The 1,153,433-nt window shown below is 39.2% G+C and overlaps 7 protein-coding genes and 5 pseudogenes across 20 annotated transcripts; 6 read left to right on the top strand and 6 right to left on the bottom strand.

The window, feature by feature from the left end:
* The first annotated feature begins 16,459 nt into the window (after positions 1-16,459).
* On the top strand, positions 16,460-17,090 carry LOC130862965 (39S ribosomal protein L30, mitochondrial-like; annotated as a pseudogene).
* A 6,478-nt stretch (positions 17,091-23,568) lies between these two features.
* On the top strand, positions 23,569-24,424 carry LOC130882742 (SAP domain-containing ribonucleoprotein-like; annotated as a pseudogene).
* A 42,381-nt stretch (positions 24,425-66,805) lies between these two features.
* On the top strand, positions 66,806-119,248 carry LOC130862884 (ATP-dependent RNA helicase DDX50-like; annotated as a pseudogene).
* A 98,684-nt stretch (positions 119,249-217,932) lies between these two features.
* On the top strand, positions 217,933-393,891 carry Ptprz1 (protein tyrosine phosphatase receptor type Z1). Of its 5 annotated transcripts, XM_057765069.1 has the most exons (31): positions 217,933-218,330; positions 267,869-267,934; positions 299,706-299,885; positions 302,491-302,642; positions 307,181-307,276; positions 307,745-307,811; positions 316,943-317,100; positions 317,234-317,384; positions 329,187-329,371; positions 330,365-330,491; positions 338,059-338,105; positions 342,225-342,663; positions 342,760-345,765; positions 350,150-350,294; positions 359,662-359,753; positions 364,084-364,169; positions 366,639-366,659; positions 366,857-366,953; positions 369,936-370,018; positions 371,679-371,813; positions 372,988-373,122; positions 373,567-373,730; positions 375,186-375,321; positions 377,159-377,305; positions 383,208-383,301; positions 384,614-384,687; positions 385,895-386,023; positions 387,188-387,334; positions 389,422-389,564; positions 390,260-390,395; positions 392,943-393,891. In XM_057765069.1, exons 1-31 carry the CDS (start codon positions 218,273-218,275, stop codon positions 393,081-393,083), a joined length of 6,837 nt encoding a protein of 2,278 aa, XP_057621052.1. In that variant the 5' UTR covers positions 217,933-218,272; the 3' UTR covers positions 393,084-393,891. The 5 variants fall into 5 exon arrangements, with proteins under 5 accessions (XP_057621052.1, XP_057621060.1, XP_057621035.1 ...); XM_057765077.1 differs by having other exon boundaries at positions 342,225-343,221; XM_057765052.1 differs by having other exon boundaries at positions 342,225-345,765.
* A 6,024-nt stretch (positions 393,892-399,915) lies between these two features.
* Positions 399,916-461,912, bottom strand: Aass (aminoadipate-semialdehyde synthase). 2 transcript variants are annotated; one of them, XM_057788229.1, is made up of 24 exons: positions 461,829-461,912; positions 453,641-453,865; positions 449,853-450,029; positions 445,296-445,380; positions 443,126-443,193; positions 442,878-443,024; positions 441,170-441,248; positions 440,933-441,060; positions 436,387-436,535; positions 433,803-433,925; positions 433,333-433,444; positions 424,406-424,465; positions 422,520-422,587; positions 420,439-420,560; positions 420,137-420,263; positions 418,957-419,067; positions 418,757-418,865; positions 417,626-417,766; positions 410,027-410,194; positions 407,579-407,674; positions 405,962-406,077; positions 405,255-405,343; positions 404,597-404,773; positions 399,916-402,192 (listed from the first exon to the last, which is right to left on the bottom strand). In XM_057788229.1, the coding sequence occupies exons 2-24, from the start codon at positions 453,848-453,850 to the stop codon at positions 402,074-402,076; spliced, it is 2,781 nt and encodes a 926-aa protein (XP_057644212.1). In that variant the 5' UTR covers positions 453,851-453,865; positions 461,829-461,912; the 3' UTR covers positions 399,916-402,073. The 2 variants fall into 2 exon arrangements, with proteins under 2 accessions (XP_057644212.1, XP_057644213.1); XM_057788230.1 differs by lacking the exons at positions 440,933-441,060; positions 441,170-441,248.
* Positions 437,404-438,109, top strand: LOC130877592 (40S ribosomal protein S8-like; annotated as a pseudogene).
* Positions 461,913-582,313: 120,401 nt separating the features above from the next.
* Positions 582,314-584,743, bottom strand: Fezf1 (FEZ family zinc finger 1). 2 transcript variants are annotated; one of them, XM_057789681.1, is made up of 5 exons: positions 584,318-584,743; positions 583,946-584,167; positions 583,489-583,623; positions 583,077-583,209; positions 582,314-582,672 (listed from the first exon to the last, which is right to left on the bottom strand). In XM_057789681.1, exons 1-5 carry the CDS (start codon positions 584,741-584,743, stop codon positions 582,314-582,316), a joined length of 1,275 nt encoding a protein of 424 aa, XP_057645664.1. The 2 variants fall into 2 exon arrangements, with proteins under 2 accessions (XP_057645664.1, XP_057645655.1); XM_057789672.1 differs by having other exon boundaries at positions 583,946-584,743.
* A 16,517-nt stretch (positions 584,744-601,260) lies between these two features.
* Positions 601,261-1,130,496, bottom strand: Cadps2 (calcium dependent secretion activator 2). Of its 8 annotated transcripts, XM_057791365.1 has the most exons (30): positions 1,129,801-1,130,496; positions 983,668-983,781; positions 916,326-916,658; positions 894,687-894,767; positions 887,384-887,620; positions 883,277-883,398; positions 845,394-845,505; positions 826,354-826,493; positions 787,695-787,761; positions 767,322-767,430; positions 764,702-764,902; positions 752,746-752,882; positions 750,377-750,564; positions 731,863-731,964; positions 726,023-726,086; positions 723,107-723,230; positions 721,219-721,239; positions 697,121-697,224; positions 679,426-679,582; positions 665,849-665,990; positions 665,611-665,730; positions 661,300-661,455; positions 659,724-659,871; positions 658,904-658,918; positions 651,958-652,032; positions 638,809-638,892; positions 638,672-638,704; positions 625,385-625,492; positions 607,660-607,764; positions 601,261-602,194 (listed from the first exon to the last, which is right to left on the bottom strand). In XM_057791365.1, the coding sequence occupies exons 1-30, from the start codon at positions 1,130,146-1,130,148 to the stop codon at positions 602,021-602,023; spliced, it is 3,921 nt and encodes a 1,306-aa protein (XP_057647348.1). In that variant the 5' UTR covers positions 1,130,149-1,130,496; the 3' UTR covers positions 601,261-602,020. The 8 variants fall into 8 exon arrangements, with proteins under 8 accessions (XP_057647348.1, XP_057647378.1, XP_057647369.1 ...); XM_057791395.1 differs by lacking the exon at positions 665,611-665,730; XM_057791386.1 differs by lacking the exon at positions 721,219-721,239.
* LOC130889524 (U6 spliceosomal RNA) lies at positions 614,345-614,443 on the top strand (annotated as a pseudogene).
* Positions 780,322-781,705, bottom strand: LOC130888494 (ubiquitin-conjugating enzyme E2 D3-like). Its single transcript, XM_057791459.1, has one exon. It carries the CDS (start codon positions 781,575-781,577, stop codon positions 781,134-781,136), a length of 444 nt encoding a protein of 147 aa, XP_057647442.1. The 5' UTR covers positions 781,578-781,705; the 3' UTR covers positions 780,322-781,133.
* Positions 943,613-944,758, bottom strand: Rnf133 (ring finger protein 133). The gene has a single exon (XM_057791445.1). It carries the CDS (start codon positions 944,756-944,758, stop codon positions 943,613-943,615), a length of 1,146 nt encoding a protein of 381 aa, XP_057647428.1.
* Positions 948,664-949,608, bottom strand: Rnf148 (ring finger protein 148). The gene has a single exon (XM_057791475.1). It carries the CDS (start codon positions 949,573-949,575, stop codon positions 948,664-948,666), a length of 912 nt encoding a protein of 303 aa, XP_057647458.1. The 5' UTR covers positions 949,576-949,608.
* Positions 1,130,497-1,153,433: the final 22,937 nt, after the last annotated feature.

The raw sequence follows: 1,153,433 nt of genomic DNA, 5'->3' as shown, positions 1-1,153,433 counted from the left end.
ACTAGAAACTAAAAATATTGAAAACAATTCACCATTTACGAAATTATTAAAGTTCTTTTCATCTTGAGTTAAGAATTTAAAAATGGATATTGATTTTATTAAATGCTATTTCTGTACTTGAGTTTTTAAAGGATACTCCCTCAATCTGTTACAAAGATAAATGACATATTAAACCAACCCTGCTTATCTTCAATAAAGTCACGTTGATCAAGATGGTTCTTTTTGTAAGGGACTGAATTCAGATTGCATGTTTTGTTTCAGGTTTCTTGATTACTTTGAAAATTATGACACCTCATAGTGCCCTTACTGCTGTAAAACCTGTGTAGTCTGATAAACTGAAGATATAGTTATTCTTTTCCTAAGCCTTTGAAGTTTTGTATATTTCCTTATTATGTCTCTAGAAAGTGCATCCTGAGGAATGACTTATCTTCATTGTCAGCTTGACTGGAACACAGTGGTGTGTGTGACTGTGCAGTGTCTCTAGAGCAGTTTGACTAAGGTGGAAGACCCTACACCAGGGCTGGAGTCCTGGACTGAATAGAAAGATATGACAAGAGGAAGTCACCTGAAGAGCAGCATTCATCTTTCTCTGCATTCTGCCTGCACTCTCTGTAACATCCACCTCACAGTCCTGTCACCATCCCTTCCTTGTCAAAATGGGCAAGGAATACCCTCAATGAGCTAAAATGAACCCATTGTCAGCATTTGGTCACAGCAGTGAGAAAAGTAGTTCATACATGATGAACTGTGAGTGTAAATTACCCTTTCATGGGATGCCACTGTAACTAGATTATTTTAAAACACTGATTCATTCATTACTTTTTATGGCTATAGGTTTTGTATTTTTTATTTTAATTTATTTTGGTGGATGTGGAGGTTTGATTTATAATGGTCCCCATAGGCTCATGAATTTGAATAGTTGGTCCCCAGTTGGTGGAATTATTTGGGGAGGATTAGGAGTTGTGGTCTTGTTGGAGGAGGTGTGTTACTGGGTGTGTAGATATGTGTGGAGGAGCATGGATTGAGGTTTCAAAAGTCTGTGCCATTTTTACTGCTCTCTTTTTCTCTTCTTTGTGGATCAAGATATAATCCCTCGGCTACTATTCCAACACCATGCCTGCCTGCCTGCTGCCTACCTGCAACAATGGTCATAAACTTTGCTCACCCTCTGAAACTGTAAGCAAGCCCCAGATTAAATGATGCTGTTTATAAATTGCATTGGCCATGTTATTTTGTCACAGCAACTGAAAATTAACACAGTGTGCTACACTTTTTAGTAATCTGTTCTTTTTAAGTTTAAAAATCATTTTGATACTAATTTCAGGTTTGTCTCAATGCCTTTTCAAAGACTGTTAAGAATAAAATCTGGGTATAGTGCCACATACCTTTAATTCTAGCACTTGAGAGGCAGATTCATGCAGATCTCTGCACATTTGAAGCCTGTCTCATCTATATAGTAAGCTCCAGAGCAGACAGAGCTTATAGTGAGACCTTGTCATAAAAAAGGAAAACAAAGCAAAAGGATTAATAGGAAAATAAACGTTTCCAGTAAAGCATCACTTGTTTTGTATCACATATGACTGTCTACCTAATTTCTCTGTAAGTATTAATAGGTAATACCTTTAAAGAAATTCAAGTTGATAGAGTTTCATTTCTCTGACCTCAAAAGCTAATACTAGCACCAAGGCATAAGAAGCCCTCTTATGAGTTGTTGGTAGAGGTTTTTTAAGAGACTACCAAAACATTGTAGGCTATTGCTGCTGTCTATGATTGCTTCCCAGAGGTGGATGGCAAGTGCCTGTTCCTGAAAACACCATGCACTTCAGACACAGGGCTCTCTGCATTCCAAACTGAAAGCCTCCTCCCTGAGCTTTTATGGTACCAGAAAGCAACATGCATGCTTCTAAAGGAGGGAAGCAATCAACAGTCCCACCCAGGTAGGACTATGTCCTATCTATGGACCACAAACAACCAGCACAGCATGATAACCCTACAGGTGTAGTAGTGCCACACATACCTTGGTGGCAGCCAACAGTTCTTTAGTTGGACTCACTCAACAAGAGGTAGATCACACCTGGTACTGGAAACATGTCCAAATACTAAGGATGTGTGACGTCATGGTCTTGGAAGAGAACCTGCAATTGCCACTTTACCAGCCCAATCTCTAATTATGCTCTAAATAGTTAGCTTACACCTACAAAAAGTAGAAACTTCATACCCCTCAAAGAAAAGTCTCTGCATCTGATAGAGACCATTGCAGAAAGCCACAACCAATCAAAATACAGGACTGTGGAGTATAGTCTTTCCCAGAAAAACACACAGCAATTGTTTACCAAATGGTCAGCCTGAAAATAAACATACAAATAATATTATATTGACTGAGCAGGTTGTATTTGTGACCTTAGGAGTGTGTGTGTATATGTGTGTGCATGTGTGTGCACGCGCATGCAAGTATGTATGTATGTATGTATGTGTATAACAACAACTAAAGTAAAGGGGTCTATGAATTTGAAAGACAGCAAGCAGGGGACGGAGGTACATGGGAGTGTTTGGATGGAGGAAAGGGAAGGGACAAATAATGTAACCATACTCTAATCTCAAAAAATAAAATGTCATTTAATTAGAAGATAATTTCTAAATAGGTCATTCCCTCTGTTGTTTCAAATGTGTGTACTATTTCAGGTTAGCTGGAGTTCACTTATTTGGCCTCACATTAGAGTGGTATTATTAAATTGATGTAAATGAACAAAAAAAGGAAATCAAATCTTAATTATTTGCACTTGAGAAAATAATCTATTCCTAATAATAAGGAAATATTTATTTAGTTGATGTGGGAGTCCCCTCTGTGTGCTGTGATTACCATTAATGAATAAAAAAAACTGCCTTGGCTTGTTAGTAGGGCAGAACTTAGGTAGGAGTGGAAAACTGAATGGAATTCTGGGTGAAAGAAGGCAAAGTCAGGGAAAAGCCATGGAGCTGCCAGAGATAGACAGGCTGAAACTTTGCTGGTAAGCCATGACCACATGGTGATGCACAGATTAATTGAGATGGGTTAAATTAAGATCTAAGAGTTAGCAAATTGGAAGATAAAGCTAATGGGTCAAGCAGTGATTTAATTAATGCAGTTTCTGTGTGGTTATTTTGAACTAAGTGGCCATCTTCTATATTTAGTAGACAATTTTATCAGTGAATATTAAGTGGTGCAGCGACTTGGGAGATGGTTTGCTGATAAAGTGTTTTTGCTCTGTAATAACAGGTGGGACTGAGTTTGAATCCCCAGAACCCTGTTAAAAGTCAGACATGGCAGAGCATGCATGCAACTCCAGTATAGAGACAGATTCTGAGAGCTCATTGGCCACCCAATCTGTCTCAGTGAACTTCTAGTTCAGTGAGGGACCCTGTTTCAAGACAATAAGGCAAGCCAGGTGGTGGTGGTACATGCCTTTAATCCCAGCACTCGGGAGGCAGAGGTAGGTAGATCTCTGTGAGTTTGAGGCCAGCCTGGTCTACAAGAGGTAGTTCTAGGATAAGCTCTAAAACTACAGAGAAACCCTGCATCCTCCTGAATATTAACCTTCATCAGGCGATGAAAGGAGACAGAGGCAGAGACCCACATTGGAGCACCGGACTGAAATCTCAAGGTCCAAATCAGGAGCAGAAGGAGAGAGAACAGGAACAAGGAACTCAGGACCGCGAGGGGTGCACCCACACACTGAGACAATGGGGATGTTCTATCTGGAACTCACCAAGGCCAGCTGGCCTGGGTCTGAAAAAGCATGGTATAAAATCGGACTCGCTGAACATAGCAGACAATGAGGACTACTGAGAACTCAAGAACAATGGCAATGGGTTTTTGATCCTACTGCACGTACTGGCTTTGTGGGAGCCTAGGCAGTTTGGATGCTCACCTTACTAGACCTGGATGGAGGTGGGTGGTCCTTGGACTTCCCACAGGGCAGGGAACCCTGATTGCTCTTAGGGCTAAGGAGGGAGGGGGGCTTGATCGGGGGAGGGGGAGGGAAATGGGAGGTGGTGGCGGGGAGGAGGCAGAAATCTATAATAAATAAATAAATAAATAAATTAGTTAATTAATTTAAAAAAACAAAAAACAAAAAAAAAAAGGCCAAAGAAGGGGGAAAGGATCTATCTGATTTCCTCTGACCTGCACTTGGGCACACTGTCCAGTGCACCTTCACACTGTCTTGAAAGCTCTGAACATACCAGATAAAACAAAACAACAAAAATGAACAGAAACAAGATGATATAGCTATCCTATTATCTAAAAAATAGACTTCCAACTGAAATCAATCAAAACAGCCAAAGAAGGACATTTCATATTAGTCACAGGAAAAATCCATCAAGAGGAAATCTTAATACTGAACATCTATGCCCCAAATACAAGGGCATCTATATGTTGACAGAAATTTCTGTCCTGCCCAGTCCCTCAGCTGTTCAGTCCCAAAGAAATACAAGAAGCCCACATCAATTGTAAACCAGATGGCCTTGCAGCTCAGGCTTTCTTATTAACACTAATTCTTACACCTTAAATTAGCCCATAATTCTTGCCTGTATTAGCCACGTGGCTTGCTACCTTTTATCAGTGAGGCATTCTCATCTTACTTTCATTTGGTCTGTGTGATGACTGCAGACTGATCCTTTCCTCTTCCCAGAATTCTCCTGTTCTGGTTGCCCCACCTATACTTCCTGCCTTGCTACTGGCCAATCAGCATTTTATTAAACCTGTACAAGTGACAAACCTTAACAGGATACAGGAACATTATCCCACAGCACCTACATCTGTAAAAGAAACACCACTAAAGCTTAAATCACACATTAAGCCCCACACAGTAATAATGGGAGACTTCAACACCCTACTCTCACCACTGAACAGTTCTGCCAGATAGAAACTTAACAAAGATATAAGGGAAATAACAGATGTCATGACTCAAATGGACTTAACAGATCTATAGAACATTCCATGTCAATATAAAAGAATATACCTTCTTCTCAGCACCTCTTGGAACCTTCTCAAAAACTGACCACTTACTTGGTAACAAAACAAACTTCAACAAACACAAAAAAATTAGAATAACCCCACGTATCTTTAGGATCACCATGGCTTAAAAGTAAAAGTCAACAGCAACACTAATTTCAAAATGCCCACAAACACATGAAAATTAAACAGTTCTCACCTGAATCATAAATGGGTCAAGGAAAAAATTAAGGACTTCCTAAAATTTAATGAAAATTACCACACAACATACCCAAGTTTATGGAACACAATAAAAACAGTGTTAAAGGAAAGTTCATAGCACTAAATGTCTACATAAAGAAGCTGGAAAAATTCCACAGTAGTGAGTTAACAGATTGCCTGACAATTCTAGAACAAACAGAAGCAAACTCACCCAGGATGACTTGATGGCAGGAATTTAAAAAAACTGAGCGCTGAAATAAAAAAAAAAGTAGAAAAAAGGAAAACAATACAAAGAATCAATGAGACAAAGAGTTGGTTCTTTGAGAAAAATCAACAAAATAGTCAAACTTTTATCCAAACTAACCAAAACTGAAAAGCTTCTGTAATGCAAAGGACATGGTCAACAAAACAAAACAATAGCCTATAGGATGAGAAAAGATTTTCAACAACCCTACATTTGATAGAGGTCTTATCTCCAAAATATACAAAGAACTTAAGAAATTGGTTGTCCTAAGAACAAATACTTCAATTTTAATAAATGGGATAAGACATAACCAGAGAACTCTCAACAGATAAATCCAAAATGGCTGAAAGACACTTAAGGAAATGCTGCTCATCATCCTCAGTCATCAGAGAAATGCAAATCAAAACAACACTGAGATTCCATCTTACATCTGTAAGAATGGCCACAATCAAAAACACTGGTGACAATTTATGCTGAACAGGATGTGGGGGTAAAGGGAACACTCCTCCATTGCTGGTAGGAGTGCAAACTGGTACAGTCATTTTGGATTTCAGTATGGCAATTTTTCAGAAAATTAGGAAACAACCTACCTCAAGACCCAGAAATACCACTTTTCGGTCTATACCCAAAGAATGATCAATCATACGACAAGGACATGTGCTCAACTATGTTCATAGCAACATTGTTTGTCACAGCCAGAACCTGGAAACAACCTAAATGCCCTTGACCAAAGAATGGATAAGGAAAATGTGGTACATTTACACAATGGAGTACTACACAGCAGAAAAAATAATGACATCTTGAAATTTGCTGGCAAATGGATGGATCTAGAAAACATCATATTAAGTGAGGTAACCCAGGCCCAGAAAGACAAATATCATATGTACTCACTCATAACTGGCTTTTAGACATAAAACAAACACAATTCATGATCCCAGAGGACCATGTCCTAGACAACAATGAGGACCCTAAAAACGACATACATGGATCTAATGTACATGGGAAGTAGAAAAAGACAAGATTTCTTGAGTAAATTGAGAGCATAGAGACCATGGGAAAGGGTAGAAGGGAGGGGGGAGGAAAAGGGACGAGAGAGAAGAAAAATATATAGCTCAAGAAAAACAATAAAAAGAACAACATACATAAGAATATACAGAATTATATAGTATGCATTATTCATATGTAACTGGGAGAACTCTCACATATCATACCATATTCTCACAGCTAAAGAAAAGAGCTAAAGAAATGGGGCTGTACATGCAGACTCCAGTCAGCGTCCACACACACTCACAGCCTTTGGAGTTCCTCCCCGTTAGAAATGGTTCACAGCAGGTTCACCACCTAACACACTGGGAATCATGACGGCTTCTTGTTTGTTTTGTTTTGCTGCATCTTTAATTGAAAATTTGAAGGCAGTGTTTCCAATATGTAATCTCTCATCTCACAGAAGGATCCCATTGATCAGGTCGAGCCTGTTGGTTACCATCTATGCTTTGAGAACTATTTATTTCAGTGTATCATTTCACAACAAAATTAATCTTTTATAAAGAACATTTGCACTACTAGAAAAATCCACCCAATTCACAGTCTAAACAAACAGTAGTGATAAAGTGTAACATAAAGTAGTGTATGCAGAACTTCATGTGCGCATTACGCTTCAAGTCACATATTCCGGATCATGCACAGCAGCTCCTCTTTTAGCTTTGCTTCTTGAGGGTTCTGTTCTTTCTATTACAATACTAACTCATGAAAGAGTTCCGTTTTAGCAATGAGTTACTTCCTTGAAAGTTATCCTGTTAATTCTAATGGACCCCCCAGACTTGACTAAAGTGCGATTTTAAGTATTGTAGTATTTTATTTATGTTCTCTATTGGTAATATGTAATCTTATTTTGCTAGTTACAGTTCTCCAGATAAGTATTAGGACACACACACACACACACGATTGTGGGCATTATTTATTTTTATACAGTCCTGAGGACTGAACACAGAGTCCTACACCTGCTAGGCAGACAATGTACCATTGATCTATATCCCAGCCCTAGTGACATTTTTTATTGTGAGGAATAGACTTTTGTGAATATGGAAGCCGAAAAGCCCTGAATCTTGCAGTTGACTAAGTAAACTCCCAGGAGAACGCAAAAACTCATGGAGCATAATTCTAGCAGAGGCATTCTATGCAGATGGTATATATATATATATATATATATATATATATATATATATATATATATATATATATTGAATTTCCATAAGACCTTCCATAAGAATATGATTTATTCCAAGATGGAAGTGTTCTGAGTAATCAAACTGCTATCAAGCACTGACCAATCAGGCTGAAGAGTGGTACCATACTGGAACTCAGTATTTTTCTCAGCTGCTAAGAGATTTGTCCCTCATCAGTGACTCTAGACAGGACAGCTGGGATGAATAGAAGTCCATGTTGCTGTGTCTATCGATAAACTTCATTCTTACCTTCATAGTCACTTTGCTGATGAGTCCTTATACAATGACAGTAAAGAATATGGAAAGAATCTGGCTGCTATTTACAGAATAAGTCATCCAGCTACTTACTGTTAAAAATTGTCCTCTGAAAAGTCATTCACTGGTGAATATTCACATGGGAAAATGAATATATTTGTGGGGTTAATTCCCCATTCAGAGAGGTCTAACCTTACTTATCTTCTCCAAAATTTTCCCATCAATTTTTCAATCATGTTCTTTCCATATTACTAAACATCAGCCTAATCACTGATCACTGTCCATAAATAATTTGTATATGATCATATTCTTAACTATTCCTAATTTAAAGCAAAATGAACAACTAAGTACCCTAGTTGGTGTTCTGTTCACTGGGTGGATTTTCCTTCTTCATCATTGTATGAGGTATTGCAACACAAGTGTGTGTAGGTATAAGTGGGGCCCATCTTTCCTCCCTCTGTCAGCTGATAAAAAGGAGTTTCCCAAGTAGCCATAGAAATAAGGTAGAAAGAAGAGGACCTTGTAGCAGGAATGAAATCATGCATAGTAGAGCCATTTATTTGTGTACCTGTGCCTCTACAGCTTGGTTAAACCCATTAACATGGCTCTTCTTTGATGATGGAGTGCGGCTCCATGAGTGTATTGCATGGGGATAGAGCATTCATGGTCACAAGAAGCTCAGGTCTCATAGAAGGTTAGCACATCATTAAGAATTTAGACTCTACTAAAGCAGCGTATCAAGCCAATTTGCATTTCACAAAAGGATAACTGTAATTTTCAGAAGGTGTCAGGGTTTTGAAGAAAAATCTTAAGGATTTTCAAGGTTACTTAGTGATAGGGACTTGGCAAAGGGTCTGAAGAGCACTCACTTTGAACACCACTGAATCTGTCACATCATGTGATCAGAGTGGTAAAGCAGTTTTCTTTTCTTTTGGGGGGTCGGGTTTGAGATAGGGTTTCTCTGTAGCTTTGGGGCTTGTCCTGTAACTAAGTCTTGTAGACCAGGCTGGCCTCGAACTTACAGAGATCTGCCTGCCTCAGCCTTCCCGAGTGCTGAGATTGTAGGCATGCACCACCACCTCCCAGCACGTAAAGTAGTTTTCTAGCCTGTTGTAGAGCCTTCTTCAGACATTGATCCCACTCTATAATGGCATCTTCTTTAGGTCACTTGGAAATGACCTCAAGTAATATCAAGTAAGGACTATGTTTCTTCCAAAACCAAAGAATCCCACTGTTCACTGTTCCTCTTACAGTTGTAGAAGGGACCAGATGAAACACATCATGCTTCACTACAGAGGGTACATCTTGACAGGGAAGCTTTCCACTGTCTCACAATCACATAATTTACCTGCAAGTCTTAAGTAGTTGATATTTATTGCTCACTAGGTCGGTCTAATCATGCTAATATCATCAATATAGTATCCTACAGAAAGGAAAGATGATCAAGGCCTTATGAACTAATGGGCTCCAGGGTTGATACACTTGAGGTGTCAGCAGGCAGGTGGATAGATGGATTTTCCAGCTGTAACAAGCCTTCATGTGAAATTCCTTTTCAAGTTTATGTTGTAAAAACAATTTGATAGATAACCAGAATCGAAAGATTTGTTAATTAGGTGAAAAATAAAACATGCCTGGTTGCATAGGATCTTTGGTTAAAGTTGACACTTGGTGAACTTTACAGTTATATTCTCCAAAATGCATCTATCTTCTGAACATGTTAATTAGACTATTTGAATGTGGATACAATGAGAATCATCACTTTGCAGCGTTCGTTTCCTTGATGGTAACACTAGTCACTTCCATCCCACTCCATGACTGCAGTCTTGATTTTGGTTTACTTATTAAATCTAGGTAAAGCTTCTGCTTAGCCCTTCCTGCAATAATATCCCTTATTTTACAAGTTATGGAATGAATGCGAGTGTTATTCCAGTTTCTGAATATGCTGATTCTAGCTATGTCTTCCTAAACTGGGGAAACACTACAGAACGTGTTTGGAAACCTACTGAATTTATTATAGATACATTTAAACTACGATTCTGTTGATTGCATGAACTTTATAAGTTGTTGCTAAGAGTAGTGGACTGGCTGTAGCCCCACAGTCATATTTTGGGGTCTATTGATATGAGTATGAGTTTAGAGCTAGACTTCAGAAATCTCATTAGTTCCCATTTGCTAATAAAATTGTCCTGGTAAAAAGTCATAGATCCCTTTGGGGGAAATTTGAGGGGGATTCAAAGTAATTCTTTTTGAAGTCTACAAGACACATTTTAAAGGGTTTCCATTCTTCCTTTCATTGAGAGTGTGTTAGGTCTATAAATTGACTAAAGATTGAAAATTTATTGAGGGTCCCTGACTTTCTGCTTTTATTATTCAGGTTAGACTTGCATGTATTCCACTTAGAGATTTTTCTGTACATACAGATCAGCTGAGAACTGAGTAGGCTTCTTGTCTGTTTCACATTTAGAATCACCATGAATAACCAGCAGCTGATGGAGTACACATGCTAGGGGCAGGATGTTTGGTTGCAGCCTTGAGTCTCTTCTCCATCATAATAACTATGCTTTGGAGGTTCAGTATAACCACTTTGCCCCTCTCATATCAGGGTATGATGAGTGAAGATGCCACACAGAAAGGTCTACCTTACTGAAAATAATTACAGAGCTTTTCAAGGAAGCCAAGGCTCCATTCACACTCACAGAGTTATTACTCATATAATAATGTCTCTGGACCCACGCGTGCAAGTGAAAATGCTCAAAGGGCAAATCCACTCTAAAATTTTTATCTCCCAGCCTCCAAATCTTCCTCTAAACAGAACAAAGGTATTTTCAGTTCACTATGGAACCACCTTTGGCCTATGTTTCAGCCAAGAATCCAATCAAAGTGTTAGAGCTCTTTATACTTCCCCAACATTACAACACGAAATGTAGCATCTCTGCTTAGTGGGCCCAAATTTAGAACAATGAGCTTGGACTGACCTAACTTTACATCTTTTCCACTATATATATATATATATATATATATATATATATATATATATATATATAGTATCTATTCTTACACAGGTGTCTCAGACTTATCTCTACATGCATTTAAAATGCAAATAGTTATTTTATAGTTTTGTATACTTATTTGTGGGCCACATATTGTACCTAATCTTCAGTAACTTGTCAGGACATGTGTCTAGTTGTAAGACTCGAAGCAAAGAGAAGTGATGAGTTAATCTCAAGAATCAGTATTATCTGAGATTCCTGGTTCAAAAGAGTAGAGTGACTATTAAGGCTTCCTTGTTCAATGGAAGTTAATCCTGAGGACAGGAAAGAGAGCATTATGTTATAGGGTAAGCTCTTTGAAAGTCAAACTAGTTTATCAGGATTTAGCTCAGTGTCCTCAGTTTCATCAGGATCGTTCCAATAACTCTGTCCAATTTTGAAGAATTCTATTATTTCTGAATCAATGCTCTCATGTTAAAAGCAGGCAGAGAGACTGGGAGTTGAACTTCTAATTCAGTCAGTTCACAGTGAGATTCTCCATTTGATTTTCAACAATAAAACTTTATTTCAAGGCACATATATATATATATATATATATATATATATATATATATATTAGGAGGGGCTGCTTGTTGGGGTTTCTGTCCTGCCCAGTTCCCACAGCCAGCAAGTCCCAAAGAAAATCACACAGAGGTCTTCATAGTTTATAAACTGAATGGCCCATTAGCTCAGGCTTTGTATTAGCTCTTATAACATAATTAACCCATTGTCCTTATCTATGTTAGCCACATGGCTCAGTACCTTTTTCAGCAGGACAGGTCACATCCTGCTTCTTCCATGATCTGGGCAGGACTGCCAAGGGAGCTTCCTGCTTCCCAGAATTCTCTTATTCGCCTTGCCCCGCCTCTACTTCCTGTATGGTTGTCTGACCTATACATCCTGCCTGACTAATGGCCAATCAGTATTTATTTAAAACATAATCGACAGAATATAGAATTGTCCTACACCACATACAGATGCTTTCAGGCCTATCACAGTCTTTGAGATGGGCACCAGAATCCAGTAGTTCATCCTTTCCTTTCTTTATTTTGTCCATTAACAATAGAACCAACTAGCCAATTTCAATATAATTGTTAATTTGTCAGCAAGTTTAATATTATCATAGTCTCTCAGATCCTTGCTTCTTATGAATTATATACAAAAGTGTGTCTTAACCAGTGTAAGGTTAACCTCAATGAGCTCTTCCTGTTACACAAGCTATAGCACATAAGAAGCAAGAATCTGAGAGCCTATGGTAATATATTAATCATTTCAGCCATTTTAAGAAACAAATAGTCTAAGTACTTATGTAGGTTATAAAACACAAAAAGGTTAGGAAAATTTCCCATATTCACATATGTAGGGAAACAGTACTGAATTGAATTGAGACAGCCTGTGTATAGTCTATGCCAAGTATAAGTGCCTCTAATTCAAAGATATCTCCTACAGAAAAAATTATTTTTTGTGACCAGTTTTATGTGAAAAGCTATTTTTAAATGCATTATATTAGATTAACTTTTTTCTAGTCTTTGGCAGTAACTCATTATTAGAAAGCAGCATTCATTTGACAAAGGAAATTACAATGGTATATGTTCAGTAGTTGGATATCTGCAGGAGTCCAAGCCCAGGAAAGAATTATTCACTATGTCCTTTAAACATGATAAGAAAACTAATCTAAAATTTAGGCTTTGATTCTGAAGGTCATCAGAGCAGAGTGAAGGGCAGGAGAATGAGGAAGATTGCAGGGGGTTGGGCATTAATGTCAATTAAATGGCATTTAGCTCTAAGAAGTAAATTAACACTGTATTTTTAGGTTCTTGGCTTTGTGTACCAATTAATGAGACTGTATCTTTCTAATAACCCATGCAAAGCAGTTCATCTATTTTGATAAACAAGTTGAAATCACTGTAGAAATTCCACTAAAGCCCCGAGAGAGCTAATATTTAGAGAATAGAGTATAAAATCTTCTAAACAATCTAAGCAACAACAAAAATCTCAAGAAATCATCAAGGTGACTGTCTTGGAACACTGTCTTTTTGGTTGCTTTTCTTGGAACTACATGACCTCTAGGAATGAAGAAAACTTTATCTTCATTTATCTTCCACTATGACCATTTTCTAAAGTATACTAAAGAGAGCATTTAGATTATCTGTCAAGTTAGGTGGCAAAATGACAAAGTTAGGTTAACTGCAATGTGTTCCACTTATTACAAGAAGTATGTAAAACCTCTGAAAAAGTCTAGTGAAAATGCTATTCTATTAATGGCAGTTATATATAAATCAAAATGCAGAACTACTATATCAAGTGGCTTTTCTTCTTGTTCACCTGAAATCTTTCCTTCTTTACTTCGGTACTATCAGCCCCACTGAACAAATCATCCTGTCCTTTCTCATCCCTCACTACAGATCGTATTGTATGCCATATGCACGGAGGCCATCCTGTTCTGAGTCATCATTACCATCCACCTTCCCTGTTGCAAAGGAATTTTCCCTTAACTTTTTTTGCCACCGGCTTTGAAAACCTAAGGCAATTTTTGCATTACTTATTTACTTCAAACTTCTGAAGATTTTGCATTATATATTTACATTATACCATGAGTTAACCACAGGCTGTAGACCTTGACACCCGCAGCATAACACCTGCCTCACAAACTTCTGCTTGTATAGACGTCCCCTCCTGTCTTAGGGATACTGTAGCTGTGAAGAAACACCATGACTGAAAACAACACAGGAAACAAAGGGTTTATTTTGATTATAAATCCACATAAAAGATCATAATCAAAAGAAGTCAGGGCAGGAACTCAAGTCCGGAATCTGGAGGCAGAAACTGATGCAGAGGCCAGGGAGGAGTATTCTTACTTGCTCATTCCTCATGTCTTGGACTTGCTTGGGCTGCTTTCTTTGTGATCCCAGGACCATAATTTCAGCCATGATCCTATCTACAGTAGATTGGGCCCTCCCACATCCATCAACGATTTAGAAAATGCCTATAGCCCAGTTTTATGAAGGCAGCTTTTCAATTGAGGTTCCTTAGTTCAGATGACTCTAGCTTATGACAAGTCAACATGAAAACTCATCATGACACCTCCCGATTTGTTATCTGGTCACGGAGTCATTCTGTTCCTGAAGCACCTAGTCCATTTCTTCCTTACGATCTTGGCCCCTTCTATTTCCTTTACCTAAAAAGTTCTTGCTCTGGCTTTTCACAAAAATCATCAACAAGACTTCAACGGCACGTTGGTGTCCCTTAGCTGATTTCTGCCTTCAAGCTCACCTGGTCATCCTTTCTGTATGCATGTACACGTGGATTTCTCTGTTTTTCTTTCTTTTTTAAAAAAATATTTATTTATTTATTATGTATACAATATTCTGTCTATGTGTATGCCTGCAGGCCAGAAGAAGGCACCAGACCCCGTTACAGATGGTTGTAAGCCACCATGTGGTTGCTGGGAATTGAACTCAGGACCTTTGGAAGAGCAGGCAATGCTCTTAACTTCTGAGCCATCTCTCCAGCCCCTAAATATTTTTCTTTTTTTTTATTTTTCGAGACAGGGTTTCTCCGTAGCCTTTTTGGTTCCTGTCCTGGAACTAGCTCTTGTAGACCAGGCTGGCCTTGAACTCACAGAGATCAGCCTGCCTCTGCCTCCCGAGTGCTGGGATTAAAGGCGTGCGCCACCACCACCCTGTTTTTTTTTTTGTTCAAGCAGATACTAACCACTGGATTTGGTGCCCATCCTTTCTAGTGATAATGTTTACTTACCACTGAAATAGCTACCTACAAATAAATCACATTCCTGGGGACTCAGAATTAAGACTTCAACATATGAACTTTAGAAAGATATAAGTATTTGGAAGAAATAAGAGTTATTCTTGAAGAAAAGTGTGAGGCCCATGCTTCAAGGAAGTGAGTTTAGTTTTATGAAGTCACTATACATACTATTGGAATATTTCTTAAGATATGAATAAGTTTTATAAATTTATCTCATAGTTTTAAACATTCCAAAAATAGCTTTATATTCCATGGCAATTTTCAGGGTAAGAAAACTTAATTTCTACTGTTCTCTTTAAACTTTTCACTAGATACTATAATGAATTCAGTTCCACTCTACTGATAAGTCAGTAATTAAGAAATAATAAAGAAATTAATGACCACAAAAATAGTCTTTCATATTTGTAGACTATGGTTACAATTGTTGATGTAAATCCACAATGAACTGTCACTCAGAAAAAGCAACAGCAAAAGCAACAACCGAAAGACTTGATTATAATAGAGAAAGGAAGAAAAAAATGGATGACAGGGCTGTTCTGATGATGTGGAACCAGATGCTGAATACTGATATTAAGGAAAAGCAAGGAGGTTAGAAGACAGAGAGGCTTCTATCAGAAAAGGGAGCAGAAAGCGAAGTCAGGAAGAAAGCAGGTGTGAGGTGACACAACACACAAAATGGTTGGACTTTTGCCTGCTAAGATCACTTCCTTGAATATACTTGTTTCTAGGGATTTCTTAACTTAGTCCAGCATAATAAAGTAACACTATTCTATAATAAACTGAATCCAAGAATCATTGTGAAGGCTTTTCTGTAACACATAACTAAGGAAGAAAGGAAAATACATCTTCATTTCAGTATGTGACTGAAATAGGAACATTTGCTTTCATATATTTTAAAATAGTGGTATTTTATTTGTATTTTAATAAGTAAATCTTCCCTGAAGATCAGAGAGTAAAACAGCCCTATTGGTCAGCCTTACAGACCAGGCAGTGGTAATATACACCTTTAATCCCAGTAGCCACACCAGTTGCCATAGAAACCAGGTGGTGCATGCCTTTAATTCCAGCCTTAGAAAGGATTATAAAATGGGAGGAGACAGCTCACAGTGACAGGCTCATTCTGAGATTTCTGGAGACAAATTTGCTGTTTCAGACTGAGGTTGAGGTAAGAACCAGTGGCTGACTGTTAGCTTTTCAGGTCTTAAGGATAACCCCCAATTTCTCTCTCTGAGGTTTTATTAGTAGTGCTTCATTTATCATTAATGTGGAATAATTACATGCACATAAAACCTGAGACAGTTTAGGAAGGACTCTAGACATAAAAGAGCATAGTTAAGTATAGCTTCTTGGTAACAACATTTTCTTGGGTGGTCTCTGTTTGCTAGAGGCAAGTGTGTCTCATTTAACAAAGGCTTCCTGACTCAGTGTTAGCAGCAAACAGCTCACAGCTCTTTTACAAGGTCCTGCCACCAAACACTTAAATGGTGTTTATGAGCAGCCACCGACATGCTTCTTGGTGGTGGTATGGATTGAGTTGTGGTATAAAACCTGTCTCCTGTTAGTACCTCCACCATGAAGCTAGACTCTCAGAAAGCCAAGGAGTGGGGCAGAGCAGTCACCAAATTTGCAGCTTTAATCCTAACCATATTACTTGGCAAATAAAAGACTCATGTGGTGAGAAAAAAAAAAGAGATATACAGTAAAGACAGATTCAGACAAAAGAAACTTCTAAACAGTTTACAGCATGTTTAAAAATATACGGAAGTGTTCCGCTTCTTTCGGCTGCACCGAGAGGTCGCGGCCTCTGCAAGGAAGAATTACGACACTTACGGCTGGTGTTTTGCGTTCAGTATTTCAGAGGCCTCCAGGAAGACTGCAGACTGTGAAGAAAGGTGTGGAATCTCTCATTGGTACAGATTGGATTCGTCACAAATTTACCAGATCAAGGATTCCAGATAAAGTGTTTCAGCCTAAACCTGAAGATCATGAAAAAAAGGATGGGGACCCCCAGCACCCTCATAAACTACACATTGTTACAAGAATAAAAAGTACAAAAGACCTCCATATTGGAAAAAGGATACAATCAAGATGCTTGGACTGCAGAAGGCACACACCCCTCAAATTCACAAGAACATCCCTTCAGTGAACGCAAAGTTGAAAGTAGTTAAACACTTGATACTTATCCAGCCCCTGAAGCTGCCACAAGGACTTCCCACAGAAGAGACCATGTCTGGTACGTGCCTCAAGAGCACTGGGAAATTGGTGGTACAGTGGCATCTGAAGCCTGTGGAGCAGGAAGCAAAGTCTTGATGTCACACGGGTGCAGATTACAAACCGCAGTTAGGAGGAAATGTTTCTCATTAAAGTGTATTTCAGTCTAGTCATTTCCACTGGGAAAAAAATATACAGAGGCTTGCGAGAGAAAAGAAAACAGATAGAGAAAGTCCTTACAAGTCAAAAAGAGAGTAGTTGGCTGTGGTGACACACACCTTTAATGCCAGAACTTGGGAAGCAGAGGCAGACAGACCTCTGTGTGTTCAAGGGCAGCCTTGTCTACAGAGCTAGTTCTAGGACAGCCAAAGATACACAGAGAAAACCTGTCTCAAAAAAATAAATAAATAAAAATAAAATAACAGAGTAAAACTAAACAAAATAAAGTCACATAAAGATCGAAAAAATACAGAGAATCAAGATACTGTAAGTTATTATGCTGTCGTTAAATTGTTTGACTGCTGAGGAAGGAGCAACAGCTGCTAAAAGACATTTAATTATAAATGCTGCTGAATTAATCCAACATTTATATTTTGAAAATGCTTTGACTTCAAAATTTAAGTCAAAAGGTATATTACTTTGGGGAACAGGTTTTGCTTTTGTTTCCACAGGAAATGAGAGGCTGTGGATTCATTCTGGGTTAAGAAAAATAAGATTTGATCAAGGAAGATCTCCTGAAAAATCTCGATAGTTGGCTCAGATGATCAACTATTTTAGAGCACCTCTGTTGCAGTTTCCTCTGAGTTCTACATCCAGCTTTAAGACTGTTTGTTAAGATGATCCAGTTTGGATGTTCAACTTCCTAGATCTGGATGGAGGGGGGAGGACCTTGGACTTTCCACAGGGCAGGGAACCATGACTGCTCCTGGGACTGGAGAGGGAGGAGAAGAGGAGTGGGGGGGAGGGGGAGAGGGGTGGGAGGAGGGGGAGGGAAATGGGAGGCGGGGAGGAGGCAGAAAATTTTTTTTTCAATAAAAATAAATAAATAAATAAATAAAAGATGATCCAGTCTCATAGAATACTCTGGTCAGGACGTGACAATAATCTTAAATTTTCTTCAGGTCCTCATAAGATTATCAGTGCCCCCAATCAGCAGGAAGTAGCCTAGAAAACTATGCTCACATTTCCCCTAAGAAATGGATTATGGATGTTTGTTTTTATTTACTGTGTTGGTTAGAAGTTGTTATGGATAATGATCAGGAAATAAGCTAAACAAAGGAAATTAGATTCAAGGTTCTTGTTTTGAAAAGGAAAAAGGGGGGATATAGATATGATCTTGTTTTGTAAAAAAGGGGGATAGATATGATAGGATAAAAGGATAAATTATTGAATCTACTCTGAAGAGAAAAAAGGGAGGATATAGATATGATAAGACAAAACAATAGATTATTGAATCTACGTTTAAAAAGTAACTATGAGATTTAAATTGAATTGAACTTTTGTATATTGTATACAAATTTTGTATATTGATACAAATATGAGATTAATTTTGTTAAAACATACTGTACATACATTTCTAATCTTTCTCAAGGTATTGTACCTATACAGCTCATTTAACAGTGTAATGCAAATTTTAGTCCTTGAAACTTATTATTACCAACTGTTTAGGATAATATGGAAATATAGGTTAGTAGTTAACCACCTAGTATAATTGAACTTGTAGTCATATTAGGCATGTTTTCAAGGACAAACAAAGATCTATTTGAGATAGGTGATCCTCAAACATTTCAGAGATCTACAGAATATGGCATTTAAGATGTTTTAATGCACTGATGACAACTTATGCTGGAGAGGTTGTGGAGAAAAGAAAACACTTCTGTATTGCTTGGTGGGAATGCAAGCTGGTACAACCCCTTTGGATGTTAGTATAGCAATTTCTCAGAAAATTAGGAAACAACCTTCATCAAGACCCAGCAATACTACTCTTGGGTATATATCCTAAAGGATGCTCAATTGTGCCAGAAGGACATGTGCTCAAATATGTTCATAGCAGCTTTGTTTGTCATAGCCAGAACTTGGAAACAACCTAAATGCCCCTCAACTGAAGAATGGATAAGGAAAATATGGCACATTTGTACAATGGAGTACTACACAGCGGAAAAAATGATATCTTGAATTTTGCAGGAAAGTAGATGGAGTTGAAAACATTATTTTGAGTGAGGTAGCCCAGACACAGAAAGACAATTATCACATGTACTCACTCATAGGTGGTTTTCAAACATAAAGTAAAGAAAACCAATCTACAAACCACAATCCCAGAGAACTTAGACAACAATGAGGACACTAAGAGTGACTTACTTAGATCTAATCTACATGGGAAGTAGAAAGTAGAGAAAGATAAGATCCCCTGATCAAATTGGGAGCATGGGGACCTTGGGGGAAGGTTGAAGGGGGAAGGGAGAGACAGGGAGGGGAGCAGAGAAAAATGTAGAGCTCAATAAAAAAATCAACATAAAAATTTAAATTACAAAACTCAGAGGTGAATGAATGGATGGAGAAAGAAAAAAATCACACCCAGTATGGTAAAGCTCCAAGACAAATATGATATGTTTTCTTTTTTATGTGAATGTTACATTTTAAGTCTTCCATAAGGATACCACTGAAGTTGTGTGTAGAATAAAGGACATATTTGTGGGCAGGGACTCCTAAGGTAGAGAAAATAGAATGTAGTGTTGTGGAAATACAGGGAGGGAAACTAATAAATTGAATAATCAAAAGAAAAAATCAATATAACCAGTTTTCATGTAACTCATATCCACAACTCAACCTCACATGTACAGTTAAGCATTCTAACACTATGTAACCCAAAAGACATATGAAGTTAATACTTATGTGGTAAACAATAATGGTATGCAATTAAATTACTGTTTTTATCAGAGCAAAAACCTTTATAAACAAAAGATGTTTTAATAACCTAGGTTCTTCTATTTTATGACAATGAGACATATCTGCTCCTGGCAACACCTATCTACTTCAGAGAAGATAATGGTCATTGAAGAAACCTCATACGGAATTTACTTTCTTTGTGGCAAAAGTAAGCCACCGGGCAAGAAAATGCCCTTGCCTTGACTGCTGACTGTAAATAGAGACTGCTCTTTTATTCTCAGCCACCAAGACTCAAATAATCACACAGAAACTATATTAATTAAAACACTGTTTTGGCCAATAGCTTAAGCATATTTTTAGCTAGCTCTTACATCTTAAATGAGCCCATTTCTATTATTTTATATCATGAGGTTTGTGGTGTTACATCTTGCTTCTTGGGCAGCTACGTGGTGTTTGCCTCCTTCGGCTGCTACTTGGAATCTCTGATTTCTCTCTCTCTCTCTCTCTCTCTCTCTCTCTCTCTCTCTCTCTCTCTCTCCCTCTTTCTCTCTCTCTCATCTCTATCTTTTCCAGTCTGGCTATATTCTGCCCTTCTATGGGTCAAAGCAGCTTTATTCATTAACAAATAAGAGCAACACATATACAGAAGGATATTCTATATGAGCTAACAGTATGCTGTCCTAATTGGACAAGCAGAACTCAGAGCAAGTGACTTCTTAACATTGTCAAGACAAGAAGGGACACCCCTTCAAAATATCCTGCTTCACAGAAAAGTCTGTTGGATATGTTAGGCCTGTAGGTTGAATATGGCTGCCTCAACATTGCAGAAGAACTTTGGGTTACTGTCCAGACATTCAGCTGTTTCTGTCATTACTCACATTTTTGGAAGTTGCTTGTTTGCATTTCCTGCTTACTCAGTTAATATTATTTCTTTCTTGAGTCTCTTTGGGAGTTGACGATTAGATATAGTTATAGTTTACCAGATGCAGAAAGCAAGCTATGATAGAAAGTAAATTAGATAGAAGATTTTGAACTCAACAAGATATGATAAATATGGAATGTTTTCTCTGAATTTATCAGATGCAAATGAACTAGACAATGCTGATGCATTTATTGCCTTTATATATTATATAAAGTCTTTGTACTTTGTATATAGTTTTTCTTATATTAATTATATCCTTTTTATTTTAGACAAAAGGGGAAAATGTAGTCACATTTTATTTGTATTTCAATAAATAAATCTTGCCTGAAGATCAGAGAGTAAAACAGCCCCTTTGGTCAGCCTTACAGACCAGGCAGTGGTAATACACACCTTTAATCCTAATAGCCACATTAGTTGCCATAGAAACCAGGTGGTGCATGTCTTTAATTCCAGTGGTGCATGCCTTTAATTCCAGTTCTAAAAAGGAATATAAAACAGGAGGAGACAGCTCACAGTGATAGTCTCATTTTGATATTCCTGGAGGCAGTATCACCATTTCAGACTGAGGTCAAGGTAAGACCCAGTAGCTGGCTGCTTTGCTTTTCGGGTCTTCAGGTTGAACCCCAATTTCTCTCTCTCTGAGTTTTGATTAGTCATGTTTCAATAGAGATACTCTATTTAACAGTAATTTTTCAGAATAGGCTAACATTTCTCACATTCCTAAACTCTCAATGGTTCAAATGAGAAATGTTTGTCTGTTACCACACCTCTCATCAAAAGTGGAACAGCAGAGAGCTGGGCAGTTATTTGGGAATATCAGTGCTCTGGCCATGGAATGTCATCCTCTCTGAGTATTCTCCCTTCAGTTCAACTCACAAGAAAAGAGGACGAGTCAGTGGTTAGGGTGTATACTCATCTTCCACAGGGTTCCAGTTCAGTTCACAGCAGCCACATCAGGTGACTCACAACCACCTCTGACTCCAGCTTCAGGAGATCCATACTGTCTTCTGGCCTCCACAGGCACCTGCGCTCACATGTATGTTACCACACGCAAGCATACATGTGCACATGGGGAAGCACACACAAAGAATTAAAAATAAAATAAACCAACAAAACCAAATATAATGAAAAATCTGAAATGAGCACATTCGTCATCGCTTAAACATATGCTTTGATAAGTTTTTTATTAGACATTAATACAAAATATTCTTGGAGTGATAATGTAGGCTTCTAGTTATTTCAAGGTCGTCTTCTTCAAGTCACCTAATTAGTGAAGTTGTTAGCCTGAGATTAATCGAGAGAGTGGAAATCTAAGATGTGCTAATGTAAGGAACACATCTATTCGCACTAATAAGTACTTCATACTTATTATTTTTTTCCTTCTCACGCTTCTTATAATTAAATAATTTGTGTTCTTCTGATTTGGAAAATAACTTTATTAATGTCACTGAGTTGGTGTCAGCCTGAGTCAGTGACAAGATAGAAGGAATCTGAATCCTGCTTTAGGAAATGGAAAGATTAGAAATACTATCTTTGCCCTAGAGCCTGTTATTTCTTGAAGGTCAATGGGAATGTGTGGTCCATGAAAGAAAGCATCTTGCAGGATGGTTGCTGATGGAAATGTTTACGTGCAAAGGATATGCTGCCTCATGTACCCCTGGGATACAAGCCACATTCCCCGTTGACCAGAGCCAATTACCAGTAGAAAAATAATGTAATGGAAGTCTTAACCACTTTTCTAGGGACGTGTCATGCCATTCTGAGGCATTACTGGAGAAATTACAGTTCCATAATGAGCCTCATAATTCATGTCAGTCCCAAGCCTTTTCATTCATTTATAAATGTTTTAGAGCGCCATGATTCATAATGCCATGAGCTGGTTTCCTTTCAGAGCTGTCATGCTCCCATTAATATGAACCATTCCTGCACCTTGCCAAGAGACAAACCCTGCAGTAATAGATCATAAAGGTCAGTGCTCCCCTGGAATTGTTACAGTCAAATTTTTATAAGTGCAGTGTGAATATGAAAGAAAAGGCTTTTGTAAAGAAAAAATATTGAATGCTGAAAAGATAAAAAATAAACACAAAGGAGTATTGCTATATTAAAATGTCACCTTAAACTCATTATCAATTATTAATATAATATATATTTTATTTATATTTGAGAACTGTTATTTTTTAAAATATATTTTGAAATTTAGATGTGTGTATATATGTCACATATAAATGGGAGGCCTGAAGAGGGCATCAGGTCCCCCAAAGCTCAAGGTAGACGCAGCTTGAGAGCTGTCTGATTTAGGCACTAGGAACTAAGCAATGTCTTCTGGAAGAACAGTAACTCCTCTTAACTTTTAAACTAGCTCTCCAGACCTTGTTTGTTTTAATATATGACACAATCTTAAGATAAAATTGGCCATCTAAACAACGAAACCTTAGAGCAAGAAAAGAAGTTTTTTGGGCATTGTTTTTATTCTTATGTTTTATCGCTGTCTTAATAAATGATAATGTTTACAATGCATTTCCCTCTTATAAACTTCCTCCTAGCAAATCACATTTCTAGCCAATTAAAAGGTTAACTTATTAAACATTATTCTATTAAGCAAAACAATTAAAATAGTTCTTAAAAGCATCTGAAGTTTCATAACAGATGGTGTGTTGTTAAGGTATGGGCATCCTTCCATTCAAGATGCCTTATCTCCATGGCTGCTGTCTTCTCTGGCAGTACTCATTACAAAGTCCATTCGCTTTTACACCAAGGAAGAGTGATTATTTTTCTGAATCACATTATGGCATAAGAATGATGCTCTGGGTCTGGTGGAGTTAAGGCACAGCAAAATGGTGACCGAGATGATGGAGCTGCACAAGCTGAAGCTTGCTGAACTAAAGCAAGAATGTCTTGCTCGTGGTTTAGAGACCAAGGGAATAAAACAAGATCTTATCAATCGGCTGCAGGCGTATCTTGAAGAACATGCTGAAGAGGAGGCAAATGAAAAAGATGTACTGGGAGATGAGACTGAGGAAGAATAACCAAAGCCCATAGAACTGCCTGTTAAAGAAGAAGAACCTCCGGAAAAAACTGTTGATGTGGCCTCAGAAAAAAAGGTGGTAAAAATTACATCTGGAATATCTCAGACTGAAAGAATGCAGAAGAGGGCTGAACGATTCAATGTACCTGTAAGCTTGGAGAGTAAGAAGGCTGCGCGGGCAGCTAGGTTTGGAATTTCTTCTGTTCCAACAAAAGGTCTGTCATCTGACACCAAACCTATGGTTAACCTGGATAAACTAAAGGAAAGAGCACAGAGATTTGGTTTGAATGTCTCTTCCATCCCTAGAAAGTCTGAGGATGATGAGAAGCTGAAAAGAAGGAAGGAGAGATTTGGGATTATGACAAGTTCAGCTGGAACTGGAACCACAGAGGATACAGAGGCCAAGAAAAGGAAAAGAGCAGAGCGTTTTGGGATTGCATAATGAAAATTTCATGCTTTCTGACCCATAGTGGTTTCCATTTCTCAAACTCTTGTTGGTTTTTATACACACACCCTACACACAGTCATGTGCCTCACAGTGAGGAAGTGTGTGCCTTAGATAGGTACATCCTTAAATTCCAGCAGCAGTTTGATTTAACTGCTACTCTGCATTAAGGTTGTTATATTTTTGTTTTTAATTATTTTGCTTATTAATAAAAAGAGAAAGAAAAAAAGAATGATGCTCTGTAGAAATGATTGTGATTCTATTCTATTCAGCAAAATCCATGGTACCCACTTACTGTTTGAAAGACTCATAAAACGCTCTATCTTGTTAGAATTGCTAAGACATTTTAGATTCAAGCAGAAAGTTAGCAAGGGCCATAGATGTCCTGCCACACAATGCTGGTCATTGGGCTCTTCTGCCAGCCCTAACTCCTTTCACTTGATGACGGGAGATCTTGACTTATGGCATTACCACTATCTTTTGTTTCAACAGAAAACCTGATTTCTCTTGTTAATTCTAATTGATCACCTTTCTCCAAAGGTTGGCCTCAAATCTGAAAGTTCTTCTCCCAAGATTTTTTACATGACAAGCCACCTAGTATTTGACCCTGGCTCAAAAACTTAAGCGTTCTGCTGATAGACAAACATCTGTCTTGCAATACCAGCACGTGAACATTCAGTCACAAAAATGAGATTATGGTTGGATACATGATAGAACATGATGAAGCTGGAGCAGAATGTCTAATTTCACCTCAAAAAAATCATAATAGGAAAGGAGTAGAATAAAGAAGAAAAAAAAAAGCATAGATTGAAGAAAAAGAGAAGGCAAGCTGAATTTTTTTAATTTCCCTAGCTATTTTTTAATCAATTATTTTTTTCCTCTAAAATAAGGACACATAGTTAGAAAAATTTAAAATATCAGGAGTTAAATGAATAAGCAATTTAGGGGGCTGAAACTAGTAAAGATAGTGCAACCCCCACTGCGATTAGCTTTATTCTCTTTGCTTCACTCTTCTTATCTGTTCATATTTTAAATTAAGCAATAACGCTTTCGGCTCTCTCTAAATGCGTTGTCACAGTTCATTCAACCTAATGTATCCCAGTAGTTATCTCCTGGGTGACAGCTATGGGTACATGTTGGAGGGCTTATGACAAGCCAGGAGATTTTTAGAAACATTTTCTCCGATTAAATAATCAGCTGTCTGAATCATCTGCACCATCTATGTATTCTCCCCGTTTCTGTTTTACAAATGACACATCCGATGTACAAAGAAGTTAAAGAATTTGCTCAGGTTCATGCTCTTATTGCAGCATCCTAGCATTTGAAAGCAGGCAATCTCTTGGTAAAGTCTATACCCACCATTTTAGCTAAGTTCACATCATATATGAACCTGTAATAGAAGGCCTCAGCATTTAGGACATATAATGTCTGCTTATAAATATGCAAAGCACAGCTGCTTGGTCTGCAAAACTTTGGCAATTCCTGCAAATGGAGCAAATTTACATTTCACATTTCAGGGTTATTTTCATTCATTTTACTCTCCCAACCAGATCCTTTTCTTGTTTTAGCAGGAAATGATAAATCTGCCATACTACTTAGCACTGGTTTTCAAAGGATGTTCTGTAGAACATCTGTCTCTAAGCAAAGTCTCACGTTCTATCCCACACTGAGCCTCTGGCCATCAAATGCAGTCAAAAAGCCTGAGTTTTCTTGTATGTTCATGGTGTATCTGAAGGGTCTAGAGTTTGACTTAAGTGTGGAGAACTTTCTCACCATATATCAACTTGTTGCTTTTGCTTGTGTCAATTTAGTAACATAAGATATGTTTAATTTCCATCCCCTCGTCCTATATATGTCTAAAAACTACAACCTCCTTTAAGGCTTCCAAACACTTATCCAGTCTTTACTTTCTCCTCTTTAGGTTACACACAAAGAGGAAAACTTACTTGTGTCCAATCCAAGATTATTCAATTCCTAGTAAGTGAAAATGTTTCCCTTACACACTCAGCATACACATTATTTAGAATTATCTCCTTTGAGCACTTTCTAAAACATGCTTTATATACCTTGAATTTGCTAAGTACCGACTAAATATTTTATTTGCTGTTTTTCAGATTTGTCATAAATCTACATTTTCCCTAGTGATTTTTTTAAAAACCAAACTAAAAAATTCAAGTACTTAAAACAGTGATAAGTAGAATATTTTATGGTCAAATTTATTTCCTCCCGTTGTGCGTTATACTACTAATGGCGAGTCATTCTCATTTAGCAAGAACTAAGTTAACTCTAAAGTTGGAGTAGTGATAGCTTAAATTCCTCAAACCATGGCTTCCAGTACAAGATTCACTTGGTATATTCATGAAATGGTAAAAGTTGTGGTCCCAAACAGTTACTGTGAAGTCCACTAAACTTTCTGTTAAAACCACTAAACCAGGGTTGGTGAGATGACCCAGTGGGTAAAGGCACTTTCATTGCAAGCTTGGTGGCTAAGTTTGATCCTGGAACCCACATAAAGGTAGAAAGAGAAAACCAGCCCCACAAAGTTGTCTTCTGCCTCCACATATATGCTGTGGCATGCATGTCCAACACACACACACACACACGTGATGTGTACACACACAAACACAAATTTGAAAAGTGGTTCTACAAAGATAAATAACTGGGGACAGCTGTAAGAGATGTATGTTTTTATATTATTTGAGAGCTGTCAAAAATATGACAGGAACAGCTAGAACAAGTATTCAAAATTAACCCAATTAACTTCTTAAAGGACAACAGATCAAAATCTGAGACACATCTAGGTTAAACCACAGTCCAAGGCACTGGCCATAATTATCACCAACGCTCAGAATAGAACGCAATACAAGAATATATTTTACAAATCACGAAACTTGTTCAGTCTTTAGGATTCTGTTTATTATTTAACTTTTTTGAGAAAAGGCTCTACTATGTAGCCATCATTGCCCTAAAACTGGCTATGTAAACCAGACTGGCCTGGAACTAGAGATCTGCCTGTTTCTCCCTCCTGAGTGCTGGGATTGAAGGTTCATGACATCATATCTGACCTATGATTATTATTAAACATTAAAAGAATGCATGGTTAAATACAGACTTGTACTAGATGTATATTTCAATATGGAACTGATTTCTCCAATCTAAGTGAATAATTTAGTTTAGATGTACAGTTTTGTAACTTAATCAATATATTTTTATTCTAAAGGAGGTAAACAAAAATATTTCCTAGGAAATTTTTTTACCTGTTCTTCAGAATCTCCTTTAAGTTTCAGCTACCTGCCTTCTTATGACCTCAGGTTTATAAAGGTGCAAGTGAGACATAGTTATTGAAGAGCTTCTTTTTTGTTGAAGGCCATGCGAATTGTTTTTTAGCCCCTAGCTTCCTGAAAGTTCTCAAGCTCACTCCTAGTTATGCTTCTTGATTCAAGAATTTCTAAGTTTCTGTCTCTCTGGGTCTTCTCCCACCAACCTTGGAACACCACAAATCACAATCCCACCTCACACCACACACAAGGCAAATTTTGTTATAGTTCCAATTGAAGCAATACCTGCTTAACCATCTGGCCTTTCTAGCCTTGTGGCTCTTTACCTTACTCTACCCTTTCTTCTTTGGGATGGAATTGGAGTGAACTTTTTCCTGGTACAGGTATTCAAGACCTAGTCATAGACCAATTAGCATGAGGAGCTAATCTCATCAATGGCCATGTACAGATTTTATAATCAAAATGCACCCTGAGGTCATGTCTTTTTAAAAAAGTCAATTTCATTAGATTTGGTTATAATTACAAGTAATCTCTACTTTCATTACTCTAACATTAATCAATGCAGTTTCAGTTTTTAAGTTACTGGTGTTTTTCTATCTCCTGCAATTCTGTCTTCTCTTTCTCCCTCCTTTGTTCTCTCTCTTCCCTTCCCTCTCATATATCACTACCAAAATTTCTAAACATTGGTGAACAAAATAGAATATTCATTTAAAATAATTAGTCACAAAGCAAAAATCATTCTGCATAAATCTTTCAAAATAACTCACAGGAAATACAATTTCTCTCACTTTATTTACTGGCTTATATGTGATAATAAGATTTCATAAAAATAAAAGTTACCCTGCTTTGATCTCGGTGCTTTGTGCAAATATCTATGGTGATTTGAATGAGAAATGATCCTGATAGGCTCGTGGATTTGACATTTGGGATACAACTGGTGGCACCTTTTGGATAGAATATGGAACTGTTAGGACATGGAACCTTGGAGGAGGATGTCATTGGGGGTGGGCATTTAAGGCCTTGCTCCATTACGGGTCACTGATTCCTACATATGGATGGAAATGTGGTGAGCCAGCTTCCTCCTTTGGCCACTTACTGCCATGTCTCTCCCTCTCCTTCTGCTATGGACTTTTCCTTTGGAACCCTGAATCAAATTCTTCCTTCTATAAGTTGTTTTTCATCTTGGTATTTTAATACAATAACACTAAAGTAACTGCTGTTGGTGGGCTGGAGCTGCAGCAGTGAGGACTGAACCACAGAGGTCAGCAAACTCACATGGGAGTTCATTAGGAAAGGGCAGGGGGAAGGGGGAGGAAGTGTGATCCAATGAGAGGGGAGTGAAAAGGGGATGAAAGTGAGTTTTACTGGAGGAAGGGAATGGAAGGGATTAGGAAAAAGAAGGGAGAGAGAAGAGAAGAGAGATAAGGGGTATGGGAGGAGAGAAGAAAGAGAGGAGGAGAAGAGAAGAGAAAGGAATGGAGGGGAGGGGAGAGGAGAGGAGAGGAGAGGAGGGGAGGGGAGGGGAGGGGAGGGGAGGGAAGGGAAGGGAAGGGAAGGGAAGGGAAGGGAAGGGAAGGGAAGGGAAGGGAAGGGAAGAGAAGAGACCAGGAGTCTGCGGAGCTTACTTAAAAGGGAAAGCTTGCACATGCAGTCACGCAATGCATGATGTAGCCACATGCAACATGTGACTTAAAGTTGCAGGGCCCTGGGCTGGCTAGGAGCCTGAACGCTGGTAGGCTGCTGAGATCGGCGGCAGAAAGAATAATGCTGGGATCTTAACAGTAACTAAAATAGAAATTAATAGCAGACAGTGTATTTGCTGCTCAGAAGAACCTGACCATGCTGTATTTTGAAGGAGCATGGGAGTATTTGCACTAGAAAACAAAAGAGTCAAACGCAGAGTCTAATAGACCATTGTAGTAGAGGCCTCGACACAAGTTCTGATGAAGGTAATGTGTACAGTGAAGGTCTGAATCATGAGGTTTCAGAAGGAAGCATAGATTGTATTCATAACTAGGTTGAGGCCATTTGTTTAATTTGTCAAGGAATCTGTTTTCTGCTCATATCCTGAGAATTTACTTGAGACTAATTTAAAAGGTCATGGACTAATTTCCCCGGTAGAGGAAATCCCATGATAATATAACTGGGTCTGTTATGGAATGGTTATTACTGATAATTCTGATGTTGGGCTAGAGTGAAATAGAGCAAGTAGGGCAGAAATATATTTAAAATGTATGGTTTGGAGAAAAAATGGCACAAAGAAGCATAATCTGGCTCTAAGGCATGTGCTGGAGAATAGACTATGCTGAAAGTATATGATTTGTTTTGATTTACAGGGGACTCACAGTTAAGAGGCTGCCTTGAGTCTCAAAAGAGACTGGACTTTGAACAGTTATGAAATGTAATAATTTGACTAAAGAGAAATGGTCTCTTATCTATATCCCAAAGTAGGGAATCCTAGAATCTCAATCATTATATGAACAGCGGCTTGACCACCAAAAGCCTAGAATCATGTGCAATTATCTCCCCCTGCCACACTCACCAAGACTTAGCTTTTCATGGCTATGGCTGAGCTCCACTTTAGCTGCTACTTCAATCCTAACTCTTAAGTATGGGCTGAATGTAACATAAGCTAAGTAACTGTAGAAATTTTAGAAAGAACATGTTAAAGGATCTTTCAGGTTTATTCATTTTTGTAGAAAAGATATTTTTTTTGAAACTGTATAATCCTCACAAGGAATTTAGATCTCTACTCTTTGGTCTTACATTCTTAAATTATTGCACCATGGTTTAGCAAAAAAAAAAAAAAAAAAAAAAAAAAAAAAAAAAAAAAAAAAAAAAAAACCCTGAGAGGTTTTGTTTGTTTTTATGTTGTTTTTAAACAGTGTCTCAGTATGTAGCTCTGGTTTTCTTGGAACTCACTATGTATACCAGACTGACCTCGAACTCATAGAGATTCACCTGCCTCTGCCTCTCAAGTGCTGGGATTAAAGGCATCCACCACTCTGCCTGGCTACAAATTGGGTTCTAATGTGGATTTGCTCCCTTAATATCTTCTTTATCACAGCTGGGAGATCTGTTTCTAACTCCTTAACATTTTCTGGTCATTAGCCTTTCCCAATAAACTTCCCTGATGTGTAAAGTCTCCAATGATTTCAAAGTAGTTGCCTGTGGATACCACACACAATGGTCACAGGGAAAATACATAGAATCTGAGTTATTTTGAAAAGACCCTAATTAAGTTTTTCCCATTCACAGAACCAGATCTTTCATCAGCGGTAACACAATGAAATTAGAGCAGGGTCCTTGTAACTTGCCATGGGTGTAATCAACTGATACTAACGCTTCTTTGAGAAACACTTGAATAAACAGTGAGCCAGTATTTTTATGTGAGAATTTCTCTTCATGAGAATTGTTATCCAATTCAGTATTATGTGGTGAACTATGTTAGTACCCACGGTTTTGCATTCAATTCCAATTTCTTTCTTTTTTTAAATTAAAATTATGGTTTCCTAGCTTCTGGAAATATGCCCTATATACTTATTAAACACCTTGTGACAAACACTCTATTTATCGAACGCTATAAAGGAAGTGCTGTTCTACATAGAAATGCAGTAGTGGAAATAGCACTGGTATTGCTTTTGGAGCCAACATAATAGCTTTTCATCTCTTCCATTTAATATTTGTAACAATTTGGTGAAGCTAAGAAAGTGACTTGTCAACAAAAAAACACAGCTGGTCAATGGAACTGATTTTACATTAGGGTCACTTCTTCCCCCAAAGTAAATAGATTTTCTGCTACACTATGATGCCTATTTAATTTTTTTCCTAATGTACAAACCCAAAATAATTTCTGAGTCATGAAAAGGATCCCTGTGACAATGTACAGCTTTACTCTAAATAATGAGAGCATTTTGCAAAGGCAGATGGAGGATGGGTACATAGTTCAGTGGATGCAGAAGGTGAAACACACAGGTATTCATAAAGAGGAACACAATCAGGAAGGAACACATTGTGGGCACAGAGGAAACAAATTCGTGTGGCACAGAGTAAAGTTGAAGGAACAGTAAGAATAGAGGGTGAGTGTGCTAGAGAAAGCCAGTCTTGAGAATTCAGAAGTCTTGTAGAGAAGGTAGACTTAGTAACAAGGTGAGAGCAATCCAATATGAACTCAGAGGTGTCATCGCCAGAAGAAGGCACTTTAAGGCAGGAGGCACTTGCAGTGGACTTTGTAGTATCTTAAATCAAAGGCCACCATCATTCAGTCTGTTGCTGCCAAGTCAAGAAGAGGAGGTTTGAATGATGTGGCCATAGAGTGAAGAGCAAGTGGGCCAGGGATGGAAACCTGTCCTGGACACTGATGTGGGTGAGAGCAAAGCATCCATGAGTAGCCCCTAGGCTTTAGCCAATCAGAACAAGGAATATGAGATTTAAATTTTCAAAAATAAATATTGGCTGAACTGTCAGATTTCAACTTGGCAGAGTCAAATTAATACTTTTTTTTTTTTTTTAAAATTCATTGACACAGAGTATCACTGTGTAGCTTAGACTGGCCTCAAATTTTAGTCCTTCCACATCTGCCTCCCATGTGCTAGGACGATAGATTTTGCCAAAATGCTTGTCTCTTTAATTAGTTAAATTTTGATTGGTTGGTTTTCTTGGAGATAGGGTGTCAGATAGCCTAGGTTTGCCTCAAATTCACTATGTAGCTGAAAATGATCTGACTTCTCATTCTTCTGCCTCTACCTTCCGAGTGCTATGATTATAGGTATGCATCACCAATCACAGAGTTTAGGCCCTTTAAATTTTTTCACATTGTAATCTAATAATTATTTGTATATATGGGGTTCAGTTAAATGCCTTGTGCTTATTGTAAATTTACTTTAAGGGTATATTTCTAATTGACAATTTTTGCGTTTATTACCAAATACAAGAAACTGTTAAAACCCCATATTTTTAACATTTCAACAGCAGAGACAGTTTGTCTCTTGATAATAAGATTATTTGTCTGCTATAACATAAAAAGCTTCTGTATTTGAAAACCAATAAAGGGCTAGGCATACGGCTCATTTAATTGTACACCAGAGAGCAGAGATTATATTTTAGATTTCCAATTTATGGTTAAAATACCTAAAACTCATAAAATGTATCTAAAAGATAAATCAAATAAATGTCAGAAGCAGAACTTGAAGTCATATTTCTTAGTCTGGATTCGGGGTTGAATCCAGAACTTTGTAAAGGGAATATTACTAGGAGATGCAAGAACATGGATGCTGGGAGGGGTTCCTAGTGCTTTTACATTTCTTACCTCTCAAACTCTGTGTGAAACCCCAATGGATTAGACATCATTTCAAATTACCTACATTTTAGTGAGAAACCAGCAAGGTCTGTCCAGTTGTAGTGACCTGGGCAAATAAAGCTTTAGTAAATGCCTGTCTGGAAACAACCAGCTAGGAACGAAACTGGGGTTTAAGCTTCGGTAATACAGTTACCAAAAGGTGTGCCAATTTTTACCCCAATTCTAGAAATTCTTTGCATCATCTTTCACATACAAAACAGTAACTTTGGGAAAATTAAATATTCAGAATCCTAATTATTTTCTGTTTATTAACCAAAGATGTTGAGATATGGGAAAGTAGTCTCAAGCTGGTTGAAAGGCTGTGATGGTGAGTATTCCCAAGTTCCAGTCGCTGTCACAGGGGGCATATTTGACCAGGAAAACTGAAACAAAAAAAATGTCCCTTTTTCCTTCTGCCCTTCAAGCCTACAATTCATGAGGCAGTCGGTCCTCAGGTGGAGATCCTGAGCATGTGAGGACTTCGGAGTTGGTGAAGTGCTGACAAAAATGTCATGTGTCACTTACGAAGCCTGGATCACTGTGGGGAATTTTGATGAGACAAAGCAAAAAACAGTTAGTGTTTATGGGCATTAGTAGTCTCTGTGTGAGTTCTGAACAGCATTTTCTTTTTTAACTTCTATTATTATTATTGTTATTATTATTATTATTATTATTGAGCTCTACATTTTTCTCTGCTCCCCTCCCTGCCTCTCTCCTCCCCTTCAACCCTCTCCCATGGTCCCCATGCTCCCAGTTTACTCAGGAGATCTTGTCTTTTTCTACTTCCCATGTAGATTAGATCCATATATGTCTCTCTTGGGGTCCTCATTGTTGTCCAGGTTCTCTGGGATTGTGATTTGTGGACTGGTTTTCTTTGCTTTATGTTTAAAAACCACTCATGAGTGAGTACATGTGATAACTGTCTTTCTGTGTCTGGGTTACCTTATTCAATAAGGTAATCTGCAAAATTCATGATGTCATTATATTTGTCTACACTGTGGTACTCCATTGTGTAAATGTATCACATTTTCCTCATCCATTCTTCGGTTGAAGGGCATCTAGGTTGTTTCCAGTTTTTTGCTATGACAAACAATGCTGCTATGAACATAGTTGAGCACATGACCTTGTGGCACGATTGAGCATCCTTTGGTATATACCCAAAAGTGGCATTGCTAGGTCTTGAGAAAGGTTATTTTCTAATGTTCTGAGAAATTGCCACACTGACATCCAAAAGGGCTGTACCAGCTTTCACTCCCACCAGCAATGCAGGAGTATTCCCTTTCCCCCAACCTCTCCAGCATAAGTTGTCAATAGTGTTTTTGATCTTGGCCATTCTTACAGGTGTAAGATGGAATCTTAGAGTTGTTTTGATTTGCATTTATCTGATGACTAAGGATGTTGAACATTTCCTTAAGTGTCTTTCAGCCATTTGGGATTCTTCAGTTGAGAGTTTTCTGTTTAGGTCTGTGCTCTATCTTTTTATTGGATCATTTGTTCTTTTGATGACCAATTTCTTGAGACTGAACAGCATTTTCTGTGAATCCTATCATGTAGAAAACCAAAGAAAATGTATACTGCATCACTCCAGTTTAACAAATGTATAACAAAAGCAAATTAAAGCTAAAATTGAGCTTTGCAGTATTTTGGACAGTGTGGAAATACTTATTATAGTTGTTAAGTGTGCATTTTTAATTTAACAAGTACAGAAAATACCAGAAATTTAAAAAGTAAGTGTTGAAAAGTTTTCTCTCCTTCCCTGCCCATGGCCTGCTCTCTTTTCTTATCTTCCTTGTTAATCTCTCAGAAGTTCTTTCATCTTCGCAAAGATTATTTTTCTAGTAAGTAAATGCATGCATCACCACAGAGCTAGTCTATCATAGACTTATCCTTTCTTCCCCAAGAGACATTTGAAGATCTTTATTAACAATGACAGTTTCCTTTTTTAAAAGATAAATTTGTATTCAATAAAGATATAATCTATTTGAGTAACTCTGCATCTACAAAACTAGTCCAGTTTCAAATATTTGCTATAATAAACAATACTGCTATGTTTACCACAAATAAACCACCCCCATTAACTCCTAGAAGTAGAATTGCTTGGAATGATGCCAGGGTGTTAAGTGATGCCAATATGCCACACTTTGACTTTGTACCAATTTGTCGTCTCATCACTAATGGAGGCAAGGCCTTGTTTCTAATTCCTGGCTAAGGCTGTGTTAGCAAAGTTTGAAATTTCTCGTTCCCAGCTCATAGTTTGCCATAATTTTAAATTAGGATTCTCTTATTAAGTCTGAAGGACAGCTTTTTATGTGTTCATGAGCTGTTAATGACCCATTTACTGTAAGACATCTGTCCCAACAATCTGTTTTATTCTAGATTGCTATGTGTTTTCTTGCTAACGGATGCACCCTCTACGTATGCATGGATACCAGTGAGGTTGAGAGGGCCTTTACCCAGTATGTCACACCTTTTGACTTTGTACATGATGCGTTCGTGATGTAGAAGGTTTGCTGCTCTGTTCTGACTTTTACAGAGATGAATTTGTTAGTTCTTCTAGCTAGAATTCATGTTGTAGTTTCAAAGGTTATTTTCACATTGAGGTTGTGAAACAGTTTCTTAATTACTTTTTAATATTTTGAACATGGTCATATTAAAATATTTGATCTACTGGGAAAGCCTAGTTGTGCTATGTCAGATATAGTCCAATTTTTGTCAGAAGTATTCACTCAGCAGTTGACAGTTTTCCTACTTGAGTTGTTTACTTATTTTATGTTAATGGCATATCCACTGTCTCTTAGTGTCACTTCTGATCTGTCCTTTGGTTTTTCTGCCTGACTGTGTTTGATGCAAAGCTCTTTTAATTATAGTCTCCATATTGTGCTCTGATATCACTTTACTTCATTATTTGTCTTCTCTAATGAAGAATTTGATTGGCTCTAATTTATTGATTATGATGTAAGTTTAATATTGCTTCACTTAGTTATAGAAAAGTTAATAACTTTTGATCATGTAAAGTAATCATGAATAAATTATTTGATTAGAAAAATAATTAAATAAAAGTAATTAATGTAATTAAAATTTCTGGAGGATGACATTCCTAAATATACATTCACTTTGAACATTACAAGTGTGTCTTGTACCTTTCCTTATGCAGATTTTATGTTACTAAAATTTGCTCCAACAATTTTTCTTTTTATTTAATGTGTCTTTCTTTATTACAGATACCTGCATATAGTTTTCTATAATTTTATATTCTATGATCTAGTGAATTATTTAATCTTAGTAATGATTTTGGTTGACAACATAAATTTCTTTTTGTTAATTAATTAATTAATTAATTTAGTAAAGATTTCTGCCTCCTCCCCACCACCACCTCCCATTTCCCTCCACCAATCAAGTCCCCCTCCCACGTCAGCCCTAAGAGCAATCAGGGTTCCCTGCCCTGTGGGAAGTCCAAAGACCATCCACCTCCAACCCGGTCTAGTAAGAGGAGTATCCAAACTGCCTAGGCTCCCACAAAGCCAGTACATGCAGTAGGATCAAAAACCCATTGCCATTGTTCTTGAGTTCTCAGTAGTCCTCATTTTCTGCTATGTTCAGCGAGTCCGGTTTTATCCCATGCTTTTTCTGACCCAGGCCAGCTGGCCTTGGTGAGTTCCCGATAGAACATCCCCATTGTCTCAGTGTGTGGGTGCCCCCCTCGCAGTCCTGAGTTCCTTGCTCATGCTCTCTCTCCTTCTGCTCCTAATTTGGACCTTGAGATTTCAGTCCGGTGCTCCAAATGTGGGTCTTTGTATCTGTCTCCTTTCATCGCCTGATGAAGGTTACTGTTCAGGAGGATGCCTATATGGTTTTCTTTGGGTTCACCTTCTTATTTAGCTTCTCTAGGATCACGAATTCTAGGCTCAATGTCCTTAACATGCAATGATATTATATTTAGTCCCAATATTTCTTTTCCTCTATAATTGCAGTAGCTAGTATATCTGATATATTTAAATGCATGGTGATCAAAACAGGTGAAAGAAATTACACAGAAATTAAAAATTCTAATATAAAGTATCATATAAACTTTATAAGAGATAACAGTAAAGTAAGAGAATGCTGGGTGGTAACTCTGGGTTGAGGCTGGGAGCTGAAGAAATGGCAGTCTGTGCCCAGCACTGAAGATGAGACCTCTCTGAAGAATGTGAAGTTGGAGTCCATCAAAAGAAGAAGTTCAGAGCTGGATCACAGGCCCCAGAAAAGTAGAAACCATATCTATAGGGCACAGGTATGATCTGGTGGTCCAGCATCCATGAGCTCCCTATAAACTATTACAAATAATGCTGCTATGAATATAGTTGACCTACTCTCCTTGGGGTACGATTGCACATCCTTTGGGTTTAAGTGTAAAGTTGGTATAGCTGGGTTGTGTGGTAGATTGATTCCCAATTTTCTAAGAAACTGCCATACCAATTTCCAAAGTGGCTGTACAAGTTTGCACTCCCACAAGCAGTGAAGGAGTGTTCCCCTTACTCCACATCCTCTCCAACATAAGCTGTTTTTGTTCTTAGCCATTTTGATAGGTGTAAGATGGACTCTCAGTGAAGTTTTGATGTGCATTTCCCTGATGACTAAGGATGTTGAACAGTTCTTTAAATATCTTTTTGCCATTTGAGATTCTTCTGTTGAGAATTATATGTTTAGATCTGTTCCCCATTTTTTAATTGGATTGTTTGGTCTTCTGAAGTTCAGCTTCTTGAGTTCATTATATATTTTGGAGATCAGTCCTCTTTCAGATGTGGGATTGGTGAGGATCTTTCATCATTCTGTAGGCTGCCGTTTTGTCTTATTGACCATGTCTTTTGCCTTACATAAGTTTCTCAGTTTCAGGCGGTCCCATTTATTAATTGTCAATCTCTGTGTTGGTGCTACTGGTGTTTTATTTAGGAAGTAGTCTCCTGTGCCAATTCATTCAAGGCTACATCCCACTTTCTTTTCTATCTGCTACAGTGTAATTGGATTTATGTTGAGGTCTTTGATCCACTTGGACTTGAGTTTTGTGCATGGGGATAGATACAGATCTATTTGCATTCTTCTACTTGTCAACATCCAGTTATGTTAGCACCATTTGTTGAAGACGCCTTCTTTTTTTCTCCACTGTATAATTTTAGTTTCTTTGTCAAAAATGAGGCATTCATGGATTCATGTCAGGGTCTTCATTTGATTCCATTGATCCATGTGTCTGTTTTTATGCTACTACCAAGCTGTATTTATTATTATAGCTCTATAGTAGAGCTTGAAGATAAGAATGGCAATGCCTCTAAAAGTTTCTTTATTGTACAAAATTGTTTTAGCTGTCCTGTGTGTTTTGTTTTTCCATATGTAGTTGAGAACTGAGACTTGAGGTCTGAGAATAATTGTGCTGGGATTTGGATGAGGATTGCATTGAATCTGTAGATTGCTTTTGGTAAGATTGCCAGTTTTATTATGTTGCTCCTACCTATTGAAGACCATGAGAGATCTTTCAATTTTCTGATATCTTATTCAATATCTTTCGTTAGAGATTTAGAGTTCTTGTCATACAGATATTTCACTTGTTTGATTAGAGTTGCCCCAAGATAATTTATATTATTTGTGGCTATTGTAAAAAGTGATGTTTCTATGATTTATTTCTCAGCCAGTTTATCATTTGTATATAGTAGGGTTGCTGATTTTTTTTGAGTTAATCTTGTATCCAGGCACATTGCTGAAGGTGTTTATCAACTAAAAGAGTTCCCTGTTAGAATTTTTGGGGTCACTTGTATATACTATCGTATCATCTGCAAATAGTAAAAGTTTGACTTCTTCCTTTCTAATTTCTATCCCCTTGATCTCCTTTAGTTGTCTCATTGCTTTAGCTAAAATTTCCAGTACTATATTGAATATGTATGGAGAGAGTGGACAGCCTTATCTTGCTCCTGATTTCAGTGGAATTGTTTAGAGTTTCCCTCCATTTAATTTGATGTTGGCTGTCAGCTTGCTGTATATTGCTTTTATTATGTTTAGAGATGTTCCTTGTATCCCTGATCTCTTCAAGACTTTTATCATGAAGGGGTTCTGGCTTTTGTCAAGGCTTTTACAACATCTAATGAATGCAGGATTTTTTTTTTCAGTTTGTTTATATGGTCAATTACATTGACAGATCTTGCCGGGCGGTGGTGGCTCATGCCTTTAATCCCAGCACTTGGGAGGCAGAGGCAGGCGGATCTCTGTGAGTTCGAGGCCAGCCTGGTCTAGAAGAGCTAGTTCCAGGACAGGAACCAAAAAGCTACAGAGAAACCCTGTCTTGAAAATCAAAAAAAAAAAAAAAAAAAAAAAAGACATTGACAGATCTTCATATGTTGAACCAACCCTGCATCTCTGGGATGAAGCCTACTTAGTCATGGTGCTTGATTTATTTTATGTATTCTTAGATTCAGTTTGCTAGTATTTTGTTGACAGAGGTTTCTGTCCCACCCACTCCTGCAGCTGTTTAGTCTCAAAGAAACACACAGAGATCTATATCAATCATAAACTGGTTGGCCTTTTAGCTCAGGATTCTTATTAACTCTTACATTCTATGTGAACCCATAACTCTTGTCTGTGTCAGCCATGTGGCTTGGTACATTTTATCAGCGATGCATTCTCATCTTGCTTTCTCTGTATCTGGGTGATGACTGCAAACAGAGTCTTTCTTCTTCCCAGAATTCTCCTGTTCTTGTCACCCCACCTCTACTTTCTGCCTGGTTACCCTGCCTATACTTCTTGCCTGGCTACTGGCCAATCAGCATTTTATTAAAACAATACAAGTGACAGAGTAAAGACCATTGTCCCACAGCAGTATTTTATTAAATATTTTTGCATTAATGTTTACGAGAGAGACTGGTCTGTAATTCTTTTTTGTTGCATCTTTGTATGGTTTGGATATGAGGGTAACTTTAGCCTTATAAAAAGAGCTTGGTAATATTCCTTCTGTTTCTATTGTGTGGAACAATTTGAGGAGTACTGACATTAGCTTTTCCTTGGAATTCTAGTAGAATTTTGTGTGAAACATCTGGCTCTGGGTTTTTTTGGTTGGATACCTATAATGACTGCTTCTATTTCCTTAAGGGTATTAGGTATGTTTAAATCATTTATCTGATCTTTATTTAATTTTTGCTGTGTGGTATCTATCCAGAAAATTGTTCATTTCTTTTAGACTTTTTAATTTTGTAGCATATAGTTTTCTTGAAATATAACCTGATGATTCTCTGGATTTTCTCAGTATCTGTTATGCTCCCCTTTTCTTTTTCTTAATTTGGATATTCTCTCACTGCCTTTTGGTTAGTTTGAATAAGGTTTTATTAGTCTTTTTTTATTTTCTCAAATAACTAATTCTTTGTTTCACTGATTATCTGTATTGTCCTTTTGTTTCTATTTTATTGATTTCAGCCCTGAGTTGATTATTTCCTCCCATCTACTCGTCTTGGATGAATTTGCCTCTTTTTGTTCTAGAGATTTAAGGTGTGCTGATAAGTTGTTGGTGTGAGATTTCTCCAAATTCTTTAGGTGGTCACTTAGTGCTAGGAACTTTCCTCTTTGCACTGCTTCCATAGTGTCCCATAAGTTGGGGTATATTGTGCATTCATTTTCATTGAAATCTACAGAGTCTTAAATTTCTTTATTTATTTCTTCCTTGATCCAGTGGTAATTCCTATGAGAATTGCTCAGTTTTCATGAGTTTACCAGCTTTCTATAGTTTGTGTTGCTGAATTCTAATTTTAGTCCATGGTGATCTGATAATATACAAGTAATATACAAGGGTTTATTCCATTTTTTTGTATCCATTGAGATTTGCTGTGGGTGTTGCTCAACTCGTGGTTGTGCCTGTTCTATTCCGACTCTTGGCATTGGCTGTGTATGGGCCCAATACTCCAGCACCATCCATTTTCAGGACTAGTTGATTTGGCAGGTTAGTTGTTACACAGCAGATTCTAACTTCCATGGCCATGGTCCTGCTCAGTTGTTTTTAGAAAGAAACAAGAAATTTCTTTTGCACCTGCAGGGTTTCCCAAGCACCATCCACTGATAATGCTTAGCTTTCTAGGAGCTGGAAAAAAAAAAAAAAGACGCGTTTGCAGAGTCCAGCCCAGCTGCTCCAATACAAGTGCTGGAGGGTGATGGGGAGCTGAAAAGCAATGTGCTAATATTTGAGAGCCTGGTATCTGTGTTTGTTCCTTTTAATGGAAAGTTTCTCTGTTAAATACTATGTTTGCTTTTGAGCTGAAATGTCAGTTATAATTTATAAAATTAGGAAAGTTGCTATTATATTGAATTAAAAAAATCATGACAAGAATTTTGCCCTCTAAAATCAGTGGAAATGATTATTTTCTTATTAATATGGTAAATATATTAATCCATATCTTGTTTTCAAAACACTCCACTGTTTCACTCCACTTCAAAAATATTATAAAATATGCTGAAATTTTTGTTAATAATGTATCTTTACTTTTTTTCTATTAGTCTGTAGATTTTTCTTGTGGAAGATTTGTTGGCGTTTCACATTATATTTGTTCAGAGGAGTGAAATTTGTTTTTGTTGTTGTTTTGTGTTTGTTTTTATCTGAATTGGAAATGTTTAGAGAACTGTTGAAAGAAAATATGTTGCATTAAAGACTTGATAGGCTTTTCCTCTTGAGTTCTTATGGCTCATATTCTCAAATACAGCACACTCTTTTGAATACCTATCCTTGTTCAGCTTTGCGAGAGCCTTTTCCATTTTCCTACCTCTTTTTGTACCATTTTGGGACATTCTGTTTTTCTGGAAAATTATTTGCTTTACTTGCAGACTAGTTCCTTCAGTAATGAGAAAAATTCCTTCTGCAATGAATTTTTCAAGTTTCTTCCCTACAGATACTTTCTGATCAATACTCCATGTTTCATACAGTAACTACATCCTCTTCTTTACACTCTTTATTTAGTGGCCTGTTGTTTTATGGATTCATCAATAATTTTAGAATGCATGAATTCTATTTTCTCTGTTTTCTACTCAAAATTTTTTTATAAATGTTTTTCTTCATTTTTATTCTTATTTAGAGCTTTTTATCTGTTTTTTTCATTGTGTTACTACAAGATTTGTGTATTGTTTTGAGATACTCTGAAGTTTCAGCTTGTGATTTATTTTTTGTTAGTTTTTAAAAAACTGTTTGTGTTATTTTAAACCTGAACAATAGAAGACAATCAATTTTAAATCTGTCTTTATTTTAAAAATTGTGTGTGTGAGAGAGAGAGAGAGAAAGAGAGAGAGAGAGAGAGAGAGAGAGAGAGAGAGGCAGAGGGAGAGGCAGAGAGAGAGAGAGAGAATAAAGGAGGCCAAGGAGGCCAGAAGAGGGTATCAAATTCCCTGTAACTGGACTTACAGGTGTGGTCTTGAGGTATCTGAACCAAACTCTAGTTCTTTGCGAGGACTGTATGGATTCTTAACCACTGAGCCATTTCACTAGTCCAAATTTATGTCCCTTATTTCAAGTAAGAAGTATTTTTATAAAGGAATAGCTTAAGTGAATGGTTACCTAAGGTTAAACACACTCTCCAGTTAAACACTGTTGCAAATATATTCATATACAGTTACAAAAGTTTAAAGTATCTTTAACAAATTTAAATTAATTTTATGAAAGTCTTTTCATATACATATCTTCTTAGGCATTTTAATTTTCTTAAATAAATTTAATAAGCAATAAGTTATGAAATTAAAACCATAAAATGCTTTGTAACCACTTTCCAAACTTTAAACTAAAGAGATTTGGTGAGGGGAAACCATAAAGTTCCTGTTCAGAAGGCCTGTGGTTCTTTAAATTCCCTAATTTTTATAAATTTCTGTCTTTGTACTTCAATCATCATCCCAATGCTAATATCATGCTGATTCATGAAACTTTACTCCTAGCTTAATATGGTGATTCTTCATTCCAACCAGTTTCCTCTCAAAGCTTTTCAAGCCCAATGGTTGGAGTCACAACTGACAACTCAGGGAAACAGAATTGTATTGATACTGCCTGTGACTGAGACATGTGTGTTCCAATCACCTGGAAGGTGAGGCCCAATTTGGTGCTAGTCCTAGTGATAACTGCCTTGAAAACATGGCTAGTTTGGTTTGCTTGTTTTTTATTTTTATATTTGACTTTTATTAAGTTGGAGCTGATATTTATTGTTATTGTTAAATCTTTTCTGAGATCATAATACAGTAATATTTTCCCTTTCCCTTTGCTCCCTCTAAACTTTCCTCTACTTCTCCTGTGGTAGCCACACATTGGGGAGACATCTGTTGAGGTCCAACCCAACTGGTTCATATGTTCCAAGGTAGGGGTGTGTGGATTAGAAATGCTGGCAGAAATAAACAGAGATACAAAAGAAATGCAGACATAAGATAGTACCGGAAGGGCAACTCAGTGAATCCCGAATCTGCCCGTGTTTGTTTATTTCTTATGAACTTTAAATATCCCAATCCAAAAAAGGGTGAAGAAAACAAAAGACTTTTTCTTATCATGATATAAGGAACAAAGTAATTACCATCTTAATACCCAAAATGCCAAGTAACCATACGCTAGGTCAAGATATCTTTGTTAGTAGCCACACCTTAAGCTATATCTCCTGTCAATAACTGTGAAGGAACAAGAATAGGCTTAAATTCTCTGAACTTTAGCCAAGGTGAACCAGTTCCACACTCTTCCACTTGTTCTCTTTATTTAATTGATGATACATATATAGATACATGCACACATACACACACACACACCTACACACCTACTTGGTCTGTCAGAACAACGTATTTTAATTGCTGTAGTTCTTAATCAAGAGTTATGACCTGGGAGCTGCCCCCTCACCATGGTAGCTTATCTATTTTTGCATATCTTCTTCAGGGTATGTTTAAATGGCCAGGTTGATTTTATTTTTAAGATGCAATTTTGTTCTCTCTGAGTGTATAAGGTTTTGAGATCCAACTTATCTATAGCTACTGTTAAGTTTCTGTTTTTCCTTGATTCTTGTGCAGTCTGAGTGGCCCAAACATTTTTCCTGTTTTTAATTTCTGAAATGCTTTCTTGAATGATAGCTTAGATAATTAATGGGTCAACGAATCTTTGTTTATTTCTTTAAAAACTTCAACCATGTAGATGTTACATGCGTGGCTTTTTGTCTTTGAAACAGGGTCTTTTGTAGCTCAGGCTAAACTTAAACTTTCCATGCTGAATTCCTGATTCTCTTGACTCTGCATCCTAGGTGCTGGCATTACCATTGTGAGCCACCATATCTGACCTACCTCTCTTCAATGTTCTCTTAATTTTATTGTTACTTACTTTTCTCACTTTATCCTCTCTTTTGTACTCCTTCTTCATAGGAGTACTGTTTTATTCATGCCAGTAATGCTGATATGGTTATTCTACCTGGAAAAAGAATCAGTAAACTCTTTGTGGTTTGGTGTGACATCAGCATGCTGTAAATAACAGAGGCTGATGTAGGCTGGTTAAACAGGAGTTTGTTATAAGGATGTTAGACAGTTCAAAGAATTGTCATTATTGTGATTGGGCATCAAATTTACTGGGGGATATTTAACTCTTTTTAACAAGAATAATTTCTTCTCATGGTGTTTTAGAAAGCCAGCAGTGGATGTTTGAGCTGTTTGAATTCTATCTTTTTCATATGCTAGCTGTGACCTAGAGAAATTCTTATCTTTAACCGGGGCAGACTTCAGTTTCTTTGTTCATGGAAATCAGAATTTTAAGAACACCCACCTAAGTGAGTTACAAGGATTAAGTGTATCATCATGGGCAAATGACATAGAACTTTGCCATGAATGTTATAGAGTGCATTCTGGTGCTGGTTATTACTGTCCAACATTTTACTTGCCTAAATTTTCCCTCTCTGGAGTGTTGGTTTCTTTCAAAAGAGCAATTGCCCTTAGAACAATTCCTCCTTAAAACTCTGAAAATAGCATGGAAGAATAGAACTACTTTTTGAAAAATGGCTGAAACTATCAAACTTCTTAATAAAATTATGTGGAATCTTTTGAACATAAGAAATTCAGAAAAGTTTAAATAAAGTGGGACCCTCTGCTCCATAATTATTTCACAATATTTTATATGTATATTATTGTGAAATAATATGTGTTATGAAAGAATAGAATATTGTGAAATATATATACACAATTGGTGTGTATAAAATTTTGTTGTGAAACAATGTGTATATTATGAAATAATATAATATTGTGATATATATACATATGAAATTGTTGCTTTCTGATATTTAAATTGTATTTTAGACTTTATAAAGCCCAACTTGAACTAGACAAAAAAAATCTCTTTCTTGTGTGGGGTTTTTGTGTCTCAGATCATATTTGACTTAGAATAATTATTATAATACAAAATAAAAATATTAGACCAAATTAAAATAAGTATTTTCTCATTTAACAAACTAGAAAGGCAATGTGAGTTATATGAATTAAAATACTTAAATTTGCATGAGTAGTATTTAGCAATTTTATCATCTCCTAAGTTGTCATTTTGAAGACATTCTTCTGAGTTCACTGCGTAATTATTTTCTTCCATGTACCCATAAACTGTTACCATTTCTAGGATGAGACAGTTACCTCACAGAATTTTCTAGCAATCATGCATGGTACGCTTTGGAACAGAACTGAATGTGTGTCATCTGACTTAGGTGATGCCGGAAGGTGGGCAAGCTGACTGTAATTATTAAAGCTGGCGTGCTCCCAGCTTCCTGTAGATGGCAGCCAGATGCTCTCTTCAATTGTGGAGATTCTAGGTCTGTTTCTAGGTGGAGTATACATCACTGGCCTTGCCAAGTCATAAAATTATTTTCTCCTTTTCACTGTCCAGACTTGCAGAGATGACTCAGCCTGTTAGATACGAAATCAGAACACCTCGTGGTAGGTCACATCAAGGATGACGGAACAATCTGACAGTGACATCTGTCTCCCCACACTCATGCCAGGTTGGAGTCGAGGGATTTGGCTGACAGAAGATATACAGTACTCCCTTCACTGTTCTGGGTTTGCCGTCCTGCCCTCAGTCTTGGCTGCATCTTCAGGGTGCCACGCAAGTCAAAGAGGGTGACACTCCCCAGTCAGGAGCACCGTCCTGTGATGCCACTGACAGGCGAGAACTGAACATTCCTGCCAGGATCTAAAAACAGATCTTGTAGGCTCATATGCAGATGTCAGTTTCAGTTCAGCTTTTTGTTTATTAAACAAACAATTAAATGGGGCAAACTTGTTTGGTAAATATATTCAGAGCATCTGCTTGTCATGAGATCTTTGAGGGTCTCTGCTCTAGACAAGCATAATTTGGTCACCCATTGATTAAAAAACATAGCCATCTTTCTATACATAAGGGATGGTGTTTGGAAAATTCCAGAGGTGAGAGAGTCAGTACCACCATCAAAAGAGAAAAAGACATCTTTGTGACCAGGCTAGGCTGAGACAAAGAAAAATTTAGAGGTTTTAAACAAATAATTTACATGAAGTTAGAGCAGGAAGAGGGCAGGGAGAATGTTATTGCAGAAACCTTGTTAGTTTACGCTGTTTGTTCTGGTGCCTGGGTATGTATGTGGATACCGGAAGTGTGCAGTGCACACGGAGACCTGAGAATGATGTCAATTGTCTATTGTACTCGTTTTCCACCTAATTTTTTTAGACAAGGGTTTTCACTGATCCCGGAGTTTGGTGATTCTTCTAAACTGCTTGACTATTGAGTCCCATGGATGCTGGGGTCTCCGCCTCCATGGTACAAGGGTTACAGACACACAGCCATGTTTAATAATTTATGTGGGTGCTAGGGATTCAAATTCAGGTCCTTGGGCTTACATGATAAGTACTTTACTCACTGAGCCATCTCCCAAGAGCTGAATTTCAGAAATCTTGGCTAAAAGAGTGGGAACGAGATGAGAATAGACTTAATGATATTCTCGGGAGGCAGAAGATCAGGATTTATGAGAAGAGAGAAATGAGTATTGGTGAGTTTGAGGAAGATGGCATGGGAAATGCTAGTTTCTAAATAGGTAACGGGGTAAACGTGGTTCTGTTTCATTGAAACAGGAAACCTAGATGGAAGATCAAAAAAAAAATGGTGCATTTAACTCAGCCCATTGAATTCAAGGTAGATCTGGGGTATCAAACAAATACCAAGCACGCAGTGGCAAGCATGAGCAGAAGGTCAGGAAGAAAGAAAGCAGAAGTCCTCATTTGAAACCTTAGATAGACCCACAGTGGACTTGTTGCTTAAGGAAAGAAAAGCTCCCTGGAAAGGTACTTAGAACAGGAAAGAGTTAAGGCAGGTTTGCCTGATGGATAATGAGTTCAACACCACAGGGAAAATTTTTCTTAGAGTGTGTGATCCATTTTTAGCCCATCCCTTTGCTAACCTCTCACAGTCTTTTACATTAAAAAGACAACATAAAAAGCATGATGCATATAAAAGAGTGACCTCAATAAAATCTCCATGGTGCCCCGAGATCCAGTACTGGTGCCCACTCAGTCATCTGGGCTGGAAAAAGACAGGTCCCTTGAGAAATGGTAGACATCATGAGACAGAAGCATTGAGCAGCAATGGCTCTTAGCTCTGTATAGATGACTCTCGACAAACAGGGTTTCCAAATAGAGCAGTAGTGGCAGCAGAGCTTTTCTAGACACAGCTAGCCTTGGCTGGAAGCATCAGCAGATCAGTGTGTGCTACAGGGTTACTAAGATAACTGGCTGGAGGAAGACGCACACAAGTAGAGCATATGCAATTAATTTAAAGAGAGAGTCAACATGCATTGAACACAGTGATCAAAGAGCCAGATAGAGTTTATTTCATGATTATTTCTGTGATATTTTTTCTAGCAGTAGTCTGGAGCAACCTGTTGGTTAAAAAAATATCTGTCTTGAATAATTGTTATGCACACTAAAAAAATCATATTTGTAACTTCCTTTTAGAAACTAATTTTAATCTTAATTTTTTAAAAACTCAAACCAAATTATGTCTTAAATAATATAGATTCTGGTCTATTAATCCTCAACCAGTAGTTTTAAATGCAAAACACTTCTCTGCTCTTTTTAAAAATAAAGTCAAACACATTTTAAAATGACAATTATGCATTTTGATATATCACAGATAACACTTATCTGAAACAAAGCTCTCCCTACCATGAGTGGAAAGCAGTAGAATTGTCTGCCTCAGTGAGATTTTAATTTCATCTAATCATTAATTCATTTTTACAGTGTGTTTTGTAAAACTAATTAATTAGGGCAATTGCTTCCGGTCTCATGTGCTGAACATTAAATGAGGTTGGAGAAGTGCTACAAAATTATGTTTTAAATTTGATAAGCAATATTTGGTGTTTAAAGCTTGTGGGGAGATAAGAGAAGCTTAAAAACTCCCAGCCATCTGGTGCTATCATTATGTTTTATAGCCAGGCTTTGAATCAGGGCTCTGCTATTTTGCAAGTTACTTTTACCACTTTGAGCGTTAACATTCTCTTGGGTAAAATGAATCTGACATATATAACACTTGGAAAATGTTAAAATCAATGTGTTTTTATTCCTCTCTACTAATCATATTCCTTTAATGTCAGTTCTGGAAAGAAGAGATGATGACCCTGGGGGTAGTATTATCTGAGGTATAATAATGGGTAAGGTTTCTTGAACTGGAAACCGGAAAGGGCAAAGGAACCAGTTAATGAGAATAGCAATCAGGACTCCCTTCCTCCCCTCTTTTACCCAAAAGATTCAATCATAAAGGCTAGATTGAAGAGTAGCACCTATTTTTAAAAGTAGGACTGAAGAGTGTAGGGAAAGACTTCAACCACATTTCCCTGTTAGACGCTGGAAAGAAATTACCTTTTGAGGAACCCCAAAGGGCCAGTCACATTAGTTAAAACAGTGGTGAGGACGAGATGTCAAAAATGACAGAGAGTTCCAGCCAAATCCCAGGGCTCCATAGCACAGAGACAGGACTCCTGTTGAGCTCATAGAGATGGTCCAATAACGCTTTGTTGATTTTTAATCCACAGACATGGCCTTCGAGGGCAGGTACCTTAAAGCACACCAGAGCCTTCTCAACACATGTGTTTCACCATCAGTACTAGGAGGCATAACCCTTAGTCCTCATGTAAATCCAAAGAACACCTGAAAAAGAAAGAAATGTCAGAAAATATGAAAGAGGTTTATCTATCTTCCAGAAAGAGAGGTGGTCATACTAAATAATTTCATTCAGAGTAGAATATCCAATAGTTGACGGACAGACTTGAGAATAGTTGCTTCAGTGGGCTAGAATGCTTAGAATGGAGAATTGAAGAGATAATGTTCTAAGGATACAGAGTTTCAGTTAGCTGAGAAAAATAAGCTAAGAGATCTCTTATACAACATGGGGCTATTTTTATTGATTTTTATTGAGCTCTACATTTTTCTCTGCTTCTCTCCCTGCTTCTCCCCCCGCCCTTCAACCCTCTCCCAAGGTCCCCGTGCTCCTAATTTATTCAGGAGACCTTGTCTTTTCTACTTCCCATGTAGATTAAATCTATGTATGTCTTTCTTAGGGCCCTCATTGTTGTCTAGGTTCTCTGGGTGATTTTAATTAATATATTGTATTCTTGGAAAATGCCAAGGGCTGGGGAGATGGCTCAGAGGTTAAGATCACTAACTGCTCTTCCAAAGGTCCTGAGTTCAATTCCCAGCAGCCCCATGGTGACTCAAAACCATTTGTAATGAGATCTGATGCCCTCTTCTATCCTGCAGGAGTACATGCAGGCAGAACACTGTACACATAATAAAATAATAAAGAAAACATTTAAAAATAAATAAATAAATGGAAAAAAAGAAAAATACCAAGAGTGGATATTATATCCTAAGACCCAATTGAAAGCTGAAATAATCTATGGGTATATAATATGACTACTACACATATTATATTTATACATAATACCATTTCATGATAAGCTAAATTTTACTTATTCCAAACTATAATTATCACAGTATTTACCTTGTAAAGTAGTACATTCAGAACTCAGCCATTATTTCAAATCTGTTAAATGTCCAGTGAAAACACTGTCATTCACTTTTAGTTAAGAAATAGTTATTGCATTTCTACTAGCATGGCAGGCCTTCTGCTGAGTGTATAGACACATGGATGGTCAAGACACAGCAATATATTCTGGCTTTCAATAGGTTTGTAATGTTGCAGCCTTTAGCCCAAGCAACTATCAGAGCAAATCAATGCCTGTGGTTGCATTGACAAACAAGTATAGCAGTAAGAAAAAAAATACCAAATGAAAAAATGAAAAGAGGAGAGATGCAAGGGTGGACAGAACCAACAATTATCCCAATCATTGTGAGGGACACTTTGTGCCTTGCTCAGCCAGTGCCCATGTATGACCTAATTCCGAGAAGGCTTTTAATGGGGACAACTCTGAATGGCAACAGCATGGCTCACCGCCTTTTCGAAAGCTGACTCAATCATCCCCAAGGAGGTTTGCTTTGCTGGTGAAACCACATATCATGAGAGCTAAACAAACAAAGGCTTTTAATGCTGCTTTAATCCTGGTAAACACTAAAATCTACTACTAGCTTTTATCTTCCCTGTTATATATAACTCTAAACTTTCATATTCCAAAAGTTATAAAAAGTATAAACTTTTTTCCCCTTTCTCCATATTCTTCTCTTTTTACTCAAATGCACCCAAGACAAAATCACAACCAAGAAAATCATCTTGATTGTTTGGAAAACATAATGTCGAGGCATATACTTAGATATTGATTACAATGCGATTGTTCCCTTGAACCTGTTTATTATAGAAGTGGGCATATAGGGCTTGCATTCTTATCAATATAGATTTCATTATTTGCCAAAATATTTAGGACCTATTAATTTCAGAGACTAACATTTTTAAAACTTACGTAAAACAATACATAAAACAAAGCAATTCAAAAGTACCAACCAAACCATAGCAACAAGAACCGTTCCAGTTATACTCTAGAGGGGTTTCCAGGTGTCCAGGGAGATGTTCCCAGCTAGTTCCTTGGGCAGCTGAGGAGAGGGAACCTGAAATGGCCCTATCCTATAGCCATACTGATGAATATCTTGCATATCACCATAGAACCTTCATCTAGCGATGGATGGAGATAGAGACCCACATTGGAGCACCGGACTGAGCTCCCAAGGTCCAAATGAGGAACAGAAGGAGGGAGAACATGAGCAAGGAAGTCAGGACTGCGAGGGGTGCACCTACCCACTGAGACAGTGGAGCTGATCTATTGGGTGCTCACCAAGGTCAGCTGGACTGGGACTGAAAAAGCATGGGATGAAACCGGACTCTCTGAACATGGCAGATAATGAAGGCTGATGAGAAGCCAAGGACAATGGCACTGGGTTTTGATCTTACTGCATGTACTGGCTTTGTGGGAGCCTAGCCTGTTTGGATGAGCACCTTCCTAGACCTGGATGGAGAGGGGAGGACCTTGAACTTCCCACAGAGCAGGGAACCCTGACTTCTCTTTGGACTGGAGAGGGAGGGGGAAAAGAGTGGGGGGAGGGGGAGAGGAGTGGGAGGAGATGGAGGGAAAGGGAGGCGGGGAGGAGGCTGAAATTTTCTCTCTCTCTCTCTCTCTCTCTCTCTATATATATATATATATATATATATATATATATATATATATGAATGTAATCTGTATTCTCCCGAAGTTTTGCTATATAGAATCAGTCTGTAAAGATGGTAGCATATAAGTCAAGTATCAAAATTGACCACAAAAGCCCAGATCATGACTCCCTTCTTGCTGTGTGTAAAGTATGAGACACAGATCTAGTATGATATTGATCCTTAAATGTTATTTGCTTTGCAACAGCTGCTTAGGAATAATTTTATAGTGATAATAAAAGGTAAGGGGTGTATAACTGGAATGGTTCTTGTTGCTATGATTTGGTTGGTACTTTTGAATTGCTTTGTTTTGTACTTTATAGAATTATCCTCAGGTTTTTGTGTATGTGACTGTAACAACAGACAGGATGTTATTTTTCTAAATGACAACACAATTCTTTCTTGCAGGTGTTAGCACAGCCATGAAGAATCTTACAGAGCTATTAAAAGTGTATAATATCATATATTATGATATATATATATATGTTACATATAATATAATGTATACATATAATACCACCTAGAGGTAAAATAACCAGGAATCATTATTAATTTGTATTTTAAGTCTAAATATTGTAAAAAACGAAGCATAAAATAAGTATCCCAGTCCCACCAATTATGTCTAACAAAGTTTCACTTATTGAATTTAAAAATATGAAATATGTGTTGAGGCTTACACAACAGAATGCAGGTAAGGGGGGGGCAAGCACATGATTTGAACAAAGAAATTTGTCAGAAAACTCTCAAATACATTCCTTTCCTAATACTGGATCTCAGATGTATTCCTTTCCTAATACTAGCTCTCAGTGGGTGGCAACAGTCCTCTAAATTGGCTGTGACGAGGGACTTGAAGAGCACTAGGTATCAGTTGAGTCTTAATGGTTTAGCTAAGAGACTCCTGTCTCATGACAGGAAGGCTCAGGAAAATGATTTCCATGACCAAATTCCATATAAGCTATACCACAGGATGACAATAATGATTTAAGCCCGTGTCTACACTGCTACGAACTTTCAATCCTAGGAAACAATGTGCCATTCTCATGCTCGCCTTCCTTACATCAACACATTAATCCTCTGTTAAATAGCTCTTTCTTCTGCCTAAAACGCCTCCACTCTCTATGCCTCATGTAAAAAGTGTCTAATCCTCCTTGCAATCCTCTCATGTATTTACTCTATAAATTACTTTTCCATTCTTTCCTTACTCTAGTCTCCATCAGCATCTTCCATAAAACTCCACGAAAGCTTCCCTATTCCACCTGTGGATGGCATTTCTAACTGAGGCTGAAACAATTCAAAGAGAACGATGCTTTAAATTTTCATAACTCTAATGCCTAGCTGAGTGGCACACAGGAAGATCTCAATAATACTTATTGAGTTTACTTTTAATATATCCAGAGGGTCAAAACAGGTCACTCTGTATCAATTATAGCAATAGTTTTATGATTAAGTTCTTCCTGTACTCTGTGTTCTGGTAAGCTGTGTAAACATCACTTAAAGGGCTCCAGACAGCACACAATATTCTAGCTGGAGTACAAGATCAACAGAGGGCAAGAGCAAAAGGAACATCTTCTAACAGACCACAATATACCAACGTAGAAAGCAGCATGAAGGAAGAGAGAGATCCTAAAATTTTCTTAAGGGATTTACACTTGATTATGGGCACTGAAGACCCTTGAAGAGTTAAGTAGATTTTTAATTTATTGAAAAAAAATGAGCAGTAGGAATTTAAGAGGACAGGATAGCATGTTTAGGAGCAGGGACAGTGTTTACTTTTTAATTTTTTCTAGAGTATATTAAAAACACCAAAAGGAACTAAACCCAACTAAGCCAAAGGGAGCATGGGGCCAGTGAGTTTTGCCTACTATTTGCAAGTATATTTTGTGACATTCATTCACTGTTCAAAACAGACAAATTTAAAATACAGAGGCGCTCACATGTAAATGGCAGTCTCTAAAATCTCTTTAAATTTTGCAGAATTGATGCAGTAAAGACTGAGGGAGCTGGAGTAAAATTGGCCCTCTCTAGACTCAGCTGTGTCTCTACCCAAAATTCACTTCCTGAAATCTTGGGATACAGTCTTGGCTGGCATGGAGCTTACTATGTAGGCTAGGCTGTCCTCATGCTCACAGAGATCCACCTGCCTCTGGCACCCAAGGGCTGGGATTAAAGATGTGTGCCCCCACAGTCAGCCAGGAATAGGATCTTAACATCAAGTTCTGGGGGGAGTCAAGAGCAAGAGCAAGCCTTATACTTTTTAGGGGAGCCTATGGCATTTCCCTGGCCAATGCTTTAAAGGGGGTAATCCCATACCTGATACTGATGCTTTAAAGGGGGTAATCCCATACCTGATACTGAACCCTTTATATTGGATTCATATTTTATTTTATGTGTATGAGTGTTTTGCCCTTTATGGATGCGTGTGTTTTACATGTGTGCCTGGTGCCTGGGAGGTCAGAGAAGGTCAGAACCCCTTGAATTGGAGTAGACAGTTGTGAGACACAATTGTAGTTTTGGGAACTTGAACCTCAATCCTCTGAAAGAACAAATGTTCTTAATCACTGAGCTATCTCTTGTCTAGCCGTGTGTGTGTGTGTATGTGTGTGTGGGGGTATATAAAACGTATGGTGTTTAGGAAGGGTGTTATCTCCTAATATAGGGTAATTCCATGTAGAATATTTTTCAATGAAGCTTCTAAAATAGTAGCTTTACATGTAGCTCAGCTCTGAACTCTGTGAACTACAATAGTAGCACACAGGCCTAGATATATGCACATTGATACAATAATGGAATGAATGCTATGGGGGATAACCATCCACTTTCTGACTAGATTTAAAACCCACTTCCAGAAGACAGAACTCACGTTTACTACTGAGAACTCTGTTAAAAGCCCGTGGCTGGGAAAGTAATAAGCTTCAAGGGAGAAACTACTATTAACAATGTATTAAATGAACAGAGTAAAAACTGCACTCTTGTCTTAGTTGCTGTTCTATTGCTGTGAAGAGAAATCGTGACCAAAGAAACTTTTATAAACAAAAGCATTTGATAAGGTTATGCTTACAGTTTCAGAGGATAAGTCCATTATCAATATGACATGGAGCATGGTGGAATACAGGCAGGCATGGTGCTAGAAGACTAGCTTTCCATTGCCATCTACAGGCAGGAGAGAGAGAGAGAGAGAGAGAGAGAGAGAGAGAGAGAGAGAGAGAGAGAGAGAGAGCCTGGTATAAGATTTGAAATCTCAAAGCCCACCCTCAGTGACAAACCTCTTCCAACAAGGGCATACCTACTAATCCTTTTGAAGCAATTTATCAATAAGGACTAAGAATTAAAGCACATATGAATCTATTGGCCCATTTTCATTCAAACCATACTTCTAAACATTGATATTTATATCCTCCGATTTGCACATCTCTTAATCCTCAAGAGAGAAATTATTATTATTATTTTGCAGTGGACAGCAGTTAATCCAGAGGCTCACAACTGGTCAAACTAGAGAGAAAAAATGACTGTAAAGAGCTCATTCCTCAATGGAGTGTTTCTATTACCTCCTTCCCCAAGGTTCAAGGGACATCATAGAATATGAGGTAGAAAGACTGTAAGAGAGAGAGGTTGGGTCAGGCTGCTCCGATGTGATGTCTTCTGGATATGACAGGACCACAGCACGCATGAACTCATGGGAGCTGTGGTTGCCTACCCAACATCTGCACCGTGTCAAGCTACTCAACATTCTGGTATAGATGGGGGAAGCTCTCAAATCCCCACCCATGACTGAGGAGCTACAGGAAGTTGGTGACTATAGGAGAAGGACAGTCAATTTCCTTCAGGGATGTGGCCTTTAGTAAAGTTAACTGTGTCCCAATGGATGCCTATATTCATGCACATATGAACAGCATTAATTAGACTCTGGTAATTAGTACTGCCATAATTAGGCTCATGTCTTTTAAAAAGACATGAAGTTAGGAGAGAGATGTGTTCAAGAGGTCTTGGCAGAGTTGGTGAAGAATGGGAGTGGATAAGGACAAACTACATGGTATGCGTGTGTGGAGTTCTCAAAGAATAAATAAAATATTTTTTTTAAATATATATATTTCAAAACATCTCACTTTCATTAAATTTAAAATTCAAAAATTGGTTTAGATGTAAATGTTGTTTTCCAGATATCTAGAAGTCCTAATAACTTTTTTAAAATTAGCTTGTCTATTTTATAAGTTTTTAATGCAATTCATACTGAAATAATGTCAAACTGAATACCTTAATTTCTGTAGCAAGGAGATATTCTAATAGCCTCATCTCCTCCTTACATTTTAGGTTTTATTGTAGATACATCCCTATTCAAACACTAAGCTCCAAAAATTTTCTTACCTCATCATCTTGCTAAAGTATTTTAAAGGTAGACATAAAGCAGAGAATTCTCTCTGGAAGCAAGATGATGAACACCCAGATGTGATTTTGTCTTTACTGTAATTTCAGAATCCATTCCGCTTGTTTATTAATGACATCATAGACTTGGTTCTTTTGTCGTCTTGATTCCTAGTCATCATCTCTACCCATGGATCCCATGCTGAAAAGGAGCCAGTGTGTATAAAATCTGCCAATGCCTTAGGGAGAAGTATTGTGTAAATACAAGATACTGTTTGTGTTACCACACCTTAAATCACTTTCTACTTTCAAGGGGAAAAATAATATGAAAAACAGCCCAACCCCCAAAAGCCTGCCTTTCAGGTTGTCTAACAGGTGACTCTGACTATAAACTTAAAAGGGAATGGCCTGGTTATTTGCAGCAGTAGGTTGTCTCATCTTTCAGTCCCTAGCATTTAATCAGCATGGTGGTGGTGCACACTTTAATCCCAGCACTCAGGAAACAGAGACAGGTGGGTCTCTATGAGTTTGAGGCCAGCCTGGTCTACAGAGCAAGTTCTAGGACAGGTTCCAAAGCTTCAGAGAAAACCTGTCCTGATAAAAAATAAAAAATAAAACACCACTACCAACAAAAAATTGTGAATCTAACTTCCATATATTTAAAATACAATTTCTGAACTTCTACTTACTGTGAATATAACATCTATGCCAAGCCCTCAGGGGAAGAATAATGTTCCCCCAGCTCTCATGTTTATACAAAGTCCATCTGTATACTGTAGTTAAAAGCCTGGATGTTTTTAATCCCCATTTAGCCAAGAATCCATATGACCAGTGGAGTGTTCTCCCTGTTGGAATATCCCTGGCAGAATGGGGCAGTAAAATGATTTCGAGCAAGGGTGTTGTCTGTCCAAGAAGTGTGTGTATGTGGGTGTTATGTGGTCACATGTGTAGATTCCTACAGAGACCAGAAGTGGCTGTAAGATCTCTTAAAACTAGAGTTAAAGGTGGCTGTGAGCCCAACTTGGAGCTTTTGGAAGAACAGCAAACGTTCTTAAATGCTGAGCCATTTTTCCAACCTTAGGAATCATCATTTCTGTCAGTACCAGAAATTCTGGTGCAACTGGTCATTTCACTGATACTCTGGAAAGCAATAAAGTAACGACAAAACACTAATCTAATTAACTACTCAAGTCATGAAATGAAGATGGTTATGATGATCAGCCTAACTTTAAGTCAATGTGATACTTAAATAATAAAATAATAATACTTTTGCTCCATTCTGAAATTCTGCCTGGGCTTTGAAACACCTCTGGATAAAATAGCAAAAATAGGCCATAGTCAAGGACAGACAACAGAATACCCACACTGAAAGGTTGACCCGGAGACAGCACAACCTGTACTTGGACAGACAGCACCCTTTGAAGAGCTGGCATTTACTCACTGTGGAGAGATCAAACCCTTCATTTCATCTTATTTAGAAACCAGTTGAAATTGCCTGTGTCTGTCCCACATATTTAAATGAAAAAAAAAAAACCCACAGAATTTACTTGTATAGCAAGGACCACAGAATGAAGCTTGATTTCTTGCAAGAAAAAAAAAAAAGAATACTTGTTATATCTTTGATTTCAAATGCACGGTTTTCTGCTTTGAAAGTTCTAAAACTGCTGTGTCTCACAATCAGGGGATTCATTCACTAGACAGTATTTTTTGCTCTCCGTTCAAGATAATATCTTAGAATCAGGAAATACAGTAATTTATGTTCAAATCAGTTTTCAGATGGCACAGATTATAAGAAAACAGAAAGTATAAGTTTAGGTCGTAATCAAAAGATTGCTTGCAACTACTAGTTACTCTTTAAAAGAGTCAAGAAGATACGATAGGGTGTTTAGCATATAAATCAAGAGTCACATCTCAAAATACGAAGTAGCTGGCTAAAAATTAGTTCATTCACTACAATTTGACTCTTTCTAGTTGTAGATATTTAATAATAATAATCCCCATGTCAGATTATCTCTAACATCTCACCCCTCTCCCAAAGGCAACACAGTCAATTGTCTATTATCTTTAGGATACACACACACACACACACACACACACACACACACACTGATTTTTCGAGATAAGGTTTCTCTGTAGCTTTGGGGCCTATCTTGGAACTCCCTCTGTAGACCAGACTGGCCAAGAACTCACAGAGATTTGTCTGTCTCTGCCTCCCTGAGTACTGGGATTAAAGGCGTGTGTCACCACCGCCCGGCTCATAGGATTTATTTTACTAGAGAAATCATTGCAAGTTGATAGGCAAATTTTTATCTGTGTTTTCTTGCAGTTTTGATGGATTGGATAACATTCTCAGTGTAGAACAATCTGAAGAAAAACAGAAGAGAAAAGAAGGCTCTTTGAGGACAGGATGGTCATGAAAAATAGATCTTAAACACTACCACTAGTGTCCATTTTGTTAAAGGTCATTAAACAGTTGGTGAGAAATCCTTAAGAACATATGCTTAGCTTATGTTTAATTAAAGAATCTGAAATTAAGCTTGTGATTTCTAGTTGTATGGTATTTGCAGAGAACCACATTCTAAAACTCCTTAAAGACATCACTGGCATCCAAGTCTTGGCACACAAGAATGAAATCTGTGCTTTGTTGATTCCCCTTGGGAGCCCTTACCCCTTGGGAGGAGTGAATGGGGGTGGGCTGAGGGGGTGGGGGGAGAACTGTGGTTGGAATGGAAAATTAATAAAAGAAAGGAAGAGAGAAAGAGAGAGAGAGAGAGAGAGAATCCTGTGACTTTAAAAAGGCTCCCAGACACTTTTGCTTCTATCCACTACAAAGGGATTCAAGCACAGAAAGGGAGCAGGTGGGAGATGCTGCAAAGGTAAGTGGATGCTGCGCCTGATACTGGACCAGTCGGGTTTCCTCAGAAAATAGGGCAATGCAGTAATAAGGCACATACTTTAGAATAGCCTTCTGCCTTCACTTTGACTATACAGAAGGCTCCCACTTTTACATTCTCTAGAAAACTGTGAACTTTTATTAATGTTTTTGTGATGTTAATATGTGATTGCAGCTAGTATCAGAATAATTGACTTAATTATAATTTAAAAAACACATCTTGGGCAAGAAAAATGACAATGGAGATGAAAATACATATTAAAACAAACTATGCTACAAAAAGAAAACAACAAAAAAAAAATAAACTTGCTGCATTTGGCTCGAGCCAAAGCAAAGCAAAGAGGATCCCGAAATCACAATGTATTTTAAAAATATAGTTAAGATTTTTAAGGAGGCCAAAGCCTTTAAAGAGAATATTGTACTTCAGATGCTAAGCAAATAATCAGAGCATGATGGAATAAACCGATATAACAGAAGATTTTAAATGCATGCATAGTCATTAAAAATAGGTTACTCACAGCTCTGGGAGCTAACAAAGCTATTTACCATTCTTTTCTAATGAATTCTGAAGATCCTCATCCATTTCTCTTTTATCTCCCATCTTGATGTCGTTCATTCATCTCTTACCCTGCTGGGTTGTGGCTATTTCTGGTGAGAAAGAGCATGGGCAGCTCAATACCTGTGCTGGGAGTTGGGGGGACAGGGAAAGTGTGCCCACCTGCAGGCCAGGGATGAGGCTTCGGGCATCAGTCCATGCTATAATGGGTTCCATGGATCCTACCCTGTGATTCACGGAATGACTCATGGGAAGCTGCTGGGTGTGACCGCTCTCCTCTGATGGCAAGAATGGCAAGTGTGGAGTGACTGAAGGGTGTCAGACCCGAGGGTGGCAATACCAGTTACCTGGTTTAGCTGAAGACTCCTCCTTCTTAGAGCACTGTTTCCTATTGCTCCCAGAAGTGATTTGAGCAGCTATCACTTATTGTTTCTATTCACATGTTTTGATTCCCAGACACATGGCTCTCCTAAATTCTGCCCTACAACCATTCTCCTAAGATTTTATATAACCATGTCTGTGTTTGTTTGTATCCATTAGAACGATCATCATTGCCTGTAAATGCGACATGGCATAGCATGAGGTGCCTACTAACTCATCCTGTCGGATAGAACATTTTTATGAGAATTAAATATCAAAGTCGATACAAAATGAATACACCGTGTCATTAGTTTCCAAGCACTGTCAGATTTCATATCAACGTTTAGATCTAAAGGGATTATTTCTTCGAATAGAGGTTTTTAGACATGAAAACAGGAAAGGCAGATTTCCAAAGATAGTGGTTGTCATTGCCCATTCTAGCTCTGTGGGAGTAAGGTCTGAGGCCACCTGTCAGATCAAGAAGAGGAGAAAATAGTCCCCTTCGGCAGGTATAATGGAAACCTCTCAGCCTGGCAGAGCTTCATGGCAAAAAGCATTTATGTCATCACACTAAGCTCCTCAGTTTTAGTTGCTTGTTATACTGGAATTTTATCTTTCAGTTTCTCAAAATTTTGCTCACTAAAAGAAAGTGCACCAGTCATATCAGTACTGATACCATGTTCAGTTCGTATTTCTGCTTTTAATTGGGAGTTACCTTTCTGTCAGTCAGTCGGTTGTTTAAAGAACCCTAGTAGATGTCCCTAAACATAACCAACTCCAAAACACGACAATTTAAACTCTGAGTATTTCAGGTTAAGAAATTGTCCTGAGGACTGAGGATCAACGAATTTGATGAAGTAAATCGCACTTACCTGGTGAGCTAGAGCAGCAGCCTTTATTACAGCACTGGAGCCCTATCTCTTGTTTTACCTTTGAAACATCCACACTAACCTTAGAGAGGGGTGCATTCCACCATACACAATAGCCAAGATGAGTCAGCCTAAGTGCCCTTCAACAGGCGAGCGGGTAGGGAAATCTGATGGATATGCGATGGAGCCATTAAAAAATAACAAAATTCTGCTCTTTGTAGTAAAATGAGTGGAACTGGAGGATGGTTTGATAAGCATAATAAGCTAGTCAGAGAAAAATGAGTGTCACATGTCCTCTTTCATATGCAGAAACAAGTGAACAAGAAAGGTAATCCTGAAAGCGTTACAAGGAAGGGCCAAGGGTGGGAAGGGTGAGGAAAGGAGTTACAGAGAAGAGACGGATGTGGGCAGCATATGATGTGAGCATGCACGGAGCCATCACCGTGAACATCATCTAATTGTAAAATTGGGTATTACTACTAACTGTAAAAATAAAGGCAACAGAAGTATATAAGGGTACACATATTTTTCCCTCATTTGACTATCAGGGAACTAGGTGTCAGAGCAGATAAATTTTCTAGGTAAGGAGTGAGAAGTACATGCTAAATAACAAATGAATTTACTTCTAAATATGAGTTCTATATTGAAAACAGTGTCTTAAAGATGATTTCTCTGTTTATCCTTTCTCCAAGTACAATCTTAAAGCTATTATTATTTATCCTTTTTAAAAAAAATAAAAAAAGTTTGATAAGAAAAGAAAATGACTATCTTCATGGAGCAAAGGGGAAAAAGGTTAAATGATACGAATCCAATTTTCATAAAATTAAACAATTTGATATACATCTAGAATAGTTTGCTTTGTGTGCCTTTTAAGAAAGAATCAGTGAGTTAGCCAGCAGTCTCAGCTATGTATTCTAATCAGGTATACATGTTTCAAGAATGCTTTACTGTTATCTTACTTTTCTTCTTTTATCATATTAATGATATGATATATTATGAATTATTATCATTACCATAATTATTGTATGCCTGTGTGTAAACTTGCATAAATATGTGTATGTGTGCATGTATACATGGTTGTGTCTACAAAGGTAAAGAGTGATTAGGAAGACACCTGGTGTCAGCCTTTGCTCTCTACACACACACACACCCAGTATACGTGCATTCACCAATGCATACATGAACATGTACACACACACACAGGCAAGCACACGCGCGCACACACACACACACAGTCCCAGACCCGAATCGTGATGAAAAGCTAACCAAACTCAGCTACAGGCTTAAGCACTGCATCTGTGTTGCAAGAATGTTACACATACTGTGTGCATGAGAGGGTGTGAAGCACACAGAACTGGAGCAGCTCACAAGTGCATGGAGAAGTATGGATAATGTTATAGGGTCTGCATGTTCATATATGTTTTCACTATGGCAGAGTCATTCTGAAATCTTGACTATGACTGTGTGCATGATGGGGTCGTAAGTGATCCTCTCTCTTAGTATTAGTTTGCTTCCAGTGTCTCAGAGCTGTGGGAGGACAAATGACGTAGGTCAGTTAAGAACCATGAGGCTGCAAATACAGTATGTGCCTTTTGTAATTTAACTTCAGGGCCACGTTTTGATCTTAATCATTGAAAATACATGGGTGACTAAACCTGTAGGTGCTTGTAATTTACTTTTGCTAAGGAACAGAGTTGGATATGATGTTAGCCTCCAGGAAATTCATTCTTGCTTTTCTTTCTTCATCATTTAGACTCTTCAGGAGTCAATGTTTTCAAGGAATGACGACAAAATGCCCAAGTCCATTGCCTTTTGTTGCTAGGAAACTAAGTCTGAATATTTTCTCGCTAGTATTTCCATCAAGGTCCTAAGAACTTATTTCCCTATTTTTCTTGCCCTCAGAGATTCCCATCTCACTCTAGGTAACAGTTTATGGATATTGTCTGTGGCAAGGTTCATGGAGGTGAGGGCTATTTTCTCTCTAGGAGGCTGCATATTCCCCTCACCTACAGATTTTAAATCCCATCTTCGAGAAGCACAAGCTTAGGGCAGAGTCAACGGTGACTCATTTCAGCTCCTTTAACTCTTCCTCAAAGCTGGCCGTTTCATCAGGAAAAGACATCCATTGTTCTAGTATACTCACTGTTAAGACATAGATGTGAAATGTTCCATGTTTATATATTTGAACTCTTGGACTCCATCTCACGCTGTTTGGAAACCATTTCCTTTCTTCTGTAACTTGTCTGTGGTTCTAACACATAATCCTCTGAATTAAAGGAACAGGGATTAGTCCTTGTAACCGATTGTTGATGTTCCAGGCCTGTCAACACAGTACTACAAACTGCATTGCTAGAAACAGACAACCAATATTCAATTCTCAAAAAGTTCTAAGGGTTGCAAGCCTGCAGCCACACTGTCAGGATCGAGCTATTAGAATCTTTCCCTGCACACCTGGTCCTCTCATTGCTTCAGGCATTTCATTGCTTTGTTCCAATTTTCACCTCCAATCATATCGCACTCTCCCTACAGAGGAAAATTTCTGTCTCTTCTCATAAAAATGCTGGGCTAGAGTGCACCCTAATGACTTCATCTTAATTTTATTTGTCAATGCCATATTTCCAGGAGATACATAAAATAATTATTGTGTGTGCAAGTTGAACCCATCTCAGTCTGCTGAGATGGCTCAGTAGTAAAGAACCTGCTGAGTAAGCCTGATGCCTAAATTGGATCTCCTGAGTACATGTACAGTTAGAGGGAAGAACCAGCTCCATAGAATTGTCCTTCTGACCTCCTCATATATGCCATGGCATGAGAACCCACACACAGTTCCATTCATGACAGTTCTTGGGATAGAGAAATTTTAAAAGCACAATGTAAGGAGGATAGTAGCTTCTTCAGTTTCTTAATTTTTCTGAAATCAAAACTGCCAATCATTGTAAAGCAAACTTGTCTGAACACACGAGAGATAGCTGCAAAGTGCAGAGAAGTGGGGGGGTCCATATCTGCAATGGCAGAGAGTGCAATTATTGAGGGTCTTCTGGCTGAAGCTTGAGCCCTGGTGACAGGAAGACCAGTGGACTTGTAGTTTGGGTCAGATGGAGGGACTTTATGAAATGCCCAGGACTAAAGTGATCTTGGTTAAGTCAAAAGATGCTTAATTAAATCATAGTATATGGAGAAATTGTGTAGAGAGATCCCACAGGGTTGCTCATAGACAAGCATGGGAATTAAAATCCAATATGTCTCTAATCATGTCAAGATTCCTGTACCAACCTATGATACCTACTGTCGTGTCTACTACTTATGATGATTTCTGAGGTTATGTCATTTTTTATTAAGAAACTATACATTTGCTATTTTGTTTGATTACTACAAAAAAATGTAGAAACTCCTTCATAAATGATGTTAGTACTATCACATCTTGATTTACTTCATTAATTAGCTTTTAAAATAAAAATGGTGTGTGTGTGTGTGTGTGTGTATCAGGGGCACACACATGTACCACATGTATGTGGATATCTGCAGATGCCAGAAGGCAGGGTGAGATCTAGAAGTGGAGTTACACGCAGTTGTGAGCTGACAAATGTGAGTCCTAGGAACTGAACTCTGGTCCTGTAGAGGAGCAGAATGAGTCTTTAACCACTGAGCCGTTCCCCCAATCCCTTTGTTTACTCTAATTATTTATTTGAGGCAAGGTCTCAGGTTGACCTCAAACTAACAATGTAGCAGAGGCCAACCTTGAACTTCAATCTTCCTACCGTCACTTTTCCAGTGCTGAGCTTACAGGCATGTGCCATCATGTCTAGTTCATTTGGTACTTGGGATTGGATGCACGGCTACATGCATACCAGGCAAGAACTCTACCAAGTGAGATATATCTCCAACTCCCAAATCTCTTTCATTTTCTAGTTAATAATATGAAGTCCTATTCAATTCTGATCAGGCATTTATTTTGCCAAGGTTGTGTGGTACTCTTAAATAGTCAATAGTGTCATTGGTGTGATTAAAAGAAAGACTATTTTATCTTCCATGATGCTTTTGAGAATTTGCCCTACACTGGCCATGCTGACCCATCCTAGGACACTGTCTTTGAAGGTAGAAAATCTCACTCTCTTAGACTCAGTTAACCTAGATGTCTTTTAACAACCTCCACATTGGCATTTCTTAGCGCCTATTTTCAAGCCTGCCATCATTGCCTTGACACAGGAAAGCCATTGAGCTTAGCAGTGTCTCCACGCAGATCCTCTCCCTCCTCTTCCTCCATGTGGATTCATACCGAGGCATGTCAGTGTCCATGGGTATTTATAAAACACATCCTGTACTTTATTCAGACATAACAAGCTTCTAAGTCTCCAAAACCAAGGTTGTTTTTATTTGTCTGCTGCTATGAATACAAAGGATTTGAGGTGGGAAAGACCAAAGAGATAGCTCAGTTGGTAAAGCACTTGCCTTGTAAGCATGAGGACCAGAGTTCAATCCCAAGAACCCCACATTAAAATAAGAAATGCTAAGCCTGGTGACATGTACTTGTAATCCCAACATTAGAGAGGTGGAGACAGTCAGATGCATGGAGCATGCGGGACAGCAAACCTAGCCTACCTGGCAAGTTCCAGGACAGTGAAAGACCTTATTTAAAAGATAAGGTGTATAGTGACCCGAGTTTTTCCTCTGCTTCCACTTGCATATACACAAGTTTATGTATACACATACATAAACACACACACATATATCTCCATCGTGTGCATCATATACATATGTGTATACATATACATACACAAGAGGGTTTGGAACGATCTCATAAGAGGACTGGAAAACAAGCTCAGAATGCCCAGATGGAGGCTGTGTCCTCAACCACGTGCCTCCTCTGGGCTATGCTCACAGGAAACAGAGTTTTCTTATAGTTTTCTCCCAGCCCTGCATCCTGAGGCAGTCACTGAGGAGACTGTCAGAACTGGTGCAGTACCCTCCGCTTTCAGGACCCTAGGCCCCATTTCTATCTCCCAAAGATGCCTATCGCCCTGGTAGTGAGGATGAGGTAGGCTTACTAAACCAGCTACCACCCAGAGCTAGAACCAGGACTATGAGTTAGCCCAGCCCAACATCCACCTCATCTATGAACTGTTGGAGCACAAAAAGAAGACCAACCTACAGATCCAAAGCTACAAGATGATGTAGGAGACCCCTCCGTGTGCTGTGATTACCATTAAAGAATAAAGAAACTGCCTTGTCCTTTTGATAGGGCAGAACTTAGGTAGGTGGGGAAAACTGGGCTGAATGCTGGGAGGAAGAAGGCAGAGTCAGAGAAGCCATGATCTGCGGCTGGAGATAGATGTGATGAAACTTTGCTGGTAGGCCATAACCTCGTGGTGATACACAGATTAATAGAAATGGTTTAAATTAAGATGTAAGAGTTAGCCAATAAGAAGATAGAACTAATGGGCCAAGCAGAGATTTAATTAATACAGTTTCTCTGTGGTTATTTCCGGGCTAAGCTAGCCAGACGGCTGGGAAAAACAAGCGGCCTTCTCCTACAACAAGATCTCCATGATATAGGACAACAACAGGCTATTCAAGAGGAGCCCCAGTGAGAGCCTCTTATTAATGATGTGACAGAAGCCAGAGGCCTCCAGTCAGACCAATGACTCATAGCAGAGAAACATTTGCAAGCAGAGATGAATGACTAAAGGGTAAGCTGTGTGACTCATAGGGCCACACTGCAACTTCCATGGCAAGATTCTTTTATTTTTTTCTTCTTTTTTGTTTGGGTTGTTGTTTGGTTTGGTTTGGGGTTTTACTTTGAAATTTTGTTTTGTTTTTTTTTTTTGCGGGGAGGTTGCAAGGGCAGAGGGCAGAATTGAGGGGAGAGGGAGATGAGAGGGATCACGAGGCATGATGTGAAATCCACAAAGAATCATTGAAAGTTAAAAGAACTTTTAAAAATAAGATTTTGTTGTTATCTTTATCCCGGAATTGTCCTAAGCACAAACATTTTGGTTTGTGCTCCTTTTCTAAAGGAGGGTGTGAGGAAACCATCCAGTTAACTGAGAGAAGCTATACTCAGCTCTATTGGACAAACTAGGAATATTGTATTATGGAAGATAATTTGGTGAGAAGGGCAGGGCAGAGCAAATGGCTCTTTTGCCTGTAATTTAAAGTTATAATTAGGGCCATGGACATCAGTCAAAGCCTGGTTACTATAGGGACACTGACACCGACATGATCCTCAGCAGTGACTTTGTTCCAAATGATCCCATGGCCCCAGGTGACAATTGTTAGCCACTTACATCGGCATGGCCCCAGCAACGGCGCAGCCCTCAGATACTAACATGGTCTCAGGTTGCAGCCTAGACCTTGGATATCCACGCCATCTTTGGCAACATGGGCCACCAGACATCAACACAGACCCTAGTTTTGGTAGGACCATAGGCCCAGGACATGGTTCTCAGCTGCAACCCAGGCCTGAATATCACAATGACCCCAGGTGGCAGTGCAGGTCTCTCAGATCAGCGTCCCAGATGACACACATCTGCCCAACCCTCAGTGGAACAGGAGTCATAGACGCCACCACAAGCTCCCTCACCTGCTTCAGGACCTCAGACCAAGACTTGGTCCTTGGCAATAGCCCAGACGCAGACATCACTTTGGACTCAGGTGGCCAGTAGGTCATTCATGCCAGCCTGTTTCTCATCGCACCCATGTCTTCAGATCCACCTCTCTTCCCAGACCAAAACCATTCTGCCTCTCTCTCTCTCTCTCTCTCTCTCTCTCTCTCTCTCTCTCTCTTCTATTTCCCCACCCTGTACCCACTCACTGTTAATGATGATCGGCCACCTGGCATAACGTGGAGCTGTTTTTCTTTTGCATGTGCACTGGAGAGACGGCTCAGTAGTTGAAAGCACTGACTGCTCTTCCCAAGGACCCAGGTTCAATTCCCAGCACCCACATGAAAGCTCACAACTGTCTGTAACTCATGTATATGGTGTGCGGACTTATGCGGGCAAAACACCAATATTATATGAAACAAAATCTTATCAAGTAGTCTAAAGCAATCAAGCTGTTCTTAAATATTAGGATTGGGAACTCAGGGGTTTGCTGTCCATTCATGTCTCCTCTCAGCCTCACTTCCCGTCACTCAAATATGTATTTGCATAAAGGCAAAAAACAGACAGTCATGTTGCTGCTCTGTAATTTGGGAACTTCTGGGTCTTTGCAGCCTCTGGCCTCTGACAAGAGGAAGAGTCCCTTAGCTGAAAAAATACAACACTGTTCTGAGCCCCTTAACAGTTCACCTGCTAACTGGCTTCTCTTATAATGGCAAGTCTATATGTTCCATATGAGGGACTCACTCTGATGTCTGAGGATGCTGTGTCCTTGGAGTCATTACATGTACATTTTTAATGTACTACTTATCAGACTTTACTCATTTCACAACAAATACTGTTCCCTAACACCTATGTAAACAAGACCTACAAGGCGTATGTATGTAACACATTGTCTTGCTTCCCTTTGCCAACTTTGTGGCATGGACTGATAATAATAAACATTATTCAGATCTAACTAACTACAGAGAAGACTGTGGATTTGCAACTCTAGGATGCCTCAAATGGAAGCCAACATCTAGCATGCCCAGGCAGAAAATAATCTACACATGTGTGTTCTCACCATTTAAACTGAAGGAGCTAAAAGAAAATTAAGATCAGTGGAAAACCTACATTCATGTACAATTCATAACATCTCTCTTACATTTTCATAAACTTTTATGAGTACATAATTTAATCACAATTTCCCAGATATTTAACAGGGCAGAAATAATTTCCATTTTTCAGAGAAAAAAAACTGGGTGTGAAGGCTCTATGACCTCTCCCACGGGTTCTATCCTAGTGAGTAACATGTGGACTCTAACCCTGGCACAGAGCGACTCCATGAACCACCACGAGCAGCCTCAGTTTGTCAGAGACAGACCTGAGGGGCTGCCTACAAATCTTAAACCTAAGCCTCCACAGGTTGATGGACAGGAGGTGCTGGACTAGAACAAAGGTTACTGGTTGTCCTTGGGATGAAGATTTCTTTTTCTGAGGTATGAGTAGGTCCTGCATTGTCTGTGGATGTGTCTGCAGCTGAGGTACTGGCTGTAGGTAAGACTGAACGTGTCACAAAAGAAAATGTATTTAATATCTGGACAGTTACAAAAGATCTGTGGATGGGCTCCAGAGTTCTGCTGCTCTGCATGCAAGGGACAGCTTCCTTCTGGTTTGTCACTTATGATCCACTACGGACTAGTGTTTCTATTTACATACAATAAAAATGAATAATTATAAAATAAAGATACCAAAATATAAGCTCCAAGTTGAGAACAGACGCTAAATTCTGTTCAATGGACACTAAATTCTTCTATCAAATAGCTAAAGTGTTTGAGAGCAGCACTGGCTTGTGGGTATATCCGAGGAACCAAGCTCAGGAGGAAAAACTTGCCTTCCTGCCTTTTCTGAAGCTACACCAGTTTTCTGTGGCTTGTTAGAGATACAACACTGAATCAAATGTTTAGGAATCAAATGTTTCCATAAATCTTTGGAAAAGTATGTCCTTGAAGGAGTTCAGCTGATGTTTTATTTACCACTTTCCCCTCTACCTGCCTTGTTATTTCAGAAATATATGCAGCCACCGCTACCCCTTTGCATTAAGTGGTGCTTAGTGCAACTCGTTCTTGAACTCTCGGTTTTAAATATAGCATCTCTGCTCGTGCAACTAAAGAGACAGACACTCCCCATACCCCAAATATCACATCACATCCAGGGAGAATTCACTAAATTCTGTCATCTAATCGACATGCAGAGCAAATATTAGACTCTAGAATAGCAAAAGATAGAAGAATACACTTTCCAAGCTTCCCTATAAAAATTACCTGCCGTCTGGGAAATGAAAAGCTTCCAACTCCTTTATTAACTGGTCTCACGTTGCTAGGCAACAAGTTCTCAATAGCTTTTAGCCTGTATCCACAGCCAGGCTTTGAGGAGTCAGGTTTGTTTCCTAAGTCCCCGAGAGTTCTCAACTCTGACTCCTTCTGGCTTCTCAGCCTTCTGTTCAGTTTCTGTGTGCTTGTTCCTGGGAGCTCTGATGAGATCTCTACCTTCCAACCCAATAGAGATATCTCCTTCAGGAATCAAAGGTCAGGGCAGTGGGGTGGTGCTGGAAACTTGACCTGACACCATTCCAGTGTTTGCAGGCAGAAAGATACACTGTAGGCTCTCAGCTCTCAGGCTGCACCATGGGTTGAAGGAATGCTTTTTTTTTTTTTTTTTTTTTTTTGGTTTTTCGAGACAGGGTTCCTCTGTGGTTTTGGAGCCTCTCCTGGAACTAGCTCTTGTAGACCAGGCTGGTCTCGAACTCACAGAGATCCGCCTGCCTCTGTCTCCCGAGTGCTGGGATTAAAGGTGTGCGCCACCACCGCCCGGCTAAGGAATGCTTTTGTATGGAGCTGTTAGAATCTCAACGTGCACATGGAAGAGACGGCAAGTGCATATATAATGGGGAGAAAAAGCACAATGAATTAGACAGCCACCTCTACCAGTGCTCAACTGCTGTCTACTTTTTACCCCTCCAGGGAATGGACAGAACAATCATTTTAGTGATTAGAATTCTGAAGACCAGAAAGTAAACATGTTTAAATTATCTGTGCAGAACACACTACTGAGTAGGCAACTAAATAAAAGTTAAATATTAATAAACATCACTACAATATAAAAGAGCAAAAACAAGATCGGCTGCCAAGTAAAATTGCCATAATTATAGTCAGTGAATCTCAACGACGATGTTCCATTCATCACCATATGCAGGAATAAGAATGGTCCAGGGCCTTCCTCCAGCACATCACAGATTTCAGAATAAATTGGCATGTACGAGGAATCCAAAAGACAGAGTGAACAGAACCCATACAATTCTGTTGAAGGTGAAGGCAGGAACACAATGGAGAAACCCTCCCTGATTCCGGTACACTGCAGCCCCACATTCAATCTCAGTGCATGACAGCTTCTTCATTTTAGTTCTGTGGTGATTGAGTACCTAGTTAAGTAAGCCACTATTGCTTTAAAACAAGGAAATCAGTCTCAGCATCTTGTCCAAGCCCGGGAGTGTTTATTTTTAAATTTTGGCAGTGCTGCGATGAAACCCAGGGCTTTGCATATGTTCGGCAGGCATCCCACAACTGAGCTGCACCCCAGCTTAGCATAGCATATTTGGGAGGCAGAAACAGCCCTTGAACACCAACGTGCTTGCTTGGTCCAGCCTCTTTTTCCCCAGTGCAATGTGCATCAACTTAAAAAGCAACAACTTCTTTAGGCTTTGTGTCTTACAAGTTTCACTTTGCAGATACTTGGTTTAATTCATGTCTAGGTCTGTAATGACCTAGGCAGTGTATCATGGGAGAAGTGTGTGATGGTGGGGTGTTGCTCACCCCCAGGAAAGAGAGAAAGAGAGAAAGGGGCCAAGAAAAAATATAGCCCTCAGGAGTAAGTTGAAGGGGAAGGGAAAGATAGAAGGGGAGCAGAGAAAAATGTATAGCTTAATAAAAACAATAAAAAAATTACAGCCTGGAAGAAACAATAAGAGAGACACTGCCTCAAAGAAGTGGAAGGAGAGAACCCATGCGGAAAGTGTCTTCTGACATGCACATATGAACTGTGGTAGGCACATGACACCTTGTCTTAGTTAGCATTTCTGTTGCTCTGAAGAGGTGCTATGACCATGGCATCTCTTATAAGGAAAACATTTGAGGTGGCAGCTTAAAGTTTCAGAGGTTTAGTCTCTTACCATCATGGTGTAACAAGGTGGCACACAGGCAGAGGAGGTGCTGGAGAAGTAGCCAAGTGTCCTATATCTTGACTTGCAAGCAAAAGGAAGTGAATTGACTCATTAGGTGTGGCTTGAGCATTTATAAGACCTCAAAGCCCACCCCATACTGACACATTTCCTCCAATAATACTATATGCCTACTCCAACAAGGCCACACCTTCTAATAGTGTCATTCCTTTTAGGGGCCATTTTCTTTCACACCACTGTGCCCCTACCTACACTGAACATCACACACACATATACATCCATGATACTAACAAATAGAATAAAAATCAATATCTTTTTATAGTGATATTTTATGATCTGACAAAGCTTGCATGCAGATCAGAATGCAGAGTTAAGTCACTAGTTAGCCATAGAGGCCAGGTAACAGTGACGCTCACCTTTATTCCCAACACTGAGGAGACAGAGACAGTTGGGTCCCTGTGAGTTTAAGGTCACCCCGGTCTATGCGAGATTGAATCTGTCTAAAAGAGGAACAGCTCACAAAAAGGCAATTCCAGCACTTGGGATCACTTGCCTTTAATCCCAGCACTAAGGAGGTGGAGACAGGAGCGATATGTCTGGACTAAGAGAGGAATATAAGGCGGGAGGAGACAGGAGCTCAGATGCAGTCTGAGGATTCTGAGAGACAGCATTCAGTCTAAGGATTCATAAAAACAGGATCATCCCCTCAGTCTGAGCATTGGTAGAGGTAAGAACTCTCTAATGGGTGACTGCTCTGCTTCTCTGATCTTTCACCCTTGACAGCTGACTCTGGATTTTTATTATTAAGAACAATTAAAATTAATGCTCCATCTTTCTAAAATGATATTGAGAACAGTACAAGAAGTGAAAACAGTGATCCAATAATCTTCCTCTGAGCTTCAAGGAAACATAAATTGGAGATGGAAGGAAGAGAAGGTGGAGGAGAGCAAATGGTCAAACATCTCTGAATCTTTCTATGTAGAGATTCTCAGGAGTTCGTTTCCCTGTACCTTTAAAATGTTAAATGTGCTGGCAATATGGTTTCTGAGAACAGATTCAATCCATAGACTTTTCCAGTAGTACTAAATGTGTACAACAAAGGGCAATCTTTTCAGCACATGAGCTAAACACTTATTCTTCTTCCCCCATTTTTTTTATAATAAAATAAAGTATAAAATGTAAAACAAAAGCTAACACACTAAATGGAACAGGACAAAGCAAACGAAAGGGAGGGAAAGAGCACGAGAGAAGGCCCTAGAAGCAGACCCACTCATTCACACACTCAGGAATCCCCAAAACCTGACCTGGGAGCCATAAAATACATGTAGAGGACCTCTAGGGTAAAACGAGAATGTGTGTGTGTGTGTGTGTGTGTGTGTGTGTGTGTGTGTGTGTGTACAAACACAAATACATATATATGTATAAATAAAATAGCAACATTAAAAAAGGAAAGGCCCTGTTGATATTATGAAATAAGGAACCTCCAAAGATGTTGCTGAGTTCTATTCAGCAGACATTTACTGCTGGGCTTGCAGCCTACCCTTAAGAGAAGTTTGCTTCCCCAGGGAGACTCCTTTGGTGGAAACAGAATTTTTGTTTGCAAGTGGTTATCAACTGAAGGTTCTTCTGGGTTAGTGATGGGGGCAAGTGTCTGCTTCTCCCTCCAGCTCTAGGACCCCATCTGGTGTAGATGTGTGCAGCCCCTGTGCATCCTTTCTCAGTCCTTGTGAATTCATATGAGCTTCAGTTCCTGATGATTTAGAGGGCCTTGTTTTCCATTCCCTCTGACTCTTACACCTTTTCTGTTTCCACTTCCACAGGGCTCTCTGAGCCCTGAGGAGAAGGATTTGATAAAGATGTTCCATTTGGAACTGAGTGTTTCATGGTCTCTTTCTTTCCACACAATGTCTGACTGTGTGTCTCTGTATTTAATTCTCTGATGATTGCCAAATAAGGCACAGATCTGTGAATATAGAAGAATATCATTAAGAGTTATTTTATTTTTTATTTTTAGAACAATAAGTAGTATTTGGTTTTTCCCTTGGTCCCTGTGCTATCTAGTCTCAGGTTCTTGGTCATCTAAGCAGTGTCTGGTATGGGGTTTTATCTTGTAGAGTAGGTTTCAGGTAAAATCAGATATGAATTGGTTATTCCCACAAGCTTAGTGCTACCATTGAACTAGCATATCTTGTAGACAGGACATCATTGTACATCAAAGAATTTGTGGCTTGGCTGATATTTATGTTTCTCCTTTAGTAGCATGCAGAATACCTTCCTGTACCAAGGATACTAGTATGTAGAGGTAAAGACTATATGTAGGTACCAGCTTTTTTTTTTTTTTTTCAATGAGTTGTATAAGTGATGTCTTCAGCAATAGAGCCTTGCTGTCAGTTTGTGGACAGCAATCTATTGTCTTAGCAACAGCCCAGATTGTTTGGAGTTCCCATGGGACCCCTTTGGCCAAAAAAAATTAAGTAGATAAAACCAATTCCAGTATTGGAATCTTCATTTAGTTACAAGAGATATAGTGTGCTGAGGCCGTGTTTCTCCTCCCCCTTCCACCCCCATAATTTAGACATTTCACCAAGATTACCTTCATACAGGTATTTAGGAAGTTTCTACTGTACTAGAATTTCATAGTAACCCTCAAATGAACCTTAATTTTAGTTGTCTCCCCTTGTATTCCCTCTTTTTTTCCCCTCTTTCATCTCCCTTTCCACTTGAGCTTCCTATTCCAGCCCCCCCCATCCACCCATAACTATTTATTCTATTTCCTGTTCCAAATGAGCCCCTGGGTGACTTACTCTATGCCTTTCCTCTGTGGTTCTACAGACAGCATCTTGGTTATCATTGACTTGATAGATAATATCCACATTTACATGGTTACATACCATATTGTCTTTCTGGGTGTGGAACACATCACTCAAAATTAGTTTTTTTTCTAGGTCCATCTGTTTACCTGCAAATTTCATGATTTATTTTTTTAACTGCTGAGTAATATTTCATTATGTAAATGTACCACAGTTTCTTTATTCTCCTATAAAGGGACACCTAAATTGTTCCCCCATCTCTGGCTATTATAAATAACGTAGCAATGAACAAGTTTAAGCAATAGTCCCTGGGATGCAGTGACCTTTGGGTATAAGCCCAAGAGTGGTATAACTGGATCTTGAAGTAGATCTATCTATTACAAGAGTCCACAGGAACCACCACATTGTTTTCTACAGTGGCTGTACAAGTTTGTACTTACAACAGAAATGGATGAATATTCTCTTTATACTATATCCTTAGAAACATGACCTGTCACATGTTTCATTGATCTTAGCCATTCTGACAAATGTAAGATAAAATCTGAAAGTAATCTTAATTTCACTGATGAAGAAGGATGTTGAAGGTAAGCATGTTGAATTTTCCTTAAGTGTTTCTTAGACATTTGTGTCTCCCTCTTTAAGAATTCTGTTTAAACTTGTAAACCTTTTTTTAATTGGGTTATTTTTTCTTGATATCTAATTTGCAAAGCTCTTTATATATTTTGGATATTAGCCCTCTATCAGATGAACAGTTGATAAAAATATTTTCTATATCTGTAGGCTTTCACTTTGTCTGATTGATGGTGTACTTTACCATGCAGAAGTGTCTTAGCTTCATAAAGACTCACCTGTTAGTTTATTTATTTATTTTAATCTTACTGCCAGTTTTAATTGTGTTCTTTTCAGAAAGCTTTTCTTGTGCCACTGAGTTCAAGGCTAGTCTCCATTTTCTCTTCTTTCAGCTGCAGTGTACATGGTTTTATGTTGAGGTCTTCGATCAGTTGAGGTCTTCGATGAATTTTGTGCATGGTGATAAGTGTTGGGATTCTTCTACAGGAACCTCTCAAGTTTGGCCAACACCATTTGTTGAAGATGGTGTCCTTTAAACAGTGTGTATTTCTGGCATCTTTATCAAAACTTAAGTGTTCATTGATATGTGGATTTATTTGTCAGGCTGCAATTCAATTTCATGGATCAACGTGTCTATTTTTGCCCCAATACCAAGCTATTTTTTATTTTTATAACATGATAATAGAACTTGAAATTGGAGGTTGTGATACCTCTAGCAGTTCTTTCATTATTCAAGATTATTTTTTAGCTATCCTGAGATTTTTGGACTTCCATGTGGAAGCTGAAGGTTGTCCTTTTAAGGTCTGTGAAGAATTGTGCTGGACTTTTGGTGGGGATTGCATTGAATCTGTAGATTGCTTTTGCTAGGATGGCCATTTTTATTATGTTAATCCTATTGATCCATGAGCATGGGTGATCTTTCCATCTTCTGATAGCTATTTCAGTTTCTTCATTTGAAGTTTTTATCATGTGTTTTTCATTTGCTAGTTTAGAGTTTCTATTATTTAAGGCTAATGTGGAAAGTATTATTTCCCCGATTTCTTTCTCAGCCCATTTATTATTTGTATATAGTAAAGTTACTGATTTTTGTGAATTAATTTTGTACCCAGCTACTTTGTTGAATGTGTTTATGAGCTGTAGGGCCTTCAGTTGGAATTTTAGGGTAACTTATACATGCTATCATATTATCTACAAATAAAAATACTTCTTAATTGATATCCCTTTGATCTCCTTCAGCTGTCTTACTTCTCTAGCTAAGACTTCAAATACTATATTGAAGAGGGATGGACAGAATAGATAGCCTTATCTCATTCAATTTTAATAGAATTGCTTTGAGTTTCTCTACATTTAATTTGATGTTGGCTATAAGCTCACTGTAAAGTGCTTTTATTATGTTTAGGTATGTCATTTTTATTCCTATTCTCTCCAAAACTGTTGTCTTGAAAGGGTATTGGATTTTATCAAAGTTTTTCAGCATCTAGTTAGATGATTATGTGCTTTTGTTTTCTTTCAGTCTGTTTATGTGATAGATTACATTGATTAATTTTTTGTGTGTTGAGTCATTCCTGCATCTCTGGGATGAAGCCTACTTGATCATGGTGGATGATTGTTTTGATATATTCTTTGATTCTGTTTAAGAGTATTCTATTGAGTATTTTTGCATCTATCTTCATAAGGGACATTGGTCTGTAATTCTCTTTCTTTGTAGGATCTTTATGCGCTTTGGGTATCAGGATAACTGTGGCCCTCATGAAATGAATTGGGCAGTGTTCCTTTTTGATGGAGGAAGGTCATTGGCTAATAAAGAAACTGCCTTGGCCCATTTGATTGGCCAGCCTTTACGTGGGTGGAGTAAACAGAATAGAATGCTGGGAGGAAGAGGAAGTGAGCTCAGATGCAGGGCAGCTCCTCTCAGAGCCAGAAGCGATGAAGCAAGCCGCCAGGTCAGACATGCTGAATCTTTCCTGGTAAGACTGGTGCTACACAGATTATTAGAGATGGGTTGATCGGAATATGAGAATTAGCCAGTAGGGCTAGAGCTAATGGGCCAAGCAGTGTTTAAAAGAATACAGTTTGTGTGTCGTTATTTTGGGGCATAAGCTAGCCAGGCGACCATGAGCTGGGGCGGCAGGAACACAGCCCACAGCTCCTTCAACACCTTTTATTTCTATTTTGTGGAATAATTTGAGGAGTATTGGCATTAACCCTTCTTGGAAAACCTGGTAGAATTCTGCACTAAAAACCATCTGGTACTGAACCTGTTTTGGTTGGGAGACTTTATCGTTTTTAATACAATTCTTTATTGATTCTTTGAGCATTTCACATCATGCACCCCAGTACCACTCACATCCCTGTTTCTCCCTATCTACCCCCCATAGCATATTTCCCCAAAAGACCTCCCCAGAAAATTAATTAAAAGCAAAATAAAGCAGCCACCTCATTCCTCCATCTTCCCAGCACCTCTTCATTCATACCAGCAGCATTGGGAGCCATGGTGTGTCACACAGCATACACCTTTGTCCAATCTGTCCCAATAGCAAAATGTTCACTGCAATGAGTCATTGGCAGCTTGAACCCAGACAACACCATGGCCCCATGTGGCCAACCAGATCTGCAAGACCCCCAGTGGTTACATGGCCCTCAGACACCAGCATGGCCACAGGTTGTGGTCCAGCCCACGGGCATCCATGTGGCCTTTGATGGTATCATAGGTCATGGACATCAACCCAGAACCTGGTTGTGGTAGGAATACTGACCACTACATGGTCCACAGCCTGGACTCAGATGTCACTATGGCCCCAGGGGACAATGCAAGCCATACATACCAGCATGGCCCCTTTTCACAAAGACATGGCCCCAGGTGTCAGCCCAGACCCTTGGCGTTGGCATTCAATGGTATCAGGATCTACAGACACCAATAGAGACACTGGGACAAGAGACACAGACATGGCCCTTGGTAGCAGCCCTGGCAGTTGGGAGACTTTTATTGACTATTTTTATTTCATCAATAACTCTTTTTAAAATGTTTATCTGATCTTGATATAACTTTACCTAATGGTACCTATTGAGAAAATTACATTTCTTTAGATTTTTCAATTTGGTGGAGAACAGATTTTTTTTTTTTTTTTTTTTTTTTTTTTTTTTTTTTTTTTTTTTTTTTTTTTTTAGTTCATACATTCAAGTTTAATCCCCAAATCCCATTGTACAGTTCCAGTTCAGATATACAGAAGCCCAGAGGAAGCTTGCTAAAGACTCACAATGTATGCACACATATACACCAACACATCTAATTCACGCACCCTAGCAATCAGTGGTCCCAGGTAAACAAAGGAGATGGGTTTCATTTCCATCCTCTCTGATGGAGGCTTCTTTTAAAAGACAAGGCATTCATCTATCTCAGGACTGTAGGTTCTGTTTCTGTGGCTTATAACTCTGCCCCCAGGCATCCTTCCTGATTGCTGTTCACCTGGAATGTGCCCTTGCCAAGTGGAACTAGGTTTACTTTCTGTACTCGTCTTTCTCTGCCAAACAAGGACGCAACTGCAATCCATAATGCAGTGCCCACAACTTCTGCTGCAGCTCAGCCTTCCAGATGATAAGGGCCTTCAAATTCCAGGTCCCATAAAGAAAATTTAGAGCTTAGTTGAAGATAAAGCCCTTATGTTGCCCATCCATCAGAAACTTCCCCACTCTTTCCAAATCCCACTCTGGCTGTGTTCCTGGATTGCAAATGCACCTGGAGTGAAGGGCAACTGGACGGCAGAGTTGAGGAACGCATAGAGGGGCGAATGATTAGCAATGTGACTATAGAACATTTAGAAAACTCACCAGGAGTTTTGTCTAGGTGTACCACATCCCTCCTGTAATAAATCATGTCCATGTCTTCTAGGGAATAAACTTTCCTCTTGGAAAAAGACCTTTTTACTCAGAGATCCTGAGTTCAGTTCCCAGAAACCACGTGGTGACTCCCAAGCATCGATAAGGGGATCTGATGCTCTCTTGTCTCTGATACCCTCTTCTGTCATGCAGGCATACACACAGACAGAGTACTCATATACATAAAATACATGAATAAATAAATCTTCTTTAAAAAGTTATTAGGGTAATTCTCTTTACCTTTTAGTTATCAAAATCAGAGACGTATGACTCGTTGACATTGAGAGATGATTTTTTTTTATAGATATCAAGGGGAAGTAACTTAGCAGGGCCATCTACACCTGCTAAAGCAGCCAAAACCCAGCTGTATTTTTAGAACACCTATCAGGAACAGCTTACGTTGTTACAAATGACTTTCTCTGAGACAGTTGTCTTGTGTGCATGTATCTAATAGCACAGCCTGGAGGAAGGTGTGTTTCTTTGCAACAGAAACCGTTGCAAACACCCTAAATGGAGATCATACCTTATCTGCCATCACATTAACTATTCTGCATGAGTCAACAACAGCTTGATGAGGTACCTGATTCTGCAGAAAGAACATACCACTCTGGACTTTCTGTTCCTTACAGGAGCAGGGGAATGTATTCTTTTATTTATCAACATCAGGTCTCTCTGAGGGTTAGTACCAAGGGCTCCGTTTTTAAACCATGCGTAGTAGCTCCCTAGACAGCCTAGGAATTAACTGGTCAATTAGACGTCTAGCCTGAATGTATGTCTAATTGACAATGACTACATTTTGATACTATATCTGCTTAGGAGATTATCTACAAATTGCTTTATGCTTTGGATGGTTCCAAATTGCTCTATGGACATCTGTTTTTGTTGGCCACAAATGTGCTATTTGCAATGACAGTCTTGTCATTAACATGAAATCATGGCTTTACCTACCTTATTATTTTCTCTAACTTTCTTTTTTTTTTTTTTTTTTTTTTTTTTTTTTTTTTTTTTTTTTTTTTTTATTTTTATTTTTTATTCTTTTTTAATTAAAATTTCCACCTGCTCCCCGTTTCCCATTTCCCTCCCCTCCTCCCAAATATTGCCCCCTCCCCCCACTCCCCTCCCCCTATCCCCACTCCTCTTCTCCTCCCCCCACACCATTCCCCCTCCCTCTCGATACTGAAGAGCAGTCCAAATTCTCTGCCCTGCGGGAAGACGAAGGTCTTCTATCTACGTCCAGGAAGGTGAGCTTCTAAACAGGCTAAGCTCCCACAAAGCCAGTTCATGTATTAGGATTGAAACCTAGTGCCATTATCCTTGGCTTCTCATCAGTCTTCGTTGACCGCCATGCTCAGAGAGTCCGGAATCAACCCATGCTTATTCAGTCCCAGACCAGCTGGCCTTGGTGGGCTCCTAATAAATCAGTTCCACTGTCACAGTGGGTGGGTGCATCCCTCGTGGTCCTGATTTTTTGCTCTTGTTCTCCCTCCTTCTGCTCCTCATTTGGACCTTAAGAGCTCAGACCGTTGCTCCAAATTGAGACTCTGTCTCTACCTTGATCCATCGCCAGATGAAGGTTCTAAGGTGATATGCAAGATATTCATCAGTATAGGATAGGGTCATTTCAGGTTCCCTCTCCTTAGTTGCCCAAGGTACCAGCTGGGGACATATTCCTGGACACCTGCGAACCCCTCTAGAGTCAAGTCTCTTGCCAACCCTAAGATGGCTCCCTTAGATAGGATATATACTTCGCTGCTCCCGTATCCATCCTTCCTATATCCCAACCATCCCAATCCCCCGAGCTCCTCCCATCCTCCCCTTCTCATATTTCTCATCCCATTTCCCCTTTGCCCCATGCCACCTCACCCGCAAGTTCCCATTTTTTGCCCTGAAATCTTGTCTACTTCCCCCTCTCCATGCGGATGACTATATGATTTTCTTTGGGTTCACTTTCTTATTTAACTTCTATAGGATCGCACATTATATGCTTAATGTCTTTTACTTATGGCTAGAAACCGATTATGAGTGAGTACATCCCATGTTCCTCTTTTTGAGTCTGGGATACCTCACTCAGGATAGTGTTTTCTATTTCCATCCATTTGCACGCAAAATTCGAGAAGTCATTGTTTTTTACTGCTGAGTAGTACTCTAATATGTAAATATTCCACACTTTCTTCATCCATTCCTCCATTGAAGGGCATCTAGGTTGTTTCCAGGTTTTGGCTATTACAAACAATGCTGCTATGAACATAGTTGAACAGATACTTTTGTCATTTGATGTGGCATCTCTTGGGTATATTCCCAATAGTGGTATTACTGGATCTTGGGGTAGGTTGATCCCTAATTTCCTGAGAAATCGCCACACTGATTTCCAAAGTGGTTGCACAAGTTTGCATTCCCACCAGCAATGAATGAGTGTGCCTCTTTCTCCACAACCTCTCCAGCAAAGGCTATCATTGGTGTTTTTGATTTTAGCCATTCTGACAGGTGTAAGATGGTATCTCAAAGTTGTTTTAATTTGCATTTCCCTTATCGCTAAGGAGGTTGAGCATGACCTTAGGTGTCTTTTGGCCATTTGAATTTCTTCTGTTGAGAATTCTCTGTTCAGATCAGTGCCCCATTTTTTTATTGGGTTCATTAGCATTTTAAAGTTTAGTTTCTTGAGTTCTTTATATATTTTGGTGATCAGACCTTTGTCTGTTGCAGGGTTGGTGAAGATCTTCTCCCAGTCAGTGGGTTGCCTTTTTGTCTTAGTGACAGTGTCCTTTGCTTTACAGAAGCTACTCAGTTTCAGGAGGTCCCATTTATTCAATGTTGCCCTTAATGTCTGTGCTGCTGGGGATAAACGTAGGAAGTGATCTCCTGTACCCATATGTTGTAGAGTACTTCCAACTTTTTCTTCTATCAGGTTCAGTGTGTTCAGACTAATATTGAGGTCTTTAATCCATTTGGACTTGAGTTTTGTGCATGGTGATAGATATGGATCTATTTTCATTCTTCTACACGTTGACAACCAGTTCTGCCAGCACCATTTGTTGAAGATGCTCTCTTTTTTCCATTGAATACTTTTAGCTCCTTTATCAAAAATTAGGTGTTCATAAGTTTGTGGGTTAAAATCAGGGTCTTCTACTCGGTTCCATTGATCGACTTCTCTGTTTTTATGCCAATACCAAGCTGTTTTCAATACTGAGGCTCTGTAATAGAGTTTGAGGTCAGGGATGGTAATGCCTCCAGACGATCCTTTATTATATAAGATTGTTTTGGCTATCCTGGGTTTTTTGTTTCTCCATATAAAGTTGATTATTGTCCTCTCAAGATCTGTGAAGAATTTTGATGGGATTTTAATGGGGATTGCATTGAATCTATAAATTGCCCTTGGTAGAATTGCCATTTTTACTATGTTGATCCTCCCTATCCAAGAGCAAGGGAGATCCTTCCATTTTCTGGTATCCTCCTCAATTTCTTTCTTCATTGACTTAAAGTTCTTGTCAAATAGATCCTTTACTTCCTTGGTTAGGGTTACCCCAAGATATTTTATGCTATTTGTGGCTATCGTGAAGGGTGATGCTTCTCTGATTTCCATCTCTGCTTCCTTATCCTTTGTGTATAGGAGGGCAACTGATTTTTTGGAATTGATCTTGTATCCTGCAACGCTACTAAAGGTGTTTATCAGCTGAAGGAGTTCTTTGCTGGAGTTTTTGGGGTCGCTTATGTACACTATCATATCGTCTGCAAATAATGAAAGTTTAACTTCTTCCTTTCCGATTTGAATCCCTTTGATCCCCTTATGTTGTCTTATTGCTATTGCTAGAATTTCAAGCACTATATTAAAGAGGTATGGAGAGAGTGGACAACCTTGTCGTGTTCCTGATTTTAGTGGAATAGCTTTGAGTTTCTCTCCATTTAATTTGATGTTAGCTGACGGCTTGCTATAAATAGCTTTTATTATATTTAGGAACGACCCTTGTATTCCTAATCTCTCTAAGACCTTTATCATAAAGGGATGTTGAATTTTGTCAAATGCTTTTTCCGCATCTAATGAAATGATCATATGGTTTTTTTCTTTCAGATTATTTATATGATGGATTACATTGATAGATTTTCGTATGTTGAACCAGCCCTGCATCTCTGGGATGAAGCCTACTTGATCATAATGGATAATTTTTCTAATGTGTTCTTGGATTCGGTTTGCCAGTATTTTATTGAGTATTTTTGCGTCGATGTTCATGAGTGAGATTGGCCTGTAGTTCTCTTTCTTGGTTGTGTCTTTGTGTGGTTTTGGTATCAGAGTAACTTCAGCTTCATAAAAGGAATTTGGCAATGACTTCTCTGTTTCAATATTGTGAAATACATTAAGGAGTATAGGTATTAGGTCTTCTTGGAAGTTCTGGTAGAATTCTGCATTAAGGCCGTCTGGACCTGGGCTTTTTTTGGTGGGAAGGTTTTTTATAACAACTTCTAATTCTTCGCGACTAACGGGTCTATTTAGATTGTTCACCTGGTCCTGGTTTAACTTTGGTATATGGTACTTATCTAAAAAAGTGTCCATTTCTTTTACATTTTCCAATTTTGTGGCATACAGGTTTTTGTAGTAAGATCTAATGATTCTCTGAATTTCGTCTGTGTCTGTGGTTATGTCTCCCTTTTCGTTTCTGATTTTGTTAATTTGCGTATTCTCTCTCCGCCGTTTGATTAGTTTGGATAGGGGTTTATCAATCTTATTGATTTTCTCCAAGAACCAGCTTTTTGTTTCATTGATTCTTTGGATTGTTTTCTGTGTTTCTATTTTGTTGATTTCAGCCCTCAATTTGATTATTTCCAGTCTTCTACTTCTCCTAGGTGAGTCTGCTTCTTTTCTTTCTAAAGCTTTAAGGTGGGCTATTAGGTCTCCAATGTGTGCTTTCTCCGTTTTCTTTATGTGGGCACTTAATGCTATGAACTTTCCTCTTAGCACTGCTTTCATAGTGTCCCATAGGTTTGAGTATGATGAGTCTTCGTTTTCATTGAATTCAAGAAAGACTTTAATTTCTTTCTTTATTTCTTCCTTGATCCAGGTGTGGTTCAGTAGTTGACTGTCCAATTTCCATGAGTTCATAGGCTTTCTGGGGATAGCATTGTTGTTGAATTCTAACTTTAATCCATGGTGATCTGATAAGACACAGGTGGTTACCGATATTTTTTTGTAACTGTGTAAGTTTGCTTTGTTACCGAGTATGTGGTCTATTTTCGAGAAGGTTCCATGAGCTGCAGAGAAGAAGGTATATTCTTTCTTATTTGAGTGGAATGTTCTATAGATGTCTGTTAAGTCCATTTGATTCATTACCTCCCTTAATCCTCTTATTTCTCTGTTAGGTTTCTGTCTGATTGACCTGTCCATTGGTGAGAGAGGAGTGTTGAAATCTCCTACTATTAGTGTGTGTGGTTTGATGACTGCCTTGAGTTTTAGTAACGTTTCTTTTACATAAGTGGGTGCTTTTATATTAGGGGCATAGATATTCAGGATTGAGACTTCATCCTGGTGAATTGTTCCTGTTATGAGTAAAAAATGTCCATCTCCATCTCTTTTGATTGATTTTAGTTTGAAGTCAACTTTCTTAGAAATTAGTATGGCCACACCTGCTTGTTTCTTAGGTCCGTTTGCTTGATAAACCTTTTCCCAGCCCTTTACTCTGAGTAGATGTCTGTCTTTGTGGTTGAGGTGTGTTTCTTGTAAGCAGCAGAATGTTGGATCCTGTTTTCGTATCCAATCTCTTAGCCTGTGCCTCTTTATAGGTGAGTTGAGTCCATTGATATTAAGTGATATTAATGACCAGTGGTTGTTAACTCCAGTCATTTTTCCTTTCTTTCCTTCTTTCCTTTGGTAGTAGAGTTTGTGTGTTTCCCTTCTTCAAGTTGTGCTGGTGAAGGGTCATTAGATGTCTGAGTTATTGTGGGCATTGTTGGACTCCTTGGTTTGTGATTTTCCTTCAATTACTTTCTGAAGGGCTGGATTTGTGGCTACGTATTGTTTAAATTTGTTTTTATCCTGGAAAATTTTGTTTTCTCCATTTATAGTGAACGAAAGCTTGGCTGGGTATAGAAGTCTGGGCTTGCATCCATGGTCTCGTAGTTTCTGCAGTATATCTATCCAGGACCTTCTGGCTTTCATGGTTTCCATAGAGAAATCAGGTGTAAGTCTGATAGGTTTACCTTTATAGGTAACTTGACCTTTTTCCTTTGCAGCTCTTAATATTCTTTCTTTATTCTGTATGTTTTGTGTTTTGATTATTATATGACGAGGAGATGTTTTTTTTTGATCCAGTCGATTTGGTGTTCTGTATGCTTCTTGGACCTTCAAAGGAATATCTTTCTTAAGGTTGGGAAAGTTTTCTTCTATAATTTTATTAAATATATTTTCTGGACCATTGAGCTGTAGATCTTCTCCTTCTTCTATCCCTATTATTCTTAGGTTTGGTCTTTTTATTGTGTCCCAGATTTCCTGAATGTTTTGTGATGAGAATTTGTTGGTTATGCTGTTTTCTTTGATGAGAGTGTTTATTTTCTCTATGGTATCTTCAGTGTCTGAGATTCTTTCTTCTATCTCTTGTAATCTGTTGGTGGTACTTGTCTCTGTAGTTCCTGTTCGTTTATTCAAATTTTCCATCTCCATCCTTCCCTCGGTTTGTGTTTTCTTTATTACTTCCACTTCATTCTTCAAGTCTTGAACCGTTTCCCTTACCTGTTTGATTACTTTTTCTTGTTTCTCTTGGTTTTCTTGGGTATCTTTGAGAGATTTATTCATTTCCTCTACCTTTTTGTTTGTAATCTCTAATTGGTTGTGGCAGTTTTTCACCTCCTGTTTAAGGTCCTCTATTATTTTCATAAAATTCACTTTTGAGTCGAATTCTTCTAATTCTTCTGGATTAGGGTGTACACTTCTCATTTCGGGATTCCTGGATCCTGGTGATGTCACGTTGCCTTTCAAGTTGTTGGGGGAATTCTTGCATTGGCGCCTGCCCATCTTTTCCCGTCCCGATAAAACTTCTGGCACCTACACAGGAACTCCTGGATGCCCCAATGAGCCAGGGACTAAGGGAAGTAGGGCGCAGGCAGAGCAGGTCTAGAAGATCACAGCAGAGACTGCAGCCCCAGCAGCAGGGGCCCGCTTTCCCTGGCGGGGACCTTGAGGCCTGCCCTCTAGTCAGGCACTCACTGGTCTGGGCTGGTAGCCTTAGTGAAAGGGCAGGAAACTGTTCCACAGCTAAGGACCTTGCAGACAAGGCAGGCTTGGGGGTGGGGGTGGGGGCGGGTGTGTAGGAGAGAAAGCCTTGCAGCAGGAGCTGGGGGAGGGGTGTTTGTGCTCTCTACCGGGACCGTCTGCCCCAGGATAGCACACACTCACCCGTCCCGATGAAACTTCTCGGCACCTACACAGGAACTCCTGGATGCCCCAATGAGCCAGGGACAAAGGGAAGTAGGGCGCAGGCAGAGCAGGTCCAGGAGATCACAGCAGAGACTGCAGCCCCAGCAGCGGGGGCCCGCTTTCCCTGGCGGGGACCTTGAGGCCTGTCCTCTAGTCAGGCCCTCACTACTCTGGGTTGGTAGCCTCAGTGAAAGGGCAGGAAACTGTTCCACAGTAAAGGACCTTGCAGACAAGGCAGGCTTGGGGGTGGGGGTGGGGGGCGGGTGTGTAGGAAAGAAAGCCTTGCAGCAGGAGCTGGGGGGGGGGGGGCGTTTGTGCTCTCTACCGGGACAGTGCGCCCCAGGATAGCACACACTCACCCATCCAGATGGGACTTCTCAGCACCTATGCAGGGATTCCTGGTGGCCCCAATGAGCCAGGGACCAAGGGAAATAGGGGGCAGGGAGAGCAGGTCCAGGAGATCACAAGCAGAGACTGCAACCCCAGCAGCAGGGGCCTGCTTCCCCTGGCGGGGACCTTGAGTCCTGCCCTCTAGTCAGGCACTCACTGGTCTGGGCTGGTAGCCTTAGTGAAAGGGCAGGAAACTGTTCCACAGCTAAGGACCTTGCAGACAAGGCAGGCTTGGGGGTGGGGGTGGGGGCGGGTGTGTAGGAGAGAAAGCTTTGCAGCAGGAGCTGGGGGAGGGGCGTTTGTGCTCTCTACCGGGACCGTCTGCCCCAGGATAGCACACACTCACCCGTCCCGATGAAACTTCTCGGCACCTACACAGGAACTCCTGGATGCCCCAATGAGCCAGGGACAAAGGGAAGTAGGGCGCAGGCAGAGCAGGTCCAGGAGATCACAGCAGAGACTGCAGCCCCAGCAGCAGGGGCCCGCTTTCCCTGGCGGGGACCTTGAGGCCTGCCCTCTAGTCAGGCCCTCACTACTCTGGGTTGGTAGCCTCAGTGAAAGGGCAGGAAACTGTTCCACAGTAAAGGACCTTGCAGACAAGGCAGGCTTGGGGGTGGGGGTGGGGGCGGGTGTGTAGGAGAGAAAGCTTTGCAGCAGGAGCTGGGGGAGGGGCGTTTGTGCTCTCTACCGGGACCGTCTGCCCCAGGATAGCACACACTCACCCGTCCCGATGAAACTTCTCGGCACCTACCGAGAACAGATTTTTTAAAGTATGTCCTTAGGATTCTCTGGAGTTCCTTGGTGTCAGTTGCTATATCCCCCTTTTCATTTCTAATTTTGTCAATTTGGATATTCTCTCTACTTTTTAGTTAATTTATAGCTCACCAACTCCAGCCATACAGAGAAGAAAACAGCATAGGTCTAAACTAGTCCTTCTGAATGTGGATGACAGTTGTTTGGCTGGAGCAGACTGCAGTGGCACCAGGATTTATCCCTACTGCTTGTACTGGATTTTTTGGAACCTATTCTCTTTGAATGGATACCTTTGTCAGCCTAAATATAGTAGGGACAGTCTTGTACCTTCCCCAAAGCAATGTGTTTTATGCTCTCTGAGGAGTGGATAGGAGTGGGGTGGGAGTGTAAAAAGTGGGAGGAGGGGAGAGAATGGGGACTGGTATTGGTATGTAAAATGAAAAAAAATAGTTTGTTTTCTTTTAAAAATAACAAAATTGGAGGCCCGGGCGGCGGAGGCACCAGCACGCAGGCAAGTCCGGGCGACAGAGGCACCGGCGTGCAGGCAGGCCCGGGTGGAGGAGGCACCGAAAGTCAGGCCCGGCAGGCAGGCCTAGGCGGCGGAAGCACCGGCACACAGACAGTTCCAGGTGGCGGAGGCACCAGCAGGCAGGCCTAGGCGGCGGAAGCACCGGCGCGCAGGCAGGCCCGGGCGGCGGAGGCACCAGCACGCAGGCAAGTCCGGGCGGCAGAGGCACCGGCGTGCAGGCAGGCCCGGGTGGCGGAGGCACCGACAGTCAGGCCAGGCAGGCAGGCCTAGGCGGCGGAAGCACCAGCGCGCAGGCAGGCCCAGGAGGCGGAGGCACCGGCAGGCAGGCCTAGGCGGCGGAAACACCGGCGCACAGACAGTTCCGGGCGGCGGAGGCACCGGCAGGCAGGCCCGGGCGGCGAAGGCTCTGGATGCAGGATAGTGCGGGCAAGAAACAGTGAAGCCTGCACTGAGAGCAGATTGCCCCGCTACAATTAAATCAAACCCAATAGATAGCATCAATAAGAGGAGATGGGCAGACGCCAAGGCAAGAATTCACCCAACAATCTGAAAAACAACATGAAAACACCAGAACCCAATGATCTTACAACACAAGGACTTGAACACCCTAACACAGGAGAAGAGGAAAAAACTGACTTTTTGAAAGCAATAGAGTCCCTTAAACAACATGTAAAAAACGCCCTCATAGAAATGGATGAGAAGTATAACAAAAAGTTTGAAGAAATGAGTAAATACGTAAATGATACCCTGGGAAGCCAAGAAAAAACGATCAAACAGGTAATGGAAACAGTCCAAGAATTGAAAACTGAAATGGAAGCAAGGAAGAAAACACAAACTGAGGACCAGCTGGATATGGCAAATATAGGTCAACGAGCAGAGACTACAGAAACAAGCATAATCAATAGAATACAAGAGATAGAAGAAAGAATCTCAGATTCTGAAGACAACATAGAGAAAATAAACGGACTGATCAAAGAAAACACCAAAACCAACAAATTCTCATCACAAAACATTCAGGAAATATGGGACACAATAAAAAGGCCAAACCTAAGAATAATAGGGATAGAAGAAGGAGAAGAGGCACAGCTCAAAGGTCCAGAAAACATTTTTAACAAAATTATGGAAGAAAACTTCCCCAACATAAAGAAAGATATTCCTTTGAATATTCAAGAAGCATACAGAACACCAAACAGACTGGATCAAAAAAAAACGTCCCCTCGCCATATAATAATCAAAACACAAAATATACAGATTAAAGAAAGAATATTAAGAGCTGCAAAGGAAAAAGGCCAAGTAACTTATAAGGGTAAACCGATCAGACTTACACCTGACTTCTCTATGGAAACCATGAAAGCCAGAAGGTCCTGGATAGAGGTACTACAGAAACTAAGAGACCATGGATGCAAACCCAAACTACTATACCCAGCCAAGCTATCGTTCACTATCAATGGAGAAAACAAGACATTCCAGGATAAGAACAAATTTAAACAATACGTTGCCGCAAATCCAGCCCTACAGAAAGTAATAGAAGGAAAATCACAACCCAAGGAATCCAACATTGCCAACACTGCCTACAATAACCCAGGCATCTAGCGACCCTTCAACAGCACAACTCAAAGAAGGGAGACACACAAACTCTTCTACCAAAAGCAGTAAGAATAACCGGAGTTAACAACCACTGGTCATTAATATCACTTAATATTAATGGTCTCAATTGACCAATAAAAAGGCACAGGCTAAGAGATTGGATACGAAAACAGGATCCAACAGTCTGCTGTTTGCAAGAAACTCATCTCAACCACAAAGACAGGCATCTACTCAGAGTAAAGGGTTGGGAAAAGGTTTTTCAAGCAAATGGTCCTAAGAAAAAAGCAGGTGTGGCCATACTAATTTCTAACAAAACTGACTTCAAACTAAAATCAATCAGAAGAGATCGACAGGGACACTTTATACTCATAACAGGAACGATTCAGCAGGATGAAGTCTCAATCCTGAATATCTATGCCCCTAATATAAAAGCACCCACTTATGTAAAAGAAATACTGCTAAAACTCAAGGCAGACATCAAATCACACACACTAGTAGTAGGAGACTTCAACACACCTCTCTCACCAATGGACAGGTCAATCAGACAGAAAACTAATAGAGAATTAAGAGAATTGTTGGAGGTAATGAATCAAATGGACTTAACAGACATCTATAGAACACTCCACCCAAATAGGAAAGAATACACCTTCTTCTCTGCAGCTCATGGAACCTTCTCGAAAATTGACCACATACTTGGAAACAAAGGAAACCTCCACAGATACAAAAAAATATCAGTGTCCACCTGTGTCTTATCAGATCACCACGGATTAAAGTTAGAAGCCACCAACAAAGCTACCCCCAGAAAGCTGACAAACTCATGGAAACTGAACAGTCAACTACTGAACCACACCTGGGTCAAGGAAGAAATTAAGAAAGAAATTAAAGTCTTCCTTGAATTTAATGAAAACAAAGAGACAACATACTCAAACCTATGGGACACGATGAAAGCAGTGCTAAGAGGAAAGTTCATAGCACTAAGTGCCCACTTAAAGAAAACGGAGAAAGCATACATTGGGGACTTAACAGCACACCTGAAAGCTCTAGAAAAAAAAGAAGCAGACGCGCCCAGGAGGAGTAGAAGACTGGAAATAATCAAACTGAGGGCAGAAATCAACAAAATAGAAACACAGAAAACAGTCCAAAGAATCAATGAAACAAAAAGTTGGTTCTTGGAGAAAATCAACAAGATTGACAAACCCCTATCCAAACTAATTAAACGACAGAGAGAGAACACGCAAATAAATAAGATCAGAAATGAAAAGGGGGACATAACCACAGACACAGAGGAAATTCAGAGAATCATTAGATCTTACTACAAAAGCCTGTATGCCACAAAACTGGAAAATGCAAAAGAAATGGACACTTTTTTAGATAAGTACCATATACCAAACCTAAACCAAGACCAGGTGAACGATCTAAATAGACCTGTTAGTCGCGAAGAATTAGAAACAGTTATCAAAAATCTCCCTTCCAAAAAAAGCCCAGGGCCAGATGGTTTCAATGCAGAATTCTACCAGAACTTCCAAGAAGAGCTAATACCTATAGTTCTTAATGTATTTCACAATATAGAAACAGAAGAGTCATTGCCAAATTCCTTTTATGAAGCTACAGTTACCCTGATACCAAAACCACACAAAGACCCAACCAAGAAAGAGAATTACAGGCCTATCTCACTCATGAACATCGACGCAAAAATTCTCAATAAAATACTGGCAAACCGAATCCAAGAACACATTAGAAAAGTTATCCATTATGATCAAGTAGGCTTCATTCCAGAGATGCAGGGCTGGTTCAACATACGCAAATCTATCAATGTAATCAACCATATAAATAAACTGAAAGAAAAAAACCATATGATCATTTCATTAGATGCTGAAAAAGCATTCGACAAAATACAACACTCCTTTATGATAAAGGTCTTGGAGAGATTAGGGATACAAGGGGCATACCTAAATATAATAAAAGCTATTTACAGCAAGCCGACAGCTAACATTAAATTAAATGGAGAAAAACTCAAAGCCATCCCACTAAAATCAGGAACACGACAAGGATGTCCACTCTCTCCATACCTCTTCAATATAGTGCTTGAAGTTCTAGCAATAGCAATAAGACAACATAAGGGGATCAAGGGGATCCGTATTGGAAAGGAAGAAGTTAAGCTTTCATTATTTGCAGATGATATGATAGTATACATAAGCGACCCCAAAAACTCTACCAAAGAACTCCTACAGCTGATAAACACCTTTGGTAATGTGGCAGGATACAAAATCAACTCCAAAAAATCAGTTGCCTTCCTATACACTAAGGATAAGGAAGCAGAGAGGGAAATCAGAGAAGCATCACCTTTCACGATAGCCACAAATAGCATAAAATACCTTGGGGTAACTCTGACCAAGGAAGTGAAAGATCTATTTGGCAAGAACTTTAAGTCTTTGAAGAAAGAAATTGAAGAGGACACCAGAAAATGGAAGGACCTCCCTTGCTCTTAGATTGGGAGGATCAACATAGTAAAAATGGCAATTCTACCAAAAGCAATCTATAGATTCAACGCAATCCCCCATCAAAATCCCATCAAAATTCTTCACAGATCTGGAGAAGACAATAATCAACTTTATATGGAAAAACAAAAAACCCAGGATAGCCAAAACAATCTTATACAATAAAAGATTGTCTGGAGGCATTACCATCCCTGACTTCAAACTCTATTACAGAGCTACAGTACTGAAAACGGCTTGGTACTGGCATAAAAACAGAGAAGTCGACCAATGGAATAGAATAGAAGACCCTGACTTTAGCCCACAAACCTATGAACACCTGATTTTCGATAAAGGAGCTAAAAGTATACAATGGAAAAAAGAGAGCATCTTCAACAAATTGTGCTGGCAGAACTGGAAGTCAATCTGTAGAAGAATGAAAATAGATCCATATATATCACCATGCACAAAACTCAAGTCCAAATGGATTAAAGACCTCAATATCAGTCCAAACACACTGAATCTGATAGAAGAGAAAGTGGGAAGTACTCTACAACACATGGGCACAGGAGAACACTTCCTACGTACAACCCCAGCAGCACAAACACTAAGGACATCATTGAATAAATGGGACCTCCTGAGACTGAGAAGCTTCTGTAAAGCAAAGGACACTGTCACTAAGACAGAAAGGCAACCCACTGACTGGGAGAAGATCTTCACCAACCCCGCAACTGACAAAGGTCTGATATCCAAAATATACAAAGAACTCAAGAAATTAGACCGTAAAAGGTTAATCAATCCAATTATAAAATGGGGCACTGAGCTGAACAGAGACTTTTCAACAGAAGAAGTTCAAATGGCCAAAAGTCACTTAAGATCATGCTCAACTTCCTTAGCAATCAGGGAAATGCAAATCAAGACAACATTAAGATACCATCTTACACCGGTCAGAATGGCTAAAATCAAAAACACCAATGATAGCCTCTGCTGGAGAGGTTGTGGAGAAAGGGGCACTCTCATCCATTGCTGGTGGGAATGCAAACTTGTGCAACCACTTTGGAAAGCAGTGTGGCGGTTTCTCAGGAAAGTCGGGTTCAACCTACCTCTTGACCCAGCAATACCACTATTGGGAATATACCCAAGAGATGCCCAAACATACAACAAAAGTATATGCTCAACTATGTTCATAGCAGCATTGTTTGTAATTGCCAGAACCTGGAAACAACCTAGATGTCCTTCAATGGAAGAATGGATGAAGAAAGTATGGAATATATACATATTAGAGTACTACTCAGCAGTAAAAAACAATGACTTCTTGAATTTTGCATACAAATGGACGGAAATTGAAAACACTATCCTGAGTGAGGTAAGCCAGACCCAAAAAGAGGAACATGGGATGTACTCACTCATATTTGGTTTCTAGCCATAAATAAAGGACATTGAGACTATAATTCGTGACTCTAGAGAAGCTAAATAAGAAGGTGAACCCAAAGAAAAACATATAAGCATCCCCCTGAATATTAACCTTCATCAGGCGATGAAAGAAGACAGAGACAGAGACCAACATTGGAGCACTGGACTGAAGTCTCACGATCCAAAGGAGGAGCAGAAGGAGAGTGAGCACGAGCAAGGAACTCAGGACGGCGAGGGGTGCACCCACACACTGAGGCAATGGGGATGATCTATCGGGAACTCACCAAGGCCAGCTGGCCGGGGACTGAAAAAGCATGGGACAAAACCGGTCTCGCTGAACATAATGGACAATGAGGACTACTGAGAACTGAAGAACAATGGCAATGGGTTCTTGATCCTATTGCATGTAATGGCTTTGTGGGAGCCCAGGTAGTTTGGATGCTCACCTTAATAGACCTGGACGGAGGTGGGTGGTCCTTGGACCTCCCACAGGGCAGAGAAACCTGCTTGCTCTTTGGGCTGAGGAGGAAGGAAGACTTGATTGGGGGAGGGGGAGGGAATGGGAGGTGGTGGCGGGGAAGAGGCAGAAATCTTTAATAATTAAATTAATTAATTAATAAAAAAAAATCAGCAAGAAAAAAAAATAACAAAATTGTAAAAGTACAGAAGGGAGAAGTAATATTAAAGGTTATAATGGTACAAGACCAAGTAACATAGAAAGGCAGACCTATCAGAATACCAGCGTAGACTTCTCAATGTAGACTCTAAAAGCTAGAAGGGCCTGAATAGATTTCCTACACTCTTTAAAAGGCCACAGATGCTAGCCTAGACTATGATACCCAGCAAATCTTACAAGTGTAATATTGGAGAGAATAAGACATTTCATGATAAAAACAAATTTAATCAATACTTAAATATAATAACCCCTCCAGAAGGTGCTACCAAGAAAATTCCAATCTATATAGGTTAATACAGCCAAAGAACACAAGGAATAAAGAATCCCATACCAGAAAATCAAAAGAGGTAGAACACACATACGTGCAAACATACAATCAATGAAATAACAAGAATCAACAACCACTGCTCATTGGTAATTCTCAACATCAATGGTCTCAGTTCCTCAATAATAAGACACAGCCTAACAGAATGGATGAGGAACTTCCCTGACTGGGGTAGCCTGTGGGTTCCCAGGGAATGTATGCTGGATTTCAGGGCTGGGACAAAGCAATGAATGGGGGGGTGGTGCTTGGAGGGGAGCAGCTGTATGAGCCACTGGATGTGGGAGAAGCAGGGAGAGGGGAGGGAAGCTGCAGCAGATTGCCACAGTGCTAGAGAAGAGACTGCGTGATTTGATTTGGAGGAAAGGTGGAACTGGTGGAGATCTGCCCTTGTGGTGTAGAATGTCCTTCTGTATTTGTATTGCTTTCATTGGTTAATCAATAAGAAACTGCTTGGCCTAATAGGGCAAAACTTAGATAGGCAGAGAAGACAGAACTGTATTCTGGGAGGAAGAAAGCAGAGATAGACCCGAGCCACCATGAAGCTGCCAGGTCAGACAGGCTAAATCTTTCCTGGTAAGCCACGACCTCGTGGTGAACACAAGTTAATAGAAATGGGTTAGATCAAGATGTGAGAGTTGGCCAAGAAGAGGATAGATATAATGGGCCAGGCAGTAATTTAATTAATACAATTTCTGTGTGGTTATTTCGGAGGTTAGGCTAGCCGGGCAACCCACTCCTACTACACCCTTAGCCTACCTGTTCACCCTACCAGTGCTTGGCTGGTGTGTTCCCAGGAAATCAAAACATCTCTAACTAAACTATTAAATGAAATATTTTGCATTCATCTGTTGTAGTAGAATACTAATGAGAAAATGCTGACCTGTTTTCTATTATCACAGAAGAGATAGCCACTGACAGGGTCACAGAGAAAAGTCTTCTAAAAGCTAAGAATCTAAGAAGCAACAGTTTGCCTCATCAAATGAGAGGCAAATGATCCTACTGTGCACCATAATTGCTACTTCATGATGTAGGAGTATGTGACCACAGTGTACTCCATGGATGATAGGGTGAGTTTGGGAGCCAAGATAACTCAGAACCAAACAGCAAGGTAACCTGTCAGTGACAAACTTATGTATAGGTGAAGAAATCACAGAAAATTAAGCAATTCAATAAAGCAATAACTAACTAGCGGCTTCTGCTGATGTCCTATCCACTGTCACAGAACCTGAAGGACACCGTTCACTCCTGATTTGTCTCATCATCTCAATATCTTTGCATCTAAGCTCAAACAAACACTTTTTCTCTATTCCACATCCATCCTTAAAGATCTTTCATGTGTTCCTGCTATTTTTTTTTTTTTTACTGACTACTTGTTTCTTATTTAGCTTGAGATGCTAACATTTGTGAAAGGCCCATCCTTTTGGGGTATAATTTATGCCATTCATGGTTTTAATCACTATCCATCACTATGACTTCTATTCATGTTTCATTTTATGTTCATAATCTGTCTTTTAAATCTATACCCTTGTCCTAAATCCTAGGAACAAACACTTGCTTCCTAACTACTATTTCTACCTCAGTGTTTCACAGGGAACTCAATTGAGCATATCAAAAGTTGAATTTACATTCTCTTCTCTTGCTTTCTTCAAAATAAGAAGCAAAATATCCCAAAGTATCTAAATAAGTGCTCAAATAAAAATTGTCAGCTGTCAGTTCTAAAAGGAGCATGATCTCGAAATAACAGTCTTATTCTACCAGGGACTAGAAAGAGTATAAATCAAACCTAACTTTCTCAGAAAGGAGGAAACAGTGAAGGTGAGTGAATTATAAATTAGAGCAAATACAAAAATATAATAACAATCAGAAGCACATATGTAAAAGAATGAAACTAGATTCCTACCTCCTACCTTGTATAAAATTTAATTGAAAATGCATCATCAATCTACACATAAGAAACCAAACTTAAGACAGAAGAAAATGTGACTAGATTTTTGTGACCTTGGATTTGATAATGGATTCTTACGTGTGACACCAGAAGTACAAGCAACAAAAAAGAAAGTCGTAAGTTGGTGGGTGTTGCCCAAATTAAAAACTTTTGTGCATTAAATGGAATTACAAAGAAATTGAAAGGACACCCTTCAAATCACAAGAATTTTTAAGTCTTATCTAATAAGGGTCTAGTATCTAGGATATAATGACAGCTCACATAATTTAACAAATGATTGACAGGACAGATCAACTGAACACTGGAGAAAGGACTTGAGAAAGTTTTCCAAAGACACAAAATAGCTAAAAAGCATATACAAAGATGCTTATCATAGGTCATTAAGGAGTTCTAAGTCAGCCACAATGGCCACAGTGGTTCAGGCCACCTACGGTTACATAACAAAACCCAACTCAAAAACAAAAGTCAAAACAAAACACAAGTTCACAATGAGCTAGCTCTTCACACCCACCAACATGGCTGCAACAAAAAACAAAACCAAAAGGGGGGAGGAAGTGTTGGGAAGGATGGAGGACACTGTGACCCTTGTGTTTTACTAGTGAGGATGCAGAAGGATGCAGCATCTGTGGAGGGTTGGCAGTTGCTCAGGATGTTACAGACAAAATTGTTTAACTCAGCATCCCACTTGCAGTTAAATGTCCTCCAGTTGAAAACAGGGATCCAAACAGATGCTTATCCACACGTATTCATAGAAACTCTATTCACATAACATATGTAGTAGAAGCCTAGTCTGTAATAAAAAGAAATAAAATTCTGACACGCTACTACATGAAGAAACCACAAAAAAACAGTATCGCAAGTGTATTAAGCCTGAAAGAAAGACCACATACTGCATGACTCTATACAAAATCTCCTGAATAGGTAAATCCTTAGTGAAAGCACATTGGTAATTACCAGGGAATGGGAGGGTACGTGGGTATGGGTCTCCAACTGGGGTAATGAAGATAGATATGTTGGAACCAGATACAGGGGTGGTTGTAGATCATTGTAATTGTATTAAGTATCCTGGATGTGCTTTTAATGTGATTAATTTATTATGTGAACTTCAAGCCCAATTACAAAATCTTGGTCTGTGGAACCAGGAAGATGATCAATCATGTCACTATTCCTTTCCAAACTCCTTTTAAAATTAATAACTCAGATATGGTGATAGTATTTGTAGCTATAATCCTGAAAATGCATGATTAGCAAAATTTTTAAGTATTTTAATTGAATTTTATCTTTCCTTACTACTTTTTAAATGAAATTGTAATTTTTGTAATTAACTAAATCATGCATTTTATTTACACTAAACTAAAATCATATAAAGCCCATAGCCCAGTATTTATTTATTTTTTATAAATACCTTTTATTGTTCGAAAATTACATAAAAACCTTTACAATTAGCTGAATTATATAACTGAATGATCTCAATTTTGTTTTGCACAAAAGTCTTTTTGGAAAAGAGCCATGTGTTTCGTTTTTTAAAAAATTTATTGAGCTCTGCATTTTTCTCTGATCCCCACCCTGCCTCTTCCCTCCCCCTTCAAACCTCCCCCAAGTTCCCCATGATCCCAATTTACTCATGAGATCTTGTCTTTTTCTACTTCCCATGTAGATTAGATCTATGTAAATCTCTCTTAGTGTCCTCATTGTTGTCTAAGTTCTCTGGGATTGTGGTTTGCAGGCTGGTTTTCTTTGCTTTATGTTTATAAACCACCTATGAGTGAGTACATGTGATAATTGTCTTTCTGTGTCTGGGTTATCTTACTCAAAATAATGTTTTCTAGCTCCATCCATTTTCCTGCAAAGTTCAAGATGTCATTATTTTTTTTCCTGCTGTACTACTCCATTGTGTAAATGTACCACATTTTCCTTATCCATTCTTTGGTCAAGGGGCATTTAGGCTGGGTCTTGAGCAAGGTTGTTTATTATTTTCTGAGAAATTGTCACACTGACATCCAAAGGGGTTGTACCAGCTTGCATTCCCACCAGCAATATAGAAGTGTTCTCTTTTCCCCACAACCTCTCCAGCATAAGCTGTCATTGGTGTGTTTGATTTTGGCCATTCTTAGAGGTGTAAGATAGAATCTCAGAGTTGTTTTGATTTGCATTTCTCTGATGATTAAAGATGTTAAACATTTCCTTAAATTTCTTTCAGCCATTTTAGATTCCTCTGTTAAGAGTTCTCTATTTAGGTCTGTAGTCCATTTTATTTTTATTGGATTACATGTTCTTTTGGTGACCAATTTCTTGAGTTCTTTGTATATTATGGAGATCAGACCTCTGATGTGGGGTTAGTGAAGATCTTTTCCCATTCTGTAGGCTGTAGTGTTGTTTTGTTGACCTTGTCCTTTGCTTTACAGAAGCTTTTCAGTTTCAGGAGGTCTTATTTATTAATTGTTTCTGTCAGTGTCTGTGATGCTGGACTTATTTATATTTAGGAAGTGGTCTCCAGTATTTATATTTATGTAACATATTTTCCATTTAAGTTTCAATTTCTTCACATGCTAAAAAAAAATTTAGACAGAATCTCTTATTGTAGTCTAAGGTGTTCTGAAACTCACTATAGAGCTCAGGCTGTCCTCAAACTCATATCATTCCTCCTGCCTCAGCATACCAAGTGCTACACACTAAAGTTGGAGGGATGAGCCTCTATGGTGGTCTGAATGGGAGTGACCTCCACAGGCTCATGTATTTGTATGCTTGGACCAAGTTAATGACTGTTTGGAAGAATGAAAACATGTGTGCTTGTTGGAGGAAGTGTGTCACAAGAGTGAACTTTGAGGTTTCAACATCCCGTGCCAGGTCCTGTGTCACTCTCTCAGCCTGATGCCTATGGATCAGGATGTAAAGTTCTCTGCTACTGCTCCAAGGTCATGCCTGTCCACTTTCTATCATGATGATCACGGACTCCTTCTCTGTAGCTGTAAGTTAGCCGCATTTACATGCTTTCTATTTTTTAAGAATTGCTGTATTTATTGTGTCTCAACAGCAATTAAGCCCTGGCTTCTTTTATTCACCAGAATAAAAGGAAAAGTAAAACAGTTCAAAGAAAAAAGGCTTAAACCAATAAACATTAAAATCACAATACAGTTGTATATGATTTTTCCTTTCCTAATTGAAGTTATAAAATGTTTTGCAATAAGAACACATTTCATGGCAAATAAAATAAGTGTGGGATTGGTGTTTAGTATCTTGTTTAGACAGTTTCAATCGAAATTTATATAACAAGTTCACTTTAAATATCACTCTGTCAATATGTCCTATAAGGATGGTCAAGGCAAGATGCACTAGAACCACAGACCAGCCTTCTAGAATCCTCCCATGATTCTCATAGTCTATACACAGGCCTGTGCTGTTCTGTTTTCATTGCAAGATATTTTTTTATAGTTTAAATTGTTTATGCTTCCAACAAAGAAAAGTTAGTGAGGTAGATAGAAACAACATGTAGAAGCCAGAAAGAAATGAATCCTAATTTCTTAATTTAGTTTGGACTCCTCAGGCCATTTTGAGAATGACAAGACTCAGCTAATTCATCTGTGAATGAGAAACCTAAGACGGTGATCTGGTGGAAGAGGTAAAAGAGGAAAAGGTGCATGGCCACCACAGGGTCCGTGAAAGCATAGATTTTACCCTGATTCAACTCTGAGGATGCTGTGAGAAGCTAACGTGTGCATCTCTCAGTTTTCACGGGGAGGAGTGAGGGAGCCGGGATACCCAGGCACCGATTCCTTAACCATTCCCATCGTCATGGTTGAGCATTGATTCCCAGCCTTTCTCTTTCAGTGTGTGGCACCTGAGTTAGTATCAAAAGCAAGAGAGCAGCATAGAGGTGATGAAAAGCCACAGGAAAGGGCAGAGTTTCCCGAAGAGGACCTTCGTGTAAAGAAACAGGACATTACTGTAGGTTGAGCTCTGGATGCAGACTGTGAGGGGGGTAGACAACTAATGAGAACCCTGGGGGCTATGCTATGAATGGAAGAGGAGGCGTTGAGCAGAAGGTAAAGTCAAGCTTCCAAGTTGTGCTCCATCCAGACAGAGTGATGTCCTCTCAAAAAAGTCAAACATCTATCTAGAACATCCTCACAAATTCAGTCAAATAGAAGATTCTCTATTCTATCACTCATAATAAGTTATAATCTATGTGTATATTGCTTCCTTATCACATGTGCTGAAGTACAAGAACTTCACATGCCAAAGCACAAAGCAGACAAAAAATAATTTTTAACATTTTTGAAATAACCAAGGGGATGACTAAAGTTAAAATGATTAAATACAATCTATGCTTTAAAAACATTAACCAACACAAGTTCCTTCTACCCCTTCCAGTGATTTACTGGAGCACAGAATTATGGGTAGGGTGCACACACACACACACACACACACACACACACACACACATAGAGTTGTAGACTCAGGGATTGATATAAAATTATGCCCACAACTCAATCATGCTTCTTTCTAGTTCAGATTCTGGTATCCCTCCTCTCTCCTGCCACCTCCAAAGAGTCAATAAGTCAGGGCTGGTACATTTTAAGTTCCCTACTCAAACAATTCCTTTCAGTATTTCAGCACTGTAGTCATGAACCTCAGAGACAATGGGATGTTTAAAAGAGGTGAAATTTTATAGAGAGGGAAACAGAGAGAGACTATTTTACATCAATTATTTCCTTGTAACTCACTGTTAATTTCAGCTCAAATGAAAACACTTCTAATAAAACTAATTTTATTTTTACTTGAATACTTCCAGCAATATAGTGAACCAAATGGTCAACCCACTAAATTAACAAAAACAAAACCAAACAAGACAATGAACATGTTTCTAGTGTCTTAATCAAGCTTTTTTGCATCCTTATTTATCTTCCTTATGCCAAAAACTGATGAAAGGGAGTGTGTGCAATAGCCTTACTGAAAGTAGAGAGTGATTCAAGTCAGCAGTCTTATCTAGAGTAAGCAGTACAGAGAATGTTCTTCTAGCCAAACATCTCCTCTAATATTTTGTCGTTTACTTCCTTCTAATTGACAATGTCTGTATAGATAATGTGTTGTTAAATATAGGCCTTGATCCAAATTTCAGTTCTGAACAAATGTAAGCCAAGGAATTCTTTTCAACTAGTTGCTAAAAATGACTTCTGTGTGGTTTCAAAAAGTTTTCCCATGCATTAATTTTTGATCCACCCAATAATCCTGTGTGCAAAGTAGAAGACTAACCATAATAATTATTTTTTGAAGACTTTTTATGTAAGGCGATTTTAAAGCATGCATTTATGGTCACACAGACAGCCAAGGGATTGATGAAAAGGAAAACAAAGAATTTAAACCTTATTCTTTCTCAAATCTACCACTTCAATATTCTATTAAAATTTTTTAACATAGCAAAATTACATGTAACAAAACAGTTATAAAGCAAGAATTTTAGTTACAATATTTATATATACTTTATTTTTTATTATAACTAAAGAAAACTATATCTATTTTTCAACTCCATCAAAGACTCTAGAAGGATATAATATTATCTAAGTAAACAGAAAGTGCATTGTTAGCAACTTCCAAAACTCTAGAATTGACAGAGACATCGTCCTGCGTGAACAGTCATTTTAAGTTCTTCTGTAACGTTAGGGCATCAAATCTTCAACCTACAGGCCCATAGTATCTGGCAGACTTTTCCATGAAGCAGGAAATTTCAAAGACAGTTTCTCCTATATTGGCAGTTTATCAGTCAATTTCTTCTGTGTCTTGCAGAATGTCTGGCAGACTCTTTCATGAAGCAAGAACCTTGAAGGACCATCTCACCTTCTTCAAGCAACTTCAGCAGTCATTTTTCTGTGGGTCCTGCTTGTCTATTTCAAACAGCATAACATCAAGCAGTCCAGGAAAGAGTAGTTTCTTGCCTAAATGGCTAGCATTTTAGTTTTCCCTACCTTGCTCTCCTCTGCCCTAACACAGGCTACAGAAGCTATTTTATTTATTAACTAATAAAAGCAACAATATACCAAAGGACTTTCCACTCCAGTAATCCAGGCAGTATCCATGGGTCAACTCTAGAACTTTATAGCCAGGTAATAATTGGCCATTGGAGAAGCTAAGACTGGATTTCTTCCTTCCTTCCTTCCTTCCTTCCTTCCTTCCTTCCTTCCTTCCTTCCTTCCTTTCTTCTTTTTTTTTAAGATGAAGTAACTTTGCTGAGAACACTAACAAAGGCTTTTAGTGACAGAGGTTAGCATCTTGCTGGGAAAGCCATTTTCTCCTCAGATATTATTTCATAGAATAGTCATGGTGTTGAAGTTTGATTGATTTTTAGTGAAAGCTACATAATACTTTAGTTATGAGTAACTTTTGATTTGCCTCATTTTCTCTACATTTACTTAAGTCAAAGAGGGCTCGGTTTCCATAGTGTAGTGTTTATCATGTTCCCTAATGAAAGGGTATGAAGAAAAATAATAGAAAACAAACGAAGAATTTTAATAGAAGAATTATAAAACCATAACCCTTTAAGTCAGAGGAGGGGGTAATAGCAGTATGACTGGGAGCTTCAGAGGAGAGAAAGGAGGACAGAAAGAAACACTAATGTGCACAAGGCCAGTGTGAAGAGTGTGGTCCCCAGCACAGCATTCCATGGAGAACCCCTTTGCAGAAGCACCCCTCATTCTTTCACCATTGACCCACAAAAGCTGTAGGAAAGACAGAAATCTTTCTGCTCTATTCATTTCACCTTGATCCTGTTTTTCTGCAATAAACTGATTTTTAGTACAGAAAAGTCAAAATTTTCCTTGTCTTTCTCAAATTCCAGCTCAATCATTTAAAAAAGCGTAGACAGTTTTTTACAGACTCACTTCATAGTTCCCAGCAGACAGAGAGAAGTCAAGTGTGTAAGATAAAGAGATGCAACATATTATTGTGCTATTATTCTAGACATCTGGTCATGTTCATGAGAATTTGAACAGAATGAAGTTATGTGTATATGCCATTTAAACTATATAGTGTTGTTCACATCCTAATCATTCAAAAAACTACAATGATTAATTAAAAACAATATTTGATTGTGGGACAAAGGCATGTAGGAGGAGCTGCAGGCTGCTTCCCGCCACCCGGCTCCCGCACAGCTAGCTTTACCCAAAATAATTACACGGAAACTGTATTCTTTTAAACACTGCTTGGACCATTAGCTCTAGTATCTTAGTGGCTAACTCTCACATCTTGATTAACCCATTTCTATTAATGTGTGTAGCACCACAAGGTGGTGGCTTACCGGGAAGATTCTAAACTGCGTCCATCTCGGAGAGGAGAGCTATGACATCTGACTCACTTCCCTTCTTCCCAGCATTCTGTTCTGTCTTCCCTGCCTACCCATGTTCTGACCTATCAGGCCAAGCAGTTTCTCTATTAATTAACCAATGAAAGTAACACATAGAAAGAAGACACTCCTACATTAAAGGCATTTTGTAAAAAGCAAGCTGTTGAATCCCAATAACCTAAATGAGAGCTCTGGGGGAGCAGCATATTTCAAGTCAACACTGTTGGGGAAAGTCCATCATTTTGTGGATTGTTTAAGGTGGAACAATGAATCCTCGGTACCTATAACACAATTTTCAATAAATGTTTGTTGAACATCTAGTATACCAAAGGAAAAAGGTGTATTGTATCTATCCAGAAATAGCAATACATCTTCAAATTTGACTGGAGTTATAGATTTAAGGATTTTGAAAGCATCTTTCAAAAATAAGAAATTTCTTTATTTTCATAAAAGATATTTAAAACATTTTAGTAAAATATACAAAGTATTATGAGCTAACATTTTTAACTGGAAATTTGATTCTTCTTATATAAGGTGAAAGATAAAAGCTTCAGAAAATGCTAAGAAATTTAGTTCAAATGCAGGAGGAGAAAAGGAGGGAGTGCACACAATTGATACCTTCTGGGAAAGAGAAAATCGGTTTTCTCCAATGTCATTGGATAAATCAATCACACCTGGGGCAGGACTCATACCCAGGAATAGTTAACCATCATAAAATGTACTCCATGTTTTTGTTTATTTGCTTAATCTTTTCATTTTTAAGATCACAATTTATTAGAACATTTCTTCTATCCTTTTTCTCCCTCCAAACCCTTTCTATTCCCCTCCAGTTTCTCCTTCAAATTCATGGTCTTTTATTCACTAATTGTTGTTGCATGCATATGGATGTCTGCGTATGTGAGTGTCATACATACAGAGAGAGAGAGAGAGAGAAGAAAGAGAGAGAGAGAGAGTGTGTGTGTGTGTGTGTGTGTGAGAGAGAGAGAGAGAGAGAGAGAGAGAGAGAGAGAGAGAGAGAGAGAGAGAGAGAGGAGGGAGGGAAAGAGAGAGAGAGACTTTATCTGTGTAGTCCTGGCTGTCCTGGGACTCTCATTGTAAACCAGGCTGAACTCAAACTCAAAAATAAAATAAAATTTAAGAGAAAAACTTTAAAAAGAGAAATCTCTCTATGGAAGCTGTAGGGTGACATAGAGACACACATAGCATATCCTTTGGCCCACTTTACTTACAAGCGTTCATTGTGAAAAGTTCTTGGTCTGGTTCAAGGATTCTGGTCTCTGTTATATCACCAATACTGGGTCATCAGTGGGGCTTCTTGTAGGCAGAGTTTCTGTATGTCTCGGCAGTTGCTCCCAAATAACCATTAAGACAATTATTATTAATTATAAATTCTTAGCTGATAGCTCCGACTGGTTACTAGTTAACTCTTACATTTTAAATTAACCCATATTTTTATCTACCCTCTGCCATGTGGCTGCACCTTCTTCCAACATGGCACATTGATCTTGCTTCTCTCTGATTCTCCTGTGACTCCCGAGACTCTGCCTTTTTTCCCAGTATTCTTTCTGCCCTGAAAAATTTTACCTAGCTATTGACCAATAAACTCTTTATTAACATTGAGAACAAAAATTTTCACAGTGTACAGAAAGGTTATTCCACAGCAGCTCCCTTTCCATACCCTGTTGTTGCCCTGTGTCATGGAGATCCTGCAGCTTTGGATCTGCAGGACATGACCCTTCACCTTCACGTGTTCCAGCAGATCATAGGTGGGGTGGATGTTGAGGTGGGTCAACTCATTACCTTGGGTTATGGCTTAGTCATGGGCCTGGGTACTTGCAGGGTTGGGATGGTCACCCCTGCCCCGTCCCACCATCACCACTAGAGTGAGCTCTCTTGCACTGCCCTGACTAGTTCACCATATGCAGCGATGACTAAGGGGTCCTCTTGTTCTCTTGCCCTCAGGATCAGTTCTCTCACACCTACATGATCAGGGCCAGCTCTACTGTGTTGCCCAGGGGAGGTGCAGGGACCATTCTCCCAAGTGCTGCAGCTGGTGAGGGGCAGGGGTACCCTCTCCCATTCTTTTTTTTCCTGAACTTTATTTTATTTTTTTATTCGTTTTATTGAGCTATACATTTTTCTCTGCTCCCCTCCCTGTCTCTCCCCTCCCCTTCAACCCTCTCCCATGATCCCCATGCTCCCACTCTTATGACATCAGGGTCAGCTTTTCCACCTGCCACAGGTGGTGGTGGGTTGTCTCTCTCTTGCCTATACCACCATATGATAGATGAGAGGCATACCAGATCTCCTTCTCATGGTCTTAGAAAGGTTTACTCATACCCCTGTTAACAGGATCAGCTCTATCATGCTTCCCAGACAAGGTGCAGGGACCAGTTTCCTGAGGGTGGCAACTGGTGAAGGGGAGGATCTGCTCCCTCACTTGCCAAAGGTAACAGAGGCAAGAGGAGAGGGCATCTTTTTCTCACCCTCATCACCACACCACAGATGAGGGTGGTGATACCAGCTATCCTACTTTCTTACCTCAGGGTCAGGGTCAGCTCATCTGTGTCCCTGTCTACAGGGTCAGCTCTACTGTGTTGCCAAGGTGAGGCACAGGGCTCGTTCTCCCTAGTGCTACAGTGGTAAGGGGGAGGACCAGCTTGCCCTTCCTCAGTCAGTGAGGGGTGGGGTCAACTCTGCAGCCCTTTACCTCATAAGTGTTTCCTTCAGTGAAATCAGGAGCCACAGACGTTAACACAGAGCCTGGCTGTAACAAAGCAATGCACCCAGATATGGGCCTGGCAGCAGCTCAGGCTCAGACATCACCATGGCCCTGGGTGGCAATCAAGCCACCTCCTTCTGCCCACTCATCACCGCTTTCACCTCTTCAGATCTGCCTCTGTCCACAGGACATGATCCATTCCATCTCTCTCCCTCCCACACTGCACTGATGTTTAGGCATCTGTATTTGGAGTGGTTATAGTACTAGGTGCTGATTTGGGGTTTTGCTTTGTAGAATGGGTGTTTTTTTTTCCTTGGTTTCTGTTTCCTTTCTGGTCTTCTAGGGCCTGGAGTTCTGTCCTCTGATCTGGCTGGGGGTTTTCTGGGGTCCTCTGATTTCTGATGGGGTAGAATGCTTTTGCCTGATATGTCTGGCCTCTAATGAGATAGAAGATTTCCACAGGATGTGAAGGCTGGGATATGGCGGTGAGGAGTTGAGGGGTGGTTGGAGTTATGCTCGATGGGTGTATGAAGGGTGGGGGCAGTTATACCTGTGTTTCAGGATGCTGGTCTGGCTTCTGGTGGGGTAGGAGGCTTCTGTCATAGTTGTGGGGGTTGGGATATGGTCAAGTCATATCCCATTTTACAAGCTCTCAGGTAGGAGATTTCCAAATGAGGGATTTGGTGGGGGAAATTGGCAGGGTTACTGAAGCAGAACATAAGCATAACAAGCTAGTCATAATGACCTTCTGAAACAAAGGCACGATCACAAGGTAATCATAACAAGGTGGTCATATCAATTCTTTGAAACAAAGGTAGGGTTGCAAGATGGTTATAACAACTTTTTAAAACAAAGACATGGTTGTCATTTCCTGGAACAAGCAATACAGAACCATTTGTAGTTAAGGTGGCAGGTGGGTTTTAGACCATTCTTTGAGAAACAGGGGTTTAATCATAAACAGGAAGGAGCCTAGTTAGTTTTTTAAACCTATGATGGAGGAAAGCTTCATCTCCAAGTTCCTTCTCTAACAACGGAAATAAATTTGGGCCAAGTTGAGAAAATATGAGAATCGGGTCAATAAGCGTGGCTGAAACACGGTATTTGTCCAGATATCAGTGTTTAGACTAGGGCTCAGTATAAAAAGAGTTCTGCTAGCCTAGAGTCAGAGTAAAATAAGTCCCATATCCTTACTGTAGGACATGGCAAAATTTTGAATGTTAGATTTCTGAGACAGTTTAAAGAGACAGGAGGTAGCAAAGGAGAGGTGCCTGACCTTTGGCAGATGGAGCCATGCTTGTTGGTGCACGCAGGAAGGGGCATACTCTCAGCCATGGAGGTGGTTAAGACTGCCTGTGTGAAAAGATGGCTGTGACCCTTTACAGGATCGGAAATGACTGCGACATGTAGCTTACAATCCCTCCACACAGTTCCTCTCTGCTGGAGTCGCCCAAGGTGAGACAGGCTGTCTCAGCAAGTAACTGAAAGAGGTTGAGCAAGACAATCTGTAATCTTGCACAGTTGCTGTTGTACAGGGAAGGCACTCCATCACTGGGAAGGGATGATAATAGAATGCAGTGGAGACGAGATAAGTAAGAAGGAGCAGGAGTCTCAGGATGTGTGCGTTCCCAGTGCAATGATGGCCCACCTAGACACACACAGGGGTAGACAATCAACAGGAATTAACGACACTAAGGCAGTCTGCTTAGCAATTCTAATGTCCTTTAAATTTTAGTAAAGGTTAATCAGACATTTGAAAAGACTAAGCATAGTGTTCAGTAGCCAGTGTGGTAAGATGCATCGTCAAAGGGGCACCAATGAGAATGAGCTGATACCATCCCCACAGGGAAAGCCCCTTGCATCTTGACAGTGCCAGCCTGACAAGTTCAGCCTGGGGAACTGATCTGGGGAAAGGTTTCCTTAGAAGAGTCCTCAAGAAGACCTAATTCCTCTGCAGAAAAGAGTGAAGTGAGGTGCTTGCTATGATAGCTTCTGAGCTGTACATCATCATCAAGCTTCTGGTCTCCCCGTCTCTGTGATCTCCAGTGCTCCCCAGAATGGCCCTCCAGAGACCACAGATGGACCAGAGAAAAGGGACACTTCAAATCCCGAGGGAATGTTATTATTTATAGGCTAGTTAATCGCCAGATGTTGGCATTAATTAAAACCTTGTTATTCTTTTGCAATTGGGAGTAATTGGAGTTCATAAGCATCATAGTGTACTCCTCTGGGCTAGTCCACAGTCACGTCTTTCTGGTAGCAGTGATTGCTGCTTCATTAATTCATCAGGCATATGAACCTTTCTTTGCAGGGCTCCTTGTGGCAGCGCTGTCCCACATCATTCACTGAGGGATGAAGCAGCAGAGTTCTAGCAAATGAGTTTTCAAAACAAATGTTTAAAAGAGACTAACATGGGAACAAATATTTAACGAAATATTCTTTTGTTAAAGAAGACTGCGAATATGACGAGCTATTGTGTATTTACTGTTATACCAGCCCTTCTGTTAGATAGCAAGACCTCTGTATGTTCAGCAGTGCAAGCCCTATTTTTAAAAAGAGGAACTGAGTTCAAGACATGTTAGATAGGTCATGTGTCTAGTAGTTCACAGCTGACAGGGTGCAGAAGTAAAGGTTAGGACCCAGGTTTACCCGATGTCACACTATTGCTGCAGCTCTGCCTTGTGTGTGCTATACACTCTAGGCCTTGAGTCTCTGATTCTGTGTATGTTAATTACATAAATCACTGGTCAAGTAATAACTCTTACCTATTCATACTTCAGCCGGATTTCCTTAGCTTCCTGGATATCTATCAAGTCTCTAGTATTCTATCATAAAATGAAAACTGATGATTTCTTTATTACATTTTATATTTCAGCAGACCTGCTCATGACACCTCCTTTATCACACTCAAAAGCATATCCAAGTCATGATATTTAGCCTTCTGATGTTTAATGCATGACTATTCCAAACCATAAACATCTATCTATCTATCTATCTATCTATCTATCTATCTATCTATCTATCTATCTATCTATTTATCTATCTATCTGCTTCTACTTATCTATCTGTCTATCTATTATCTACCTATCTATCATCTCTCTACCCCCACACAAGCCTGAATATGGTGAGTGCAGTTGAGGATTTTTCCACTCAGTGTGTAAGCTCACAATAACAATAAAACTATCCCTAGACATCTAGGCTTCCAAAGTACTTAGGTAATGGTAAGTATATTCACATCGTGAATGACAAGGTTAGATGTTAATTCCATTAAAGAGTTTCAGTTCCCAAATCTTAAAATGAAGGTGGAATGCTCTGTAACTTGACAGAAAAATAATAGATTCTATAGCACAGTTGACTCACCATACAATATCAGTGGATTAGTGTGAAAGAAATTCATCTGCTTTTATTGTAACTGTCAATCATTGAGATCATTCTAGTTTTTCTGTACTTAAACCATCTTTATGATCTTCCTAGTTCTCTGGGTTTCAAACCTGAGTGACAGAATAATAATCTCAGAAACAATCTACAAATATTGTGATACCAAAGCTCTGGCATAAGGCTCCAAGGCTGTGTTTGATCTGAAAACCTGCAATGACTCATGTATTTCCTCCTAGTGTTTACAGTAATGCCTCATGTAACCCATATATTTCCCCTTATTTTTCTATTACAAAAATTAATCAATAATTATTTTGTGAACATTTGCTCAAACTGTAGGAAAATAACAATACAGTAAATGAAAGAACTCCTTCATGAAATCCACATAGAGATGTGCCCTTGAGAGTCTGCTTGTCATGTCAGCAATGGACAGCTGCAGGAGCATCGATGTTATTGGCAGAGCCAATGATAACAGGCAAAAACAAAAGCTTTCTACTCAGCCTTCCTCACATCTAGACTGCCAAGGCTGCTGGGAGGTAGGAGGTGCTTATCACACTTCAGATGGGTTATTTCAAATAACCTAATCAAGAAAACCTGATTGGCATTCAAGAGGTAAACTTAGTCTTGACAATTCCTGACAGTTATTTCCAGATATTTCTCTCTTGGATGATTCTAGACCTTGTTTGTTGACAGTATTGACCTCACAAGAATTATACTGGGAATTTGTTCCCCCTTCTTTGCCGTTATGTCCGTGTATTTAATGTTTTCTTTACAATTTTTGAGCCCACTTTGCCTGATAAATGTAGCTCTAACCCCTCAACAAAGATGCTTCTTTTGCAGGAGGTGAAGACCACCGCAGAAAACCACAACTGGTAAAAATACAGAAAATATCTGAAGCACAATTAATAAAAACTAAGGGTCAGAAGTTGGGGTACAAACTGAAGATCCAAAAAGCAAAACAACCAGCTACCGGCTCTTACCTTGACCTCAGTCTGAAAATGGCAATCCTGCCTCCAGGAATCTCAGGAGACTGCATCTGAGAGCTGCCTTTCCCCATTTTATATCCCTCTCTAGGGCTAGGATTAAAGGCATGCATCACCATCATTAAAAACATGCACCATTCAGTTTCTATGGCAACTAGTGTGGCTACTGGGATTAAAGGTGTGCCGTTATGGCTACCGAGATTAAAAATGTGTGTTACCATAATCTGGTCTGTAAGACTAACCAGTGGGACTGTTTTGTTGTCAGATCTTCAGGCGATCTTTATTTATTAAAATACAATTGAAGTAGAGTCTCACATATTTTTCTGTGCTTCCTGATCTTTAAGCTCAGGAGTTATGTTGTAGATGAGTCTACTGGAGGCGGGCACCCCACAGTTAGTTGTTCTCTGTAACTTTGTCCAGTTTTGGTTTCAGTCATTACTGCAGCTACAGCAAATAGAAGTTTCTTTGATGGGGATGAGAGTTACACCTAACTATGGGTATGCAGACAAAAATTTAGTGCAGTTAGCAGTTATTTAGATAAGAATTTTTTATTGAAAATATTTTTTCACACAGTAATTCTGATCACTCTTCATCTCCCATATCCTCCCCACCTGCCCAACTCCATGCCTTCTTTCTCACTCTCCTTCTAAAACAAGCAGAACACACACACACACACAAAGAATAAAATATAGCAAACGAAGAGAAAAATAAAAAGAAAGCATGACATATGTATGTATGTTTGTATGTATGTGTGTATGTGTGTATATACACACATGCATCATAAAAACACAAAATAGAGAATCATAATAGATAAGCAAAGGACAAGTGATGCCAATAATGGCCACAGAATTATGAGACAGAGTATCTCCGAAAACACCATTGAATTTATTTAGTGTTGGCCTTCTACTTCTTTTGCTTCTCTTAAGTGTGGTTTGCATACCCTATGGAATTCCCTTGAAGAAAATTAAATGTTCATTTTCAAGTGGTTGTAATTGGAAATCGATTCTGGGTTAAGGATTGGGGCTCCTGTCCACTTCCTATCTCAAAGCTGGAACTTCTTCTTGCTTAGACCTGTGCAGGCCCGGTGTATCCCGCTACAGTTAGTTCCTATGTGGGTCAGTTCTCTTGTGCCAGAAGGCCCTGTTGTTCATCCTACTAGTTCTCACAGTCTTTTAGGCTTCTTTTCACAAAGTTCCCTGAGCCTAAGTGGAAGGAATTGATGGAGACATCGGATTTAGGACTTAGTGTTCTGTGGTTTTTCACTCTCTGCACACTGTCCAGTTGTGGGCCTCTGTGTTTGTTAGCATCTACAGCAGGAGAAAGTACCTCTGATGATGGTTGGGCAAGACACCATGATGATAGCAGAATATTGTTCAGAGTCATTTTATTGTCATGTTCCTTCATCAGAGCAGTAGTGTTTGCTTTTCCCATTGGTCCATGACCTGCCTTGTCCTAGTTTTTTGGCCACCTGAACAGCATCAGGCATGGATTCGTCTCATGGAGTGGGCCTTACAACCAGTTAGACAGTGATTGGTTACTCCCAGAAATTTTGTGCCACTACTGCATTGGTGTATCAGATAGCCAGATCACCATTGCTTAGACTTGTCCTCTGGTAGCATGAACACTAGTCAGAGGGGATAAAACCTCTAGTTAAGTACCAGTTCGATTTCTCCATGTTCAGTGAGATAAATAGGTATTGCCTTAAGCAATAGGGACTTACCATCAGCTGTGGAGAGCAACAAATATTGCCTTGATAATGACTTTGGCTGCTTGTATATTTTCACAGGGGCCGCACTGGTCAACAACTGAATTAGATATAAGCCATTCCCGGAGCTTGATGCTAAGAGAGTCTAGTTGGGCCTTCATCTCTCCCATTATTTTTTTTATTCCATTTGGATTTCTTTCATGTATGTTTTTATTTTAAGTAGGTTTCCATATGATTTTTCAAATGGCCCTTAGTGCTAACTGTCCCTCCCTTTATTCTCTTCCGCACCTCCTCATACCTCCCCTCTTCTGTTTAATACTCCCAGTCCAAGTTTCTCCCCCATTTCTCCATAACTGTATATTCTATTTCCCTTACTTAGGAGTTTCTTTCTTCTGCTTAGTCCCTTACTCTATATCTAACTTCTGTGCTTATATGAGCTTCCTAAACCTATCAAAGACTTGAAGGGCTACACATGTAAGCAAATATATACCATATTTGTCTTTATGGGTCTGGGATAGGTCACTCAAGATGATTCTTTTCTAGCTCCATTTATTTCCTTGTAAGCTTCATGATTTCAATATTTAACATCAGAGCAATGTTCCATTGTGCAAGTACACCACATTTTCATTATCCATTCATCTATTGATGAACATCTAGACTGTTTCTAGCCATTGTGAATAGACCATAACTGACATAATAGAGCAAGTGTCCCTCTAGTAGGATGTATAGTCCTTTGGTCATATGTCCAAGAGTGATATATCTGGATCTTGAAGTAGATCTATTCTCATATTCATGAGGAACTACGACTATATCCATAGTGACTGTACACATCCTTGCCAGCATAAGCTATCACTTGTTATTGATCTTAGACATTCTTATAGGTATCAGATAAATTTTTAAAAATAACTGCTCCCGTTTATAGTATGTACTTTTTACCAGCTCTTTGAAAGACTCTTCTTTATTATCAGAGACTACATGTGGAACTGCTGTCATTGAGTATACGCTCATGCACACGCGCACACACACACACACACACACACATATCAGTCAGTGCTGTATGCACTTTGGAAAGATAATCAGTTATGTAGTTCATGGTGAGACTGATTAGGATTCTATTGTCTTTAATATCTTGAAATGTCTAGATTTTTGTAACATCCTTAGTACAAAGAGCTCTCTCTTTCCTTCTTTCCAGTGTCTTATATCTTGTTCCCCTCCTCACCAGAGCATCAGACAAACTCTACTTCTGGTACATCACCTTTCCTCTACTGCACATCCCTCTAAGAAAAGCAATCCATCTGTCTCCATGACAACTATACAGGAGATTGTTCCTGTGTCTTTTCTCTTTTTAGATATGAAGGATAAGAGAGGAGATTTACAAACCATACTCAGATGTTGGAAAAAAGAAGACTGTGAGCCCCTTCAAAGGAAAAAAAAAATGTGTGTACACACACTGGAGTTACCTGCTCATGTGTGTCAAAGGAGAAAGTACCCACCCTTCATAATGGTTAATCATCATTATAACTTGATTTAGAACTACCTAGGAGACATGTCTCTGAGTATATCTGAAAGTGTATTTCCAGAAAAGTTTAACTAAGGAGGTTAACTAATGTGAATGTAGGTGGTAGCATTCCCAGGATAATGGAATAAATCTAAGAGAGGGAGAGAGGGAGAGAGGAAGAGAGAGAGACTTCATACCAAGTAAGACATACCATTCATCAGTTTCTATTTTCTAACTACAGACACAAAGAAACCAACACCTCATGCTTCAGCCACCATGCCTTCACTGCCATAAAAGACTGTATACACTCAAACTGAGCCAAAATAAGACTCTTTGAAAATTAAAGTACTTCTCAACAAATGTTTGATCATAGCACTTAGAAAATAAATACATTCCTGCCAAGTTTTTTTTAAGATGTTGAAAGTGAACACAAATGTGGCCTTCTTTTAAACAAAAAACAAAATTCTGTTGAAGAGTTCTTATCTACTGTATGCATATGTTCTTTACATTAAGTAGTTGTTTTTCCTGTTATAATTAAAGAGTTCTCATAGGAAGAGATTTAACTTCCCTTCTAAATTTTATAGATTTTCATCACATAGTTAAATATAGGCAAATATAGATTGACTCTAGGTGAATATAGAACAGATATTTGGATACAGAGACAAAAATGTTAGTAGTTACCATTTTAATTTATAGTCTTACCTTAATGGCTCACTCGTATTTGAGGGTAACTATTATTTTATTACAGATCTAGGTACACTACAACCTCATTTAGCAGAGAATCTGAGAGTGACTTGGGGACCTCATTTTCCTTTGCAAGTCTGTCATGTAGAGCTGGGATGATGAAATACTGAATAGTAAAAGAGGACTCCATTTTGATGTTGGTGTTAAGCATTGCTTCAATGAGTTAATGGTTATGACAGTTATGAGGTCAATATCTTTTCAAAGAAATGAATATTCATTTATACGAGATATTAAATTTTTAAGTAATATTAAAACTAATATTTTTTTCATCTCCTCAAAAACAGCTGAAAATAATTTTGCAAAACATTTTAAAAGTGTGCTGCTTCTTATTAACACAAATTCGTAGCGTGAATTAATAATTCACAAACACTATCTATTTGGTGAAATCACCAGCTCCTCATCAAGAAGGCACTTTATATGGTAGTTTATTACTATTTGGTTAGAGAATTTGCATGGCTCCAATTGGCATTGGCATTTCCCTTTTTCTAAGTCCCTCATCAGAACTATGTCTTCTCATTTTATGAGCTCCCATCAGCAGTACTTCACACAGTGCTTTCCAGGCCCTGGCTATTTAATACCCTTTTGTTAAATATATAGAGTGTATTAACTTAGTGTCAATTTGGGAACCAGAATAATATTGCCTATATATTAATGCATCAGAAAATATTATAGTTGATGAGTTAAATTAAGGCCTGGGGTTATCACTTCTTTAATGGCAGAAGGAGATCTCAGATCTCAAGTTCAAGCTTTCTAACACTTAGTGCACTATTCTTTTCCTTGAGTAAGGCTTTTGTGGGCTTCTTTGTTTTTATGGCACAGAGTCTGGAACTCAACCCTGGCAGTGTTAGACAAGTCTTACATTTGACCAATGGGCTGTACCAGCAATATTTTAATCAATGTTTTCTGGAAAAATAAACAGCTTTCTCCAAATACAAATTTAAAATTTGCTTCTTGAATTTGACTTCTAAATATCTGGAGTTGAAGAGTCTCAAAATAATTGGTGTCTTTTCTTACTGAGTGCGGCATCTTTCGGGATATGTTGTACTCAATTGTTTTGATGTTTTCTTTTCCTTTGGCTGTCCTTTCACACAAACATCAGCTGCTGGCAATTTAAGTGTCTTAAACAATATGGTGTCAATAAATTTCATTCCTAGAAAATAAAGACCTGGATATCTATGGTGATGTCAATATTACAGTGATGGAATCAAATGGAGGAGCACTAGAAAGAGTTGACATTTGTTCCTACCTAATCTTCTTGGTTCTACATGAGGAACAGTTCATGACTACAAGATATTCCTGATACATCAGATTAATAGTGTTTTAAAGATTTTTAATATATGTATGTGTATGTATTATGTATGTATGTATGTGTGGGTAGGTGCCCAAAGGTCAGAAGAGGGTATCAGATCCCCTAATGATGAAGCTATAACGGGCTGTGAGATGCCTGATGTGGGAGCTGAGCACTAAACTGCTGTCCTACAAAAGAGCAATAAAGGCACTTAATCACTGAGCCATCATGCCAGGCCCAAGATTAATAGTTAAATTACCTTATATTTTTATAAAATATAACAGTACAGAAAGAACCTAATGCTTGGAAGCAAATGGAGGGCTGAATAAATCAGGGCTGAACATGAGCTGATTTTGTCAGTCCCTTATTTCCTTGGATACCATGCAAATTCCATGTAGCCCTCTTGCAAATACATGCCTTGAATACAAGTTTATGTATTTCACAGCTTGAGATTTTAATCTTATTCCCATGTTTTCTCTTCCCTCACTCATAGAACTTTGGCATGCATACTTTATTTTTTTTTAATTTATTTATTTCTTAAAGATTTCTGCCTCTTCCCCACCACCGCCTCCCATTTCCCTCCCCCTCCCCCAATCAAGTCTTCCTCCCTCGTCAGCCCAAAGAGCAATCAGGGTTCCCTGCCCTGTGGGAGGTCCAAGGACCAGCCACCTCCATCCCGGTCTAGTAAGGTGAGCATCCAAACTACCTAGGCTCCCACAAAGCCAGTACGTGCAATAGGATCAAAACCTCATTGCCATTGTTCATGAGTTCTCAGTAGTCCTCATTGTCCGCTATGTTCAGCGAGTCCGGTTTTGTCCCATGCTTTTTCAGACCCAGGCCACCTGGCCTTGGTGAGTTCCCAATAGAACATCCTCATTGTCTCAGTGTGTGGGTGCACCCCTCGCGGTCCTGAGTTCCTTGCTCTTGCTCTCTCTCCTTCTGCTCCTCCTTTGGATCGTGAGACTTCAGTCCCGTGCTCCAATGTGGGTCTCTGTCTTTGTCTTCTTTCATCGCCTGATGAAGGTTGGCATGCATACTTTAAAAGCCTGAACTTAGATCATATTTTCACCTAGAAATATTTATAATAATGGAGTTATAGGTATTATATTTATTGCTCATTTTAGTCAGTTATTACAGGAATCACACAGCATATTGTAACAATCCATTGAGAAGAATTTAAATGAATCACTGGGTTGGTGTGTTCCCTTGAGGTCTTCCTACTCAACACACTATATTCCTACTTTCTCAGTCATATTAGTCAATACTCTAAGAACCAGCTAAATCTCACTTTGATATTTTGTTCTTTCTCCCTTTTCTAAATATTCTTTATACATGCCTACTTACTCTTGCTGTTTCAGCTGTCACAAGTATGCCAATTAATTCTCTACAACAGCAAATATTTATTATTATCTTTGTTCGAGAGAATCATGGTCTCTTGTGGTCTCTAATACCTACAATATAAACCAGTCTTAAAACCAGCCAAACGCCCTCGTTTCTTGTCTGAGAATCAGCATGTAGAAGTACTTTTCCAGCCCATGTCTGCCTGCATGCTGCCTTGCTCCCTGCCACAATGATAATAGACTGAGCCTCTGAAATGGTATTAGTTCAGCCTAATCGTTACAGAATCTTTGCTTGAGTACCAAGTAGCTTAAACTAATTAAGGGTGATAATGGTCCCAGTCCACCAGAAGCCTGCAGAGGAATTTTTTTAAAGATTCTACCCCAACCTCAGTCTGAAAAAGAAAAGAAAACAAAACAAACATAAAAACAAACACACACAAAAACAAACCCTGAAACAATACAGGATCTTAAGGTGCTAAGAAAACTCACATGGCGGTAGAAGGAAGTCAGGTACCCTTAATACCCTGATGAGAAAACAGTAACGGATGATTTGGATATACCCAACCTCGATTTGAGGTAAAACAAAACATAAGCTAAATGGAGACACCAAAGGTGGACTAAGTAGACTTTCAGATGAATTCTCCTCATCTCAAAAGTCAAGAAGAAAAGACCTACCAAGTGGAGATGTTGATGAGTATTAAAAAAGTCAAAATTTCTGCTCATAAATCAAGTGGTAAAGTAGAAGAAACTTTTAACACATGAACAAAAGAAAGGAGCCCTCTTTAGTTTCTCTGTTTCTGGGAAGACTACACAGCTTCTGAAAGGCTGAGTAGTAGCTTATCTCTTTCCTAGTCAAGTTAAAACATTTGGTTCTGTATATTAAGGAAAAATATCATTGTTAAAGCCTAGACATGAACAGGAAAGACATTCTCTTTTGCCATACACTTGAACGAAAGGCTCCAAAGAATTCAAGAAGCAGTTTAAAAAGCTGCTCACCAAAGGTACTTGTTTTGGCTCTAACAAGTCAGCTGGCAAACCAACTAAGCCAAAAATTTCAAAGGTATAACTAGAAAACTCAGTGAGGTGTGGTGTGGTGGAACATCATATCACAAACAAATTAATCACATTTGGCATGATGTTGGGACCCCAGGGCATATCAAAGACTGCTGTGGGCACACATTCTGCTTCTTCAGCCAATAGCATTTAAGATACAGTATTGTGGACGCTCCTTCCATCCCTCAGTCAATAGCCTTTAAGATACCAGCCCACCTGTGTGTGGTCTCTTATACTGTAAAAGCAGTAGATCTGAAGCAAGGGCTGTTATCTTCTGTGAGAGAAAGAAAAAAAATGCTCCTGAAATGACCATGATGCCACACAGAAAGCAGAATGCTCAGTGTTTGCATGATGACATTGCACTGTCACAAAAAGTTAGCTTGAAAGACGCCAGAGACTATATCCATCACTCTGGATGCGCAGGTAGAGTTGGCTGGACAGGAGTTTGTGTCTGTCTTTATCAACCAAGAGAAAGAGGTCAACTGAGAGATGTGGAACAGAAAGCAACAATTACTATTAAACATGTAGAGTTCTTTTGATGATAGATTTAGTTAAATCTAAAAGCGTGGATGCCATTAGGTTTCTAGCTTCTGTTTCTTTTCCTGCTGTTGGCTTTTTCCTGATCATCTACTCAGGACTGGTTTCAGCCTCCTTGCAACAACTGGAAGATGAGAAAGGGCCAGTGGATGCTTTGGCTACAGCATTAGCTTACATTTCTGGTGCATTAAGTTTGAACCATGAGAGCTGACCACCTCTGATTAGGGGTTTGTAACGATGTCTCTGGCATGCCCAGAAGAAATACAGGATACCAACTGTGCTTGGAAAGAACTTAACACAAAACTGAGGACTAACGCTACTTCTCAAATAGCCAGAAGGAGCCTCCTAAAAGGAAATATGAGCATTTATTTTGATGTTCTTAAAACTGAGTCAGAAATATTACAGGTCGTGTGGTATGATTCAGATCAGATACTCTCATTGCCAACCAATGACCTGAAACTGAAGAATATTATAGTGGAAACTGATCTTTTAATCCCAGACAGAGCAGGTTGGGCCACTCAGATCAGTCCGGTGGTCAATCTGGTGGCTGATGGGGTAGACAGAGTCAACAGGGATATCAGTCAGGAAGTTAGCATGGTGATAGAACACTAAGAGGGAACAATTTGATCAAGAAGTGCGAGTCATAAATAGATTTTGACTGTCATTTGATAATTCATCTTCCAGTGTGAGCTTGCCTCTTTCTGCCTAATCATGTATATTATTCACGAAAATATTAGGGTATCATAGTTGATATTTGTAACTTGCAAAGAAATTAGTTGTATTTTTAAAAAGTATTTTACAAGAGTGGTTGTACACAAATCTACTAATCTGGATAAAAATAAACAAAAAGCACATACCCCCCCAAAAAAATACCCCAACAATAACAATAACAACAAAACCAAATAAACAAAACACCAGCCAACTGTCCCTTAGTCTCTAACTCTTACCCTTCAGCTCACTTTTGGCCCACCCGTCCCCACATACTACTGTTGTGATACTTTTTGCATTTGCAACCTCCCAAGAGTGTTGACCCTTCAGCTATTAGCTTCATCCCCAACTGCTGAGCCAGATGTTTTATGAGGCACATTCGCCAGGGCCATCTTTCCCAAGCGCCTTGTTCACTGAGCCATCTCCTAGAATCACTTTCTCCTTCCCATGCCATCTCACTTAAATTCTAGAGTCTGGTACCTAAGCCCTTCATCAGCAGGGTCCTGACTCTGTAAATTTTCTAAGCAAATATCTCATTACTCTTCAGTAAACCCCTGCTTTCTCTAACTCAGATGAACCATTCACTCCCACATACCTCTCCAATCATCATCTTTATGTGTTGTTTGTCCATACCTTATATTCTCTTTCTCTCATTCATGCTTATTACTGGCCATGCTCATTACATCTATCTTTGGTCATATAATGAAGGCAGTGGGGTATCTGTTCTGAAATGTGAAAGTTTCCCTTACTTCTCAAGTACCCTATTTATGGACGCTTGAGGATGGACTCTCACAAGCATTCAAAGTTAAGTGGTCTGTATTGCTTGCAACACCACATCACTAACCAAACAAGCAGTGCAAAGAAATGTAAACAAGTGAGTATAAATGAAAGGAAGTGCAAATGAAAGGAAGAACCCATGCAACCAACAAAGAGTTTTTAGCATTTGCCACATTCCACGATCTATGCCAACAGTTAGGAGTAAAAAGAAGTGAAGTCAAAATATGTTCAGCTAAAATTGCTTTCTATCAAATTTATTTTCTCATCCCCAGGCCAACACTGTAATGTTTGGAGTTTGATTATCTTTGGGTCACTTAAATGTTGATGCTTTTATTGCTAGAGTTTACTGATTTAACAAACACTTATTGGGGGAGATTCTAAGAATGAGGAAAGTTCCAAATGAGAAGAACTTTAAAATTGTACTGTGTCCTCTCAATGGGAATACAAACATTTTACTTAATAGTGGGTTGATAAAGCATAGGAAACATTGAAAACCTTTCTGCATATTCAGCAATGTTGTCTGTCAAATTCAAAATATCATCCTTATAGTGATGTTGAGGACCTAAATGTCATGCATATTGTCTCCAAAGGCAGGCTAAAACTTTACTTACTCCTTGTTTAGCATGAAGCCATATAAATACAAAAAAGTGAAAATGAATTCAGCCACTAGTATTTATATATTTGTGTGTGAGTGTGTATGCATATGTAACAATAATAAGTGCGTATGCATATGTAACAATAATAAGAAATAAAAAGTGGGCATTAATTTGAGGAAAAAATAGAAGTAGTTGGAGAGAGGAAATGGAGGGGAGAAAGTGATGTAATTCTATTTCCGTTAAAATACATTTTTGAAACTTCATCTATTCTCCACATATGCATTCCTGGAAACAATGCTGAAAAAAAATAACAGAGAGCAAGAATGCATTATTTCTTTTATACATTGATCTCTCTATATATAATAATTCCATTCAATTATCATAAAAAATTATCTGCTAAATTATTTTGTTAAAATTTTTATTACTTTTTATCGTGTGTGTGCACACACGCGAGTATGTCTATGCACACACACGTGCACTCACATGCATTGTCATACATGAGGAAGGCAGAGGACAGCTGGGGGGAGTTGGTTCTCTCCTTCCTTCTATTATGTGAGCTCTAGAAAGAACTCATGCTGTCAGACTAGGCAGCAAGGACCTTTATCAGCTGAGCTAACTCACTGGCCTAAAGGTGCTCTTCAAAATGAAAATATCATAATTCCTTGTTGCAACTTATGAAAAGTTAACTGTCCTGGTAAGCTCCTGAATGTATATCTTTCTGGTGGATGACTTCTGGTTCTCTTACTCTGCTCCTTTCTTCAGCTGTCATGTGCTTTCTCAATAGCATTAAGTGTAGACACCCAGAGATCTATGAATTCAGCACCCATCCCAAGGCTGCAGACATATGCTCAAGTGTTTGCATTGGAATGACTGCAACCATTTCAGTCTGTGTAAAGTTACATATTTGTTCTTTGTTAACAATTTACACAGTGTGCAAATTCTTTTCCAGCTCTCAATAGAGATAAAACATGTGATGGACAAAGACTGAATAAGAACATTTGTGAAAGATTGGCAGATGGGGGAGAAGTTCATTTCTTGTAAGGATGAGGACTTGAGTTTGAATCTTCAGAACACAAGTAAAGCCAGAGTTGGCAATCCACATCTATAATCCTCGGTCTACTGCATCCAGATGGGAAGCAGAGATAGAAGAACCCCTGAAAGATGGCAGGGCAACAAATGTCCATAGGGAACGAACCAAAAAAAAAATAAGACACTGTCTCAAAACAAGGTAGAAGGTGCGTATTGACACCCAAGCTGGTCCTCTGAGTTCTAAATGCACTCCACAGTATGCATGTGTGATGTGGCAAGAACATACATACATTTATGCACACAAACATACATGCTGTCAGACTAGGCAGCAATGACCTTTATCAGCTGAGCTAACTCACTGGCCTAAAGGTGTTCTTCAAAATGAAAATATCATAATTCTTTGTTGCAACTTATGAAAAGTTAACTGTCCTGGTAAGCTCATCATATGCACACATATATACATTATATACGTGCAAAGGCACATTTTTCGAATCAGAAGGACCTATGCGCAATGAGAACTGTTAGAAGATCCTGGGTTGGAGAACCTGCTTCCATTAACAGCCTTGTCTCCGAAATTGATCTTTCAGCCTCAAACTCGAATACAATCAGTCACTGAGGATGTGTCATAAATTATTCACAGGCCATGTATGTAGGAAGTGTTCAAATAAGAGTGTACATATTGCGTGGAAATTGTGACCAAGCTACAGAATAAGTTGGTCTGAATATTGTTATGACTTAACCTAACACAATATTAAGAAACACTTTAAAAGGAAATCCAATGACAAAAGTATGTACTACACTGGGTGGTTGTAGAGAAAGAGTAGTCATATAGAAATCACCACATATAACTTGTAAGTTTTACAGGCCACTTGAGTTACTTAAGAACTACTAGGGAATAATGCTTCCTGGTGGCAGCCTGCCTTTTCTCACTCACCCACTGAAGAAGGACCCTTAAAAGAAATCACACACTCGCTCAGAATTGAGAAATAGATGGTTATTTATTTAAGGGTAGACTCACAAATCAGAATCCTCTGCTTGAATGGAGATCAGAAACCGAAATCCTCAACCGGAACAGAGAGGCCAGAAAAGAGGCCAGATATAGGCATGCTCTACATGGGCATATATAGTATAAGAGGCCACGCCCCAGTAAGCAGGTAACCACTGGCTGTAAAAATTCCTACAGCACCCCACAGCTCACAATAGCCCCTGGGAATTCCAGGTGCTCACCAACCAGATAAAGCATCATGACTTTTCAATTCATAAAAAGCATGGCAAATTCGCCTTTCTACTGTCAACACAGACAAACAAACAAGAAGAACCTAGTATCCTTCAGGTAGTTCCTTCTTTCCTAGCTTTCCCTTCTGTTAAGCATGAGGCTCTTTTGAATTTCCTAACCATCAAGATCATCTTTATTGAGCACGCCTCTGTTGAGGATGCAGCACATGACATCCCTGAGCTATTGAAGATGTCTAACCTAAGCTATCCCTGTCCATCTCCTGAGTCATTGGACAGAGACAGTCAGCATAAGCTATACAGATTCCAGCTGCATGTGGATCCCTGAAGTTCATTGGCAGGTCATCCTAGTCTGATCATAAAGCAAGGCCCATGCCAATGAGAGACCCCATAACCCAAAGGTACACCCTCCCCCTCCCACACACACACAAAGTGAAATAAAACAAAACAAAATGACCTTCCCTCTTTTATCTAGAGAACCATAGTGCATCCTGCCAAATACCCCAGCTTCACCTTCACCTTACCTGGGTGGTGGTGGTGGTGCACGCCTTTAATCCCAGCACTCAGTGGGCAAAGACGTGTATCTCTGTGAGTCTGAGACCAGCCTGGTCTACAAAATGAGTTCCAGGACAGCCAGAGCTACGCAGTGAAACCCTGTCTCTGAAAACAAACAACAAAAAAACCTCCCAACTATATTGTCTATTTTTTAATATCTGCAATTTTACAGCTTTTAGCTAAAGCTTGCACTATAATCATTAATAACATACTCACATTATTCTCCAGGAAAGTTGAATCCTTGGGGTGCTGCAAATACTAATCCAGGCTACTATTGAGGATGCTCTCTCGTGAATAATGAAAGTGATTTACTTTTCAATGTGGTGTATCAAGGCCCAAGCTTTAGGAATAATACTCAGGAACAATCTGGTGAGAGCATGACTCCTGGCCATCTCTTTGTAGCTCTTGAAACGTGTGACTTTAGACAGCTTTATTGATGCTCATTCATAAACTTGTGGATATTTTGGCTACGGTCTTTTGAAAACATGACTGAGTTACTTCTCATCTAAATAAAATGTTAATTTGCTGCAATTTTTTTTACTAATTTAAAAAAAATTTTAATTCCAGCTATTATTGTTAGATACTGAGTTGTGAGTGCTACCAGGAAATTGTTTTTCACTTGAAAAGTCTCTTATATAAAAATGTTGTTATTTGACAGCTAAAACTTATGAAAAAATATCCTCAAGAAAAATAATGACTATACTGGTAGATGCTTTCTTACAAGTTTTCCAAAGGCTCAGTCTTTTATTGGCATCAATTATCAATAGATACATAGTAGCTGATGGCACATATTAACTATTAATAGATACATAGCAGCTGGTGGTACACACTATTAATAGATACGTAGTAGCTTATGGCACCCTTATGAGGATTATTATCTTTGCATCGCCTATTGAACAAACCCTCTAAAGAGAACCTTTCATTCTTGGCAAGGTATATCGGAAATGCATAGCTAAAGACTTGTAAACCTATATTTTCCAGGATAACAGAACCAATAAAAGGTAATGAATGTGAGATTCTGCTTTATTGAGAAAGGGAGGTTTGAAAGAATATTAATCAATCTACTCTTTGATTTTGATATTTAATTCTAATAGTTTTCCTTTGGTAATACAGCTGCTAGATAACTCTCTTAAGGGCTGGCATAAAAGGACTCCGTATTATTCTGAAACCTAATAATGAGTACTAGGGTTTCTTAATACTTGTTATTTATCATCAACCAGAATCACCTTGTTAGAAACATTTATCTGTAAGCTTAGTGGAGCACCTCATTAAGAAGATTGGCTGCCTATCAGGAATTATCATTGGATTCTTAATGAATCACAGAGTTTACTTGCTGCTTCTACCTTTACCCCTAATTTCATGTTACTGTTTCTTTTACTTCACCATCATCGACTTCTTTCATATACTATTTGTTTCCTTTCCTATATTTTGTATTAATACAGGTTTCCATAAGTACATTAAAGGGCACTGATATCAATAATCATTTTGCAAGTCCAAATAACCCCCCCCAAAATATAATGTTTCCCATACCAATATGCACAGAAATAAGAAGGACACAAGAATTCTCTTGGATGTGGAATAATAGAAATTTTGGCCATTGCTGGTAAGAGGATAGAATGATACAAACAAGTTGTCAATGTTCACTTCAAATGTCTGTTGGCTGGAGACTCCCTAAACAAACTGTTTTAAATGTGTTGGAATGAACATTAGTAGATACTACATAAGATGCTGCAGTACAAAAGGATAAGTCATAAAACAACAGTGTGAGTGAATCTCCTAGAGCTATGAAGTTGAAAAAGACAAACATTAATATATGTGTGATCCCATTTACAGTAGATGAAGTTGACACACACACACACACACACACACAAACACAGATCCTGACCTACACTGACAAAAGACAAAAAGTGCTTGTCTTTGTGCAGTTACTTTCTGGGAGCTTGGGACACTGAAACACTGTGCTTCAACTATTACCTTTATTTGAACAGGAACAGTCTGGAGTGGTGGATATGTGTATGTGAATTGATTGACTTTCCTAAAAAATTATGCACTTGGTTTTATGTGTTATAGTTCAACTCTCAAAGGGGAGAGAGATATAAAAGAATACTGGATGCTGTTAAATTTGAAAAATTAGTGTTTAGACTAAATGATCATTAGGAGCCTTTTACTATACAAAGGCCGGTGATAAAAAAGTATTGATAGCCATTTAACATGGATATCCAATTAAACCGTATAATAAATTATTACAGTTCTATTTAAATTAATCCTGTTTGGTGAAACAAGGTAAAGATACTGACAGAATATTAGAAATGGGTTAGATCAATATGTAAGAGCTAGCCAATAAGAGGCTGGAACTAATGGGCCAGGCAGTGATTAAAAAAATACAGTTTCTGCCGGGCGGTGGTGGCGCACGCCTTTAATCCCAGCACTTGGGAGGCAGAGGCAGGTGGATCTCTGTGAGTTCGAGACCAGCCTGGTCTACAAGAGCTAGTTCCAGGACAGGCTCCAAAACCACAGAGAAACCCTGTCTCGAAAAACCAAAAAAAAAAAAAAAAAATACAGTTTCCGTGTAATTATTTCCGGGTAAAGCTAACCGAGTGGCGGGACACAGCCCCGCCGCTCCACCAACACATAGGTTCCAAAGAGTGTAGTATGCTAGCATTTTTATGATATTTATTAAATAACCAAATATTTCAATGTTTATTTAAATGGCGTTTCCAGGAAGCCCCTAAAATCGAAGTTAATGACATGTTTCCTCTTTCTAATAAGAAAGTCCCATGGAAGTAAAGTCCTAATAAGTAAACCCACATGATGAACAATAGTAAAGACATGTCAATAACTAGAGTCAAGTCCTAAAGTTCCATTTGTGTAGCCCAGTGAGAGTGCAGATACTGGTGTTCCCCACTGTAGCTGTTCTTCAGATTGGCTATTCTTCAGTGGAAGCTGCCAAGGTCCATCAGCACCTGGGGTGTGAGCATTCCAAATTCCCATCTATATTTGAATTGTCATAAGAATATACAAAGTTTCCAAATGCGACAGCTTCAGTCTCCACCCTTTCAGGTTTTCCTATTTGTTAGCCGAACCATTCAGCATCCTAGCAGCTCCTCTGCTGTATTCTACATGAGGTGACAGTTACTACTATCATCGAGGAGATGATATACACAGAGAAACTAAAGTTATACATCTTCCAGAAGCTACTTTTGAACTCGCAGGAGTTATCTAAGTCTTTAATTGGCATAATGATAATAATAATAATAATAATAGTGAGTTTGGATTGGTGTGCCTGTCAGGAGTGGATAATTCTGTTTCCAGAAGTCATGTGCTTTTAAATAATAATAATAAAAAAAAAACAGCATTCAGGTTCAGGATGCATTCCTAAGAGTTAGTGATCAAAGAGGCTCCAGAGGTCTCCCAAAAGAATACGAACTAGCGTCATCACTCTTAGTTGCCTACCAGAACTAGAGAGACAGATGTCATTTTTGGAGGCTCTATATAGGATACAGAAAAATCCAGTTTTAGCTATGCTGGAAACACCCTCTTTGCTGACATTCCCAGAATGTTTTATGTGGGCTGATGGAGGAGAGAAATGGCTGATTGTTTCATCCAGCTATAGAACATGCTTACTGAAATTCTGACGTGCAAGGTAAGACGTCACTGGTGTGGTAGTCACACAGATCTACAGGACACAGCCCATAACTTTGTGATTGAGTTGGAGACCTGCTTCATGGCAGAGAATACACACCTTGTATTATAAATCTGTTCAAAGACTCATGGATGGAGAGGTCATGGATGCAAGTGGAAGTATACCATCATTGCTCCCCTAAAGTGATACGCTGTTGGACTTCCTTCTAAATATTGATGTTTGTAACCCTAGGGTAGGGTGGCTTTCATCCTGGGTCACAGAAACTCCTTTTTGCAGAGAGCTGTGGTCAATGTAGAGACTCCTCTCTGGTTCAAGCACTAAAATAAGTGACTGTTGAGTACTCAACTCTAAACAGGACATCTATAGTTCATTCTCCCTGCCCACCTGCATGGCCCAAGGAATGTCATGGTGGAGAATACAGGAAGAATGTAAGAGTAGGATGTTATTGGGAAATGCCATGAAATATTGCCATTCTGACATGATAGCTTCTGCAACCATGAACACATAGCAGCTATGGATGCCTGCATAAGATTGGGAGCTTCAACCTCCCACCATTGCTTTAAAATGTACTCATAAGACTCCATGCCTTCCTAGGCAATTAACAGCTAGAGCAGGAAAGGATATCATTTCTGCCAGTTATATGAACAAATTGAGAAGAAAAAGGGGAAAGCAAGAGGAAGGTAATGGGGGGAGAACATACTCACAATATTTATGTGTACATGTGTGTATAAAACTGTCGAAATAAAAATAAATAATTCTAAAAAGAAAGTACACACATCTTAATATTATTACTCAGAGACATGCAAGGGAGGAATTATGACTAGAACTTTATTCTAACTTCTCAGCCAAGGGAACTCAAATTAGATTGAGATCACAAATTCCTGTCTCCAAACCAAACACCTCACAGCACCATATAGAAGAGTTTGTTAGTTAAATTGGCAATATTGGTTTTTTTTTAAACTCTTCTTCAAACTGTTTATTCAAACAAAAGAATACTATAGGAATACAAACTGTTTATTCAAACAAAAGACCCAAAGAGTTCTATAGGAATATCCACTTGTCAGTTCTTTTCTGAAAGAGGCATGGGCACCCGCAAAGGGCAGAATCTTAACTACAGGAGTTCGGCTGTGAGGGCACCTGCCCAATCTCATGAATTTATTTGTGGCACTCTCTAGTCACTTCATGAATTTATGTACTGCACACAAAGTGTAGGAAGACTCCTTTTCCAATGCTTTCAGTACTTAGTGAACTTCTGAAAGAAATAAATGGTGGGCCAAAGCAGGCCCTTGGTTCCAGAGTATAATCTGACCAAGAAGCTTTTGTCACTAATTCATTATCAATGACTGGGATTCAGGCAATTGTGTAATTTTTATTATTATTTATTATTTTATTATTATTTAGCCACAAATGATTGCTGAATCCTATTATAATGTTTTGGTAGCATTGTTGAAATGGTCCAATACCAGGCATTAAGGTTTATTATATGGAATGTCTTAAAGTAAAACTAGGACCAAAAAAGTAGTGTGTTTATTTGGAAGATCCATGAAGTGACACTCTAATAACATACCTGCTTCTAACTTCTAATTTGTACACACTGTTTCAAAAGCCACCTTTAACAAAAGATTCCCCCCCTTCCCCCCGTATTTTACTCAAGACCAAAATTCTTCTCCTAAGTACAAGGTAATAGGGAATTTCAGGCTCACTGCTGTCCAGACTGTCACAGGTATTCTTTTTCTGTTTTTAAACTAGAGCCATTAGGGAAAGGGAATCTCAACTGAGTGAATGTTTCCATAAGACTGCCCTATAGCCAAGTCTCTGGAATAGTTTCGTTTTTTTTTTTTTTTTATTGAAAAAAAAAATTTTCTGCTTCCTCCCCGCCTCCCATTTTCCTCCCCCTCCTCCCGCCCCTCTCCCCCTCCCCCCACTCCTCTTCTCCTCCCTCTCCAGTCCCAAGAGCAGTCAGGGTTCCCTGCCCTGTGGAAAGTCCAAGGTCCTCCCCCCTCCATCCAGATCTAGGAAGGTGAACATCCAAACTGTCTAGGCTCCCACAAAGCCAGAACATGAAGTAGGATCAAAACCCCGTGCCATTGTCCTTGGCCTCTCGTCAGCTCTCATTGTCCGCCATGTTCAGAGAGTCCGGTTTTATCCCATGCTTTTTCAGTCACAGTCCAGCTGGCCTTGGTGAGCTCCCAATAGATCGGCCCCACAGTCTCAGTGGGTGGGTGCACCCCTCGTGGTCCTGACTTCCTTGTTCATGTTCTCCCTCCTTCTGCTCCTCATTAGGACCTTGGGAGCTCAGTCCGGTGCTCCAGTGTGGGTCTCTGTCTCTATCTCCATCCATGGCTAGATGAAGGTTCTATGGTGATATGCAAGATATTCATCAGTATGGCTATAGGATAGGTTTATTTCAGGTTCCCTATCCTCAGGTGCCCAAGGAACTAACTGGGGACCTTGCCCTGGGCACCTGGTAGCCACTCCAAGTTCAAGTCTCTTGCCAACCCTTAGGTGGCTCCCTCAACTAAGATATGAGTTTCCCTGCTCTCCTATCCAACCTTCCTTTATCCCCAATCATCCCATTTCCCCGAGATCCCCTCACCCTCTCCTTCACACTTTTCTCTCCCCATCTCCCCTCACCCCCATCCCACCCCACCCCCAAGATTCCAATTTTTTGACCGGCAAACTTGTTTATTTCCCATAGCCAGGAGGATAACTCTATGTTTTTCCTTGGGTTTACCCTCTTGTTTAGCTTCTTTAGGATCACAAATTATAGACTCAGTGGCCCCTATCCATGGCTAGAAACCAATTATGAGTGAGTACATCCCATGATCTTCTTTTTGGGTCTGGGTTACCTCACTCAGGATAGTATTTTCTATTTCCATCCATTTGCATGCAAAATTCTAGAAGTCATTGTTTTTTTTTACAGCAGAGTAGTACTCTAATGTGTATATATTCCACACTTTCTTCATCCATTCTTCCATTGAAGGACATCTAGGTTGCTTCCAGGTTCTGGCTATTACAAATAATGCTGCTATGAACATAGTTGAACAAATGCTTTTGTCATATGATAGGGCATCTCTTGGGTATATTCCCAAGAGTGGTATTGCTGAGTCCAGGGGTAGGTTGATCCCAATTTTTCTGAGAAACCGCCACACTGATTTCCAAAGTGGTTGCACAAGTTTGCAGTCCCACCAGCAATGAATGAGGGTACCCCTTTCTCCACAACCTCTCCAGCAAAGGCTATCCTTGGTGTTTTTGATTTTAGCCATTCTGACAGGTGTAAGATGATATCTCAAAGTTGTTTTGATTTGCATTTCTCTGATCGCTAAGGAGGTTGAGCATGACCTTAAGTATCTTTTGGCCATTTGAACTTCTTCTGTTGAGAATTCTCTATTCAGTTCAGTGCCCCATTTTTTAATTGGAGGAATAGTTTCTTGATTGATAATTGGTGTGGGAGGATCAATTAATATGGATGGTGACAACCCTAAGACAGTGGTCTTGGGTTGTATAATAAAGCAAGCTGAACAAGTCATGAAAAATGAAGCAGTAAACAGGATTCCATTATGGCTTCTGCTCCAGTTCCTGCATTCAGGTTACTATCTTGAGTTCCTGCCCTGTCTTCCTCAGCGATGGAGTGAGCCTGAGATGGATGCTTAACTAAACTTCTTCCTCCTTCCCAAGTTGCTTTTCATCATTGTTTTATCACAATTGAAACCCTAACTAACACAGCATGATTCTACTAAAGTTTACCATAGTGCTTACTTATGGAGCATGGCTGAAGGGGTTGCCAGAAGGGACATGGGTGCCCCTAAAATAGCTATAATGGCAGCATGTACCCATCATAGATGGTAGTTTCTCCATGACCACGTAGATAAAATCTCCTCCTCTCAACTTTCCCACCCTATAACCTCTAGCCTTCCCTGAGATCTAGTGTACAATTAGGGCAGAATTAAATATAAATGTCTAGACAGAGTGGCTAAGCATTCAATGATATTCACACTCTCATTCTATGCAGGAATTTAATAACCCAAAAAGCCAATGTTAACTGACATGTGCAAGCAAGTATCTGGCCTAGTGAAGATGGTGGCTACTTTGCCCAGCGGACAACACTCTACAACATGAGGTAACAGTTAAATACTATTATCTAGAAAACCAATGAGAGTATTATAGGAAAAAAATTAATTTAATCTCTTCCAGAAGCTATTCTTGTTTATTTTTATTTAAATTTTTATATAATATATTTTGATCTATTCTTTCCCCTCTCCCAACTCCTCTTAGATCTTCCCCCACCTCCCTACCCACACAACTTCATGTTCTTTTATTCGTTCAGCAAAACACAAAACAAAACAGAAATCACAAAACTAAAAAAAAAAAAATGTCCCAACAAATAACAATAAAACTCAAAATACCAAAACAAAGCATATAAAATCCCAAAACAAAAAAAAAAAAAACAGAAAGCAAGCAAACAAACAAACAAAAACCACAGAGTTCGAGGCCTCAAGGTCCCCGCCAGGGAATGCGGGCCCCTGCTGCTGGGGCTGCAGTGCCTGCTGTGCTCTCCTGGACCTGCTCTGCCTGCCCCCCATTTCCCTTGGCCCCTGGCTCATCGGGGCTACCAGGAGTCCCTCTGTAGGTGCTGAGAAGTCCCATCTGGAAGGGTGAGTGTGTGCTATCCTGGGGTGGACTGTCCTAGTAGAGAGCACAAACGCCCCTCCCCCAGCACCTGCTGCAGGGCTTTCTTTCCTACACACGCGCCCCCACCCCCACCCCCAAGCCTGCCTTGTCTGCAAGGTCCTTTGCTGTAGAACAGTTTCCTGCCCTTTCACTAAGGCTACCTACCCAGAGCAGTGAGTGCCTGACTTGAGGGCAGGCCTCAAGGTACCCACCAGGGAACGCGGTTCCCCTGCTGCTGGGGCTGCAGTGTCTGCTGTGCTCTCCTGGAACTGCTCTGCCTGCCCCCTACTTCCCTTCGTCCCTGGCTCATTGGAGCTACCAGGAGTCCCTGTGCAGGTGCTGAGAAGTTCCATCTGGACTGGTGAGTGTGTACTATCCTGGGGTGGACTGTCCCTAGAGAGCACAAACCCCCCTACACTAAGGCTACCCAACCAGAACAGTGAGTGCCTGCCTAGCGGGCAGGCCTCAGTAACCCCCGAAAGGGAGCGCAGACACCTCCAGCTTGTACTGCAGTGTCACCTGTGTTCTACTCGACCCCGCCCTACACCTTGCATTTGGCCTTCTTTCCGCGGGTCATTGGAATACCAGGCATCCCTGTTTTGGTGTTGAGGAGTTCATCTGCAAGGGAACGGTTCCTGCCCCTACACTGAGGAGATACACCCAGAGAGTTAGTCACAGCAAAGACTGATCCAAGACACCAGGCCTCTCCTGGCTCCATTTGAAGGAAGAGATGGGCAGGCGCCAATGCAAGAATTCCCCCAACAACTTGAAAAGCAACGTGACATCACCAGCATTCAGGAATCCCGAAATGAGAAGTGTACACGCTAATCCAGAAGAATTAGAAGAATTCGACTCAAAAGTGAATTATATGAAAATAATAGAGGACCTTAAACAAGAGGTGAAAAACTGCCATAATCAATTAGAGATTACAAACAAAAAGGTAGAGGAAATGAATAAATCTCTCAAAGATACCCAAGAAAACCAAGAGAAACAAGAAAAAGTAATCAAACAGGTAAGGGAAACAGTTCAATACTTGAAGAATGAAGTGGAAGTAATAAAGAAAACACAAACCGAGGGAAGGATGGAGATGGAAAATTTGGATAAACGAACAGGAACTACAGAGACAAGTACCACCAACAGATTACAAGAGATAGAAGAAAGAATCTCAGACACTGAAGATACCATAGAGAAAATGAACTCTTTGATCAAAGAAAACAGCATAACCAACAAATTCTCATCACAAAACATTCAGGAAATCTGGGACACAATAAAAAGACCAAACCTGAGAATAATAGGGATAGAAGAAGGAGAAGAAGTACAGCTCAATGGTCCAGAAAATATATTTAATAAAATTATAGAAGAAAACTTTCCCAACCTTAAGAAAGATATTCCTTTGAAGGTCCAAGAAGCATAGAGAACACCGAATCGACTGGATCAAAAAAAAAACATCTCCTCGTCATATAATAATCAAAACACAAAACATACAGAATAAAGAAAGAATATTAAGAGCTGCAAAGGAAAAAGGTCAAGTTACCTATAAAGGTAAACCTATCAGACTTACACCTGATTTCTCTATGGAAACCATGAAAGCCAGAAGGTCCTGGATAGATGTGCTGCAGAAACTAAGAGACCATGGATGCAAGCCCAGACTACTGTACCCAGCCAAGCTTTCGTTCACTATAAATGGAGAAAACAAAATTTTCCAGGATAAAAACAAATTTAAACAATACGTAGCCACAAATCCAGCCCTACAGAAAGTAATAGAAGGAAAATCACAAACCAAGGAGTCCAACATTGCCCACAATAACTCAGACATCTAATGACCCTTCACCAGCACAACTTGAAGAAGGGAAACACACAAACTCTACTACCAAAAGAAAGAAAGAGAGAAAGGAAAAATGACCGGAGTTAACAACCACTGGTCATTAATATCACTTAATATCAATGGACTCAACTCACCTATAAAGAGGCACAGGCTAAGAGATTGGATTCGAAAACAGGATCCAACATTCTGCTGCTTACAAGAAACACACCTCAACCACAAAGACAGACATCTACTCAGAGTAAAGGGCTGGGAAAAGGTTTATCAAGCAAACGGACCTAAGAAACAAGCAGGTGTGGCCATACTAATTTCTAACAAAGTTGACTTCAAACTAAAATCAATCAAAAGAGATGGAGAGGGACATTTTCTACTCATAACAGGAACAATTCACCAGGATGAAGTCTCAATCCTGAATATATATGCCCCTAATATAAAAGCACCCACTTAAGTAAAAGAAACGTTACTAAAACTCAAGGCAGTCATCAAACCACACACACTAATAGTAGGAGATTTCAACACTCCTCTCTCACCAATGGACAGGTCAATCAGACAGAAACCTAACAGAGAAATAAGAGGGTTAAGGGAGGTAATGAATCAAATGGACTTAACAGACATCTATAGAACATTCCACTCAAATAAGAAAGAATATACCTTCTTCTCTGCAGCTCATGGAACCTTCTTGAAAATAGACCACATACTCGGTAACAAAGCAAACTTACACAGTTACAAAAAAATATCGGTAACCACCTGTGTCTTATCAGATCACCATGGATTAAAGTTAGAATTCAACAACAATGCTATCCCCAGAAAGCCTATGAACTCATGGAAACTGGACAGTCAACTACTGAACCACACCTGGATCAAGGAAGAAATAAAGAAAGAAATTAAAGTCTTTCTTGAATTCAATGAAAACGAAGACTCAACATACTTAAACCTATGGGACACTATGAAAGCAGTGCTAAGAGGAAAGTTCATAGCATTAAGTGCCCACTTAAAGAAAACGGAGAAAGCACACATTGGAGACTTAATAGCCCACCTGAAAGCTTTAGAAAAAAAAAGAAGCAGACTCACCTAGGAGAAGTAGAAGACTCGAAATAATCAAATTGAGGGCTGAAATCAACAAAATAGAAACACAGAAAACAATCCAAAGAATCAATGAAACAAAAAGCTGGTTCTTGGAGAAAATCAATAAGATTGATAAACCCCTATCCAAACTAATCAAACGGCGGAGAGAGAATACACAAATTAACAAAATCAGAAACGAAAAGGGAGACATAACCACAGACACAGAGGAAATTCAGAGAATCATTAGATCTTACTACAAAAACCTGTATGCCACAAAATTGGAAAATGTAAAAGAAATGGACACTTTTTTAGATAAGTACCATATACCAAAGTTAAGCCAGGACCAGGTGAACAATCTAAATAGACCTGTTAGTCGCGAAGAATTAGAAGTTGTTATAAAAAACCTCCCCACCAAAAAAAGCCCAGGTCCAGACGGCTTCAATGCAGAATTCTACCAGAACTTCCAAGAAGACCTAATACCTATACTCCTTAATGTATTTCACAATATAGAAACAGAGAAGTCATTGCCAAATTCCTTTTATGAAGCTGCAGTTACTCTGATACCAAAACCACACAAAGACATAACTAAGAAAGAGAACTACAGGCCAATCTCACTCATGAACATCGACACAAAAATACTCATAAAATACTGGCAAACTGAATCCAAGAACACATTTAAAAAATTATCCATTATGATCAAGTAGGCTTCATCCCAGAGATGCAGGGCTGGTTCAACATACGAAAATCTATCAATGTAATCCATCATATAAATGATCTGAAAGAAAAAAACCATATGATCATTTCATTAGATGCGGAAAAAGCATTTGACAAAATTCAACATCCCTTTATGATAAAGGTCTTAGAGAGATTAGGAATACAAGGGTCATTCCTTTTTTTTTTTTTTTTTTTTTCAAACGGGCCTAGGCAGTTTATTTATTAATTAACCAATGAAAGCAACAGATTAGAAAGTAATCACTCCCACATCATTCCCCTTTTTCTGTTTAAACAAAAAAAGGCTTTCGTTTTATTTTATTTTTTTTTCTTTCATTTTTCATTTTCTTTTTTTTCTTGCTGATTTTTTTTATTAATTAATTAATTTAATTATTAAAGATTTCTGCCTCTTCCCCGCCACCACCTCCCATTCCCTCCCCCTCCCCCAATCAAGTCTTCCTTCCTCCTCAGCCCAAAGAGCAAGCAGGTTTCTCTGCCCTGTGGGAGGTCCAAGGACCACCCACCTCCATCCAGGTCTATTAAGGTGAGCATCCAAACTACCTGGGCTCCCACAAAGCCATTACATGCAATAGGATCAAGAACCCATTGCCATTGTTCTTCAGTTCTCAGTAGTCCTCATTGTCCATTATGTTCAGCGAGACCGGTTTTGTCCCATGCTTTTTCAGTCCCCGGCCAGCTGGCCTTGGTGAGTTCCCGATAGATCATCCCCATTGCCTCAGTGTGTGGGTGCACCCCTTGCCGTCCTGAGTTCCTTGCTCGTGCTCACTCTCCTTCTGCTCCTCCTTTGGATCGTGAGACTTCAGTCCAGTGCTCCAATGTTGGTCTCTGTCTCTGTCTTCTTTCATCGCCTGATGAAGGTTAATATTCAGGGGGATGCTTATATGTTTTTCTTTGGGTTCACCTTCTTATTTAGCTTCTCTAGAGTCACAAATTATAGTCTCAATGTCCTTTATTTATGGCTAGAAACCAAATATGAGTGAGTACATCCCATGTTCCTCTTTTTGGGTCTGGCTTACCTCACTCAGGATAGTGTTTTCAATTTCCGTCCATTTGTATGCAAAATTCAAGAAGTCATTGTTTTTTACTGCTGAGTAGTACTCTAATATGTATATATTCCATACTTTCTTCATCCATTCTTCCATTGAAGGACATCTAGGTTGTTTCCAGGTTCTGGCAATTACAAACAATGCTGCTATGAACATAGTTGAGCATATACTTTTGTTGGGGCACTCTCATCCATTGCTGGTGGGAATGCAAACTTGTGCAACCACTTTGGAAAGCAGTGTGGCGGTTTCTCAGGAAAGTCGGGTTCAACCTACCTCTTGACCCAGCAATACCACTATTGGGAATATACCCAAGGGTCATTCCTAAGTATAATAAAAGCTATATATAGCAAGCCGTCAGCTAACATCAAATTAAATGGAGAGAAACTCAAAGCTATTCCACTAAAATCAGGAACACGACAAGGTTGTCCACTCTCTCCATACCTCTTTAATATAGTGCTTGAAATTCTAGCAATAGCAATAAGACAACATAAGGGGATCAAAGGGATTCAAATTGGAAAGGAAGAAGTTAAACTTTCATTATTTGCAGACGATATGATAGTGTACATAAGCGACCCCAACAACTCCAGCAAAGAACTCCTTCAGCTGATAAACACCTTTAGTAGCGTTGCAGGATACAAGATCAATTCCAAAAAATCAGTTGCCCTCCTATACACAAAGGATAAGGAAGCAGAGATGGAAATCAGAGAAGCATCACCCTTCACGATAGCCACAAATAGCATAAAATATCTTGGGGTAACTCTAACCAAGGAAGTAAAGGATCTATTTGACAAGAACTTTAAGTCTATGAAGAAAGAAATTGAGGAGGATACCAGAAAATGGAAGGATCTCCCTTGCTCTTGGATTGGGAGGATCAACATAGTAAAAATGGCAATTCTACCAAGGGCAATTTATAGATTCAATGCAATCCCCATTAAAATCCCATCAAAATTCTTCACAGATCTTGAGAGGACAATAATCAACTTTATATGGAGAAACAAAAAACCCAGGATAGCCAAAACAATCTTATATAATAAAGGATCGTCTGGAGGCATTACCATCCCTGACCTCAAACTCTATTACAGAGCCTCAGTATTGAAACCAGCTTGGTATTGGCATAAAAACAGAGAAGTCGATCAATGGAACCGAGTAGAAGACTCTGATTTTAACCCACAAACATATGAACACCTAATTTTTGATAAAGGAGCTAAAAGTATTCAATGGAAAAAAGAGAGCATCTTCAACAAATGGTGCTGGCAGAACTGGTTGTCAACGTGTAGAAGAATGAAAATAGATCCATATCTATCACCATGCACAAAACTCAAGTCCAAATGGATTAAAGACCTCAATATTAGTCTGAACACACTGAACCTGATAGAAGAAAAAGTGGGAAGTACTCTACAACATACAGGAGATCACTTCCTACGTTTATACCCAGCAGCACAGACATTAAGGACAACATTGAATAAATGGGACCTCCTGAAACTGAGTAGCTTCTGTAAAGCAAAGGACACTGTCACTAAGACAAAAAGGCAACCCACTGACTGGGAGAAGATCTTCACCAACCCTGCAACAGACAAAGGTCTGATCTCCAAAATATATAAAGAACTCAAGAAACTAGACTTTAAAATGCTAATGAACCCAATAAAAAAATGGGGCACTGAACTGAACAGAGAATTCTCAACAGAAGAAATTCAAATGGCCAAAAGACACTTAAGGTCATGCTCAACCTCCTTAGCGATAAGGGAAATGCAAATTAAAACAACTTTGAGATACCATCTTACACCTGTCAAAATGGCTAAAATCAAAAACACCAATGATAGCCTTTGCTGGAGAGGTTGTGGAGAAAGGGGCACACTCATTCATTGCTGGTGGGAATGCAAACTTGTGCAACCACTTTGGAAATCAGTGTGGCGATTTCTCAGGAAATTTGGGATCAACCTACCCTAAGATCCAGTAATACCACTATTGGGAATATACCCAAGAGATGCCCCATCAAATGACAAAAGTATCTGTTCAACTATGTTCATAGCAGCATTGTTTGTAATAGCCAAAACCTGGAAACAACCTAGATGCCCTTCAATGGAGGAATGGATGAAGAAAGTGTGGAATATATACATATTAGAATACTACTCAGCGGTAAAAAACAATGACTTCTCGAATTTTGCGTGCAAATGGATGGAAATAGAAAACACTATCCTGAGTGAGGTATCCCAGACCCAAAAAGAGGAACATGGGATGTACTCACTCATAATCGGTTTCTAGCCATAAATAAAGGACATTGAGCTTATAATTTGTGATCTTAGAGAAGCTAAATAAGAAAGTGAACCCAAAGAAAATCATATAGTCATCCGCCTGGAGAGGAGAAGTAGACAAGATTGCAGGGTAATAACTGGGAACTTGCGGGTGAGGTGGCAAGGGGCAAAGGGGAAATGGGATGAGAAACATGAGAAGGGGAGGATGGGAGGAGCTCGGGGGATTGGAATGGTTGGGATATAGGAAGGGAGGATACGGGAGCAGCGAAGTATATATCCTAACTAAGGGAGCCATCTTAGGGTTGGCAAGACACTTGACTCTAGAGGGGTTCGCAGGTGTCCAGGGAGATGTCCCCAGCTGGTACCTTGGGCAACTGAGGAGAGGGAACCTGAAATGAACCTATCCTATACTGATAAATATCTTACATATCACCTTAGAACCTTCATCTGGCGATGGATTGAGGTAGAGACAGAGACTCAATTTGGAGCAACGGTCTGAGCTCTTAAGGTCCAAATGAGGAGCAGAAGGAGGGAGAACATGAACAAGGAAATCAGGACCACGAGGGATGCACCCACCCACTGTGACAGTGGAACTGATTTATTGGGAGCCCACCAAGGCCAGCTGGTCTGGGACTGAATAGGCATGGGTTGAAACTGGACTCTCTGAGTATGGCGGACAATGAAGGCTGATGAGAAGCCAAGGACAATGGCACTAGGTTTCGATCCTAATACATGAACTGGCTTTGTGGGTGCTTAGCCTGTTTAGACGCTCACCCTCCTGGACATAGATAGAAGACCTTCGTCTTCCCGCAGGGCAGAGAATTTGGACTGCTCTCCAGTATCCAGAGGGAGGGGGAATGGTGTGGGGGGAGGAGAAGAGGAGTGGGGATAGAGGGAGGGGACAGGGGGGAGGGGGCAATATTTGGGAGGAGGGGAGGGAAATGGGAAACGGGGAGCAGGTGGAAATTTTAATTAAAAAAAAAAAACCACAGAGTTCATTTTGTGTTGGCCAACCACTCTTGGATTTTCCCGACTGATACATCCAATATTATTCCATTGGTAAAAACTGATTTTCCCTTGCCTAGCAGGTATTAATTTGAAAATAGCTTTGTGGTTGTGGTGGGACTTTGAGTTAATGTCTGAGGACTGCGATTTTTTTCTGGGGTGAACCTGTGAAGGTCTTGGGCATTAGTCCAATTCTATCTGAACAACACTGTTTCCTTGGAGTTGTCCACCACCTCTGCCACTTACAATATTTCTGCCTCCTCTTTTGAATTTACCATTTACAGGATTAATTCAGGAAAAGACTAAGGAGACACTTTCCCCATCCTTTCCCTATAACATTTCTTGTAGGTATACAGCACTTAAATAAAAAAGACAGATTCCGTGTCACAGAATAAGGTGGATTTTCAGCAAGAATGGCAAGTTTTCAAATCTGTTTGGGCAAACAAGTGGTTCTATAAATGGGCTTATAATTTTCATAAGACAAAATAAAGTAAAAATGTGGGTACCAAAGGAAAATAAAAACTAAGAAATAGAGAGAGGCCTATGACTTTAAAGTTCTAAGGGTCTTACAGGTATATGACATCACTTTTAGACTGAAAGTCTTGGATCGCATTGGCAGGTGGCCTTGGCTAAATATCATTGGATTCCCAGGATTGTCAAAGGACAGTTCTCCATAAATATTACCAAAATAATGGGAATAAGACAAAACTGAGGGGTATTTTTCCTAATGAGGTTTTTCTATTATTATTGTTATACCCAATTTCCAGAGACAGTCTAACCCTATAAAGAAAAGTTGTTTATCATGTTTTAAGAGATTCCATGCATTGAGTTGACATTGCCTCAGCTTGATGAAGGTCTTCCTGATTGTGAGAAAATAATCATACTGCCAACAGGAAGACTGAGACACAGAGATCAATAGATTCTAATGGGCATAGTCCCAGAATATCCCTTCTAGAATCCAACTCTTAAAGGTACCATCACTGCTATTATCACCACACAATCGACTGAGTCTCTAATACATGAATAATTAAAGAGCCCAACCTGAAACCATCCATAAACCATAGAAAAGAGGGGACAGTACCTGTGTGGTTTTTAGTGACTTTTCAGTATGAGGGAAAAGAGAGCAGAACTGTGAGATTTAAGGGTTCACGTGAGACTGTGGAAGGACTTTAATAAAACAGATTAGTTAGTAGACATAGCAAAGAATTCTAGATTTTGTTATGCAATCTAACATTCTTTTTTTGTTGTTGTTGTTCAGAATGTTCCTGCAGCAAACAATGATGTTATTTACAATTTTAGTCTTTCTGGGGAAGCATTTTCTAAAAGTCATATTGATAAAAACAAGTGGAGTATTAAAATTCTATTATCAAAGGGACATGCATAATAAAGCCACATTGGTGTAGGTGGTAAGAAGTGTGGGAATGAGAGCTTTATTTCTCACTTTGTCTTCCTCCCACAGATGAATCTGTTTCTTAGTGTCTCAAAGGGCTTTGAAGAGTATGAGGGCATTGTGTTCGTTGTTAACTGATAATGTTCATAGCAGCCTGCAGGGATAATGATCTCTTGTCTACAATTCTACAGCTGTTTTCTAGGGATCCTCCTTGAAATCCTATTCTTTTCCAGGTGACTTCATCAAATTGTAACCACAATAAGATCTTAAAGTTAAAATTACATTTCAATATCTTTTCAGCTCTATTACATTAAAAACCAAATTCTTGCTAAAGCCTAGAAAGTGAGCTGGTACAACTCTGGGACTGAGCTTGGAAGGGTATGCAGTAGACGATCCTCTCCCCACCTCCACTACCATCCTCCTGTCCCCAACATGATGAACACTAAATTGGAAGTCTACAAGGGAATGTGTGAAATGGACGCTATACTTGCCTTGAGGATTATGTGCTCAGGAGGGCTAGAGTCTATTATTAACTGTCTGAAAACCTGTTGGTAAGACTGTCTTCCACTTTCCTGTTTGATTCATCCCTCCAGTGGTAGAACAGGCTGCAGATGTGCACTCTCCAGAGCTAAGAAGTGGTCCAGGGACAGCTGTTGGCTGACATGGCTGTAGTTATATAAGATGCCTGTATGGATGTACCATCTCTCAAATTAGAGTTTAGAGCTAGGAATGGAAAGAGAATAAACCAGACCAAAGGCCAACAACCAATGGGAAAAATTACAAATCGAGATTATTTGTTTCTAAACCTTCTTACAGATCTTCAAGCATTCTGACATGGACTTATTTTTATCAATTTCTCTGTCACTGTCTTTCTCGTAAGTTCAGCCATTATCTTTCCTTTTTTCATAACAAAAACACCCTCTAGTCAAGCCCTAGCTTGTGTGGAGGAGGTAGAAAGATTCTTTATGTGCCACAATCTATCAAGTACTGAGGTATGTGTCTTCAGGGTTGTTTTTCAACCCCAGAGAGGTTTAGACTTGTGACGAGGATTCCAAAGTAGAAATCGTTCTTGTTTTCTTGTAACAACTGGCACATTGACCAGATCTCATCTGAACTGTGACTCATCAGTCACTGACAAACAGGAACAGTTGCTCAGAAATCTTGGGCAAATAACTCAGAGGCTCATCCTTACCCATTGTGAATTATTATCCTAAAGTGCAGTTGGCGTAAATGCAAAACGTTTTTAACAAAGTATCAGGGTAATTGCCTGTGAAGAGAACTCCCCTGAGCCAGGCAAGTTTCAGAATAGACTGATCGCATAGATTTTTCAGGATATCAGTAATTTCTCCTACGGGCACTCAGTTCTGAATGAACATTTCCTCCTTTATAAAGCGGGAAGGTTATCACATGATAGGAATCTACACAACACATTGCTTGTCTTTCTCCCCTCTAGCTCTGTGTTCCAGAAAAGCAGGCATATACATTTATCATTACTCTGTACCTTGCTCTTGTAGGTTGTTTGTTTGTTTTGCCTGAAACAATAAAAAAAAGATAGACAAAGTTTTTGCTATCAAATCTCAGTCTACAATATGAAAATATAACATTTTTCCCCCGGAATCTGTGCTTGGTAGACATGAATTGGGAAAAGAGTAGTATGGTAATAACGTAGGCTAGGTTTTCATGTAGCTGAGCAGCATGGGCTTCTCGCCTCTGCTTTTAATCCCATCATGGTTTTTCACATGGAGAGCAAAAGCCACAGCTCCAGCAGCCCCAGCAGGCTAGCCTTAGTTACCTGTCCGTAGCATGGTATGAAAGAGTCAAGTAATGATGTAAAGCATCGAAGGGGTTTATTCAGTCTGCGCTCTATCCAGAATAGTGGTTCTCGACATTCTAATTCTGTGACCCTTTAATACAGCTTCTCATGTTGTGGTGAACCCCAAACAGAAAATTATTTCAGTGTGGGGCTGGAGAGATGGCTCATGGATTAAGAGTACCAGGTCTTCTTCCATAAGACCCAGCTTCAATTCCCAGCACCCACATGGCAGCTCATAACTGTCTGTATGTTCAATTCCAGGGGACCTGACACCCTCACACAGACATACACACAGGCAAAATATCAAATACATAAAAATAAATACATGCTACTTTGTAGCTAATTTTGCAACTGTTGTGAATCATAATGTAGATATCTGATATGTAGGATATCTGATATGGAGCTCCCAAAGAGTTCCCACGGGTTGAGAACCACTGATCTAATGGGATCGAGGAACCACAAATCCACTTTTGGGATACTGACATAAACTTTTAGGTTTAATTACAGGAAAATTGGGTCAAGAGAGACACAGTCTTGGGTATGCTGGTGTGCTCTTCTGAATCAATGTTTCAATTCTGGGTCTGCAATGAATGTGGGCTGAGAAAGTTCTTATCATCATCATCACTTGAGTTCAATCTGATCCTTAAACGCTTATGTTCCTAGGTATTCTTGTTTGAGGGTGGTCTGGCTATGAGGTTTTGCTCTTGTAGGAATCCAAGATAGTTTGAGAGGAAAAGTTAATGATAATGACTTATCTGTGCTTTCAGCCACAACAAAGGAGACAGACAGAAAGAAAATTAAGACAGGGATGACAACTTTTATGCTGATTTTGATTACTTTGTAGACCCAAAGGAAAAGTCAATGCTTTCTAGAAAAAGTAACTTAAAAGTGTAATGGTTTAGATAAAACGCTGCAGTTCCCAGAAGGGCGCAGCGGGCAGCAGGCTGCAGGCCATGATGGGCAGCAGGTCCCACCAACCAAGGTCTCTGTAGGTCCCAGGCGGATGTGAGACCTCAGCGGGCCAACGTTGGGGCAGCCAGTCCCAAGAGGAGCCACGGCAAGTGGGAGACAGAGACGGATAGGCACACCATGCAGAGTGTTTATTTAGTGGGTTATGGAAGGAAGGGAAAAGGGAAGAGGGAGAGAGAGAGAGAGAGAGACAGAGACAGAGACAGAGAATGGAAATAGAGAGAAGGGGGAGAGGAGAAGGGAGGAGCCATGGCAGCAGACACCAGGGCCAGAGCACACAGGCTGGAAGCTGGAAGCAGAAAGGAAGATCTGCTTGCCTCAGTGGAAAGGGGCGCGGAGCTTGCCTCTTAAAGGGACAGGACAGACCATTACAATAAATATCCCTTTAAGATCTGAATTTATGTTATGGGATTCTGAAAGGAAAATTATAAACTTTGTGACTATACCTGGAGACACCAAAGATTTCCTATCTACAAAGATGTAATGAACATTCTTCTTCTTTGACTTTGGGATTGATTTATAGCAGATACCTTCCAAGCAGCTTCTGTTTATCAATATTTTATATATCCACACAAAACCAAATTTGTTTCTTTTTTTCTCTCTGGAGTATATTGCCATCCAGCGTAGCCTGAGTTTTTCATGCCTTCGGTGACCATCCTGTACTGACTCTCAGCCATGATGAGAATTTCCTCTGAGTATCACCTTTGCTATCGGAGCAGAGAGAATGAAAGCAGTGCTGGGACGTAGTTTCAGATTATGTGACTTTCTGCAGCAATACGAAGTTTAAGTCCAGAAGTGCCTATCATGACTTAATTAATCTGAACCTTTTAAATTCAGAATATGCGTGAACGTTCTGAAACTTTCCTGAAGAAATTTAAGCGAAGATTGCTCTCGAGGATAGAGTCTAAACAGGTTTCCATTTCCTAAAATCTCGTGACAAATGGCCATGTTTTGATGCTGTTGGTTTTTCAATGTTTGCCTCAGGAATTATTTTGTTTCTGTTAAAAGTTTATTGTCTGTCTCAGAAGTCTTAAACCACCTCCAGGTGGTCCAATTTGGACTCTTAGGGAACCGGCACTTTATTGTTCGACAAATGTTCACGGCCTGGAGACACACTGTGATATTATAATTTAATGTGATCCCAAACACACTAACCACCATTAACTGAAGGAGAGGAATTCCTGTGCATTTCCAGGGAAACCCAAGAAAATGCAAATGAGTTTCACTTCCTCTTCCAGACAAATGATGTGAATATCCAAAGTATACTTGGCGTCAAAGCTAAAGGAAAATGTAGAGGAGGCCTTGAGCTGTGCGCATGCGTGCAGTCAACAACCTGCCTTTATTAACTGCTAACCCACGAATGAATTTATATTTCAGTCTCCCCAGGAAAAATCACTCTATAAACCAGTTTATGATTTTCTTTCTGTGATCCTCATTGCAGCTGCTGGTTACTGAAAACGATGATCTCAGAGTCGGCAGTCCCTGCCAGAGAGTTCGCACACAGAGAAACGCCTTTGTGAGGGAGGCCAGCCATAGAAACCTGCATAAGATTGGCCTTCTTTCCTTAATAGAACCACGCGAACAAAGATGAGTTTGTTGCTGACTCGGAGCTCAAAGCTTTGTTTTGTAAAGCCCTCTGAATGTACTGCACTCTGCCAGAAGAGAAGGGCTCCTTCCGTCCAATAGAAGGGGAGGGGGGTGGGGGTGGGAGGGACAGTAAGCGGAAATCGGGCAACAAATCCAAGTGCACACCCTTCGGGTGGAAATTTGTGAATAAAGTGGCCTGAAACTTTTTTTCTTCTTCTTCTTTTTGGTGAATACTGGTCACATTTCACAAACTGAATAAAAATGAAAGGAAAAGGAACTTTAATTAATGGGGTGCCTTTTGATTTGCAGAGCAAAACCGCCACAGCAGATGTACCAGCAAAGAGGATTAGATTGTCCCTTCTATGGGGCACTGAAATCCCTTTCTTTCCCCCTGTAGTAACCCCATTGAAGAGAGACTGTCTTTAGTGTCTAAGATTCAGTGTGGCAAAGAAACTGTTGTACTGAAGCACAATGGACCACTCTCACAAGACCAGACAGAAGATGTGAGCAGAGAGCTAATACCCCTTGAAATCTAAGCAGAACACCTTCAATTTTACTATTTTAAAAAAAGTGAAATTCAAAGAAAAAAATTGGCCATACACCCAAAATTGGTAAAATGTGCATTAAAAGTGTGTTAAAACATTCCCAAATAATGTTCCTCAATAGGAAAATTCAAATTGAATCAAGAAGGAATCTCAACTAATTGCCCATTGTTTTAATTTAATCACACCAGGGTGCTTTGGGTTTCAGAAGGGTGGTTTTTTGTTTGTTTGTTTGTTTGTTTCCAAGATTATTGTTCAGACATTCATCCAAAAATATAGGTCTACTTCCAATCAAATAATAATTCTAGAATGTCAAATTTCCTTGCTATCAGAGTCCAAGCTATTCAGCAAGTCACACAGATAGCAAGTACAGTCCTTAAGGAGGTAGGGGTAATAACGCATACTCTTCCTGTCCTTGCTTTGTCCATGAAGGACAAGGAAGACTGAAGAAGTGTGTTTGCCCTTGTGTCTAGTTCCTGGCTCTGTCTTTATTAAGGAGTTATGGGGAAAACTTGTTAGGATGGAATACTCCTCAGCTGGGGCCTGAGTATATGGAAAATAGCCGTGGTTCTCTGCATAACCTAGATTAAAGGAAATCAAGAATGCTGGCACAACCACAGACTCACCCATTCAAGGGAAGGGTGAGGTCAACACACTACGGAAGTGGGGAAAATAATCCTCCCTCCCTCTTCTCACCCTTCCCCCTTCTGCTTCTTAGGGACGAGTTGCAGATTTGCCGGAGGCCAGGGACAAATGTTCACACAAATGATTTTCCTTCCTGCTTGTCTAACGGGAGAGTCAATCCATTCTGTTCACTGTTACATTGTTTCATCTTCCAACAAGATACCACCTACAAACAGACACTTGAGCATGTGCAGTGGCACTGTTTGCATGAGCACCCACACACACACGAGCACACGGGCACACACACACACACACACACACGAGTCTAGGTTTCACCCTCTTGCTTTAACAGCAAACTGCATCTTTCAACAGCTCTGACTCTTTGAGAGAAACATACCACTATGTGAAAAGTATCTCATTGATGATTGTCTTAATGCATTTTGGGGTTTTTTTTTGTATCTTTTTTTTTTCCTTTCTTTTTTTCTAATGCACATTTGGTAGGTGCAATGTGGGCTACTTGAACTTTCAATTCGAGGTGATCTTGTCCCCAGGCCTTTACTCTGAGTTCCTCTGAGCTCACACTCCTTGTGATCTCCATGAACAGAATGTGAAGTAGACACACAGTATAGAAGACAGATGGAGCTCACTAGAGAGTAAAGTGGGCCATGCTCAAGTAGTGACCATGGGCAGTGCCCAAAGATGTCATGTGTCAATTTGTATTTTAGGTATCTTTTGTACTAAAGTCTAAAATTTCTAAAGTCTGGAACAGGCAGATTTGCCGAGGGGCAGTATTCTGTCCTGTCCAGGTGGCAGACAAGCTCATTATACTGTCTTACAGGATGAGGAAGTGGAATGTGTTATGGTGAAGTAAAATGCTGTGGATCCCCAAGTGCTACAGAGGGCAATGGATCCCGAGACCAAGCCCTATGTTTCTGAAGGTGGCTGGTCCTAGGGAAAGGAGCCATGTGGCACGCAAGAGACAGAGACATGGATAGACACAGCCTTGCAGAGTGAGATTAGATATTTATTTAGTGGGTTATGCAGGTGAAGGGGAGACGAGCATAGAGAGAAAGAAAAGGGGAGGAGTCATAGCAGCAGTTACCTCTCTGAGAGAGAGACAGAAAAGGGAGGGACTCAGACTGGAAGCTGAAGATCAGCTTGCCTCTTCAGAAGGGGGGTGGCAGTGGGTGTGGCTTGTCTCTTAAAGGAACAGGAAAAATCATTACAGAATGTAATATATATATATATACATATATATATATATATCCTACTAGATTGATATATAAAATGTACAGCTCTTAGAACTAGATTTAGATTCTTGTCAACCAGTGACCTTTGGAGAAGTTCAGGATGCTGGGCCTCTTTCCAAAGTAAGGGATATGACTCACTCAGCAATTATGTAGAGTCTCGCAGTCCCAGTCATTGGATTTGTTTATTTATTAATTTCAGTCAGGGTCTTACTATATAGCTCTGGCTAGCCTGGGACTCTCTGTATAGATCAGTTTGGTCTTAAACTCACAGATATTTATGGAGGCACACAGATGTGAACTTGTTCCACCTTGACCAAAGATCAGGGAGCTTGAGGCTATTTTTACTCTTTCAAAGTTGTTGACAAGAGGTATAGAGACAAACAAGATACCCTGGCCTAGGGTGTGGTTACTTGTGTTCTAAAGGCGGGTCCACCTCAGGTATGGTTCTGGAGGTAGGTCCAATCCATCCTAACCAGAGGTCAGAGAATTCAAGCCTAATCCTGCTTCTTCATTTTAAAATAGGAGGTTTGACATAGGGAGTGACTGCCCACAGGATAGTTGGTCTAGGGTGTATTCACTGAATATCCGGCCCCAAACATCAAATGTTTTATTCAGAAAATAATGGCTTGATGTCTCAAATATTGAAGCAAGTAGCTGTTCTGGTTGTCCTTTCTGTCATATTAAAAAAAGTCTTTTGCCTTCTTCCCGCCTTTTTGTATTGGAGCATATAAAAGCATATGGAAAATAAATGTGGGAAAATTCAGTATTCGGTTTTCACTGAGTTGTCCTCCGGGTACTATCCTGTGTCTCTGTGTTTCTTTCTTGTCTCTGTTCCTCCTACCTAACATTTCTAATCCACACACCCCTACCCTGGAATATACAAACTTGTCGTGACTGGACCACAACAGAAGTCACCCCAAACATTGCTTACAACAGAGATTTTCCTGCCTCTGCCTCCTGAGTCCTAGGATAAAAGGTGTAATGGAAAATTAAAAATGTTGCAGGATCCCCGGTAGCAGCAGGCAGCAGGCCATGTGGAAGTAGACAGTGAGCAGGGGGTCCCGAGAGCAGCCAGTCCCAGGCAGGGGCAGGGATGGCTGCAGGTCCCTCAGCGGTGGCTACTCCAGGGCAGGGAGACACGCGGAGGTGGGCAAGAGACAGAGACATGGATAGACATGCCATGCAAAATGAGTTTAGATATTTATTCAGGGGGTTATGGAGGGGGAAGGGAGAAGGGGAGAAGAGCAGAGGGAGAGAGAGAGAGGGAGAGAGACAGAAGAGACAGAAGGGGGAAGGGGAGAAGTGGGGAGAGGCAGAAGCTGCCTAGCTGCCTCTTCAAGAGGGAGGTGGAAAGAGGAAGGAACTCAGGCTGGAAGCTAATGATCAGCCTGTCTTTGCTAAGGGGAGATTGGGGGGGGGGGATAAGAGAGTGGGCGTGTCACTTAAAGAGACAGAACAGATCATTACAAAAGGTATATGCCACCAAACCCTGATCAAATTTTGGTTTTATAAACTATTGATTAAGAAGAAGAGTCCAGCTCTATTTTTCTCCAAGACTGCTAATTCCCAACCAGCAAACTCACAATGTTACCTATTTCTCCATTCTCCTAAAAGATTAAGCATCCTTCTCTTTCATTTGTGTAGACAGGTACCTGGAGGGGCTGCTGTTGCTGTACTGGGTATGTATACAATATTTATTGTCTTTCCTTTGCCTTTAGATGGATGGTTTTCAACCTGTGGGTCACGACCCTTTTGGGGTTGCATAGCAGATGTTCTGCATATCAGCTATTTACTTTATGATTCATAACAGAAACAAAATTACAGTTAGGAAGTAGCAACAAAAATAATGTCATGGTTGGGAGTCACAACATGAGGAACTGTATTAAAGGGCCACAGTTTTAAGAAGGTTGAGAATTACTGCCTTAGATCTATGATGCTCTCAGGATGGACCACTAAACCTACAGAGCAAGCCTAATCATAACCCTTCAACACATTTGAATATGGAGTGTGCACATCCATGCTAGACAGGTAGAGTCATTCACAATAGACCAAGAGTGACACTCCAGGAGATCTTTAAAAGACAATGTCATACTAGCTAATTTTTATATAAAATTCAGTCACATAACAATGGCCCAGACATTAGCCAACTTTTATTTTCATATGACTGCATAATGAAATTTGAATCGTTTATAACATATTGCTGATCAGGGTGTCTTTACTATAGTGAAACTGTTACAGATGAAGAAAAGACTGTTGTGCAACATGTGGACATAAATGAGACAGTGTATATACTGCTCCTCTTCCTTTCAGCTGAGCAGACTCCCAAAGCAGCTGGGACTCTTCCTACAGTGTCTGATGCAGGTGTTGACCACCCTACGTCTTCTCTACATGCTAAGTAGCCCAGGCATGTTCATCAAAGTTTCTAGGTTTTAAGCCTACTAATTTCTCTGTTCAAAATCTCTCTAAATTCATGTGTGTGTGTTCATATATGTGCATGCTCATGTATGTGCATTTGCACATGTGTTCACATGCCAGAAGAGAACAAGAGATACCATTTCTTGAGTATTGTCTTTCTGTTCGAGTCCAAGTCTCTCCTTGGCTGGGAACTTGCCGAGCTGGAAAGGCTGGCTGGTCAGAAAGCCCCAGGGATCTGCATGTTTCTGCTTCAAGCAGGATTATTAGCATCCACTGCCATGCCATGGTTTTTTTTTTTTTTTAAAGTATGGGTTCTGAATTGAGTGTGCACCAAACTCAAGTTCTCTGTGCTATCTATCTGCTATCTGGTAGCTATCTGCCCAGCCCTTTCCAGCTCTTCAAATTCTTTATTTTTCCAAAGCTTCTCATTGTTTCTGGAAGCATGTTTCAGAACTGTCATCATATTTTCTTCACTTCTTCTCTTCAATTGAATACTTACTAGGAAATTTCTGACTATTCCATGGGAGATGCTGTTTGGGGCAGGTAGAAATATCAAACAGAAAACATGAAATATTTTTTCTTGCATGTGCAGTTAGATGCGCCAGGCAAATGAATGACCCATTCTAACAGAAGCTCAGGAAGTATTGTTGTGAGAGGAGAAAGCAAGCATCTTATTATCAGACTGAGGGACAGTGGGATCAAGGCACAGAATGTCATTGATGGGTGGGTGGCATTTGAGAACGACAAATGAGTCAGATTGTGAGGTAAGGAATAGTACCTGAGAGGTGTGTTGGGCAAAATCACCCTCATTTACAGGCACCAGGCAACACTCTTTTTGCAATCTCAGGTTTCAGAACAAGTGGCAGAAGGTTATTTTCAGCTACACTTGGCTTTGCTGTGGGCCAATGAGCCTTCAGCTTTTACCACCAGTGAGTGACTGGAGTCAGTCTCAGTCCCGTGCTAGAAGTGTGCTCATGCTGCTGTTCTTGGGTGTCTTCATTCTTGTCGGTGTGGGAGCAGAGGCTCAGAAGCTGAGCCTGCTGAGAAATCCTAAACGGGCAGCATAAAGATGAGCCGAGTATACGGGAAGCTATGAAGGGTCATGTATAGCCGAAGCTTGGACACAGTGGGCAAATGGTATCTGGCCAGGTCTCACAAAACTTGCATTTTCTAAGCAGGCCTTAAGAAAGTATGGCTAAAGTTTATTTTCTACAATTTGCTCTTCTCTGATTTTTAAGGCAAGATTTATGTTTTAAAAATTATATAATGTATTTATGATATATGCACACGTGTGAGCATGCCAAGGAGGACAGAAGACCCAGATGATCATGAATCTGGAGTCACTGGTAGTGAGCCACCCAGTGTGGGTGCTGGGACCTAACTCAGGTCCTCTGCACAGTAACACATGTCCCTAAACTGCTGAAGCATCTTTCCAACCCTTTCTCTGGGTTTGCACACAGTTCCCTGTGCCAGCCTCCTCTCTGCCAGCCCTCAATACTACTTTCCTCTTTGACTTGTTGAACTGCCTATGGTCCAGCTTAAATAATACAGTCTCTGTTTTGTCCTCCCTAAACCACAGGATTCTCTATGTGTCTTGACAAATTTAACTGCTTTCTAAGTGGCTTTAAGTAACCATCCTACTTTAAGAAGACTATAATTACTGGGAAGTATATATGGCCTCTTTTACGTAAAGTTTATGAAAAAATAGAGTTCAGACCTCCAATCAGTAGGAATCAGCCCTCCACATTGAAGGAAAGACTAGGAATGCTAAAAACTGAATGATAAAAATATACTTAGGTGAGTCAAGATATAATTATATATGCATATGCGTATGTCACTCTGCTTAAAAATAAACTCCTGGGTGACCTCTCCTCTGTCAGCCCTAATCTCATGCTAAGTGGGTTTCTGCTACATCGCCATCAAAAGAACATTGTTACGAGTGGACCTGCGCTGCCTGAGCAGAAATGGGGGCTGTGCTTCCTAAGTCTTTGTGCCCTCTGTATTTGATAGATTTCCTGAAATAGCTTGCTTTATAAATGTGTTGGAATAAGTTTCTAGATTTTGTTCATTGATTTTCATACCAGTTGCTAAAGGGGATAATGTCACTATCATATACATTTTGTAGCAGGGGAGCCTAGACTCATTCCTGAGTCACCTGGATGAAAGCAAGAACTCTGGGTGGAAAGAACCAATCTATCCACCAACTCCTTACAGGGTATCTGGCGCCAAAAAGCACAAGCAAGGGATTTGGAGTCACTCATCTTCTATAAGGATCTAGAGAGTGTCTCTCATAGGAATGGACTCCATTTAGTAGCCCACATTGAATGACTCTTCACTTTCTAAATATCCGAGGAAAGTAGAAAAGACAATAAATTATGCTTGCCTCTTAAAGGTTAGTGGATATTTTCTTTCCTTTTTCCCCGAGACTGAGCTGATTTCACTGTGTGTATCTCACAGTGCAGAGGTATTTATTTTTGTTATTGTTGTTGCTTTCTTCTTCTCCAGGACTGGCCAGTGTGTATATCTGGCAGGTTTTGAGGTCTGGAGATGATAAGAACTGCCCAGAGTTTTTCTTTAGCTGCTTAAACTGCAGGGGTGTAATGGCAGCAGTAAGCCTTATGCTCATCACAACTACACACAATATCAGAAGAACGATTATAAAGATATTCTTTGGACTGTCTTAGAAACGGAATATCCACCTTTTCTATGTGTTTCTATTTCTAATTGTGATGAGAATGACTATTGTTCAACACCTTCTAAGTTCCAAGTGCTGTACACACAAAGCCTTATTCAATTCTCACAATAAACATCACTTTTCATTCTTCTGGCAGATGCTTGTGCTCTCCTGGATGAACGGAGATGTGATTAATTATTGATCAGGTGACGAACCCTGCTAATGTGTCCTTTAGCTAATCTGTAACCCTATTGCTCGGAGAAATAAAAACGATTAATTTGGAAGATGTGTACCTCTCAAAAGTATTTGTGACCAGAATTTCAGATCAAGGGAATCTATGGACAATGTGTAAGTCGACTAGCCGTTTGAGGCCCTTCAGTTGGTCAACTGCAGCTAACACATCTGTCTCTCTGTAGAACGAATGCCACTGCAACTGTGCTGCAATAGCAGACTGCTTCAGTAACCTTGGCAATGACGCAAGAGTGCCCTGCCCGTGCCCTCTCAGTGACTCATCAGGAAGTGCCATTTGGACAATCTCAATTTGGGAAAGCAGCCAGTTCTCAGCCTAGTTCCCGAACACCCTTTGTCAGGCAGTACAGGTAAGAACGGGTTCAGAAAAACACTGGCCTCTAACTGTTACGTAACTGGAGGGAACAGTTCTTTATACGCGGTGCTACAAAACTCAGTGGCTAGGAACAGCTGCGGATGGCGGCACGGAAACTCAAGCAAGCTTCTTCTCAAGCCTCCTTTGACCCCATTTGCAGAAAAGAAAAAAAAAAGAGTAATTCAAATAAATGTGATGTCCGTGGCAAAATGTATGGAGAAGTCTTTGGGAGGTCAACAGTGGTTAGAGGAACCAGAGGGAAATACACAGCCAGTAGGAGGCGCTCCAGCGTGGCAGCACCTCCCCAAGCCACCTCCACCTGCTTCCCTCCCTGCGCCTGGACGGAGCAAAAGTTTTGGTCCACGTGAACTTTTTGTGCATTCCTATCCGTGCTACCCTGCAATGGAAACGTTTTCCACACAAGCCGGTTCCTGTGAACGCCGTCCATCTCGGGAGCTCCTGACTACTGGAAAGAGGGCAACATTTTTTTTTTCTCTCATGGTGGGCATAGGTGAGGCAGTCATGACAACGGAACACCTGTTTTGTCAGCCTAAGGCTAGTTCCAAGTAGACGCTTCCTATTGGTGCTAAACGTATGTCAGTGTTTCCTCTTCAGTAGCTCAGCAATTATTCATTTAGCTCTAAGCCCTTGAACAAGTCTCCTTCCAGGCAGTGTTACTAAGCTCTGCTTCGATGCCATGGGATTTCTGTGCAGAGACACTTGTTCCATGGTGTAACCTTTCAGTTCAAATTGTTGTGTGCTTTTTATCGGTAAGTACTGTTTTCCCATCACCCGAGGAAACAGTTTGCTCTCATAGGTAGGCGATTATTAAGACCAAACAAAGTTACAACAGTTAGAAAATCTCCCAGCAGGGGATCTTGGTGAGTTACCACTGAATAATTTTAGTAGTAGGATTCCAGACACAGTCTAGCAGGAAATCTCCACAGAGGAACCTGTGTTTGTCGCTGTAGACACAGAATTTACCGAGCCTCGGCTTTGTGACCTTGCTTCTCTGAAGTGTTTAGTTTACCAATGTGGGGTGCAGAATTTGATCACCTTCTCAGAAATGTGTATCCATGCAAGGTGCAAACTTGGGAGCAGGGCGGGTTCCTTGCCTTTCACAAGATGCTTCTTCCTACTGGTCAGTCAGCAATATTTAGCAAACCTGTAATTCCCTTCCATCGCTTTTATTATTATGGCACAGTTTCTTCTTTTCCTATTTCATTGAAGAGTAACTGGAAAATTGGGTGTGCTAGCGCACACGCTATAGAACAAGAGGTTCTGAGCTATGTAAATATTATGAAATACTTCAGTAAAGATGGTGCACATATTCATCACCTCGCGGAGCTATTAATTTTCTTTTGGGGGTGGGGACATTTAAGACCTACTTTCCTGAAAATGTCAAGTACACAATTAATCAATTATTATTAACCTAGCCACCATGCAGTACAACAGGCTGCCCTGATGTATCCATTCTAACTGAAACATTACACCCTTTGCCAGCATCACGGCATCCCCCTTCCTTTCACCTCAGTTCCTCCACAACTATCATGGGGTGTTTTGTTTCTTAAGTTCAACATTTTGATTGCATATGCTGGTGAGATCACTTACTATCTATCCTTCTTCGTGTATCCTGCTTCCCTTACTATAACGTCCTCCAGGTTATCCATGTGGTTATAAATAAGATAAATAAGAATTACTTCTTTTATAAGGCTGAAAAGGAGTTCATCATATATGCATACCACATTTTAAATATTCATTTATTTGTTGATGGACCTTAGATTTATTTCCTATCTTGCTTATTGTTAGTAATGCTACAATGAATATGGGAATTCTGGCTATCATACTGATTGCATTCTTTTTAATATGCTGTGGTGTGGATGTGTTCTCAAAAAAATTGTTAAAAAATATCTTCCAGTAGTTACTCAAGCTGTGACACTTTCTTACAGCAGCATAACTAGACTAGAATATGTACATTCCAAGTACTGTGGCTAACAGATTATATGGTAGTCATATTCTTAATGTTTAAGACTTAGTTCATTTTTTTTTTTAATATAAAACCCCTTTGTGGTGGCCACAGCTGATCCTGGATCCTCTAAACAGAGACTTTGTTGTGTGTTTACACAAGGTGACCAATGAACTCCTGATAAGGAGACTTGTTGAACACAATCTCTTTCCAGAGATTGGGGGGGTGGGGAGTCAATTCTCTTTAGGTCTTAGAGATGGCATCAAGGATGGACTTGGTAAAGTTGCCTCAAAAACACCCATCAACAACAGCTTCTTGGGCACAGGTACAGAGACGATGTCAGTACCTCTCGGGGCAGGGATAAGGCACACTAGCACAGGGCTCCAGTGACCTGTCACATTGTTTGGGATAGTATGAAGCTTGCCAATCTTGTTTCCCCCGTAACTTCTCTGATTAGAGACAATGGAAAGCTTGGCAAGGTGATAGCCCCTTAGACAGCAGTGGCTACTTCCTTGGAGCAGTTAACAGGTCTACTGGAGATAAACATAACCAATATAGTGCCTGATAGTGGCGAAAATCTTAAACTTTGAACACTAGCACCTGAGTCTGCCAGTGTTCATGGTCCTTAGAACCTCATCCTTCAGGTGCGCTCCCAGGCAAAGGTCAGTACTCTCAGAATCCCTGATGGGAAGGGAGAACAGGTAGATCTCCTCCAGGGAATTGATTGTTTTGTCCTTCAGCAGGCAACCCAGACTGTTAAACAAAGATCATTCATCTTCAGTTTTTTCTCCACGTGTCTCATTGCCCCTAAAATCACTACTGAATCCTCCATTGAGGATTCTACCATCACCTCCTAAGCCCCGGGGTCCTTAGGAACCTCCTATACCACACTGGCTTTATCTGCCATTTGGAGTTTTCCCAAGGAAGAGGTATGGTTTTCAATAACATTATGCATATAATATTGTACATAATATATTTAATATATGCTGTTAATTATTATAATGTGATTAATTAATATTATTAATATATTATATACAATGTATATTTTACTTATATTTTTTCTCTTCAGGTTTTACCCTTCATGTTCATTGAATATATATTACGGCTTCCAGTTTAGTATTCTCATAGAATCCCTGAGTGTGCTTTCTCTTCAATTCCTTTCCTTCTGTTTATTTTTTCCTGTTCTAGTGTATTGTTTGATTTTGGGTTATCTTATAATTATCTTTTAGAAGCCTGTTTTTGTTTGTCTGTTTATTTGTTTTTGGTTTACAAGACAGGATTTCTTTATAGCTTTGGAGTCTGCCCTGATCCTGGAACTAGTTCTTGTAGCAGACCAGGCTGGCCTCAAACTCACAGAGATCCACTTGCCTCTGCCTCCCGAGAGCTGGAATTAACGGTGTGAGCCACAACTGACCATTTGTTGTTGTTTGCTTGCTTGTTTTTTTTTTTTTTTTTTTTTTTTTTGCCTGTTTGATTTTTAATGAGAGACAAAAAGGGGATGAATCCAGATGGGAGGGGAGGTGGGAAAGAACTGGAAGAAGAAGAGGAATGGGAAAGTGTGGAGTAGACAGAGGGGAAACCATAACCAGAATATATTATGTGAGGGGGAATCTATTTTCAATAAAAGGGGGAAAAGGAAGTATGTGGTATGCTAATATTTCCCTTTGTTCTGAAGAAGCTAAACTCACAACAAACATTTGTGTCTATTTTTTACGTGTGTTGTTTATGCTTTAGGGAATCACATAAAATATCACTGCTTAAACAAACACCAGAAGCTTCTTTGTTATGCTGTTTCCATGTGTATTAACTGTTTTGGTCCCAGGTTTCACTCTTCATTTCTTTTAATGATACAAGAGAATATCATCTTTTCCTTATGCACATAGATACTTAGTTCTTCGAGCACCAGTAATTAAGACTATCCTGCCTGCATTACATATTTTCAGCAGCTTTACATATATGCATGAGGTCATTTCTAAACTCTGTTCTTTTGTGTTGTTCCTTTGGGTTTTTTAAGACTTACTTTCATTGATTTGTTTGTGCACGCATAGTGTGTGTGTGTGTGTGTGTGTGTGTGTGTGTGTGCATACATGTGTACAGGTGTCTGAGGAGGCCAAAAGAGAGTGTCAGATTCTAGGGAAGCTGAGTAATGAGTGGTTGTGAGATGCCCAATGTGGGCCCTAGGCTTAGGGTTTCTAATATACAAAATCATGCCATCTGTAAACAGGCTTTTTGTTCTTCTTTTGTTTGCTTGGTTTTTGTTTTTGTTTTTGTTTTTTTTCTTCAATGACTGCTATTTCTTTTCTTTGTCTGCTTTCCCTGGCTAGGAATGGAAATCTCCAGACTTCAGTAGGCATCTCTATCTTGAACCTGATCATGGAGGAAAATCTTTCAACTTTTCCTGCTGAGATTTTATTAGGGTGAGCTTGCCATATTTTATGTTCATTATGTTGGGATATGCAACTTCTATCTGAAATGCACTGAGAGTTTTATGTCGTAAATAAATATGGTATTTTTTTTCATTTTTGTTTCACCTGCTAAAATGATCATTTGCTGTTTTTCTTCATTCCATTATTGTGCTATTTCATGCTCGTTGGTCCTCATAAACTGTGCCTGATGATGATCAAGTATGTTAATGTATCATTTCATTTTCTTATAGCATTTTTATCTCTCATTAATAGCAGGAATAATTCTGGTTCTATAAAATGAAATTTAGAAGATTTTCTTTCTCTACAGTGTTCAGGAGAGTTTGAGAAAGGTTGTTATTAATTATTTAAATATAGATTCCACCAGTGCAGCAAGTGTGATAGACCAGTGCACACCCACAAACAGAAGAAAATACTTAAAATCAATATTACCCATCCAAACTTCAGGGAGCATTATCATTAAAGGGTGAGAAGAGTGTTCGAGCTGGAGAAAGAGATGGAATGCTGTCCCATGGTTTCCTCTTTACAGAAACATTCCTTTCTAGAGGGAGGAGGGAGGTTCATAATTCTGAAGAAGTAAAGGAAACTTCTAAGCCCTGCACCTCGTGAAAAGAGTAAGAATCACAAGAGCCTCTCAATTGCTAAAAAGGCAGTAAGCATCTGCTAGTTGTACACAGGGCTCAGAGATGCAGCTTCTGTGAATTGTTACCTACTGATGCTGTGGGACAATGGACTGTACCCTGTCACTTATATTTTAAATAAATGCTGATTGGACAATAGCCAGGCAGGAAGTATAGGCAACTTGACCAGACAGTAAGTAGAGGCAGGGAAATGAGAATTCTGGGAAGAGGGAAGCATGATCTGCAGTTGTGACCCAGCCACAGAGGGAGCAAGATGTGACTGCCTCGCTGAAAAAGGTACCAAGCCACTTGGCTAACATGAACAAAAATAATGGGCTAATAGAAGTTATAAGAGTTAATAAGAAGCCTGAGCTAATGGGCCAATTAGTTTACAATTGATGTAGACCTCTGTGTGATTTCTATGGGACTGAATGACTGCAGGACCAGGCAGAACAGAAAACCTCAGACAACACACTGATGCTGAGATTAATTTTCAGTGACATAGTTGTTTTTGAGGTATCATGCTACCATAATTAACCATCCTCCCATAAGCAACTGCACTAATCTCACTGGTTCACTAGGCTAGACTTGGGTCGAATCATTTCTTTGATCTGTTGTTAGTTCCCTATCTGACATAAATAGATATTTGTAACGCCTCCTAAAGAAAAATCACATAACAGCAGCTAAAATATATTTTGAACATATTCCAAAGCTTTGGAGTATGTGTTTTTGTGCATATATACATGTGTTCATGTTTGTGGAAGTGTGTGCATATAGCTGTACGTGTGTGTGTGTGTGTGTGTGTGTGCAAAAGTGCAGGGGCTAAAGGATGCTGCCAGATGTCATCCTCTATCACTCTTCAGCTGTTTATTGAAATGTAGTTCCTCACTAAACCTAGCAATCACCAATCAGCTAGCCTCACTGACCAGTGAGCTCTGATGATCTACGTATCCTTATGGCCTACAACGCTAGTGTTAAAGAGAGTATGATCCCACACCTGGCTTTTTATGTGGATTCTAGTGACCCAAACACAGGCCCCCTTGCTGTGCAGCAGATATTTCACTCACCAAGCTATCTTCCCAAGTCTACAAATGAGAAACTTCTTTGGCAAAAAAAAAAAAAAAAAAAAAAAAAAAAAAAAAAAAAAAAAAAAAAAAAAAAAAACCTGTTCCTTTTATATTTGAGATTTTAATATAGTTGCATCATTTCTCCCTTTCCTTTAGTCCTCTTCCTTTTTTAAAAAATAAGCAAATGGAATCTTACCCACAGGGAAATGTCTGGGTATTAGGTCTCAAAAGCATTTCTACAACCTAGATCTGTGAGGACCAATCCACTGTCAGGGTCAAGGAGAACACCCTGGGACTGGTGTGGTGCTGGCATTCTATCTACTCCAGGCAGAGTTGGTATCTTTTTCTCTACTGTGCCATCCAGACTTAGGAGAAGAGCGATACAGACAATGTGAAACTGTCCTTCATCAACTCATCAATGTATCTTCTCTCATTTATATACAATGACCACATGCTGTGGTTCTCACTCATATTCTTTAACTTCCATAAAGATGTTTTTCTACAGTACACTTAAATGCTTTGGCACAGGAGAACACTTCCTAAATATAACCCCAGTGGCACAGACACTGAGAGAAACAATTAATAAATGAAACTGAGAAGCTTCTGTAAAGTAAAGGAAATGGTTAACAAGACAAAATGGAAGCCTACAGAATGGGATAAGATCTTCAGCAACCCCACATCAGACAGAAGGTTGATCTCCAAAATATACAAAGAACGCAAGAAATTGGTTATCAAAAGAACAAATAATCCAATAAAGATGTGGTACAGACCTAAACAGAGAACTCTCAACATATGAGTCTAAAATGGCTGAAAGACACTTAAGGAAATGCTCAACATACTTAACCATCAGTGAAATGCAAATCTAAACAACTCTGAGATTCCATCTTACACCTGTAAGAATGACCAAGATCAAAAATACTGATAACAACTTATGCTAGAGAGGATGTGGAGTAAAGGGAACACTCCTGAATTGCTTGTGGGAATGCAAACTGGTATAGCCACTTTGGATATCAGTATGAAAATTTCTCAGAAAATTAGAAAACAACCTACCTCAAGACCAAGCAACACCACTTTTGGGTACATACCCAAATGATGCTTATCATACCATAAGGACATGTGTTCAACTATGTCAGTCACAGCATTATTTGTCATAGCCATAACTTGGAAACAATTTAAATGTGCCTTGACTGAAGAATGGATGAGAAAAATGTGATACATTTACACAATGGAATACTACACAGCGGGAAAAATAATGTCATCTTGAAATTTTGCAGGCAAATGGATAGTTCTAGAAAACATATTGAGTGAGGTAACCCAAGCCCCAAAAGACAAATATAATATGCACTCACTCATAAATGGATTTTAGACATAAAGCAAAGAAAAACCAGCCTACAATCCTAGAAAACCTAGACAACAAAGAGGACTGTAAGAGAGACATACATGGATTTAATCAACATGGGAAGTATAAAATGACAAGATCTCCTATGTAAATCGGGAGCATGGGTATCATGGGATAGGGTAGAATGGGAGAAAAAAGGAAAGTAGGGGAGCTGAAAAAATACATAGCTCAATAAAAAATTTTAACAAAAGAGCTTGATAATTTTTTTTAAAAAGTGGAAGGTTGTTCAAGTTGTTTCTGTAAGAGAAGAATATTATAAAATTTATCTAATTTCTTTACCATACCCTAATTTTATTTGATAAATATTGTAAAAAGTCCTTTAGATTTAAAAAAGATCATACTATCTAACACAAATTGAACAAGCTGAGAGCTCTATAGGAAATATTTTAGTTCTCTTAATTCCTCATTAGTTAGGCATGATTAAAATTTCTCTCATGAATATACTGAGGCTTAGTGAAGTTTATTAATAGCCTAAATTTGCATAGCTATGAAGTAGGGTCACTAGTTTTTAACCTAAGCAGTATGGTACCCATTTCAATTATTTGTGTTGTCATCTTTATCTGTCAAAGAGTCTCCTAATCAAATTCTGAAACTTTATAACTTTAAAACAAAGGCATCTTGCAATAAACCATATCACCATCCCCAGAGTACTTTACATACCCTCAGAATTCTCTACAATATAACTTGAAAATCATTGATACTAGCTAAAATTCATATAACCACAAACATTGGGTATAGAGTGAGGGACTAAAGGGGAGGGAAAAATCTTCTGGGAAAGATAAGTAGAACAGAAAACTATAGAGGGAAGTTGGGTGTTGCTGGAGCTTCTTCCGCTCCTTCAGCCAATAGCCGCTGAGATACCAGCCCATTGGGGCATGGTCTCTCTTTCCCTCTACAAAAGTGGCCACTTCCCTCCGCTAGCCACCGGCTCCCACATGGTTAGCTTTATACACATAATAACAGCACACAAACTTGTATTCATATAAACACTGCCTGGCCTATTATGTCTAGCCTCTTCTTGGCTAACTCTCATATCTTGCTTGACCCATTTCTAATAATCTGTGTAGCACCATGGGGTGGTGTCTTACCAGGAAAGATTCAGCATGTCTGACCTGGTAGCTGGCTCCATCGCGTCTCTGACTCAGAGAGGAGCGGCATGGTGATTGCCTCACTTCCTCCCAGCATTCTGTTCTGTTTACTCTGCCTACCTAATTTTCTCCCCTATCAAAGGGCCAAGGCAGTTTCTTTATTAACCAATGAAATCAACACAAAAGAGAAGAACCTCCCACATCAGTTGGGGAGGGGTACTGGGATGGAAGTATCAACTGGGATAGGGGAGGGAAGATGGAGTAAGGGAAGGAATATGGGGAGGAAGAGCTAACACTAAGGACCACTGAGAGGCTATATGTAAATATAACCATGTAGAAGCTTCTTAAAATATAAACACAAATGAAAGAACTGTAAGTGAAATCACCAAATAACAGAAAGACAAAGTCCCAACTACATATTTACCACCAAAATGAACCTCTAGTGCTGGGAATGAGTTACATATACTGAGTCGTTGGCCAAAGGGGTGCCCCATGGAAGCCCCCAAACAACTCAGACTCTTGCTGAAGTGATTGATTGCTCTTCACAAACTGATGGTAAGGCCCTATTGCTGAAGACAGTACCTGCATAACTCACTGAACATGGAGAAGTTGGGCCAATGCTTCCGTAGAGCCTTTATCCCTATTGATTAGTGTTTATGGTACTGAAAGGTACTCTGCATGCTAGCAGAGGAGAAGGGTAAACACCAGTGAGTAACAATTACTGCAGTTTGCAGTGGTGACCTGCCTGCAAGACAGACTAGTGCAATAGTGGCACAAAGCTTGTGGGAGAAACCAACCACTGTCTGCTTGGATTTAAGGCCTGTTCAAGGCTCAAGGGGCTAACCTGAGACCAACAGGCCATGGATCTAGCAGGAAACTAAATACTATGTTCTGCTGAATGTGGCAATAAAATGACACTTAACAGCATTCTGTTGTAGCAAGTCTTTCTTTCTCTATACAATCATCTACCAAATACTGACATGGAACTTATTATTAATTATGAACATTTGACCTATTGCTTAGGCTTGTCCTCCTAGCTCTTATAACTTAAATGAACCCATTTATATTAATTCATGTTTTGACTTATGTTTTTTTAACCTCTCTTCCATCTTGTACACCCTGCTTAGTCTCCATGCCCCCTGTTGTATCCCCTGTGCCTAGGTTCATCTCCCCCTTCTTCTCTCTCTTTCTGGAAGTCCCTTCTGACATTTTCTGTCTAGCTGGTGGCTATTATGCTCTTTATTAAACCAATCAGAAGGTGCTTTGACAAAGATACATCTTCACAGCACACAAAAAGAGTATTTGATAACTTTTTTATTGATTTTTATTGATTTTATTGAGCTATATATTTTCTCTGTTCCCCTCCCTTCTCTCCCCTCCCTTTCAACCCCTTCCATGGTCCCCATGCTCCCAATTTACTCAGGAGATCCTGTCTTTTTCTACTTTCCATGTAGATTAGATCCATGTATGTCTCTCTTAGGGTCCTCACTGTTGTCTATGTTCTCTGGTATTGTGATTTGTAGGCTGGTTTTCTTTGCTTTATGTCTAAAAACACTTATGAGTGAGTACATATGATATTCGTCTTCCTGGGGGTTACCTCGCTCAATATGATGTTTTCTAGATCCATCTATTTGGCTGCAAATTTCAAAATGTCATTATTTTTTCTGTGTTCAACTATGTTCATAGTAACATTGTTATGGCCAGAACCTGGAAACAATCCAAATGCCACAACATTTTGTTATACTCATAGATTAGAGTCTTGCTCAGTCATTATCGGAAGAGCTTCTTCCTGCAGTGGATGGGAACAAATACAGAGACCCACAGTGGAACAGTATACAGAGAATGAGAAACCGTGAGACAGTCATAAATGGGGTGTTTCCATCAAATCTCTCCATTCAGTGCTCAGGGAACTCTGTGGAATAGGAATCAGAATGACAGGAAAAGCTGAGGATGGGGGACACCAAGGAAACAAGGAATAGGACTGATACGCATATGAACTCTCAGAGACCATGGCAACATACACTGTTCTTTCACAGGTCTAAACCAAATGGGGTCCCAGTACAGAAAGGGGAAGTGGACATGAGCCTCCATCCCTAAGTTAGATGCTATCTCCAAATGATAACCACTCTCAAAAGGAAAATTAATTAATTCACCAACAGAATCTCACTATGTACACAAACCACACTTTAGGGCATGCACCATGGCCAGCAGTAGTTGTCCAACACAAAACAAACTCAGTAATCTCTTTGGAGAGCTTTTGTTTCATAATACTTTGTCTTGACTTGTATTCATTTACCTGTTTTTACCTTATAGGTGTTTTGGTTTGTTTTGGTCCATTTTGGTTTGTTTGTTTTATTTTATATTTTCTTCTTCCTTCTCTTCTCCTCCTCCTCCTCCTTCTTCTTTATCATCTTCTTCTTCTTCATAAATCATCATCATCGTTATTATTTTAGATGTATGTTGTTTTCTAATGGCAGAGAGAAACATAGAGCTTGGATTTGAGTGGGTGGGGATGTGAGAAGTATCTGGAAGAGTTGGAGTAAGGGATACCATAGTTAGAATACATTACATAAAAAAATCAAATTTTCAATAAAGAAAAAGAAAGAAAATCACTACTAGTTCTGTAGTATTGTTTATAAGTTTAGAACTTATAGTTGTCTTGAATCATTTTCATCCTCAGTTTGATTGTGTCATGAAATCATTAACCCATGTATCTGACAGCAGAGTTCAGTTTCCCCAAATTACCTAGTATAGGGGTAAAAAGTTTTTAATATTTATAACATGTAACAGCATAGCACAAGATCCCCATATCTTCCCAGTGAACATTGTCATGTTTCAGTTCTACAGTATGTTCCAGACAGAGTTCAACTGTTCTTTCTCTTAATGCAGTCTACAACTTGCAACCTGGAAAGACAGAATTTAGCATTCAGTGGGTCCAATCAATCTGGAAAGATGTTCAACCAGTGCTTCCGGCTTGGAGCACCCCACCTTAGCAGTTTTGCATTCAATTTCCCTTCTTTCTGTAGAAATAAAAAAGACATTATTAAAAGGCATCCTGGGTTAGATGCAATTTTTCTATGCACTCTTGACAATTGTTTTAAAAGTCCTGCAAGAGGCATGGGTCATCAGTTGAACTGTCCTTTTCATAACTGCACCTTCTAATATAGACCAGCCTATATATCAATCTCTGGAAATTTTTGATGTTTGCTATCCACCATCACAACTCACTGATAGTCCTGATTTCCACCCTCAACAACAAAAACACATTCAGCCGTGACCTCTCCTGCTGTTTATGTAACTTACTGTCAAAAGTAAATGTTTGTATAGATATTTAACATCTATTTACATTCTGTATGTATGTATATGTATATGTATGTGTTGTGTGTGTATGTATGCATGCATGTATAATGTGTTCTCTGTACATATGTGTATTATGTGTTATATGTGTGTTTCATGTATATGCAAGATATGTGTGTTTGTGTGTTGTGATCAAGATGAAGAAACAAGATAAACCTTATTTTATTTGACACTTTTTTCCTAGAATGCAAATGTACAAGCTTGAAGGGGTCTGAACTGCCCTACCTGATGAGACTTCTCTTCAGAAGAACTAGTTAATAAATTTAAAAACATTTCTTAAATCCTCTGAAGACTGGGTTGAAATGTGCAATTTTATAAACATTTGATAATACTTTATTTCTTGAAATAAATATAGTAAATTTTAATAAAGGACTAACAATTTTAGTCAGTGAATTTGTCAACCTTTTGTTAATATTTAACTCATTTATATTAGGTTCTTCTCTTTATTTTCCTCATGTAATCATCTTATTTGAATTCCTGAGCATCGGTTTCCTCATCTGAAAAATATGAACAATATTACCTGACCATCTTAATGTGTAGACTCCAATTAAGAAACACTACAAGTTTCCAAGTATGTGAGTGAGTCAGACAGGTATTAGTGCTTTATAGGGGCAGTAACTGTGAACCTAAAAATGAACTTTTCTACTAGCACTAAATTTGGTGACACATTAGGTGACATCGGTGATGTTGTATAAAAGCAGCTGCACACAGCCTCATCAGTGTAAGAAACACCATTGAGCCAGCTCTGGAGAACTTGACCTGACATTCATTCCTGGGCCGTCTCTGCACAAAAAGGTTAGAGATTGCTCATCTCTCACCTGTGTAAAGGAGTCTAAACATTTGTGTATCACGCTGAACATTCAGTTTAATTACTTTAAACATGGTAACCACCATATTTTCTTCACTCTTTTTCTTGATGTGTTATGTTGTTTTAAAGAAGTTTTTTTTTTTATTTCTTTAAAGAAAAAAATGACTTGGCCTCCAAAAGCTAAACCAAAAGTGAAAACCAGTGAACACCAGGACTTTATATCGATACGGTTACAAGATCATTGTTGCTTAGAAACACAGTGGCCCTTCTCATAAAGTGATGAAAATTATGTACACATATCTACACACACATGCACATAGAAAACCTTTTGCATTAGCTGTGTAAAATAATTTCTTGGGTTTTTTAATAAAAACACTTAGAAAGAAATACCTTGTCAAAAATGCTAGGACCAATTTGGGCATGTGTGTGTGTGTATGTGTGTGTGTGTGTATGTGTGTGTTGCATACACATGATTGTGTGTGTAGGTGTTCATGCACACACATACAGAAACCAAAGCCAATTTCAGGTGTTAGCCTTAATCATTCTCTCCCTTACCATCTAAGACAGGGTTTCTCACTGAAATGCATACTTGCTGTATTGGATAGGCTGACTGGCCAGGAAGCTGTCAGGATTAACTGTCTCCATGCTTGGTTTACAGGCACACCCAGCTATATCTGGCTTTTTATGTGGGTACTGGGGACTCAAACTCGAGTCTTCATGCTTGTAGAAGAAGCACTCTTACCCTTTAAACCACCTCCCTGTACCCAAATGGTTTTTTTAAAAAAGAAAGGGCATTAAAAAGAGAAAATAAATACTGTGATCTTTGTTTTAATTGCTAGTTCTAACCAGTAAATTTCCATGGGAGAAGCAGAAAACAAGAAAGCTCATTAGTAAATAGAATACCATAACTAAAATCATTGGGACAGGAAGTTAGGGATTTTTCACACAAAAAGGTAGAAAAAAATACATGTAAGAGTTCTCTTCCAATGAGAGGCCATGCTAGTGTTGTCTTTCAAAATGAAAATGCTTTGGAAAAATAGTGTCTCTCATAAAACTGCTAAAAATTATATACCTTTGATTTCTCAAGAGCTATTTCTGATTACTGTAAATATATAAAACTCTCTTGGCCCAATAAAACAAAGGTTACATTAATATTACTTCTCCTCTTTTCAAATTCTAAATTAATACAGTTCATGTGTACAGCAAACATTCAATTTCCAGTTTATTTTTCAAAATTTATTTCTGGGGTCAGATGTTTTGAGTATGTTTTTCCCTTCACAAAAGTTTGGAATTTAAGTCTCAGGAAAGAGTTTATTCTCCTACCTGAAACAAGACTACATAGGAAACAATGTTTTGTAAGCAATGAGATCAATGAGCCCTGTGTGATGGGAATTTTTTGTTTTGTTTTGTTTTTTGTTTTTCGAGACAGGGTTTCTCTGTGGTTTTGGAGCCTGTCCTGGAACTAGCTCTTGTAGACCAGGCTGGTCTCGAACTCCCAGAGATCCGCCTGCCTCTGCCTCCCGAGTGCTGGGATTAAAGGCCTGCGCCACCACCCCCCAGCCCATGGGAAAATTTTTTGAGGGACTTGAGAGAAACTCTACAGTGTCTCATAGCGAGAGAAATGCAGGAGGAAATTAGTAGACTCAGTTGAAAAGATAAAACTGAGATTCCGGAGAATCAAACACATCTATAAGTTTCAGGACCATGTCCCATGAAGGAGAGAGAACTTCCAACATAGAGAATGTCTCAGAATCTACAGACTTAATCAGACTTTCCTTTAAATAGCCACCAGAACAGTGCAAAAGCTCTAGGGAAAAAAAAAAAAAACTGCCCCGTGATTAAAGGTAAAAAAGTCTGATACTCACATAAGCCAGGAAAAGTGTCAATTCCCATCACCCAAACTGGAAAGATTCAGAAATCAAGGAAGACTGGTAGAGCATCTATAAGCTTTCATACCTCACTAATGAGAAACAATTAGCCCAAATATGTATGTATTTTAATCTCCAGGAAATCTCAAAAGATACCTAGGAATGAGACAACTTCTCAGAAACTCAACTCCATTCTAGAACAAAGCTAAGAAGGTTTATTAAAGTGCACATTTCCTAGCATCCAACAAAGCGAGGCTGACAATGCATAACATCTAATAAGAACTGTATTTCACACAAGAAAAAATAGCAGAAAAATGTAACTTTTAAAGCAGCAATGCTGAGAGTCAGGGAAATAGTCTTCCCCAGGGAAGAACACAGCAAATGGTTTCCAATACCAAATGGTTATACTTGAAAACATACATATAACTAACAGTATAGAGACTAAGCAGGCTATATTTAATAACTCATATGTATATACATATATTCATGGGCCCTGAATTTGAAAAGGGAGTAAGGAGGGATATATGAGAGAGGTTTGGGTGTATGAGAGAGGAAAGGGAAGGGAGGTGATGTAATTGTGTTATAATCTCAAAATAATATTTTAAAAAACACAAATAAATTAGTCAAGGGAAAAAACTCAGAACTTGACATACATTCCAATAATCAGATAGAGACTTTTAATAACTATAATCACATTTCATATGTTTAAAACGTTATATAAATAAGTGGTAAATAATAAAAAGCATAATCACGTTTCTAGTGGTCGAAATGCACTGGATGAAATAAACAACAAAGGGAAAGATGAGTACTGGGGGACATGGCAACAGGAACTTCAAAATAAACACACACAAGAAAAGGATTCAATTAAAAAATAAACAAAGCTTTAATGAGTTGCAGGGCAATAACAACAGCCAAATACACAAGTGATTAAGAGCACCCAGGGAAAGGACGGATGGCACTGAACAGTTTATAAAGAAATATGTCTGGAAACCTTCCAAATTTGATGGAAATTACAATAGCACAGTTTGAATAACTCCATGAGTTTTACATGGAGAGCAGAAGAACAAGGCAGATTGTAACTAAGTAACTCAAAACCAGGATATGAAAGTTGGTTTCAAGAAAGAGATAGAGGGAGACAGAGAGAGAGAACTTAAAAAAAAACCCAAAGGACAGCAAAACACAGTATCTGAGAACAGAGACCAGGATGTTGCTAACATTTAGACTGAAGTGAGATCATGATGGAATGATATGTTTAATACACAGAAAAACAATTTAACCTAGAAAGTATCTCCTAAATATGACAGCCATCAATATAATTAAAACATGAAGGAACTCACAAGACTCGTGCCTGTAGAAAGATGTCAATGAGCTGATTGTAGTGGCACGTGCCTGTAGGATTTGCTGATGGAGGTAGAGACAGGAGGATCACAAGTTCGAGGCCAGCCTGGGCTACACATTTTTTAAAAAAGAAGAGAGAGAAAGATGCCAAGGAAAGGGTTGCAGATGGAAGAAAGTGATATTCAAGCCACACTTTCTAAATGATGTCGGATCATAGGGCCAGCAAAGTCAAAATTAGCAAGAGAAGAATGTTTGGGAAATTCCTGCATACCTAGGAACTAACTTACTAAACCTCTAGATAATCCACATGTCAAAAATAAGTTGAAAACGAAATTAGACATTGTAAGCTAATTAAAATCAGAGCAACACATCCCAAAATTTGTGAGCTGCTAGTGAAATATTTAAAAGAAAATATGCAGAATTAAGTCCTCATGTGAGGAAGGATCAGAGTTGTCAAACTGATGGCCTCAGCCTCCAACTTAAAACATTGGAAATTAAACAGAGCAAACAGGCAGATCAAAGGAAATTAAAAATATCAGTGTGGCGATCAATAAAATTCGGGAAAGGGAAACAGTAGAGAGCTCCAATAAAACTGAAATTCGGTTCTTTGGAAAAGCTATTAAAGCTGATAAAACTCCAGTGAGATGTATTGGCAAAGCCAGTGGGGACTGAAGTCATCAGCATTAAGAATGAGAGAAGTGGTTATCAATCCATAGTCTAAAGATGTTATAAAGATAATGGAATATTGGAAGAAAATTGTACAAATTATTTCAACAAACTGCACAAACAGAGGAAAATAACTTGAGAGTCACAAACTAACAATATTTTGGCTTAAAACGAAGTTTATTTCACAAATGTATAGCGTACAATAGTGGTCCTTAAAGGCTAACCAGGGAAGGAGGTAGGGCCCCTGAGGACTCATGATATTCCCAAGTACTAGGATTACAGTATATTCCAGCATATCTGTTGATGAAAGAAATTTTATTTACATTTCAGCTTCTCCTTCAGAAAAGTACAAGCTCAATTTCAATGGTGAATTTCCCCAAACATTGGAGGAGATAAAAACATTTTACACAAATTCGTCCAGAAAACTGAAAAGGTGTGACTACGTCTCCATTCTGTAATATAGTCTTATTCATAACACTAAGCCTAACCAGAAACTGGAAGGGAAGCTGCAAACTAATAATCCTATAAGATTCTTCTCATCTAAGTGATGGCAAAGCACATATAACAAACTATAAAAACAATGTATTACGTTCAAGTGCATTTTATCCCAGGAATGCAAGATTTGGTTTATAAAGGCATAAGTGTGTGCATGCATGCATGCGTGCATGCATATGTGTTCGGCTGTGTGTGTGCATGCATGCATTACAATGCACATGTGTGCATATTTACATGCTTGTGTGTGCACATGCATGTGTAGGCCCAAAGTTGATGACATGTTTCTTCCTCCATCACGCTCTACTTCAAGGTATATCCTCTCCTGAACCCTAAACTTGCCAATTTCAACTAGTCTAGCTAGCTACCTAGTCCCAGAGATCCTATCTTTGTCTTCCTAATGCTATTATCAATGGCCACCATGTTGTCTAGCCTTTTTTCAGGTCCTGGGATTCTAAACATCAGTCCTCAAGATTTCATGGAAAGCAATGTATTCCCTGAGTCATCTCTCTAGTCCTACAAGATTAATTTAACATTTGAAGTATTTAAAAAGGTTATTAGTGTTATATCCCTAAATCAACAGCAAAGGAGGACAAACATGTAAGAATGTCCGTTGAATAATAAATGAGATAACCACATTTTTTTTTTACAAACTCACAATTCTTATCAAACTATTGGTAGAAGAGAATGCCTATACATTACTAGTGATGCTGTTGCCAGGGTAGCACAGATCCCTTAGTGTCAAGACAAATTATGCTGACTGCTGCTTACTTATGAAGCGTGGAGGCAGCATTGTTGAAAATCTATAGCTTTTCCTTTGTTACACATTCCTTCAGCATCAGGATCACTTGAGGGCAAATTGTCTTACACACATTCTGGACATGTCTACAAAATCTGGCTACACTAAAATACATCTAATCACCATGACCCTAGAAAAGGTGTAAAGACAAGACACCATGGGATTTCTTCAGTCACAGTGGAAGAGGCTTCGATTTTACACTGAGGATTGATGCTAGTATTAACCTTTAATTATAAGCAGAGTGTTATAACAACACTATCAATATAACAAATTTTAAGAGTTTTATTGCCTAAGTGACTAATATCCCTTAGAGGCTAAAAGCTTCATAAAATTCTGCATCTATCCTCTGTCCCTCCTTCCATATCAGTGGTTCCTACTGAAAGGTAAGTATAGTAATAAATTTTGATGCATAATTACAAATATTTAAAAACTTAGAGCCTAAATACAATTATGATGGCATGTGCTAACAATGAAGACTTACTGATTCATTGATTGAAAATATTGTGAAAAATAATTCCAAGGGTGCCAAATCAGGCAAAAAGAATAGATATTATTTTAATGATATATAAATATTCATATTTTATATTAATAATTATTAAATATTAAAATATAGAAAATTATTTATTTATTTATTTATTTATATCTAACTTGATTCTTAAAGGCAGAAAATAACTGACAATTATGTGGTAAAAGATATATGGGAATAGAAAGTGAGTAGAGAAATATTACTAAGGTATGTGAAAAACTTTGAGAGTGATATATCAATTATCTTTCTTTTTTTAAAAAAAAAAAAAAGACAGGGTTTCTAAGTAGCTTTGTAGCCTGTCCTGGAACTAGCTCTTGTAGAGCAGGCTGGCCTTGAACTCTCAGAGATCCACCTGCCTCTGCCTCCTGAATGCTGGAATTAAAGGCGTGCACCACCACCGTCCAGCTAATGTACTGATTATCTTAATAGCAGTGAAGAATTTTTATGTATATACATATATTAGAGCTTATAAAATACGTATCTTAATTTGAATGTGTTGGTACATGCCTATAATCCCACTCCTGAGGTTGAGCCAAGAGAACTGCTGTGAGTTCAAGGCTAGCCTAGGCTACATATTATCCGACTATCTAAAGCTCACAGTAAGATATTCCCATGGAGTTGTTAGAAAGGGAGGTTCCAGAATTCTCTCCCAACAACACAGGTTATTGTCATTGTCGTTCCTTACCTACCAGAGCTAGATAATAAGATATGTTGGTGAAGATATCACATACTTTGATCATGGGATTTAGAGAAGGCAATTTGAATTGTTTTGCAACCTACTGGGTGAGAACTGTCTTCAATGATTTTAGCCAAGTATGGACCTCATGAGCTATGGTAACAACTTGCTGAAAAGATATTACTATTGCAACAGTGGCATGACTATTAAGGAAGTAACTAACTGCTGTGTGATTGGATTTGAAGCCCTTTCCATAGGAAGGAATTCATGACTGACACTGTAAACTTGGTCAAGAGCCTGTGTCTGGGGAGACCATAGCCAGAGCCTGGAAACAACCTAGATGCCCTTCAATGAAAGAACGGATGAAGAAAGTATGGAACATATACATATTAGAGTACTACTCAGCAGTAAAAAACAATGACTTCTTGAATTTTGCATGCAAATGGACGGAAATAGAAAACACTATCCTGAGTGAGGTAAGCCAGACCTAAAAAGAGGAACATGGGATGTACTCACTCTTATTTGGTTTCTAGCCATAAATAAAGGACATTGAGCCTATAATTCATGATCCTAGAGAAGCTAAATAAGAAGGCAAACCCAAAGAAAAACATATAGGCATCCTCCTGAATATTAACCTTCATCAGGTGATGAAAGGAGACAGAGACAGAGACCCACATTGGAGCACTGGACTGAGATCTCAGGGTCCAAATCAAGAGCAGAAGGAGAGAGAGCAGGATCAAGGAACTCAGGACCGCTAGGGGTGCACCCACACACTGAGACAATGGGGATGTTCCATCAGGAACTCACCAAGGCCAGCTGGAATGGGTCTGAAAAAGCATGGGATAAAACCGGACTCGCTGAACAAAGCGGACAATGAGGACTACTGAGAACTCAAGAACAATGGCAATAGGTTTTTGATCCTACTGCACGTACTGACTTGGTGGGAGCCTAGGCAGTTTGGATGCTCACCTTACTAGACCTGGATGGAGGTGGGTGGTCCTTGGACTTCCCACAGGACAGGGAACCCTGATTGCTCTTAGGGCTGACGAGGGAGGGGTACTTGATTGGGGGAGGGGGAGGGAAATGGGAGGGAAATTTTTTTAAATTTTTTTAAAAAAGGACCCTAAGAGGAAAGATAGTGCTGGGTTTTGTTTTGCTAAATGATCATGTTTTCAAACTTCCATTTGAATGCTTATGTATGAACTCAAAGATTGGTGCTCTTGTCAGCCTTCCACCAAGAAACTTCTTATTACAATTGTCAGTGGTTAATGAAGAGATTCACCATTTGTCAACATGATGAGAATAAATCAGTTTTGAGTACTAGAGCCTTAAGACAATCTCAGCCTCACTCCGTCCATACTGAGGGAATGTCACTGATAGATGGAAGGAAAAAATATAAGAGCCAGCAGTTGGGAAAGAGTGTTACAAAACACTGGATGTTGTGTAGCTGCAGTTATCTGCCTGTCAACATTTCAACAAGCAAGGAGGAGAGCTCACTAGGCTGTACCGCTCACCGAGGGACTATGGGTAATCAGTGGTTGCTGAGGATGGTGTCATTTTCTTCAGTGGTGTAGCCATTGATAAGTTTCCACTTTTCCAGTAAATGGCCCTATATTTGTGCTCATGTAAACAGCCCTAATTGAACTCAATGGATTACACTCACACAAAAACGTAAGGCACCAAAGTAGAAAGATTTTAGAGAAGAAGAGTCTTGATAAGAGAGGAAAGGAGGTGAAAGAAAGCAATAGGGAAGAAAATCATCAAAATTCATTATATACATGCATGATATTGTCTTAAATATGTGAAAATTATGGCACATATTATATATCAGCTAAATTTTAAAAATCTGTTTAAAGTATCTCAGGGTACAAGGTGGACACAATAGGATATTTTCCTCCTGCCATAGATGAAAAGTTCCAGAGTGTCTGCTAAACAGTTCTTATTAAACCTTATCATGGCTTTCTGTATCACAGAGTCCCCAGAGTAAGCCAAGGGCATATTTACATTGCACAACATGAGAAGAAATTTATAAAGTACTACATCGAATGATGCAAAATATATGCTAAAGTACTGAGGCTAGCCTCCCTTTGGCTGAAAGCTCTGGGAACACTCCGACACTCTGTACTTAAACTAGAATTGGAATGGAGCGGTTCCTAGAACTTGGGAGTGAAATGCTCTATTTACTGGGATTCCTGAAGGATGGAATCCTTGGGAAAACAGCCCTATCTGCATGACCCTCCTCGTCAAGAAGACAGTTACTTAGTCTGAGAACAATAGCATGAATAGATCCATCCATAGAACAAATCAACAATACACAGAATAACCTTCATTATTGTCCACTTTCTCTTATTCCCACCCTGGACCAAAGAATTCAACATTAGATTGAGCTAACACACAGTCAGGGACTATTCCAGACTTTAGTTCACAATGTGTGATGGCTAATGAACCTTAGTTTCCTTTTTATTGGATAATGTCTGTTAGTACATTTGGAACACAGTGGTGGAGGGTGTGAATTTGACAAGCTCTGCCAGAAGTTGACAGTCTATAGCTTGAGAGCCAATCTGTCACACCACCTGTTTTTGTTGAGCCTGAAAGGTAAGAATCTTTCGAATAGTTAAAAAAAAGGAAAAGAAAAATAACATTTTGTGAAATGAAAATTACATGAAATTCAAATTTTATGCTTGTAAATCATGTTTTTTGAGAGCCAGGCATCCTCATCTGCGTATATATGGTCCATGACTGCTCCTGCACTAATCATGTTTCGGGAGACCAGAGCATCATCCACATTTAGATGGTCCATGGCTGTTTCTGCACTAATCATGTTTTGCGAGACCCAAGCATCATCCACATGTATATGGTCAAGGGCTGCTCCTGCACTTGACAGAACAGAGTAGTTGTGCCACAAACCCACAGTCTCTACTCTCTGACAGTTTACAAAAAGAAATTTGTTGACCCAGATACGATGCTGGAGAAGCTAGATATTGGGAGACAGAGTGACTTAGAACAAGACTGGCTGTGTCATCTCAACATATTGGCCTATAAACCGAGTTTCTAAAAGAAACAAATGAATAATAGTGTCTACAGTTCTTGTTGAGGCTTCAATCACAGACTGAGGTGGCTAGCACAGAGACTAACACAAAGGAAGCTATTCCTGGAGCTAAATGCACAAAAGAAGGACACAATATTAAACTATCTCAATCTTCCTTTCTCTTCATGTACCTTTTTCTTCCCTTACCATTTACTCTGTGTGTGTGTGTGTGTGTGTGTGCATGATTTGACATTGAATAATGAGAAGTAGGAGCTACCTCTTATCCAAGGCCTACCCATTGCCTACAGAACAAGTTTTCATCACTTTTCAATATGGTCAGATAATTAGCCACTCATCTCTAAAAACCTTACAATTCACATGAGTGTTGGAATAAGAATAAGCAAAGCACAGAGAAAACAGAATATCTTCTCCCCGCCCCCTTCAGCTCTCTAACAGCCCTGGCTTTTCTTTCTCGTGTGAACTCCCTCTCACCTAACGGGATTGTTTATTTTAGAAGAAAGAGTTTGGATTGTTCTAGCACCCTCCTTTTATGGCCATCCACTCTTATTTTCGCCACCTAGTTCCTAACTTGGGCAATCTACAACACATCTGGAGCCATTTGGAGGAACTTGGTGATTTCCATGTCTGTAATTTCCTGAACTACCACTTGCTATCCTCCTATTCCATCCTTCCTTATTTATTTTAGGCCCCTTTTATTTTCCGTTTATCAAGCACAGAGCCTTCTTTTCTCAGTTCATTGCCATGGAGTGACTTCATTTGCATTCAGTGAACTTGAAATCATCCAGCTCTGGCCAGACCTGTCTTTAGGAAAATACACGATGAGATGCTAGCATGCTTTCTCTACAAGACAAACCATGGAGTTAGAGCCAGTGGTTACAGAAGCAATTTCTGGATCTGGAGTACGATGGAGTTCAAGTGGTAATATTCATTTTTCCTGATCATAACTAAAAATGAGAAAAGCTAGAAAGGAAAAAATGAAAATAAATAAAAGAAAGGGGAAAGGAAAGAGAGAAAATACTACCAACAAGACATTGTAAAACATAGAATTTATGTTAAGTATTCAACAAAGCAAGTTTACTATACTGAATCTCTTATTTAAATGAGCTCACCCAGTATAGGAATTGTTGGAGGCATCAGAATGGGAAAGAAGTCTCTCTGGGAACTGCTGAATCTTCTCACTGGGCAGAAACTCTTTACCTACGGTTAGCCATTGGAATAACTAACTAGCATTATAGAAAAGACAACAATGTTGAGTAAACGTTTTAGTGTTAATGACGGCTGCATCAGAGTGCAGGGTGAGAATGGAATATTTTTTAGGTGTTATGATTTTGCCTTGTTTTGTTTGACTTAAGATAGATTCTTACTATGTAGCCGAGGCTCATCTCAAACTTATGATTTTCCTCCCTTTGCTTCCTACTTACGAAAACTTTGAGCTACCACAGCTGACATGGTAATGGGAAGTTCTACCTAAGTGTGGAAAAATGACAATTCAAACACCTATAGAATAAGCATGTAGCTGTCCAAGAAAGAGAAATAAGAATAGATGGAAAAGACTCATGCCACTTGGGTTAAGCCAGAATGGGGGTCAGCTACATAGTTGAAAGTGGGGCTTTAGAAAAGGACCAAAGAAGCCCAAAGTTTGGGAAAAAGCATGATTAGAAAAGACAAAAGGAAAATGACTGTTTCCTAAGTAATTCAGAAAGACAGGCATACTTTACAGTTGCAGTCCCGTGAGACAGTGCACCAAATAATCATTTTAATGCTCAGTTGAAGAGCGAGGCAACTAAACAGACCCATAAGAACAAGAAAAACCTTGGGATGTGGGCATGTGACCAAGGCTAAGCCCAATTAGTGGGAACTTCATGAAGAGTGTCAAGAAGACTAATGTCTTCACTGACAAAGAAAGATAATGCTCAAAAATCAGATAGACCACAAAATAACCTCAAGATAAACATGCATTAACAAGGTCTCAGAAATGATGCAGTGTTCAAAACTGAGAAGGAAAAGGCCACTGATCTGTGCTTTCTCTTACATAAGCCACAATTTGTCCATGACACATTTTGCTTCTGACTTTTCAAAAAGTAAAAAGATGTTGGACATCAAACTATCACCCAACTAATTTTTTCTGTATAATATGAGGAAGGAAGACTGATTTTGAAACTAGGAAAAAGACTACGTAGGGTATAGAAGTGTAATGGTTAGTCTGTATCACCAGCTTGACAAGACTCAGACTTATAATCATTTTTGCATATATCTATGATGTCATTACCTTAGGGCTAACTGAGGAGAGAGGACCCACACTATATGGAAGTGGTACGTCCTATGGTCTGGGGCTCTGAAAGGAATGAAATGTGAAAAAGAAGAAATATAGAAGATGTCAGTATTCTGCTTTCTCCTGTTTCCTGGTTCCCTGTGATTGCAGGGCATCTTCCGTGTGCTTCCACTGACTGCAGGAGACTGAGGTACTTCCCACATGCCTTCCCTGCCATCATGCACTGAGTCCCCTGAAACTATGAGGCAAAGTAAACCTTTCTCCCATCAAGTTCTCTCTGCGTGGCATTAGTATTACAGTGACAGAAAGCAATGAATAAAAGAGCTATACATCATAATCTACCACAGTGGAAAAAAATTAGTTGAATAAATAAATAGAACACTTAGTATAAATACATTTCATATGTAAATATGCCATTCCAATTATAACATAAGTAATTCCAAATTAGCTTCATTCTGTGACTGGATTGCTAGAAAAATGTCAACTGATAGAAAGTTTCTTCATTTCAGTGAAGCACATGCAAGATTCCTGAACTATGTCAATGGGTGAATGATTACAGCATCCCAAATAGTACATTTCAGCAAAGCCCAAATCTACATGTCCGTTGTCATATGAAAAAATAGTTATGATGTACTATTGAGCCACAGCTCAAAGGTTCACAAGACAGTATCTCCCGTATGAACTACTTTTTTGAAAATAAAAATGCATACAGTAAGTTATCCCAGAGTTACATGTATATGTATGTGGGTACATTTTTAAGGACAGACTGATAATATACCACTCATTTGAGTTTTCGTCTGTATGCCAGAGGCAATGGCAGATTGTAGTACAGATTTACTTGGCTTTGGTAATTCAGCATTCATGTCTTACTTTTAAAAAGCAAAAATGAGTAAATTTTTTGGGCAGTCACCCCAACACTAACTCAAGGAGTTGGCATGTGACCCTAGCTTGAAATATCTGCCTTTCATTCCCCTATCAGAATAATTAGTGCAGAAATTGTCACAGGGATGATCTGAGCATCGCCTTGATTCTCACTGGACAGAGAAAAGCAGAAGAATGCTGAACTGACTTGCACCGCAGCCATCTTCCCATAGAATGACATGTTGTTTTCAAAAGTGGTACCAACAGAGAGGAAGTGGAGCTCAGATGGGCATGAGTCATTTCGGTTCTGAAACTTTCATTTGAACCACTATAAACAAAAAAAAAAAAAGGCTGTCTGGGATTAGCCCTGCTCATGTGCCTTCCCCAACTCATTTCTTAACAATTTTACAAAAATAAAATTGTATTTATTTAAATAACATGAAAAGGATGTTCACAATTCTGAGTACTTAGAGAATCGTAAATCCAAACAACAGCAACATAGCAACACCCAACATGTGTCTGGCTGGCTATTATCACAATTCTATGACAGAACTACTCACAATGTGCACAGTACTGGTAGGAATATACGTGGGTTCAGCAACTGTAGAAAGCAACACAGAGGTCTCTGGTGTCAAATAATTACAATAGAACTACCTACCATAAGAGACATCTGTTTCCCTTTTGAGTACATATGAAAAGAAAATTAAATCAACATGTTGAAGACATTGATTGCCCATTGTTAAAATATCCAGGATAGGGGAATATCCATCACTAGACGTATGGCTAAGGAAAATTTGAAATGTAGTCCTTATGCATATGTGCACATTTGTACACACACAATATTCATGTAACCGATTATTTCTCAGCCCCATAAAAGAAAAATTCTGTTCTTTGCCACAACATGAAGGACATTATTCTAAGTGAAGAAATTCAAACACAGAAATATAAATATTATCTATTATCATATACCGGATCTGCAATACCTGAATTTATTAATTTTATTTCCTTATCTGCATTAGAAAGTTTGAAAGAAGAAATGGAAATCACTGTCTGGTGTCGCCTCTATATTCCCAAACACAATTGCAATTGTGTGCATTGTCCTACATTGTTCTGATTTTAATGAAGGAAACATATTGACCTGTCCATCAATATTGAATACATCCACCTTCACTTGAACAACATCGCTTGTTATAGGTCTTGACTCTGTCAGTTATAGACAGTAACTAAACTTATGTTTTTTACATCTCTTCATTATCATGGCTTCATTCAGAATTACAACTCTCTTTTTGAAACATTAAATAATAAACTATTTTATTCATCCTGGTTAGCTGTTCATTCATTGATTACAAGATGATTGTTATGGAATATTATTTTAACTAGGCAAAGACGTGTTACATTTGTTTATGCTGCATTTGTTTAATTATGTAAAGATGTGCTGCATTTGTTTCACCTTGTCTGCCTAAGGCACCTGATTGCTCTAATAAAAAACTGAATGGCCAATAGGCAGAAGAGGGATAGGTGGGGCTGGTGGGGAGAGAAAATAAGTAGAAGGAGAAATCTAGGCAAGGGAGAAAGAAGAAGGAGAAGGATACAAACATGCCCAGGGCCAGAAACCAGGCAGCCACCAACCAGCCAGACACAAGAAACAGAGAAAGTAAGATACACAAAAGGAAAGAAAGGTAAAAATCCCATGGTAAAACATAGATGAAGGGAAACGGGTTAAGTTATAAGAGCTAGTGGGAAAAGCAGAAGATAGGGCCAAGCATTCATAACTAATAAGTATCTATGTCATGATTTGGGAGCTGGTTGGTGGCCCGAAAGAAAAAGCCTGGTACAAATGATGACACACCTAACAGATGACGGAGATAAAGTAGTGATCTAGATACAATTATATTGGCTTACGTGAATTGATTTTACAGAGGAGACTATACTGATAGACATATACTATGCCGTTTATTAATTAAAATGTTGATGAATATTAAAATACACATAGTCCTATATGTACTCTAGAAGGCAAAACATAAGATAATATTGTTTTATTATGCCAGTTATCTTCTGAAATGGAGGTATATTCAGCCTGATTGACAAATATTTGCTTATTTTTCTCGCATTTGGGAAGTCATTATGGTGAGGTTTAAGGCTTTAGCTTGTGATGTTACTAGGAGACACAATCTCATAGAAAACTCCCAGATCTTTGGCTCTTACATTCTCCCCGCCCCATCTTCTGTAATATCTTCCCTGAACCTTAGGTGTGGGGGTGTTTTGTAGATTAATGCATTGGAACTGAGATCAACAATTCTGCACTTTGATTGGTTGTGGTCTTCTGTAGTAACATCTTTCTGTGGCAAAAAGAAGTTTCCTCGACCAGAGGTGAAGATTACATTTACCCATGAATTTTAAAGAGAGCAAGTAGGAGTATATGGGAGGAACTGGAGGAAGGAGGGTGAAGAAAGAAGCATGAAAATCAAATTAAATCTCAAAAAAAAAACCCCAGCAAAATGTATTTGGGTATTAGGAAATACCCAAGGGACCATTCAGGGTTGGGGAGCATGAGGGAGCAATAGAGAGGTTAACACCAGGATACTAGTGATCCAAAGGGTAAAATGGGAAAATGGGGGACTCTAATTAGGGAGGAGAGGTGGGCAAATGCATAAGAAAGATAGAGGAGAGTAAAGTAACAGTAAATTCATAAGGAATCTTTATTAACTATCTCTCTACCCATAATATACACAAGCCAGTGTATAAATAAACATATAGAGTTTGAATGAAAATTTCCCATCTGGACTGACATTTCTCCTTTGAAGAGCAAAAAACAATAATAAAAACCTCAACAGGCAAGGGAAGCCATCTTTTGAGTTTTTCATCAGGGTTGTCCAAGAGACTTCCAAAATATTACAGACTATTGCTGTTTCCTTTGGTTGAAGGAAAGGTGGAAGCTAAGTCCCTATTGTTGAAGACACCATGCACTTAGACATGGTCCAGAGACCACTGACCTGAAATTGATCCAAATGCTAAATGACTGAGCACTGGTTTTCATGGTTCCAGAAGGCACCACACAAGCTTCCAAAGGAGAGAAGTTACCAACAGTCTTACCCACATATGATGCTTATGGACCACAACAATGACCAGCTTGGCACCTAAAGGTCCATTAGGAGCACACATACCTTTGTGGTAACCAACAGCTCTGTAAATGGACTTAAGGTTCCGTCCAATAAGAGGGAAATCATGTATGGTACTGAGAACCTAGCTAACTATCTAGTGCTAGAGAAGTCATGGATCTTGGAGAAGAACCTACGATCACCATTCTACTAAAGCAGCATAACCCCTAACTACATTCTAAATATGTGTCTTTCCACTCACAGATAACTGTAGTTCTCACTCCTCATCAAGACAATTCTCTTTGCAACCAATGGAGACTATTATAAAAAACCACAACCAATCAGAGTACAGGGCTGTGGAGCCTAGTTCCGACCGACACCTCCACAACACACTCTTTTCTTGCACCCAAGGCTCAGGAATCATTGCAGAAGGGATGACCGAAAGACTATAAGAGTAAGAGGAATGGAAAGTTTGCTTGAGATTGTATCAGAAGCCATACCCAAGAAGTCTAACCACCATGGCTTCCTAAACATGAGCTGACAAGGACAACAACAGACTTGCTAATGTGGATGTCGGGGGAGGCTAATGAGGCCTCAGTCCTATAGGAAGAATTACAGGCAATTAAGGAATGCTGACAGCAGGAGAAATAGAATTTCACAGGGAAGAGCACATCAATTGGTTATCCAAATGATCAGTCCTAAAAACATAGACAGACAAATAACATTCAGTCTGAGCATGTCATATTTATGTATTTAAGACTACACACACTCCCACATATGCTAGAATGATTAATAAAAAAAGGGTCATGAATTTGAAAGAGAAAAAGGCAAGGTTGTGGGATAGTTAGGAAGGAGAAAATGGACAGTAGAAAATAATATAATCTTAAAAGTTAAAAATAATTACGTTTTTGGTTGTATAGTAGAAGTAAATTTCCAAGGTTCATAGAATGTTTGGGCTATCATCAGTAAAGACAATGATATCTGTCACATGAACTAGGACACTAATTTCCACTCCTGCCCAGCCATAACCAAGGGATTCAAGGCAAACCCAAGCAAATGCATCGCCTTTCTATTCCTTGATAATTTATTCTAGAATAGCTTTTTCCTTTTTTATATTTTTATTCATTCCTTGAGAACGACACACAATGTATTTTGATCGTATCCAGCTTTGACTCTTCCCCTCAACCCCTCCTGCTCTTCACAGTCATTGTGAGCAGCTGAGCATGGCCACTAATGTCCAAAAAAGAAGAGGAAAGGCAGAAAAAAGCAAGCGATTCAGTACAAGCCTGATGCCAGCTGTGAGGGGGGGGAAAGCCCTTTCTGACGCGAGCTAGCAGGCACAAAAGCACATTATTCCTGCAGGAGCTCTGACTTGAAATGTTTGAATGGGCTGGCCACCAGTCTCAGCCGGCAGCCTACTATGCATGCATGCATAGGCATGGGAACTCTTCAAATATTCTATTTCTTTCCAGAACTGAAACCGTTACTTGTCTTTCCACATTAATTGAACATGAGGTTACTTTCTCATATTTGTTCTCTCCCACTGAACTTATCCTTCAAGCCACAAGAGTATAAAATTATACTCCATTCTCTCAGACAAGAATTTTCTTTTTTCAAATATACTATGTCATGCAAATGTTTGGCTTTTGTGATTATCAGTACAATGAGTTAGCTGTAATTAGTGGCCATATACATGGACACAGGAAAGCCAGCATCCCAGCCATTTTTACAAGGTGATGTGTGGATGGACAAGGGCCATTAGCACAGAAGATAGCCTTCCAGGGAGAGAGTGCCTCACTGAGAGTGAGATTACCTCACATGACATCAGGCACAGAGGCTTCTAGGGAAAGCTAGTTATTTTATGGCCTTGAACTGAAAAGAAATGCAGCAACCTAATAAAAAGCATTGTTGCTATGTCCTATTATTAAACGTTGCTTACACATTCAACAGGGCTAGGAAGGGCATGTGAGGCACATAAGAAATCTCCCACAGCGAACCAGGAGTGTTGACCCTTACAAGGGGACAAGGGGGGGAGAGAAAAAATTAAAATATGCTTTCCCATGTATTTGCTCCCTTTACAAGAGGAAAAGAAGAATGTCTGTGGCGAGTGCTTTGGCGGCATTGTTGAGAAACAGTTCCTCCTTGCATGAAGGTTACCTCTGTGAGGCTGCCAAGGTCAGTGCCCAGGCAGTTATGGGCCAAATAAATGCCAGTGGTGGTTCTCAGCTGAGGCAGCATGGATGCGAGCCGCACTCTCCCACCCTCCTTCTGGAGCACCCTTCTTTGCTCCTTTGTGCCAGGGCTGTCACTTTCCCCATGCCGGGCCCTCCCTTCTCATTGGTGAGAGTCTCCCTACATAGGAGCTGAATGTTCTGTTGTTTGCCAGGAAGCTGGACGTGCTGAATGCTGATTTCGGGGAAGTCGCACAAGGAAGGCAAGCAATGATCTCCAGCTAATCTACTTAAAAAGTGACCATACAAAGCACCAGGTAATCAACCTGACCCATGGTATACATATGCCTTTTTGACATGGGTAATGGTGCATAGCCTCTAGATGATATATGTGATATAGGTATATGTATGTAAACAATTCTGTATAGATATGTGTATGCATATATTAATATGTCCACATATTGATATACATAAATGTATAGGATATATTAGGTATTCCAAGAGTATATATGTGTATGTATATATATATGCACACACACACATAAAGACACACACAGATTTTCCCTTAATATATAAACATGCACATATATGAGTATGTTTTAGCTTCCATTTTTGTTGATATTTCAAAAGTACTTATCTCAGGACTTATTTTCTTTCATTTTAAAAGAATAACACAAAAACCAACCACAGATGAACTGCTCCATTTCTTTGATCTCTTCTGTAGTATGCTCACATGCCTGACGTCCTCTCTAGGACCTGATATAGAGGACATGTGTGCTCAATTTCTCCTTTAACATACAAGATGATAGGAACCATTTGAAAGCATATTAAGTGTTCATTAAGACCTTTGCTTTGTACACAAGATAGCTCTATAGTCAGATATTGTAATATTCCCGTAAGTTTTCTTTCAGAAGTCAAATTTTTAGAAGTCAATTTGACCTTGCTTGCATTAATACATGATGAAATTCAAAGTTTAGGTAATAACTTGTAGCAAAAATGGCCCTTTATTATCCTTAATAAAAATTCTCCATCTAACATTGTGATAATATGCAGATTATGTTTTAATTCTTTCCTCACTGATGCCACAGACCTTCTTAGTGATTTACCAACAAAATAATCACTAAAGCTGTTTTATCTATTATGTGCTTTCACACTGTGACAGTTCCAAAAAGTTCAAAGTTGGCTTCATAAAAATCTATCTGTTGAAAAATAAAACAAAACAAACAAAAAACAAGCTGATAATAAACTGAAAATTGAAACTTTGACAAGTTTTGAGAGCTAAAACCACCACATAAGTAATGTGATCACTCAGTTAACATTGTTCATATGTTCTTATTTATTTTTTCAACCGATTTTACTAATGAAATAATTTAGAGGTCATGAACATTTTCAGTCTGGTATGAAGTTGTAGGACTCAGAATCTGCACTGGAAATACAGACTCAGTGTAAGTCTGTCTGTTCACTTCAGCCCAGATAGCCAAACAACTCAGCGCCACTTAGCACTTGGCTAGCAACTTTGGCAGAGATTTTTAAGACTGAATGGAGATGAATTCCCAGTGTTTAGGTGGGAGCTTTTTCCAGAAAGAAAATGGAACACAAGAAATATAACCACTGCATAAGGAAATTGAGTACTATAAGCTTCTCCCTGTCAGGAGGAAACTACAGGAAATTGGCTCTTAGCAGACATGTGATTATGTCGTTTGACTTAACTGAAAGCCAAGGAGGCGTGTCAATCGAAATACCTCAATGTAAATTTAGCAAATCACTTTTCTATGAACAAAGATTGTTTGTGTTGGGTACCTTATGAGTTCTGCAAATGTTTCAAGACAGCTAAGTTCATTTTCTGAATTTTCTTCGGTCTCTATATAAATGTCCATTTTTAATGGATCTAAGTTGAAAATTACATTGATATTTGGTGGTATTTGATTCTTATGTTATGGCTTCTTACTGTTATTGAGTGATAAAATATTCCTTGGGTGTGATGGCACACACCTTTAATCACAACACTTGTAAGTCGGAAATAAGGGGATCCCTGAGTTCAAGATCAGCCTGATCTACTAAAGACTGATTGGATGAATGTTTATACTTTCCTTATGTACAAGTAAAACGTAGCCAATGAACAGTTTAGCTCAGATATGAAGGACGTACGCAGTGCTTTTTCCACTCACCAGTTCCAGGCCTAGACTGTAGCATAGCTTTATAGTAGGAGTTGCTGTAATCATCCTACAGATAAGAATACTGGGGCCAGAGCTGTCAATAATCTGCCTGGATCCATAGAGCTTGCAAGAGAGAAGGCCTGTCTCTGCCTCTCAAGGACCTCCTAATTTTATCATGTAGCTGCGCACCCTCTCAGTGCATAAATTATGTACACCCGAGCCAGATGGCACATATGGTCTAAATTTGCAAAACATTTCATCTATGTGGGGAAAAGTGTGAACAGGAAGAGGAGGACATGATTCACCTTTCGCTGTAAACATGTTGATTGCAGTAGATGTGCCCTTTCCCCCAAATATAGAACAAGAGCTTTGATGGAAATATGTAGTTCAGACAAACATGGCTTTTTAACAGACAAGCAAACTCAAGAACGAAGGGAACATAGCAAAGTTCCAATGTACGAATTTACCAATAAGAGACTCACTTTTAAAAATTCCTCACTATTATGAAAGATTTGGAAAATATGCACTTTTGTCTAAAATACTTCTAAAATATTTACATTTCAGCTACGAAGTCTAATGAGGTAATTTCATGTAAATGTGCTTTTGTTTTTCCTCTGACAGTTCCTACCAAAATTGACTGTAAAATGCAAGAAATTTTCCATTCAGTGATGGAGTCCTCTCCGCCTGTGTGGTTGGGGCTAACAAAGAGAAATAGTTTCAGGCACACACTCCATTGGAAATGTTTCAATGATTTCAAAAAAGTATTTGCTCTCTTGTGAGCAAATATACCTATATAATAAAGTAACAGCTGGTCAGTGCATGACACAATAAAATCACATGTTCTGCCACCAGCTAACAGATTGTAATTTAGGTGCTAAACTAAGATACTCAGCATTTACTAATTTTTCAATGCCAGGAGAACAAAAATCACATTTTTTTTGGTAAAGATTATAGCAATGTTCTTTCAAATCAAATAAGATTAAGATTGACATGTAGTTCAATATAGCCACATGATAGTCAAATTAAATCTCAAGTTCCTTCTGAATTCTAAATTGCTTTCAGTAGTTCCATGGAAGTTGTCACTGTCCTCCCCCTACTCCTTCTTGAATTCTAAATTGCTTTCAGTAGTTCCATGGAAGTTGTCACTGTCCTCCCCCTACTCCTTCTTCAGGGTCTATAATATACAAACCAAGTCTTCACATAATGTTAATTGCCTATACTCTGGAAGAATTAATACAAGAACCACTCTAAACCACCCAATACAAATACATACAAATTCAGTAGAGACTAAAACAAATAAGGAAAACCCAATTCACGGGGAAAGACTTAAATTGTGTTAAATATATAAAGCAGAATACCAGCTCACACACCCTATAACATTAAAACACTCAGTTTCTTGACCAAGAGGCCTGTTGATTTCCAAGGCATTCTACAAATACATTTTTATAATCTAGCATCTAAAATACATCAAGCCACTAGTGGATTAAAATTTAACCTACTCTGTCATTCTCTGATTTTTGGCTTTGGCTTTTTTTCTTCTTCTTCTTCTTATTTTAGAGGGTTTGCTCCAGAAACCTGACCAAACCTGACTAAGAGATACATGAAGTGTCCTGGCCGTCCAGTTCTGTGGAAATAGAAAAGCAAGCTTGGTATTCAGTACTGCTCATTACCTTCTCTGCTATGTCTTTACCCTTTATAGTTAACAGTGACTTATTAAAGACCTGTGTTTGTTTAAAGATTGGACTTTAGATATGTCTACTTCAGAATTCAGAGCAATTCTGGGTAGAGTATGTGTGCCATTGGTAATGGAAGGCAAATGGGGGCTCCATTCACATGAGTAGCAAAGGCGAGGATAAAGTACCACAGGGAAGACTAGCATCTTGTCTGTAACTCCCCTGGAAGCTGAAAATGGACTTGGAGGACTTGTACTTTCCATTTGTGTTTCCTGTTCTGTAGTCTGTCTTTCTGTGTGTTCACCGTTTTTATCAAGTTATGTCATCTCGTAACTAAGGGAAACTAGCCTAGAGATGGAAAGTTATTCTTTGGCTTTGAGAACCAGACGTTTCAGACCAGGGTCTAGAAAGTTCAGTTGCTTCTGGCTGGTGGTGCAATAGCATACCACAGTAGTGAGCAAAATCTCTCACGTGACGGCAGCCAGGAAGCAAAGACTGGGCAGGAAGAGATGAAGCAGCAGACATTTCTTCAAAGGCACTTGGCCTAACTTCCTTTCACAAGCCACCACATCCTTGAGACTCAGCATCCCTGTAGCACAGTGGGTTGAGAACCAAGCCTTCATTACTGGGCCTCTAAGGAACATTTCTCTAAACCATAGAACAAATCTTTCTTCTCAAGGGTTTCAGGTTCATTTCTCTGTAGCAGGAAGGAAATTTAGGAAGAAGGCTTTAATCTGTGATGTGAATTGCAGTTGTTGTTTGCTATTTTGTCTATTTACATTTTCACGCTGATAATGGTCTTCTTTTACATGGAAAAAAATGCTTTTAGTTAGTTCCAAAATGTGTGTGCTGGGGTCTAATATTCATGGGAAACACTTAAGTTTTCTATTATTTTAATATTTCCTATAGATGTTAGGGAATACTGATGGTTACATTTAAAAAAATGTTTAAATATCAAATTGACTTACATTTTGTCAAATGTAACTTATGGATTAAGACTTTCAGTTAGTTTAAGTGATCCTCCACTTGTCCCAACATCTTTTGAACAGTATATAATCTTTAAAATAAAGCACTTGAGATTATATATATATTGTATAGCAAGTTTTCATTGAAATTAGGTTATCCCTAGACCTTTCCAGCTGTTCCTGCAATTGTTGGAACAAGTTATTCATTAGTACCATGTTTATAAGTTATTTTAGCTTTTGATTACTTATTTCTTGTTTTATTTTATTGGTATTAGTGTTTTACCTGTGTGTATATATGTGTACCATGTGCATGCCTAGTCCCCAAGAGGCGAGAAGGCATCAGATCCTCTGTACTAGACTCAGGGGTCCACCATGTATGTGTATGGGAGAGGAAAGAACCCTGGTTTCCTGTAAGAGCAATAAGTGTTCTTAACTCTTAAACCATAATGCCTCCAGTCTCAACTTATTTTTATTTGTAAGTATGTATATAGATAAATTTTCCTAATTAATAACTTTTAAAAGCGATTTAATCTGTTCTCTAAGCCATTCGAGTTTATTTTGAATATTATTTTCATTTTTGGGAATACCTTGCCTGTGTTCGAATTCCTGATTTATTTTATAATGCCCTTGTCTTTCCACCTCTTTGTTTTGTTTCTGTCATTTTTTTACCCCTTTACTTCATTTTAAGAAAATGTTATTGAGCATTTGTTTTTATATACAAATCCACAAATAGAAAGATTCTCCTGAAATGTTCCTGCATTTTCAGCATAACACATTCTACCTTTCAATTATTTAAGAAAACAAGGGAGGGGTGAATTCAATATTAACTTAGGAATTGTCACTCCTACTAGAGGAATAAAAGCTATTATTATTTAGAGTTGTAATAAGATTTGTATTAGAAAACTGAACTGCTTTATAACGATGCTTTATTTATTCATCAGTCCAGTAATACTAAAAATAAATTTCACCTGTATTTCTTGGCCAATTTTTCAAGGTAGGACCATTAGCAGGCTGGCTAGTCTTGTGCCAACTTGACACAGCTGAAGTCATCTGATGGGAGGGAACCTGAACTGAGAAACTGCCTCCATAAGAACTTGATATAGGCAAACTTGTAAAACATGTTCTTAATTGGTGATATGGAAGTGTGCAGCCCATTGTGGGCAGTGCTACTCACAGGCTTCTGTCAGAAAGCAGGCTGAGCAAACTATAAGGAGCAAGCCAGTAAGTAGCACTCCTTTGTAGCCTCTATATCATCTCCTGCCTCCAGGTTGCTACCCCGTGATGTGGAATGTCCTGTACACAGCGAATATGTGTTGCTTTTATTGATTGATGAAGAAAGCTGCTTTGGCCTATAACAGAATAGAATGTAGCCAGGTGGGAAAGCTGAACTGAATATAGGGAGAAATAAGGCAGAGAGGATAAGAATGCCAGAGGCCACGGGAGAAGCAAGATTTGAGGTAACAAGCAATGAGCCTCATGGCAAAATACAGAATAATAGAAATGGGTTAATTCAAGTTGTAAAAGCTAGTTAATAATAAACCCGAGCTAAAAGGTGAAACAGTTTATAATTAATATTAAGCCTCAGAGTGATTATTTGGGACTGATGGGAGGGAGAGAAACCTCCAGATACAACCCTTTTTGAGTTCCTGCCCTGACTGCCACTGATGACCAACTGTCATATAGAAGAACAATTGAAATAAGCCATTTCCTCCCCAAGCTGTTTTTATTCATGGTGTCTCATCATAAAATAACTAAGAATAAAAAAGACTCACTAAGACCTTGAGTTATTGAATTTTCATTGACCATACTGGAAGCTGTGCAGTTGTGATTTAGTTCCTGTAACAACTTTATCTTTGCTCTAGTGTTTCCGATACTCATTTTCCCAGGATACACTGCTTCAGATGTCAAGTGCAGCCCAAAATACTTTAGGAGAGAGGAAGTCTTTTGCTTTATCCATATTTTCATATGATAATATAGAAAGTGTTTCTTCATTCAGACTATAAATAGTTACTTATTTCACCTTAAATTAAAAAAAAAAATAAGTCTCCATGGTGCAAGAAAGTAAGATTTTGTTCCTATAATAACTTTTAGTTTCTAAATCCTTGAGGTTTCAAATTGTTTATCTATTCAAGCTTCAGCTTCTGCTCCACTTCCAAGACTTGTTGAATGACTTCCATTACATTTCTATTGGTGCCCCTGGTAATTAAATATGGGGTTGTATTTATCACTTCATCCCTAATTGATGATAGCTGCTTAAAATCCACACCATCCTTTTAATTTGCCTTACTATTAGGTTTCTTGAGGAACAACAATCTTTTATTTTACTCTTCCCAGGATTGTCTTTTAGTAATGATGACATTGCCTTTCTACAAGAACAGTTAAGTTCAAATTCCTGTGCCCATCAACTCTGTTTCATGAGAGATCAGTGCTGCAGATTTGTGTTGCCCTGTAATGTAACTGTCAGTTATGTGTGGTCCTGTAAAATCAAAGTTAAACACCAATGAATTCAACTCAAGTTTTGTTGTTCAGATATGCTGAAGTCATTTTAAGTATTTAAAAGCAGTGTTGCTGGTGGCTAGCAGATGGGACATGCAAATATTTTCATCACCATTGGGATTTTATTGGAAAGGGCTGCTGTGGACAATAATTAACTGGAGACCTCCAGCATAACTCTCACAGGGCAACAAAATTTTTGCAAAGAACCCTACACGAAGGTTCTCTGCCTGAATATCACAATCAGGTTACCTTCTATTTACACAAATGACCTCATCAATTTCATTAACTCTAAGTAGAAAAGTCAGAATGCAGCAAGGAACTTGTGCCTCTCATCCCACTGCATTTCTGTAACAAAATCAGATCCCACAGTGCACAGAATCAAATGGGACCACCCAGAATCTTAGCAGTGGTCCTCTATAAACTGAGCTATGGAGAATTTGAAAGGCGCCTGTCTCTCTGCCTATTGGAAGTCCCATTACAGTCATCAGATGTTTGGTAGTCATTCAAAATAAAACTTTGGAAAACCTTTTACAAAATGGTACACATGATTCTATTCATATTCCTGGGTCTCTGGAACATTTTCCTTTGGTTGTTCATCAGTACTGAATAACATCTTGTTAACAACTCTGTCTCTATAAACAAGTTCAAAAGAAAAAAAGAAAAATTTCTTTGCCAGGTCAATGGACAAATGTATCTCAAAATCTTTCGAATTTGGAATATCATTCTTAAGTTCTCTGCTTGGCGTCATACACTTTAGTCATTTCTGTTTGGCCTGGACCATTTGTTGGGTAGATATCACCTGCTTTACTGGAGTGCGGGAAGGATCCAGCTATAACATGAGTTTTATATCTATATCTAATGTTATAACCCATCATTTTCAAGTATGAACATACTTTCTGCATGTGTATTGCATTAGCACATTCTTTATGAGCTATTTCACACTATGCTACCCTAATAGTGCTAATTCCAAATAGGAAAATAGGACTTTCATGATCTCAGTAGTACTTGCCTCATTCTCAACAAACACACACACACACACACACACAGACATGTCTGCACACACACACATACCATTTCTTCTTATCTATCTACAGATCCACAAGCTGCATCGCTTTTCTGTACTCTATATTACAGTGAAAACTTTAAGAGTCTTATATTTATACAATGATAACAAAATATTTTGAATACAAATTTTGTGTTCAGAAGCATAAAACTTGTCGAATTGGGCTAAAGTGCAGTGTAATAACTTAATTTCTGATTTGATGGTATGTTTTGCACGATGACATAGAAGGTATAAAAATTTTTAAATTACAGTGATTTCCCAATCCACACAGTAGAATTGCCACATTCAGTGTGTTCTCCAGTTTCCCTCACAATCAAAGTGAATCAATTTGATGCCATAATTGACAGAAACCTTAGAGTGTGCTTCCAGTAACGGATACCTCATTTTGTTCATCTCACTTTTAATTCTACATAATTAAAACCGAGATAATAACAAGTCCAAAAATAAATGAGTAACTTAACTTCGAGAACAGTTGGCATGGAAATAATACAATTTCTCTTGACATCAATTATTACATTAGTTCATCACATAGTTTAAAAATAAAGCATGGCATGCTAAACCCTTTATATTAACTGATATTTAAAATCTCATTATAGTTTTCCAACCAGGGAGTTAAATAAATTGAAAGGATACTGCCTGCTATTTAAAAATGAAACAGCCAATTTTCAAGAGACACATTAAAAAAAATGCACATGTTAATGATCTAAATCAAGGCACATAGTGCATTGCACTGAGAATGTCCCAAATAAATATTAAAAAAAAAACAGCTACTCTATAAAAATATAACTTTACCATATGGGGTTTCTCACTATTATTTGTGTTGACTACAGTGATCTATAGCAGCTGTCCTTGTTAAGGTTTCTATTGTTGTGAAGAGACACCACGTCCACAGCAACTCTTATAAAGAAAAACATTTAACTAGGGCTGGCTTACAGCTCAGAGGTTTAGTCCATTATCATCATGGAGGGAAGCAAGGCAGAGAGCAGGGAGATAGGTTCCTGGAGAAGATCCATGAATTGTATACCTGGATTGGCAGGTATCAGGAAGAGAGGGTGACCCTGGTCTGGCCTAAGCATTTGAAACCTTAAAGTCCACTCCCAGTGTTATACTTTCTCCAATAAGGCCACACTTACTCCAAAAAAGCCACAGCTTCTAATAGTGCCACTCACTATGAGCCTATTGGGGTCATTTTCATTCAAACCATCACAGCAATCAAAATTTTTAATCATATTACCATTTTCTCTGTACATGTACAAACCACACATATTTCTTGTTTTGTAAGGATAATATATGCTAAAATATGGATTTTTATTAGTTTATGATTTTGCTGAGAATATACCCAAAAACATATCCAAAAACATTATATATCTTTTGGGAGTGGGGATAAGTTCCATGTCTTTTCATACTTGTACAGATAATACTTGTATTATATAGTATTATTTTATGTTACAATAATATTAAGCTTAAATAGTACCTGACTTCAACTTATTTAGAATTGGCTGAAGACATTATTTTGAAACACAATTAGTATTGTGAAATTTAGGTTAAAATCATTTTAACATTTATGCCACCTTGTTTACCTACAATGTAGATCTCTGTCATTGTACTTTGGCACTCACCTGTCCTGAAGAGTGATGGAGGAAGGTCATTGGTTAAAAAATAAAGAAACTGCTTGGCCCTCATAGGTTAGAACATAGGTGGGTGGAGTAAACAGAACAGAATGCTGGGAGGAAGAGGAAGTGAACTCCGACTCGATAGCTCTCCTCTCTGGAGCAGATGCGATGAAGCTCCGACCCAGGATGGACGTAGGCTAGAATCTTCCCGGTAAGTGCACCTTGGGTTGCTACACACATTATTAGAAATGGGCTAGTCCGGGTGTGAGAGTTAGCCGAGATGAGGCTAGATATAATGGGCCAAGCAGTGTTTAAAAGAATACAGTTTGTGTGTTGTTATTTCGGGGCATAAGCTAGCCAGGTGACCAGGAGCTGGGGCGGCAGGAACATAGCCCGCAGCTCCTACTACAGAAGAGCAGTTTGGAAACATTCGGTATGTTAGCTAGAATATGAAAGAGTCAATGATTCACAAAAATGACAAGTAGGGCATGATATCACTAAAGGTATAATAATCAGTAGTGTTTAATTGGATTTAATGCCCACTTAAGATGAAGGAAATCAAGCCCGGTACTGGAAATGAGGTCAACCCTTGTCCTGTGAGGTCATGGATTTTAGAGAAGGATCTACAGCTGCCACTAGTGAGAGTGCTCCTCGTCTTCAGACACTTTCGACTGAGGCACAGGAGCTTAGGTACACACACAGCCAACCCCAACCTTAAGCTGTGCTCCTAAAGGTTGGGTAGGAGGCACAGCACAGTCCTGGGCTTTGTCTTCCTTGCTGGCTGGGCCGACAGGTGTTTTGTCACCTTGACATAAGTTCACGTCTCATTTGGGAAAAGGGAACCTCAATCAAGACATGCCCCCACCATGTCGGCCTATGGATGTTTTCTTGACTGAGGAATGAAATGGGAGTCCCAAGTCCACTATGAGTGGTACCAACCCTGGGCTGGTCAACCTAGGTGCTATAACAAAGCAAGCTTAGTAATCCATGAGAAGCAAACAGTAAGCACAATTTCTTCATGGATTATGCTTCAGTACTTACATCCAGACCCCTGCCTTGACCTCCCTCTGTAATGGACTATTGCCTGGAATCATAAGCTGAAAGAAACTCATTCTCCCCAAGTTGCTTTTGGTCATGTTGTTGTATGACAGCAGTAGAACACATAGACAATGGCCTAGCTATACAAACCCCTATTGTTTTAAATTACTGTGCCAAAATCTACTGAGAAAATTTGACTTAATGGTTGAACATAAGTTTTGTTTTTATTTTTTATTTTACATTAAAAGCTTACATTTTAGTGACAGTGTCTTTCCTTCTTAGGATTTACATATAAGCGAGGTTGAAGTTCCATTCTCCAACTTCAATCAAAGGGAGGAGAGACCCCCAAATCTCCACCTCTTTGATTAATATCATCCTGTAGGAAGATGTCTTAATTTAAAAATTTTTGGAGAAAATTAGAACAGAAACAATTGCTCCCTAGTTTCAAAAGATAATTTACATTTCTACAGTTTGTGTCTACATCCAGTTGTCTGCTCTCCACATACAAATGGAACTTTTAGACATCTTCTCACAACAAAACCCCATAAAACCCAACATAAAACATTTCTGAAAGCACAGGATGGCCTTCAGTTTATAATCTTATTTCGATTCATTTATGACAAGGAGAAAAATACTTTTAAAGATATCTTCATGCATGGGGATCTCTACTGGAATATTATTTATAGTAGAGTAAAACTTGGAAACATGATTGTAATTCTAAAAATGTGTATATACTCTAGAAAAGGGTAGAAAGAGGGGATAGTAAAATATATCAAAATGTTTCATTTTCCTTGTTAATCAGTGCTTTGTTGGTTTTATCACTATCTTCTTGGCAGTTTTAGAAATAAACTGTTTTTATAATGAAGAGAAATGGATGGAATGAAAGCATACACCTTATCTTGCTTTTGTTTAAAAAGGAATTAGTCACAATAAATATGGTGACAACTGAACAGAGAGCAGCCTTGCAAGGGCAACAGAGCTGTCCTGTAAAGTGGTACTGATTCCTGTGGTGGGCCTTTTAACTTTCAGGATGATGGTATGTACCAACTTTATCCCAACTGCACATTGCCACGGCGTCATACTGTATACCACAAACTCAAGGAACTCCCAAATGACAGAAAGTACAGAGAGAAAATGACAGTTTCTCTCATAAATTCTAAGCCAGACAGAAGTCTTTAAGTAAAATATATATATATATATATATATATATATATATATATATAGCTATAGATAGACATCTGGTGTAGAAGGTCCTTCTGTATTTGCATTGCTTTCATTGGTTGAATAAAGAAAGTGCCTTGGCCTTTTGATAGGGCAGCCCTTAGGTGGGCGGAGTAGACAGAACAGAATGCTGGGAAGAAGGGAAGTGTGGCAGATGGCATGAATCTCTGGCCTGAGACAGACGTAGGTTAGAATCTTGCCAATAATCCACAGTCACGTGGAGATACACAGATTTAATAGAAATGGGCTAATCAAGATGTGAAAGCTAGCCAATAAGAAGCTAGAGCTAATGGGCCAGGCAGTAATTTAATTAATACAATTTCTGTGTCATTATTTTGGGTGTAAGCTAGCAAGGTGACCCAGACAAACAAAGGGCCTGTGCTCCCTACTACAGGTATCAAATTCCATAAAACTCTGGTCTATATATGATTATACATATACAAACACAGGAGTATGTTTTCATGAGGATCCACAGACTAAAGGCAAAAGGAAATATATCAAATATAATATTTATTATCAAAGGATATTATCATCTAGAGGTGACTTTTAAAATTTTTAATGTTTGTTATCCTTTAAACAGAAAAGTATTGCTTTTAATTCTAACCTGAAGAGTATATTTTAAAACTATAATTTAATCAAGGATTATAAGATCGAATCAGTACATTTTATTTACAAAGAACAGAACTTTATAGCTAGCTTACTTTATATGCAGTGCCTGACTCAAGACATAGCTGTCCTGCTGAAAATTGTGTGATCTTGTAGCTGCTCATTACTGAACAATGTTGTCTCTAGGGTAAGGAACGAAGCCACTGGTTACTGAATACTTATTGTCAGATACTATGATAAAATATCCTGTAAGACTGTGTCATCTACTCTTCTATAGAAATTAATACACACTCATATTACTGGCTTTTGATGACACGTCGAAATTTTAAAAAGATACAAACATTAAGTGCCAAAAAATTATTAGTCTTCATTTTACCAGTGAACCAACTCAAAATTAGGGAAGTTACCCAAATGACTAGCAAATAACAGAGTCAAAGTCTGGCTAGGTCTCTGTGTGTCAAAGCCCACATAATGAAGCTGTAGCTATAACATCCTAGCTGCTGCCCTTGAAGAAAAATCATGAATTGATACCACTCTGCACCCTGTGTTCACTCCTTCATTATCTTCAGTGTGAATGGCTCAATTACAGGTGAAGGCAGTACTGCTTCTCAGCAGGCTTCTTCCGTGAATGGCTGTCCACAAAATTTAGACATCGTCACTTCAAAGACTGAAGTTTCACCTTGTCAAATGACCACCTGATATTACTGAAAAAATTCCATAGTGGTGCAGCAGAGCTTCATGGTGTCTTATGTTTCCATGGTCTTATTAGCTTTTAGAAATTAAACACTATCCAACTTCAAGTTCTGTACAAAAATGATAATATAAATATTGATGGTAGATATGTGTGAGACATGATTGGCAGGAAACCTCTCTTCTGCCAGCATCACACCCTCTGAGAAACTAGCAGTGGTGATGAAAATCAACTCTTGGCACTAAGTACAAGCAGAGTTCTTGATGTTCGCTTGTTTCTAGTCGTGTATGTGTGACTGTACACATGTGTTCACGCTCACGTGTGGCTTATATGTATTCACGCACGAGTGAGAGGATAATGCTAGGTGTCTTCCTCCGTTGCCACCATGTTTTTTTTTTTGTTCGGGCCTCTTGTTAAACCTAAAACTCTCAGTTAAGATGACCAGAACAGTGAATTTCTGGGACTCACCTGCCTCTGGCCCTCAGTGCTAAGGTGACCCTCCATACTGATGGCCATAGCTTGCTTTTAAACTGGTGCTTGGGATTGGGGATTTTAATTCAGTTCCTCTTGGTTGTATAGACAGTACTCTTAGCTACTGAATCATTTCCCTAGCTTTGAGATGTTTTAGGTAATCATATCACTGAGGAAAATCTAACAGTACATAAGTTAGGTGATAGGAAAACAACCGTAAGCCCTCATGCAAAACTTAATAGAACAAAAGGTCTTTTTTTCCTGTCATACAGAAAAATACAGTTGTATTTAAACTTAGTTCAGAAAGATGAAATAATTGAAGGCTAGGAATGAAATGCTCATGGCTGTGGATGTAGTTCTAACACACACAACTCAAATAGGATGAGAGCATTAGAAAACGAAGGGGTGTTACAGGCTTGCATATCATTAACAGGTAAATTTGTCTGTTTATAGTATTTATAATGTATGTGTGTGATGTCAAGTTGTTAAAACTAGTTGTTTTTTGTTTTATATAATAATGACCAACAAACAATATATGTTAAACAACCATTTTTGGGTGGAATTCAAAGCCCATTTCACAGGAGATAACACATGCCAGGTACTACAAATCTGGCCAACAGCCCACGGTTGGGAAATTCACAAGTCCCAGAGATGAACTTACCACTATTACTCTGAATATTACATGAATATATTAAACTATTCTAGATATCTATCCTTATACTCATACACTAATGCAGCTATCCTAAGCAGGAGGTTTCTTTGGGCAGTGGACTGTAATTAAAACAGAGACGTAGGACTTATCAAAGTACAGCGAACGTGTGTCAGGTGAATGTTCAGCCACAAATAAGACATCTGTCTCACACACATCCCAAAGCTCAGTGACCACTGTGGAAGAGAGGGTGGCAAGACTATAAGAGTCAAAGGTCGGGGGAAGACTGGAACAAACCAGAGTCTTCAGAATACGACAGAACTTCTGTATTCATGAACTCACATGAATTGTAGTTGCCTTCATAAGATCTGCACAAAATCAGCACAATCAGCACTTTAGCTTGGAAAGATGGGTGTTCACAAATCCCTATCCTTGAGAGCTACCGACTCTTGATGGCATCTGGAGGGAGAGACAGTTTCTTCAAGGGTGTGGTTCCTGTCAGGCTGACTCTTCTCCAGCAGATGACTCCGCACTCGTGCATATAAAAAAAGCATAAGTTGGACTTAGTAGGTAGTTAAAATAAATAAATAAATACATAAGGTTGGGAGGGGCAGGAAAGGATGGGGTGGATCTAAAATGAATTAGGAAGGAGTGGTGAAAGATGAATGCAACCACAGCATATTAAATAAAATTAATGAATAATAAAATATTATATTAAAACTAGTTGTTTAAAACCATAGAACATATAAAGATTAAGAAGGGAAAGCTGAAATTCTTCTAACCATAATAACTGTGCTTTATGTGATTGATAGTCTAATACATTGTTCTGCAAGTTCCAACTGAATACCTCCATTCTTTATCACATGCCACCACATGCTAGGAAATATACCAAGCAGTGTGTTCATCTGAAGAGCTATGCCCTCTTAAATCTGAATGATTAGAACCATAAGACACACACCCATTTCCAAGAGGAAAACAAAATAAATCGGTTTCTCAATTTACAGTTGGGAACAGGGATACAGGTAATAAAAAGGCAAAGCGTAGAAGTCGAACAGACAGGGCAGCAATTCTCAGTTCTTTGACTCCTCAGAGCAACTTTCTAGTTTTAGTTGGGAGGGCAGAGTCTTTTCTTGGGGAATTCATAAGTCAGCATACAGTAGAGCACGGGATGGAATTTTCCTTATTCTATCAGAATTGTAGCTCAAGGTCAATGATCAAAATTAAATGTTTCATTCTAAAGAGGTCACCTCACACCTTTTGGCAATATTGAATGGAACTTTTAAATTTGCTGTATTGTATTGTGTTCACGTGGAGGGAAAAGCGCTACTGGCAGGAGTGGACTCTTTCTCCACCACATGGATCTGGAGATTGAACTCAATTCCTTGGGCTGGGTGACAGGTACTTTCACCTCTTGATCCATTTTACTAGCTCCAACACCAACCCTTCCTAAGTGTCTGTAGAAAAGGTTCTAGAATTGCCTATTGAGGAAAGGCAGTTGATACTCAGTTCTTTAGAGAGAGTAAACTGTGTGTTCTGAAAAAGCTTTCTTTCTCTGCCCAAGTCTTTCCTTTTCAAAGAAGTGACCAGTATGGAGAACAGGATTCTAAGTCACTAATCCATTAGATTATGTTTGCTATCTCAAACACAAAGGCACTGAACATGTTAGATTGAACATAACACACGTGCACTCCTTAGAGAATCCTTAGCAATCCTGAGTTAGCCTGATCCTAACTGACAGCAGAGAAAGCCAATGAGCAGCTCGGTTGGTGGGGCAGAGCCTGGAAAGCACTGTGGAGGAACCAAGTGCTTTTGGAAGTATGGGAAAACAGGAGTTTATAAAGCAATGGATTATTGGTAAAGCTAAGAACCCAATTTTAAAATGGCATAAGGATATGAATAGATAAATCTTCAAAGAAAATACAGAAATGGCAAAAGGCATATGAAAAAGATAGCCAGTATTGTTAACCACAGAAAAAATAAAAATCAAAACTCCAATGAGAATACAGTTCATATCTACTGGGATGTATAGAAAAAAATCAAGACATACATTTTAGGGAGGATGTGGGAGAAAAAAATATTTAAACATCTGAAAAAATGCTTGGAACTTTAAACATTACTTGATTCAGAAATCACACTTCTGGATATTTATTCCAGAGAATTTAAACGAGATATTTTTACTCCTGTGTTTACTCTGTTGTTATTCACAATAGAGAAAAGAAGGAAACACCATAAATATTCCTTAACTTTTGTACTTTAAAAATTTGGGGGCTGGGTAGGGGGGCAGCTTAGGATGTGGGTACATGACTAGTATTCACAAGATTGTGGGTTTAATCACCAGCATCAAAAAAAAAAATAGTATACAAAGAACGGAATGTAATTAGGCATCCATCCAATGTAGCATGGGTGAAACTTAAAACATTATACTCAGTGACATAAGTTGGTCACTGACAAATACTACCCAATTCTATCAATATGAAGTGTCTAGAACAATTAAATGAAATTGTGGTTGTCAGGGGATAAAATTTGCCATTTTGCCATAATGGAAGGAAAACGAGTAAGTTCCAAGTATCTGTAATTCATCTTATGGCTAAAATCTACCATGTCTTTTTTGTTAACCTAAAACTGCAGTAAGGGAGAGCTCATGTTAAGTGTTCCAACCATGTGAAATAAAATTAAAATTAAAGACACAACAGATGGGTTCAAGCCTATTTAAGAAGAAGCTAGACCCCTAGATATTTTCCCCCAGTTCTGCCAGATGACTACTTATTCCTCACCTAGCTGAGATGAAAAGTCTCACCCCATTAGAACAGTAATATATACGCATCACTCGTGCTCATAGAATAGGACACTATTTTTAAAGGCCACGGAGAACAGAGGAGCTCTTAAGAGTTAGAATTGTGGTAAGAAGACCCTAATAGAGGTATGGCAACACAGTTGAGAAAAGCTGTCTTGGATTTTACTGCTGGGAAGAGACACCATGACCATGGCAACTCTCCTAAAGGAAAACATTTCACTGGGGCTGGCTTATAGCTTCAGAGGGTTAGTCCATTATGGTCATGGCAGGAGGCAGGCAGACATGGTGCTGGAGAAGGAGCTGAAACTTCTACAACTTGATCCTTAGGCAGCAGGAAGAAAATTGAGGAACACTTCTTCAACAATGCCACAACGATTCCAACAAAGGCCACACCTCCCAATAGTGCAGCTTCCTATGAACCTATGGGGGCCATTTTTATCCAAACCATAACAAAAGTCTTCCAAAAAAACAAGAGAAAAAAATGAATAAGAAAAAAAAAAAAAACAAATCAGAAGGTCACGGAAGCCCAATATTCAGAGACTCAGAATACAGTGGAAATGGAAATGAAAAGCAAGAAACTATCAAAGAAATATTTAAAATCATTTTACAGACTAAGAATGTACAGATGGGAAGATCCCAGTGAAAGAAAGGAGGAAGAGAGAGAAGAAGGAGAAAGGGGTATTAGGAACTCCACTGGCTTTTTCAAGTCTCATTAACAGACTTGAGAAACACAACATCTTGTGAACTAACGGTATTTTCAGATTCTAAAATCAACCCCAACCCAAACCAAGCCAACACCAAGGTAGTGACACTTTATATTCTGGTTTGCTTCGATGTGTTGAAACAGGATCTCATGATAAGAGTTTTACATCCTCCCATCATAGTCTCCCAGCTCCAGGGCTGTACCACTGTGCCAGGCTTAGATATGTTAGCAATAGAGAAAGTAACCAAACATTGAAGTGGGAAGAGGAGATGCTTTCCCTTGTAGCAGCTTTAGGAGAGAATTCATATCTTTGTCTGTTCTAGCTGTGGGCGCCCTTACTTCACATCACATCACCAATCTGACTCATTCTTCTGAATCCCTCTATCACCTTTAAGATACTTATGATTACACGAGCCCATTCAAATAACCAGGACAATTTATGTAATTTCACTGCAACTGGCCAACACACATTAATTCCTTTTTAACCTTAACCTTTGCCAGATCACAGGACATATTAACAGGCTGGAAAGATGGGAGTGAGGACATCTGTGATGGGATCACTTTTTTTTTCTCAAGAATATGTGACTTGTACATAAGTGATGAGCAAGCCGAAGGTGGCACTGGTCACCTTGCTAGGACTTTACCCAAGAGGGATTCCCATGGGTCAGCTAGAGGCTAATGTACAACTGTATCTCTGCATGGACCAATTGCTCCATGTGCCTCAGACTTACAGAATGTGCACCTTCGCCCATCACTCAAAAGTCAGACTTGAGTACCACAAAGGCACAGCCAGCCAGAGAAGTGGCAAGAATAAAGACAACATCATCTCAGAACTCTGAGGTCTACTCCCACCTCAGGAGTGGGGGGTTCTTAATAGACTAGGAAATTCAATTAAGATTAATGGCTCATACCCAAGGTATTTGCTACTACTGTAAGGATTAGAGAGGGCAGTGTTGGCACAGGGGAACAATCCATATCATATTGTAGGAGTAGACTTATTAGATTAAATTCTACTGAATACTAATACTTGGAAAATTTGCTGGCTGACCAAGGTGTGATACAGAATGAGCATAGGCATGCACAGTCAAGGATTCTTAGCAGAAAAGCTTATCTCCCTTGAATTTTTACCACTGTGTGCACATATTCTTCAATGCCTGTCACGAGCACATAAAAAATTTGGAACTCCAATTCAGTTCAGTTTTATCTCTTTTTCTTTTTTATTGAAAATAGATTTTCTTCATACAATATATTTGGATCATGGTTCCCCCTCGCCCAACTCCCCAGAGATCCTCCCCATCTATCCTTACAACCAAATCCACATCCTTTCTTGCTCTCTCATTAGGAAACTAATGTTTTTAAAAGCATAAAACAAGATAAAATAAAAAACCAACAAACCAGAACAGAACAAAACAAACAGAAAAACAAAGAGCCAAAGAAAAACCACAAGAAACACATATAGATGTAGAGACATATACCTTGGCACATACAGAAATCTCCTACAAGTGCAAAATCAGAAACCATGATATATGTGAAAAATACCTGTGGGGTAAGGAAGATGGGGGGGAGGGAAGGACGGAGGAGGGTAGGATGAAGGAAGAAAAGGAGGGAGAAAGGAAGGAAGGAGGGAAGAAAGGAGAAGGAAGAAAATAAATGCCTAGACAAATAAATCATTATGTGACAAGAAACAAACATAAAATATCATCGAGTTCATTTTATGCTGGCCATCTACCCCTGGCCATGAGGCCTGCCCTTAAGAGTGGTTTGAATACCAAGTGAGACCCCATTAGAGAAAACTAAGTTTTCTTTTGTGAGTGGGTTATCAAGCAAGCATAGTTTCTGGGTTGGAGATGTGGGATTTTGTTCACTTCCTCTCTCAACCCTGGGACCCCGTCAGGTATAGTCCTGTGCAGCAGACCTTGTGTATACTGCCAAGGTCTCTGTGAGTTCATATGCACATTGGTCTTGCTGTGATTCAGACACCTTGTTTCCTTGGTGCTCCCCATCCCCTCTAGCTCTGACAAAATGTTTGTTTCCTCTTCCAAAGGGTTCCGTGAGCTGTGATGGGAGAGAATTAATGGAGACATCCCACTCAGGATGGAGTGTTACAAAATCTTTCACTCCACACATTGTCCAGCTGTGAGTCTGTATTCATTCACATCTGCTGCAGGAGGAAGCTTTTCTGATGATGGCTAAGCAAGACACTGGTCTGTGAGTATAGTAGAATAGGGTGTGTAGTCGTTTCGTTGCTGTATTCCTTTAGCAGAATGGTAGTATCTGGCTTTCCTTTAGGGCCTTGGACTATGTGGTCTCAGGATTTTGGCCACTGAAGCAGTGTCAGACGTGGGTTCCATCTCATGGAGTGGGCCTTAGTTCCAATCAGACAGTGGTTGGCTGTGCCCACAAGCTGCACCCTGCCATTGCCCTAGTGAGACTTGCATCCATTATAAATGGAAGGGTTTGTAGCTGGGTTGCTGTTTACCTCTCTCCCTTGGGAGCATGTAGAATACCATCTGGTACCAATTCCATTGTAAATCTAGTCTAGATTGCATGTAATCTAGTTACAACAAAGAAAAGCATGCCTGTGAGCAGAGTTGAAGAACCGTACCGTTTTTCAGGCTTTTCCAACACTATTTCTTTTAAAATCTATCCTCTGTCAGTGGAAAGAAGAAAATGTGACCCAAATTTAAAATGGTAAAATTGTTTCATATTAGAAGCACTGGCTGCTGTAAATACAAGCAGATGAAAGTCCACGACATCATATTTTTAAAGCACATACACGCATTCGACATTTTTCTTTCCACAGACAGTTAAAGGAAGAAAGACTCAGGAGAGACTTGCTTTTGCCATCTGTAATATTGCTGTCCTCTCCCTCCACTGCGCTCTTACTCATTCTCCCCTCAGCCTCCTGCAGACACCCTCAGAAAGGGAGCAACAGCTCTGAGACCAGTGGAAGACAGGTTTTCTGTACTGTTGCATCTCTAACATGAAGATCTTAGAATAACTTTTAGCATGAAAACCCCAAGAAAAGACAGTAAAATAACCAAATCATTACACAACCATGATACAGTATTCGATGACGATTCCAGGTTTGTTGATGTTCTTTCATTTCCCTTTCTCATTCCCCTGCTCCATCTCTTTCTCCCTCCGTTTACCCATGCCAAGAGTGAATTAATTTACCATCATTCATATTTGTTTTTCTTCTCCTTATAGACATGCTGAGTAGGGGATGGTTGCATATATAGATATCTCTTGACTATGTGAAGAAAATTAAGTTGTCAGTGCAAGGCTGGCCAGCTCTCTCTTCCCCAGAAACTGTGAAAACACACGCTGAAAAGAAGCTACCCCAATACTTAAAGCTCGGCAGACTGCTGACCAACCACCTGCCAGGCAGCTAGCTACCCTAGAGAACTAGTCAATTAAATCCACTACAGGCATCGAGTGAAGAAGAAATTGACGCAAATCCAATTTTCCCTATCATTGCAACAGAACCTAGCCCACCCTGATGGATGTGTGCCTTATCTCATATTGCCTTTTGTCATTTTAACTTGCCTTCATTTGCAGGCGTCCCTTCATGCTGTTAAAGAAGCGTGGTTAAGCTTCCAATTATAATTTTCAGGTTGACCTGTCTGAAAGCTACTTAGGCATAAGTGCTAGGAAGAACCAGTTTCACTGGAAGATGAACTAGCATGAAATGTTAAACCAGCTTATGTGGCAGGTACTCCCTAGATGCTATTGGCAGAACTGAGTACTGGGTAGGAAAGATGATTTCCCATGCTGGATACCTATGACAAGATGACTTCCTCTGGCTGACGAGCTATAACAAGATGATACTGTGCAATCATAGGAATTGAGGGTTGAGTACCAATGTGACCATCACATCTTTGTGTCTAGCAATGCTGAGCTCTTGAGTATTGGGGAACACCTGTAAAATGGGGAAATGATACCCCATGTGTAGCATTTGGAAGATACTAAAGTGAGTATGTGAAATTCACGGGGTGGAGCTAGTAGACATTAAGAAGAAATGCCACTTTTGCTACGAGCTGCTTCCCTGCAAGGGTTCAGAAATGTTCAGAAGGGGTTTAGTGACCTTGCACATCTGGGAGGTGAGAGCAAGCTGGGAACACACAGAGTTGACTGGTTCTACTATCACCGTCAGATTCTTTAAAACCTTATCTTAGCATGGGGCATTTTACAGCTTTGTTTCATACGGGTTTTGCAAGTTGTTCTTCCTATCTTTTGCCATTTCTGTGTCTTGTGGATATCATATTTATGTATCTTATTTCAATTATTGGATTTTTATTTATTCTTTTAACATAGTCATGTGGTTCAATTTATTCTTTATAGTTTATTTATAGCATCATTCATATTTTAATTCATTGCTTATCTTTTCAAAAGATTTAATATTTATTTTATGTGTACAAGTGTGTTTGTTCCCCACGTATGTCTATGTACCTTGTCCAAGTGGTGGTTAGAAGAAAATGTCAAATCCCCTAGAATTTACAGAGTCATAAGCTGCCATGTGAATGCTAGAAATTGAACCCAGGTCCTCTTTGAAAACAAGTGCTCTTAACCACTAAGCCATTTCTTTGCCTTATTTTTCCTATCTTCAAGTGAAAATCCTCAAAGCCCTTTTCTTACGGTCTTTTTTTTTTTTTTTGTACACTGATAATGTCACATTTTAATTTTTATTCCTTTGTTTTTAGCCCTTGTTATTTATCAAGACATGACTCTCTCTGAAATAATTTTGATTTCATAGTGGGAGACTTCCCAAGATTTGTTCGACTAATCTGACAGAGAGAATTGATCATGTAAAGGCTGGTCTTTAGTTATAATACCTATAGGGACTGGAGAGATGCCTCGGTCATTGACACACCGGATGTTCTTGCAGACAACCAAGATATGTTTCCTAGCATCCACAAAAGGTGATTTACAATCGTCTCTAACTCCAGTACCAGGGGATCTGATGCCCTTTCCTGTTTTCTGTAGGCAGTCACATACACATGAGCATACAACCCATATAAAACATAAATTTAAAAAATTTTGAAGAGAGAACTTTTAGGGTCTTTTGGTTTTAAAAGTTAAAAGCAATGTCTTCATTGGAAGAGGAGATTCTGAAACCAAATCCTAACTAGTGATCAGTAGTCCTATTTAGTGCTAAGATTCTGAAACCAAATCCTAACTAGTGATCAGTAGTCCTATTTAGTGCTAAGTTGTTGTATAATTAAAACATTCTCTGATTTTTAAACTCCTCCCAGACAGAAATATATTTTTCTTCCATTGTGTATAGAATCTCTACTACTAGCTTGTACTGAAGAAAAAAAATCAATAGAACAAATTGTAAGGCTGGATAATGTTTGGCTAGACACTAAGGAGGCAGTCATCAAATTGAATACTCTCCCTGCAAAGCTGCAAAAGTCATATCGATACTGAACATCATGTTCCTGCTTCCCGTCTGCAGTGTGATTCCCTCACAGCCTTCCTGAGGTTTGGGTAAACTTTAGAGCCACACAATCTGATATGTAGCGAAGTCATACAGAAAGAACACTCACTATTAATTCAGTCTGAAGAGGAATAGTCCTCCAAAGCTGGACCCTTTAAAGTCACTTGGGTGTCAATGATAGATTCCTTTGTTTGCTTCCAGCCCAGCATCAGCCATGAAGCAGAGCTTTGATCAACACCTGCACCATCCCATAATTCCCAGGGGCAGTGGCGCCTTGGCCCTCTTCTCTTACATTTTGGATTCTTTCAGGGATTATGTGCTACAAAATGCCTCCAGTTGAATCACCAAGTAGAAACACAAGCTGGAAATTCCTCTTGGGACAATAATCATCTTATTTGGGCAGAAAGCATATATGAATCTTTTGAAGGGTGTTTATTTCTCATATCACACACCATTTATATTACTCATATTTGACTCTGGGCCAACTTTTCTAAGTGTACTATGTCTTGGGGAGCAAAGGAGGACAAATTTCAAGCATAAAAGGCACCTGGTTAAGGTTTGAGAAGGAATTTCTTAGTGCTGAATCCCACAGGTGTCTGCAAATAAGAAATATAGACAAGTCCATGACTTATGGCATATCATTTGCCTCTATTTTTTAGCGACATTGGGAAGGTGGCAATGGTACCCACTTCAAAGGTCTCCTGTGAGGATTACATACTCATTGACTCAGTGCTCATCAAATATTTCTCTTGTGATTAAAAGGTATAAACCAGAAGGTTGGTAGTACTTGGGTGCCTTGCTTTATGCCAGCATCTCAATAGGAAATTTCCTATTTCTTATGGGAGTGATAAGCGAGTTCCCCAGAGCAGTAGACTTCCTCAGCTTCTCTTCCTATTTTTAGGAACAGAAGAAGCTAGCCAGAAATAATGTAGTAGCAGTAGATACTTAAGGAAAATGGTTAGAGGCAATGCCAGGGTTTTTACAGAGTCCCAGAAATAGAAATGCTTCTGAATGCTTAAAAACGTGAGTTTTTAAACCAAAAAGCTTATAAAGATGCTAAAATTGTAAATAAATAATCCCAGTACTGGTTCTTGGATCTTCAAAGAAAGTAAAAAAGCCTTAGATTTGATTGGGCCCCTGTGTGCAAAGAGGAGACATATCATTTTACCTTAAAGGTGGATTAGGCCTGCTTGCACATGTTACAATTTGAGGAACTGCAAACTTGAAATTAAGTTACAAGCCAAGACAAATAGATTATGAACAGTTTGTCTACTATCCTCACCAAGGAAAGCAAGTAAACCAAGAGAAGAAAAACATTCACAGTCTAGGGGTGTCAATTAGAGTGCAGAAAGTAACAGAAACATCTAAAATACTGACTTAATCATAATCAGACAAGAGAAGAGGCAAGCAATACTGGATTCAAAGCTTCCCTTCTTGTGCAGATGACTGCATATACTTGAGTATTTACTGAACACCGAGCATAAGTCAGGCCAGTTGATTATAGAAAAATGATGCTAACAGCAGAATACAGTTGAGGAGTAATCTGTCAACCTGGTGACTGATGAGGTGGAGGTAATGGGGAAGAGGGCAGATGACTTTCAAGGTTCTGTATCACAGAAAACATCAGACTTGAGAAAATGCGATATTTAGCTTCATGTGCTAAATACAAATACATTAGGAAGTCATGTTTTTACATTTTGTGGTGATTTGAATAAGAGTGCCCCCCATAGGCTCATACATTTAAGCACTTGGTCACCAAAGAGTAGTATATTTGAAAGGATTAGAAGGATTAAGAGGTGTGGCCTTGTTAGAGAAAATGTGTCCCCGGGGGTAAGCTTTGATGTTACAAAATCCCATCCCAGACCTAGGCGCTCTTGCATTCTCTCTCTCTCTCTCTCTCTCTCTCTCTCTCTCTCTCTCTCTCTCTCTCTATATATATATATATATATATATATATATATATATATATATCCCTCTCTCTGCTTATCATAATGTAAGTCTTAACTACTGCTCCAGCACCTGCTTATATGCTGCTATGCTTCCTACCATACCACGATAATGGATTAAACCTCTGAAACTGTAAGGAAGCCTCCGATTAAATGCTTTCTTCTGTAGATTTGCTTTGGCCAGGGTGTCTCTTAACAGCAACAGAACAGTGACTAAGACACCGTTTTAAGGTAACTGTAAAGAAGGCAGAGACCCAATTTCAGGGGTTTGAGGAGCATCAGAAACTAAAAAAGTAGACAAAATAATTGTGGTCCGGTATTATAAAAAAAAATGTGAAAGAAAGTCCCTTTGTAACCCTAATTATAATGAGACATGATGAGATATAATTATAAAAGAAAAAAATTAAGTGGTAAAATATTTTAATAATTTTTTGAGAAAAATAAATAGGCATAGAAGTGGAAAAGGATTGAAAGATCCCTGACCCTACCATAGATGGTTTAGATAACGAGGAATCAGAATTTAGTGGAAGCAAGAGGACCTCACCGTAGAACTGAAGGAAAACACAAGTTCTTTCCCTAAATGTATGGAGACTATTTGCCTTGGATCTCTAAGTCAAATAAGTGGATGGCAGTTGTAAACTGATAATATTTTGGTTAGTATACCAGCTAAGTAATGGTTTAAATGTAATGAAAAGCATGGTGGATAGCCAGATAAGATTGTCACACGTTTTTAAGCCCAGAACTTGAAAAGCTAAAGTGGGATGATAGCTAAGAACAAAATATACAAACTCACATATGGACATATATAGTGGGTCATTTATAGTACTTGTAAGTTATGTTTAATTAAAATTCGGTTATGCTTTTGGATAGCTATTTTGTGAGAAATTCTTAAATAAGAATACTTTATCCCAATCTTACGATTATTTTCAGATTTCCAAAACTTATTTTATACTTTCTATTTTCAGTACTAGAAGGAAATGGGCTACTAAGCTATGAAGGCTTGAAGTAAACTTAAGAAAAACTCTTAATAGAAAGAAGACAACCTGATATCGTATTGTCAATATCTGCATCTCTCCATATATGTGTGTGTCTATATATATGTATATGTATATATATATGTGTGTGTGTGTGTGTGTGTGTCTATCATCTTTCCACCTACCTATGAATCAATCCATTGCACACAGTTAAAGTTTCGTCAAAATCTATAGCATGTACAACTCTGAGAGTAAGCCTAATATAAGCTACATATTTGAAATAATAATGATATGTTTGCGCAAATCCATTACCCATGGCACATGTATCACTGCAATGGTGATAATGGGAGGTTGTGCAGCTCTGGGTGTCAGAAATGTGTGTGAACTCTGAACTTTATACTCAATCACTCAATCTGAGCTTAAACTGTTCTAAAAAATAAAATCTAGTGAAAAAAATAAAATAATTTTCTACAGAAGATTGGTCAAATAACAAAACTTTAGTTTGTATAAAGGCTTTGAAAGAGTCTTAATACCTTAATTTTAAAAACACGCAAAGAATGAGCATATTCACCAATAGGGCATCATAACAGATCAAATACTTGAGAGGCCTGCTGTTCCCTGTAAATTTATGTGCTGTGACCCAATCCTCACGTGGGGATTTTGGAGGTGGTTTCTTTGGGAGGTGGTTACAGCATGAAGATGGATCCTTCCCAAAAGGGATCAGTGACCTAATCGATAAGATTCTAGAGAGTGCCCTTGCCCATTGGTATGCTAGGTTTCAGCAAGAAGTTCAGATATTAATTGGGCCTCACCAGTCCCTGATACTGGACCACTGCTTCCAAAAGTGTGAGAAATAGATTTCTGTTGATGGCATGTCAGGCTATAGTTCCTTGCTATAGCAGGCAACCCTAATGGATAAAATACAGGATCTATGCAGTAACGACTTTTAGTATAAGAGAAAAACTGGAAATAAAATAATTTTTTACCATAAATATATTTGAAAATATGATTATTTTTCTGTAACTCTTTTTGTTTGTTTGCTTTATCTGGACAGGGTTTCTCTATGTAACTGCTCTGGCTGTCCTGGAACTCGCTCTGTAGACCAGGCTGGCCTTGAACTCACAGAGATCTGCCTGCCTCTGCCTCCCAAGTACTGGAATTAAAGAGGTACATGACCATCACCCGACATTTTTGCCACACAAACTTTTTTGCCAGTTCAAACTATAAAATTGAGTTATCTGAATCCCCTAGGATGCCAAATGTCCCTGACAGGGAAGAAAAGATTCCTCCATTCGTGTTCATTGATACAATGTTATCATTGAATTATATACTTGGAATCTCACAAGTTTAAACTGAATTATTTATTCTGAACCATGACATGATACTAAAATAGCAAGTATGTAACATGTTAGGTTTTCCTCTCAAGGATGATTTTGTCTTCTTCAGATGAACCCAGGTCTAATTACCTCTCATCTTAGAGCGCTCAGGGAGACCCTGAAAGGACTTGGGCTACCTCCTACATTCCCAAGGCCCATGAGAAGCAAAGATACAAAGACAAGGTAGGTTAGAGGGAACAGAAAGCAATTATTAGGACAAATTCAACCAAAATATCTGACTACACTGCAGAAAGTAAAATTAGTCTTCAGATGGGAAGAAAATTTGTAAAGTGAAAAACTTAAGATAAATCTGTTTTCACAATGCAAAATTAATTCATCATTACTATAAAACAAGAATTGCCATTCTGACAGGTGTAAGATGGTATCTTAAAGTTGTCTTGATTTGCATTTCCCTGATCGCTAAGGAAGTTGAGCATGACCTTAAGTGTCTTTTGGCCATTTGAACTTCTTCTGTTGAGAATTCTCTGTTCAGCTCAGTGCTCCATTTTATAATTGGGTTGATTAGTTTTTTACAGTCTAGTTTCTTGAGTTCTTTATATATTTTGGAGACCAGACCTTTGTCAGTTGCGGGGTTGGTGAAGATCTTCTCCCAGTCAGTGGGTTGCCTTTTAGTCTTAGTGACAGTGTCCTTTGCTTTACAGAAGCTTCTCAGTCTCAGGAGGTCCCATTTATTCAATGATGCCCTTAATGTCTGTGCTGCTGGGGTTATGCGTAGGAAGTGGCTCCTGTGCCCATGTGTTTTAGAGTACTTCCCACTTTCTCTTCTATCAGGTTCAGTGTGTTCTGACTGATATTGAGGTTTTTAATCCATTTGGACTTGAGTTTTGTGCATGGTGATAGATATGGATCTATTTTCATCTTTTACCTGTCAGAATGGCTAAAATAAAAAACACCAATGATAGCCTTTGCTGGAGAGGTTGTGGAGAAAGGGGTACACTCATCCATTGCTGGTGGGAATGCAAACTTGTGCAACCACTTTGGAAAGCAGTGTGGCGGTTTCTCAGGAAATGCGGGATCAACCTACCCCTGCACCCAGCAATACCACTATTGGGAATATACCCAAGAGATGCCCTATCATACAACAAAAGTATATGGCCAACTATGTTCATAGCAGCATTGTTTGTAATAGCCAGAACTGGAAACAACCTAGATGCCCTTCAATGAAAGAACGGATGAAGAAAGTGTGGAATATATACATATTAGAGTACTACTCAGCAGTAAAAAAAATGACTTCTTGAATTTTGCATACAAATGGACGGAAATAGAAAACACTATCCTGAGTGAGGTAAGCCAGACCCAAAAAGAGGAACATGGGATGTACTCACTCATATTTGATTTCTAGCCATAATTAAAGGACATTGAGCCTATAATTCGTGATCCTAGAGAAGCTAAATAAGAAAGTGAACCCAAAGAAAAGCATATAGGCATCCTCCTGAATATTAACCTTCATCAGGTGATGAAAGGAGACAGAGACAGAGACCCACATTGGAGCACCAGACTGAAATCTCAAGGTCCAAATCAGGAGCAGAAGGAGAGAGAGCAAGAGCAAGGAACTCAGGACCATGAGGGGTGCACCCACACACTGAGACAATGGGGATGTTCTATCGGGAACTCACCAAGGCCAGCTGGACTGGGTCTGAAAAAGCATGGGATAAAACCGGACTCGCTGAACATAGCAGACAATGAGGACTACTGAGAACTCAAGAACAATGGCAATGGGCTTTTGATCCTACTGCACGTACTGGCTTTGTGGGAGCCTAGGCAGTTTGGATGCTCACCTTACTAGACCTGGATGGAGGTGGGTGGTCCTTGGACTTCCCACAAGACAGGGAACCCTGATTGCTCTTAGGGCTGACAAGGGAGGGGGACTTGAATGGCGGAGGGGGAGGGGGAGGGAAATGGGAGGCGGTGGCGGGGAGGTGGTAGAAATCTTTAATAAATAAATAAATTAAAAAAAAATAAAACAAGAATTGCTTCTGGAAGACATCTTAAGTACAAAGACATTCTTTCTTCTAAAGAAGTGACTATTACCTAATTAGGTTACAGTCAATACTTGATTTAATTTCCTGGCTTTTCTGTAGTCCAGTTTTCAATGGAAATAATTTGCAGAGTAAAGAAACTTAGGAAAACATGGCTATTTCATAATTGCAAATGACCAACCTGAACATCCAACAACTATAAGACATATCAAGGCAGAGCATTTGAAATCTAGTAGACAAAATGCAAAGTGTTTTCTTAAATTTGAATTTCAGATGATCTCTAAAATTTATAAATATATGACAAGTATTCAATGAGAGTATCCTAATGATCATTTCGAGGTGAAAAATACTTCATCATACTAAAACACCTCATTAAATTTAGTACATTGTAGTGCACTGAACTTGTTTTGCATTATAAAATTATTCATTATTTCATATTTGAATTTAACTGTGTCTCATCTACTTTATCTACTAATTGTGTGCAAGGATGTTTTCTAGTGGTGATTATTTTCTTCTTTTAGACTATCAGTCTGTGATAGGGATGGTGATATTCCCTCTTAAATAGTGCCTGATATGTAATGGACATAAAGCTGGAATATGTCTAGTGACCAAGTGATCCACTCAGAAGTCTTTTTCCCCTTTGAAAATTCCAAGTTCTGAAATATTTGGTAGTCTTCCATTGAGCAATCATTATCTCCCTCTAGAAAAATTTCTTAATTGGGTAAAATCAGATAACCAGATCCCTTCCACCACATTCAGTGGTGGATAATACATGCTGAGAGTGATGGTCAAGATGCTACCAGGCTTTGGTTTGTACAACTTCTTCTAGGATTGTATATATATGATCATCAAATGGATGTAATTTACCAAGGCTTTACACAAAGGTATTCTGTCTCTATTTCTGATCAAATGTATGTATGCTTGTGCATACAGATTATATATAGTTGAACATGCATATACCAGCACATATTCAGATTCTAAATGAAGGCATGTGATTTGTGATTTTTTTTTTACATGTGTGCAAGTGTGTGTATTTCTAATAAGAGTACTTTTATGTGGCCCTGGCTGCCCAAGAGCTCACTGTGTAGACCAGGCTGGCCTCAAACTCACAGAGATCTGCCTGCCTCTGCCTTCTGGGTGCTGATAGTAAAGGCGTGCACCACCCTGCCCAGCCTGATGGCATGTGATTGTATTGGTTTAGGACCAACTCACAAAGGCTGATGCACATTCTCGAGGTGATACTTGTCAGAACCTGTGAAAAGTTCTACAACAGACGCCCGATGCTCTTGCTTACTTGATGTCTTCTATTCTCCTATGGCTTGACTCTTCCAGTGGCTTACTTTCCAAGAACTTTACCTTCCTCCATAGAACTCTCAAAACCACTTGTACTGCTTTTCCAGGTCAACTTTCCATTGCTGTTACACTGGAGAATTAGTTGATACCTTGTTTCCCTGCAAAGCTCATAAAAATCCCTCTTTATGATGGCTTTTGTGCCTTCCCAGGATATTGGCAATATTCTGAACTATGAGAATGGACTTATCAGGGGTCATAGCTTCACCTATTAGCTCTTTTAGAGAAACTTTAGTTTCTATCTTGGTTATGTTTGGTGAATCAACTCTAATTATGAGTTCTAAAGTATCTTTCTGATAGGGCCAACAAATGAAGAGCTAACATAATCATTGTTATCGATGGACTTTTCTCCCAGGCTAGTGGAAAAGCCTTGATAATTGAGACCTCCAGTATTGCCACATGTTCCCCTGTATAAACTCAGCTGTTGCTTCTCCTCCTCCCTCCTTCTTCCTCCTACTCCCTCCTCCTCCATCCTCCCTCCTCCTTTTCCTCTTCTTCTTCACCTGTTTATTTCCAGGGGTGGTGCATGCCACAGCCTTTGAGTAGAAGATAGAGAAGAGCCCTCTCTCCATCTGGTGTGGGACTAGCGAATCAAACTCTGCTCATCGGGCTTGGTGGCTAGAGTCTTTATCCACTGAGCCATCTGGCCTGTCCAGCTTCTTCTAAGCAACCGAGTTTCCTTTTGTTGTTCCCTAGGTGTTTAGATCTAGTGAGATGGCTCAGCATTTCAGGCGCAAGCTTCTTCACAGGAAATCTATGCTTGTCATAGTACAAGCATTCTCAGTCTCCAGGAAATCAAAGTGCTTTCAAAGGAACATGTGACTTCAGTGTCTTTCAGTCTGGTCTCCCCCCCCGCCCCTGCCTTGATAATCAGATTTTCCAGTTCTCCTTTCTACAAAAATACACATCTTTAGGTAAATGTCCCCGTCTACTCCAGTCCATATTCAATAAGCATTTTCCCCACCGAACTCTGAACGCATTGCTAATGAATACACACACCTGTTGTTATGGTAGCAAAAACGGTTAGAAATTTTCTTCCCCTATGGAAACTCTCAGTCTTCATTAGTATCTCTGTGGCATTCTTGTTCTATGCATGGGAAGAATAGGGTCAAGGATCAAATTCTTAGACTGATACTTGCTCCAAAACAAACACGTTAGCATCAAGATCTGCCCTGTCGTGACTACAGTGCATTTTCTCCATTCACAGATCGATAGCAAGATGCATCATTAGCTCTGTACATTGAGCCTGTGTTCGAGGCGGTGGGAATTCTGTGAGAACTGGTAGTGGCAGCAGAAACAGACCTCGGAACTCCAATTTGTATGCATTAAGCGTCCGCTGAATTTTATAAAGCTACAGCACTGGCTTTGAGACAATAACAGAACGCAAGAGTACACACTGTACAGATCCCTACATAAAACTGAGTACCAGGGATAATTCCAGAACTTGGTTTTCTGTGCCTTTGGATGTGACTCCTGAAAGGTTCCAAATGGATTCTCTTATCAGGGCAAAATAAACCAATCATATATATAAAGCACATCATATATATGAAAATCTCACGAATATTCAGGACGGCGTATTTAGACTGTTGGCTGACATCACCACCGGCTAACTCATTTCATGAGGACTTCAACTTGAGTCAACAAACATTTCAGGAATATCTGTTAAAAATCCTCACTCCAACCCCAAGCTGAGAGAGTTCAGGTTATAGCACTCACGCTCTTACACAAAAAACAAACACCTCCATAGAAACAAGCTCGTAAGGGGAGAATGATATGCCCATCTCCGAGGAAGCACAGGGTGTGTATTAGATATCTATTGTGTACCCTTCAATCATGCAATTAAAAAAATAAAATCTTCCTGCCGGAGGACCCTATGCAAAGAGACGACACTGGTGAAGTTAGATTCACCGAGACCACAGCAGTGTTGCGAGTTCCTCCACAGCTGAGCACAGCTCGGCAGAGTAATTGGGGTCTAGGGAAGGGTCAGCCCGGACCAAATGGTCACAACAGGACTGGAGATGATTGGAGTTAACTGCCCTAGTGGTAATAGGGGCTGGAACTGCTTTACTTACTTGGAAAATGCAAAGGAAGGGGGAGGAGAACGCAGTTTACCCAGGCTTCCTCACCCCTTCCTGCTAGGACCCACTTGGCAACGGCAGAGACGACAAAAAAACCGAACGAAAGACTTTCCCAGGGGTGAAGCCCAAAGGTCAGTCCCAAGCTGTGCCGGACAATGAGGACCCAGCCTCCTCTTGTATCTTCCTAGGGGAATGAAGGAGTCTTAATGAAGCGAGCTCCCCCCGCCCCCCAGCGAAGATTCTAAGCCCCAGCGGGTTCCACTCCACCTCCAGCCCCGGGCGGAGGAGGGGCGCCTGGCTGGGACAGGCTGGGATCGGCCACGCCCCTCTCCTGCCGCTGCGCGACCCCGGCCCCCGCCCGCGCTCCTGCGCCCCCGCCCCTGCCCCCGCGCGCTGCGCGTGCCCAGCCCCGAGCGCGTTCCCGCACTCCCGCGCCTCTGGCTGCGAGCGCTCAGATCCTGGCCGCCGCTGCAGCCCTTTCAGGCAGGGGACAGCGTCCGGCCCTAAGCCCCGCGCCTGGTCCGGGCTCGGTTCCCGCGCCCACGCGCGTCTAGTCCCTCAATCTTCTACTCTCTCTCTCTCTCTCTCTCTCTCTCTCTCTCTCTCTCTCTCTCTCTCTCTCTCTCTCTCTCTCTCTCTCCTCTCTCGCTCATCACATGTCCACCTAGACCCTGGCCAGTCATCGGTGTCCCCTGCCTCAGTGTCCCCACCCTCCGCACCCTAAGTTGCACCCCGGCGGCCGGCGAGGGGTCGCGGAACAGGCTGGAGATGCGAATCCTGCAGCGCTTCCTCGTGTGCATCCAGCTACTGTGCGTGTGTCGCCTGGGTAAGTGATAGGACCTCCGCGGGGCGGCCGAGCGGGGCTCAGTTCCTGGGACACGGCTGGGGGAGGTTTTCGGAACAGTCGGCAGCACCCTGGAAGTCACCCTGGCCTGGCCTCCTAGATGTCACCCGCGCGGACTGCGCCCCCACCCCCTCAACCGCAAGGCCGCCACCTGCCGGGTCCCCATACTGAGGCTCGCGTGGTCAGGACACCTGGACCCCCAAGTCTGCCGAGTCAGGGTTCCCTCTTGCACGCCCTCTCTTCTCCGCGTTGCAAACTGTGGAAACAGCCTTGTAGACCTCTATACAAGGATGAGTTGGTGACTGGAAATACAATCCAGCGGTGGCGAGGGGCTGCGACCGGAACGTTCATTTTTATGCTGCCAGTACTGTGGACCTGAACGGAAAGTACACGTGTCTGTCTTGAATTACACGCACTCGCCTGAAAGATACTGAGCTGAACAAGCACCGACCTGACTTCTCGGTGGTTCTAGTACTTTCAATTTAGTCACGTTCAAGTCCAGGCAGCCATTTACAAAAAAGTTTCGGTCAAATCCCTAGGAGTATTCTGCCCCAGCTTCCAGAGCTGCTGGTGGTGGGCTTACCGGAGACCCAGCTTTTCCTCAAAGCCCTCCATACCATAAACGTGTTAGACGACGTTGAGCTCTGCGACCAACTGTTTGAATTACCAGTGTGTGTGTGTGTGTGTTTCTATTTTCTTACTGAAAGCAGCCTTCATGGTGATTCAAGGACTGTTTGGAGCCATTAACCTAAAATTTAGGATATATGCCTCGATTTGTGATTTCAACTGTTTAGCTCCCATCAGTCCATTAACCCTACTTTTAACTTTTTAGATTGTTTATAATAAATGATATATTCGGCGTGCATTTCCAGCCAGTGGGTGGTGCTGCTTTTGGAGCCCTGGCCTTTGTAAACAGAAGTGGTTTCTAGTTCTGATGAGAATTGTGTCGCCACTATAGTGATGGCTGCCCGTACCTCACTCTGTTTTATTCTGTACCTCACTTCAGTCCCCAAGGCTTGATGAAGGTGTTCAGAACTGGTGTGCTGGATGACTTGCACACCGCTCACGTATAAGACAGCAGGACCCCCCTCCCAGACCCTCGCCTCCCCCTGACTGCAGGTTTGCAGTTGGAAGTGAGTCTGGAAGATCCCCCAGCATGGGAAGAACTCTGCTAATCCACACCTGTTGAATTTGCATTTCCGCATTCCACTCATAGGCATTTTAGCAACAAAGCCAGGTCCCTTGATACTTAAACTATTGTTTAAGGAGATCTTGCAGCATTAGGGATGCAAATTACAGTGTTGCTCTGCACTTCAGCAAAACAGATGCCCGAGACTACATTAAGAATGGTTTTAATTAAGAAAAACAACATCAATTGCCACAGAGTTCATCTGCTTGAAGTGCGACGTTTGGGGGTATTTTGCAGAGTCAGAGTTGTGTACCATTATTGGCATCTGACCACAGAGCATGTCATGAGCCCTCCTTGTTCGTTAACTGACATTCCCATCCCACCCATCAGCGGTCTGTGTCTATCGACCAGCTTGCTCTGGACATTTCATCCGAACAGAATCATGAAACATGCAGCCTTTCATGCCTGGCCTCATTCACTCAGCAAAAGGTTTTCAAGGTTTACCTATATCATAGGGAGTATCAGCTCTCACTGGTTTCTGTAACTGAGCTGGATTCCATTATATGCAAATCACACATTTACAAAGTTGATTTTTATTTTTTTCCTCCATAAGGCATTACCTATAGCCTGCTTAGGGTTGTATAGATTTTGGTTTATTGGCCACATGCATTTGAAGATATAAAGCATAAGGGGGAAGAATTGAATGCATTGTTCATGTCAAGGCATTGGCTCATGTCAAGGCATCAAATCTAAGTCTTCCATTGTAACTACTTAAATATGAGTTTTCTTTCTTCCTCTTTCTTTCTTTCTTTCTTTCTTTCTTTCTTTCTTTCTTTCTTTCTTTCTTTCTTCTTTCTCACTCTCCTCTCTCTTTCTCTTTTCCTTCCTCCCTTCCATCCATCCTTCCTTCCTCCCTTCTCCTTTCCTCCCTCCCTTCCTTCCTTTTTCTTCTCTTTCTAATGACTATTACTGTGAGAAGACTGTGTTTTTATCCCTCGCCGTTTTAAAGCAGCCTTTTGCATTGCTGCGAATAAGCTGACGTGGTGACACTGGTCAAAGGGATGGATATACTGACCTTCAGGTGGCATAGTGTGGGAAACTGAGGCACATTATCTACAAATGGAAAATTCAGCCTCCCCTTTAATGCCCGTCCATGTATACATCAGTGTTTGGGGATCTTCAGTTGTTGGAGCCAACCAGGTACTGTACATACCACCATAAAATGTGCTCAGTAAAAGGTTTGAGTACTGACTGAGTGCATGCCGGCAATTCTTACATAGACCACTATTCATACCATTATCCAGGAGCAGAAGAATTCACTAAAGTCCTCACTGTTCACAGTTAAGAACATCTCTGTGATCAGGGCAGTGTCACTGTCTGGGTCCCATGTGTCCTGATCGTTTGAACCAAGCTATTTGACTTTCCCATAAGATGGCAGGACTGTGAGTCATGGAGGAAACCTAGGGGCTTGAAGAGCCGTGAAGGAATCACGTCTTTTCATTCATGAGACCGGAGGGTCTTAGAATTAAGCCAGTCACAGAACTGCAAGGCTCTACAAATCCTCACGTTTGCACACTCTTGTTAAATAGGTAACAGGTGAGATTCTGAGCTTCCTAATCATGTCCCACTGTTTCGGGGGCCACGTTAAAAATGGGTCATACCCTAAGGCCCCTGCAACAATTATGACTGCAATGGTTTCTGGGTGTGGTACCAGGGGCTCCTTCAGCGTTGACTCTCAGTTTGTCCTCTACAGCAAGTCATGCCATAAGTGTAAAATTTGCTCCCTCCAAATAATAACTAGTCACCATTCAGGAAATTTATTACTTTTGATTAGCATGATAACACTTTATTGTACTTGGGATTCCCCCCCCCCCCCCTCGCCGCTGCCACCTTCAGAGCGGGGCTGCTCTCAAGAGAGAAGTTTGCGGAAGAAATTACCTTATCAATGAATTATTTCTACACTAGAAATGAAGGATCTCACTTAACATTATACGTATATTGTGAGAATTTTGCTTCTGGAAAACAATTTTCTTCTGGAAGCATGATCTGTTTCTCCCCTCCTCCCACTTCAGGGAGGTCTGAGTGGGTCTGTCCTGGGAGTCCAATTTGAGTACCTGTTTGCTAATGTCTGTCTCAGATTGTGTCTGGAAATGGCTCTGTCAGCCAAGACCACAGCACCTAAAGGAAGTAGTTGGTGCTTTAGATCCACTTGCCACCGACTTGAGCGTCCTTCGGGTACCATTCCTGTGAATGTCTACCCATCTTCTCATTTCCTTCTCCTCCTGATATAAATTATGGATGAGACAACATAGATACAGAGAAGTCAAATGACTTTCCTGGCATCACACAGCCTAGTTAGTCTTTGTTTCTTCCAAACCAGACACTTCCTTTTCTGTGGTTTGTTTTTGTCTCTTTTATTTATTTGTTTTGCTTTAGACTGGTCTCCTGTAGCAGGGTGGCCCTAAAAACTTTGTGTAGCCAAGGATGGCCTTGAACTCCTGATTGTCCTGCCTCCACATTCTAAGATCTGATGTAGGAGGCATGTGCCACCATGCCTTGATGATGCCTTCTGTGTTCACTCCGATAATGTATTTTCCCGTTGAGAATTTACAGACTCGAGTCCCGGAATGGGATGTAGCATTTCAGTCCTGTTTTTTTTCCTGCAAATGCCCTCGGTGACTTTCCTTGTACATTCCCATGTTGCATTTATTTCCCTTTTAAAAATTGAAGCTTAGTCTGTCATATTTAGGCGACCTCAATGTAATCTTGAATATTGTGGCAAATCCATACTGTCCGTGATGAAGGTAGCCCCACCTGGACTACTATTTCCCTTTGCTCTTGTCAGCTGCACATAAAGAACCCAGCAAAAGAGGTCTTGACACCTGTGCCCTCCACCCACACGTTCTGATTCAACCCCACACCGAAGACCTTTAAATCTTATTTGTAAGCCATTCATGATGGTTTTATGCCTATAATCCTAGCACTTGAGAGGCTGAGGCTGGAGGTTCCTGTGAGTTCATGACCAGCTTGGGCTACATAGTGAGCTTCAGACCAACAGCCTCTTCTACAGAGTAAAATCTGTCTCAAAAACAACAGGAGGCAATAAATAAATCAATACCACCTCCCAAGAACCACATCCTAACTTTTATGATTCTTACTCCATTGACAGACAGTTGAGAGTAACTGTCTTTTCCAGCAATCTGTGAATGTGTTAAATGTGTTAGTTCTCAAATATTTTAAAATGCTTCCACTCACTCTGTAATGCTAATGGCGAGAGCCAATTTAAGTAAGATACATATATGCATGTATCTGAAGTCATTAGAATTGTCTGGAGTGTTAATACATGGCTTGTGTAATGGGAACCAATTTTTATCTATATCTGCAATTCTTCTGATATATGTATTACACGCATTAGGCGTTAAAGGGAAATATTTTATGCTGTTGCACATTCCTAAAAAATAATTCAGTTTTTAAATTATGCTGCTTAGTACCATGGCCACTAGGCGTATGTGATTGATTCATAGTCCATCAAAGTGAAATCACTCACTTCCTTTGCTCACACTAACCGTAATGACTGAAGTGCATCATATCCTAGTCATCTATGTGGGTGACTACAACGTAGGGCAATTTTAGCGCGTTTCCATCACTCAGGAAATCTACTGATTGGGAGACGATGGTGCAGATGGCAAAGTGTGTACCTTGTAATCATGAGGACCGGAATTCAGAGCCCACAGTGAAGCCACGCGTGATGGTTTCTGGTTGAAGTTCCAGTGGTGAAGACTGAACAACACAGGCGTGTCTGTGGAGCCTACTATCCCAACAGTCCTACCTACTAGACAAAGCTCTGGGCCAATGGTAGACCTGGTCTCAAACAAAAATGGGTCGCACCTGAGGAATGACACCTGAGGTTATCCTGTGACCTCTGCATATGTGCATGCACATGTGCGTGTGTGTACCTGTGCACATATAAAGAAAATTCACCAAACATTGTTTTATGACAATAATAAAAAATTATAGAGAGTAATAATTAAAGTGATGCATGGTGGTTATTTCTGGACTGTGTTCTGTCAACTTACAAAGATCCTGAGACATGGTGGTGGTTATGTGTAATGGGTAAAGAAGGGTTAACAGTCTCTTTGTGGCCTTTAAAGCTCAAATCCACAGACAGTGATTTATGTGTGAGTGATCTGTCTCTTACTGTTTCCTAATCTGTTGTTACCATATACTGTATTTTCTGGCAGGATATCTGTCTTCCCCACTAGACCAGCTCTTCAAGGGCAAAGACTGTATTGTAGTCTTCATTAGCTTCTTAGACCTGGCACCTTGAGGACACGCCTATTAAGTCCTTAAATGTTCAAGGCCTTAGGGTTAGCTCTCTATTATTGAGATCTGCCATTTTCTGTTGGTCTCTCTTTGCTTCTGCTTCTCAGTCAAGACTGGTCAGCATTACCTTGGCCTGTTCACCATTAATGCCTCTTCGGGCACCAGACCCTCGTTTTCAGTGATTTTTCTCAGATATACTTCTGAGGATCACCTGGATCCACACATTATATTATCTATGCATAAAAAGCAAAGTGCCCATGCTTAATACTGCATGGACGGTTGCCATGGTAGCCCTAAGTGAGCATTTAGCTGTTGATGAGTTGATGTGCATGAACCTGGTTATGTCCCAGAGTTCAGGTTGAATGTGCTTCTCTGTGTGTCTGCTGTTCATGTGTTAGAGATGAGAGGATGAGGGGATGTGGTCAGTAATAAGAAAGAAAAGATCTTCTCCACAAAGACTCTGCTTCCTATCAGTCCATAGCCATGGGATTGGATAAATTTCGTCAGAATGACCATGAGAGGTTGATGGCCCAAAACAGTTCTGAAAATAACACAACAGCCAAAGTGAGGAAGATGGGGAGTACGATACGCATTTCTTAGAGTTCTTCTACCATTTGATTAATCATTAAGGTGAAGTACAGGGCATAGTTTATTCTTACACATAGCATATCTGCAGTATTTTTTTTTAATGGAACTGAATTCAAATGGGTGGGGATTAGGACAGGTGAGATATTGCCAGCTGTGAAGAGGTAAAGAGCAGAAGTTAAGAGATTTGCTTTTTATTATGTTTATATTCCAGATGTTCTTCTCCTCCTTCCCTTTTTACGTTTTTGATGTTATTTCCTCTTTTATCATTACTTCCTTTGAGCACTGATTTATGTAATCAAGCAAACTTGGCACATTTCCTCCCCACCTTGATGAAGATTTGGATAGGGATAAAACTGATGGTGTTTGATGCTATTAGTAAATGAATTTTTACTTTGCTAATATAATTTGGAAAGCATAGTGGTTAGCATAATTTTAAAAGGATGGGTTAACAGATGCTTCTGCTGAAAATTCCCATGGTTAAAATAGGTTCGATTGTCTTTTATCTCTTGTGATATTTGCTCACAGATATTAAAGTAAACGCAATTATTCAGGGTCTTGGTTGATGTGAACTTGCTGGTCTGATTCATTAAGTGTGAGTCTTTTCGTGTATTTGTTCATAAGGCATAAATGTTATAAATTTCTTTGGAAATACATTCTTCATATTTTTGGAAAGAATAATTTATTCATGAGTTGGAAAGAAGGAGGTTGGATTAAAGTATTTATGAGTAACTAGGCTACAGGTAGCCTCTCACTAACAGAGAATCATTCCATCTGTCTCTCTCTGCCTTCCTCTAAGCATGGGTCTTACTATTAGACCTTTCTCAAACTGACTAACTCAGTATCTTGAATAGGAATACATAGAAAGAATGACCCTTTGTATTGGTTTTTTTTTTGTTTTGTTTTGTTTTGTTTTGTTTTTTTTTTTTTTTTGGTTTTTCGAGACAGGGTTTCTCTGTGGTTTTGGAGCCTGCCCTGGAACTAGCTCTTGTAGACCAGGCTGATCTCGAACTCACAGAGATCCGCCTGCCTCTGCCTCCCAAGTGCTGGGATTAAAGGCGTGCGCCACCACCGCCCGGCTAGAATGACCCTTTTTAAAGTGACCCTTTAAAGCAGATATCATGGCTCCTACCCAAATCCTGACCACATCCTTTGAAATGTTGGACAGATATAAAGAACCTCCCTGAGGTGCTCATGGTTTACAATCACATCATCAGCCGATTAAAACTGATTTCTATAACTAAATTGTCAGCCATGTTCACCTACAAGTTTTCTTGAATAAAACATGTAAAGGTGTCACTTGTGACACAGAGTTGTACAAAGTCAAGAGCTGCTCACAGGAGCCATCGGCATGGCCTTGAGGAACATATAGGCTATCACCCTCATGTTTGTTTCTCCGCAAAAGTGATCATAGACCTTGACTGAGGTCATGAGTTTCCAATCCTGGCCACACTTTAGACATGACAGGTTTTATTGTGTGCTTCCCCCACAAATTCCATGTCAAACCCCTATCAGGATGCTAGTACTTAGAAATGAGACTTCTAAAGGATAAATAGGTCGTGAGGTTCAAGCTGTCATAAAAGAAATTAATGCCTCAGAGAAAAAAAAAGACAAGAGCTGTGTCTTTTCCCATCCCATAAAATCCCAGCAAGAAGCCAGCCATTTGAAAGCCACAGAGAACTTCCATCAGAATCAAATCTCTTGACCCCTTGATATTGAACTTTCCAGCCTCAAAACCCTTTAAGAAACAAATGCCTGTTGTGTTAGCCACTCGGTGTAAAGATTCTGCTGTGGTTCTCGGGGCTAGCCAATGCACACAAATAAGGTCTAACTAAGCATGGTATAGTGTCTGAGTGCTGTGATCAAGAGTGGATGTTTTCTTAAAACACTTCAGGTGACTGGAGGACACAGTCAGGGTTTGAAAACCGCAGATCTAGGCCAACCTCACGATACTACTAATCTTAGTTCATTTTCCTTCAGGTGGCGACACTGGCAGGCTGTGTGCCTTGCTAAAACAAAGCCAGTTCCATGGGACAAAGGCCTTGGAAAATGGCCCATCCTTTTTTCCCTTTCTTAAGGTAGCTTCAGTTTCAGAGTAATCCTAGAAGAGGAGCATAGACTACAGTTGCTGACCTCAGAGTCTGTGTGCATGTCAGACTTCAGGAGGGCAAGAGTCTTGGGGCTGTTCCAAAGATTCAAGTCTATCAGCAGCTGGGAAGACAAATGAACCAGCTTCAGAGATAAGAGTCACAAGTACCGTTTGTCCAGACCCAAGCATTTATTATCTTTCCATTTTTCCTATGATGCATATTCTTGGTGGTACCTAATGTTGTTTTCTTATGAAAATTTCAGTAGAACTAGTTAGTGTTTTCTACTAGTTAATAAAAGATTTTGCTATACTTACCATCTATTTTATGCTATCTCTAAGCTAAAAATTTATCAATGTATAAATTATGGATGATAAAATTTATAAAGAAAATATCAATTATTTATTATGCCCTGGCTCTTTGGGTTTTACTGTGTTTGAAAAGCCTTAATAACACATACTTAAAAGCTAATGATGGACTTTTCTGGGTTGTCAGCTTACCTCTTCAGTACACTAATGCTCAGTAATGATAACCTAAGCACAAATCGATGCTGTAGATCTTGATTGAGAATCTTCTTTGAGATAAATATTTCTCTAGAGAGGATATATACCTACTGGTTAATTAAAACCTTCCAATGTATAAGTAGTTCCCTAGCATTGAAAACTTTGCAGATGGATTGGGTGGGGATATATGTAGCTTTAACCCATATCTGGAAGACAGCTGTTTTTATACCATGCAGGGAGGATGGATAGGAAGACTTGAATGATCAATATAGGAAGCAAAAGGCATAAGGGCCAGCAAAGACATCCACAGAAACATAGAGGAGAGTCAGAGTTTGGTATTTGAAGAAGGGGAATGAGTAGAGTGGATGTATAGTAATAAAAATGCTCAAATAGTAGAGAAGATTGCCATCAGCTGCTTGAACTGATGGAAACTTTGTAACTGACAGAGGATGATTATGAGGTTTTGAGTAACAAAATTACTTGAGAAAATCTGTAGTTTTAAAATTTAGACTCTAATTTTTTTTATTATAACTGCTGTATTTGTATGAGCATAATAATAGGGAGATAGATGATGATGATGATGATGATGATAGATAGATAGATAGATAGATAGATAGATAGATAGATAGATAGATAGATAGATAGATAGACAGATGATAGATGTGTGAGAGAGTTAGCAAGAGTGAGCGAAAGAGAGGCTTTATTTGCATCCAGGTATACTTGCCTTTGTGGACATGTGTAGAAGCTAGAGGTTGATGTGAGCATATTTTCTCCAATTACTTTTCCATCTTGTGTTTTGAGACCAGGTTTCTCACTGAACCTAGAGCTTACCACTTTGGTTATACTCGTTGATCATAAAATCCCAGAGACCTCACCTGCCTCCATCTCTCGGTGCTGGGGTTATATGCGTACATCCCACATATCTGACTTTTATGTAGATGTTGGGGTTCTAAATATCAGATCCTGATGCTCATGCTGCAAGCACCCTATTGACCCATTTCCCAAACCCATGTATATAGACTATGGGACAACACAGGCATCAGAGGAAGGTAACGGGAGCAGAGTAATACAGGGCATCAGGTTGTTTCAGTGCTGTTACTGTGGAAATTTGCTGGATGATTCCAAGTGTACGAGCGTGATAGCACCACACTATCCTCATGCACGACTTTAAATCCTAGCAAGCACTTTCAGATACATCATTTCATGTGATTTTAGTAGAATTGGAGTATTTGATAAGATGTGATCCCATTATGCGAGAACAAGATATTGGTCATCCTCAAGGGAGTGTCCAACCTGGGAAGGTGAAGATGTAGCAAGGAACTTAAGAGTGTTAGAGAAATATCCAAGAAGGGAAAGTATAGGCAGCAAACATGTACAGTTCTAAAAGGGCTGATGACTTGGAAACAAACGGAAAGAAAGTGCGGGTGGCAGCGTGAGCTTTCTTATCGATTGAAGAATAAGACTAAGCCTGTTAAAATGAGCCCCAGGCATTGAAGGGAGCCATTCCTCCAAACTGATTGGGGCAGCAAGCAGAGCAAGTGGTGCTGCTTATGGAGAAACTTGACGAAAACAAATGTCTTTTGAAGGATGAAAGGACCTGAGCAGATTGGTAGCATCGGGTTCACCTGCAGCGCCCACCTCGACAAGGTTCACTTCATTGTCTTTGGAATGCCCACGTGGTGTGTTTCCTTTTCACAGTGAGCGCACACACTCCTGTAGCTGCACCCAGCAGGCTACGGGTACCGAAGCTTTCTTAATTATCCGTGAGTTCATCTGAACTGAAGTATATCATAGTCATCTCTCATAAACTAGTGTCTCTGGAAATTGCTCACAATGGGGGCTTTCCATTAAAAACATTGTGACAGGAAACAATTGAAACAATAGTCTTCCATGATTTTGCTTTGAAGTTTATTTTTGAGAGGGAGATAAGAGGAGAGAGGGAGAGTAAGGGAAGGAGGGAGAGGAGGAGGGAGGGAGAGGGAGAGAGAAAGAGAGAGAACATGAGCACCATACCAGCTTCTTACTGTGTGTATGGGTTTTTACTTAAAATGGTAGCATTTTTGCCAACCACTTTCTTTAAGATTTAGTTTCTTTCTTTCTTTCTTTCTTTCTTTCTTTCTTTCTTTCTTTCTTTCTTTGTTTATTTATTTATTTATTTTTTTGGTTATTTGCTGCTGGGTGATCCAGTCTGACTGGTCCACAAGCTTCTAGGAAGTTTCTTGTTCTTATCTTGCTGTAAGAGTTCTAGGAATATAGATGTGTTATTTGTGTTATCATGTATTAACATGCCTAGTCTTTTCATAGACCCTGGGAATTCAAGCTCAAGTCTTCATACTTGTACATCAAGGTTGATGTGTTGTGAATTAATGAACAAAAGAATTTTATTACTTACTATTTGTCTCTTTAAGATAAATTTATGAAAGTAGTAAACTGAGAAATCATGTAGCTTAGGAAAGGAAGAAAGTAGCTACAAAACCAAAATATATGTCTATTTTTCCATATGTAATGAAAATATAAGCACAATTTTCTGTATGTGATTAAAAATATAGTATATTGTACTATCTAGAATTTGATAACAAGGTTAAAGTATATTAAAAGTGGTTGACTGTATATAAAATATGTTTGGTTGTGGCCAGTTTTTGTTTGATGACTTCTGTAATAAGAAAGTAGTACATAATATTAATATATACACAGTTAGACTAGCATATTATAAATTTATAGTTACATGGACATATACTCATGCATAAATTAATGAGAATTTATAAATACATTTATATGAATAGGCATAAACATACATATGTATGTTTCTTGTTGCTAAAAATGGAAATACCTTTCTTAAGTATTAAAACAGTATCTCTTGTGAAAACTATTCAGATTAATTCTAGCACACTTATTGATTTTTTAAAAAGATTTATCTTTTTAAAAAAGATTTATTTATTTATTATGTATACAACATTCCTTCCATGTACACCTGCACACCAGAAGGGGACACCAGATCTCATTACAGATGGCTGTGAGCCACCATGTGGTTGCTGGGGAATTGAACTCAGGACCTCTGGAAGAGCAGTATGCGCTTTTAATGGCTGAGTCATCTCACCACCACCCCCCCCACAAAGATTTATCTTTATCATTTTTATTTATATGTTTGCATGTATATCTGTGTGAAATTATGCCTCTTACATTGAGGACTATATTCCATGCCTATGGAAACTGGAGGGTAGTGTCCAGTTTCCTGGAACTAGGTCGAGCTATAGACAGTTGTGAGCTATCTGAGGTAGGCCCTCTGAAAGAGCAGCAAGCATTCTCAACTGCTGAACCGTCTCTCTGGCTGTAGCTTTGACATTTCTGAGTCTGACTTTCTTTCTGGACCCAAGAAGAAAGACAAGAAAAGATGCCCACTGTTCCTTGTGACCCGAGTCAGTGCCATGCTCTCCACAGGAGCTGGGCCCAGTTGGATAAGTGACACTCTGCTCAGCAGGTGTTTCCAGGAGTTACTGTGTGCTCAGCACTACACCTGGGCTGAAATCGACATTTTCCATCCTTGAGGTGGTAAATCTCTTTATAGATACAAAATACAACCTGGTGCAATAAGGTCATCAAAAGGAGAGAAAATAAAAACGTGAAAACACTTTCGAAAAGTCACATGAGTGGGAGCAGCCCTTCTTTCTTCCTTTTGAATGATACAGTCTGTTTCATTTCATAAACACAAGCCTCTATGTGTCCTCTGTTTTTTCTGTGGCAAGCAGATCTTTATGGATATGAGACCAGGCTGGTCTACATAGCAAGCTCCAGGCCAGCCAAGGCTGTATGTAGATCAAGACCTTGCCTCTTAATTTTTTTTTCAGACTGTAGATTGTTTACTCGAATTCTCTGAAATGCGTTTAGTTCTCAGTATTCCTCCCATCACACTCAAAATAATCACGTAGCTAGGGAAACATCCAAACAAAGTGAACAAGTTAAAACCCTCTTCGTGGACATTCAGTTCACTATCCCGTGCTAGGGACATGTCACATGGTTTGTCCACTTAGACCTGTTCTATCATGTTGACAGAGGGAGCTGCCGTTATATCACAAACGCCAACTCTGTGTGCTATAATGTTAAAGAGTCAGTCAGGAAGGCTCTAATTTTAGGCTTTTCTAGAAAAATTCTGAACATAGATAGTAATGTCTGCTGAATGGATTTCTTGAAGAGTGGAAACACATTTAGTTGGACACGAATGGCTAGGGCAAGCTGCCCTGAAATCCTATAAGACAGCACAATCTGGATTCCGTCTATCCTACCAGAAAGTGCCCAGAGATGCCTGACTTGATAGTGATCCCAGCTTATTTTCTTGCTAATCTTTCCGCACTTTCTGACTGTTCAGTATTCTTGGCAGAATTAATCAAAATACAAAACGCTTGCATGCTCCTCAGTAGATTCTAGATTTTATACAAACCTCTCTCCCACTGGCAAGATGCCTGTAAGACAGCCTTCTGGTTCAGTTTTCGGAAGGAGCTTGTTGCAACATTTAAAAGTTAAAATCCTGCAGGGCAGTGGTATTGCATGCCCTAGCACTCAGGAGGCAAAGACAGGTAATCTCTGTGGGTTTGAGGCCAGAATGATCTACAAAGTGAGTTCCAGGACAGCCAGAGCTACACAGAGAAACACTGTCTCAAAAAAAAAAATCAAACCAACAACAGTAATAACAAAAATCCTGCAGCACTTGTAAATTGGAAGGTGGGGGGGTCTTTTTGCTTTTATGAATTTTGAAATTAAAATTTTATTAGACTCAATGGAATTTAGGCTGGTAAAGATGAAATAATCAAATAGCCTTTCTACTGTAGTCATTGCTGTTAAGTCATTTTTCCATGAGGCAGATTAGGTCTTCTGCTCTCCCAATGTGCCTTTCTGCAGTAAGTTACCACTTACAAATACATGTGGATTGTTGGATTTTGCATGGGAATCTTTTGGATGAAAGCTCTCAGGCTGCTGGAGAACTGCTTGGGTGATTGCACTGCTTGAGAAAACGAATAGAAAACAGGTTATCAAGCAAAGACTGGCACAGTCATTTTGTGAGGAAGTAATTGTGCTTGACTATTGCCCCTTAAGAGGCTGAACTATGCACTTTCAATACGAAAATATTAACAAGCACATGTAAACTTAGAATTTGTGGACCGGAGTTGAAATCTCCATTAATTATTCCTCACAGGGTTCTGTATGAACTCAATAACTAGAAATGATATGGTTTTGCACATATTATGTATGTCTTTCTTCATCCACCTGAAAATCCTAGAAATACATAATAATTAACCAAAACACAGAAGGAAAGGTTCTCTGTTGGAAATAAATCCAACACCAAGCCATAGCCATGAAAATCAGCACAAATCTGCCTGCTCTGAGCCTAGGAACTGCACACCATCCAGTGCACATCATTAGGTTCTAGACATAAATAATTGTTTTTCCACGACTGACATTAAAGACTTTTTTTAAGTATGTGGCAATGGATGTGGGGTACTTGCCGGGACTTGTGTCCTAAGAGGATTTGTGCTTTCACAGTATTGTTGCTGTGACTCTAAGAGGGAAATCTTTTGCAATCAGCCTCAGAAGTGAAACATAGTGAGTGAGGTTTGCCAGAGTTTCCAACCACAGAAACCTTTGAGGAAACAGTGGGTAAGCTTCTTGTGTTTACGCTAGCCATCGCTGGGAAGAACACATAGGTTCTTGCACCTTCTGATGTCCTGTGATGTACTTCTGGGGCATTCAAGGTGCTTTAAAAGCTGAACTCAGATTACTTATCTGGTTTTCCTTCAATCCTCATATGCTGCTCTTTCCCCTTGACTCTAGATTTTTGTCATTTAGTGGTGACTTTTGGCCTCTTGAATCTCTAGTTGTGTCCTCCCTGTAACCTTCAACATCACCGCATCCTCAGGTCACTGCGTCTCTCAGGACTCAGCATTCATCCTGCCTTCCTGCTGTTTCCACAGTTTTTTTTTTTTTTTTTCTTGAGGAAACAAATCTCAAGATTTACATCCACTGGGCTATAAGGCCATCTTGCCTATGTAGTAGGCACTCAGTACATTTCTACAGTCCTTATGAGTGGGGTTCCCTCCAAACCATTTGTATTGAAGACGGAAAAACTAGTATGATCTAGCTAATGATGGTCCCTCTACATCAACTCATTCAGGGCACTCTTCGGCAGTGTAAAAAACTTGGGATCCCAGTTCCAGTGCTGGGAATTAGAATTCATGTCACCCTCAAATTCACTCAATTCCTCTCATTTTTCAAAAGGTAAACTAAAAGTGGTCAATCCAATCACATACTAATTTTCCCTGGTCCAAGTGTCTATATAGATTTTGAACCGAATTGGCACACAATCACGGACAACTTCCTAAGGGCTTTTGCTCTTGGCGTTCAGACTTTTAAGAAAATTAAGTGACTAGAATAGAATACAATAGTGAATGCAGCAGAAGGGAAGAAAGATGTCTGTGGCCAGAAACATGAAAGAAAGAGCACTATAAGTTTCTTTATTCTACGCAGCGGTGGGAGAATCTACTTTTTGGCCTGCACAGCGGATACACCATTTCTTTGGGTAAGTTTCCCCTACGTTTCCTGTCAAGCCGGGGTTTTAATGAAACAAAACGATACCGGATCCCTCTCACTAACACTTCTTCATCCCCCCAACACTCTAGTCAGCGCCAGCCAAGAGCATTTCTCTCAGCCTCTTTTATCCCCCTTTTTCCCAAGAACAAGATCAGATATGTGAGATCCTGTTTGATTCAAGCTTGGAGAAAGTACTGTGTGTCTCACCCCCATGGATTACCTGCAGCTGCCAATGGTGGTATTGTCCGCCCTGTGTCCTGGGTCTATACTTTAAATCCTTCAAGCAATAGAAAAGACTTATAGAGCAAAAATTATTTTCCATGGAACAGAGGGCTGGGCTGTTGACATTTCAAAGTCTTTAAGAAGTGAGAATAGCACAGCTGTGCCCAGCTCCGTTTGGAGGCCCTCAGGGACATTTTAAAACCACACACTTTGTGTCGACTCAGTTCCTTCTCTCAGAGCTGTTGGCATCGCTTCTCTTGTCTAGTTAGAGAGGTCTCGATGACTGCAAATAGAAGTCCACCAAGATGCTGCAAATGTCTAATAGAATACTAAAGAAGTTAGTGTTCTGTTCAAAAGAGTGACGTAGTAGTTATGAGGCTAATAGACAAGCGGAAAATATTCTAGCACAAATAATCACACTGAGGGAAAAAAAAAAACATTAGTTTTAACTAGATGTGAATTGAACTGACAATGAACTGCAAGAGTTTAAGAACTTGTAATGTAGGTTTTAACGTGTTTAAATGCAACCAGGACAATCTTAAGGAATATAAATGAAGAGAAAGCAACACATCTGAGGGAAATAATTGCTATTCTCAGATGTAAACCTCCAAATCGAATTGCCTGATAGAACAGTGATGCTCGATAGAATGTTAACTAGGTAATTAAAAGTGTAAAAGCCATTATTTCATTAAATACTAAAATCAGCAGTGTTTATGCTAATAAAGAATTGTTAAATATCTATGATTAAGGCTCCCGTGGAACTCCAAGTGGGGAAACTAGGCTTAAAGACACAGTTACCTAGGGAATCAATTAAATTATTCAAGTTTTGATGACATGAGCACAGGGATGAATTTGGTAGGTTTGACACTAGTTTTTAAGGAATAAATGTTTCATTCTGCTTTTGGAAGAGTTTAGCTTTTTACTTACATAAAATAAAGTCCCACTTAAATATTCAGTATAAGGGTGCTTATGGAAAATTTGCCATTTTAGCTACAGCCCTTCAGAGGCCATAATATTATTAGTTATACAATTGCAAACAGTTTGTTTCGAGAAACATTTGGGAGTGAATGATGTTCTCCTCAAAAGGAGAAGTAGATATTCAATGGTAGAGAATATAGCAAGGTTGCCTTGAATTACTGTGAGGGGACCCTGCTATCCTCGAGCAAAATGAACTGAATGCTTACAGAGGAGAAGCAGCTCTCTAGGTACAGGATTCTTTTGTCTGCACATCATGTCTGTTTATAATCAGAGCATGCATGCTTCCTCTCAGGTAACTATCGTAGTATTTGATAATGCTAATGATTTTTTTTTTTTAACCATGCTGACCTATCCTCATTAAAGCCAGTATTTCCTTTTTGGCTGGGGAGATGTTTCTGTAGATAAAGCACGCACCATGCAAGCAAGAGGACTGGAGTGTGGATCCTAAAAACCCACATAGAGCCAGATGTGCTGGTATGCACCTGCAATCACTGCATTCCTACAGAGCGATCCGAGGGTATAGAAATAAGAACCCCTAGAAGCTCCGGGTCAGCTAGTCCAGTGTTTGCAACAACAAGCAGGCAACACCTGTCTGAAACAGAGGAGAAGGTGAGAACTTCCGTCCAAGGCTGTCCTCCGGCCTTCACTCACATGTCACGAAGTGTGCATACCATGGTGCACACGTGCCCACACATGTGAATATGCACACACATGCACACGCACGAATAAAAATGCAGCCGAGTGATATTCTCTTCGCCTCTGCAACATTTCTGGCCTTTCATATATTGCAAACCTCTTAGAATTTTCCACAGTTAGCATTCGTATTTTCTCTCCTGCTCCTTGTTTGACTCTGCAATAAACAAGAATATGCTCCCATCACTGCAAAAACTTCCCTTGACCTATCTCAGCAGTGCCCTTGAATTTGTTATTTGTAGTGGGCAGAATTCTCGGTCATCACTTAGCTCAGCCATGGTTTGTAGTTTGTAATTGTGATTCTGGAGATGCTTGTTGCCTTAACTTCCAGAATGTCTCACGGGCCCACTTTCCTGTTGCCTCATTGCCATCATCCAGCCCCTTGATTCCTTCTTATAGCTTCAGTTCTAGCATTAGAGCCCCCTAAAAAACTCATGCCTTGAGCTGTACTAATGTTAGGACCCTAACTGACCCCCCACGACTTGTATGTTGAAGTCTTGATCCCCAGTATATGCACTGTTGGGAGGGGATAGAACATTGATGGAGTGAGGTGCAATTGAAGGAATTAAGGTCACTGGTGACATTTAGACTATCACCCCTTGCTCTTCCTCTCTTTTCTTTCCTGTTGCCATGAGAAGAGCAGTGTGGCCTGCCATGCTCTTCCTTCCATGATCACTTCCCGGCTACAGGACCAGAGCAATGGAGCCAGTTGTCATGTCCTGAAATCTTTCTAACTATGGGTCAAAATATACCTCTCTCTTTTTTAGGATAATCACCTCCATTACAGTATTGAAAAGGTGCTAATATAGGCTACTTCCGTCTACACACTCACTTACTGCCTGACTGTCTCATTCTTACATTTTGTGCATTGGTGTCTCCAGGATTTATACCTGTAGACCAGAACTCTTACCTGAACACCATACGAACAAATCTAACCACCCATTTCAGTATTCAGTGGACTTCAGTGTGATCAGCTGACCGTTCTTGCTCAAACTAAGAGCCTTGGGGCCATCAGCAAATCTTTCACTGCTTGTATTAACCTATCGACAAATGTGGGTGCATCTTCTGAACTGTCTTCCCCCCATCGTTTGTCACTTGCTTTCTCAGACTAGCTTCCCAGCTGGTTTCCTTGCCTTGCTTCGCCCATCATCCAGGGTGAGCTTGCTGAGCTATGTCAGGTCATGTCACTCTCGATTTCCCATTTCCCTCAGACTTGCCATTGTTTCTACGCTCTCACCAAGCTTGCAGTGGTCCAACATCTCATTCCTTCTTCAGTTGCTCTTATGCAAATGATCGGTGATCTGCTGTTTAGATTTAAAATAAAGTGGAAAATTATATCATGCCAGCAAACATCATCATTTTTATTTGTTTTATTAATGAGGTTTAGAATGCAGTTTGATTGCATTTGAGGAAATTTCAACTGCATCGTTCAGACAAGAAAATTCCCTTTCTTTCTGTTTACTCTGTGAATCCATGCTGATTGGCCATGTTCCTGTAGTGGGTGGAACGCACCCTGAGGAATGTGAAAGCAGGAGAACAGGCCACGTCCCTTCCTTACTGCTGTAAGGGATGAACTGGTCAGGGTAATGCTGGAAATCCCATCCCGGTGGCAAAGACAGGTGAGAGCAGCACCAAGGGCTGCAGGATCTCCACGACACAGGGTAGCAACAGGCTTGAGGCCCCGGTCTCTGCTACACCATCAATGCTGGGCCCTCAGTGGAACTCCTGAACATCCTGTGTTGTGGAGATCCTGCAGCCCTGGGTGCAGGGTGGGCTCTCCCATACCTGCACCTTCAGGGCCAGCTCTACTGTGCTGTCCAGGCATGGCATAGGGGACACTCTCCAGAGTCCGCAGCTGACAAGGGGGCAGGGACTGTTCTCCCTCTTATGATCTTCAGGCCCAGCTCCTCCACCTGCCTTAAGGGTTGATAGAATGAGTGTGGGGGTGTGGGGGTGAGAGAAAGTATAATTCTGCAGATTACTTTCCTGCCAAACAAGCAGGGTATTTTTATGTTCATTGAGAAAAATGTAAAGAGGTGGTATTTTACAGCAAATGGGAATGCTGAGAGAGCAGGTGTTTTAGTACTTCATATGTTGTGGGAGTTTAACATAGATGTTGTTTTATTGTATTCTGGTGCTTTTTTACATATCTTCTAGTATTGCATACTTTTGATCTCAAAAAAGATTTCTTTGTCTTAAAAGTTAATTCGAAAGCCTTTGAGATAACTCATATTGATCTAGGACTCTTGGGTCCTCCACCTTGCTCATGCTATGACCCTTTAATATAGCTCCTCATGTTGTGGTGACCCTCAACCATAGAGTTATTTTCATTGCTACATCAAAAATGTAATTTTGCTACTGTCTTGAATCAAAATGTAAATATCTATGTTTTCCAGAGGTCTTAGGTGACCGCTCTGAAAGGGTCATTCTATCCCTCCCAAAGAGGTCACAACCCACGGGTTGAGAGCCGCTGCCTAAAAGGCTAACATAAGTTGATGGCAGCCTACAGTCTTTGCACTAGACTAGGAAAATAATTTTAAAGAATTCAAAACGCCAGATCCTTCCTATAGCCAGGTAAATCACAAAGAAAGCTTGTCTTAGCATCTTTCTGCCCTCCCTTCAGCGTTCCTTCCCATCTTCCTTAGACATACACTGCTCCAGGTGCTCTGAGAAGGGCAGCATCACCATTGTCTGCACTTTGGGGCCTAGTCACTGGACAATTCTGATCTTTAACACAAGTCCACTGTTCTGCCTTTTTTTCTTAATCAAACCTGTCTTTTCCTTTGACTACTTAGTTGTAGATTTCTTTAATGAGTATCAGATCAATATAATTTATAATAGATTTTTGAATAGCCACAACTAATGACACATACATTTGAAGAGTGTTTTAAATCAATAGTTATTTGAAGCCGGGTGGTGGTGGCGCACGCCTTTAATCCCGGCACTTGGAAGGCAGAGGCAGGCGGATCTTTGTGAGTTCGAGACCAGCCTGGTCTACAAGAGCTAGTTCCAGGACAGGCTCCAAAACCACAGAGAAACCCTGTCTCGAAAAACCAAAAATAATAATAATAATAATAATAATTTGATTGTTATAAAATAGGTTTTTAAAAATGTATTATGTCAAAAATATACAACATAAGGTGTACCTTCTTATAATTCTGATTCTATAGTATAGTATAGTTCACTACAAGCATGTTGTACAGATGATATTCGTGAAGTTTTTTCACCTCAAATTTCAGAAACTCTCAGTAAATATCAACTCACATGACTTTCTACCCAAAGCCCCAGAAACCACCACTCTGTTCTCTACATCTGAGAGTTTGAGTACGTTAGATACTGAGCCATTTTCACAGTAGCCAAGAGATGGAAACAGTCTAAGAGTTCACAGATGATGAATGAACAGAGAAACTACCACATGCACATGCAGTGGAATTTCACTCAAACTTTAAAATAGGACACTTTAACATATGTTGCAGCACTGATAAGTCTTAAGAACATTATGTGCAGTCAAATGAGGCCAGCTACAGAAAGATAAATACTTCCTAATTTTGCTAATACAGAGTAGATATTTCTTCTGAGCATAGGGAAGCAGGCTTTGTGGCATGAGACATTTTCTACTTCTTCTTATTTATGACCTCTGTGCATTTTCTTTCCATTAGCAATATGCTTGACAGGGATTTATTTCATAATAATTGATATTTTCTATATGAATAGAGAAACTAGCTTGGTTCATATTATCACATTAGCAATGATCTCTTGACATATTCATTTAATATTGTATTTTCATGTGATATTGATAATATTGTAATGGACATTATTGTTGTTTTATATTATTCATGCTTTAGTTTCTGTTAATTCACAACTGGGAGGTAGAAGAATTTAAATTTGTTCTTAATTTGTTCCTTCCCAAGTCCTTTGCTTTTGGTCCCTATCACCTTCAGTGATGATGACATCTACAGAAAATCATGGGAGGAATTAGGATTTGAAATTGGTTTGACATAGTTCATTTTAGCATATACATTTCTAAGAACTGATCTCTATAGTAGAAAATGTATTTTCTTTTTTCCTGAAAAACCAGAATCTTGAGTTTCTCAAGTTGACATTTGGTCCTTGGACTGTGCTGTATGGTGCTCTCAGTTGTGAGTGAGTGTGTGTGTGTGTGTGTGTGTGTGTGTGTGCACGCGCACACGAACATAAGAGCTTCTGTTTGTCCTTGGTGAGCTCAGGAGTGTGGGTGTTCAGGAGTGTGGGTGTCCATGGTGAACTCAGGAGAGCAGATGTCCCCAGTGAGCTCAGGGGAGTGGGTGTTCAGGACTGTGGGTGCCTGTCCTTGTGCATCCCTTTGTGCATTCTTTTCTCCTGCAGTTCTGGTGCACAGTGTTGGCTGCTTGGCTTGTGCATAGCCTCTCAGCCACTGTTTGTCTTAACAACCATCACTCACTAAGATGTTATGGTCTTAGTCATCCTGCTCATCACAGGTCTATGCTCAGCAGCTTCCTCTGTCTCTTTCCCATGGCAACATAGAATCAATGTCCACTGCTTCCTGGGAAAAGAATTGCTAAGTGATTGTCTGGTCAGAATAGAGAGGGACATGATAGTATACAAGGCCAATTTTTCTACTCATGACTTTATTACTCATTCAGTCATTCAACTAGAGGTTTTAAGCTCTTGCTATTTCCCGTGAAAGTTTATCTATTAAAACAGTCCCATTAAATCTGTTTTTTAATATTAAGGAAAAAACCTTTTTCTAGGAAAGTAACATCTTGCTAGATGTAGCATATACCGCCCTGGTGACACATTTAAGTGTTATAGTACCAGAAAACAATACTACCAGTATCTACAGAAGCATGCACTTCAACAGAATAATAAACCACAGAAGCATGTGGCATGTCAAAGAACATATGTAGCTCTTATAAATCTCGTTCTGCCCACAAAATCCTGTTGTTGTGTTGTTTTACTTCTTGGGAGGCCTGCCACCCAGCTCCCAAATAAATCATACATGAGGCTTATTCTTTGTTATGAACGCCCAGCCTCAGCTTGACTTGTTTCTTGCCAGCTCTTCTTAGCTTAGATTATCTCACCTACCTTTGGTCTCTGGGCTTTTTCCTTTTCTTACTTCTGTATATCTTACTCTTACTCTGTGGCTGGCTGGCCCTTGACGTCCCCTTGTTCTCTCATTACTTGCTCCCCAGATGTCTTCTGTTTAGTCTCACTGCCTGCTAGCCCCTCCCATTCTTTCTCCTGCCTTGCTATTGGTCATTCAGCGCTTTATTAGACCATCAGGTGTTTTAGACAGGCAAAGAATCACAGCTTCACAGACTTAAACAAAGGCAGCATAAACAAAAGTAACACACCTTAAATTCATTTTTCACAGCAAAATCCCATTCAGGGGGACTTCCTTTAACCATGGAGAAGGGGTTGCTGGGTTTCTCACAGTTTACTCAAGTGGCCTCTAGAACTCAACAGAAGTGAGACATGTTTTTACTCAGCCTCAAAGTTCTGCCTCACCATTTTGAGAAGGTAGTTCTGAACTTAGAGGAATTTCTGGAAAATTTTTATTTTATCTGCTGTTCTTGGTAGCTGTGATAGAAATAAGTAAATATTACCTCTGCTGTGATAGAAATAAGTAAATATTATCTCTGCTGCAGTCAAACCATACTTTCTAGAACAGAAGAGGATGAAGTTTGCTTTCAACCCTAATTTAAAAAAAAAAAAAAAAACCCTGTTGTCTTCCCTGCTAGCATACTGCCAAATTCACTTATAATGCTGCAATTTCTTCAGGTTGGTGGGTGATGAATTTGAATATGCGCTTTTGAAGGAACTAAACTGAGAGATCTGCCCAAGTAATGTTGTTGGGCGCTTTGCTAATCTATGGTAGAACAGGGTGGAAACATCTCTAAGAACAAATGATGTCTGTTTCAAAGAGAAGTTTTCCTACTCACAATCTACTGCAATGTCCAGGGGAAATTTTAGCAAGTGTTTGATGCTAATTATCCTTAGGCAAAAGAACAATAGAGAGCATATACGTAAGAAGTGAATTAGGAGAGCTGGGGAGATGACTCAGATTGGAAAGGGCTTGTCCGGCAAGCATGAGGACCTGGGTGCAGATTCTCAGCCTCTATATAAAAACCAGGTACATCACCTTGCCTTGAAATCCCATGAGCAGAGAGAGGGGGATTCTGGAGGTTTGCTAGTCAGTTAGTCTGGCTCTAGGTTTAGTGAGAGTACTTGTCTCGAAATTAAGGTGGAAAATGAGTGAGGAAACCATACAACATTACCCTCATAACTCCATATGCATGTGTACATACATACCTACATATAAATGTGCACACATACAATCATATACACCACACACAAGTAAAATAATAAATAAAGTGAGACATGGAAAAGAGTAGCTAATAGAATACACAAGGAATTTTCAAGCGATGATGATGCATAACTCAGAAAGTTGAAGATTGACCATTTAGTCTGTAGATTGACCATCATAAAACCACAACTCATTATAATTTAAGCTTTTCTAGATGGCACTCTTCCAACACTGCTTTCTTTTCTCTTTCATCTTACCATTCAAGTTTTTAGATGGGAACATTTCCATTGTTATTCCTTTTGTTTTAAAGGCCTCAACATTAGTGGCCTTCACTGAACTGAAACAGGAGAGATAGAATCATCTCATGCTCCCTCTTGGCCAATCCTAGCAGATTTACATCCAAGTTCACACTGATTGTATTTATGTTCAGGCATGACTCTACCCTCTAATACCTGGGGGTGTATTCCTGTATGGGTTATAGAGCTCTAAATACATGCTCTGCATCTTTCTTACTTTGCTATCTATTATATGCAGTATTTTATATGCTTAGCTGAATACATGTAAGGTGAGCTCATCTGACTGTGAGTTATTGGAAGTTTTGTTATTATTGTTAAAGTTTCTAAAAGCTTAGATTTCATTTGAACAGAATGCCAATTTAGTGTCTCTTTTCCTCTGTCTCATTTTTCTTCTGTCTATGCTTTCCTGCCTTCTCCTCTTCCCTCCATTTCCCTCCAGGAGGATATTTAGATTCTGGAGCACCATGAAATCAGAATATAAAGAGACTGAGTAGCTGTGGACTTGGGACAAAAGAGGATCCTTTCCTTAGACCTGGGGAAGGAACCTGTTTAGTTGGAGAATTCTGAACCAGGGCTGTGAAGGTATTGGCAAGTGGTTCTTGTCTGGCCCCTTGAGACACCATGAAATGGAGGGTATGGATTAAAGATGTTTTTATGGGCTTTTAGAGACCACATTTGGAGCCAAGAGAAGCTAAAGTATAAGCTAAGTCTGGCAATATCATCTGTTTGGGGGAATTAGTTCTTCAATCATTTAACCATTATGATTTCAGTGGATGAATAGCGGGAACTGCATTGCTTTGAAACAGATCTCAGGTCATTTTCTGAAGCATATTCCAGCCCAGTCAGTAACTACTATCACGACTAAAGTCTGAGCAGAGGTGAGATGGTCAGTTAGTGGAGCAGAACAGGATACATGAGTAGTCATTGAAACATGAGAAACAGGTGTCAAGCTCACATTGATTCTCAGGGTGGAAAGGTCAAGTTTGAAAGTTAGAAGAAATGATGAAACATGACTGGGCTAAAGACAGAGTGAGCTGAAACCAAATATCAGAGATGCAGGGTTACCAGTGTGTACAAGGTCACATCCCTGGTGAAGCAGAAACCAACACCACTCAGGCAAGGCCCCTCACTTGGAACAGGGACAGACCACTTGTGTGTGACCCTTTTTTCTTTGTCTGAAGACAGCTGCTCCTCTTCTGTGGGATCAATGTATCTCTTTTTTTTTTCTCCCCCCACCCCTCTCAATGTATCTCTTGATTGGATCAGATAGTGTTGGTGGCTTCCTTTCTACTTGAGAGCCATTGCTTGTGCATGTTTCTTCTTGCTCCATGTGGAGTTCTCTGTGTCACACAGTAGTAGTTCATAACATATGAACCATGTAGAATTGTAGAACTTGAGAACCCCTATAGATTAGGATGCCTCTCTGAGTCTGACTTTGACCTGGCATTGGCCTGAGATGGGCAGAGGGGGATAAGAACATGCCCGGGGGCCAGAGCATGTGGCTTTATAGGTACTGTTAGCAGTGTTTGGGATACAACAAAGAAATGAAATCCCTGCACTCAAGGGTCACCTGAAAGGTATAATGTGTGCTGTTTCTTGTACATGCTGTACTTACCAGTCCCTGCTAAGTATTTTGCACTTATCTAGTAATTTAGCTCTGATAGCTTTGCAAGATGTGTTATATGCATTTGATAAAAGAGATTGAAGCACAGAGAAGTTATATAACTTGCTCAAAATGATGGTATTAGTTGCAGTTACCTCACAAAAAAGCAAATTAAGGGAGGAAGAGTTGGTTCTGATTCATGGATAAAGTGGGAGGTGAAGTCCAACATGGTGGAGGAGGACTAAAGGTTGGAGCCAGATACAGCTGGCTCCTTCTAAGGGAATCAGGAAGCAGAGAGATCCAGTCCAGATCCAGTACAGGCTTACTTCCTGTAGTGAGGCCCTCTACCTCCTAAAAGTTCCACAACCTCTAATATAGGGCCATCACTTAGAAACTAAGAGTTTAAACAAGCCTGAGGGAGGTGGTTCTATTTCAAGCCATGATAGTGGTATGGGTGGTAAGTAGAAGCACTGGATTTAAAGGTCCAGACTAAGAAGCAGGGAAGATTTCACCAGTATTTATCTGCATGTATGTACCTTAATCTGTTTCTCATATTCACTACTGGGAATACCATCACATTAGGAACGTCTTTCCCGAGAATAAAAGAAGAGAAATGAGAATGAGATAAGAAAGAGAAATACTATATCTTCAATAATTCTGGCCAAACATTTTTGCCAGAAATCTTAATTTTTTGTATTCACAACATACTTAAAGGGAAAAAAATTAGAGTTGAAGCAATGTTTTATAATGCTCACAGAAGTCATAGGCCCTATAAAACAACTGACTACTATTTCTCTACTAAGTGAACTTAATATTAAACTGATTTCTAGTTAATTTTTTAAAATATTTATTTATTTATTTATTTATTTATTATGTATACAATATTCTCTCTGTGTATATGCCTGCACACCAGAAGAGGGCACCAGACCCTATTACAGATGGTTGTGATCCACCATGTGGTTGCTGGGAATTGAACTCAGGACCTTTGGAAGAACAGGCAATGAATGCTCTTAACCTCTGAGCCATCTCTCCAGCCCCTCTAGTTAATTTTTATACCATTAGATTAGTGCATCTCTTAACCCTCATCAGAGAAGCTTCTATTTACCATAGATGATAATTAATGCAGAGATTCACAACTGACCAAGGTATAGACAATAGTGGTGTGGGACAATTCTGTATTCTGTCAATTATGTCTTAAATAAATGCTGATTGGCGAGTAGCCAGGCAGGAAGTATAGGTGGGACACCCAGACAGGAAGTAGAGGCAAGGCAATGAGAACAGGAGAATCCTGTGAAGGAGGAAGTCCATTCCTCCCCAGTCCTGTCCAGACACTGAAGGAAGATGTGACCTACCCTGATAAAAAGGTACCAAGCTATGTGGCTAACATATACTAGAGTAATGGGCTAATATAAGTTATAAGAGTTAATAAGAAGCTTGAGCTAATGGGCCAATCAGTTTATAACTTATGTAGACCTCTGTGTGATTTTCTTTGGAGCTAAATGGTTGTGTGACTTGGTGGGAGGATAGAAACCAGGCAGGACAGAAACCCCAGACAACAGAATGGTGCTGCAGGAACCGAGCAGAACAAGGCATACTCCATTGGCATAATGAGCTACTAAAAGTAATTTATATCCAAAGGAGGCCATACTCTGTAATTCCTCCGCCTCTTTTGTTAGACTTTTTTTTTAAGTTCAGAGACCTAAAGTGTGAAGTGTGTGTGTGTGTGTGTGTGCCTGTGTGCATGTGTGTGTGATTTGAATACTAGAAAAAAATCATGCAAACATTTCAGGTTAACATTTTAAAAGTCTTGAATTTACTTTCTTTTGTATTCATTTAGTCCTTTTCACCTAGGACTTAGAGAATACCAACCATATCCTATTTTTCTTCATGTGCTCCTTTCATCTTCAATACGTCACAATCTTACCATAAAATTATTTGTTGTTTGAGAGTTGCATTCTTTTTTCTAGCACCAGGCAGCTCAAACTTTTGTTCCCTTTTTCATGAAGCAGCAAATGCACTTTAATTCCTTAATAAAATTTTCAGGCTCCTGCAATCAAGATATTCAGTTGATTTTATCCAGTGAGAATTGGAATAATAGTTTTTATTGTTTCTTAAAATTTAATAATAGCTTTAATAATTTCTAGAATTTTTATTTGATTTCTGAAAATAAGGAGAATGTGGCCTTGGGTAGGAACCATGGTATTGCCCGTTACTACTACATTACCAAATATAAATACTGCTTAGTTGTATGTCTATAAAGATGATGAGCAAGCAATCTATCATATTTTACTGTTTATGTAGTCCTAAGAATGATAGATACCATTTTAGCTTTACTTTGATAGACTAAAAATAATTCTGTTTTTGCTGCCCTTGCAAGTTGTTCAAGTTAAAAATCTTTTACGTGAGCTATAATTATGTAGATTTATGTCTGTGTAATCACCTTTAAAGCTCGCTGACTGATCTGAGCCTTAGGATATCTTCTTTATGTTGATTACCCAGAGGAACTATAGGTAATTTCTCCGAGTAAAGAGATATTGAGAAAGACTCTTTCTCTTGATTTGGCATTTCTGCTCTCAGTCCTGGGGTGAAGAGAACAGTGCCTCAGTGTTGCACGTTTCACAGAGTGGCCCAACAATATTTAGAACAATAGCGTGAAGCGTTAACCAAGAGAACAGTTCAGGCACCAAGAAATTTTTACCCAATAACCCTCACTCTACTCCAGCATTTGTGGGGAGAGTTCTGGACAGGCAGTCACCAGGGCCAGATTCCTTGAACACGTTACAAGGATGGATGCTGTACCTCATGTCCAGACCACAGCCTACACCAAAGCCAAATAGATAATGGGATTAAAGCGGGAGACTCATTTAGAAAGATTGGGGAATTCTGCAAGAAATTGTAATTGACATCTTTAATCTAAAATCATTGTGCACAGTGATTCATGTGTTTATATCTTCACACACACACATAGGCACATGCACACACACAGAAATGGAGCCATCTGGGCTTTCATTACGAGAGGGAAAAGAAAAATGATCTGTGATATGAATTCAAATAATCCAAGGCTGTTTTGCAAATCCACATCTGTTCACCATGAAAGAGCTACAAGTAAACCTAAAAACATATTTGAGATGATACACCTAATCATGTCATCACCTTGTTGAACACCTTTCCTAGACAATTGACATGATTTATAAGTGATAATTGTCTATAGTCTTTATAAATCTATTTCTATCATTTACTTCCACTATAGAAAAGGCTAAAGACCTTACCAACTTCAGCTGAGGCTCTCTGTATATGTGGTGGTTTCTAGAATCCCTGTGTAATGTTTCAGGGTAGATTTTTCCTAGACAACCAGGAAATTTATATTTATTAATGGGTTAATAGTATAATGACAACAGGGTTTAAAGAACTCTGCCCCCATTTTAAGGGAACAATCATCCCAAAAATTCAAAGTCTATGGTTGACTAAAGATTGTTTCAGAGATGAAAGATCATGTCAGTAATATTTCCTGCCCAATAAACCTCTCATATTTAGAATGTGAATTTCACATTTGGAGAAGCACATACTAGCCACTTTCCAATGTCCAAAATGGTTGTTTTATTTTTTCATATTATATAACAGGCTCTTACAATAAAATTATATAGATTGTTCTAGAGGAAAAATGAAAACTATTAAATTTTGCCCATTTTGTTGAGCTATAGAAATCTGATATGATTCAATAACCAATGTCATTATAGTTCAAATTCAGATTCATGGTTTATGAAAATGGAAACTAAATTGAAGATTGCTTGGTACTGAGGCATTTCTTTTCAAGTAATGTTTGAAGGCATTTCAGGTAATTGAGGTCAGTTTCAGGGAGGCAGTCTGATTTAGATAGGAAAGGACAGAGGTTTCTGACCACACCTATCATACATGTTAACAGCATACCCCGACTTGACATCTCTGTTCAGTGGCTTGCTGCGTCTAGCTTTGCTGATATTAATGAAAAGATTGTTTTCAAATCATTCACAATATTTAGAAAGTGACATTTATGATTTTGGAATAGAACTTGGGTTCTATTTATTATTCTTATGGAATAATAAACTATTACATCTTTAAGAGCACTGTTCAATAATGGAAACTCTATTCTGTGTATGCAGGGAGATGTCTCAGTTTGTATTGTATAATGTAGATAGTGTAATTGAAAACATGAAAAATCTCTGTGTGAATATTTTTTGTATCTAAATATCTCATTATCTAAGTAAGTACTATTTACAGATTTCAGGTCCATCGCTAATTATACCACTAATACATGCTAAAGAATAACCTTATATAATCTAAATTATACTTTTACTTATAATTATCAAATTAACAAAGGGCCAGAGTTGTATCAGTGGCTATTATTATGAATGGTAATGATTTTAAACTAACTGGAATATTCATTAAAATTCATCTTAGTTTTACTGAGCTATGTATTATAACAAACAACTTGAATAAGTTAAAAACAAATTAAATATGGAAGCTAATTTTAAGACATTTAACTCACTTTGTCATGTCTGGATGAACATTAGGAGCAGGAATTTTGTGAATAGAAGCCACAGTCTCAAGTTGCTTTATGCCTTTGTATCCATTGCTGAATGCTTTTTATGATTTCTTAGTGATATCCAAGGCCATGCATTAAAGAGTTATCTAAGCATCTAAACTTTCACATAGATTCTTTAATTACAGGAATAGGAGAATATTTTAAATGACTAGAAAATGTCATAAAGTATTATAGATCATGTCTTTGTATGTCAAAATCTGTGGAAAGATTCAAGGTTAAAAAATCTTAAAATATAATTTAGTATATTTTAGCAATCTAATTTATCATATATATGCCTACTTATGCATTTAATAAACAATTGTGATTTTTTAAAAAATAAAATTAACAAAGGTTATTGAATGTTGTTTTCCAAATCCCAAAAGTAAATATGAATAAATATGATAAATAAAATTTGTAAACACTAATAAATTGCTATGATTATTTCCTTTCAGATGTGTAATTTAATGTGATTCTTAATTCTTCCAATCACTTTTTAAGTATTCTTTTTCTTTTTTTTTTTTTTTTTTTTTTTTAGATTTATTTATTATGTATACAACATTCTGCCTCTGTGTACGCCCGCACGCCAGAAGAGGGCACCAGATCTCATTACAGATGGTTGTGAGCCACCATGTGGTTGCTGGGAATTGAACTCAGGACCTCTGGAAGAACAACCAGTGCTCTTAACCACTGAGCCATCTCTCCAGCCCTTAAGTATTCTTTTTCAAATGAATATAAACTCACCTACCATTTAGAGGCTCTGTTTTCTTGATTGAAGCTGATTTATCTGTAAATATAGCCATTCAATTGTGATCACCATATTTAGACATTCCGTCTTTGTGTTCCGGTCAGGAAGAAGTTCTATAACAGTAGTGCTCCTCATCTTTTGAAATAATTATGAGGTCCTCATGGGTAAGGATTAGGAAAGTGCAATTCTAAAACAAATAGGATATGAAAAACCAAAATAAAAATAGCTATGGGTATCTGAAGAATTATTACAGAGCTGTACTCCACGTATATAGGGCATGAAGTGAGCACATTGAGGCTCTGGTTCTGAGATGTTGCTGACTGTTCTGTGCATTCGGTAATTTTGCTCATGCCTTCTTTCAGCTGACTCGTTTGCTCTTCTTCTGCCTTCACATTGAGTTTTTGCCTGGTCCTTCACCCCCTGCCTTTCAGATCTGTGCATAGAACAACTTGAGAATGAGCGATGGGACTAAATGAGCACACAGGAATATACTGAAGGTCTGAGGATAATCTGGGGGCCTTTACTCTGCACTTCTGCATCCTAGTCCCAGAATACCAAACCCCAGACACTCAACAGACGGAGACTGGCAGCCCACTATGAACAGTTCATCTTATGTTGCAATTATCCCAAGGGGAGTTGACAAATACCATTCAGTTACACCTAAACTGTGTTCATTTGGTGTTTTACTATTAAATAACAGTCAGATGGCTAAATCTAACTAACCTATATATTATTTTGAATAGTTTTCATTTTGTGTGATATCTATAGTTTTGAACTGCTTGGAACTAAACTTTGGGCTAATTAAAAGTTCCATGCTGTCACATAGTTTAGCACTGACAACCTAACAACCTATTAATTTGTGTTATAACCAGACAGTTAAATGAAATAAACTTTTTTATTCTATGAATTATAATGATGAATAAATAGATGCTGTGGTTTTGCTTCATATCAACAGCAAATGTTTCAACATTGAGTACATTTAAAATATCTCTTCATACCTAAATGCTGATAAACACCTTAAGCAGATATGTACAGTGGCCAGCCCAGTGTCTGACACACTTTTCTTTCCTTGTCCTTTTTATTGTCCTTCCCTTTGCCTAGATGAATGGCAAAGAATTGTAGAAAGGTATGATTGTAAGTGTCCAGACTTTCTAGGACATTTTCTAGAGTGTCAAGGGTAAGTTTCAAAATCAAAGGAAAAAGTTACCAAGGAACAAATTCCATTAAGTAGTTCTTTGTAAGTATATTCAACTTTTCCCCTCTTGAAACTATTTTTATCTCTCCCTCACGGCTGTAAATTTTAAGACACAGGATCACTCATATAAATCACAGAGAAAAGATTATCAGGAGTCTTTTTATGTTCTGTGCTTATAAGAAATGCTTTGTGTTTAAATAAGGTATTTGGTACTTCAATAAGATTTTCAGTACTGTAGGCACCTAAACAACTATAAGGCCAGTCATAACATTTATCTAAACAGCAAACCTGCACAGAAAGAACATAAGGGAGAAGTAGTTGAAGTTCTCTTCATGACCTGTTAATCAAAAAGTAAAGGTGTTTCTGAAAAGGAAGATGGGAATTATATTTGAAATGGAAACTTATGGGGAGGGATTTTCTACTGGTCTGAACACTGATATTTTCTTTTATCCTAAGAGGTTAGTGTATAATTGAAGGTTTCAATAATTGAAGAGAAGGAAGTACTGGCGAAGTTCAAGAAAACTTGGTAAATGCCAAGGGAACTTTGAAGTAAGTTTCATGTTTTTGTGGCTAACGACAACCATTTTCTATGAAAATGACAGTAAGACAAGGTTTACTTTTTGGAGCCAATAAAGGATCTTCTTGTGCTGCTCTCTCTAGCAGAAGCTGATATTGGGGACATAAACTAAGAGATGCTTATGGAAGTGCATTTTCATCCCTTGCCATTCATTGTGTATTCAGTAACCCCTCTTATGCATTTTTCTATTAGCCATTAAACGCATTCTTTGCCTGTTAAGGTTGATAGATTTGCTGGCTTCCACTGGTAAAGTGATTCCCCAGACATATAAAAGGTTAGATGTCTCAGGAAGGTGACAGGTGACATTAGCAGAGTGTTTGGAAGTGCACATGTCTAGTGCATTTGGTAAAGGGCAGACAATAGATAAGAATTTGGGGGGTAATTGGGCTTGATTGTGTTATAGGGTCCAAGGAGATGAGTGAAGAGAGAGATTGAAGCTCAAGTAATCCTAGAAGAGGTGAGAAGATAGAGTGTGGATATTGTCTTCATGAAATATAGAGGGAAAATAGTCACTGAGTGAGGAGCGAAATTAGTTGAGAGATCTCAAAGAGGCAGAAGCTTGCAAATGCCTGGACAATGGCTACACTCTTCTCTGTGATAACACCATCAACAGAATGACAGATTTAGCACCATCACTCTTCTCTCTAGGAACAGAGAGGATGGACTTGTATGTGGCAAAAAACATTTCTCTGAGATAATAAACCCTAAATCCATGTTTATTCATTGAATTGGTAGTTTGTAAACACCTACCAAGCACAAAGCTAAATACCTGATTAGGTACAGGGAACAGACAGACACATTTTGAATTCTCAAGGAGTTCAGAACTAAACACATTAAATAAAGAATAAAAACATGTGTTAGACAAGTTATGATTCAGTTCATGAGTCAAAGACTTGTCATTAAAGGAAGATTAGGGTTGGGTGTGTGGGGTGAGGCTTAGAAGGGAGAAAGTCAAGATACCCGGACAGAGAATGGTTGAGTCAGGGCCCTGAGGCAGAAGAGAGTTTGAGGGCAGCAAAGTGTTCTACCCAGTGTTCCGTGGTACCCTGTCGGATTATCACTTTACCAGCGCTTGTCCTGCTATTATATAGACTGCCTGAGGGCGCTAGATAATTAGAATTTTCTGACTAGGCTGGAATCTGAAATAGTTTAAGAACCCTGAAAACTGATCCGTAAAAGTTTTCCTATGTAAGATCAATAAGGCACATGAGTAGATGTTTGGAAGGTGTTTTTTTTTTTTAATTATTATTTCTCTGAATATCTTTTTTTATTTAGCAAATATGAACTTGGTAAAATTATGCTATTTTCAATCTGCACTAATTTAATGAGTATTATGAGTGGTCACACAGATGGTCGGAATGACCAAAGACCTTGGGATGCGTTTCCCCGGATATTGCCATAGTTACCTCACCTCAGCAAGGAAGGTGGAAATGTTCCATCCTTGTTTATTAATGTCAGTATAATTGGGTTACATTGAGTGAAATTTCAAGAATTCAACTCAAAGATTCTAGGCTCGTTTACAATAATTAAAACATTCCAGAAATCATTTATAATGTTCAGACTTGCTGGAAAAAAAATTGGATTCAAGGTTTGGAATTATTCATCCACACTGTCAGATTGATGTTTTAATTGCATCCTTCCCCTCTTTCCTTCTGTACATGGTATCCCTTTAAGAGAAGCACAGAGCTGGAGTTTCCCCTTGGGCTGTTCCAACTCAAGAGTTCTTATACCTTTACCACTGCTTTAAATCTCACCATGTGTTTCTGGTCGCTTGGTGCTTTCTGGAGTTTTTCGTCGTCCTCTTTGGTCTGTGTGTATGGCAATTGTTTCTTCCCTTCTCTGACTTTCCCGTGGTAATTTATAATACAAAGGTGGATATTGTCTAAGGGCTCAAGAATGCTTTAAACACAGAGAGCGCCACTGCTTTTTCTTCTCATCCCCAAATATAACCCTGTGAAGATGCAGAGAGTGAAAGGCATCCATCCGAGTGTGTCCATGGCAATCGCTGGCTGTGTGCAGGAAGTTACTGTGGCATCAAACCCTGAAAAGGATTGATTGTTTCTGTGAAAAATCCTCAAGACATGCCTTGAATTCAAAGAGGCAAGTTCATTAAAATCATAAATCATCTGCTGACTCAGTCCCTCTCTTCCCCTCCCTCTCTCCTTCCGTCCCTCCTTTCCCTCCTTCCTCTGAAATACCTTTAGCAGTCAGTGCTATTTTAAAGAACAAAACCTCTAAATTTTTATTAAAAGAAGAAATTGATGAAATAATTTGAGTCACTAGAACTAAACCTCTTCATGTTCTTTCCCCAAAAAGCTTCTATTGGAGACTTGCTACTTCTCTCCATCCATGGAACCGAATGGTAACTTCATTTACTTCCTAGTGTGCCAGGACCATGCCGGCTATACATATGAAATCACTCCCAGGGTTTACTTATTGTTTCACCAAGCACTGCCAATTGGACTTAGGGTTATGGGCAGTGTGTGTGAAAATCTGACGAAATGGCATTAATCCTTGTTGTATATCCATGAAAGAAGGGAATGTCTGACCCCCGGAGGGAGCAAAGCCCACCAGTACCCCTGATTACACTACACTGCTTTCCTTCTGGATTACAGCCATTTAAGAGACGAGAAAGCTCTTCATGTGATAACATCAACAGTGGTTTCCCCTGGCATGAACTGCCAGCCCCAGTTACCAGCCAACCTTGTCGCTTTATCGCCAAGGAATGTCCAAAGTCACTATGTAGCCACAAAGGGTCTCCTAATAAATGCCAAATGACTTCTGTTCCTTTCTCGTAGACCAGAGAGGCTTCTGGGAATTCAACCTTACTAAGAATCAAGTACTTAAGTATAAGACACAAGGCATTTCAGTCAGTTCAAGATGTATAGTGTCGTTTAAAATGGAAAAAGCCAGCAGTGTCTGCGTGAACTGTTTCTGAGGATGTAAAGGTGGCTTAAGATACAGCATGGTCAAGCCTCTCTCAAGAAGGAGACTGAGGCAGGAACACCCATGTTTTAGGGCAAGTAGGCAACACAGCGAGATCCCATTGCATGCTGCTAGTTCATGATCTCCTTAAGTACCAAATATTTACTGTGAGACTTCATTTCCCAAGTTGAATCAGTGTGTATTGTGCCTGACGTGGTATATCATCAACTAAATGCTTTTTTCATCAAAGCAATTTTGCCTTAATGAGATTAATGTCAGAAGTATAAACTTCAGGAAAGTATGCTTTTTTTCGTCATTTAAAACTATATGAGGGCCAGAGAGAGGTCTCAGAGGGTAAAGGTGGTTGCCGCTAAGTCCAGCCTCTTGCATTTGATCTCCAGAACCCACCGGTAGAAGGAGAGAAGAGACTTCTGAATGTTGCCTTCTGACTTCCACTCATATGCCTTGGCATAGGCACCCACACACACACTCACACACAAACACATGAGTGCTAAAGATTTTTTTTAAAGCCCTGAACAGAATCATCATTCCGTTTCAATATCTTGTGTCTTCATGGTATATCATATACAAGATTTAAGGCCTAAGTCCTTTCAGGAAAACACTTTCTTTTTCTTGACTCTGTCGTGAGCCGCACTTCTTCTTTATTGTCATCCTGCAGGAATATGTTAATTACCTTGAGGTGTCCCAGTGGCCTAATAACTTCAGGGCTAGGTGCCAGCAGAGTCCTGGTTGCAATCCAGGTCCCAAACACTGCATTTGCTTGTTCTGTCTTTTGACATGCTCACAAATGAAATGGTAAACCTGGAGAGAAAACGTGCTTGCGCCAACTAAGTTAGCTAGTCCAAGAAAAATAATACCTAATCCCTAGCCAGCCATTTGTGATTGTGTGCAGATGTAACTAGCGAGATGTATCCTCCTAGGCTGTTCATTACACGCGGAACAGGAGCGCTTTATGCACATTGTTCCTATAAGCGCAATAATCCTGCGTTATCTAGGCCACCTAGTGAGCATTTCTGAGCGTCTGCCACTGTAGTGAGCATCCGTGTTTCAGCCAAAATTTATGAAGAGCTGTTGCAATCGTGAGCCAATAAGAGCCAGGGCCGCTATTAGTCAAGCACTGACCACAAGCTTTTAAGAAGAATGTCACAATCGGTGATCGAAATGAATAATTTTTCCTAAGGCCAGCTTTGCTGGACTCAGGGAATGCGGACTGTAAGGACACCTTGATCCAGAAAGAAGAAGGAAGTAGTGTGCCTGGCTGGCATGGAGTAAAGTTGTGGGGTGAAGAAAAACTAAATATTAAGCAGAGGAATAAGGCACAAATAACACCAACCCAGTGGCCCAGAAGGCCATCAGTAGGATTTGCTCAGTTTCTGGTGCCTCATGCTTTTTGGTGGGCAGAAATAAGGGATGAGTAAGAACTGGCCGCGAAACACTTGATCATACTAAAAAAGCAATCTTTTTTTTTTTTCTTTTTTTTTTTATCAGAAACACCAGTGACTAACGTAGATTGGCACTCGATAGCAATTGAAAGCAACTGACTAAGGATGTAATCAAAACATCTTTACATTTAAACTAACAGTGTTATTAATCACATAATTTTAAAAAGATTACCCTTGGGGAAAGTCACTGTAAAGTGTAAAACATGTGAAGCTTTAACAAACAGTGGTCCTGAGCTATCTTTAACCTCTTCTAATATAAGGCAAAGGTCAGTGTGCTAAAAGTCTTGCTGTTAAAGTTGTGTTTATTTTGAAAACTGGGTGTGGGATAATATACTCCTCATCCCAGTCCATGGAAGGCTGAGGCAGGAGAGTCGGTACGGGGGACCGCCTTGTACTACAGGACACTGTCTCAAAAGAGAAAAGAAATAACTTACTCTGAGATACAATGGAACACCTAGAGAAGAGTGGTCCCTCTGAGTCTAACTAAAATTCAGTATTGACCTTCTCGGTGTCCATACTGCTCTTCAGAGGAAGCTGTTTGACATTCACACGCCAGTGTGTCATCTTTATGTGCATCATATGTCTAGTTACAGTAATTCAGAGCTCTCTGGGCTGAGAATCCGGTAACAACAATAATCAAGCGAACGGTTCTGCGGCTGAGCCAGTGTGGACCATGCGTATTTATCAGTGTCAAAGCTTTTTGTTTTACCTTATTATTGAGAAAAATCCAAAAACATAAAACAAAATTTAGAAAATGATATATGTGATATGAACATTTTATTAACAAGGCGCTCAAGATGACATGTTCTGTGCCTTAAATCCACAAGTAAAGAAGTGTTGTGTGTTCCTCTCCTAATTTGTGGAAATAACAGCAAGGGACATGACTTTGTCAAGGTCATCTCTCAAAGTCCTACCTAAGAATGGAGTGATGAGGCACACAAATATTTCCATATGTATATAATCAAAACTAGGTCTGCCATGTTGGCCTTGATCTTTTTTTGAAATATATTGACTTGTTTAAGTAGGTTTAATGAGCAATAACTTGTAACCTATTCAGTTTGTAAAGGATACTGGCAAATAAAAAAGTCAAATCATTAAAAACCCATTGAAAAGGCAATAAGAAGTTAATTATTCTGAAATGCTTCCTATGAATAATTTATTTTTTTTCAAGACCAGTGAAAACAATCTAAATGGCATTAATGACAAAAATGGACTTCCAGTCCATACCCTGGAAAGAAGTCAAGAAAACCTCTTTGTTTTGCCCAGATTTAACTGTGATGAATCTCTCAACATACTGGCAGCAGCTTTACAGGACAATCCACACCTATTTCATAATAGGTTAGCACAGAAAGTTGCCAGATTCTCCCACTCACGGGGTAGACTTTGGGGTTTTAACTTTTTCTGTTAAGAAATTTACAAGAACTAAGATAAAGATGCAGACGTGGCAGCCTCAAGGGTTTCAAGCATCCCGCAGAGTGGACGACACTCTCAGTCTGACCAGAATGTCATGGGGACAGTCTGCCAATTAGCCGTGGCTCTTGGTAGTCTAAGTCCCAAAGCTGCCTATTGAGGCTCCGGTGTGTTTCCTTAGTTTAACTTTAACCTGCTCTTCATGTTACATCTGTGCCTACAGTTGCCTGTGAATAAAGATAAGCTTTTATTGTTAAACCCCAAACAAGAAGTTAAAATGATTTTTAGTGCTCTTTTTTTTTTTTTTTTTTTTTTTTTTTTTTTTTTTTTTTTTGGTTTTTCGAGACAAGGTTTCTCTGTGGTTTTGGAGCCTGTCCTGGAACTAGCTCTTGTAGACCAGGTTGGTCTCAAACTCACAGAGATCCGCCTGCCTCTGCCTCCCAAGTGCTGGGATTAAAGGCGTGCGCCACCACCGCCTGGCATTTTTAGTGCTCTTTAAACAGTCTTTAGAATATGTATTCATCTTTCATCTGTCTGGTTGTAGGTTCCAACATTGTTTCAAAGTGTAAATGCACTAAATTAAAAAGAAATTCATACAGTCTCTTCAAATATATTCAAGTCATAAGAACATATGAAATGAAAATCCTAATTGCTGGTAGTGACTTCTGTCCTCTACAGTTGCCACAGTATGAGAATTTTGAAAATATAATCTTAATGGCTCCATATTCTTACATAGTATGAACATTACATAATTTAAATGCCCCCATTTTGCACATTAGCATATCTTCCAGTGGCTAGCTCTTACTTGCAGTGCCATCAGTATCTTGGCATATAATGCTGTGTTCTCTCTCCAGTTAGTTTTTTTAAAACCTATGATCATAGTGTCTAAAGAATAGACTACCAAAGGTTTATTATCATGCTCACTAAATGCACATTCTCTCAGTTGTATTTCTTTGTGTGTGCACATGTGCTCGTGTAGACATTTACACAGGTGAATGTCTGTGCACATGCACGCAGAGTCCAGAGGACAGTGTTGGGCACTGTCCCTTGGGTGCTCTCCAGCATCTCACACCAGTCCAAGACTTTCCAGGTAGGATAGGCCAGCAGGGCAGTGAGCCCTGGAGATCCACCTGTCTTCACCCTCTCAGGACTGGGATTGCAAGTGCACTGTCCCAGCTGATGCTATTTAAAGACATGAGCTCTATGTTCTTACCAGGCAAGCGCTTTACCAACTGAGCTCACATCCCAGCGTGAGTTCTTAGTAGAGCTACTGCAGCTACACTTTCTTTCCTCTGTTCATATTTTACTCTTATTGGAGTGTAGAAATTTATGCTTTGAATATAATAGTTATAAAAATTAACATCTATATACATCAAATTGCCTTCTAAATATGTATTTTTGTGTTGTTGCTCATAGCATTCACAACATTAGTTAGAGGAGTTTCTTCTTTGCAGGGGGTTGATGCTTTTTGTGGAGTCTGATATGTGCTGAGCGTGATTGACTAATGAATGCTGAGTCCTAAGTAGACCACCTTTATCATCCTTGTTAAGGGACCATCAGTTTTGAAGGCATGGAAATAATGTAAGAGCCAGTGGGAGAAAGAGCAGGAGAGTGTGGAATGCTGTCCTCCAGGCATGACATGGCTGCTGCACTTAAGAACTCACTATCACTCTGCTTACCTATTCAAGACCGAGCCTGTCAAAGTGACACATATCTGTCCCCTTAGCAAATATGGTGGGAGATTCATTCCCTATGGCTTATGCCCTTCTTAGCAATGAGCTTTAGATTCAGCTTATACTCCTGGGTATACATTCCCTTCTGTGGAGTGTGCCTCACATCTAGTCAGAGAGCCAGTTGGCTACCTTAATGACAGTCATGCCACTATTGCACTGATGGGCCACCTTGACTGGAGGGTCAGAGTCCACAGCTTAGGAAGATTCCTGATGACCTTTCTCCTTCATCAGCCTCTACAGAACCTTCTAGCACCATGAAAACAAACAAGCAGTCAGTCCCAGCTTGTTTTCTCTAGACGTTTTATTGGTATTTTGTGCTTTTTATAAGTGCCATTATATTCTGTAGCTGCTCATATTAGTGTGCAAGTTCTTTGGGAAAATCTAAGCAATCCATCATAGAAGGCACAACAGATGTTCTCCTTCTGTGGGTTTCAGTGGAAACAGGAGAACAACAGAGTGCCTGGCAGCAGTCTCATTTGTATTACTAAATAATGTTGCCCTATTACTGTAGAGATGATTTAACCGTACACAACAGCACAGTGATAGATGATACAAATAGCACATTTAATAATTTATAGTCTGTTTCCTAACCACTTTCAGGAATGTTTCCTTACCTATGTCTCTTCCGACTTTTCATACTTTCAGCTCACCCTGCTTGTACATTTGCACATGTGGTTATTTTTATCTCTAGTCTTCTTAATTACTATGTCATCAAAAACTAGATTTTTCTTTTATGGCAGAACAAATTCACTGTTAATTGTGGGTGTAAAATAAACAGCTATGATTGTGTGATAACAATGAATTTTTTGTGAAAAGTGGTATTAAGCTCAAATCTTATTTTATACATTAACTTATTCTAGGCTGGCATAATGGAACTTATCTCTCATTTAAGTCCACCAGATATGATTTTCAAACTTAAATAAACTTTTAAAGTATTTTACTGTTATTATTCATTATTAATCATTTTAAATTATGTGTATATGTGTAGGTTTGTTCATGTAAGTGTGGTGCCACAGAGGTCAGATGATGGACTCAGATCCCCTGGAGCTGCAGGTAGATCTGACCATCTCTTCACCCCCACACTTTAAATATCAATATCCAAAGGTATAGAGAATGCTTTAAATATATTCCTGTAATGCTGTAGAAGCATATTTATTACCTTGAGATTAGATCAGTGATTTGTTAGTTTGTGAAAAATACGCTTTATCAACTGAGTAAAAGATTTCATTAAGTTTATGTAAAATTCAAATTAAATATATATGACTACATAACACTTTTTAAACATATGTATACCCTCCATTCCAAGACTCAAAGATCATCATGGAAGATGTAAAAGACAGAGGTAGTGGTTGATTGTAACAAAACAGTGTTCTTTGGACATGGCGGGGCCATTGCACACATCAACTCACAGCTCTGGGACTGCATGTACAAGATAAGCCAGGTAAAATCTTGGCATGCATGGGGGTAGGTGATCATGAAGTTCCAGCTTGGAAACTGATTGCTGATTGGGAAGGAAGAGTCAGGTCTCTTCATGGTTGTGACCCTTGAGCAGCCCATGATCCAGAATATGAGTCTATACCCATGCACGTACAGGCAGGAATAGGTGGATTCAATGGGCTTAACGCAAAGAACACATGAATTTGGGAGGGAAAGTGTGTATTGAGCGATGGAGAAGAATTAGAAGGGAGGAAATAGGGGATGGACTTGATCATTATATGCATATATAAAAATTTCAAGCAATCAATAAATAAAATGAATGTGTAAGATCATAAACTATAATTGTCTAGAAAAAGATTATGTGATTTTAAAAACTATTTTGCACATATGTATTTTTATAACTCATCTAAAACAAGCATACATGAGTACTTATGTGATAAAGATTATTATGAGCATGTCTTTACATTTTAAAAATCTTCAGCTTTAGAAATATAGATGTGTCACTGAAGGTTAAGAGTATGTGTTTAAGTATAGGAAAATACTGTAGTGTATTGTACTCTCCAAGGAATGTCTGTGACCATTCTGAGCTGTCATTGGAAACTGAATAGAGTGGGTAAACACCCTGGCTGGGGAAGCACTGTTGGTCCTCGGTGTCTACTGAACAATGACATTTCATGGCTCACCTCTGACTCTTCCTCAGCCCTAGGAGACACATAGACTTCATTGGATGTTTGTTCCTTCACATTATTCTTCGTGACTAATCTTTCCATATCTTTCGTTAATTTTATCATTTGAGTTTTTTTTTCTCCAGAGTTCTTCAAGCATCTACTTTTTTAAATTTTATCTCTTTAAGCTTACTGTCTAGAAACAGGTTACTTGAACTTAAAACTTATTTTTAATCTAGCCTTCCTCATCACTAATAATACAAACCAATGTGCCCTCCTGTTGGGCACTTATTCCTTCTTAACTTTTGAGACTATCAATACTAATGTTGCTGTGAAGCCCCTGCAGAAGGGAAGAAACCCAGTGGCATGCTCCCTCTAACACTGGAAGCCAGCTGAAAGGGAACAGCTGGAGTCAGGCCTAGTACACACTTTAGATTTATTTATTTATTTATTATGTACACAACATTCCTTCTATGTATGCCACAAGGCCAGAAGAGGGAACCAGATCTCATTATAGATGGCTGTGAGCCACCATGTGGTTGCTGGGGATTGAACTTAGGACCTCTGGAGGAGCAATCAGTGCTCTTAACCTCTGAGCCATCTCTCCAGCCCGAATGTACACACTTTACAAAGAGACAAGGTTTTAGAGACTTGGATTACATTAACAGTAAGAAAATGTTTGGGTGATTACTATATCCTAAGGAAGCTATATTATCTGGCTGACTATAATCAGTCAGGTCATACCCACAAATGTCATTTGCATCTATACTTCATAAAAGCGAAAAGGACAGGCTACATAGTCCTTAGAAATGAATGATAAGAAAATGAGCAGAGAAAATCCACCATTGATCGGTTGCCCTTAAGCAGAGAATTGTGTTGGTGTGACTTGCATTGAAATGATACTGAGAACTCTTTACGCACAGGCGAATTTAATTTTGCATGCAAAGTGTGCATTCGTTGGCTGCTGACATTTGATGACTCGGATAATGAATTGAAGTTTCTTGTTAGAAAGAGAAAGACAATCCCAACAGGGAAATCTGAGTGCACATTTTGGCCTGAAGATGAACTGATCTCTGTGTCCTCGGTGTTGGTGGGTGGTGCTTCAGTTGGTGGCACTATTTTGGGAGGTTTTGGAAATATTAGACAGTGAGATCTGACTGGAAAAAGTAGGTCACCATCCGTGGTCCTTCAGTGTATAATCTCCCTGGCTCTACCGGTCTCTCTGTTTCCTGACTGCTATGAGGGGAGCCCACTTCCCTCCATAGTATCCCTCAGTTACGATGTTCTTCCCAAGTCACAGGGCCAAGAAACTGTAGACTGAATGCTTTGACGTCAGGAAGTAAAAATGAATCTTCCCCCTCTTATGGCATCTCTGCCAGGTATTTGGACACAGCTACATAAATGTTGTGCCTACCACATAGAGAGGCTTTACTCTTGTGTGGTATCATGGTAGACATTCCTTCATAACAAGTGGAATCTCTGCTGAAACACTCATTTCAGATTTTACATTATTGTATTTTCATAACAGGTTATCATGACATCTGTCACTGTCAGTCTTTTTAAAAATTATTGCTATGTAGTATCAGCACGTCAAAACATTTAATGGATAATTGCTCTGACGATACTAGACTGTCTCCAGGTTTCTGGCCCCTTGTTCAAGCTGTTACAAGTCGCCTAACTTTCTTTATGGACATACTCCCAAACCTGTTCACTTCAGATAAAATATTTATCTTGTTGCTCCATAATCTTTTTTGATATACTCCAAAGCGTACTCAGACAGGTAGCAGAGCCAACATGCTTCCATCAGCTTAGGAGACTACATCCTTTCCATCAAAACCAGAAGTCCTAGGAAGGAAAGGAAGTAAGCTGAAAATTAAAGGTGGGGAGATTGACTCGACCTTTTTTCATAATGAATGTCCCTAAGAGTAAGTCTCTAATGATCTGCAGGCTGATGTGAGAGTTTGGCTGACCCTACAAGTTTTGGAAAGCTCCATCGTTTGCCACTCCTGACTAGGAGCCCCTTTCTTCTCTTGGAACACGCACTTCCTCTCTTCATGACTTTCCTTGTGAACCTTTCCCAAGAGCTTCCAAAATTCATCCTATTCTTTGGCTCTTTCCCTACCTTTCTGGGTTCTCGTCATCAACCGACTTCTTTCCTCCGTCTACTGAAGAGTCTGGGGATGCCGTTAAAGGTTTCAGGTGTAGAAGAAGTATTATCTAATTTGGCAAATTTATCTTCAGAAATTCTGCAGTTGTGCTTTCCCTGGTTTCTTTTTCTGAGAATAACTGTTTCTCCCCTCCCTCCTTTATATTTTGGACATTGTATGACATTAAATATGAATATATCTTTATTTGCAAAATCAAAACACTGTTCCTACAGTCCGTAGCAGGAGGCTGATGACAACGTGTTGATCAGGAAGTAACAGAGAGGTTAGTTAGGGTAAACTCTCAATCAGAAGTGATTTTATAATTAAAATATTTATGATATTTTAGTTGGAAATAAGCATCTCATTTTTATTTGGAAAGAGGGGATTTAAAACGTGAGAAAAATAGTAACGGTGGTATCAAAGAAAGTAAATCTTTCCTTTATATGAATATAAAGAGAAATAAATATATAATTATGTGCATGCTTATATGTATATTCCTACTTATTTTTATATAGGTTGTTTGAAAGATTTTTTTTTTACATTTTTTTTTTTTTTGGCCTGGGGGGAGTACATGATTTCCCTGGCCCACGTTCAGAAGTCAGAGGAAAGCATGTAGGGATTTCTTTCTTTCCACTGTGTGAGTTACCAGGACTGAATTCAGATTATCATTCTTGGCAGGAAGTACCTTTATCCCCTGAGCCCCTTATATTGATTCTTAAGGCAAGAGCAAGATGAAATGGGTTGAAAAATGAATGTTTAAAGTTTTCTGAGAGAAGAAAAAAAAACCCAAAATGAAATAAAAATGGGACTGAGGATTTAGCTCAGTGGTAGAGAGCTTGCCTAGAAGCTCAAGGTCCTGGGTCTGGTTCTCACCTGGGGGAGCTGGGGGGGCAGATAACAAAAGTTATCTGAAAGAATAAAAGCTAAATCTCTCTCAATTTTTAAGCAGTTTCAAACATCACTTCATAGAAGAAAATATTTTTTCTTAACAAATTTCAGAGTAGCCTTTTAAAGGACTCACTCAGATGATATTCATTTCCATATACTCTCGTGTACAGTTCCTTAGAATTTCTCTCCTACTGTATCGTTACAAAACAGACCTGAACAGACTCAGTTGGGGTTGAACCATTTTCCCAACTGAAGTTCCCCTCTTCTGATGACTCAACTTTGTGTAAAGTTGAGATAAAACTAGTCTGGACATAGACTTAGGTGTTTTAAATGCAAAGAAATAAAAATCTAAGAGTGACAGAAACTGAGATCTACAAAAATAGAACACCACTCTACAGTTTATAATTTCAGTGAATGGCGAATGTTTAAGCACTTTGAGAAATCGCACTTTATGTGGGATTTCCTGGCCTTCGGGGCACACAATGCTAGGGAAAAAGTAAGCCCAGTCCCTTTCTCCTTGCTCACTGCAGCTATCATGTCTCATCTATCCGAACTCTGAGTGCAGTTCTCAAAGTGGGGTACTCTCTCACGCCCAAGGTCTGCGCGATTAGCATATGAATGTGTAACGGGATTGTTTGAAGTCACAATTAAGGGAACAATATATAAAGGAGCTGAAGGGAGCTACCAACACCTGGGAATCTTGTATTGAAAAGGCTTTCCTAATGTATGTAATTAGAAACCAAGGACAAAATGCTCATTGTGTGGTAATAAAGCCCTAGAAGGAAAGCCAAAAAGTGGCTCATGTTTTGCTGTCGTTCTTTGTGGTGAATGTTTAAGCAAGGGTTTATTGTTACACTTACTTCAAAGGAATCCTGGTTAAGTACAATTTTTGCATGGTATCTGATCTTGGAAAATCATCCAAAGGCTTCTATATGATAAAAATACCTAACAGCTAAAAATGAAATATTTCAGATACATAAACGGTTAGAGAATGATTCCTGCAAGGTGGGTGCAGAGTTTGAGGAGAAACATCCTGCTGATTGCCTGGACAAACCACACACGTCCAGTTAATCCTCTGTAACGGATTTTTTTTCAGTTGTGCCCACAGACTGCTACATGATTTTGCTTTGTTCTACTTCTCTTTAAGGTATACAAGGATCCTGCTCAGGGAACAGCACCTTACCAAAGTCATGAAGAGCTTTTTAATCCTGGGGCAGGATCAGTGATTGGGGGAGCAGGGAATGGGGGTATTAGTGCTTCCATTTTTATCAATGACTGCATGTACAAATTAGTCCTCTGGTATAATTGCCTCATAGTGAAAAACAGAACATTTTCCCGTAAATTGTTAAAGTTCAAGTTGTATATGTTCCTTTATTCTCAGCATTTAAATCCATCTACATAACTATCATTTTTTTTGGAGGCGGGGGGTCTGGAACTTTATTTATTTATTTATTATTTATTTATTTATTAAGGATTTCTGCCTCCTCCCCACCACCGCCTCCCATTTCCCTCTCCCTCCCCCAATCAAGTCCCCCTCCCTCGTCAGCCCTAAGAGCAATCAAGGTTCCTTGCCCTGTGGGAAGTCCAAGGACCATCCACCTCCATCCAGGTCTAGTAAGGTGAGCATCCAAACTGCCTAGGCTCCCACAAAGCCAGTACCCATTGCCATTGTTCTTGACTTCTCAGTAGTCCTCATTGTCTGCTATGTTCAGCGAGTCCGGTTTTATCCCATGCTTTTTCAGACCCAGGCCAGCTGGCCTTGGTGAGTTCCCGATAGAACATCCCCATTGTCTCAGTGTGTGGGTGCACCCCTCGTGATCCTGAGTTCCTTGCTCGTGCTCTCTCTCCTTCTGCTCCTGATTTGGACCTTGAGATTTCAGTTCGGTGCTCCAATGTGGGTCTCTGTCTCTGTCTCCTTTCATCGCCTGATGAAGGTTAATATCCAGGAGGATGCCTATATGTTTTTCTTTGGGTTCACCTTCTTATTTAGCTTCTCTAGGATCACGAATTATAGGCTCAATGTCCTTTATTTATGGCTAGAAACCAAATATGAGTGAGTACATCCCATGTTCCTCTTTTGGGGTCTGGCTTACCTCACTCAGATTAGTGTTTTCTGTTTCCATCCATTTGCATGCAAAATTCAAGAAGTCATTGTTTAAAGAGAACTGTATTTGAACAATTAACAGTGAGCTTAATCTCACCGTCAAGCAGAGAAACAAATGCAGGCGTAACTGTTCACAGCACTGTTATTCCATAATATGCCCCAAGGGGAGACTACTGGAGAGCCCATTGGATGATGAACGGGTAAATTAAATAGGGCATGTCTGCTTTCAAAACAGAGTTTTCAGGAGACAAATTAGGCTATTGCCGTAGAAGAGAAAAGCCAGAGCCAATCGGACCTCAGCTCCTGTGAAGTACGTTTTTCTAAGGGCTGCCATGAGCTGGTGGGAAGGACCTGAATGACATCTGGGGAACGCAGTAGTCACATATGCTTGTTAATAGATGTTATCCAAAAGAAAAATAAACTCAGGTTCTCGCCACGTGCAGCAAGTTCTCCCTGAGCCTGCGAGACAAGGATACTGTTTCCCTTGATGCCTGCACTCCTCCGGCCTGGTGCCCAGTACTCGAGAAGCAAATTGCTGGGTCGGCTGCTAAAGATTTCTGCATCTTAACGGAAGAGAAAGATATTAGAGTTCCAGCATTTCTGCAGTAAAATGGAAATCTAAGAAAAGGAAAATGAGCACCAGGAAAGAATTGATCAACATTTAGTCAACCCCAGGGGAAGTTGATCCTGACTTGGTAACCATATAGTGCAATACTCTTTGGTGGTTAAAAAGAAAATGGATGAAGTTTTGGTGAGTGCGGACCATGTAGGAGCCTTGAAAACATTACATGAAATGAATGAGGTCGATCACAAAATTATTCATTGTACAATTGTTCTTATACAAAACATGAACCATATTCAAATATATAGAGTAGGTAATAAGAATAAGAAATAATTTTCCCCATTAATGAGAAAAAGATCAACATATAACATGTACATATGTGTGAATACTCACAGGAGAGTGGTGAGAACTCCATTTTTGAATAAACATTGTTCCTCAAGGTCATTAGTAAACTGTCTACAGTCTTTTCTGAATAAAGAGTTCTGTCAGCTGCACTGGTTGGGTCCCAGACACAGCTTGCAAAGGTTTCCTGAACCCACCCTGAAGCTGAAATAGAGCAGTGACATTCCAGTAGTTCGGGAAAAAGGGTCTGTGGCACAGGTATTAGTACCGTGAATCCTGATCCCTGAGTGTTACGATGGATCCAGGCACATTTTGAATTACACATCATGAAGTTGGGGGCTTCCACCCACCTTCTTCCTGTATGAATTGTCCCACATTCTTCCTAGCACCTCTTTCCTTCGGCCAAAAGGCATCTGCCACTTTCATAATGGTAGAAGCTTTCCATGGTCTTACTTGCACCAGGTACTTTCATTCCTCCAGGGATGAATTCACTTACAATGAAGGGAGATGATGTGGGATGTCCTTCAGTATATGTGTTGTTTTTATTGGCTAATGAATAAGGCTGTTTGGGCCAGTGACTTAGCAGAATATAGCCAGGCTGGAAGAGATAAAAGGAGAGAGTAGGTGGAGTCAGGGAGACTCCATGTAGCTGCTGAAGCAGAAGGACGCACCAGAACCTTACTGGTAGGCTACAATCTTGTGGTAATACAGATTATTAGAAATGGGTTAATTTAAGATATAAGATTTAGTCAGAAATATGCTTAAGCTATTGGCCAAATATTATTGTAATTAATGTAGTTTCTGTGTAATTATTCGAGTCTGAGCGCCAAGAAGTGAACCAGCACTCCCCTCCTACAATAACATTTTCCCCAGTCACAGTCATACATTAAAGATTTCAGTTTTGTTCTGTCTGCCCTTCTTCTGCAGAGGCAGCTTCTGCCTCTGTCTCTCTTCTCTCCTCTCCTCTTTCTCCTTTCTTCTCCCTCTGTAACCCACGAAATAAAGTCTATACAACCCCCCCCCCAAAGATTTCAATTTCAAGACATCTAATTTTATTGTGTATTAAAAGAAACACAGGTTTTGAACATAAGATAGCCACTGGGCTCTTTTAAGTATTTATAAATATGTGTTGGATCTATAAAACCACAAATACGTTTTCAAGCAACAGGATTTCAGATATTGAACAGAGACAAGTTGTCCTTTCTGGCCATACCCTTCTTTGTGATGATGCCTCTAAGATGCTGAGAACTTGGCTCCATCTCTGCTTGAGCTCAGCATTTACTAACTACTCCAGAACAGGGGCATTGATGTTGATAATGGCAGAGGTGTAATTGAGTGTAGATGTTGGGAGGGTGACATAGAAACGAATATTGAACTAACCACACATGGTGTGAAGAATTTGGGCAACATAATTCTTAATACTTTTCTGGAAGTTAATCACTGAATTTTTCTTGGTTCTAGATTGGGCTTATGGATACTACAGACAACAGAGAAAACTTGTTGAAGAGATTGGCTGGTCCTATACAGGTAAGCATATTACTGACACTGTGAGAATTAACAGAACCTTTTTTTTTCTTTTTTTTTTGCTTTGTATCTGTTACTGTACATAAAAGGAATTCCTGTAACCTAGTATATTATTTTAGTTTCCCTCCAGGCTTTCCTATTAATTAATAAACTATAGTTGGTAGAAAAATGATTATTAGTGGGCTTTTCATAAGTTTGGTAGTATAGCATATTGAATAGAGCTGGGCTTAGATCTCAGGACTTTACTTTTATTCCTTGCGACGATGCATAACCTCCCTGAGGGCAGGCTGGCATAAAGTGAGCTAATGAAGTGAGAAGCATTTGCTTAGACCTTTCTTTGAATGGAAACTTCCAGTAAGTACTAGTGGCCATTGTTATAACTGTGTTAGTGATCATTTTCCACTCATTTGGCAAACTTTGATAATGTACATTTTTTGGAAAGGGTCTTCCTTCTGAATGACTGTGACTGAGTTCACTGAAATCAAACTCTAAAATTATTCTGTCTGATTACCATACTTGTCTTGAATCATCATAAATGTTTGAAGTAGGTTAGAAGGAATCCTAAGCAGAAGTCATGATCAAAGCCCTGGAGGAAAGAGAAGCTGTAGTGTTGACTGGAAGAACATGAGCGGGAGCTGGATAGATCGCACAGTTGGCAACCACTTGGGATATCGTTAGAAGCGCTGCAGTCAGACACTGATTACACACGAGTGGGTTGGTGAGATGAACTCACAGTAGAATGGACTGACTATGAGCCTGATCAGTCTGGGCTTGATTTTCCAGAAAAGCCCAGCAAAGTCTATTTTTATATAGAAGGACATGTATTTCTCTTTTTGTTAATTTATTGTTAATATACAAATATTGTTAATTTATTGTTAATATACAAAATAACAGGTTTCATTATGATCTTTCCATGTGTTCATAAACATTGTTTGCTCATACTTGCCCAGGTACATCCTTCTCCAGTTCCTCTTTCACCCTCACTGGTTCACATCCTCTGCCTAAGTAGTCCCTGTTTTCCTTTGTCCTTTATTTTTGTTTTTACTTTAGAAATAGTACATATTCACTGTAGAGAATTTAGAGACTATGTTCAAGTACACAAAGGAAAATACAAATCACTCTTTATCTTGTTTGGTTCTATCCACTGATAAACATTACGTGGGCCTTTCCTGGAAGCTTTCATTATCTTAGGTTTGGATGTTTTGTGTATTTTGTCCATCTTAGTTTTGGAGTATTTTTTATGCCTTTACACATTTCAGTGATGACTCCTGCTCATCGGGGTCCTTAAATACCTGCCTGATACTGCACTGATTAGAAGTTTGATTATGTAACTACTCTCCTTGTGTTCATATAGCTATCTTATAAGTAATGTTGTGTGTAGGCAGATGTGTCTTTATCTTCATTTTGTCATGTATTTATATGCAGTTTCTAACTAGGAGAAAGTATTTTTGAGCATACTGGTGCATTCTTCCTGACATTTGTTCTGAGAAGGTCACAGTCATTGTTAGTAGAAATAAGTGACTGCTCACTAAGTGCTGCTCAGGATTTGGCATTTTGAAGACCTTCACTAATATTAAAGGGTCCTTTTTATGACATTTTTTATTCTAAGTTGATTCTGCCTGATTGCTTTAAAATCTGAAATCAGATTTAAAAAAAAAATCAAATTGAGTATTGTGGCACACCCCTTTAATCCCAACACTCAGGAGACAAAGGCAGAGGCAGACAGATCTCTGAGTTCGAGGCCAACCTAGACTATATAGTGAGCTCCAGGATAGTCAGGGCTGTGTAGAAGAAACCATATCTCAAAAATATAAAAGGAAAGAAAAAAGAGAAAAGAGGAAGGAAGGGAGGGAGGGAGGGAGGGAGGGAGGGAGGGAGGGAGGAAGGAAGGAAGGAAGGAAGGAAGGAAGGAAGGAAGGAAGGAAGGAAGGTAGAAGAAAAGAAAAGAAGCTAAGTTGAAATATGGAAAAAATTAATGAACAGGAAAATCAACAAATTAAAATTGATCTCTCTGCCCTATGGGAAACTGGCAGATAGCGATCATGTAGATCCCTCTAACATGATTAGAAAAGACCTGTCCTTAATGTTCTCACTTATAATAATGATCTAAAAACCTATGGAAAATAACTTTATATTTTATAAGCCTTATAAAACATATAAGAAAAAAATTATCTATAATTCTGCTCATTACAAATTTGTTTGCTTTTCTTTCTTTCTTTTGGCTCTTCCATCACTGTATAGTGATTCACATTCACAAATATTCACTTGAACTTCTTCAAAATGGACTTTGATAAAAATAATTGTTTGATCAAAGTGCCTTTATGATTTATTATATCATATTTTTATATTTATCACATTAGAGATATTGCCAAACTATGTAAAAAAAGTTGTCTTATTTGTTTCTATCCTACATTTTCACTAATACCAATGTTAAAGTTACAATGAAATTTTTAGTAAAAGGATCTTATTTTTTATATTCATTTTCCAAATTATTTGATTTGTGCAGAAATTTACACAACAGAAGTTAGGTAATGTTGTTTGAGATATATGATAATGTGAGGTGATAGTCAATTAATAATGAATAACACCAAGACTTAAAATCAAAAGTAAAAGACCCTTAGGATAGATCTATGTAATTTTACTTGTGTTTTTATGCATATTCATGTGCTACTCATCTGAATGAATTTGGGTTTGCATTTGAGCCTAGGATGTGGGCAAGCTTTTCTCTACCACATACATAACTCATACAATGTAAAAATTTTAAAGTAAGCTGGCAAAAAAGATAAAGGTATCTCATATCTTAAAATTGTATTGCAAGTAATAACTTCAAGTATTTTAACTTAGTTTGACTTTACTAAAATAATATTGAGGTTAAAATAGTATAAATAATAAAAGAATTATCACAATCAAAAATTTTAAATTATGGAAAAGAATTGCCTACCTGCTTATCAATTTCTGAAATGTTAGAGGTCTTAAGTGTCCCAAAGTAACTTCTAATTATATGGTCTGAATATTTTGATTCTATTAATGGGTTATCTGGGAAATTTTCCAAAATTACACTCTTTTATTATTACTAACACTATATAATTTCCTGATTTCTACTACTATCATATTATCTGTTTAAAGACGAATATTATTAGAAGCTGATTTTAGATAGGTGGTGTATTTGTATTGCTATAAAATATTTTTCATGTATGATTAATGCTAGTGATTGAGTTATAAGTTTACTAATGATTATATCAAAGTACTATTTTCTCAAAATGTTAATTATTTTGTATACTTTATAACTTTATACCTGACGACTGTAATCATTTTGGATTTATTTTCATCCAAAAGACAAATCTTGTGTTTTATATAGCATTGCAACTATTTATATTGTAATAACTGGGAAAGATAAATGCCAGAGAAATCATTCACCATGGCAAAATCATGATATCTCTATGAACCTTTCTGCACAATGTCTGCTGACATCTGATGCTGGACAATGTGAAGGCAAACTATCTTCCCAGTGCTTCTTAAACCTGACTCTGAGTAGGTTAAAAGTATTGCCTCTGAGATGAACTTTTCTCCAAGGAATTTTCATGAGGTTTAATAGTTCTACATGCTTTCACTTTTATAGTTGTATTTTTCTTTTCATTTTCTAATAAACTTACAAATCATCTTTCAAAAATTTACCACTTAACTGTTTTAAATTTTTTTTTTATAAACAAATACTAATATATTGTAGAAGACCCTGCAACATGGAGTTATACCAATTAATACTCAACCTGGTTTACTTTACTTAACAACAAACTTCGTAGTTTCAGAGGTCACAAGAACAGGTTCTTTTGCTCCAATGAATCTTTAAGCGAAGAAACCAGGTGATTACCAGGACACTTAGCCTGCAGTGCAAAGCAAGCTTTTATACACCCTCCTTACCCAAAATGTAGAACTAGAAAATGGAGGCTCTCAAGTTTGGGGAGAGTTATCATTCTCAATGCTCCAAGAAATGGCAGCAGACATAAATGGACTGATGGGAAGACAGTGGAGGTGTTGCCCAGCTTCCCTAGGTCCCAGAAAAGCTGGGTGTACCTGGTGAGCTAAGAAGAAAGCAGTTCAGTAGATAAGCTAGTAGCAATGCAATGCCACCGTGCAATATACGATTATCTGGGGGCTAGGGCCACAGAACTACTCCCTTGAGTGTCCTAATTGAGCAAGGCATGGCTCATTGGTCAAATGACCAGGCCTGGAGTGAATAGGTTTGTGCATACATAATGAGCAGTTCTTTCCTCTATAATCGGGTTTTATGACTCTGCCCATAACCAAAAGCCTGTTGGTTTTACCTCCCATCAGAAACAGTGCAAACTTATTAAAATGTGGCATTGCTGTGGAAGGGTAACACGTTTCCAAAGGGATATTTGACAGTCAGGTGACGGTGGAAGATGAATTGTGTTGTTTATATTAATGCCTTCTATTGGTTTAGGAAATTATTTCTGGAATAGTTTAAGAGTCTAAGGAAATTTTATGATTGTTTACAGTTCCTACAGAGTCTGACTTTATTTTTTTGTAGCTGAAATATCAAATAAAATAGCTAAGTATTTTAGCCAAATGAATGTATCTCTCCCAAGAAAATCCTATTCACCATAGCATTTATCTCAATTTAAAATTCGAACATTTAAGGCTGACTAGTGCTTCCAATGCTTTGCTTACTATTCTTCCTCAAAAACAAAAATTATGGTTACATATAAAATATAAAATTGAGTTATGGTGTGATTCTTAAATGTAACTATTTTTGTAGATAGTAGAAATGATTCCATTTACACGCTTAGTCTACATTTTGTGTTGTGGTGTTGTGAATTTGTTGAAGTAGCTGAACTCTTAGGAAAAGATTTCTGAAAGTGTTTGCCCATAGACTATTCTGCTAATAAAAACTGCAAGCTTGACATTTTTCAGTGAGGGTGCTGTCAGGCCACCAGAAGTCATTTTAGACGTGGGACACACTGACATGATTTCAGTGGAATCACTTCAGCTGAGATTGTTTATTAAAGATTATATGATTGAAGTAGATGAAGTAACAGTACAAATCCCTTCTAGCTACCAGATGGGTGGAGAAGCAGAGGGCAGGCAAGAATTACTCTCTTAATTGTGCTTTTTACGTAGATTAAAACAACTCTTCTATTTAGGACTGCTGTCATTGTGCTAAGAAATGACAGGGCTGCTCCATAAAGATCACAGTCCCAATGTGAAGGTTTTTTTTTTTCCCCCCGCTTCCTCCCCGCCTCCCATATCCCTCCCCCTCCTCCCGCCCCTCTCCCCCTCCCCCCACTCCTCTTCTCCTCCCTCTCCAGTACCAAGAGCAGTCAGAGTTCCCTGCCCTGTGGGCAGTCCAAGGTCCTCTCCCCTCCATCCAGGTCTAGGAAGGTGAGCATCCAAACTGCCTAGGCTCCCACAAAGCCAGAACATGAAGTAGGATCAAAACCCCGTGCCATTGTCCTTGGCCTCTCCTTAGCTCTCATTGTCCGCCATGTTCAGAGAGTCCGGTTTTATCCCATGCTTTTTCAGTCACAGTCCAGCTGGCCTTGGTGAGCTCCCAATAGATCGGCCCCACTGTCTCAGTGGGTGGGTAGACCCCTCACGGTCCTGACTTCCTTGCTCATGTTCTCCCTCCTTCTGTTCCTCGTTAGGACCTTGGGAGCTCAGTCCGGTGCTCCAGTGTGGGTCTCTGTCTCTATCTCCCAATGTGAAAGTTTTTCGAGGAAGATAAGCAAGGTCTGGTGGGAGGGCAGACTGAAAACCTGGGGATGTCAGCGCTAAAACCAGACTCCACAGTTTTACTCTTTGTAAGCTCTTAGAAGATGAGGTTCGTTCTGTAGTAATATAACACTAGATTTTATGTGACAGTGTCCAAATCAAGATAATTCCGTGAGGACAAATACTTATCATTCTTGCCTTTCATTTTTAATATTATGAATGCATAGCTCAAGATCATCCTAAAAGATGCTGGAATCTTCTTTTCACTTGACGTGTTAGGTCTTATCTAAGAAGCTTGAGCAATGATAAGGTTATTGGAAATATATGAACTTTGACTGTTCCATCCTTAGAAATTGTCACTACCGAAATATCTTTACCTCCTAGACTTATATAAAATTATAATATAAAGATTATATTATTTTCCCTTTAGCATTCTTTAAAAAAACGTGGAATTGACTTTTTCATAGTGATATGTTCTCAAGTTTTCTTGCCTCCAAGCACCTTCTTAAAGATAAGTTTTTGTTAAAGGGTTACAGTAGGCACAAGGCAGAAAGTGTAACCCTTCTGACCACTGTTGGACTTGCCTGGGTACCGAATGAAGGAGATTTTAAATACTAAATGCCTCTATTTCCATACCCAGCACAGAGACTATCTGAATCTATGCAGAGTAATGGCTGGGGTCTGGCTTGTCTGGGTCGTTTCCTGCCTCTGGGATGTCTTTTCAATCTGCTATTTATTCTTCTTTGATCCCTTATATTTGAATTCCTTATATTAAAGAGATTGTTCATTCTCATTTCAAGTGTAGGAGTGAAAAAAAGTCAAGTAACAGAATTGCCCCATTTCTGTCTAAAATTGCACATTCATGTGGGCAGAGAGGAGAGGCCTGGGAAAACACAGCCCAGACCCTTGGTATCATCATCCTGGAGAATGAGTCAATGGAAACAGTTGAGAACATAGCAACAGGATTGTCACTTCCTACTGTGCACGGCTCACTGAGCACTCTTTATATTGACAAAGAAAGATTTTGAAAAAAAAAATCATTGTTATAAGTTATTTTCAATGCGTCTGTCTTGTTTAGTTAAAAAGGAGAAGGTCACTAGGTAAGATCCACAGCTCTGTCTTTACTCACTGTGATAGGGGGTCTGGCTGAGTCTCAGTTAGTGGACTGAGTGCAAAGAGCACACAGGGAACTCTGCATCCAATTCCCTGCCTGTGGCTGACCTGTAGGCAGAAGAGGCTGCTAATTGCTCTTCATTTCAGGTTTTTCATCTGTAAAAAGTTCTTAATAACACCCTATCTAATTGAGTATGGATTAGATAAATGCTTCCCATTGTTGCAAAAAAAAGCTCTTTGAGCAAGGACTATATGCTGCAAATCCAAGTGATTATTGTTTGGCAGTGTCTTAGCTTGAGCCTGAACAGATTGAACAAGCCTGGGCGCATCTGATAATCTCACAGGAGGATTTAAAAAGAGTAGATCAGCTAAAACGCATCTTATAGACATATATTTCCTCTGTTCTGTGTATTATTTGAAGCTTACTTAAGATTTATATTCTCGATAGATATTTTGCCTCTGGTAAATGCAATGATTCATCATGCTTTGTTGTGGAGGCTGAATAAGCTTTGGTGAATGGTATCAAACTCAGAGTTTTCTTGTATTGTATTCTCAAAAATCACAGAAATAGTGTAGGTTACATGTCCTCATTGCCACAAAATGATAAAGATGTGAGGTAATGCAAATGTTAACAAGTTCAATTTCACTATTGTACACACACACACAAGCGTATGCATAGATAACATGAAAGTCCCTGAGGCTAGGTAGGAATAATAGCATATGGGAAGGGTAAGAAGATGACAATAGGAAAGCATGAAGGAATATATTCAAGGTAAATTACATACATGTATAACAGTGCTTTTATATAACCCAGTGTAATCACGTGTGTGTGTGTATATGTGTTGTATGTATGTTTGCATCATGGTTTATTCTTTTGTCTCTAAATGCCGTGTTACAGCTTTAATTATGTAGACTATTTTGTTGGGGTCAGAGACCCCCTAGACTAAAGCAGAAGTAGGATTTGTTCTGGCTGGAATACAAAGGGCCTGTTGTGTTCTTTGAACACTAGCATCCAAATTGTAATTCTTTGTTTAGGAAGCATCCTAATTATCATTGAACAGTCTGATATACCTATCGCCATAGATCATGATCTGTGGCTTGCATAAAAAGAGGAGGAAACTTGAACCCTAGTCAAAGGTAGGAGTTACAGCTGTGTAGCATCTGATGAACTGTGACAGCGGACCTGATGGAAACCAGGATTCAGAGGAAGACAGTAAGTCTAGTAAGTCACCCAAGGGAGACTGCTCTGGAGGAAGAAAGCTGGCAGTAGAGACTGAGTTATCAATAAGAGTGGGGCTGAGGTCATTATGGTGCTCCTATATGTCTTTCCGACGCCCCCTTTCTCAGAGACTCCCTCCCCCTAAAATGCCTGCACATTCTGCCCTGCAAACGACATAACCCAAGTTACTCCAACATGGGGCTCTTTCTGAAAGAGGCAGAAAGGAACACAGGAACACAGGAAAGCTAAAACACTCAGGGTTTCAAGCTAGACACCAGGGTCAGTCAGAAGAGGCATAGAAGGTATTGTGACAGCCAGTAGAACGTGCCCAGGTGATGGTCTCCAGTCAGGAGCAGCATGGTTAGGCTTATAGCTTGCGGGTTGATGTCTTATGTAGCCTTTACATGAATGGTCCCATCTTTACATATTCCATGAGTGTCTCTAGAATGTATGATCTGCTTGCAGCACCCCCTTCTAATAAATTTTGCACAGTTTTTCATTTTCAAAACCCCTGAGTTTTTTTTTTAAATCAACTACATTTCATGTATATAACCCACTCCGCTCTCTGTTCCTGAGATGTTTAGCTTAATCACCCAGTATTAGAATGTAAAGGAGTCAGTATCTTATCAGTCCCCCAGGCTTGCCCCCTACTATAATGGCATCCCTACCTCATTAACAGAGGAAATGTAAAGTGGTGAGATCCTGAGTTTGATCAGTATGTACCAGGAGCGAGAAACTGCAGGACATCAGGGAGACAGCCGTGGGCGGGAGATGTGAGCAGTGTACAAACAGTGCAACAGTGAGATTTCTACAAGTGTGGTCTGTGCTGCAGTGGTAGACTGATGGAGGAATTACTTTCATTTAATAAAGAAACTGCCTTGGCCCATTTATAGGCCAGCCCTTAGGTGGGTGGAGTAAACAGAGAGAATGCTGGGAGAAAGAAGCTGAGTCAGGAGTCGCCATGATTCTCCCACTCCAGACAGACGCAGGTTAAGATCTTTCCTGGTAAGCCAGCTCGTGGTACTACACAGAATATTAGAAATGGGTTAGATCAATATGTAAGAGCTAGCCAATAAGAGGCTGGAACTAATGGGCCAGGCAGTGATTAAAAGAATACAGTTTCCGTGTAATTATTTCGGGGCATAAGCTAGCCATGCGGGCGGCCAGGTGCTGGGGACACAGCCCTGCCGCTCATATTACAACAGTAGACTGTGGCAGCCTTGGGTCCCCAGGCTCCAAAATAGCCTGAGGAGTTGAGGTGAGATTGCTGGAGAAAGGGAGCTGAAATTGAGCTGGAGGGCAGACTGCAGTCATCTTAGTACTGTAAAGGATGCTTTAGCTAAAGGAAGTAGCTGTCCTGCCTTACAGGGGAGAGATGAATCTCTAGACTCCAACCCTACGGTGGCCTCCCTGCCTTTTGACCCAAACTAGGAACACGAGAGGCAATCTTCTTGAGATATGAATTCTTCCTATAATCTTTATTCTGTTTAGAATTCTAGGTAACATTATATATTTTTATTGTCAGTGACCTAAACTTTCAGTCACTGACATTCGTGTCTAACAAATGTGTGGATTGATTTTATACCAGCATTTCAGCTGGTAAACTAATGGAAGAAGAAAGTGAGAGCCCTCAAAGGGTAGAAGGGAATCTTCCTTGCTTCCAAAGTAGGAGGGTTTGCAAGTAGACACCTCTAATGGGCATCTCCCACATCTCTGCAGGGAGTTCACTGTGAGATGCTCATGACTGGCTTGGGTGTGTTCTAACAGCAGGATTAGTGGATGTCCTTCTACTGGTTCGCCTGGTAGGCAGAGTAAATGCTGTGTTGTTGATCTATTTGTTCAACTTCAAATCTGGCTTCCTCATTTATCTCTTTTAAATTCGGGTTCCACAGTCATCATAAATGCCTACTTCAAAGGGACTGACGGGGTTAAGTGAGTCTGTACTCACCAAGCACTTACAAATAGTGCCTGGCATTCATGAAGTGCCCAATCAAGTTAGCAAAGTCACATACATCTCTAATACTCAGTAACTGTCTTGGGCCAGGTTGTTTTTAAAGTATAGATATTTTTTAAATATTCTGTGAGTTTTCAGGTCCCTTGATGGCTCAGTGTGTAAACTGCTTGTTGTGCAAGAATGAGGACCTGGGTTTGTAATGATAAATAAAAAATAAGGGCAAAGTGGGTACTTTTCAGCAGGCCCAGCCAAGGTATTAAACTGGATAGGGGATTGTGTTCACATAACACACACACACTTCCTTTCTTTTTCCCCATTACTCACAGAATGATAAAATGGGTTCCTCACTATAGTGTCTTGCATAGTGGTTGTAATAATCCAGTTCAAGCCCAGCTATATTTTCCAGTCCTCACAATTGCTTTTCCCTATGCCTGCTGTGGTGTCAGCACCTTTGAAAGCAGGATTCCAACTCCAGCTGTTCCTGGATGTCTTACCTTGTCTCCGGCCCTTCAAGTGCCGCTTTCCTGCCTCTCATCCCCTGTCCCGAGAAGACTCTATCTCTGCTCTAACGTACCATAACTGTGTCCTCTTTGTTGTAACAGTGACATGGTTAGCGGTACACTTCATGCCTGTGCCCTCTTCAGAGAGTCAGACATACAGTGCTCAGCCTAGATGAACACATGCCTGAGCAAAGCCACCAAGCCCCAAGTCCTGGGTTTCCAAAAGAAGAAACAGAGATAAAGTTGATGGCCATGAGTTACAAAGTAAACAGAGACTCTGACTGGGATCCGGGTCCTGACACCTGGGGGTGGTTCTTGAGCATCCTTGAGCATCCTGTAGCCACAGGGGCTCCTTCTGCTTCGGTGACTGGGCAGTAAATGGAAGCCATGAAGCTGTGAAGCTCTGAATTCTTGTGTAAATATTGATTATACTGGCTTCCTAGTGACCATATGCAATAGCATTTTGTCTTCCCGGTGCATTGTTTTTTTTAAAAAAATATTTATTTATTTATTATGTATACAATATTCTATCTGTGTGTATGCCTGTAGACCAGAAGAGGGCACCAGACCCCATTACAGATGGTTGTGAGCCACCATGTGGTTGCTGGGAATTGAACTCAGGACCTTTGGAAGAGCAGGCAATGCTCTTAACCTCTGAGCCATCTCTCCAGCCCCACCGGTGCATTGTTTTAAGGAAGGTGTTAAAAGTAGCTGCATCTGGAAAGTGGAATTGTAGCTGCTTCTCATTTTCATCCGTTTGTTCCTCTTCTGGTTTTTTTCTTAACAGACATGTATTCATTTTATAACTGAATTGGGAGAAAGGGAATTAAATGTCTATCTTGTACAATATAAGTGTAATTAATTTCACTCTTAGGATGGCTTAAGAAGACGGAAGAAAAGCCTTCCACGTTTGCGTGGCTCTCCACTGTGACTCTAATTCTCTTGTGTCTCAGTGGCCTGTGCCACTGTGAACTACTCTACTGATCAGTCAAGGCAGAACGACCATGAATCATGTATGTCTTTACGAAGTAGGGGAAACTTCCCAAGAGAATATTCTTTTAGAGAAGCGGCCATGCTATGCAATTAGCATTTCTCTAAGACTCCGTCTAGCCAGGATTCTACCTCGGACACTTCCAGTACCTCACGACTTGATTTTCTCCTCTGGTGAGAGGCAGCAACCTCGCTCTGAATTCGTTTCACAATCTGGAATCATTATCCCTGCTCAGCGAGAACCAATCTCTCATAGTGATTGTCTGAATGGCTGCCAGCTCAGCCACGTTCTGTACATCATCCACCACAGGGGAGAGTCTTTTAAGAAGTGAGAACAATGATGCAGGAAACCCACAATCAGGATATGCCCTCAAATGGGTTTCAGAGCCATCCCTACCCACCGGGCAGCTTAAGGTTCTCTGCAAACTAATGACAGTATTGCTGAGCTATAGATCAGAGTACCCGTCCCACTCCAGAATTGGTTTTGGTTTTTAATTCTGTCGAGTTTATTGCCAATGCAAATATTGCCAGATTGCCTAAATCTTCCATAGCAGGTACAAAACTAAAATAGGGGAACACTTGATTGGTTTGTTAAGTTTTGTTTTATGAGACAGATCTTTGCTATGTTTCAGGCTGGCTTTGAGTTCACGGTAATTTTTCTGCCCTGGTCTCCCAAGTGCTAGGATTACAGGCATGTACTCCATACCCAGCTTCGGAAAGCATTTTAAAACATCCTTTGATAGTTTTGTACATATATGCAGAGTGTTTTGCTCATTTTCACACAAACACACACACATGCACATGCATACACATGCACACACACATGCACATGCATACACATGCACACACACACACGCACATGCATACACATGCACACACACATGCACATGCATACACATGCACACACACATGCACATGCATACACATGCACACACACATGCACATGCATACACATGCACACACACATGCACATGCATACACATGCACACACACACGCACGCGCACTCCATTAATCTCTCTCATTCCCGCCCATTTTCATTGAACCCTATAGTCCTAACAAACCTTCCTCCCATTTTTATGTCTTCCTTTGTTTGTTTGTTTGTTTGGGGTTTGTGTGCATGTGACCCACAGAATTTAATATTATTTACATGGCTGCTTGTATTCATGGTGTGGGAAACTTAACAGTGGCTATACCGCTGAAGAAAGGGACCGTCTCTTTCACAGCCAGCATTCCTGGCTCACTTTGCTGTGCCTCCACCAGTCTGAAAGAGTCTTTTTTCTTTTTCTGGGAGAATTCATGTTGACAGAATAGTCTCTATCGTTTATTGCTTCCCAGAAAAATCGCGTCTTTAATGTCTATGACTACAAGGAAGAAAAGCAGCTTAGCAAATGCTTATGAAGTTTCAGAGCACAGTTAGGGAGGGAGTCTTATGGCTTAGTAATGATTCCAACCCTGGCCCCTCAGGATGTACATTAGTAGGTATATTATAACAACCCTTCTATTACTTTCATTCTGATGATTGCTTATTCATGCTTGAGCACAAGAGAGAAGCCCTGATTTAAAATCTAGGTCCCATTGCTGTGTTTTTATGCCACCAACATTTTTTAAAGTAAATTGAGTAGAAAATTGAGTTCTGGCATATGATGCAGAGTCCTCTAATGTATCTGGCCTGCCTTTAATCATTTATGAGTTCTCACCGCAAGATGATGATATAGATTAGATACCATGGAGATCTAAGGAACTATATTTATTTGATCCTAATTAATACTTGGCCTTAGATAGATAATCACATTTCTTTCCAATTTTCTAATGTTAAGCAATTAAGCAGACAGCAGCTGTTGGCTTGATAGGTATTAAACTTTGCCAACTCTATATATACATGTAATTTTTCCATGTTTGGAATATATTATAAGATGCAGTGAAATCTATATATGCTGATATTATATATGTTATCAGTGGGCAGTTGTTTATTATGTTTAACGTGTAAAAATTATGCTAAAGTATTGCAGACAGTTGTACAACAAACACTTGTGCATAGCAAGTGGACACACCAAATAAAAACTTGGGGCCTGACTTAGGAAAGTGTTTTGTGTGTATGTGACATACATAGCGCTTAGTGTAAAGTGTGGGGTTCCTGAAGGTTTCGTTTTCTTAGCAGGAATAGTCCTAAACTTTCATAGCCTGTTCCTTCTCTTCAAAGTGAAGTTTCCCCCAAAGCAATTGCAATAGTAAAGGATGAAGGGAAGATTAAATATAGATACCGTATAATCTAAGTCAGGTTTCTAAATTTCAGAATCTATCAGACTTCCCTGAAGGGATTACTGAAAATAAATGATTGCCAGCGGTGATCTCCATTGTTTCTCATTCAGGAAGTGGAGATAGCAGTCACCCTTTAATATCTAACAAATTCTCAGGCCTCCCCAGTGCTGCTGAAAAAAGATGCCTCGTTTTTCAGTGTCTAGAAATGGGATCTATCCTAGCTTTATGTTGTTTCAATTTGCAAAGTGAAAAAGAGGAAGAGAATACTCTGTTTCTGCGCTGCAGGAAGTGCTTTAGCTCCGCGGACGAGGTGACATAAAAGACAGTGTGATTGCTTCTGTGCCGTATGTAGGCATCTTCTAACATCCAGACCTTAATCTGTGTCAGGAAGAGATAAATACTTGGTACTGCAACTTGCAGTGTGCTCCCAGTATTTTCTGGGTGGGGCCCGTTACCTGGAGAAGTTCCTGGCCTCGCTGTGTCTTTTAGGCTTCCCTCATTTGTGGGTCTGTTAGGAGCCCTCTTGTTGCTCATTCCCTCTGGCTGATTTATGTCCAGTGATTTTAAAGGAAAGCTCCTGTTAGCGGAAGAGTCTTTGAGGCTGGAGAGATAACTCAGCAGTGGAGAGCACTTGCTGCTCTTTATAGGACTTGTGTTCAGTTCCTAGCACTGACATCTTGGGGTTCACAACTTCCTGTAACTATAGCTTCAGAGTGTATGACACCCTTTTCTGTCCTCCTCGGCACCCAAACACATATGGGCAGACACACATATGCAGAAGTCTAAACTGCAATAAATCCTTGAAAAGAATGCTTAAAGAAAATTGGTTCTACCGTCACCAGCAGATATCAACAGGCAGTAGATTCTCGGCTAGGGGTGAGGGCTTATCCCCTCCACCTCTGCTGGAATGCGCGCTGCCTTGATCTTGGGCCAGCAGCAATAGCTGGTGAGTTCCTGATGTCACTGTCCTGTCAGGTCTGCCAGATGCCATTTGGCCCCAGTCCTTTCCAGCCTATGGCTCCCACGTCTATTCAGAGACGGTCCCTGAGCCTTGGGCAGAGGGAGTGGATACATATGTCCCCTTGTGGCTCAGTAATCTACAGTCACTTATTCTCTGCCAGGTTTGAGCCACTGTCCACTGGACAAAGAAACTTATCTGATGACGTCTGAGAGCTGCACTAGTCCACGGCACACAGAAACAAATTTAGAAAACAGTTGTAAAGTGTGTTGGCCCTGGTAGGTCAGCCAGGCTCCCGCAGATGGTCCCACACCTATGAGAATATGGGCAACACAAATTGGACTCAGTTAAAAAAAATATCTGACAACTTGGAAAGGGGTGTAGAGGTAAGGCATATCTGGGAGGAGTTCAGGGAAGGAGAAGGGGGATGAAGATGAATAAATACATTATATACACTAAGAGTTCTCAGAAAAATGAGAACTTCTATATACTTTTTAAGAAATATTTCTTTGACTTCAAGAGATCCTGTGTCCTGCTAATATCAAGATTCTATTTTCTGGCTGGGGAGATCATAAGTGAAGCATTTGATTTGGAAGCATGAAGACTTGAGTGTGCACTCCAGAATCCATGCAAAGATGGACACCATCCCAGGTGCATCTGTCTGTCATCACAGTACTACTATGTCATTGCAGAGGAGGAGACAAGAGCATTCTCTGTTAGCACCCAGGTCAGCTAGCTAGCGTGTACAGAAGAAAAGAAGAGAATCTGGAGATTCCTGACCCTGACCACCCCTCCACATGTTCCATGTGTGTGTGTGTGTATGAGAGAGAGAGAGAGAGACAGAGACAGAGAGGGAGGGAGGGAGGGAGGGAGGGAGGGAGGGAGACTGAGATACTATCCATTCCTTAGGTTTTTTTTTTTTAAGTTTTTAAATCCCAGTAGTATATGTCTCCAACATTATATTTTTGTTAATAATGACCTAAGAGTTTGCACTGTGGGCGGCATAATGTAGTGGTGCCTTTAAAACTCACAACGTATTTTTTTATTTTGTTTTGTGTGGGTGTTTATTCATCCTTTGCTGCATTAGCAGTTTGGAGTTGAGTAAATGATTTCATCATCACTTTTCAAGGCAGCGCTGTCAACGACACAAGACAAATGGCTGACTGCTACATGGACCAATTACACTTTCCATCACTGACTTGATTTCCCCCAGATTTTAGTCTCCAGGCCTTTGGGGTGTATTTGAAATTTTGTAATAATTATCCATTAAAAAAAAAGCCATGTCGCTTCCCAATCCTGTAACAGAACTTTTTAGAACGTCTTTGTGAGGTTGGTTTTGTTTTGTTGTTTTGGTTTTGGACACAACATCATACACTGTGACCTGTGTTGGTCTGCGACCCACTTTGTTGCCCAACTTGGAATTTATGCAATCCTTCTGCATCAGCTCACAACATCCCAAGTGTTGGGGTTACAATAAAGAGCCACCACACCCAGCACAACTGTCTTGTCATAGATATTAGAGCCTGAATATGATGCATAATAATTTTATTCATTTATTCACTTAATACATCTTAATGGAGCATGCCTATCTGCCAGCACAGAGACATAGCGACACAAAGGAAAGAAAGAAAAATACTAAGTGTCCCTCATGGTACTCAGATTCTAAAATACATTGGGAAAGAAATGACTCATGGTGACTATCTTACCATACCATTCTTGAGTGTCAAGGAAAGTCATTTTAGATAATTAGCCTCTGGGGAGTTTCCAAAATTATAGAGATTAAAGCCACTGCTCTAAGTAAATAAATAACTGAGGATTTCTAAGACGAAACCAGTTTGTTTTAATTAAATCGTAATTATCTATATATTTTCAAAGTGGAAAGTTTCATAATACTTCCCCACCCTTATTCAATTTGCTCGAAATCAGGTTTTCACTGGCTTAAAAAGATTCATTGTATGCCACCAGGGAGTTTCCAAAGCTCTACCGTGCTGCACCTTGTAATGACTTGCGCCATGTAGGAGCGCCTCCAAAATCATTGGAGTCAACCTTCTCTCATTACTCTTTGCAGCCAGTCATGCTTCCTCATTTGCATTCTGTACTTCCTCCCTTCAACACCTTGGAGGCAGCATGCTTTGCACAGCATCTCAACCCATGCCCAGTGCAGGGAGGAGTTATCTGTTCCTTATAAGGCATGCAGTAGCCCTTGTAGCTTAAAAGCTGCCTCATCTCCACCACCCTTGAAAGTGTGTTAGACTTACTAACAGGATCATTTTCTTAAAGATGTGTAATAAGCAACTTGTTGGTTTGTTCAGCTTATTGTCATGAAGATTCTGAAGGCATCCTGCCCTGATTATGACATCTCCCTTACTCACGGAGAACCCTGCACTCCACCCAGCATGTATATACTAATTGATTTTAGTCAAATTGATAATGACAGGGAAGTCTGACAAATACCTCTTAAACCAGTAGGCAAAGGTGATTGAAATTCCTGGAGCTGAAACAAAAACTTTCATTCTAAACAAAGAAGTTGGAAGGAAGTGAGCCTAAATATTAGCTATACATCTGGGAAGAGCTGTTCAGCCTCAAAGACGCACTGTTTACCCGTGTGGATTAATTTAGCACCTCATGTGTATTTAGTGTTAACTCCAGCCATAAGAATTTTTTCTGGACCCTAACACAAAACTACAGTGGTCTTGTTGAGAGCGATTATAATTCTGAGAAGGATTTCAAAGTCTCATTAGGAACTATTGATTTCCTATATCAACCTTATGAACAGGCACACGGCTCTTATTCCGTTTTTTTGAAAAGAGTCAGTATTAGAAAGAAAGGGGGAAACAAAGATCCTGATCCTGTAGGACTCCAATCAATAACTGTAGCAACTCCTTATACCTAGTGAATCAAAGAAGAAATGTGTTTTAGCCAATATACATCAAGAACCAAAAAAAGTTAGTTCATGGAGAATTCTCAGGTATCAATATAGTTTCAAATTATTCCCCTGCCCCTCCCACACACATACAAGATACCTTCTAATTAAGAGGAGTGTTTCATTGTAGTGAAAGAACTCATGCTTCCCTGACATGCCACTTTTACCAGGTGATCAAAGAAAACGCAGCAATGATGAGCCCCATAGACTCCCTGTGACTAAAGCACAATGATTAAAGCGCATTCCTTTTTGGTGACGTTCCTAATAAAATCGCAGAACCTGAATCTCTCATGAGGAACCGTCCGATACATTCAAATAGAGGGAGAGCCTATGAAGCCGCCACAGGTGGCCAGAGTGTTGAGATCGTGAGAATCAGAAGAGGATTCAGGAAATAAAATGTTATCCGTTGATACGACAACCAAAAGAGCTGTCACCAATCTCAATCTTGCCATAAAGGACCTTATTGGAAGGTCTTGTTCATACTCCCAACATGATTGGAGAGGGCCAATGTTTTTATGGTGGTTTTGTTATTATATCAGGGGAAATCCATGCATTTAGGGAGCGTAAACATAAGTATGAAAAACAGATTGTCAGTATTCTCTCAGATGGCTAAGTTTTTCTTCTCTGCTTGAATTTTAACTGTGAGTTTAAAATTGTTTCAAAAGAGAAGCTATAAAATCATCCTGTAAATAGGAGTCTGCTGATGATATGTTGCAGAGACCATGCATGAGAATTTTAATTGATTACTAAACAAAGAAGGGGAGGGTTAAGGAGATGGTCCCAGGGGGTAAAATGCGTGCCACCAAAGTGTGAGGACTTGAGTTCAGGCCCCAGAAGCCATGTAAAACCAAGAATGCTAGTACACACGGTTAGTTTCGGCTCTGTTAGGATGAGTGGCAGAGATAGGAACCCCCCTGGAAGTTCACTACCCAGCTAGCCGGGCATATGCAGAGGTGAACAAGCGGCACTTGCTTCAAACACGATGGGCGCTAGGGATTGACCCTCGAGGCTGTCCTCTAGCCTCCGCAGGCACGCCATGGCATAGTGGACCTTTGAGAGGGCACGTGCAGTCTGCAAAAAGAAAAGCAAGATAACATCGCTGAATTCAGCAACATACGCTGGCAGAAACAGGAACTGGATTACAGAAATTGGATTACACAAGTCTCCACTATACATTACTCTATAGTTTAACTGAAAGCAGATAAATCAATTAGTAATTCCACATTAGGTTACCAAAATTATTTCATCTGAAAGCAATCCAAAGGTCTCAGACCTTCATGTGAGCTTTCTTTTATGTCTGCCAGGGGTTTTGTATAAAACAAAAGGAAATCGGATGTTACGGTAAGAATATGCTTTGTGGAAACAGCAACAACACATAAATGAGCTTGCTATGTAAGCCAAACAATCTGCATGCAATCCCTGTAACCCACCTAAAGATGGAAGAAGTCGACCGGCCCTACACAGTTGTCCTATGACCGTGACATTCACACCATGGCACAGAAACTCACACATATGCACGTGCGCACACACAGTAACAGAAATAAATAAAATTTGAAAAGCATGTTTTTGGACTCCTCAAAATTTTGTTACTTATCCTATTAGAATGTCTATTTCTGAGGCAACATCCAACCCAAGTTAAATAGTTCTGTCATGGAGCTATCGTATTGATTTCTGACTGTGTGCGTGTGTGTTTTAAACGTGCATGCGGAACTTTTCTAGTATGATAAACTGGCACACCTGGGACACAATTGTTTGTTACAATAGACTGAACTCTCTTTAGTCATTGGGAAATGCGGGGAGAGTTTTAGTGGACTTGTCCACTTTGGTGGCTATCTGCCCTTGTGAAATGTGTCTCTGCATATTTTTGTTTTTCTAAAGATGCGAGTTTGCTTCCCCCCTCCCCCCCCCACTGGCTTCAAATAGCACTCCCAGTACTAGGTAAAAAGATAGGTGTTGATCACGGGTGATGGAAAGAGTACTAGGTGCTTCTCAGCTTGTTTCACGGTTCAGAAGACTGCTAAGGCACCTGTTTGTTTGTTTGTTTTGGTTTTTCGAGACAGGGTTTCTCTGTAGCTTTGGTGCCCATCCCGGAACTAGCTCTTGTAGACCAGGCTGGCCTCGAACTCCCAGAGATCCGCCTGCCTCTGCCTCCCGAGTGCTGGGATTAAAGGCGTGCGCCACCATCGCCCGGCAAGGCACCTGTTTTGATTAAGCTTAGATTCTATTATGAAAGAAAGGTGAAAACAAATGAGTAGAGCAGAAACTTGCAGCAGGATGAGTGCTGAGAGAATGCACACAGCAGAGGGAGACAGTAGCTACATAATAGGAAAACCGAGCCAGGGAAGAAAGAGGAGGGGCGATGTTCAGCGCACGTGCACGCTCAAGGAAGGCGCAAAGGTGCCAAGATGAGGAAAATTTATAGTTGTATTTTCAGGTCTGGAAGTGATAAGCGTGTCAAAAAACTAAAACTCTGTAACTAAGGCAAGTAGCAGACCCCTGCCAGTCTAGAGAACAGGATAAGAAGGCCAAATAAAGTTAAATATAGAAATATGACACATTCGGAGCCAACATTCGTTTCCCAGATACGCATCAAGGTTCTAAATGTGAAACTGGTCTCCAAAAATAACTCACGGAATACAGTTTTGATTGGACGATTGTAAGAGCCAAATGATTCTTTCTAAGACATTATGGGTTATCGTTGAATTGAGTTTTAAAACTAGAGGATTTTTCCATGTTTTGTTCAAGAGTTTTTTCAAAGCAATTGAATCAGAGTAAATTCATGTAAAATGAATGTTATTTGCTAAGACAACTAGTTAACGTTTTCAGACCTGCATCAGGGTCGGGTTTTTGGTCAGATGTCTTTTGTGGTGTGGAGTGGGACGATTGTCTTCTAAGAGTTGAAGTAGCTGTAACTATGTGTCAACTTTAGCCTCTCTACGGCCACTGGAGACGTCCCGTGTGCTATACTTTGGCATGTGACTAATAGAATTTCTATGTTTTTCATTGGAGAAGTGAGGATTGACCCCTTTGGTGTTTTTCTGTCCAAATGTCATGAACACCCCATGTGGTGCTGATTGTTTGATAGTGCCAGTCTGAAAACGTAGGTCACTGGCCATTCAACGTTTCACAGGTCTGGTTTCTTCTGGCCAGCCTGCCTCTCTCCCTGCTTCAGTTACACTATCGTGGAAGTCCTAAGCTTTCCTTAGGGTTTCTGTGATTCCCACCTTCACTGCTCAGTACCTGCTCAATACCTTGCCCTGGTTTCCTGACAGTGCTTTTGTATGCAATTATGCGGAGGTGAGGAAGCTACTTTTTAATTAGATGTAAAAATCTGCTTCATTCTATTGTACTCAATAGAGGAGAAAGGAATGTTAACCAAGCTGAATAATGATATATAATTTAAAATACATTTGAGTTTGTGCAAGTGTGTCCCTTGATAGTGATTTTTAATATTTTAGGTCTTATATCTCATGTCCGTTTGTGCAAGTGTGTCCCTTGATAGTGATTTTTAATATTTTAGGTCTTATATCTCATGTCTCAACATAATCATTTCTGACATTCTTTCCAAATGGCCACAATATCTATTTTGTGTGGATGCTGTACTCTCTCCTTGGATAGTGTCAACCCAGAGTTCTTTCCTTGTCTCCAGTTGGATATTCGTCCATCTCGTAAGAATTATCCCAAGCATCTTGTCTTATAGGAAGCCCTATTGTTTTTTGCCCCATTTTTGTTATGTTCTCTTAGTGTCTCTGAAATACTCTGTACACATTTCCATTATACTTAGTATATAGCACTGTAACAGTTTGTGATGTTTGCTTGTTCTAGTGTGAGTTCCTTGATAGCAAACACTTCATTCATCTTTAAAACTTCTGTATTATGCCTCGTTTTCTAGCTAACGTTAACCTCTCCTAAGTACTTACTGAATGAGTAAACATAAGAACATTAAAAACTGCATTTAGGAGGCACTTCAATTTGACAGGATCTGAGGATAATCCGATAGGATTCTAAACCGTGAATTTGATTGCAGCCAGAGGAGAGTGACGAATTCTTTTCTGGCCTTCACATGTGATCAGTGACCTGCATCTAGGGGCTCTGATACAAGAGACCATTTCATGATTAATATTTAGCAATTGAATTCAGTTACTCTACATAGGAATTAAAGAAAGCGCTGACCTTTTGAGCAGCATGCTCTTTAAACAGTGATGCAGCAATATAATAAATAGATTTTGTCATGAACGGAGGATTCTGGGATATAGCTGTGTCTCAGATTTCAAACTTGAATCTCTAGCCATCCTGCCAGACTTATATGTATAAACCTATGTGTAATAAGCATGGGAGAAAGACATGATGCTGCTGTCATGTCAGAGACCTATGTTGTTATGTGGCTACATTTTTGTTTTAAGTACCTGGTTGATCAATTATGGAAGAAAGAGGAAAGTTGGTGGCCAAAGGAGAATTTTTGGTGACTGTCAGGCATCATCATCATCATCATCATCATCATCATCAGTTACCACACCTTCCCAAACCAGAATAATTTCTAAGGTTGACTCTTCTGTATTTGTTTATTTCATTGGCATTAGCCAGACATCAGCATCAAAAGTCTTCCTCTCTTTCTTTCAATCTTTCCTCATGTAGTTTGCTTGCCTTTCATTGAGAGAAAATAGTTCATTGCAACTGCTACTAGTGAAAACTTGCTACAATGATCATCTTTCACTGTCTTCAGGAACTCATGTGGACAATATAGGTAAATATAGAATCTATAACACTGATCAATATTACTATCTTTGAGTCTCATTTTCCTTCTATAAAAGGTAATTTATTAGAAAGGCCAGAGAAACAAGAACTATATGGAATTTCTTGAACTGGTTAAATTTACTCTGATTTCTTTTTCATTACTGATTTAATGTTTCACACCAGACTGGTGCTCATTTCAAGATTTGGGTTCAACACTCTCAGTTTTATATTCAGGAGGAGGGGTTGCAGAGGAAGCCTGAGCTATAATTGTTCAATAGCTCTTTAAAAATTTACCTTTTCGGGGCCGGAGAGATGGCTCAGTGGTTAAGAGCATTGCCTGCTCTTCCAAAGATCCTGAGTTCAATTCCTGGCAACCACATGGTGGCTCACAACCATCTGTAATGAGGTCTGGTGCCCTCTTCTGGCCTGCAGACACACACACAGACAGAATATTGTATAAATATTAAATAAATAAATATAAAATTTACCTTTCTTCCTGTTGCAGATTAGAGACCAGAGTAAGAGAGCTTATTGGTTCTTCTTCTGTTTCTGCCATAAAAATACACAGCAAAAAGTAACTTAGGGGTGAAGGGGTTAGTATTGGTTAGTACATGGTTCCAGACATGTAGAGTCCTTCCTGGAAAGGAAAATTTGGCAACAGCCAATGAAGGTGAGGTGGCAGGAGCCATTATCTGGCTGAACCCAGTGCATGCTCACACAGAAAGCAAGAGAAAAAACAGGAAACAGGGCCAGGCTATTGGATTCCACCCCCAAGTGATAAACTTCTTCCAGCATTTGGAGACACCGAGTTCCAGCACAGGAGCTTATGGGAGACATTTCCCATTCAAACAACAGAGAGCTTCAACACAAAATCTCCAGGACCTCCCGTTCTCAAGCCTTTTATCTCACTGCCCAGTTCTACTAATTGCTGCTTACTCCTGCAACCACATGCCCTTTGGTTGTCCATCAAGACTGTTGACCTTGTCCCCAAATATAAAACTTAATAAAACCAAACACACACTTGTGAGGACTAGCTCTCTCTGTGTGCTTATCCCTGTCTCTGAGAACCACCATCTGCCAGTCTGGTCTTCATGGCAAGCTGCTGAATACCCTTTTTGTTTTACATTACCATCTCGGATTCACTCTGGACATGCAATCTATGGTTGTAAAATTGCTTATTCTAAGAATATTAACTTTGGAGTTAGGAAATAACATTCAAAGATCATTCTTCAGTGTATAATATTTAGTTCAGCATAGTCTCTCGTTGTTTAATCCATCCTTTTGTGACTAAATACTGTCTTCTCTTAGATTTACAGTTCAGGTTTAAGTTCCCTTGGCTTTACTTTTCTTGAGTTTTCTGTGTCTCTTGTCTCAGATATCCGGTCATAACTGACTTCCCACTCATTTAACAAGGTCTTATACATCTATTAAATGTGTCTTAAATATTGAAGACACATCTATGGTTTTCACCATGTTGATAATCCACAGCATCTACCAATAGCCCAACCCTCACAAGAGCATCAAGAACCATAATTCTAGTTTTTAGTGAAAGTCTACAGGCTGCTCAATGACAAGAGATCAGATTCAACCTCTTTCTTTTTCTTATTAACCTAATAGAATAATTGTAACCAGCAATCAGATAAATCTTGAGGCCACCAAGAGATCTGGACAACAGTATACTGGTGGTAGCTCAAAATCATATTTGTTCTCTTTATTGATTTCATTATACCAAAATTATCAGGTTCTGATTACTGATAGCTAAAGTAATAATATTTTACTATCTCAATATCATTAGATTCTGTTATGTTGTCTTTTCCCCATTAATCTGTTATAAATTTAAATATGTTGAATTACAAAGCAGAACTTTTACATTTTTCCTATTAATTAATTAATTTTGCCCCTCCCATCTCTCATTCCCATCCTCTCTTCTTCCTGTCTCTTCAGAAGAGGGCAAGCCTCCCATGTATATGAGTCCGCCATGGCAGATCAAGTAAGATTAGCTACCTTCTCTCCTATTACAGCTGACCAGCAGGAGGAAAGGGTCCCAGAAGCAGGTAACAGAGTCAGAGACAGCCCCTGCTTCTACTGTTAGGAGTCCCACAAGAAGAACAAGCTACACAACTGTAACACATATGCAGAGTGCCTAGGTCAGTCCCATGCAGGCTCCCTGGTTGTTGGTTCAATCTCTGTGAGCCCCTACAAGCCCAGATTAGTTGATTCTGTATGCTTTCTTGTGGTGTCCTTGACCCCTCTGGCCCCCATATTCCTTTTCCATCTAATGTTTGACTGTACGTCTTCCTTCATCTGATAAAACAGTTTTCTTGTCACTAAGTTTTTAAAGGATTTTGTCGGAGACATTTTCCAAATTGAAAAATGTATCTAATTTTAAGCAGGAAGTTTGAAGAGAGTTTTAGTCTGGGTATTTATGTTGAACTTCAGCTGATGATTTCCTTAAATTTCACAGTGGTACTGGGACATTTGGCTAGAACTTCTCAAAGAACATAGATAAATACCACTGCTGACACAGAAGTCCCTTATCAGTTAGAAATTTCAACCTAAGTCATTTTACTCCATTTACATTAAAATTTACTTTAAAATGTTGGTTATTTGCCCACTAGCACAATAGTGGTATGAATGTTAGGGGATTAGCCAGTCATGTTCTGTTTGGATTTAGGGACCACTCCCTGAGATGGAACCCATACAAGGCATCATCATCAGGGTGAGAAAGCTGTGGCTAGGTAGGTCACAGGCCTTAGAGAGAATCATTTATTCTTCTGCTAACTGGACACAGCATCCAGACATTCATTAATGACACCACTACGGCCATAAACAAGTGCATCTCTCAACCTGCCTCTGAGAAGCTGCTTTTCACAGTTTGTAATTGACATAGAGACCCACCGCTGGTCTACACTTAGAAAAGAAGGGATTGACTAGTGCTCAACCCTAAGTGGGGTGTCTGTATCATACTCCTCCTCTCAAAGTTCAGGGACCATCTAGAAGAGGGAGTGAAAGTTTTATAAGATCCAGAGACAGTGTAGGACAAAGAAACAGTGTTTTCTAGACATAACAGGGTATTACACATATGAACTCAAAGCAATGTGATCACAGACACAAGACGGATGCAAGCTCAAGCCAGGCAAAAGTCTCAGCATGGAGGGTGAGTGAGCAGGGCATGAAACCCACCCCTGGCCGAGGCACTACTGGCCTTTGAGGGCTACTGGAAGAGGAAAAATCAGAGGTTTCTATTTTGTTTTTGTTTTCTAATGGTGTGACTCTGGTAGACCAACCATGTCCTGGGTCAGGTTCCACATCTAAGAGTATTTGGGCAACACAAATTCTATTCAGTTTTTTCTATCTTAAAATTTCTTTTAAAACAGAGAACACAAAAGTTGGGTGGGTAGAGAGGTGAAGGTAGAGCTGGAAAAAGTTGGGGGAGGGTGATAAATAAGATCAAAATACATTGCATAAAGTTCTCAAAGAATCAATAAAATATTTTAAAATTTTTATGTTTGGGATACTACTTGTTAGCATAAAAAAAGCTATCCCATGGCCACTTCTAAGGCTGTGGCTTAAGTGTATAAATTCTTGAGTGAAGATTTTTTTCGTGTAGACTAGATTCTGCAAACATTACTATAATGTTCACCTCAATATCGCTTAAATTTCATAGTATTGTTATATATTAATATAGAGAGAGACACAAACGTTTTCTTGTGCCAAAACCTGGGATACATGAGAAAAATTTAAGAATTAGAGCATCCTGAGTGATATGACAGAACATCTCAGCCTTTAACGACCAGTTAGTTATAAGTTTTAAAGTTCAGAACTTATTAAGTAATAGCAATTTGAGATTTTTGTCAGATCAGTTTTCAGTCAATATTCTGGTAATTTTTGTGCATTATTTGATGTTTCAAGGCAAGATCCAATAAAAATAATAAATACAATGAAAAAATGAGGAAAGTATGGGGGACAGGAGAGGGAGAGTCAAAGAGAGAATGAATTTAGAGGATATCCCGGGGAAAATGACTTTTCTTTCATCTTCTTTCATTTGTATCACTTACTCACTTTTTTCTGCTGTGTATGTTTTCTCCAAACATTCAGAAATTTGCATGTGAATGCTATTTTACTACTTTCCTCTTTATTTAACGTTTATTTTTCCTACCTCATAATTTTAATGCTAGTGGCTACTGAAGTAATGTTTTGCATGCAGGGCGCTTTGTAAAATGTATTACACTCTAAAATGCCAACGGTCAATCTGCATCGTTGCAAGTGAACACTGAGTGGCGATGTCACACTGACTCATGTTTTCATCCCGCAAACAGTTGTTTAATCCTCTGCGTCAGAGTCTAAGAGCGGTGCTAAATAAGAGATTGAGATATGGTCACTCAAATAAGTCCATGACACTGTCAACTCTATCCACATGGTGGTAGGAGATTTCTATGAAAATAGCCATTGATTTTTGCAGCCTCTTCCTTCCTACTGTGCCTAGATTCCTCTGCCACCTGAGTTTGCTCAGGCTTATCACTCCGTGGAGCAGGACGTGTGTTCCCTCAGTCAGAATCATGTCTGTCCATTAACGCCCACACCAGTATACTTTTACCGTTCTTGTTCACTTTTCTTCACCATATCTGCTCCTTTCAGACGTATGTGGATTTATTTAACATTCTGCCCACACTTCCTCCTCCAAAAAACAAGCAAACAACCTTGAACTCCTGCTCGTCACCTACCGAGTTTGGAATTGCTTTCCTTTCCACTTGGAATAGAGAGTGCATAGTATACAAATAGTCTGATGCACAAAGACTATTTTACAAATTCCTAATTTGCTTTTTCTGTATGCTAGACTTGGTTTGGCAATCATGTGTACATGAAGTAGACAAGTTAGCTGAAAAAATTACAGCCTGTTAAATCCTCCAGTGACAAGCACAAGAAATCAATGGGAGTGGTGCTAACTCAAGTGAGGAATGAATGGGTGAAAGATTTGATAAAGGAATAATCTGCCTCCATTGCTGAGAACTCCCATTCAGAATTCTGAAGTGCTTGCTACAGGTAAATCATCTAATGGTCTTCTACAACTTGCCCAAACACAACTCAGAGAGACTCGGTTTGATGAATGACACGATCCACCTGCCTTCTCAGATGCATAATCCTAGGCTTTAACCATTGCCTACTAAAGTCTCCAGCCACGCTAATGATGAACTTGAGAACTTACATAATAATGCTGAAGTATAAGAGTAATTTAACCTGTCAATATTAAGACAGGTAAAAATGTATTTAATACTTGTTACCTTTAGTGTGTGTGTGCGCGTGCGTGAGTGCGTGCATGCGTGCGTGCGTGCGTGTGTGTGTGTGTGTGTGTAGACATTTATTGGCTAACTTCTCTTTATTTTTGTGCTCCCTGTCATTGAAACAGCCTGTCTTTTAGAGCCCTCTATATGAGGAGCCTTCTCAGTTGTTACCTTTCTTCTGTGTTTTGTCTTTTTTGTTTATTTTTATTTATTTATTTTTGCTAAAAATAAAATCCTTAACCTTACCCTGGCCTCTTTTCTTTTGCCTTTCCATCATAAAAATTAAGGAGTCATTTAGATCATGTTCTGCTCCAAAAATCACCACATAGCAAATATTACAGACTAATGCACACTCTGTAATTTATGTTTATTTAAAACACAATTTATCTGCTCAGCCCCATTGTGTTGTAACATAAGAAAACAGAGTTCAGACCTTGGTTCTTTCCTGGTATCTTTCCGCAGAACTTCAGAATAAACTGCTCTACTGTCATCCAGCAAAAGCAAGATTTACAGTTGACTTTAGGAATGTTCCCGTAATTGGCCTTTTTCTTTTTTAAATTTTGCTGTTTCATGTTTGATTGCCATGAGTTCCAATGCATAAAATTGTCACCATTTCTTGTAAACAAATGTTTATGGAACACCTATTGTGTACTATTTATTATAGATACTAGTGTGTCTGGAAACAACAAAGAAATAAGCATTAATGCATTAGAAGAAGAAATATAAACCAAAGACATTGAGCATGACCAAAAGCAGAAAAATATTTTTGTGAAGCTGCTAGAATAAAGTGTTTCTAGGGAGTTGTATTTGAGTAGAGACCCAACTGAAGCCAGAAGACAAGGTATCTGGACCTTGCAGATATGTGGGAGAGAAGACCAAGAGAAGAGAGTAATTTCCAAGATTTTGCATGTTCTGGAACAGTGTGGCTCTAGCACAGTTGCCAAGAGCAGTGGTTAAAAAAAAACAGAGAGGATGTAAGTGGTACCAGACCTGATAGCCTGGGCAGTGATCGTCTCTTCTGAGTGATATGGACAGGCATTGAGGATTTAAGGAAGGAGTGGACTAAGAGCTTGTGTGTACTTTTAAAGACTTATTACTGAGCTGGGCATTAGGGATGCATGTCTTTAATTCCAGCACTTTGAGAGACAGAGGCAGGTGGATCTCTGAGTTTGAAGCCAGCCTTGTTTACAGAGTGAGTTCCAGGCCTATCCCAGTACAGCCAGGACTAAATAGCAAAACCTCTCTCTGTCTCTCTGTCTCTCTGTCTCTGTCTCTGTCTCTGTCTCTGTCTCTCTGTCTCTCTCTCACACACACACACAGTCTCTTTCTCTCTCTCACACACACACTCTCTCTTTCTCACACAAACACACACACAAAGATTTGCTGCTGAATTTTGTTGACTGCAGAGTAATTAAAGTACTACATAAATAGTAATTTAAATACAATTTAGTTCCTAGTTTCTTGGGGTCACGGGTAGTGAAGCCTACTCAGTTGGGATCTCTGCCCAGGGTCTTACAAGGTTAACAACAAGGTGTCTCATTTGAATCTTGGCTTCTTCTTCCAAGTATGTTCAACTTGTTAAAAGAATTCACTTCTTACAGATCAGAAAAGTTTGGTGCCTGGTTTTGTTAGTTTACTTGCTCTGGTTGGGAGTTTGGGTGCACCCTCAGCTCCCAGCCTTGGCTCTTCGATCCTGGGCATGTGACCTCTTAGAGTCCGGTAAACCAACTCTTCAAAACCAGCCAGAGAATCTCTAACACCTAAAATCTCTAATTGCTGAGGAAGTTTCTATACCAAAATCAAGCAGTGACTTGCTATTGCCTTTGCCATAGAATATGAATTATTCAGAGAATGACTGCCCACCAGTAAGCACAAAGTGTATGAGGTACAAAATAGTGATACTTTGGAGGGACAGTTCATAATTGTGCTTGCGACACACAGAGAACAGAGTTGTGGAAGAGACCAAGATGTAACTGTAGACTTGAAAGAAAGCACTAGAGATTTCTTAGCTAGTGTGGATATTTCACATAGATGAATGACCTGGGTATTGTATTCAAATGCAAATCTGGCATCATGGGGCTTCTTAAACCCTCTTTCAGGACGCTTCTTATGGAACATTAAGTATAGCAAACCCGGTTTGGGCTAGTGTGGTGATGGAAGAGATGACAGATAGTCTAATTATTTTGATGGCAGATCCACCAGGACTTACTGAGGTGAAAACTGAGACCTGTCAATAATTTGTAAGTTTAGAGAATGGCAAAGTGTATGAAAAATCTGTTTCAGAGAAGAAACCGACAATTCTATTTTGGAGGCTGAGTATGTTGACAAACACCTTTAATTCCAGCCTGCACAGAGAGTCAGGTGGATATCTGTGAGTTCAAGGCCACCCTGATCTGTATAGTACCAGGACATCCTGAGTTAAATATAGAGAGAGGCCCTATCTCAAAAAAAAAAAAAAAAAAAGCAAAAAACAAAAACAAACAAAAAAAAAAAAAAGCAAGTTCTATCTTGGCTATGCTAAGATCCAAGTCAGAGTGTTGATGAAATGCAATGGATCAGAGTCAGCTTCTATGTTACATGCAATATTACCAGAGACATAAAATTACATGCTCTGTGAAGTGTGGCTATGTGACTCTTATTTTAAATGTAAGTCATGAGAAGGATCTTACTGATTCGTGCTGCAACTCTGTATGATTCCTTTACACTGACATTAGTAAAATTAGCAACATTTACTTTTCCCCGTGCCAAAGTTCCTACATATCAAAATGAAAGCAACATATCATTACTGAAATCAATAAAACTACTTCTAGAAACCAAAATGGGCATCACTGTACATATTGAAAGCATGTTGTGCTCAACAACTCTCGAGGAATATAGCAATTGTCGGGAGTATGCTTTTATCATCTATTGATTTTGGTGAAATCCTCACTCTGTGGTATTATCTGCTTTCCCCAGGACTTCAGAGGTGGTCTCACGGTGTGACTAATGATCCTTTCTTTCCAGCGATGTTTTGCAAATTAGCTTTGTCACACTGTTGAGACTTGGTCTTTCAATTCAGTTTACATGGAAGTTAGCCTGCATCTTCTCTCACATCCCCAAGGGTGTGTGGTGTAGGCTGGGGCTGCACCAAACAGAAGTCTTTACTGGGGATTTCCCAAAATTCTAGTGATATCAGCTAGGCTTCAACCATATGCATTTTTAGAAAGAAAAGCTTTCAAAATTATATTCGACAAAACTATGTTGCCATTTTCCCTTCCTTGTGATAACTGTAGAAAAGTGAGAAAAGTTTCTGCCTCAGACTTACACTATCATAAGCATTTGAATGAAACTTTCAGTAAAAGTTGCCCATTCTTAACACCACTCTGATTCTGTGAATGGGGGTGGGTGATGGATGACTCTAATAGGCATGAAATCAAGGCAATGTGGGCACTTGGATTCTGAGGGCAGTTTGTTTTGTGGAAGAGATGGAAATTCTCTCACTGGGCACTGAAATATTGATAAGGTGTTTTGGTTTAATGTGGTTATATAATAAGACTTGATTGTATGACCAAGTAGTACAAGGGGAGCCTGAGGGTTGTTTTCAGAAATAAGACTTGAATAGATGGAAATTAAATCAAACCTTTGCGTGGCAGGAGCGAGGGAGGGTCGGTCTGAAAGAGGCTACCTCATGTGGATTGGTAAAGATGTCAGAACTACTCCTAGTGCCTGACCTTTCCATTATTTCGGGACTGCCTACCTTACATTATTGCGCCTTGGCTTTCTGAAGACTCGGGAAAAGCTCCAACCAAAACAAACTATTGATGAACACTAAATTTGGCAAGTTTATGGGTGGGCCAATAGTTTACGTTGTTGGGATTTTAGGAAATTCTAAGTAAACACATCTTTTGGTGCAACCCCAGTCTGTACCATACTCTCTTGTGACATGGGAGATGATGGAGTATTTAAAATCTAGCCTCTAATTGAGGCATAATTATTAAATGATTTATTTTGAAGATATGCCATTTTCTATCATTCTAATATGTTTTATGTCATATATTATTTGATAATGTCAAATTTTAGTTTTTACTTGGTAATTTAAGAAACTAATTCTCTTGTTCTTTCTTTTCCCTAGGAGCACTAAATCAAAAAAACTGGGGAAAGAAATATCCAACATGTAATAGCCCAAAGCAGTCTCCTATTAATATTGATGAAGATCTTACACAAGTCAATGTGAATCTTAAGAAACTGAAATTTCAGGGGTGGGAAAAAGCATCCTTGGAAAACACGTTCATTCACAACACTGGGAAAACAGGTAACAGACTCGTCTCTTTCCTGTGGCAGGTGTTTCAGACAAAGAATACTTTTAGATAAGGTGCATTTCCTTTGAATAATATGCTAGGAACCAAAAAGACGCTGATAGTCGAATAACTGAAATGGAATAGAGACAATTAGACATTTTGCAAAGAAGAAAGTTTTTGAAAATTTGTACAAAAAGGTAGCTAACAATATTCTCATGTCGTGTTTTCCATTTGTGTAATGTGTCTTGCCATTTGATGTGAAAAAAGATAATGAAATCAGGGCTAGTGAAATTTTGTAGTTCAATACATAATCAGACATTTGGTCAGTATTTCTGGATCTCTCGGGTGTTAGAATTTGATCTTGGATGTTCAGCTGCATGCTATAATCAATATTTGGATATGGTGAAATAATGAATTATATTTAAATTTAAGAAAACAAATTAATAGCTTTTTGTTTGAGAAATAAAGTTACTGAGTATATACCTTTTGTAAGATTATTTTTTCTCAAAACATGCAAAATGTAATTCCTTAAATTATTATTAATTAAATTAATATTAATATAATAAAATAAATTATTATTAAGAAAAGTAATTTCTTAAATTAAGAAAATTCTGGTAAGCCAAGAATAGATATAATAGTTTACAAATGTGAAATATTTCCATTTTGGCAATTTTCTTCTTGACACAAAACACTTTGTCGGTGAATTGTATAAATGTGTAAATTTTTGCAAATGTACATTTTTGCAAAATCAAAAAAATATTCAAAATTATAATAACAGATCTATTAATGTGGTTTTATATGAATACATTTATTCTGTATTTAATATTTATATAATGTAATTAATAAATGTAATAATTTAACTTCACACTCCTTGAGAATAAGGATTTTTCTCAATCAGTGTCTAACATGTGATGGGCCTTTAATATTATTTGAATGAATAGTTAAGAAAATGTTGGCAGGGCTGGAGAGATAGCTCAGAGGTTAAGAGCACTGACTGCTCTTCCAGAGGTCCTGAGTGCAGTTCCCAGCAACCACATGGTGGCTCACAACCATCTGTAATTAGATTTGGTGTCCTCTTCTGGAGTGCAGTATATGCCTCCAGAACACTGTATACATAATAAATGAGTAAAAAAAATGAAAAAAGAAATTTTGGCATGTTGCATTATGTTAAATAATAAAAGTGAGTTGTTTCAAATCTTGAAAATACGATACAATTTTTGCAAAGGTTAAAAGCTGTACTTTTAACATGAATCCCTGCTTCAGTCTTTTAGGGTATAATGGTTAAGTATTGTTCCTTACAGTCACTCTGAGTTTATCAGTGGCCATTGAAATGATAGTGTAAACTTACCTTGTCTGTGACTGAGTTACCTTATCTGTAATAGAGATTACAATGGTCTTTGCTTCCTAAGGTTATGTGAGGATCAAGTAGATAGGTTAAGAGTTATAAACAATCCATATCATACTAGGTACTTCATAAATGGTGGCTGGTGACTGCCATTGTTTTCATTATTGTCGTTGTGCTTGACTTTCTTATTATCTATCATAATCAGTGGAAGCATGTATCACTCGCTGGCTAGCCAGTGTGTGTGATTTAATCAATGACACCAATACCAACTGATTTCTGCTTAGCTGAACAAGGATAACTTAAATCACACTTAGGTCTTCTTGAATGAGAGACATTATAATCTTGCACTAGGCTCTCCAGAGAATCATCATCCTTCAGATTAATGGTAAAACCATAGCCAGTAAAATCTGTGGAACTTGGGGGAGTTTGGGGTTCTAATGATGGACACTCCAAGTTTATATGTGGAAGGGCAAAATTGTCTCATTTGAATGGGCTTCCCAACCGGCTTGCCTGAGACAATTTGTGGAGCCAGATGAAGTCTGAACTGAAAGTAGGGATCAGGGGGAGCAAGAAGAGGTAGGAAGGGTGAGAGCTCTCCCAGGGAGGACTTCCTTCTGCCTTTACTGAGTCCATCCTGTCATTGTTATCAAGCCCCTTGATGCAGCAGAGCTTTGAAGAAAGAGCAGATCAGTAGACCAAACAGGCTGTCCTGGGGTGAGAGCCAAACTGGGGTCATATCTTCAGTGTCCTTGATTTGTGGCAATAAGATGTACTAAGTATGTTAGTATAAGGGCAAAACTGAAATTCAAAAAGCTTTAAAACTCTTCAAGTTGTCAAGTGTGTTTTATCATGTATCTTAAGTAGAAGGAAATTCGTTAAAAATTCATAAATTTTTTGTGGGTGTATGTAGATGTGTGTGTTTGTGTGTGTGCACATGCACGCACATGTGTTGAGACTATGGTGGGAGCAGAAGAAACGACTCCATAGCTAAGAGTACTTCCTGCTCTTACAGAGGACCCAGCTTTGATTCCCAGCACATACAGGGTGACTTAAAACCATCCCTAGCTCCATTTCCAAGAAATCCACTGTCCTCTTCTTGTATCTGAAGACACCAGGCCCGTATGTGATGCAAAGGCATATTGCAGTCAAAATACATATACATATAGAATAATAAAGTAATAAAAACAATTTAAAAAAATTCATAAATTTGGTTTTCTGAAACTTAGATGAATTTTGGTATTTTAGATGTTTTTGTTTGTTTTGTTTTGCTTTAGTGGAAATAAATCTCACTAATGACTACTATCTCAGCGGAGGACTTTCAGAAAATTTATTCAAGGCAAGCAAAATAACTTTTCACTGGGGAAAATGCAACGTGTCGTCGGAAGGGTCAGAGCACAGTTTGGAAGGGCAGAAGTTCCCTCTTGAGGTAAGATAGCAGCCCACTCATTTCAGGCTTACTGTCTATATCTTTGAGATTTTCTCTAGCATAGAATTTGACTTACTGTTTAGTTTAGGATTTTGAACATACAGTTGTGTTTTGATGATTTGATCAATACATGCTTTTCTTCCAAAAGACTGTAAAGTCAATGAGCGTCTTTAGCCTTCTATTTAGATTGTCTACTTAGATACCTAGATTATTTCTGACTAACTTAACAATAAATGCAGATAAGAAATTGAATGAATAAAATAAATAAAATAAAATAAAATTGGTGATGTAATCAAAGTACTGCAGAATGCTTCCACTTAAGGCTGTTAATTAAAATGAGAAAAATCTTATGTTTAAAACTAGAAAAGTTATAAGTATGATAAATGATGTTTATATTAAAAACCTTCATATGTCTCTAAAGTACTAAGCTTTCTGGAAAATAGTTTGATTTGTATTGAAACTTGAATTGTTTATTTTTAGTATTTTATTATTTGGATTGTAGCAACAGTAATTATAAGTATAGTCAATTTATGTTTAAAGATTTATATATAATATTAAATATTGAAACAAAAAGCATGATGAAGAACATTATGATGGAATTTCAGACCTCGTAAAAGTCATGTTTTGAGTGTATAGGATGGGGAGATGGCTCAGCAGGTGATTCCAGTGCTCCTATAGCAAGGGGGAGGGGGAGAGCGCAGACACCCCAGAAGCTCTTGGGCCAGCTATCTTGGAGTAAGTAATGGAAAGCTACTACAGAGAACCAGCTTCAAACAGGTAGATAGCAAGACTCAATATCCAAGGCTGTCCTCTCACCTCTATACCCATGCCATAGCATGACATCCCACCTCTCCCTCTGACACACACAAACACACATACACACAGAGAGAAAAGAGAGAGAGACAGAGAGAGAGACAGAGACAGAGAGAGAGAGAGGGAGGGAGGGAGGGAGGGAGGGAGGGAGGGAGGGAGAGAGAGAGAATTCATACCCTCCCATCACAGAATATTTTATATTATTAATGCATTGGGAAAAAATATAAAATGACCTGACCAGCAAACTTGGCAAAACATAAAAACTAATTACACGAGACTGGGCCAAATGGACGAGAATCTACCCTTAGTGACATGGTGTTGTACAAATCATTCAATTTGCATATTCTTCTATTTCTGTCCTTTGAAACAGACCTACTAGTACCAGCTGTATGGAGTTAATTAAGGGAGGGAATATATTTAATACTCTTTAAAAATCTTTCAGAGAAACCATGAAAAGGTGAACAGTGGGTTTTTTGAAATGATAGTATTATAAATGCCTCTTATATTTGCTTCTTTAAAAATCCTCCATTACCTACAATGAAACTGTATTACTTTTTATAAATCAAAAATAGGTATTTGTGATAAAAACAATGCGAGAGTGAATTTTGTTGAAGAACAAAAAGGCCTTTTAAAATGTGAATAAGTACATTTGTGAACTATAACCAGGAGGGGTTGTATATTAACTATCCAGGAATAAATTTATATGTATTAAATGTGTCAAAGAAATAAACACCAACAATTTAAATACATAGCATCTCGCTTCTATGACTTAAGCTTTTGTAGAGTTATCTACTTTTTAAAAAAGTCATGAGCAATCAAAATAAATACAAAAGAATGTATGATGTTGGGTGGTGGTGGCACACACTTTTAATCCTAACACTCAAGAGGCAGAGGCAGGTGGATCTCTGAGTTCAAGGCCAGCTGGTCTATTGAGTGAGTTCTAAAATAGCCAGGACTCTTATATAGAGAAACTCTTTAAAGACTCTTTTAGAAGGGTTGTTTGTTGGCTTGCTTGCTTTTTCTTGTCTGTGCTGCTTTTTAAAAATATTTTTCAGGCTAGAGAGATAGCTCAGGGATTAAGAATTATGTGCTGCTCTCGCAAAGTGCCCCAGTTAAGTTCCTAGCACCTATAAAATGACTCACAAATGCCTGTAGTTCCAGCTCCAGGAATCCAACTCCCCATTATGACCACTGTCAGCAACTATGCCCACATACACCTACCTTCACATAGACATACACATAAGTACAGCATTAATAAAAATAAATAAAGTTTAAAGAGTTGACTTAGTGGTTAAAAGCATTTGCAGTTGCAGAGGATTGAAATTCAGTTCCCAACACCCACATGGTAGCTCAGAACCATTTATAAGTCTTGTTCCAGAGTACCTGATGCCCTCTTCTGGCCTTCCTGGGCACCAGATATACGTGTGGTGAACTGACAAACTTGTAGGCAAAACAATCATAGACACAAAACAAAATTAAATAAATCTTTCAAATAAGTGAATATTTCGAAGTATTTTCCATGCTGTTGTGCATGGAAAGGAGGATCCTAGAACCTTTCCTTCTATTCTTTCTTCTTTCCTTCATCCCTTTGTATTCCACATCCCACAACCAAGTCTTTTGAATTCTTTTTTACAAATTATATGTGTTTTAGAAAGCAAATTCAAACCGTGATTATTTCTTCATAACTTTTAAAATGTCGATATATTATTAGTTTTTCTTTCATCTTAGCCTCCTTCAGTCCATCCCCTTTTCTATCCCTTACCATTTGTAGACAGAAGTTTCTGTCCTGCCTGGTTCCACAGCCATTCTGTCCCAAATAAACACAGAGAGGCTTATATTAATTATAAACCAGTTGGCCTGGTGATCAGGCTTATTACTAACTAGCTCTTACAACTTAAATTAATCCATAATTCTTACCTATGTTTACCCATGTGGCTTTGTACCTTCCCTCAGTAAGGCATTCTCATCTTGCTTCCTCCGAGTCTGGGTGGCTACTGACTCTCTGCCTTTCCTCTTTCCAGAATTCTCCTAGTCTGGTTGTCCCACCTAGACTTCCTGCCTGGCTAGTGGCCAATCAGTGTTTTATTAAACCAATATGAGTGACAAATCTTTACAGTGTACAAGAACATTATCCCACGGCACCCATCCTTATGACTGTTTCCTAAATGACATTGGTGACTTCCCATAGCTTCATGGTGTGATCACTGCCTGCTTCTTCAGCCTCCTCCCTTACAATGATCCATTGGTATCACAGAAAATGAATTTCAGTTTTCCATGCTTATATTTTCTTGCTGTACACCTTTCTGTGGGCACTTCCTTAGAACCATAGAGCACCCACCAATTCCTTACTCAAAGCTCTTTGTTCTTTGTTGGCTGAAAAGGCATTGTTGGCACACCATAGCCACTGCTGTCCTGCTGGACATGGTGCTTCTCCACTTACAGTCCTTGAGAGTTCTCACAGGTTTTCTACTCTCGCCTGACTTCTACCTTTATATGAGGGGGTCCCTGTAGATATTGTATAGGGAAGTGAACCACGTGAAGAGACAGCAATGAAAACTCAGTTCAGATTTACTTCATCAACCTGGATCAGACTGTGGGAAGCGTATGATCAGGCAATTTATTCCCATTGTATTTAAGTTCCGTACAATTTTTTAAAAAGAATTCCAGTCCCTGTTGCACAAAGAAGCATAATTATATTGAAACTAAACTCAGGGTTCATGTCATTTCTTCCATGTTGTGGGTTCTAGAAATAGGCTACCTGTGCTAGCTGAATCCTAAAAGTCTGGCTTAGTCATGCAGATTGCTTGGACAATTGGGCTATTAGCCACTTCTGGTCCTGGGTGAGGAAGCTTTGGGGAACCTCTGGCTGTAAGGGTCATTTAGATTACTAACCTTTTCCAGTCCTAGTTGTAGGAGCTTGATATGGTTTGGCTCAACTGATGATACAGATCACCAGGCCGTTAAACACTTCTAATTCTTAGCTTTCTAGATGGAAGAACAGGTTTTTCATCTTTACCTTTGGAGAGACAATCCTGAGTGCTTAACATTCCTGGTTTCTCTGGAAATCTGTGGGCACAGGATGTTCTGGCTATGTGCCCAACATTTATATAGCTCAGTTACCTGGGTTTAAGCCCCTAAGCAAAGAATCCATTAAAAGCTTGAATACAGCCTGTCGTGGCTGAGCATCTAGAGTAGACACTCAAAGAGCTAGCTGCACAGCAGAAGTTACAATAGGAAGCTTGAAACACTTGGCACTTTTTAAATACAAGTGGAATCTTTAAGAATTTCAGTGTAAGATCCGTAAATACCCTGAGATAATATCCAAAACTGTAATAATGGGATATCAAGAAAGGAATGCTTACTCAAGAAACAGCAAGTTCCAGGTTTGTAGATTCAAGTAAAACAGTTAGAAGATCCTTTGTTAATTTTTTTTAGGTTCAGTGATTACTTAGTGAATTATTACTGTCATGTTTTGCTATTCCCTTGGTAATACATGCTATCCTAGAAAGATTCTGTATTTCCTTCTATATTCAAAGATATGAATGATAGAAAACTTACTTAAGTATATGTGTTTCTGAGAAATTATTTGGGGAATGCAGAGAATATAGAACTATGTAGTCTGTAGAATTTTTCAGTAGAATTTGCTGACTTGTCAGCTTCTCTGTTATGTCTCTGTTGACTTTCATGCAGTGTTTCTAACAAAACTATCATCATTACGTTTACAGATGCAAGTCTACTGCTTTGATGCGGATCGATTTTCAAGTTTTGAGGAAGCAGTTAAAGGAAAGGGGAGGCTGAGGGCTTTATCTGTTTTATTTGAGGTAATTATTGCACATGTTTACAACTAATCTTTTCAATTATAGAACTGTCAGGAGTAAACATTAATATAAATACAAGCTGGAGACATCACCACCCTAATGATCATTGGTGGTCATTTCCAGGAAGGGTGACCCCTGGCTGGTATGTCTAAAAGAGGGTTCATACTCATTCACTGGAAAGGCTTCTTCCAGCTGAAGTGGACAGGTTAAGTGCACAGATTTGCCCATCTGTCCATGAAGAGTATCCCAACTCAATAGCAAGTAACTAAATCACATTTTCCATTTTACTTTTCAGAGTGTAAAATAAAAAGTTACCTGATTTTTATGATTTGTTTTTACCTTGCTCTTGAAAACAATGGGTGGGGTGGAGTGTTCGGAACATACTATTCTTTATACTTAAACTGGAATTCCTTGTGGAACAGTCAGTTAATTGTTGGATCCTGTTCTTATAATGTCATTCTTCTTTCACAGGTTGGGATGGAAGAAAATTTAGATTTTAAAGCCATTATTGATGGAATTGAAGGTGTTAGTCGTTTTGGTAAGCTGTTAGGATTAAGATATGAATTCCTATGAGTATCCGCAGTGTGACAAACCACTTGGGAAGGATGGAGAGGAAGATGTCTGTAAAGATGAGCATATTTCCCTTCCCACACTTGACTGCTTTCTTATTTCTCCTAAGTAAAGAACCATTTATCCGGGAATTTTTTACCTTAAAGACTATGAGTACTTGGCTCTGATGGCGCATGCCTTTAATCCCAGCACTTAGTAGGCAAACGCAGGTGAATCTCTCTGAGTTTGAAGCAGTCTTAGTCTATACAATAAGTTCCAGGACAGCCAGCCAGGGCTACACTGTAGGTACTGTCTCAACTAACTAAATAATTAATTGACTAATTAAAATTTTAAATTATATGTTAGCAATGTAAAAAGAAGTCTGACATTGTCTAAATTCTTTCTTACAAATAATATGATTGTACTATGCTCTTAAAACATTCACCTCTTAGGCTTTGGTATCATACATCCCCTTAAAAAACTATTTAAAACTAATTAATTAAGCAATTACGTTATTATTAATTAATTTTGTTGATTATTTTTAACAAGTTAATTAGTAATTAAGCTAATTAATTTTTAAAATATCAAATTGTGAAGTGAGAAGGGAATTTTACTCAAGTGGACATCTATTCTCTGGTGTTTTTCTTGGCAGAAGGGTATTTTAAAGAAGTAAAATACTTGCAAAATGTTGCAGGTTTGCATAGAACAGGATGGAATGAGCTTTGTATTATTCTGTCTGACACATACCTTGTGGATCTTGTCATACATCACAGCAAATGCTTTTGACGACCTTGGTGACAGGCTCAACAAAACCTGTGCCCACACAGACAATATTAGTGCTCCCTTGGTTATCAATAAAAATGAAAATTATTCCTCCCTGGTAAGCCAAAGAATCTGAAGTCAGAAACAAGGCTCACATGGTCCCTTTCTTTGAAAGCAGAAACCCAGCCTAGGATTCATTCATCTTTGTCACTTACATTTGAAGATCAGAATTGACTGAACTTTTCATGAGTCAGGCATGTGTGGACTCCTGCAGAGGAGAACTCTGCTTCCCCTCTTCGCCTATAACGAAAGACAAGATCCAGCTGACTGCCCTTCAGTCTACCGGGATGCAAATTCAACACTGAATACCATAAGCCGCACTTAACTTTCTTTCAGTAAGCCAGAAAGTGGATTTTCTTTCACTGAAGGAAGAGGACCAGGTTGGCTTTCCTCCCTTTTTTTTAAAGCATAGGAACCTGAATGCTCCTGTGTTTTCTATCAGCTGAAGGGACAAGAGAATCAGACTATTCACCCTAACCTGTGAAGTTATGGGACCTTCTCCATTTTCTTTTGCACTCTGGAACATCCCTAGATTCCATGAAACTGGGGGCTTCTCAGTTTGGTCTGCTGAGCTATTCTTATAGGGAATCTTAGACTGACAGTAGTTGTGACCCTTAGACAAAGAGGACCTTGAACTGCATCCAGACTTCCACGTCCTCATTCATGGTCTCCATGTAAGAAAAGTTGCAAACAACTCAGTCCCAGAAATGTCATTCAGAATATAAAATCTGCTTACTATTATGTGGGCTGGCTGCTCAGCTCCTGCCTTTCTCTCCAAAAGGCAAATCTCATTTCGCTTTGAGATCCAATTCTCTCTCCTTTTCCTCTCCCCATAGCTATTTGATGTTAGGCATTGTATCTGTAGACTGAGGAGAAAGGTGGTGACTGTGCAGTGATACAGAGATAAAATATTAATAATCTTCAAGCAGAACAGACAGAAGACTGCAAAGATGAAAAACATGCAGGTAATGTTATCAGTGGTTCTCAAACGGACGGTCTCATCAGGGATACTTATGCTGCTTGCTCAATTGCAGAGTAGGCCCAGCCTTCTGCAGACTGAAAAATCCTTGCAAGCAGTTTTGAGGTGGCCCCTTAAATGCCGTTGTTGTAAGTAATAGTTGATTCTATGTCTCTGGCAGCATTCCTCTAGTGCTGGGCTGTATTATGGCTCTCCCTCACCTGTCTCCACCTCATCTTCCTCCTCCCGTTGTCAACCTCCCCAGGAAAGGATCTAGCACGTTGGTTGGTTAATCGTCTGTGTTAGAGAGACTAGTGATGGAGAGGAATGCCTGAGCACTGGAGAGCTGTTGGCCAGGCATGATTCTCTTATGTAGTTATTCAGATGGAAGTCACAATTCTTTCACAAGTCACAAAATATCACTATAGTCCAGTTTTCTCGGTGTATGGTGGCAGGACTGAAAATCAGAACCAGAGCTGAAAAGTCTAATATGGTATTTAGGGCAGAATTTTAGGACAAACATGTAAATACCAGCAGTAACAAACAACATGAAGTTTTATCTCCTCAGCAAGAAAATATGCCTCCTAAGGTCCAGAAAAGGCAGAATGGATTATGTATTAAGGAGAAAAAAGTAAGACTTCCTTTTCTTCTTAACCTTCCCTACCTTTAATTATCTCCATGTCCCAGGAAATTCTGTGCCCCATATCCCCACATAGGTCTCAAACCTCTGTCCTCTCTGTCCTGCCTCGAGATCTTGAATTGATCAAGAATCAATTCAGTTTCTCCCAGCTAGCAGGGCATCAATTTCCACCTCTTTATTCAATTAGTATATTCCACAATCATATTTTCATAAGACACATGTAAAAGAAATTTTATCTTTAGTAGAAAATAAAATAGACAGATACAAAGACCCACATTGGAGCACCGGACTGAAATCTCAAGGTCCAAATCAGGAGCAGAAGGAGAGAGAGCAGGAGCAAGGAACTCAGGACCGCGAGGGGCGCACCCACACACTGAGACAATGGGGATGTTCTATCGGGAACTCACCAAGGCCAGCTGGCCTGGGTCAGAAAAAGCATGGGATAAAACCGGACTCGCTGAACATAGCAGACAATGAGGACTATTGAGAACTCAAGAACAATGGCAATGGGTTTTTGATCCTACTGCACGTACTGGCTTTGTGGGAGCCTAGGCAGTTTGGATGTTCACCTTACTAGACCTGGATGGAGGTGGGTGGTCCTTGGACTTCCCACAAGACAGGGAACCCTGATTGCTCTTAGGGCTGACAAGGGAGGGGGACTTGATTGGGGGAGGGAAATGGGAGGTGGTGGTGGGGAGGAGGCATAAATCTTTAATAAATAAATAAAAAAAGTAAAAAGAAATCTAAAAAAAAACTCCTTTAGTTCATTTACAATTAAAGAGATTATTTAATCACCAAAAAATTCGAGCCTTAAAAACAGAAATCTGAAAATGGAAAATACCCATGGATTAAAAGGAAATACTCCAATCATTTCCTGAGAACTTGAGTTGGAATCTGTACTCAAATAATCATTTTTATTTTCTTTTTTTTTTTTTTTTTTTTTTTGGTTTTTCGAGACAGGGTTTCTCTGTGGTTTTGGAGCCTGTCCTGGAACTAGCTCTTGTAGACCAGGCTGGTCTCGAACTCACAGAGATCCGCCTGCCTCTGCCTCCCGAGTGCTGGGATTAAAGGTGTGTGCCACCACCGCCTGGCTTATTTTCATTTTTGAGATTATAATTTAATTACATTTCTCTCTCCTATTTTCTCCCTCCAAGATTTCCCAGATACTCATCAACTCTTCATCAAATACATGGCCTCGTTCCCCACTATTTATTATTGCATGCAAATGCATATGTGTGTGTGTATATAATATAAATATTAATATAACTAACCAAAATATAACCAAAGTAGTTATATACCAAAATATAACTATTCAGTATATATAATGCTACTTATATGTATGTTTTCAGGGCTATTTGGCACAGTCCAACCAATTTGTATGCTTGTCCCCACTTTTCCTGTTCATAGATTTCCTCAGTTACCCATAGTTCTTTGTGTAGGGTTGAGGTTTCATGGGTTTTTCCCAGTCCTAGTTTGACCCTGAACACTAGTAACATCATATTGCACTGGATATTTCTAGACATCAATAGTCCATTAAGCCAAACAAAATGTGAACTTCCTAATGAATTAAACTAAGATTTTAATTGATCCAGGAGAAATGTAATTCAGTCAAATAGTATTCCATTTGTAAGATTTAGTCTTTAACTCAAACTGTAGTCAATTAGTTCTAATTTTAATTATTAATAATGTCCATGAAAAGTGTCAACAGAAGGGTGAAAATCTTGGAAGCACTTCCTTATACCTGGGTTTTATCCTTAACCGCATGTCTGCATCATCTGAGGATATATTTCAAAATGCTTGCAGCCAGGCTCCACTCCTAGAAGGTCTATTTCCAGTGATGGGAAGTCTTTGACATTGAGGTTATTTTAAAACTCCTTGGGTTCTTCTAATAAGGTGCTATCTCCCACGGACTAAATTGGCTCCAAGAACGACACTGTAATGCAAACCTAAATCTCCCAGACAGGTAGATTTTTAAGACATGTTCTGGATTAGGGATTGGGGAAGATGGGGAAATGCAAGAGATCTAGCTAGCCAGCAAATCACTGCCTATATGAGTAAGGGCAGTAAAGAAAGAGCTGGATGGTCAAGGTGGTGCCCTTGACAAGCACTGTTGGAAAGGAATCATACATGTCTGCAAAATGTCACTATATGGTTTCCACAACAGTATATGATCAGCAAGCCTTCTTATCTGCAATTGACATTTGTGCATCTTGCTATTGCTCAAGATTATTGGATTTATAGACTTGTTTCATTTAAACTTTACAATCAGCATCCCAGTTAACAGATGAAAAGCATAGGTAGTGGAGCATGTTGTCGGTCTCAGCACTGGTCTGTATAGTGAGTTTTGGGATAGTCAGAGATACTTGTATTTCATATTTCCTCTTATTTTAAACACGTTGCTTTTGCAATAGTAGCTTCTTGGAAAGGGATATCAGTTTTCTCCAATGGAATGGTACTGGGTATATCAACCACAATCCAGGGCAGACCCCGTACTCGGGAGGAGTTGGACAACACAAAACAGACTCCAGTTTTGTTTGTTGTTTGATGCTTTTTGTTGTCTTTGTTCAGTTTGAGGGTTTTATTTCTTTTTAAAAGAGAATGGACATGAAATTGAGTGTACAGGTAAGTGGGAGGAAGATTCTGGGAGATATTGGAAGAAAGGAGTGAAAGAATATGATCAAAATATATTGTATAAAAAATCTAAAGAAAAGGAATAGAAGGAAACTATTCTGTAACTCATGTTACAGAAAAATTAATTTTTTGTTGTTTGAAACTGAAATTTTAGAAATACAATTATGTTTTATTGTACTGGTATTGTGCTCAGTGACTTTGCCAGATTCATTTATTAAACAGAATAGTCTTTTAAAAATACTTCTCAATATGCATGTTTAATTCACTTTTATTTTGAAGCTTGCAAATGTGGCATATAGTTAAATTAATACATAATTTAAATGAGAAAAGAAATAAACCTCTTCAAACACATTCAGTCAGTTCTCCATTGTCTATTAACATGACAAGAGCTCTTCACCTCTTCGCTTAATATGAGCTTGCTTAATTCTCTGCCTTATGAATTCCTCTTTGTATAATTGTGTTTGTGCCTTTAATTCTTCTTCTTCTCTTTTTTTACCCTTTAAAGCATTTCTTAAAAGACAAGTGTTTATTCCGAATACAATGCTTATTCCATAATAGTAATGTTTCTATTATTTATCCCTTTTCAGAATACTTGAGATCTTTCTATACTACAACTCAACTTTCCTTATTTGTAATTAATAATATCTTGTTGTGCTTCTGCACACACCAGAATTTTTAAAACATGGAAATTTTTGAATACATGAGGGCAGTGGATCCTAGAAAAGAGGAGCATCAGTTGATACTAATTTTGAAATGACAAAGAGTCCAGAATCCAAAGAATGCTGGCTAGAACACATTTTAGCTCTCTTATTCTCCATTTTTTGCCCCAAATAAACACCCAGTTGCTCTTACAAAAGTTTCCTCAATCTCCTGATTTCTTTTATTATTATTATTTTATTTTATTACTTAAAAAAATACCAATGCAAATTCCCACTCCGTCCCTTCCTCCCACTCCCCTCCTACTTCCTCCACACACCTTTCCACCCCACCCCCTCCAATCCTAAGAGAGGGCAATGCACCCCACCCTGTGGAAAGTCCAAGGCCTCCCCACTACATCTAGGTTGAGCAAGATATACATCCAAAGAGAATAGGATCTCCAAAAGCCAGTACACGCAGTAGAGACAAATCCCAATGCCAGTCAGTGACCCCTCAGTCTGTCCCAACTGTCAACCACATTCAGAGGGAATAATTTGATCCCATGCTCATTCACTCCCAGTCCAGTTGGAGTTGGTGAGCTCCCATTAGCTGAGGCAAACTATATCAGTGGGTGAACCTCTCATGGTCTTGACTTCCTTGCTCGCTGTTGCAAGGAGACCACTTGTTTGTTCAGGCTACCCAGCCCCGAAATAATCACACAGAAACTTTATTCATTAAATCACTGCTTGGCCCATTAGCCCTAGCTTCTTACTGGCTAACTCTTACATCTTAATTTAACCCATTTCTATTAATCTGTATATCCATCACGAGGTTGTGGCCTACTAGCAAAGTTTTAGCACATCTTCCTCCGGCTGCAGATCCATGGCATCTCTCCGACTCTTTCCTTCTCCTAGCATTCAGTTCTGTCTTTCCCTCTTACCTAAGTTTTGCCCTATCAACAGGCCAAGGCAGTTTCTTTATTAATTAACCAAGAAAAGAAACACACAGACAGAAGGATCTCCCACACCAGCTCATACTCTCACTCCTTCCACTCTTCAACTGGACCTTGGGAGCTCAGTCCAGTGCTCCAATGTGGGTCTCTGCCTCTGTTTCCATCTGTTGTTGGATGAAGGTTCTATGGTGATATTTAGATAATCATCAGTCTGACTACAGGGCATGGCCAGTTCAGCACCCTCTTATTGTCTTAGCTGGGGTCATCCTTGTGGGCTCCTGGGAATTTTTCTAGAGCCAGGTTTCTTGCTAACCCCATAATGACTCCCTCAATCAAGATATCTCTTTCCTTGTTCTCATCTCTGTCCTTCCTCCATCTCGACTATCCCACTCCCAAATTTTGTCAGACGATCTTGTCTGTTTCCAACTTCCAGGTGGGTATATACTTGTTTTTCTTTGGGTTCACCTTATTACTTAGCTTCTCTAAGATCATGAACTATAGGCTCAGTGTCTTTTGTTTATGGCTAGTATCCACTTATTAGTGAGTACATACCATACTCATTTTGGGGGGTCTGGGTTACCTCACTCAGGATAGTGTTTTTTAATTCTCCATTTGCATGCAAAATTCAAGATGTCTTTTTTTTTTTTCCACCAATTGGTGCTCTAATGTGTAAATGTGCCACACTTTCTTTATCCATTCTTCAGTTGAGGGGCATCTAGGTTGTTTCCAGGTTCTGGCTATTACAAATAATGCTGCTATGAACATAGTTGAACAAATGTCCTTGTAGTATGATTGAGCATCTTTTCAGTATATGCCCTAGAGTGGTATTGCTGGGTCCAGAGATAGGTTAGTTCCCAATTTTCTGAGAAACCACCACACTGATTTCCAAAGTGGTTGCACAAGTTTGCATTCCCACCAGGAAATGGAAAAGGTTACTCCACAACCTTTCCAGGATAGGTTATCATTAGTGTTTTTGATCTTAGCCATTCTGACAGGTGTAAGATGGTATCTAAGAGTTGTTTTTTTTTTTTTTTTCTTTTTTTTTCTTTTGGTTTTTCGAGACAGGGTTTCCCTGTGGTTTTGGAGCCTGTCCTGGAACTAGCTCTTGTAGACCAGGCTGGTCTCAAACTCACAGAGATCCGCCTGCCTCTGCCTCCCAAGTGCTGGGATTAAAGGCATGCGCCACCACCGCCCGGCTCTAAGAGTTGTTTTGATTAGCATCTGATTTCTTTAAAAAATATTTTTCAGAGTTCTGTTTTGCAATTCTGTGGGAGTGGTGGCCATTCTTAACACTATTTAGTCTTTAAAAAGAAAGGCTTTTAATCAAAACAGTATTAAATCACTTTTCTTGTTTCCTTTTCTCCACACAGCCCATCCCATATCTCCCCTCACTCTCAAATGGATAACCACTTTTTCTTTGACTATTGCTGCTCCATATATGCACATACATGTGTATTTATGTGTATGCAAAAATGTATATAAATACAACCTGCTGAGTATGCTTTTGCTGTTTGTGTGTATATGACTTTCAGAGCTGACCACTTCTTACTGGACAATTAATAAGGATCTAAGCCCTAGGAAAGATTAATTTTTTCCCTCCCAACAACTACTAGTTGCCTGTGGCTCTCTGTCTAGGAAGGGGGCCCCATGAAAATTTCCCACCTTCTCATTAACATGTCCACTGCTTTTTGTCATTGTCAAAGTCTTATTTGTGCAACCATTTCCAGGAGAGACCATTTCACACCTGACTTCCTGGTATTCTGGCTCTTTCTGCCTTCTCTTCTGTCTTATTCCCTAAGCTGCAGATGCGCAATCATGTGTGCTGTTTGCAAATTTGGATGGTATGAATTCCTATAAATCCTAATCGTTTTCTCCCCACTTATGTTTTTTTTAAAGAGCGTCTCCCTAAGCAACCCAGGCAAGCCTCCAGCTCCCAACCCGCCTCCTCAGCCTCCCAGGTGCTGGGATCAAGCCATGAGCCATCTTCACTCAGCACAGTTTTGTTCTCCCTCATGTTTAATATCAAACAAACGTGATGACTTGACACACCCTTGTCTCGTTCTTGACTTTCAGGGGAAGCTCTCAGTGTGTCAGCCTTAAACCAATGCTCACTCTAGGCTTTTGACAATGATCTAAACAGGTTAGGCCTTTGCTTTTGTATTCCATGAACTAGAATGATTTTTTTTCAAATTGTGTACATGAATCCATTGACATAATTATAGATTTCTTTATCTTTATATAAAATGATCTTTTTTCAACATCATGTTACAAGAGAAGACATCGAACAGCCTATAATGTTATATTTAAGGTGATTTGTGGTATGCTCACTATATTTTATATACATATATGTCATATATCTAACATTCTTAAAATTTCTATTCTAAGTATATAAGTTAAGAGTGAGCTCTTGTTTCATAGCAGATTTGATAAGTAAGCTCCAGTGTTGGGACGCCAGCTGAGATGTGTGTTATTACTTCCTAGGGAAGCAGGCTGCCTTAGATCCGTTCACCCTGCAGAACCTTCTGCCCAACTCTACTGACAAGTATTACATTTACAACGGCTCACTGACATCTCCTCCCTGCACAGACACCGTGGAATGGATTGTTTTTAAGGATACAGTTAGCATTTCTGAAAGCCAGGTAATCTCGGAGATTCACATAATGAGGCAATTTGACGCTATTGTAAAAGCATTGCTTTGTAGCTGTGCAGCAGACTATCCCCTTAAAGCGGCTTTTGAAGCTGGTGTGTTAAATGATTTGGTCTTCTTTCCAGCTGGCTGTATTTTGTGAAGTTCTCACAATGCAACAGTCTGGCTATGTCATGTTGATGGATTACTTACAAAACAATTTCCGAGAACAACAGTACAAGTTTTCCAGGCAGGTGTTTTCCTCCTACACTGGCAAAGAAGAGATTCATGAAGCAGGTATGTATTGAAATATCCTTTTGCTGTGCCCCTCACAGACTCGACGTCGATGATTATTTTGGTGTGGTGGAAAATGCACGAGGCTTACAGTTTTTGGAAGCTTTCAATTAACTTCTCTAGCTTTAGGCAAGCAATTTAGCTTCCCTAAATTGCGGTTCCCACATCAGCAAATGAAAATTTCAAAAATCCATTCTTCCTCTATGAGTTTTTTTACAGGTGAGAAAAATAAGATATGATAAATGGAAGCCACTTTTCTAAATTACAGCAAGCAGCAAAATCCACATAGACACTCCAGCTTCACTTTAAAGCATTTGCCGGGCTGGAAGCTGTAGGAAGGAAAAGCTGCAGTAGTCCGACCTTGGGGTGTTTTGTCTGGTTGGCATCATCAGGGGCTTGAGCTGGAGGTGGTAACATGAACTGAACCTCAACATGAGGTTATGGTGCATACAGTGGTGTTGCCAGTTCCAATAAAAAAAAATAAAGCACCTAATAGGTATTGAAAATATTATAATGAATACTAAAATATCCTCGATTTCTTTCTTGGGAGGAAAATAAGTTTGCCTTCATCATAACCAACCAGCAGGGGGGAATATATGGCTGTGTGGGTTCCCTGAATATGTTCTGTGTTTTTTGTGGCTGACATAGGAGTCCAAGCCATTACAGATGTCCAGAGGACAGAACCAGAAGCATCTCTGACTTATTCCTTTCTGTTTATTCAAGGGAGTAGTCATCCATGAAGAAATCTTGGAACTAGCCTTCATTTTGAAAAATTAAGACTTTTCAAACTAGATTCTCTCTTATCTCAGCCCTGCACTTAATGTTTTTCATAAATAATATTAATTTAATTTAATATTAATTTTTAAATTAATATTCAATATTCATACTTTAATGTTTTAATAGGATATTTAGAAGTATTTTTATCCACAATAAAAACTAATGACAACAGTATTAAATAACTATGTCTAGTTTTGACATTAGCATTTAAATTAAAATTGCCCAAAGTGATAAAAATTAGTCATATTTCTGCTAGCCATCCCAATTACTTAAATAATTTTATAGTGAATAATATGTAATTGGTCAGAAAAGAGAAAATGAACCTGAATTAACTCCTTTTCCAAAATACGGTAGACTAAATATCAAATTTAAAATATGATAGCTTTTTCCATTATACTTTAAATCAGATTTTATTGAAACTCTGGATGGCTCCTTGACTCTTTAAGATTAAGGTCAGAATCTGTCACTAGATGTGGGACATGTTTAGTGCTCACCCATCTTCAGCAAGGCTTTGTTCCTTACTCTAAACCTTCCCTGAAGCAGGGCGACACAGCCTCACACGTCCACTGAAGATTTTTCCTCTGTGCAGCATGCTTCTTCCGCCTCTGTTGTCTTCACACTTTTGCCTGCTCCTTGTTCTCTCAAACTCAAGAAGATATTCCTCCTCTAAGAGATAATGTCTTGTGGGACCCTTATCTCCACACTGTCTGAATCTAGTCCATGAACAGGACTGCTCTCAGGTGGCATCACAGCCGTGAAGTTCAAGGCAAACAATGTTCATCTGAACTCCATACAGTGTACCCAACTAGATGTTCCTTTTAATGACTAGACTATAGCAATTACCTGTGTTCATGGCTATCTCATTGCCCTCTAAGCCCAGGAAGGCAGTAACTACATCTTTTATCTCTATGTCTTTCTGAGGTAAACCAAAGCTTCAATTCACTGAATATTCACTGCACATCCAAAAGACTAAGCTTCCATATAATAAAATCATGGTGATGCTTGATAGATAAACTCTGCCCTGTTAATGTGTAAGCCACATGTAGCTCTGAATAAGCACGGGACAATATAGTTTCCATAATTAAGTTAAAGGCTTAACTTAGTAATAATGACAATAACCAACTTTGTGTAACACTACCTTGTCTTGAACCAGAGAGCATTATACTCAAGCCTCATATCACCCAGTTCATGATGCTGACCAACATGTTTGTGGTTTGCATTTTGGGAAGCTGATACTGAGTGATTTGTCCAGGTTTACACAGCTAGTAAGGGGTGATGTCAGGATTTGAACTCAGATGTCTCTGACTTTAAAGTCATCCAAAGTTCTTTCTACTCTACAAAATACCTTAAAAGAAATATAACTTTAATTTTTTTTAATTAATGTCCTTAAAAACATGAAACTTTAAAAAGTATTGACTTTTGAGGGTTTTGCTTATCCTAAGGTCGAACAGAGAGAGACACTACACTCTCTACACTATTCGGTGTTCTGAGTTACAGTAAGCGTGTTAACAGACTATCAAGGAAGGCAGGCAGTTCTCAGATGACACACATGGGCATCGATCTTACTCCTCTCAGCTGTGCGTGTATATTGTCACACTATCCCACAGCTCTCTGGCAGCGTTGTTATGACTGTCAGAGTGGTAATTATCACATATTTGCAACTTTGTTCCAAAATAATTAAAATACCAGAACTTATTCTGCAAGGGGGCTATTGGAAATAGATATATTTATTTAATTGGAGTTACAAATGCAAACTTTAAAATAAATTCTACCATAAAAATGTTCACCTGCAGGCTTTCTGGGCAGTGTGCTTGTTTGCAGGTGCCCTTCTTCCAGGAACCCTCCAGAACAGCCAATTAGTGTTTCACACAGCCATCTATGTGCAGTTGAGACAATTGCTTAGGCAGCGTTATTGCTTTATATTGAGCCAATACTAACTTTTACTATAGTTTTGTATCTTTGAGATCCAGGCTCTGGCTCTTTGGTCATTTGACCTTCCCCTTGTCCTGTCTCCCTGGCAGAGTCTCACCTGCTTCCTTCATCCTCCTGTAGTTTTTGGGTTCTTCTCAATGAACAAATTACCTTGTCCCAGGTCCTGGATATCATTCTACACACTCCCATACCCATCCCTTGGAGTGCTACCCGCTGTAAGGGCCTCTATTTACCAAGATGCCAGAGGAGTGAAAGAGCATTCTTTTTTTTTTTTTTTTTTTGGTTACATAGCATTTAATTTTAAAGCTTCAGTTTATAAAAAAAAAGATGTGATTTTGAGGTTGCAATGAAATCTGCCTATTACCAAATCCCAGTTCTGTTGGTGTACCAGTTTCATCTATACAGTTGATACCAGTGAAACATTATTTATTTAATATGAGACATTATCAATTATTAGCAATTCATCTCTCTTACTCAACATGCCTTTTCTCCATCCCTGAAAGTGGCCATTTCTGCTGAACTGTCCTGGTCCTTTGTCAGCAGTGATGCTATTTTTCATTGCCTTGCTTCAGAGCTATTCATGCACCTGCTTCACTTTCTTGGTAGGTTTCCACCTTAAGCATCTCACTGTCACCGGTAGCTCGGAAGAAAGGGCAGTCCCTGTCTTCTAGGTGCAAGGCTTCTCCTCTCTTGATAAGTGAGGAAGACAAGAATGAATTGAATTAAAGAATACGCTCAGTTCACTTGTTCCCTAACCTTTGGGGCTAAAAGGAACATGTGTTATTGGCACCAGGCACCAAAGGAATGAGTGGCTTTAGATTTCCAGACAGGTCAAAGCCAAGTTCTTCTTTATGTAATGTTATTTAAAATTTTTTAAATGCTCAAAGTCTTCAAAAGAATGTGTAGCATACTCATTCTTAAAGATTCTCAGTTAAAGACAGCCTCAAGGAAAGATTCTAATTTTAAAAACAATATCTGTGTCCTAATAAAATTAAGAAATCATTTCCTCATGACTGAGAAACAGATACAATGCACCAAAATGATACAGCTTTTTATTTGAACTCTGTCACTATTCAGGTAAAACTATTATTATATTTGACAGTGATGTATATTTAGCATGTAAAGATAATTACATAGTAATCTTTCAGATTCCTGTTGTATAATATTCTGCATCTGCTGAACTTATAATAAAAACTGAGGTGCTTGCTCTCTGTTTGCAATTGAGAAGGGGGATTTGTGTTTAGAACTGGAACATTTGCTTATGAGCAGAAACAACTTTTTTTTCTATTATGACTGACTGTTTGCATTTCAGTGAGTATTATTATTACTTCATTTGTTGTGCATATCCCTGTGATTTTTTGGATAATAAAGCTTTATCTCTTTTCTTTTTGAAATTTGACAACAATTTAGGGTGGAATTCAGGTTTTAGTTTTTGTTAAATTTAGTCTGAAATAAGGTCCTACATTGGTTCTATCGTTAAAGTAGAAAATATGAGAAGGGTGTGGTGGCGCATGCCTTTAATTCCAGTCCTCAGGGAGGAAGAGGCAGGTGGATCTCTGTGATTTCTAGGCCAGCCTGGCCTACAGAGTGAGTTCCAGGACAGGCATAGATGCACAGAAAAACCCTGTCTCAAAAAACAAAACAAAAAAGAAGAAAATATGTGTAAGCTCACAGAAGACACCAAAGATTCCTTATGTTCTCACCACTCAGAGATGACCCCTGAGAATTCTGCTGGATGTCCTTTCAGCTTTCTACTCCAATTAAGACCATTGTTGTATCTCATAATGGCAGAAATTTTACATAGTGATACTAAATGAATCTTTAATAAAACATTTAACCGTTATATAGTATTCCACCACTTAGTGAAATTTTCTTAAACCTTTTCTTCAGTCTTGGATATTCAAGGTATATTTATACTTTCTCCATTTATAAATATCTAACACCTTCATTTTGACCAAAACAAATAAAATGTAACATAAAAATTGTCAGAATCTTTCTCTTAATAAATGTATCACAGGAAATACATATTTTCAACGCATGTATCAAACCGTGACAAGCATGTGACTGACTTCCTGTTTCCAAGTGCACTTTGAGATTAAATCCCAGATGATATTCATTTTACAGTCACAACAGTCTCTAAGTATTCATCTCTCCGGGACATCAATGCTCTAATTTTCTGCTTCCAAGTAAGGCTACAGTTTCTTAGCAAGGCCCTTCATTTGGGCATCGTAAAGGGGACATTGTAGATTCTATGAATTGTTGAATTTGATAGAACCATCTGATCTGGAGGTGTTTAATAGAGGTTACCTTTTAAGAAAGCACTATGAACAACAGTTTAAACATGTAAAAGTATAAAGTAGGCAAACTTCATATGTATTACCTGCCTCCCAAGCACAGAAACTGCTGTGCTGTGCTGTTAGCATCCTAGCAACTCTCCCATTGGAGGGCAGGAGTTATTGAAGTATGCAGGTAAATAACTTGGTTTCAAAGACCAGAGAACATTTACTTCCAAACCCATACCAGTACTTGGTTATGTAAAAGCTGTGACGTTGTGAATGTTATAAAACACCATGTCTTCACCTATAAAAAGAGAAGAATAAAAGTGGCCTCCCCAATCCCATATCAGACAAAGGACTGATCTTCAAAATATATAAAGAACTCAAGAAATTGGACATCAAAATTCCAAATAATGCAATTAAAAAATGGGGTACAGAACTAAACAGAGAATTCTCAACAGAAGAATCTCAAATGGTTGAAAGACACTTAGGAAATGTTCAACATCCTTAGTCATCAGGAAAATGCAAATCAAAATGACTCTGAGGTGCCATCTTACACCAGTCAGAATGGCTAAGATCAAAAACACCAATGATAGCTTATGCTGGAGAGGATGAGGAGTAAGAGAACACACCTCCATTCCTGGTGGGAATGCAAGCTTGTGAAACCACTCTGGAAATCAATATGGTGGTTTCTCAGAAAACTGGGAACTAACCTATCTCTGGACCCAGCAATACCACTCTTGGGCATATACTGAAAAGATGCCCAATCATACTACAAGGACATTTGTTCAACTATGTTCATAGCAGCATTATTTGTAACAACCGGAACCTGAAAACAACCTAGATGCCCCTTAACTGAAAAATGGATAAAGAAAATGTGGTACAATTACACAATGGAATACTACTCAGAAGAAAAAAACAATGACATCTTGAAATTTGCATGCAAATGGATGGAACCAGAATAAACCATCTGAGTGAGGTAACCAAGACCCAGAAAGATGAACATTGTTCATATGTACTCACTCATAAGTGGATGCTAGCTGTAAAACAAAGGATAATGAGCCTATATTCCATTACCCTAGAGAAGCTAAGTAACAAGGTGAACCCTAAGAGAAACATATGTAGACCCACCTGAAAAGGAGAAATGGACAAGATTGCCTGACAAAATTGGGAGCATGGGTGTGGGGGGAGAAGGGAGAGTGGAAAGGGAAGAAGAGAGAAAAAGGTGAGGGGGGAGGAGAACTTGGGGGAACGGGATAGTTGAGATAGAGGATGGACAGAGATGAAAGCAAATAAAGAGATATTTTGACCAATGGAACCATTATGAGGCTAACAAGAAACCTGGCACTGGAGAAATTCCCAGGAATCCACAAGAATGACTACAGGTAAGACCCTAATCAACAGAGGAGAGGGTGTCTGAATTGGCCTTGCCCTGTAGTCAGATTGATGAATATCTTAAATGTCACCATAGAACCTCCATCCAGCAACTGATGGAAACAGACAGGGAGTCACAGCAGAGCACTGGACTGAGCTCCCAAAGCCCAGTTAAAGAGTGGGAGGAGTGAGAATATGAGCAAAGAGGTCAAGACCATGATGGGTATACTCACTGAAACATTCTACCTGAGCTAATGGGAGCTCACCAACTCCAGCCAAACAGGGAAAGAACCAACATAAGACCAAACTACTCCCTCTGAATGTGGGTGACAGTTGTACGGCTGGGGCAGACTGAGGGGCCACTGGCAGTGTCACCAAGATTTATTCCTACTGCTTGTACTGGCTTTTTGGAACCCATTCTTTTTGGATGGATACCTTGCTCAGCCAAAATATAGTAGGGAGGGCCTTGGACCTTATCGACAGCCGTGTGTCTTAATGACTCTGAGGAGTGGATGAGGTGGGGTGAGGGATAAGGTGGAAGGAATGGGAGGAGGGGAAGAAGTGGGAACTGGGAATGTTATGTAAAATGAAAATAGTTTGTTTCTTTTCTAAAAAAATAAAAGAAAAAGAAAGGAAAGAGAGAGAAAGAGAAAGAAAGAACGAACAGAGGGTTGCTGTAAAGAGGTAAATTTTGCAGTGTTCCACAGTGGCTTAAATGAGTAAGCTGCAGAGTCAGTGACTGCTATTGTTGCCATTTGTCATGTGCATAGAGAAACAAGCAACCACAGTGAAGAAGTATAGCTTGCAAAAGTAGCATGGTGTGCATTTAGAAATCTTTTTTATAGACTGTACTTCACTGAAGTACTCATGAATGAACTTCCAATGTTAGCTAGCACTGTAAAACATTTAATGTACAAATTTAAAGCCATACAAAATAGTGTGCTTTTCAAAAAATAGAGCATGTTGGGAGTGTCTTTTTAACATAATTTATCTCAACTATGTAGCCTAAGGCAATGAACTGCAAGATATTTTCTACTATTTCCTGAAAAAAGTCATGAATTATACATTAGCAAATCTACTTTCATAATTAAGTGATTTCTCATAACCAAAGAATTTTCTTGTATTTCGCCTTCATTTCTTTTCTGCTGTCTTTGTTGTTGTTGTTGTTGTTGTTGTTGTTCTCAAAATACTCAGCATGTTGTTTAGTAATCTTTTGATTCTTTCTCTATGTGGCAATGTTCTTCCATATAATAACTACTGTCCTTTATGCCAGCCAAATGTGGACAACACACTTTGCAACCTTGAATGTTTACATGGGACTTTTGATGAACGCAACCCTATTTGGTCTAAGTAACAGATTGTTTTGTTTTATTTTGTTTGGGTTCTGGTTTGTCGTGCATTTCTCTGCGAAGGAAGTCAAGAGGTTAGAAACTAAAGACACCTGGAACTTTCTGACTGTCAGCATTAGAAAGCTATGTCAGGGATGAACTTTCATGGGGCAGGAAGAACAGATACCCCATATGCCAAGAGTAACCAGAATCAACCTGAGTGGAAGACTGCAGCTGCTCTTAATCCAGAACACATATGGAGATCTTTTAGGGAGCTCCTTTGCCTGTATGTAACACTTAAGCACTCTAGAGCTCTGTGTTCTTCATGAACCAGGTTCCTTCTCTCAGTCGTCATTGCTTAAAGAATGAGTGGCTGGGATCCAGACTGAATGTAACTCGTAGAAATGACTTGAAAGGTAGCATGCTCTCCCAGTAAAGTTGATAAAGCCTATATAAGAAAATTATCTTTTATTGTTTACATTTTCGTTAACATGTGTTTCATATCAAAATATATATTGATCTAGAAAAGACTTCTTGATTTTTAGTCCAGATAGTTGGCTTGGTATAGTTTACGTCTTTCTAATAAGAGAATTGCACTAATATCAGGGGATGAAGATGGCTCAGCAGTTAAGAAGAGCTACAGCTAAGAGCGCCTAATAGGCTGGCAGAGGTCTTGGGTTCTGTTCCCAGCCCCAATGTACATCTGCTCACAGCCACATATGTGTAATTCCCGCTCCAGACAAGCAACACTCTTTTCTAGGCCTCACCCATTCCTGCAACCAGTGTGCACGACTTCACACAGAGACACACACTACATATTCATATACTCTAAAATAAAAATAATAACTAATGTCAATAGAACAATAGTAAGGAAAATAATATTAGGTCATGTTAAATATCTACTCCATGATCGTTGCCTAATTTTATGTCAAAATACCAACTATATTTATGGAACCAGTTAGTTTGTTCCTTAAAAGATCTAGTCAATGCTTTGGAAAGATCACAGTGTTCAGATGTAAGTTAGACTTTTCTCTTGAACACATTCTAAAGTAGATATGTTTTATCCCCTCGTGTCCTTTGTTTCTACAATTAAAGAATAAGACTTACCTAAAGGTTCATATTACTAAATCACTGATTATCAGTTAACAAAAAGGATGTTTTTTAAAATAAATAGTGTTCTGATTAAAATAAAGCTGAAGATATATGTGTTTCACTTAGAATATCTACAATGGTGAGTTAGTCAGTAAGGCATGGGGCTGGCGAGATCTTCCAGGGAAGAGAAAATTTTATTTTTAAATAACCATATGGAAATCTTCTACTATAGAAGTTTACTAAAATATATAATATATAAAATATATACACATATTTAAAAGGAACTTAAATGGAGTTACCATATTATGGGGGTGGCAATACCCCAATTAGACATTGCATGCTACCAAAGAAAAGTCCGAAGAATTAAGAATGGGTTACATATATTTGATGTTTATTAGTGTGGTCTGATAGAAATCCCAACCATTTTGGGCAATTGCCATTGCAATTGATTACCCTCCTGCATTTTGACAGTGAGATCCTATTGCTAAGGACACCATGTGCTTATGCCATAGAACATGAAGAAATCTAGCAGGTACTCAACTTCATCCCTTCTGGCTTGCATTCATGTACTTGCAGGTACTCTACATGCTACACAAAGAAAAAAGTGATCATCAATCCGCCCCAGCTATGGACACCAAGAGTTACAATAATGACATACCTGCAAGATGTTTCTGGTGATAGACCAGTAACACAAATGTTATGGGAATTACCATCATTTTTTAAAAATTTGAAATTAAGGCCCACTGCACAAGATGGAACCCATATCCTATACCATCAATGAGACCAAAAACTTGAGGCTAATAGATCATTGGCCCACTATTATTACTCTGCTAAATGAAATAGCAATAAAATGACTCCTAATGGCCTTTCATCATATCCATTGATGAGTGAATGACTCACCTTGCATTGGAGAAACATTTTCCTGAAGTATTTGGTAATAAACACAGAAACTTGCACGTGGTCAGCATGCAGAGCACAAGAGATGTTGGGATGCTCGGCCTTCACTGGGATGTCTCTGTCACACTCCCCCCTCAAAGCTCAAAGATCTATGCAGAGGAGGGAAAGGAACGTTTATAAGAGCCCGAGATGGTACATGACCTTAAGGAAACAGTGTCTTCCAGACACAGCAGAGCAGATGCACTTAGGAACCCACAGAGACGATGACAGTCAACACAAGACCTGTGCAAGCTCAAGCCAGGCAAATCCCAGCACAAAGGAGTGGGAGCAGGCATGAAGTCCCACCTCTGGCCAGTGAGCTATTGCCAACAGATAGCTGCTAGGATAAAGAAAGTCAATTTTCTTCAATGGAGTGACACTGGGCATATCAGCTACACTCAAGGCAGGTCCTATGCTCAGGAATAGTCAACACAAATGACTGCACAATATTTAGAAAGAGAAAACATGAAGTTGGGTGGTGCGGAAGGTAGAGAGGATCTGCAAAGAGTTGAGAAAGGGAAATGAAGAAATAAAGGGGAAATCTATAAGCCCGAACTATGAAACTAACTAATAGAGTCATACAGACTTATAACTAAGACAGTTCAAAATGAGAACCTGCTAGCAAAGAAACACAACTTTCTTTGAAAAGTCTCACTTCAGATTAACATAGAAGGTTACCATTTGAAATGTCTTAGACAGATATAGACAAGCCAGGGAAGCTGGGTAAGAATGCTTTGGGCAGATCCCAATGAACACTTTTCTGCTTTTCTCAGGCCATTTTTGCTTTGTGTGGGTGCATTCAATTAATAAATTTTACAGAGTACATCTTAAAAAACATAAAACTTACATCACTTTAAAGCATTACCCTTCTCCAAAAAGAGGGATTTATTTTAGGAGGAGAGAATCTACAAATTATTCTGTCAGAAACCCACCTTCTACAGGTTCACTCCCCTAGAAGGAAGGAGGTAGTCTTGATTTTTCAGTGATAGCTTACATGATACTCTGGGCTTGAGATGACTTGATGGTCTTCTGCCATCTGGTGGAGAAGTCACAGAAGAGTCACAGGTATATGGTGTATTCTAAACTTAACTTGGAAACATATTTTTAGTATGAATTCACATTTTCACAATGAAAGAAATTTCCTCTTAGAGGAACACCTCACTCTAAGCCATCCTTAAACAAAATAAAACATTACCAGTTTGCGGGGGGGGGGGGGAGGGAGGGGAGGAAGGAAGGAAGGAAGGAAAGAAGGAAGGAAGGCAAGAAGGAAGGAGAAAAGTCCTATCGCTAACTCATGTAGATTTACCAAGGTATTTATTCAATGCATATGTTTATATTTTGTGAATAGCAATGTACTGTTGCAGCTACAGAGTTGCTTGCTAATGATCAACACCTTATGGAAGTCTGGCTGCCTGTGAGGGAATTGTTAGTCATGGGCGCCCTCCTGTGTTTATGAGACGAACTACAAACTAGAAGGGGGAGGAAAAAGAAAAGAAAAAAGAGAAAGGGCAAAACCCTTTGAATAGTACTCTAACACACCTGCTGGCAGTGTCTGAATCCCTACAGGTGTCTTACCCACGATGAGTGGCTCATTGAAGACACCCACACACTTCCATCACACAGCTTTGTAGCTGGAGATGTCCCTCGAAGAGTGTCCCAGCAGTGAATTTCTTACCTTTGTCCTGAGAGATTTTTCTCTTCCTCTGCTTTGCAAATGTCTGTGGCATCTAACCTTTTCCCTGTAAGCTACTGCAAACTTACCCCATGTACGTACACTCTACAGAGCATCAGGACAGCTCCTGATGGGACTGAAATTTTGGTCCAGTTCCTACTCAGTGTGATCTTTAAATTACATTAAGAAATTTTGAAAGTTTTTTCCTACAATTTTATTTTTATATGAGACAAATATTCTAATTCCCTGCACTTATTTATTTTTTCTATTAATGATGCCAGGGTGGAATTTCATTGCCAGTTCTCAAAAAGACTGAATTAATGGTTTTAGTTTTGATATGGCTTTCATGGGTTGGGAATTTTTAAATTATTTCAGGGTTTCTCTAGTAGCACAGTGACTTCCTTTTTTTCTCCTGAAGTGTGCAGCTCAGAACCAGAAAATGTGCAGGCTGACCCTGAAAACTACACCAGCCTTCTGGTCACGTGGGAAAGACCTCGAGTTGTTTATGACACCATGATTGAGAAGTTTGCCGTTCTGTACCAGCCGCTGGAGGGCAACGACCAAACCAAGCATGAGTTTTTAACAGATGGCTATCAGGACTTGGTAACTATAAGATGAATTACTTTCTGTCTGATAACATTATAGTTTGGCTTCCAAGGTAAGAATATACAAATGACTATGTATTTTTGCCTCTGGTCACTGTAGATGTTGAGTGAAGGTGTTCCCAGGGAATAAAAGGCATAGTAAATTATGTCAGTAGTTAGAATTAAATACAAGATGGTGACCCTGTCAGCAACATTAAAAGAGGTGGATACATGTGGAAAATGTAAGCACAGAACATTATTAGTGTATTCCTCCTTTATAAATAAGGTAATGTAAGGAATAAGTATTTCAATTAAAATCTCACAACTGACCTGAGAATCTCACCTTGTAATGTCATGTGTTTTCTACTTTATCACGGGATAAACAAGGTAGGGGATTTAAAAGTCCTTTGCTTTGCTTCAGATTTCTAGTGACAAATATCAAGTGATAACTATGTCAGAATTTTGAGGTTAGAATAACATAAAAGACCCGCTGAGCCATCCCATAAATTACATGAATGAGAGAAAGAACAGCTCAGATTCCTTGTGTGATTTGATAGGAACGGTTGGCTCAATGGTGGTGAGTTGAGAATCCCTTATCTGGATGCAGGTATGGGAAGTCGCCACTGCACCAGAAAAGATTCTGGGCTGTATATCCAGGCAGCAAGACGGCATGTCCTGGGACCCTACTTAAAAAAAAAAAAAAAACCTGCCATTATTAGTATGTTTGATAGCATATGGGCACAACAGATAAGTTTTAACTACTTTTACACTCATTTGTCTGGAATGTAGCGAGAAGGATATAGGAAAAGAGGAGGATTTGGCGAGCAAATATTTCCTCTCACAATTCATAAAGATGACACCACTTTGTGAGACGGAAATACCCATACATGTGCGCACACACATATGCGTTTTCATGCAGACAGACATTGTCAGGATAAAGAGTTGTCCATTTGTCTCTGTTAATAATGTCTTAAGAGAATGTTTTGTATAATTTTTAATGTCTTTCTCTTAGGGTGCTATTCTCAATAACTTACTACCTAATATGAGTTACGTTCTCCAAATAGTGGCCATATGCACTAATGGCTTATATGGAAAGTACAGTGACCAACTGATAGTTGACATGCCTACTGAGGACACCGGTGAGTGCTTTCCTAAGTTGCCCCTCTGTTTTCTGAGCAAATGAGGCTGTTTTGATTACAGGGGACACATGTCCTTTCTTCTGGCTTTGTTGTTTGTTGGGTGTTTTTATAAAGTTTCTTTTTTATTAGCATTCAAAGTAATGAGTTTCATTATAACTTTTACATACATACATAACTTGTTTTGGTCTTCCCACGCCACCCCTCTGCTCCCCTCCCGCTGATCCCATTCTTACCCCCAGAAACCACCCTTCCACTTTCATGCTATGTTTATTCTATATTTCTTCCACAGTTAAGACCTCTATTTTCCCTCTCATGGACTCCTTTCTAGTTTGATGACTTGTACCCACCAATCTCTACACATATATGAAAGCCAAAATCTAGAATTCCATGTAAATGATAAAATATAGTATTTGTCTTTCAGGGTCTGACTGTTACTTAGCTCAGTGTAGTACTTTACAGCATCACCAATTTCTACAACAATGCCGTGGTTTTTTTGTAATGACTACTTCAGTTCTACTGTGTGATGCGGGCATTCATTCATCTGCTGACGGACATCTAGGCTGGTCCCATTTGCTGCTGTCACGAATAGTGCCACAGTAAATATGAACGTGTTGCATAGGACAGTGAACTAAAGAAATGGCTTTCAAAGGAAAGGAAGGAAGGAGAGAAGAAAGAAATGCAAGTGACCAATAACTATTTTAGTAAATGTTCAACATTTTTAGCCATTATAGAAATGCAAATTAAAACCACTTTGAGATTTTTATCTCACCCTAGTCAAAATGGTTCTCTTTAAGACAAAAAGAAAAATGCTGATGAGAATGTAGGGAAAGAGCTTGTCAGAACTTGTCTTAGGGTTTCTATTTCTGTGAAGGGATACCATGACCACAACAACTCTTATAAAGGAAAAAATTTAATTGGGGCTGGCTTACAGTTTCTGAGGTTTAATCCATTATCTTCATGGCAGCAGGCAGGCAGATATGGTGCTGGAGAAAGAGCTGAAAGTTCTATATCTTAATCCATAAGCAATCGAAGCAACTATGTGACACACTGAGCATAGCTTGAGCAAAAGGAGACCTCAAATCCAACCCCCACAGTGACACACTTCCTCCAACAAGGCCACACCTCCTAATAAGACCACTCTCTAAGGGCCCAATTTTTTTCAACCACCACAGAGCTCTTATCCACTAATATTGAAAATGAAAACTAATACAGCCGTTATGGAAATCAGTGTGGAGTGTTCTCAAAAACATGAGTATAGAACTGACTTTATATCCTTTCAAACACAGAAAATTTCCTTTTCTGTAACAGGGCAGAAAAACAAATCATTTTTTCTAATATGAGGTAATCTGTACTTTTATCATTAATGCCAATATTGTATACTCATACAACAAGAAAAACAAGATCTATTCAGTTTGTAAAAATCATCAAATGGAAATTGACAAGTGACTATTGATACTTATTTAGACTCACTACAAACATGGTTTCATTTATATTTATTTCCTTTTCAGCCCCCAAAGCATGTAGTAAGTATATTCTACCCTAGGATTATGCCAGGTATTTTGAAATATCTATATGAAGCATCTCGAAGTATACTTTAAATATTTTTTCATTTTTTTATGATTTGATTGGGGCATGTTTTTTGCTTCCTTAATGCACCAATCTTATTTTGCAGAAACAAAAGTGTTTCTGATTGTGTTTATCTGCATGCATCCTTTCTAAACATTAAGAAAAATTCTTTTGATCTTGAACATATGCAATAGACAATTCAAGACATAGGCATAGTTTAACGATTTCATATTTACGTAGTTTTCCTTTTTCACTAAAAGTAGTTTTCAAGTATTGGAATTGAAGTGCGTGTGTACACATATGTATGGGTGTACTTCACAGTATGCATATTCACATAAATGCATATATACATACATAAATGTGAATATTCTTTAGTCAACCCTAGCATGATTCAAGTCATGACAGTCTTTTCAAGTTTTTCATAGTTGTAGCATAACGATGTTTTATGTGCAGAGTGGAAAACTCCTTGCTTTAATTATCTACAGGCTGTAGCAGTTTAAGCCAATGTCAGCCCAGATAATGAGCATGTTTCATCATATTGTATGACTTTTTTAACTGTAAGGAATGTGCGACTGTTAAATATCATAATCCATTCCCTTCTCAACCAAATAATACAAAGCCCTTGCTCATTGATAGTTCATGACTTGCTCATGGGGTATGCTTGTTTTTAAATGTTACACCTCATGGCCGCCATATAACCATTTTTCCTACTACCTTTATTTAGTTTTGTTTTGAAAATTGGGTTGCTGTTTTTTCTTTTTCTTTTATTAATTTTTTAAATTTATTTTATATCCTGACCACGGGACCTCAGCTGCCCTTTCCCCTCTCCTCCTATCCCTTCCCTCCCCACCCCCTACACCCTACCTCCTCTCTGCTCTCTCACTGCCCACTCATCCTCCATCTCTGTTCAGATAGGGGCAGGCCTCCCATGGGCATCAGCAAAGTATAACACATCAAGTTGATGCAGGACCAAGCTCCTCCCCTGCATCAAGGCTGAGCTATGCAAACCAGCATTGGGAATAGTTTCCTAAAAGTCAGCTTAAGCACCAGGGACTGGCCCTAATCCCACTGCTAGGAGCCCCAGAAACAGACCAAGCTACACAACTGTGCAGAGGGCCTAGGCTGGTCTCATGCAGGTTCCCTAGCTGTTGGTTCAGAGACCATGAGCTGCCAGGAGCCAAGGTCAGCTGTCTCTCTGGGTTGGAAAATTGGTTTGTTTTTAAATGGAAAGTCAATGCTAGATTTTATTTACAGGTGAGACATGCAGGAACTGACCACAGTTATATTCTGTGTCATGATGTTCCAGGGAACAACAAGTTTCTCTAAAGTCCCACATTAAAGCGACATTGTCCAGGTTAGCCAGGCACATATAAATAGGCCAAAATGTATTATATAATTGATGCATTTAGTATGAATTATATTGGGTATGTTCACTTAATTATTTTTTTTTGTTATATATAGCACTCCCATCTCTACATAAAGCAGATTCCAAGGCATTTATAAGAAACGAGCTGCTTACTATAACCTGTCCTACACTGCTTACTATGCCAGATTTTTCAACTTTTTGAAATTTTTTGCTTATTTTTTCATCTTGAGATGTTTGTTGCATATGAGAACGATCAAATGGACATCTTCTGTATGAGTTATCTCTGGGTGCTTTGTTTTTAGAGTGAGTCTATCTTGACACACTGCTAATTGTTCTAGTATTTTCTCATTTGTACAAAATAATAAAGATTATGACTTAATTTCTATTTATTCAAAGGATCGGGGCACTGTTGAACATTTCTATGATGGGACGCTAGGTTGGACCTACCATGTAATCTCCACGGATGTCTTTGACCCCGAAAACACTTTGTATAGTAACAGTGCTTTAGTATAGAGTGATATTTGACTGGATAAATGTAAGAACACAAGAAAATAAACTTAATGGGCATATTGTCTCCTAACTATGCCCATCGAAAAGTCTCTGTCAAGAATCAGTTTATTTCAAGCTTGGGGGCTTCTTATTAATTATGAAGTAAATATTTCTCTTAAACCTTCTGATTTTAAAGAGTGCTTCTTTATTTGCTTACTTACAATTCTCACTAGCTTCAATACTGATTCTATGGTACACATGAAACACTCTGGACAGTGATGCCACCTTGTGGTGTGACAAAATAGGTCCCTTTTTAATTAGTGGATTTTGTTATTTTTGTGGCTAATATTGGAATATCTTAGCCTGGAGAGTATTTTGTAGCTCTGATCAGTGCCTTTCTATGCTGTTTGCCATGCAATTCCTTTACCTTAGTGATGTTAGGATACAGACGATTTAATTCATCTGCTATTATTTAAAATAAGCTGTTTTCTAAGTGCTGTACAGCTTATTGATCTTGTTCAAATGGGAAATGAATAAGGGAATTTATAATTGGCCTCATGTTTTCATAGATTTTCAGTATTAACTCAATATCTGAGGAAAATTCAGTCTTTTATATTGTTTCTTTAAATTCCTCATTTGATTAAATTCTGCATTTAAATTGATTGCTTTACAACTTTATCGCTTGTGCATCCTAATTTTACTGGTCACTATATACAACAATATTAACATAAACTAACATCCATTAATTATTATTTCAAGCACTATTTTAAAATACATGCATAAATTCATGTTAAGAAAATAATTTAAAAGTCTCAAGATTTCCTTCTTAGTGTGGAAAAGAAATATTTTAATATATGTTTTAGGAAATTATATTTACAAATGTAAATTATTCCTAAATGAATAATTCATAAATATATTCATTTCATTGTAACTATCATAAGCACGTTTAATTCTCTTCTCTGATATAAAGATTATGCAGTATAAAAGACACTTCCTTAAAGATTTTAGGATTTTGGTAATTATATATGTTAAGTTTAAACGCATGGCGAAACAAATCCACACATTTTACTATCCACTCACCGTGTGCTTTGCGCTTGTTCTCTGGCATCATTGTTACATCTCTGGAGCTGTCACTACTCCCCATGCATCATGCCATGCTACTAAGGCTGTGATTCACTTCTGTTTTAAATTACAGTCTGAAGCGATTGGAGTTTACATTATTTTTACATCCGGCTCTGTGAAACTTGGCTTACCCTAAAACAATTAAATAATTTTGCTGTCAAACATTATCAGTGTTGCGTCCTTGTATTATGAAATATTAAGGTTCTAATGTCTACTAATGTATTACTTTTAAATACATCTAGCATTATATGTGCCTCTGAGTTTGTCACCCGTGTTTGATCAGCTATTACACAAATGGGAATTTTAAGTATTCACTTTAAAAAAAGAAAGAAAGGGGGAGAGAGAGAGAGAGAGAGAGAGAGAGAGAGAGAGAGAGAGAGAGAAAGAAAGAAAAAGATAGACACAGGCATTTGTTATCAGATTTCTCCTGGGTCATTTGCAGCCTATTTAACTGAAGTGAGGATATTCTATAAAGCAGTATAATTTATAACTTTTTAAAATCAGTAATACCCAAGTCATTCCTAGAATATCATTTGCCATTTCTGAGGAACTATCACAGGGAAACCAATGTGAGACCCACTGCTGTCCAACTCTACCTTGGACGTTCAACATTCTACCTTGGTCTTGAACCTTCACACTCAGAAGTATGGCTTCAGGATCTTGAAGGAAAACACAAACGGTTCCTAAAATTGCCCTACTTATGAAACCCAGAATTTCTATTAAAATGGTCTCAGTCCAGTTGGAAACTAGAGTGAAGATCTTTCAAAGAGAGTTTGTGTTTTGCATTGTGAATATAGGGACCTGCTCCTAAGGTTTCAATGGGATCAGGGCTCAATGGGATCGAGAGAGCCACACAGGCTGCTCAGAACCTAAGGAGGCCCAGAGAAGGGTTGTTCGTACAGCAGTGAGCAGCGAACTCAAGTCCAATAACAGTGACTCATACTTTGGGGTGACATGGTTTAGATGGATAAGTATATACATTTTCATGGGAGGGGGAGCCATGATCCATATAGTTGACTAATGCTGACTAGTGAAAGGTAAAATGTATCAAACTCAATACATACTGAGAATACTGAAATGTAAGGAAGTCAACCTTCACCCCAACCCTGTCAAATAAATAAGAAAATTAGGGTTTTTTTCATTAAAAAATGTAGTCAGATAAAGTTAAATGGTCTTAAAAATCTAAAACATATCCTGATGCATGTTGAAAGGAGCACAAAACTGTTGAGTTTCTCCATAAACTCAAAGGTGAAAAAGGTAAAGGTGAAAAATATATAATATAATGTATTCATCATTAAGAAATATTTCATTATGATTTGCTTTTATTATAATTGAAATGGTTGAAAGCAGATGAAAAGACGTGGCTCCTGGGAAGCCGTAGACATTGTCTCATGGACAGCATTTGGAGATGCTCTCCACCTGGATTTTTTCACTCCAGCCGTAGCTTTCAGAAGAGCAAGTCTCAGCCACAGTGCATTGTGTCGGTTATGTCCCACATGTTGGTTTTCTTGACGGTTACACGGACTCAGGTGTTTGAGAGAATTGATATTACTATAACTCGGAACCATTACGAGCAAAGAACATGAAAACCAGATGTGAGGAAATGATTATTTAGGAACAAGAACAGAACAGTTGGGTCCATAGAAAAATTTCCAAACTCTTTCGTAGTTGATTTTCATGAGGAAAAATAATTGGGGAGAATTTAATATGATCCAGGGAATTTTCACTTTGATAGTACAGAAAATTAGTAAGGGTAAGTAACTCTGAAACAGCTAAGCTTTTAAGAGAATTAACTTTAAATCACAGGAATTGAGTGCATTTATAGACATCATGTGATTCCTCTTCTAAATAGAGTTCATGTACCCAACTATGGTTTTGCTTTTACCCCTATTAATACCTAGCAAGTTTCTGATGATAAAAATGAACTGTGACAGTCGATATTGAAGGAAAAGTCAAAATATGATGAATATTAAATGTCAATTCAGCTATGCTATGGAATTGTTTAAAAATATGCATTTACTGTATGAAGACTTAAACACAGAGCACAAGCAACATCAAGGTGGAGCACAAACTGCCGATGGAGTGGTTTCATAACAGCCTGGATAATATCAAGACATCATTGAAACAATGCCCCAAACTCTCTGCTGCTGTGTGTATCCTCATACTAATAAACCCAACACTTGGCTGAAGACTGAGAAATAGCTATCAACTCCCAGTAATTGGTTTGTGTGCTAGATTCCTTTCTGTACACCAAAAACCAGGTTTTAATCTTTCCCAGGCAAGCACTCAACCACTGAGCTACATCACTGGACTGTTCTAGCAAGTGCCTATTCTAGCACTTGCTAATGAGTCTTTTTTAGCAACAGTAAAAATGTGTTGATTCCAATTGTTTGGGAAAATAAAAAGCAGACTTGAATGAATCGCTTACTGATTCTCTACAGTATTAATGTATTCTCTGTCATTTATTAATACAGTAAATGGTATTAGCTGAGTTTTCCTGGAGAACATACAAAGGAATCTTTCTGCCCAATTCTCCGTGGTGCCAGCCTATGTTGAAACTTGCTGATAAAACGTTCTCACTCTTACCTGGTGCAGGAGCCTGCATTCATTAAGTACAAGTGCTCTTAATCAGAAGAACTTCAGGAAAGAATCCCACCAGAGTCTCTGTCACCCTTCAGTTCTTCTCCTGGCAGCTCCAAAGATGCCCTGGTGGCTTGTTTTTACATCCGTTTTATCACTGCCGTGTCCTCTTTCTCCTTCTCAGCCTTGGTGGGAGTTGGGCTGGGCTTGGGGAAGACAATTTGAGGAGAAGATAGAAATCAATGTCATATGTCAGCTTTTAGTGCTATGTTATGGGTTGATAACTAGTGTTGAAAACTAAAATTTGACATTTTTATTTTGAGATATTTACAAACCTAGTAATTTTTCACTTTTTTTTTAAACTTTCTTTCCACTCAAAGATAAGCTTATAAGGTTGCAAGAGTTAAATGAACACTGTTAATAATATTGTTTTTAATTTTGTAGAGCTTGATCTATTTCCTGAGCTAATTGGATCTGAAGAAATCATCAAGGTATCATAGCCATTTTTATATTCAATTTTTTAAAAGTTTATAAACCTATCTAGAATTAATACTTGGATTTTAGATACTGTTGTATGATTCACTGTTAGAGTAGTTGCTATGTGCTAATGCAACACACTCAGTATCTGTGATTTATGAAAAACCTGAAAGATGTTTTGATTAGTTTAACACCCAAAAATGGTTATAATGAAAAACTAACCAGTTTTACAAATAATTTTAGCTATAGGTTTCATCTAGATTGGATCTTTGTAGCTACCTATTTTTTTCTAGTAATATTTTTATAGTTTTAAAAATTGCTACAGTTTATAAATAACCAATGACAAACTAATAATAAATATGGACCAGGTTATAAATAGAATATTTTTTGTACTTGAGCTATTCATATAAAAAGTATATGTTTCTAGCACAATGCCCTCTGAATAAATAAACATTTGAGAATATCAACACATTTTAACTTTATCTTACTTTTTGACGTGAGAGAAAACAATTGTTGCATAAATGTATATTTCAACCTAACCACAATGTATTGTTCATCATACCTGAAAGTATATTTTCAAACCAGGTACTCTAAATGATATAAACATGTGCATATGTACAAATTGTGTAGGAACAGAGAAAATTATAATTATTACCATTACCTAGTAATGAATTGAAATCAGATTATCATTTTACAGATAATTACTTCGATGATTTATATATCTATCATTAACCTTTCTTACAATGGATTGTTTTACCCCAATACTTATTCTACTTTATAACAAGAATTCACGAAATTCATCTAGGGATAGCTTTTTGTGTGTGACTACATACTCATTTTCACATATATACAAATAATGGATAAAATTAACAAAACCAAGTCAAAAGAATGAAAATACTTTTTTGCTATGCTGCCAAGTTAACTCTTTTTATCTGATAAACTGAAACAAGCCCTTGTTCTAGTAATTTAGCCAATATTATCTGTGTTCCATTTTGTATGAAATGTAGTATACAATTATTTTTCATTATAGTAGCCATGATTACAATTCCCTATTTTTTTATTAGTAATTAGTATTGACACTACAGAGGCCTCAGGAGATGCATATGAAGTTGTTTGAAATGTTCCAGTGTTAATTACTAGCAAGTTTCTACATAAAACTACTGTGTTTTGTTTATTATAACATTTAGTTGTGTGACTAGGCTATAAATTTTAGCAGTGTAAGGTTAGAGATGCTAAAGAAGATTGTATATAATATATATTACATATGTATCATGTTATTTAAGTCTCACCAGCTACATGTACTTCAAAGAAGCATATTGTCTCATTAGAGAAGTAAGCTGCAGTGTTTGTGAACTACACCTCCACAGTCTATCATGTTATAGTTAAAGGAAGTTCTACAGGAAGAGGGAAAATAACCCAGCGTATCTGTTCAGATTCCAACAAGAAACAGACATACAAACAAGTGTATTCAGTGAGGTTGATTTAATAAAACAAAACAAAACAAAAACCTATTCAAAGGTGTTTGCGAATGTCAGTGGATGTCAAGAGGTAGGTTTGTACACTTGGACCTACAGCTATCAGAGACTGCTATATACCTACACCTGAAAGTCAGGGAGAAGATGTAGAGACTGTCTCCCAGCAGATGCTGGGACCCCTGTGGAAGGAGAGGGCCATCCTGTCATGGGAACATAAACTACAAAGCTCCTGGACAATATTCTCACTCTCCTACTTCCCACTTCCTATACCAACAGAGTGGAGAACTGTGGGAATCAGGAAATAAAGGGAGAGAATACATAGTTCACAGAGAAATATATGTGAGAAGGCTCAGTAGAACTTTAAAAAAACCATCATTTCCTTGTCAGGAAGGTTTGTGTTATGTAAGAGAAACAAAGGATATTACAGTATTTGTGGGATTTCCCATGGCAATAGCATCCAAAGAAGCAACAATCCATTTTATAATGTAAAAAATAACACAGTTTGCATTGCTGTGGGAAAAGAGTTGGCTACCACCACATACATGGGACTTTAAGCATTAGGTCCAGGTACCATGATTAGCCAATTTAACTTTACAAATCAGTATTTTTCAGCCTATAGAAATTAACTATCAACGTATATGATCAGGTCCGAACAGCTACATTTAATAGCGTGTTTTCCTACAGTATGACTTTGAGATGGGTTGAAAATACTGCTCACTTCACTCACTGTTTATTTCCCAATACCTTCTAGTCTTACATTTCATGCAGGAGTGAATGAGAGAGGCTGAGAAGGGTGTGGATTGTATCCATGATGGTTTTTAAGTCCTGAGTATCAAAATGAGAAGTAGATCCTCTCCAGGTGGAAAAGCATCACTGGCACTGAGTTTTGATCCTACTGCATGTACTGGCTCTGTGGGAGCCTAGCCTGTTTGGATGCTCACCTTCCTAGACCTGGATGGAGGGGGGAGGACCTTGGACTGCCCATAGGGCAGGGAACCCTGACTGCTCTTTGGACTGGAGGGGGGGAGGGGGTGCGTCGGGAGTGGGGGGAGGGGGAGGGAAAAGGGAGGCAGGGAGGAGGCAGAAATTTTTAATTAAAAAAATTTAATAAAAAAATAAAAAAAACTTAAAAAAAAGACACCTCTGCATGATCAGAGCTTTAAAGCTTCAGATTCAAAAGGGAAAAGTTGAGAAAACAGATGTGGTAACAGAAGTAAGAATAGAAATTACAATTTTATGAGAACTTACAACTTACAATTATATATATATATACACACACACACACACACGTATGTATATATATATTATATCATAGAGCATGAAAAATATATTCTTGAATGGTGGCACAAGATGTTATAACCTCACAGAATCTACAGAACCTAGCAAAGCTTGGAGAATGGTTGATCATTTCCCTCAGATTCTAAGAGATGTTTTATTTGAAAGTCATAAAATTTTAAATCTGCTAGAAAAGAAATCACACGAAGTATATGTACATAATGGGTGTAAAGTTTTTCCCCAAAAATATGTTTTGGGAAAAATAGGTGAGTCCCACCAGGCTCCATTAAATTGCTTTGGAAATCCTCATGGTTTATGGCAGGGTATGATAAAGTGGATTAGTGGAGAACATAAGCAAAGATGAATATTAGTGTGCGGCCCATAGAAATTATTAGGCCATGTATAGCAATACATGGTTCATCTTTTGGGAGATTCAGTTCAGAAGGGGAAAGAAATTTAAAATGATAATTGAGGTTAAGTTTGAGATTTTCTTTTATGTTCTTTTTCAACAGAAGAAACCTGAATTCACTTAAACTGGTTAGAATAATCTGAGGGTTTGAGAAAATGAGGAAAGCTCAATTGTGTTCAGTTTGTAAGGAGACAATAGAAAGTGCACTCCTACACAGATGCAGGAATGAGCCTTTGGCGGAAAGGCTAGCGATTACTTAGAGACAATAGAACAGTACAGGTAGGGGTGACTGCACTGAGCGGTGTTTTCAGTGTTGGGAACATATGTGATTTTTGTCTCCTTGTTTTCCTTGGAAAATGAACGAGAGTATCATCTGCTAAGAATGAGACAAAGAACAGGAAGTGGAAGGCTTGATCAGTGCTTAATATTGGGCATAGTCTGTAGTGACATCAGAGAGCTAGGCAGATTCTTGGACTTTTAATATTGAGGTGAAGGGTAGAAATTCGATCCCACTAAGCTGAACACTGGTGCTCAACCAAACTGAGTCAGATTATAAAACAAATATTTTTGTGGTATTATCTTATTATGCAGCATTAAAATGAAGGCAGTCATAACTAAAGTGGATTCATTTAGTTTAATTGCTTTCCCTAGTGAATATAAAATAAAAGGAATACAATAAATGTGTTAAATAAATCCAAAAGATGAATAGAATAGAATAGAATAGAATAGAATAGAATAGAATGGAGTGGAGTGGAGTGGAGTGGAGTGGAGTGGAGTGGAGTGGAGTGGAGTGGAGTGGAGTGGAGTGGAATGGAATGGAATGGAATGGAATGGAATAGGAGAATGGTGTCCTGTGAGGATCAGAAGTCACTAAGGTCCTACAAGTGTAGAATCATAGTATAATGTTGTGTAAGATATTTAGCTTTCTTCTCTAATGTCTTAATGCTCCTTTAAAATTTGTTCTCCTTTCACAGGAGGAAGAATATGGAAAAGATAATGAAGAAAACACTGGCTTGAATCCCAGTAGAGACAGTGCCACAAATCAAATAAGGAAAAAGGAACCCCAGGTTACTACCACAACTCACTACAATCACATAGGGACTAAATATAATGAAGCAAAGACTAACAGATCTCCAACAAGAGGAAGTGAATTCTCTGCAAAGAGTGATGTTCTCCACACATCTCTGAATTCTACTTCCCAACAAGTTGTTGACTCAGATACAGAAGAAGAAATGTCCTTGCCTTCTCAGACTGGAACTAAGCTGCCACCGCACGGTGTGGAAGGTACTTCCGCCTCCTTAAATGACGGATCTAAAACTCTCTTTGTCTTTCCGCAGATGAACTTGTCTGGGACTGCAGAATCTCTAAACATGGTTTCCATAACAGAGTACCAAGAGTTATCCACTGACATCGGTGAGGAAGAAAACTTACTGACTGATTTCAGGCTTGATAGGGGAGACGATTCTTCAGGCTCTAGCCCTGCCACCTCTCCTGTCCCTTTTTTCTCAGATAATATATCCCATGGATATATATCTTCTTCAGAAATGCCTGATGCAATCACCTACAATGTTCTAAAGCCAGGATCTACAAGAAGTGCTTCAGAGGATTCAGCTGCGTCAGGCTCAGAAGAGTCAATGAAGGGTCCTTCTCCTGACGGGAGTGTGTGGTTTCCTGGTTCCACAGATCTAACCATTCAGCCCGAGACTGGATCTGGCAGAGAGAGCTTCCTCCAGGTTAACTCCACAGACCTACATATTGATGAATCTGGAGAGACAACTGAGTCATTTTCTCCAGGTGCCACGGTGTCACAGGGCCCTTCAGTCACAGATATGGAAATGCCCCCTTATTCTACCTTTGCCTACCTCCCAACCGACGTCACACCGCATGCTTTCACGCCGTCCTCCAGACCACTTGATTTGGCTCCCACTCTCAACGTACTCCATTCACAGACAACTCAACCCGTATACAATGGTGAGACACCTCTTCAACCTCCCTACAGTAGTGAAGTCTTTCCTCTAGTCACCCCTTTGTTGCTTGACAATCAGACCCTCAACACTACCCCCGCTGCTTCGAGTAGTGATTCGGCCTTGCATGCTACGCCTGTATTTCCCAGTGTCGGTGTGTCGTTTGAATCCACCCTGTCTTCCTATGGCGGTGCATCTTTGCCCCCATTTTCCTCTGCTTCCTTCAGTAGTGAACTGTTTCGCCATCTGCATACAGTTTCTCACACCCTTCCACAAGTTCCTTCAGCTGCTGAGAGGGACAAGCTGTCTTTGCATGCTTCTCTGCTGGTGGCTGGGGGTGATGTGTTGCTAGAGCCCAGCCTTGGTCAGTACTCTGCTGTGGTGTCGCATCAGGCCACCGCTCACGCTGCTGCTTCAGAGACGCTGGAATTTGGTAGTAAATCCGCTGTCCTTTATAAGGCATCTATGGTTTCTCAAATCGAGTCACCCAGCAGCGATGTCGTTATGCATGCTTATTCTTCAGGGCCTGAAGCTTCCCAAGCTTTTGAGGGCTCCCACCACGTGCTCACTGTTACTTCCAGTTCTGCAATACCCGCGCATGAGTCTGTCGGTGTAGCCGATCAGAGGCCGTTACGTATCAGTCCTAGCCATACCCTAATGCCTGGGTCCTCACTTGTAACTCCAACTGCATCACTACTGCAGTCTCCTACTGCCTTCTCTGGTGATGAGGAGTGGTCTGGAGCATCCTCCGATAGTGAATTGCTTTTACCTGACACAGATGGGCTGAGAACTCTTAACATTTCTTCACCTGTTTCTGTAGCTGAATTTACATATACGACATCTGTGTTTGGTGATGATGTTAATCCGCTGTCTAGAAGTGAAGTGATGTATGGGAATGAGACTGAACTGAAAGTGTCTTCTGTCAGTGAGATGGGGTACCATTCTGAAAGCACAGGCATGCCAAAGATGTCTGCTGTTGTAGATAAGTGGGATACATCTTTCCAAGAAACTTCCGTTCCTACTTCTAGCATAAATGGCATGTTGCCAGAGTCTCTTGCTTATCCCCTCACTAAGGTTTTTGATCAGGAGATTAGTCACGTTCCAGAAAATCACTTCCCAGTTCACCCTGCACACACTGCATCTCAAGCACTTGGTGACACTTGGCTTAAACCCGCGCTTAGCGCAAACGCAGAGCTAGCCTTCTCTGACCCTGCTCACAGTGAAGTATTACATCCTTCAACACAGCCCTCGCTCTCTGAGGCCGCGTCTCCTTTTAATACTGAAGCGTTGCTGCAACCTTCCTTTCAGGCTTCTGATGTTGACACCTTGCTTAAAACTGCTCTTCCATCTGTGCCTAGTGCTCCAGCGTTGGCTGAAACCCCCAAGGTTGAACAAAGCAGCTCTTCCATGGGGCATCCCATGGCATCAGAGTCTGCTTGGAGCGGAAGCACGCTGCACTTTACCTCTGCACCCGTCCTTGATGTCTCACCTTCTAATACGCACTCCACTTCACTTCGAGGTTTAACAGTTCCCTACACACGTGAGAAATACTCTGAACAAGGTTTGCGTAAGAGCGCAAGTCCCCAGCAAGTGCAGCCGTCTTTGTACAGTAACGATGAGCTGTTCCATACTGCACATCCGGACAGTAGCCAGGCCTTTCCTCCGCAGGAGGGGCATACATTTGCTACTCCTGTTATTTCGATTGATGGGCCACAAAATACACTTCTCAACAGGCTTGTGTATTCTGAGGAAGTTTCCATGTACACTGAAAGTTCTAGTACTGATAAGGTACTTGCTAGCCTACCAACGCTTGTTTCTGATGTCCTTGTGTCTACTGACCATTCTGTTCCGTTAGGAAGTGGATCCATTTCCATTTCAGCTGTTTCCCCCAGCAGAGATGTCGCTGTGGCCACAGCCAAGTTGCATCTTCCTTCTAAATCCATTTCTAAACTGACTCATAGTGCCAGCTCTGATGCTGATTTAGTGGGAGGTGAAGATGGCGATGACTATGATGATTATGATGACATAGATAGTGATCGCTTTCCCATAAATAAGTGTATGTCATGCTCACCCTATAGAGAATCACAAGAAAGGGTAATGAACGACACAGACACCCAGGAAAATAGTCCTATGGATCAGAGCGACCCATTGCTATTTGAGAATCCTGAAGAAGAAAATGGAGGTGCAGGTGTAACTAGTGTGGACAAAAGTCCTGATAAATCACCACCAGCAAGTATGCTCCCCCAGAAGAACAATGAGGGGAAAGAGGACAGTAACATTCCGATGGGCAGTGCTGTCCCTCCTCTCATCCCAGAATCTAAAGCCTGGAGAGTTTTGACAAGCGATGAAGAGAGTGGGTCAGGGCAAGGCACCTCAGATAGCCTCAGTGATAACGAGACTCCCGCAGATTTCAGTTTTCCAGATGTTAACGAAAAGGATGCTGATGGTGTCCTGGAAACAGACGACACAGGCATAGCTCCTGGATCTCCACGGTCCTCCACACCATCTGTTAATAGTGGGCACTCAGAAGTATCCAACAGTTCAGAGGCAGGTTAGTTATGAGCAGAGGGATAGATCGAGATGTGCTAATTTTCTTGCTATGAAAGTAAAATAGAAGAATCATGGAAGAAAAGATCACCATCAGATCTTCACTTTTAATCAAAACACTCAACAAATCAATTTAAAGCTCCTAAGGACATCATTATACTTATATGAATATTCAACATATTTTGGCCCTCGATTTAATTATCTTCAACAAAACAATTTTTATGTTTTGTTACTAATTCTTATCCTACAGGTTTCAATTGTGTGTAGAATCAATTATGTGGTCATAATACACCATTGGTACATGACAATGCAGTGTGCTGTGTTTAGACAATTTACATGTTCACATTTGTATCTTAAAATAACTTGTAAACTAATCCTTTTGGATTTAAGAATCTCAGTAATATGCTATAAGCACCCGTGCACCAATGGAAAGCAAGGAGACACTTAACATGTCCTCAGTAGCTGGGCTTCTAAAAAGAATCACAAGGTTTAATAGTTAAGCAAGATCTTTATAAACATATTGTTTTAAAAGTATCTTTCTCTGACTTTCTGTTGCCTAAAGAGGGCAGTATAAACCAGTGAAATACATTCTACTTTGTGTTTGTTAAAATATTTGTCATTCCTACTTAAATAATAGACATGAATATGCATAGTACATATAGGTATTGTGTGACAAGATGTTAAAAAAAAAACCTGGAGCATTTTCTGTAGAGATGCATTTCATTGTTAATATATTTTATGCAAATTGGTTTGTTAGCCAAATGTTTTTTGGAGCAGATTGCAATATACCATACAGATGTGTGCTTTAAATGTCAATGGTAACAAAACTCAAGTTTAATTTCATTACTCCTATGAATAACTAGGTAATTCCACAGACTTCATGATAAAAAAATATAATTTGCTTTGATTAATTGATAAGGTATTTTTTTTTAATTTTCAGTAAAAGCATTTCAACCTTAGCAGGTCAAAAGATAATCTAATGTAATATTGGGTAGTAATTGCACAGAATTTAATGTTCAAAATTCAGAGTATAGAACCAATGTCATTAAAATATGTATTCTTAGTTATTTTCATCATGCAAATTAGTTGTTTATTCTTTAGTATGGAAGCAAATAAGAATTTATATATTTACATAGGGAAGTTCCTTTTTCCTGTATTCTGACTCGATGTCCATTTAACATGGCTTTCAGCCTCAGTGTATGAACTGATGTGTGAGAAGGAATGATGAGTCCATGGGTCGTTGTAGTCAGTAGTATTGTTAGCTATAGGCAAATTGTTATCTTCCTCAATTATAGAGCTTGTTTTTCTTTTTACATCTCTAGATTTATTTTAAAGGGAAAGATCCTGAGTCAATCTATTTTTCTTCCTTGCAAGATTATACTCTTATGGGAAGGCCACTTAAACACATATATAATAAAGCACTACATCTAGAATTATTGAAGGAAACGATTTCTCTTGGACACACTAATAAGATTTATTTAGCTGTTAAGAATAAGCTCCCCAAATAACAAAGACAAAGCAATATGAATATAACATCCATCATCATGAAATATTATTAATGAGGAGTTAAGATCAAATAAGACTGGGGGAAATTGGCATTATTAAAATTGTATCTGTAAAACTAATGGAGAGTTTGTCATATCCAGTTGAATATTCCCTAGTCTGAAACTTATCATTTATGGTACTTAAGATGTAGAAAAATTTACATAATATTTCTTAATATAAATAGGGTGCGTGTATGTGTGTGTTGGGTGCAAACATGGACTAAAAGATACTTGATCTAGGTCACATAAATACAAAACTAACCCTGAAAATGTATTATTAGTGTCTCTCTTAGAAAATGCTTATATGAAAGAGAACAATAAAATATATATTATGCTTAAATTTTCACACCAAAGTTATATTGTTTTATTCTCAGCCCTTTAAAATGTCAATCTTATTCTTTATTGTTTAACTGAATTACTGTTACGTAACATATCTAATAAGTTCTATCAAAACACATATTTTAGTCTCAAATAAATGAAAATAAGACAACTAATTGTTACTCTTAGTAACATACAAAGCTGCTAGCAGACTGTCTGGATTTTCATAAGGTATGCCGTCCTGTACAAAATGCTTAGGTTTCAATAATATGTAAATAATATAAAATCATTCTAATTCTCAATTACAGACTTGAAGATCAGATCTCCCTAAGAACTTAAGAGGAATGTTTATGGAGAAGATAGATAGATAGATAGATAGATAGATAGATAGATAGATAGATAGATAGATAGTAGATAGTGTGTTCACAATGCAAGCATATAAATGTAATTGCATTTGTATTATGTATTTTCAAGATACAAATTTTCCATATACACCAAACATAAGACCTGACATATTTCATGTGTGTATGTATATATGTTAAGCTATGTGTATAATTGGCTATATACACATATATGTATATACACATATATATATGTGTGTGTGTGTGTTTGTAGTATATATTACAGTGAATCTGTGTGGTCATAGAATTTATGTAAGCTTCATTAACTCGCACTTTTTGCTCTTAAACTTGAACATGCACTCTATCCAGACAATCTAATGGGGTTTCAGGGGCACCCCAAATTTACATTCTTAAAACATTCCAGGTGATGTTGTCACTTCTATTCTAAGGAGTTACAATTTGGAGATGATGGTATAAATGAGAATATAACCACCCCTTGGAATCACTGGATACCAAAGGTTACAAACAGGTCATTTCATTTATTCCCCACAATCTCTTTCCATTCAGGTAATATTTATAATAAAAAACATGCAAAGATAGCCATAGAAGAAGCAAAATACCATTTTAAATGTTATAAGGACATTTCAGTATATTGATCATCAGATTACTTATGAGTCTACATGAGTCTCCACAGAGAACATAATGGCCAGCGCATATGGATGACCTAATTAAAATATTCAAAACTTTGGCTTTCTTACAGGAATATTAACCACAATACAAATATTGGCTGGTTTATGATATTTTATCATTTATTTATATGGTTTTATAAATTTTTAGGTACATGTTTGAATTTCACTTTTTTTTCCAACAAAGATAGTTCATCTAAATGAATATCAGATCCTGGGAAATATGGGTATCATTTGTTTTCTTTGGTACATTTTCCATAGGAATGGACCCAAGTTCTTAAGCCTATGTTCTCAACTCTAGTTACGCAGGAAGCTGTTGTGATAAACCAGTTCTCCACAGTTAGACACACAGTGGTGTCATATGTGCATTTAAAGGAGCTTTGATCTTCCCAATGTTTAAAGGGTATCACATATTTGAAATTAACTCTTCATATTTGTGGCCGGTGAAACATTTGGTATGCACCATGAATTGTATCAAATGCTGGAAGTATGAAGACATTGATGGGACCTTCAAGTTAGTGCTCTCAGCACCTGTTCATGACAGCAAGCGGGGTCAGGTAGAGTTGGAACAGCGCTCATGAATAATTGTCTTGGCTTTCCACTGAATACCCTTCAAACCAGAGAATCGAAGCTCTTTACCAACATCCACAGTTCTGGAGTTTATTTATTTATTTATTTATTTATTTATTTATTTATTTAGACAACCTACAAAAAGTAACTTAGAACTATGTTACAGTGATTTTTTTTCAAAGATTTTGTACCATAGAGTACCCGATTGGACATCAAAGTAGTGGCTCACCAATTTTTATATTAACTCAAGTCTGTCTTCAGATGTTTACAGTCCACAAGTGTATTTGAAAACAATTTCTTAATTACATGTTTTTTAAGTTCGCATTAAATAGAGAATTTTCAGTTTTTGATAGAAAAACAGCAGACAAGAATTTGAAAACAAACCTGATCAAAACACGTGATATGGATGCATGAAATTCTCAAATAATAAAACATATTTAAAAGTTATGAAAATAACACAAAATCAACCTATGTTTAAAATTGAATGTTTGCTTGACTGAAAAGTAATTATCTATTTTTCTAAATTGTTTACCAAAATACAAGGTTAATGCATACATAAAATTAGTTCTGGAACATCAAGGTCACATACAGTGATTTAGTAACACTGTGATTCCCTAACCTTTAACAGTAATTTTCTAATGTTTATATTTCAGTTATGCGTTGAGCAATTTTTTTCCAACCAGTGTTGGTTGCAGGTCCTGCTATAACTCCCCTAACTCTGATGATTTATTTATTTTTTTAATAGCTCTAATATCTTGCCTTAATGTTTAAGCTTTATTTTACCTAAACTGATGTCTAAACAACCTTTGCATCATAGAGTCAGAGCTGTAAAGGTAAGTAGAAACAATTCAGGCTGCATTTAACCAGCTGGAAAATACCATTACTTTTCCATCTTAAATCTCAACTCTCTCAATTTTCTCCGACTACAGAGGCCAGTAATAGTAGCCATGAGTCTCGTATTGGTCTAGCAGAGGGGTTGGAATCTGAGAAGAAGGCCGTTATCCCCCTTGTGATCGTGTCAGCACTGACTTTTATCTGTCTAGTGGTTCTTGTTGGTATTCTCATCTACTGGAGGTAAGTTGAGTGTTTTGGAAATTTACGTTATTGGAGCTCAGATTTCTGCCTATATTTAATCTGAAAGATCTCGAAATCTATTCAGAATTCCCTTTACATTGAAGCTGTTATTAATGGATTCACTTGTGAAGAAGATAAACTTATGAATCTAAAGGTTGATGTTTTCTGTGCTTAAAGAATTGAAGACAAATGGTAGAACCATGACCTTACTTGATGTCTATTAGGGTGTCTTGACAGCTGTACTTTTATATTAACCAAGTTAACATTCTAACATCATCATAGCATTTACCACTGATAATCAGCTTTTTATCAACTGTTATAAATACAAGAGTTATTACTTAGGAAAGCAATTTTATATGAATAAATATTTTATGGGTTTTTATACGACGTGTATCACTGTGTATGGTAATAGAAAATGATAGCCTATACACAAAAGCAAAACTGAGCAACAAAAATATAAAGATATGATAAATGGCTATAAAGAATAGTGGAAGGACCCTTGCCACTTCGGTTTAATATGTCAAAGATGATATTAAAGACAATTTCTTTCTAGTACATGTTATCCTATGACTATGATTGTTTTGCTTGCTTTAAAAGAGAAGATGCTGTTAACTGGATATTTCGTTTCTTTTTTTTACAAATTCACCAAATATTAGGAGTTTGCACTTGGATACAGAGAGTGGCCATGTTTTAATGTTGTCTAACTTAAGATATTAATTAAGTTCCGGATCTCAAGAATTCATTAGTGTTATATTGGTTGAGAAGTTTCCTCTTTATCATTCAGACTAAGTTTGTGAAGAATTAACAAAGCCAAAAAGAAATATTAAAATATATTTGATCCTTTCTTTCATTGTGTATATACAATTAATAACCACCTAGTCATTTAAAGATACTTTTGTGAAGATCCAGTACCCAACTGTTTTTGTTACCATTTTTCCTGTATCCTACTGTCTCAAAATTAATTATTTATTAATTCAAATGTTCATTAAACTCACTGGAATTTAATATGCACATTTTTAAGCATGTGATCTATCATTTATTAAACATTATTTTCTGTGCTATAAAAAAAAGAAGCAAAGGCATTTAAAACTTTTTATATTTGGCTTTGAATTTGAAATATGCCCTCATACTCTTCACTGATCCTTCAAAACCTTTCCAGGACCAGGATAGTTAGCTGTTAATAAGCTCCTCTCTTGTGCCAAGCAGGGCAGACAAGCTAATTCATGAATTTACCAAGGACACGACACAAGTCAGTAAAACCATTTCTCGGAAAAGAAGAGTTGATGCTGATGATAGGAGAATTCCTGTCTACGAGCCAAGAAAGGACAGCTCACATTATTAGGATCCCATTTAGTCACTATCAAGACACAGAAGCAACTTTCTTCTGTCTCTGCCCACGTGGCGACTGTCTTCTTCAATAGATTCTGTAGCATAGAAGATGCTGTGGTTGGCAGCCTCTGAGCATCACATGTTCACATACATGTTCTTCAGCCAGTGTTGGTTAGATTTTCCTGACTTGTTGCTCAAAGTTTTGGATACGTTTTTCTATTCAGTTTGTTCACTTTATTTATTTTTGTCTAATCCGATTTTCCCTACAAAATGAAATACTCGAATGAATGAGAATTTGTTTTAAATAAATTTAACAAAACATGGAAGACATGACAAGATAGATTTCTTATTAAATAGTGCTAATGTTAAGCTCTAATAAAATGGCAGGCAATTTATGCTTAAATTAAATAACTAGAATAAGCTTCATAATTTCTATTATTTGTTCTAAGCTATGTTGTGCAAATTTAAAATTCAGTGTGTTTAATATGGTCTGATACATCATGAGAAACTAAAATCCAAGTGTTCTTAACTTTTGTTAGTATGGATTATCCCATATATATCATCAGGAAAATAAGATTAAATTGTTAAGACCAGTTGATCCTCAGTAGTAAGATGTTTCTCTTTTCCTCACAAACACTATTTCATGTACCTTGAATAGAGGATGCAGTTAAAAGATCAACACGAGTGGTTTTATGCATGCATTTTGTGTAGTAAATATACTGACAAAAATTGCCACTCTTTGCTAACCCCCTTCAAAAATGTGTTAAACAATGTTATATATCTGTCTTACATGTGTCTGTATGAAATTAACTCACTAGAAAAAATAACTTCTAGATTGATTTTAAAAAGCTAGGGCTGTGGAGAATTGTGCCTATCACAATAGTCTCTTGTTCAAGGTTTGTGTGAATTATTCAAACTAAAGTGTAAACATATTTATTAATAACGTACTTCATCAGCCAAGACGGGTGCATTGTAGGTGTTTGTGACAGTTATGGCCCATGGGAAGGGAGAAAACACTAAGGCAGGGGAAGCAGTTCAGGTTGAGGAGAGCGCTATAAAGAACATTCTGAAGAAAACTCGGTGCAGTGAAGCAGGAGAGCACGGGGCCTTCCTTTTCAGGAAAAGAAGAGTCTTCTGGAGTTGATTTCAAGTTAAAGAAATAATTTGCTTACTAGAATAAAAAGAAAATCTAAGGCAAAAAAAAAAAGCACAGTATGTGTAGTACTCACAGTCCTTGTGAGTTTTTCCAAAAGTTTGTGTTTAAACTTTAAAAAAAAAAACCAAAAAAAAAAAAACCCAACAAAACCAGCTGGCACTTTCATGAGATAAAGCTAATGGATCATAAAAGCCATCTGTTTGACATGGGCGGTGCAATGCATTCCGTGCTTTGCAGACTTTCCCTGGTGACTAATAGTGCTGATTGTTATTTTTCTTGTCCTTACTCAGCGATTTCCTATCGTTAGAGAACTGTGTGCTCAAATCCTTTTCAGCCTACTTTTAATTAGGTTATTTGATTTTTGTTTTATTTTACTGACTGTGTGTGTGCATGCACACGCACACACGCACATGCACGTGCATGCGTGCATGCATACATGTGTGTTATACATGCATGTGTACATGCATATTTGCTTGTATGTGGGTGCATGTATGTGTCTGGGTATACATACAGGTATCTATGCATATGTGGGGATATCCAAGATTCATCTTAGGTGTCTTCCTCAATCTCCCTCCATCAAATGTAGAGTCAGAATTGAACCCAGATCTCGCTGAAGCCAGATCTTCCTCTTTCTGCTGGTATAACCGGTCAACTTGCTTTGTGGATTTCCAAGTCTCTGCCTTCCAGTGTTCTGGGATGACATACAGTCTGCCATGCCTACATGGCTTTTATATGTATTTTAAATATATAAATTCCAGTCCGCATGCTAGTGTGGATGTGCTTTATCAACTGAACCACCTCCACAGTCCACGGTTCTTATATCTGAATTGCAAGCATTTTTTATATGTACTACATACATGTCATTCATCATTATCCAATTTACAATTTTTTTCTACTTTGTGTGCAGACTTCTTATTTGCAGAGTAACATCTTTTAACATATTATTGTTTGTATTTTGATTAAGTCCACTTCATTATTTTTTTTCTGTCATTGCTTATGAGTTGCTGTTGCATCTAAAAGGGTAGCTCCTAACTTGGAATCATAAGGACTTACCATGTAAATTTTCTTCTAAGAATTTTGCAAAGATGAATGGCTCACACTCCCTGACTTCAAGTTTGTTCCAGTGCTAGTGTAACCAAGAGACTAGTTCTGGCATTAAAAATAATCACACAGTTCAATGAAAAAGAACTGAGAGCCCAGAAATAATTTCTTATGCTTGTGATCAACAAATTTTAGACAAGAGTTCCAAGTTCTTCTTGTGAACAGAGAATATCATTTTAACAAGTGTTATGAGGGTATAAGATGCTATAAGTTGGACCTTTTCTTCATAACACACACACACACACACACACACACACACATACATACACACGCAACTCAAAGAAGATCATAGAGGCCAGCAAGATGGCTCATTGAATTCAATCCCTGGGATTCACATTGGTGGAAAGAAGAACTGACTCCCATAATTTGTCCTCTGCCCTCTACAAACATGTGCCCCCGCCTACACACACAAAATAAGGAAATAATGAGTGAAAAAATGGAAAGGATCGTAGATCTAAATGTGGGTGGTAAAGCGATAGAGTTCTTAAATGTTTTTCTAATATAATTTTTAGTAGAAAATTAACCTGAATGGCATCATGAGTCCTGTTCTTTGTCTAGTTTACCCAAGTACTATGCTTCTGTAGAGACACCGAGAGAAAACAGTTTAGCAGAAAGACAGAACAAATGGTAGATGGCAAAAAATGGAGTCCCTTCCTCAGGCTCACCTCTAATTTATTAGCTGGCCTTGGTTATGCCACTTCTGACCTATGAATGCGTTTCTTCTGTTTTCCATTGAACAGTACCTGTAAGATCATTTTTAAGTGTGCGGTGAGGCTTTCTCTAGGTGTCCCGTGAATGAACGAACTTTCTGAATGTTGTTTCGTATTTGTATGAAGACTCTAAAAGGGATATAATTACACATTTCCAGCTTTTAATTCTAAATACTGTGAAAGAAAGGTGTAAATTAGATAATCAGATTACCATTGATTGATGGGACCTATCTCTACAAGTTTAAAACAGTCATCACTTTTTTCAGCATGGTGGAGTGATAATTAGCAGGAGACACAGTTATCAACGCTTAGCACATAGACGTGAAGACATTCGCTACTTATTCGGAACAGATGGGCTATAGAGACTTAGGCTTGTCATACATTAAGTAATATGCCTTGAAATTGTTTTCCAGATGTTTTAAGGTATAATTTAAATGAGCCACACCATAGGTTTTTAAGATTCAAAACTACTTCCACAGGGAAGATTTGTAAAGAGTCTTTTTTTTTTTTGAGAAAGAAAAACTACAAATATTTTTTAGAGCATTTAAAAAGAGTTAGACCATGAAAAATGCCAACATTATGTGTGGCAGAATGACTCATCACCAAAAGTAGAGTAGAACATAAAAATCCATAGACACAATTGTTCTCCTTCAGGAAAATGGAGCTAGGAAATATAAATTCTCTCTTGACTTTAAATCCGTGTTTGTGAATCCTGGGGAAGAACTAACAATGCTTAATGTAGGCTTCCCAGTCCATACTACCTTGAAGTAGAATGTAGACTACCCTGGAAAACGTACCTACTGACTAAACAATGTCAATTCTTCCTCATACAAAAGGTTTGATATGACTTATAAGAGTCTTGGGAAAATTAGTGCCAAGTATCATCACTGGGCCACCTGTCTTCAAAATTTCTTTATGTATTTGAAATTAGCAGAATTGATATTAACCCAATTGTTCTAACACACATTAGCAACATGGCAAATTACAAGGTCAATGTTTTCACTTCCATTTTTATATTCTATTATATATTTTATATTATATATTCTATTATATTATATATTTTAATATAATATATTATGTATTCATCCCATTCTCTCAATGTTTGCAGCTTATCTTCTATCCATTGTTTATCCATTCAAATTGTTTTTTATTACTATTTTTATTGAGGTCTACATTTTTTCTCTGCTCTTCTCCCTACCTCTCCCCTCCCTACCTCTCCCCTCCACTTCAAAACTCCCAAGGTCCCCATGCTCCTAATTTACTCAGGAGATCTTGTCTTTTTCTACTTCCCATGGAGATTACATCTATGTACATCTCTCTTAGGGTCCTCCTTGTTCAAATTGTTTATACATATGTATTCCATCTGTCCCTTTCAAACATTTTGAAACATCACGTTATCTATCGTACTTGAGGCTCAGTAAGACAACAGAATCAAGTATGCATCTGAACGACATATTGTTGTTAGGGTCTATTTACTGCTACAAATCCATCTAATTCAACAAACGCTGAGTACTATTATGGAGGCGAAGGCGTAAGTCACAAACAATCCCACGCTAGTTTGGAATTATGATTAATATAATGGTTATTTATTTAAAGGAGAAAAAACTTACAGATCACCGTCCCCGACAACAGCCCTCTGCGCAATCAGGAAGGGAGTCTTTTCGCAGAAGCGGAGCAGGAAATAAGAGAGTGAGGAGGGAAGTGGCCACTTTTTTAAAGAGAGAGACCACACCCCCAGTGGGCTGGTATCTCAGCAGCTATTGGCTGGAGGAGCGGAAGGACCTCCCGCAACACTATTATACTCTTGTCACTATATTAAGAGTTAGGTTTCTGTAAATAAAAAGACATAGACCTACCTTTTAAAAATATAATCAGGATATAGTAAAGGACAATTATATTATAAAATAACTATCATAAAAACAATTACTTAAAGTAATTAAAATAATATATTTTGATGCCCAGACACTGAAGACCACTTTTGGACTCAATAACTATTTTTTCCAAAACAGTCTTTTATCGATTCATAAAAATGAAAATCTGGCTGGGCGATAGTGGCGCACGCCTTTAATCCCAGCACTCGGGAGGCAGAGGCAGGCGGATTTCTGTGAGTTCGAGACCGGCCTGGTCTACAGAGCTAGTTCCAGGACAGGCTCCAAAGTCACAGAGAAACCCTGTCTCGAAAAACCAAAAAAAAAAAAAAAGAAAATCTGTGGCAGGGATTGTGTAGAGAGGGATTGTGTAGAGAGGGATTGGGGTCTAGAATCTTCTTAGGAGATGAAAGCTGTTTCACAGAGCAAATGCTTTGAGCTGTCTTGAAGGAAGACAATGCTTGCCTGGCCTATTGACGAGTAAGACATTTGGGTCCCAAAGCAGGTAGGAGAAACGCTAATTGACAAGAACAAGGCAGGCTCAAATGCCTGCTATGTAAACAGATTATTAAACTATAAATGTCAAATAAAAAGTCAGAAAAAGAAAGGACCACAGATAAGTATGTTTAGGTATTAAAACATTGTGGATTGCATAATCTAAAAACTATATAAAATATGAACTAGGTCCAGAAGATATATCTAGCAAGGAGTCGATACCAATAGAAAGGTGCACAGCATTACTGCAAGTAGGTGTGCTCCCTGTTCCATTTGGCAATCCTTATGGGAAAATGGGCTTTAAGTTAGTAAAAGAAAGAAATGTTTAGCAACTAAATGTGAGCTCCTTGTTACTGAAAATTCCAAACTGAACTTCACTAAGTACCAGGGCTACTGCTAAATGATTCCTGTACAATTGTGAATTGCAGGAAGTCCCAGAAAGCATGTTCTAAGTCCATCACCTCCGTGTGAGTGACAGAACATGCTTCCCATGGTTGCTGCAGTGGGAATCCAGTGTCACTCGTGTGCACTGACATCAGCACAGTTTCTTTATCATGGCCTGGTTGACTCCAACTGTCCCATTCCTCATCTGACTGCAGACTCTGCTTTTCACGATGAAATTGGTGTCAGGCCCCTTTGGTACTTGAATCTTTATCTGCTTGTCTTCTTATACCACTGCTGTCTCTGGAAGATACTCTACTGTTTTTTCAGGTGTGAATTTCAAGGTCTTAAACTCTTAAGAGCCAAGTGCCATGTCTTGCTATGAACATTGTTGCTTTATATATACATTATATAATATTATGTATAAATATATATTATATATTTATATATTTCTCTTGATGGTAAAGTTACAAAATAAGTTATAAATACACAATTTTATATTACATTCATTGAAAATGCATCTTGGGGTATGTATAAAATGATGGCATTTATGGATAACATTGTAGTAATTAAATATTTTGCATGATTGGATTATATCTTGGTGGAGAAAACTAAGTATAAATGCACAAACATAAATGAATGTATAAGTAATGGAAGGTTTCTAGCTTAAGATGCTTCCACTCTTTTTATCTTTACCATACTACCAAAAGGAGTTCACATTCAGTAGAAACTGTACTTCAAGTTTTGAATTTGAGGTATCATGCTGGACTTGCTAGATAAAGTTCACTATTCTCTGAAGTTGCTGGGCAGTGAAATAACTAAAAATTTTCAGTCACATTATCACACAAGCAAATAACCCACACTCTACCTCGTACTATGTTGCTAATTCATGGCATGTGGTATGTTGGATGTGTATTTAATGCGTTTTCAACTCAATTTCATCCAGATGTAGTCCCATCCGAAGTAGAAGAGGATTTGCATTTTCCAGAGTGACATGGACCACAGACTAAGCAAAGGGAGGAGAATAGTGACAGAGATATCCAGGGCCCTCTGAGGATGTAGCGTTTGGGGTGATGCAAAAGTAGCGGGAAGAAGGCATGTGGCCAGAGGAAGGGCCACACCCGAGATGCTAAAGTGGTGCAAGTGGGTTTCCAGAGAGAAAAAGAGAACGGGAAAAGCTGAAGCCTGCTAGGTGAAGGGGTCATTGGCTGTGCAGTGACAAAAGACTGGTGGAAGCTAGGGTCCTACCGACCTTGCTAAGATAACAATATGATTCTAATGGCCGTGGGAGGCCATACACAAACTGAATCCAGAGAACTGATTTACTGGGAAAATCCTGAGATTTAGGAGGTCACTGAATAAGAACAAATGTCACGTTAAAGCTCATTAGGATACATAACATGTAGCTCGTAGCTTTAAAATGGAAAGTAAGATTAACATTTTCTTTAGAGAGATATTTCTGTTGAAAATCAACCATTAGTGAATACGTTAAATAACATAATGCTCATCAAAAAGGAGTCGTTAGCAGTTTTAATTACCTAAATTTCTCAAATGAAGGGAAGGCTTGCTTTATTGGGGCGCAGCAGTTGCATCTCTGCTCTGATGAGTACTTTGTGGTGTGCTCTCACCAGATGTTCCTCTTATTATCTGAATGAATATAGATGCAGGTGACACGGCAGGTCACAATTGTCATTGGCTCTAAATATATTCATTCTCCAAATGCTCATCAGCAAGACTAGCATCTGTCAGAAACAAAACCACCTCTGGTTTTGCTTCTGTGCTCATTATCCTCACTTAAGTTTCATCACCGCCGCATTATTGTACAGTCGAGGCTGCCTTCTTTTTTCCTCAAAATGATGCCAGTGTGGAATATCATTTCTATATAGACATCGCCTTTTCTACCAGTTGAATATGCTCCACAGGACAGGGTTTAAAGAATGTTCTGTAGGGACTTTCTTTGCTTTCAGCCCGTGTCCTGTCAAGTTGGCAAAACCCCTCGGTATGTGCCAATATAGGAGAGAGTACCTAAGACATTGATGTTTCCTGCATCTGCAAACTACCATTTGGTACCCACTGCCCCTTCAAATGCTACCTCTGCTTTCGCCTTGTCTGGTATCTGTTCACTCTTTTGCATCTGGTGTGGGTAAAAGTGAGATTAACTCAGATGACATGAAAATTCTTTAGTATTTCTGCTTTATGAAAACAGACGTAGATCCAATAGTTATTCTTCTGGTCATGTATCCATTTTGTTGTAATCTAGAAACTTACATCATAACTTTTAAGAAGCTTACATGTCATTCTCTTGTATGTTCATTCTTTCTTTCCAGAAAATGCTTCCAGACTGCACATTTTTATTTAGAAGACAATACATCCCCTCGAGTAATATCTACACCACCAACACCCATCTTTCCAATTTCAGGTAATGACTTAGAGAGTGATGATGAGTAACCAAATTAAACTGAAAAAAAAAAAGAATGAGGTGGGAAGGTTTGCCTTTGTTAGAATAGTTTGCAAATGTTTAAATGTTACTAAAATACATGTTATATCTTGTGCCAGGTCCCCAGTCTTTAATTTCAAATAGATTATATATCAAAATAACTTATAATTATTCTAGTATAATATGTAGAAAACATTATTAGCCATTAATATTCGTTGAAAATAATGATCCTAGTTGGATTTCCATTGTTGGGATTAAAAACCATGACAGAAAACAAGTTGAGGTGGTATTTTAGCTTGCAATTTATACTTCATTGCAGAGGGAAGTCAGTATATTACCCAACTCAGTAACCTGGAGGCAGGAATTCAAAGAACATGGAAGAATGCCACTTACTGACTTGCTCTCTATGGCTTGCTCATTTTGCTTTTTCTTATAACCCAGGACCATCTCCCTAGGGGTTATACTGCCCATAATGGGGTAGGTTCTCTCAGATAAGTAGATAGTTTAGAAAATGCCCCGTAGACATGCCCAAAGGAGAATTTGATGGAGGCAATTTCTCAGTTGAAATTCTCTCCTTCCAGATGACTCATCTGTGTCAAGTAGACAAAAAACTATCCAGCACAATGATGCTTTCCCTCATTTCCATTACTGTAGAGGAGACCGAAGCAAAAATGGTCAGATTAACTCAAATCAATAAATGTGGACAGGAGAAAAAGAACATAAATAAGACCAAAATTTAGTTCCTATAGTAGTTAGGGTGTCTATTGCTGTGACAAAATACCATGACCATAAACAACTTGGGAAGGAGAGGGTTTATTTCATTTTACAATGCTCTGTCAGGTCATACTCTATCACTGAGGGAAGTCAGGGCAATACCTCAAGGCAGGGATGTGAAGGCAAGACCTGAACCAGAGGTCATGGAACAGCATCACTTACAGGCTTACTCCTCATGTCTAACTCAGTCTGCTTTCCTATACAACTCAGACCCACTAACACAAGGTTGGCCCTACCCACAGTGAGCTGGACCTGCCTACTTCAGTCATTAATCAAGAAAATGATCCATAGACTTGACCAATCTTAGAGAGGAATTTTTCTCAATCTAGAGGCATATTCCCAAGTTACTCTAGTTTGAATCAAAATGCCATAAAACTAACCAAGTCAACTGCCCACTTTTCAACTTGACATACAAACGTACAACTATCAAACCATAACATTTCTTTTCTTGTCTCTAAGATGACATGTTCATATTAATATATATATATACACTAATGATAATATTAAACATTTCAACTTTTAAAAGTTCCACGATCTTTGAAAACTATTAAAAAAAAACACTTTAAAAGTTCAGTCTCTCTTTTGTAGCAAAGTTTTTCATCCTGCCAGCCAATTCCCAAATAACTACACAGAGCTTGGGCTTATCTTTAGCTAGCTCTTATAGGTTAACTTAACCCATTTCTACTGATCTATGTGCTGCCCTGAGGCTCATTTACCTTATTATATACTTCGCCCTGCTCTCTCTGTGTCTCACAGTGTCTGGCTCCTCAGACTCTGTCCTACTTCCCAACATCCTCCTAGTTTGGCTCTCCTACCCAGCTATAGGCCAGTCAGCTCTTGATTAACTGATGAGAGTAATACATATTTACAGCATACAGATTATTCCACACCACTCTTTGAAATTGAAAAGTCCAAAGAATCTATAAAATATCCAAAATAGCTCTAAAATCCCAAATTTATTTACTTTTGAAAAGCTGGATAAAACATAAAAATATTAAATCTCATAGGATACAGGAGCCTAGAAACTCCCCTTATTCATATTCTCTTTTAAATATATATGGGCTGTGGGAAGCTCATTATCATAATGGTTTCAGTTTGGGAAAGAGCTGAGGTCCTATGACTTCAGGAAGAGTTGTTTTAGAGACAATTTTGACTTCCTTACTGATACTCTGAACTCTTGCAAGCTTCTGTTACCTTCTGGGAAACCTGAATTGACTTTTGCATTGTTTTGTCAAACTCATTCTAAACCTGCAGGTTGCCAGAGCCAGGCTCTACCAAGGATGCATACAAGTAGAATCCTAAACTAGTAATTCTCTGTAGTATTATTTTCATAATTATGTGTCTTTAGTTCACAGGAAAAAAAAAATAAAAAGAAGAAGAACCTGACAGGCTTTACTGTCAGGGTTTGGAATTTTTTTAGATGGCTGCACATTTTTTATTTACACGTATTATACTTAGAATTAAACATTCTTTAAGGGACTCTCAAATTTCCCTCTGAACCTTCGCAGGCTAGGCCTCCATTGTAGACACCGTGCTAAGCATGACCATCCAAGTTCCCACGATACTTCATTAAGCTCTGAACACTCAGTAACTTTTCTAGTCCAAAGCCTCCACAAAACATGGTCACATCTGTCACAGCAATCTCATGAAACTGGTACCAATTTCTTTTTTAGTTGGGGTTTCTCTTGTAGTGATGAAACACCACGGCAAAAAGGAAAGGGTTTATTTCATTTTACACTTCCAAGCGAGATAGCACTGGTACACGCCTTTAATCCTAGCACTCAGGAACCAGAGCCAGGTGGATCTCTGAGTTATCTAGAATATGCATTATTATAATTTGTTCTTTCTATATATAGGAATTGCCTTCTGTTCTTCTAGCTGATGTTAAGACCAAATTTACCTCCGTGCAGCACTAATTCTTTAACACTTTCAGCATTTGATACTGAAAGCTCGCAGTTGTTTGTGGAATTATGATTTCCTTCACTTTCATACATCTCTTCTGCATACTCCATTATCATGGGCATTCAGGTTAGCTCTGGTGTTAACCAAGGTTCTAAACAGTATGTTGTCATCAATAAGACACAGCAAGTTAAAATCTAGCACTTGTCAAAGAATCCCCAAACCGTGCCCTGTGAATGTCAGAAGAGCTGTAGCCAGAGGCAACTCCTCTCATTTAGGTCCAAAACATCCACTCTTGATCACCGGGGCATTTACTCTTCACGTGAAATCAGAAAGAGAAAATATCCTAGTCTCCTTGGCAGACCACAATACTTGGGTGTGCCCGGAATGCTGGGCTGGCTGGGCATGGAGGACCTGGGCGTTTGAGTCTGAAGAACATTTATAGGAACTAATGATTTAGGTGTGACAAATCATTTGTTTTCTTACCTAATTATACATGCTACTTGCAAGATCTTTCTCTAGGTGTGAAGGAGAAATGACACCTAGGTGCTTCTCAAGCTTCGCTGGCTAATTCAATGTTAGTATTCAGGTCCACTCATCTAAGAGGAAGAACAGATGGATTCTCATTTTTTTTTTTAATCAAGAAATTCCTAGTAACTGAAGCTTAAAACTTTTAGAAGGCCTAAATATTGAACATCTGTTAATGTAAATAACTATTGCTAGTGAAATATGTTTGATGTTCCCTTGTTAGAGAAAAACAATGTATACTGTGAACTACTATGTTTAATCTCAGAAGATCTTTCCCAGAAAAGAAAAAGAAAATACTGGGCTAGTTAAAATAATTTGGCTCCTTCACAAATAGGTTCACAAATCCATGACTTTGTTTACCTGGCATATTTTCGAGTTAAAATTCCTGAAACTTTACAGATTAAATTTCCAAATATTTTTTTAAATTATCAGTCACATTATTATTAACGAATACTCCTCATTTAGAAGCTTTTTGTTACATCTAGAGGGAAGGAAGAAATATTTTCAAGTATAAACATGTAATTGTTGATTATAAAGTATTGAACTATGTTACTTTATACAACTGTAATTGTACCATAATAGATTTAAAATATAGCTGAGGATTGTGCTACAATACTTCAACCCCACACTGGGGACACAGACAGAACAATGGCAAATTCAGATACAATATAACCAACTTAAGGCCAACTTTTTTATTTTTAATACATTTTTATATTTTTATTGAGACCATAAATAAAAAATAAATAAGTAAAACAGTATATTACTTCTACATATCTTTTTTTCAGAATTTACATGCCATCTTTACTCATATTAAACAAAATTTTCCAAAACAGGATGAATGTGTTGATAAGAAGTATGGTTTTAGTGTTATTTGTGAATTAACACTGAAAAGAAATCAGTTTCTATTTAGGGTATATAAGGAAAAGAAACATATAATCAAATTCAATTGTATAACAAATACATCTAAAGTTGGTCATTGCACCTTGCATTTTAGTTAGGATTCTCATGGTTGAATTGTGAAGTTATTTTAGATGACTCCTTATAAACAGAAGAAACAGTAAGTTCTGCTATTATCCTTTCTAATATGTTTGCTTTTTTTTTATTCACTTAGATGATATTGGAGCAATTCCAATAAAACACTTCCCAAAACATGTTGCAGACTTACATGCAAGTAATGGGTTCACTGAGGAATTTGAGGTATGATTTAAATATGTCTCTTTGAATAATATCAAATATAGTACATTTCAAAGTTTCGCCAGGAAGCTTCTTCATGATGTAAAGACATTGAAATCATTTTTAGTTGTAGGAAGAATATGAAAAATTGTATATGTGCTTAGCAAGTGTGTTTTAGTTACTAAAACTTAGAAAATCGGCTTTCTGTTTTAAAATCAAGTGTGGGCTAGGAGAAGAAGCAAATCTAAGTGTGACCCCTTTCCCACTAAGTACAGACAGCTAACATTCTTTTCTTAATATCTAAATTAGTAACAATGATTCATTTTCATTTTCAAAATTACATAAAGAATACTAAACCACTAAACTTGAGGATTCTTAGCAAAACTGAATACAAATCCTTAACTGTATGTATGACATCTATGCTACACCAACACAAACTCAGAAGCATTTAAAAACTTGAATTATGCAAAATAAAATCACAACCACTTTCCAAGAAAATATGTAATTCTAAAATCATTTGCACTTTTAATCCTTGAGAAAATTTCTAATGACCCTGTTAAATACTCTTAGAGGAGGTGGAGAAACTTACTGCAAGGGTATTGTGTCCACCGACCTATCTCTTAAGCATACTTCTCAAAATAAGGAGTCAGGAGTCCGAAGTTCACCATTTCTGAGGGTCATAGGTCACTAACCAGGGGCTTCATAGTCAATGTTCTTTCAGCTCCAAGAGTCGCATTTTATTGTATGGAATCATATAATTGATGCGATCAAACTTCATAGAAATTAATTAGCAACTGATAAGCAGCAATGCTGCGATTCAAACCCAGGTCTGTGATTTGAAATCTCATATCCTTTCCATTAACCTTCACATCAAGTAAGCAGTTGTCAGTCTCCCCTCCCCGCCGTTACCCCGTCACCCCAGCTAGGAAGCAACATAGTCTATATTGCCTTTGTATCTCTTCCTCACTCCCCACCTCCTCAGCACCCCCTAGAACTCTCTCTTTAAAGGTATGGCGCTCTGGCCCTGATCATAGTTTTCGTTATCCTGTCATCTACTCTGTGCATACCCAACAACTTCTTACACCTAACAAGACTTCCCAGGAGTGCTGTCAATCAAGACAGCTACGGAAGGGAAAGGCAACATATTAGAGAGTTTTCAACGGAATAGAAGTAAAATGTGGTATAGTATAGCGTCTCGTGTTCACAGCACCAGATGCTTTCTTACTGTAAGCTAGAGGCTACTGGAGTACAGGATTGTTTTCATGTTAACTGTCGTGTTAAAGTCACCTGCTCCATTAACTGGTGGAAACCATGAGGCTGCCATGAAATAGAGCCATAATTCAGCGGGGGAAAATGGACAAAATATGACTCTGACTTTCCAGATATACAAAAGCAAATCCTAAGCAAAAAGTAAATGATTTATAGTTAAAGTTCGTGACAGCGTTTGTCTCAAGGCTAGTCATTGATTGACACTAGTCAAGCCACCCTGAAATTATTTAAACAGCCTGTAATAATTAAATTAATTTAATAACCATATTTCTACTCAAATATTTCTCTTAATCCCATTACTTTTCACTCAGTCTGATTTAAGAAAATGTGTAACTAACTTAATAACTGAATAACTAATAATTAGCTGAATAACTAATAATGCTAAAACTTTTAAATGGTTCTTATATTAGATTGTTTTTAGTCATTCAGAGTCTTGCCAAAGAGGGTATAAGTGCTTTTATAGAGGGATTGGAGCATTTGCTGGGGCTAGATTCATATTTGGTCTATACTTTCTCAGAAATTAGAAGACTTTCATTTTATTTATCCCAGCTCTATATATTTATAAATTTTAAACTGATATGTTTAGATAGGAAACAATTCTGGAAAAATCTTTAATCCATTTTAATAGAAAGTTACTGGAACTTTTTCTGTATCCACAGAAATTGTTTTTAATTGACCTACTAATTAAATCTATAAAAAGTAATGATTTTTAAATTTTATGTCAATATGACAATGTCTATGATTAAAACTCTTCTAGGAGTATTTAACACTTTGACAACCCTAAATCTGCTCTAAACCACCTAACAAGAAGCTATTTATTCCATAAAATAACTCAAAAAATATATCACTAATTCAGAGTTTCAAATAGTGCTATTGAGGTCAATTCAAATTATATTTGTACATTAGCAAATCCAAACACTATGACAGAATGGGTCATGGAATATGTGGTTCTTATTTGCATTTTAAATATTCATCATATTACACCCGCATCCCCATGTAAACATGCTGTTTTTTCATTTACATAATCAAGGTTCCAAAATATTAGGTGTTTTGATTTGCATGCAACTGTTTGAAACATTCTGTTGTGTTAGTATGTTGACAAATGTATTTATTGCATGACCATAGTTTTCCATTGTAAACCTAATATGAACACTTTCTTTTCTCATTTGTCGTGTGCTGTGGAATTTGGTTTCTTTACTTTTTTGGCATTCATTTCCTCATTAGACACTGAAAGAGTTTTACCAGGTAAGGCATTATTTCACTGCATTTTCTTTTAGCCAAGAAGTAGTTGTAACATATAAATATATATATGTATCTATATATATATATGTATACATTTTTTTTTCGCTAGACTATTTTATTTGTTTTGTCTCCCATATATTTAAAGGCACTTGTTTTAAAAGAGTCTATGTTACAATGCTATGCATGCCATTTTTTTGCAGGAAGTGCAGAGCTGTACTGTTGACTTAGGTATTACAGCAGACAGCTCCAATCACCCAGACAACAAGCACAAGAACAGATACGTCAATATTGTAGCCTGTAAGTACGCTCTTTACTCAGCTGACTCAAGCATCATCTGTGCTGTCCTGTTGGCTGACGATTGATGTCCTCATATCATCTGTCAGTGGACCTCAGTGGGGATGTTTCCAGGCCTGTGTGATCAGGGAGGGAAGTTTCTGTAGCATGCTAATATTGGTGTTAAACGAAGGTCACACATGCTGCTGTCAGTGGTATTGGTTTACTTTCTACAGAGGGACTTCTCTTTTTATCTAGTCTTTTCCTCACCCCCATAGACTGAATCTCTCTCACTAAGGTTTGAACCATTGTTTATAGTCCATAGTCCTCCTTCTTAGGATCCACTCGCTCTTAGTGGATCCTGCGAACCCGCTGAGCTTCTCTTGACTTCCTTTATCCGCTCCTACCTGCACTTGTTTTCATCCTTTTATGGAATTCTTCCTGGGTTCTGTAGTGGATCTGCTAGATATACTCCTTTCATTCCTCCCTCCCATCTTTTCTTAGCTGCATTTTCCCTCATTGTGGAGGGAAACAACAAAACATGACCTAATAAAATAGAGTAAGATAAAGCAAAATCCATCACCTCGAAGCTGGACAAGGAAAACCAACAGAAGGAAAAGAGCCCAAGAGAAGGCACAAGAGTAAAAAACGCACTCACTCTTTATTTGGGAATCCCATAAAGACACTAAACTGAAAGCTATACTATACACTTAGAGGACCTGATGCCAATCTGTGAAAGCTCTGAACCTACTCCTTCAGTTGTTGTGAGTTCAGATGAGCTTTGTTTAGTTGATTCGGAGGGACTTGTTCTCCTGCTGTCCTCCATCCCCTCTGGCTCTTAGATTCTTTCTGCCTCTTCTTCCATAGGATTCCTGGAGCTCTGAAGGGAGGGATTTGATAGAGACATCCCATTTAGAGCTGAATGTTCCACGATCTCTCTCATTTTCCCGTGTGTGTAATGTCTGACCCCTAGGCGGGATGGGGGTCTCTGTATTTGTTCCCATCTGCTGCAGGAAGAAGTTTCTCTGACAATGACTGAGTAGAACATTAGTTTGTTAGTATAGCAGAATGTCATTAAAAGTCATTTTCTCACTACTTTTTTTTTCTTTTAAGACCAGTAGTATTTGTTTTTACTGTAGGTCTCTGGGTTTTCTAGTCTCTGGTGTGGGTCATCAAAGCAGTGTCTGGTATGGGTGCCATCTCATGGACTAGCTCTAGGTCCACCATTACCATAGCATATTTTGAAAGGGAGGACAGCATTGTAGATCAAAGGTTTTGTGACTGGGTTGGTGTATGTGTATTTCTCTTTTGGTAGCCTGCAGAGTACTTCCTCTACATCTTGAAATCTGGTTTCCTGTTGATTCTTCCCTCTAAGGGGAAAAATGTAAAAACTCTAATCTTTTCTCCTGTGATGGTTGGATGGTTTCCTAACCATATGCATTACTACAAGGTCACTTAAATGCTGGCTCCAGTCCAGCCTATAAGACTGCATGTTCTTCCGTTTAATTATCATGTTCTCTTCAGTAGCTTGTGTAGATACTGCCTTCCTTCCAAACAAGTGTTTACTTTTTAGCAGAGGGTTCTGCTATGGATTTGTTTCTTCCCCTGAGACAGTTATCCTGGTTACATTAAGAAGGAACAGAGATTGACATGTGTTAAACACCTGCTATTTCCTTAGCACTGAAAATAGTACTGTCTTATTTCCCACCTAAATAACCCTGCAAAAACGGGTACTAACAGCTCTATTTTAGAAATGAAGAAGAACAAGCCCAATTTTAAGAAAATGTGTTAGGCTCAGAATAGAGAAACAGGTCAGCCTGGTGTCCAGACCCATTTTTCAGGAGCCACAACTGTCTGTACATGTGTCTGAACACATGTAGTCTGCTACTGTCAGGGAAGCCTCAGTGTCAGGCGTCTTCATAGAACTGCTACAGTTTGATCAGTGTCTACTTCCTTATCCTTGTTTCAAGCAAGCCCTTCCCAGAAACTCCCAAAGGTCCCTCTGCTTCCCTCCCTGCTGTCTCTTCCTCTTCCAACTTTCTGTTCAGTATCCACTGCCAGTCTTCACTCTTTGAGACACTCCCATCCCTCTTCTCTCAAGTGCCATGCCACTATCCCCTGTAGTGACATTTCATTTGTATTTTAATAAATAAAGCTTGCCTGAAGATCAGAGAGTAAAACAGCTACCCCGGTCAACCTTCCAGACCAGGCGGTGATGACATACACCTTTAATCCCAACACTACAGAGGAATATAAGATGAGAGGAGACAGTTCTCAGGCTCAGTCTCATTCTTAGGATTTCTAGAAATAGGATCGTCATTTTCAGACTGAGGTAGAGGAAAGAACCCGTGGCTGGCTGCTTTGTTTTTCTGGTCTTCAGGTTAAACCCCAATATCTGTCTCTGGGTTTTTATTAATTATACTATAATTCCTAACCCCTGGACCATTTTTAAAATCCATGTAAGATACCAATGCCAGATTCCAGCTTCTCTGAAAACTTTAGTTATTGCCTTATGCCAGTAGTTCTCAACCTTCCTAATGTTGTGATCCTTCAACAAGGTTTCTCTTGTGGTGGTGACCCTCCACAATAAAATTATTTCATTGCTACTTCATAACTGTAATTTTGTTACTGTTATGAATCATAATGTAAATATATGGTATGTGACCCAATGAGGACCGTGACCCACAGGTTGAGAACCACTTCTTTACACCAGTATAGTATCTATTTTACATTTTTTTTGGTACGAGTACCTACCTCTTGGCACCTGCATGTCACTTTTGGGGTATTCTAGCCTCACTGCATGAGAAACTCTTAAATCTGAGATCCTTGTCCATTTGTCTTGGTTACGTTTGTCAAATCATTATGACCCAGAATTATGATAGTGTATTATTTTCTCTTGAATTTAATTTTACAATAAAATTATGTGCAAATATAGAAGATCTTTATTCTGAAGAGAAGTCTTTATGCTTTAGTGAAATATATTCTTTGTTGTTATTGTTGTTCCAGATGATCATAGCAGGGTTAAGCTTGCACAACTTGCAGAAAAAGATGGAAAGCTGACTGACTACATCAATGCCAATTATGTTGATGTAAGCATATTTGACTTAAAATTTTATGGAAATTTTGCAAAGCCCTGAATTTTCTTGTGCCACCATTATATATATATATATATTACATATAATATATATATATTACATATAATATATATAATGTTATCTGATATAATGATATTACAAAAAAACTGAATAAATTTTAAGAACCTATGGCTATAGATCTTTGGGTTAACTAATACTGTTCTTCTGTTATTTTCTAAGAGAGGGAATGTTGGCAGAGACTGCTCATTTGTTCCAGCTGCTCAGACCTGAAATAGCCTCACAGAAACTATATTATTTGCAATACTGTTTGGCCAATAACTTAAGCATCTTTCTAGCTAGCTCTTATATCATAAATTAACTCATTTCTATTAATCTGTGTATCGCCACGTGACTGTGGCTTATCAGGCAAAGTTCTGGTATCTCTCTCCTCTGGCAGCTACATGGGCTCTTCCTGACTCCATCTTCTTTCTCCCAGCATTCAGTTTAGGTTTCCCGCCTACCTCTATTCTGTTAAGCCACTGGCCGAAACCACTTTATTCATTTACCAATAAAAGCAACACATATACAGAAGGACTTCCCACACCAAGGGAAGAATTTAGGCTGAAAATACAACACTCCAGGTAGAATATGGATATTCAGATAGACTGATAACTCCATAAATATGAGGGTATAGGCCTTATACTTAGTTTGAGTTTCCTCATAGTTCCTGGAACAGGAACTAGGTGATATACTGTTACATATATCACAGATGATCAATAAATATAAACGAAAATTCTCAATGATAGTACTAAACAATAGGTAAATGATATTATGAAGCCAGTATTCAGCCTCTGTGGTTTTAAGCAACCTCATGACATCAGCTTTGTGGCATTCTTCGGAACAGTAGATAATGCCAGAACTTAATTAATGTGATCAACTGGATGTTAGCAGAACTCTGTTATACTGCTGGCTCTGTTCTCACAGGTCAGCGTCTTTGTGTTAAGGCTACATTCAACACTTAATTCAGAGAAGTCAGTTTCTACTTCCATTTCTTCCTTCCAGCGGAAGCCATTTGTGTGTCAAAACAATATAGGCTTAGAAGGTATAAGTGCTTATAATCCCAGCTCTGTCCCTGGCTAGCAATGATACTGGACAGTCATTTTTATTTCTCTGAGATTTGGTTTCCGCATCACCAAGTCAGGGCTGATGCTTCCATTTTGTACAATGATTGATTAAAGCAGTGTTTGCACAGCATCAGTACAGCACTGCCTGCTTCTTAAGAGACATCTGTTAATGATTAGCCAGGCTCAGTATCCCCAAGGAGAAGAAAGAGGTCGTAATTTGAACACTTTCTTAACTGTGCCTTATTGCCTGAAAAACATTTCAAAATAACACAATTAAGGACCAGACTTTAAGCACAGCAAAAGTTTTGAACCAAATGCCTCGGGAGCAGAGATGTAAGTCTGTGGTTGTCTAAAGAGAAGTCACTAACTTTTACAAAAAGGTAAAGTTGAAGGCAAGTTACTATCTTTATTAGTATCATCAATGTTCTACAGCTTTACAAGTTATTTATGTAGTTTTCTGATATTGAAAAGGGGTATTGACCTTAGATTCCACAGTTTAAAACAAGTGTGTAATTTACATAACAAGATATACTTGTGATTTGTTTCTCCAGGGCTACAACAGGCCAAAGGCCTACATTGCTGCCCAGGGTCCACTGAAGTCCACAGCAGAAGACTTCTGGAGAATGATATGGGAGCATAATGTGGAAGTCATCGTTATGATAACAAACCTTGTGGAGAAAGGAAGAGTATGTAGTCATCTGTCAGCTAGCGGTGCTTTTAATTAGATAATTTTATTTTGTTTTATTTTCTAAGGCATGGTTTCATGTAACTCAGGCTAACTGCAAACTCTCTACAAAGTTAATCTTGATTTCCTAATCCCCTCCACCTCTACCTCCCAATGTGCTGGAATGGCAGGGCTATGAAATCATTCCCAGCTGATTCTAATATCTGATATAGTCAATATTAGAAACCAGCAAGAATTATGAAAGATAATTGTATTCTTCCTAATTATTTTTATCTTATATGTATGGTATGGGTGTTTTGCCTTTGTGTACATCTATGCACACATGCCCTGTGCCTGTGGAGACCAGAAGAAGGCATTGGATCACCAGGCACTGGAATTATAGTTTGTGAGTTGCTATGTGGTTGTTAGAAATTGAACTCGGGTCCTCTAGAAGAGCAGCAATTGCTCTTAACTGCTGAACCAGTTCTCCAGGCCCACGGTATTCATTCTAGTATCATGACAACTCATAGGAAATTGTTACCATTATCAATGAAAATGTTTTATCATCAGGTCAAGTTATCTACTTCTTCAATGCATTATTCATAATATAAAGAAAAGTAAATTGAACTCATGAAAACCAGTGAAGAACAGAGTAGGTTTCAATTCATGGAACCTAGATTTGAGTGCTGAGCCTATAGCAACCCAGTGCTCCTGTTTTACTTCCCTTGTCTAAAAGATGGAACATGGTACTAGATCATATGAAATGTCTTTCAGACCTGTGATTCTGTCTCTGGATCATCTAAAACTGATTTGTCGTTGCTTAGGAAAGAAGAGAAAATAGTCAAGAAGTGTCGGAGCTCATTGATAGGGTTGAAAAGATTAATGGACTGGCTGTTTTTCCAAAGGACCCAGCTTGAATCCCAGCACCCACATGGCAGCTCACAGCCATCTGTAACTTAAGTTCTAGAACATCCAGTGTCATTTTCTGGCCTCTGTAGGCCAGAAAACACACAAGTGGTGCATAGCTATGCATGAAAAACATGTATGAAAAAAACCCATAGACATAAGAGAATATACAACGATAATAATAAAGATTCCATTCATGTCACTCTTCCAGACCTTTACTGTTTTCTAGAGTGATATGCACATTGGATTTTGAAACATGGAAACTACATACTTGTGTTTTTCTTTTACAGAGAAAATGTGACCAGTACTGGCCTACTGATGGTAGTGAAGAATATGGAAGCTTCCTAGTCAACCAGAAGAATGTTCAGGTGCTTGCTTACTATACTGTGAGGAATTTCACCCTAAGAAACACAAAGATAAAAAAGGTAAGTGTTTTAGGGTTTCTATTGCTGTGATAAAGCACTGTGACCAAAAGCAACTTGGTGAAGAAAGGGTTTATTTCAGTTTATGACTCCAGGCAATAGTCCAGCACTGAGGACAGTCTGAGAAGGAACTTAAGGCAGGGGCCTGATGCAAAGGCCATAGAGGAAAGCTATATATTATCTAGCTCCTCATGGCTTCCTCAACCTGTTTTCTTATAGTACCCAGGACCACCAACCCAGGGGTGGTACTGCCCACAGGGAGCTGGGTCCTCCCACATCAGTCGTCAATAAGGAAAATGCACCATAGGCCATGCCCATAGACCATTGTGGTGAGGCATTTTCTCAATTGATATTCTCTCTTCCAAAGTGGCTCTGGCTTGTATATGCTGTACACCATAAATATACATAATTCTTACTTGCTGCTCTCAGCTGTCTAAACTCTTCCAGGGCTCCCAGAAAGGAAGATCCAGTGGGCGCCTAGTCACGCAGTACCATTACACTCAGTGGCCTGACATGGGCGTCCCAGAGTACTCCTTGCCAGTGCTGACCTTTGTGAGAAAGGCTGCCCAGGCCAAGCGCCACGCGGTGGGGCCCGTTGTCGTCCACTGCAGGTGAGTCCCAAAGATGTGCTTCTAAGCGCACAGGATTGCTTATGCTGACACGAGGGGACTGAAGGAGCCACTTTCCCAAACCAGAAGTGATTTCATGCAGTAGGGGAAGTTAAATTATTTTCCCATCCTCCTAAGCACTGACCAGTAAGACCGAGTATGCTAGACTCACAACTCGAAGGCTGGAGATGTCACAGCAGCAGGTGTTGCTCTATCTGAATTGGATTTCAGCTTATTAACTGTATGAGTTAGGGACAGCGCTGTTTTCTTCCTAAACATCTGTTAGCCACACACAACACCATAGGATGAAAATGCTTAAAACATCATCCTTGTCCTGACTTAATCTGTTGTCGAATTTATCATGCCAGCTTTATATATTAGAGAAAGCAAGGCACTCAGACAAGAAGAAATTTAGCAAGATAAACCTGATATTTTTTTAAATACTTTGGCTCCCCCAAATCCCTCTCTTGTTTCCCCAGCTTCTTGAAAGTCATGCTGACTCTATTAGCAATTCATTGTTGCCCAAGAACTAGACTTTCCAAAAGGAGGCTGATAATAGAAATAACACAGTTAGGCGGAAGAGAGAAAGAGAACAGTTCGTACAAGAGATGTCACTTTAATGTTCTACAGTTAAAATAATCAAAGCTAATACTAAACAAGTATGACAAGCCTCATCACTGCCAAAATCACTTTCACTTCTTTATGTAGTATTTGTGGAGAAGCAGGGGCTGTGTTTTCACAGAAGCGACTTTGATACACAGCTCATCTGACACATTTTAATCATCTACTTGGTCTTGTTCTCAGATAAAGTTGGAGAGGTTGATCCTGGTGGTTTTTAATCTGGTAACTTGACAATAAACTGTAGAAAACCAGAGAATTCAAGGAAGCGGGTTTCTGAAGGTCAGGGTTTGTCTCTCGGCAAAGGGACAAGGGCCTGGCTATTGTGCAGAACAGGTGCTAATTCGAACCGTAGTACTTGTGGGGACTTTTGAAAAGAAGCCCTGCCTGGATTCTGTCCCTCAGACAGTGGCTCTGAAGAAGGTGGACGATAATGGCCCTTTAGAAATGGCAGGAGATGTGCTTTATTCCTTGTAGCCTCTCGGAGATGAAATTTTCAGCTGAAAGCTCCATTGAGTTCTCTTTTTCTCATTAGTGTCAAAACCTTTGCAAACATGTCTACTTGGCAGCACAGACCCTGGGACCTTTACCTTTCAGATCTGTTGAAGCTGTCAGCTTCATTTCTCTCAAACTAAATGTCTGCTTTACTCGCATACCCCAATGCATAATATTTTCTTGTAGAGTAAACAAACAACAATAACTCTTGGAACTATTTTTGAAACATCCCTCAGAAACAGCCAGGTTGCCTTGCAATTTGAGCCACAGCAGAAACAACCAAAAAATAAACTTATTTATTTTAACGTGTTAGCCCAAAGTGTTCCTTTCTCTTCTTCTGGACAGTGCTGGCGTCGGGAGAACGGGCACATATATTGTTCTTGACAGTATGCTGCAACAGATTCAACATGAAGGAACCGTCAACATATTTGGCTTCTTAAAACACATTCGTTCACAAAGAAATTATTTGGTGCAAACGGAGGTATGGCTTTTAAATATATCTTTAGTAATCTAAAGTATGGAGGTGTCCCTGAAATCTAGATGTGTTGGTCTCTGAGAATGGCTCTAAGGAGGGACTACTTATAGTAGAAATAACAATGACAGAAATGTATTTGCTACAGTCTGAATTCAGAAAAAGCCCATCAGCGAAGTCTTCGCAGGGCTTCGGTCCTCCAGAAGCTTGAAGAGATGTGTGTTTTCTGGCCTTGTTTTGGACTCTGGGGGCTGCGTGTATCCTTGGTCATAGGAACATTGTTCTAATTTCTCCCTCTGTCTCTTCATGGCTTTCTTCCCTCTGTGTCTAAACTTCCCTTCTCTAATGTGAATGCCCGCCACCTCTCTATGCTAATCATACCTGTGGTACCGCTATCTATAAGTAAGACTGTATTCAGAGGTATTCCTGTGCTGAGTTTCAATTTATCTTTCAAGGAAATACAATTCGGCCTATAACAGTAAGTTACAAATGAGCCATGACTAGGACAGCTAAATTCTGCCCATTTTGTGAGAAAATGAAGACTTTCAGATGGTATGAGCTATGGTAAAGTCTCAGCCTCAGTAGAACGGTCAACATCCACCCATGTGAGTGAACACCTAACGCTGCTCAATGCGGGAAATTAATGGATTTGGTTGCTTTTATTTAAAGTACATGATCAAATATAAGACAGGGCAGAGTTTAAAGATCTCTGTGTTATTCTTTCTTATTTTCAAATGAAAATAATTGTAGATTGAAAGTTACGATACCAACTTAAGAATACTAAGACAAAAAAACAAACCAAAGCCAAATTCCATCATTGAGATGACTTTCTGCTAGACAAAACCAGAGAGAAGTCTAACTAATGAAATATAGGGGAGTCTTTGAATACAAACCAGACAAACTTGAACCTGATTGTTCCACTTTGTTCCCTGTTGCTGTGACAAAACCAGAACCACTTGGGAGAAAAAGGGTTGTTTGGCTTACAGGTTACAGTCCACCAGCAATGGAAGACAGAGAAGGAACTGAAGTAGAGATTCTGGAAGAATGCTGACTCTCGATTCCCCTGACTTCCATTGCTACCGTTTTTATACAGCCAACACCTATCTGCCCTGGGATGGCTTCACCCACAGTGGCGTGGGGTGGACCCCCTTACATCTCTTCACAATCAAGAAAATACCCCCATAGACACACCCACAGGCTAATCTGAGGGAAACTATTCCTTGATTGAGCGATCCTCCTCCCAGGAATGTCTGGGTTTTGTGTTGCCATGACACATACCTAACCAGAAGCCTACTTTGCTCGTACGTAACAGGCTACCAGGAGAGCAAAGTATTTCCCATGAGAAGCACTCCCCCTGCCCCTAGAGCTTCTGGTGAGGTCCAAGACTGCAGGAGGGCAGAGGACTTTGCTTTAACCTAGCGAGTTTTCTGTCCTTGTCTCCACCAAGATCGATGTGGGAAAAACAGAGAGGGAGGTTGTTTCTTTCTCTCTGGATCCCCTCCTCTCCTGTCTGCTTTCTAGCCATTAGCAATTTTCGGCAAGACCTCTCAGGGCCATTTTGTTGAACGCTAGCAATCTGTCAGTGCAAGTTTCTGTATTTATACCTAGGTATCCGTCAGAAAATCTTTTTTTTTTTTTTTTTTTTTTTTTTTTGGTTTTTCGAGACAGGGTTTCTCTGTGGCTTTGGAGCCTGTCCCGGAACTAGCTCTGTAGACCAGGCTGGTCTCGAACTCACAGAGATCCGCCTGCCTCTGCCTCCCGAGTGCTGGGATTAAAGGCGTGCGCCACCACCGCCCGGCCCGTCAGAAAATCTAAAGCGCTGTTCCTGCCATTATTGTTTTCTCAGGAGCAGTACGTCTTCATTCATGATACACTGGTTGAGGCCATACTCAGCAAAGAAACAGAGGTGCCGGACAGCCACATTCATTCCTATGTTAATACACTCCTCATACCTGGACCAACAGGGAAGACAAAATTAGAAAAACAGTTCCAGGTGAGTTTGCTTGCTTCAATGCCTCTCTGCTGTCACTACAGAACTGAATGTCCCTGTAGCTCCTCATTTGAGTAGACAAGGCCCACGTGGAGGAGCTGGGAGTGTTGCTGGAATAATGGCTTTGCAGTTGAATCATGCTTGTTCCTTACAAAAGGTTACAGGGCCAGGAGATAGATTTTAAAGAGACGCTTAATTCTAGTAGCAAGAGGAAAAGTTGTCAGAAACCGTGGACTAACTTTGATAAATGCAGATTGACCCAGGAAAGAAGGACGCAGAATTACAGAATGAACAGACAGGACTCAGAATACAAACTGGAGAAGTACTCTTTTTGCTTTCAAAAGAACCAGACCACTTCAGCACAAGAGCAGTGGCTCAGGCTGTTCCTGCTACTCTTGGAGACAACCTGTGTCTCACTCGAAACCCTTGGGCTAGAACGGGTCACCTACCCACAATAGCTGCCTCAACCCCAGTTTCTCCCACTCACCAGTCTCGCAGCAGAAAACCCAGTGAGGGAGGGGGACATGCTTTGTTTGTTCCCGAATTTCCAAAATGCTAGTGCTCCGACTTTCGGAAATAACTTTGCAAAGATTTCAGAAAGTGCGTGCTAGCCGACCCGCATCTTGTACCCAGAGAAGGTACAGGCTCAGACTGGGAAAGAGGGCTGTACTTTCCCTGCACACAACCCACGCTATCCTTAAGCTTCTCAGAGTTTCAGGAGAAACAGGGTTACTTTCTAAGGAGACACTATCTGGGGAGAATTGAGAAGACCCTAGGAAAGGCTCAGAAGCCTTAGATGGAGATCTTTTCTGCTTGCCCTTTGCCTAGCCCACAATATAGAGTGCTAACCGTCAGCCCCCTAACTCTACCTTCTTGGAGCTTCCCTTTTTGTGCTCTGGGAAAGGAAGAGAAAGATTGGGGTGACTGCTGACCCCAGACTTTGTTTTCAGAAAGATGCCGTGTCTTTCTCAGCAGGCCTATGTGGGTTTCAAAGGGATCGATTAGAGAAAGTATACAGTCTGGTTTTTAGAAATAATAAAGAAACATAAATCAAGAAAATTAGCTGACAAGCATAACCTTTACAGAAATAAAAGGAAATCTCACTTCCTAATTTTAAAGTTGTATCACCTTTATATCAATATAAAATATATATTTTATTGTCAATATAATCTCACTTATATGATTAACCCAGTGCACAGCCACATAAGAGAATTGATACGACTTAAGATGAATTAGTCAGGGTTGAAACAGAAATAAAACTTAAACATTCTTACAAAACAGAGATTTGGCTCTTTTGTTCCTGTTCACAATATAAGCATGGAAACGCAGGTGTAAGGTGCACTGTCTTATTTAAAACAGTATTCATTCAAGTTCATATAAAGAAAATTTTCTTTAAAACAAATTACATGTTTATTCTATAAATACTTACCAGATACCTATTAGATGGCAGGCTTCAGTGGTAGTACTGAACTATGAACTTGTGGACTGAGGCGATGGCTCAGTTGGTAAAGTGCTTGCTGCATGAACATGAGAGTGTGTATTTGCTTTCCCAACCCCGTAGGAAAGGCTTCACATAAGTGGTGTGGGGCCTGTAATCCAGCCTGTGGAAGCAGGTTCCTGTGCATCTCTAGGCTCCCTGTCTCATCAGTCTAAGTGAATCAATGAGGTCCAGGTTCAGTTAGAGATTACACGGGAAAAATGAACTTCTGACAAAGATACCTGGTGTCAACCTCCAGCCCCTCCATAAACACACACAAACACACACACACATACAATATAAACACGTGCTTTAAAACAAAGTAAAGGAGCAGCTGGAAAGAAAGTTGGGAGATCGGAGATGCTCTAGCTAAAGACCCACATTCATTCACAGCACCCACCATGGGCAGCCCATAAACGGCCTGTGAGTTCAGTTTTAGGGAATTCAGCATCCTCTTATGGACTCCTCAGATACCTGAACTCACATATACATGTAACCACACACACACATACACATGTACACATAATTTAAATTAAAATGCATCTTTAAAAATTAAAAGAGCATATTCAATTCTTACTCTCATGGTGCTTCCAACCTAACAAGAGAGAAAAATAAGAAAGTACAAACCCAGAACTCTGGGAAGTCCCACTGTGGAAGGAAAGAATTCTGTAGTTGCACAGATGAGGGTGCAACTTAGGGACTGACTGTGTGCATCCAGAAGAGGATGCAAAGGAGAAAAGTCAACTATAATAGCTCATACTCTGTTAAGTGGGAGGGGGTGATGGTCTCTGTGACTGAGAATTCAAGAGAGAAGGCGCACAAACACAGGATGTGGTGGAGAACAAGATGCTCAGATCACTTGTATGTCTATGTAATTTTGAATTACTAGAGGCACATTAGCAAGGTTTTCCTTGTTAAATCAACTGACTGAGGTACAGGGCTCTACAAACAAAAAGTTTCCTTGGGTGTGATTCTATGGACACGTGGTACAAGGAGTCACATCCGGTAATGGCTTTTTTGCTAAATGGCGAAGTCTCAAGTTCCTCAGAATATTACCTGGCAACATGAAAAGCACACGCACGTCTGTGTGTGTGTGTGTCTGTCTGTCTGTCTCTCTCTCTCTCTCTCTCTGTGTGTGTGTGTGTGTGCACGTGTGTGTGTGTAAAACTCTCCACCTCTTATAAAATAAAGCTACTAGGATTCATTCATGGGAGCTCTAACTTAAAGACTTAATGTAATCATAGTCACCTCCCCAAATCTCCATCTCTATACACCATAGCTGACCTCAGTTTTCACACTCTCAGTACCTCACAGCAGGGATTAAATTTGAACACATGAAGCCTTGAGATGCACATTCAAACCATAACCAAACAATAGCAGAACATGCTTCAGTTAAGGTGTGTAGTACATAACTTAATACTGCATTTAAATGGTAAGAGATCAAGCCTGGAGAAAAAGTCTGGACCAACTTGGAGATGCTTATTTGAAGTATGGGATCTGGGTAAGATGAGTACTAAAAATGAGGTGTTTATGAAGGTTTGGGAGAAGGTATAGAGAGAGACACAGCTCAGTGGGAGAGCTCTTACCTAGCACGCACCATGCCCTAGGCTCAAACCCCAGTACTTCAAAAAAAAAAGCAGGAACGAAAGGAGTTAAGAGGGGTAAGTGGAAAGCAAAAGAGAATAAGAAATAGTGACAGATAAAAGAATCTAAAGAAAGTAAGATTTCAAGCAGAAAGAAAAATGAGGGGCAACAAATGCTGATAACAAAGGAATTCCTGAGCAGAAGGCAAAGGGACTTAGCTTTTGCAGGAGCTGTGTCAGAGAAGTGGTGCATTGAAATCAGATAACAGAGTTACAAAACAAATGGTGAGGACACAGCAAGAAACAGGTGAGAAGAAGGATAAGGCATTAGAGGAGGGACAATTAGAACAAAATATATTGACATATGTGTATGAAAATGATCTGGTAATGCCCGTCTCTTTGTGCACTAAGCTTTAAAAAAATCAGCTTTATCACTCCAACTAAGCCTCAATGACATCTTTAACATTGTCATCTCCTGAATCTAATGGAGCTTACGTCCTGTCAAACATGTCTTCTGTCCCTCTGGTTGTGGATTTAATTCAAGTCCCTACTGGGTCTGCCTAGATTCGTTACGGTGACAGCTGACTAGGTCATCATCCTTGCTGCCAGCCTGACTCACAAGTGCCAGCAGAATGAGCTTCTAACTATATCTGACCGCATCAGTCCCCTGATAGAAATGGCTGATAGTTCACAGAGATCTTCAGGAGAAATCTGTTCCTCTCACAGTTGGGAGTATCTTGTGGTACCCTTTAACGTCAAGCTAAAAAGTCGCCTCTCCTGTGTGAGCACCTCACTATCTGCCACTGTAGTAATAGCACTTAGAACAGGCTTTCATTATCAACCTTAATGCCTGCCTGACTTTTCATTAAAATCAGAGTTCTTAAAATCAGGGAAAAAAATCAGCTTTATAAACCAGCTGTGTTTGAGGAAGCATAGAGAACAGTCACATAGCTCTTTTTAAAAAGTGGTTTTCTGAAGTCCGTAGAGATGTCTCAGCAGTTAAGATTGATTGCTGCTCCTCCAGAGTACCTAAGTTCGGGTCTTAGCACCCATATCAGGTGGTTCTAATACAACCTCAGCTCAAACAAATATAATATCATTTTCTGGGTTTTTTTTTTTATGGGCTCCTGAACACATTTGGCATGCTCACAGAGAAATGTGCACACATGCACATACATATATACATACATGAATAAAAATATTACCTTTTTAAAACTTGACTCTGAAAGGAATAATAAAGATAGTTACTAGGAAATGCAAGCTTAGAGGGTAGGACAGACTTTATGTTATTTATTCTTTATTTTGATTATGTTTTAAGAAGAGATGTATGAGCTTCTTTTAAGTAGGCGGAGGAAGAAAATTGGAATTTGCAAAGATCCTTAGTAAGTGCAGAGGTAGGACTGAGAACACAGGGGAAGGGCTGGGTTATGAAGTAGAAAGACCTCGGTGGTTTACGTAACAGATGTTCTTGGAAAGGAATGGACAGCCCCCCGGCCGAGAGAAAACACAAGGAACAAGTCTGCCCTTGATGCAGGAAGAGGAAAATATTCACAAGCTAAGTAGGAACATGCTGGGTACAATGGCCCACACCTGGAATCCCAGCATTCAAGATGTTGAGGCATAAGGATTGTCACAGATTCAACATCAGCCTGGGCTACAGAGTGAGACCCTATTTTCAAACATGGAAGGGGGTGATAGAACATGATTAATACTTTAGAAATATTTTTCCCTTTTTAAAATAATATATCTATTTTTATTTTATGCGCATTGACATTTTGTCTGCATGTATGTCTGTGTGAGAGTGTTACATCTTGGAGTTACAGAAACTTGTAAGTTGCCATGTGGGTGCTGGGAATTGAACTGTGGCCCTCTGGAAGAGCAGTCAGTGCTCTTTGCCACTGAGCCATCTCTCTAGCTCCCTACAAGTATTTTCTAACCTTAAATAAAAAGCATGGGTTGAAACTGGACTCTCTGAACATGGCGGACAATGAAGGCTGATGAGAAGCCAAGGACAATGGCACTAGGTTTCGATCCTAATACATGAACTGGCTTTGTGGGAGCTTAGCCTGTTTGGACGATCACCTTCCTGGACCTAGATAGAAGTGGGAGGACCTTGGTCTTCCTGCAAGGCAGGGAATTTGTACTGCGTTTCAATATCGAGAGGGAGGGGGAATGGAGTGGGGGGAGGAGAAGAAGAGTGGGGATAGGGAAAGGGGAGTGGGGGGAGGGGGCAATATGTGGGAGGAGGGGGAGGGAAATGGGAAACGGGGACAGGTGGAAATTTTAATTAAAAAAGAATAAAAAAATACTGTAAAGGTGGGGTAGGAAATAAGGCTTTGCCAGATTTTTAAGAAACAAATATTTCCAAATATTGGTGGGGAAAAAAATCTAGGTGAAAAAAATCAGCCCATCTACTTTATGGAACACATAATTATTTGGTACCAAGAAGCTGTGTGTATACAACATTTAAAGGGCAGTGTCAATAAAATGGAATTTAAGGTTCCAGTCACCGAAAACCAACAGTATACCCTTTAGCATCCTGATGAAGTAGTTTGTAGGATTCCTTCCAGAAATTAAATAACTATTTAACACCAGTGAAAGTAATTAGTGGGAATGGAGGGCACAGGGCCACAAAGGAAGCCATCAGGAGGACTCTCTCATAATCAAAGGTCTTGAAATACAAGATGCTTCTGGACTTGACTAGAAAGGGGCTTAATTCAAGCCCTAGGAAACACGTCGGCCGTGTTTGCAGTGTCCTTCTTTTGTTGAGGGGTTGTCGGTGTGGTTCGGGCATCTGTTGCCATGTGTGAAATGACCTACGCTCTTCCTTGCCTCCCGTTGTCAGCTTCTGAGTCAGTCCAATATTCTTCAGAGTGATTACTCGGCAGCCCTGAAGCAGTGCAACAGGGAGAAGAACAGAGCATCGTCCATCATCCCTGGTATGTCACACGGAATCCTGAGAAATCCACTCGAGTTTTTATTTCCATAACAAAGGCCCGCACGTCTCTCTGTAATAGACATGTATACCAATCATAATGTTATATCTGTTGTCATATTGTTCTAATTATATCCAGTATGTGATTATTTAAAAGGACTCAAGTCCTTGGAGTCTTATCAAGGTCATGCTGAATGAGACGATGTTGTAACCCTATCTGGGATGCTGGCATTGCCCTGGCCCTGGCTAAGATGAGAGGACTGGGTGATGTTAGACATATGTCTTGCTTCTCAGAAGCATAGGGAGGCCATGAGTACAATCACAGTGCCCAGCTTCCAACAGGACACTTGGGGTAACAGAGATGTAGCAAGATAGCGCCTACCTCTGACTGCTGAGACAGAGAAAGTTCTTTAACTTTTGCTTTAATAAAATGCACAACTATGCATTTTTAAAGGCACAAAACAAACGCTCTTCCCCAATAGTAGAATGTGATTTTTTTTCTGCAAAGTAGCCACAAGGGTAATGACACTTAACCCTGCTTTAGCTGTATTTCTACATCAGAAATGAAGGGAAAGGATGTTCTTCTCACAGCCTCAGTTAGCATGTTCTTGGGGAAACTGGAACACCAGGAGGAACCCAGATCCTTGAAACAGTCTCCTCGAAGCAGATCTGAAAGAAATAAAAATCAGGAAGAAAAAAAAAGATGACATGCATAAAATTCCAATTAATACTTACATTATATCAAAAGCCTGCTTTGAATTTTACCAAACTGACAGTTTCATAGACTTACTATGCTTATTATCATGCTATATATTATATATACTCTATATCATAATATATTATATTATATATATTATTATACACTTATTATTGTGCTTCATTTCCACAGAACCTACTTAAGACCCTAGAGTGTAATTTTTCTGCCCGGGTTTGCTGTTACTGTTATGAGTCACTATGGTTACTTGATTCACAGTAGCACTCACAAGCTGGTTCAGAACTAATATTTTCCTGACGAGGAAATAAGAAATATTCCTTCAGATGTGTGTGTGTGTGTGTGTGTGTGTGTGTGTGTATTAGAAAAAGGACTTGAGGGGAAGAGAAATATCCTGGTGATAAAAGTTTCACTAAATATGGAAAATGGGCTATTTAAAAAAAAAGAATGCAAAACTTGACTTTAACACTTAGTTAGTCAATTAGTTTAACTATCAAAGGCTCTCGTTGAGAAGTGTAACTTTGGTTAACATTTGGGAGTTGTTGGAGGAAAGTGGCTAATCACAGTGAGCATGTTTGTTTACTTGGAATGTTCTGTGTTCCAGTGGAGAGATCAAGGGTGGGCATTTCGTCGCTGAGTGGGGAAGGCACGGACTACATCAATGCATCCTATATCATGGTAAGTCAGATACATCATGGGAGAGCTTACCAGCAGCCTGCGTGTTACCAGAATTAACAGCAGAGCGGACTGGCTCCCTTATGCAACAATAGCGCCTATAGGACATCAGTCCACTATAGTAATTATGGCACACAGTTATTAGTGACCAGAGGAATACCAGCATACCTTGAGGTTTTCATGTGTGCTGGAACTGAAGAAATCTCAACCAAAAATAATAAGTTAGCACAGGGTCTCAAATTCACCCTTCAGAGCTAATGGACAAATATAAATCATATGTTTCCATTCCTCTGCACCGATCTGTAGAGACAGGACACATCAGTAGGACACACGAAGCTCAGATTCACTCTAGTTAGCACCCCAGGTTTTCAGCACAGCTCTTCCCTATATACTGGATTCACTTGAGCTATTGGATTTGTAAAGACCTTCTCCAATGAGGTTGTCTTCTGGGTGGCTGGATGCTTTGGTGGTTTCATGATCCTTTATTAATAGCACAGGATGGTCAATCATACAGCTTGGTTTCAAATGAAAGAGTCCTAATCTTAATGCCCAAGCCATTGTTCTAGTTAGCCAGCAAAGACATGACTAAAGACTATGCATGTGGGGAACAAGGAGATGTGCAGATACCACTGTCAAACACACCCCACTTCAGATGAGTCCGTGGGAGTAGTGAAAGACCACACAGTACACAGCATGGAAACCATTTGATCCAGTTACCCGACTTTCCAGGCTTCATAAATACAATCATAAAGGAACCTTCCTGATCCCTCTCATAGGGGAGGCAGCTGTGACCTGGGGGGAAGAGGTGTGAGATTTAGTATTCTGATACTAGGGGCTTGTGGACCATGAGGATTATAAACTCTATCATGGATTTCCACTCTACCTAGTGCAAGACGCATGTGCACATGCCATTTTGGTACTTCTACTCCTAGTGGTCATAGCATTTCTTAAGATAAACTTGCCCACAACACTGAATTTTACCCCAGTTCGGTCACCTTTAAAATGAAAGTTATGGTTTCTATCTCTATCTCATTGATTCTTTAATAGGAAGGAAACTATACCTAGGAAATAGACAGTACCCAGCAAATGTTAGTTGTAATTCAATATTACTTCAATACTCTATCTACAGTTAAATACACTGTGTTAACACAAAACATGTTTCTCTGCCTAGTCCTATCAGGGTTCTTTTATCTTGTCTTTGGTTTTGTAGGGTTATTACCAGAGCAATGAATTTATCATCACCCAACATCCCCTTCTGCACACCATTAAGGACTTCTGGAGAATGATATGGGATCATAATGCCCAGCTGGTGGTGATGATTCCAGATGGTCAAAACATGGTAGGTCACTTTTGGTTCATTTCTTACAAGGATAACATAACATTGCAATAGCCAGAAGCCTATCGTGCACACACTAAAAGGTAATCTTTTTTTTTTTTTTGTTTTTTCGAGACAGGGTTTCTCTGTGGTTTTGGAGCCTGTCCTGGAACTAGCTCTTGTAGACCAGGCTGGTCTCGAACTCACAGAGATCCGCCTGTCTCTGCCTCCCGAGTGCTGGGATTAAAGGCGTGCGCCACCACCGCCCGGCCTAAAAAGGTAATCTTATTTCTACCCAATGGACTAATCTCACTAGAGTCATGCTTTGCTGGACTGGATTGGTTATATAGTCCCGCCGGATCAAAGTAATGAATGAGAGATCTAAATGAAAGATTAAAATTGCTAAAGATGCATTGGTGATGCTATGTAAGCACATCAGGATCACAACCACAAATGACCCAAGTCTTTACTCTTCTATTTGCATTTATAAGATAAAATACATAACATTGTGTTGAAAATCCCATTTAAGTCTCTGGTTTTTTATTTTATTATTTTGTTTATAATCCCATGAAGGCATAGTACAAGAAGTAGTTACATCCTCTTAATAATATCAACCAAGGCTGTTCCATGTTGACTTGGTAGTGTGAGTCTTTTTATGAAGAAATGAGAGATTTAGGAAACTTTCAAATTTATTCTTTGAGAATTTCATTCATGTATAAAATGAAATAGGCTAATACCCACCCCCAAATCCTGGATTTTCCTAACACACACCTCTCCCAACTTGAAGTGTTTGTTTTTTTTTTTTTTTAAAAAAAAAAAAGTTCACTACAATTATTGATGACCATATACGCATGGATATGTCACTGTCCATTGCAAGATGGGCACCCTACAAGTTCAGTAGCCCCAAAGAAGAATAAATCCTCCTCTGCGAGCTGCTCTCACCTCAGCTCCTCAGCTAGAATGGTGCCCCATGAGCTCCTCTCCTGTCCATACTGGAAAGCTTCATTTTTTAAACAATATAAACTTGTAAAGGAAGAGCCTCTTCCGAATCAGAATATCGGTGGCACATCCAATCTTTTCTCTATGTTTGTAAAACCTAAAGACTTAGTCTTAGTTGACTAAGACTTGACTCGGGCTCTGCATATACCCAGTTTATGGAAGTCTATGCCCTTCCTTGGTCTCCTTCAGGCAGAGGATGAATTTGTTTACTGGCCAAACAAAGATGAGCCCATCAACTGTGAAAGCTTCAAAGTCACTCTTATGTCTGAAGAACACAAATGTCTGTCGAATGAGGAAAAACTGATAGTTCAAGACTTCATCTTAGAAGCGACACAGGTATGGAGACATGTTAAGGGATGAACACATGCCCTGCTCTTGTGTGAGACATGTGCTAACTTGGGAATCTTTCTTTTTTTATAATTCTTTTTTTAATTGTTTTATTGAACTATATATTTTTCTCTGCTCCCCTCCCTTCCTCCTCCCCCTTTCCTTCTACCCCCTCCCATGATCCCCACGCTCCCAATTACTTGGGAAATCTTGTCTTTTTAGAGATGGAAAAGATTCTGATTTCTTACAAATGCACAAAATTCCAGAACTAACCAGTATTCCTTGACTTACAATTTTTACTTCCAAAATCTGACAGAATCATCAAACCATTAATTAATCATAGCTAAACTAGACAATCCTAGACAGAGTTAAGCTCTGTGTTGCCAGAAAAGCAAAGATTGCTTTTTTACTCCAGATTGGTTGCTGAGAGAACTTAAGTTAAAAATATTTTTTTAAAAAAATAATTTTAATTCTCTTTACTTTGAGATTAATTTTTATTTTCTGTAAATAGATGTCTTATCTGCTTTTTTGTCTGTACACCACATGCATGCAGTCCCCATGGAGGCCAAAAGAAGGCATCAGATCCCTTAGATGGCTGCAGATGCCATCACATTGGTGGTAGGAATTGTCCTCTGAAGAACTGCTAGTGCTCTTAACGGCACATCCTAGTTCCACGTCTTTTATTTTAAAATCAGCACGGTGTCATGCTTTCCTCCCATAGGTCTCCACCATTAGTAAGAAGGCTTATTTCAAGAAAATATTCATTAAAGATCCATTGTCTTGTTCTACTGATTATCCGATACCTCTCATTGCCTAGCTCAGCCTTAGGAAATACAGCCTTTTCCTAGTATTGTACAGAAAACACACAATATAATAAGCATTCATGACTAACTCAAGTTCAATGCATCTCAAGTATGTAAATCAAATGTCGTTAGTGCCCTAATCTCTAGAAAGCCAGTCCAGAAATGACAGGTAGTTCTAAAGCAACAGTTGGGAAGGCAAGATAAGGCAGGCATTTTCATTCCCTTCATTTATAGCTACTGTCTCTTAAAAGTCATAGCATTTGAGGCTGGTAAAGAGGTAAAAGATGATGCTGTATGGACCAGACTCACTTCAACATCCAGAAAGTTGGTTAAATGAGGAAAGTCAAAATATGGGTGTCTGTTATTTATTTTTTTATAAAGACTATTTTTAACATAGTATTTATAATAGAGTACAATGATACAGCAAATGATTCACAGGCTACTGAATTCAATAAAAAAACCTAATCTTGACCTTGAAGATCCTTCACGTTCCTACTCCTCATACTGTCCTCCCTTCAGATACAGTAACATCTTCCTAAATTCTTTTGACTTACTTCGTAATTTCTCCTTTTATTTCTGTTTTCTTTAAGATTTTGCTGTTTCAACTGTATATCCTGACCTTTACATAAACTATGTAGAATTTTTTAACTGTTTGCTACTTTGCCTCATTATAACGTTGATGATATTTATTCACGTAATTGAGTATAAGTCAATTCTGTTTGCTTCTGCTGTCTACATATCCAGTATGGTTTCTCTATCTTATATTTAGGCCACTACTTGTTTGAAGTTGGGTTGGTCTTTGTCTTTTTGCTTTATTTTGTTTTGTTCAGATATTTGCTATTCCAAGTGGTACCTCACCGAATGTGTTTACACATATGCCCGAGTGTCCCAGCACTTATAGACCAGCAGTATGAGCTCAGCCACACATCTAGCATTATGGACTTGTTTCTAGCATCGCCACTTCTTTCCAGTGGGCTCCTCGTCACTCCCTCTGTTAACATGGAAATCCCTTCGTTTTAGCTTATAATAATTCTTGATATTTGAAGAGTCAACACATGACTTTATTTTCTTTGTTAATAGTATTTTGGTTGTCTGGGAAGTTTACATTTACTGCATAAAACTGATTTTGAGACATTTGTCCCATCACAATGATTTTCTCCTTCCACAATGAGAGATGATCTTTGTTTTCATCATCTAGCTTCAGTTTCTAATTTTTTTCAGTTGTTCCACTCGTGATAAACTCTTACTAACCAGCATCTTTCAAAAACACTAATATGTTCTTTCTTCTTGTAGGATGATTATGTTCTGGAAGTAAGACATTTTCAGTGCCCCAAATGGCCAAACCCGGATGGTCCCATTAGTAAAACATTTGAGCTTATAAGTATTATCAAAGAAGAGGCTGCTAACAGGGATGGGCCCATGATTGTTCATGATGAGTAAGTTTCACAGTCTCAATCGCTGTACACCTCTGGGTATATGCCTGCTTCTCTTGTCCTCAGACCAGCCTGGTGCTTGGTGCGCACGTGCTGATTCAGTCAGGGTGGATTTGTTTATCATTAAAGGTCACACAGAACATTTCCCCTTTTTGTAACTCTGGTAAAGATGAAAGACGTAGATATGAACACAGAATCTGCTCTTACACTTTATAGCGGGAGCATTTGTTGAGATGAGACAAGTTTTCATATCCCAGGATATGTCTCAGCTATTCACTTCTTGAGAAAGGAGTAAAAATGACTATTGTTTGATGTTTCTTGCTGGTTTTGTTTCTGTTTTTTTTCTGAAAGAGAACTCTTTATCCAATCATTTTTTTTCTGTTTCTGTAACAATGAAAAATGCTAGAATTGTTATATAGCTATTCTATAAGGTATATAGTATATATATTATAACTTCAGTCAAACATGTTTTACCTGCCCCTTTAATAGAATAAAAATAACAATGCTTACACAAGCAGTAACGTTTCTATAAAGGACTTTGCTATTAACGCCATGAACACTTTGTACTCTGTCCAATTCAACCTTAAGTCTTGCACAGTGAAAAGAAGGAAAGACATGCCATTTCAAGACTGTGCTCTCAGTTACAAAGGCATTTGATGCATCTGAATGGAGTCTTTGCCTTTTCTCTTTACTGCAAGGCATGGAGGAGTAACAGCAGGAACTTTCTGTGCTCTGACAACACTTATGCACCAACTAGAAAAAGAAAATTCCATGGATGTTTATCAAGTAGCCAAGATGATCAATTTAATGAGGCCGGGAGTCTTCACTGATATTGTAAGTGATGAACCTCATCTTTCATTTTTGAAGTATCACTTCCTAGATGGTACTAAAGCCTTTTTATCCTATATAAGGAAGATCACAGTGGTTGGTAACATTCAAGCTAAATTACAAATCTGCACCTTTTAGAAGACTGGCAGATTAAAAAAAAAATCTAAGTCACACCATCCCTTTTTACAGGATTCATTGTGAATTGTAATATCTTTAGTGGAATTACCCACAAATTGATTTCTTCAGCAAACTATGGACTTAAATTCCTGGGGTTCAATTAGGGCCTTCATAGAACCCCAGGAGATACATCTCAAAGACTTAAATGTTAGAACTTTTAACTCTTCTCTAGCCAAATCCAGTTTCTTTTTTATTTGTTTTGGGTTTTTTTTTTTTGTTTTGTTTTTGTTTGGATTTTTGGGTTTCTTTTGCTTTTTTTAATTGATTAACCTTTAAAGTTTCATTATATATTCCAACCACAGTTCTTGCTCCCTCTCCCACTCCCCCCAGCCCACCTCCAGTCCAGTCCTCCCAATGGGTAAGGGCTCAACAAAGTCTGGCACATTAAGTTGGGGCAGGACCAAGCCCCTCCTCCCTGCATTAAGACTAAGCATGGCATCCCACTACAGGGAATGGGCTCCATCAAGCGAGCTCAAGCACCAGGGATAGATCCTGGTCCTACTGCCAGGGGCTCCTCAAATAGTCCAAGCTTCACCACTGTCTCCCACATATGGAGGGCTTAGTTTGTACCATGGAGTCTCCACACCTGTCAGTCTAGAGTTTCTGTTCCACTGTCTTTGTAGAGTTCCCCTTCATGATCTTGACCTCCCTTGCTCATATATTCCCTCCTCCCTTTCTTCAATTGGATTCCCGGAACTCAGCCTAGTGCTTGGTTATAGATCTCTGCATCTGGTTCCATCAGTTACTGGATGAAAGCTCTATGATGATAGTTGGGCTGGCTATTCACCAATGTGATTACAGGGGAAGGACAGTTCAGGCACCCTCTCTACTATATAAGTGGATACTAATTATATGTAAAACAAAGAATAACCAGACTAAAATCCACAGCTCCAGAAAAGCTATGTAGCAAGGAGGACTTTAAGAGGGACACATGGATTGCCCTGAAATGGAGAATTAAATAAGATCTCTTGGGTAAACTGTGGGCAGGGAGGGGCAATGAAGGGGGATGAGAACATGAGGGAACAGGATGGTGGCAGGGGAGGGATGCAGGGGGAGAGCAATGAAAGAGAAATCTTGATAGAGAGAGCCACTATGAGGTTAGAGAGAATCCTGGTACTATGGAATTCCCCAAGAACCCACAAGAATGACCCCAGCTAAAACTCCTAGTAAATCCAGGATCTTAAATTGACCAATAACTGATTCCTGGGTGCTTTTAAGAGGAAAGAGCCATGACAGTCAAGAATGAGACACACTACCTCCTATTCCACAGTTTAGCTTAGAAAGAACCTGAAAGTCGTTACTGTGACAAAGTAATGATAAGCTTGGTGAGAGTCTCAGGCAGATTTCGGAGTCCTGCTGTCACTGTCATCTTCTTAGCTATTACAAATAAGGGCCTCATCGAAGGATCATCTGGTAGCATAAAACCCCTTTTCTCAGGACAGACCATCAAACCAGGCAGAATGATAGAGTGTGAAGAACATTTGCTGAGCAGTGTGTCCAGTCAAGGTGCTATGTTCTGGTGATATACTACAGTCATTGTTTTGTTGTTGTTGTTGTTGTTGTTGTTTGTTTGTTTGTTTTGATTTTCGAGACAGGGTTTTTCTGTAGCTTTTTGGTTCCTGTCCTGGAACTAGCTCTTGTAGACCAGGCTGGCCTCGAACTCACAGAGATCCGCCTGCCTCTGCCTCCCGAGAGCTGGGATTAAAGGCGTGCGCCACCACCATCCTACTACAGTCATTGTTGAGCCCTTTCTGTGGATGGACAGAAACATGTGATTACACAGTGACTAAAGTAAAATAGATGCTTATCTTTGAGGGTTGGGGTATATGACTCAGTTAGTAGTATGCTTTCTTAAAAAGCACAAGAAACGAGTTTTGATCCCCCACAAAACCTGGATGAATAGTCCTGCAACTTGGGAGTCAGGGAAAAGAGTCTCAGGTCATCCTCAGCTACATGGTGAGTTCAACACCAGTTTCAGGTTTATGAGACTAAGAAAGAAAGAGGCAGAAAAAGGAAAGAAAGACATTGCTTTTGAAAAGGCTATAAATGCTAAGCACCGACGAACTGCATTTGCATCATCTTCCACCTGCAGAAAACAAAGGAATAAGAACTGAGTGCTTATGACTGTCCGATGTGCATGGGCTTCTCCTCCAAATCCAATGTCCACTTACTCATTCATTACAGAAATATTTTGACGTAGCCAAATAGATAAAAACCAAATATGGATTGTGCACCTCTGCTGAGCATAAACCCTTAATACAGCCCTGCGCCCTTCTGTGAACAGTGCCAAAATGCATCTGAAATCATTCCTGGTTTCTGCAAATTTATGTCTCTGTGGAGTTTCCTGTTTGTGATCTCCCTCTCTGTGTTTTCTAGGAACAGTACCAGTTTCTCTACAAAGTGGTCCTCAGCCTCGTCAGCACAAGGCAGGAAGAGAATCCATCTGCCTCTCTGGACAGTAATGGTGTAGCTTTGCCCGATGGAAATATAGCTGAAAGCCTGGAGTCTTTAGTTTAACACCGAAAGGGTGCAGGACAACCCAGTCTAAGCATTGTTCTCATCTTTCTAAAGTTAGAAAACATGAGTCAGTTCTGTTGTCTGTTTACTTCCCGTGACGTGATGGTAACTCATTCTGCTGCCAAATTGACACCATTAACAATGTGTGCCTTTTTGAAAGACTTCTTGTAATTCACTTATTATGTTGAAACTAAAATGATTGAATTTTACAGGATTTCTAAGAATTGAATTCTGGTATTTTTTTTTCCATATTGATTTTAACAGAAAAATTTCAATTTATAGATGATAGGAATCACCATCCTTGGAAAACATTTGTTTCTAAGTGTCAAATTTTTAGCTGTATTTGTAGCAGTCATCAGATTTGCTAGAAATGTAACTTTTAATATAGTAGACTGTAAGTCAACCACTTCATCCCCGATGTCATCCAACATTTTACAACTGCAGTATTCACCTGAAGGAGGAGTGATCTAATAACTTATGTAAATACTGCTGTGATGTCTTCATGGACCAAATTTATATTTATAATTGTAGATTTTTATATTTTACTACTGTGTGAGTTTTCTAGTGGTGTACTTGAGGTCAATGATGTAGTTTATTCTCCGGTCTTACTTACTCCACATGTCTTCTAAAGTTATACTGTGCTAGCCAAGGCACTAACCTTGTTTCCGCATGTCATTTTAACTCTTGTGGGAAATAGAAAACCACTTGTTTTAAAAGATGTTTTTATGGGAATAACACCTTACCAAACGTTCCTTGAATGGTTTTTATCCAGGAAGTTGCAAAAATAAATATATTGCCATTAACTCGTGTTCGCTTGTGAGATGTTGTGCTGACCGATGTATGGGGGAAAATTACAAACATGGGTCCCACTGAGGAAAATTTAAAAGCCCAAAGGAATGAGACAGAGTATCAACCTGTGGTTCCTATCATAGTCTGAATGTAACTGAACCCACAATCTCATAGGGAGTTGCACTAATTGGAGGAGTGGCTGTGTTGGGGTGGGTGTGGCCTTATTGGAGGAAGTGCGTCACTGTGGGGCAGGCTTTGAGGTTTCCTGTGCACAGGATATGGCCCAGTCAGTCAGTCGACTTCCTACTGCCTTCTGGCCAACATGTAGCCAGCACTCTCTCTGTTTACTTGCCTCCATCCTCTCCACCATGATGGTAATAGGCTGAACCTCTGACACTCTAAGTGAGACATCCCAATTAAATGTTTTACCTTATAGAATTGCCATCGTCCTGGTGTCTCTTCACAGCAATAAAAACCCTCACTAAGACTCTAGTTCCCAAACTGTGCTCCCTGTGGTACTCAGGGAACTCACAAAATTTTATGACTTTGAGTTCAACACTGTTGCAGGAGGGCCTGCTTGTTCGTCCCGGCTGCCCGGCTAGCTTAGCCCCAAAATAATCACACAGAAACTGCAATTATTAAAACACTGTTTGGCCCATTAGCTCTAACTTCTTATTGACTAACGCTTACATATTAGGTTAACCCATTTCTATATCACCATGAGGTTGTGGCCTACCAGCAAAGTCTCAGCATATCTATCTCCAGCAGTGGGTCCATGGCTTTCTCTGACTCTGCTTTCTTCCTCCCAGAATTCAGTTCTGTCTTCTCCACCTACCTAAGTTCTGCCCTATCAGGCCAAGGCAGTTTCTTTATCCATTAATGCTAATCACATTAGCACACAAAGGGAAGTCCCACATCACAGCACACCATTAATTCATTGGGACATGCTTGCTTAAGCAGAACCATTAGGTGCTACTTTTCCCTTATGGGATTTCCATGATACAAATATGCATGACTCCCCCAAACCCATGGCTTAACGTTTGCACCCCTAGGCTGGCAGGGAGAAAAGGCTCTGTCCTGGTGGGGAAAACATAGGGAACAGGAGCAAGAGGCTTCTGGGCGCATCATATCTTTGGGCAGGAAGCAGACAGAGAACAGAAAGGGGGTCCTGGCTATAAAACTTCAAGCCTGTGCCCATGACTCACTTCTGCCAAGAATGCTCTACCTCCTATTGGTCCCATAACTTACCAGAACAGCACTAGAGAGTGTTCAAACACAAATCTATGGAGGATGTTTTACATTCAAGCCACAGTATCCTTAAACAAAGGGGGCCTGAGAGTGATCCCTGGAAACTTCTTACAGTGAGAAGATCATAACTGAGGGAAAAAAGAAAAAAGCAAGTTCTTTCAAGACCTTGAATCTACCAGCATTTTGGCCTTGGACTTTCTGACTTTTCAGTTTCTAGAACTATGAAGAGAAAAACTGTGTAGTATACAGACACCCAGAGCCTGGTGCTTTGTTCTATTAGCCCAAGCTGGCTGTGAAGACTGTTGCCAAGAAAGTAAGAGCACCATGTGCCAGGAAATGATGGATTCTTGATTCAGAGACAAGCTGTGCTTTAGAAGCTGCTGGACTTGCTGCAGACTCCAGTTTAAGCAAAGATCCTCCTAGTCAAGAGGGTGGAAACCAGGAAAACAGAAGGCCACATATTCCAGAATAGAAAAAGTAGAGAGTGCCTATGTTATCATTAGGATACAAGAGCTGTGCAGAACTGGGAAGCAGAGAAACTAAATCATAAATAAGCCAACTTTGATGCTTGAAGCAGACTCCTGCCTCAGCCAGAAGTGTTTAGAGTACTTATTAAGAGGACACCGGGCTGGGTGGTGATGGCCCAGGCCTTTAATCCCAGCACTTAGGAGGCAGAGATAGAAGAGCTCTGTGAGTTCAAGGCCAGCCTGGTTACAGAGTGAGTTCCAGGATAGGCAGAGTTACACAGAAAAACCTTGTCTTAAAAAAATAATAATAAAAGGACACTAGGTGAAAATATTTCACCTGGAATAGCAATATACTGAATGTATAATATTCTGATAAAGTAAAAAATTTCCTTCCTTAGTAAAATGTTGAAATGTTATAGTAGGCAGCTTTAAATAGTGAGGTAAATAAATGAACACTACACCAGTGTTAGGAATCGAGACATTATTGGCCTTAAATTGTAATTCACACGTTTTTTTTTCTCCCTCTTAAGATTCTTTCTTCAAAATGATAACAGGATTTGATGGAGTAAGTAAAACATAGCATGAAATAGATATGTTTAATTACAACTATAACAAGACATTCTAACCAGTCCATCACCAGTGGTAGTTTGTAAACAATTCTCAAGGCACAAACTGGCCTTAGAGAAAAGCTTTTCAGGTAAGCTAATTTTAAATACCTCCCTCCACAATTTTATACATGCCACTCACCATAGCTCTCAGCTTCCTGTTATATTATTTCAGTCCCCTGGTTGTTACAATAGTACTGAATTATCCACAAGGAGATGGGCTGATGCAAAGAATTTATTATCTTTCTTGCTAACTTAATTACTTTGTATTAAAAAATTACCGGCATTGAGGATCTTAAAACTAAGGTACTAAAATAGCAAGTGTTATTATTAACCTTGTTATGTAATTGCTTTTAAGCAACACAGAAAGTTGAAATTATGCATTTCAAGTTTTGTTTTGTTTTTGCTTTTTTAATATTTATTTATTTATTTATTTATTTATTTATTTCTTACGTATACAACATTCCTTCTATGTATGCCCACACACCAGAAGAGGGCACCGGATCTCATTACAGATGGTTGTGAACCACCGTGTGGTTGCTGGGAATTGAACTCGGGACCTCTGGAAGAGCAGCCAGTGCTCTTAACCACTGAGCCTTCTCTCCAGCCCCATTTGTTTTTTTTTTTTTTTTAACATGTGTGAGTTGTTTGTTTTTAGACAATGTTAAATAAGAAACCTTCCTCAATTTTCCTATTTGGTACTCCAGTTTGAAGTCCAAGAGAACACACAAAAAGGCTCAGGGAATAAACAAATAATACTGAAGCCAAGAAGAAAGGCTGAACCCTGGGGTTCCCAGTGCTGTTCACAGAATCCACCACCCTGCCATTGTCCTTAGGACTCCAACCTGTGGCAGATTGTTTTTTAAAAGACCAGCTTTGTCCCATGTCCCTTGACACTCATGGAACTCATGGAACTCAATGGAACAGATGACCCCTGTCATCTAGACAGGTTATGACTACCAAGGTTGAGTAACAAAATGCTTGTATCTGATTCCCTTGGGACGTTGTCTTGAACAGTGCCACCAGGCCATGACTCAGAGCCACACAGCAGTGGAAAGAATCCAAGGTCCAGCTTCCAACTGATAACCAGATGGAGGCACTGACCATTGATGAAGAGAGACACCCAAATAGGCTCTCCTGGTTGCCACCAACACAGTCCAAGAAACACTTTGTGGGACAGATAAACGTTCACATTGAGCCAGGCCCTAACTGCATAGCGATGATCCAGACAAGCAACTGATGCTTTAAGCCATTGTACGTGAGGACTGATAAAAAACAGAAGCACTTTGGCCATTAAGTGATCATTTAAAAACATTTTTAGATTGTCTCCATGACACATGCCGCTGGAGTAGCTGTTCTCACCCCTTTGTCTTGCTCTCCTCCTGCGCGTTACATCGCTTCTGCTTTCTTCCGTGCATGAGCTCAACTCCATTCAGCTTCTATCCCTTTTTAAGTATCTCTCTCCATCTGAAGAGAATAAATCATTTTTGCAAACAATTTGCGAAGCCAACAAGATGTAATTTTCTTTTTTGATTGGGACTGTCCTGTTTCTCTAGGGAGTTGTTTTTTAGCCTATGCGAACCTCACCATGAGTCAGGCTCAGAAGAAATGAAAGTATCTTACTAGAGTCAAATGCCTGAATAATTGCCCTTGACAACAGCGTAGAATCCCTGTCACTCAAAGATGACAGCAGTATCCATGCCACCTCACCAAGCTCTTCTAGGCCCTAGGGTTTATGCATGATCTGTTCATTTCATATGCATTGCCAATCAACAAAACCAGAAGGCTATCTTACTATAGCAACAACTTAAAGGTAGAGACAAATCCTCTTAATAACCTAACAATTTAGGACTCAGTGCTGCATTTTATCATTTATCTAGCTAATAAAAAGTTGGGAAAGATTGCTAAGACAAACAAAAATTATGAGGAGAATGAGGGAAAAGGAGAAGGAGCAGGAGGAGCATTTGATGAGTTCTCAGCTACTAGCATTTATTGCTGCAAGACAGCCAGCATTTCCTTGTGTGCCTTTGAAGTCACATTCTGAGCAGAGGTGGCCCATGTGTAATCCTAGTACATGGGAGGCAGAGACAGGAGATCCCAGAGCAAGCCATCTGTCTAGACGAGATGAATGAGTGAGCTCTGGATTAAAGTAAGATGCTGTCTTAGTATCAAGGAGAGCAACCATGGAAGACATTCAACATCAACCTCAGGCCCCTATACGCACACACATGCATCAGCAACATATCTACACACTTGTGAATTTGCATGCATATCACACATACATGTGCAAAAAGAGACTGAATTACAAAGACACTCTTAGGCTATCTTCAGATAATGATTATTCAGTATGAAGACTTACCACCCTAAGCAAGTCATTTCACTCAGTGACACACATTTTCTCATTTGTAGAATTAGAAGGCTGGCCAGTTACTATGGTGCCCTCATCCCTACAATCATTTTAAATTCCTCCCTATGAAATACGTAGCACATCTTTTTTGAATCTTTGAGGCCTCTTCCAAACGTAGGTGATCATCCTTCTAAGTTGCTGGACAAAGGTTCAAAGTTAAAATCATAAATTTCAAAGGAAAAATGCTACTACAAGAAAAGGAGGAGAATATCAATGCTTTTGAGCATCTACTATTTGTTGAGCATCTTCTTTATCCTGTATAACCAACCACCCTGAGTGTTGCTTATATAGAAGGAAGCAGTACTATTTACAAAACCAAATAACAGTGTCTCATGAGTTTAGAACAAGGAAAACTTGATAATGGTAATTCTTCCTTGGTATTATTTGGAAGTGACTAAAAGATGGAAATATGACCCAGACAGTGGTGGCTCACACCTTTAATCCCAGCACTTAGGAGGCAGAGGCAGGCAGATCTCTGTGAGTTCGGGGCCAACCTGGCCTACAAGAGCTAGTTCCAGGACAGGTTCCAAAGCTACAGAGGAACCAGATCTTGAAAAAAAAAAGATGGAAATATGAAAGACATGAGCCTTAAGTTTATCGGAATAATTAGATCAAGAGTTCATATTTGGCTTGCGATCAAGTGTGCCAAACATGCTTTCCTAATAAAGTTTTATTGGGACAGTCATATTCATTGTCTATGGCTCTCTTCACATAACAAAGCAGGAATGGGCAGGTGTTTGTTATCTTGTCCTTTACAGAAAAAAAAAAAAAAAACACACAAAAAACAAAGAAACACCTTACTGATCTTAGAAGAGCCATATGCTCAGAATGTTTTCATTTATACCTACCCCTCCAACTTCAACCTTTATTGTTGAAAGCTCTGAAGGGAAACTTCATGTTGAGTCAGTTGAGTCTGACTTCTTGCACTCAAGCTCAATGTTTCCTTTTCTATCACTACCAGCAGACATTAGTAGCTATACAGTAGTTGTGGCAAGTGGGAGCAGGCTTTTTCCACTCTGACCCTTTCCAAACAGCGCCAGATATTTTCTTGTCATATACCTCATGCATAATAGGAGATTATCACAGAGGAGGAACTAGTTTCATATTCCAGAAGGAAAACACATAATGAAAGTCAGATGAGTACTCACCAGAGTTTTAAAGCCAAAGTTAATTTTACAAAGAAGCAAATAAATTTTACTTGAAATGCAATCTTTTTTATAAGTTGGAGATTATGTCCATATATATGTGTATATGCGTATATATTTATACATATATGTATACATCATAGTTTATACACTCGAAGTGTACAAGTCCTTGAATTTTGTATATTCAGAATTATGCCATTGTTAGATGGTTTATTAGCAGTCACTCCATGGTATCCAATCCATTTCATCTCAATTCTCCTAGCACTGGGTAACTATGAATCTTTCTCTATAGAGAGAGGTGTTTTTTTCTGGATGTCACAAAAATGAAACTACACAATCAGTGGCATTTTGTGTAACAGAATACTTTCAATGTTCATCCATATCATACAGAATACATACCTTATTTCCTGCTATAGAGAAATAGTCCATTGTGTGGGTTTTTCACATTTAATGTATTCATTTCCTAACTGATGGGATATTGCAAATAATGTTGCTATTAACATCCAAGTACATGTTTTTATACTTATTTGCATCTATCATTCTTAGTTATCCTTCAATAATCTTTTAAATATCTTTGCATCTACATTAACATGTGTTTTCTTTTGATTCCTGCCATTCTCATGAATATAAGGCAGTGTCTCACTGAAGAATTAATTTTCACTTTCCATACTATTAGACTTTTGTATATCTTTAGGGAACTCCAAACTCCAAACTTCTGAACACTATTAAAATTGGGTTATTGTTTTCATGCTGAGTTATCACAGTTATTTATGTATTTATTCTAGCTACATATTCCTCTCTGAATAAATGACTGTGGAATAATTCTGATTCTATGGGTTATTTGAAAGTGAGGTGTGTTTTTATTTTTCAGCAGATTCCTTGGAAACTCAAAAGTTCTGACTTTTTATTACATCAGTTAGTCTATTTTTTTCTTCTGATGTTTGTGATTTTTGTTTCAATTACTTAATAAACCATTGCCTAATTCAAACACATGAAGATTTATGCCTATATTTTATTCTAAGATTTTTACAATGTTAACTCCTTTTTAGATTTTTTAGACCCATCATGAGTCTAAAAATTAGTTCTTATGTATGCTGTAAAATAGTTATCCAACTTCATTGCTTCTGATTTCCATGTTTTCAATCATTTGATGAGAAAGCATTTTTCTTCACTGAGTTGTCTTAGCACACTTTTAAAAAGGCAATGCAGCCTAAAAATGTGTGTCACTCCTAACCTCTCAATCTTGTTACCTTTTTTTTTCTTTTTGACGCTATTGATGTTTTTCTAAAACCACTTTTGGTTCATATTATACAGAAAGGCAATTGCTGCAAGTAGTTCCTGCGTCTGAAGTTTTTCTGAATTCATGAATTCAAATGTTTTCTTTTGCATTATTTTTACTATGTCTTCTGATTTCCTATGCAGTTCTTGGAGATTCTATGCAAATAGAGTTTATTTTGTTTCTTTCTAGTAGAGATGTTTCATGCTTTTTATCTTTCTATTTATTTATTTTTTGCCTCATTGGCATGCCCTAATCCTTCAGTACAGGTTGAATCAGTGTGGCAAGTGACAACATTCCTGTCTTGTGGTATTAGGTGAAAATTATTCAACCTTTTGCCATTAAATATGATACAAGTTGTGGGTTTTCCATGGCTATCCTTTATAAAGGCGTCCCTTTCTACTCTTGCTTTGTATGTGTTTTGTGGTGGGTTTCTCTGTTTTGTTTTTATCATGGGAGGGTGATAGAGATTTTCAAGCACTTTCTCTGCTTCCAATAAAAGGATAATGAGGACTGGGAATTTATTGTATCAATTCTCTTTTCCAAAAATTTGTGAAAAATGATTTTCAAAAAAATTTACTGAATAGATCACAACTTTACAAAAGGCATGAAAGAGTACTTCTGCAATTGTTTGTAGATAAGTCGGTTTAAAGGCATCTAGCAGAATCAATTTGAAAAATACAAAAATATAACTACATGAAATTTTTCTGACAAAATGAATAGTACACATTGCTGATGACATGTTCTTAAAAGAAAAGAAGAAGCACAATAAATTAACGAACTATGATCATCAATCACTTTTACATATTCACAAAATACACAGTAGACTTACTAAAGGTCTCTGCAATGACTGACATCTTCTACCCCAAAAGTTTTACTAAAATAGAGATTTGAGTTTCAAAAACACCATTCCATTAACTTACTCAAAGCATACGCTGTTAAGCTTTGAGTAAGTTAAGCTCAAAACATAAAGCCGTATGCTTCAGCACGTCAGCAAGCATATTCGTCATACACAAGTTGACATCTGTGATGCCTAGAAAAATAAAGGCCCATTTATAGCTTGATTGTGCTCTGTGTATGAAATACAATGCCTTCTGCTTTAATCCGCTCCAATATTGGCCCATAGATCTCCTTTGTAAATGGCCCCAGGAGGCCTTTGGCTTTGATTTCACCTAAAAGAAAGCAGATTTTTCATTTTCATTTTAAAGGTAATGTTAAACGTACATTTCTGTGTCAAGAATCCAACACCAGGGCCAAATGGTATTGTATTCCGAAGCAAAGGTGTTCAATCTATATGTCACCATGAAGGGAGAACATGGAAAATTAAAATTTGAAATTCTTTACAGAAAGTTCCAACTTAGTCCCAGGGAGGATAAGTAACATGAAGGGCTCGAGGGGCATACATGATTGCTCTGGGAAGGGAAATAGAATAGATTTTGTAGGTTGACAGCTGCAGGTGGAGATAGGAACAGGGGGCATAAGGTGGGGAGTGGTGGGGAGGGAGAGATGTTTGGGGAGGGGGTGGGCATTTGGGAGACTATATGGAAACCTAGTGCAGTGGAAACTCCCTGGAAGGAAATCTGTGACAGTGACCCTATCGAGGACTCCTAGTAATGGGGGATGGGGACACCGAATATACATCTACTATAACCAGGCAAGGCTTCCAGTGGTGGCCCTGAGACACCAGCCTGGCCACAAAACTTTGACCTGCCTGAAAGATAAACTGGGGAAAAGGCAGTGGAGAACGTGTGAGAGTGGTTAACCATAGCCGGTCTAACTTGAGGCCCACACTATGAGAGGGACCCATGCCCAACACTGTCTGGGTGACCAGGGACCAGAGGTTGGGTAACCCAGACACCTAGAATAGAACCAGATACAACTGACTAAGAAGAAGGCAATGGAATGATTCCTAATAATATTCTGCTATACTCATAAATTGGTGCCTAGCTCAATTGTCTCAGAGAAGCTTCTTCCTGCAATTGGTGGGAACAGATGCAAAAACCCAAAGTCAAACATTAGGCAGAGCTTTGCAAACCCTGCAGAAGAGAAAAAGGAAGGATTTTAGGAGCCAGAGGGGTTGAGGATACCATAAGAAAGCAGAATCAACTAGGCAGGACTCATAGGGGCTCACAGAGACTGACAATCAGAGAGCCTGCATGGGTCTGTGTTAGGTCCTCTGCATATACGTCATGGTTGTATATCTTCCTGTTCCTGTGGGACTCCTAACAGTGCAAGTAGGGTTGTTCCTGACTTTTTTTTCCTGCTCCTGAAACACTTTTCCTCTTCTTTGGTTGCCTTATCCAGCCTTGATATGAGGATTTGTGTCTAGTCTTACTGTGTCTTGTTATTCTACGTTCATTTGAGATCCTTAGAAGGGCTGCTCCTTTCTGGAAGGAAAAGGAGGAATGGATCTAGGGGAGCGGGGGTGGATGGGTAGCAACCAGATGGAGTGGAGGTAAGGAAAACTGCACCAAAGATATATTGTATGAGAGAATAAAGGAAAGGAAGGATTGGCCTCATAGCTTGTAAATGGTGCAAAAACATTAAGAATAAATTCACTTAAAATTGAAAAAGCATGGGACAAAACCGGTCTCGCTGAACATAACGGACAATGAGGACTACTGAGAACTGAAGAACAATGGCAATGGGTTCTTGATCCTATTGCACGTAATGGCTTTGTGGGAGCCCAGGTAGTTTGGATGCTCACCTTAATAGACCTGGATGGAGGTGGGTGGTCCTTGGACCTCCCACAGGGCAGGGAAACCTGCTTGCTCTTTGGGCTGAGGAGGGAGGAAGACTTGATTGGGGGAGGGGGAGGGAATGGGAGGTGGTGGCGGGGAAGAGGCAGAAATCTTTAATAATTAAATAAATTAATTAATAAAAAAAATTTGAGTTCTGTCCAAGCTAGTGATATGCTTTATGACTGTGTGCCACGGTGCTGGGAAGTAACAGGAAGTCACAGGTATCAATCAACCAGAAGGTCACTAAAGGAGGCAGCTGATACTCTCCAGGGGCCTGTGTCGCTGCATTGTGCTTGTCAGTGCTCCAGCTCTATTTATTGTATCTTCCCTTGTCTTTCAGCTTGCAAGAACTATTCACAATAAAAACTCCACTGTAAGTCAAGGAACACATCAGAAATCCTTGTTAAGTATAGATAATATGCTAAGACAAGAGAATTAGTAAACCACAGTCTATAGCCCTGATGGTCTACAAATGAATACCCTCTGCCAATTCAGAGCAACCACTCACTAAAAGTACAAATGAAAAGGGAGGATTTTAGGAGCCAGAGGGGTTGAGGACACCATCAGTACAAGCTGACTTTCCATATTCAATAGGAGGAGACCTTGGCCCACAGGTGTTGTGCTATATCCCATCATTCTGAGGTTCTGTGACTGAGCTGGAAAAAAAAATTGGTCTCGTGGCAGTGCCTAAACTCGTTCCTCACCATAGTGTGGCTCCCCATCCAGGTTCCTCTAAGATTGTTCATTTTTAATAAAGCAAAACATTTGCTCTCCAGACACGGACTGACTTGAAGGTAGAGGAAACAGATTCAGCCCGGATGAAAAGGGGACTTACCATCAAGCAACATTTTGGCCGCCATGGCCGTTGGCAACCCCACAGTTTTAGCCATTGCCGAAAAGCCGTTGAAGTCTCCATAAACCACAAGGTCGATTACCTTATTTTCTAAATGGCCAGAAGGATGTCTGATGCCAAAGCTGTCTCTCATCACAATCATATCTTTTTCTTTGGGACCTTGAGATAAATACAAACATTCTAAATCATCATTGCCTCTTACCCATTGTTGTAGTTTATCTTTCTGCCCTTCTTAGATGTTTCCCATCCAATTACATACCATCACTAGGTCATATCACTACCTATGATGTTTTTACCCAAAGATCAGTGAAAACCTCAAGGAAATGGAAACTTGGACCATGTTCTTTTCTCAATATCAAGTAGTCTGGTTGATAAGACAAGTGACAGAAATACTTGCTCCCCAAAATACTGCTTTGGTATTTACCTAATACATTACATACAAAATTCTTTCTCCTTCTTGTAGTTCCTGAACTGATTATTTCCTGATATTTTTTTCTCCTATTCCCTCTACCCAGTCCTGTTTCCCTCCTCTCAAATCTCTCCCTTTGTATTGCATGGATGCTGCTCTCAAAACCAATCCTTTGGCCAAACCGTTTTGGGGCTCTTCTTCAGCAACGTTTACTGTAAGCCCATGACCTACCATAAGAGAGCTTTGAGACCAAGTGCTTGGAGAACGCATCCACAATGGACTCTGCCTGAGGAACTTGCTCATCGCCCAGTAAGCCCAACCTGAAAAATACAAGTGCCGCTGTTAGTTCACAGTCTCTGCATGCTCTTTTCTGCGGAGTGGGAAAGAGCCCATGGGCTCTTAGGAGTCAGCTCACAAGTTCTAAGATTCACCTGAACAGAAAATTGATAATAATGGGAGAGCCTTAGCATCTGAATCTCCCCGGGTCCCTGAGACACTGCTTCACAGAGAAGAGCAGAGAGGATACATGCAAACTCATTTTATGACATTTTAAGAGTTAATTTACTGATGAGTGGTCTCACATGGATAAATAATGTACCATAGTCACATGAATGAATATTCTGAAGTCAATGGGGGATTACCCAGATAAATCCCATGTTATCCAGGAATGGAGTGAGAAAATATTCCAAAATAAACATTTTTCAGTTCATAATTGCTATCAGGTTTCTTCACTTATCTAGTTTTTGTCCTAATATACACAATATATTATAATCTCTCTAAGGCCAACTAAAGAGCATCAGTTAGCTAATAAACAGTTAACTAATCATAGACAAATACAAAGTGTGTGGTATGTAGTAGCCTTCCTTTGGCCAGAAAGAACTAGGTCATTAATCATTGGTTCAATGTGTTTTGCTCTAAATGAAAAGACGAGTACATACCATTCAGCAGCCTCCAGCTGGCTACTATCCCCTCCCAGCTTTGTAAAGACAACTTCCTTAAGCTTCTCACATGAAGAGGAACGGGAAATCCCAACTAGGTCACACAGGAGCTGTTTCTGATTGGGAAAAGAAACATGGGAAGTCTAAGTCCCTGAGAAATAAAACATCAGTTTTCTGAGAAATAAGTCCCAAAAAGTTTCTTAGAAATAATTGAAATAGAAAATTAAAACATAAATTATATATGAGCACTAATATATAAATATGAATGCATGCATAGCTATATGTTACAGATACATGGAATGCCAGAACAATGTTTAACAATAATTTTTTAAAAAATCAATGCTAAAAAGGGGAAGCACACAAACACTTCCTGGTCACGTGTCTTCCCCATCCTGGTCATATATCTTCTTCCCCATCACTTTTTTCACCTATACCACCCCCCAGACACACACACCCCTCACACACCCTGTAACAATCAATCTGGAGCAGGTTAAAGTACAAGGGACTTACTGCCGTGGTTGCCAATGGCAACCAGAGTTCTTTTGTAGCTTCAATAGATGAGAAAGACCTCGCAGGGAATCAAATTTCAAAAGAACTCTTAAAAAAGTGGTCATAGAATTTTCTTTTTTCTAAACAAAACCTTTTCCAGGGTCCTGGAAGGAAGCTAGGCTATGTTCACAAGTCAACCAATTGGTTCTCAGGCCCAGTGTGGCTCGCTGCCTGGCTTATAAAATAGAAGTTCACTGGAAGGCATACCCACCCGAGTGCCTATGCATTGTCTACGGCAGCATAAGATTCTTCTACAGATACTGCTTGGTCCACAGAGTCTAAAATGTTTCTAATCTGATGCTGTGCAACAGGTTTGTCATTTGTCACTTGTGATCTGCACACTAATAGCATCCTGGGAGAGCTAGGACAGCCCCCCCCCCCATCGGCTGGTAGTTAAATATCAGCCACTAGTGGGAGCTCTACATGACATTCAGGGACAAGTCCTAAATCCCAGCCCAACTCTGAGGTGCCAGGGTGGGGGTGACACAGAAATGCCTAAAACTCAGTAATAAACTTACTACCCACGATGATAAGTGGCCCAATGAGAGGACTGGCAAGACTCACACCAACATCTTCCCAAATACACACCAATGGAGCCAAGTGACCTATACAGCTGGGAAATTCCAGACTGCAAAAACAAAGTGAGTGCATCTCTTTACAGGGATGCAGGGGTGGGGTGGGGGTGGTCCTGTGAGTGAGTGAGTTCAGGGCATCTCCTTACAGGGTTGTGGGAGTGGGGGTAGGGATGGGGCTCCTGTGAGTGAGTGAGTGAGTGAGTGAGTGAGTGAGTGAGTGAGTGAGTGAGTACAGGGCATCTCCTTACAGGGCTGTACGTAGTAGGGGGATCCTATGAGTGAATGAGTGCAGAAGCAGCCAAGCATAGTAGCCCATCAACTTTTCCACCATCCCCAAGTGCAGAATGGGAAGGAGATGTTCTCAAGGACTCATCAGTGTACATCAGTCACAGAAGGGATGCTCTGGTGTTCTCTTGAGTTCAGCAAAGCTGAACTCACTGACCATCTCAGAAGGTGTGTGTACAGCAGACAGTACAATTCTGGAGTTACTCACCCAGGTGAGAGGGTTGGCCTCAGATTGGAGCGCAGGATATGCTTCTCTGTTGATGAGACCTAACTTTACAAATCCGTTCAGAGCTTTGGAATATCCCTGAAGCAAGAATTAATAGGCAGCAAATGAATATTTTCCTTTAAAGACAAATGAATTTTTAGCTATTTTTTAAAGAAGGCTTTTTAAAAGAGGGTTTTATATTTATAACCTATTTGGAAATAATTTTCATTGCTATTAACAATGTCATAATTCAACTGGTTTACATAAAAGACTTTGTAAATGAATCATTTTTTTTATTTTCTCAGTACTATATTGTGTGGTATGTTCTAGAAGCTTAAGGGCTAACTTCCTGGTGAATCGTATAATGCAGTTTAACAGAATATTATTTAATAAGATAATTAAATTTTAATCTTTTTTTATTACACTGCTTTGTTTTCTTTTTAAGTGCTAATGATCACATCCAGGGCCTTGTGCATGCCAGGAAAGCACTCTATTGGCTTAACTTCTATCTGTTTTGCTTTCTTGTGATGGAAAGGACAATAATCCATACCCCCTAAAACAGAGAACCCATCTTATAGTGAAGATTTGGGTAAATATAGAGTATGGGGTAAGATGCCATGCCATTCTGTTACCTGGTTTTATCATTTTGAACGTACTCATAACATTTCAAATGTGGTCAATTGAAGCCCTATTTTGCAGTAAAGAAAGCATTTTAGATTGTTAAGGAAGTCCGTCTAACCCTGTCACTTCTCCCAGCCTCAGTCCATGTGTTTCAAATGTTGTTAACTCATTATAAGCTCTGAAGACATAGAAGATACATAAATCACAATCAACTAGACAAAGTTTATATATTTAGTTATCAGCAAAAGGGGCAGATTTGTCACAATGGATTTGAACCTAATAGGCCTTAACGGAAACCTGGAACCAACTTGGCACTGCGGGGAACCTGAGACCACTGTAATCTTACAAGACCGAGAAATGAAGCAAGCACTCATATCCAGCTACACCTAGAGTTGGCCTCCTACCTGCTCCCAATCCCTAAAGAGTCAATAAATTCATGCTTTTGAGTTGGGTCTCCTAACACTTTAATGAAAAGCTCCCTTACACCGTCCCAGTGAACTGAGTTGGAAACAGAATATCATAGCTGTATGGGGAGCCTGAGAATTAGCGGCAGTTGAGTGTTCAGTCCCAAACAAGACATTTATATTATCCCGTGAAACATTGCAGAATGAAGCAGAAAGACTGTAAAAGCAGGAGGACAGGGAGAGGGGAAAGAAATGATGTAGTCTACACTATACACAGGCACTGCAGTTATTAATTCTCAACAACTGAGTGAGACTGCAGCATGGATACATCCAGCAGCCAGGCAAGGGTGGAGAAGAAACTTGGGGGACTCAGGTGCTCATTGCTTATCAATTTCCTATGGGTAGTGTCAAGAAAAGGGGGAGTCTTTACCTTCAGTTTACACCCAATGGCAAGCCTGCCAGACTCCCTAAGGGATAGTACCAATTCAATGATCAGACAAATAGCCCCATTGTATGACTAAATGGGTCATACAGCAAAACCAAGTCATAAACCTTAGAAAGGGACAAGTCTAGAAAGGGGTGGAGAGATTGGGGGGGGTCAAGAGATTATAGGAGAAGGTGTAACCAGAATTATTATATAAAAGTATGAAATTGTCAAGTCACTAACTTAATAATAACTAACTTATTATCTGAAAAAATAAACTCCAACTTGGTTTCCCATTTTAATTATTAGAAGAAAAATAAGCATATATATTTCTTACATCAAAATTAGCAATGTGTTTGGTCAGGATATACACAGATGCGAGCCTGTTCCACCTTTTCTGAAGGTCACAGAGTTTGAGCTTATTTTTGCTTTTTTGAAGTTGTTGACAACAGGTGTGACTACAAAATAAGATATCCTGACCTAGGGTGTGGTGACTTGGTGTTTTAGACATTAAAGTGGCCCATAGAAGTGGATTGGCTCTATCCTGACCAAAGGTCAGAAAATTCAAGCATATCCCTGTGCTCCTTCATTTAAAATAGGACATTTGACACAAGGAATGACTGCCTAGGATACTTGGTCTAGGGTGTGTTCACCACACATTCCTGCCAAAGACATCAAAGACTTTACTCAGGAAATAATGACTTGATGTCTCAAGAATTAAAGCAAGTAACTGCACTGGTTATCCTTTGTGTCATGTTAAAGCAATTCTTTACCTTCTTTTCCCCGTTTGTATTGAAGAATAAAAGCATGTGAAAAATAAATGCAGGCGAACTCAGCATTTAATATTCACTGATTTTCCCTCCCGATGCTGTTTTGTGTTTTTGTTTCTTATTTCTCTTATAGTTCTGTTCCTTTTGCTTAATAATTCTAATCCTCACGCTCCTACCCTGGAATGTATGAGTTAAAACTGGTCTTTGACAGTGTTTGAAATATAGCACTTACCTTATATCTCAGTGTTCCCCTCAACAATGTATGAGCAGATGGAATCCCGTAAATTTCAGCATATTTTGTACTATCTCTGTTAGGATACCCTTCCAAGTTCAGGCCTGGGAAGTAATCCATGGATGTGACAGAGTCAAGAAAAGAGACTCCCCCTGTCACATTCACAACCTGAGGAAGAGTAAAAAATAGCTGGGGTTCACAACAGCTTATTTCTTCTGGGTTTATCTGCATTACTTATGCAAACAAAACTAACAGAGCTTTGACAAATGTTAATGAAACCATGATCAATATTTAGCATGCTATTAGCCAAGCTGTTCCTCCTGAAATAACTTGCCAGGCTTTCCCCAGACTTCTAAACCCTAATCTGTAGGCAGAGACTGCCCTTTTGTTTCCCTGCCACTAATTACAGCACTGTTTGGCCAACAGCTTAAACATATTTCTAGCTAACTCTTACAGCTGAGTTAACCCATTTCTATTAATCTGTGTATCACCATAAGGTTGTGGCCTACCAGTAAATTTCTGGCTGGCGGCTGGCCTCTTTCTCCTTCGGCAGCTACATGGCATCTCTCTGATCTCGTCTACTTTCTCTCTGTATCTCTGTTCGGATTTCCCACCTGGCTTTACTCTACTAAGCCATTGGCAGAGACGGTTTCGTTAATAACCAGTGGTAATAAAACACATTCATAGCATACAGAGGGGAATCCCATGTCTCTAATACACTTTATTTTCTAAACAAAAGGCTTGTTTTCAATTGACTCTTGCCCCTGGTTAAAATAGTGTTATGCTGCATTAGGGATTTTTTGTTTGTTTGTTTTGCTTTACTTTTGTGTAAGTCAAAAGCGTCAAGTAAGCATTCAATGGCTTGTATGCTCTGACAGCAATGGCAATATTCTTGTCTTAATTTCATGTCTCTTTTAGTACTAGTGTTGCACTTTTCACTTACCCAACTATTGTTTATTGAATACCCATTAAATATGTGCCAGAGATGATGCAAATTGTAGACAGAATAAGAAAAATAACGAGTAGAATTCAATTCACATCTTCTGTTCACCCTGTGTTTACTGTAAAAACATTTGCTGAATGATCAGAAATCACCAGCAACTGTGTAGAGGCAGCAGAAGGAAGACCTCCCTTCACATCAGAGACAATGCCAAGACTACACAATGAAGCTCAAATACAACTTCTTTTTAGTGAGAAGCAAAATCCTGGTTCCCTAGAGCCGTGTATTCCTCCCCAGCATATATTCAAAGTGCAAGGAGGTGTTGCTTTGTGTTTAACTTTAAGTAAAGTATTACATTTTGCCTTAGAGCTGGAAGTCTGTGGTTGTCCTTGAGATAATGAAAAACATTCTGGAATGATAAAATTCGGGCTGAGGCTGCTGTCAAGCTGGACTTTGTCCTGCAGGAAACAATTTCACCCTGTTTCTAAAGCTGCACAAACTAAAACTGCAGGGGGCAGTTGCCAGGGTTCACAGGGATTTTTCCAAAAGAAGATGGGCTAAATGCAATGGTGCCCAGAATACATTTGTGGACGAGCTCACCTGTATTGAGGTGTAAGAGAGAAAATGGAAACTAATTTATACACAACCAAGGGTCCAGAAGGAGAGAGCTGCCTTATACACAGATGGGTGGAGAGAGAGCTTTTCAGTTGAAAAGACAGATCGCTTGCAGTATGCCTTCTAGAAACTCCCAGAAAGAATCCAAGAAATGTGACAGATGCTTTCCATTTAATGTGTTCAGAGCCCCTTCTTTAGACTGTATTGGACTTCTTCTAAGAGAATTCTAGTTTTCAAAACAACCTAATACAGAAGCCACAGGCTGGGTCTCTCTATACCCATTTCACTTCTGTAACCTGTAGCAATTCTAACGTTCTTCTTCAATTGAAGATCAAGACAATTTTTAAAGAAAAATTCTTGCCAGGCAAAATAGTAAAACCCTATAATCCCAGAGTTTAGGGGCCTGAGTCAGGAGTATTACTAAAAGTTCGAGGCTAGCCTAGACTATGTACTAAAACCCTATATAATAAGAAAAAGGAAACAAAAATATCAAATTAAAATAGATCAGCAAGTTTTATAAAATCAGATAGTTTAAACTGTCAGTGATTTACTTAGAGAAATTAACAGACAATGAATCTGATACAAAATAACAGTATGGTTATGAGGAACTAAGAGTTAGATTCCCTAATATGCAGACAGATAGGGAAAGAGACCACAGCCAGGTAATAGCAATTTGAACTTTCAAAATGTCTGTTTTTTCTTCTCCGGGATTCTGGCATCTCTATCACCCTCCTGATTTGAGACAAAATCCTGGAAGCTTAAAACCTGGTAAACATTTTTCCATGACTAGGCCCCCTCCTTAAGAAGAGACTGAATTAGGAACTGCTGGGGTCTCCCCTCCCCACCACACACACTTTGTAGAAGGCTCTTCTCTGTGCCTTGCTGTGTGTGTAGTTTCTCACCACTAATAAAAGCCTGTCTTCACCAGCTGATCCATTTGGTGTGTTTCAGATTTTCCCTGCTGCTATCTATTGCTCCTGAAATTTTTCCTGCCTTTTAATTATCTAACTGGCAAAGAAGATGAACCAATCAAGATCCCTCCACAGCAACACTTCTCACCATTTGATAAGTAGCTGGCAATCCCAGTGTCCTAGGTTCAAAAACAAGCCCCACCTAGTTCCGTGTTCTATTAAGAACTTTAAGGAAGACATTAAAATTTATCCATCCATTTAACAGAGGAAATGTGTTTCTCTCTGCTCAGACAATGCTTGTGCCCCAGACCAGCTCCCAGCAGAAGCACAACTCATCACATGTTGTGGTTGCAGAATTCTCTGAGGCCAGCTCTTTTTCACACACAAACATCACACAACCAATGAGAGAATCACAGACATATATCTTAGAATAAATACTCAAATAGTCAAATTAAGTAATGAACCAGCCTGCCTCCATCTTGGGCATGAAAGTCATCTAATAATAAGACATACTAGGTTCATTCCTATGTTTCTCAAGGATTGGGCTATGCCTTTAACCTTAACTGCAAATGGTTCTGTACTGCCTGTTCCAGGAAACAACTACCATGCTTTCGGTTCTAAAAATTATGACTATCTTGCAATTCTTTGTTTCAAAACGTTGTTATGACTTCCTGCTGTTATGACCTCCTTGCAATCATGTCTTTGTTTCATAAGATTGTTATATCTAACTTGTTGTGCTCTGCTCCTGCAACTCTGGCTATTTTGCCTGACAAATCCATTTAGAAACCCATTATCCCTGAGCTATAAAAGCATGGTCTACCTCATGTCTGTTAGAAGTATTCTTAAGTGGAGCCTCTCCACCTATGCAAATAATTCCAATTAGACCAGATTAGACCAGATCAAAGATGCCCACATTTAATAAATACAGCACTCCTGGGTGGCTGGGAGAACATGGTAAAGAGAAGGGAGAGACAGAAAGGGGGTACAGGCAAAACCCAAGAACACATTTTCCTTCTTCTGGCGCAAGCCTAAATAGCCTGTGGGAGGGGTCAGCACTTGGCAGTCTTCTCAGAGGTGACATCCAGAACAAGGTAACTCACAAGGGGAGGAGGCTTAAGATGGATGCCAGGGATTAGGGTGATGCTTCCAATCATCCCAGACTCCTTGGATATAGGGGTGTTAGAGGGCTGGGGTCTCACTTCCAATCAAACAATGTCTAATATTGGCCTCTTCAACCTCAACTTAGAGGGAGGTAGCCTATGTACATGAATAAAAAGAAATCTTACTTTATTTAATTTAACCATATTCATTTCTTTTTAAATCTTTGGGATTAATCAATCAACTAATTAGAAATTTAGCACAGTAAATGTACAGGCTGCCACCTCAGCCTTTTAACGTTTTATGTGCTTACTTTTAATCCATGTAATTGCACTTTTTTTTCAGAAATATAAACAGGCTGTCTGTCTATCTGAACCAATTGCTGGTGTACATTCTACTGTATCACATGAACATCTTTGTTTGACTTTATTTCTGGATCACTATTGTCAAAAGGATATTGACCCAGTACAGCATCAAAGGATCCTGATACAAGTACAGGATCCTTCAAAAGCCATGCTATGGTTATGGGCATGGGGAGCAATGAGTAACTAAAAGGGATTTTCTGAAAAGGAAGAGGGGCTTGCTTCCCACATGCATGGATCTCCCACTTTCCATGGTACTTTCCATGGGAAGTGTACCACCACCTATGAAGGATGGAACTAAGCAAAGACTAGTCACTGCCTTCAGACATTGGGAGGAAGTCGGATTTGCTAGGAGACAGAACAATACCAATGAACTGACAAGAACACAGGACGATGTGCTATGTTCTAATTCATAGGCTCTTTCTAATTACTAGAAGCGTTTCAGGCTTCAAATTCAAGCCAAAAGTAGGGAGGTCTCCATCATTATGGTTCTGTAAATTCTGTAAAGCTGGCTCTGTGGCTGAGGTGACAGGGGCAGAGAGGGTAGTGGCAGAGGGGACAAAGGGCAAGGATATGAGAGACTTTTTAAAGGAAGTTTAACAATCAAGACAGGAGAACAGAGTTATAGACTTGAATCACGGAAAATTCTTAGACACAGACAATCCAAGTACCTAAGTGACAGACACTCTGAGTTCAGACAAAAGAACAGTGAACAAAGGCTGGAGTGGCTAGGAAACTCTGCAAGAGGATATCTGAACAAGACCTTGAAAAAGTATCTTTTTTAGCAGAGAAAAGAGAAGCATCGTATTTTTCTCTTCAAATCTGCCAGTGTCAGAAAAATGTAAGAAATCCCTCCATTTTAGAAAAGAAGTTCAGGATGAAAGGGGTAGGGAGGACTTCAAACTCAACAAATACAACTTCTACTGCCAGAAATGACTTGCTGCTTTGCCTGGGCCCTCAGGAGCACTGAGTTATTTCCAAAACTAGTATTTGCTAATAAGTTGGCAGTTAGGCAGATCACAGTCTACATGGATTCACTAATTCACATAACAAGAAGGCTACAACGTGCCATACGCCAGTGGCGCCCGTCTTTAATTCAAGTACTCGGGAGGCAGAGGCAGGCAGATCTCTGTGAGCTCGAGGACAGCCTGGTCTACACAGTTAGTTCCAGGACAGCCAGAGCTATTGCACAGATAAATGCACAGATAAACCTGTATTTTAAAAAAGGAAAAAAAAAGAAAAGGAGAAAGAAAGCTGCAAAGTAGTTATTATCATTCTTTTTTTCAGACAAATATCCTGTGATAACAGGGATAGAGCGCAAAGCCAGGCTTCTGATGTTGATACCTTGCTTGTCCCTAAAGGTTTGTGTCACTGACTGACTCCAATTCTCTAATTCTTGTCTTTCTCATAATTTATATGACCTCCTGATCACAAACACGTCATGATCAATGGGAGCAGACATTTTTTCAGCCTTTGCGTATTACTCTATACCAAGCAAGAGCCAGAGAGATTGCTAAGGTGAAAAGGGGCTATTGATACACAAAGGGAGACAGGCTGAGGAAGTGTAATTGGGAGGATGTCAGGCATGGAATTCCCGTGCTCCCTCACACAGCAGTGCCTGGTGCCTGGTCTCTGGAGACACTGTGAAGGATGTCAACATGGGCACCAGAACCCAGAAGTGTCTTTCTCATCCTAAAGCATCCCTCTAAAATACCCTGCTTGACATAGCTGTAGTGTTTGACATAGCTTTGATTATCTGGTTACTAAGTCTTTTGTTCTGAAGTTTAGTTGCTTGCTAAACATCTCTTGGTGAGCTTTGAAAATTCTCCAAAGTCCAGCAAATTAAAATCTTCAGGAGCGAGGTTTAGGCATCCATTCTTTTCAAACTCTCATTATGATGCATTCAATGTGTCGCTACAACTGTGAGTCATGCTGATGTCACAGACATCAGTGACCAAGGCTGATAGAAACATTCACCTTGAATCATCGGAAATCCTGTCAAATACAGACTATGTGATTGCTAACTATACTCACCCTAAGTAAATGAACTCCTTCCTCTTAGCTAGTGGTAATTTTATACCTCCTAACAAATTTTTCCTTATTCCTCTCTCCCTAAATATTATCTGGAAAAGGAATTTTCAAATGATCTTACCAAAAAAAAAAAAAAAGAAGAATGTTTGAGGTAATCATTATGCTAATTGTACTGACATAATTCTTACATAAATAATTATTACATTGTATGCCATTCCTGCATATATCATTATAAAATTCAAAACAGTAAGAAAAAAACTTTAGTATGGGAAAATATTTAGACTCACAAATAAATTGAAAATATGAATATTAGAAAAAAATCTTTTTCATATAGCTCTGAATGCATTCCTTATCCTGAAGGGCCAAGACTGAAGCAAGGTAAAAGAGATGCCTAGGGTATCTGATTCACAAATGAACCCTCAATCTTAATACATTTTTCCCCAAATGTGAGTTTTCCTTACAGTTAGAAGCACAACATACACAGATGGTCAGCTGTAATGTTGATGCCTCCTCTGTCCCTTGCATTCTCTAACTGCAGGTATGGCTCATTCAACTTGTCTTCCTCCTTATAGCCATGCTCTAACATGAATGACAGTGCTCTTCCCCAGCTGATATTTTCCAGAGCACATTCTCTCCCTCTACACTCTGCTTCCCAGCCTCAATCTCTCCACATGGTAGGCAATTGAATTCTGGTCCGTAGTTCTGTGACAAATTATACTTTGGGGGAATTCTTCCTTGGTTTACAGTTATTTAATCCAGTTTCCAACTCCCCTAACAACAACAACAAAATGGAATCTGATAAAAGAAATGGCTTTGGAGGAGTTAAGAACATGACTCAGCTAATAAGGACGCTTGCTACCAAACTTGAGGATCTGAGTTTGAACCTACATAGTAGGAGAGAATCAGCTTTTGGAATACTCTCTGTAGACCAGGTTGGCCTTGAACTCACAGAGATCTACCTGATTCTGCTTTCCGAATGCTGGGATTGAAGATGTGCACCCTCATCTCTAGATGTGCACCATGGCTCACACGGTTATGGATGTTTGTGCACACATATACATACAATAATAAATTAACGTAAAAACAATTTTAATAGCTTTGTAGTTTGTTGAAACCAGGTGATGGCCTAAATCATCCTCTCCATGCCTTAATCTTATTATCATAAAATAGTAAAAGTAATACTAATAATGGTGTTAGATAGCAAACAGGGAAGAACTGTTAGTTTTATTCTCTAAAGGACCAAACCTCCCATGCAAAGGGGCACTTTGTAGCCATGCATTCTGGGAAATCAGGAAAGTCAGCCAGTCAATATGACAATGCCTGGTGCCAGTTTCAAAGTATTGCTCAGTTTGTGTCATACTGAAATTACTTGAACAAATAACATTTACATAGGCAAAGAAGATAAGAAACTCGTTTGCAGAAGCAGCCAAGAAGGAAGAATGAACACTGTTTGGGCTGGAAACAATCAAGGTGACCTCATTAAATGGATGGAACAGAATAATAAACACTGGGGGACAGCAGAGGAGACAAGAGAGAGCAGGTAGCTGCCACCAGACAGCACTGCTATGGTGTGGGGGGAGGGCTCAGAGTCCCCCAGTCACTGCCGCAGGCTTTTATCGCTGCGTCCATGACGCTCCTTTACCTTCCCATTGAGCAGATAGCTAGCAGGCTGCATAATGTTCATCAAGACTCCCACTGGACTCCAGCTGAATTTGTATCGCAATGGATTGTCTGAATATTCAGGGGCTGGGAGGCCGCCGCAGTAGGAAACATAAGACTCAATCTATAAATAAGGAATAAATAAGGTAGAATCAATAATATTAAGAAGAATTTTTATTTTTCAGTTAGGGTTAATGATAGCAATTATTATGTTTTTATCATTGTTTATGCTTTGAAGTTATTGAGGCTTTTAAATATATATCCTCAAAGACAACTACTTAACAAGAACTACACACATATATATGAAAGTGTATATATATAATATATGCAAAAATATAAATTATATATAATATATAAAACTCCACTAGACATAATGGCTAAAATTTTGTTCATTTAAAAATTCCACTATTAGAACTGGAGAAATGGGTCAGGAGTTAAGAGTGCTTGCTGTTCTTGCAGAGGACCAAATTTGGGCAACTTACAACTTCCTGTAACTCCAGCCAGCCTCAGAGACTCTAACACCCTCTTCTGACCTCTGAGGGCATCCACATATATGTGTATACATACATGCAAGCATGTGTGTGTGTGCATAAATGAAAGACAAAGCTTTAAAATAAATAAAATTCAACCATTAACTCACTTTTTCTTGGCTTGTTCCTACAACTTTTACATTAAAAAATAGATACATATGTGTATATATACATATATATGTCTGTGTCTATGCCAAAAATTAAAGCACTTAATTTGAGTGACTATATCTACATATATAGTAATTCTGTCATATATAAATGTTTCATAATCAACAGACTGATATTCCAATTTTTTTCTCACTTTTAAATGTCAAGCATCAAAAAAATCTATACCAAAGACAAAAATCTTTATTAAACAAGGATGTTACGGTAACGTCTCTCTAACACTCAGTTACAAAGAAAGCTCAAGTTGTTTACACTGCAAATGTATCTGTAGATGCTGCAGTTTTCGCACTTCCTAGTCAAAGGATGAGCTGTAGTACAGAAGACCACTAATGAGAAGCAAAGGAAGATCCCATCTCTGCTGAGGAAGCTTGATCTTCACTGCTTTCCTAAGTGGAATTCTGCATCGGAACTGTGCTCACCGTGGCTCCCAGCTCTTTGGCCTTATCAATTGTTTCCATTGCCAGCATGTGGTCAAGACCAGGATCTAATCCCAATTCACCAATGACTGTGATGCCAGCGTCATCCACACTGCCACAGGTGGAAAAGAAGGAAATAAAAAAGTCAGACATAAACAAGGAACACAGCCACTGGAGGCACCTTCCCGGAAGTGGAGACTCACCTCTTTTCCAGTTCTTTCATGGCTGGTGTGATGTAGCTTGCGGTGATCATGTTGACTCTGTTTGAGATGCATGCCTTGGCCACAACAGGATGCAACACATAAGGCAACAAGCTTAAAACAGAGGGAGAAGGGATTCAGAAGCTTTGGATCCCAACCCTCTCTCCCTTCCAGGATGTTTGAACTGTACTACAGATTAGTTCTGAGAAACTGCCCAAATTTAGCAATTCTCTCAGCAATGACCAAGGTCTTCTGAACTGCAGAACATATTCATCCTGCCACATAACAATCTTTACTAATCCTTTCTATACTTTTTAATTTTTATAGCTATTTATTATGTGCATGTATGTACATAGGGACCACATGAACAACACAAATATCTTATGATCAAGATATTTTATTTCTAGCTTTGTATCACAGAGTGTACATACACCTGCCAAAAGACAAATACTAAGTGTACAGCATAACAGCCAAAATCAAAAAGAACTAAATTCTATCAACAACATAACAGCCAAAATCAAAAGCAACTAAATTCTATCAAAGTCACAGTATGTTAATGGTATACTCACACAGTAGGGCATACACAGTCAGTTCTCATAATTACAATATCAAATGCATGAAGGCTGTCATGAACAAGGGCATACTGAATGAATCAACTATACAAACTTGAAAACATGCAAAGTCTCATCTAGTTGTTAGAAGAACAGTGTTTACTCTAAGGGATAGAGACAATAACAACAAAAGGTTAATAAGAGGTCTTGTGGGATATTATCAATATTGTTTCTTGACATGAATAGTGGTTATAAATTTTGTTAACTTTGTAGGTATTTGTTGAGCAACATAATTGTTTTTATCCCTGTGTGTGTGTGTGTGTGTGTGTGTGTGAGAGAGAGAGAGAGAGAGAGAGAGAGAGAGAGAGAGAATATTTTTAATTAGCCCAAGCTGGCCTCAAATTTTCAATCTTTAGCTTCAAGCAAGTAAACATGCTCTAGGAATATGGGAATGTACTAACACACCCATACATCTTTATACTTTCTATATTTTCATACATATGTTCTTCAGTTAAATGTTTATGAGAAAGGTAAAGACATAAGAGGGAAGGGAAAGGGGGAAAGAAAGGCAGAGAGAATTTATAGAAGATAAATGCAATAAAGCACACTCAGGACTTTCTTTTGCCAAATACCTGATAACAAGGTCATGTGATGCTACCAAGGATTGCAGCTTCTCTTCTTGTTTACCAATGTTCACGCTAACAGGGTTAATATTGTATTTCTTGCTTAACTGTTGCACTTGGTTTGTCATGTCAGAGCCTATTTTGAGAACACAAAAGTACATTTTTTTAGATTTCCTCCCTTTAGACACATTTTCCTATCTCCACAAAATAGTTTTTCAAAACTCAGAGATAAAAGTCAGCTAAAATTCAGATTCAACATGCAATGAAGTTAGTTATCTTCTTTTTTAAAAAAGGAATTAAGACCTATTTACCTACTGTTATTTCTATATTGTTGTCTCTTGACAGATATTCTAAAACAGGCCCAGACACATAGCCAGACCCAAGCACCAACACCTTCTTCTTGGTACTCATTGAAAGGGATTGAATGCGTTCTCTGTTTAAAAAGACAAAAGATGGGAGTAATTAAAATTTCTTTTAAATAACAGAAGTTTTATATCCCCAAATTATACACAACCTTAGATGACGAGGCAACAAAATCTCCCTGCATCACTTACAGTAGAAACTCCAACAGGAAGGCCTTCGGCCAATGCTTTTCATTATTTGCTTTAGATCTACTGTATGATAGACCCTGACATCTGAGATGTCCAGTGTCTACCAAATTCCATGAATTCCGAGGGCCAGAATGAGAACTGGGCTGTTTTCTCCTCTGCTACTTACAACTGAGAAGCTGAGGAACTTGTTTCATTCTTTCTCCTCCCAGACTTGCTTACTCAATACTATGCTGAGTCTCGGTGCTGGAAACCGTATTTTCTTTTCACAGCAGTCCAAGGAAAAACAGCTTCCTTGATCGATCTATTAACTACATCAAAAACTGTCTTGTCAAGTATCTTTCAACTAATGTAAGAAATTAAGACTAGAAAGGACTTGAATTCTTGAACCGTTGATTCTGTTAAAAGTAAACAAGTGTGAATATAAGATGCCCCCACTACTCTTGATTCATGCATATGACTGATAAGATTTCTGTTACCCACTACCACCATCCCATTTAATCTCTGAGAGAACCACCGCTATCTGCTTATTAGATAGTCTTTCCAGTAGTACCTAATATGATTTGTATAAATGAGTCATTTTGATGCATAAATATAAAATGTTCGAAGCATATTTTTAGAAATTCACTCAGATTTGACATCAACAATGACCCTATATCACAAATTCCAAGTTACTAATCACTGCACTAAGCAATGGAAAGTATCCACAAATAAGTTAACAATCAAAATAAAGTAAATTCCCTTCCCAGATCTCTATTATCAGATTCCTGGTGTAAGAATACATTAGGGAGTGGAAATAGAAAGTTCCAGCAACTGCAGCCAATCAGAGCAGGTGCCCCCGGAAATCTGGTGTATAAACTAAGGAAATGGCTGACCGGTTGACACATCATTACTATCACAGTAAGACATCATCAGGTAATAAGAATAAACAGAATTGGAAATAACAAGCAAACAAGAAGACTTCTCTATAAGAAACTCTCCTACAGAACTATAGAGGTAATTTGATTTTAGAAGGAAAAATACTCAGTGTTTTATTCTAGAAGATACCATTGCCACATTAGATTCAGCAGTTTTGAGCAAACCAACACATGCAAGAGAAGCACATGGATGGGGAACCCTGATCCTGGCAGGTCTCTTTATCTCTTGTGGCAAGAACCACTGAAAAGAAGGAAAGGTAGCTGTGCTATTGGGTTTGTGTTTTCCCTCTGTGGTTTCACCCAGTTTGTGCGTTACTTTGTAAAATGTGAAGAGACCAGCAAAGTAGATGAGATCAAGTGCAATCTGTGGGAGAAACAAGAATATTTCAAATATCAGTGTTTCCAGACTCTGGACGGGAATGTCAGTTAAGGAAGTAGAGCGCTGGCTGAGCCCTTAGTAGATTCCTGGGCTATTTTAGGCAGCTTTCTCCTCTCAACATTTTCCTACTGCACTGTCTCTATTTATGTCTATTCATGGTCTCACTTTACCAAACATTATACTGAACAAAAGAAAGTCCAAACCTTCAACGAAACCCCAGAAGAAAGTGCCACAGGAAGGGTTAATATGCTCATTTCCTTTGAAAAAAGTAATTTATAAATCACAATGTGTGAACTGAAGTGAAGACACAAAGGAACGCAATAGCACATGGTTCTGCTTCTCCTCAGGTACAGGCCAGACCCCCTCAGATGTTAATGGCTGTGAGGATGCTCTTCAAAGAAAAAGAACTCACATAGGCTTCAGCTAGTTGCTTACTTTGGGTTTCTAACACTGTCAACCTTCACATGCTATATAAATCTAGCATTAATAACTATCACTGAAACCTTTACTCACACTCATCAAACCCAAGGCAAGAATAAATTACTTACCTGCTTTCTCGGAGTTTCTGGATATATTTGTATTTGTCAGTCAATATACCATTGGATGTAATCACTGCCTAGACATGTATACATAAGACATTTCTTTAGTATCCAACATTCTAGTCCTAGAAACATGGCTGACAGAAGAGACAAAACAACAGAAATACGAGAGAGGGAGGAGAAGAGAATGGAAAGGAGGGAGACATAAGAGAGAGGGCTGGGGAAGGGAGGAGCATTGTGGAACAATTTTTTTGTACATTGTGACTATATATTACTCTCATTGGCTAATAAAGAGCTGACTGCCTATAGCTGGGTAGAAGGAGGTTAGGCAGAAAAATCAGACCAAGAGGATCCTGGGAGGAAGAATGGCGGAGTAAGAAGAGTCGCCAGACAGCCAGACACACAAAATGGGATAGAGGTAAATGCCACAAGTCTCGGGGCAGCACATAGGTGAATAGAAATGGGTAAATTTAAAGAAAACTCAATCATACCACAGGGATACTTGTTCAACAATGCTCATAGCACCATTATTTGGAATAGCCAGAACCTGTAAACAACCTAGATGCCCCTCAATTGAAGAATGGATAAAGAAAATGTGGTACAATTACACAATGGAGTATTCCTTAGCTGTGAAAAACAATGACATAATGAAATTTGTAGGAAAATTGATGGAACTAGAAAAAATCATCCTGAATGGGGTAACCCAGACTCAAAAAGACCAACACAGTATTGTCTCACTCCTAAGTGGATAAGAGGTGCAAAGCAAAGAATTACCAGCCTACAGTCCACAGATCCAGGCAAGCTAGGGAACAAGGAAACACATGGATCTCTCAGGGAAGGGGAATTAGATGAGATCTCCTGGGTAAACTGGGAACAAGGAGGGATAGTAAAGGGGAGGGAATGGAGGATGAGAAAATGAGGGAATGGGATGGTTGAGGGGGAAGAAGGACAGAGTGCGAGAGCAACAAAAGAGAGATCTTGATAGAGAGAGCCACCATGGGATTAGGGAGAAAACTGGTGCTAGGGAAAGTCTCAAGAATCCACAAAGATGACCCTCGTTAAGACTCTTAGCAATAGTGGAGAGGGAGCCTGATCTGGCTTTCCCCTGTAATCAGATTGGTGAATACCCCAACTATCATGATACAGTCTTTATCCAGCAACTAATGGAATCATATGCAGAGATCCACAACCAAGCACCAGGAGGAAATCCAGGAATCCAAAGAGAGGGAGGAGGAAATATACAAGCAAGGAAGGTCAAGATCATGCCAGAGACAGTTGAATCACAGTCATGGAAACTCAGAACTCTAGACCCACAGCTGTGGAGCCTCCATGAGACTGAACTAGGCCCTCCATATATGGGAGACAGTGATGGAGCTTGGACTATCTGTGAAGCAACTGGCAGTAGAACCAGATCTATCCCTGATCCATGAGCTAGCTTATTTGAGCTCATTCTCTATGGTGGGATGCCATGTTCAGCCTTAATGCAGGGGAAGGGGCTTGGTCCTGCCCCAACTTAAGTTCCAGACTTTTTTGACTCCGTATGGGAGCCATTACCTGTTGGGAGGAGTGGGTGGGGGGATGGGTTTTGGGGGGAGGTAAAGAGAGGGGCAAGAGGAGGGGTCGGGGGGAGGACTGTGGATGGAATGTAAAATGAAATTTAAAAATAAATTAAAATAAAAGGGAAATGGGTTAAGTTGTAAGAACCAGTAAGTAATAAGCCTGAGATATTGGCTGAGCATTTATAATGCATATTAAGTCCTGAGTGAATATTTTGGAACTGGCAGTTGGGACAGGAAAACTCTGCCTACAGAGGAAAAAGAATGAATACACAAAGAAAAGGGGAGAATGAAAGATTATAGAAAAGGCTACATTCACAGGAAGTTTTTGTAACTTACATCTCGAACCACTGGAGAGAAGTTCTGGCTTTCGAGGGGCTGCGACGCATCTGATAGCAACTGCAACGACAGAGAATGGGGAGAGATGAACGAAGCTCAGGAGCAGCTCGATTGCATTTTATAAACACAACAAAGTTTTTCTTAAAGAAAAAAATTTTCTGAATACTACTAAATATAAATAATTGGTCATAAAAATCTGTAGATAATTCTGTATCCAGGAATATAGTGCTTCAAGGCAAGGTCCAATTTTAAAACTCAGATTTGATTCTAATCATCTCTGCTTGCTAAGAACACACAAAAACTCTTTCACAAGCAATCAGAGGTATTATATTGAATGTGTTTCAAATTCCTCAAGTATTAAAGTCATAATCTGCTTTCTGAGTACCTCTGTCCCACCCCTAAGTTTAAACTGTTCCGTGAGTAGTCAAGCTCACCAACCTCATAAGCAGACGTCACCCTTTGGCCAAATTTAGTTCTGTGGGACCACACATTTCAAACTCTTAGGGATGAGTTTGAACAAATAGAGTTAAAAATGACACCTATAAACTGTCCATTTTCTTGAAGATTGAGTCAGATAGACATTGACAGAAGTTCTCTCTCTCTCTCTCTCTCTCTCTCTCTCTCTTTCTGTTGCAGGGTCTCCCTGTATAGCCCAGGCTGGCCTTGAACTCACAGAGATCTGCCCGCCTCTGCCTTGTATATGCTGGAATTAAAGCTGTGATCAGCCTGGGTCACATCTCTCATATTAACACCCGAGAAGCCTTCTCCCGTTCCCAAGACCCAGAACTCTTATTCCCAAGTAACAGAGTATCAGTCAGGACTGTTACCTCAGATATTCAAAGACGAAACAGTGACTGTCTTTCTCTCCCATTCCTAGGCTGAGGTCTAGAACAGTTACCCAAATAAACAAAACTTACAGAGGAGATGCTAGAAACAGAATGTAAACTTGTTTTTCTATGCCTGAAGCAGATAATCAACAAATATCTATTGAATCCCAGGGGGGAAAAAAAACTTCCTTATAATTCCAAAGCCTGTGCCCTGTAATACCATAGAGTCTGTACAGACTTTAAGTAAATAGTTAAAAACAAACAAAAGTACAGTAAAATAACCCCTAGTGACATTCTGCTACACTCATAGATCATTGCCTTACTCAGCCATCATCAGAGAAGCTTCCTCTCGCAGCAAACATAAACAAACACAGAGAGCCACAACCAGATATTATGCAGAGTGAGATACCTTGGAACTTTCAGCCCTAACTAGAATATTTTCATCAAATCCTCCCCCACAAGGTTCAGGGAGCCCTGTAGAAGAGGAGGCAGAAAGAGTATAAGAACCAGAGGGGATGAAGGACATCAAAAAAACAAAGCTCTCTATACCAACATGACCAATGCACGTATGAACTTGCACAGGGCCTGCATGATTCTGCACCAGATCCACTGTGTATATAATATGGCTTCCAGTTTAATCTTTTTATGGGATTCTTGAGTGTGCAAATGAGTAGGTTTCTTTTCCTTGTGCCTTCTTTTCGGCTCTTTGCTTTCTGTTTCTTTCATCAAATTCTGACATGTTATTTTGCTTTCTCTTATTTCACCATTTTCTTGTCCCATAGAAGCCTGTTTTCTGATGAGAGAGAGAGAGGCAGTGGAGCCAGATGGGAAGGGAGGTGGAGAGGAACCGGAAGGAGTCAAGGGAAGGAAACCATAATTAGAACATTTTATGAGAGGGGGAAAAAGTCTGCTTTCAAGAAAAAAAATGATTAAAAAAAAGTCAAAATTAAGGGGAAATATGGTATTACATAAACTCTAAAATAGTTCTTGCTACAGTTTGTAAGTAAAAGTTCCCCTCGGCTCATGTGTCTGAGCACTTGGTCTTCAGCTGGGAGTGCTGTTTGTTTTGGAAGAGTGTGGAGCTTTTGGGGACTGAAGAAAAGTGGGCTACTGAGGGGAGACCTTGAGGTCTGCAGTTCATCTTTGTTTTTTGTCCTCTCTCCACTTCCTGTTCTTCCCAAATATGTTCAAGCCATCCCATGCTCACTACTGAGGGTCATTCTTTCTGCCTTGTTCTAAAATAAACTTTTCTTCTCTTAGTTGCTTCTTATCAGGTATCTAATCACAGCAATGAGAAAAACTATCCAGAAAATTGGTACAAAGAAGCGGGGCGATTGCTATGATAAACTGGACCATACGAGCCTCAGTCCTTTGAAGCAAGTGTATTAGAAAAACATGGAAGAGTATGGAGACCTGTTAGCTAAAGGAGCCCTCAAATATCCACTAGTAAACATTATTTTGAGTGAGGTAATCCAGACACAGAAAGACATTTATCACATGTACTCACTCATAAGTGGTTTTTAAACATAAAGCAAAGAAAACCAGCCTACAAATCACAATCCCAGAGAACTTAGACAACAATGAGGACCCCAAGAGAGACTTACATAGATCTAGTCTACATGGGAAGTAGAAAAAGACAAGATCTCCTGAGTAATTTTGGAGCATGGGGACCTACGGGGAGGGTTGAAGGGGAGGGGACAGGCAGGGAGGGGAGCAGAGAAAAATGTAGAGCTCAATAAAAAATAAAAAGAATAAAATTAAAAAAATACATTAGCAAAACTAACAGACCATTCTGATGAGAACTGGAAAGACCAAACTGTCAATGGGAGGCTTATTGTAAAGTCTGGGACCATGGGTATTCAGACAGAAACAGGGCTCCATCAGGAACTAGACCAGAATCCATTTGTGTTACATTCTGGGAAAGTATTCGGCTGCTCAGGCTCATGTCCAAAAAAACTGAGACCAGATCCAAATGTGGTGGAGTAGGGACGAGAAAGATGGCTCAGCAGTTCAGAGCACTTGTTTCTCTTGCAGAAGACAAATCTTGGTCCTTAGAACCCACATGGGGGCTCACAATGGTCTATAACTCTAGTTCCAGGGGATATGTCATCCTTTTCTGGCCTCCATGGGTACCAGGCATATGGTACACATGGATACATGTTGACACTTACTCACATACAATTAAACAATTATTTTTAAAAATTAAGTAATAGACTAATTTGTTGAGTGGAAAAATTTGAAGATGGTGTAGCATTCAGAATATGGTAATGGCTACTACCGTGTTTGCCATATTTGTGAGAGGGAGCAAATGTGGACAATAAGTTCAAGCGCTAGGACCCACTCAAAGGTGAGAGAATGGATTATACACACAGGCAATACCACATGCATATCCACATACCTCTTCTCTCTCTCTCTCTCTCTCTCTCTCTCTCTCTCTCTCTCTCTCTTTCACACACACACACACACTAAAAATTTAAAATTAATCTATAGAATATACCAATTAAACAGAATAAAAACAAATGTAGTAGCAAGACATGATAAAGTACTAGATTAAGCTCATTCATAAATACAGATTTAATAATCCCAAATAAGATAAAGCAATGTATAAACTCAATAGCAGTTAATGGGCAATATGAACACAAGCATGTATGAATGCGTACACACAAACACACAACACAGAGATATGTCAGAATAGCTCTTTATAGTATAATTGTTAGTAATAGCTACAAGCAGAAAACTAACTGAACATCAACTAACAGTTAAATAAACAGATGTTGACATAGCCACTAGTAACCTGATTTTGATCATAAATAAAAGATTATTATAGCCAGATGAGTTTATTGAATGAATGTAAAGATGGTTTGATTTGAAAAATCAGTTGACAGAATTATCACATTAGCAAAACAAAACCATATAATCTTGATGAATGCAAAATATATAAAATACAACCATTATAATAGTTCAAAATCTTTAATATAAAATAATTCATGAAAACTTCACAGTAAAGTCAGACTTGCTGGTGAAACCATTCACTGGAGAGTGGGTGAAATAAATGTAGGATTAGACGGGGAGAGAAAGGCTATAAAATACAGTCTTCTATAAAATGCAGATATGACAACCATGAACTCACAGTAGCTGACTGTGTGTACTGTCCCCTCTTGACAGTCAGCTACATAGGGGGAGGATTCACGGAACTACAGGATATACTGTGCTAACAGCCAACCAATTCTGGTCGTTAGGGGAGGCATGGTATCCATGCGTGTGCCTACTGGTCATCAGACCAAATTCTAATGGTTAGTTCCACCTTATGATCACACAGAAAGCTCTGATTAAACTCTGAAGAACTCTAAACAAAACCAAGTGAATGAATAGGGAGAAGAGATGCGGTGGGACTAGAGGAGGTGGGAGGTGCATAGGAGAAGCAGGAGGGAGAGTAACCAGAAAGCAGTATATGTATAAAACTTAATATGTATAAAACATAAAAGAACAAAATTTACTAACAAAGAATAAATTTAAAGATAGAAAGGCACAAAGTTGCTTATTCTTATTTTTCACCAAAAAAAAAAAAAAAAAAGCACCAATAACTTTCAAAATTGTTCAGGGTTAGAAGTCAGAAGAGCAGGTATGGAACCTTTGAAAGGAAGGATGAGGAGAGTTCCTGGGGAGAAAAGTGGGGGTATAGGGATGCTAACATTGTCTGATTTAGAATACACAAAAACTGTACAAGATCACAGTAGTCAGAATGCTAGTATGGATGGAGGAAGGGTTCATAAAGCCGTGTTCCTAGGTGCTATTGGTAGTTGATGTTTGCGGATGGAGGCATAGTCATTTTTCTTATGGGTTGGGGTCACTGGTAAGGTACCCATACTTTAGTAAATGGCTCCTGACTCAATACATACGGCATTACTAATAGGCCTCCAGAGGTTATTTTTTAGATATTAATTAGGAAGGGAGATATAATACAGGCTTCAGGGCAGTGTTGGAGGTGGGGTAGATAAAATCAAAATGTGTTGTATATATTTTTAAGAGAAATATTAATAGTTACATCTATCCACATAATTAATCAATATTCAACAAGGTAAGAACTGGGCTAAAGTACATATTTTTGCATTGAAAAGAATGACAAAGCCAGGGATCTGCCAATACTTCCGGTTATCCCAATGTTCTGCTGGAGACAAGGTGATTCAATCCACTTGTTAGTACCAGACAGTTTCATGTAAGATGTAGGAATCTTACAATTTCTCCTTTAAATACTAAGTGTGAACCCTAGACAAAGCTTAGGCAATGACAATAGTGCCTACAATAACAATAATAGCATGAGGGTTCAGAAAGGGAAGAATAGCAACTCTGCAGAAGCATCAAACTGGAAGAGCATCTACAGGAAGAGCTGCCTCCCATTTTTCGTATTGCTTTGAGGAAAAGCCATGGGTGATGCTCTAGTTTCATTTTGCCAATGTCATAAACTACACTGACCAAAGCAACTTACTGAAGGAAAGAATTCATTCTCGCTTACCAGTTATAGTCTTTCATTGAAGGAAGTGTAGGCAGGAACTCAAAGAAGAAACCATAAAGGAATGCTTTGTGCTGTCTTTCTCACTTAACTAGCTTTTACCTATGGCCCAGGACCACCTGCCCATGCAATGATGCTGGATCCTTCTACATCAAGTAATAATCAAGATGACCTCCCACAGAATCCATAGAAGAGCCTGATCTATACAATTCAATTAAGGTTGTTCCACTCAGACGACTCCAGGCTGTATCAAATTGTGGAAAGGTAAAGAAGTAATGGAAGTAAAGAGGTGCTGGAAATGTATCAAGCCTAGAGGAACCAGACTCCAGTGTGCTGGGGGTTTAAAAATGGCAGATTCAGAGAAAGTGAGGTCAGCCCTTGTGCAAGTCTCTTCTGTCTCATGACCCCCAAACTGGGCATATTCAGACCAGAGTACATTAAATGTTCAAGTAGATATAAAAGATCCAAATTCCTGTTTAATCTAACTTTTTCCATAGATGAGATGTAATTTTTAATAAGAGTCTAAACAAGTTGAGTCTAAATCTGCTTCGAAAAAGGTTCACCATTTCTCACAGTAACATCACAGTCCAGAATCCCTATATGCTATATACAATATAACATTTATATCATCCAAACACAGTGAAATCTACAACCTATTCTCAGAGGCAGAGACAATTCCCAAACTTTAATCCTAAATTTTCCCAGAGTGTTGGAAGGAAAAGAGACAGCAGTGTTCCCCTTGTTTGCAGTTTTGCTTCCCATGGTTTTGGTTACTCAGTCAATTATGGTATGAAAACAGTCAATAGAAATTCCTGAAGTAAACTATTCATGAGTTTCAAGTTATATGTCCTTCTGAGTAGCAGATGCAACTCTGTTTTGTCTGCTGCATATTGCTTGACCAGTATATCCATACTGTATATGCTATCCAATCACATCACTTAGAAGCCATCTTGGTTCTCAAATTAGCTGTGGTGGTATTTCAGTCCTGGACTCTACATCTTTCTCCTCACTTTCTTTCATCACAAAGACTTTTTTTTATTGAATTATCAACACAAGAGCAAGAAGTGTATGCAATGCACAGAACATTTTGAAGGTGAGAGACTTCGTTAACATAAAATTTACAGGATTTTTTTACATAAATTTTACCATTTTTCTATTTCATAATATTGCACCTTGTTTATAAATTAAACTTTATCATAAATATGCTGGTATAGGGAAGATATACATGTAGGCTCTAATACTACCCATAGTTTCAGACGTTAACTGAAGGGGTCTCAAAATGTAAGAGAAACTAACAAGCATTACAATATGGCTTTTATAGCTATGATCCTTGTGATAAAGAAAAGTACACTTATAATAATGCAAGCATGGCCCTATACTATAGCCATACTGATGAATATCTTGCATATCATCATAGAACCTTCATCTGGCGATGGATGGAGATAGAGACAGAGACCCACATTGGGGCACTGGACTGAGCTCCCAAGGTCCAAATGAGGAGCAGAAGGAGAGAGAACATGAGGAAGTCAGGGCCGCGAGGGGTGCACCCATCCACTGAGACAGTGGGGCTGATCTAATGGGAACTCACCAAGGCCAACTGGACTGGGACTGATGGAGCATGTGATCAAACCGGACTCTCTGAACGTGGCTGACAGGGAAGGCTGACTGAGAAGCCAAGAACAATGGCACTAGGTTTTGATTCTACTCCATATACCGGCTTTGTGGGAACCTAGTCTGTTTGGATCCTCACCTTCCTAGACCTAGATGGAGGGGGGAGGACCTTGGACTTCCCACAGAGCAGGGAACCCTGTCTGCTCTTTGGACTGGAGAGGTAAGGGGAATGGGGGGGGAGTGGGAGGGAAATGGGAGGAGGTGAAAATTCATAATAATAATAATAACAATAATAATAATAATAAGTAATGCAAGCATGGGGCTGGGAGGTGTGGTGGCGCACACCTTTAATCCCAGCATTTGGGGGGCAGAGGCAGGTGGATCCTTGAGTTTAAGTCCAGCATGTACTACAAAGCAACGTCCAAGACAACTGGGGCTACACAGAGAAACTCTGTCTCTAAAAACCAATGAGGGTGGTGGTGGTGATGGTGATGATGATGAGATGATGATGAGATGATGATGATGATGGTGATGAAGATGGTGAAAACATAGAGATTCTCATCAGGGAAAGAGAAAACTACCAAAAAGGCAAATAACAACCACTCTCTCCCCAAAAGTCAGTTCTAGGAGCATAAATTAACATGAAATTAAAAAGTACACAGACAGGCTTGCTACTAGGACAGAAACTACAAAGACATTTGCAGATCTGAAGCATTATTCTGAATTTTGCAGGTCATCTGCACTCACACGCGTATACCCAGGCATGCATAAATACATACAATTGATTATAATGATGATAAATATTTCTTTAAAACAAGAAATCTAGCCAGCAGAGAAAAATGGCAAGGGAAAATGAACATAAAATACAGCTGGAGATATTTACTAATCCTTTTTTCCCTAGACATATGCCATGCAGGCACTGAGAGACATTTACATCTCTAGAATGCTTGGGAAACCATTAAAACTAAATACTACAACCACTCAGTTTTACAAACAAGATATCTGAGTCTCCAGTCTGGCTGATGCCTTGTCTCACCTGCCATTAGTACTCTCCTAGTGCCATTGCCTCCCTCAGAGCCAACTTCAAACACACTGCAGACTCAGAACCGCATTGGCACATTATAGAAAGTAGGAACCATCTCCCCTAAGCTGTCCTCTGACCTCCACAGGTGCATCATGGCATGAGCATCCTGCTGCATGGATATGTACAAATACAAACACATCAACAAATAAATAATAACTTTCCACAGTATTTTCTAATGTGCTCATCTTCTTATAACTCCTTGTTAACCCATTGGTTACATGTAGAAGACAACTTCAGATTAGATGTTTTGTTTCCACTTCACAGTGGGAGAGAAGTGGGGAATGCAGACACAAGAGCTGCTGTTCAGAAGTTTGGAATCTATGCCAGAGGTCAACTGCTGTTAGCAATAAAAAAAAAAGCAGGGCAAGATAAATACTGAGAGAAGGAAGAGTTTCTTTGGTAAAGGGAAAGGAATCTAGATTGCACCAAACTTCAGAATCAATCACAGGAGAAAAACACTATCTTATCATAAACTGTCACTGGACAAAACCCTAGAGGCTTGCATCCAGTAACATTATCTATAATTCTAGTTGTTCAGATCTATTAATTGCAGCACTGTAAAAATTCCCCCAGCATAAGTTGGTCTAGATAGCAAGGGATTGAATGATAAAGTAACTTTACCCTCCCTCCTCCAAGTCATAAACACCCTTAATAAAATGATATGTGATGAATGTATAATTGTGACTCTGAGCATGAAGTCAGTGATACCACAATTCCCATGAGACAATTAACAAACTTTGTAGAACAAAATGGTTCTGTAAGCATATTTGGGGAAGGGCTGGCGTCTCATTTGACAACAGATTTCTTAGACACAGGAGACCGGAACATTTTTAAGCTAACTCTACATTTCTACTTAAAGTCACAGAGTTGGCATGGAAGCTACCAACCCCCTTACCATTTCTTCAACATAAGGGTAAAGCATGTCTCCAAAATATTCCGTAGCCTCAATTGGAAGCTGTGCTGGTAAATTGTCAATGGAACACATCAGAATCCCAGAGCCTTCAACACTAGGAGAAGCAAGAAGCTTTATTGAGATGCACAAAGCATTACTAGAACATTGTACATTTTCCCAGGCTTTATCTCATTACAACATTGATTTCATTGCTACTTGAATATTTGTAGTCTTGAAAAATAAAGCATGTCACTATGAATAAGACTGATTTCCAAACAATGCCTTTTCTTTATTTGGCTACTCCTCTTCCATTTAAATATGATTATATGTATTTAAGCATTCAAACTTCAATGTTTTTCACTTTTTACTGTGTTTGCGTATGCACCTGCAAATTTTCACATCTTCATAAAGAAGTGAAATGCTGAGTACTTTAAACTAAGCTCATCGAGGTAATGAAGTTTTGGCAAACTCACCTGTCGTGAATAATATGCTGGTCTGCATCATACATGCAAAAGGGCCGCTCTATTGTAGTGCACTCAGTCATAAAGTCTATGGAGCCTCCTGTGTCTGCAGAAATGTCACATATTGCCACAAGTCTGAAAAAAAAACAAAGCAACACTCAGATGAGAGACTGGATTTCTCAAGCCTTCAGGAAGACTAAAAATGAATAAAAGTAAAATGTGCTTGAAACAAATTGCATTGTGGCTGCCAAATATTTTCTGGGCACTTAGGATCTTTGTCCTACAGTTCGGTCTTTGGAACACTGGGTTGTTCTAAGACACAGGGTTCTTTATTTTCTGAGAGAATAATGAAAAGCAGAAGGGAAGGAAGTAGAAAAGAAAGGCGGGGGAGAACCCCTTCTCTACAGAAACAAACATTTGACAGCAGACAGAATAAGGAGGCCTGGTTCACCATCTGTAAATAACTGTTCTAGACAGTACAGTTGCCTCTTCACGTCCGGGTTCCACATCCTTGGATCCAGCTGAGAGCTGAAAGCACTTGAGAAAGAATTGCCTCAATATTCTACACACACAAAAATTTCCTTCTCATTATTATTATCTAAATGATATAGCACAATTATTTGTGCAGTACTCCCGAGAAACAATTTTATTAGCATATGTCCACTGTACAAATAGGTTTTATTGTAACTTTTCCATACATTGTATATGACTTAACTAGTTATACACATGTATTTCTTTTCTTTCTAACTTCTTTTCCATTGGTGGGCACTGAACCTAGAACTTTAAGCACTTTAACCTATCATTCTCTCTCTCTCTCTCTCTCTCTCTCTCTCTCTCTCTCTCTCTCCCTCCCTCTCTTGAAATCAAGGTATCACTAAGTTGCACAATTTGGCCATAAAGTCTCTCTATCCAAGACAGACTTTACACTTACAATCTTCCTTCTTCACACTCACATATATCTATCAATATCACAGACTAGCACCAGCAGAGCCAACTGACTGTACTGATGTGCTAGGCATCATAAGCACCACAGAACTAATGGAAAATACACAGTATATGAGGAAATCGAATATCTGTAGATATAGATATTATCTGTAGATATTATATATTATATAATCCACATATATATTATCTACATGCATAGATATTATACACTACCAGGGCTTAGAAAGCATTCCTCACAGACAGGAAGAGTTGACCATCTACATAATTCTCCATATATTTATGTAGAAATCTTTAGAATTATGAATGACAGTCGGTCTTTTAAAAAGAGGCTAGTCACAATGTCCATGTCTTGTCTCCAATCAAAACATGCCCACATAGGGTTGCATACTAGAGCTAGCTTTGCCCACTATTGTGTTTTAGTGGTTCTGAACATACCAAGTAACAGTCCAAAATTGAAACACTCATCCTCTCCCTCCCTTTTTTGAAAGGTTTTGTGGAGCCCAGAGTTAGCCACTTATCAGATACTTTAAGAACAATTACAAAGCTTGGGGCAAGGGTACTGCTTTATCTTTAAAAAATCATTAACAGGCTTTCGAGTTGTTTTGTGTCAAACAGACCCTCCAAAGAAACTACAGGGAAAAACACAGTAGCACACTCTGTCCCATCTTTTTAAGGGAGATGAAGTTTGCTGTGGCAAATAGCAAATGATCCGCCAGGAGGGATTCCCATTCCTCATTTTCCAAATACGCAATGCATAGAAAAGCATTACTTTGAACTGAGTGCGTCCAGGAGTGTGTCCACCTCTATATCTCATGAGGAGTGATAATATATATATAGTATATATATGTATATATATATACTATATATATTATATGTATGTATATATATATGTAAATATAGAGGATTTTCTTCAACAAAAGACCCTTGCTTTCTTTGCTGTGGAAGACACTGCTTTAGGGATGCTCGCAAGGGCTCTCCTTACTTGCTACAAGTAAGAGAATTTGCTTCGCTCTCATTGCAGAGCTGTGCTTCTCAGCTGTGTCCTCATAAACAACCCAGCCATGTGTCCTGTTCCTGGTGTGCCTACTTCATCTAATCTCCTGCGACACTGCTTGTTGTTCCTAGAGTCCCACTGACATGTGCTTCAGAGCAGGAAGCAGCCCAACTATGCTTCTCTGAACTTCAGCTTAGCAGAATCCCTGGTAGATAAGATCTTTCACAAATATTTATTAATTAACATTCAATATTGAAGAACTAATGAAGTGTCTATTTTATACCAAGTACTTAAGGTCAAGACAGAAACACCCCTCCCTATCATTTGGGAGAATCCGTTCCAGCAGGAGAGAGAACAACCATAAACATCAGAAAATAAATGACTGTGAGTCTCTCAAAACAAAGTAACAAACTAGAGAGGAAAGAGATTTCTGAAGAATGGGTTTTGAAACCAAACGAGTCAGAAGTCAGTCTTCAGGAAGGTAGGGGGAGATGGGTGACTATAAAATGCTCCCAGGAGGTCAGGTCAGACTATCACTATGTCTCCAGCATGCAGGAACATTATATTCTTTGGTCCCCTGATAATGGTGATGCAGCAAAAAACAAAAAATAAAACTACCACCAACAGAACTTCATTTTGATGACACATAGTCCTTACTTGTGTGGTAATTCAGGGCATCCTTCAACAGGAGCAGCTGAAGACTTCACAGGGGTCAGGAGACTTTTAGCATCCTGGCGCGTTAGCAGACGAGGGGTGTTTTGCTCCCAGTAGATCCCATTAATTAAACAAGTTGTATATGGTGCAATCTGTGAAGCAAGTTCCATGTTCAATACAAGAGGATGGAGCTTATTTTAATATCAGGCACTGAAAGAAAACTTCATTAGAGCAAAGCCCATGGCAGATCGTCAGTGGTGCCTTCATGATCACCTGACATTTTCTGAGGAAAAAGATAATACCCACCTACCATTCACTGTAGAATTACTCCATGATAAGAAATGGATCAATTAATACATTTATATTTTATTCTACAATATGTTGCATAGCTAGAAAAAAAATAAAATAGCAAAGAACCAAGTGAACCAGAACTCTCTTTCCATTTCAAATCCCATAGAGTATAACTCCAATCACACCCAACTTCTCTGAACCCTATTGCTCTTACTTGCCAGATGGGGATAACAGTCCTCCAAAGAATGCCCTGGGGATTAATCAGAGAGTCTCTCTGGGGAACTGCTTACACAAACACATGTACATGCACATGTGCAAGGGGGTCACCGTCAGTTTCAGTACGTATCTGCATCTAGTCACTAATATTTATGGTCAGGATAAAATTAGGGAGAGAAAACCAACTAGGGGGCTCATCATTAGAAAGACTATCTCCTACTGTTAATATAGTATTCCTTATTTGCCTATTGCTCTTTGTCTAGCAGAGTGATCAGCCCATAATCATGTAAGTACAAGTAATATTACATGGACTGAGCAGTTTATATTTACATATTTAGCCCCATATATATATATACACATATATATATATAAATACATAGACAGCGTGAGAGAGACAGATACATAAAGAGACAGACATAGAAAAGAGGCCATGAATTTGGTCAAATCACAGTACATGGGGGGTGAGAAAAAAGGGGGCACTAAACAAATATGTGTGAAACTAAAAAAGAATGGATGGCTCTTTCCAGTCAGTACCAAGAGATAAGCATCACTTGGGACAGCTGGCAAAAGTGCCATAAGACAATGAGTAAGAGAATTTCCTACCCCGAGAAGTAGAAGAGTGAGCTGAGACATCCTGCTGCCAATACAGATTGGCCTTCGTAGTATACACACAGTCTGAGAGCGAGGAGGCAGTTAGAAGTACTGTGCCCTAAGATTGGATGTGGGGAACTTTTCCTGGGGTTCTGAGAGCGAGGAGGCAGTTAGAAGTGCTGTGCCCTAAGATTGGATGTGGGGAATTTTTCCTGGGGTTCTGAGTGAATCATTGATGTTGTCTGTAGTGTATCCAATCATGAGCCGGTCCACACCAAGACCCTGGTGAAGAACTGCATTGTGTTTATTGACAACACACGATACTGACATTGAAAGAGGCCCCCTACGCCACTGCCCCTGGCCACAAGAAGGGGGGAGGGGGGAGCTGAATCCTAAGGATGAAAACATATTTTTAAAAAAATCAAAGAAAATTCAAAAGAAATATGATGAAAGGAAAAGGAGCACCAAAATCAACCATCCTTTAGAGGAGCTGCTCCAGCAGAGCAAGCACCTTGCCTGGCGTTTTACCTTAAGACCAGGCCAGCGTGGTGGAGCAGATGGCTATGTGCTAAAAGGCAAGACTCTGGAGATCTATCTAAGGGAGATCGAATCACAGAAAGGCAAATAAACCATCACTCATAGCTCATGGAATAAATGTATTTATTGTTCTATTAAATAACTAACTAACTAAATAAATACATAAATATGTTTTTTAAAAGAAGGGATGAAATGTACTTCAACCTAAATTGTTTTTATATACCTTTTATGCTTTAAGTATCACAGGACATTCCCACAAGAAAGGGAAGAACTTCCTCCGTAACACACTATCTATACATGCTAAAATAGCAAAATTTCAGACCATAATCTAAAGGGGTTACATTTACAAACACATTTAAAATTATTTAAAGCATTTCTTTTCATAACATGTATGTGCATTTTGAGTTGGGTTTGGTTTCTAGCTTGTCAGCTTATTTTGAGGAGAGCTGTTACATGACACAGGCTGTATGTCTTAGCAGATGAAGCCTCTGTTTCCCCACCAGAGGGATTTGGTTTATATGTCATATTTTGCCCAATCAGGACAGACCTGGTGCTTATAGAGTGTTCCATTTCTCCTTTCCCACTGAAAACAATCACAAACCTTTGGCGATAGCTGGCTTCTGTGGTTGGGATACTGAGTGACGTTGGCACTACTTAAATGAAGTGGTGCTTTCAAATAGTAGCCCCTGATGCAGTCTTCAAATCATTGGGGATATATACCTTTAAGGGAATATTAGAATGCCAGTCTCTCCAATATCTTTCTTTTCTCTTCTGATCTGAGAGACTTACTCAAAACAGCTGATGTGACTACTGCCATCCCCAAACCTCAAGCAGACGCCAAAGCAGTGTGGTTGCCTGATCTTTGACTTAAACCTTTTCCAAAACTGTGTGCTTGATTAAAAATTTTCTTTTAAAAAACTTGCTCTGGATATTTTGTTGTAAACATTCAAAGCTAGCTAATTAAAAAATTATTGGTGCTAAGAGAAGAAATTGTTACTGCTACTGTGTTGGAAAATGTTTAGGAACTTTGGAGATGGCTGGTTGGCAGAAGCTGAAATTGGAAGAACAGGCAAGAACAAAATCCCAGGACAGGCTGGGGGTGTCACTTAGTGGACAAGTACTTGCCTAGCATACACAAAGCCCTAGCTTCCATCCCTGGTATGATAAATAAACTTACAAAGAATCTGTGCCTGGGCATAGCTGTGGTTTGTGCCTATGCTGCCAGGACTCAGAAGACAAGAGACAGAAAGACTGAGAGTTTGAGTACAGTGTGAAATGCAAGTGAATTCTGAACATAGGCCACAGACAAGGACCCTATCTCAGAAAAAAAGACAAATAAAAGGATGAAGAGAACAAAAGAAAGCAGGGAGTGATGAAGTGGGGATAGAAAGGAGGAAGAAGGGAGGTAAAGAAAGGAAGAGGAAAGCAAGGGGAAAAGAAAAAGAACATAGACTGATTTAGAACATTTCAGGGAAGCCCGAGAAGCCAGACAAACATTTTCTATATATAGTCTATCTATCTACAATGTACTCCAAATGAGGCAATGTACAGTGGAGCCACGGGAATGGAGACCAAAAAAAAGACCCCAGAAAGCTTAAGGCAACATACAGAGAGGAACATCAGGCAGCACGCTTCCTGGGTAAGAAAAGCTTCAGACTCCCGTGTCTAGCCTGTGATGACAGCCACAGGATAGACAGAAGTAGAACTTCCCGCATCTACAGTGGGGCCAGCGCACTGAGCGAAAGATGCAACTTGGAGTTTTAGGAAACAAAGTCTGCACATATGGGTTTGGGTCTTGCCTTTGGCTGATGACTCTTTTCTTCTTGTCTGTTCCTGACTTTTAAAATGGAATGTATCCTGTGAGGCTAATTTGCTACTGTATCTTATAAATACCCAGCTTGGCTTTTGTTTTATAGGACTTTGCATCCAATGATGTTAGACTTGAGTTCCAAGTGAGACTCTGGTAGTTGAAATTAACTGGAGTTAAGACTTTGGAACTATTAGAAATGAAATGCACGTATATTAAATGTGAGGGCATAAGTTTTATAGGGCCAGTGACATAATACCATGATTGAAATATAGTTGTCCCTTGAACTCATGTAAAGACTAACCAGCAACACCTAGAATTCATGGTATTTAGAGAGTAGAAGTTGAATGCAACTATGGTTTTAAGAGTTGGAGCCCTTGGAAAGTGATTAAATTATATTAGAGAAGAGCTTCCATGATGATTCTTCATGGTTTAACCAGAAGAAGGCAGAGGCTACATGTATAGATATGCATGACCTCCCACCATGATGTGCTGCAGCCAATGAGAATCTATGAAAGAACCTGAACCATGTTTTGTTCAAGCCTCCAAAATAGTAAACTAATAATCTCTTTTCTTCCAACTCTTAGGTCTTTAAAACTAGATAAGTTGCTCAATGGACTTATGGTTATAATTTTTGGCAACAGAAAGAATAAGCCTTTGGGGATGTTGCTCGGTGGTAAAGCCCTTGCTGAGATGTGAGAAACACTAGTTTCACTCCCTAATACTGAAAATTAAAAGTTAGGAGACATATTAAGATCAAGTCTCAAAGACCTGCATTTTTGCTAATAGTGCTAACTAATATAGGCTAACTCAGAAACAAAGCTCTCCAGAAACCGGCTTAGAAATAATGAGCACATGCATTGAGAAATAGAAAAAGACTGTGAAGCAATGAGCATCTCACTGAAGCCACCAAGACTAAGCAGAGATCACCTCAATCCCAGGTATCAGTGGGTGCCAACTACTAAGTCCAATGCATTAGAACCAAAGGACTCACAGTCAGTCTACACAGGGAACCAACAGATTAAGCTACACATTCACATTTTTTTCCCTCAGAAAACTGCTTAACTACGGTGTACCATAGCAACCAAATCAAAGCCACATACTCACATCTGTATTAAAGCGGCTAATGTAGCGCTCGGGATATTTCTCATATTCTACAGGATCATACACACCATCTGTTTTCCTGACAAGATGATGATGGCGACTTAACACCGTCCCATACACTTTCCTGTGGTCTTACAAAGAAAGAAGAAATTAGTAAAGGGACAAATGATAGTAATCTGTGGTGGTAAAATAGTAACACAAAGACTATTACAGAAGGTAAGGTCCTCCCTCACCCCTTACCTCCAGTTTTTGAAACTTCTTTTAATTCATGGGGCTCCACATACTCACAAGGTAGCTCATTAAAGACTGCCTGGGCTCCCTGTCAATAGCGCATGAGCAAAAGAGTCAAACCTCAGTAGGGACGTGGCCAACAGATTTCCTGCAAGGATTCACAGTTGCATAGATGCCCTTGCCCTGTCCTCTAACCAGAATCACAACACAAAAGCACAAAGGGGTGTCATGCTGCGAGCTTACAAACCTACTTTGGTTTCAGTTGCATTAGAAGGACTCAGCACTTTAACTGGTTCTTCAGAATAGCAACAAGAGTTTAGAAACATGGGTATAATACAATGTGCCTATTTACTTTTAGATCCACTATGGAAATTATTTTAAGTGGGAAAACGGTCTACTACAGAAGGAAAGGATCAGATGCATGCTTTACAATTTAGCACTCAGAGAGTTTCTGTTCATAAAGCTTCTGCACTAGAGACCTATTTTTTCAATTACAAGTTTCTCCAGGAGATTACAAATGCAGCCGCAACATCCCTCCAGAAGGAAGCATTAATTCCAGTCTTAATCTTCCTTAGTGTGCTGGCTGGTTTTATGGCAAACTGATACATAACTGGAGTTATCTGAAATGAGGGAACCTCACTTGAGAAGATGCCCCCTTAAAATCTGGCTATAAAGAATTTTTTTAATTAGTGCATAATGGAGGAGCGCCCAGCCCATTGTGGTGTTTCTATACCTGAGCTGATAGTCCTACGTTCTATAAGAAAGCAGGCTGAGCAAGCTAGAGGAAGGCAGGCAGTAAGTCACTCCCCTCCATGGATGGTTACTGCATCAGCTCCTGTTGCCAGGTTCCTGCCCTGTTTGAGTTCCTGTCTTGATTTTCTCTGATGATGAACAGTGATTTGGAAGTTTAAGCCAAATAAACCCTTTTCTCGCCAATTTGCTTTTGCTCATGGGGAGGAAAGGGTTTATTCTATACTTCCATAGAACTGTTCATCTCTGAAGAAAGCCAGCCTGCGTTTATATAGAATTCAGGACTGCTAGCCCAGTGATGTAAATACACACTCACAATGGACTACCCCCCTTCAACAATAACTAAGAAAATGCCTTATTTTCAGAGCAACAGAAACCCTCACTAAGATACTCAGTTACTAGCAAGATTCCAAGCAGTAAATGAAGGAACAGCTCATCACTTGAAGGGCGGTGCTTTATATCATTAACAAGGAGTTAACAAAGGAAGGGGACAGAGAAGCCATGAGGGAGGGAAGGAAGACAGAAGGGTGAAGGCACACTTCAAGCCTCTAAGACAGTGGTTCTCAATCTTCCTAATGTTGTGATCATTTACTATAGTTCTTCATGTTGTGGTGACCCCATACCTTAAAATTATTTTTGTTGTTACTTCAAAATTGTACTTTTTTGGTAGTGTCATAAACTGCAATATAAATATCTGAAATGCAGGATATTGATATATAAACGCTGTGAAAAGGTTGTTTAACTCCCAAAGGAATTATGACCCACAGGTTGAGAACCACTGCTCTAGCCGATGACATCAGCTAAAAGCAAAGACAGTGCTTGGACTAGTACTGTTCTTTGTTACAGTAAAAACATAAAACATTGACAAAAGAAATATTCCAAATTGAATGGTCATTCATTGGGTTTGAAATGCCCACAAAATGTTCAGCATTTCCGATTGCTTGAGAGAGGGGATGGGTGGTGCTACCTTTGATACGTTGCCAGTCCCCGTGAACACAAAGGTTAAGGGTCCTATTGACCTTGGCATTAAACCCAGAGATATTTCATAGCCTGCGTCGCGGACAGCTTGCACAGCCTGGCTGCTGTTCCTGTAGTTGTGAGCCATGCCAAGATGCTGAAAGCAAGCACACACACAATCCACGTCAGTGCACTATCTCAAAGGCGTTTCTGTGCTGAAAATGTGACACATTTCCAATAAAAAATAAAATCTCTCACCATAAAAGGTGTATGATGTCCCAAAGCAAGGAGCCTTAAACCCATTCCATGTAAAATATTGATCATTCCTGTCATGGAACCAGAGCGACAAAAGGACCATTAATTGAGTGCAGTTGAATAATAGTCTTACTTATCCTCACTAATAGTATCTCTCACCCCTCATCAAAGAAGTTCCTTTTCTCAGCAGATAGAGATTACTATGGAGATTGACAGTTGTTCAAACTTCAGAAAATAAGTGAGCTAGCTTTGAATGATACATCTGTAGTGTAAACCCTACACCTAAGGAAGGATGACAGAAAACTTTTAAGTACACAGTAAGGACAGGTTGTCTGCTGCTAACTAGCATCTCCTAGACACATGACAGAAAAGCTGTACTCATAAAGTATCAATCATATGGTTGCTGAAACAAGACCTGCACAGTGACATGCACCAGGTGACATGCCAATATGTATGAGAAGAGTTTCATAAGGGCCCACTCCTAAATGAAGAAGTATAGGGAACCAATTAATGCTGAGAAAAGGAGAATGAATTTTCTCCAGGAATAAGCTCCCAGATAGGCTATTCAATCCCAAGGGGTCAGCCCTAAATGCATGTCCATACAAGCAATGCTAAATTGACTCAGCCAGGTGTGTGTGCATGTGTAATAATAATAATTTAAGAAGAGGTCATAAAATTGAGAGGGAGGGTGGGGATCATAGAAGGGGTAGAAGAAAGGGGGAGAGGTGGAAATGATATAAATCTAGCACTCATGAACGAAATTCACAAAAATAAAAAAAATTAAAGTAAATTTTTTGAGTTTTTCTGTGTAGCCCACATTGGCCTCATATTCATGACAATCCTCCTGCCTCAAGCTTCTGAGTGCCAGTCTGCCACAACAAGAACTATTGCATTAAAAATAAAATTCCTTTTATAAAATATTTTCCTTTTCTTATGAGTTGAGTTTACTTAATACTGCAGAGCCAATTTTTCCTTGCAGTTGTTTCAGCCATTTGTGTCTTCTAAAGGTTTGTCTAATTCATAAGTTTGTCAAGCTCACTAGCCTTAGTACATTTTTTGCTGTTCTTTCAATGTTTGCAGAAGAGATTGCAGTGTTCTCTCTTAAGTTTCTTTTTTTTTTACATTTATTTATTTATTTATTTATTTATTTATTATGTTTACAATATTCCATCTGTGTGTATGCCTGCAGGCCAGAAGTGGGCACCAGACCCCATTACAGATGGTTGTGAGCCACCATGTGGTTGCTGGGAATTGAACTCAGGACCTTTGGAAGAACAGGCAATGCTCTTAACCTCTGAGCCATCTCTCCAGCCCCTCTCTTAAGTTTCTTCCCTCTGCATAGTGCTATCTCCCCTTTTTTACTTTATCTATTTAGATTTCTTTTTAATATTTATTTATTTATTTGTACAATATTCTGTCTGCGTGTATGTCTGCAGGCCAGAAGAGGGCACCAGACCCCATTACATATGGTTGTGAGCCACCATGCGGTTTCTGGGAATTGAACTCAGGACCTTTGGAAGAGCAGGCAATGCTCTTAACCTCTAAGCCATCTCTCCAGCTCCCTATTTAGATTTTTTTAAACTTTATTGATAGCAGGGCTTTACATGTGCCTACCATTCCTTCCTCCTTACTTGTTTAATTAGGTTTTACTCGGCCGGCAAGTCCCAGCTTCAGATGTACTGTCTCAAGGTCAACCCCCCAGCAGCTATTTCCAACTCAGTGCTCTTCCTCTAGCAAGTAGTACCGACACTATAGTTCCCGATTACCTTGCCTTCATGACTTTTTAAAGAATAAAAACCACATCCTATTCACAGATATGGTGTTACTCCTGAATCAATTAGCATATTTCTGGCCTGTTCATTTTCCCTAGAGAAAAGAACGGTCACCTGGATGAGTCCAAAATGGCCTGGAATAGTAGTCAATACAGCTCAACCCTCACTTGGTAAAGAAGTTCATCCCCCAGATTTTCTGCTTATGGTGTCTCATTACCAAACATAACTTTGTTTCTTCACAGAATCACTTGGAAAGCTAAAACCTATTTTTAGGCATTAACCTTTTGCCTGCTTTCTTTTTTTTCTTGGTGTTTTTGTCTTAGCAGTAAACATAGGAAAGAGGAACACACCTGCACTGCTGGGACACACTTAGAAGGTTACATGAGCCCTGCCATACCTACCTGCCACACCCGCCCACTGTCCAAACGCCACTATCCGAGACCCTCTGTGATCCACCATTTTCTCATAATCAATTAGTCGAATTTCCTGAAGAAAATAAAAAAAAAAAAAGAAACTGTTGCGAGCAGGTAAATTCAGCTCAAATTCAATATATTAGTATGCCACATATAAAGAAATAAAAATTTTATATTTTTCCCTCTTAGGAAATACATGTTGACTAACTAACCCATTAACAGGAGGTGCACCATTAAATGTTTTGAAAATGCTTGATCACAGACCAGCTGTAATTAGGGCTATAAGAATGAACTTCTTGTTAAACACATCCTTTGAAGTGAGGTAAGAAAATAAACTGAGGCAAAGGTCCCCCAACCTGTCCAAAACCATTTGAAATATGCCTATGTCCCTACTTATTGTCAGTCTTCTGGTACCAAAGAAAACACATCCTTCCTAAGATGAATCACTGTGTACAAGTAAATTCTTGCTCATTCCAAATCCTTCCTAGTCAGTCTTCTTGAACTAATTCCTCTTTTTTTTTTTTTTGGAATATTCTTCCTGTCCATTGCTCTTCAGTTATTTAAACTATTCTTTTAACCTAAAAAATAACAACAATATTATCCCAACATTCTCTCTTTCCATCTCTCTCCTCTCCATTTTACTCCTCCTTTCTGTCCCTCTTTTCTTGATCTTTGACAAATATAAATTCTTTCTCTTTCTTCAAAGACCTTTCCTCTCCCAAGAAAGCCCCTTTAATGTAGGATGTGGGATGTCCTTCTGGATATGGGTTGTTTTTATTGGTTAATGAATAAAACTGCTTTGGCCTATGGCAGGGCAGAAAATGGCCAGGCTCTGGAAGGAATATATATATATATATATATATATATATATATATATATATATAGAGAGAGAGAGAGAGAGAGAGAGTAGGCAGAGTGAAAGAGACACCATGTCGCTGCTGAAGAACACAAACGCTGGATCCTTACCAGTAAGCCACAGACTCATGTTGATAAACAGATTAATAGAAAAGCATTAATTTAAGATGTAGAAGTTAGTTAATAAGAAGCCTGAGCTAATAGGCCAAGCAGTGTTGTAATTAATATAGTTTCTGTGTGATTATTCGGCTCTGGGTTGCCAGGAAACGAATAAGCAGCCTCTGCTTACAAACTGATGCCCAATGTGGGACAACCACATCCACATAAAATCTGAGAAATCTTGGGAAGTAATTCAAGACACAAAAGAACACCCAAAAAAGTTAAACATAGCTTCTTAGCAGCATTTTCTCAGGTGGGCTCTGTTTGCTAAGGGCAAGTATGTCTCATTTAAGAGAGGATTCCTGACTCAGTTTTAGCTGCAAAAACCTTCAGCTCTTTTAACAGGCTTCTCCACCAAACACTTAAATGGTGTTTATGAATCACCAACAGCATACTTCTTGGTGGTGGCATGGACCTTGGAACACTATAGATTTGTAGCAATAAACATGGCTCCCACCAATACCTCTGCCATGAAGTTAGACTCTCCACAAGCCGAGGAATGGAGTGGATCCAGTCATCAGAGACACGGCTTTAAACCTATCCAAATCACTTAGCAACTTAAAGATTCATGTGGTCATAAAAAGAGATATGCAGTAAAGATAGATTCAGACCAAAAAAAAATCTCTAAATAGTTTACCATGTGTTTAAAAATATGTGTAGGCTTGGGAGGAAAAAGAAAAAGGATAAAGTAATTTTTTAAAAAATGAAAGAGGGTAGTTGGGTGTAGTGGCACACACCTTTATTCCCAGTACTTGGGAGGCAGAGGCAGGTGGATCTCTATGAGTTCAAGGACAGCCTGGTCTACAGAGTGAATTCAGGAACAGCCAAAGATGAACAGAGAAACCCTGTCTCAATAAACCAAAAATTAAAAAGAAAAAATAGAGTTTAAAATAAAGCCACATATAGATGGAAAATACACAGAGAATCTGGATACTGGATGTTATTGTGTTGTCTTTGAATTGTTTGATGGCTGAGGAAGGAGCAATAGCTGCTAAAAGGCATTTGATTGTAAATGCTTCTGGATTAATCCAACATATACATATTTTGAAAATGCCTTGACTTTAAAATCTACAAGAGCTAGTTCCAGGACAGGCTCCAAAACCACAGAGAAACCCTGTCTCGAAAAAAACAAAAAAAAAATATAAAATAAAATTAAATTAAATTAAAGTCAAAAGATACGTTACTTTGGAGAAGAGATTTTGGTTTTGTTTCCACAGGAAATGAGAGGCTGTGGATTTATTCTTGGCTAAGAAAGTAAGTTTTGATCAAGGAAGACCCTCTGAAAAATCTGATAGGAGTGCATGGCCCAGATGATCCAACATTTCAGAGGATGTCTCTTGGAGTTTCCTCTAAGTTCTACATCCAGAACAGCCTCAAGACTGCTGGCTGAGATGATCAAGCCTCACAGAATACTCCAGTCAGGACTTGACCATAATCCTGAATTTTCTTTAGGTCCCAATAAGATTATCAGTGCCCCCAATAAGCAGGAAGTAGCCTAGAAAACTGCACCCACATTCCCCCAAACTAGATTATGTATGTTGGGCTTTGTTTAGAGTATTGGTTACAAGTTGTTATGGATAATGGTCAGGAAGAAAGCTAAACAAAGGAGATTAGATTTAGAGTTCCTACTTTGAAAATAAAGGGGGAGAAGCACTTTGGGACAATGGTCTTGTACCCTGTAAAGATTTGTCACTTGTATTAGTTTAATAAAACACTGATTGGCCAGTAGACAGGCAGAAAGTACAGGTGGGGCATCCAGAGTAGGAGAATTCTGGGAAGAGGAAAGGCTCAGTATGCAGTCCTTACCAAGACACAAAGGACACAAAATGAGAATGTCTCACTGATATAAGGTACCAAGCCACATGGCTATTACAGACAAAAATTATGGGTTAATTTAAGATGTAAGGGTTAGTTAATAAGAAGCCTGAGATAATAAGCCAACCAGTTTATTATTATTGTAGGCCTCTGTGTATAACTTTGGAACTAAATGACTATGGGATTGGGTGGGACATCAACCTCTATCAACAAATGGGTTCTTAAAAGCCATATTATACTTACACAATACTTTTATCTCGTCGAAGAATGTGGGAATTAGGGGTCTCGGGTACATTGCTAAGCATAATATAGAGTTCTTGCTTAGCATGTGCAAGGTCATGGGTTGCAAACCCAGTACTGGGGAAGAAAACTGTATAATTTAAAATCAAGTTTGCAAATTTAATGATGTTCAATGTATAACCAATTCTGAATGTGGGCTTGTTAGAGTACTGCCCAAAAGCCGTCCTGCTAGGTCTGCTTTTATTAATTTTTTGATGAGGACCAAAAGTTCATATAACAAAATGTCTCTGAAGTTCTCCATAAAAGAGTTTATTTGCTTCAAAGTGGTTTTGAAATTGCCCTATACAAAATCCATTTTCTCCATTGCTAGTATTTTTAGTAAATGCAATCCTCTGTTTTATTCTCAGATTCTATATCAAATGCTCTATCATCCTTACTGTAAGCCATGGGCCAAGACTCTGGTTTGTATCTCCACTCACAACCCACACTCATCAAGCCCCCTGAGTATACACACCACCTGTCCTCTCACAGTGCTGGTGAGGCAAAGCTGCTCTCCTGGCTATAAACTCATATCCAGTACACTATCAACTTTTCTGACGACTGTCAAAATGTAGATATCTGACAAGCTAAACCCCTCTGTTCCCAACATGGCTTGCTGTGCACATATACAATGTGGATGGATCCTTAGCTTGCTCTCCTCATAGAAGACTCATCACCATCAGACATGGCTTGGTCCTTTGTCTCCTTCAAATATCTACTCAAATACCACCTTTGCGATGAGGCCCTATCGACAGTTGCCTTGTCCCCTCTTGGTGTTCATGTTCCTTTCTCCTTCAGTACTGTATCTCTTTTACTGATTATTTTCTGGTGACATGGGCTGCCTTCTTTGCTTATCTCTGCCTCCTCCGACTGAACGTGGCATCAAAAACACAAAGATAACGGCTATTTTGCATTTTCACTGAGGTGAATTGTGCAAGACACATTGTAGGCACTCAATACTGATTTCATTCAGTGGGCATTCCCATTTTAAGTAGCTATTAATATTTTCAGAGTGTTTAAATTTCAAAATATACTTCATATCTTATGAATAGTGATGAATGATGAAGCATTTCTAGTTATGTTATTTTGCCATAGAGCTGTGTAAGCTCAGTTAAATTACTGTAGCCCTCTGAGTCTCATGTGAAAAACAAGCCATTAGATTGCATGATCTCTGGGGCTCTTTTCAGGTCTTGAATTCTACATGGTGGGATATACCCACTTAACCTTATAAATTAGTAACTACTTGAGGAAGTAAAAATAAACTTTTATTCATCTATTTCAGAATATATAAAATAATGATATGTATACTCCAAACCTGTGTAGCCAAGGATAGTTCTTCATTGGGCACCCTGCCGTGGATCCCATCTCCTGCTAACATGAGTGACAGATCTACTGTGCAATGTTGCATTACTGCTCATGAATATTGGTCACAATTACCTGTTTCAGGACCTCATCCAGCAAGCTCATATTGGCTTCCTGGGCCTTTATTGTGTGGGAAAAGAAGGCATAAGTCTTCTTGGACATCAGTTTTTCCTCTGGAGGTCTTTTTACTCCCAAAATTAGACAAGCTTCTGTGATGTCCTCCTGAAGAATACCACCAGCTCTGGCATACTCCTGGGGATTGCAATTTGGACCAAATATTACTCTCCCAGATTCTAATGCACATGCTTTTGCTAATAAAAAATGCAAAGGTACAACCACCTTGAGAAGGATGGGGTTTGGTGAATTAGTACAATAACAGTGTAGCTTCTTCAATTAAGATGTATCTATCCTGCTTGGCTTTTATTGAAGATTCGGAAAATCCAGTATTCACTCACAGTTAAGAGCAGATTATACTTTGATTACAAATGAAGATAAGAGGAACATATGTTCAAGGTCATCATTGGCTGTCTAGTAAGTTCTAGGTTAGTGTGAGCTACAGGAGACCCTTGTCACAGTATTATGTACTGATAGCATGCTGAAACACTCCATGTCAAGTAGTGATTTGCAACCCTTTTATATTAAGAGACAGGATATATGCCCACCACTGGTTTGTTGTTGTTGTTGTCTTTGTTCAGTTAACAGCTATTACTTCTCTAATGTGAAGATCTGTGCTATAAATAGCACAGTGAAAGACAGGAAAGGTGTCTCCACGAAGGAGCTCTTGTAATATGCCAGGAGCACAGCATAAGGTCGTACTCAAGAACATTACAATCAGGAGAATCTGTGGAACATTCCAGGCTAGTGGATATTAGGATAAGAAATACAGAAAGTCAAGTTAATCAAAAAGGTTGGGTGGGTGGAGAGAGGAGGAGATGAGGTCTACAACAGCAGCAGTAAGACACCTGAAGACAGGTGCACACATACAGACATGAAAGTGATAGGGTGCGTTGATGATTCTGTGTGAAAGATGCCATCATGGCTAATATGAGATCTACCAGATAACAAGAACACTAGTTGACTGTTATTAATGCATTATTGTCTATTTTGATGGGCTCTTTGCATGAGTTGCCTCATTTAATTCTCATGTAATTCCCATGAAGTAGGACTATCCCAGTTTTATCATTGGGACACCTGAAGATTACACACTTAACCAAGATAATCTAGTTAACACATAGACGTTAAGAGACAGTCATTAAGATTTTGTAAGAAAAGGAGTGACATGACCTGAGGAAATTTTAAGACCATCTACAGTAGCAGTTAAACGAAATCAAGACACAGTAATGTGCTTCAGACAAAGTGTGGATGGATAGGAGAGAAGGATAAAAAAAACATTTTTTATCTGGTTTCTTTAAAAACAGCACATTTATAGTAAATTGATTACATATACCATGGTAAAATCATGCAATGTAATAGCACACAGCAATCAATAGAATAAGACATGGTACAATGCCAAAGATATGCTGTTGACTGAATAAAACAAGATGAGAGTGTTTACATATAGATATTATATAGTATCTTTATATATTCATATATATGTACAATATAGGCACAAAATAATATGTATGACATATGACCTTCTATAAGTGAAGAAGCATGAAATAAGAACACAAAAACACAGATGCTAATAGAAACAACAACAGAAACTGAAGGATGTTTTGAGGCAAGTGGGAATGGGCAGTAGATCAGGATGAGGGCTAGACTGCATCTCTAAAATTTATAAATATCACACATATTTGAAAAATCAAATTCAAAGAAATTTAAAAGCAAACATTACAGCTGAAAAAAATTATAAAATGTGTATCTATTATCACATTGATAACATAATCACACACAAAACATAAAAAAATTAAAACAATATTCAGAATAAGCTTTGTGGGTGTAAAGGCCATAAAAATACTTGGAAGTAACGTCGGGTTTCGTATAATGAGCTGTTAATTGATATAGTAGTACTATGGTCCAAAAACCACTTTTTAAACTTTAAAAATACCTTCCAAGATCAACGCTTAATGTAGAATGTTATTAGCTCAAGACTAAAACAGTGTGTGTGTGTGTGTGTGTGTGTGAGAGAGAGAGAGAGAGAGAGAGAGAGAGAGAGAGAGAGAGAGAGAGAGCAGTCATGTGTAGGCACATGCACTTAGGCTTCTAAACTCTGTCTCCTAAAAGGAACTAAGGGCAATAATACCTTAGTAAAAATGCCAGACACCAGATCCTAATTTCTATATACTAAAAAAAAAATCAAAGTTTCTTAATAAAATAGTAAATTCCAGGTGCAAGTAGAGGAAGTGCACGACAAGGGCAGGATAATATGCTATTCTAAGAAAGAGACAGTTCAAGGAAGGGAATTAGCTGTGCCAGAAACACTTGAACCTCCTTGAATGAACTCCCATAACCAAATTTGAGATACTTACAATACTCAAAAAGATTAAGTTGAATTAAAAGGTTCATAATCCCAAATAATAGTCAAAAAGCAAAAGCGAACAAAGAAGCAAGCAAACTAGCAAGAGTGCCAACGTCAGAAACAAACAGTTTTGCAAGCTTCTGTGCAAACTGTCATTCAGGGAGAGATTCCCAAAGAGTGCTGATACAGCCAGCTGAGGAGCCAAAGAACAAGAATTTCACAGATCCCAAAATACACAGTGCTTACTGATTACCCAGTAAGGACAAAGGAGGAGATACATTTCCACGCTGGAGAGATTGTCTGGGAACCATCTCAACCAAGTGATCACACATAGCTGATGATGGGCCATCTTGGTATCTTGGGTCTTTGATGCAGCACTATGGGGAGATGATATGTGACTGACATTTATGCCCCAGTTATCTAGCCTAAATCTAATCCTGAGGATGCAATCATACTAGTTCTTCTCAGAAGCAGAACATGCAACAGTTCAGCTTTTTGGACTCCTCAAAAAAGAAATCAATGGTATTAAAATAAAATCAGGAAAGGAGGAGATGCCCCAGATCATAACTAAAGATACAGAACAATAGTCTGTAGGAATCTTAGGTAAGCTTTAATTGAGCCAGCGAAGAGCTTGAACACAGACTATATGAAAAACAGGGCAGGCTGCCTAATGTCTGCCACCCCAGCACTTGGGAGGTGGAGAAAAAACAGGGTCAGAAGGCCAAGATCATTCTTGGCTACACAGAAAATTCAAAGACAATCTTGGCTACATGAGAACCTGTCTAAAACACAACAAAAGCATAGATTATGGGGTGCTGTTTCTTGTGTGAAAATAATACAGCAGTTATGTAAGAAAGCCCTGTCTAGGAAATGCACAGCAAAGCATTAAGTGCTAATATGTTAGAATGTCTGCAACCACTTTCAAATGATCCAGCAAAAGGAAATGTATATATATGTATATATATATATATACATATATATATATATTCCTAAAATTGGAACAAGACTATAACTTCTGTTATGATTATTTCAAAGAAAGTAAACAGAGATGAATGCAAAGGGCTATCAAAATGGCTGTTGAGGTACACCCTCACGAAGAATAAACTCTACCTGAAGGAGCCTTCCCTGGGTGCAAGAATGGCAACTTAGTCTTTGTCTTTCTAGTCCCAGAAGTGGTGCTGCACCTAAAGGAGAAGGGGTTGTGCCTAATGGAGAGAAAGACTGAGACTCCGAAACATCTAAAAGCAGACCCTTATACACCCAGCGGGAAACATGTGGAGTGGGATAAAATACTTTTAGCAAAATAATGGAATTAAAGTGAAATGAACATGTTTTGTTTTCCTTCAAATGTTTCTGAATCACCACTGCTGTGTTCACAGATATTTCTAGAGTTAAACGTACTCACCTTGTCATGAATGGCCCGTCGATTGGAAGGCTGTATCAAGACTTTGTATCCCAGTTCGGTGAGGCCCTTGATGTGCTTGGGAGCCAGAGGTGCCCTACGCTCCCAGGCATTCACATCCTCTCTCCGGAGTGCCATCACTGGCTTGTGGTGGAGCCCTCTGAAGAGGCAGGCTCTCAGCCTGGCCACTCTCGGCCTCTGCACTCGCAGCATCTTCAAGTCTGGTAGCTGTAAAGGCAAGTTTCAACAGTAGCACAGAAAAGGACGGAGGGCTCCCAGATGAGTTCTGGTCTCTTCAGAAATCTGTTGCAAAAGAGAGCCAACCCACTGGACAGACATGAATAGGATAAACCTCTGGCAGTAAGTGTGCCTTTAACCAACCAAACAAAAGTCTCCAGAAATTGGTTAATTTAACTTCTTAAAAGTTGTATTAAATATGTTTTTTTAGCACAAAAGCTTAAAAGTGCTAGTCTGTTACATGAAGGTAAGGAAACAACAGATATCAGTCTTTACAAACTGGTCCCCATTCTGATGGCTTAAAACTTAAGATTCCTATTACTATATACAAGAGTCTTAAAGGTTCTTCATGCGATTTCTCCATAAGTTTCTTGAATAGGAGTCACCAGTGTGCTCAGACCCCTAGTGGCCTCAAGTGAGTTGTTTTAAAGTCCACAATAAGAAGTGTCAGCAGAAATAAAATAAAATTTAAAAAATGTATAAACCTTGCTACCAGACAATCAGCTGAGTTTAGTATTGCATGCCTATAATCCCAGTCCTTAGGAGGCTGAAGCAAGAGGGTCGCCATGAGTTCAAAGTGATGTCTCACAAAAGAGAAAACAAAACAGAACACCTCACGATCATTTTTCTAGACCACTCGATCACATGGATTCCTTCACCACAGACTCTAGTTTCTCTCGCACAGATCTATAAGGCTTCCTCTCCATACTCAGCTCTCTGCCCATTGCATAGAAGCCTTGTTGGTCTCAGCCAGTTCTCTCACTACTAGTGATGCATACACAATTCCACTCATTTAGTTAGTCAGAACAAACATATTTACAAAATAAATATTCTGTGCCCTATACAAGTAAGCTTTATATAGATTTTTCATATAAATATCTATGTCTAAAAGTATTTTCTTTACCCTTTTAAAATGTTTGTATACACCTTACATATTAGTCAAATTATGTATACATATTAGTCAAATATGGCTAATAAGTTTTTAGATCATTCAGATGCTATTATTTTTCTATAGAAGGTTGGCAGCAAAGTATTGGAATTATATATTCTCGAAAAAATAATCCTACCCATGACTTTATAGTTCTAGAAATTTCCTACTCCTTACAGACAGCACATAGTAAAACTCTTATGTTTGGAAGTAACCCATTTTGTTTGCCTGAGAATTTAAGCTCTAAGGAGCACCTTTCTCATAGATGGGGATGGTGACCAAACACTCACAAGTACTTGCAGTCTATAAATGAGAGAGCGTTTCACGACAGAACCAGAGGAGAAAGCAAGAAGGAAGGCATCCAGGAAGAGACAGCTGCACACAGCTGAAATCACACAGCAGGATACCAGTCCAGGCTTTGGTGGGGACAAACTGTATGATGAGAACAAGAGACAGAAACTGGTTGGGTAGGAAGGGACCCCAAGAGAGTAGTTCTGAGAATGTTTTTGTTGGAGATCAGGAATTTCAGGCGAGACGCTACAGAATAAGAGGAGTTGAGACAAGTACCTGAATTATCTGTGGGTAACCCAACTGGACTGGCCAGCCCTTCCCCTTCTCATGCTTCACCCAAGTCTCTAACATAAGTCCTTTTAAAGTTCCCACAGTAGCAGCTAGGAGTGTGCTATTTCCTGGGCTCGTCCCTGCTATGGAGAAGTAAGCCCTCTCCATGACTCTTAAGCTCCCACCTATGAACTGTAATAAACCTTCTATCTCAAGCTCATTCAAAACACAAGATCCTGAAATTCAATGGCTCAGGGCAGCTTTCATGGCCAATACATTTTGTGGGATTTTTTTATCCACACACTAAGCTCAAAAAAACCCAAGAAACGATCAGCTGAACAACATTTCACATATCATACAGGTGAACAAACTGGTGTTTAACATTTCAGTACAGGATTGCTAACACTACATGTATTTGGGGGCTTATTTATATAATTTTGTTTCTCAAAAAATGCATTAAACTCCAATTCAAAGTCCATAACACTTACTATTCCCCAACCAAAGAATCACATGCAATATCTCATGCACGTGAACCTCTTTGTTCCTAAATACCAACTCCAAAGACAGCGTTTCCTTTGAACATGAACACAAACGCACACACGCATGCACACACACACAAGCATTCATGCACACACTGCGCTTCTTGAATTCACAGGTGACCACATTATGAGTTTCCCTTCGGGACCCTAAATGAAGGCATGTGCACACATTCCCATTAGTTAATGTCCCTTCTTCCAAGTTTGATTATTAACCAGAGTCACCTTCTTAATCTCAGTGACATCCTCTCCACTTCTGGGGTGGGCGTGGGTTTGCAGAAGCAGAGGACACAAATATCATGCAAAGTCATACAATCTAAGGGAACTGGAAGTCAAAATCATCAGAAACTGGGATTCTCTTAAGAAGCCACATTCACTTTTTGTAAGGAATTTCAAAATTATCAAATTTCTGTAATTTACATTTAAAATAAATGAAATAGTTACCATTGATTAAATATTATAAACCCCACACTGTGGTGCACGCTTCACAGATACTAGCTCATTTCCTTCTTGCAAAAAAAAAAAAAATATTAAGTAGATAGTCCCTTCCTCACAGATAAAGAATTAGGGCACTGTAGTTTTACTGGGTGGTTCTCATTTGAGCAGAGGCAGAATTCCTAGACTGAAGCTTAAAACGTGCAATTTTCTTTTTTTATTTATTACTTTATAAATAATGCCAATCAAAATTTCCACTTCCTCCCCTCCTCCCATTTTCCTCCCGCTCCTCCCCAACACCCTCCAACTGGACCCTCTGAATGTGGCTGGCAATTGGGGCAGACCGAGGGGCCAATGATAAAACCTGCAATTTTCTCTGCTTTGCCGAAGGCTGGGGATTTCACTAGACAATGAATTGTGACACACTGCTACTCTCACCAGCTCTGGCTTCAAAAAGAAATCTGGCATCCAACTTCAGTCAATTATCAAAGCTCCCCTCTTGACCCCTATTCCTCTGCCGACTGAAACGTCTTTCCTGAGTCCCTGCCAAGGTAAATTCTAGACCTCTCAGTGTTTGGAGAACAAAAGGAACTGAGATTATAGGAGCTATTACCGGTCACTTGTAACTGGGTGAACTTTGAAACCTGGTTTCAGCACAGAGCTTCACCATCACCTAAGGTCATCAAGAAATAGAAAATGGACAGAGGATGAAGCTCAAAGAAGGAGCATGTGCCTAGCATGAAAGCAGGTTCCATTCCCATCACCATAAAAATGGGCAACAGTGGGGACTTTAGAATTGCACTGAGAGGAGGAAGCATTTACCAGCAATGACTATGAGAGCCACTCTGGATTTCCTGGTCCATGATTTTTTGAATTTTGCAAAAATGTTAGTAAGTAAATGCCATGTTTATTTTTAGACAAGGTGGAATGATTCTGGCTTACCCATTTACTCTAGCAACATCAGCTGACATTACTGAGTGCACCCATAAGAGGCGACAGAATAATATGGAGGAGGTAAGAGCAGGAGGGGAAAGAGCTAGGGAAACACAAGGAAGAGTGAGAAGAGAGCAAGGGAGTAAAAGGGGAGAACTTTACCCTAAAATTCTAATAATTTTTTCTCCAAAACATTGAAGGTCAACATTTCAAATACAAAAATATAAGTTTAAAAGTATTCTTTTCTGCGTCTTTGTGAAAAAAAAAAAAAAGAATAGCTCTACGGTACATTCCTACTAACATAGGATTCACTGGGAACTTAAAGTGCCTCTAACAATCTCCAGAGTATCACCGTGAGTTGCCAGAGATACACTGATAGCAATAACACACTCCAGAACTATAGAACTTGCTATGTAACAGCAAAATTACAGTGATGAAGTTGCAACAAATGTATTTGTATTAAAGGGTTGCAGCATTAAAAAGGTTGAAAATCACTGCAGTAGGTCAACATACAATCACAAAATATAAAGACCTAAGCTTGCCTTCTCCTTACTTCTACCACTTCCACTGAGACATGAATAAGCTTAAAATTCATAATGGAAGAAATTAAAATCAAATGTTCTGTCTCTGGTCTCGAAACTTAGGCACGTCTTAGACACCACTTATTTTAAATCATTAGAACAATCTACTCCCCATATTTCAGTGACTGAACTACTAAATCACAAGGAGAGGTTTTTCAATACCAAGTTATTTGCAGCAAACGGATACATACCTGGATTAAATATTAAGAGACCATGAAAGGGTTAACATTGGCCTCAGATGAAGAAATAAGATAATATATGAGAAATGCAAGTTGTTTTTTTCTTTTTAGTTCATTCAAAGCCTGCAGATGCCTTTTAAAATATACTTGGTATTTTTTAAGGTTTATTTTATTGTGGTTTTTTTTTTGTGTGTGTGTGTCTGTCTGTGTGTGGTGTTAGTACAGCCACTGAATCCAGAAGAGGAAATCCAAGCCCTTAGAGTGCAATTCCAGGTATTTATGGGCTGCCTGATATAGGAGCTAGATACCAAACTCCAGTTCCCTGCAACTGAGCCATTCCCCCCAACACACACACATTAGTATTTTAAAACAAAATGCATACTGCTATATTTCCATATACCATATCTTCCTAGCATATGTAAGCTAACACAGTGGCTCCATACCTATCCTTCTTACCCATTTCCCAGACCATAGTGTTCCTGGGAACTTCAAGAGTTCCAGCATCAACAGAGCATCTGACAATGGCTTAGTTCTAACTAAGCCAAATCCCTCCCAACTCCAAGGCTTGTTGGAACCAAGCCTGGAACTGCAAAGGCACTGGCCCCAGATATTCACTTCCTCTTCCCCAGTCTATTGCTCAATGCTTCCGTGTTGAACCTAGTATAAACATGACAGCCAAATGGTTAAAAATAATAATAATAAAATAAAAATAAAATTTAAAACCACCTGGACTGTGTTGATTTAACCTTCCCTGTCAACTTGATAGATTTAGAATGCCCCAGAAGACATGGCATCTGCAGAGAGGTTTAAGGGAGGAAGGAAGACCCTCCCCGATGTCAGTGGTGCCATCCCACAGACTGGGATCCCGGGATGAATAAAGGGGCAGGGGGATACCTGAGCTCCAGTGTGCATCTCTTTCTACAGCTTGACTATGGACCACGTGTGGTCAGCAACCTCACACTCACACTCATGGCTTTCCTCCATGATGAACCTCATCCCTTCTTCTAATGTGAGTCAAGAATTTTTTTCCCGCTCAAATTGCTTCTATCAGGCATGTGTGTGTGTGTGTGTGTGTTGTGTGTGTGTGTGCGTGTGTGCACAGCAACAGTAATACAGATATTAAAATTACAGAGAGACTTCGTGGACAGGTGTCTTACTGTTAATTTATCTGGTCTGAAAAAATTCATATTGTCTCAATCCTCCAGTTGCTATCACTCAATGATAGAAAAATCTGATTCTCAAAGTCAGGTGTGGTGCATGACTCTAATCCCAGCACTTGGAGGCAGAGGTAGGTGGACTTTTGTGAGTTGGAGGCTAGCCTGGTCCTCAGTGAGTTCCAGGACAGCCAGGACTACATAGGGGTAGCCTGTCTCAAAAATAAAACAAAGCAAGCAAACAAACAAACAAAAACTTGACTCCCCTAGCTCACAGATTTAGACTCGGTGAAATATAAAACAGTGTTCTGAACTGCAGTGTAGTCCAAAATGGTTTTCTACTACATTCATGTTTCCTTGATAAATTCTCTAGTCCAGTAAAAAAAAGAATAAATTTATTGCAAATTAGATAGCTGTAATACTAATGAACTATATGTTTTGAAAAAAGCTAGAAGGGAATTTTCCAGAATTCTTAGTAAAGAAATTGCAATTGTTTGAGATGATGATACATTTTTCCTGATTCAAACAAAGTATATATATATATATATATATATATATATATATGATTTTGTGATTATATATAATTTTGTGAGCCAGGTAAAAATTTTAAATTATTTATCTTAAAATAAATAATAAGAAATTTTAAGTATACATTACAAAAACCTATGCAATAGAGGATGCATGGTAGATAAATAAGAACTAAATTGTCAACGCATCTTCCCCACCCCATTACAAACACGCAGGGTCGGGGGACACTAAAGTTTAAACGTAATTTTTTAAAAAGAAAAGGAAAAGTCCCTTTAGCAATATTATTTTGATCCATTAAGCTCAGTATAGAGTGGGCAATGTGAACTACACATGTATTGACATATTAGAATATAAATCATCCTGTACATATCCCGCTGAAGTGCACTAAACAGAGAAACAAAGCGTTAAGACAACAAAGAGGAAGGCTGGGCACCTACCTAAGCCTCTAGCAGAAGCCAGAGTTTCCAACAGAAGACGGATGCCGAGGAGTTCAGGCTCACCTCCTTGAAATGGTCCCGGCACCTAAACTTACTCTGTGAACATGATTCACACCTTACCTGTCTGTGAATCATGTACAAAATCCAACTAAGTCTCAAGGCTGTTGGGAACCTTCACTAGCGACCAGAACCAGTCTCGTATGCTCTAAACAATAAATGTAAAGAAAGGAAAATGGCTCAAGCCTCCTGATTCCTCCAATGTGAGCATAGTCACACCCCTAGTCGAAGACACTGCTTGTCCTTACTCTTTGTCACACTATAGTAAATTATGCCTTCCAAGAAAAGAAAAAGAGAACCCAAACTGAAAGAGCCTGTCCTGAACGCCACTCTTCAGACACAGGTGAACACACATAAGATCCGTTACCATTCTAGCTCTGCTTCGACCAGGTTGAGACACGTTCTCACATTTTAGCATCTCTGGCATAGGGATGCGCCTTAATTTGATGATACTTTAGATTCAATGAAAACAGAGACCGTGGTAAGAAATATGATTTTCTAGAAGATTGGGGAAATACCTCCAATAAGCAAGCTCAACTTTTGTCTTCCTAAGACACTTTGCAGAATGACAATCAGATTATGTAGCCAACAAGTTTATGTAGGCCAAGGTCCGCTCACCTTCATGGAGCAGAGGAGTGGGGTGGCAAAATACACATGCGCACGTGCACACACACACACACACACACGCACACACACCATGCCATGCCATGCCATACCATGCCATTTGTGTTTTGTACAAAGAACTGGAAAGACTCTGTGTCCATCATAGACCACTCAATGTGGTGTACCGAGCCTCATAACGCCGGTCACAGCTACACATTTCTCATATTCTCACAATTCATGACCCATAATATCCAAGAAACGTCGATCTCTACTGATTTTACTGATTTAGGAACTAATTCATTTATTCAGTTTCTTTCTCTCCCTTTCTCCCCCCTTTCTTCATTCAATCAAGGAGTGTTAACAAAGTGTGTGTGTGTTCACAGAGTCATCTTCTTGCGCATAGGCCTGGCCTGCACAGTCCCACAGGATATCGAGAGTTTGGAGACCAGAAACCCAACTTGCCCAACTTTCTCTCTCGTGCCTATCTCAATTAGAGTACAGACTGACCCCGCCATGCCTCTATCTCAGACACAGTGACCAGCCCTAAAACTGCAGCTAGGCTTGGGAAATTCGGTGTCACAGTTCACAGTTCCGCGCGGAGTCAAGTGGGGACCGGGGCTCAGGAAGAATCTTGCTTCTCTCCATCTGCCACCACCGACAAAGACGCTTTCAGTCCAAGAATAAATAAGTTATCCACTCTGCAACTTTAATTTCAATATCAACCCATATTCCCCAGCAGCAGCACCACAATCGCCAGCGCCCATCCCCGAAAAAATGCATCGCCCTCCTCCCCCTTTCCTATTCAGACGCCGAGGAGCTGAGCCCACCTCCCTCCCTCCCTTCAGGAAAGCTGGGTGGTGAGGACTAAAGTTTGTCCCCCTCCCTAGCTCTGTCGCCCCGGGACCGGAGGCGGACCTCCCGGCCAACAGCTGGAGTCCCGGGGTTGAGCCGGGAGCTGCAAGTGCATCCTGCAGGCAGAGATTAAGCCTGCATCAGCGCCGCCCTCCCGGCCCACTTCTCACCTTGTGGCTTCTGAATAGTCCGCCGCCAAGAGCTCCAGAATTTAGACCCTGAAGTCTCAGATTTCCGTAGGGGGAAAAAATTGCTTGGGGGGCGGGGGGAGGGGGGCGAGAAGGAGAAGGAGGTGTTTGCTCAACTTTTAAGTACGTCACAAGTCCTCCCTCTTGCAGCCAATCAGCAGCAGTCTCGAAGGAACAACCTTCTCTTCCGCCAATCGGAGGCGCTGCCAGGTACTAGGTCATGCCCTGCCCCTGTTCTACTCTAAGGTTCATCTGCCAGAAAGATCTCTGACCCTAGAGCTTAGCTCAGGACCTCCCTAGATGGTTATTGACCAGGTTTGTAACTGCCTGTGGCAGAAAGCAGGCGAAGACAGAAAAAGAACGAAAGAAACGTCTGGGCATATCTTCTGGAGAAGTCGCAAGCGCAGGTGTCATGTTTTATGAAACGCACCTTTTCACAACCTGTAACAAGAGGAGGAAGCCCAGTCGGATGAGAATTCTAGCGTGTTTTTAGAATCCTGATAGCTGAGAACGGAGGTACACCATATCGAAGGAACAGAAGTTTGTGGATGACGAATGCATTACAGAGTTCAGGGTTGTGAAAAACGTGTTTCGTAAAGACTAGCCTCAGCAACCATGGAGTCTCGGGGTAACAGCCAGAAGGGCATCATCCCTCCTGTTTTCACAAATTTCTCCTCCATTTAGACTTGTGAGGCTAATTTCTGGAAATAAGCCTAAAGTACTGGATAGTTTGTATCAACTTCTCCATATGATCTGGCTGCAGGCAAGCCCTTAGGACATTTTCTTAATTTGTGATTCACTGGGAAAGCCCATTGTGGTCGGTGCCATCCCTTGCCTTGTGATCCTGGGTTCTGTAAAATGTAGTCTGAGCAAGCCATGGAAAGCAAGCCAGTAAGGACTGTTTCTCCATGGTTTCTGCATCAGCTCCTGCCTCTAGGTTCCTGCCCTCACTGCTTTTGATGACAAACTGTTGTATGGAAATAGGAGCGAAATAAGCCCTTTCCTCCTCACATTGTTTTTTGCCATGGTGTTTCATCACAACAATAGAAGCCCTAAGACAAGCTGGTACCAAGATAGTGGGACATTGCTGTGAGAGACCTGCCCATGTGTTTTCGAGAGGATTGTGGAGGGCTTTGTAACTTTGGAATAGAAAAATCATTGAGTGTTGAGATCTCAGTGGGCTTCTCTATAGGAGTTTGGAAGATATGAATGTTGAGGGCAATTCAGACAATGGAGGCCTGGCTTGTGAAGTTTCAGAGAGAAGTTTAAAGTCTCTAGTTTGGGTCATTTGTTATTTTGAATTACGATCCTGTGGTCCTTACTGTTGAGCTGGGGTTGAAGTGTCAGCCATGATTAACGAGATCCCACAATTGGTAAAGTGAAACCTTACTTTGCTGGGATAATTAATGTTGTCAGTTGGAACTGAGAAATTAGCAGTGATGAAGAAGGGACCAGCATCACTGTGTGTTTCCTGGGATTCAGCACACAGAAGTTGTGTTCCAAACGTGGCCAAGGTTGTCTCTTGTGCTGGCAATGTGGGCATCACCCAGGTGGTGCTGGTTTTGAAGGTGTAAAGGGATTGTGGAAAGAAGCTGAGGCTTGGTACTGTGTGACAGGGCTGGAGCTCCTGAGGAGAGCGCAGGAGAGGTTACCTGCGAAAGGGAAGCCCAGTCACAGCAAAAGACGCTAGCGTTTTGGGGATGCTACCACCATGGGGTGACCCCCCAAGAAAAGCAGCAGCAGTAGGATGGTGGCAGGCACAACCTAGAAAACAAACTGTGTGCTGCCGAGGGCAAAGCCGGAGAAGCGACCCAAGCCCTTGGAGAAGTCCGGAATCTGATGAGTGAATCCCAGGTAACTGGACATTGAATTATTTACAGCATTGGGAATTCGGGTTCACTTTGATCAGATTCTGACTGTGCCCTAATTTTTCCCTCTTGAAGAAAGTATTTAAACCGATTTTGATTTTTATGGGAGCTCATAGATGAAATATTTAGAAATTTTAAAAAATATTTTAGACTTTTAGAGAGACTGGCTATTCTGAAGAGATTGAACTTTCGACGCGTTTGAATTTGTAAAGACTGGATTTTTAGGTTATTTATATTTTCAATGTGAGATCGTTGGGATGAATGAGAAAGGATGGATTATGGCTTAATGGTGGTGTGTGTGTGTCAAGTTGACAAGGAGTCAATTGTGCTGCATAATTTATGTCAACTTGACACAAGGTAGAATCGTAAGAGAGGAGAGAGCCCCAATCAAAAAACTGCCTCCTTAAGACTGGGCTTTAGACAAGTTTGTAGGGCACTTTCTCAATTAGTGCCTCATGGGGTAGAGCCTAGTGCTTGTGGGGACGCCCCTGGGCTGGTAGTCCTGGATTCTATAAGAAAACAGGCAGAGCAAGCAAGTAAGCAGCACTCTTCCATGGCCAGGTTGCCAGGTTCTTGCTCTGCTTGGCCAACCAGGGAACAGTAAAGCAAAGTTCATGGTGAGAATCTGAGACTGCAAATGCTTCCTGACTGATCCAAGCTTCAGTGATGTGGAGAGGCTGCACTATTGAGGGTCCGGATCCACGTTATCTAAGGTCATATTTAACTCCCATAGCAATCATTTATTGTCCACTTCTGAATGTGGCATAACAATCTTGTGACCGTTTGGTTAATCCTTTGGAATATACAAATAGACCCTAGCTTCCACTGATCCAAAAATTCAGAGTGACATCTGAGAGCATCTGAGGCCTTGATCTGAGGTTCTCCCATTTTGCTGGAACTCACCTACCTAATGTATAAACCCATGTATTTGAAAACTGTGCTGACTTATGAACCTCTTTGTAACTGTAAAAACTTTATGAAATTGATACCATATTGGAATATGGAATTTGAGGTTAACTTTAGCCTCCCTGGGCCATTGTCACAAATATTTGAGCCCTGAAAAAACAACTCAACCCCTTTGAGCCGTGTTCTGCATTAACGGCTTGTCTTCTCTACTTTTCCCAGTGAGTGAGATGCTAATAGTAAGTGTGAGCTGTGGCAATAGCAGGCTATGTTTAGCGTTTGTGAGACATCATAGGTTATTTTAGAAATAAAGGAAGGCCTATTGTCACCTTGGAGATACCTTGGGAGCCCACATGAGGAATGACTTCATGTATTAGAGTCTTGAGTGACTTCTTCAGCCTTTTCAGTCTTGGCATCCTAGGATTCTATTCAATCCATGAAGATTTCAGCACACAAAGCATTTTTGCCTCAGTAAGGAGGCACACGGATAAAAGCTAACTTCCTAGCTTCTCCTACACACGCCCCTCCCCTGGGTATGGGGTAGTGACTTGACTCTATCTCCTGGGTTACCACAGAGACAGAGGACACAAGCCCTGATTGTCCTAGTCTTTTTCCCTCAAAGCACAAGTGGGTAGAGTAGCTTGTTTTCTCTTTCCAAGTTGCACAAGTGATAAAGTCTCTTAATAATTGTCAACTTTTGTGTTTGAGATAGAATCTTATCAATCATTTCTAGTCAGTCTATCTCTTTGTTGGGAGGCCCATTCCTTCCTTGCTCTTGTGTAAGATTGACTTAAGTTTAACTTTGGTGCAAGAATTAGCAGAGCCATCTCTGTTGCCTGAAATCCTGCTGTTTGGCCCATGCACTGTTGGCTCACTTCTCTGTGTGAGAGTGGAATTGCAATTCTGGCATCCTTTGCAGTGCATAACTGCTACCTGTCTGCATTACCAGACAACTTGGGAAAAGATACAGTTTCGGGGTCATATTTAATCAGAGAATTTGCTCCCATTAAAAGTCCTCCAGTTGTGTGAGCATAGAAAACTATTCAAGCATGTGTACAGTCAGGCACCGACTTATCTTTTCCCATTCATAAAGCTCAGCTTTCTGAGATGAGCTATTAGAAGAGGTTTAGCCTCTATTGTCTTGTGAAGGCTGAGAAGCACATATCATGCCTTTCAGATCCTTTGTCCATATAACAGTTCCCATCTGTAAACTATACACGAGGATTCGCTAAGGACTTATCCTCAAGGCAAGCTTGCTAGAACAAACTTTCTCTATGACCCAAACAGAAATGAGTTAATGTGTTTGCCTCAGAAACAAGAACGCAGTTGCTGGGTTTAGTGTGTGGCAACTTAAGTACAATTTTGGTGATTCCAGGAAGAGGACTCAGAATTTAGATAGGTGTCCCCTAGTTAACCATTGGTGCCCTTTGATTGCAAGGACACTTTGAACTTAGTGGGGGGTTAGGACCTCGAACCAGTGTCCCAGAGTGAGTTTAGTTGCCTCATCCACTAGCATTGCTATAGTTGTGACAGCTCGTAAACAGCCTGGTCAACCACATAGTACAGAGTCCAGCAGTTTGGAAAAATAGGCTATAAGTCTGGGGATGCCCCCACAGTTTTGAATGAGGATCCTCAATGACATGCCTTTTCTTCCTGCTATTTGGAGAAAAGGTTTTTCTAAAACAGAAACTACCAAACTGGCACTTGGAAAACAAAGGCATCTCTCTGAGTTAAGGCCAGCCTGGTAGTGATACCCAGTCTCAAAAAAAATTATATTATTATATTGGATTTGAGTGAATACCAAGTCCACTGAAAATGTCCTTATAAAGGCATTGCAAGAAAGGAATCTGGAGAGGTAATGAAGGATTCTGCCATGGTGTCTTTGGAAGGAATGTAGGCCTGTCTATACTTTGACTTCAGATTTCTGGTGTTTGGAACCTTGAGACACATGTGTTTATTGTTTCAAGTCACCTAGTGGTGTGGATTTCCCTCTGTATGTTGTGAATATGATTGGTTCATAAAGAAAGCTGGCTTGAGCCTATAGTAGGGTAAAACAGACGTAGGTGGGGGAAACTAACCTGAATGCTGGGAGAAAGAAGGTGGCATCAGGAGATGCCATGTAGCCCCGCAGGAGACAGGTGCTGAAACTTTACCCAGTAAGCCACAGCCTTGTGGCAATACACAGATTAATGGAAATGTGTTAAACTAATATGTAAGAGCTAGCCAAAAAGAAGCTAGAGCTAATAGGCCAATCAATGATTTAAATAATATAGTTTCTGTGTGATTATTTTGGGTCTGAGCTTCCAGGCAGCCAGGAAACGAACAAGTGGTCTCCCTACAACCACCTAATTATTACAACATCGTTGATAAACTAATATCACCTTTCAGCACCCAGGAACCAGGAGCTGTAATTTATGTTTTATTATCTGAAGATCAAATAAAAAACCTTCAATAAATGAAGGAGAGGAACACATACATAGCTAGACAGACAGGAATTCAAAGTCAAGATCACTGTGCTGGATTGATCTTCGAAAGACTGCTTGCTTTCAACAACCAGAGAAACCAAAACTGAAATACAGCTTTGCTGTGAGCTCCAAAAATCAATTGGAAATTAAGGTAAACATCAGCTGTCAGAGTCTACTTTTCAGGACCTTTATACTGACCCGTGACTTCTCATAACTATGTCTATGGTTTTGGAGAAACAGCCTCTAATGTCTGAATATCTGCTTAGCAAGAAGAGCTCACTGACAAAAACTTATGAGAGAAAGTGGTGGGAACATGTTTAAGTTTCCCTGATCCCTAAAGAGCCTGTAATTCCTGGCTGTCATTATGTAGAATGATAAAAACTATAGAGAGCTGAAGTACTCTGCCATGTAAAAGACATCATTTTTTTCTATTATGCAGGACACACAGAGCATAGTGACTAATAAGAGGTAAGGAAAAGTCAGAAAAATGCCACGGTCAAATGACTCCAATGCATATCAACCGTATGCAGTAAGGAATAAATAATTTGAGAAGCATTTTTTGCATGAACTATGGAAGGCACTAAGGAATTTCCCTGTTCTCTGAGAGACCACACTTGGATTCCCAAAGAGTGACCTAAAGGATCTATTAACATAATGAACTGCAATTTCTTTTTTATTGCTTTTTATTGGGCTAAATATATTTTTTCTTCACTCTCTTCCATTCCTCTCACCTCCTCTTCTACCCTCTCTCATGGTCCCCATGTTCCCAATTTACTCAGGAGATCTTGTCTTTTTCTACTTCCCATGTACACTAGATCCATGTATGTCTCTCTTAGTGTCCTCATTGTTGTCTAGGTTCTCTGGGATTGTGAATTGTCAGCTGGTTTTCTTTGCTTTATTTCTAAAAGCCACTTATGCATGAGTATATATTATATTTGTGTTTCTGTGTCTATATTACCTCACTCACTCAATATGCTGTTTTCTAGATCCATCCATTTGCCCGCAATTTTCAAGATACCATTATTTCTTTTTGCTGAGTAATACTCCATTATGCAAATGTACCACATCTTCCTTATCCATTCTTTTGTTGAGGGGCATTTAGGTTGTTTCCAGGTTCTGGATATGACAAACAGTGCTGCTATGAACATAGCTGAGCACATGTCCTTGTGGTACAATTGAGCATCCTTTGGGTATATACCCAAAAGTGGTATTGCTGAGTCTTGAGGTAGGTTGTTGCCTAATTTTCTGAGAAATCACCATACTAATATCCAAAGGGGCTGTACCAATTTGTACTCCCACCAGCAATGGAGGAGTGTTCCCTTTACCCCACATCCTCTCCAGCATAAGTTGTCATCAATGTTTTTGGTCTTGGCCATTCTTACAAGTTAAAGATGGAATCTCAGAGATGTTTTGATTTGCATTTCTCTGATGGCTAAGGATGTGGAGCATTTACTTAAGTATTTTCAGCCATTTTAGATTTAGCTCTTGAGATTCTTTGTTTAGGTCTGTATCCCATTATTTTATTGGATTATTTGTTCTAGCTAGAGCAATAAAACAACAAAAGCGGATACAAATCAGAAAAGAAGTCAAACTCTCAATATTTGCTGATGATATGATAGTTTATATAAGCAACCCCAAAAATTATATCAAGGAACTTCTACAACTCATAAACACCTCCAGTACTGTAGCAAAATATAGGATTAACAACAAAAAAACTTAGTAGTCTTCCTATATACAGATGATAAATGGGCTAGGAAAGAAATCAGAGAAACATCACCCTTCATAATAGCCACAATTAGCATAAAATATCTCAAATAACTAATCAAACAAGTGGAAGACCTATATGAAATGAACTTTATATCTTTGAAGAAAAATTGAAGAAGACACCAGAAAATGGAAAGATCTCCATTTTATCCTCTTTAGTAGGTAAAATTAACATAGTAAAAATGGCAATCTTACCAAAAACAATCTACACATTCAATTCAGTGCCCAGGAAATCCCAGCAAAATTCTTCACAGACCTCGAAAGAGCAATACTCAAGTTTTATAGAAAGAAAAAACCCAGGATAGCCAAAACAATCCTGTACAATAAAGGAACTTCTGGAAGCATCACAATTCCTGACATCAAACTCTACTACAGAGCTATAATACTGAAAACAACCTGGTATTGGCATAAAAACAGACGGGAGGACCAATGGAACCAAATCGAAGACCCAGATATCTATCCACACATCTAGGGATGCCTGATTTTTGACAAAAAGCAAAAAATAAAAAATGGAAAAAAGAAAGCGTATTCAACAAATGGTGCTGGCATAACTGGATATCAACACGTAGAAGAATGAAAATAGACTCATATCTATCACCATGCACAAAACTCAATTCCAAATGGATCAAAGGCTTCAACATAAAGTCAGACACTCTGAACCTCATAGAAGAGAAAGTGGGAAATACACTTGAACACATTGATACAAGAGACCACTTTCTAAATATAATCCCAGCAGCACAGACACTGAGAGAAACAATTAATAAATGGGACCTCCTGAAACTAAGAAGCTTCTGTAAAGAACTACAATTTCATTGCTTATTTTCTGCCTGAAACAATGATATGGTAAGGAAATAATAGTGAGGTGCATGTTATCTTTCAAAAGATAGAAAATGACCCTTCCCAGGAAATGGAATCCTTGGCCAGGTCAGTAGAGTATCCATATGCTCACATAGAAATACAGGCAGATATCCAGATCTGAAGGGCCTGAAATATTCTCTGGACTCTGCGCAATTATCTTTAGTAAAATAGTCAAAATTGTAATTTCAAAATTAACTACAAAAGTACATAAAAATTACTTGTTACATATTTTAAATTTTATAGCCCATTCCCCATATTTTTAGACAATTAACTTGAAATGCTTACATAGAAATGCTTGTTGGTTGTAATTCTGGCTTAATTTAACTATCTAGACTATTCCATGGATTCTAGTTATGCTCAGGACTCACAGGGCTCATGCAAAATATATGTAATGATAATTAAAAAGTCACAAGAGAAGACAGAGAAGAGGGTTGAAAATGGTGTAAATGCAGTACTAATGTATCAATTTCTCAAATAATTTAAATTTAAAGAATTGTGGCTAAAATTGAAGCTTTTTTTCTTCATTTCTGTGTATAGAGAAAAGGGTTGTACAGAGACATCTGTAAGCAGGACTGTGTAGCGCTTTTTACAAGGTAATAGGCTGACATTTAATGTGGTCGGTCTCTCTATGTTTTTCTCTCTTCTCTCTGTCTATCTCCTTTTCTATCTAGTTCTGAACAATTTGTTTTGAGCTAATACTACATGAACTCAAATTATCAGCTCTTAAGTTTTTAGGGACTGACCATGTAGCACTCCAAGAACCCTGAGTTAGTCCAGCAGTCATGCTGTGCCTCTGACATGTAAAATAAGAAGTGCCTGGCTCCAGATTCATACGTGTGTATGTTTGGAAAGAAATGCTTAATTCTCCTTTCTTTTCATACACACAGATCACCATCACCAGGAAAGATAACTCATTCTTATATACAAATCAATTTTGACCTGAAATTAGGAGGAATTTATATTGAATACAGTACTTCCAGGCCTACACTATAAAGAAGTTCAACAAAGGTGATGAAGTAAACGTATGGAGGATATAAATTCATGTTTGGTGTCTATGTACACTAAACCATGTTAACTGATGCTTATCCTTCTACATTTCAAATTTCAACCAAGAACAAGAGTTGTGATACCTGAAGTTCTGGCACCTGGAAAACCCTTTCTCGTGTCATGTACTTGTCTGCCAGGATCTCTCAAACCTGAAGCTCTGGCTCCCTAATAGGCACAGTGTTGCCCTTTCCTATTACTCTGCAATGCTCATCTAAATCATAAATTGCTTTCTTTGCCTATATTTGATGAATTCTATGTTTGTCCTCCCTATCTGACTCTTTGTTAATTTTTAAAGAGATTGCTTTTATGTGTATGAGTGTTTTTTTCTAAATCAAGTATACCATGTGAGAACAGGGTCACCAGAGGTCAGAAGAAGGTTGTCAGATTGCCTAAAAGTGAAGTTGCAGGCAGCTGTAAGCTACTATGTGCTTCTTAGAACCAATCCCAGATTCGCTTCAAGAATAGCTGATTCTTTTGGACTACTTCAATTATGTTCAGTGTTAATGGCTGCCCTAAACTGGTCCCACCTAATTTCTCTTTCTAGATAGTGTACCAGTTAATGAAATAGCAGGAGATAGCAAACAAAGAGCCTCTTTTCATGTTTAAAGAAGCATTACCCAAAGAGTTATAGGCAAGATTAAGGGAACAAAAATGACTAGCTGATATACCCAGTTACAACTGGAAATCATTGCCATCCCAGAACTGAATAGGAAACAATGAACAACGGTTTCTCCAAACCTTGGAAGATATTTGGATCTATGAATGAATAATTGTTGACCAGAAACTGTAAACATACAATGTAGCCATTGCCAATACCGTTCCCAGCCAAAGAGAAGAAAGAAGGGAAATGCATAAAAATCCTTCTTCGCCCAACTAAATGTGCTTATAGCTGAATTTCTTTCAACCCACCTGGAAGGCAAAGGGTAAGAGAAGTATAGTCATGGGAGGCATAGAGGTGACAGGGTAAAGGGCATGGTATGGATCAAAGCAAGGGTACTGGGCAGCAAACAGACTCAGCAGTACAGTCACCTCTTTGGCCAATCCGCTTCCCTTTAACCTTTGCCTGGATAAACTTTCTGCCTCAACAAAGAATTGCAGTCTCTGCAGCCACTGTATCATAACTGAGCCATGACTGTTCTGTCATACAGCCCACTGAAACATAAATTATTCTACCCACCATTACTTGATGCAAAGTGGAGACAGTTAAAGTAGCTTAAAACTATCTGTTCTGTAACTTCTCACAAAGCCTGAATTAATTAACAGTAATTTCTTTTCAACTTCATTTTTTACTATCACCAGCACTTTCACTGAACAGAAATCTGCGGACAAATTTCTTTTCTTTGAAATCTTCGTCTTTGGGGTCTTCAACTTTCTAAAACCATTAGTCTTCTTCATTAAGTAGTGCTTTGAACTTACAATTCAAGATTTTGAATTTGCTCTATTCTTTAGGTATCTTCCTCCCAATAGCCTGAACTATCCAGTCAACCCCATAGTCTGCCTCATTGTTGCCATCACAGCAAAGTGCCCCAGCTAATTCAACTCAGCACTCCAGTCTCTTCATGCACATGACTGCATGTTACCCTCCATAGTAACCTCATAACTGTGAAGCTATTTCCAAATATGTGGGGTTCTATTTCCTCCTCCCAGGGAGGTTAACCATATACTCAAGTATGCAAGCATCATAATCTCATAATCCCATTTTGAGTACTTGCCTCCCAAAGCCTCTTCAAGGGCCATTATGAGTCAGAGTCTCAATGAAACAAAGATGACTCATTCACTGGGTCCTGTAGTAGTTTTTCTTCTCCTAATCCAAACTTTAACCAGATTATCTCACTGATACTGTAAATATGTGTTGCTTTCATTGGATGAGTAAAGCTGCTTTGGCCTATAGCAAAGCTTTAAAAAGGTTCTAATACACAAAAATGGAGCCACACTGGGCTTCCTAGTCTCACAGTCTCATACCAGCAGCAGAGCAGAGACAGGTCTCTCAACAACTGCCTCCAAGATGGAGAAAGGTCATCAGTCACCATGAGCTCAGCAGCATAGCATGTTTCCACAATCTCTCACTGGCCTTGGTAAAGAGAGGCTAATCAGCCTGTGCTGTGTGGCTTTTAGCTTTTGCTCAAACAAACAAAAAATGTTTGTGGGCCAGCTGCATGCTACCTGATGTCAGCAGTGGGGGAGTAAGTGTGACCCTTGTTGCTACCTCAACCATGTTCAAAAGCTGAGAGGAGACTGTGACCACACAGAGCAGACCAAAAGGTAAGTGCTCAGCCTCCCAGATGGATAGCCCAGTCTCTAGGCCCTAGGCCCTGGGGGCAAAACCTAAGACCCCTCCCCCATCTACTTCAGCCACAAGTTCAAGCCTCCTGCAGGCAAGATGCTCCAGCATCTCTCCATCAGACCCCGCAATCTACAAGTCCCACTCCACCCCCAAACCTATCCAACCTGAGACATCAGTGGCTTCTAAAAACATAAAGATTGACTACATAGAGTAGACCAAGAGTGGCTCCCTGAGGCACAGACAATGACTGCACCAATCAGTCCAAGAGAGAAATCCTGACTCAGAGACACAGACTGCAATAATTGGACCAAGAGGCAAAGATATTGCCTACACCAGTTGGAAGAAGACATGGTAGACACCAATGCAAGAATACATTCAACAACCTAAAGAGCAATATAGCACAACCAGGACCTAGTAGTGCTACAATAGGAAGACCTGAAAGCCCCAACCCAGAAGCAGAAAAAAAAAAAAACTTTAAATATAACTTTATAAAGATAATAGACATCTTAATGAGGAAATAAAAAATTCTCTTAAAGAAATGGAGGAAAAGATAAACAAAAATTGAAGGAAATCAGTAAGTCTCTTAAAGAAAGCCAAAAAAAAAAAATAAATAATCGAACAGGTGGAGAAAACAGTACAAAACTTGTAAATTCAACCAGAGGCAATAAAGAATACACAAACCAAGGGAATTCTCAAAATGGAAAATTTGGGTAAATGAACAGGAACTACAGACACAAGCATAACCAACAATATGCTTGAGATGGAAGAGAGAATCTGAAGCATTGAAAATACAATAGAGGAAATAAATTCATTGGTCAAAACAATAGAGACAACAAATTTATAACCCAAAATGTCCAGAAAATCTGGGATACCATGAAAAAAAAAACAAAGCTAAGAAAAATAGGGATAGAAGAAGGAAAAGAATAGCAGGTCAAAGGCACAGAGAATATATTGAACAAAATCATATAAGATTAGTTTCTTAACCTAAAGAAGTAAATGCCTATGAAGATACAAAAAGCTTATAGAACACCAAATAGACTAGACTCCCAAAAAGATCCCTTCACCAATACACAAAGTATACAGAATAAAGAAAAAATATTAAGAGCTGCAAATGAAAAAAGTCAAGTAACATATAAAGGCAGATCCACCAGAATAACACCCAACTTCTCAGTGGAGACTCTGAAAGCTAGAAAGTCCTAGACAGACATTATTCAGACAAAAAGAGGCCATGAATGTCCACCCAGGCTACTATACCTAGCAATCAACACAGATGGAGAAAACAAGCTATTCCATGACAAAACCAGATTCAAACAATACCTATCCAAAAATCCAGCCCTAATGAAAGCACTAGAAGGAAAACACCAACCTAAAGAATTTAACTGTACCAACTAAAGTAGAGACAATAGATAATCCCAGACAAAAAAAATCATAAAGAAGGGAAACACACACACTACCACCAAAAAATAACAGGAATTAACAGTCACTGGTCATTAATATCCATTAATATCAATAGACTCAATTGACCTATAAAAAGACACAGACTAACATACAAAAACAGAATCCATCCTTCTGCTGTGTACAAGAAACACACCTAAAAGTCAAAGACAGACATTTCTTCAGAGCAATGAGTTGGGAAAAGACATTCCAATCAAATGGACCTAAGAAACATACTGGCCACCGGGCAGTGGTGGTGCACTTCTTTAATCCAAGCACTCGGGAGGAAGAGGCAGGTGGATCTCTGTGAGTTCGAGGCCAGCCTGGTCTACAAGAGCTAGCTCCATGACAGGCTCCAAAACTACAGAGAAACCCTGTCTTGAAAAACAAAACAACAGCAAAAAAAAAAAAAAAAAAAAAAAACAAAAAAAAAAAAAAAAAAAAACTGATGTAGCTATCTTAATATCTGACAAAATAGATTTCAAACATAGGTAATCAAAAGAGATGAAGATGGATATTTCCTATTTATAACAAAAAAAAACCATCAAGATGAAGTCTCAATCCTGAACATTTATGCCCCAATATAATGCCCACATTTGTAAAAGAAACATTACTAATGCTTAAGTTACACATTAAACACCCCACACTAATAGTGGGAGATTTCAACACCCCAGTCTCACTACTGGATGGGTCTGCCAGAGAGAAAATTAGCAGAGAAACAAAGGAACTATCAGATGTTATGACTTTAATAAGCTTAATAGACATCTATAGAACATTCCATCTAAACATAAAAGAATATACCTTCTTCTCAGGACCTCATGAAAACTTCTCTAAAATTGGTGACATACTTAATCACAAATAAATCTCAACAGATAAAAAATAATTGAAATAAACCACTGTATCTTGCTGGATCACCATGACTTAAAGTTAGAATTCAACAACACAAATTCCAGAAAGCTTACAAACTCATCGAAACTGAATAATACTCTGTTGAATCACTCCTGGGTCAAGTAATAAATGAAGAAAAAATTTAAAGACTTCCTAGAATTCAATGAAAAGGAAAGTACAACATATCCAAACTTATGGGACACTGTGAAAACAGTGATAAGAGGAAAGTTCATAGCACCAAATGCCTACATAAAGAAGTTGGAGATATCCCACACTAGCAAATTAACAGAATACCTGAAAGCTCTAGAACAAAAAGAAGCAAACTCATGCAGGAGGAAAAGATGCAAGGAAATAATCAAATTGAGGTCTGAAGTCAATAAACAGAAACAAAGAAAACAAAACAACTATTTAAAACAAAGAACATACAGAGGGGAATCCCACAACACCTGCTAGAGAACATACAGGATTTAGGTGTAGCTTAACAGTCTAAAGTTCACTTGTGCAGTCAAAACAAATACTAAAGATACACAGTAAAAGAGGTCAAGACAGAAAAAAAAAACAAACAAGTTCTTATATTTTTTTTTACAATGTGATAGGCTTAAGAAAGAAAGTAAAAAGGTATGGACAGTAATAGAAAGAAAGAAATACTTTAAAAATAATAGTCTTTAAAGAGAGAAGTAAAATAATAAAATAGAATAAGCCACATAGAGATGGAAAATACACAGTGAGTCTGGATCCTATATAGTATTGTATTGATTTTGAATATTTTAAATGTTGATGATCAAACAACAGCTGTTAGAAGACCTGGAACTGAAAGAGAGACTGTTGAAATGAGCCAACATATATACATAGGAATACCTTAACTTTTAAAAAGACAAAAAAAATGTATTGGTCAAATGGAAATTAAAAATGCTTTGGAGAAGTGGTTTTGCTTTGGTTTCCACAGGAACCAAGAGGCTATGAATCCATTCCAGGTTGATATGGATCTGGTTTGATCAAGGAAGAACTCCTAAAACTTGACAGGTGACATCTATCAACAAAGGTTATAACTGATCTTCCCAGGACTTGGTCACTATTTCAAATTTTTTCAGGGACTTTAAAAATGTTTCACCCACAGACAGCAGGAAGAAGTTTTTAGGGAACAACATTCACATTCTCAAGATTTGGGGTGAGTGGATGGTTTTTGGTTATTTGGATGTTTGTTGTATTTAGTGGAATATAGGCAAATATGATTTTAAAAAGGCAACTATTAACCTCAGATATTTTGCATTGGCATGGATTTTGGATGATACAAATTTAAAGTGAATTCTGTTATACTTTATATTTGTTTCTACTATTGTTTGGGGCTTTGTGCTTGTGTAGTTCATTTAAAAAATACAAGGTATAATTAAGAAATGAGATTAGTAGTCAATATATAATGATTAAATATTTAATCACATTAGGTATGTTTTCAAGTTTAAGTAACGGGAGAGGGGTTGGGAGCACAAGGGTGGGGGAGGGGTTGGCATGAGTGGAGATGGGGAGAGAGAAGGAAGAAGGGGAGGATGGGGAGAGCTTGAGAGAATGGGATGGTTGGGATGATGGAGGGGTGGATAAGGGAGCAGGGAAGTAGATATCTTAATTAAGGGAGCCATTTTAAGGTAGGCAAGAGACTTGACACTGGAGGCGTTCCCAGGTGTCCAAGGAGATGTCCCCAGCTCATTCTTTGGGCAGCAGAGGAGAGGGTTCCTGAACTGGCCTTATCCTATAGCCACACTGATGAATATCTTGCATATCACCATAGAACCTTCATCTGGCGATGGATGGAGATAGAGACAGAGACCCACATTGGAGCACTGAACTGATCTCCCAAGGTCCATATGAAGAGCAGAAGGAGGGAGAATATGAGCAAGGAAGTCAGGACTGGGAGGGGTATGTCCACCTACTGAGACGGCGGACTGATCTAATGGGAGATCACCAAGGCCAGTTGGACTGGAACTGATGGAGCATGTGATCAAATCAGACTCTCTGAATGTGGCTGACAGTGGAGGCTGACAAAGAAGCCAAGGACAATGGTGCTGGGTTTTGATTCTACCTTCCTGGACTGGGGGGGGGGTGAGCAGGGAGGACCTTGGACTACCCATAGGGTAGGAAACCCTCACTGCTCCTTGGACTGGAGAGAGAGGGGGAGGGGAGGGGGAGAGGGGATGGGAGGGAAGTGGGAGGAGGTAGAAATTTTCAATAAAAAATAAATAATTTTTGTTAAAAAGTAAGTATAGTTTAGATAGATGGTTTTCAAACACTTCAAAGACCTACAGAATATGGTGTTTAAAATGTTTTGTTAAGATAAGATTTTTCATGATAATAAGACAATGATAACATCAATTTACTTCAGAGATGATGGGTTTTGAAGAAACTCCTTATGGATTTTTATTCCATTGTGGCAATATTAGCCACTAGGCAAAAAAAAAAAAAAAAAAACCTGCTCTTGTCTTTGACTGCTGACAATGTGCTCTGCAGACTGGACATACAGTACACACAGGAAAAAGACTGTTTTGTTAAATTTTGCCAAAACAAGGCAGGACAGTCCTTCAAAATTCTTCTTTCAGAGAAGAGTCTGTCAGACATTATGCAGGACACAGAGGAAAGTGACTGACGAACTTTGCCAATACAAGACAGGACAGTTCTTGCTTCACAGTAAAGTCTGCCAGATACTCTAGGCCCAGATGCTGATGATGGATGCCCCAAAGTTGTAGAGGGTGACTGTCCAGGCAGTCAAGATGTCTCTGTCATTTTTAGAGTTTTTGGAAGTTGTTTTTTTCATGCACTTCTTGTTTACTTAAATAATATTTATCCTTCTGGTGCCTTTGATAGAGTTGGAGACTAGATAGTTATAGTTCAGTTTTCCTTAGATATGATAGAAAGTAGGTTAGGTATAAAATTTTGAATCTACTAAGATAGAATAGATTATGGAGTATTTTCTTTTTTATTTTATTTTATTTTATTCTTTTTTAATTAAAATTTCCGCCTCCCCGTTTCCCATTTCCCTCCCCCTCCTCCCACATATTGCCCCCTCCCCCACTCCCCTCCCCTTATCCCCACTCCTCTTCTCCTCCCCCCACTCCATTCCCCCTCCCTCTCGATACTGAAGAGCAGTACAAATTCCCTGGAAGACCAAGGTCCTCCCACTTCTATCTAGGTCTAGAAGGTGAGCATCCAAACAGGCTAAGCTCCCACAAAGCCAGTTCATGTATTAGGATCGAAACCTAGTGCCATTGTCCTTGGCTTTTCATCAGCCTTCATTGTCCGCCATGTTCAGAGAGTCCGGTTTCAACCCATGCTTATTCAGTCCCAGTCCAGCTGGCCTTGGTGGGCTCCCAATAGATAAGTTCCATTGTCACAGTGGGTGGGTGCACCCCTGGTGGTCCTGACTTCCTTGCTCATGTTCTCCCTCCTTCTGCTCCTCATTTGGACCTTAAGAGCTCAGTCTGTTGTTCCAAATTGGGTCTCTGTCTCTATCTCGATCCATCGCCAGATGAAGGTTCTAAGGTGATATGCAAGATATTCATCAGTATAGGATAGGGTCATTTCAGGTTCCCTCTCCTCAGTTGCCCAAGGTACCAGCTGCGGATATCACCGTGGACACCTGCGAGCCCCTCTAGAGTCAAGTCTCTTGCCAACCCTAAAATGGCTCCCATAATTAGGATATATATTTCGCTGCTCCTGTATCCTCCCTTCCTATATCCCAACCATCCCATTCCCCCAAGCTCCCCCCATCCAACGATTGTCATGTTTGTCACCCCATTTCCCCTCAGCCCCATGCCACCTCACCTGCAAGTTCACAGTTTTTGCCCGGCAATCTTGTCTACTTCCCCTATACAGGCGGATGACTATACGTTTTTCTTTGGGTTCACTTTCTTATTTAGCTTCTCTAGGATCAAAAATTATAGTGTCAATGTCCTTTATTTATGGCTACAAACCAATTATGAGTGAGTACATCCCATGTTCCTCTTTTTGGGTCTGGGATACATCACTCAGGATAGTGTTTTCTACTTTCATCCATTTGCACGCAAAATTCGAGAAGTCGTTGTTTTTTACCGCTGAGTAATACTCTAATATGTATATATTCCACACTTTCTTCATCCATTCTTCCATTGAAGGGCATCTAGGTTGTTTGCAGGTTCTGGCTATTACAAACAATGCTGCTATGAACATAGTTGAACAGATACTTTTGTCATATGATAGGGCATCTCTTGGGTATATTCCCAAAAGTGGTATTACTGGATCTTGGGGTAGGTTGATCCCAAATTTCCTGAGAAATCACCACACTGATTTCCAAAGTGGTTGCACAAGTTTGCATTCCCACCAGCAATGGAAGAGTGTGCCCCTTACTCCACAACCTCTCCAGCAAAGGCTATCATTGGTGTTTTTGATTTTAGCCTTTTTGACAGGTGTAAGATGGTATCTCAAAGTTGTTTTAATTTGCATTTCCCTTATCGCTAAGGAGGTTGAGCATGACCTTAAGTGTCTTTTGGTCATTTGAATTTCTTCTGTTGAGAATTCTCTGTTCAGTTCAGTGCCCCATTTTTTAATTGGGTTAATTAGCATTTTAAAGTCTAGTTTCTTGAGTTCTTTATATATTTTGGAGATCAGACCTTTGTCTGTTGCAGGGTTGGTGAAGATCTTCTCCCAGTCAGTGGGTTGCCTTTTTGTCTTAGTGACAGTGTCCTTTGCTTTACAGAAGCTTCTCAGTTTCAGGAGGTCCCATTTATTCAATGTTGTCCTTAACGTCTGTGCTGCTGGGGATATACGTAGGAAGTGATCTCCTGTACCAATATGTTGTAGAGTACTTACCACTTTTTCTTCTATCAGGTTCAGTGTGTTCAAACTGATATTGAGGTCTTTAATCCATTTGGACTTGAATTTTGTGCATGGCGATAGATATGGATCTATTTTATTCTTCTACAGGTTGACAACCAGTTCTGCTAGCACCATTTGTTGAAGATGCTTTCTTTCTTCCATTGAATACTTTTAGCTCCTTTATCAAAAATCAGGTGTTCATATGTTTGTGGGTTAAAACCAGGGTCTTCTACTCGATTCCATTGATCAACTTCTCTGTTTTTATGCCAATACCAAGCTGTTTTCAATACTGAAGCTCTGTAACAGAGTTTGAAGTCAGGGATGGTAATGCCTCCAGACGATCCTTTATTATATAAGATTGTTTTGGCTATTCTGGGTTTTTTGTTTTTCCATATAAAGTTGATTATTGTCCTCTCAAGATCTGTGAAGAATTTTGATGGGATTTTAATGGGGATTGCATTGAATCTATAAATTGCCCTTGGTAGAATTGCCATTTTTACTATGTTGATCCTCCCAATCCAAGAGCAAGGGAGATCCTTCCATTTTCTGGTATCCTCTTCAATTTCTTTCTTCAATGCCTTAAAGTTCTTGTCAAATAGATCTTTTACTTCCTTGGTTAGAGTTATTCCAAGATATTTTATGTTATTTCTGGCTATCGTGAAAGGTGATGCTTCTCTGATTTCCCTCTCTGCTTCCTTATCCTTTGTGTATAGAAGGGCAATTGATTTTTTGGAATTGATCTTGTATCATGCCACGCTACTAAATGTGTTTATCAGCTGTAGGAGTTCTTTGCTGGAGTTTTTGGGGTCACTTATGTGCACTATCATATCATCTGCAAATAATGAAAGTTTAACTTCTTCCTTTCCAATTTGAATCCCTTTGATCCCCTTATGGTGTCTTATTGCTATTGCTAGAATTTCAAGCACTATATTGAAGAAGTATGGAGAGAGTGGACAGCCTTGGCGAGTTCCTGATTTTAGTGGAATAGCTTTGAGTTTCTCTCCATTTAATTTGATGTTAGCTGTCAGCTTGCTATAAATAGCTTTTATTATAGTTAGGTACGACCCTTCTATCCCTAATCTCTCCAAGACCTTTATCATAAAGGGATGTTGAATTTTGTCAAATGCTTTTTCAGCATCTAATGAAATGATCATATGGTTTTTTTCTTTCAGTTTATTTATATGATGGATTACATTGATAGATTTGCGTATGTTGAACCAGCCCTGCATCTCTGGGATGAAGCCTACTTGATCATAATGGATAATTTTTCTAATGTGTTTTTGGATTCGGTTTGCCAGTATTTTATTGAGGATTTTCGCATCGATGTTCATGAGTGAGATTGACCTGTAGTTCTCTTTCTTGGTTGGGTCTTTGTGTGGTTTTGGTATCAGAGTAAAAGGAATTTGGCAATGACTTCTCTGTTTCTATATTGTGAAATACATTAAGGAGTATAGGTATTAGCTCTTTTTGGAAGTTCTGGTAGAATTCTGCATTGAAGCCATCTGGACCTGGGCTTTTTTTGGTAGGGAGGTTTTTTATAACAACTTCTAATTCTTTGCGACTAACAGGTCTATTTAGATTGTTCACCTGGTCCTGGTTTAACTTTAGTATATGGTACTTATCTAAAAAAGTGTCCATTTCTTTTACATTTTCCAGTTTTGTGGCATACAGGCTTTTGTAGTAAGATCTAATGACTCTCTGAATTTCGTCTGTGTCTGTGGTTATGTCCACCTTTTCATTTCTGATCTTGTTAATTTGCGTATTCTCTCTCTGCCATTTGATTAGTTTGGATAGGGGTTTATCAATCTTGTTGATTTTCTCCAAGAACCAGCTTTTTGTTTCATTGATTCTTTGGATTGTTTTTTGTGTTTTTTATTTTGTTGATTTCAGCCCTCAATTTGATTATTTCCAGTCTTCTACTTCTCCTAGGTGAGTCTGCTTCTTTTTTTTCTAAAGCTTTCAGGTGGGCTATTAAGTCTCCAATGTGTGCTTTCTCTGTTTTCTTTAAGTGGGCACTTAATGCTATGAACTTTCCTCTTAGCACTGCTTTCATAGTGTCCCATAGGTTTGAGTATGTTGAGTCTTCGTTTTCATTGAATTCAAGAAAGACTTTAATTTCTTTCTTTATTTCTTCCTTGATCCAGGTGTGGTTCAGTAGTTGACTGTCCAGTTTCCATGAGTTCATAGGCTTTCTGGGGGTAGCATTGTTGTTGAATTCTAGCTTTAATCCATGGTGATCTGATAAGACACAGGTGGTTACTAATATTTTTTTTGTAACTCTGGATGTTTGCTTTGTTACCGAGTATATGGTCAATTTTCGAGAAGGTTCCATGAGCTGCAGAGAAGGTATATTCTTTCCTATTTGTGTGGAATGTTCTATAGATGTCTGTTAAGTCCATTTGATTCATTACCTCCCTTAATCCTCTTATTTCTCTGTTAGGTTTCTGTCTGATTGACCTGTCCATTGGTGAGAGAGGAGTGTTGAAATCTCCTACTATTAGTGTGTGTGGTTTGATGACTGCCTTGACTTTTAGTAATGTTTCTTTTACATAAGTGGGTGCTTTTATATTAGGGGCATAGATATTCAGGATTGAGACTTTGTCCTGATGAATTGTTCCTGTTATGAGTAAAAAATGTCCCTCTCCATCTCTTCTGATTGATTTTAGTTTGAAGTCAACTTTGTTAGAAATTAGTATGGCCACACCTGCTTGTTTCTTAGGTCCGTTTGCTTGATAAGCCTTATCCCAGCCCTTTACTCTGAGTAGATGTCTGTCTTTGTGGTTGAGGTGTGTTTCTTGTAAACAGCAGAATGTTGGATCCTGTTTTCGTATCCAATCTCTTAGCCTGTGCCTCTTTATAGGTGAGTTGAGTCCATTGACATTAAGTGATATTAATGACCAGTGGTTGTTAACTCCGGTCATTTTTTCTTTCTTTCTTTCTTTTTTTGGTAGTAGAGTTTGTGTGTTTCCCTTCTTCAAGTTGTGCTGGTGAAGGGTCATTAGATGTCTGAGTTATTGTGGGCATTATTGGACTCCTTGGGTTGTGATTTTCCTTCAATTACTTTCTGTAAGGCTGGATTTGTGGCTACATATTGTTTAAATTTGTTTTTATCCTGAAAAATTTTGTTTTCTCCATTTATAGTGAATGAAAACTTGGCTGGGTATAGTAGTCTGGGTTTGCATCCGTGGTCTCTTAGTTTCTGCAGTACATCTATCCAGGACCTTCTGGCTTTCATGGTTTCCATAGAGAAGTCAGGTATAAGTCTGATAGGTTTACCTTTATAGGTAACTTGGCCTTTTTCCTTTGCAGCTCTTAATATTCTTTCTTTATTCTGTATGTTTTGTGTTTTGATTATTATATGACGAGGAGATTTTTTTTTTTGATCCAGTCTATTTGGTGTTCTGTATGCTTCTTGGACCTTCAAGGGAATATCTTCCTTAAGGTTGTGAAAGTTTTCTTCTATAATTTTATTAAATATATTTTCTGGACCATTGAGCTGTACTTCTCCTTCTTCTATCCCTATTATTCTTAGGTTTGGTCTTTTTATTGTGTCCCAGATTTCCTGAATGTTTTGTGATGAGAACTTGTTGGTTTTGCTGTTTTCTTTGATCAGTGTGTTTATTTTCTCTATGGTATCTTCAGTGTCTGAGATTCTTTCTTCTATCTCTTGTAATCTGTTGGTAGTACTTGTCTCTGTAGTTCCCGTTCATTTATCCAAATTTTCCATCTCCCTCCTTCTCTCGGTTTGTGTTTTCTTCATTACTTCCATTTCATTCTTCAAGTCTTGAACCGTTTCCCTTACCTATTTTATTGCTTTTTCTTGTTTCTCTTGGTTTTCTTGGGTATCTTTGAGAGATTTGTTCATTTCCTCTACATTTTTGTTTGTAATCTCTAATTGATTATGGCACTTTTTCACCTCCTGTTTAAGGTCCTCTATTATTTTCATATAATTTGCTTTTGAGTCCAATTCTTCTAATTCTTCTGGAATAGAGTGTACAATTCTTCTTATTTCGGGATTCCTGGATTCTGGTGATGTCACGTTGCCTTTCAGGTTGTTGGAGGAATTCTTTCATCGGCGCCTGCCCATCTCTTCCTTCAAATGGAGCCAAGAGAGGCCTGGTGTCTTGTTCTAGTCTTTGCTGTGACTAACTCCCTGGGTGTATCTCCTCAGTATAGGACTAGGAACTGTTCCCTTCCAGATGGACTCCTCAACACCAAAACATGGACGCCTGGTAGTCCAATGACCCGTGGACAAAAGGGCGAATGTGGGGATTAGGTCGGGGTCGAGTAGAACACAGGCAACCCTGCAGCACAAGCTGAAGGTGGCTGTGCTCCCTTTCGAGGGTTCTTGAGGCCTGCCCGGTAGGCAGACACTCACCGCTCTGAGTGGGTAGCCTTAGTGTAGGAGCAGGAAGCTGTTCCTCAGCAAAGGACCTTGCAGACAAGGCAGGCTTGGGGTGGGGGAGTCGTGTGTAGGAAAGAAAGCCCTTCAGCACGAGCTGGGGGAGGGGGGTTGTGCTCTCTTCCGGGACAGTCCTCCCCTGGATAGCACACACTCACCTGTCCAGATGGAACTTCTCAGCACCTACACAGGGATACCTAGTAGCCAAATGAGCCAGGGACAAAAGGAAGAACATGGCAGGTAGGGCCGGTCCAGAAGAGCACAGCAGACCCTGCAGCCCCAGCCACAGGGGCCCGCGCTCCCTCGCGGCGGACCTTGAGGCCTGCCTGGTAGTCAGGCACTCACCGCTCTTGGTGGGTAGCCTTAGTGTAGGAGCGGGAAAATTGTTCTTGAGCAGAGGACCTAGCAGACAGCAGGGCAGGCTTGGGGGGGGAGCTGGGGGGCTGGGTCATGTGTAAGAAAAGGGGCCCTGCAGCAGGAGCTGGGGGAGGGGGGTTTGTGCTCTCTTCCGGGACAGTTGGCCCCTGGATAGCACACACTCACCCGTCCAGATGGAACTCCTCAGCACCTACACAGGGACGCCTGGTAGCTCAATGAGCCAGGGACAAAAGGCTGGAGTATTTTCTTTAAATTTACCCAACACTAATGAACTGGAATTCAGTACATTGTGTATGCAATCTTTATTCAATAATTATTTCTATTGTATATAGTCTTACCATATTAAAGTTAAAACTTTTTATTTTCATTTAGAAAAAAGGGGATGTAGAAAACATTATTTTAAAGTGTGTTGCATTTTTTCATACTTATTTTATTAACACCTTAAAGATGCATTTGATTAAATAAAATTAACCTTTGAAGAGGAGGTTGAGTCAGCAAGTAGCTGCCAGAAAATGGTAAGGGGAAAGCACATGTAGCAAGGGTTTTTAAGAGGGGGTGGAGAAAAGGATGCTGGGTTTTTTTTGTTTTTTTTTTTTTTTTTGGAAGACACCAGCAAAGGGAGAAGGTTAACTACTTAATATTCAACCTCTCTGAGAGATCAGAATTCCATTTTAAACCTTGAGTTGTAAGTTCTTTAGATTTAGATAGTTTACCTTAGTAGCTTTGAAAGAGTTGGTGCCTGAAGGAACAGAATCCCCTCAGGTTGTGGCCCTTGAAGCCAAAGCTGTTGCTTAAGGGGCAGCTATGGTAGATAATAAAAGACTTATAACCACAAGGGAGTGACACTATTTGAAAGGATTAAAAGGATTAGGAGGTGTTTAGGAGGTGTGGCCTTATTAGAGGAAGTATGTGGGCTTTGAGGTTTCAAAGGCTCACACAAGGTATAGAGTCTCTCTCTGTCTGTCTGTCTCTGTATCACTCTCTTTGTCTCTCTTTGTCTCTCTCTCTGTCTCTCTCTCTCTCCCTCCCTCTCTCCCTCTCTCTCTTGTTCTGTTCTCAACTACTGCTCTGGCTCCTGTATGCCACCATGATACTCACTGTGGATAATGGACTGACCTCTGAAACTGTAAGCAAGCTCCCAGTTAAATACTTTCTTTGAAAATAGTTGGCCTGGTCATGGTGTCTCTTCACAGCAGTAGAGCAATGACCAAGACACTGGGGTATGAGTTTCTTTGAGCTTTTCTGTTTGGGTTCATTAAGTTTCTGTCTTGATTCTGGATGTTTATTCATTCTCTTAAGTTGAGAATATTTTGGCCATTATTTCCTCAAATCTTCTTCTGTACCTCACACTTTCTCTTTTTTCCTCTACAACTGTGACTGTGCAACATGAGGCATTTGGCATTGTTCCCCAGACTCTATCAGCTTTGTTATAGTTACTTCTTAGCTACTGCCCAGAAATGATTATTCTAATGAACCTTGTATCTGGCGTATTCATTCCTTCAACTGTACTAGATTTTTTTCTATGTTGTTTCTTTTGAGTTCATCTTTGCAGCACCTGTCATTTTGTAGACATTCCACCATCTCACTCTGTTTTAAGACACTTTGTCTACCACCTCTTAAAACATTTTTATAATAGCTATTTAACGGTCTTGTCAGGTGATTTCAATATCTGGGTTGTCTTAGCATTAACATTAGTTGATTTTGTTTGTTGTGTTTTATCCTATAATTTGATACTTTCCTAGTTCTTTGTATGACAAATTTTTTCATATTATAACATAGAGATTTAAGTACTAACCCATGACAATCTGGGTCTAGTCTAACTCCTAGGAGAGTGTGTTTTCTTTTCTCTGTCAAATGTACCCTACGGGTTTAAGCTGCAAGTTTAGACTTGTGTTTGTATTGTGGTTTCAGTGATGATTCTGCTTTCAAAGTCACATGTGTGCCACCCAGTGGATGTCCTGATGTGGATTTAGCCCAACTGACAAGGTCTGGAATGTTACTGTGAATCAGATTTAATCATGGGCACGTCAGATCCAAGCCCAGCAATTCATAAACCATTCTCTGTGACTGAGTTATCAAAATTCCTCTTTCAATGACCTTCTTTATATTTTTCACCTCCCTGGGGTCATACTTTTCATTCAAGTGAGAAAGCTGGGGTTGTAGTTAGCTCTCTCTGACACACATTTCCTACAACTGTGCAGGACTAAGTCATGACAGAATGGATGGAGAAAGGAAAAGAGGCCTCCCCCATCTCCTACCAGGATCTACTTTTATCTCTTGTTGACTCAGTTGAGTTTCTGCACTGGAGATGTCTTTACATCAGTTGAGTTTCTGACTGGAGATGTCTTTACATAAAATCCATGCTCAGTAACTCTGCTCCAATCCCAAACAAGATTATTATGATGAACAGTAAATTATGCTCGGGTTCAAACAAACAAACAAACAAATGTTTTAATTTATTCATGTGACCTATGTACAGAAAAGATAGTTTGATTTTTAAATTTTTGATCCATGTTTTTTGTCTTAATTATATTTTTTCTTTATATGTAGCATACTCAGTTCCTTCAGAAGTCACTTTATGGTTACATTTATTTAATAAAAATCTTTTAATACTGAAATGAATATGCCAGGATATTTTTGCTCTCCTTCCTCAACATTAGCTATGAATTGAAGACTTCATTTAAACATTCTAACTCTAAAAGCCCACCACCATTTACATAGCCATTTCTCCCTAACACACCCTTGGCTCTCCTCACATGTACCTGTCCTCTCCTCTGAGTAAAATCCTTTGCTTCAAAGTGACTCTTCCCACAATTCCCTTTTGCAGCTATGTCAGGAACTCCAGCTGCTGCTCTATACATAACAGTCAGAAACTGGAAACAGCCCAGATGTTCACCAACTGATAAGTGGATAATGAGAATGTGGTACATTCATGCAATGGAATACTACTCAGCTGTTAAGAAATGAAATTACAAAATTTGCAAGCAAGTGAATGGAGCTGAAAATAATTGTCCAGAGTGAGATAACACAGACCAGGTTTTTAATGACTCTGTATACTGATTCATAAGATGGCTGTAAGAATTTATATTTCCATCAACAGCATAGGAGTTCCAGTTTCTCTGCGTCCTTGTTGGCATTTTCTATCTTCTGTTTTATAGATATAGATATAGGTATAGATATAGATATATTAGGCACTCTCGCTGTATTAATATAATATCTCATTCTGGTTTTGTTTTAATTTCCCTGGTGTTGATTGTATTTCCCAATGAAGTTTATTGTTTTTCATACACCAGTTGGACACTTGTATGTTTTCTTTTGAAAAATTCTATTTAGTTATGTTATCCATTTTATTTGAGAAAGAGATCTGCGGAGGGAATCTCTGGTGTGAGAAGCAGAATCTTATAACTGAACATTTTCCCATGGAGTGTGTATGTGTGGTTTTTCTCTTTTTTGTTTGTTTGTTTTTGTTTTATTAAAACAGGGTTTCTCTGTGTATCCCTGACTGTCCTGAAGCTACTCTGTAGACCAGGCTGGCCTCAGACTCATAGATATCTACCTGCCTCTGCCTTACTAGTGCTGGGATTAAAGGCGTGTACTAGGCCTATGTGTGAACCTTGGAGAACTATCTTTTTAGGTGCTAAGTGGAGTTCATGAGGTACTAAATTTTCAGAGATCTACTGCACATGCTTGAGTTCCATATGTGAGTTTAGTCAAACTTGTTTTTAAAAGATAGAAGTTACAACATTGGCCACTTTAAGAGCTCAAAGTTGTCAGAACCATTATAGAGATTCATTAAAAACTTAAACAGCTTCCATGTGATAGATGAAGACTCCCACTACGAGGGATATATCTGGGGGCGGGGGGACTGTCTCTCAACCAAGAACCTTTATTTCATGTTCATGACATTAAGAACTAAGAATAATGTGTCCATCCGTAGATGAATTTTACCAATGAAAAATATAGAAACCATGTCACTTGTGGCAATGTGAAGAGAAGTGGAGATGGTTATGTAGAGTGAAATAAGCAAACACCAAAATTTAAAAACCATTGATCTCATGGAAGTTGAGGGTAGAATTGTGGTTACCAGAAGGGAAGAGAATCAGAATGAGGACAGGAGTGATCAACATATATTAAGTTATAGTTATGTAGGCATGAGGAGTCCTGATGTGTGATCCTGCACAGCAGGATGGTTATAGGATACATATATATCATAGAGTCCCAAAGCTAGAAAAAAAACATTCTTAATTCTTTCCCTATAGAAAGTAATAAATCCTCAAAGATATGTGCATTTGTGTGTATTCAACATTACACAGTGTCTAAATTGTATTTTGAAGCTCTGCATTAAAACTTTATGATATTGGAACATCATGTAGTACTCCTTTTTCCATGTACTTTTCAGGATTTCTCTACTTGCCCCTCCCCCCAAGCCGGTCTTCATTCAGTCTGTGTGTCAGGAAACCCATATAGGTGTTCTGCGAGTGACTGAATGATCATGAGGATTGGGCTGTGGTCATTTGTCTATCTGACCACCCCGAACTACATTTTCCACAACTCCATTTCACATAAGTTTCCACATAAGTGGCTCAGAAAAGAGTCTTGTAAAAGATTAGGAAGGTAGAATATATATTTCTATATCTGTCTCTGAATAGAGGCAACAAATAGATGATACATATTAGAAGGATAGATCTCTGAATGTGTGTATGTGGTGTGTCTGTGATGTGTGTGTATGTAATGTGTGTTGTGTGTGTGGTGTGTTGTGTGTGTGGTGTGTGTGGTATGGTGTGTATGTATGTATGTGTTTTCTGCCTAACTACCTGGTCGTTAGACTTTATGACCCAACACTAACCGGCTCATAAACACTTCTTTAGCTAGTTCCCACAATTATTATGTCAGGCCAAATCACCACAACAAATCGTTCAAATGCTAGTAGATTCCATAGAGATTCTTCTTCTCCAGTGAATGTTGATACAGTGTATTTCTATATCAAAACAACAGATTTTTTAACATGTTAAATGTGGGCTACACGGTAAAGGGAAGATAGTGGGTACAACATGAGAACCATTTTGGAAAGGTAGGAAATGAGTCTACAAGGAGAAAAGGAGCAGCAGAGAGCAGAAAATGAGAAAAGTAAGCAAAATTGGAAAAACAATAGGACCCACCAAGAGATTGAAAGGGAGCATTCAGTGAGGCACAGAACAGGGTATCCAACTGTACTAAGGGCTTCTAAGGAGGAGTTAGAAAAGGGGAACAAACTGGTTAAATGGTAAATGTTGTATTTAAAGTGAAGGAACATAAGGGACTAGAGAGGTGACTCAGCAGATAAGAACCTTTGCTGCTCTTGTCCCCACCACCCTAATGGCAGCTCACAACCATCTGTAACTCAAGTTTCAGAGGATTCAATGTCCTCCTCTGACCTCCTTTGGAACCGAACACACATGTGATGTGCATATATGCTTGCAAGCAAAACGCTCATACACATAAGATAAAACTAAATGGTTGTTTTAAAAGATAAACTGGAAGAGTAAGTTTTAGTGGCCCATTGCACTGAATAGTGACCTCAGCTAGTATGTGGTACTTTACAGAATTGTGAAAGTGTATTTTTACTATCTTCACCATCACCACCCCGCCAATACATGAGGCCATATTAACTAGTCTAGACTCATTAACTAGAGTCATTTAGAAAGAGGAAACCTCAGTGGAGATTGGCCTCTGGGCAAGACTGTGGGACATTCTCTTGATTGATTGAGATTGATATGGGACGGCCTAGCTCACTGTGGGCAGTGCCACTCCAAATGGTGATCCTGGATGCTATAAGAGAGTTGTTTAAGTAAGCCATAAGTAACCTAGTAAGCACCATTCTTCCATAGTTTCTGCTTTGGTCCCTGCATCCACGTTCTTGCCCTGACCTCCCTTCATGCTGAACTATAACAGTAAATTGAAACAAACTCTTTCCTCTCCATGTTGCTTTTGGTCATGGTGTTTTATCACAGCAATAGAAATACAAACTAAGACAACTAGCTCGACAGAGTCTTTGTATAATATCTGGATAGATCAAAATATCCCATTAAATTGGGCTTGTTGGCACACACCTACAATACAGGAGCATCATGAGTTTTGCCATATAGCAAGACATTACCATCAATCCCTTAATTTACCAATTAATGAAATATATTTCTTAAAACACAGGTTAATGTTTGAAATATTGCATTGGATTTAAGAATAGAGATGCCATTTTGAGGGCAATTTTGACTTTGATGAAGAAGATAAAAGCCTGGCAAAGCAGATTGATGAAAACATAAGAATAAATAAGCAGAAACTCATACCACTGTCAATATTTTTAGTATCGAAATCTTATTGTCAAAAGAGAAGAACAGAAAAGTGGGAGACCTGGGATAAATAGTAACTTTCATAAGATGGTACTATGTAGTACAGCACATATTTGGATATGTATACAAATCTATACATATTTGTGTGAGTGATCAAATAGATCAATAAGAATTGAGGAATTACAGAAAAAATGTCCTCGGGGAAGAGAAAAAGAAAGCAGACCCAGGCTATAAGGAGCAAGGTTGGCTTGTATTAAATATAAGCTTTTAAACTGGTCTTTAAGCAAAAGGAAGGTGGCGTGTAGGCTGTGACATGGGTGTGCTTGTAGATGAGCTAATACCAGCCTACAGATGCTCTTTGTGTGCATTTCTATTTTCTCAACAACATTAGAATCAAGACTGCAGGTCAATAATGTAGTTCTGGGAAGAAGAGTTGGAAATTTGATGAGAGAAGAGAAGAGAAATAAAATATTTATCTAGGAGAAGAGAAGTTTAAGTGAACTAGGAAAAATGCAATAACATCCTGGAAAAGCCTTGACCTTGGTAAACATTGAAGGTCAATCTGCAGTTAATATATTAATAGGTGTTCTGTGTGAGAGAGGGCCAAGGCAGAACTCTCACAGGCACAGTCGGACATGGAAATGAGAGAACACGGAGAGCTAGAGCCGAGCATATTCGATTATTCCAAATCACACTGGTTAGACAAGCCAGGGCTCCTCCATGTAGAGAGGCAGGGAGATACTGGTAGCAGCCCATTTCTTCTTGAGAGAAAGAGAAATCTCCTTCCTTCTAAGACAGCATGAAGCATGAAGAGCTGCCACAGGGAACAGGGGACAGTGTCTGAGTAACACACACAAAACACACAATGTCACACAGGACCTCACACGCACAACCCACACAATGTAACACAAGATCACGCACACATACAACCCACACAATGTAACACAGGACTTCACACACACAGCCACACAGTACAACAGAGGACACACACACACAAGCCACACAATGTAACACAGGACACCACACACATATAAGCCACACAATGTAACACAGAACTTCACACACACAAGCCACACAATGTAACACAGGGCCACACAAACACAAGCCACACAATGTAATACAGGACCACACAAACACAAGCCATACAATGTAACACAGGACCCCACACACCCATTTTTCTTAACTTTTAGAGAAACTATTCAATTCTGTACACATATTCAACAATGTCTAATGGACGTATTTTATTTACTATAATGGAAAAAAATGACACCTTCCCACATAAATCTACAACACAAAGAAATTTTGGGCTCTTAAGGCATTTTGTAAAAATGTTTATAAATTTCTGGAGTTTTTTTATAAATCATTCATTAGAACGGTCATTAAAAATCAAAATCAGTTGAATTCTCCTACAAAAATCTCATAAGTCTGCTATAACAGTAAAATTTTCAAATCAGACTTTCATTTATAAATGTAATTATGTGATCAAGAATGTATTGCAGAGAGAGCCTCTCCTGGGGTCCCAATCTTGACTTGCTCTTTAATCAGACTGATGAATATCTTAAATATCACCATAGAACCTTCATTCAGCAACTGATGGAAACAGAGGCAGACCTGCATCCGAACACTGGACTGGACTCCCAAAGTCCAGTTGAAGAGTGGAAGGAATGAAAATATGAGCAAAGAGGTCAAGACCATGATGGGTTCATCCACTGAAACAGCCTGAGCTACTGGGAGTTCACTAACACCAGCTGGACTGGGAGGGAACAAGCTTAGGACCAAACTAGTCCCTCTGAATGTGGGTTACAGTTGTGTGACTGGGGCAGACTGAGGGACCACTGGCAGTGGCACCAGGATTTATCCCTACTGCTTGTACTGGCTTTTGGGGATCCTATTCTCTTTGGATGAATGTCTTACTCAGTCTAGATATAGTAGGGAGAGCCTCGAACCTTCCACGAAGCAATGTGCCTTATCCACTCTGAGGATTAGATGGGGGTGGGGTGGGAGGGTATATGGAGGGAATGGGAGGAGGAGAGGGAGTAGTAACTTGGATTGGTATTTTTAAGAAATCTAATAAATTTAGGTGGTCTTTCTTTCTCCCTCCGGGGGGTCACGTTCCCGCGCGGTGGCTTCTGCTTCCCCATTTCCCCCTTGGGGCCACCCGAGAGCAGATCTCCCATTAAACCAGGATATTTCCTAATTTGGCTTGTTTTGATTTGGCTTGATTGGGAATTTTTGCGTCGTCAGAGAGCTCTCTTAGGAAATATTCCTAACATTTGGAGGTTCCCACGGAGCTAGGGCAGGTCCTTTCCACATGGCAGGCCTTGTGTTGAAAGGCCCCTAGTCTGCAGTTCGAGCTCTCTACGCCACGCTTAAAACTGGCTTCTGGGCTACAGCAGCTGCATCTTGGATGGGTAGAAGTGTTTCCAGTCTCCAGGGAAACAGCAGATGTGGTGGCTCAGAGTCATGGAGCTCGTGTCAGAATCTCTCAACATCTCCTGGACAATGGGACTCATCAAACAACTAAACAAGCTCTTCACTAAATTCAGGTTGTCTTGGCCCTCGCCTCAGGTTCCCCTAAAGGCCTGAGCCCTTTTGAGTTGCTTTATGGCAGGCCCTTTCTCCTTAACCATCACCTCCCAGTTCAAACGCCTCCATTGGTGGGGTACCTACCCTACCTCTCCCTTCTGAGGTTCCTTCTCCATTCACACGCTGACAGTTGTCTCCCTGCCCCAACACCAGTGGACCCTAATGCCCCTAAGCCTCCCCCGCTCTCCCCAGGGGACAGAGTACTCCTTAAACAGTTAACTCCTAGGTCTCTGGAGCCTCAATGGACAGGACCTTACATGGTAATCCTCACCACCCCCTCGACTGCCAAGCTCTTGGGACACCCATGCTGGTACCATCTCTTCAGGCTCAAGCAGGCACCTACTCAAGACACTTGGTCTGTCCAGCAGACAGGACCTTCTACCCTCCAGTTTTCCAGGATGCCGCAATGCCGGGCCTACCTTTAGCGATAACTTTTTTCCCCCTAGACACCTGCCTTCTCTGGGATGACAGTTCATGGGATGCCTTTCCAGCCACACCTCTTGCTATAAACATAGACACCTGGCTCTCCCTTCCCCACACCGCCCCATGCCTGCAGGAAGTAGCTGGATTTGAGTCTATGCCCTTTGTTCCCAAAGAGAGCCCAAGTGTTTGTCATAATTACCATTCCAATCTTCTGTCACCCCATAAACAAAGAGTCTGGAATGTTAGGTTGGGAGCATAGACCCCAGTCCCTCGCATCTATCCCAGCCCCCAGGCCTGGTCTGGACTTCAAATCCCAGCAGGCCAGGTCATGACCCCTCCCTAGGGGTGGGATCAGGACCACTCCCCAGGGTACTTAAGTGATTCCCCAAAAGAAGAACATGTGGTCTCCCTTTCTTCCTCCGGGGGTTGCGTTCCTACAGCTTCCTGGTTTCCCCCTCTGGGCCACCTGAGAGTGCAGATCTCCCATTAAACTGGGATATTTTTTTAAAAAATCTAATAAATTTAAAAAAATAAAAATAAAGAAATAAAGAGCCTTTCCCAATAGCACTTCATTTCACTTATGCCAAGCTTTCACTAAAATTTTATTGGATCTTGGAAATTCCCATCACACCTCGAAAATTACCTGCAACTTTTTAAAGCAAGCTAAAACTTTTGATAGACAGTCTAAAGCTAAAAATAAAGCAAAAAAGGGTACAAATGAATTACAAATATCAATTTTTCTTATTGTAGTCATTCAAATGAAAAACAATTCATTGTGAAGATGTTGGTGAAAATACTCGAATATTACTGAAAAATCCTTTCCTGTCATAATGGTGTGGAGGAAAGGCAGTGCAGAATTGTAGTGGAACAGGTGAGCAGGCCTGCTTTTTGTCCCGCCCAGCTCCCACAGGGCTAGCTTAGCCCCAGAATAATTACACGGAAACTGTATTCATCTAAACACTGCCTGGCCCATTAGTTCCAGCCTCTTATTGGCTAATTCTTACATCTTGTTTTAACCCATATTTAGTAATCTGTGTAGCACCACAAGGTGGTGGCTTACCAGGAAAGATTCTAACCCATGTCCATCTCAAGCCGGAGCTTCATGGCGGTTGCCTGACTCTGCTTTCTTCCTCCCAGAATTCTTTTCTGTCTACTCCACCCACCTAAGGGATGGCCTATCAAAAGGCCAAGGCAGTTTCTTTATTAACCAATGGAAGTAACACATAGACAGGTGACCCTCCTACATCATAGAATCTTATGATGAGATCAGCAGGACTTGTCAGGATTTAAGTCAAGTGTCTGTTATTTATTATGCAGTTACTAACCATCTCGATACCCAGCTACCCAGGACATTTCCAGAATCATTTCTTTCCTTTACTTACTCCTGGACTACTAGGTTTGGAAAAACACAATTTTATTTCCCATATGGACTTTACAGTAGGAATATCTACAGTGAAATATGAAAAAGATCAACTGAAAGGTTTCACACCAATGACGATTTTTTTAAACTCCTTTGGAGTTACCTTGTTCAAGCCATTAACAGTGGGCTTATCCCTGTGGCCCCAACAGTTTCCAGATTTCTGTCCTCATGTAATCTGTCAACCTCCCTCCTCCATAGGATGCTGCCGCTTACAACTGGAACTGGAATGAAAGGGTACTTAGATGAGTCTGTGATTAAATGTCTTTAAATTAAAAGTGTCCGACTGGGCTGGAGAGATGGTTCAGTCATTAAGGGCTAGAGTATATATTGAATAGTCCGTGAATCAACATGCTTGTACAATTGAAAAGTACAACCCTGTTAGGAAAAATATCATATTGGCTACCAAAAGGACACTAATGACTTCATAGATAAACTTCTGTTGGGTCAAATCATGAGGTCCCCAGTGGCTTTGCAATAGTCAAGTAACACCAAGCTGTCAGGGACACAACACTGTATGTAGAGGGGATGAGAGGTTTTAAAAAAATAGAATAAGGTCCCAGATTAGCTCAGAATCTTTAAGTATGGAGACAGCCTTGGCTTCTAAGAGCCTGTCCTTGGATAAAATTGTCTCTACGACCTCCAGAGAACAAAACGGCAAATATTTGCCAATCAAAGGTAATCAAGTTGTTCAAACATACTTAACAATAGAAAACATTGAGAAACTACATCTAAACATGATATGCAATATGATGATTTTTAAAGAATTAATGATAATTTTAGTTTTGAAGCTAGCATTGCCTCTAAAGTTGGAGAAAATTTAAGATTTTGAAAGAGATTCCCATGTAGGAAGGGTTGAACGTTAATATATATGCAATAGAATTCCTATGTCAGAATTTTCATTTATTATATCAGAATAGTTATATATATTCAAATATGACTCAATACATATACTATGACCAGAAAAATTACAGAAAAAATCCTCTTTGACGTATAGCTGTTATCAATCACAATTAGAATCATTCAAGGTGTGTGTGTGTGTGTGTGTCTGTGTGTGTGTGTGTAACGGGTGGGATGAGAACAAGAGAGCCACACTTCACTGCAGGCTCCCTGTGTTATAATGAAATGGGGACTAAGGTGAAGAGTGAGCTCTGCTGTACTTTCAGAAATTCCCTGGGTGGTGCTGATATCTCCAAAAAACTATGATGGTGATTTCAAATCTTGCTGCATCTAGAATCACTTGAGAAGGAACTAAAGTCTAAACTACAGCTTAGATCAAATAAGGCAGAATGTTGGATTGTGGGATTCTCTTCACGTTCCTTGGTAAATCTTTGCAACCACCACTTTCTAGACCACTGCTTATATGAGAGAGATCATATTAGCTTTTTTCATCAAAATATTAGTTTAAATAAATTAGACAATATAAATATACTGTCTGTGGTGTATATTAGTGGGGTTTTTATGCCATTGGAAGCAGCAGCTTTCCTAGAAAGGAGGCAAATATGTGAGGCAGAGTAAGGCATAAGAATTAATAGTCAGATCTGGCACCTTCTTTACACATTTGACTAACACAGTATTAGAAGTTGATGTGTTAAAGTTGGCCATGGTGGCACATACCTTCAATCCAGCACTTGGGAGCCAGAGGCAGATCTCCAAGTTTAAAGCCAACCTGGTCTACAGAGTAAGTTCCAGCATAGCCGAGGCTATACAAACAAGCCATGTCTCAGAAAAACAAAATTGGATATGTGTAGAGAAGTCTGGATGATGAGGAACTGGGCAGCCAGCATGCACCGTAAGGGACAGCTTCATGTTTAAGCCACCAAGCCACAGATAGATGATCCCAGACGGCACCAGAGTTCCTGTGCTGCAGACCTGAATGCCCTGCCCAGACTTCAACGTAAGATACAGCATCTCTCCACTGTACTGAAACCATAGCTATTCTCTACCTGTCTCACTCAACAACCAAGCATCATTCTCAAAATCTTCAAGTCCTGAGTGGGAAACCTTAATAAAGGAATACTTGTTCATATGTTCTCTAATACATATGGCCACTTCTTTCCCTAGGAGATAAATACTTTATGGTATTAGATAGAATGTTCCTGTGGGGGGAGGGATAAATTTCAATGTATCAATGTACATGCACACCAATATCTACACTCTACTTACTAGAGATTTTCACTTCTAACTTGGGAACCTAGGGACATGTTCCATACTTAGCCCTCGAACAGACTCAAAATTCACCAGGTTCTGTAAATGGAGACAAGCATTTAATTCAGTGTGAAAATATTACTTGTCTACTGTTGAAGTTTCCAAATCACTGTATCTGATGTTTAGACCTTAAAATAATAAAAATTCTCCCTCTTTCTGCTCAGCACGTGGACAGCACCATCGTTCTTTTGTGATTTATTTTACTTAAACGTGTGTGTTTTTGCCTACAAGCACAACCTGGCAGAAGCTAGCAGAGGTGTGAAATCGCTTGAAGTTCTGGAGTCAAAGTTGTGAGTTGTCTGATGCCGGTGCTGGATCAGAACCCAGGATCTCTGCAAGAGCAGCAAGCTTCTCAACTTCTGAGCTGTCTCTCTGGCCTCTCAGGCTCTTATTTCCATCTTTTAATTAATTTTATAATTCCTCATTTTGGTTCAGTATGATTCCAAATCACTTACTGTGTCTGTGGATTGTAATTCGTCTTTATTTGAAATTCTTTTTTCCTCATACTGTGCCTATTCTGCAATTTACAAAATGGCCACTAGGTGGCACCAAATTTTACCTTTTTGTTTTTCCTTTGAACTTTGTACGCAGTTGTAAAGTAAATATTTAAGTTGAAGTTGGTAAAGAATTAAATGCTTTAATCGGGAAAAGCTGTACCCTAATCCCTATGTCAATGCCAAAAACCAACACTTGCGCCATGTTTTGTAACTGAAGAAACAGCTGACGTGTATAAGTCATTATTGCAGTTCAAAAGGGCTCACTTAAATTGTGTGCTACATTGATGAATTCTTAAACCTGAAATTTGATTAATCCAAAGGAAACTGTTTAAATATGCTAAGTCACAACAAACACTAAGAAGCTCATGGCTCAGACACAAAACGTAATGCCGCTGGATTCGGATTACACGCATTCCGCTTGGAGAATATCTAAAGCTTTTGAAAAGCAGCTGCTTTCTCGGATGGTCTGCTCAGGGTGTTCACACTGACGGTCTGAGCTCTTGATGGTTTCTGCAGGCTTTCCCAGGTCTATGAAGCTATCTTTTGATCTTCATATCAAAGGTAGTAAACATCTAAGATGCAGTTGTGTTGGGCTCAGACTTCCTCTTTTTCTCTTCCCTCTGATGGCAATTTACGCATTCAATCCAAAATTGTATTTTATAAACTGGCTGTTTGTGGATCGCTCATATACTAGACAAGTAAGTGCATAGGAGACAGAGGAACATGAGAAACATATAGGCAGAAGAAGAGAGCTTGTCAGACAGCTCCCCTGCCTATTGCACAGACCAAAGATACTTGGAATTATCTTTGATACTTCTTCTTTACTAACACTGAGGATTTGTCAGACACCATTGACTTTACCTTGAGCAGAAGAGAAGTCTCAGGTCACTTGCTTTCCATCTCCCGCTGTAACTCTGCATAAGCCTCCATCATTCCTTCAATGGCCTAGTAACTGCTCTTGCTGCTGCCGTATTGTTGTCTTCAGTCTACTCTCAGCAAAGTTGAACAGCAGTATTATTTTAAGTGTGCTACATCACTGCGATTAACAGGCCTCCATTACTGGGAGAACTTGTAACATTTTAACTTAAATCTATATAGTTCCTTATTGCAAAATGTATCTATGCCGATAAATACGAATTTCTTTCTGTCTGAAATGGGTACATTAGTAGGATTCCTAACCAACTTCCTCTTTACAGTAACAACTGTACCGAGAGCTATGTTGTGAACATGGCATTTCCAAGTATCACAGTCTTCTGCACCTTATTTACTGGCTGAACCTCCACCTTTGAGCATTTCTCTGTGTCACTATACAAGGGTTTTACCTCACTTTCAAAATGAGTCTCGCTCCTCCCTTCTGCCCCTTTCCCTCTTTGGGCACATAACGCCACTCTGCTCAGCCTGTTTGGGCACTGGGGGCGAAACCTCAGGGCAAGCAGGCGGGCGGGAGTTCCTTTGATTCACTGGCCTGCCTGCACCAAGCAAGGTAGGTGCTTTGTTTATGAACTACCCAACCAGCACGGAGATCTGATCTTGGCACCAAGAGAGCCATCATTGGGGCGAGTTTGTAACCCGCGGCAGCAGCCTGGGACAGGGAACTCAGAAGTTCCTCATCCCCCTATACTTCCTGGGCTCCCTGCAGGGACTCTACTCCCCGCATACTGCCTCTCTCTACATATCCCACCCAGCTTGCATCCAGAACCCTCCTCCCTTCTGCCCCCTTCCTTCTTTGGGCACATAACACCACCCTGCTCAGCCTGTCTGGGTGCTGGGGGTGAATCCTCAGGGCAAGCAGGTGGGCAGGAGTCCCTTTGTTACTCTGGCCTGCCTGCACCAAGCCTTTGTTTATGAACTACCCAACCAACACGGAGAGCTAATCTCGGCACCAGGAAAGCCATCATTGGGCACGGAGATCTGATATTAGCACCAGGAGAGACATCACTGGAGCACCAGGAGAGCCATCACTGGGGAGTGCCATCACTGGGAAGGTACAACAGTAGGCAAGGAGACCTGATCCTGTAAAAGAAGATCCATAGGAGAGCATTCGGAGGAAGAGATGGGCAGACGCCAATGCAAGAATTCACCCAACAATCTGAAAAACAATATGAAACCACCAGAACCCAGCGACCTCACAACAGGAGGTCATGAACACCTTAATCATGAAGAAGTAGAAAAAATTGACTTTATGAAAGTGATTGACGCCCTTAAACAGCATGTAAAAAATGCCCTTATAGAAATGGATGAGAAGTATAACAGAAAGTTTGAAGAATTGAGTAAATCAGTGAATGATACCCTAGGAAACCAAGGAAAAACAATCAAACAGATAATGGAAACAGTTCAAGACTTGAAAACTGAAATGGAGGCAAAGAAGAAAACACAACCAAAAGGCCGGCTGGACATGGAAAACCTAGGTAAACGAATAGAGACTACAGAAACAAGCATAACCAACAGAATATAAGAGATAGAAGAAAGAATCTCAGATTCTGAAGATTCCATAGAGAAAATAAACACGTTTATCAAAGAAAACAGCAAGGCCAACAAACTCTCATCACAAAACATTCAGGAAATATGGGAAACAATAAAAAGACCAAACCTAAGAATAATAGGAGTAGAGGAAGGAGAAGAAGTGCAGCTCAATGGTCCAGAAAATATATTTAATAAAATTATAAAAGAAAAATTTCCCAACCTAAAGAAAGATATACCTATGAAGGTTCAAGAAGCATACAGAACACAGAATAGGCTGGATCAAAAAAAAATCTCCTTGCCATATAATAATCAAAACACAAAGCAAACAGAACAAAGAAAGAATATTAAGAGCTGCAAAGGAAAAAGGCCAAGTTACTTATAAAGGTAAACCTATCAGACTTACACCTGACTTCTCTATGGAAACCATGAAAGCCAGAAGGTCCTGGATAGATGTACTGCAGAAACTAAGAGACCGTGGATGCAAGCCCAGACTACTATACCCAGCCAAACTTTCGTTCACTGTAAATGGAGAAAACAAAATTTTCCAGGATAAAAACAAATTTAAACAATACGTAGCCACAAATCCAGCCTTACAGAAAGAAATAGAAGGAAAATCACTAACCAAGGAGTCCAACAATGACCACAATAACTCAGACATCTAATGACCCTTCACCAGTGCAACTCAAAGAAGGGAAACACACAAAATCTACTACTAAAAAAGTGACCGGAGTTAACAAACACTGGTCATTAATATCACTTAATGTCAATGGACTCAACTCACCTATAAAAAGGCACAGACTAAGAGATTGGATACGAAAACAGGATCCAACATTCTGCTGTTTACAAGAAACACACTTCAACCACAAAGACAGGCACCTACTCAGAGTAAAGGGTTGGGATAAGGCTTATCAAGCAAATGGACCTAAGAAACAAGCAGGTGTGGCCATACTAATTTCTAACAAAGTTGACTTCAAACTAAAATCAATCAGAAGAGATGGAGAGGGACATTTTCTACTCATAACAGGAACAATTCATCAGGACAAAGTCTCAATCCTGAATATCTATGCCCCTAATATAAAAGTACCCACTTATGTAAAAGAAACATTGCTAAAAGTCAAGGCAGCCATCAAACCGCACACATTAATAGTAGGAGACTTTAACGCTCCTCTCTCAGCAATGGACAGGTCAATTAGACAGAAACCTCACAGAGAAATAAGAGAATTAAGGGAGGTAATGAATCAAATGGACTTAACAGACATCTATAGAATATTCCACACAAATAGGAAAGAATATACCTTCTTCTCTGCAGCTCATGGAACCTTCTCAAAAATTGACCACATACTCGGTAACAAAGCAAACATCCACAGTTACAAAAAAATATTAGTAACCACCTGTATCTTATCAGATCACCATGGATTAAAGCTAGAATTCAGCAACAATGCTACCCCCAGAAAGCCTACAAACTCATGGAAACTGGACAGTCAACTACTGAACCATACCTGGATTAAGGAAGAAATGAAGAAAGAAATTAAAGTCTTCCTTGAATTCAATGAAAACAAAGACTCAACATACTCAAACCCATGGGACACTATGAAAGCAGTCCTGAGAGGAAAGTTCATAGCACTAAGTGCCCACTTAAAGAAAACAGAGAAAGCACACATTGGAGACTTAAAAGCCCACCTGAAAGCTCTAGAAAAAAAAGAAGCAGACTCACCTAGGAGGAGTAGAAGAATGAAAACAATCAAACTGAGGGCTGAAATCAACAAAATAGAAACACAGAAGACAATTGAAAGAATCAATGAATCAAAAAGCTGGTTCCTGGAGAAAATCACCAAAATTGATAAACCCTTATCCAAACTAATCAAATGGCGGAGAGAGAATACGCAAATTAACAAGATCAGAAATGAAAAGGCGGACATAACCACAGACACAGAGGAAATTCAGAGAATCATTAGATCTTACTACAAAAGCCTGTATGCCACAAAACTGGAAAATGTAAAAGAAATGGACATTTTTTTAGATAAATACCATATACCAAAGTTAAACCAGGACCAGGTGAACAACCTAAATAGACCTGTTAGTCGTGAAGAATTAGAAGCTTTTATCAAAAACCTCCCTTCCAAAAAAAAGTCCAGGACCAGATGATTTCAATGCGGAATTCTACCAGAACTTCCAAGAAGAGCTAATACCTATACTCCTTAATGTATTTCACAATATAGAAACAGAAGAGTCAGTGCCAAATTCCTTTTATGAAGCTACAGTAACTCTGATACTAAAACCACACAAAGACTCAACAAAGAAAGAGAATTACAGGCCAATCTCACTCATGAACATCGACCCAAAAATCCTCAACAAAATACTGGCAAACCAAATCCAAGAACACATTAGAAAAATTATCCATTATGATCAAGTAGGTTTCATCCCAGAGATGCAGGGCTAGTTTAACATACGCAAATCTATCAATGTAATCCATCATATAAATAAACTGAAAGAAAAAAACCATATGATCATTTCATTAGATGCTGAAAAAGCATTTGACAAAATTCAACATCCCTTTATGATAAAAGTCTTGGAGAGATTAGGGATACAAGGGTCATACCTAATATAAATAAAACTATTTACAGCAAGCCGACAGCTAACATCAAATTAAATGGAGAGAAACTTAAAGCCATCCCACTAAAATCAGGAACACGCCAAGGCTGTCCACTGATGGAGGAAGGTCATTGGTTAACTAATAAAGAAACTGCCTTGGCCCATTTATAGGCCAGCCCTTAGGTGGGTGGAGTAAACAGACAGAATGTTGGGAGAAAGAAGCCGAGTCAGTGAGTCGCCATGATTCTCCCACTCCAGACAGACGCAGGTTAAGATCTTCCCTGGTAAGCCAGCTCATGGTGCTACACAGAATATTAGAAATAGGTTAGATCAATATGTAAGAGCTAGCCAATAAGAGGCTGGAGCTAATGGGCTAGGCAGTGTTTAAAAGAACACAGTTTCCGTGTAATTATTTCTGGTATAAAGCTAGCCATGCGGGTGGCCGGTTGCCGGGGATGCAGCCCCACCACTTGTATTACAACAGAGTGGCGCCCAGCATGGTAATGAACTCCATGTAAAACCTGAGAGGGCTTAAAAAGGAGAGAGAGAAAATTCAAGGCAGTTTTTTGCTGTTTGTGGGTTGCTTGCGGCAAAGAAATTGTCCTGACTCAGCAGCAGGAAAAAAACTGGCTGTTTTAAAATGTCGGCTTTCTGGGCTGTGCCGCCATCGCGATATCTGTCTGGCTCCTGCTAGAGACAGAGCTTTTGAATGGAGCATTTGGAGTAAAGTGCTATAGCTTGCTTGATGGCCATGTGGACTGCTGTGTGCCTGGAACTGTGTATGGCTCAGGGGCACCAAAAGGCTCTGAGGCAGGAGGGCTCAGCTCCTCAATGCTGAACTGTGCTGGTCTTAGGCAGGAACTACTGTAATTACTGTAATAACAGCGCAGTTAAGGTTTCGACTGGGCAGGACACAGGCAGTACCATATTACCCCTACATGGTGCAACTTAAGTTTTTAAGAAATGCTTAACATTTTAAGAAATGCTCCTGGATAGTAAAAAAAAAATTACAGATTCACAATAGAACTGATTCAGACACTGTTGGATGAATGTACGTAGTCTTGAGAGAAAAAGATATATAAAGAATAAAGTTAATGTCTTAAAAAAGGGTAAAGTCTTTAAAGAGACAGAGTACAGATAATTATAGATTAAAAGAAATAAAGAAAAATAAGCCACGTAAAAATGGAAAATTCACAGAGAGTCTGGATTATGTACATTGTGTTTTCTTTAAAATTTTTGACTGTAAAGGAGCTAAGTGCAGAGAGACATTTCATTATATGGGCTGCCAAGCTAAACCAGAATGGATATAAGGGTATTATGATTTCAGAATATGGGTCTAAGGATATGATGCTTTGGAGAGGGTCTTCTTTTGTTTTCACAGAGGATGAGACTCTGTAGATTGCGTCTATCCCAATGTGGTATGATAGACCACACCCTCCAGAAAGGTTGCTGTGAACACCTTCAGAAAATTACTTTATTCAACTGCCGACTGAGATGACCCTGACACACAGGTTACACCATGAAAGATCTGAATACAGCGCCCCCATTCAGCAGGAAGCAGTTTGGAGAGAAAAAAAACTGTGCCCATATTCCCAAATATTGTTTATAAATGTTCTTTTACATTTAAAGGGGGATATGATATAGATATGAATAATTTGCATTGGTATGGATTTTAAGGTCAATTTTGTTATATGTATATGTATTTCTGATCTTGATTAAGGTATTGTGATTGTGTAGTTCATTTAAAAATGTAATGTATAATTAGGAAATATAGGTTGCTAATGGATAATCATAAATAATAGTCAAGCTTGTAGTCACGTTAGTTAGATTTTCTAGATATATAGAGATATATTTCAATTAGGCATTCTTCATATCTTTCAAAGACTACAGAACATGGCATTTAATGTTTTAATAATTTAGGGTTTTTATGACAATGAGACATGTCTGCTCCTGGCAGCACCAATCTACTTCAAGAGGAAGATAGGCATCGAAGAGGCTCCTTATGGAGTTGGTTAGCCATTTGGGCAAGAAACTGCTCTTGCCTGGACTGTTGCATAAACTGAACACAGAGAACCCTCAGAGAGAGGACTACTAAACTTGCCTAAAGGTGAGATGGTCTTTCGGGGCTCCTGACTCATAAAAGAGTCTGCGAGACATTCTGCAGGACACAGCAAAAAGTGACTGAACTGTCTTTGGAATTTCCTGCTTGATAAAAATGTCTGCTGGATACTATGGGCCTAAAGGCTGAAGATGGATGCCCCAACAGTACAAAAGAACTTTGGGTGACTGTCCAGGCAGCAAGATGTCTCTGTCATTTCTAAAGTTTTCTTATTTCTTGTTTACTTAGGTAATATTATATCCTTCTGGAGTCTTTGATAGAGTTGAAGAATAAATAGATAGTTATAGTTTTCCTTAGTTATGATAAAGATAAAATAGATGTAAATATTGTAATTTTTACTTGATAACTGTTTTGTTATATGTAATTTTGCTGTTAAAGTTAAAGCCTTCTTTTTTCTGTTTAAACAGAAAAAGGGGAAATGATGGAGGAAGGTCATTGGTTAACTAATAAAGAAACTGCCTTGGCCCATTTATAGGCCAGCCCTTAGGTGGGTGGAGTAAACAGACAGAATGTTGGGAGAAAGAAGCCGAGTCAGTGAGTCGCCATGATTCTTCCACTCCAGACAGAAGCAGGTTAAGATCTTCCCTGGTAAGCCAGCTCATGGTGCTACACAGAATATTAGAAATGGGTTAGATCAATATGTAAGAGCTAGCCAATAAGAGGCTAAAGCTAATGGGTTAGGCAGTGTTTAAAAGAATACAGTTTCTGTGTAATTATTTCTGGTATAAAGCTAGCCATGCGGGTGGCCGGTTGCCGGGGATGCAGCCCCGCTGCTTGTATTACAACAGTCCACTCTCTCCATACCTCTTCAATATAGTTCTTGAAGTTTTAGCAATAGGAATAAGACAACATAAGGGGATTCAAATTGGAAAGGAAGAAGTTAAACTTGCATTATTTGCAGATGATATGATAGTGTACATAAGCGACCCCAAAAAGTCCACCAAAGAACTCCTACAGCTGATAAACACTTTTAGTAATGTGGCAGGATACAAGATTAACTCCAAAAAATCAGTTGCCCTCTTATAGACAAAGGATATGGAAGCAGAGAGGGAAATAAGAGAATCATCACCTTTCACGATAGCCACAAACAGCATAAAATATCTTGGGGTAACTCTAACCAAGGAAGTGAAAGATCTATTTGACAAGAACTTTAAGGCATTGAAGAAAGAAATTGAAGAGGATACCAGAAAATGGAAGGATCTCCCTTGCTCTTGGATTGGGAGGATCAACATAGTAAAAATGGCAATTTTACCAAAGGCAATTTATAGATTCAATGCAATTCTCATCAAGGTCCCATCAAAATTCTTCACAGATCTTGAGAGGACAATAATCAACTTTATATGGAAAAACAAAAAACCCAGGATAGCCAAAACAATCTTATACAATAAAGGAACTTCTGGAGGCATTACCATCCCTGACTTCAAACTCTATTACAGAGCTACAGTAATGAAAACAGTGTGGTACTGGCATAAAAACAGAGAAGTCGACCAATGGAATCGTATAGAAGACCCGGATTTTAACCCACAAACCTATGAACACCTCATTTTTGATAAAGGAGCTAAAAGTATACAATGGAAGAAAGAAAGCATCTTCAACAAATGGTGCTGGCATAACTGGATGTCAACCTGTAGAAGAATGAAAATAGACCCATATCTATCATCATGCACAAAACTCAAGTCCGAATGGATCAAAGACCTCATTATCAATCTGAACACACTGAACCTGACAGAAGAGAAAATGGGAAGTACCCTACAACATATGGGCACAGGAGATCGTTTCCTATGTATAACCCCAGCAGCACAGACATTAAAGGCAACATTGAATAAATGGGACCTCCTGAAACTGAGAAGCTTCTGTAAAGCAAAGGACACTGTCATTAAGACAAAAAAGGTAGCCTACTGACTGGGAGAAGATCTTCACCAACCCCACAACAGACAAAGGTCTGATCTCCAAAATATATAAAGAACTCAGGAAACTAGATGTTAAAATGATAATTAACCCACTTAAAAAATGGGGCACTGAACTGAACAGAGAATTCTCAACAGAAGAAGTTCAAATGGCCAAAAGATACCTAAGGTCATGCTCAACCTCCTTAGCGATCAGAGAAATGCAAATCAAAACAACTTTGAGATATCATCTTACACCTGTCAGAATGGCTAAAATCAAAAACACCAGTGATAGCCTTTGCTGGAGAGGTTGTGGAGAAAGGGGTACCCTCATCCATTGCTGGTGGGACTGCAAACTTGTGCAACCACTTTGGAAATCAGTGTGGCGGTTTCTCAGAAAAATTGGGATCAACCTACCCCTGGACCCAGCAATACCACTCTTGGGAATATACCCAAGAGATGCCCTATCATATGACAAAAGCATTTGTTCAACTATGTTCATAGCAGCATTATTTGTAATAGCTAGAACTTGGAAGCAACCTAGATGTCCTTCAGTGGAAGAATGGATGAAGAAAGTGTAGAATATATAAACATTAGAGTACTACTCTGCGGTAAAAAACAATGACTTCTCGAATTTTGCGTGCAAATGGATGGAAATAGAAAATACGATCCTTAGTGAGGTAACCCAGACCCAAAAAGAAGATCATGGGATGTACTCACTCATAATTGGTTTCTAGCCATGGATAGGTGTAGTAGGAGCTGTGGGCCTCTTCCCACACCCCGGCTCATGGTTGCCTGGCTAGCTTATGCCCCAAAATAATGACACACAAACTATTCTTTTAAAACACTGCTTGGCCCATTTCTGTTCATGTATGTAGCACCCCAAGGTGCGCTTACCGGGAAGATTCTAGCCTACGTCCATCCTGGGTCGGAGCTTCATTGTGTCTGCTCTGGAGAGGAGAGCATGGTGGCTGTCTCTCAGAGGAGCTGCCCTGCATCTGAGCTCACTTCCTCTTCCTCCCAGCATTCTATTCTGTTTACTCCACCCACCTATGTTTTAACCTACGAGGGCCAAGCAGTTTCTTTATTACTTAACCAATGAAATCAACAGATTGATATGACACTCCCACAACAGATAGGTGCCACTGAGTCTATAATTTGTGATCCTAAAGAAGCTAAACAAGAGGGTAAACCCAAGGAAAAACATATAGTTATCCTCCTGGCTATGGGAAATAGACAAGATTGCCGGGCAAAAAATTGGAATCTTGGGGGTGGGGTGGGATGGGAGTGAGGGGAGATGGGGAGAGAAAAGTGTGAAGGAGAGGATGAGGGGAACTGGGGGAAACGGGATGATTGGGGATAAAGGAAGGTTGGATAGGGGAGCAGGGAAACTCAAATCTTAGTTAAGGGAGCCACCTAAGGGCTGGCAAGAGACTTGAACTTGGAATGGCTACCAAGTGCCCAGGGCAATGTCCCCAGTTAGTTCCTTGGGCACCTGAGGATAGAGAACCTGAAATGAACCTATCCTATAGCCATACTGATGAATATCTTGCATATCACCATAGAACCTTCATCTAGCAATGGATGGAGATAGAGACAGAGACCCACACTGGAGCACCGGACTGAGCTCCCAAAGTCCTAATGAGGAGCAGAAGGGAGAACATGAACAAGGAAGTCAGGACCATAAGGGATGCACCCACCCACTGAGACAGTGGGGCGGATCTATTGGGAGCTCACCAAGGCCAGCTGGACTGTGACTGAAAAAGCATGGGATAAAACCGGACTCTCTGAACATGGCGGACAATGAGAGCTGACGAGAGGCCAAGGACAATGGCACGGGGTTTTGATCCTACTTCATGTTCTGGCTTTGTGGGAGCCTAGACAGTTTAGATGTTCACCTTCCTAGACCTGGATGGAGGGGGGAGGACCTTGGACTTTCCACAGGGCCGGGAACCCTGACTGCTCTTGGGACTGGAGAGGGAGAAGAAGAGGAGTGGGGGGAGGGGGAGAAGGGGGAGGGAAATGGGAGGTGGGGAAGAATCGGAAATTTTTTTTTCAATAAAAAAAAAATGAGTCTCAACTCAGTGGTCCTCTGGACAATTCTATAAATACCCAAGATAAGCTCATAGGATTTGCTTTAGAAAATTTAAAAATAATGCTGCAGTGATCATCACTGTATGTTTGCATGCATGTGGGTATATGCAGATAGCTGAAGTTCTTGAGGTAGACACTACAGGATGTATGAGGCATGCATTGGTTGTCTGCCTTGGGTTTTCTAGCAGTCTTGTCTGTGCTCTATTATCATGTGAGAAACACCATTGTGCCCCAGTTCTCCTTAGATGTCACAGCTAAGTGCTTTGACATCATCTAAGTGTCCCCTGGTCACAGCAGAGATAATCAGCATTTTATAGATCAAGCAAATTTATCTCCAAAGCTATGGCAACCTGACAGATTTCACATACTTAATAAGCACATGGCAGTCAAACTGAAGGCCACGTGACTCCAAATGCTCAAAAATTACCCCGCACTACCGGCTCTCATGTATGGAAATTATGTAAGCATAAATTTGTTTCTGTTGAGGACTGTGTGACGATGCAAGCTAATGGACTTCTGTGTGACTCTGGATCTCGATTCTGGTTGGTCAGCTGATTTAGATACTACTGACATTATTATCAATCTTCCTAAGGAAAATGCTGTGCTTCTTGCAACTTGCAAGGTAAACGTAAGGTCATGATTAATTCTAAATGCCTTCTTTTCATCACGGAGAAGGCAGAGTCCACCATAGCTTGCCCTTCTGTATACTTTTCATGTCTTATTCTCTTCCCTTGCACCTCAGTCACAGCCTGACAACTTCATATTTAGACTTGGAAGTTTTCTTGGCTGGTCTCTCGGGCAATATATATATATATATATATATATATATATATATATATATATATATATATATATACATTCTTTTCTTTTACTCTTGAGGATAACTTTATTAGAGTTTCAGAAAAAAAAAGACCCAAGGGCAGTCAATCTGTAAGTCTCCACAAGTACCCAGGGAAGGTGAATGGAGGACAAAAGGAAAAGAGATGTGCCATTTGAGTTGCCAGCATGGAGGTCCACCACATAGTGACAGGCAGCCACATGATAAGAAGGCAAGCTTCAGAGAAAGGGTAAGGAAGCCCATGCTATCAGGAAAATATTTAGGTTCTGGTCACCATCTGAAAAAAAAAAGAGTCAGAAAGGACCTGTGTTCAGGCAGGTGGGCCCACCTAGCTGAAGCTCAGAGTGACTCTGTGTTTTTTCCTAATGCATTCTAATGTTTATCTCAAGCACAGTTTTAAGTGCTTGATATTATCCTGTTGATATAAAGATGTAATGACTCGAGTGATTATGTGGGAGTGTCATATCAATCTGTTGCTTTCATTGGTTAATTAATAAAGAAACTGCTTGGCCTGATAGGTTAGAACATAGGTGGGTGGAGTAAACAGAACAGAATGCTGAGAGGAAGAGGAAGGGAGCCATATGCCATGCCGCTCCTCTCCAGGGCAGACGCAATGAAGCAAACCACCAGGTCAGACATGCTGAATCATTCCCGGTAAGACTGGTGCTATACATATTACTAAATATGGGTTAGGCAAGATGTGAGGATTAGCCATTAAGAGGCTAGAACTAATGGGCCAAGCAGTGTTTAAAAGAATACAATTTGTGTGTTGTTATTTCAGGTGTAATGCTAGCCGTGTGGGAGCCGGGCGGGACAAAAAGGAGGCCTGCCCACAGCTCCTTCAACAGATTGGTGCCCAGGCATGGATAACTGCATCCACAGAAAGCCTGAGAAAGCTTGGGAAAGAATAAAGCAAAGCATGTTTTCTTGGTAGCAGGAATTTCTCGGGTCTGCTCTGCTTGCCAGAGGCAAGCAAGCGCTCTCATCTAAGAGAGGCTTCCTGACTCAGCTTTAGCTGCAAAACCATGCAGCTCTTAAGAGGTCCTGCAACAAAACATTTAAACGGTGTTGATGAAAAGATGAATGCATGCTTTTCGGTTTTCAGCCGTAGCAGTAAAAAAGTTGTGCTGTTTTAAAATGCCGGCTTTCTGGGCCATCCTGCCAGGGCAAACTCTGACTCTTTCAGGCAGACGGTCTGGTGTGACTGCGTGTGGTCTATGAGCAGAATGTTGCAGCTTGCTTGGAGGCAGGGACCCTGAAACGCCATAGAGTTGTGGCAATAAAAATGGCTACAGCCAGTACCTCTGCCATGAGACTGGAAAGCTAAGGAATGGGCTGGATCCAGCCATCAAAGCCAAGGCATTAATCCTACCCATATTGCTCAGTAATTTAAAGGCTCATGTGGTCAGAAAAAGAGAGAGAGATACAGTAAAGAGATATTCAAAAACAAACAAACAAACAAAAAACCTTTAAATGATTTATAGTATGTTAAAAATATATGCAGGCTTGAAAAACAAAAAAGTTAAAGTTTTTAAAGTAAAGAAAGAAAGAGAGTAGTTGGGTGTGGTGGTACACACCTTTAATCCCAACACTTGGGAGGCAGAGGTAGATTGACCTCTGTGACTTCAAGGTGTGGTAGGACACATCTTTAATTCCATTGCCTGGGAGGCAGAGACAGAAGGATCTCTGAGAGTTCAAGGACAGTCTGGTTTACAGAGTTACTCCAGGCCAAAGATATACAGAGAACCTGTCTCAAAAAGCAAAAAATAAAAGTAAAAATAAACAAAATAGAGGTTAAAATAAAGCGCACAAAGATGGAAAATACACAGAAAATTTTGATACTGTATGCTATTATGCTCTGTTTGAATTGTTTGAATGCTGAGGAAGGGGCAACAGCTGCTAAAAGATATTTGTTTATAAATGCTGCTGAACTAATCCAACATAGATATTTTGAAAATACCTTGACTTCAGAATTTGAATCTAAGGATATGATACTTTGGAAAAGAGATTCTTCTTTTGTTTTCACAGACGATGAGACCCTGTGGATTGCTTCCATCCCAATATGGTATGATGAACCACGCCCTCCTGAAGGGTTGCTGTGAACACCTTCAAAAAATTACTTCACTCAACTGCTGACTGAAATGAATCTGGCACACAGGTTATACCATGGAAGACCTAAATAATAGCGCCCCTGTACAGCAGGAAGCAGTTTTGAGAGAAAAAACTGTGCCCATATTCCCAAATATTGTTTATAGATGTTCTTTTACATTTAAAGAGGGATATGATATAGATATGAATAATTTGCATTGATATGGATTTTGCTTTTGTGATTTAAATTTAAGGTCAATCTTGTTACATGTATATATATTTCTGATCTTGACTAAGGTATTTTGATTGTGTAGTTCATTTAAAAATGTAATGTATATAGGTTGTTAATGGATAATCATCGATAATAGTCAAGCTTGTAGTTATGTTAGTTAGATTTTCTAGATGTACATAGATATATTTTAGATAGACATTCTTCATATCTTTCAAACACTACAGAATAGGACATTTAATGTTTTAATAACTTAGGGCTTTTCAGGACAATGAGACACGTCTGCTCCTGGCAGCACCAATCTACTTCAAAAGGAAGATGGACATCAAAGAGGCACCTTATGGAGTTTGATAGCCATTTGGACAAGAAACTGCTCTTGCTTGGACTATTGCATAAACAGGACACAGAGAACCCGCAGAGAGAGGACTGCTGAACTTGCCTAAATGATCTTTCGGGGTTCCTGATTCATGAAAGAATCTGCGAGACATTCTGCAGGACACAGCAGATAGTGACTGAACTGCCTTTGATATTTCCTGCTTCATTAAATGTCTGCTGGAAACTATGGGCCTGTAGGCCGAAGATGGATGCCCCAATGGTACAGAGAAACTTTAGGTGACTATCCAGGCAGCGAGATGTCTCTGTGATTTCTAGAGTTTTGTAAGTTGCTTACTTCTCATTTACTTAGGTAATATTATATCCTTCTGGAATCTTTGATGGAGTTGAAGAGTAGATAGATATTTATAGTTGTTTCCTTAGTTATGATAAAAGATAAAATAGATATAAATATTGTAACTTTAATTCTTACTTTATTACTGTTTTGTTATATGTAATTTTGCTATGTTAAAGTTAAAGCCTTCTTTTTTTGTTTAAACAGAAAAAGGGGAAATGATGTGAGAATGCCATATCTATCTGTTGCTTTCATTGGTTAATTAATAAAGAAACTGCTTGGCCTGATAGGTTAGAACATAGGGGGGTGGAGTAAACAGAACAGAATGCTGGGAGGAAGAGGAAGTGAGCCAGATGCCATGCCGCTCCTCTCCAGGGGCAGATGCAATAAAGCAAGCCGCTAGGTCAAACATGCTGAATCTTTCCTGGTAAGACTGGTGCTACACAGATTACTAAATATGGGTTAGGCAAGATATGAGAATTAGCCATTAAGAGGCTAGAACTAATGGGCCAAGCAGTGTTTAAAAGAATACAATTTGTGTGTTGTTATTTCGGGTGTAAAGCTAGCCATGTGGGAGCCGGGCTGGACGAAAAGCAGGCCTGCTCACAGCTCCTTCAACAGAGTGAGGTGGAAATGTGGCCCTGAGCTGACTTCCAGCTGTATGGGGGAGTTATGCTGGGCAGGCAGCGATTCTCGGTGCTCAGCGGCTTTCTATGGGACAAGATGGGAAACACTGGATAGAAGAAGGAAGTCTTTGTAAGAAAACCAGCTCTCTTGCTTAGTCTCTGTTTCAGTCTCACCTCTGCATGTTCCTCAAGGAAATGGATTTACAGTATTCAGGAAATAAGCTGAAACCTCTCCGCTGCATACAGATCCCACTGCCGCATGGAATCTTAGGGTTGAAGAGAAACGTAACTTCAGTCTTTAATGTACTTCTTTCCCCAGGGTATAATGAAAGAATTGGCTTCACCAGGGCATCACCATGCAGTTATGCTGTTGTACTTTGTTTTCACTTGTTCCCTTCCTCATTCCCTCCCCATATGGCTTTCTCTTTGCACAGTTAGCCCCCTTTCTGCTTACTTAGTATATGTATTCCATTAGTCTCTATTTCCTACCTCTATGAGGATTCCTTCCTCCCCTATCATGGTCTCTTTTATAGTTTCATGACCCAAATTTGTACAAATGAACACACACACACGTACACCAGATTCATGACATAAAGGCCTGCTTCTGGGTGAACCCCAATCCTACAGAAGAACTGAGAATGGAAAGCTTAAATATTCAAAAACAAGATGAGAAGGATATCTTATATTCTATAATATCTATTTTTATCAGATCACACATTTATCAGGAATCAGAATGTCTAATAATTAGTTGCATATTCCAAATATACCTCCCCTCAAAACAGTGCTATGCATGCATGTTTATAAATAAATTTGTATTTACAAGTTTTCTAACTACCTGTGTGGTAGGACAATGATCTTGCACCCTGTGAAGATTTATCAGTTATATTGCTTTAATAAAATGCTGATTGGTCAGTAGCCAGGCAGGAAGAATGGGCAGGTTGACCAGGCAGGAAGTAGAGGCAGAGCAACGAGAACAGGAGGATTCTGGGAAGAGGAAAGACTCAGTCTACAGTGGTAACACAGACACAGAAAAAGCTAGCCATAGATGAGAATGCCTTGCTGATAAAAGGTACCAAGCCATATGGCTAATATAGACAAAAATAATGGGCTAATTTAAGATGTAAGTCAATAAGAAATCCTGAGCTACTAGCCAACTAGTTCGTAATTAATGTAGACTTCTGTGTGTTTCCTTGGTCCTGCAGGACCAGGCAGGACAGAAATCTCTGTCTACGTACCTCGAAGTAATGTGTTCTATATGTGATCATTATCTAGATCAAATGATATACTTCTCTCCCTTATTAAATCACTTCTTTAAAATCCATTAACAAAGCCCAGCATTGTGGCACATGCTTTTAATCCTACAACTCACAGATCTATGTGAGTTTGAGGCCAGCCTGTGGTCTATATACTGAGTTCCAGAACAGTCAGGGCTATGAAGAGAGACTCTGCCCACCACACAAAACATAATAATTAACATCCAACAAGTAAAAGGTACAAATAAGATACATGTGTAGTATTTTATGTGGATTATTTCATGTAATAATTAGTTCAACTTAGCAAGTAAGTGCCATGTCTTTCTTAGAATACAGAAAACAATTGAAGAAGCTTAAGTAATTTCGCAAAGCCTCATAGTACATGATGAAGTATGTAGAAGTTCTTGAAAAATCCTTTTTACTTGACAACATTTGATGGCATAGATGTTTTGGGACAGAAAGATGTGTTGAAACCCCAATGGAAACACCTTCAAGAAAGGCATGTACTCACCCCTTCATGGGACAATCCACCAACTTACAACATGTTTCTAATACTTTCCAAATAGTCAGAGGCTCTTCAATGAGGGTCTTACACAAGAGCATGCTGAACTTGGGGAGGGGGTGGTGCTATTTATGCTTAGCAATATTAAACCAATGTTTTCTCCATGTTACGATATTTACATAATTTTAAATTTTACATCTAAATTCCATAATCTTGGTCATATGGTCAGAAAGAAACTAAAAGGAAGACAGAATAAAATATAGTCAAAAACCAAGTGGAAGGGGCTGGAGAGATGGCTCAGAGGTTAAGAGCATTACCTGCTCTTCCAAAGGTCCTAAGTTCAATTCCCAGCAACCACATGGTGGCTCACAACCATCTGTAATGGGGGTCTGGTGCCCTCTTCTGGCCTGCAGGCATACACACAGATAGAATATTGTATACATAATAAATAAATAAATAAATATTTAAAAAAAAAAAACAACAAAAAAAACCAAGTGGAAGTACATGACAACAAGGCTTTCTGATCAATAGGTAAGGGCTAACTGTTCATGAGTAGTTAGTTACCTCAGTAACTGTACGTTTAGAGGTCAGGGGAAATAGTAAATTAGAATCTGTCTCACCAGATACAGAAACATATATTCCAAAAGTAATAAATACAGGAGAAAATATCAAAAGATTTTAATGACTTGAGTATGAAAAAATCTTTGCAAGTATGTCATGAAAGTCATATATATTTATATTATATATATATATGTTTTAATATATTCATATATATATGCAAACTGAAATACTTGACTAGATTAGTAGCTTCCATTTGCAGGAATGACTATGAGCTTTTCACATACTACGGCACACAGAGTGCTTGTAAAAGTGGTTTAATCAAATACGCATGGATGTACTGATGCCCATTTCCTGGTTTCCACTGTGTGCTCCAGCTGCACTTGGTGGTACTATGGATGGGATCCTGGTCAAGGACAAGTCCTTTCCTGCAGTGCCTCCTTATCTGTTTTAGATGGGACAACTTCTTTCCTATCGATAATTACTTCCCCCCAAAGATTGAACAATAAAAATAAATGTATACATGAATAAAGCAATAGAAAAATGTGTTTAATTGTGGGAAGCAATACATTTGTGGATATGTATAAATAAATAACAAAAGGTAAGAAATTAGCCAACATCACCAACAGCCCAGGCTCTGTGATCTAAAGAACTGGGTCAAAGGTCTGCTTCCTCATCTATTTTCTCATCTGCAAAATGGAGTTCATTTTGTGTCATGAGGATGGAATGAACCAATCCCAGTAAAGCTCTAAACTTTGTGCCTAGAGGGGAGTCACTACTGTTTCCAAGGTGGGACATCATGGTGCATGACTATAAATTACAGTGCTTGAGAAGCTGAGCCAGGGCAATCATGAATTCAAGGATAGCCTGGGCTACATGGTGAGTATCTGGGTCAAAAAACAGGCTATGCTATATATACACATACATATCCTCAGACACACTGAGGTTATACCGTCAGTGTAAAAAACTTAACTTTGGATGTTTGTCCTGGTCTAAACGTGGTAAAAGTATTTTTTTTTAAGTCAGAACAGCTGTTTTCAACTTCAGTTTTGTTCCAGGGAAATAATTTATTAAATATTTCGTAGGAAACCATCAGCACTTTAATTTTCTTTGCTCGCTGTTTCTCAGCATGCTGGAAAGTGTATTATAGCACTAACTACTTAGTCCTGGAATTTCGTTCACACTGTTCTCAGGAAGGGTTGCCAAGGAGAACAGGTGAAAATCAGAAGCCCAGGTCTTTTCCATTCAGGTCTCACCGCTAGCTCCATCTTTGATGGCTGGTCGCATTAAAGACGAAGGTGAGTCGTTACAATGTGACCTTTAAATCGCACAATCATTTTATTTTTTAAAAAAGCATTATTTACTCAAATGGCAGCAGATAGCACAGAACCCGCTGCTCCTTGTAGCATTTTTTAATATAGGCACTTTTCTATCACGGAGAGAGAGAAAACCATGAATGGACCCGATATTAGAATGACCAATGATCCTGTACGGGTGTGACTGCAACAGAAAACTAGTTAAAGACAAAAACACAACTACTAAATGTCACCCTCCAGGTTTATCATGGGGAGAGGGTTTTCTGGAGGTGCAGTTCTCAGAATCAAGACCTGAGCACTGAGATTAGATGGTGGTGATCCATCCAGGAAAAAAAAAAAAAGCAAGAAAATGTGTGAAGACTCACAATTCTTCAAGCAAGGCAATCAATCAAACTGTGTTACCACTACCTCAGCAGCCTGTCTTTAGAATTTACATTTTTAACCTTTAAGCTTGGAAATAAAAAGATAACATGAAAAAGAAATAAAATCCAAATAATGACCCTAGTTCATTGTGAGGCAGAATTGTAAAGGCTATTTTGAGAAACACTGGGGAATTCCGAATAAAATGATGATTCTATGATGAACAAAAAGGCCACTTTCTGTAGCCCTGTTCCTGGCAACAAGAGCAGGAGTGGAAATAGCAGCTTTTTTTCCAATGAAACAAAAAAATAGTGCTGCCCACCCTCTATAAGCAATCAGCTTCACTTCTTCACTTTTGAGATTTGCTACATCAGATCTTTAAAACTTGGGAAACCCCAAAGAAAATGCAGTTGGTTCCGATCTGAACCACACACACTCATCAGAATGTCATGGGTTTTATTCAAGTTCCACATCTAGATGAGAGTAGTAGAACATGCCTCTGAGCTAAGGCCTGCCTGAGTTATTATATAGTGGGACTTCGTCTCAATAAAGAGTAAGAATGGAGAGGGCTTACCTAGAGTTGGTCCACCTCAGTCACTTGCTCAACCAAAATGGGAATGGACACGATTTGTGCAGAAAAGGAAACAAAAAACCACTCAGATACCCAAGAAAAACTAGATCCTTCTTGCTTAACCAGGGAGCAATGTGGAGCTCAGAGGATATAGGCGGAGCAAAATAGGAGGAGACCTCTGAGCAACAATTTCAGCTGGGGTAGAAAGTCAAGGGTAGGTTCAGAGTGCATCTCCTTTTCTGATTGGATTGTCTGTTAAGAGCATCCGTTTGAGAGCTGAGTGTATTTATCCTCACACAGACCTTTGCCCATGCAACATCAGCGACACTGCTCACATTCTGCAAGACTAATCAGCTCTTGTCTTATTCTTCTTAAGTCCTCGGTGCTCCCCCGATGCATGACAGCTGGAAGTGGAGTCTACAGACTGATAGCAGCATGCATTGGAGGAATCAAAGAGAAGCTGGGGACATCATAAAGAATACAAGGAGAGGAGAGAATGTGTTGGAAAATTGCTTGTTCTCAAACATTGATCATAACACTGAAAAATAATCTCTGAGATGATATGTGATGGCTTTACTCAAAATCATCGAATTTTCCTTTGGTTATTTCTTATATTAACTCATTCTAAATTATTATTCCAGAGAAAGTAGCATAAATATTATCCAAGGTATATGCATAGTAAGGTGATAAACGAGTTCTTCAGAAGTACATGCAAATTAAATTAACATTGAGAGTGGAGTCTTTCTTTGACAAAAGAGTCCCACACGGTCTGTGGCTGTCCCCCTGCTGAGAGTGCTAATTTATTTTTTCTTAACTAGAAAACCATCTTAGAGTGAGTTTTCTGTTTATTAATTTCTTCCATTGATTTTAAGATACTTTAATAACAACTAGCATCAATGGTTACAGTATTTTCAAGCTACTTAATATAATGTCAGACAATATGTTTCATAGTAGAAAGAGAACAGGTTTGGAGTGTTAGGCAGTTTGCCTCTCTGCATAAGGCATCAAAAGACACAGTGGCAACAATTTATCACAGCCTCAGTGGCCCAGTTAGCAGATGGAATTCTTTGGTCAACAACAGATATAGAGAGAACAATTAATTTCCAAAGCATTTTATTCAAAAAACAAATCAAGTAGATGCATTTATATAAAATATCTGGTGTTAGCAATGTTTTATGGTTTTTTTCATCATTCACCAAAGCTCAAAAAATGGAGGGGGGATGACACGTCACTCTGCTCACCAAGGTAATTTTGATATAGGTATTAAGCCCCCAAGAGAAGGAACTCATCTTTGACTTGGCGCCCATCAGCTTAATTTGTGACCAGCACTTTTCTCTTTTCTTTCATCCCAAATGGCACAAGGCAAAGTTCGAGAATCCTAGTTGATTAAGTTCTAAAAATTATTTGGGAACTTTAAATATTGTCAGGCAGGATATCATAATTATGTGTGTCTCAGAAAAAGTAACTTCATTCCTCTATCCTTAATCTGTGATGTGCACAATTGACCCTACTTCTGCCTTCCCTGGAAATTATAAAAGTGAGACAGTAAACACAACACAGTGTTTTACTTGGTAAGCATGTTAGATGAACATAAATAAACCAACTTTGACCCTATTAAAATTGGAAATGAATTTCAAGTATCTTAATTTTAAGCCATTTATTGAAATGCATATGCACATAGTACACAAACATAATATAGCTATCATCTCAATGAATTTCATACACATAAAAATATATACCTATGCAGAAAAATCAAGAAATAGAACATTACCAGTGTTCGAGAAAGCACAGCCACTCCTTCTCAAAGGTAATCTATATTCTAATTTCTAGTATTATGGATTATTTGTGTTTATTATTTATTTTAAACTTAATATAAATGGAATTTCTAGTATTTTGTATTTCATTGGGCTTCTATCCCTTAAACATTATATCCTGTTGATTGTGTCCTTTGCTTTACAAAAGTTTTTCAGTTTCAGGAGGTTCCATTTATTAGTTGTTTCTCTCAGTGTCTGCTACTGGGGTTATATTTAGGAAATGGTCTCCTGTGCCAATGCGTTCAAGTGTACTTCTCACTTTCTCTTTTATAAGGCTCAGTGTGGTTGGCTTTATGTGGAGGTCGTTGATCCATTTGGACCTGAGATTTGTGCATGTTGATAGATATGGATCTATTTTCATTCTTCTACATGTTGATATCCAGTTATACCAGCACCATTTGTTAAATATGCTTTCTTTTTTTCCATTTTAATTTTTTTTGCTTCTAAAATGACTGAAAGACACTTAAAAAAATGTTCAACATCCTTAGCCATCAGAGAAGTGCAAATCAAAACATCCCTGAGATTCCATCTTACACCTGTAAGAATGGCCAAGATCAAAACACTAATGACAATTTATGCTGGATAGGATTTGGGGTAAAGGGAACACTCCTCCATTGCTGATGGGAATGTAAATTGGTACAGCCCCTTTGGATATCAGTATGGCAATTTCTCAGAAAATTAGAAAACAACCTACCTTGAGATCCAGCAATACCACTTCTGGGTATATATCCAAAGGATGCTCAATAATACCACAAGGACATGTGCTCAACTATGTTCATAGCAGCATTGTTTGTCATATCCAGAACGTGAAAACAACCTAACTGCCCCTCAACTGGAGAATTAATAAGGAAAATGTGGTACATTTACACAATGGAGTACTACACAGCAGAAAAAAATTACATCTTGAAATTTGCAGGCAAATGGATGGAGCTAGAAAACATCATATTGAGAGAGGTAACCCACACCCAGAAAGGCAAATACCATATTACTCATTTATACGTGACTTTTAGACATAAAGCAAAGAAAAACCAATCTACAGTTTATAATCCCAGAGAACCTAGACAACAATGATGACCCTAAAAGAGACATATGTGGATCTAATCTACATGGGAAGTAGAAAAGACAGGATCTCCCGAGTAAACTGGGAGCATGGGGAGTATGGGATAAAGTTGAAAGGGAGAGGAGGGGGAGGAAGGGAGGCAGAGAAAATGTATAGCTCAATAAAATCAATTTAGTGGGCTGGAGAAATGGCTCAGCGGTTAAGAGCACCGACTACTCTTCCAGAGGACCTGGGTTCAATTCCCAGCACCCACATGGCAGCTCACAACTGTCTGAAAATCCAGCTCCAGAGGATCTGACACCTTCACACCAACGCGCATAAAATAAACATTAATAAATCATAAAAAATTTTTAAAAAATAAAGCAAAATCAATTTAAAAATCATTGTATCCTGAGATTAATCAAAATCATGTTTCTCATTGTTCTTGCTTTTCTTACTTTACTATGTGACTAAACCATGACTAATATTTTCTTTTTTTAATGTTGATGGGTTGTTGGAGATATCACATGGTAACTGTACTGAAAAAATTGGTAACATACTGGTAATATGGAATAATGGTACCATGATGAATCTTTTTACATGTTTAGTGTATGTGTATGCATTTATGTTGGGAGTGGGATTGCAGGGACATAAGGTAAGTGTAAGTTTGTTTCAGTTGATGTGGCCAATGTTATCACAGATGTGATGCTATCTTACATGCTCAGGAAAGAACCGCAATACTTACAATTAAATGATACATTTTGGATCCATTTATTATTATTGTTATTTGGTTTTTCAAGATAGGATTTTTCGGTAGCTTTGGAGCCTGTTTTGATACTCACTCTGTAGACTAAGCTGGCCTTGAACTCATAGAGATCCACTTGCCTCTGTCTCCCCCCCCCCCCCCGAGTGCTGAGATTAAAGGCGTGTGCCACCAATGCTCAACAAGGATTCATTTATTATAATAGACATATTTGACAAAAATTATAAAGCAAAGGGGAAATATAGAAAACTACCAAAATATAATACAAAAAGATATGAAAAACACAAAAATAACCTTAGTAAACAAGGAAGTTCAAGCAATAATGAACTGAGTCTTCCTACATCTATCTATCTATCTATCTATCTATCTATCTATCTATCTATCTATATGTTTTACAAATAAGCGTGGGTGTGGGAAATATGATAACAGAGGAGGAAGTTTGAACACTGGCTCAATTAAAAACCAAACATCAAAGCAAATTTTCAGAAGAAAATGAAACAAATATTAATTCTACAATTTCAATAACTTTCCCAGCAAACAACACTATATTTGTTGTGATAACCAAGACTTATGTATGCAAAAAGTAACAAAGGAGCTATAGAAAGAGATTGAAGATAAGAATGTAATTAACACAGGGTTAGGAGGGGTGGGGAATGGCTCAGCTGGTAAAGTGTCTGCTGCACAAGCAAAAGAAGCTTAATTTCAATCTCTAGACCCCATGTAAAAGCTGTACATGAAAGCACACCTCAGCATTGGAGATCCCTGTAGTTCATTGGCCAGTTAGTCTAGTCAAATTGGAGGGTTCCAGGTTCAGTGAGAGACCTTGCCTCAAAGAGAGAGAGAGAGAGAGAGAGAGAGAGAGAGAGAATGTCAAAGGAAATACTTGACATCTGGTCACCATACACAGGTACCTGCACACATACATTCACACATGAGCATATACATACAGCACACAGATTCATTCACACACCACACACAAAATAATGTAGCTAACATTAGGAAGGTGGAAGATAAGGAAAGTACAAGACAAGGTATGAATTGCTGATTATCTTCTTTTCTTCTAAAGGGAATAGCTTTGTGAAAGTTCCAAATTTAAAATTAGAAAAATAACTTATAATAATAAATATAAATGGCATAAATTCATCTGCTAAAGAAAAACTCTCATACTGGGTGATTTTTTAAATTTTTCTAGTTCTGTGTAAGATGCATAAAACAATGTTGACTCAGAAGTAGTTTAAAAATTAAACTAGGGACTGAGTAGATGGCTTAAGAGCTAAGAGCTCTTGTTGCTCCTGCAGAGGACACAAGTTCAGTTCTCAGCACCTACATGAAGTGACTAACAACTGCCTATAGCTCCAACCCCTGAGAGTCTGACACCCTATTCTGGTCTGTACAGGATCCCACACATACCTGTGCATATACACACAAATGTACATTCATTCATATAAATAAAAATACATTTTTTAAAAATGAAACTATGTAAGACAAAATACAAAAACTAACTGAAATGGGAATGGCAAAGCTTATTTTCATAAATAATATTTATAGTTCATATTTACTGAGTGATATAGGTTTTTGACATGAAAGATATTCAAACATATAAATAACTTTCTGTGACTGATTACAGACAAAGCAATGGAGGTTCAGATAGGCTTTTAAATTAATCTGAAATTGTATAAATAGCCATCTGAGGAAACTAAATTCCAACCAGGTTTCTAGCTAATGCCTGACTGATACCAGCCTTATGCTTTCCTTATAGTTTAGACAGGAATACAGATGATTATAGAATTAATATAAATTTAAAATATGTACTTGTATCATAGAACATTTTCCATGAAGGATAGATTAGAAGTTATAAAATATCAGTGACCTTTGGGAGAGTATACATAAATGAGAAAAAGGCCTTTGCCTTCTATTTCCATATATCTTTTAATTTCTAGTTATTTATTTGGTATGGGAGAATCTAATAATAGCTGTTCATGTGATGTTAGATGCACACAAAGAATTTATGCAATACTAAGTATATTAACAACAAAACAAGTCAATAAACCCTGTGAGTCACTTAGCTTGGAGACATGTTCATTTCAAATACAGCTATAGTTTTTCTAAACTAAAATTTTCATTTGGCTGTTACAACTTGTGGTGGTTTAAATTAAAATGGCCCCCAAGGGCCCAGAGGGAATGGCACAATTAGGAGGTGTGGCCATGGAGGAAGTGTGTCACTGGGGATGGGCTAAGAGATCTCAGATGCTCAAACCAGGTCCAATGTGGCAGATTCTTCCTGCTGCCTTCAGATCCGGATGTGTGACTCTCAGTTACCTCTCCAGTGTCATATCTGCCTGAATACCACCATGCTTCCCACCATGATAATAATGGACTAAACATCTGAACTGTAAGCCAGCCCCAACTAAATGTTTTCCTTTATAAGAGTTGCCATGGTCGTGGTGTCTCATCACAGCAATAGAAACCCTAACTGAGACATAATTGTACCATCTTTGTCGTTTTGCATTTCTAATAAAAGAATTAAAAATAAGGCATGGCATGGTGGCACATGTCTTTAACGACGCTGGAGAAGCAGAGGCAGATCTCTCTCTGAGTTCGAAACTCATCTGCATAGTAAATTTCAGTTTAACTAGAACTTCATAAAAGTGAGACCCTGTCTCAAAAATAAAAATGTTTGAAAAGAAGTAAGGAATAGACTAAAATATTACTTTCTGAACAATAACGACCCTGCAAAAAACCATGACAACATATTAGGTGAAGGGATGCCCTTGATTAAACTCACAGCCACCTCAGGAAGCATGAGATGTTATTTGTCTTTTGTATTTGTCATACGCCCATTGTAAGTCTATATAACAGGCTGTTTCAAAGCTTCAAGAGAGTACATGAATTCTAAAAGGATAAGAGGAACTTCGTGCAAATGTTCTGCTTAAGAATGAAGACTATAAAAAAAATTCACCATGGCTAGAGGCTCCTCTCGCCACTCCCTAACAGAGGAACTCACAGGTACCATCTGCTTTATTGCTCTACCTTTGTCTTTGCCAACATCATTTTCAGTTTAAGGAAAAGAAAGGCACCCGAAAGCCTTGACACACAGCAATCTTTCCTACTCGATTCTGAGATGCACAAAAAAGTATTGTTCAACTGCTCCACAAAAAGGTTAAGGACCTTTAATAATGAAGTCAGCACATTCACAATGTCCTTCAAAGCTTTATTCTAACTGAGCACAAAGGAGGAGTGGTCCCTGTCACCAGCACTTTTAGGTATCCTTTCAAAACCCATTTCTCAGTAATCCGGTACCATACAGAATCTTTCAGCACTTAACAGAGAAGTTTTCATTCCAGAGACAGCTACTTACTTGAAATAATGTTTTGTTGGTTTATTTTAACAGAATTTTAAAAATAAATTCATGTTCTTTAGAAATGCAGTTTTCTATAATAGATTCTCTTCAAGTGATAGTTGACTTCCTTTACTGCAAACAGTTTAAAGGACAATTCAGAAGATTGGATATGAAGATGTTGTTGGAAACACTACAGAAACAAAGAATAAAAAATAAAATGAAATACTTCAGTCCTTCAGCACGATCTTGGCACTGCCTGTGCAGACGTGGCTTCGGCTGACAGACCTCAAAAGCCAGAGCCATGACACAGCTGAGTTCTGGAGTTATTCGTACATTCTTCTTTCAGAACTTGGAAGGCATCTTAAACGAGCATAGGAACTATAGGAAGCAACTTACCGTTATACTTCCAGATAGTATAAATACTGCTGATTATGTTACCATTGTATAAATAGGCCGACTGTGTGAGCCAAACATACTAAGTGCCTTCTGCAGTAGTCCTATCCACACAAAGAAAACGGAAAAGTCAGAACTATGGACTATGTGACCTTCCTGAGGCCACAAAATAGCTGCATGTGATCCTGTAGACCAGAAGAGCACATTGGATGTTCTGAAGCAAGAGGTCCAGGTGACTGTGAGCTGCACAGATGTGGGCACTGGACATGAAATTCCTGCAAGCCCAGCAGGTGCTCTAACCACTGAGCAGCCTCGCCAGTACAACCAGCAGCATTTCTGTAGCTGAGGCACCTGATGTAGGTTTAGCAAAGAGGAGTTTTGATTCCTGTCCAGTATATTATCTGGGAACTCTATTCCTCTCTTCTCCTGTCCTCTTCTCATATGGTATCTCTAATCCATTATCCATGCCTTTATGATACAGCTAAGTACAATTAATTTGATTAGAGATAACATAAATAGCAAGATCTGAGACCAATATTGTCTGCAATTTACAGTGGAAAATAATAAGAAAAGTAACAGAAAAAAAAGTGCCTGTGACCCAAGCTGGCTGTGTTTAGATAATTGCTCATAACAAGATACCTTGGTAATTTGGGATTCCTCATAGAAGCTATGGTGTTACAGATTGGAAGCTGACTCTGGGACAGAATGGACACAGAAAAACTTTCCTGGGGGAATGCTCATAGAAACAGCACCTTTGGAAAGAAGGCTGCGCAAGCAAGGGCAGGCAGAGAGGGGCCGTGCGATACAGTCCCAATAAAGGCTCGCTTCCCCACACAGGAAGCCTTGTTCTTTGGGTGGTCCTTCCAAGTTAACTCAAGCTGGGACAAAGGGACCAGGAACTTGTGCTCACCGGTTGGCTTAACTACGGAAGGAGTTCTGAGTTTGAGTGAAGTGAGGCTATTTTCTCCAGCTGAGGCAATCCCAAAGAGGCAACTGTTGTGGTGTCACCCAGCTCTATTCATGGGATCGCAAGGAGCCTAGACAGCATGTCAGTGCTCCCTATGTCCCCCACAAATTAGTACATTAAGGTCTTAATTCTCAGTACCTCAGAATATGATTCATTTAGGAATAGAGCCAATGCAGATGTGAATTAGAATTACATAGTCTCATCCTGAAATAAAATGGTCATTAAATTCTAGATGATCTGCATCCTTATTGAAATAGGAAACTTTAACAATCATAATATTAGACCTGTTGAGCTAATATTTCTTAAGGTAGTATGTATGTGTTATATATGTTTGAGTGTGTATGCATGTGTGCACATAGGTACATGTGCCTCTATATAGGCATGTGTGTGATGGGTGTTTTCTTCTATAGATCCCCAACTTTTTTTTTTTTTTTTTTTTTTTTGGTTTTTCGAGACAGGGTTTCTCTGTGGTTTTGGAGCCTGTCCTGGAACTAGCTCTTGTAGACCAGGTTGGTCTCGAACTCACAGAGATTCACCTGCCTCTGCCTCCCAAGTGCTGGGATTAAAGGCGTGTGCCACCACCGCCCGGCTCCCACCTTATTTTTTGAGGGAAGATTTCTCCCTGAACCTGGAGCTTGAAGTTTTGGTTAGACTGGCTGGCTATCAACCCTTGGAATTGACATATTTCTGTCCCACTCGCCCTGGGGTTGTAAGCACAGAGCCACATGCCTGCCTTTATCCTCATGTTTGCTCACCAACCCCTTTACCTACCGCATCATCTCCTCAGCCCTGAGGTGGATGTTTTGCTTACAGACAGCAATGAAAGAGTCTGCACTGTTTTTAAAAGATCTCCGAGTGGGAAAAGGCAAAGTATGATGATGGACATTAAAAAACAAACAAACAAACAAAAAAACATGATTGCAGACACACTCTGGGGTTAAAGGTGCCGTATGGGCTGAGATATAGGAGAAAAGAAAAAAAATACAGCATTGCATGAGAATTTTACAGAACATCTTTCCGTAATTTGGTTTACATAGAGTATAGTTGTAGACTGAATTAGACATAGTATCCAAGCTAGTAGGTTTTAGACACTGGTAGCTTCTCAAAACTTGATATGAGGTTGGCTATTCAGTTTTAGATCTGTGATAGAAATACAATGTAGTCTAAATTTGATGACTTAATATTAAAATGATTGTGCAAGCTATCCTAATAATATTTACAGTGATCGTATGTGGAACTGATCATATTTTGGTATGTGGAATAAATAAAGTATATTACTAAAGTTAATTTTTCACCCTATACCTTGCCTGGCCTCAGATTCATGGCAATTCTTTGGCTTCAACCTCACAAGTGCTGGAATTACAGACATGAGTAGCCATGCTTGGTTTATATCTTCTTTTGAAAGTGTCAACTAGACAGAGTTATCAACAGAGTTTCCATCTATGGAAAGTACTTCTGATGAAAGCACCTCAGGGTCAAGATTTAGGCCTTGCCCTGTCTTTTCAGCATTTGCTCTATGAATGTAGGAGAAGGCACAGATGTCAGGTTGACTAGCACTTGACTGAAGTCCGGGTTGAAGGGATGTGACAAGATCAGTATTCAAACCAGACTGAAGAATTTTCTAACCCTGAAGGATGAAATACTCAACACAGAATGTAATGCCATGCATGCCCTTGGTTTAAAAGAAGTTCAAGTATAGTTGAGAAAGGCATGAATAAATGTGACCCAGGGATTTTCAGTGACTACAAGCTAACTCTGAGACCACTGCACAGAGAGGACTGCCCTGTAAGTAATGCAATCTTGGGCTCTACTTATAAAGCTCAAATGAGAAGAGGTGATGGTCTTGCTCTGTCTGGCCTACCTGGGTTGAACCACATCTATTAAACCAAGTGCAGTTCAGAGGCTGCATTCCCAAAATTCCTGCAAGCTAGATGTTACTCAGAAGAAAACTGCCACCATACCAAAGACCTTACACAGTTTACATGGGGGGCAAGACTGAAGAAGGTGGCAAGACTTTACCAGAAGAAACAGGAGAGACTGAAAATACTGTTATGGAAAGGTGATGTTAGATCCCCCTCTGTATGCTGTGAATGTCATTGGTTAATAAAATAACTGCTTTGGGCCTATAGCAGAGCTATAGGGGAACAGAGCTAGGTGGGGGGAACTAAACTGAATGCTGGGACAAAGGGGTTGGAGTCGGAGAGAAGCCATGTAGCCCTGCCTGAGCTGGACAGAACTTTAGCCGGTAAGCCACAGCCACATAGCAATACACAGATTAATAGAGATGATTTAAATTAAGATGTAAGAGCTAGCCAATAAGAAACTAGAGCTAATGGGCCAAGCAGTGTTTTAAATAATATAGTTTCTGTGTGATTATTTCGGATCTGGGTGGCGGGACGAACAAGCAGCCTAATGCAACAGATAACTGACTCTACTTGTTCTGAGAAAACTTAGGCAACACAATTCAATGCTGAAAGGCTTCAGAGACAGCACAGGGAATCCGCGTAACCCAAGAGCTATGAGCTTCCTCTGAAGTTGCTGATTTCTGAGTGTGTGTGTGTGTCTGTGTGTGTGTGTGCCTATCTGTGTATGAATGTGTCTGCCTATGTGTATGTTGTATGTATCCGAGCATATGACAGACATGTAGACCTGTATGTATGCACAGAGCACAGAGGAAGATGCAGGGTATCCTGCTTTATCACTCTCCACCTTGTTGCCTTGAACAGAATCTCACTGATCCTGGAGTTAGGCTGGTGGCAGCAAGTCCCAGTCATTCCCCTATCTCCACTTCTCTGCAGTGCTGGAATTACAGGCTCCTATATAGTTAAACCCAACTTTCATGTGGATGTTGGGAATCTGAAGTCAGTTGCTTATGTTTACACGGCAGTCTTCCCAGCCCTTCAGTGTGGTCTCTTAACCCCTTATTCAAACGCAGGAAATACTCCTGTGGACATAAACCTTGACTCATTTATTCCTGGTGGAAACATACTGATGTGTCCTGTCTGTGCTTCCCACCAACCCCTTTTCACTTTTTATTTCTATTCACTTTCATTTTTCTGTGTTCCATTTCCCCTTCTCTGATCCAAAATTCGGCCAAGGAACTTTGCACTCAGAAGGAGTCTAGATGCCCTTGATGCAGTTTGTCTATGACAGCCTAGAGAAATGCTGCATATCCCTCTCTATGGGCTCCTTTCTGACACATCCGCATTGCTTCTTGCCAGCGCCACTTTCCCCACATCTGTGCTTTGCTCCTGCATTGCAGTGCGATGGAATGGCCATGAATATGGCTGGGGAACCTAACTCCCCACATCCTAATCCTCCCTCCTCGTCACTATGGGTTGTGAGATTTTAGACAGCTATTGACTTTCTCTATACCTGTTTTGGTGTTCAGGCAATGGTGATCACCCATATAACCTGCTGTATTTGACAGGGCATTGTTATTTTTTAAAATGAAAAGTGGCTTATTACTACTTAGTGAACATTAGCAATTATTATTCAGTATTCACACTCCCTTCTCTAACCTACATCTCTAATCTTTTCTGTAATGCCTGTCTACTTTTACTTCCTCCCCATTTTCCAACAATACACCTACACAGTCTTATCTGAGGCATCACTGAAGGTGGAAACAAGACGGGCAGACTCACAATATGTTCAAGACTGTCTACTCTCATTTGAATCACAGACCCTGCACCACCACATTTACTAGTTCTTCCAATATGTACCGTGTTCACCATGGGCGCCTTGCAATAGCTGAACTTGTCCAATCATCATTTTTTAACGGCAATTCAAAACACACCCTAATTTTACGTCTAACTAGTGCCTGGATGGGTAACCAAGCTCTCTCTAAGAGCAATTACAGGGGAGACATCAATAGTTCTTTTAGTACAATGATTTCAATTCACCATGTTTCATTAATGACAGTGAAGAGAGGTAGAATTTTTTTTTTTAACTTCTTGCAAATTCTAAGCATCTAAGGAATTAGGGGAAACTAGCTGTGTGGCTTGGTGGTACCAGATTCCGTAAATCGCAGGCAAAATATTTTATGAATCTAACCTTATCTGAACTCCATCAAAGCTGCTTTTCCTGAGATCTGCTATGGGTAGCTTAGAAATATTTCAAATGGACTCTCCAGTGACATAATAACATATATTAACCTTTGGTTGTCAGTTTCTAGAAAAGTAAGAAACTTCTAGGTGTAATAGCCAGGCCTGCAAACCTACTACTGAGGAGGCAGATGATGATCTTCAGTTTTCAGCCAGTTTAAACTGGATAGTGAGCTTGAGGGCAGCCTGAATTACAGGAGACCCAACTTCTAAAATAAAAATGATGCGGGATTGAGAAGATGACTTAGTAGATGATGTGTTTGCCACATAGGCATGAGAATCTGCTCTGATTTTCAGTACTCACATGAAGAACTATAGACAGAAGTTTGTGTCTCACCATGTCCCATAGCCATTCAGTCCCACATAAACACACAGAGACTTATATTAATTGTAAACTGTTTGGCCTATTGCTCAGGCTTATTACTAACTAGTTCTTACAACTTAACCCATAATTTATTATCTATGTTTAGCCATGTGGCTTGGTACCTTTTCTCAGTAAGACATTTTCATCTTGCTTCCTCTACATCTGGGTGGCAACTGTGTCTCTGCCTTTCCTCTTTCCAGAACTCTCTTAGTCTGTTTGCCCCACCTATACTTCCTGCCTGGTTACTGGCCAATCAGTGTTTTATTAAACCACTACAAGTGACAAATCTTTACAGTGTACAAAAGCATTATTCCACAACCAAGAGTCCATGAGGGGTGGAAAACAGTGGTAATTCCAGCACTCATGGGATGGGCACAGGCAGATTACTGAGATTAACTGTCAGTGGGTCTAGCCAAATCAGTGAGCCCTAGGCTCCGTGAGATACTCTGTCTCAAAAAAATTAGGTAGAGAGGAATGAAGATGCCCAATGTGGATCTCTGGTTTCTACACATGTGTACACACATGTGCACCTGTACCAGTACACATACTTGCATATACATGGACATGATTATGTATATGTATACATATTATACACATATGTCCACACACAAAAGCAATGACTGGGGATGTAGTTCAGTGGTAGAGTATTTGCCTAGCTTGCGAAAAGCCTTGTATATCTCACAATTGGCAAGTGTGTGACATAGTGGGAGAGGAGGAATCATATATATAATGTATGCAAGACCATTTGTATGTGTACATAAAATTATATACAAGTTACAAGTAGGACTCCTTATAGTACTTGTTTTATGTTTATTGAAAAAGAAAATAATAAGAAACCAGAGAGACCTGGGCAAGGCGGGTGCCTCTAGGACAAACAAGTGTGTGGTGGAGAGACTGGAAGAAAGAAAAGCAGAATGGTTTGGGCACATGAAGAAAGAACTGGAGATGAGAGGACAGTAAGTAGCCTGCACTGCCACCTGAAGTCACGGTCATATCCCAGTCCATGCTTCCACCAAGGACCATGTCTGGGTCCCTGGCCCTACAGTAGCAGGGGTCTGGGTCATGTCCTCATAGCTTATGTTAATACCAAAGGTCATGCAGACTTCCCAGGTCTGAGCTTCTGCCTGGGGCCATGTAGATGCTCAAGGTCTTCATAGAGCTGGTCCTGCCCTTTCTCCTGAGCAAAGTGGATAAACCAATCTAAGGTGTCACCTCGGGAGAGCTGGCCCTGACCCTCGTTGGCCTTGTGATGATGTGGGTGCTGGAGAGATGTGGTCCTGTCACTTGCTGCCCATGGCAGGCAGAGAGCTGACCCTGAGAGAAGAGAGCAGAAGAGCTGCCCCTGAACCTTGCCTACCCAAGGGTGTGAGCATGAGATTGCTTGTCCTGCCCCTTGCCAGCTACCACGGAAGGGAGAACTGGCATCACCCCTAGCCTAGGCAAAGCAGTAGAGCTGGTCCTGGTGGTGCAGGTGCAGGAGAGTGGATGGGTTGACAAACTCAGCTACCACCCAGGTCCAGATCCAGGTCTTTGCGATTTCCCACCCCAGCTTCTACTCCATCCATGAACTGTTAGAGCACAGTGATGTGACTGGTCCTGAAGACACAAAGCTGTGGGATCTCCGTGACACAGACAAAGCAGGGTATCTGAGAAGAGTCCCAGTGAGGATCCAGTATTGATAGTACAGCAGAAGCCAGAGGTCTTGAACCACACCAATGATTCATAGCAATGGACATTTGCAAGTTAAGCTGTTTGCACAAAAGGGTAGACTGTGTGACACAACATGATACACCACAGCTTCTGAGGCAAGATTTTGTTTGTTTGTTTCCTTTGGGTGTGAGGGTTGCAAGGGTGGAGGGCAGATGTGGACAGACGAGAGTAGAGTGGGACTGAAGTTCACGACGTAAAATTCTCTAAGAATCAATACAAAGTTTTAAAAAGACAAAATAAGAATAAGGAAAACACACAATTAGGGATACAATTAAACTAAAATTCCAAATACTAGGTGCTAGGTGCTTATCACGTCTCAGCAAACGCTTGGTAAGACTAGAATACAGTTAGCAAACCTGCTTATCTTAACGCTTGTTGAACAGGAAATATGCTGAAAGGAGAAAGTTAAATTCCGTTACAACCTTATACTCTTGTAAATATGTAATTTGTTAAATGACAGGGAAGCAAGAAGCCCTAGCAACAGACAAATGAGAGATAGTTTTAAAACTCAGACTGGTTCCTTTTAAAGTATGAAAGACGAAAACAGGACGTCTTAATTCTAGATTCTTATGACAATACAAGGACAAAGAGTTGACTGACTGAATATTTCCTTAATGGATTCCTTTGATCAAATGAACAGCCCAGTCTTCCACAAAACGGAGATAGCCAAGGCGTTCTAATTTTTTTTCTTTTATAAACCAGAGTTACCTTTTAACACCTTTTGAGTTGTCTTTTTGTTCCTTCTAGCATCATAGCAAACAACACTGGCAGACAAAACAATGCCATGATGCTTTTTCAGCAGCATAAAAAGTGGCATTTGAAACAAGTTCTGCCTTCCCTACAGAAGAAGCCATTCCTGACTGCAGTAGAGCTCTGATCTACAGTCCAATTAGGTAAGCCACAGTACCTGATACACTGTCTCCCTCGGCTAAATCTAATTGCTAACAATTAAATTCCACCAGTAGGTCCATTCCATATTGTTTTAGATGTATCATCCCAACTTATTCGCAGGCAATAGCCGCCGTTCTGCAAAGGACTCTCAGAGGCAAGGCCACTTTGCAATTACAGGACAGCATGAAACTTCCATCTGTCTGCCCTTCTGTGTTCAACAGCACAGTCCTTGGGTTACCGCCAGCTAACAAAAGACAATGCGTTGCCATCTCTTCTTATTAGATTATGCTGTTGACGGTATGATAATCCATGTGTGTCGGCAAGGCTGGAAGGAAGGTGAGCAAGCAGACTTCTCTGTTGCTCAGCAAGCCTGTGGAGAATGTCATTTGGGTTTTGGCAAAAGACGCTACCCTGCCAGCATCCCTGGTTGTACCTCCGCATCAGCACTGCTCAGATGCCATCCTCCAGACATCTGCTCTCCTCATCTGTGTGTTCCTCCTGGCCCCATCTCATGTTGTCAGCTTCGGAGAGGCAGGAAATCCAGTGTGTATTTGCCTGGTCCCTGGGGGGCTAGTGATCTTCTCTGAGTAGTTGGTAATCAATAAGGACGTGTTAGGCTAATTTGTTTGCCGCTCCTGTTTGCCAACAGTTCACAGCTACGCTGCATTGCTTGAGCTGGTGATTCAGGAATCCTTTATAAGTCCTTGTAATGGTGTCACATGAAGGAAAATCATGGGACAAAAAGTTCTGATGTGTCTGGATTTTGGTCTCTGTTTGCTGCTTGGATGTTAACAGAGATGCTCAGTGTCACCTTGCTGTTGATGCTAGCCACTTCCTTGCTCTATTATATAAAACAACCACCCTAGCTCTAATTAAGATCTCCCCAATCCTCAATTCCATAGCACTTACCACTCACTACCTTACAGGTGTGTTTGCCTATTGACTGTCTCCCTTTACCAGCATGGAAACCTCCATGAGAGCCTAGACCGAGATGGCAAATTCAAGAATCTCAGGTGTGTGTGTAGTCATCCCCAAAACCTCAGAAAGGAACACCACTTCATAACCCAAAATCTAAACAGTCCTTCCTCAGTTGAAAGCAATGTGGCCTATTGCTCTATTTGATGAGGAGATGCATTGATTGACCACCTCTTGAGCATATTCTGCTCCTGGGTAGCCTTCCAGTCTCCATTCCTCAACTCAAGGGTCAAAGAACAATGCAGGCTGAAAAAGAGTCATTCCAATTCTGTAAGTGAATAAAATAGCAATGATACTGACCTGAAGGAGACAGACACTGGCCACTTATGTCTTGGCAAACAGATATGCCATTTTATTTTGTTGTTGTTCATGGTTTTATGCCATCTCGGGCCCTTCGTGAGAATGGACACATATAAAAATGGAATCACAAGTGTTCTCTCCTAGTGTTGACCCATCATGAGTTCGCTTTGTTCTGGGATTTACCCCTGATTACTTCTGTAATCGCTGAATGCACACATTCAGCACATAACATAACCACTGCCCCATTACTTGCAAGGAGATAAGAGTTGTTGGGCTAAGGAAGCCCAAGTGGAAATGTCCAGGCCTTACTTCACTAGCCTGAGACGGTGAATAAAGGTAAGATTCCTTCTTCCAGTCCTGTCAGAAAGAGTAGCAACAGCACATCACTGCTATCCTAATGCCAAGACAAGCTAAAGAATACTTTCTTCAAATTATGGTTTTTGCTAGGCCCGATTACATACTTATAATCCCAGCCCTAGAGGGGTAAAGTCAGGAGGATCCTAGGTACAAGGCCAGCTGAGGTTGCAAATCTGCCTGGGCTACTTGACAAGACTCTGTCTCAAAACATGAAATAAACAAAAAATAAAAAATAAAAAAACCACGGCTTTGATGAAGTCATCAGAAAGCCTATGTCTCAAAACATGAAATAAACAAAAAATTTTAAAAAAAAAGCACGGCTTTGATGAAGTCGTCAGAAAGCCTATGTCTCAAAACATGAAATAAACAAAAAATAAAAAATAAAAAAACCACGGCTTTGATGAAGTCGTCAGAAAGCCTATGTCTCAAAACATGAAATAAACAAAAAATTAAAAAAAAAACACGGCTTTGATGAAGTCGTCAGAAAGCCTATGTCTCAAAACATGAAATAAACAAAAAAAAAAAAAAAAAGAAAAGAAAAAGGAAAAAGAAAACATGGCTTTGACGAAGTCATCAGAAAGTCTATATAAGGAGGCAGGCCCGGGCGGCGGAGGCATCAGCAGGCAGGCCTAGGCGGCGGAAGCACTGGCGCGCAGGCAGGCCCAGGTGGCGGAGGCACCGGCAGGCAGGCCTAGGCGGCGGAAGCACCGGCGCACAGACAGTTCCGGGCGGCGGAGGCACCGGCAGGCAGGCCCGGGCGGCGGAGGCACTGGATGCAGGATAGTGCGGGCAAGAAACAGTGAAGCCTGCACTGAGAGCAGATTGCCCCGCTAAAATTAAATCAAACCCAATAGATAGCATCGGTAAGAGGAGATGGGCAGTCGCCAAGGCAAGAATTCACCCAACAATCTGAAAAACAACATGAAAACACCAGAACCCAATGATCTTACAACACAAGGACTTGAACACCCTAACACAGGAGAAGAGGAAAAAACTGACTTTTTGAAAGCAATAGAGTCCCTTAAACAACATGTAAAAAACGCCCTCATAGAAATGGATGAGAAGTATAACAAAAAGTTTGAAGAAATGAGTAAATACGTAAATGATACCCTGGGAAGCCAAGAAAAAACGATCAAACAGGTAATGGAAACAGTCCAAGAATTGAAAACTGAAATGGAAGCAAGGAAGAAAACACAAACTGAGGACCAGCTGGATATGGCAAATATAGGTCAACGAGCAGAGACTACAGAAACAAGCATAATCAATAGAATACAAGAGATAGAAGAAAGAATCTCAGATTCTGAAGACAACATAGAGAAAATAAATGGACTGATCAAAGAAAACACCAAAACCAACAAATTCTCATCACAAAACATTCAGGAAATATGGGACACAATAAAAAGACCAAACCTAAGAATAATAGGGATAGAAGAAGGAGAAGAGGCACAGCTCAAAGGTCCAGAAAACATTTTTAACAAAATTATGGAAGAAAACTTCCCCAACATAAAGAAAGATATTCCTTTGAATATTCAAGAAGCATACAGAACACCAAACAGACTGGATCATAAAAAAAGTCCCCTCACCATATAATAATCAAAACACAAAATATACAGATTAAAGAAAGAATATTAAGAGCTGCAAAGGAAAAAGGCCAAGTAACTTATAAAGGTAAACCGATCAGACTTACACCTGACTTCTCTATGGAAACCATGAAAGCCAGAAGGTCCTGGATAGAGGTACTACAGAAACTAAGAGACCATGGATGCAAACCCAAACTACTATACCCAGCCAAGCTATCGTTCACTATCAATGGAGAAAACAAGACATTCCAGGATAAGAACAAATTTAAACAATACGTTGCCACAAATCCAGCCCTACAGAAAGTAATAGAAGGAAAATCACAACCCAAGGAATCCAACATTGCCAACACTGCCTACAATAACCCAGGCATCTAGCGACCCTTCAACAGCACAACTCAAAGAAGGGAGACACACAAACTCTTCTACCAAAAGCAGTAAGAATAACCGGAGTTAACAACCACTGGTCATTAATATCACTTAATATTAATGGTCTCAATTCACCAATAAAAAGGCACAGGCTAAGAGATTGGATACGAAAACAGGATCCAACAGTCTGCTGTTTGCAAGAAACTCATCTCAACCACAAAGACAGGCATCTACTCAGAGTAAAGGGTTGGGAAAAGGTTTTTCAAGCAAATGGTCCTAAGAAAAAAGCAGGTGTGGCCATACTAATTTCTAACAAAACTGACTTCAAACTAAAATCAATCAGAAGAGATCGACAGGGACACTTTATACTCATAACAGGAACGATTCAGCAGGATGAAGTCTCAATCCTGAATATCTATGCCCCTAATATAAAAGCACCCACGTATGTAAAAGAAATATTGCTAAAACTCAAGGCAGACATCAAATCACACACACTAGTAGTAGGAGACTTCAACACACCTCTCTCACCAATGGACAGGTCAATCAGACAGAAAACTAATAGAGAATTAAGAGAATTGTTGGAGGTAATGAATCAAATGGACTTAACAGACATCTATAGAACACTCCACCCAAATAGGAAAGAATATACCTTCTTCTCTGCAGCTCATGGAACCTTCTCGAAAATTGACCACATACTTGGAAACAAAGGAAACCTCCACAGATACAAGAAAATATCAGTGTCCACCTGTGTCTTATCAGATCACCACGGATTAAAGTTAGAAGCCACCAACAATGCTACCCCCAGAAAGCTGACAAACTCATGGAAACTGAACAGTCAACTACTGAACCACACCTGGGTCAAGGAAGAAATTAAGAAAGAAATTAAAGTCTTCCTTGAATTTAATGAAAACAAAGAGACAACATACTCAAACCTATGGGACACGATGAAAGCAGTGCTAAGAGGAAAGTTCATAGCACTAAGTGCCCACTTAAAGAAAACGGAGAAAGCATACATTGGGGACTTAACAGCACACCTGAAAGCTCTAGAAAAAAAAGAAGCAGACGCGCCCAGGAGGAGTAGAAGACTGGAAATAATCAAACTGAGGGCAGAAATCAACAAAATAGAAACACAGAAAACAGTCCAAAGAATCAATGAAACAAAAAGTTGGTTCTTGGAGAAAATCAACAAGATTGACAAACCCCTATCCAAACTAATTAAACGACAGAGAGAGAACACGCAAATAAATAAGATCAGAAATGAAAAGGGGGACATAACCACAGACACAGAGGAAATTCAGAGAATCATTAGATCTTACTACAAAAGCCTGTATGCCACAAAACTGGAAAATGCAAAAGAAATGGACACTTTTTTAGATAAGTACCATATACCAAACCTAAACCAAGACCAGGTGAACGATCTAAATAGACCTGTTAGTCGCGAAGAATTAGAAACAGTTATCAAAAATCTCCCTTCCAAAAAAAGCCCAGGGCCAGATGGTTTCAATGCAGAATTCTACCAGAACTTCCAAGAAGAGCTAATACCTATACTTCTTAATGTATTTCACAATATAGAAACAGAAGAGTCATTGCCAAATTCCTTTTATGAAGCTACAGTTACCCTGATACCAAAACCACACAAAGACCCAACCAAGAAAGAGAATTACAGGCCTATCTCACTCATGAACATCGACGCAAAAATTCTCAATAAAATACTGGCAAACCGAATCCAAGAACACATTAGAAAAGTTATCCATTATGATCAAGTAGGCTTCATTCCAGAGATGCAGGGCTGGTTCAACATACGCAAATCTATCAATGTAATCAACCATATAAATAAACTGAAAGAAAAAAACCATATGATCATTTCATTGGATGCTGAAAAAGCATTCGACAAAATTCAACACTCCTTTATGATAAAGGTCTTGGAGAGATTAGGGATACAAGGGTCATACCTAAATATAATAAAAGCTATTTACAGCAAGCCGACAGCTAACATTAAATTAAATGGAGAAAAACTCAAAGCCATCCCACTAAAATCAGGAACACGACAAGGATGTCCACTCTCTCCATACCTCTTCAATATAGTGCTTGAAGTTCTAGCAATAGCAATAAGACAACATAAGGGGATCAAGGGGATCCATATTGGAAAGGAAGAAGTTAAGCTTTCATTATTTGCAGATGATATGATAGTATACATAAGCGACCCCAAAAACTCTACCAAAGAACTCCTACAGCTGATAAACACCTTTGGTAATGTGGCAGGATACAAAATCAACTCCAAAAAATCAGTTGCCTTCCTATACACTAAGGATAAGGAAGCAGAGAGGGAAATCAGAGAAGCATCACCTTTCACGATAGCCACAAATAGCATAAAATACCTTGGGGTAACTCTGACCAAGGAAGTGAAAGATCTATTTGGCAAGAACTTTAAGTCTTTGAAGAAAGAAATTGAAGAGGACACCAGAAAATGGAAGGACCTCCCTTGCTCTTGGATTGGGAGGATCAACATAGTAAAAATGGCAATTCTACCAAAAGCAATCTATAGATTCAATGCAATCCCCATCAAAATCCCATCAAAATTCTTCACAGATCTGGAGAAGACAATAATCAACTTTATATGGAAAAACAAAAAACCCAGGATAGCCAAAACAATAAAGGATCGTCTGGAGGCATTACCATCCCTGACTTCAAACTCTATTACAGAGCTACAGTACCGAAAACGGCTTGGTACTGGCATAAAAACAGAGAAGTCGACCAATGGAATAGAATAGAAGACCCTGACTTTAGCCCACAAACCTATGAACACCTGATTTTCGATAAAGGAGCTAAAAGTATACAATGGAAAAAAGAGGGCATCTTCAACAAATTGTGCTGGCAAAACTGGAAGTCAATCTGTAGAAGAATGAAAATAGATCCATATCTATCACCATGCACAAAACTCAAGTCCAAATGGATTAAAGACCTCAATATCAGTCCAAACACACTGAACCTGATAGAAGAGAAAGTGGGAAGTACTCTACAACACATGGGCACAGGAGAACACTTCCTACGTATAACCCCAGCAGCACAAACACTAAGGACATCATTGAATAAATGGGACCTCCTGAGACTGAGAAGCTTCTGTAAAGCAAAGGACACTGTCACTAAGACAGAAAGGCAACCCACTGACTGGGAGAAGATCTTCACCAACCCCGCAACTGACAAAGGTCTGATATCCAAAATATACAAAGAACTCAAGAAATTAGACCGTAAAAGGTTAATCAATCCAATTATAAAATGGGGCACTGAGCTGAACAGAGACTTTTCAACAGAAGAAGTTCAAATGGCCAAAAGACACTTAAGATCGTGCTCAACTTCCTTAGCAATCAGGGGAATGCAAATCAAGACAACATTAAGATACCATCTTACACCGGTCAGAATGGCTAAAATCAAAAACACCAATGATAGCCTCTGCTGGAGAGGTTGTGGAGAAAGGGGCACTCTCATCCATTGCTGGTGGGAATGCAAACTTGTGCAACCACTTTGGAAAGCAGTGTGGCGGTTTCTCAGGAAAGTCGGGTTCAACCTACCTCTCGACCCAGCAATACCACTATTGGGAATATACCCAAGAGATGCCCAAACATACAACAAAAGTATATGCTCAACTATGTTCATAGCAGCACTGTTTGTAATAGCCAGAACCTAGAAACAACCTAGATGTCCTTCAATGGAAGAATGGATGAAGAAAGTATGGAATATATACATATTAGAGTACTACTCAGCAGTAAAAAACAATGACTTCCTGAATTTTGCATACAAATGGACGGAAATTGAAAACACTATCCTGAGTGAGGTAAGCCACACCCAAAATGAGGAACATGGGATGTACTCACTCATATTTGGTTTCTAGCCATAAATAAAGGACATTGAGACTATAATTCGTGATTCTAGAGAAGCTAAATAAGAAGGTGAACCCAAAGAAAAACATATAAGCATCCCCCTGAATATTAACCTTCATCAGGCGATGAAAGAATACAGAGACAGAGACCAACATTGGAGCACTGGACTGAAGTCTCACGATCCAAAGGAGGAGCACAAGGAGAGTGAGCACGAGCAAGGAACTCAGGACTGCGAGGGGTGCACCCACACACTGAGGCAATGGGGATGTTCTATCGGGAACTCACCAAGGCCAGCTGGCCGGGGACTGAAAAAGCATGGGACAAAACCGGTCTCGCTGAACATAATGGACAATGAGGACTACTGAGAACTGAAGAGCAATGGCAATGGGTTCTTGATCCTATTGCACGTAATGGCTTTGTGGGAGCCCAGGTAGTATGGATGCTCACCTTAATAGACCTGGATGGAGGTGGGTGGTCCTTGGACCTCCCACAGGGCAGAGAAACCTGCTTGCTCTTTGGGCTGAGGAGGAAGGAAGACTTGATTGGGGGAGGGGGAGGGAATGGGAGGTGGTGGCGGGGAAGAGGCAGAAATCTTTAATAATTAAATAAATCAATTAATAAAAAAAAAGATGCAAAAAAAAAAAAAGAAAGTCTATATAAGGCTTTAAGCAGCTTCCAATCTTGCCTGTGGCAGGGGGATCATCAGAGTTTTAGCGTAGGTTTGGCAGCACATGTGGACCAGAGTCCTGAGGAGTTGAGAGCAAGTACAGGCTCTGGAGAGATGGGTTAAGAGCACTGACTGCCCCTGAAGAGGACCTCAGTTCACTAGGTTCACTTTCCAGCACCTACCTGGCAGCTTACAGCCCCCTGCAACTCCAGTGCCAGGAGATCTGTGACCCTCTTCTGATCTCTGAAGACACCAGGCATAGGCACAGACTTGGAGCATTTAAATACGTACAGGTAAAACACTCACATGCATAAAACAAAAATATATAATGTTGTGGAATAATCCTTCTGTACACTGGGAATATGTATTACTCTCATTGGTTAAAATAAATAGCTGGCAAGCCAGTAGTCAGGCAGGAAGTATAGGAGGGACAGTCAGACACAGGACTCTGGGAGGAAAGAGGGCGGAGTCAGGAAATGCCAGTCAGAGGCAGAGGGAGCAGAATATGAATGTGCCATACTAATTAATAAAGGCTAATAAAGGCACTTCCACATGGCACAGCATAAATAAGAAACATGGGTTAACCTGTTAGTAATAAGCCTGAACTATTGGCTGAGAATTTTTAAGTCTCTGTGTGATAATTTGGAAGGGGCTCCCAGGACAGAAAACACTTAAAATGAAACTCTTATAAAAAGAGAGAGTGTGGATTCCCAGACCTAACATTTTCCCACACACTTCTACCAAGTTTATGGAGGAGATACACCAGAGAAACAGTGGCAATAGTACTGGAGAGCAGGAAATGTTCCCCATTCTGCAACAGCCGCTGTCCACCTCCCCAAAACTGGCAATTGGGATAAGAAGCACAGACACACCAAAAGTCTTGGTCCAGCTCTATACCAAGGGCTGCTCAAGGCCTGATGCTGATATAAAACTGCCAGAAGCCAGAGATGAGTTGAATTTAACCAACGCTGCAAAATGTCCAAGTGGTGGTGGTGACTCAAATCTTTGATCCCAGTACTAAGGAGGCAGAGGCAGGCAGATCTCTGTGAGTTCGAGGTCAGTCTGGTCTATAGAAGTTGTTCCAGAACAGCCAGTCCTACACACAAGAGAAACAAACAAACAAAAAAGTCCAAGTAGAGTTCAATTAATATTAGAGAACCTAGTACTGGTTCTAGTCTGATAGAAGCACGTTGTCTTCTATAGTAGACACTAGTTATCTTAATGTTTAGTGTTCTCTTACATGTAATGTCTGGGAATACAACCATTGTAAGACATAGGAGAAACACAGGGATATGTGGTACCTGGCTGTGGAGAACAGTAAAGTCAGATTATAAAATACCTCACAACAGAGCCGAGTATGGGAGGTGGAGGCAGGAGGATCAGGAGTTCCAGGTTATCCTAGGTTACATACGGAGTTCTATATCCAGACTGAGCTACAGAAGACTCTGTTTTCACTCCCCTTACCTAGCCCTAAAGATCTTATAAATAAAAGATAGAAATGTTGAAGTAAGTATGATAAATATGTTAAAAAGGGATAGTAGTAAAAAGACACGTACAGATATATGAAGGATTTTAGAAGAGATATGAAAAATATATCAAAATTAAGAATGAAATCAGTAGGCTTGACAAAGAAATGTATGTTACAGAGGGGAAAAAATCAATACAGTGGAAGGCATGGCCACAAGCCAATCTGATCAAAAAATTGAAACAAAAAACCTTTCAGTTGAGAATTGCTCCTCCCAGGTGCCTCTAGGTTTGCGTCATGTTCACAGCTGAAGCTGCGTGTGATAGTTGCAGTCTGCGTGTTTAACACGCAAGTCCTTTAAGAACATTCTACATCTACAACTAGTAGACTACCACACCAGTGAGAATGCGATAATTAGGACAGATGAGCAAAAGTATCTAGTATGTTGGAAGCTTTTCTGGAAAAACATGTTCCAGAGGACTTGAGATCAATACAAAGATTCAAAATTGACAATATCAGCAAGGTTTGGGGGTCTTGGTTTTGACTGGGGATAAAGAATTGTTATTTTGTTGTTTTTTATTTTGTCTTTTGGATTTCAGTGTTCTGGAATATTCCAGAATTATCAATATAATGTTCTGGCAACAGGGTATGATTTCCAGTTACAAGAAGAAACCCATTCACCAATGATGTGGATTCCAGGAGACGAGAGAAAGGACAGGATCTGCAACAGGCGGCTGTAATGCAGGCAGCCCTGATCCTCGGGACCTTCAATCCAAACAAATCTTATGGAATATTTAAGGAACCTACACTGAGAAGTGATGGCTGCATTAGTATCACAGCAAGAGGAGAAGCAAAGCATTAGAAGTTTAGCAATCTAGAGCAAGGTCATGCACTAGCATAAAAGAATTATCTACAAGATGGAAGTGATACAGCCGGTGCAACCCCCAAGAAGGCAGACACAGGTGAGCGGAATGAGAAGATGATACCCTCAAAGCTTCAGAGACAACCCTCTCCCAGTTTCCAACTGTGGTCAGTGGTACTTTATGACCCGGTGACAAAGGTGAAGAAAGGTCAGGCTGACTTCATATATGAACTCTCTCAGTATGTGAGACATCATAACCTCATTCATGAGGACAGCAGGGGAATGAACAAAACTGGTTACAGAAAATCATCTGCAAAAGCCCTGTGGATAAAAAGCCCAGCCCCCTTGCCTCCGCTCAAGACACCACTGAAGAAATATCTGCTATGTTTCACTGTCACATACTGTGGTGCTCCATGGCAGTTGGATATCTCTTCTGCCCGGTACTGTTTCTCTCCTATCCTGGTAGACAGTATTATCCTGAGCATGTCTTAGAATCCTACCTGACAGAACTCTCTACTTCACTGTTTCTTGGGAAACACAATCTGTAATGATTAATTTAAAAAAAAATAGAAATGTTAAGAAAGCAATAAAAATTGAGCCAGGATTTAGAATTGTGAAGTTTATAGGCTGGAGAGATGGTTCATGAATTAAGAGGACTAGCTGCTCTTCTAGAGGACCTACATGGCAGTGACAAACTTTTGTAACTCCAGTTACAGGGGACCCAGTGCCCTCTTCTGGCATTAAGCATACACATACTGCACAGACTTACATACAGGCTAAACCCTTATACACATAAAAGAAAATAAATACAAAATATATTTGTAGAAAAGATCCTAACATTTCTAAAGTTTGTGAGGGAAGTATGTATTCTTTCTTGGAAATGCAAGCTACAACACACCTTTAATACCATCACTCAAGAGACGGAGGCAGGCAGAGATCTGTGAGTTCGAGGCCAGCCTGATCTACACTCATCTACAGGGCTACAGAGTGAGTTTCAGGAAAGCAGGGGAGTTACACAAAGAAGACCTGTCTGAAAAAAACAAAAATAAAAACAAACAAACCAACAACCAACAAACAAAACTAGAAATGCAAGCTAACCATCTTAGCATATTTACTCCCTGAAAATGGAGAGACATCCAACTTAAGTTCTAGTTGGGGTTATTTTATGGGGACAGCCACTCCACCATCTGAAAGCACAGGGCACTTCCATCTGGAACATGGGAGAACAAATGACTTTCCAAGGTTCCCCCACGCACACCTCCCGTAGGCAGGCATAGCTCCCAAAAGGCTAATGCTTGCTGGAGGAACTGAGAATTCCCACGAGATCTACTTACCATACATATATCTACACTTAAGGCAAGGAGGGTCATTAGCATTGAATGCTGAAGGAAAGAACCACACAGTATAGCAACAGTCGTTCTACAAGGCAGTCCTCAAAGGGCCAACATTTCTTTCCCTTTTCTTTACCAAAATTTTTATTCAACCCCAGGTGCACGGGAGTGCAGTAAGTGTAATCCTAAATACAGGTCAGAACTTTCATCGGTTATGAGAAAAGTCTCCTTTTTAAAATCGTTCCCTGTGTACTTCCTGACTTTTTTGTGGTTTTTTAAACTATTTTATTCTTTTTTAATTGATTTTATTGAGCGATACATTTTCTCTGCTCCTCTCCGTCCCTCTCCCTTCCTCTTCAACCCTCTCCCATGTTCCCCATGCTCCCAATTTACTCAGGAGATCTTGTCTTTTTCTACTTCCCATGTAGATTAGATCCATGTATGTCTCTCTTAGGGTCCTCCTTATTGTCTAGATTCTCTGGGATTGTGATTTGTAGGCTGGTTTTCTTTCCTTTATGTTTAAAAATCACTTATGAGTGAGTACATGTGATAATTGTCTTTCTGGGTCTGGGTTTCCTCACTCAATATGATGTTTTCTAGTTCCATCCATTTACCTGCAAATTTCAAGATGTCATTTTTTCTGCTGTGTAATTCTCCATTGTGTAAATGTACCACATTTTCCTTATCCATTCTTTGGTCAAGGGGCATTCAGGTTGTTCCCAGGTTCTGGCTATGACAAACAATGCTGCTATGAACATAGTGAGCACATGTCAGCCCCTTTGGATGTCAGTATGGTGATTTCACAGAAAATTAGGAAACAATGTTCCTCAAGATCCAGCAATACCACTTTTGGGTATATATCCAAAGGATCCTCAATTGTACTTTCTGGCTCTATGTTAAAATAAATCACTTCCCAATTTGAAGTTAAAACAGTGACCAGCTTTCATCATCTGTACAGAAAAGGCTATATTTTATTGCTTGATATGCACTCTTTTGTTGGTTTGGTGCACTAGTGCCTCACGGTGTTCTCTCCCTGGCCTTGAACTTGCACTGCAGACCTTTAAACTTTGAATTTACAGATTCCCCTGTGTCTGCCTCTGTATCTTGAGTGCTGGGATTTTGTGTGCCACCATACCCAGCCGCTTGTTGGTTTTAATACTAAAATAAACAATTGTGAAGTCACATTGTTTCATTGTTGCCTTGATTTCATTTTGATACAATTCTCTTATACTTGTATATTATGCAAGACTTGGGCTAGTTAGGATAGGCTATTTGTTCTTATTGTATATAATTTTGTAGTAGGTTTAGAATGCTATTACTTAAACAAAAAGGGGAGTGTCTCCCACAGCACAGTGGGCTCATCCTTCAGCGGCTATTGGCTGAAGGAGCGGAAGGTCCTCCCGCAACACCTGTATATATTTATTAATAGTTGTTTTTAAGTTTATAGGGTTTTTTCTTTTCCTGTATTGCATTTTCTAATAAAATAGATTGTGGGTAGAGTTCATGAAGGATGTAATCTCTAGGGACTTTTAACTTAAAATCCTAAGACTTACTGATTTTGTCCTATGCTGCTGTGTTCACTTCATTTGTTTATTTATTTTTATATTTTAAAGATATTGTATTAATTCTAAGCAATATAAAAATTACATGCACTTCTGGAAATGTATGGACAGTAAATATTTTCTTATCTGTCCTCAATTTAAAATCCATCTTTCCTGCCTTTGTTATTCCACAACAACACCGTCACGTTCTTTCCTCAGTCTTGTGAATGTACATGCCTTGCCTTTTCTTTCCCCAACAGTTTCAGGGAACCATGGAATCATGTGTTTAATCACAGGAGGAGGAGTACTTGTTTTTCTAGAAAACCAGAACAGGGAAATCAAAATGCCTTTGATACAATGCCACATTTGAATAACCCCTGTGCCTACACATAAACCCAGTTCTTGTGTCTCTCTTCAGCCCACCTGAGGCCTTACACCAGTTGAGCTGTTTGTAAAGATTCATTCGGTCGGGCATAAAGAACTCTCCTGTGGTATTGAAAACACATCCCTCAGAGAATAAAGGACCAAGCTGTCGGGCATAATAAAAAGCACGTGTTAAACCTTAGCCGCACAGGCACTTCACACACCTGGAACAACAGCCCAATGCTTCCGAGAGACAATGGCAGAAAATGAATCTCATGTGTATTCCAGATGGTTCTGGAGGATCATAGACAAAAAAGCACCGCCTTCTCGAAGCAGCTCTGATTAAAATTTCCTATGACTTCCCACTAAATACTGAAAGTTAAGCAACGAATGTCACCGCCAAGAGTCACAGTGCTCTTATCACCAAATTTGCTTGTGAGCATGAATGCATCTTTGGGGAGGAGATTAAAAACACTCTGAAAGATGATGATTGCACTGACATGCAGGTAAAGGTAATGACTTCTAGGATTCTCAGGCTACACACCGAGATTAGTGCAGATGGAAGTGTGAAACACATGAGCCGAGGCCCGTGGTACTAGAGAGTCTGAGAGACAGGAACCCCGGCTCTGAGAAGCAGAAACAAGTGGGAGATAACAGCCGCATCTCCACAGAGACAGAGAGAACACAGTTCATCATTCACAACAGCTTTTAAAAGAGCAAATATTTTCTATTCACTCTAAAGAAAATTATGTTTGTGAGACTAGGAAATTGTGTGGATGCAAATTCTCCAACCTAGTAATTATCTCTGATCCATTTCAATAAGCAAAGGTTTGGGGGAGTTATTCATGGATGAATCATTTTCACTGCTTTTTATTTGCAGAATAGATTGGAACTGTATGAATAAAAGACCTTCAACTCCTATTAACATTTTGCATGCAATAGAGGCTCTCTAGAAATTAAAAGACAAACATTGGTAAATCAATAGAGGAAAACATTATTTTATTTCACCTTGAGCTCAGCCACCCACTGCCTATCTTTCCTTCATCCTTGGAAGTTTTTCTTTTGAGCTGACCCAGCCAGAATGTAGACAGTTGAAAAAGAGGCACGGGGGGGGGGGGGGGGGGTGTGTGCCACAGAAGGATGTTGCTTCAGTAAAGGTTAGATTTGCATGGGGAGTGGAAAGACAAAAGGGATTTTCTTGGCTAGATTTAAAGATCCATGTTTAAAGATCCATGCAGGGAAATAGTTATAGAGGAAGAGACAGATTATGGAAGTATTTGGATGTCTGGAAAATGGAAACCGGCACAAGCCTCATTTTGTGTGTGTGTGTGTGTGTGTGTGTGTTTGTACGCGCGCGCACATAGGATGGGTGCTGTTCAAGGATTTAAGATAACCAAGCATTACCAGAAAGAGGCAATAACTGAAGTTCTGGTATAGAGTTTCAAGAAACTGGCCCTGCTACCACCAGGAAATCTTGTATAAAACAACACCATTTCTCTCTAAAATGAGGCTATTAACAATCTCTACAGTTGGGTATATTGGCACTTTCCTATCATCCTGAATACTCAGGAGACGGAGGCAGGAAAATTTCCAAGAGTTCAAGTTCAAGATCAGTTTAGTTTACATAGATTTCTCTATAGTCATTCTCTGTATTTCTTTCATCCATATTGGGTTTCATGGTCTAAAGTTGATGGGGACATTCTCTGTATTAGATTAATAAAAATATCCATGACTCTTGCACGAGGCTGTAATATAAGAACCTAGTTATGGGATGAGGTTGAAGCTCAGTGACAAAGTACTTACCTAACACAAAAGGTCCTGGCTTGATCCTTAGCACAACAGAAAAAAAATATATAACAGTAATAAGACAACAGAGCAGAAACATGCATGTTTTAATTTTAAACAGCATTAAAAGTTGTGCCCTTCTTGGAGTAAGCCTTGCAGTTTAGACTATCCCTGGGGCAAAGTGAACTTTATCTACTGAAATTGCCAAGAACGAACACAGGTGAACTTCAACTTAAGTTTCTCTGCAAAATTTCTGTGGGAGGCAAAAAGATTGGTTCGGGTCTAGAGAAAAAGGTTTAACTTACATGCGAAAGGCAAGTCTATGCAGAGAACACAGAGTAATGGCTGTATCAGCCGGGAATTGCCTCCCCCAGGGAGGAGCAGGGCAGCTACAGATTGTAGCAGATGGGGATTAAGTTTTCTTTGTTTGCCTTTACAGGGCGGGAGCAGGGGAACAGGATGGAGTTACTCAGCTGCAGAATTAGGCAACCCCACATCCAACTTGTGCAGCAGTTCTGTCTATTGAAGGAATGAGGAAATCCAATGAAAAGGGCTTACTCCTTTTCTAAATAAGAAGCTTAAAAGTCAGGTAAGGCAAGTGTTTGTTACTTAGCCGAGCAGGTGGCGGCGTGAGGTGGGAGTAAAGTTTATGATACACTACAATAAACACGTAGTGAAGAGCAAAGCCTAACACTTTGTTTATAGAAAGGAAAAGAATAAACTTGAAATATTATTTTAAAAATAAACAGGGGAAAGATTCAATTAGATGTTTCAGTTGCTTTCAAGATCTCGAATCCTTTCCCACATTAGCCATATTTTACCTATATATTTTAGCTCTTCCAAGAAACATATGATCTTTCATTGGAAACCTAGAGAATGCCGTCTCATTTTAGAACAGGTGCTACGCTCTCATTTAAAGTTGTGTATAAGGCCCTTTGAGGTAGCATTTTTTTATTTATATTCCTATCTCCAAAATCATTTAACAATTCATTGTGATGCAAAAATATATAAAAACAATAGTAAGTCATAGCCAATTGGGATTCATCCTAAGTATTCGAAGATGGATGAAGAGTCAAAAATAATCAAGATGGCTCACTATTTTTATAAATTACAGAGGCATTTCATTTGATTCTATCAAATGATTTAGTAAAGCATTCAACAACATCTAACATCCATTCGTGAGAAGATCTCAGCAAACAGAAGAACTTCTTCCCCCTGATAAGTGTCATCTATGAAAAAATAAATATTGCACCTGACATCAAACTTCACGTTGAGATTTCTGAAGATCAGGAACAAAACTGAAATGCTCTTTGTATCACTCCTATTCAACATGGTAGTATTAGCTTAGCTAGTTTGATAAGACAAAAGAGCAATTTTTAAAAAGACGAGAAGGAAGAAATAAAATCATCATTATTCATAGATGACATGAATTACCAACCGAGAAAACTCTAAAGGATCAACTGGAATCAAAGAAAAATCAAAATCAAAGAAGCTTTCTGGACTGATTGCTCTAGTGGCAAAATCACAGATACAAGATCCATTTACTAAAGGAAATTACTTTTTGCAAAACAACAACATTGCAGAACTATCTAAAATATTTTAAAAGTATATAGAATACAACTTACAATGTCCCAGAATTCAAAATTTTGGTTATAAACACACCATAATACATATAGAACAGTGCTTCTCAACCTTCCTCATGCTTTAACACTTTAATACAGTCTTCATGCTGTGGCAGCCCCCAACCATAAAATTATTTTCCTTGCTACTTCATAACTGAAAGTTTTTCATAGTTATGAACTGTAAGGTAAATAGAGATAAAGGTTTGTCAAAGGGTTGTGATCCACAGGCTGAGGGCTACTGATATAGAGTCACATGTGTAAAATTCTGAAGCATTAATGAAAAAAATTAATGAAGCCTAACATTATTAAATGATAACTTGTGTTCATTGATTAAGAACTGACCCATGGCTTCTGTATGTCAGTGAACAGGCACACTTGTATATTTTGATTATCTGGGTTTCAAGGATTAGAAGCAGGCCCAGGCCACTAACATTTTAAAAGGGAGAGATAAGTGCTTCTAGATAAATAGTGGCTGAATCTAGGAATGTTCTAGTTACATTTCCATTGCTGTGAGAAACAACATGACCCCAAAGCCACCTGGGAGGAAAGAGTTTATTTCATCTTACAGCTTACACACCATCATGAATGGAAGTCTGGAACTGAAGCAGAGTCATGGAGTATCAATACTTACTGGCTTGATCAGTTTGTTTTGACTTTTTAAATACAAAGCAGGACCACATGCCCAGAGTTGGCACTGCCCACAGTGGGTTGGGCTCTCCCATATCAATCATTAATCAAGAAAATGAACCTGGAGGCTGGAGAGATGGCTCAAAGGTTAGGAGCACTGACTGCTCTTCCAGAGGTCCTGAGTTCAATTCCCAGCAACCATATGGTGGCTCACAGCAATCTATAATGAGATCTGGTGCCCTCTTCTGGCATACAAACATACATGGAAGGAATGTTGTATTCATAATAAATAAATAAATAAATAAATCTCTTAAAAAAAAAAAAGAAAAAGAGAAAAAGAAGAAGAAAATGAACCTAATCTGAGGACAGGCAATCTGATGAAGATATTTTCTCAGTTGAGGTTCCATCTTTCCAGATGAATCTAGCTTGCGTAAAGCTGACAGGACCTAGCCAGCACAAAAAGTAAGGAAGAAAATATGCAAAATATACTTGGGACAACTGACAGTGTTGGTGTGTAAGGAATCACTCAAATGTATGCACATATGCAAACCCATGTACAGACAGCACACAGCCATGAGCATGTGCCAAAAAGATACTGAAAGAATTGAAACAGTACCCAATGACCAAAGCTAGAATCATCAAAAAAAAAAGTTAATATTTTGATAAATCCAAGAAAATTATCAGATGATAACTCAAGCTATAAAAAATTGCTTGTCTATAGTGCTACAAATAACGATTGAATAAAGAAAGGAACAATGGCAGTAAGGTAAAGCTCTCAGGCAGAAGAATTACAAGTAATTTATGTAGATACTGTCTTTGTAAAGGTAGAATTACTTAGCTAAGGTTGGAAACTAGGCACGAACACTCTATTCTGTGGTTCCTTAACATTGCTTTAACAATCTGAGTATAGAAAGAAAGCAAGAAAATGCATTTGTCCAAGGGCGAAGTGTGAGCTGAGGATACAGTTGAACTAGGAGGGGCTTAAGATGCTGAGCCTGCAAAACTGCAGCTGACACATATTCTAGGCTAACTAGGGAATGTGGACACCATGCTAAGCATAGGCACCTAGATAAAGGAAATTCGGGTTGTTCCCAAAGGAGGGAATTCAAAGGAAGCTGAAAATGGAACTCAGAAGCAGAGAGGGTGACTTGGTGAAGGAGCAAATTGACCAGGGGACGCTGACATTTTCACTGCAGTGGGGGATGGAGAGGTAAGACAACTGTGTGGTTTTGAGTCTCTGATTTCCAGAAAGTTTACTGGAGTCTGTAAAGACCATCAGCCCCTGTGTTTTTCTCAGCCTGGATCCCAAGCAGACGGCCACTGACATTTGGGATGGCAGATTAAATGATGGCAAAAACAACGTGTCTGTTCTTGAGGAGCTCAAGTTGGAGGTGCTCCTCACCTAATTCATTCATTTGTTGAGGTAGGGTCTCACTAAACAGTCCTGGCTGTTGTTGATATACAGACTGTCCTAGAACAGAGATCCAGCTGTGCTTCACAAGTGCTGGAGTTACAGGTGGGCACTACTACCACATCTGCTGAGACTGCCCAAAGTTATTTCAAGTTGTTGTCGTTTGTTCGTTTGTGTTGTTTTTTTTTCTCAGACACACCAGCAACACTAAGCACTGCTTGTGGGTCTGAGGTTTCCTTTTAAGACGGTCCTCTTTTAAGTGGTTACCCTTGAAGTGAGAAAAGAAGACCATGAACAACTTGCCATGCCCAGCTAAATACAATTCAGTCTACAGATTCAAAAGCATTCTGCTTGTTCAATAACAGCATCCATTTCTTTTCTACTTAGTGGTCTGAATTTCATTAGTTGGAACCTCACTTCAGGTGGGAGATAGAGGGATGGAAGGTTCGATGGAGAATAAGGCTTCTTTAGCTTATTCTAGTCCATTTCTTATATTTTCCTCATTCTACCTCTTCTATTCTCTCTGAACTTGAATTCAATTGAAAATCGGATAATTTTTGCTTCGTGTGTGTGTGTGTGAACATTCTCAGCCTGTTCAGTTCCATGCTTGTTTTTAGTTCCCTTCCCTGAAATGCTATCATGACTGTGTAAACACATTTAACTTGATCTTTAATAGACTCTAAGATTCACCTCTTCAGGAACAGTTCTTCTGAAAATGTATGTTTCCCCCCCCCCTTACTCTTATTTATGGACAAAACATTTTTCATTTAATTTTTTTTTTGATTTTTGAGGATTTGGTATATGAGTATGGTTGGGGAGGCAGAAGTTTCAAATTGTTTATTTGCAATACTATCTATACCCTGTGGTAAGGAACCAATAATATTAGTTGAGTTAATGAATGGAACCTCTAACTTCGATCACACAACAGCTCAGATTCTACATTCTTCTTCCCTTTTTCCCTTTGTGATTCTGAGAAGGCCTTGAGCATACTGGCCAACTGCTGTTTCAATGATCTACTTTACTAACCTTTGACTTCTTGGAACACATTCTCCTTATGCAGGTTAGGCCAGCCTTGCACTCACAGTCTCCTCTCTCTGGATCCCACATGCTGGGATTGCAAGTGTGACCCACCATTCCCAACTGTGAAGTTCTTGTAGCTGCTGCTTTGCTGTTACTTGGGGTGTGTGCAGTGTGTGTGCAGGTGTTTATGCACACGTCCTTGTGTGTTTGCTGGGTGCATTGCTTAGGCACACTCACACGGATGCAAGAGAAGGGCATCCTATTTCTTCATCTCTTAGTGTCCAACTAATTTTTTTGAGCAAGTATCTCTCACCAAATGTGAAGCTTTCCATTTGGCTGGGCCTGCTGGACAGTGAGCTCCTGAAATCCTTGGATCGCTGCCCTCCACTGCTGGAGTTACAGGCATGTGTGGCCAGGTCCAAGTTTTTCTGTGAGTGATGGGGATTTTCTTTCTTTCATAGCTCTTGCTTTCATGGCAATCATTCTTATATACTAAGTCATCTCCTTGGCCCTCAAGACTGTTAAAAAATCAGTATTAAACTGTGATTTCCATAAATGCAATATTCAATTTTTGTTATCTTTACTTTGTTCAGTTTTACTACGATAGTAACTGTCCACTAGCTATATACATGCATATACATTATTTATTTTCATTATTTTTAATTATGTGTATGTGTGTGTCTGTGTGGAAGTATATGTGAGTGTTAGTCCCCACAGATATCATAAGAAGTGGTAAATCTCCTGGACCTGTAGTTAGAGACAGTTGTAAGTCACTAGATGTGGGTGCTTAGAACCAGATTTGGGTCCACTGGACGGGTTCCATGTACCTTTAGCCTCCTGAACTGTGTCTCCAGACCTTACTAAGTATATTCAGAACAAATGGGTTAAGAATTAAAAATGATTGTCTATTTCTCCAAGAGCATCAAACGGCCAATATGCTGCATTTTATCCTAGAAAGTTCTGGTGTCATTTAGGGGTTCAATATTTGTCAGTTATAAATTTGGAAAAAATATTACAAATAAAATAGAACTTTTGACTATTAAGTGAGGATTAGGTGGATTTGAGTATCCATCAATTTGAGGGGTGTGCATTTAAAGACATAAGATCAGGGAAAACTCCTCCATTGCTGGTGGGAGTACAAACTAGTATAGTCACTCTGGAAATCAATATAGCGGTTCCTTGGAACATTGGGACTTGACCTACACAAGATCCAGTTATACCACTCTTGAGCATGTACCAAAAGGCTGTTCCATCCTAACACAAGGATACTTTCTCAGCCATTGTAACTTTATTCATAATGGCCAGGAAATGCAAACAACCAAGATGTCCCTCAACAGAAGAATGGATAAAGAAAATGTGGTACATATACACAATGCAGCATTATTCAGCTTTTAAAACAATGACATCATGAAATTTGTAGGCAAATGAATGGAACTAGAAAGAATCACCTTGGCTGAAGTAACCCAGACTCAGAAAGACAAACATAGTATGGACTCACTTAGAAGTAGACATTAGCTGTAAACTAAAGGATAACCAGGCTACAACTCACAGACCCAGAGAGGCTAAGTAGCAAGGAGGGCTTAAGGGGGAGACACATGGATCTCCCTGGGAAGGGGAAATAGAATAGATTTTGTGGATGGACTGGGGGCAGATAGGGATGGGAACAGGATGAAATAGGTCTGGGGGTGAGAGGAAGAGAAGGAGAGAGTACTAGGAGAGATGATGGAATTGGGGGGCATTTAGTGGGCAATGTAGAAACCTAGTTCAGTAGAAACTCCCTAGAATCTACAAGAGTGACCTTAGTAAAGAATCTTTGTAATCGCGGATATGGAGTCTGAGCTGGCCATCTCCTTTACCAGGTAAGGCTCCTAGTAGTGGGGTTGAGACATCAACCCAGCCACAAAACCTTCGACCTATAATCTGCCCTGCCTGAAAGGCTGGGGCAATGGTGGAAAAGAGTAACCAACCCATAATTGGTTCAACTAGAAGCCCATGACATGAGAAGGAATCCATGCCTGACATTGCCTGGATAGCCAAGAACTTACGGTAAGGTAGCTCAGAGACCCAGGATAGAACCAAACATAGCTAGAAAAAAGAAAAAGTAAACGAAATGATTCCTAATGATATTCTGTTATGCTCAAAGGATCAGCGCCTAGCCCAGTTGTCATCAGAGGGGTATCATCCAGCAACTGATGGGAGCAAATACAGAGACCCACAAACAAACATGATGTAGAGCTCTAGGAACCCCTCAGAAGAAGGAAAGAATTATAGAAGCCAGAGGGGTCAAGGACAACATGAGAACACACCCCACAAAATCAACTCAGCAGGGCTCATAGGGCTCACAGAGACTGAAGTGGCGATCATTGAGCCTGTGTGGTTCTGAGTTAGGTCCTGTGCATATATGCCTTCTGTTTGTGTAACTTGGTATTCTTATGGGACTCCTAACAGTGGGAGTGTGGGGGTAGGGGTCTCCCTGACTCTTTTCCCTTTTCCTCCTACTAGTTGCCTCATCCAGCCTTAATATGAGGGTTTGTGACTAGCTTTATTGTATCTTGTTAGGCCATGTTTGGCAGATAATCCTGGGAGGCCTGTTCTTTCTTTCTTTCTTTCTTTCTTTCTTTCTTTCTTTCTTCTTTCTTTCTTTCTTTCTTCTTTCTTTCTTCTTTCTTTCTTTCTTTCTTTCTTTCTTTCTTTCTTTCTTTCTTTCTTTCTTTCTTTCTTTCTTTCTGAAAAAAGAACCAAAGAGTAGTTGATCTGGGGAAGAAAGGAGGTGGAGGTGGGGGAGGGACTGGGAGGAGTAAATGGAGGGAAACCGTTGTCAGAATATTAAAAAAAAGTAAGAAAGACTTGAGATCATTACTGGTCAAAGCGAAGACTAGTTAAGGATCATAGTTCAAAGAGAAGTCAATATAACCTAATCCAACAAAGCAGAGTTTCAAATTGTTGATTGCAGTCGTATCTACAATTTTAATTATCTGTAGACAGGGAATAGTGAGAGGATGAAAAGCCTGCAGGCTGGGAGAGAGTAAAATCAGTAAAGTGCTTGCCATACAAGTGTGAGGGCCTGAGCTAAACTGCCCAGAACCCACACAAAAAGATTTGGTGTGTCGGTGTGTCGGTGCACCTCTCACGGTCCTGAGTTCCTTGCTCGTGCTCTCTCTCCTTCTGCTCCTGATTTGGACCTTGAGATTTCAGTCGGGTGCTCCAATGTAGGTCTCTGTCTCCTTTCATCGCCTGATGAAGGTTAATATTCAGGAGGATGCCTATATGTTTTTCTTTGGGTTCACCATCTTATTTAGCTTCTCTAGGAACACGAATTATAGGCTCAATGTCCTTTATTTATGGCTAGAGATGTTCTATCGGGAACTCACCAAGGCCAGCTGGCCTGGGTCTGAAAAAGCATGGGATAAAACCGGATTCGCTGAACATAGCAGACAATGAGGACTATTGAGAACTCAAGAACAATGGCAGTGGGTTTTTGATCCTACTGTACATACTGGCTTTGTGGGAGCCTAGGCAGTTTGGATGCTCACCTTACTAGACCTGGATGGAGGTGGGTGGTCCTTGGACTTCCCACAGGGCAGGGAATCCTGATTGCTCTTAGGGCTAACAAGGGAGGGGGACTTGATTGGGGGAGGGGGAGGGAAATGGGAGGTGGTGGCGGGGAGGAGGCAGAAATCTTTAATAAAGAAATAAATTAATTAATTAAAAAAAGATTTGGTGTGCTGAAAGGAGCTCTTGATGCAGCAGTGGAGAGACAGACAGGAGCGCCTCTGGGGTTTGCTGGCCAACCGATGAGTTCCAGGTTCAGTGCAGACCATGCCTCACATAATAAGGTAGAGAATATTTGAAGAAGGCACCCAGGCTTCTGGCCTCTATACATACATAAATAAATGTGCATGTCCAACTCACATGCACACAAATGGACACATGAAAGAGGGTCTGACGGGGGCTGAAGAGATGGCTTAGCAGTTAAGAGCACTAGCTGCTCTGCCAAAAGACTCAGGCTCAATTCTCAGCACCCTCATCACAATTTACAAAGTTTTTCACTCATTTCCAAAGGTATCAGATGGACTCTTCTGGACACCATGGGCACCAGGCATGCAAATGAGCAAACATTCATGCAGGCAAAACACTCACATACATAAAACAATATTAAAACTAAAATAAAAAATAAAAGTGCCAGACAGCCACAAACAATCCAAAATATCCTTTTAACTCACATCAGTAATTTTTGCCCTGAGCCAATGTGAGACCATTTTAATAGAATTGATATTGGTTGGCATTAATCAGATAGTCGGATTAATGTTAAGCAGACAAAATATTACTTTTTACTTAATTCTCTTATTTTTGAGATTATAAGTGCATCATTTCCCCCTTTCCTTTCCTCCCTTCAAGAACTCTCATAAACCCATCCTTTCTCTCTTTCAAATTCATGCTTTTCCTTTTTTGTTACATTGATATATACGTATCATATATGTATACATACAATATACACACAAAAATATTACTCTTGGCTATGATTCACCAAGAGTTCTATATTTGGTTCTTGCTATTTTGTGTAATTCACTATGGCACTCCATTATGATGTAGTGTTATTTCTTCTGCTGTGGACTTGAGGCTAAACATCCCCAGATGATCAGTTTCAATGCTATCCATGGCAGAAAACCATTGGAAAGGGATTAAGAAGTTGTGGAGAAGAACAGATCATGAGAAACCAGTTTAATGAAGACACACACAAGTTAGAGATACCAACAGCCACCAAGAAATTAGCAAACTCTAGAACTCTGCAAATGTCCAGAAAGCAATAAACCCACAAGATTTGAAGCTTGCAGAAAACCATGTAAAGGTTAGTATTCAGGAGGCAGAGGCAGGAGGATCTTGTCTACAGATCGAATTCTAGGACAGCCCAGGACCCCAAAAAACCCTGAGTAGAAAGAGAGAGGGTTGGTAAAACAAAACAAAACAAACAAACAACAACAACAAAACATAATCACAAAACCAAAACAAGAAAATAAAACAAACAAACAAACAAAAAAATCCTAACCCTTGATAGATGTGAACAGCCTGCTCTTACTTGACTCCTTGCTGGTCTATGGAAGCAGCTCATCTAAACACACTGCATGGATGGTTGTGGTTATCACTGCTAGTTGGAGAGGGAGGTCAGAAGCAAATGCCCCACTCTCTGGAAGAAGCAGTTCTTCCAATATTCAAAGGAACAGATGCAAAAAACGACTAAGAACAGACAGAACACAGAGGAAAAGAATGTGCAAATGAGCATGGAATATCACTCAGGTTCATTCTCAATCAGAGAAAAGTACATCAAACATTTCTAAGCATTGGTGCCAATCTTTATAAGGATGGCGCTTCATGTAAAGTGAATTGCAGATGTGCACACTCTCATAGGACTCTGAGTACAAAGGGAAATCTTTTCAAAAAGTTGTGAGTGTGTGCATATGTGTGTGTGTGTGTGTGCACCACATAAAACACTATCCAGTCATTTATTCCATGGGGGTTTATTAAAATTTTAGTGGTATTAGCATAGGCATTGTCCTTACTATCCGTTACTTAAATGGTAGCAGGGATGAGGAGAGCAGCTAAAATCCCACCGAATTTGCTTTACTTTGTGATAGGATGTGCTATGAAGTGAAATCATAAGGTGTTATGAAATCATAAAGAAGTAGCTGTTACAGTGTTAATAAGCCAAAACATTCCATTCATTGTGGTATTGATATTTTTTCAGAGGTTCAAAAGATAAAACTCAAGAAGTAGTTTGAAGGTGCTTGAAGGTGATTGTTTCAGGCTGAACAGACGGCACAGGAAGAATTGGAGGAGAGAGAGGGGCTTGGTGTGGATCATGTGTGTCTTCATGGTCAAGGGGCCAAGAGGATGCCACAATAGGGATGGTGAAGAAAGATTTTTCCATCTTAAACCTGGGATGAGATAACTAAAGTGATAACAAGCAAAACTGAGGGAAATGGGCTTCACAATAATAGTAAGGTCAGCGGCACCAGCTCTTCAGGAATCCAATGATTTAACTGGTAAAAAAAAAAAAAAAAAAAAAAACTGGGTGGTTGCAAGTTACAGCAAATTGTATGTACAAAGGCATACTAAAATAATATATATCCTTTTGAAAGTTTCTAGAAGTTGTCCTTAAAAGCTTAGGAAGGAAAATTTGCCATAGAAAGCTATGCAGTTCTTACTGACAACAATGAGAATCTGGGGCATGAGAGTTATGACTAGCGACCTAGCTACCACTATCACATAATCTGGGCTTTTTACAGATCTGTCCTCATATTTTAAATTCATGAATGCCACCAAGGTTAGGACAAACTACACACACACACTCACATTCACCTCATCCAGATCTAAACCCCAGGATCAGCCCTATGTCAGCAGATACCAACTGCGAGATCAAAGATGTGGAAAGAATATTTCTCTTGCCCTTACATTGTAGTGATTTGTTTCATAATTTGAGGGAAAAAAGTTATCTACAGAAAAATAATGACAAAAATATACAAAATCAAAAGCTGGACATGGTGGCTCATGACTGTAATCCTATCACTGAAGTTAACACAGAAGGATTTTCACTAGTTCAAAGCCAGCCTGATCTACATAGGGAGTCCCAGACTATTCTGGGCTGCAATGTAAGACTATTTCAGACACAACACAACACAATTGTTGTCTATACCGAGTCACGTCTCTATCAAAGTCAGTTGTAGATTTACAGGCTTTTTATGGAAATACTCAATATTGTGACTAGGTCCTTTCTCATCTAGTTGGTCTACAGATTTGTTACAAGCTCCTTCATAATTCTAGAGGGACTTTGATTATGAATTAACAGGCTAAATAAGTATGGAAATCTAACAGTGCTAGAATGTTCATAGTGATTTCCAGGAAGGATGAAGCAAAGGTTTCCTGTAATGCTACCACAAGCAGAACAGTTCACCGTTAGAATGAAGGGAACCAATGGTAGCAACAGAGCAGCATCCTGGGCCTACATCACTGTAGAGACTCTTTCTTTTGGACCACTAACCAGTTCCCAAATCATGACATGGAGACTTCTTATTAGTTATGAATGCCCAGCTTAGTTTAGACTCATTTCTCGCTAGCTCTTTTAGCTCAAATTAACATGTTTTGGTTCATCTACCTTTTGCTCAGGGCCTTTCATTTTTCTTTCCTTCTGTGTATGTTACTTTCACTGCTTCTTGTGTCTGGCTGATGGATGCCTGGCTTCTGGCCCCAGGTGTGTCCTCTCTCCCTGCTTCTCCCTCCTCCTCCGTTTCTCATTCCTAGATTTCTCCTCCTATTTGTTCTCTCTGCCTGCCAGTTCCGGCTAGTTATTGGCCATTCAGCTTTTTATTAGACCAATCAGGAGTGTTAGGCAGGCAAAGGGAAACAAACACAACACATCATCACATAATCAATCAAATGCAGTATAAACAAAAATGACACACCTTTACACAAAGTAATATGCTGCAGCATAAACAAATGGAACATGCCGTTGCCTAGTTAAAATAATATTCCACAACAGAACACACCCACAATCATTTGTTATTTGATTCTCAACAAAAGTACCAAAGCAATCTGCTGAAGACAGAGAAGATTTTCATAGATGATGGGGGCAAAACTAGATATCCATATGAGAAAAATTTAGTCTCAGCCTCTACCTCACCTCGTATTCCAGAATTAAGCAAGATGAATTAAAGACACAAATATGAAGTCAAAGTATATTACTTTTGAAGCAGTAAAAACAAAGTTCTCTTAAAGGAGAATAAAAGAGCAAATATTAATAAACATCATCAGTGTTGAGAGCTGCTTATCAAACTGTAGCAAGAAGAAAATGAATTGGTGAACTATAGACTGAAGATAATATCAAAACTAAAACAACACATATATTGTTTCTTTGGTAACCATAGATAGATAGATAGATAGATAGATAGATAGATAGATAGATAGATAGATAGATAGATAGATATTCTTTTTTGGGTAATGTAATATATGGATGATAGATAGCTAGTATTATAACCCAATATACAGATGAGCAATGTAGCATGAATAATAAAAACCCAGGGACAGAAATTGAGGTTCAACCCAAAATATAGTAAAGCAAAGCAGCCAAACCACTAGAGAAGTCTTACCTCTACCAAGGTTGGGTGACTGTAAGTTAGAGCAGACTAAACCTCTCTCTCCTCCCGTTTTATATTCTCTCTAATGCTGGGATTAAAGGTGTGAGACACACCACCTGAATTTGTTTCTGCATTGATCTTGTGTACCCAGGGTAGCCTTGAACGCATAGAGATCCAGCTGACTCTGTCATCAAAATCCTGGGATTAAAAGCGTGTGTCACTATTACCTGACCTCTAGTGGCTTTAGCTCTGCCTCTGGTCTTCAGGCAAGATTCATTTATTAAAATACAAATAACATACCATTTATTTGTTAAAATACAAATAATATGTCATTACAGAGCAATCCAGCAAAAATAAGATAAATATTTGAACAAACACTTCATTAAAAATAATACATGAATTAAACAATAGTCACAAGAAAAACAGCCCAGCATTGCTAGTAATAATATCCATCACAGAGCTAAGGTCAAAATCACTAGAAGCACAAATCCTAACTAGATACAAAGCAATTGGAGTGTGTGTGTGTGTGTGTGTGTGTGTGTGTGTGTGTAGAAAAAGTCTCACTATATGTTTCAAGCTATCTTTGAGCTTGATATTTGTCTCACTCTCTTGAGAGCTAGAATTACAGGCATGCCTAGCTTTAGGACTTGATTAACATTTTAGTGGATAGTAAAATGTTCTAGCCATGTTGTAATACTTTCTTATAAAATTAATTATATATCTTTCTTATGTCCTGGTAGTTCCAATTCTAGATGGAACAGAAATTTTGTATGCCAAAAAAGACGTGATAAAGTCTTATATTAGCTTCATTCAAAATAGCCAAAACTGGTGGGGAAAACCCAGGTGTCTACTGATAGAAGAATGCAAAAACTAACTGCAAGCCAGGCAGGTGTAGCACATGTCATTAATCCTTGCACTCAGGAGACAGAGGCACGCAGATCTCTGTGAGTTTGAAAACAAACAAACAACAAACAAAGAAACAAAAACCTAAGTGCAGGATATTTACACAATGCAATGCTATTTTGTGCAATCAAATGCTCTTTGGGAAATCAAAAAGTGATTATAGATACATATTGTAGAAACATGCAATAAGGCAGGTAAATCTCAAAAATGCGGGCTGATAAAAAGGGGGTTTTATATAACAGTAAGTTATTTATAATTCGTCATTTCTGTTGTAGGCAAAGTTAAATCTACATTATATAAATAGAACCATTGGTGTTTCTTGGGTAATAATATGATTTAATTTAGAAGGTAAATGAGGAACTTTTTGTAGTAAGTTCAATGTTCTATTCTTGGAGGTTGTCAACATAACAAACCTAGCTTCATCTGGAAAGTGGGAACCCGAACCAAGAAAAATGCCTCCATCAGATTGGCCTGTGGGAAATCCTGTGGGACATTTTCTTGGCTAATAATTGATGTGGGAGGACCCAGCGTACTCGGAGCAGTGCCAACCCTGGGTTGTAAGACATTGGACTAAGCCAGTCATAGGGGGGCAAACCAGTAAGCAGTGTTCCCCCATGGTCTTTACTTCAGTTCCTGCCTCCAGGTTTTTGCTTTAAATTCCTGTCCAGATGTTACTTAGTGACTTGGGAATTGTAAAATGATTAAGCCCTCTACTCCTTCAAAATGCTTTTGGTCATGGTATTTATCACAGCAATCAAGAGCAAATAAAGACAATGGGAATTTGGGAATGTACCTGTTAAAACATTTACGTTTAATTTACAAATTTTAGTTCAAAGGGTTCTAAACATTAAAATTATCTGACTCCTAGCTAATGCTACACATGGCATATTCTACCTAACGGAAAGAATACTGACTCTGAAATTTACTTTGTAACACATTGTGGAATAAGATAGATTATTAGCTGAATGAATTGATTGTTATGTATTCTGCTACTATGCAGAATTAAATAATAATAGTTAAGGGTGGGTGATGAGTGTATGTATTTACCATAAAATACCTTCAAATAGGTTTAATATTTTTAATAAAATGTTGAAGAGGAAGGAAGATTTGGTTCACTATTCGGAGTTTCTGTTGATGGGTAATGAGTCTTTTCTCCAAGGACACTGGCCTCATTTCTCAGTTGCAGGGACTCCAACAGATGTCCACTCTCAAACTGGCTAGCAAAAGCCAATTACTAAATTTCTAGGAATTCTGTGAGCCAGTTGCTGCCACATTGGTAGCTTGAATTGGCCACAGTGGGATTATTTACACCAGGGTATTACTAAATGCTGCCCATCAGGGCTCCTTGGTTTTTGTTTTTTGAGAGTCTGTTGTTAAACATTTATCAACACACACACACACACACACACACACACACACATTACTGCCCACTCTCTATCGCCCTCTGGCAAGGAAAATGAAACAAAATAATATTAATTAAGCAAGATACATCTGAGTTAAAGTAGAATATGAGCACCTTGTCCATATCTAGCCTTTGAAAAAGAAAAAGACTAAGGACTGGCAAGCAACATTGTCACACAGATGTTTTGAAAGTAAGTTGTAGGTATTGGCTAAGGCTCTTAATGCTTATGACCAAATATAATTTTATATTTATAAATATCATGAAACATGAAGCAAAAAGTTTTGATGAGTTATTTAAAATGTTTAATTTAACACTTGCAATTACTTGTATTGGTGAAACCATAATTTGCAATAACTATTAACTTTTACAGTGAATTAATGGCCTAATTTTTAAACCTGTTTGTAAAGTTAAGTGGTAATACATTTTACCTCCCCACATGTTGCCTTGGCAATAAAGACAAAGATAGGAACTATTGTCTAAATTATGGCAGCAATTGGTTTAAATGGGCTAGAGGAGAGAAAGCCTCATTTCCTCACGAGCAGTAAACTCCTTTTTCTTTTACTGTGATGAGGTCAATTGCTGAGTCAGAGCCTCCCTGTTTCCTATGACTGACCTAAGTACTCAGAAGAATAGAGAAGAAATGATTGGTAAGTCCTGGCAGCTCCATAAAATCACCTGGGAAGCTTTATAAGAAAGGAGAAACGCTTTTTCTTCAAGAAATTATGAACAAACTTAATACAGAAATACTCTACCACAAATCAGAGAAATTAGAAAAAAAATTATGTTTCAAGTCCATTTGGATCCAAAAACTCAAGGCGGTGTGAATCTACAGAATCAAGATAGAGATATATAAAAAAGAAAGCTCAAAGGGTAACAAAGAAGGAGCCCCTATCCTTTCCTTGCCCAAGACATTCGAACTATGAGAAGTTTTTCCCAGTCTTACATCATCTCTGATACAAGCGTGGCATCAAAACCCTTCCTTGGGAGAACATAGCTTTCATAGCCAGTTTTTTAGCACATGCTTGTTTGAAGACACAAAGATCATTTCAAAGCCCCAAGTGTCAAAGGCTGGTTTAGATGGAGGGTTTATAGATTGGTTGGCCATAGAATATTCTAAAATGCTTAGGAAACTTCTGGAATGTTTGAAAATTCCCAGGGCATTTAGCTATAATCCAAGCTTTGTATTTGATTAAATAATTGGACCCATGCATCCCACTTTGCCTTGATTCAATAATGAATAACATAAATATTGATGCCTATAAGCTTGTTCTTTAAGGCTTATGTGTCCTTACCACATTGGCATTAATCCAAAGGATTTCTGAATGCTTCTTAGTGATGTGGGAGTGTCATACCAATCTGTTGATTTCATTGGTTAAGTAATAAAGAAACTGCTTGGCCCTCATAGGTTAAAACATAGGTGGGTGGAGTAAAAAACAGAACAGAATGCTGGGAGGAAGAGGAAGTGAGCTCAGACTCGACAGCTCTGCTCTCTGGAGCAGATGCCACGCTCCCCTCTCCCCAGCAGACACGATGAAGCTCCGACCCAGGATGAACGTAGGCTAGAATCTTCCTGGTAAGCGCACCTCAAGGTGCTACACAAATGAATAGAAATGGGCCAAGCAGTGTTTAAAAGAATACAATGCGTGTGTTGTTATTTCGGGTATAAAGCTAACCATGCGGGAGCCGGGCTATGGGAAGAGGCCCGCAGCTCCCACTACATCTTAGCTTATATTAACTCTTAGAATACATTCTTAAAACAAGAGGAAAAAAAAAACAACATCTATTATCTTCTGAGTCTATAAGCAAGTGGGTTGCCTGTCACCTAATGTGCTACAGAGGCAATTCTACTGAATGTTTTTCCAATTGCAAAAGAAAATATTTCTAACTCTATGGCCATAGATGTTGGTTTCTTGCCATCCATTATCTAATCTAAATCACTTGCACACATTTCACAACTGTGTCATAGCAATATCTACTCCTATGTTTGTTGGCAGAGGCTACTTCTTCATTCCTTGCCACCTAGACCTGAAATAACCACACATCTCATTGAACACAGAGAAGTTAGCTGGTGCCTGACTAGAGCCTTCAGCTCTTCTGAATGGTTTTCTCACTACTGGAAGGTTTGCTGAATGTTGCAAGAGGAGAAAGGGGATATCATCCCAGCTATAAACCCTTACCTACATAATGGTGACCTGCCTGCATGGCACACTGGTACAATGGTGGCACAAAACTTGTAGAAATAGCCAACTACTATGTGCTTGGATTTAAGGTCAACTCCATGAGACAGAACCCACACCTGACACTGCTTGGGTGGCCAAGAACCTGGGACTAGGTAGACAGGGACCCAGGGGAAAATCAAATACTATTGTTCTACTAAAGAAATGGGACAATGTAATGACTCCGAATGATATTTTGCTATACTCACAGATCAGTGTCTTCCTCAGCCATCAAAGAAGCGTCCTCATGCAGTAGATGGGAACAAATATGGAGACCCACAACTGCCAATGTGCAGAGAGTAAGGGACCTTGGAGCATTTGATTCTAATGGGATTTATCCATCAAATCTCTCACCTCAGGGTCCAGGGAATTTTGAGGAAGTGGGAGAGAAGATTGTAAGAGCCAGCGGAGATGGAGGACACCAAGGAAACAATGCCTTCCAGATACACATATGAGCTCACATAGATTACAGCAGCAGGCACAAGGTCTGCACAGGTCTGCATAGGTCCAAACCAGATGTGGGGTCCCAGCTCCCAGCACTGAGGGGGGAAGCAGATATGATCTCTTGTCTCCTATTGACCACTGCTCACAAAGAAAAATTAATTTTCTCCAATGAAGTCTCACTCGGGTATACAAACCATATTTGCATGCATGCCCCATGCACAACAGTACATGACCAAACCAACAAACCAACAAACAAAAACTCAGTGGTATTTTGGGAGGTTTTTCTTGTAATGTCTTATCTGTTTCTAATTTTCTTCTAATGTCTTATCTGTTGTTAATTTTTTAACATTACTTGTCATTTGTTTATATATTTGCTTTCTGATTTTGTCTTTTCATGGGCTTTCTGGATGAGTATGTATTTCTGACTATTTATGTGCTTCTTATATATTTTTTTCTTTTTCTCTGTTTGTTTTATTCTATTCTGGTTTGTTTCTTTTTATATTTGACTTTTTTTTTGAGTTAAGTGTTTGGAAATCTCTTCCTAAGAAAGTGATTTTAAGAGGAGTATTTTAATTTACCCGCTGCATCTTCCTTGTCAGCAAACTATTTTCTCCCCCAAAATGAAATGTAATATTAGGAAAGAGTGGAATATAAAATTCTTGAACAAGAGGACTATCACTGAGTCTCAGGGTTGGCTCCAGAGTGATGTCTTAAAATCTAGGCTTACTTTATTGTCTATCAAAAAGCAAATAACTTTTTCCTGAATTCAGAAGATATTTTGCCTTTCTAGAAATCTTTTAAAAATTATATATAACTACAAAACATCTAAGTAAAAATATAATTATTTTGTGAATTTATTAGTTGATCTTAGAGAATAACACTTAAGTCATGAAACTTAGGGATTAATTTAATTATAACTATAACCGTAGTCAGGATTTTTAAAATATAGTCTTTGGGCTGAACATGCTACTATCTTGGAAATGTTATTTTCTCCTATGTTGATGAGCAAAGACTGCCTGAAGCCACTTGTCTTCACTTGGCAAGGTTAGCAGAACACTTCTTCTTTCCAAGTTGAGTGAATTCTCATGTTCCCTGACTGACCTAAATCACAGGAAGTCATGTCGACATACTAAACTAGTTACTATCTACTAGAAATATCTAAAAAGTATTTCACTTGGAAACGGAACAATGCTAGAATGAGAACAGACAAAAATGGAACAGAAAATTATTCCATTAGCAAAACAATTAAAAATAAGTGTAAAATCATTAAGCCAAGGAATAAAGAACAAAAATTTATTTTTTGTTGTTTTAATTGAAAAATGTATTTTTTCCTTTTTATTTATTTATTTATTAAAGATTTCTGCCTCCTCCCCACCACCACCTCCCATTTCCCTCCCCCTCCCCCAATCAAGTCCCCCTCCCTCGTCTGCCCTAAGAGCAATCAGGGTTCCCTGCCCTGTGGGAAGTCCAAAGACCATCCACCTCCATCCCGGTCTATTAAGAGGAGTATCCAAACTGCCTAGGCTCCCACAAAGCCAGTACGTGCAGTAGGATCAAAAACCCATTGCCATTGTTCTTGAGTTCTCAGTAGTCCTCATTGTCTGCTATGTTCAGCGAGTCCGGTTTTATCCCATGCTTTTTCTGACCCAGGCCAGCTGGCCTTGGTGAGTTCCCGATAGAACATCCCCATTGTCTCAGTGTGTGGGTGTCCCCCTCGCGGTCCTGAGTTCCTTGCTCCTGCTCTCTCTCCTTCTGCTCCTGATTTGGACCTTGAGATTTCAGTCCGGTGCTCCAACCCTGCAACTGACAAAGGTCTGATCTCCAAAATATATAAAGAACTCAAGAAATTAGACCGTAAAAGACTAATCAATCCAATTATAAAATGGGGCACTGACCTGAACAGAGAATTCTCAACAGAAGAAGTTCAAATGGCCAAAAAACACTTAAGGTCATGCTCAACTTCCTTAGCGATCAGGGAAATGCAAATTAAGACAACTTTAAGATACCATCTTACACCTGTCAGAATGGCTAAAATAACAAGCACCAATGATAGCCTTTGCTGGAGAGGTTGTGGAGAAAGGGATACACTCATCCATTGCTGGTGGGAATGCAAACTTGTGTAACCACTTTGGACAGCAGTGTGGCGGTTCCTCAGGAAATTCGGGATCAACCTACCCCTGGACTCAGCAATTCCACTATTGGGAATATACCCAAGAGATGCCTTATCATACAACAAAAGTATATGCTCAACTATGTTCATAGCAGCTTTGTTTGTAATAGCCAGGACCTGGAAAAATGTATTTTTGAATCAATATATTCTTATCCAGGTTTCCTCATCCCCTCCCAGATCCTCCTTACCTCTCCATTCATCAAACTCAACACATTCGTTCTCTCTTTCTCTTTAAAAAACAAACATGCATCAGGTGGTGGTGGCTCACACCTTTAATCCCAGCACTTGGAGGCAAAGGCAGGTGGATTTCTGTAAGTCTGAGGCTAGCCTGGTCTACAGAGCAAGTTCCGGGACAGCAAGATCTGTTACACAGAGAAACCATGTCTCAAAAAACCAAAACTAATCAAACAAACAACAAAAAAAAGGCAAATATAAAACTAACAACCCAGAATAAAATAAAAGACACAAAGATTTTTCTTCTACTGAAAAAAAAGGTACAAGAAACATATGCTCACCAAGAAAACCAATGAAAAGACAAACTCGAAAAACAAATATTTAAACAAGTGATAAGTAAAGTTAAAATATTAAAAACAGATCAGACATTGTGAAGAAAAACTCCCCACATACCACTGAGTTTTGTTTTGTTTTGTTTTTGTTTGTTTGTTTTTGGGTTTGGTTTTCTTCCTTTTTTTCCTTTTAGAGTTGGCCATCTACTGTTGTGCATGCGTAGGTTTGTAGACCCAAGTGAGACTTCGTTACACTTCCTGGCAGACGCTTGATTCCCTTTAACAATGGCTTTGTACTTACAATTATTAAATATTTATGAGTACACATATCACAACTGACATCTACCAAAGCTTGGGCAATGTCCCTCTTTCCTCACCATGGCCACTGCATGTTTGTGCGAAATTAAGCATACAAAAAATATTTTGCTGATCAACTAATTCAGTACACATAGTATTTCCTCTCTTTTTCCCTCAAGTTTCTAATCTAGAAGTCATATCAGATTTAGGAAGAAATCTGAAATAACCCTTGACTGCTCTAAATTTATTTAATTTGTTATATTTTATTTTTTGTTTGTTTGGTTGCTTTTTTTTGTTTTGTTTTGTTTTGTTTTTCCTAGGTAAATTTATACCCAATTTCTTATATTTTAAACTCACTCTCTGAACAAAATATTTGCGCTTAATTGAATAGCAATAAATGTGTCTATGTTACAGACATATGCATCAAGATGAACCATGAATTGTCTAGCAGGATTTAGCATTCTGATATTAGCACACCAAACTTCTGGTCTCCTTATTTTTATTCTGACTTTTTATACCATATTAAATATATTTATTAAAGTAGCCCTCTCTTCATGTTTCCAGATCCTTCTCTGGAATCCTGAAACAGTAGATAGTGCCAAACTCTACATATGCCGTAAGTTTTCTTCTCAAAATGACCATACATTGCTATTTCTCTTTTATGTATCTTTAAATAAACTCCATTTATATATGTTTCTTTCTCTTTTAAGATAGCCTAGACAATATAAATTGTCTATCATTATCGATCCTTTACTTTCTCTTCGCAGGAGGGTGTCGAATCCACCAGTTCTCTCCCTTTTTATCATTCATTGACAGCTACGGAAAGTCCTCAAAAAGATCACCTAAAAGAAAAAAGAGTAAACACAGGTACTCTGCGTGGTTGGCCAATACATTCTCCAGAAAACATGGGCTATCAATATCAGAGCCAAGTGAATGATACCCCTACAAGTCTGGATCAGGGAGGACCCAGAAATACCCCTCCCCATGCCAAACAGCGCACACTATTGCCATTCTTCTTGCTTGTTCACCATAAGTAGATGGTAATAGTCTATTTCTAAAGAAATAGAACCCTTCAATTATAGGACATAGAAAAATAGAACTAGGCTGAAAACGTAATCCGTTTTGGCTAGCTTTCATAGTGCCAGAAGATGCTATGTGGGCAGATCAGGTGGGAGAAAGTCCTCAATGGTACTTCTCAGCAATGGCCCCTGAATGCTACAGTACTGACCTGCCAGGCAACATGTGTTCATTGGCACAATACACTTGTGTACAGTGTGAAGGTTATGGGGGTAATCAACCACTTTCTGACTGCATTTGAGGCCTGTTCCACCAGAGGGAATTCATACCATAAACCTGGCTCAGAGGTTCTGAGGGTTGGGGAGAAATCACTAGTTGTTTACTAAATAGACATGTTACCAAACTCCCTTCTAATGTTTATGTTTCTTTTTTTTTAAAGCTTATTATTTCTTTTTTTAAGATTTTTTTTCACCTGCCTCTGCCTCCTGAGTGCTGGGATTAAAGGCGTGCGCCACCACTGCCCAGCTTTATTTTTGTTATGTATATACATTTTGCCTCCATGTATGCCTGCGCACCAGAAGAGGGCGTCAGATCTCATTTCAGATGGTTGTGAGCCACCATGTGGTTGCTGGGAATTGAACTCACGACCTCTGGAAGAGCAGCCTCTGCTCTTAACCACTGAGCCATCTCTCCAGCCCCAATGTTTATGTTTCTATCCATGGCTTAGTACTGCCTTCATCTTTGGCCTGAGATGCTTCTTTGTCCCTGAGCAGCACTTACTACAGAGACTCATAATTCTAGTAAGTGACTTCTGAGGGCTGCACACCAAATGAAATGCCTGTATCATCCCCTCAAGGCTCAGAGCAGGTTGAGGAAGAGGAGGAGGGGAAGAACGTAAGAGCCAAGGATAGAAGCAAGTGTTGTGAAACTCTGTCCTTTAGACATGTTGTGATCATTGCACTCATGAATTCTCTGCACGTATAGTTGGTTGCCTATACAAGGTCTGTATAAGATCAAGCTAGCAGAGCAAGGTCAGCCAACATTACAGCAGGCAACATTAATTGGATTCAGTCAGTTACAAAATAAAATAAGGACCATGAAGTGGGGGGGGGGGGGTGTTAAGAATGCCTCACATGTTAGGGGAGGGAATTGGGGGTGGATACAATCAAGATACTTTGTACACAAGCATGAATCTTCAAAAAGTAACTAAATATTATTCTTTATTCTACTGACTTCTACCTACAATTTTCTTTATTACCATCAAATGCAGTAGTAGTTTCTTATGGCTGTTGTGACAATTTACTGCCACGTCTCCAAACAATACAAATAAAAATATTTTTTAAAAAAGACTAATTTCTCTTTGCACATCAAGTACTTTTACATCACTTATTTTACTGAAATTTGTGTGAATGTTTAATGTCTAGATTGGAATGACAGCAATCCTTGAATAATGTTTGTAAGGTAATGCAAAATTGCAAGGAATGTTTCAAGGTGATAGACTTACATGTATTTAGGGCAAACTTTTTGTGACACGCTTGCTTACTGTAGGGTCATTTAAGCAACTTAGTATGTATAATATGATTTTATTTACTGTCACCCAACTTATTACCCACTCACGGCCAGTCTTGTGTGTCTTGTACTGATATTCATGCTCCTTTTCTAATATAATTTTAAGTAAATTCTAGACATACCACCTTTAAGTACTAAATTCAGATCTCTAAGTTATATATTCTTCTGGGAGGGCCATGGCACTTTCCTCACATTTGAAATGGTAAAAACAATTCTTTGGTTTTATTAAATATCCAGTTAGAACTCAATCCCATCAGGTATCAGATGCCACAAATTACTTCTACTTCACCATGCAATGGTGGAAGGGATAGAAGAGTCACACATCACAACTGTCCTGTTTTTAAAACCCCCTAATTGTTAGGGCCTCTCTTTCCACCAGCTTCCACCCCCATCTTTCTCCCTGTCTTGATCCTCCTCCCTCCTTCTCTCTCTTTCTACCCCCTTACAGTTTATTTGTTGAAGAAGCTGGGTTGCTATATTGTTTATATTATTCTCTAAATTCTATTTTGCAAGGTTTTTTTTTTAAAAAAAAAAATTGCCCATGCTTCCTGAAAGCTTTGTATAAACTGAGCATAGTTTTAGAATGTCTCATCCACTTACATGGACACAGTGCTGTGTTCCCTCAAAACCTATGTTGAAGTCCTAGCCTGTGATGGTACTTAGAGATGAGGCCTTTGGAGACTATGTATTAATGGATAAGGTCATGAGGCGAGAACTCTGTTCTGTTGGGATTCATGTTCCCATGATAAGAAACATAGGGGCACTTGCTCTCTTTTTCTCTTGACTCTGACCTTAGTCCTGAGAGGCTCAAAGAGGGTCCTGTGATCATATTCGTTATGGTCAAAAATCATTATATGAAAAAATATTTAGAAATAAATAAAATAAGAAGACACAGAGAGGTAGGAGATGGCTCTGGAAGGAACAGGATGTGAACATGATTAAAACACATTGTACAAAATCCTCAGAAGTTCAGGACAATACATTTTAAAAGCAAGTTTTAAGTTAAAAGTTAAAAGCAAGTAAAAAGACAGTTCTAGGCCCATCAGAGAGAAAGCCTTTGAGCTGTGGAGTTGGCTTAGATTCTAAAGTGTTGACTCCCAAGCACAAGGACCTGAGTTAAATCCTCAAAATCCCTTGTGCTGGAAAGATAGTTCAGTGGTTAAGAACACATGGTTTATGCAGAGGACCCAGGTTCGGTTCCTAGGCCCCATATGTTGGCTCACCATCATCCACAACTCCAGTTCTAGGCGATTCAATACTCTCCTCATCCACTTTTCTGTTCTAAAATCATTTTTTATTCCTTCCTGTTTCAAAAACTGTGGGTTCAACACCACCACCATGCTCTCTGGAAAAAAAGAAACGCCCTCCGGTTCCTTTGGCTCTCCTGGAGGGTGGGAGTGTCAGTCATTCATAGCATTCTAGCATTTCTCCTTGCTCTGTATATTGGATTCAGACATTACACTGTGCTTCTGTGTGAATAAACAGATAGCATTTGTAACCTTGACCACCAAAACAAACAAACACATACGCAAAATCCCAGAACTGGGGAGGTAGAAGGATGGAAGTTCTTGATGTTCATTTGCTAGTTAGCCAGCCCTACTTGGCAGCTCCAGGATAATCAGGGACACTTGAGAGAGGGAGAGAGAGAAGACAGAGACAGAGACAGAGAGAGGCTCTCCAAAAAGTGTCATGACCACACTTACCAAAAACTTTCGTTTCCAGAATGATGAGAAAGTAAATTTCAGGTGTCTAAGTCACACGTAACTGCTTTTTTTTTTAATTCTTTGACAGTTTTAAACATGTGTATAAGGAATTTTTGTAATTCTCACCCTTCCACTCCTTCTTTCCCCCACTCTCCCCCGACAAGTCCTCCTCCTATTTTAATGTCCTGTTTCTAGATGTGACCAGCTAAGTTTAATTAGGGTTTCTTGAATGCTAGCAACCTATTCGAGAGAGGCGGTAGGAGTTTATTTACTGAAATATAGGCAACTGACCAGCGGCTACTGTACCACTAAAGACAATGACACCCTCTACATCAGCAAATATTAACTGCCAATTGACCCCAAAGGAGGGTTGGGAGCTCATTGGCCCCTCCTCTGTCCAGATGTACTAGTGATGGGCCCAGTCACCTCTGTTCTTCTACAGATAACCACAGCTATCCTGACTTCATGACTATAACAGCCATCATGTCTAGAAGACGTATCTTTGCTACACATTTTCCCATCTTCTGGCTCTTATATTCTGTCGGCATCCTCTTGGTACTCCCTAAGCCTGAGTTAGGTTGATAGAAATGTCCCATTGTCCTGCTGTACTTTGTGTTGCTGTGATAACCAGCAACCATGACCAAATGCAGCTTGCAGAGGAAATGCTTCATTTTAACTAATACTTTCACATCACAGTCCATCATAATTAGAGGTGGCACCGCCCACAGTAAGCTAAACCTTCCCACACCAATCCTTAATCCAGAAAATGCCACATGCTTACCTGTAAGCCAATGTCACGGAAGGATTTTGTGAGTTGAGGTTCTCTCTTCCCAGACAAACTTAGTTTTCATCATTAGCATCATTAGCAGCAGCAGCACAACCCGTTTAGTGGCAAGCACTCTTTCTGCTGTGGCCTGTTTGTTTGTTTGGTGGTAGCTCAAGCTGGCTACTGCATACACTCTGGATTGGGTTCCCATTTGACCAATAAACTTCATTTCAATTTTGAGCTATCAAAAGAGGTCACCTTCCTTGTTTTTATGACTAGAGGGCCACATGTTGGACTGAACTTTCAAATTTCTATGAGGAAACAGCCTGTTATTCCTATGAAGAACAGATGTAGAGCACATGGCTCCTCTTCACTCTGTGACAGAAGTCCAGCTCCTGTCGGGAGCTTGCTGTGCACTCTTCCCGCTCCCACAGATTAGCACCCGTGAACATTTGTTGATTGGACAGCAAAGTATTAAGCCAGGAGACTTGTGTCAGAAGAATCTTGTTACACTTACTTAGTAATTTAGCCTCACTAAGATCAAAATAAATGACCTTCTAATTTGATGCAAATGCTGCCTCAGTCTTAAACAGAGACTGTACCTGGTCATTTGAGATGTCTTTGTTCCTGTGCTGTGGCATGGCGAATTTGGACTTTTCCTCAGACCCCATTATAACATGTCATAAAAGTGCAGACAAACATAAAAATACAGGGATTTTTTTTTTCCAGATATTGGGCTTCTTCCTCTTATTCCCTATTGAGTGGAGTGAGCTACCCTACCTTGGCTAAAACAGGCAATTTTGGAGTAATCACAAGTCCAGTTGACAGGTGTGCCATTAGCATACTGTTATTGGTTTCTACTTTGCTATGGAGCTGTAATAGGCATGTGCTTTAATTCCTAAAACTGTGAAATTCAAAGCAAAATATCCTCTACTTACAAATAGCTTGCTTTTTCCGTCCATTTGCCTGCAAAATTCAGGAAGTCATTGTTTTTTACTGCTGAGTAGTACTCTAATATGTATATATTCCATACTTTCTTCATCCATTCTTCCATTGAAGGGCATCTAGGTTGTTTCCAGGTTCTGGCTATTACAAACAATGCTGCTATGAACATAGTTGAGCATATACTTTTGTTGTATGTTTGGGCATCTCTTGGGTATATTCCCAAGAGTGGTATTGCTGGGTCCAGGGGTAGGTGGATCCTGAAATTCCTGAGAAACCACCACACTGTTTTCCAAAGTGGTTGCACAAGTTTGCATTCCCACCAGCAATGGATGAGTGTACCCCTTTCTCCACAACCTCTCCAGCAAAGGCTATCATTGGTGTTTTTTATTTTAGCCATTCTGACAGGTGTAAGATGGTATCTTAAAGTTGTCTTGATTTGCATTTCCCTGATCACTAAGGAAGTTGAGCATGACCTTAAATGTCTTTTGGCCATTCGAACTTCTTCTGTTGAGAATTCTCTGTTCAGTTCAGTGCCCCATTTTTTAATTGGGTTGATTAGCCCTTTACGGTCTACTTTCTTGAGTTCTCTATATATTTTGAAGATCAGACCTTTGTCATTTGCGGGGTTGGTAGAAAACACTATCCTGAGTGAGGTTAGCCAGACCCAAAAAGAGGAACATGGGATGTACTCACTCATATTTGGTTTCTAGCCATGAATAGGGGACGTTGAGCCTATTATGCGTGATCCTAGAGAAGCTAATTAAGAAGGTGAACCCAAAGAAAAACATTTAGGCGATGAAAGGAGACAGAGACAAAGACCCACATTGGAGCACCGGGACTGAAATCTCAAGGTCCAAATCAAGAGCAGGAGACAGAGCATGAGCAAGGAACTCAGGACAGCGAGGGGTGCACCCACACACTGAGACAATGGGGATGTTCTATCAGGAACTCACCAAGGCCAGCTGGCCTGGGTCTGAAAAAGCATGGGATAAAACCGGACTTGCTGAACATAAAGGACAATGAGGACTACTGAGAACTCAAGAACAATGGCAATGGGATTTTGATCCTACTGCACATACTGGCTTTGTGGGAGCCTAGGCAGTTTGGATGCTCACCTTACTAGACCTGGATGGAGGTGGGTGGTCCTTGGACTTCCCACAGGGCAGGGAACCGAGGGTGAACTGATGGAGGAGGGGGAGGGAAATGGGAGGTGGTGGCGGGGAGAAGGCAGAAATCTTTAATAAATAAATAAATAAATAAAATAGCTTGCTTTTCAGTTTTTCATTAATCTAATAAGATCAAATAACTTCTTATGGCAAAGTGATTTAGTTAGGTTTTCTATTGCTGTAACAAAACACTAGAACCAAAAAGCAAGTTGGGGGAAAAGAGTTTATTTGGCTTACACTTCCATGTTGTAGACCATTATTTGAAGTCAGAATAGAAACTCAACAGAAAAGCAGGAGTTGATGCAGAAACCATGGAGGGGTGCTGCTTACTGGCTTGCTCCCCATGGCTTGCTCAGCCTGCTTTTATTTATAGAACCCAGGACCACCAGCCTAGGGATGGCACCACCCATAATGGGCTGGGTTCTCCTTCCCCATCAATCACTAATTAAGAAAATGCCCTGCAGACTTGCCTGTAGCTTCTTATGGAGGCATTTTCTTAATTGAGGTTCCCTCCTCTCAGATGACTTCAGCTTATGTCAAGTTGACATAAACTATCCAGCATAAAAAGTAATTTCATTTCAGCAAAGCACAGCAAAAAAAAAATGTTATTTTATCAGGTTCAACAATTACTTCTTTTGAGATCCAGCAGCTTCATACTCTTAACCGATTAGGATTCAGATTGAGTTCCAAGCTCTTTTCAATGCACTCTGGTAACAGAACAAGCAATTGTGCCTTAAAGCAAACCTCACAAACAAAAATAAGTGAATAAAGATTTATCCAATAGAAGATCTTAGAAAGTGAGAAAGACAACTTTATTTTTTTCTGTCTGCCTCAGTTTTGGATTTGAGATCATGTATAACTTATAATTGTATAAGATACAATTGTATATAATTGTGTAACATACAATTGTATAATTGTATGTTTTCTGGTATTTTTACAAACACAAAACAGGCCCATTACAGGTCTTTAAGCTGTTGCCAGTCTTAGCGAAATTAATATGCCTTATATAACTTACATAAAGGTGAAATCTATCAAGCAAGATGCACAGATTCTAGAAATTAAGACTTTGCTGCATGGTAGGTTTTTTTTTCTGCTTTGTTGTTGTTTGTTTGTTTGCTTGTTTGTTTGAGACAGGGTCGCCATCTGTATCCCTGACCAACCTTGAACTCCCTATGTAGACCAGGCTGGACAAGAACTCCCGCAGAAGAGCTCTACCTACTTCTGCCTGCCTACTGCTGAAATTAAGGGTGTGCATCATCATGCCTGTGTTCTAGAAGAAGTGAAACTTCAGATATCACTAACAAGCCACAAGCAATGGTTTTACCAGTATTCAATCCCAGTATTGCAGAGAAACTTGTTCATAAGTTATACTTTTGGAAACCTGGAGAAATTATTATACTTAGTAAGACGTTGTTAGAAATCTCAGTTTGGGTTCTATATTAAGCAGGTAGGATTTAATTACTTACATTGCTAATTCTGTTTTCTAATATTTTGATTTCTAAAACCTAAGCAAAAACATATAATCTCAGTGGATCACAACTTTAAAAGTTCATCCCAGCATCTGCCTAAACTATCTTCCTCTGGACCAAGTTGAAGAGAAGCCATTTTTTTACTTTAAAATCTGAACACTGGCCTTACCTTTCAGGAAATATGAAAGAATTTACTGGCTAATATGAAACCTAATGAAGATAGGTTTTGAAAAGATCAAATTCTGCGGTATATACGTTCTAGGGTTAGTGTTCTATGAGCAAGCACTAAAATCTATGTAAGTTCAAATGAATAGAGGTTAGATAGTCAAGCCTTTCAATATGTACCAGAAACAGAAGAACCGTGAGGTCTTCCATTGACGATCTGTTAAGTGTCCCACTTTACCCTTCACCCCCATAAACTGAATCCCCAAGCTCATATTATCTTTAAGGGGTACTCCTTGATTATAGCACTCTTGGAGGGCTTTGTCAAAAATCAAAGTTCATGATCTCCTGACAAGTGCTTCTCTTGAGTGCTCAGTTTTACAGAATTTCCTTTGGACCTCCTCTGGAGTAATCACCAACACTCCAGGCTTCTGTTAGCAAATGACAAACATTTTCCCTGTAAACCTCCCCGGAAATACTGTGGCATCCACACCCAACCTTAGACAAAGTCATTTCATGCTATGGACCCGCTATAGCACCTGTATTCTATTTGCCCTCCTTCTGTCCCTACCTCCCTCTCCCCTCTCCTTTCCCCATGCCTTCTCCCCGCCCCATCTATCTCCCTCCCCCATCCTTTCAACATCACAAACAAAAAATCTTTGGTGAGGCACGTCTTTATTTAGTATATCAAAGCATTCTGGCATGGGATAGAATTCTGGAGATGGAAATGCCCATATAAATGCCTCCTAACAAGTATTCTGTGGTGTAGGTACTTTCCTCAACAATGTTCATTTGCTTTTCCACCTCATAACAATGACATCGCCTTGCATGTCTAAAGGACATTTCACCCTAAGTTTTGAGACTAAGTCTGAATGCTAATTGAGGATAAGTTCAAGAAGCAAAGGCTCCGTTCTGCCCTTGAACTTAAAATATATACATTGCAAGTTATAACGACCTCTGAACTCGTTCTTCATCCTCAAAGGAACAAATGATTTCAGGAGCCAAGGAAGTCATTTTGAAAAGGCAGTTGTCTGTCACCTAGGAGACATTTCTCAACACACTCTCTACTGCTGCACTGGCAACTATAAGGGAGTGTGGTCAGCGTTTGGAACAAGGAGATCAAGTTGGATGTCATATTCATAAAGATACGGAATCTAACTGGAGTTCTCATGCTTTCCGAAGTCAAATCTAACATGGGTCCAAAGTCTGTTGACACAGAACAAAGTGGGGGTGTGAAGAGACGGGGGAGATAAAAGTCCGGATTTGATCTCATGATGTTAACTTGTTCACACTTGCATTTGGATGTGCCCACTGGCGCAAGCCCCAGGAACGCGAACCAAACCTTAAATCCTTGCTGCCCTTCTCGGGAACCCTGCAACTGCAGCTCGCTCCCAGGACTTCCCCCTCCCACCTCTCTTCCAGAACAGGCTACGTTAGTGAGTCTCAGTGGGGTTCTCACACCCCCTTCTGCTAAGAAGACCCGCAGGCGCCTTTGTCATCTTCCAGCTCCTTCCTAGCCTATTCTGGGCACCCAGAGCAGTGTACCTTTCGCGGCCTTGATTGAAGTAAGAATTCTAGTAACCTAGAAAGTTGATGCTGTGCCTTGCAGTGGGCCTCTGCTCATCTTCCACCCGCTCGTGGCCTGTCGCCCCACCGACCCATCCTTTTCTAGTGGGCTACGTGATGATCAAAAGTGAGGCACGAATGCTACCCAGCAGCTGTCGGGTGATTCCGGACTGGCAAGGTCATTCTGCTCCAGGCAGGAGAAGAAAGTGCTTCGTTCTCAGGAGACTGAGTCTGCCCTATGAAAACTGGGTGGATTTTCTGGACACACAGCCCGGGCTGCAGCTCCGGAGTTTGTGTGTGGGTGTGTGTGTGGGGGAGGTACTCAGCACAAGGCGGCGGGGACTGTGATGGGGGTGGGGGGAACTGATGCCCGGCGGGAATCCTGTAGTTACCCTACCTTCCTGCCCCCCCGGAAGCCTCACCCCCAGGACGAGGCTCGCTACCACAGGACTTCTATGCAGGGCTGTGAGTTTGTCTGGCAGCTTCTACTGAGCAGCTAATAGTATAACAACCCGGCTTTGATAAATCTGAACTAATTACCCCTCTTAATTAAAGTCTTTAGCAGTTGTTTCACTGTTTTGGCAAGAAAACAGGAGAGACTTGCAGTTAGAAAACACCAGAGCGCCAGCACACAGCGGAGCTGCTGATTAACACTTGAAGCGTTTCAAGGACCTGGCGCCCGCCACGGTTTGGTTTTCATCCATGTCTCCTCTTTGAATGGAAGTATACTCGGCTATAAACATGTGCACACATCTAAAAACACGGAGGCTCTCTTTGCCAGCTGTGTACCAGTCAGTATGAGTCTTCAGAATGCTGGAGAGGGACACAACACTTCCTATAGATGCAAGGTCCCCACCTTTTGTACCACAAATCTATCAGGCACACATCTTCGGTCTCAGAGTTTAACCATAATTCATAACCTTGCCCAAAACATAGAGACAGACTGCTTGCATATGGTAAATATTCAGAACAAATTAGTAGGCATTATTAATCATAAAAACATGAGTACGGGTGAGAAAGTCGGAACCAGGGATCTTTAGCTGAATAATACAAAGTCTTGAAGTTTGTTGATTAAATAAGCATGTTCCAAATATTTATTTCCAACAGTTAATGAATCAACTTCGACGTGCAAGAATCAAAACCAAAATTCAAATTCATTCATAATGAACCACTCTTATCTAATGTTATGTGTGTGTGTACATGTATGTGCTCACAAACACTGGACGTGCCTTCACGGGCACACACATCTGTGTGTATATAGAACATACACACCGTGTTTCGTTGCTTCAGGGAAGGAGAAAATGATGAACAACCAGCAGGCATTTTGAGACAGCAGAATCGACACAATGTAAATATATACAATAATAAAGTTAAAATGGTGCAGCATTCCCGGGTAGAATAATACAGATCTCAATAAATACAGCAGGTATGTGTTTAAAAACAAAACAAAACAAACATCATCTCTCCACCCGAGATGAAAAGTCATTTCAACTTAAAAAAAATTGAAATAAGTCCCTCCAAATGTATCATAATTGTTAGTGCCTATATCGAATATAATACACAAAACCATTTAGCAGGTGCATGCAAGAGGCGAAAGGCCAAGGAATGTAGAGGCTTCTGGGTCTGCCCGGAAGTGAGGGGCTCAAGGTGCCCCGATTTTTGCACGAGAGCCTAGACCAAGTGGTCAACCCTAGTCTGCCGACCTCCGCAGTGGGGGCCTTCCCGCTGGGGTTGTGAAGGATCTTTGGTCTCCATCACTGGTGGCCTTGGTGAAGCCCGGGTTGCAGAGGTCCGGGAGGCGGCAACGTCGGCTGCAGTGGCTGCAGAGGTGCAGGCGGCGGCTGTTGCAGCTGGGACGGCGGATCGTTGCCTGGCTCCCCAGTAGGAGTGCGGGTCAGCCCCAGGCTGCTGTCGTGCAGCTTGCGAACGTGCTTCTTGAGGTCAAAGTTCCTGCAGAAGCCCTTGCCACACGTGGGGCAGGTGAAAGGCTTCTTGTCGTTGTGAGTGTGCATATGGAAGGTGAGGTTATACACCTGGTGGAAAGCCTTGTTGCAGATATTGCACTTGAACTGCTTCTCCCCGCTGTGGGTCAACTTGTGGTTTTTGTAGTTCCCTGAAAGAGAAAAATAGCCGGGATAAGGTTCAGGATAGAGCTTGACAAGAAGATAGAAGATGGATACAAGGAAAGGAGACAGGCTAAAGAGCTAACACAGCTCTGACCCAGGGTGCAGGGCGCTGGTTCTCCTGCATTTATTTTTGAGCACTGAGTTTATTTCTTCTACATTTCATATACATTCATTTATCCAATTATACTAAACGAAAACTGGAGGTTACAAAGAAGTACCCTTTGATGTGTCAAATATGTCTTTTCTAACTCTGGTCAGACCCGAGGGTAGGGAGTCAGAATGCAGCCTTCCTCAGATAAGAACCTACAGGTCATTTTCAAGACTGAATCGAGAAGATTCAATCCCGCTTTCCAAAGACCCAATATGAGAAGTCATCTCCTGGGTTCAATACCTTTTTGATGAAATCCTTTGCCACAAAATTCACACACGAATGGTTTGTAGCCCGCGTGGATCCGGGTATGTGTGTTTAACGTGGAACTTCTATTAAATGCTTTACCGCACTGGTTGCATTTGTGAGGTTTTTCCTAAGCAGCAGAGAGAAAGGAAAGAATAGAGCCTTTAATTTGAGGTACTTTGTTATTTTGATGCGGAATCCTACCAGCACAATACACTAACACCCCGAAGCTTTTAAACAGAACAAAGGCAACAATACAAAACATCTCCCCAGTCCAGCCAGCACAGTTCAACAGATCTTCTGCTTAAGAGCGAGGCCCTGCCGATCGATTTTTTTTTGGGGGGGGGGTCGGGGGTGGGGAGCAAACAATTCCGAACTCTACCGGGTAAAATTATACAGAGGAACATACTTGCGTGTGAATGATCTTATGTCTGCAAAGGGTGCTGGCTTGGCGGAAGCCTTTGCCACACACTTTGCAAACGAAGGGTCTGGCTCCTGTGTGCACCGGCATGTGACGGGTTAAATTATAGTGCGCATTAAAGACCTTAAAAATAAACACATAGAAACAGGTTAGATGACCAAGAGATTTGAATTCGAAGTAGACAGAGGAAAAAAGGGGAGAAAAGGAAGTTTTACCCCCACTCTCAAAATACTAAAATGGGATCAAGGGAGGAAGAAAGGAAAGGGAAGGGAAGGGAAGGGAAGGGAAGGGAAGGGAAGGGAAGGAAAGGAAAGGAAAGGAAAGGAAAGGAAAGGAAAGGAAAGGAAAGGAAAGGAAAGGAAAGGAAAGGAAAGGAAAGGTAAAGGTAAAGGAAAGGAAAGGAAAGGAAAGGAAAGGAAGAAAGAAAGTCCTTTTTGCTTAATACCTTTCCACAGACTTCACAAGTGAAAACTTTGGGTTTGGCATTAGGAGAGCCGCGACTGAAATCCGAGGTTTTGAATGCGATTTTTTCAGACAAAAGTTGGGCGCTTTCTTTCATATAATGCTGCAGCTGCGCCTGGGACAGGTCTTTGAAAGCTACACCCGAAGGGAGCTTCTCCACCGCCGGGACAACCAGTTTATTCCTTTCGGCTAAGTATGTTTTTGGCTGTGGGTGCAAAGGGGAACTGAGAAAGTAGGAGGCCACCGGGTGGATGTTCACGCCCGCAGCCGGGTGGCACGGGCCATCACCTCGGTTCAGGTAGCACAAGGCGCCCATAGCGTGGAAGGACGAGTGGTTGACCACACGCGGCCTTACCAGCTTGTACTGTTGCAGTGGCAGCGCGTCGCGGGCCAGGTCGCCCTTGAGACTTAGCGCGCAGTTGAGCAGGTCGCTGCAGCTGAACGCCGGCGCGGAGGCCACCGCGGGCGGCGCCGGAGCCTCCAGATTCGGCTTGCGGGACTCGGAGCCAGTCACTCCGACTTTGGAGCTCGTGTCGTACGCCACGGGGACGAAAGGGATCATGCAGGGGATCGACGAGCTGAGGTGCAGGGAGTGCTTGGGGTCTCCTTTGGGCACGGCTCCGTGCAGGAAGTGGGGGACCGGCAGGGCCTTAGGCTCTGGGGTGCGCGCCATGATTCGTTCGATGGAGAAAGCCAAGGGTTTGGATGTGTTCATCACGTTGCCCCGAGCTGGAGCAGTCGCTAGCATTTTGGTGGTCTCGTTGAGGCAGCTACTGTCCATGACTGAGTCGCCAGCTTCCGTCCTCCGGGGTTGGGTTGCACGGTCGTTGCCTTGTCCCCTGCTTGTCACAGACCTGCGGAGAGGACAGGCACCGTCACCACCAGCAGCCTCCTCCTCCTCCTCCCCAGCATCACCAGTCGAACCTGCCTGCCCAGCCCAATGGACTCCTGCCAGCCCATCGCAGAGTTCTTGGCGCACCAATGACTCGGGGACAATCACTACTTATTTCTATCAATAGAAAGTGTTGTGTCAATAACGCAGCCAAGATCTCGCCAATCGTTAACTTCCAAGAGGAGAAGGTAAACTAGATAATTGCTCAATTCGCTTCCAACAGTCAACAGGAAAACTTTTTTTTCTCTGCAGTCGGTGACTACTTTTCATTGGTGAGAGAGGTTCCCCCGCCCAGAAGAGGCGGGGGCGCTCTCCGCACTGCGCAGTGCCCTCCCCTACACGCAAGCACTAGCCCGCACACACTTCTCTACTCTTCACTCACCCCTCCCCCTTGCTTCCTCTGTCTTTTTAATTCTCAATCTGCTTAACCAGGCTTTAGAGGCCAAGCAAATCTGAGATCAATTTTCTCGTTTAGCTCTAAGTGACATCATCTAAAATCATTGTGCTAGGGCTAAATAAGGAAACAGAGTCTAATTCAGGGGCAAAAGCCAGGCTATATTTATCAAACGCCGGGCTCTAGAAAGCCATGACCAGGAAGCCTCTGACGGCAAAAGCCGAGTTTTCTTTGCTTGGTTCGACTGAGCCCAGATCCGCCACGCTGCCTCCTACGCAACCCACTTTCGCCCTCCAGGACCCGGGGGTGGGGGCTGCTCATTCCCTGAATCCTGGAGTCTCTACGGCTCGAACCGCGTTTGGACCCTTTGGAAGACACCAGCAGGTAACTGGCCTCCCAAAATGCCCCTGAGATTTAAAGGCCTTGGGAGGCTTGTTATGTGTTTGTGGTTTTGTAAAAGCGACGCCCATGGCAATAGTCCTGGGAAAGACGCACTAGCACCACAAAGTTGAGGAGTTGCAAGGAATGAGCGGGTGTCACACCACAAGAAACCTAGACACGGGTCGGACTCACACACAAACACACGCGAGAGAGCGCTTCCTTGAGTTTCCAGAGAGAGAGAGAGAGAGAGAGAGAGAGAGAGAGAGAGAGAGAGAGAGAGAGAGAGACAGAGAGAGAGAGAGAGAGAGAGAGAGAGAGAGAGAGAGAGAGAGAGAGAGAGAGACCCGAAAAAGCATTTCTTCAAAGAACTTGCGCCCACGGCTCTTTCCGAGCAGAGCTTTCTAAATGTTGAGCCAAGAGGGAAAATAGAATCTAACGATCCCCACCACAGCTACCAGTGTCTGCATGCCTCAATAGCGGTCGCCCGCCACACCTAGTGTGTCTGGGCGTAAAGACAAACTGAGAGAACCGTCCGCCCCAAGTGGTGATCACAGCCACATTTGTGGCCCCCAAAGAGCGCTCGGCGACCCTGAGCGCACCACCCCCACTCTCCCCCGGGCGTCTGGCGCCATTCTGTTTGTGTGACGCCTGGGCCTAAATTCCTGGGGTTGAGCTGCGGGAGCTGTGCGAGGCTTCCGTGAAGACGCCAGAGGCAGACGCTCCCAGCGAGCGAGTTCCTGGGGGCTCCAGCCCGATCCAGAGCAGAGCAGCGCGCGCGCCTTCCCCCGAGCAGTCGGAGCAGAGCCTGCTGTCGCGAGGAGCAGAGTCCGGGGGGGTGGGGGGTGGCTAGGCGTGCTCCAGAGGCTGTAGGTAGCAGGAAAACCCCGCGCTTCTCAAGCTTGCGCCCCCAGGAGCGCTGAGCTGTGAGCCCCGAGCCTCACCGCCTGGAGGCAAACTCCAAGCACCACCCGCCTGGTGAGTTACTCTAATGTGCGTGGGTTGGGTGCCCAGGTATCTGACCAAGAGTGTGATGTGCTGTCCTCCTGGTGGGAGCCCTGGAAAGGACCAACAACTGGAGGTGGGAGCCTTGGACGGTTGAGCCCCAGGTCAATTTACTTAAAGGTGCCAAGATGGGGTTCAAGTAGATCAAGTAGAGGCAACTGGCTTTCAAGTATTTCTCCCGCCATACCCCTTTTCTAATCCAATCCAGGGACCTAGGCTCCTCCGCCCCACCTGACCTGGCATAAGCCAGTTTAGCCACTGCCAGGAAAAACCAATGAGCTGGAAACCAAAAGAGCGAGTCGTTGAGACCTGACAGTGAGGCAGAACCGCAGAGTGGAAGCCGGAGAAATAATCGCTCAAAAAAATAAGGGCCGGCAGAAGTCTTTTTGAAAGTTGCGGCGGCTAAGAAGCCAGATGGTGGGAAAATCTGGCTGTTGGAGGCTCGCCTTAGTGGCTAGGCCAGGGAGTGTCTCATTTCAGGTATCCAGGCTGCTTCTGGAAGACCGGTGAAGCAGAGAGGAGCAGGAGCCCCGAGCGAGACACCCGGGACAGAGAGGAAGAGGCTACACAAAACCCACACAAACCAGGGAGGCGTTGTGGAGGCCTTTTTGGCCTCAGTTTCCCTCAACCGGAAATGTTCATTCGATATGTTTTTGGGGCCTCAGAACCTCGGTCCTTCACCCTGATCAGACAAAGGGTGCAAAACCCGAATTGCTTAAGGAAATGCTGCAGGGCGGGGGTGTCCCTGTCCCACGACAGATGGGTAGAGGTTAAGACTTTAATTGTTGCCTTGGGGGGCGGATCAGATTCCCTTTCCTACCTGCCCTTCTCCAACAGCGAAACCTCTCCCTTCTGCCGCACTCCTCGCTCGCCGGTACAAGTTTAAGGAAGAAAGCCAAGAGGCGAGAAACCGCTCCCACGCGGAAAGCTTTGGAGCGCCCCGCTGACTCGAGCAATTCGCCGGCCTCCGCAGCGTTACCTGCCTTCTTGACTGAATGCTACCAGTTTCTTTTACGTTTGTCGCGTGTCCCTCCCTCTTCTCTTTTTCCCCTCCCCCTCCCTTCTCCTCACGGGGGAAAAAACCTTTATTTGCCTTCGATAAATTTCCTCTTCGATGGACATTAGCTTTTAAAAGAGGAAAATATTAGCTAAGGGTTCTATATAGTTAACATTTCAATAGTTCGCTTTTCGTTGGCCTTTCTGGGGGGATTTGCCTTTTATGCCAAGTGTTTGAAAATGTCATTTGAGTAAATATAGTCAGGCACCAGTTATTTCCTTTCTCTTGAGATAGCCCTGATATTACTAACCCCAAAGATTGAAGATGTGTTTTACAAATCCAAGTCTCAATATGTCGATATTTGTTAATATTTTCCCCTCAGTAAATAACCAAAACATGCATTAACGTTAAATATGCGTTCCATAAGGTACAAGATTCTCTTAAAATATAAAATGTATTTAGGGACAGTTTTTTTAATGTCAGAAATGAATACTTTGTTTTATTTACAAACACTTGAAATTACAGAAACAGTAACAGGTGCAGAGCATAAATTTGGAAGATTTAGAAACTTCTCTGAGATTCCACCAGTTTAAATTGTTTGATTTACTTAAAGGGACATAAAGGAGCTTTGTTCATTCAGTTAATAGCAAAATAGAAACTTATGGATCTTTAGAATTTCTTGGAGAATCCTATAACCACCCTGTTTGTTTGTTTAGAACTAATTTTATGTGCCCTACCCATCAACTTTAAACCCAAATGCAAATTGGGTTTAAATATTTAGGTTGGCAAGCATGAGACAGCTCAAGAAACCAGAACAGCCCTTGATGTAAGGAGGCCTAATTACAAAGTGGAATCGATACCTGAACAATAAGAAAAATTTTCCTACTACATAACAACTGAAAGTTACATTTTCTGTGGAAATCTAACCTTCTATTCCAGTGTTGTCTTAACTTTGTCCTTTATAATTCTTAAAAACTTGTATAATATCCATCAAACTTTTTACTTGCCCCCCTGTCATAAGCTGGTAGTTTTAGGGTAAAGATTATTGCCATCTAAAATTTAAAAAAAAAATAGGAGATAGCTATGAATTGTTCTGTAATTTTTTACTATTTCCTTAATAACTCACAAAATACTGAGTTTTTCTTTAATTGAAAAATGAATTGGGAAACGTGGTAACATAGCAGATCTTCAGCCAAGGACATTGGTTTGCCACTACCTATATTTTTAGGGCTCTCAGACCCAACAAGCACCCCTGACTTGCAACCCTCTGCCGCTAACAGTCAGTGTTCCTTACTACTGTTATAATCATTGTGGCATCCTGTATGTTTGGGTGCATCCACACTGTTTCCCGTCTAATAAAATAACACCACCAGCGACACAGGTCGCTTCTACAAGAGAAAAGGCATCCCTACATTCCTCTACAGTCTTTGTCAGGCATGGGTGTTTTGCTGTTTCTTCTGCTGTGCGATAGAGAGGTGGTGTTGGGGTTGGACACAAACAAGGTCTGCTTGGTTCAAAGAAAGCCCTTTTGAATACTTCAGACTAAGGATGGGATACACAGTAGGACTCACTTTGTAGCTCATTAGCAAGCATGAGGAAAACGGCTTCAGATTTAAGGTTTCTAGATTGCTTTTAGTTGATTTGGTGAATGATGCCGAACTCTTGAGGTGGGTACCGGCGGAGAGGACTGGGGGGTGAATGTCAAATTACATTGCAATAAATTCTCATACAATGAATACAAATATTGTGTTAAAAAAGAATCCTTGACAATTTTGTGTACCCTGTCACCAGTTAGGACTCTGAAGAGTCCCCCCCCCCTCCGTCCCCGCGTTGGGGGAGTTTGAGAACAGTTTGTTATTGTCTTTAGACCTCAGTTGTTACTATTTCTTTTATATTAGGATTTTCCTTAAATTCAATGATATTATTCCTCTCAAAGCAACATTTGCATATTAAATCAATTTGTAAAGGGAAGTGGAACGGTCTAACTTAGGGGTGTTCAAAAAGGCGGCAGGTAGCCCCGGCAACCGCCTCTAGGGCTGGCCGATGTCTCTACCCCTACCCTAATACTGGGATTTCTCTCACCCGTTCTTACAGGCCTGTGAGGCGTGTCCCTTTCGGCTGCGAGGCTACGTGTGCGTGCGTCTCAGGCCTAGACTCGGTGGAAAAAGAAGTTCACAAACAAGGAGTTCAACTTTTCCGCGGAACAGCTTAAAAGTCAAGCAATCAAAACCAGCCGTTTTGCTTGTAATTTGCAACGGTGCCACTGAAAGTTGAGAGGCAAACACGTACAAAAGGACGTGCCTAAAGTAATTTTTCCTTCCACACGGACAGCGTGTCTACAATGATAGAAAAGCTGGTTCATGCAATTGATTAGCATTGCGCAGAAGTTACCAGATAATTCCTAAAAAGTCCTTTAGTGGCTAATAAAAACCATATTCAACATAAAGCGCGACTCTTCCTTGATTTTGGCCAGGGTTTTAAAGCAGTTTCGTTGTTAAGTTCAACCATTTTTTTTCCAGAAGTGATTCCGTGAAATGAAAGGCGATAATAGAAATTGAAATAACAGAGTGAAGGATGAGGTTATAGCAATAGAGAAGCAATATAGGCAAATCAACATCCGTGAGCCAGAAATCTCTAGAGCCTTTTACGAATTCAGTTACCTCCTGGATTCCCGTCCACAGCCGCTTGGGCCCGGGAACGCCCTGAGCTGACCCGCAGCCCCTGGCTGTTTCAGCCTCCGTCCGCCTGCATTCAGCCTGGAAGCCCCGGGCCCCGGTTGCCCAGGGAACCTGTGTTCCCAGTAGCTTGAGGTAGAGGATAGAGGCGTTCTGCCTCGGTTACGCTTCAGTTGCCAGAGCCCAGCCCCAAGTAAAATTCGAAAGCTGAAATTTCGTCCCTGTCCGTACTCTTTGCTTAGTTCTCGCTTACAAAATCAGCTAAAACGACGTCTCCAGGGCTGAGAGAGGTGGAGCTGCTGCAGCTGCTCAGAAGCTGGGACTTTGGTGGGGGCTGGAGAGCTGGGGCCGAGTCTCCAGCGGCGGCTGCCAGACCTTCCCGCTCGCCCGCAGCACCTTGCGTGTCCCGCCCAGCTCTGAACAGCCGCGGCGCCTCCCCAGGGCACGGCCCCCACCTTCGGTCAGGCCAGCGTGACTGCGGCCGATCTGGTCCCGAACTCTGGCCTCAGGACCATCTCTGGCCCTACAGCCCCTCCCCGGCTCAATCTGCTCCTCCCTCCCCGCTCCGCAAGCAAAAGACGAAGAAGGAAGGGGAGGCTTGTAAGTTTCGGGAGGGGGCGCGGGGTTGTATTTACGAGACCAAGAAACAGTTGACGGAGAAGTAGTCTGAAAAGTTTTTGAACAGGACGCTCATTAATAGCCAGGCTTTGACGACTCCGGGTGTAAGTGAAGGGTCAATCTACAGGTCAGGTGGACGGAAACAGACCTGGCTGTAGGGCAGGCCTCAGGAGGAACGAAAGATTTAAGATTTGCTGTTGTTTTTGTTATTATTATTAGTTTTGTAGGTCAATTTCTTAAACTATTTCAAAGTACCTGTAGCACTTCTCAGTATATCCTGGAAACATCTTACAGAAGTGTGTGTATGTGTGTGTGTGTGTGTTCTCTCCACTCTTGTCTGAGTTCCTGGAGATTCCTTACTTTGAAACCGGTTGGTTGGTGGTTAGAAGTAATTAGCCTGACTTTGGTCCTTACCGTTTCAGCGACAAGGAGAGAAATTTTCCTAACAAGAGATCTCTTTTACACCTTACTATTTAAGTGATACGCTTCAGTTTGTCTTTCTGAGTCCTGATTTCCCTCGGCCAGACCCCAGACTTCCAGTAACACTGAACCGAGATGGCAGTGGTACCAGACTTCTTCCCGTGGCCACCTCCAGCTGTCTTCCACAGCCCTCAGGGGCAGAAGGAGCCGGGTTCTAGCTCTTTCACTGCAAAGCGGTGGGTGCTCTTTGATAAACCATCTTGGCTCTCCCCACCCTCCTAAGGAGTGGGTTTGTTTAACATAACCCTTAACATCACCCACTCTAGGGAAATCCCTAGAAGAAAGAAGCTTGACCATTTATCAAGGTCTCTTGCTGCATTTTCGAATATCAATTTGGGTTGTTGCCTTCTTACTGGATAGACATGTTTGTTGCCTGTAACCCCGAGTTTAGAGAGCCCGAGGCAGGAGGATCACTGTAAGCTCGAGGTCAGCCTGGCCTACAGAGATCCAGTTTGAAAAACCTCAAAACAAACAAGCAAAAAATTTTACACTCTTAGTCTGAATTGATTTAGAAGTTTTCCCGTTGATTTTCTAGAAATCTTTCTTAACTCCTACTGGTTAATTCTGGCCACTAGTCTCACAGAGGACCAGGGTCCTGGAAACACCTAGAACCTCCAGCAACTTGTTGTGGGCTCTCGGTGACCTGGGGGGTGGGGGCTGGCAGCTTGACATCACGAAAGCCTGTGCGGGCCTGGCGGTCAGCCCCCATGAAGCTACAGGGCAGCAGCTTCAGAAGCTGTCTGGGTCAAGAGTGGAAGGGAAGTGCCTGTAGAGAAAAAAGCTGGAGAACCGGGCAAGGCTGTGTGAATCATTCAAAGACTGAATGAGGTCGGTTCCTGTGTAGCTAGTGAAGGAGGAGAGTGTGTCTGTGTGCGTAAGGGGGGGGGGGGGGGGCTCTCCCTAACCCTGTGATTCACAGCTTCTCAGAAATTTACATAATACAAGGGCGTAGATGTAAACCTAAAGGACAAAAATAATAATTCAACGGCACATATTTTATTTTCGCACCGCGGACCTGGATGTGTTCCCGGTGTTGGCACGTTTTTCCATCTTAGAGCTCTTTACTCAGACGCAGAGTAGCTGAACTTTCACACCACTGCCGAAGGAGAGGAAATAAGAGAGAGTAGAGGAAGAGAAATTGCCTTTCACAGCGCTGGTCTACATTTCTCAACTGCAAAAGACTTTTTTTTTCTTCTTTCAATTAAGAGCATTTATTTCGTACAAAAGGCAAAGAGAGCGGTAATAATTGGAGTCTTTTCATTCCTAGGGACCCAGTGTCATTTTATTTGGCTGATGTTTTATTTTAAGCAGCATAGTTAGCCTTTAATATGAATAGAAAGTTCTGATTTATCGTTACCTGAAGTAAATGAATATCTCAACTCCTGCCAAGAGAACCAACTGTCAAAAGGGCTCAGACTTAAGTTGAATACAGGATAGAGAACCAGTGAGGAGCAGGGCAGCTACAAAACACACCGGCTTCATAATTTCCCCATTTCCCCATCCTCTCTCTCTCTCTCTCTCTCTCTCTCTCTCTCTCTCTCTCTCTCTCTCTGTGTGTGTGTGTGTGTGTGTGTGTGTGTGTGTGTGTTTGACTTAGAGGCCGTTGGGAAGTTAAGATTCAGCGCCCTATTGTGGCACCTTCTTAATGGTTCTCCATGGAATATCTGAAAGGAAAAGCTGGACCAGAGGTGGTGGGATCCCAGTATCCCTGTATTTCAGAGAGGAAGGCACTGCCCTATGCCTTCCAACTGTGTCTGGGGTCCATCCGCAAGACCACATAGCCTTGGCTGAAGTATTGAGTTTCCCTCTCTCTGTGTTTAGATGTGGGAGATGTGATCCTAGGGCCCTAAAAGTTGGTTTCCTTCTCTCTTCCCTGTCTCCTGTATTTCACTGCTTTGCTTTTCTCTGAAAAATCCGTCTACAGAATTGGCAGCTTTCTTTAGCATCCAATCCAAGAAGAGTTGTCAGTGATTTTAATTTCCAAAATTTTGGTTAAAATTGTAGGACTGGGAATTTTGTCTGAAAAACCACCAAATTTTTTTTTGCCTTCCTGGGCTTCTACTTTACCAGAATAGACTCTTTCTCCTCTTAGAAGCTTAGACTCTTCCATTATCCAGGACAGATAAAAGTAACATTTCCTTTTAAGAACGTTCTTCATAAATATCCAGAACACCAATTTGTCTTGAACCCTTGGGACGCACACACATGCACACATGTGTGTGCAAACACATACATATCCCTCTTTGGAGTCCTACCCTAAGTGTTCCTGCTTGGGTCAGGCCACATAGAACACAGTGAACTCCTGGTTCAGAATGGAGATTAGTGGTTTTCCTTTACCTTGAACGTTTCCCCTGTAAAATGGGACTACATTGGAAAGTCTTTTTCATCCCTGAATGACAGGAAGATTGAGAAAAAAACTTAAACAGAGATGAACCTATGTATGAAAAGACACCACACTGCTTTAAAAGTTAGAAACTTTTCTAAATTGTTCAGATAAATGGACTTTAAAATAACCCTGCATCTCGATGGCAGATTTTCGGTTAAATAAATGGAAATGTCAAAAACAAATGCAAGGTTTGCATTTCTAAATTCTATTTGACCATCTCAAGGACTTTTCTTGTCCTTGGGGGCCTCCTCTCCTGCATCCAGCTCTGTAGTCCCCAGGGTACACTATTCTGCAGACTGAGGAATTAACTGTTCACAAAAGCCTTTTTAAAAAAGATGCCAATTTGGTTCCAGCAGATTTCACTTCTTATGAAGCAGTTACACATTTCTGAAGTCAATCAACTTTCCTCGACTACTCTCTTTTATGAAAGAACACACCCTGTAATCCCACAGGGTAACAGCAACAAACCTATAGTGTTTGAATGAATGACAATGAATGAACTTCTTCCATACATTAACTTTGAAGCAGCTCAAAAAAATTACTCACAGCTCCAGCTAGGAGGACATAACTAAAGCCTGTTCTTATAGGATTCACCTGGATACTCCCTGTTTTACTTTCTACTTTTTGAGATATATGCACACTGTTTTTTTTTTAAAAAAAAACTTTTTATATGATACTCTTTAATACAACTTTCCCTTCTTTCTCTACCACACTCTCCAGAAATGACACAGCATTGTCTAATGCCTTTCAAAAGACATGCACAGAAAAATAAACTTTGGGATTACAACAATTTTTCTTTCTTTTAGTTGTACCCAAGAGAGTGGGACAAGGGGTGGAGGGGCTAGTGCTAAAAGACACACCAGATTCCATGTGAATGGATGCTAACTAAAATAGCTTGATGCATCACTTTTAATTTTTACACAGGAGTGTATTGGTGGCATCTATGTTTATGGACTCTGTAAACAAATAGGGCAGGCTGCACTTTGGGAGGAATAGCTGTTGTGTCTGAGGGTGTTCGAGATCAACTATTCAGTTGGAATAACTCTCCATTTCCTCTTGGTAGTGAGAATCCCTGATCTGGGGGCTTACAATGTAGATTGAAATTGGAGACAAGTCTAAAACACTTTTGTTGTTGTTGTTGATACTATCCTTCTGTTACTCACAAATAAATACACAAATACAAGACCTTTCATTGTAAAGCTGCAAAGTACAGGGAGACTAAAGGCATCAAGGTGTTCAGTCCCCAGTTCTGGGATTCAGAAAGTTATAGGTTGACTTCTTAAAAAGTCATGGCTGGGGGCTGGAGAGATGGCTCAGTAGTTAAGACCTTTGCTTGCTCTTCTAAAGGTCCTGAGTTTCAATTCCCAGCAACCACATGGTAGCTCACAGCCATCTGTAATGAGGCCTGGTGCCCTCTTTGGGCCTGCACTGTATACATAATAAATAAATAAATCTTTTTTTTTTTTTTTTTAAAGTCATGGCTGGGTTGGGGAACAACCCATGGGTTGGGGAACAACCCATAGGTTAAACAGCCCTAGCCCCAAACTCTCTTTTCTCTTTGGTGAGTCTGCATCCCCAGGACCACTCACTGTTTGTGCTCCAGCCTCACCAGGGCAAAAAGATTCTTAGAGGGTATACCCTCTGCTCTGTGCTGGGCCTCAATGGTGTTTGAGTTTTCCTCAGTCCTGGAATATTTTGTTTAGCAATCCATTGGGGCTAGATGCTGGCTCGCCCTGACACTACCTGTTGTTCTTCCAGTGTTTCTATGTTTGCACTGTGCCTTGGTCCACAGTGTGTGTGTTGGTGGTGAATACTGCAGAGGATCTCTGTCTGTCTTTCTGTCTGTCTGTCTCTCTCTCTCCTGTTGCTTCTCAGTTTGCAAATGGTTGCTTCTGTTGCAGCCTTATTTTAGGATTCAGAATGCCTCCTTGCACTTACAAAATATTAACGTACCTTTCCCCAGCCCCATTTGCCTTCTGAATTTAACTGCGTTGTCCACAAGCTGGGGTTTCCCGTTTATTGTCTGGCACGAAACTGACTGGATCATTCTTCTCCGCACTTACCACCATTCCCACAAAGATCCAGACTGTCTCCAGTTGTCTCCCTCAACAGCCTCAGCTTCAGGGGCTGCTGTGGCAGTGCCTGACCTTTCCCCCTCCTGTCCCCTTTACAAAGCTGCAACAAGACAATCCTAGCCGGTCCACAAACATCACAGGTGTGGGGCTGAAGATTCAGAGCTGAATGTGAGCCAAAGGGAACCTGTGCCAGCCTCAGAGAGAATGACTTGTGAAACTGGTGGTGCCTGCTGGTCCATGATAGATTCCCACCACTTTTTTAATCCATCACTCCACTAAGAACTAGTTAATAACAACCAGAACTGTATAACATGATTCTAATCCTTAGAATAATCTTCCTTATTAAGTGCCCGAAACAGGACTCAGATATGAGGAAAAGGTGTTGTCCACTGTATTCAGTTCAGACTGATTTTTTTCAGACTGAAAAGCTGGGCTTTTTGCAGGGGGATATGTTACTGCCAGGTCAACTTTTTCATAGTCCTTTAAATTAGTAAATCCTTAATCCCAGCTCTTGGGTGGCAGAGGCAAGCTGATTTCTGTGAGCTCAAGGTCAGTCTGGCCGACAGAGTGAGTTCCAGGGTAGTCAAAGTTACAGTAGTGAGACCCTGTGTGGGGGCGGGAAAGAGGACACAACACGAGGGGGGGTGCGGATGAGCAGGAGGACACTGACAGGCAGATGGAACCTTTCTATACCTTATAAAGGATCGAACCCAGGGCTTCAAACACGCTAAGATAATGCTCTGACACTGAGATGTACGTTATACCTCATCACTCTTTCATTTTCTATTCAGAGACAGGGTTTTGCTAAGTAGTTAGGGCTGGGCCTCAACTTCTGCTCCTTCAGAGTCTGCCAGGACCACAAGCATACACCGTAAGTACTTCAGGGACTCTAGGTGTAACCGCACATTCTCCCTGAAAGTCACCGAGTATTGTAAAACCCATGCTTGACAGACTTTTGTGACTTGTGAACCCCACTCTCAAAGTCTGCAATGGTCCTGTCTGAATGGCCTCTGCTTCCTTCAATATTCGAAGGATTAGTTTAAGCAAATCCACATTCTATCTTCAGCTAACAGTATGGATAGCCTAGGGATAGCCTAACACTGAGGTGGGGCAGGAAATCTGCCTTCATCCAAAAGTTCTGGAGTAGGTGGAGAGGTGTCTGCTTGGAGTCGCTGCGAGTCTCTCGGGAGCGCAAGACCTGCTGAGCGCCTCCCAGGATCACAGATCTGTGACTTCCCTTCGAGAACCGTGATTGGCAAGTTTCCATTTTCTGTGTTAAGACTAAGAAATAAAGCGGACTAAGGTCCTCCTCTCATCCTCTCCTCAATAAGGCACTTTCCCCAGATTCTGGGCCATGGGGTAAGGAAAGCTGGGGCGGTGACTTCCAAGTGCCCTCTGCCACAGTTACTGTGGTAGCCTGGGGTCCCCGCAAGCGTTCGCTCGCTCGCCCCAGCGCCGCTTTTGGAAAGTAAAACATGTGAAGGAAACGACTTTGTGGGCTTTTTGCTGTCCCAGGAACCTGGAAGGAGCGGTAAACCCGGGTACTGGGGTGGGGGTGGGGGTCATCGAGTGCGTGCGAAGGAGGACCGCTCCAGGTCACGTGACCCGGGAGGGCGTAATGGGGGGGGCAAAACCCCTTTGCACGGGGCATTAGAAAACTAGCAGGAAATCTCTTCTTCTGAGCCAGGGACAATGAGAACTGGCTAAAGGGAATTCACGTGAATGCACCGACTACCCAACAGCCAGTGACTCACAGAGGTTTACTCAGGGCTGTGTGGCACTGTTTCCTGTCGGAGCATGACGTCGTTATGATCTTTCTTCAATAAACGTTTGAACACCTTTTTTTTTTTTTTTCGGATGGGTTCATAACTTCTCTCTGATTGCGCTCACTTACACACCCAAACGCCCTGAGCATCGTTCTACTCTTCCCTAAATACATTCACGAGGAGCGATCCCACTTCAAAAGATTTATAAGGCTTGTTAGGTTTTTAAACTCTTCGTTTTTCCTCCTTAAAGTACTTTCCAAAGAATAATACCATCTAAAACCGATTTTGCTTTAATAGCTGCTTGGGTGTCCAACACAAGGATCCCCCTACATCAATGAACAATTAAGGCATTTCAAGAAAATTTTCATTAGGTTAAAGAGAATTTCTGGGCAAAAGTCACTGAAGCATTTTTTTTCTTCTTTTTCCATTACTTCTTTAAAATACGTTTTCCACGAATTATAGGCTCAATGTCCTTTATTTATGGCTAGAAACCCATTATGAGTGAGTACATCCCATGTTCCTCTTTTTGGGTCTGGCTTACCTCACTCAGGATAGTGTTTTCTATTTCCGTCCATTTGCATGCAAAATTCAAGAAGTCATTGTTTTTTACTGCTGAGTAGTACTCTAATATGTATATATTCCATACTTTCTGCATCCATTCTTCCATTGAGGGGCATCTAGGTTGTTTCCAGGTTCTGGCTATTACAAACAATGCTGCTATGAACATAGTTGAGCATATACTTTTGTTGCATGATAGGGCATCTCTTGAGTATATTCCCAAGAGTGGTATTACTGGGTCCTGGGGTAGGTTGATCCCAAATTTCCTGAGAAACCGCCACACTGATTTCCATAGTGGTTGCACAAGTTTGCATTCCCACCAGCAATGGATGTGTGTACCCCTTACTTCACATCCTCTCCAGCAAAGGCTATCATTGGTGTTTTTTATTTTAGCCATTCTGACAGGTATAAGGTGGTATCTCAAAGTTGTTTTGATTTGCATTTCCCTGATCGCTAAGGAGATTGAGCATGACTTTAAGTGTCTTTTGGCCATTTGAACTTCTTCTGTTGAGAATTCTCTGTTCAGTTCAGTGCCCCATTTTTTAATTGGGTTAATTAGCATTTTCACGTCTAGTTTCTTGAGTTCTTTATATATTTTGGAGATCAGACCTTTGTCTGTTGCGGAGTTGGTGGAGATCTTCTCCCAGTCAGTGGGTTGCCTTTTTGTCTTAGTGACAGTGTCCTTTGCTTTACAAAAGCTTCTCAGTTTCAGGAGGTCCCATTTATTCAATGTTGCCCTTAATGTCTGTGCTGCTGGGGTTATATGTAGGAAGTGGTCTCCTGTGCCCATATGTTTTAGAGTACTTCCCACTTTCTCTTCTATCAGCTTCAATGTGTTCAGACTGACATTGAGGTCTTTAATCCATTTGGACTTGAGTTTTGTGCATGGTGATAGATATGGATCTATTTTCATTCTTCTACAGGTTGACAACCAGTTCTGCCAGCACCATTTGTTGAAGATGCTTTCTTTCTTCCATTGTATACTTTTAGCTCCTTTATCAAAAATCAGGTGTTCATAGGTTTGTGGGTTAAAGTCCGGGTCTTCTATTTGATTTCATTGGTCGACTTCAGCTAAATAAGGTGAACCCAAAGAAAAACATATAGTTATCCTCCTGGATATTAACCTTCATCAGGCGATGAAAGGAGACAGAGACAGAGACCCACATTGGAGCACCGGACTGAAATCCCAAGGCCCAAATGAGGAGCAGAAGGAGAGAGAGCAGGAGCAAGGAATTCAGGACCGCCAGGGGTGCACCCACACACTGAGACAATGGGGATGGTCTATGGAGAACTCACCAAGGCCAGCTGGACTGGGTCTAAAAAAAATCATGGGATAAAACCGGACTCGCTGAACATAGCAGACAATGAGGGCTGCTGAGAAGTCAAAAACAATGGCACTGGGTTTTGATCCTACTGCACATACTGGCTTTGTGGGAGCCCAGGCTGTTTGGATGCTCACCTTACTAGACCTGGAAGGAGGTGGGAGATCCTTGGTCTTCCCACAGGGCAGGGAACCCTGACTGCTCTTCGGGCTGCTGAGGGAGGGGGAGTTGATTGGGGGAGGGAAATGGGAGGTGGTGGCGGGGAGGAGGCAGAAATCTATAATAAAAAAAAAACAGAAAAAAATACATCTTCCACACTGTTTTGTGACTCAAAGGTCAGTGTGACTGGAACTGGCGAAAACGTGAGCAGGTCCATAGCTTGGTTTGCTGTTGTCCTAGCTGTGGGCAAAATGGGTAGGAAGGAGGGAACGAAGCATTTAAAAAGGAGTAAAAAGTGTCGCCCTCTGTAGAAAACCCAAGACTGAGGTACCATAGACAAGGCTGAAACAGCTCATGTCTGCCCTAATGCTGTCCCTACTTCACTTGTTTCTCCCCTTGCTTGGGAGTTCTGCCAACTAGACCTTTTCTTTGCACACAAAGTAACTGTTTTAAAGAGTTCTGGTAGAATTAAGAGGATCGGGTCATCAGGGCATTTTAGAACAACTTGAGTCAATTATACTGATACCAAGGCTACCAAGAAAATGGAGAGTTCACTGCAAATGGGGGTTCTGGAGTAGGTCAGCAGAAGTATGCCATTAGGATGCCTAAGGCCAAGGGTGCAACTCCCTATGTGTAAGTACACACATGTGCATGCGCACACTTGTTTCCAGGTAGAGAGCAATTTTGTGCTTGAAGGTGCCATTGGGGAGTCAAGGGTCACATGACAGGGTACTTAGGACTTATGGCAAAGGGCACTGATGGTGGAGAAAAGGAGGGAAAGTATCTGTGGACAAATTACTTTCAAAACAGCCAGTCCTTACTTATTCTTTCATCTAGGAAAAGGGAGGAAGCTGTCTTCATTCACCTGTATCATGTCATCTTACTGTTAGGACCTAAACATCAGGACCAAGTGTTGCTATGTGATAATTGTGGATAAAGCAGATGTTTGTGGGCCATTCTGATCACCCTAGCCACCATTTATGAGACATGACATTTGTTAGTTCAAGGCATTTCTGGTATGTTTCACATAACTGTTCATAAACTCAGTAGCATTTTCATTTCGACACTAAAGAAGTTATTTGTCAGTATAGTTAGGTATGGTTGGTATATGCCTACAGCTACTTAGGAGGCCTAGGGAGGAGCGTGATGGGAACCTTAGACTTCCAGGCCAGTTTGGAATCAAAATCCCACATCAAATAAAACATTAGTTGTGAGTGTGCCCAGTAGCATAGTATGCCAGTGTGTATTAGGAAAGCCCCAAAATAAAGATGGAGGGAAATTACAAATTATAACACTATATCCTTTAAAATGATATCAAGAAAACACTGAATTATTACCCGTAATGCCAGTTGTTAATTAAAATTAGTGTTGTTACTAATACTACTAGCTATCGATTGTTATTAATACACAGTAGTTGACTAGGTACTTAACATTTTCTTTGCTGTGAATGTGTGCTCTTGAAACAATTCTTCTATCAGATTGTAGGCCTACCAGGTACAGAGTATGATGTCTGTAACTTTTGCTTATTTGTTTGAAAACGAAACATCACAGAATAAAACAAAAACACAGAGCCAGAGAAGAGGATGTTTGAGATACTGCAAACATCTTTTACTGCACTTAATCTATTTAAGTTTAATGAAACCTAGAAGTTGCTATGACCGAATGGATCTTTATTGCCTGCAAGCAGTTACACTTAGAAGCAGAGTACGGGATGTTGATGGAGCACAACTAGTAACGTCGTATACATGAAAGAACGTTCAGAAAGTAACAGGACATAAGCCTGGGGACAGTCTATGCTCTATTTGGGCATGGCACTCTTTGAAGTCCAGGATTACAACGGCAGACAAATTCAGAGTTATGAAAACCAAGGCTAAAGCTTTGTACCTATCACAACACTGGAAAATTAACTACAGAACAAACATTGTACCTAAATTATAACCCAGGAGGCACACTATTTTGACAGAGGTACAATAGAGCTGTTGCTGTGACCAGGGATGGCTTTTCACAATGTCGTTTCGTAGGAGACAGGAATCTCATATGACACACAGGACATTATTTTGTTAGGACTGTTAAAAAGGAAAGTCAAATATACTAACAGCAACAAAGAAAGAAAGCAACATTAAAAGACAGAAGAACTTCAAGTCCCAGTCACGAGCAAAGCCAATTTTAGGTCAAGCTATACATATGAATATGGTTTTCTTTCAAAAAAATACTTGGCATTTCTCTCTTTATCTCCAAGTTCACTTTCTAAAAAAAGCTGAGCATTTTTATTTGGTCAAGACAGAAAGTACAATTACAAGGACAAGGTGCACAAAACAATGCTAAGGCCTTCAGTCTATGGAACTGTGCGCCATCAGCCTTCTTCTTCTTCATCACTGTCTTTCATGGTGATGCCCTGAAGTCCTCCTCCTTCTGAAACAGAGGCTGTGGCCTCCTCCACAGTTAAACGTCTGTGCAGAGTGTCGTACGTCTTACTGTTCAGTGTCCCCTCCAACACACCTTGCAATCGGAAATCCCTATAGGTTTTCTAGAAGAAAAACAGAGTATTTGCTTTGATTAGACGTGTGCACATACATACATGCCTATATGTGCAGACATACGTTTGTGTACTCGAAATATGGGAGAAATCCACTAATGGATTCCAACTGTGGGTGCCCACGTCAATCATCTCGCTAGTGTGTTTCTGGGGAGGAGACAGGATGAGTGACTTTGGATAGTGCTCCTCAAGCTACAGTCCTTATGGACAGATCAAAATGTTGTGACTACCAGGTGACAAATTAATCCTCCTTCTCCAAACATTACTAATTGCACAGGGTTTAGTGCGGAATAGTCTGTAACAAAGATAACATGATATGCTCGTGTGCATTTTTAATAGGAAGGACTTCTTAGGTTTTCAATTTTCCTTTTATACTGAAAAGCATACTTAATTTTATCAAACATTAGTTTGGGGGGGCAGGTGCTTGGAGGATAAAATTATCATAATATGAGTAAAAGAAGTTCACATTTTATACACTATGAATTACAAACTGCATTTATTTGCATTATGTTACTGGAAATTTTTATTATATATGCATTATATTATGTATAAATAATATATTATATGTATATAAAATGCCTATAAGGTTTTTTACCTTTTTTCTTTGAAATGCTCATAGAACAGTGAGTTCCATAATTCTGAGAAAAAGCTTCAATAATTAGGAGGTAAAATGAGCACTGATACATTTTTGGCAAAATAATAAGTTGCTATATTACACGTTAGAACAATGACCTACAGACTGCATACAAAATAGAATTTAATGTTATCATTTCTTTCTATGGTGATTCTTTTTTTAAAAAATTAAAATTACATGCATTTGTTTCATGTGTGTGCATATCTGTGTGCACGTGTGCATATATCAGAGGAAAACTAGTTGGAGTTAGTTTTCCTACTATGGAACTTGGGGAATCAATGCAGATTGTCAGGCTGGAGAGAAAGAACCTTTTTTTTTAAAACCATCTCATTGGCCAATCTATAGTGATTCTTCCAATTTTCTTCCTGTAGGAAAGATGTGCAATCTATAGCACTTCACCTACATTTAAAGTCTGATTATTTTCACACATTTTTATGACTCAAGAAGACTGTTATATTAATAATAGTAACAGAAGTATTGATTTTGAAAGTGAGAGAAAAGAGTCTAGTTATTTAAATGGAGAAACCAAGAACTCATAAAGATTACCCATGCTAAGGAATTTTGAAATGCATTTTTAATGATAAACATCTTTTACAATTCTGCTACTTGTTAGATTTGGACCAGGAACAGACTTCAATGTTTCGGTTGATGTCATTGTTCTAAGTGGTTACTAGCAGCCAATTTTTTATATATACTTAACAGATGAAAGAAAGCCAAATCAGAAGGGATATTGTATCTCATTGTTCAATATCATATGACTGTAAATACAAAAGAGGAGCATTCTCTTGATGAATTACAGCCTAACAGCATACATGGTCCAAACACTCCCATCGGAACACTCAGAAAATCCCAGAGGACTCAAGCATTTGCACTAAACGCACTTAGTGCAAAATTCACCTGGGTCAGGAAGTGCATATTTATCCCCTCATTCAGCACACTTGGCCACTTCCCACAGTTTTCCAGGAAAAGCAGTAGTACCACAAGGTAGTGGAAGCTCCGGAGTGGTGTCAGTTTACCCTTCTGCCCACTTTCCCTGATTTGTGCCTGGGATGTCATCTCGTTTCAGAAGTGATAAGTAAACAATAAGGGTGGAGGGCAATGAAATCTTACTGATCTGATCGCCTGACAGAAACAAATCCACGTTTAAAGAAAAACCCACACCAATGTATAAAATTAAGTTAAAGCCTGAGAATCGCTGCACAACATCAGGGGTCAGTGTCTCCACAGCAAGTAATGATGCAGATTCAGAGAGTGTGTTTTCTTAGATGATTAAATCTATTTCCGCTTTTAAGTTGGAGTTGTTGAAATTTATTTCAGTAGGGTTTTTTATTTTTTTTAAGGCACACACAATCTTCCACCCTCATATTCTCTTACTGCGATGTGGTCATAAACTGACCTCTGATTCATAAGTACCACTAAGTACCACTAAGAGAGCATATTTGAAACCAGAGAAGTATCTCTGAAATATGAATGTTGCCTAGAAACTGAGGTAACTAATAGATATGGCATTATTAACAAAAACATTAATGTTAGAGCCAACTGTTGTCTTTTTAATTAGACCAAAATTGCATTAAGCACACAACGAACTATTCACTTACAGATGACCGCCACACTGCATTGTGCCACAGACAATTGCTTACTAAGCTTCTATGCTTGCCTTTCTGGTTTTATTGGAATACTTTCCTTTGGACATAGTTTAAGTATTAGCAAATTAGCCCTGGCAGAATTAAATTGAGGACGTGAAGAGCCAAAGGTTTTCTAATTTCGATATGGTGAAGACCATTTCTTTATTCTGTTAAAAGGTAACAACCAGGAGATGAGGTGCAGTGCAGGACCTTGAAAGCTCTAACTCACAACATGTTGCCAACCCTGGACTTTCTCAGGCTTCCTCACTGGCTCGGTTAGCTCTTAAGACAAGGACTGGCCACAGGGAGCTACCTGTTTCCTTTCTCCTGGCAAAACAAGCCACCGATTGATATTAATTGCTTTAAAATGTTTTAATGCCAGTAGAGAGAGCATAAATCAATAGCCATTTCGATCATTTGGAGATTTTACTTTTCCCCATCTCAGAGAAATCATTCTGATGTTAAATCTTCACACATAATTTCAGTGTTTTTATGTCAGTCTTACTGGGATTTATTTATTTATTTATTTATTTATTTATTTATTTATAACAAATGAACCAATTGTGAAAGGGGACACAGTTGACTTTTGTATATATCACTTTCAGATCTCCCTGGGGCTAGAATACTGGCATTGCCTGTGAGGAACAAGGAGAGGAAGGACAGCTGAGTCTAGTCAAGTTGACTGCATCCTGGTTAGGACACAGGGATGTGTTGTCACCCGCAGGCCAAATCCAAATGATCTGGAGAGAAGGGCCACTTAGCAGCCTTCACAATTCTACATGCATGTTGCTTAGTCCTTCTTTAGAAATGAGTTGAGCAATGATTATTCTAAGCAAAACCCACTATTATGAACAAAACCAACATCACTTCCAAGGAACTGATGAATCAATGTATGAAATTGGTTTAAATTCATTGTTATTCAAAGTAGGGAACTGGTTAGAATGCTAAATCATTACCTTGCCTTGCTCTTCATCATGGAAATAATAACTTTAATTGTTGAATAAAATCACAAGGCCTGGTTCAATGTGTAAGCCAGGAAAGCTTTGCTTGAGCTTGTGGAGAGCTAAATATGAGCTGGGGCTGGTGGCATAGACCTGTCATCCCTGGTATTTGGGAAGCTGAGATATGATGATCCCTAGGTATTCAAGATCTGCCTGGGTGACAGAGTCTGAAGTCACCCTCGGCAACTTAGTGAGACAGTGTCTCAAAATAAGCAATACAAGAAATGAATTGGAAATACAACTCAGTTACTGAGTCCTTGCCTAGCACAAATGCGGTCCTAGATTTGATCTCAAGTGCAGAAAAAAAGTAAAAAAAAAAAAATCAAACATTTATGAAACTTAACTACACATATTAGTTTTCATTATTTATAGCCACGAATGGCAATCATCCTGACATAACATTGGCTTAGAGCGCAATGAAAATGCTGCTGTGATACTTACAAAGTTATTAACTGTTCTTTCATATTAAAGTAGTCACTGATAAGATGTCTTCTCTCAGAAAATTTTATGTATATGTTATTAACTATCCTTATGTTGTACACTTTGATTTTAGACATTTTTGTCAACTACATCTCAATCAGCTGAAAATGGTACATTCTCTTTACCTATTAAGATGTATTACCATGAGAAAAGAAATAACTTTGAAGAAACAAACGATGAACAAGTAAAAAAAAATGAACATTTTAATTCCCCAAACAAAGATATTAGCTATCCATCAATTGATGGTTGGCATCCTGAACATGACAAACAGAAGCTTGAAGTATGGCTGCTTGGCCCCATTTAAGTAACAGTATGGGCTGTGGCATCAACAGATATATGCATATGTAAGATAAACACAGAATTCTGATTGTCTTTTATGCAAAACCAACCAGTTGGAAGTGTCCAAGTTACATTCATAAAACAAGGAAGAAATGATGGTGAAGCAAGCCACATCTGCACGTGTCACGGTGTGCACTTAGCTCTTTGTAAATAAGTAACACCTGCTAAGAGGAACTGGGGATGTTTTGTTAATGAAATATGTGGCTGGAATATGAAAGTGTCATGGGTGACAATAACTTTACTTGATATTGATTACTGATCATATTACTATGCTTATAACATAGTTCACATTCTACCTTTGATCCAAATAGTCCAGATCTGATTTTGGCACAGAATTCAGGTGGGATAATGATTTGTGGTAACTGTGGGTCAGTAGTACAAAGTAATTTGTATTTGAAGTAGACTGTAGGAACCAAAAGAATGGTGGCAAATTTTTAATGTGCCTTGAAACTTCTTTTAAAGCTGTAACTCAGTGGTACTTTGCAAACTTCAGTATAGAATTAGTCTTCTGGGATCTATGAATCTAGTCTGATCACAAGTTCCTGATTCCACAGGTCTAGGCTGTTACCAAAAGACCTTTAGTTCTGGCAAATCCTCAGCGGACTAAGAGTTTTAGGTCAAAATGGCACCCTGAGAAGCACTGTGTGTGTGATCATACATCCATGACACATTACATATTACATCTACATAGGCATCACTAATAAACAGAGCTAAAATGGATATATAGGTCTTCTATATGAAAAACCCTTGATTATCAGTTTGTTTTTAGCTATAATACTAAAATAGTGTTTCAATTTTAAGACAAGTTAATCTCGAAGTAAATTTTGGCCTCCACTAAAATTTACAAAGTGAAAGAATTATGTTGAATAGATGTATTATTTTAAAACCCTACTCGTTAAAGACAACATATATAGGCTAGTACCTATAGGTGACAGTCCACGTGTTCTGTTGAATGCATGTAAGATTGGTGTTAACCTCTCTAACACTCAAAATGGCCATCTTTTACATATAAGGAGAGGCAGATCTTCAAAAAGAGTCAGGCAGTGACAGTGTGTAATGTCTTAATAGGGCATGGTAAAATCACACATTCTCCTAATTTCATTGGAAAGTGCAAAAGTCCCCATGATTAATACATGGCCCCAATAAACATGAGGAATGCACTTTATTTTTATTCCGATGAATGTGAAATCATTATGGACCAAGCGCACTGAAATACACATGCTAGGGAGAATGATGTACATTGTCAGGCACTATAAGTACTTACATCCACCACTCAGTTACAGCAACCTTGTCTTCCCTCTTTCGGTGGGATGGTAACTTACCACTGTTCTTTACAGCTTTTGGTGGACAATTTAAATTTCAACACTTCTCCTTTACCTTCACAATCTTGATGAGCGTCTTCAGTTGGTAAATGTGAAGCTGGAGGTCTAGTCTGTCAGCCAGCCACACACAAATGACTTTCATGGAATTGCTGTACCATTGCTGGAGAGAAGGACGGGGTGGAGGGGAGGGGGACAGAAAAAGAAAACAATCTCTGCAGTATTCATTTAACAGATCCAGTAATGAGAGGGTAATGAAGCACTCTGAAATGACCACAGATCAGCACTTGAAGTCAATAATGCTATAATTTCCTGTTAACAGAATTGTACGTTATGGTGACATATCTGCTGAGCTGACCCAGGCTGTTCTTTACACGAATTAGCATTACAGTGTTTAGCTGTAACATATTCATGGGAAACTGTGTTTTTGCACTTTGCAGCCTAGCGGATTGCTTTGCAATTTGTAAGTAACAATGGGCACTAAATACATATTGTGGGACTGAATGGATGGCCAAGCTGCGGGGGGAAAACACACACACACACACACACACACACACACACACACACACACACACACCAGGTAAATCATTTTCAAAGGGAAATTTCCTATTGGTCTTCATGCTATGAAAAATTCAGACAGTAGGAGTTTTAGAACATAAGTCATGATGTCAATGCCTAGAAATAACATTTTGAAGGATGGCAAAAAGTACCCACAGTTTACTAAATGGTGATCCCTGATCATCCTTTTGTATAAATCAGTTATGAGGCAGTTGCCAAGATGTTTTAACAGTACTTAAATCAAGATTTACTCAGATCACAGGAAGGAGCCTTGTCGAGACGGAATTCTTGTGCAGTAAGAATCACAAAGCATACGTCATTACCCAGATTATGAAGGTCTGCATTGCTTTACAAATTTTTTGGTGGCTTTACAATTTTTCCATTTATTACAACCCTGTTAAGGCAAAAAACTGAAATTCTTTGGAGGCAATTTCCTGTTTCTGTACAATATAATATACAATGATCAGAAAAAAAATCATAAAAGAATGGTTTGGTCTCCTATTTTCCAAAAGGCATCTGATATTAACTGTGACATTTTAAGGGGTTCAATGATTCCATGATAGAGCCCAGTGTTGGTAATGATATACTAATGCTGCCGCTCACTGAGGTAACAGAAATATATACATCAATATGGCGTTTACAAAATGAAAGGAGTGTTTTGAGAGAGATTTCTGTGTGCTGCTTGTATATCTAAACGTAGTGACACACCATATTTGTATCTGTTTTAAGGAATCCAAACACAGATGCTAAAAAAAAATCTTAAATATTCTTTTTCTCCATATTATTAACAGGCAATAAAATCTAACTTCTGTAAATCTTAAGTTCTGCAAGTTTTAAATCCATCCAGGCTTGTACTTATTGACAATTTAACGGCAAGACAATTTAACAGAGCAAGAAATCATAGGTTAAGTACAAGTAAAAAAATGAGTTAGTCACACATTTCATTTGTTTCTATGAACTTGTTACTCTATTGAAGCTGCATGCATAAAATGTGATAAGCAAATTAAAATGAGCCGATTTACTAAGTTATGACCAGATTACTGAATTCCAAGTTTTACATTTCAGACTAGACTGAGACTTAAATAGTTACTGTTCTTTCCTAACAGAAATTTGTTTCCTCTTAAGCACATGTCAAAATATATTAAAAAGTTTTATAAGATTCAGATACCTATACTCATAAATTTTTATAAAACCCATGGCTAGTAGATGTAGTACTTCAACTGATATGTGAGATCTCAAAAATCTTTTATGGATACATACAGCCTTTTATTTCTGACATTAATTTTACATTCACTTATTTCCACTTAGTACTTAGCCCTGGTGGCTTCTGTTTTGATGTAGCTGAACACTCAGGTATGACTGACAGTATTGAATTAGCATACAGGACCAAAACGCTTACTCCGTTGCCACCATACTCAAGAGACAATTTGGAACCTAAAATGCTGTCAAAATGAATTAGAATTTTAGATATTCTAGTTTCTTTGTATGGGATAAAAATTTTCTCTTTTCTGTTGGAGGAGAGAAAATACACACCGTTTAAAGGCTTGTCCAAGGCAGCAGCCAATACGTTAGCCTATACAGGTATATGGTGAGTTGAACAAGTCTGAGAGAAATGAAACACTCCCAGAAAACCACTCAACATACACTTCTATGTTCTTAAAAATCCTCATTTCAAATGATTTTAATTTCATTTCCCATCTTGTATGAATGATTTCTATGCTAATGCTAGAACGAAAAGAATACTTAGGAGAACACGGACATTATTAATCTAAGGTTTCTAACATAATACCCAAATTACAAATTCAGAGAGCATGAATTTGAGAATAACATAATCTAAATGCAACTATAGAAATAAAGGTGAGCGGGACGGCAGCTAAGGGAAGTGTTTAAGCTGCTTCCTTGTCATCTGACTTTAAGTCAAATATCTCAATCCAGAGGCAAAGGCTTCTAGGAAACATTATCCCACCAGTTCAGAATGTGCGTTTCTGATTTCAATCAAGGTTGCCGGGAGAATAACTGTGGCTAAGTTGAGGAAATGATTAGGGAGAACAGTGGCTTAGGGCTCAGGGCTCAACCTCGCTTCCACTAGGAGCAGGCTAGGGACAACACCACCCCACTCCACTGCAGCTTTCCTGCCTGTGATGAAACTGGACCCCTCGTCCCTCCCCAACAAAGCCGCCACACAGAAACTTCTTGCAGTTTGATATTTTGATGCTGGAGTTAATACAAATCTTTTCTAAGGGGTGAAAATACAGTGGGTCCTCCCCTTTCTTTTTCATCTTGAGAAGACTCAAAATTGGGTTAGCTTCACTTGCCCTACCAAGTCAAAGCAAAGGAAGCCTTTGCATGAAACAAAGGGGGGGGGGGGGCTCTGAGAGGGTGAATATGCAGAGGAGCCAAGATGTTAGGAAATGCCTTTTTCATTCTGAGAAGCTAATTTTATAAGGTAACTTATGTGACCACCTGCTTTCCTTTCAGAAATATACAAGAAGGGCGCAGCCTGGCTGGAGCCCAGGAAATGGTGTTTACATTTTACTCCTTGCTCTGGTTCTACTCAGGAATAAAGCAGCAACTGTATATTTTATATATTTTTTTCTCTACAGAAATACATGATAGCAGCCTACCACTTTAACCAAAAGAAAAAAAAAAAAAGCTCCTTTTTTCCTTTTGTGGTTCATTCAGCTCCTGTAAGGGCATGCATCACTCACTTCATTTTCTTGAGATATCTCTTTTAAAGCAAAAATAAAAGAAAAGGAAAGGCCAGGGTTGACTCTGTGAGACCCCTGTATTTATTCACACGTATTGTGCATGACTGTAGACTGGTAAATCATATTAGCAGCCCGTCTCCCCATCAAGCTGCTACTTGCTTTCCAGCCCTGGGAAGGTTCAACAAATCAACAGGAGCACGGAAAACAGAACATCAGTCTAATCTAGTGTTTAAGGTGAAGTTTTCAAACCCAATCTAAGAAGATCTTTAGAGCAAGCAACAAGCTGAAGGGCTCAGAAGGTGGTATTGACAATGAAAGAGTGTGGAAATATTGAGGAGCGCAGCCCTCGTGCATTTTTAATAACAAGAGGGTCAACAGGGGCACAGCTCCCTCAGTGCCAGGAGTTGCCACTGACTATGGAAATTGCCACACCAGGGCCATAAACGCTCGCAGTTCATCAGCTTTCTTAAACACCCTGAACCCCCTCCGTGGACCTTTAGTCTTGAATTAACAAACCAAAGCAACGAAAGAGGGTGCAGGCTGAATGGCTGGCATTGATCCCCAACTGTGTCAGCACTGCTACAGGCCCTGAAAATCTCTCTCCATTGTCAATAGAAATTGACAAACCTCTGCTCCTAAATAGTGCAGCTGAGCCGGGCGGGATCCACGCAGCTGTAAAGGGCTCTGCTCTTGGGGCCCGGGAGCACTAACAATGGAACAGGCATGAGCTCTTTGTCAGCCTCAGACTCGGCAATTTTCTAACAAGGATTAAAGTTGTTTCTCCGCAGAGCCAGTGAAAAGAGATTTAGCAACATACCGTGCTTTCTTCATGCAAGTTAAAGAGAAGCAGTTAAGGAATGTCATTATTCTGTTGACTAGAGGAGATACAAAACAAATATATTAAATATGCACAACTCCCCTTTTCCCCTCATTTCTAACATTTGGAGGATGATTCCATTAAGTATAACACTTATCGCCTGGGAACAAGCACTTCACATTTATTTTGGAAGTTTTATTTTTTCGAAAGTCCAGCTGCTTGCCACCTGGAACGAGGTCTCAATACATACTAATGCACAATGCCTTTAGACCCTCTGTGGTTGATATTCCTAAATCTGAATCACAAGACCCCATAGGGTTTATATATGGAGGCTGCTTCAAGAAAATGATTTCTGGCAGAATGCAGCCTCTGATGATGATAGCGAAGGAAAAATAGCTGCTTCGCCATGGCACAGATCTGGGGTGTGTTTTCCGCTTAAGTGTTTAGATTTTTATTGATTATGAATTGGCCCAACTACTTGGTATATTTTCATCCTTCTCTAGTTACGCTTGTCTCTGTAGGTAAAAAACAGAAAGGAAGTAAGGAGAAAAGGAGGAAGGAAGGAGAGAGGAAGGAAGGAAAAAGGGAGAAAGGAAGAAAGAAGGGAGGAAGGAGAAGGGAAGGAAGAAAGGAGGAGAGAAAGAGAGAGGAAGGACCAATATTTTCCAGGGCACTACAGTGTGGTGGAATGGCTATTTTAAAGAGCCAAATCACTGCTGAAATGGAATAAAATCCAGAAAATCTCATTTTAGTAAATGTGAACGTTAAAATCCAATAGTTCAACTGAATTAAAGAACAAACAAAAAAAAATCTAAAAACATCGAAGGTTTTGGCATGATTGAGAACTATGAGCCACCCTCTAGGACCACTTCGTAGCTCTAGAGAGAAACAAAAATTTAGAAATACTGGTGCCTTGCAGTTTAGCAGCACAGGGAAAACACGCACGCTTTATCGGGTATCCGTCCTTACTCTGCCAGCAGCACACGTAACAATATTTGTGGCTCTATTTCATTCACTTCCCATTTCTAAACACTCAAATGCAAATTTGATATTAATGTCAATTCGATACAATAATGCCACCCCACCCCCAAATTCCAGGCATCACACTGAAGTTATCCAGATTCACAGAACAGACTCCAAAGCATAATTTTAAGTCTCAAGCAGAGCCCTTTCTGGCTGTGCTTTAGCTGAGAAAAGAATGAAGGGTTGTGTTTAAGGAAAACTGAAACCAACTCACCGCAACTAAAAACAGAGGGTGTGTTTTACACAACTGACACTCTGTCAGCTTGGCACAGAGGTGGCCATGGAGGATGTGGTGGGGTCCAGGGCATCTCCTGGACATAGCTGCTGAGGACGAGCAACCAGACACTGAGAAAATAGCCGCTGGGAAGGAGGATAGAAGGAAGACCAGTACAAACCTCCAAATCTACTATTTGCTTAAGTGACTTGGTCAAACGACTTGTCTGTGCCTCAGTTTCCTCACCTGTACGAGGAGGTGCAGATCATGTAAGCTTGTTCTAATGCAATAGCTCTGTCCAGTTCAAGGTAGAACACGTGCTTAGCATGTATGAGGCTCTGTACTCTGCTCCCAACAATGGGACAAAAACACTGTGAGATTAAATTAAATTTGATTTAATTTAACAAAAAAGGCACAGCGAACTTGTGAGCCACATAAAACTAAACTGAAAGGAAAAGTCAACTTTTCATTCTATCAGTTTGTATATGCTGCTTGGCTATAGCTTCTTTCTTTCAGAATAAAGAAACACGAAAGTTTTGACTTCTGGAGCTTTCTATTGTCTGTCATTTCGCCTTTAATTCCGTTCATCTTTTCTCTCTTAATGAAATATAGATATTATAAGGATGAAACAATGGAGTGCGCGAGGTACGAATGAGAGTTATAGAAACGTGGATTAGCGCTTGTATTGCTTTTGTTTTCTATTAGTACTAATTGAGACAGAGCTGCGTGCATGTTAGGCAATCACTTTACTATCTGAGCTACTTCTCCAGCCTTATGTCAATACTATAATTCTGATTATAAAGGCATCAGACACTTTTTATGTGAAGCTCAAATAAAATGAACTAAATTCAACTATTAATTTCAACAAAGTAAATGTTATTAACATTTTTGCATACTTGCATATTCATTAAGTCTAACACCGGATTTAAATTAAATAATTTACTAATCCAGATCTATATAGCATATAAGATTTTTATTTTATGTTTTGGCTCCAAAGTCTAAGTCTATCATTATGCAATTGTATTTCCTTTCTGGAAACAAGCTAGATTTCTGTTCTGTCACCCAAAATTTCTTTGACCCAATTTGAAGTTTCTAGCATAAAAACAAGAAAACAACCCCTTAAATTCCTGGTGGCTGCTGACGGAACATAACACAATACTTTGACAAATCCAACGTATTTCTCTCAACCATTCCAAAGATGCTCACCAAAGTTTCTTACAACTTTAAGAAATCCAACCTGTCAGACACCAAACATACCTATAAATCTGCTAATGTAATGTGCAATCTAAGGAAATTCTTTGAAGAACCACATTTCTTGTTAGAATAGTCCAACACCTATTTTATGAATCTCTTGTATAATCTCCCCCCCTAAAGTTTGTTTATTTGCCCTATTGTGTAATGTTTAAGAAATACTCAAAAGAACTTGTTTCAGTAGCACATACACTAAAATTAGAATGATACAGAGAAGTTTAGCATGGCCCCTGTGCAGGAAGAAAATAAAATACACAAAAAACAATTTTTTAAAACTATAACAAAACACCGAGCTATAGAGAAGAGATCATTGGCTCATACATTGGAGAAATTTATACATGTGGCTCTCTTCATGTTCTATTTGTTTCTTAAACAAAGAACAGATGATACATGTTTTAGTTGATGTTTTATGATTAGGGGGATTTGTTTTGTTTTAGGTATAAAAAACACCTTGATGTTTCACAAATTATAAACTTTTCTCTGCTCATTTATTTATTTTGTGAAATATTCTCATGAAGCTTAAGATGACCTTGAGCTCCATATATACTTGAAGGTGACCTTGAGCTGACCTTCTTGCCTCTCCTTCCCACAGGCAGGTTTATTTCACTAAAGGAAGAAAAAGGTAGGATGTGCTAACAAGGGAGTGCTGGCATCCAGTAGACACTTGCTGAATGCAGAAACGAACTTCACTGTCATTGGAGTTCCAGATTTCCTCTTTTTAAATATCCATGATTCCTGTAGGTGAGGAAGTTCTGAATTACGACCTCTTCAGCCCCAGGGCAGAGTAGCTTATAGAACAGCACCAGCTCCACACACTGCAAGGTGCAGAGGCTCTGTTTAGCTCCCTGCTCTTTAATTAGCCCCAAAGCCTTACTCTATATAGGGTATCAACATCGATATTGTTTTAAAATATTTACTATCGAGTAGGCAACTGCCTCTGTCAGTCCACTGTACAGCTCTTCCGATGCTATAGGGCTGGTACCACACAGTAAACATTAGTTGTTCCCCTCTTCCCGGCTATGGACTAACGATGGGTGAATATTGGTTTGGTTACTATTTGAACACCAAAAGATGGTTTACCAGAAATCAGTATGCCTTCCTGTCATAACAGTGTCTGTAAATGTCTAGGACACTGAAATAAATTAAGAGTGATTTTCTTTGGGTACTATGACCATTTTGATTTTGGTTGGATGGCAATTTACACACTGTATATAAAGTTTTGGTCAATAATATATTTTAAATCAATGACATAAGACCCTAAAGAGAGATACAGTAAACTTTAGGAATTGATACTAAATGGTTCAATTTAACTTCAAGATATGATCTAGGATTGAGAATTTACTGTTTGCGTGCCTTTCTACTTGAGTTTCTTTCTTTTTTTTTTTTTTTAAATAGAGAATAGGAAGCATTCCAAAAATCTTGTATCGCAAGTATACAGGGAATGAAGTAAGTGGCTACCTTTCTGTATTCCCATAGTGGGCATGCAGCAACCACAGAACCGATGGCTCTGCCTTAGGTTGGGCTTCTCTGTGCCTTTGGTTTCTCAGCTTGCCCATTGGTGTGGAATTTTATTACCAACTCCATCTCCCTGACTATTCATTCATACTAGTGCTATCGTATTATTGGTATTAGCATTATTATCAACTCATTATCGTGTGCTATGAAAGAAATACTATTTCCAAAAGGGAGACTTGGGTGCTCTCATGTTTCATGCTGTTCATATCCTACCCAGGTGTTGCACAATGTGCTTATCAGCCCACCACAAGGTGTGAGTAGCCACAGTGCATTCATAGAACCTGACTTTGATCGCTATCTTTAGCCCTTGGCAGAGTGTTTGGACCACAACATACATTACAAATTTGTTGATGGACTTTTAAAAAAAATCATTTTGGAATCACTGCTGTTTTGAATCAATTTTATCAATAGAAAAAAATTTAATAGGTATTTAATAAATTGCTCCATTGGTAGAGTAACTTTCTGCATGCATGAGTTTAAACCTTCACACTGCAAAAATCCAATAGATTGTTGAAATTATCAAGGAGGCCATTGTATTTATCTAAAGAAATGGAACATAGGACTAAAATGGAGCTTAACATGTGGCAGTCATTTCATTTTAGGTGATGAGTGATGAGAAGAAGGAAGAATCATGAATGAAAAAATGTCCATGTCCATGTATGTGCATTCATACATGAAGCTACATTAGCGATGCAAGGTAGGATTCTGCCACCTCTGGACTGGCTTCCAGACTGTCATCAAAGCATCAAACTGCCTCTCCAGAATGTCCTGTCACCTGCTCTTCTGGTTATCTGAGGCTCTGGGACATCTCTGGAGATGGGGCTGGCTGTACTACAGGAGGATTTCCATACTGAGTCACAAATCTGGGAAATCTCTATACCTGCTGACTTTGTGAGTCGTTTCTATTGCTGTGGAAGTGTGGACATCTCTTTGAAGATGCATGAGACTCTTTTGGAGCTTAAGAACCCAAGGAGGGTAAAGAAGGGAGACCTTCTGTGCTATGACCTTTCAGTTTTTGAATTTGGCAGTGAAACCCTGGTTCTGGGTATGAATTGCGTTGGTGCTAAATCTCTGGCAGCTTTCCAATCATATATCTGAAACACAGGAAAATAAAGAAATAACTACTATCTAGTGATCTGAAAGGGTACCCAATGTAGTCCTGCATTGCGTTCTCATCTGTAAATCCATCTGTGACTACTCTGTAGATGAAATAGTGGAATGTTTTATGTGAAAATTAACTATTTCTCATGAAGGTCTGTGTGCTCTTAGAATATAAACTCCTTTTGGGCAGGCACTGGATAGCAACAGGCTTCTGGCTGTTTGCACAGAATGATTTTTAGAGGTGATCAATGAATACAGGCTGCATGAAAACAATGACTGTCATAAGAGGGGCTGGAGTGTCTTCTGTTTAGAAGCCAACTACATGTGCTCAAGTTCACACCTAACATTGGTATTCCAGTGTTCACCACTATTATTTACACATGGCAATTGAGTAGGGTAGTAGGCTTGTCTTTTACATTCTTGATATGCACAATAGCCACCTTAAAGGGTATTCGATACCAAGACACAAATGCAGACAGGAGTGGTTAAAGCAAAAGTCAGCAGAAAGAACTACAGTAGTGGAAACAAGTTCAAGGAGATAGCAGAGCATCCATGTGGGAGAGCTATGAATCCGTGCGTTTGTAGGAACATGGTTTGAAAGAATCTTGTCCAGCCACATTCAGATGCCGCATCTTATCCCTACTCAGAACACGACAGTGAACACCTTGAGAAATTTCAAAGCCCAGCCATGGCAATGATTAAAGGGTTAGAAAAGGGGCCTATGATGAGAAGTTAAACAAATAGGGATTATTTATCCGGGAGTAGACAGATATGACAGGCGCTGTAATAACAGTCTTCATGCCTAGGAAGGATTATTGCCTTGGAGGACGCTAGAATCCGTGTTTTGTTCTCCAGTGAGAGGAAAGGAGGAAGTAAGCTCAAAATGCAGCATGAAGAATTAAGATGCGGCGGGCGTTAGAACTTTTCGTTTTCATAAATTAAATAGTCTGCCCACATTAAGATAGCAAAATTCCGATATCTATCTTTCGTAGGCAAGAACCGAGATGAGGAAATAGAGGCTCTCGTTGGGTCAGCTGTTTTATAAGCATCTTGAGGAGTCGTCCTTCAATTCAGCTTTCTGTCAAATCATTCGGGAACTACCCTGAATAATGATTCTCCCAAAAGCTACTTTGCCATGTAGATTTTTTTTTTTAAATGTGGATTTAGCCAATATTGGCAACCTAGCTGACACTGCTGTGCTCACCAGCAAATGGTGCCAAACCTGCAGAGGGGGCTGCATGGAGGAGCTGCTAGGGAGGTGACTCACAGAAGCAGAATCCAAAAAGCTACTACGGAAATTGGCATGGAAGCCGTGTGTGTTGTCTGCTTATGGAGTTAGGATTGAAGGGAAGGAGAGTAGCTATCGGATCTGCACAAACACTGCACTGGTCAAGTGGTAGAGATGTTGGCCTCAGGGGAACCCCGGGCATTTTTCAGTAATAAGCCACCAGTGGCCTGATGCTGTGCAGGCATGCCAGGTCGCCTGTCAGACTCTACATGTGAGACTCTACATGTACCAGACTCTGCATGTGAGAGTTAGAACCCCCAGACAAGCCTAGGTAAAGGAAGCAGGAAGCCGCGTCCCTTCTTGGTTGCACATACTCTTTACGACCCATCCAACACCAGTGCATAAACTCAACACTGTTTTAATACCTCCAGTGGCACTCCACCAACGCGTTGTTAGTGTCTTCAGTGTGTGACAGAGATGGAAGATTCTGCAAGTGGTGGTTTAGAAACATTTTTCCCACATGAAAATCTTCTGTGGGACCAGGACAATTTCAGCATCGCGGAGACATCTTAGGGTGCCAGCCACAATTCTTTTTCTCTTAGGCAAGCAAAAATCTCCCAACCGTTCCGCCAGTGTCTTCCCCTCCCCCTCAATTCCAAGCACAATTAAAGGTGAGTTAGGGCTCTGGTGGAAATCTAAAGAGCATCAGCGAAGCTGAGCACTGCTCAGCTTTTGAATTGCTTTTCTCCTTCTCGGTTCTTTTAAATGGTTTTCTATGGCAGGGGCATTTTTCTTAATTAGTCACAGCTAATTAGTGTTCTGGCATAGACGAGTAATCAGAAATGTCAGAACTGCAAGGCTACATCGCCCTAATCCTTTGATAATAATTTAGCCTCCTGGGAGGGCCCCAAGCCGCGGTAAGTAGTGACTGACAATAAGGCAAAATTAGGCGGGCGGCAGACCATTAGGATAGAAAAATAAAAAGCACTACCAAATCCTGCTGAGCACCATCAGGCAACTAACTGTACTGCCAGATGAGGTGCCTGTTTAAGCCTGTGTTGTTAATTAGCTGATTCTACCAGCGCCGCCACAGATGTCCAGGTGCCTCATGCAAAGATGTGTGTTTCTGGGCATGTGCCAAGTGACAATTGTGGACCATGATCACATTTCAAGAACTGAAGTTTAAGGAGTCCACGTATGTCTTGAAGATTCTTTTGAATTATCAAAGAAATAAGATCAACAAGCTACATTCTTTTTTTTCTTCCCTCCTCGTTGAGTTTCTCTTTAGGCAATTAGGCACGCTTATCTCAAGTTTCTCGAGTTTTAATTCAGCTGCAGCTTGGATTCAAATGAGGGCCTTTGGCCTCTCAGAACGGCGCCCGGACTTGCCAAAGCTATTTTGGCACACATTGTACATCAAAAGTAGATGCTTTTTAAAAATAAATTCTTACACTTACAAAGAATAACATTAAAATGAGGGTTAGTCATGCAAATGAGCAAGACAACCAGGACTCTGTAACATGAGAATACCTTTTTAAAGCAAAACAAAGTCTGAGGGGGAGGCAGTCAAGAGTACGTTCTGAGTCATATCGACAGAGGCCGAGACCATCTCTACCCAGAAGGTTTGGTTGCGAGTACCTCAGAAGCGGTCAAACAACTTCAGTGCTCAAGTACAGCAGGTAAAACAAAACAGGAATATATGCAAGTAAAAACACAATAACCCCCGGAAAACAAAGCACTGACCTAGCTGCAAGAAGACAGAAGCACGTAACGGGAGATGAGCAGGAGTCTGCCTCCAGCATCCAGAGAACCAACTTTTAAAATCTATCTTTAGTGTACAGGGAGACAGAAAAGGCGCATAGCATAAGGAGAGAAAGAAGTCTCTTCAGAGATCCTCAGAGACCCCGCTGAAGGTGCATGATCCATCCTTTCTGCTGCCGGAGAGGGGAAAAGGTTATGTACGGCACAGGTGTCGCGGGAGTGCTAAATTTCTGGTGGTTGCTAGAAAAGTCCTGGCAGGGCCTAACTGGCCAAGACAGAGTGTTTTACACTGGTCTGCTTTCTACACAGAGAACGGAACACCAAACATAATCTTTGTTGATAGAAAGCTATGTTAATTTAAGGAGACTTTAGAGCAATTGCGGAGCAATTTGAAAGCGAAAGATCATGGAAAGAGGAAGGCTGCTCTTCTCCAATAGACGGCCACAAGGAAGAGAGCTTTAATAAGAGAAGAGAAACGTGGGAGGACAAAGACAGTCTTTGACTGTGTGAAACCTCCTCCCTTAAGTTTTATATAGGCTGAATACAAGGAGAAGGAAATCTTTCACCCCGTGATAACGGTTTAACATATATACAGTCAATTCTAAAATTATCTGATCAAAGGCATTATGGAACGGAAGTTTTATCTAGTGGGTAATATTTTTCTCCCCTCCCCTTTTTTAGAGAGAGGGTCTTGCCATATAGCCCAGAGTAGCCTTGAAATCAGTCCTCCTACTTCAGCCCTGTGAATGTGGAAATTACAGGTGTGTAGCATCATACCGAGTTCAGCGATCACTCTGACTCTTTGATTTAAATTATTCTTGGGACATTTGCAGAGTAACAAACTGAATCTTTAAGTGAGTTAGGAGCAGTGCTACTGAACTCTTGCAGGCTGGACAAAAACATCCTAAACACTTATCTCTCTCCTTTTCTTCTTTAGGAGTACAGAGGCCAAGAGACTGTAAGAACAAAATTAATTTTATTTTGAAATCCTATCTCATTGTATTGCTTTCCTGTTTTGTTTTTTATGATAGTACAAATAAGTGACTGAACCTATTTCTACAGTAAAGGTTAGTTTGGCCCAAAATGTTTAATTTTTTTTTTTTAACTAGGAAGAATTCTTTTCAGGCAATGTCTTTAGAAATTAATCCTTTATAAAACTGTTTGGATGAATGTAACTGATTAGCTATCATTTAAAGAATTATATTTAATTTTTATAAGACATCACAACAATGTCTTTAAAAAAAATCTCATAAAGATGAAACTCCTCAACAATTAAGTATTTAATCAGTTTATAACACAAGAGAATGCTTAATCTGCATGATTTGCCAATTAGACACTGGCACCCTGGTGTGCCTGCAGCAACATGGAAACCAAAACGAGATTGTTTTAAGGGGACTCCAGGAGCGCGAGCCCAATAAATGTACAAGGTTTAGAGAGCTGGATAGTGTTGACATCCTGATGGCGAGTTTTCTGTCTCAAGTCTGAAATGCTCAGATTTTAGGAAGCTATTGCAGAGAGTATCCTAGTGGCTTTGCTGGGGGATTTTGGTTTTAACGTCGGAACTGTCACTTGTCCGTTGAGAGAATGGATACACTCTAGGAATGTCCCCAGGCTCTCTCACGACACCGGGACACCTGTGGCTGTGTTCCAGGCCCTGAAGCCTGAGAAAGTAGACAGGCTACCTAAGAGTAACCAAGGGCAGCAGAAACTGTGGGTCTGCAGAGATGCGTGCGTGTGTGCGTGCAGCGTGCATGCGCACCCCAGCCAACACGTGGAGATCAAGCACAATTTGTGGGAGTCAGTTCTTTCCATCCATGGCTCCCAGAAATTGAATTCTGGTTGTCATGCTTGGAGGCAAGCCCCTTGACCCACCGAGCCACCTTGCTGACCTAGTTATCCTTTAATACAGACTGTCTTTTCTACTGCCCCACTGCACCTGTTGTTGCTTTTTAGCTAGGACACTTTGGTTCCATCCAATGAACACAAAAGAGTGAAAACTGTTACCGTGCTGTGCACGACTCCGGATGCAACCAACCCCACTCTTTCTACTACCATTGCCAAATTAAAAACAGAAACGGTCATCGGATCAAAAGTCTGGATTTCAGAAACGATTTGAAATTCTAAATGAAGAGGTTCAGTCTTTCTCTATGCAGTAAACTGAATATTATACAGATGTTTGAAAGTCACCTACACCATTAATGGCAGAATTAACAGGAAATTCTGATATCTGGAATCCCAGTGGAGTGTTCCTCACAGAACATGACTCTATTATTTCAAATGTTGTCAAGTCTGAGGCATGGTTGAGGCATGGGATTTCATGGAAGGATTTTGAAAAGAGATACAGGTTCAGAGTTTGAGGACACCAAACACGTCCCTTATTTTCTCTGAAAGAGAAGATCCTTTAATTCCACAATAAAAATGTAAGAGGATGATGGCATATCACCCACAAGGTAGGATTCACCTAGGGAGAGGAACAGAAGAGCTAACACTGTTAGGAACGCTTGAAGAGATAAGCAGTGTGTGTGTGCACGCGCGTGTGCGTGCGCGCGTCTGTCTCTCTGTCTGCTGAGCATGTGGAAGTCAGAGGACAATTTGCTGGAATCAGTTCTACCTTTCCATCATGCGGGCTCCACGGACTGAACTCAGGCTGTTATGGTTGTGAGCGAGTGTTCTGACTGAGCCATCTCACCAGTCCGCCACCTTATTTTTTGAGACAGTTTTTCACTGGGCCTCAATTCACCGATTCAGCTAGCTGGCTAGCAAGCTGGCCAGCCTCAGAAACTGTCCTGTCTCTGCCTCTACGGCCCTGGAGTCAGAGGTGCTCACTCACCACTGTGCTGGGATTTAAACTTAGGTACTCCTGTTTGCCAAGCACTTTACCAACTCAACTGCTTCTCTAGCTCTTAATCAAAGATGCATCTTAAACTCATTTTTGTTTTTTAGCAGCACAGTTGCCAGTTATTTATACTTTATAGAAGCGATTTCTGTCCCAAACAGAAAGGGCTCTGTAAGTTTAAGCACTTACAGGATAAAAAGGACAGCATATTTGTACTAATAATTTGACTTTTAGCAGGTACTTAGGATTTTGATACCTCCAGATTTAACATAAAAATCTAAATCGACAATACTTACACCTTTAAAGATTAATACAGATTTAATCATTTCCATTTTTCATATGTTGAGGTCAAGAAACAGAATCACTTCTCTGTGGATGTTGAAACAAAACTAGCAGGGCAGGATGGACAGGGCCACGAGTCTCATTCACCATGGTATGTGGCCACGTGGGAATGGTGGGGAATGCGTCTGTTCTCATCCCTAGATGTCCCAAAACAATGAGCACAAGTCCAGGGCGATGATCATCCTTATACCTTAGTCAGTAGTACCATTATTTAAATTGAGTGCATGGGTATTTCCCCATAAAACTAGGAGCAATTAAGACGCTTAATTGATGAAAAGGTACTAGAGGCCAAGGGTATCTTAAGAAGTGTGGCAACTTTCACAAATACTTTGACAGCCCTTCTCCTGGTTAGGGTATCAGCTGGAAATAAGACGATGCAGTATAGCACATGGGTTTCTTTTTAACGTGGCAGAGACACTTTAAAATTAATGTGTGTCTTGCAGACTAATCGTTTTTACGTAAAATAGCGCTGACATTTTTTTCTAAATCAGTGAATTTCACCTGGGTAAAAGGCATATTATTCTTTAGGAGTTAATCCCTTATACTGTATGATCAGAAATCGAGCCCTGGGCATTTTGCCAAATTGGATACAAACAACTCCAAGCTAACACTTCCTAATGTGTGTGCGTTGGTCTGCACCTGAACTTCGGAGGCTCCATTTCCTTACTTGTGTAGGAAGGAGTCTAATTGGACGAGGGAAAGTTTGCCACTATGCGAAGGACTATTGTTCTCTTCAATCTTTTATCCGTAATAGGCTATGGTTGCTAACAGTGCACTTAGGGCCATTATTTTCAACTGTTTCTCGACACCTAACAATATTATTTTAAGCTCCAGCCAAGTAGATTTCCAATAATTATATAATGTCTCTCAGTAATGATCTGTTCCTTGAGCTCCGCATTCTACTTTACCTTTCAACACATACTTGATAACCTCTCATTTACTAACTGTAATTGAGGCAAATTCAGCCTTGGCTAATTAGGGGCTCTTAGTATCCCCTCATCTATGCTATTCTTGATGACATACCAATAGAGTCAGGGTTCATTTTCATTTTTAATTAAAGCAATAAATATGTGCAACTTGAAAAAATAGAATGTTTGAGGACATTACAATTATTGTACAAATAACAAGTCCAGAGCTCTGCTGGGGATGTTCAAAAAAATGTGAAAAACTTCTTGATAAAACCCAGTGCTTTGGATGCAAACCTACAACCAAGCCAGATGCGTAGGTGTCAGAAGGGAAAGAGTACCTAATAGCGCAATGAAATGAACGTACTATGTGAATGCTGGCCTCCTTAGATCTGCTTTAGTTAGCTCTAAACAGTACTGCAAAGTATTCTGAAGTTCAGCAAATGAGGAAGAGTTAAAGTGGAGAATATCTTTGAGGTGAAAAAAATTCTACCTTTGCTTACTAACTGGCCTAAGGGTGGTTAAGCTTTGCCAAAAGTAGGTCACCAAGACACAAACATTGATGGTCTCCAGAAAACAGTCCTCCCTTCCAACAGTGACTACCCAGAGGGTACTGTTTTCAGGATGGCTCCACCTTATTTCCTCCATCAAAGATGTATGTGCTTTAGCGAGCAAGAAACATAACAGACATAGCATCCGCTCACCGTTCTTTTTCTGTTCAACATTTCTGAAAATCACCTCATAAGCAAAAAAGCAAAAAAGTTGGAAATGAAACATATGCCCGTCAATGCAGAGAAATTCCAAATGGAAGCAGAAGTTGTTAATATGGTTTCAGTATTTTGTAAAAGAGCCAGCTGGATAGATGATAATTTTGCTACCCCTGCAAGGCATCAAAGCTTTTAGGAAATCCTTCTTTTCACACATATTAACACATATCTTATTAAAACAGATGATACTTTTATTGTAAAATGGCCTGGAAACATAAAGCCAGAAAGATAAGGTGCACCGTGACCACCCAGTTGCACAGACAGCACACAGGGACACGACAGAGCATGGCTAAGACGATGACATAGCGGGACCTTCTGTAACTGCCACAGCTGAAGTGTCGCCACGAAGCCCGTGAATTGCCGTTATGAAAACATTTGCGGTAACTTGCATAATTAAACGAAACTGCCAGAAAAGCATTTCTAAAATGCAGAGAAGATGCACGCAAATACACTTCAAAGAAAATAACCTAGGTTCAGAATCAGCACTGGGACAAGCTGTGCAGTTATGTCATCAGCTCGATACCATTTTCTTGAATTTGAGTGACCAGTTACAAGTGAATAACGCTCTTATTTGAGCTGAGTACTTTCTTAGTTAGCTTTATAGAAACTTGATCAAGTATCTAAAACTAACACCCACGCCTAGCTGTTATGCTTAAATGAAGACCTTAGTATTGACAAAATATATTTTCCATGCACATCAACATTTTAAATCAAGATTAAAAACGTTCTATGTCCCGTGACGATGGCAGCTACTTACATCAAACAACTTTTCTATATACATCTCTTCATTGACTTTTTCTCGAAGAATATCCTGGTTTTGCCGAACAAACATAATGTAGGTGTCTGCCAGGTCCATTCCCGGTTTCTGTTGCATGGGAAAAACATGGGGAATAAAAAAGTGTCAGTTCTCATTTCTAAAGCTTATTTAATAGTAGTTTGGGAAACAATTTTAATGGCTGTTGAAACTGTTCTCCCCTGTGAATTTTGTTTATACCAAATCAACAATGATTAGCATGTGTAAACGTTTAGCACTCATCTTTACTACTTAAGGTCACATCCAGTATTGTTGAGATGATTAGGAAGGCAGGGTTATAAGCTTATGCATATCCATTAAAAAGATCTCTTTTATTTTTAATTAAAGGTATGGCTGTGTCTTTACATACATACACAGCACCCCAAGTGTTGAACTATCCTGCTGCCGGAGATGACAGGCAATTGTGAGCTGCCCAACATGAGTGTTGGCAACCAAACTCAGGTCTTCTGAAGGGTAGCATGCAACTTAACTGCAGAGCCATCTCTCCAACCTCCCATACGTGTCTTTAAAAAAAAAAAAAAAGATTATCTTGAGAATTCAGTGTGCCAAGAAGTATGGGAGGAGATTAAAAGAAAATTTGTCCATGGAAAGATTATGTCTTAGTTGTGTTATACAACTGACTTTTCATCCCCCGTTATTTGCTCGCCAATGATGTGAAGCCATAAACTGTCCTGATATGCCTCTTTAGAATACTCTGAGTATTAAAGAAATACAAACCAGTCTTCTTATTCAGATTAGCAAAATACTAGGAAACCTGGGAAAACATTTAATGCAAAGTAAAACATGAGACTTTTTGATTTTCTATTGCTTTTATTCGTTGCTTACTGATACTATCTTAGGGATTTGTTATATTATAGAAGTGCATTGAGAACATCAATAAACTCATTTCTCATGTAGGGCCAAAGAGGTGAACTAGTGAACTCACTAAATTATCATTTGGCATTTGGTATTTTTTCCTGTTTGAGGAGGCAGGGTAGTTAGCATTATTCCTCCTTGCTATAGGCCTTCTTAACGGTGTGACCCTTTATTACAGTTCCTCGTGTTGTGGTGACCCCAATCATAAATTACTGCACTGTTACTTCATAGCTGTAATTTTGCTTCTGTTGTGAATTTTGATGTAAATACCCGATAAGTGACCCTATAAGGTTCGTGACCCATAGGTTGAGAACTACTGCTGTAGAGTTTAAAAGAAAAGGGAGAAGAAAAATCAGGATGGGTCTCAAAAGCCTTCGTGGCTGCCAAAGAGATTTCTTTCTCAACTTATCATTATTTCTTTCTCATGTTTCATATGCTAGGCTGACTGATGGAAAGAATTATTTACATTACTTACATCTGGGCTTGACTCATAACCTGCACTGAGTTATTTGATTATAGAGTATAACATTAGTAAGAACTTAACAGTAGAACTGATAGCCAAGTAAGATAGTCAAGCTTCTACCATCTCATGGTTGTAGGATGTGCTTACAGCCTTGACCAATAGACGAGTGGCAAAAGTGAGTAGTGAAAGACAACCAAAGAGCACATAAGCTACTTAACTAGCGCTACTTCTGCAAAAGCAGCACAAGGTGTAGACTGGCAACATGGTGGAGTATCTTCTTGTGAGGAACAGAAAGTCTTTGCCATTTTAGGCTCTTTTTGCACAGGGTGGTCGGTATTTTATTTGCCACAGTGAGTGTCTATTTCCTAACCAATGCATTTATAAGCACCAGGATATTTTATTTCAGTGATAAACATAAGGCTTTTTGTTAAAAACTTATTTTTCTGTTCAGTAAAAATAACTGCATTTTTTTTGAGACAGGGTATCCAGTGACCTAGGTGGCCTTGAACTTGTAATGTTGATGAGGATGACTTTTGATTCTGATCCTCTTTGCCTCCATTTTCCAAGTGTGTGGATTACCAATGTGCACAACCACACCAGTTTATGAGGTGCTGAGAGTAGACGCATTGTATTGTGCATGCCAGGTAAATATCTATTAACTGGGCTATACCTCCAGTCTTAATAATTTAAATTCAGCTTAAAGCATAGATAACAAAATCTCAGGAATTTTTACAACATAACCATGATATAACTAAATTACATTAAAATATAAAATAACTGTTTATACAAATGTTCTCACAAATGTCTCCTTTAAGAGCATCCATACATAATATAGCAATGCATTGCCAACCTGGTGGAGGCAATTGAATAAATGCATTCCTTGTTTTTCTCATAATCAGTGTTTGAAATTTTAAGTAACCCCAAGGATAATAAACAAAAACTTAAGTTGGTTTTATTTTGGGGAAGTGAAGTTTGTACATCAATTTTTCAAGGGAAGAGGTAGGGTCATTTGTACCTGTCCTGATTCTACTCAGGCGAATGACCCATATGATACGGGTTTTTCTCTGTGCCTCTCAAACTTTGTCAAAACACTGAAAAGGAGAACGTCCAGAAGGGATGATGCCCTGGAATGAAAATGACACGAGGCCAGTTTCCTTTGCTCACTCCTGAGGCAGCTCAGCATCTGAGTTCCATGCACATGCCTGAGAATAAGACACCGTGACACCCATAATAGCAAGGCAGCAAGCCCAGTCTGGCTACACGGAAGATGAAAGGGAGGTTTGTCTTCCCATTGTTTCTCCCTACCTAAACCTTTCTTATTTCTACCTCTCAAAACAAAACTATGCTGAGAAGTTTAATCCACTCAATCACTTCCCCCAACAAAGTCCATGGAAAACCAGTCACTTCCAGGACCAGTGGAGAGCGGTGGCCGGGCCAATTCCTTTGAAAGACACTCCTGTGCTCTTGATCACTCCCAAGCTAACAACGAACTCCAGAAGACTCCAGAAGACCCTGTCCAGGAATTGTTACCTTTTGCCATCTAAATTCAACAAACACTTTGCGGCTTAAACATAAAAGAAAACTAAATCCAGTTCCCTACTGGCAGACTTCAGGGAAGTAAAGGTCCGAGCTGCAAGCTGAACCGAGTTCTGCAACTTTGTATGCAACTTTGTAAGTGCGTGGGCTGAAGCTCAGCCGAGTTTGCAGTTTCAAAGTTGCTTTTCTTCTCTTTCAGCAAATTATGATGTTCTTGCTTGGAAACTAAAGCCTAGACTTCTTAACATTCCTCATTAGCATTATTCCTTCCTTTATCTTGTGCTGTTTACCTGTTCTTGAAACTGTGACATATGGGAATTTCACACCTAGTGAATATATTTTCATGCAGTTTGTGGCATGAGACTGTAATCATTAAAAGAATATACACAAGTAAGAGTAACTGTAACACCTGGTCACATGTTCCAATTAGAGTTATAGTTCTTTAAAAACACTTTATCCTTCATTTGGCGTACGAGAGGGTAATTATCTATGATAAATTGCCGGAAAAGATGCAATTTTCCTTTTAAACAGTTTCTACCTTCAGCACAAACGTGTTTGGATCGAAGACATTATCACTGGCTCAGTGCACCTTTGTGCCGGGGCTGCTGGGACGTGGCGGTGGAACTGACACACTTGACAAACACCGCTTCTGGTTGCAATATTAACCGTTACCCTATGCGCTGATGCTTCAACCATCCTGCACGCTGAGCACTCGGATGCTAGCTTCCTGTGCACATTTTGGAGTGTAGATGAAATGAATGTTTGCAACTGCACTGTGGAGATGGAGGCAGCTCCCAACTCTGGACAAAGCAGGTATGCTGTCCAGTTCCTCCGGAAGAGCGCCCCATGAAACTTCAGTAACCATGCGTTGCCATGCCTCTTTATCAAGAAGACTGTATCCTACAGAGCCATGTTTAAAAATCTTTTCTGCATTGTTAATTAAATTACAGCCTCTTAATGAATATGAGAAAATAACAATTAAAAACCACATGGCGAGCACTCTATTAAGTACAATTTAGGAACATAAAATCACTTTCCCCCCTATTTTCAATTTAAGCCTCTGAAACTCTCAGTTCTCTACATAAACTTTTCCTACTAGATTCTTAGGCTAGTTGTCTCCAAACATAAAGAATTCCTAAATTACTTTTAATCTTCTAACTAGGAAAGGCAAATTTTGGCCAACAAAGCAGTAGTAAAGGGACATATGCATAAAGAAATCAGTAGCCATGGAAGGAAAATGAATTATTCTAAGGTGAGTTCTTCTAACGGTGGTCGAAAATGCAACTGAATCCACCAGGGAGTGAATGAGCAAGATGCAGATTCCAGCACAATCCCCCCACCCTTCCAAGCATTAATCACTAGTTAACCCAGCGAGATGAACATACCACTTAAAAAGAGAGAGAGAAAAAATTCCTTGCTAATTATATGCTGCAAACGTTCTTACTTCCTGCTGCTCTCCCTAATCACACAGGTGTGAGTTTTCGCTTCCCCATTCATGGGTAGGTGGGTATGGCATGGCCGTCATTTTCCACAGTGACAGATTAAGGTACAGAAGACGCTGCTTAACCTTCCACTGGAGGGGAACACGACACTACACAAACAATGTCATGGTGTCTGTTTAACAAGGAGACACATTTGAAAATATGCCGTTCCTGTCTCAAAGATTAACTAGAAGCTACAGTGTAACTGACTTAATTTAAAAGTGCACTTCTTAGATTCAAAAGAAAGAAGAAAGAAAGTATGAAAGAAAGGAAGAAAGAAAGAAAGAAAGAAAGAAAGAAAGAGAGAAAGAAAGAGAGAGAGAAAGAAGGAAAACTTGCATTGGAGACGCAGCCAAGTGTGAGACTATGCTATCTGTCCTCTCCTCCTGCCTATTTTGTATGCACTGTAAAGGAAATGCCACATTTGGCTGTATAGCAATCACTGACAAAGTGAAAGGCATGAGATAAGAGCAGGGATTTGGAATCTGAAAGTGTGGCAGGAACCCAGGAACCCTTTGTAGCCTAGCTCCAGCACATAAGGCTCAGTAATAACTTAAAAACTGATTATTAGGGAACACATAATGGGTCTTGGTGATTGTTAAAAAAAAAACCGGCATGCTTTTTCACCCCCTAATGTATATATTTCATTATAGTGGCATTTACACATTAGGCAATAATGATTAAATATTCCTGTGATATTGTAAAAAATACACTTGATTTACTTCATTAGTTTTTAATGAAGTATCAAAATTATATTACATCTATGTAGAAAGCCAAAAGAAAATAGAGCCAAAACCTTCAAACTAGATTGATACCAATGTGAGTATGTTATGTATCCCTCTCTGTGGAGAGAGGACTAATTTATGGAAAGGGGTAGAGGGAAGGAATTTAAATAACAAAATATAAAAAGACGCTTTTTAAAAAAGACTTTAAAGTAGATTTTCTATTTTTTAAAATAGTGAAACAATTGTTATCTATTAATTAAGATATAAGATGGCCTAGGTTAGGTCTCTAGCAACACACACACACACACACACAGAGAGAGAGAGAGAGAGAGAGAGAGAGAGAGAGAGAGAGAGAGAGAGAGGGAGGAAAGATTGATTTTATTAAATGTGAGTCAGGCGGTGCACACCTTTAGCACTTGGGAGGCAGAGGCAGGTGGATCTCTGTGAGTTTGAAGCCAGCCTAGTCCATAAAGTGTCTATAAAGTTCCAGGACAGTCAGAGTTGTAACGCAGAGAAACCCTGTCTTGAAAAACCAAAAAACAAGAACAACCTACACTCCCAATCCAACCAACCAACCAATCAACCAACCAAACAAGCAAACAAAAGAAACCCAAAAACAAACAAACAAAAGAAACCCAAAACATTATTATGGTTTTCCTGACCCAAATGAGAAGTAGGGAAGTAGGGTTGTGGAGATGCCACAATGGATCAAGTACTTGCTGTGAATGCATGAGGAACTGAGTTCAGATCCCTACTGTCCCCCATCCCCAGCTGCACATGCCTACACTGTCAGTACTGGGGGGAAGGGGTGGAGGCAGGTGGAGCCCAGTGGCTTCCTAGACAGTCAGTTTTTCAGCCACTCTAGCCAAAACGGCCAGGTTCAGTGAGAGACCTTGTCTCGGAAAATAAGGTGAAGCTAATGAGGAAAACAGACGGACACAATCTCTGGCCTGTACACATGCTTGCACATATTCCTAACTACACACAAGTGCACACACACGCATACACGCATACCATAAACACGTGAGTGGGAAAATTGGAATTACAGATGGCACAACCTTTAAAAAATATCTTTCAGGTTCGAAGCAAAATGTTCTATGTGTATGCATACCGGTCAGTCTTAGACTTCCGAGGTGGTGAGCTCTTTTACTGCAGAGTTTATATACTGAAGAGTCAGACCCCTCCCACAAAGTCCAGGAACATCTGACACCAGAATGGGCTAAAGCCCCGTAACATAAGTATTTGCACCACTTTCTGTATTATTTCTTTTAAGGAGTGACATACTTTATATTCCAACATGTTTAGAAATGGTTGTTATAAGCATGTGTATGCTTCAACATTTTTGGTTTATTACTGGAGAAAAAAATCTTTTCAAGGATGAGGTTGTTTAAATACTGGGGCAGAGGCCTCATGAGCACATCCCCTTCAAAGTTAGCATGTTTATTTGTGTGGTCCTTGTTGTTCAGGTCTTATTTAGGCAGTCATGTTGATGGGTCAAAGAACCACACACAACCAAGGAATGCTGACGCAGGAGAAACCATCTTCCTCTGGGAAGGGCCCAGCCATTGACTGTCCAACACCAAGCACTAATAAGTGAATCAGATGGAAGTTCCACACAGTTACATTCATGCTGAATGCTATTGATACAAAGTAGCACGTCTCTGCTCACAACGGTGTCTGCTAACTTTCCCTATCCACGGATGTTACAGTATTATTGACTAAAATGACAAGAGGCTTGGAGGAGGTCACGCTAAGAATCTCTGTGTACTACTTCATGTTTAGTTTTTAAGATTTAGAGGGACTGGGATTAAATTTAGGTAAAGGAAGTCTGAAAACACTAGGCTGCTCCTGGCCAGAGACAGGCCACTGACTGACTGAGCGTATAAAAGAAAGAAGAGCTAAGTGGGGAAAAACAAAACCAAACAGAGCAAAGCAAAAACGACAGTAAGGTTGTACGGGTGAGGGAAGCCAAGCTTTCTGTGAGAGGCATATCACTTCTGCCTGCCACACGTCTGTGTGGAAGCACACAGATCCTTCCAGGGAAGCATGGTCCCAAGTCCTGCCTGGCGTTCCCTCTTATGTATGGCCCTGAATATCAAAGTGACCGTATCTGAACAACAAACAACATCAGAAGCACATATTTGAAAGGAAAAGGAGCGAAATGCCAATGCCACTAAACTTCTGTGATAACCTGAGACATAATTACTGATGTCGGCAAGGTGCTTATTATTTCAAAATAAAAGATAATGAAAATAAATCTGCTTTTCACTTTGTCAAACACACCTGGGTTTTCTTCCAAAGATGGGGTCAAATCATGGAGGCAGGCAGGCAGCAGCATCAGTTCTGGATATATATTTGTATATGTGTGTGTATGCATATGTATGTGGATACGAGATGATAGCCTCTGGTATGTTCCTTTTCAGGAACTAGCTTTCTTTCTTTCTTTCTTTCTTTCTTTCTTTCTTTCTTTCTTTCTTTCTTTCTTTCTTTCTTTCTTTCGAGTCATGGGGAGTCACTGCCACTATACATGGGTTTTTCATGTGGACTCTGGGGAAGAAAACTCAGGAATTTATACTTGCATGGCAAGGAGTTTACTAGGGTCTCACCCCTACCTCTGATCTCAGGTATTTCAAAATATGCCATACATGACAAAACATACTAATAATATATACTTGGATCTTCATGATGACCCTGTGATGCTAATATTCTCAATGCGAAAAAAGAAAGAAAGGAAGGAAGAAAGAAAGGAAGGAAGGAAGGAAGGAAGGAAGGAAGGAAGGAAGGAAGGAAGGAAGGAAGAAAGGAAGATGGAAGCCACAGGTGAGCAGCTGAAGTGGACTAAAAAGGACCTGAACCTGGATATTGGACTTTATGTCCTTTGTGCAATACAGAGCTAAGTTTAAGCCACATTTTTGGAGCTTTAGGATTCTACATGTTTTTGGTAATGAGCATAAAGATAGAATGTTTGAAAGGATTACTACCGAAGAGAACACTGATACTGAACTGGCCATCTAATCTTTTTTTTATTGATTTTATTGAGCTATACATTTTCCTCTGTTCCCCTCCCTTCCTCTCCTCTCCCCTTCAACCCATCTTTTTTTTTTTAAAGATTTATTTATTTATTATGTATACAACATTCTGCCTTGATGTATGCCCGCACACCAGAGGAGGGAGCCAGATCTCAGTACAGATGGTTGTGAGCCACCATGTGGTTGCTGGGAATTGAACTCAGGACCTCTGGAAGAGGAACCAGTGCTCTTAACCTCTGAGCCATCTCTCCAGCCCCCCTTCAACCCATCTTGTCTCTTAAGTTAGGTTCCTTTCAGAATAAACACCAAATTCCTCTCCCTCCTCTGCTTATCTCCTCATAAGCCACTATTTCCAAGTTTCTTGGATGGGACCCTTAACTAGTCTGGCAGCTTTCTACAGGAGAAGTTGAAAGGATGTGTTGTTTTTAAATGTTTTATGTGACTTGTCCACAGTACTACAGATCCAATCAATAAATGCCGATTTTGTAGAATGTAGTCATTAAATTTTATTTACAATCAATAGACATGTATGATAATAACTAACATTTACTGAATACTAATTGCACTCTAGGAGGCCTGAAAAGTGCTTACTCACAATAAATCTGTAAGAGGTATCATTATATCTTCATTTAATAGACAAGGAAATTGGTGCCCAAGGTCACACTGATATTATAAGCAAAGTGATGGAGGGAGAATTCAAGCACAGGCGTCCTGGTTCCCCCAACTGTACTACCTGCTTAAAAAAATACTCCACAATGTTGTCTCAAATGATACTTTACAAACGTTTGTGTTCATTTATCTTAGCTTTGTGTGTATGTGTGCATGTTCCAAAGTATTAGTGGAGCCTGTGTGCTACTGTGTGCGACCAGCCTCCTGCGCTGGTGTGGGAGTCAGAGAACAATGATGGCGCTGGTTCTCATTTTTTATCTTATTTGAGGCAGGCTCTCTCTTTTGGTACTCACCGCTGCCTATGCCAGGCTAGCTAGCCAACATTCTCCTGGGGATTCTAATCTCTCTGTCTCCCATCTCACTGAAGGAATGCTGAGATTTCAGACATGAGTGATTGTATCTAGATTTATGTGGGTTCTGGAGTCTGAACCGAACCCTAGTCCTCACACTTGAGAAATAAGTGCTTTTATCTACAGAGCCATCTCCCCAGCCTCTCATGCCCTTTCAGGTTTTTTTAAATTACATCTTAGTTTATTTATTTTTTGTGTGGAGTGTAGGCATGCATGTGTAGAGATCAGAGGACAACTTTGGGGAATTGATTCTCTCCTATCATCTGGGTTCTGAGGATTGTGTGGGAGCCCAGAGAAGTAGGTCTGTGGCACCTTGAGCAAAGGTCAGAGAATTCATGCCCATTCCTTCTCCTTCAAGATTTTCATGGGGCTTTGACCCAGGAAATGGATGCCTACTGGAAGCTTGGTCAAAGGTGTAGTCATTGCATGTTCTGCCTAAACAACAGAATGCTTGACTCAGGATATAGTTACTTGAGTTTCAGGGACTGAAGAGGTAATTGCTCTGTTTGTTCTTTGTATTGTGTTAAAACAGCCTTTTGCCTTCTTTCCCTCTTTTGAATTGGGGTACATAAGCCTATGGAAAATAGGTATGGACAAATTCAGTATTCATTGGATTACCCTCCTGGTTCAGCTCTATTCTGCATTTTCTTTCATATCTCTGTTCCTCTTGCCTGATATTTCTATCCTCACGCCACTACTCTGGAAGGCTGGACCCCGACAGGACTGAACTCAGGTCATCAGGCTTGGCACCAGCTGCTTTTACCACCCAGTCACCTTGTTGCCCTTTGCCATGGATTCACACACTTTTAAAATATTTTATTCTTATCTTTTAATGTGTGTGTGTGTGTGGGGGGGTCTGTGAGTGAGTGCAGAGGTCATTGGAGGATAGAAGTGTCAGACCTTCTGAAGCTGGGGTTACAGACAGTGGGGAGCTACCTGACAAATCTGCTGGGAAGTGATCTTGGATCCTCTATAGAAGTAATACACGCTCTCAATTGCTGCAGTATTTCTCCTGAGATGGGTTGATTTTTTTTTTATCACATATAGTGCTTAATTCAGTGCTACCAAGTTTATGGTTTTGACCTACTACTCCTGTTTTATAAGGCCAGTATGAACTGCCTCCTCTTGCTCCAGCATTGGACACGCTAGCTGCCACTCACATCTGTATTCCTTTCTCGTAGGTATTGTCATGACAGAGTCACCATATCCAGGTCTGTAGGTTTTTTTTTTTTATTATTAAACCACCTGGGCATGAAGCTACATGCTTGTAATCCTAGAACTTGGAAGGTAGAGGTATGAAGATCAAGATTTTAAGGACAAGTACAAATATAGTGAATTCTAAACCATCCTGGTCTACATAAGACCCAGTCTAATAGCCCCTCCAAATTTTAAACCACCTGAAATCCTCATGAACATGAATACTGTAACGCTCTCTGATGGGATGGTGAGCTGCGTCTACTAAGGCTGTGCTCATAAATGATACACTTTGGTCACTCGATTTGAACAATCTACCTCTCTCCTCCTTTTCACCCACATCTTTCATCCTTACTATGTAGGTTTGGCTGTCCTGGAACTCACCTGGACCAGGCTTGCTCTCAGTTCCCAGAGATCTGATCCACCTGCCTCTATCTCCGAGTGCTGGGATTAAAGGCATGCACCACTATGCCTGGCCAAACAATTTCTTACTAGCTCTCATACCTCAATTGCGTGGTAATTTATTTCACATGATCATGCCTTAGGAACATGAATCTCCCTCCCCCTTTTAGAAAATAGATATTTAATTATTTCATAGGTAATTTTAAATTTTATAATGGGTCAGTATTTCTACTTATTTGTCAAAATAATGTCCAGCAAGTGAAAGTATTGTGAGAAGGTATTATTCCAGTCATAGATTGCATTCCTAGAACTTTCCTTCTCATCATCCTATGGGAAACATCTTGGGACCAGTTTTCCCTTGGACTTTAACAGATATTTAGAATTCAAAGCCTAGAAGCTTGTCATAGGACTGTTGCAAGTCACATAACTCCTTTGCTCATTTTATAGGAGACTAAACTGTGGTCACCTAAGGAAAAGCTCCAGGCTATACCACTAATTCAATTGTCCAAGGCCACATAAACAGAATGAAAACTCAGCCATTTCTAAGTCCCAGGCCAGTGAGCCTCTGTGTGAAAAGAATTAATTAATATTAATCAATTGTGTATGTGCCCTTAGAGGTGTGTGTGTGTGTGTGTGTGTGTGTGTGTGTGTGTGTGTGTATAGGACAGATAGCTCTGCTCCAGGGGATAACTTGGTTGAGCAGTGGCCATGGCAGTTACAATTCGTCTAAGCAGTGATAGGTATGATGAAGAGCCTGGGAATGGCCAACTTAGCATTGCTGATGTTGGCATGTCTGTATACTATTCCACTCCCAGACTCTGAGTCGCTGGAGGTATGGGGTGCACAGTTCCATTAAGAATGCCCATGGTCTGGAACACATCCAACACAGGCGGTTCAGTGAAGACTTAAGGGTGTCTAAGCTAAAGAATAAGAGTTGCTCTGACAATACATGCATTTTAATAGCCACTGCAGCTACTGGGGAGAGGAACCATGACAAAGATCATCTTATAGTTGGAGGATTATACTGTTGAAGAAAGAACAGAACTAGGATTGGCAGGCGGAACTCACAGATGTGCAGAAGATGTGCAGCAGGCTGTCTAAAGGCCAATTTGCGACCACTGAAATAACTAAGCAGAGCTGAGAGCATCTTTGAGAAGGATGTCAAGGGATGATCTTTCTCTATTGAGAGGAGTAGATGAAGCACTTTCTGCTTCTCCCACCTTACATTTTATGGCATATAGAGGACCTAGTTCTTAGTCACATTGATAGCTTCAAAAGGTCAAGAGACATAAGTAATTAGGATACCCCATCCTACTAAAATTCAACATAAAACCTATTATATGATATATAAGTAGTCCAAGGAAGTAATGTGTACATGGCAGCTTGTCTTTCTGAATACATAAACTATAAAATCCCTTAGTTCTCCACTCCTATATTCCATGCATGTATTTAAACACACGGATTTCCCCCCTGTAATCCTAAGTACATGACAGACAGGGTGCAGAGGCTTCTGTGGGGTTGTTCTTTAAGTAAAATGTTCCAAAGAAATCCTAATTAATGACAAAAACACCCAGGGCCTTCTAGATTATAATGTCCACTTAAGACTATTATATCGGTCATTCTGGTCACAAAATGCAGGTAAGCATTCGAAAAATAAAAAACACCTGCAACTGTTCCTCAGGGATTCTCAGCAGTCACACTGCTTACATGCACAGCAATGCTCCCGAACAAAGAGTTGAGTTAGAATCCAGCAATGTGCTGTGTTTAAGGTTAGTCGCCATGATCTAATCGTATGGAAATTGATAACGTACGCTCAAGTACATAATCAGTTTAGATCAGTTTAGACTTGGATCATCTATAAACCATATATTTGAAAGTGATACTAATAGGATTTAAAGCCCAAATTAAGTCAGTACAGCTTCAAAATAGTATACTAAATTAGTTTATACATTTATCTTATTCCATGATTTCCAGTTTTGGTATCTTAATTTTTGAATAAATTTATAGATCATGTATTCGTTTCAAAAAAGTTCTTGAAAAACAAAATGTTAAACGAGTGATTATTATTTGTCACCGTTATATTTGGGTTCATTGACTTACCTGGTGAACCTTTGTTGTTATTTTAATTCTGACTAGAAACTTGTTAGAGCCTTCCTATAATGAGTAAGTAGTGTAATGTTTTATATAGTGTAAGGCATTCTCTGTCCCACCCTGGAGGTCTGTAGGTTCTTTTTGGAGCTCTAATGCCATGGTTTCATAACAGACTAACTTTTTGACAACTCCCAAGTTATAGGAAAAAATTTTAAATCTGCTGAAATGGTGTTGCTGAGCTTTTACTATGAGGGTTAGGACTGGCTTAAGAGATGGAAACTACTCCCTAAGGGGTGGTACTGGTTTAAAGAACTGAAGTCAGCCAGTATTCAATAATAATTATGAAGGGCTGAAAAGAGAAGGAAGGGAAGGGTGGATGGATGGAAGGAGAGAGGGAGGGAGGAAGGGAATAAACACATATTTATAAATACTTACAGGGACATCAACATATTTTGCTGCTGCTTTCACCTTAAATAGGAAAGAAAAGGATAACCATGAGGATTCTTAGCGGATGCGCAAGTACTGTGGTAACAGATACAAGGCAACGCAAGAGAATTCATTGAGATACTTACAGTGAATGACAGGATGGATGAAAAGAAAGTGCCCTCGTCATACCTGGACAGCTTGGACAGAACCCCTTCCAGCACCGAAACAAACTGCAACAGAGTTCATGGTGAGTGGTGAGAACGCTTCTGTGCATGTCGTACAAGAGCAGGGCACACAACCCATAAACAACTTTTCTAAGACAAGAAAGCCCCACAACAAATAACCTGACAGCTGAGTTCAGGCAAACTTGTAAAGCTTGTTCTGTTACTCAGAACACAAGCTCCAAGATCCCTTTCCACTGCTGGAAACAATACATTACTTTCTAAAGATAGAAAATGTGAAATAAAATAGTATATTTGACCTGGGATAGCTATGAATGAAGCCTTAAATTATAAAATTACTTAAAACATTGCTTTTTTTCCCCAATTGAGCCATTCCTGATCATCAGTTTTATAGATGACAATGTCATGTCACAGTATCACTTTTTCTCTCCATCCCCACTTCATATCTTTAACAATCATTTACCAGACAGTTGTAATTGGGACAGCCAAGGAACACACGTTTTTGTAAACCATGGATTGTGAGTTGGACACCTCTGCACGTGGCTCAAGGAAGTCCTTCATCCATTGTAGTCCAGAGGAACAAAAAGTCTGAACATCTCTGATTTAAACCATTAATAAGTAGGAATCATTTTTAAACATTACAGACACTTGCAAACAATGATAACTAAACTTCAACATCTATTATGTATGATTTGCCTAGAGATCCACATTTTTGAACTATAGAGAGGGGACTACCAGTGCAGACTAGGCAATGGAAGAGAGCTGAGACATTCAAAGTTTTTACAACATTGGGAAAAGCTTGCCACACTTTAATAAGCATTTATCAGACAGTTCTAATGTGATACTCGAGGATCATCCCTGCTTCCTGAGGAGCAGTACAATGTAGACTTCATTTGTTCTACACATGCGCGTGTTGGGGGAAGGAAGGAGAAGGAGTGAAATTCAAATTACTTCAGAAATGTTTCAGATACAGAAAATGTTTCTTTTCCATCTCCTCTTCTCCCTTTCCTTTTTCCTCTTCCAAACCCCTCCACTCCCTCCTTCCCCATCTGTGTTTCTGTGACAGGGTGTTATGCGTCCCATTCTGGCCTCGGACGTCCATGTCTTCAAGAGTGACTGTGAACTTCTGATGCACCTGATTTCACCTTTTGAGTGCAAGCATCACCATGCCTACTTTATTTGATGCTGAGGATCAAAATTCAGGGTTTGTGTATGCTAGGTAAGCAAGAATTCTATCAATAGAGGCTATATCGCTCGCCTGCCTGCCACCCCCTCTCTCATATATATATGATTGCTTTTTTATTTTTTGAGACAGGGACTCACTATGTAGCTCTCACCGGCCTGGAACTCACTATGTAGATCAGGCTAGCCTCAAGCTCAGGGATTCAGCTGTTTCTGCCTCCCAAGTGCTGGGATTAAAGGCATGTGTCACTACACTTAGCTCTAAACATAATACATACATTTTTGTGTAAATAAATGCATTATTTATAGATGTGTATGTGTGTGTGTGTATGACACAGTATGAACATAAAGAAAGAGGACAAATAGTTCTCTCCATTTACCACATGGGTCCCATCCAGGAATCCACCTGAGGTCATTAGACTTAGCTGCGAGTATCCTAATTTGTTGAGCCATCTCACTGGACAATTTTATATTTCTATAATATAAAAAAAGGATTCAGCAATATAAATTTGGAAAAATCTTATTTTAATGAGTGGGAACATATATCTGACATGAAGATCAGTGAAAAAATTAAATTAGTAAGGATGTTTTACCCTGCTTCTCTTTTCTGTATATCTAAAATAATAGGTACTATTGACAAATTAATACTCCCACAGGGAAAATACTGACAAGGTTTTTTAAATATGAAAAGGGAAATTAACGAAGGCTCGTTTTTGTTCACATAGCAGCTTCTTCAACAAAGTGATAATAGTTCCAGGGATGTGCCTTATTAGTCTCCGGTGGCCACAGAACTCACTCTGAGTGCACAGGAGATGATCAGCTCTCTATGGCTGGTCAATTACTGCAAAATAGTTTATGCAAAAGAAACAAAAACTTCCCTGTAGGCTTCTTCACCACATCATTTGCGATATGATGTAAGAACATAGAAATACAATCATGTAAACTGCAGACCAAAGTTGTATTTCTCGAGGAGATTTACATTCAACTGGGTAACCATCTTCAGGGTTCTAAGCAGTGAAAACCGCAAAATTACAATTGCTCAGGACTCAGAGTCTACTTACGACGGTCTTCCTGCCCACTAAGCTTTCTTACCAAGCACGACTGGCTGCCTAGCTCAACTTAATGTGGTTTGTCAAGACCCAGGAGACCAACTCTCCAGAGCTCTGTCAGACCAGGGGAAGGGAATTCCAGACTTAATGGCCCTCTGTGGAAAATGCCTCATCTCTTATAGCTCACATCTTGAGAGCAAGTGTGTGCCAGGTGATCTTATTTGCCTGGAGGAGAAGACAGCTACTATGGTTACCTGACAACCTGAGGCATCAAAGACACATCCCATGTTCAGTCACTCTGCTAATACGGGTGAATTCAGTAGAGACAGAAATCCTACAGGTGAATGAGGAGACAGGTTGTAGCTCTGCTGCTCTCTGGATAGATCGGGTCTTTTTGCTTCTCTTGCCTCATGGGGAAGATGAAGTTACTAGATCACCTGGCTATGATGGCACTGAGAACGGTGAGGTCATGAATAGGAAAAGATTGAAAACAGCCAATACTAAAAACATAGAAAGAAGGAGCATCTCTGCTGTGATTAAATTATGGTCAGAATATTTCAGAATATCTAAATATGTTAAGACACATGTAGGACAGTTGGGTGACAAGGAGTTGCTAATGAGTGTGGCTCACAGCCAGTAGGTCTGAGTCAGAGCAATCTATGGAGGTGTTTATAGGTGGGTGGGGTTGAGGCTGTCAGACCATTTGAACTCTGCTTTCTTTGAGCACACTGGGTGGGTAGCTTGGGAGAAAGGCTTTGAAGACAGGAGGTCTAGTTCTTCACCATAATGCCACCGAACAGAAAACTTAGATCATCCAGTAAAAAAAAAAAAGTGCCCAAGCACCTAAGAAGTGCTTGATGAATGTTATTTTGTTATAATTATCATTAAACAATGAAGACAGAAAAGACAAGCATGGAAGAGATCTAGGTCTCTTTTTTCAGACACATACAAAGTTGTGGAAGAAGAAGACATGAATATAAATGGGCACGGCATGAGCCAGATGTGGCTTATGTATTTGGACACACGATAAACCAAAACTTAAGGAGAGAAAGAATGATTCTAAAAGGTTTACAGTTTAAAAAAAAGTAGATAACCCCATGAAGGTTTGAACGGCAGACATGGAGCTGATGAAATGATGCTTAGGAAGCCTCTTGGATAGGAACTGAGGGAAGGAGTTTCTCTACTGAGGCACCTGGTAACTTGCCCTACTGTCTCTGGATATATGACACTGCTGGACTATATCAGTAAATCCTGTGTGTAGACCACAGTCATGCCACACACAGTGTTCTTTGCTACTAGTTCAACAATAGCAGGAAGCCTCTGTTTGGGTTCCTCCCTGTCCCAAATGGTCCCCAGGGAGGCACAAACACAGGAGAGACTCTAAAGGCTTACAGAGATTGCACTCCTGGGATCAACCAAGTGAGCCCCAGTTCCTACAGGAAGGTTTCCTTTGTAAAATTGTTGTTGCAGCCCTCGCGATGGAAAAGATACCTTCCAAGTCAGACTTTATTAAAATCAAGATTAGTGATGGCGCATTTTCCATTTGGCTTTTAATTGCACAAAACAGCAAGAATCCAAAGAAATCCAGCTAAACGCTGAGCTTCCTTGCTGCATCTTTAACTGTTTCCTGTGAACTTTCTCCATACAGCTCTGGGAGATGATAAATTCTTACGTCTTTGCCTTCTGCTTTCTGCTCTCCTGAGGGTGTTGGGTTGGAATGAAACACTGCAATTTCTTTGTTTCCCTGTTCTTTATTGTGGATGTCATGCACTGGGTTTGTTTGAGCAACATTTAACACTTGGAGTCTGGGTAATTACTGCCTTTGCCTCATGATACATACTCTCAAGGAAACGCAAGATGACGGCACTCCGAAACAACTGGTGGGGCAAAACATAAGGAGTGCCACAAGGAGATGCTTTCAATACCCTGCTGAATCTTAAGAGGATAGAAGAATCATTGCAACAGGCTGTATGATTCATATATTCAGAGCAGGATATAAAAACCACAAATTCTGAGAAGTGGTGGGGACGACAGGTTTCTGGGCTCTTCACACGGCTACTGCCTTTTCAACCATGGAGTAAACAAGGGTCAGTTGCATCATTTCATTTCCACTGCAAAGTTTAAATTTTTTGACAGAAAGGGCAGTCGTTCATAGTAAGACTGATCCCCAAAAAAGCATGTTATTTTGAGTAAAAACAAGGGAGACTCGGGCTATTGATCAGCAGATGCTTTTGTTAAGATCTGGACTAACTAGTATTAAAATTTCACACACAACCAGATAATCAGAGTCTATAAGACAGGTTTTCTTCCCTCAACAGACTGTCACTAATACGATGGCTCTTTCTCCGTTCTTTCTCCAGTCAGTTCCTTGATGCTTTGTTGTCACCTGGAAACATCTTTCTAGATCATGGCCATCTATGTGAAGGATGGGTAGTGCTTGTGTTTATTTGTAAAGTATCTTGTCCTGCAAAGACTCTCTAAGACGGTATCCAAAACACCACACCTAGCCCAGATATTACCAAATCCCTTTTTTTCTTCATTGTTTCTTCTTCCTTTGTCCTCCCCAGTGCAGTGGCCTGCCTTAGTTCCCACCTCTCTGGGAAGAACCCTTAACCACATTTGCCATACCTTTGAAGCACTTACTTGGATTTAATCAGGTACCTTCTGCATAGATGGCACTGATCCAAAGAAGCAAACTTAATCAAAATAATTTTACCATGCTGAGTTGGTAAGATATTATTATCAAATCAAGGTAGTTAAGTGATATTTCCTCTCTGTCCACCTTATTCCTCAGGGGAATTTGGGATAAAGCATTCTATGTTCTTAGAAAGAGCATGTGTCCCCACACATTATTTGTGAATCTACATATCTATATCTATATACTCAGTGAGAAAGTATTTCCCTTACAATATTCTGTTCTCCTTTTTTCCTTTCCAACAATATTTGAGGATCAAGGAAGTTGAGCATTCTTGCGATGCTCTTTTAATTCATACCCGGACAAACAGTGCCTCAGTGATGAGAATACATCCTGACAGGTGTTCACTTTTGTATTCCTAATTCTTGACAAAGAAACAATGTCCCAAGTTTTTTTTTTTCTTTTTTCTTTTTTTTGGATCCACACCACTACATGCAATGATTTCATTTTCATCTTCCTGACTTACAGATGGCCTCCTTGCCACCTCCAGCTACCTGTCCAAACCAGTCTTGTGGTGTGCATGCCTGTGTGGAACTAACATCCAATGAGCAGGCCTTTGGGCCGGCTTGTACAAACCATACACATGGAAGACTAGAGGGTGGTGTTGCCACTCTTTCCCTCTGTGATCTTCTTGAGTTCTCTAGGGAGCTGTAGAAATGATACAGGTTTAGGGGCCAGTAGGATTCTCCTAGTATGACCTCAGTTGTCTCTTTTCTCATTTATAAATGGGGGAACTATGGGGGCACCAGTTCCACCCTGGGGAGATGGAGCCACACAGATGGGTCTCCCGTCCTTTCTCTCAGTCAGAACAGCTTAACTTCAGTGAGTGTTATGTGTTGTTTTTCTTATTATCCCAGATTTTGAGCGACTTAACTAATTTTTAACACAAGGTGGCAATAGCTATAACATTTAGCATTAGATTTAGAGTTAGTCTTCTATCTTCCATTTTTTCCCCTTGGTAAAAATGTTCTCAGTTCCCTTCTGCTTTCCACTTCTCCTCTGGGGGCTGCAGTTACAGCCCCTCAGGGCTGGGAGTAACAGCTACTGAGGGTGCATCATTTCAAATTATCACATTGATAATTTCAGCCCATCCACTTCCCCTCCCCACTCCATATCTAAGGAGCTCTACTGGCATCTCCCTTGGATATCTCAAACTTAATCATACTGTGACCTATCATGTCATCAGGACCTTTCTCTCCAAATCTGTTTCTCTTTGCAGGGCACCCGAATCACTGGATGACACTTGATTCTTTTCTGTGAATCATGTCATAAACCTAAGGGTAGCCCTCAATGTTTGCCGCCTCGGCACCGTGGTAAATCCTGCTCATGATACATCTTAAATGCTTGGGATTAGTTTCCTAGAGGTCAAAGTAGAAACCGTCTGTGAAGTCTGTTTGCTATAGGCCATCTGATGCATCTTCTAATACAGAGCTGGTTAATTCTTCACCCCACCTTGCACCTCTCCCATCTTTTCAGTGACTTCCTACTGCTCTTGGGATCAAGGCTCAAAACTCCTTAGCACATCCTATCAGCTTCTCCTCACCTCTTTCAGCTTCATTTTACACCAGGCCCTGGTGCCTGCAGCGTCTTCCACCTAACCGCTATGTCCCTCCTTTTTTTTTTTTTCTGGTTGACTCTTTCATTGTTTAGAACACAGCCTCTGCTTGAGAAAACCTGTGCTGTCCTCCAACTACATGAGTCACTGCGCCATATGGTTTGTGATACACCACGCACCCGTCTGGATGGAATGTTTGTTAGCTCGTTTCTTCCAAGGGTTCAGACAGCTCCCCAAAGAGCAGGACCATGACTGTTTTGCTACCACTGTATTCCTGGTGTTGAACACACTGCCCGGCACACAGCTATATCTTGAAAATCTTGGATGCCTCAGTATCATGAGAATCGATACCTTTTTTCTTGTCCTTTCCATTTAAATCTGTTAAAACAATAGGTACTCTCTTGAAAAGCGATTTATTCAGTGCTCCACGTAACAGACGGAACTGACCCAGAGCATTGGCACTGAAGCAGGTTTGTTTAGTATTTTCCAGATGTAACTTCCATATTCTTTTACTACTAGTCACTCAACAAACACCATTGCATAAGAAGCACTCCACATAGCATAGAGTTTAACAGAGAAAGAGAATGAGATTCTTGACTGCAAGAGACAGAGAGACTCACATGTGGACACACGGTAAGTGATGGGGAAAGGTGTGGGTAAACAAACTGAAGTTGGCTAGGGGGGTTAGATGGCTTCTAGGAAGGAAATCGGAGACTATTTCAGCGGGATTACAAGAATAAAGGGACAAAGAGCTTCTGAGCAGGGATGGTTGTGAAAAGGTACAGAGCTTAAACAGGCAACGGAGAAGTCAGTAGAATGCTGGAAACACTAGAGCCTGGGATGTGAGTAGGAGCGTCTAAGGGACAAAAGGGATGAGACTGAAAAGGACGTGGAAGTGACACCTGGTGTATGCGTGAGCCTCTTCCAAACTACTCTGAGGATTCTTACTCTTCTGTGCGGCATTACTCTGAATTACTAGGGTAGGTAGGTGAGGATACTAGGGCAGGCTAAGGTAAGGAAAATGTCCTCTCAAGCACTGTGTCACCAAATACAACAACCATTTCTCATGAGACATTAACAAAACTCGAGTGAAAGGTACAACTGAGAAAACACTGGCAAAGCCATAAGGCACAGATGACTGACCACAGGGAGCACCTTGAAGACATGGCCTCCCTTGTGTTCTTTAAGGCACCCCAACTGCATCGCAGAGGCCTGCCTAGTGGAAGGGAAGCATGGCGGCAATCTCTGAGGTATGGGTTTAAACAAAGATTGAAAAGAGGGTAGAAGTGAGAATAGAGTGGAGCAGAAAAGGGCGTGTTCAGGAGATCGACTCAATAGGCTCTGGTACCCTCTCCTGTGAGGAGCTTCAGAGGGTTCTAAGAAGGCAAGGATCCTAGGATAAAGACGCTTTTACAATGTGGAGACAATTAACATCAATCAATGGACTCAGGAACAGCATTGAGGTTGAAGTTGATGCTCACATTCTCACAAAAACTGACTTGTGGAGGTAGACAGGAGGCCACTGGAAATATGGGCTTGTAGTCAAAAACAAGAGCAACAATAAGAACATGGATTAACATTTAAATAGTACTTAAAGCATACAAGATTCTGCCCTAAGAGCATCTGCATTAGCCTGGTCGTGACGATGCATGCTTTGATCCCAGCACACGGGAGGCAGAGACAGGCTGACCTCTACAGAGTTCAAGATCATCCTGGTCTACAGAGAAAGATCCCAGCCCTCATGTCAGGTAGTTTACTACCACCAGAACATGGGGCATCTGATGCTTCTGGCTCTGGGGTCTCCTACATGTGTGTGTGCATACCCACACACAGACATACATATTTAAAAACACTAAAAAAAAATCTGGAAAACACAAAAATGGAAACCCAACTACGAGAAACTGTGAGATATACCAATGCAGGAAGGCATTGAGTGACTATGTTAAAAAACACAAATAATAAATTAACAATGCGCAAGGTTATGTTCATCCATAATTAGCAGATATAAGTAAAAACCAGAGACGCAAATAATAGTGACATAAAAGAGTAAAATGGAGAGTTGTTCTTATAAAAAATAAAATTGATGAACCCTTAGCCAAACTCAATAAAAGAGAGAAAAGACCCAGATAAATAAACAGAAGAGCAAGTGAGTGAGAGATGGAGACACACACACCACAGAGACAGACAGACAGACAGACAGACAGACAGACAGACAGACAGAGGGGGGAGAGACTATACACAAATAGGTTCATTAAGGAGTGTATTTTAAAAATTTTATTATGTATTGTATGTGTACAGGGGTTTTGCCTACATGTGTATCTGTACCCACGTGAGTGCCTAGTGCCTGAGTAGGCTGGAAGAGGGCATCATATCCCTGAGACTGGAGTTACAGACAGTTGTGAGCCGCCAGGTGGGTACTGGGAATCAAACCTGAGCTGTCTGGAAGAGCAGCCAGTATTGTTACTGCTGAGCCATCTTTCCAGTCCTTCATTTAAGAATATTTGAAAACTTAAACTGCAGTAAATTGAAAAATATGCAACACATAGCCAAATTCCAAATTGAAGCAAAAAGGTGTGACATATCAACAATAAATGATGAGTTGAAACTGTCGTAGAAGTAAAACTAAGCTAAACAAAGACAAGTACTGGGCTGGATGAATTCACAGCCTAATTCTATCAGACATTTAAAGTGGAACAAACCCTAGTACATCTCCAACTATTTCTTGGAATAGAAAGGGAAGGATGCTTATATTAAATATAGACCCTTCTCCTCTTCCCAGATGTCTCATTTAGAGAGAACGAAGACTAAGGTATTATACAATGCATTTTAACAGCTCACACGTAATTTTCTGGCATGTTGACATCTAAGAACCGTTTCATAAAAATATTTTCTTTCCTTAATGAATAAACCCACCATTTATCCACTCCTCAGACCCTGGCAGCTGGCCCACTTGGAGACCATGTCAGTTGGCTTAAGCAAAATTTCTTCCCATGGTGACTTATGAAAGGTGTTTCTTTCTAAAGATAATTTGTAAATATTGGACAAAGCTATTGGTTGTTTGGAGGAATGGGCACCAACACATGAATGATGAAATTGGAGAAGGATGATACAACCAAAGAAATAAAATAAACCTTTATCCAGCCTAAATAAGTGGAATGCACAAAGTGTCTAATACAGAATTCAAAGCAATCACCCTAAAGAAGCTTACTGAGACCCCATTGCTGAAGACACCACTCACTTTGATCAGAGGAAATGAAGACACCAAGGTGATAGTGGCCAGGAAGCTTCCTCCCTGCTGCTGATTGGCTTTCAGACTGGAAGGTGCTATTCAGGCCAAAGGGAGGGGACACAGCTGTGAACCCTGTGAAGTACAACGGCAACCAGTGTGGCAAGGGATGCCCAAGGGCTCGATAGCGGGAGAAATGGTATGGGAGTACCCAACTTTTTCAGAGTAGATTTAAGACTAGTTCCACAGGAGGAAATACATGCTTATGCTGTAAATCTAGCTAAGAATCCATGGTTGTGGAGTTCATAGGCTCTGGGGGTGAATCTACTACTATTGTTTTGTTAAATGGGCATAGTGTCAACCTGCCCTCTAAACTGACATTCTTATGCCCATAGATTAGTGCAGATTCTCAGTCACAATGGACAGTTTGGGTTTTTATTTTTGGACAGTGATTGTCAGCTATTGCAGAAGTTCAATGCTAGTCAAAGTGTACTGAATAAATAACTGTAGAGTACTCAGCCACAAATGGGACTATTTCGGAAGAGGAGGATAAAGAGCCAGAGATTGGAGAGGGCTGCAGCAGACAAATCCCCTAGATATAATGGGACTACTAAATGATGAGCTCACAGAAGATGTGGGTGTCTGCTCAAGAGCTACCAAGTTAAATTCAGTCAGGGTTCAAGCTTGGAGTGGGAGGGGCACATGAGCCCACACCCCTTGGTGAGGACCTGTTGATAATTGATGGCATCTAGGGAAGTGAGAGTCAGTTTTCTTTAAGGCTATGGCTCCTGGTAGGTCTACTGTGTTCTGTTGCATGGCCTCACACCCATAAATATATAGGTAGCACAAATTGGACTTGGTGGATTATTAAAATTAAAAAAGGACACAAGGTTGTAGGAATGAGGAGTGGATCTGGAATGGGCCTGGGAGGAGATATGAGGAGGAATTTGAGGTGAATATGACCAAAATACAGTGCATTCATGTATAACAGTCTGAGATAATTAATAAAGTATCCTATTAACAAAGCAGCTTACTACACTATATGAGAACACAGGAGCTGGCGGAATCAGGAAAACATATAAACAATAAGTTTAATGAGGAGACAAATAATAACAAGAATCTCTATGATAGAAGTCCATAAAGCCTGAATTGAAAAAATCAACTTTAACAGAGAGTTTTAACAGCTAATAAAGGGCAGAAAGAAACATTAAACAGCAACAATAGCAAAACTGCCCAAGTCATCTGAAACTACTATCCAGTCAGAGGAGAGAAAAAGAACAGCATGAACGAGTGAAGGAAATTCAAGGAATTCTTGCTCTATTTTCTGATTGCAGACACAATGAGACTAGCCCTATCTCTGTCCCAAAACATGATAAACTGTAGTTTCTGAAACTGTCAGTTCAGGGAGACCCTTCTTCCCTCATGGATATGATCAGAGCATCAAGAAAAGTAGTGGGTACAGACAGCAGTATTCTCGAACCATTTTTCTTCATGGTTATTTCCTATCCCAAGACCTTTTACCAGACAATTTGGAACATACACACAAAGAGGAAAAATGACACCAACTATAATCTCACTACCCAGCACAACCTCTGTGAGCCTCGGGGTGCGAACCCAGATCATATGTCACCCTTTCAAGAACTCATCTTCTATCCACTTGCTACTATATTTTAAAACATACTTTATCATTAAGATTCCCCAAATCACAGATTAATACAGATATTAGACACAACAAAAGTCAAAATCTATATAGATATAATTTATACATCTCTGAGTACTCTGAAATATGCAAAAAGGAAAAGAGACATTAACACATTTTATATTTTTGAAATACCTCTCAGACAGGCTGTAACAATTTAGATCCTGTACACATGAAACTTGACTGGCTCAGTTCATGCTTTTCAACAGTGTTGACTTAAAATCATCTAAGTTCACTTATTGGAAAAGCTGGTATGTGCACTCCTTAAATTATTAATGAAGATTGATTGTGTTTTGTGTTTTTCAAGGCAGGGTTTCTCTGTATAACAGCTGTGGCTGTCCTGGAACTTACCAGGGTGGCCTTGAACTCACAGAGATCTGCCTGCCTCTGCCTGCTGAGTGCTGGGACTAAAGGCATGCACCACCATGCCCAGAGAAGATTAATATTTTTATATTGTTAGCTAAACAACATATCCTTTACTTATAAAGCTGGTGCTGGTTTTTCTCTGCAGTGGATATATTTTTTCAGTTGTTTTATGAAACCTCTTCTGAACGTCTTTGAGATAAAGCCTTGAAGGGCTAGATGCACCTGCTCATGTCAAAGTTGCACTTAGAGAATATCCATTTTCTTTCTCCAGCATTTTAAAGCCAATTAATAATTGTGCATCTTTACAGAGTATATAATGTTTTGGTACATTTACACACTGTGTGCTTCAACACAGGATACTTAATTTTCCCATCATCATCTCTTCTTCCCGATGAGATCATTATAAGCTCATCACTTCTAGGTGTTTTGGATTAGATGATTCAAGAATCACAAACATAATTGCTCTTAGTGTAAGATTCTTATCTATCTCCTGTGGCTGGGACCTTGAACCCATTAGCCAATGACATCTCAACCTCTTTAAGTTCTTGGTGCTGTCAGCATCACTTCCCTAGTAAGCTTTGATTCCAAATGATACCTATGATTGTGGCCATGCCTCTCTGAACATGCCCAATCTTTGCAAATTATATTCGTGGCCATCTGTTATGTCTTAGTGGCATCTAAGTCACACAATTGCTAAATGGCAAACCATTTATTGCTGATTTTCATGCATACAATGAAATACTGTTGTATTTATTGAAGGCATTTGAAGCACCAAGCAGAAAATTTTGGGGGTTAAGTTCTGATACGATCCTGCCAGCTTTGTCTGTGCTTAAGGCTAGATCTCCAGCCCTAGGGAGATCTTCATCAAACAGGCTAAATTCATAAACTGAGGATACTCAGATTTGCTCTGAAAGGAAAACAGCAAGCATGAATGTGATATAATAAATAATTCTTGGAAAGAAGAATTGTTTTTCACAGGAAAACACTCCAAGAAATGACAAAATTCTTCACATAAGCAATCAAACAAATCAATCCCCACTGTGTTGACACAGTGTTCATTTTCTTGTTTGGAGTTTTTCTCAAAACTGAAATAACTTTGCTTCGTGTGTTTGTGTTTGTGTCTATGCATGTGTAGTCATGCATGCATTTACTTATTTTGTATTGCTAGTGATTGAATCCGGGGCCTTGTACATGCCAGGTAGGCACTCTGGCACTAAGTTATACCCCAGTCACATTTACCATTTCACACTTAGATATCTATAAACATAAGAGATATCAAAAATTCTCATTTGATGATTATTTCTTAATTTCATTTGCAAAGGAGAAAAAATGATACATTACCTTTGAAACTAGCAGTGCAATGATTTCTTTCACAGTGTTGTCAATCAAATCATCTATTTTTGAATGGTACTGTTGCTAGATTTGAAAAGACAAAATGCATTAGTGGATACAGACGTGAATTCTTTGCTGTAAGTCATGACGGTTATAAATCTACTAGTTACGGCATATCAAATTTACTTAAAATGATCGTTTTGAGCATTAAAAGGACAAAGCTGTGACAACGATCCATCCAGTCAACACTTTTTACGTTGCGGTTGGAAAATTTTCCCATGTGTGCTGTTGAGTTAAGCAGCTAATGGGGTTATTACGGCGGCTGAATTGAGTCCTTATCCGTATTCAGGCAGAGGAATGTGAAGGGTTCTTTTTGTCTTCTCCTCTGTAATGAAGGTGGCCCTGTATTTTTCTAAAGGGTTGGTTTAGCCAGAGAAACAAGGGGACTCAAAAGAGATTTAATTAATACAGCATTTCATGTCTGGCAACTCTCATTCATAAGTTATTTTAAATGTGCTCTAGAAATAAAATGCGCTGCCAATTGTTCTCCCTAAAAGGAGACTTTTTGTCAGCCCAGGAGCAGCAGCGTATACAATTCTTACAACATGTTCAAGCAAGGGAAAAATTAAAATTTCATCAACAAAAGGGAATAGAGGTAACAAATTAATAGGCCATAAAAGCTATAATGAAACGACACTGCTCCCTATAGCTTTATTACTGCTTCCTCACCAACAAGATGTCTTTAAATAAATACAAAAAAAGATGTATTTAAAATAAACCTGAAAGACTCCTGCTTTTGCTTTCTTCTCTAAAGATTACTAGAAGGCTCCTTTATTAAATTAGCAGAAGCTTGGGCTTCCTGGCATATGTAGGCACCTCTATTTAAACAGTAAGTCTTTCTTTGGAAGCATTTATCTGACAGCAGATTGTCCCCAATGGCCACTTCACAGAAAATGCGACTTGTAAAGACTAACCCTATCCTGATGATCAAGGCTTCCAGGAACAGAGCGCATAATGCACAGACTAAAAGTACTCATGTCAGGATAAACATTAGACCAGCTTCACAGCTGCCAGCTGAATGGTTCCCTAAGTTCGATGTATTTGAAAGCCATTTTTCTTCCTTCGGAAAACATGTCTCAAAGTTTCCACACAGAACAAAACATAACTCAGGCTTGCTTTGGAATACAAGGGAATGATCTCCACACCCTCAAGGGCTCTAATAGCTAGAGTGGTCATCATCTCCTTGTGTAAGTAATGAAGAATAATGTTGGAGCTTCCAAGTTATTTTCTTTCTTTTTCTCTCTCCTCCTCCTCACCCCCCCCGGTGTGTGTGTGTGTGTGTGTGTGTTGACATTAGTCTCAAATTAACCACATGCACTTAATCACTGAAATTTCTGGTATGTAGTAGATGTCTGGTTCATTTAAAACCTTGCTGACTCCCAAAGCTTTGGTCCCCAGAGGACAAAGAGAACAGGCGTTTGGACATAGTGGGTGAATTTACACTGCAGGAGAGTTGGAATGTTTGATGTTGGTATAGGAAATGAGACAATTAAAAAAAAACAAATTTGAAGCAAAAGAGTGATGTTCAGTCAAACAAGCTGACTCGTTGGTAGTCGAGATTTACTTTAAATAGTTAATGCCCTGGACCATGAACACGCCTCAGGGCCAATGCAATGGTTTCAGTACTCAGACCAAGTGATTTGTAGGGTGAGACCCAACAGACACCCTTGCAGAAGGGCCTCCCAGCCCCAGTCAAAAGTTGCACAAGGAACTGGGTGTTGAAAGAGCTTATGCAAATGAGTTCTGCCTCTCCCCTTTCATGTCCCTGCTCCAGACCTGTGTCTGTGCAGCACAAAGGAATGAAACAGCAGTCATGACCCCTCTGTGGGGAGGAACTGCAAAGAGATACAGGAGACAGGCATGAGCTTCCTACATTCCACCAAAATGGAAACACTCCACAACAGGGAGGTGCTACTGAGGCCCACGGCCTCTCAAACATGTTCTTAAACATGCCTGGGCCTCAAGGCTCTACCTGCCATTAATTTCATATTTTCATTCTTTAAATATTTTAAAAAATATTTTGTTGCATTTATTCTTCATGTGTATGGATATCTTGCCTATATGTCTTGCCTGTTTAGTGCCGCAGGAGGCCAGTAGAAGGCATGGATTTTCTGGGTCTGGAGTTATAGACGGTGTAAACCAACATGTGGGTGCTAAGAGTTGAACTCAGATCCTCTAGACGTACAGCCACTGCCTTTCACTACTGAGTCATCTCTCTAGCTTCCATATTTTAATTCTCAAGAAACAAAATGTCTCAGAATGCTAGTACATATAGGATAATAGAGGTTACACATTAAATTTTTCCATTGGATTAATTCCGGCCAGTCTTAAAACCAGTCATGAGTCACTCAAGAAGTCATTTATACTCCTTTTACTGAAAGGCTTAGAAAATCAATGAACCTTGGGGATCAAGAAATTCTGATAATGTACAACCTATTGATATACTTTCTTTGATTCCTGATATAGACATAGAGCACGAGAACAAAAGGAAGGACGAGAGAGAGAAATGACCGTATAAGAATGAGTGAAGTTAAAACAAAAAACAAAAGGATCAAAACCTTTAATCTATTATTTCAGAGGTCAATAAGTATGGAGTCACTAGATTTAAACACTATGGGAGTCAGCTGCTACAGATTCATCCCATCATCTGGGAATACCAGCCAAAATGTAGTATGAACATCCATATTTTAGGTATCCATTCTGCAAAGACAGCAAACCGTAGGTATGGGTTATATGGGTATGCCAATACAGGTATAAGAAAGCTAGTAAATTATTCAATAGACCTGGTGGCTTCCCAAGATAAAAGGTAACACTCTAAATCACAAGAGAACAACAAACAGAATTCTTCTCTAAAGCTATCTTTATTGCCTAAGCTAAAACCAACACATTGTTTTCCACTTCAATGAACAAATAACATCGTTGATAAAAATTTAGAAAGTTTTTGTCCCTGACTACAAAAACTTTTATAAATGATGTGTGTGTGTATGTGTGTGATATGTGTGTGCACATGTGTGTATGGGTGTGTATATACATGCAAGTTAGAGGTCAACCTTGGGCCATTCTTTGGCAGTTGTTTATCTTGTTTGTTGATACAGGGTCTTTCAATGGTCTGGGGGATTTCCAATTTGGCTAGACATGTAAACCAACACATCCCAGGGGTCCTTCTGTTTCTGCCTCCATGATCTCAGAGTGCAATCCTGCATCCCAAGCATTTGCAGGTGGCTTCAAGGGACTGAATTCAGGTCCTTATGCTCATATAGCAAGCACTTTGCTGATTAAGCCATCTCCCCAGCTTCAAAACCTTTGTAAATTCTTGTAAAAACATTTACATTTATTTAAAAATATTCTTTTTTAAATGTTTATTTATTTATTATGTATACAATATTCTGTCTGTGTGTATGCCTGCAGGTCAGAAGAGGGCACCAGACCCCATTACAGACAGTTGTGAGTCACCATGTGGTTGCTGGGGACTGAACTCAGGAACTTTGGAAGAGCAGGCAATGCTCTTAACCTCTGAGCCATCTCTCCAGCCCCCTAAAATTATTCTTATTGGACTATTTCAAGTCAAACTGCTAGTTCTAAGTACCAGAGTGTTGGCAGAGTGCCCTCAAAAGCAAACAGGTTATATCTTTCTTCTTCTGAGACTGAATCTCAATTTACATTTGGGCAATAATTTAGAAATCCTTGCTTCACAGCTCAGGCACATTTAAAATCCTGGCATTGCTCCACTCAGTTGGATAGCATCATTTCACTGGACTGTTCACATGCAAATATTTTGGAAACTGAGACTGACCAAACGCCAGTGCAGCCTAGACTTTGGCCCTTGTTTGGGGTTGCATTTTAGTAGGATTGGTCTGCTTCTTCTGGGAATGGGAAAACTCCCCTTTAACTAATAACTAATCCTGTCCAAGTAGGACCACTGGTTCACCTGAGCTACTCACTGATTTGTTCACATTCTCACTTCTTCATTCTTAGTCAATGGGACCATGTAGTGGGAGCTGTGGGCTGTGTTCCTGCCGCCCCAGCTCCTGGTCGCCTGGCTAGCTTATGCCCTGAAATAACAACACACAAACTGTATTCTTTTAAACACTGCTTGGCCCATGATATATAACCTCTTCTGGGCTAACTCTCGCACCTGGACTAGCCCATTTCTAATGATGTGTGTAGCACCCCAAAGTGCGCTTACTGGGAAGAATCTAGCCTATGTCCATCCTGGGTCGGAGCTTCATTGCATCTGCTCCAGAGAGCAGAGCTATCGAGTCTGAGCTCACTTCCTCTTCCTCCCAGCATTCTGTTCTGTTTACTCCACCCACCTATGTTCTAACCTATGACCGCCAAGCAGTTTCTTTTTTTTTTTAACCAATGACCTTCCTCCATCAGGACCAGGGTGCAGTAGCTCAGAGGGTAGATGGAGGTCTACAGCATAGGTAGTCATCTGCTTTTCTATAGTAATGGATACTAAGGATTTAAGACAATGTGGTGGTTTCATGATCTCAACATTGGTCCTGCGGGACTGGCCTAAGTCTGCTGACTCATTATAAACACCTGTCACGTGAGTAGACCATTCAGTCACTAATCACTTCATTAACCCCTATTCTGGGCCTCAGAGAGCACCTTTGCATCATCACGTATCACAAAAGAAAATAGAATTGCAATCTGGGGACACAGGCAGGTCTTTGGTGTGGCCAGGAGTGGAGGGATTTTTAATTTCGTCAATGACAATATATTCATAACAAATTACCAGAGTTCAGTGAGTTAGCTTCATTTCTGCTTCATTCATAGTACATGTTTTACATGTTTCTGAACTGTCCATTAATCTAGTTTTGTTAACAACTCTGTTTCTCTCTGGAACAATTTCAAAACCTGGCAGAGGGGAGAGAGATAGAGGCAGAGAGAGACAGAGAAAGAGAAGAGACAGAGAGAGGCAGAGGGAGACATAGACAGAGAGACAGAGAGAGACAGAGACAGAAAGACAGACACACAGAAAGAAACAGAGAGACAGGGAGGCAGACAGAGGGAGGAACTGAACAATTCTGTAAGTGTATGTATTGGAGATTAAAAGCAATATTACAATCCTTTTCTTTTGTACTTGCTTACCACTTTTCAGGGTTGCTAATAGGTTTTACACCTGCACATTTTGAACTACATTAATTGTGTGAAAGTTGTAGGGAACTAATTGTGTCTGGTGAGAAGGTACAGGTGCAGACCTAATGAACAGTAGCAGATTACTCTTCAACACGACTCACTTCTTAATGTAATGAATCACTTGGCTTGTTGTTGGTGTATGCAGTGGCTACTTCTTTTTTAAATACTAGAATGAATCATTTCTTGCAGGGGAAGAATTTTAGAGCAGTGATAATACGTCAGCCTGTTCATTGTTCAACACACATTTAACAAGAGCCTGGTACATTGTAGGTACTGTGTACATATTAGAACTAATATATTCGTTCAGTATTTGTGGGAAATGATTCCATAATCTAGATGAGAGAACAATGAGCATATGAAGCCACTTAAGATAATATTCTCAGATTGACAGCAGAGGCTTATATCTGGGTGTCGAAAAATATGAAGAGGTGATTAGACGTCATTAGCATCCATGCCAGCGGCTTACTCGTTTAGATAATAAGAAGCAATAAATCACGTTGTGTGTGATCAGACAATAACTACTGAACATTCTGTAACACTGGCAGATCAGTTACTTATATATTTCTATGACTGTATGAGGTATTAGAAATATATTTTCTCCTTAAATTGAACACAGAAAAATATGAGCATATATACATGGCTATAAATGAAATCCAAATAGCTAATAATGCAATCTGGTCAATCATGTACACATGAAAATTCGAGGGCCTTAACCTCCAAAGGTCAGGTACGACTTTAGGGCAATCTTTTAGGGGTTAGGATGGGTCTCATGGTGCAGACTAATTCCTCCCTATCAGTGGAGGCTGATACTTATATCCCAGGTTATTGAGGGTTATTGAAATCCACATTTTTATTCTTCCATATGAAGTGACCTTGCACATGGGTGTAGCCCCCTGATACCAGTACTTAGGAGTTACCCTGACATAGGCTTCATGGTCACCTAAAGCTCCAACTCTATATTCTACAGAAAGTATAAACTGTATCTACATACTTGAAAATAATAAGTCACTCTCCCTGCATATTTATTTGGACTTTGGTTTAAAGGATGCTGAATTCACTTGGCCTTAAGTAATTTTATCTTTTCAAAATGTAAGAATAGCTTGTAGATTCTATAGCCCGAGAGAAAACGTTCCTGTCTGACATCTTTTATTTCTTTATTTTTATTTATTTATTTTTTTTTTTGGTTTTTCGAGACAGGGTTTCTCTGTGGCTTTGGAGCCTGTCCTGAAACTACTCTGTAGACCAGGCTGGTCTTGAACTCACAGAGATCCGCCTGCCTCTGCCTCTCGAGTGCTGGGATTAAAGGCATGCGCCACCATCACCCGGCTGACATCTTTTAAAGTATAAGCATTTACATGCTGTTAATTTTTTTTAAAAAGATTTATTTATTATGTATACAACATTCTGCCTCGATGTGTGCCCGCATGCCAGAAGAGGGTGCCAGATCTCAGTACAGATGATTGTGAGCCACCATGTGGTTGCTGGGAATTGAACTGAGGACCTGGAAGAGCAGCCAGTGCTCTTAACCTCTGAGCCATCTCTCCAGCCCCCACATGCTGTTAATTTTGTAGATACACTAGAAGTCTTAAAAAACTTGAAAATAGAATATTATTTTAATTTGAAAAAGATGAAAACAAAGAGTACATAATTCTAAAATGGAAGATAGGCTTTTCTAAAAACAAACAACACTCTCCCCCACCCATGAATGTAGAAAACTCCAAACCAAACTGAAACAAAACAGGAGACTTACCCATTGGCTCCTAAACTGGATCATGTGATGGAGGAAAAATGAGGTAATGATGAAGGAGAACATGGGGAAGAACAAAGAAACGATGAAAAAAGTAATGACAATAGGAAAGGACACAAAATGTCAATGTAAAAATGTAAACACACAAATCTACAAATACGGATCCATTTTTACCCAATCAACACTTTCAACAAAAACAAATCATGAGGTAAGATGATGTTGCAGTTTTGAGTTTAAAATAAACAAACAAACAAACCTTAAAAGTGAAATAATGAAATTTTTATTAGCGAGAACTAGTATGTTTATTGAAATTTAAACTGCATTTTAATTTATTCTGCGTGCATGTTTATGGAGGTAGAGGTGGGGTGGGTTATTGGCATTGTGTAGAGGACAAAGTACAATTTGTAGCAATTTAAGTCCCACTGCGTGGGTCCCAAGGATGAAACTGAGGTCACTGGGTTTGGTGGCAAGTTCGGAGACCTTTACCCACGGAGCAAACTCGGCCCATTAAAAACTAGTGTCTACTTGATCCTTAAAAAAGGAAACTTCTGTATAAATAAAGTTTTCCATATGCAATCATTTTTGTGCCTTGCTTTTATGGATGCAAACTCTTGAGTCTTCTAAATTTGTATAAACAAACTAGGCATAATTTTAGCTTTCTTATTTGCTTGCAACAAGCAATGTTTATGTAAATCATCAACACCAAAATGGTATACGGGAAATTAAAGACCACTTGGGAAGTTTCAGTAGGCTTATCAACAAAAGGAGAGGCTGTCCAGAGCAGAGGATCCTCCCTGTCACACTACTATCCCCTAGGACTTACCTCTTGTCCTCCATCCAGGGCACAAAGCTTGGTGCTTTGCTTTTTAGCATCCACTAATACATTAAACATTGTGCACACGGAAGCTGGGATGCGCAAGTCGGTGGTTTTGTTTGCCTTTTGCAGCTTGAGTTCAAACGCAGCTCTTGTTCTAGTTATTAAAACATGAATTAGAGTAAGAGATCCCGACATACATCCTACCCATTTGTAAAAGTGAAATCAATTCTACAAGCTGATAATATAAGACAAGCAGAAACAGAGTAAGTAGCATGTTGGAGCTAGGGAGTAGGGGATTGGGACCAGCTGGGCTGTTCTATGCAGGTTTCTCAAAAAGGCTTAGACTGTGATGTTTCTATAGAAGAACAGAGTTTGTGTTCTTCACCAGCTGGTATTTTGAGTGCTAGTTTACGCAGCCATTCAAGGCAATGCAGACATCCAAATGAAGATTTTGGTTATATCTAATGTATCACATTTAATGGCAATTTTACTTAGTGCCTAAGTTAATATCCAAGTATAAAAACTACATGTTCTTTTTGCATTTAAGCAGAAGACATCCTGTGTGTTGATGCAGAATGAAACAAAAAGGTACCAGTCTGGAAAGCTGGAAAACTAACAAACCACAGAAAACGACAATCCTTTTATGTCATTAAAATTGTCTCTTAAATGCCTGAAGTTACAGGTAAAAAACTTGTGAACAGGTAATTTAGATAGACTTTTGTTAAAGACCCCAGCATCACTATAGTCTGACCCACAGATTTAAGACTTGAAACTCACAGCTGAGTGAGTTTTAAAAATTAAATAATCCAAATCACAGTCTTGTCTTAGGCGGGCATTCACATTACTCTAAGAACTAGACTTTCTTGGCTCAATGTGTTTAGATACTTGGTAGGGGTATTCAGTTGTTCCAACTAATATTTGAGTGTTACTCATGTGCACCCCCCTCCCGCCAAATCAAAGACACAAGTAAACACATCATAAGTAGAAGAACAGGAGATGTTTGACTTATTAGCATGCTATGCTAACATTGCAAGAACTGTTTACAAATAAAAGGATATTTGCAAGACTCTGAAGTCTTTGAGTTATTTCTGGTTAAGTGCCGAGGAATGCATACTGCTACATCATCTGATGTAACTGGCGAATTCCAGAAAGCAGTGAGTAACCTCGGAACGGGGATGGTGCTAACTGTATTTTGAGCTTATCTGGCCACTTTCACCGTGCACAGACACAATACATAAGGCATAAGAACTCAGTAGACTGTTTCTGGATGTCTGAGGAGATGCTATTTTGGGAATATAAATCACAGTACTCCCAGAGAGACACACATGGTTGATGTGATTAATATGGTGTAGGTGCTACTGATGAGAGAAATGGGTGGGAGACCTGAAAAACAGTATCGTCAGACTGAGTTCATCAATGACATGGATTCTCAGAATTAAGGTCAGAGAATGCAATATCCAGGACATTTTGAAACAGTGGTTCATAATCATTTCTCCCCTGTGGTAATTAATAATGGGTATTTGGTAAACTGTGGCATGATGGGTACTAGCATACCAAGCAGCAACTTGAAACACACATCTACCTTTTGACACAGGCCTCTATCATATCACTGGCCATAAGTTTAAGTCTCTGCTCTAAGTGGTGGGCAAATTCTTGTTCTGGCCAATGCAGGTCATAGACAAACATTTGCAGTGCATCAAGTTTCCAGAACAGGTCTTCAGATGTTGCTGAGCCATTGCTAGAAGAAAGAGGAAGAGCGAAGAGCACTATGAACTTGCAGCATTAACAACAACATGGACCACCCATCCGCTGATTTTCCTTTCTGTGCTATTGTCATCAGTGAAGAACAGACCACATACAATCTCTCATGAGCCAGGCTTCTCTTGGGTTGGCGTTCTAAGTCCTCCTTTCAACTTCTTAACGGGGTAAGGCCAAAAGAACATGAGAGAAATAGATGCAATAGTGAGTTTTTGCAAAGGGGACAAAACTGGGTACAAAGACAAAAGATAAGAAGTCAAGCCGTGTAGCTGGGAAATGGGGGCACAAGACATTAGGAGACAGAGGCAGAGGCAGAGGCAGATGAATCTCTATGAGTTCGAGGCCAGCCTGGTCTTAAGAGCTAGTTCCAAGAGAGCTAGGATTGTTACACAGAGAAACCCTGTCTCAACAAAACAAAATAAAAATAAAGCTGTGCATAGGACAGATATTTTAAGCATTCTTTACCAATTTCTAAAATAATGATGAATACATAAAATTATCTTCTCTTCTAGATTTGGAAAAGTGTTTTGTGCAAGAAAACTTGAATGCTCACACCTATTAATACCTTACTGCCATCCATGTACCTACACCTCTGTCGTCACTGTGGCTTCTATCTACAAGAATGGAGCACACAGGAGATAATAGGTTAGGAAGGAAGGAAAACCTTTGCTTTTAGTTTGAATTGCTTTGTGCTGCTTTTAGATTATGGCTAAAATCTAACATTACAGAAATGGTATAACACAGAAATGGTATTTCAGGTGCTCTAAAGTTAGAGCAAAATCATGCATTTCCCGTCTTTATGCATGACTTAGCCAACATTCACCACAGTGAGAAAACTACTCTAGGAAATGGTATTTTCACACCATGTATGAAGGTAATCTGCAGCAGAGTTTGTATGTTATTTGAGCAAGTGATACCATCACTACTTTCCATGAGCCAAGTATCCAGTTGATAGGATGACAGATGTTTGAAAGTAAAATACTCCTACATTAGAACATATTGAGACTCAATTGTGAAATCAGAGCAAAGCAGAAGTAAAAAGAAAAAAAAATACTCTGAGCAAGGTCTGATTTATTTGTTCTCAGTGTCCTAATAACTGCTTCACATTTATTACACTAAATTTATATTCTTACTTTGAAAAACAAAATGCAAGAAATAAAACTCATTTATTACAAGGGCACACTGGAGACTTTAAAACAAATTATTTTAAATGACCACAATGTTTAGCTAAATATAACTTAATTAGCGAGCTTTAGAAAAGTCACCCTTGCCCTGGCCAATTAAAAGCTTGGTTTCTGCCCTGCACCCTGGCCTCAGTGTTTCAGCTCTATCTCCAATTTAAGTTGCTATTTCTATCCATTCTGCCAGGAATTTCTCAGGATCTCCTGGTCTAGCCAAGTTGTCTTCGGAGTGAAGTTCTCAGGGGACCAATCATGACAAAACTGAATAGCACACACCAAATTTTCCTGACTGATTGTCTCTGCACCTTAATGTGTGCCGCACGCAGCATCAGTAAATTCCTGACAAGGCTGCACTGACACTGCCGTGAAGAATGTGTAAGACAGTGCCCTCTTCACACGGATCACATGTACAAGAAAGACATGAGAACAACAACAGGGCAGGCAATCTCCCCTCATGTATCCAGTGGGTATAGTTAGAAGATCTGTGCTTATATCTGAGGTACTTGGCAAGAGGCAAAGCTGGCTTATAAATTTTGGAGGGCTGTAACTTTAGAAATGTGCATGCTTTCGCAACATACTACCAACAAAAATTATCATCAAAACAAAACAAGATCTCATAGTCAATATAATTCTATTATTTTTTTTTACACAAAATGTGAATTCTACCCGAACATGAATGTGGTTTTCTTCTGCTTAATGCTAAGTTAAAATTAGAGACAATCAATGTTTTGAACTGGAAATTTAATTGGTCTAATAAGTGTCTGTTATAATTAAATAGATGAAAAAATATAAATAGGTTTTCTCTGGATTTGATACAGATAACCTGCAATTTATTCAGAGACTTTGCATTTAAGATCATTTCTAATCAGTGACCTAGTCCTAAAAATATTACTTACAGATTAAAGAACTCAAATGTGAATAATGGATGCTGATAAATTCTCTAAGTCAGTAGAAATTTAGCTCAGTGACATTTATCTGCAGGGCTAATGACAATCATCTGTACTGCCACCCCTTCCCAAATAATGACTCTATCTAGAGAGAGAGAGACAGGAAGGGATCATCTGGATCTTTCTTTTTTAAAATCATTGGGAGCCTTCTTCTCTGGCAAAGCAACAAATGGCAGATGATGCTGGTGCAGCTGGACCCGGGACCCAGGATTAGGAGGATATGGCAGCTTCTGTGGAGGATTCCTGGTCACTATAGAGGTTGAGGTCATGGTCAAGGCTGCGAGGCTCATGGAGGTAAAGATGAAGACAAGGAGTGGATCTCATCACCAAGCTGGACCACCACATTGAATTTTTCCTAGGAACATCCCCGAAGGATGAGGTTCTAACGATCATGCCAGTGCAAAAGCAGACTCGGGCCACAGAGGACCAGGTTCAAGGCTTTTGTCATTATCGAGGACTATAATGGACATGTTGGTCTTGGAGTTAAGTACTCCAATGAGGTAGCCACTGCCATCTGAGGGGCAACACCTTAGTAGCATTTTCCCAAGTTAAACACCATTACTAGACTGGAAACACTAAGCTCTTTCACAGGCTATTGCTCTCTTTCTTGGTCTCTTTCTCTTTGTTTTCCTGATTGGATATATACAAGATCGAATAGATTTGATGGTGGGTGGTGGGTACAGAGAAAGTTAAGTTTTTGAGCAGTCTGTTCTGTTGAAGCAGAATAAAAAGTGAAGCGTGTGAAGGGTTTAGAGGGCCAACGAGTGTGGGTTCAAATTTTTGCCTATCATTTACAATTTGCCTATCAATTATAGCTTTTTTTCTCTTGTTAATTTACTCGGGAATGACAGTTTTTAAATTGCAAAATGGAGATAGTGACACTTACCTTACAGAGTTGTTATAATGATAAAATGAGATAAAGAACTTGGCACTGTGTCTAGAACACAGCAAATTCTGAACACATGGATAGATTCTCTGTAATTTTTGTCTTATAGTTGTGCTAACTAAATTAGTATGATATCATGGGCAAAAGATGTACTGTCTTTTTACAGCTGTAAACTAAGTGTATACCTTCATTAGGTTGCTATAAGGCTCTGACTTTCCAAAAGAGGAAAACTGTAAATAATAACGATGGGACAATAATACAGAGAAGTAATTACCATTTCTTAGACACCTAGCATGTTCCAATAGCAGTAATTATAAAAAGCTTAGTATGTGCCAGACACTTTTATACAGTGTTTCTGCTTTTCCCCCACCAAACTATCTATAAATCAGGAATCAACCATTTTCAAACAAAGGAAAGTGAGCCTAAGAAAGATTTATGATTCACAAGTTAAGGGTTAAGGTGAAACCTATTCATTTTTAGAGGCCTTTCCCATAATAACTCTTGGGCTAGCCACAGGATGGAGTAAATAAAAATGTGGCTTTTAAAGGTATCATGAATACCTTAACATTGCAAGTTTTTCAATTTAATCAGGAAAGGAATGGCAGAAGAACATCCTGGTATTGGGAGCACTTATTTCCCTGCAAGGTCTAATTTTGCTTCTTTGTTGTTAACACTAAGATAAAAACCACTCAATCTGATGTCATTGAAACCCTTTTTTGATGACTTTCTTCATGTACAAAGTCAAGGATGTGGGCAGTAAGAAAGCTGAACGCAAGCATCCTTGAATTTACCACAATTATCAACACAGGAAATTCAGGGTTGGACTACTTAGGAGAGATTCTACAACTTGGGATTTAAAAAAAAAAAAAATGAATCTGCCACACAGAATAGACACGAACAACATAAAACCAGTGTGCTTTCTTTCTTTCAACCTCTATCACTTATCATCAATATGCTAAGGTCAGCGTAATAGCTTAAAACACTCAAATGCATAAAGCCAAAGACAGTACTCCTCAACCAACAATGATCAACGCCATGCACTCTGAACACATCTGCACGGAAGACAGCCCAGGCCATGCACTAGCTAACACAACACCAGGAAGTAAGTGAGGGATACACACGTGGACTCATATAAAGAAGCCATCCACGGAGGAGTAGAAAAGCTAGGAATCTGTGGAAGATTAAGAGGCAGACTTGGAACTTTTGGAAGAGCTACATTGGGAAGACTGTTGGCGATATTCCTGTAAAGAAACAAACAACGTGGGAAGGGGGCACCATAAGCAATAACCACAGACGGCTGAAGGTAAAGTCATAAGGTCAAGACCAGGACCGGTGTGCTATGGACACCGGAGTACCTACTTGACAGGCTGCCATGTCTCCTGCTCAAAACCTCTGTGGATCGACTGGGCGATGGCAGACTCCATCAGGTCCACGTAGCGGACAACCAAGGGCACAAAGATCTCTTGCAAATGTTTGTGAAATTTTCCATTACACAAAAGTGCTGAAAGAGGCAAGAAGAAACAGTATTTGTCAGAGAGATAATATCAGCTACTCAGGAAAAAAAAAATAAGTGGAATTTCCTTTTTCTTAAAGAGTCTCACAGGGGAAACTAACAGAAACTAGATAGATGATAATGGATTTTGTTCTTTATATTGAGTATTATATCATGGAAATTATCTCAACATTATAATTAGCCTCACATAGATGCCTGTCAAAACAAAAATAGATTCTATTTCTGTAAAAGGTTCTAAGCAGGTGGTATGTTTGTACTTCCTAAGAGATTTAACACATAGGCACATGACCACTTCCTGTAAATTCAAGGGAGCTGTTGCCTCCACAGAAGGTCCTGACACATGTAAATGCAGCAATTAAGCAGAGTCAGAATACCCTTGCTAGGCTGTGTATCGTTGACGCAAAAGCTAAACCTGTTCAATTATGTGAGGTAACCTTGATCACATCTAAGAACTATACCTTTGCATTCACCTGGGAGGATAGCTGTGACCCAGGAATATCTATTCTGATTCACGAGTTTTTTTTAGGTACTTGGAGATTTATTTCTGAGTATTCAAATTAGTTCATTACTTTTTGTGTCTTTAGTGGTTTTTGGGGTTGAACTTAGGGTTTTTGTATATTAGGTAAATGCTCTACAACTGACCTACATGTTCATTCCTGATACCTCTGTATTTAAAAACAGCACATTTTATCTGTTTCCCATTAGTCTGAAGAATTAAGGTTTGGAACACTCTTTGTAGATGGACTGTAGAAGTCTTACATTTTGTTCTACTTGGTTAAGACTATTGGACAGGGTGTACCTATCTCTTCCTGGAGATTGATGTTTTCCATGCAAAGGTCACAATTTCATTAAAACAGGTTACAGGATGAGGCTAAGCTGCACCTGGAAAGGACAGCCTATGCAGGAAAGTACTAAGCAATGCTAATTGAGATGAAAGGAATTTAAATATTTTTATTAGTATTAGTATACATTGTAAATTTTTCTCAAATATATCCTAAGTACATTTATGAATGTTTTATATCTTCAAACTGAAAATATACTCATTAAAAATACATATTTACCACATCAGCACTTAAGAAGCAGAGGCAGTTTGATCTCTGTGAGTGCAAGGCCAGTCTGATTTGCAGAGTGAGTTTCAGGGCAGCCAGAGCTACACAGAGAAACCCTGTCTCAAAATACACACATGCACACATGCATGTATGCACATACATGTACAAACTCACACACCCTTGCAGTCCTTGGTCAGGAGAGGCATATGTGAAGAGATGAGCTGGAACTTAAATTTAATCTGAATATCAGAAGTTTCCCATGGGAACTCTGTAGTGGGGAGGGGTTTACTGGGTGGAAGAAACAGCTAACATAAAACTTCAAGGGGACTGAGCTGGTGTCCTACAAAGATGAGGAACACAGTCCGGAAAGGGAAGAGTAGTTTTGGGGGGAAGCTAGCTTCTAGGACACTGTGGGAGTTTTCTGGGCACAATGGCATTTGTCAGTAAAGGAATGACCTGGTCTTTCTGGTCACTGTATGGCAAGTGGAGGTCATCAAGAAAAGAGAAGAGGTGGCTAGTGACAAGTTCTAGGTAAAGGATGATGATGGTAGCTTTGATGAAGGTGTCAGAAGTGGAAGATGATAAAAAATAATCTCTCATCAAGTTCCTTCACTTCATTGGATTTGAACATCTGCACATGTTGAGCCATAACAAGTCTACTCTCTAGAAACTCCGGCAGTCTGGTCTTATGGCCGATATGACATCTTCTCATGTTATTTTCTTTATATAAAAATGAACAGCCGGGCGGTGGTGGTGTACACCTTTAATCCCAGCACTTGGGAGGCAGAGGCAGGCGGATCTCTGGGAGTTCGAGGCCAGCCTGGTCTACAAGAGCTAGTTCCGGGAGAGGCACCAAAAGCTACAGAGAAACTCTGTCTTGAAAAACCAAAAAAAAAAAAAAAAAAAAATGAACAGACGGTCTTACGACCTTGACAAAGCACATGCCATTCACTAACATAACAGCTTTAGGGAATGCTCTCGGTGTATTTCTGTGGCTTATAATTTTGCCAAAGGGTGGAAAAAAATGGACTTGTGAGGATGGAATAGATCCGAAATGTGCAATACTGATTTTGTTCTATCTCTCATGTGGCTTAGTTTTTCCTTGTCGTTAAAAAACAAATCAAATGAACAAACAAATAAATCTACAAAGGAGGACCTGAGTTTGGAAAAGCTAGGCACAGTGATGCACACCTGTAAACTCAGTGCTGGAAAGCAGGAAAAGGGGTATCTCATGGCTTGCCTGGATTGTCCATCTAGTTGAATCTAGGAGCTCCAGCTTCACTGGGAGACGCTGTCTCCAAAATATAAGGTATAAGCAATACAATTAAGGAATACACACGACTTGGACCTCTGATCTCCGTAGGTATACAGGCATACCACGAAAGAAATATTTTCTTGCTTAATTGTATGCAAAGGTCTCTTATTCAAGTAGAAAAATTGTATTTAGTGATAAATGTGCTATTGAGAAGACTAATATCATCTTATGATGTTTTCATTAGTACACAGAAGGAAGGTGTTTCATTTATTCCCAGAGATGCAAGTCACAGAACTAGACGACACAGTCCAAGGTGTAATTCAGTTACCCTTTCACCAAATGTCACCTAAATAAAGATACCAAGCTTTAAGGGTAATATGTTCTCACCTGAAATATCAAAATCATTATGACAGCCCAATTAAGAAATGTAATGAAATCTTATTGACTGTATCTTTGCTTAAGATCTCTCCTCCTTCTCTATATAAGTATTTTTGGAGTGTCAAACACTGTGTTAAGTTGTATTGTACATTCTTGTCACTTAAGTGCCCCAAAATCTCTAAGAAGAAAGGAAGGAAGATTGTAAAGAAAACTAGAGTTTAGAGAGATCAGGAAATTTACCTAAGGTCATTCAATTACTAAGCAATAGAACCCGGATTTAACACCAAAGCCACATGTTAATCTATATCATAAAAATCACAATTCTTTTATTTAGGTTACCATAAAATATTGCCTGTCTACTTGTCCATCTGTCAACCTAGTATCAGTGGATTAATATTTTTAAGACCTATAAATATAGTGAATTGCTTTTATAATATGTAGGCTGATGATATCTTTATTAAAACCAGACAGTTTTACACTGCTGTCCACCGAGACTGTGACTAAACTTTATTCTTACAGTGCAGCATTGACAAACAAACAAACAAACAAGAAACAAGGAAAGAACTCCATCCAGCTTCTCCTTTTTGAGCATACTGCTAACCACTGTTACCGTTTTACTACTCTAAGACCTGTAAACAATTTTGACAAATTATTACAATTACAGATGAGCCTGCAACTCTTCAAGTCAAAAGCTACTTTACAGGGCTGGAGAGATGGCTCAAAGGTTAAGAGCATTGCCTGCTCTTCCAAAGGTCCTGAGTTCAATTCCCAGCAACCACATGGTGGCTCACAACCATCTGTAATGGGGTCTGGTGCCCTCTTCTGGCCTGCAGTCATACACACAGACAGAATATTGTATGCACAATAAATAATAAATAAATAAATAAATATTTTTTTTAAAAAAGCTACTTTACAGAGATATCAGGCGATTTGGCAGTGAATTCACAGCTTAATAAAAGGCAGAAGTCTAAAATAATTCTTTTCAATGATGTTATTAAATGTTGCAATAATTTTAAGATTAAGTGGAAGTTGACTCACAGGTACTTCTAGCAAGTGTTGTCTTTATATTTGGAAAGTACAGCTTCGTTGTCTTGTATGTTTTGATTTTCTTTTTTGTTGTTATTTTGTCATTTTTTTGTTTTATTTATTTAGTTTTTTAGGTGAAAGAAATAGCTTGGAGTGGGTAGGGAGATGAAGAAGATCTGGGAGGATATGGGGGAGGGACAAGAATATGATCAAAAACATTGTGTGAAAAAGAATATAATGAAATAATATAATGAATCAAAGCATTGCATTTCCCAATTTTTGTATTCCCACTCCGGAGTCAAAGTGGAGATTTCCAATCTCATCTCTACACCAGCATTGCTGAGTTGAGTGTCACAGTCTTTTCTTCACTCCCTACATCCAGTCAGTAATCAAGACCCGTGTGTCTTCTGGCCCCCACGTCTTTGCACCTGGTTGGTCCTCTGCTTATCTCTGCGGCTGCTACTCAGTCTGTTCTCGTCAGCAATGACTGATGCAGTTATTTCCTAATTGGCCTTTTGGTTCCTATTTTTCCCTTGGTCAGCTCATCTGCTCACAGGGTCAAGCAGGAGGGTTTACAAAAAGAGTAAAACTATCCCCCACCCCCACACTACAGTCCTTCCATGTGGCCCTCCAATAATCCTGAAAGCTTCAGCAAGGCATTAGGCTCTCGATGACACCCTACCGTGGCCTCTCCAGTCCATTTCTGGTGCTTGTGGCCCATATTTCCTGTGGCAATTTTCTTAAGTCACTCAAATTCTCATATCATTACTAATACTTTATTCTGCCCCCTCTTCCTTGACTGGTTATTGGCTTTTCCATGCTTTCAATTTTAAACCCTATTAGTTGATGTCGTTTTCTCTCTCTACAGTTATCCCTCTCTCCTTCCTCCTTATGTTAGCACTAGTCCTTGAGGTAGGGATCATACGTTTTCTCAGTATTGAGCTGAGGCCTGGCTTACAGTAGTGTTTATGTGTTGGATGTATGAATGAATATTTTGGACACAAAAACAAGCTACTTTTTGGAATATTGCATCAAATGACAGCTATATTGCTAACTGAGGCCTGTATATTCTTCACATTTTATATAAGATGTTATTAGATGATACCGTCATGATAAATTCTATTATGATCCATAGATCTGGCTGCTAAAATTTCTACTGGATAAGAGGCCTTCTTATTTTAATGGATATGGCACAAATAGAATTTTTTTGTCAGTTATTACTACTAGCAATGTGATTATTTCATGCATGACTTGAAGAAAATGAAGATGAGCTATACTTCTTATGAATTTCAATAACAAGTAATGAATTTTGGCTAGAAGTTTGCTCCAATTTCAGCTGACACTTGCCTTTAATTTGGGGAGTTCTGGGACTGAACTCAGGTTCTAGGTACTTGTTCTAGCAATGTGATATATCCCCTGCTTTCCTTTTTGATTTTTTAAAAGCCACATTTTAAAAAAATAAGAAAACCTGACAGTATTAGCTTGTAATTACAGAGAAATAAAAGCAGAGAGAGACGGGGGAAAGGGAAAGAAGGGCACAGTGAAACAGATGAGGGGGCGACGGGAAGGGAAAGAGAGGCAGGGGAGAAACAGCACATAGAGAGTGGGGAGGAAAGAGCAGGAAGAAGGGAGAGGCAGGTGAGAAGCAGGGAGAGCACACTAGTGTGGGACAGCACGGCTACAGAAATTCACACCTGTCAGTCACCGTGTGCTTGTCCCTGCTTGCCCATCTGCCAGCTCTCACCCTACTTCCATCAGACAGAAGCCCCTCTCAGAGGTAGCCTGAGGCATCAGGAATCTTCTACTGTGGTAAGGATTTGCTGCCGTCACCTGTCTAACTTATGGCTTTACAAGGTACCATTGCAACAACGCACTGGAAAGGGCAGGTGTTCAACCTGGCTTCGTTCAAGGAGGTTTCTTTCTTATTTTTTTCACTGTGTGGTTCTGGCGTATTGGCCTAGTACCCTCGATGTTGACCAGACTAGCCTCAAACTCACGGCGGCCCAACTCAGGCATCTCCCCCAGTGTCAAGATTATTTCTGACATTGTACTCCAGATGTGGAAGAGCCATGGATTGCCCTGGAATCTTAAAAAAATGGCTACAGCTACTTGAATGGAGATTCAGCACCGAACTGACCAAAATAACCATTTCTTCCCAGATTCCATGTACTGAAATATCACCTTGTTAGAGAATGAAGCAACATGCCTGATATGATATCTTATAGTACTAGTAAAAATAACAGGAAAGGAAGAAAAAGGCCTAAATAAAGCAAAACTCATGATGCAGAGGGCCTAATTAGTTGAACATCTCCAATAATTAGTAAATAAAAAGTATTTGACAGAGGCTTTTAATAGCAATATTTCAACATACTTTATGATCTAATTAATAAAAATTACTAAGACAATGATTACTGAGTAAAATGAATAGACAAATGAGGTGTTCATGTATTGTTTTCAGGGTAAACTCATGCTGCTCTCTCTTGAACTATATAATCTGCTTTTATGTTGCTGCTCTGCCTTCCAATTAGTTGGCATTAGTGAATTACTGGTAAGAATGATTATTCTCCCTCAAATTCTAATTGGTTATTTTATAAGTAAAAGTGTAATTTGTAATAGATAACAAAACAAAGTAAACACCACCAACCACAAGACAAACTGAGAGACTTTGCTATGAGATAATTATTCAAGGGAATACAAATTCTACCAACATGCAGCAAGATTTAGACAATGGATTAAGGTATAAAATTAATAGTCACTCTTCAGGTTTACATATACACAGAACAAAGACAAGCAGTACAGGAAACCTGAATCGGCATTTCAGGAGGGAAGTGAGGAGACTTGTGGCTGACAGCAGCATCATGCACCCAGCCGAGAGCCTGGCATATTAAATGCACACTCAATAAATGTGCTTCCTGCATACAGCTTCTAATAGAAGTTACGATAGCTTCCCACTCAATTTAAGTAGAAAGCACAGTGGATTTCATTAACCATTCACTTACATTTTAACACACTTAGTTACTTACTTTTGTATGTGGGGAAAGAGAGAGAAAGAGAAAAAGAGAGAGAGAGAGAGAGAGAGAGAGAGAGAGAGAGAGAGAGAGAGAGAGAGAGAGAGAGAATGAGAATGAATAACTTGCTGGAATCAATTCTCCTCTTCCATCATGCAGGTCCTGAGAATTGAACTCAGGTCATTAGACTTGGCTGAAAGTGCCTTTACTCACTGAGTTTTGCTAGCCTCAATCAGTTAAAATTTTTGAAAAGCAATTTTATATGGTTTACCAAATATTTAACTTATATGCTAACTACCAGAGTAAGTTCCTAAAACCATACTCATTTCTTCCTTTCCTCTCAAGGCACTTGCTAGAAGCCATAAACAGACACGTGTATGCACATAATATACCTACAGAGAGGTGACAACTGAAAGCTCAGATGTTACAGTGTTTCTTACTTTGGAGGCAAGAAAGGTAAATATACCTATTGAATGGATACAATCAATATAACAAATGTAATTTTGTAACCATAAATAAAAACTTTCAGGGGCTAGAACAGAGACTGAGTTGTTTATCTGCTATAACCATTTATTATTTTATATTTAGTAACATAGAAATGTTTCTATTGACCACTAATTTTCATGCTTCTTAGAGACAGGAATCATTTCTTACTTTATCCACATATTTTGTTTTATATGAGTTTTATTCAGGCACAACTCAGTAGGAATTTTTAACCAAAGCTCAGGACGACAATGCCTTCATCTCCAGCAGTCCTCAGGATGACTTTATGAGATTCTTTAACATCAGAGCAAGAGGTGAAAGTCTGATTTTATTCCATGTGCCACAGCTTTCTGATGTTTGCAGTCAGGTCCCATAATACCTTCTTCTGTAGTGGAAGCAAGTGTGTGTGGCTGCAGCAGGCTCATTGTTAGTCAAGTCTGGGGTTTTTGAGGTTGAGAAGGAGAATTCATAAATGTTTCCGTACATCTTCTGTGACAGACACAGGCACCTGTTAGAACAGGTTGTTATCTTTAAGCAAGCAAATCCTAAATAGAGCAAATGAGGATTGAAATGGTTTCAGAAATGTCTACGTGAGACATAGAAACTGGAGTTGTCCTGCGGAATTGCAAGGAAAGAAAATGCTACTGTCTGCTGCTTTTATAACTCTTTCCTTTTCTGTTCAGGAGAATAAATTCTGTTGTATAATTTTAAATTCAATCATCTCTAGGGATTAGAGTTCAATACATTTTCCTACTGGGTTGTCATCCCATCATTTGAGAGGAGCTATCCCTAAAACTGCAGGCACACAACCAAGGTGTAATGTAGAATTTATACCCATTCTGCATTGTTCCCTGTGTATGTATATACAGATAACTCTATAAACACCGCCTCGTGGACTGCAGACACACAGCTCATTTAAGCACTGGGGGTAGAATGACACGCAGGTGTCAGTCCTTCATATTTCAAAGCTTGAAGATTAACCTAATATACAATATGGTGACCTAACAGTTCATCATTTGAAAGAAATCGGAAAAATAATCTCTGATACAGCCTAAGTGTGAGAATAGCCCAGCGGGATTTCCACCTCTTCATTTCTTAATGAGTTTTTTGATAATGAGAGGTGACTTTGCCAGTCACTCTGGGCTCTATTATGGCTAATTTGACTCCTCTTCACTCTCCCTGTTAATTATTAACACTAGCCTTTTTATCCTCACGAGACCAAATTCCAATTTTTCCCTATTTCGATTTTTTTATGAGTCCATCTTTATGGAGGTGAAAGTCTTGGGGAACAGGTTTTCACTTAGTGTTGAGCCCGAACATTTATTATTCCTTTAGGCAGAGACGCTGTGACATTGATTACATAAGCACGGGTGTTCTTCGGGCTGGCTTTAATGTGCTAGCAATGTGAAAAGGCTGTTAATTAAGGAAGAAGCACCGTGGTATTTTTCGCTTGGGAATCAGTTCCCAGTAGAATGGTCATTTGCCACTTGCTAGCATAGCCACAGATTAAAAGGTGACTCTCTGCAAGGGCCTGCCTTTCAGGAGAGCTGAAAGAAGCGACCGGTGCCATTTGTGAATGCCTTTCATTCGTCAGGAGCGGTCACTGCTGCGTCTATTCTCCATGGGACAATTGGGGAGAAGCCTATGCCAGGGTAGACTCTATCTGTAGTTGCCTTGTAGTCACTTAGCTATCTTTTAACTATCGTGGTAATTGCTTCATTAGGAAGACATTTGTTTTCCCTTCCACTTTTCATACACCTCTCTCCAAATGTGCTTCCCTGGCTCCCTCTGAAAGTGACTGCCTATCTCATTATCTCTAGTCGGGGGAGCAGATGGGGTGCACGGAGGCCGCCTGGAAGGCAAGCAGAAGCTCGGCCTTTTTTGGCCAGGAAAGGAACCCAAGTTTGTTTACCTCACCAGCCTTGCTCTGGGAATCAGTGGGTGAGGCCGTGAGGGTGGGAGGTTGGGGACAGTTGCTAAAAGCGTGATGCAGCTGGTACCCTTCCCCCTGAGGAAAAGCACACTTCATCTCCAAGTGTTCTCGGAGCGCCAGTGTGCTCTCGACATCGTTAGCTGCAAGGGAAGTCACACACCTCAGACATAATATCTTTCTCCTCCTTCAAAGAGAAACTGAATGTGAGGTCTGCACTCCATTTCTCCACTAATTTCCCCTGGAAATCTTGTCGCAGATGCTCCTAACATGTACGCTCAGATAATCCACTCCTTTACCTGACCCTTTCTGTACTTCATAACCGGCACTGCCCTTCTGTCCGCATAACCCGGGGCCCCAAAAGTATTTTCTAAGCTAAAATTAAAAGCTCAAGAAATTCTTTAAAAATAATATTGTTATATAAATGCCCCCAGAACATGGTTTGTTCCTGTGGAATGAAGCTGAGCTGGTGACAGAGTGATCTTGCTGCAGCCCCACTTCTGTCCCTAACTGCCTGTATGCTAGGGTCCTGCTCGGGCTCACTGCCTTCACCAGCCTCAGCTTCCTCAGCTGGAAAACCAAGAGTCCTTCCCTAGGATCCCCTCCTCCACAGGCCAAAAGATAAAACAGCTCATTTTAAATAATGGAAAATAACTTATGGGGACAGTAAAAGCGGTTCACCTATAAGGTACAAATAATAATTGGTATCTCATCTTGAATGGTCTTAGTCATTTTAAATTTTGGAAAAGCAAATATAAGATGAATCATTTATTAGTAATACGCCATGATCATTTAAAATCCTCCGCAAGTAGCAGGTCACCTTCTGCAGCACACACCTCCCCCGTACACAATCATCTGTATAAGGAAGCACCATTTATTCAGCAAATTACCTCCCATCCCAACACTGACCACTCAGAATTCTCTGCTGCTCATGTTCCTGGCTAGTTTAAGTTGTAATTAATTGGGATTTGGACAATAACTCTAATTGGGTCAATATGGTAAAAACTGCAACAGCATGTCCGTTATGTAAATCTCCCTTTCAGGGAGACTAAAGGAAAGACAATGTTTTCCCATGGATTTCAAAATGGATGATTTGAGGGCACTTTAAATTGACACTAAATATTTAAACAGATTTCACCAAATCGTCATCAAAGGAACGTAATAAAACAAACACACGGTTATCTACAATTGTCTTAATTATCATCAAAAGTGATAGTAACAACCAGGAAAAAAAAAGAATGTTTTAGCAACTGCTGAGAATTATTTAGTGACTTTGCTTTTGAAGCAAAACTTGTGAGTTTGGGATGAAAATTGTTCATTTTCCTTCAATTCCCTAGGCTGCACCAATCTCCTCGTACCAAAAGGCAATTATGGCACTGGGGAACTTTTTATTTACCTCACTACATGAAGGAGCTGTTTTTCTCAGAAATAATTGATGTTTTCTAAAAATCTGTTAATCACTGCAAAATCCAAGCCAAGATACAGGCACCCTCAATTTTGACAGGGCCCCAAAGAGGTCTCTAATAAATACTTCTCTGTGGATCTATGACTGCACAGCAAAATAACCCAAAATAGTAGCATACGTGCTAAACTGTAGTTAGTTTTAAGAAAACATTAAATAGGAGTGGAATAAAACACCCCTTGAACTCGAATTTATAAATTTATGAATCTACTCCCAAATTAAAATATTTGATTTTCTTGGGTCTTGAGAGAAGGTTCAACGGTTAAAAGCCCTCATTGTTCTTACAAAGGACTCATATTTGGTTCTCAGGTCCCACAACTGCCTGTAACTCCAATTCTAGGTGATCTGATGCCCTCTTCTGACCTATGTGGCTTCACGCATACTTGTGGTCTACATACACATGCCTGGGCACACATATATACATACACAATAAAATGAAGATTAAAGAATGCTGTGGTTCTCACTCTGATATTTCAGACATTTACACTTGAAAATGCATGAATATTTCTCAAAAATAAATAAAAACAATATTAAATCATTGATGTACTTGTAAGTATTCAAGAAAAAATTTCAAGAAATCTATATACTATTTAACTTTCCTATATAAAAAATCCAGGTTATTTTATACAACTTATATGCTTTATCATCTTTACCATTTGAATGTGAACATTAATGAACACCAACACAGATAATTAATACGGTTACTTCTTTGTGTGTATATGCACATTTGTTCATGTGCACATAAGGGTGGAGGATAGGGGTCACTTCAGTGTCCTTCCTCAGGTATTGCTTTTTGAGACAGTGTTACTTACTGGTCTGGGATTTTGCAGCTTATGCTTGACAATCAGCCAGTGATCCTCACTGATGTACCCAGATGCTCAGTGATATACCCGTTTCCACGTCTCTAACACTGGGATTACAGGGTATAACACCATGCCTGGCTTCTCATGCCAGTGTTGGGTTGAACTCAGTTCCTCATAACCCCAAGTCCTGCTTATCCTTGTATTTTTGTTCAAATGGAGGAAGCAATCTCAAAAATATGTCTATACTTATTTACCCCTGTCCTAATACATAATTCATGTGCCTATTGTTATACATAAAAGATAAAGTTATTTTTTTTTTAAAGCAGACCTCCATTTTGTCAGCAGACTGTGAATGAAGACAGGCAACAAGAAATGGAAGGCTTCCAGAGCCTGTGCCTGCTAGAAAGAAACAGAGCTGGCTTTTCTGAGCTCTCTGAGGCTGACATGCAGAATGAATGATTCATTGTGGACAATTAAATATATTAGTCTCTCCTGAGCCTAGGCGCTGTGGCTAAATCTGAAGTAGGAATAAAGACTTCTTGGAAATTAAGTGAAAATGGAATAGAATGGATAAGTTGATAGAAATACTCAGTACTGAAATTACAGACGGAAAGCCTACAGTATCCAAGATATCCCTTAGCATCTATTGCATGTGAGTCATCATCCCATTCATCCTCACCCAATGACCCTGTGAGTGTAATTACCCCGGTCCTTCTGTAAATAAAGATTGGCTAGCCCAGAGAGGTTAACTGTTGTCAAAGGTCAAGTGGCAGAGATATGAGTCTATAGAACTGAAGCCCATGCTGTTAAGGACCATATAACATGATGCCTTTCTCACTATAACAGGGTTTGTGTTTGGCTGGTGCTGAAATTTGGGATGCATCTGGGGTATACAGCATCATGCTTTCTTATCCACATGGATTTCTGTCTTGGTTTGAGAGGAGTAGACTCATAGGGATGAATGACTATATAGAGAAAGATATCAGCTCCTAACAATGAGCCAAACTAAAGAGTAAATAAAAAATTAAAACTGCAACTATAATGGCAAAGATTCAACTTTTAAATGGAAAGAATGTAATAATGCTTTTCAAAGAGAGAAAAATCTGACTTGGAGTTTAAAGATCCAGAAAGTTCTATCTGTACAGAAGGCATGGATGGAGTGAGACCAGCCTTTGGCAACGGAGAAGCAGAAAGTGACTCAGGGGATATTATGACCAGAGTTCTGAGGACCAAACTTTAAAGTTACCCACAGAAATGGAGTGAGGTACGCTCAGAAAGATAAAAGGCCTGTTGTGTGAAGGAGACTTAAATGATCCAGGATAACAGAAAACTCAAGCAAAAAATTTCCGTAGGATCAAGGACAATCATGATCAGATTCTAGGAAGCAGAATCCAGCAGGCATGTAACAGCAAGAACTGTACTAAGTAGGGAATGAGTGCCCTCACCCCCACACAGAGGGTAAGAGCAGCTACTGGTAACTAAACTGAGTCTGGGGAACATGGAAAAGGCCATCATAGAAATGGTTCAGGAATCTATATACTACTATTTTAGTAAAAGCCAAGTTCACACTGGTGCTAGGCACCTACTAGAATAACTATGGAAGTTATTATTATAGTGGGAAACAGTCTCAATAGAGGACCCTAAATATGAATGAACAAGTAATACACATAGCAATATTTTACAATCACTTGAGGAGATAAATCCACTCTGAGGAAATCATTTCAGTCATAGTGCATATTAAAAGAAAATCTTGACTGATGGAGCATCTCAGACTATATGGGTTTTCTGATCCTCAAGGTGTCATGAGAAAGCCTTCTATTCCAGACAGCAGTTGTTCTGAAGTTCAGGGAAGGATGCGATATGTCATTCCCCTCAGACTCTGGCCCTAGAGACTCAGGCAAGGTCAATAAGCACTCTAGTTATCTATGTTAACTCTAATTGAGATCCGACTTGGATGATGTACATACATACAGATAATATGTACCTACCCCTTGGCATTTCATATAGGAAGGGAAATACAGGTACTTACTGTCATTTCTGAGGAAGTTGTTAAGTAGCTGGAAAAGAGGAAAGCTATCCCAGGAGTCTTGAGGCTGGGCCTCCAGTGCAGTATCCATATCTACTGTGAATAAAGCCCAAAACTTCTCTGCGTGCTCAGCCAGTAAGTCTGGCCACCAGGCAAATGCCTACAAGAGGAGAGAGAAGTAAAGGAGAAATTGATGAGTTCTTAGAAACATGTACCCATAATATACCACATGTCTCAGTGTTATAAAAAAGGAAGTATAATAAATAAAATAAAATTTTAAGATAAGAAATTTTATAGGTTCACATATATATCACATATATATGAACAATTCTACCATTAATAAATGAAACCTAAAACAGACATTTATTACTCCAGAAACAGACATTAAACTAAGCCATAGGAAAATTTATAAAACAAAAATTCCTCATAAATGAAAATTTTGCATGACTAATGTGAATGTTTCTAATATTTCCTTTGTAATGAACAGAAATATTACCATATTTATCATCATACTGTATGATAGTTTCCTTTGATTTTTGTCTTTAACAAAAGCATGGTATTCTACTATGAGATGATATTCTCCTAATTTTTGAGATTCCCAAGGACAGTGTGGTAAGATTTTTGCAAATAAATCCTCAACTGAACTATGATTATTCTTATTTTGGTTTGGAGATGAAGTGTCTCTCCAAACGATGTGAGTAGGAGGCTTACTGCCGAGCTGGTGGCACTATTTTAGAAGGTTCTAGAAACTTTCGGAACTGGCTGGAATCTGTCTACTTCTTGATTTGACCTCCTGTGCTCGCCATGCCTTCCCCACCATGACAGAAAGAACCACCTGAAACCATAACCCCAGAAAGATCTATCTTCTCTTACACCACTCCTTGTCGTGTATTCTGGTCACAGTGAGGAACAGTATGTTTCCTTAAGATAGGCTTCTAAATATGAAGGGGTTAAACGGTGTCTCAAAGCCTCTACACTGCTCTCAGAACAGTCTTTACTCGGATCCACGTGTCCAACAGCAACAAGTCACGGTTTTACTGTTTAAGAACATAAATAGGTCACACATGGGAAGCCCAAAAGCCTTAACTAAGCTCGCAAAGCCCTGGGACCTGTGCCAGATGGGAATCTTCCTGTCCTGGAGAGGAAGGACGTCTGGGGTACCAGTGTGAGCTAGGCCCCCTCCGCAGTTCTGAGACCCAGCAGCTCCTGTGCCAGATGGGAATCTTCCTGTCCTGGAGAGGAAGGACGTCTGGGGTACCAGTGTGAGCTAGGCCCCCTTGGCAGTTCTGAGACCCAGCAGCTTCAGCTCACGGGTACAGCGATTGTTCCCCGTGACTACATGTCTGCTTCTCAGACTTTAATCGCTGGTAGAGACAGCTCAGGTCTGGCTCATTTTTTACTCTTTACTTGACCAGGCCTGTTCATAACTGGTAATGAAAATAGTCACTTAAAAAATGTATGCTTCCTTAGGAGGAGAAAATAATGCTTCACTTTTTGACAGTTCTTGAAAATAATGGGGATGCCTGTATTCTCAGTTTTGTTTTACTTTGCTTAGCTATAATTATAAAAAAATCTTTTCATACACTTGTAGAATTTTAAAATCATCTTTTTGTGTGTTGTCTTTTAGATCTTGCCCGTGTTTCTTTTCTATTAAAGATGAATCAGGTACTATTAAATATTTTCTTGTGTGTGTGGTGTACATGTATGTGTGCGGTTGCACATGTGTGTGCATTGTAGGCTAGAGGTTTTCCTTGATCACTCTCTGCCACACATATTGAGGCAGGGTCTCCCACTCGAACAGAGAGTTCCCCCATATGGCTGGTTAGTATAACCAGTGAGCTTGTTCTCGGGATCCCTGCCTCTGCTTTCTAAGCATGGGAATTGCAGGTAGACCATGGATTTGCCAGATTGTTTGTGTGGCTTTGGGGATCTGAACTGACCTGGTTCTCACAATTGCATAGCAAGTACTTTTTCCACAGAGCCATCTCCCAGCCCACTGTCATAATCTTTTAACCGATAAAAAACATAAAAAGTTCTCTGATACACTTTTATAATTCTCCCTGTTGAAATAATTCATTAATAATATTTAAATCCGGTTCAAGTGCAGGCCACACCAGCCAGATGAACAGGTAGGTAAACTCAAGAGGAGACTCCCTACCAGATTAGAGAGCACACTAGCTACCAGAACTCCAGATAGGCTACTAGCCCTTAAACCATATCCATTCTCTCTGTACCCTCCCCCACTATCCCCAATGTCCCCCCTCCTCCTTATCACCATGTCTCAGCCCCCCAACTTGGGCGGAGATCCCCTGCTTGACCAAAGTCCACACAAGGGCACCAATGTGTGTAGAAGAAAGATTCCTAAGGTTTAAATCACACTTCAACCCTCACACATTGACAATGGAAGACTTCAAAACCCCACTCTCACCAACAGACAGTTTATACAGACAACAGCTAAACAGAGAAATACTAGAGTTACCAAATGCTATGAACCAAATGGTCCTCACAGATATCTACAGAACATTTCACTCAAACACAAAAGAATATACCTTCTTCTCAGAACCTCACACAACTTACTCCAAAATCGGTAACAAAGCAAGTCTCAACAGATACAAGAAAACCGAAATGACCTCTTGCATATATGAGACCACCACTGATTAAAGCTGGATTTCAACAAAAGAAACATCAGCAATCCTACAAACTCAGAGAAGCTGAAAAACTCTCTACTGAATGACTACTGGGTCAAGGCAGAAATGAGAAAGAAATCAAAGAAAGCCTAGAATTCAGTGAAAATGAATGCATGACATACGCAAACTTACAGAACACAATGGGAGTGATGCTAACAGGAAAGTTCACAGCACTAAGTGTTTACGTAAAGAAATTGGAGAGATCTCGTACTAGCAACTTAACAGCACACCTGAAAGCTCTAGAACAAAAGAAGCAAGCAAACCCAAGGAGAGTAGATGGCAGGAAATAATCAAACTCAGGGCTAAAATCAGTAAATTAGAAACAACGAGAACAATACAAAGAATCTATGAAACAAAGAGTTGGTTCTTTGAGAAAACTAACAAACAGACAAACTCCTATTCAAACTAACTAAAAGATACAGAAAGAATATCAAAATTAACAAAATCACTAGGCTTTTTCTAGCCAGCCAGTAGGGAGTTTCTTCTTGGTAGGCTCTCCCACAATCCAACCCCATCTAGCAGCCACCCCAAACTACTGGAACCACCCTGCCCTAAAACCTGCCTATCCTCCTGAAACCTTAGTGGAACTCTGAAACACAGCTTGCTCCAATATTGAGGGGACTTAAGAGGTGAGTGAACAGCCACATGGAGGGACACCCTACTCTCTAGGACCTCTACAGTGGGATAAAACCCCAGGCCCCTTCCCCAACTCCCTTGGCTTTCCTAGTCTGTCAGCAGGGAGTTTCCTGTGGGTAGGCTCCTCCAAAATTCAAACCCATCCACTGGACTCCCCAAGCTACTAACCACACCCCACCTAAGAGTTGAGAGCTGGCTATAATACTGAGGGGGCCAAGAGCGGGCTACACACTGAGGGGACCAAGAGAGAGCACCAAGATAGCAAACCATGAGAGAAGGCCAAAAGGCTCAAAGACTTTCTGAGACAGTACAGAGCAGACCAAGAAAAACTCAACCTAAAGAAGGATATCCCTATGAAGGTACAAGAAGCTGACAGAACACCAAGTAGACTGGATCAAAAAAAATCCTCTCACCATATAATAATCAAAACACAAAATATATGGAATAAAGAAAGAATATTAATCCGGGTGGTGGCACACACCTTTAATCCCAGCAATTGGGAGGAAGAGGCAGGTGGATCTTTGTGAGTTCGAGGCCAGCCTGGTCTACAAGAGCTAGCTCCAGGACAGGCTCCAAGGCTACAGAGAAACTGTCTCGAAAAAAAAAAACAACAACAAAAAAAAAAAACACAACCAACCAACCAAAACAAAACAAAAGAATATTAAGAGCTGTAGTGATGAGGTGAGCAGGCCTGCTTTTTGTCCCACCCGGCTCCTGCATGGCTAGTTTAGCCCTGGAAATAATAACACGGAAACTGTATTCATTTAAACACTGCCTGGCCCATTAGCTCTAGCCTCTTACTGGCTAATTCTCACATCTTGATTAACCCATATCTATTAATGTGTATCGCCCCTTGACTGTGGCTTACCAGCATGAGTCTAACCACTATCTGTCTTGGGTAAGAGAAGCATGGCATCTGCCTGTCTCTGCTTTCTTCCTCCCACAATTCTGTTCTGTCTTCCCCAACTACCTATGTTCTGACCTATCAGGCCAAGCAGTTTTCTTTATTAATTAATCAATGAAAGCAAAAGATAGATAGAAGATCCTCCTACATCAAAGAGCTACAAAGAAAAAAGTCAAGTAACATATAAAGTTAAACCTATGAGAATTATACCCTACTTCTCAATGGAAACCAAGAAAGCCAGAAGGTCCCAGATAGATGTGTTGTAGATACTAATAGACCATGGATGCAAGCCCAGACTATTATACCCAGCAAAGCTATCAGTCACCATCAATGGAGAAAACAAGATATTCCATGGCAAAAACAGATTTAAACAACATGTATCCACAAACCCAGCTCAACAGAAAGTACTAGAAGGAAAATCAACCCAAGGTTGCTAAACTACACCCACAAAAACACAGGTATCTGATAATCCCCCCACCAGCATAACCCAAAGAATAGAAACACACAAACACTACCACTGAAAAATAACCAGAATTAACAACCACTGGTCATTAATATCATTTAATATCAACTGGCTCAATTCACTTATAAAAAGACACAGGCTAAGAGAATGAATATGAAAACAGGATCCAATCTTATGTTGCATACAAGAAACACACCTCAGCCTCAAAGACAGACATTACCTCCCAGTTAAGGTGTGAGAAAAGGTTTTCCAATCAAATGGACCTAAGGCACAAGTGGGTGTAGCTATCCTAATACTAACAAAATAGATTTCAAACTAAAATCAATCAGAAGAGATGGAGAAGGACACTTTATACTCATAACAAGAATAATCCATCAAGAGGTAGTCTCAATCCTGAACATATATGCCCCTAATACAAGAGCACCCACATATGTAAAAAAAATAATACTAAAACTTAAATCGCACATCAAATCCCACACATGAATAGTATGAGACTTCAACACTCCACTCTCGCCAATGGACAGGTGAACTAGACAGAAACTTAACAAAGAAATAAGAGAACTAACAATGTAATGAATCAAATGGACTTAGCAGACATCTATAGAACATTCCACCCAAACAGAAAAGAATATACCTTCTTCTCAGCACTTCATGAAACCTTAACTAAAATTGATCACTTACTTGGTAACAAAGCAAATCTCCACAGATTTAAAAAAAAAAAAAAAAAAAAAACTGGCGTAATCCCCTATGTCTTACTGAATTACCATAGATTAAAGTTAGAATTTAACAGCAATACTACTCTCAGAAATCCTACAAACTCATGGAAATTGAACAGTGAGCTACTGAACCACCCCTGGGTTAAGGAAGAAATAAAGAAAGAAATTAAAGACTTCCTCAAATTCAATGAAAATGAAGATGCAATATATCCAAACCTAGGGGAAACAATGAAAGCAGTGCTAAGAGGAAAATTCATAGCACTAAGTGCCCACATAAAGAAAACGGAGAAAGCTCACATTAGTGCCTTAACAGCACACCTAAAAGCTCTAGAAAAAAAAAAAAAGAAGCAGACTAACTCAGGAAGAGTAGAAGACAGGAAATAATCAAACTGAGGACTGAAATCAACAAAACAGAAACACAGAAAACAATCCAAAGAATCAATGAAACAAAGAGCTGGTTCTATGAGAAAATCAACAAGATAGACAAACCCTTATCCAAAAAAATCAAAAGGCAGAGAGAGAACATCCAAATTAACAAAATCAGATGAAAAGGGAAATATAACAACAGACACTGAGTAAATTCAGAGAATCATTAGGTCATACTACAAAAACCTGTACTTCACAAAATTGGAAAATGTAAAAGAAATGGACAATATTTTAGATAGATACCATATTCCAAAATTAAACCAAGACCAGGTGAGCAATTTAAATAGACCTATAAACTGCAAGGAAATAGAAGCTATACACAAATGATACAGAGCTGAGAGAGAAATCAGAGAAACATCACCTTTCACAATAGTCAAAAATAACATAAAGTATCTTGGGGTAACACTAACCAAAGAAGTGAAAGATCTATTTGAAAAGAACTTTAGGTCTTTGAAGAAAGAAATTTTAAAAAGATACCAGAAAATGAAGAGATCTCCCATGCTCTTGGATAGGTAGGATCAACATAGTAAAAATGGCAATTCTACCAAAAGCAATCTATAGATTCAATGCAATCACCATCAAAATTCCAACACAATTCTTCACAGAGCTTGAAAGAACAATAATCAACTTCTTATGGAAAAATAAAAAACAAGGACAGCCAAATTAATCCTGTACAATAAAGGAGCTTCTGGAGGTATAGCCATTCCTGACATCAACTCTATTACAGAGCTACAGTAATGAAAACAGCTTGGTATTGGCATAAAAATGGAGAAGTTTACCAATGGAATAGAATCGAAGACCTGGTATTAATCCACACACCTATGAACACCTGATTTTGACAAAGAAGCTAAAATTATACAATGGAAAAAAGAAAGTATCTTCAACAAACGGTGCTGGCATAACTGGATCTCAACATGTAGAAGAATGAAAATAGATCCATATCTATTGCCATGAACAAAACTGAAGTCAAAATGGATTAATAAACTCAATATAAATCTGACCACACTGAACCTCATAGAAGAGAAAGTGAGAAGCAGTCCTCAATGCATGGGCTCAGGACCCCACTTCCTAAATATAACCCCAGTAGCACAGACACTGAGAGCAACAATAAATAAATAAGACCTCCTGAAACTGAGAAGCTTCTGTAAAGCAAAGGACACATAAGTCAATAAGACAAAAAGGCAGCCTTCTGAATGGGGAAAGATCTTCACCAACCCCACATCAGAGAAAGGACTTATCTCCAAAATCTATAAAGAACTCAAGAAATTAGACATTAAAATTATAAATACCTTAATTAAAAATGGAGTAGAGAAGTAAACAGAGAATTCTCAACAGAAGAATCTCAAATGGCCAAAAGATACTTATGAAAATGTTCAACATTCTTAGCAATCAGGGAAATGCAAATCAAAACAACTCTTAGATATCATCTTACACCTGTCAGAATGGCTAAGATCAAAACCACCAATGATGGCTTATGCTGGAGAGGATGTAGAGTAAGGGGAACACTATCCCATTGCTGGTGGGAATACAAACTTTACAACCACTTTGGAAATCAGTATGGCAGTTTCTCAGAAAACTTGGAAATCAACCTACCTCAGGACCCAGCAATACCACTCTTGGGCATATACACAAAAGATGCTCAATCTTAATACAAAGCATTTGTTCAACTATGTTCATAGCAGCATTATTTGTGATAGCCAGGACCTGGAAACAACCTAGATGCCCCTCAAACGAAGAATGAATAAAGAAAATGTGGGACATTTTCACATTAGAGTATTACTCAGCAGTAAAAAACATGAATTTTTATGCAAATGAATGAAATTAGAAAACACTGTCCTGAGTAAGGTAACCCAGACCCCAAAAGATGAATATGGTATGCATATATACCAGAGATAAGAGCAAGGAAAGAGATATCTTGATTGAGGGAGCCATTATAGAGTTAGCAAGAAACCTGGCTCTAGAAAAATTCCCAGGAATTCACAAGGATGACCCCAGCTAAGACCCTAAGCAATAGAGGAGAGGGGGCCTGATCTTGACTTGCTCTATATTCAGACTGATGAATATCTTAAATATCACCATAGAATCTTCATCCAGCAACTGATGGAAACAGAGGCAGAGACCTGTGTAGGAACACTGGACTGAGCTCCCAAAGTTCAGTTGAAGAGTGGAAAAAGTGAGAATATGAGCAAAGAGGTCAAGACCATGATGGCTACACCCACTGAAATAGTGTACCTGAGCTAATGGGAGCTCACCAACTCCAGCCAGACAGATCAAAGGAACAAGTATAGGACCAAACTAATCCCTCTGAATGTGGTTGACAGTTGCATGGCTGGGGCAGACTGAGGGGCTGCTGGCAGTGCCACCAGGATTTATCTCTACTGCATGTACTGGTTTTTTGGGATCCTATTCTCTTTGAATGTATACCTTGCTCAACCTAGATATAGTAGGGAGGTCTTTGGACCTTACATAAAGCAAAGTGCCTTACCGTCTCTGAGGACTGTGTGGGGGTGGAGGGAATGGGAGAAGGGGAGGGAGTGGGAACTTGGATTGGTATTTTTAAAAAAATCTAATAAATTAAAAAAACAAAAATTTAACAAAATCAGAAAGGAAAAGGGGGTCATAACAGCACACAACAAGGAAATTAATACAATTAGGTCATACTTTAAAAACCTATACTCTACAAAATTGGAAAATCTAAAAAAAAAAAAAAAACCAGACAATATTCTTTTTTTTTCAACCATCCCACATCAAGATGTTGGTTTCACCTAAATATATGGATAGAAGTATTTTTTGAGGTTTCTTCTTTTTTATTTTATTTTATTTCTCTTTTCTGTGTTTTCATTGAGCTATGCATTTTTTTTTCTGCTCCTGTCTTTTCCTCCCCTTCCCCTTCAACCCTCTCCCATTGTTCCCATGCTCCCAATTTACTCAGGAGACCTTGTCTTTTTCTACTTCCCACGTAGATTAGATCGACATATGTGTGGATTGGGGTTTTATTTGTTGTATAGGTTCTCTGGGATTGAGAATTGTAGGCTAGTTTTTCTTTACTTTATGTCTAAAAGATACTTATGAATGAGTATATATTATATTTTTCTTTCTGGATCTGGGTTACTTCACTCAATATAATGTTTTCTAGATCCATCTATTTGTCCACAAATTTCAAGATGTCTTTACTTTTTTTCTACAGTGTAATTGTATAAATGTACCATATGTTCTTTATCCATTCTTTTGTTGAGGGGCATGTCGGTTGTTTTCAGGTGTTGGCTATGACAAATAAGCAGCTATATACATAGTTGAGCACCTGTTCTTGTGGTATGGTGGAGCATCCTTTGGGTATATACCCAAAAATGATATTGCTGGGTCGTGAGGTACATTGTTTCCTAATTCTCTGAGAGATCGTCATACTGATTTCCAAAGTAGCTGTACCAGTTTGCACCCCACCTCCTCCAGCAGTGGAGAACTGTTACCTTTCCCCACATCCTCTCCAGCATAAGCTGTCATCAATGTTTTTGATTTTGGCCATTCTAAAAGGTATAAGATAGAATCTCAGAGTTGTTTTGATTTGCATTTCTCTGATGGCTAAGGATGTTGAGCAATTCTTCAAGAGAATTACAAAATTCTGAAACTAGATTTTAAATTCTTTTATAGTAAATATGGACTTAAAATAATAGATGTTAGAATGATATGTTAAATGTTAAACAAAAATAATTGCCATAAAATAAGTAGAAAAAACAAAAGCTGATTTAAACCAGAAAATGCAGCACAAATAGACTTCTAAGTTACGTTTTCCTCAATACTCTGATAAATGTACAAATGAGAAATTTGTTCAGGGATGTTAGCTTTCATAAACTGAGCATAATGTAATATGCAGTGGTTGTTTCTGAATATGTTTTGCTGAAATTCATACCAGAACAGGGATCTATAATAATATATAAAAATCTAATAATATGATAACTAATGATAATAAAAATAGCATTAAATAAATCATGTACAATAATAGTATGTGTTGTATTTTACACGTCTTGCAATGGGGACAAAGTAAAGTAGAATCTGAGAGTCCTCACTGAGCAGAGCAGGGTAGAAATGCTAGTCAGAATTCAGTCCTGGGAGGATAGATGCTTGCAAAATCTCACTTGCTGTTCACAGCCAATACCGTCACGGAAGGCTAAAATTAAGACCCTACCAGGTGTGTTAGTGCAGCACTGTTTCGGGGACTATCAAATTCCTAAAGCTCATTTTAAAGTGAACTCGAAAGAGGGAGCCAGGCTAGGAATGAAAAGTAATAGAATACATGTTTTTAAAAAAGCTTATGATTTTGCTATCTATCAACCGCACACTTCATTATGTTTTGCAGAAGTATTATTTAGGTCTCAAATTGTACTTTTGATAAAGTTACTGCTGTGACTGTAAGTCAACACACAGTGAATACCTTAATGGTGACTTGAGAAAGTTTTAAGTAGTCATTCTTTTAATTAATTAATTAGTTAATTTTAAGTGTATGTGTGTGTCTGGGTGAATGTACACCATGTGTGTGGTATATATAGTGCCCATGAAAATCAGAAGAGGGCATCAGATCCCCTTGTGACTGGACTTACAGGCTGTTGTGAGTTACCTAACATGGATGCTGGGAATTAAACTTTCGTTCTTCGGAGGAGCAGGAAGTGCTATAAACCACTGAGCCATCTCTGTTTGACAATCTAAGCAAAAGTCAGAGTTATTTTAGAACATAAAATCAGCCTCATTACCTGCCCCCTCCTTTTTCTTGCCATCCCACTGGAGGTAGCTGTTCTAACCTGGATTGGAGGGGCACTATACCGTTTCCTTTCTGGGGTTCCATTTATTGAGGCAGCAGAGGTTCAAGAGCAACAGAGTCTCCATGGGGGTGGAGAAATCTTTTCTCAGAAAATCGCCTATTGAGGGTCACCTATGGAATGTCAGGAGTTCTCTAAATCTGTCTTGGCTCCAATGTTAATCCACAACTTCGCATAAGCGATTTGACAGAGGCAGATGGCAATAGTTTATCAAAACAAATCTTGAATGATTTATAAATATATATCTATATAAACAATATAAATATAATGAATATAATATATATAATATAAAAAGGAAATATAAATAAATCTTGAATGATAACTGTATGTGACAGGTTGATAATACTTTGAAAGCCTCGTCAATTTTATTCCAAAGTAGTTGAAGATGGAGGCAGATAAGCATGAATGCTGTAAAGCATTGAGTTTCTGAACTTAAAGACAAAACTTGAGTTATCAGAAGCCCATTCCCTCTCTGCCTGCATTTCCATTTCCTTGTTTATAACAATAATAATATCTTTAACCTCTAGGTTATAATGAAAATAAATCAACATGGAAATTTCTTTCTGTACAAATGTTAGTGAATGTTATTGTAATTATGAAAATACATTGGAATTAACATACAAATAATGAGGTAATGTGCTTTAAAAATAGTGTTCAAGTTACACATGGTGGAGCATGCCTGTAATCCATCACTGGGGAGGCTGAAGGAGGAGAATTTGCATTTAGGGACAGGGTGGGCTACACGGTGAGATCCTGCCTTAAAAACAAACAAGTTAAAATGAGAAGCAATGTCCAATATGGATTTAAAAGGCTTTGTGTGTCAAGTACTGTTCTAAAGTTTTATAAGTATTATCTTAGTTAATCCCCCAAATTGCTCTTTTGAGAAGATGGCATAAGTATTCTTGTTTTCTGTGTAGATCTAGTAACTGAGAGAACAATGATATAGTTTTCTTAAGTAACTATACAAGGTACACTAGATCATCCATCCATCCATGCATCCATCCATCATCCATGCATCCATCCATCATCCATGCATCCATCCATCCATCCGTCATCCATCCCTCCGTCATCCATCCATCCGTCATCCATCCATCCATCCATCCATCCATCCATCCATCCATCCATCCATCCATCCATCATCTACTTTGCATATCAGAACACTGCTACTGTCCCTTGATTTTTCTTACCATAAACACATGATTTATTTATATATTTTCTAATTTACCTGAGGTCTGAAGCCTTTAACTCATTTTAACAATGTAATACATAATATATAATTTAATATAAAAATGGAAGATTGCTCTATATTGAGCTAAAACAGAAAACTAGGCTTTGGCATGCTTATTTCATTTCACAAGACAACATTAGTCTACAGTGCTATAATATGTGAGTGACTATAATAGCTTTAGAGACAATTCAATAACTAGCATATCTTGTGGCCCAACAATATACATATACAAGTACACACAGATCAATATGAAAGGCCATCTTCTAGAAGGGGCCAGTAGAATGGACCATAATATTAAAAGATGACATCTGACTAAAGCCTCTGATTGGAGGCTTCTCACAGTTCTGATTTATAATTTTGATAATCATTATTCAATATAGACAAATATTGAAATAATAAAAAATAAGGTGAAGATACTTTAGAATATATCATTTTAAAATGCTACCTTTGTTCTTATAAGTTTAAAAATCAAATATATAAAAATAAAGAGTTAAAAAAATCTCTTTAGTACAAATTGAGCCAGGTGGTTGTGGTGCACACCTTTAATCCCAGCACTTGGGAGGCAGAAGCAGGTGAATCTCTGTGAGTTCAAGGCAAGCCTGGTCAAAAGAGTGAGTGCCAAGACAGCCAGGACTGCTATACAGAGAATCCCTGTCTTGAAAAACTATAAAGAAAGAAAGAAAGAAAGAAAGAAAGAAAGAAAGAAAGAAGGAAAGAAAGAAAAAAGGAAAAAAGAAAAGAAAGTTGAAATAAAATGGCAGAAAAAGAAGAGGACATAAGCAGAAAGATATCATATATTGGGAGAAACAACATTAAAATGCTCACATCATGGAAAGCTAGCTACATATTTAATGCCATCGCTCTCAGAATGTCTATGACTTTCTTCATTAAACTATGAAAAAGTTTCTAAAATTCATATGGAACCACAAAAAATTCCAAGTATCCAAAGAAATTGCAAACAAAAAGGACAAAGCATAAGGCATCACACTGCCAAGTTATATTAATTAACTGTAAAGAGACAAAGAGGCAGGTGAGATGGCTCAGCAGGTAAAGGTGTCACCAACTCAGATGACTTGTGATCCTGGGACAGACATGGTGGAAGGAGAGCAGCAATTTCTGGCAGTTGTCCTTTGATCTCTACTTGTGCACACTGGTGTGTGCACACATGGAATCAATTAACAAATTACCAGTCAATCAATCAATCAATAAACAAATAGACAGCAAAGAGACAGGCATCAATAAAATAGAACAAATGACTTGGAAGAAAATTTGCACTCATGGTCAACTGATCTTCAGCAAAGGTGTGCTGTGGAATAATCTGTCTGTACACTGTAAAGATTTGTCATTCGAATTGGTTTAATAAGAAGTTGGCTGACTGGTAGCCAGGCAGGAAGTATAGGTGGGACAACCAAACTAAGGATGCTAGGATGAAAAAGGGCATAGTTGGGGGAGTTCTGAGCAGACACAGAGAGAAGCAAGATGGGCATGCTGTACTGAGAAAAGGTACCAAGCCAGATGGCACAGCATAGATAAGAAATATGCATTAATTTAAATATAATAGTTATTTAGTAACAAGCCTGAGCTATTGACCAAGCATTCGTAATTAATATTAAGTCTCTCCTTGTCAATCATTTGGGAACTGCTGGGTGGGAAAGAAAAGTCCACCAACAAAGGTACTAAAAACTATATTGGAGAAAATACAAAAACAAAACAAAACAAAACAAAAAACAGAAAATAAATGGCACCGAAAAATTCAAATACCCATGTAAAGAAGCTAGATTCTGTGTTGTCCTCAACTCCAAAAACCAACTCAAAATGGATTAAACACACACACACACACACACACACACACAGCCACTATGAAACTATGGAGAGAAACTGTGCAAACACTAGAAGAAACTAGGGAAGCAGATTCAGATTTTGGAGGGGCAAGCGTTTAGGTAAGACTTGAAATGCATAGAAAGCAAAAGCAAAAACGGACTAATGGAAATATGTCAAAAAGATCATATGTTCAGTAAAATACCAGTTAACAGAGTAAAGAGAAAACCTAAGAGTATGAGAAAATAAGTTGTTTGACTGTTATATATCTGCAAAGGGTTAATGCCAGAATATCTAAGAAAAACAACCCTAAAATTCATATGGAACAACAAAAACACCAACAAATAACAACAAAACAAACCATAATACTCCAACAAAATTTGGAACCAATAGCCAAAGCAATATTGACCAATAGTATGTATGTATGTATGTATGAAGCCCTCGGTTCTGTTACCATCACCATATAAAGTTGGCATGCTGGGGCCTGCCTGCAATTCTTGAAGTAGGGGGGTTAGAAGTTCAAGGTCATTCTTTGTTACATAGCAAATTAGATACTTCATGTTGTAGGAGGCCGCTTGTTTGTTCCTGGCTGCTCAGCCCCAAAATAATCACATAGAAACCATATTATTTGCAATATTGTTTGGCCAATAGCTTAAGTATATTTCTGGCTAACTCATATCTTAAATTAACCCATCTCCATTAATCTGTGTATTACTATGTGGCCGTGGTTTACCAGGTAGTTCTGGCATCTGCCTTTGGCGGGGCTACATGGCTTCTCCCTGACTCCACTTCTTTCTCCCAGCATTCAATTTCGTTTTCCCCTCCTAGCTCTACTCTGCCCTATCAGGCCAAGCCAGTTTCTGTATTCATTAGCCAATAAAAGCAACACATATACAGAAAGACCTCCCATACCAACCTCATTTCAAAGTGAAACACATATACTTAAACCCAAAAACTAATTGTATAGACATGGTAGCATATATTTGGAATCTGGAAACTGGGTAAAGTGGTTATGAGTAGGAGGTCAGTCTGGACTATATAGCAAGACCCTGTCTCCACAAAACAAAATGTATAACCATAAAAACAATAACTAACCCAAACCAAAAATAATAACAAAGGCTAGGTTGGAAGCTCTGTTACTAAGTCTGTGCTTGTTGCACAAACATGCAAACCTAATTCTGGATTGTTAGCACCCACATAGAGAATCAAGGGCAGATGAGGAGGCAGAGACATGTAGCTCACTGGACCAGCTAGCCTCGCGTGAATATGTGAGCTCTAGGTTCAATGAGAGACCTTGTATCAAAGAATAATGTGGGGGATGACAGAGGAAGACAAACACCCGATGTCAGCCTTTGGTCTGTACACACATGTGCACATATGCATGCATGTGTAGCTGATTAGCGCTAATGACTTTTCCAGTAAGCACCTGGACTTTCTAGCTCTATGAAAGGGAATATTTTTTGGATGAAGAACTGCTAGATCCATTTGTCTGAAATCTCTGATCTGACATCTTCTCCATGAAATGTGGAGAAAATCTTAAAGATTTTGCTGGAAAAGAGCTAAAATCTTCTTTCTGGGGAGGAAACGCAGTATCTTAAAGAAAAACCTGAGAGGTCACGAGGTCTCCAGAGGAGGAGGGACTGCCTTAAAAGCAAGTTTCCTGTCAAGGAGATGAATATCTCACTGAGGGATTGTAGGAGGACAGAAATGGCCACTTAGTCCTGTTGAGTGGACTGCACTGCAGAGGGAGGCAGAGTGGAAAGAAGAGTGGGAACTAGAGCCACCTGAAGGTTGTCTTGAGGCAAACGCATTAACCTCCCCAGAGGAGGTGAAGTACAGAGGGAACTAGGCACAGTTGAGAGTAAAAACACTGGCCCTGGAAGTCAGCAAAATGAACCTCAGTGGAGAGTGCCATCCACCAACGCACTCAGTCTGGAGATGACTTTGAAATCAGACCAATTTTTTCTCTAGTACTGCTCAGAGGGAATATCTGATATAAAGGTGGAAAGAAAGATCTAAAAAAAAAAAAATCAATGAAAGGCAAAGCAAAAAGCCACTGTTTCCAAATTCCCTGCATTGCGTTTTGAGTGGGCTGCAAGGCATTAATTATGCATGTGATTATTAACTAAACACCATCACCTAACAGTGTAGCAAAGGCAAGCCCACTCAGAGGAAAGTCTTGCATTCCAAGGAAAGGCCTAAGTTGACTTTAATGTGACAGCCATCAAAACGGGTCCTGCTTCACAGTCACATTGAAAGGCTGTCTTATGATAGAAAAAGAGAGAAACAGTTCTACTCACCTCTCTTCCCTGTGGAATTCCAAGGATTTGGAGCATAAGCAGAACAGAAAAATTCCACTATGTTATACAATATTTATAAAGAAGTCAGCAGTATAGTTCCTATGTCATTGCAGCACCAAGGAAGGTGATGCTACTGTGCTGTGAGTGTTTCAATGAAGTCAATTGCATGTTACGGATTAAAACAAATAGTATCTATACTTCAATTGTGTTTGACTCATTACACTTTTAACAAGCACTTTTAGTGACCACATTGACGCTGTTAAAAACATTATGATTTAATTTCTATTAAATGCATGAGAATATTAGCTGCCTTAGCTGAAACACACACTGAAATAGAATATCTTTTCAGATTAAAACAATTGAGAAACGCCTTGGACTCCGATGATAATCTCTTTCAGAACAAGACAAAGACGACGAAACATACCTATATTTTATCATATGATCATTTTCTTTGTAGCATGGCAGTGATGCTAGCCCAGAAAACATCCTCCTGGGAATTCATTTTAAATTATTGAAGCAGCTGTTTCTTCAGTTTAAAATAAAATATCCATAACAAGTTCACACATGACAGATGTAAGCTAAAAACTAGATTCCACAGTGTGAGCTAAAAGCAGATGTTTTGAATGATCATATTTATAAGTAGATACAATAAATCTTAGTTGCCTGTAGTAAGGCTCCATGAATACTCTTTTCTAAGAATTTGCTCAAAATATAGACCCTGTAGCTTCTCATCTTTTTTGAAAACTAGATTTCATTAAAAATAAATATTCTATAAATTCATATATATATGCTCTATTTTCTTTTGGTTCATTACATCTGCTTCCTCAAAAATAATAGCACTGTCAGGACACTAGAGTTTATTGTATTTATTTAATTCTGCATATTTCTTCCATTGAACTCAAAACCAGGAAATTGTTTTTGTAGATAAACTCACAACTATAGGAAAGAGAAGGTTAAGTCTCAGAATAAGCAGGTTGGTGTGAGAATACTCCAGATCCGTAGTAAATGGTTATGTGTAGTTAAAACATTGGCTGGCAATGGGCTCAGGGCCAGAGTGTTGGGGAACACATAGAAGGGTCCAAGTTCTTCCCAAGCATGGTCCAAAAATGGTGAACAACAGCAATAGCTGCCACAACAAAACAACCAAGGACTTAGTGAAAACATATAGAAAGTTTGATATAAGGGGGAAGATCACAGTCAGCAGTCACACAACTGTGAATGTTTTTGATTGTAAAGTTCATCACAAATCTCCCATGTAATGCTTACCAGAACACATTTTCACACAAAACAATCGTATCATAGGGACAAGAAAGCAACTGGTTTTTCATCCCAAGATGAGTGTGTTCCAGCTCTGCCAACTATTGTTTATGTATCTTAGGGACCGATCTCCTAAGCTTTCCCATGTCCTTATTATCGATATGAAATTTCTCTCTCTCCCTCTCCCCCCACCCTCTCTCTCTCTCTCCCCCCACCCTCTCTCTCTCTCTCTCTCTCTCTCTCTCTCTCTCTCTCTCTCTCACACACACACACACACACACACACACACACACACACACACATACACACACACACACACGCTTTGTAACATACAGGAGTCACATTTCCAGGAACAGATACACATTGAGACTCCAGTCAGGCTATCTTTTCAGCGCTACCCCACTATGGCAAAGCCCTTGGGGGAACTTTATGTTCTGGCTCCGAGTCATCACCTCAGCATGATGCTCCTCATTCTGCTGTAGGACTTCTATGCAGAGCTCTGCGAGATGAAGAACCTCTTCCAGCTTCCTGGCAGGAGTTGCCTGGTTCATGGTCTCTGTATTAAAAAAAACAATCATAATGTTACCTTGAAAATACAAAGCCAGACATGTCCTACGATGTAGGGATGACTGGAGTACTGAAATAGCACAAGGAAGCACACTTTTGAGAGATAAGGGATGCGAGGGACACAATTGAATGCATTGTCTTTAAAAAGCCGGTTCACCAGATTGCAGAAAATATTTCACCCACAAAGCAATCACAGATCTGCAAGTGCTTTGCCATTTAGTATACAAGAACTAACAGGTGCAACAGCACATTAGATGCTCAACTTCTGCAACAAACAAGTTATAATTCTGCTCAAGGTCAGAAGCACAAAGAGAGCAGATAGCACAGTCTTTTCCTTCTGTCTGCATTGTATTAATAATACAATGCAGTTCTCACCAGATGAGTCATTCCTGGCATTAGCAGACCGCAGGTTTTTTGTTGCTATGTGAATTCTCAGTTCATGGTGATCTTAAACCCGAGTACAAAGTCACCTAAAACAACTCTGACAGCCGCAATTAACTGATTTTCTCCCCTGTGTGTCTGCTGCCATCTCAGTCCATTTCCAACTGTGGGGGTAGCAGGTTAAGAAAGGGCAGAAGCCTTCTTTGAATTTGAAGGTTCCTTTAGCATTAAGCCAAATTGGTGCAAAGGGACAGAACACATTAAGTGCAGCTACCAGAAATTCGGTAAAAGAAAAGGCAAAGTAGCTTTTTTTCAAAGACACAGTGAACTGGTAGAAACTAGAGGTGCCCTACACAACTGTCTCAAAACCATATGAAGCACAGTTTTCACTGGGAACATTAAGGACACCCTGCCTCGGTTCACTTTGTGTTGCTATATACAGAATACATGACACTGGGTGCTTTATAAAAAAGAGGTACATTTTGTTCAGTTGGGGCAGCTTTAGCCTGAGTTTGGGTGGCTTCATCTGCTTGGACTCTTAGCATGTTACAACATGGCAAGGAACTGGGCAGGAAAATGGCCATAAGCACAAAGGACCATGTATGTGAGGTCATCGTACTGTGCAACAACCCATTCTTTCGAGAGCAAACTTGCATACTGAATCTGAGAGGACAGCATTCATCCCTCTAAGAGTGGTAGCCCCATGGTCCAGTCACTTCCTTCTAGGTATCACATCTTAAAAGTTCCCCCATGACTCTGGAGATCAAGGTTCCTGTATTTGAGTTTCTGGTGAAAATACTCAAGCTAACCCAAAGTAAATCACAGCAACTCTGCCCTACATTCATGGATCTCTCTGTTGCACTGAGAAGCAAACAAACACGTGTCTGTTGAAAGGGAGGCTGTAAGGAAGGGAAGTCAAGATTTTTAGATGAAGTTCCTCCCTTCCTCGTACTTCAGTATCTACTATGTTTTCTAGACACAAACCTTTGCTTTCAACTTCTCCCCAAATTTCAGTTTTAAATTTGGAAGAGATTCTTAACATTTTCTTGTCTTAGTTCATTCTCAAAGGACAGGGAACAATGCCTTCTGGTTGGTGCTTGCTCATTAAACATTGAATATGCTTGTAAGTCAGTCAGACATGGCATGAAGTGCACAGGGTCCATACCGTACATTCCCCTATGGAGGAGAAGCATTGCTTATATCTTGACAGTAACCAAGAGCACAGTGATTCTGTAGGAACATCTGCCTGTCAACACAGAGATGTTTTCATCTATGGAAAGTAAAGGGAATGAAGCAAGCATATCAGAATGGTAATTACAATGAATGCTTTAGTTTACATTTTGAGATGGGCTCTTGTTAGAAAGCTCAGAATGGCATAGGATGCCTGTGTAGCATAGGCTGGCCTCAAACTCAGAATCTTCTTGTTTTACTGTCTCATATGCTGGGATTATAGACATAAGCCATCATGCTTTGTTTCCCAAAGAAATGTTCCTTTCATTGACTTCCTGGTATGTTTTGCTTTCTTTGTCTGTCTGTCTGTCTGTCTCTCTTTTTCTTTTAAGATAACGTGTCCTGATTTCAAACAATTCAACATTCCAAATCACATTATAAAGAATGTCTAGACAAAACAACTCTGAGATTCCATTTTACACATATAAGAATGGCCAAAAACAAAAACACTGATAACTTATGCTGGAGAGGATGTGGGGTAAAGAGAACATTCTGCATTGCTGGTGGAAGTGCAAGCTGGTACAGCCCCTTTGGTTATCAGTATGGAGATTTCTCAGAAAATTAGAAAACAACCTTCCTCAAGACCCAGTAATACCACTTTTGGGTACATATCCAAAGGATGCTCAATTGTACCACAGGACATGTGCTCAACTATGTTCATAGCAGCTTTGTTTGTCATAGCCAGAACCTGGAAACAACCTATATGCCCCTCAACCAATGAATGGATAAGGAAAATGCGGTACATTTACACAATGGAGTACTACACAACAGATAAAAAAGAATTACATTATGAAATTTGTGGGCAAATGGATGGATCTAGAAAACAACATATTGAGTGAGGTAACCCAGATCCAGAAAGTCAAATATCATATGTACTCACTCATAAGTGGCTTTTAGACATAAAGCAAAGAAAAACCAGCCTACAATTCACAATCCCAGGGAACATAGACAACAATGAGGACCCCCAAGAGAGACATACATGGATCTAAACTACATGATATATTGAAAAAGGCAAAATCTCCTGGGCAAATTGGGAGCATGGGGACCACGGGAGAGGGTAGAAGGGGAAGGGAATAGAGACAAATATATAACTCAATAAAAGAACTCAGGACCGCGAGGGGTGCACCCACACACTGAGACAATGGGGATGTTCTATCGGGAACTCACCAAGGCCAGCTGGCCTGGGTCTGAAAAAGCATGGGATATAACCGAATTCGCTGAACATAGTGGATAATGAGGACTGCTGAGAAGTCAAAAACAATGGCCCTGGGTTTTGATCCTACTGCACATACTGGCTTTGTGGGAGCCTAGGCAGTTTGGATGCTCACCTTACTAGACCTGGATTGAGGTGGGTGGTCCTTGGACTTCCCACAGGGCAGGGAACCCTGATTGCTCTTAGGGCTGATGAGGGAGGGGGACTTGAATGGGGGAGGGGAGGGAAATGGGAGGTGGTGGCGGGGAGGAGGCAGAAATCTTTAATAAATAAATAAATAAACCCCAAGCATGCAGGCATTTTTTTTTTAAAAAAAGAATGTCTAGACAACACCTATCAATTCATCCACCTGTTTCAAGATCATTTTAACATGTTTCAACAAAAGTGAAGTCAAGATAACTCATGACTCAACATGGTAGCCTGTTCAAGCTATTTAATTAAGAAAAAAGAACCTTAAAAACAAACACATATGTGTTATCGGAGATGGTAAGAGACTTGAGGAAGCATGGTCATAGAGGAATAGCATGTGTAAGAAGAGAAGTTTCCAGATAGGAGAACTGAGGGCAAGACATGGTTTGTGTGAGAGGAGAGTTGGCGGTGATGTGTACAAATGAGGATGGTTCTCTGACAAGTCAGGCACCATCAAGCAAATGTTTCCCAAGTTTCACCATGTCAATTTTCCTAACACTTTTAAGTCATGTTTATTGTTTGTTAGTTTTTAATGTATATAACTCTCAGGGTGAGAGAGATAAAATGCAACAAAAACATAAAAACCAACAAACCAAACTGGCTAGGCTCCCAAAAAGCCAAAACATGAAGTAGGATCAAAACCCAGTGCCATTGTCCTTGGCTTCTCATCAGCCCTCATTGTCCACCATGTTCAGAGAGTCCGGTTTTATCCCATGCTTTTTCAGTTCCAGTCCAGCTGGCCTTGGTGAGCTCCCAATAGATCAGTCCCTCTGTCTCAGTGGGTGGGTGCACCCCTCATGGTCCTGACTTCCTTGCTCATGTTCTCCCTCCTTCTGCTCCTCATTGGGACCTTGGGAGCTCATTCCAGTGCTCCAGTGTGGGCCTCTGTCTCTATCTCCATCCATCGCCAGATGAAGGTTCTATGGTGATATGCAAGATATTTATCAGTATGGCTATAGGATAGGTTCATTTCAGGTTCCCTATCCTCAGCTGCCCTTCCTAGACCTAGATGGAGGGGGGAGGACCTTAGACTTTCCACAGTGCAGGGAACCCTGACTGCTCTTCGGACTGGAGAGGGAGGGGAAAAGGAGTGGGGGGAGGGGGAGACAACTGGGAGAAGGGGGAGGGAAATGGGGGGCTGGGAGGAGGCAGAAATTTTTTTTTCAATAATAATAATAATAATAATAATAATAAACCAACCAATCAAATAAACAAACAAAAAACGATGAAGGAAAGACTTGGACCTTGCGTCCTCTTACCTGGCTAGAGAATGTGCCAGAGAATTTTCTTCATCACCATGGGCTTTAAGTGAGATGGGCGACTATTGACAGATGCTACAGTGCAAGTATTCTTGTAGCACCTCAGAAAAGACTGAGCTTTAGGAAAATGTGTTCAGTGGTTGTGTGTAAGAGATTCTGTGAAGTCTGTTTAGTAGACGATGGGCTCTGGGAAGACGACAGTAGGAAGAAAGGGGAAGATACAAGGGACCCTACCAAACAGTAATCCAAGCCCTGACTATGCCCATAGATGCTACGAATCACTGAGTCAGACAGTCTTTAGGCTTCCTTGTAATAGACTCAGTAGGTTATATATACATATGTATATATACACATATATTTATATAATGATAAGAACCAAAGAAGATGATATCATGAATGTGGGAGTTGGGGAGGATATGAAAGGAATGTGGGGGAGAGCAGAAGCGATGTGGATGCAGGGCTCATGAAAGAAATTGGAGAGAGACAGACAGTGGCAAAGAAGCAGAGACAGACACAGAGAGACAGAGAATATAAATGTATCTCACTTTCTGTACAGTTTTGGAGGTTCCTGCCCTTAGTTCCATTGTTTGGGAGAGGCAGTATGCTTTTTTGAATTTCAGGGAAGCCAGAACTCAACATTAAGACTGTGCATACGGGGCAAAGGGGAAATGGGATGAGAAATATGAGGGGAGGATGGGAGGAGCTCGGGGGATTGGGATGGTTGGGATATAGGAAGGGTGGATACGGGAGCAGCGAAGTATATATCCTATCTAAGGGAGCCATCTTAGGGCTGGCAAGAGACTTGACTCTAGAGGGGTTCGCAGGTGTCCAGGAATATGTCCCCAGCTGGTACCTTGGGCAACTAAGGAGAGGGAACCTGAAATGACCCTATCCTATACTGATGAATTTCTTGCATATCACCTTAGAACCTTCATCTGGCGATGGATCGAGGTAGAGACAGATTCTCAATTTGGAGCAACGGTCTGAGCTCTTAAGGTCCAAATGAGGAGCAGAAGGAGGGAGAACAAGAGCAAAAAATCAGGACCACGAGGGATGCACCCACCCACTGTGACAGTGGAACTGATTTATTAGGAGCCCACCAAGGCCAGCTGGTCTGGGACTGAATAAGCATGGGTTGATTCCGGACTCTCTGAGCATGGCGGTCAATGAAGACTGATGAGAAGCCAAGGACAATGGCACTAGGTTTCAATCCTAATACATGAACTGGCTTTGTGGGAGCTTAGCCTGTTTAGAAGCTCACCTTCCTGGACGTAGATAGAAGACCTTCGTCTTCCCGCAGGGCAGAGAATTTGGACTGCTCTTCAGTATCGAGAGGGAGGGGGAATGGTGTGGGGGGAGGAGAAGAGGAGTGGGGATAGGGGGAGGGGAGTGGGGGGAGGGGGCAATATTTGGGAGGAGGGGAGGGAAATGGGAAACGGGGAGCAGGTGGAAATTTTAATTAAAAAAGAATAAAAAAAAAAAAAAAAAAAAAAAAAAAAAAAAAAAACCCAAAAGAAGTTAAAAAAAAAAAAAAAAAAAAAAAAAAAAAAAAAGACTGTGCATAAACTACCAACAAACCAACTAATGAATAACAACAAAGAAAATCTACTGAAAAACAATTTGATTACTTTTCACTATAAATTCTCTGAGTAGAAATCACATACCAATATACAGCTTTAGCTACCAGTATGCAATAATGGAAAAGAAATGAGAGACAACTTATTTTTATTTACGTGTGAATGTGTTAAATCAGCTTTTACATTTGATACTGTCCTAAACAAAACAAAAAAACATTGAAAGCATCCTGTGTCCTAGGTGAAACTCAAAAAATGTTTAAACATTTTATTCTTCCAAGATAAAGTTTACTGAGAAGAAAGAAACTGTCCTTGAACATAATGGCCACTCTTAATACTTTAAATAAATAGCATTTTTATCAAGCACAATAAGTACACACCCTTGGTTTTCACCCATTTTTTACTGCAGTGCAGAAGTTTAATGCACTCCATAGTTGCAACTCTGTTAGATAACAAGGTTATCAACAGCTCCATTAAAGTCTACACTGAATATCTGAGGCTAGAATTCCTCTTTAAGAAGCTTTCTTCCACTCTCTTTGTAATGTTTCTCCCACATTACAAATGTTGATATTCCTCAAGCTTCACGGTAAGTTGTCAGTTGTTGTAATACATTTCAGAGAGTGATATTTTAAACAGGCATGCCCAAAGCAGAGAGGTTCCTTCATGAATTTCAATGCACTCCTCTTGGCTGGGTTTATTCTTCATTCTGGAACATTTTTTGTTTTCTATGATAACACTCCTTGGCTCCCTAAAGCTTATTCTTTTAATTATTCCTCTGTACATTTAAGAAGGGCTCCCACTGGGGAAAAGGCAGGGAGATGGGAAGCTGTGAGCAGACAGACTGACTGCTTTGCTATAGTATGCTTTAATTAGGAGTCGAGACTTCAAGGAGCATGTGGACTGCTAGGATGTGATCCCTGTTTCCTTGCTGCCATTTCTTGCCAGAGTCCCAAGTGGTGGACGAGAAATGATGTTCATGGAGAAGGTTGCAAGGGTGTCTGGGAAAATGACTACGCACATCACTTCTTTTTCCCATATCTGATACGTAGATTTATCATGCTTTTGATGTAAACTTCATTTTAAAATATTTACTTGATAAAATCATAAATATTCAGATAAACTTTACGATTTGACCTCATCACAGCTTGATGAGATTTGTAAGTATCTGGAACACACATGTACCTATGAGGCGTTTGTTCCACACCATTAACTCCTTAGGCCTTCTTTGTTGGCTCAGGACATTTCTCCGGGGCAATGAAGCAGTTGGAAAGTCAAGGTTGTTATTTGTTTTCTGGCACCTCCTCTTGACAGCCCAACCTTTGATGAGTGGCCTGGTGTCAGACCTAGGGCAATCCGACTCCAGGGACTCTTAAAATGGGCCAATACTCATGGGTCTTCTAACCTCCAGAGGGAAAGAAGATGGGAAATTAGATATCTTCTTTCCCATTAATCCAAAGACCCCCTCCCCCACCTGCCTGACACTGTAGAACTTGTGCGTAGGTTGGATGGTTCTGGGTTAGCCTCTGAAATGGGTGCTCTAGAGCAGACAGATTGGAAGGGAATCTCACAAAAGCGTGGGAGAGGTTCCGAAAACTCAATGTCACAGATTTTTGTTAAAATAGTGCTTCCCAGATAACTAAGCAGAGAGAATGCAGCACCAATGACATCCTCTCTGCAGTCGAAATGATGTTATGGTTCCAGGATTGCCGACACCCACAGATGGAGCATGTTCAGTAGATGTGCTATGCATCAGAACTACCTGAAGGACTTCCCGAAACACAATTTCTTGGCATCACTTCCAGAGTGTCCAATTCCACCGTCTTGGGTGAGGCCTGAGAATTTGCATTTTGAAATGGTTGCCAGGTGATGCTCCTGATGTCGGTTTCAGGAGCACATTGTCAGAACTATCTGCATTCATGAAAGATGGAGTTAGACTCAAAGGTGCTCTGTATAAATGTATTTCCTCCCTTGTTCAAAGTTAGGCTGTATCCTTTCATCCTTGCAAGTGTGTGTGAGTATGGACAGGACTGTGATATGTATGTGAGCAAAAGTCAGAGAACCTCACTTCTGACCTTGTTTGAGATGGGTCTCTTGTTCACTGCTACATACACCAGGCTAACCAGCCTGGGAAGGCCTGGGGATTCTCTAGTTTCTACTTCCCATGTTGCTATAGGAACACTGGGATTCCAGGTGTACACCACCATCGGCATTCTCTGGGTTCTGGGGACCTGAACTCAATCACTTATGCTTGCACAGAAAGCATTTTACCCCACTGAGCCACCTTCCCAAGACCTCAGGCTCCATCTTTACATACACATCATTTAGGTCAAAGGTGACTTTTTTTTTCTTGCAAAGTCTGAATAAGGTTTGCACTTCTGCATGTTTATCATAAAATGGTATTCATACCTGGGCAATTCTGTCTATGAATGAATATAATCTGCAGTGGTATGACTTCCCTACAGTTGCTAAGAATCTGCAAGTGTGTGATGCTTTAATTGTTTGAAAACAGTAAGCCTGTGGCCTCCTACTTTCATGACTCCCTTTGGGACCAACTCATTTAATGACTGTCATTACAGCACAGTTACAAGGAATATTGCTTTAGAATTAGTTATACTAATAATACGGTGCTTTGGACAAATTCTTCTACAGTTAATGCCACATTCAATACTTTATCTGAATTGGCTTTAACATGAATACATTCCTTTTTTAGGTCAACAGCAGACCATAATGAAGAAGGCAACTGGGGTATAAGTCTTGGGCAGCCGCAGAAGATTTAAAAAGAGGGACTGCCATAAGCCAACAGTATGCGGCGGTTCATGAGTGACAGGCCACAACAGATGAGGAAAAGTCACTGATTTGATATGATACTTCCTTTAGGGGAAATTTTGAGACATATCTATACCCTCCCCTTTGCTTAAAATCCTTCAAATAGGGCTAAAGAGATAGCTCAAGGGGTTAACAGCGCTTGCTCTTGCAGAGGACCTGGGTTTAACTCCTAGTATTCACATTATGGCTCACAGTCATTTGCCGAACCCAGTTCAGGGGATTCAACAAGGCATGCAGTCAGTGCACATACATACATGCAGGCAATACATTCATACACATAAAGTAAAATAAATAAATACAAAAGCAAGGGGTCATGATGATGGACTACGACAAACAGAAACTAACGTTTTATCATGCTAGAAGATGTTAGTATATGGCTTATCAGAATATTACTAAAGTTGTGTTTTCATTGAGAGCATGCGTGTCTCTAAGTTTCCAGAATGAAACAGTGAAAGGCTTCCTAAGAAGCACACACCTCCAGCAGTGCTGTTGGCTGTGAAAGTTTCCTATAGTTCAGAGGTTTCCTGTTCCATATAATACAGATGTGCATCTATATCACAGCCCATTACCAGTTAGTCCGCTTTGTTTAGTGTTGGCTTTCTGGCTACCTGGCCATCCTCTGTAAGTAAGGAATCCTTCTTAATTTCCCATACCATGATACTTGCGCAGGCTTTGAGCATTTACCAACTCCGCTCAGAGAAAAGGAGAAACCTGTCAGTTTGCATTACTCTGATTTGGAAAGAGCCTTCCTAATGCATCTCAGCTGCTCATATTAACAAGGTGATGCTGGAGCACAGTGCTACATGTCACTTGGTTTACCTGTTGACACGCTGCTAGTAAATAAACAGGGGGTTACCAATCAGGTGCTTTCAAGTTGTGACCTTGGAGAATGACAGGTTATGCAACTGCTTGTGAAAGTGGAGAAGCTTGTTATTGCAAGGCAGCATTTATCTGTGAATCGCATTCCATATGGAAGTTAAAAAAAAAAAAAAAAAGCCAGAAAGAACCAACAACAAATCCGTGACATACTGTCAAGTGAGCTGAGCAAACTGACATATTTTTTGAGACCTTTTAGGAAGCAGGTGTTGAATGCCTGTAATGAGATTTTCATGCATCTTCAGAAGAATGAGGGAAAATTCTAGCCAGAGGATTCAGAGTGTCATGCATTGTGCCCCCCGCCCCCCATCCTGCCTAGCCCCGGCTGAGAGATAGTTCCTGCTGGGGAGTACACGGATGAGGCTCTACAGAAAAGTTTCTTGTCTGTGTGGTGCTCATGTTCTCGATGCACCATTGTAAGCATCCAATCTTTCCCTAGGGATGTATATTCCGAATTTCTTTCAGATGAAGCATCCCGGGCTCGCACACAGACTGAAATTTCTGCTCATTGACCATGGGCGCTCGTGATGGTTTCGTAACTTGTATCTGATAAGACAAGTCCTAAAGGCACTTTTTTTTCCTTTGGTTTTTTGAGACAGGGTTTCACTGTAGTTTTTGAACTTTTTCAGTAGGCTCCTCTTTATCGGAGGATGATTGTTAAAAGAATGAAAAATTTTTTCTAATTATAAGAGACTGCAAATGCTCAGTATCCTGATTTATTATCTAGCAGCTTCATCCATTTATATGTGAAGAAAAAATGAAGGAACTAAAATGGAATATGCCATTTTTTAAAGAATGTTAAAACAGTTCATTTCGAGCTTAGGTATAACATAAATGGAGAGGATTGACTAAAAAGGTAAAAATCATATCCTGGGATAGTTAAAAGGAACTACACTCCTAAGGTAGGGCATTTCCCTTATTATACAGGCATACTAATCTCTCTGGAGACTAAGGTTTCATTCAGGAAGCCCATTTTTCAGTCATTGCATTGTAAGCATCCAATCTTTCCCTAGGGATGTGTATTCCAAATTTCTTTCAGATGAAGCATCCCAGGCTCGCACACAGGCTGAAATTTCTGCTCATTGACCATGGGCTCTCATGATGGTTTTGTAACTTGTATCTGATAAGACAAGTCCTAAAGGCACTTTTTTTTCCTTTGGTTTTTTGAGACAGGGTTTCACTGTAGTTTTTGAGCCTGTCCTGGAACTAGCTCTTATAGACCAGGCTGGCCTCAAACTCACAGAGATGCGCTTGCCTCTGCCTCCCGAGTGCTGGGATTAAAGGCGTGCACAATGAAAAAGGCTCAATTAGTTCATCAGTACCCTTATTTCTAAATTTAGATTTATGGTAGACTTAGAGTTCATAAAAGTATAATTTTGATGAACAAAAATTGAATTTATGGACCTGATTTAGACTTTGATTGTGGCTAAAGAGCAAAGGCTCTTGGAGTATATTTCATGGACTACTGGTGGTGCACAAGACCTTTCAGAGCTTATAAATTTTGATTTTTGCTTTTGAAACTGCTGACATTTATACTAATCACACAGAAGTAACAGGAGAAAAACCTGCTATCACCTTAGTGTGATTCATGAACCATGCTGCTAAATTTAATTCTTCACCACCAAAAACTTAAGAAAAAGGGAACAGTTTCTTCCAGATACAACAGGGCAGCTGTATGCATGAACTCAGAGGGTTTGTGACCGCATGCGTAAGACCTGTGCAAGTTCAAGCCAGAGAAATCCCAACACGGGGAGGGGAGGTGGGCATGAAGTCCTACACTGAGTCAAGGAAGCTACTGGCTACTGAGAGCCAGTAGGAGACAGTGTCAGTTTTCATTAACAGCCCCAAAGGCCACCTAAGAACATAGGGGCAGCAAAAACTGAAATTGATGAGTGTAACTTAAAAAAAAAAAAAAGAGGGCATAGAGTTGGGTGGGTAGGAAAGAGGGGGTGTGTCTGAGAGGAGTTGGAGGAGTGAATATGGTGAAACGTCTTGTATGATGGTCTTGAGGAACAAGCCATGAAGCATTATAGTATTTGCCAATATTAGAAAGATAATTCACTGAATATGTTTTTCCCTAGAATCATTATGTGAAGTGAATGCCTACATCATCAGTTCTAATGGGACATACTATTTCATTTGTTATCTCTTACGTATTCTTCAGGAGTCTACTTATTGTGGCATAAGAGCCCAGCTCTTTGGAAGGCATTGAGAATAGAATACGGGACAGCCCATGGCAAAAATCTCTTTTTGGGAGTCTAAGGAGGGAAGGAATTTGAGCTTTTTGGCAGATCTACCAGGCCAATATATCACCAGATACTGCAGTAGATTATTATGAATCTACTGCAATCCCTGTGGACCAGGAATCACCTTTAATCTGTTATGTTCAAAAACCAGTAGTACTTGCACAATAATCTCCTTGGCTTGTAACCATGTAAACTTGGGAATTTGGATAGCACAGAAGCGCAGGGGTAGCTCACCCAGTCCATTCTTGTTTTTTGTTATCTTCACTCTTTAACAGAGATAGAAATGTCTTACCACCAGGCACAATGCATGCTTGAAAGCCACACCTCTGAGAGGTAAGTAATAAAGGTAAGGGAAATCAGGGGAAGACGATTTATTCTCTGACAGCAGCTGAAGAGGTGTAGAGTTCAGGATGCACATTTTGAACAGTGATACCATGATTAAAAACAGAAGGAAAAGATCTAGAAAGAAGATACAGGTACCATTCACAGGGGAAGAAGAGATACACAATGGCGTAACAATTATCCAAAAAGATATGGGTGGAGTCGGGATCAGCAGTACAGGACAAAGAACTGGCTCTAAAGTGGATGATTACTTGGGATTCCATCAAGAACAATTTTTCCTTTCCAGGCTAGACTGACACAGGAACTCTATTTGATATTTAAATGTTATGTGCCTTAGGATGATTGAGAACACCCGCTTCCTCTCATACTTGTCAGCATGGCGGGCTTCAGCTTTCTGATTCCTTACAAATATCCAAACCCTTGTCACTCTGGGTCTTTAGTTCTTTAGCACCAGAGGATAGTGTTGGTGCGATTCATTCCAATTTGTGGGTAGAACGCTAAAACCAAAGGGAACATAAGGAGTTTCTAGTAGTCCTAAATGGAGAAACATATCCCACCACTGTTCTGAACCTACACTCGGGAAAGCAGGAGGGATGCTGAGAGAACACAGACTTGGAACCAATGAAATCAATTTACGAGTGTAGAAGCTCAATCTCCTACCATCCCTGTCACTGTGGACACGCACTGCAGAGGTTCTAAGAGTGTGGCAAGCCTTATTTCATGTTTCTACAGTGGACAAGCGCACATCCCTTTTCCTCATTTGACTTCTCGCACAGTTACCTGAATGTGCAAGAAGCAACTGGTCCACTGCACACCAAAGACTTTGCTTTGTATTGGAAAAATGGAAGCTACACACAGACTCCAAAACCTTGTTAGGAATGAGCAAGTAATACATTCATTTGCCATTTCTGGTTAGTAATACTTGCAGACCATGCTTATAATACCTCCAAACATGTTTTCATCCATAGGAATTAATCTGCCTATGCTGTAATAAGCTAATTAGTGGGAATATAAATTACATAGCATGGGGTATTTTCTTCTGTAGTCAATGAATAGGTGGAGAAAAGTTGAAGCAAACAGACAGAATCTTTGTTCTTTCTAAACCAGAGAAAGGAAAGGCAAAGTGAATTAGTATTATGTTTAAGTGTAAACTTAATAGAAAATAATCAATCTGGCAGGATCAATGATGTTCAATTCAGTATACGGATAAAAGCATATTAATAATAATACTTTTATTGGATTATATTATCCGATGGAATAAAAGTAATATATGGCTATTAGGAAAAATGTATCTTCTTAGGTAATTTAAACATGTCAAATTACCATGTGAAAAATACCCAAATCTTTAAAAATATAGTACAGAAATGAAGCTTGATGTGATCCTTCAGCCAGTGGTCACAACAGGTGTACCAGCGTATTCACCAGGTCTTTATAGTGTGTTCATGAATTTCTTTTGCTAAAAGCTTTGGGGCACTAAGAACTCAGATTTGAATGGTTTCCTCAAATATGTTATAAAATACCATTTATTCCTTTCGTTGTATTATCAGATATTCTTATCTATTGGTGTGCCACTAATTAGCACTGTGTAAAAGATCCCATTATTTCTAACACACAGTTCAAAAAGTCAAATGGGAATTCTTCAATTACCTGTTGGCTTCTACTGGGTCAGTAGTCTTCAGTTTATAGATTATTTTCTGCAAAGTGTTGTCATGCTTTGGAAAACGTATTTTGTGTCTATCATTTAGGTTGCAGAAACATCAGTTCATGCTGACACCTATTTTTAAATTTTAAATTAATCTCTAAAATCTTGTGTATATGCATGTGTTTGTGTGTATGTGTAGTGACAGCCATCTAACACTAAACAAACTTAAGTTTTTAAGCCAGCACATCCAAGTTCTATGAGATGAAATGATCACTATGTTAGAAATATTGGCAAGAAGCTACTCACTGCTGACAAGACACTTTCAACAGCGGTGCTGTTTTGAATATAGCTCTGTTTCTTGGCACACAGATCTTAAGCAAACTCTACTTATTTATTATTTATCACCCTCTCCTGACAATGTAGTGTAGTACTAAATTAAAATGCCACCCAGATGGCACACACATCCTCATGACGTAAGGACTGCCACAGTGCGACTTCTTTTCTCAAAGAGAGTAAGCACAGAGTCTCCTGGGAAAGCATTTATGTGCCATTCAACTGGTACTCTGGAAATGAGTCCACTGGGGATTGGATCTGGGAGCCTAGCAACGCGAGGACCCAAATGGGTCTTCACAGCACAAAGTCCTCTCCTGTTCCATCCATGCCAGACACCGCCAAAGGCCTAGATTCAAAAGCACCTATTTGATAAAAATCTAAACTGGAGAACCATGTCAAGGCTAGTTCTGAGAAGCATGCGCACATTGTAAGTCACAATACAAAGCAAGGTTCTTAGAGCATCGCAGGGATTGGTGGCATACGTATTACTGCTGTTCTTGTCTATAAGAAACACCTCGAACTAGATAATCCAAAGGGATTTTTCATCACAAACAACACGTAGTTCGTGTTATCAAGCCATTCAATTTAAGAAGAAAAAGCAATTAGGAAGATAAAGTTTAAGAGTCATGATGAATTCTAGATTTTAATAAATTAATCCCACTGTTACAAAACTAGCAATAAAAGTAAACAGATTTTTTAAAAACATTGGTTTTGGTACAATGCAAATCAAAGATTATTCATGAGGTATAAAATATATAGAAAATATATATAAATATATAAACCTAATTAACTAGTATTTCATAGTCCCCAAGTTAAATAAGAATCACATTTCCAAAATTTCAAATGTTCCAAGTAAACTAACAGCTCAAAGGAAACATGCAATGCCCAAGAAGGAGAAGCATCAAATGAGGCCATTTGTTTTCATCAATTTATCTCCAGATTTTAAAATCCCTTTATCCTACACACTTGTGCTTCTAATGGACAACAAGAAATCCCAAAGGAGAGATGAAACCATGAATCACAACCGAGCAGCACAGTGGATCGTGGACCAGTGGAGACGACGGATTGCTCCGTACTGTCTATGCAGCTGGAACCTGTGCCTCCTCCGATCCCGCACTGGTGCCATGCTGCCTCTCTCTCCTGTAATAAGACCATGCGACTCTGCTTTATTTTCCAGTCCTATCATTTTTAAGTGGCTAGTTTTCGCCCTATATTTTAATTATTCAGTGATTGGTTTGAATGACCTTTCACAAGGCAGCTTGCCAGCTCATGGATGTTCTTTCTGCTGCAAGTAGCCAGACAACTGTCTGTGTTGGGAGCTCATTTGTTCATTCAATAAATATTTACTGGGTTCCATGCATGTGCCGCGCCTGGCACTTCGCTCTAAACTGGGGATGAATCCGTTACTGAAATACATACCCCTCTCCTCGTGGCGCTACCACTATAGGATGGTAAATAGGAGGAAGGAAGGACATTGTTTCCTCTGGTTTTACAGACAGCAAGAATTTTTTTTTTTTTTAAAGATTTATTTATTATGTATACAACATTCTGGCTCGATGTATGGCCACATGCCAGAGGAGGGCGCCAGATCTCAGTACAGATGGTTGTGAGCCACCATGTGGTTGCTGGGAATTGAACTCAGGACCTCTGGAAGAACAGCCAGTGCTCTTAACCTCTGAGCCATCTCTCCAGCCCCCGACAGCAAGAATTTTTAACATGACAACTGAGATATATGTGGAAAAACTTAACTAAGTGAAAATGTATAAGGAATATACATTTCTTGAAAATCTTTCATTGATTTAGAACAGTGAAAATGTAATGATACCAATTGTTCAAGAGGGAGACAGAGAAGGAGGAACATACACAATGGAAGCCCATAGACAACGAGCTTTAATGGCGTACTTACAAGGTGTGTGACTCTAGGTAAGTTGTTTAGCCACTCAATCGATTTTCTGAAATAATAATATGCTCCACAAAGTTTCACTGTAAGTGGTAAATGAGGTGATGTCTATACACTGCTAGAAGGGGCCCTACCATAGAAAGTTTGCCTCATATCAGTAAGTAACTTTATTTTGTAAGTAGTGGTGAAAGAGTATTAACCGTAGCTTTTGTAAGGTGGCTGAGGACGGTGTCATAAAATGTTATCATTTTCAGTCTGAAAGTCTTAGAGGCCCAGCAGCCAGTGGAGAACGAACAGGATGTATTTCTGGGTCTCAGAGACCAGGCAGTATCTCACAGATGCAGAATTTTGATAATGGTAGCACAACTTCTTTTTCTGAAAGTCTCAGTGACTTCTATAAAATACCCAATTTTTGTAAACTTCTAGAACATTCAGACTGACAGATCACAAAATCATAAGAAATCTTGGGCAGATTTTTCTTCTTTCCTTGGTAGTTCAAGAGATTTTTTTTTGAAGGATACATAAATAGAAAGACAGTATTTTCATTTTTATCCACTTTTAAAATCACCCTGGGTCATGTATCAGAAAACCTTCTTGGGCTGGCCTACTACTAAATGCAACTAAAGGAATATACATTTCTTAAAAATCTTTCATTCATTTAGAACATTCCTCAGGTTTCTGTCAATCCACCTACATCAAAGAATATACTTATTATTTTTTATATATAAACATTTAACTTTAACAAAATTATTTCTCTTAAAGCTGCTCAGTTGTCCAGGTAAATGGATCTTAAATACGAGTGAAGGGAAGCAAGGTATGCAGCAAGGATCGTTCCTTCTCCTTCTATCTCTAGCCACATAGTACAAGTGCCTCTGCTCATTTGTCCAGATGATGCACTGAGATCTCTCCTTATTTCACAGAAGAAAGAAAGCCCCAAAGGCTAAGGATCAGGACAAAGTCTAATCTGGGATGGATGACATCCATCTACAAAAGTGGGAAAGGCCTAAATCTGAGAAGCTTCTGTAAAGCAAAGGACAGAATAAGACAAAAAGGCAGTCTACTGAATGGGAAAAGATCTTCACTGACTCCACATCAGAGAAAGGACTGATCTCCAAAACATATACAGAACTCAAGAAATTAGACACGAAAATACCAAATAATCCAATTAAAAATGGGGTACTTCTAGAACTAAAGCAAAGAATTCTCAGCAGAAGAATCCCAAATGGCCAAAAGACACTTAAAAGAAATATTCCACATCCTTAGCCATCCGGAAAACGTAAATAAAATGACTCTGGGATACTGTATTACAGTTTTTAGAATGGCTAAGATCAAAACCACCAATGATAACTTATGCTGGTGAGCATGTTGAGTAAGAGAAGCACTCCTCCATTGCTGGTGGGAATACGAACTTATGCAACCATTTTGGAAATCAGTATGGCGGTTTCTCACAAAACTGGGAATCAACCTACCTCAGGATCCAGCAATACCACTCTCGGGCATATACCCAAAGGATGCTCAATCATACTACAAGGACATTTGTTCAACTATGTTCATAGCAGCATTATTTGTAATAGCCAGAACCTGGAAACAACTTAGATGTCTTTCAACTAAAGAATGGATAAAGAAAATGTGGTACATTTACACAATGGAGTATTACATACCAGTAAACAAACAATGGCATCTTGAAATTTGCACAAAAATGTTTGGAACTAGAACAAACCGTCCTGTGTGAGGTAACCTAGACCAAGCAAGATGAGTATGGTATGTACTCGCTCATAAGTGGATACTAGCTGTAAAGCAAAGGATAAGAAGTCTATAGTCTGCAACCTCGGAAAAGCTAAGTAACAAGAAGAACCCTAAGAGAAACATATAGATCCACCTGGAAAGGGGAAATTGACAAGATCTCCTGAGATAATTGGGAGCATTGGGGTATGGTGGAGAAAGGAGGGCAGAAGGGCACGAGAAGGGGAGAAGGGGAAGAGGGAGGAAAAGTTGAGGGAACAGGGTAGTCAACATGGAGAAAGGACAGAAATGAGAGCAAGGAAAGAACTATCTTGATTGAGGGAGCCATTATGGAGCTAGCAAGAAACATGGCACTAGAGAATGCCAGAATCCACAAGGATGACCCCAGCTAAGACTGTAAGCAATAGTAGAGAAGAGACCTGAAGTGACCTTGCTCTGTAGTCAGATTGATGACTGTCTTAAATGTCACCATAAAACCTTCATCCAACAAGTGATGGAAGCAGAGACAGAGATCCACAGCAGAACATGTGCTAAGCTCCCAAAATCCAGTCGGAGAGTGGAGTGGGAGGAGTAAGGATGCGAACAAAGAGCTCAAAACCATGATGGGAATATCCACTGAAACAGGTTACCTGAGCTAATGGGAGGTCACCAATTCTGTCCTGACACGGAAAGAACCGGCACATGACCAAACTAGGCTCTCTGAATGTGGATGACAGTTGTATGGCTGGGACAGACTCCTGGCTCACTGGCACTGGAACCAGAATTTATTCCTAATGCTTGTGCTGGCTTTTTGGGAAACCATTCTCTTTGTATAGATACCTTGCTCAGCCTAGATATAGTACGGAGGGCCTTGGACCTTCCCCAAAGCAACGTGCCTTACCCTCTCTGAGGACTAGATGGGGGTGGGGTTGGGGTAGAAATGTGGAAGAGAAAAGGGAGTGAGAACTGGGATTGGTATGTAAAATGAGAAAAGATCGCTTCTTTTTTAAAAAAATAAAACAAAAAATATTATATATATAAAAAAGTGGGAAAGGCATAGATACTCCTGGAGTTCTTGATAGTAGGTTGTGATTAAAACAGCTTTCAGAACAAACATATTATATTTTGTAAGGGTTTCAATGATATTGTTGGTCTGGACTCCAATTCCCAGCCTATCAAGCGCTTGGACCCCTTCCCCACACAGGAAAAATGTTTGGGCCTCCTGTACTCAACAGCCAATGGTAAGCACTGCTTCTAAGACTGGTGTTCTCCAAGGACAAGGAGAGGATTTGGGATTGCCTGTGTAGCTAAAAAGCTTTCTTATTTTTGCTCATTTATCCCTCCCAGATCTGTCTAGGGGCATTTGACAACTTAAGGTACTGTTCTTTAACAGGTTTCATAGGCCAGGGTTAACAAGTTTCATGTGTATCTTCAGAGATTCAGAGTTCCCAATTTACTTTAATTGTATTCTAAAATGTCCATACCTTTTAACCTAAAGCAATAGCCTTTTACTATGATATAAATCTGTTCCAGTTCTCTTACAGGTTCATGGAAAAGTTCTACTGCTGTATCAAAATCAGATCTGGTAAAAAACAACAACAACAAAAAAAAAAAAAACTAACGGTCTCCAGAGCCTTTTGCTAACCCCAGCCATTTTCAAGTATATTTTACAAGTCACTCCTACTGTCTGGGCCAAGACCAACTCACAAAGTGCTCTCCAGACAACACCAAACACCTGCACCACCTCCTGGGACTTCACCGTTGGTACCAACTCTCCCAGATGAAGGGCACCTACCGACTAAAATCTGGTTGTATCTGAATCACCCGAGCCTCATCTGTCCAACCAGGGACTTCCCTATACCATTCTTTATGAAAGTTAATGCATGGACCAGTAATAACACTTTTTTTTTCTCCTAGCTACCTGCCTTCTCTTCTTCCTCAAAAAGCAGCTTCCTAAGGACTCCAGGATGACAGCAAACTGGATGCCACCCCAGCCACTCCTCTTGCTGAGCGTGAGTGTGCCAACTCTCATCTCTCCCCTCTTCCACATGGTCCCATGCCCGCAGGAAGTAGCCAGACTTGAGCCAACACCCATTTATCCAGAGAGTCTAAAATGTTAATCATAAATATCACCTAAGCTCCTTGTCACACACCACTATATCCAAAGAGTGTAGAATGTTGGTCTGAACTCCAACTCCCAGCCTGACAAGTGCTGGCCCACCTCCCCCTTGGGGAGGGTCAGGACCACTCACACAGGGTATTTAGGGTCACGCCAGAAAAGGAATGCATAGTTTTGGGTTTGCGATTGCGCTCCCTCTGCCTTTCCCCTGCCATGTTCCCGGCCACCCGGGAGTGTGCTGTTTATTAAACATGGGCATTTGATTTGGCTTAATCTGGTTTGAGTGAAGTTCTTTGCACTGGTGGAGAGGCTTTTCTTAACAGGTATATTTTAATATATTTTTAATAATTTATTTATTTACTTATTTTCTGAGTGTGCACATGACACATATGAGAAAGCCTGTGAACAACCCGAAGGAGTCTGTTCTTTTCTTTAACCATATGTGTTCTGGGGAATGGACTCAAATTGTCAGGCCTGGAGTAAAGTGTCTTTATCTGCTGAGCCATTTTTTTTTTTTTTTGGTGGCTTCATAAAATATTTTGAAAGAGTTTGTTAAAAAAAAACACGGGACTGCTGATATCTATGATATTTGGTGGACTGTCATGTGTGGAGATGATAAAAATCTCATTTTATTCTAATTATCTATTTTTTCTCAAGTGCAATCAGTTAAGTGTTGTAGGGTGTCTTTCTTGTCCCCCTTTGCGTCTCAGTGTTTTGTACCCGTCACATTTCAGGACTCAGAGTCCAGAAAATAATAGAAAAAGCTTCCCGCTCCTCACCAAGAAATAGAGCCCTTAGTGGATGTGCGCTTTAAAATGAAAGGAGAATTTGTCTATAACACTGCAAGTGGATGTGATATGAGTATGGTTTACCCACTTGTCTCATGCACCACTGTTTCCAGATGGAAACTAATTAACAAAAGTTCAGAGCAATGACTCTATCACCAGGTTAGGTGCCCAGACAATAAGCATTCAGCTTGAAAGAGTCTGGGGGTGGGGTGGGGGGAGATACGGAGAAAGTACAGAAAATGATACACACAGTTAAATTGATTACAGTTGTGGTAAGGAGTTAACAAAAAAAAGGAAGAAGACTGTAAACATTTCAGAGATTCAGAAATACCTATACCCATACATATACCCACCTACACACACACACACAATTTCCTAAGACAGGGATTACAGCCTCTGTTCATTTGTTCAGAGTTAATGACATCTTCCTTTTGCTTAATAGCAGTTTTGTTTTTTATTCTCATGCCAGCTTTCAAACTTGAGAAAGGAAGATGGTTCTCACTTCTGTTTGTGAGAACCCTTTAGATATTGGTAACCACTTCCAAATAAGATGAGTATCCATGCTTAATACATAATGTATAACATGTATGGTGTCTAGTTTCTTATCTTGAATTCATATAAAACTACTGATGATCTTCCAGAGACAAATAGCATATATTTCCCCTACAAAGCATGAGCAATAGCTGTAAAAAAATCCAAGTATTTTAGCAATAATTGCAAAAAATAAAAAAAGTATTTTTAGTATCCTAGTGAAAGTGATCAGACAATTACTCTGACAGGGGAGTTACTTTTAAACGTCCAAGCATATAGCCAAGAGGAAGGAAGACAGCACATACAGCCCGCAGGAAGGAAGACAGCACATACAGCCCGCAGGAAGGAAGACAGCACATACAGCCAGCAGGAAGGAAGACAACACATATAGCCAAGAGGAAAGAAGACAACACAATGAAAAGGCAGCCTGTGAATGAGAGAAAATACATCCGAGAGCGGGCTAACATTTGAAATATACAACACACAATCCAATTAATAGTAGAAACCCTAAAATAACACAATCAAAATGGACAAAAGAACAGAATTAGACATTTATCAAACGAGGACCTACAAATGGCCGACGGGTCTCTGCTTACAAGAAAAATGTTCAATGCTCCTAATCTTCTTGGGAATGCAAGTAAAATCAAAATGAAATATTACCTGCTCTTGAACAATGATGGTCACAAAAACCCTACTACCTGATATAACAAGCGGTGGGCAAGGACATGAAGGGAAGAACTTAGATACCATGGGTACCAATGGAAATGGATACATATGTTATGGAGGAGCATGAAAAAAATAAAAATATAGAAGTATCATAGGGTCTGCTATATATTCAAAAGAACAGATATGAAAATCTTCAGGTATCTGTACTTCCATCTCACTGCAACTTTATGCACAATAACCAAATCACAGAAGCAGTGTCTACTGACAGACAAAGGCCGTGGCAAATTTGGTATATGCAGACACAAGGACAGCCCATCCTTGCCCTTTGTGATCTTCACATACGTGAAGAGCATCATGGTAACAAAGCAAACCGGCTATGGTAAGACAAATGCTACGTGACAGCACAGAGTGCTCTTTAACATCGGGAGAGATAGAGAGTAGACTGGTTTCAAGGTAGGTAAAGCAGGAAAGCATCACCTCTGTTGTGTGAAGTTTCCAGTCACAAGATCAGTAAACTGTACAGACAAACCATGCATCAGAGTGAGCTCTGGCCAGCAATGCTATTTTGCACACCTAAAAAGTGCTATGACCACTCTTGGGAATATACCCAAGAGATGCCCTATCATATGACAAAAGTATCTGTTCAACTATGTTCATAGCAGCATTGTTTGTAATAGCCAGAACCTGGAAACAACCTAGATGCCCTTCAATGGAGGAATGGATGAAGAAAGTGTGGAATATATACATATTAGAGTACCACTCAGCGGTAAAAAACAATGACTTCTCGAATTTTGCGTGGAAATGGATGGAAATAGAAAACACTATCCTGAGTGAGGTATCCCAGACCCAAAAAGAGGAACATGGGATGTACTCACTCATAATCGGTTTCTAGCCATAAATAAAGGACATTGAGCATATAATTTGTGATCCTAGAGAAGCTAAATAAGAAAGTGAACCCAAAGAAAATCGTATAGTCATCCGCCTGGATAGGGGAAGTAAACAAGATTGCAGGGCAAAAACTGGGAACTTGCGGGTGAGGTGGCATGGGGCAAAGGAGAAATGGGATGAGAAATGTGAGAAGGGGAGGATGGGAGGAGCTTGGGGAATTGGGATGGTTGGGATATAGGAAGGGTGGATACGGGAGCAGCGAAGTGTATATCCTAACTAAGGGAGCCATCTTAGGGTTGGCAAGAGACTTGACTCTAGAGGGGTTCGCAGGTGTCCAGGGAGATGTCCCCAGCTGGTACCTTGGGCAACTGAGGAGAGGGAACCTGAAATGACCCTATCCTATACTGATGAATATCTTACATATCACCTTAGAACCTTCATCTGGCGATGGATCGAGGTAGAGACAGAGTCTCAATTTGGAGCAACGGTCTGAGCTCTAAAGGTCCAAATGAGGAGCAGAAGGAGGGAGAACATGAGCAAGGAAATCAGGACCACGAGGGATGCACCCACCCACTGTGACAGTGGAACTGATCTATTGGGAGCCCACCAAGGCCAGCTGGTCTGGGACTGAATAAGCATGGGTTGAAACTGGACTCTCTGAGCATGGCAGACAATGAAGGCTGATGAGAAGCCAAGGACAATGGCACTAGGTTTCGATCCTAATACATGAACTGGCTTTGTGGGAGCTTAGCCTGTTTAGACGCTCACCTTCCTGGACGTAGATAGAAGACCTTGGTCTTCCTGTAGGGCAGGGAATTTGGACTGCTCTTCAGTATCGAGTGGGAGGGGGAATGGTGTGGGGGGAGGAGAAGAGGAGTGGGGATAGGGGGAGGGGAGTGGGGGGAGGGGGCAATATTTGGGAGGAGGGGAGGGAAATGGGAAACGGGGAGCAGGTAGAAATTTTAATTAAAAAAGAATAAAAATAAAAATTAAAAAAAAGTGCTATGAGCACACATAGTTAGTTCCTTTCTTTTTTCCTCTTCCCAACCTGGTTATAATAATAAGGAAGAGGGCAGGAGGAAACTTCTGGAAGTGGTAGACAGGTTTATAATAGGCTCTGTGAACGATTCCATGGCTGCATTTTTATATACATTAAATATATGCTAAGTTTTACGACAGCGGTACTTCAAAGATGTTTCTAAAAAGTCATATGCCACCACATTAGAAAAAACAGCACATGCATGCAGAAACACATTACCTGGGTCCTTTTCTGCGGGCCCTAAAACATAAGAAAAGAGAATTTAAGGCTAAGCAAGCAAAGAAAAGTAGCCTGTCTTCCTACTTCTAAATCATTTTATATGATCTTGCTCTGGCCTGAACATTAAAAATAAAATAAAAATAGGAAAGTTGGAAGTAGGAACTAAAAAAAGCATGTAAGTTTTCCTTAGTGTATGAGCAAACATTTTATGTTTCTGAAGTAAGACAGCTTAGCAGTACTTCTTGAGTAGATTGTTGGAATCCATTTTCTAGAATATTGTCATATTAAACTCAAGATGACTCCAGGAAAGGGGATTATTGGAGGATCCCTGCTTCCTCTCCATTTGGTCTTAAGACAGACTTCTCTCTGTACAAATAAAAGATCTTCCATTTCTTTTACAATGGGCTCTAAAACTATAAACCACTGAGCAACTCAGAGAAATGCAGTCTATTATACTCTCTGCATTCTTGCATAGCAGTAAAACATATCGCCAGAGGAGCTCAGAAAGAAAAGTTGCCTTCAGTGATTTTTAGATCGGAAACATATTTGTACGAAATGATACTTTAATGGTTGAAGGTCCCCACCAACTTTCCCTCTGAGATAGTTGAAACGTTTTAATGTCAGTTTGTATATCAGTTCTTTTAATCATGTTTGGAATACTCAAAAAAGTCTTAAACATGAATACCACATGAATGAGTATTCAAGAGTGAAACCCGAAGTGTTCATCTTCCATTTCCTTCAAATGACCGAGTGTTCACTGCGTTTGCTTTAACACAACATGATATCGTAATTAATGATGTTAAGCTGGTAACTAAGGAGGTTTCATGTTGTTACTCTTGTGATATAATATTGGTTGCTATGGTGATGAGATAGCTTTTTTGTTAATCACTCAGGATCACATGCTTGTTAGTGAGCTTGTCTAGATTTGGAGAAAAAAAAGGAAAGGCAGAACAACATTTATCTTTCTCACTGACCGAAAACTGATGAAAAGTATTCTAATATCAATTAGTTCACAAATTAACCATTCACTAAGCAGAATTTTAAAAGATTAAAAGTTACCAAACTTTATCTACAGGATGACTACGCTCTTATTTTAAGATATAAACATTTAATAAACATTTAGCAAGACACAAACTTTTCCTTTCTCTTTGGTAATGACACATGTATGATGTAAGTCTGTTTTATGATTATTTGGACAAACAATTTAAAATCTTCCTCAGTACTTTAAAATCGTCTGTCAAAAGACTGGAAAATTAAAATCTGATCTTGTGACTCTGCTACAACTTCCCATTTATTTATCTCTAAACATTTAAAATATCAGTGTCGTTAATGAATAAAACTCAAAGAGGAGGGGAAAAAAAAGTGCACAGTCCTCTCAAGAGGTCTCATCTTCGAAACGCATCGATATAGAGCAATCAATTAGAAGCGGCAGGAAGTTCTATCGGCTTATGTCAGCCCTCCCAACAATCCACAAGTTTCTTTCTCTTCTGAACGACACTGCAGATCAGAAAATAAAATTCCGTAATGCTACACTGACCCCGATCAGGAAAGAACCCACAGCCCATAGTTTAAGTGTTAGGCATACTTACAGTAATGTCAAAAAATACAACCCATGAAAACACCTTTTGGTTTCTTGAAAACTCAAAATAAGAATAAAGGACAACTTGAGCACGGATCCTAGATCTTCCATTCAAGCCGAGTCCCAGGAGGCATATTAAAGCAATGAATAGGAAAAGCGCTTCAGTTCGCCAGCTGAGATTTTAATGAGACATTTCCCTTTGCCACGGCACAGGGTTGTTCGGGGAGGGAAAGGACTTCTCAGAGAAAATTCAGTTAATAGGCATTGTTGGCTCTCACAGCCACTTCGGCAATTGCTCAGGGCACTGACCTTCAATTTTGGCATACTCCGTGAGCCTGGTGTAATTGATCAAGGCAGCTTTCTCCAGACATTTTCTGACCACTTTCTTCACCTCCTCTGCGGGGATAGGAGTGGCAATGTCTTTCATTAAAACCTACAGAGAGAAGAGTGGAGTGGGCGAAAAAGGAGAAAGGAGAGACGCTGCATCAAATAAGGTCTAAAAACAAATTACACAAATTGCCCCCAGACTTGAGTGTTCCTGGGAAGGGGGAGGGGTCTCCAGTAACTTGTGGGAAGTAATGAGTCGGCACTTCACAACTGGGACCTAATCCTTCAGTATTGGTTCCTCCTGGCTAAGCCTCATTTGTGCACATCAAAACCTCCCACAGGCCAGGTCACCAGGATTCAGTGTGACTGTCACTTTTCCTCCAGGGATCCACGACACCATTACAGCAGCTGTTTCAGATCAGGATTTGAGTCTTTGGCACAAGTGATAAACAAAGTTTGTCTTGTGTAGTCCTAAGGTAAAAGCCCCAGGTCTTCTGAATACATGTGAAAAATCGTAAGAAAAACTCCGCCATGAACAGGCATAATTTTGGAGGTCTGTAAAAATCGCTAATTAAACTTCAATAATTGTGATCTGCTGAACACGAAGTGGTGGACTACACAAAGATGAAAGAAATTTCTTTGCCTTAGAGGAACGGACGCTTTATGGGAGATTAAGTGCTGAGGCACATGGAAACTTCCTTCAGTTTTGGACAAAAAGAAGACTCAGGCCATTCTTTGCTGGGGTCCTAAAATGTCATCTTGGATCTTTCCCCATAACATGTTTCATTATTGGCAAGAGGTAAATACAGTTATATAAAAAGTTCAGAAGGTAATTTTAAATACTTTCTAATGAGGCAATCAATCTTTCATTTAGACTATTTTTTTCATGCATTGAAAGTAATTTTCATGCTTTGTTTATATCCAAACACTGATACATATGATAAAATGGTAATATAAAGGACTTTTTATGTGTGGTAAGCATTCTATCAATTTCTTACATTGAAATACATAGTAATTGAGACTGAGAATATCCATTACAAACTTTATTATTTTATTCTCTTTGCACCAATGTTTGCACACTCTTGAATATCTTCTAGCATGCAAGCACCAATAACCACTGACAGTATTTTCAAGTGTATCTAGGCAAGATTTTCTTTCTTGAAAACAGCTAACTTGATCATTTAACATTTCTTTTATTATCACATTCGATTAGGACATATATATTTGGTACTTCAGAAATGCATAATAGATCTTTGTAGCCTAAAAAATACCTTCTGTGCATAGTAAAATAAATATAGGCATCAAATGTGAACTATTATATTTAATGAGATTTTTATTTATCTCAAAATGATGCTGTTCCATACACAGACTTATGAATTTTACCTAGAGTTCCCATACAGAGAAACATCAAAATAGTAGAAAGAGTAACTAGAAATTAGAATGTATATGTTTACCTCAGAGGTAAGGCTAAGGTTTGAATAGTATTTCATTTTCTCTAGGAGCCTGAGCACTTGATGTGGGGTTCTTAGGTGTTAAAAATTCACTTGCAGATTTTATTGTTTTTGTTAAGTTGCTAATAAGTAAAGAGAGATTTAAAGATAAAATGAAGACATGGTCCTTATCATTTCTCCTTCAGTTCAGTAAGAGATGTGATTAGGGACTGTAACTAGAAAGGGTCACACTGCCACCCGGCAAAGCAAGGCACAGGGCATCTCTGGATTACCACCTCTTCCCTGCTGGGAGGAAAAGCAAGACTCTGCCATGGAAACCAGGACACAGAGAGGTTGTGTGAGGCACCCAAGATGGTATTCTGTTACAAAAAGTAGAGCAACTTTAAGAACTGACTTACTTGTAATTGCCTTAAGAAACAGAACAGAATAAATATCTTAAAAAGCCAAGACTACATGCAGCTTTTAACATCATAAAAATTTGAATAAAATTAACTCTATACTATTTCATTCAATGCACATAAAACAGGAGACAAAGTATAACACAAACTCAACCTATAATCTGAAGATTTCATTTTAATCACCCAGTCTAGCCCTTATCTCTCTTATGAGCAATGTTCCTTCTACCTCTTTCTAATAGATATGCTAGGAGGTAGCATCGATTCTAAAGTTAGTTTAGCAAAAAAATAGACAAGATGAAGTCAATAAATTAGGACCAGTATAATAAAAAACAAGCTACAGAGAACAAAAATTGTTTAGAATTCTGATACTGAAACGTTGCTAAGACCATATTACTTAGTTGGCAGCATTTCACCAACATTTGGAGATCAATAAACGTGAAAAAAAAATACTTTCCTCAACACCCACAGAAATAACACACATTATGGCTTAAAATTGTTTTTAAGGATGGCTTTAAAAAGCTTAGTTGCTATGTATTTTTGTAGGAGAAATGTATTTCTATGATTTGTGAATTATTTGATTATAACACACCAAATGTAGAGCCTAAAAGGAACTGAAAGGAATGATATGTCCATCATTTTACATAGGGAATGCTTACATGCACGAAGGCTATAACTGTTGGAAAAAAACAGTGAATCTGAGAGGATAATAAAGGCGAGTGTGAAGTGGCTTGGGATGGAGAAAGAACTAACAGCAAGCAAACAAACAACAATGACAACAACAACAAAGCATTTCATGAGATGATAAGTGGGGGAAAAGATGGAAAGACAGGCATCATCAAAATAAAATGATAACATAATATCAGGGTAGTATGGTGGCAGGAAGGTGTCAAAGGAAGAAGGAGGGGGGAGACAGACAGTAACAACAGGTACACCATTCATGCAGTGCTGTGAGTTCAGCAAAAAGCACCAACCCATGGGGGCTGCTCAGTTCAACAGGTGAAACACAGCCCTCAAGAACATAAACAGCATTTATCAACCCTTATACATACCCTTTCAAGTAACGAAAGCGTAGCTTTTAGAGCACCTTCAGGTCGTCCAAAAGGAAAACAGTATCTATAAAAACAAAAGGAGGAACAAAAACATCAAACACCTAATATTAACCCAAGAGCTAAATGACTACAAATTTGATAACTTGACATTAGTGGAGAACCTTGAAGAGAAATGGAAGAGCGAGCCAGTTTGGAAGTTACTTTAACTGTAAAATTTTACCAAGTCTATGAATCCTAGGTCTTGAACTAGCTAGGTTATCAATTATGATGAAAAGGATTATTAAGTTTTCATAATACATTCAGTAAAAGAACATACATTAAAGAAGAGTTATTGTAGAGAAATTATTGTATGATATCTAAAAATTTCTTATTTAAAATTTGATATTTTAGCTCCAGGAAAAAAGGAAATGGTTTTCTCATGCCTTTCTATATTCATGTATGGAAGAAGAACTTCTAAGATCAACAATGTTTCAAGACCCTTTTTAGGGACACTACACAGTTACTGGTGTTTAATTCTTTCACCTCCCTAGGACACATGCAAACCCTGCGCAGACCTTTCTCAGAAGAGCCAATGTTCCAGTGTTTCTTGTCTAATGTATTCTAACTGCAGAGCAACAACTGGAACTAATAGGACTATTCTGAAACTAAGACCAGACACATCTGTTCAAGGAGAAAGTGGACCCCTTCTAAAGTTAGTGGCCACAGGGTGCTAACAGGTGAATTTTTATTTCATGTCCACCTCCACAAAGCACTGAGAACTGAGCTGGTACATAGCCTGCTGCAGCCACTGGCTTTCTTGAACCAGACTCAGCCAAGATCCTTCTCCCTCTGAGGCTGTAGCGCCCTCCCCAGGATGCAGACCGCAGGCAGCTAGCTGGCTGGCCTTATGCTGCTACCCCACTTTGACTTAGAAATCTGCAAATTAATGAGATGGAACGGAGTTTGCTTATCTCCGTGTCCTACTCAATTATCTAGTGGCCTCAGAATGAAATTATCTCTTCCTGTACTGTAATTTGAATTTATCTAGAAAGCATAGAAGTTTCAAGTAAAAATTTGTTTACGAAACTAAATTTTAAAAGAAATAATAAAAGCTGTACTTCTTCCTTTAAAGAATATATTTGCATTTGTTTGGGGGTTTATTTGTTAGTTTTACAAAAGTTTCTCCAGCATAGATAAATGTAAATGAACATTTTCCAGATCTAGCCACCCCGTGTTTCCTTCAGAGTATTAATCGTTTATTAACTATTAGACCATGTATTTGCTTAGTTTTGCCTCTCTGTGCCCCGTTCTCCCACATTCAGACAATTTATTTTAATAGACTTTTCTGTGCCGTGGTGCTTCTTATGCGTTAGCAAATTAGCAAAGCAGCTTTAATCACTCTGTGTACTCTAAAGCTTAATCCACATTTAAATAAAGCACCACTTGGGTTCTTGTAGTTCCCTCCCCTGCTTAATCTTTTCAGTGTATTTGCATAATCCATCCGTTGTCTTTCCTATTGTTTATTTCCATTAACCTGCAAGGGAAACATTTTATGAATGGAACGTTACTGATCCTCAGATTACATTTAGCATTTCAGGGCGCTGAGGTCCCAATGGGTATGTTCCGAATTAGCCTTGGCTGTGCGGGATGTGTAAATAATTCAGCACATTTGGAGTAATCCTGAATCAATAACATACAGAAAATAACTACACAGAAGCTTAATTAATCTTTATAACGCAAGAGTTTTAAAAGAAGGGAATCATTTTGCTCTGCCACCTTTCAGGATAAATATTTTGGGTTTTTGCCTCTCTTGACAGCTATGCACCAGCGAAGCAAAGTGGAAAACATTCAATTATTGAATAAAATTCAACCACATTTAATACCTAGTCTGAGAAAACTGAAGGCAACCTCCTTCCCACTTTGCTAAATGAGTTTCACCGATAAATGAGTCAGGTTACACCCACCATATGATTAGTCACCACCCCCTTCCTTATTTAAATGCAGCATGAATGTTTATTAAAATTCTACGTGCATGGTGCACACTTCCTTCAACAAGCTGTTTTGAAAAAAAAGACCTTGCATCCTTCGTGTTTGTTCTGCCTTGCTCCAAATAATTTCTGTTTTAGAAAGTATAAAATAAAAAGATCAAGTCTTAGCTGCTTCTTTTGACATGTGAACTTTATATCCTCACACTGTGCACCTGTGATTTTGCTTCCCGACTTTCCTAACAACTTCCTGCTATGAAAGAGAATTCCTCAGCATTTATATTTTGGGTGCTGGAGACATTGCATATGACAGAGAAGTGCCTCCTGCAGCTATTTTCAACCTCAGTGTTATCTAGTGGGATGGTACAGAATAAATTGCACATATTTCAACTATAAAATTTTAAAAATTTAAGTTGTGATATATGTATCCTTTTTCCCCCTTTGTATCGTCACCATGGGCAAGGAAATTTATGTCGTTCTTCTTACCACAGGCAACCAGTGATTAACTTTCTATCTTTGGAATGAGATTACATGTCTAGAATCTTACATAAGTGGACATAGGTAGTTTGTATTTTTTTGTGTCTGAGTGCTCAGTTGGTATTTCATCCCTGTGCATTGGGAGGCAACCACACAATTCTATAAGGATACTGTTTATCTAATCCTTAATGGCCACTTAGATAGCTAATTTTCATTTCATTATTAACAATTTTGGTATGCACATCCATTCAATCTTTGGTCTACATGGACTTTACTTTCATCTGAGGAAATTCCTAGGCATGAAATAGGTCCTATCTGCAGCAGGTGTTGACAATTCTCAGAGTCCACTAAACCAACAGTATTTGAAAGTTCAGATTTGCTGTTCTGAATTGTAAATATATTAAGAGGTCTGTAGGGTTTTTGTTCATTTGTTTCTGGTTGGCTAGTCTCCTGCTTCAGCCTCTCTAGCGTTAGAATTCCAGACTCTGGCCACCACCCTAGACCTAACTTCAGGTTTAAGTTGAATTTCTCTCATGAATAATGATGTTTCCTTTACATGTTTTTCCAGCATACGTAATTCTTATCCCTTCTACTTAATGGAGGTCACCATTTGGGGTCACCATTTAGTTGTCGCACTACATTAATTGAGGTAGAATAAAAACAGAAAAAATTATGGGGACATGGGAAAAGAAAAGAGCCATCAGCTTCAAAATCCAGTTGAAGCCTCTGGCCGAGTCAGGAGAAATAAAAAATTCCAACACAATTAACATCTGCTGCTGGGAGAATACTACTTCTTTTTAGAGATATTTTCAAGCAAGAACAAAAGATGTGTTTTAATTCTCTCCCGAAGTTCTACTATTGTGGTTTGAATTTATCAGTTGTAATCCCACCCATGGCACCTGCGCAGTCACTCTAGAATCCCACCCATGGCTCATGCGCAGTCACTCTAGAATCCCACCCATGGCTCATGCGCAGTCACTCTAGAATCTCCTCCATTGAAAAATGAGATTAAAAAAGAACTTTCTTCTTACCAACCTTTCAGAGGTCACTTAAGAACCACCAGAAGTATACATATGGCTAGAGTTAGGACATTGAAGGGGACATACCCACACTCTCAAGAGTGCCTTTTATTCTATTTTCAATAAAGCCTAACTCTGCTTTACACTGTCCCATCTTTAAATACTTTTCTGTGGTGAAGTCAAAGATGAGTTTTACCTGATGGGAGGTCCTTAAACCATGAGGAGAACAGCTGCACCTTCTGGAAGTTTTCATAAACTCCATCTCGCAATGGTGTATTTTTAGGTTGTACGTGTCATGTTTTCACACCATCTCTAGAGTTCCTATTCATCCTCTGAAGTTTTATTTTAACTTTTCAATCTCATTTTTCATTGATAGAAGCTGTCTCTTTAAACTTCTCTAAAGACCTCAAAAAAATTTCTGGCTCTTTCCCTTTCCCCACACAATCTTCGCTCTTCCCAAATCACTGCCTCCCTTGTCATCCACCTGCATTAGGTTCTTTCCTCCACGTTCAATACTTTTTTCTCACATATCTAATGATCTACATGTATGACCAGTTTTCAAAAGCACATTAATTGAAAGTGAAAAGAAGCTGTATGGAAGTAAGCAGTTCTTAAGGATGACAATCATCTTTGTGGAAGGTGCCTCTTGCTGAGATCTTAGGGAAGTCTATACTATGTACAGCTGTGGAGTTTTGGTTGTTTTTGTTTGTTTCTTAGGTTGGTGAACTACTCAGAAGATAACATGCCTGCCTAACTGGCTGCTAGCTTTGGGGGAGTCACGTGTATGAGCTGGAAGAAGTATGCTGTTCTCAGTTTCATAATAAAGGTTTATACTACCTTCCTATTGGAACTTTTGACCACAGGTGATGTTTCCTGCGCCCTCCACCTCTGTATAGGTACCTTCATTTTCTCTGTTATGTAGACTGATAATAATGGTATAGGAGAGCTGTTTAGGGAAAGACAGCTGGGGATTTAAGTACTTCTCAGCAGGTTTATAAATCTTGTAGTTAAAGAGAGACAGGATAATTTCAGTCAGAAAAGCTGGCTAGAAACAAGTCAAGCGAAGGCCGGGCATTCATAAGAATAAAGTCTCTGTGTATTTATTTGGGAGCCCAAAGGGGAGGGGGAATCAAAAAACACACAAACCAACAAAAACCTACAGACTCACAAAATACATTTAAAGGACTCTCTATACCAGAGGCAGCATTTTTAACAACAGTGAATGCAGAAGCGATCTTCACAAGCACAAAATACACAAACTTTCTTTAGGTCTGTGTTTGATTTGTAAACTGAACATGGATATAGAGAACGAAACCTAAAGTTTGTAAGTTGAATTCCATTATGCTATTGGGATGCCGTGATTTTCCACTGTGGGTCTAGCACTAGTGACCCTTGTCTGTACGTGTGGAGATGAAGGCGTCAGCCGTAAGCCTCATGTGTAAACCAACAGATGCCACATTTTCTCCTTGAGGATTTATTGCTTCGTATCATTCCTACAATCACAATCTCTGAGCTCTTCATATTGCAGATAAGGGGATAAGACACAGAATGGACATGTTCAAATGCAAATAACAATTTAGTAGAAATGTATATTCGTAGGGTTTGTTAATTTTTTAAAATGATTTAAACAATATAAGCATATCATGATAAGCATTCTATAAAACAAAATTAACTGATATAAAATACTTCATAAAGTCTAAATAAGAGTGGTAGTAGAAGAAAATATATTCACATATTTATATTTATGTTTCTAACTATTGGGTTCTTTGAGACTAACTAAAACCAGGGCAAGAATGATATCACTTTGCAAATGATTCTTAGTATTGCTATCTAATCTTTCTGAACAAGGATCTCCAGGTGCTTGAGCTTATGTTGTGAATAAAAAGATAATTAATGGCTTAAGCAATGAATTTACTGACTATGTTATACAGGGATAAGTGAAAAGCACAAAAATTGTTACAAGACTTGAGACTACTCTTTGATAGAGAAATTGAGAATGCCTCCATCATGAAGGTGAGAATCTCCTTGCCTGGTAGTAAAATAAAGAAAAACCACTAGAACTGGATGGAAAAACAAAATAAAACAAACAAACAAAAAAACCAACAACAACACTACATGAAGACGAAAATGCAAAGGAGAAGTGTGGGAAGAGCAGATGGACATTAGAGCAGGAATGGGTCAGGTATAAAAACAGTGGAAACAACCATCTGGGAAACAGACCGCAGAATGAATCCTGGATCATACATTGCGAACAATTGGGATCTACTGGCAATTCTTGAGTGGTGGCAAGGAGATTTAACAAGAAAAAGTATACAGGGGCGGGGATGCAGGATAAAGCATGATTGGAAAAGCAGATACTTGGATCAAATACAATGTATACCTGAAGTGGCTTATCTGGTTTTCTAAAAGGGCAGATAGTCTCTCCTTTATCTCCTCAAACCTTTCTTTTTCTTCCATTGAAACAGTTCCAATTCCATCAGGTCTGAAAAACATGAGAATCAGCAATTTGTATTAATAGATTTATTTACCTTGAAAGATTTTATACATACAAATGTATCCCTATCTCATTCAAATAATAAAGTCAAAGGCATATTTAGCCTTATCTGTGTTTACACTGGGAATGTAATAGCAGTATTTGTAGCCATTTGCTTCATAGTTCTGGCCCAGAATGAACAGAATGGGTTTATTCTTTTAGGCAGCCTTCAAGGTGAATGATAACAATGCATCGTTTCCAGACACACACAGAGAACAACAACTAGTCCTTGAAAATGGCAGGGAAAATGTTCTCTAGTGGAATTAAACATCTGACCAATTAAATGACTATCCCCTGAATGGAACGATTATAAAAATAGACTGAATGCAAATGGAAACACCTTAACTGCTTCTCTTCCAAATAAAAATAAGCAAAACATGAGCCTGGAGATAGTAAATTTTTTTAAAGAAACAGAAAATTTGGATTAATATGTGAGCATGTAACTAGTAGATAAGAAATATTTAATAAGTAATACTTAGAAAATTCTCAAAAAATTCTATATCAATTTAAATCTCTGCTTGCATAGCAGTCTTGGGAAATTTGAGAACATAAACTATCCATGCTAATACAGCGTGGAAAACACATTAATCTTCTATTTACTTTAAACCTTATGTATATCAAGAACATCTTTGGCATTTGGTAATGGGCAACAGGCATTTTTCTCATTAGTTTATTTTTAACTGATTATATTTCCTCAAAGATGTGCACTCATTATTCTAGAGTCTTAATATTACTGCTTGTGTATAAAATAGGTAGGAAAAAAGATTATTAAATGCAAAGAGAAATGGTTAGAATTACTTTGCAAACAAGGTTTTAATTTGATGTTATCCATTTGTGTGTGTGTGTGCTCATGAATACACATTTCACGCTTGTTAACTAGTCAATTAGGACAAAAGCAATTAACTTGAAAGTTGTACCTTAACCTTGCTGACATAACGATCTTCCAGTCACATCTAAGCATCACTTAAGTATGAGGACTTTGTCCTTATAGACAATAAATAATTTGTGACTTCAGAAATTTGCATGCTGTTGGGATTTAGTCTTTGAAAACATTTCTTGCAATTATAATTAGTTTCTAAACAAAGAAATATTTAATTTTATATTTGTAATAACACACCAGTTACATTTGTCATATAAGAATCCATTTTCATCGTTAACTAAGGGAAGACCAATGAGAAATTAATGGTACTGATTTTTCAAGTACTTTTAGGAGGGAGAAAATGCCAATGTGTGAGTTACCCGCATACAACTACACTTAATTTTTCACATACTGTTTCAAAACCATCTTTTACTAAGCAAAGGTTAATACAAAGTCCAGACAATTGTATTGGTGATTACTAATCATTTGTGGCAATGATCACAAAATACCATCTGGCTTTAGTGCTTTTTTATTTTTTTAAGACAATGTTGCATATACCCCAGGCTAGCCTCAAGAGGCCTATACAGCCAAAAATGACTTTGAATTCCTGACCCATCTCCCAAGTGCTGGATTACAGGCTGGCACCCACTGTGCTGGCGATGTGGCTCTCTGAACTGAACCGAGAGCTTTGTGTATGTTAGGCAAACACTCTATCAACTGAGTTATACCCCCAGTACTATCCAATTATTTTGGCATTTCATTTATGTTTTAATAAATAAAAGCTTGCCTGAAGATCAGAGAGTAAAACAGTCCCACTGATCAGCCTTACAGACCAGGCAGTGGTGACACACGCCTTTAATCCTAGTAGCCATACTAGCTTGCCATAGAAACCAGGTGGCAGCCGGGCGGTGGTGGCGCACGCCTTTAATCCCAGCACCTGGGAGGCAGAGGCAGGCGGATCTCTGTGAGTTCGAGGCCAGCCTGGTCTACAAGAGCTAGTTCCAGGACAGGAACCAAAAGCTACGGAGAAACCCTGTCTCGAAAAATAAAAATAAAAAAAAAAAAAATCAGGTGGCAGTGGTGAACGCCTTTGATTCCAGCACTAGAGAGAAATATAAGATGTGAGGAGACAGCTCTCACACAGCCTCATTCTAAGATTCCTGGAGGTAGGGTCACTGTCTTGGACTGAGGTAGAGGTAAGAGCCAGTGGCTGGCTGCTTTGCTTTTCTGACCTTCAGGTTGAGCCCCAATTTCTGTCTCTGGATTTTTACTAGTTGTGCTACACCTGACGGCCTCATGTAAAGCATTAGCCTCAGACTTTGGGCATTCAGATACAAACTAGTCTTAAATTATGTTGTTACACAGACAGCAATAAGAATCCATTTCATACAGTTAGTGACAATAGGCTGTTTCGGAGTGAGCCATGACAATTTGGTAAAAGATCAAGGCATTTCCCATACTGATGGTTAGCACGGTGATCTGACAGATGCTGTATTGTGAGGCTTGTGTGACTAGTCTTGTTTCAACTGACTGATGAGGCCATGCTCTGCAATCACAGAGCACTGCTTGCCTGGCAGGACAGAATACAGTTTCCAGCAATGAATAGTGAGAAAGATGAGTCGGGGGTGGGGAGGTTCATCAACTATTTATCAAGGTGATAAATACCACCATGTGCATAAAAACACTCTTAGTTCACCAAGTTTATTCATAACAAGTATAATTCAAAGGCATAAAATACACTGGATGATTTGAATTTGCCTTTATCCACACATCCCCCTTTTAAAAATAAGTACACTGCATAAGGAAAACTACCAAATATTAGGAATATGTAGTAGCCTTCTAATCTAGAATATCAGGGATGAATGACAATTTGGCTGTGATCAAGCTTCAGGGGAGTAGCTTAAGCGGGTTTAATAATATAGACAAGTAATTCTTATTAACAGTGTTCTGCTCACTATTGTTGTCAAAAGAAATAGTGCAATTATTAATTACAGAATTCAAACTATGCACCCAGAATTGGGTAGGTGTTTTTTTTTTTTTTTTTTTTTGTTGTTTTGGTTTTTTTGGTTTTTTGCTTGCAGAATAACAGAATGTTTCTAATAGTCTTGTCTGTAGTTTCCAAGATAGAAGGAGGATAGGGATTCATGGAAATGAGGTTTCGTCTCCAAAAATGGAGGGGGCAGAAGACTGGAATTGAAGTTGGGTCTCCTACAGTCTGAAGCTAGTGTTCTTAATGTCCACACCTTACTTGATTCTCTTCTATTTATTTAAAAAATAATGAAGAAAAGCATATTAGACAACAACAAGGACCCTAAGAGAGACATACATGTATCTAATCTACATGAGAAGTAGAAAAAGACAAGATTTCCTGAGTAAATTTGGAGCATGGGAACCTTGGGAGAGGGTTGAAGGGGAAGGGAGCAGAGAAAAATGCAGAGCTCAATAAAAATCAATAAAAAAATGAAGAACAGAAAATAAAATCCTATTCATCCCAGATGATTGGAGTTGTATATGAGAAGCAATAAAACAGGAAACATTTTTAAAATTCTTATCAATGTCACACGTTTTCTACATTACTTATATAAGGTGCAAAACTTAAAATCTAGAAGTTTAAAAACAATGCCTCTTATCTACTTAGCTGAAGATGTTAACAATGGAAGCTGTAAAACCTTGCTCTTTTACATACCATAAATGATATGTTCACGGAAGCCCTGAGAAAAATCTTAAAAGGAGTTACTGCAATTTCTGAATAGGTTTTAGTAGCATGATAATAATATAAATTTTATTCACTTAATTTCTTACTTCTTTTATGCATATGAATGTTTTGCCTGCATGTATGTCTGTTCTCTACATGCATGCCCAGTGCCCACAGAGGCCAAAAGAGGGCATCAGACACCCTGGAACTGGAGTTAGAGACAGTTGTGGGTACTTGGAATCAAACCTGAGTCTTCTGGCAGAGCAGTCAGTGCTTTTATCCACTGAGCCAGCTCTCCAGTCAACATAATAGATAGTTTTCTATAACAAAATTATAGATCTATTAGAACTCAACCATCCTCTCACTTCTTTCTCCACTTCTCTTGTAAGGCTAGCCATGACCAGTTCTCCTTGATCATTATGCTAGCCCTTCAGGTTTGCTCATCCAACCCTGTCTTTGTCAAATATGAGCAGCATGTTACTTCAAAAGTGGATCTGATCACATCTCTCTTGGCTTAATACGCTGTAAATGATGACACGGCTCACAAGCCAAGGCCTTTCTATTCGTCTGCAACACGTTCACTGCTCCCCTCCCTTACTTGCCAGTCCTCCCACTCCATCCTCTTAACTAGTCTCATGTTGGCTGCGATGAGTCACTTCCTGTTTTCACAGCCTGCTTTTTCCTCCTTTCCTTTCTTTATCGCTGTCCATTATGCGTAAGGCTAGTTGGTATTGTGAAGTAATTACAAATTATTTATTCTTTGCCTCATTCTTGCTCTATCTCTGGTATCTGACATGCTGGCTGAGACAGTGTGGATGTTCCAAGCAAACATAGTAATGAAACAAAGGAATACCACTCGGGAAGTGAGAACAGCTACTGTCCGAGATAAGACAGCACAGAAACCGTGTTTCCCATCTAAACACAGGTAAATGCTTACTATTCCTCAGTAGTATTAGCGGAGTTAAAATTACCTGACATGTATGTATCACAAAGCAGTATAAAAGATGGGAAGTTTGGAAAAAAGCAACCAGAAGCACGGGTTGTAGCTGAAGTACTTGGGTAGAAAAAAGCACTCTAACAGAGGGAACATCTGTTTAGACATAGCAGAAAATCCCTAGTGTTTAGTTGTCATTTTAGTTAGCCTCAAACTGATTTACTCTAAAATCTCAAGAAGATAATTCTTCTCCTGAGGTATAAAAGAAAAAAATATTAACATGCCTTTCACCTTGATAAAAAGATTGGCAAAATGTGGTTATTTAAAATTCTAATATAAATGAACAATTTCCTCTACCTGGATGTTACCTGGGGTTTAAGTCAATGGCTGACAAATAGTGAAGCTGTTCTACTGAGAAGAAAACGTGCCCTTGTGGATTGAGACTGAATATCCCCATTTTTGTTCTTTTTGGACTTGTAGCAATTGAAGTAACGAGATTTCCATAAAAACAGGGTGCTCTGTGAAAGAAGCTCGAGTCGCCAAGTCTAAACACCGATTGGAAGTGGAAATCTTTTTACGTACAGATGAAGTCAAACTATTTACAACAGGGAGGTCCTTCTTGTATTATTAAGCAGCTAAACAATGAATATGATGGTATATGTTCATATTTCAAAGATTATTAAAAAACATAACTCATATGCTAAAACATTCTGTCACTGATGCCCAAGTGATTATACAACATGTTCTATTTTTTAGAGAGACTATCATATATACATATGAACTACATATACACATACTTATTTGCATATGATATCGGCACACATGCAGGGAAAGTGCATTTTATTTGAGATGAAGATCCATTAAAATAACTCCTGAAGGCTGTATTGGGTAGTTGCTTTGTGTGTGTGTGTGTGTGTGTGTGTGTGTGTGAACTTGACATAAACTAGAGTCATCAGAGGAAGGAGACTTAGTTGAGGAAAGGCCTCCATGAGACCCAATTGTAAGGCATTTTCTCACTTAGTGGTCAGTGGGGGAGGACCCAATCCATGGTGGGTGGTGCCATCCTTAGCTCTACTGGTCCTGGCTGTTATAAGAAGGTGGGCTGAGCAAGCCATGGGAAGCAAGCCAGTTAGCGTTCCCCTCCATGTTTTTGGCATCAGCTCCTGCCTCCGGAACCTTGCCCTGTTTTAGTTCCTGTCCTGACCTCCTTCAGTGATGAACAGCAATGCTGAAGTGTAAGTCCAATAAACCCTTTCCTCCCCAACTTGCTTTTTGGCCATGGTGTTTCGTAGCAGCAAGAGAAACCATAACCCAGACAAGGGCTATATAGTAATTTTAATTCTTCTATGGATTAAAGTATTTTTAACTTGTAGTATTAGTCAACATGGCAGATTGAGGTGTTGTGTGACCCTCTCCTTGATGAGTCATAAACAAATGTCTAGTCACCTGAGACAGAGCTAACAGACCAAAGTAAGGACACCACTGAAGTCCATCTTGGTGAACCAATGAGTTTTATGTGGTTACTTACAGGAATGTTGGGAAGGGGTTACTTACAGTAGCAGACATAACCCAAAGATAGTCAAAGGCTCTAAAAGGTCACATCAGCATGGGTGACAGCTCACACAAGCTCGAAATATAGACTACATGGCACAACTTAACATGCGGCTCAACAATGCTGGCAAGTCAGTCAGCTCAGATGATCTGAGCCTCTTCCAGGCACCTCAGCCATTGTGTTGCTTCCAGGCTGCTTGGCTGGTCTGTTTCTTTCTGGTGGCTCAGCTGTTCTAAGCCTCTTCTAAACAGCTGAGCTTGTCTGAGAGTTTCTCTCTTCAATCTTTTTGGCTTATATAAGCTTGAGGACTCAGAGACCTAGTATATCTGGCCAGGTTCAGGGACTCCCTGAAGCTTTTGTGTTGTTAATTCCCTGAAGTTAAAGAGCTTCTCTGCAGGATGGAATGTTTTGACCTCCCTTTTTACCTTCTCAGTCCCAACAAGCTCCCCTCCAAAATGGAGGTTTATCACCAAGAAAATTCTCACCACGAGGGGTGCACCCACCCACTCAGACAGTGGGGCTGATCTATTGGGAGCTCATCAAGGGCAGCTGGACTGTGACTGAAAAAGCATGGGAATAAACCAAACTCTCTGAACATGGCGGACAATGAGAGCTGACTAGAGGCCAAGGACAATGGCACGGGGTTTTGATCCTACTTAATGTTCTGGCTTTGTGGGAGCCTAGACAGTTTGGATGCTCACCTTCCTAGACCTGGATGGAGGGGGGAGGACCTTGGACTTTCCACAGGGCAGGGAACCCTGACTGCTCTTGGGACTGGAGAGGGAGGAGAAGAGGAGTGGGGGGAGGGGGAGAGGGGCGAGAGGGGCGGGAGGGGCGGGAGGGGCGGGAGGAGGGGGAGGGAAATGGGAGGCGGAAAATTTTTTTTTCAATAAAAAAAATAAAAGTGAAAAAAGTTAGATACAATGGACTTCTCACTTTGATTAATAATTTTTCCAGCATTAAGTATAAAATATGATAAAGTTGACTTGAAAAACATAATGCAGGAAAGAAAGTTAAACAATATTATTTATCCAACTTTCTATTGTCTAATGGCTCCTTGAACAGGGAAAACAAGAAATCAGTCCCTATAAAGGAAAAGTTTAAATAACCTCTACTTAAAAAAATTAGAGGTAATGGTACAAAAATGGGTTTTAGGATTCAGTGTTTGAGTAGAAAAGAATGTTAAGAGTCTACTTAAATGCTAGGATATGAACAAAAGGCATAGTGACACTTTTTGTGCTTGAAGAATTTATGGTTCATCTATTCGAGATTTCTTTTTCAATAGTCTAAGAATTTTCAGAGGTCCATGATACCAGTGAAAAATAATTTTAGCATGTCTAGGAAACATTTTTTGTGTGTATAAAATTGAGCACAGATAGTTTGCTGTTCATATTTTCCAAAACATGCTGTAAAGGACAAAAAGCAATGATCTCTGGAGATGCTCTAGGATCACAGGACAAACAACCCCAAGCATCCTCTGCACAACGCCTTCCCTGAAATACATAGTAAAGCTGAATTAAGTATCTGAAATGTCTGTTAGCAACAGAATCCACTCAACTTTAACTGGCGCTTCTAAAGATTACTTAACTAAGGGTATCTGTTTTAGAATATTAGTTAAGATGGGTTACATTGTTTATGCTGTGGAATATTTGTTTAAAGATGCAAAGATATGTTGTATCCTTTATGTTGCATTTGTTTAATTCTGTGAAGCTATGTTATTTTGCCTGTCTAAAATACCTGATTGGACTAATAAGAAGCTAATTGGCCAATAACAAGGCAGGAGAAAAGATAGGCAGGACTGTCAGACAGAGAGAAGAAATAGGAGAAGAAATCTAGGAGAAGATTGAGAATTGGGAAAAGGAGAGAGAAAGAGGCCAGCGATCAGTTACCTAACCATAAAGACAGATGGGAAAAGAGGGAGATAAAAGATATGGAGAAATAAGGAAAGTAAAAGCCAAAAGGCAAAAGATAGATGGGGCAATACAAGGAAAGCTGCCTAGAAATAAGCCAAGCTAAGCCTGGGCATTCATAAGAAAGAATAAGCCTCCATGTGATTACTGGAGTTAGGTGGTAGGCCCTCGAAGAGCCAAAAGAGTAAGCAACAGGCTTCCCCTACTTTTTCCTTAAAGGTCAACACCTAGCGTCTACGAGCTCACGCTCTCTTACTGGAAACTACTGTAGCTGTTATAGTGACTTTATGGCTTTTATCAGCTGGACAGTCTCTAGACACTTGGAGGCTAACTGAACCCCAAATATCTAGGCATGTGTGGGGACAGAATGCTCTGGAAGTATGGATGAACGAGCCAAAAGTGACACTGAATAGAACCAGACAGATTTTATCGATGTTAGAGACGTCTTTCAAACTCCCTCTACTCTTCGGTTAAATTTTTTTGTCTTGGTTTTTACTGAACTGGAAGCAAAGGACTGGGCGCAGAGAAGGGAGTGAAATGGTGGCTGGGATGTAAGATAAATACATTTTTTATTTATTTTTAAAATAAATTTTAAAAAGAGCTTATTTGCAAGCAACGAGGAGGCAAATGCTACAGGGTAAGGAGCTCTGAGTGTCTTCTCGGCTTCTTGTCGCCTTTCTTCTCCTCTGAGGAATGTCTGACATCCCCGTTTCCCCTAGAGAGCCTGACAAGGGGAGAGACACCTGGAGGGTGGTATTTCTGATTGTCAATTCTGCCTGCAGCACAGCAGGTAAAGCCACTTTGCACTTCGTGTATTCCCCACCAATATCCATTTGTGAACAGAATGGAAAGGAGAGGAAGTCACAGTGCGAGAATAGAAATGGCGGGAGATGATGACAGGAAAACAATAGCCCCTCTTCTTTGTTTCCTGGCCAGTGTCACTTCCTCTGTTTCAGTCACAGTGAGCTAACATCTGGGTGAGTACACGCTACAGAAACAGTGCTGTTCCCTCTTCTCTAGTTGTGAATATACAGAGGAAATTACTTAGATCCACGCCTTCTCATTGGGAGAAACAGATGTTCTATGAAAAAATTTTGAAAAGATGAGATTTTGAAATGATATTCACTCTTACTCTTTTTTAAAACTTTTTTTTTAAATTTTTGAAATTAAAATATAATCACATTATTTGCACCTTCTCTTTCCTCTCTCCAACCCTTCTTAATACCCCACCCAACTCTTTTATGGTTTATGATAGCCTCTCTTGTGATCTTTTCTTTGCATTTTGTGGTACATTTTGATTTCTTGGAGATTTTGCACATGAGTAGACACTTCTGCAGTGTAAGCAAAATTTCAGTTTATAAGCTCACAAAACTGGATGGTGTTGTTTCTAGGCTGTGCCAAATACAAAGAGGTATTTGATAGCTAGTTTATCTTGGGAACACACAAAGAAACAAAATTTTTTAGAGCAATTCAAACTAAGATGACTGTTGTAAGCAACTCTAGAATGCAAGAGAAACAAAATGCCAAAAGAAATTTAAATTAAAAATAGAATTAAGATCTCCACATAGAGTTCTTCAATATTTATTTATAATCTATCATCTATCTATATAGCTATATATCACTGATTCCCTCATATTTAGTATTGTATTTTAAAATATATGTTTTAAACAAAGAACTTTATAGACATTGGAGACAAGGAATTCAGAAAAATAATACAGAATAAAAAATTCTTATAAAATGCCAACCAGAAACAACTGGAAGTACCATTCTAATATTCTTTCTATAAATCAATAGATATATATGATTCAATTTTATTATTTTAATGAGCTTAGTAGATAACTTAAATATTCTAATATATCTTTCTATTGGAAGACTATTTCATCAGATGGTATATCCACATAATTTTCTTCTAGCATTAATTTGGAAGTTTTTCCTCTAATTTAGCTATCATAAATCATACTTTAATAGCTAGTTTTGTGCTGTGTGTTCTTAAATCATGTATTTTTTTTCCCTTGGGAAAAGTCTCTGATGTATGTATACTGCTAAGTTAAACATATGACATACTTGAGTATTTGATACACTGTAAAACTTCTTTCTTTCTTTCTTTCTTTCTTTCTTTCTTTCTTTCTTTCTTTCTTTCTTTCTTTCTTCTCTCTCTCTCCTTTCTTTCCTTCCTTCCTCCCCCCCCCACCTGTCTCTTTCTTTTTTTTTTTTTAGTTTTTGAGACAGGGTTTCTTTGTGTGTATTCCTGACTGTCCTGGAACTTGCTCTGTAGACCAGGCTGGCCTCAGACTCACCAAGATCCACTTGCCTCTGCTTCCCAATGACTGGGATTTAAAGGCATGTACCATCACCACTCAGTGTAAAGTTGCTTTTTTAAAAGAAAGTACTTGTCTTGCCGTCTGACCTGTAGTGTTTGAAATCATCAATTTTAATGTAATAGCATTAACAGTGGTCTTTATAATTTGTTACGATTATTTTTAATTTTATATGTAACAGCCACATTCTTTTTAATATAAAATTCTGCACTTAAAATGACAGCCACCTTGCTATGTAGTTTGGGCCATTTTCATGTACCATAAAGTCACTCAATTTAATCAATTAAAGTATTTAGCTACTATTTGACTCAGTGTTGTTAAAAAGAAAAATGGTTTGGGACGTGCCAAACTGTCCAAACGTGGTGCATGAAAGAAGCTGTGTGAGATTTCTGAGACCTTGTGAGAAAAGTCCAAGTAAAGAAGAACCTGGTAACCATGTTTATCCATAACATGGGTTGTTCCTAGACTGTGCTTTCGTGCTCCTCTCAGGAGTAGTGAGCAGGAGTGGGGTTGCTTCAGATTACACATCATCTGCTCCTATGCATGGTTTGTCCTCAAGACAGCATGCAGCCTAAACTCGTGTGAACCTTGATCATGTGATCTTCTTTAATCCCAAGAATATAAACTGTCTGATGCTCGGAATAAAGCTGGCTATTGCATGAGGATTTAGTTTGCCTCATTCTTCGGACCCTCTCTCCCAGATTCACACAGCCAATCTGAATGTCACAACACACTCAACCAGATGATGTCAAATCACAATCAAGGAAGGTAGTGAAGACTTAAGGTGAACTGAGCTGGGTTTGTATTCAGCCGTGTACCTGGTAAATATTCAAATACAACTGTCGTAAAATATAAACTGTAGGAGAAAAATACACAATAGAGATGATAACCTCAGGCAACCAAAAAAAAAAGTGTTCCAAAGTGTGACCCAAAAAAGAAAACCTAGAACCAAACAGTAAAAGTCAATTCATTTTCATTAGTATGCATGGTAATAGTAAAGGGACTGAACTGAGTAAAATATTAACCACACTAAAAAGCTAAATTAGAACTTATTTTAGTGTTAAGTCACACACTAAAATTCAAGACTAATAAAATTCAAAAGGTATGAACAAACACATATGAGACAAATACAAAAAGAAAGTGACAATAACAGTCTAAATACATTTCACAAAATCAACACTCGATATGATATGGAACGCCAAGTAATAATGCTCACAGGAAGACTGAAGAATTTCAAGCTTGACTGTATCTAATAAAATAGCTTCAAAATATGCAAAGCAAAATAAACAGAAATGAAAGAAGGTGTCGTAGCAATAGCAGGCTTTGTGTCATGGTCATAACTCTGCAGATCTAACAGGCAGAATCTGGTAAGGGTTAGAAGACATGAACCACTGCTTGCACTAAGTCTTAAGAATTTTAATGATTAAGGTTTCTAGAAAGGAATCAATATTTCCTACATAGAAGACTTATAATATGTTGTAAAAACATTTAGGAGGCTATATTGTCTCAAACCCCTCATTAAGGTAGAAGAATCTATGATCCACTATGAATTAGGAAGGTATGGGGAAAAATTCCTCAAAATCAAGGGAGGAAAGAAATTAAGGGAAAGAAGACAATCCATGACAAGGAAGAGAGCTTTCAGGGTGGTGGGAAGAAGACCACTTTACCAACAACTCTAAGAACTAGAGTTGCAAAGAGTGGCCTTTACTCCATGCAAATTTGAAAATGTAAACCAACAACTAAATAAGCAACAACATATTAAACAGGATGCCCAGGGATTTCTAGATGGACTGTATATTGTCACAAATGCATGATGTCACCTCACTGAACATGATGGGAGATAAGCTGTTGACCTATTGGATACTGGAGAACTCTTCACTAGAACCAGAGGTAATAGATTAAAGAGATGTGCACAGTGCTGGACTCTAGTTGGCAAATTCTGAGTAGGCTGCTACCTGTGTTGGGTTGTACTCCTTAGGAGATATAGTGAGTGGTTGTGGGTCAGCAGCTTCCATGGCAGATAAGGACGAAGGAAAAGTTAAAACCAATGCTGTAGTTCTGGATTAGCAATATACATCTTGTTTCTGTCTGAGGCTCACCTGATGTATCCCATATATACTAAAACACCCTTTTCTTGCCTCTCTTCCTTGGTGGCTCCTTATTTGGTGCTTTAGAAAAATCCCAAAGTTGCTCAATATGATCAGAAAACAGAGGAAACTGATCATGTGACCTCAGTAACTGTTTTTCAAGATGTAATCTGTTTCCCTGCCTACTTGACAATAGAATTCTTTCCTCCAGCTTTAGCCTGTGCTTCTCTTAGTCTTCCATTAGGCCTACAATGGTTCGAAGCAACATGGTGAAAAGGCACTACAAGATTCCAGAAAATGCTTCCGGCTGGAAACTTGTTTATGGAATACTCCACCCACTACGGAGCTCAGCATTCACCTGAGCACTCAGTGCTTCTAAAGCAACACCAGCAGAAGCCCATGCACCTGATTCAGGTTGAACCTCCTTAATGAAAAAAAGTCTGAAATCCAAAACTTTTTCATCGGCATTGCTCAGTCACAGCTGGGGAGTCCGAGCAGTAAAATTTATACAAACACTTCCAAATTCAAAAAACATTTGAAACCAGAAACAGTTGTTGTCCCAATTGTTTTGTATAAGGGGTAGTAAACTTACACAGAACATAAAAAAAGGTCACAACATGATACGTCGACAATGTCTGATTATGAACAAATTGTTCACATAGCTTTATTTGCTCTATTTAGGAACCAAAGGAGGTAGGCAGCATTAATGTTCTTAGTCATAGGTAAAGGAACAGGTAAAGATTTGTGGCTCAAAAAGATTAGGACTAGTTGTTCAAAGTCAAACAGCTAGTAGGTAGAAGAGTTGGAAACAAGAACACAAATGTTTTGTTTCCCCTGTCAGTGCTATTAGGTCATATCAAGTCTCTCTTCTCCCAATGTTAGTTTCCTCTTATGAGTGCATATTTACACTGCATCATGTTGAGCTAAGTTGGAAAGGTAAAGGTAATATTTAGAATGTGTGACCAAAGCAGAGTTAGGGATGTTCTATATTTTACCCAAAATTTAAAGACGTCACATGATTCATATCTGAAAGGCACTCACTCATCTTACCCTTCAGCTCTGTGAATTTAACATGTTGGTTGAAATCAGCCACTGATGGTAGTTTATTTGGCTTCACACTCCCTGGAAATGAGCCTCTGCACTTAAAACTTTGGTTATATTTACATATGAATTTCTTTTGACAAGGTCTCATGTAGACTTGGCTGGCATCAAGCTAGTTATATAAGATGATCTTGAATTTGTGGTCCTCCTGTCTCCTCCTCTAACATGCTGGGATTACAGTATTAAAATATCATTTCTTTCAGCTGTACACCTAAGCCTAGAGTAAGAGGTAGTAGTGAAAACCCTTAAGACCCTCCTTGATTCATTATCTGTTTTACTACAATATGTATTCCTATCTCTAAAATAAGAGTGGAGAGGTATAAACAACGGGAATGTTAGCATCCACACAGAAAGAAGTGCCAAAATATGATGATCTGACAGGTGCCCAGTAAGGTTTTCTCCCATCCTGTGCTATGATCTGGAAGCCACAGGAAAAATAGGGTGATTTTTATACATGCTACAGTCACATTGTACACTTTTACCTCCTACTTGCAAGCCAGTACATCAGAAGTCTCCTTTGATAATCACGTAGCAGATCCCAGGTGGCTTTACCAAAGGGAGAAGAATGGGGGACTATACTGTAGGTCTTACATTAAACTGGGACATAAAAGCCATTTTACATTGCGGCTTTCATTTCTCCACCCCTGATGTTCCTTACAAAATCAAGCCTTATAAGCACACATATCAGCCTCGAACTTTGCCCTTTGGATGCATTGTTTCTCGCATCTCTTTTCACCTAGCTGCCAGCCCTCTGTGGAACCGTCATTGTGAGGGGCTGTTATTCATGGGTGTGTGTGGTTATCTTCCTGCCGGAGTGGGTCCCTTTCTGTCCTTGACTCACTCTTTCTTTTCTTTTTTTCTTCTTTCTGTTTTCCTCTGTGTCGGTACCAGCCAAGCCTTTTCTGTTTACCTCTATTCTTTCAGATTTCAGAGAGCTATTCAGAGAAGATGCAGCCCACAGAATGTGCACACCCAGCAGCTCAGCGCTGCTTGATGGGATGTGCTCCCTGAAAAAACTCACTCCAGACACGGCTGCCGCCGCTGCCGTCCTTCACTCCAGCTAACAACAAAAGGCGAGCCTTCTTCCCTTTCAAATTTTTTTGTCAGAGGTGGTTTTCAGGCAATGAACAAAACGACTCTCTGTGGATCTTGACAGATGTAAAGAGAATCAGACAAATGAATGGTGGTAGATGGCAGAAAAGTAGGGATTTGACACTGGCATCGCTCTGCACAAAAATGTCGATGTAGACAAACATGGGAGACATGCAGTACAGGGGCACATCTCAAGAAGGGAGTGGTTAAAGTAGAGTACTCTATTAGCAAAGATATTAGCAGTATAAGCACACGCGTACTGAAATATTCCTGCTTAGCAGAAGGTAGAACGGCTGGACTACAGGCTTTCTGCATTTTCTTGTTCCTCATGGCTTACATCTTCCTGGGCTGGGAGGCGGGTGTTAGGGATGCACACTGGAAAAATAGCAGCTGATACTGATAAAGAGTCCCTATATTCATCCAGTGTCTTGATATTACCCTTCCCTCCTTTCATACCTAAGAACTCCAGAATTCTAGAAGGTTAAGTAGTTTTCCAACCTGGTTGAGTCTGCAAATTTCAGAGCGAGTATTCCAGTAGACATGTTTGGGCCCTTTTATTCTTTGAACATGGGGGAAGGACGTTCCTGAATGGCAGTACTTGGACTACAAACATCACAGGAAATGCCACAACTCTTGGCGTATTTTTGATGACGTCTGTCCTAAGCTGAAGCATGAATTTCCTTCAAACTCCACTTCTTCTTTTCTCTTTTTTAAGTTGCATCCACCCACATGTTGAATCAGAGACCAACTTACTGTGTATATTTTAACTTTTTAAAAAGTGGATTTAATGGGAAAATGATGTGAACTATGCAGGGACATACACTTGCAAGCCACTTATCCCCTAGCTGTTGCAATGCTTCCTGGGTCCTGGGCGCTCAATGACAAACATCTCAGTGTGGGGGCAGCAATCACAGAGGCAGAGAGAATGGGAAAGCAAACCCAATGACAAAGTCAAAGGATCCTAGAAGACCACATGCCCTCTAGGGTGTGTGCTACTGTTCTCTTACATGCCTCTCTCTGTCCTCTCCTGACAGCTCACTCCCACCCCGCTTGAATATATACTAAATCTGTTTCTTAATAAACGCCAACTTCGCTACATAAATTACCTTATCATTATGAAGAAAACAATATTGTGGACTAAAGGTAACTATAGCAACCTAGAATTCAAATCAGGTCTCCTCTCAGGCAGGGGCAAGCACTCCTGGGTGCTTCAGGAGCGTTACACTAAAATATGTCTCAGACACACAAAATTTGGGGGTTCATTAGTTGAATTTCTCAGTCAGTGTTTGCAATTTAATTCTACCTTTTAGCATCAATGACTAAAGCAATCAGATCATGTAATTGTCACCGGGGTTGTTTCAAGGAAATCTTTCTAGCTCCCTATGCATCTGCCCCACACTGGGATGTTTCTCATTCAAAGCCCAGGACCCAGGAGGCACTGCAACAGCTAGAAGATAAGTGGCTCCAGTTAAAGAGCTCTTGACACTTGCTGCCAAAGAAGAGTCATCCATGTCTCTGAACCAGCTTCTTAACCCCAAATGTACTGAACAGAGGGTTCCCTTTGGAGAAATGGGAGAATCTAAAACAACCACAAAAATTAACTACAATTGGCCAAAATTTTCCTACTACTCAAGCAAGCATGGGCCCAATGACAAATGATGAAACCTCCCAAGACTAAGATCAACTTGATTTTTATTGTGGACTGTGGAATGGTAGCAGTAGTGATTTCAACAAAGTTTCACTGTATCCATTGTAACTTACAAGAGTTTTAGGACCAGAAAAAAGCAAAATATCACATACAAATTAACAGGTTATATGGGATAAGACTACATGTAAGTAAAATTTGTAAGACAGAATGTGGCAATGATGGGAAAACATTGATAGCAAGGCTCAGAATCTATTTTTAATTTAATAATAGAATGGAAATGACTAAGAGCTTTGGGGTCATATATGGTTAAAAGTTAACCTCAATTTTGAAGGTGACTGATGGATCACTAATGGAAGAAAAACACAGAGATGTATCCATGAAGGCTAAAAGAGAGAAAAAAAGGCTGAAATTAGGACTGATAATTGCAAATTAAAAATGGAGAAACTTGTGCAGTAATATATGGACAAAATATTGACAGTGAAAACAAATTGGGCCAAAGGGAGACAATAAAAATGCTCAGCTAGAGGTCAAGAGTCCATTAATAGAAGAGACAGTAAGACAAACAATGAATTCCTTCATGCACTGAATATTTATTAAACATTTATTTTGTATCAGAAGTATTACTAGCTCCTATAGAAACTACAAGAGTTTGTCCAAAAGCTGATTTGATGAAATCCTACATTTAATTTTAGATTTGGAAGGTTGACAGTATTACTAGCACATTTCAGATGCTAAATGTTTATAGAATCCTGTAGCTTTGTAGAATAAATAGGTGGGGATTACCCGACATATAGAGGTCACAGTGGAAGAAGCAGAAGTGGGAAAAATGTGGGCTAACAACAATAACAACAGGAATCTTCAAAAGAAGATACCAGGCTTGGGAACCACACTTAGGAATCTGGAGGACCAGGAAGTATTAGCAAAAGGACAGTTGAAATGAACAAATGAAGGCATGAATGAATGGATGGATGGATGGATGAATGGAGTGGATGCCTGAAAGCACAAATAACTGGAGAACCAAGGAAGGTGAGGCCAGAAGAAGAAACAAACCAGGACAATGGTGAGAGAGGTTTGATGAAATCCTAGAGTTTCTTGTCCATATAGGAGGTTGAAGGCACTAGGAGAACATTCCAGGTGTCAACTGTTAGTAACAAAGAACCTTGTAGCTGACATAACAATATTTCAGACAATATAAGCCATTTTTTTAAAAATACTAATGTAACAGTTTTTAAGTGCTCTACATTCACTAATATGCTTCATTTCCAGCTATGATTTATGACTTTGCTTCTCTGAAGGTGGGAACTCTGGAAAACATGATGAAATTCATCCAAGTTTCTTGGTTATTAATTATCTATTTGAACAAGGATGTTCTGACTTTTGAATTCCTTGGCCATTAGGTCATGCTGCAAATAACCTGAAACTCAGTCAGGTTTTTGCAAAGAAAAGAAAGGAAACTCCAGAGACACGAGATAGAATATAATTAAAATCAGAAGGGTTAGACTGTATGGACCTCAGTTATAGGGGGAGCCTTAACAAAGGTAATCTGTAGATAATTTTCGGAGGACAGAGTTATAGGTGAGTTTTCAAGCCTAGAGGTACTTAACTATAGAGGGTTTCACTAGGTGATTCTTTCTTCTGTCTTAGTAAAAGAAGAGGTGAGTTCAGTGGCTCAGAATCCTAATGCAAAATACTAGTTTCAGAAAGCTAGGGAAGGGGTTGGGCGGAATCTTAGCCTGAGTGTGGTATCTGATTCTGCTTTAGCATTGAAAGTTTGTTCCATAACGGCTAAGAAAAGGTCTTTAGGTCTGCATCATCCTGCAGGAAATCCTCCCCAGGCACGCACATGCACTACAATAGGAATCATCCGGACACTTGAGCTATACAGAACCAGGTGGCCCTGGAGAAGAAAAGGCAGCTTGCACTCTCATGGATATGTTCTCTGTCTCTCTCTCTTTCAAGTGGTTTCGCCAGCAAAAAGAAACATAAAGTGCAGCTCACCTAAATCAACAGCATATTGATGTACATTTTTCCTTTGTGTGAGTTTTTTTTCCCCTAAGAAGTACCTGCTATTTACAGTCTGTTACTAGGTGATAATGGCCAAGCACGTTCTCCCCATCTTCCAGGCAACCCTATACATTTCACCAAGTATTTGCAAGTCAAAATACCTGTTGCCATGCACGTGAGAGGCACAGAATGCAAAGCTGTAATGGAGCAGGGTGGGGTCAATGACAGCACCGTTTTCTGAATGTTCCATCAGTTCTGTAAGGTAGCAGAGATGCCTGTGACAGCCTCTCACACCATAGCGGGCACAATATTCATCTAACACAAACACTTGGCCAGGGCTAAACCACCCCTGCAAGAGAAAAGAAAAAGACATGTTTTTCCCGGCTAAGATTTGTTTTTCTGTATGCACATTTAGGCATTGTAAACAACAGCAGCAGCAGCAGCAGCAGCAGCAGCAGAGTGTCTCTTAGAGTTTGCTTTGTTAATCATCAATTTTGGAAGTGACTTGAGGCACTGACAATCTAATATCTCCGATACAATGTGTGGCACACTGCTCTTCTCTACTGCTACTCAAAAGCAGTCAAATTCTATTCAGAGGATTTGTTTACATTCATCAGTCACAATGAGTGATGTTCCCTAAATGCTGATTTATTTAGGAGTCAGTTAAAAAGAGAATAAGGTGGGATGGGGAGTGGGGAGGAAAGGGAGGGAAGTGGGGAAAAATGCATAGCTCAATTAAAAACAATACAAACACACACACGCGCGCGCGTATATATAAAAAGAATAACAAGGTAGACACCAGCACCGAAACTGACCATTCACTGAAAGCATTTTATAACATGAACTAGAAAGAAAATTTCAGTAAGTCCACCAGCGACACACATTTGCATGCTTATGCCTGGAATATTTTTCTCAGTCTGTCCTTCTGTGATCACAAGAGTTAAGGTTTTCCAGTAGTGGTTTCTTCTTCTGAAGTAAGACGCTCATTGTAAGAGTAGGGCAGAAAGCAAGCAGCCAGTTTGGTTAATGCTGGAGGGTAGGACTGGGTAGAGCAGCTTCATACAACATTATAACAAACTCACTTACAGGAATTAGATTAAAATGATATAGAGAAGAGAGCTTTTAAAGGAAACAGAATAACTATTAAGGAAGAGGGGTTAGAGTATTACAGGAAAATGTATTAACAAAGGTAAGTAAGGGATATCAACTCAACCACACGTGGAGGCAGGAAAATCACAGTGGACCAGTCCCACACAGTCACTGGTTTCTAGTATTTAGAACTGTTTGATGTAAGAAACGTACATCAGAAATGGGAATAGAATTGTCCAAGACCACAGAGAAAATCACTTAGTGAGTCTTGACTGACAACTAGGTTCACTCTATCCCAAGCAATGTTTCTAATCACACCATATTTTGCTTTCAGTGTATACAAGACAGAGGGTAACATTTTTCCTCCTTTCATCCTTTATTCCCTCCCTCCTACTCCAACTTACTTCCCTTCTTTATTTTTTTAAGACCAAGTCTCATTATTTAGCCCTGGCTGGCCTGAAACTCTTTGTATAGACAAGGATGGTCTTGAACTCATAGAGACCTGACAAATCTGTCTGCCTCTGCTTTTCAACTGCTGCAATTAATGATGTTTGCCACTAACACCAGCTCTATTCTTAGACTCATAGACAAATTAATGAATTGCCAGTGTAGGTATAGCTGTTGATTCATTTCCTCATGTCTACTGGATATCTCCAAAGACTTGAGAACAAACTGTCTGAGTTAGGACTTCAAAAAGAGTATAATTTATTCTACAAAGTTATTAGGCTCGGTATCCATGAGAGTCAATTAGTGATAGAAAATACCATTTCCAATAATAAATTGTAGTTAGGCTATAACTTTAATCCCCAGACTCTGTGGTATCAGGGAAACTATAAATTATAACATCGAATTTTATGTTCATCACAAACCAGGTGGCAGTTAGCTATTTAAATCATCTCTCTGTCTCTAGCCCTCTGTCCCTTGCCCCTCCATGCCTCTGCCTCTCTCATAATTCAAATTATCTCTGGAGGGCTGGATGAAATTAAAGCTGTCCTGTTTTGTATATCCCATCATATTGTTACTTTTTCCGTTTCTTCCTCTGTCACTTACGTTATCCTAGGAATCAAAGAGCTTATGTCCTATCTGCTGAATAGGACATAAGCTTTAAAGTGTCTGTGCAGGTATTGGTGACTCCTATGACAGAGGCTTTCCGTCTGTCTTTATTTAAAGCATTCTTATTTCCAGTCGGCATTGTCTGGGGCCACTAGAGTTCAGCATCTATTGCAGGCTATTCTCCCGTCTATTGAGTGGCTCAGCAGTGGTCTTCAAGTGTATAATTTTCAAATTGAGAAGCAATCGATTGGAATTCTTTATTCCCTAACCCCAACTACAGTGATTAAATGAGTCAGGAATAAAATGTTGTTTTACAGCAACTATTTCTCACTTCTGAAAACCTTTTATTCTAACCTATAGGTGACCAGATAGACAGATTTGTACCTACCAAACAGGAATAGGAATCATTCAGTCTGTGATCCAAAGTCTGTCTCTGGAGAATTCTGAAGAGGAAGGCATGGTCAAGTTTGCAAGGACTAGCAGAAATAAACTCATCCATCCCATGTTTCTGAAAACGGTCTGCATCTGTAAATTCAAAAGATCACTTACAGTACATTCATGTTTCTGATTTAATAATTAACAATATAGTTTATGAGGAACACAAAATTTAGGCCTCGTCATGATTGAGGACCACACTTTTGCCCTTCAACTCGCAAAGAGTACATCATATTAATATGAATTGCAAATCTGAAGCCCCCAAATGACATGAGGACAATCCACAAACTATTTAGAATGAGTACATTCAAAGAAAAACTTTCAACTGTAGGTATTTATTACGTGTGCAAGTGTATTATGTCATGGCGCACACATGGATGTCAGAGAACAACATGCAGGACTTGGATCTTTTGGTTCTGCTATGATGTGGGTTTCAAGAGTCAAATCCAGGTCATCAGGCTTGGTTGCAAATGACTTTATCTGGTGAGCTATCACCTGGACTCAGAATCCAACTTTTATTCAAACTGGATTCTTTTACTTACTGGAAGAACAAGTGTTATTTCCCAATTTTAAAAAAAGTTGGGCTAGACATGGTGGTGCACACCATCATAGTACTTGGGAGTCAGAGCCTGGTGGGTCTCTGTGAGTTTGAGGCCAGCCTGATCTATATAGACAAGCCCAGGCCTGTCTTGGCTATATAGTAAGATGATGTCCAAAAACAGGGGTCAAGGATTGAAGAGTTGTTGTATTTTATGAATATCCATGAAAAGAGAAGTAACCAGAAAACAACCCAGGTCTATTCATAAAGGAAATGGCAATGATGGCCAGAAGCCTGCTTTCCAAATGGCAAACTAGGGCAGAGAGAAGCACACAGCTTCAGCTGGATCACTCCCGGTCTGCTTTTTGTAGGGAGCTTTTAATGGGTCCAACTTCAATGCAGAAATGGCATTGAACGATCTCAGGCTTCAAGTTTAAGAGACATGAAAAAGCGAGCATCGTTGTCTGTGCAGATATGCAGACAATGCCCCCCGTCCCAAATGGCACTTCAATCAAAGGTTCAAACTTATTGTTCTTTACAGATTGCATCTTTCAATGCCTGTGGACCCTGCGGGTTTATCAAAAGGCACGCTTTTATGATTGCTTTCATTAATGGCATGTTTTGTCAAAGTCTTCAATGCGATTTACTAAATATAGACAGAAAAAGCCCTACACATCCCAAAAGGAGTGCTGGGGTGTTACTACATTAGCTCTGCTAAGCAGTCAGTGGCCGGAGTGGACTCTTTCACAACTGAAACATGATGCCCATTGTTCCTTCAAATTTACACATAAATCCCGTTCTGGCCATCACAAGAAAAGAGTCCCAAATGCGAGCTAAGTGTAGTTTCTAAAACCTATGTGGAACAACCCTAAATCTGCAAAGGAAAAGAGACAAAAGTTTATTGATCAAACCCAATTATAGAGTCAGGCTCATAATAAAACTCAATATTGATCTGTGGACATGATGCTAACATAATCAGTCACATTTAGATATTTTAGTCCAGATCATATTGATCCATGTCAAGTTCAACTTTCAGCCATATTTGTGGATGGAAGAACTGTATAATTCAAGCTGAAGGGTCTTGAGAATCACATTAAAAATAAAAGACACTAAGATGGATGTATAGCTCACATCCACGTAACATGAGGAACCGAATGCAGCAGCAAAGCAATGGAAAACAAAGCACTGGGTACCCAAGGTACACCACGGTCCTTTCTAAATAAAACACCAGTTGTGTTCTGTTACATTTAATGACCACCCAAATGATGAGCTATTTCATATGCTAAGTGGTATTAAATGGATAAACACTAAACTTTTTTCCTTAGATTGAGAAATAAGGCAGTCCGGTTTCTCTTACATCCTGTCTAAAGTCTTGTAAAAGTTGAATATGTTACAATGTGAAACAGCATCAAATGAGTAGGAGGCAGAACACCAAGGAAGGCAAAACACATGCATCTTCCAGTTGAAGGAGCTGGTCTATTTTAGCATCTTGATTTCTCTAAGTACAAAATGTGCTTGGTGTCACCTTTATGAGATGATTATTTCTATGAAATAACTGATGATTTTTTTCATTATTTCTTTCAGCGGAGGTCATAAGAAGCAGTTAAAAATAACGACCATTAATGGCTTATCTGTGGAGAACGGGATATGTAATAAATTTCAGAGGAAAAACTCTCATAATTCTGATGTTATTATAAAGGTTTAAAGAATCATTTTTAAAAGCAACAGGAAAATAGTCTTAAAATGTATATTTGTGAAAACAAGTCTATAGTTAATTTTTACAAGTACACATTTTTTGAACTAATAAAACAATATTTTATGAGATAGTTTCAAATAATTTTTACTAATGTGACAAAGCAAAAATAAATGAAAATTATTTTTGACAATTAGATAAATGCTAACATTATACTCACAAATATTAAGTCAAAATGATTATTCTCCTTCAACTTAGAAAATACAGGCAAACCAACTCACTAAAATTTTAAGGTAAAAAACAAAATGAGAACCAGGAAATGGTGGCACACACCTTTAATCACAGCACCCCAGAGGCAGAGGCAGGTGGATCTCTGAGTTAAGGCCAGAATGACCTACAGAGTGAATTACAGGACAGTCAGGTCTACCTAGAGAAACTCTGTCTCAAAGGGGGGGGGTGAAGAAAGAGAAAAAGAAAAACAAGGGCTGGTAAGCCAGTTCAGTGGGTAAAGGTTCTTTCTAACAAGCTTGACTTGAGTTGGATACCTAGAATCTGAATAATAGAAGGAGAGAATTGACTGCCTCAAGTTGTTCTCTGAATACCATACATTTGCTAAGGTACATGCTTGCTACCGAACAAATAAGAATTAAACAAGATGATGATGATGATGATGATGATGATAGTAAAACCAACAACAACCTATAGTCCCTCAGGGAGGGCTACAGCTTTGTAAAACACATTCTGCAAAGACCCAGCATCTCTGCTTCTGTGTCAGAGAAGCAGACTGCAAAACACTGTATGAAAAGATATGTCACCATTAGCTTCTATGAACACAAGAAAAATTAAAAACGAACTCCAATGAAATTTAGACCTCCCTCTGTGAGAAATGTTTTTGTTTTTAGCTTTTTCTTTTCCATTCAATTTTTATGTTTTTTAAAACTAAAGTTGGTTTACTTGTCTGGCCTTTATTTTAAACAAAGAATGGCAATGTATATGTATATGAGTGCTTATGGCACACTATGAAGTACAAAGATGGTATCGCATAAAAAAGAGGGAGTAAGACAGAGATGCATGCTACTGAATGCTCGCTATCGTCAACAGAAATTTCATGTTATATATTAGGATATAGTGTCATAGAATATACAAAGAGTAGAGGAGCGAGTAAAGTGAAGCAGATCGACAGGTCACACGGCACATTTAATGACTGTGATAAAAGCAGTTACACTCTACTTATTTAACAAAACCAGTTAATGCACTGAAGTCTTAATTATACTTTTCATGAAAGCTACACCCTACAAAGCTGTCACTTGGTATCATTTCTTCATTCACATTTTTGTCTCATAAACTAAAACAAAAATTAGCCATAATATTGTCTAATTTTTCATTTTTCAGAACATATTTTCATGTAGTTTTCCTTTGGCATAAGTTATCTACATTTTCTTAAGAGACACAGTTGTGACATCTGAATCAGTTAGGAAATGTGTTTCCAATCACCTGTATAGCCGGTATCTGTTGTTTAAAATTGGGTTTTATCAGATTACCTTCAATTAATGTTTATGGTAAGAAAAAAATTATTCAATATTTTTTAAAAATAAAAAACCTCTATAGTACTATTCAAATGTTCACTGCTATGATGCTAGCACATTTCAGTGAAACAGTGTAAGAAGATTATCAAAATAAACTGGCAAGCAATGATCTTAAATGATGCCTGTGATAGTGCTATAAATTGTGATGATTAACCTATGGACTAACTACAGATGTGGGGCATGGTAATTGAGAGTGCTGGTGGAGTTTCTATGGTAACAGCTGGATATCTATGTGCTAACATCTTTAGGTGGTATTGTCACCAAGAGTGCTAATAGTAGATAGAATAAAATCTAAATTGGGCAATACTGCTGTTTGCTAGAAATTCAAGAAGTGATAGAGGTTTCAATCAAGTGGAATCTGAAAATTCGAATGTTTCATTGGGATAATAGCTGTGTGGACTCATTAGAAGAGAATAGGAGGTCAACAGTTTCAACTTATACAGATAATACTGACTTGAAATTAACCAACAGAGGAAACACAGAAGGACCACCAAAGACCTGTCTAACCTCTCTGCTGTGAGGGAGAATATTATATTGGGTGGGCACTGACCCCAACTAGCTTTATGTGCCAAAGGACCCACATCTCCAGAAGGGCACTGAAGTCAGAGCTCAGACTGTGCAATGGAGAAATTACTTTGTGTCTGCACTACACAGTAATGACTCGACTGCTTTTGCTGCTCTTAGTGTGGTGAGCTGTTGTGTACATACAACAGGAAGGGCATGAAGACAGACGAGGGCAACTGAATTAGGAAAGTTTGAACAGCAGCTGGAAGTTACTGAGGAGTCTGGGATCAGGACTCAGTGGCAAAGGACTCTGATGACAGGGATCACTAGCTGAGACCATTTCTCCTCTGTAAACACAGAACCACCTTAGATGAAACTGTTGAAATAAAAATCACTTTGCTATGCTTAAAACTAACATATGCTTAAGGGGCTTGCCCACAGCTCCATATACCTTACACAAACCTGTCTGTAAATTTCTTGTAGTTAAAAGTTTACAGGAAGTACCAGTGGCTTGCATGAGTTGGCAAAACTGCCATGTTTTTGTTATTACATATATGACCTTCAATAAGTTATGTATGTAACAATATGTGTATATAACTAAACATATACAATAGTATTACAATGTTTTAAGTTTCTATACAGTTAAGTCTGGTAAGTATGGTCTTATATATGTAGGTTTTTGCTTAAGACTAGAGGAACAGTTAATACAAACATCATTTAGGAGTTAATTCACATCTCAATTATTAATCAAATAATTTAATAGCTTCTTTTTGTTATGTTAGTTAAAGTTGACATGGTATGTGCTTTGTTTTTTGTAGCAAATAATACAAAATTATTTTCACACAATAAGTTTTAACTGAGACAATGGAGATGTTCTATCAGGAACTCACCAAGGCCAGCTGGCCTGGGTCTGAAAAAGCATGGGATAAAACCGGACTTGCTGAACATAATAGACAATGAGGTCTACTGAGAACTCAAGAACAATGGCAATGGGTTTTTGATCCTACTGCACGTACTGGCTTTGTGGGAGCCTAGGCAGTTTGGATGCTCACCTTACTAGACCTGGATGGAGCTGGGTGGTCCTCGGACTTCCCACAGGGCAGGAAACCCGGATTACTCTTAGGGATGATGAGGGAGGGGGACTTGATGGGGGACGGAAATGGGAGGTGGTGGCGGGGAGAAGGCAGAAATCTTAAATAAATAAATAAATAAATAAATAAATAAATAAATAAATAAAAATTTAAAAAAAAGCAATGGAGACTGAGAATTATAAATTAGCAAAATAAATAAGTATTGAATATTTACCAGAAATATTATGTTCAAGATGAAATAAACTGATGTTTTACCTATGAAGTGTAAAATTTAACATGGAAATGAGAAAAATAATGTGTTGCTAACACAGCAACATACTAGCAACGTGGAAAGCAAGTTCACAAAATTAAACACAAGCTCTGCTCTCTAAAAACATATTAGGCAGAAATAAAGTAGATGGTAGTGTTTCTGGATCATGTTTACAAAAATTATCTTATTTGTAATTATATAATATTTAATTATGTAATATATGTGCAAGTGTTATTATTTAATTGTGTTACTATGAGTCCAGAAGAGTAGATTTGGGTCCCCTAGAGCTGGGGTTAGAGGTGGTTGTGAGCTGTCTGACATGGGTGCTGGGAACCAGATTCAGATCTTCTGCTCAATAGTAAGTGCTCTCACCTCCTGAGCCATCTCTCCATCCCCCTGGCTCACATTTGGCATTTATTATTGGAGGATAACTGTTTTGTCATGTGGCACTAAGATCAAAAATAGATCATGCTATATATGTAATTAACAAAAAATGAAAAGCAAGGTGGTTTTGTATTGAGACAGCAAAGGGTAGGTAAAATCCTGCTCCTCTGTCCAAGGCAGCTTGCTACATTTGAAATGGAAAATTTATTAGCAGCACGTGTCTCTCGTTCTGCTCACTCTGTCTAAAGGGTTTCTACACATGCTCAGATATAAAGACAAGATCTACCTGTTGGAGAGATCTATAAATATGTACTGTTGTTGACATCCTAAAAGATAAGGTGATCTTCTACTAAGTTACATTTTATAAACATTATTTTGACCATCCTTAAATACTCATTATGTTGAGTTTTTTTTTTAAGAAGTAAAGAAATATACAGGCTAGATAAAAATGAGAATATTAGAAGAAGAAAATAACTGTTCCTTCAATTCAATTCATTAATTATGAATGTTTTGGGTATGAGTATTCCTCCTACCTTTTCTTATTACAAGTAGGTTCCTAACATAGAAGAAAAGATACCATACATAATCTATAATGTTTTTGCTTCATATATTCTGGACATTTTGGGGTGTTATTACAACATTATCTTTACATCTACACGAATAATAGGTATTAGATTGTTTCTAACTTTGTTGTGGTTAAATAATAAATGTGAGAGCTAATGAAAATTTTCTGAGTTTAGCTAGGAAGTTGGAGGTTGATATCGTAAAAGAGATGACAGTCTTACAAGTTCTTATCAATACAAATTATACTTAAACAGAAAGAAAGAAAAAAGAAAGGAAGCTTACCTTTACCAACCACAGAGAAGGAATTACAGTTATACAATGAGTCACTTTAACTTTATGTTATCTACTTTTATTGATGATTAATAAAGTGTTCCAAGAGATGACCAGGACGGGAGAGAAAGAAACAATGTGGAACCATGGAAGGCAGTGAGGGATTGAGAACAAACTGAAGAAGGTCAGATTCTCGTTCTGATGAAGAGGGAATGTACCCATCCTTCCTCCCACTTCTTCCCTCAAAATTGATATTATTGTTTATTTATTGAAAATAGATTAAAAACAAGAGGTCTGCTCTGATGAAGAATACAGCTAGCAGCTTGCCAACAGAGGGAGGCATCATTAGCAGTGATAACGGTTTGTTTTAAGTCAGAACAAGTACACCCAGTGCCACCCAGCCTGACCGGCATGGCACTGCCTTAACCATAAAGTGACACCAGACAGAAGAAAAAAAAAGATGTCAGGAAATGTCCTAGGGCAGCCTTTTCAACTCGCCAAATGCCTCCATGATCCCATGAACACTGATGCGTACTATCAACCAGTATAAAAAGTGAGTCAATATAGATGCAAAATTTATAAGGCAGATTATATAAATTTTAGATAGAGAACAAGCACTTAAAATATTGTTTTAGGTGAAGTTTTTTTTTTGACATTTCAACTGTAATATCCTTTTCCCTTTTTTATTTCTTAATTTCATTTTACATTCCATCCAAAGTTATCCCCACCCAGTGAAAATTTCTTATTCATAACATTAATGATGCTGTAATGATTGATCTCAATTGTCAATGAGCTGGATAATCACCTGGGCCATGGGCCTCTGAGAATTCCTGTGGGAGTTATCCTAATTAAGTTAACTGAGGTGAGAGGATCTGCCCACCATGGGTGGTACTATTCCCTAGGGAGCAATCCTGGATGACAGAAGGAGAAGAAAGTAAGCTGAGCTCAGATGCTCATTGATTTCTTCTTCCTCACTCTGTGTGGCACATGGCTGGCTGCTTCCAGCTCCTGGTCTCTTAGCTTTCCCAGCATGATCGAGTGTATTTTGAACTGTGAGCCAAAAAGTTCTTTCTTCCTTAAGCTATATTTGTCTGGGTATCTTAGCATAGTAAAAGAAATGCAACTAAGACAGGTATAACTATTTAAAGAAATGAGAAACCAAGCGTCTAATTCCAGCATTTTAGATGCTGATGCAGATTACAGACCACGAGTTCCATCATGAAACATTGCCTTAAAAACAAAAGCCAACTAACAGCAAGAAAGAAAACAGACTTCATCAAAAATTGATATACATTTCTTTTGAAAAGAACTGTTATAATTTATGGTAAATCAAGCCACAGATGAGAAAATATTTGTCAAGTAAGAAGTTTGACAAATATCTTGCAGAGTATAGAAACATCTCTCAAAACTCAATAGTAAGAAAGTAATTCAAACTAAATATTGTAGAGGTCAAGCAACAAAGAAGATAAATGGACAGTAAATGACCAAAAAAGAATAGTGTCGCCAGAAACCGTAGGTTATTAATGAAAACCAGGGGTGGGTTAACTACAAGACTTTGGTTAGAATCCTCTGAGGCCCCTAAAGCAATACAGACATTTACTATGTCTGAAGGTTGCTTACCAGAACTAGATGGACAGACTCTACTACTGAAGACACCACATGTTTTGGTTGCAGCACATATAGAAATCTAGCTAGAACCAAGATGAAAGCTTTCTTCCTGCTACCAAGCTGTCATAATGCCCAAAGACACTATGCAGGCTGTTTGGGGGAAGGGCAGGGGCAGTATTTTCAATAAGGGTCTCACTCAGTTGTGGACCTTGTGTGCTCTGCTACTGACTAGCGAGACAGAAAGATGCCCTGTGCTGCAACAGTGGCAAGCCAGTAATGGGGGCAATCAACTTCTTTTTGATTGGATGGGAGGCCCACTCCACAGGAAAGAAATCCCCTCTGATGCTGCGAGCCTGGTCAAAACCCATGGCTTAGGAGGTCACAGGCCATAGTGAAGAAGCTGTTCTCATTTTTGTTAAAATGGACACAGCATACTTCCCAATAACTATGTTCATATGCATTAGCTTTGGTCAAAGAGGTTTCCTTTTACAGTGGGCAGCAGAATAACCGCAGAGACTTGGAAATGAGAAAATGCAGAGCCTAAAGGACTGCTAAATATTTTTCCTTAAATAGAAGAACCACTTTACTCCCTCTAAAGTGCAGAGAACACTAGCCAGAGGGACTGAAAAGCATCTAAGAGTGAAAGAGAAGATAAGGAGGAAGAGAGTGAGATGGACTGCCGTGTGCAGAGACACACAGGGCCCCCATCTTCCTGCGTATAGACAGTTAATGTTATGGGATGATGGAGATGTATTTTCTTCAGTGTGTAACCACCAGTAAGAAACTCATACTTGTAAACAATCCCTCACCCAGGACCCTTCAAGAAACTCCAAAAAACCTCAATGCATCACACACAAAAATAAACAGAAAAATTAAAAAAATCATGAATGTAGAAAGGAGACTGGTTGGGAATAGGAAAGACGCCTATAGAAGTGGGAGGGGAGCAAGAGAGGACAATGAAAGGAGAAAACAATAAAAATACATCACGTACAAGTGTGAAAATGTTCTAATAAAATCCATTAGTATGTATAATTAAAAGTTATGCTACTTCAAAGTAAAAAATATGTTCATATATGGGCAACAATACACTATAAAAACAGGAAATATAGATACAATAACAATCTAAGCATGACATGTGTAGAAATTAGCCGGGCTAAGAATAAAGGAGTGCTCTACAGATAAGAGGTTAGTGTTAAAAATGGTGTAGGAGTTTTGAGTAAATGAAGATTTATTTTCTAGTGCAGCTGAAACAAGTTAGTATTAATCAGGTAAGATTTTGGATACATTCTAAGTATTTTTTCTCTATAAGAGTAAACAGGAAAAATATAAAGTGAATATAGTGATATTTTATTTGTGTTTTAATAAATAAAGTTTGCCTGAATATCAGAGTGCAAAGCTAGCCACATTAGACAGCCATAGAGGCCGGGCAGTGGTGGTGGCACTAGAGAGGAAGATAAGGCAGGAGGAGAGAGAAGCAGTGGTTTGGTAGAGAACACTGCAGTCTACAGTCACTTTGAGGATAGGATCACCCCTTTGTTTGTCTGAGACTTGGTAGAGGTAAGAACTCTCTAGTGGTTGGCTGCTTTGCTTTTCTGATCTTCTTTTTGAACCCCGATATCTATTTCTGAGTGTTTATTATTTGTGCTACAAGTGAATGTAACAGAAAGCAGATGCACTTCATTATCACAAAGTAAACAGCAAGAAGAATGGGATTAGGTTCACACACGAAAACAGGAACAAGAATTTCAGAGAGGAACAAGAAACTAATACTACAATATTACTCGTGAGGCACTGACTGCTCACATATTAAACTCAGATTTTCAAGAAGACAAAGAGGTTCACATTAAATACTGTGGAACAGTATCCCACGAGATAAAGGACAGAGTATGGTCTATGAATGTTGACAAAATACTTTTTGTCTATGAATGTGGATAGAATCCACTTCTAAATACTGTTATGTCTATTTGTCTATGGAGAATCCAAGTCAGGAGAAACAAGAGTGTAGATGATCCAGAAGGGGCAAAATAATTCAGGGATAATGTCTGAGTAGAACAATAAAAGTACACAGAGGAAGGAAATCATTCTGGTGTGTGTGTGTGTGTGTGTGTGTGTTTGTGTATGTATGTGTGTATGTGTGTGTACTTACACAAGTATGCATGTTTGTGAACTGACAGAGCCTTACATCTGATGGCTCAATATGATAGCCCATGGCATCTTTTCTAACCTCACATTTTCAGCAGAAAAGATGCCATTGATGTGGCCAGGCTGACGGAAATGTCTAAACGAGCCCCAGAATGAGCTCTCTGCACTCCACGTGGAGTGTAGAATAGTTACCAAGTGACTATGCACTACTGTGGCAACAGCCTGAAGTGTGAAGCAAGGCATCCAAAGGTGCAAAGGAGTTGAGATGAAGGCACAAATCCCTCCTTTAATTGTTTGTCCTCTTTGGAGACTTTAAAGATGCTCAGATGCAATCTATTAAAGCGTGTCTAAGAAGGAGAGGGTAATTATTTGATGCATGAAAAGGAAAAGAAGAAAATAATGCATGTCAAGATGTTACTATCCCGCAGAAGAATCTTGACAATAAAAAGCCACAACTTGAGATTAAATGTAGAGACAGAATGTTTTATGTAGAAGTAAGGGAAGTTTTCTAAAGGAGTGTAACAAGATAAAGTGATCACTGCCAGTGTGTTTGGAACTGCTCCCAATGCTGCTACCTCGCACACATCAGCCACTACTGAATCAACGTGAAAGATGCACTGGATCTGAATGTTTCGAATCAGCATACAGACACTGTCAGAACATTAAAGCGTCTGGAGATAAGAAAAGCTGTTCTTTTTTTCTTTTTTACTATATGTTCCTCTTATCATTCTACAACACAGAAGGGACTAGCCCAATTACCCTTGCAGTTGCCAAAAACAAATGCACAGTGTGATTCTTCTACATTCAGTAGAATTTCATCAAATTTGACTTCACAATATTTTCCTCCTAACAAGAAACCGAGGCTAAAGATACAAAAAACAAAATAAAATTTGCTTTCTGAATGTCTGCAGAATTTTTAAAAATGTTTTGAGATTATAATATAATTGCAACATTTCTCCCTTCCGTTTTTTTGTTCCAAAATCTCCCAGGTCTTTTTCAGAATCTTGGCCTCTTTATTAGTATTATTACTAATTGCTATTACATGCATTTATGTATACATATATATATTCCTAAATATAAGCTGCTCAGTCTATCAACACACAGGTATCACTCCATATTTCTGTGAAAAATTAGATAACTAATTCTATGTCTAATAGAAACTACTTTTATTTAATTAGTTAATTAATAATACAAACTATAAGACTGAACAAATTTCCCTCAGTTTTATATTTTATTAAGGTTATTAATTGATAATCAAATTAATTTTCACAAAACTTACAAAGCTGAGCATCTGCATGGAGAGTTCCTCCTTTAGGATTTAGCTTCTGGCTTTGAACCACAGGAACTGGTTTATAAGACTGGCCTGTGGCCCTGTACATGGCTTGTACCCATAATATTCTGTCTTGTTCATCGTCACTGGCGAATATTACAGTATCACCTTCTTTAACAGCATTAAAAAACACCTGACCACCCTGAAGGCCTGTGGAAGAAGAGAGAAACCATTAAAATTTAAATGGTTGGCAGATTTTATTTCCCCAGCCTCATCCGTATGAGCACAATGCTTTAAATGATCTTAGTTGATAATCATATCCCTAGTCCACAATTTATAGGGACACAGCAAAAAAACTTCCACATATAGATCAGGGAGACACTCAGCTCTCAACAAGAGAGCATTAGGCAGTAAGTACAACACACATTCCCCAGAGAAACGCAGAGTAAAATCTCGTATTCCGTGCCAGAGGAGTAAACACTTTGTGTTGGCATATTTACCATTCTACATGGAAGTGAAATATGAATTTAAAGGAAATAAAAATACAGGTAAGGAAGAAGTGATACTTCAGTTTGGATTGCAGTTTAGCCTTTGGTATTTCTATTTGTAAGTGAACAATTAGAGAATATGGTCACCAATTTGTACTTCATCTCGGTATGTTATATAAAAATGTATCTAAGTCTTAACTACCTGTGTTTTTTTCACATTGATGATTAATTTCACTACCTTCCATATATCCAAATATTCACTCATTTTCAAGCACCATGTGTTCAGTCCTACAGCCACCATAGATGGAGGAGCACACGCACCTGAAATCTTGATCTCAGAGTATTTGGAGTTTGGAGTAATGAGTTATGTGAAGGATGAGATCCCAGTCTTAACACCAATCTCCAATTTTTATACAGTATTCTTATTGTTCATGGATTTTAACTTCAACTTATCAAATAAGGCCAGATATAAAATTTTCTAGCTGTGGCATCATATAAATCTTCAAAAAATGTTTCAGACTTTGATTTTAAATTTACTATTAGGTCCTTTTCAAACTACTTTAACATACATGGAGGGACAGAAATATAAGAAAATGTTTTGTGGAGAAAATTAGAATATAATATATATGTTGGAGGAATGGTATTAACTTTAATTGAGAGGCAGACGGATGAAGACCTTCGTGAACCTGAGGCCAGTCTGGTCTACACAGTGAGTTTCAGGCTAGCCAGGGATATATAGACTCTGTCTCAAAATTTGTCTGTCCGTCTGTCTGTACATTTACATCTGTCATTCATTGGCATTTCAGTATCTTCTCTGTAATTTTGCTTCCCAGTGATGTTTCTGCATGTATCTCATCTAATTTTTGTATCAGCAAAATTTAAGTATTTTATTATTGTACAAAAATTATAGAGATGAGAATAGATCCATATCTATCTCCATGCACAAAACTTAAGTTCAAATGGATCAAAGACCTCAACATAAATCCAGCCACACTGAACCTCACTGAAGAGAAAGTGGGAAGTAGCCTTGAATGCATGGACACAGGAGACCACTTCTGAAATAAAATAACAGTAGCACAGACTCTGAGAGCAACAATTAATAAATGGGACCTCTTGAAATTGAGAATCTTTTATAAGGCAAAGAACATAGTCACTAAGACAAAATGGCAGCTGACTAAATGGGAAGAGATCTTCACCAACCCCACATTGAACAGAGGACTAATCTCCAAAATATATAAAGAACTCAAGAAAATAGACATCAAATTACCAAATAATCCAATCAAAAATGGGATACAGATCTAAACAGAAAATTCGCAAAAAAAAGAATTGCAAATGGCCAAAAGACACTTAAGGACTTGCTCAACATCCTTAGCCATCAGGGAAATTCAAATCGAAACAACGTTGAGATACCATCTTACACCTGTCAGAATGGATAAGATCAAAAACACCAATAATAGCTTATGCTGGAGATGATGTGGAGTAAGGAGAACACTCCTCCATTGCTGGTGGGAATGCAAACTTGTACAACCACTTTGAAAATCAGTATTGTGGTCTCTCAGAAAACTGGGAATCAATCTACCTCAGGACCCAGAAATACCACTCTTGGGCATATATGATGTTCAATCATACTACAAAGGCTTTTTTTCAACTATGTTCATAACAACATTATTCATAATAGCTAGACCCTGGAAAGAACCTAGATGCCCCCAACCGAAGAATGGATAAAGAAAATGTGGTACAATTACACAATGGAGTACTACTTAGTGGTTAAAAACAAGAAAGACATCCTGAATTTTGCATGCAAACAGATGGAACTAGAAAAAAAACATCCTGAGTTAGGTAACCCAGACCCAGAAAGAGGAGTATGGTATGACCTCACTCATAAGTGGATACTAGCTGCAAAGCAAAGAATAATGAGTTTGCAGTCAATGACCCCAGAAAAGCTAAGTAACAAGGAGAACCCTAAGAGACTCAGATGATGGTAAAAGACATAATTTGAACCTTAAAGCCTTGTCCATTTGTATGAGCTTCAGATAAGCCTTCTATTCATCAAGGGGCATTTTAAGTGGAGAACAAATAAAGAAGATTACAAAGCTGTGCATATCCACACAAGGCTGAAAAAGTGGTTCATGTAGCATTACCTGGGTGAGGGTCTGTGTAATCCACAGTGTATCCTTCAAGTTGCATTAATTCCTGTGGTTCAGACTTCTTTTCTCTGTAACTGCACATAGCGAAGGTGTACTGGCTAACCTGCTCAGTGGAAACAGAAAGGTGGGGATAAAGAAAATAAATTGTTTTCAGTTAAAAAAAAGAAAATAATAATCAAATTTAACTTTTAGTTTTTCTTTACCGAGACTTCTCTCCAAGCAGAAACATGTAATTTGCATGTAAATTATTCTGTATTAGCATTTCTCGACACCCAGCTCTGAGTCTGAAACACCTTTCGTAGGTCAGCTGGCATCCATGATGAGGATGATGAGGATGGTGTACTGTTTCCCTGCCAGATATACTTACGTAGGAGACGGAAAACCAACCAGCCAGATGTGATACTACTTCACATTCACTCTTGCCATATATTCACAGATCTGTACGCAGCTCCTTTTGGTTCCTAACTAAGCATGAACAGCAAACAGATCTCCAGCTTTCCACAGTTACATAGGCACTATATATCAATCACATCTGTCTTAGTAAGAAAACTCTCAAACATTGTCTTTGTTTTATCCTAATCTGGTCTTGATTACAGCAAACTGATTACTCCTAATCCACTACTAACTCCAGAGTTCATCTTTATCTGTATTTCCATCTCATTCTGGTGCTATTAGTATGTTAGCATTTAGTAACAGGATACTCCACTGTTAAAATATATATAATCGTATACATTAAATATCAATTTATATTTTATTAATATTACATTTCTCTAATATTAAGTACTTCTGTTTATTTGTTTTCTTGCTGTTCACTGATTCTTGAATCTCATTTCATCATTTTGAATTTAGTTCCCTCCTTTAATAGAAGCTTTTGTGTTCTTATTCATAAATGACAGTCTGCTTTCTACTCCGGCAATCCTATCAGCATTTTGAAGGTAATATTCCATTTTTAAAGGGTTATGTGTCCATGCTGAAAACTTTGGCGAAACTTCAATTGTATTCTCTTTATACTCAATCCTCCTCCTTTGAGGCTGTTCTTAAATGTTCTCTCCATCTTTGGTGCTGTCATGATGGTCAGTTGGTAAATGTGCTTGGCATCAAGACTAACATGACTTGAGTTTGACCCCTAAGACTCACACAGTGGTAGAGAGCAGACTCCAGCAGGCTGTCCTTTATTTCTATGCAGACTCAGTGATAACCACACACATACATAGGCAAATAAACAGACAATGTAACAAAAAGGTTGTTTTCCTCTCCACTCACTATAGTTTCCCTGTGAACTCTTTGGGAGTGACAAGCATATCCTAGTTAGGATCCTGTGTCTCTTCTCTTGAATCATTTCAGGCAATATCAACTTTAGGTCTTATCACTTCTAAACATTGATTTTGTCCAATTTTTGTTCTATTTTTCTTTCTTTCAATTTTATAAAAAAGTATCCTGGACCTTACATTCTTTTCTATATACCCTTTAACCAATTACCTATTTCCTTTTTCTCCATCTGTCCATTTTGGATTGTAGTTAATTTCTTTAGAGTCCTATAAATAGTTGCGTTTGTGATCTTTATTGTAGTTTATTTTCATTTTTATTATAGATTCCTTCAATTTACTGTTTAACCTCCCCTTCTGTAAGATTCGCATCTCAGGGTCTGTATTTTTAAGGTATTTAAGTTCCACCTTTGGAAAGTGCCGGATTTAAATCCCTTGTTTGGTTTCCACAGTGTGATGTTCTGTTCTTACGTTGTGGGTTCTTTTATTAAGTTTGTGAGACAGTTTAGAAATAAAAACAACCTAAATAAAACTGTTCTATAGTTTATGTATGTAATAGTTTAATGGCTGAAGTCCTTAAGGATAAAAACAATCAGTTTAGTTTCATAATGTTAGATCATTAGCTATTATTCAATATAACTTTCTCTGTGGATATTCTATGACGCCTGAGTAAATAACTGATATCTCCATGTTCTTTATTCTAGATGTCCCAGGGTTAAGACCAGGCTAGAGTATTTTATATAATTTTTGCATTTATTTTATTTTTAGTTATATGCTGCCCTCCCTCTCTGTGTATGAGTGTATGCGAGTTACATGAACATGACATGAACGCAGGTAAGGAACCTTCCATGGAGCTGGAGTTGTAGGTGATTGTGAGCCACCTGACTCGGGAGCTGGGAGATGAGAACCTGGGCCCTCTGCAGTGCAATGAATTTTTCAAACCCGAGCTAGCTCTTCACAGCCTCTTCATTTCTTACCTTTGATATTTCATTTATATTTAATACAACAAAGATATTGAAGGCAAGTTAATAGAAATTTTGAAGGCTAATTTTTGTACACATTTAGACACTAAGTACAAACACAAGTTTATAAGGCTGGGGGTAGATTATTGTCTTGGTTCATCATTTCATTGGATGTTTTTCTAATTTACTTATGATCTATATTTTAAATTCTGTCTCTGGATATATCTCAATTATGACTTTCTCTGATTAGACAATATAAATACCAGCTTAATCCCACACTCCAGCTGCCACTGCAGCCACAGACCTAATTCATATGGAAGCTTACATATTTTGTTTTTGATGTCTGGCTCCCCGGTTTTTTTATAATTCAGCTTAGCATATAAGAAGATGAATAATATATACAATCCAGTACTTCTAGGTGTTGGACAAGAAAATATTTATCTCCTAGAACTGGAGACTGAACCCAGGGTCTTGAATTTGTTAGGCACACATTCTACCAACAGGTTCCATTCCTAACCCTTGTTTCTATGACAAAAGATCATAGCATAGCCTGGTAGTGAATTTAATAATCCTCCTGCTTCAGCCTCCCCAGTTATTGAATAATAGGAATGTGCCATCATGGTCATCTCAAAATAGAACTGTTAGTATTACAACTAGACCACACTACCAAATTAAATACCTTAGCCAGGACTGTAATTACCTCCATCCCATGGACTTGCTGATTAAGAGATCTAATTTCTGTCTTTGAGATACGAACTTAAGAGACATCAAATGCCAACTTGACATTCCAGACATTAAAAACAATTACAGTGCTGGGTCCAGTATATAAAATAGAGCAAAATGTGTCCAACTTGTCTTAGGGGTAAGTTATTGTAATTAGATGTTAAGGGCTTTGGCAATCAATGCTTTAACAATAAATTAGTAACAAAATAAAAGATTATTTTCAGCATATAATTAATAAGTCTTGCATCTCCATCCCTTATTTGAGAGACTTTAAAACCATAATAAGAGGAGTTCCCTGGCACATCACTGCCGTAATAATCTGAAACCTGCTGAGAGAGAGATGAAGAACACAGGAGGGTCTGTCTTCTCTACACAGCTGGCACACACCTCCAGCAGTTACGAACAGAATATCACTGGGTGAAGTACTCCAGACACACTACTCATCTTGCCCACTTCAATCATTCCTTCACCCGAACTCCCATGTAGGAGAACATTAACTTTATCTTAAAAAATTCTTTCTATTTCTCAATCTAAACCCCTTACATTTCCCCCTAAGATCTTTAATACTGGTCTCCATTGGTTTTCTAACTGTATGACCTTGCCTTCTGTCTCCTTCTCAATGACACAACTTCATTGACACAGCTGAAATCTCTGCCCACGTCTACATGGAAGTTATTTAATTTAAATTAAAAATGTTCTATTCTACAATATTTGAAAGTGCAATACTTTGGAGAGTATAAACTATAATTTTTATCTTGTTTTAAAAACAAGTAGCACAAATAGTTCTTCCGACCATATGACATAAACTTCTTCCTTCCCTGTCCTCTGTCTAACATCTTCCATGCCCCCCTTAGTCCTTCTAAAATCCATAACCTCTTATTCTTTATTATTATTGTTCCAGATTCCCTCACAATGTATAAAAACAACCTGTTAAGTTTACTTAGTATTATACATACATGTTTAGGGTTAACCTTTTGTGATTGGCTATCTAACCAATCAAGGCTTATTTCTGAAGAAGACAAACTCTCCCTCTCAGTAACCATTAATTGCTTTAGCTGTTCATCTACGGGGAGAACCTTTTGAGAATTCCCCTACCCACATTGGCATGTCAATTGGTGTTGTCATTTTTTTAGGTCTTGGTTAAGTAAGTTTCTCAGTTAAGCTGTACCATTTTCAAAAGCTAGCACTATGAAGATTTAGGAAACAAAATTAAAGAAAGAATAAAACCCAGACTTGGAAAACAGCTAGTTAATGTGTGATTACTAACACAACAAAACAAATGTGTTTGTATTATTCATTTTACATCTATATGTGTACGTGTGCTTGATTGTTTGTTATATACACAACATACATACAGTATCTGAAGAAGCCAGAAAAGGGAACTGGATTCCTTGAACTGGAATTACAGGTGGCTGTGAGCCAGAATATGCAGATGCCAGAGACAGAACCCAACTCCTTTCCAAGAGCAGCAACTGCTCTTAACTGCCAAGCTTTCTCTTCAGCCCTGAAAAAGCTATTTTTAACTTCTTAAAAACATATGTAATCCATGAGAAATAAACCATTTTTATAGAATTTACCATGTAGAGAAAAAGAGAATGTTAAACATTGGAAGGCATTGTGAACTAAAAATAGGGTAGAAAGATAGTATTTTAATTATAAAGGATTGCAATGTATAGAAAAATAAACTCTATTGAGTTTGAATATACATTTTCCCTTGTAGTATGACTGGAGCTATTAGAATTACATTTATTTTTATGGTAGTGGTATCTTAACATTCTACTGAACCAATATCAGCAAATATTGACCCAATGAATAAAAAGTTATTTTAGCATTAAATACTTAGTGCATTTTTTAATTAATTTATTTATTAAAGATTTCTGCCTCCTCCCCACCACCGCCTCCCATTTCCCTCCCCTTCCCCCAATCAAGTCCCCCTCCCTTGTCAGCCCTAAGAGCAATCAGGGTTCCCTGCCCTGTGGGAAGTCCAAGGACCACCCACCTCCATCCAGACCTAGTAAGGTGAGCATCCAAACTGCCTAGGCTCCCACAAAGACAGTATGTGCAGTAGGATCAAAATCCCATTGCCATTGTTCTTGAGTTCTCAGTAGTCCTCATTGTCCATTATGTTCAGCAAGTCCGGTTTTATCCCATGCTTTTTCAGACCCAGGCCAGCTGGCCTTGGTGAGGTCCCGACAGAACATCCCCATTGTCTCAGTGTGTGGGTACACCCCTCGCGGTCCTGAGTTCCTTGCTCGTGCTCTCTCTCCTTCTGCTCCTGATTTGGACCTTGAGATTTCAGTCCGGTGCTCCAATGTGGGTCTCTGTCTCTGTCTCCTTTCATCGCCTGATGAAGGTTAATATTCAGGAGGATGCCTATATGTTTTTCTTTGGGTTCACCTTCTTATTTAGCTTCTCTAGGATCATGAATTATAGGCTCAATGTCCTTTATTTATGGCTAGAAACCAAATATGAGTGAGTACATCCCATGTTCCTCTTTTTGGGTCTAGCTTACCTCACTCAGGATAGTGTTTTCTATTTCCATCCATTTGCATGCAAAATTCGAGAAGTCATTATTTTTTACTGCTGAGTAGTACTCTAATATGTATATATTCCACACTTTCTTCATCCATTCTTCCATTGAAGGGCATCTAGGTTGTTTCCAGGTTCTGGCTATTACATGAAATGCTGCTATGAACATAGTTGAGCATATACTTTTGTTGTATGATAGGGCATCTCTTGGGTATATTCGCAAGAGTGGTATTGCTGGGTCCAGGGGTAGGAAGTGAAAGATCTATTTGACAAGAACTTTAAGTCTTTGAAGAAAGAAATTGAAGAGGACACCAGAAAATGGAAGGATCTCCCTTGCTCTTGGACTGGGAGGATCAACATAGTAAAAATGGGAATTCCACCAAAAGCAATCTATAAATTCAATGCAATCCCCATCAAAATCCCATCAAAATTCTTCACAGATCTGGAGAAGACAATAATCAACTTTATATAGAAAAACAAAAAAACCCAGGATAGCCAAAACAATCTTATACAATAAAGGATCGTCTGGAGGCATTATCATCCCTGACTTCAAACTCTGTTACAGAACTACAGTATTGAAAACAGCTTGGTATTGACATAAAAACAGAGAAGTCGACCTATGGAATCGAATAGAAGACCCGGACTTTAACCCACAAACCTATGAACACCTGATTTTCGATAAAGGAGCTAGAAGTATACAATGGAAAAAAGAAGCATCTTCAACAAATTGTGCTGGCAAAACTGGATGTCAATCTGTAGAAGAATGAAAATAGATCCATATCTATCACCATGCACAAAACTCAAGTCCACATGGATTAAAGACTTCAATATCAGTCTGAACACACTGAACCTGATAGAAGAAAAAGTGGGAAGTACTCTACAACACATGGGCACAGGAGACCACTTCCTACATATAACCCCAGCAACACAGACATTAAGGGCATCATTAAATAAATGGGACCTCCTCAGACTGAAAAGCTTCTGTAAAGCAAAGGACACTGTCACTAAGACAAAAAGGCAACCCACTGACTGGGAGAAGATCTTCACCAACCCTGCAACAGACAAAGGTCTGATCTCCAAAATATATAAAGAACTCAAGAAACTAGACATGAAAATGCTAATCAACCCACTGAGCTGAACAGAGAATTCTCAACAGAAGAAGTTCAAATGGCCAAATGACACTTAAGGTCATGCTCAACTTCCTTAGCAATCAGGGAAATGCAAATCAAGACAACTTTAAGATACCATCTTACACCTGTCAGAATGGCTAAAATAAAAAACACCAATGATAGCCTTTGCTGGAGAGGTTGTGGAGAAAGGGGTACACTCACCCATTGCTGGTGGGAATGCAAACTTGTACAACCACTTTGGAAAGCAGTGTGGCGGTTTCTCAGGAAATTCGGGATCAACCTACTTAGCACATTTTGATGATGTAGTAAGAATTTGAAGAGAATACTTTTGCAACTCAGACATCAGGATATTCTGAGGATTTGCAGCTCACTAAATAAGGAAGAGTTGATCTGAGAGCTAAAATTTATTGAAAAAAATTATACAATTATTTTTTAAAATAAGCTGTATACCTATAATTCATATGGTAGGAGAATTATGAGTTCTAGGTCAACTGGAACAAAATAGTAAAACATTTGCTCAACAAAACATGACAAAGAAAAAACAAAATTGGAATCTGCTGTAACATAGTAGTTCTAAGAAATGTTTGATGAGGTCACTATGTAAGATAGCCCTGAACTACTATCAAAGACAAACAAGAGTACTGAAGAGAAAAGTGAATTAAGTAATAAGTCAAGATTATTTATCTCTTTATTAGTCAAGTATGTATGTAATTTCAATATCCAGGAGGCTAAGGCAAAGGTCAGCCTGGGTTATAGATTAAGATCTACTCCTAAAACCAAATAAAGCCAAACACCACAAATATGTCCCTCATCCCATTAAAAACAAACAAACAAACAAAACAAAACAAAACAAAAAAAACAGTGAAGTAACTTTGGGTAGTGAATTCTTCAGCAGAAAATAAAGAATAGTAATAAAAGGTAGAGCATTGGGTGCTATGAACACAGGGGTTGGGTACTATGAACACACAGGGATTGGATGTTATGAATACAGAGGGTTTGGATGCTGTGAACTCACAGGGATTGGATGCTGTGAACACACAGGGATTGGATGCTGTGAACACACAGGGATTGGATGCTGTGAACTCACAGGGATTGGATGCTGTGAACACACAGGGATTGGATGTTGTGAGCACAAAGGGATTGGATGCTATGAACACATCAGGGATAATTGACTCTCCTCTGCCTTCTGCCTCCTTACTTGTTACTCCTCTTCTCTCTTTTGGTCTTTCCCCCATTCCGTGGGCTGATTCTGACCATATCATTATGGGTAAAGCAAGAGCGCATGACTTTGGCGTTGAGGATGTTAATTGAAAGCCCTTACAAATGAATAATAAATTGACAGAGACATGAAAAAATGGACATGAACCTAAATGCAGTTTTAAATACTATGTTGCTCTATTTCTAGTAAAATTATTCTGGGTAATTGTACTATAAATGATAAGATATTGTTTTATTACAAATCAAAACATTGTTTTTCCAAAGGATTTTTACAAATAATGTTTATATGTTTACATTGTTATCTGTTAAAGTATGCAGACTTGATATATATAAACCACCAAAAGAGTGAAAATTTTATCATTTAAGAACTAGATCTTAAAAAATGTCAGTAGATAGCCAAAGGGGCAAAAAGTGATGTTATTTATTCTTTATGTAAATTGGAAAATAGGCCCAGGTCCTGTTGATGTTTAGGTTAAAAATTTTTTTTCTAGCTGGATTCAAATAATAAATCACACTTTAACAGCAGGTCATACGAAGTCTCAAGTACCAATCAAAGGATCTTTAAAGAAACTGAAGGCAAAAAACACAAATTCCAGCTTTAGAGGAATGAGTACATTTCTAGAACATGGTCACAAAATGATGAAATCTTAAAAGGCTTGCTTAATTTATGTTTTACCTAAACATCTCAAAAACTACCCAATAGATTCAAAATCCCTTCTAGTAACTGGGCCCATAGGTACAAGGAAGAGTACAGATGGGAGAGTAACAGAATACCAACGGTGAACAGAGTTGTCACTAACAGTGCGGAAACCTGACCCACAGAACAACTGAGAGCCTGCAATTAGGCTTTGGGAAGATCCTGGCTCCAGCAGTAATGAACCTACTAGTAGTAGACTCTGAGTCACAATTTACTTTTTTGGTTCAATAATGTGATGCACACTTCACAATCCATTTGCTTACTCTAGAATTCCAAGAGCTCCGACTTTACATGTTTATTTTACAAGGTCATGCTATGTCACATTCATAAGGCCGATTCAACAAGCCATCTATGTGTGCATTCAGGTGGTAACACTATGGGAGCTACTGTTTGCCAAGGAGGGCCCAGAACACGTGGGACTCTGCTGCAAGGTCATCTGCAGGAGCCAGAGGTTGCCCTGCTCCATTCTCAGCCGGAAGCAACCCAACAGCATCTGCTCACTCTGCACTGTAGCAATGAGGCAAGGGATTATTTACACAGAAACATGGAAGTCTGACCCAGTCTGGTCAAGTATTTGTTTTTCTCATAAGCTTCCTGGTGTATTACTGAACAAAGCTCACCTAATTTACTATATTAAAACAGAAAAAAAAATCCCTGCAGCAATCATAAACATTTAATATTCTTTACTCAGTCCACTTGTAATGAGTCCAACAAGAATAGATTTGTTGGGAATTGGGGGAGACAGACAGACTTTAATCTGAGGACAGCATTAAGTCTGGTTTTAGCATCATTACTTTTGACAGGGCACTTTTACCTGATGGTTGTGGCCCCACATGGGATCCATATCTGAGATAGGAAACCTCCTATTTTGCCCTTTGTTCTTAATTGCCAACCTGCTTGCCACCTGCCCATATGCACACATGTAGGTGCTAACGAAGAGATCTGAGAGACCACAGCATCCAGGTTCGTATGTGTATTACTACTGTAGGGATCGTGTTAACGGCTGGCAGCTTAGCAACTGCTGCCATCTCATTTCAGTAAGATTAAGTCTTTTAAAATCCTTAGCTGGAGATATTCTTGGCAGAGGGCAAAGGTGCTCCAGGAGTTATTTTAAAAAAGAAAAAAAAAAAAAACCCAGAGCTTAATTTAATCAAGGAAAATGAATACATCTTCAAGATACTGACAGATTTGAGTTGAATATATATATTATGATTATCTGTCTTGGCCAAATGGCATAGAGAGATATAACAATCATGTGAAAATTCCTTCAAAAAAAAAAAAAAAGGGCAGCCTTGTTACCCAAATGCTTAGTGTGATCTGCACATACTCATTTACTTAACAAATACGTAGTCTCTTTCTACCTATGTTTGATAGAGTGCTAAGTAGATACTCTAGAAAGGGTATACAGATTAAAAACTTAAATGTATCCATAAAACACTTTAACTGGAGACAAATGTTCCAGAAAAATTAAAACAGAGAGCTGTGACAAAGAGTTGGGATTTTAAATTCCATGAGTGGATAAGACACATTTGAACAGGCAACATTTGACGTGAAAACTAAATTAGCCGGTAGAAAGAACAAGCCCTGGAAAAGAGAAAGCAAGTGCATATGTTTGCAGGGAAGTATAGGAGTTGTCAAACCATCTGAGGGAAAGCAGGGGACTTCCTCTAAAGTTGCAGAGGCACTGAAATCTCACAAAACTTATATTTTTAGGCAGCACTGGAAAGGGGTCCGGAGACCTGGAAGATGCCAAACCTTTAGCTTGGCAGCAGTGATGCTGGATTTTAGAACGGTAGGTGCTGATTCATGATAGGAAGCTAAGGACCAGAAATCCATAGAATCTTTGTCAGGTCATGGTTATTTATTATTCTAAGAGCCATGGCAGTCACTAGAAGGATTTAGGCAGAAGGGTATCTCTTTAAAAAATTTTCTAATAAGGCTAAATTTATTCAGTACCCTAGAGTAAAAGTTTTGATCATAAGCATTCAATAGTATAAAAAGTAAAAAAAAAAACAGGTCTGTAGATTTCTAATATATTAATACAAAGTACATCACAACATAGAGTACATCCCTGGCAGAGTGTGGAGGGGGAGAAGACAGTGGTTTAGGTCTAGTAATAAATACATAAACACAAAAGTGGAGATGATCTATCAAAGTATATTCTACCACCCACACTGCAGCCATAATGTACAAAAAATTCCCATGTCAAAGTAACATAGGAGAATGGTAATGGCTGGACTCTGTGCTGCTCAAGGGCTGTGGAGAGCTAACCCACTCACTGAGCAATCTGTGTATGTGGTGGTTTATACTAGGTAGGTTTTTCCCGAAAGGAAGAGACACACCATGTGTCTTAATGTGAGTTATGTGTCAAAAGGTTATTTGGGTACCATGAAGAAAAAGTTATAAAGAAAATGGGGAAGTGGAAGAGAAAGAGCAGGATGCTATTGTTGGGGCCCATGTGCAGATGATAGTGGTCTCAGCTAGTTTGGGGGCAGAGCGGATGGACATAAATGGTCATAAGTGGAACACTAGTTTTCACAATAAAAGAAGCAATACTTTATGATTGACATGGAAGTAAGAAAAAGAGAGGGATCAAAGACAGTCTCTATAACATTTCAGGGTATATCATAGAAATGTTTATGGCCACTATAACTTTTTTTAGATATTCTTTGGAAAGTTCTAATTACCAAATATGAAAGTTAGTTTGCAAATAAACTTACAATATTATTTTCCCCTAATATTTTGATCCAAATAAACTCCATAACAAATGGTTCTTTTTTCTTCATTAGTGAAAATGTATGCTTTGAAATATTGAGATTAAAATAAGGCAACTTAACAAAATGTTTGACTGTAAAAAAAAAGTGACAAGAAAAATAATAGCCAATATTTGGGAGGTCATTCAAAAATCATGAGTTCTTTTAATGCTTATAGTCATATTTAGCATTATAAGTATTGGGTCCTTAGACAGAGTATTTTCACATATATATAAAAGTTAATATATGAGGATTATATTTTTACCTTATCATTGTTTGTAGACAAAAACAAATTTCTAAGCAAGATAAAAAAGGTACAGTTTATGGATATGATCTTTTATTTAAAATAATAAAGTAGATAGATTTCTACCTGTTGACATGTGAGTGTTACATTTTAAAAAGAGAGCAAAGTAACTCACACATACACACAGAAAAAAAAGCCAATGACTGATTCTGTTAGAAATGGATACGTGCTTGTCTATGTACCTTCCAGCAATAGTTACTTGACTATTCTTGTGCAGGAGCCTGAGTAGGTGCTGTCTAGAAATGTTGATAGGGTCTTGATAAAGATTTGTTTTCCCATTTATTAAACACAACCCATACACAAATATTAAAGAACAACAAACAAAGTTCGGTGAATTGCAAGCTACTGCAAAAACACCTGCCTCCACTTGCTTCCTGTCTCAAAAAAGCCAAGCTCCTCCTTGCTCCACTTCTTCTCCCTGGTTTTGTCCCATCCAACCCTAAAAACCCCATCTCTCTGACTAAAATGCTCTTTTCAATCAGATAGCGAACCCATGAGAGAATTCCCATATTTCCCCCTTTTTGTCGAAGAAGAAAAAGTTTTAACTCTAACATAGTAAAACTATATAATAAGAATTATTATCAAGTATTGTCCAAATACAAAGGAAAGGTATTAACCTAAGCAAAACTGAAACTACATATAACAAGAAAAAATTTCAAGTAAGAGATACAGTTTCAAGGTCAAGTTCAATAGTAATTGACAAATTTATAGAGACTACTCCATTATCTGTCCTTTTCTGAAGAGTCTAAAGTTTGTAACTAGTACACTTTTTACCCAGGTTTAGGAGAACTATAACTGTAACTGTCTAGTCTTCAACTCCATCAAAGACACGAGAAGAAAATAATATTACCTGAGTAACCAGGAACTGCATAGCAAGTTACTTAAAAAATATGAGAAATGACAAAAACAGCTGGCTGTCTGGACAGTTACCCAAAGTTCCCAACATTGGGGCATTCATCTTTGCCATATAGGTCTAGAATATCTGACAGATATTTTTCAGAAGCAGGAAATTTTGAAGGACTTCCTACCCTGTCTTGGCATTTTGATAGTCACTTTCTTTTGTGTCCTTCTTGTCCAGTTTGAACAGCATAAGGTCAGCAATTGAGACAAGGGCAGTTTCTTGCCCACATGGCTGGCTTTTGCCACAAAGAAAGCAAACTCCATATGGAGGTTCTTCAGTGCCCACCATCCCATTTTTGAAGTATATTGGTGCTGCCAGGAACAAATGTGTCTCATATCAAGAAAAATTCAAGTTATTAAAACATTTTAAGTGTCATCTTCTGTATGTTTTGAAGTGTTTGAAGATTACCTATCTATCTAAAATATATCTCAGTATGAGCTTGAAAACATAACAAAGATAACTATAAGTTTGATAGTTATGGGTGACTATTAACCTATATTTCTTTTTTTTTGGTTTATGCAACTTTATTGAAGAAAAATAAATCAATTACTAGGAGAGCTATTAGTTGATCACTCATCCATTGACAACTCACATCATTTATTCAGTGCTATATTAAACAGTATTGGAAGATAGATTAACTAATAGCTCCAAGCCTCCTAACAATTTAAATGAAAATTACAAAATGCTTTGAGACCCTATTTTGGAATACAAAGGGTGTTTGACTTCCAATTTCCATTCTCTGTAGAACAAGAACAGGTCATTCCTTTATTGACATGCATAAAATACATCACATTTTCTGTTCTGCTGATGCTATAATTCAATACCAATTCTCCAGCCACATCAGTTATGAGCATAAAGTATATCATGTAACCTCAAATCTCTAACAGTGGAGGGTTTAAACAAGAATGGATGCGCTAGAATAATGCTTCCTTGGATGTGACAGCTGAGCATCCATCTCCCTCCCCCTCAGATGGTTTCTTCAGCAAGTTAGAGCAGTGAGGATTGGTTTAGTCTCATAACCAAGTTAGAGTGAAGACATTGGCCACATAATACACATGCTCCAGTTTTAAAAAAATTTCTGAATCTTGGGCAACTGTTCTCTTGTTAACTACTTTACAGTTTCTAAAAGCAGTTATTGTCCAAAGCTGGAAGAACTTAAGTCTTCTCAGATGAGCATGTGAATGAATGGAGGGAGGTAAACAAAAATAAAATTAAAAAAGATGAGGTCTGATAGGGGAGCAGCCGGATAAGAAAATCAAAAAAGGAACAGTAATTTAAAGTTTATTCCAGCTATAATGCAGGTTATTCTGACTTTAAGGTAGCATCACATGGCATACTTCTGAGTCCATTCCCGAGATATTCTGTTGTACTTATCTCTGTCTGTTTTATAGATCCGTGCAATCTCTGGCACTAGGGGGTCATCTGGGTTTGGATCACATAGCAGAGAACAAATGGATAAAAGAACTTTAGAAATAGTTAAAGCAGGAGACCACTGTGATCTTAGAATATCAAGACAAATGCTGCCATTACTGTTAATATTTGGATGATAAATTCTTGTTGTAAATGCAACCTTAGGTGGTTTGAAGGGGTAGTCTGTAGGAAAATGAATTGTCAAAAAGAATATACCACCTTGATATGGGCTGTCATTAGGTCCCATAATTGTGGCTTGCCAATGAAACATGTCATCTCCAACTGGACCTGCAGAACATTGTGCTTGAGGGTCACGGGCCAAATCACTAAGTTCCTTATTAATCCGTTTCAGTGCCATAGTCTGTGCTTTTCGCCGGGCTCCTCACTCTCCCGATGTGTACTCAAAGGTCCGGCCAAAACTCCTGATTATCCCGGTGGCGAGGAAGGTCTGTCTCCTCTTCTCACACTGGCTCTGCCAGACACAGGCGCCTTCTTACTAGACTGATCGGAGGTCGGGCAGGGAGGGCGGGAGACGGAGGCGGGTCATGGGCTGACGGGGAGGGTAGACGAGTGGCGGAAACCCTCAGACCCAGAGAAGCATCGAGAACCGGAAGGAGACCTTAGGAGGAAGGTAATGGAAGCGGCAGCTGCGCGGTTGAGGCCCCACGCCCCTCCCTCTTAACCTATATTTCTTAAGTATGCTAAATACTTTGTAAAGGTAACTTTCAAGTATTAGAAATTTACATTATATTATTAAATGAACTGCATAGGTACAAGAACTTAAACAAAATTAGAAACACATGTACAATGTGTTATAACAAATATAACCTTAAATTTGTGTTAATATACAAAAATCCATATAAATGTAAAATATTTAGGATTAGTATTTGCTTATTTGTTTAAAAGTAGATTCAATAATTTATCCTTTTATCCTATCATTTCTATCCCCCACCTTTTTTTTTCAAAATGAGAACTCTGAATCTAATCTCTTTTGTTCAGTCTTTTTTTCTGACTATACCCAATAACAGTTTGTAACCAATCCCCATATATGGTGACAACCATCCATAACAAAGTGAAAGACCAAAAACCACCCACCCAACCTTTTGCAAATGTGGGTATTGTGTTATTAAAATTACTTCCTGATATCTGGGGGCAATGGCATTTCTAGGGGTCCCTCAGGAAACTGAAGCAATGGTCAATTTGCAGAAGGGTTACCTATATCATTTGTTCCCAGTCTCTGAGTAATGGGAAAATGTAGGGCTTATCTGAAGTCCTGGCTGGAGTAGTGTATGGGGGTGCACCATCTCAGCTAGCTACTTGGGAATTGTCTTGAGCAGTTTATAGTCCAAATCCAATCTTTGGGTGGTGTTTATTAGTTTAGTAGCATTAGGGCAATCCAGGTGGAATCATTGTTGTAGGGTCCCACAATCCTTTTGGTGACTATAGAGGTTGCTGTGAGGAGTTTATTGTACTTTGTGGATAGCTTAAACATATTTAATGTCACAGGTTGTAAATCTTGGGGAGATTAAAGGATCATGATCTATTAAATACATCTAGGATACATAGTCCAGGCAACATTTACACATTTGGGGTCTTTGAAGGAGTTAATGACTAAATAATTAGACTAAAAGTTTTCCTTAGTTATAATAAAAGGCATATTAGGTCTAAAACTTTAGACTCACAAGGTTAGATAGATAACAGAATATTTTCTCTTATTTTGCCAAATATAAATGAACTGGATATTGTGACTATAATTCTTAATAACTTACTTAATAACTGTTTTGTTTTATGTAATTTTACTATGTTAAAGTTAAAACTTTTTAATTAGACATAAGGAGGGAAATGTTATGAAATAATCCTTTTATACACTGTAAAGATTTGTCACTTGGATTGGTTTAATAAAAACTTGACTGGCTGGTAGTAAGACAGGAAGTATAGGGAGGACAGCCATACACAGAGGAGGCTGAGAAGAAAGAGGGCAGAGTAAGAGGAGTCACCAGTGAGACACAGAGAGGAAACAGGATGTGCAAGATGAAAGAGAGGTAATGCCACATGGCAGAATATAGATTCAGAGAAATGGGTTAATTTAAGTTGTAAGAGCTAGTTAGTAATAAGCCTGAACTATCGGTTGAGCATTTATAATTATTATAAGACTCCATACTGGTTATTTGGGAACTGACAGGTGGTTCAGAGAAAAACTCTGCCTACAGGGTCTTTCATTTTCTACCACAAAAAACCATGTGTTCATATATTAAGTATGCCCAACTTAAATAGTCAGCAACAGAGCCACTATCCTGATCATTCTTGATGTGACAGCCATGCCTTTATTACTTCAAACTGTCTTGTTGTATAAGCAATCAAATGCTACTCTAAACTTAAACTGCAACCACCTTCATGTTCTATATGCACTAGTGTCATCTCAAATGCCTATGAGGAGTTAATTTCAGTAGGTCTTCCAAATACGCTGAGTCCTTCAAAAATCATTAGGCAAAGAGAGCCACTTATTTGGGTTTAAATAGAATACCAACATGTTCCCGAGAAACAGTATTTCTCATGTGCTTGCAGCGTGTTCTGATCATTGCCTGTGAACATCCTGTGCCAAGTCAGCTGATATGTAATTAACATTATGTCTTGATAGCCTGCTGTTGTTTGCAGCAACTTCAAGTCATGATTCTGACACATCGACAACAAGCAGTGAACACTTGACACAGGGCCAACACAGCATAGATGCCTACTTCAGTTTCCAGTGATGTCACACAGTCAGTCGTTTTCCTGACCCCGGGTCTCTTCAGGCTACCACTCTACGGTTACTTCTTTAATGCAGCAACACTGTTTTGTACCTTATGGCACTAATAGTCCCCAGTGATTTTTAAGATATCTGTTTATCTTCAGATGAACTGTGGTTGTATGCATCAATTTAATCTTAGCCATATGGAAGAGGAAATATGAGTTTTGCCTCTACTGTCAAACGGAACATGAATTGGTTGACGTCATCTCATGCTAGATTAATCCTTAGAACATTACATAATGCTCCCATATACACTTTATCTTATCTGCCCTGCAAGGGAAATAGTAACACATCCTCTGGCAGGCTTATTCTAAAGAGAAAAGAAGATCATATATTAAAAGTGCATTAGGCAAATGTGTGCCATAGGGTAATCACTTAGTAACAATCTGATTAAACACATAAAAGATATGTTAATGTGTAAGTGCCTCAGGAGAATTTAAATTTATCATAGAAATATACAATATCTTGTATATACAGCTATTTGAATAGATGTTAGAAAATTGTAAGAGAAATAATTCCACTTAGTTAAATAAAAAAACTATTTCAAATCAATGATGATTTACATCCTGAAGCAGATTACCTGAAGAGAAATTGTTTCAAAGAAATTCAATTCTTATTATAATATGAATTACAATATAATATCAAAAGTAGTTTATATCAGTTATGCTTTCTTAAATCATAATAAATGTTAAGACATTGGGGAAACATAAATATATGTAAGACAATTTAATTTTGGTAAAATTTCAAATATTTTCTTTGTAATTTTTCTTTTAACATGATCAAAAATTTACCTTTTTAAAATTCAGTCTCTTAGTTATTAAAATAGATTTATTACTAAAAATATACCAGGGTTAGAATATAAATGGGATTGCAACCTAAGTAGTAAGCTAAAAAAATACCTAACATTAACCGATAATTTGCTTTCTGGTTTTCTAGCTCTAATTTAAATTGACATTTTTGCCTCCAATTTTCATGTTTGTATGGGTCTTTGAAAAGTCTTTTCACCTCAGTGGCTCCTCAAGTGTTCACTTGGAATGATGACTTTTCAGCTGGCCAAACCTGACTCTCAATCAATTTTTATGAGGACAAATTCTTGGGCTGATGGCCGGGTCTCCAGCTACATCACTCACATAATCCACACTTGCACGTGGTGATGAGATTCACATTATCACTAGAGCACCATTGTGCCGATGGCAGCAGCAGAAACAGCAGGGAATACTGTGCTCCCTATGAAAAGCGACTCCTTCACCTTTCAATAACGCAGTCTGCAGGTATGGACCTACAAGCTGTGTGCAGATAGAATGAGAGATGTCTTTAAAAACACTAATAAAAACTACCCAGTTCCTCCCAATGGGTCATTCTCATCGAATCTCCATACATATCCATCTTGATTTTGAAGTGAGAGCATTCAATTTGTCTTCCCATTACATTTGGAATTGGAAGGAAGATTCAATTGTGTTTCAAACTTCAAAAAGTTATTGGAGAACTGGCATATATATTTCAACACATTTAGGCATTGGATTCTCTCAGTGTGTGTATCTATCTATCTATCTATCTATCTATCTATCTATCTATCTATCTATCTATCATCATCTATCTGATATATCACAAGTATAATAAATTCTAATTCAAGTTTGGTAGAATTTTTCTTAAATTTATATTAAGGAGCATGTGAATTTAACAACGATTTTGATGCAAGTTGAATTTCATCTTTTAAAAGAAAATACCTATTTTAGTTATCTGGAAAAGTTAGTCCCACATTCAATGTCTCACAAAACACACTACTTTATAATTTTGAAATGTTTCTATTCCTTCTTATATTTCTAAATTCTCCAATAAATGATATTCAAAGTGTATACATTTGTGTTAAAATTTTTGTCTTGTGTGACTGTTTACTAAAAAATAAGAGAGGAAGCAAATGATGATCTTAAGCCTTCCCAGGATTCAAAGCATTAGGTCAGCATTAACTTTTCAAAGCCAGTCTCTAGTTGCCTAAGCTTCATATTGAACCAATAGATACATTGGAGACTTTTAGGTACTCCCTTAACAATTGTAACCTGCTGGACCTCTGAAACACACTTTCATGTTTCTCACACACATTTCCATCAGGGAAACAAGAGCCAGCTTAGTTGGTTCAAAAGTAGTTTATCCCCCAAATCATCTATTGGGATTAAGGAATTATCTGAGATTCTCTACAGATTCATGAAACAAAACTGAAAAAGCAGCTTTGTTCCCACGAAAAGTCAGTAAAATGCTTCCAAAAGACACGGCAAAGACAAATCACAATGATAAGACTGTCCAATTAGGTGCCGATGAGACATCTATAATAGGAATAAGATTAACATATCCAGAAATATTTATATTCAAATTTATTCATAAGCATAGTTAGAATTCTGTGCCACTATAAACTTGATAACTGCAGAAGATGTTTAATAGGAATGGTTTGGGGGGCGGGTAGACTACTGAGAACTGTGAGCAGAAAACCCTTCCACAAAGCAATTACCTGTCTTTTGGATCAAAAGATTGTGTGTGTGTGTGTGTGTGCGTACACACGCTGTATAAACATGTGCACACACACACATGCATAACTTTTATTATTACTATAAGCCATACAAGAAAAGCTTACACTTTAGCTAAGAATAAAATGGACTGGTGATCTGCCTTGTAGACACAACTACTTTTGACTGAATTTTAACACTTTTCATGGAGACACCATGCTACCATGGAACATCAATAAACTAATTTTTCCCCCAGCAACTGATGGATGACTATCTCTCTAGAAAACAGCAAATGATAATTTTCATCCATTGGCATTTCCCCATATCATTCTGATCTAGCCCAGTTAAGCTTGGCTAATGTGGTAGCAATCAATGGGATTTTACAGGCTATTCTGTGTTAGGATTCCAAGAGTGATTCTCTTTTCAGATATTTCCACTGAGAATGAAATAGTTTGAATTTATTCTGGAATGAAATGATTATTTTGAAATCTATTCTTTAATGTAACTAAAATTTAATGATTATATTCTATGAACAAAGGCTACCTATGATTTTGAAAGGTCAAACGAACACACATACCAATAATGTATATTTAGAATGCAATTACTAGCAGTGGACTATTTGACTTATAAGCACATTTATACGAATACACACAGACATATTCAAAGAAAGCGAGAGAGTGGATGGGCCACAATTTATATGCACACTACCTGGACGATGCAGTTTTTTTTTTTTCAAGGATTGTCTTAGCATCCTTTAGATCTTTTTAGGAAGCCTTGATTGCCAACACAATTTCAATAATAATAATTTTTTTTTGCCTTTTCCACACAGACTTCACAGTGGCCCTTTGCAATGGCTATTGAATTTGATATCATAACTAGTTGAGCACAGAAGCTGACAAAGGAAAACAGTTGCATTCTAGTATACCAGACAACACAGAAATGCACACAAGAACAGGGCATCAGTCATTTCATGGTAAGCTGCTTGACATGTTTGAAATAAAAATATAAAAATATTGGCATATAACGAATTCACTACTTGTCTATTTTCAAATGAACTGCTTTTAAAATAATTGTCAGTTTAATTTCTAATGCAGGAATTATTACGATATAAGAGATATGACACAAACAGGTAACAGTGTGAGAGTCCTTGTCAGAAAGCAGTTACTTAACAGGAAAATAAATGACTGACCTGAACAAGAACAAAGTAACGCTTTTTCCATCTTTTCCAAACCTTCTGTCCAAGGGCATACAGGTACCTGGGAAGAAAAACGACAGAGTGCATGAATACTGGTGCCGCTTCACAGAGCCACATGTCTTCCCTAGGTTCTTATGAGACCAGCCCGCTACAGGCAAAGTTTCGTTTCTCTGAAAGCGGAGACAACATGCAGCTTCTGAGTTACTAGGTGACTGCGCTGATTCTCCACGCCTGAAAGGAAATTGATTTATGTGGCTTAACAATTTGTCAGTCCTTACAGCAAATTGAAGGAAGTAGGAGTTAGAAAGGATAATCAAAGAACCAGTTGGAATTTTATTTTCTCACATGTTTCTTAGGCGACACAGAGGCTATGAGCGAAGGAACTTGTACTGAGTTCTTCAGCGCTCAGCCGACTCGTGCTGATGAGCGTGGCCTGAGAAGGAGGTAGATACAGAACCAAGAATCCAGGGTGAATGGTCATTGTCCAGTTGGGTGACCTCACGATATGCCTGCACCAATATCCACTCTCATTTCTTTGCCTGTTAGAGGACAACGCTGGGTATCCTGATTTCCAAGTGCTTTGGCAGCTCTGTCATTTTGAGATGTATGTGGCTTATGTAAGTTCTTCACTGAACATTATTTTTCACTACAAAACTTAGCTAATAAAAACGGTGACATAATTTAGTTTAGCACCATTTCAGCTATGGATTTTAACTTGGCATGACGTCTGTAATCTGAACTGAAATGATTAACCTGGACATGCATGTGGATAGAACACATGATGTATGTGTTCATATGTGTATGCAAGTGAATGTCCATGCTCTTGTGTGTGTAAGTTCATGTGGAGTCCAGAGGTTGTTCCCAGGAGCTATTCCTCTTATTTTTTGAGTCAGGGTCTCTCGCTGGCTTGGAGCTTGCTAAGTAGGCTAGGCAGGCTGGTCAATGAGCTCAAGGAAATCTTTCTCTGCCTTCTCAATTCTGGGATTAAAATCATGTGAAATTATGCTTAGCTTCTTTACATGGGTTCTAGCCACTTTACCTACTGAGCTATTTCCCCAGTCCTGAGAATAGAACTTCTGTTCTCACCAATATAAAGGTTATTCAAATGAACTTAATCTATGCACAGTGCTAAGTAAAACAGAATGTCACCTCTAAGAGTTTGAGGGCTCAGAGGACTGACCTCTCATGATTTCACACTAGAAATTATTGTCTCTGTCTTAGAACTCACTTTTATAAAACAAAGCAAACATATTTTCTTTCTTTCTTAAAAATTACTAATTTGAGATGCTTGGGAATGTATAGTGGATATATGGACATTGTCTTCAATACCAGTGGGAGCATTAACAGGAAACCTTTCTTCCAAGAAATAATATGGCAAGATGCAGAAATGCCTAGCTTTCTATTATGAAGTTACTCAGATCCCACATGACATTGTATGGGCACATGGGGTACTACAATTTGCATTTCTGAAAATTGATAACAAATGTTCAAGAGTAATGGACGTATTTACTAAACGCTAACATAGTATATTCATAGAAAGAAATAATGTCTTGTCGCTGAAATTATGACTTTGATAAAATCAATAAAATTCAGGAAAAATTTACGTAATATCATATGAAAGGGTCAGGGTTCATATCATTTCATACTTCATGATTTGGAATTTCTAAGAACAAACATGAAGTAAATATTCTAAATATTAATAGCAGAATTAGAATAAAGAACTAAGGAGCTATTAAAGTTCAAAACAATTGGGCTCTTACATTGAAAGTATCACCCAAATGGCCCAACCAATTATTCATTTGCTTTTAGACATATCAGCTAAGTGTGGGGGCTTCCTCTCTGGCAATCATAATGTACCCAAAGCCACTGTCTGTTTTTGTGGATGCAACATGAACTCGTTTAGACATTGGTGAAGATGTTGGCTCTTCTTGTTCTCACCTGTTCACTGTTTCTTTCCAAGGTCCCCTAAACGCCCTTTCTTTCCGCCTCTAATTTCTCTTGTGGTTGTGGTGATAGGTGTTCAGCTGCTCTCTTTCTGTCTTTTCTATATAATTTCCCTCTCCTGAAATGCACATACCCATGTTCCTATTACAGGGTTAACAACAGTGACCCAAGGAGCTTGCTACTGTGCACGTGATGGATGCTCTCTATAAAAGGGTACTAGCAGGATGTGCACTTAATAGCGGCTCAGGAGCCACAGAGGGCACTGGAATAACCTCTGCCTGTGACCACAGCCTGCCTCTCAGCTCTCTCAGAGCATCTCACTTTGCAGAGTGCTGGGCAGACGGGTCACACACAAGTGAGAGTGATCCACGAACCATCATTACCGCATGCAAATTAGTTAGGAGTGTTCTAAGCATGCAGGTTCTTTGTGAGGAGTACTAGTCAGATGAACATCATTCAAAAGGATGCACCGATGAATTTAGAATAACAACTTCTAGTTTCTCTACAAACAGACAGTAGAAGGATATGTGTACAGTGTGTAGGAATAAACATTTGGATAACAGTGGATGGTTTTATAAGGAAGAAGAATGAAAGAAAATTTGGTACTGGAAGCAGGATATTTGAAAGTCGGATCTTGAGATGTGTGAGCTATTGCACCATGAGAACGAATTTGTTTGAATACACACATGAATGACAATTGTCTAAATACATCCAGAAATGAACTGGTCATAAGAATTTTATGGGCTCTACACAGAAAAATGAAATGACAGTCAACGAAAGGTTATCAAAAAGGAAGCATTGTAAACACTATGTGAAAAGCACACACTATTTAATCCTGGTAAAAATTTTAGCAGGGTGGTGTTGGTACACACCTTTAAGCCCAGCACTTGAAAGGCCAAGGCAGCTGGATCTCTGTGAGTTCAAGGCCAGCCTGGTCTACATAGTGAGTTCCACGACAGCAAAGGTTACACAGAGGAACCACGCATGGAAAAATATGCATATTAGTCAAATACAATTTTTATCTAAAAATAGAAGTGAGATCTATAAGAAAACATATACACACTGAAAAAGAAACGTTAAGGTTTACATGTGCTTTGTTCTCACCATAAGTATGAGCTTTGTAATTGAGTCCCAAGGCCTAGCTGCCTTCCTCTATAAGAACAGATTCTTTCCATAAGGAAAGTATTTAAAATTAATGAGTAAATGAAGAAAAATGGTTTGCCAATACTGTTTTAAATGGAAACTTTAAACTCACATAGTAAGAAATGATTAGGCTACCATTAAAAGAGATGCTAAAAATAATAATTATAAATAATCACCTTGTAGTCACTACTACAATCAATTTGTGGAATGCCAGATTCCTTGTGCCCATTATGTTCAGTCCTTCCCTTATAGCCGTAGTTCTGTGTATGATTCTGCATCTGACTTCACTGTTCATTTCTACAATGTTGTTGGGAATACATAGCATACAACATTTTGTGTCTGAGTTCCTTCTCTGAGAACAATACTTCTGGCATTCATCCTTTATATTATGTGTTCCAAGAGCCTGTCCCATTAATTGCTAAGCAGCATATTCCACTGTACGAACGTATTCCCATGTTGGCATGTGTGTGAGTTGTTGCCACACCTTTGCTTATGAAAAACTGAGTTCCCCCAAACATTTGTGTGTAAGCCTTTAGTGTTTTCATGCTTTTCTCTCATTCTAGTGTCCAGAAACTAGATTGCTGTATCATATTAACAGTGTGTGTTTAACTGTGCCAGAAATCGCCAGGCTGTTTTTCCAAAGAGATGGCGGTTCGCTGCATTACCACTGGAAGTGCGTGAGAGTGCATCTTGCTTTTGTAATGAAAAAAATCACTGTTAAGAAGTACTCTGGGTATGTGGTCATTCTGACTCCACAGGTATTTCTCATATGATTAAATTGAATACTTAGAACAAAGGCAAGGGCCTTTACCTCCGCCTTGAGTATAGTGGAGATCTCCTCGAACACTTTCCCTCTAAAATGAGTTCTTCAGTTATCAAGACCCGTGTAGTGTTTAAAATTCAGAAGAGTTGAAATTCATTACAGATGGGTGCTAGGATTATTGGGAAGGGTTGAAATGTGGAGGGGCGAGGAAAAGGAGCACAACTTATTATTATATAAATACCAGGCCGTCCACTGATCAGAACACATCTTACAAAAATGAAAACATATTCTCTCTCAACCTATCTGAAGAACCAGTGTGGCTACTGAATCACCAGCCTGACACTTATTTATTTTTTGAAATGTTCAATGCGAGGTTGCACATCACTTCTTTTATGGTATCTACATCCCAGAAGATTTTTTTTTTAATTTTAGAAAAATATGAAAATTTACTCTGAAATTATGTTTCACTAGTTAACATGTGTTATTCCATACATATTAATGTTGGGATATTCATTAATTACTAAAAAATGAGTTATTCTCTCTAGAGAGACTATACAATATCTATACTAATTTTCAGAGAACTTATATACAATAAATGACTTCGAATAGTGAAAAAAGACAATTCCACATCTCTTTAACAATTTAAAAAAAGCCTCAGGACATCTTAGGGCCACTAATATAAATACCAATTATAACTACCTAATGTTCAACAAAAAGTTTAGCTATTTAACTATTTGGTATAAAATGGCAATATCATTAGGCATACCCTTAAAACCTATTTACTTGTTATTTGTGTTTTAAAACAGTATTATATTTTAAAAGTCAAGCTTATATTTCCTCTTGTCATTTAAATTCTTAACTCTTTGATTTCTGAAACAGGATTCTACCAAACAAAGGGGGGGGGGCATGGTAGGGTAGGGTTATCAGTAGAATTGTTCCTCATCTTAGATGGGACAGAACTTGCTTAGTGCCCTAAGGATCTGCTGCTGGGTTGTATCTGATGCTGGCCTCTTTCTTAGCATTTTGAAACTTGCCAAGTAATTGCTGGCTTTCTTTTGATTGCATGATCAACTCAATAATAAAGTTGTTTTTAAAGAGTATGAAAATCAGACCTGCTAGATGAATGCATGTTTTTATCTTGGTGGCAATTTATAATGTTGCTCAATAAACAAGTATCACCAAGCATGGCACAAGCGTTCTCTGATGAGCACTGTAGATTTTTCTACTTTGTTTTAAAAATGAGAGCAGATGCATTTATTTATATTGTTGGGGGGCTCACATTACTTATTTCCAACACCTATAGAATTTGCCTATATACAAAACATTTTAAAAATCTTTAAAAAAATTTTCAATGAAACACAAATAAAAGTAGTTTCCATGCTCAATTCTCTACTTCCCTTAGAATATGGTCTTAGGAAAAAGGTTCCTTAGCTAGAGTCACATTTGATCCAAGAATTATTGAAGGGAGTTCAAGGGAGATACTGTACTGTACACTTCTTACACATTGCCAGTACTGATAGCAAATACGCAGCTTCCCCCCACTGAATGTTTCCAGAGCACCACAGGGCTCGTATACCAGAGTATTCTGAATTATCTGACACTAACTGCTCAGACACTATTTAAAAGTATTTGCTTTCATCAATACACCCAACTTAAGTGTTAAGAGGTTGCTCTCTTTGAATAAAAAATTATCTGCTTAACTTTAAAATCTTCTCTTCTTACACTGGATTAGGTAACAAAGAAATTAGCAGTTCTGACACAATGCTGGGGTTTAAAAGGAGGTGACAGCGTTAAGTCCTTGGATACTGGGTTTCTGAAGTCAGTCCAAACACTGCAAAGGTCTTAAAGTCCTACTGCTTCAGCCAGGGCGAGTTCTGTTGGAAAGTATGACTTTTTTTCCCCAAAGAAACATGAATCACTGTAAAGAGGCAAAGCAACTAAATTCCTGTTTCCTGGCCTATAACGTTTACTTCTGTGTACACAACAACCCCATGATGTCATATGGTATTTTCAAGTATCAGAGACATAGGAAGCCAGACTCCAAGACTTTTCAGTCTATATTTAAAATATGCTGCTAGGGGAAAGTTTAAAAAGAAAATAAAATGGCAGTGGTATTTGCCTACTTGATATTTCTCTTGCTCGCCATTCTCTCTCTCTGTCTCCCCATCTCTCTCTAATGGTCAAACCTAAAGATACAAAAGCTTCTACCCATAAGGTATACAGCATATTTTCAGCCATTTTTAGTCAACAGTTTCACCTGGTCATTAGGGTATCTCATTTAAAAATGCACAACCTCTTTGGAAGCAACACTGTTTTTTAAAAAATCTGTTAACAAATCAAGATGAAAAATGTACCATGGCTACTTGTCAAGGTTTTCCTTTAGGAATCAACCTAGTCTTTCCAAAATCTCTCAGAAGGTTCTAGCGCAACAGGAATAAAAATTTCTTTAGACTTATGGTGATCATTAACTGTAGGTATTCTAGTATCAAAATGATACAACACAGATTTACATAACAATGTGAAGCTTAGTAGAAAGTAAACTTTAAACTAGACAAACACTGGCATAACTGTAACTGCTAAGACTGCTTTTTTTTTCTGTCATCATTGTCACTTACAAAAGGATTTAAAATGCTGTTATGGGCAATATTCCTTTGAACACATACTTAAAAGATAAATTAAAATATAACATTCTGGGAATTATCTTTCTTTAATCCAGTACCCTCATAGGTACTTTACTAATAGGTATTTTACTAATTAGTTATGTCCTTTAAATACAATATACTCCATGCTGATACACACACACACATACATATATACATAATAAAAAGACTTAATGACATTTGAAGAACTCTTTCTAGTCAGTCTTAAAAATTGAGATTAAACCTATTCAATCACACAAAATGAACTGTAGCATGTATTTTCCTAGTCATAGTAAAGATGCAGCTAATACTATACATGCCATGTTTGGGACAGGAAATGATTTTAAGAAAGAAAAGGTCCCATTTAACCAAACACTTCAAAAACATTTTACGCAATCTCTCTAACTTGAAGATTATTCAAAGAATGCTTCCAACACAAAAATTCTCCAAACATTTTACTAAATATTGTAGTTTAGTTTCAATTAGAATGGTGGCATACAATTCTAATAGAAAAGAGAATATGACAATTTATTTGCATAGAATCCATGCTGTGAGAGTTCATGGTTTACTTTACAAGGAAAAATCATCACTAATGAATATTTGAAAAACATAATTGTATACAGAAAATGGGAATTATTCAGCGCTTGGGGAAAAAAAGGGACTATTACTTTGGGTGGATCACTTATGAGTCCCGTTTCCTATTCAAAGAAATAGAACAATCAATCTACATGTTGAATAATAAAGGCTTTTCTTCTCCAAGGCTTCATTTTTCAAGGGAAAATACAGAAAGAAAAAAAAATCAATATATAGAGTAGTTTAGTCCTGGAAAGGGCTTTCTTAAAGGGAAACCTCAGTCAAGGTTGAAAGAGCAATTAATGCAGGCTCAAAAAGCTGGGCCATTCTGATAGAGTTCGGTTAACATGTGGCAGAGTAATCATCCACTTGTGAAAATGATTTTCGGTTCCTTCTCAAACACCTTTCAGACACTCATGATCCCATTTAACTGACAACAATACAGGCTATCTGTGGGCACCATTGCATTTGATGTGAAAACCAATAGGGACCAAATGCCCTCAGGCACTTTCAGTCACCCAGCACCGCAGTCTCTGCTGCTTGCATAAAAGGAATCTTCCTTTCACTACATTCTTGCTTTTATTTAACTCCACAAGATTAAGCCTTTTCCTTTTCTTTTTTTTCCCCTTTTTTCCTTTTTTTGGTTTTGTTTTCAGCTAAGGATGAGAAAAGGAACGGAATCAAGACAACACTGTGACCTGAGCATTAGAAAACTCAGAAATAAATATTTTCTAGTTGGTTTTTATACTTCCTGTTCTTGGACAGGAAAGGATGGGTCTTCACCAAACAAAGTACCTGACAGTTGGAGAAAAGTTAAGGCCAAGAAAAGCCAGTAACTCTTAATGTTGCTTAAAATGTTAGGCTTCCATGATGTGGGAACAGGAGACACAGTGACAGGCTTGAAGGACAGATCCCTCATTTTACTTAGGTAATACTCCATATAGAATCAAGAGTTCAAAGCTATTGCATCTCTTTTTAAGAGTTTTACCTTCTTAAATATAAACCTCAGCGGGCACTAGCGTTTTAAGAGCTGAATGTGGAAAAGGACCTTTATGAATCCAAACACGAGGCAAACAATCTAAGTCAAACTGTTTAGAGAAATCTTCCTCTAAGATGATAGTTCCTCAGCCAAATGTGGTGGCTCATCGCTGTAATCACAGCAGTTAGGATACAGAGGCAAGGAGGCTGAGAAAATGAGACCAGCTTGTTCTGTCCACGGAGTTCAAGACCAGTCTGGGCTATTTAACAATATCCCTTCTCATATAAGAAAACCTAAAAAGAGGAGGATATGCTAATATTTATCTTTGATAATTATTTGATGATATTCTTTTAGAACTCATTTAGCAGAAAAAATGTCCAAAATATAGTTTTCATGGTACATGTCCTCTCAAAGGTGAATATTTTCAAAATTATATTAATTTTTTTATTTTCTTAAAACAAAATTTTCATTATCAAACTGGTATGCATTATGATACACAGCATGCATTTAAATAAGCATATATTATAGAATGTCTAGATGAAGCTAATTAATATTGTATTGTCTTAATATATTCAGTCATAGAATGAATATTTCATAAATGCACAATTCCTTGGTTTTCCCTAATTTAATTGTTCTTCCCTCCCTTTTCATCTGCAGCAATTTTGTTGCTGTTAAATGTTAAGAAAAAGTTACTGATTTTCAGACTGATTATAGAATGTCCCAGATATAATATAAAGGGTTGAGGGTATGGGTAATCTAGCCTTCCCTACCTAAGCCAGGCAAACATGCCTAACACCACCAGGAAGTGTCATCAATCTGGAAAATTTGAATGTCCCTGGCGCCCAGCTTGACATCTTCCAGAAGGAATGACATTCTGTAGCACATGCCAAAAAGGATTCCAGACACCTGAGACTTCAGAGAAAATTATTTACTGTTATGCACTAGTAATGGTAACTTCTCTTTAGGGCACAATATCTCCTTAAAAAAATGATCAGACATGGCTGAGCATTATATACAACACAGGTAATCAAACTTTTAGGTTTCCATTTCTATAAATGTAGATGCTGATTTGCCTTCTTCATACTTAGAAGTTTAAGTAAAATAGATACACGAAATGCCCATTTTCACAATCATCCTTTCGCAACAAAATCAAGAAGAATACAGCCCAAGATTCAGTGTGTCCCACAGAGTGCACACTGGATTGCTGCATTCTAAGAAGCATTTTAAAAAGGAAGAGGTTTGGTGGGCAAATAAAAATGATACTGAGTTTTACGAAATTGAACACTTTCAGTGAGACACGGAGAAAGGGGTTGGGAGACAACAGTACACACTGTGTCTCAGAACCTCAGGGTCAAAAGATTCTACAAAAGACTCTGTTGGAGCCCCGCTCTCTAATACAGTCTTGTGTGAATAATCTGGATTATTAACACAATAAATAAATCCTCACTCATACAAGTAGGCAACTGAGTTTTTACAGTTTGTTTAGAATGAACTAATGGGTCAGAAGAAGACCCCTTTTTACTTGTAACGTGGCTAGGAATCTATTGATTTGTATCTGAAAAAGAAGAAAGTTTGCTTTAAAATTTGGTCTGTATGCTCTGTGATGGCATCCATCCATTTACATGGTTCCTGGGTCTTTCACCCTTTAAACATTGTTTTGTTGGCTCAGTTAACAATGACACGGGTTGAGAACTCTGAAATTTTCATAGACTGACTCTGTTCACTCATATTTTCCTGACTTAGTTTACAAAGTCATCTATCTGAACCCCTCCTTCTCAGCATGTTTCAGATTTTTCTTCTCAACACCTTGTTCTACATCAACTATGTCACAGAACCTCGCTTTAATGTTTTGTGGCCAATTTTAGCAGTTAAGGACTGGAGAGTTCTGGTTCAAGCCTTAGGGGACTGAATGGCGAGATGCCTTGTCTATTTTTCCAGACCTGACATTCTATCTTGACTTCAGTGTACCAGTCTCTGTCCTGCTCCCCTGTGCTTAAGTTGTTTGATCAGCTGTCTGCAGGCCTAGCTTTGCTTGGGTTCCTGTTAAGCCTGCTCTGGCACTCTTTCCATGAGTTCTGAACATTGTTACTTTTTATAAGCATTACCCATGCCCACATCCGTTCCTGCATCCTTGGATCACTTATGTCCACACTGAGTGCCCCTTTGTTCAAATACTCTGGGTTATTACTGCTCTTTAAATTGTTTGTTGTCTTCCCTACCCTAGAGGTCTGGTACTATTTAAAATTTCATCTATTTTCAACATTTATTTAAGATGAGTTATTGCCTAGACTTCACAATGCCTACTTATTCTCATCCCATTGACTGAAATATAATTTCTGTAGGGCAACCCACCATCATATACTCAATAAAATCATACACACTTATTTCCTATATTAAGTGACATGAAGATGTTTTTCTGATAGCCAGCCTATATGTAATCTAATGTTCATTACCTGTACAAAATGACCAACTTCTCATTACCGTCCTCAGCACCAGGGCTGGGTCTTTATGTGGTACATGTGCTGTAACTATTTATGAGTTATCGAGGAGCCATTCCTACTTTGGTCATTAGGAATAACTTTAATGTAGAAATAGTGTTGAAATAATGTAGAAGAGAACTCTGAGTAAAAAGTATTCACAAACCACATCAAGATAAACTAAAACACCTTTGCATTTCCCACAAATTGGTATTTATTTTGATTGAGAATAACCACATGACTTTAGCAGCATAAAGTTATCCTAAAACTGAGTTAACACAGGAGAGCTAAGCAAAAAAGGACGCAAGTGAAAGCTGCTATGGATACAGGGATAGAGACCTTCAGGGACGCACTGAGCCTTATATATCCCAAGGAGACTCCTAGTGCTTCTAAACCCCCCGATAAAGACTGCTTCAATCCAAAGTATCACAGATGCCTTCCTCATCAGAATCAGTGTTGGTCAATGTCTGCAGACCTCAAAGCGACATCAGAAATGTAACCTCTACAATAAAGCTTTTTAAAGAACGTTGTTATATACAAGCTTTGGGATGTGTTTGGTAGCAGTACATGACTTCTTTTTCCAAGTACTGAACAAATGAGTCAGCTGGCAGATACATGATAAAGTAACTGCTTATGCTGATAAAGATGAAGCTGGGAAATGTGCCTTGTCTCTACTAGAAATGGGCTTAAGAACGTCAGTGTTGTTAGATGGACTGCCACGGACAGTAATGTACGGAACTATGCATAAGAAGATTCGACCCATGAGACATACTCAAGGACAGGCAGAGTATTAAGGGCTCCTATATTAAAGCTCACCTTTGCTCTGTAGCTAAGATGTTAGGTAAGTAAATTAAAAAGTCTGGGGAGAGAAGTGGGCCCACGTGATCGGAGAGCAGGGAGCCATCAGGCATATCATAGGAGTGCAGAAAATTGGGCCTAAAAACAAGCAGATGCAATTTGATTGGGCTTGTTGATTTGCAGTCATTTTCATTTTTGGAAAATAGAGATGAATGTGTGAAAAGAGGTGGGGAGGGTGCGCATGGGTGGGACGGAAGGGAGAGGTAAATAGAGGACATGAATGGTTTTCTTAGGTCTTATACCCCATAAGTAGGAACAATCCTGGTATGAATTTTATTCTTTTCAATGCCAGAAAGGGATCAGAAATACTTGTCTTGACTGTAGCAGACAGGCCGTCCAAGCTAGAGAATAGCCAAAGGACTGCTATTGATATTAGACTAATAACAGAACACAAAGATATTTAGACTGGAGGCTAATAAAGATGGCTTACGGGTTAAGACTACTTGCTGCTCTTGAAGAAGACACAGGTGTAGTTCTAAGAACCGATAAGGAAGCACCCAAGTTTGTAACTCCAGTTCTCAGGAATCCAATGCCCTCTCCTCGCTTACATGGGCATCAGGCACACATATATGCACACAAAACATCTATGTACATGACCTTCTAAAAATGACTCTTGTCTGGTGAATAAGAGGAGATAACCTGGGGTAGTAGTACTTACTCAGCACTTAGATGGCTGAAGCAGAAAGGTCAATGGTTCAAAGTTAACATGAGCTGACTTCCAGGCATACCTGAGATATACTCATCCCCAAAACAAACAGAATAGAATGGGTGTAGTGGTGAAATCTTTTAACCCTAGCACTTGGAGACCATCCTGGTCTACTTACCTAGTTCCATGCCAGCCAGGGCTACATAATGAGAACCTGCCTTAAAAAGGGGACAAAGAAAAAAATAACTAGATTGTTTTAATGTTGTACTTTTTGTGCTATCGTAGGTACATCTCAGAAGTAGATAGACTCAAGCTCCCATTCCCACTCAATATCGCAAAGGTATTTGCTTGCGCTGGCAAGACAACAAATAAAGGCGCCTCCTGCGAGCCTTGCAGACTGAGTTCAAGGCTAGGACCACATGGTAGGAGAGAACCAGCATTCTATGCTGTTCCCTGTTCTCCACATGTGAACTGGATACACTCACTCGTACACACAATGCCAAAATAAAGTGGGAAGTACACTTGAACGCATTGGCACAGGAGACCAAAATCCTTTCTTAAATAAAGAACAAAGTTGAAAAGTTCTTGCTGCTCAGCTCTATTTTACCAAGTCTATCACAAGCTATGCTAAGTGTCTTTTAAATCCTTTATAAGTATGGATGATTTTCTTATACGTATGTCTGTGTGCCACACATGTTCCTAGTACCTCCGGAGGTCAGAAGATGGTGCCAGATTTCTAAGAACTGGAGTTATAGACAGCTGTGAAGTGCCACGTAGGTGCTAGGAACGGAACCAAGGTCCTCTAGAAGAGTAACCAATCCTCTGACTCACCGAGCCGTCTCTCCAATCCCAGCCAAAGAAATTACTGCAGAAGACCAGCTTTTAATTTCCAAGCTGCTAAATTTCTTACGCTCTACTTATTAATTATTTATTAACGCCCCCAACACCAGCACCCAAAGAATTCCACAGACTACTACAGGAAAGTTTACTTTGAGGTTCAAGTTTTCTCTCTCTTTATGTGGAGGATAATGACTAGCAAAAGCAATAGTAACAACAAGTGTAGCTCCAATGGGTTCGAATTCACTGCACTGGGTTTGTATAAAGTTTCTTCTTTTCTCCTTTAGCTTGAAGCTCAATAATGCCATGTTTATGCTTTCTGACCTACAGACCTGTATTCGTATTCTGCCTGTGGATATGAAATAAGTGCAAAACGAAATCCAGGTATTCAACAGAGAATAAGAAAAACCACCTCTGACCACTGGCATTTCAATGTCTGACAGTTGTGGTTGAAAGCGACCTTATGGTAGTTGTGATTACCCCATACCACCATATATTAGAGCTGTCCTATATTAATTCAGTAAAGTGTCCTGTCAAGCTTTATATCCAAAATGAACTGCCACTTCTCCTTCTAACATCTTATTTTTACATTTTAGAAAAGAAAATGTACTGATGTCTCTAGTCTGTAAACAGAGCTTCTCCCTCCCAAGCCTGCAGTCATTAGAAGTTTCTTATTTGTGGGGCGTGCTTGCGCCATCTACTGGGAACATCTCCCTCTTTTTATCAAATGTCTACAGGGATGCTTTCAAAGACGCCCTTGTCGTCCTTCCTCTCAAAACTCAACTGGGGCACAAAATCCGCCCTCTCCTCCCTTTATTTTGAGGAACATGTATATAAGGAAGCAGCGTTCTCTTCCAAGAATGCTAACATGCAGTAGATCAAGTAGTCCAGCATTTTCATCTCAATGGAACCATATATTCCTACGTTAAAATGGATAGAAGGAGAAAGAAACACACAGTTCTGTGACTGAGTGCATAGCTCATTGGCTTGAGTGAGCCTCTAACTACCACACAACAAACGTAGGTGCCGGTACAAAGTTAAGTAAAAATGTATTTCATTATTTACTAAAAGATATGCTGGACACTAACTTAAAAACTGAACCTGAGCAAACTACTTTCTCTTTTATATGAAGCCAGGGATAAATATTGGAGCTATAGCACATGAATTTGTGGAGGATCAAGATGATTTCACAGAAAAGAACTTAAGCTAATATGATGGTAACTACAGATTTGTCTTAATATCCATTAAAGATAGTGTGTGTGTGTGTGAGAGAGAGAGAGAGTCAGTTTTTGGCAGATGATGACTCCCTTCATGGAATCACAGTCTAAATAGTTTCACTAGGTAGTTACTTTACTTTCAATTAAAGAACATAGATTACTCTTGCCTTAGGAAACAGAATGGCAAGTCTCCTTAAAGATTGGTGTCATTTACTTTTTCTGCTTTTTAGTGGGATGTCAGGAGATAACAATGTTGACATTGTTTTGTTGTTGATATTTACCAAAAGCCAATCAATCCTCAATTAATTGACTCTCTCCCCCCCCCCCCTCTCTCCCTCTCCCTCTCCCTCCCTCTCTCTCCCTCTCTCTCCCTCTCTCCCCCTCCCTCCCTCCCATGTAGAACTGAAAGAAAATGAGATCTAAAAATTTGAACATTTGTAGTGTGTTAGAACAGAAGATATAGTAATCATTCACACCAACATAAAGTAGAAGATAATATGAAAGGCAATGATAAATTAGCATGGAGGTTTCCAGACAATGCTTAATAATCAAAAAGATCCATGAACTCTTTGATAAAGCAATATGGAATTATAGTAAATTGAAAACCAAAAAGGTTATAGACAATTTTTCACCTCTAGAGAGGTGGTTCGTCTGTTAGAGTTTTTACTGTTCTTGCAGAGGTCCCTGAGTTTGGTTCCAGCCATCACTCTCAAGAGGTTTATAAGTTTAGTTACAGGGAACCTGATGCCCTCTGGACTCCTTTGAACCCTTCATTTTATGATGCATCTAGGCACACAAACACATACAGATAAAAAAATGAAATTTTAAAGTTTTTGGTTGTACCCAAGTTAACTTTATTCCATGTGAACACAATGAAACCAGACTTTACTCTCCCTGAAAGTCAAAATCTGATAAGGGAAGTTAAGTAAAACAAGAAGTACATTATAGTGGAGTGTATTCTGCAGTCTGCAGGCTGTCCTCATATGTCAGGGGACTATTCTCAATGCATTTCATCATCGCTTTTCTCATAATTCACTCACTTTTGACAAACTGATTTACTAACTATCTAACTCCAGGGTCTGTGCTTTTACACGCTATATGTCTTCTTTTAGTTACTACATTAATTTCATAAGGTAGGTATACTTTATTCCTCCAGATGATACATCTATATTTTGCAATCAACTTCTACTTTTAATATTATAAAACCTGTGCTGAGGACTACCCTTAAGTATTAATTAGCACATAATAATACAACTTGTTGTTTTGCTTAATAATCACTTTAGGATCATAGTTAAAGAGTTCCTGGATATAACTCAGTATTTATCTTCATGTAAGCTTTTACCTTTTACACACGCAGAATCTGACAATGTTTGATCAGAATGTTCTGATGTCTGAACAGGAACAACCCCATCCTTTGTACTCTGGAGTGATATGCAGCCTGTGCTGGGTGGATTGGTCCTTTGTTAAAAGTGCTTGTATAGGAAGACAGGTGGCTGTCAAGGCAGGGAACTGTACTCAGACAAAGCAATACAATAGAAAAAAACCTCCCAAGATGCTTCTAAAGTCAGCCTTCTCCAGGGAAGCACACAGCACCACAAGACAGAACAGCTCGGAATCTTCTGCAAATATAGCAAGCTTACATAATACTTTGTTAAGTCAGCTGCAGGATCACTTCCTCAATTGTATCTTCTTCCCATGAAGACTCAACAGAAATTTTGTACTTTAACTTCCTCAAAGAGAATCCACAATGGAAGGTAGGAGATAACAAAGAGGCTCATCCAATGTCCCAGAAAATGTGAAGACGACTGTGAAACAATACACTGGGAGGAAGGAGTGCAGAATTCAGGTTACAGCTCTGTGGTCTAGCTTCTAGATGGTTCTCCCTCCTCCAACTAGAAGCATGGAGTTTTTCTGTAAGAGCAACGGGATTCTCTTCCAACAGTTTAGAAGGTCTCTTTTGAACAGAGCAACAGAATCACTTATTAAAGAGACCGAGTGCCGTGGTTCTGCTTTAGTATAGTCGTCACAGACAAGAAACGTCAGATTCGGCTAGCTCACTACTTCGCTAGTGTTTTTCTAAAAGTAAATGGAAGTTCTGAATGGTTTCCCAATTGCCTGAACCTTTATCAATTTACCGCCACACATAGTAGGTCTTTCAATGAGTGTAAATTTAGTCCGGAGATGTTAGAGAACATTGTTAGAAGCATTATCATGGACTCTAGATAATGTCTCTGACATTATCAAAAGGAGAAAAGTTTCATAAATAACTGGCTAACTTATCTACATAACAGAAAACAAAACATTTGTGTCAAAATTTGTCTGATTATATTTTTTGAGGGGATGTGGGGAAGGGCAATGACTACCAGGATGATTGTAGCTCAAGTAGATCCAGTTTCGTATCTATGAAGAGAGAAATGGCTTCAGAGTCTACATATTAAAACTAACAGGACTTGTCTCTAAGAACAGTGATTTTCCACACTATTTTTTTTTTTTTTTGATTTTCGAGACAGGGTTTCTCTGTAGCTTTTGGAACCGATTTAAAACATATATTATAAGCTAAATACTAAAAACTTTTTCAGAATTTGTTCCAATGTGCGGGCTGCCAAATGTCAGTAAGCAAGCCATCTTTCAAGGAGGGCTTCTGGAGAGTCGGGCTGCCAGGAACCAGGAGCCTTGGATTCCAACAGGCCAGAGAAGGGGCCTGAGAATGTGCACTGCCAAGGCTTCACGGGAGTCTGGTGCTACGGCTCTGCAGAGTGCAATGTGAAAAACACTCTTTTAATTTATACCTAATCAAGACATTTAAAAACCTCGACTACTTCGATATATTTAAAAGGCATTTTATCTAAAAGTACATAATTAGATTTACAGATAGAACAATGGGTAATTTTTCTAACTGAAATAAATCAATTTTTTCCCCTTCCTTAAATTTGATCACAGTGCCCCCAAGTGGATGTAAACATTTCCAACAAGAAAGAAAACAGCGCTTGCAGACTTAGGCATATTGTGAATTCTATGTGCCACAATGCTTGACTTGGGGGCTTTTCCCAGGATATATTTGCCCAGAAAAATTAAATAATTGATTTTAGTTCTCCACAAATATTTGAAAAGTTTCCCACCTTTCCCGTCATTATTTTATTTATAAAACATGAACACAAGGTCAATTGGTCCACAAATCTCATTTAACTTTTAAATTTTATGAGGTATGAGGTAACCACAGAATATGTACGATACAGTAGAATAAGGATATAAACAGAAAAACCAACATTATTCTATACTCCTCTATTTTCTCCATCAAGCAGTTCTAGCAATTATGATGCTTTCATAGTAAAACTAAGTGGAGGTTCAAAAAGAAAAGTATGCCCACTTAAATAATGGATAGATTGCGAGGAAGTTTGATATATTGTGGCTAAGCACCTACTTCCAATGCAGGGAACTCATAGTTGTCCATTTGTGCCAAATTCTAGAAGAAATCTTTGTGACAAAACACAATTTATTCCTAGGTATAATCAGTATCTTCACTGATACAAAAAAAGAAATTTTTAGCAAAAAACACCAATAGAGACTTTGATTAGTGTTATGTGGTGGCGGGCACATAATCTCAGTTTTATGGAGGTGGGGGCAGGAGGAAAAGGAGTTAAAGGCCAACCTGAAACACAAAGTGAATCTGAGACCAGACTGAGCTACAAACCAAGACCCTGTCTCAAGAAACAATCAATCAATCAAACAATATTTCAAACAGCCAAAACTGTATGAGCAGTGCAGAGCACCAGCAAGAGACACTGGGCAGTTATAGGTCTGATATTGACTAGACCCTTTAAAACATAATTGCTTGGCTAAATATTTATATTCTTGTGTCTATCTGCCTTCAGCGAGCAATGATTTATCTGTTTCTTCATTTTTCACCAGGCTCCACTGATTAGAAAAGCTCTTGTATATTAAATGTGTAACCATGGTCTGGAAATTTCTAGTCCTTCACACCAACAAACCCATCCTGGATTATACAATGATAGAAATGCAAAAGGCAGCAGGCAGTGGTCCCGGCAAATCCTAGGAGGTGGCTAAATGACACTTTTACCTTCTTGTGTTTTCACGAGCTTGCTTATACACATGCACTTCTCATGTGTCGCACAAGCAAGTCTCATGTTATTTTATGCCAATTAACAAATTGCTAACATGTCATGTTAATAAAAAAAGCAATTGACCTAAGTAGAGGGGCTAATTAAATGGAGTAAGATAATTAAACGATTCTCAATATGTAATCAAAAATTATGGCTGGAAGTGTTTCACAATGTTGTCTTTTTGTTTTCAAGTATCTGTCTATCTGCAAAATTCTAATCACGACATCCATATGCATAAAACACAGATCCGGTGCAGATGTTAATTTGTTGCATGATAGAAATCAGGTGTTCAATTACAAATAATGGGGTGTATGAGAAAACGCCCAAGATTTCCATTTAGCCGAACACATGCATCTCGGCCGACAAACGACTGCAAAGCATTCTCACTTGAATTAGCTACTAGCATGCAGCGGAGGCGCATCACATTCAACTCCTTTATTATCCTCATTATGTAATATCCACATCTCCAGCCCTTGGGTGTTACCTAATTTGCCACTGATTTGGGAGTTTGAACATTCACTGATCTAAATTTTATTTATTGTCCTTGCATTCGCTTCAGAGGATGGTTTTTTGATTTTTATCTAAACTCCAGAGCACTTGAACAGAAGGTTTTTGTTTCCTAATCATACATTTATACAATCAAAAGCATTTGCTTTTGTAGCAAGGCAAATATTCCTCCTAGTTCTCAACATGCCAAAGCAAACTCAACAATACCTCCTGACACAGTGTAAACTGATGTTTTGACAAAGTAACTACAGCCAAAGACCAAGCAGATACATTTGCCCAGAAGACATTGTGTCAATTTTCTTTTATACACTGCTCACCAAGTCACAATCTTAACATGCAAATAATAATTAAGATATTCAACATGTTGAAAAAAATGACACAACCCTGAGATAAAGAATAAATGCTAGACTCATGCAAAAATTATTTTATCTTAAATCAAGACAGTATCATTTAGAGCTTGTAGTCTGTTACTGGATATTTAACACTGTCATATCTCAGAAACCTTAATGTCAGAAACTGATAGAAGAAATAACATAAAGATCATCTGATTGCTTAGCTGAGAACATCACCGGGGGGGGGAGACTTCATTATTTTAATAAAGAGGGATTTTTTTCAAGAGCACCTTACTTTTAATTCCTTTCATTCTCTTATTTCAACGAAAGCAATTTCAAAATGCATGACTAGCTAAGCATCCTTACTCATTAAAAATAAATGCTGTTTGTCAGTCTGTAGGAACCAGTCGAGCTTCCCAGGGATTCTCAGCTAATGTAGAGGTTCTATTTCTGTAAACTAAGTGCTGCAGACCAAGGACTACATGGGCCAGATTCGCCACAGATGTGCTTTGAAATCAGACCATTTAGAAAATATATTTTGTGGAATTCTCTTTGCAGGGCATATTCTCTTGTTTCTTGGGATTCTCACAGTTCCACCTCTCACAAAATGTCACCAGCTTACTTCACATGTGTATTTGGCTGGCCTGGCCATTGGCAGTATGTGAGCACTGTGAATTCCTGCACTGGAAATCACCACAGAAGAAAAGCTCTGCTTAGGACTAGGAGTGCAGCATGCTGGTTCAGACCACGAACTCTGGAATCAGACACTCAGATCAAATCGTGACAACTTACTAGCTAGATATGATGCAGTCCCTCTCTGCTTCAGAAATCTCACCTGTAAGCTGCTATGATAACACTTATCTCCCAGAGATGAATAATCTGAACAAGAATATAAAGTTCTTCATACTTCAGCATGTTTTATATAATGGTTCTGCTTTGTTTTGATGTCCTAGATATAGAGTCACATACTGCAACGTTTTGCTAGTAAATAATAAAGTAATGTAATATAAGATTACTCTAAAATTGTGGTTGTCTACCAGGTAATAAATACATGCTTTATTTTTTATAAATAGTTGTATTAAAGTAGTTTTCTAGTGTGTTCACATGATTTTAACGGGGAAGAAAGCAAAGATGTTCCAAATATTTTGTTACTGTCTACTACATATTCTTATATTCAAAGGAAATACCTTCTTGTGACTGAAGTCAACACTTAAATGCATTTGAAACTTAGCATAGGTTTCATGGCAATTTAAAAATCTCATTTTAAAGGCTGTTTCATGCTAGTGAAAACAACTCCGGGTTCCCAAGACCTATCGGAATGTTTGTAAAATTGTACTGCAAGTTGTACTTCCATTTTCCAGAGCACACTTGAGAGTAAAACAGGTAACAAGACGGATGAAATCCTAGACTATTAGCACCATGCTTCTGTACACAGGCACCTGCCCAGATGTTTAAGAGAAAAGAAGGACAGGATCCAAATACTCAATGTGTCGGGAAAAGAAAGTTGAATATCTATAGCATAATATATCTCAATTTGAAGCACACAGTGTAGCAAAAAAAGGAGGGGCTGCATGTTTTATACAGATATATGGCATTAAAGATACCCTGTCCACTACAGCCTGGAGGACTGGATAGCTACATAAGCAGAGTAGAACCTGAGAGGAGGCATGCAATATCTAAGTCAAATAAAGGGAAGCCTAGTAACCATACACTATGAAATGAGGGATGTGATTTCTTTTCTCCTCTGCAGCATGAATAATAAAAACCTAGAGACAGATGAAGGGGTTAAAGCTGAAGATGAGAGGATCAGAACAGCAAGCCTTTTACCTCCATCAATGCTCAGACCGAGGGGGTGATCCTCAGATGGTCTAGACTGTACTGTCTCCACCAAACCTCAGACTCTACACTCCAGTGAGTTACTGTTCTTTTCCCTTTATATTCTTCTCTCTGCCCAGCCTCATCGCTCCTGCCTCCACTTCCCTAGAGCTGGGATTAAAGGTTTATGATTCCCAAACACGGGGGTTAAAAGTGTGAGCCACCTCCACCTGGATTTGTTTCTGGATTGATCTTATGCAGCTCAGGGTAGCTCTGAATTCACAGAGATCCATCTGCATCTCTCTTCCGAATCCTAGATAGAAGGTGTGTCCCAGCACTGTCTGGCCTCTAGTGAATTAGCTTTGCACTCTGATCTTCAGGCAAACTTTATTTATTAGGATACAAATAAAATATCACTATACCTCTCTTCTTAAGAAAACAGGTTAAGGCAACCAGGACAAAGCTATCAGTCTCCTCTATAATAAATACAGTTGTGGAGAAAGTAGTAGAAACAGTTGAGTATACACAATTTTGTAGCTTTTAAATGTAAATCTTATCCGTGAGACACGACCACATTTTTATATAATAACCATGTGAAAAAAAAGTTTTGTTCATTTTTATGTTTTTACTTTTCATAGTATATCTTTAATTTTTTTAAAAAATGTGATTATTTTTGTTTGATGTATGTGGGTGATGTTTAGTCAACATGCATGTCTGTGTACCACGGGTATGCTTGATGGATACAGAATCTAGAAGAGGGCATTGAATCCACTGGAACTGGAGTTACAGACAGCTATGAACTGCCATGTGGATGTTCAGAATGGAACCTGGGTCTTCTAGAAGAATAGCCAGTGCTCTTAACTGTGGCTCCATCTTCCCATTTCTTTATGAAACTTCAGCTGATGGTGTTAAGTAACGACATATCCAAATGTGTCAAGTAACACTCAACACCTGATTTCTTTATTTTTTTCCCAATTTTACTGCTTTAAACCTTTTTTTTTGAGTATGTAGGGTTTAATTAGCTTTAGAAAAATTGGGAATTTTAGCTATATTGTTTAAAGTTCACTGAACATCAAGACATTTGTAAAAGTTGCTGTGTATTTCTGACACAACTTGGAATCCATATAATATGTTATAACTATGTTGATGTACTTATTTCTAGGGGAGCATATTTCCAAGTTGTAATAAATGTTCAAATAAGTAAGGAAAAATTAACTGCATCCCAGAAATCTTAAGGCATTTCAGGAATTTAACTTAGTTATAGCAATTGAATAAGAACATACCAAATTTTAAAATACTGTGAACTCCATTCTTTCAAGTTCAATAATCCAATGAATTTAAATTGTACAAAATTAAAGAAACATTTAAAATTTCATGATTGTTAACCTCTCTTAACCATAAATCATTTTAACAAAGTCTGTTGTGGGTATGTTCCTGAATTTGGAACTAAATTTATATCTCAACTCCTACAAATATTCAAACCAATTATTTCAGCCTGAATATAGAGTGACACTTTAATTAGTAATGCATCTCCAAGCAATTAAGATTCCTTTGCTTCTCTTAGCAATTAAAATGGCAAGGCATATTATTGAGGTCCCACGATTCTTCATACCTCTTCCTGACAATTACCATGGGAAACATTAAAGGCATGATCACAGCTCTAAACCATTCACTGGGTAGTTGGTCGCAGGATAAACACTTTCTACTCCTTGTCTAATAATTTTTTCATTTGACACTTATTACCTATCAATCATTAGCGCAATTTGTGCTCTGTTTCACAAAGTTCAATTTTCATATTATATGATTTATTACAACCAATTGATTTAGTAGAAATGTAAGATGTAGGAATAATTTTAATTAGAAAATAATTTTTAACCATTTACTCACATGACATAATAGGACAATAAATACATAGAAAGTGCGTAATGCTGGCAGAAATATCACTTCTTAAAAAAAGGGTAAAATTACTGCAAGAAAAAAGGTAAAATAACAGATACATGCAAAGATAGAAGAAAAAAGACATGTATTTAATTCTTCTATACCTAAGTGTATTTTTGAAGTAATGTTAATGTGATTTGAATTATCTTTTCATGTTTCTCTGATAATTTTAGATTTATGTGTAAGAAAGTTATAATACAAATGATGTATATATATAATATATCATTTGTATTTTATATATACACACACACACACACACATATATAATTTATGTCCTGGCATATATGGACTGCCCATGCATGCTTCAGCTATATATATTACTATTGCAATAAGGAAATATCACAAAGTAACAGGACCCACAGCCAAATATTGGGTAGAGAGAGAATCCAAATGAAATCTCCATTGTGTCCCTCCCTTTGGAGCTCAGGGAACCCTGCTGAAGAGAGAGAGGAAGAATGGTAAGAGCCAGAGAGGTCAAGGACACCAGGAGAATGGGGCCATAGATTCAACTAAACAGGGCTCAGAGGAGCTCACAGAGACTGAGGTGGCAATCACGGAGCCTGCTTGGTTCTATGCTATGTTCTCTGCATATATGTTATGATTGCTTAGCTCGTTGTTGTTGAGGGAGTCCTGACACTGGATAACAGACTTTTGCCTGTTATCCTACTGTGTTGCCTCTTCCAGTCTTGATATGATGGTTTGTGCCTAGTCTTACTGTATGTTGTTAGTTGATATCCCTGGAAGGCCTGCCCTTTTTTGAAGGGAAATGGGGAGGAATGGATCTAGGGGACAGCAGAAGAGTGGGGAGGCTGGCAAGAGTGGAGGGAAGGGAAACTGTGGTAAGGATGTATTGTATGAGAGAAGAATAAAATCAAGTACATTAAAATATTAAAACAGAAGGCCCAGCTGGATAGCTTTGTGGGTAAAGTATTTACTATGCAAGCATAATCCGATCCTGAATCAGCATCTGGAAACTCAATCGACTGTGAAAGAGGAGAATGACCTACCATGTGACACGCCACATGTGCCCCCCTGCCACATCACATAACCTCACTACCTTCACACAGATAACAATAAAATAATAAGAAGATTTTAGCTATTTAGATGACTGTTTCAGATATCAATAACAAAAATGAATTATTATGTGCCAGACAAAACAATAAACATTTAAGTGTTAATAACTCATTTAGCACATAGTGACCTTTGGAAATAAATGATTATAGATGTAATTTTGAATATGAACAAGTGAATTCAGGAAGGTCAATTAACTTTTGGTGAGATCATTTAGAGATGGGCATCCTAGGAGGCACATGGACACTAATGAGCATGCACTGCTATGGTAGCACACGATCCTTCAGGAAGCTTTCATTTTGTCTCAACACAATTTATTATTCATGTGTGCAATACAAACACCCCGAACCCTCTGTTTCTTTCAGATATATTAGTAAACCGATGGCTAAATTTTGGAGGGAATAACACATTTGTTTCTAACTCAGGAGAAGTTTTGAAAACTTAATGAGGCTCTAGTCTATGACTGTAACAATCTTGCTTAAAGTCAGTCAAAAGCGAAACGTACAGCCATTTGTGTCTCTTAGAAAAAAGGGGCATATTCTACCCAATGGGAGGGAGTAGCCATTGGTTGTGATAACTTTATCCATATTTGTTGAAGTTTTCTCAACCTCAGTATGCCCTCTGCTTTGCTATGGTTGGCTGGTGGATTTCAGTGTTTTGTTCATCTTGTATTCTTTATTTTCTTTATCCAGGGAGCTCTTTATTGAATATATAAGCTGATCATTTTGGCTGATGTTAAAGGTTTGGCTAAAGGAAAATCTTTTCACTACAAACAGAAAAGTAAAAGGCAGAAAGAACAATTGATAGTTCATAAACAGTAGGAACCACATACCAACAAACAGAATTGAGCTTAATACAGATGGCATTCTCTCATCATTTTTATAATGTATTATAGATGATAGACTATTATTTGGTAGACTTTAAGGTTAGTATCCTTAGTATGTCACACAATACAGCATGATAACTCAAAGAAGCAGGGCCTGCAAGTAGGCAAGCTAGTTCCACTTCTTTTTAAATATAATTAATCTAGAGCTACCAAGTTCACTCTTGGCACCATTTGTTTTTTTTTTTTTTGTTTTTTTTTTTGGGGGGGGGGGATCTATCATCCTTTAAGAATGAGAATAGAGGGTAGCATATGCAGAAGTCCTGAAGTCCTGACTTTCCAGGCTGGAAAAATCTGCAGCACAGTGATTTGCTCCTTCACAGTGCAATTAGATTATGTGAATTGTGCGGCTTGTCTTTAATGATCTGCTCTGTTAGTCAGATACTGAACAGCTATGCTTCCCCTCAGCGGTTTCTCAGGGTTATAGTCTTTGTTAAACATGAGCAGACATCAAAATCCTTGAAATAATCAAAGCAAAACTCCAGCTCTCTTTAAGAATGACTAGGTAGACGACTCCTTGGCTGTTGATACCACAGTGATATGGTATCAACATTTTGGTTTGGAAGGTAACCTTTGCTTCCTTACATAGATCATTTGATGGAAACATGATAGAAAAAAAAAAAAAAAAACAAAAAAACACAAAACAGAGCCATCTTCTACCCAGAACTGGCATAACTGGGTGGGCCAAATGTAGTATTATTGACAGAGGTTTCTGTTCTGCCCAGTCACACTGCTGTTCATCCCAAAGAAAAACACAGAGGCTTACATTAATTATAACTGGTTGGCCTACTAGCTCAGGCTTCTTACTAACTCTTACATCTTAAATTAGCCCATAATTCTTGTCTATGTTAGCCATGTGGCTCGGTACCTTTTATCAGTGAGGCGTTCTCATCTTGCTTCCTCTATGTCTGGCTCCCTGTGTTGTCTGCTGCCTGAGCCTTTCCTCTTCCCAGAATTCTCCTGTTCTGGTCGCCCTGTCTATACTTCCTGCCTGGTTACTGGCCAATCAGTGTTTTATTAAAATACAAGTAACAAAACGTTATAGGGTACAAGACTATTGTCCCACAGCATAGCATAAAGAAAGTATTCAAAAAGTTAACATTAAAAAGACATTTGCTTTTCTAAAAATGGAAAACATTGTTTTTTAAAACAGAAGACAACTTGTACTTTCCTTTTCTGACTAACTGGTGAAGCAACGATTAATACAATGATTATTAATGTCACACCTTTAATGATATAAATAATTCTAGGATGAATGTTAAGAAATGCTATCTATCTATCTATCTATCTATCTATCTATCTATCTATCTATCTATCTATCTATCTATCATCTATTGTGTGTGTTTGTTTGGGTGTGTATAAGTGTATAAAGGTTGATACTGGATGTCCTCCATAGTAACTCTCAACCTTATTTTCTGAGAAAGGATCTTTCAGTGAACATGGAGTCTATCAATTTGGCGAAGGTGGCTGGATAAGGGACTCCATGCATCTGTGTCTCCCTAGTGCTAGGATAATGGAAACATACTATCCCGCCTGCTTTTTTAATGCAAATGTTGGGAATCTGAACTCAACTCCTCATATTTCTACAGCATTGAGCCATCTTCCCTGCTTCTAGGAATCTAAAATATTATTTATTTAATAATATGTATATGTGATTTTTACTTTTTAAATTTCCCATATGTACATTTACTACCACGTCAGACAGCTTTAAAAAAAAACAAAAACAACAAAGCCAGTTCAATGAAAGCAAGCTGTGAGAAACGGGATACACTATAGTGGAGTTGGGATGGGGCAGGACTCTGTGGATATGGCTCTTTTTAGGGACCTCATAGAAGACAGAGCAAATGGGGGGTCAACACTACAGCACCAGCCATAGCAGAGGGTCTTGGAGATCTAATCACAACAGCACTATCTCTCCCAGTGATTATTTTTATAAAATATTTACATTATAAAATTAGAGTATTCAATTACTTGAATGTCTTGGGTACCATGGTAACAACAAAATAAAAGTTACTTAGCCATTAAGTGTTGAGTAAGCTGTTCAGGCTTATGGATGCCTTCTTAAATGAAGAACTTCACAAAACTACAGGATAAAGTAGAAAACATAATGGAGATGAAATTAAAACTAGCATACTGGGCACAAAGAGCAGGTGAGGATCATGCAACTGGAAAATTTTTAAACTTTTAAAATTAATATTTAGAGTTAATAATAAAGCTTTTATGAAAGTGGCTGAGAATTTAAATATTCTTACCATAAAAAATGTTACAGATATTAAAACACATGTGAAGTACCATGACAGCCATTTAATAGTGTATATACATTTTAAAATTGTATTTAATCAACACATAAATTTTTTAGATTTAAATGGATGAGTGAGTGAATGTAGGTAGAATTAAAAAAAAGAAATGGGGCGGGTTGTGGGGGAAGGAGGGGAGAAATAAATTTCCCAGATTGAAGGAGCTTAAAGATGAGTTAGCAAGCCTAGGACGTTGCTTAAAAGACAGAAAAAGAAGGAGCATATGAGTAGAGGCCCAGTAGCTGGCAGCACAGGCCTCCCAGAGTACAGTCATTATGCTCAAGAGGAATTAAAGGAGAAAGGGGCCAGAGGCTGGAGGAGGTTATAAAATGGCTTTTATAATTTTATATTTTAAGGTCTACCCTTTCTTATACTTGTACATCTACCAAAACTTCTGTCTTTGGGTTCTAGCACCCCCTGAACACATTTCACATATTAGCTACTGCTTGTCCTTTAGTGAGGTCACTCATCCATAAGTTACATTTTGCTTCTGAGAAAACTGAGTTAGGGAGACATCTATACATTTCCCAGAATCCTTAGGTTAATTCTAAGATTTATGTTCCTGGGCCCAGAAACCCTCTTAAACATTAAATGTCTAGGTACTCCAGGCTTACATCCAAGAATACTCTCAAACGGATTTCTCAAGTTTTTAATAAACTGATTTAATAAATTTTAATTAATAGAAAAATATTTTTTTAGTTTGACACTATATTCTTTTATAGTTATATCACAGAAAATCTACAAAAGCAAGAAGAGAAAATTTCACCAGCAGTTTTGTTGGATTGTTCTGTTGTGTTTAGTTTATTATATTTCTAAAGTTCACAGGTATCTATTCTTAATTCCAAGAGTACAGTTAATTGCATATCATGTGCTTTCACACATGATATAATAAAATAATAAAAACCTTTCTGCTGAGAGAGGTTTCTGTCCCACCCTGTCCTGCAGTCTTTCAGTCCCAAAGAAACACACAGAGATCCACATTAATTATAAACTGGTTGGCATATTAGCTCAGACTCCTTATTAACTCTTATAACTTACATTAGTCCATAATTCTTGTCTGTGTTGGCCATGTGGCTTGGTACCTTTTATCAGTGATGCATTCTCATCTTGATTCCTCTGTGTATGGATGATGACTGCCAACTGACTTTTCCTCTTCCCAGAATTCTCCTGTTCTTGTTGTTCCACCTATATTTCCTGCCTGGCTACTGACAATTAGCATTTTATTAAAATACAATTGATAAATCTTTACAGGGTACAAGATCATTGTCCCATAGCACTTCCTCTCCCCCTCATTTTTTTCAAAACAAGAACTCTGAATCTAATCACCTTTGTTTAGCTTTCTTCCTGACCATTATCCATAAAAACTTGCAACCAACACTCTAAACAAAGAAAAACATCCATTCCCCTCTGTACGCTGTGAATACCATTGGTTAATAATCTGTCTTAGGCCTGAGAAAAGCAGAACTTAGGTAGGTGGGGAAAACTAAACTGAATGCTGTTTTTTTTTTTTTTTTTTTTTGGTTTTTGGAGCCAGGGTTTCTCTGTGGTTTTGGAGCCTGTGCTGGAACTAGCTCTTGTAGACCAGGCTGGTCTCGAACTCACAGAGATCCGCCTACCTCTGCCTCCCGAGTGCTGGGATTAAAGGCGTGCGCCACCACCGCCCGGCTTGGAGAATGAAGGCAGAGTCAATGAGAAGCTATGTAGCCGAGCTGGAGACAGAGGCTGGAACTTTACCCACCAATAAGCCACAGCTTTGTGGCAATACACAGATTAATAGAGATGTGTTAAAAGATAAGAGTTAGCCAATAGGAAGCTAGAGCTAATGGGCTAAGCAGTGATTTAGTTAATACAGTTTCTGTGTGATTATTTTGGGACTGAGTAGCTAGGAACAAACAAATGGCCTCCTACTACACCTTTCTTAGCCTTATGGAAGTTAATCTTCATGCTTCCTGTGTTTGCCTTCCAAGGACCCAAATTCCCAAATTGTTACTCTTTTTCCAATGTACCACATTCAACTCACTCCACCAGAGTCCTCTGTATCACTGTACACACCAGGGCATGGAATGAGGGGATCATGTGCTTACAAGGGACTAAGAAAGGACTTACTACATCATAAATCTCTGGGCCCAAGAAGCCTTTCAGCTTTTCTAGTCCACTGTCACCATTTGAAAACAATGAAACTAAAACAAAAAAAAAAACATGTCCAAGCTTACCTACATTAGTGACATCATTGAGATATGAACCCTAAGTGTCTTGGACCTGGACCTAGCTTGGATTCTATATAAAGAGTTATCCTTTTGCTCTTACATAGATCAGATACCTGCCAAAATACAAATGCTTAGAAAGTCTAAAGCCTTTCAATCTCTCCCACAATGCTTTGGCATTAAATAAACACAGACATTTTTATTTTATTGATGATTATTCACACTTGCAAAATTCCAGATGCCATGACACTGTACGCCACAAACTTCTTTTTCTTTTTCTCCTTTTCTTGTTTTGTTTTTCGAGACAGGGTTTCTCTGTGTAGCTTTAGAGACTGTCCTGGAACTTGTTCTGTAGATCAGGCCAGCCTCTAACTTACGGAAATCCACCTGCCTCTGCCTCCTAAGTGTTGGGATTAAAGGAGTGCATCACCATCGCCTGGCTCGCCACAAACTTATTTTTTTACAGTAATACTTCAATTTAGAAAATGAAACCAGCAGGGTGTAGTGCCACATACCTTTAATCCCAGAACTCTGGAGGCAGAGGCAGGCGGATCTCTGTGAGTCTGAGACCAGCCTGGTCTACAAAGTGAGTTTCAGGATAGCCAGGGTTACACAGAGAAGCCCTGTCTCCAAAAACAAAAAAATCATCCAAACAACAACAACAACAAAAAAGAAAGCAATTTCACTATAATTCTGTTTGCTAGCTGTTTATAAAATTTAATACACAGTATTTCTAAGTAAATTCACTTAAAAACATCTCACATTAATTAAAATGATTTATAACTGTTACGCCTGAGACACAAGTTGCCCAGTGAGAGCACCACAGAGCCGACTTTTTGATGCAATCACACAAGGTTTCTTTATTCGTTCACAAGCTTGCTAGCAGGAGCTTCGTCCTACACACCGATGCAGTGGATGAGGGAGGAAAGCCCCTAGCTCGCAATTCAAGTGGTCTTTAAAGGGATAAATCGCAAGCAGGGAGTTATATGTCTTGTTGCTACTGGATTGGGTTGGGGGATATGCTTATGTTGCAGTTGGCTCTAAGTCAAGAGGGGATTTTTGTAACTTTATACAAAACACCAGGTAACTATAAAAACTCGTTTGTTTAGCTTCTGATTGGCTGTCCTCAGATGTCTAGGAAGTCAGGTAGTTTTTGCACCATTTGTGTCTTTTCTCGGAGTTTTCAGGTGCATGGGGTGGGGTGCCTGAGGTGGGGTTCCTGCTAGCTTAACACAAAATGAGGCCTAGGTTTAAAATGGTTTTAGTCTTGTCTCTTCATAACTATATATAAGTGCCTTTTAAAAGAAATTAAAGAAAAAATATGAGATTATATTCCAACTTAATTCTCTTTCTTGAAAAGCAGTTAATATGTCCCTATATCTATAAAAAGGGCGTCTGAAGATGTTGGGATATTTATTTGACACATAAAACAGAATATAATGCATGTCAAGGTGTTCCTTCTCCTGAGAAAGAACCTTAAATAGGATAATGAAAAGATCAACTTTGAGTCTAAGAGTAAACATTTTATAAGGAGAAACCAGGAGAGCATAACACACTAAAACAATGGGCTTAATGATTACCTGAGTGACAACAGGAAGGTTTCCACCATGACCAAATATTTGTTACCAAATCCTAAAAAGTGAAAATACTGTTCTTAATGATTTAGTATGTAGAAGATGCTATGAATATTGAAGGTACTTGGAAGAACAAACTGGCCTTTTGGCATATCCCCTTTATCATATTAGATGTGATCGCTCTGCTATTTATAGAGGGCCACACACGTCTCTTATGAGATTGTATATGGGCAAGGAAGTCAGTCTATGCTTGAAAGCCTAGCAAACACTTGGCCGGAAGTTCCAGCAATATGGCAAGCAGTAAGATATGCATGGAGTCAGAATAAATGCAGACTAAGGTGTTTGATCTGGGAAGGCAAATAGAACTACAGAGAAATGTAGGCGAAGGCAAGAAGGCAAATATGGCTATGCTCTAAAGGAAAATTCATACTAAAAGTGGTTTATAGTAAGAAATCAACTTTCTCCGGCAAATAAAAGACAGAAGACTAATAATGTCTGAAAGGTTGGGCCCACAAGCAAACCTAGACATGGTGTTGCTGTCCTTCTAACCAGTGAGGGTTGTACACCTAAGATAGAAACATGTAACATGACTTTCCCAGAAGGGATGCATTTCACTTGGAGCAAGTGTGATGCTCCTTCCGTGTTAAATGCTCACTTTGAGTTGCACGCTGTAACGTCCTGGTCTGAGGGCCTAACTGCTCTTCCGCTGGACAAGCATGGGGTGCTGGGCAGGCTGGAGTGCTGGGAGACATGAAATCAAAGGCTTTTACCCTGTTTTTCTGTCAGAAGCTGAGCTATTGCCTTCTCTGGCTAGAAATAAGTCTCGTGTCAGGTATAGATTTATGGTGTAAATTAAAGTAGACAATATTATTTGTGACTTCAAAATATTACAAATTGTCTATGCATTCAACAAATATATATGAAATAAATTAAGACTCTACACAAAGAGAAACTACAGAACATATGGCTGAGATTTTTATCTGGCTGGTTATCTAGAACAAGAGACTTCTATTCATTTTTATTAGAGAAGCAAACGGATTTATACAGACTTCCGATATCTGATAGATCATTGTTAACAATGATTCTAAGTACATGTGACAGGCACTTTACTGTCCTTCTGTCTCCTTTGGGGGTCATAGTTTCAGCTTTTGTAATAGTCGGTCATGCATTTCATTAGTCTCATCTTATCTTACCTTTCTTTTCCTGAAGGAAAAAGATCCTGTGAACTAGGAAAGCACTGTACATAAACAAGGTTAGTATTTTTGAGTTTCTGGTTAATGCTGCTGCTTAGCCACTAGGCTATGCTAAAGTATCATCTATTTGTTACAGAACACTTATATTCTCCAGCTATACACAGACGCGAAGAGGCTGGAGTGAATGCCATAGAGTGGGGGGGGAGAAGAAAAAAAGAAAATTTCACTAATGATTCACCCAGGGGGTTTGTCTTAGAGTAGTTTCTGCAGTCTAGAAAATAGTCCAAAAGAATGGATGAATCCAGTGTTTGTTTCTAATAATTTTTATGGTAATATCGTGTGGTTTTAAAAGAATGGCATCATGATTAGGCTTATTTTCTCCAAATCAAAACATTTTTTTTCACTTTCACAGTTACACCCGCTCTAAAAAACAAAACAAAACAAAAAGTATAGTTACAGAGTGATTAGCTATCAGTAGCAGGAGCTTTGGATAAGATATATTTTATTTTCCATATAAAAATCCTACATAGTTTTAAATACAAAATTTGAAAACCAAAGACCACTTACCATTTATAACTTTTTCCATAAAACTCTATGGAGTATTGAAATTTCATTTTCATTACCAGTATTCATATTCATATATGCCCTTGACTGGACATAGTAGGGAGATTCAAGCAAGGCTAAAAAATGTACAATATACTTGGGAATCCACTTACGATATGGAGTGAGCACTGCTGACAAAATCTAATGTGGGGGCTTGAGAGATGGCTCAGTGAGCAAACTGCTTGTGTACTTGTAACCCTGGTGCCAGGGTCGGGTGTAGACAGCTAGACCCCCAGAGCTCAATGGCCAGCTAGTCTAGCTGAAACAGAGACTTCTAGGTCCAGTGAAAGACCATATCTTAAAAAATATAAGGTGGAAAGCAGAGAAAATACTCTGACCTGACTTCCAGCCTCCGCAGGTACCTACCCAGTCATGTGCACTTATGGAAAGGAGCACAAACTCACTCTAATTAGGGTCAATCCACGGACCATCTAAAGGGGATTAGTAAAACAGAATGCATGCTAAGAGTTCTCACAAAAAGGATTACTTGTTTCCTATATGACTGAAAAAGAGACTAGGTTCATAGGATCAACACATTAGAGAATCTGTGTCAAATCTAACATGCTCTGAAGGAGAATGCCTAAAACTCTCTGCTTATTGTTTAATTCACTGAACTGACACCAACAACTGTGCCATGTTTTGAAGATGAATTAATGTCTCTTTTGAAGGTGGGCTTATCTTTTAGTTGTATTATTCATTACTCATCTGTTAATTATTCATTTTTGAATAAATTATTGACAGAACATAATCCAGTCCCAAAGAAATGCTGTGAACCCCACTCCTCCTTATGTATGATTACTGTTGTGTACGATAAAAGCTGGGAGGCACAGGGTTCCCAATTTCTTTTTCAAATGTAATTGAGTGGGCTAAAGTCTATTTAGGAAGTACCTCAGAAGATAATCACTATAGTTAAGCTTTGGGTGGACGGCAGACATTTGGGATATTTCAATCTTTTACCAAACGGTCATTGAAGAGCTGCTGTAATGGATGCCTGGTAAAACGTTTCCACCTGTCCCTGCCCACAGGGATCAATCAGTTTCACAACAGTGCCCAAACCTTAAAGGCTGCTAACCATTACTTCAGATATATTCATATTAACCGTTTTTTAATGACTCACTATTACGAAATATAATATTGCTAATGCTTTGGCTACACAACTCTTGAGTGTGGTAGATGAACAGCATAAATATTTTCATTTCTAGAATTCATCAGCTTTGCATGCTATGAACTAGAGAGATATCCAAGTGCCCAGAAATGACTCCTAGTACCTCCTCACAGTGAGAGGCACTGATTTACATGACCAGGACATGGAACGTTCTTGGTTCCTTGGGCGATTCCTTGGGCTTTATGAATTAAACTGCTGGACTATGATATTATCCTATTTATTCTCCCAACAGCTCCAGCTTTGGGGAGAGTCAAGTGCAGAACCATTATGAAAATCTTGATTTAGTCAAATAAATGTAATAAAAAGCAAATTCTCATTTGATACAAAGGAAAGACAGCCCTAATCCACAGCTTCCTTGTAAGGCAGTTAGGCTGATCCACCTGCTCTGACTAATTCTTGACTAGAAGTTGATAGGTCAGAGCGGGGATTTCTTCCCACAGGAGCTTGGCCTGTAAATATTGCTCAGGTCTTACTTCATGTTCAATCTTTGTTCCTGGCACTGTCTGGGGGCTCCAGGACTATTCAGTTTGCTCTTGGCCACTCTTATTTCTTATTATAAGAGGCACAGACCAAACAACAGAGAAATTTCCTAGTTCCTGGAACATACAGTATATTTTTATGCCTAATTGGAAGCTCTGCCAGTGTCTAAGCACTTTACATAACTAGGAGCCTCTAGTCTCAAAGCTCTTTAGGCAAACCGGTCAACTTGTCACCACTAGCTAAAACCCACTCAGAACTCCTGCCTTTTGTAAACACTTGTCATATGACAGAGATACCATTCCTTCCCACTGGCCACTGGCTGAGTTTTTTCTTGACTTCAAATGTCAGAAGTAGTGTGTGACTTTAACCAGCCCCAGATGAAATTGGGTGTTATTTCCAACAGGTTCCCATTCCTACTTTAATGAATTTACCGTTTGTTACTACAATTATTTATTTACAAGCCAAAGTCCCTTACTCGACTTCCAGAGAGGCTTGTGGTTTTTTTTTTTTTGTTTTGTTTTGTTCTTGTTTTTTCGAGACAGGGTTTCTCTGTGGTTTTGGAGCCTGTCCTGGAACTAGCTCTTGTAGACCAGGCTGGTCTTGAACTCACAGAGATCCGCCTGCCTCTGCCTCCCAAGTGCTGGGATTAAAGGCATGCGCCACCACTGCCCGGCAATGGTTGTTATCTTCTGGATGGAACAGAAGGAGTTCCAAAGTATATCTGTGGCACAAACTGACAAGGAACAGGTAGGTGGACAAAAAAAAAAAAAAAAAAAAAAAAAAAACCTCTAAGTAGTCAATTCCAGAATCTTTATCTGTATTGAGTTGAATCATAGCTAGACTTTCCTTTACATTAACACATTAAAGATACACACTGTAGCCTCCTTGAAGCATGATTAATAAAAGTTCAGGATCAGAAATTGGGGTTCAACCTGAAGATCCAAAAAGCAAAATAGCCAGCCACTGACTCTAACTTCTGGAATCTCAGAAGGAGACTGAGAGCACATTGTATCTTCTTCTCTAGGGCTGAGATTTAAGGTAGGCACCACTGGAATTAAAGGCATGCACCACTGGAATTAAAGGCATGCACCACTCAATTTTTGTGGCAACTAGGGTGATTTCGGGGATTAAAGGTGTGTGTCATTGTGGCTACTGGGATTAAAGATGTGTGTTACCATTATCTGGTCTGTAAGGCTGACCAGTGGGACTGTTTTACTCTCAGAACTTCAGGCAGTCTGTATTTAATAAAATTCAATTGGCATGCCACTACACCCCCTGAATTCCAGTTCTCTAAAAGACATACATAGGTGGATATATCCCTACCCAACACTCAAATTTGTTTTCCTTGATATAACCAACGAGTCCTCCCTTTCTTTTGGAGATTAGGCATAAAAGTCCCAGACCCACTTACAGGAATGCACTTTTTACACTGCTAAGTTTGTTGCTAAGCTTAAGTGAATCACTTCAGCAATTCTTTCTCCTCACAGTAATAAAAATGGTCACGTTTGGGAGCAAGAGGGATCAGGTTGGGGAAGGATGGAGGGACAGAGTACTTTGAAAGACAACTGGAATTGGAGGGGGTCATCTTGGAGACAAGCTAGAAATCTAGTTTAAGAAAAACTCTGAGAAATCTATGAGAGAGACCCGAGCTAAGACTCCTAGCGATGGTGGATACAGATCCTGAACTGGTCATGTCCTGTAACCAGGAAGTCTTCCAGGGGAGGAACTGACACAAATCAAGCCACAAAATCTTTGACCTACAATTTATTCTGTCTACAAGACATGCCGGGGGGTAAAGTTGGCACAGAAGTTGTGGGAGTGACCAATCAATGACAGGTCAGCTTGAGACCCATGCCACTGAGATACTGCCTGGGGGGCCAGGACCCAGAGACAGGATAGCCCAGAGAACTAGAATGGAACCAAACTTGACTGGAGAGAGGGAGGGAGGGAGGGAGGGAGGGAGGGAGGGAGGGAGGGAGGGAGGGAGGGAGGGAGGGAGGGAGAGGGAGAGAGAATGAATATGGGGAATAGAATGAAAAGATTCCTAATGATATTCTGTGTACTCATAGATTGGTGCCCAGCCCAGTTGTTATCAGAGAGGCCTTATCTACAAATGCAGGCATCCACAGTCAATTATTAGGTGGAACTTGAGGAATCCTGCAAGGGAATCCTGCAAAAAAGGGCGGAGGATGGTTTATAGGAGCCAGAGGGGTCATGGGCACCCTAAGAAAACCCACAGAATTAACTAACCTGGGCTCATAGAAGCTCACATATGGTTGATATCCATAGGAGGCCTGCCCTTTTCTAGAAAAGAATGGAGGATGAGTAGATGGGGTGGGACAGAGGGGAGCTGTGGGGAGGGATTGAGAGGAGAGGAGGGAGGTCACACTTCAGTTGAAACATAAAAAAATAACAAAAAATGGTCCCATTCTTTCTAAACAAACAGTATTTGAAGGCCAAAATTTGTCTTAACATGTTAAAGGGAGAAAACTATAAACCTTTGAAAACTCACTTTCTGTAAGAGAGAATCTGGCATAGTGGCACATGCCCTTAATCCCAGCCCTTGGCAGACAGACGCAGGTAGATTTTTGTGGGTTCAAGGCCAGCCTGGTGTTAAGTAGTGAGTTCTAGGACAGTCAGAGCTACTTAGTGAGATTCTGTCTTGAAAAAACATCAACAACAACAACAAATAAAAAAACCAAACCAAAACAACAACAGCAAAGAGTTCCGACTTAGTTCTGGACTAGTTCCTCTCCAGTTACTGGAGAAAAAGAACATTAGCAATGATGACAGTTGTGTTAGACCCTAGCAATCCCCAGACGAGAATCCTCCTGGGTTTCTATCAACAATCTCCGTTAGGACTGACTTAGTTTTTACTCTTATAGTGGGTGAATACTGACATCACTCCTACCAAAATGTGCACGGCCTTCTGGGTCATATCTGACCCTCTCTTTAGCCTTCATATATTCTATGACAGTTTAACCATTTCTAGGGCCCTAAGTATCAGGTGTGAGTCCACTATTACCCTGCCACTGTTACCCTGCACCAGGCATGAGTTCACTATTACCCTAAACACCACTGTACCTGAAATGTGAAGACTATTTCCTAAAAAGCATGTATAACTCACATGTAGTGCATAACCGTACATCTGTGTAACTCCTATGTTGTGCCAGGGCAAGATAACTCAGGGGTTCCTTCATCTTTTATTCTTGTTAAGGCCACTTCAGGTTTAACCAGAATTTGACCTCCTTGATGGAGAACCCCATGGAAAATTATCCAACTCTATTCTGGGACCCGAGGCCAAGATTACTCAGTTAATTGATCTTATCTTCTGTGAAAGTGCCTGCTTGTGCTGCCCTTCCCCTGCAGCAGCAGAGTGAGAGACCAGGATGTGGTTTTCTCCTGGAAAAGTGTGGAGGACAAAAGATAAGCGCTGGAGAAGCCAGGAAAGTTAAACCCACAGCTTACCTCTCTTCAGTGAAATGAGGTGTACAGTTGTTCTTCTTGGAAGGTTAGGAATGATGTAGTTTTACAACTTGCTGTCTGATGAGACAGACTCTGCCCGCATCTCCCAGAATTTATGGTTTTTACTTCTCCAAGACCCTCTTCCCTAAAACCCACTCTTAGGAATGAGGTTACTGTGTTTGATAGCAATCCAGGTGACTTCTATGCTATCTTAGGGCCAGGCCCATCCTGACACCATAACCAGAGAGGTTATGTTACCTCAGGCAAGCTCCCTACACCCTAAATCTTGGGTACTATCTCTGAGTCAACAGTACCCATTCCTGTGAAAGAAGCCAGATACACTTTGTAAAGAATCTCAGTGAAGAATGTCTTAAATTGTTGTGCACTTGGGACTGAGTTAACTGTTATCTGAATACTTTATCCCCAACTTGTGCTCTGCTTCAATATGACTAAAGTCTAGAAGTCTTGGTCCAGTGCCGCTTTAAGTAAAATCGGCTAAGCCGAGTTTCATTCTTGTCTCTTTGTGGATCATTTCCCCGTCTGCTGTAAAGCCTGCAGGGGAGTCACACCGCATAAAAGCATCCTCATGGCTACACTCAGGTCCTGAGCACCAGAGTGCAGTCCCAAATAGTTGAAATAAAGGCTATAAACTGTGTCTGAGTGGTCATCTCTGGTGAACTCCCAATAACAAAGTGATATTCATACAATCAATAAGCAACACTCCTTGGTGCTAAGACAGTTACATTAACAGAATACCTATTTATCTATAGAGATACCACTGGATTTGCTATATAAACAACTTACTTATGTCGATTTGTTGAGAAAATTCCACACAAATGTCTGATACAATGGTTTCTTCCCCAGACAGATGTAAGTGTTACACTGAAAACAAGACCAATGATTTGAAGGCAGAACATTCAAACACTCACCCACTGTGCTTCATGTGTGGTGGTTTATCCATGCGCACTGCCAATTTGATCTTTAAGTCAGAGTCCTGACTATTCTTGGGAACTATCATTCGGTGTAGTTCTGCTGACTTGGAGCTATTAGAAGTTGGGTAGAGTATCACCTGTAAGCAACAAAAGAGAACAGTTCTGAGTACATGATACAGAACTGGAACTAAAACCTTCTGCAAACATTTTCCTATGCCAAAGGAAGGTGTCAATATTCAAGTGTGTCTGATAGACCACTGGACTCACCCTTCACAGCAGATGGATTTTCCATACTGATTATTTGTTTTTCACAAGTATATGTTTTTCCTATTATCAAATAATGAGTTTTCTTTCTCTTCATAATGAGTTAATGGCTCAATATGTGGCATTTGAGCTGCCAGTTGGAAAATACTTAATGGACACCTATAATTTCAACACGATTCCAAACAACTCAGGGCATAGAAGTTCAGGGAAAAAAAAACTGAAATTGTAGAAGCAAACACCATAAAGCAAAACCAATTATTGAAGCCGTACAAATACGCCTTATATGTTAGTATCTTCCTTGTAAAATGGCATTAAAGGAAAGCAACTCAATTACAGGTGGCAAAGAATGCTCATAACATGTTTCCAGTTTTAGATCAATACCAAAGACTATATTCCGGCAAGTGTCTATTGTCAGAATTATCACGATGACATTATAACTGAAACAAAATCATATTTTAATCAAAATATCAAATTAATAGGTGACTATCTGAGAGCACCTCACTTTGCCAAGCCAGCTTAGGAAAGAGAAGTCTGTGCCTCTGATGCTACCTGCCTTATCAGTGAAACCACCCTTTTCCTATCCTTTCCCCTTCACACAATCTTGACTCCTTTGAAACATAACCATATCCAACCTTTAGGATGCATGATACAATAGAAGGACTACAGTCTGAACCACAAAGCAGACATAAGGAACAGCACACTATGAAAGTCATCTGTACCCTAAGACATCAGGAAAAGCTTATGAACCTAATATCCAGACAAGAACTGAAGACTCATAAACATGATCAGGCATGGAAAATACTTTCTTTTCTTCTCTTTCCCCTGTCTGTCTGTCTGTCTGTCTGTCTGTCTGTCTGTCTCTCTCTCTCTCTTCTGGGAAACTAGACAATGTAACTTTTATTTAGTATCTGCATTGTTTATTTGGAGCAAATTTGGCTCCAGGAGCTGAACAATTGAATACAGAACGAGTTCCAACAATTGCCTCACTTTCTTTCATTATAGTAGCTTGGCCGAAAAGTTCAGTTGTTGGTGGGGTAAATCCCAAGGTTACATCTGGCATCACAGTGGCATGTCCTGGAGGAACTGGGGTACCAGTTAGCACAGCAGCGGGGGGCATGGCGCCTCTACTATTTATGTCCGTAGCATCTCCCACAGTCACTTGGCCCGTTGGTATCTCTTGTTCTCTCACATCAGAGCTTTGAATGACCATGTCGCAGGAAGGCACACTCCTGTGTGAATACTAAAATGTTTGACTGGCTTGTTACAGTTGCCTAGTTGTCTTATCTCGAATATTAAGATAATGGTTTGCTTCACAAAACTTTCACTGAAAATAGGTACTTAAATAACTGCTGTTCATGATAAACTATATCAAATTCAATAGTGTTTAGTTTATACACAAGGAGGCATGCCTAATATAGGTCATCATAATAGCCAAATTATTTCCGACATAAAAATTCTAAATACACACCTAAACTAAATTGTAGCTCTGTATAAAAAATTAACTACATTTACATTTACTATGTATTTCTTTTAACTTCTCTTTATATATATTTTCCTGCTTCCAGCATATTTCTTTTTGCCACTAACACTTTAAATGTCTTGTCACTTAACATGACACAAAAATGTTATGATGTCTTATTTTGAAGGCAACATATCTTCTTCACACACAAAAAAGGCAAAATGCCTTGCAATTTTGCTAAAAATATAATTAAGAATACAAGATTTTTAAAGCTTAAAAACTGTCAAATTTAATACATAAGACAGAAACCAAATGTCATAAACATGCATTGCAAGTAATATTGGGCTCATGAGGATGCTTCTCTTAGAATCTACTAACACAGTATTTCAGAACCTTTCTCTTTTATTCAGATATCTTGTTGAAAAACTGAGCCAAGCCATGTGCATCTGTCTATCTCAAGAATTAAACTTTGTGACTAGAACACACACACATACACACACACACACACACTTTGGAATTCAACACCTTAGCAGTAAGGCCTTGTCATAGGTTCACAATTCTGATGCTGACATTCTCACCAAGGCCACAGGGTCTATGTTCTTCCTAAAGTGCTGTGGGACAATGGTCATTTATCCTCTCGCTTGTATTATTTTTAATAAAATGCTGATTGGCCAGTAGCCAGGCAGGAAGTACAGGCAGCACAGCCAGGCAGGAAGTAGAGGTGGGTCAATGAGAATTCTGGAAAGAGGGAAGGTCAATCTCCAGCTGTGACCCAGCTGCAGAGGAAGCAAGATGTGACTGCCTCACCGAAAAATGTACCAAGCCACATGGCCAACACAGACAAGAATTATGGGATAATATAAGTTAAAAGAATTAGTTAATAAGAAAAGCCTGAGATACTGGGCCAATCAGTTTATAATTGATGTAGACCTCTGTGTGATTCTTTGGGACTGAATGACTGCACGACCGGGCAGGACAGAAACCTCAGTCAACACAAAAGATGATTGTTCAGATGTTTCCTTGTTATCTGTTACCTTGTTAGCCTCCATAGATTGTCATTAAGATAATTTCAACCAGTGTGTAGATACTCATTGCTTCTCCACTCTCCAGTGCTTGGATCACAGGCATGCCCTCTTTAAGTCACACTGGAGATCTTTTACATGTTACACAAACACTGTATCAGGTGAACTATAATCCAAGCATCATTATTTTTTAAGATTTACGAAAAGTAGGACGTAATAATTGAAGTCTGAAGCCAATCACTTATAAGAAAATCAACAGTGTGGGGCTGGAGTGTTGGTTCAGTCCTTAAGATCACTTATTACTCTTATAGAGGATATGAGTTTGGTTCCAAGTACCCACATGGAGACTTACAACCAGTTGTAACCTCAGTTCCAGTGAATCCCTCACCCTATTCTGCACATTTTAGGGTGTCAAACAATAATGTACTATACACAAATCCATGCAAGAAAATATACACAAAAAATAAAAAAAGAAATCAAGATAGTGATATACTATATTCTATGGGTAGAGTATGACGAGAAATAATAATTAGTAATATTAGTGTCAAATGGACATTAAGATGCCAAGTGTGATAGGCCCAAGAAGCATGTGGCCTGCTCAAGAAGCAGAGTGGCCACAGTCACTGAAAAGCTCAGTCTGCGAAAGATCAGGTGCTGTCAGCCATGGCTGTGGGGAAAGATTATCTCTGAAGTATAGAGAAAGCCTTCCTTTAAGTCTTAAGTCAGCAAGATCAGGTAAGCTGGACATGATTACTTTCACTAAAAGATGCTGTTACAAAGGCGGATCATAGCCAGTTAGCAATGTTGACTAGACAAGAGGAAGCTGGTCTCTACTGATAGACCCAAAAGGAAGACTAATATTCTGCTAAGGTTTCTAGTCTATCCACAATCTGTACATAGTAGGCAAACCAAAGATGTTTCTAATTAAGGGGATGAGGAAATCAGATTCTCACACTCTCGAGTCAAGAAAAATGCCCCATTTTCCCTGTAGCCTAGAGAGGAATCAGGTCATCTCATATGCAACCACAGATAGATGGGTGTTACCAATGCATGTTTCATGCAGACTTAAAGGTAACTAAACATGATATCAACAGATAGAACAGAGATCTTGTTAGCTTTTGCTTGATATTCTTTCCCCTGTAACAGCTTTGTTTGAAAAACGGAGAATCAGAGCAAAAGTCTGATGGATCTTCCCTCCAGATAAGTGGGGTCCATATCTGTAACATTTTAGGCTCAGCAGCAGACACTTTATACTGCAGGAAAGATTCATAGCCACTGTTGCTTGTAAACCTTTCAAGTACCTTGCTACGAGTTTCGGACACGGACACACACACACACACACACACACACAGTGGAAGAACTACCTGAATTTCCTTCAGTTCATAAATAACATTTAGCAGATACTAGTTCTGAGCATATCTTTGCTCTATCAGGGCTCTTTACAATGTGGAGTAGATGAAGCTGATGGTTTTTCTGAGAAAAATTAGTATCCTGCATAGGTAACATTTTCAAGTCTTTAATGAACTTGAGGTTGCTTAGTCTAAATGATTTTTCCTTTGATTTAATATCATTGTTCCATGACCTGTTCAGTTGAAACAAATAAATAAATTAAACCAAAAAACCCAAAGAAGCAAACAATAGCAACAACAGAAATCACTTGCTCTCTCTGGCTAACACAATGCTCATTTGTATCCTGAAAGATTAGCCCAAAGTCTCTGTCAATCTTATTGTTTAAGGGCTAAATCTAATTTCTTTCATTTTAAAGGCTAGAAAGAATCCTGGAGGTTAGAATAATGAGCTGATCAAACTCCCAACCCCTTACCAATGGGTACTTTGCTTAACAAGGAATTACATAGTCCCCTCTACCGATGCAGTTCATTTATTATATTTTTACAAGAAAAATCTGTTTCAGAAAGAACAAAAGAGAACTTTTAAACAGTACTGGGACTGGAGGTGTGGTTCAATGGCAGAGCAGGCACAAGGTTCTGGTGCAGTGCCCAGTACAGGAAATCTGGAAAATAAGCTAAAAGGAAAGGAGTATTGTTCTAATGATATACTCTTTCTTGCCATCAGAGCTTGTCAAATAATAGAAAGGAAGAGCTTTGTTATTTTCACAATAGGATATGGAGAACTGAGCAAGAAAAGTAAAATGAGGTGTGAAAGCCTATCCCTTCTTTTTTTTCTTATATCCGTGTATTAAATAATGTTCTGCAGTAGGAACGGGCATTTAGCAGGAGGGCAGCACAGGATCTACGGTGTGGTAGATGCAGCAACTTGTCTGTAGTATACAGAATGGTTAAGACAACATCCTTAAGACATTCTGTTTTTTCATTTTAACTGAAATTATATTTAAGGTTGCAGTGTGATATTTTGATATGTTGAGGCTAATTATCAATCTCTTCACACTACTATTTTAAAAACAAATAATAAATATGAATATTAGTGGACTTTCCAAGTCAAATACTAAATACACTTAAAAAGAAAGAAGTGTTGCCATTTGTAACATAGGTGAGGGTAGAAGGTGCTGTGGGACAATGGTCTTGTACCTTGTAAAGATCTGTCACTTGTATTGTTTTAATAAATTGCTGATTGGCCAGTAGCCAGGCAAAAAGTATTGGTGGGGCTACTAGAACAGGAGAATTCTGGGAAGAGGAAAAGCTCAGTCTGCAGTTGTCATACAGGCAGAAAGGACACTAGATGAGAATGCCTCACTGATAAAAGATACCAAACCATGTGGCTAACACAGACAAGAATTATGGGTTAATGTAAGATATAAGAGTTCGTTAATAAGAAAGCCTGAGCTAGTAGACCAACCAGTTTATAATTAATGTAGGCCTAAATGCCTACAGAACCAGTTGGGACAGAAATTTCTGTTGATAGGAAGGTATTATACTAAGTGAAATCAATGAGGAGGAGAAAGCCTAAAATTAGATGATCTCACTTATATGTGAATCTAAATCTGATTCATGAATATAGGCTAGAAAGGGTTTCACTAGAGGCTAGGGAAAAGAGGAAGGGAGAGGATAGAGAAGGGAATGGAAGGGGAGGGGAGGGAAGGGCAGAATAGGGTAGACAAAGGAGGGGAAAGGGAAGGAGAGAGGAAAACACCAGCTTTGTTAAGATGCCCACGTCCTGCCCTCTAAACTGCTATGTTACATAGCAAAAATAGAGTTAAAGTTTCAGAAATTAAGAACGAGAATTGTTCTATTTATTCAGGTGGGGACGATGCATTCGCATTCACCAAATGGATTGTGTATATGCCAGTGTGTGTAATGTATTCATATATGTGCAAATATACTTTTAGGTACACTGTAAATTTGTGTTCTTGAATGTAAAGGTCAGCTTAAGGTGTCTTTCATAGTCATTCACCTTGATTTTTTTTTTTTTTTTCTGAACAGGATTTCACACAAAATCTGAATCTCACTGACTGAACTAGAGCCGCTGAACATCAAGTCTGTGGACCTTCCAAACCCACCACTGCAGTGCAGGGATTCAGTGCCTACTGCCACCCCCCCCACCAGGGCTGGGTGTCAAAACTCAGGTCCTCATGTTTGCAGAAAAAGCGCCATACCAATCAAGCATTTCTGAAGTATTTCACAGGGAGTTTGACGTGTGAAAGGGGAAAAAGTCAGTGTGAGAGATGGGACATGGTAGAGGCTTGGCCATCCACTGCTGGCTTTGGAAATGGGAGAAGGCCATGAGCAGGAAGATACTGACAGCTTCCAGAAACTGGAGAAGTAGAGGGTTAACATTTCTCATCAAAAGAATGCAAGCCAGACGCCCTGATTCCAGCCCACAGAAGGGCATTTTGGACTTATAACCTTTGCTATAACTTGCCTGTTTGCTGCTGTGATAAACACCATGACCAAAAGCAACCTGAGCAGAAAAGAATTTACATGGCTTACTCATCCCTATCACAAATATCATTTAGTTCAAGTACGAGCAGATGTGGGGCCACAGAGGACAAGCTCCCTGGGCTTGCTTTCAACACAGCACCACCGGCTTAGTGGTGACCTCCCCACTGGCTCAGTGGCCAAAATGTTGGCCCTTCCTGCATCAATTATTAGTCAAGAAAATGACCAGCAATCTTGCCCACAGGCCAATCTGGTGGAGGAAATTTCCCAGTAGAAGTTTCCACTTCCCAGATGACTGGTTTGTATCAAGTTGATAAAACTAACCAACTCAACCTTCAAGCTTACTAGGTAAAGAATGCATGTTGTTAAAAGACTACATTTTTGATAATTTGTTACAGCAAAATAGGAAACTAACACAGATAATGAAAGTTGAGATTTCACTGGGAAAAGAAACCCTCACCAATTCAAAGATATTTTTGTGTGTCAATTTCTACCACCTGCTTTATCTGATTACTTTCGCATGTTTACTTGACATATTATTTTACTTGAAGAAAGATTTAAGTACACAATATGTGCATGTATGTGGGCCTGGCCACATGTGTGTAGGGGCATGCAGAGGCCAGGAAAGGGCATTGGATTCCTTGAAACTAGAGTTACAGACAGCTGCAAACCAACACGTGGCTGTTGAGAGCCGAACCTAGGCCGTTTGCAAGAGCCGCGAGTGCTCTTAATTGCTGGCTATCTCTCCAGACCCATCTGTCACATTCTTATAGAATTGTACCTGTAATAAATGTTTCAGATATAATGTTTTATCTCGTATTTTAGTTATACTTGTAATTAAAGCAAAATTTAAACTTCTGTTTTAATAAATGTAAACATGAAGCAATAAGAAGTAGAAAGAACAAGGGCCATCACATTTACTTCAAACGAATTTCAAGTTCCATACCCCAAATGATCAAGGACTGTTTCTTCTATTTAAAGCATTTTAAAGATTCTGAAGGACATAATCAAGCTTGTCAGTTCCCTTGTTTTCCATGGTTCAGTTAAGGTTGTTGGCCTTTTTCTTTTTTCATATATCAATTTTATTCCCCCAAAACTATTGATTTCATATTTCTTTTTGGAAGTAATATTATATCCCATCATAGACACATCTGTGTCTTAAAAGCAATCTAGACAGGAGAGCATCCTGATTATTCTTGATCTATGCCCCTCAGCCATAAATTATGAATGGACATGACCTTTTCATTTACTTACTGATACAGTTTCCATCATGAACACCACATGAGCAGCTCTATTATGGCTTTTTTTTTAACCTGGTTATAACAATGACTGTCATTTATAAGACTCTTTCAGAGTGCCACAGAGTGCTTTATGAAATTTAAATTAATTCTCACATTACCCTAAAATGCCAGGCATCACCCTGTTATGTAAATAACTTGACACTGAAGTTAAATGAAGAGCTAAGAAAGGTTATTTCAAGACGACAATACACTCTTTCAACTTCACTTCTCCTTCTCAGCCCAACACATTATCACTTAAATTATCTCACAAACATTGTATGAATGTGCTTAGCTTTTTTCTTACCATTTGGATATCATCTACGATGAGAATTCTTAGAGCCAAGTTGATTCCTGTGTATCAGTAACATGATGCTACATGTAGGAACAGGTAGTGTCAAACACGGATTCTACCACGAGTATCCTTAAACTCAAGAATGTGGGGTATATAGTGTAGCAAAGTGTTCTGGGTTTGACTCACTCCTTTATACATCATATGTCACTGTCAGTATTTGTATTAAAAACTATCTGTTACTCTGAAAGGGGTCAGACAATGTTTATTGTTCAGTCAAACTCCACGCAGGGGCTGTAAGAGTAACAGCTTAACTATGCTAAAATGAGACTAATGAAAACTTTGTCACTTTAAAGAAGGGGGTAAAAGAGTCAGAAATCATGTAAGTAATGGGGAGGGAGGAGAGAGGATGTCATGGTCAAGAAAACCGTAGGACAAGGTAAGATAGAGGGGAGAAAGGGAACAAGGCCCAGGGAAAAAGGAAAGACCGCCACACATCCTTGCACCTACTGTGGAAAACTGATTTGAAGACATGTTTAAAGACTTTATTCTTGACTCAGGAAATTTACATAGTAATTCGAACTAGCTGTAAATCAAAGAACACAGCTCTTACTAACACTCAAAGCATCAAGCAGAAGGCTCTTCCCACCCCACTTCACAGAGGTAGAGATGTCAAAGAAAAATCACATTTCCTTTCTAAGATCAATATTTTCATATAAACTTAACATTTATTCTGTGTCCCTGTGGTGAGATAATTTAGGGTTTATCATGTAAGAAACATTTCAAGTATATTATTATTATCATCATCTACAATCATCAAGATGAAAATGGGTTGCCAGATGTTATTCATCCTGCTCAACTAAAAATTTGGGCCATTTGACTTACACCTCTCCATTCGATGCAAAAATCGAGCCACTGTTCTGTTCTGCTCTACAAGTCTGACTTGCCTTTCTTGCTTGGCATATTTCACTTAGCAAAATATTTTCTAGAGCCACCCCTATTGCTGAGGATGATGAGATTTCCTTCTCTTCCGGCTGAATAATATTCCATTTCAAATAAATATCACTAGTAGCTAAAAACCTGCAAACTACAATAAGCCATCATTTCATATCTACTATAATTACTTTCATAAAAAGATAAGATCTGTGCCTTGCTCAAATATCAGAGAAATTTTCTCTTCCAGTGAACGGAAACTAACACAGAGGACTATAACTAGACAATATATGGAGAGTGAGAGACTTTGGAACACTCACTTCTAAGTAGGAGGTCTTCATAAAACCCCTCACCGTAGGACTCAGAGAGCTCTGTGGAAGGGGACGTGAAATGAATATAACAGAGAGATGCCAGGGAAACAGTGTTCTTTAGATACGACAGAAATGATGCAATATAAACTCACAGAGATGTTGGCAACACACACAAGACTTTCACAGTTGAAGCCAGACAGCCCTAGCATTGAGAGGGGGAAGTGGACAAGAGCTCCCTGCCCCTAGCCAAGAATCTCTCCATGGCTGACACCCACTTGCAAAGGAGAATCTAGTTTTCTCCAATAGAGTCTCACGGGGTTTATATGACTTCACTGTTGGGTCCAAGTCATGCATTGTTCTACAACAGATGTTCCAATTTACCACTAGTATCTCAGGCTTTTAAGCAAAAGTTATCCATTTGCTTCTGGCTGTAACTTTGCATAAGAGAAACAAGGCTGAATAAGGCAAACCACCAGAAGTATGTTCATTTTTAACATTTGTTGAATGTGTACTGTGAGGAAGAAATGTGACAGATGAACTCACTGAGGAGCCACTAACTGGTGTGAATTATTAAGTCACCTAAAGCACAGTCTTTTGAACCAGACACAACTAAGTTGTGCTAGAAACAATATCCAAAAAGGACAGGAATTACGGATACGTTATCTGGTCCTCTACCTGGCTGTCTCTGCTTGTCGTCTCTAGCACAGAGGTTAAGGTTTGACTATGATTCTCTTGAGAGATATTGCGAGAAAGACTGAAGAAGGAAGAGGTATTTTTTTGTGTGTTATTTTTCAGTTTCAGAGAAATTGGAGCACACTCGAAAATAACAAAAATGAAAGGTCTCCTGTGTACAGTGAGCGGAGTTAGACAGAAAAATATAACACAATCCGCATTTCATTTTGCAGCAAATGATATAAATCCAATATCTCAGAAGGCAGTCACCAAGCACTGGCTATTTCAATAAAATTGGATATTAAACTTTGCTTTCAAATTGGAGAAAATACCTATGATTATGATTTCCCTAGCAGCTCTCTGCTGCTTTCTGAATTCATACACTGTGCTGGCCCTATAAAAAAAAAATCCTCAAATGTAAATTTTGTTTGTCTGAAGAAAAGGCCTGAAGTAATTTATTATCAATTTAATTGTGTGATTATTTATTTATTAAAAATATTACAATGATTATTTACATAATCAGCATTTAAAATCTATTCCTGGCCTTGTATGTTGAAAGGAGAAGCTCTAGATAATTGGGGAGGTATTTTAATCGCTTTGTTCTAAGAATATGCATGGGACTTAAGCTAGCCATGCTACCTTTGACTTAAAGAGTTACTAAGTCTCCTAAATAATGAAGGAGGAACTAATTATAAATAATACAGGGGGAAAAAAAGAAAACAGAACAGAACCCTGAAGAGTGTATTATTCTTTGTAATACAGTGTCCTCTGGTCAGGAGCTTGGCTGCGCCATAATGTAGTTTCTCATCAAGACTAAAAACAAAGCTTACTCAGCCTCTGATAACGCCCTAGAGAGTTTATTTTGTTACTCAGGAAATGCAACCAAAAGAAACATTTGAAAAAAAAAGAGACAGTATAAAAGCTAGCTTAAACTTGAGAAGTAAAGATGTTGTGAAGGTTTTGAAAGACAACAGCTTGTTTCCAAAGAGTAATCAATTTATGAGGCTAATTTACCTTAAGACATAAAAGTGTTTGAAATTAGCATCTACTAATTCCACACTGTATTTATATCGCTAAAATAAGCACACTTAATAGCACTTTCATACATTGGATATGAGTACTTCTACTTTAAGAAATATTATAGTAGTATGTAAATAATGGGGGAAAGAAAATTTATAAAGGCTTAATTCCAAGAATATATCCAAAACATATATCCAAGAAATGTGTAAAATTTCAGTTTATTTTACAATGGTAGGATTTATTTTTAAAAATGTTCTAAATCTGCTGACTAAAAAGGAAAATAGACTGATCTGAATGCTTCCCCATCCTCCTGGGACAGAGGAAGTGATACGCTGTGTATAAATGACATCAAAGTTGGGAACTCAGCCGCACAGCTTCTGGTGACCTCTGCTACAATCCCAGTGCTTGGGAGACAGAGACAGGAGGAGCTCAAGTTCAGGGCCAGCCTGTAATATGCAGCTACATATCGAAATGTTAATAAAAACAACAACAAAACGGTAATACTTCTAAAAACTAAAAAAATTGGTAAATTTTCCATTTTTTTCTGTACTTAAGCAAAGCACTTGGCAAATGAGTTGCATTTACCTTTTATGTATTATGTAAGTGTGATACATACTCTGAAAGGCTCAGTGGAAGCTACACTGTTCAGAAATAAATGGGACTAGTCTAATTTTTTAATACATTAATGTAAGGGAAGCCTCACTTTTCAGAGATTTCAGGGCAAATCCACTTTGGAATGAACTATATATACAGCTGGCTATTTAGCAGCTAGAATACACATTCAGAATTGTTTCCTTAGAAAAATCCCAATCCTGCCTCCAGGTATCCCCTTCATACCCAGAAAAGAGTTGGACATCAATTCAGATGAAAAATGTCCATATGCCATTTCCACTTCTATAAATAGGTATTTGCATATGGCATCCACAAACAAATCCACACGCTGAGCCCCTGCCAAATAAGGGAACCTCCAACGGCTGAGTGCCCCCTTAGTTTTGAGCCTTCATTTCACCACTCACATGTATGAGAAGGTTTTCCATTGTCCCCCTCAGTCACTAGGGCTCAACCCTGGCTGCAATTCAGAATCAGGAATAGGTATGCTGATTAACAATATCTATCTGTACACTGGCCTGGCCTGGGAGTGCTTTAAAGGCTTTCTTGAGACCACCTCAGATAGAGGCCTGGTCTTAGAACTTACATTCTTCTAAATATTCAAGGAGGTGTTTATTTTTTGTTATGGATGCTTTGTTTTATTTTAGTTTTGGGGTTTCTATAGCAGGCTTTTTCAAGAGTTGTTTTAGATCAGCATTTCTTTTTTTTAAGTTAAATATATGTGTATGGGTGTTTTGCCTGCATGTATGTATGTACGTATATACATACATACATACATACATACATACATATATATATATATATGTTTGTTTGTTTGTGCACCACATGCAGGCAGTGCCTGCAGAGGCTACAAGAGGGTACTGGATCTCCCAGAACTGGAGTTATGGACAGAATGAGCCATGGGGTGCTGGGACTTGAACCTGAGTCCCATGGAACAGCCACCAATGTTCTTAACTGTTGAGCCTACGCTCTAGTCTCATATATTAATATTTCTAAAACTAAAAAGTTACGGTGATAGAACTTTCAAAATATATCTGTACCAAAGAATAGCATTCAACAAACTAAACAGTTTAATTTTAGTTTAATATATACCTACATTTCTACATATGTAGATATAGCAAAAAAAAAACCTAAAATGTATATCACATACAAAATGATTTCAGCTTAAGTAATTTTTGATTTCTAATCGCTGAATCATTGAGATTTTAAATCATCCTATACCTTGGATCATAAAACACAATCAAATGTATTCACCCTCTCAGTCATAGCTACTTCATGTTTGGTATGAAGAACATACTACACAGTCAGAAATCCATATTCTGATATTTTTTTGTCCACTTCTTAGGATATTTTCTTGTGTGTATCTGTATACTTTCTTTTCTTTTTTTTAAATATTTATTTATTTATTATGTATATAATATTCTGTCTGTATGCCTGAAGGCCAGAAGAGGGCGCCAGACCTCTGTACAGATGGTTGTGAGCCACCATGTGGTTGGCGGGAATTGAACTCAGGACCTTTGGAAGAGCAAGCAATGCTCTTAACCACTGAGCCATCTCTCCAGCCCCCCTGTATACTTTTTTCATAAGCCCACAACCCCCGCCCTCCCACATTCCTCCTCTCCCTCTCATTACTCCTCCTTTTCCTCCAAACTTTCCTGCTTTGCTTTCGATCACGTGTGTATGTGTGATTCTGTATCTTACATGTGACAAAATTCTGCATTATCTATCCTCCTTCATGACCCTTGTCCTGACAACCCTTTTCTTTCTAGAGACTTTCCTCTTCTTCATAGTGTTTCTTGTGTTTCACATCATCCATCCATGCAACCAACCATCCAATCATCCATCCATCTCCATCCATCCATCCATCCATCCATCCAGCCAGCCAGCCAGCCATATATCTAGCTATATATGTTATACATAAAACAAATAAATCTAGATTCTTACTTTTCTTATTTAAAAAGAGAATGTTTCCACTACTCTCCAAAAGGATTAAGTGGAATTATGTTTGTAAAATAAGTAGTGATTATAGCTAATAATAAAATAAGAGAGCACTGTTTTTTACCGCAGAGTAGTACTAATACTATCCTGAGTGAGGTAACTCAGACTCAAAAAGAAGATCATGGGATGTACTCACTCATAATTGGTTTCTAGTCATGGATATGGGCCACTGAGTCTATAATTTGTGATCCTAAAGAAGCTAAACAAGAGGGTAAATCCAAGGAAAAACATATAGATATCCTCCCAGCTATGGGAAATAGACAAGATTGCCGGGCAAAAAATTGGAATCTTGGGGGTGGGGTGGGATGGGGGTGAGGGGAGATGGGGAGAGAAAAGTGTGAAGGAGAGGATGAGGGGAACTGGGGGAATCGGGGTGATTGGGGATAAAGGAAGTTTGGATAGGGGAGCAGGGAAACTCATATCTTAGTTAAGGGAGCCACCTAAGGGTTGGCAAGAGACTTGAACTTGGAATGGCTACCAGGTGCCCAGGGCAATGTCCCCAGTTAGTTCCTTGGGGCACCTGAGGATAGGGAACCTGAAATGAAGCTATCCTATAACCATACTGATGAATATCTTGCATATCACCATAGAACCTTCATCTAGCGATGGATGGAGATAGAGACAGAGACCCACACTGGAGCACCGGACTGAGCTCCCAAGGTTCTAATGAGGAGCAGAAGGAGGGAGAACATGAACAAGGAAGTCAGGACCATGAGGGGTGCACCCACCCACTGAGACAGTGGGGCCGATCTATTGGGAGCTCACCAAGGCCAGCTGGACTGCGACTGAAAAAGCATGGGATAAAACCAGACTCTCCGAACATGGCGGACAATGAGAGCTGATGAGAGGCCAAGGAGAATGGCAAGGGGTTTTGATCCTACTTCATGTTCTGGCTTTGTGGGAGTCTAGACAGTTTGGATGGTCACCTTCCTAGACCTGGATGGAGGTGGGAGGACCTTGGACTTTCCACAGGGCAGGGAACCCTGACTGCTCTTGGGACTGGAGAGGGAGGAGAAGAGGAGTGGGGGGAGGGGGAGAGGGGCGGGAGGAGGGGGAGGGAAATGGGAGGCGAGGAGGAAGGGGGAAAATTTTTTTTTTCTATAAAAAAAAAAGAGAGAGAGCACTGGAACAAGAAAAGATGCATTTCTATTTCCCTTCAGTCAGTTTACAGACAAGGGATCATAAGTCTGGAAACTAAAGATCTTTACATCCTAACACTGTCTCAAAGCTATCAATGGGCTATACACACCTTCCTCTGTCTGCTGAAAGGATACAATGGATTCAAACGATCCAGTTTTTCAGAGAAGAACCATTGTATCATAGACTTGTTGACAATGATCTGCATAAGGAGAGAATACACATTTTCTCAAAGGCTTTCACCTTTCAGTGACTTGTGAACATGGTCGTCAAGTGCGAAACTGCTGGGACAGACACCAAAACAAAGCAGACAAAAATATGATACAGAATGCTGTCTTTTACTTTCCAAATTCCACACAGGCACTGATGCACACTCCCCTGCTCCAGGTCCACCGCCACTGCTAGTCTCTTTAGTGATACTAGAATTCAGAAACCAAATTCATATGCAGTACTAGTTTCTAGTTAAGAAATGTATTTATATATACTCAAAAGTATGAGTTTATGGGATCCCTACACTATTCATTTGCATTCTCGGTTTCCTTCTGGAAAACACACCAAACAGGTTCATAAATAGCATATCAAAAGCACTTACCAAAAATATTGAATAATATTATTATAGGTATCCCCATAACTAATGTTTATGTTACAGAATAATTTAATAATATCATGAGTTGCTAAGTGAGTACAGAAAAGTTTTGTATACACCTGAGCCAGTTTTCTAAAATGTTAAGAGTTTGTATTACTATGGGATATTTATCAAAAGCAAGATATTTAAAACAGTCCATTACTACAACTAAACTACAGATGCTACTGGATATCAGCTGTTTGTCAATTAGTATCATTTCTGCTTCAAGAGCTAATCGAACACACTTAAATTACATTTGCTGTTCATGAATCTTTATTCTTCTCTAACCTTTTATCAGCATCGTTTTTTATAATCTTGAGAATCCTGAAGAGCCCTGGCCAATCTTTCTGTGCACTGTCCCCAATATGGCTTTGCCTGACAACTTTTTCATGCGCAGGCTGGGCTTATATTGGGGATTGAGGAAAGAATGGCATGGATATTGAACATGGCCTTTGCTCATGTATGAGTGGGATTTAGGAGAAGTATTGATACCACAGTGGCCAGACTTCTGGGCATGTGAGATTCCTACTGTTTTGTCTTAGCGACTTAGAGTCTTTTTTACATAAATCTTTTAAGTGAATTATTTTTTTACATTTTTAATACAATTAATTTTGTTTAGCACAATTTCTATACCACATGGGGATCCTTTTGATACAATGGGTTGATGTGTGTACACCTGTGTCTGTCTGTCTATCTCTCTCTCTCTCTCTCTCTCTCTCTCTCTCTCTCTCTCTCTATCTCTCTCTCTCTCTCTGTGGTGTGTGTTTGTGTGTGTGTGTGGTGTGTGTGTACGTGCACGCACGTGCATACAGGGACTAGTGTGTATACATTAAACTACATTATGCATAATGCAGAGTTCTTTGGAATTTTATCAAATATATAATTAATCCAGCCCTTCGTACCACACAGAACTGATCCACCACTCTAAAAGTGTCCTAGAAACCCTTGATAGCAACCATTTTCCAATTAGTCTTTAGAAAGCACTTAGGCTTTCTTTCTTTTAGATTTGTGTTTTTTTTTTTTTTCCTAGAGTCAGTAGGCCAACATACTTCATCATCCTTTGGGATATAATCTTTATGAATTAATGTTTGCATGAATTAATAACTTGCTTTGTCTTTTAGCACAAAATAATATGGATGCCATAGATGTGCTAGAAGTTAGCAATTCACCTGTTTACTGACTGTGTGATAATGTAAAATACATAAGTCTTGTATACGTGTCTAAAAGTGAAGTCATATATGTTTATGTTTAATACATAAGAGACAACAAGATCTTCTAACATAAATAGGAATGAGGCGTAGATATTTTAAATGAAAGCCAGCAAGCCAGATGTGAAGGCAGATGGACAACAGCAAGAGGGTTATCATGTACAGAAGAAGGATCTGGAACCAGAGGTCAGCTCACCGAGCACGGTTTCTTTAGATTGGTTGTGTGTGCAAGTCATCGAGAAAGACAGTCAAAGTGCACTGCAGTCACCGCCACCCAGGTTGTGAATCTAAAGCAGGACACGACAACCAGCATTTTAAACTAATATCCAGGGGCTGCTGATGTGGTTGCTCCAAGGCCACTATGAAGGCTTATCAGGCTACACTAAGATGAAGAGTTGGCTTCTTCCTCCAAAGAGGTGGGATGTTAGGATGAGGGAAGGAGAAACAGGCCTCTAGGTCACTGACTGACAAAGCCTGTATGGAATACTTCTTTAATATAGTGTGAAGAAGCATGTGTTCTCCTTGTAGGCAGTTTCAGCATGAAAATCTGAAGCTCCAAGGAAGGAAAGTAACTCTGGCAGTCAGACCCTCAAACAATATCTGCAGTCTTCAAACTGACTTAGATCATTAGTAAAGACCAGAGGTTTCCAACATGGACGCAGGACTTGATAAGGGCCTCTGGGGCCATCAACAATGTCTTGGGACATTTCTGATTATTGTATTCTGGTACTTATTGACTAGGAAACAGGGAGGACATTAATATCACAAAATGAAAGGGGCAGCACCCAATGCTAAGTATTTTGCTTAAAATATTAGAATACTAAAGTTGCGTAATTCAGAAAAATCATCTCGTTTTTGAAGGTTGTACAAGTGTGATCTCAGATTTACAATTATATAGGAAAATATACTACATATGTGTTCAACTTAAAAATTGATTAAATATATTATTTAATTATCTAAAAAGAACTAAAATAGCCAAAGAATGACTTTCAAAATTAAGTTTCAAAGACCTGCTCCTTAATACTGATAAACAGTTACAGTAAGGAGATAAAGTAAATGAATGTAATTGTAGTTTAAGTGAACAACTCTGATTCATAAATCACTAAGATCAGATTACTCTCTGCGGATCTCCTGGTATATTACGCTACAGATACCTTTACTGAAAGGATAAATGTGTGACTCTATGATTGCAAGAAGAAAACATTCAGCTTAGCTGTCCAAAGCATGGAAAAAAGAAGCAGCCTGGAACTGCAAGAATTCCAAATGTGAGTGAGGTAGAAGAGGAATTAATAAAACATGACTCTGAGAGGGGAAACCCCCATCAGAGATGGCTGGTGCTGTTCGTCTATATCTATACCTGCAAAAGTCATCCATAGTACCAATAAATGAATAAATAGATAGATAAGAGCTCTAAAGGCTTATGTTCTTGAAAACACCTGCGACAGCTGTTTTCAGATCTGGGTTCATATAGCAGAAAACAGTGTCATGCCTCAGGACATATCCAGCTCATCAGACTACAAATCACCTTCCATACAGGGCTGTGGTAAGTACTAGACTACTTAGCCCTTTAATGCCATGTGGAGAACACAGGGGTTATAAATATAATTCCAAATAAAAGGCAGTGAGTATAGGGAAACACACTGATGTCGTGCTAAAAGCAATGCGAGGAAGACCACATCCATGGGAGAGCAGCAGAGAGGAAAGAGAAATGCCCTATAGGAATGCCGTATAGAGGGATTCCAATTTGGTTAAGTGCTCCAGATTTAAACAGCAGGTAGCCTTGTTCGTTAAAAATGGTCTCTTTCAACCCTTGAACAGAATCATTAAATGAGACTGACATTTCATCAGGAGGGACAAGGGGGCTGGGGTGGATGCTATTCAGCAGGCAGAGATGGAGTTGGTGACTCTGAGCTCATGTGTACCTCTTAGGCATCCAAAGCCTGTCACAATACTTTCTAATGTATACACAGTTATGATTAGTAGATTATAGCTGTAACATGGATTTATGGCAAATTATAAATAAGTAGTCTGATATACTTTCCATTTGTTAAATTATTTTGTGTCTGCTTGGGTATGTGTACGCATGTGTGTGCATGAGGGCAAACACATGCAATGGTGAACCTTTCGAGGTTTTAGAAGCAGCCATGCTTCATGTGGAGATTCACCATATGGGTTACAGAGATTGAACTCAGGCCATGAGGTTTGGTTTAGGTACTTTCACCCACTGAATCATCTTGTTGGTCAGATTTTACATACTTCACGAACACAAATTTTACCTGAGAAATACTTGTCTATGTTCTTCTGAATCATGCTAATGCCATGATACCCTGGACAAGCAGGAACAAGAAAAACTCACCCTTCCCAGTTCCTTGTCTTCCAGGGCCAGGACCCCTGTGCTTTCTGTGAAGAGTTTCACTTTGACCACAGGCCGAGGATGGGTAGTGCTGAAATCGCCTTGAGTTCCCCATCTGCAGTGAAGTAAAAAAATGTCTTTACTATGCAGCATTAATTTCCCACCTAGATAGATATGTCTCTATAAAAGGAGCATTAAGCCATGGAGACTCTTTTATGACTCAATGCGATTTTCATCTTTGTTTTTGTTTCTGACAGATGGCACCATCCAAAGGAAAATAACAGCAAGCTTTATAGCATGTAATAGTTATTCAGCTGCTCAAAAATTAGCATACTGATCTACAAAATACGGGATGCTGTATGAATTTAGGTTAAGGAAAGGCACTATGGAAGTTTCTAGTGAAATCTATTATTTTATCAATTACAATGAATAATGCAACAGCATTTTTATGAATGGGAAAACGGCTATGGGTATCTATGTAGGAAATGGCTTTACAGAAGGCTGCTCTTACATACCTTGGAACTTTACTCCCCCCACCGTTAGGAAGTCTTTACTAAATACTGCCAATCTTTATTGAAAAGCGAGGACAATTATCTTGGACTATTTCTTTATATGACTTTTATAGTATCTTTCAAAAAGAATGAAATATGTTCCATAAAAATTTGAACAGTCTGTGGCTAATTTCCCAATACATTCTCTAAAGGATGGAAATAAGTCTGTTGACATCTGGCTTTTCAAATCACCATAACAAAATAACATGTTTTCTTGGCTTATCTTTTAATTAATGTCATCTTATCTTTATCACGCACCAATTCATCTGAGCTTATTGACAAACTCAACTGGCACACAGCTGATATTAAAACATCTTATCAGATTTCTTGAAATTCTGAGAGATACCAGGTATGGAGACTTGGCACAGCATGAACAAAACACCATTGAACAAAATGCCGCAAAAGAGAGAAAAAATTAAAGGTTTAACAAAATACAGATTCTGGTTAAAAATAAAACACTAAACCATGCCAATTTTCTTGTATGTGTCAAAAACAATTAATTTATCATTTTTATGAAGCTTAATATGTTTATTTTATGACTCTCATTCAGAAAGTTAGTTAACTCTTAAAAACAAGTATGTTAAAAACTGAATAAATGTTATGTGTTTGTCTTCTACCATAGCACTGAAAATACTGCAAAAATGCATCCAACAGTAAAAGCTATTGCACTGACTGGAGAAATCAGCATTTATATGAAAGCCGTTCCATTGAGACTAAAGTCACAGGCCAGAGAGAAGGGATCAATTAGGGTGGAAAAGTTGCCTACGCTCTATTTCAAACTTCTATCAAAAGGACATCAAGTTCTTACTTCGTTTGTATTTTTTTTTTTTACCATTTTGCTGAATTACGTTGTTCTGTGGTAGAACAAAGGCAAAAAAATAAAATTAGAATAGAAATGGATTTTCACTGTATTGTGTGGAAGTACAAGTCTTGAGTTTAGCTGGGAAGTCTGGTTGGAAAATCTGGATTCTTATAACATATCTTCCTTAATTCTTTATCAGATAGTTACCATTTCAAGGCTATCCTTGGATAATTTTGCTATGGCTAGGATTAAAAATTTATAACAGTCTTGGAGGCACTTAATATTCTTCCATAAGAATTTATTCATCCTTTAAACAATTTCCATTTAACAACATTTCTCTAAATTTGTGTTTTGCTTTAGGAACCCATAAATGCCAAACCAAATAAGAGCTAGGAGGAGATGGATGTCTTAAGGAAGTTGAGCTAGAAGAACACAGGCAATATGGAAGTAGAGAAGGGAGTTCTTGGAGTCGAAAGGTTCAACAGAGATGGGGTAGTGGAAGAGAGGAGATCAGAGAACAATGAGAAGATTAACCAAAGTGAAGGACCTATGGGTACCATACTGAAACCTACTACTTTGTAAGCTGATTAAGTATGTAAGTTAAAGACTATAACTGGAAGGGAGTTATACTTCATAGCTAAATAATGCCGGTCCTTGTACTAGGCATGGACACCTCTCTATAAATTTTTGGTCAGGGAAGCCTAGAAGTTCCCAGAATAATACAGGTTATTGTCTTATTGCCTTTTCTCTTCATTGCCCACTAGAACAAGATGGACAAGACCCTATTGCCAAAGACACCATACACCTTGCTTGACAGATATAGATAAACCAAGCTAAAACTCATCTGGAAGCTTCTCCCTGCCTGTTAGCTTTACAGCGCCCTGTGTGATGGTAGTTCGGCACTTTTTGGTAGATTGTCTTTAACAGATATCCCTTTTTTATCATATGCATACAAACAGAGTCCATAGATGCATACATGCATAAATAATATACATATAACTGATATTACATATATGTTACATAATGGATATGCACACTATATATTTTAAAATATAACATCAAATACATGACATATAAGAAAATATATAAAAATACATGTACACAATACAATCACAGGATGTGTGGTATTTGGTCAACAGGAGGCTGCATACAGGATGATGTTGCCACATAATCCAGAAATGCATCAGCTGTATGGAATTTGTTTTAGTATTACTACATGATGTTTACACAACAGAACTTGTCATTGTTTCCAAAATGTATCCACCATATTAAGTCACACACACACAGGCATGTGCACACATACACACACTGGTATATGTTGATCTTATCCCAATACCATGGTTACCTTTCAAACATTAAAATACAGAAATAATACTAGGCTAGTAACAGTGATGAGGGAGAGGATCTTTGGGGAGTCAGAAAAGGTGTCCATAAATTCAATATATTTCAGAATAAGCAATGACTCATATAAACACAAAGTGATACAACATATAAAAAGGAATTATTAATCAAGATCATAGAACCTGGTATGAGTGATCTCAAACCAGTCTGATAATTAGGTTAGAGCCTGGTAGGAAATAAATATTATAGGTCTCTGTAGAAAAATGTAGAAGAATAATCCCCACAAGTGATTTCTAAGAAAAAAGAAAAGGGAATACTAAAGAGCATTTTGTGAAATGAGAAAAGCAAATATAATGTGCTTTCAGGTTGGGAGGAGCTGAGAAGTAAGAATATCAGGAGTTCTGATTATAACAGACCAGAAGACTGATGCTTTAATTCCACTGAAAATATACAGTTTTAAGGTCAGTGATATGGCTCACGCAGTCAAAATGTTGCCACAGGAGCCTGAGGACCCAAGTTTAACCCTTGAAACCAACATAATGGTGTAAGGAGGGAACCAATTTCTGAAAGCTGTCCTCTGAGCTTAATATATGTGCCATGGCAAGCCTCATCCTCTCTCACATCAAAGAAAATAAAAATAAGAAGTACTAACAATATGCAAATGTAAAGAGGGGAGCAAATAGTTTGGTAGGATTCTACGGTACTTCTTAATGCTAGCAACTCACTATATAAGTAAGGATTGATAGCATCTTGATAACGCCTTCTATGAAAAATAAGAACAAGGGCCTAGAGAGATGGCTCCATAGCTAAAGATAGGATTTGCCTTTCCAGAGGACCCACATTCAAGGTCACAACTATGTATAATTACAGTTTCAGAGGATCTTAGGCTTTCTTCTGTCTCTGGAGGTACCAGGAACTCCTGTAGTGCACAGATACACATGCAAGCAAACAGTCATAAACATAAAATGCAATATAAAAATTAAAAATAAAGCTAAGAATGTGTAATAAGAATATACTTATGATTCTAGAATAATGAATAAATTAAAATCCCATGTGTCCCACATCCCCTTGAAATATGGTTAGGAAGAGCCAAGAAGATAGTAAGTCTATCTTTAGTGTTCACTGATTCATTTCCCTATTTCCTACTCAACTGGCACTTTCCAACACTTTCAGCAATTAATACCAATCTTTCTACTACTTTTTTAGTATTAAGTGATAAAAGAATACATTGCACTTGCTATCATTTTTCTTGACTTAAAATACACTGCTCATCTGTATTTGTATGGCTACCCTACTTATGAGGATTCAAACTTGAGTGTAAATCTTCAAATGAATTAAACATGTACAAAGCACCTTTACAAAGACAGCAGGACCTCCTGACCAAAAAAACAAAACAAAACAAAACAACAACAACAAAAAAAACAGTTTAGTTCACACACCAACTGAAATAACTACCATTAATTATGCATTGGCTATTAAAGTATACTGGAATTTTTATCTGGAGCCAAGATACATATTGCTACTTTTTCATTCAGTATTTATTCAATCAAATAATGCTACACATTAAATCTACTATACCATCACATATAACAGCAAAGATTTGAGCACACTGAATGCCTACTATTATAGAGAAGTTATGTAAAATATGGGCATATTATGGAATAATTTGTTACCAAATAATGATAGTTGTACAAATGAGGTAAAACCATGGAAAATATGAAAAATTTAAGAAATAAGTTGTAAAAGCAAATGTGTTTCTCTTAATTCATGCAAAATAATACAAAGCACCAAAGCTCCTATCCTGCTGGCACTTAGAGGCTAGTAGACTGCACATGATAAATAGTTTGTTGACTATATATTGTAACACCTATTTCTCACCATCCCTGTCCTTCCCTCTTAAGATTTGGCTATTTCCCATGACCTCCAAATAGCTGCAGAACTAATTTACACCTGGGATCTGAAAGGTCCTCCAATACCACTAACCTCTGCGTTTGAAGTATGATCAAAAATCGTGAGCAGTAAAATGGTCGTACCAGAGTCATTCTAATTTCTTAATTAGAATTCATGTGATAAATATATAACCAATGCGTGATTAAAAAACTAAGTATCAATCAAATGGTCTTCTAGATATTTATGTTGATAACCTTAAACTAGTGCTGCTCCCATCATTGGTTAGAGTAGCTTCCTTTAGCAGTGGGCAGTAGTTAATGCAGAGACTCAGAACTGCTCAAAGAGCTAAGAGAGACTGTTGAAAGCCCTAAACAGGACTTCTATATCACTCCCTCCAAGCTCAACGAATGTCACTTTTAAAAGTGTGGAAATCTTGTAAGGGCTGGGAGATGCAGAGGAGTGTCTTTCAATGCTATTTCTCAGATAAGGCATGAATAATGTCATCAGAAACACTCTGCTGCAGTGGCTACAGACAAAAGAATAAAAATCAAAGTGTGAATGTATATGAGCTGGGGAAGAAAAAGACGGAATGTCTGCAGGAGTAGCTGAAGAGAGGATAACGGGCATAGATATGTTCACAGTGCATTGTGCATGTCTAAAATTGTAAAAAATAAAAATGAATTTACAATGTTTAAAAAGAGAAAGGAAGGAGAAAAAACACAGTATTTAAATGTATGCACAGCGAACACCTAGGTCTACTAGCAGCACTACAGAATCTCATGAAATCATTCCACCCACTGTTTTCTATGTACTTCATGTTTATGCCTTTGAAAAAAACTAGTATAAAAACACTAGACTACCAGTCCAGTCATTTCAATTATGAACTTTATCATTTTGATAGCCTTCCCTTAATAGAGATTCTATAAATACAGACTTGTATTTCTTTTGGAGGTTAAACAGTTTATAGAAGGCTACCTACAAAGATATACCTTATCCAGGCCCTGTGTGCTCTCTGCTTCCTGTTATGAGCCAAATGGCTCTTTCCTCTCCCAGGCGACCTTGCTGTGGTGTTCTCCCTTGCCACAGGCCTGAAGCCAGAGGAAGCAGCTACTGGACTGACCACTCTGAACCATGAACACAAATAAAACCTTTTTCCTTTGAGCTGTTTTTTTTTCCAGGAATTTGTTACAGTGATGAAAATTCTGAAACAATGATTGACAGAGTTTACAAAAATGTCTTGTATCACTATGTATTATTAAATACTATAAGCAAATTTGAAAATTCACTTTAGTGATATGAGGGTCAATAAATACACAAAGCCAAACAGCTTTGACAATGAATGAAATCACGGCAGAATTTTGTAGGCAACAAGACATTTACTCTTCATATCACATTGTCAGCTGAATCACTTATACTACCCTATCTTTTCAAGAAAATAAAAAATATTATGGATGTACAATTATCAAAATAACAACCTCAATGAAATTAAAGATACAAACATCACAATATTGTTCTGGACAGTTTTACATAACCATATGTGTGGGGAAATTTAAATTGATTTTTTAATAAAAATAATAGCTGTTATATGAATCTCTACCCACAGAAGAGCACAGTAGTTTGAGGCCAGGCTAAACAGGGAAGAATTCAGAGACAGAATTTAGGCTTGGATGTAAACTCTCATTTGCAACAGGACAACCACTCTATCCTAATTCAATAATGTTCCATAGAATTTCACTGAGGCCTACAGAGCTAGTTCCAGGACAGGCTCCAAAACCACAGAGAAACCCTGTCTTGAAAAACCAAAAAAAAAAAAAAAAGAATTTCACTGAGGCAGTCATGGAAGGAACTCATTTGAATTCTCATTTAACATGTTAACACTTCTTTAATATAAGGGCACAGCAATTTTCACATAGAAAATATGGAATGTGGACCATAGCTATTAGTATGCTTACGGTAGTGCTATGCTTTTATCTCTACTGCCTGTACAAAATGTTATCTAGTAAAAAAAAAGTTTAAGACATTGCCATTTTAATAAGTCTCACTAAATGTTGATATTAAAATCTAGACCAAAAGTAAACACAACAATGAGAGAGATTGGCTGACAGCAAAGTATGAGACAAAGACAGGAAGAGGAAAGAAAGGAAGGAGGGCATGAGAAGGAGAGGAGAATAAGAAGAGACAGAAAGAGGAAGAACAGAAATGAGAGAAGACCAATAAAAGCATAATCTGGAAACAGTAAAGAGAATTATAAGTTGAGTATTATTTTTAATTTTAATGTACATTTGAATCCAATTAAAAAAAAAAACCTTCCTGTAGATGTGGCGCTGCCCCTTGCCTAAAGGGAGGAGGCACTTCCAGTGGCCTAGACTAGCTTTGCTGCTATACACCCACATTCTGGACCTTGGATTGGCCTACCTTAACAGCTACCTGCTGGAGTCTGGAAAGGGATTGGTCCTGTAGAGTGATTACTTTAGGATCTCCATGACTTTGGGCAATAGCAGGATGTCTGAGGGGAGTTTTGGTGGGGATTCAGTGAGGCTGGTGTGTCAGAGGCCTTGAACCAGACCAGTGACTCTTTGGAATGAACATTTGTGGGTGAGACTGATTGGACAAAGGGGTTGTGGTGGTTTGAAAAAAAAATGGTCCCCAAAGGGAGTAGCACTATTAGGGGGTACGGCTGTGTTGGAGGAAGTGTGTCACTGCAGAGGTAGGCTTTGAGGTCTCCTTTGCTCAGACTTCCCTCAGTGTGTCAGTCGGTTGACTTCCTGTGGCCTGTGATATATAGTACTCTCAGCTCTAGCACCGCATCTGCCTGCATGCCATCATGCTCCCCATTATGATGAACCTGTGAAACTGTAAGCTGCCACACAATTAAATGTTTTCCCTTTTTAAGAGTTGCCCTGGTCACGGTGTCTTTTCACAGCAATAGAACCCTAACTTAGAAAGAAGTTGGGCTGAATGATTTTTTGCATTATAATATGGCTATAAGCCTTTGTGGGCCAGTGACTAAAATGTGGTGGTTTGAAAGAAAATGGCACCCAAAGGAAGTTGGCACTATTAGGAGGTGTGGTCTTGTTGGGGGAAGTGTGTCATTGTGGGGGTGAGCTTTGCTCAGGCTTCTCACAAGCGTGACTTCCTGTTACCTACAAGATGTAGGACTCTCAGCTATTTCTTCAGTGCCATGTCTGCCTGCATGCCACTATGCTCCTCACCATGATGATAATAGAATGACCTGAAACTGTAAGCAAGCCACCACAATTAAATGTTTTCTTTATAAGGGTTGCTGTGGTCATGGTGTATCTTCACAGCAAAAACTCTAATTAAGACATGGGTGTACTATGTGGCACACTGCAACACCCAACGTCACCAGTATAAGTAAAGAGGTACCTGAGGGGTGGAGGAGAAAGGAGCTTTTTTTTTGTTATTGTTATTGTTTGATTGCTTTTTGGTTTTGATTGATTTGGAAAGGCTCTTTGGGGGATGCTGCAAGGGTGAGGGGAGGATGTGGAGGGACTGGCAGGTGAGTGGGATTGGGGTGAACTATGTGGAGTTTCGAGATAATCAATAAAAAATTATGTTATAATAATCTAAAAAACAAATATAAGGCAAAAGGTCTACAAAAATAAAAAAGCTTTCCTTTAAAAACAATTATCGTTCAAAATGTCAATATGATAAAAGTGTTTAATAGAACTAGAAAATAATGTTTAAGTAATGAATTATCATCCATCACTCTAGGCTTTTGACATGTCTTGAAAAACAGACAAAAACTTTATATAAGGGTAGACAGATAATACAAAGTTATTTCTTCAAACAAGACAGAGTGAAAAAAAAACCTGAATTCTATCTCCTATTTGGGGAAGCAGAAAACTTTTGGGGGGTGGTCAGGGTGGGTAACAATTACATTCAGAAGGAAAGAAAAGCCCTATAGGCTTCCTTCTCTCCTTATTGTCTCTTAGATATTTTCCTTCCCCTTAAAGGAGATAGCTCCTATTCTGTTGCTCTCAAGATTGCAAAAGCCCCAGAATAATAGTATAAAATTGTCCTCTAATGTCTGTATTTCTCTTCAGAAGTATTCATGCCATTAAACCCCCACATCCAGCATGGAGACATCATTTACACTTGTATCATTTTCTTCTGGGAAAGACTAGCAAGTGCGTTAGCATAACACTGGGAAAGATAGAAGACACAATCTCTTACAAGCATTTTCTGTTCTCTTTCTCATAGCAGGGCAGTTCAAAACATTAGCTTGAAGCATCTAATTTTAAAGAGACAATTTGTCACATCCTGTATCACAGTTTTACTTGGCCAAGACAATATCATAGAAAAGTATAACTTCTTGTAAGACTAAAAGTAGGGCTTTTAAGAGTTTACATATAGGAAGATAGTTTAAAGACTTGGTATCTAAGAGGAATTAATTAAAATGTGTATTTCATATATATATATATATTATATATATAATATATATGTATATATTCCAGAATGAGACAAACCAAAAATATCACAGAAGCAAACAAAATACCATATATAGTGAGAGTGGGCCACCTACAAAACTTTAACAGTATATTTATATTATTACCAAACCTTCAACTTGCAGGTTTATTTGAAAGAATCATTTTGGGACAAGTCATAGGAGAATATAAAATACTTTGCTTAGTATTTCCTTAACTTCAAGAACTTAAAGTCATATCTTCTTGTCAAAGGCTAACAGTAAAAGCAGACACCCCTGAGCTCTCTGGTTGCTCCAGATATAACCATCTGTTCCATCCAGCTCTGGAGTAACAACATCGAAGGTTTAAAGGGGGCACACTTGGATGAATCACCTCCACATTTCCTTTCCAATTGTCTTCTGAGTGTCTCCCCAGAGATAACACAGCTTTTACCTTTGTTTTCTTTATTAAGTGATAGTATCTTTGGATGCAATGATGAGAAGTTCCAACTGTACAGCGGGAGCTGAGTGCAACGTAAGTCCCTGAGTTCCACGAACATCCTGGCTTCCAGAAAGAGCCAAATTGTCTAGTATTATTTGTAAAGGATTCAAAGGGGGAAGACAGATAGAAATGTCAAGCAATCTGCCAGGAGAGATAACAAAGCCACTGAGGGTCAGCTGAGAGGGCTACTTGCACAGCTGCTGTTATAAAGCTGCTTAGTGTGCTTCAGATGCTGCAGCGGGGGTCGCTAATGCAGAGGCAAAGGGACGGAACCAGGTCCAGACAGAATAGGTGGATGGATGGACAGCGGACAAAAGATGGGCAGATAGCAATTTGGGTGGCCTGTGTCAATAGCAGGGACCAATTTGAGATAAGGAATCCCTTAGGAACTCTGGGGGTTCCTTGTTTATGAGTCTCCTGGTACAAATAGAAGGAGAGTCAGAAAGTAGTAGATAGGTAGGGCTGCTATTGCCATAGCGGTACTAGGAATTCACCTCTTTATGAATTCCAGATAAGGGAGTCAAATGCTTTGCTTCATCTGGTATATCTGACAAGTACTTACTGATAAGGTTTTAATATCCCCGCATGCTCTTACAGTCCCAAATCACTTTGAAAAATTTACAAGGTGGTACCTTTTTGACTTCAGAGAACATGTCATTTATCTGTCTATGCATGTGGATCATACCAGTGGGAAATCAAGAGTTACATTTTGGTTTTTTTCAGATTCCAAATTCAGGCCATTCTTCCTCTTTTGGCTGGTATACTCAGAAGTGAGATTTTATTTCTTTATTCATCTCTCTTTGGGTTGGGCTACTTAAACAATAAAAATAAAAGGGCTTAGTTTTAGTAAGGTGGAGATGACATTAGAGTGCAGGGCAAAAACAAATAGCAAAACCACAGCCAAACAAAAAGGCAAATTCACACAGGTAAAATGTGTCAGTAATCCCAGAACACAGCACAGACTGCAGTGAGCAAGCAATCAGAAAGGGGAGACCTAAGTAAGGCATCTAAGGAATTAATAAACCAGGGTAAAAATCACACAGGAATACAGAGCCAAGTTAATGGGAGAAGCAGAGTAGACAATTCTATGATGGCCTTTATTTAACTTAAACTGGGATAACCAATCCATAACAATCAGCTTCCACCCTGTAGTAAGGGAGCAGAGGACCTGCTGCTTTGGGCATGAATGACCTTCATGGGTGGTTCTTTGTTATCAAACCCCAGCAGCTCTTTTCTTTTTCTCAGAGTTTACAGTACTGAGAAATCCTAAGGAAATCTGTATTTATTAAAAACAAACAGACAAACAACATCACCCCTCCCCCCCATATACTTACTGGAGTCTGTGGGAAAAGGGGAAAGAGAAGCAAGGCAGTAAGTTGCAAATATCTTTCTTGGCATAATGTACTTCTACCACCATGTTCAGCTGCCCACAAACACCTCACTCACAAGGCTCTAGCCACAGAACATCTACTCTTGCCTCTTCTTCACTGACAGTGCTCACTCCCTACTCCATCAACTGCTGGCTAAATACTTGTCCTTCTGCTCAGGGCTCCAAGGTTATTTTCTATTTTAGAAAGATTTTAACCATCTCCACCTGCTCCACTGGATGAAACTCTGAATGCATTATTTTCTTAGATATTTGCATAAGAATATTTTTTTCCAAAGCAGTTACCCAGTTTGTAATTATATGTTACTGGTATTTAGTTTTACTGGCTATTTCATACTGTAGGTAGAAAACTATTTTTCACAATCTAACATTAGTGAACATTTCAAACCCAGTAGGGTACATGATACAGAACAGATCTCAACTATTCGATGAATAAAAAAATAACAAATGACAACATACACCTTATTTCTAATCAATTCACAAAGAGACTATGAATCAATTTATACAGAAAATGGAAGAATATAACCAAGAATTATAAAGAATGCTAAAGAACAGAACACAAATTGGCCAAATGTATAGCAAGCTTTCAATATAGCCAGTCCAGTGACTGCCTCTCCCTAAAAGTTAGAGGGAATTTGAGAGGCCAGCCCCAAACAAAAAAGAAGTGGAGTTTTATACACCCCCAAACTGCAAACCTAGGGGGTTTCCAAGGGTTGAGGATTTCCAGGGTAAATTTTGGTTCCATAGGAATTGGAAGAACGTCTTATCTTATGAGGATGGAGGTCAGGATATGGCTGGAGTATACGGTGTGGAACATGTAAAATTTCAGACACTTAATTTTTACAGTAAGCAGAAACAGACTTACTTTGACCATGCAACAAGATAGCTACTGATCTTAAAATGCAACAAGATAGCTACTGATGTTAAAATGCAACAAGATAGCTGCTGATCTTAAAACGGAAGCTGATTCATTACTAAGCCCAGTGCATATATGAACTTTATCAAAGGGAATTGCAGTAGTCAATGGCAAAAGGTATTATTGTTTAACTATTAGAAAAAAGTACCATAACCATAAGTGTGTATCATTACAGAGGGTAGAAGAAGACAGTGTAACGAGGGCTGTAACTCAAGAAAGCCTGAGTTTTCTTGACAGTGTACTCAACTGTGCTAAACACAGAATAGGAATTGTGTAGTGTCAGGAGCTGTTCTCATTAAAAAACTACCATACTGGAAAACTGCACAGGCTCTCCAAATGAGACTGTCACCGATAAACACCAATAAACAAAAAAGCATGCAAAACACTTCAGATTCACATTTCCTTATGGAGAATGTAAACAGCTCAGGGGAGGGAAGGCTCTCAATATGAGAAAACAATTTGTTCCAAACTAGTCTACATTTTAAAACATGTTCTTAGATTTAAATGAAATCCAATATGATATTAGCATATATACAGCAGTTTATAAATATTTCATGACTTAAGTGAATATTTACACATCAGAACTATCACAGTTGACAAATAGAAAAGGATTTTAAAAGTTTAAAAAGCATTTACCCAAGACTACTTGCTTCTGTCCCAGTCTCTCTGTCCAAGGTCAACTAAAAAGAAGGCTAATTTTCTGGAAGAAATTTTTTTCTAGGTACTTTTTTCAGTGGGTAATATGTTTTTAAAATAAACTAGCAATTTTTTTTGAAAAAATGCTTGGAATGCTTGAACTTATTTTTTAAGGCATTCTGGGAGTGCTTTAGAAATCAGTTGGATTTTTTCACTAGTCTTTTTGGGTTCACTATTTAGTATCCATTTCATTTTTCAGGAATTATTGTAGAATACATCACATGAATTAAATGGTCTGTCAACTTAAGCTTTAGCCATGGTTTTCTCCAGAGATGAATTTCTTCCAGTTTACTCATTTATTCACTAAGAAATCATACCCAAAGTTAAAAACAAATAAGAATACCCAAATTGGGAGACACAGACTGGAACAGCACATAGCAGACCAAGAAGTGAGCAATTAGCCCCACAGCTGGACAACCCAATCTTGAGGCCCTAGACCACAGGGCAAAAGCCCAGACCCCTCCCCAGCCTGCCTCAGCTGTACTAGCCAGCCAGCAGGCAAGCCTTCCTTAGGCAGGCTGCCCCAACACCCTCCCATAGAACCCTGTAATCTACAAGTCCCACTCAGACCCCAAACCCACCCATCCCTGGAGCTCTCAGTAGCTCCCTGAGACACAGACAGCAACCCCAATAATTAGTCCAAGAGAGGATTCCCTGAGACAGAGACACTGACTTCAAGGATCAGACCAAGAGACTAAGACACAGCCTGCACCAAATAGGAGGAAGAGACAGGTAGGCAAGAATACATTCAACAACTTAAAGAGCAATATGGCAATACAAGAACTAGTAGTCCTACAACAGGAAGACCTGGACATCAAGCACAGAAGAAGCAGAGCAGAAGAAAATAACCTTAAATACAACTTTATGAAGATGATAGAGACCCTCAAAGAGGAAATAAAAGACCCTTAAAGAAATGAAGGAAAACACAAACAAAAAATTGGAAGAAGTCAACAAATCTCTTAAAGAAAGCCAAACATAAAATTAAAAAATTAAACAATGGAGTAAACAGTTCAAGACTTGAAAATCTAAATAGAGGCAATAAAGGAAACACAAACTGAGGGAATTCTGGAAAAGGAAAAACCTGGATAAATGAACAGGAACTACAGATACAAGCATAATGAACAGAATACAAGAGATGAAAAAAAAGAATCTCAGGAATTGAAGATATGATAAATAGAGGAAATAGATTCATCAGTCACAGAAAATGATAAATAAAAAAAATTCTTAACACAAAACATTCAGGAAATCTGGGACCATGAAAAAACCAAACCTAAGAATAATAGGGATAGAAAAAGGAGAACTCCAGCTCAAAGTCATAGAAAATATATTCAATAAAATCACAGAAGAAAACTTTCCCAGCCTAAAGAAGTCATGCCTATGAAGGTACAAGAAGCTTACAGAACACCAAATAGACTGAACCAAAAATAAGTCCTTTTACCACATAATAATCAAAACACTAAGCATATAGAATAAAGAAAGAATATTAAGAGCTGCAAAGGAAAAAGGCCAAGAAACATATAAAGGCAGACCTATCAGAATAACACCTGACTTCTCAATGGAAACTCTGATACTAAGAGACCACAGATACAAGCCCAAGCTACTATATCCAGCAAAGCTTTTAATCAACATAGAGAGAGAAAACAAGATATTCTATGACAAAACCACGTTTAAACAGTACCTATCCACAAATCTAGCCTTATAGAAAGTACTAGAAGGAAAACACCAAGCCAAGGAAGTTAGTTTAACCACAAAAACACAAACAACAGATAACCTTATACAGACAAACCCCAAAGAAAGCACACACACACACACACACAAAAGAAAGTAAACACACAAACACTACACTGAAAAATAACAGGAATTAACAATCACTGGTCATTAATATCTCTTAATATCAATGGATTCAATCCACCTATAAAAACACACAGGCTAACAGAATGGATACAAAAACAGGATCTATCTTTCTGCTGCACACAAGAAATACACCTCAACCTCAAAGTCAGGCATTACCTTAGAAAAGGGGTTGGCAAAAGGTTTTCCAATCAAATGTATCTAAGAAACAAGAGGGTGTAGCTATCCTAATATCTAACAAAATAGACTTCAAACTATAATCAATCAAAAGGAATGAAGAAGGACACCTGACACTCATCACGGGAAAAAATCCTTCAAAATGAAGTCTCAATTCTGAACATCTATGCCCCAAATACAAAAGTACCCATATATGTAAAAGAAACATTACCAAGGCTGAAATGGTACATCAAACTCCACACACTAATAGTATGAGAATTCAACACCCCACTCTCACCAATGGACAGGTCTGCCAGAGAGAAACTTATCAGAGAAATAAGAGAACTAATATTTGTCATGACTCAAGTGGACTTAACAGATATCTATAGAACATTTCATCCAAACACAAAAGAATAAACCTTCTTCTCAGTAACTCATGAAAGCTTCTTTAAAATCAACCACATACTAGTTAACAAAGCAAACCTCAACAGATACAAAAAATTAGAATAACTTTCTGAATCTTATCAGAACACCATGGCTTAAAGTTAGAACTCAACAACTATACTAATTGCAGAAAGCCTACAAACTCATAGAAATTGAATAATGCTCAATTGACTCACACCTGGGTAAAGGAAGAAATAAGGAAAGAAATAAAGACTTTCTAGAAGTCAATGAAAAATGAATGCACAACATACCCAAACCTATGGGGCACTACGAAAGCAGTGCTAAGAGGAAAGTTCATAGCACTAAGTGCCTACCAAAAGAAAGTAGAGAAATTTCACACTAGAGACTTAATAGCACACCTGAAAGCTCTAGAACAAAAAGAATCAGACTCAACCAGGAGGAGATGACAGGAAATTTTCAAACTGAGACTGTAATCAATAAATGGAAACAAATAAAATAATACAGAGAATCAATGAAACAAAAAGGAGGTTCATTGAGAATATCAACAAAATAGACAAATCCTTCTCCAAACTAACCAAAAGGCAGAGAGAGAATATCAAAATTAACAAAATCAGAACATAACAACAGACACTTAAAGCAATCCAGAAAATCACTAGATTATATTTTGAAAACCTGAACTCCATCCACAAAGTTGGAAAATATAAAAGAAATGTATAATTTTCTGGATAGGTACCACATACCAACATTAAAACAAGACCAGAGAAAAAACTTAAATAGATCTATAATTCCTAAGGAAAAAGGAGCAGTCATTAAAAGTCTCCCAACCAGAAAAATCCCAGGACTTTTGTGATGGTGTCAGCAGATAATTCTGACTTCAAAGAAGAACTAATACCAATACTCCTCAAGTTGTTCCACACCATAAAAACAGAAGAAACATGTCAAACTCTTTTGATGAGGTTACAATTACTCTGATACCCAAACCACACAAAGATTCAACGAAGAATGAAATTACAGACTAATCTTCCTCATGAACATTGATGCAAAAATACTAGATAAAATACCAGCAATTTGAATCCAAGAACACAGCCTAAAAAATTATCATACAACATGATCAAGTTAGCTTCATCTCAGAGATACAGGGATGGTTCAACATACAAAAATCTGTTCATGTAAACCACCATATAAAAAACTGAAAGAAAACAAATGATCATATCATTAAATGCTGAAAAAGCATTCATCAAAATTCAATACCCATTCATGATAAAGGTCTTGGAGAGATCAGGGATGCAAGGAATGTGCTTAAACATAATAAAAGCAATATACAGCAAACAGAGAGCCAAAATCAAATTAAATGGAGAGAAACTCAAGGAGATTCCTCCATTAAAATCAGGAACAAGACAATGCATCCCACTTTCTCCGGATCATCTACTCAATATTCTTAAAGTTCTAGCTAGAACAGTAAGTCAACAAAAGGAGATCAAGGGAATACAATTGGAAAGGAAGAAATCAAGCTTTCATTATTTGCAAAAGATATGATAGTTTATATAAGTGACCCAAAAAATTCTACCAGGGAACTCCTAAAATTGATAAACACTTTCAGTAATGTAATAGGATACAAGATCAACTAAAAAAAAACAGTAGCCCTCCTATATATAAATGATAATAGAGGTGAGAAAGAAATCAGAGAAACATTACACTTTACAATAGCCACAAATCACATCTTGGTATAACACTAACCAAAAACTGAAAGACCTGTATGACAAGAACTTTAAGCCTTTGAAGAAAGAAATTGAAGAAGATATCAAAAAATGGAAAGATCTCTTATGCTTTTGGATAGGTAGGATCAATATAATAAAAATGGCAATCTTACCCAAAGCAATCTACAGATTCAACGTTATCACCATCAAAATCAAAACTCAAAACTCAAGTCTAAGTGGATTAAAGACCTCAACATAAATCAAGCCAAACTGAACCTCATAGAAGAGAAAGTGGGAAGTACCCTGAAATGCACTGGCACAGGAGACTACTTTATAAATATAACACCAGTAGCACAGACACTGAAAGCAACAATAACTACATGGGACCTCCTGAAAATGAGAAACTTTGTAAGGCAAAGGACGCAATCAATAAGACAAAACACAGCATACTGAATGGTAAAAGATTTTCACTAACCTCCATATCCTATTGATATTCTGCTATACTCATATATCAGTTTCTAGCCCAATTGTCATCAGAGGGGCACCATCCAGCAACCAATGAAGGCAGTTGCAGAGACCCATAGTCAAACACTAGGGAGAGCCAGGAGAATCCCACAGGAGAGGGTAAGGAAGGATTAAGAAGGCAGAGGCAGGCGGATCTCTGTGAGTTCGAGACCAGCCTGGTCTACAAGAGCTAGTTCCAGGACAGGCTCCAAAGCCACAGAGAAAACCTGTCTCAAAAAACAAAAAACAAAAAACAAACAAACATGAAGACCAGTATCGAGAGGGAGGGGAAGTGGACTAGGGGGAGGAGAAGTGGAGTGGGGATAGGGGGAGGGGAGCGGGGGGAGGGTGCAATATGTGGGAGGAGGGGGAGGGAAATGGGAAACGGGGAGCAGTTGGAAATTTTAAGTAAAAAAGAATAAAAAAACAAACAAACAAACAAACAAACAAAAAAACAACAACAACAAAAAAGAACATCACAAAAACATGGACCACTGAATCAACTAAGCAGCGCTCATAAGGGCTCACAGAAACTGAAGCAACAACACAGCCCTTGTATGGATCTGAGCTAGGTCCGCCACATGTATGTTGTGGTTGCACAGCTGGGTGTTCTTGTGGGAGTCCCAACAGTGGGAGTGGGAGGTATCTCTGACTCTTTTGCCTGCCCTTGGGATACTTTTCCTCTGACTGGGTTGCCATATACAGCTATGATACAATAGTCTGTGCCGAGTCTTATTGCATCTTGTTAGGCCATGTTTGGTGGATATTCCTGGAAGACCTGCTTTTTTCTTTTTTTTCCTGATGGGAAACAGAGGAGGAGTTGATACGGGGAAGAGGGATGAGACAGGACTGTGAGGAGTGGAGGGAGAAAAAAGACAAAGTTTTAGTTAGGGTTTCTACTGTTGCAATACACACCATGACTAAAAGCAACTTAGGGAAGAAACGGTTGATTTGATCTTACAGCTTGTAGTCCATCATTCAGGGAACTCAGGGTGGGATCTCAAGGCGGAAACCTGGAGGAACTGGTACAGAGGCCATGGAGGAGCACAGCTCTCTACTATGGCTTGCTCAGCCTGTTTTCTTATTCCACTCAGGACCACCACGCAAGAACGGCAACCACTCACAGGGGCAGGCCCCATCATATCAATCACAAGAAGATTCCCTACAAGCCTGCCTATAGGCCAAGCTGGTGGTCTCTCCTGTTTCCTTAATTGACTTTCCTCCTTCTCAAATGATCTAGCTTGTATCAAGGTGAGAAAACAAAGCAACAAAACTAAACTTAAACTTAAAAGCCAGAACAGATATAATGTATAAATAACACATTTTTTTAAAGAAAACTCCATTTGTACCCTTTGACCATGAAAATTACATATGTTCGCAAAGCATTTTAGCTATTGCTTGTTAGTACTTATTTACATAAACCACACTGAAAAGCAAGCCATGTAGGTGGAAATATTTTAAGTGTAGACACACACAGTTGTATCTTTGGTTAAATAAAAAAATCCTACATATGTTTCAAAGATGTCTGTTTGGGACAATGTACCCTATTAAAACGGTACCATAATAGCTTTAGCAATGTTAAAATTCCATCTTACATTTAGGAAGTGTTTCCCACGCACACCAAAAATCTCCATGTAAATTCAGAGGAGTTTGTATAACCTACACTGCTTCCGCTGCTCTAACAATGTTTCATATGGGTAAGATAGGATAAAATGTTGCATTATTCAGAATTGGTGGAAGAAAATTTATGCCATGGAAAGTGGACTGTATGATGTAACTTAGACTATGTTTAGCTAGGTAGTGGGTTGAGACAGTAAGGAGCTACTGGCTGCTATCAAGCACATTTAGAATACTCCAGCTTACCTCTTTCATGCACGAATGATGGAAGGTCACAAGTGTAAGACAATGGATTTATGTGCATATCTATTTTTATTTATCAGTATTCTACTTATAATGGAATTCTCTAATGGATATTTCATTAATAGACTCAAGATAGTACTACTGTCGGCCCCTGGAGGGGTCAAGTGATGCATCAACACGAGACCGCTCAGTGACCCAGATACTGAGTGTAACTCGAGCCAAGAGCTCACAGGCTTTGAGGAAAAGGGAAGGGAGACACCGGTCACAGACAGTGAGAAATCCAAGCACTGAGACCATAACACTGCTACAGGATCAAGGGGCTTAAAAAACTTAACAGGAAGAACACCTCACACTGCTCCTTTGAGGGTAGATAAGACATGACAAGCAGACAGCCCTGGGTGAGGACAAGGAATCTTCTTTCAGTCCCCTATTGTGGGCATTTAAAAGTGAGGGTGGACCAGAGGCCAGGACAGCTAACAGGCTGCCATGCAGGAGGCCACTGTGACTGACAAGAATTATTACCATCAAAAAGAAACCATTCTCCTGCTGACAAGCCAGTGGGTAAGAACCTAAGATGGGAAAGAACAGGTGGGTTGGAGGGAAGCAGAAGTCAGGCCGGGGAGTGGGGAGTAAGGCTTTAGTGAGACTTTACTCAGGAGATAGAGCCACATCAGTGCTGGGGAGGGTGAGACTTTCCACAAGACTCCACCCAGAAGGCAGAGTCACATCAGCGCAGAGGAGGGGAGTGTGTTACATAAGCATCTGTGTGCTTCAGAACCTGGACTGAAAGGCAAGCAGGGATGGAGGCTGGTGTCAAACAGAGCTTTGCAGCCCAAAGCAAGGTGCAAGGTGCCAGCCACAGTAAACACAGCAAGAGACAGACTTGCTTGCTAGCTACATGCTGGAATCCCCATGCTTCAGACATGGGACCAGGGAGAAGAAATTAGAATTCCCCAAGTTTCTAGCTGGGACACTTGTACAGGCAGCAACACCATATGTCCATACAGTAGAGACAAAAGGAAGGTTGTCCTTAGGGCTTTTAAATGTAACGACTTTGAATGTGATGAAGTAAAGGGTCTGAAGGTATCAAGAGAGAAGGCACGCTCTCTATTACTAGTCTAGGTTTTTAAGAAGTAGATATTGTTGATCACAGAGTTTCCTTCTATACCCAAAGGCTATTCCTTTCTCTTCTTTTATGGGAATTGGTTCTTTGCAACAATTTCTTTCATAATAGACATGCTGCATACAATACAAAATACATGTTAAAGTAATGCAGAACAAGCAATAACCATTTCCTATTAAATAGAAGGGAATAATTAAATTTTACGATGAAATTATTGCTCATCTATGCCATATGGATAAGTATTCCTAGACGATATTAATCATCGTCCTTGTAATAAATCTTAAACTACATGTGATTTAAAAAAAAAAAAACTCCGGGTTGTTTGATTAGAGTTAAAAAATATACTATTTAAAGATGTTTATTATGTTGACCAATTTTAAGAAAATGATCACTAATAAATATACAGATACTGTTTGTTCAGGCTACCAGGAAGCTACACGATAGAGCAAGAAGGCACCAAACCACAACAATACATGTCGTAGCCTCTTTGTGAACAGAAAGAGCAGCTCCAAGGTGTCAAAGCAGCAGAGCCAAGCTCAGCTTGGTGTAAACAAGCTTTTTCTTTCTAAAGATCTCACCACTTGCAGGAACACAGCAAAGGTCACGAGCTAGATTGGGGACCTTCTCTGAAAAAGGGGAGCCATGAAACGTTCGCAGAGATGCCCAAGAAAACACCAATAATGAAATTTAAATGTAATCACCAATCTGATGATGGAGGAACAAGTCCATCTGTTAGTATGCCTCATCACAAAAGTGACTAATCGCATGAGGTCCACACACTTGCTCGGGGCTTTCCAAAAATAATGTTGCTTGTGCAATTTTAATGAGTTTGTGGCAGCAGAAATCAGGGCCCCCAACTCCAAACCCGACTATGTATTAATTCCAGTCTCAGAGCAGGTGATTAGCCTGACACTCATTAACAATAGAGTGTAATACATCCACATGATACCAGGTTGCTGAAAGCTGAATTTGGAAAAATAGCTGGTCTGCCTGTTTTGGTTCTCCTTACCAGAGTTCTAACTCATTGTCTAGATGCTAGTTTACTGAGCTTTCTTAGAACCAGTCTTTGTACAGAGAGAACTGGAGAGTCACATGACTCAAAAACACTGCCCAACTAGGTACCTCCTTTTGAGTGTTCAGAAGGATCCTTACGTACAGCTGTTTAATGTGGATGGTGGGGTAGACCCTTGGGGACTGAGCACGAAAACACTGGGCGCTCCCTTTCAGGATGTACTTCTTTGTTGTTAAATGACAGGCTAAGCTTTTAGGACCTTAAAATTACACTCGTGCTTTGTAAATTTTATTTCATCTTTTTCTCCTAGATACCTCATTTGAAGCTGAAACAATAAGGGGAGTGAGATTATTAAAATCTAGAAGATTTCATCTCTGCCACTTTGGCAGACTGATAGAAAAATCTGTAATATTTTCACATGCGAATATTAAAAAATTTGAGGATTCTTATGAGAATTTGCCAAATTCAATAAAATCAAAATGTTGCCATCTGCCACCAAAGCTATATTGTGGCAAAAAAAAAAAAAAAAAAAAAAAAAGGAATACTAGACATCAGAATACAGTGAGAATCTCACAGACTTGCTCCAGGTAAAACTGTGCTAGTTTATAAGCCAAAAGATTTCAAGTTGTTGCCAGCCAAAGCCATCTTGTGCTTTATGTAACAAGGAAGTCTGAGCCAGAAATGTGAAACTGTAAGTATCGACCAACTCTTCATTTCTATTTCTTTTGCCACACTTAATATCAGGGCAGTTTCTTTGGTGGTTTGCAGCCAATGTAAGTTCTTTTAGAAATCAAGATAAATGAAGAAGTGTGTCTTCCCAAACTGTTCAATTATGGTAGTTATACCCAGAGTTTTGCAGTTTGTCTCTAGAGTGAACATTCTCCAGAACACGCATACAGGAGAGAAGAGGATGTGTTTGTGCAAAAACAATTTCTCAGCACCTACGTAAATAGTCTTTCCTTAAACCAATAGAAAATTCCATAATCCAGACAATAGGGTTCTTGCATTTAATATTTTCTTCACTAAATTTCAAAAAAAGGAAAAGGTATATGTATAATACTTTAAAAAAGTTACCTGAAAAGGTGGCCTGCCTCAGATGGTGCATCTGAAAACTCCCAGACAGGAATGCTTATAAGTTATGGTTATTTTTTTTAAATTTATTTTTTAAAAACAAAACAATCTTTTTCATTTTAAATACCAATCCCAGTTCCCATTCCCTTCCCTATTCCCCTTCACTCCACCTAGCCCCCCCAATCCACCCACTTCTCAGAGAGTGTAAGGCACAATGCTTTGGGGAAAGTCTAAGGCCCTCCCTACTATATCTAGGCTGAGCAAGGTATACATCCAAAGAGTAGGTTCCAAAAAAGTCAGTACAAGCAGTAGGGATAAATCCTGGTGCCACTGCCAGTGGCCCCGCAGTCTGCCCCAGCCATATAACTGTCAACCACATTCAGAAGGATTAGTTTGTTTCTATGCTGTTTCCTTCCCTGTCTGGCTGGTGTTGGTGAGCTCCCATTAGCTCAGGTAGACTGTTTCAGTGGGTGTCCCCATCATGGTCTTGACCTCTATGCTCATATTTTCATTCCTTCCACTCTTAAACTGGACTTTCGGAGCTCAGTCCAGTGCTCTGATGTGGGTCTCTGCCTGTTTCCATCAGGTTGCTAGCTGAAGGTCTATGTTGATGTTTAAGATATTCATCAGTCTGATTACAGGGCAAGGCCAGTTCAGGCCCCCTCTCCTCTACTGCTTATGGTCTTAGCTGGGGTCATCCTTGTGGACTCCTGGGAATTTCTCTAGTGCCAGGATTCTTGCTAGTCCCATAATGGCTCCCTCAATCAAGATATCTCTTTCCCTGCTCTCATCTCTGTCCTTCCTCCATCTCAACTATCCAGTTCCCTCAAGTTCTCCTCCCCTCCCATTCTCTTCTTGTTTTCCCTTTCTGCCCTTCCTACTCCCCCTAACCCCATGCTCCCAATTTTGTCAGGAGATCTTGGCTGTTTCCCCTTTCCAGGTGGATCTATGTATGTTTTTCTTAGGGTTCACCTTGTTACTTAGCTTCTCTAGGATCATGAACTATGGGCTCAATATCCTTTGCTTTACAGCTAGTATCTGCTTATGAGTGAATACAGAAAATGGAAAGGTCTCCCATGCTTGAATAGGTACGATCAACATAATAAAAATGGCAATCCTACCAAAAGCAATCTAAGATTCAATGCAAACCCCATCAAAATTCCAACACAATTCTTCACAGACCTTGAAAGAACAATACTCAACTTCATATGGATAAACAAAACCTGAGATAGCCAAAATAATCTTGTACAATAAAGAAACTTTGGGAGGCATCACCATCCCTGACATCAAGTTCTATTATAAAGCTACAGTAAAGAAAACAGCTTGGTACTGGCATAAAAACAGACTGGTGGACTAATGGAATCAAATCAAAGACCCCGATCGTAATACACACTTAATCTTAAGTGTGGATTTTTGACAAAGAAGCTAAAAAGAAAGTATCTTCAACAAATAGTGCTGACATAACTGGATGTTAACATGCAGAAGAATAAAAATAGATCTGTATCTATCACCATGCACAAAACTCAAGTCCAAACGGATTAAAGACCTCAATATAAATCCAGCCACACTGAACCTGATAGAAGAGAAAGTGGAAAGTAGCCTTCAATGAATGGGCACAGGAGACCACTTCATAAATATAACCCCAGTAGCACAGACACTGAGAGCAACAATAAATAAATGGAACCTCCTAAAATAGAGAAGCTTCTGTAAAGCCAATGACACAGTCAATAAGACAAAAAGGCAGCCTACTGAATAGGAAAAGACCTTCACCAACCCCACATCAGACAGAGGACTGATCTCCAAAATATGTAACAGACTCAAGAAATTAGACATCAAAATTCCAAATAACCTTTGTGGTTATTTTTAACACACTGACTTAAAAAAAAATCGACTTTCAATTAACTTTATTCAGTGACAGAATGTCAAAGATAACAGAAGATACAAGGAAAAATTAATGTAACATATATTTGCAAAAATTCTTCAGCAAGGCAAAGGTGTCATTAAGGTGGTTTGAGCTGAATGTTTCTGCATATAATTAGACAATGCACAGATGAGAATCATGATCAAAGTAAGGGCAAGAAAAGTAAGTCTAGTTTTTTTTCAAATGTCAATTACCCATTTGGATGAATGAGATAAACAGTATCAAGTAAACTTCATTTGCAGAGATTTGTGTTTGTTTTAAATTATGTGTTTGTGTGTGTTGTGTGGGGGTATGTACATGTGACTGCAGTACCTGCAGAGGCCTGAAGATGGAGTTCCAAGGCTATGGGGCTGCCTGATGGAAACAAGCTGGGGACTTCTGGGAGAACGGTATGCTCTCTTAAGTGCTGGTCATTTCTTCAGCCCTTTAGCCTTATCACAAGCACTATAATTATATTCCATATAATCAACTAACTGTAAAACACTATATAAAGTGTATATGTATGCATATATGGGCATTAAAAATTAGCAAATTTTCTAAAAAGTCACATGTCGCTAAACTGAATATAAAAACTGAAAGATAAAATGGTGTATTAATGTTAAATATTAAAGACAATTCTTAATAAAAAAGAGTATTCTAGGAATGGGGATAGGTCTCAGTTGTTAAGGTACTTGTTTTGTAATCATAAAGACCTGTGCCTGATCCTGAGAATCAACACACACACACAGACACACAAAGCTGGGCATGGTGGTGCAGGTAGAATCGCAGTTCTGAGGAGGTAGAGACTGGCTGATCTCCAGAACTTACTGGCCAAAACAACTTAACCTACTTGGTGAGCTCCAGCCCAGTGAGAGATCCTGTCTAAAAAAAAAAAAAAAAAAATAACAGATGGTTTCTGAAGAACGACATCTGACTTCCACAGACACACAACAAGCCAACAAGCATGTCTACATAAGGGCCCCTATACACATACGTGAATGCAAATAAATACACATGCATAAACATATGGAAAGTAAAAAAAAAATCCAAAACAGAAGAGTGTGTTCTTAGAACAGCCTCTTTGAAGTCAAACTGGTCTTAAAGCATTGATCAGAGCTTGAGGCTGGAGAGGGCCTAGCAAAAGGTTGTACACTCAAGTTCAAGTATAGTTGAATGAGAAAGCACGGCATTTTAGGCTCCTGCCTCCCTTGACTCCTCAGCTCACCAGTGCTATTTGAATTCCATGATTTATTTAAACAACATCCTATGTCTCCTCCTCACCATGAGTAGACTGTGAGCAGCTTGCTTTGATGTGAAAATGGACTGGCCTCTGTCTCCAGCTGCTTCATGGGTTCTTAGTGTTAAGAGAATGGTCCTCTGTTTAGCAGCCTTGGGGAGGGGAAGCCATGGAGAGGAAGGCAGTGGTGCCACTCTAAAGACATCCTGGGTTAATGTCACTAATGGTTTGTTACAAAGAAGCAAGCTTTGTCCTTCCTCCGTCCTTCTCTGATTTCCTGCTTCACCACGTGACCTCTCCATCTCATAGGTGATTCTGCCATGATACACACCAATGTATGATGCAGTGATGGGAAAGGGGCCTCAACACTAGAATCATGCTGTTTAAATGTTGAGCCTCCAAAAACTGAGCTCAATGAATCTCCTTCCTTTATTGCATTTCTGGTGCATCGTTGTAATAGGAAAAGGAGTAGGAAGATTCCAAGGGGTTCTACAAACTCCTTCAGATTTTCTTGAGTCTCACAGGATCCCAATAATACAAAGTTGCATTTGTTATCAGCCCTGTCTTTCTTCTGCTGATCTATGTTCCCAGTGCCAGTCCCCAGCTGCATTTCAAGTCCACAACTCCAAAATGTACAACCGTTGAGTACCCTGGACATAATATATTAACACAATGCCAAGATGGGAGACACGGCTGCAAGATTTCTGCCAACATTTACAGCAGAGCACTTGAGGTCTTTTGACAGCTGAGTTTTACCAGAACAGATATAAATCTTCTATGACATCAACTGAGAAACAGAACCAGTGTTGATAGCGAATACATGACAGCCAAAGGGTGTTTTCCCATCATGACTGACACAGGGGCATTATTCATGCTGAAAACCACATCCATTTGATGGAAATTAACTCTCAGGTCTTAAAAAAAGGGGGTGCTTGCTGAATAAATATCAGATAACAATACAAGTATCCAAGCCAAAAAATCCCAGACAGGACTCAAAAAACAAAAGCACATTTCACTTCCTGAAATAATTCTTGATGGTCTCAAGAGCACTCAGTAGTTCCTTAAGGTTAGTTTATCTTCCTCCCCCAGCATCAAGAAATTCCTGGACTTAAAGCCAGGATGCCAGAAGGAAAGTTTAAAGACAGCAGAAACGTGAACGCCAGAGTGGGAGAAAACACGATGGAACAAATCAAACACAGGTTAACAGAAAAAAGAGCAAGAATATAGGCAGAGGTAAAGGCAGAGGAGCGGAGCTGAGAATTGCTACACATGTACTTTGATCTATAAAACATTCCTTCCAACAGGTACCACTGTTTCTAAACAGACTCAAAGAGCCTTAAGTATCTATGATACCACAGCTAATCGGAGTAAATGCTAGGATGTATACCCTGGTATATTTCATGATTCATCCGAGGCCCATGTTATTCTGATAAACGTCCTTCACAATAACCCTGAAATCAATGTCTCAAGCTTACGAGACAATTCTCTTGCTGTGTGGTTTCCTGTACATGGAAAAGTAAAAGAGTAAATGCAACTAAGAGTCAACACTGGTTGCCGAAAGCAGTTTGGGGGTGGGGCATGGAGGACAGGGGGCAGGACTAACTAAAGGACAGAAAAGATGCAAAATGCTCAGGTAGAAGATGATCGAGTTCTGGAGATGCAGTAGCATTGATGACAAGAGATCAAACTAAACCAGCTGTGAGATTCATTACATAATCTGAGGACATGGTGGAAACCCACACTACAAAATACCACCATTGACAACTGAATTCTTCTTTTCCCCCTTTGATTTTTTTTAAAACCAATGTTTCTCGTCTTGGAGCTCACTTTGCGGACCAGGCTGGCCTTGAACTCAAAGAGATCGACCTGCCTCTGTCCACTAAGTGCTGGAACTAAAAAAATGTGCCATCTGTGCCTGACTTTTCTTGTGTGTGTTTGTGTGAATTATTTTAAAGATTATTTACTTTCTTAACAGTTACCTCATATATTTATACTTTAATAATTATAGCTGTTGGCATTTCTTCAAATTATATACTTGTTAACAAACCACAAAAATGGTATTCAACAAGATTTTTTTAAATGGCTTTACGCTTCCTCTTCACTTTCCACATTCCTGGATTCTTCAGAGGACGCCGGCAAAGGTAGAAAGAACTGTACTTTTCTGCCTGGGGTGCTCTAAGCATTACTTTTTTGTGTAACACTAGATGTGTTTTCCATGGCCTGCAGATCGTTCTGATCTGTACCCCTGCACTAGAGGGGTCCAGGCAGCTTCCTGGGGCTGTGGGATTGTGCTGAGAGTGAAGGCAACTCTCTGACTCTGTGGGATTTTCGTGTGCATCACAGCTACAAGTCTCCTGACCTGAAGGCTTGGTTCTGACTCCAGGATCCAGCAGCTCTTAGACAAGCCGCCTTCAAATCTTCTGCAAAGCGACATAACCTCTTCACACATTTGAAGGTAGACATTTAGAAATTTTGCTGTAAATCTGAAGAGTTGCAAAGGGTGGTGATTTGTGGTGTATTTTAAACACTGGCATTTAACATAAAAACCATGATGTTCTCTTTAAGTAGAATCTATGCTATCTAATGCTCACAGCACTGTCTGCAGCACCATCCACTTAAAGCGGAGTAGTACAGTGATTAACAGGACACACAGCAGTCCCCCTTTCCAGGAACTGCTTCTTTGATTTTACTTCTCAAGAGGCTTAGAATTTGATCATAATGTATATTAATGAGTGAGCAAACTTTGATAGTTTGATAGGGATCTATCTATATCCAATTTTTGTCTAAGAAAATGATTATTTGCTCTCACTAGAATGTCCCTTTAGTAAAACACCTGAATTTAGTTTTTCTTAGGATTACTAGTACTTGACGAACGTCAGTGTAAGTGATAAAGTGTAAATTAATTTTGTAAACGTGCATCTCAAAGAAGCAGCCTATGCTTTGTTTCCTGAACAGCTATGTCCATGGGTTCCCAGTGTTCAATGCTAGAGTGAGTCAGGGTTCAGCCTGGATATTATTCCAAGTTTTCATTTTTCTGTTATAAGAGCTAAGAGAATGAGTGTATGGGACTATTATGATCATGATTCCCATCAATTTGCTTCTTTTCTATGTAAATGTCTCCAAGGCATACAGTGATTAACAGACAAAATCTAGCTTTCAATTATTTAGCAGGTAAAAGTTCGAATAAATCCATCAGCTCAGTTGAAAACAAAGTAGTGGAAGACATCTAATTTGCAAAAGGATTGATTGAATCATAACCCAATCGTTTTCTCAAAATCAACAGTAATATTTCTCTTTTGAGTACTGCCCTGGAGGGCTTTCGATTCTGGGGAAGAATCAACACAGGAGGAAGGAGTTGCATGAGAGGGATCTCTTTCTCCTGGAAAACAGGCAAAGAATAATCGTGAAAGGAGGATGAAGACGAGCTTTGCAGGTAACAGGCCCTTTCCTAGACAGAACAGGGGTAGGGGGGAGTTCTCGTGGAGCCAGGAAAGTCATTTGTCAGTTCTGCTAACACCAGCAGCCTTGGACTGAATTATTCCTGGGAAGCAAACTGTCTTGTTTATCCAGGAGGCCTCACAGCTCAGTTTAGAAAATACTGTCTCAGCCAGAGATGCACATGTACAAAAGCGATTATGTAACTCCAGCCTACCTAACTGAACACACACAAGAAAAGAACTGAGCTCTTGGAGAGAATGTTTTCTATGGAATATCTAGAAATATAGGAATTCTGGGTAGGAAAGAAGACAGGGACCAACTGGTAGACGTGTATGCATGGTTTCAGGGCTGACCACTTGGCACTGGACAACCCGATGGGTGTGCTCTTCTCTGGGAAAGACCATTTCTCCTGTTCTCAGCTTTCCTTAGTTTGCTGCATTCTTTGCGGTGATTGGGTAGAGTTTATGAGCTGAACATTCGCCTGGCCACTTCATTCCTTCTATTGGTGTTGCAGTTATTCATTTCATATTTAGGCAGTCATATTGTTGAGACTTTATGGGTGTAGCTTCTGTCAATCCTAGGAGGCACAATCTCACAGCAAGTTCCCTCCTCCTCTGCTCTATAAATGCTTGTATGCAGATTATTGGAGCACCTGCAAGATCTCTTACTGTGATAGTGCCAGTGCAGAACCCAGTGGTACCATATACAAACCTTGTCTTCAAGGAGCCTCCCATTTCTTGTCCCTCTGCCATGTAAAGGAAGTTTAAACATAAACAAAATACATGGATTACATATTTAGTTCACTAGCTCAGTGGGACAGTGATGAGGACAGCCCTGGGCTGCATCATTCTCTGAGAGATGTAACAGCAGCAGAAGACCTAGGAACTGGTGAAGGGAGAGAAGAGCATCAAAGACCTGTTCTACCCTGCAGCAGCCATGTCCATGACTCCTGTTATTACCGAGGGCTGTGTGGATGCCAAGGGTCTGGTCAGCCTCCTGAGACCATGTTGGTGTCCAAGAACCTCGCTGCCACCAACATGACACTGACCTGGGTGGTTTGTGCTGCCACCAGGGCCATGGTGACTCTTGACATTGGGGCCCAAGCTGCTGCAAAGGGCCATGTCTGGGTCTGTGTCCTAGGTCTGTGCAGTTGGGGTCTGTGATGGATGGCCATGCCCCGTGTTACCACAGGATCATAGGATCCATGCGTGCTGAAGTCCAAGGGACAAATCTGAAGAGCATATATAAAGAAAGGCGTTTCCCTGTTTCTTTTCAAACCAAACCCCAATGAAACCTTGTAGAACGAGTGGATAAACAGGAAAAGGAAGCAGAATGGGGGTGGGAGCCGCTCAGTTGACACAACTCTGGCCTATAGCATAGAAGTCCTTGGTTCAATTCCCAGCACCACATAAGCTGAGTGTGGAGAAGCATGCCTGTAACTTCAGCACTTAGGAGGTGGAGGCAGGATGACAGGAAGTTCAGTCTCAGCCTTGGCTACACAGTGAGTACAAGGACAGCTCAGAATATATGAATTAAGCAAGCAGGCATGCAAGCAGGCAGGCAATGTCTCCCAATGTTCCCCCTTTCTATTCTCTCCCCTCTTTCTTTTTTGCCCCTTAAAGGATAGAATAAGAAGACCAAATTATAATATCTTTTCCCTATTGCAAGCTTCTGGTTAGATTGGAAGGAAAAGAAAGAGAAAGAAAGAAAAGGGGGAAAAACAAGTGGATTTTGACATGAACTGGCATGAAGATTCTGATACAGCCACGAGACACCTTTGAAAGAGGCGAGGAAAGACATGGTATCTGTGAAGAATCCTTCTGAAGGAGACTCCTAATTGCAGAGGACAGCTGGGTAACAACCGCTGACAAGCCATGACCTACCCACTCATGCCTGCTCACACTTAGTAGCTGATACAATGGAGGGTTGCCCAAATGAAATGAAACAGTAACAACTTCGAGAGACTGCTGTAAAAGAGGCAAGCTATCAGCAAGCTGTAAACCTACTGCAGAAGCATAAGGAACCCTAAAGAGATGGGGGTCTCCAAATGTCACTGTTGCTCTCCACTGTAGCTTAGGTGTGCTCTTCGACTACAGTCCGGAACACTAACTATTCAAAATTCACATTAGATCATGTCTTCAATTATGAAATTCCCCAGATTAACTTTCTTTACTTACACATATATTCTCAATGCATTTAATGCCTGTTTTAGGCCACTGTCTGTCTTCTTAGAGTCCACTTTGCTCTGTATCATTCCTAGCAAAATGTCACTTCTAGAGACTTTAATAAGAGCAAGCAATCTGTCATAATTTTAATGACAAAAATGAGAAAAGAAAAAACCTGCATGTAATTCAAATGTATTCCTTTGCCAATTTTTGATATACTATTCAAAATATAGCATATTCTATTTCTAATCTACAAATATTTAATAAATTACACCTCAAAATTCTAATATTAATAAATTAAATGAGAAAAAATAAATTAAATGAGAAATGAATATAACTTTAAGAAAGATATTCTATTTTAGATTGTATACAATCTGTATATTTAATCTCTAAAATATTGCCCTAGTCCTTGTATTATTCTAAGAAGCTCTATATTTGTAGCTGCAATATTCTTATTGTTTTGACAATCATATTGGTGCAATGATAATAACAATTCAGTTAAAATATTAAGTTTAGGCCATTTGAACTTCTTCTGTTGAAAAGTCTCTGTTCAGCTCAGTGCCCCATTTTATAATTGGATTGATTAACCTTTTACGGTCTAATTTCTTGAGTTCTTTGTATATTTTGGATATCAGACCTTTGTCAGTTGCGGGGTTGGTGAAGATCTTCTCCCAGTCAGTTGGTTGCCTTTCTGTCTTAGTGACAGTGTCCTTTGCTTTACAGAAGCTTCTCAGTCTCAGGAGGTCCCATTTATTCAATGATGTCCTTAGTGTTTGTGCTGCTGGGGTTATACGTAGGAAGTGGTCTCCTGTGCCCATGTGTTGTAGAGTACTTCCCACTTTCTCTTCTATCAGGTTCAGTGTGTTTGGACTGATATTGAGGTCTTTAATCCATTTGGACTTGAGTTTTGTGCATGGTGATAGATATGGATCTATTTTCATTCTTCTACAGATTGACTTCCAGTTTTGCCAGCACAATTTGTTGAAGATGCTCTCTTTTTTCCATTGTATACTTTTAGCTCCTTTATCGAAAATCAGGTGTTCATAGGTTTGTGGGCTAAAGTCAGGGTCTTCTATTCTATTCCATTGGTCGACTTCTCTGTTTTTATGCCAGTACCAAGCCGTTTTCAGTACTATAGCTCTGTAATAGAGTTTGAAGTCAGGGATGGTAATGCCTCCAGGCGATCCTTTATTGTATAAGATTGTTTTGGCTATCCTGGGTTTTTTGTTTTTCCATATAAAGTTGATTATTGTCTTCTCCAGATCTGTGAAGAATTTTGATGGGATTTTGATGGGGATTGCGTTGAATCTATAGATTGCTTTTGGTAGAATTGCCATTTTTACTATGTTGATCCTCCCAATCCAAGAGCAAGGGAGGTCCTTCCATTTTCTGGTGTCCTCTTCAATTTCTTTCTTCAAAGACTTAAAGTTCTTGCCAAATAGATCTTTCACTTCCTTGGTCAGAGTTACCCCAAGGTATTTTATGCTATTTGTGGCTATCGTGAAAGGTGATGCTTCTCTGATTTCCCTCTCTGCTTCCTTATCCTTAGTGTATAGGAAGGCAACTGATTTTTTCGAATGGCCAAAAGACACTTAAGATCGTGCTCAACTTCCTTAGCAATCAGGGAAATGCAAATCAAGACAACTTTAAGATACCATCTTACACCGGTCAGAATGGCTAAAATCAAAAACACCAATGATAGCCTCTGCTGGAGAGGTTGTGGAGAAAGGGGCACACTCATCCATTGCTGGTGGGAATGCAAACTTGTGCAACCACTTTGGAAAGCAGTGTGGCGGTTTCTCAGGAAAGTCGGGTTCAACCTACCTCTCGACCCAGCAATACCACTATTGGGAATATACCCAAGAGATGCCCAAACATACAACAAAAGTATATGCTCAACTATGTTCATAGCAGCATTGTTCGTAATAGCCAGAACCTGGAAACAACCTAGATGTCCTTCAATGGAAGAATGGATGAAGAAAGTATGGAATATATACATATTAGAGTACTACTCAGCAGTAAAAAACAATGACTTCTTGAATTTTGCATACAAATGGACGGAAATTGAAAACACTATCCTGAGTGAGGTAAGCCAGACCCAAAAAGAGGAACATGGGATGTACTCACTCATATTTGGTTTCTAGCCATAAATAAAGGACATTGAGACTATAATTCGTGATTCTAGAGAAGCTAAATAAGAAGGTGAACCCAAAGAAAAACATATAAGCATCCCCCTGAATATTAACCTTCATCAGGCGATGAAAGAAGACAGAGACAGAGACCAACATTGGAGCACTGGACTGAAGTCTCACGATCCAAAGTAGGAGCAGAAGGAGAGTGAGATCGAGCAAGGAACTCAGGACCGCGAGAGGTGCACCCACACACTGAGGCAATGGGGATGTTCTATCGGGAACTCACCAAGGCCAGCTGGCCGGGGACTGAAAAAGCATGGGACAAAACCGGTCTCGCTGAACATAATGGACAATGAGGACTACTGAGAACTGAAGAACAATGGCAATGGGTTCTTGATCCTATTGCACGTAATGGCTTTGTGGGAGCCCAGGTAGTTTGGATGCTCACCTTAATAGACCTGGATGGAGGTGGGTGGTCCTTGGACCTCCCACAGGACAGAGAAACCTGCTTGCTCTTTGGGCTGAGGAGGAAGGAAGACTTGATTGGGGGAGGGGGAGGGAATGGGAGGTGGTGGCGGGGAAGAGGCAGAAATCTTTAATAATTAAATAAATTAATTAAAAAAAATAAATAAAAAAAAAAACAAAAAAAATATTAAGTTTACATAAATGTCTATCAGAAGTAAACTATACTTCTCATAATTCTGCCTAGCAATCATAAATAGATTTCTCTAACGATGTGACATCAATTTATCTCACTCCTCTAGAGAGATGGGAAGCAGAGAATCAGTAGTCTAATCATATAGCTCCAGAGGACGAAGAAGATACAGAGGCTGTGGTATCAATGTGCTGTTGTTAGGGGTTGGGTTCTGAAGGTCTTGAGATATCCCAGTCTGGCTTCAAAATTGCTATCCTTTTGCCTCAACTTTCCTAATACTGAAATTTCAAGTGTTTAACCTCTATCTATTTGGTTGTTTTGTCTTAACAAATGAATGTACCAATATTTAATTCATTGTTCTGATTAATAGTATATGCTTTATTATTATACTAAATTATACATTTAAAATTTATGAGGTTAGCTCTTTTGTGTTTAGTTGAAATAATTTCATTGCCTTTATTTACAGAGAACCAAGACTTATCTAGATCCTGCCTGTGAGATCATAAGGTCCCGAGGGTGTGCATGCCCTCAAGGGATGATTGGCACTGGAAGGAATAGGTCTTAGAAGGTACAGACACATCAGGAAATCTGTGTCCACTATATGAGCATAACAAATCCTGTCCTCACTTGTCATTATTTACTATCCCTCTATTTCCTTCAGGTGCTTTCCTGCTCTGGGATAAACCTCAGATGAAGGAGATACGGGAAAATGGTTAAATGCCACAACACTGTATCAAAAACATTTTTATGTCTCATCCCTGGGTAAAACTTGCCTTGGCAAAAATAATTTCTCCCCATTCTCTTCTTCCTTTCTGTATATCAAAACATTGACATAAAGGAGACACTTTACCAAGTTAGCAAATCCTTTAAACTTATCTGTCAATATTATTTTCATTGGACTTCAAGTTTCATACTCTGAGTAATAACCAAACTTCCTTGCTATTTTTGCCTAATTACTGGCAAGAATTCTGAACTACAGGAATGAAATAGGTAATGGCTAAAACTCTTGATTATGTTTATTGGAAATATGGACTAAATAAGGCACCTTAATTAGTATCAGACAGAAGGATGAATTTATCTCCAACAAAGCACAAACTGTTGAAGCAATAAAAAAAAATTTAGAAAACGTGTCTGAGGCATAATTCAGAATGATGATGGAAGAGATGAATCTTTTTCCTGTTGTGCAAGACGAGTTTGGGATTAAAGCGACCGCACCAGGAAGCTGCAGTTGGTTAGCACTCAGGAGGTGTGTTCAAGACTATCTGCCCCAGGAAACGGCCATACATTCAATTTTTTTTTATTCATTTTAAAAGTCACTCAGTATTCACAGCAAACCAGAAAGGTCAGATTTCTTTGTGAAGAACAGTCTAAAGGAGTACTAGGTTACTACTACTGTAAAACGTTCTCTGCAAGAGTAAAGAATTGACTAAAATATTCATTAATAAGCTCCCTATCAGAATATTTTAATAACTATATTATCTTAGAAATTTAATGGGCAACAAATAATAAAACCTTTTATTTTGTGAAAAATTTGTGTTAAAGAAATACGTAAATAAGCTGAATATAAGATTTTGTAGAAGCTATGCTAAATAAATAAAAGCCAACCATACAGAATAAACATTTTATGATTCCATTCTTTTATCGTCCACCTTGACGTGTTCTTTCCTGGAACAATGAGTAGAGGCAAGAACAGACCACCAGGTCATCAGATAAAGCTATTGCCAGGCTTAGGATGTCAGCCTTGGTCCCAGAGACTTCCAAAACAATACAGGCTAGCGGCATTTCTCTTGGTTTCTTCTAGAACATTATGGTAACACCCTATTGCTGTAGATATCATGTACTGTGACCACAGGTCAGAGAGCAGCAGTTCCTACTCTGTAGATCACAACCCATTTCGGGATCACAAACCAGATACCCTGCATATCAGATATTTACAATACAATTCATAACAACAACAAAATTTTAGGTATAAAGTAGGATCAAAAATAATTTTAAGATTGGGGTCACCACAACACGAGAAACTGTATTAAAGGGTTGCAGCATTAGGAAGGTTGAGAACCACTGCCATAGAGCAATGAGGTTGATACCTGGATACTTCCTTCCTAATGGTCAGCTTCATTGTGCCAGGAGGTATGTATGTGCTATGTAGGTTGCTGTGAGAGAAGAGTCATCACTTAATTGTGAATCCTGAGTGCTACAATGATGACCAGACTGGCAATGTATACCCAACAGAACAATAGTGGCATAAATTTTACGAACCACTTTCTATAGGGTTCCCATACTCCACACCCAACAAGCCAAGCAGTAACAATAATGAGTTGGTAAGACAAGAAAAAAAGAAAAAAAAAAAAACATGAGTTGGGAATAGAACATGCTAGGACCTAGAACTGCATTTAATTGTACACATATATGAAATGGAGGAGCAGTGGATTGGGTCCCAGGGAAAATGAACTGCTGCTTCGGGTCACCTCATGACTCTGTTTGCAACCTCTGATTGCAACACATAATCCTCTGGATCTTGCCCAAGTTCCCACTTGAAACCAATGTGGTTTCCACTCATGTCATCTTCAGTGTCTAGCCAGTGCGGACTACTGCTACAGAACTTTCCTGAATGGTCAACGTATACACTGTCATAATGCAAGAAAGAAAATAGATATGTTCTAAAAACAAGGTTCCAATGAACATTTGACTCCCTCAGGCCAGAGAGGCATTTTTTTTTTTATGGTTCTTTCTTTTCATTTCTTTAAAAACTTAATTTATTTATTTTACATTATGACAGATTCCCTTCCCTATGCTCCTCCCATTTGCCACTTCCTCGACCCCCAACCCACTCTCCCTCTGTTTCTGCTCAGAAAGTGGCAGGCTTCTCCAGGGTACCAACAAAGGATGGCATATCAAGTTGCTGTAAGACTCTCCATTGTGTTTAGGCAGCGAAAGGCAATCTAGTATGAGGAACAGGTTCCCAAGAGTCAGCCAGAACATTAGATACAGCCCCTGCCTCCACTGTGTCCCCCAAAGAGACCAACCTACATGAATGTCACATATATGCAGGCTCCCTGGTTGTTGGTTAAGTCTCTGAGTTCCTATGAGCCAGGTTAGCTGTTTCTGTGGGTTTTCCTGTGATGTCCTTGACCCCTCTGACTGCTACCACCCTTTCTTCCTCTTTTCAGCAGGATTCCCAGAGTTCAGCCTAATATTTGGCTGTGGGTCTCTGCTACTGTTTCCATCAGTTACTGAATGAAGGTTCTCTGATCACAATTGGGGTAGCTACCAATCTGATTATAGGAGATGACCAGTTCAAGCTACATACCCACTATTGCTAGGACTCTTAGCTGGGGTCATCTTTGTAGATTCATGGGAGTTTCCCTTACATCAGGTTTCTACCTGACCCCGAAATACCTTCCTCCTTCCAGATATCTTGTTTAGTATTTTCCATTCCCACCCATCCCAATCCCTCAAGTTCCCATCCCCATTGGCCCCCAGTCCACTCGGAGAATCTTTACTATTTCCCCTTCCCAGGGAGATCCAAGCATTCCCCATGTATTACCTAGCCCAGAGAAGCAATTTCTATTAGAGATGGCAAAGCTTCCCAAAGGTAAATCAGGTAAAGACAGTATCTTTTCAGCGTCATTAGTCATTTTCAAAATTTGAAACATGGTAAGTCAGCACAAGGCAGTTGCATCATTACTGATTTTTGTGTGGTACTATTCTTTTTTTTTTTTTTTTTTTTGTGGTACTATTCTTTAACGACTTACTGAATGGATGGTTCCAAGCCTCAGTGCAGGACATCTATACTATAGAACCATAGAAAAGAGGAAGCTACCATGGCACAATTTCAGTAATCTACACAGGTTCCAAATAACCCCTGTACCAAAAACAAATGTTTTGTTGCACAGTGATCAGCTTCAAATCTGTATCAATTTGAGAGGTAGTGGTGGTGGGGACATGGAAAGAGTGGAAGAGAGGAGACATGGAGGATTTGGAGGGGGGAAAAAGGGAGAATGATGTGATTATGTTTTAATTAAAAATATGTATCATAAAAAGAAAAATGTGATTCTAATACAGGTGATACAAAGCTAGCCAAATGGTTTCAGTTCCTAGGTATAATATCATAAAAGATACTTTTAATTGGATGAAATAAAGCGTATTTTTTTTTCCAGTGAGCTTACTGTGGCCTTGAAGCTTCAGCCTGGTCCGTCTGGAGTTTTTCTCCTCCTTCCACTTCCATTGTACAGTAGACGATTCGATTAGGAGCAACTGACTTCAAACCTTGCACTTCCATTATGACAATCTAAAGATAAAACAATTTGAAATTAATATACAAGTGGATACTGGTAAATAACACAGAGAAGTATCAGCAAGGATAGTTGGGTAAGGATCTCACAAGACCCCATTCCCACTCTTGGCTGAGGATCTATGGCAGTTGATGGCTTCTGGGAAGGGGAAAGACAGTTTTCTTTAGAGGTGTGACGTGGCATGTCAACTATGGTACAGAGGTGGCTTCAACCAATGTTCATTTTTGTCACACTAATTTTGGACTGTGATATGTGTGTGTGTGTGTGTGTGTGTGAGAGAGAGAGAGAGAGAGAAAGAGACAGAGAGAGAGAGAGAGAGAGAGAGAGAGAGAGACATATATGACACACATATACATATATTTTGAAAGAGTTGGAGAAGGGGAGTTAAGGTACTGATATGATAAAAATACTTTATACACATGTATCAAGCTTTCAAAGAATAAATAACACATTTAAAGGACTAGTAGGATTTACAGTCAGAAGTAGAAAGAACAACTGAGCTTTAATCTAAAGTGTTATCACTAGTATGTCTGGTACATATAAATAAAAAAAGACAACCCTATAGGTCTAATTTTCAAGGAGGGGGACAAAACCAGCCCCAAACATTAGTGAGAAAGAACCAATAGTCACAGACCATTAGCTAATGGAATTGTAGCTGTTTCAGCTGATTCTTGACAAAATCGAATCGTGGTGTATAGAAAATAAAACTGAGCTGTACTGTATGCTGCATCGTCTCTCCTCGGTCTGTCTCTGGCTAATGCAATGAGAAGAAATAGACAAGGCTGTCCTGCAATAAAAGGAAAGGAGGTGTGTGTACAGCAGGTGCAGGAACATGACAAGTGGGCATCTGGGCAGAATGGTGGGATGTGATCACGTATCAGGAGACCCACAGGCAGGCACAAGGGCTGCTAGCCTAATGTTAGTGTAAAAGTTCAACGTGAAATTAACCAGATCAACCCATAGATCCCTCGTGGAGTTAGCAGACTCCTAGATTGTCAACCATGTGCTCTTCTTATTTTGCTTGATTTTAATGCACCCTTACATGGCTTGTTCTTGTGTTCTGCTTTATCCTTCCTTCTAAGGATATCCTTCCAAGCTTTGTGCATGGAGATTATGCAAATGTGATTCCATAGGTCTAACTGCTTTTGATACCATAAACTTCCTTAATGTGTTCAATATATACTGCATGACCTGAGCGCAGGCACTAGTTAGGTGTTTTCCACACACCAGTAAACAGAAAGTGGGTTGGCTGTCTTTCCTGCAGCCATCAGGTCTATAGTAGAAGTTAGGTTCTAATGGCGATAAGCCACTGAGCCACAACCTGGCAGTGCGGCTGTGCCAAAAGGGAGCTCGGTAAGCAACATGAACGGTTAGACAAAGGGAGCAAGAGCCATTCACTCAAGGGAAGGGCATAGGAGCAAAGCTTTTCAAGTCTGTATTTTACTTCCTGAATCCTGGACTCATCTCTTGGTTTAGATACATTCTACTCCCAGCACTTTGGAGGCAGAACCAGACCGATCTCTGAGTGAATGAGTTCGCGGCCAGCCTGGTCAACTAGTCCCAAAACAGGCACCAAAGTTACACAGAGAAATCCAGTCTCAAAACAGCAAAAAACAAACAACAACAACAAAAAGATACATTCTACACTGAACCAGTTTGAAGCCTAAAAACTGATATGTGAGTGTTTTGCCTAAAGGGCCCGACTGTTGGAAGGTTAGCCACTCATCCCTCAGGTATTCTAACCGTCCTTGCTTAGCATGATTTTATTGGGATGCGAGGCACATAACTCATCCCTGAAACGCTGTGGGCACTGAAGACAGATTTGTATTCATCTGTGGGCACAAAATATCTGCCTTAGACAGATATGGCAATAAAGGCTGTCAAAACAATTTTATAAATATGCAAGTTTCTCAGACCACACAAAAGGAAGTTTCAGCCTGCATTCTTTTCTTTAGAGATTACATTGCTACCTCAATAGCTCAATCTAATATATTGGTAATAAAACACAGAATAACAATTCAGTCACTTGGCATCACCATATGAGCCCAATCTTGACTTTGAAAGGGAAAAAGAACTCCTAAGTTACTCTAAGTTACTTATAATCTTTGAAGCCTTTTAAACAATAAAAAGGGAAATGTTCAGAACTGTATTTTTACTTCTGAATATTTATTAAGATGAAAAATTAAATATCATTAAAATTATTTTCTCTATATTTTCTTCTCATAAATTTAAAATGCAAAGTCTTATGAGAATAAAATTACACTGCAATTACATGATTTAGGAGGAAAAAAATAAAAAAAGTTAGCATTTCTTTTTCTGTCAGTTAAATATCTATGGTAGGAGATGATGAGAAAATTTAAGGTATAATCCACTATGTAGTTCCAAATTAAACACTCAAGCTGCATATGCAGAAAAAAAAAAAACCCTGGAGGCAAAGCAATTTGGCAAACCCATCAGGTAAACCCAGGATGAACTGAGTTACAAGACAGCCACATATATTCACTCTGACACTAGACTTAACACATTTACCTACAAAGCAATCCTGGAAGTAAAGAAAGACAGGCAGCTGTCACGTTCTTAAGTCCGTTAAGTAAAGAAAAAAATGAACAAAGGCGGACATTTGTTTTTTTTTCTGCTACCACTTATCAAGTTGAACATCATGGAAGAATGTAAAATCTAGCTCCCAAGATGTGATGTCCTTGTCGTGGCCAGTCAGCAAATACCAACAGTGGCATCGGGAATAACACAAAGCAAGAATCACAGTCCAAGAAAAAGCTATAACACTCCAGCGGAAGCTTTGGGAGAAGGGCTGGGCAGATGGCTCAGTGAGTAAAGAGCGTGCTCTACAATCATGAGGACCCGAGTTCGGATCCCCAGCACGCATGTGTGGTAGCAATGCCTATAACCCTAGCGCTGTGTGCTGGGATGGGATTGCATTAGAGACAGCAGATCATGAGGGCTCATTGACTAGCCAGGGAGGCCGAAATGGAGAACTCAGGGCTTCCAGTGAGAGATCCAATCTCAAAAAGTAAGAAGGTAAATGATTGACGAAGACACTCTGATGTGAACCTCTGGCTTTTGCATGGGCCCACGAGTGTAAGCACAAATATGCACACACACACACACACACACACACACACACATAACTTCAGAAACTATAAATTTAGGCTTGACACTGCTGTCATTTGTACACAGAACAATATCATGAGGTGAAAAAGCCGGGATGAAAGATAAATGATGACCTGACTCTTTATAATAATGAAGTCGTTTATCATCTACTTTATAGAAGGTCTTTTTCCAAGGACTTTTGTGGGAATGGGTGTGTAAGCCCACAGACACAGTCCACAAGTCTAGACTGGACACTGACACAGATTAACACACTCTCCTGAGGGACAAGAGTGAGCAGCCTTTGCATTAGTTTCTCTGGATTAGTAGAAAATGGATACAATTCTGAGGCTTTGCAGACACATTTCTAATCCTGTGCTATTTGTTCCTCTTCTGGACTTTTTTTTCCTATCTTTATAATAAAAGTAGAATTCCTGAAAAAGAATCTCCTCATCATTACAGCTCTAACACTGTGCTTTACAGCATTGTGCTTGATTAAGCTCCAGAATGCTAACCCCACAGGAGAAGTAAACTAAAACCCAAGTTAATCAAAAGCCAGATTAGACAGAGTCACTTATATGTTTAAATTCTATTTGCACCCCTGTGTATTTGATGCTTTGTCAATGTACTTACGTTGGCTTAAAGGACACATACCCATGACTCATGGCTGTTTCATTCATCCTAACATGGGTGCTACATTGAAAACAACTTGTATTCATCTGGATATAGAACATATTGGTTCAGACAACAAGGACTGCTTTAACATTTCCTAAACACACTATCCTGCTTTAAATTCTAAACCTAACCAGAAAAGTCAAAGGCATTCCAGCACAGCCCATGTCTGTGGGGAGGGTGAGGGAAAGTAAAGTCACTTACCTCTAAGGTGAAGGACAGCACCACGTCAGACTTGGACAGCTGGATCTCATTCTCATCTCCCAGGTCCAAAAATGCAGAATTCTGGGAACGCTTTAACTTTTGTAATTTAAATTCTGGGCCACCTTTTGAAACAGGAAGACTTTCTAAATTGGCCATTAGCAAATTCACGGAGGCCCGCAACTCTTCTATGTACATGTTCTCCATTTCTTTTGAGATAAATCTGGGGAATCTTCTTTCCTTAAAAACAATTAAAAAGAAAATGTTGTTAGGGCAGTCCCATTACAGCGACACCAGAAGAGACTACATGATGCCATGGCTCACCTGTGAGGTTCTATGACACTTTCCCTATCTGGGGATTTAAAAGCCCCAGGTTTTGGTAGTTTTGACAATATCTAAAAGTACATTGTATATTCTATGTAGAACCACTGTGGTATGGAATGAATAACATTGTATATATTCTTTCATATTGCTCATTTTAATAAGATGAGCACAGGTAAAAACAGATATTGTGGAACAGCTTAGTGTATAAATACATCTCAGTGAGCACCATCTTTGAAAGACTTGGAGTAAGCAAGTGGTGTGCAAGAAAACACCCAGGACACGCTGCTCAGCCAATCAGAGGAACATTTTCCTGGTACCATTCTTACCGTACATATACAACACCATTGGGAAGTTATACCCTCTGTACATGAGTACTCACACTAAAACCCCCTTTACTGTAAATATTATGGATATATTTCTAGAATTGGAAATTTCCATGTTGCACAAACATGCAGATTCTTTATGGCTGCAATTCAGTCTTTCACTAAGATTTAGAAAAAAACTGAATTTAAAGCAAAAGGCCAATTTATGACAGAAATCTGTTAAGTGAAAATGAGATAACAATATTAATGTGGGAAATTCTATTTTATTTCAGGAGTATATTGACAGCTTATTTTTTTTTATCTCTGCAATCATTTTCTCACTTATTATACTCAATTAAAAGCGACATCCTGGGGGCTGGAGACATGGCTCAAATAGTAGAGAGGACTTGTTCTTTCAGCAGACCTGAAATTGTTCCCAGCACCCACATGGTACCTGGCACCCATCTGTAACTTCAGTTCCTGGGGCTCCAACTGCCCTCTGTTGACCCCCACAGACATGCGTATGGTGCACAGACATACCTGCAGGCAAAGGACTCATACTCACAAAATAAATTGAAATCTAAAACATAACATAATATTTAGAGCTAAGTTGTCCTCCGAGAAGGTTATACTAATTTATACTCCATAAAACAGCAGAACAGAACATATTTTCTGTCTTTACTCCTTGCTAACTTGGCACTTGGCTCTTCTCTGCAATGTCAGGGGGATGCATCTATTCCGTGAGGTCCAGAGTTCCGCCACTCTCAGTGTAGACTAAAGCCTTGAGGATGAAGGCTTCATAAGGTCCCATTTCAAATGATTTTTGAATGTTCCAGACAATCCCTGCCTTTATTGTTGTTTCCACTTGTACCACTGAGAACCTCATCTTTAATAATCCCCTCACAGCGGCTGGATGTATCCAGCTTGCTCCTAACGAATGCACCCGACTCAATTGCACCAGGTTGTTAACTGCAAGGACTAGGGCGTCAGGTCAGGAATCAACCTAGGAGCCCAGCTGCCTGCTTGCTCTCCACTTTAACCTTCAGATTCTTCTCTTAAAATCATTTACATACGATCAATAGTAAAATACAGATTTTTACAAACATCACATTTCTGCATTAATAATTAATTTTCTTCAAGACCCTCACATTCGTTGGACGCCTCATCAATAAATCGAAATTTTGCATACCCAGCAAAACAATTTCTTAGTTTCCTTAGAAAATAATCAAAGTGACTCAATGATTTTTCAACGAAGGCAAAAAAGAAAAAAAAGTCATTAAACCACAGCTATGTATTTTTTTATGATTTAATTAATTTTATGTATATGAGTCTATCTGATACCTGCAGATGTCAACAGAGGGCGCTAGGATCCGCCTAGAACTGGAGTTAGGGATGATTTTGTAATCGGTCTGCTAGAAACTGAATCCATGTCTTCTCTTGACAGTAACATGTGCTCCTGAACACTAAGCCATCTCTCCAAACCCAGTTGTATATTTCTGGACAAGCTTTAAAAGCTTTGTGGGAGGTGGGGAAGAATCATGTGAAGGTCAGAAATGAGGCAGAAGATTGAGGGAACAGATCTGTTCGGAGATAAAAGGAGTAATGTTTATCTTTAACCACTAGGGGGCCAGGCACTGCGTTACACTTCAAGTTTACTAGCAATTAATACTTCCAGAAAAGTATGAGTTAGCTTCTGTGATTTTGTCTGGAAAAGATGTAAATGTTTGTCTCCTATTTAAAATAGCCCATGGCTACAATATAAGTCTGCATTTTAAATTAAACACTTTATAACAAATTCACGAAAGTTAAAGGACACCCAAAAACCTTTTTCTCAGATTCTCTTTGGAATATTTTTTTACTCTTCCACTGGCTTGCCCACTGATAATGCATTGAAATAAAATAATATGTTTTCATTTTCTAATTGTATGGATTTCATAATTTTACCTTTTAAAATTCTATGTTCACAGAGGAGCAGAAAGAAAAAAAAGAAAAAGAAAACTTGAGACATATTTGAAAGCTCAGATACATGTTTTTTTCAAGTTTCTAAAGGTGTTGTTTTATGAAACCTAGCATTAGCACACGGCAGAAACCTATCTGTAATTAGGTATTGCTAAACACACTTCACCATCATCTGTCAAATAGGAAACTGGAAAACTGACTATATTACATTTTTATTGATTTTGTGAAAAAAAATCCTCATAAACCTTCTTTTAAAGATTCAGTATTTATAGGAAATATTCCATCAACTTCATTTAACCCTGCTTTTGTTGACTCTTGTAAACACACGTGGCGAGCATATATCAGATCAGGACACAAGTTAAATATCATTTATGTGAATGGGATTAGACATTATTTTCAAGTTGTTTAACTGTGAGTTTTCACCATCAATGAAATTCTAATTTGGCCCCCTCTGACATGGTGATACATGTTATAACATTTGGCCCCATCTGATATGGTGATACATGTTATAACATTTGGCACCCATCTGACACGGTGATACATGTTATAACATTTGGCCCCATCTGACATGGTGATACATGTTATAACATGAAAGTTTGTCTTCTGCAAAGGTCTCTATTATTGTTGCTCTATACTTTTCTCCTCCCTTTCTAGCCAGGCCCATTGGCGAGTCTCCCTAAGATGATAAATCTTTCCTTTGTCTTTCATGACTGCCCAGGTGGGGTTCCTTTAATCCCAAATATGAAATGCTCCAAAATCTGAAACTTTTTGAGCACTTTGATGCCACATACGTAATGTGTGATAAATATAGTCAAAACTCAGGTGTACCAAGTAAACGGCTGTACAAAGTCACCTTCAGCCTATTTAAAGAAGGGATGAAATATCAGGGTAATAGACTTTCTATTGAGACAAGGTCCTACTGCTGAAACTACTCATGCATATAAAAATATGCTAAAAGCTGAAGAATTTCAAATCTGGAATACTTCTGTTCCCAATGAATCTGTAATAATTTTAGGATTACAGTATCATTTGAACTAATGAAGGTAGACTCAGTACAAAGGCAATGGAAGTATTTGCAAATATGATCAAATTTCAGTTATCTCAACCATACTGAAAGTCCCTCTTCCTTCCTATTTAAGTATGCTCCTGCATGGGAGAAGTCAAGAGTCTCACAGATATGTCAGGAATTCAGTCCTGTCCTGGCTTTCTGATGATAATGTATAGGTAAAGATTCCACCATTCAGAAGACATTCACGTGGGCTGCAGAGATGCCTGAGAAAGTAACAGCACTTTGTGCTCTTACGAGGACAGAGATTTGAATCCCAGCATCCGTGTGGCATCTTACAACTGCCCTAAACTCCAGTTATGCTGGATCTAGTGCCCTCTTCTGGTCTCCATAGGCACCCAGGCATGCATACAGTATACACACATACTATACATACATACGTGTAGGCAAACATGTTCCTGTCAGTAACCTTTTACCCATGCTCCTATGAGAGAAAAAATAAAACAAAACAAAAAAAACCACTCACTGGTTCACTAAGCTGGACTTGGGTGAAATATTTCTTTTAGTGCGACACCAATTCCCTGTGTGAGGTGACTAAATGTTTGTTCACAACTTCTTAGTTAAAGGGATGTAATGACTGTATGGGTGGGCCTCATTCAGAAAGCTTTGAAAGACTGGTAAGCAAAGAGACTAATTTGTCCTGAAGAGCAGCAATTCTGCCTCAAGACCGCAAACTCAGAAGTCCTGCTTGAATCTCCCTGCTACAGGCCTGCTCTGCAGCTGTAGACACAAGGCCCCACTGCCTCCTGAGTTTCCAAGCCATCTAGATAGATACATAGACAGACACAGGTAGAGAATATCATTTCTTCTTCTCCATCTATCTGACTTCCTGTGGGTTCTGTCTCTGTAGAAAGCCTACCTAATACAGGGAAGAGAAGCCTGAGTGTCCAAAAAAGATGGTTGTGAGAAGGACATGGGGTCTGGACAAAAACCTTGAAGCAAGGAAGAAAGGGTCATGACAGATGAAATTAACTGAGCCAGTTTCAGAACTCAGGTGGTTGTCGTGTTGCTGGTGATGGGTGGAGGCTGGAAGACCAGCTGAAGGGACAGAACAAATGCTTTGATGTAAAGCAGAGGTGAATGAAGCCAAATAGAAGAGGAAAAATGGCAACAACTGTCAGATGGAACTATTTCACAAGTAGAAGCAAGCAGAAAGTGTGGTGGCTTGTGTCTATAATCTCAGCACTCAAGAAGCTGAGGCAGAGTGGCCAGGCTACTCTCCGAGGTTACTTACCCTTGGTTGTAGTGAGATCGCGTCTGAAAACATAAGTAGAAGCAAAAGGGTTTCCTAACAAGGTTTGCATGAAGCATGCGAAAAAGAAGTCAAATATGATGCTAAGTTTTTTTTTGTTGTTGTTGTTGTCTTTTTTATTTTTTGGCTTGAGTAACAGAAAAAAATGGTGCTGCTCAGAGCTTCCTGACCACTCATCCTTCTTCCTGCACAACCAACCTCATGGATCTGTTTTCTTGGTAGTAACAATAATCTTCCATAGTTTAGCAACACAGCATCTTATCACTTCTCATGGTCCTTCCCAAATAAAATATGAGCTGTATTTGGCATGTAGGCATGTTTCTGTCTTGTTTTAGTCCAAGGCAATTATATTTGTCTGGCTCTATCTTAAGCACTCAGCAGAGTGTTGCTCATAGTAGTGGATGCCCAGCAAATATTGTGCAAAGACTAAATAATCTGCATACTGCTGCACATCTAAAAAGAACACATGGACTTAGCTCCAGGTTTTCCTAGCCTTGTTAGCATTCCCTAACTTCTTCCTTGGCTAAAATAATAAAAATGGATATCCCTATTACTTGACGCAATATCTGTTAGACTAAGAAATTTGCAAATGTAGACAGTAACCAGTCCCTGGAGACCAGGGCAAGGCCAGTGACCTAGTCTATTTATGCAGTAGCTCTGTGAAATGGGAAAAAAAGACTAACCATCCAAAACCTCAGCATCATCTATAGAACCCATGCTATCACCTGCCCTTTTGGCTCACGGTGCAATGAAAGAGGCATCAATCCACAAGGTCACTGTGGTGACAAATTAGGCCTCTGTAGTAACAAGTCCAGTTTATAGCGAGGCAGCTGTAAGGTACATCTAGACATGTCTCTGGATTCTTTCCTAGCCTTTGACCTATAAGAAAGGCAACCAGCCTACTAGGCAGGATCAAAGAGGCTGGCATTTTCTGTAAGACTGCTTCATCTCTAAAATTTCCAGGAGCTTTCAACTGCTGGATTTCTGTGCTGTGGATTGCACAGTGTACATTCTGGAATGGTTCAGTGCGTCTATCAATTTCCAGAGGCCAGCAGGAAGGCAATTCTCTTCAACCCTGCTCTGTGGATGCACATCACTCTGCAGCCTCTCAGTCACAGCATCCCACATGGCAGGTCATCTGGAGAGTCTCCCTCTAGAAATGTGCCTTGTTTCACACAACCTACCACCAACTCAATCTGTTCTCTAGCATTAAATTTAGACAGGCAGAGTATTAACACTCTGAAAATACCATATAATCACAAATATGTTTTTTTCTTGGCAGAAGCATACAATGTAATGTTGGAGTCAGAATATGAAACTAATTTCCAGTGCTGGAAAAATTCACTGTCTTGGCTTAGGTGGATAGACATATACTCATTCAGTAGTAAATGCTTATGAATGCTGATATACATGTAGACAAGAGAGAGGTGGGAGAAAAGAGGGAGAACATGGGAGAGAGGAGAAAGATATAGAAAGGAAAAGATAGAGAGAGGGGAAGGAACAGAGAGAGGAGAGCGAGAGAAGGAAGGAGGCATGAAAAGCCACACAGGAGAGAGGGAAGGAGGGAAAAAAGAGAGAATGAAAGAGAGAGAAAGAGAAAGAGAGAGAGAGAGAGAGAGAGAGAGAGAGAGAGAGAGAGAATATAAAGGACGACGAGGAGAAGAACATTCTATCCACCAACTACTCAGTTTTTGTTCAGCAGAAGGAAAAGGAAGTCTTAAGTCATTGAACTAAATCAATCTACCAATTCACACCAAAGAATAGTTTTAATAACCTGCCAATTCATACCAAAGAATAGTTTTGATGGTTACGATGCATTTCTCTAAATATTCAAATTATTAAAAAGGAACTAAGCTTTTGTTTTAAGTATATTTTTGTTCTTAGAAATCGTGATTATGCAAGTAAAAATCTCTAGGATTATTAAAGAAAACACATTTCATCTGTCATATTCTGTACTATAAATTTCAAATTATACTTTAGACAGTCAACCATTCCATCAAGTTGGCACCACTATTTGCCAAGCCATTGTGCTTGAAATTTTGAAATACAATCTTATAAGGAAACCTTTCTCCCTCAATATAAATATTTTTTCTCGTGCAATATTAAAACTTTTTCAGATCTTGTTAGCAGTTAAACAAAAAATTCAGATTCTTTTAAATTACTCCAAAAGTTATCACTGAATTTGGACAACTCACATAGTAAGTATAGAAACTCCAGGTAGATAGCCTATTCCGTTTAGAAAATATGAATTCAAATATTTGGGATGAGGAAGTTATTAATATAGAAGAGCAAACCATAACTCATGTTGAGCATGTCTGTCTGGGTCAAGCATGCTTTTGGTGGACAGACATTCAGGCAAGTAAAGATATGCGGTACCGCATGTTCCCAGCATAACACACATACCTTTGCCATTTTCTCTGCCAGCTGCAGGCGGCCATCGAGCTCCCTTCTGATCTGGGCTGCTTGTTCGTCAGCGTTATCCAGCTTAAAATGAAAAGAAATGCACGTGGGTATAAAATGGGACCTCACTGGCATAAAAACAAAGTCGAAATGACTAAGAAATACTCAGTAAATCCCCTCAGCTACCTAGTCAGAAGTCTGTTTGGTTCCATTGTAGCCCAATTATATTACTTTTCATTGGGCTTTAGTTACAAAATTTTAAATTTGTACGATTCAATAGCTCCATTTATTAAGTAATCTTAATCACTGCAATAACCCTGTGCCAAATGTGTTTGCAACAAACCTAAAACAAGAAGTCCTTGTTTCCTTGAGGTTGACACAACTCATTATCAAATTTCGTTATTCCATTCTCCTCTCTTGCAGGTCAGCCCTGAGCACTTACATTGATGAATTTCTTACTTTGTTCTCTTTTGGATGACAAGACATCGATTAACATTTCATTTCTTATTTCCTACTTTTTAAAAGCATCTCTTGAATTTTTTTTGGTCTCTACGAATGCTAGACAGTTAAAGCATGGCTTGACTGACAACTTTCTGCCATTGAAGTCTGCATGCACTGCTCGTCCTAGTGATGGCTCACGTGCGGCCAAGACATGCTCACACATTTCTACAGACAAGCATTGCTTTAGAGCTCTATTTCAGGGTTTGAAATTTGACAGCAGGTAAATAAAAATGTAATCATTATCTTTCAGAAATCCCCCACATATATGGAAAATTATTCTCACTTGTTAATTGAAATTAAGTTTTACTATAATCTTCTCATGCTTATCCCCCTTCCCAATTACTCAGTCTTCTTTTATTAGTTCATTGTAAGATGTTAAACTTGTGATATTCAGTGGTAAATTCCTTCCCACTTCAATCCATTTTCTTTTTCTATCCTAATTATCAGAAGCTAGAACAAAGGGTGTAACCATATTTTATTAAAGATAATTTAAATATTTATGTGTATGTGTGTGAGTGTGACTGCATGCCACATGTGTGTAGATGTTCTTAGAGGACAAAAGAGGGTGTTAAATCTCACAGATCTAGAGAAACAGGTGGTTCTGAGTGCTGTTAATTATTTTTTCCAATGGGGAAAAATACAATAAAAAGGATTTTTATCTAAAGAAGTCATAGATTTTCCTCTCAGAACATTAGTATTTGAAGAAGTCACAAAACCCTTCAAATTTCACCAGAGCAAGCAATCTTTACCTCGTTAAAGATATACTCTTTAGATCAACAGTTTTACTTATTTATTTTTCAAGACAGGGTTTCTCTGTGTAGCCTGAGCTGTCTGTTCTTTAGACCAGACTGGCCTTACACTCAGATCTGCCTGCCTCTGCTTTTCGAGTGCTGGGATTATTGGCATGCACCCCCATAATCTAGCTGTTTTACTTAATTTTAAAGAAGAGTTGTTCCACTCATTTCTGAATTTTAATGGGGTTCGTTTTGCAAGAGACACTGAACGACGTTAAAAATGTCCATGTCTTCACTGCATCTGTCTGAGGATGTAGGCAAAGGAAAGTATTCTTCAGTGATCAGGAGTCCTAACTTCAGTGAGCTGAGACACTGAGCAGTGCTGATCCCTCATGGTACCCTATTATAACCACAGCTCTCTCCTTTTACCCAGCCCCCAACTGGTTAGTTTTGATAATAATGAACTTCATCTTACACAATGCTTAAAAATACATTCTGCTACAGAAAAGAGGATTTTAATTTACATAACAAAATAACAGATACTCCCCAGAGAAGGCAATGTTGATAAACATTGAGGAGCTTTGAGTCTGAAGCCTGTGACCTCTTTGCAATCTCAAAGGTCAGAGTGTCCTTCTGAATACTCATGTTAAAAACTAGCATCACTGACTAAAAACTCTGAAGTGCGTGTGTCTCTAGCTACAACACACCATGGGAGATCCAGACTTACCTTTAACTGTCTACTTAAAAGTTCAACTTCCTCAAAGAAAAAAACACATTGAATTTAATGGTCCCAGAAGAGATGAATCTTATATTTTGACTCATTCTGCTGAGTACATAATGCCATGTTCTAAGTGATATGTTATCTACCTCATTCCTTAAGTCCTAAATACAGGGGTTATCTTTGCCCTCTCCTTCCTAAAAAGCTCAAGCCCAATCTACCTACAGTCATAGAGAGCAAGACCTACATAGTTGAAGACATGTGTACCTAAAACACTTCACCAGATCTCTTTTTGTACATAAATAGTATGTATACCCGCACATGTGTATGTGTACACATATGACCTTCAAGCTCCATCAAATATATCCCATTTTGCAAACAGCTACTTCTTTTTTTTTTTGTAGGAACCAAGATATTTTTAATTAATAATTGACATTTCAGTAGAAGTAGATACATCAATTACATGAATTCTGGAATATGACTGAACCCAGAAGAAGAATATTTTGACTTTCAAAGCCTAAATTCTGACAAGATTTATTATCTTTGAGTGAATAAACTAATGAATTTTATTACAGATTTAAGATAAATGATTATACAAATATGATGTAAGTTCTTGAAGGATCCACTTCTGAGACATTTTGCTTTGCACTAATTGTCTTATGTTTATCTAAGAGCCATGTTCAAAGGCCTTCACAGTGGTTCTGTTTATTCTGATATACACATACACAATCAGCTCATTTAAGCATATTAATGCTGGAATGGAATAAATTCTGTCATTGCTATAGGCAACATTGTGTGCTACTTCTATGAAATAATTAAGAATAAAAGTGACGAGATGGGGAGAAGACCCAGCGAGTGAAGTGCTGCGTGAAGACCTAAGTCCAGGTACTCAGCACATATATAAAAAGCCAGGTGTGGGATGTGGTGATACACATCTGTAATCTCGGAATTGGGCAGGCAGCAAAATGAGAATTCCTCATCTTGGCTGGAGAACCACCTTAGCCAATCAAAATTCACCTGGTTCAGTAAGAGACCACATTTCAAAATTAGACAGAGGTTGACTGAAGAGAACTGAGAACTGACACCAACCTCTGGCCACCACATGTACACACACAAACACACACAATACAAGGAAACACACATACACACCTGTACACATAAATATATTCTCAAAAAGGGAGTAAAGGAGAAAACAATTTCTTTGTTCTTTAAAGTCCTTTGTTCTTTAAAAGTCCTGTCCCCAGTGCAGTGGAAGACATCTGTGTGGTAAGTAATCTTTTGTCACATAAAATATTGAACATAGCTCAGTGCAACCTAAATAAGTGATTTTGCACACGCGCGAGGGAGTATGGTGTTCAGGAGAAAGCAAAGTCCGAGTGAATCAGAGTGAGCTTGTGAAGATACTGTTGACACAGCAGAAGCCATGGCTGGGCATACAGCTATGTGGCCTCAAAGGCTGCAGCAGAGGATCGCAGACAAGCCTCTGCTTGAGCAGTGCACCCTCTATTGCAATCTCATCTCCTCCAAGTACATGATTTCAATATTTTCTGTGACAAAAGATTACTTACCGCACAGATGTCTTCCTCCGCACTGGGGACAGGACTTTTAAAGAGTGTCACTCAACCCTGACCATGACAGATGCACAAAAGCCCCTCTCATCTCAGCAAGGCCTCTAGTTACTATCACACAGACATTTTAACTTCAAGTTTCAAAGTATTTCACCAGCTTGTCAGACTGTATCAAGAAACGTACTTTGGTTTTCCTCACCTTCATTGCTACAGGCATACTATTTCCCCATTCAGAATTCTCTAGCTGAGAACGCTTATCTTGACCCTTAGGGGAGTTGAGACTGTTTAAAGTTGTGAGCAGGATTTTATAGAGAAATACGTTTTCCTTCCCAGAACTGCTTGGGTTTGATAGCTTAGCTGCAGTACAATTACTACAAGAAACAGGACAAGTATTGGAGAAATTTCTTCAATGACAAACTTACTGGGATCAGAAAGAATTTGTGGAATGTGGAAATACTTAAAATGGAGAACTTTGGCAGGCTGATCTCAAAGCCTAAACTATCATTGCCCATTTTTTTTTTTTCTCTCAATCTGCAGAGAAAAATAAGCCCCAGAGAACAGAAATACTTTTGAGAAGTCCTGGGTAGGCCTATGCATGTTGAATATTATCTTAAAGAAATTTTTAAAGACTTTATTTTAAATCTTGACTGCAGTTGTTTCCCATCCCTCTTCTCCACCCACCTCCCCTCGGCCCCCTCTCATCCACTTCTTCTCTTGTTTCTCTTCAGAAAATGGCAGGGTCCCATGCTTAACAAAACATGACATATCAAGTTGCGGTAAGACTAAATACCTCTCCATGCATTAAGGGTGGGCAAGGCAATCCAGTATGAGAAATAGGGTCCCAAAAGCCAGCTAGTGATAACATCTGCTCCCACTGTTAGAAGTCCCACAGAAAGAAAAGGCTACACACCAGTATCATATGTGCAGAGGGTCTAGGTAAGTCCCATGCAGGCTCCTGGGTTGTTGGTCCAGACTCTGTGAGCCCCTATGAGCCCAGGTTAGTTGATTGTGTGAGTTTTCTTGTGGTGTCCTTGACCCCTCTGGCTCCTACAATCCTTCCCCCCCCCTCTTCAGCAGGATCCCCCAAGCTCTGTCTAATGTTTGACTGTGAGTCTCTACATCTGTTTCCACCAGTTGCTAGATGAAGCCTCTCAGATGATTACTGAGGTGGGTACCAATCAATGAGTATAGCAGAGTATGATTGGGCATCAGTCCATTGACATTTTCCCCCTCCAGTCGTGTTTGGTTCTATCCTACGTTTCCGAGCCATCCATCCTCTGGGTCCTGGCACTTCAGGCTGTGTCAGGAGTGGGCTCATTCTCATGACATGGGTCTCAGGCTGGACCAGTTGTTCTTTGGCAACTCCTACAATCTCTATGCCACCCTTACCCCAAACACATCCCATAGGCAAGATGACTGTAGGTCAAAGGTTTTGCGGCTGGGTTGGTGTCCCACTCCCTCCACTGGTAGACTTGCCTTTTCATAGGACATGGCTGGTTTGGGCTATATAATTCCTTATTTCTAGGCGTCTTAGCTGGGGTCATCCTTGTAGATTCCTGGGAGGTTCCCTTGTACTAAGTTTCTACTTGATCCTGAAATGACCTCTTTTCCTCTTTTTCAGTGCTCTCCCCCCCCCAACCCCACCCCACCTGATGGCTCACATTCCCATCCTCACCTGCCCCCCTACACCCACTAAATCTCTTCTATTTACCCTTCCCAGGGAGAGCCGAGAAGAAAATTGTTTTTAATTTATTTTTAATTATGTGTATGTGTGTCTTTGTGTGGACATGTGCTATGTGAGTGCTTATGCCCACAGAGGACACTGGATCCTCTGGAGTTGTAGCAGCTGAAATCCACTTAATATGGGTGGGTGCTGAGAAATGAACTCAGGTCCTCTGCGAGAGCAGCAAGCACTCTTAAACAATGAGCCATCTCTTCAGCCTAAGAACACTAGTGCATTCAATATAAAAATAACTTTACCAAGTTTCACCCAATAGATTCTTTACAGAGACTGTGACTCTGCCTTCTAGTGCTCCAAAAACTACCAACAAATTCTTGAATTCATTAAATCTAATCACATATTAATAGATTGTTCTAAAACTGTCCTTCATGGCATGGTTCAGTATGAAAGTCCTATGTGATTAAACTGCTACAGCCAACCAGGCTGACTGCTCTTATATTAATCTTGTTTACCACAAAGAAAAGATTAATAGTTCTGTTTTTCCATAATGGAATCTTTGTATATGCTAAGTTGAGCAAAGCGTACCTCTCTTCCTCCCACTATAAAAATATCAATTACATTTTTCTCTGAATTTCCACTCCAATTATGGCCTATTTTTGCAATTAACTGTATCTTGTTAATTTTCTTACCAGTATGAAAAAATACAAATTGGCTATGATTTATATAGCTTTGTTATATAGCTTTGTATTTCCCTTGAGGTTAACGCATAATGTTATACTGCATAAATTTTATCTATAAATCTCTTTATTTATATATATCCATCAGAAATAACTATTGCAAACAAAATGCTTCTCTAAAATCAGTTTACAGAATGCTTTGGGATTTATCATATAGTTTTACAATACACATTGCCTACTGATGATATATGTCCACTATACAAATAAATTCTCTAACATGGCCTCAAAATAGTGATCAAAATATTTATTATTATCAGATTATTTTACCTCACCTGTTAATTCTATGTCATGACTTAAATCACAAATGGAAACAGAGTATTTCTCTACCCAGATGATTTTAGTAAATCATGTTCCTAAGTGTCCCAGTTCCCCATTGTCTCAGGTGTGTATTTCTGTTTTTGTTATTAGCTGCTATAGTTCAGATAGCCTATTGTAGCTATTTCTCAATGAGGAGTCATAAGTCAGGGCACAGGGCTTCTCCATCTCTCACGTTCCAGATCTAGGAGTCCACCCAAAGAAAAGTTCTTTCTTTATAGTCACCCTAACATGAATTCAAATTAAAACTAAAGTGATCTCTAGAACCAACTCCTTAAAGGTTCTCCATAATTGTATATAAATCTTATTACAGTTAATCATACTAAAATCTCAGAAGCAGAAGGGAAAGTCCCAGAGCATTATAAGAGGAAGGAAATGGATGAAATAAAAACTAAGAGAGAATGATGCCCTAACACATTAGCCTAGTATTTAGACTCTCAAACTCTTTGTAGCAAGCCGCCATCCTATTGTACAGTTGCATTATCTACACAAATTTATCTATAATTTTATCAATCATGAACATTCAGACATTTTCCAAACTATGTGCACAGGGCTCACTTCTGCTGGGGGAATCCTTTTCTCCCAACTTTATTTTGTATTCCCTATCAATCTCCAAAACATATGAGAAAAATATTTGAACCAAATATTTAGCAAATACACTATCCAAAGACCTATCCTTCACAACTGTCTTGAATTTCTCAGGTGTTTATGATCTCTTCCGCCAGATGTGGTGCACATGTTTTTTTTGTTTTTTTTTTTGTTGTTGTTGTTGTTTTTTTTTATCTCACTTTATCTCATCCTGCTGACAGGAATGAAACACATCCATCTTTAATAGTGGGATTCAAACAACTCTATTTTAAAGCAAATACAGAGAATAGTTCCACTTGTATTTGGAAGTTTCTTGAATCCTAATTTATTCTTCACATTGATTCATTTCCTATGAAGCAACCCCATGAGAACAAAACTAAAAATCTGCTCTTTGCCTTTTGACCATTAAAAATGCGCTAACAACTACAAAATAACTATTTTTTTTAATTTCATACAACAAAAGAACATAAGGAAATGAAGTTATTCCCTGACTCTTGAGAGCAATGTGTTCCCTGTATGATGTTATCTATGATAGAATCAGATAACATCCTGTCTACTCGATACAAACCTTTAAAAGAACTCCCTTATATCTACCTCTTAAATTATGCATAAAAATCTGACTCAGAAATAGAAGTTCTGCCACAGATTCTTGTAGAACAGTTCTAAGAGTCTTAAAAATTCATTTCCCAAATCACAGTTTCCTTTGAATACGTAAAACAGGGAAAAGATGAATGAGTTAATTAGATAGAAAATTACCCCATGCGAACCGAATTAAACTATATTAAATAATGGATCAAAATGTTCAAAGGCAGGAGCATAAGAAATCTAACCTCAAACGTTAAAGTCATGGGATTTCTGTAGCCTGGAGGATATACACATTGTTCTATAGGTACACATGCACCTAGCCATGCACATATAACCTTAAAATGTCAGATGCAACTTTGTAAAATCTTATACATCACGAAGTTTTTTCTTTAAAATTTATATTACTATTTAATATTTTAGGACAGTTTGGGTTCAGTTCCCAGCACCCACACCAGGCTGCTCACAAATGCCTGTAACTCCAGTTCTAAAAGATCCAATGCCTTTTGGTCTCCATAGGCACCAGGCATATACATGGTACATATATATATATATATATATATATATATATATATATATATATATATATATATATATATAAAGAAGCACTCACATATGCATGAAAAGTACAAGTTAATAAGTTTTAAAAATTCGTCTTTGTAAAGAATTAATTAACTAACATTTTCAAACAACAATTTGCTAATAATATTTTCTTGATAAAATGGTTTAATCTATATTCACATTAACCATCCTGGGGTTGAAAGTTTACCACTAAATAAAATAATGTACATAAACTCACTTTTCCAGATAGGAACTGTAACTTCATCATGACTAATAAAAACTACATACAACCATCACTTATCTGATATCATTAACTGTTCTAACTTTTATAAACATTTGCCTCGGTTAGCCTTAGAGCATTCCTATACAGTGGGTCTCATTACTGTCCTTAAGTCAAGAAAATCTGAATCACAGGTGGTTTAAGCCACTTTCCTACAGTCACACAACTGATAAAGGAGTGGACAAGGGTGTTGATCTTACTGTTGAGCTATGGGTTTTAACACAACTGTTTCACAGTCCTAAGTTCAGTGTAACATATACCTTCTGTTCTTTGTTTTTCATTATATGAGTAAATATACACAACAGGAAACACATTATATATTACTATACAGTTAAGAGGAAAAAAACATTTACCCTGATTAGATTGTTAAAATACAGCAAAGGAGGCATTTCACACACCCACATACCCACACACACACACACACACACACACACACACAGATCAATAATAGAAAATGACAGGTTTACAGAGTATGACTAAAAATTGTAATTCCTCATATTTTTTATCCTCTCTCAACATTTAGCAAAAAAAAAAAAAAATGGACGAAGGAGGAGGGAGGCCTTTGTAGAGGAAGTGGAATTTCCTTTGGTCTTTAAGAATAGAGAGGTAAGATAGCCAAGTGGTGGGGATCATGCAAGGTAAAACCAAAATGTAAGAAGATGAAGCATGACAACTATTTATGCAGTAGTTACACAGTTAAGTGTTACATGACAATTAGATGTTCTACAGATGTAGCACTGTGTACATTTCATGCAAACTCTGTACCACTTTATTTTAGAAACAGTAGGAACATCCACATATTCTGATGTCTAAAGGGGGTTCTGGAACCATGCCTCCACAACAACTGTACAAATGATTCAGAGTTGGAGAGAGAAGTCTTATTCATCTGAAATTGCTTATATGAGTTATAACATTGCATTAACTTAAGAAATAATGTCGTTTTAAGTCTTTAACAACAACAGAAGTATTTCAATTACTCTGTACTAAGATTTAGGAATTGATCATAGCTATTCATTGTATAAGATCTTTCTTACTAAAGTGATAACCAGACTGTACTATACTAAGGTGATTAGGACAAAAAAAAAAAGAATTTATAATTTTTTTCTAGTTTAAAGCAAGGAATATTTAAGGCTTAAAATATTAAAATTCTCTCAGTGACTGCTAAATCTCTATTCCAAAATCTTATGTCTAATTATAAATTTGCATATCAAATTTCATGTATTATGTTTATATAGACAAATAATATTTAGATTTTAATACATGTAGTACCAAACTGATTCCAGGAACACCAGTGAGAAGCCCTGCTTCTGGATAATTGCTACCATACAATGGAAGACCGGAACAATGCTCGAGCAGAGGAAGCACTATGTTGGAACAAAAGCCAGAGACCACGTTTTATAGAAAATCTCTAACAGACAAACATAAGCAATTCCCACCACTATAGGAATTTACATTTATATTTTGTTTCTTCCAAGGAAAGTTGGTGATTCATTGTTTTCATCTAGGCAGATATGCAAGAATTCTGAAATAGAATCCAGAACACAGAAACAGAAGAATGTATGGATAGACTTTAGGGAGGCCCAGCTGTTCAAGAGTTCTATATGCAATGGAGAAGTAAATACAGATCTCTGTTTTGGTTGCAAGTTGCAATGTCACCCACAGTTTCATGTTATAAACACTTGGCTCCCAGTTGGAGACACTGTTTTGGGAGGATACACAATCTTTTGGAGGTGAGACTTAGCTGGAAGCCATAGAGCCCTTGACGGTGTCTTGTCTAGGGCCCTTTCCACACTCTCTGCTTCCAAATTGCCATGAAATGAGCAACTCTACAGAACCAACCATGATGCTCCATCAAAGTATACAGGGCTAAGTGGCCATAGGTTTGCATTGTTCCTCACAGGAATTTGGCTTTGGAATTTTATAGTGATGCTCAAGCAATCACTACAGTAAAGTTGTACCAGAAGTGTGGTCTTTGGAGAAGGGTTGTAGGAGGAATTTGGAAGAATCACAGTCCTGGGCTAGAGAAGCTCAAAATGCTGTAAGCAGAGCTGTACAGATGATTTTGGAGGGAACTCAGAAATCTCCTAGAAACAGAAGTGACCATGAATTTCTTGTAGGAATAGGGCTCTCTTGGAGACTGGACTGAAAGTCACTTCTTTTACATTTTGGCAAAGAATCTGTCTTCATTTGTCGCTGTCTTGGAACTTGATGGGAAGCTGAGCTTAAAGGTAAAAAATGAATTACATGGTGGAAGAAATTTTACTTGTAGCATCTGGACTGTGGCATGGTTACGGATAGCTGATTTTTGATTACTAAAATTTCTGAGAGTTTAAAAAAAAGGCCTGAGACAATAAGGGGAGAAAAGTATTGCAGTAGATTTAAATATATACAGTATGGCTAGAAAAGGCATAAGTAAAAGGTTGTGAACCATGAAAGTATAGTGTTACATTGTTGAATGTTATTTTAACTAGGCAAAGATGGGTTACATTTGTTTATGCTGTAGAATATTACTTTAACTATGCAGAGATGTGTTACTTTTGTTTGTGCTGCATTTGTTTATATAAGGAGGTATTGCATTTGTTCCACCTTGCCTGCCCAAGACACCTGATGTAATAAAAAACTGACTGTCCAAAAACTAGGCAGAAGAGGAATAGGCAGGGCTGGTGGGCAGAGAGAATAAGAATAATCTATTCCTGAGAGAATTAGGAAGACACATGGGGCCAGACAGACAGACACAAAAGAAGCAGGAAACGTAGGACATACAGAAAGGAAGGTAAAATGTCCCAAGGTGAAAACAAAAATGAACAGAAATAGGTAAAGTTATAACAGCTAACCTATGTCCAAGCATTCATAACTAATAAGAAGTCTCTTGTCATGCTTTGGGAGCTTCTTGGAGATCCAAGAGAAAGCTTGCTACAATGTTACAGATATTGGTGTTACCTTTAAAATTTTGAGTTACTTTCTAGTGGGACACTTAGAAAAATGTTTCTTTAAGGCTAGGCCCTATCCATCACAAATTCCCAGGAAACAAAATTAGATAAAATTGTTCATTTTAAGAACTTTCACTTGAGAAGACAAATCTCTGGTACATATTGTTTACACAGGGAAGTCTAAAAGAAATTGTATTCTTGAGTCCAGCCACTCAAGCCTTCAAAAGCCACAGGAGCAACTACCCAAAGAGGCTTGGTAGCAACTCAGGTGGCAGCAGACCTCGGTATCATCCACTTGACACCGCATTTCCAGGCATGTAGAATGTGTGACAAGACCACGGGGACATCTACTGATATTTCAAAGACATTGTCAGTTAGACAATGTCTAGCAGAATTAGATTTCCTGCGAAGACCCTTAGGTGAGAGAGAGGATGATATGTAAAACTGTGAAGGTGAAGGCTAGGCTGTAGTGGAGACTATGATGGAGGTGGGTCTTGTATTAATCTGTTGCTTTCATTGGTTAATTAATAAAGAAACTGCCTAGGCCCATTTGATAGGCCAACACTTAGGTGGGTGGAGTAAACAGAAGAGAATGCTGGGAGAAAGAAGCCGAGTCAGTGAGTCGCCATGATTCTCCCACTCCAGACAGACGCAGGTTAAGATCCTCCCTGGTAAGCCAGTTCGTGGGGCTACACAGAATATTAGAAATGGGTTAGATCAATATGTAAGAGCTAACCAATAAGAGGCTGGAACTAATGGGCCAGGCAGTGTTCAAAAGAATACAGTTTCCGTGTAATTATTTCGGGGCATAAGCTAGCCATGCGGGCGGCCGGGTGCCGGGGACGCAGCCCCGCCGCTCCCATTTCAACAAGACTATAGTGGGCTAGAGATGCCATGATGGGGAACATAACAGACCATACATAGAGTGATCCTGAGAGAGAACACAGAAGGCTGGCAGGCTGGAGACCACCTGCATGAGATTGAAGGGAACTACAACATTCAGTGGGTACCCTAATGGGCTTGGTTTTGTTCTGATCTGATCCTTACTTTTGATCCCTCTTATTTATCCCTTTCCCAATTAAAATATTCCTCAGCAGTGCTTCCTATCACAAGGTAAATCCTAAGCTCTTTCATCAAATTGTTTGACTCTGTAAGCCCATCTCTCATTTATCTAGAAATTCATACAATATGCCTTCTAGCTTACTGCAATCTGTGTATAGTTAGATTTTCATCACTCTGACCAAATACCTAAGAGAAAATAATTTAGAAGCAGAATGTACTTACTTCATAGTTATCAAGGCTTTTCAGTCCTTGTAGGAGAAGAGATTCTTTTCTTCATGGTGGATGGGAAGCAGAGAGAGGCAGAGGTTTCTAAGAGCTACATCTCTCAGGGATATACCCCCAGTGACCTAATTCCTCCAGTGAGGTGCTGGAGTTGCCAGAACCTCCTTAAATAGTGTGACTAGCTGGGTACCAAGAACTCAACACATGAGCCTGCATGGGGTATTTGGTATTCTAATCATAAAATAAGCCATCAAATTCCTTATGCATTTGTTAATGGTATTTCTTCCAGGAGTTAAGTTTATATCTTCTAAAACTCGGGAATTGCCATCTTTTAAGAGCAATCTTTACAGAGGTGATTCAGCAATACAGAACACCCACTGTTCTCAGTGTGCGTCCCAGCACCAAGTTGAGAGACTCACATCCACCTGTAACTCCAGCTCCTGGAAGTTCACACTCTTATGGACACCCATACACTCATGTAGACACACATACACATAAATGTGAGATTTAAAACAATCTTTAAAAAAACCTATTACACTGAGCAAGACTCCAATACAGAAGCTGACTTTTTCACATTGTCACTTCATCTCCCCTTCTTGGACACACTTCCCTTATCCCCTGACAGATCTAGCCACAGGGAAGAGTCCTATAATGGGACCTTAGGGCAAGTTCCTAGTACTCAATTTCCATCAGCATCACTAAGGAACAGCAGACATTAAATTCTCTTGTACAATCTGCTGAACTTAAAGGTCTGAGGGTACCTCGTAGTTCTAAAAGATCTTTTATTTTGCTATTGTGCAAGTAGAGTTGAAGAATTATAAAGAACTCATGAATGTAAATCCGACACCAAATTAAGACATTGTTATTAATGTGTTCATATTAGGTCCACAGCACATACCCTCAGAAGTGTAACTGTACTAATATCTGTCTTCTGATCTCATGAAAATACCTTGAGGAATTTACCAAATCTAGGTCATGTATCATACAAATGTATCATCTTAGTTTTGCAAGATACAAATTCTCCATTAAAAACATAACAATTGCCTATGGGCTACAGAGGTGGCTCAGCTCTTAAAAGCATGTACTGCTCTTGAAGAGAACCAGGGTTTGGTTCCAAGAAAACTTTTGGTGGCTTACAAATACCTATAATTCTAGTTCCAGGACATATGGTCCCTTCTTCTAGTCTCTATGGCAGCAGCATACATGTGGTATACATAGATGTACTCAGCATATATGTATAAATTTATATACATACAAATAGATAATTAAAAAATCCCAGTACTCTTCATATATACTAAAATGTACTCTCAGAGAAGACATTATTAAAAATATGATCTTTTTAATAGCTCAAAAAGTACCTAGATCATATTTTTAATAATGTCAAAGTACCTAGTAGGGCGGTGGTGGCGCATGCCTTTAATCCCAGCACTTGGGAGACAGAGGCAAGCAGATCTCTGTGAGTTCGAGACCAACCTGGTCTACAAGAGCTAGTTCCAGGACAGGCTCCAAAACCACAGAGAAACCCTGTCTCGAAAAAAAAAAAGAGTTTCTTTGGCCGGGCGGTGGTGGCGCACGCCTTTAATCCCAGCACTCGGGAGGCAGAGGCAGGCAGATCTCTGTGAGTTCGAGACCAGCCTGGTCTACAGAGCTAGTTCCAGGACAGGCTCCAAAGCCACAGAGAAACCCTGTCTCGAAAAACCAAAAAAAAAAAAAAAAAAAAAAAGTACCTAGTATTAAGCCTAATAAAAAATCTGAAAGACCTCTAGGGTAAGAAATCACTAGATGATGGAAAGATCTTTTTTGCTCTGAATTGCCAGAAAAAAATATCATGAAAATGGTTATACTACTAAAATTTATATAGAGAGTGAATACAATAACCAATAAAATTCTGATGTCATATTTCACACATTTAGAAAAGACAATCATATACAAACAACCACAAAAAACACAATTGGAGGTATGAAAATACAATACCTCAAGTCATACTACAGAACTACAATGGAAACTTGAATATTTTCATTAACAATCAACATGAAGGATAAAGACATCATTCCTAACTATGTTTGAAACATCATGCTCATTAGGAGTTGAGAAAAGTAACAAGTAGATTAGCAAAACTACATCTATTATGAGAAATTCTCAATGGTCTGTAAATGTGTTCTCAGTTTTAAAAGTGGAAAGGTTGGAAACATTTTCTAACACCAACAGGCTTGATCTAGAAAAACAAAACAAAAGCAGAAGCCAGAGGGCCTGAAAATTTTAAAATGAAAAGCACAATTAACACAACATTTTGGAGGAGTTTTATTAATGAATAGTCTCTATTTTACATTTTTATGAGAGGATTATCACTTAGTAGCTTGCAACCACCCTGCTTTATCTGGGATTGTAGGTGTGAGTCACTACTTTTTTGCCAAAAAGACAAAGCAAGCATGCAAACAAAAAGCAAAACCACCAGAACAAGACAAGGACAGAGTCTTGTTATACAGCCTAGGCTGACCTCCAACTCAAGATCATATCTCAGGTTCTCTGGTGTAGGTGTTATAAGAGTCCACCACTAAACCCAACAGCAATAACCTTTTGTGTGGACATACATAAGCCCAAATTAAGAAATAAAATGTATAGTGAAATGATGCACACTAATAAAAATGTATAATTTGATTTATTTACAATGCTAAAAAAATCTAATTTTTAGAGGGGAAATTTACTGAATATTACTAACCAGAGACTCAAATTCACTTAACTTGAACTCATCTAATTTATAGTACCAGGCAATTGCATGAAAAAGAAATAAACATATTTATAAGTATTTATATTTATTTCAATTATCAATTTTAGTATTTCAAATTCACTTAAATCAAACTCATCTAATTTACAGTATCAGGAAATTCTGTAGAAAAGAATTAAGCATATTTATAAGTACTTATAGATATTTCAATCATCAATTATAATATCTTAAAAATGGGAAATAATATTTATTTATTCTCAAGGTCTTAATCATACTTGAATGTTTTAAGTATTTTTGACATTTCAAATTACATATACACACAAATATCCCTAAGTAATTATAATTTCCTCATTTATTGCTTTATTTTGAAGGTTATCAAATGTAACTCTACATAAAACGTGCATTTATTTCCTCTGAAAACACAATAACTTTCTAGCATAAACTATTGGATGAAAATAAGTGAAAAAGAAGGTGGTGGCAGTGAAGGTCAGTTCTAGTCTTGGGAACATTTTTATTCTACGTTCATGTTCTTTTGCAGGTTTTGAATTGAAGTGTTCAGAACATTTAACGCCTCATGGTTTCTGGGATTTGGGGGTGGGGGCATCCCTTCCATAGGAAAAGAGCCAAGAAAGAAAAGCAATTACTTTATTATTTAAGTAAGCCTAAATCTAAACTCCAAATTCATCTCCAAACCTTAATGTTCAATGGTTGGAAAGCTTCTAGAGAAATGGAATCATAAACACTAAATTTTAACAGTTCACAAATATTTCTGATTAACACTTTAAAAACATTCTGGCAGTTCTGTGATATTCTTAACTGCCCTTAAAGTTCTCAGAGTACAAGGAATTTGGGTGAGGGATATTTAGAGATCAAGTTCTTAATTAACATTGCTTTGACTTTTGAGTAAATCCAGGTGAGTCATTTTATTTCAGTTAATGGAATGTGATCATAAAACATTGATGAAGGTTGCTTCAGGCAGAAAAGATCAGGATCTAGATAGTGATAAAAATTGAGTTACTTAATCCTCTTAAAACCTAAATATAGAGGCAGAAGGATGAGCGTTCCCATGAGTATATATGGTACCATGCATACACTCTTCAGGCTCTGGTCATGTAGTTCTGCTTACCTTTACACTCTGGAAGACCCTTACCTTCTTATGTGAATGCCATCGTGAGCCACAACCCCACCTCCTGTTCTACAGTCTGTGCATGTGGATCTCTCTGCCCCAGAGAATTTTTGCAATTTACATTTTGGTAAATTTGTTTATGATAATATATTATCCTGCCTTTCTCAGACTCTGCAGGATGAACCCATGCAGTGAGTTATTACATCACTGTGGCATTGACAAAGGCATGATTTGAAAAATTAAGGCTAGCAAATACCTAGATCTTATCTGTCACTGTATTCTGCTCATTTCACACAATTCAAGGAAAATATTATCTATTTCCATGCATGGTTACTAACTGATGTGAGCATGCTATATTCACCTTATGTCATATTTAAAAAAAATCTTTAATAAACATTTAATTTCTGATTAAAGAAAATAAGCTTACTGATCCAACTTAATGCCATTTTAAGTTATACAAAATAAAACTGTTTAGTAATTTAGGCTATAAGTGCCCATCTTTTATCCCTGTCACTGCATTTTGGATATTCTCCTGAAATTAGAATTTCGGCTGACAGTTTATTCTTTGTCCTTACTTACAGTACTTTTAATATTCTGGGCTAAACCATGGCTAATGATCTGTAGAGCTATGATGAACACTCTAGGTGAGTTCTTTATGATATGTCCCTCTAGTTTCTTATCTCCTCTGGAGTTTACGTGGCAGCTGAAGACTGTTTCAGAGAGCCTACAACAGGAAAATCCTAAAATTGCTCAGAGCTTGGTTAAAAAAAAAGAATAGAAAGTCTAACTAGGTGGGCTGGAGCCCCACATGCAGCTCTGTTGGGCTCCCCAAGTGCACTTTTGGCCTGTGCTGGTGGCTAAAAAGCATTAGGAAAATAGCTTTTCCATGAATTCATACCCCAAACATTGGGCGCCAAATGTAGCACAAATAATAAAAACCCAGAGACAGATATTGGTGTTCATCCTGAAGACCAGAGAAGCAAAGCAGTCAAGTCTATGTACTTCAAAACCCGATTTGCAATTTCTCTCTCCAGAATATTCCCTTCCAATAAAACACAAAGTGTTTTCTGTGACTTCTGACTCTCTGTACTTTTCATATTTTGTTGGAAGATAACAACAACAACAAATAAAAACCAACATATATACACACACATACACAGACACATACACACACGGGGGGGTCATGTGTGCATGCACTTCACTTGCAGAAAAGAGACTATCATTTTTTCTTAATTTCATAATTTCTGCAAAACCACCATTTTTCTTTAGGAAAACATCCCCCATGAGAGTAGGTTTTTATGATTTTTGTTTTCTACTTATTTTTAATGAACCATCTCTAAACTTTTTTCAATCGGGAATGAAAAAGAGTTGCGTTTTCAGCTCAGATATATGAAGAGCTTGAACCCTCATCACTCCCATTCTTAAAAGCAAAGGCTGAGCAAATACCTGCTTGCTCTTTGGGCTGAGGAGGAAGGAAGACTTGATTGGGGGAGGGTGAGGGAATGGGAGGTGGTGGCGGGGAAGAGGCAGAAATCTTTAATAATTAAATAAATAAATTAATAATAATAAAAAAAACCATTAAAAAAAACAAAAAAAAATAAACGTTAAAAAAAAATCCTTTAAAAAAAAAAAAAGAAAAATAAAAAACCCTTCTTAGACTTATCTGGCCCCAAACCTGGGAAAACCATGTAAAAAGATACAAATTTGAAAAGTATAATATTGGGATGATCAGGCACTAGATGCCTTGCTGGTAGAGCACTTGCTTACCCAGTGCTTTTGACAAGGTGCTAAGCTGAATACAGCTCCCTGTATCACTGACTTCCCTTCTCGTAATAAAGATCCAAGAAAGTATCCCAAGTAGCCATGGAAGAAATAGTGGAAGTTTTTTTCTAAATTTAATCAGACCCTTCTCCTAAAATAAGAGATTTTGACAATGAGAAAAGTCAAGCACTTCTTCCAGTTTTGGTGAAAACAATACCACCACACCTGCGGCTTTCTTGTCTCATCTCCTGGAGACACAAAACCGAACGAGAAAAGCTCAGTGATCAGAGTACAGACAGCTTAAGAAAATACATTGTGAAGTCTGTAGTACAGAAGGAAATAGGGGCCTGAAGGTGGAAAGGAATGAGTCCCCCGGACAAGAAACAGAAACACAAAGGTTCTACCGTAGTGACCTAAGTCCACAAAAAGATTTAATCAGCCCAAAAGGCAGCCCTTCCATTGTCCAGCACATTGCTATGGACACATGTCCAACGCTGCAGTAGACAACAGCCTAAACAGATGTGAGATCCGGACTCTGTGGAGTGAACAGAGGAGCTCAGAGTCAAAGAACACAGGAACAAAAGCAAGCATAGATGGAGGAAAAGTTATGGAACTCTGACCCTCACTACTGAACTATTTCCTGATGACAGAGTCAGAGAGAAAGCAAACGTTGCTTTTGGTTACGTACCCACTAATGATTCCACCAGGCATAATGACCCAGTGAAAATTACCATGGTGAGTGCATGAATTGTCTGCAGTGTTATTGACATACCACTTTATTATAAATTAATTCTTTATTCATCTAAATTATTCACAATAAAATTAGTGGTGCAATAAAAATAAGAAACACGAATAGGATGCAGAAATTAGGGAAAAATAGATTTGCAAAATGGTTAAAGATAAACACAGATACATTATAGAAAAAGTCACTTCCAATCTAATGGCCACACAATGGCCCTGGTTAAACTAAGTGTATCATAAACAAAACCTAAATTCATGAATCTGGGAAAGAAACTAGTAGAGATTGCAGGGGTTGCTAGAGATGGAGGGAAGTGAGCGAGTTTGGAGAAGAGACTGAATACATTAGAAACACGTATGAAATAATTAAATACAATTAGTCAATAGAAAAAAAAACAAAACAAAAATACAAGCATATTGGGCTTTTGAAGCTTCTTGTATATATGGCCCCAAGAAACAGGCACAACCCAACCCATGGTCAGATTAGCACAACTGTCACACAACAGTCTTATTAGGTCAGATCGCATCATCTGATACAATACACTTGACTTTCTAAAATAACTCAAGATGTATATAAAGACACGTATAAAAGACTCAGAAAGAACAAATCAAACATCTGAACCAGAAACAACTGTCTAACAAGGAGATTTAATTACAACTATTAATATGCCTCTAGTCTCAAAGAAAAATGTTTAAAACTCAACAGAGTACTAGTACTAATAAAAAAGCAATTTTACAGTAATGAATAATGTTGTCCTCATATCAGAAAAGTTAACTGTTTAAAACAACAATTGTCATAACATATTGATTGACTATAGCATATCATAGTCAAGATGAATTATACCAATACAGCATAAGAAAGGAGGAAGAACACTGAATTGTAGGGAAGCTGAACTGGACTTTAAAGTCCTCTAGTGTCACGTGAGGAAGGAATTAGGTGATTTTATGATCTACAATATATAACTTAGGAAACCTAGTAAATATACTTAAAAACGGAATGTGTGCTACATCAAAAGATAAAAAGTGAAAGCATAGAAAGTATTAAAGACAAAATGATTTCGGGACAAAGGAAAGCAGCAAGGAAAACATAACAGATTGTACTATTTAAGTCATCTATAGTAATCACTTTAATTATGAGTGGTCTAAACACAGGCATTGAAAAACAAAACTATCTGAGTGGGTGTAAACAAAAACTCTCAAGACCCAATCACACGTTTAAAAATAAAATCATGTTAAAAGTCAACACAAGGGAAAATATCCACCATGCTACCTCTAATCATAGGGAAGCTCCAGCTAGCTCCATTAGGGTAAGACAAAGTAGGCTTTAGAGAAACGACAAGGACATCACGATAAAGGATGTAATTCTATAAGAAGACAGAACAGGTCCTACACGAGGCATGTTCTGATAGAACTGAATGCAAATATAAACCCACCATTATATCAGTGACTTGAATGGGAAGTATTGTGTGCTGCAAGTCACAAGAGAGAGAAATTATAAGGTCCAAACCTCATATGCAAGAACAGTTTTAAAAAGAAGACAAAAGATTCTGTGTTAATAACCATAAACCTGTATAATATGTAGAAGGGTATTTTAAAGGCAATATAAATTGGAATGTGTAGCTATTTGGGAGGTTCTACCACCCCACTGAATTTGGAACAGGGAAGCAGTTGGTTCAGCTTGTTTTCTTTAACTTTGTGAGTCTTTTGATAAATTCTCACTAAATAGCTACTGAATGACTGAATCTCAATTTTATTACTTAGTGTTGCTCATCAACATTAACTTTACAAAAGGACCACTATGGACAGTATGGGAGGCAATATCTTAGCTGTACACATTTGTTAATACATAAGCTCGTGATTTGCTGTCATCCTCCACTATCAAAACACCACCTGGCTTAATGACACGGCGAAAACAATGACAGTGAGCACAGGAATTGTTTGTAGGGTTAAGGTGACATACTAAGTAATTATTAATGAATTCTTAATTTATTAATCTAAATTATTCACAAATTAGTGATGAAGAGTAAGGAACATGAAAGGATACAGAAATTAAGAGAAACAAACTTGCAAAAAGATTAAAATAAATATGTGTACGATATAGAAGTGCAATTCTTAATGAATTTTAAAATGGTAGAATTTTGGTAATTTGAATTGTATATTAGGGCTGAGTTAAATAATACATGCACCCAAAAAAGCAAAAAATGCAAATACCTAAGGAATATATTATTAGACAAATCAGTCTAAAAATGAAAACCATATGAGATTTTATTCAATTTTCATATGCATGACTTGAATAACAACTTAAGAGAAAACATATTATTAGCTGTCATTGCTTTAAATTAGCCAGTTTAACAATCATCCTCAATTCATTTCTTCCCGGCTGAGGTTAAGAAAAAAATTTGAAATTTCAATTACTTTGATAACACTCTGAAAACTAGCATCATACTTTAATGACAAATTATTTTGCACTGAGGATCACTGGCTCATACATTAAAGACATTGTTTTGTGGCTGAATATGACTGTCAGTTTTCTATTCAGGGCCCACCCTGTATATGCCTAGTAGCCACAAACGTGATGTCCTTAAATAGGGCACATGAGACCAATCATGACTGGCAAATGATACTGACATTCTCTCTCCACCCAACTTCTTCCAAAACTTCTTTCAAATATCACTCTTTGATTTATTAAAATTCAGTCTCATTCAGCTATTCAAGAGAATTGATTGTAGAATGAAAAATACTTATTCATAGGGTGATAAAATACGCTCCTTCCATGCATCAGACATGGAAAGGACAGGCATCACAGCACTTACCTGGCATGCGTTATAAAGGAGCTGGTGTTCCAGTTTCTTAATACCCAGGATCTGCTGGAACATTTCATAGAGCTGCTCCTTGCTCAGAATAAGCTCAGACACGGCACTAAGGGTCATCCTGTTTGGCTGCTTACACAAGTCTTCTTCCCCCCTGTAAATGGCATCATACTTGGCTATCCATGAGCTCAGCACAGTCTCTTTGCTCAGGCCATCTATTTCCGGCAAGCTGCGTACACGTTTCTCTATGTTCTTCTTAAACACCTCTCTGAAATCATTAGCAGAACACCCTCCACTCTGAACCATTCTGGCCACTCGGTCACTCTTTAGAAAAACCTGGAAAACAAAATGAAACACATCTGTAATTAGGCAGGGTCACTAATATCGATGCTTTCAGCAATCTAGCCTGGGCACAAAATGTTCTGCCATGGCTCAAAATGCATAACACAAGTATAATACAATAGATGATAACATAAGAAAGGAGTCACAAATCCCTGGAAACTGTTGAAAACTCAAGAGAGGCAGTATGCAGTCCTGAGGAAGCTGAGATAACCTACATATCGTTTTCTTCCTGAAGGCCAAGTATGCACACACGAAAGTGGAGTCTCAGTGTTTGTTAACAGAAGTCTTGAAAGCAGACTCTATAGTTCCGTCTCATTTCTCTGCTGCCTGAAAACACAGTGCTAAAACAAGGGCCTAAGAAGCAAGAGTCATTCAGTGAACACAACATCCTTTGGCACTTTGACTTAGAGCAGTGGTTCTCCACCTTCCTAATGCTGTGACCCTTTAATACAGTTCCTCATGCTGTAAATTGAAATTTATTTTCATTGCTACTTCAAAACTGTAGTTTGGCTACTGTTATGAATTATAATGTAAATAACTATGTTTTCTGGTGTAAATGAAAATTATTTTCATTGATACTTCAAAACTGTAGTTTGGCTACTGTTATGAATTATAATGTAAATAACTATGTTTTCTGGTGGTCTTGGATGAACCCTGTGAAAGGGTCATTCCGCCTCCAAAGAGGCTATGACACACAGGTTGAGAACTGCTGACTTTGAACTTCCCAGACCCAGAAACTAGAAGAACTAAACTTCCGTTGTTTATAATTCTCTCATCTAACTCCCCACCTACCTTATTCTCATTCAAATGGTTAAAAAAAAAAATCTAGCCAGAAACACATGGCCAACTTCCATACATATATTTGGTAGTCCCGGGTAACTACTAAGTAAAAGAAGGTTTGGAGACCAACAGTTTTGTAGAAATACCATTGAAGTCCATAAACAACCCATGTAGCTGTTAACCCAAACTACTTCATGACACAGAGGTCAGAGATATCTGGCTGTCAATGCCCATGGATGGGGATCCCTTTCACCTTGACTAAAGGTGAGAGAGTTCAGGCATATTCTTGCTCCTTCAAAGTTAAAACAGGAGATTTGACCCAGGGTGTGGCTATCTACAGGATGCTTGGCCTGGGGTGTGGTCACTATATGTCCTGGCTAAACAACAGAATACTTAACTCAGGATGTAGTTATTTGATGTTTCAGGTATCAAAGTGGTAATTATTTTGTTTGTTCCTTGTTTGTATCATGGTAAAGAAGTCTTGCCTTCTCCCTGTTTTTGACTGGAGTATACAAAGCATATGAAAAATAAACGGGTGAATTCAGTACTCACTGGATTGCCCTCCTGACTATTTTATGTCTCTGTCCCTTTCTTTTGTGTCTGTTTTTTTCTGTTTTACATTTCTAATCCACACGCTCCTACCCTGGAACACATGAGCCCATCGGTGCTAGATTCCAACCGATGGCCCTCAATGTAGGGCTCACAATAGATGTTGCCCCAATGTGGGACCCTGACAGATGTTGCCCAGATATGTGGCCAGTACAGGTAGAGAACGTGGTGGATACCACAGATGAATAAGGTATAGAAGTAAAAGGTGAGTGCTCAAATAAATAATAAATGTGGAAAGGCAGTGATATCAGGAGTAAAAATTGGGTATAATTGTAGATATGGGATAAGGAAATAGTATTCAGTTATGTGTACATTTACTTGGGTATATTTTTTAAAGCCAGGAGAACTGGGGTGCAGCAGTGAAAAGTACAGAAATTTTTAAAGTTTGCAAATAGTTTAAACTTCTCCCTCCCTCCCAACACTAGTGGCAATAGCCACCTCAGTTTTTGGTTTGCTCCTGAGGTTGGGCAAAGGAAAGCACCAAGGCCCTGCATGTCTGCTTCAGAGCTTGGGGAAGAGAAAGCTTGCAGTCCCTCCTGGCAGACCAAGCCTGTGGCCACCACAATGGGGTCGACTGTCCACATGTCTTGCATCCAGCACAGCCTCCCAAGTTTACAAGCAGCTGCTGTAGCTGCCACTGCTTCTAAGCAGTTGAGGGAATGAGTGACTGTGCCATCCTGCCCCCTTGGGGGTTGCCGTTCCCACTGCCCCAGCTGAATCCAATCTGCACCATGCTGTGTGTAGGCAGGAAAATGCAGGAGACAAAAAATTTTGGAGGGCTGTGCCTCCTGTGGCTGGCACCCGAAGTTGGCTGGTACGGAATGGCTAGAGGCTACATGGCTCATACGCCAAGGAGACTGTATGGGTGGGTCAATAGTCTTTAGCAGAAGAGAAGATGTAGGAATTCTCCTAATTTTGTGATTAAAAAGAAATCTGGAAAATGGAGACTGATACAAGATTTAAGAAAGCAAAACAGGAATAGTGAAAACAGTGCGGTTCCACCTGCCTAAGCATCCAGACAGCCAAGCCTGGGCTGCAGTTAAGTTTGCCAGCCACTGCTGGCCTCCAGTGGGACCCACCCAGGCCTGGAGGCCTCCCAGTGCCAGTTCCCAGCAGAATGGCAGAGCTGCAGAGAGCACAGCTCTAGCTCCACCCATCTAGGAATCTGTAAAACTGCAAATGATGCCTGTCACCCAGAGAGACTGTTGCAGCTTGGATGAAAGCTTACAAACTTTGAATGGCTTTCAGAGTTATTAGGAGATATTCAATGGCTGCAACCCTACTTAAAGTTGTCTATAGACCTTGAGCTCCTCAATGAGATTCTAAGGGGAATAGTAATCCAGCAGACATATTACAGACACTGCTAGACAACCACTGGAGCAAGTAGACTATGAAATACAGAATCAGCAGGTACATTATATCAATTATGACCCATCTTAGCAAGCATATATTTTACCTATGAAACTTACTTCCACAGCAATATAATGGCAAAATAGTCCTCTTTTATGGCTACACCTTCCTGTTTCACCAGTCAAGATATTAAACCCCTATTATGCAGCAGTAGCTTTTTTAGTTCAGAAAAGTCAGATGGAATCTAGGTGATATTTTGGGAGGTAACCTAATGTGATCAATGTTCCTTATACTAAACATGGGTAGCAATAATGTTTTGAAGAGATACAACAGATTCACTGAACAACTGTTTTGTGAACAATATGCCTATGAATCCAACAACTATTTTGTCACCAATACTTATCACATGATACTGCTACTGTTCTTGTTTTCTTCTATGACATAGATTTTTCCAGAAGAGACTGAAAAACAAATGCAACTTTATTACATGCTGCTAAACTATGCTGATGGGACAAAAAATTTCAATTAAAAGTTATTTTGTTTGTTAGTATGTGTCTGTGCATGTGTCAACACATACATATAATGTGTGAGCTGTGAGCATCTATGCATATCTAGAGAACAGAAGAGCATATTGCATATCATTATCACTCTTCACCTAGTCTTCTGGAGCCAGGACTTTCTGTACTTATGGTTTGTTAGTCAGCTCCAGTTATCCTCTGAGGCCTGGTCTCTCCATGACCCTGTGCCTTTAACTTCATTAGCTGGCCTGGAAGCTGGACAGCCTCAGTCATCCAGTCTCTACTGCATCTGAGCACTGGAGTTAAAGGCATGTAGGGAATACCTGGCTCATTACATGGGTGCGGGGTTCTTTTGACTGTGCTGCACACATTCTTGACTTATGAGCTCTATCTCTAGCTCCCCAAAGGGCAAATTTGTTCCTAAGAACTGACTCAGAATGATTAAATAAATACTCTTAAGTTAGGATTACACCATTTGATTACCCCACCACAGCTATATATGTGTAAACCAGTTACAAACATGTACCCCAAATATCAGGTGACTCACTTTCTGTGGGATGTCTTTTTGTGTACTGTGAATATGTGTTGTTCTCATTCATTGATAAATGAAGCTGCTTTGTCCTATGGAAAGGCAGGATAGAGCCGTATGGGAAATCCAAGCAAAGATACAGGAGAAGCAGTGTAGAGTTTGGCAGATGCCATCTAGCCACCCAAGGAACTGGTAAACACCACAGCCATGTGGTAATACTTAGATTAATAGAAATGAGTTAATTTAAATGTAAGGGGTAGACAGGAGTAAGCCTGAGCCATCTTCCAAACAATTTATAATTAATATAAAGCTTCTGATGGCTATTTTCTTTTTTTTTTTCTTTTATTGAAAAAAAAAATTTGCGCCTCCTCCCCGCCTCCCATTTCCCTCCCCATCCTCCCGCCCCTCTCCCCCTCCCTCCACTCCTCTTCTCCTACCTCTCCAGCCCCAAGAGCGGTCAGGGTTCCCTATTTTCAAAGTGGGTGCAGGACCAGGTAAGAAAAAACCTCCATCTACATCACTTGTCTACTATCTGGCATGTGTGGCCTCTTGATTCCAAAATTTCCCAATTGCTTTTAGTTTTCTTTTGGGTCATTTGAAAAAGCTGCTTAGTTTTCTATCTCAGCCAATGACACTTAGATATTTTGGACCCTTGACTCAATGCTACATTAGTAACTTCTACCTGAGGCAATCACATACATAACATAGACAAAAAAAATTCATGCTATCTCTTTACAGCTATTAATCACTTATGATTAGAAAGTCTATATCTTGCTTTTGTTTGTATGGGATTTTTTTTTTTTTGTTTCCAAGTCAAACAAAATATATCTTGACAGGTATAAGAACAATAGTGGCTTGTACCTATAATCCCAGGACATGGAAAGCTGATTCCATGTTCAAGGCCAGTCATATAATTAATTTAAGGGTACCCTTGGTTGTAAAGTAACACCTTTGTTTCTAAAAATGAGTAAAACTAGTAGTGTTTTTTAATAATTCTAAGTTGGGGAGAAAGGAATTAAGATATTTAATAATATGCTTTGTCTGAAAATGATATTACCTGAGAACTCGTAGGGATGGAACTATTTCTCTTCTTTTTCTCATCTAATACTGATTTTCTCATGCAGCATTGGCAGTTAATAGAAAGAAATTTTATATTTTTACATTATACATAAAATCACATAACTATCTAATGACACCTATCAATTACATATAATAATTATATTGTATACTAAATTGTATACATATGTAAATATATTTTGTTATAGGTATTTTCTAAGTTGGATATACAGAAGCCAAGGAGTCAAAGGGGCACATCCAGATGGCACTATCATATCATTTTAAGCAGTATCAATAGTGAACCAGAGGTGACACATTGGTTGAACAAAGGCTTATTACATGTAGTCAGGTAACACTATAGACGGGTATTTATTAGATACCACCAAGAGAGCCTTTTCAGAGTACCATCTACACTGGCAGATTCCTGGTACTTCCAGAGTCTAGCATCTCCCTGTGGACTTTACCTCAGAACTCATATCTACCACTGTGGCAATGTAATAACTTCACAGTTATGCCATGAAACATATGCCTACTGATATCTGGGGCTGGTAGAATGGGACTCTCTTGTGGATTTGTTTTTTCTATCATCAGATGCTCTGCCTCCTGTTTCTATTATTTCCCTTATTGCGTTTTTTTTGTGTTTTTTTTTTTTTGTTTTGTTTTGTTTTTTTTGCCCATAGTAGTCATCCACTCTTATTTATGTATTGCCTCTTGCTCATGTATTTCCTGTTCAACTATATGTAGCTTCTCAGCTGACTCAGGAAAAGGACTACCAGTGCTTTATGTAATGTTGCTTCTCTAGAAAGTACCTAAAGTTGAATCTTTTACAAACTGTGCAATGTGTAGAAACCCTGACCAACACAAAAATACATTTATATATAAATAGCTCAAATCTCACTACAGGAAAACTATTGATTTCTAATACTCTACATGAGCAGTTATTTCGTTTTTTCACTTTACTAAGACAGTAAGGTAGAGTCCCCTTAAGTGACTCCAGTTTAGAAGCAAAACCATGAATGAACATTGTTTCTGGATTGTTTTCTCCCATAAGATCATAACCAAGGCCACATTGACTCCCTCCGACTACATAATTGATAGTTGTTAAATGGTAACAAAATCTTAGGATTGGAATAAGTGTTTGTGTTGTTCAGATGGATCCATCAAAGGCCAAGGCCTGACAAGCTCATGATCCCTGGGGGCAAGATTAATAATAGATGCTCATATAAAAGGAGATAAAACAAAAGAAATGGAGTTAACAACTCTGGTGGGAAGTGTGGGTGAGACAGGGGAGAGCCCAGAACAGAGACAAGACCTGTGTCTTTAAGAGCCTGTGAACTGTGTAAAGACAAAAGGGAGAATAAACACAATTTTTAAAAAGTAAACGAATGGGAGCAAAAGAAATAGAAGTATAAACATTAGAACCTTCAAAGGGAAATTTGAAAACTCTCCTATTATATGCTGTTATTAAATATGAGTGTTAGTAGGCAAAAAAGTTGTAGCCAAGAAGGCCACCAGAGATAAGATTGGAAAGTTACAGAAGTCCAGATTCTAGCTGATGATGCTGTAATGGCTAACCTTGCTCACCCATTTGATTAGATACGGAATCAACTAAGAGACATGCCTATGGGTTTGTCTGGAGAATGTTGCCTAGGAACATGAAATGAGAGGGGAACATCCTATTGGATGAGAAGTATGTCCCCAAGGGGGCATTCAATACATAAAGAGGTCAGAGGGAAAACCAGGGCTGATATTTCCTGTAAGCCTTCACTCTTTACTGGTGTTAACTCTTGATAAATTTCACTGACATTAGAACTTACCTTCTTCAGCCTCCCAACAAAGACTAGACCAGGAGCTTCCTGACAATGTCTCAGGCTTTCAGTGTGAAACTTGAACTGCTGAGTGACCCGGCCTCATAGCCTGAGCAGCTACCAGGTTCTCAATCCCTCCAGGACATGGCTTGTCTGATTACCCATTCTACAGCATGCAGGTCAATCTATTAAATCCCCATTGTGATATACATTCACTTTATCAGTTCTGTTCCTCAATGACAGAGGTTTTCAGCCTTCCTAAGGCTGGACACTTTAATACAGCTCCCAATGTTGTAGTTACCCCCAATCATAATATTATTTTCATTGCTACTTCATGAGCACAATTTTGGCACTGTTAGGAATTGTAATACAAATATCTAATCTATAGGATATCTGATATGTGAGCCCCAAAGGGGTCCTGACCCACAGGTTGAGAACCACTGCTCTGACGAATCATTCTAATTCAAGGGCCTATGGTGACTAGATGACTTAGTGTTAACACACTGAGAGGTATGCTTTTGCTGGCAACATGGCTAGATGGAAAACTACTGGAGCTAAGATAGAGACCTATGATCAAAGGGAGAACGTAGCCTTGAAGAACTAGTACAAGTACAGCAGGAGGTGGGGAGAAGAAGGTGAGGCAGAGGCAGGCGGATCTCTGAGAGTTCGAGGCCAGCCTGGTCTATAAGAGCTAGTGCCAGGACAGGCTCCAAAGCTACAGAGAAACCCTGCCTCAAAAAACTAAAAAAAAAAAAAAAAAAAAAAAAAAAAGAAGGTGAGGCAGGAAGGAACGAAGATAGAATGAAGAAGGGTTTTGATGAGCTGCAAGATATGGAAACTAATTTGGAAAATAATATTTTCATTCTCTTTGTAACTATAATTAACTATAATTAATAATAAAGGTGGGAAAGTGTATATATTTAAACATTTTTTTGAACAAAGAGATGATGTTGTGAGTGTTAGAGATAACTAATTTAGTTTGGATAGTGATCAGGAAAAAAAGCACAGTGATGGTAAAATGATAAAAGTACAGTGAAGAACAAAAGCCTAAAAATCTATATTTAAATGATTCTAAATTAAATAAAATGAAAGCAACAAAAAAATGTATCCAGTAGCAGTGAGGAGAATCAGAGAAACAAAAAGCAAAACACACACACACTAGCAGCAAAAGCAGTAGATGATTCCAAAGAAAGCAACAAGAAAGAACCAGAGGCCTCTAGAACAAACAGATCAAATGAAAACAGATCTGTCTGCTGTTTCCTGCTCCCATGTCACCTTGGGCAGAGGACATTTATCCAACTGAAGATGAAGAGCCAGCTACAAGGGGGAGCAAAGGAGACAAGGCACAATAAAGTTAAGATGGCAACCCTAAATTGTGCTTTTAGAAAGTATGAATGGAAGAGGAAGGTGGAGGGAAGCCAAGAAAAGCCAGGCTGGGAAGTCACACTCAAGCAGTAGGAATGGCAACTCAGTAGCACAGAAGACCCAGCAAAACCAACACTGGGCCACTTCTGAGATGAGACTGTCACAGGCTGTGGCACTCTTTCTTGCTCTTGGTCCTTAACATGTGCCCTGTGGGAAGGAAGTTGCTGTGAAACAAGGACCTGAGATCCCCAGTCTAACAACCCTTAATGAACAGAAGTCTGTTCAGAACCACATCAGTGAACCAGGAAGCAAATTCTTCAGTCCCAGTTAATCCTCAAGGTGCCCGCAGTAATAGATGACAATTTGATATCATCCTTTTCAGAAACCTTAAGCATGAACACCCAGCTAGGCTGCCTCAAAGATCCTTAATTTAGAGAAGACAAGATAGTCACTCATAGTTTTTATGCTGGTGTTTTTGAAGTGACTTGTTGTAAAGGAAGATACCATCCACAAGGTGTATCCTCCTACTTCACTTGGGCCTCATTATCATAATCTCTTAAGAGGAAGCCCTAGTGTTACTATAACTTGTTATGCCATGTTTGGTTGATATCACTGGGAGGCATGATATTTTCTGAAGGGAAACAGAGGAGTGGATGTGGGAGAGAGGAGAGACATAGGGGAGGAACTGGGAGGAAAGGAGGTAGGGAAACTAGTTGGGATGTAATTGATGAGAGAAGAATAAAGAAAAAAGAATAAAAGAGCAATCGCTGTCCTCCCTCTATCTCTCATTCATCATACTTTGCCTTCTTATCCTCCTTATCTCTTTTGCACAAAATACTATTTGACATCTATTGACTATATGTCTCCCCAAAGTAAAAAGTAGCTGCCAATGGGGTTGATTCCACTTTGCTTGCTGATGAGCTAAAGTCTAAAAAGAGACTGTCACTTATTAGGAGTCAAAAAAGGATTTGTTGAAAAAGTAATGATGGGCTGAAGATGATCGACGCTTCAGTGATGAAGAAGATCAGACACAAATCTAGCTACAGGCATCCTAAGATATGGAAGGCTGTAGGAGATACCAAAGGTTGCAAAAATCCGTAACTGTAAGCAGAGGGAAAGCTATGCTCAAAAGGCACAAGCTCCAGAATACAAGAGCTTTGGGGAGAACAGTGCTCTTGGCTCTGTGTACAGAAGGAAGTGCCTGCTACCCTAATGGTACACTTCTTTCCCAGGTATCACAGGTATCATGCTGATCACAACCTGGCAGTTCTGGGGCACTCCAACACCTTCACAAAGTGTGACCCACTTAACCTGCCCACATTTACTGTAAGCTACAGACTGAGACCTCTGATAGCACTGAGCCTTCTTCTTACAAGTTCTAACAGCATTTAGCTTTACAAGTCCCAAGTCAGTTTAAGACATTGTCCCACACTCGCTGTGCCTCCTGCTCTAGTGTTAAGATACCAGGTTCTATCCATGAGACTTAGAAAACATTCCTGACTTTCCCATTTTCCTCATGCGACTTGTGCTCACACACAGCTTGTCACTATACTCTACTCATCCTGCCCCAGGAGTCTTTCAATCCCTTGTCACCTCTTCATCTCCCTACAACAGTTCTTCATGTTTCTTCCTACCACTAAGTTGTCAGCTCACTCTCCACTGAGATTCCTGGCAGAGAGCAAGCCCCATCGTTACTTTACCCAACATATTCTCTTTACTCACACAAAAATAATATTAAAACAACAACAGAAATCTCAGGTCATGCCAACTCAACAGTTTAAAGATTAAACTTGGTACCAAGGTATCCATGGCCTTTCAAAAAAATTCTGTCTTCCTGGAACTCACTCTCTGTGGATCTGTCTCAATGTTCTAGTTACCCTAAAACATCTAAAAATTTTACACTGTCTATTTTATCACCATCTAATTATCTTCAGATCTTGGAGATTCCTCCTCAGGCACCCTAGCATGACCAGATCTTGGTTTATACATAAAACTTCCTTTTTCCTGTAAAGTACTTTTCACATCGCAACTATAATATTTAATTATTAGTTAAATATTATCTAGTAGATTCATGTGCTTTAATCAATAAATCCCACAAAGTCAGAAACTGTTTCATTTCACTGTCTGTAACACCTAAGCATCAAGCCAAAGACACAGCAAGCACTTGTAAAATATCTATTGGATAAGCAAGTAAGTTTCAAGTAAGTTGATTGGAAGAATGACTGGTGATCTAATTCTTTTACTCATTCTGTTGCATGGTTAAATATGTATAGAATCATAAAGGAACACTGATTTAGTTTTGCATGCTTGTACACGATGGGAACAACACTGCAGAAAGAAAGAATCATGAGAAAAGACATCACAAAAAATGAGGAAAACCTAGTATTGAGAGGAGGAGCCACAGCTTGGGGTGCCAAGCCAGATGACAAGTAGAAGACAGGTCCAAGATGCAACCCAATGTCACAGGCACCACAAAAACACTGGAAAGGGGCAATTGAGACAATGAAAGAACTTTGAAATAAAGCAGACATTAAAGTTGTGAACTCCAGTCATTTTCATAAATCATCCATTAACAAATCAATGAGATTTTCTATACTATGTTAGAAGAAGAAAGTATAAGTCATGGGACTTAGCCATTTGAACGGGAGACAAGAAAACATTCCAGAGGAAGGGGAGCAAAATGAGTACTATGTAGTGCGATTTCTAATTGGAGTCAGATATTAAGAGGTGAAAGCCGAAAGATCAGAGAAGCAGGGCAGCAAACCATTAGTTCTTACCTCTACGAAATCCTCAGACCGAATGGGGTATCCTGTTTCTACAAGTTTTCAGGGTGAATGCCCTGAGTTCCTGTCTCCTTCTGCCTCATATTACTCTCTCTGCCCAGCCATATCCCTCCCTGTTTCTACCTCCCTAGGGTTGGTACTTCGTGATTTCCAAGTACTGGAATTAAATGTATGAGACACCACTGCCTGGCTCTGTTTCTCTATGAGACTGGATCAATCTAGTGTAGCCCAGGGTGGCCTCAAATTCAGAGATCCATCTGCCTCTGCCTCTCCAGTGCTCGGCAGGTGTGTGCCATCACTGCCTGGCCTCTATGGCTAATTAGTGGCTCACTCCACACTCCGATCCTCATGCAAGCTTTATCTGTTACAGCACAAACAAAATATCATTATAGTATTGTTCACAGGGAGGAGTGAGAATCAAATTCTCTAGTAATTCCCATTGTTTGTAGTGTTTTACGGAAAGAAGCACATGTAATGTTTATAATCAGCTTTTCATACACAATATGCCACACAGCTAAGAATCTGTGTGACATTGATATGTCAAGTCTCATTAAATATCACATATTTTAATCCAATGTCATTTCACAACAAGAGCTATTATAAGCAGGCAAACTATGGCTATAGTCAAGGCTGTAGCTGATCTCTAATCTTGGGGTTTCCAGAAAATAATTCTCTGATCTGCAACAGAAGATCATTTGTGAAATTCTGTCTGAGACAGCTCAAAAGTACCCATATGTAGGCTGCATGGGAACTAAGCATATTTTAAAAATGAACTGATAGACAGGTATTGCCTCTCTAGAGATCTCTGACATGATTTCAGTTAATTGGCACAATCACTCTTTGTTTTCTGTTGTGGAAGGGGACTGCTTTTTGGTCCCGGCCGCCCAGCCATGAAATAACCACACAGAAACTGTATTAATTAAATCACTGCTTGGCCCATTAGCTCTAGCTCCTTTTTGGCTAACTCTTACATATTAATTTAACCCATTTCTATTAATCTGTGTATTGCCATGTGACAGTGGCTTACCGGCTCAAGTTTTTTTTTTTTCACAGTAAAACACATGCAACCCATCTTTATATAGTTAAATAGATACAATACATCTCTGCATATTTAAACAAATGGTCCACAACAGCTATAGGCACATGCCTAGTATCAGAGCATTCCAGAAAGTGTAGGCAGGAAAGTCAGAAGTTGGAAGTTTTTCTTAACTACACAGTAAATATGGAGCCAGGCTAGACTGCAAGAGACTATTTCAAAAGTTTACATAAATAATTCCCATGAACATAGGAATTGTAAGTTACCCATATGGATATGTCGGCTCAAGTTTTTATTAGTGTCTGTCTCTAGTGGCTCCATGGCATCTCTCTGACTTGGCCTTCTTCCTCCCAGCATTCAGCTTAGTCTTCCCCACCTACCTAAGTTCTACCCTATCTGGCAAAGGCAATTTCTTTCATTAATGGTAATCATATTACACAGAGCGGACTCCCACATCAATTTTCTAGATTATAATTTTCTCTTTTAGACTGAGTGGTGTAAACCAAGAAGTGGCTAGACTAAGGGCATAGTTCCTTTGTGAAAAAAGAATGGGAAATTTGGCCTATGGATTCAATGATAATTCTGTTTTACTTTTTTCTTACACACCTCCATTGTGTACCCCAAGATGTTCTGCTGGGTATGAATAACACCTGTGAAATTACCAATCAGTGATCTTCATGTGAAAATTCCACATAACCAATTCAGCATGGGTGTTATCAATCTACCACCAGAGAGCTTTCCATATACTTTGCGTGTTATTTTTCTCCACATTTTGGTGGAAATTTAATTTTACCTGGTCCTCTTGGAATGCCATTCTTCCTATTCCTCTGTCTGGCTCATATACCAAAGAGATAATTGAAATCTTGACAAAGTTACAGGGAACCAATAACAAAATTGAATATGATGACTATAAGAAACAATATCTTCAAAGGCCAAATCTGCCTAACTGTCCAAATAAGACTTCAAATATGCTTTTCTATAGAAGCGCTTAAGATGCACAGTGCTGCTGATCTGAACTGCACACTGCTTCTTTTATTCAAAAGGATTTCATAATGACTAGAAAAACATTATCTTCTTGCCAAATCATTGTGGCTATCTATGAGATGTTTCCTGGGAAGGCTGCCAGCATATCTTCAGGCAGGAGGATGTTGAGAAACTACAAGAGTCCCACTTATAAGAGATGCTTCTTCTCAATAATGCCAAAGAAAACATTGTCTCATAAACGTTATAATTTGTAATGTCCTTGAAGAATTCAATTTAGAATGTTTTTTCTTAAAAACTATTTTTTTCAGACGTCATCAATTTGTGAATGCTGTAACAATGGTGAATTGAGTATCGCTAAAAATTAAACAATATCTATTTTTGCAGAATACAAATTATATTTGCATTGGGTCACTCTGAATAACCAAAGCCATCCAGAGGTTTCTGTGCTAGCACTATTTGACTTCATTTTTTTCCATTTACCAAGTTATACTGACCTCCTCTTCCCAGATCTCTCTTCATTGCCAAGAAGAAGGTATTTTCTGTTCTAAGAAAGGGAAGCACTTGTTTGGTCCTCAATATTCTCTATATGTTCCTTCCCCAATAAATATGTATCAAAGCAAATCATGTTCTGGGTATGATCATCACTGCCATGACAATGACATGTATTTGCTTATCCTATATATTATCCTATATATAGTGAGAAAAACAGGCACACAAGCTGATTTACCTTGATAAACACTGAGACAGTTGTCCCAAGAGAGTCTGTAGTCAAACCTCAATCCTAGCTTAAGGAGAATACAGAGGCTTCTCTTCTGCAGTGAGAGTACTTTTTCATAAAAGTTGACTCTATTAATATGGCAGCTGTTAGTGGTAAACAAATAACTTTTTCATATAAACTCACTAGCAGCGAATGCTTGTTATAGTACTTAGTGTGTGTGGGGGGTAAATGCTATCTATAGTTATGTAATATATATACATATATATATTCCCCTTTCTAATACATATATATTAAATTCTCTCTATTTATATTTCTGTCGTGTGTGTGTGTGTATGTGTGTGTGTGTGTGTGTGTGTGTAAAAGAGGGAGTCATATTAGCAGATATTACCAGAGAATTTTACTGATCTGTGAATCCTAAAGACCTGGAAACCGCTGACAACCAATCTCATCCCTTATTAAAGATGAAGGAACTCTCTTAAAATTGACCACAAATAACCTCCTCACTAAAAATGTTACTGTAAATAAGTGATAGATCTAGACATTTATTAGGGACCTAGAAAAGAGTTAATATCAAAGGAGCCTTTCCCAAAGCTAACCTAAATCTGACATATCAAATCTAAAGCCCTTGGAACAAACCTAAAGCCAAAACTTGCCAAAAGCTTACCAAGTTTTGCTATATGGACTGAGATGAGCCTCCATCCATACAAAGAGAGAAACTACTTAAAAAATATAAAGAGTAAAAAGAAATAAATTGAGCACTCTCTGCTGTAGGAATTCCTACAGCCAGTAGCCTTTAAGTTACCCGACCACTTGGAATGGCCTCTTATACTATTTATGCTGATGTAAAGCGTGCATCTGGCCTTTTTTTCTGGCTGTGGGATTCGGATGTTATTCTCTGTTCCAGCAGAGGATATCGATTTTTGGGTCTACCCCTAAATAAGTAACTCTCTATTATTCTCAAGTCTGAGCTAATGTGGGATTTCTTTTAAGTGTCCTTCTTCAACTTTCATCATGTTACAGATGCTAGGGAGTTGCTCTAAAGCTCTTCTAATGCCAGCTGTTAGTAAGTCCGTTAGTTTGCTATTTCAGGTATTTTTCAACTTATTGATCAGCCTAAGTCTTGCTTGGGCTAATGACAAAGTTTCCTTGACCCACTACTAGCTACTAAGCCTGAAACATAGGAATATATCAATGGCCAGGTGGTGGTAACACATGCCTTTAATCCCAACATTTGGGAGGCAGAGGCAGCAGATCTTTGTGAATTTGAGGCCAGCCTGGTCTATTGAGTGAGTTCCAGGACAGGCTCCAAAGCTACACAGAGAAATCCTGTTTCAAATAAGAAAAAAAGAAAAAGAAAGAAAGGAAGGGAGGGAGGGAGGGAGGGAGGGAGGGAGGGAGGGAGGGAGGGAGGGAGGGAGGGAGGAAAAATTATATTGTGGCACCTGTTAGAAGCACAAACAAAAAAGAATAGGTCACTGGACACTACCTGGTTTTCCAATTCATGTAAAACATACAAGAATGGGATCCTTAAAGGAGGAAAAGCCATGTTTCCCCTGTGATGTGAGGAGTAATAGTCTGCATTTTTCCCATATTTAATCCAGTGTCTCATGGCTTGACAGACACATTGAGCTATCTTGTGCTAGGCTACATTCTTCTACACACTCTATCAAGGAAAGGCTTTCTTTTGTTTTCTTCATTGTAATGGTATAGATTATTTTTTAAAAATATTGTTTTATAAGTTTTAAATAGAATAGCTAGACTCCCATAATATGCACTTTGCAATAAGTTCTTAAATAATTTTTGTTACACGCCGTTAAATATGTCACCCCTTCTTCCACATTAAACCTGCAGCATGTTCCAAATCCAACCATGTCATTCTGTTCACCTCATCTCACACTCTGAGCCACTCTACTGATGGAGAAAGGTCATTGGTTAATTAAAAAAGAAACTGCTTAGCCCTCATAGGTTAGAACATAGGTGGGTGGAGTAAACAGAACAGAATGCTGGGAGGAAGAGGAAGTGAGCTCAGATGCAGGGCAGCTCCTCTCAGAGCCAGACGCGATGCCGCTCTTCTCCGGGGCAGACGTGATGCAGCCAGCCGCCAGGTCAGACATGCTGAATCTTTCCCAGTAAGACTGGTGCTACACAGATTATTAGAGATGGGTTGATCGGGATATGAGAAGTAGCCAGTAAGGGCTAGAGCTAATGGGCCAAGCAGTGTTTAAAAGAATACAGTTTGTGTGTTGTTATTCCAGGGCCTAAGCTAGCCAGGCGACCAGGAGCTGGGATGGCAGGAACGCAGCCTGCAGCTCCCGCTACACTCTACTTCTCTCACCATTCGGGAAGTAAAAACTTCCCAATTAGAAGAGCTATGATTTCAAGATGTGGCATGAACCATAAGGGAGTCCAAAATCACTGTGGCTCTGCTTTCTCATTGCTGGAGTAGGGTGATTTAAATTTTTTCAGATTTTAATATTAGATAAGATAAACAGATAAAAAACAGTTGTCCCTGAGTATTCACAGAACTCCTCCTGGGAATCATGAGCAATGCTCAAATCTGCTGCACTACCTGAACGTAGCAAATACATATTCACTTCTATACTACACATCCTAATACAATGTACACACTATGGAAATAGTCACTGTTCTGTAGAAAGGGATATAGATAAAAGCTCTTTATAGATTCAAAACAAGTGTAATCCCCCATTTTCAAATCAAGGTTGTTTGAATCCAGGTGTGCAAATGCACAGATGTGGAAGGACAACTATTCAGTGATGTAAGTTCTCATGTGTGGTGACACTCAAAATGTGATCTGTGGTCCATACTGTCACCTGGGCCTCCATAAGTAGAAAGTTTGAAAACTTTACAGGTGATACCCGATCACCAACACAACCAAATTGTACCAGTATTTTATTATAAGAATGTTGAAATAGATGGAAAAGTGAATGAAGTTGTTTTGAGCATATATATATATATATATATTGATAGATATATAGATATATAGATATCTCCACAATCTAGATTCTGCAAGTTACGAGTTACGTTTCACCCTGCTTATTGTTTTATCCATCATTATTAGCTAAATTTTTAGTAGGGTAAGTCAAATACGTGATCTTTTATTATAATATATTCCACAGTTAATTGGAAATACAATGAATATTGGCCTTTCTCTTGAGAATCAACGTCTCAAGAGATTCCCCTTTTGGAAGATTAGAAGACGATATTGTGGCAATGTTGACAGCGAAGCAGGAGACGACAGTCTATAAGCCAAATCACTGCATTTCCATACTACTATCAGGACACCAGAAAGCTACTCTCTCAGGTTCCGGGTTTATAAAGCATGAATTGTGAAGGTGGCAAGTTATTTACACTTCATAAGCTAAGGATTTGTAGCTGAGGAATGAAGACCCAAAGTTCAAAATGAAAAAGGCTGGTAAAGTAAATTGATCTTAAAGGAAAACAGTCTGTTAAGTTCAAGAGAAATGAACTCTAGACTCATTGAATAGAGTTCCCTACTATGTTGTGCCTTTCAGTCAATATTTGTTGAATGGCTTTTCAGGCTTAAATATTGTAGTTATTTGTTTTTCCACCAGATGGCAACTATGTATGAAAAATAATATTTTTGTTTTTTAATCCTAGAATCTGATTCTCAAAACTGTGAGGGACCCAGAGGTTGTAAATTCAATCATCTTTATAAAATTTGAATTCCTTCTCCATGCCCCCCCACACCTCCACCACCATCACCACACAATCACCCTTCCCCACCACTACCCCACCCCACACCCATATACATCACCACCACACCACCCCCAACCACCCCACTCTACCACCACCACCACATCACCCAATCACCAAAACAGCCACCACCATGGAGATAATATTCAAACATTTATCAGGCTCCTTAGCGAAAGTCAGACTGTGCATGATGAATAACCAGTGGTCAGGACTAACTTCTCAAACCTCTGTTTCCAGGTGGCAACATTCTCCCCTTAGCCGATATTTTCCTAACTAGTTCTAACCTCCAGAGTAAAAAAGAAACATACATCTGTCCCAAGGCCATGCTACAAGTGTTTAATGGCAATTAACACACTCCTCTGGCTTCCAGGCTAAACAGACCTCAGGTGTTTCTGAGGGGACAAGAACATCTCTTCACCCTTCTGACTCTCTTCGTAGCACATAGCTGGTTTTGTGTGAATGGGATCATTTCTTTCAGGTCTGTTCTATTCTGCTTTCTGTTGCTGTGGTAAACACCATGACTGAAAGCAATTTAGGGAGAAATGGGTTTATTTGGCTTAGATTTCTAGGTCACAACCTATCATTGAAGAAAGTTATGGCAAGGACTCAAGGAGGAACAGACATATGAATCATGGATCAATACTGTTTTTATTGGCTTGTTCCCATGGCTCAGGCTCAGCCAGCTTTGTCCCATCCAAGGGCTAAGCAGACCAAACCTGCTCAGCTACCAAGATCAGATGAGACCGTGTGTGTTCAGAATGCTATGGGTATGGACCCTGCCACTCTAGCATTCTTTTTTTAATATTTATTCATTTATTATGTATACAATATTCTGTCTCTGTATATTCCTGCAGGCCAGAAGAGGGCACCAGACCTCGTTACAGAAGGTTGTGAGCCAACATGTGGTTGCTGGGAATTGAACTCGGGACCTTTGGAAGAGCAGGCAATGCTCTTAACCTCTGAGCCATCTCTCCAGCCCCTACTCTAGCATTCTTAAACAATGCAGGACCATCAGTCTGTGATGTCACCGACACTGGGCTAGGTAGATCCTGCCATACCAATAAAAAATTAAGAAAATGGGGCTGAAGAGATGGCTCAGCAATTAAGAGCACTGGGTGTTCTTATAGAAGACCTGAAGTTTAATTTCTGGCACCTACATGGCAGCTTACAACCTTTTATAACTCAAGTCACAGTTGATGTAATGCCCTCTTCTGGACCCCATGGGCACCACACATACTTTCTTCACTGACATACATGCAGAGAAAACACACATAAACATAATTTTTAAAAATTTCAAGAAAACACCCTACAGATATGCCCACAGGCCATATGATAAGGGCAATTCCCCAATTAAGACTCCTTCCAGATAACACTTGTCTGTGTCATATTGACACTTGAAGCTAAATGGGAAATCTGTTCAACTATTCATCTCTTGGTAATAACTTTTTATAAAACCACAACTCTATCTTCAGTTTCCTGTGACCATTTTTCTTTGCATAGATCATATAATTTATCTAAGATAGCACTGATATTTTCTTCCCACTAGAAAGTGAGCCCCAAGAGAGAACTGACTGCTAGACTGGCAGCAGAGAACCCTTAAAGGAACCCAGTATTGGCTCAATGGACCCATGAGCCACCACCAACAGAGGGAAAATCTCACAATCAAGGGAAGAGTAGTGATTAATTCCTACTAGAGAAACAGTGCTGTTACTCATGCAGGAGAAGACACTACACACCTTCATCAGGTGATTTACACTCCCAGTGGTTCATTTTGCACTTATTTGAACTGAACACCAGCCAGTATGTATGAAACTAGGACGAGGGGAAAGTTTGCATGATTCCCTTCTGAATGTCACCTTCGGCCACTGTTTAAGCATTCAAGTATCTGTACAAGAGAGGGTCCTGTTGCTTTAACATTCATGCAATATTGGAAAGGTTTATTTTGGCTCACAGTTTCCTAAGTCTTGGCCTACAGTCTCTTGACTGTTGCTTTGAGCCTGTAGCAGAGCAAGAGAGAGAGGGGTGTCGGGGGGAGAGGGTGAGGGTGAAGGAGAGAGGGAGGAAAATGCTGGAGTCCCAGGATCCCCTCCATGGGCATACCTACCTGGCCCATCTGGCCTCTCCTTCCTGAAAGGGACAGCACCCTCTACCAACGCCATCAACTGGGGACAACACCTACACATGAGTCTTTAGGGGGACATTTAAGATCCAAACTACGATATCTTTTGGTTTTGTTTGTTTTTCGAGACAGGGTTTCTTTGTGTAGCCTTAGTTGTCCTAGAACCTGCTCTGTAGACCAAGCTGACCTCAAACTTAAGAGATCTGCCTGGCTCTCCTCCCCAAGTGCTGATTAGAGGCTTGCACATTGCACCTGGCTCCAAAGCATAACACCTTAAGAGCCCAGGAATTGGAAAGCATCCTCTTCTATTGGTGGTTGCAGAATTGAGTATAATGCTCCATTTTGGTTTTGCGTTATTTTCTATCATTCTGATTTGGAAATTTCAATCTGTCTAAAATCCATTAATTTTCCTCACAACTTCCTCAGCAGACGTGATAGTGGTGGCGAATAAAGAAGCAGCAATGTGAGCTGAAAGAAGCATTTATATGCATAAATCAGACCAATCGCACACTTGAAATGTGCTTAAAGTTATCTCAGAACTTATGGCACTGATAGCAACTGCTTTAATATTCATAATTGCTTTCACTTAATATTAGTTCTGATTACAAGTGCATGATGAATTCTAGCAAAAAGGAACAGATCCTAGGATTAGATGAGATTTTTAAATGTGCAGCAGAGCCAGTGAAGGACTCCCTGAAAACAGCCAATGGATCCCCCAAGATTTCTGACTGCATTTACCTAAGTGAAACCTAAGATGAGGGGGGGGGGGGTGCAGGTGATGCTGATTGCTGCTGCCTCAGTGGGACTCACCATGGCTCTGAGGTGTTCACTGGGGACAGAAAACAAATTCAGGTGACTTCATAGAGATGACACATATTCTTTTAGAAAAGAAGATCTGGGCTTTATGACTGAACTTAAAACAGCCAATATCAAACAGCAAGGGAATTATGAAAATTGCTAGTCTTTCGAACTTCATTGAGAAAGGCACCTCACATCAAAAGCCTCTGAGTAAATAAGTGCTTTGCACAGAAGAGCTGCCAGCTCCTCAGTCAGCACAGCACCGCCAACGTCTTTAGCTGGGATTTCTCTACATGGTTCTATCCTTTCGGTTTTCAAAACTGCACTCATGCTAATAGTTTCTCCTTCGCTTAAACGCTGAAGTATCTAGCTGATTGTCATGTACAGGTTAAAACAATCAGCTATGGAATTATTCTGAATACAAATATAGAGTTAACACGAAAATGGCAGCATCATTTGAGTGCTCTTGACATCCTGACCACGAGAACAGAGACACTAGCAGACTGGAACAGGGGACTGCAGTGCAGCTGCTCAGGGTGGATCAACTTCAAGACCTTCCAAGGTTACATGGATAGAACACCTGCCTAATGTGCATCAAGGTTGAATCCCTAAAAATATGTAAATTAAAGAAAAAAAAGAATAGGGTACTTAGTGTTGATGCCAATCTTGCAGTTTCTGTGATGACTGCATGAGTTCCTACCTAAGAAATGCACAATTGAATTAACTGTACCCTGCAACACCGTAGCTATAGTTATTCCTCCACCATTCCTAGATTACTTGCCAGTGCCATCTAGGTTTGAAGCGTTGGAATTCATGGACCATAACAAACAGGAATACTATGTAGAAAGGCAGCCAAATAATATAAAACAGGAAAATCATCACAATATAAGTAGAATTTGAGTGAAAATTTGTGAGTTAATTACAACTTACTACTTAGCATGTATCATTCTTTGGCTGGTTAATTTTAATTTAAATGAATTTAATTGGGCTAGAACTACATTTCCAGCTCTTTATTATCACTTAGAAGTTCTATTGTTTCTCGATTTGGCATTCTCTGAGTTTCAATACATATTTTTTTTAACCACACATTGTGCCATCTGTTAGTTTCCATTTTGGTGAATGTTACTGTTATAACCTAGAGGCACACACCAGAAGAGGGACATTATCCCTGACTCCTCACCCTTCCTCAACTACTCCTGACCCTTCTCCACCTCTTCTATTTGATTGGTATATTGCTACATTGGTGATACGTAAAAAATGAAAATGGACAGAAAGCTTTCAAATCAGTGTTGCCTTGGTCATAAAAAAGGAATATGGAAAAAAATTGTACCAGTAAATAAGAACATGGTATCTTGACGGTAACTCACCCATTTGCATATTATTGAATTGAAACATACTTGAATACCATTGCTTATGCCAATAACCAGTAGCATTTTGAATGCCCTGTCTTATCAAGTCCTTGAACAAAACTATATTGGTCATTTAAACTTCTTTATGAAACATTTTTTTCCCACTGCTACCTCCAGTAGAACGATGTTATCACATTTTCAGTGTGTGTGTGTGTGCACAAACCAACACAGTGTGTGTGTGTAGAAACTACCACAGTGTGTGTATGTATGCATGACAGGAGATGGAGGGAGGGAGGGAGGGAGGGAGGGAGGGAGGGAGGGAGGGAGGGAGGGAGGGAGATACACACAGAGAGAGACAGGGAGAGAGATACACACAGAGAGAGACAGGGAGAGAGATACACAGAGAGAAAAAGAATGAGAATGTGTATGCTATAGTGTACCTTTGTGGAGTAGGTTCTCTCCTTTTACTGGGGTCCCAGGGAACAAACTCAGATTGTCAAAGTTGATGGTATGAGCCTTTACCCACTGAACCATCTTGCTGGTGCTGAGAATAGCTTTTCTAAACCCAGAGGTATTTCTACTTCAAATATTTTCAGAACGCATTTTTCGTTTCTCCCGGTAAAACCCATCTCTAATTTCCAGAAGCCTATTTTAACTCTTATCAGTGAAACTTATGTCTTTCTAAATTAATACCTTGATTTCTTGATTACCATAAAGTTAAATCAAGTAATCTTGAAGGAAATTAAATAGCCGAAGTTCTTTGTCATAGCCCTATGCCTAGTTCCCAATCTAGAGAACAGCTGAATTCCCCTGATCAACTTTGTAGAGATTAGAGTTGCGTCTAAGTCTAGAGATGTAAGTAGGCACATTGAGCCTTTTAACTCTTCACCAGGTTATTCAGATATGCAGCCTAGGCTTAGAAATATTGCACTGCAGAAAATGGAGAGGGGGATTCAATGATTATAAATTTTTAATAGGAGCAAAGATCTTGTGAAGAGTATATAATGAAGATCCACTACAACCCAAATAATGAGCGCCTGCTGTGGAACAGAGGTATTAAAAGCAGGTACTTTAAGAGTAAATGATACTAAGAAAACGGTTAAGGGGAAGCAAGACATGGTACCTGGATGGTAAAACAACTTGAAATTTGAGTCTGTACCATGTTGGAAAAGAACTGGAGCGGAGGGAAGCGCTGGCGGCTGAGGGAGACCTTCCTTACAATGAGAGTCAGAAGCAAGCCTGACGGAAAGGTGGGGATGGGACCAACCAGATTTCAAGCGGAAATTCTGTGACCGGTGCTCTAACTTGGCAAGCTTTCAAAGACAACCGAACTTGATATGTGGCGAAAACAATGTTGATGGGAGCTGGCGAGATGAGCCAGACAGTAAAGTAATTGTCATACATACATGAGGACCTACATTCGACCCTAGCACCTGGGTAAAACAAAAACAAAAAACTGAACCATAGTCTACCCTTCTATTTCCAGCTGGGGAGGCAGAGGCAGCAGAATCTTTGAAGCTTGATGGATGGCCAGCCAAGCCAAATCAATGACCTCTAGGTTCAGTGAGAGACCTTGTCTCACAAAGTAAAGGGGAAAGCGATTGAGAAAGGCAGCTGACATTAACCTCTGGCTTCTCCATGCAGGTGCATATATATATGTAGCCACCTATACCCAAGCACCCCTCCCCTGACCTCACACCGAGCAGACAGTTGCTGAAATAGAGATGAAATAACAAAAGCAGGTAGATTATTAAGTCAGTGATAGACATGATACACCTAAGCTGATCGGGCATACAGCGACCTGGGGAGAGAGGTGTAACAAGCTGGTTATAACTGTGTAAATGAGATGGTGGAGCAACAGTTTCAACAATTTTGGGTTGAAAAATCATCTGCTTCTCTATATGTAACACCCACCCCCAAATGAAAACCCTTCATTTGCTGAAAACCAGGCATGTTTTAAGATATTCCTATGATAGCACATGCAATAATTTCTAAACAGTTAAGACCTAAACATTGAAAATCACAGTAATTATAAAAGCATTTTTAAAATTTCAGGTGGCGCTTATTGGTGAGCAAGGAATTAGAAGACTGAAATCTCTATCATAATGATTGATACTCAGAAGCAACATGGGACGACGTCCCCTTTGCCACTCACAGTTCCCCTGACTTTGATAGTCCTCTTCTTGGTTCCTGTCTGTTGTTTCAATAACCAGATGTCTGGAAAGAGACCACTTTAAGTACAGAGTGTGCTCATTAGGCCAGGCGGGTCCCTCACTCACTAGACCTTATGAAATGCTCACACTACTTCAAAGTTATTGACCAGCATTTCTTTCTAGGATCATTACAGCCATTCTACAGCAAGACACAAAGATGTTACCATTGCAGCTTATGGTTAATGCATGCTATTCAGTCATGCGATCACAGGGAAACTTGCCCCACTAATGATGAGAAAAGAGATTTTCATTAAAAAAAAATCAACACCCTACTCATCGTGGGGCATGGGGGCAGGAAACCACACACTGACCACTGAAGAACACTAAAACCTATAAAAAAGAGAGAGTATCAAAAGGAAACTCATTATATTGGCATTGTGCCATAATACTATACCTTCCAGTTCCATATCATCAAGCAAAATATATTAGCATTACTGGATCCAATACAAAATGCCATCGCCTATAGTGCAGGTACAAATACAACAAATACTTAATATCATATAAATATCTAATATGGTGACAATTCTAGGTCCAGGTTACTTAACCCACAAATAAATAAAATAAACCTGGAATAAAAGTGTTTTATTGATTTATTTACAGCTACTCACTAGAAGGGCAGGGCTGAAGCTGCTGTTTTGTTTTGACTTAGAGAGCAGCTCTGCAGAGCACTTGGTTGCACTGTCAGAGAAACAGAGGCACTCATGATGTGGGAGGGTCATCTGTCTATGTGTTACTTTCATTGGTTAATAAAGAGACTGTCTTGACCTTTTAATAGGGCAGAAAATTAGGTGAAGTAGACAGAACAGAATGCTGGGAAGAAGGGAAGTGAGTCAGACGCCATGGAGCCGGTCCCCAGGTCAGACATGCTGAATCTTTCCCGGTAAACCACCACCTTGTGGTGCTACACAGATTATTAGAAATGGTTTAATCAAGATGTGAGAATTAGCCAATAAGAGGCTAAAACTAATGGGCCAAGCAGTGTTTAAAAGAGTACAATTTGTGTGTTGTTATTTGAGGGCTAAGCTAGCTGTGCAGGAGCTGGGCAGGATGAAAAGCAGGCCTGCTCGCCTCATCTCTATACACTCAGTGCCCCCAGTTCCCAAGTTCCCAGACCCGACCCTCCTTTCCTATCTCCTATGTCCACTGTGCATCCTAGCAAAAGACACCTGTTACGTAAGTGAACAAATGGTAATTCCTTAAACCTGGGAGTTAAGTCTAAGCTTGGCGGTGATGGACAAAGGGGGGGGGGGTGTAAAAAGAGGAAAGCTGAAGCCAAGAGGATACAGAGGAGGAAAAGGAGAACACAGTGGCATTTTGAGCAGAAAGGATAAGAAAATCCCTCATGAGCTATGCCTATTACGAATAAGGACCTCAAGTAAATTTGTGAGGCACTATAATGATCTAGAACTTTGGGTGGAGAAAATGCCACAGTAAGAGACATACACATTTCAGGTATTTTCTTTTCTTTTTTATGGTAGTGTTTGTGGTGATGGAAATGGAACCCAAGGTCTTCAAGGCCTTGTACAAATATTCTGCAATGTACCAACCCAACATTTCCACAGCTTTGCTGAAAACCACTGGAGCCAAACCATCAGCCCCAGCTCCCAGTGGCCAACATATAGTCTAAGGATGGCGACTCATCTATTCCACATTCAGTGACCCAAGAAGAGTTCCTGTAGAGTTCTCTGGGTCCTTCTCTCTCATATGACAACAGGTACTCCAAGGAACAACTTTACTGTCCTAAGAAAAGCCTGAAGACACAGAAAATTCAGTTCTTGCTAAATCCACCAGTAAATCTGGCATTGTGTGTGATCAGTTGTCAAACTTTCCCAGGGTCAGGAATACAAAGGCCTGTATGGAACAGGAAGCTGTGGCCTCCTGGCTTCTGTCCAAGCTCCGCTGTATCTTGGCTCTCCTGGCCCGGCAGGAAAAACCTTCCTCCTTTAATACTTTCCACTGGGTTGTGTCTGCAGCCAAGCACTGCCCTTCTGCATGGAACAATTCACAAAATTCATACTCACCAGTCCTCTCTAGCACTGCCCAATAATTCAAACTCCAGAACTGGCCGCAGACAGTTCAAAGGCTCATTGAAATTATGCTAAACGACTATGAGAGTCAATATGAATTATATTGAATTCTACACTAAAATCAAAATCTGCTATTTTTGTCAATGTGATTTTAGAAGTAAAATTTCAGAATCAGTTTTCCATTATTTCTTACAATGGGAATAAATAGCTTAGTTTATCAGATTAAAATGTAACATATTATGAAAAAAATCTATACTTTATTATTCCTAATCTCACTTATCAAAAAACCCTTGAGTGCCATACACTGTGCAAGACTACATCCAGTGAGCACAACTAACAGGAACCCGCTATGTCAGAACGGTCACCCCACATGGTGCTACTTTCTCCAAAATAAGCTGGCATGGTTTAAACATTTTCCTTAAAAACAAAAATGAAAGAAAAAAAAAAAAACAAAACATCTAATTGCGGTTTGGATTGAATCTCCTGGAAATTAAATGTGACAGGACAAAATAACACAGAAATTATATAACTTTATTCAACAAATTGTGATCATATAATGCCTATAAGTAATATTGGGCACTGGAATATTTACTTTTCATAGAATTTTACTACTTTATTTCTAAAGTTTTTTTGTTATGCAGACACCTGCTATATAAAACTTACTGATAGAAGAGAACTCTTGATCAAGGATAAATAAAAAAATTCTATATCACAAATTTTCATTTCAAAGAATGAAAAAACACTGCAACATAATGATTTCAAATTACTATAGTATAGTATAATTTTTACTATTGCTAAAACACGAAAGTTAACCGATGATTTCTTATAAGAAAAATGCAAACATATATTAACAATTTTCTTATCAAAATAAAGCCATGTATAAACACATAAATATAATTTAGGGGGGAAGTTTGACCCTGGTTTTAACACAGACTAGTTAGAAATAAACACAGGCACACTCACAGGAATAACACATTCACAAAAAGTTAAAATTGGCAGAGGTAAAAAGCCATAAAATCCTGTCAGGTTTTCTTTCCCCTGTATTTGAAGCTTGACAGTGAATTTGGGAAATTAGCAGACAGCAAATGACACACGCACACGAAAAAGCACTTCAGACAAACTGCTTGTCGGTGTGAGGACCTGATTTGACAAACAGGTTTAATCCACTTGCTCAAAGGTCAAGCTGTCCAAGTGAAGGATGACCAGTTTCCTCTGCTGCAGGAGGCTGGCTGCCAGTGTTTGGAGAAGTAGGGTGCTCCTGTACATGGGTCACTTTTCCTGAAGTTCTTGCGGGCGGAAGTTCATTATTTGTCTCTTCTTCCACAGGTAGAAAGGTTCCAGGCAGTTCATTTGCCATCAGAACTTGCAGGGAATCTGTTCCATCCTCAATGTCCATTTGAATCCCCAGAGCTTTCAGAATGTCACATTTGCACATGGGGCATGTGCCACGGGCTAGAATCCAGGGGTCGACGCAGTTCTTGTGGAAAAAATGGTTACAAGTGAGAATACGAACTGTATCGTTCGGTTTATAGGGCTCAAAGCAGATGACGCAGCTGTCCGCATTTGGATGCACTTCCTCATCGCCCTCTCTTAACACTCGAATTTGCAGCTGGCCAAAAGCTTTCTTGAGTTCTCTTGTTAAGCGCTTCCATCTCCTGTCCTCAATCCTTGCAACCCAAAGTCTCCGAATATGATAAAAGATGAAATATGCCAAAGTAGCAGTTGTGACAATCATAAAAGAGACAAAATAGTGATTGAGCCAGATGATATGTTTCCTCCCCACCTCGACCATGACTGTGATGTGAACTCCCTTCCGGAGCAAATTCAAAATTTCCACGCCTTTCAGGTTACCAATCATAACTACAACGGTGTCATCAAACGCCTGGTGAGACATGGGGAAAACCTGGTTGCCAGTACCTGGAAAGTTATAGATGATCACTCCTCTGGCTCCGTTCTCAGATGCCACCTTAATTTTCTGCGTGAAAGTGCAGCCTCCTCGTTCAATGAGCGCGATCCACTGCTCATTGTTCCGTGGCCGGTTGAAATTGGTGTTGGGATCACAAGCGTTTTGAGTTTTCCCCTGTGGCGGGACAACCACTCCTGCTACTCTCTTCAGGCTGGAACTTCTCCCGAAGACCCCAGTCTCCCCCAGCTCTGACAGCATACGGTTCCCCACATGAAATGAGATGTTCATGTAAGCGGTCCAAACTGCACTTGCTGCGCAACAGTTCTGACCAAGGAGCCAAATGAAACCGAATTTCAGAAGCCAGAAGGATGCAGCACTGTTTGGCCAAGTGCCAGTGTAAAGGAGAATCATCTCTGCCTTTCGTGAAGGACTTTAAGAGCCCGCCCAAACAAAGGGTGTGGCTTCCACATCTGCTGACTATCAATTCCAAACGAGGAAGGAAAAAGTATCTTCTGGGTGAAAACAAGATCCGCTGTCTCCCAACATGGTTCAGCAAGAGATTTCCAAAGATGTCTTGAGTTTCAGATGTTTGATTGGAGAGAAAAACTTTAGATAGTAAAGAAATCCCTGCCTCACTACTGTAACTTTGGAAACTGCTTACTGTTGTTGCATGAGGTGATTGTGACATCAAAGACCAAGCAGCCAATTAGGGAAGAGCTCAGAGCACACTGTAAATGTATTGGCCTAGATGTTTCCAATGTGGTTATAGGTAGTTTGGGTATGTTTATAAGATGATTTCAATCATTGAGCCATTTAAAATGGTAATAGGCAGCACATTAAAATTTTTCAAAAAATCTCTGCAACTGACTCTTTTTAAAAACTCAAAACATATATAAGAATACTGTACAACTGTCACATTTCCTAATCTGACAAAATGGTTTGAAATATACAGAGAGTCATAAATTAGGACTGTGACCAAATGAGAATGAAAGACAATGAGATCTATAAGACTAATTTTACATACTTGGTCCCTGTCAATTTCTTATCACCATACAAAGAAATATATGACATACAATTTCTGAGATATTTATTGGTTTTTGTCTTATTTTGATCTTTTAAAGCAGTGGTACTCAACCTGCTGTTCCTGACCCCTTTGGCAACTTTTAGCTCCAAAATATTTATATTACAACTTTTAACAGTAGCAAAGTTACAGTTATAAAGTAGCAATGAAAGTAATTTTCTGGCCGGGGTGGGAGGTGGGAGGGAAGGGGGGGGGCTCACCACAGCATGAGGAACTGTATTAAAGGGCCGCAACATTAGGAAGGTTGAAAACCAATGCTAAAGTACAGAATCCAGCTCAGTTTCCTTGTCTCATTCTTACACAGACAGCCCCGCAGCACATACAGGTGAGTAGGAATAAATATAAAAAACTTAACATCTTACAGAAGTTTATTTCTTTGCAGATGTTGACAGGTATTACCAAACTGGCCAACCTCTGAATGAAGAGAAAGGTAGAAAAGTAAAGATTAAACACAGCTGTATAATCCAAGTGTAACTATTTTACAAATGTAACTTAATTTTTAGAAAAGATTAAAATTAACCAAAATGACAGTAAAATCGGTGACAGGTCATTAAGAGACGATGCTGACAAAATTTTTGACCAAACTTAATATCTCTCCTAGAAGATCCTATACACCCTGCCATCTCTGGCTCCATTTTTACTACCTTTATTCAATGGCTTTAAATAACTTTAAATGTATAGAATTAACATACACTGGCAGTGACAAATGTTGCAATATGTGTTCCCAGGTAGGTATCAATGTTTCTACTTTGCTAGCTAGAAAACCAAAGCTAAGGACTTTCACCTTGAACAAACGTTTTTGGCCTCTATATGTGGGTTTAGAAAACAAGTCATTTAAAACTGGCCTCACCAGTGCTAAGAAAACTGGTACATTTTGTAGTTTATGAAGTAACAAGCTGAGGCAGGAATGAAGAAAGTTCTACATGAAGAACAAAAATTAGCATATAAGGTTTCGTCCAGGGAAACTCCACAGCAGCTCCCAGCCTTCCGAATGCGTTCACCCTATACTACAGTTCATGTTGGTCCTCCTCAATCATAATTTTTGTTGTTGTTACATTATAACTAATTTTTCTATTTTTGTGAGTTACAATGTAAGTATTTTTGGAGCTAGAGGTTTGCCAAAAGGATCACCACCCTACAGATTGGGAATCACAACTCCAGAAGCTCATAGAGCAACATAGGTTCTTGCCTTTCCTCTTGGTTGCCTGCTAGAATTAGATGATAAGACCTTATTGTTAAAGGCGGCATACACCTTGGATTCATGGTACGGAGAAATGAGGCTGGAAAAGTGCTAGAAGTTGGCTCCCTGAGACTAGCTCTCTGAACTCTGGAAGACGCTTTGCAGGCTGCTGACAGAGAAAGGACATCAAAGATCTTACACAGTTGTGACTCCTATGATCTACAAAACCAACTTGCCAGGCACGATGCACTCACTCGTGCAATAGTAGCAGTACTGTTGGTGAGCAACAGCTATGATTGGATTGGACACCCACTACGTGGTAGGTAATCCGTGTGTGGTACTGTAAACCTGGTCAAAAATACACGGCTAAGGAGATCACAGGTCCTAGTGCAAGGTGACAGTGTGAAACTGTGATCCAAGCATTGTTCATATTCACAGACATTGACCACCCTCAGTCTTCATCAGAGAAGCCTCTCTTTGTTGTGAACAGTAGTAAATACTGAGACTCCTGACTACACAGAGTGTTGAACTAAGTGTCTATCTTCAAACAAGACATTTATGCCAGTCCTGAAGAAGATGCAGAAATTATGTAAAAAGCTGGAGGACTAGAAGAAAGGACTTCAAAATACTATCTCCTGGAAAAAGGACGCAATTGAAATTATGAACTCACAGAAGCTGTGGACGTCAGACTGATTCTGTACATGAATGGTCACATCAACAGTCGGGCATAGTTGCAGGAGAGGCTCCTAAGAGTCTACTCCCGACTGCAGAACTATTTCTTCCTGATGGAGTTGGGGAGAGGAAGCCATTGCCTTCAGTCGTAAACCCATTGATGACTGCACCAGACCCCAGGGGTCTAGTAGTCACCCAGATAGTCCTGCTTAAACTGTAGAGGTCCTCACTTAGAAGGGGTTAGTGGCGGTGAGGGGTGGAGACTGAAAGGACGAAAGGGGATAAGGTGTCTGGGATAGATTAATCAGAATACATTGCATATATGCACAATTATATTAACAAAATAAATAGATTAAAAGTTCAAATAAGTAGCATAGCTCAAAAAATATTAGTGTGGAACTTTTCGTCCACCATGGTTGATTTTCTCTTGTTGAAGCAATGGCTGACTCATTTCCAAACAGCTCCTCGGGATAAGCACAGTAAACAGTGTGTAGACTTGCAAAGACCCCACTGATGCCATCTGCACTGAACATTAAAAGCTAAGAGATTTTCACCCAATTCACAAACCCTTGTCTTTCAGCTTTTTAATACTACATAGATGCCTACCCACTCACCAGAAATGAGAGTGAAAATGAGTCAAATGTAATATTGGAATTGAAACTGAACAAAATGTTTAGTTCTGCTGTGGAGTCAAAAGGCCATATAGATTCTCACTACCAACTGAGAAGCCAATGACAGCCCCTAAAGGATATTTCTAGAAAAAACTCCTGTCACCATGGCTGTTTCACTATGGTAGGATTTAAAGACCCATAACAAACAGGTGAAATTTTGCAATACTGCTCTAAGCAATGCCTAAAATACTTTAAAACTTTTATGTATGTAACAAATTCTATCCTGTAAAATAGTAAGAATAAAGTATATTCAACCCATAGCTTTGGAAAACAGAATTACATGGATATTATTAAAATTAATTAACCATGACAATTTAAGTCCAAATCTAATTCTAGAGTGAAGTTAGGATGTAAACTGTTCAGTGAAGTATTAAAACAAAGCCCCCAAATAAGTATCTTAAAAATGAAATAGTATAATAGCCCAGCCATTCCCCACTACATCAGTGTCATGAAACAGAAATCTGAAAATCAGAATGGGTATTACTTTTAAAATATATTATTTTTCTTATTTGGCGAAGCATAACAATGTCTACCAATTACACTGACCAAAAAGACAACAGTTGATGAGTATGATATGGAGTTTTATTTTCAAAGCACATGAATTTCATCTTCTGTGGCTGGATAGAGGAACCAAGGGTCAAGTTTTCTCTGTGTGTACGGTGCAGTGAGAGACTTCATCTAATTTTAATCTGTGCAAAGATCTTGAGGCTTCTTAAGGGTTCAGAATGTCACACTTGCAAATGGGGCATGTCCTATGGGCTAAAAGCCAGGGGTCAATGCACGTCTTGTGGAAAAAATGCCTGCAGGTTAAAATGCGTATTACATCTTGTGCTTTGTACATATCAAAACAAACGACACAGTTGTCTTCATTTGGGTCTAGTTCCTTATCCCCTTCCTTGAGCACTCGAAGTGGCAGCTGACCAATAGCTTTCTTCACATCGGCCTTTATCCGTCTTTGCCTCCTGGTAGAAGAATTGGGCACTCGGGGTCTCCAGGCACAGTACAGGAAGAGGTAAGCAACTGTGGCTGCCAGGAAGGTGAACAGAGACATGACATAGTGACTCAGCCATGGCATATGCATTCTCCCTACTTCAATGATGATTGTCACGTAGACACCTTTCTGGACCAAGTGCAGAAGCTCCATGCCTTTGAGGTTGCCTATCATCACGGCAACGATATTGTCTGTTCCCTGGTGAGACATGGGAAACACCTTGTTGCCTGTCCCTGGATAGTTATAGATAATGACGCCATTGGCTCCCTTCTCTGCTGCCACGTTGATTTTATGAGTAAAAGTACAGCCTCCTCGTTCAATGAGGGCCAGCCAAGAGTCCGCCTGATCAGGCCTGCTGAAGTTGGTCAGGGGATTACAAGCATTTTGATTCCATCCTTCAGGAAGTACCACGGCACCGGATGCCCTTTCCAGAGGAGAATGATTCCCAAACACTCCACTCTCTCCTAGTTCTGATATGATCCGGTTTCCCACCTGGAATGTTATATTCAGATGAGCCGTCCATATTGCTTTTCCTTTGGAGTCTGGGAGGCTAAGCAGTAGAAAGATGATAAACCTCAACAGTCGAGATGAAACAGACCTATGAGCTGAACGTTTAAGTCCAAGTGGGCTCATTCCTCCAGTAACTGACAGACATGAAAAACAAAACAACAGCTGCTTTAAAAGGAGGTCAGGAGCTGGCTTGAGCGGTCGAGAACAGATTGCTAAAGCCCAGAAACGACAAAGGTCTGCCTGGATGGAAGACACCTTGCTCCTTCCAGCATTTTTACTCTTGGTACTTTATCTTTCTTATAGTGAGAATTCAAGAGATGTTATTAGTTCAGTGTGATTTCAGGAAACTTATGACTTCCTAATGGGTAAATTGTGACATCAGAGGCAGTTAAGCCAATCCAGTAGTTTATATGAATGCAATGTATACTGAAATCCCATTGGTCAAAAGGGCAACTAAGCAATAAGTCAAGAGGTATGTATTCATAGATATGTCTATGTATTAGTATATGAATGAGATTACATGTTATTATTTTATATATATGTATATATATATGCATATATATACCACACCACTTAGAGCACACTCAAAATCACTGAATAAAAATGGTAAGCATTAGAAAGAATACAACTTGAGTTTTGTTTTTTATATATGGATATACTGAAATATATCATGACCCTTTCAAAAACCCACTCACATTAGCGAATGCTTCTGATCAAGTGTCAGCTCTCACTATGATCTACACTACCCAGTCAGCCACTCTGGACATTAGGAGTAAATCACCCCACACTCTGCTGGCGCTAAATGCTAACACCAAGACAAAAGATTTAGCACTGGAATGAGGAAGAAAAAAATGTATTGTTTTCTGATATAGACCCATCCCACAAGGTAAACACATTTTTGTTCATTGAATCTGTTACTAAAAGACCTAAGATGTGCTAAGGAAAAAAAATGAAAATAGATACTTGGACAAAAACATGATACATGATACAATGAGTAGATTTGAAACAAATAAATACACATAAGAATAACTGTAAGAACTTTGAACAGAAAGCCCCAAGTACAGAGAAAAAGATGACACAGACTGGGGACTACTCTTAGCTTCTCAAGGTAAACTTGTCTAAGAAATGATAGCCTGATACAAGACTGGAAGAAGACGAAAGGGTAACTTTGTCCTCTATGATGGAAAGCCACATGGTAAGTTAAAGGATCTGAAGGAATGCAGACTCATCAAAAGGCAGTGAAGGAGAAAAGACTAAGGGTAATTGGTGGGTTTGGTGGCACATACGCTATCCTGAGGACTCGGAGTTATGTCCCAAGACACGAGAAACATACTGCCAGTTTTGTGACTTTGAGCACCTTTCAGACCCTTTGCTTTTACTTTGAATCTTTGTCTGAAATCTTTGCACAGATATAGGTAAGCTGACAATACTCATTCAAACATGTATCGCTTGGGTATAGGACAGGCTCTGTTGATATAGGTGTGTCTTCTATCTATCTGTTGCTTTCATTGGTTAATTAATAAAGAAACTGCTTGGCCTGATAGGTCAGAACATAGGTGGGTAGAGTAGACAGAACAGAATGCTGGGAAGAAGGGAAGTGAGTTAGATGCAATAGCTCTCCTCTTCAAGACGGACGCAGGTTAAAATCCTTCCCAGTAAGCCACCACCTCATGGTGCTACACAGATTATTAGAAATGGGTTAATCAAGATGTGAGAGTTAGCCAGTAAGAGGCTGAAACTAATGGGCCAGGCAGTGTTTAAAAGAATACAATTTGTGTGTTGTTATTTCCGGGGCTAAGCTAGCTGTGTGGGAGCCGGGTGGGACGAAAAGCAGGCCTGCTTGCCTCTTCACTACACTCTGTGACTGATGCGCTGCAAAGCTTTGGGGACACAGAAAGAAAAGACCTTGTCTGTTTATGAGGTTCATGAACAGACTGGGCCCTTATAATTCGTGATCCTAGAGAAGCTAAATAAGAAGGTGAACCCAAAGAAAAACATATAGGCATCCTCCTGGATATTAACCTTCATCAGGCGATGAAAGGAGACAGAGACAGAGACCCACATTGGAGCACCGGACTGAAATCCCAAGGTCCAAATGAGAAGGAGAGAGAGCATGAGCAAGGAACTCAGGACTGCCAAGGGGTGCACGCACACACTGAGACAATGGGGATGTTCTATCGGGAACTCACCAAGGCCAGCTGGACTGGGTCTGAAGAAGCATGGGATAAAACCGGACTTGCTGAACATAGTGGACAATGAGGTCTGCTGAGAAGTCAAGAACAATGGCAATGGGTTTTTGATCCTACTGCACGTACTGGCTTTGTGGGAGCATAGGCTGTTTGGATGCTCACCTTACTAGACCTGGAAGGAGGTGGGAGGTCCTTTGATTTCCCACAGGGCAGGGAACCCTGACTGCTCTTTGGGCTGCTGAGGGAGGGGGAGTAGACTGGGGGAAGGGGAGGGAAATGGGAGGCGGGGAGGAGGCAGAAATCTTAAATAAATAAATAAATTAATTAATTAATTAATAAGAAAATGCAAGTGTTAAGAGAGGGTATGATTTTTGACAAAAGCATTCTTTGTATCACTGAGCAACAACACTAGATGACATTTGTTTGCAAGGTGGATATTGATCAAATTCTCAATTCGCACAATTTTATTTATGTGTGATTCAGTCTGCATCTGAACTGCCTTCAAAGGTGGAATTTTCCATGTTCATAGTGTGAACTACTGTTTGGTTCTGTTAAAAGTGAAAATGTGAGAGAACCAGTTAAGTTTGATGTTACTTAAGGGGGTACTTGTTGAATTGGTGATTGCTTTTGGAAGGTGATTTAGTTCAGGAATGTTTATTTATTTATTTTTGTCTGAGCACCATGTGTGTACAGTGTCTTTAGAGGGCAGAAGAAGGCATCAGACTGGAGTTACAGACCATTGTGAACTGTGATGTGGATGCTAGGAATTGAACCTGTATCTCTGGAAGAGCAGCAGCAAGTGCTCTTACCCCATGAGCAATCTCTTTAGGCCCTGCAAGGTGATTTAAAAACAATCTGATTCTGACATGGCCTTTATATTTCAGTGGGTTTGTTTGTTGTTTTCAGATAGGTTACTACAATGGACTCAAACTTGATATGTAGTGTAAAACAACCTTGAACTCCTAATCCTCCTGTCTCTGTCTTTCAAGGGCTGGAAATACTTGATGTGGATATGTCTTGTTCCACCACATCCCAAATCTTTTACTGAGTTTGGAAGGGCGAAAAGTTTGCATAGCAAAATATGTATAGCTCAAACCATATCTCAAGTCAAGAGTTTCCTTTTTTGGTTGGAACAACTTATAAAAATCTCTATATTCATTGACTTTTCCTTGCTATAATATGAAGTGGCTAAGGCCATGGTAGTTAAAAGTTTTCTCTTCTGCCATAGTCCTAGTACAAAATTCTCCCTACATCTAACAGGGGCTCTCTGAAGCAGATGTAATTTTGCCTTCTGATGGGTATTTTCTATTTTCAGAGACTTTTTTATATTATTATCACAACTGGGAAATGTGCCTGGCATATTGTGTCTAAAAGCCAAGAATGGAACTAAACATTCCGAAATGCTGAGTGTGGCCTTTCAGATACACCTAGCTCAAAAAGTCACAAATGAGGTTAGGAAAGCCTGTGATAATGGTACAATCTTAGGAGAGAGGCACTACCTCCAAAGTCCCTCATCACCAAGAGACAATAAACGCTGAGCTCTGGTTGCACAGTCAGCTTTTGTACCAATATGTCTGTCAAGTAAGATGCTCTCAGAATGTGCCTCCATTTCCCCAGCTTTTCCTAGCTCAGAAACAGAACAGCTCTCTTTGGGAATCCTTATTATCCCATCAGGGATGGTTGTCAATTGCATCCATTTTAACAGAACTAGAGCAAAGAGTCTTCAATCCTGGGACTGGCATAATTAAATAGGACATAAAGAGGGAATGGATAATTGATGCCACTGTAATCGGTTCGTTTAAAAATAGTTATTCAATGTATGAACTCTTAGCACCTGAAGATTGTTCTTTATTCTATTGATGCTTACAGGTAGATTAAGGGAAACAGAACATACAACTAGGGTTTGGAAGATCCAATAGTCCAAAAGTCCCTGATTTTTTACATCATTCCATTCTGCCTTTAAAGTATGTTGGTTTTCCCCTTAAGTTGGCTCCCCTGATGAGCTCCCAGGATGGTTACTGTTCCAATTACCCATATGCACACAGCACCCTGAGGTACAATGAAACATTTCTACTCCTACATTTCTCTTTTAAGAAAGAGGGAAAAGATTCCCCTGGATATTTATCAACCTTTTCTGAATGTCTGTGGCTAGAACTACTTTTCAAATTCACATTTAGTGGATACATGAAGTGAGTCTGGTCATTATGATTGACACAGGCAAATCACAATTTGTCTTCTGGAGGAGCCCATGCCTGGCTGAGTACATGAGTAGAGAGAAGGTAAAGCTATCCATTCTCAGGTACCAATGGAGAAAACTAGGAAGCAAAAGGCAAGCACTCAGACAAATGGCAGCTGCAGGACCTAAATCCCTGACATACACTTAAAGAAATATTTAAATAACCACTAACCAAAACAAACACAATGTACAATCCACACATGGTACCACCATAAGAGGCAACAGACTAAACACAGTGCTGGTCCTTAGGAGGGCATGACTATAAGAGAAACAATTACAGAGAAACTGCTAGTATATAACAGTTGAACTCTAGGGAAACCTTGAGGATTATAACCATCATGGAGTAACGGGGATGCGATCAACTCATCTCCACTCTTACTGATTTTTGATCATTACTCATGCCTCCAAGAACCCCAACTGTGATAAAGAAAAGCAACCAAGAACATTCTGCTCTTAACAGCATCTCTAAGACATAGGGAAAACAGAAGAAACACCATCAAAGTAACCCACAAGTTCTAGTACACAGATCACGAATCACAAAAATTCCCTAGGTTTCATAAAGCACACTTACTTTGCATGTAAACTAAAGAAATGACAATTTAATGTTGATTTGTTTCTGAAGAGAAACATCATAAAGGGATTTGAGGGTAAGAGATGCTGATTCAAAGTGGCTTGCTGAAAGGAACAAAAGAATTTTCTGAAAGCAAAACTTTATTTTACAATAAAATTTTACTTTGTATTATATTTGATTGCAAGTTTATAATTCTTATACCTAACAATGTAGTTTTTTCCCCTGGAACTTAAGTTAATAATTATACTCACATGTTCAATAAAACATGCACGTGATAGAAAAAAAAACATGTTTTTAAACATCCTAAACCACTCTCAATCTAAGACAGTAGTTTTAAACATGCTAAACATGGAATACATTAGCTTTAAAAGATTACATGTGAACTTCTGCATTGTTTCTATGTTCACACATGGGACCAAGAAAAGCACAAAAGTCAGGAAGAATTGGGTAACACTTTGTGAGTGGATTTAAGGTCCGTTCCATGAGCTGGAACCCGTACTTGACACTACTAAAGGGGCCAAGAACCTGACACAAGATAGCTCTTCAGCCTAGAGGAAAACCTACAAATTTCTCAAATATTTCCTTCTCCTTCACCCTAGCAAGTATAAGACAGTGCTGCAGTCAACAGGAGAAACATTATGACACCTACTAGGCAACTCGGCAAAATTTAATATTGTACTTTTTTCCATTAAAGACATAGGAGTTATTGAGTAATCTAAAATAAACACAAGGCTATTATCTCTGTTGGAAGTTAGATCAAAATCATCTTCATATTAACCATTTAGATCAAATCTTTAGTTCAGGAGTGAAAAAGAGGAAACATACAAAAATATTAAATATACCCGAACAGAATACTTTGAATTATCAAGAGAAATCCTCCCATTCGCCTGATAAACTATTCTGCCCTCTTCTCACTAAGATCTGGTGGTGCTAAGACCTACTGAGAGTATATAACAGTTGGACTCTAGGGAAACTTTGAGGATTATAACCATCATGGAGCACCGGACTGAAATCCCAAGGTCCAAATGAGAAGGAGAGAGAGCATGAGCAAGGAACTCAGGACTGCCAAGGGGTGCACGCACACACTGAGACAATGGGGATGTTCTATCGGGAACTCACCAAGGCCAGCTGGACTGGGTCTGAAAAAGCATGGGATAAAACCGGACTTGCTGAACATAGTGGACACTATTCTGGGGCTGCAACACATGTAAGATATTCTAGAACCTAAAATGGGTCTTGCACCTTCCTAAGCCTCCATTAACCACTGAAGCTTTTCACAAGCTCTGCCTTCCTAAAATATTTAAATTCTACAAGTGGGCATGAATTCCAAGTGAACCTGTCACAAACTGGAATTGCAGCAGAAGAGATGAAGGGGATTTTCCCATTTAGAATCCTTATGTTTTTTCTCAATTTACAGATCAAAAGTCTCATTCTCATTTTTAGCTAATGTAATCTCACCAAGGATGCATGAGGGAAGGGAACAGTATAGAGCCCACACATTCACAGAAACTGTAATGTATGTCACACAAGGCTGTATGACAACTATATAAAAATTACAACTCTGCTATCTTCTGGATGAGAGAGGACCATACTATCAGTATTTGTTCCTGTAGGGTATAGAAGTAATGCCTGCTTCTAGATGTCATGGGGAATATCAGATGGCATATGTCATACCTATTTATAAATCCCCAAGAATACTGCTAGCTTGGCAGATGCTCACTAAGTGGGTCTTCACAATCCCTTGTCCCATATCATTTCTTTTTTCTATTTCCCACCTAATCAAATTCATCTCATCCCCCAACATCAATCTAACTCAGTCTGTCTGGTCAAAACAGTCAGTTCCCGTGACGTAATAATTTTGCATTCATTCTGTCTCACATTATGTATAATGAGATGCTGATATTTTGTCTGCGCTTTTGCATCCTGTAGGACATCTTATGAATAGTTCAGTTATTGTCTTATTTTTTTAAAATTTTTGTTTTCTTCATTCCATCCCTATACTACAACAAGAAAAGCTATTCAAGAATTCTGACACATGCTTGCCTTTCTAAATTTCTACTCTTTAGAACATTAAGATACAGCAGCAGTGTTCACAACCTTTGCTTTATATGACCACCAATTAGAAACAAAAGAGGCAACCATTTGACAACTCTTCCCTCAGCTAAGAATTACAATGACAACAGTTGTCCAGAAAAGAGGTTATTTAATATCAAAGGATCAGGGGCCATCTGTCTAATAGCTTCACTCTCAAATCCAAGAACAAATCTCTTCACATCTGTTTCTGAAATTGGTACTCAACATACAAATGCAACCAAAACTACCAAGAATTTCTAATATACAGCAATTCCACTTTACTGATGAAAATGCACACTCTAACTTTTACATGAATATATCTGTTCATATACACTCATTTTTCTTTACCAATTTATCATAAAACATGCAGAAAGAGATCTATGGGCACAGATACTTATATAGGCCTGTATAGCTATATGTTGTCATAAACCCCAATGAATCATGATCAGAAGTCGGTATCACATTAATAATGGATACCTATACCTTAGTACCCTGAGAAAGGCTCAAATACTGTAGTAGCAGTAAAAGTTAGAGAAAACATTTCTATGAGCTATAAACTTCTCCAACCCAGAATGCTTCCTATCCAAATATAGTCAAATTTAGCAGTCTTAACACAATTTCCTTTGTGTATCCACACCAATATATATATATATATATATATATATATTTAAATTTGTATTCATAATATAGCAAAAATACTTAATATTTATGTACGTATTTCTATTATCTTCTTTGACACGGGGTCTTGTGTAGCCCACTGGCTTTCAACAGGAGGCTGGCCTTGAACTCCTATGCTCCTGTTCCCACCAGTGTTGTACTATAGGACTGCCCCACAATGTTCAATTAACATTTGTCCACATTGTAAAAATTAGTGTTCGAGTATTTCTGGAAATAGAAATTATTTCATTTTTATATGTTTCGTAGTAAACGGTTTGCATAGTTCCTTGTGATTTTTTACAGGTATAAAATCTGTTTATCTTCTTACTCTCTTACAAAGGTTTTGTTTTATCTCTAATTGAAAGGTTTTGATATATTCCTTTGCATTCCTGTTGAGGCCTAGCAGACTAGAATATAGAAATTCATTTATTTTTTGATATATTTGTGGAATTCATGTCAACTAACTGACATGATTTCCTTTTCTATTCTGTTATATAATCCAAAACTAACCCCCTATTAAATGCTTACACAACTGATTCTATCATTCACTTATTCAAGTTATAAATCAAGAATCTAACACAGACATAGGTCTAGGTGCTGGAAATAGAATTAAAAAAAAAAAGACAATTCCTGTTTTCATGATCTTTCCATGTACCCAGAACTTCAAAGGCAAGGTCAAGATTGTATCTTATTTAAGAGGCTGACATTCTGATGTGATAAATGCTAACCAAGCTTCAAAGTGTCAGAAAAACACTTACTTGGTGGTTTAAAAATAAAACTTAACTCATACAGATCTGGAGTTTGGTAAACCAAATATAAAGGAAGTCATAGAGTCTAGAGGGAAGTACTTTTCTGGCTCACCAATGAAGTCTTTCTACTGTGACCTCACTTGATAGAAGCAATGAGGAATGTGCCTAGGTTACTGTGACATCACTTGATAGAAGGAATGAGGAACGTACCTAGGTTACTGTGACATCACTTGATAGAAGGAATGAGGAATGTGCCTAGGTTACTGTGACATCACTTGATAGAAGGAATGAGGAACGTACCTAGGTTACTGTGACATCACTTGATAGAAGGAACAAGGAATGTATCTAGGTTACTGTGACCTCACTTGATAAAAGGAATGAGGAATGTGCCTAGGTTACTGTGACCTCACTTGATAGAAGGAACGAGGAATGTGCCTAGGTTACTGTGACCTCACTTGATAAAAGGAATGAGGAATGTGCCTAGGTTACTGTGACCTCACTTGATAGAAGCAATGAGGAATGTACCTAGGTTACTGTGACTTCACTTGATAAAAGGATTGAGGAATGTGCCTAGGTTACTGTGACATCACTTTATAGAAGGAATGAGGAATGTACCTAGGTTACTGTGACTTCACTTGATAGAAGGAATGAGGAATTTGCCTAGGTTACTGTGACATCACTTAATAGAAGGAATGAGGAATGTACCTAGGTTACTGTGACATCACTTGATAGAAGGAACGAGGAATGTACCTAGGTTACTGTGACGTCACTTGATAAAAGGAATGAGGAATGTACCTAGGTTACTGTGACATCACTTGATAGAAGGAACGAGGAATGTGCCTAGGTTACTGTGACCTCACTTGATAGAAGGAACGAGGAATGTGCCTAGGTTACTGTGACGTCACTTGATAGAAGGAATGAGGAATGTGCCTAGGTTACTGTGACCTCACTTGATAGAAGGAACGAGGAATGTGCCTAGGTTACTGTGACCTCACTTGATAGAAGGAACGAGGAATGTACCTAGGTCACTTTCATAAAGGCACATGCTTTGTTCTCATGGCTTTTGTCCCTTGTCCCTATCACCTCCAGTTTCAATTATTTTGGTTGTGATTTCAGCACCCCAAAAGGGACATAAAATATAATATTTAGTTTCAGAGAAATAAAAAAGTTATACTTTTTCCTGCTGCATATCACATAAATGAAAACAAAACAACCCAATGATCATAGCCAATGGTTCCTTCAAGTACGTCAAAGTTTATATTTAATGACAAATATTTATTTAACATCTCATCAATAATTCCTTACGTTGTTTTTTTGTTTGTTTGTTTTGTTTCCCATACAGGGTCTCTTCTAGCCTGAGCTGGCTAGGAACTCATGATCTTCTTGTCCCCGCCTTCCAAGTTCTGGGATTACAGTCATAAAACACCACACACTCCTGAGACTTGCAAGGAATAGACGGTGTCACATCTCATTAATACTTAGGCCAGACTGGCTCTTCCTGTTTTTGTTCTGTCTTTTGTTTTTGTTTATCTCCACTAGCTCTGTGACCCTTGCAGGTTGCCTAAAGATACCTGTCTTAGTTTTCTTTTATGCACATGGAGTGTAATAACAGGACATCTATGAAGGCTAAATGAGATTTAGTACAACATTTCAAGTACACAGAGCATTGGTTAGCTCATCCATCACGTCATCTGTTCCCTAGCATCAGTACCATCACTGTGCATACATCAGTATTAGTTATTGGTGTAGGATGTGTTGCTTTCATTGGTTGAATAAAGAGACTGCCTTGGCCTTTTGATAGGGCAGCCCTTAAGTGGGCGGAGTAGACAGAACAGAATGCTGGGAAGGAGGCACTGTGGCAGACCATGTTTCTCCTGCCCAAGACAGACATTGGTTAGACTCATGCCGGTAAGCCACGACCTCGTTGTGAACACACAGATTAATCGAAGTGGGTTAATCAAGATGTGAGAGTTAGCCAATAAGAGGCTAGAAATAATGGGCCAGGCAGTGTTTAAATGAATACAGTTTCTGTGTAATTATTTCAGGGCTAAGCTAGCTGGGTGGTGGGATGCAGCCAGCCCACTCCATACACCAGATGATAATGACTCCAAGGTCTTCAAGAAATTTCCTTATCTTGCAGTTCTGAAAAAGTCTCTGTACAGACACAAATACCATTTATCACTTTTACATATTCACTCGAGTACTAAACATCTGTTTATATGACATCCTTTAGTAGCTACAGAGCCGATGTTTGTCAGAGACAAAGTACTCCGAGCTTCGTAAAGAATGCATGAAAATAGTTGGAATACAGTTACTATGAAGGTCCAGGTCAAGTTTAAAAAAAGATTGCTTTTTGAATCCATACGCCCACAAACCTCCCATTACAAACTAAAAATGAAGTAAAACTTTGGTGAAATCTCTTGGCAAAAGAATGTTGAATTTAATGACAACAGCTTTGTTTGACTAATTGCTATATTACAAATCTACACAAAATTGCAATAATTACTCGTGCCACCAATGATACAAAAGTTTATTTGAAATTAAAGGAACAGATAAGGCTACAGTTCTGTGAGAAGACAAAAAAGTTTATAATTCACACATAGAAATTGCTTCTGGATAACACCTGTGTTGCTTGTCTATTTAATGCAGAATGTTTAACAGAGATGAAGCAGGTGCCAGAATTTAATGATTGATAGGCCATGCAAATCAACAGAAAAGGAAAACAAGTAGTTTGAAAATCTACATGTGGTAGACACCACATAAATGTATATAAGGTAGAAATAGTACTTTTTGTTTCTACAGGCTTTACAATTTTTAAGTTGTTTGACCATGGTTTTAAGTTTGAACGTCTATGGACACTTGATCTACATTTGCATTGAAGTTATTTTGCGTTCTTATCAACAATTCAATAAAATTAAATAAGAATAAGGGTCGTAGAAGAAACTATACAAGGAATCTAAAGTAAGCTTGAAAATGGGTTACACAAAATTTTAATTTTCATGTTTATGGTTCAATTGAAACACACCACACACATAAAATGTGTTACTGGAGTGAGGAATAAACAGAGCAGACAGAAAAAAGTTCACTGCCCAATATATGAATAAGTCTGTTCACTTTCAAGGTGATTGTATGCTTATGAACTTCTCGTTACACTCCAACTATTATAGTCTCATCATTGCTAGCTAAGAGTAAAACCAAAAATGTCATTGCTATCATGACTCAGCCTTTCCCAAATGATTGTTGCCTAGTACTTTTATCCCATCTATGTCTTTCCTATGAGCCTGGCCTTAATGGCTGAGCCACCTTTCCAGACCAATGTCCTATCTACTTTTAAATTCACCATAATGCATGCAATAGCATGGATCCTATAAGAAGTTTACACAGAAATGAAGAAATACTTGAACAAAGTAATCTGTTATCATACATTTATCTATCTGTCTATATACATATTTTATTATGTATTATATATACCACGTTTGTAGTGCAAATACATACTTGCATGTGAGTAGGTGTGCTTGACATATGTGTAGGGGCTGCAGGTTGACACTGACTGTCTTCCTTAATCACTCTCCATGGAAAAGACTAGACTGGCTATCCAGCAAGCCCCCAGAATAGTCCCATCCTCACCTCCCCAGAGCTGGGATTACAGGTGTGAGCCCCCATGCTCAGATTTAACATGGACCCTGAGATTGAGCTCAGGGATTCATGTTTCCTCACAAGGACTTTACTAACAGAATTATCTCCTCAGCACCTCACAGCCATTTATAAGGGGTTCAACCACTATTTGACTCCAGTAATTATCTGAATGGCTTATATCACAATTAAAAGTCTTCAAACCACTATGTCCAGTTAGGTAAGTGATTATTTTCTACACAGAACTCTGGCCAAGAACATTTTAGATGCCTAGTAAATCTATCATCCCTTTCTGAAAAAAGAAAAAAAAATTAAGTCCCTTAACTCATTACACTAAACTTAATGTTGGAGTTTTCCAACAAATACTAGCTATATTCTTTACCCAATATTGGTGATTCTTAAACATGATAGATAGAAATCATTTCCTGAGGCTTCTGCGAAAAATTACCACAGAATACATGGCTTGATAGGAGAATTCACAGTGTCTTTTAGTGGAAGGACAAAGTTGGCAGAATTGGCTCCTACCACAAGCCCCAAGCAAGCATCTTCCCACTTCACTCCCAGCATTTGGCATTGTCAGCAGTTTCTGGGGTCCCGTGGTCTACAGACCTATCACTAACTCCCATTAAGGTCAAGACAGCCAGAGAAATCACCATCTGGAAGAGGCCGAGAGTTCCCCATGAAAATGGAATCTTCCTGACACGAATTTGGGGTTCTCCCGTGGAACTCACAACACATTTCTGTCGCTGTAGGCGGCTCAGTTCATTGCAGTTGTCATATGGTGGCATGAACGCCATGCACTATGCTATGCTTGGAATTCTTATTCACTTTGCCCAGGGGTCATTTGCCTTTTCACACTGAGGTATGGGACTTGTGCATGCATCTTAGATGTGAAGCCTGTGTTGCTTACAGACATCTTAGCATCTTTCTAGTCTTGGCTGACTTCTATCTAGGTGAGTTATTTGGACCACAGGTCTCTGCATCCTTCAGGAGTCTCCTCTCCCAGATAGATGTTGTACAGCTATAAGGAATCTATGATCATAGGATGTCTGAGCCTTATAGTTTAAAAGCAACAAATTATACCAAAAACTTTTCTTAAATCCCAGCTCTCTGAACACGGCAGACAATGAGGGCTAATGAGAAGCCAAGGACAATGGCATTGGGTTTTGATCCTACTTCATGTTCTGGCTTTGTGGGAGCCTAGCCAGTTTGGATGTTCACCTTCCTAGACCTAGATGGAGGGGGGAGGACCTTGGACTTTCCACAGTGCAGGGAACCCTGACTGCTCTTCGGACTGGAGAGGGAGGGGGAAAGGAGTGGGGGGAGGGGGAGAGGAGTGGGAGGAGGGGGAGGGAAATGGGAGGCTGGGAGGAGGCAGAAATATTTTTTCAATAAAAATAAAATTTAAGGGGCTGGAGAGATGGCTCAGAGGTTAAGAGCATTGCTTGCTCTTCCAAAGGTCCTGAGTTCAATTCCCAGCAACCACATGGTGGCTCACAACCATCTGTAATGCCCTCTTCTGACCTGCAGGCATACACACAGACAGAATATTGTATACATAATAAATAAATATTTAAAAAAAAATAAATAAAATTTTAAAAAAAACCCAGCTACAGTCTCATTCCTTTGAATAAGAACTAGAGTGTATAGCTCTGCCTTAAAAACAATGCCCAGATTGCTTAACCTGGCACAGAGGGGTCCTCGGGTGCTAAAGTATGTATTTAGATGTGGGTTAGACCCTAATATGTACAAAATTAAATAGAATCAAAGCAAAACACAATGAAAATAAAACAAAACTGTTTAACTTATTATCTTTCATAGTTAAGCTTCTAACTGACATCTGGCTCAAATCCTCTCATAAAATCCAAAGTCAAAACCAAATAAACAAATAAAAACAGAAGAAAATGAAAATCCCCTACAAATTGTGCAACTATAAAATGAACTGTGTACATTGATTTAAAACTCCAGTTTAATAATAATAGTTAGAAAAAAACTTGCCTGCTTTTATTTAGGTATGATTGAAATTTCAAATCACCACCTAAGGCCCTAATAGAAATCATAATTGCACATTTTGTTCTCTAAGATCTCATTCCCAAGGTTCACGGTCCTTTTATACATGGTTCACTATAAATTCGAAAATATTTTTCTGTCACGTTTCTAGTAAACTCATTGAAAGGAGGGATTAAACTTGACACTTTGAAATTGCTGAAAGAATGCATGTCATATGTTCTCATCACACACAGCTAAGTATGTAGGCGAAGGATACACAAATTAAATTGGCTGAATCTTTCTACATGGTGAGTCTATGTCAGAACAGAACATATAAGCAATAAACAACAACAAAATGTGGACTCCCTAAGTTCAGTTCCTAGCACCCTTAAAAGATTTCTCACCAGTTCCTAAAACTCCAGATCCAGGAAATGATATGTCCTCTTCTGGGTGCTGCAGGTACACACACACATATCACACATCACCCCAGCCCTCTGTCTCAGACAGACAGACAGACACACACACACAGACACACACACATCACCCCAGCTCTCTCTCTCTCTCTCTCTCTCTCTCTCTCTCTCTCTCTCTCTCTCTCACACACACACACACACACATCACCCCAGCCCTCTGTCTCAGACACACACACACACACACATCACCCCAGCTCTCTCTCTCAGACACACACACACACACATCACCCCAGTCCTCTCTCACACACACACATACACACACATATATCACACATCACCCCAGCCCTCTGTCTCAGACACACACACACACATCACCCCAGCCCTCTGTCTCAGACACACACACACACACACATCACCCCAGCACTCTGTCTCAGACACACACACACACATCACCCCAGCCCTCTGTCTCAGACACACACACACACCACCCCAGCCCTCTCTCAGACACACACACACACACAAATAAAAACAAATCTTTTTTAGATTTGTGTGAAAGATATCTTATGTGAAAGAAATACATTTATAGTTTATATACTCAGTGCAGCTACTCACAAATGTTGCTACAGAGACATTATTGATCTTATTATGGTACCTACTACTATGCTACTCTTTATCTCCAACAACTTAACTCCAAGACTGCAAAAAAAAAAAAAAAAAAAAAAAAAAAAACCAGTAGACTATGACCTTTAACTGTAATGTTCTAGTTGACATACATCCAAACTGTAGACAATCACAAATATGGGGGTCTACAGTCCATGACCAGTCACTGCCCCAGTCCCTACCATAAATGCAAATAGCTTAGTTAGGGTTACTATTGATATGATAAAACTTGGGGAGGAAAATGTTTATTTGGCTTACAAATACTGAGTGACCATTGAGGGAAGCTAAGGTAGGAACTCAAACTGGCCAGGAACATAGAGGGAGGGGTTGATGCAGAAGCCATGAAGAAGTGCTGCTGGCCAGCTTACTCCTCATAGCCTGCGTTCTTATTAAATCCTGGTGTGGGATCACACACAATCATCAGGGCCCTCTTCTGTCAATCTCTAAGAAAATACCCAACAACTTCATGAAACCGAAAAGCTTCCATAAGTCAAAGGACACTGTCATTTGGACAAAGCAGCTGTCTACAGCATGAGAAAGATTTCTATCATCTTCACATCAGATAGTGGGCTAATATCAATAATATATAATGAACTCAAGAAAACAGACTAAAACAAAACAATCCATTTTAAAAATGGGGTACATATCTAAACAGAGAATTATTTCTTTTGTTTAATCAACCCCAGTTTTCCTTTCTCCCTTTCTCCTGCTCCCTACCTCTCCCCATTCCAACCCCTATCCATACCCTTTAGAGGGGTTAAGGCCTCCCTTGGGGAGTCAACAAAGTCTGGTATACCAAGTTGAGACAGGACAGGCTTCCCACCTCTGCATCAAGGTTAAGCATGGTATCCCACTATAGGAAATAGACTCGAAAGAGACAGTTCATACACTGAGGATAAGTCTTTGTCTCACTGCCAGGGGCCCCACTAACAGATCAAGCCACACAACTGACACCTACATTCAGAGGGGCTAGTTCAGTCCTGTGCAGGTTCCCCAGCTGTCAGTCCAGAGTCTCTGAGCTCCTAACAGCTCAGGTAAGCTATCTCTGTGGTTTTCCCTATCATGACCTTGACCCCCTCTCCTGGCTCTAGGATTCCTCCTCCCTCTATTCAACTGAATTCTAGGAGCTCAGCACAGTGCTTGGCTGAGGATCACTGCATCTTCTTCCATCAGCTCTGGATGTAGGTTCTATGATGACAGTTAAATTGGGCACTAATCTGATTACAGGGGAAGGCCAGTTCAGGTACCCTTCTCCACTACTGCTAAAAATCTTAGCTGGGGTCACCCTTGTTAACTCCTGGTAACTTTCCTAGCATCAGGTTTCTCCCTAACCGCATAATAGCTCCCTCTATGAAGATATCTCTTTCCTTGCTCTCCCTCTCCATCCAACCCCCAACTCACCAATCTTGATGCCTCATGTTCCCATTCATATCCCTCTCTCCTAACCCCCTCTTGCAATTTACTCAGGAGACCTTAGCTATTTCCCATTCCTGGGACCCTCCATGTGTGTCCCTCTTAGAATCCTCCTTTTCACCTAGCTTCTCTGGGATTATGGATTATAGCCTGAATATCCTTTGCTTTGCACCTAATATCCACTTATGAGTGAGTATATACTGTGTTTGTCTTTCTGGGTCTGGATTACCTCACTCAAGATTTTTTTTTTCTGGTTCCATCCACTTGCCTACAAATTTCATGATGTCATTCTTTTTTACTGCTGAGAAATATTTCATTGTGTAAATGTAACACATTTTCTTTATCCATTCTTTGGTTGAGGGCAATCTCAGTTGTTTCCAGTTTCTGACTATTACTAATAATGTGGATATGAACATAGTTGAGCAAGTGTACTTGGGGTATGACTGATCATCTTTTGGGTAGATACTCAATAGTGTATTGCTAGGTGTTGAGGTAGATTGAGTCCCAATTCTCTGATAAACCAACATACTGATTTCCAAAGATGCTATACAAGTTTGTACTCCCACCAGCAGTGAAGGAGTGTTCTCCTTATTCCACATCCTTTCCAACATGATCTATCATCAATATTTTTGGTCTTAGCCATTCTGACAGGTGTAAGGTATGGTATCTCAGTGTCATTTCGACTTGCATTTCCCTAATGGCTAAGGATACTGAGCAATTCCTTAAATGCCTTCTGACCATTTGAGATTCTTCTGTTATGAATTCTCTGTTTAGATCTGTACACCTTTTCTTTTTCTTTTTTTTTTTTTTTTTTTGTTTTTCGAGACAGGGTTTCTCTGTGGTTTTGGAGCCTGTCCTGGAACTAGCTCTTGTAGAACAGGCTGGTCTCGAACTCACAGAGATCCGCCTGCCTCTGCCTCCCGAGTGCTGGGATTAAAGGCGTGCGCCACCACCACCTTTTTTAACTGGATTATTTGGTACTTTGATGTCTAGTTTTTTGAATTTTTTATATATTTTGGAGATTAGCTCTCTGTCAGATGTGGCATTGGTGAAGATCTTTTCCCATTCTGCAGGCTGCCATTTTGTCTTATTGACCATGTCTTTTGCCTTACAGAAGCTTCTCAGTTTCAGGAGGTCCCATTTATTTATTACTGCTCTCAGTGTCTGTGCTACTGGTATTAAATTTAGGAAGTGTTCTCCTGTGCCAATGCATTCAAGGCTACTTCCCATTTTCTCTTCTTTCAGGTTCAGTGTAACCAGATTCATGTTGAGGTTTTTGATTCATTTGTGGTTGAGTTTTATGCATGGTGATAGACATGGATCTATTTTCATTCTTCTACCTGTCCACATTCTGTTATGCAGCACCATTGTTAAAGATGCTTTCTTTTTTCCCATTGGATAATTTTAGCTTCTTTGTCAAAAATCAGGTGTTCATAGCTATGTGGATTAATGTCAGGGTCTTCAATTCAATTCCACTAATCCACTTGTTTGCTAATCAGGGAATTCTTAGTAGAGGAATCTCCAATGGCTGAAAAACACTTGAATGTTTAACATCCTTAGCCATTGGTGAAATGCAAATCAGAATAACTCTGAGATTCCGTGTTACACCTGGAAGATTGGTAAGATCTATAACACAAGTGACAGTTCAGCAATCTCCAGCTTCACAGGGAAACACAAGAACCCCAGAATAGCTAAAACAATCCCAAATAGCAGAAGAACTGCTGGAGGTATCATCAACCCCAATTGCAAGTTGTACATCTTTCATGTATTTGGAGACTATTTTGACATACAAAGGCTTTATCACATTGATTGCATTCATAAGGTTTTTCTCCAATATGTGTTCTTTTATGTATCAGAAGATTACTGATACATGCAAAGGCTTTACCACACTGATTACATTCAAGTTGTACTTGAAATAGGACTACAGCAATAAAAACTACATGGTGTTGGCACAAAAATAGACATGATCAATGGTATCAAATTGGAGACCCAAACATAAATCCACATACCTACGGATGTGAGTTTTTTTTCGACTAAGATACCAGAAATAAACATTGAAAAAAAAAAGGTATTAGCATCTTTAAGAAATGATGCTAGTCAAACTGGATATACATATAGAAGAACCCAAATATATCCAAACTGATCACTGGTAGGAGTACAAACTTGTACAACCACTATGAAAATCACTAGTTCCTCAAGAATAGGGGAATCAATGTACCTCAAGGTCCAGCTATACCACTTTTGGGCATATACCCCAAGATCAGTTCATCTTTTCACAGAAATATTTGCTCAATCATGTTCATTGCTATAAAAATAGCCACAAACTGGAAATAACCTAGATGACCCTCAACAAATGAATGGATAAAGAAAACGTCATACATTTACACAATGGAGTATTACTTAGCTGTTAAAAATAATGAAATCATGAAATTTTCAGGCAAATTGGATGGACCTAGAAAAAAAAGCACCCTTAGTGAGGTAACTCAGGTAGACAAACATGGTATTTATTCACTTAAATGTGGAAATTAGATGTTAACTGATATGATATGATAACCAACCTACTATCCATAGAACCGCAGAAGTTAGATACAGAGTGAGGGTATAGATAGCTCTCACTAGGAAAGAGAAATAGAATAGATGCAGGGGAGACTGAACAAGAGGATCAAGAGGACAGATGGTGGGAAGAGGGGGATGAGGGAAGGAATATAAAGAGAGACAATTAAAATTAAGGGCCATTTGAGGGGAATTACAGAAACCCAATACAGTAAAAACTTTCTAAATATACACATATATGAAAGTTATTGCCAAAAAAACAGGGGAGACAGAGCCTGAAGTGGCCATCTCTTATCACCAAATAAAGCTTCCACCACCAGGATTGGGTTACACCTAATTGAGTGGTTGGACAAAGGGTTCCCATGAGAACTCCAAACAACCCAGGCTGCTGCCAAGATTATAGGACACTCTCCACAAAGTGTTCTCCAGCCAGCAGAAAGTACTGTGGGAAAATAAGACACACCTGAATTTTCTTCCCAACTGCATTACTCAGGCTACATACTGGAGGAAGGGCACAAGGTGAGAGGCAGGACCAGGGCTATGGGTTATCCCAAAGCAGTGCTCCTTGGGGGAACAGTGAAAAAGAGTATGACCAGAAAAGGGGAAAATTATCTACAAGAAAAAAATAGGCATAATGACATCTTGAATTTTGCAGGAAAATGTACGGAGCTAGAAAACATTTTGAGTAAGGTAACCCAGACACAGAAAGACAATAATCACATGTATTCATTCATAGGCAGTTTTTAAACATAAAGCAAAGAAAAGCAGCCTACAAACCACAATCCCAGAGAATTTAGACAACAATGAGGACACTAAGAGAGACTTACATGGATCTAATCTAAATGGGAAGTAGAAAAAGACAAGATCTCCTGAGTAAATTGGGAGCATGAGGAACTTGGAGGAGGGTTGAAGGGGAAAGGGGAGAGGCAGGGATGTGAGCAGAGAAAAATGTAGAGATCAATAAAAATCAATAAAAACAAGAAAAAATAGGCAAAGTATCCACTGAGAATATAAACATAAGTAGAAAACAGAAAACATATGTATTATTATTAAAATTCTGTTAGAACACAATAAACTCTCTACAGCATTTATATGTATTTTTTCCTATTTGTAATATGCCATGAAAATCTGTCACCTTAATGGGGCTTTATAACAAGTGAAATGACAAACCCAAGACTTTTGTGTAGCATGAAGGAGACTTGCTAATACATGTGCTATAGACCGTCCTACTTTCAAACTCAGGATACGTCTGATCCTACACAACTTATTCACAGCATATCTGACAGTTTCTATCACTTTTTCTCATCTTGAATGAATTTTTCAAATAGGCTGTCGAAACCCAATTAGAAAGTTACCTTCTCCTCTCCGTTTGGTCAGACTTAGCAAGGAAAGGTGACGGATATTTAGTAGCAAAGCTTGAGTTGTCTGGCAACTTCAAAAATGTGTAAATTGAGGGTGCAAACACATAAACAGACTATAAATAATTCTTAAGGTGTAAAACAAATAGAATAAAAAGATAAAACCATTTGGAACTTTCACAGGGAGTGTAAGACACATTGGCATTATAAAAAGCAGTATATCTTAATCTAAAGGAGTACTGACTACAAATGACATATATGGTATTGCTTGAATTGATCTTTGATGTCTTCCTTGGAATTGGAAAGGTAACAATCAACAAAGTAATAGCGAAAGTGAAGTTACCTCACTATGAGAATTCTCCTGTGCAGAAAATATTTATAACATTCAACAACGAAAATCTGTCTTCCTTATCTTTAATCTAATGGGTCCTAAAATTAAGAATGTATCTTGTAACAGGCAAATTATTTCCTTCATATAGTAAAGTTATTGGATAGAAAATACTGAAGCAGATTATTCTCGCAGAACAGCATAATTCTCCACACACGGCTTATTATTTGTTATGCCAGGAACTGAACTCAGGGTCTCTTCATTCTTGGAATTTACTTTACCACTAAGCTGTGTATCCAGCCCACACCTGTTATTCTATCTTAAGAATGTGTGCTCTATATTCTTCATGTATATTTCTAGATCTGTCTCTCTCTCACCCGTCTCCCCCTCCGTCTCTCCCTCTCCCCCTCCGTCTCTCCCTCTCCGTCTCTCCCTCTCCGTCTCTCCCTCTCCCTCTCCTCTCTCTCTCCTCTCCCTCTCCTTCTCTCCCTCTCTCCTCTCTCCTCTCTCTCCTCTCTCCTCTCTCTCTCTCTCTCTCTCTCTCTCTCTCTCTCTCTCTCTCTCTCTCTCTCTCCTCTCCTTCTCTCTCTCTCCCTCTCCTTCTCTCTCTCTCCCTCTCCTTCTCTCTCTCTCCCTCTCCTTCTCTCTCTCTCTCTCTCTGGGGGGAGGGTGCTTGAAGGGGCCAGAAAATGTCAATGGGTTCCCTGCAGCTGAAGCTGCAAGTGGTTGTATCATCCTGAAGCTAAGATTCTAAGAACCAAACTCCTGTCCTCTGTAAGAGCGGCAAATGATCATAACTGCTGGACTTTCTCTCCATCTCCAACTCTTTATTCTGAAAGTTCGCACATTTAGAGTTCGCTAAGGTGGAAATGTCCAACATGTCATTGTTATTATATAATTTAACCATTTTATCTTCACCACTTAAAGCCTTCTGTTTTTATTATTCTCTGTTTATATAGATAGAAGTTTCTCTGACATAGAAAATATTATAGGAAGAGAAAATGAGGGGGAGGAAAATAGGTCGGGAGAATAAAAATGGGAGAGCGGCAGACTAGAAAGAGGAAAAAAACATGGGGATGAGAGAGGAAGAAAACTAGACTACCTAAGATGCTAATTAAATTCCTCTAGTAAATATATAAATTTTAAAACAGAGAATTCAACAGTTATGTTGCAAATTCAGACTTTTATAAAGAATAATACATATTATAAAGTTTCTGAAAGAAAAAAATCACAAAAATAGAAAAATCACTGACTGCTTTCTCAAAATCTTAGACACACTGACGGCCATTAGAGAAAGAAAACTGATCTCTCTGCAAATATCTGTTATAATTGAGAAATAAAACTAGGGCTAGAACTTGATCAAATCAGGAGTGTTCCTGAACAGAAAGCTAGAATTATTCAATATTTGTTTGCTAGATATTATGATTGACTTAAACACTCTGTGGATGCCCTGTAACTTTGGAGCAATAAAATGTTTTCAATTTGCTGGTAAATAGACGCTCAAATATTGGCTGAGAAGAAGTAAACCAAGTTTGAATATGATAGTAGGTATCAATCAAACCTAAGAGTCTTTTTGAAAATTAAAGACAAATGTATACAATAATGAAAATATAGGATTGGTCAATTTCTGACTGCTGTTTAAGAGGACATTTCAAATGGCAGGTGGATTTCCTCCTTTTGTAATTTTTTTTCCAAGTCACTTTGGAACGCATTTAATTAACCCTTTAGACATTGTTGAGATTACAGTGTGACCGCGGAGCTTTAGGAGTTTCTATGTTTGAAAGACGAATTTAATGCCCAGCCCAGATAATCTTCTACTATGTATATAATTATATGTACATCTGATAGTGTTGCCATGGTAAAGGTGTTAAACTAGTGACACAAATGGATACAAAATTAAATATATACTAAAATGCACCATAATGCAGGTATACAAATGTATATTCTTAAATATATCATAACAGTAAAGATTCAAACACTGTAAAAGTAAGAACAATGACTTCTTAGAGTTATATGCCCAGGGCTTTAAGGATCTTCATTTGTAAACAACAACAAAACCCAATAACATACCATCTACAGTGTTCCAGCAAAGCAACCAGATACTGACTGAAAACTCACAAGATTACCACCACATATCAAGCTACCTGGGCGAGATATCAAATCAAATTCAAGGTAGCTGTTTCAAGCACTATTGGGTTTACTGATGAGAAGCAGACATTTTTCAGTACATCAAAATGGCAAAAGATCAGCACTTTCAAAGAGTTGAACATAGAGTTATATGAAACATAGTGTGAGGCTTAATCTAATTTAATTTTCACAACTTCATAAAAAAATCACATATTAGGGCAAGATAACCCTGCAGTTAAGAGCACTTGCTGCTCTTCTTGAGTATCCTAATTTAGTTTCCAGGACAAATAATAGGCAATTGCATGTAGCCCTAGCTCCAGGAGATCTGATACCTTAATTTGGCCTCCGCAGAACTCACATACATGTGGAAAACACACATGGGAAAACACATGTACATTTAAATAAAATAAGTAGATAAAGCTTAAAAATTTATACATCTGTGCAACATAGAATAAAAACTTTAGAAAGGGAAATGGGCTCAGTCAGTACACACCCCTGAGTGGCAAAGTGGGTCACGACAGTTTTCATGAGCAATTACACTCACATCTGTCAGTTCCATTAGACTACATCCTTTTCTTACTCATCTATATAGTTCTAGGACACAAGGCAGGATTTGACTCATTCTTAGATAAGTACTCATTTGCAGGCAAATAGACACAACTAGAAAAAAAAATTTCCTGAATGAGGTAACCCAGACCCAGAAAGACAAATATGATATGCATTCACTTCTAAGTGGATATTACCTGTGAAGTAAATGTTAATCAAGCTACAATCCCCAGACCTGGAGAGCTTAGGTAATGAGGAGGGATCTGGAGAGTAATGCCCAGACCTCGTTTGGAAGGGGAAATAGAATAAATTTTGTAAGTGGACTGGGGGCACGTGAAGACTAGAACTGTTAGGATTAGGTGGTAGGGGTAGAGGAAGAGAATACAAGAAGGAACAGCTGGAACTGGGGAGCACTGGGTGTGAGGTTGTAGGGGAAACTTCCTGGAATCTGTGAGGGTGGCCCTAGAGAGGACTCCTAGTAATAGAGGATAAAGTCTGAACTGGACATCCTTTGTAGCCAGGCAAGTCTTCCAGTGGTGGGACTGGGTTACGTCCCTTTGAGTGATTGGCCAAGAGTGCCCTGTGGAGACTTCTAAATAAACTAGGCTGATGCTAGGGCAGAAGGTCACTCTCTGAAAACAACAACATGAATGGGGAAAGGTCCATGAGGCCTCAGTCTATACAAATAATTACAGGTAAAATACAATGTTACATTCTTTAATCCAAACAAAGTTCAAAGTAAAGGGAATATGTCCTTAATATGTTTTATGCTGTGTCATATAAAAATAGGGCCTTTGGTCAATACTTTGATAGTAATATATATATATAGTTAAATTATGTAGTGAAATTAATTTTAAGAGATAGATGATCAATGACTATCTTAGATATTCACAGTGTTGAAGATTTTATTTTATCATCTCATGAGCATTCTATCTTTAGTTTTATGAAGATGGAAAAGATTTAAATATAGTAAGGGGAGACCAGGTCTTCTTATGACTGCTAATTGGGGTACTCATGATTTCTTTCAAACTAAATAAAAGATATATGTCAACAGAAGATATGTCTTGAAAGAAAGATTAAATCAATTTCTTCATTTTACAACAGTAAAAAAACTCTGACCTATGAAATTAAAGAAATTAAAGAACAAAAAATGTCTTTTAAAACAGAACTCTAATGATTTAATGCATCATTGAATAAATGTCATAGAAGATAAACAGTAGAAATCATTGAATAGGCCCAGGAGTAACGGCTGAGCAAATACAAAACGTCATGACACTTTGGGGATCAAGAAAATGGGATTATTTGCTACTGAAACTCAAAGCTTGGAAATTCTAACTCTAAATTTAGGCAGAAAAAAACTCCTCACCTAAGACAATGTTGGTAGATGTGGAAGACAACTAAGCTCCGAAGTTAAAACACAACCTCTGAAGGAAAAATACAATGTTACAGAACATTTTCCAGAAAAATGAAGGAGTACCCTGAATCAATGAAACCTGTGTCTAAATAGGCCCCCTCGAAATCTACAGGAGCTTAGAAGAGACCTACAGCTTAGAGATCCTCTGAACAATTGTGTGGAGTTTCTATTCAAGAGGGATTATGGCTTTGCTGGTACTGAGTTGAGTTAATGATTAAGAAGATCTGAGAATCCAGTAGTTACAAACTCTCTTGAAAGGATTATATATATGAGTGAAAAAAATCTTCATTTTGTTGCAATGCCAAAGCATGAAAAGTATGATATCACAATAACAATCAGCAAACATATTAAATGTACCAATGTGTTGAACATGGGAATTAGGGAAGCATGTACCTCTGCTCTTCACTGATATTTGGCTTAAATGTCTATACGGGAGAGTAAATGTCTATACTGTAGAGAGTTGAACAACCTATGTCCCTGTTACAAAAAAAAAAAAGCCAAAAAAAAAAAAAAGAGAGAGAGATGAATTAGATAAAGGCTCACCCCTGCTGTCTGTCGCAAATCTGCTAGATGAACATGGAATACTCATAAGCTCAGTTAGTTCTAAAATTGCTTGGAGAACAATTGTGAAAATATTGGCTTTCTCAATTATTCTCAAATATTATTCTTTAAATGCACACTAGTTGGTCTATATATAATAAAGAGAGAATGCAAGTGACTTTACATAGTCCACTGAGAGGTAACCTTGACCCAGATGCTCTAAATAGCAATAGAAATCTCAGACATAAAAACATTCTCCACATTCTTACAGAATGCTTAATTTCAAATGTCACTCTTAGCCTATACAAAAATGTGTGAACTCAAATAGCTAATATCAAAAATAACAAATACAAAGTGATTTGCAGAGCTCAGTGCAAATCTGAAACCTCACTTCTTATTACTGGCAATGGATTTCATCTATAAGTGTGCTGACCTTTCTTCTCTCCCTTCCTGCCAGAGCTGCCAATCTTCATTTACTTAGCGATTATCAGTTCTCTATGAATGCCTCTTACATGGCATTATTTCAAAGTTCAAAAAGATTTTGACAGGTCGAACACTTTCTAGAATATGCAAAGCAAATCTTTCTATGTCAATAAAACAGAAGTCCCATTAAAACATTTAAATGTTATCTTACAGCCACTAGTGCCCCCTCTAACTTGCATATGAAAGACTAAGAAATAAATGTTATATAGTCTGCAAAAGGTAAGGAAATCACATAAGCAAAACAAAACACAAAAAGGCTTTAAGAGCCCCTACTTTTCTTGCACCAACAGTGCTAAGGGTGACAGAGATGGAGAAGAGTTGGGTCGTACATTTGTTTCCTTAGAAAAGGCATCAGCTGCTAAAGTCAAGTCCTTTTTTATCTGAACTAAGAATTAAGAGTGTGTCTATGGAGGCAAGCAGCTTGGCTTGGACATCCACTCTGGAGGTAGAGAATTGAGCCACAGAACTATTTTGTTCTTCATTTTTTTTAGAGATACAAAGTCATTTAACAACAAAGAAAAAAGATAAATGCACAGAAACTTTATTTAGTTTCTAGAGTCCTAGACAACTGGAGGGAGCTTTTGAGATCATCCTTCTTCTGCCCTAGGTAGAGTAACAAGACCATGGCAATGACACGAGTTACAGAAATGGAGGGGGGCAGAGTGGAACTTGAATTCTACAGAGCTACCAGTCCAATGGGGAGGGGGACTGAAATCAAGTGGGCTAAAGGAGGATAGGAAAAGAGCTACTGTCAGCAGTGACTCATGGACAAGAAAATAGAGTCCAAAGGAAAACAAATGGAGTGTAGTACCAACCTGAGATGTGAATTAGGTTTTCATTCTTACTAGACTAGGAAAGGGTCTTATCAGAGGCAAAAAGACCTCACCAAACAAGGATGAAAAATGCAAAGAGAAAGAAGTTTTGGCTTTGGCTTTAAAGTATTACTAGTCCAATAAGGGTATAAAAAAGCTTATAAATCAGTATTTAAATTAGTAACATCCAAGTGGAGAAATAGACAAAGAAAAAGTATTTAAAAAATATGAACAGCTGGTGAGAAGTGAAACTTCACTAGTAGTAAAAAAAAAATGTAAGTAATATGAATAGTTGGCATTTTTTAACAATACCAAAATAGGAGGAACATAGTTATATGTTATTGTGATAGAACAAATTGACACTGCATTTTTCAAGGAAACTTGCAGTCTGCATTAAAAGCTTTACCCATAGATCACTTATCCCATTTGTTGAGATTTACCAAGATGGCAAATTTAGGAATATATGTAATCCTTTCAGACTTTTTGAAGTATGTTTTAAACAGAAGTAGGATTGCATCACTTTTCCCCTTTCCTCTCCATTCCAGCCCTTCTCAGCTTCCATTCTTCCAACTTCTCTTTATGTCCTTTTGATCCTCAAGTTGATAACCTCTTTCTCTTTGGGCATTATTGTTATATACATGTATATGTATGTGTATACAATAATGTATATAAATACAACTTATTGGGTTCTTTTTCTGGTGTTGTAGATATGGTTTCAAGGCAGATCACTCGAGATGGGATGACTAATAAGGGGGCTTATACTTGAAAGAAGCTAATTATTGACCTATTACCAGGAGTCATAAGATGCCTGTGGCTCTCTTATAGCAAATAGAGACTACTGTAGAAAAGCCCCAACTGGACACAACCTACAGATAACTGATCGTGGGAAGTCCAGCTCCAACAGATACATCTATATATTGCAGTTCCTGCATATATGAAGCAAGGAACAATCTAGAAGAAATGAAGATTTTAAGAATCAGAATACCAGGAAGTCTGATATCAAACAATCTTTCCCAGAAGTAGCAACATAAACAAGAACAGAACACCGGACATATTCATAGGAAGAGGGGAAATTTTGTAGGGTCTTGCCCCAGACAAAGATATTTCAGAGTTTTTCAAAATTTTTAAGTAAAAATCGAGGCAACATAAATACTAACAATTAGGATATGAAGTGATATTTATATTTAGTCACCTAATGGACTGTTGCACAGTAATTTAAAATTATGTACATAAAATATTTGCTATTAAAGGATGTTCTTATTATAGTATATAAAAACTTGTAATGACTCCAATTTCATACATATGTAAAAGAAACAAGAAATTGTTGTTAGTTGCTGTTGGAATTGCACATGAAATATCAATTTTCTTTTCCTCCTTTTATTAATTGATTATTTTGTTTTAGGTAATTTTACTATTACAGAAAATCTGATTTTACTAAATATTTGTTTATAGTAAATGTTTATTATGTTATGTTTAATCATAGCTTCAGTTATTAGTGCTACGATTAAACACCATCACCAAAGAAACTTGGGGAAGAAAGGGTTTGTTTGGCACATATTTCTATATCACTGTTTATCATCAAAGGCAGTCAGGACAGGAACCCAAACGGCAGAAACCTCCACAGGTGCTAATGTTGAGGTCACAAATGGGTGTTGTTTACTGGCTTGCTCCCGTGACTGGTTCAGCCTTCTTTCTTATAGAACCCAGGACCACCAGCCCAGATGACACCACCCACAAGCCCTACCAATCACTAATTAAGAAAATACCCTACAGCTGGATCTCATGGATGCATTTTATCAACTGATTTTCCCTCTTTTCGGATAACTTTAGCATTTATTTGTTTGTTTATTTATTTATTCATTTTGGTTTTTTGAGACAGGGTTTCACTGTAGCTATCAAGCCTGTCCTGGAACTAGCTTTTGTAGATTAGGCTGGCTCGAAATCACAGGGATCTGCCTGCCTCTGCCTCCCGAGTGCTGGGATTAAAGACGTGCACCACCACCGCCTGGCTTACTAATTCTTTTGAAAGCTGTCATTAAAGATACACCTAAGCAGAAATCTGAGTTTCAAATTTTGACTGCATGGTGCATATAAAATAATGAGTATAAATTAGAGCTAAACTGTTGATGTGTAAATGTTTATTTATGAGTTTTATATTAACAAGACCCTAAAATTATTTTTAATTTGTTGCAGGGTTTTCCTTTTTCTCCCTATACAAATAGGAAAACTGAATGGCTAGTAATTATGGTCACAGTAGTGCTGAATATGTTTAATACTCTATTGGTTATCTTTTGTTGATGTAACTTTTGGAAGAAAGAGTTTATTGTAACACCCATAATGGTGATGTTTTCTTCTAAAACTGCAGATATTAAAGGGGAATATTTGCAGAGTAAATACTTGCACACACAACAAACTGACACATAACTGTCTGTTGTGTAGACTAATGTAACATGAAGGGCCAGGCCTGCTTGTTTGGGTTTCTGTCCTGCCCAGTACCCCACAACTGTTTAGCCCCAAAGAAAATCACACATAGATCTCTATAAGTTATAAAGCTGATTGGCCCATTAGCTCTAGCCTCTCACTGGCTAACTCTCACATCTTGATTAACCCATTTTTCTCATCTATGTTAGCCATGTGGCACAGTACCTTTTTCAGTGGAGCAGATCACATCCTGCTGCTTTGGTGGTCTGGGCAGGAGTGGGAGGAATCAGCATCCTCTTTCCCTGAATTCTCTGTTCTCCTTACATCATTTCTACTTCCTGTCTGGTTTTCCCACCTATATTTCCTGCCTGGCCAATCAGCGTTTATTTATAATATGATTGACAGATTACAGACAATTCTCCCACACCAGACGAACAACATGGAATAAGCTATTTTATTCGATAAAACGGAATCTCTGAAGATGACAGAGGAAATCTTCTCCATGTCAGTTTTGACCTTTACTCTAGTTTTACTTTAATACCACATATAACACAAGCACAATCTGTTGCCAAACTAAGCATCTCCAGTCTTAACACATGAACAACAGAAGATACATTCAATACCCTAAGACCTTGGTTTCGTCCATGGCTTCTGATTTATTATGCTTGGAAGAAAATACAGCTCTCTGAACACAAAGGTTGTAGTCTCTACTTCACTACAGTTAATTTTATCAGCATGGTTTAAGCACACCTTTCACTAAACTTTACTTCCTTCATATTGTGCATATTAAAAACAACTTAAAGTGGTGTCACTGCTAATGTCCCCCTCAGTCTGACCCAGCCATACAACTGCCACTCCCATTCAGAGGGATTAGTATGGTACTGTGTGGTTCCTTTCCTGTCCGGCTGGAGTTGGTGAGCTCCCATTAGCTCAGGTAAGCTGTTTCAGTGAGTGTACCCATCATGGCCTTGACCTCCTTGCTCATATTCTTACTCCTCCCACTCTTCAACTGGACTTTGGGAGCTCATCCCAGTGCTCCTCTGTGGGTCACTGTCTCTGCTTCCATCAGTTGCTGGATGAAGGTTGTATGGTGACATTTAAGATAGTCATCAATATGACTACAGGGTAAGGCCAGTTTGGACACACTCTCCACTATTGCTTAGGGTCTTAGCTGGGGTCGGGGGTCATCCTGATTCCTGGGAATTTCTCTAGTGCCAGGTTTCTAGCCCCATAGTGGCTCCCTCAATCAAAATATCTCTTTCCTTGCTGTCCAACTCTGTCCTTCCCCATCTCAACTATCCTTCCCCATCTCATCTATCCCTTTCCCTCAAATTCTCCCCCACTCCCCTTCTTCTTTCTTCCTCCTCTTCTACCCACCCTTCTCCCCTACCCCCATGACCCCAATTTTGTCAGGAAATCATGTTTCCCCTTCCTAGCAGAATCTATATATGCTTCTCTTAGGGTTCACCTTGTTATTTAGCTTCTCTAGAGTTGTGGACTACTGGCTCATTATCCATTGCTTTGCAACTAGCCTAGTATCTACTTAAGAGTAAGTACCATGTTCATCTTTCTGGGTCAGAGTTACCTCACTCAGGATGTTTTTTTTTCCTAGTTCCATCCATTTGCTTGCAAAATTCAAGATGTCATTAGTTTTTTTTTTTTTTTCCCACCACTGAGGAGTACTCTAATGTGTAAATGTGCCACATTTTCTTTATCTACTCTTCAGTTGAGAGGCATCTAGGTGGTTTCCAGGTTCCGGCTATTACAAATAATGCTGCTATGAACATAGTTAAACAAATGTCCTTGTAGTATGATTGGGCATCCTCTGGGTATATGCCCAAGAGTGACATTGCTAGGTCCTGGGGTAGGTTGATACCCAATTTTCTGGGAAACGGACATACTGATTTCCAGAGTGGTTGTACAACTTTGCATTCCCACCAGCAAAGAAGGAGCATTCCCCTTATTCCACATCCTCTCCATCATAAGCTATGATTAGTGTTTTTGATCTTAACCATTCTAACTGGTGTCTTAAGAGTTGTTTTGAGTTATCCCTACTGCTTGCACTGACTTTTTGGAATCGATTCTCTTTAGATGGATACTTTGATCAACCGAAATATAGTAGGGAGAGCCTTGGTCCTTCCTCAAAGCAATGTGCCTTACCCTCTCTAAGGAGTGTGAGGGATAAGGGGAATAGAGGAAGGGAATGGGAGGAAAGGAGGAAGTGAGAACTGGTATTGGTATGCAAAATGAAAAAAGGTAGTTTGTTTTCTTTTTTAAAAAAAATGAAATAAAAAAGTGAAAAGAAAAACAAAACAGCTTATGCTGACATAATAATAAATTACTCCCTAAGTACTTATTTTATACCCAATGATTAGAGCATTCCTCGTTTCCCATCAGAGAAGTTCCATATTGTAGGAGATGGTGATTAATAGAGAGATCCACAACTAGGAGAGATGCAGATCATGACTCCTGACCCTGAAGCTCAGAATAAGAGGTGAAAGATGCTAAAAGCCAGAGACAGTGGATGTCTGCCAAAACCAGTTTACCAGATATGATAATGGTATTGCACACATGAGTTCACAGTGACTGTGACTACATGCACAGTGTCTGTAAAAGAACAAACTAATCAAATCCCTGTATGGGTGAGGGAGGGGCTCGTGAAAGCCCACCTAGTACTGACAATGGATGGCTACTTGGGGGAGGGAGAGTCTGTTTTCTTCTGAGGGACCAACCATATTCCAGCTGATGGAAAGGCTTATAGCCATGCAAACACAGGCAGCATTAAGTAGATTCAGTGAATTTCTTTTAAAAAGAGCACAAAAAGTTGAGAGGAAAGTGTTGAAAGGGATGGAGAGAAACTGGTGGGAAATGGATAAGCAGTAGATTGATAAATATACATTAAGTGCATGTGCATGTATAGAATTCTCAAGCAATGAAAAAAGGTTTTTAAAGAAAACCATTACTATCAGTTTATAACAGGAAAGTCTTCTTGTGGCTCCAACTTTATACCAGTCTTTGGTGATATCAGTTCTGCATCATGGCCTTTTGTACAGTGTTCTAATGCTTTAATTTACAAATCTCTGTCAATAATTTATAGCCTTTATACTTCTCTAATTCATAAGTGTGGTGTTAAATTTTTGGTGAACTTCTTTTTAAAAAAGATTTATGTATTTTTATATTACGGGTATGAGTTTGCCTCCATGTACATCTGTGCACCACCTGTGTGCCTGGTGTCAGTAGAGGCTAGAAGGAGGCACTGGGTGCTTTGGAACAGGAGTTACAGATGATTGTTAGTCACCATATGGGTGCTGGGAATTGAACCTGGGTCCTCTGGAAGAGCCAGAGCTCATAACTGCAAAGCACCTCCTCTAGCCCTTCATTTAGATTTTTAAAAAATTTATTCTCTTGTATTTATATTATTCTCTCCTTTTTTCTTTTTGTTAATTTTTTAATTTTACATATCAACCCAGTTCCACCTCCCTCTCCTTCTCCTACTCATCCCACTCCCATCCATTCTTCAGAGGGAATAAGGCCTCCCTTGGCATCTTCTAGGAGTTAGATAGTGTTACATTTAAGTCTATGATTCAATTATTTCACTTGGAAAGGGTGTTAATTCCAAGTACAGATCAATGTTTTGCGGCTCCATCACATAGTTTGAATTGAAATGATTTCTTTTTCCCACTCTATTGTGGCTGCTCTTTGAGCAAAAATTATTTTACTGTAGTAGTCTATTTCCAGATGCCCTATTGTGTTTCCTTAATCCATATGTATTTTACAAATATCCACAGTCTTGATCATTGCAGGTTTTACAATAAATTTTCAGGTGATTTAGAAAAAAAATACTTATAATAATTTTAGATTTATACAAAAGTTATAAAAGTACTTTAAAAAAACCTCACCCATCCAAGAATTTCAATCAATCCTTTTCTCTTAGTGTGCCATGCTATGTTTATCAAAACTCAATTGAGCTCATTGATTTATTTTTTTTAAAAAACTGACACCTTTGTAGTCAGCTCTCCTTTGAATCCATGCTTTTTGTTTCACTATGTACTATTGTATGCATGTATGTATATGAATACTCATCTTCTAAGATTCAGGGAAAGAGTTTATCATGTAAGACTCTGACATTCAAGGTAAGATAGAAGCCCTATTAAGATAGTCTGAGTTGAGATCAAGTTAGACAATATATCCACTACAGCTCCCAAATCTGTGTCATGAATACTTGGTAAGCAAGTCTTCCATAACTGCCAGATGTTCCTTTAACTCCATATATACTTGTGCAGTGGGATATTAAATAGCATATCATTCATAAACCACCAGTATTTTGTTTTGCACATGACTCCCTGCCTCAGGGCAGTTCAGAATATTATGTCTCCATGCTTTCAATTTTGCTCTAGCCTATGTTATGTTGTATGCCATGTTTCTTCAGACGAATTGTCTAAAGCATTTGCACAATGAAAGAAACCCGACTCCCCAATGACTCTGAGATGCTTAGGATATGAGTGAACTGTCCGATTTAACATCTATTGGCAATTTACTGAAACAAACTCATGATCTTATGAGAAAGCTACTCACAGGAAACACACAGAGAGTTCCCATTTGAGTTGCAAGCTGAAATCAGAAGCAACAGCAAGATGGACTAGTTGGTATTATCCATTCAATTAGAAAAGAAAATGCATTCGCTTGAAATTAATTAGTGGCTTTAATTATTATAAAGCTTAGAGAACAAACTGGCATAAGATAGTAATTTACTATTGAAATCCTGATTAAGAAGGATCATTTATGAATGTGAACAGGAAGATAGCTAAACCCAGCTGTATCAGTCACTGCCAGAAAATGATTCTAAACAGTTTTCTTCACAAACAATGTAATTTCCAATTTTATTTATCTCTCAAAACCAGGTTGTGGAATTAGAGTTTTTAAATTGCAAAGTAGAAGTGACAATCCTTCGGAGAAAGTCAAAAGCTCAAAGACTCTTTGCCATACCAGTGACAGCCTTTAAATGGTCCCAGAAAGCATCACAGTTCTTGAAACAGCTTTGCAAACTCACCTCATAGTAACTTCGGACTGCATTGCAAAAGGCTTCATCGGCTACTATCTGAGTTTCCCCATTGAGGAAGGCCTGGAACCGTTCCTTCAGTAACTGCAACTGTTGTTTGTTGAGCTACAAGGAAAATAAATAAGTAAATAAATAAATACATAAATAAGCTGATAAATCAGCCAATTTGTACAATAGAACAATCATTAAAAGTTATATTTGCTGTAGGCAGATGAGTTAGACATAGATTTAGCTTTATAGTAAAGAAAAGAAACTGAAAAATCTTCCTCTCTGTGCTTATGAACATTTTCCCCAAATGACTTCCCTACACTTCTCAGAATCCAGATGTGGACCTGGGCTACAAATGTCTGCCCTAGACAGAATTCCTTGCGTTAACTTCCTGGCCCTTTGCAGAGACAGGAAAAGCTAAAATTTTGCTGAGAGACTGATGCACAAAATTGTGCTGAATAAGCAAAACCAGAGGGTAAGAACTCTTAGAGACAAGTAGACACCTTTTGGGGAAAGAGGCAATAAGCTGGACTATCACAGAACACAAGAGCAAAAGGGACTCAGGACAAAATCTTCTGGAAGGAATGAGTGCTGGCTTCTAAACGTTCCAATTCCAAGAACAAACATGCTTCACATGCCTGAACTGAAATAAATAGAGACATGAGCAGATGACAGATCTGGAAGATGAGCGACCCACAGATAAACCGGGAACGCCTACTCAAGCCCTCCTGGGGGAAGAGATGAGAGGCTGAGGGGGAACACAAATTTACAACCCAACTAAATCAGCACTGTAATGCGGCTGCCGTCACTACCAGCTGTCATAACAACCCAGGCTGGCTCAGACACAGGCTGTGACTCACCAACCATGTCCTCTAGTCAACTACAAACAGCATCAGTCACTTCAGTTTTAAGTTACACTGCAAAATAAAGACCAGGTGTCTCTTGTTAAAAAATTATATAAATAATTGCATGATAGTAGGAACAGAGATTTAAACCCAGTGTTTAGGCCCCTGAAAGCACTGTCTCGGGGCTCTGAGTTCATTCATGCCATGAACCTCATCTTTATCACACACACACACACACGCACGCGCGCGCGCCCTTAAGACAGGCAATAGGTCTAGACGTATAGAAATGCGGTGTTCATGCTCAACTAGACCAAGGCAGTTCTGGAAACAGTGTTCACTGAAACACATAACAAACAGCAGAGGAGTGATGTTTCTGTTTCATCCCATCATGATGAGACTTCACTGAAGAACCTAGTCCAGTTGTGGAGTCTATAGAGGCGGAACCATGCTGGGGGAAAATGATTAAAGGATTAGAAAGCTAAACAAAACTGGTATATTTTGCAATGGCAATGGGTTCTTGATCCTATTGCATGTAATGGCTTTGTGGGAGCCCAGGTAGTTTGGATGCTCACCTTAATAGACCTGGATGGAGGTGGGTGGTCCTTGGACCTCCCACAGGGCAGAGAAACCTGCTTGCTCTTTGGGCTGAGGAGGAAGGAAGACTTGATTGGGGGAGGGGGAGGGAATGGGAGGTGGTGGCGGGGAAGAGGCAGAAATCTTTAATAAATTAATTAATTAATAAAAAAAATCAGCAAGAAAAAAAAAACTGGTATGATTTGGCTTCAAGAAGAAAGCAGGTGTGAAATAAGTTTAAATCTTTTCAAAAGGCTGATTAAAATGCCATTCAAATATCAGACAGACAAGCACTTTCAAAACCTGGATTTTATTTAGGAGTCTAACAAACAAGGAAGCTTGAAATGAAACTGTGTTGCAGTTGCTCCCAGGCTGATAAAAAAGTGTCCTATTGTGTGCCTAGGTGTTAGAAGAGTAAATAAAAGAGCTTGCTCTGAGGACTGAAAGATGAAGATGGTCCATTCCTTCAGTAAGGTTACTTCCTTCATTTGAAAAGGAGTTAACCCCGATGAAGTACAGCAACAAGAAACATCACCATTATGCTACAAAGTACATCTCCATAGTAAGAAGAAAATAAAGAAGCCACCTTTTGTAGGCATGTGTACAAGCAAGGCAAAGTTAAGTCCACAACTTTAGTACTCTAAGCATAGCTCACAAAGAGGACTTAACGGAACTGGGACAGCAACTTCTTAGTGTAAGGCAGCTGTGAGGTTTTAGTTCCAGAGCCATGGGAGTCACAACAAAAAGCTTTACCTTACAAATCCAGCATCGGATGAGATGACAGAAATGGAAAGGTTTGTGGGGAACCAGAGGGGACTATCATGATCATTTGTCCAAGCTCCTTCACTGGATGAAACGTCATTCAAAATAAATAACTTGCTTCTCCTTCAACTTTCTTCTATCCAAAGTATTTTGTTAATCCTTTTAAAACCACTCTAAAATATTATCTCTGTGATTTCTAGTTTATCAGTATTTACGTTTAGTTGTTAGAATTACTTTCCAATGATTATGACATGGCAAATTCAAAGACATTAATCAAAGAAAGGAGATTGGAACAAGCCATCATCCCAGACAAAACCAGTACAGCATCAAAAACATGCATAAGCATGTACCTATCTATCAGGATCCAACGTTTATAAATAAAAGAATTTTAATTCTGTCACTTGTTTGCTTTTTTTTGTGGTGGATAAGAAGATAAAATATATTTAAAAAGTGTAAAGTATAAAGTTTAATATAAAGCTCCATAGCTTTAGTCCGAATCCTACTCTACCTGTATAGAAATTAGATTTTGAATCTGGTTTAGTTTGTGTGTGCTGTTTTTATTTGCAAGCTTTTCATAAGAAGTTTATAAACTTAAAATTTGAAAATGAATATGTACATATATGACAGATCACTAGATAGATACATAAATAGGTATACATAGATAGACAAAAGATACTGCTGCTATATTTAAGAAATGAAACAGCATCAAATATTAGATAAGTTAAATAAGTCTCTTAATTAACAACAAGTATTTATATTTCCATACAGATAAAATGGGAAAAGAAAAATGAAATCAGTCTTCAAATACAGCACTGATAACTGCTCTCAGAAAGTAGTTTCCTAAAATGCTTTGACCTATACAATCTTTATTATAGACTAAGAGACACACTATTTGGTTAGCACACAGATAGAAGAAATCAACACAGAAACAATCAGAATCAAAATACTAGTCAAATGTGATTTACATTTTGCTACAGTGCACTTTTTACTACAGTATAATACCAAAAGTGGCATAAGAATAACTAGTTATCTCCCCAGAAAAATATAGATTACAGTATAACTCACAATGATATGGATTAAATTATTTAATATGTAAAGATTGAACCATAATGAAACTAGAAGAAAACACGGGAGAATTCTTTTATACATCAGTGTGAGAAAAACCTCTCTAATTATGACTCAAAACCCACAATTCCCTTAAATGGAAAGAAACCTTCAGATCCATATTTCTCATGAATATAAATGTAAAATCCTCAAGAAAATGTTAGAAAGCTGAATTCAATAGGTATAAAATCAATTACTCAAGCAAAACCAAAAAGGACTCGTCATAGGTGTGTGGTTCAACACTCAAAAATCTATTAGTAGAACTTATCCCATGAACAAGCTAAAATGGAAAAGAAACACATGATCATATCAGTAGGTATAGCGAAAACATTTAGGAAAGTCAACCGTCATTCATAATTTTTTAGAAAGAAACGTTCATGAACCACAAATGGAGAGTAACTCCCTAAGCTTATATGTTAATAAAACCTCCTATAAAACCACACAATTACTGTTACATATAATGACAGGACATGAGCAGCTTTCTTCCTGAGATTATGGCAAAGGATGGGTGCTCAGCTGACCACTGCTCATCAAGAGAATAATGGAAGTCATCCTAGATAAAGCAGTAAGGCAAAAGGTAGAGAAAAAGGAAAAAGAAATTAAAACTGTCTTTCTTCATAGATCATAATGAAAATCTATGAAAAAGCCCAAAAAATATCGACGACAAAATGTCCCTGACATAATAATCAATTATAGTGTGGCAACAGTGTGTAAGGTTAGTGTACAAAAGTTAACTGCTTTTCTGTACAACACCAATGAATAAGTTAAAGTTTTAATTAGAGTTACAAGGTAGTTTTATTATCTTCTAAATGCAAAACCTGATCATAAATCTAACAAATGTATAAGACTGCAAAAGACAGCCATGTAGTAAAAAGCACAAAACCAATGAAGAAATCAAAGCAAACAAATTGGAAAGATATTCCCCTTCATGGGTAGGCAGATCAATATTGTTAGGATATTGGTTCTTCATTACTTGATATGATCGACTAAAACCATCCTCACTCAAAATTCTGACATGTCATTTTCAGGAAATCAACAAATTAATTTTACTACCCAGAAAGACAAAAGAACAAAAGTAGTCATGTTATTGAATGAAAAGAATAAAGTTGGAGGGCTGATACTACTCACCTTCAATGTTTATGGCAATGGTAATCTAGAAACTGAAATTAGCAGACGTGTAGGCAAGCAGATCAATGCAGTGAACAAGGATGCCCAGAAAGAGACCTAGAGAACTATTATCAACTGGTCTTTAACAAAGAAACAAGTCAACTTATGAAGAACAGACAGTATTTAGAGCAAATGACACTGGTATAGTTAGACAGCCACAAGAAAAATATGTGGGTCTAGACAAATACCTTACTTTCATTACAAATATTAACTTAAAAAGATCGCAATTATAAATGTAAAACTATGAAAGTCCTAATCTACGAAAAATTTTATATGACCATGTATTTGGTGACTTTTTGGAGACAAGGGCAAAGGCATAAAATGAAAAGATAATTGAGGCACTAGCACTAGACTTTATTTAAATTAAAATTTCCTCCTCTTCTCCAAATCCAATCCCCTAATCTCAGCCCCATCTTGGTAGCAGACTGCCAACTACATCCTCCCCTCACCCTCAGTCCATATCCCCAACCCTATAGGATCAGCAGACCTTCCCTTCCAACCTTCCTCCCTAAACATCCTGATACCCCAGTCCCAGTCCCAGGAAACATTCAACCTGACAGAGAAGCAAGTAGGCCACTGAAGTAGGTACACACTCAAGCTTTAGGTCTTTACTGCCCTACTGCTCATCCATGACCAATCTCACAGGATTATTCCCGGCTCTGTAGCAGGCCAACTGTTGTGGCCTCCCCTTCCTTTCTGCCCAATTCCTGGGGGAACACCCTACTTTCTTCCCTCCTGTGGACCTCTTCACCTCTTTTAGCCCATCTCCATTCCTAAGTGTCAGTTCCTAATACACAAGAACATGTTTTTCCTGGACCCTCTAGTGGCCACATCTATCAGGATCCCAGAAGAATTTCCTACCAAACACCATATAGCTACCATGCTGCTCTATGAACAAGAAACGACAACAGAAATCAAAAAGCAAACTCCCACCCAACAAAGACAAGACCAGATCTGAGCACTTACAGCTGCAGTCTTCCCAATCCCAGATGCCTAGATGCTAGTGTAAAACCAGAATCAATAAGAGCCAGGACAATACACCTCCACTAAAGTCCAGAAGCCAACACAGTAGGCCCTGACTTTTGTGACACAGCTGTAATGAAAGACAAAGACCTTAAAACAGAATAAATTTTGCATGCAAAAATGCCCTAGGAGACTATGAAAAGACTAACTGGAAAATTGATGGTAGTAATTCATATCCTAAAGAACTAATATCTAAAGACATAGAGACTTCCTAGAAACTGATGTAAACTTAACTAACGAGTCAGAAAGAAAATGAATAAAAGACACATTGCAGGGCAGTGACACTCAATCTAAGAAAACATGCCTAGCTCCATGTAACTCCAATAAGCTACAGTGGGAAATTTTGTAATAAATACATATGTCCCTGATATCAATAATTGTACTTGGTGATTGACAATACTGAAATACTTAAATACATGTAAAATGAAAGCATTTACTTCATTAAAAATGCTAATAATAGCCGGGCGGTGGTGGCACACGCCTTTAATCCCAGCACTTGGGAGGCAGAGGCAGGCAGATCTCTGTGAGTTCGAGACCAGCCTGGTCTACAAGAGCTAGTTCCAGGACAGGCTCCAAAACCACAGAGAAACCCTGTCTCGAAAAACCAAAAAAAAAAAAAAAAAAAACCAAAAAAAAAGCTAATAATAAAAGTGGGAATAATGTAATAAGAGGAGACATACTACATTCAAATAATATACCATATTAATTGCACAATAAAAATATAAGAATTCTCTGTGTTCTAATATGAAAAAATTCCAAAAGAAAGCAACTTAGAATGATATTTAAGATAGGGTTTGTTTGATATTGGAAATAGGCAAAATGAGAATGAGTATGAGAATTTGCCTTTATATGCTGAAAAAAACTAAGGAAGATAATGGTTTTACAAACACGACAGGTAGAAAATAAGAAAGGCTTTTCAACTTACACTGCTTTATTAATTTTGGGATTTAAAGTCACACATTTTATCTACTCAAATTTTATTAATATACATTTAAAATAGGCTATAAGTCTTAGAGTTTATATTGCCTTGGTAAAACACTGTTGTTGGGAGCAGTGAGACCCCAGATCCTGAATTTCTTGTAATCCACTGATCTGAGTGCCTACAGCTGCTCTGAGCATGCAACCTTCAAGAGTTCCTGATATATTCATTTAAACTCTTTGTTTTGTGAGGGCGTAATGCTTCTTTACAATATCTACTGGAATTTTCAAATACAAGTTGTTTTATCATAGGCATGGCTGTTGGCTCATCTCCAAATACACCTGCTACTTGTAACAGTCTATCTACATAATCTTGAAATGGTTCAGATGGTCCTTGTAGAACTTTTGATAATTGATCTCCAGCTGCCCTGTTAGGTAGGGCCTTCCACGCTTTTGTGGCAGCTGCAGCTATTTGGGCGAATACTCCTGGATCATAAAGAATTTGTTGCTGCAAATTGGCATAAGCCCCAGCCCCAGTTAACATATCTAAATCACGTTGAGCTTGACCCGCTAGCGCATTTAACTGGGCCGTTTGCTTACAATTTTCCTGATATTCCCCTTGCCATAGGAGATAAACTCCCCCAGATAAGACAGCACGACATAATTGCTGCCAATCACTTGGTGTTAAATTCATAGCAGAGAAAGATTCTACCATGGCCAACGTGAAGGGTGCTTGAGCCCCATATACAGCTACAACTTCCTTTGTTTCATTTCTTTAAATTTTATTGCAAAATTTTGGCGAATTGTTTGCCCTGGGTTGTTGGTGTCTGGCACCTCCATCACCGGTGTAACCATGCGTACAGGACGGAAACAAACTCCCTTGTTTTGTTCAGTGTCAGAGCCCCTACTCAACTGAGACCCCCAACCTTCATCATTATAAGCCGGTGGGGCCGAGGGAGTTGGATGTGAGTCTTTTTTTACTCTACGCTTTCTCAGCTTTTTAAAGAGATCTTTTTAATTCCTTACGTATAATCTCCTCTTCTTCTTCTGATGAATCCTCCTCACTATCCTCCACTAGCTCTAAATCATCAAACTCCTCCTTATCGTCCGACTTTTCTCTGAACCAAGAAAAGATACCTCCCATCTTTTCTCCTCAATATGTCTCTGTTGGCCAGGAACGACTGTCTGCTTACCTCTCTTGGAGGGGCTTCCAAGGACGGTCTCTCTGCGTTCCCTTTCCCGATATCTCGGTGGGGACCTCCAATTGCCGCGCACCGCACCCCCGTGTCTGCGCTCTGTGCGCTGGCACCCAGTTCCCGAGCTTCGGGCAAGGGGCTGGAGGTTGAGAACTCAGACGCAGAGATAGACTGACACACACAGCTCCAAAAACGCTGGTTCAGAAAGCCCCTTTATTAACACCATGTAGACTTAAATACACTGCAGTGAATGGTCAACAGGTGATCCTCTGATCCTCTAACTAGGCACAGCTTCTAGTAACTTATATTGGAAGGTTCTAGGAGGGAAAAGCAACTGAAGGCCAGGACTCATTAATCCCAACAACTGTGACCAAAATAGCACAGAGAGGAAAGTGTTTATTTAATGTTACAACTCTCAGGACATACTCTATCAATGCGGGAAGGCAGGGCAGGAACTCGAGCAGAACAGGAACCTGGAGGCAGGAACTGAGGCAAAAACCACACGGGAGTGCTGCTTACTGCTGTGTTCTTCATGGCTACTTCATTGTGCTGTCTTGTAGTCAGTGACTAGGAATATCAGTCCACAGCTGTCACACAATGAGCTGGGTGGGCCCTTTCACGTCAATTAGTCATCAAGAAAATGCAGCACAGTCACCTTAGAACCTTCATCTGGCGATGGATCGAGGTAGAGACAGAGTCTCAGTTTGGAGCAACGGTCTGAGCTCTTAAGGTCCAAATGAGGAGCAGAAGGAGGGAGAACATGAGCAAGGAAGTCAGGACCACGAGGGGTGCACCCACCCACTGTGACAGTGGAACTGATTTATCGGGAGCCCACCAAGGCCAGCTGGACTGGGACTGAATAAGCATGGGTTGAGACTGGACTCTCTGAACATGGCGGACAATGAAGGCTGATGAGAAGCCAAGGACAATGGCACTAGGTTTCGATCCTAATACATGAACTGGCTTTGTGGGAGCTTAGCCTGTTTAGACGCTCACCTTCCTGGACATAGATAGAAGACCTTCGTCTTCCCGCAGGGCAGGGAATTTGGACTGCTCTTCAGTATTGAGAGGGAGGGGGAATGGTGTGGGGGGAGGAGAAGAGGAGTCGGTATGGGGGAGGGGAGTGGGGGGAGGGGGCAATATTTGGGAGGAGGGGAGGGAAATGGGAAACGGGGAGCAGGTGGAAATTTTAATTAAAAAAGAATAAAAATAAAAAAATAAAAATAAATAAAAAAAGAAAAAAGAAAATGCAGCACAGGCCAATCTGGTAGGGGCAACCTCAGCTAAGTTTCCTTGTTCCAATGACTCTAGCTGTGTCAAGTTGACATAAAACTAGACAACACACTATGATACCAATTTTGCACAACTTTAAACTCAGAACAATTACAATCAATTGCAAATAGCTCAAGTCTACACAACATGAACAATGGACACAAATCAACTGACTTTAAGTTATCCTTTCAGGAGGATAAATTAGATAATGTGGAATTCCCCTCTTTACGCTATGAATATTTATTACTATTTGTTAATAAAGAAGCTGCTTTGGCCTATAGCAGGGTAGATAGAATATAGCCAGATATATAGAGAAAGTAGGTAGATCAGGGAGATGGGATGTAGCTGCCAAAGGAGAAAGAAATGCCAGAACCTTACCAGTAAGCCATAGCCTTATGCTGATATACAGATTAGTAGAAATGGATTAATCTTAGATATAAGAGTTAATAAGAAGCCTGAGCTAACAAGCCAAGCAGTGTTGCAATTAATAGTTTCTGTGTGATTATTCGAGTCTGAGCAGTAAGAAAATGAAAAACCAGTCTCCACTTAGAAAGTGGCACAAAAGTGGGGCAACTACATCACATAAAAACTGAGAGAAGCATTGGGAGGAATCCTAAACACGAAAGAAGAGAGTTTAAGCATGGCTCTTTGGTAGCAGCATTTTCTTCTGGGAGCTCTGTTTGCTGTTGGCAAGCAGAGGTGTGGCTCTTTTAAGAAGGCTTCCTGGTTCATACTGGCATTACTAACAGCTCTGGCTCTTTCAGGAGGTCTGGCAAAAGAACACCTAAATGGGGTTTGTGAGCAGAGTGCTACAAGTTGCTTAGTGGCAATATAGACCTGCTGTGTCCCTGCAGCTGAGGCAATGAGCATGGCTTGCAGAGCTGGCAGTAAGTGTACCAGCCATACTTAAAGACCAAGAGATATTTGATTACGGGGTCTGTTAACCTAAACCAACATAAAGATATCTTGTCTTCAAAATTTGGGTCTAATGATATATTGTTTTGGAAAAGAGGTGTTGCTTTTATTTCCTCAGAGAATGGGAACCTATGGATTTCTTCCAGACAAATGTGGTTTGATGGAACAAGACTCCCAGAAAGGTATCCATGAACACTAAAAATACTTCATCCAACAAATAGCAGGAAGCAGTTTGGAGAAAACTATGCCCAAGGTCCCAAAATGATTGTTTGTTGATGTTTGCTTTCATTTAAAGGGGAATATGATATAGAGATGAATACTTTGTACTGGTAAAAATCTTGATCTGTTGACACAAATTTAAGGTTGATTTTGTTATACCGTGTATATGTATTTCTGCTCTTGTTTAAGGTATTGTGTTTGTGTAGCTCATTTAAAACTGTAATGTATAGTTAAGAAATACACATTAATAGTCATCTGTAATAAGCAAACTTTTATTTATGTTAGTTAGGTTTGCAAAGCATAGATATATATTTCAGTTAGATAAATAATCTTTAACACTCCAAAGATTTACAGAATATGGCATTTAAAAAGTTTTAAAAATTTAGACTTTTCTTGAAAGTGAGACATGTCTGCTTCTGGCAGCACCAATTACATCAGAGAGGTCGATGGCATCGAAGAAATTATGGAATTTGTCTTCAATGTGATAAGGCTAGCCATTTGGGCAAGAAACTGCTCTTGCCTGGCCTGTTTGATGGTATGTGGTATGAACTGGACATGCAGGACCCATAGAAATGTGAGTGCTGAACTTGCCTAAGGAAGGTGAGACAGTCCTTCAGAGCTCCTCCTTCACAGAAGAAACTGCCAGACATTCTGCAGGACACAGAAGAAAGCAACTGATGAACTTTGCTACTACAAGTCAGACAGATCTTCAAATTTCCTGCTTCATGGAAAAGTCTGCCAGATATTACAGACCTGTAGGCTGAAGATAGATGCCCTAATGTTACAGAAGAACTTTGGGTGACTGTCCAGTCAGTGAGATGTCTCTGTCATTTCTAGAAGTTTGTAAGTTGCTTACAATGCACTTTCTGTTCATTTAAGAAATATTATATCTTTCTGGGGTCTTTGATGGAGTTGAAGACAGAAGTTGAAGGACATGCCAGAACCTTGCCAGTAGGCCACAGCTTCGTGTCAATACACAGATGAATAGAAATGGGTTCATTTTAGATATAAGAGTTAGTTAGTAAGAAGTCTGAGCTAATATGCCAAGCAGTGCTGTAATTAATATAGTTTCTGTGTGATTATTTGGATCTGAGCAGTCAGGAAATGAACAAGCAGTCTCTGTTTACGCATTGTATTATTTCTTGTTTTGTTTTTTAAACATTTAAAGTGTAAGGATTTCACTGAATGGTAGTTAAAGAGAATGAAATAAAAACCATGCTAATCTTATGCCCATATCATTCTAAACAATTTATTCATTTTAGATGATTGGATTTTAATATTGTTTGGTTTTGAAATAGTCTCATGCAACATGCTATGTGGCCTAGGCTGGCTTCAAACTTGATATGAAGCCCATTCTCGTCTTGAATTCCACATTTTTCTGCCTCTGTCATACAAGTACTTGGATTATAGGCATGTGCCACTACACCTGGGTCAATGTATAAATTTCATAAAATCTCTAACAAGTGACTTCTCAGAATTCATTTGAGCCCACTGTGCCCACACACAGAGGTTGGAGAGAGAATCTATTACCTTAAAGAAACCTATTCACAATTTGGGCAGTAATAAAATGTTGCAGGGAGCACTACTTGTTTGGTTCCTGGTTGCCCTGCTAACTTAGACCCAAAATAATCACATAGAAACTGTATTATTTAAATCACTGCTTGGCCCATTAGCTCTAGTTTCTTGTTGGCTAACTCTTACATCTTAATTTAACCCATCTCCATTAATCTGTGCATCATCACGAGGTCATGGCCTGCCAGCAGTTTCAGCACGTCTATCTCTGGCAGCTCCATGGCATCTCTCCGACTCCACCTTCCTTCTCCCAGCATTCATTCCAGTTTCCCCCACCTACCTAAGTTCTGCCCTATCAACAGGCCAAGACAGTTTCTTTATTCATTAACCAATAAAAACAACACATAGAAAGACCTCCCACGCCAATAAAACATTAAAATATTCATCCTGTGACTTTGTAGTACAACCTATCCCTTATTCAGTACTTTCTAGGGCAACACAGACTAGAAGCTAAGTTCTTCAACACAACAATTTAAGAATCTAAACACAAGCATTTGCTCAGGAGTCTTCACTTCTAGAACAAAATTTCGGGTTTCTCCAATCCCCTGGATACTCTTCCCTGTAGTTTCTCATAAAATAAACATGCTAAATCAAACTAAAACCACAAAAGCTCCTCGAAAGCTGTAAGACAGGCAAATGAAATGTATTACAATAGCAATGTTCCCTCTTAATATAGACTGGTAGAGTGTGTATATCTCTCGTAGGATAGAGCGGCAAACAGAGAAAGAGTGGTGGGAAGGCAGCTTCCCACACCGTGAGCACTCCATGTCTATTAATTCAACCCAAGAGATAATTAGCTCTTGGCAGACACATCAGATGACTCACATCACACTTCTTGTCAACAAAAACTTCTAAGACTTTCTTCCATGCTCTTCATTAAGCCCTGTTTCATCTTTCTAAATCCATTCAGTTCATTGTTACAGTTGATTAAGACTTTTGGTTTTACTTCTGATTCCCTTTCTCCCAGATCTGTAAAGCTCTGCCAGTTTGCTATAGTCACTATTGTAATAAGACATTATTCATAGTCTTTGTTGCAGTAGTACAAAATACTTACTAACTCATGATTAGGAATTCTGATATTTCCATTATTGGTGATGATATACAACATCAAACAATATTTTGTGGGGTCAACTGACTTACTGTTCAACTGTGTTTGAAAACTGTTTGAAAACTGTATTTTCTCCATATTTTAATGTCAGGCATTGCTTTCACCACCAATGAATAAAACATTTCTTTCAAATATAAATAAAAAACTAACAACAATCTAGTGGGGATTTAAAACAAACTTTATATAAAAATAAATTATAGAAGCTTAAAAAACACACATATCCTTGAAAATATGTAAACACAGTCAAGACACCATGCTTATGAAAATACTTCAAATATTGACAGTAAAGGCTGCATTTTATAGATCCAGTCCAGCTGTGCTAATAGCGTAGCTGAAATAACAACTGCAATGGGGAAAACAAAACCCTGGGTTTAAAGATGTTCTGTTTATCTTTGGCATTTTGTTTTCCAGTTCAAATTAGATCATAGACTTTTCATGCTAAACCATGGACTAACTGAAGACACATTCCAGGATTCTTCTAGACAAGAAACAACTCAATATGCCTCCAAGAACCCAGCACCCACTACTGTACTGTGTGGATCCTGCCTTGGCCTGCAGCTCTCGTCACCAGGCTCACCACTTACAGTAGCAGCTTCAAGATAACAGATTCCATAGCAAAGCAGCACATGACCGCAGGGTAGAATATCTTTGGGACTGGAATCAGAGTTTTCTAAGTTAAGCTTCTTTACTCCAGACACCAATGTTCATGAAAATGCACAAAGACACACTACTAATTAGGCACAGCAAAAGGACAGAGTAAAGATTAAAAGACAGGAGGGAAAAAGGAGTAGTGTGTATCAGTAGCTGACAAATAAAATGTACAATACTGGCACCTTCCACAGTCTAAAACACGAAGGCCCTCAAAAGGGCAGAGCAAAGTAGCTCCTGAGAGAGCCTCTTACATGGGAAACACTAGCACTAATCAAATCCAATTCTATAAGGTTTTGTGTCCTCTTGCATGCAAACAGATGCAGGTTAAGCTTTGGCTTTGGATAATTTTGGTCCTCATAGCCTTCAGATCAAGAATATTTAACCACAGAGTTTATGTAACATTCCAAACATTGGAAAGAAAAGATGAAAGCTGAAACATTTCTGATTCCAAGGCTTTCAAAACAGGGATATGTAACCTGTTCTTGGGATAGCGACTATGCCCACCAGAGATTACAAAGACCAGGCTTATTATGTGACCAATGAGATATAAGATAGGAGATATGCATGAATTCTTGCAGGAAGGATGCTGCAGCGAACGGTTCCTTCGTTCTTTCTCTGCGGCTGACATTTTATATGACAACTGAAGGTGTCACATTGAGTATGAAGACAGAGAAATAGCAGCATAAACAGAGTTGGCGCCCACAACAGCAATGCCACCCTGGACCCCTCACCTCTCAACTTTCACCAAGAGAGAACAGACCATCGCATGCAGACAACTTTTATTTTGGCTTTATTGGCAATATGTAGCTACTGGCACTTAATCCTAATGAATTAAAAAGAAAAATCAATAAAGTACAGAACCAGGAGGAAAATAGCACAGTACCCAGGTAGCCTAATATTTCCTGTAAGATTATTCTAAAATATTTTTCATATTTTTTTGCAATAGAAGATCATCATTCAATAGGTCTGCCCCAATAAACAGTGAACATCTAAATAAAAGTGCCTGAGGCAGACTGAAAATAATATTATTTTGGAAAATTGAAATGTTATAATCTCACAGTATTATGAGGGAGATTAAAAAGTCCCAAAGGAACAATAGCAATTTAGCATATCTTATAATAAAAGGTATGCTAACTAATGAGTATAGAATCACACCTACAGCATTAAAGATAAACGGACCCTAGGCAAAGCTAACTCAGCTATGTTCTTGTCAGAATGTAAACCTGAGAAAAAGCACACACCATTATGATGCCATCTTTGGTGTGTACGTGGGAGGCAGGTGAAAAATGAAACTGCAATATGTAGTCCAAGGATTTCACTAATTTCCCTGCCAAGGGGCATAGACAGCATACCTCCAAATGCCTAGTTTTTCTTTCTTTTTCTCCTTGTGGAATTGTCATCAACAAATAAAAATCACGCATATTCAAGGGTATTTATAATGAGATGTTTTGTCATCATTTGACCTTTTCTGGACAGGTTTATACACTGTAAATTAGTTGCTATAAATAATCTAATTAACATATTCATTACTTTCTAGTTAACTTGTGTGGGTGAGTGTGTCTACATGTGTAAGAGTACTGAAGATGCACTTGCATAACGGATTTAATATATGTAACATGATATTATTAACTGTAGTTGTCAGGATTAAAACGATATCTCTAGAACTTTCCATTCTGTATAAGTGAAACTTTGTACCCTTAGACGTAGGTTTCTGCTATAACTCTGACTAAAACAATGCTTATTACATAACAAGTTCTCAATATTTCCTTTTTAATGAATGCACTAAGAAACAGAAATAACGTGCTAATAAAACTATTTCGTTGTAGGATGGCCATATCCTTTAGTCTCATATTTGAGTCTCCATCCCTCCCTACCCAGCAAGAAAATAAAATGAACTCAGCAACCACAATGGATCAGAAAATAATCCACCCAAGATAGTGCTATTTCATCAATTAGTCAGTCAGTTTACATAGTAGTAAAAGGCAATGGAGTCTTCTACTGAGGTTATTTCATTTCTTTTTATAACTTGATCCCCACAATTTATATGACAATAAGAGGGCTCATTAATCTCAGTGCCTCACATTCTTTATCTACATAATAAAAACAGTGATAACATTTAACAAGAATGTTATACTAAACAAGATACTCAAACAGAAGAGATTAACATATTAGATGGTTTGTAACTGCTATTACTTTAGAAACATGTGGTTGTTTTATTTTAGCAAATTCAAGAACCACAGGAAAATAAATGAATCGTAGAATAGATGCCAAAGAACAATTAATAATAGTTGGATACAGTGCCATGCTACTCACCCCAATAAGTATAAACCATGGCTATTTGGCACTTGAACTATGCTGGTCCAAGTTCATATGCTGTTTCAAACCCATTCTAAATTCCAATACCACACACACACACACAAACAAAGAAAAACAAGAACACATCACCAAAATCTTCATTAGTTATATGCAGAAAAAAATGGATATAAAGGTTAAAATAAGTTAAGATACCATCATCTGTTCCTTTGGATATGTTTTTAAAAGGATCCCAGAAAGTCTAAATTACATCTCTGGCTCACATTTTTCAGTTGTTCATTATCAGTATGTAGAAACACGTGTGATATTTAAATGTCTCTAGACGAAAAGATGAGTGGCATCATGATAGCCCATGCAAAGCAGATATGGCGTGAATCACAAAAGGAGACTGCACTGTATACAAGCTGAGGGCAAAGTACTGAGATATGGCCTATTCCAAAGAAATTGAGTGTGGACCAAATGCAGTGCTTCGCAATATGCCCACCTTATCTGCAAGTTCCACTTCTACAGCCATCCACCTCATCCACCTGCAGACAGAGAACACCCCAGAAATACAACTGTTCCTGGGCTGGATACAGGCAAATTTTTCTTAACATACCTAAACAATAGAGTATACCAACTATTTTCATAGCAATTATATTCTATTCAGCACTATGAGCAATCTACAGATGACTTAAAGCATACAAGAGATGTATAAATTACATGCAAATACTAGGTGTTTTGAAATAAGACAATCAAGTTCTTTGTATATTTTGGAGATCCCCTCTGTCTGTTGTGGGGTTGTTGAAAATCTTTTCCCAATCTGTAGGCTGTCGTTTTATCTTGTTGACCATGTCTTTTGCTTTACAGAAACTTCCCAGTTTCAGTAGGTCCCATATATTAAATGTTACTCTCTGTGCCTGTGCTATTGTGGTTATATTTAGGAAGTGGTCTCCTGTGCCAATGTGCTCAAGTTTACTCCCAACTTTCTCTTCTATAAGGTTTATTGTGGTTGCTTTTACATTGAGGTCTTTGATCCTTTGGAACTTGAGTTTTTTGCATGCTAATAGCTATGGATCTATTTGCCGCTGTTGGATATATAACCAAAAGACACTCAGTTATATTACAAGGACATGTGCTCAACTATGTTCATAACAGCATTATTTGAAATAACAAAAATATGGAAACAACCTAGATGCCCCTAAACTGAAGAATGGATAAAGAATAATGACATCTTGAAATTTGCAGGCAAATGGATGGATCTAGAAAAAACCATATTGAGTGAGGTAACCCAGACCTAGAAAGACAAATATAGTATATATTCACTCATAAGTGACTTTTAGACATAAAGCAAATAAAAACCTGCCTACAGGTCACAACCCCAGAGAAACTATATAACAAAGAGGACCCTAAGAGAAACATATATGGATCTACACAGGAAGGTGAAAAGGAAAAGATCTCCTGAGTAAATTTGGAACATGGGAATCATGGGAGAGTATAGAAGGGGAGGAGGAAAAGAGTGGAGAAAAAGGTATAGCTCAATGAAAACAATTTGAAAAAAAGACAATGAAGCATCTGTGCTTGTTGGTATCCATATGGGGAGCCTCAGTCATACATAGGTCTGAGATACAGAGAAGAAAACTATGTTTACCTAGTCTTCTTTCATTGTTAGACAGTAAAGGTAGGCATCATTGCACACCTACACTGCCACAAGTGTTGTGAAGTAGAAGACCCAGTGGCAGACTAAAATAGAAATGCAGATTTCAGAACTGCAACTCTAATCTTGGTCTCTGCATTGGGAGTACACAATCATGACTCTATTGCTACCTCCTCCTCATACTGCTGGCAGTTCTAATTTGACTTTGTGTCTTCATTCAGCTGCATCTTTTAAAAAGATAATCAAGTTAAATGCAAAGGGGTTATTCAGCAAGGCTCTCTTATGTCCCTGAAGGAGATGATAAGTAGATAAGAAAGAAAGCTGGCCAAGCTTATTGGTCATTATCTTCCAAACATCTGCTTTAGAACAGTCTTATTCATTGACAGCATCTATTTAACTGCCCCCAGCCAGAGTGAAAAGGATGATAAAAATAGCCTTCAATCATCCCCACCAATAACATAAGCTCATCAAAAGTAAATCAAGCCAATTATCATAAAGAGTATCCTGAACATTTTTTTCTGCTGCACCCAGCAGTTCAAAGATGACCGCGGTAATAAGAAACACAAGTCTCCAAAGCTATCACAAGAAGTTCTTACAGCAATTAAATCACATTTACTCTTTGCCCAGTCATGCAATAAGGTTTAACTGAAGCAAAGAGGCTATACAAGCTGTTCTTTCTGAAAGCTGCCATGAAGGAGGCAGAGAATAGGAAGAACGGCGTATGATGGGCCATCTTTCTACCCAATAACATGAACACAGCATGTCCCAAGTCACTAGGCAATTCAGAGCCAATGTTTCTAATGGACTACGTCAAGGGTGGGGAACTACACTTTAAAAGAAATGGACTTCCCTGCCTACCCTCACCAGATGTATAACTTAACTGGAAATAGCAGCTAACACTTACCGAACATGTACTATATCCTAAACACATTTCTGACTGATTCTGGTGGGATATTTTAATATCAGGGTCTCCCCCTAGGATGGATTCCTTCTTTTTCAAATAAGGAAGTTAAGATTACACAACAGTGGTCCAGTTTGAAGATTCTGTGGGTTTAGCCTGGCATATCTAACACCAACTGACTATGCCTAAGGTTTCCTATGGAACCCCTTAAACAACACTATCTATAGCTTAATGTATAGGTACAGCTGAGACTAGAAGCTTACCCTATGATTAAATTAGGATGTGAATGTGAGTGATTTCCCCTTAAAACTCAAAACACCACCTCTGATGATAGTTCGCGCCATTCTGGCTTTGCACAAACTGTTTATTACGTCTTACTAGAATTACCTTTTACCCTTTAGAACCTAACTTCAATAAAACCTTCAAGAAATTCACTTTTTCCTGATGTCCCCAAGATTAAGACATCTTGTCTTTTGTGTCATTTCTGTACCACATGTACACAAGCATCACTTGCTTATTTCTCTTTTTCCTGTCAAGGATGCAGATGCTTTAAATGCAGACTCCCTTGATCTCTATGCTCCCACACTAAGTCTGGTGTTTGCTATTAGCAGTTCCTCTGCCATAGAAAAAGAAAATGACTATTTGCTATTCCGTTTCAGGACAGTAGAGTGTAGTATATAAGTGCGTGGGATGGAGAGTGCAGGCAAAGCCTTGGAAAAGAATTCTAAGATAACTCGGTGTTGTTCAAATATACTCATGGCCATACTCTACAAGTAGGAAGAAACAGGGAAGGATTTCTCTGTGGAGTTGCAGCTGAGAAGCTGTTTTGCAATGATGTTGTTCTCAGGCAGGAAGAACTTTGTGCCTCAATACCATCTGCTACTTCATGGCAAGGCTCCCTATGATGAGTCTTATTTGCAAGACACAAATTTCACACTCATCACTAAGCACTCAAGAGAGGGACAATCCTTAGCAGCAGCAGACAATTGTTTGCCCATCTAAAAGCTTAGCCTCCTCCTGTAGGTAACAAGCGCTTTCTCAGGGTGATTTTAGAAACAAAATTCATTAGAAATTAACTTTCCTCAGAAATGATGAAACGTGTTGCTCTTTCTAAATTGAATAGATATCACAGATGTGCAATTATCTTCTGAAAAGAAAAGAAAGGGAATAAAGTGAGAAGCTCCAACTCATCTTATTTCTGACCATTCCTCACACTTGGCCTGACATATCACTGTCCATATACTGGAATGTTTCCTAATGAAATCAATGGGGTAATGGAAAGGGAGTATCATTACTTCAGTTGGCCTGAAGAGAAACCCAGTCTTCCCTCCCAACAAATAATAACAGGGCGGGGAATCTAAATTACATCCAAGTCTGGTAAGAATGGAAGATGGCTAGAGACATGCCTGGTGGTGACCAGCATTGCTATTTGAATGTGCCTTTCCTACCAAGAGGCTTGAACTGGCAAACCATACACCAACAGGAGGACTGTCAAGGCCTGGATGAATGAATCTTTCTCTAACAGATAATAAAATCCTGACTGGTGCCTAAAGAAGAAAGCTCAGCAGCAAAACTTTTAAAATTACTTATTCAAATTAATTTAAATTTTACTGACGAAGTACCACATTTATATCCATAAATTCATGGGTAAAATGCAAGTGCATCATTCCCTTAATGAAAAATTTTACGTTTGCTTCTTTCTTTTATCAATATTTTAGTTGGCAGGCATGCTATATTCCCCAAGACCTCACTGAAAACACATTTAAAATATTAGCAAACTTCAGGGTTTGTAAAGAATAAACGGATAAAAACTCTCCTCAAGATTATCATTGAAAGAACTGAACACCTAGACTGGATGACATAAATATTCACATATGGGTTTTCAGATTCCAACGGCAATTCTGAATTTATATACAGCACATTGCTGCTGATATGCAAATTTTTAGCATATCTATTCACCAAAGAATGTTTAAAAATAAAAAGAATATATAACTATTTTCCCATAAAGAGGGACTGAAAACTTGGAGTTGACAGTGTCAATTTCAAAACAAATATTTAAATAATCAACAAAGAAACAGTAAATGAAAACTGAAAATATTTTAAAGCAAAGCCTCCTCATTTATGAGCTAGTTTAACTGAATGGCTATTCTACACTTTACAAGTGGTCTGAATTGTAAGCCATATATCTCTCTTATCCTATAAGGGGTGGGGATCATCATTAGATGTAGAAGTTCCAGACAAATTTGAGTTTTTATTAAATAACAGGTAAAGTTGAGAGTGAATATTTACACTCACTGAAATGAAATAACAAGAGTATACCTCGGGCAATATTTATTAGAGACATTAAGATACATCCATTAGTTATTTAAAATGCAGGCCATATTTGTATTGTATCTTCTATTTATATCCCTCACTTTATCAATATATTCTTTTTGTTCTTCAGACTGTCTTGCAACTCTGCCTAGACACTCTGACTGATAGAATTTGATATCTAGTTACCTTCAACTCCTTCATCTTTCCAGTGCTATATGAAAAGAAATCTCAAAGGAAACTTCCACAGCAGATCTCACCATGCTGGAAAAATTTGAAAGCAGAAAACAGATGAGATGCTACCAAGAAGCAGGTAGGTGTGACCATTACTAAAGAAGTAAAGAAGAAATGGCTGAAGATCAAACCCAGGTGACCACATGTTCTGAGAAAGCAACACGTCCAGGTATTTCAGGATTAATACTTCAGTGGCCTTAGAAGGTCTAGTTTAAAGTTCTGAAAGGTTTCTGATGTTCAGTTAGGATTGGAAATTGATGGAGAACATAATTACAAGTAAAGAACGTCAGCCAACTAAATCAAATAAAGAGAGAGGTCAGAGACGAGCTTGGATTGAGTCAAACAGCAAACCCCCTTGCTATAATTTTTGATGATTCATTGCACTTTTCAAATGATATAGATGGTGACAGATACATTTGATTCAGAGTATAAAACTAAATCCAAATTTATTTATTGATGGAAGAGTTAATTTCATTGGTTAAATAAAGAAACTGCCTTAGCCCTTTAATAGGACAGAAAATTAGGTAGGCGGAGTAGACAGAACAGAATGCTGGGAGAAAGAAGCCGAGTAAGGAGTCGCCATGATTCTCCCACCTGACACAGATGCAAGTTAAGATCTCCCTGGTAAGCCACCTTGTGGGGCTACACAGATATTAGAAATGGGTTAGAACAATATGTAAGAGCTAGCCAATAAGAGGCTGGAACTAATGGGCCAGGCAGTGATTAAAAGAATACAGTTTCCGTGTAATTATTTCGGGGCATAAGCTAGCCATGCGGGCGGCCGGGTGGCGGAACACAGCCCTGCCGCTCCCATCTTCAACAATTTATGTATTTGTTAGTGTGTGCACATGCACTCCAAGAGGCTAGGGGTTTCTCAATGGCTTTTAATACCAATTTTTAAGATAATCTTCACTCAACCTGGAACTTGCTGGTTCAGTTAGAAAGGTTGAGCTGGCCTGCAAGCCTCAGGGATCCCCATGTCCCTACCTTCCCATCTCTGAGGTTACAGGTGGGTCCAGGGGATTGACCTCAAGACTTCATACTTGCAAGGCAAGCACTTAATCAATAATCAATCTCCCAGTACTAAATCCAATTTTTAAATCAAGCTTCCTTTCCCCACCAAAAGTACTTCTTAAAATTCTGATGAAATCACTTGAAAAACATATAGGCCTAAAAATCAGCTAATATTTACAGCAAATTTCCTATGAGAAATAATTATATGGTACATTTTTCCATCTCACACAAGACAAAACAAAAGGTCCACATATATATTAAGACATTAAGGGATAATTCTGCTATTTACATGATAAGGAATAAATAGCACCTTGATACTTAATGAAAAATCCTAACTGTCATAAATCCCTGAAATATTTGTCTAGATGTATGAAATTTAGATGTAAATTAAGGTAGAGAAATGTGTAATAGAGAAAAGCAATATATTTATGGTTAAAAAGATCATTTAACATCAAAATGAATACTGTAAAGAATTATGTTAAAGATTATAAAATGTCCAAATTTAGGAAAATTTTGTACGATCAAAAGATGTCTGCGTTGCTTTTGGCATCTCCCTGGTACACTACTGAACATTACCCACCACAATGACTGGTATTCTACAGCAGCAATGACAAATTCTGGAGGGTCTTGGTGGTAAGGTTCATAAAACATCCTTCGCTAGGTAAATATATAAATTCTTAGGCCCTTTGACTATATGGTAACACAACATTAAGTTCATAACCTATTCCCACATAGGACATCTCAAATAATAATTCCTCCCATTGCTATGAATCGAGCATGGCAAATACAAGGTAAGTGAAAAAAAAAAAAGTACCTCACACTCCCAGATGGTTATGGAATGGAGAGGAGCAAGAAAGAAGATGAACAGGCATGTGTGATATGATGTTATACTCAAATTTCAATCTCTAAAGGGAGATATGTCAGGAGAGTTGTAGTAAGGAGTTCGCTTGTTGGTTCCCAGCTGTTCAGCCCCAAAATAATCACACAAAAACAGTATTAATTAAATCACTGCATGGCCCATTAGCTCTAGCTTCTTATTGTCTAACTCTTACATATGAATTTAACCCATCTCCATTAATCTGTGTATCACCACGTGGCAGTAGCTTACCAACTAGGTTTCGGCATGTCTGACTCTGGCTGTGGCTCCATGGCATCTCTCTGACTCTACCCTCTTTCTCACAGCATACAGCCTAGCTTTTCCCCGCCTAGTTCTGTTCTGCCCTTGCCATAGGCTCAAAGCAGTTCTTTATTCATTAACCAATAAAAGCAACACATAGACAGAAGGACTTCCCACACTAGAGAGTGGCCAATGATGTTCTGGAAGTAGAACAAGGCAATCAGTACTTCCTTGGGTCTATGAAAGGCCCCGCCCTTGATCTCAGCACCATAAACAGAAAGACAGAAAAACTAACAAAGCCACCTTAGTCCTGAGGTAAAAAGATTTAACAATGTTCACATATTACAAAAACATTTTTTTCACTGAAATGTAATATGGCATAATTAAATCACAGCTAACTTTTCTAGGAAAAAATCATTACATCCTTTAAACATTTACAAGCACAGAAATTCTACAATGCATAAAGTATAACATCTCTCTCATATAATGCTTTAAAAATATTACTACATCAGCTGAACAGGATTCTAACTGTACACAAACAGGAAAATTTTAAAGCAATAGTTGACTCATATTTTAAAAAAATTGTGTCACATTTTAATGTGACTTCAAGTACCTAATAATTCAACAGTTCAGCAAATATTTATTATAAACTTGCTATAAGCTCAGAACTCTTACAAAAGAAAAAAACTCATCTAGCCTTTACTATCTGTTGAAACATATTTTGGGAAAATACATCTTCATTTTCTAATATATTATCAAATAAATTGAGATATTTTGAAACAAGTGTTCAAACACATTTATCAGTGAAAAAAAGATTTTTTTCCTGTGATCTTGGTTTTTAAAATGGGACACTTTAGCCAGCAATCATGGCTGCCAAAAATTAGATGAATAATTTAAAGCCAGCTCAGCTTTATGTGTGTGACTGTGTATAAACACAAACACACACATACATACACAATCACACAAATGCTTGAATGGACTTAGGAGATGTGGATGAGCTTCCCTGACCACCTAATATGTTCACATGAGCACATGTCCTCAAACTGTGCTACAAGTCAACACAAAAATATTGATTCTTATAAATTAATCAAAATCAAAATTAATACAAAAACTTAACAAAGTTAAGTTGTGTCTGAACGTTATCTGTCTTCATAAACTTTACTAAATAGTAGTCATTTTGGAAAGAAAGAAAAAGATGAAGGAGGGAAGGAAGGAAGGAAGGAAGGAAGGAGGGAGGGAGGGAGGGAGGGAGGGAGGGAGGGAGGGAGGGAGGGAGGGAAGGAAGGAAGGAAGGAAGGAAGGAAGGAAGGAAGGAAGGAAGGAAGGAAGGAAGGAAGGAGGGGGGAGGGCATTCCCTGACTCACCAGCCCAAGAAAAGGATGTGTAACCCAACACAAAATCACATCTCTGCTGACCTCCTCCAGCACCTCATCCAGTCAGTAGATTAATTCTGTCATAATATATTATCAAACTTTCATTTTACAGACACAGTTTCTAACACAACTGATTTGTCGTTGCTTTTCACACATTTCTTATTAATACAGACTATGGCATTGGTTACCACTACTGTTACTCTTACTATGTTTTGTTTTGTCTTGTTTTTAAGATTCTGATAACCTTGTCATCTGCTTTATTTCTGGAGAATGGTAAAAGAAAAGGAAAAAAATATATTCACTACCATTTGAGGACAGCAAAGGTGGAGCAACCATTTCCCTTCTAATCCAGAACGGAAAACGTTCTTGCTTGAAGAAGAAAGGTGTAATTTTTCCCTAGTGAAAGATCATCCATCCATTTTTGCAGAGATAAAAGAATTAAAACATATTATTTATTATCATTGCCATTTTCCCAGCACTGGGATTCAACCCAGTGCCTCTTGCATATTAGGCAAATTGCCTGCCACTGGCCTCTAATCTTAACCCTCTTTTTATAATTATTTTCATTTTAAAATAGCATATTAGCAAGTATTCTAGTCTGGTCAAAAAGCTGTGATCCTTTTGCCTCAGCTTTCTTACTAGCTAGGATAATACAAGTTTGTATTGAAGACCAGCTGCTACCATTACCTTCCTCTTAATATTTAAACTATCTTCCATGTATATGTGTTTTGCCTGCATATATGTCTATGCATCCCATGTGTGCAGTGTCCTCAGAGGCAAGCAGAAGGCATCAGATCGACTGGAACTGGAGTTGCAGACAGTTGTAACCAGTCATGTTGGTACTGGGAGTCAAACCAGTGTTCTCTGGAAAACTAGACAGTGCTCTTAAACCACTGAGCCTTCTCTCTGCCCCGACTATTACATTTTTTAATTAATATTTTTACACTGTACTTAATTGTATGAATTTTATCAACTGGTACTTCTTAATTTACCTACTCCTGAAAGAATCTGATACTGTTAGGAGAATGTAATTTAAAGCATGTATTAAAGGGATGTGAAAGCTTTAATAAACCTTATCTCATGATTATATCTATGTGGTACAAATTTACAAAATTTAATTGGTTAAATAAAAATTAAGTGTCTCCTAATTTTATGAATGGACTTTTTTTAACTATCTTGTTTTAAAGTATATAATACAAAATAAAATTAATCAGATTTCTTTTCTAAATCGAGTTTCTAAATTCATATTATTTATTATCATTGCCATTTTCCCAGCACTGGGATTCAGAAAATTCTGAATTTTCCAGTCTCCTTTAGAACTTTATATCTAAATTGATTCAATTTTTTTGGATTTTTTTTCCACAAAAAAAGCAACTTTTATTTTTTTGTTTTTTGTTTTTTTAAAAAGCAACTTTTAATTATTAGCACAGATTTTTCTCAGGTAATAGTCACAAATGAGGCTTATATTAAATCCAACTCTGTGTCATCTAGTGATGCTTTCCTGTCCCCTAAGCCTTCCTTCCATGGGCGGTATGTCAGGCTGGACACAGGTGCCATGTGAACTGTACTAATGTCATCCCACCACCCATCTCCATTAAACTCTAAAGTCTCTGAAATTTAAGGCCGTTGATATTTTTATGAATTTATTTATGATTGTACTAGATGGAAATCAAAGTCTTAGGTCATGCAATAACTATAGTCAACCAAAGCATCTCATACGGTAAAATCACATCCTCACAAGCTACATGACTCCTAGTAACATTACACTGTAGTTGAGAATCAATGAAATAAAGGATGCTGAAAAGTATCAGGGCTTAAAATTTTCCATAACCATGAACTTGCCAGACAACAGAGATAAAACTAGTTCGAACGATTATTAGATCGGGAGAATTTCTATTACACAGTAACGAATCTCCAGATGTTGAAAGCCAATTTTATTTTGAATTAAAATTTAAATACCTGGAGATCAATGCCTTTACTGTTTCCCAACATGGTATTTTTGCAGGGAAATAAATTACTGGTGACAATGGTTTAAGAAAACTTGGGAATATCACTAGGACATTATATAGAACATATTGTGTTCTGACTGAATATGTAAAGACAGTAATGTGAAAAGCTTGTTCAGAAAACACTGTAATTAAAGGAGCACATGGTTCTGTTACCAAAGAAGCCTTCCTATGTGGAAGACTGTGTCGATTCCATATTAAATTATGATAAATAATGAATAAACTAAAATCCAAGATGTTACTGCCCCATCTGTTTTCAGCTTTTATGTGAAGAAACAAGATAAAGTGGCACTTATCCTTCTTCCGACCACAGCTTATCAAGGATACAGAAAAGAGGTTAAGAGATTGAAGAGTTGGTGCAGAAGCTAAGAAAGTACTTGCTGCTCTTACAGAGGATCCAGGATCCCAGCACCCCATGGCGGCTTACACTGACTGCTAACTCCAGTTCCAGGGGACCTGATACTCTCTTTTGAACTCCTCAGACACCAAACAAGCACATGGGGCACATAACAAACATGCATGCAAAACAGTCATCTACATAAAATAAAACAAATTAAATAAGAATGTAAAAGAGAAAGAAAAAAAGCCAAAGTTTATGAAAGGGCATAGAAATTACTTTTTCTAAAAAGGTGATATTTTAGAATATTTAAAATACCTTATTTGCATCTTTCAGATTGATGGCGAAATTACTAACTTCAAAAGGAGCTTAATGAGTCAGAAATGGGGACACATGTCTATAACCCTAACCTTTGGCAAGAGAATCAGGACTTCAGTCAGCCTTGATTACGTTTGAATTCAAGTTCAACCTAGACTTGAAACCTTGTCTCAATGAAACAAAACAAACCAAAAAGTTGACTGAAGGACTGACAATAACCAGCACTTTAAAATGAACTAACCCAACATCATAAGAGATTCACGAATACATGGTAACATGTACACGCAAGAGTCATGGATTTCAAAGGACAATCCAACACTACAAAAATTCTAAAACAAAGGGGAATATTTTTTTTACTACAGTACTGTGAAATATCTAATTATGCAATTATTTTTAATATGGTAAAAGTCAATTCGATTAGAAAGGATTTGTGCTATGATATGAAATACATACATATTTGTTAGAAAAGTATAAAATGTTAGATTGAAGCAAGATAAAAGAAACAAAGGGTTGAATTGATAAACATTTGTAATCTTAATGTATGAATAATTTTCCACATACTTCACCATGCCAGGATCCTGTAAAGAAAATGGCTTGAATTCTTTCCTAAAACTCCCTACAAATACTAGCTCCCTTCAGATTAAGCCCTAAGAGGAGCAGAAAGGTTTTGCCCTATTGTACAACCCTAGGAACATGGTTGACATTGCATTCTTGCATCACATTCCTTAGGAAGTGCCTTGGGTCCTCTGTGTCTGTGACGAGAGAGTCCTGATGGTGGCCAAAAGGTAACATTTTGAACACTGTTCCTCCAGAAGTCCTGCATGACAACAGGGGAAGGTAATGACCCTCGATGGGATACCCTGGGCACAGTTCAGCACTCAGGGCCAGGGCTAGCGCTTCTGGATAATTTCTGCTATAGCTTTTGCTATAGGACATGAGGGACCATGATGAAGACCCGAGTTCCATTCTCAGTACAAAAAGAGTAACCAGCACTTTATCTCCGTGCTTTATGGCCAATGCAAAGGAAGCACAGGGGGATATGGCCAGCCTAGCTCAATCATCAAGCCCAGTGGGAGACTTTGTCTTGAAAAGAACAGGGTAGTGGGCTGCTGAGGATTGAGGACCTCTGCCCTCCACATGCATGAGAATCCATATGCATGTACAGTCACATAGACACACACACGTATAGACACACAAATTAATTTTAAGACTACAGAGCTGTAAAAAGCTGGCTGTTTTCCTGTGTATGTTCCCATGGTTCAAAGCAAACAATGGCCACATGATGCATGAGTCTACCATGCAAGCACAGCTAGAATTTCCAAAATTATTTCATTTTCCCTACCTAAAATACCAAATATCTTTTAAAAACCAACATTATTTGACAAAATGACCTTTTCTATCTAATATTTTCCTAGAAAAATATCAAATCCATTATTAAAAACAAAGCCAAGAAAAGCTGCACCCTTTGCGCTTCGTTAATGACTTTTGTGTAAATTACAGATATAATCGTGATTAAAATTTTAGTTTTTCATATACACATATACACATACACATGTATCATCCCATTCCCATGAAAATTATGTTCCTTTTGCTGAAAATTGCCAAGCCTTACTCATTTTTATATTGCCTGCAGGTTTCAAATAAGTGAGTTTCTTGGCTCCTTTGGGTGTTACATGCCCAACTTTCAGAACGAGGAAGTGGTCAGGCTAAACACAAAGTAAATGTCTAAAAAGTTGAGGCAAAAAAAAAATTAGATGTATTGCAATCATTCATATTAGGAAAATAACAGAATTTCTACCCAAATCCTGAAACCAGGGTTAAACCGAAGCAGAGAGGGCTTGAAACTGCTGTAAAGCAAAAAAGTGTGGCCTCACAGTTGCTGTGAAGCACGAGAAGGGCTCTCAGATAAAACAACATTATGGGGATGTATCCTAAATGATAAAACTAAAAGTCTCATTCAGGTATAATCAACATGAACCCTAGCATTTATGCCCCTTAGAGTACAAATTGCTAGAGCTTAAATTATCTGTACTGCACTTAAAGTAGTAAATGAGACACACAGCAGTGTGGGCCAAGGCCACTAGAACCAGGAGGAAAAGGGGGCTTGAATATGCTAACTCACCTTTCCCTAAGCAGTTTCCAGAGCTGATGCTAAGCACTAGTGAAGGTCATTCAAATAGCAGGAAAGTCTCTGCGACCAAAGCAATAGGCCCACTGTGTCAGAAACAATCGTCAATCAACAGCATGCGTGTTGGAAGGGGAGGGACCACAGCAAATATAAAAGCATCAGGATTCGTACATTTTTAAAGTGTGTTTGTTTAGAACAGTCTCCGTGTCTCTCTCTCCATCCTCCCCATCCCCCATGCCAAACCCCCCAGCAGAACCTAAAAATACTGGTGTAATTTGTTTCAGAAGAAAAAAAAAATAGGCTCTTAAGGGAAAATAACCTTAAGGCAGATAGTTACAGAGCAGGGACCTTTGTTTCCAAGAAGCTGAATACAGCATGCATACATGCATTCATACATACATCCAAACATACACACATGCATGCATATAAACATACATGCACGCAAACATATACACATACATACATACACACATACATACACACATAATGAAATTGGTCAGGCTTCCTTCTAAATGGAGGCATCTGTGGTCTAAAGAGCCTTGACAAAAACCATGTGGATCTTGTTCCATTTGCTCATTGGCAATTTAGGCAGCTGCCAGAAAACTAGAAACCAGTGGCAGCATAAAGTCACCATGACCCATGTTATTAAAAAGAGCACACTCTTCAAAGGAGTGAATGACTTGTCAGGTCAGCAGGCAGAGGCAGGACAGAAGACCTAAAGCAAAGTCTCCACGTGTCAATATGCAGATGAGAGAACTGGAATCCTATTGTAATAAAGATACATCTATTTTCTAACTTCTCAAAAGTGCCAACATGAAAGGCTGCCAACTTTCTACATTTTATTGAGAAAATAAATAACCTTGGGATACAGCATGGGTAAACTGAATTTTCAGAAATCATTCATAGTTTCAAGAAAAAAAAATGTTTTGAAAACTTCTGAAGGATATGTGGAAGAGCTTAAGTTCATTAGATTACACAGTGATCACAGTGATTTATGAGAAATGTAATGGTTTTAACAGGTTAACTAAGTAGCATGAAGAAATGGAATGGCAGGGATAGAAAGATCTTTCTGGCCCAGGCCTCTATTAATCCAATTGTCGCTATTTCTGAATAAAGTCACTTGTCATCATAATTTGATTTTAATATTACATTACCTAATTCTATTCAAATCATATGGTAACTACTGAAACTTTGCTAGCAAGGGAAGGATCAAAATATAAATAAGATTAATACCTTAAAATAGAAACCAAACTACAGCTCATAAAAATCTTCATTAAACTAATTCAGTCATAGTTTTGCATTTATCTGACTATATATACACATATGTATACAGTAAATATAATGAATATTCCTATACTTATATACACAGATATACATAAGCTTTATGTACTGTATAATTAGTAAAGTACAGTTATATATAACCAACCAAGTATATAAAACAAATTATTAAAACTGTATAATTAACAGAACAAACATATAAATATCATTAGCTTTAGGAAATATAAGAAAACATAATTACATCACCCCACAATGTTGCTACAGTTACAAATGCATAAATGTATATGTACACACATACATAATGCAATTATTTGTAGATATTAGGCAAATAGTTAAGCTTTCACTTTTAGTAGACTGTACTAAAAGTGTACACATTCAACTGTACCTACTTATCATAACTCAGATGTTTTAAAAGAAACTAGCGAGAGACTAATGAGAACTAGTAACATTGTCAAGCATGCATACACAAGCCTTGGAGTCCAGTCCAACCACTACAGAGAGAAAGAATGTTCAAAAAGCCATGTGTAATGGCACACTCCTGTAACCTCTAGTCCTAGAACTCAGGAGGCTAAACCAGGAAGATCATCATGAGTTGAAGGCCAGTCTGGGCTATACAGCAAGCCTATTTCAAAAGGGAGAAAGGAAGGAAGGGAAGGTGGGCTAGGGGAAAGTAGGTGAAAAGGGAGGGGGGGATAAAAGTAAAAGAATAGCAATAAGAGTTTGAAAACTGGAGAGAAATGGACAACTGTTATCAATGCCATAATTTTTCCAAAAACCAGATCCTAATCTGATAATTAAATACCAATACTGACCAGCACCAAATTATCATTAAACCTCACAAGCTGCCAGCTTCAACAATCTGTGATACCATGTGGCACGGAAATAAATAAAACAAGGAAGTAGTACTGAGAGATGTTATGCAACACATGTTTATATTCCTACCCGTCTCTGCATTGCAGGGTGCCTACTCTTCCCTGCTCAAGCAAAGACAAAGATTTCCTCTCCGGGAAAGATAAACTCTTACCTACGCATGAAGTGTCTCCACTATTCACTCCCGGGTCACCACTACCGGAGAAACACTACCCATCTCTAAGGAACCATATCAAGCCAATGTAAAAACACTTAAATAAACCTAATGGTGGGTTCCCTAGAACAGCTTGGCTGGATTTCTAATCAATAAGTCCATCTGTGTGTTGAGTATTCTGAATAGTGTTTAAGGCCCTGATTCTTAAAAATGTACATGGAATCAGTATGGCCCGAGAGGTGAGAACAGCATCTAATACAAAAGTTCAAAAACAAAACAACTGGAAAAGGGCAAACTAGAATAAACAGAAGATCTAATTTCTACCACACTGTCCTTGATAGCATCCACAAGCAAAATCTTGTGTAACATGAAAAACATGAAGCATATCACAAGACAAGAATTCAGAGAATTAAAACAAATGCTACTGAAAATAAAGTTAGGGCAACAGAAATAAAGTACACAATAAAAATGTTAAAAAAAATATAACTAGAAAAATTCTGACAAAGTAGAAAAAAATAGGTAAGAAAAGTAAAAGTTTAAAAAAAAAGTCAAAAGACTGATTGGAACACAGCTGACAATGGCTTGAGGGGAATCACTAATTCAATTACAGCACTGGTTGGATAACATTGAGAAATATGAGCCACCTGCAATTAGAATAACAAAAATAGTTTTCTTGAGCTGGAGAGATGGCCAAGAGCACATAATGTTCTTTCAAGGGACCCAAGGTCAAGTTGCTCTAAGTCGCTTCCTTTGGGGGTCCTCCTATTTGGTATCTGTCAACTGGCCAACTTCCACACTAACTTAATCCGGCTGTTTCTACCACACAGCTCAGACAGCATATTCCTCAAGATGCCATCTCTGGTCTCTAAAGTTGAAGGTCCCACATATTTGTGTACCACTCACAGAAGACAGCACTCTGAATTCCCTGTCTTGTCTTTTTCATTTGGAAACAGGATCTTGATTAGAATGACTCTCTCCTATTTATAATTGTATCCTTGGCAACCAGTACAGTAATCATCATTACATAAACATTTCACTAATAAGTATATTTGTTCATTAATTTGAGTAGCATTTATTTAGCACCTGCAGGGCACAAGGCATCTTTCTGGGCATCAACAACTTGATGAGAAAGAGAACAGACAGTTTGCTTCTACAGAGTTTGCATTTCTAGAGGAAGGGATCGAACAACACAAGGAAATCAGGCTGTAATCAAAACTGCTGCCCTGGTTTTCTCTTCAGTTGCTGTAATAAATACCATAACCAAAAGAAGTTGGGGAAGAGGAATGGATTTACTTTGTTTACATTGCCACATTTCCAGGTCACAATCCATAGTTGAAATTTAAGGCAGAGAAGCCCCTGTACTGAGCTCCCAAGGTCCAGTTGAAAGGCAGAAGGAGGGAGAAGAGGAGCAAAGAAGTCAGGATCACGAGGGGTTGGTCCACCAACTGAGGCAGTGTGTTTGTTCTAATGGGAGCTCACCAAATCCAGCTGGACCAGGTCTGAATGAGCATGTGATCAAACCAGACTCTCTGATTGTGGCTGACAATGGGGGCTGACTGAGAAGCCATTGATAAAGGCACTGGGACTTGTTTTTATGGCATGTTCTGACTTTTTGGGACCCTAGTCTATTTGGATGCACAGTTCCCTAGGCCTGGATGTAGGGGTGAGGGCCTTGCTTGGACTTCCCACAGGGCAAGGTTCCCTGCCCTCTCTCAAGCAGGGTGGGAGAGGGAGGAGGGGGTGTGGGGGAGCGGGAGGGGATTGGGAGGAGGGAAGGAAGTGTAAATAATTGAATGAAAAAAGAAAAAAAAGAAATTTCAGGCAGGAATCTGGAGGCAGGACCTAAAGCAGAAATCACGGAAGAATGCTGCTTCTTGGTTTGCTGCCTCTGCCTTGTTCAGTTACCTTTCTTATATACCCTAGGCCCATCTACCCAGGCGTGGCACCATCCACAGTGGGCCGGAGCATCCCACATTATCAAGTAAGAAAATGACTCTCACACACAGCCACCAGACAATCTTCTCTGAGCAACTCCTATATTTGAGATCTGTCTTCACAGACGAACCTAGGCTTCTGTCAAGTGACATCTGAGGCCAAGTGTGACAATGCTGCTTAGTGTCATAAAGCAGCAGAGATCAGAGCAAAGGCACAAGGAGAGGAGAGGACAGAATGCTGGTTTGGACAGAGAAAACGCTTAAGGAATGTAAGACTGGAGATGTGACTGAGTAACAGAATAAGTCATGCAAACAATGTGGATGAGAAGCACAGAGGACACCTTCTTTCCTGTTTCTAAAGCACGGCAGGTGCATTCTTCCCTACCTTCATGCTCTCAGCCGCTGACGTAGCCCAAGTACATGCATGCCTGCACGCAAAATGATGACAGTGATGGTCCACCACGGTAAATCAGGAAGTCCTTCTTCGCCCTCTGCCATGCAGCAGGCTGTTCTATGTGGTCAATAAAGACGCTTTCTGCTGGCCAGTCCAAGCCCCAACAAAATTTCACATCTCCACGAAACTGGCCCTCCTAGTGCCACACTCACTCTGCTGAAGATGCTCTCTCAGGAATGTCTAAAATATGGCTGGAATCTCAATAAATACCTGAGGAGAGCATAGCTGGCTGACTGGCCACTGGGAGATAGCATAAGCATCTCAGGAATCACAAACATCCAGGCTTTCTGTGGACGGACAAGGTAACTGAAATTCAGACTTACTGAATCAATGAAACTCACTGCTAGGGTATTTTATTCATCTTTATTCATAGTTGAGTAGACAAAGTCCAGCCAGATGTGTGACAAGGTCACACAGACCTGGGTGGTCCTCCAGCCAGTAGGCAAATCTCTGGTCTCTTTGGTTTCTAGTCAGTTCCTCTATCTATTGATCCTGCAGAGAGACTATATATATCTTTACATTGATTTTTAAAATGTCTACATCTCTAAGGCCACTGAGATGGTCCATTGGGTAGCAGCATTTGTCACTAAGCCTGATGACCTGAGTATGACTCTTGGAACAAAAGAAATGACTCCTGCAAATTATCTACTTATCTCCACAGTGTATCCTGCCTTCCCCAACAAAGCAAACAAATGTAATAAAAATTTTAAAAACATTTTCTAAAACTCTAATCATTTTCCAATATGCCATGGAATTCATTCCCCTCAGGAGAACAAACAAACAAAAAGTAATACTGTTACAGAGCCCAAAGACCATGTTCTCTGGACCAGTGGGTAGGAAATAGAAGACAATTGTTTACTCTGCCTCCCTGTCAACACTTGAAGGGTTCCATGCAGGAGAGCATGCCATTTCATGCCAAAATTACTTTGAAATGTCATCGTGCTAACACCTAAGAAAAGGTGTTAGTAAGGGTTTATACCGTTGGGACAGACAATAAAGCTCACTCAAGGACTATTTCCAAAGCTTTTAACAAATCTACAGAACACAGAGATGTGGGGGAATGTGCGTTAGCACAGGACAGCATGCTAGCTGTCAGCATGAGGAGAGACAGGCACCTGTTCACGCCCTGTGGCAGAACTGATAGCAAACTCCAGCTCTTCCATCCATTCCTTCCTGGGAAAACAATGCAAATTCTCCAAGTCTCTCCAGCTTTGCTTCCCATGTGTAAAATATTATGGCACTGACTCTACAGGACTGATATGAGAATGAAATTAATTAATACTTATAAAATGACAGATTTTTTTGAAGACTGCCACCGAATTAGCTTCTTAATTTTTAAAAAGTCATTAGTCCCTGTTTACTTTAAGAAGCACCAGGAGGACACTGCCTACCATGGCCAAATGTTAGCACAAATATACATTGTTTGTAATAGACACTTCCAGACATTTTATCTGAGTTTGCAAATATACATTGTGTCACTTTAAGGCACTCCCCACCAGAGAATTAAGAAAGAGTCCTTTCAGAAAACTTCCTAGGAGCAGACACAAAGCTGAGGGGTACTTTTTCTTATACAATCCTTGAAATTCTCTGAAGTTTCTTTGCAGTAAAAGGCATGGGTTCCATCTTATAGCGTGGGCTGTAAATCCATTCACAAAGTAGCCAGGAACCTGAAATTAAATAGGTCATGGACTCCAGGGGAAAACCTACTACTGTTTCTGCTAAAGAAGCAAAGCAACAAAATGACTCCTAAGGAATTGTTAGACCCATAGATCAGGGCATCACTTAACCTTCATCAGAGAAGCCTCTTCTCTCAACGGATGGCAATTAGTAAACAGGTTCATAAGTGGATAATGTGCAGAGAGCGGGAGAATCGGAACACTCAGCCCAAAACGGGCTGTCTTTATCAAACCCGTTCCCTTAAGGCCCAGGGATCTCAGCAGGAAGCAGAACCAGAAGTGGTGAATGAGTCCAAGGAAATATTGTCTGCTTGACACAAGACTGATAAACATATGACTCACAAACCCTGTGGCACTGAATCCTACCCTAACCGAGGAGCTATGTCCAAGTGATACCTGCTGGGAGAGGGAAAAATCAGTCATCTCCTCCAGTTGAAGGGCTCTGGCTGCATCAACCATCCTCCAGGGGCAGAGCCTCATGTCCCACAGCAGTTGGCCAAAACAACATGGACTCTATGGTAGTTCTGCACTTTTTATTTGGTACTTTTGTCATATTGTATTGTTTTGATTTGGGGGTTGTTTCGTGGAGGGAGGGAGAGAGAATGTGAAGTTGAACGGGTAGGGAGGTAGGAAGAGGAAAGAATATGGTCAAAAGAAATTATATAAAACAATTTTAAATACCAAAAGAATCTGTGATATCGGTGTTAGAGTCCATAGTCCATTAACAATGTAGCGTGAAGGCAAGAGTTAAGGCAAGTGACCATGTAGATGAATGACGGATCTCGGTTCAATCTCAAAGCGTATGCTTAGAAATACTATGCAAACCTAACCCTTTATTTCCTTGGAGACCATAGTTGCGCCAACCACAGTGCTTTTCAGAAAAGTTAAGCTTCCCAGTGGGGAAGGGATTATCATCCTATTATTTCTAAAAGAAAAAGTCAATAGTAGAGAGTGGTTTTGGAGAGCCTGCAGGTAGCCCAACAAAGGCTCTCATTCCGCACAGCTGGCACACACACTGCCTTTCTCTTATTCCCCCTGACCTATGCCTAGACAGTGTGCAAATCATTTTAGAAACTCGAAACGAACCATTTACTGATATTCCAAACACCCTCATTCCAAGAAGCGGAGCCCATGCCTGATGAGAGGTGCTCTCAGATTGTGAGTCTTTTCGTCATGCTGAAATTTTAAAGGGTAAAGAGAGCACTCTTCAGAACTCAAATGATCTGAAATAAAAAAAAGATCGAAATTATGAAATCTCCCTATGTCTAACCTGCTGAGACTCATTTGTCATTTCACTAGGGAGACAACAAGCCGACAGACCTTTTTGTTTGTCATTCTGGAAAAAATAGGATCAGGTGGCAGAGATGGATAAAATCAATTTCTTTTCTTAGATACAACTTCTGTTACTGTCTGCAGCCAGGTGTCAGTCACAAATTCACAAAGGGAAATGTGGTCACTAAAGCCAAACCTCTCCCCAGCGAAAAGAAGATTTAAATGTGACGCCTTCAAGATTCTGTATCACTTATTTGACTCAGTCAGACTAGCACTGACAGAAAAAAAAACAAAAAACAAAAAACCGGCTGATCTCATCAAGTTCAAATCCAGAATTATAAGTCCACTTCCTAGTTATTGCTGTAGTATAACAGAACAAATAGGGTGGAAAAAAAAAAACCCAAAAAAACAAAACTAACATTCAGTGGTACTTATATCAGAAATAAAAACAAAGCCAAAAAATGTTAGTAAGACCATCCTGTTACGGAAATAACAATTAAAAATTCCCAATTGAGCAAACATATTTTAAAAAGAAAATAAGAAAATGAAAGGAAGGAAGGGAGAGAGGGAGGGAGACACACACACACACACAGAGAGAGAGAGAGAGAGAGAGAGAGAGAGAGAGAGAGAGAGAGGAAAGAAAGAAAGAAAGAAAGAAAGAAAGAAAGAAAGAAAGAAAGAAAGAAAGAAAAGCAAATCAACGATTGCTTACTGTTAGGTCAAGTAACAAGAGGAACCTGAGAAGGTTTTAAAAATATCAGAGAGCCTTGGCACTGAGCCTCTCGAGTGCTTTTAAAGTGCTTTTGGGCACAGTAGATTCTGATTTGAAATGATATTGAGGAAAAGATGCCTAAAGTGGATGCAAAGTGATTATTTCAATTTTTCAGAGAGATATAAAATATATGCTATTCTAAAATTTCCTTCTTCTATCTGGAGAAAATCATATTGTAGCTAGTTGCATGATAACAGTTCCTCGGGAAGCCATATGTTTGTGCTTATAGGCAAATATTCTCCTTCTTCTCTTACATTTCAATACTGAGAGGCCCAAAGAGCTCAAACACATAACGTCACAAGAGAGTACATTCTGTTTGTTCTAAACAGAAAACCCAGATGAAGAACGGCTACAGAGTTGCAGAGCACAAAGCGCACATTGGGAAACACTGATGACTGAAAGGTAGTAAATGCTCCTGAGTCCCACCGTCAGAAGTTGTGGTAGCAAAGAAGCATTTCCAGGTCACTACAGGGCTGTCACTCAAACAGCTCTGGCCAATTACACTGGTGTACACTCAATGTGAGATACACAGCTCAGCGGTTTCAGAGAGCTGAGTGAGTGACAGCTAATGTGACTTTCTACTGTTCCATCAGCATGGCCCTCATGACAGTTCAGCACAGTTTACTGAACAAGGAGTCGCTTCATTATTACTGCCCTGCCATACAGAAGAGCATGTTTAAAAAAACAGCAAACAATAACATCAACAAAAAACTAAACTAAAAATTAGATCCTGAATTTCATCTTTAAGCACAGTAAGGGTCTTCGACAACATTTTGTTCACTATAATTCCCTAGCCGGGCAGAGCTATGTGTGCCTTGGGAAGGCACAATTCTTAGGAAGCCCTGAATCGTCCAGGCCAAAGGGATAATGATATTTCTTGACTCATCTCTTTTAGTTCATCTGAACCCATCACTTCACATTTTTCATTCTTTACCCTATCTCCCTCTAAAACCATTCAACATAGGGAACATAATTTTCTCAAAAATGACATTCACCTACCTGTCAATCAGTTTTCTCAATGCATTTCCAAAATAGAAAAAAAAAAAAAAACACTAAAACCTTCCTATAGTGTATATTTCAAAATATTTATTAGAAGCTTAAATGCTTTCCCACCTTTTCCAGAGGCAAGAAGAGGGCTTTTGTTTGTTTGGTTGGTTGTTTGGTTGGTTGGTTTTTTTGCCATGTGGGACTGCAAAAGATGAGGCACGAGTTCCTTATGAGACACACATGGATTATGATCTTTTTCTAGTCCTCAACTGTATATCTTAGACAAGGGATTCAACTTCTCTGAGACTCTACTTCTTTTAAAAATGATGGTAAAAGATTAAATCTCAAATGACTAAACTGAGGGTTGAACTGTCTGAATTACCATAACCATAATTATAGCTAATATTTATTAATTTAGGATGCACTATATATTACATCTTTAGGCATATATATGTACATTTAGTCTACTTATAGTAGTTTACACATGAAATGTCTCCCCAGAAGACTTGTGTGTTGGATACTAGCAATGAACGACCCTATTGATGAGTTCACATTTGAGTAGGTTATTAGGAGGTAGGACCTAGCTGGATGAAGCAGACCTGTGTTAGGGTAAAAGACATGGAGGGTACTTCTTGTTTCCATGCTTTTCCCTGTCCTCTTAGATTCCTAGCTGGCACGAGGTGAGCCATTCTGCTCCACTATTTTCTCAAGTGTGTTACACTGCCTTACAGTGGCCCAGGAACAATACAGCCATGTAACCATTACCTGAAAGTATAACCAAAACAGATCCTCCTTTAAGTACTTGTCTCAGATATTTCTTCATAACAAAGAACTGGCTAACACAGAAACTACCCCCCCCCCTGCCAAAAAAAAACCCTTAAGATGAGAATCAGAATTGCTGCTTTGCCAAGACAGAAACTGAGACTCGGAGAGATTTAGTAACTAGGGGGAAAAAACTGGAACTGGGTCTGTAAGAAGAATTCAACTTTCTTCCATTCTTCCAGGCTCATGGAAATAGGGATGCTGTGTGCAAGAGTCTATTCATGCAGAGTCATCTCATGCCTTTCCCTTTCTACTGATCCACATCTCCACAGCATGCAGATCATGAAATTAGTTTAACAACCAGTGGGAAAGCAATATAACACTTTCATTACAGATAAAGGCTTATAAAATATGACGGGCTAAAAGGACCACCGAAATTTAAAAAAAAAAAAAAAAAAAACCACTAAAGACATAGACAGAATGACTATTTTCCAAGTTAGCCAGCTATCAAGTAAACTCGTCCAAGGAAATTCTGTACAGAACACAATATGTCACTCATAACAATCACTGGCCCCACCCTTTTAAAGGTAATATATATTAGAACATAGGTACTTTTGTTTCATTTGATGTTCATTTAACAGAATATGACAAAAAAAAGGAACTGGGAAAAGAACCTCTCCTCTTCAACTCAGCATCTAGTATAGATTGGGCAGAGCCAATGCTATAATCAAAGACAGTGTCAAACATCTGGAGGACACTGATGACTGTATCCAGTTTCTACACACTGAGTCCAAAATTACATGACCCTTACTGGGCAGTCCTATACAGCACCAGTGTCACCTGAAGCAATAGTTGGTCCCTCCTTGAGTAGGATGTAGGGATATAGCCCCACCCATTGGGGGCGTGTTCACCTCGGGCTAATGTTTACGGATAAATCTGCCGGGCGTGAGCCCAGCAGCCCCTTTTCTTTTGCTCCGCCGCGGGAACCTATGGTCCTGTAAGTCTATTTCCTTATTAAAGCTGTATATATCTATATAATCTGTCTGCATTCATTCACGCAGCCACATTTTGGCGTCCCAACGTCGGGCTATTTTGCCCCCGACCCGGCACAGGGGGGGCGCAAGCTCCACCTTTCCCGGCTAGTTACCTGAGCTCAGGAAGGCGATTTACAGCGCGCTCCCTGCTTGCTTTCCCTTCCCCCACTCCAGCCCACTACAGTCGCAGAGCAGCGACCCCCCACAGAGCAGTTAATAGCTCCCTGCTTCTTCCAAACCCTCACTGCCTGATTTAAGGGAAGCACCTGCGGTTTTGAAGCAAAAGCCGCCAACCCCTTCCCTTAACAGGCAGTACAATAATTTTTGTTTTGAGTTAATTGTTTCAGACCAGCTCTGGCTTAGACCACGTGGACTCAGGTGCATTTCTTTCGCCACCACTGGCAGGAAAACTTCATTAGAGGTACATAATTTTCTTTTATAAATAAGAAAAATGTCTGAAAACATCACCATTCAAGACTTTAACAGCCTTTTCAGTTGTACCATGTGGGAGATTTTACAAGAAGTGTCTGTCAGCCCACAGATATGGATCTTTCTTGGATTCGTAGTTTTCCTTGGTACTGTATGGTTTGATAATAGAAATATTATAAAGTCTTTACAAGACGAGGTTGAACGCTTAAAAACAATTGAGAATGACAACAATCTTCTCAAAAATCAGTTTGAAGTTCTCCAGGCAGAGAACAGATCTTTGTTTAACACAACCCGACAAACTGAACAAAATTTAGAAGAGGTACAGGCTGATGTTAAGGAGAAATTCATTACTATGGAAGAGGGAACAGCTGATTTGGATCGTAAGCTTCAGTCCCTTTCAGTAGGAACTGAAACATTAACTGAGAGAATCAAAACTGCTGAATGTGACAATCGGATTTTGTCTAAAGCTTATGACAGATTGACCGAAGATTGTCTATACAAGAAGGCACGGTATATGCTATAAAAATTATGTCCAAAGATGAGACGTTATGTCTAATGGACAAACTTCATACTTTAGAATCCTCAATGAAGGCTTTAGAACATAATTCTGGACAGGAGATTCAGACATTAAAGAAGGCAATGGTGAATAGAATTGAAAAGATTGAGGAATTTCTAAATTCTGAGGAAGAAGAGCAAGAGGTAGAAAGGCAAATTTTAACTAAATCTGTGGGTAAATCCCTCCGGGACAATTCCCACAAAGCTCTACCTACAGTTCTACCTGCCTTTCCAGTTGTAACAACAGAGAAAGTAGTTGGTCCAGAAACCCTAGGGTCATCAAGGAAGATACATGGGAACCTGTCCGTATGAATGATCTCAAAGAAATTAAACAGGCTGTAATGACTTTTGGAATGAATGCCTCTTTTGTTAAAGAGATGCTAAGATCTTGGGCCACAACGAATAAGGTCACGCCCTCTGACTGGTTTCAACTGAGCTCTGCTGTCCTTGAGAGTGGAACGCAATTGAAATGGAAATGCTTATTCAGGCAAGAGGCTAGACTTTTAGAACAGCAAGAAAGAGCAAAGGGAATTGAGATTTCCATAGATCAAATTTTGGGAGAGGGGCTATTTTCTGACCCTCAGGAACAAGCTAATTTGGATGAAAACACACTCTCCGTGTGTACTACAGCAGCCTTAAGGGCTTGGGACAGGGTGCAAGACCCAGGACAGAGGATGGAATCATTTGTCAGAGTTAAACAGGGTCAGAGAGAACCCTTTACTGACTTTTTACAAAGAATAACTAAAGCTGTACAAATAGGGATATCTGACCCAGAAGCAAGACGTATAATGATCGAGACTTTGGCTTATGAAAATGCAAATGTGGAATGCAAAAGGATTTTGGGACCTTTAAAGCTCAGATCAGCGCCATTAGAAGAATGGGTCTTGCATACACTAGATGTTGATACATTTGACTATGGCACTGAAGCATGGGTAGAAGAAGCAATTTCCAATGGTATAAGGAGACATCAGAATACCAAATGTTTTAATTGGGGCAAAATGGGTCATATGAAAAGGAATTGTAGACAACGGATTTTCAGAAATAATAATAATGCATCTTCTAGAAATAACAGAAATAGGAGGACTCAGCCTTCAGGTTTATGTAGAAGATGTGGAAAGGGCAGACACTGGACGAATGAGTGCAGGTCTACAAGAGATAGACAAGGCAACCTGATACAGATGGGAAACGTGAGAGGGGGGGCCTCACAGGCCCCCATGGCAAACATGGTTCAGTCATTTCCAGTTACTACAGAGAACGTGACTCGTCAGGACAATTAGAAAGCCCCATGCCTACTGTTATAAGCAATAATGATCAGAAAGATGAGTTCCATGTGTTTTGGCAAACTTCTATAAATGACCAAAGACCAAAGCTGAGAGTGTGTGTAAATGGCATTTTTATTACTGGCCTGCTGGACACAGGTGCGGATGTAAGTATCATTACCCCAGAATCTTGGCATCCATATTGGCCTCTTCAGAATGTAAATGTTCAGCTCCTGGGAATTGGAACCCTATCTCGAGTAAGGCAGAGCACGAGATGGGTTGAATGTATAGGACTAGAGGGACAAATAGGAAAATTAAGGCCATATGTAGCCAATATTGCAATGAATTTATGGGGTCGTGACCTATTACAACAATGGAATACCCAAATTAACATTCCTGCTACTTCTAGAGCCTATATTTCTGGGAATAATATTAAAAGATATTACAAACAGAGAAAACCGGCCATTCGGGCTGTACAAGAACAAGCAATTGAAGTCCCTTCAGAGATACCAACAGCCTTGCCTTTAAAATGGTTGACTGAGAAACCAATATGGACAAAGCAATGGCCTTTAGCTGAGGAAAAGTTACAGGCTTTAGAACAGTTGGTACAAGAGCAATTAGATGCTGGACATATAGAAGAATCTACCAGCCCTTGGAATTCTCCTGTATTTGTGGTTAAGAAAAAATCAGGTAAATGGAGAATGGTGACAGATCTCAGGGCTATCAACAAGGTTATTCAACCTATGGGCCCTCTGCAATCTGGAATTCCTTTGCCCTCTTTATTGCCAAAAGGATGGCCTCTCGTAGTTATTGATTTAAAGGATTGTTTTTTCACTATACCTTTACAAAAAGAAGATAGAGAAAAATTTGCCTTCACAGTGCCTACTTATAATAATTCTCAACCTTCGAGGAGGTACCACTGGGCCGTCCTCCCCCAGGGTATGTTAAATAGCCCCTCCCTGTGCCAATATTTTGTGAATCAACCATTGCAAATAATACGGAAAAAATTTCCCAAATTGATAGTATATCATTACATGGACAACATCTTGTTATCCGATTCAAACATGGATACCTTGAACAGACTGTTTGAAGAAATAAAAATACTTTTACCAAAATGGGGATTGCAAATTGCTCCTGAAAAGATTCAGAAGGGAGATTCTGTTAATTATTTAGGTTATAAAATAGGTTTACAAAAAATTAAGACACAAAAGGCACAAATTTGGAGAGATCGCCTACGGACTCTTAATGACTTTCAAAGACTATTAGGGGACATTTCCAGTCTACGGCCAGCTATTGGGATAACACCTGATCTAATAATTCATTTGAACAAAACCTTGGATGGTGACAAAGATTTAAACAGTCCCAGAGAATTAACAGCTGAAGCAGAAAAGGAACTGACGATGATTGAGGAAAAATTACAACAGGCACATGTGGATAGGGTAAATCCAGAGCTCGACTGTATTCTCGTCATACTACCATCAAAAATTTCCCCTACAGGAATTTTAATGCAGAGAGATGATATTATCTTGGAATGGATCTTTTTACCACATAAACCAAGTAAGAAACTGAAAACTTATGTGGAAAAAGTCTCTGAGTTAATTATAAAAGGCAAGTTGAGACTTCGTCAACTAGCAGGCATAGACCCAGCAGAAATTATAGTGCCTTTCACTGCTGATGAACTAAGGAAATTATGGGAAGATAATGAACCATGGCAAAGAGCTTGTGCTAATTTTTTGGGAGACATTAATAACAACTATCCAAAAAGCAAGAGGCTTAACTTCATAAAGAGAACTTCTTGGATCCTTCCTCGAATCGTCCGTGATGCTCCAATAACTGGAGCCCGTACATTCTATACTGATGCCAATAAATCAGGGAAGGCAGGTTACAAATCAGAAGACTTGGGTAAGGTGGAACAAAGTCCTTATGATTCTGTCCAGAAGGCAGAATTATATGCCATTCTTATGGTGCTAAGGGATTTTAAAGAACCTATTAATATAGTTACTGATTCACAATATGCAGAAAGAGTTATTTTACATATTGAAACTGCTGAATTTATACCTGATGATACAGAACTAACCTCTTTGTTTATCCAGGTGCAAGATTTGATTAGGAACAGGCTTTGCCCTATGTACATAACACACATCCGATCCCATACGGGTCTGCCAGGTCCTCTAGCACAAGGTAATGCAGAAATTGATCAATTATTGATTGGTAGTGTGCTACAAGCCTCTGAATTTCATAAAAAACATCATGTTAATAGCAAAGGTTTGAAGAAAGAGTTTTCTATTACATGGCAACAAGCTTGGGAGATTGTAAAGAAATGCCCTACTTGCTCTTTCTATAACCAAACGCCACTGCCTGCAGGGGCTAATCCAAAGAGCACCCAAAGGAATGAAATCTGGCAGATGGATGTGTTCCACTTTGCAGAATTTGGCAAATTAAAATATGTTCATCACACCATTGACACGTATTCAGGCTTTCAGTGGGCAACGGCTTTAAGTTCAGAAAAAGCTGATTCAGTTATCACTCATTTATTAGAAGTCATGGCTATCATGGGTATACCTACACAAATAAAGACAGATAATGGTCCTGCTTATGTCTCTAGGAAAATGAAACGGTTTTTTGATTATTACAATATCAAGCATGTTACAGGTATACCATACAATCCTACAGGTCAAGCAGTCATAGAAAGATCAAATCGAACTATAAAGGATATGTTGAACAAACAGAAAGGGGTGGAAAACACCCCCAGAAATAGGTTACATAATGCTTTGTTAACCTTGAATTTCCTCAATGCTAATGAGAAGGGAACATCGGCTGCAGAAAGACATTGGATAATGGAAAAGTCTACTGAACTAAATCAACCAGTTTATTTCAAGGATGTGCTGACCTCACAATGGAAGCCAGGAGATGTGCTGCGTTGGGGAAGGGGATTTGCTCTTGTCTCCGCAGGTGAGGAAAAATTGTGGATTCCATCAAAATTGATAAAGGTTCGTTTTGATGAAGAGAAGCCAGTTGGGAAAGATAAATAACAATTCAGTCACATGGATGGCAATCATACTGATGGTAAGTAATACAGATAGGTTGGGGGCAGGGTTTTCTTCTTATCTCCACAGGAAAATACCCATCTTCAAAGAATTTAAGGGACCCCTAATATTTAATTACTGATGGAGGGACTTGTTCTGTAAGTATTAATTTATATATATATATATATATATATATATATATATATATGTCTTAAACTTTCTTTGCTTTTCCTCATATCTGTGTCTTTCTTTATATGTCAGTATATGTCCTCATTGTTAATGTTTAAATTTCCCATAACAAGCAACAAATTTTCCTACAGTAATCTTTGAAGTTTCCAGGATGAAGATGGGGCCCCACAACATCAACTCCATCTGGTTTTTATGACGTCATGAATTTTTTTTTTTTAAAGCGCTAATATTAGACCTGTTTTTTGGTACCAACTACAAGAGACAATTTCGAATGGTGCACATTTTTGACAACACTCTGGTCAGACCTTCTCAAAACGCTCTGAGACTGGTTACAATTTTCTTAGGTCAAAGGTTAATTTGGGAATTTTACCATCATTTGCTTTCTCAGGACCCCCTAAGAAGAACGTCGCCCCCATGTCAGCTAGAAGCAATCTTAGAGGACGACATCCCCTCTCCCAACAGAGTTTGCCCTCAGGGTTGGGGACATCTTTTAGTGGTTGGTTTAGGGTTGAGGGGATGGGGTGATATTATTTTTGAAAAAAAAAAAACAAAAAAAAAAGAAGAAGAGGAAAAAGAAGGGGGATTAACTGTTTTTTTTGGGATGATTGGTATTTGTGAATTACTGTTTATAGAAAATTGTATTGGTACTGTTTCTTGTATATTGATATGTTGAATATTGAATGTGAGTGTTCCTACCTCTATTTTTGTATGAGTATGCTTATAACTTTGTCTATATTGTATTGATACATCTACCATATTACATTGTACATTTCTACCTCTGATACTATGACATTATTTACAGTTGAAGATCATTGTCTTCATATATTGCACAGTTGTTTATTCTTTTAGTCTTCAAAGTTAGATAGGTATTGAGAATTATATGTTTGTCATATTTATTTTTAAGTTTATCAGGTCTTTTAGTTACATAGAGATTATATTTAGTATAGATACTATGATCTTCAACCTCTTCGAAGAGCTGTAGAAAATGGCCTTTAATCTAACCTAAAATTTCTGTGCCAAAGAGACACAATTACTCCTGGCAACACCACTCTACTCCCGAGAGAATGTTGAGCACCAAAGACACTCCACTGGGAGCTTGTCTTCTTGGCAGAACTGGCCTTTGGGTTAAGAAAAGCCCATACCTCAACTTCTGACAAAGATACAGAATATCCCTAAGTGGATGAAACAGGATTGTCTTATCTTGCCAAGACAGGGTAGGATAGTCCTAAGAAAGTTCCTTGCCTTTAATAATGGTATGCCAGTTATGTTAGGCCTTAGCCAAAGTTGGTTGACTCAACATTGCAAACGAGACTTTGGGTGATTGCCCAGGTAGTCAGTTGTCTCTGTCAATTGTTGCACATTTTGGATATCTCTCAATTGTTAAGTAATATTTATTCCCTTCTCAGATCTTTGACGGAGTTGAAGATTATATAATTGTAGTTACTCTCTATCTTATTTAGACTCCTTGAGATAGAATGTTTAGCAAAAGTTTTGTTCTCAATATTGTTTGTTATATTTATTATTTGTTATTATTGTATATAGTTGTACTTGGTTTAGTTCTATCTTATTTAGACAAAAGGGGGAGATGTAGGGATATAGCCCCACCCATTGGGGGCGTGTTCACCTCGGGCTAATGTTTATGGATAAATCTGCCGGGCATGAGCCCAGCAGCCCCTTTTCTTTTGCTCCGCCGTGGGAACCTGTGGTCCTGTAAGTCTATTTCCTTATTAAAGCTGTATATATCTATATAATCTGTCTGCATTCATTCACGCAGCCACAGTAGGAATAGGTAACGTGAGCAGATTCACAGACAACTAGAGTGGCAGAGCCTTGAGGAGCTGATCTCAGATCAAGGAGACCATTCTTAGCATAAAGCCACGAAGAAATGCTCAATACGCTTTCTTGGAATCTTCCAGATCAACAGGTTAGAGGCTCCTGGGAAGAGTGGCACTAAGGATAAGACAGGTTTTATCTTGTATATTAGGCTCCAGAGATATTTAAACATAATGCTAAGGCTCTAACTGGTCTGGAACAGATCCTCAATCTCCTGGAATTCTCAAAGCTTCATAGGTATGCCAATATGCCACATAGGAGGCACAGCCTCCTGTAGTTAAAGTCTGAGAAAACACTGCTAAGAGCACTTTATCAGGAATATGCTGTAAATCATTAAAGAGTTTACAATGCTGTTGTAAAAGGATTACAGGTATCTTTTATCAATAACAGGATAGTAGCAGTGAGGAGGAAGAAGGGGTTACCATCAACTTACAAATTAGACTATATAGAGAGACTGTTCATGCATGCACCCACTTACCCAAGCAATACTTGTCTCAGGGAATAAGATGAAAAGACATACAATATTTGCTTTAAAGAAGTTCCCCCACAGATAAAAGGGGAAAACGAATTAAAACACTACCCAGTGAGTAAATATAAATATGCAGGATGTAGTGGGTATTGAAAGATACCTGATACCTTAGATCAGTATGAACAGTGAAATTATAAAATATGATGTAGGTTGTGAGCCACAAAGAGGAGTTTAAAGAGTATCAGAGCAAGAAAGCAATGGAGACTGAAGACTGTATGAACCTTGGGTCATGTTCCTGTAGCATCAAGTTACATCATGAAGCTGGAACAAGGGCAGGAGAAGGGACCCAAAGGCTGTCAAAATCAGAAATGACTAATGGAAGACTCTCAGTTTCACAGTGAAGGCAACTGTGTGCCACCAATCAACTTTAAAACCTGTGTATTGGGGGGTGGGGGGGGGGGAATCAGCTTGACAGAATAGAAGGATGAAACTGTAGCACATGGGAGAGCATTTTGGAGGACACTCGGCAGCCTGGTGCGGAATAGTGAGGAAGAGTGGGGAGTTGTCTGGAGAAGTTAGATCTTTAGCTACAGAAATGGGTTTGCTACACTGGTTTCTCTCTAGGTAACATTAATCCTTTACATTTTTAGAATGGTTTTGCGCTTAAGCGTAAAGAAGAGTAATAAAAGAAAGAAAGAAAAGGGTTGGAATTAAACTAGAAGAGCAAGGTGAAACCAGGGAGATGAGAGATGAAGAAAATAGGCGAGGCGACCGCTGCCTAACTCAGACTTTGATAAATACTAGAGAGAGAGAAATGAATCAATTTCAGTTGTTTATTAGAAGAATAAGCATCCAAATATAGATCTTATTTCTTCAAGAATGTTTTACAAGCTTCATTAGCACATCACTTCAAAATTTCAAACTTTTGGAACCGTTAAATGGCTTTAAGACTTGCCAAAAAGTATCTGTGAAATTCAATATATATTCCAGATTTCTTAAATGAATAAATGTTGAGAATATCATTACAAGATAGATTTGAAAAAAAAAAACACAAGGCATTTTAGTGAATAAAGAAATTAATGCACATACCATTAAAAGCCATACAAAATAAAAATGTCATTTTACTTTTATGTATTACTTTCAATCTAGTATGTCAGAATTAATTAACTGAATAGTCACTGATGGAAATGTGAGTCTTCTGAGTGCAAAGGATACAAGAAAAATTTACCATAAAGGACAAAAATCAAGGCTTTCCTACTGATTAAAAACAACAGTATAGTAGAAAAATCCACTAATGAGACTGAAAAGTATACTGATACACACACTACCAAATAAAATCAAATTTTGCAAAGGGTCAGTGAGATGTCTCAGCAAGGTAGAAGTGCTTTCTGTACTATCTGAATAACCAGAATTCAATCCCCATATCCCATATCAGAAGGAACTTATCTACAAAAGTTATCCTTTGACCTCTTCACATGATCTAGGGTATGCACATGACTGTACACACACACACACAGACACACACATGCACACACATGAACACACATTCACACACACACACAGAGGCACTCACAATAATAAATAAGACTTAAATGTTTAGAAAATCCACTGCAAAAAACAATCATAAATTAATCATCTTAAAGGCTCTATAATCCTATTTAAAGAAAACAAATCTTTATTGAAAGAGCTAAAGAAGGCTTGAAAACTGGAAGAAAAATATACAGTCCAAGATGAAAAACTAGGAGACGATTCTTGCCAGACTTAATGTACACTTACTGCAAAACCAGTAACTACAATGATTCCCTACACCTACACAAGCCACGTGAACCTTATCACGCTTCGAGAAAACAGAGGAAAATCTGAAGTTCTTGGCAGTAAAGAATGTTTTAGACAGAGCAAATGACAGTATACAAGGTATTTTAAATGCACCAAGCATTTGAAAAACCAAATAGATCCCAAGAGAAAAAAATGCAAACAAACTAGAAGCAAATAACACCAATGAAGTGGGCTAAAATTGCTTTTAATGGAGTGAGGTTTTAATAAAGGGCAGACGACAGGAATAATCCATAAGTCTGAACTGTCGAGGGAGGAGCAGGCAAAAATCCCCCTAAGACAATAAGCTTATATTTATTATTTAAAATTCAAGTTTTTAGAATTATTGTGCTCCATTATTGGTAGGCTTAAGAACTGAGAAGGCATTTCTGAAAGGTTAGTGACCTAAAGCCTCAACATAATCTGCACTACTAATAACACTTTCTATTCGTAATAAATCAATCCCAATAAAATAAATGATTCAAAAAAAAATCAATGTTCATTTACTTAGTGCCTTAATTACAGTACTAAATGATCTGTACTACACTGCAGATAACATAAAAGAAGATATCTGAGCCATATTCAGATTAATGGGAGAGATAAGCCCAGCTGTGAAAGAAAACGGAGGAGTGTCTCTGAAGGACCAGCCAACCCCCCCCCACCACCACCCCACCACCACCCCTGGTCAGAACGTCGGGAATGGTTTCCTATAAGAAATGCTGGATTTATATAGAAAATGTCCAAATTTGCACACATCTCCCATTTTGTTGTCCAATGAGCAAGTATTAATTTTTAAGCATTGTCTTACTATGAAACTAGAATCAGGATATAAAATACTGTGTTCTGTTTGCAGCAAATGCTTCACAGTCTCACCTCACTCTCACTGCAAGGCTTCCCTGTACGCCACCTTCCACAGTCCACAGGAACAAGGAAACCTGCATCTTCAGTAGTTGTGCTTCTGCCTAACACCCTGATTTTCTTTCTGCATTTGTCCGGATGCTAGGCAGGTCACAGATGTACACCCGCTTAGTTTTCAACTTGTGCAGACCTGGTATATTATGGATAAAATAATTTGCCTTTATTTTTAAACTTCCCTTTATTGTTTAAAATGTCATACATACATATAATTAAATATGTGCCTATCTAATCATATCTACTCCCACTCCCTGACACCAACTCCCACCATGCTCTCCCAACACTCTCCATGACCAAGCTCATGTTTCTTCTCTTCTTTTAACCTACAGGTCCAGTCAGTTACCTATATGCACAGGATTCTAGCACCATGTACTAGAGCAGGGGACTCTAGCATGGCTGTATCCTCAAGAAAAGAACAATTCTTTCCACCCTATCAACTATCCCCTGGCAACAGCTCCTTAGTTATGGGTGAGGCTTGGAGTCCATCTACCTCATCTTTGCTGAGGGTTGGGAGCCTTGACCTTCCGTAGGAATTCTCAGCTACTGTGAATTCATGAGCGGGAACCCATGTCATGTGCGGAAGACACCATTTCATAGGCCTCCTTTCCATTTTCCTGCACTTATAACCATTTGGTCCTCTCGTCAACGATGTTCCCTGAGCCTTGCCTTTGCTGGTGTTAGTAAAGAATGTCCCATTTAGGGCTGAGCACCGAGGCTCCCATTCTCAGCACTGAACAGTTCTCTCCTCGCTGATGACACGGCAAACAAGCCTTTATCATAGGTCTACGGATACAAGTATTGAGAAGACAATTTGACATGTTAAAAGTTTTATTACAAGGCTGCAAAAGATGAGATAGCTAGAAAACTCACTGTATCCCACCAATATCAAAAGCCTTATAATCATTCTAAATTTTAAAAAGAAATGACTTTTCAATTTCAAGTACTATTCATCTCTAAAGCAGGTATAAATTATTCAAAGTTGATGTTTTTTAAGTTCAAACAAGTAATTTGCTGAAATGTATTCAAGTCTTTGTTACCAAAAACAAAAGTCATATATAGTCTGGAAACATACTAACTGCTAAAAAAGTCATCTCCAACAAAAATTTTGGAAGTGTAAAAAGTTATATTTTTCTTTTCTAAAAGTAGAGTGATGTGTTAAGACAGCTTATATTTAGCAGAAAGAACCCAAATCACTCCAAGCAAATTTGGCTATGCCTGTCTAGCTTCTGCCCTGAAATCTTTGCTCATTTGTCTTGGCACCTTTTACAGTGTGAGGTTTCAGATTATTTACCAATTTTGAATTGTCTACTTTCCATAAGCTTTTTACAAAGATTACCTTAAAGAATACATCTTAAAAGCCAATCAAAACTCACATGTGGTCTCAACATTATTTAGAAAAATGTTTAATTTCTTTGAGAGTGTGTATTTCAAATTTTCATGTTAAATGGATTTAGGCAAGGAAATAAAGACAAACATCTCTACTTGTATTCATTGAACTTTGCTTTCCATTCTACAGTATATATTGTTTATTTGTGTCATAGGCACAATACTTTGTACTTCTATCTTTATATTGCCCTTTAATTAGTGATATCCTTCTGTGTATATATAGATTTACAGTTATTCAACATGTACTTATTCAAGGTCTTCTAAGTAACTGATATTTTCCCACTTGATCTACTAAACTCTAAAAGAGATGTTTAAAAACTTCTTGGTTATGATACTAAAACCTCATAATAACACACAGTTTTAGATTTTATGTTTGGTAGTTATGTCACCCTGCATTTAAAAGTTTTATGGCAATTGTCCTAATTGTAGTCATACTGCATCTTTTACCTTGAGTGAATTTCTTAAACATTTCCAAAATAAAACAAAAACAGCACAAGGTAGCACTGGAACCATGCACACACTGACTCTTTGTCCTCAAGTCTTTTAGCAGTGGTATGAGTTTTCCCACAGGAATCAATCATACAGTTACTTTGTGTCACAGTGTATAACCTTGGAGTTCAGGAATCAGCAACATTTCCAAAGGGAAAAGCAATAGATCTGCCCAAATTCTGTCTTATGCAAAATAACACACCATCCTTATTAGAAGACAAATCCAGCCCTTTGTACTTTCTTTTTAAAAATATTGTGCATCATTTTTTTTCTAGTTGGTATCTTTTTCTACACATGTAAAAACTTTGTATTTATCACTCTCTCCAAGACCAAAGACCATCTAACAAATAACCTCAATATCAGACACAGGATACTCTCTTTTGAGCTGTTGCTCAGGGTTGTCCAAGAGACTCCCAAACATACAGACTATGGCTACTGCTGCTGGTTTCCCCAGAGGAGGTGAAAGGTAAGCTCTTATGGCAAAAGACATCATGCACTTGGGTCACAGAGCCCAGAGGCCCCTGATCTGGAACTGATTTGAAAGCCATTTGCTCCCTGAGGACTAGCTTTCATGATACCAGAAGATGGCATGCAAGTTTCCAAAAGATGGAAGAAACCGACAGTCCTAACCAGATGTAATGCACCTGAACCACAGCCAGCGTGTCATCAGGACCCTGAGAGGAATAGTATCATGCATACTTAGTGGTAACTAACAGCTGCCTAATAGCATGTAAGACCCTCTTGACAAGAGGGAGGCCAACATGCTCCTAGCCAGGGCTGATGAAGCGAACTCATGAGTCTTGAAGGAGAGCCTACAATTACCACTTTCCTAAGCCAGCAGAATCCTTAACAACGATCTAAACACTTGTCTTTATACCCACAGATAAGTGTAGTTCTCGGCCCTCATCGAGGAAACTTCACAGCAGAGACCTTAGAGAAAAGCACTGCCAATCAAAACACAGAGCTGTGGAGACCAGGGTCAATGGTTAGACCTACAAAACAACTCTGGCAGTTTAGGCTCAAGGAACACTCCGGGAAAGGCGGCAGAAAAGTCTAAGACCCGGAGGGTCTGGCAGCTTGCTGTGAGACTGTGTCTCCTAGGGATGCCAGAAGCTACACCCAGAAAGTCTCGCTAAAAGGAATGCTTAAACATGAGCTGGACAAAGACAACAATAGACATAATGTGGATAGGAAAGCCTGTGAAGCCTCAACCCTGCATTAAGAACTTACAGATGACTAAGGATTGCCGAGAGTGGGAAAAGCAGTCTTTCCCAGGGAAGAACACACCAACTGGCCACTCAATACAAAATGGTCAGCCTTGAAAACATAAATACAAGGAACATAATACAGATTGAGCAGGATATATCTAGAAATATATATGTATATGCATATTCAAATAAGCATGTCACAACAATTAATGAACAAAGAAGCCAAGCATTCGAATGAGAGGGCTCTATGGAAAGGCACAGACGGAAGAAAGATAAGGGGGAAATGATGCAATTATATTATTATCTCAAAAATAAAACAATTAAAACCAAATTATATTTGGATCTTTGTGATTTTATGCCGTATGTGAGTGATTGCCTGTGGAAGCTAGAATGGACATCAGATCTCCTAGAGCTGGAATTACAGGTGATTGTGAGCCATCTAACATCAGCCTGGGAACTGAACTTAGAATTCTACCCCACATTTTATTTAGTACTTCCATGATTTTATCATTTTTTGAGAAGTTAGAACATTGTTTTTAATGACAACCCCACCAACTCTTCCCATATCCATACCCAAATTAGTCTATCTATATCTGTATCTTTATATAGATATGGAGACAGAGACAAAGACAATGACAAGGTCAATTTGTACTGCCCAAATATTCGTGGATGTGTGACCTTCTAGTAAATCACAGCCACACTTATTAGAGCTATACTCTGAGAGAAGACCAAGTCATCCTTTCCCAGCAGTTAAAAACTGCCGATCATTCAATGGCCCAGGGTAGCATTATGCTCCCAATTTTCCTCTCCATGGTGAGATTCTGCTTGGGTTGGACATACACAGATCTTGTACAAGGTCTCATCACAACAGCCGTGAGTTCACATGTACAGTTGCCTAGCTGTGTGCTGAATCACAATTCCTTTGTAGTCAACGACCACCTCTGGCTGTTTAACTTCTCTCCACTCTTCTGCAATTATTCCTGAGCCTTTGGATGGAGGTGGGGTATAAATGTTCCTTACAGGAATACGAATTCCTTTGTCTCTTATTTTCTGCACTTTGACCAGTTTTAGGTATTAGAAACTTCTCTGATAATGGTTGAGGGATGTATTTGTACTTGAATACAACTGTGAGGAGTCAGTTTAATACAGTCTAATATGCCTATTTAGCAGAAAAGAAAATAGGATCTCCATTGCAAGACCTGTGACCTGTCTAAGGTGCAGGTATGTTTATTTATCTTGGGGAGCCAGACTTAAATCTAACCACAAAATGATTGGCTAGTTCCATGATGTTCTTACAGGTATTGTACCAGTGGGCATGTCTTTGCAAACCAGTATTACTATACCTCACAGAGTTCACAGGTAAAATTGATGAGTCCTTTTCTCCTTTGGTAGTATGTATGGCACCTCCTAGCACTATAAAAGCTAGCCAGTAGAGATGACACTTCCATTCAGAACCAGCTTGATTTCTTCATGTTCTGTGCCTCAAGTATGTGGTATTTTTGGTAACTGGGTCTTACCACCAAGTTCTGGAGGATAATCAAGTACATTGGCAATATAGTCCAGTAATTCATATTTTAACTCACCCTCAAAACAAATCTGTCCTTTACTTGTCATCAATATCATTCTTTATCCCATTTCTGCATTGTACTGAAATGGCTCCAATGACTCATTTTGAATTTCCTTGTATTGACTCAGTGTTTCTCCCTATTTCAACATACTGTGATAAACAATTAATCAGTAAAGAAGAAACAATTAAGCTTATTTTTCTGACTTTTTAGTATCTGGCTTTGATTTTTGTAATTTGCTCTGTTCTGTTTTAAAAAGATGACTAAGTGGCTGAGGTTATACCTTCCATCTAATTTTGTATCTACTGTAGTCATGTATTGTATCTATTTGTAGTCATATATACATGTGTATACATGTGTGCCTATATGTATGAATGTCACATGTGCACAGTTGTCCCAGAGGCTAGAAGAGGGCTGCAGGTTGCATGGAACTGGAGTTACAGACAGTTTTAGGCCCACAAAAATGGATGCTGAAAATCAACCTTCTGTCCTCTTGCAAAGCAGTGAGTGTCCTTAGACACCGAGTCATTTCTCCAGTCCCTTCTATTAGTCATTTCTAAAAATGACTTGCTTCTGTTCCCTGTTTTGAAGAGCCTGATCAATTTACTTTTCTCTCATTCGCTTGAGAATTTCGCTGTACTATTCTCTTCAATTGGTGGTTAACTGCCCATGTTTTATCTCTAGTTTAAGACAGATGACTCATTAAAAATAAGATTTTACCTTTGACAATTTTATTTTGCAAAACTATGCTCTATTTACCATTGATTTTTCTCTAATAGGCTAGGGGCTATTTTTGATTGCTTTAAAATTTTCATTTCCACCCTCTCCTTGTTGCTTAGACTTTAAGGCTACATGATAGAGCTTACTTTTAAATTTTATGTACAAGTTTAATATGCCCTTATTTATACTGAAGTTACAAACTGCTAGAAAGTGACCTCTTTTCATCCAATTTTTAAATATCTATCTGCTCATTATCTTTCTAGTCAGAAGAGTCTGTTCTGGTTAATGTATGGTTTGGTTAGCGTATGCCCTCGGATATGCAGCTGATACTCTGATATATCACACAGCTTCCATCCCTTTCCTCTCAGCCTTCCCCCTCTTCTTTCCTCTTCAGATGGTGAAGCTAGACTCTTCCATCTCCTTTCCTGACTTATAAATGAGAAATCCAAAGAAACACTGGTTCCCACAGCCAACTCTTTCTCAAAGTAATTTGGAGTTTTTCACCTGAAATCTTCTATGTCATTGGAGAACTTGGAAATTTTACAAGATGTCTAGACATGGGTCTTTTCAAGTCCACTGATCCTAGACATTGCATAGCCCTTCCAATTTACAGGCCCTGGACTTTCTCTAGCTCAGGTCAGGAACATTTTTGTGTTATGTAATTACCATCTTTTATATTTGTGCTCCTTTTTCTCACTTCATTCAACTGCAGTTGTTTTCATTTCATGTCTCAGAGAGAAGTTCTCCAAGGCTCCACTCCCCTATTATGGCTTCTATCTCTTAATCTTCCATTCACAGTTTACTCTGATTTTATTTCTGTGCTTGATCATCCAGGACAATAAATCACAAACTTCAGAAGTAACCAACAACTTCCATTTTATTCATAAGTTGTATTATTTAATGAGGAATTGTGCTTAATACTCAGGCACTATAATTGAACCTCCCTAGGTGACTTCACTTCTCCATCTTTTTTCTATCTCGCCACATTACACTTGGTTTGCCTTTAGTTATCCTTTCTTTTGTGTGCTGGTCTTATTATAAAGATTATCATCTTTGCTTAGATCTCACGGGTTCTTCAATTTGGCTGTGTCTTAGATTCACCTTTTAATTTTGTTTCATTTTTATTTAAACTTTTCGTGAAGTACTAATTCATTAAGAATTTCTTAAGGAGACACCTGGCTTCAGTATATACATTAATATTCCCAGGAACTGGTAGATGTTCATCTTGAGAATCAGAGTGCTAAGAAATCTGAATTTCACTTTATAACAATTTGGCTATTATTATGCCACCCATTAAGTGATCTTGTTTTTTGTTTGCTTGTGTTCTTTCTTTCAAAGGGATCTCTGTTTGAAGACTACTTGATCGTGAAGTTTAGTTGGCAAAAGAGGGCTAAGAGTCATAACTTTAAGTTGCCCACCATGATCATTTGAACATATTTTCTGGTCCTTGCAGGGACAGCAGGGGAACAACTTTGTACTCTCGGGCCTTCTCATCCAAATTCATCTACCTCATGCATTTAGCTCCTTCCTGGATTTCCAGGAGTCAGTGAGGCTCAGAATATTCATATGCATGTACTCTAAGACCCTTCAGTGCTGTATAGGCTGGATTCTTTCTAGATCTGCATCTTTAAAATTTTTTTATCCTGGGTCAAACACTTTACTCATTCATAAGACTGGTATTCCATATAATCCTCAAGGACAAGGAATTGTGGAGCGTGCACGTGGCTCCTTGAAAACACAACTCCAAAAAATAAAGACAGGGGAGTTGTATCCTCAGACGCCACACAATGCCTTAAATCATGCATTGTTTACGCTAAACTTTCTAAATACAGATGTCCATGAGCAATCAGCCGCGGACAGATTGTGGCATAGCAGTACAAAATCCACATTTGCTAAAGCCAAATGGAAAGATCCGTGCACTGGGATTTGGAAGGGACCCGACCCCATCCTAATATGGGGTCGAGGGCATGTCTGTGTTTTCTCACTGAGCTGAACAGAGAATTCTCAACAGAAGAAGTTCGAATGGCCAAAAGACATTTAAGGTCATGCTCAACTTCCCTAGCGATGAGGGAAATGCAAATCAAGACAACTTTAAGATACCATCTTATACCTGTCAGAATGGCTAAAATAAAAAACACCAATGATAGCCTTTGCTGGAGAGGTTGTGGAGAAAGGGGTACACTCACCCATTGCTGGTGGGAATGCAAACTTGTGCAACCACTTCGGAAAACAGTGTGGCGGTTTCTCAGGAATTTCGGGATCCACCTACCCCTGGACCCAGCAATACCACTCTTGGGAATATACCCAAGAAATGCCCTATCATACAACAAAAGTATATGCTCAACTATGTTCATAGCAGCATTGTTTGTAATAGCCAGAACCTGGAAAGAACCTATATGCCCTTCAATGGAAGAATGGATGAAGAAAGTATGGAATATATACATATTAGAGTACTACTCAGCAGTGAAAAACAATGACTTCCTGAATTTTGCAGGCAAATGGATGGAAATAGAAAACACTATCCTGAGTGAGGTGAGCCAGACCCAAAAAGAGGAAGATGGGATGTACTCACTCATATTTGGTTTCTAGCCATGAATAGGGGACATTGAGCCTATTATGCGTGATCCTAGAGAAGCTAATTAAGAAGAACCCAAAGAAAAACATTTAGGCGATGAAAGGAGACAGAGACAAAGACCCACATTGGAGCACCGGACTGAAATCTCAAGGTCCAAATCAAGAGCAGGAGACAGAGCACGAGCAAGGAACTCAGGACCGCGAGGGGTGCACCCACACACTGAGACAATGGGGATGTTCTATCAGGAACTCACCAAGGCCAGCTGGCCTGGGTCTGAAAAAGCATGGGATAAAACCGGACTTGCTGAACATAATGAACAATGAGGACTACTGAGAACTCAAGAACAATGGCAATGGGTTTTTGATCCTACTGCACGTACTGGCTTTGTGGGAGCCTAGGCAGTTTGGATGCTCACCTTACTAGACCTGGATGGAGGTGGGTACAGGGCAGGGAACCCGGATTACTCTTAGGGATGATGAGGGAGGGGGACTTGATGGGGGAGGGGGTGGGAAATGGGAGGTGGTGGCGGGGAGAAGGCAGAAATCTTTAATAAATAAATAAATAAATAAATAAATAAATAAATAAATAAAAACACTATTCTTTCAACAACAATAACAACAAAATGATGATTTCAAGTAAGTCACACACTATGCTATGAATTCTTCCCTAAAATCCCATAGATTTCAAGTTATTCCTCAAATTGGCTGCCTCCAGTTTTCCCCAGATCAACATACGCTGGTAACAGACTTAGAAGAGTAAAAGTAAAGAATATGTAGCTCTTCATATTTACCTCCTAGAATAGGACATCATATGGACTTTCACTGTTTTAAAGTTTTCAATGTTGGTGGTATCTGGTTTTTTTCCCTATTGGGAAATTATCAATATCAGGAGATTAGAGGGAAGTCACAAGAACGGTAGAACTGCTTATAGTGAGTATTAGCTTATCCACAGCCTTTCAAAGGAGAAGCAGGGATATTAATATGTCAAGAGAGTGAGCAAAACTGATCCATATTGCCTGAAGAAAAATCAAACTGTACTAAAAGCCTTGTAGCTTTCATTAGGAATAGTTAAGAACCACTGTGCTAAGGAGCATTTGTTATCTTTAGGAAACTGTTTCTAAGAATTCCTCAAAATTTTCTTTTGATATTTATGGATTTAACAGTGCATAGCACTCACCTATGAGAAAAATATACAGTATACACTTTGGGAATAATTGTGCCTTCCAATTTTAAGACAGAAATGTTTTCACTAATGCTGTGAATTTCAAGTTTAAGACAAGATTGCAAGAACTACTTTTGGCACTCTGTCCTTACATAAGCATTGAGTAAAGGGCAGGAAAGCATCACCAATTGCTTGCTGTTCTCTATCTCACTTTCTCCTCTCTCTCTCTTTTCTTCTCTCCTTCTTCTCTCCTTCTCCTTTTTATTCTTCTTTCTTCTTCCTCCTCCTCCTCTTCCTCTCCTTTCTCTTCCCTTCCCCCATTCCTCCTCCCCCTTTCTTTCTTTTTCCCTAAAAGTCATTTTTAAACTCACAATGTACCTGGGTCAAAAAAAGATAAATTAAATTTTTTGCACTGGGGAACTGGAGAGATAGCTCGGCATTTCAGATCATGTACTGCTTTTTCAGAAGACACACGTTTGGTTCCCAGTATCCACATAGGGTAGCTTACAATTTTCTGTAACTCCAGCTCCAGGGATTCTAATGCTTCTGCCCTCCATAGGCACCTGCAATCATGAGCAGAAACCAAAACGCATGTGCACACACACACAGGCACATACAATTAAAAATTAAATTAATAATAAAATGAACTTTTAAAACAAAATTTCACAGTAGAAAAGAGATGAGTGTAGAGTTAATCATGTTTCTCACAAGTATGTTCCCAGGGTTAAGAACTTTGAGGCACATAGGCCTCGCAAGATAATCTCTAAGCTATGACAAAGCTGTTTCAAATCACTACTCAAGACTCTTCAGAGGCAACAGTCTCTAGGGCATCAATCCAGAATGAATGAAATATTGCACGTCAGAAGCAGCAGTACCCTTTTGCTGAACAGTTAGGAGTGGGTATCTTAACCTGCTATAACTAATGAGACTTTAATAAGATGCCACCCCACCTAGAGAAAAAGTTGAATCTCTTGTGTTAATGCCACTTAACAGCAATGTGACATGACCTTGACAAAAGCTTTTGGCAACATCAAAAGAAAGCTCACAGAAGTCAGTGACCCAGCAAGGGGTTGGCTGTTAACAACTTCTCAATCTTTTGGGCATGTGGCTCAGTTGAGCAAAGATCTGGGTAGCAATCAGGAAGCCCTGGCTGTTGACATAACATCCAACATGACATACGTAGGCATGGTAGTACACGCCTGCTATCCTAGCACTTGGGAAGTAGAGGTAAGAAAATCAGAAAGCCAGCATCATCCTCAACTACACAGTGAGTTTGAAGCTAGTCTAAAATACTCAAGGCCTCGTGTCAATTACACAAAACTTACTTTCTGGATGATGTTCTCATTCTTCCTCTCTCTACAAATCCATAACTTAATTCTAGCACTGAGTCTACCCACAGCCCAGAGCAAGACTCAATATTCACATAACTTCAGGCTTAGTGAGGTTTCAAGGGACGTTAGGAGTGTGGAGATAGTCATCAACAGCTTTGTGTACCCAGCAGAGGGAACTTATCCTAGTTTTAATGCGACAATACATTATAATGGTTCACCTCTATGCTCATGTCCCAGGATATAGGATGAGTAATTAATGGAGCTTACTGAGTGTTATTCATGAAAGACTGTCAATTCCCAGCTGCATATCTGAAGAAGGAAATAATAGCAACTGCATTCTAGGATATCCATTTGCACATTAGGTAACCTTCTGAACACTGCTATTCATCTATCAGCCCACCTCACTCAGTAAGAGAAGCTGGGCAGTTCTCAAACACCTGATCCTTGCCAACAGACATTTTCTTGCCTTGGAAAACAAGCTTAGAAAGGTGCACTTGCATTGACAAAATGCAGAGAAGAGAGTCTCTTGCAGGTAGTTTTCAAATACTATATGCTCTTATAATACTGAAAAAGCTACAGGACCCTGAAAGTGTAAAATTTAACTCCGACAAAGAAAGTAGCATTTGTCTTGGATACTCCTCATGTTGGCATTCGATAGAACCAGGTTCAGGGGAAAAGGAAACAATGGCTTTCTGTGGGTATTTTGCCCCCTTGGAGAATCATAGTGACACCCTGGTGTGTCTCCTGTTCTTTTCCTCAGAAACTCTCTGCTGTAAGATCATAGACTACCAAAAACTTTCTGTTGAAAATTACAGTAGTCAGGAGGAGGCAGTCTACACTTACTGGTAGATTGCAGTAGCCTTCGCAGCCAGGGCAGAGCTTCAGAAAAGAGATATACATGATATTACATTGTTACCACTGCCCATTTTCAAAGAAACAGGATCTGGGTTCATTTTGCAGTGATGTTGGCCCATTTCTACATGGCCATGCTTTGTTCTGAATCTATCAGAAAAGTTGCTTTACTTTGGATTTCACCTAAACGGTACTCTTTCTCAAAATTCTGTCATGTGTGGAAGTACATACTACATTTCTAGCGTTAGAGGCTGAGGCAGAAGGAACATGAGTTCAAGCCCATCCTACGCTACATAGCAAGACTATGTTTAAAAAACAAACACACACACACACACACACACAAATCCTAAGTCAAGAGTCTTTCCCTTCTTGGTGAGAAGCTGTGAGAATTTCCTCTTCTGTGTGGTCGTTGTCACTGTAGGAAGTCACTAAATCCATCTCTTGGGGACTGTAGCTTCACCTCTGATAGTTTCCAGTTGATGAAGCTATGACTAAACTTTAAGAAAAGCTTCTTGGGAAACACATTTCCATTTCTGTTTATAATCAAGCAAAGGTTTAGGGCATTAAAACTGTTCTTCCAGAGGAAATATAGGACCCTGCTTTTTCCTTGTGCTTAGCTGGGCTTCGGTGACTTGTTGTTTTCAGAGAGTAAGTTGAGTCAGTCACCAGGATTAAAGATAACCATGCTTATGAAGCAGGACATGCACTTAGGGTCCTGTTCCCCAAGGTTTGTTCTCAACACTCAGAATGCCTGGTCCTACTGGATGCTGACTAGCCAAAGAGGCAGGAGCAGCCTGTTTGCTCTTGTTCCCAGGGCTTCAGAGGTTTATAGCTCAGGCATTCCTCAGCAATAGAAAGTACCAGGTTGCAGAGATCATAATAGTTCTTCCTGCCCTTTGGCTTGGCTCTACTGGTTTCCCATCAAATGAAGGAGGCAAGGATGAAGACACTGAACTTAGGAGCAGATTTTTCTTATCAAGGGATCGTTCAAACTGGACAGCTGAGGAATACCAAATAGAGCAGGCTAGTATGGTATACCCAGATCAGGATATTTCTGTCATACCTTTTTTTTTTTTTATCTGTCAGAAAGGTAAGCCGTGCTGGACTAACCCAACTTCCCCAAGACCAGTGCATTTCAGAGAAGGGTTCATTCTGATAGGTTCATTCTTCCAAAAATCCAGTAATTAGTAGTGCAAGCTTCTACTTAATTGCCTTAACCACTTTATCTTACTTTGGAAAGCATTCAAAAGAAAAAGGGTCTCACAGAAGATATCTGGGAAGGAGTACAAAACAAGCCGTTATTTACTATAAATATCACCCTGTACCTCCCAAACACCTGCAGTCCCTAAACTAGAAAGCATTTCTTTTCATCCACAGCAAAATAGCAAAATAATCACAATAATATGCTTAATGGAAATTTACATGCCGATAAAATATCTACATGCAACCTGTAATTTTAAAACAAGTAGTAGAATTATAACTCTTTTCAAAAGTTATTTGGGGGAAATATCCAAATGCAAAGTAACCAAACAATGAAAAAGCTTATTAATCTGACTATCTAAAACTACAAAACTTGCTTATTTAAGCCAAAATATAAAACGCCAACCAGAAAACAAAGATATGGGTGACAGAGTCTAAAAAATTGAAAAGGAAACAAAGATAAAAACTGTGGAAATATCTCTTTTGGAGAGAGACAACTGCTAGTTTCCTGTGTATAGAAACAGAACCCACTGTGCATGAAGACACAGTGAATACAAAATGAAATAGAAAATGGCACTCACCCATTCTCTTGGGAAATCAAACTGTAAATGGTCAGTGCTAAAGAAAAAATATAAGAAATTCAGCATGTTCTCACAAGCATGAATAATTGATCACTAAACAAGGTCTGTGAGGTGGAAAACAAAGGGTCTCATAAGAAAAAAAATTAATGGGAGCACGGGGACCTTGGGGGAGGGTTGAAGGTGGGAGGGAAGAGGCAGGGAGGGGAGCAGAGAAAAATGTAGAGTTCAATAAAAATCAATTTAAAAAAAAAAAGAAAAAATTGAAAGATAATATTGTATGTTTAAAATTGGAAGAGCCAGATCTGGTGATATGGGCCTGTAATACCAGCTACTCCGAAAGCTGAAGCAGGAAAAACACAATTTCAGGTCTAACCTGAGCCACAAAATAATTCCAAGGACAAACTGGGAAAATTAGTAAGAATAGTTCTCAAAAAAATTTTTTTGAAGTTAAAACGAGATCTAAGGAGGCAGGCAGTGGTGGCGCACACCTTTAATCCCAGCATTCGGGAGGCAGAGGCAGGTGGATCTCTGTGAGTTCAAGACTAGCCTGGTCTACAAGAGCTAGTTCCAAGACAGGCTCCAAAGCTACAGAGAAGTCCTGTCTCGAAAAACCAATAAATAAATAAATAAATAAATAAACAAAGGGAGAGAGATATAAGGATATAGCTATTGACCGAGGTTTCTGTCCCACTCAGTCCTACAGCCGTTAAGTCCCAAATAAACACACAGAGATCTACATTAATTATAAACTGGCTGGCCTCGTAGCTCAAGCTTCTTATTGATTAATTCTTACATCTTATACTAGTCCATTATTCTTGTCTATGTTATCCAAGTGGCTTGGTACCATTTTCGGTGAAGCAGTCACATCTTGCTTCCTCTGTCTCTGGAACACAACTGCAGACAGAGCTTTCTTCTTCCCATAATTCTCGTTACCATGCCTCTACTTCCTCTCTAGTCACTGTTGCCCTATCTATACTTCCTGTCTGGCTACTGGCCAATCAGCATTTTATTAAAAATAATACAAGTGACAGGATAAAAGATCATTGTCCCACAGAATATAGCATCATGATAGAGTACTACATAATCCCCAGTATTACAAATTTTATTAATTAATTAGTTAGATCAATTACCAGTTAAAATATAAAGGATCAAACTTTCTGAATGGGTGAGATTTTACCAACATGAGAATTACTAAAAAATAATCTTGTAACTCAAGAATATGCTCCTACCCACCACCTAGCCAATCTAATTGAAAATAAAGGTATCTTATGGTAACCAATGGAAAACACAAGACCTATATGTCTTAAAATAAAGGCAAATGAAGATTTAGCTAGTTCTTATGAGTAAAACACTCTATTTAATCTATATGAAACTGTTTTTCATGAAATGTGGTATCCGGATCCCTCAGCCACTCTGGAATGTCACAGCTCACGAAGAGACTGGGTCTGAAATTTGCTCTGGAACAGCACTTAAAGGCCCTGAGATGCAGGACCTGTTCCACCGAATTAACTCCTACTTCAAGATACACAGGCATAAAGATCCAGGCCTTCCTCAGAGCCAAGCCCACCATAGGCCTCTCTTTACAACTGTTTCTAGACATCAGTTCTTAACACTAGAGTATTTAGGTTTATACAAACTGGGGGCAACAAAAATAAGAAGGAAAAGATATTTTGGATTCAGTATACAATTCTCTCAGATCAGGTCCTTCAGTCCCTTCTGCAGCCGTTGGATTGTCTGTTTAATACACTGACCAGACCAAAGTAAATTCTTTTAAACATTGCCAATGGGATGATAAAATAGCACCTGGCAATGCTTGAGGCTCAGGTGTTGGGGTTCTTTTAACTTCGCAGTTTTATGATGGAACTGTTCCTCCTCTCATGTATTACGAAGGCTTAACTTTCATATTTTATGCTATAGATAAAACAATAGGGAAACCACAGATGGAATGAGATGGGATTCTTTTCTGAGAAAGACACACAAAAGTAAATTCTCAAACAATGTAATTCCTAATTCTTTTTTAGAACATTCTTATTTTTCTTGAGTCATTTCCTTGACTCTCAATGGCAAGTCAGTCTACAGTATGCCCCAAATGGAGCAAAGAATCAAAAAGTCAAGCACATAGTAAGATGTTCCCAGCACTGCAATATCTACAATGTCAACAGCAGCTTTTCCAGCACAGCCTGGTAAAAGACTGCACAGAATTCTCCTAGCAAATACACCGCGGTTTAATGATTCTACAAAGGTATTGACTTCATTGTTATTTCACATAATTACTAAATTTTTAATGTTTTTAATATTACTATTTATGTGTGAGAGAGACAGAGAGAGAGAATGCCAGGTGTGTGAACATGCCCACCAAAGCCAGAAGTTACTGGAGCACCTGAAGCTGGCATTAGAGGTGGTTGTGAGGAGTTAAATGTGGGTGCTGTGTCTGAGGCTCTAGTCCTTGGCAAGAAAGCAAGTTCTATTAACTGGTGAGCCATTTCTCTAGTTTCTTAATTAATAATTTCAAATAAAGCAGCACAGGATAGAATAATCTTTAGAAAACATCCTACCTTTGGAGTTTTGTTTTTTCAATTTCAGAGAAAAGTTTTAAGCTCAAAAGAGGAACTCTAACTGTATGGCCCAGATTTAAGATATCTGATCAGAACTCAAGACCAGAACATCTCAAATTCCCAATCAAAAAGGCTAAGTCACAAATTTTTTATTTCAATTATGCCATTTATATAGCCACTAAAATAAATTAGAATATATCTATTTTCTTAAATCACCACTGGCAAAGAAAATATAATTTCTATTAATATCTCATCTTAAGGAAACTAAAATCCAATGACTAATTCAGTATAAACAAAAAGGCAGCAGTCTTGCATTCTTCCCAGAAGTACTAAAAAGAAAGGAATCTCAAAATGCATAGGTACATTCAGAGTCTTGTCAATCAAACTATAACTCTGTACCAAGTACATCCTGTGGTGCTCATACCAAGCAAAATGTATTATGAAGCACTCCCCATAGGGAAGAGATTAATTAGACCGCATACCTGGTAACATACTGTGAGGAAAAAGAAATCTACCCAGCAAGCACTCCCTTTAACAATCTACAATGGTCTGAATGTCTGTGCACCCCCTAAATTCCTATAGTGAAATTACACCGTCCCCAGGTAATAACATTTGAATATTGAGTTACAGGAGATAATTGGGTCTCTGGGCTGATTAGGAGATGAAGCTCAGCTGTGTGAGCCCCCTCAGGCCCCTTTAAAATGCATTCATTTAAAGAGGCCCCAGAAAACCACCTCGCCCCTCAGTCACGTGAGACTGCAGGGAAACAGCAACTATGAATCTGAAGCGGATCCTCACCAATCACCAAATCTTCCAGACGTAATCTTGGACGTCCAAGTCTACTTTATGGAGCTGTTAGAAATAAATTTCAGTAGATGGCATTTGGCGGTTGCTGCGTGAATTACCCACGACAGGTGCAACAGATTTGAAGATGCACCAACAAGATCCCCAAACGTCTTCAGAAGGATGCACCGTGGATTTCAAGAAAATTGCATGGAGTGGTCTTTCAAGCAGCCTGTGTTCTTTACACAGCAAGGACATTAAATCAGTCATAAAATGTTCACTTTGAACCATGGAGAAAGTAAACCAACAAAGGCAAATGGCTTGCCTCATGCCAAGAAACAGCAATCAGCAAAACATGTGGTCTCTCCAGATGAAACACTGCCTGAGAACTTTCCTGCAGGTTCGGCTCCAGGGCTCCAGATGTTATCTGTACAATCCTAAGTGGATGTAGCAATTAAATATTCTGTATATTTGGACAAACTAAAAGTCAGATTGGATCTCTGTACAAAGAATGCTAAATATAAAGGAGGACATACTGAAGCTAAGCCTTTTAGCTATCTCCTGATCTGCACTAGAAGCCGTTATAAGAGAAGTACTAATTCATCATAGCGTAAAAATATGTGCTCTGGTTCTTCTTTGACTTGAAGAATTCACTACTTTCTTCTCCCCTTTCTTTATACCTCTAATGAACTCTTCAGTCCAAGTCTCCAACCTCTACCACTGCCGAGAATCCCTTTTCTGAGGTTTAAGCTCAGAATGTTCATCTTTACAGCTCATCACCATTGTCAACTTGACAGGATTCAGTATCACCTAAGAAATAAACTTCCAGGCATGTCAGTGAGGGTGTTTTCAGAAAAGACCGAGGAAGGAAGACCCCCTGAATTCAGAAGGTACCTGGACTGAATCAAAAGAAAAAGGTGAACATGAGACAAGAATTTCTCTCATTCCCTGCTGAGATTGCAACGCACCGAGCATTCACATACTCCTCTAACTGAGAGGCAAAATAAACCCCTTCTTCCTTAAGATGCTTCTTGTCACGTATGCTCACACAAATGATACACAATCCCTTTAAAAATATCAAGAGATACAATTTTAGATGGCTACCAAACAAGCAGTCTAACACCATGAGAAACTTCTAGTGAGGTTTTCTTCTCTCCTTCACTAACACTTTCCAGGCAGAGTATTTCAACTCTGAAGAACAAGAATCAGGAGACAGAAAGGCCCCAAGGCCCTCACACACACCATGTTTGACATAACAATCAATGTTCACCCTGCTCCTGGGTCCAGAAAAAAAATGTTCCTGTCAAATTAACCATATGAATTTCACCCTATATTAGTTAGGTTATCTGAAGGGAGAACTGTGTGCCAAAAGTGTGTTGAGCTCTTTATTACAAATGGAACTCTGATTCCTCAGTCGGTATGTGTTAACAGTTCCTGTGTTGATACTACATGAATGTAATATTAGAATACAGCACCCCTTCCCCTTTCACAGATACCGACATGCACCCTATGGAGACATGATCTGTGAGGCCCTAGCTAATGAGTACAAGATGCCAGGGTCTCTTAGCTGGAGAACTGAGTTTGCATCAATGGTGATATTGGTGGCCACACATCCTGCTATCTATCTCGTCACTCCTGCCTGGAAATCAGAGTGCTTGGCTGAGGGAAGAGAAGCTCACACCATGCCTCACACTCGTTCTTACAAAGGTATTAAGAGACTTACTGAATGAACTAAGACAGTAACTTCTGTCACCCAGGTCCTGATTTCTGCTCTTCAGAACTCCTCCTATGTTGCTACTATGCTGGGATCTAAATTCTCCTCAGAGCATCCGTATCACACTGGTGTCTGTCTGTCCATGAAATTAAATAAACCATGTGGCTTCAAAGGACAATGCGTCTAGGTGTCTACTCTTGTGTCTGAGATCTTTTGTATGTCACTGAAAAGATTATAAAGAAATCAGACTGTTCAGCTCACTTTTCTTCAAGATCAGGAACAAAGAAAGAATCTACTCTAGAGGGGGGCTTGTTAAATAACATAGATTTCAACAGTTGCATGACACTTAGTGAAGTCAGCTGATCCCTTGGTGAGGACAAATACAGCCATCTAATCTGGAACAGATCACACTGACAGAAATGGTCTCCCTGTAAACATGCTCTTAACCTTCACACAGTTCCTGGATAAAGAAATCATAAGTTGCCCTATAAGCAAAGCGCTAAATAGAGTCAAGTTTGTAATGTTTCTGCCATTCAGTAATGCAACAGGAGTTCCTGGGTAGAATTTTTGGGGTTGCTTATGTAAACAATCACATCATCTGCAAATAGCAATAGTTTGACTTCTTCTTTCCCAATTTATATCACCTTGCTTTTCTTTTGTTGTCTTATTGATCTAGCTAGAACTTTAAGTACTATATTGAATAGATACATAAAGAATGGACAGTCTTGTCATGTTCCTGATTTTAGAGTAACTGCTTTGAGTTTTTCTCTATTTAATTTGATGTTGGCTGTCAGTTTGCTCTTATATATTATGTAAAATATATATTACAAAATATGTATTTTATAATTATATATTACATATGTATAGCACTTTTATTATATTTAGGTATGTTCCTTGTATCTCTAATCTCTCCAAGACTTTATCATTCAGTGGTGTTGGATTTTGTCAAAGGGTTTTATAATAACATCTAATGAGATCATGTAGTTTTTATCTTTCAGTTTGTTTATATGGTGATTTATACTGATAAATTTTCCTATCTTGAACAATCCGAGAATCTCTATAATAAAGACTGCTTAATCATGGTAATGATCTTTTTATGTTTTCTTAGATTCAGTTTGCCAATATTTTATTGACTATTTTTACATCAATGTTCATGAGGGATATTAGTATATAATTTTCCTTCTTTGTTGTTGGATTTTTGTGTGGTTTGAGTATCAGGTGGAATAATTCGAGGAGTTTTGGTATTAGCTCTTCTTCGAAAGTCTGGTAGAAGCCGGGCAGCGGTGGCGCACGCCTTTAATCCCAGCACTCGGGAGGCAGAGGCAGGCGGATCTCTGTGAGTTCGAGGCCAGTCTGGTCTAGAAGAGCTATTTCCAGGACAGGAACCAAAAGTTATGGAGAAACCCTGTCTCGAAAATTAAAAAAAAAAAAAAAAAGAAAGAAAGAAAGAAAGAAAGAAAAAAGAAAAAAAAGAAAGAAAGGAAAAAAAAAGAAAGTCTGGTAGAAATCTGTGCTAAAACCATTTGGCCCTAATCTTTTTTTAAATTGTTTATCTGATCTTGATTTAATTACTGTATGTGATACATATCAAGAAATTTGTACTTTTTTATTTTCCAGTTTTGTGGAGTACAGCTTGAAGGTGGACTTAAATGATTGCCTGAATTTCTTCAGTGTCTATTGTTATGTCCCACTTTTCATTTCTGATTTTTTTAACTGGGATATTTTCTCTCCGCCTTTTAGTTAGTTTGGATAAGGTTTGTCTATCTTGCTGATTTTCTCAAAGAACCAACTCTGAGTCAGGTAACCCAGACCCAGAAAGACAAACACAGTATGTACTCACTCAAGAGTGAATATTATCTGTAAAGGATAGCCATGGTATAATCCACAGACTCAGAGAGGATAGGTAACAAGGAGGGCCCAAGGATGGACACATGGATCTCCCTGGGAAAGGGAAATAGAAAAGACCTCCTGGGTAGACTAGGGTGGGTGGTGATGGAAGCTTGAGGAGTCAGGCTGTAGGGTAGTTGGGGGAGGTAATGAAAGAGATGACAGGAAAGAGGGTGCATTTCGGGGTCAGGTAAGAACCAGGTGCAAAGAAAACTCCCACAAATTCACAAGAATGACCCCAACTAAGACTTGTAACAATATTGGATAGATAGCCTGAACTTGCCATCTCCTATGATAAGATTAGTATCTATCCCAAATGTGATCAGAGATCCTTCATCCAGTAACTGATGGAAACAGAGGCAGAGATCCACAGCCAAACATTAGACTGAGCTCAGGGAATCCTGGCTGAAGAGAGTGAAGAAGGATTTTTGGAGCCAGAGGGTACAAGAACAAACAAGAAAATTCATAGAAACGACTAACCTGGCTCATAGGAATTCACAAAGTCTGAACCAAGAACCAGAGAATCTGCATGGGACTGACCTAGGCCCTCTACATATATGTGACATTTGTATAGCTTGATCTACTTGCGGGACTCCTAACAATGGGAGCAGGGACTGTCCCCAGTGCTTTGGCTGGCTCTTGGGAATCTATTCCTCATACTGGTCTGCCTTGGCCAGTCTTAATAGAAGGGGAGGTACTTAGTCTTACTGCAACTTGGTATGTCATGCTTTGTTGATACACATGGGAGGCAGGACCCTTTCTGAACAGAAACAGAGGACGAGTGAGTGTATGGGGGTATGAAGAATGGACTGGAGGAGAGAAGTGAGGGGAAACTGTGGTCTATAAATAAAATAAATAAATAAATAAAAATAATTCAATAGTTCCTGTTGGGCAATAGCCTTAGGTCAGGAGGAATTGAATCCGACACTAGCCATAAAGAATGGCTTAACGGTAACCTGACCATTTTGCTCCACCTGTAGAAACAATATGCCTGAGTATGAAAACGAACCCACCCTGTCCCAGTCAAATGTCCCCAAATATCTGTAACTTTCTTTAGCTAGTCAAGTAAATGTGTGTTTATACATGTGTGTATATATGTGTGTACATGTGTGTGTATACGCATCTGTGTTTGTGTGCATGTTTTTGTGTGCGTATATATACCTGTCCCTTAGCCCCTCTAAATTCACTCAATCTTCATCCTGTGGAAAGGATGAGGCCCCTTTCCATTCCAATAAAGCAGTTTCAGCCTGCTAGATCTAGCATGTCTACATCAGTTTTCTATAGTTACCTTAGCATGCTAGTGTTGGGATAATGCCAATTTATTTTTTAAAATAAAACCTAAAAACTGTTGTGCCTAAATAGTGCAAAAACCTCAAGTAGAATACAAACATAATTTTGTTCACTTTAACTAAGAGAAGGAACAGTCTCTACTTAGTATGACCACAAAGAATAAATATGTAGTATACAATTAACTTGAATAATATAAATGGCACCAAAAGAAAGACTGCAACACGTGAGTGATGAAGGTAATCTGAGCAGGTTAGTGTGTAGCATGGGCACTCACATTAGTCTACATATACTTACCAGTGAACACTCTAAGTATTCAGTTATTGATTCCGATGGAGAAAATGCCCAGTGGCTGATTTATATTCATTTAGTCAACACACTTATTGGTGAAGAGAAAATTCATTCGACCTCAAAGCAGGGGATGGGAATTTACATGTGCTTCTGCATTGAACGAGCCTTTAGAGAACATACCTTTCTGTTCTTCCTCCTCGGGGAAAGAATGTTATCCCTGGAAGCAAATGACACCAAATCTATATAGGACTCAAAAAATACCATTTTGTGGTATTTGCACTTACAAGATTATTTCACTACCACGTATCCAGTTTGGTGTTTGGAATATTACACTTTTAATATAACAAACAAACAAATACATCCAGGGCTATAATAACCCTAGTTTTATTCTCACAACACATATATTGATAAATAATATCACTATTTTTACAACAAATGCTTTCGTTAATGTAGTATTTTGGAAATTTAACATGTTTCTCAGAATTCTTAGAAGAAGCACAAAGTACTTAATATAATTTGTCCAAACAAGTTACTGAAGATAACTTCTTACCTTAAAAATAGGTATGAGTTTTAGAAATCATATAATCTTTATAAAGCCAAAATAAATTTCAGACCAGATAATTTTAAATATTACATGTATATTCTTCATGTGGAGTTTTCTTCAAAGGAGATTCAGGTCTAGAGATGAAGGATGGGGCCTCAGAGACTGTATTTCTAGGAAGTTACCAGATAACTGCTTGTCTGAGAAACGTGGATCGATGACACGATTTAAGACCAAAAGAAAAAATTCCAAGAAACTTTCATAATATACCTAGTACAATAAAGTATATCATATTAAAAAAGAAGAAAATAATCAAGCAAACTTCTCAGTTTTGTAATTAAGAAAAAAATCACTATTAAGCTAATGGGACAAACTAAATGGAAGTTACATACAAAGCATATAGACAAAAGAAGCCAAATATTTCAAAGTAGGAACATTGTTGGACAACACAGAACTGAGATGAAAATGCATAGTTATATAAAAGGAGGCACTAAAAAGGAATAAACAAATATCCAGCTCTGAGACAAGCATATCTTAGTGCACAAACCCAGGCAGAGAAGCACCACAGTAGTTATAAATAATGCTACAAAAATTCTAAAGCAATTAAGGCTCATAAGAGGAATGCATATGAAGTCAAACGCGTCCTAGATAAATCTGTTGGCTTAGGAGATTAAAGGACAAAAGCCATATGATCAGATCAGCAAATGATTTGAAAGGCTTTATCTAAGTAATTCATCAGTGTTTGCTAACAAAATGCATTAGTGAAAGAATTAATTCAAGGAGCTGGGCAGTGGTGGCTCACACCTTTAGTCCCAGCACTCAGGAAGCAGAAGTGGATCTCTATAAGTTCCAGGCCAGCCTGGTCTACAGAGATAGTTTCAGGACAGGCTCCAAAGATACACCCTGTCTCAAAAAAGAATGAATTAAAAGTTCATTAAATAAAAGATAGAAAAGTATATTTGGCATAAATCTCCATATATGATAAAGAAACCTATATAAAATATTACATATGCTCCTATGTGCTCATAAAATGGCAAGGATACCTAGTATTGTTGCCACTATTATATGTAGTTTACAAAGAATGGTATGTTAACCCACAAGAACAAAGAAGAATTTTTTTTAATTATCTTTACTGGAAATTAGTGTTTATATGCAAAAGAGGAATCATTTTTAAAGTATTATTAGAATTAATAAGACTCATGTGTAGATTGAAACATAAAATCAATATACAAATATTTTTAAAATACTCTAACATCTCACATAAAAAAACCTTAAATATCTGGAGTTTCATATGGGTATAATCTTTTTCTCCTCCTTAATTTCCTATTACAAGTCTGTGGTATATGATTATAATTCTAACACTTAGGAGGCTGAGGCAGGAGGACTGTGGGTTTCTGGTCACCTTGGGCACATACTAGGCTCTGAGAACAACCTGACTTTATAGCAAGACTGTCTCTCACATGAAGAGAGGAGGGAGGGAGGATGAAAGGACAGGCTTACAAGCAAACTTAAATAAGAAAAGTATGTATTTCTACTGTAGAGAATACTAAGTAAGTCACTACTTGCTCTATAAATGATAACAACAGACTAATATTCTCTTTTAACAGTAGCAAAACTCTTTCCTGGCTCCAGGCTCCATCCTTCTTTCCCTTTTCTTCAAGTGCCTTATACCTAAGTGAGCAGCATTGGTTGGCCAGACTCACTCACTGAATCTCTGATGTGGGATTTCCCTCTGTATTCTGTGATTAACATTAATGAATAAAGAATCTGCCTTGGTCTGTTGATAGGGCAGAACTTAGGTAGGTGGGGAAAACTAAATTGAATGCTGGGAGAAAGGAGACAAAGTCAGAGAGAAGCCATGTAGCCCTGCTGGACCAGAACTTTAGCTGGTAAGCCACAGCCACATGGCAATACACAGATTAAGAGAAATGGGTTAAATTAATCTGTAAGAGTTAGCTAATAAGAAGCTAGAACTAACGGGCGAAGCAGTGATTTAAATAATACAGTTTCTGTGTGGTTATTTTGGGGCTAAGTATCCGGGCAAACTAGCGGCCTCCTCCTACAAATCTGAACACTAAAACATCTCCTTCTGAAACTTCCTTGGCTACAGCAGAGCTGCATACTTGCCCTCTGTATGTCTAAACTTCACATCCCCAACTAAGACCTGCCCTGCCTGTATCTACCTGCTTCTCCTTGAAAACTTCCATAGGCATGGACTCCATCAGTTTCTGTAACATATTTCTCATCATTACCGACAGGCCCAGAGTATGCCTGATTTGCAGTTCTCAAATACTTAACTATGTTTTAAACACTTCATATTCCCAACAATGTAAAGGTCTATATGGTTGGTTAGTTACACACAAACAAAATGAAATATTCAGGCATTAAAATGTTGCTGGTAATTGAGAAGAGCTGTTAGAGGCCACACCTGAACGCACAGCACAGTCCTCGCTTGAGAGGCAGTTATCTCTAAATAAAAGATCCAAGTAAGCATGCCCATAACTGATGACTCCAGTCATACTCATAATACATGTTAGTGGTCTTTACTTACGTTTATTTCATTTTTACCTTTCCTAAAAACAACTGAACTATTTTCAAAGTTATAAAAATCAATAGGGGTTTGTTTGTTGTAATTATATGTGTATCTCTAGTGTGTAAAGGAAATTAACTTCTGTATTTCCTCCAACTCCCCTTGTTTTTTCATCCCGGTGTTCATAAATGTTGGTGAAAAATAAATCACCAACAAATAAACTATTATAGTCAACAAAAATATATTCCTGGGGGGAAAAAAGCCAAAAATACCATGGAAATTCACTCAATTACTTACTTTCCTGCTTCTAAAAACACAGGAAATCTTGGGCTTTATGTCATTCAGTCATAGGGAACTTGCCTAGCATGTGCAGAGCTCTGGATTCAGTGCTCGGTACCACCACATACACGTGCATGTGCGAGCACACACATAGGTGTCTGCCTGCATCCACATTTATGTGGACACACTGAATGGCAATTCAGAAAAACTACTTCATTTTCAAAGTTAGAGAAATGAGATAGAATCCCCCTTAAATTTTCACTTTGGTGGTGTACAAGAAACAAGCAAGGGACTCCCTGTTTATTGCAGAATCTCATTCTAGAGTTTGAGGAAACGTTCTATTGCTGCCACTGTGACAGAGAACTTGTTATTTCCTAGGGTGTTTTCTATCAGCATCAGGTATGAAAATGTGACACACCATAAATCACAGTAGTCTTTCGCCACTAGATGGCAACCTTGTGACTTAGCAGCTCTGGCCTCTGGGGTCACTAGCCTTTCAAAAAGAAAAACAACCTAAGAGGCTGGGCGGTGGTGGCGCACGCCTTTAATCCCAGCACTTGGGAGGCAGAGGCAGGCGGATCTCTGTGAGTTCGAGACCAGCCTGGTCTACAAGAGCTAGTTCCAGGACAGGCTCCAAAACCACAGAGAAACCCTGTCTCGAAAAACCAAAAAAAAAAAAAAAAACAACCTAAGAAAGCAAACCAGCTCCATCCATCTTAAAATGCTAATGGTTTAAATAAGAAACTAAGTGCTTTGCAACTAAGCATTAGGCAGTTAACAATTATCAGAACATAGTTTTTGCTTTTCAAAAACCAAACCAAAACATATTGCTTTTTTAATACACATATTTTAATCTCAAATTAACGAGCGTGAGGGGTGTTAGTGAGACTACTTGTTGATTTCCTGGCTGCCCAGACCTGAAATAATCACACAGAAACTATGAATTACAACACTGCTTGGCCTATTAGCTCATGCCTCTTATTGGCTAGTTCTTATATCTTAAAGTAACCAACTTCTATTAATCTGTGTATTCTCATGTGGTTGCTGCCTACCAATAAGGTTCCATCCAGTGTCCAGTGTCTGTCTCCTGCAGCAGCTACATGGTTTCTCTTTCATGCCAACATGGGGCTGAATAAATCCACCTAAAACCTGAGAAAGCTTGCAAAGGAATTCTAGACACCAAAGAACAGAGTTAAGCACGGCTTCTTGGTAGCTAGCATTTTTTTTTTTTTTTTGGATGGACTCTGTTTGCTGGTGGTGCCACAGCTCCTTTAAGAAAAGGCTTACTGACTCAGCATAAGAAATGGTGGCTTCCTGGTTTGGGTAGCATGAATTCTGGCTCTTTCAGGAGGCTGAACACTTGAATGGGGTTTATGGGCAGCATGCTGCAAGTTACTTGGTGGCAGCATGGGCCAACTGGTTACCAGAATTAAGGTGGTGAGCATGGCTCTCACACGTCAGTCTCAAAGGCAGTCTCCGCCATGTTGGACTGGGCAGAGCTAAAAGACAAAGCAGCATGTCACACAACTTAGCATTTTAAGAAGTGCTCCTGGACAGAAGGATTTCAGATTCACAGCAGGACAAATTCAGACATAAAAGACCTCTAAACCAGAAACAGAGTGTTCAAATAAATGTATATAGGCTTGGGAGAGAGGAGAAAAAGAGTAAAAAGACAGTAAAAGTAATATAAAAGCATACAGACAGTCATAGATTAAAGGAGTAAAGATAATAAAATAAATATGAAACTTGTAGGGAAAAGTAATAGAGCAAGAAAAATAACAAAGATGGAATATGCAGAGAGTCTGGATTATATATATTATTGTGCTTTCTTTGAATTTTTTGGCTGTGAATGAGCTAAGTACGGAGAGACATTTCACTGTACAGTCTGTTAAGATAAACCACAGAGGATAAGAACCTTTGGATTCCTCCAACACTACTGCTGTTCAATGGAACAAGACCCCCTGAAATGTCTCCATAAATCCCTAAAATTATTTTGCCCAATGAAAAGCAGAAAGCAGTTTGAGGAGAACTAAGCCCAAATACCCAAATTTTGATAATAAATGTTTATTTACATTTAAAGGGGGATATGCTATAGAGATGAATACTTTGCATTGGTATTGATCTTGGTCTATATAAATTTAAGGTCTATTTTGTTATATGTACATTTCTGCCCTTGATTAAGGTATTGTGTTTGTGCAGCTCATTTAAAAATGTAATGTACAATTAAGAAATACAGGTTACAAGATAGTCATCTATTAACAGTCAAGCTTATAGTCACGTTACTTAGGTTTTCTAGATGTACAGAGATATATTTCAAAGACTAACAGAAAATGACATTTAAAATGTTTTAAGAATTTATGAATTTTCATAACACATCAGTTCCTGGCAGCATCAATTACTTCAAGAGGAAAATGGGCATCAAAGAGTTTGATAGTCATTTGGGCAAGAAACTGGTCTTGCCTGGACTGCTTGATGTTATGCTGTGTAAAATGGACATGTGGGGCCCACAGACTGCTGAACTTGCCTAAAGGTGAGACAGTCCTTTGGGGTTACTGTTTTATGAAAGAACAAAAAGAGTTTGCCAGATATTCTGCAGTACACCGAAGAAAGAGACAGACAAACTGCCAATAGGCAGAACTGTCTTTGAAATTTCCTGCTTCATGGAAAAGTATGCCAGATACTACGGGCCTATAGGCAAAAGATGAGTACCCCAATGTTACAGAAGAACTTTAGATGACTGTCCAGGCAGAGAGATGTCTCTGTCAATTCTAGAGTTTTAGAGTTGCTTATAATGCACTTCCTGTTTACGTAGGTAATATTATATCCTTCTGTAGTATGATGGAGTTGAATAACAGATAATTATAGTTTTCCTTAGTTATGATAAAAGATAAAATAGATATAAATATTGTATCTGTAATTCTTGCTTGATACCTGTTTCGTTATATGCAACAAAACAGAAAAGGGAGGTGATGTGGAATTCCCCTCTGTATATTATGAATATGTTTTATTGCCATTGGTTAATAAAGAAACTGCTTTTGGCCATGGCTTAAAAGAAAATAGCCAGACTGGAAGAGATATCTATAGAGAGAGTAGGCAGAATCCAAGAAAAGCAGTGTAGCTACCTCAGGAGACAGACAATGGAAGCCGGATAGAACCTTACCAGGTAGGTCACAACCACATGGTAATACACAGATTAATAGAAATGGGTCAATTTAAGATATAAGAGCTAACCAATAAGAAGCACGAGCTAACGGGCCAAGCAGTGTTGTAATTCATAGTTTCTGTGTGATTATTTCAGGACTGGGCAGCTGGGAAACAAAAGAGCAGTCTCTGTCAACACAGAGGTATGGAGCAGAGCACTCTACTTACTAAAATAAGAAACGTTGACTTCGGAACATCTAGTTCTGAGGCCTCACTTGCCTGTCTTCTAATGAGTCTTGAATAGAAAATTCCTGCACATGGTTCAGACAGGCTTTCTTAAAATGACAGCTATGCTGCAAGCAGTCACTATTCCCACACTATTCCCAGCTCCTATAGAGATGACTGTGAAAAAAGAGCTGAGCTCTAGTTTATCCGGTCAAGTCTAGAGTTGAAGCATTGGCTCTGACCTTTGGGGCTGCCTTTCTCCACATCAGGACCAAGGGATCCATAGAACCAACATTTTTCTACAGGGGCAAATTATACATTTGTTTTTGAAGTTACTTCTTATGAGGCAAAAACAAGGCTTATCTATAACATCCATTTAAAATGCATATTCACAAATGCTAAAGACTAACTCATGGCATTTTTACAACCATGAGCTTAAGCTGCATTATGGTTATCTCTTGTTTTCAGAAAGAGAGTCTCAATATAATTAAGCATCTGCTGCTGAAAACCCAAGATGAATAGCTGACAATTTTAGAATCACTCATAGCCTAGTTTAAAGACAAAAGCTCATTTAATTTACTGTTTTCATAGAATATTTCTAAAATACACTGTAAGGAAATAGTAGAGATTTTGGTAGAGCTAGAAGATGTATTATTAGGGAATAAAAGGAGACTATTTATGATTTTCTTCAAGTGTTTACTTATTATTGAAAGGTCAGTTACGGGTCTAGGTTATAATTCACGATGTCATGCCATCACAATGGATCCGTTTTCTTGCATTAAATGATTTGAAGATTGTTGTATTTTCAAATACTTTAGTATGTATAATATTCCCTAGGTTTGTCTTGAAGTTAGCCAATATTCTTCATTCTATTTCACTATGCTTGTACATAAGCTTGTGCCCACATCTACTGGCTATCTCTAAGGAGACTTAAAAATAAGATCTGCTGGGGCTAAAAGGGTTAAGCGCTCTTGTCATTCTTGCACAAAGTTCAGTTCCCAGAATCTACATAACAGCTCAGAACTTCAGTCTCATGAGATCTAACACTCTCTTTTGGCATCCAAGGGTACCAGACGTGCACATGTCCCACAGAGATACATGAAACAAGAGTTGCGGGAGATAAAGACAAAAGAAAAAACAGTAATGATGGTTAGGAAAGTCACAAGGAATCATACTATTAACTATTTCCCTAAAAATACTTACAATGCAATATATATATACACTTATAATGCAATATATACTATATATATGTATTATATATAATACTTACAATTATATATTATACATTTATATGACCTTTTAAAATAGGATACTAAGCCTTTTCAAACTGTATGAAGGTGTCAATCCACTATAGAGATTAGAAGAATGAAGTTGTTGCTGCTTCAGTGCTATGGACTCAACTCTGTGGCCTTATTTATTCTGGACAAGACCTACACCATTGAACTACATTCCCAGCCATGGCAAACAATCTTATTAATTACACACAAAGTTTGTGACTTGGAATATGGTAACTTTGTTTTCTCTAGACATATTTTGTTTTGTCTTCTTTTGTAAACTGTAAGTTTTGTTGTTATCTCGGGGGATTTCAGCTTCAATAGAGTCTCATGTGTCCAGACTGGCCTCAAACTTGCTACATATAGCTGAAGCAGCATCTCTTTTGTAACTGGAGTTACCCACCCTAGGTAAGGTACGTATTTTTTTGACGACAGAAGCCACATGAATGTGCTACTAAAACCACCTGACTGCCTCCCAATAAAGCATCATAATCTATGATGAAATTACCCCCACGTACTTTGCTGTTTACCTCCTTTCCTTGTGTCATGGATGGATTTGGTCAAATGAATAATGCTTCACCAACAGGAACAGTGAAAGAAAAGGCTGAAACTCTTCATAATCATTAGTTTATAACCTAAGTCATAGTTCTTTTAATGTCATTGTCTCTTTTACACTGATACATTACATAATCCCCTTTCTTGGGTATCATTCAAGCAACAAGGGAAGCCACAGCAAAGGTCTCTGAAGTGTGATGCACTGAGGGTAGCTAGCAGCTGACACCAGTGCCACGGCATGAGCAGTCGTCACTAAGATCAGCGTCCTCTGTAACTCACTGGAGACTCCTTGACCAACAAAGGTAGAATGTACCTGGATACTCTTGGGCTGTGGCTGCCTTCCATGTGGATAAAGTTTAGGGCCATACAGTAAAGAATACTGATTTATAACACTTAGGTTGCACAGTGGTGGTTTACATTATCTAAGCTTGACCCAACAAGAAAATATTATTTTCTCTTAGCTAAATATATTAAGCTTATCCTTTTATCTGCATTTAGGCTTCTGTTTGACATCATCTTTGTTGTGTGCTTATTTCTAAAGGTAGGGAGAAGTTATACTAAGCCTGTTTTACTGCAAATGTTTGAGAAGTTTTTTTGTGTCAGAATCACACTGTGCTGAGACATGTTTTCTCAGAAGCTATTTAGCAGGTAAATGCTTCACAAACTATGAACTAAAGTTACATGGGTGAGACGTGGATAAATCAATTTTGTGATTACCCAGCTTCTTCCTATGTTGAAATAAAAGCCCTTAGCAATGGTAATAAAAATAATTTGACTTACACCAATTTGTTCACTACTAGTGAGCTCACAGAATGAAAAAAGTACCTAAAAAAGTTTTGATCAGGAAATACAGGCTAGTTAGAATTTATTGCCCCGTTAATCTTCCTTTTCTATAGCCATTATATTACCAAGGTTGACTTAAACACCTTGATATATTTCTTGATAGAGAAACTGATCAGCTGGAGTCTTACAGCTATTAATAGCAACCCTAGGACTTTTACCTTTCTGCTAGAGCTCAACATTAATGATATTTGTGAAGCATTCGGCTACAATAATTTCAATCCAGAATATTTAAAGCCAAGTGTTAAGTTGATGTTAAGAATTTGTTAGAACAATCACTTATATATACTCAATTCCTATATGGCTATTTAAAATTCGAGTCTGAAACTTGTTAAGTTTCTCAGGCTGAATGACTTTTCGCAATTAGAAGCTGATTTCAAAATTTTAATACCTGTTAATATATGGAAAACTATCAATCTTTTCTCTCACGGATACAATTTTATCATTTCTTGACTGCTCTTAGGTGAGAGAGATGAACACAGAAAGCAAACAGCATGCCTTTTGTTGTGAACATGATGTATTCAGCTTAGAAAATACTGGAGGGATGTGGCTAGGAGCTTTCTTTCCTGGGTCTAATGCTCCTTCCTTGGCTTCCTCTTAGTCCTATCACTGAACTACAAGCAGAACTCTCAGGAAACATACGGTGGTGATCCACCCCAGATGAATGCTTCAACCAAGACTTAGTGAGTTCATAGCCCCACCCTTCCCCATTAAAAACTCCAACAGGGCCACCCTAACATGGAAACATGTATTTTACTTATAAACTGATAGAATATGGAGATGTTCATGTTCCCACTGCCCAAATCACTATAAATATGCCACCGAGGCCCATCCAAACTTTCAAGAGTTGACCCCACCTACTGCTACCAAATTGTCTGATACATCAGGTTTTCTATTTACCTGCCTACTTTGGATGAGACTAGGATTCAATGAGGTCTCAGTGACACTGAATGCAGGTCTTCCCTTCTATGTGTGTGTATCCCTTTCGAATAGTTTTCTACCACTGCTGTAACCAAATACCAAACACTGAGTAGTCTCAACATCAGAATTATTTCTGCCTAGTCCAGGATCATGGGGCCACTATGGTCAGTTTATTTTATAGAAGGCCACCCTAGGCTATGTTCTCACATATTCGTGGGTGTACGTTTCTCCAATTTTCCTCTTCTCAAAATGTGAGTAGAAGGCAAAGTCAACCAAAAGTAAGAGTAGATGAAAATGCCATAAGGAAACCTGCTATTCTGTAATTAATCAAAACACATTTAGATGCTGTAGAGAAAACTAGCGACATCAGGCAAACTAGATAACCGCCTATACTAATGGCTCATTTTAACTTAATCACATATTTAGAAACATCTCAACACACAGTTATGTTGAGAGGTGCTGGGAATTAGGGCTTCAGCATACGAACTTTGGCAGAAGAGCACAGTTCCGCCCAAACCATAACACTAAGCTTGCAGGAAGAACACTAATGTTCTTTTTGCTTTCATTTTTAATCCTTTGCTGTGGTTAATGGATTTTCAAATTAAATGTTTTTTGTTCAAATTACCATGATTTGTGTTTTCTAATCAAATGCTTTCTAATTCATGAGTGGTGCATTCTCGTTGTTTAAACCCTACCTCTCTTGCTAGCTCTCTCTCTCTCTCTCTCTTGCTCTCTCTCTCTTTTTCTCTCTCTCTCCCCTCCCTCCATGTTTGTGTGTGTGTGTATGTGTATGTGTGTATTCACATGGGAGTACAAGTTCTTGTGGATTCCAGAAGAAGGTGTCTGACATGCCAAAATGAGCTGGAATTACAGGCAGGTGGGGATTGCCTGAGTTAAGAGCTGAGCACCATATTATTCTGTTTCTTTGCAAGAGCCATTACAAACACCTTACTGCAGCGCTATCTCTTCAGCCCCAGGTCACATTTTAATAACCTCAAAATTCCTAGAACTTCAATTTCATAATTCTTTCACTTAGACTTTTAAAGAATACGTGGAGTTTCTTTGTTCTCTTATTTCTTTCTTTTAGTGTTAAAGCATAGCACTGTTGAATGCTCTGATTCCTAGGAATTATTCTTAACCACCATGATAACTTCAGAGATCCAGAATATAAGGCCCTGTGGTAGAGCATTAAGGACTAAACTAAAGGGGCTTTGCCTACTACTAAAATGACAAATCATATATCACCATATGCTTGATATGAAAGAAGACCCAGGCCAAGACAAGTATTGTTGTCAGGCATATGAGAAGCCGAATGTCAAACCATCTACTTCTTACATTCATACTAAAGTTTTCATTCCAATGTAAAGCAAATCAAACTCAGATAGCTCTGAAAGGAAGCATGCTGTCCATCTGTCTGTCGTTTTTAAAATTTTCCACAGTAATGCACTGCTTCAGTGAAACTTCATGTGAGATAAAATTATGGGAAACTGAATTTTTGAAGCTCAGAATTGGTTCAGGACTACTTACCACTGCTGGACTGTGTTCTGTGATTTTAAATAGAACTGGGAGAGAGTTAGGGATAACAGGCTTACTATTCTTTAAATACACATAGCATGTGCTCCAATGTATGTTACATACATATATATACGATACGTATGTCCACATGTGGTACATGTGTATTTTATGTATATATGTATACACATACATACATTAACAATAATATTCAAAGAAAAAAGGTGTTATTGATTTGGAAAAACAAAGAAGGAATTAGGAGACTTGGTAGGAACTGGAGACAGAAAAGAGAAATGGGAAAGCGATGTAATTATAGTTTGAATTAAAAATGTGCAAAAATGCCAAAAAAGCTAATACCATCTGTAGGATAAATTTACCAAAAAAAAAAAAATTTAACTTTTTTTGGAAGATCAATTAGAGAAATGAGTGTTTGGGTTATAATAAACAGGGTTCCTTTGTGTATGAAGGGCCTCTCCTCAGTGCTAGATGTATCCATTTGCCAAGTCTTTCAGTCCCTACCATCTTTCAAGTATTTTCAACAATAGGAACCTAATGATAAGACTTGGTCCTACCACTCTCAGACTCACCATCTCTGATGTACATATAACATCCTGCTATGTCCATCACCTAACAGCAGCACTCTCATTTCTTTGGTGCACAAAGAAAGCACTACTGTTTTCGTCAGTGCTCTCTGCTATTCTGGCTGAGTGTCCCTGTGATCCCAGGATGCTTTTGGTGTTAAAGTCAATATGGAACACAACAGGAAAAGCTACCATCAATAAACTCTAGGCCCTAAGACTTCCTATTCTTTCTCCATCAGATTCCAATGTATAGGCAATAAAAATTGAAGCCAATGTTCTTGCCAAAGGGAAAGTGTAAACTAAGTATGTCTTCATCATTACTAAGCATCTTTGACCCTCTCTCTGAGATGTAAATCAACACCTGCATTTATGTATTTTTTTCTCTTTCCATTCCCAATAAAAAACATACTTAAAGCAAAATTATGAAAAGGAACAAACACTTTAATTTTCTATACAAGTTTAATTTTAGGTTTAATTATATGAACAACCTACCATAATTATATTGTTTAATTGTGCTAATTTATAATAATTACATTTAAGCCTTTTGGATAAAACGTTATTTTGAAATCACATAACTGATCATTTCAAACTGCTGATTACCATAAATGGAGTGTTTATTATTCCCCAGTCAAAGCCATTCAAAAGCACTGTCACTTGTAAATTACCTTGCTTATTTATGCGAAGTTTCTCCAGTACAAAAATGTTTATGAAAACTGAACTTTATCAAGATGGATTTAGAGAAATTATCTGCAAATGTGTAGAGGCTGTAGAACAGCATCTCACCATCTCACTCCAAGGGAAAGAAATACGTCTGAAGAGAAGCCCCATTGACGCCACTGTTCTCTTTAGTGTTGGTTCCTAGCATCATCCTGAGCACAGACTGAGTAGGAAGTAGAAATTTTCCTGATCAATGTGTTAGTTTAAAAACTACATATGGAGGAGGACATAAAGGCTAACCCCTAAACATGAAGCTATTTGCAACTGATATCTGTGAAGAAAGGGTAAATCAGTTTCTCCAATGGACTGAAAACAGGTATGTCAAACCTAATCCAGGAAGGCCCAAGGCCCAAGAGTAGTTGGTCAACAAAAAATGGACCCCATGTACTTTGCATTCTCTTTTTTCCTCAGGTGTTTTGACTTATTTTTTGTTTGCTTGTTCTAATTTTTGCTTCTTGTGCTAGAGAGACAGAGAGAGAGAGAGAGAGAGAGAGAGAGAGAGAGAGAGAGAGAGAGAGAATATTAGGTTGAGTTAGTGAGGTGAGAAGGGTCTGTCTGGGAGGAGTTATGAAAAGGAAAAGAATATGATCATAATACTTTAGATGAAAAAGATTTATTAGACTAAAAGAAGCAAGCCAGTTCTCATTCTCTAAAAACTAGAAGACAGGAATCATATCACAGAAAGGCAAGGTTCAATCAGAAATCTGCTCTCGTTCATAAAGATGGGGATTGACCCAAAGAGACTAAATGATGTAAAGTGGCTTAGCAAATGAGTAAAATACACAGACCCAGGATGTTTATCCCCCCAAACCTGAATACAGTAAAATTAACATTAGTTTAAAAATACTTTCCCTTAAATTTAATATATCCTATCAAAATAGACAAAGCAAACTCTTAGTTGAATGTTTAAATACAGTATATACTCTTCAAGCTTGCTTTAATGATTTTTTGAAAAGTATTTTATCAATACATATATAGGAACCTGGACAAGGCTAGTCATATTATACCTACTTTGTAACCAAATAGGTTGAGACTGAGGAAAAATTTAATGCCTTGATCAGTATATGGACTGACTCTTTAACTATACCATGCTATTCTCTTCTGATCTCTAGATACGTTTGCTCAATTGTGTTAATAGTTGCCACAACCTGGAACAACCTAGATGTCCCTCAACTGAAAAGTGGATAAAGAAAATGTGGAACAATTACACAATGGAGTACTACTCAGTGGGAAAAAAATGGCATCTTCAAATTTGCATGCAAATAGATGGAATTAGAAAAAAAAAAGGTCCTGAGGGTGGTAACTCAGACCCAGATAGACAAACATGGTTCGTACTAACTCAGAAGTGGATATTAGACATAAAGCAAATGATAACCAGCCTATAGTTCATAATCCCAGAGAAGCTAGTTAACAAGGAAAACCCTAAGAGAAACATACATGGAACCCCCTGAAAAGGAGAAATAGACAAGATCTCATGAGAAAATTATGCGGGGGGAGAATGGGGAAAGGGGAGAGGAGGAGGAGAACATGAGAGAATGGGATGCTCAGGAAAAGAAAAAGACAGTAAAGGAGAGAAAGGAAAGAGATATCTTAATTGAGGGAGTCATTAAAGGGCTATCGAGAAACACAGCACTAGGAAAATTCCCAGGAACCTCAAGGAAGACCCCAACTAAGACTCTAAGGAACAATGCAAAAGACGCCTATATTGGCATTCTCCTGTAATCAGATTGATGACTGTCTTAATTGTCACCATAGAACTTTCAACTAGCAACTGGTGGAAACAGATGCAGAGATCTACAGCAAAGCACTGGGCTGAGCTACCTGAGACCAGCCCATGAGAGGGAGGAGTGATAATATGAGCAAAACGATCAAGACCATGATGGTGATACCCACAGAGACAGCTGACCTGAGCTAGTGAGAGCTCACTGACTCTGGACTGATAGCTGGTAACATAGGAACAAATTAGGTTCACTGATTGTGGGGAACAGTTGTGAGGCTTGGACAGTCTGTAGGGCTACTGGCCATGGGACCAGGAATAATCCCTAGTGGTTGAACTGGCATCTAGGAGCACATTCTTTTTGGAGGGATACCTTGCTCAGCATAGATACAGAGAGGAGAGGGTCTTGGTCTTGGTTCGAAGTGTCAGACTTTGTTGATTCCCCATGGGAAGCCTTATCCTTTCTAAGACACAGATGGGGAGGTGGGATAGGGGAAAGTGGAGGGAGCAAGAGGAAGAGAAGGAGTGGGAACAGGGAGAGCTATATAAAATAAAAAGAGATTGTATATGTACAAGATAGAGAGGGCAGTATTTGTCATGACTAATTTTAAGTCGACTTGATGTTAGCTAGACTCATCTAAGAGGAGGGAACCTCAATTAAGAGAATGTCTCCATAAGATCCAGCTCTAGGGCACGTTCTTAACAAGTGATTGATGGGCGATGGCCCATCGCATTTTGGGTGGTGCTATCCTAGGGCTGGTGGTCCTCCATTCTATAAGAGACAGCCTGGTCCTCAGAGAGAGTGCTGGGACAGCCAAAACTATGTGGATAAACCTTATCTCCAAAAACCAAAAACCAAAATAATAACAAAAACAAAAACCAATTAGAAAGAAAAAAGAAAAGAAAGCAGGCTGAGCAAAACCATGGAAGCAAGCCAGTAAGTAGTACTCAACACCATCACCATGGTCTCTGCATCAGCTCCTGCCTCCAGATTCCCGCCTTCACTGCTTTCTATGATGAAGTATATGGAAATAGATGAACTATATGGAAGTGTAAAAAACCTGTCCCTTCCCAAGTTTCTTTTGGTCATGGTATTTCATTACAGCAAAATTAACCCTAAATAAGCCACTGCTGTAGAAAGATGTTTTTATGAATACATTAAATCTTTGCATTTTAGTTTTGACTTTGAAATCAATTTGCTCTTTTGATTCTTTTACTGACTCTTAATTGAATTTTTTACAGAGATAGTTGCATTCCCATGCAGATATGAGACAGAGACAATGCTAGTTTTCTCCAATGTCAACACTTTGCAAAACTATAATATTGACATAATCTACCTATTTTACTCCCACTCTCCATCCGTCATCACCACTATAAGCCAGTCCTGTAATATCACCGGGTGCTAATGAAGTCCTCGCCTTCTGGTCAATGAGCACAAAGGGAACTTGAATGGACCTCTATGCAGCAAACTGGCACAACTCTAGTCCCACCCAGGTGGTGGCAGAGGAGACCTGATGGAGGCTGTAGCTTTCACCATGCCCCTCTGGGAACACCATATCTGCAGAGAACAGGGAGTAGCTCTATTGCCACCCAGCAGCCACATAGAGCCCTACATACATGTCAAGGGATTCTGACTGGGGATCCTGGGTTTGTACCTGGCAGAATAAGGCAATGGTTTCCTTTCTCCTGAAAACTCAGAATCACAGACTCAGGATCCAAACATAACAAGAAAATTTCTAAGTTTCAAAAGGGTCAATACTAACATGGGAATGGCAGGGATATTAGACCTGTCTTATATTTTAAAACGCATGACCATAAAATTATGCTTGAAGGACCAATTATTAATATGGCTAAAGCTAATGAAAAAGAATATAAAGGAAAAATAAACTAAAAGTTAGTAATAAAGTATATAATAAAAAATTAAAATTTTCAGTCTTTGAAGTTCAACGGCAGAGTGGCTGAAACTAAAAGGGGAAAATATCAATAAACTAAAAAGTGAAATAGTGGTGGGGGAGTGACTAAGAAATATGAAGGCAGTCTTGGAGACCCAAGGGATTATCACAAATAACCTACATTTGTGTCACTGGAGCCACAGAATGAAACAAGCAGAGGAACATGTCTGAATGGTACACATTGGTTGAACTTTACAAATCAGCCAAGTGACATAAACCTATTTATTGATTCAAGAAGCAAGATAATTCAAAGTTCAAGTTAGTCTATTTCAAGCACATCATCATTAAATCTCTCAATTCTAAAGACAAGAAATCTTCAGAGTACATGAGAAAAAAAAATGGTTAAAAAAAATAGAGTAGTGGTCCAGCCTTCTCAGAAGCCATCAGGGCTAGAAGTTAAGTGGTAAATGTAATTTAAGAGTGGTCAATCTACTATCCTCTATGTATCAAAACAGCCTTCGGGAAATAAGGAGGAAATCAATACATCCTCAGATAAAAAGAAAGCTCAGAGATTTTTTTTTTTGTCAGTAAATTCACTCTAAAAGGAGGCTTGAGTGAGTTTTCCAATAAGAAAGATGATTTAAAAGAAAAAGAAAAGGAAATTGAAGCAGTAGCAACCAGGGACATCAGGAAGAAAGAAAGATCCAAATAAGTCACAGTCTGCACACAGATGATAAAGAGTAACATACCTGCCTGCTTTTCTTTAGTTTGTGAATTATGTCAGCGGCCCAACAAAATAGATCACGAACATGTGTTGATCTAAAAGGAGGGAGAGGGGCTAGATCTCAAGAGAGGGAATGTTTCTGTACTCCAGGCGAACTGCTAAAGCAGGGAGCCAATAGCAAACCGTGATAATCGGTGTATATTTTGGCGATGATAGAGTGACCTCTGAAAGATATATACCAACTATAGGTAAAGTAAAATGAAATGCAAAAATACATCTGAGCAACCTACAGAAAGGCAAGAGAAAGAAAACAAAAATGAAAGAAAATGTCAAACACAAAATAAATCAGTAACGTAAATCTGAATATACAGTCATGTGGAGTGTAAATGGTTAAGTATGCTAATTAAAGAGACAGAGCGAATTTAAAAGAACGCTTCAATAATATGCTGCTTACAGAAACTCACCTCAGATACATAATGACACGGGTGAACTGAAAGTAAATGTGAAAAAAAGAAGATACACCCTGCAAACATTAAGCAGGAATGACAATGTGTCAGATAAATCAGACTTCAGAGCCAGGAGTGTTAGCGGAGATAGCACTGACATTACATAATATACGGAGTCGATTCGCCCACAGACACCTAAATGTACAAGTACACAGACAAAGCTGAAAATTCAAGAATCCAAAACTCCTCAAACTGAAAACATAATACATTATTAAAGCCAGAGCTTTAATACAGTCCGAAGAGCTATCAGATTAAGATAGAGAAAAAAAAAAAGAAAAAAAGAAACTGCAATTACCATGATAGCAATGTCAAACAAAAACAGTACCAAGAAAAATCTATACACAATTATCTTTCACAAAATATTAACAGATAGAATTGAGCAGCATGTAGGAATTCTGTGCTGTGATCAAGAGGGGACGGAGTTGCCAGTCTGTCCAATGCAGTATGAGATGTTGGTCTGTACTATTAGCTGAAGATAGTCAGTAAGAAAAAGCCCTCTTTTCTCAGTGTCCTCTGTCATATCTGCAAATGCCTCTTTTCCTTTTCTGTTCTGCTAATATTTGCTTGATTTGGAGGCACAATAGTCTGGTATGCAGATAAATGATCAGAATCCTCCTCTCTCTGGTGCACTTACCCTGTCATCATTATGAACTGTCCTTGTTTCTAATAATTTCCCTTGCTCTAACTCTAAATGGCCAAATATTGATACAGCCATTACTGTTTCTGATTAATGTTTGTGTGGCATAATTTCTTCCAACCTTTTACTTTGAACTTACCTATGTCATTACATTCGAAATGAGTTTCTCAAAGCAGTTATAATTGCAAGCTGTATTTTTGATGCTCTCTGCAGTCTCTGTATTTTGTGTAGAACATTTAGAACTTTTATTTTCAAGGTGGTTTTTGCATGCTACTATTTAAATGTGTCTTGTTATTATTATTTGTCTTCTATTTCCTCTGGAACCTATTCCTCAATTTCTCTTCCACTTCTTTTCTTCAGGTTATCTGACCATTTAAGAATGGCATCTTAATTTCTTCAATGTTTTAAAGAATCTTTCTGTATAGGTTTCAGAATAAATACTCTAGTTTTTCAGGGTATCTTATATGTGCGCATAGATGAACACATCTATGACTGGTTTATAGTTGTCTGCTAATACCAGTACAGTATCACCTTCAGGAGAACATGGAAACATTATTTTCATTTAGCTCCTTTGCCCCATTGGCTTTTAAGTATAGTTTTAAAGTATTACGTGGCATTGTGGTTTTTTTTTTTTTTACAATCAGTCAACATGATTTATAAAGGTCATGAAGAGATGTTTAGTCTATTCTGTGTGCTCTTCTTTGAGTTCTACTGTCGTTCCTCATTGCCTGCAATTTCTTTTACCATTTCCTTACTGTTTAAGAACTTTATCCAAGGTAAGAACAAAGGTCTATCTGTAACAAGTTGGTTTATTTGTTTGTTTTTCTTCAGTTAGAAAAGTTTTTTTTTCCTTTTGTTTTCCTGAGTGACAATATCACTGATCTACAGCTTGCAGTGGATAATTCTGTTCTTTTAGTAACTGAAGATATTCTAGGCTGTAAACTACTGGTAGACCTGGCTGGGCTTTTGTTGAGTGAATGGAGGACACAAGACCCCTTTGCTACTATGTTATCCCTGAAGACCTTGAGACTTTCTTACTTTATTGAAGGTTTCACTTGGGAGTCATATGCCACTGGTCTTGAAACACAAGGTACAAATGTCAAATCCTTCAAACTCAATGTTTTCTTTTTTTAAAAAAAAAAAAAGAAGAAGTTTCTTTATCCTTTAAACCAACAATGTAGAAAATTAAGTCAGACATCGAAGACATAATGCCAATGCTTCTTCCTCAAGAAAGATGGGTCAGCATGGGTGAGGAGAACTGCATTCATCTCCTCAGTCATCAGAGAGCATTGTCTTCTCCCAGTGGGCATTGCTCCCACTCACATTTTATGATAATGCGTGGCATTAGTACTATTGATTCAAGTCAATCAAGTGATCTATTTCTCCATCAACACAGGAGTAGAGAATACAAGACTCTACCTTATGAAAGATCTCTCCTTCACACTAAGAAATATGAAACAATACATCAATTTTGTTTATATTCTGTGCTTGACAATGAAAAAGAAATGTGAACGGCATTATTGGACTGTCTGCCATATTTCTACCCTTAAAAGAAACAACTGTATATTGTTTCGTGGGAAAAAGAAAAGACAGAGAGATGAATGCTAAAAGGCACTGACAATAAGTTCTTTATATAACATCTTATTTAAAACAGGCATGACATAAATATTTGTAGGAAAATCTTACAATATAGTTTTACAGTTACGTAGTATACCTCAGGCTCCAATGACTTTAGGTCATCAGTTTCCATCATTCTATAAACTAAATGCACTAAATAAGAATTATCGTGAAAATGAACTGAAATCAATTTCAAGATAACTATGAACCCCAAGTTAAAGGTGATACCTGTACACTTTAAAAATTGCTTTTTGTAGAAGTTAGCTCAATTTGGGAAATAACCAGACTAGCTAAAAGATAAACAATTATATTTTTTTATTTAGTATAAGGGGAAAAACTCACAAAACAGGAACAAGAAGTCCAAGCTCAGCTGTGCCATGCTGCGAGGGAATCACAGAGAGAGAACACCTGGGCCATGCGCCCATTTTTCTCCAGGTCCCAGAAAGTCACACCTTAACTTGGTCCCACATCTTGAAGATGATTGGTTAACAAAGCTTCCCCATCAGGTGGTTCTCTCTGTGATAGTTCTAGGCCAGGCAGGACTTTTTAGGGATTCGTGTCTCAAAAAAAATACCAAACAAAGCAAAAATCTCCTCATAACCCCGAAGAGTCCAATTAATACATTCAACAGTACGAATTCTCTCAGACAATGCCTCAGCACCCTCTTGTCATTGACTGGGTTTTGTTTCTCAAATTGGTTGTATCCTTCTCCAGCATGCTGAATTTCCCTTTTAGTTGGTCATTTTCAGTAAAGACTGTATCATTTCTAAAAGTGCCTCATTCTTGGCCCTATTATCAAACCATGTTTTTCAGGAGAAAATATGAAGGACAAAGCTAATCCCCAGAATCAAATAGAGATTTAAGGTAAACAAACAGTAAAGATATAAGTAAACGAAGAAGTAATATAACTGCTCCATTTCCAGTATGGTAGTAAAGAGTAAGCAGGCTCAATGGATAATGTTCAAGAATTTGCCTTTTCAAATTTAATAACTGACACAAGTGTTATCTTGGCCCTGAAGTATCTTCAATCTTCCATCAATCAGTTTATTTAGAAAACAAACAAGAAAATAAAAACCTTAATTAGAAAGGAAAAAAAATGTTAGGCCATAAAAATAAAAGGCTAACCCCATTGTATTTTTCATTTGTCGATCCCAGCTACAAATCATGAAACCTCAATGAAGATCCTCATAAACACATCACCATTAAGGAAAGCAAACAGCTTTTCACTCGACAAAACTTATGAATAAAATAAGCATAAGTAGAGGACATAAGTATTTAAGTGGCAACAGAAGAGCAGCTCAATACCATGAAGCTCTCTATATAATGGAGGGAGGAATTAAAGTTTAAGCACTGCAATCAGGAGAGTCAAAAGGAAACTGTGAAGATGTGTTAAGAGAAATGCCTCTATGCAAGGGCAGATGAGATGACTCAATAAGTAAAGTACCTACGACATGAGCAAGAAAACCTAAGTTCAGATTCCAACACACATATGAAACCAGGTGGCAGAAAACTCCCATAATACCAGGACTGGGGAGGCAGAGAAAGGTGGGTCACTTTGACCCGCCAAATTAGCGCATTGATGAGCTCCTAATTTAGTGAGAGACTTATTTTTTTTGAAAAATAAGGTACAGAGTCACAGAGGTAAACATCATCTCTGTGGGGAGAGAGAAGCAGAGTGAGAGAGCGAGGGAGGGAGAAAACGAGAGAAAGAGAGAGAGGGATAAAGAGAAACAGCCCTAACTATATAAATCTTTTCCTCCAAATTCGAAATACCAAGTCAGCTCTTCATTGTCTTGTAAAAGAACAAACAAACCAAAATGCACTGAGTTGCCTTGTGGAATGCTTTGCCCAGCCTTGATGTAGAGGGAGGAGCTTAGTTCTACCTCAACTTGATGTACAGTGCTTTGTTGACACCCATGGGAGCTCTGATCCTCCTCTACAGAGGAGGAGTGGATGGGGAGGCAGTAGATGGGAGGTGTGTGGGGAGGAACAGAAGGAGAAGAGGGAAGGGAAACTCTGGTGGACATGGAAAATATGAAAATTTTTAATTAATAACAAAAATGAAGGAAGGAAGGAGGGAGAGAGGGAGGGAGAGAGGGAGGGAGGGAGGGAGGGAGGGAGAAAGGAAGGAAGGAAGGAAGGAAGGAAGGAAGGAAGGAAGGAAGGAAGGAAGGAAGGAAGGAAGGAAGGAAGGAAGGAAGGAAGGGAGAAAAATTCAACACCACATGCTTAAGGATACTCTCAGTTCTGTATTAAACCCATAATTCAAAGCATACTACTTTTTTTAAAACCTTTTTGAGACTTGGTTTCCCCTTTCTCCTAATAAATACTTAACTCTATGCCATCTGTATCATATGAAAGAGAAACACCCAGTCTTTGAAAATAGTTTCTACCTTTGAAAAGACTTCCATCAGGATTTTTATTGTCTCAATTGTACTACAATGGTAGACAAATCGCATTTAGTTTTGAAGTAAAAAAGACTTGAAGGAACAAAGAGATGGCTCAGCCACTAGGAGTGCTCGCTCCTCTCCCAGAACTTCATTCCAGCACCCACATCAGTTATCTCACAACCTCCAGAAGCCCCAGCTCCAGCGGATGCAGTGCCATCTCCTGTCTCTGCAGGAACTCCAACCATGTCCCCAACACCTCTCACCCCCACACAGATGATTTCAGAAAAATTAAAAAATAAAATGTTTTAAAGGGGCCCAAGAGATTTTAAAAGCGGGGTAATAATTTGATAATTCATCAGGGAAAAAGGTAGTGTGGCTGTTTTACATTAAGTCACTATAATTACTGCCACAAAAATCTCAAAGACATGAAACTCATTTCTGACTTTTCATCTCAGCAGAGCCAAACCCTGAACTTGCAAAGAATATTCTCACCCTCACACTGAAACAATTTCACAGAAGACCATAGATCCGTTTATTCTGTGCATACACGAGAAGAGGTTAACAGAGGGCACCCAATGGAGAAAGGCACACATGCTGACTGCTCCTGGAGAGCCACTCTCAAATATAAAAATAAGGGACCGAAATTTCTGATAAGTTATAGCGGCTTTCTCCTGGCAAAATTAATGAAAATCTAAGAAGAGAGAAATACCAATTTACTGTAAAAGAGAAACCATTTGACTACAGAAAAGGGAAGCGGTGAACGGTCACATTCTCTTTAGAAAATACAAATGCAAAATAAATCATGCTATAAGAGACAGTCTCGCTTCTGTGAGCATAGGTACATTTAAATACATATATACAGATATTATTTGCTCAAAAATAATTCAAAGTTTCTTAGTAAGTATGTCTCAAGCACATACAAACAAAAAAATCAGTTTAACATAATTCTAAGACCTATGGAAAATAGCACTTGAACAAATAATGTAATCTCTTCAAAACTTCAGAAAGTTATTTTCCTATCAACAATACTTTGATTGGTTAAACCAGTTTTAAAGATTGAAACCACTTATAATGTTGGAAAAGCATAAAGGCATATTAAGAAGAATATAAAAGAATCACACAGAGGACTACATTATGGGTTATTATAATTCCTAAATGTATAAACTTACAAAAAGTACAGAATGATCAGCATTTAGAAATGTGATCTTGTAGGTGGACCCCCACTTGTGTGAACTGCTGAAAAAGAATCTTAGAGTATAAATAGAATTTAAAACTATTCATCTGGAAATTGATCTCATGCAACCATCCTGTCCAGAAGTCAATAGAAACGCCAGGGCAGTCTTACAATTGCAGCGAGCAAAGGTATAATATCAATAGACTGCCACCCCCTACATGTGCTAGGAGAGATCCCACATGCACCTATGTGGAGAGACAGCAGAACGACCATTTAAAGGCAACTAAAGCAAACATCACTGAGGCAAAATGAACACACACTAAAATACTTCTTAGAAATCGAAATAAATTCATCATTGGAAAAAACTGTGATAACCAAAGCACATCACCATAATGTAGTGAAAGCTGGAAACAAACAAACAAAAAATCACTTTATGCCAATCCCCATTTTTATAAGATAATTTTCCGAGTAAGAATACTGTAATTGGCTTTTTCAGAAGACAGTTACTACAGAACTGAAATCTGGCCATGAAGGAAGGCTGTTTATTGGTTTGCTCCTCCCCACCCCCATTGCTTCATCCTAATTCTTTCTTACACAGCCCAGGAACACCAGCCCAGGGCTATTACTGCCCATAGTAGATAAAGCCCTCTTACATCAATTAGAAATCACCCTCACAGACATGCTAATAAGGCAATTCCTCAACAAATGCTCCCTCTTCTCAGATGACTCTAGCTTGTGTCAAGTTGACCAAAAAGTACAATCAGTAAATAAACTTGTTTAATTTAGAGATAGTTTCTTTTTATATGAACTGCTATAAAACTGTTTTAAATATCACCTTACTGGAGACTTATAAACAAGAAGACTAAAGACAAATTAATAAGCAGACTTGGCTAAGTTGAACTTACAGGGTGCAGGAAGTTGTGTGCCTTGGAAGACAACCACCCAAGGAGACTGGGGAGAGACACCAACAGCAAACACAGTGGCAGGAAGCAAGATACTCAACACCGAAAAGAACTAAAAAACAAAGCTTGACCATCGGTGGATTGTTCTAGAAATAGCTGACAAACTGTGACATCCTATGGGAAAAACATGAAACAACAACAAAAACAGGGGTATTATCAAATCAATAAGGATGAAGAAAGTATGGAATATATACATATTAGAGTACTACTCAGCAGTAAAAAAACAATGACTTCTTGAATTTTGCATACAAATGGACGGAAATAGAAAACACTATCCTGAGTGAGGTAAGCCAGACCCAAAAAGAGGAACATGGGATGTACTCACTCATATTTGGTTTCTAGCCATAAATAAAGGACATTGAGACTATAATTCGTGATCCTAGAGAAGCTAAATAAGAAGGTGAACCCAAAGAAAAACATATAAGCATCCCCCTGAATATTAACCTTCATCAGGCGATGAAAGAAGACAGAGACAGAGACCAACATTGGAGCACTGGACTGAAGTCTCACGATCCAAAGGAGGAGCAGAAGGAGAGTGAGCACGAGCAAGGAACTCAGGACTGCGAGGGGGTGCACCCACACACTGAGGCAATGGGGATGTTCTATCGGGAACTCACCAAGGCCAGCTGGCCGGGGTCTGAAAAAGCATGGGACAAAACCTGTCTCGCTGAACATAATGGACAATGAGGACTACTGAGAACTGAAGAACAATGGCAATGGGTTCTTGATCCTATTGCACGTAATGGCTTTGTGGGAGCCCAGGTAGTTTGGATGCTCACCTTAATAGACCTGGATGGAGGTGGGTGGTCCTTGGACCTCCCACAGGGCAGAGAAACCTGCTTGCTCTTTGGGCTGAGGAGGAAGGAAGACTTAATTGGGGGAGGGGGAGGGAATGGGAGGTGGTGGCGGGGAAGAGGCAGAAATCTTTAATAATTAAATAAATTAATTAATTAAAAAAAAATAAATACCACCTATGAGTGAAAAAAAAGAATTTAAGAAGCACGGGAATTTACAAAAATTGGCAAAGACAGTTTCAAGAGCTTAAGTATATGCCATGGCCTGTAGGAGCGGAGAATGCCACTGGATCTAGTGGTGAGGCCATTCAGAGCTTCTTCTTCAACTGGACAGGACAGTTAGAGTTTACAGAGTAAGCAATTAACCTTTTCCACAAAACACTGGTACAAAACTGAATTCCTTAAGAGAGAACATGGCAATGGACAAAGCAAAACCCAACAAATCAAACATGAGTGTTCAGGGTTGATGTCTGACATAAAGTTTTATCAAAGCTGAACTTGTGGGTGATAAAGAAAGGAACCATGAGTCTGCTGTGGAGGTGGTCCCAGACAGAGAGAGGGGTCTGAGTCTGCTAAGAAAGCGCAAGAGACTAGTGGTGAGTGACAGACACAAAGATATGACATGAAATTAGGTGATGGAATCACTACAAGAACTCTGGCTTTTCTTCTCAGTGAATGGGAAACTAGCTAGGAGTTCGAGCGGATGACCGAAAGCCTACCTAGGCAGAGAGCCTACCCACACAAGAACTTACTGTAATGATCAAAGCTGCTCCTACAGAGCTTTCTGTTTGGCAGCCACAGTGTTGAGGAACTCGGTCAACACTGTTGGCTAGTTTTGTCATGAACTCCACAGTGGGATTTAAATGTTCCAACAGTTGGGCTCAGAGGAATACATACAAAACCAACAGGAACAGCCAGCTTCATATTCACCTGAGTGTCTACATCATGCTCTAACTGTGCTAGGGTGTGACAACATTGGGCAGCACATCCAGAGGCAGGAAAGCCTTGGTCATCTAGAACAGGCATTCCAGCTATTATCACAACAACTATAAAACGTATTTTATTATATGTGTTTAGTGTCAGAATACAAAGTAATTTTGGTTTTCTATTTCTATAAAACAGACATGATAAAAAATGAACTGAAAACTTTTCACTGTCTTACACGTAATTATAAAAAATGGCCTTCAACTTTTCCTTATCTGTTCAATTAACATAACTTTCACCAAACCATATTTGTGTAGCAGTGTATATAAAATATAGTTGTATGTGTACATTTATAATAGTTTACTGTCTATGAAAAATATAAGTCATTTTATTTTACAGTGATGGGCAAAGATTATTTAAAATAGTCAACAGTTTATAAAAGGCTAACAAAACTTATTAAAACTCATATTTGGCTTTCCATTCGACTTAAAATGAAGATGAAAAGATCTCACTTTGTCAGCTAAGAGACTAAACATATACACATGCACCTAAGTATACCTCTGATAAATAACATGCATGCTTACGTTCCAAATACAATTGCGGAACCTCTTTTTGATTATAGTAAAGGACTGCTACATGGGCTCTCCAATCATCACTAAATACAGTTAAGACACACCAAGGCAAGCATTAGAGGGCATTTCTTATTCTTACTTTTTTTTTTTCTTTTTCTTTTTTTTTTTTACTTATTTATTTATTTTTATTCTTTTTTAATTAAAATTTCCACCTGCTCCCCATTTCCCATTTCCCTCCCCTCCTCCCAAATATTGCCCTCCCCCCACTTCCCTCCCCCTATCCCCACTCCTCTTCTCCTCCCCCCACTCCATTCCCCCTCCCTCTCGATACTGAAGAGCAGTCCAAATTCCCTGCCCTGCGGAAAGACCAAGGTCCTTTTATCTACGTCCAGAAAGGTGAGCGTCCAAACAGGCTAAGCTCCCACAAAGCCAGTTCATGTATTAGGATCGAAACCTAGTGCCATTGTCCTTGGCTTCTCATCAGTCTTCATTGTCCGCCATGCTCAGAGAGTCCGGAATCAACCCATGCTTATTCAGTCCCAGACCAGCTGGCCTTGGTGGGCTCCCAATAAATTCTTACTTTTATGGTGGAAAACAGTCAAATGATCATTGTGTACACAGACTATAAAATTCTACAAAACAACCCAAAAAAGGATGACGACTCGAGAAAATGAGAAGAAATCTATCATCAGCTTCAGAGACCTGTTGGTTTTCTTTCTCCGGTTCCTTTGTGCCACTGTGTGTAAGGATGTGATAAGCCACTAATGGGAGGTGCTACCAAATGACATATATGTGCAGCACAGTTTGTGTAGACTATCAAACTCTAATTAAAAGTTACCTAAAATAGTCACATACAAAATTAAACAAACCGTGGCAGCCTCCAATTAACATGAAAGTTACTACTGTACCCATTATCTGAAAAACAAAATATTTCTCATCATTTTTATTATATTATTTTCATTTTGATTACTTCTTTGAGAATTCCACACAATGCATGCTCATATTCACTTCTCCCCAATTCATTCCCCATTCCGCAGATAAACAACTTCTTAACTTCTTAAAAAAGAAAAGAAAAGAAAAGAAACCATGAAGGCCAATTTGTGGTACTCCTCTATTCTTGGATATGTGGCCTTCCAGACATGGTTGACCTACCAGGTGATGCACCCTTAAAGAAAACTGACACTCTCTCTCCCCCCAGTAGTTACCAATTTCTCATGGTTACTTAGCTTGGGGTAGGCTTTGTGCCCACCTCCACTCTCCATACTGGAATTTTTGTTAAACTTGAGCACAGTTTGCTTACAGGCTGTCTCAACTTCCAGGAATACATAAGTACAACTGCCCTATTGTATTCAGAAAACACTCTTTCCTTACATCCGTCAGCTACCTCTGGCTCTTACTCCCTCTCCTTCAATGAGCCATGACCCTTGGCAGAGAGAACAAGTGATACAAACATCCTACTTAGGCCTGAAAGGGCATTCTGCTATTTCTTATTTTCTGCACAACAGTCAATTTTGAATTTCCATGTTAATCATCATCTACTGCAAAAGGAAGCTTCTCTGCTGAGTTGAGAGATACACTAATCAATGGGTATAGCAATAAATCATTTCTAATCTGTTTACTGTTATGCCTATTTTGCAAAGTAATAGTAGACTCTGCCACATAGTCTATTGCCTGTCAAGCCACATGATATTGGTCCCTACATTGGTGCCAGATAAGAGTTTAAACTTATAGAACAAGCCTTAAATCCAATCAGAAAGTAGTTGGCTACTCCCCCGACATTCAGTGCCATTATTGCACCTCCCAGGCATGGCTTCCAAAGCTAATCATTGTCGTGGCTTGCAGAGTTCACAGCTAGACACAATTATTAGTTTTTCCTCCAGATGACAGCACAGCACTTTCCAGCACTATGAGAGATGGCCGGGAAAGTATCAGATTTATTCATCAGTGTTCAATGATTTATACTTGTTATCTTCAATAACAAGGTCTTATTGTCAAGTTCTGGAGGGTTGCCAAGAGCACTGATAATAGCAAGGAATGTTTTGGGGCTCTCTAAGTGACCTCATTGGTCAACAACTACAAAAGAAGTCACCTATTTCTGTCTCTAGGCTTTTTATGTATTAACTTCTGGTATCTAATAGACGTAATGTTGCTTTCTTATAGGGTCACTCCATTTTTATTAATGTTTGTGTGTGTGTGTGTGTGTGTGTGTGTCTGTCTGTCTGTCTGTCTGTCTGTTTTAGGAAGCTTCTACGGTAAGTTTCCATGTGACTTTTAAATCATATCTTTATGTGCATTGTCCTTCAGATACCTATCCCCTTCTCTACTCACCCTCCCAACTTCCACCGCCTGTAACCCTTCCTATTCATTCAACTCTTTATACTACTGTTTTATCTTTTTTCCCTTGGAATTCCCCCAACTATTTTTTAAATAAAAATCATTTTGAAATCAAAGTAGGAATTGGATGAATATAATAAATCATTTAAACACACTATAGAACTTCTCTCCAAATACATGAGCCCCCAAAGAGGCTCACAACCACCATACTTAATTGACAGTAATAAAATCCATAAAGGACTATTATTTTTAACATAATACCTACAGAAATATATTGACAATATTTAGTAAAGCATAAGCATAATATAATTTTCATATTTTAATATTATCAAGTAAGTATAAAGTAATATAATAAAACCAATAAACCTAAAATGTTTATAAAATGCTAAAACTGAATTATACTTAGTGAAGCTGAACACAATTGTTTAACAGTGCTATAACATATATTGATGGAAAGAGTATATATTCCTCAATAAAAAGGATATGGCAAATACATCAATTCTCTTTAGTTAATTCTTATATTCTTCGTATAGTATTCCTCTAACTCTCAAAAAAAAAGTCATTAAGACAGCAAATCAGATTTTTCACTTGAAAAAGAATGTGTTGTCAAGTGCCTTAAATGACAAACAGGAAAGAGACCATCTGAAATCTTATCTGGTAAATTTATTATGCAGTAACAATCACAAAAGCCACTGTATACTGCCCCAAATTGGAAAAGCAGATGGATATGAAAACTAGAAGTACAGGAAAAAATCTAATTACAGACATTTAATACATGGTAAATTAGGCATCATGAAGCCAAATGAAAGGAAGAATTACTTGATAAACAACTAGATAGTCTATCACCACAGAAAACTTCTGATGTAAATTTATGCCTTATATTATAAAATATTTATGCCATAATAAATAAATTGTAGGCACAATTTATCAAATAGAGGTACAAATAAAGAATGGGTATTCGTTTTCTATGGAGATAGCATCCCCAGTGCTCTGCTTTAAGAACAGAAGAAAACACAGAGCTAAAAAAACAGATGATTCAATGATCTGATACACAGGGAATGTAAAAAGCCTCTAGACACTGTCATAACCAAGAGGGGAGAAAGCTGACTTATATTCTCAGCTCTTCCCTCCAAAAGAGTCAGAAAGAACTGAAGAACTAATTTCAGGTTGAGTCAAAATCATTCACATTTAACAGTACAGCTGGGAATCCAAATACGCAACATCTCTTCTGGGTGATACAAAACATCTGCTTGCAGCAATGTGTTTGGCTTGATGTTTCCAAGTCTCAAAAACAAAACAGATAGGACACTTGAATGGATAAAGTAGAGGGCTTTTTTGTATGAAAGCTATAGCGTGAATCACTAGAGAAGTGGTCTGGGATCCCATCAGCTAAGCTGTTCCACCCTAGGATAAAAAGGACAGTGAAGAACAATCACTGAAACCTTGAGGAACAACCACAGCTAGACTGTTCATGGGGACCAAGAGGTCCAGTTCAGAAATGATGCTACCCAGGCTGCCCTTGCAAGATAAGAACCATAGGTAACAGCAATTGACTTCTCTTTCTTGATTCCCTCCAAAAACATCAATGGAAAGAGAGTTTGAGGCCATACTGTCAGCATCTGGGGTAAACACTAGGAAGATTAAAGGAGCAGATATGTCTAGAGTACCCAACGGTCACCCCCCATAACCACTCATCCACCCAAGCTCTCGTTTGCATCTTTGTCCTTTGTTGACAGAGGTTTCTGTCCAACCAGGTCCCACAGCCATTTTGTGCCAAAGAAACACATAGATGTCTACATTAATTATAAACTGTTCAGCTCAGGCTTCATGTTAACTCTTACATCCTACATTAACTCATAATTCTTGTCTGTTTTAGCCACATGGTTTGGTACCTAGTATCAGTGAGGCATTCTCATCTTGCTTCCTCTGTGTCTGAGTTACAACTGCAGACTGAACTTTTCCTCTAGTCAGTAGTCTCCTATTCTGGTTGTCCTACCTATACTTCTTGCCTGGTCACCCTGCCTATACTTCCTGCCTGGCTACTGGCCAATCAGAGTTTTGTTAAAACAACACAAGTGACAAATCTTTACAAAGTACAAGACCATTGTCCCACGGCAGTCCTTGCTAGTTTCAGCCTTGTATTACATCCCAGGGGAGGATCCTTGACAACCTGAGGCTATCCTCTTTCCTCTCTAGTCTCTAAAAAGCCCTTGATGCCGAACATCAAAAAAGCAAAATTTCAGAACAAGCTATATGATCAATAGCATGACAAAGAAATGAGCAATAGGTTCATTATTATGAAGCCAAATATAAACATGATTTCACTATATTGTATGGAAAAGGCTATGTTCCTTAACAGCTTAACATTAAAAGCATGCAAACCACATATGAATTAAAGTAAGAAGAAATAAGTTAAAAATTCGAAAATAATTATGCCACTAAGTATGGCTGAGACACAGAAAGAGGTAGAAAAAAGTGAGAAAGGGAGAGAAATATCTGTCTATATTATCTAACAAGGACACCGATAACACTTGAGAACAATTGTATTTCATTTGCTATAATGAAAATTAAAGGAAATGAGCTAGGGATCCTGCTAAAACTTTATCCACAATATTAGGAAAATGCTTGGTTTTGTTGTTGTTGTTTTAAGTTAGAAGCAGGAAACAAAACATAACTATAAGTAAATGGGAAGAATAAATAAAGGAAAAGCATATTTTAATCTCATAAGATCATGAAATTTGAGACTATATTTCTTTTCAAATTAGTTAAGACTATTCAAGGTGGGAAAACAAAAGCCTCCATTAAAGGATTATTTCCTGTGAATAATAACTAACCCTCATGTTGGAACAATATTAAACAGAAGCCTGTAACTACATAGACAAACTCAATTTATTACATGGGTTATTTTTCTTTCCTATCATATGAAAATATAAGAAATTTCTTTTCAAAGGTATACATACTGGCTAGTTTTATGTCAACTTAACATAAGCTGGAGTCATCAGAGAGGAGAGAGCCTCAACTGAGAAAATGCCTCCATAAGATCAGGTAGGTATACCTGTAGAAATCTTTTCTTAATTAGTGACTAACGGAGTAGAGCTGGTGGTTCTGGGTTCTGTAAGAAAGCACCTGAGCAAGCTATGATTAGCAAGCCAGTAAGCATCATTCTTCCATCAGCTCCTGTTGTAATATTAGCGGCGGGGCTGCGTCCCCGGCACCCAGCCGCCCACATGGCTAGCTTATGAACCAAAATAATTACACGGAAACTGTATTCTTTTAATCACTGCCTGGCCCATTAGCTACAGCCTCTTACTGGCTAGCTCTTACATATTGATCTAACCCATTTCTAATATTCTGTGTAGTACCACGAGCTGGCTTACCAGGAAAGATCTTAACCTGCGTCTGTCTGGAGTGGGAGAATCATGGCGACTCCCTTACTCGGCTTCTTTCTCCCAGCATTCTGTCTGTTTACTCCACCCACCTAAGGGCTGGCCTATAAATGGGCCAAGGCAGTTTCTTTATTAAATGAAAATAACTCCTCCATCATTTCCCCTTTTTTTGTTTAAACAAAAAGAAAGGCTTTAACTTTAACATAGTAAAATTACATATAACAAAATGGTTATCAAGTAAAAATTACAGTTACAATATTTATATCTATTTTATCTCTTATCATAACTAAGGAAAACTATAACTATAACTAACCATTCTTCAACTCCATCAAAGACTCCAGAAGGATATAATATTACCTAAGCAAACAAGAAATCCAAAGTTCTAGAAATGACAGAGACATCTCACTGCCTGGACAGTCACCCAAAGTTCTTTTGTACTGTTGGGGCATCCATCTTCAGCCTTCAGGCCCATAGTATCCAGCAGACATTTTCATCAAGCAGGAAATTTCAAAGACAGTTCAGTCACTTTTTGCTGTGTCCTGCAGAATGTCTTGCAGACTCTTTCATGAGTCAGGAACCCCGAAAATCCATCTCACCTTTAGGCAAGTTCAGCAGTCCTTTTTCTGCGGGTTCTCTGTGTCCAGTTTATGCAACAGTCCAGGCAAGAGCAGTTTCTTGCCCAAATGGCTATCAAACTCCATAAGGAGCCTCTTCGATGCCCATCATCCTCTTGAAGTAGATTGGTGCTGCCAGGAGCAGAAGTGTCTCATTGTCATGAAAAGCCCTAAATTATTAAAACACTTAAATGCCATATTCTGTAGCCTTTGAAAGATATGAAGAATGCCTATCTGAAATATATCTATGCATATCTAGAAAATCTAACTAACGTGACTACAAGCTTGACTATTATTTATGATTATCCATTAGCAACCTATATTTCCTAATTATACATTACATTTTTAAATGAACTATACAGTCACAATACCTTAATCAAGATTAGAAATATGCATATACATATAACAAAATTGACCTTCAAATCCACACCAAAGCAAATTATTCATATCTATATCATATCCCCCTTTAAATGTAAAAGAACATTTATAAACAATATTTGGGAACATGGGCGCAGTTTTTCTCTCCAAACTGCTTCCTGCTGAATGGGGGCGTCGTTAACTAGGTCTTTCATGGTATAACCTGTGTGCCAGGGTCATCTCAGTTGGCAGTTGAGTGAAGTAATTTTTTGAGGGTGTTCACAGTAACCTTTCAGGAGGGCGCGGTCTATCATACCATATTGGGATAGAAGAAATCCACAGGGTCGCATCCTCTGTGAAAACAAAAGAAGACCCTCTCCAAAGCATCATATCCTTAGACCCATATTCTGAAATCATAATACCCTTATATCCATTCTGGTTTAGCTTGGCAGCCCATATAATGAAATGGCTCTCTGTACTTAGCTCCTTTACAGTCAAAAATTTTAAAGAAAACACAATAATACAAAGTATCCAGACTCTCTGTGAATTTTCCATTTTTACATGGCTTATTTTTCTTTATTTCTTTTAATCTATAACTATCTGTACTCTGTCTCTTTAAAGACTTTACCCTTTTTTTAAGACATTAACTTTATTCTTTATATATATTTTTTTCTCTCTCTCAAGCCTACGTACATTCATCCAACAGTGTCTGAATCAGTTCTATTGTGAGTCTGTAATTTTTTTACTATCCAGGAGCATTTCTTAAAATGTTAAGCATTTCTTAAAAACCTAAGTTGCACCATTTAGAGGTATTATGGTACTGCCTGTGTCCTGCTCAGTCCAAACCTTAACTGCGCTGTTATTATGGTAATTACGGTAGTTCCTGCCTGAGACCAGCACAGTTCAGCATGGCAGCCGCTCCTGCCTCAGAGCCATTTGGTGCCCCTGAGCCACACACAGTTCCAGGCACACAGCAGTCCACATTGCCATCAAGCAAGCCATAGCACTTTACTCCAAATGCTCCATTCAAAGACTCTGTCTCCCGCAGGAGCCAGACAGAGATCGCAATGGCGGCACAGCCCAGAAAGTCGGCATTTTAAAACAGCCAGTTTTTTCCTGCTGCTGAGTCAGGACAATTTCTTTGCGGCACGCAACCCACAAACAGCAAAAAGCTGTCTTAAATTTTTCTCTCTCCTTTTTAAGCCCTCTCAGGTTTTACGTGGAGTTCATTAGCACGTTGGGTGCCACTCTGTTGTAATAAGAGCGGCAGGGCTGCGTCCCCGGCACCCAGCCGCCCGCATGGTTAGCTTATACCCCAAAATAATTACACGGAAACTGTATTCTTTTAATCACTGCCTGGCCCATTAGCTACAGCCTCTTATTGGCTAGCTCCTACATATTGATCTAACCCATTTCTAATATTCTGTGTAGTACCACGAGCTGGCTTACCAGGAAAGATCTTAACCTGCGTCTGTCTGGAGTGGGAGAATCATGGCGACTCCCTTACTCGGCTTCTTTCTCCCAGCATTCTGTCTGTTTACTCCACCCACCTAAGGGCTGGCCTATAAATGGGCCAAGGCAGTTTCTTTATTAAATGAAAATAACTCCTCCATCAAGCTCCTGCCTCCAAGTTCCTGCCCTGTTTGAGTTCCTGTCCTGACTTCCTTCAACAATGGACAGTGATACAGAAGTCTCAGTAAATAAGCCCTTTCCTCTCCAAGTTGCTTTGGTCATGGTGTTTCATCACAGCAATAGTGTCCCTAACTAGGACAGCATACAAAAATAAAAATCCAAAGAAAGTCACTGAAATTTATTAACATATATCTTGCTATGGAGAAAAAAAAAAACACTATCAAAGTGGTAAATTCTGAAGTATCATATCATTACTTTGACCTGTGAGTTACCTCTGTATCAAAAAGCTATAGCTGGAATGAGGGATACTTGACACAAATAGTACATTCATGACTTCAGAAGCACTAGTACTTAGTGGTGATGTCTAGCAGCCCGAAATGGAGGCCACCAAATGTACCTGCTACTCAAAATGACTCAAATCTAGAGAGTTGCTGTGTCTATAAAAATACTGGATAGTGTCCTATTCAAAAGAAATCAACTATAACAACTCCCTTTACAGCCGCAATCGCCCATACTATCAGACCTCTGACAATTCCTGAGACTCAGTCTGAATGACCTCTGGTCTTCATGGGATAACTAGTCCTTCAAAGATGTCAAAATCACAATTCACTTCAAATGCAACTACTACCCAGTCTACATTCTCAATCTTAGGTAAAACCTACCAGAATTTACCCAGTCATTGAAATCCAAAGTTGGGAATCAAAAATCACTACCTTTCTCTAAATCTCATCCAATTCATGACAAAAATCTCACTGATTCTTTCCATAGGTGATTCTAATGTACAACCATTGTCCAGAATCATTGAACCAGAACAAATATTTCCCATCTCTGCCCTTCAATCTGATACAGAAAATGCTACCATTCATTTCTCAATGTTGCATGAACTGTTCCCCTGGAAAGACACAAACAAGTATCTGGATCCCCCAAATATGGCACAGATAACAAAACAAAGTAGAATTTCACCAAGTCCAACTTGAGAAACCAATGAGTTGACTGGCTGAATTTCAGAGCATGGGTGAGAGGTTGTTTAGAGAAATGTAATTCCAAGCAACCACACCATCAAAAAGTCTCTCCCTCAAATGGATGACAACTTCCCCATCATGGCGTACACAGAATCTCCTCTTTTGTTAACTTTCTATATACTATGTATTCCAGTGCCTTCCACAAAAACTAGGTCACATGAAATTAGGATAAAATCATATAGAGCTGATAAGTGCAGGAAGCAGTATTAGGTGAGGATCCAATGTCCCCTCCTCTTATGAGTCTTATCTTGGTCTCTTGCAAGTGGTTACAACTGCTCTGATGAAGATGATGGCTATTATGCTCAGAATACATTGTGCTCTAGAACATTCACCTTGACTGTATTTTAGCAGTCAAGCTACAATTTACGTAATAGAGTGAAAAGAGTGACTGAAAAAGCAAGCATCCTTTACATGATTTCTTGCCTAAAGTTCATCAGACACTATTCTTACAAGGACAGCTTCCATAACTATATTTTTGCAACCCCCTAACTCTATATCCCCTATAGACAGGAACATTAACATAGATCAAAATAGTATGGATGTCTAGCCAAAAATGAACATTATTTGACAGTTGGTTACTATCAAATAAAAACAAAGGCTAAGGGGAGATAATGAGAAAACAGTCTCTCCATACCCACAAGCACTGTAGAGTCACTAACTTTGGCATCACCAATTAAAAACAAAGGATCAGAAATTGCTGTTTATAATTTTTAAAACATACACACACAGGGTGCCTGCCTGGACACAAAAGTTCCTTTTGAGTATTTCTCAATTATGTTCATGACTGAGCTCTCACCTCTGAGCTAGATCAGAGTTTTCTTCCCTGGCAGGAACCAGGAATAAATTGGGATAAGCAGTGTGTTGACTAGTAAAGTGATAACAAAAGTTCAAGGCTGTTTACTTGTCATGCGCATGAAGAATAGAGCAAGAAAGACCTCAGTACCAAGACTAGAACATCCAAAGAGGAAATGGAAGCCCAACTACCTTTGTTCAAGTATTCTGGTTCCAGGGTCAAGCAGCTTCTGAGGTTTGGCTGCTCACTCCACTTTTGAAACTATGAGACAATTTCTTTGTTACGAATCCCCACTAGCTCTCTGGTATCCTCAGGTAGGTTTTCCTACTTACAACTACAAAGAATTGTGAGTAGCACAGGTTTAGCCTAGTTCTATCTATCAAGTGTTGTACAGACAGCATGAAAGACGGGTTTCAGTGGTCACAGGCTTGGGTAGCAGATGAGAACTTCAAACGAGAATATAAGCTACATCTATAAATCTCAGATTCATAGCTAAAAAGAAACAAAAGCCAAAAGTGCCCAGGTTTTTAAATGTCATAGCATTTTGAAAATGAGAAAAGAGCCAAATATTGAAATAGCAAATGAACTCAAATGTGAAAAGACAAGAACTAAAGCAACGCATTTTGAAGAGGTTGAGAAAAACCCAAGGTCTCATAACTAATAATTAGCATAAAGAGAGTTTGTACTCCACTATTCTGGTTTCATATCTAGTACTCCCATCACACATGGCATTTGCCACACACAAACAGGGAGTCTCTGTACAAGGAAGCTGTCATTCCTTTTTCATTTAACCTACACATTTCCACAAAATAAAATAGTAACCTAGATTATCTTGAATTAAACCCAACTACTAAAAGTGAAAGTCAGTCATTAAGCTTTATCCTTAAGCATTTTCAAACCTTGTATTGAGAAAAAAATGTACTATTTCAAAGAAAACAACAGTTATGTCACATAAGTAGGAATGTACAAGTGATGGGTCCCTAGAGTTACCCAATTGCAGGGCTGTTCTTGCCATGGGAATTATGAGGGTTAGCACCAAACTACCAAGCCTAACAGCAAGTGATGGTGATGAAGTCACTGTCCCTGCCCTCCCTGAGCAGGGCAGGACAGCTCCTCCACAGACAAGCACTGCCAGCCCTCTAAGAGAGAAGATCCCAAAGTGAGACTCGCCCTCACCCAAAAGCACTCTGAAGGTCTCTGGATGTAGCCACAATTTCCAAATAAAAGAGGGTAAAGCTGGCACTAACTGAGCAAAAGCCAACATGACTGGGTGATCCTGGACCTGTTCAAGACATTGACATACATGGAAACCCACTTAGGATTAGTTGCTAAACTAACTCCAACCTATACCAATATAAACATATTGCAAAATTTTAATAGATACATGATGTTTTCAAAAAATACTATTAAAATCAATCAGAGCATTTATCAATGGAGGACTGTTTCGCTAGGAAATTAACCAATAGCTATTTCAGGGTTTATAAAAGCACATTGTTGTCCCACCATGGAATTCAACCTCCCATTGTAATATACTTGCATCAGTCTGCACCCGTGACTTATACAATCTGATTTTATATAACTACGCACAGATGCATCTCAATTTTTATCTTCTAAATTGGTTTTGAATAAAGACTTACATAGGGTTAAGATGTAGCATTATTAAGTTTAGCTTTATGTCTCTGTAAGACATTGCACCATTTAATTATAGTTACATTGTCTATGAGTTCCGTTTTAGTATAGAGACATGGTATTAAAATGATTTGTTGTTTTAACAGGAAGCCTTGTGCTAATGGAATTAAGGGTAAGTGATAGTCACTGTTCTGATTTTATATGCTTGTTTAAAACTTAGTTATGTTAGCACCTTAGGTCACTAACACTGCAGTTTCCTGTTACTTTCTAGGTGATACAGGATTTACATAAATGAAAGCTATCTCCCTTTTTTTTTCCCCACAGTGAAAAGAAGTCTTTATAGTTTCTCAATATCCTAGGGCCATTAAATCTATACCACCTCAGTGCCTTCCCAGACATGAAGGAAACCGACACAGGGAAATCAAGTCACAGCTTCTGGAGGTACAGTGATAGCTTCCTAGAAGAGGAAGAAGACAGAAAATCAGGGGCAACTTACTCTCTGTCCAGCATTAATGGATTAAAAATCTAGTGGATACATTAACTGACAGATTAATTTAATTTATTGGTTGATTTAATGGGCTCATTTTACAGATTATTTTTGTAGATTAATTCATCTGCATGGATTAATTACTGGATTAATAATCACAAAGGTATGTGCATGAAATTATCAAAATTTGTTTCTTTAAGAGCTTGTTGATAGAAATATTCTTCCAGGAGAGGGTGAAATGAATCAAAGAGAAGCAAGAGGAAAACTTAAAGTCATGATTTCATCCAGGGTTTCCCAGTATGTCCTTGGATAAACTATGAAAACACATTAAGCCTTTTTTAAAATTCTTCAGTTGTAGGCCTGCCACATGTACATAAACCTACACCAGAAATTATATAACAGACACTCTCATAATAAAGAGAGACTACGTGGAGGTGGCAACTGAAGGAGACAAAATATAGGCAATTTGACACAGAGAGCAACTATTTTTTTTTTTTAATGCAGAACAAGTAATGTAAGAGTGATTAGCTCTAAATCACAGATCAGTTCCTTGGGATGCAATGATGCCCGAATATAACACCGGACAGAAGAAAGTTAGCCTCACCACAGAATGGAGCAGTCCTACATGACAGACTAAGAAAGGCTTGACTCAGAATTTCACTGATCAGAATACAATAGAGAGAGACAAAGGACACGAGCTAATGAAGAGGTGGTAAAGAGGGTCATGCATCTACCAGCAGCACTGAAGCAGCAGATGAGTCTGCAAGATGAAAAGGCAGGAGCGGGTATCATCATGAGGCAAAAGTTCAAAGTGAAAATAGGATCCAGGTGAAGACCAGTCAGCTTGGAAATCATTTTGAGCAGAGAAGCCTGACAAAAAAGGTGAGCAAAGAATTCAAGATGAGTATAGTGTGTCTGAAAGGAAAATGGGATGCCCAGCAGAGAAGGGCTTATGGATGAGTAAGACAGCAATCCAGTTTCCTGGCAACTGGGTGCCAAGAAGAATGTGGACCTGAACAAAATCCAACCCAAAGCTGCTGGCTCCCTCAGGATAGCACTATCTCTATCTGGGGAATGAAGCTGAGTACAGGTTGGCATCAGACGTCACAAAAGAAAAAAATCAGCAGAACGGGGGCAAAATTAGATGTAACCAGGCTGGATGTCAGATTTGCATCAGTTTATTCTCTAAAATTAATGGTGAACACTTCCTTTTATGATTTCACAATTACAATAAATGGCCAATATATTGTTGGTCCCAAAAGGAATACATGATGATCCATTAAGAATCAGGGCTCTTTATTAACAAACTCCGCGTGTGTGTGTGTGTGTGTGTGTGTGCGCGCGCGCGCGCGCGCGCGCGCACGCGCGTGCTTTATTTCTAAGAGTTTCCTGTCCAAGAATAGGTTATAATGCCATGTTCAGTTATGTGGAGGAACTAGAACTTTCACTAAGTATTCTGAATTGGCACGTTAACCACAGGAAACATTTAAGAAGGTGGTGTTCAAATATGAACATAGAAAGCAATAATGGTTAACAAAACAATTTTCATTTTCTATCTATTATTAATGTATCCTGTTATACAGTCTGATACCAAGAACTCAGGTGTAATGTATGTACCAAGAGTTTATCCAATGTCACACTAGATAAAGGACTGTAAACTTAAGAACTCTGTCATGACAGCTGCTCAAGTTTAAGAGGCAAGGCGAGGGAGCACAATTCGGCTAAGGATGAAGGGACTTAGCAAAGCTCAGAGTTATATAGACAAGAGGTCAAAAGCAACATCACAATGTAAAGATGTTAGTGTTATTCAATTCAAAGACTTTGGTCTTGCATTTTTTTTCTAGCTTTCCTGTTCATCCAATGATTCAGAGTAGGGGCATAAACAAGATGTTTTGAAGGATTTAAATTTTCAAATAGGGCTCCTCGGTCATTGCTTCTAACTGAAGAAATATGAGCTACTTAAGCAGCCTCACTATATATTCTCTAACACAAGCCACAAGGAAAATGGGCAACAGGAGTTAAAAACATTGGTTAGGAACAGGGTGACAAATTCAAGGAACTTTGGGGCCATAAATGCCTCTATGTGACTTCGCATTGACGGTTGTGTACTCACCAGTTCATGGCTGATATCATCTGCATGGACAGTCACAGTGGGCCTCAGATCTCCTGAAGGATGTGTTGGGTACCATCATAATTCCAGCATCACCTCTGTAAGCCCCAGGTTCTATCCCACAACACTCAGAAACACCCACAACTTGGTTTTTCAATTTATTTATTTATTTATTTATTTATTTATTTATTTATTTATTTATTTCGAGGAAGGGTTTCTCTTTGTAACAGCCCTCACTGTCCTGGAACTCATCTTGTAGACCAGGATGGCCTTGAACTCACAGAAATCCATCTGTTTCTGCCTTCCCAGAGCTGAGATTAAAGATGTGTGCCCCCACTGTCCAGCTAGACTTTCCAAGTTTAATCCCCCTTAACAATACATACTATATCAAAATCTTACCATGATGCACAGTCCTACTACCTGTCACTCTCCTGTACCATGTCTGTCTCCCCATTATCTCACCTGCTCACTGTAAGCCATCTCCTTTGTTAATAAATTTTATTCATGAACTCCATCAAATGTCCCCCATCTTCTTGGTGATTTTAATCACCCAGTGAAAATCAACCTTCTGGTACAAACATGACAGACTTTCTTATTCAACTTTTATATAATTTATAATTTATTTATGATTTATGATTTATGGTTAAACACATAGTGTCTATCATGATTTTACAAGCAGAGATAAATTAAATCAATTATGTTACTCTAGTGCCTACCATGCAATCAAGGCAAAAAAAAAAGCCAACTACAGTCAATTTTCTTATAGATGATATGCAGTCCTCTATCAGTGCTCAATTGCTAGTGAATGGCTATATCTGCTTCTGACTATGCTTGTTTCTGCTAGTTGTAGCACAGGACAACTGGTTAAGATATTGAAACAAAGCATGCACATGACTACTCACACATGCATGCACTAAAAACATACACAGACAATGAAAGATGATTTGTTTTGTCTTGTATGACTTCACATCAGAAAGTCTCTTGGCTGGTGTAATAAACTTGAAGCCTGAATAGTATGAAGCCATGAAAACTAGAAAAAGAGCCATTGCCACCAACCAAGGCCAGAGCTAGGACCTCTCAGGAAGGAAAAAAAAGGGGGGGGGGATGGGATCAGAAAATACTCACCATGCCATTAACTTTAAATTCTTGCCTGTACTCTCTAGGACACAGCTGTCTTTATTGACCTGAACTGCTTTTCTTCCACTCTCCTCAACAGTACCCCACTGGGAGACAGACACAAGATGCTGAATGCACTGATAATTAGCCTAGCACACCAATACCTTCCATCTGCCCTGTAACCCCTGCACACATACACGCACACACACACACACACACACACATACTCGCGATCTTCCTCCTCCACCAGCCCTCCACAGGATACTATCAATATGGAGTTCACCTGGAGATAGAATCTTTAATTGCTTCTTGGAGTTTTGATTATTATAAAAGATTAGATATTAACTGTTGAGATAACACTATGGAATTAATCATAAAAGGAAAATGATAGAGCATCCGTGTTTTAATCCAAATAAAGTTATGTCACCTACCTGAGATTGTATCTAAAGAGATTCTATCTATATAAACAAAACATTTGAAGAACAAAAAGTCAGTTTTGACTGACATCATGTGTTCCTTCATTCAATGCAATAGAGAGGAAATGCTGGGGTCACTGTAAGAATTCAAAAGTAAGGTAATGCAATGCATTCCGGCTATTTATCTATAAGGATTTTCACAGTTCCCAAACATTTATTGTAATGCAAGGCATTAAATGCAAAGTGTTGCATCTTACAAATTCCATTTAGCCATATTAAAATTAAAGTGCTGAGAATGTTCAAATATTAAGTGATAAAGGTACTATCACATCTAGTATCATAGTTTATTCATCTCTACTCCAAGAAATAAAATGACATAAGACAGACTCAACAACCCTGCTTAAAAAAAAAATGACTTCATATGTGAGAATATACAGTATAAGAAACTGCAGCCTAAAGAAAAACCTATAAATCTCTGAGATACCAAGAAAAATGATTGTATATATTTAACAAATACTGAGCCTCTTGACAGGCATGCTTTGTAAATCTCCAAAGTAAACTTAGGTTAGATTTAGTAATATACAAAAGGGGTCAAAGGAAGCATAAAACCAAGAACAAAGTGCTTCAAATACCATCGCAGATATATACATAAACTCTATAGATTCATATTTAGAATGAGAACATGTGAAGAAATCCATAAACTATGAGACTGACAAGCATGTTGGTATCTCTCCAAATACAGGAGCCAATAATTTGAAGAACAGGACAGACTGGTTATTTATATCTTGATAAGAACAAACTGCCAGGAACAGACCAAAGTGTAGTCAAAAACAGGATTCGAAGAAACAAACACAAGACGCAAAAGCTCTTCGAACTCCCCAAACATCACAGTGGTATCTCCTCCATTGGAGCAGCATGCCAGGCTCTGCAAGACCTCACTGCAAACTTCTGCCATCTTAGTGAGGCCACTCGCCAAAACTCCAGTGCTTATGAAGTGTACCTGAGTCTCTTATCAAACCCGCTGACCCAATGACTGGCAGCAAGCCCCGAAGGCTCTTCAGGTGACTGCAATGTACACCAGAGCCCAGGAACCACTGCTTTCAGCGCAGGCACTAAGTTTCTTCGCTATTCGTCATGTTCGACACTTCAAATCTAGCTCAATGTGCTCCCATAAGAAGCCTTCAAAGGTTAAATTTTCAACCATTTAGGGAGTGTTATAATTATCTGTGCAGTTCTATAACTTTCCCAATTTACAGCTATTGTTCTTTCCTTGTTCTACTTGTTGAATAAAAAAATGGGCAAAACTTACATCCTTTGTTATACATACTTAATTCATAGTTTTAATCTAATCATTAATAACGACCTCACAGAAAAGACAGGACTTATGTATCCTTTAACATTTAGGAAAAGATACCTTCCAAAAGTTGGCTTCAGTTAGTGTTGCCTGGATAGAATAAAGTCATTATGGAAACCCAGACCACCTCATCGGTTGCTACTATAAACTATTATTTATATGGATTATAATCTCCTTTCATCATATTTTGTTTTGCAAGATTGAAAGGAAGCGAGGGAAAACGTAGCTGCTACAGGAATAGCCATAGTAGGAATGGTAAGTAAAGGTCATGCAGCATTCACCTACACTTATGATCAAAGAAATCTAGCAAATTCAATGAAAGTAAAATGCTCTCTTAGGGAAATGCAGAAGGAAAGTACTACTCTAGAGCAATTGCATGATAAGCTGTTAGGACAGACCATTCTGTGCTGATCCCATCAGAATAGGCAGCACTTTCCTTATAGTTAAGGTCTCACGGCTTTTATAAACATCCCCAAAGAAGCAATACCCTCCCTCAAATAACCAGCATGGTGTAAACAAGATGGTATGAACAAGACAGATGCAGCCACTGGGACAATGCATCAGGATGATAAGCTATTGCTCAGAATCTTAGTACCCAGAGGTTACTACCAGAACACATGGAGGTCACAGCCACAAATACCCACGCTTTTCTCTGCACTGTGCTCTGTTTCAATCTTTCATTCAGAGGCATCACAAGTTAAAATACACACTTCCAAGCAGCAGACTATATTAGCATTTTGCATCTGTGTTTAAAAGGCAGAGATCTAGCTGAGCTTTACCCCTAAGAGTTTCAGACACCAAAGCAATGAGAAGTTTTAAGGAACTCCCAGGAGATAAGGACGGTGGGAGAAGGAAACCTGGAGATTTAGATGCAAAAGTCATCTCTTTAAAAGACTTCACAAAGGAAAAAATGCCTCTGAGACAGCTTTCAGTGGTTTTTCATGTTCTTCTAAAAGTTCTGATACATGAGCATGGCACCTGCTTTCCAAAGTCTCAGACAGGTTTACAAATAATTACTAAACCTTTCAACCCTGAATGACTAGAGTTTTCATTTGAAGGGTAATTGAGAAAGCCAAGTCCTCAGACTCTTACACATCTAGACAGTTCAGACAAATCAAGGATGCAATAAGCATGCTCATACCTCAGATCCAATTTACTCATTGGATTTATTACATTGTAACCCCTCTTTAAAAATAATGTGGGAACATTCAGTAAAATATCATAAGGAAAACATGACTTTTGACTAACCAGATTATTGCAAAAAAATTACTTGTATTTTGTCAAACTCTTGCTTTAAAATACTTATTTTTATTGTACGTATATGAGAGTATGTCTGTCCTCTGTGTGTGCCTTGGGCAAAATAGTCCATATGAGAACAGTGGATTCCTTGTAGCTGGAATTACAAACAGTTGTGAAACACCATACGGGTACTAGGAACCAAACGTAAGGTTTTGTTTCTACAAGAGCAGCCAGTGCTCAGTTAAATCTCTATAGAAATGCCTTCAATCATATAGCCAGAGGGACATCTCCAAGGTGATTTCAAAGCTAATCACTCAAGACTGACCATCATAAGGCCACCTCTTGCCAGTGCCCACACTTAGCACTTAAATCATAACAGAGGTGCTCATTGTAAAACAGGAGAAATTTAAAGTTGGAGGTGAAATTGAAGCTTTTAAACAGAGAAGAGAGTCTGACTGAATTAATGGATGCGCAAAGGTGAAGAAGGAACCTAAGGAAACACAATCAAGGAACAGAGAACAATAGCGCGAGTTGGCAGTTCCATAAACATCAAGGATGTGAATTAACTTAGAGCACGGAGAGTACGGAGAAAGCAAATGAAGCTTTAGATATGAAGCCAAGAACCTGGTAGGGCCTAAAAGGCCACTCCAGGTTTTCACTTTCACGGAGAGTACAACAGAATTTCCGAAAGGCCCTAAGCCAAGAAAGCAATCTGACTTCTGATACAAAGAAATCACTCCAACTTCTATGGGGACTAAGTAAAAGAAGATGGAAGCAGGAAAGGAAATGGAGGAGCAACTGCAGAATCTTGCATTGTGAACTGGACGTAAGCTCCAAGCCAACCATCTCACCGCAAAGAACCTCAAGTGGAAATGGTGGGAAGTGCATTTGGGATGTAGCTGACACTCAGAGAACAATTCTTTGAAACCTACTTAAGGAAAAGATCTGGGCCTTTTCTGTACCAGGGCTTTTCCTGAGTGTCTCCATTTATTCCCCAGCCTTCTTCTATACATAACAAAACCCTGCAAACAGCAGGTCCCAGGCTACCTTTAGAGCTGGGTTTTAATTTAATAAGATGATGAGAAACCAATAGAAGATTGAATAGCTATGAGGAAAGACCAGGACACTTCTGTCCCTACCTCCTCTGGTCTATATAACATTTACAAAAGCAGCAGCAACTTGGATTTAATTATTATTATTGTGTGTCTCTTCCACGGTACCAGTTACTCCTGGGAGTGGGGAGCCGAATCCTAGGTTCTGTTTCCAGTGGGGTAGTTCTCTGCCTCCCTCCAGAAACTCACTCCTTGGGTCTGATATCAACTCCCCACTTTGTCCATTTGCTCACAAGTAGTGAAAGGCTTCCTGCCATTGGTAAACTCCATATTACACACAGATAGCTATTGTTATTACATTTTTCAACTACTTCTCAAGTGCAAGCATTAAATCAATTCTATGAAATGATCCAGCAATTATTGTTTCCCAACTATCTAACACCTCTATTGCAAAAGAATACACGTTTATATATCTGTGTTTAATTTTAAAGGTATACATTCATAATTCTATATGATCTGTACTAGTTATGATAAATTCCTCCTAGGGCAATTAGCCTGGAGCAGAGAGAACAAGAGAGAGAAGGCAAGAAAAAAACAGAGAAAAGAATGGAAAGAGGTGAGGGGGCATGAACAGTACAGTGTGCCATGGTTCCTGTGCTCTGCAAACATTCCTCTTCTGAAGGCCAAGGCCCCTCTTATGCTCTCCGAAAGCAATGGTAGAGAACTCCAGAGTTTACTGAAATGACTTAACACCAGCAGGTCCCAATAGCAATGACAAAGCTCTGGTTCTACTTTCATCCACCTTCTGATCACAAATAAATAAATAAATAAATAAATAAATAAATAAAGTCATACACACACACATATATATACATATATCCTGCTCATTCCACACATTGTTACTTTTATGTATGTCTTTTCAGAGATGACATTTTGGTAGGGTATTGATTAATCAATTGGTGTGATTGTCCCTGGGAAAGATGTATACCAAAAATCATCTTAAATTTCTTTTTTTTAAAAAAATTTATTAATTTATAATGTATACAATATTCTGTCTGTGTGTATGCCTGCAGGACAGAAGAGGGCACCAGACCCCATTACAGATGTTGTGAGTCACCATGTGGTTGCTGGGAATTGAACTCAGGACCTTTGGAAGAGCAGACAATGCTTTTAACCTCTGAGCCATCTCTCCAGCCCCAATCTTAAATTTCTTTATTATTTAATAAAGTCTGAGTTGTTGTTCTCATAAAAATAAAGTCAGAAGAGTGTATGAACAAAATATGCAGTGGAGAAAAACAAGTCGCCATGGCATCAAGATGGAAATATCATCCATGTTTGCTCTAATACATCAGCAAGTGGGACACCAGGCATCGTGTTGCTTAGGTGTGCCAGAGCAAAGTGCCACATACGCACACACACACACACACAGACAAGAGAGACTTCTGTGAGCATCCTTGAAGCTATAGCTCATTATCATTGCAGATAATAAACAGTAATGAACAATTTAATGTCAAGTGTATAGACAGAACAAAAGGTGCTATAGAAAAACATTTAAGGTTATACTGTGTTGTATAAGTGTGTGGTACAAGAGAATGCTGATGTGACCTCAGGAATAGGTGCTCTCACTGACATGAAAACATTGCTTTAGCACAACAGCTGTTAGACACCACTTAGTTTAATTCAAAAAGAAACCTGTATCCTTGAAACTCATAGTATAAAGAAACATCATTATATTTGTGCACTGTGAAAAAAATTAAATTATGTTTACTGAGTTGTTAAATATGAAAACACACATACAAATATAACCTGTGAAAGTCTTCAAATTACTTAAAAGCCTTTCTGCCTGGGTAGGAAGCAGTCTACAGTGGAGCCCGAAAGCCTTTTAGGTATAACTTTGATCCCATCTGCTGCAGGCAGAGCAGGAGGGGATCACTGATGGGAGAGAAAAGAAGACCTCCCCAGAGAAAGAGGTTGCTAATTTGTGGGAGAGATCATTCCCCTGGTGTTAGTAGTAATAGCCCACAGCAGTGTTACACCTGGAAGCCAGCTCTCCCAATGTCTGTGCTGGGAAGAAAGAAAACAAAGGAAGCAGCTACTCAAACACCAATTTATTCCATTCCTCAAGTATGGGAAGATGTTAAGATGAAGGGAATGAAGAATTTGACTGCAGCCATACTTTTGATACACTGTGGATCAGAATTCAATTCTACACATGGAAAATGGACCCTCCTTGGATATTTATTTATTTATTTATTTATTTTTTTATTTTTTTATTTTTTTTTTTGGTTTTTCGAGACAGGGTTTCTCTGTGGTTTTGGAGCCTGTCCTGGAACTAGCTCTTGTAGACCAGGCTGGTCTCGAACTCACAGAGATCCGCCTGCCTCTGCCTCCCGCGTGCTGGGATTAAAGGAAGAGAATCCCAAAAGTAACTGATTTAAAAAAAAAAAAAAGACAGGGGTGACTTAGACCAGAATGATAAGATGCCATGGTTAGTTTAACCTTGTGCAGGGTACGACCCTGATGCAAGAAAGTGACATAAGCCCTACACACCTGAACACAATGTAGAGAAAAGAAAGCCATGGATACAAGCAGTAACCAGGGAAATGGGAATTTTTAATTCTTTAGAAGCAAATCTATGCCATTTGTATACCTATTTAAAACACTCATGACTTCTGGACCCTTAGCAACGTTCTCTGTTTTTTTAAAAAACTTTCTTGCATGTGTATATATGTATGATATATGTGATACATATTTGTATGTATGTATGTACATATGTACCATACAACACATGGAGGTCATAATACAATCTGAAGTGATCATTCCTTAGTGCCACCTTATTTGGGATGGGGTCTCTTTTGTTATTCACTGTTGTCCATGCTAGGCTACTCTGCCAGAGAGCTTCAGGGGATTCCCCTCTTCTCATTGCCTCCTATTAGGCAGTAAGAGCCCTGGTGTCATAGATGCATGCTACTGTAACTATTTTTGGTGGTTTCTGTTTGTTCGTTCATTTGTCTTTTTACTGAGGTTATGCGTATTTGAACTCAGATCACTACACATACCCAACGAGTACTTTCCCCACTCAGCTATCTTCAGTAGACTTTTTTTTTTTGAGACAGAGTATTATATATGCCAGGTTTGCCTCAAACACCTAAGGAGCAGAGGATGATCTTGAACTCATAATTATTATGTTTCTACTTTTCTAGGTCTGGGATTAGAGGAATTTCCCCACGATACTAGTTTTATATAGTACTGGGTTTCAAACCCAGGAAGCTTCTTTAAATCTTTAAAAAAAATAGCACTCTTTATCATATTTCCTTATATAATACACATTTTACTTGCTTTTCATTGCATAAAAACATCCAGTACAAGAAAAGTCAAAATTTACCCTTATTCCTGAAAGATGGTGGCTAGTCTCCCATTCTAAATCCCTTCTCTCTTTACTTCCAAAGCAGGTATGGGTGAGAACACTACCAATATGCCGAGCCAATGGCACTGAGTCATGATGCCACATCCCTGTGCCTTGCAAAGAATTCCCAGCAGCTTAAGCTACTACTATGCACATTTTGTGGTTATCCAGTGTCAACCAAACACTTATTGGAATGTCCTCCAATTCTTTTCTTCTCTATTTCACTTCTTGACAATGACTCTGTCCTACAACAGCTCCAGCAAGATATTGGAACAATCTTTGAATCCAACATATTCAGCCCTTGCTCGCCTTTTATTCTGTTCTTCAATATCTCTTTGTTCTCCTTCCTTCTCTACTGCATCACCCATGCCCCATACCCTACTATACCAAACTAGAATCCCCTCTCTTCCTCACGCTGATAACTACTCTGCCTATACCTTTCTGAGCCTCTATTTGCAGACTTCCTACACACCTCCCCAAGCCTACCCAGCAGAAGCCTTAAGAATAATTGGCCCATGTGCTAAAACACATGTGAAAACTGGACATTCACCCTGTAGATTAACACAGAATAAGTAAAAAGAAAATGAAAGCTAGGTATAGTGACATACTCCTCCAACTCCTATGTTCAGAGGTGGAGACAGGAAAGTTGCAAATTCAAGGGTAGCCTGGGTACATAATTACAAAAGAGAAGGAAAGGAAGAAAAGGAGGAAAGAAAGGAGAGAGGGAAGAGAGGAAGAAGAATTTACTGAACAAAATATTCACTAAGCGGATTAAGTTTTTACTAAAAAAACAAATCAATAAAATACCCAAAACTAAGAGAGCTACAGTGAGATGAGTAATGCCACAAACTAGTCAGAGACAAAGCTATATCAGCAGTCCTGGCCTGTACGATGACTCAATGTGCATTTCAAATTGTGTACATTCTAACTTATTTCCTGTCTAGAAACATTAACTTTTTCCTCTCCAGATAGTCATCATGGTCTAAATATCATGGTTTGTACACATGAAGAAATAATATGAAGTCATTAAGAAGGATCAGGAAGAGTTCTGAGTAGGAGCATGTTTGGTGGAGGATGCCAGCTGATACAAAACTATGTTTCTAGCATGGTCAGTGGGAGAAGCAGGGAAACAGCAGTGTTAAAGGTGGATCCAGAACTCATGATGACTGCTGGACCAGTTAGCAGTGATCTTGCTCTAATTTTCTGTTCCTTAATTCCAGTCTCAAAAAGGTGTAGAACATCTCCGGAGATATAAGATAATAAAGAAACAAAAGGCGGTAAAAGTGACAATATAAAAAGAGAATTGGAGCCAGCGCACATGTATGGCATCTTTTCACTCACCAGAGTCACTGTTACTCCGAGAGAAGGAGTGGACACTCGCAAGAGGCCCTGGGTCAGGCACATGCAACCAAGACCAACAATTTCCTTAGTATTTGGATAGACTCACCGACAATTTATGCAAATACACAATTACAGTTTTGAGATCCTGACATATATAAGGTTTCCTACTTAAGCAGTTTTGCAAACTTGCTACATAAGTCCTTTTATAACACTACTGCTGATGATGATGGAAGTTCTCACAGCCTTTCATCAGTCTCTAAACTACATACAACAATGCTTTAGGGGGCACACTACTTGTTCTGCAAGAGAAAATTATCTTATATTCATTGTAATTTAAGAAATCAGTGTCTAAATAACTCTTTTATTCAAGAAACAAAGCAGTTCTTAATTTTTAAGGAAAAGAAAGATATCTTGGAAAACCCCAAAGAAAAGACCCCAACATTTAGAGACACAGAAAAGTAAGTTCAAATCCAAACACTGCCATAAACAAACTGAGTGACCTTGAAAAGACTATGCTCTCTGAGCAAATGCAAAACCGGAAATACGATTATCTCAAACTTCTGAGACTTAAAAGTACCATTTAATCCTATTCGTTTCTTTGAAAAGTCATGCATGCTTTCTCACTTGCTTTTTAACTTTCCCTCTCTGCAGAATAACATCTTAGAAGCTGATAAGCATTAATATTTCAGGCACATTATATATGGCTGACATTTAAAGACTATACATTTTCCTGGCAATATTGATACTAGTCTGTGGCAAGGACTCTGGACAGCAATATGTAATTTTGAAATGAATGAAAATACTGACAACCTAGTGAGGTCTCAGCTGAGAAAAAAAGCAGGTAAAATATGTATTATGTAAGCAAATAAGATAAAGAGTGCTATTTTTAAAAGAATAAAAGAAGCTTCTTTGTAAAAAGGGAAGAGAAAGTGCTCTCGTTGTCACATACTAGGCTCTTGTGTGGACAGCACACAGATGGTGCTACATCCAGAAGCTATTATATATTGATATGATCAGGCAGCAGGGCCTGAGGGCCAGGTATGTGAAAAGAACCAGGCAATATTTGCTCATGGAATTTAGGTCTCATGACCTTAGCACAAACTTTAGAAATCTCTTGAACGTATCACTGATTAACATGAGATGTTTAGCTTGATCATATTTTCATTATTTGGAAGTTTACAGTACTTTACATTAATGAAAATACTTTCAAAAACCCAGTTTTTAAATAGTTGAACACTGGAGTCGCATGTAATTTAATAATTAGGTAGACGAGGTAATTTCAGTTCTTGCTCTTATCTTGATGCATGCAAAAATGCTCCCTGGTGAAAACATACTGCCAGAATGCACACAAAATTTCTTCTGTCATTTCTTTCCTAAGGCAAGCATTTGTATTTTATCACATCAAGGTCATTTTGGTCATCTATGGGTCGTATTATCTTACTATCAGTTAATAGCTCCATTGATAGACAGGGATGTCAAAGATAAATCTACTAAATGCACATACACACACACAAAAGCATATGATAAATTGGAAATATTGTAATTATGTACATATGAACAAGCTACTACAATGTGTTTTTGATTCTCTAGAGCAAACTATATTCCTCGTTATATACAAAAGAAAGCCAAAGGGCTTGTGAAAACACCAGTTAATGATAATCTTTAGAGTATGACCAGAAAAACCACCCAAGCAGAACATCCCAGGATTCGTAAGTATACTAATAAAGACAAAAAGGCCTGCAGGAGGTGGTTCACCCTACAGAACAGTCAACCCCCTGCTTCTCCCTCTGGCTGCCCCCATCCTGAATTTCTCAGAACAAAGGAATATCCCCCAAATACAGGAATATTCCTAGCCCAAGGTTGTAACCAGCAAGTGCCTTAATACAATAATTCATTCTTAGAAATCTAAAAGGATTAGTTGAACATTTTAGAATACTTAAAGGAAAGGACAAAAGCATTTAAAACACCAAGAAAGGAAGAAACAGTTCACGTAAAAAAAATGAATGAAATCACACTTCAGATTCTTCCTTAGCAACACTGGCTTGCAGAGGACAGTGGACCAATGCCTGTACAATTAGCTTCAGAAGGAGGGCAGTCCAGAATTCAATACCAAGTCAATTTCCCCCAACAAAATAAGATATGCATGAGATCAGAAATTTTATTACATGCTCTTTCTTAGAAAGGTACATGTAAAAAGGTTCAAACAATGAGAGAATCAGGCAACAATACTTCACATTCAAAATAATTATACAAGGGAAGGACAGTGATTCTACTCTGTCCAAACACTGGCTCAGACCAGAGCATGCCAGAAGTCAAGGGCATGTCTAAAGGAAAGACAAAAACAGATTAATTACAGTTGTCCTCTAAACCAGTGATTCTCAAACACAACCAGACACAATGCTCTCAACCCAAATGTACGAGCCCCCCTTCCTTCCCGTCCTGATTTCTTTTGCTCTGGTCAGTCATCTTGATCGGTGCTTTGGAAGGGAAAGTCATAGGTGTGTGTGCTTATCAGCATCTCTTTGTGTTTTCCTTTGTACCAAGACAAAGCTGAGGTAGGAAAGCAAAGGATGAAAGGAGTTATTTCCTTGACTTGCACACTGGTGCTCAGGGTGTGACACTGACTGCAGTCTTCACAGGAGCCCAGCTCTCACCCCCTGTCCTAGAGCAGCAGTCCCAACCCTGTTATGAACACAGCGCCCAGGTTTTCCGTTTCACCCCCTAAGACTAGTAAAAACCCCATCCACAAAGGAAGCTTGAACTACTGTACCATCTTTCACGTTTCCCTAAATCCTACCTAACTATATCATCTGTGAACTATTACTTTGAGTATAATCTTACCCTAAATGGTAAAACTTCCTTAAAAATAATTCATAGATAATTTTTTATAGTTAGAAATCAAATTTATAGGGAGGATAAATCATCTACACTGACATTTTAAAATATAAATGAATAGCTGTAAGTAAAATAGAAATAAGCAATAAAAATCAGATGGATTTCAGTATGTAAAACCTCAGTCAAAATGGTCTAGAAGACAAAATAAACTAGGTGCATACACCTAGGTAAATAATGAAGAAGTCTGGCTCAGAAATGTTAGGCAATATTTTACTAAATGTCGTCAACACTATTCTTTATTTTTGACATTTTGAAATAAAAGCTAAATAGGTTTTATATATACCCATAAAATCAAGGGGAGGCTGACAGGTGACAATGAAGGCTGACACATGTATCCTGCATTGGGAAAACAAATAACACAGACATCACTGCTGTTGGAGACATTGTTTTCCAAAATAGGGAGCAATTCCGGGAAAAGTTCCTGAAAAAACCAAATTCAGTGTTCTTTCAATTTACTTGGGAATAGTTTGCATGTCTAAGAACGCTGCTATTTGTTAAAATATGTAAAAGGCATCTTGTAATTGTTACATAAATATTCTAGGGCCAAATAATTATAAGGAAGCTTTGACATAGATATTAAATAAGACTATTGTAACTCCATACAGGATAACATACAAATCTTTGTTGAGTTTTACAGTTTTTAGCAAACCTTCCTGAGAACAATAATCACTGAGGAAGAAACATTGTCACTATTTACCTCTCTCTCTCTCTCTCTCTCTCTCTGTGTGTGTGTGTGTGTGTGTGTGTGTCTTATGAAATGTTTGTGAGAGCATATAAACACCCCTGCTGAGAAAACCACTGACTTAACAGTTACACTGGTGTAAGGAGGCATGGAAGGAGAAGCTAGGTGGAAAAGAAAAACAATAAAAATCTATAATAAATGTGTACAAAAAGATAACAGAAATCAACTTCAACACATTCAATTAAGCACAATTACTTAAATCCATTTAGACATGACAGTCCTCTCTCACACTGAAGTCTAGCTAAGTGGTGTCTTTCCTCTGCAAAACTGTCAGATACCCAGACTCACTCTTTCTAAATTGTTTCTTGGGAACTCTTATGATTTCTATTGCAGCTACTAAACTCCATGACAAAAACAACCTGGGGAGGAAAGGGTTTATTTGACTTACACTTCCACATCATAGCCAATGACTGAAGGAAGTGAGAACAGGAACTTTAAGCAGAGCAGGAACTTGGAGGCAGGAGCTGATGCAGAGGCTGTGAATGGGTACTTCTTACTGGCTTGCTCCCCACGGCTTGCTCAGCCTGCTTTCTTATAGAACCCAGGACCAGCAATAGTCCAGGAAACACCATGGAAGAAACATGATTCTGATTCAGGGAACTGGTATACATCACTCTCACAAATGTAAGTAGTCATCATCTTTGTTGTCATGTTTGTTGTTAATGGCCTCCTCTTCCCCCTACTCCTCCATATACACTTTATTCTCCTCTCCCCTCTTCCTCTCTCTCCTCCTTCTCCTCCTCCTCCTCCTTTGTTTTTCTTCTTCCTACCTCTAAGAGTAGTAACACATATGATATATCAATGAATTCACCTTTGGTGTGGTAATCTTTTTGAAGAGAAATCTCAGTAGTCTCTAACCTATCTTCTGAATTCTGTCAAAGCTAAAGTATTGCCTCTGTGACTTCTTATTGATACTAATCATCTCAAGGTTCCATTTTCATGTAGTAAAAATAATAAAGCCATGTTGCGTTCTCAAGCTGTGTTTTCATATCTTCTATAGACAATCATTCTTGGTCTCATTGCACTGAAGGGAAGAAACGAGATGGAAAATACAGTCTTCTGTCAAACTGTCAACTAAAACTAAAGTGCTCATAAGGAGGGACCAACCTTTTGGAAGTCCACTAGCAAAAGCAAAAGAATTAGTCAATATCCTAAAAAGAAGAAAGGGAGCCAGATGTTTATATCAGCAAACTACAGCCTCACCATGATCCCTCTATAGGAAATCATCAAAACAAGAAACAATTTGTTTAGATTTTGGAAGAGTTTTCTTGAAGAACTTAAAAACAATAAGGGCTGGAAAACAGATGTCTATAAAGTAAGCATGAGGACCTGAATTTAGTTTTCAAAACTCATGTTTAAAAGCCAGGGGCACTTGCACACATTTATAATCCTAGCATTGGGGAGGTGGAGATAGGAGAATCTGGCTTGGTAGCCAGTCAGCCTAACTGAATCATCCAGCTCCAGGCCAATGAGAGATTCTCATCCAAACAACCAGGGGAATGGGTGCTGAGGAACAAAAGCCAAGGTAGATCTGACTTCAACACACATGTGTATACCCATGAATACATGAACATACATAATGGAGTGGGGGGTCAGAGGGAAGGAAGGAAGGGTGAATTAACTGTTAAACATTAAAATGAAAGGAGTGGAACAGGGAACTGTTTTACGAGTTTTACAGGGCTCAGATATCTAAGAGAGTGTGTGTGTGTGTGTGTGTGTGTGTGTGTGTGTGTGTGTGTGTGTGTAACATTTTACCAAGGGTCATAGCACAATTTTGTCCCATCACTCATGGAATTTATGAACTTACATGATATTTAGTAACTACCCTGACATTCTATATCTTCTTAAAGCAAACTGGTTTACCCGCTTCTATTCTTACCAACTAGAAACAGGTAACTAAACTTTCATGTACATTGTACATGTGCCTAGATCTGGTCCCAAATTATTTCACGGAATGACATGATTCATTCTCGGAGTAGACCAGTTTAGAATCTGAATCAGGTCATTTCCTAGTCCCAGTCAAAAAAACAATCATTTGCCACAGCCACATTCCACTCTAGTCCTCCTGGAGCTCTCTGCAGTTTCTCAGAAAGAAAAAAAAAATCATATTTATTCTACTGCAATACATTTTGTGCTTGCTTTTAGTACAATCTTAACTACTCTCCTCACCTTCTCTAAGTAGCCCAATTTTTCGCTTAATTCAAGTCCGTTCAGAAGCTACTAGCTTCCCCATGAGGTTCTCCGTGGCCATACCTTTCCACATAGTAACGGGTGGCAAACTCTCTCACATCACTGTCTTGTTGATGTACATGCACATGTATGTGTATTAATCCCTCATTACCTGTACTAGAATATCAGCTACCAAGAATCCAGCTTGTCCACATCTACACAACAGTACCTAATATGATTCTTACCATAGAAGAGCTGTTCAAATAGTGCCTTGATAATGTTTGTTAAAAGCAAAATACCTTGGGAATGTGGAGATGGCTTTGTGGGCAAATCATTTGTCACACAAGACAAGGCCAAGAGTTCAGATCCCCAGAGCCCACAGAAATGTCAGCAGAGTGTGTTACCCCCCTAGAACTCCAGTGCTCAGAAGAAGAGACAAGCTGGGATATTAGATCCTTGTGACAAGCTGAGCTATTAGACTAGCTGTCATCCCTAAACACTAGGTTTAAGTGAGAGACCCTGCCTTAATATCTATGGGGAAAAGCAACTGAGGAAGACCCCTAACATCAACCTCTGGCCACTGAACATGCACACACATACACAACCAATTTTTTTTCCTGGATGTAACCATGATAAAATTTTAAAGAGGAAACTCTTTAAAGGTTTGTTTTATGCTAATTACTGAAACTCCGTGCTTCCCAGAAACCATTTCATGTAATCTTCACAGCATCCCACTAACTAAAATATATTACAACCTGGTTTGCTCAAGTTGATACATATTTGAACATTTGCATAACATCTAATCTATGTTTGCTTTTGAAATTCACAGCTGAAAGGAAAACAGCTAAACTTGGTGACTTTACATTAACATCAAAGATTTACTCTTGCCAGGATCCTTGATGACCTTCGTCTGGATTAAATCACGATTGAAATCTATGATATAGCTAATTTTTAATTCACTATTACAAAACAAAACAAAATTATACACAGGTAGTTATACACAGTTATATTTATATAGCTTCTCCCTGAAAATAATTCTTTAAAAAGCCAAAATTTAGCAGTTAGGTGGCAGAACTATCTGAAACCTTAAGCTGTTCTCCAACTAAAGCAAGAAAGGCTAAATCTGGGGGCTGGAGAGATGGCTCAGTAGTTAAGAGCATTGCCTGCTCTTCCAAAGGTCCTGAGTTCAATTCCCAGCAACCACATGGTGGCACACAACCATCTGTAATGAGGTTTGGTGCCCTCTTCTGGCCTGCAGGCACATACAGACACAATATATTGTATACGTAATAAATAAATAAATATTTTTTTTTTAAAAAAAGGCTGAATCAGTGCATAAAATAGACTATTTCAGAATGTCAGCATACAAAAGGGTGAGTTATTTATGAAGACTAAATTGAGTTGCTTGGGTCAATATTGGTAGGGTCCTGTTCACATCCATAAATCCAGTTACCATTTTCAATGCCTAGCTCACCTGATTTCTCCACAGCTCCTGGCTCTGACTTAACTTCTTCTGTCAAAGAGATCTTTCATTTCTATGACACAGAACATCTTAACTTTCTTCTTCTGTACCTGGCTATTCTTATTTCAATTCCCTTTGTCATCCCAGCCTCTTAGACTACTCTAAAACATTTAAGGCTAGTCATTAAAATGTTGTTCCCACTAGGCTATCTTTCCTCAGGCTATCTCATCCCAGTGCCTACTGCCAATTACAAAACACCTGACAGCTCCCATTTAATTCTTGTACCCAAATGTCACCCCTGAACACTAAACACCTGACTTCTTGACATCTTCCTATTTCAAGGGCCATAAACCCAGCAACTTACCAAATGTGCATCAGCTTCTTATAATAATAATTAGCATATCAAATATAATTTCTCCCTTTAATAGATTAGAACATTAAAATGTTAAGACAAAAAGAATCAAGTTTGAGCACATTCTAAGATTTGATGACAGAAGTTAATGGGAATTCTTCTGGTGTTATACACTTAAGATACATAACTTTAATTTGACATAATTACTTAAATATTTGAAACTATCTCTCTGTCATTTTATAAGTATATTGCTATAAAACAATGCTATCATGTTTAAATAAATGGAAAACTCATTTATTAGGAAGAAACTTAAAAAATTCTTTTATTTTTTATGATTATGAAATATTACATCATTCCCCATTGCTTTCCTTGCTCGAAAGCCTCCCATATATCCCTCCTTGCTCTCTTCCAAATACATGGCCTCTTTTATCACTAACTGATGATATAGATCTATAGATATATTCATAAATATGACTTTATTGGTCTATATAATGCTACTTGTATGTATGTTTTTAGGGTTCACCATCTAGTATCAGAAAACAAATTGGTGTTTTCTTCCCTGAAGAAGACTCTTTCTCCCACTCTTCTCAGCATTCCACAGCTGCCTGCAGCTTTTGTGAAAGGTTGAGGCACCGTAGGCTTTCACCATCCACGTGACCATGTCCACTGTTGTCCTCGTTCAGCTCAGAGACTTTATGGGTATAGCTTCTGAAAGTCAAGGAAACAAAGTCTCTAAGCAGCCTCTTGTTCTTCTGACTCTGAGGATGCCTCCAATACAAACTCCTTACTCGAAACATGTGAAAGAAACCTAGATCTTGTGAAACCAAAGACAAGAGATTATGGGCTTTCATCTCAAGGCTCTTGCTCCTTCCAGTCCAGAACACATGCAGTCCTCCTGATGAAGAACACAAGAGAAGACATGTTGTAGGCTGTGGTTGCCTTGTTGCATCTGGAATTCTTTCCCATGATATTCAGAATTTTTAAAACCTTTTTAACTGGAGCAGTACTTTGAACTTTAATCTTCTTTTTTTCTTTTTGCAGAGATACAAATTAAGACTTATGGCTTTAAATAAAATTTTGAATCTGTTTCCCTAAAGCTGAAGTAGTAAGAATATAGGTTTTGTGGTAGCAGAAGGTCTTTTTACCCACCTTCCATATAAAATAATTCCAAGTTGATACAGAAATACTCCCCTTCATGTCGTGTGTGTGTGCGTGTGTGTGTGTGGGTGTGTGGGTGTGTTTAAAAGAGTAACATTTTGGAGAATAGACTACTTGATAAAATAGACCACCCAATTTCAAAGGAACATTCACTAACTTTGTAACCATAAAACAAAACTGGAGATAGATGTAGGCAGGTATGGTATCTTGAACTAGCAATCCCAGCACTAGAGTAACAGAAATGAGGAGACCCCTGGAGTTCCTTGGCCAACCAGCTCCATGCACTCACAAGCCTCAAGCCAATAAAAGACCGTGTCTCAAAAAACATGCTAGGTCCTCTTCACATATGTTATGGTTGTGTAACTTAGTTCTTGAGGGACTCATGACAGTGTGTATGTGATAGCCTATGATGTCTTCTAGCCTGCCTCCACATACTCAGGCAAACGTGTATGCCCATCAATCCACAAACACACACATATATGCGCACACACAAAAATTATGCATAGCAAACCTTGTGGAGCCATGGCAAATTGAATGACCTAAGTTCAGATCCCCAAATCCCACATAAAAAGCTAAGTGTGCTGGAAGGTGTCTCTAACCCCAGTAACCCCACAGTCATAGAGGTTGGGTGCGGGAGTAAAGGTTGTAGAGACAGGAATAAGCAGACTCGGAGGACTCACTGCCCAATCAGCCTAGATAAATGGGAGAGCGACAGGTTCAGTAAAGAGACCCTATTTCAAAAAGTAAGGTGAAGAGCAAGACCACCCTCTGTTTATCTCTGACCTCCACATGTACATACACATAGACACACATGCACACACATGCATGCACACACACACTAATAATACACTATTATATAAATGTAACTTAAAGTTATCTATACACAAAAATATTGCCCATATAATCACATTCTCTTGCAACATAACATTAAAAACCTAATACCAAAGAAAAAAAAATTTCTTCAACCACTGCAATGCTTAATTTATCCCTCTATCTAGTTCAAGGCAAAGAACAAGATCTGAAATAAGATTAAATATTTAAATTTAAAATAAGCTTTGCAATGTAACATGTAGATTGATGCAAGACTATACATAGGGGTTGCTGCGGTATGAATGTGAAATGTACTCCAGATTCATGTGTTTGAACACATGGTCCCCAGCCGGTGCTGGAAGAGCATCACTGGAGGCAGGCCTTAGCATCACTGGAGGCAGGCTTCAGTATCATCACTGGAGGCAGGCTTTAGCATCATCACTGGAGGTAGGCTTTAGCATCATCACTGGAGGCAGGCTTCAGCATCATCACTGGAGGCAGGCTTTAGTATCATCACTGGATGCAGATTTTAGCATCATCACTGGAGGCAGGCTTTGGCATCATCACTGGAGGTAGGCTTCAGCATCATCACTGGAGGCAGGCTTCAGCATCATCACTGGAGGCAGGCTTCAGCATCATCACTGGAGGCAGGCTTCAGCATCATCACTGGAGGCAGGCTTTAGCGTCATCACTGGAGGCAGGCTTCAGCGTCATCACTGGAGGCAGGCTTCAGCATCATCACTGGAGGCAGGCTTCAGCATCATCACTGGAGGAAGGCTTCAGCATCATCACTGGAGGCAGGCATTAGCATTACTGGAGGCAGGCTTCAGCATCATCACTGGAGGCAGGCTTTAGGTCTGAGAGTCTAGTCCACTTCCTGTCCAATCTCCTTCATTGCTGCAGACACAATGTGACTAGCAATCTGATGCTCCTTACAGCTATGCCTTCTTACTACTAACTGTCCTGCCACCCTACCAATATATTCCTTAAACTGCAAGCCAAGATAAGCTTTTCCCTAAGCTTCCTTTAACTAAAGTATTTGATACAGCAATGAACAAATATCTAACAAAGTGGTAAATTCATAACTTTGTTTTCATTATCTTATAATAAAGCAGAAAAAATCAGGAGAAAAATCATACTTTCATATCTCATCTTCCATCAGTCCCTACCAAAAGCCAAACCAAAACAAAAAAACAGCAACCAACAAAACAAGAACAGAAGTATAAGAAACAAGAATAGAAACTACAGAGTGGATAGAACCAGCTCTCTGTGGGTAGCAAAGCGAAAGGACTCACAACAAAAACTGTAAATTGTTCAGTACATCACTGTGAGAACAGACACTAAGGTTAAAAGGAAGATTAAGGGTTACCATGGTAAGGTCTGGAACACTGATGAAGATGAAGAAGAGGACTTAGAATTCTACATTATATAACAAACTAGACTGAGAACGGGTGGAGGGTAGCAGGCAGGTTGCTTCATCTCCCCACCAAGTACTTTGGTCCTTTCTTATTCTAATACCTCTGATTGTAACAAACTACACTGTATGTGAGGATGGCTTCCACCAAGAATGTCCTGCTTTGGAGACCACTTCAGACAACCCCACAAACAAAAAAACTAAATATGGTATATGAGAAACACTGCAGCTACATCTTGGTGGTGGGGCCTGAGTTAACTGTTAAGACAAAGATAATCACATAAATCTGAGAACAAAGAAAGTTCAATGAACAAAACCCAAGACAGCTGCAAGGCTGGAGAGTAATAATACTGACCAAGAGATTAACCCTTGGCAGACAGTTATGCTCCACAACTAACAAAGCTATAGTAAGAGATAAACAAAGGAAGAGCTTCAACTGCCCGGCACAACCATCTGGCTATTGGAAACAGGGGGACATGCACACAGCCTTCCAATGGCTACAAAAATGAGAGCTCAAAGAACTAGTCAATATCACTAGAGATTCCTTCAGCTTTTGTCCATTTCTGCCATGGCCCTATGAAAACTCTAGACAATGGAGTTCAAAGGCATTTTCTTTTATTACCTCTTCCATTATCCAGATTTCTCTTATTTTTCTTAATTTCTCTTTTTTTTCCTCACTTCTCTAAAGCTATTCATAAGCCTTACTTCTGCTTTGCATACTGCCACTAGAGTCCAGATTCACGGTACCAGACCTGTCTTTGGGTTGCTGATTATCAGTATCTGACATCTTATGTCCCTGAGTCAAAGACAACTGGGCTGTGAAAGTCTAGCCACTCTCAACCCCTTTGTCGATGTTTATTTTCATTTTGTGTATGCATGTGCTGTGTACAAGTTCATGAATGTGTATGTATATATATGCAGTTACATGTGGAGGCTACAACCAATTCCAGTGTCCCCACTTATTTCTTGAGAGAGGGTCTTTCATTAAACCTTAAGCGTAGCCATTTGGCTAGAATGAGACTAGAGATCCCACTGATCTTCCTGACTCTACCTCCGAAGCAATGAAATTATGGGTGGGTGCCAACACCTACCACATCTGGTTTTTACATGGATATCAAGGATCGTGATTCAGGTCCTCACGCTTCTGTGGCAAGCACTTAACCAATGGAGAGGATTCCACCACTCAATGAGCATCTTAAAAGGCGAAACATGGGTTTTTAACTAGTGGGACTGCAGAGATGGTGCGGTGTTTAAAAGCACTGGCTGCTCTTACAGATTCAATTCCCAGCACCCACATGGGCAGCTCATGGCAGTCTGTAAATCCAATGCCCTTTTCTTATCTAAGCAGAAAAAATTTCCATATCCATAAAAATAAATTTAAAAATAATAAATAAAGTCCATCTGGTAGTGCACATCTATAACCTTCGCAACCCAGCACCAGATGCAGAAGCAGGCCAATCTCTGTGAGTTCAAGAAAAACCTAAGTTTCCTGTCAGCCACGGCTACATATTAAGAGTCTGCCAGAAGAAGAGAAGGAGGCAGACGAAAGAAAGCAAGGAAAAACAAGTTCAACTCTATGGTAACACACTTTGAAATTCGAGAATGGCCAATTTTATAAAAATGGGCAATTACCATATTTGAATCTGGAACTGAGAAGAAATCTAATTAGGAAAACAGAAAGACAAAAATCTTCAATGGGTTCTGGATGTGGATAATGCAATTATTAGGGCATTTTCACCCTAAAAGACAGTACTTGAGAACACACATACAATAAAATGTGTCTCATTGCCCATCGCTATTTCTCCCAAACCTATGACTGTAAAATAGAAAATGATAAACCTTTCTCTTAAGAACATAAGTATAAAAACAAAAAATAAAAGTATACCAAACTCAAAGTCAAATCCTCTACAGGTAGAAATTACCCAGGAATTGAAGATTTGATTTGATGGAAAATATGTAATCTGACACATATAAACCAAACAGAAGCAATCCATAGTCTCTATGTATAAGAAAAAAAGTTTTACAGCATTCGAAATCAATTTTGGATGTTTTGTATTATTAATGTAATAAAAATGAAAGGATAATTATTTAGAATAAAGAGTATCTATCCTAAAATTTTTGCCAGCAGTCACTACACGAAGCCCTCCCTATAGAACCAGAGAGTAGGCTGGTAACTAGTTCTAGCACTCTGGCCAATGAGATGTAAAATGGACAAGGGCCAGCTACTGCACACAGCAAGCACACCCCCATCAGCACCATTTTGCCCTGCCAGACAGAAACCCAGAAAGATCAATATTAAAGGAATCAACTGTGTGCCGTCAATATGTACAATCAATATGACTAGTTAGAGCATTAAAAATTAAAGAGCTCTCCACTTCCCCATAATTAGATAAATAAATTATGGAGAATTATAGGCTACAATAACAACAACAAAGTATAAAACACTCAAAATATCACCATAATTATAAATGTGAGGCCTCCATAAAATCAAAATTTCAAAAGATTACAAAAACATGAAGATTGAGGAAAATGGCATAGACTGAGCTCCTAGAAAAATGGATATAATGCAAGCATAGTTCCCAAAAAGGCTTAATTAGACTGAGTTTAAAATGACAGCACTTAAAATGGAATATATACAAGCTTGCAATACCCTAAATATGCTACACCCAGCATCTCATTTAATCACAGGAGCAAATGAAGCAGCCAGGACCCACTGAGATGAAATGTGTTTATGCAGAGAGTAACAACTGGAGAAGTCAGGAAGGAAGGGGGGCATGGAAGGTAAGGAACTTTCAACAAAGAAGTAAAAACACTACCAGAAATTAAAATACATAGCAACTTTTCATCAAAATTAGTTGGCACTGTGAACAGGAAAAGCTACATTAATATACTGAAATAACTACATGGAAAGAGAAATACATAAATTATATATACATTTATCATTAACTGAAGAAAGGATTTCCATTTATTTTATATTTTATAATGTACTCAGAGCACTAGATAATGTAAAACTCACATTGTAAGAACTGAATAAATGGTTTACAAAAAATTAACGAAACAATTAGTATGATTAACTAGTCCTTAAGGTTTTAGTGATCAAAGGAGGGCTTAATCAAAATTAAGGCTGTAAAGACAGCATAGCTGTTTTCTGGGGGGGAAAAGTGGGGGAAATCTAACTTACCTTCAACTTTTATTTCAGTGAGTAACTGAGCATGACTGAGGAATGGGCCATTAAGAAAAATATCAATACAAATCTACTCCAAAACGAAGTGAAAGGCAGATGATATGAATATCCCACATGGAGAATGCCATCTCTAGTGCATGTCTTAACTAGTAGGCAAAACCAAAACTCAGTAGGAAAAGATAGGAAAGAGTATTAGACCACGGGGGGTGGGGAGTCATCACCACATGTAATCAGAAAAGACCAAATTAAATTTCTTCACAGAAATATGATGATATGATTGACCAAAATAGCCTTTAAGTCATTTAGACCTTTTGCCCCAGTAATATTTCCTTTGTAGAAACTCATCACCAACTTGAAGGTTACATAATGAAAGCATATTTAAACCAAAGAGTTTACAAAGCTTTGCCATAACATTTACATAACCAAAGTAGAAATTTGTGATTTTTTTTTTTTTTGGTTTCTTTTGTTGTTGTATTGATGTTGTCTCCCCCCCCCCCCATCTCTCTCCCTTGCCCTCTCTGCTGGGAATTTAACCTACAGCCTTATGTATGCAAAGCAGCAGGTTCACCCAGAGCTGTAACTTCAGCTCCCATCATGCTTTACAGCATAAGTTTTCCAAATGCAAATCAATGGTTACCCAACTACTACACTCAAGGAAAAACAGGGGCTTCTGATTAATGTCTGCCTAAAAGGTCAGAAGCTAGGATATGGTAGGAAAACACGAATTAACTCTTAAATCTTTCTCTAAATGTTCCTAATGATTTTATTTCATAAGAATTACTTGAGAATATCTTCTATAAATAATATACTTTTCTGAATATAGAAGACAGGCAGATTTTATTTCATTATTTTTATTTTTGAGATTCTCATGTAATTACAATCTCTCTCCCTTTCCTCTCCTGCTCTCCTTCAAATGCATGGCCTCTTTTTTACTAATTGTTATTTGACACATATATAACATACATGTTCCTCAATATAACCTCATCAATCCACATAATGTTACTTGTACGTATGTTTCCAGGACTGGTCACTTGGCTCTAGACAACCAATTGATGAGCCCCTGCCCTCAGCTTTCCTGTTATCTAAAGGTGAGAGCTCTTGGGCTTTTTAACATCCCCTTTGGCATGTGCATTGATACTGTTCTTGTTTAGCTCATTTTTAGGCAGTCATGTTGGTGAGATTTTATGTAGCAAGTGTCTTTACCTGTTGGGTGTAGCTTCTGATATTACTAGGAGACAATCTTACAGCAAACTACTTGGTTATTTGGCTCTTAAAGGCTTCCTGCCCCTCTTCCACAATGTTCCCTGAGCCTTGGGTGTGGGAGTGTTTTGAGCAGGTCTTAAGTCCAATTAGAGAGTTGTTGGTTACCACCAAGGTGTGTCAAGCCACTACTTCAACCTTAGGGTTATCGTGCTATGAAGGTTTTTGATATGACTCACTTGAGTCAGGTAAGGTAAATTGTTTTGAGAAACATATATGCATGACTAAAATGCACTGCACTGTTTTATAGAAGACTTCTGTGAAATTTACTCTTCTAGGCATCACTTGATATCAACTCCACCATTGAGATTTCATGACAATCTTCTTCTCAATGTCATTGGGAAAGAAATATAACAATTAAGCTTACTTCACACCTCTGTTTCCATTATTCATTTTATGTTGTTGCTAGTGATCTCTCTATAGTTCTGTAATAAATTATAGCTGCTAATACAATTTATCAGCCATAATAAAACCTATTTAAAGACTTCAAAACTCTAAATTATTGTACCGTTTTTCCCATTGTACTAATTCAAAGAATTCCATATTATATAGATGCCCTTTTTGTTGGTGTTGCCTTTTACTTAATACAGAATGTAGGAGGAGAGAGAGAGCTGCTTGTTGGTTCCTGGCTGCTCAGCCCCGAAATAATCACACAAAAACTGTATTATTTAAATTACTGCTTGGCCCATTAGCTCTAGCTTCTTATTGGCTAACTCTTACATATTAATTTAACCCCATGTCCATTAATCTGTGTATCGCCATGTGGCAGTGGCTTACCGGCAAAGTTTCGGCATGTCTGACTCTGGCTGCAGCTCCATGGCTTCTCTCTGACTCTGCCTTCCTTCTACCTTGCCATAGGTCAAGCCAGTTTCTTTATTCATTAACCAATAAAAGCAACACACAGACAGAAGGACCTCCCACTCCAACAGAATACCCACTTTCATACAGTATTCTGATTAATTACAAATACTTTCACCTTGACTAAGTGAAAATAAACCATTTTTCCTGTAGCTCTCTTTAGGACAGTAGATCTCAACCTTGGCTGAACATTGAATTCACCAGGGAAGCCTAAAGACTACCTTCCCAATCTCTGAGACTAATTTAATTAGTCTGCAGTATCACCTGAATAATGGGATTTTTTTAAAGCTCTCAAGGTGATTATAATATGCAGTCAGATAGGAGAATTATAGATATTCCTTGAGGAGATAATAAATAAATCTTTAACCAATATACAGGGGCTATAAGAAAAATGTTAATTATTTTGGACAACTCCACCATTTGAAACTTGACTAGTCTTTACTCACCTGTGCCACCAATGCACCTACGACTTGCAATTGTGAGGTCCTCCCTGATGATGACAATACCATGTGAGTACAATACCTTAATATATCCCACTGGGGGAAAAGTCTCAATCGATTTGAACTTCATAAAAAAACATGTACAAGAATTCAAGTGGGCTGCCCCAAAGTGTGATTCCCCTTTCCATATTTCATAACCTGGGAGTCACCTTCCTCAATCTTTAAAGTTCATTCTTATTTACTTAGTTTGGATTGGAATGGGGACACGCACACACATGTGCACACATGTCAAGTTACATGTGTAGAGATGCAAGAACAACCTGCAAGGATCACTTCTCCATGTGGGTCCCAGGGAGTTAACTCAGACTGTCAGGCTCACTGATAGGTATCTTTACCTGCTGATCTATCCAGAGGGCTCAGCTTTCTCCTGGAGAAAATACTTCAATGACCTTATAGTGAGACTTGGCTGCTTATTTTCTGAGTACAAATAAATGAAACTCTTAAAAGAAAGAGGAGACCAAAGAAGTAAAACACAACCCCAATAGTTTATTTCACTTTGCAAGCAGTCTTCAAACATCAAAATAAAGGATGATTACATTTTTTAAAGAAAGGGACTCCAACACCACTTAATCCATTTGAGTTCTCATTAGCACAACCCATTCTAGCAAATTAAGCGCTGCGGCTGTGGTACCCGGACACCCTGTGGAGGATTAGATGAATCAGCTAAAGCAATAAGCATTTTTCTCTGAGATACCATTTCAAGTCCCGCCTGAGGTTTTTCCTTAATGTGTGGTTTCCCACTGGATCCCCAGAGGACAAGGTATTTCCTATTATTAAAAGCAGCAAACAGTGTAACCCATCCCTTTGGTATTTGCCCCACACTGTACTAAAACCAAAGGAGCACAAAGGATGAACGATTCGGGCTCTGTTAGAATAGCATCAGATCTACTGGAAACTACAGGCAAAAGAGAAAGCTGGATTGCCAGGGTTCGCCACTGCTTTCTTGTCCCTCGGGTTTGATAACGGCACTGAGAAGGTTTCTATGAAGTCAGTTGTTCTGTGTCAACAGAGATTTCTGTTCTCAGAGCTTCCTTCAGGACACTTACAGGTCTCAAATCATGTTGAAGGGTACGAGTTTCGCAGAAAACTAGAAGATCTTTATACTTCCCTTTTATGGTATCTTTCCTCCATTCTAGATCTTACTAATTATTTGAGACATACACTAAATCTGAGGCTTGTGCAGGCCAAACATTTACTAGATTCCATATATCATGCACTGTGTATGTTATGTATACAGTATACTTATATATAGTATCAGTTCACAACTGTATCTCAAGCCTCAAAAGTAAGGCAACACATCACTCAGGCCACAAGGTGCCACACAAAAGAAAGATGCCCTCTCGGCACTTGCAAACCTATTATTCATTTCTAACAAAGCTGGCTTCCCTGAGCCTGTTACCAAAAGACCGAAAATAAATAAATACAGAAAGGCCACCTGTTTCCAAAGGAGATAAAAGTGGTCATTTTGAATAAGTTGAATATGCCTATCTGAAGAGCATGGAGCTAAAAGGGTTGCATATTTGGGATTTTGAAAAATTTGCATACATATTACATCGTATCTTGGGGATGGGACTCAAGCGTAAACACAAAATGTATTCATGTTTTCTGCTTGCCTTATACACATAGGCCAAAAGTAATTGCTGACAACCTTTTTAGTTTGTAACCATGACTTATCAAATGAAGCAAGATATGAAAGAATCCACTTATAAATCACTAAAAAAAAGTTTAAGATTTCTGAGCATTTAGGCTTATGGATTATCAGATTATGGATGTTTTCTCTGAACTACAAAATTCAAATGAAAGATGGGCAAATAATCTCATCCAATATTGCATTTCCTCAACACAGTCCTGCAAATCAGTGTTACCGAATAAATTTCTGCAGCTTTTTTATATAAATTTCTCAAACTTAGAACTATCAAGGGCTATGCAAAATGCTGAGAAGTGATTGTATGAAAGGTTTATTTCATAAAATGCACTGTGTATCATTTCAATGGCAATGCAATTAGCAATGTATGAACACAGGCATAAAAGTCATGCGAAAAGTTATCAGGTAACATTTTCATCTTTGAAATCCCCCTTTCCTTATTTCTAGTTAAAAACAAGAGTTGGCCATTTTCTCAACATGTTATATTCAATAATAAAAACAAAAATAACCATGAAATGGTTGAGCACAATCTTCCAGTTCCTGCTTGATCCAAGCTACCATCTCTTTAAGCAGTGTTCCCTGTAAATGGTTGTGAATACAGACTTAACAGCAGAAACACATCTGCGATAGCCTTCCATGGTGGCCAAAGGGTTTGTCTTAGTCTCCCCAGCTTTTAACCATTAAGGACCCCATTTGCTACTTTTCCCTCTAGGTTCTCAACATTTTCTACATGTATGACAGGTGAAGACAAACCTTATTAAATATATGTGATTTGCTTGAGGATTTTTGTTTTGTTTACTGTTTTTCTAGCTATAACATTGATCTCTCCTTCCACCATCTAGAATTACCCAATGGTCGTGATTAATGATAGTTCTATAACGGAACAAATACAATCAAGTCAATAAACACAAGGTGGTGTCAAGCAGTGTTTACTGCTGAAGCCATTTCCTGGTGGCTGCTCATCACCACACATGCCTGTCACGCATATAACCATGCATATATCCACTGAGGCAGTGGGACCACCTGGGACAGTGCTCTGTCACAGAAACAAACCAAAATCTACTCCAAGATTTTCTGTAAAAGCAGCAATAGTCACCGCCAGTCCTGAAAAGCATCAGCTGTTACTCCTCTGTGTTGATGTGTGCTAGTCAAAACCACAGCACACATATTTCCACTGAAGGGAGTTTACTACTATTTAACATTCTCAAATAGCTCACTCACACAGCCTCTTACGGGTTCTGTGGGACATTTTAGACAAGTGAAAAAAACGAGGGAACCAAACAAACCCTGTAGCTCAGCTCTGTTCCTAAAAGCCAAATAGCCCTACCATTGAGAGGCTTTGACTGCAAACCTAAGTCGTGGCCTCCAGGGTAAGGTCCTTATCTCTGTAATTCATTTTCTTCAGTCACAGAATGAGGACCCTCTCAGACCTCAATTTCTGATCCTCTCAGTTCTCAAAGTTGGGAGAAGTGAGAGAGCAGTGGAAAAACCATTTTATTGCCTGTCTGACTACAAAGATGAAGAAAAAAAGTATACAATGGATTAGTGACTGTGTAATCTTCATGTTACTTCTTTTATAAAAACCCAACTGTATAATTCAAGACTTAAAGTAAGTTTTGGCATTAATTGTTGGCTTGCGCATCAAATTCACATGAACACAGTTAAATTCCCATTTTATTTTTCCTAGGAGGAAACCTGACTGCCAAGAATTGCTCCAGCTCCCTTTAGCAATCAGCATGTCTAAAGAAAGAAAGAAAGAAAGAAAGAAAGAAAGAAAGAAAGAAAGAAAGAAAGAAAGAGAAAGAAAGATGCTTCTGAATAAGGTAAGTGTTTAGGTTGTTTGTTACAGGACCTCCCCCTTACAATATAAATACTGAAGTTCATCTGATTATGCTTGAGGTTCTTAATATTTAAAAACAAAAAGTCTAAGCTTGAGGTCCTCAATATTTAAAAACAAAAATCTAAGCATTCCGAATATTTTGCATAGAATGTATGCAGCGCTTTTCTCCTTTCCTGAAACTGGGTTTATTTTAGTAATGACTGAGTAACATTACATCAACAGTTTCCTCAGTAGCATTGTGAGTACACCTGTCTGCCAATTCAAATAACTGCTAGAGAAACATTCTGTTCAAACAGGAAGAGCCCAGGAGAGCTGCATTATTTGACCAAACAAGGGAGAGTCCCTTCCTTAACAAACTGCAACAAGTATCCACAGTAGAAATGAGCCAGTGGTAAATGACTTTCCTCATTAGGAGTCTAAAGGAAACCACTCCAAATACAGATGGCCTCTTGATTTTTTACCAGATAATAATTTGTACATATGAGCACACTAAAGCTGAGCTAAATGGAATGCAAAAGGTGAAACTCGACGCTGGATGATGCTCATGTACTCTGTATGGACTCCTACCACAACGGAGAAAACCCATGCTTAGTTTAAGAGGACTACGGAGATTGGCACTTGCAGGACCTACACAGATAATACAGACTCAACCCAAGCAGCACATGAGGATATACAGCCTCATGTAGGAGCGGAGCAGCAGGCTTGCCACGCTGCAGGGCATTCACTGTTCCGCTGAGGAATGGTAGCTTTCATCATGCCCAGTGGCTTGGTGCTAGAAAATGCTCCTCTGACCTACTTCTCTCCATTGCATGAGGAGACAGCCTAGAGCTGGTTAGGTCTCTATCGATCCGACGTTCTGTGAACTCCCTAGAGTGTTGGGCTACCTGAAGGGCTGCTGTGATTAGCCTTCAACAGTAAGGGAATGCGCCAAAAGTACTCAAGGGGATGATAGTTTCAGCATAGCTCATTTGCTTCTGATTTTTCAAAGTTAGGAAGAATGCTTTTTAAATATGTAATACAGTATTGTTAACCTCAGGCAAATTCATAGTTGTCCACCTATCCCCGAACTCAATGAGTTGCACCCAGTAGCTACGCACAGCTTTTAACATTCAAGCAGACTTCAATAATAATAATAATATAAAAACAAAGACTGGATAAATGTGGACAGGAGGGTTGTGGTCAGAGGCACGGGTGAGTGGGACGTGGTAGGAAACTACTTTCTCTGGACTATGGTTTTATTTTAAAAGTCAATTCAAAGGGTTCTGAAAGAAAAGGTTCCCGTGCTGAAGTTACAATTTCAGAAAAACAAAAAAGGACCATACATGTAGGTATGCTTTCTGCGAGCTCTGGTGTCGCTGGGCCCCCATGAATGGCACAAGCTAAGGGGACGCTTACAGATTCTTCAGAACCCTCCAAGTTCAGCATTCCATTAAAAGGTTTCCGAGACAGTTTCTATTGCACACATTAATCCAATGAAGGCGATTTCAGTCCCTTTGTGTATGGTACAGAACATCAGACTCCTAGGGTCCTGTTTTCAAACTAATCAGGGTGGCCATTTCATCTTACAGAACTTCCTTAAATGTGGGGTAAAAGAGCCATTGGCTAAGCATTTGCTTTAGTCCAGATAGCATCACCGGTGGACTTCATTAAACCTGCCATGGTCTGGAATTACTTACCCACAGTCATTCTGGGTGACTACCTTCCACGACGTTTGAATGCTACACCCTGCTTGTTTGGCAGCACAGGAAACGGAGCAATGTAACTTTGCTTTTAATTCACCAAAGAACATGTATAGTCCTTTGCCTGCGAGGAGATTTCTCTGTAATGGGAAAGTGTCCATGCTCCATCTGCTTCACCTAGCTACATGCTCCAGGCAAAACCCTGCTCCATGCACCCCCACAGCAACCCAAATTAAAGTTGTTGGGAGTTGCATCTAACCCTGTCCCAGCCTAACCTGCCCAGGTGCAATTACTGCAGGGCCTGCAAGGTGCGGTCAGCTGTTCCGTCCACGTCTTGCGGACGGTGAGGTGAAGCTGATAGCCCCTGCCAGTCCCTGCCAGTTCAGGCCAGCTCTGACCAGCTCCCACAGAGGTTAAAGACCAAAGCGCTTCCTCCTGCCCTAGACACCCCTCAAAGACTGCCTAAAATAGTGTCCCGGCCCCTCGCAGAAGGGTGGCTGCAGGTGCCCGAGAGCTCTCCTAGGAAAAAACCCTGAGGGGAGAAGTAGCCGCAGGAGGCTCCCTGTCCCGCCACTCACCTTCTGCTGCCTCCGGGCCATGTCGGTGGGCTGCTTGGCATTGAATGGGTACGCGATGCACCTCACCACGAAGACGTACAGCTGCAGGCGGATGCGCCGCTCCTGCTCCTCGTCCAGCTGCCGCTCGGGCTCATCTCGCCCCTCGCTGAGCACCGAGGGACTCGGGCTCACGGGTCTAGCCGCTCCGCCGCCGCCGCCACCTCCGGAGCGCCCCGGCGCGTCCCGCCGCCCTTCCCGAGCCGTGGCCGGCGGTGCTCGCTGGGAGCCACCCGGCGCCACCAGCACCTCGCGGCTCTCCTCCTCCAGCCCCTCGTCCGACTCCTCCTCGCTGGAAGACGGGTCGAGCATGGTGCTGGCTGGGGCTCCTGGGCTCCTCGCTGAGCGCAGCTGTCCCCGCGGGTCCGCGGGAGCTTGGGTCCGTGCGCGGCGGCCGCAGAACGAAAGGGAAAGTGGCCCGGGCTTTCCGGACACGTCGAGTTCGGCGCCCGAGTGTTTGCCGCGGCCAGGACGCGGGGCGGGCGAGCGGAGCCGCGGGAGGCGAGAGGCGGAGTTAGCGCGGGGCCGCTCGGGGCGCCCGGGGAGCGCTCGCCCAGCCCAGGTCCGCCAGCCCGCGCGGGCCCCCCAGCCCCGCCGCCGACCCCCCGCAGCCCGCGCAGGTGAGGAACCTGTGGCGCCTCCAAAGCAACATGTGGAATGGAATGTCGAGGAGCGGCCGCGGGGCCGCGGAGTGCGCGTGCGCGCGCCGCCGCCAGCGCCTGGGCCAGGCGGGTGTGCCTGGTGCCCCGGAGCGCGCAGTTTGCAAGGGGCGGAAGGTTCAGAGCCCTTACGACCCCTACCCCCGAATATCCGTCATCCTGCAGACTTTCTGTGGACCTGGTGGTGGGATAGGGGCAAAGAAGGCAGTACCCCAGGAAGACAAGAGGGAGAGATGTTCGGAGTTGCTGGGACCCGGTTCTGATACCCTTCGTGAAACCCGAGTGTTGAAAAGTGAGTCCCTGCCTTCCACCTCGAAGTATTCTTACCAGGAGACTCGAAATAAGTCTCTTGCCCTTCTCCACTGCGATGGGACACTCTGCGAGAAGTCCAAATTGTAAACGTCACAGCATATGCATTAAAAGAACAGTGGGGGGGGGTCATTTAAACTGGTATAGATTCTTTCTTGCAAACCCATGAGTATGTTAAATTTTATATTTGCGAACTGATACTCAGATTCAGAACAAAAACAGCTCAGTTGTTTCCTAGGTTGAGATAGGACTGACCCAAAACAGGGTGTATTGGGTGGACAGACATTCAACAAACATCTGAGAGCCAACCAGGTGCCCAGCTTTGTCTGTGTGGCAGACACAAGCTGTGGGACACCATACACAGCCTCTCTGTTTCCTGGCCTCAAGTGGGCGTCTCGTAGTTGTAGCTGCACCTGAAGCCTGTATCTGTGTAGAATTCTCAGTGCCAAAACTGCCTAGCATTTTCCTTCTGTCTTTCTGTAACTTGTGTCCTGAACCCCAACAGAAGCAATATGCAAAACAGGCATTCAACACAAGGAGCAGTGTGCAGTGGCCACTCTGGCCAGGAGGGTGCAGATCTCAGGGAAAGTAACAAAGGAAAAATGAAGCAGCCACCACCAGCTTTGAGCTTCTCTGTCCAGTGGCCAAGTAGCAGTTTTGGGTTTCCCAGGCCATTTGGTAGTTAGATACACAGATGTTCCTTCTGCATCTAAGGATGTTTTCCCTCGATGAAGGAAAAAGGAAATATTTTTACTCCTAGGGAGTCTTCTCTATTTGTTAACCCTTAACTGGTCCCTTAGTAATAGAAGGTCTTTACCAAAAGCCTGCCTGCTAGCTGATGGTGGATGCTAAGGAAAAATATCGCTTGAAATTGATGAATTTAAAGACTTTTTGTCTTGGACAAGGTAGACAATTAGTGGAAATCTTAAGTCTTTTATTTAGGGCCTGATCTCTTGTGCAGTTTGCAAAGTTCTGTGAGGCTATTTATCAAAGTAACCCCCTTAGGCAGGCAGATGACGGTATTCTAATGATCACCCTTTGTGCCAGATTTTGCTTTAAACTCTACAAGCATTATCTCAGTTATTTATCTTTACTTCTATAGTGCAACGATGGAAGCTGAGACTACAAAACTAGCGATAAAGACTCAACATGGGCTTTTATTTCTGGCTGTGATCTTTTCTATTGTGATTTCCTTTGATTGTAAATCGGTGTATTAAAATGTGGTGCATATTAAAATAGGGACACAATTCCTAAAGACATGAGTACAGCTTTAATAGTCTTGCTTTACTTTCTATTCAAGGTATATATTTCAATTTTATTAGTTACCACTATGTCTTGGTTTGATAACTTATTATTTTCTTTCGTCTTGATTCAATAGGATTTCTTCCTATTAAAAATATTAGAAGTCAAAGATCTCGAAGCTTTGGAGATCCCAAGGGAAAACATGTAATTTTTTTTTTTTTTTAAAAAGCATGTACAGTGTTTTCTCCGTGAAGATGAAGAGAGGGGGCATAATTTGAATATTAAAATACAATAAAAAGGAAAGAAAGAAGATTAAAGAGCAAATAAAGGAATAGAGGGTGCACGTATTAGGGCGCTCATAGGGTGTAAAACATAGAACAGGTAAAATCTAAATGTAGGCAGTTATGTGTTAGGATTTGGGGATAAGAAAAATCTGGAGATAGACTGTGTGGTGGTTTGAATGAGAACAGCCTTCATGGGCTCATATGTTTGAATCCTTGTTCCCCAGTTGGTGGAGCTGTTTGGGGAAGGATTAGGAGTTGTCGTCTTGTTGGAGGTGGTGACACAGAGAGTGGACACTGCGCGTTCAGAAGCCCATTCCCAATGTATCACTCCCTGTCTCCTGTCTATGGATCAGGATGTAAGCTCTCAGCTACTGCTCCTGCACCATGCCTGCCTGTACCCATGCTCCCTGCCACGATGGTCTTGGGCTCACCCTCTGAATTCTAAGCCTTCAATATGGCGTCTCCTCACAGCAATAGAAAAACAACTAAGACAGATCAGTAATTAAATGTTGGTGCTTTAGTTGATATTTTGAGAAACCACAGAAGTAGGGTGGAGGCAATGCAGCTTCATGGGCTCTTGGTCTGTGTTCGGGAGGCATGCCCTTGGTTTCCAGGGAAAGGGGAGATGATGTCTACCTGAGAAAATAAATAAGTAAACAAACAAATTAAAAATTTGGTGGATACATGGCTCAGGGAAGCAGGCGTATTCCTATTTTTTGTTTTCAGTTTAATTGCTATCATATTACAATTGGCATAATACAAACAAAGCTCAGGTGGCAGACTCCAGGAGATGAGCCTGCATGATTGGCCACCAGAGTAGGCTGTGATCAGAGGCCCCTGGTGTTTGGACCCGCAGTGATGATAGCATGGATGATACCAAATTCTGTTACCACATCCTCAATTGTTTCCTCCTAATATTACAAAAACAAACATGAGGAGCTCAAGACTTCAGTCTCTTTAACTTGCTAAATCATTCCCTTTGTTTCTGCTGGGCATAGTATAGTCTTCCTTCTTCCCATCCATACAATCCAGTGTTGAGCATTACAGCAAACCTCCCACTGGACTTTGATGAATATCCATTCTGAAGCCTAAGAAATAAGAAAGAGGGAGGGCAGAGGAAGTCCTGAATGAGTGAAGCCCTGAGCGACTGTGGTGTTAACATGGGCACAGCCATGTCAAGGACCCTAATTCCTCAGCCCCATGAGAGTGGCAAAGCTTTTCCTGGGTGAAGTTCAGAGGTATTGCAGCCTTATGTCCACGTGTGGATGTTGATCATGTGTGCAGAATATGTCTTCTGTAGATTCTCCCTGCCCCATCCCAGAATGTTTATAGCCTGAGTACTGCTTCCCTACAGAGACTGTTCTTGCCTCCTTCATCTTGCTTTACACTGTAAGTCCTGCTTCTTTAGCCAGGTGTATGCAATAATGCCCCCACCCCCATTCAATGGTATGTAATAATATACCGAGCCTCCAGGGAACTGCAGCTTCTCCATCAAAGAGCCCAGTTAATCAGATCCCAGGATTTCTATGTATCTGTCTTTGTCTTTTCTTCTCACCCCAATAACAATTCTAGGACCCAAGCCCATACAAGGGCTTGACAGGACAAGGCTTCGGTGAAAAAGTACTTGCCTAGCATACACAAAGCCCTGGGGTTGATCTCTACTACCACATTGTTAGAAATGATATTGTGCCGGGCGGTGGTGGCGCACGCCTTTAATCCCAGCACTTGGGAGGCAGAGGCAGGCGGATCTCTGTGAGTTCGAGACCAGCCTGGTCTACAAGAGCTAGTTCCAGGACAGGCTCCAAAACCACAGAGAAACCCTGTCTCGAAAAACCAAAAAAAAAAAGAAAAAGAAAAAGAAATAATATTGTATGAATGTGATTCCAGCACTCCAAAGATGGAGGCTTACAAGTTCAAGACCACACTTGTCTATATAAACAAGTAACTAAGTTGTTTTATTTTGTTTTATTTTATTTTAATATCGAGTAATGTGGTGGCACTGAAACCAGAAACAAGCCACCATGAGAAGATAACTTTGAAAAGTCTAGGACAGATGATGAGTGCTCAAATTTAAGAGGGGAGAAGGAAACCCTACAAGATACTAAAAGATGATCATTAAGTTAATAAAGTAAGACACCCCCCCCAATCAAATAATACACGTTTGCTCTAGTATGATTTCAGACTCTGTGAAGAAAACGACTTGAAAGCAGAGGGGATGCTATTTGGGAATAGAAAGAGGGAAAGTGGGAGGGGCTAAAGAGGCAGATAAGTTAATGGGGAATGAATCAGAGGAAAGTACATGATTTACGTGTAAGAGAACATCGTGATGAGACACACTGTAATGTACAAAGAATGTACATAATTGAACTGGCAAAAGAGAGACACGGAGAAATCAATGAACTACTTATGAGGCACTCAAGAACAGGAGGACCACGTATAGGATACATATCCCAGAATACAGTAACTCCATTAATAGTAGATATTGAAATATGGATTTTCAGGAGACTAGTAAAATTGAAGAACCATCAACTCCTTGACGGTTTTATGTTACAGAGCAGAGAAATCATAGGCATCGTTACAAATGTAAACTGTTAAATCCAGAGAAGCAGATCTTCAGCACGTGGGTGGTAATTGAAGTCACAGATGTGACAGGTAAGGTCCAGCAGGAGTGAGTTCAGGAGGAAATGAGGAATGAGGAGGTGAGCATTCTTGGCTGCCCTCTACTTACAGAGTGGTGTGAATAAAAAGGTATCTGAAATTAATTTCCAGTCGTTATTAGTTAATTTACTGTTAATAATTTTAATTAATTTTTTTCTATTTTTGCTTTTAATTGAGCTGTTGCCATAGTCCCCCTAACATATTACCTTTTCAGGTCAATAACATGCTATTTGATGCTCTGAAGAATTGACTATGTGGTGCACAACATAAAGCTATGATTGGTTTGTACCATTTCACAAATGCATGCAATATACTTGGGTTATTTGGTGATTTATTTTTGCTTTGGTAAAGGTGAGCATAAAAACAAATTGAAGTTATACAGCTCTTTAATGAAACACCTCAAATGCTAAGGAAAGATGGATGAACAGTAATAAAACATAAAATGTGTTTTGGCAATGATATTTAAGTAGGTATGTGATCTGAATACCTGTAGGTGGGCAGTTCTGTCCTAAGATGTCTGGTGCTTGATATGAAATGAAACACTTAACTCTTTCAGTCACAGATCAAAAGCATTTCTTTTCCTTGAATAGAATATGTACTATTCTGAGGATACTGAATTTAGCCTCTAAGAAGATTTATATGAAACAGATATGAGAACAGAACAAATAATTCTGTTATCTGTGGTGTTAGAGAAAAAAATTATCAAAATTTTCTTAAGCAATATCGAAGTGGACGTTTTATCGTGTTATGTCATGTACCTGAAATTAAAATTATTTTACATTAAAAAGCAACATTTTGTATGCTGAATGGGACTCATTTTGTAATATTTATAAGGAAACTGTCAAAGCACAGCCCAACTAATAAAAAGAACACACTTACAGAGGTAAAATAAAAATTATGAACATTTTTTAAACTTTTAGGAGACCATTTATGAGGCTATAATCCTCCTGAAAGATTCATTTTAATCTTAATATTTTTCTCTTTCTTCCCTTCAGTTAGAATTTAAATTCTAGAAGAAATTGTTCAGAGATACAATAACTTACAGATAATTGTGGAAAATATGTACAAATGATTAGCATAAAATGACTGCCAATGAACAACACATGCATAACACACACACTTAAAGAGAATTTGTGAAGATTAACACAAGCAAAAATACTTGAAAGACTATCTAGCACGTATAAAATCTAGTATTTCACAGCTATTAGGGTCACTTTCTTATTAGCTTTGCTTTCAGACATAGAACTAGACAAACACAAAACTAAAGTAACAAAAGAATTATATACATTTATTTGTTGAGTTTTACACAGCTCAGATTTCATATTCCTGGACTGTTAGCCTTCAAGCAATCAGACCAACTCACAATCATTCATTGTTACATTTTATTATGATTTTAGAAGTTCTATAAGTATTGTAAGAGGGTATGGCTTAGAAAAAAAGTTAGCATGGGTCTGCTCCCAGCACATCTGGGAGCATTCACTAGTAATTCATAGCTATTTGGTTGGTGTCTAATTCTTCCATGCTATGAGAAATTTGAAGGAAACAAATAAGAGTAAATTGGATTGGAAAATGCAGGAAAGAATAAGAAGGTAGAGATGTACTGTGCTGAGCAGCCAAAACTGTCCTAAGGAGAGGTCATATAGTTGAAGATTCATATATATCTCCGTATTATAATCATGGACTCTAAGGAAACTGATAGCAACCTCTGAGACTCGTATTTTAAATGTTAGCATACCCACAGACAATGTAAGATGTTTGTCACAAGGGATGAAGTTCAGGAAGTATGCTCCAAAATGGGCGAAGAAATAGGTAGGCAGAATCTATTTTTTCCCTCCAGCTTCATGGGTGTTTCCTTTTTCTTTTTCCTTTTTTTGTTTTTTTTTTTGTTTGTTTGTTTTGTTTTTGACTTATATTGACTTTGTTGTTAAATGCATTTTCTGCCAGCCAATAGCATATATTGAGTGCCTATTTTATATTAAGCCCTACGATAGGACACTGTAAAGAGAATATTGCATTGATTGACTAGGAACTCAAGCAAGTCTCACTTCTAAGATGAGAATGTTACTATCATAAACAACTTGTAATATGTCAATGATAGCTCTCACAAAAATAACTGCAGTGGCGAATTTTCTCCAAAAATTCTCGTAAAATGGCAACAAATGGGAAAATAAAGATGCTTTGTTATTAAATATATATTTACTATATTTATTTAATCTGTAGAATTTACTAATGAACTCAGCCAGGTACTGGTGGTGCTTACCTGTAATCCCAGCACTTGAGAGGCAGAGGCAGACCGATCTCTATGAGTTTGAGACCAGCCTGGTCTACAACAGCTAGAACTAATTCCAGGACAGGCACCAAAGCTACACAAAGAAATGCTGTCTTGAAAAAACTAATATTACTAAATTCAATTTCAGGATACATTTTCACTGCTAAAAGTTATTGATGACCCTAATAATTTTTATTTATATAGATTTTATTAATTTTCAGTCTTGCTCATATTAGGAAATAGCTATTCATCTAAAAGTAATTGTCTTTGTTACTTTTCTATTTGTGATAAGACATCATGAGCAAGGCATCTTATAAAAGGAAGTGTTTAGTTTGGGAACTTATGGTTTCAGAGGGTGAGCCATAATAGGGAGAAGGCATGGTGGCACGAGCGGTTGAGAGCTAACATCTTGATCTACAAGCATGAGGCAGAGAGAGCAAACTGAGAATGGCATGGGCTTTTGAAACCCCAAAGAAGTGAAACCTTCCTACAAAAAGTTCACATTTCCTAATCCTTCCCAAATAATTCCACCAACTTGGGACCAAGTATTCAAACATGAGCCTGTAGGAGCCATTCCCATATAAACCATCACAATAACCAACTTCTATATAACATCAATTGCATATTTTATTTAAAATACTGTATTTACAAAATGGGTTTCATGAAAAGAGTGAGATTATTTTACACAGTACAGATTCCTTTAATTTCTTGTTTAACAGAATCATCTGAAATCTCATATCAATTTCTCAATTTATATGTTACTATACATTATTTTGGTTCAAATGGATTAAAAACCATGCCACACATAAATATTTGATCTAAAGTTACTATATAACAGCTTTTCAATTTTGTTCTTGCTGGAGGAAGGATGTCTCTAGGGGCAGGCTTTGGGGGTATAAAAGCCTTATACCATGCCTAGTGTTCTCTGTCTCTCTCGGATTTATGCTTACAGTACAAGAGGTAAACTTCCTTTTCCTGCTGCCGTGCTTGCTGCATGTCACCATGCTTCTGCTCTGCCATCATGAATTTTATCCCTGTGGAACCATAAACCAAATAAACTCTCTCCCTAAAGTCACTTTGGTCAAGGTGTTTTATCATAGCAACAAAAAGTTAACAAATATAGGATGAATATTCATCTTGGATATTACACCAATGCTCATCACGTAGTAATGTAGTAGTTTATTTAGGTTCAGATGCAATAAAATCATATCAATACATTTGTTTTAATATATACTACTTAACAACTGATCTGTAAGTGCAGGTTTCTCTCCAGCACTTACCAGTTCCCAAATAAACACTCTGAGGCTTGATGTTAATTACAAACTGTTTGTCCTATTAGCTCAGGTTTATTACTAACTAGCTCTTACAGCTTAAATTAACCCATTTCTACTATTTGTATTTTACCACATGGCTATGGCATTAATTCACATCTTGCTTCTCTTGCGACTGCTGGCATCTCCCAGATTCCCCCTTCTTTTTCCTTTTATCTTTGCTTAGAGTTCCTTCCTGGATCTACTCTGCCTGGCTATCAGCCAAATCAGCTTCTTTATTAAACAATGGTAATAAAACATATTCACAGCATACAGAAGGGCATCCCACATCACTTGCCACTGTATCTTCTACTTTGATGGATCCTTTTCCTATACACAGTTTTATAACCACATCCATGTGCTATTTGGAAAATTTTTGTTTGTTGAATTATAGATCTTCCAAATAATAGTTCCAAACATAGTTCATTATATAACATCAAAAATTACATTTATCGCTAACTACCTACCTCAAAAGAATTTATTTTAGTTATTCTGCTGTTACTGTGAAAAAACACTGTGGCCAAAAGCAAGGTTTTCTTTGATTTTATGGCGTCAGAGGAAGCGTCCATAATGACAGGGAGACAAGGCAACAGACCACTGGAACAGGAAGCTGAGAGATCACCTCTTCAACCACAAACAAAGATAAGGGAGGGAGAACAGGAGGAGGCAAGGTTATGAACTCTCAAAGCCTGCCCCTAGTGATGAACTTTCCCCAGCAAGGCTGCATCATTTCCCCAAACAGCACCACTGAGTTTTTGAATTCCGGAGCCTTCCTCATGAGGGACATTTCTCATTCAAACCATTACAGTACTGGGGAACTGTCAAACGCTGTGGAAGATAAAAGTTTTTCAAGACTGGAACTTTCACTTGAAAACTTGAGTTTTCTCTTTGGCAGCAATATCATCAGTGTTTTCACTAAGTGACAGCTCGCTCTGGTCACTTCAGAGGAAATGTCGGCTGGAAACCCAAGTCTCAAAGCTGTCATCTGCGCGTCAGTTCCCTCAAAGGAAACCTGAGCTCCAGGGCTAGAGAGATGGCTCAGCTGTTAAAGTGCTCACTGCAGTATCATGAGGACCCGAGTTAACTCCTGAGCACACGTGTAAAATAACAGGCATAATAGCGTATTTGTGAGTTGGTCTGATTCTTTGAAGGCTAACAATCCAAAAATATGAAATCTGAGCTGTGTAAAAGCCAACAAACAGACTCATAATCTCAGGACTCTGGAGACAGAGACAGTAGAACAACCAGGAACTAGCAAATTGGCACATCTGGCTGAATTAGTGAACTCCAGGTTCAGTAGATATTACTCTACATTGAACAGACATATACAGTAGATTCTGTTATACTTAGATATACAGAATCTAAAATGTTCTCTTTCATAGTGTAAATGTTCAGATACCTAATTTTTCATTAACTTTTATTCAATATTACCCTTGAAAAGTATCATGTTAAATAGTGAGGCTATTCTATAATATTGATAAAAACAATTAATATTTAAATAAAAATAATTCTGTATCTTATATGGCTGATGCTATAATTTAACTTTTGAATGGTGTTTGAACATTATATTATAAATCTAAATTTTATTTATTTTCTGATATTAAAGTAAAAAAGGGTCTGTTTACATCAAAGACATGAAAATAAAATATTCACATGACATAATTACAGCTTTTCAGTAACTTTTTATTAGTGTGCACATCTAAAAGAATTGCATGATCATACTCAAAAACATCAAAGATTAATCTTAATTGTCTTGAAAACAATCTAGACTCCCCTGGGAAGGGAACTGCAATGAAGGGTTCTCTAGGTTAAGTTGACCTCCTGGAATGTCTATGGGTGGATTGTCTTTATTACGTTAACTGAGGTGGGATGACCAACCTAGTGTGAGCGGTACCATTTCATACTCAGGAGTTCCTTCTGGAAAAGCAAGCTAGCACATACCCATTCATTTCTCTCTCCTAACTGCAGACTTGATGTGGCCAGCTGCTCCAAACCACACTACAGGGATCTCCTCACCATGATGGATTGTGCCTCGAACTATGCACTAAGAAATAAAGCTTTCCTTCCCTCATCCACCCAAGCCAGACTATTTCATCACAGCAAGAGGAAAGAAACTAAGACAGGCGCAAATTTTATATCTGAAGCAAAATTTAGAAATTTAGAACAAAGAATCTCCATGTAAAGAGCGTGAGTTCTAACGAGGCTTTAGAGCCCTCACAATGTGAGAGGATAGAGACAATGGTTCTACATTGTTCCTTTGTGCTCAGCACCACAGTTTCACATCATACATGTAGGCAAGGAGCATAAAGATGACTTACATACAATAAACATATAAAAAGCCTTTTTGATGTGGCTTCTATATAATGTGTTGGGGGATGACTGAAAACTAAATAGGAGAGTGTATGTATATATGTGAGTTTATGTATGGTTATCATGTGCTTCTGTGTGTAATTGGAGGGGGAGGAATAAGATGGAGGAGAAAAAGACAGAGAGATAGAGAGGAGAGAGAGGCTGTATGTATCAAAGTTACAATCAGTGCATCACAAGAGGATTGTTTATACTTTGTTCACTCCTCGGAAGTATGAGCAAATATAAATAATGTCAAAAATACTATTTAAAACTATAGTCTAGGGAATATAGGGAACCTAGAAACCTCACGCTTCATACAAACTAAACTATACCCATGGGCTTTATCTAAGGAAAGACATCAACATTTGTGTCATGAAATATAAGATACCCCAAAGCTAAGAACCACTGTATCTAGGTGCTTATTCTTAATTAGAATTGTAGACATGCCTCAGGTCTGTATTTGGTAACTGGAGTAAATTAGCAAATAACGGTTTAAGCCATATATAAGAAGCTACTCCTTAACAATTCACTAGGGAGTTCTAGTCACCGTGTTCCCTATACCATCCTTAAGCTGGCTATGAGATTTACATTAAAATAACTAGAAAGATGCTTGGGAAAGGTTTATCGGTAAATGTCTGTGCTAAAACCTGAACAGTAGGGATGGGTGTAAATCACTTATGAAGGTGAGTAAATGCTAGTTAGGTATAAGGAGACTTTGTCATTGGTTACATAGTTTTTGCAGATAATTGAATAGTTTTATGGTCACATCTCAATTTCTCGGCGCTCTGTCGAACTGTGGTTCATGACTGTGAAAACATTACTACTCTTAGGTTGTCCTCTACTTTTACAGCATCCTAGAAAGGTGGCAGCCAGTAACGTCCCAGTGTCCTTTAGAGGCTGCCAGTATTCCGGGCCAGTGACTGCATAAATTTATCAGTGTGTATTATAATAACCATTGTTTGTTTCACTTCTTAGTATAATGCTTAATTTTCAACCATGAACACACCAGAGCAGCAGAATGGCATGTATTTTTGACATGCACACACACATACAAGCACATGCATTACTCACTATATCATTTTACCTGACCACCTCAAGGGAGCTCCTAGCACAACACTTCCACTGCCAAGAGCCTCTTTCTATTTCCAAGTACAAAACGATTTTTTGATTTCCAAGTTTCACAAATATAGAAATATCCATAAGATGGTGCTGTATCTTTAATTTAATTTTGTCACAAACTTGCACACTGAAATGCATCTATTACAAATAAGGCTAAAAGCTTGGACTAGACTTTCTCCCTTAATAAAAATCTTAAGCTGTGTAGCTGACAGTGTAGAGATAATCAGACTCTTGAAAGCAACTTCTCACATTTCATATAATTGCTAAAGTATCTTTGTTCCAGATCTAGCTGCCAACAATATATTAAAAAGTAATCAAAATTCTCATTTCAACTGGCATTTTCTGAATTATAGGCACTGTTCATATACCATATTAAACAAGAAATATGCTTGAATTATATACAGTATCAATTTCTACCATGGTCAATAGTAGTCTCGAAAAGCCCTTTGAATATCCAGTTTGACTGGGAATTAGAAATGACACTGTATGCAAATTTTTTCTTTCAAATGTTGAAGACTTCTATAATTATTAACTCAATAAAATGTAATAACTAGTAAAATTACTTTTTCAGTTAAGAAAATGTAACTTAATATGCTAATTGCAGTCTGATATAGGGTGATGCCATCATAAATAATTCTTAATTTCCCATTTCATTACTGCAAACAGATTTTGTAAGAATATTTAAGATGGTTATTATTCTGTTATTTTTAAGATAAATATTTTTATGTCAAAGGAATAAAAAGCTTTTGTCAAGATGTGACAAGGGGAAGCTTGTTCATAAGAGGAAGAATTCGAGGTCATGACAGACAGTGACAGCCACAGAGACATATCCAAAGGAAGAACCCTGTCCTATCAATAAATACACAGAAATCTCAATTCAGTCATTTACTGTAGTGAGGCATATTTAACTTCATGGTCCTTTTTCCACTTATTTTCTCATTTCTCTCTTTGGACATTGCCTGCTTCTAAGTGACGCCATCATTATGTCTCTTGTACCTAATATTACTATAATTGTGTAAGAAGCTGGATAGATATTTGTAGGCACGCTAAAGTATACTTTACAAAAAATCCTGTACAACATATTTCAAAGTAGGAAAACCTAATGAATATTTATTGTTAGTAAGCACCGTATTTATTTTAGCGTTTCTGTCAGCAATATGCTTGCCTTTTAAAAATTATAAAATAATTCTAAGAAACATTTCCTAGGACTAGGATTAGTCTTTTCTGAATGTTAGCATAAATTTTTATTGTTCAAATGGTGATGGAATGTTTAAATAGTGTTTAAGTAAATAAAAAGCAAATTATATTAATTTGATAAAATAAATCATTGAAATAAAGAAACTAGAACCTGGGAGTTGTGGGTGTAACTCAGTAGTGGATTACCTACCTAACTTGTGCACAGCTCTTACTTTGTCAGCAGAAAACCTAAAAAAAGAAGGAAGGAAGGAAACTAAAGTCAAGTAATTTTATTGTCAACCATTTTCATTAAGATAATCCATCAGTCTTTTAGCTGCTTATTTTCCACTCACTTGACAACATTGTTGATAGCATAATAAATATTTTCATCTATAATACCTTCCCAAGGCCACTTTCAATAGAAGTTTTGTATATCCAGTGGAGAATTAGTTTCGTAAGATATATATTATATATATTAAAAAAAGATAAATTACTCATGAACTGTGTTTGTGCATTCATTTTTTAAAATGCAGAGCCACAGACCTGAAGATATAAGATGGCTGTTCAGGAAGAGGAAAGGGAGCAGCCTAAAGATTAAAGGCCCCAAAGCACAGTGTTTAGAGGCATAAAATCTGGTGTCAATCAAAAGATCATGAAGAATGACAAAAAAAGCAACAAGAGACATGGGGTATTTTTATAGAAATTGCCTTAGCTTAATTGATTCAGTAGCTATTTATGAGACATTCACTTGGAGTCAAGCGTTCTGGCATACGTAGGAAATTGAGTAATGAGCAAAATAGACAACCACCCCCCATGAAACATAAAGTTTAGAGGAGAAAATATATGTTATAGCTAAACCCACTCAAACACATAACACAATTGTAAAGTAAGAATTTCTGGGTCTAATGAAGACTGATAGAGAGATGAAAAAAGTAAGTGGCCCCTAACAGACATCTTACTGGGGTAAACTTTATAGTATGTCTTGGATTTGCTTCAAAATTATGGAGCAGGGGTGGCGTGGGTGGTGCTTTGATGAAATAAGATTAGTCATATGTTGTAATGAGTGTGATGAATCAACAATAAAAGCATATGTACAAACATACACACACACACACACAAATACATTCAAAGCAGGGGTGGAGGTTATGCAGAAGGCAGAACAAGTTTGAAATCCCCTGAGTGAGGAGGCGCTAGATGTGTTTTCAGTTCCAGAGAGACAACAGGAGTAGACTGAGAATTGAGAACTAAAAACATTCAGAGGCCCTATGTGCCTAATAAAACGAAGCCCTTTATCCTAAAATCAATGGTGACTATTAAACATCAGAGTCATTTTTTAAAATTTTATGATAAAACCACTCAGGTCATACAATAGAGTTAAAACAACAAAATGGAGGCAGGTAAACAAAATGGAAGAAATGAAATGATTGAAAAATAATAACACATTGTGTAAATTAAATACACCAATGAAGAAGTGGATTGTATATGCACACACAGAAGCACACATATTACACACACACACACACACACACACACAATGAAATTAGGCAAAAGTTAGAAGAAAATGTTAAGATTCCAACCAGCAATCCAAATCTGCAAAACTTGGTACTTGAACTGTTCCTAATTAAAAACAAATAAATAAAACCCTGTTTATATATCATTTTAGAAATAACACATTTTGGTCTTGGCATCTCATTACCACCATGAAATTTTAAGCAGCACATGCTTTGTCTCTTTTAAACACAAAGTGCCTCTGATGGCAGTAGATTCTTTCCATTAGCTGTGCTCTCCTCTGCAGTGTGGCGGCCACAGCACCAGGCAAATTGGCGAGGAGGATGAAACAACAGCAATCCCCTGATTCTGCTAAGAAATCCAGGATAAGAATTACACAAAGTCTAATCTTACTAATTCATTATCTCTTGTGACCATATAGATTTTTCAAGTCAGAAACCATAAACATATGGACCAATGTTTGGACAAAGACAATAGATACTCAAAATGTAAAGTTGAGAAATTATTAAAATAAACATTTATACCAAAACTAGTTGAAACTGAACTTGTTTGGTAATTCTATAACTTGTCATTAAGTATTCTAGTTTACATTTATTGATTTTTTTACTTGATGTGTATGAGTGTTTTGCTTGAGTGTCGGGGGGTAAGTATGCCATGTGCATATTTAGTACCCTTGGAGCTCAGAAGAGGGCACCAGATTCCCTAGAGCTGAAATTATGGATGGATTTGAGCTTCTATGCAAGTGTCGGGAATTAAACGTGGTTGTGCGTCAAAAGCAGCAGATGTTCTTAACTGCTAAGCCACTTCTCCAACCCCTTGTTTTTAGGTTTTAATATACTAGTGACAGTGCTAGGTTAAACTACACTACCAATGCATATTAACTAGAGGGGCGTCACCGGTTCAGTATTACGGAAGGCTGCTGAAGGATTTTAGCTCAGATAAGGAATTTCACTCAGAATCCTCAAGAGACTACCAAATAAGGTGTTTACTAAAAAGAAAAAAATACTTCAGTGAAAGATATTGTTTATCTTTTCTTTTAGTGTGTTTAGTGCTGGTGATGCAAGGCTGTTCAAATGTTCCAGTTTATTATTTTAACAAGAAAATGTGGAAGTGAAGTAAGTCTTTAATTATACTCCCATTGTATTTCTCTGGAAATCAACACACACACACACAAAAATTGTTTTTTGAAACAGAGTCGCTCTATGTATTGCTGGCTATCCTGGAACTGAGTATGTAGATTAAGCTGGCCTTGAACTCAGTGATCCTCTTGCCTCTCCATCCCACGAACTGGTAATAAAGACTTGTGCCTCTAAACCCAGCTTAGAATTTCTGAGATTATAAAGGTAACCTAAGTTTTAATAGAAGATAGAACAAGTTAAATCCATGACTAGTCTGAATTTTACTGAAGTTTGATATGTGCAACCAACTGTCCACATAATCCAAAGCTCAATGACTCAGTATAACCCTGGACTGTCTTCTAGGTAATCAAATGCAAATACCACAGAAGAGAGGCACTGGGGCTAGAGAGATGGCTCAGATGCTAAGAGGTTGCAGAGTTCTTCATGAGGACTCCTCAACTCCCAGCTCTCAATGACTCCAGCTACAGGAAGCCCAATGTCCACTTCTGGACTCTGCAGTTGCCTGTGCTCATTTGTGTATATACATGAGGTCATGGGATAGCTTAAAATAAAACAAAACAAAATCCTTTGAAATTGAGACATTACTAGGCAGTGTTCTGGTGTATGGTTAATGAAGGAGGAGAAAGAATAACTGGATTTTACTCTAAACACAGTGCTTGCAGTTTTCAGTCTAGAGGTTCATTTGATTGTTTTCTGAACTGTGTTGTATTTTTTTAAATTGGTAGATTGATTTGACAGCTGTGGATATCAATCTAGAGTCTCATATATAATAATTGAGTGAGTTCTCTGCCATTAAAGTATATCCTAACCCCGTTTTAATTTTTCATTACTCTGAATTATGGTCTCACTAAATTGCCCAGACTGAGTTTGGATTCACTCTGTAGCCCATGCATGCCTTGATCTGTAGTCTTCCTCTGCCCGTCTCCCAAATACCTAGAAACTACATATCTGGCCTCTCGGACATAAGACAGTATATATTCTATAATTAAAGCTCCCTTTTTTTCAAACTACAGAATACTTTAAATTCAAATAAGCTTCCAACTACTAAAACACTCAATCAACCAAAGAGGCTTATACTAAAAGACTTCCGCAGCAGCACTCACCTAATCTTGGGATTCACACAGCATTACTTTGGGTGTCACTAATTAGGTAGTCGGGAAGACAACAGCACAAACACCCTGTGGGTGGTGACTGTAAGTCTACTGTTGAAAGGGGATGTGATTCCCTCACTATTTTCCTCATCTTTGTCAAGAATAGTTCAAACCATACTCGGCGCTCTTTAAAATTTCCAAGCAGAGGGAATTGTTTTCAAAAAGTTTTCATTTACTTTAAGGTGGCAAATGGTTACAAAGCACCTACTGGCTACACACTAGTTACTAAAGAGACAATATGGACATTTTTGTTAAAATTGTAATTTCACCATGTATATTTGGAAAAGCTTTGGTGGCTACTGCTTTATGGCAGTTTTGTAGCGGAAGTTCAGAGAGATTTAAAGAGGTGCAGCTAGTTTCCAATGATTTGCCCTGGCTCAAGTCTCTTTATTCAATACAAAAACTTTCTCCTAAAGTAGAGATCTTTATCTCCAGCCCTTAGTTTGTTCAATGTATTTGCACGTATGAGAAATTGCTCATTATTTCTTCTGTGAGTAGCACCATGCATTGACTGATATCTATAGTTTCTGTTCTTTTCTGTCATTTAGGCAGCTGAATAACAATAGCCTCCCTAAAACACAGTGATGTCACCACAATCAACACCTCCCTCACCTGTGGGTCACCTCCTCCAGGAAAGCCTGGGCTTTGTTACAGGTTGGTTTTACAAACATAACACCTGTTTTTGTCCTCTTTGAAACTGTCTAGAAGAATGTTTTCACTGTGATGCCATAGGCATAGGAAGAAAAGATGGAACCCAAAAGGTCACAAGAAACAGTCTCAGGTTTTAAAAACAGCAGTATTTATTGTGCAATTTTCAGAGTTGCAAACATCTGTAGAAACTCAGCCAACTGCATAATTACACGTATGCAGTTTGCCATTTGTAAATTATAGCTCAATAAAATTGACTTACAAATTAAAAGGAATTCCAAAAAGCATTGAATTAATTAAAATGACCTGTAGCAAACTAACATTGTATTGGCAGATATATTTATTGTGCAAATAGAGAAAAGTGGTATTACTGAACATTAAAAAAACTTTAGTTAGCTCTTAAAAAGTAACATTGAGCAGAAAATGGGGGCAACCAAATAAATGCATTTTTAAAAATCTTCACTTTCTAATTCATTGAAATTCTTCTTATGTCTCACTCTGCTGTCCTCTGTCCTTTGGTAAAACAGGCATTGCTTTCCTTTTCTCTCTTTATCTCCTTTCTTTATTCTCTTCTCTCCCACATATTGTAAAAATCTATTTGTTTGGAGCTAATGATTGTACAAAAAGGTTGATTTTTTTTCTCTGTTAATAATCTTAAATTTTTTTTCAGAGAGAAAGTTAAAATACTGAAATTGTATATGTAATTTCATTAACGCACATGAGCATACTGACAATGACAAGACACCTCCTATACCATCTTCAGAATTCAGAGGAGTTCCCAAGGTTATGGTAACATGCTAGTGCTTACAAAAAGCTTATGAAATTCAGCCCTAATTTAGCATCTCTCTAAGGAGCCCATTGCTGGTTTCTCTTGATATCCCTTACAATTGACTTTCTTGAATCTGCAAATCGAACTTACATTTGTTTTCCTTTCTTTCCTCCTGAGAAAATCAACGAGAATGGAGTAGATGTTAGGATCTGCTTCTAAAATAAACCATTTCCTTGGTATTTCAACCCGAGTCATGGGTAATTTTTATCAGAAGAGTCTCAATTAGTTGTAGCTAATCAACCCTTTTCTGCTTCAGTGTTCCAAAAGACTAATATTAAGGACATTAAACAAAGATAACATGAAATTGTATAAAACTGCAATACTTGCAGGTTTTTCTAGGAATATTGTTGTGACCAAACCGATTCACTCCTACTATACATGTATCTACACACATGCCTGCCCAAACCACATGATTCCATGAGGTAGACTTGAGAAGAAAAAAAGAAAGGAATAGTTTGACAGGAGAGTACTAAATAAATAATCAGCATTTTAAATACATGACTGTAGTAGTGGGTTGTCCAAAATTTTCATAATCCAGTCTTATCAACATACATCATGATATATGTGATACATCATGCAGGAGGCTTGAAGGACCTTGGAAATGCTCTGAATGCAGAATAAACCATGCATAATGTTCATGTCAACCCCATCATTGAATTGTGAATTGTAGCATTTGTGGAGGAATATATCCATATGCCAGCGCCCCAGAGATGACCAGTGCTGAATTCAGATTATGAGTGGTAGAAAACAGCCCAGGAAAGGTAGAAGTCTCATGTGATTGCTTCTTGCAGTACCTCTAATCTTCAGCAGAAAGTTTACCTCGAGTCTTCCTGAAGCTAGCCCAAATTCACTGCCTTCTTTTTCATAATGCAATTGCATTAGTATTTGGAACTTGGTGTCTAATCACCCTGAAAGTCAAATATTTCAGTAACTACTAGTAACAACAGTCACAACAGCTGCCATTAAACCCTGAGACGCTGCCACCTAGAAAGAGAAAGGGAACGGGTCTCACGTTCCAGCTTGACAGGAAAACTTGCACTGGATTCTCGCAAAATACCCATATTAAGTAGAATCATTTATTCTACCAAATTTGAGGCCAAACAGAGACTTGGGGAGGCGTTACATAATTTTTTCAAAGTTGTTCAGCCAGTGAAAAGCAGAGCCAGGGCTGGAATGTATACAGTCTAGACTGCAGACTCCTACTCTTGTAGTGTACAGAAGAGAGTCTGGTAGCTAGCTTTAAGTGAAGAGTGACAGTAAGGAACATTTCTTAGAGGGCCCTACCTTCATCAGTATCACAGCATGATCGTGGCGGCGGCACCTGTGCAGGCTTTCAGATCTACAAGGCCTGGGCACCTGGCTGGGGAGCTCACAGGCTGTGAATGGGAGTTTCACAAATGCAAGGAAAGCGCTGTACAGCAGAGTGTAGAGAGTTGAAGTGAGAGCTTGGGAAGCAGAGGGGAGAGGACTGGAGAAACCCACAGAATCCGTTGCAGTCTTTCCTAAGAAAACATTGTCTAAACTCAACAAATTATTTTCTTGGAAAAATCTATTTTAAAACGTGACGGAGTCCAGGGAAACGAGAGGTAAGATAACAAGATTACCAGTCAAGGGGTCTGCAATTCAAATTTCAAGACCCCCAGATCAGACAGACATTCACTGAATACATTCTCAGTAGCTTCAAATCTGTCGTTATTTTCCTCTGAAGATTGTTTCTAGAGAACAATTTAATGAAGAGAAGCAAATAGCAAGGGGATGACAGATAAAATAAACAGAAGTGGAGCATCATTCACACAGATAGGAAAATGCAGGCGTTGAAGCTGTGTGACTAGGCAGATACTGATCTAAAGGACAAAGGACTCCCAGCAAGGACTGATGACATCTCCTGGCTTTGCAGAGCATTCAACTGCTACTTCCTTTAGCAAATAACAGCATGAAAAAGAAATCTAAGCTTTTGTTTATTTTCTTGAAACACAAGGGGAAACAAGTGCAAACAAGTGGAAATTTTTTCTAAAAGAGGGCTTCTGTGACATCTTCAGTTCCTTGACCTATTACTTAACCCACCACAATGGGTCTGTACTCTTACCAGACACCTCTCTTCTCTGGTAAATCATCCCTCTCACTAAAGTTCACAATTTTTTGTTTGTTTTTCTTAGGCCAAGCAGACCATGTCAATGTAATCTCAGAGAACACATTAACTCTTTCTTGATGCGTGAGTCCAAGGAGCAGATGGTTCTTAAACTTTTAAATCAGCTTAAGCAGTGAGATCATTTATTGGTGAAGAGGCGTGACTGACTTTAGGTCCTTTTAATTTAATAACTTCAGCTTCTTATCTTGTGCCTTGAGTGTTAGCTTTCCCCAGGCTGCTCCTTTGACGATGGCAGCACTTCTCCATCACCACACTGGAGAAAGCCTACTAATTCGGAGATCCATCAAAAAGGTGGAGGATTGTTTTTTCCTCAAGGGCATTCAGCACGTTTGCACTTCATCAGATTCTGGTTGAACAATGTACTAGAAGCATGCTGTGTGCTGATTTGGTTAGAGTTGGATCTCTGAACTAATTTCCAATGTCTACCCTCTATCTAAGCACACAAACAAAATCTCCAGTGATGAGAATAACCAGATTCTCTTGAGGTACTTGAATTCAGAGAAGAAAAAATAATGATCAAGACATCCCAAACAGGGGTTTTGGTGGACAGTGAGGAAGGGCTAGATGCTGGGGACAAACCAACTCAGGGACAAAACTTTCAGTGTGCTAATTCTTTCCCAGTGCCGTAAATGAACTAGAAGGAAAGGAAACTGAAGGAGATGAAGTATTAAATTAAATGAATAAAAACCTCAAAAGTGCTTCTTCTCAAAGCAGATATAAAGGACATAGTTCATTGTCCTTTTTACTATTTGTAAAAAGTATCCATTCTCTCCCATCACCCCCATGATGGATTGGCAGGTGCAGACTCCTCTGAACTTTATTCCTGGACTTCTCTTTTCTCTCATTAATGCTTGTCTTAAGGAAATGCAACTCCATCCATACAGTCATGGATGGAGAACAGAGTCTCAACCTGCCCTTATGGTCCATCTCCTTACATCCAGGAAGCAGCTTGTTGGGTAAAACAGAGTTACCAAGGAGAGGTGCATATCCAGTAAGGACTCTGTGCTGTGGGACAATACTCTTCTTCCATGTAAAGATTTGTCACTCATATTGGTTTGATAAAATCCTGATTGGCCAGTAGCCAGGCAGGAAGTATAGGCAGGGCAAACAGACTAGGAGAATTGTGGAAAGAGGAAGGCTCAGTCTGCAGTCACAACCCAGACACAGAGCAAGCAAGATTAGAGTGTCTCACTGATAAAAGGTACCAAGTCACATGGCTTAACATAGATAATAATTATTGGTTAATTTAAATTGTAGAGCTAGTTAATAACAAGCCTGAGCTAATAGTCCAAACAGTTTATAATTAATATAAGCCTCTGTGTGATAATTTGGGTCTGGGTATCCCAGAAACAAATGTGCAGCCTCTGTTTACAGCGCTAAGCAAACTGTTAAGTTTCAGAGATACTATACACAACTGATCTGAGAAGCCAGCCCTGTGAGACAGTCATTCAATGTTTTCCTAATGATGAAACCCATTAGACAATGAAAATGAGCAGTATGAACATTTTTATATATATATCTATCAAAGAAAGTTCAAATTTTAAATACTTTTCCTGTGTTTATTTAAGCTAGTGCAAACTTCCCTGCAACTGATCTTTTCGCTAAATAAATAAGAAATACTGGTAAACATATTGAGTATGTAAACTTCCTATCAGTTAAACATTTGTGTCTATATTTGTCCAGATTTTTTTTTTTAAATTCACATTTAATGTCACCTGCTGACTACAACATGGATGGATTGGTTTATTTATGACACCATAATGAATTTTCACAAGCTCCAAGGCTTAAAGCACATGCTTAGGTTATTAGTTATTTAGTTTTGCGTGTCAATGAACTAACACCAAGCTAGAAAGAGGTGGTTTCCTTTCTGGAGGCCTTAGCTCTTTGCTTTGCCTGTACCCCTGATCCTCTATTTTAAAATCATCTATTTTAAAATTTAAAATTAAAAAATTACTGTGCCATGTAATGTTTCTCACACATTGCTCCAACACCCCCATTCTGATTACCTTTGCTACATTTTCCTATAGTTCTTATTACATTGAACCTACCTCCATAAAGTAGAAAGATCTCCCTATTTTATTTTATTCTTTTTTAATTAAAATTTCCACCTCCTCCCCGTTTCCCATTTCCCTCTCCCTCCTCCCACATATTGCCCCCTCCCCCCACTCCCCTCCCCCTATCCCCCACTCCTTTTCTCCTCCCCCCCACTCCATTTCCCCTCCGTCTCGATACTGAAGAGCAGTCCAAATTCCCTGCCCTGAGGGAAGACCAAGGTCCTCCCACTTCTATCTAGGTCCAGGAAGGTGAGCATCCAAACAGGCTAAGCTCCCACAAAGCCAGTTCATGTATTAGGATCGAAACCTAGTGCCATTGTCCTTGGCTTCTCATCAGCCTTCATTGTCCACCATGTTCAGAGAGTCCAGTTTCAACCCATGCTTATTCAGTCCCAGTCCAGATGGGGTTGGTGGGCTCCCAACAGATCAGTTCCACTGTCACAATGGGTGGGTGCACCCCTCGTGGTCCTGACTTCCTTGCTCATGTTCTCCCTCCTTCTGCTCCTCATTTGGACCTTAAGAGCTCAATCCGTTGCTCCAAATTGGATCTCTGTCTCTATCTCCATCCATCGCCAGATGAAGGTTCTAAGGTGATATGCAAGATATTCATCAGTACAGGATAGGGTCATTTCAGGTTCCCTCTCCTAAGTTGCCCAAGGTACTAGCTGGGGACATCTCCCTGGACACCTGCGAGCCCCTCTAGAGTCAAGTCTCTTGCCAACCATAAGATGGCTCCCTTAGTT

This window comes from Chionomys nivalis, chromosome 1 (genome assembly GCF_950005125.1).
Source record: "Chionomys nivalis chromosome 1, mChiNiv1.1, whole genome shotgun sequence".
In the NCBI taxonomy this organism is placed as follows: domain Eukaryota; kingdom Metazoa; phylum Chordata; class Mammalia; order Rodentia; family Cricetidae; genus Chionomys; species Chionomys nivalis.
The sequence above is the reverse complement of the archived record's forward strand: the minus strand, read 5'-3'. Positions and strand labels throughout refer to the sequence as shown.

Bases quoted from the DNA above. Each gene is read 5' to 3' on its own strand.
- Fezf1 (XM_057789672.1), bottom strand. From the start codon at position 584,743: ATGGACAGTAGCTGCCTCAACGAGACCACCAAAATGCTAGCGACTGCT. The intron at 583,624-583,945 runs GTATTAAGCAAA...TTTATTTTTAAG, and splicing joins CTTGTGAAGTCTGTGGAAAG to GTCTTTAATGCGCACTATAA. The intron at 582,673-583,076 runs GTATTGAACCCA...TTTCTCTTTCAG, and splicing joins CAAAGGATTTCATCAAAAAG to GGAACTACAAAAACCACAAG.
- Rnf133 (XM_057791445.1), bottom strand. From the start codon at position 944,758: ATGATTCTCCTTTACACTGGCACTTGGCCAAACAGTGCTGCATCCTTC.
- Rnf148 (XM_057791475.1), bottom strand. From the start codon at position 949,575: ATGAGCCCACTTGGACTTAAACGTTCAGCTCATAGGTCTGTTTCATCT.
- Aass (XM_057788229.1), bottom strand. From the start codon at position 453,850: ATGCTGCGAGTGCAGAGGCCGAGAGTGGCCAGGCTGAGAGCCTGCCTC. The intron at 443,025-443,125 runs GTGAGAGATTTT...GCTTGCTTTCAG, and splicing joins GACATCATACACCTTTTATG to CATCTTGGCATGGCTCACAA. The intron at 420,264-420,438 runs GTAAATAGGTCT...TTCTCAAAATAG, and splicing joins CAATATAGAAATAACAGTAG to GCTCTGACATGACAAACCAA.
- Ptprz1 (XM_057765052.1), top strand. From the start codon at position 218,273: ATGCGAATCCTGCAGCGCTTCCTCGTGTGCATCCAGCTACTGTGCGTG. The intron at 317,385-329,186 runs GTATGTATTGAA...TTTCTCCTGAAG, and splicing joins AGAAGAGATTCATGAAGCAG to TGTGCAGCTCAGAACCAGAA. The intron at 390,396-392,942 runs GTAAGTGATGAA...TGTGTTTTCTAG, and splicing joins CGGGAGTCTTCACTGATATT to GAACAGTACCAGTTTCTCTA.
- LOC130888494 (XM_057791459.1), bottom strand. From the start codon at position 781,577: ATGGCACTGAAACGGATTAATAAGGAACTTAGTGATTTGGCCCGTGAC.
- Cadps2 (XM_057791365.1), bottom strand. From the start codon at position 1,130,148: ATGCTCGACCCGTCTTCCAGCGAGGAGGAGTCGGACGAGGGGCTGGAG. The intron at 764,903-767,321 runs GTAATGCTACAT...CTTCTTCCACAG, and splicing joins TTACACAGACCCTCACCCAG to GCCTTCAGGGTGGTCAGGTG. The intron at 665,731-665,848 runs GTAGGTACTCCG...GTTTCTTTACAG, and splicing joins GAGACATGGCAGCCTGTCAA to GAATATCGCCAACAGTCTTC.